A 1,089,137-nucleotide genomic window follows, 5' to 3' on the forward strand; every position below is an offset into this window, starting at 1 on the left:
TTTGTTGGCAAAGTGATGTCTCTGGTTTTTAATACACTGTCTAGGTTTGTCATAGCTTTCTTTCCAAGGAGCAAGCTTCTTTTAACTTCATGGCTGCAGTCACCATCCACAGTGATTTTGGAGCCCAAGAAAATAAAATCTGTCACTGCTTCAACTTTTTGCTCCTCTCTTTTAAATAGACCACAGCCAGAAATCACCAGATATTTGTGGGAAGTTTCTGTTATGAAAGACAGACACAAAGTAAGCAGGAGAAATAACCAGGCAGGAACAAAGACCAGCCACCAGAAGACTTTAAAAATAAAAAGTCAGTTAATACCCTGGAGGGAATTGGAAACGAAACCAAGATGCTATAAAAATGAGTATTCAGAGAACAAAAAAAGAGCTCCTTAAAAGTCACAAAATGATAGCAAGAGGAAAACTGGAACAGAAGAGAGAAGGAAGGTAAAGTTAGAAAATACCACAGAATGTAAAACAAAAAGATAAAGCAGGCAGAGAGAAAAGATAAGAAAATTACACAAACAACCCAGAAAATGCAATATTCAAGATAGGAGGTGTTTCAGAAGGAGAGAAATTAAGATGTGGAAGTAATAAATAAAAACATTTAGAACATTTCTCAGAATTACAACACCGTTTTTAAAATTGAAAGAACTCAATGGATGCCCAGTGTAGTGAATAAAAATAACCCAAACCAAAGTCCAAAATTCCTGTAAATTCAGAACATTGAGGGCAGAGAGAAAGTCCAACAAATTTTAAGAAAGAAAAAAAAAATTATTCATAAGGAAAATCAAGAAAGAGAACTAGCTTTTAATGCTGGAAGCTATAAGACAAACCCTTCCAAATTCTGAGAGGAATAATTTCTAAATTAGAATTTTCTGTTCAGCCAAAATATCAATTAAGTTTGAAGGGTGGAATGAAAACATCAAAATGTTTGTACATATCAGGTCCCAAATAATATATCTCTCTTCCATACTTTCCCAGGAAGCGCATAAACATAAAATTCTTGAAACCAAAGGGTTAAGCAAAAATGAGGAAGAAAAGAATTGGAAGTTCCAGCACAGTAACAAGGCAAAGGTAATCCACTCTCAACCTTCTGAAGAAGAAGCCGGAGAAGATAGTGGAACAAAGATCTGGACAGAGGATTCAGATTGGAGAGGGTCAGAAGTCCCGGGGACAACATTTTCATGAAAAAGATTGTAAGACTGTCAACATGTTTCCACATGTCATGAGATGTCAGCAACTGAGGCTGTAACTATATGGAGTTAGCAATAAGTAAAAAAACAATCTGACCAAATGATAAAACAAGGTATAGGGAAAATAATATTGTGCAGGAAATGAAAAGCAATTATGACAGTTGCTTGACTCAGCTATGATTATAATATGTATATATATATACACACTCACATATGTATGATTAGTATTCATAACATAAACATGAATATAACATATTTCATAACATAAATATGAAATATAAAGCTAACCAAAGTTAAGATATACCTACATTTATAGTGGGATAATGACGGCAGAGGAAAGATGAGGAAAGGATGATAAAAAGCAAATTCCTTATCTTCCATACTGAGAAGTCAACAGATAGGGGACAGAGTGAATCAATTAGTCATGATCAAAATGTACTGTTCAATGATACGCAGCTAACTGTCAAAAGAATCAGATGACACGACTAAAAGTACTTACATTTGAAGAGAGGGAAATTGGGTGGGGTTGGGACAGGAAGTTGCGTCTATGAGAAGCTCTATAAATTCACTGGGCACTTAAAAACAGAGTTTGTGTAATTTGATGAACATAAAATCTAAGTAAAAGCAATGTATCCATGACATTGCTTTTATGGGAAAATGAAGACAAATATTTCCCCAAATAAGCAGGTTTTTGAGAGTTTTTAAACATGAACATTCTCTCTGTCTCTCACACACACACAGATATTCATCACTATCACCAAGCAATTACTAGTATTTTCTAGTCATGAAACATATATTCCCCCTATGTGTGAGCACTACAGTTCTTTGTCTAACTTTTGTCTGTAGATTTAATCTCACACTCTTGGGAACCCAAACCTGCCAAGCAACTTTATAGCTAAGGCTGTCCCCAAGAAGCAGTGACCAACCTTTTTTTGCCATTTCTCTGGAATAAAAAACAATTATGCAAATATAGAACATATTTTATTATTTAAAAAATGCTTCCAAAAATGAAGCAAGGTAATAATTGATCTCATCAAAATTTATATGCCTTTGCCTAAATGAAGGATCAGAAATTAAATGCATACAAAGGAGACAAATCATTATGTAAACAGAAAATCTCAATATTTAAAAATTCAAATATCAACTATTAGCAAGTAGTGCATTTTTTGGAGTAGCACTGGTTGTTTTACTATCAGAAAAAATCAATACTCCCATGCTCAGGGATGAAAAAGAGAGATTGCATCAAGACAAATAATTCTCTGACCATAGAAATTAAGCAGCATGTTAGCTTTCTCATGTGGTGCAACCTTAGTTTTCCGCAATAGCACCATTAAACATATCCTAACATCTGCAATTAGCCAGTTGATATGTTGCCCATGGAGTGTGGAGTCAACATGGATATGTTGCTCAACTTTAACAGTCCATCAAAGTTTAAAGTGTGACATTATATGAAGTTGACTTCAGCTATTCTGTAAAGAACAAATATCTCAGGAAGTGAGGCTAAAGATGTATGCCTGGAAGGCACTACGATTTAGTATTTTATGTATAATAAAATAGATTCTCCTCAATGCCAAGATATTCCTTGGGAAGAAATTGGTTACTTAGGAAGTTGGAATCAGGACTTCAGGATACTGGACAATCGCTTGCCTATGACACTGATACACTACAGAGGCACTTTAGAGCATGCATGCATGTCCTGCATGCATACCGATCCCTTGGGCTTTGGATAAAAGCACACTATGATACGGCGGTCTGAGGTGGGGCCCAAGATTCTGTATTTCTAAACAGTGCCCCAAGGCTGTTGCTGGTCTGTAGAATACAAATTGAATAGTTAGGTGCTAACTGATCTCATAAGATTCTCATTGACTAGATAGCTAAGTTTCCTATGTTGCCCTAAAAGAGAGAAAAATAAGTATAGAGTTTGAGTTTAATAGATTACCTACCACACAGCAGGAACTCAGTTTATATCTTTTAAGAGATTGTGCTATCCTTGGGTAAGTATGGAGTTGAAGAGAAACCCCAGAGAACGTATGTTAGCCATATTTAGTGAGAATTGAACTCTGTATTTCTATATGCTGGGTGCATATATTTATTCAAATTTATTTAATAACACTGAGAAGTGCTATTTTAACAACTGAATTTCTCACATATTTGCAAGAAGGGTTAATCTGAATAATTACCAATTAGATATACCAAACATTTTATGGGAAACACGATTTTGCAAGATGATTTCCTTAGATTTTCATTACTGCAGGTTTTGCTATTGCCAGTCTGTTTTTGTTGGTAGGGGTTGTTATGGGCCACATTTTATATTCACTTATATTCACCTAGTTCAGACAGTTGCTTGTCTTCATGTATAGAATATATTTTGGTTTTGATCTGCTATATTATGTGGGCTTACTTCTTTATAGTTTATTAGTAGAATTTATTGGAGCTACACATTCCATGACACAGAGAAATAAATGGGACATTTATGATGCAATAAATGTTCAATTACTTTCAGGGAAAGGTTCAAGAAGTCTTGAATATTTTTCTTCCTATAGAACAGAAGTTTGCAGACTACAGCCTATGGGCCAAACCCAGCCTGCCACCTGTTTTGTAAAAAGAGTTTTATTGGAACACAGACACACCCATTTATGTACATACTGTCTATAGCTATTTTCAGTCTACAGGGATGGAGTTGAATAGTGATAAGATCATGTGACCCACAAAGCCTAAAATATTTACTCTTTGACCTTAAAATATTTGCCCATCAATCCTGCCATACAACTAAAGATAGTCTTCCTAATAAATTAATTTGACTAGGTGACAGGAGGGAATATTACTATCTTCAGTTGGTAAGATTAGAATTAGCATACAGGGTGATTGCAAATCTTACATTTGGAAGGTACAGTGGCAACAACATAGCTCAAATAACAAAATATGCATTTTATTTGGAAGGGGGCAGTTTCCTCCATTGTCTATTTACAAGTTAACTTTTCTTTTTAACTGTTTTCCCAAACAAAGGTGACTACTTCTTTTTAGGGCATTTTCATTTTTTTCTCTGTAGTCAAGTAAAGTGAGTGTTCTGCATCTTCAAATTTATAATCTGAATTTTAAGTAAAACATGTTCCAAGTTATTTTTCTTTTAAAATTTGTGACATAGTCACTGCCATCGGTTCCTTGGCTTAGCTGTTCTCTGCTCTTTGTACACATTTGTATAAGGGAATCTGCTATTTAATGCGTACCAGTGGAGGTAATCTATATTAGAGAAATGCATATATGTTCATAAAATATCTGTATTTAACCAATAAATACATGTACAATTTGACTCAATTTTTTATCTGCCTTAAAGTGCTAGCCTGGTACTCATTTTGTGAATACAAAATTTCAGCTCAACATTATTCTTAATCTATGATTCAGTTTGGCATTACAAAGCTGGATCGACAAAGATGTGGGATTATTTATTTATTTATGTCTTTAAAATTAAAAGGAAGCTGAAATGTATTTCTTTCCTTTCAGTCATGCTATTTAGTATGATAAAGAATGAAACCCTTATTCTGTCAATCCCCTGTATGTGTGCTCAGTTGTATCCAACTCTTTGCAACCCTGTGGACTGTAGTCTGCCAGGCTCCTCTGTCCATGGAATTTTCCAGGCAAGAATAGTGGAGTAGTTCTCCAGGGGATCTTTCCAACCCAGGGATTGAACTCGTGTTTCCTATGTCTCCTGCATTGCAGGTAGATTCTTTACTGCTGAGCCACCCAGGAAGCCCTGTCAATTCCCTAGCATATTATAATGTCAGCGTTAAAGTAAAAGATGGTATGCAAGTTAGGAAAAGCACAAGTTCACAGTCTCTGTAAATCATCATAGCTTGACATACATGGAGACATCCATCTCTAATTATGTAGCTGCTATAGTAGCATTGGGACTTATTTTTAATAAAATGCATCACTATGCCATCTCTCTTATTAACTTCACAAATACTCTTAGTATAATTCTTTTCCATGAAAACCAGTGTTCCTACCCTCATCCTGAATTGGTGGAATGACTGAAAACCATTTCTTCAGGAACAGAAACCCCGAGGAAATATATGAAAAAGCAAAAGACATTTTTTATAACCTGCTGGCACAGAGCACTGAAAGTCATTTAGAAAACTGATGAGGAACCAAACTACAGCATCAGAAGCTACTAGAGTGTTCATGTTTGCTTCTGAATCATTCAGGGCTGGTTGTGGCTGCATAGGCGGAAACCCATGCCCCCACCCCCCCACCCCCCAAATTGAAGGGATTTAAACAAGATAGAATGTTTTTTTTCTGAGTTAATATCTTGGTGGGCTTGGTGATGTGATTGTTGGAAAAACAAAGGACTTTTATCTTTTTGATCTACCTGTCTATTTTCTGACTTCCATTCTCAAGGTCACCTCATGGCTGCAAGTTCAGCCCTCAAGTAGGCATTCAATGCAGCAAGAATCAGAAAGGAGGACAGGTGAACAAAGCACACAGCCATCCCTGATTCTATGGGAGTCTGTTGCAGGAGGTCATCAAGAAGATGTGACCTGTTTAGCCACAAGCCGAATCTGAGCAATAGGAGACTTTTTACCTGTCCCATCTCCTGTCCCTGAAATGTACATTCTGCCCAACTTTCACAGTGGGAGCAGTTGTCAAGAATGCAGCCCCGGAAGGACTGAGTTGTTGAGACCATCTGGATGGGCCATATGACTGAACCCCATTAAGTATAAAGTTTACGATTCTGGTGGGCCGGTGGAGAGATCCACTCTTCTTCCAATGTCGGAGACAAACCAGGTATATAGTGGATTGGACAAAAATTTTGTTTGGTTAGTAAATATGTTGTTCAATAAAGTTCTTGGTGAAAAAAATGTCTATTACTTAAAATCAAATGAACTTTTTGGCCAATCCAATAGGTTCCCTTGCTTTTTAACCTGCCACCTACCAATCTGGAGTGTCTGCCTCGTTCTTTGGTCTCTTCCTGCCCTCTGGTTTCAAATCCTACCCCTCAACCCACCCCCTCCTCCACCCACCGCCACTGGAAACTTTTGAAATTTGGAGCCGAAGGAATCCTTCTGCTTTTGATCTCTAGGAAAATAGATACTGGATAGGCAATCAGACTCTAACAGAGACTCCATGAGGAGCATCTTTCCCCACTGTTTTTTTATGTTTTACATAATTGTATGATTGATTATAATGGAAAAGGTTGCTCTAGACCCCTAATGTGGAGCAACCATAGTGAAATGAGAGAATGCCAGAAAAGAGAAATCCAGATGGGAACCAAAGTCATGTTCTTGTTTGTTAAAAGACTGGGAAAATACAAAAAGATGGTTATCCATATATTATGTATGTCAGTGTACCAGTAAATGGTGATTGAAATCTTTCCGTAAGAAGAGGCTCAAAATTAGAGAATTTAACTTCAGTTTAATTAGGTGGAGAATTATTATCTGAAACTAGTCAGTAGGAAAAAATATTTTTTTTAATGTGAATTCATTCATTCATATATTCAAAAGCTCAAAAGTAACACATTTCCTTTAAATTCTGGTGAGGTATCCCTAGGGACCTAAAGATTGCTGGTTATGTTGATATTTGAAGTAAGAGAGGATTGGGGGGGGGGTTCTGACATTACTTTATAGAACAGAGAAGATAAAATGATTCATGAAGATTATATCTTGACCTGGGTGTCTCACCACTCTATCGGGGGGTCTGGAGATGGCAGGAGAGAAGCAGGTGAGGTGCAGTGGTTTTTCTCTGATGCTTCCTGTCCTGAGGCATTGCTTCCGTGGGCCATGCACTCTAACACCTGCATCTTCTGTGAAATTGAATTCTTAGACTGTCTCTCTTTAGATATTTTTGGATCTGTGCTTCTAATTTTTTCCCCCAAAATGCTGTTTAAGATGATCAGATTTCAGTGAAAGCTTTTACTTTAAATGAAGGATAAAATAGAGTGTAAATGAATATCAGGTCATTTTTCTTGTTTTTCAAGAAGGAAAAAAACATACCATTTTTGTAACATAACTAAAGCAATCTTAAAGCTTTTTTTTCTTTTGTGTGATAGAATTTAGAGAAAATGCATTGTGCTATTAAGAAAGGGTTCAAGCTAGAGCCCCTGGGGAAGGAAAAGCGTATCTCCAGACACTGGTGATAATTTTAAGCTGTCTTTTTTTCTTTTTTTTTTTTGAGTCCTTGCCCCATCTTAGGGTTTTACTTGATAATAGAACTCACTGAGTCAGAACCTGGCGATTTCATCACAATACCCATTCTTATCTACCGTCTAGGATGTTCAAATCTTATCTCATATTGATGTGAAATTTAATAATGGTAATAATGATGGGAATGACATTTACTTCTTAGCTTGAGTACTATAAAAGTTTAACTCTTGATAACAGAATTGTACTGTGCAAGTGGTCGCATGACCTTCAGCCTGCATCCTTCAGGGACCAGGCTGACTGAGGCTCTGTCTCTTCAACACATGATCCTCAAGGTCACTGTGGGGGTCATCTTCATTCCAGACAGGCAGGCAGGGGAAGGGCATGGAGCAGCACAGATGGAAGGTTTTACATACCAAAGACTATTTAATGTAACCCAGATGTGATTATGAGAAAGCTGGTTCTGGCCACTTTTTCCTCCATATCTCTGTGTTATTTCCAAAAAGATAGAGGAACCCAATGAAGAACTGACTCATTGGAAAAGACTTTGACGCTGGGCAAGATAGAAGGCAGGAGAAGAAGGAGATGACAGAGGATGAGATGGTTGGATGAGATCACTGACTGGATGGACATGAGTTTGAGCAAGCTCTGGGAGCTGGTGATGGACAGGGAAGCCTGGCAAGCTGCAGTCCATGGGGTTTCAAAGAGTCGGACATGAACTGAACTGAACTGAGAGGAACCCTGATGCTTGGATGCAATTAGAACTCATTTATTGGTAATGGAAAAGAATTTTTGAATTATAGAAGGTTAGAGATGAAATCGGAGAAGGCAATGGCACCCCACTCCAGTACTCTTGCCTGGGAAATCCCATGGACGGAGGAGCCTGGTAGGCTACAGTCCATGGGGTTGCTAAGAGTCGGACACGACTGAGTGCCTTCACTTTCACTTTTCACTTTCATGCATTGGAGAAGGAAATGGCAACCCACTCCAGTGTTCTTGCCTGGAGAATCCCAGGGATGGGGGAGCCTGGTGGGCTGCCGTCTATGGGGTCACACAGAGTCGGACACGACTGAAGTGACTTAGAAGAGATGAAAATGGATATGATTAAAGTTTATAGAATCAGTGCAGGGAGAAATAAGTTGACTAAATCACAGACCACAGAATTAGGATGCTGTCTTTGAATAATGCTCATAAAACATTATTCTAGAGCACACAAAGGCAATATAGTACAATTTTAGAATAATTATAAGTGCATTAACTGTTAGTGATTAGCACTGTGTGATAGAGACTAGCATACATGATTTCATTTGATATTCACAATAACTCTTCAAGATAGCATAGTGTGGTATTTAAATGTCTCCTCCAGGGCCAAGTCACCTGGGATTTATTTCTGGTTCTTCCACTTACTAGCTGGAAAAATCTTGTACATGTACTTAACCCTTCTCTGACTCAATTTTCTCTACTATAAAGTGGAGATGATAATGATAACCCAGTTCCTGAGGTTAATGTGAAGATTAATGCATTAAAAGTGTAAAACTTTAGAAGCGTGCCTGGCACATAGTAGGCCTTCATCATCATTATTAATTACTATTAATATGTAAGGCTTATGTATTTCAGAAGGGGGAAGATACTCTCCCATTGTCACACAGCTAGTCATTGGTAGAGCTGGCTTTTAGAAAGAGTCAGCTGTTCAAATCAAAACACCCTTCCTTCCCACGGTGGCATGCCTCAAGTGAGTGATGAACTGCCGAGAGATTGGGCTACATACTAGTTTTCTAGAAGAATTGGGGTTATTTACATTACACTGCAGTTCAATAGGGGAAAACTACTCAGATCTGAGTTGTTAGTTCTAGAGGTACCTAGCATGGTGGTTAAGAGTTAAGTTATCAAGTCAGATATCATAGGTCTCAAACCTGGATCCAAGTTGGGTAACCTTAAGCATGTCAAATCACTTCTCCAAGTCTCAATTTTATAACAATAAAATGGCCCCAGGCTTAAGCAATAAAGACATTTAGTGCCTCATTTATCAGGAATTCTAGAGATGTTGAAAGGGTTAACACTCTCATGAAGGACTGATCAGGCTGTTTGCCTGTTTCTAGTTGGCTGTCCTCTTTACAGGGTGATGGAGACAGATAGGATCAGGGAGTGGAACACACTCTATCTCCCTTAATCCACTGGGCATACCAGGGTCTCCTAATGGCCTTCTAAACCAACCATAGAGAAGGAGAAATGTGATTCTATAATTGGTTTAGACCAACAGACCTATCAGAGTTCATTTTCTGGGAAGAGGAGGAGCCCCCTCCCCTGAACACGTTGCTACCTGACCAAATCATGGTTTGCTTACCAAGGAAAAGAGGGTGGGAGGCTGCTGTTGCACAGTAAGTGTTATGCTGTTGGGTATCTGGGAAGTGCTTAGCCCAGTGCCCTGGCATATGGAGAATACTCAATAATGGTTAGCTTTGCCAACTCCCGAAGGCGAGCGTTCCCAAGGGCAATTCTGTGCTCTCACATAAAACAGACCTGTCTCTTGTTTTAAAAACAGAACAGAGCACTGAACTTGATGGATCACAGGCCTGGCTCACACAATTTTGGATGTTCTTGCCGAACCTTTTGCATGGCAAAAGTCCCCACCTTTAGAACTACTTCTGTCTTGTATCTTAAGCAGAGGTGTGGAAAATGAAGGAGTTGAAACAAGCTGCCTCAAGCCTCATCTTACATGTTGAAGAAGGTTATCCCACAGCTCTCCTGGATCAAACTACATCCTTCTGCTGGCAGAGGAAGCTCCCACAGTCCATGTCTGTCTTGAAGCCAAACACTGTTCAGAATTCTACAGCTTTACTCTCCTTACATTCTCAGCAACGAGCAATAGCTGGGAAAGATCAGGAATACTAGCTGGATGACTCAACCAGCTACTTCCACAGGAACGGTGCATAACAAATGATCCCATAGTCCCTGGCCAGCTCGGTAGACTCAACAGTGAGCATATACTGTCATGTTCACAAGTCTGCAGTGGCTGGGCTCTGGCAGACCTAAGATGGGTTCTGCTGGATTTGCCTCCAGGCTGTAGGTCGGGCCTATATCTGCCCCATATGGCTCCTTGAGACACATTTATCTCATGGCAATAATCAGAAATCCAAGAGGGCAAGTATACTTCAGCCCATCCTCACGAGCATATTTCAAACCTTTTCTTAGGTCACATCTTCTAACATCTCATTGGCTGATATCAGTGGCATAAATACACAGGTCACTATAAGGTCACATGACAAAGGGGGAGGGACAGGGAATACAGAGAGATGATGCAATCGGCCACCACGAAGAGGCTGAGTCTATCTTCTCACTTAGCCTAGAGTCTATTTCTAATCCTCCAAATCCCTCTTCTAGAGGGCATATTTCTGATCTGTCTTACCTTCTGTGTTACTCTGGTGTAAGGCCTGCTCCTGCTGCTGCTAAGTCGCTTCAGTCGTGTCCAACTCTGTGGGACCCCATAGACAGCAGCCCACCAGGCTCCCCTGTCCCTGGGATTCTCCAGGCAAGAACACTGGAGTGGGTTGCTATTTCCTTCTCCAATGCATATAAGTGAAAAATGAAAGTGAAGTTGCTCAGTCATGTCTGACTCTTAGTGACCCCATGGACTGTCGCCCACCAGGCTCCTCCATCCATGGGACTTTCCAGGCAAGAGTACTGGAGTGGGGTGCCATTGCCTTCTCCGGTAAAGCCTAACAGACCACTGATCTTTGCAGTAGATAACTGAGAGATTGTGGCAGTCAGTGGAGGAATAATAGACAGAAAAGAGAGAAGAACAAGACTGGTAGGACGAGTTGTAAGCACAACTGAGAAGGGCAGGAATGCTGCGAGTGGAGTTGTGTTGCTGTTTTCTAGAGCAGAGAGGAGCAATGTGAGAATGTGATGGGGCTTTCTGCACGTAGCAAGCCAAGGCCACTGACAGAGGGTCTTTGGACAACATACTCAGGTTTCAGTTCAGGAACATATGATCAAAATGAAACAAGTCAGTCTTTAAAGAGATTCTTTTTAGCAAGTGGCTTCCAGTTCAGTTCAGTCACTCAGTCCTGTCTGACTCTTTGCAACCCCATGAATCGCAGCACGCCAGGACTCCCTGTCCACCACCAACTCCCGGAGTTTACTCAAACTCACGTCCATCAAGTCCGTGATGCCATCCAGCCATCTCATCCTCTGGCATCCCCTTCTCCTCCTGCCCCAATCCCTCCCAGCATCAGAGTCTTTTCCAATGAGTCAACTCTTCACATGAGGTGGCCAAAGTATTGGAGTCTCAGCTTCAACATCAGTCCTTCCAATGAACACCCAGGACTGATCTCCTTTAGAATGGACTGGTTGGATCTCCTTGCAGTCCAAGGGACTCTCAAGAGTCTTCTCCAACACCACAGTTCAAAAGCATCAATTCTTCGGCGCTCAGCCTTCTTCACAGTCCAACTCTCGCATCCATACATGACCTGGAAAAACCATAGCCTTGACTAGACGGACCTTTGTTGGCAAAGTAATGTCTCTGCTTTTGAATATGCTATCTAGGTTGGTCACAACTTTCCTTCCAAGGAGTAAGCGTCTTTTAATTTCATGGCTGCAGTCACCATCTGCAGTGATTGTGGAGCCCAGAAAAATAAAGTCTGACACTGTTTCCACTGTTTGCCCATCTATTTCCCATGAAGTGATGGGACCAGATGCCATGATCTTAGTTTTCTGAATGTTGAGCTTTAGGCCAACTTTTCCACTCTCCTCTTTCACTTTCATCAATTGGCTTCCAAGGATCAGCCAAAACACCCAAAAGAGAGCAGGAGTTAGGACACTCGTTCACCAGATTATTCTTGGTGATTATCATAGCGTCTAGCATACAGCTGCTAATCAATGCATAGTTTTTGAATACTTTGATGTATTTAATAGCAAATTTCCCCATCATATTTTGGGTAATATTTTGACCAAGTTTGTAAACACTGGGCCTTGGAAGCCTCAGGGGCAGAGGAATAAAGAACAAATACTTAAGAGAAAAGACTGTTGCTCTCCTTCTTTGTTCATATTCTGTTTCTTGTTTTTTAAAATTAACTTTATTGAGATATAATTTACCTACAATGAAACATACTCATTTCAGGTGTACAGTTCTGCAATTCTGTATTGTGTACACACATGATATGGAACATTTCCTTCACTCTCAGAAGTCCCCTGGTTTCCCTTCCCTGTCAGTCTCTGCCCACTCCTGGCCACAGAGAGTGCCTGTTCTGGAATCCCTCAAATAGAATTGCACTGTATGTAGACTACTGTGTCCAGCTTCTCTCACTAGGCTTAGAGTCTGTGTGATTTGTCTGTGTGGTTGTATGCCCATTTCTTTTTTTTTTTTAATTACTGAATATTATTCCATAGTTGGACATACCACATTTTGTTTATCCATTTACTTGTTGACTGACATTTGTGATTTCCAGTTCTAGGGTATGATGAAGAAAGCTAGCTATGAGCATTATTGAACAAGTCTGTGTGAAGATACATTTTCATTTATCACGGGCAAATGCCTAGAAGTGGAACTTCTGGGTTTTGTGATAAGTAAATGTTTAAGTTCATAAGAAATTGTTTTTCCAAGTGGATTTACCATTTTATATTCTCTGTAGCAATGGATGAAATCTCCAGTTGCTCCTCACCCTCTAAACCACTGGTATTACATGTCTTTTAAATCTGATCTGTTCTGAAGGGGGTATCTCTTTCTTTGTTTTAAAAGAAATAAGCAATGTTTGTTGAATGAGTGCAAAAAGCATCTTTACCCCCTGTTTTTCTAAATGAGCAAGTTTCTATCTGTAAGACACCTTTCTTTCCTCCGCTGTCTCACACAGACACACAGACACACACAGACACAGACACAGACACAGACACACCCCCCAAACACACTCACTCGGGGGCCTTCTGTCATCCTGGGAAATAAAACCATTGTTTCTTGTAGAAAGGGCTTGCTTTCTCAGAAGCACAACAACCGGATGCCGGGCTTCAAGACTAGGGCGCTGCAAACTCTCAGGCGCAGCGAGCTTTCCCCAAAGAACTCTCACTCCAAGCCTCTCAACTGCTCCCTTCTCTACTAATAAATCATAATTGCCTTTTCCAAAGAGCTGGTGTGTGGTCAGCGCTGGAGCGCTCCAGCTCGAGAGGAACGCTGCGGGTTGCCTCTCCGCTCCCTCCCCACGGTTCCATTTTCCACTCCGTTTGGACCCAGAGACACCCCGGGCTCTGGCGCCCGCTCCTCAGCCAGCCCCCGGGAACCCGGGCCCCCTGACCCCCGGCAGCGCGGGCACCGCGCCACCGGGCACCGGGCATGCTCAGAGGGCGGCGGCGCAGGCGTCGGCTGCAGTGGGGCCCGGGCGCCGGGAGGTGCCGCTGCGTCCACGCTTCCCGGCGCCTGACCCAGCGCGCAAAGTTGGGCTGGAAGCCGCCAGGGGAAGGAGGGACGGAGCGAGCGCGGCGGCGGGGAAAGGGGGCGGGAGGCGGCAGGGGAAGGAGCCGGGCGGGGGGGCGCCGGGCGTGTGTCACTCGCGCGCTCCCTCCGAGTCGGGAGGATGTGCTGAGCGCGGCGCCGGGAGGCGGCGGGGGCCCAGGAGCCGTACCCGGCGGGGGCCGAGGAGCCGTTCCCGGCGGCGGCTGGCAGCCCGGGCTGCCGCTCGGCGGCTCTCCGCCCTCCGAGGCTCCACATCCCGCGTCCCGCCCGGGCATGGCCGGGCGCCTCGCCCCCGCGCGCCCCGGCTGCTGAGTCTCGCGGGAGGCGGTGCGGAGGCCGGGAGGCCGGGGAGGCCGGCGCGGAGCGGAGGCGAGCGACCCCGGAGCCGGGCAGGAGCCCGTGCCCCGCGCCCCGTCCCTGCCGCGCGCGCCCGGGTCGCCCGGAGCCCCGATGAGCCCTGATGGCCGGGGCACAGCCTGGAGTGCACGCGCTGCAACTCAAGCCGGTGTGCGTGTCCGACAGCCTCAAGAAGGGCACCAAATTCGTCAAGTGGGAGGATGTAAGTGGGGGCGGCCGGCGGGGGCGCGGGCGGCGGGCGGCTCGCGGGGGCGGGGCGGGGGCGAGTTACGCAACGGGCGCCCGGGCGGGCGCGGGGCCTCGGGGCGCGCGACGGCGGCGCTGGGCACCCGCTCCTGGGCCCTTAGGTCGGCAGTGGGCGTCCGGGCTGGGTCTGACCCGCGCCCCCTGAGGGTCTGGGATCTTGGGGCCAGTGGAGCAGAAGCGCAGGAGGGGCCGGTGTTGCCGGTGACTGGTCCTGAGAGTTTGGAAAGTGGGGAGGGTGAAGTTGGCACCCGCTGGAAATCGCTGGGATGTGGACAAGTAGCGCCCTTCTCCGTAGGCAGATGCACACCCCGCCCCCGACCGGCACCTCCTTTGGCCCCTTTGGAGAAGGAGCTGCCTCGGAGTCTGAACTGTTGAGTGGTGGCTCACCTCTTAGCGCTTTTCTGGGTGCCCACGCGGCAGAGGCAAGAGGACACGGCGGCCCAGCCGACAGGTGGCTGGTGATGCCAAACTTCAGCTCTGGGCTCCGCAGGGAAGGGCCCAGAGAAGGGTCGGGAGCATGCACCGGGGGAGGGCACAGGAGGTCACTGAGGGGTCAGCGGGGCGCGCTGGGCCTGCAGGCTATGGGAAGGCGAGTTTCTGAGAACTGAGCTGGCTGAGTCTTCAGTTCGAAATAGACATAGAACACGAGACATTCCTTCGATTTACCTTTATCTTTTGCCAGGACGGGCAAAAGCCCAGCCCCGGATCTCCAGTGACCCTGGACCCTAGGACTTAAAATGAATACCCCCATTGCTTTCAAACATTTAAGTTAATAATTTTGTTGTATACATGGGGATCTTCAGATGGAGAACAATAAGTTCTTAATTTATGTCTTGGGTGTCATTTAAGGTGTCAGTCCTTAGATCCTTGAGCCGCTGGATCAAAGGATAGTTAGGTCCAAATGACTAAGGCATCTCTTAAACAGGAGAAATTATAGGAGAATCTTTTCTTGTTGAAAAGATTTTCTACCTAGTAAATTATAGTCTGTTATTCTCCAGAGTATTTTTCTTTAATCTTCTTAAGACATTTTCCAGTGTCTGAAAACAATTTAAATATTCCAGGTAGAGAATCCAATTACTTAGCAGAGCTGGTCTGTGTCTGTATTTTATCCATTTGGAAGTGCCAACGGGACTTAAGAGGCTGAGTCCACAGCTTCCCTGAAAGCTCATACCAATTATTAAATGCTATAGGCAACCTTTTACTATGGACTTTACACCTTTCTCCTCTGTCCTAGTCTAATGACTGGATGTTTTGTATAAATGGAATATAGTAGAATCTAAACAATAAGTTCAGCCACAGATGAAAGGCTTATTTGTGTCAAGGAGAAACAAAGACAATGCAGTTAACAAATAAAACAGTCTTGCTCTTCTGGAGATCCTTAGATAGAGAGCTGATGGGATGATGGATTTAGTGAGAAAAAGAATGAAGAGTAGAAGGAAAAGAGAGAGAGAGACTTTGCAGGATAGAGAAGGATATTCCAGTATAAGCTCTGGATTTATTCACAGCCATGTTTTTAAATTGCTTTTTAAGTAATGATCCAGAATGTCTTGTTTGGAAGAAAATATGAGTGTCACTGGAAGTGACGGTCTTCCCTAGAAACACATTTTGATATATCCAGGTAGATAATTTTTATTATGTGCATTTATGTCACACATATTTCTTTCTTACCTACTAATGCCAGGCCCTGGACTAGAGCCTGGTGTGATACAGAAAGCAGTAACCCTTCTGCTGACCTTATAGCAGACCTTATAGCCTAGGTGAAGGAGAAAAAATGTTTTCTAGAGGACCAGTGATATAGAAAGTATGAGGGATGCAGGGAGAGTGTTGGAGAGCCTGCTAGTTGAACGCTGCCTGCAGACGCTAAGAAGGGCTCCCTCTGAGCATTGAACACTGAGTTTCTGGGACAGCCCTGTAGGAGGACTGTGGGGACTAAGGAGAGAGCCGGTGGAATCTCAGATTTTTTGAAGGCGAGAACCCAGGCTGCACCCAGGAGTCAAGTTATCTAGAATGCAATTCAAGTTCCTTGTTTGGTCTTCTTGGTCTCCATGGTGATCTGTGGAGTGAGAGAACCCAGACTTTCTTAGGATGGTTTTTTTCTTCCCTAGATGTCACCCTTCTCCTCTTCCCAGTTCATATTTGTTCTTCTGGGATCAAACCAGTTTTGATTATCTGGCTAATTATATTGCATATTCATGAGACTGTGTGTTGAAGACGATGGAGGACTAGATTTTTCAGTCCATGAGTACCTTCTGATTCTTTTACCAGTCAGCTGTGTGACTTTAGCGTAGTCACTTAACCTCTCTGAATCTTCGGTGTGTTTTGCACAGTCTGAGAATGCTACATTTCCTGTTTCTTCTGAAAGTTGACAGTAGCTGATAGTGTACTTCTCACACTTGAGCATACTTAAGAAACATCTGTGGAGCTTTATAAGATTCAGACGACTGGGACCCAGCCTCAATTTCTGATTCAGAAGGTCTGGAGTCTGGGAATCTGCATTTCTCATAGGATCTTGAGAATAGGATCATTTCTCACCAGATCTTGAGATCTGGTGCTACTGGTTTGGGGAACCACACTTTGAAACCACTGAGATAAGATTTGTGGGGGAAAAAAACCCAAAACTTGGAAAGTATGGTAGAGAGCATAATCTTGTTGGCTTGCATATATTTCCACTGGTTTGTTGATTTCATTTTATCTCTGTTTGCATTTTGAGAATTCTTCAACTGTTACCTTTCTGCCTACCTAGGAGGTAGAACAACCTCAGTAACATAATCATGGATAATCTTTTTAGATCTTCTGGGATATTTTAGGAACAGTCTCTGATGCCCAGGTTGACTTAACTCACATTCATGCATTTCTTTTGAATTTCTTACAGTCAATGAAACATTTTCAGCATTTTCATCTGCTTCTAGTGGGAGTGTTAGAAAAGGAAAGGAAGCAGAGAAACGTTTTGAGAGGCTGTCTAGTCTGACTTCCTGCCTTTGAGCAGGGGAGGCTGCTGTGTTTTTCCTTTTGGCTCTGACTTTGGGAAATACCTGCTGCCCCCTTGCCCCAAGGGTGTGCCCCATCTGCTAATGAGGAAAAGTAAATTCTGGAAATAATTTAAAATACCTCAAATATCTGACCTCACTTAAAAATTGTAAACCCTCTTCTCTGATCTTTAAGAGTGAGGATGGGCAACTCAGAACAGATTTTCAATAACCCATTAGAAAGTTTAATGGTACATTTGGAAATGATGCATTTGGGGCTGTTTAGAATTGTGAAGAGACTCTCCCTTGTTCCTTGAGTGGCTAAAGCACCGTAGTCGCCAGTCCTGCTGTCCTGACCCCCATATAGAACAGAAGATGTCACCCAGAGGGTGCAGTGCCCACATAGTCTGTTGGCTACCTACCAGTGTCATGGTGAGGCTGTGGACACTCTTAAGAGTGGTAGTTTAAAGCTTTGACACTGGAGTTAACCAATCACAGCAAACAGAAAGTGAGGGTGGAGCTGGAACGGGGTCCTGGAGAGATCCTGTTCCATTAAGTCCAGGTATTAACCTTTCTTTTGCCCTATCATGGGAAGGCCTGGGGGTCCCCAGTGTCTCCAGGGGCAAATGGAAATATTTCCATTTTTGAACAACTGTTCTTGTTCAGTCTGTAGGTCGTGTTCGACTCTTTGTGACCACATGGACTGCAGCACACCAGGCTTCCCTGTCCATCATCGACTCCTAGAGCTTGCTCAAACTCATGTCCATTGAGTCGGTGATACCATCCAGCCATCTCATCTTCTGTCATCCCCTTCTCCACCTGCCTTCAATCAGGGTCTTTTCTAATGAGTTGGCTCTTCACATCAGATGGCCAAAGTATTGGAGCTTCAGCTTCAGCATCAGTCCTTCCAATGAATCGGTTCATTTCAGTTCAGTTACTCAGTCATGTCTGACTCTTTGTGACCCCATGGACTGCAGCACTCCAGGCCTCCCTGTCCACCACCAACTCCCAGAGCTTACTCAAACTCATATCCGTTGAGCCAGTGATGGCATCCAACCATCTCATCCTCTGTTGTCCCCTTCTCCTCCTGCCTTCAATCTTTCCCAGCATCAGGGTCTTTTCAAATGAGTCAGTTCTTTGTATCAGGTGGCCATAGTATTGGAGTTTCAGCTTCAGCATCAGTCCTTCTGATGAATATTCAGGACTAATTTCCTTTAGGATGGACTGGTTGGATCGCCTTGCAGTCCAAGGGACTCTCAAGAGTCTTCTCCAACACTATAGTTCAGAAGCATCAATTCTTTGGCGCTCAGCTCTCTCTATAGTTCAACTCTCACATTCATACATGACCACTGGAAAAACCAGAGCTTTGAATATATGGACCTTTGTCAGCAAAGTGATGTCACTGTCTAGGTTTGTCATAACTTTTCTTCCAAGAGCAAGCGTCTTAATTTCATGGCTGCAGTCACCATCCACAGTAATTTTGGAGCCCAAGAAAATAAAGTCTTTCACTGTTTCCGTTTTTTCCCTGTCTATTTGCCATGAAATGGTGGGACCAGATGCCATGATCTTACTTTTTGAATGTTGAATTTTAGGCCACTGTTTTCCACTCCCCTCTTTCACTTTCATCAAGACGCTTTTCAGTGCCTCTTCACTTTCTGCCATTAGGGTGGTATCATCTGCATATCTGAGGTTGTTGATTTTTCTTCTGGCAATCTTTATTCCAACTTGTGATTCATCCAGCCTGGCACTTCACACAATATACTCTGCATATAAGGTGAATAAGTAGGGTGACAGTATACGGTCTTGATGTACTCCTTTCCCAATTTTGAACCAGTTTGTTGTTCCATGTCTGGTTGTAACTGTTGCTTCTTGACCCGCGTGCAGGTTTCTCAGGAGGCAGGGAAGGTGATCTGGTATTCCCATCTCTTAAAGAATTTTCCTCAGTTTTTTGTGATCTACACTGTCAAAGGCTTCAGCATAGTCAGTGAAGCAGAAGTAGATGTTTTTCTGGAATTCTCTTGCTTTTTCTATAATCCAGCGGATGTTGGGAATTTGATCTCTGGTTCTTTTGCCTTTTAAAAGTCCAGCTTGTACATTTGGAAGTTCTAAGCTCATATACTGTTGAAGCCTAACTTGAAGGATTTTGAGAATTACTTTGCTAGCATGCGAAATGAGTGCAATTGTGCAGTAGTTTGAACATTCTTTGGCATTGCTCTTCTTTGGGATTGGAATGAAAACTGACCCATTCCAGTCCTGAGACCACTGCTGATTTTTCCAAATTTTCTGGCATATTGAATGCAGCACTTTAACAGCATCACCTTTTAGGATTTTAAATAGCTCAGCTGAACAACGAATAATGGTGTATAGGTATATTTAGTTGAACATCAAGGCCAGGCCTTGCTGTCCAGAGCTTGGCCAGTAGATAAGGAACTAACCTACGGTGGCGACTTGTTTCATCAGTGTTTTGAAAGGATGTACCTTGCTTTTATTTTGCATTTGTATCTGATCAGACTCTGGTGGTAGGAGGTGTGTGTACAGGACTGGGCATTTGAGAGAGGTCTGTGAGATATGAGTTACTTTCCCCATCACACCTAGGGAATTTGGGAGATTATGAGCTTGACTCCTCTCATTTCTCCATGTTGGACAGGATATGGAGGAAAAGACAAAGGTTTCCCAGTCCTGGATTTGCCCCAAGCTCATCATTTTTAAGTGCACCATTATGCTTTCTAATGGGTCATTGAAAATCTGTTTTCTAAGTTTGCCCATTCTTCCTCTTAAAGATCTGTGTCTCTTTGTTCCACAAACTTTGGAGCATGGAGGGCTGCTCATTTGATTGTTTCCTTTTCTCTACTCTCACCCTCCAAATTCAGAGCTCAGTTGTGGATGAATAGCTTAATGCATTGCAACCTCATTTTCCTCATGTTTAAGGTGAGGCTTGTAGTATCTCCTGCTGCACAGAGTAGCTGGTACCATTAAAAGAGCAAAGGTAAATGCCTTGCTCTGTGTGGTGCCTGACACACAACACTCAATAAAGTATGTTTTAATCTTTATTTTATTTTTTATTAATTTTTATTGGAATATAGTTGCTTTACAATTTTGTGTGTTTACTGCTGTACAGCAAAGTGAATCAGCTTTATGTTTACACATGTTGTTGCTGTTGTTCAGTCACCCAGTCGTGTCCAACTCTTTGTGACCCCGTGGACTGCAACACATCAGGCCTCCCTGTCCCTCAGCATCTCTTGGACTTTGCCCAAGTTCATGGTCATTGCATTGGTGATGCCGTCCAGCCATCTCGTCCTCTGAAACCCTCTTCTCCCCTCGATCTTTTCCCAGCATCAGGGACTTTCTCAATGATTACCCCTCCTTTTTTGATTTCCTTCTCATTTAGGTCACCACAAAGCTTTGGGTACAGTTACCTGTGCTATATTGTAGGTTCTTAAACCATCCTTTTAAAGTGATACATACATACTAAGTCACTTCAGTTGTGTCTGACTTTGTGACCCTGACTGTAGCCCTCCAGGCTTCTCTGTCCATGGAATTCTCCAAGCAAGAATACTTGAATGGGTTGCCATTTCCTTCTTCAGGGATCTTCCCAACCCAGGGGTCGAACCCACATCTCTGGTGTCTGCTGCATTGGCAGGCAAGTTCTTTACCACTAGTGCCACCTGGGAAAAGTGATGGTCTCCCAATAATCAGAGGGCCATGAACTTTATCAAGGTGGTCAGTATGTGTCGGATGACAGTTTTATTCTCCAAGTGGGAGGAGCTAGACCTTCCTTCCATTTCCTTTAATGTATATTTTGATTCTCATGCTTTATAATTTGAAAAGGAAAAAAAATCCATTTTTTTACCCTTTTAAAAAATGTATTTCAGAGAAATATATAAATATATAAAAATATATAAAAATCAGCACTCTTTCTCTTTAAAGCAAGTCAGTTTCCAAAGTGTTCTAAATTTTTATTTCTACTTAAAAACCTTAATATATACCCCCCCACACCCACACACAGAATAAATACACAGGTTTGATGCCTGGAAAGGGGAGGAAACAGTGAACAACATTCTTGTGATTTAGCAAGAAAAAGTTATATATTAATAGATACATGTAAATCTCGTATTGTACATTGTATGTCACAAGAGTAATCTGACATTGGAATGTCATAATTGCTAGACTGGGTACATTGTTTGGGAAAAAGGCTGAAGAACTGAAGCAAGTAACGCCCTCTCCTTTCTACACCACTCTGCCCTCTGCACCAGAAAACCCACAGCTAAAACAGGTAATAATAATAAAAAACCTTAGTAGTATATCGTGCTTTTCCCAACATCCTACACAAAAGCTCAGTTAGAACTTTCGGATTATGTAGAATCTGAAGTTTGCAGTTTCCAAAGTGGTGACAAGATGGCACTGACAATATTAATGAGGAAGGAGACGGGAAGGTTTCTGAGGTGGGCAGTCAGCAGCATTCACTTGGAGCAAGCTGCGTGAGAGAAAGGGGAGAAACAGTGCTGGTCGGTAGATTGTGGATCCAAAGGTAGCCCCAGTTGCTCAGTTGTGTCGGACTCTTTGCCACCCCATGAAAAGTCCATGGAACTCTCCAGGCCAGAACACTGGAGTGGACAGCCTTTCCCTTCTCCAGGGGATCTTCCCAACCCAGGGGTCAAGTCCAGGTCTCCCACATCGTGGGCAGATCCTTTACCAGCTTAACCACAAGGGAAGCCCTCTCAGCTGTCACTTAAATATGCTCAGATATGTCCGCTTTTCATTTCCAAAGAGCTTTTGTGAATGTTTCATTGACAGTGATTGCTGCAGCCTTAAGTGTAAGAATATCACTTTTCCAAAGTGAGCCAATAAACCTATTTCAAGCTGTTGATCAGAGTGTAACATTCATGAAGTTAAACTTGCAAATCTTGTGTCCAGCTGGATCAGTTTTCACCAAATGAATGCTGTGATCAGCACCAGATCGAGATAAACTGCTTTGCCAGCCCTCCCCTACGAGGTCCTGAGTGCTGCCTTCCAGCCCCCATACCCGCTCTTCTGACATATACTCTATAGGTTGGTGTTGCCTCTCTTTGGTCTAAGAAAGCTATTTTCTTTTTATTTTCAATGAAAACAAAAACCTAAAGCACTTTTATTACTGCTTTAGGACCTTCTTCAGCAATAACAAAAATGACTTATCCTGGGTTTAGATGGACCTTGATTAGATCCTTATCTATCTGTCCTAAAGCCTGGGAAGTGAAGCAGGTAAATGCCCCCAAGGAGAAAACAGTTAAACAAAACTCTGGTAATTGAGCAAGGAAATATAATGCCTACAGGCTTTTATTGGCATAGCAAAGCATAGTAGTAGAGTGCTGTTTCTGGAATGTGTTTTTCTCTAGTAGTTTTTCTCTTATCTTTCCTGACCCGATATTCCCATCTGTGGCACATTAGGATAATTTACTCTGGCTATTAGCATATCTCCAATCCTTCCCAGGAAAGTTTTATCCTATCAGTAAATACCTTCAAATGATGTTTACCTGCAATGACTGTTTAAATGGGCCAGGAACAGTTTGCTTTTTTTATATCAAGCTTTGTTATCTATGGTTACGTGTTTCTTATCAGGATCATTTCACTTTATTATGAACAAGGAGTGCCGGTAGAAAATGGAATAGGATTGATTGTGAATTGTTAACTAACACTCTGGGTCTCCACCTAAATGACATATCTTTTGTAACTGAAGACCTTAGTTTTCCTGTTACTGGAGCTAATAGAAGGTCTATTCAGGCATTGGATCCTATTGTAAATTCATCTGCTCAGATAGATTTCATAATGCTCCCCTTTCCCCATCTATTCCTTATCAGACCCCACAATCAGAGCCAGTGCCCCTGTATTGCGCTAAGGTAAGGAACTAGGACGTGTTTCTGAGATTTACACATGAGACCCTAAGGATGCCATCGATTTCTGTAATTAAAAAAAAAAAGTAAATGAAATAGAATATAAAGAAAGCTAGACTCTTGGAGAATTCTTCAGGTTCCCCTCTGACTACTTTGTGCTCTGAGATTTGATTTTATTATTTTCTTCACATGTTATTTTCAATTTGGGGAAATTGTTATTTTGTTTTGTTCTGAAAAATGCTTAGGTATAATGCTGAAGTATAATTGATGTTTATTAAATCTATATGTATTTATCAAGAAACAAAATTATTATCAATGGAGAAACATTATTATATAAAATTTTGAAAAATTTAGTGTTAAAGGGCAATTAAAAGCATCCTACATGTGGTTTTCATTTCAAGGACTCTTTTTTTTTTCTTCTTAATTCCAAATGTGTGTGTGTGTGTGTGTGTGTGTGTGTGTGTGTGTGTGAAGTCACTTTAGTTGTGTCTGACTCTTTGCGATCCTATGGACTGTAGCTTGGCAGTCTCCTCTGTCCATGGGATTCTCCAGACAAGAATACTGGAGTGGATTGCCATTTCCTCCTCCAGGGGATCTTCCTGATCAGGACTGAACCTGTGTCTCCTGCATTGGCAGGCGGGTTCTTTACCACTAGCACCACCTGAGAAGCCCAATTCCAAGTATGCTTTTGTTTACTGTTATTTTTAAATAGGAATATAAGTGCTTTACAATGTTATGTTTTTGCTATATAATGACGTGAATCAAATACACATATATCCCCTCCCTCTTGAGCAAGGACTTTTTTAGTTCACAATATTTGCTCTTTTTTTTTTTTTCTTTTCATCACAGTGAAGTTTTATAAACAAGTTCAAGGAGAACAAATTAGTTAGCAAAGTGCTTTTATCTAAACTAGTTATGGTGGCTATTAATATATAACATTGATACATAGATTAATAAAATCTGTTTTCAGCAAAAAATCTTTTTTGCTGTTAAAAATCAATTTTTCTTTGAAACTTGTTTATAAAATAGGTAAAGGAAAGTTAATTTGATTTGTTTTGTAGAAGAGGCCAAATAAAGCTGAAAAAGAAAGATCCCAGAGCAAGTCAGCAAGTGGTCCAGTCGATTAAAAAATGATGAAGGAGGCTGACGAGGATTCTCTGTCAAGTGTGCTGTTTGGTTGAATGTCACTTAGCATCCATCCTCTCATCCTCTTTATGGGACTTTTTATAATACAGAGTCTGGGAATCTAAAGCCATATTTACTGGACTTCCTGGAAGCATCTACTATTTTGGCTGTAAATTCAGCCCCACTAGTATGAGATGCACTTGTATGGGCTGTGGAAGGCTGATCTGTGAAGGAGGCCCCTTCTCTGCCGTCTCTGAGTTGTTTCTGCAGACACGTGGGTTGTTGCAGGAAGAAGTGCTGTCTTCTGTGTCCTTTCCCTGTGTCTGATTGCAGAGAGGTGGTGGCCATCATGGCTGCTCTCTGTTCTCAGATTACTCTTCCTTTGTCTTCAGCTAAGCTGCTGTGTGTGTGACTTCAGGAGTTTCGTCTTGATTTCTCACCTTTCTGAATGGAGTGGAGGCAGCGGTTCCAGTCCAGGGTCAGTGTATCACATTCCGGGGTCATTCACAGAGACCCAACCTGAAGTCTACTTCTCCGGTCCTTTTAATGATGCCATCAAGTGCCTGTGATTAAATTCTTTTGTGCACAAAGCTTCCAGAGAGGTTTCTGTTTCCTTCATTAATACCTGCCCAACATGGCCTTTTACGGTTTTAGGATTCTGTGACTTTCAGTCCTGAGATGCAATAACTATCCACACAGCCTATGTAATTTTCTCCTTCAATATTACATTTGAGTATAATGAGTTTTGCTATAATACTACCTCTTGGGTTCAGTGTTGAGAGTGAGTCCTAGTAACAGGCCCTGATATTTACAAACCACTATCATTTATTTATGCATGCTAAGTTGTCTCAGTCGTGTCCAACTCTTTGTGACCCCATGGACTGCAGCCCGCTAGGCTCCTCTGTCTGTGGGATTCTCCAGGCAAGAGTACTGGAGTGGGCAGCCATTTCTTTCTCCAGGGGATCTTCCCAGCCCAGAGTTTGAACCCTTGTTTCTTATGTCTCCTGCATTGGTAGGTGGATTCTTTACCCTTGAGACATTGGGAAGGCCATTATTTATAGTCATGCCCATTCGGTCATCAAGACCACCTCAAGTGGTAGGGAAAGATTAAGTGTTGCTGCTACTGCTAAGTTGCTTCAGTTGTGCCCGACTCTGTGCGACCCCATAGATGGCAGCCCACCAGGCTCCACCATCCCTGGGATTCTCCAGGCTGGAGTGGGTTCCCATTTCCTTCTCCAATACATGAAAGTGAAAAGTGAAAGTGAAGTCGCTCAGTCGTGTCCAACTCTTCGCAACCTCATGGACTGCAGCCCTCCAGGCTCCTCCGCCCATGGGATTTTCCAGGCAAGAGTACTGGAGTGGGTTGCCATTGCTTTCTCTGGATCAAGTGTTACTATTCCTATTTTATGTAGATGTCAGCTGGGGCTAGTGGGTGGTGAGTTGCCCAAGTTGCCCACAACTAGTTAGAGGCAAAGTTGGGTCTTTAGGTTAAATTATGGGCCTCTTCCAGTCTCTGGAGAAGGAAATGGCAACCCACTCTGGTATTCTAAACTGGAAAATCCCATGGACAGAGGAGTGTGGCCGGCTTACAGTACATGGGGTCGCAAAGAGTCAGACACGACTCAGCGACTTCACTTTCCAGTCTACTGTGGCAAACAGGTTCGAAACAGGAACCTTTGGGTAACAAAACACTTTTAATAGAATTCAAATGAATACAAGCTGAAAGTGCTTCACTGACTTTTCCAAAGAATCCCCCTGATTTTAGGATTCATACAAATGAGGCTGAGATCCTTGCAAACTCATCCCTCTTTGCTAGTGTTATATTTTTATGCTGCAATATTTTTATGATGTACACACAAAGTCCACTTTTGTTATACAGCATAGGACTTGGAAATGTAGGAAAACTTCATTGCTGCTTTGAGGCACAAAGACAGTCTAGTCTTCAAATGTTCTACATTAGTCAGTATAAAACATGCTTATGGAAAGATATTTAAGAATGGTGTTTAAAGCAAAGGTCATTTTTTCATTACCTAATAAGTGACACATTTGTATCTAACAATACTCATTATATGTGCTTTTCCATCTTTTTCTCTTCTGAACATACTTGCAAATGCTGTCTTTTGTTGGATTCCCCTAAGACTGATCCCATGGCTTCCTATAAGAAATTTTTGATCTTGGAAGATGGAAGATAAGGTGGGCATGACAGAAGTGTAGAAGTTGCCCCATGAGCCCAGGCAAGAGGCAGGAATTCAAGGTGGTGTCAACTGAGAGGTCAGATATAAGCTGCCAGGACAGGAAGGTACCTCCAGGGAGGTGGTGATACCTTAACTGGACCAGGGCTTCTGTGTTATTCATCTTCTTTCCCTAGGACAAAGCAGAGGCTTGGCACTGACTTGGTACTCAGAGAAAGCAATGGTAACTCACTCCAGTACTCTTGCCTGGAAAATCCCATGGGCGGAGGAGCCTGGTAGGGAATGTTTGTAGAATAAAGGAATCATCTAGTGTGTGCCTCCCTCATAGTGGGTTCTTGGGAAGGGAGGCAGGCGGTCTTAGGGAGACTTGGAGAACAGTCACGCTCCCAAGACCCCTTCATGCCATGTCGCATGTGGTGCTGGGTCCATCCTTCCATTGCTGTGAAATCTCCCGGAGTCTGAGGGACTCTGTGGCCTTCTTAACTTTGGTTTCTCCATGTGAGTTCCAGAAGCAAAACGTTTACTGTCAGCACGTAGATTGCTCTCACAGGCACGAATTTCCTGTGAAGGCTAAATACGGCTTAAAGTTGAGTGTGCACTCAATTGTGATTCAATATTGGTTGAAAATTATGCTGCTTAGTGTATTTACATCTCTTATTCTGGATGTTACCAGTGACTTCTGTCTTCTGAAGATACACATTTACCCAGATTTTGCAAGGAAAATTGCCCTTAAAGAAACTCAGAAGTGTTGGGAGTGATGAACAAAAGACTGACGGTTGTGAAAACATCCTCTCTATCAGGATAATGATTCACAAGGAGAAAAATGAATATGTGAGTTTTATTGCCAAAATGAGAAAAATAGCAAGTAAAAGACATATAGTTTTAAAATATTATTAATACTAAAAATTCCACCTACACTGTTTCTTCTGTATAGAGGGAATGGAAGTTACCAGGACAATAGTATTGATGTATGCCCTTCCCCACTCCTAGTTCAAGGTACTTGGATCACCTCCATGGTCCTGCCTTCTCTTCTGGGGAAGCTGGGGTACGCTGGGGAAACATACCTTCTCTTCTGGGGAAGCAGCGTACCTTCTCTGTGCCCGGGGGCCCATGCCTGCTGGTTTCTCTGGATCCTGGATTCATAATTATCCTCCCCTTTGACAGTGTCTGTGAAAGATTCTTCTCTGCTGACACTCTTCAAAGAACATGGAAATACGCCTTGTAGTCCCACAAATGCAGGCGTAGACTCCAGCAGAGCCCTCCGCCCACCTTCCTCTTCAGCTGCCGCCCTCCCCCTCCTCCCTTCCTCTGCAGGGAGATGCAGCTCCCCCTACCCTCTCCTCCCCTCCCACCTGTCCTCCAGAGCCTTGTTCTGCCTTTGCCACTGCTTTGGTTTCTCTTGCCAGTGCTATTGGCGGGTGATATTTTGCCAGCTGATATTTTTCAGAATCGACCTTGCTTCTTTTTCTGCAGTTTCCTTCCATCCACCCTTTTGTTCAGAGTTCCTACTTTAAATGTGTATTGATGCCTCTTATAAGCTGGACATTTTGCTAGTGTTGTAGATTGATGATGATAAATGATTTGGTTCCCACCTTCATGGAGTTGATATTCTGCTAGGGGAGATAGATGCTCAGCAAATAGAGGTAAGGGATGTCACTCTAATTGTGCCAAGTACTACAGAAAAAAGTGCAAAAATACAAATGAGTGTAAGAAGTTTGGAAGGAGTCCCTAGAGAAATTCTGTGTAGGGAAAGACCTGAGTTATAAGTAGTTCTTCAGCTAACAAGAGGATGGAAGTGTGTGAGTTCGAAGGAACAGCACTGGTGAGCATCCCAAGGAGGGTGGGCACAGGGGACTTTGAAGGACAGAGAAGAATAAGCAAATGGGGAGCTCAATGGCTCGGATAATGAGGAGAGAGGGCAAGGGGTTGCATATATGCTGCTTAGGCCATTGCAGGATTTTATCATGAAGGCAATGTGAAGCCACTAAGTTAAATTTCTCAACCTCAGCACTATTTACATTTGAGGCCAGATGATTATTTATTAAAGAGATTGGCCTGTGCACTGTAGGATGTTCAGCAGCATCCCTGGCATCTACCTACTGGAAGCCAGTAAAAAACTGCCAATGTAACAACCAAGATTGTTTCTGGGCATGGCCAGCATTTCCCTGGAGAGCAAAACTGCCCTGGTTCAGAATCCTTGATTAAAATATAAGCCATTGATTTAAATCTTAACTGATTAAGTGTTGAGCCAGGACCTTCCTGATACTTCAATGGTTAAAACTCTGTGCTGCCATTGCAGGGCCAGGTTTGATTCCTGGTTGGGGAACCAAGATCCCACATGCTGTATGGCATAGGCAAAGAGAGGGAGAGAGAGAGAGAGAGAGGGAAAGAAGACATTATCATATACAAAAAGTATTGGGCCACTGTATGTGCATGCACGTGCACATGGCTAGGAGGCATGTGAAAAGATGTTTATCACTTGTCATTAGTCATCAGGGAAATGCATTAATATGATAAAACCACAGCGAGATGCCACCTTACAGCCACCAGACCTACATCTGTATCTTCCTGAAATGGTTGGTTTACTCATCTGATGCCCCCACTAAACAATGAGCACTTTGGGTGATGGGGGATCTGGATGTTCATTTGAATCCCTGGTACAGACCTACAGTACCTTGTATAGTATTTGAAGGCGCATGCTTTCAACTGTTTGTTGTATTTTGTTAAAAGAGATTTTTATACTTGTCAGTAAACGGCAGTTATTTTAATGGCGCTTCTCTCCACTGTTTGCGTGCTCCATCCTGGACTTTCTTCCCTCCTCCACTTTCCTGTTCTTCGGGAAATTTCAGACTGGACAGACCCTGGGGAAAAGCTTCTAGGTGCTGTTGCACCTAGGTTTACTTCACTGATCCTAGTCTCATACTCAAACATCTAAGACCACCTTTGTTGTCTGTGTGTGTGTGTGTGTGCACGCACGCATGTGTATCTCATAGTCAGGGCTGTGTTGCTGACATTTGTTGGGCATCACATCTGATTTTCTGTGACCCTAGGAATTCTTTTTCTCTCACACGACTCTTCCCCATCATATATGTGTTTTCCATCTTTGGCTCTGCTGCTTGTCTGAGGCAAGTCTAGCGTAATCCCTTAGAGCACGGCCGGTTCTTTTCCCTTGTTGACTCTGAAACATTGATTAGTTGAGAAGCACACATCTCTTGCTGCTTGTGTTCTCTTGTTCAGTAGCACGAGGACGTGGACTCACCGTGGAGTCAGGACCGCGGTCAGCCTCGGTCGGTGGGTGGGCTTTCTGACAGTGTGGGCTGTGGGGCTGTGGGGCTGTGGGCTGGCCCTCGACAAAAGGCGAAATGGGTGACAGCCTTCCGGTTACAGCTTGTATCAGTTTTCTGAGGTGTCCATAAAGTAGCATGGACTGAGAGGCTTAAACTACAGAAATGTATTTTCTTATTGTTTTGGAGGCTGCACGTCTGAGATAAGGTGTTGACAGAGTTGGCTCCTCCTGAGGACCCTGAGGGAAGGACTTGTTGCCTCTCTTCTCAGCTTGTAGGTGGCTGACTTCTCCCTGTGTTTCACGTCATTTGCCCTCTGTATGCGTCTGTGCCCAAATTTCTTTTTTTATAAGGATGCCAATCCTACTGAATTAGGGCCCACCTTTAATAAATTCTTTTAACTGAATCACCTCTGTGAAGATTGTCTCTGGATAAGGTTGCACTCTGAAGCACTGCATAGCGCTTGAACATATGAATTTGGAGAGGGACAATTCAGTTCATTATGCACCTGGCCTGGTAAAGGAGAGCTCAGAGAGCAGCAGTGTATTGGTTCTATTCAGATACTTGAAGAATTGACACTTGGAAGCAACTAGATTTTGGACTGCTTAGATGTTAAAACTGAATGGTAGCTGCATACATAGAAAAAAGTACTGAAACTTTCTAGCTAGAATTATCTGACCAAGTTTGCTGTGAAAAAGATTTCCCTATTAAGGAGAATACTTACTGTGAGCTGCTCTGCCCAGTAGAAATATAAAATAAGTCACACTGGAAATTTAAAATTTTCTAGTGCCATATTAAACAAAGTAAAAAGAAACAGGTGAAATTAATTTTAGCAATATACTTTATTTAACCCAATATATTGATTTTCATGGGCTTCCCTGGCAGCTCAGACAGTAAAGAATCTGGCTGCAATGCAGGAGACCCGGGTTCGTTCCCTGGGTTGGGAAGATCCCCTGGAAAAGGGAATGGCAACCCACTCCAGTATTCTTGCCTGGAGAATTCCATGGGAATAGGAGCCTGGCATTGTAGGTGGCTGACTTCTTCCTGTGTTTCACGTCATTTTCCCTCTGTAGGGAAAGATTCCCTGGAGAAGGGAATGGTAACCCACTCTAGTTGGGAAGATCCCTGGAGAAGGGAATGGCAACCCACTCCAGTATTCTTGCCTGGAGAATTCCATGGGCGTAGGAGCCTGGAAGGCTATAGTCTGTGGGGTCACAAAGAGTCTGACATGACTGAGCAACTAGTGCTTTCCCACTTTCATTGATTTAAATGTACAATCAATATAATAATACATCTTGGCCAAACTTGTCACATTTCAAATGCTTTGTGGTCTCAGGTGAGCCCATATTCAGCAGCGTAGGTAGAGAGCATGCCTTCTCAATTGGGACCAAATCATCTCCAAAGAAATGAAAAATGGTTCTTGAGGGATAAAAAGCTTAACTCTATTTATTTTATATAAAGCACAGTATACACACAATGTCTAAATAAATATTCAGAACATCTGTGATATTAACATTTCATGGAGGATGATTAGAAAACTAGATTTCAAAAGAAGCTCTTCAGCAGGTCAATAATGAAATATCACTGAGTGGCAGTGGTGTAGAGTCTATCCTAAAGGTTTAATCCCAGTACCACCCTTACTAGCTTAGCTAGGTTTCCTTGGACAAGTTAGTTAAGTTAAACCTGAGTCTATTTATCTGTAAAATGGGGATAATAATAGTGTCTACCTCTTAAAATTTTATAAATACCAAAAGAGAAAATCCATTTAAAGTTTAAACGCAACTCAGATAAAAATTTTTAGGATATGTCTGTTATTATTTGGTCAGGGAGTTTTGTAAAGAATATTCTGCTATCAGGAGGGAGTTTGGACTATTTTGTCACTGCTTACCAGTGTCTTTAGGGCATTTTATTTATTTGTTATTAAAGTATAGTTGATTTATTATGTTAGTTTCAGGTGTACAGCATATTGATTCAGTATTTTTATAGATCATATCCCAGGATATGTAATTTATTTTATAGTTATTCATTTTCACGTTTCATCATTTTAGTGAGATATGATTGTCATATAACATTATATTAGCATTTATTATTGCTTTATATCAGCATGAGTCGCTAAGTCAGGTCTGACTCTTTTGTGACCACGTGGCCTGTAGCCCACCAGGCTCCTCTGTCCATGGGATTTTCCAGGAAAGAGTACTGGAGTGGGTTGCCATTTCCTTCTCCAGGAGATCTTCTTAAACCAGGAATTGAACCCATGTCTCCTGCTTTGGCAGGTGGATTTTTACCGCTGAGCCACTTGAGAAGCCCTCATATCAGCACATTGATGAGCAAATCATGAGTGAATAAAGCTGTCATAGGATTTTGTTGATTGTAATATTGATTCCAGTGACTTTTTCTTGCTGTACTTTCTTTCTTTTTTTTTTCCCCCCCAAATTGAGGTTTTATGGAGGCCTTTTACTTTGTTCCTTGACTGTCTTTTATTTGACCTAAAATCTTTTTTGGGAACTCATGTAAATGGCAAAACAGCAGCTTATATCATTATAATACATTTCACTTTTGAGGCGTTAGAGTTGAGAGTGAAATGGTTTCTAGAAGGAAAGAGAGGTACATAAAAGTTTACATTATCCACAATTACTAACTTAAGACAGTGTGTTTATTAATTTTCTTCTTTTCAAGGTGGAAGTTTATTGGAAAAATACTTTATAACTTTAAATAAGCAAATTGAAGTTGAATTCCTAGATATAAGCCATTTACTTACAAGAAACAGGGACGTCTACATTTTAAGCTTACTGGTGTTTCTTGGCATTTGCATCATTGTATTCCTGACATCACTGAAAACTTAAGTTGAAATGCAGATTCTCAAACTCTATTCCGGTTTGAGAATATCTCCTAAATGAGAAACTTCAGAGAAAGGGCTCAAGAGTCTGTGTTTTAACAAGTCCCCCCCGTAAATCTGATGCACCAAAAGTTTGAAAACCACTGTCCTATGGAATAGACATAGATATTGATGGAGAGAGAAAGAATAAAAACTAGACCATATGAGAGTTATCTCCGTTATTCTGCAGTGAAATGCTGCAGTTGCCTTGGAAATGAAGGATGGCCATGTATTTCAAACTTCAAACTAGAGCAGATATTCTGACAATTAAGGATATTTGATCTCTGCGTCTAGTGTCTCTATTTCTGCTTTGCCAATAAGATCATCTATACCATTTCTTTTAGATCCCATGTAGATTCTTCTAATGTATGTATGCATTAATGTACAGTATTTGTTTTTCTCTTCCTGACTTACTTCACTCTGTATGACACTGTCCTGGTTCATCCACATCTCTACAAATGGCACAATTTCATTCCATTTCATGGCTGAGTAATCTGTTGTATATATGTACCACAACTTCTTTATCCATTCCTCTGTTGCTAGACATTTAGGTTGTCTTCCTAAATGTCTAGATTGCTTCCTAAATGTTTATAGACATTTAGGTTGCTTCCTAAATTGACTATTGTAAATAGCGATGTTATGAACATTGGGATGCATGTGTCTTTTTGAATTATTCATTTCAATGGGATCACTGGGTCATATGATAGTTCTATTTTTAATTTTTAAAGGAAATTCCATACTGTTTTCCATAGTGGCTGTATCAATTTTTACTTCCACCAACAGTGCAGGAGGGTTCCATTTTCTCCACACTCTCTCCAGCACTTATTGTTTGTAGACATTTTGATGATGGCCATTCTGACCAGGGTGAGGTGATATCTTATTTTAGTTTTGGTTTCCATTTCTCTAATAATGAGTAATGTTGAGCATCTTTTCATGTGTTCATTGGCCATCTATATGTCTTCTTTGGGGAAATGGCTACATACTCCATAGCACAGGGAACTCTATTTAATGTACTGTGTTAACCTGAATGGGAAGGAAATCCAAAGGGGAGGAGTTATATGCATACATTGACTTCCCAGGTGACCCAATGGTAAAGAATCTGTCTGCAGTGCAGAAGATGCTGGAGATGTGGGTTTGATCCCTGTGTTGGGAAGATCCCTTGTAGGAGGAAATGGCAACCCACTCCAGTATTCTTGCCTGGAAAATCCCACAGGCAGAGGAGCCTAGAGGGCTACAGTCCAGGAGGTTGCAAAGAGTCAGACATGACCGAGCAGCTGAGGACATACATATAGCTGATTCATTTTGCTGTACAGTAGAAACTAACACAACACTGTAAAGCAACTATGTGCCAATAAAAATTAATTTAAAAAGGAATGCTTGAGGTCTGGGTTGAGTGGCTACTTCAGTGGGGGGAGAAAATAGACACTTGCTGCTATGTGGGAGGTGGGGAAAAAACCAGTGGAATTGAAAGTGGATATTCATGTATTTCTGGGTAAGAGCCTCCTTTGCATGGCAAGAATGCCAAGTCCCAGCTGATCTTGGAATGTTAGAGGTGATTATGGAGGAAGTAGGCAGAGAGCCGAGATAAATGATCATTTAGCAGAAGAACTGTGGCAGGAAGAGTGGGGTCAAAACAATATTGAACAAAGGAACTTTAATTTCGGAGGAGGAGAAGGAATAAGCTAGGAATAGTAGTATCAGAAACACCAAGACAGCCTAACACAATGTTCCAGCATATAAATTTGAGCAGTTTTACTCTGCTGACTTTAAGTATTTGATTGTCTGGGATCCTGGCAGTGAACTGTCATCAAGATTTTGATTAGAATCTTATCCAATACTCTTGTCAAACACTCTGATAAGAAAAAGAACTGACATGAGAATGACAAGTTACATCTACAGGTTAATTGCAAATTTACCTGGAAATGGGGTTGTGTGTTCTGTGAAGCCTGATGGAAACTTTTATTTCGCCCAACTCTGGAAGAGGAGGTGATATAATGGAACTGAAAATATTGCTATGATTTATTGGAAATATTGCTCTGAACTTTTATGCATGTAATCTCATAGGAGAAGCCTAAACTGTTTTAAAAATTATTCTTGCATTATAATATCAAATTTGTTTCCAAATGTCTATTTTTTTTACATTTAGAAATAATTCTGGAATTTTAAAATTCCAGATGAAGTTCTGTGCAGCAGCACAAGCCTTGTAAAGGATATTTTCAGACTGCACATTAAGTACGAATTTTAGAATGTCAGTGTAAAACATAATGGCAGTTCCTCAGAAAATTAAATATAGAACTATCATATGATCCAGCTATTCCACTTCTGAGTATATATGGAAAAGAATTAAAAGCAGGGATTCAAACAGTTATTTGTAGACCATTTTCATAGCAGCATAGTTCACAATAAGAGAAGGTTGGAAACAATGCAGATGTCCATTGATGGATGAGTAAATAAAAATGATCAGATCAGATCAGATCAGTCGCTCAGTCGTGTCCGACTCTTTGCGACCCCATGAATCGCAGCACGCCAGGCCTCCCTGTCCATCACCAACCCCCGGAGTTCACTCAGACTCACGTCCATCGAGTCAGTGATGCCATCCAGCCATCTCATCCTCTGTCGTCCCCTTCTCCTCCTGCCCCCAATCCCTCCCAGCATCAGAGTCTTTTCCAATGAGTCAACTCTTCGCATGAGGTGGCCAAAGTACTGGAGTTTCAGCTTTAGCATCATTCCCTCCAAAGAAATCCCAGGGCTGATCTCCTTCAGTATGGACTTGTTGAATCTCCTTGCAGTCCAAGGGACTCTCAAGAGTCTTCTCCAACACCACAGTTCAAAAGCATCAACTCTTCGGCGCTCAGCCTTCTTCACAGTCCAACTTTCACATCCATACTTGACCACAGGAAAAACCATAGCCTTGACTAGACGAACCTTTGTTGGCAAAGTAATGTCTCTGCTTTTGAATATACTATCTAGGTTGGTCATAACTTTCCTTCCAAGGAGTAAGCGTCTTTTAATTTCATGGCTGCAGTCACCATCTGTAGTGATTTTGGAGCCCCCAAAAATAAAGTCTGACACTGTTTCCACTGTTTCCCCATCTCTTTCCCATGAAGTGGTGGGACCGGATGCCATGATCTTCGTTTTCTGAATGTTGAGCTTTAAGCCAACTTTTTCACTCTCCGGTTTAACTTTCATCAAGAGGCTTTTGAGTTCATCTTTGCTTTCTGCCATGAGGGTGGTGTCATCTGCATATCTGAGGTTATTGATATTTCTCCCGGCAGTCTTGATTCCAGCTTGTGTTTCTTCCAGCTGGACTGGAAGAAACATTCTTTCTCATGATGTACTCTGCATATAAGTTAAATAAACAGGGTGACAATATACAGCCTTGATGAACTCCTTTTCCTATTTGGAACCAGTCTGTTGTTCCATGTCCAGTTCTAACTGTTGCTTCCTGACCTGCATACAGATTTCTCAAGAGGCAGATCAGGTGGTCTGGTATTCCCATCTCTTTCAGAATTTTCCACAGTTTATTGTGATCCACACAGTCAAAGGCTTTGGCATAGTGAAGAAAGCAGAAATAGGTGTTTTTCTGGAACTCTCTTGCTTTTTCTATGATCCAGCGGATGTTGGCAATTTGATCTCTGGTTCCTCTGCCTTTTCTAAAACCAGCTTGAACATCAGGAAGTTCACGGTTCACATATTGCTGAAGCCTGGATTGGAGAATTTTGAGCATTACTTTACTAGCATGTGAGATGAGTGCAATTGTGCAGTAGTTTGAGCATTCTTTGGCATTGTCTTTCTTTGGGATTGGAATAAAAACTGCCCTTTTCCAGTCCTGTGGCCACTGCTGAGTTTTCCACATTTGCTGGCATATTGAGTGCAGCACTTGCACAGAATCATCTTTCAGGATTTGGAATAGCTCAACTGGAATTCCATCACCTCCACTAACTTTGTTCGTAGTGATGCTTTCTAAGGCCCACTTGACTTCACATTCCAGGATGTCTGGCTCTAGGTCAGTGATCACACCATCGTGATTATCTGGGTCGTGAAAATCTTTTTTGTACAGTTCTTCTGTGTATTCTTGCCATCTCTTCTTAATATCCTCTGCTTCTGTTAGGTCCATACCATCTCTGTCCTTTATCGAGCCCATCTTTGCATGAAATGTTCCTTTGGTATCTCTGATTTTCTTGAAGAGATCCCTAGTCTTTCCCATTCTGTTGTTTTCCTCTGTTTCTTTGCATTGATCGCTGAAGAAGGCTTTCTTATCTGTTCTTGCTATTCTTTGGAACTCTGCATTCAGATGTTTATATCTTTCCTTTTCTCCTTTGCTTTTTGCTTCTCTTCTTTTCACAGCTATTTGTAAGGCCTCCCCAGACAGCCATTTTGCTTTTTTGCATTTATTTTCTATGGGAATAGTCTTGATCCCAGTCTCCTGTACAATGTCACGAACCTCATTCCATAGTTCATCAGGCACTCTATCAGATCTAGGCTCTTCAATCTATTTCTCACTTCCACTGTATAATCATAAGGGATTTGATTTAGGTCATACCTGAATGGTCTAGTGGTTTTCCCTACTTTTTTCAATTTAAGTCTGAATTTGGCAATAAGGAGTTCATGGTCTGAGCCACAGTCAGTTCCTGGTGGTGTTTTTGCTGACTGTATAGAGCTTCTCCATCTTTGGCTGCAAAGAATATAATCAATCTGATTTCGGTGTTGACCATCTGGTGATGTCCATGTGTAGAGTCTTCTCTTGTGTTGTTGGAAGAGGGTGTTTGTTATGACCAGTGTATTTTCTTGGCAAAACTCTATTAGTCTTTGCCCTGCTTCATTCTGTATTCCAAGGCCAAATTTGCCTGTTACTCCAGGTGTTTCTTGACTTCCTACTTTTGCATTCCAGGCCCTTCAGTCTTAAAAAGGAAGGGCATTTTGACACCTACTGTGACATGGATGAAGCTTGAGCACATTATACTGAATGAAATTGACCAGATACAAAAGGAAAAATACTTGTATGATTCTACTTATGCGTGAGTGTTAGTTTCTTCATCGTGTCCGACTCTCTGCAACCCCATAGACTGTAGCCTACCAGGCTACTTATATGAGTTATCAAAGAGCAGCCTGATCATAGATACAGAAATGGTGATTGTCAGGGCCTGGGGCAAAGAGGGAATGGTGAGTTAGTGTTTATTGAGTGTGGAGTTTGAGTTTGGAAAGGTGAAAAAGTTCTGGGGATGGGTGGTGGTCATGGTTGCATAGCAGTGTGAAAGTACATTAAATACTTTGCTTAATGAACTTAATGACCTTACACTTAAAAATGGTGACTTTTATATATGTATATATAAATATATATATATTTGTGTATATATAAATATATATATATTTGTGTATATATAAATATATATATATATTTGTGTATATATATATATTTACCACAATAAAAAATAATACTGTGATAATCATTTACTATTTTAATAATTCAACTTTTAAAAGTTACTACAATAATATACTACAATAATAATAAATATTTTTATGTGCCAAGAATTGATCCAGGTGCTTTACCCAAATTACCCTATTTCAGTTCAGTTCAGTTGCTCAGTCGTGTCCGACTCTTTGCGACCCCATGAATCACAGCACACCAGGCCTCCCTGTCCATCACCAACCCCCAGAGTTCACTCAAACTCATGTCCATCAAGTCGGTGATGCCATCCAGCCATCTCATCCTCAGTAATCCCCTTCTCCTCCTGCCCCCAATCCCTCCCAGCATCAGAGTCTTTTCCAATGAGTCAACTCTTCACATGAGGTGGCCAAAGTACTGGAGTTTCAGCTTTAGCATCATTCCTTCCAAAGAACACCCAGGACTGATCTCCTTTATAATGGACTGGTTGGATCTCCTTGCAGTCCCAGGGACTCTCAAGAGTCTTCTCCAACACCACAGTTCAAAAGCATCAATTCTTTGGCGCTCAGCTTTCTTCACAGTCCAACTCTCACATCCATTCATGGCCACTGGAAAAACCATAGCCTTGACTAGACGAACCTTTGTTGGCAAAGTAATGTCTCTGCTTTTGAATATGCTATCTAGGTTGGTCATAACTTTCCTTCCAAGGAGTAAGTGTCTTTTAATTTCATGGCTGCAGTCACCATCTGCAGTGATTGTGGAGCCCAGAAAAATAAAGTCTGACACTGTTTCCACTGTTTCCCCATCTATTTGTCATGAAGTGATGGGACCAGATGCCATGATCTTTGTTTTCTGAATTTTGAGCTTTAAGCCAACATTTTCACTCTCTTCTTTCACTTTTATCAAGAGGCTTTTGAGTTCCTCTTCACTTTCTGCCATAAGGGTGGTGTCATCTGCATATCTGAGGTTATTGATATTTTTCCCGGCAATCTTGAGTCCAGCTTGTGCTTCTTCCAGTCCAGTGTTTCTCATGATGTACTCTGCATATAAGTTAAATAAGCAGGGTGACAATATACAGCCTTAATATGTTCCTTTTCCTATTTGGATCCAGTCTGTTGTTCCATGTCCAGTTCTAACTGTTGCTTCCTGACCTGCATACAGATTTCTCAAGAGGCAGGTCAGGTGGTCTGGTATTCTCATCTCTTCAAGAATTTTCCACAGTTTATTGTGATCCACACAGTCAAAGGCTTTGACATAATCAATAAAGCAGAAATAAATGTTTTTCTGGCACTCTCTTGCTTTTTCGATGATCCAGCAGATGTTGGCAATTTGATCTCTGGTTCCTCTGCCTTTTCTAAAACCAGCTTGAGCATCTGGAAGTTCATGGTTCACATATTGCTGAAGCCTGGCTTGGAGAATTTTGAACCTTACTTTACTAGCATGTGAGATGAGTGCAATTGTGTGGTAGTTTGAGCATTCTTTGGCATTGCCTTTCTTTGGGATTGGAATGAAATTTAATTCTAACTTAAAACCTCTGAGGGAGGTATGATTATTATCTTATCTTTTCCCCCAGTTTTTGTTGCATACGTTGAGGCACAGGGAGGGCACAGGCTGTGATTTGAGCCCAAGGTATTGGCCTGCAGTTACGAGTTGACCTGACTCTTAGAGTAAAGCTTACCATGTGCACAAAGCCTTAGATCCAGTCTACCCATCAGGAAGATAACTCTAAATTCCAAAATTATCTCTTCAAGTTCTAAATTTATTACAGATCTTTTTGATCAAGAGGATATGACATACCACAGTTATAATGTGTATGAAAAAGTTGGAATAAACTGGTTATTTATGTCTCTTTAAAAAAAATGCAATCCCTGCAAAGACCTCAGTGTTTCAGTATAAAAATCCATATCCAGTGACATGTGTTTTTTTGTGCAGATGGTATGCCTCTGTGAAAATTGCCAAAAGAAAAGAACACGTATTTTAGAAATGCTAAATATTGTAATTACAATGCAGGCAGTTTTTGCTTTGTAATACGCATGCTTTAAACTCAAAAGACTGTCTATGATGTTTTTTTATTGTGTGAAATTTAAATTTGAAACAATTTTGTGTATAGCTTTCTGAAAACGCAGAAGATGGCCTTATTTACTGTTACCTTGGAAATAGCAATACCTAAATGCTGTGTTAACTCTCTTTGGTACAATTAAGATCATTTTATAGAGCAAATGTAGTTTAAAATAATATCCTCAAGCCTGGATTTTAATTAATTTTAATCATATAAAGTATGTAATGTTTAGTGTTATATTTGGAAAACTAAATATAGCTTTTTAATAGAAAACATGCCAATGCCTTTAAAAACGTGCCTCAATGAATAAATACCTGCATCACTGAGCTTTTACTTTTTAAATAGTATTCTAATTATGAGGAGAGCATCTCTAGTTATGTAATTAATAATCCTCTGATGTTAAAGATATCATGTTTAGTTTTTTGAGAGTTTTACTAATATCGATGGCCTTGGAGAAACTCTTAATTACTACCTTGTTAAGTCATCCCAGGTAAGACTTTCTACTGTGGCATATATTGATACACATGTGTTTTCTTACACTTCTAGGACTCCACTATTGTCACTCCGATTATTTTGAGGACTGACCCTCAGGGATTTTTCTTTTACTGGACAGATCAAAACAAGGTAAGAAGTGAGATATGTCTCTTTTACATTTTCCAGTGAGTTGTTGATTTGCAAAGTATTCAGGTTTCTATTTGTTTCATGGATGACTCTTTGTAATTTATTTAAAGATTCTACTTAAAAAGAATGCCTAAAATGGAAATGTCTGGAGAGTTTCCAAGGACTGTAGCCTGAAGTATTAGATGTGCTAAATCCTAGAACATTTGGCACTTTTCAGGACAAGAGCACGGAACCGTGAATTGCATTTGTTGTAGAGGGAAGTTAGTGGGTGTTACTGCTGTAAGTCTCCCCCAGCTCTGTCCATAGGGAATGAAGAAAGGATGAGAGCGCCTGCGGCCCGTGACTGTGACTGTGACCTTCCCTTTCGCTTCCTCTGCGCTTTGTTGCTTAGGCAGCCTCCCAGCCTCGTCAGGAATTTGGCTTTGATAATTGGTTCACATTAGAAAATCAGGAATAAAAGTCTTCCCATTTTGGGGAATTTTTTCCTGTTTTAGCTTTCTGTCCGCCATATCATAAATTTAGACTCTCATTTATTATGGAACCAATTGAGCTGATTCCATATTGAATTATTAAAAAGTAGAATGTCTGCAGATCATAAAATTTATTTGGAGTTTAACAGGCAGTTAGACCAGACTATTCATAGAAAGTGGTTATTATTTCAATAGACAATGCTGTGGTTCTGCACTTGAACCTCCAAGGCGACTGACCACAGAATATTTTGGTCCTGTAAGTTCTGATATTTGGAAAGATGGGGCAGGTATTATTGAGATTTGCCAAAGTGATACTGAAACGATAAAATATCTGGACCAAATTGTGAGGCACTATTAACCTTTTCACATCCTGGTGTTACGCCTCTTTAGCCAGGGTTGTTGGTTGTCAGCCTAGCTTTCTGCCTGTGGGGGCGACCTGGACTTCATCAGTGAGTAATGGTACAGAGACTGCTCTGTGAGTGGCTCGTCTGGGGTCAGGCTGGAGCCCAGGGGAATTCTTAGGGGGCTGGAAAGTAATATATGGCCCTCAGGGTCAGTCCTGAATGTGTCTCTTTAACATATCTTCCAAAGGACAGATTTTGCCTTTGTTGTCCTGGAGTTGCTTTCTGAATACGGGTGCCCTATAGTCACCTCTGGCGATAGACGTGGGGCCACAGACATAGACCCCAAGCTAATGTCAAAAACCGCGTTTGAGTAAGATTTCATACTGACTGTTCATGTTTATTACTGGGTGTGTTAATCACTTTGGCTTTGACATTTTGTTTGGTTTCCTGCTGTTATGTATAAAACAATGGCTTGAAAGGGTTCTTTTTCTTTTTTTTTTTCCTCCTAAAGGCTATTTTTAGAACTGTTGAAGCTATATTCATGAAAGATATATTTATAATGCCTAGAGCATTTTTAAAGTTGGGTATTTGTACAAGAGACTGGACTGTCAGTTTGATTTTTCAGCTTGTAAATCAAGCTTCTACAAAAGCAGCAGAAGATATTTTGGGGATTTTAAATAATTCATAGCAACTCAGTTAAGCTCCCCTTTAAAACCAATCATAAATATTTCTTTGCTTGAGAAAGAGAAAGTGTTTAGAACCAGAGGCTCTTTGATGTACATCTCTTGTTCCATGAACCCAGTATTTTGACTAATGCTTATTTTCAAATGTAGGAAAAAAACTCAGTTTTTGAATACAGACCATTTTCTCTTGGTTGTAATGCAGTTTATGACCAGATGAAACAGATGTTGTGGTAGCAATACTTCTGTCTTTTTATTACTTTTCTTTTCATGATCATCAATCTTTCAGTTCTAGCCAAGAGATGGTAGTTTCATTTTTCACTTTCTAAGTCAACCATCAGTCATATATCAGAGTTTGGAGGTTTGTTTTTTTTAATGATCATATATTAATATCTAAAAGATGAGGTAATTTAAGAAAAAATGAAACTTTACATGATTCCAAGTTTGTAGTCTTCTGGCTTTAAGCCCAGTTCTAGAGCCAGAGAGAGTGATGAGTCCACTTCTAGGAGATGGACCCCTGTGAGTGATGTATTAGCAGCTTAAATGCATGTGAGCAGAGATGGTGCTCACAGGTGAGCAGTGGCAAGCAAGCTTTAAGTCCATGTTTTTGCATAACATTATTTGAAGGGATGGGTTGAATGTTGCAATCATGATATTACTTAGAGGCCCACTTTCTTTAAAATATTTTAATTGACAGTTAGTCTTCGTGATGTGAATCTATCACATGTACTACAGAGTTTACATCTCGGAGAAAAAATATGATACTTTTTAAAGTTTATCCCCCGATTCCCTCCTCACTTCTGCTTGAAAGCTTGCATTGGTATCTGTGTGATTCACCTCTTTTCCCTGGAGCTTCTTCTTTTGTCTTTGTCCGTGTTTCTCCTTGGTCCATGAAGCCTGTACCAAAGTCCTTTGTTTTTTAAAAATTTTATTTATTTTTAGTTGGAGGATAATTGTTTTACAATGTTGTATTGGTTTCTGCTGCACAACAAACATTGATTTCTGCTGACTCACCTTTCCATATACATAGACCCCTCCCTCTGGAGCCCCCTCCCACCTCCCCCATCCCCCTGTCTAAGTTATCACCGAGCACCAGCTGAGCTCCCTGTTTTATGAAGCTCTTTGATTAGTGATCAGTTGAAGCCTAGTCTGCTCAGAGGTGAGCTGAGTGGCTTAAGAATTAAAGAATATTGTTACAGGATTTTCTTTTTATAGCCCTGGAGGAGAATCCTCACATTTGATGGGTTCTTATCCAGATCCTCTCTCCTGTCCTGACCACACTGTACCATGGACCACTGATTTGAAGCCACTGATTTTGCTGTCTGTGAACCTTGACACGTGTCCTGTAACCCAGCCTTTGATTTGCCACCATAGAATTGGTAGGTGGCAAAGAAGATTGATAACCCAGATAACAGATTGAAGAACGTAAAAAACCAGAGCTGGCTTTTAGGTAGCAGAAATGTGCTTCTAATAACTTTAGGTAGCAGAAATGTGCTTCTGATGAAACATTGAAGGCATGTTTGGGGGTTGGTGGGGAGCAGATAAACATGAACATCATCTTAAGGGAAATGTTCATACTTGGTACCAGCTCTGGGCTTATTCTAATCATTCTTTCCCTTTTAATGTTGGCTCTGTAAATTTTACTGACTGTAATTAGCAGAAACGAGATTCTGAATATGACTGTCTTAAGCATGGGTGTTTTCTTATGTCAGTGCGTGTCATGTGAAGAGGATCAGTTTATTTGTGATCATGAGTGAGAAGGGCCTCTTGTACAGGCTGAGTATGGAAGAGGTTTCCTGAATTAAATTATGACTTTTCTTTGGAGCTATGCCATGTCAGGACCAGAAACCAAGGTAGGAAGCGTTATCCATGAAAAATGTGTGAACTACAAGAAGAATCTGTATGGGAGCCAAAGAAGAAAAGGGGGGTCCATGTAAAAGGTGAACCCAAACATAGTCTGTTAGAATATGAAACAAAGTAGACCTCTGCCTTGCAACCTGAGGCCCTGACCCTGGGCCAAGATTGGTGTAAAAATAAAACTAGTCACTACCAGTTCAGATACAAGAAGTTCAGTATAGTTTAGTAAACTCTTCCTTGTATCCCTAAAACAGGAACTTGGGGAAGGGGAAAGAGGATCACATAATGAAATTAAAAAGGAAGAGGAGGAGAGATACACGTTTTAAAGGAAGCATTCCTACTACTTGATCTTTTTCTGTTACAGATATTTATTTTTCTTTTTGTTTCTAACCTGCAAATATTAATAGGTTCTTTTTGTAAGAGAGTAAAGCACTGTTGATGTCCTTGACTCCTCCCCACCTTTGACCACAATCCTGGCCTTGTCCAAAGTCAACTACTGGTGGGACTTGCCTGATGGTCCAGTGGATAAGACTCTGCAGAGGACCTGGGTTTGATCCCTGAATAGGCAACTAAAATCCCACCAACTGTGCAGTGCAGTGTGAAGTCAACTGCTGGGAACAACTTCATGGTATATTTCCAGGTCTGTCTTTAATGAATTTGTGTGTGTATTAACTATGGAAATATTTTGTTTTGTTTATATCCATCTGTATCCTAAGTAACATCATTCTATTTTTACTTTTCCACACACTTGATTTTCACTTTACAGTATGTCTTACAGAACTTTCCATGTAAGTACATGTGTATCCACTTTATTTTTCTTATACCTCTATAATATCCCATGGAATGGCTGTGTGTTTAGTCACTCAGTTATGTCCAACTTTCTGCAACCCCATAGATTGTAGCACACCAGGCTCCTCTGTCCAGGGAATGTTCCAGACAACAGTACTGGAGTGGGTTGCCATTCCCTACTCCAGGGGATATTCCTGACCCAAGGATTGAACCTTAGTATCTTGCGTCTCCTGCATTGACAGGTGGATTCTTGGCCACCGTGTCACCTGAGAGGCCCAGGGAATGGATGACCAAATTTTATTTAACAATAAAATATTCTCATTGGTTGACTCTTGGTATTTGTTTCTAGTTTGGGGCTACACGAAAACAATCTTGTACTTTGGAGTAATACTTCGTCTTATGTATCTCTCTCTGAGTATATGGGTCAGGCATCCCTGAGGTAAATTTTGAGAAGTACAGTTGCTGATTGAAGGCTATATATATCCTAAATTTTAGTTAATGATTGTGTCATTTTATAGCTTTGCCAGTCTTGTGTGAGAGGAACTGTTTCCTCAGTTCCCACCAACACTATTAAGAAACATTTTAATTTTTGTCAATTTGTTGCAACCATTGTATCTCTGCTCTAATTTGCTGTTGCCTGATTTGCTGCTGAGCCTGATTTGCTACTGTGTACATTTTCCAGCATTATGGGCAATTTCTGTTTCCTTTTACATCAATAACCTGCTTAAATTCTTTGCCTTGTGTTGAGAGTTGTCCATTTATTCTGGATGTTAATCCTTTAGCTGTTAGGGATATTTCAAATGCTTTCTTCCTGTCTGTGGCTTGGCTTATCTTTGAATTTCTTAACTTTTATACATGACAAAAGATGACTTGACATTTTCAAATTTGATATATTCACATTCCAACTTTTTTTTTTTTTGCTTTTTGCTTTATTTAAGATTTTTCTTATTCATTACACTCTTACCCATCATTTTTATTAGTTCAGATTTTTAATTCATGTAAAATTGTCTTAGTCCATTTGGGCCACTGTAACAAAACACCGTAGAATGGGTAGTTCATAAATGACATATTTCTTACAGTTCAGGAGGCTTGAAGTCCAAGACCAGGGTATCAGCATGGCCCAGAGAGACCCCTCTTCTGTGCTGCAGATTTCTTGTGTCCTCATATGGTGGAAAGGGCTAAGGGTCTCTGGGTTGGTGCTTAATCGCTCAGTCGTGTCCAACTCTTCGCAGCCCCATGGAGTGTAGCCTGCCAGGCTCCTGTGTCCATGGGATTTCCCAGGCAAGAATACTGGTGTGGGCTGCTATTTCTTCCTCCAGGGGATCTTCCCGACCCAGGGGTTGAACCCGAGTCTCCTGCATTGCAGGTGGATTCTTTACCACTGAGCCACCAGGGAAGTCTGAGAATCTCTCTGGAGCTTCTTTTATAAGGGTACTAATCCCATCAAGGAGGACTCTGCCCTCAGGACCTAATCACCTGCCAAAGGCCCAATCTCCTAATACCATCCTTGGGTATTAGGTGTTCAACATAAGGATTTGGCATGGAGTGTGGGGACATAAACATTCAGACCATAGCAATGATATCATGTATTTTGAGGACTGATGATCTCAGAAATCTAATTTCTTCAAATGATTAGTCCTGTCTTTGGGTGGTCCCTGTTTTTTCTGGTTGGAACTGGCCCTGGTATCACTATCTGGCATGTAATTTTCTTTTGGCTGGGGTGTGGAGGGTATGGGAAGTGTGCACTATGATGGCAGATTGTCCTGATTAGGTGTTCCCACTTCACTCCCAGTGCTGACACCTCCACCACCTGGTTTGGGTGGTCCAGATCTATTCCTGTTTTAATGCCTGTGAGTTTCTGGGGTGTCACCTCCTACTTGGTTTTTATTCCATTTATCTTCTGCCTTCCATGCTTTCTGATTCAAGAAGTACAACACCTTCTGTTTACCCATGATCCTAGATTATAGACATACGTTTACACCTGTGTATTCAGTCATTTCTAGGGAACAGGACATGGGAGGACTCCACCATCTGTTCCATCTGTTGTCTTGTTCTGGCCTATTATTTTGCATGAGACAGTCATTGGGGATCCTTGCAAAGTGGTAAGTTTCTGTTAATTAAAACTATAGACTGCCTTCTCTTATAGTAACCTTATATTTCTATACTGAGTTCAAATGCAAAGTTCAGAAATTACATATTCCATGGTGATATTTTTCAGCAAAGAAGTCAAGAGTTTGTAAATATTTAAACTGTTGTATCATAAACCTCTATAAAAAAAGCTAGTAATATTGTGTTAAAAAATAGTCTGGGCTCCATAAAGAACCACCAGGCACCACAGATTTTATTAATCATTGTTTATCAACAGCACTTCTTCTTTCACACACACTTCTCTAGAATATACCAGAAACATCAATTTTGAACTTTCTTGTCTATGGTAATTGGGGTAGGACACTTAACTGTCCATTGAGTACAACAGTGTGATTATAAATTAAAATATCAGCTCTACACACTTTTATTTGGTAGCTTCCACCGAACCCTGAAACAACAGCTGATTTATCTCAGAAAACAATGCAGAGCATGTGCGTATCACTGCTGGAAGGCTGGTATCTTTGCTAGGCCTGTAGCAGGACGCCAGTCATTGCCAACAAGCAGCAGCATCTATGGATTAAGTCCTTTCCTTCACCTTCACCAGGTTTCCTTCACATAAATAAATTAATAGAAGCAACACAGTCCCAAATCTAAACCCAAGTCCTTACTTCTCCTGTGGCTTGAGAGTTAGACCCCAGTGGCATTTGCATTCCTTTGCTTTTTTTGACCTCTGGAGCTCATGACACTGCCTGGGAGCTGACACCCATACAAGAGACAACTGTACACATGGATGTCACCAGACGGTCAATACCGAAATCAGATTGATTATATTTGCAGCTCAAGATGGAGAAGCTCTATATAGTCAGCAAAAACAAGACCGGGAGCTGACTGTGGCTCAGATCGTGAACTCCTTATTGCCAAATTCAGACTTAAGTTGAAGAAAGCAGGGAAAACCACTAGACCATTCAGGTATGACCTAAATCAAATCCCTTACAATGATACAGTGGAAGTGACAAATAGATTCAAGGAATTAGATTTGATAGACAGAGTGCCTGAAGAACTGTGGACGGAGGTTCATGATGTTGCACAGAAGGCAGTGATCAAGAATACCCCCAAGAAAAAGAAATGCAAAAAGGCAAAATGGTTGTCTGAGGAGGCCTTACAAATAGCTGAGAAAAGAAAAGCCAAAGGCAAAGGAAAGATATACCCATTTGAATGCAGAGTTGCAAGGAATAGCAAGGACAGGTAAGAAAGCCTTCCTCAGTGATCAGTGCTAAGAAATAGAGGAAAACAATAGAATGGGAAAGACTAGAGATCTCTTCAAGAAAATTAGAGATACCAAGGGAACATTTCATACAAAGATGGGCTCAAAAAAGGACAGAAATGGTATGGACCTAACAGAAGCAGAAGATATTAAGAAGAGGTGGCAAGAATACACAGAAGAACTGTACAAAAAATATCTTCATGACCCTGATAACTGCAATGGTGTGATCACTTGGCTAGAACCAGACATCCTGGAATATCAAGTCAAGTGGGACTTAGGAAGCATCACTACGAACAAAGCTAGTGGAGGTGATGGAATTCCAGATGAGCTATTTCAAATCTTAAAATATGATGCTGTGAAAGTGCTGCAGTCAATATGCCAGCACACTTGGAAAACTCAGCAGTGGCCACAGGACTGGAAAAGGTCAGTTTTCATTCCAATCCCAAAGAAAGGCAATGCCAAAGAATGTTCAAACTAATTCACAATTGCACTCATCTCACAAGCTAGCAAAATAATGCTCAAAATTTTGAACATTCTTTGGCCTTGTTTTTCTGGACCTATCTTGCTTTTTCTATGATCCAACAGATGTTGGCAATTTGATCTCTGGTTCAAAAAGCAAGAGAGTTCCAGAAAAGCATCTACTTCTGCTTTATTGATTACACCAAAGCCTTTGACTCTGTGAATCACAACAAACTGTGGGAAATTCTTCAAGAGACGGGAATACCAGACCACCTTACCTGCCTCCTGAGAAATCTGTATGCAGGTCAAGAAGCAAGAGTTAGAACCGAACATGGAACAATGGACTGGTTCCAAATCAGGAAAGGAGTACTTCAAGGCTGTATATTGTCACCATGCTTCTTTAACTTATATGCAGAGTACATTATGCAAAATGCCAGGCCGATTGAAGCACAAGCTGGAATCAAGATTGCCAGGAGAGATGTCAATGACCTCAGACATGCAGATGACACCACCATTGTGGCAGAAAGTGAAGAGGAACCAAAGAACCTCTTGATGAAAGTAAAAGAGGAGAGTGAAAAACCTGACTTAAAACTCAATGTTCAAAAAACAAAGATCATGGCATCCAGTCCCATTACTTCATGGCAAATAGATGGGGAAACATGGATACAGTGACAAGCTTTATTTTCTCGGGCTCCAAAATCACTACATATGGTGGCTGCAGCCATGAAATTAAAAGACACTTGCTCCTTGGAAAAATAGCTATGACCAAACTAGACAGCATACTAAAAAACAGAGATATTACTTTGCTTACAAAGGTCTGTCTAGTCAAAGCTATAGTTTTTCCAGTAGTCATGTATGGATGTGAGAGCTGGATCATAAAGAAAGCTGAGTGCCGAAGAAATGATGTTTTTGCACTGTGGTGTTGGAGATGATTCTTGAGTGTCCCTGCAACTACACAGAGTTCAAACCAGTCCATCCTAGAGGAAATCAGTCCTGAATATTCATTGGAAGGACTGATGCTGAAACTCCAATACTTTCACCACCTGATGTGAAGAGTCACCTCATTAGAAAAGACCCTGATGCTGGGAAAGATTGAAGGCAGGAGGAGAAGGAGATGACAGAGGATGAGATGGTTGGATGGCATTACCTACTCGATGGACATGAGTTTGAGCAAGGTCTGGGATTTGGTGATGGACAGGGAGGCCTGGCATGCTGCAGTCCATGGTTTGCAACTGAGTGACTGAACTAACTAACACCCACCTGAGCAAACAAGTTTGATGGGCAGATACCATAAACTTCTGGGTGGCATAACTCGAAGGTGCAAGCTTTCTGTTTTATCCTCATGCACTCCAGGGGCAATAGACCCCTTTACCCTCAGAGGTAACTGGCTTGAGAACACACCCTTCATGGACTTCCTTCCTTTTCTGTCTCTATTCCACATGTGTCCTGGAGACACCTCTAAAATAAACTCATTTTAGTAGAATCCTAGTTTAGGAACTACCTAACATGGATTCTTAATGTCTAACAACTTAATGGAGATGCCCCATAATTAAGGGAGTTAGAAGGATTTCTTACTAAGAGGCACCGTAACTGGAACCTGTTAGGTAAATACTTTGTTTTAAGCCAGGGAGATTTTTTAGTTGAGTCTTCATATGGGAGGCCAGAACTTGAAGTCTGACTGATGTGGATTGGAGATCTAATTCTAGCTCATGTCCAGTGAGTCATATATGATGAACCTCTTCAACCATCTGAGCCTCCATTTCCTCATCTGTAAGTGAAGTCGCTCAGTCGTGTTCGACTCTTTGCGACCCCATGGACTGTAGCCTATCAGGTTCCTCCATCCATGGGATTTTCTGGGCAAGAGTGCTGGAATGGATTGCCATTTCCTTCTCCAGGGGATCTTCCTGATCCAGTAATCGAACCCAGGTCTCCTGCATTGCAGGCAGACGCTTTACCGTCTGAGCCACTAGGGAAGCTGTAAGACTGAGTGTTAACTTTCTCAGAGTTGCTGTTAAATATGATACACGAAGCGTGTAGCACAATGCTTTGTTGTTTAGTTGCTCAGTTTGTGTCTGACTGTTTGTGACCCCATGGACTGTAGCCTACCAGGCTCCTCTGTCCAAGAACAATGTATACCGCTTTGTAGACTCAGTCTTTGTGGTGGCTTTTTTAAGACTTAATTTTTAAATTAAATCAAAATTTGAATATAAGTTTTCCTGAAGTATGGTTGACAAATAAACTTGTAAGATATTTAAAGTATGCATCGTGGTGATTTAAAAAAAATAAAAATAAAGAAATTAATATATGTATCCATTGTGAAAGAGTTCCCTGCATCTAGTTAATTAGCACATCCATCACCTACCTCACTTATTTTCTTCTTTTTTTGTATGAGAACATGTAGGTTCTATTTTCTGCAAATTTAATTCATATAATACAGTATTATCAACTATATTCACCATATTACACATTAGATTCTCAGCCCTTATTCATTTTGTAGTTGAAAATTCATAGCCTTTTACCAACCTCTTCCTAGTTCCCCTGGCTTCCCAGGTGGTCAGTGGTAAAGAATCTGCCTGCCAAACAGGAAGACATGGATTCGTTCTGTATCAGGAAGGTCTCCTAGAAAAGGAAATGGCAACCCACTCCCATGTTCTTGCCTGGGAAATCCCGTGGACAGAGGAGCCTGGCAGGCTGCAGTCCGTGGGGTTCCAGAGTCGGACATGGCTCAGTGTCTGAACCACCATCCCCCTGGCCCCACTGTGCCCCAGCCCCAGCACCCACATTTCTACTCTCTGTTCCTGTGAGTCTGACACCTCCGCACCTTTGAAGGTTTCACGTATATGTGATGCCATGTCATATTCATCTCTCTCTATTTGGCTTTATTTCACTTGACATAATGCCCTCAAGGTCCATTGTAGTAGTTTCTATTATTGGTATATAATTAACAGTCTCTGACTAAACAGTTAGTCCCTAACTAATTTTTAGGGACTACAAACATTCTGTTTTGAAAGCCAAGTGACTGTTTACATATATTTAAAAATATTTTTTCTTCTTGAAGGCAATAGTGATTGTTTCCTCTTTAGACTCGGTTGTGGTCTTTGATCTAAAGCATTGAGCCTTAGGTCTGTTTGAGCAAACAAGATGTTTATATATTTCATAACATTTCAGGAGCAGAACTACAGAAGGCAAAAGAAGGGATTTATCATTGTGAAGACTTTCCCGCTGAGGGTAATCCACTAATAAATACTGCATCATAGGTGAAAGGTTTTTGACCCTCAGGAATTGGAAGCATCTTGTGGAATGAACTTAAAGATGATTTAAAAGTCTTGGGTAGGAGAAATGCTATTATTCACAAGCAGACTTGGCTTCCACCATGGTTGTCTGTATCTTTTTTCCTAAGATAATCACTTTGGGATTTTCATTGCTGTATTGGCACCAGGCAGCTCCTCGTTCTCCATTCCAATAAGATCCTGAGAGAGTAAGCTTGCAGTTATTTGTGAGTATAATTTAGATAGTGGTCTGTTGGATTACTGAGGAGCAAGCCACTTTTCATCAATTTTGCTTCCAGATTAAGCTTTACTTATTTCCAACCTTTCTTTCACTGCCACAAGTCCCAGAGTTTTTGCTTCAATGAGTTCAAGCTAGTGTAGGACAGCCAGATGCTATGATTGCTTAGCCTATGTAGATGCAACAGAAGAACATGTTGTTAGAATGGAAGCCTTTACCGGGTTGTGATTCATGGCCTTTTGGTAAATGTATTTTGAAATCAAGCTGATTATTATGAAATGGCATCATTGTACTTTCTTTAGAATCGTTTTTAGGGTGTTAGTGAATTAATCTGATTTTCGTGTCTCTATCACAGCACTTCATCAGGCCGATAACAACAGCAGTGCTCATTTGAATATGTTGTAACCAGAGTTTAGAAATATATAGCACCCTGGCTTTAATTCAAACTTCATCACCCCTAAAATAATTTAATTACAAAATTTTGCCTCAGTTTTATGTGTTGCTTATATTTAGCTCTTCCTAGTCTTGTAGTAACAATTAAATTGGATGCTTTCCATGCTATGAAGTTATTATGATGGGTTATTTGTACCTTTGATAAAAATTAGTTTGAGACACCAGATTAAAGGAATGGATAGAGGAAATACATCTGTATTGTTCATAATTCTATTCCTTGTTATGTGGAAAACCCATTTGCCCTTATTGTGGATAGAATTCCCAGACACTTGGTACTGACCCACTGCCATGCTTCTTTGCTTGAATTATAGATGTTGTAGATAGAGTGAGCATGTTTGGTTGTCCTCTAGTTCATTTTCTTGCAAATGCAGAATTGTTTGATTCTACTGATGGGGTTCTTGTCAAATTCTTTCCATATTTAATCAGCATGGCAAGCCTCTTTTTTCCATCTGGTAAAATAAATAAAGGTGGAAAATTGTTATACTTAAATTGTCATTTAAGTATTTACCCAAAATAGACCAAAATAAAAATTTTCCATTTTTCACATTTTATCTTTACTTTGTTTAAATTATTTTAAAAGGTTAAACAACCTGATTATTAGGAACTTGGTATCACTTTTCATATGCACTAGTTCACTTTGCACACACCTTTTATCTATTGTTATTATTACTGTTATCATCATCACCAATAATAGCAATCACATATATGGAGTTTTCTGCGCCCCAGTCACTGCTGTGGTGTATGTGTGCATGTCATGCCGGTGTGTGTGTGTGTGCACGCACATACACATTCAGTCGTTTCCACGAACCTGTGAGGCCAGGCCTCTTCTCACTCCCGCTTCCAGGTGAGGACATTGACATGTACATGGGTGCTGACCCTCATTACACAGCTCATGAATAGAGATGGGAATAGAATCCAGGTAGCCTGGCTGTGTGTCCTGACCCTTAACTTCTTGCTTTTTAAAGATCTTGTTTAATGTGTAAAGTTGTTTTTCTCAGATTTTTTTCCCCCTTAGATCTGTCTTAAAAGAAATCTCAGTAGGCATATTGCATGTGCAAGGAAAAGGCAAACATTGTGAAGTGGTTCTCAATTTGGGCTGCACAGGGAAACATTAAAATCACTGGGGGAGCTTCAAAAATTGTTGCTGCCTGGGTCCCATCCCCAGAGAATCTGATTTAATTGCTCTGGGGTGCGGTCAGGACCTTGGATTTTTTTTTTTTTAAATGCTCCTTGTTTGATTCTAACGTGCAGCCAAGGTGAACACTGATAGGAAGCAAACTGACATTGCAAATCAATTCAGTGAAGTTCCTGAGGGGTTGTGCTCACTCTGCCTTTCCTTCTGTGGCCTCATTTCTATCAAAAATCAGACTCAGCTTAAGCACCCAGAGGCCCTACAAGACTCTGAATTATTTAGCTACAATTGAATAATATTCCCTATACTGTACTTAGGAAGGCAGGAAATTACTAACATTTTTTAGAAGGAGTCTTAGTATCCAAGATTGAATCAAAAGATACTTTTGTTATATTCAGTTGATTAAAATTCATTTAATTTTCCATTCCCTGGATGTTCTAAGTACTAGGTATTCATTTTATTTTTGCTGAACATGTCATCAGCATTCATGTCTGTTTATTAACCTTTATGTTTTTCTAGATCTTCTGTTAAACCAAGTTGCTATTTGAACATATTTAATTAAACTAGTTATACTTTTGAATGAGCAAATGTGGTTTCAAAAATGATTTTATATGATTATATTATATCTTAAACTTGTTTTATGGATACAAAGCAGATATCATCTTGGTAAATTATGACATCATGTCATTTTTTATTAATTTGTAGAAATTATTTCTTTATTGACACATTAGCCCAGCAGGGAAACCAGAGACAATGAGGTCGTATGCAGGGGTGATAGGAAGCTGTGATGTAATCAGTTCTAAATAATATATTTAAGTGGTAAAAATCCATATTTCTCCCATAAGAATATTTGGTTTTTACTTTAGTCTTCAATATGCATTGTTATGAGAAAGATTTTGCATGAGATTTCTCTTTAGTGTTGTGCATGGTGAACAATGCACCTGGTGAAGTGAATGCCTCAATGAAAAGTTTTATGGGGCAGAACCAGTTGCTATACTAAGAAGCTAAGTGTTGTACTAATATACATAATGGATTCTATTTTTAGATGAACATATGTTCCTATAGCCTGGCTTCCTTACGCAAGAGGCCAGCAGTTTCAGCCCCACATTGTGAATATTGAGACTTAGATGATCAGAGGAGATGGGACTTTAGGTTGTGAAATTTTCATCTATTTTAGGCCTAACATATTTCATGACTGGGGGAAAAATTAAAAACAAAATAGATTAACATATAAACCCTACTATATATAAAACAGATAACCAACCAAGACCTACTGTATAGCACAGGGAGCTATATTCAATATTCTCTAAAACCTATAAAGAAGAAGAATCTGTAAAAATATATATGTATAACTTAATCACTTTGCTGTACACCTGAAACTAACACAACATTGTAAATCAACTATACTTCAATAAACAAAACAAAAATCTAAACAAAGTTCTAAAACAGTTTCAGCTTTTTGGTGTTTGTAGGGTGAGTTCTTCCAGAAGTTGACCTCAAAACAAAGATTCAAGTAGTTTATTTGGAAGGTAAGCTCCCGAAGCATGGACCGAGCAGTGGGGAAGTGAGACAGGCAAAGGAAGGCAGCGATAGTGGGTGAATTACCAGATACCCATTAACAGTCTGGGCAACTAAATCTCCATCCCACTGGGACCTCTGGGCATGGAGCACACCCCAGAATTATCTCGATTGAGGTAAGAGAGCTTGATATCTACCACCAGTTCCCGTGTCTCTCTGTTTGAAGACAGCTTTGCCCAGGGCTGTTCTGTCCGCAGCACCTCTGCCAGCTCTTCTCTGTGGCCAAGGAGCCTTCAGACTTGTGTCCCCAGACTTCGAGAAAGTTCTCAGACAAAGTTGCCTTTGGAAGCTGTCAGTGGGCATGCATGGATATACATGGCCACCAGCAGCAGTAACTACTCTGAAGGCTTTGATTTTAAGTGAGACTTAAAAAATCTCTACCACGGGTGCAGACAATTCATGGACAGATAGATCCTGCTTTGTTTGCATAACATATTAAAATGTAAAAGCCAGCATTAAAAAATCTGAGAGTTCATATGCAAATCTGAATTTCTCAGAAAATCAGAAGGCTTGGCAACGTTGGTCACCATACCACCACGGCCACATGTGGCTACCTGCATCAGACAGGGCCTGTCGGATCCGGCCTCTTTCATTTCGGCTTTTGAGTGTACAATATCAGGTGTCTGTGGCAATATCCTTTACTGGAAGCTTCAATAAGCTAATGATTATGAAGGCTCCTGTGGAATGCAGTCAGTTCTGCTACAGTGGGCTTGTTGGATTGCTGTGGTGTAGAGACTGATTTTACAGTAGAAAATGGCTGAAGGTCAGCAAATCCAGGCCTTACTCATAACTGCCAGAGCAAAGTAATTGATGCCCCAAGCCCATTTCTTCTCTATGAGATATGGATTTGAAGTGTGTGAGCTCTGAGCTCACTCTGCGCTTTAAAAGGTTATTATTCTAAAATGACTTTCACATGGCATTGTGCTGTGTGAGATTTATCAGTAACTCCTTGGCAAAAGATTTCTTGTTGAGTCAAGCCATTAATCTATTGGAAATAAAAATGGTGGGCTATAGGACACCAGGTAGAATGACTTTCCTTTGTGGAATGGGGGTTAATTCCATCACCAGCTCAAGGCAGTGGGCACTGAGTAGCTAAGTCAGCTACACCCACCCATTCCCCACTGTAGATCTGCACTGTCCCATAAAGTGGCATGTTGAGTTTTACACTTGAATTTTAATTAAAATATGAAATGCATTTCCTCAGCCACACTTGGCCACATTCCAAGTGCTCCATAGCCACCTGTGGGCAGGTAAAGTTAAAGAACATTTCCATCACTAACAGAAAGTTCTGTTGGGTGTCACTGCATAGAGACTGGGTCAGGAATAGTCTAGTCAAAGCTAGTGAAAAGTGAAAGTTTCCTTGAATTTATGGGGAAAGACCTTTCTTCTTTTTTGTTGAATCATGTCCTGTAAAGATGTTTTGTGGACATGACTTTCATATTTTGTTCCCTTGGATGAAGACGTTCGGGTGCTTTGGATACCTCTTTGGGAGCCTAACAGGTAGGCTGATCCCACAGAAGACAAACCAGTGAAGGACCAGATCCTCAGCAATGTCATTTGAGACATAAATCAGACCGTCTCAAATCCATGAGCGAGTGAATCTCCTTCATTGTCTAAGCTGGTTTCAGATGGGACATTGTCCCTTTTCAGTCAAGATTGCTAACTGAATCATAGGACATTCATGTATTTGAAGGAAGGCAGGGACTCAGATATTTAGGATCCAGTTGCATCTGGCCCATAAATGTGAAAGAGGAAAGAGAAGACAACACTTCTGCAATCTTCTCTACAATCCCCTGTGCAAGACATCATTGTATGTTGTTTTGTGCATTTTTCTGTGTGGAGCTATAGCTCTCAGGAATGGTTGTAATGCATAATTAGAGAAGAATACATATTGAGAAACAAGGAGAATGTGGAAATTTGTGCAGCAAATGGAACTTTGTATATTAGTCTAATATACAAATTGGATTTTGTAATTGGTTTCAATTGTACCAGAAGGACTTCTAGGGAAGGAAAGGAGAGCTTATTGGTAAACCACTGTTTTGCACGCATCATGCCTGTGTGCCTTCTGTAGACTGTGTTGTTAATTACTCGGTTGGTTTTCCCCATTTTGCACTGGGAAGCCGAGGCTGTGGCAGGGTGGCTGCCCCAAGAAGGCATCCCACGCTGCCAGCCTAGAACGGGGCCCTTCCTAGGCCCTCCTGGTGTGCCTCGTGATCCCCTTCAGCTTAGCTGTCATCATGCTCTGCTAATTGTGTCTCATTCATTATACTTGCCTAATACATCAGGAGGAGAAGGCAATGGCACCCCACTCCAGGACTCTTGCCTGGAAAATCCCATGGATGGAGGAGCCTGGTGGGCTGCGGTTCATGGGGTCGCTAAGAGTCCGACATGACTGAGTGACTTCCCTTTCACTTTTCAGTTTCATGCATTGGAGAAGGAAATGGCAACCCACTCCAGTGTTCTTGCCTGGAGAATCCCAAGGACAGGGGAGCCTGGTGGGCTGCTGTTTATGGGATTGCACAGAGTAGGACACGACTGAAGTGACTTAGCAGCAGCAGCAGCAGCAGCAATACATCAGGAAGTCTTTAAATTTAAGTGCTTTATCCAGTACGGTTGGCATGTCTAGTCCACTGCTAGAATACGACAATTGCTCAATCAGGTCTAGCAAGGCCGTTCCACTCACCTAGGATCACAGGGTGCCAGGGGGTGGGAAGCCAAGTCTGTCAGGACCCAAAGCCAGTGGTTTTCCTGACTCTTTCTTGTTTATTAACACCTTGTCCAGCTGCCTCAACCCCAGTAGTTTTTGTGACCAGCTTCCTGGAAGACAGAGGGAGTGTGGCGGCAGGAGGTGGGAGGGGGAGTCTCTCTCTAGCTCCTTCCTGCCGTGAGCCCCAAAACCCACCTTCACCTTCATCTGCTCTCTCCTCCCATTTCCCTCCTCTTTCCCAGGCAGTTCCTACCTCTTTGGTCCTAGACCCTGACTTCTCAAAGATTTTGAACTAATATTTATCCCTTTTATTTCATGTATTATCAATATTCCCTCTTTCACCAGATCCATACAATCAGTCTTAAGCATGACAAGCCTGTCCCACCTCTAAAGAAAGCTTTAGGCACTCTCTTTACCCCAACTGGCTGCTTTTCTTTTTCCTTGTCATTCACATAAGCGTCTTTAAAAACTTGCCTGTATTCTCTGCTTACCTTTCACTACCTCCTCTGTCCATAGCAACCTGGATTCTGCACCCATCACTCCAAACTGTTCATTCTAAAGCTACCAGTGACCTTTATGTCAGCATCAGTTCTGTTCAGTTGCTCAGTCGTGTCCAACTCTTTATGACCCCATGAATTGCAGCACGTCAGGCCTCCCTGTCATCACCAACTCCCGGAGTTCACTCAAACTCATGTCCATCGAGTCGGTGATGCCATCCAGCCATCTCATCCTCTGTCATCCCCTTCTCCTCCTGCCCCCAATCCCTCCCAGCATCAGAGTCTTTTCCAATGAGGTGGCCAAAGTATTGGAGTTTCAGCTTTAGCATCATTCCTTCCAAACAACACCCAGGGCTGATCTCCTTCAGAATGGACTGGTTGGATCTCCTTGCAGTCCAAGGGACTCTCAGGAGTCTTCTCCAACACACCACAACACCACAGTTCAAAAGCATCAATTCTTCGGTGCTCAGCTTTCTTCACAGTCCAACTCTCACATCCATACATGACCATATGGAAAAACCATATGTCAGCATATATTGGCCATTTTTAGCTCTTTGTGCTTGAACTTTTATGAGAATATTATTAGTATTGTTGATTGCCACATTTCTATGAAACATTTGATTTTCTTGACTGCTTTGCTTTCATATATTTTCCTCTACCCCACTCAGTTTTCATGGTTGGCTCTAGGTTGCCATTCTTTTCTACTCCCAGAATCACATCTGTACTTGCAGTTTCATTTACCATCTGGACACAAAGACTTGCAGATTTATGTCACCATCCAATATCTTGTCCCCTTGAAACCCAGAAGACAGCATTTCTAAGGCGGTCAGTGATCTCTCCCTCCCTTCACCCTTGATCTGGTCCTGCTGCCTTACTGAAGGTGCCACCCCCTTAGACCTGCACCATCTGGACCCTGGAGAGCGTCCTCTCCTCCTCCTTCTGCACCTTCCAGTCAAGCTCTTGGCCTCTTGCTTTCTGTGCTGCAGTCACACTAGCCATACTGGTGAGACTACGCCTTCCCACTTCCTTCCACCTGGAGCCGTCACAGTACTTCCCCTCTGCTTGCAGGGTGTGTTCTTGCTGTTTGCATCACTCCCTGCCTTGTTTGCCACACTCCTCACAGTTGTCACAAAATATTTTGCACAAAGTTATATGGCGTCTAGCACCCCTGTTAGAATGTTGACTCAGTGAGAGAAGTGTCCATGTTGTCCTGGTAAATGTTTTAACAACTGGCTCTCCTGCTGGGAAAAATGATTTGTTGGCATTTGCTGATTTCCATGGTGTAAATTCTTCCACTGTGTCTGATTTTAAGCTACCATTACATCACCACTGGATGCAAATTTGGGAAGAGAAGGACACAGTTGCCTCTCATAAGCTTAAAAGAAAATTCTAGCATAGCACTAGGATGTGGCCATGCTCTTCACTGCTGTGCATGTCATCATAACTTGGGGCTGTGCTAGGCACCTTGGTGATAGTGACTTGGAGGGTTGATAGTGATTGGAGGGTTAAATGCAGTGTCTTTATGTCATCATAGAAATGTAGTGGTAAAAATGCTAATATTTCAGACAAAACGGCATAAAATCTTTCATTTTAGAATTGGACCTGGCCTTAATTAAACTATTACAGCTAATCCCATCATTTTTGTCTCTTGTAATTGAGGGTCAGAGAATGGAATCTGGCACAATCATGTAACTAGCTAGTAAAGTAACTCAAGTTAAAGTGCACATCTCTTAATTACCAATGTGCATTCCTTCCAAAAGAAGTACAATTTTATAATACAAGTGATTTAATTCAGGTCATGTTATTATATAGTGGCGGAGTTGAACATACCGTAAATAAACCTACTTTACAAAAGAAAAGGCACTGTTTGATCATTCTTATTAAATTTTAAGTTGTCTGTTCAGAGAGATTTCCCCTTTATCATTCCCCCCTTAATTATTTCTTGTAGTTATATACAGATTAAATATATTAGTTAGCTTTTGCTGTGCAGTAAACCACTCCAAAATATATTGGCCTTTCTTTCAGCCACTGCTGTGTGGGCTGACAGTGTGGTATAGGCTCAGGCAGACCCCTGTTCTGGTTTACCCAGGCTTCTCTGGCAACTGCAGGAAGCTGGATGGGTATGAAACTGTTGATCATGACTGCCTCATGTCTGAGGCTGCAGCTAGGATGCTGCTGACTCGGATCTGATCCCGGTGGTCCCTGATCCTTCATCTTGTTTTTGTGGTGGGTTGGCAGAGTTCTGAGAGAGAATGGAACTTGCAAGACCCTAGAGTCAAAATTGCTATATAGGTACTTCTGCCCCAACTTATGTGTGAAATAAAATCATTCATAGGGTGAGGAAATAGATGCCAGCTCTTGATATCAAGGTCTGCAAAGCCATACTGCAAAGAGGCCTTGAAACACAGAAGGGGATGATTTGTAATAGTTTTTGCAATCAAGTACAGAAAAGGAATCTTTTCCTCAAATCATAGGAGACTCTGTAATACTGAAGTGTCCCAGAGGGGCAGAACTGACAAATGGCTTCCAAGGCTTCTTGAGATATTGAGGCAGTGCTGAATACCCTAGCCAGACTGTTGTGTTGACTGCATGCATGCAGCACTGAATCCTATACTGCTGTGAGGTGGAAGTCTCTCTTCATACCCTAGACTTTGGGTCTGCCGTTGATGTTTGGAGATGAAGGGATCCCTGTGAGGTGATGGGGCAGTGGAGCCACATGTCAACCCATGACGACTTGGGCAGCACCCTGTTAGTGACAGCTCTCAAAATCTGGAAGAACCCTGGGGAAGTGGAAATTAAACCTCAGGGTTCTTTACTGCTGGAAAATGATTGTGGGGAAATTTCCATAGTGGAGAGGTGGAAATCTTTCCAGATCTCTTCTTCTGTCCTAGGCCGCAAATGCATTTTTCTGGAATGAGAAACACATGAGTTTGACTGAGGACGAGTTAGTCGGTTTTGTCAATGAAGCATGAGAAGGGATCAGTCCTTACTCTGAGCTCATCTTTTTTTAAGCTGAGTGTGCTCTGGGAAGACGCAGGCATCAGCATATTTGTATCCAACTGAGCCAACAGAGCCTGCAGTGAAAGGCAAGGAAGGCCATTATCCAGTGAGTGTATATTGGGCTGGGAGCCACTGAGGTTAAAACATTCACTTTATTGCCATCTCTTTATCTGTACTTTATAAAATTAGTTCACAATCTCCCTAATTGTTCTTTGGAGTAAGATCTTTGGAAGTGTTCTTTGGAAAAGATGCCCTGAGTAAGATAATGGACTCTGAAATCCAACCCCCTGGGTTCAAAACACATCTCAACATTGTGTGTGTCTCTGAGGAAGCTATTTAACCACTCTGAGCTTCAGTTTCTTCTTCTCCACAAGGAGAATAATATTGCTGCTTCATATGAATCTGGTGAGGATTAAATGAGATCACACACCTGAAATGCTTGGTATAGCACACAGAGTAAATGCTCAATGCTTCAGTTCAGTTCAGTTCAGTTGTGTCTGACTCTTTGCGACCCCATGGACTGCAGCACGCCAGGCTTCTCTGTTCATCACCAGCTCCTGGAGCTTGCTCAAACTCATGTCCATCGAGTCAGTGATGCCATCCAACCATCAAATTCTCTGTCGTCCCCTTCTCCTCCTGCCTTCAGTCTTTCCCAGTATCAGGCACTTTTCTGAGTCAGTTCTTTGCATTAGGTGGCCAAAGTGTTGAAGCTTCAGCTTCAGCATCAGTCCTTGCAGTGAATATTCAGGACTCATTTTCTTTAGGATTGACTGGCTTGATCGCCTTGCAGTCCAAGGGACTCTCAAGAGTCTTCTCCAACACCACAGTTCAAAAGCATCAATTCTTTGGTGCTCAGCTTTATGGTCCAACTCTCATTTCCATACATGACTACTGCAAAAACCATAGCTTTGACTATACAGACCTTTGTTGGCAAAGTAATGTCTCTGCTTTTTAGTATGCTGTCTAGGTTGCTCATAGCTTTTCTTCCAAAGAGCAAGTGTCTTTTAGTTTCATGGTTGCTGTCACCATCTGTAGAGATTTTGGAACTCAAGAAAATAAAGTCTGACACTGTTTCCACTGTTTCCGCATCTATTTGCCTTGAAGTGATAGGACCGGATGCATGATCTTGGTTTTTGAATGTTGAGTTTTAAGCCAACTTTTTCACTCTTCTCTTTCACTTTCATCTAGGGGTTCTTTGGTTCCTCTTCACTTTCTGCCACAAGGGTGGTGTCATCTGCATATCTGAGGTCATTGATATTTCTCCCGGCAATCTTAATTCCAGCTTGTGCTTCATCCAGACCGGCATTTCGCATGATGTACTCTGCATATAAGTTAAATAAGCAGGGTGACAATATACAGCCTTGACGTACTCCTTTCCCAATTTGGAACCAGTCCATTGTTCCATGTTCGCTTCTAACTGTTGCTTCTTGACCTGCATACGGATTTCTCAGGAGGCAGGTCAGGTGTTCTGGTATTCCCGTCTCTTGAAGAATTTTCCACAGTTTGTTGTGATCCACACAGTCAAAGGCTTTGGCATAGTCAGTAAAGCAGAAATAGATGTTTTTCTGGAACTCTTGCTTTTTCTGTGATCCAATGGGTGTTGGCAATTTGATCTCCGGTTCTTCTGCCTTTTCTAAATCCAGCTTGAATATCTGGAAGTTCACTGTTCACGTACTGTTGAAGCCTGGCTTGGAGAAATTTGAGCATTACTTTGCTAGCCTGTGAGATGAGTGTAATTGTGCTTTAGTTTGAACATTCTTTGGCATTGCCTTTCCTGGGATTGGAATGAAAACTGACTTTTTCCAGTCCTGTGGCCACTGCTGAGTTTTCCAAGTTTGTTGGCATATTGAGTGTAGCACTTTAACAGTATCTATCTTTTAGGATTTGAAATAGCTCAACTGGAATCCCATCATCTCCACTAGCTTTGTTGGTAGTGATGCTTTCTAAGGCCCTCTTGACTTCGTATTCCAGGATGTCTGGCTCTAGGTGAGTGATCACACCATCATAGTTATCTGGGTCATGAAGATCTTTTTTGTATAGTTCTTCAGTGTATTCTTGCCAACTCTTCTTAATATTTTCTACTTCTAGAAGAAACATGGGTCTTCCTTCCATGGAAGGAATATAGGAATATGGGTGGAATTATTTTATTTATTATGCCTTTCATATTCAGACTTTCTTATGATGACTATGTATTACTTTTGAAAACAGAAACTAATACAATAAATAGGGTTTTCTTTTAAAGGAAAATGTCAGAGCAAACAGAAAACTAGGATATGGGGAAAAAAAAAAGATGAATTTGAAGGTATAGCTGGTACACCAAAGAGCACCTGCACAGTGACTCAAAGAAATCTACCGTTTTGCAGTTTACTTGGTTTCCAAGCAGGACATACAGTTATTCTCAGTGTTGATTACAGCCAGTAGACTCGCCATTCAGAAGCTGTATGGTGACCGTAGCTAATAATATCACTGCCATTGGTTTGGACTTTTCTCCATATCAATGGAGAAAAGTGTTTTCTTCAAGTGTGTCCCTATAAAGAAGATCATGCCATCTCTTTTTTAGTGAGTGATACCTGCAGTGAAATCTCTGTAAGACACAGAAGCAGTAGTATTCACAGCAGTATTTACTCACAGTAAATATGAGTATTCACTCATATCTTTCTGAAATGTAGGTCAAAAACTACTCAGCACTAGCAGTTCTCTGAGAAATAAAGCATGTGAAACCATGTATACAACAGCTACACTGTTGTGGAGGATATGTAGCGTCAAATTTTCCCTTGTCTTCACACCTCTGTAATTTCACTTTGTTGGTTCTCCCATTAAAAAAGTGGAGATTATTCCCTCACCTCTTGGAGTTTGGCTAGCATTGTGACTCTCGTTGTCCAGTGGAATGTGATAGAAGTGATGCAGTGTTATATCTGAGCCTAGACTACAAGAGTTCTTTTGTGCTTCTGCTTCTTTGTTGGTCAAGAGAACAAGCTCAGGCCTGCCTGAAAGAAACCAGCAGACCACGTGGAGCAGAGGTGAGTCCTGCTGGACTGTTGGCTAACCATGTGACTTGCTAGTTGATTGCATGTGTGTGAGCAAGACAGCTGAGCTCAGCTGAGGCTGGCCCAGATCAGTAGGTCCATTCATCTGGCCTATACCCTTATTAGCAAAGTTAGATATATATTCTGTTGCCTTGAGGTTTTATGGTTGTTTCTTATGCAGCATTATTGCAGATAATGGATACAGCTGTCTTTATCCATTACAGACAAAGAAATGGACTGTATAGCCTTTGGGGTTCTAGTTCTCCATTTAACTAGATATTTGACTTTCAGCAAATATTTTAATATCTCTGATTGGCATATGTAAAATGGGAAAAAAAGATTTAACTCACAAAATTTCTACTGTGAAATGAAGAATTTGTCAAAGAATTTAGTAGCTGTGAATTACAATTCAAATTTAGGTTAACTTGAAATTCTGTACTCTACGCTTATATGTACACCATGTCTAAATTTTCTCCAATGCAGTTGATCTTTCACCTGCTAAATAAAACAAACAAGCATAGAGAGTATTTAAGGCCATGCCAATCAGTTTTAAATTAATGCAGGTATGTTTCGACGGCAGCCCACCAGGCTCCCCCGTCCCTGAGATTCTCCAGGCAAGAACACTGGAGTGGGTTGCCATTGCCTTCTCCAATGCATGAAAGTGAAAAGTGAAAGGGAAGTCACTCAGTCATGTCCGACTTTTAGTGACCCCATGGACTGCAGCCCACCAGGCTCCTCCATCCATGGGATTTTCCAGGCAAGAGTACTGAAGTGGGGTGCCATTGCCTTCTCCGTGTTTTGATATACTGTTAATCAAATATGAAGTTAGCTAGAGAAGAAAAATTTTGTAGTTTTTGTAAATATGGCTTACAGAAGGGGGCCTTTAAATAAAATGAAACAAAATAAACTTTGATTTACTTTTTAGTTCAGAATGAGAAATATGACTATCAGGCTTCAGGTACATTAGGGTAAAATTTGCATGCTCTAGTCAGGTAATGGCATGTGCAAAGAGAGAATTAATTATAATTGGCTTTTTAAAAATGCATTTTAGTTTTTTTGCTTCATGGTTCACAGATCACTGTATGATTTTGAAGTATAGGAAATAATTTCTCAAATTAAATCTAAACAGTATTCAGTTGTTTTATTTGTAGCCACATAGATAAAAGTGACTCTTGGTATCTGATTTATTTAATTTATTTTAAATAAAAATTAAATAAAATTTTAAGATAAATTTTTATTCTAATTAATTTAATTTATTTATTAGTATAAAAAAAATTACTGTTTTATCTATATCTTTCCAAGAAAGAAAGATGGTTTTGTTGGTTTGACCATAAATTACATATTTTGCATATATCATCTTGAAAATTCTGACTACTTCTAGGTTTTTAGAGTTTTAAATAACAGCTTTTTTTGAATAATGGTTTAACAATAAAGTTTAAAGTTTTAAATAATACCTTTTTTCGAATAATGGTAAACAATAAAGTTTAAAGTTTTAAATAACAACTTTTTTTGAATAATGGTATAGAGTCATTATAAAATGTAAAATAATAATAAAATAATACAATAAAAGAAAATTTTCTTCAGATACCTTCACCCAGAAACACATTAACTTTTGGAGAATATATTTCAGATATTGACCTATACATTTATACATATAGAAAAGTAACACATAAATAGAAATTCTTTTAGAAAAAATGGAAAATATGGTAATTATAATTCAATTAACATGTTAGATTTCATTTTACATCAAAGTTGCATGAAAAATAATCTGAATATAACCTAAAGGGTTGAACTCCAGATAACAATTTCACTGTAAAGTAAGTTGTTTCTAAAGGATCTCTCTAAAATTAAAGAAAAAATGTTATGAAAGAAATTGAAGTTCAAGTCAGTACTTATGTTACCAAAATTTTGCCCTTTAACCGTGTGTAATTATTGCCATGAACAGTTAAGAAATTAGATAAATGTTGCATCTTTTTCACTTTACTCTCACAATCCCCAACTGTATTAGTTATAATATTAATTCTTATATTTTTAAGGCTTCTACCATGCCACGGTACTCCATGGTCATTACTCCTGAAATTATTTAAAGTTAAATTAAAGACCAGCAATCAAATTAAAATGGGAAATGCAAAAAGTGCTTAAATATGACAAAGAAAACCCAAACATATTCATAATAGTAGAAATGTAAATTGTAACCACAGTGGATTTCCATTTTTTACCAATTGTCAATATGGTAATTGTCAATAATCAAGATTGTCAATAATTGTAAAGTCTGACATAGGCCTTATCATGTATTGCTGGGAAAAGTGCAAATAAGTGCCACTCTCATGTAGTGTAATTCAGTACTATCTACCAGAACTATAAGTGCATTGATCTTTCAATCCAGTAATTTCTCTTCTGGGTGTTTACCTTTTTTTGTATATCTCTGGTGTGTATGTGTTCTCAGTTACTCAGGCTTGTCCACTTCTTTGAGACCCATGGACTGTAGCCCACCAGGCTCCTCTGTCCATGGGCTTTTCTAGGCAAGAATACTGGAGGGGGTTGCCGTTTCCTTCTCCAGGAGATCTTCCTGATCCAGGAATCAAACCTGTGTCTCTTGCTTCTTGTGCATTGGCAGGTGGATTCTTTACTGCTGCACCAGCTGGGAAGTCATGTATATCTGTACATGTACAAAATGACATATGTACAAGGTTATTCATCTCATAGTTGCTTAACAAGTCTGTCTTAAAACATCCCAAGTGTTCAACCATAAAGGACTAGTTGACATAATTTATTCTTTCATGTTTTGCAGCGAAGGAGGAGATAGGAGGAGGGGAAAGGAGCAAGGAGAGCTCTTTGTATTTATGTAGAAAGATCTCTGAGATATGCTGATCAGTAAAATGTTCATGTTCAGAAAGTGTGCAATAAACAGACATGATTAGAATGTTCCTTGTCTGTATTTGCATGTAGACAGTTATATGACATTAGTAAAAGTATTTGCCTGGTGTGTGAATGGCTGGGCAGGAGAGGCACTAGTGGACTCTAGCTCTTCAAAATCATTGTGATTTATTAGTCAGTGACCATTAGTTATTCAAAAGGAAGTTAAAGCGTTAGCTGAATGGATTCAATTCTCAGCATCACTTCTTTTGTCTCAGACTCTTCTTTCCTGACTTCTATCATTTGGTTTACTTTTTGGTTAGCTGCATTTTTGTCATGCAGCTAATTTAAAAGGAGGATTCATAAGGATTCTAGGTCTTAAATTGCTGCATGAATGAGAATATTTACCTATCACAATTTTGTTTGTGAATCCTTACTTGAAAACACTTAAAATCCTTTGGTCTCACTTGTTTCTACCTCAAAATGTTGTTAGCATCATTTCACTTTCTTCTGGAATAAGATTGTGGTGTCTTTACTGAACTGTATTTTTTTTCTTTTAACCTTCTACTTTTCTTTTGTAGCTTTGGAGACTTTTTTAAAGATGAAAGAATTCACTAAAAATGGCTCATATCCTTTAATTTTACCCAGAAATTTGGATTTCTTTTTTAGGCTGTCTAGTATTGTTTCTTTATTTTGTGATTCTTAGTTTTAACTTTTGAATAGGAACTTGATTCACAAAGGAATTTTAGTTCTCAAGAATATATTAATTAAACCACTTGAGAACTAAACTTCCTTCATGAATAAATTTCATATTCAAAAGTTAAAACTAAGATTCACAAAATAAAGAAACAATACTAGACACCCTAAAAAATAAATCCAAACTTCTGGGTAAAATTAAAGGGTATGAACCATTTTTAGTGATATATATATACACTCCATGAGTATGTGAATGAACTGCAAGGGTAATCTGAGTTTTTGTACTTGTTTGTATTGCATGCATCATGAAACTGATGTTAATATTCTTAACTCTTAACCATATTGTTTAAGTTTTGAATTGTATGAATGCTCTTTAATAGAGAGGTAGGTCACTTAATAACTTTATTCTTTATTGACTATGATATAAGCATTGTAGATAATTTTTTTTCTGTGTGCAGAAGGTACAAAATGTCTTGCAAACCTCTTTGCCTGTGTGATGCTACAACAGCCTGACTGAAACAACAAGGGGAGGAAAGTCGCCTGGGTGCCTCCACGTGCCTGCAGTAGCCCAGATGATCTGAGAAGCAGATGCCAAGATGGGATTAAACCTGAAAAGGTTTAATTAGGGGAAACACCTCTGTGAGTGAAACTTGCAGAGAGCTGGGGAGGTTGGGAGACCCTTCAGCCTGTGGTGTAAGTTTGACCCTGAGTGAAAGAGAGAGGGAGAAGGGGTTGGTTGGAAGTATCCTAGACTGGCATGGCTTTTAACGAAGGTACAACAAACTTGAAGGAGTCAAAGGCAAGAGGAGTTTCCTCTCCTAGGAAAGGGTCTGCATCCATCTCTCTCTAGGCTCAGGCATTGGTTGGGAGCACCAGCTGGGGCTGTGGCCTTAGCATAAGTGTGGATGGTTTTCAGAGGAGCTAAGCAGGCTGAGTCCATCTGTCCCAGGCTTACACTGGGCCTCTTCCCTTAGTGTTTGTTCTTGGATGACTTCTTCCATTGCTAGCACATGGACAGTCATTATTTAGTCTCAGTCTGTAGTTTTGATCACATGCCAAATTTATTTTCCCATTGCCTTTTGTATATCTCCACTTTGCTGCCCTGCAGGCCCTCCAAACTCAACCCCCCACAATGAACTCATATTCCTTCACCCCTCCCCCATTCTGTGTCCCTATATCCCTGTTTCAGTTTATTGCATTATCTTATTTTCCTTCCCAAGTTAAAACCTTAGAGTTATCGTCACCTTTTCCTGCTCTTCATCTCAACTATCCAACCAGCTGTCTGGACCTTTTTTGTCATGACCAAAATTCTAGATTTTGGTTCCTCCTTCCATTTATTCTGTAACAGTGCTGATGTAGTCTACAAGTTTCTCTTTATGATTAAAAAGATTTAACTTAATTTAATTTCAGTAATTTGATTCAAATTTTGGTAAGCTAGACTTTTGTCATCTAGCTAATTTTAAAGGAGGATTTATGAATGTTTCATTACCCAAAAAATTGCTTAAGTGAATAGAATTGAATGGATAGGGCTTGCCACTCCATTTCTTTTATTTATTTGGAATATAATTTTTTTACAATGTTGTGTTAGTTTCTGCTGTATAATAAAGTGAATCAGCTATATACGTGTATCCCCTTCCTCCTGACTCACCCTCCTACCTCCCCATCCCACCATCTAGGTCATCACAGAATACTCCGCTGAGTTCCCTGTTTATACAGCAGCTTCCAACCAGCTATCCATTTTACACATGGTAATGTATGTTTGTTTTTGTTCAGTTGCTTTGCCCTGTCTGACTCTTTGTGACCCCATGAACTGCAGCACACCAGGTTTCCCTGTGTTTCACCATCTCCCAGAGCTTGCTCAAACTCATGCCTATTGAGTCGGTGATGCCATCCAACCGTCTCAGCCACTGGCATCTCCTTCTTCTCCTGCCTTTAATCTTTCCCAGCATCAGGGTCTTCTCCAATGAGTCAGCTCTTAGCATCAGGTGGACAAAGTATTGGATCTTTAGCATCAACATCAGTCCTTCCACTGAAAATTCAGGATTGATTTCCATTAGGATTGACAGGTTTAATCTCCCTGCAGTCCAAGGAACTCGCAAAAGCCTTCTCCAACACCACAGTTTAAAAGAATCAATTCTTGGGCTCTCAGCCTTCTTTATGGTCGAACTGTCACATGCATACATGACTATTGGAAAAAACATTGCTTTGACTATACAGACTTTTGTTAGCAAAGTAATGTATCTTCTTTTTAATATGCTGTCTAGGTTGGTCATAGCTTTTCTTCCAAGGAGCAAGTGTCTTTTAATTTCATGGCTGCAGTCACCATCTGCGGTAATTTTGGAGCTCAAAAAAATAAAGTCTGTCACGATTTCCACTGTTTCCCCATATATTTGCCATGAAGTGATGGGAGCAGATGCCATGATCTTGGTTTTTAAATATTGAGTTTTAAGCCACATTTTTCACTCTCCTTTTTGACTTTCATCAAGAGGCTCTTTAGTTTCTCTTCGCTTTCTGCCACAAGGCTGGAGTCATCTGTGTATCTGAGGTTGTTGATATTTCTCCCAGCCATCTTGATTCCAGCTTGTAATTCATCCAGCCTGGTATTTCACATGATGTTATTTGCATATAAGTTAAATAAGCAGGGTGAGAATATACAGCCTTGGTGTATTCCTTTCCTAAATTGGAACCAGTCTATTGTTCCATGTCTGGTTCTAACTGTTGCTTCTTGACCTACATACAGGTTTCTCAGGAGGCTGATAAGGTGGCCTGGTATTTCCATCTCTTTAAGAATTTGCCACAGTTTGCTGTGATCCACACAGTCCAAGGCTTTAGTGTAGTCAATGAAGCAGAAATAGATGTTTTCCTGAACCTCTCTTGCTTTTTCTGTGATAAAATGGAAGTTGGCAATTTGATCTCTGGTTCCTCTGCCTTTTCTAAATCCAGCTTGAACATCTGGAAGTGTTAGTTCTTGGTTCATGTACTGTTGAAGCCTAGCTTGGAGAATTTTGAGTATTACTTTGCTAGCATGGGAAATGAGTGCACTTTTGCGGTAGTTTGAACATTCTTTGGCATTGCCTTTCTTTGGAATTGGAATGAAAAGACATTTTCCAGTCCTGTAGCCACTGCTGAGTTTTCCAAATTTGCTGGCTTGAGTGCAGCACTTTAGTGTATATATACGTCCATCCTAATCTCCCAATTGGTTCCACCATCCCCTTTCCCTCCCCTGTGCCCACATATCTGGTCTTTCCATTTGTGTCTTTATTCCCACCCTGGAAATAAATTCATCTGTGCCATTTTTCTAGTTTACACATATATGTGTTAATATTTGGTATTTGTTTTTCTCTTTCTGACTACTTCACTCTCTATAACAAACTCTAGGTCTGTTAATGATCTCATTTTGGTATTTTTTATGGCTGAGTGATATTCCATTGTATATATGTACTGCATATTCTTTATACATTCCTGTGTTGGACATTTAGGTTTTTTCCATCTCCTGGTTATTGTAAATAGTGCTGCAGTGAGCATTGGGGTGCATATGCCATTTTGAATTATGGTTTTCTTAAGGTATATGCCCAGTAATGGGGTTTGTAGGTTATTGACAAGTGTATCTCTCCTCTTCCTAGAATTCTATAGCTGATCAGCTCCTTTTTGACAATTCTTCATGTTTGTAATGAAGGCCAAAATCTGCAATGATGAATGAGGCAGAGTTGTGGCAGATTTTCTACCTGTCATGTTGTTGTGAATGATAATTTTTGTGTGTCATGAGAAAGTTCCCGGTGCTAGAGCTGACAGTGCCTAATCCATATGTAGAAATACAGAAAATATCAAAAGTAGGTAACTAAATCAGTAAATGTATAGTACTCTTACACATTTTATGGTGATCGTGGTACTGTGCCTGTGTATAAATATATGGACAAGATAAAGCATTACATAATTGGTTACTGTATTAATAAGGTATTTATGTAACAAACAACCACAGATTCTTTGTTGCAGACAACTACAATCGATGTTTCTAGCTCTTATCTGTTGGTTGCTGGAGTTTAGCTGATTTAGGCTTGACTCAGCTAGGCTTGACTTCAAGTCCACGCCCGGGGCTTCCCTGATAGCTCAGCTGGTAAAGAGTCCACCTACAATGCGGGAGACCCTGGTTCTATTCCTGGGTTGGCATGATCTGCTGTAGAAGGGATAGGCTACCCACTCAGTCTTCTTGGGCTTCCCTTGTGGCTCAGCTGGTAAAGAATCTGCCTGCAATGTGGGAGACCTGGGTTCAATCCCTGGGCTGGGAAGATCCCCTGGAGAAGGGAAAGGCTACCCACTCCAGTATTCTGGCCTGGAGAATTCTGTGAACTGTATAGTCCATGGGGTTGTAAAGACTCGGACACGACTGAGCAACGTTCACACGCACTCACAGCGAGCCTTGACTTCAAGTCCACTCCCAGCTCTGGCCGTGGGTTAGGCTCTGTTCTTTCCTGCATGTTTTCACTGTGGAGCCCAAGCTCACAGACATCTAAAGAAGGCTCTTAGGGTGAAAGCACAACCCACCAAACAAGTACATTTGCAGTCTCTCCTTCTGTCATGTCCACGAACATTCCTTTAGCCAAAGCACGTTACATGACAGACCCAACCTAGAGGGTCTAGTGAGAGGAACTGCAAAGAGACAGGGAGGGGTGAAGTACAGGAAACAATAATGCAGTCTAACACAATTATAATTATTGCTTTCCATAAAAAGAAAACATTTATAAAAAACCTGGACTCTGTTGTGTGTACATGCCTCTCATGCTATATGTTTAATCGCATTAGGAGAAGAGATTAATTTTCCTGTGAAAATTAAATTGAAAACTAAAAGCATGTCATTTAGGTTTTTATACAATAGATTTATGGCATTATTACATGCTAATTCTCTGATAAGAATAGCCATCAAATGACAAACTGGTTTCACAGTTCTTGTGGAAACTTCCTGGGAATCATTCATTTTCATTCACATTTGTAATCCCAGACCAATTCAGAGATCGAATTGATTGATAATATGATGTTTTTCACTTTTCAAACTAGTCTCAGCCAGTTATGTTAGTGTCTTAGAAAGTGAGATAAATAGTCAAACATTAACACATAAGCATTGGATATTGATTCCCAGGAAATGGATTCTCAGAAGGTGAACTCATAATTCTTAAAGTATTATATGGTTAACTGTTACAGTTAGTATACAACTAGTGTGATTGTGATTTGATTGGTAATTAAAATATTTTTAAGTGTTTCAGAGAAAAACTCTGCGCATCAAATGATTTAGAAATTAAAATGAGATGTGTCCCAAGAGGTGAGTCGTTGTAATATTTAAAAATAAGGTTGCCTAACTGAGCATGATTTAAGTTTCCTATTACAAGTATTAGGAAGAATTTTAATTTTCTTTGTAGGCAAAAGACACTTTCATTTGCATTTTATATGGAAGGAAAGACATTACACATAGAAAGTATCTCTTCCTTCTATACCAGAAGTGTTGGCAGGTATACTTTTATCCAGTCATAGGAGACACAATGAACTTGTGGTTGAATGTGCTAGAATTTTCTATTAAGCTATGAAATTTGTCAGAATTGCAGTACCTTTTCATCTGTGTCTTCTTATGAAACATGAATATGATAATGTCATTAATTTTCACTCAGATTTTCTTCAGTCATATTATTCATGGTGAAATTCATTCAATAAACTTACCTTTTTTTAAATGAGAAGGATTCAAGAAGTGACAACTTCACATCTCTTTGATATTTGTCATTCTCCTCTTCCGTTAGCCTCAATACGTAACTGTTTACTGTGCTTTCATGGAATGTTTTATTAGGAAAAGAGTTGTACAGGTGTGGAATAGAAGAAAATATAAATTTTATCCAATATTTAAGAAAGGGTCATGATGTGAAAACCAGGTAGCATGTCCTGAATTAATATGAAGAAGTGGCTTCACTGATCTTCTTTTCCCCATATATGGATATATAAATATATGAAAACTATAGACCCCATACCAAGCAGTAAAGTCAGAGTACTTATGTAAGTTAGTTTTTCTTAAAAACTAAATTCTGAATGGCAGCTGACACTAGTACTGCTGTGTTGGTGAAGTATGGTCTGCATTCCCCATTTTGTTCATAACACATATTCCTAATCCCCTTTTTGTGAAACCTAGTTAATTATTAAATAGGTCAGAGTGTACACACTATTTGAAATTCTCAGATAAGTCATTTCTTAATATTTCTTTTGCATTTAGTGTTTTAAAAAGTTAGCAGTTTTTGCTTGATTCTGTGAAATTGTTCACTTTTATACTGTCTTTTTGAACTAATTGTTCCTGATTACTAATATTATAATTTTGAAGTTTGAAACACCCTGGGCCTCCCTGTCATGTACAAATTCTGTGCTCAATGAGCTCAATGCCCACATATAGCTCTGTGTTTATGAAGGCACAGCAAAGTGAAGGTTTCAGACAATCATCTTGACAGTAAGGCCTCTGGGCTGGCTGGCCACTATGTTTATAGGCAAACCAAACTGGACACTGGGTTACCTACAAACAGCCTGCTAAGTACAGAAACTCCGATGGTTTTCTGTTCTCAATGCCTGAGTCCCTGGCTGGTGGAAGTTGGATATTTAAGGGTGAGCATGAACTCTCCAGGTTCACCACAGAACCATTTAATAAGTAACCAGAGACCTGGAGATGTTCATGTAGTTCTTTAAATACCCAGGTTCTGTTAAGGTGCAGTTCACTGAAGGTCATTCCACAGTTTCAAATATTTAATGTTCTTTCCCAAGTGAGTGACCCAGGTCTGATAGACAAGCTGGTTGATTGCTTATTCGTAGCCGGCCAGTACATAGTCAGCAAATCAAGTTGATGACTGTAATAATTTGGCAGGGAAAAGCTGATCATCGGATGAAATAGAACCTCAGAGAGGCTGAAATAAATCTAAGGTATAATATAGCAAACTCATTAGATTAGAGTATATACACACGTAAGAATTTTTGAACTGAATATCTTTTGAAGGAATTCCTTTCCAGCTGAATATCTTTTTGGGTAACTTTTAATTCTGATATATTTCAAATTTACAGAAAATTTGCAAGACTAAAACAAGGAACAGCTCTATATCCTTCATACATATTCAATGATGTTTTATAATTTTTCCCACTGGTTTCATCATTCTATCTACCAAGCTATCAATCCACATATTTTTCTTTTCTGAACCATTTGGAGGTAAGGTAAAGACATAATACCTCTTGACCTCTAAATGATTCCATTTATATATATATATATATATATATATATATACACACACACACACACACACACACACACACACATATGTGTATATATATATTTACATTACTAGAGTGTATAATTTTAAAAATCAGGAAATTTGATGATACATATCTAATTGTTTTTTTTAAATAATGTGATATATAGAGAAACAAGAAAATGCAAGTGAATGGCTTCAATTCTGACATTAGTTGTACTGGGACAAATTGTTATGCTACATCACTGTGAAATAAAGTGAACTTAATTGTTTAATGGTCACATACTAGGCTAAATTTCAGTTATAAACTTGCTAAATGGTCCAAAAGCTCATTAGATGAGAGTCACTTATTCAATAACTCCTTTGCTTGTCTTAGTCACTTAGAAGTTTCCTCTTTTTTCCCAGTGATTTGCCAAGGAAATGATTATTGGCACTTAGTCAAGCACAGATTTTATACGCATTTGTAAAGCAGGTTTGAATTAAAGATCAAGGAAGGTTGACTTTGACCTTAATATCCAGCCATAACTGTTGTTCCTCTTTGAAGCTGAATTTTCAGGTGAACTTCATTGCCTGTGTCCTGGAATTTGATCACCATATTGGATTTCTAATTTTAAGTATGGAATTTAGTGCAAATACAATTAAGATACAATAAAAAGTTGGCAAAATCTATCTAAAATAAAGAACATTCCTCACTTAACGATACAACCTGTGGGAGAGTCAGTGTAGCAATATTAAGTAATACAAACTAACTTTTAGGAAATCAGTTTTTTTTAAATGTCTCAAATGTATTTAGACTTTCTAATGTAGCACTATTGTAGTAGTAATAAAGAAGGTTAAATCCTTCTACCTGATAACTTTAGGGAGATGCCTGCCCATTAGAATCATATGTTTCTACTGACTCTCTCATATTTATTTCTTTTAAGTCTGTGTTTCAAGAAATGGTATTATGCCAAGTGGAGGTCTTTTGCCTTAGAAAGTAATTAAAAAAAAAAAACAACATATGACTGGAGTGTAGACGCTAAGTGGTGGGGTTAAGATGAACACTGCAGAATCCCATAAAGGGCAGGTGTAGCCAGGAGGACTGTTTTGATCCCTGGGTTGGGAAGATCCTCTGGAGGAGGGCATGGCCACCCACTCCAGTATTCTTGCCTGAAGAATCCCCATGGACAGAGGAGCCTGGTGGGCTACAGTCCATGGGTCACAGAGAGTGGGACATGACTGAGCAACTAAGCCCAGCACAGCCGGGAGGATTACCCACCTGTGAGGATGGGTTAGAGGTGCAGGAGGAGGGCTCACCGTCAGCTGTACCTCCAGAGTAATTAACATGAAAGCCTCTTAGTTGGCATTCAGAGTTTTCGAAAAACAAGTGTAGCGTCACCTGGATGATCAGGTGGGTTATGGAGATATGACATGCATCAGTTCCAAGGCAAGTACGAAAGCAGAACTCATATCAGGGACTGGTGGAAATGCCACCTGCCTAGCACCAGTGCAGTATCTAAGGGTTCAGGGGGTGAAGAGGGTGTCTTAGAGACAAACAGAGAAGACTTGGGAGGAATTGGACATGGACAAAGGTGGGAAGAAAACTTTCTAAGAAACAGTATAAATAAAATGATATAGCTATAAAGAAGCAGGTAGCTACTGAGTATAGCCAAATACCATGGGAACTGGGGATGAATGCATATGTTGGAGATCTCCAGTTTGCTGTCAGTTCTAATGAAAATAGGGTGGAAAAGGAAGTGGTCCCTAACATCCTATAAGTATAATAGTGAAGTCTCTCAGTAGTGTCTGACTCTTTGCGACCCCATGAATTTTAGCCTATAACGCTCCTTCGTCCATGGGATTTTCCAGGCAAGAGTACTGGAGTGGGTTGCCATTTCCTTCTCCAGAGGATCTTCCCAACCCAGGAATTGAACCTGGGTCTTCCGCATTGTAGGCAGTTGCTTTACCATCTGAGTCACCAGGGAAGTCTATAAGTATAATAGATTATCCCTAATGGGTGTGTGACTTCCAAATATCCATTTTTAGTACCTTATGTATGTACATTTTATTATATCTGTAACTCTGCTAAGATTTTTGTTCATGCCCATTACCAAAGCGATGTCCAGCCTTTGGAATTTTTGCTTTTGCATATAGAATTTATGATATAATAACAGGATACAGTAAGATGCTGACAAAAAATATCCAGGATAAAGAGGACTGTTAATTTGACACATGTTTTGTAGAAAAGGCTGTGGGAAAACAGACACTCACATGTTGCTAGTGGGAGTGAATCATAATGAAACATATGGAGAACACCTTGGTGATATCCATCAAAATTACAAATATGCCCTTTGTGCTGGAAGTCTAGCTTCTATAATTTTTCTTGCAGATTCACTTATGCACAGTGTAGAAAAACTGCACTGTAGTCCATTGTAACAGAAAAAGATAGCAGCTCAAACTAAGTTAAAGTTTGAAAATGAGGACTGAACAAATCAACCCTGGTAGATCCAGCCATGCAATACTATGAGGTTGTAAAAGAAAATTTCAAAGAGAAGGAATGAAGACATGTATTATGTACAGATTTTGAAATAGCTCCTAGAGGGAAGGCAGGGATAATCTCATTTGCATGTACTTGCATGAAGAAACTGGAAGTAAATATAAAAAATGAATAAAAGTGTTGTGTGGTAGGTGGAGACTGGCAGATGGAGCCAGGGGTGGGTGTGAAAGTCTCCACTGTGTAAACCTTCTTATACTTTCAAATTTTTGAACTGTGTTCACATACTAGTTATTGAGAAAAAATTAAAAAGAGGACTATTGGATTCTTATAGGAATGGCAGAAACTGCGGATTTTCCATCCAAATATCTATTCTGATTGTTTTGATTTTAAATCAGAACATTGTCCTCTAGGGTTAAAAAAATGTTTTCCCAGCTTCCCTTGCAGCTAGGTGTGGTTCTGTGACTAGTAAGATATCATTAGAGTTGCTGTGTACATGTTAGTATTTTTACATGGATCTCTTTATCCATGAGGGAGGGTCTTTCTCCCTTGCCTTTTTCTTCCTAAATGTAGGTTTGGTGTCCAGAGCCTCAACAGACATCTTGGACAGTGAGATGACCTTGAAATCAGAAACCATACGCTAAGCCAGCAGAGCAGAAAGATAGAATCATGAACCCCTGTGGGTGCTGTGGGGCCAACAGCATATGAGCTGCTTCCTGTTTTATGTTGCATGCAAAAGAAAAAACATCAGAGCTAAAAACTAGCTTCTATCTTGTGTGCATCACTCTTACTTTGACCATTATGTTGTGGAACATATGTAACAATCTAATCCAGTATTCACCCTCAATGTAGGAAAATCACGTTTCCCTTAAGATCTGTTCTTTTGTGAACTTCACTGGGGCACTCTCAGTCTCTGCCCTTGTTCCTTTTTTAAATTTAGTCCCTCTTTGGGTTGAAATAATATGGTTTGTGATAAATCTTTCCAGAGAATCATGAGATGTGACTCTTTTTAAAAAATTTTTTTACTGAAGGATAATTGCTTTACAGAATTTTGTTGTTTTCTGTCAAACCTCAACGTGAATCAGCCATAGGTATACATATATCCTCTCCCTTTAGAACCTCCCTCCCATCTCCTGCCCCATCCCACCCCTCTAAGTTGATACAGAGCCCCTGTTTGAGTTTGCTGAGACATACAGCAAATTCCTGTTGACTGTCTAATTTACATATGGTAATACAAGTTTCCGTGTTACTCTTTCTGTACATCTCACCCTCTCCAATCTATCATTGTGTTTTACTGAAGTGCTGGTCTTGGAAAGATTCCCATAAGTGCTTCATGTCATTTTTTAAAATATAAATGTACAGCTGCATTTTTAATATTTAATGGCAGTTAAAATAACCGTGCTTGCCATGTCAGAATAAATGTTCAGATTCTCAATCATGGACTTAAGGATGTGGAAATACATTGATTTTTGGAAAGGGACATGTCTGTGTTATTGCATACCAATAATTCAAGCAAAAAGTATAGTGAATGATAAAAATACATGGACACATGGATGAAATTTATTTCTTTGATTCATGGGATATTTGTTTGATGATGGGAAGGACTGATCTGTTTTCACCAAGATATCTGTTAATGAGACTAAATATCTATTAAGTAAACATTAACCTTTTTTTTTAAAGATATATTGCTATCTCATTGCTGGAAAACTCACAGTTTTTTTCATATCAGAAGGGACAGGCAGTTCTGTCAGTGGTTGCATAGTACCGTTTGTCTAAATCAACTTCTGCTCACTAAAAAGTGTTGCAATAACTTCACTAAAGAGAAATCTAATAGATTGAAGAAGTAAACAGATTCAATTGGTATTTCATAATTTCTAATTTTCCATAGACCTTGAATGACTTCTTCTGGGGCCATTATACTGATTCTATTTTGTACACACAATTTAGAAGCCACTTTCTCTGCTTTAAGTAGAAAAAAATATTCTACAACACATTTTTACATAATTATTCTACATTATGGAGATGGGCTTTCCCACATGCTATTAAGTGAAAAATATTTTAAGAAAGTAAAGAAGAAAATATACAGAAAGAAAATAGTTTTGGAGAAAGAAGTTTAGAAGATATCTCAGTCATTTGTCTTTATATCATTGTAGATAAGGCTTCTTCTCATTATAACACAATAACTTACACAGATAGAGGTGATATGGTCTTTATACCAAGTATATTCTTTATTCATTCATTTCTGTATTCATTATTCTGAAGGTACTTACTGATCATCTACTCTGTGCCAGAACCTTGGAGCTGGAGATAACAAAGTTGGTCTCCGATGTCATTAGAGCTATGTAAAGGAGTCTTTATCATTCAGTGATAAAGTCATTCATTCAGTGAATGAATTCCTTAATAAATACTGGTGATTATAGACTGAGATAGGTAGGTGTTAGGGATGATAGACCATACTATAAGAGTGAATGGCAAAGGACCCTGAGTCTGTGGGCTCAGAAAGCATTTAGCAGGTGGGAGCTGAAGTCTAGGTGAAATGTGGCTCGAGGTGGGGTGCACCTTGTGTTCTAGGCAGATGAGTCCTGTGGATCTTTGCTTTGTAGGGAAGCTTTACTTTTGCCACACGTAGAGCTTACAGTATGAGGCCAATGAAGCTAGAGCTTAGAGAGCAAGAGGAAGAAGCAAATGAGATAAAGAGGGAGAGAGAGACTGAGCTTTAAAGATTTCCTTCTTTATCCTACAACCCTATATATTTTGTAACCTTTTACTTGCACGTAGTTTTAGATCTACATAGATCTAAAGTTGCAAAGGTAGTACAACTTGCTCTCACGTTACATCTCACATCCTCATAGTATAATTTTAAAAGCTAGAAAATTAACATTGATTCAATACTGTTAACTAATCTACAGACCTAATTTGAACATTGCTGTATTTCAGCTGTTTTTTGTTTTTGTTCTTGTTCCAGAATCCAATCCAGTATCCTGTGTTGCATTTGGTTATCAGGTTTCCTTAGCCTCCTGCAATCGGTGACAGTTCCTCAGTCTTCCCTTGACTTTCAGGTCCTTGACACTTTTGAAAAGTATGGGTCAATTATTTTGTAGACTGTATTTCCATTTGACTTTGGAGATTTGGGATGTTTTCTCATGATTAGATGAAGTTATGTGTTTTTGACAAGAACATCACAGAAGTGATCACGTGCCCTTCTCATCATAATCAGGGAGAAAATGATCTTTTGCAGTATCATTTGACAAGGGGCTGTTTGACCAATTTTCCTCTAATTCAAGTTCTGCATCATCATTGAGCAAGCTTTTGGTGACCTGTAATTTTAGCTGCCTACTCTCTGTTTTACTCACAAAAGCATAAGGGAGGAAAGATGGAATTACAATTTAGCATTTTAGTCTGATATTTTTTCCTATACATGTTGAAATAGGAAATTAAAATTTCATACCCAAATACTGCAAAGTGTTCTTATAAGCTAGGTAAGAGGAGGGATAAAGACAGTTGCTCGGAAGTGGGCTTGGGGAAGGGGCTGCCTCTCAAGTGCACCTCCCTTTGCAAACAGCCTCCAAGACATTCCTTGTAGTCTTGCTGTAGGTCAGAGCATTTTTCTCCTTTTTCAAGGACTCCTTTATCCATCCTGGGTTGCCAAGACTGTGGCCCCTGGGAGGAAGCAGTGGTAATGGACAAATGGACAGGCACAGACAGACAGATGCACTAGAACCCACTGTCTGGACAGAAACACATTAACTTTTCAGTATATTTTGAGATTTTTTTCTATGTGTTTATGTAATTGTTTATACAATTACATTTACCAAAAGTGAGATAATTATATATACCCACACTATTTATTTGCTTTTACTAATAGAAATATTTTCCTTGACTATGAATACAGAGCAATAGATCATTTTTCAAGGCTCAATAATGTTCCCTTCTGTATTCTGTATTCCATACTGTCTTGAATTGGTCTCACGTTGTTGAAAATGTCACCATTCTCAACACTGTTGCAGTTGGCATCCTTGTATGTTGATTTTGTATTCTGCCCGTATATTTCCTTTTTGATACAACTCTAGGCTTGGATATTAATGCAAACATATACATGTTTGAGTCTTTGGTTGCATATATTTAAATTGGCTTCCACAATAAGATTTTCTCAATTTTAACTCCCACCAATAGGAAATTGTCCACTTCTGTGGACATTTGCCGTAATAGGAAAATTTCAACAAAATGAAAATAACTCATTGCTTCATTTTATTTCTTTGATTACTTTGAAGTTGAACCTCCTTGTATATATTATACCTTCTATTATCATTCATAAAGTGTTGGTTATAGTTTACTAATTTTTTAACTAGGTTGTATATCTTATTCTTATAGTTTATAGATTTATGTTTTAGTGATATATCAGTTATATTGCCAAAAATCTTCTATTTTGTAACTTATCTTTTAACTTCATAATTACTTAAATATTACTTACAGAAAAATTAAAAACATAAATGACAGACATCTTTGTACCTATGACTCATGTTTAACATATAATGAAGCAATACTTGTGCTTACTGTGGCAGGTACTTCTCCAGGAAGTTATGCATATTAGTTTATTTGATCCTTGTAAAACTTTTTTAAGATAGGTCCTGATTTTATATCCACTTTACAAATCAATATACTCAGGTACAGAGAGACTGAATAAGTTGCCTACGTGCACATAGCTACTGGATGGAGACATGGAAATTCAAAGTCAGACAGTTGTTTTTAAAGTTCATGATTTTACCACTGTATTCTATTATTAATTAAAAATATGTTCATTTATGATAGATACTAATTTTTGTTGAATCATTTGCACTGTGAATATCTTATCCCATTTGGAAGTCTCTTTTTTAATTTTGTTTATGCTATTTTTTGACATGAAGTAGTATCTTTTAATCATTGTATGATCATAATAATGAGATGAGTTTTATGAATCTTTCCCTTGGTGGATTATGCTTTTTTGTGTGTGACGTGCTTAAGAAATCCATCCCAGCTCTTGTATCATGAGGATAGATTCCAATACTTTCTTCAGAAAATCTATAATATTTATTTTTTAACATTCAGAGCCTTAATCAACATGGAATTAATTTTTTATTGGGTATGAGACAGGAATTTTATCATTTCACTTATGTTATACAAAGTATAGTTTCAGCAGTATTTGTTAATCTAATTTCTTTATAAAGGTCTTAGACCTCATATTTTATTATTTATTATTTCTAGGTGTTTTTAAAGTCTTCTTGTTACAGAAAATGAACTCATTTTGTTTTTTACCTTTCCAAATTGGTTATTCTAGTGTGTAGGAAATGCTATAAAGTCTAAGAATGTTGCTTTACTAATCTTGATCAATTGTCTTTTGCATTCTAATAATTTTTTTCTGAATATTTTCTTGGATTTTCTGTGTAGGAAAGTAATAAGTATATAATCTATACATAGCAACATTTTTCTTTCCAAACCTTTTTACCATATTTTTTTCTTGTCTTCTCGACTTGGGTCTCTGGCACAATACTGAGTAAAGGCAGAGCTGCCTGGATCTGTGTTTTCCTTCGCCTTAGAGGAACCACTTCTCATGGTTACTGTTAAGCATGATGTCTTCTTTAGATTTTTAGGAGATACTCCTTAACAAGTTAAAGAAATTCCCTTTTATATCTGATTTGCTCAGGGCTTTAGTGTTAATTTTTGTCAGAGACTTCTTTGCATGTATTAAAATCAACTTTTATTATATGTTAGGATAAACTCTACTGCTCACTGCTAAAATCTGCTTGCTAATATTTTGCTTCTATATTCACAAGTGAGGCAGACATAGAATTATTCGTTCTTGTACTGTCCTTTTCCAATATCAAGATAATATAGCTTCATAAAATGTTTGAAATATTTTCTTATTGGTTTCTTTATTCATTGTTTACTGTTTTTAAAATATTTCCAAATCTTCTCAGTTATTTACTTTTTAGCCCCTGGTTTGAGTCTTATTAAGAAAGGGCTCCCTTGCCAACATGATAAAGAGTCACCTCCCTTTTTCTTATATTTTAGATACTGTATTTTATTGTGTTAACCTTTGAAAGAAAGTGAAAGTTGTTCAGTCGTATCCAACTCTTTGTGGTCCTATGCACTATACAGTCCACAGAATTCTCCAGGCCAGAATACTGGAGTGGGTAGCCTTTCCCTTCTCCAGGGGATCTTCCCAGCCCAGGGATTGAACCCAGGTCTCCTGCATTGCAGGCAGATTCTTTACCAGCTGAGCCACTAGGGAAGCATATTGACCTTTAAATTTTAAGTAATAAGCTTTGCTTCTTATCTGTTATAGAATTTCCTTCTTTATATACATGACCAAGACAAGGTTATGCAATTTTTATTTTAAAACCAGAGAAAAAGTCCAAAGCCATTTTTAGCAGAAGCCTCAAATATATTCTTCATGGCACCAGCTGGGGTGCCCAAGAGAATTGCTATAGTTTCAGGCTTAAAATAAATGTAGGTGTCTACCTGATTCAACAATACGATTCCGTACTTAACACAGAAGTAAGCCTTCATCTCAAAATATATTAAAAACAGACAAGAAAATTTGCTTCAGGAATCTTCCTAACTCATACAAACTATTACTCAGGTAGAGCTAAAGATTTACTTTGCAAGCAGTTAGAATTCCCAAGTATACAGAAGCAAGGTGAATAGCTCAAAAAATGTGATGTTTTGCACATTTAGAGCAGCATTTACTTCAAGGATTTGCAATCGATGACACCAGTGACATTATTTTAGATTAATGTTGAATAAATTGAAAAGTGTAACTTAAAAAAAAAAGAGCAGATGCGTGAGGAACACAGTTTACCTACAGCATGAATAAAAACTCAGTTTTACCTGTACTGGGTTTTATAGGTCCTTCTTTTTTAAAAATTTAGTTTATTTTTTAATTGAAGGATAATGCATAACAGAATTTTGTTGTTTTCTACCAAACTTCAGCATGAATCAGCCACAGGTATACATGTATCCCCTCCCTTTTGAACCTCCTTCTCATCCCTCCCCATCCCACCCCTCTAGGTTGATTCAGAGCCCCTGTTTGGGTTTCCTGAGACATAGAGCAAATTCCTATTGGCTATCTATTTTATATATGGTAATGTAAGTTTCGATGTTTCTCTTTCCATACATCTCACCCTCTCCTCCGCTCTCCCCATGTCCATAAATCTGTTCTCTATGTCTGTTTCTCCATTGCTGCCCTGTAAATAAATTCTTCAGTACCATTTTTCTAGATTCTGTATATATGAGTTAGAATTCAATATTTATCTTTCTCTTTCTGACTTACTTCACTCTGTATAATAGGTTCTAGGTTCATTCACCTCATCAGAACTGACTCAAATGTATTATTTTTTTATAGCTGAGTAATATTCCATTGTGTATATGTACCAAAACTTCTTTATCCATTCATCTGTTGATGAATATCTAGGTTGCTTCCATGTTCTAGCTATTGTTAAGTAGTGCTACAACAAACAATAAGAATACGTATGTCTTTTTCAGTTTTGGTTTCCTCAGGATATATGCCTAGGAGTGGGATTGCTGGGTCATATGGTGGTTTTATTCCTAGGTTTTTTAAGAGAATTTCCATACCGTCTTCCCTAGTGGCTGTATCAATTTACATTCCCGCCAGCAGTGCAAAAGCATTCCCTTTTCTCCACATGCTCTCCAGCATTTATTGTTTGTAGACTTTTTGACGATGGCCATTGTGACTAGTGTGAGGTGATATCTACTGTAGTTTTGATTTGCATTTCTCTAATAATGAGCAATGCTTTTGATCTGTGGTGTTGAAGAAGACTCTTGAGAGTCCCGTGGAGTGCAACGAGCTCCAACTAGTCAATCCTAAAGAATATTCATTGGAGGGACTGATGCTGAAGCTGAAACTCCAATACTTTGGCCACCTGATGTGAAGACAACCCTGGAAAAGACCCTGATGCTGGAAAAAATTGAAGGCAGGAGGAGAAGGGGACAACAGAGGATGAGATGTTTGGATGGCATCACTGACTCGATGGACATGAGTTTGAGTAGACTCCAGGAGTTGGTGATGGACAGGGAAGCCTGGCATGCTGCAGTCCATGGGGTCACAAAGAGTCAGACACGCCTGAGTGACTGAACTGAACTGAATAATGAGCGATGTTGAGCATCTTTTCATATGTCTGTTAGCCATCTGTATGTCTTTGGAGAAATATCTGTTTAGGTGTTTTTCTCACTTTTTGATTGGGTTGTTTGTTCTTCTGGTATTGAGTTGTATGAGCTGCTTGTATATTTTGGAAATTAATTCTTTGTCAGTTGTTTCATTTGCTATAATTTTCTCCCATTCTGAGGGTTGTCTTTCACCTTGCTTATAGTTTTATTTGCTGTGTAAAAGCTTTTAAGTTTAATCAGGTCCCACTTGTTTACTTTTGTCTTTATTTCCATTATTCTAGCAGGTAGGTCATAGAGGATCTTACTTTGATTTATGTTATCGAGTGTTCTGCCTATGTTTTCCTTTAAGAGTTTTATAGTTTCTGGTCTTAAACTTAGGTTTTTAATCCATTTTGAATTTATCTTTGTGTATGGTGTTAGGAAGTGTTCTAATTTCATTCTTTTACATGTAGCTGTCCAGTTTTCCCATCACCATTTATTGAAGAGGCTGTCTTTGCCCCATTGTATATTCTTGCCCCCTTTATCAAAAATAAGGTGCCCATAGATGCATGGGTTTATTTCTGGGCTTTCTATCTTGTTCCATTGGTCTATATTTCTGTTTTTGTGCCAGTATCATACTGTCTTGATGACTGTAGCTTTATAGTATAATCTGAAGTCAGGAATGTTCCTTCCTCCAGCTCCATTCTTCTTTCTCAAGACTGCTTTGGCTATTCTGGTTCTTTTGTGTTTCCATGTGAATTGTGAAATGTTTTGTTCTAGTTCTGTGAAAAATGCTGTTGATAACTTGATAGGAATCACATTGAATCTGTAGACTGCATTTGGTGGTATAGTCATTTTCACAATATTGATTCTTCCTACTCAGGAACATGTAATAAATCTCCATCTGTTTTTGTTGTCTTTGATTTCTTTCATTAGTGTCTTATAATTTTCTGTGTGCAGCTCTTTTGTCTCCTTGGGTAAGTTTATTCCTAGGTATTTAATTCTTTTTGTTGCAATGGTGAATGGACTTGATTCCTTAATTTCTCTTTCTGATTTTTCATTGTTAGTGTATAGAAATGCAAGTGATTTCTGTGTATTGATTCTGTATCCTGAAACTTTGCTAAATTCACGAGTTAGCTCCAGTAATTTTCTGACAGTATCTTCAGGGTTTTCTATGTACAATATCATGTCATCTGTAAACAAGAAGAGCTTTACTTTTTCTTTTCTGATCTGTATTCTGTTTATTTCTTTTTCTTCTCTGATTGCTGTAACTAGGACTTCCAGAGGCATGTTGAATAATAGTGGTGAAAGTGGACAGCCTTGAATTGTTCCTGATCTTAGGGGAAATGCTTTCAGTTTTTCACCATTGAGAATAATGGTAAATTATTAATAATGATAAATTATTCTCAATGATGAAAAACTGAAATTATTCTATAGGTCCTTCTTGATTCTTCCTAGTATTTAATACATATATTAGAATGAAAGTTTCCAACATGGTTGATCTTAATTTTATTTCTCAACTAGGATATTCAGAAAGGCAGTATTTTGGAATGTTTTTCTTTATTTCTTGGTATTTGGTTAGTTATTTTTCACTCTTGTTAATGTTTAGAACTTTAGCCATTGTATACCTGCATAATGCTCACATTATTACAAAATCTATTTCTACAGTGATATGTATCTGTCTGTGGATACTTGCAACATATTTGCAGACATTCAAATGCAGAAGATGTTTATCTTTTTGGACGAAATTATTCTGATATCATACATAGGAGGTTGTTGTTTAACTCAGTAACATATATTGAGAGAACATTGTGTGTGAGGCAATGCATTGTGTTCTGAGGTTTCACATACAAATAAAAGGTTTATAATAGAGTGGAGAAGGCAATGGCACCCCACTCCAGTACTCTTGCCTGGAAAATCCCATGGATGGAGGAGCCTGGTAGGCTCCAGTCCATGGGGTCGCTAAGAGTTGGGCACAACTGAGCGACTTCACTTTCACTTTTCACTGTCATGCATTGGAGAAGAAAATGGTAGCCCATTCCAGTATTCTTGCCTGGAGAATCCCAGGGACAGAGGAGCCTAGTGGGCTGTCATCTATGGGGTTGCACAGAGTTGGACACGACTGAAGTGACTTAGCAGCAGCAGCAGCAGAGAGAGGAGATTGTTTACAAAAACAATCACATCAGATAATATGACTGGGAATCTAATGTCGTGAAAAATGTGTTGAAATACCACAGGAGAGAAATCAGTCAGTTTTTCAAAGGTTTGGTGGTGGATGTCAGAGCAGAGATGAGGAAAGACATACAGAGAAAGTAGAATTTGGTCTAGGCCTGGAAGGGAGGTGTCTTTCAGCTAGAAGGGGATGAAAGCATTGAATCATGAATGTTCTTTGCTTCTTTGGGGAAGGGCAGATTATATAGGGGTATGTGGAGCGCAGTGAATGTCAGTTATGGACCAGAGAAGTTTATGCTGAAAGCGTTTATGTATTGTGTTGTTTTTTTGTATAGATTGATCCAGTAGTTGTATGGAGAATCATGTACAGTCTGGAAAATGTTAAAAATTGCTACCTAGTTGAGAATTCAGTTCATAGTTTAAACAATGGTATTAGTACTAGGAATGTGGGAAACAGATGAAATTGATGGCACATTTAATGTGGAGAATAAGAAAGAGGAAAAAGCAGAGATGATCTGGAGGTTTCTGGTTTGAGAAACAGGAGGGAAAATTATAACTGGAATGGAGAATTGGGAAGGAAAAAAAAGTTTATTATTTTATTTTAAGTGATTTCCAGTCTGGTGATGAGTAAAAATAATAGTGAATTCAGTTTTGAATAGGAGCTTGCCTATTTAGGTGAAGATGCCAGTGTGCAATGGGGGCAGTGAGTTTGGAGTTCAGAAGAGTGAGCTGTACATATCAGCAGGACATGGGTAATGACTCTAGCAAAGGGAGAAGATGACTTTGTCCAGAGAGAGATGCACAAAGAGACCAGCTATCTGATCAACAGAAACTTTTAAAGCTTATAATGAGAAGGAGCCAGCCTGCCTCTTGCTAAAGAACAGTCAATGAGATGGGGGAGAAAAGTTTGAGAATATTTTTTGAAAATTGAAGAACAAGTTTTTCCAGGGGGAATGCCCAAGAGGACTGTGGGCAGCAGTTGCTTCATAAATCCCCTGGTTCTTTGCCCTTCCTTTGGTACCACACTAACGCAAATTCCACAGAGTTCAAGTATCTTCCTGCAAGATTCAGCCCCACTAAATCAGTTGTTCATTAGAACTCACCTTTCATCACCTTCCTCCCTCCCATGACTCACTTCTCAACTCCCCTCCCCGTGGTCACCTCCGGATAACCAACTTGCAGTCAAATCCTTGAGTTAGAGTCTATTTCTGGAGAGCAACAAACCTAAAACAAAATGGAAATAAGGGTTCTTTTCTTCCTAAAAGTGAAAAGCTGATACAGGTCACACTTGAGGTGTGGAGGTGTGATCATTATTTTTTGAGGGGTAGGGCATGCTGCATGTAGCTTGTGGGATCTTAGTTTCCTGACCAGGGATTGAACCCTAGTGTTGGACAGTGAAAGCACAGAGTTCTGATCACTGGACCAGCAGAGAATTCCTGAGGTGTGGTCATTCTTGATCAGTTATTCTATTATTTCCTACAGAAAGAGACAGACTTGTTTATTCAGCATACCCCAGGATACTCTATTCATCCTTTGTGTATGATTATTATTCATTCAACAAATAGTATTTATAAAGCGCACACTATGTGACACACTTGTGATTTTCTGGCTTAAGAGACAGGTTCCCTTTCCATCTTTTTTCTTTTCCTTACCATTTATCTGATAGCACTGGTTGCTTTTACTTTTCTGACACTGAACTCAGTTCAACTTTCTCTACTTTTACCACCTATGATAATAAAGTATTATCTTGGAAATATTTTTTGCATTTAAATTGAATATCCCTCTTGGAATTTCCTGTAAATTCTTTGTACTAAGATCCATTGATCATAATAATCAGGAAAGACAAAACTAAAATATTAAATTATTTAAAATAGTTGATTTAGGAGTGTTGCTGTGAAATATAGCAGGACCATAGAATACATTAATATTCTAAAATTTGCCAAAATAAAGAAAAATGAATTTTTTTCTTGTCTGATTCTCTTATCTGGTTCTTCTCTGACTTCTAACGTTATTAGCATACACATATTACCTTTATATAATTAAAAGACTTGTTGATACACCACCTTTGAAGTAGTCTTGCCAAAAAAAAAAAAAAAAAAATCAAACCTGACATTTGTAACACCTCTAGGTCCAACTATTGATTTTTTTGGAACTACTAAGAGGAGAAGCATGTGACTAGTCCATGGGGGATACAAAGGCACAATACATACTACAGAAAATAGGAAACTCTTTAGGACAATCAGCCTGGCTTAGTGAACAAATAAATTTCAAGAAGAAAGATGACAGAAAGAGAAAGTATAGGTTAAAGTACTTAAAGTAAAGTAAAGGAAAGTGAAGTTGCTCAGTAGTGTCCAACCCTTTGTGAGCCTATGGACTGTAGCCTACTAGGCTACTCTGTATGCATAGCCTTTATTTAGATTGTAGTTTAAAAAGAAAATTATGACATTTATGAGATAATTTGAACATTGAATACTTGATGGTATGTAAGAATTATTGCTAATTTGATGGTGTTTTATTATGTTAAAAGATAGAGTCCATTGCAAACATTATCCTCAATGGTGAAAAACTGAAAGCATTTCCTCTAAAATCAGGAACAAGACAAGAGTGCCCACTCTCACCACTACTATTCAAAATTGGTTTGAAGTCCTAGCCATAGCAATCAGAGAAGAAAAAGAAACAGAAGGAATCCAGATTGGAAAATAAGAAGTAAAACACTCACTGTTTGCAGATGACATGATCCTCTACATAGAAAACCCTAAAGATTCCACCAGAAAATCACTAGAGCTAATCAATGAATATAGTAAAGTTGCAGGATATAAAGTTAATACACAGAAATCTCTTGCATTCCTATACACGAACAATGAAAAAATAGAGAAATTAAGGAAACAATCCCATTCACCATTACAACGAAAAGAATAAAATACTTAGGAATAAATTTACCTAAAGAAACAAAGGACCTATACATAGAAAACTATAAAACACCGATGAAAGAAATCAAAAATGAAACAAATAGATGGAGAAATATACCATGTTCATGAATTGGAAGAATCAATATAGTGAAAATGAGTATACTACCCAAAGCATTTTATTTTATTTATTTATTTTTTTTACCCAAAGCATTTTAGAGGGTTGAATGATTTGAGAGAATAGTATTGAAACACATAAATTAACATATGTGAAATAGATGACCAGTGCAAGTTCGATGCATGAAACAGGGCACTCAAAGCTGGTGCACTGGGACAACCCTGTGGGATGGGATGGGGAGGGAGGGGGGAGGGGGGATAAGGATGGGGGACACAGGTACACTCATGGCTGATTCATGTCAATGTATGGCAATAACCACCACAATATTATATAGTAATTAGCCTCCAATTAAAATAAATAAATACTTTTTTTTAAAGTGTACAAACAATAAATGCTGGAGAGGGTGTGGAGAAAAGGGAACCCTCTTACACTATTGGTGGGAATGCAAATTGGTACAGCCACTATGCAGAACAGTGTGGAGATTCCTTATAAAACTGGAAATAGAACTGCCATATAACCCAGAAAGATGATAATGACAATCCTATATGCAAAACAGCAAAAGAGACACAGATGTAAAGAACAGACTTTTGGACTATGTGGGAGAAGGTGAGGGTGGGATGATCTGAGAGAATAGCATTGAAACATGTATATTACCATATGTAAAACAAATGACCAGTGTAAGTTCAATGCATGAATCAGGACACACAAAGCTGGTGCTCTGGGATAACCCAGAGGGATGGGATGGGGAGGGAGTTGTGGGTGTTCAGGATGGGGGGACACATGTGCACCTGTGGCTGATTCATACTGATATATGGCAAAGCCACAATATTGTAAAGTATCCTCCAATTAAAATACATTAATTAATTTTAAAAAAACTAAAAAGAAAAAAAGAAGCTGGAAATTAAAGTATAATTGTGAAAAAAAGGATAGAGGTCACACCTTTAGAGATGCATCTTAAATTTTTTACAGATAAAATTACATGATATTTGGGATATAATTAAAACAGAGTAGAGCAGTGGGGGCAGAGGATGATCTGTATATATGGTACGGATGGGCCATGGTTGGTAATTTGAGGATGGTTTATGGCTATGAGTGTTCCTTATACTGTTCTGTGTACTTTTGTGTATGTTGAAAATTATAACATGAAAATTAAATTAATTCTATAAGAATAAATCACCTTTGATATTATGCTTCTATGAAAAATGTCTTATTATATGATACCATGGATTTTTAAATTCTCTGATAGAAATAATTTTAAGTAGTTCAAGAATCAATTAAAATCATACTATGATGTTTCATTGGAAATCCAGCTTTGACCTATGTTCACAGAAGAAAAGAATATGAAAAGAGCACATTGGTACATGTTCTTTCCCCTACTCATGGCTTGTATAGATATTAGCACAGTGGGTTGGTTTTGTTTTTTTTTCCCCGAAGGTATTTCATCCCTCTCCCATCTTCCTGTTATCCTTCTTTATATTTTAATCATTATTATATGTTGCCAGTATTTTGAATAAGATGTTTAAATCTTATGTATTGTCCCTCCATTAAATTTGCTTAGTTTTAGAATTGCCAAGTTCAATAAAATGAGGTAGAAATGTTGGATGTTGGGTAGTTTAATAATAGAATGTAGAAATCTTTGTTACATTTGTAAAGGAAATGCCCATAGCTTGAGTTGGAAATTGTTACAGTTGCTTGTGTAATAGAGCAATTTGCCAAAATTAATATAATTTATTTTTGGAGCTGCATCTAGATTTTGCTTCTACCTAAAATATGAGATACAAAATAAATAATGCATTGTACTATGTCTTCATTAACACACTGTTTTAAATTATTTTTAGTCCTAAGTATGGTAAGTATGCAAAATTATCAGAATTGTTATGCTGAATCATATAAATGTATCCCAAGAAAATATTTCAAAAAAGAAAAAATGTAAATACACATGAAGATAGTCACTATAGTATTTTCAAGACCAAAATAATTAGATATGAGTTGAATAGTAAAAAGTTGCAAAAAGTAAATGTAATTCATGGTATTTCAGCAAAATTAATTAGTGAACTACTGTGAGAAATATATTTTTAAAATGAGGCAATATGGAAATATTTAGATATGAAATGAGGGGAAAAGAGAAGCAGAAGAAATATTGTGCTTTCACCCTGATAATAAATATGTGAAATATGTTCATTTATAGATAAAGACTGGGAGGATATACTTACTAATGAAGCCAGCTTTTGCATTAGAGTTGTGGTATTAAGAATGATTTATTTTTTTCTTTAAAATTCCCTTCTGTTGTTATAATGAAAAAAAGTTGAAGTGAAAAAAATGTGCATAAAACAACAAATTCTGCCATGAAAATCTCTAAGTTTTGCAAATAAAGTTCTAAAGGGAAGAAAATGGAAGATTAATCTTAACACTAAGAAATACAATACATAAATTGCAATGGACTGGCTGGGTTTTAAATCTAGTTTGTATTATAAGAGACAATGCAGGACTTGTAATACATGGCTCTGGCCTTAAATAGAAAGGGAAATGGTCTGCAAATTTTGTACTCTGAATGAATCACTGAATCACTATAAAGATAAATTCGATCCATTTCCCTTTCTGCAGTGACCCAGTACAACATCTGACCCCAGGTGGGCACTTGAACACTAGTGGAGAGGTTGAAAGCTTGGTTTTGAGGCCTTGCCTCTCCGAGTCAGTGCTTCCCAGAAGCAGTCTTTTCTTCAACAATGTCATATTTTATTTTTGTTTAAAATTGCATTCCTTTTTCAATAATTGCATTCTTTCTTCATCTACATTACAACTTTGGAATCGCAGATAATGTTTTCAAGTGCTAACATTTGAGTCCTACTCTCCCCATAGTCTTGAGGAGTATTTGCAATGCTGATGGATGGAAGAGGTTGGGGAGGGATTTGGCTTTTTGTTGGGGGTTATGTACTCCTCCAGTGTTCTTGCCTGGAGAATCCCAGGGACGGGGGAGCCTCGCGGGCTGCTGTCTGTGGGGTCTCACAGAGTCGGACACGACTGAAGCGACTTAGCAGCAGCAGCAGCAGCGTTGTACTCCTGGCATTTACAGAACATTTGGTGGTTTGTTTCCTATTGTCAGGATCCCAAAGAATAGACATACATTGGAACCAAACTGTAGAAAACTATTTTTCTTTTTGTCTTTCTTTCTTTTTCCCTCTGAGACACTGTAGGTGCTGTCCTAGGATCCAGTGGCTTGTTCCATTGACTTAAAGAAATTCCTGGAATGTAGGATCATAAGGCAAGATCATGTTTTGGAGTGTTTCTTTGGCTAATACCTTTTAAAAAAAATAATTTATTTTTTAATTGAAGGATAACAAAGAATTTTGTTGTTTTCTATCAAACCTCAACATGAATCAGCCATAGGTATACATATATCCCCTCCCTTTTGAACTTCCCTCCCATCTCCCTTCCCATTCCACCCCTCTAGGTTGATACAGAGCCCCTGTTTGAGTTCCTGAAACATACAACTAATTCCTATTGGCTATCTATTTTATATGTAAGTTTCCATGTTACTCTCTCCATACATCTTAGCCTCTCCCCCGATCCCCATGTCCATTTAGCTAATTCCTTTTTACTGTACAATTAATTTAAAATTAGAAGTTCTGAAAAACCAGCTGTATTTTAAATGAAAATTATAGATACAACCTTTGATAAGGGTTGGCAATAGAAGGGGAAGGGAGTAGGTGTCATTTTCCCATATATTACAAACACAGACATGCTTGGTTCATTCTGCCACTCACATATTGCTGCTAGGAAGCAAATATTTCCTTGTCTCTTGTTTATGTATGCATTTTAAAAATTAATGAAAGACAGGCATTATTTCACTAATATACAGGAAGGGCTTCCCAGGTGGCCCAGTGGTAAAGAATCCATCTGCCAATGTCGGAGACACAAGAAACTCTGGTTTAATGCCCAGGTCAAGAAGATCCCCTGGAGAAGGAAATGGCAACCCACTCCAGTATTGTTGCCTGAACAAGTCCATGGACAGAGGAGCTTGGTTGGCTGCAGTCCACAGGTTCTCAAAGAATCAGACACAACTGAGTGAGCCCACTTACACACATAGAAGTCTTAATAAAACATAGACTTAACATCATTATATCCATTTTAGGGTGTACTCTTCTTCAGGTATAAAAGTATGGTCTCTGTCCCAAGGAGTTCATACACGTTTTTTGATATGGTTGTTGTATAGATATCAAATATAAAAAATATGCAAATCAAATTAGCAGTGAGGACTAAAGCAATTTTTAAAATTTATTTCATGAGATTGTTGAAAATAAGGAAAAATGAAAATACTGTTTAAGATAAGTTAGTGTACAAAATAAACATTTTTATCCATGAACTTAATTTATTTAGCCAAATCCACAGATCAATTAAGTAAAATATGCAAGAGATTTTGGTCCTGCTTGATATGAACATTTTCCTCAGCTTTTCTTGGCTTTTTCAGTGAAGATTATGATCAGGTAGTCAAGATTGAATTTATGTGTTTGTTTCTAAAAGTGCTTTGCTGGCGGTTATATTTGGAGCGGATGATTAATACTGGCAGAGATAATATTAAAGAAAAACTTGTTCTATGGACTGTACAGATGGTCTTTGAGGGGCAGCCGCCTTGACCATAGGAACTTTGATTGTTATTTTAATTAAACTTGGAGGGCAGAAGAAAAGAACCTTTAAAAAAATAGTATTGAGGTTACACAATGTGTTTAACCTTGAGGTTTGTCAACAGTTGTAGAATAAAATGAACAGTTCTCAGGAACCAGTATGCAGTTTTTCAGTTCAGCAACCAAATAACTTTTCCATTCTAAATAAAAGTAGGAAAGAAATTTCCTTGGCAAATGTAGCCTTTGCTCTCAGAGGAGTTAGTTATTGTCTTAAAACAATGGGTGTATGTAAAATGTAATTTTGGAAAATAAAAGGGATGTGTCATTTTATGGTAATTTTACTGTGATGTGTTTATTATTTTACTTCTATAAGCTTAAAAATGCTTTTGTCATTTTTTAAAAAATTACAAATGTAGTACTTGCTTAATGAAAGTAGTTGATGATAGTCAAACTCCAAAGTCAAAATCTCTATTGGAAAAAAAAATCAAATGTATCTATATGTGATATAAAAGTATAGTTTGTCTTCATTTCCTGACCTTTCCAGAAGTCATGTTTGGGGTCAGTTTGGTGTGTTGCTCTACAGAATATTTTATTTTAAGTAAGAGTAAAACTTAGAAATACATATAATCATTGTATTTAACATTGATGAGTGTTTACCCTAGCCCTGCCTCTACTTGAATGCTTTTGTAAACATTTATCATTTAAATTTTACAACCTTTTATGATATAGGTGCTATTATAAACCTCCATAATATACAGGGGAAAACAAGACAGGGAGAAATTAAAAGTAATTTGTGCAAATTCACATGGTGAAAGCCTGAATTGGAATCCGAACCTGGCAGTATGTATACCAAGTCAAAACACTTAACTATGACACAGAACCCTAAAAAAATAAACTGAATAGCTATGTATGTCCAGCTGTATAATATTTGTTTTTGTAAAAAAAAAATATGGTCCTTAAGTGCATCGGCTGCATCTTCCTTTTTTTATTTTACAATAAGTCAAGCCCAACTTTCCAATGTTTGTATATATATCTCTATTTGTATTGTTCCTAAAAGTTTTATGACTTTTTAATAGTTCCATAGTTGGTATACACTATAATTTGTTTTAGAGATCTGCTCTTTCTTTAAGACACCTACGTTATTTCTCTTTGAGTTCTATTAAAAAAGTGACGGGCTCTTTTTTTAATATACATCCTGGTGCTCAAGTTGGACCATAAAGAATGCTGAGCACTGAAGAATTTATGCTTTTGAATTGTAGTATTGGAGAAGACTCTTGAGAGTCCCTCGGACTGCAAGGAGATCAAACCAGTCAATCCTAAAGGAAATTAGTCCTGAATATTCATTGGAAGGACTGCTGCTGAAGCTGAAACTCCAATACTTTAGCCACCTGACATGAAGAACTGACTCCTTGGAAAAGACCCTGATGCTGGGAAAGATTGAAGGCAGGAGGAGAAGGGGATGACAGAGGAAGAGATGTTTGGATGGACTTGAGTTTGAGTAAGCTCTGAGAGTTGGAGATGGATAGGGAAGCCCAGCGTGCTGCAGTCCATGGGGTCGCAAAGAGTTGGACACGACTGAGGGATTGAAGTAACTGAACTGGTTCTCAAGTGGAGATATTGCTATAGTACTGATTCTTAGCAGTAGTGTTGTTGAGTCAAAAACTGTGTTGAGGGACTTCATGGTTAAGAATCTGCCTTGCAGTGTAGGGACATGGGTTGGATTCCTAGTTGGGGAACAAGATTCCGTATGCCACACAACAACTAGGCCTACGCACCAGAACTAGAGAGTCTGTGTTCCACAGTGAGAGATCCTGCATGCTGCGGCTAAGACCCAACTCAGCCAAATAAATCAATTATAAAAAACTGTGGTGATTTGAAATTTGTGAAAGATACTCTAAATACTTTATCAGTTTACATTGTCACCAAAGGGCAGTTTGTAATAAAGTAGGAAGCACCATCCAAGAGAAATTTAATCATTTATTTAATAAGTTAATTGACTCATATGCCATGCATTAAAGAGTACTGTCAAAGAAGAACAAAACATGATTCTTTCTGCCTGGAAACTTCTGATTTACACAGGGCAGAAATATAGTCAAACTGACACAGGCAATTTTTTCAGGAAAGCCAGTCCATAGTTAATGATGTTTCACAGTCTCTTAACTTTGACCTACTTTAGAGACAACCATCATTGGTAGAAGAGACTTGAGCTCCACTTTGCCTGATCTTTTAGATCCAAGGTGACCAAGTGTTACAGCTAACATACCCTTGAAAGAGCCTTCTTGTTCAGACACTCCGTCATGTCTGACTCTTTGCAACCGCATGGACTGCAGCATGCCAGACTTCCCTGTCCTTCATTGTCTCTTGGAGTTTGCATTGAGTCGATGATGCCATCCAACCATTTCATCCTCTGTTGCCCCTTCTCCTCCTGCCCTCAGTCTTTCCCAGCATCAGGGTCTTTTTCAGTCAACTCTTCTCAGTAGGTGGCCAAAGTATTAGAGTTTAGCTTCCAATGAATCAGTCCTTCCAATGAATATTCAGGGTTGATTTCTTCTAGGATTCACTGGTTTGATCTTCTGGCTTTCCAAGGGACTCTCAAGAATCTTCTCTAGTTTCATGCCTGACCAGGGATGGATCTTAGTTCCCACACCAGGAATTGAACCTGTGCCCCCTGCATTGCAAGGCAGATTCCTAACCACTGGATCACCAGGGAATACCCAAAGGAGCCTATTCATTGGAAAATATCCTGATGATGTGAAAAATTGAAGGCAAAAGAAGAAAGAGCCAGCAGAGGATAAGATGGTTTGATAGCATCACAGACTCAATGGACATCAATTTGAGCATACTCCAGGAGATGGTGGAGGACAAAGGAGCCTGGCATGCTGCAGTCCATGGGATTGTAAAGAGCTGGATGTGAAACAGCAACTGAACAACTACAACCACCCTTGAAAATAGCTTTGATAATCTGTTTGTCTCTTTACAAGTGTTTACGGTAATGTCTACATTTTAAAATCTGAGCTTAAGTAGCTGCAAAAGATGTAAATTCCACCTTTATTATAAATACTAAAAAAATTGATCTCCCCAAAATTGACCCTCCTGCTGTCTCCCATGGAATCCAAAAACTTTTTTTTTTTTATGCCAATATTATCCAATTAGAAAACACTTAAGCTGGGACTTCTCTGGTGGTCCAGTGGCTAAAGCTCTATGCTCCCAGTGCAGAGGGCCCAGGTTCAATCCTTGGTCAGGGAACTATATCCCACATGCCAGAGCTAAATATCCCACCTGCCTACAGTGACGATTGAAGATCCCATGTGCTGTAACTAAGACCTGGTGCAGCCAAATAGATAGATAAATAATAATACTAAACGATGGAAAACATCAAAGTCCCCTTCTAAGAAGAGATCTATGATTGGTTTCTGCTTTAACTTGAACTTCTATACCACTCCTGTAGAATTTTAATCTAAGATATTTATACTTGAAATACTTGTATTGATTATTTTATTATTTTTTCTGCAGCAAAGGTATATATATATGTGGGTATTTATATATGAATTAAAAAAATTCTGTGAACATAGTCTCCAAGTGTTGAAAACATTATACTGGATGGAATAGTTTAATTATTATTAGTTATAATTGACAAACACAGCTATTTCTTGATAAATGATGATTAAATATCTATAATTTATATATTATAATAATTCTAAAATAAAAAGTAAAACTTTATTGTAATTATATCTATTAGTGAGACAAACAATGCTATCTTTAAAAAATTCATGTATCTGTGGTGAAAATTATGATTGTTAAAATGAAGTAAGCTTCAGCATCAAGAGTATTCCTTTTATTAACATACATACTGATAAGTATGCTCATAGATGGATGCTAATAGAAATACTTTTCTTATAGCAATGCCCCTTGATTCTTTGGACTCCTATGCTATATATCAAAAAAATGTTACTGATATATCACTAAAAGTCATTTTATTTTTCTGTTGACTGACAGACTCTTAATAAGACTCTCTCTAAATTTTGTTAAATTATTGGAAACAATTTTACTTGTAAAATGATTTATTTGCCAATTTTAAGGTCTTTTACTTTCTGAATTTAAGGGAAAGACATCAAGAGATAATTCTCTCTGCCAGTTAGTCTTTCACCTAAAGGCAGCAAGTGTAACCTTTACAGGTTTTGGAAAATCAGCTTGTTGGTAATCTCAATACACTTTGAATATATAATATTTTCTGAGAAAAGCTTTTATCATATTTTATTTCTACTCAAAGCTTGGTACTACAGTCTTAACTCATTCAGTTTATGGGAAATGTTCATCATGTAATTTAATTCAGAAACCTGGCCATCATTGTCAGAAAAAGCCTGATTTAATTTTACAATTCAAATAAACATGTTAATACAAACTGCCATGATATGCATCTAATTTTTGAATTCTGAGTGGGAGACAGAAGAGGCGTGAAGCTTTGCTGTGCATTTTTGTCTTGGTGAAGGGGCCCTATGCTGCTGTTTAGACGTATTTCCACTTTGTTTCCATTTGTTCTCATGGGATGCCCCCTCAGGATAGGTGCATTTATTCCCTTGGGCAGGGGATGGGAGAGACACATGTGTTAAATGAATATTGTAGCCCTCAAATTGCCTTACTTGACAACATATCTGAGCTTAGAGTGTACTGATGACGGACTGTCCAAAGCACCGTTACAAGCCTATGAATGATGTCTTGGATGCAGGAGCCTTTTATCATCCCTTTATTTGGGTGCCCATGGGATAATACCTTTTAGTAAGATTCTGACTGGATGAGGGGCAGGCTTTGCTTGGTAAACAGTGTGTTTCTCTTGGAAAATGTTGATGTGTTCACATGTCAGAAGAGTTGGTTATTAAGAGGAGAATGCCAGTGATGAGCCTTAATATATTTTCTTGAAGTTGAACTTTCAGATTCCCTACACATAATTATATTCAAATGAAATAGTCAGGGGGTGTGGACTGGTCTGTGCTGTTGCTGCTGCTGCTAAGTCGCTTCAGTCATGTCCGACTGTGTGCAACCCCATAGACGGCAGCCCACCAGGCTCCTCCGTCCCTGGGATTCTCCAGGCAAGAACACTGGAGTGGTTTGCCATTTCCTTCTCCAATGCGTGAAAGTGAAAAGTGAAAGTGAAGTCGCTCAGTCATGTCTGACTCTTAGCGACCCCATGGACCGCACTCCTCCATGGGACCCAAGCTCCTCTGCCCATGGGATTTTCCAGGCAAGAGTACTGGAGTGGGTTGCCATAAAAGTCTTCAAAAAAGGAAAAGATGCAGAACTGTGAATATTAATGATGAAATAAATTAGGAAAATATTGACCAAGTTGTCTTTGCTTGCTGAAATTCTTTAAGTTTTTCTTAAGTTTGTATTTTATAGTGGTACATATGTTTATTCCAGTTCTTACTGAAATCTATTGCAGTTCTTCCATGAATTATTATTGGGAAACATTGAAGACTCTTTTGTATCAATTTTCCTAAAATAAATTATTCAAAGCAGTTCATTATCTATAATTCTATCCTGAGTTAAAATAAAAATCTGCTTTCTAGGTCAATCTTCATTAAGCTATTAATATCCTTTTCATATTATAAGACTTTTTTATTTCCTTTATTAGCAACTAAAAGCTGCTGAAATACGAATGTTGTTGCTTTGGGCATTAACTGGGACTTGAATCCTTTTCAGCAGTTTTGCCCTGATGTTAGCAGCCTTCAGTCTGGTATGCACAGGTACAAGATTTTTATTTACTGAACCATTTTTAAATTTATTGACCCATGCTTTTATTTAACTTCTGATGATGGATGTGCCTCTCTTGTATAATTTGCATGAGAGCAAGATTTAGAATTGTTACAGAGACACTTAATTATGGGTACATTAGAAAAAGCTGCAATTTTATTACCCTACTTATGTTCAAGAACATCAAAACCTTGAGCATACATAAATGAGAAGCAACTTACAAAGTTTAGAACAGCATCTGATTTTTTGGCTCACTATATTAATTGATATGTAGTTTCTTCAAAAAGAATATCTATACATTTTAAATATATTTTATTCTAAACAAAATTTATATCAAGAAGATAATGATTGATGTAAAGACCACTGGAGTGAGAGTCCAGCTTCTCTCAGTTTTGTGGCCTTTACCCAACAAATCCATCTCTATGTCGGTTTGCTGAGTCTCTGTGTCTCAATTTATAAAATGAAATGATTGAATGATGGTGATTATTCTTATTCCAAGTTCTGTATTTTAGGACCTCATGGAGTAGCAATTTTAATTATTATTGTGTCTTAGGCTTATAAGTTCAATTCAGTCTCTCAGCCGTGTCCGACTCTTTGTGACCCCGTGGACTGCAGCACGACAGGCCTCCCTGTCCATCACCAACTCCCAGAGCTTGCTCAAACTCATGTCCATTGAGTCAGTGATGCCATCCAACTATCAAATTCTCTGTCATCCTCGTCTCCTCCTGCCTTCAATCTATCCCAGCATCAGGGTCTTTTCTAATGAGTCAGTTCTTCGCATTAGGTGGCCAAAATATTGGAGTTTCAGCTTCAGCATCAGTCCTTCCAATGAACATTCAGGACTGATCTCCTTCAGAATGGGCTGGTTGGATCTCCTTGCAGTTCAAGGGACTCTCAAGAGTCTTCTACAACACCACAGTTCAAAAGCATCAGTTCTTCAGCCTCATCTTTCTTTATAGTCCAACTCTCACATCTATACATAGGATTATATTTAGGATTATAAAAGTGATATCAAGAAGAAAACACAAACCATATAGACAATATAACACAAAAGGCAAAATATCTCTACAGTTTCTAACCTTGGAAAAAAGTTGTTCACTGTTTGCTTATGACAGATAGATGTGTCCTTGCATGAACACACCATTGCTTATTTACCTAAGAAAAGACATTTAGAGCACTTTTAAGTTTCAATTACACCCCACATGCAGATTCCTAAAGAACATTCTTTTATATTGTTTGGAGTTCTTATGTGAATTTTTTTCATCAGAGTATGTGAGAATTTAATTTTTTACCTGTGCTGCCACAAAAGCCATTCTAAAAATCAACATTATGAACTTTTTATTGTTTGCAAATTTGAAAATTGTAAAGCAAGTCACTTCTTGTCTTCCATTCCCCACTCTCTAAAGGCTGTTCAGCTGCCCTTCAGATACCATGTTTCCTGCTGGCACATAAAGACTCTGTATTATCTCAAAACTGGGTAGTGATCAAAATTATATTCAATAATTCACCCAAGAATTTATTGGGTCCAGAATTGCACTGAAGGCTGAAACCACAGCTGTGAACAAAAGCAGTATCTTCCCTCGCTTCCTTTATGAAACTTACAGTCCATGTGGTCAGGGACACAGATCCTATGGAGAAAATTGAAGGAAGGTGTGTGCATTTCTTACCTGTGGGAAGAGGCCTGGGAGTACAGAAGGAGCTGGCTTAGTCTGATGCTGGTGACTGGCGGGGAAGGGCTCGCTGGGTACAGATCCTACCTCTGAAGATGCCTTAACAGAGAATTGCCCATCATGGTGGTGGGTCTGGGAAGAGATCTGTAATCAAAGAAGACTGAATGTGCAAAGGCTTTGGGGCAGGAGGGAGCCAAGTGAGTCTGAGGAGCTGAAAGCATGCTTGGGACTGAGCTCAGAACACCAGGTGAAGGTTGGTGCAAGGTCAAGCCAAAACAGGGACTAGAATAAAGACTGCCTGGTTGGCCACATTTATTTCTTCAGTGCAGTAGGAAGCCAGTGAAGAATGTAAGCAAAGGTGGAAGTCAAGGTGGGGTTGATGCATATCTGTGTATGTTTTCATAAGCAAGTAACATGATTCAGTTGACTTCAATTCAGTTCAGTTGCTCAGTCGTGTCCGACTCTTTGCGACCCCATGAATCGCAGCACGCCAGGCCTCCTTGGTCCATCACCAACTCCTGGAGTTGACTCAAACTCATGTCCATCGAGTCGGTGATGCATCCACTGATCTCATCCACTGTCGTCACCTTCTCCTCCTGCCCCCCATCCCTCTGAGCATCAGGGTCTTTTCCAATGAGTCAACTCTTCACATGAGGTGGCCACAGTATTGGAGTTTCAGCTTTAGCATCAGTCCTTCCAATGAACACTGAGGACTGATCTCCTTTAGAATGGACTGCTTGGATCTCATTGCAGTCCAAGGGACTCTCAACACCACAGTTCAAAAGCATCAATTCTAAGGCACTCAGCTTTCTTCACAGTCCAACTCTTACATCCATACATGACTACTGGAAAAACCATAGCCTTGACTAGATAGACCTTTGTTGGCAAAGTAATGTCTCTGCTTTTGAATATGCTATCTAGGTTGGTCATAATTTTCCTTCCAAGGAGTGAGCATCTTTTAATTTCATGGCTGCGATCACCATCTGCAGTGATTTTGGAGCCCCCAAAAATAGTCTGACACTGTTTCCACTGTTTCCCCATCTATTTCCCATGAAATGATGGGACCAGATGCCATGATCTTAGTTTTCTGAATGTTGAGTTTTAAGCCAACTTTTTCTCTCTCCTCTTTCACTTTCATCAAGAGGCTTTTTAGTTCCTCTTTACTTTCTGCCATAAGGATGGTGTCATCTGCATATCTGAGGTGATTGATATTTCTCCCTGCAATCTTGATTCCAGCTTGTGCTTCTCATGATGTACTCTGCATATAAGTTAAATAAGCAGGGTGACAACATACAGCCCTGATGTACTCCTTTTCCTATTTGGAACCAGTCTGTTGTTCCATGTCCAGTTCTAACTGTTGCTTCCTGACCAGCATACAGGTTTCTCAAGAGGCAGGTCAGGTGGTCTGGTAGTCCCATCTCTTTCAGAATTTTCCACAGTTGATTGAGATCCACACAGTCAAAGGCTTTGGCATAGTCAATAAAGCAGAAATAGACGTTCTTCTGGAACTCTCTTGCTTTTTCCATGATCCAGCGCATGTTGGCAATTTGATCTCTGGTTCCTCTGCCTTTTCTAAGACCAACTTGAACATCTGGAAGTTCATGGTTCATGTATTGCTGAAGCCTAGCTTGGAGAATTTTTAGCATTACTTTACTAGCGTGTGAGATGAGTGCAATTGTGCGGTAGTTTGAGCATTCTTTGGCATTGCCTTTCTTTGGGATTGGAATGAAAACTGACCTTTTCCAGTCTTGTGGCCACTGCAGAGTTTTCCAAATTTGCTGGCATATTGAGTGCAGCAGTTTCACAGCATCATCTTTCAGGATTTGAAATAGCTCAACTGGAATTCCATCACCTCCACTAGCTTTGTTCGTAGTGATACTTTCTAAGGCCCACTTGATTTCACATTCCAGAATGTCTGGCTCTAGGTGAGTGATCACACCATTGTGATTATCTGGGTCGTGAAGATCTTTTTTGCACAGTTCTTCTGTGTATTCTTGCCATCTCTTCTTAATATCTTTTGCTTCTGTTAGGTCCATACCATTTCTGTCCTTTATCGAGCCCATCTTTGCATGAAATGTTCTCTTGATATCTCTAATTTTCTTGAAGAGATCTCTAGTCTTTCCCATTCTGTTGTTTTCCTCTGTTTCTTTGCATTGATCACTGAGGAAGGCTTTCTTATCTCTCCTTGGTATTCTTTGGAACTCTGCATTCAAATGGGAATATCTTTCCTTTTCTCTTTTCCTTTTCACTTCTCTTGTTTTCACAGTTATTTGTAAGGCCTCCTCAGACAGCCATTTTGCTTTTTTGCATTTCTTTTCCACGGGGATGGTCTTGATCCCTGTCTCCTGTACAATATCACGAACCTCCATCCATAGTTCATCAGGCACTCTGTCTATCAGATCTAGTCCCTTAAATCTATTTCTCACTTCCACTGTATAATCATAAGGAATTTGATTTAGGTCGTACCTGAATGGTCTAGTGGTTAGATATATATTAACATATAAATTGTAATAAAATATGAAAATAATGCTTAAAGTTTAAAAAGTTACTATCTTGCTCACCTTGTCCCAGTTACTCATGTTAGCTGATAGTTCATAATTCTTTTCGAAGTAGTTCTTTTCAACAATGCAGTAATTTTCCAGAGGTAAGCAAAGAAATAATACTAACATCAATTTCCTACTTGACAGAGAGTCCCAGTCCAATTTAGTGTCTACAACTAACAGTGTCAATATAAGTTAATCCTTAAGTACTTGACCAAAGCTAGGACATTGGTAACCGTGTTTTTAAAATCCTCCTCATTAAGGCTGTTAGAAAGCAAAAGTTAAGCAAAGGTGGTGGGAGGAAAGTACCATTTTGGATGGAATGTTTCAACTCTGTGAACAATATGCAAATAATATTGGTAGAAATAGGTCCAATATCTGCTGATGAAAGTAGCTGTGTCTTTATTCATTAAAGAGCTCCTGAAATGTACCTTGTACATCATTTTGCAGTATTGCTTTCCCCCAATTTAGGACTAATGTTTTTTGTTTTAAGGACTAAAGTAGCCTCATTCCTATTTTATTTTCTAATATTCTCTGATGTGGCCTTTGTGTTGACAATTAAGTGATTATGGGGTTTGGATGGTGGTTTGGGGATAACGTGCTATTTACATTGTCTTTTATTTTCTCAGATACAAAGGGCCCAGCACTGCTTCTGAATTATTTTGGAGACTCTTTGCACTTTCTTGCTTGAGGATTGTGTCTGTGGGATTGCTAAGCCTCTTCAAAGAAAAACTAAGCTAATTTGGAAATGGTGCAGTTATGGATGAAATATGTCTCTCACCATTTAATTTATTTGTGTGCTACTAGCTAATAAAGTCTTTTGTGTCTCCAACTGCACTTCCACTTCTGCAGGACTATTTACATCTAATCTACTAGGACTAGTGCAGCAGCTAGGGTTTCCCTGGTGGCTCAGTGGTAAAGAATCCGCCTGTGATGCAGAAGATGAAGGAGATGTGGGTTCAATCCCTGGGTCAGGAACATCCTCTGGAGGAGGGCATGGCAACCCACTCCAGTATTCTTGCCTGGGAAATCCCATGGAGAGAGGAGCCTGGGAGGCTACAGTCCATACGGTCGCAAAGAGTTGGATATGACTGAAGTGACTGAGCACACACTCAGTGCAGAAGCTGTGTGCTTGCCCTGTGCGTTTAAGGCCACTTAGACAGCCGTTTTGTTTTTGTGATCTCTTAACTCCCAGAAAGCTCCCATCCCAGTTTTTTCCTTCCACCTACTGCCACCAGATTATGAGTAGAAGCCAGCCCATAGGCTTTTTACATTTATGAATCTTGTGAATCTCAAAAGGCCATAAAAATCTGAAAACTTCAACAGCTTATGCAATCTGTTTGGAATTCTAGTTTGAGGCTCAGGCGGGCTTGTGAACATTGAGAGATCTGGGCCTGTCTTGACAAACTTGAATTTGCTGGATGCTCTGTGACTGTCAGCCTTGTTTTGATTATATAGACCAAGTGCTCTGGGCATAGATCCAAAACTTGCACAAAATGATCAACCCTGGAAACAAGTTTGAAAATCTTAGAGAAGGACTTAAATGGGGCAAAATATTGAATAGTCTGCTGTACTTTAAATTTTATATGTAGTGTAGGCTTACATAGATATATTTACACTTATATAAGTGAGTAATACACACACCATGAATATAAGAGAAATATCTACTTTATGTATGGTTAATGTGATGATACTCTAAGCACTCAATAATTCAGTGTTGGACTGTCCTTTATTCTTATTTAAACAGCTATTTACATGATTTTGAAGAGTTTGTTCAAATTAGCTGATATTTTAAGATCCTTTGACATTTTGCATAATTCTAGGACATGGGGACATAAGTTCAGAGAAGCTGGAAGGCTCCCACAGTCACAGAGCTGCTGTATTTGGGAGTTCTTACAAAGTGTTATGTAAACTGTATGTTTTTGACCCCGGGAGTCTTTATAATGGAGCTAAGTCCATATTTTGTACATAGACTTCTAGCCAGAGGATGAATATAGAAAATCTATTGGGGAAGATAGAATTTGAGGTTAGAGAACTTGAACACTGTACAGACCTAAGGGTGTGGTGTGTCTCAAGCTCAGCATGAGGCTGTAGGGCTTTTTCTTGACACTTGAAACAGATAGGAACCTGAGGCTACACTGGAATGGTGAAACTGTCTTCTAAAGAGCCAAAGCAGAGTTTATTGTGTTCTGTTTTGGTCTCCACAGTTTGAGAGGTATTTCTAAAACTGGGTTAGAGTTAGAGATGCATCTGAGTTTAAAAAGAAAATTTGGAGAAAAGATATGAAGTGGGTATATTTAAGTAGGAATAGAAATCTGATCAAGATTTATGGTGCCCACTGCTCAAGATAGATTTCTGGGAAGTAGAAGATCCTTACTATCAAAGAGGTCAATGTATACTATAGAACCATGCATACAAAAGATGTAGCATAAAAGAGAAATTGAGATGATCCCCCTTGTTATACATGAACACAAAAATATGTTATGAGTATGCACATACTTGGAGTTCTGTCTGCTAGTGGAACATTCAGAAGCCACAACAAAATGAAATGGTGTTAAAGTCAACCAGTTTCTCTGACCTGCCATGATTAGGAGTGGAACCTCCGCATCCTCCTCCCTCCCCAGAGACATTCTTCATGACGTGTCACTTGTACACAACTTGCCTCCAGTGTGGTTTGCCTCACTCCCTTTCTCAACATAACCTCTCTAATCATGTCCACATGATGGTGAGTGACTGCTGTGCAGCCTTGGTCTACCTCTCCTAAACCTTGTTTTAAATACACTCTGCTTTACTAAAGGTGACATTATTCCCAGTGATTCCCAGACCACATCCCTTATCCACATTTCCTTTTTAAAGTAGTTGGGACCTTGACCCAGAAGCTAAAGTATGTTCTGTAATTCTGAGTAAAGACACCTTCTGATGCAAGTGGTCTAGGATTATTATTAGCAGAGGGTCTCCACCACAAGTGGGGGTGAAGAGACTGGGTCATGGTGTTCAGAGATGGAAAGAGTTGACAAACAGTAAGCTGACTGATCAGTTGGGGAAGTCAGCTCAGAGGAGAAGAAAGCTCAGAGGAGGCTGAAGGGATGTGGTTCCAGAAGGAAATAGGTGGACAGAGGCTGGGTGGAAAGAGAGCAGCACAGAGGGACCTGCAGGTGGGGGAGTGGGTGGAGCTACACAGTAACCTGGAGGTGATGGGAAGGGTTTATGGGCTTTTGATGTCAATGACCCCAAGCTTCTTACCAAAGTAAGAGATAAAGACATCTGACCAGAGCATGAGTCATAAAATTGAGGATTCTGAGGAAAGTGGGAAAGAGTTGGATTAATTGCTGAAAGAGATGAACTTCTTCCCATTTACTCCCCCATCCATTCAGCAGTATTTAGATTGTGCATCGTATGGCCAAGGTTCAGAGGGGCTCACATGGTGAACAATGCACGTTTGTGTAGTCTTTGCTGACATCAGTGGGGAATGTGGTGTGGTACCTTGCTATTCCAGGTCTAATGAACAGATGAGCAGCATCTGTTTCCTTGGGAGGATGTAAAAGATGGGCAATTCAATGAATGTTAAATGTGGGCAACACTGGTACAGAGTATTGATTCTAGGTTCAAATCTCAGCTTCCACTTCTAACTAGTTGTGTGGTCTTTGTCAGGTTTCTAAATCTTTTTTTTCCCTTACCTAAACTTGCAAGAACAGTAATACTTATTTCATAGAGTTTTGAAGATTAAATGAATTAGTATTGATGTTTATAAAAATGTCTTGGCACATAGCAAGCACAATGTAAGTATTGGTAAATAACAATAGGTAGTTAGCTAGACAAAATCTGGAAAATAATAGAAAACACAGAGTGTGAATTAGTGGGTCTGAGATAGTACCTTGGTCTAGAATGTGTTTCAGGATTTTGTGGAGGGTGGTTGTTCTATTGCTTGGGGAATATGATGGGAAAGGGCTAACATATCCTGTACAGTTTTCAAGTTTCCTAGCAGACATGCAAGTAGGTAAAAAAAAGCTTAGAATGTTCTGAAGTTACATATAACTCCATCTTACATATAATTGCGAGAGTAAGGTGTTACGGAGTTTCATTACACACTGAGCTTTCCAGGACTGCAACTGCCTTGCGAATTGAGGGATGATCATACTTTATTTGGTTCAGAGCATTACCAAGAATTATTCACCATTTCAGAATGTCATTAATGCAACATCAATCCCAGCGTATGAATCCCGATTCAAGGCAGCCCCATCAGCCTGAAGCACTCAGTGTGGATCTCCTTATTTGTACAAAAATCCAAAGACTTCCCGTGTCTTCTAGTGAAGCTGTGCCAAGCACTGATATATTGAAATGCATGTGCTTTCAGAGTAACTCACTTTCTTTTTCTTTCTTTGTTCTTAAGCCATTTGTAAGTGGATGGCTAGATAATGGTTACATTCTAAACAAATTTTATTTTATTGCCAATATTTGTTAGATGGTGGCAGAACTGGGACTTATATGGGTGGGATCCACTGGTACAATCAAGTGCCCTGGGGAAGCGTCTGTGAGAGGTGTGGAGCCTGGGCAATTGTTAGAGGCTGGACGGTGGCCTCTGTCCATGAGGAAGGTATTTGTTAAATGGGCACAAATTGTCCCATGAGGGATTTAATGTCGTCTTAGCTTGCCAAGCTCTGTTTATTTGAGGATGATGTTGATAATTCTCTCTGAACTTTCATAAAAAAGGTAGAGGTTAGTGTCTGGTGGAGAATAGGCACTTCACCTAAAGTACGCTTGAATTTATGTCTAAACCCATTCACATATTCACACACTTCTGTATTTATGCTCAGTTGCTAACACAAGATTGTTTCCCTAGATACTTTCCTTCTGCCTAAGAGTGTGACATTAGACAGATAGATAAGAATTTGAATCGTTATATGTTAGAAACTTACTCTTTAACAAGTGTAATACATTGTTACTTCTAATACGTATATATGGTCAGCTTAAACAATCTGGATTTCACAAATGATTTTTTTTTTTTTTGTCTAGATTGCAAACTGTTTGCAGACAAGTAGTCGGTTTTAAATATCATTGTGCATCTTGTGATTAAAACAGTGCCTGAGGTAGAATAAGAATGTAGTTTATCTTTGGGGAGTGCATGAACCCTTGCATGGGGCACTGGTGGGCTTGGGAAGGTAAAATGAGTTGGAGTCATATGTTATAGGTATCACTTCCAGATATGACACTGAACTGAGTGTTGGACTTTGAGTGACTTAAAATTTTGTTTTCATCATCTAAAAGCTGAGGTATATATATTTAAATATGTTTCTTGCCCAGTTTATTTTTAAAATCAAAAGAGAGAAATCAGATAAACCATAAAGTCCTAACCTAACTTGAAAACCATGAAGTCCTAACCAAACATTCAGTTCAGTTCAGTCGCTGAGTCATGTCTGACTCTTTGTGACCCCATGGACTGCAGCATGCCAGGCCTCCCTGTCCATCACCAACTCCTGGAGTTTACTCAAACTCATGTCCATCGAGTCGGTGATGCCATCCAACCATCTCATCCTCTGTCATCCCCTTTTCCTCCTGCCTTCAATCTTTCTCAGCATCAGGATCTTTTCCAATGAGTCAGTTCTTAGCATCAGGTGGTCAAAGTACTGGAGTTTCAGCTTCAGCATCAGTCCTTCCAATGAAAATTCAGTACTGATTTCCTTTAGAATGGACTGGTTGGATCTCCTTGCAGTCCAAGGAACTCTCAAGAGTCTTCTTCAACACCATAGGTCAAAAGCATCAATTCTTCGGTGCTCAGCCTTCTTTATAGTCCAACTCTCATATCCATACATGACCACTGGAAAAACCATAACCTTGACTAGATAGACCTTTGTCGGCAAAATGATGTCTCTGGTTTTTAATGTGCTGTCTAGGTTGGTCATAGCTTGTCTTCCAAAGAGGAAGCGTCTTTTAATTTCATAGCTGTAGTCACCATTTGCAGTGATTTTGGAGCCCCCCCAAAATAATCTCTCACTGTTTCATTGTTTCCCCATCTATTTGCCATGAAATAGATGAGACAGGATGCCATGATCTTAGGTTTTTGAATACTGAGTTTTAAGCCAGCTTTTTCACTCTCTTCTTTCACTTTCATCAGGAAGCTCTTTAGTTCCTCCTTGCTTTCTGCCATAAAGGTGGTGTCCACTGAGGTTACTGAAGTGTATCTAAGGTTATTGATATTTCTCCTGGCAATCTTGATTCCAGCTTGTGCTTCATCCATCCCATCATTTTGCATGATTTACTCTGCATATAAGTTAAATAAGCAGCATGACAATATACAGGCTTGACATACTCCTTTCCCAATTTGGAACCAGTCTGTTGTTCCATGTCCAGTTCTAACTGCTGCTTCTTAACCTGTGTTTAGATTTCTCATGAGACAGGTAAAGTGGTCTAACCAAACATAAAGTTTAATAATTCCCACAGAAAGCACGGAATCGAATTTGGGTTTATTCACAGAGGAATGGTGCATTCATAAGGGGTGTAGTGGGCTTAATAGTTACAAAATTCACACATGCCTGTAACCTCAGACTCTAACCTTATATAGAAATATTATTGTTCTTTGCAGATTAATTAGTTAAGATGAGGTCATCCTGGATTTAGATGGGCTCTAAATCTAATGACTGGTGTCCTTATAAAGAGAAGAGAGAGCAAACATGGGAAGAGTCCCATATAAAGACATTATAGAGATTGGCATGATTCAGCTACAAGTCAGGGAATGCCAAGGTTGTCACTGACCTCCAGAAGCTAGGAGGACTTCCTCTCTAGAGCCTTCAGAGGAGCATGGCCCTACTGACACCTTGACTTTGGGCCACTAGCGTCCAGAACTGTGTAAAGTCACCCAGTACTTTGTGAAGGCAGCTCTAGGAAACTGATACAAGGTGTGGTGGTTTTTTCCTCCTGTGAAGAATGGGGCAGGACCAGAGGTGACTTCATGCTTCTGGAAGTTTGCCTAGCGTCTTCGGCACCATTATCATTAACTCATTAACCAGACGTTCGTGGAAAGAGAAGCAGTAAGCATAAGATTTAAAAGCATGAGCATTTGAGACTGACTTAGATGGGATCTTGGTTTCTACCACTGGCAATACTGTGGGAGCTTGGGTATACTCCACCTCTCAGCTGTAAAATCCAGGTGGTAATAGCTGTATCCTATTAAATGATCTGAAGATTAAATGAGGCTTGGAAGGTATGTATGTGTACATGTCACTTGGAATATTTGTTGAAGATTGCTGGTTATTTACTATACTAGGTAACTTGAGACAAAAATGAAAGTGAAAGTCACTCAGTCGTGTCCGACTCTTTGTGATCCAATGGACTATTTAGTCCATGGGATTCTCCAGGTTAGAATACTGGAGTGGGTAGCCTTACCCTTCTCCAGAGGATCTTCCCAACTCAGGCATCGAACCCAGGTCTCCTGCATTGCAGGCAGATTCTTTACCAGCTGAGCTATCAGGGAAGCCCAATAGTCCAATTCCATATATTTATTCTCTACCAAGGTATCAAAAAAGAGCTTAAACAAATGACATTTTCCATTTTGATTTCAGAGTTCTTGATCACCTTGCCTTCAAAGCATCAGAATATGCCTTTGTTGTGAGGATGATAACCCAAACTGGTCAATTAAACTCATTTGACTGACTTCCATTTCTGGATGTATTTTTCATTACATTTTTAAAGTAATTGCAATGGCTTTTTGCCATTTATTGAGTAGGAACCCAGGAATAGAAGTTAGGAGGCATTTGAAAAAGTCCTTGACCTTGCAGTTGCTTTGAAGTCTGGGTTTATGTTTCAAAATAAAAGCAAGATTTTAAATGTCAGCTCCCAGAGTGGCTTTTTCCAGCATTTTTGATTGAGAGAGGAGCAAGCCAGACCCTCCTCACACACTCTCACTACCTTCTGTGAGTCAGGCCAGGCCCTTCCGTCTCTCTGTCAATGAATTGTTCTCAAACAGCAGTAAAGTCTCAAATAGCAACCTAAATGCATTTACAAAATAAGTATTATGAGAAACTTATAGAGGAGATCAAAGTCAAAGTTCAGATTCACAAAAAGTTTCAATATTTAAAGAGACCTGAAAATTCCATATTCCACAGGCTTGTATATTTATCAATACTTCTCAGACATCTGTTTGCTTATTTTGTTAGACTGAAGTGAAAAGATCAAATATCTGGAAATTTAGGCTTAGCTTAAATTTTTTTCATTATTTTAATATTGTGCCATGTTGTATAGATTCCCATGCAACCCTATAGGCCCATTCATGTGGTTCTTGGTTCCCTAGTATTAATAGTTGTTTGTGTGACAATTACATCTACATACATTCTGATCCCAACAGGATAATGTTATAATTTTTCTTGAGCAGTATTATATATTTTAAAGAAATTCAAAGAAAAATTATCTTTTAAAAGAATTTACCCCCGTATTTACTGCTTCCAATGCTCATTATTCATTTCTGAAGATTCAGGTTTTACGTTTTGTGTCACATCCCTTCACTCTGAAGAGCTTCCGTTAGGATTCATCCTCAAAACATCAGAATTAGCCTTTGTCATATTGACAATAATGAGAACTGGTCACTTAACCTCATTTGATGACTAACTTTCCATTTCAGTTCTAGATGTCTTTTCATTACATTTTTGAAGTAAGATCTGAAGAAAAAAATCTTAGTGTTTTTGCTTTGGAGTGTCTCTATTTTCCTTTCATTCTTGAATAATACTTTTCCTGGATATAGAATTCTAGGGTGACATTTTTTTTTCCTTTCAACACTTTAAAGATGTTTCTCCAGCTCTTGTCCCCATGATAGTAATTCAAATCATTGTTCATCTGTAGGTAGTATCTTGTTTTACTCTTTTAGCTTCAAGGTTTCCCCCCCACCCCATCTCCGCTTTTCAGCTTTTTAAAAATTAAGAGAGTCTAGGTGTATCTTTCTTTGTATTAATTCTGTTGAGGTTTTGTTGAGTGTCTAACTGCAAATTCATAACTTCACCAAATTTGGCAAATTTTAGCCTTTTTTTTTATATATATATTTTGATATTGATTCTTCTCTTTCGCTCCTTTCCTTCTGGGGCTCCAATTGAATGTATGTTGGACTTTTTTTATATTGCCCCAGCTTACATTATTTTAAGTATTTTTTTAACTTATATCTTCAATATTGTAATCAGATACAAAAAAACGGTCTTTCTCAACCTTGGTTACTCTAGCCTTCTTGGTGAAATAAATTCATTGCTTTCACTATATTCTTTTCATGTTGGGTTATTATTTGTTTGTTTTAAAAAATACTGTTCAACTGTCCAACAAGTATGTGTGACCAGTCATTTATATAAACCAGCTAAATTACCACTTTACTCATGAGCAATATATATAACTCAATATTTATTGACTTTCTCAAGCAGCTTCACTCAATTACATGATCAAGCTTCCACTAATAGGTAAATGTTCCAGTCTCACTGGAGCACTGAGCAGTGCTTCTTTTAAGTGGCATTCTCTTCGACTCCATCTTTATTAAGCTTTCTTGTTTATGTTCCATATACAGAATTAGTTGCATTTCTACTGTAGAAAACATAAGGCAATTCTCAGGAGACTTACCCTTTTAGGATACTTGTCAGTCAAGTCAAATGTCTTCTTTGAACATTTGTATTGTCTCACAGCTCTATTTAGAAGGAGGCTATAAGACTGTTCTGAACAAGACTTACAGATTCATTCTTACCGTCACATTGGCAAATAGCCTGGAGGCCAGCCATTTGGAGGAACCCGAGTTGAGCTTTCAAGCCTGAAGGCTTGGTAAAGTCCCAACACTGACCTTTCAGTCTTTCTTTTCTTAAGGAAATAGAAAAATGACTGCTTACAATTGATTATAATGTGTATCAACTTTTAAAATTCAGCAGTTGAGCATTAAACTTGTTTTACTGTGCACATTTGCTTTTGTTGAATTAAGTCCAGGTCTCTTCATTTCCCAGGGCATAAAATCTTGGTTAAATTCCATGGGAAAGGATTAAGTTCTGGATATATAAACATCCATTCAGATACTTGTAAAATTTGAAAAGAGCATACATTCTTAACAGTGACTCAATTCAAACACATGCATGTAGATTAAACTTCCTTTTCAAGGAGGCATATTGTGTTAATAGTTTTAAAAGTGACTTTTCCAAGAGTGATTCAAAGAACTCCATTCTTCAGAATAAAATGCATGTTCAGTTCAGGTGAGGGAATTAGCATCAACCCTAAAGTACTTGCTTGGAGAGAGACAATTAAATTTTAGAAATCACAAGAGGCATAGAGTCAGTACATGAATTCGGGAGACTCAGCATGTGTGATTCGCATGTGTGAGGTTGATGGAATTTTTAAAACCAAACTATTGCTTACAGTTTCAAATTGTTTTCATTTTGAGTTATTTCACTTAAAAACAGAAACCCAAATTTAAATAAACATTCTGCTTGATGTAAAATAAACATGTAACTTACTTTTCACATTTGATGGATGCTTGTTTTGGAAATCATTGTGGTGAAATGGAAATAGTCACATAGTTTTCTGAGCCAGGTAAGTGTGGGTTTGAATTCTGGATGACTAGCTCTGCGGCTTTGATCAAGTAACTTAACTCCTTTGAGTCACAAATTCCTTTTCTATACATGAAAAATGATGCTCACCTCTTAGGATGGATTGAGGGGTTAGAAATTCAACCAGCACCCAATGGGTCTCCAATAAATGCTATCATTATTGGAAATAGACAAGACCAGAACATGAAAGCATTTTGTTTATGACTAATACTTTTTAAGTTATTTTGTTTTCATAGTTATGATGTTAGGTTGAAACAACTGAGACTATATATTAAAATCTCTTAGTGAACCTTGTGCATGCTAAGTTGTTTCAGTGGTGTTTGACTCTGTGACCCTAGGGACTGTAGCCCTCCAGGCTCCTCTGTCCATGGAATTCTCCAGGCAAGTGTACTGGAGTGGGTTGCTATTTCCTCCAGAGGATCTTCCCAACCAGGATTGAACCTGCGTCTCTTATGTCTCTTGCATTGGGCGGTGGGCTCTTTACATCTAGTGCTACCCGGCAAGCCCACATAAACCATAAATGTATGTTTATGGATTGAATGGTAGCCAATACTCAATGTTTCAGCTTTTTGAGGAAATTTTAAAACATTTTATACATAAAGATATGGAGTTATACATACAGAAGAGTATGTGGGTAATGAATGCTCAATTCAAGATAATTTTCACAAAATGAACAAATCCTGTAACCACTGTCCAGATCAAGAAATACGACATTCTCAGCACCAACCAGGGTCCCTGTCTGCTCCCTCCATTCCATCTTCTCCTCACCAAGAGTATTGTGACTTCTCTTACATTGATTAGTTTTTGCTGTTTTTCAACTTTATATGTGTGGAATCATATCATGTGTACTCTCTGATGTCTGGCTTCTTTAGCTCGGTATCATATGTTTCTGATATTTTTTATTAAAATTTTTTTTTTTTTTACTGAAGTATAGTTCATTTACAATGTTGTATTAGCCTCTGCTGTATAGCAAAGTGATTCAGTTATATATATATTTTTTTCATATTTTTTCATTATAGTTTATTGCAGAATATTGAATATAGTTCCCTGTGCTGTACCATAGGACCTTGTTGTTTATCCATTCTCTGATATTTATTTTTAAAGACTTATTTATTATGGAAAGTTTCAAATGTACCCGAAAAGAGAAGCAAAACAAACTCTAACATGTTCAGTTCACTTCAGTTCAGTCTCTCAGTCGTGTCCAAGTCTTTGTGACCCCATGAATCGAATCGTGCCAGGCCTCCCTGTCCATCACCAACTCCCGGAGTTCACCCAGGCTCACGTCCATCGAGTCAGTGATGCCATCCAGCCATCTCATCCTCTGTTGTCCCCTTCTCCTCCTGCCCCCAATCCCTCCCAGCATCAGAGTCTTTTCCAATGAGTCAACTCTTCGCATGAGGTGGCCAAAGTACTGGAGTTTCAGCTTTAGCATCATTTGTTCCAAAGAAATCCCAGGACTGATCTCCTTTAGAATGGACTGGTTGGATCTCCTTGCAGTCCAAGGGATTCTCAAGAGTCTTCTCCCACACCATAGTTCAAAGCATCAATTCTTCGATGCTCAGCTTTCTTCACAGTCCAATTCTCACATCCATATGTGACCACTGGAAAAACCATAGCCTTGCCTAGATGGACCTTTGTTGGCAAAGTTATGTCTCTGCCTTTGAATATGCTATCTAGGTTGGTCATAACTTTCCTTCCAAGGAGTAAGCATCTTTTAATTTCATGGCTGCAGTCACCATCTGCAGTGATTTTGGAGCCCCCAAAAATAAAGTCTGACACTGTTTCCACTGTTTCCCCATCTATTTGTTCACTACCTTTTAAAACCCAAATTTAAGTCATAAATACTTTGTTTCATCAGAACAGCCACGTAATTTCTGCTGCCCCAAAGCACTAGATGACTTTATTGAACTACCCTATCATTTCATCCATAAATATTTCAGTATGTGTCACAAGAAGAGGATTCTTTTTGTCACACCTAAAAATGTAGCAGTAATTACATTATATCAGTATCCTATTAGGAATCAAATATTTCCCCATTGTCTCAGAAGTGATTTTTTTTCCCAGTTGGATTTTTCACAACAGGGTCTGAATAAAGTGTGCATAAACCTTTTTTTAAAATGCCCAGTGTAAGGCTGGGAATTGTGTTTTATTTATATACACTGAATATTTGAGTGGTTGTATGGTTCTTTTTTTCTTGCCACCTCTTCTTAATATCTTCTGCTTCTGTTAGGTCCATACCATTTCTGTCCTTTATCGAGCCCATCTTTGTATGAAATGTTCCCTTGGTATCTCTACTTTTCTTGAAGAGATCTCTAGTCTTTCCCATTCTGTTGTTTTCCTCTATTTCTTTGCATTGATCACTGAGGAAGGGTTTCTTATCTCTCCTTGCTATTCTTTGGAACTCTGCATTCAGATGCTTATATCTTTCCTTTTCTCCTTTGCTTTTCACTTCTCTTCTTTTCACAGCTATTTGTAAGGCCTCCCCAGACAGCCATTTTGCTTTTTTGCATTTCTTTTCCATGGGGATGGTCTTGATCCCTGTCTCCTGTACAGTGTCAGGAACCTCAGTCCATAGTTCATCAGGCACTCTATCTATCAGATCTAGGCCCCTAAATCTATTTCTCACTTCCACTGTATAATCATAAGGGATTTGATTTAGGTCATAGCAGAATGGTCTAGTGGTTTTCCCCACTTTCTTCAATTTAAGTCTGAATTTGGCAATAAGGAATTCATGATCTGAGCCACAGTCAGCTCCTGGTCTTGTTTTTGCTGACTGTATAGATCTTCTCCATCTTAGACTGCAAAGAATATAATCAAACTGATTTCGGTGTTGACCATCTGGTGATGTCCATGTGTAGAGTCTTCTCTTGTGTTGTTGGAAGAGGGTGTTTGCTCTGACCAGTGTGTTCTCTCCAAAAAACTCTTTTAGCCTTTGCTCTGCTTAATTCCATATTCCCAGGCCAAATTTGCCTGTTACTCCAGGTGTTTCTTGACTTCTACTTTTGCATTCCAGTCCCCTATAATGAAAAGGACATCTTTTTGGGTGTTAGTTTTAAAATGTCTTGTAGGTCTTCATAGAACCATTTGGAGAGTGAAAAAGTTGGCTTAAAGCTCAACATTCAGAAAAACTAAGATCATGGCATCTGGTCCCATCACTTCATGGCAAATAGATGGGGTAACAGTGGAAACAGTGTCAGACTTTATTTTTGGGGGCTCCAAAATCACTGCAGATGGTGATTGCAGCCATGAAATTAAAAGATACTTACTCCTTGGAAGGAAAGTTATGACCAACCTAGACTGCATGTTCAAAGGCAGAGACATTACTTTGCCAACAAAGGTCTGTCTAGTCAACGCTATGGTTTTTCCAGTAGTCATGTATGGATGTGAGATTTGGACTGAAGAAAGCTGAGCATCGAAGACTTGATGCTTTTCAACTGTGGTGTTGGAGAAGACTCTTGAGGGTCCCTTGGACTGCAAGGAGATCTAACCAGTCCATTCTGAAGGAGATCAGTCCTGGGTGTTCTTTGGAAGGAATGATGCTAAAGCTGAATCTCCAATACTTTGGCCACCTCATGCGAAGAGTTGACTCATTGGAAAAGACTCTGATGCTGGGAAGCATTGAGGGCAGGAGGAGAAGGGGACAGCAGAGAATGAGATGGCTGGATGGCATCACGGACTCGATGGACGTGAGTTTGAGTGAACTCCGGGAGTTGGTGATGGACAGGAAGGCCTGGTGTGCTACACGCAGGGGGTCTCAAAGAGTTGGACACGACTGAGCGACTGAACTGAACTGAACTGATGGTGCTTTTTGACACATAATAAAGAGAGAAAAAATTTTAATCTAGTCGTATTAGATCAGTTACTGGGCTTTACATTAGCTTGGAGTCCTAAAAATTGAGCAGGTCCTTAATTTCCTGATATTTTATGTCTTTGCATACTTTAGATACCTCTTCAGCTTTGGAGGTGAGCTTTTAGGCAGATCTGTTTTGTTTTGTTTTTTTTTGCCTTTGGTATTATAGAGTCCTTTTTTTTTTTCCTGCTGTTTTACTGCTTTGATTTACCTACAAAGTGATAAGTACAATGGGCTATTTTAGCTCCGCTTGTCTAAAGAGATTCTTTACTGATCCCTGAGAAGGTTCCCTGAAAGGAGCTCTGTAGAGAAAGCCAATGTGTTCACACCTCAAGTTCTCACTTCTCCAAGTGGGGCTGGAATTTAAAAGTAAACCTGATTAAATTTTATCTTATTTTCAAGCTGTTAATATTCCTGAACACAGAAAACATTTGAAGTTTCCAGGTAAATATCTCTCAGTTTTTTTCTAGTTTAAACTTCAGCTCAGTCATTGGTCTTTTAAAGTTTCTACTTCATCACCTGTCACTTGTGTGAGAATTTGGCTTTTTGTCCCTCCCATCACAAGATGGCACTTGGGTGCACAGGGAGGGGCATCTTGCCCTTAATAATGCTCACAGGTTGATGGAGGGCTCTCATCTTGTTTGATGTGAAGCCAAGTCTTCTGTGGTCACTGAGAATTCAGCATCTTTTGGAGGTCGCCCTGGCCCCTGTTGTTAATGACCTTCTCAGTTGCCTCTAGTCACAAGCTCCCCTCCTGATCTGGTCTTCCCCAACCTCAGTCCTTCATCTTTGCACTGATCCTTGGAACTTGTGTGCTCTTGGCTGTTGTTGCCTCTCCCTGTGTGGTATGCTGGGCTCTGTGAAGTCACCCTTTGGCCCAGTCATCTCTCTCACCTTTGCATTAGATTGTGCCTGGGTCATGCTGAGAACACTGTCATGCGGATGGCTTGTTGCTGTTATTCAGTTACTCAGTCGTGTCCAACTTTTTGCAGTGCTGTGGACCGCAGCACACCAGGCTTCCCTGTCCATCAACAACTCCCCGAGCTTGCCCAAACTCATGTCTATCGAGTCGGTGATGCCATCCAGCCATCTCATCCTCTGTCATCCCCTTCTCCTCCTGCCCTCAATCTTTCCCAGCATCAAGGTCTTTTCCAATGAGTCAGTTCTTTGCACCAGGTGGCCAAAGTATTGGAGTTTCAGCTTCAGCATCAGTCCTTTCAATGAATATTTAGGATTGATTTCCTTTAGAATTGACTGGTTTGATCTGCTTGCAGTCCAAGGGACTCTCAAGAGTTTTCTCCAACATCACAGTTTAAAAGCATCAGTTCTTTGATGCTTACCCTTCTTTATGGTTCCACTCTCACATCCACACATGACTACTGGATAAACCATAGCTTTGACTAAATGGACCTTTGTTGGCAAAGTAATGGCTCTGATTTTAATGTGTTGTCAAGACTTGTCATAGCTTTTCTTCCAAGAAGCAAGTGTCTTTTAATTTCATGGCTGCAGTCACCATCTGCCAACTCTTTTTCCCTCTCCTCTTTCACTTTCATAAAGAGACTCTTTAGTTCCTCTTTGCTTTCTGCCATAAGGGTGGTATCATCTGCATATCTGAGGTTATTGATATTTCTCCTTGCAATCTTTATTCTGGCTTGTGCTTCATCCAGCCCAGTATTTCACATGATGCATATAAGTTAAATAAACAAGGTGACATTATACAGCCTTGATGTACTCCTTTCCCAATTTTGAACCAGTCTGTGGTTCCATGCCCAGTTCTAACTGTTTCTTCTTGACCTGCATACAGATTTCTCAAGAGGCACATAAGGTGGCCTGGTATTCCCATCTCTTGAAGAATTTTCCAGTTTGTTGTGATCCACAGTGTCAAAGGCTTCAGCGTAGTCAATGAAGCATAAGTAGATGGAGATGACTAAGCTTAGATTATACACTGTGGATTATACACATTATTACTTAGATCATACACTTATTATTATACTATATTATTATTATTATACACATTATTACTTAGATTATACACTTAGACTCTACACTGTGGAGAAGCAGTGTGTGTGTGTGTGTGTGTGTGTGTGTGTGTGTATAGTGTATATATAGATATAGTGTGTATATATATATAGTGTATATATAGATATAGTGAATATATATATATAGCAATAAACCATAATTGAGTGCTTCTCTCACATCTTCTAGGTTATACTTGGAAAAGTTCCCAGGACTCTTTGAGCTTTTTCCTCCTTATCTTCTTTACATTATAGCCTCCTACTTCTTTCTCCAGGGCTTACTGTTAAACTCTGTGCATTTAAGTCTTTCAGGATTGATTTGGTGCTTTCCTTAAAGTTACATGTGTTTGCTAAGTCGCTCCAGTTGTGTCTGACTCTGCTTCCCTATGGACTGTGGCCTGCCAAGCTCCTCTGTTCATGTGATTCTCCAGGCAAGAATACTGGAGTGGGTTTCCATGCCCTTCTCCAGGGAATCTTCCTGACCCAGGGATTGAACCCACGTCTCCTGTGTCTTGCGCATTGGCAGGTGGGTTCTTCACCACCAAGTTACATAGGTAATATTAAATATTCTTGTTGCCACATTATGAAAAATAAAAGGAAATAAGTGAAACAAATATAAAAATATTGTTGATTCAACTCCATATCTAAAGTATTTATAATTTCAGCATGTAAATAATATAAAAAATGATTGAAGTATTCTACATTTCTTTGAACAGAGTCTTTGAATTCCAGTGTGTATGTTATATACATATGACAAATGTCAATTTGGACCAGCAGCGTTCGGGACTAATGGCCACCATATTGGACAGCCATGGTTTAGGTGACCCAAGGTCCCCTAGAAAATCTCCAGATAATTTAAAAGAAAAACAAACAATAGATAAATGAAACAATTAGAATAGTGCTGTTTTCACTGCCTAAGTTGACTTCTGAATGAGTCATTTTAGTTATTTAACCCTAGATTCCCAATTCTGTACCTTCCCTTTTTTTGGTTTAAGGTTCATACAGCCACACTTGGAGAAGTTTTCATTATGCAGCGTTTGGGAGTTAATATAGAGAACTTGAAGTTGTGCAATAAAAGTGGAAATTTTAGGGCTCGAATGAAGAGTGCCTCAAGGATTTAGAAGTCAGAAGCGGTCCCTTAACTACGTATAAAATAGATAACTAATTCTACTGTGCAGCCCAGGGAACTCTACCCAATGCACCGTGGTGACCTGAATGGGCAGGAAGACCAAAAGGGAGGGATTATATGTACATGTGTGGCAGCTTCATTTTGCTGTGCTGCTGCTGCTGCTGCTAAGTCGCTTCAGTCATGTCCGACTCTGTGCAACCCCAGAGACGGCAGCCTACCAGGCTCCTCTGTCACTGGGATTCTCCAGGCAAGAACACTGGAGTGGGTTGCCATTTCCTTCTCTAATGCATGGGAGTGAAAAGTGAAAGTGAAGTCGCTCAGTCGTGTCCAACTCTTCACGACCCCATGTACCGTAGCCCACCAGGCTCCTACGTCCATGGGATTTTTCCAGGCAAGAGTACTGGAGTGGGGTGCCATTGCCTTTGCTGTATAGTAGAAACTAACACAACATTGTAAAGCAACAAAACTCTACTAAAACTTAATAAAAAAAATAAATAGTCACTGACTTTAACACTCCCAGAAATTCAAGAAAAATATATGGTATTAGCAAACTTTCTTAAACAACTCACTCAAAAAGATGATTTATCAATAGAAGGATGAGACTGGATTAATCCTTATCTAAAAATAGGATACAATGATATATGAAAGTGATAATTCTAATTAAGTGTATTTCAATATGACTGAGCTACTTTCACTCCAGTAAGTCAGTCAGCTACATCTGGTGGTGGTGGTTTAGTCACTAAGACATGTCCGATTCTTTGCGACCCCATGGACTCTGTACATGGGATTTTCCAGACAAGAATACTGGAGTTGGTTGCTATTTCCCTCTCTTCCATACTTGGGGATTGAATCTGGGCCTCCTGCATTGCAGGTGGATTCTTTCCCAGCTGAGCTAGCAGGGAAGCCCCACATCTCTTATGAATGAGGTATTACTCTAATTACAAAACAGATTCTGCCCCTGTAGAGGATGCTGGGTTCAGTGACCATACAAGCACATGCCCTCCACCCACACTCATGTACTCAGTCACCAAATCTTGGGGATTATGCCCCTTCCATTCCTCTTGGAACTGCACTTGCTTCTCTATCTTCACTGTCCACCTGGATTTCTGGAATGGCTTCTAAAAATCCCTTGGACTTCTGTTTGCATCCCTTCCTCCATGTTTGTCCTCAGGGCTAGTGATTTGCAAATGCTCGCTGGAGAAGACCACTCTGTGGAGGAAACTTTGATTGGACAGTGCTAGTATAGTCTCTAGTTCAGCAGCCAGAGGTCAGCATCATCTATCCCCTGCCTACCTCTCAAGCTCCACATCCTACAGTGCCCCAGGTTGGCCTTCTCTCTGACATGAATGATTGTGTGTTAATAGTTGAGTTCTCCTGTGTCTTCATACCTGCTGATCCTTTGTCTTGAACACGATTGTTTCCTTTACTTCTCTCTACCAAAGTCCCCATATTCTTCAATTAACCTGTATGTTCATCTCATGGGTAAACAGCTCCAAAAAGGTTTTCTAGAAACCATCCATATATCCCCACACACATGCACAATTTTACGTTGCCCCCTTCATTTCTTAGGTATAAGGCTATGTATGCATGTGTTCATTCTTTGTTGTGGTTGATTTATTCTCTCCCTTTAGATCAGCATTTCTCAGTCTTGATACTTTTAACATTTTGAGCCAAAAGTAGGGAGGTGCTCTGTGCATTGTGCGATGTTTAGCAGTATCTTTGACCTTTACCCACCATGTGCTGGGTAATACCCCCAGTTGCAGCCACCAAAGATATCTCCAAACACTGTTGTCTGTTTCCTGAGTGACAAAATTACCAATGATTGAGAAGCACTACATAGATCTATAAACTCTATAAAGGGAGTTCTCAAGGTGTATGTGATACTTTGAATTCATAACACTTCAGTTTCTGTACACAGCTGATGCTATGTTGGTACAAATATTGAATGAATGATTGTCTGTAAAATCTATCATCAAGTCTTTCTTTACTTTCTTCCTCTGTCCCCTTCTTCCTTTTTCTTTTATTCCATTCTTTGCACAGTAAGCAATGTATTTTCATGTCTATAATTTGATATCCTGAGTGAACTCACCAACCCAGAGGGAGGGTCCCACAGAAAGGATCGTCTCTGGTCAGATGTATCTCCCAGAGTCAGTTAATTTGGTTGGCTGATCCCCAGTAGAAAGATGGACAGTCATCAGTCTCCTAAACTGAAGACATAGCCTGGGAGTGAATCAGAGGTGACAGTCCCCCTGTGATGCTCAGTTTTATTGTTTTAACTGTGATCCAGTATTGGCATATCTGTTAGCTTTTTAAGCAGCTATTAGCTAAAGAATTTAGAATTTGGAGGAACCTCAAAGATCATGCATTCCAGTCTCCTCATTTTATCTATGGCTGTATGGATGTTTTGTTAGGTCCTACTCTGGTCACCAATAGCATCCTAGATGAACATAGAGTTTTGTGGCTCCATCATTTATAGCTAAATAATACAAAGTTACAGAACAGTGAAATTCATGATCTGAAAGTCCCAAGCATTGTATTCTTCTGCTGTTCTGCTCTCCAGGAAGGGCCCTGGCACTGCAGAAGGGTTATGGGATGGTGACCCAGCTTAGCTCTCTGGTTGTGCTCCAGCCAAGCAGAAAGGACCCAGGAGTTATATCCTAAGTCTCCACCATCACTGGGGTCTGCTTTTCTGCTTTACTCTTCTTTCTAGAATCCTCTGAGAAGACTGAATCAGCCCTTCTCAACATTCGGAAAACCTGGGCTTTATAATATCTGCCCTTCAGGCTGGGCACTATTTCTCCCCAGAGGTTTCTCATGTCTTTATGCCAGGCTCTGATGGGCACGACACTGCTGTTCTCTTGTTCTGGACTGGGAAGGTGATGAAGTCCTCTTCCCATCTTAGTTCATCACTCTTGCCACTGCCTGTCTAGACTTGATCATATTTGATCCTAGCAGACTCTGGGATCCCCTTGCAGCAGCTTGTGTTAGCATCTCGCTCTGACATTGCCTTGATGCTATGGTCAGAGCTCTAATGGAAATGTGTCAACATTTCTTTTTCATGTATGGTGGGTAAAGTACACATACTGTATAACTTACTATCTTTATCCTCAGTTCAGTGGTATTGTTGTTCGGTCGCTGCCTTATTTGATTCTTTGCAACCCTATGGACTGCAGCATGCCAGGCTTCCCTGTCCTTCCCTAATTCCCAGAATTTGCTCAAACTCATGTCCATTGAGTCAATGAGGCGATCCAGCCATTTCGTCCTCTGGTGCCCCCTTCTCCTCCTGCCCTCAACCTTTCCAGCATCAGGGTCTTTTCCAAAGAGTCAGCTCTCTGCATCACATGGCCAAAGTATTGGAGCTTCAGCTTCAGTATCAGTCCTTCCAATGAATCTTCAGGGTTGATTTCCTTTAGGATTGACTGGTTTGATCTCCCTGATGCCCAAGAGGCTCTCAAGAGTCTTCTCCAGCACCACAGTTGAAAGCATCAATTTTGGGGCTCTCAGCCTTCTTTATGGACCAACTCTCACATCTGAACATGACTACTGGGAAAACCATAACTTTGACTATATGGATTTTTATCACCAGAGTGATGTCTCTGCTTTTTAATATGCTGTCTAGGATTGTCATAGCATTTCTTCCAAGGAGCGAGTGTCTTAATTTCATGGCTGCAGTCCCTATTAGCAGTGATTTTGGAGCCCAGGAAAATAAAATCTGCCACTATTTCCAGTTTTTCACATCTATTTGCATGAAGTGATGGGACCAGATGCTGTGATCTTATCTTCTTCTTTTTTGAATGTTGAGTTTCAAGGTAGCTTTTTCACTCTCTTCTCTCACCTTCATCAAGAGACTCTTTAGTTCCTCTTCACTTTCTGCCATTAAATTGGTGTCATCTGAATTTCTGAGGTTGTTGATATTTCTCCTGGTGGTCTTGATTCCGACTTGCAATTCATCCAGCCCAACATTTTGCATGAAGTTAAATAAGCTAGGGTGACATTATACAGCTTTGATTACTCATTTCCCAATTTTGAAACAGTCTGTTGTTCCATGTCCAGTTCTAACTGTTGCTTCTTGACCTGCATCCAGGTTTCTCAGGAGACAGATTAGGTGGTCTGGTATTCCTGTATTTTAAGAATTTTCCACAGTTTGTCTTGATCCACACAGTGAAAAGCTCTAGCGTAGTCGATGAAGCTTCTAATAAATCATTGTTCTACTTTCCATTTCTTTGTATTTAACTCTTTTTTTTTTAATGATTTCACATGTAAGTGATATCAGTCAGTATTTGTCTATGTCTGGCTTATTTCACTTAGTAGAATATCTTCCTGGTCCATCCACATTGTTTTAAAGGGCAGAATTTCCTTCTTCTTCTTCTTTTTTTAAGACTGAATAATATTCCACTGTGTGTGTGTGTGTGTGTGTGTGTGTGTGTGTGTGTATTCTTTATCCATTCATCTGTCAATGGACATTTGGGTTATTTCTGTATCTTGGTTATTGTGAAGATGGCAATGAATATGACAGTGCACACACTGCTTTGAGATCGAAAGGAAATAAAAGCACTATCTTGAGGGAATGTGTATACATTTCCTTACCTGTATACACATTTATAAATGTGTATATATTTCCTTATAGCAAAGTGAACTCTCTCCAACCCAGGACGTACCTTTCTCAGCCTGAACACACTTTCATTTCTGGATGGCAATTTTTGCTTCCTTTGTAACTCAACTACATGGTCAGTTAAATGGACTGAGAAAATAACTCACATGTCACCTGGGACCTGCTAAGCAGTCCTGGAGCTGTGTTACAGACTTTCATTCTATCCCATCAAATATTTATTAGATACCCACTCTGTTCTAGCCCCTGAGGGTATGGTTAAGATGTTGTCCTGTGCTTCAAGCTGCTGATCATCTAGTGGGAATGGAAATGAAGTAAAAACATGATTACAGCACAGTGGCAAATAATAATACAAAGTGATATGTAACACAGATAAGGTGCGAGTTAGAGAATGATAAGAATAAATACACTTTGGAGGGGCAGTCTTTATGCCAGGGTCTGTACTAGTTATTTTATACAATATTTACACTTCTGTTTAAAGTCTCACAACCTTTTGGTAGGTGGACAGGTGTCTGAGATAGGGGAAACTCCCTTGAGAAATTGATATCTGTCTGAGCTTTCTTCTTTCTTTCTTATATATATTTTATTGAGATACAAAATACAGTTAGAAAAGTACACAGTTCCTGAACTTTTACAACATGAGTATGTCCATGTAATCTGCACCCTGACACCCAGATTAAGGAACAGGACATTCCCAGCATCCCAGAAGTCCTCACTTACTCCCAACCTAACCCTCAGTACCGCTGCCCTCCTTACCCTGCTCCCGTCCAGATGCTCCTGCCCCTCCACACAAGGGTCACCTCCTGCCTTGCACAGCATAGATTAACTGTGTCTGCTTCATACTTTATATCAATGGAAACATAAGGCAGGGCCTCTTTTGCTCTGGGTTCTTTCACTCAACATACTGTCTGTAAGACTAATCCGTATTGTCATATGCAATTGTAATTCTCGTTGCTGAAAAGTATTCCACGGTGTGATTGATCCAATATTCATCTGTCCATTGTAAAGTTATGAGCATTTGGCTAGATCTAGTTTGGAGCTGTTGTTAATAATATTACAGTGGATTTCCTAGTGAATATCTATGTTGCACATGTGGAGAAAGCATGTCTTCTGGGCATGTCTGTAACTCAGAGTGAAATTACTGAGTTATAAGCAGTCATGTACTCAAACGTAGAATGGAGAGGACATGTGTACAGTGTGCTCATGAGCTGGTGGATGCCAGCCCGCACACCACTAATAAATAGACTGTGCATACGTACAGTTTCAGTAAATATTAACAGTTTTCCAAAGTGGTTTTACCTAGTGCTCATTTTCAAGAAGCAAGTAAGAGCCATAGGGTTAAAAAGGAAACAGGGAAGAGTTTTCCAGCAATGCACAGTGTATGATTGTCAAAATTGGTTGTTACTGGTTTAGCCATGTGCATGAATTTGAAATCCTGCCATGAGTTTGCCTTGCTTATTCTGGCCTGAAATTTCCAGCCATAATGGAATGTAGCACTTCACTCTTTTTGAATCTCTTCCTTCTCAACATAGTACTACATTAAAGGTCAACTGTAAAATTTCCACATCCTATTAAATCTTGTTCTTGGAGTCTGATATAATGCTTCACAATGCTACTCCATTCAAAGACATACACATACTCATTGTCATGGAAGGATCTAGTGAATATGAAGTTTTTTGTTTGAAAATCCAGGGATTTTTTGGCCTCTGTTGTTATTGCCTTGACTTTGTGGCTCTGGCAACAATTGGTAAAGTTTTTTGGAGTAGCGATTTATTAGGTTGAAAGCAGTATTTTACTAAAAATAGACCTCTTGGCTGATCCTCAGTGTCTCAAGAGACAGTGTGAGTGAGTGTCTGTCTCTATTTACCACGATGTTAAGAATCACCAGGAACATAATGCTGACAGCTTAACCCCTTTTTGTCTACGATATCATGGTTAGAACTTATTTTTCTCTTTGTTAGATTCTATCTTTGGGAGGTTCAAAATTACCTTGTGAATGTGTCAGATGAATAATGATTTCTGAGGTAGTCATTTAAAAAAGAAGTTAATTTCCCCTAAAAGGGAGCACTCCTTTAGTGCTATTTCACCAAGTCCAGTTTGTGTAACTTCTTTTGGGGCTAAGAGACTAGTTATTGGACATTTCTGAATATGTACTTTATTTATGATTTTCTTGGAAATCATTACCTATGATAATTTTAAAGCCTTTGTTCCAACAATGTTGAAATATATGTGGAGCATTGAGGAAATGAAAATATTTCCTGCATTACTTCCTATTCATTCATGTAATGTATTTCATTTATAAACCATGATGCAGAATTAGTCTATTAGGTGAATAAGATTGAATGTGTCTATACATACAATCTAGCAGGATAAGAAAAATACGACATAATAAAGTAGAGATTGATCCTGAAGTGTAAGAATATTCTAATACTGGAAAAAGTATCCATATTAGCACTACCTCAACAGTCGAAAGGAGGAAAATGATGAGAGCATACTGTGCTGTGCTGTGCTTAGTCGCTCAGTCGTGTCTGACTCTCTGTGACCCCATGGACTGTAGCCTGCCAGGCTCCTCTGTCCATGGGGATTCTCCAGGCAAGAATACTGGAGTGGGTTGCCTTGCCCTCATTGAGGAGATCTTCCCAACCTAGGGATTGAACACAGGTCATACTGATAAAGTGACAAAAAGATGGAATAAAATTCAACATCTACTCCTGATAATCTTTAAGAGATCTTGCAAATTAAGAATGGTAAGATTCTATGTCAAACTAGCAACCATCATATGTGATAGTAACATTCTGGAGACATATTCCCATTAAATTGATAAGGAGCCAAGTTTTTAACTGTCATTCATATTAGTGAACATTGGCCAATAAAATGAAATTGAAAACTATAAATATTAGAAAAAAATCTATTTTATAATTTACATATAGTATGATTGTCTACTCTAAGATTACAGGAAGAACTAAAAAGATTAATGCTAATGAAGAATTCAGTAAAGAGAATATTTCCAAAATAAATTTATGAAATGAGAAGCATCCTTGTGTTTGGTAATGAAAATTTTGTGAAGATGATAGTCAAAACAGCAACCCAACCCAAAAAATAAAATACCTACATTTAAAAAAAAAATCTTATGGAGTGGATGGAATCTATACATTAAAAAAAGAAACAAAAACTAAAACATTTTCAAAGGAATAAAAAACAGTTTTAAATAGGGATACCATATTTATAGATATAATAAAATGCTAAAGATACACACCATTCCCAAATTAAATGAATGCAAATTCAAAGTTAAAAAGTTATTTTATAAATTTGAAAAACAGCTCAAGTGAACATGAAATTTTTTGGAGAAGCTACTTGAGAAACACTAAGAGGGAATGTTGCTGATTAAATTTTCAAACACAGTGTAAGACAGATAATGCAGCATTTTATTGACAATGGAAATCAACACATCAGTAAAACAAAACAGAAAGTCCATAAACACACCTAACAACTATAAAACAAATAGACAAACAAAATTAATACGTAGTAAAGATATTAAATCAGTTGGTTAATAGTAGATTATTCAATAAAAGGTAGAATCTACAAAAAGAAAGTTAAATTTGACAGCATTGTAGATTTGAATTCAGTATTTGCTCCTTCTCTGAGGACATAAAATCTTTCTCAGAAAGAAAGTGAATGGTCCGAAGACTTGACAAAATACTTTCTGAGTTACGCCCTCAGGATGGCCCTGGTAGGAGTGAGTTGAATGAAGTGAATAAGTGATGTTTTGTGCTCTTGAGAAATTTATTGAAAAGAAAGGTGACTTGGAGTGTGTAGGGAGGACTAAATGATGCAAGACTGGGATTTCAGTTAAGTTGACTTGAGGAGCTGGCAGACTACCCAGGTGGAAATATCCAGCAGGCATTTGGGATTATGGAATTGCTCTTGAATCAGAAGTAACAGGGCGATGATCCTGATGTGGGAACCAGTTGTCAAAAGTGACAGTGGACTCATTGGGAAAGCAAGGGTTCCACGTGGGTTCAGAGACCCCTGATTGCACAAGTCCAAGTCCAAGGACAGCTCTTCTCATTCTGTTCTCTGAGGGTATGCTCGAGGGCAAGCCACTCATATAAGCTATAGTAAGATCAGTGTTTTACTTTATGCCTTCATCATGCAAGGTGGCACATACTAGATGAGTTCTCTAAACAGAGCAAGACAGAAGATGTGTAAGGACTGTCCCATTACATGAGAGATGAGAGAGGGGGAGACAGGAGGCAGTGAGCTCCTGGGAAGAAGGAAACGGGGCAAATTTCAGGGACTGTTAGCACCATGGTGTCAAATGATTTTAGGCAGTAAGGAATGAGACAGGCCACTGGGCCTAAAAGTATAAAGAAATGGACAATCTTGGAGACAGTGGAGTCTACGGAGTAACAGGAAAGAAGCCATCAGGGCACCCTGGAGCAGAAGCCAGTCCCTGGGGAGGGAGAAGGACGCTGTGTTCAGAGGGGAGTATCCTTGATTGAAGGGCCTTTATTTCTATTTAGAGAAGCCTGAGCATTTCCATGTAGAACAAAAGGAATCAGGGGAAAGGGGAAATTGGAGGTGAGAAAGAAAGGAAGTTTCATAATTAAAGTCCTGAGGAAAGTGGAATGGGATTGGATTATTATGTCAAGCTCAGTATTGAACCTAGAAAAAAGGAGAGACTCTCCTTTCTCAGGATGAGACTGAGAGGGACAAGGTGCTAACTTCTTCCAGAAAAGAAATCAGTTAGGTCATGGAATCCAACTTAAAACCTAGTTGGAATGTGAAATAAAATCACGAACAAGGTCTCTCACGAGTTCTCAGACACTTAAATTTCTTGTGATAGATGCAGAAATACTTTAAAGCCATTGCTTGCAGCACTAATAACACTCTTTCATAGTGTCACCATCGTCGGCTGTAAGACATAGGGGACCAATTTAGAGAGTTTTACAAATGAGCCGGTAATGGGCATGGAAACATTGGAGATTGTGCCAAAGGTAATTTGCAAAAGTCTTAATTTTGCCTCCAGTAAGTTCTACTTAGTTTTACCAAATAGTGCTTCAGTTTTCTATAATTGTGTTTCCTCTTTCTAATACTTGGGGAAGAAAGATGAAGTCAAGTTAGGTATATTCTGAGATGAATCTTGAGAAAAGAATATTGATTGGATTATTGAGTTGATTGGTTAATACTTTAGAAAGATATGATGCGTTATAGCAGTCTTTTTTATTAAACACAAAATAGCGTTTCGTTCTCTGTGTTAGTAATTTGTTACAGAATTAGCAACACCAGTGTACTTTGAGCTCTTTCAGTCCAGAAGAGCCCAACACTGCAGCCACTAATATGCTATAAAGTGGGTCCTTTGTTGACGCTGACTTGGAACCTGTGTTAAAAATCCTGCCCAAGGCTCTAAGAATTTGGTTACAAATCTATAAAACTATTTCACATTTATGTCACTTCCTTTTGAAATGACAAGTAACTATCTGCAACTATTTGCTTATAAATCAGATATGGTTTTACAAAATACTAGACTAACAGATATTAAGGACTAGTTAAGTTTGGTGTTAGTTGCTTAGCTGTGTCTGACTCTTTGTGACCTCGTGGACTGTAGGCCACCAGGCTCCTCCATCCATGGGATTTCCCAGGCAAAAATACTGGAGTGGATAGCTGTTCGTTTCTCCAGGGGGTCCTCCCGACCCAGGGATCAAACCCAGGTCCTTAGATAACAGGCAGATTCTTTACCATCTGAGCAGCAAGGGAAGTTTAGGTATGTTAAGATGTGAGATATGTTAAGATTTCCAGCTAAGAAATCATTCATACTTTCTCAACAAACATGGAACTCAGAAAGGGCTTTGAGATTGTCTAGACTAAGACTTTAATTAAAAAAAAAAATTGTAATTATTCATAGAATCTATGAATGCCTTCTCTGTCTAAAAACCAAAAGCAACAAAATGAAGTCAGTGTCCACTTTGGCACTTCTCAGCTTCCCAAAGAGGCACTGGCTATGTGATCAGTCTACTCTGCAACCTTCTGAACTTGTCTTGAACATTGAGATACAAATATGTGTATCTACAGAAAATACATATTACCATTTAGTGTGTGTGTAATAAATAGCACCATGTTTTATGTAACTTGCTTTTTATATTTAATGATATGTCTTAGAGACATTAACTCTGCCTATTAACAGACAGAGCTGTTTCACACGTTTTATCAGATGTGGTGACAACTGTTACCCCATGTTTTAACACCATATTTCATCATATGGGTGCCCCATAGTTTGTTTCATGTCACTCTCTCAGATGGATATTTGGCTTGTTTCAGAATTTCCCCTGTTATGCATAGTGCTGGAATGCACAAGCCTCTTTGCACTGGCTTTTTTTAGGACAGCAAAGAGAAGGAAGATGCTGGTATTAAAATGTAAGAAGTTTATATGCACTTTACATTATAATAGACATTGCCCACTCTAGTACTCTTGCCTGGCAAATCCCATGGATGGAGGAGCCTGGTAGGCTGCAGTCCTTGGGGTGGCTAGGAGTCGGACATGACTGAGCGACTTCACTTTCACTTTTCACTTTCATGCATTAGAGAAAGAAATGGCAACACAATCCAGTGTTCTTGCCTGGAGAATCCCAGGGACGGGGGAGCCTGGTGGGCTGCCATCTCTGGGGTCGCACAGAGTCGGACACGACTGAAGCGACTTAGCAGCAGCAGCAACAATTACCTTTTACAGGGCTTCCCCGATCGCTCAGTGGGTAAAGAATGTGCCTGCAATGCAGGAGATCTCCGTTTGATTCCTGGGCTGGGAAGATCTGCTGGAGAAGGAATAGGCTACCCACTCCAGTATTCTTGGGCTTCCCTTGTGGCTCAGCTGGTAAAGAATCTGCCTGCTAATTTTCTCTCCCACCAGCAATCTTTTAATTTTAGGAATGAGGAAAATGAGGCGCAGATATTATATAACTTGGCAAATAAAAAATCTAAGGAATAGGAATCAGGTGTCCTATCTCCCTGATAGATTTTTAAAGCCTGCACCAGCGAAAGAAAGTGAAAGTGAAAGTCACTCAGCTGTGCCTGCTCTTTGCGACCCCATGGACTGTAGACTGCCAGGATCCTCTGTCCATGGAACTATCCAGGCAAGAATACTGGAATGGGTTGCCATTCCCTTCTCCAGGGGATCTTCTTGACCCAGGGATCAAACCCGGGTCTCCCAAATTGTAGGCAGATTCTTTATGATCTGAACCACTAAGTAAGTGCACCAAACTGCCTCCAAGTTTATTAAAGAGGAAATGTATGTATGAAATTATTATAGGAATGTATGTAGGAAATTATTAATGTAAGTGTATGTTCAGTTCAGTTCAGTTCAGTTGCTTAGTTGTGTCTGATTCTTTGTGACCCCATGGACTGCAGCACGCCACGCCTCCCTGTCCATTACCAACCCCCAGAGCTTACTCAAACTCATGTCCATTGAGTCAGTGATGCCACCCAACCATCTCATCCTCTGTTGTCCCTTCTCCTCCTGCCTTCAATCTTTCCCAGCATCAGAGTCTTTTCCAGTGACTCAGTTCTTCACATCAGGTGGCCAGAGTACTGGAGTTTCAGCTTCAGCATCAGTCCTTCCATTGAATAGTCAGGACTGATTTCCTTTAGGATAGACTGGTGGGATCTCTTTGTAGTCCAAGGGACTCTCAAGAGTCTTCTCTAACACCACAGTTCAAAAGCATTAGTTCATCTGTAAAAGAAGGAATGTATGTATGAAATTATTATAGCAATGTATGTAGGGAATTATTAATGTTTGTAGGAAATGTGTATATGAAATTATTAATATGTATTAAGCTGCTGCTGCTAAGTCGCTTCAGTTGTGCCCGACTCTGTGCGACCCTATGGACAGCAGCCCACCAGGCCCCTCTGTCCATGGGATTCTCTAGGGAAGAATACTGGAGTGGGTTCCCATTTCCTTCTCCAATGTATTAAGCTAGCCTCCTTGAAACTTTGCTCTATATTTGTCTTATTGTTTGCTAACTTGCAAAACCATTTCTGATTGGTCATTTAAATCAACAAGTTGAAGAATAATATAATTATAGTTTTCAATTTAGGAGTTATGGGAAACTATTAAAAACAAGATTCTTTACTTATTGGTTTTATGTTTTCCAGGTTGTGTGATCCTGTAATCTTGTGTCTACTAAAATTTTCATGGTTGGAGTATTTCCTAATGTAATTGAAATTCTTCTGGTTTAGAAATTTTATTTTCATATACTTATCAACCAAGTCATCTTTATTTTTTCACTTGATATGTTTCTAAGAAAATCTGCAGAGTGAGTTGATGGGAAAAATACAAACAAGTAATATACTTGAAAAATTAAATCTTTAGCTTCTAGAAAAAAAAATCATTTTAATGGAGTGAGGATTTACTCTCCAGAAGTCCTTTCATATCCTGGGGTCAGGATGGGTCATAGCCACCTAGTGATCCAGGATGGGCATTCAGTCAACCTCATTTGGGTTCTCTTCACTTCTTGACGTGGAAGAATATATCACTTGACCTTTCCAATATTGGGCCTGCATCATACATATTTCTGAAGAACTGATATGTCTTTGTTGCTGCCTAGTGGCAGCTTGATGTTGAAGCAAAAGTTCTATAGGAACCAAAAAAATGCAAGAAATACAATGAACTTTTCAGTAGACCCTGAATAGAACCAGGAACTGACTAGACATTTTCATGTATGTTGTCTAATATAGGCTCACAAGAGATTCATGTAGGGAATTTTATTTTATTCAAGTTCTGTATTAGGAAATAGAGTCTGAGAGAAGAAAGGAATATATAACAAGTAAATATAAAAGTTCTTAAGCCTCTTCTTTCTACCACCTTGCCTCCCATCTCAACAGAAATCAGTGAAAGCTGGAGCAAAGAGAGCCTCTAGGAAGAAGTGGAGTGGAGCTTGAGTTAAGTCTGAAAAAGCGATGTTAAGAGTCTGATGAAGAGGGGTGGGTAGCAGTTAAGGCAGAGGAGGAGTCTTTACAGGGACACACAGCTGCAAGCAGGTATGGTGTCAAATATGGCTTACTCACATTTAACAGCAAGGATCAGAACCCTGTGCACCTGGCTTTGGGCAGCATGATTTTGGAGGATAAAGGACTTTGGCGAGAAACCCAGTGGGGACTGATGAGAAATAGCAGCTAGAAATGCAGAGTGCAGAGCTCAGACGACTACCTGTGTCTCTCGAGGGAAGTTAGTGTCTCTTCCCTCCTTCTGACCTTCCTGCTACTTTCTACTTTGTCTCTCTAGGGGAGCTCATTTGCTTTGCCCTGAGTATGGCTGCCCCACTGCAGCAGAGGTGCACTAGCATCGGTGGGCTGCGGTGCCAGATTCCAAGGGCCAGAGGTCCACCTCGAGTGCAGTCAGCTTCCAGTGCTCACTTCTCTTGGCCTGGGAGCAGGATCTTGTATATCATGGCACAGGCAGCTTCTCTAAGAAGGCATTTGAACTACAGGAGTGAGAGATGGGAGGTCAGTGTGGTCAGACTTATGGAGTATCTTGAAAGCCAGTGAAAACATGCACTGGCTGTCTAATTGAGAGAGGAAAGTGTGCAAGGTGAAGGGGTTTAGTGAAGGGTAAGTCACAAGGGAGAGACTGGTAGAGAGATGAGCTAAGAGATAACAGAATAGGCTGTGGCGACTAGATTTGGAGAGATGGGAGTGGAGCAGGGATGGCAAAGCAGACAGAAGCTACTTGGAAAGGACAAGCAGGATTATTGACTGGTTATAAAGAAAAGGCAGCTTTCAGGTCCAAGTATTAGACAAAGTCGTGAGCCTTTGGGAGATAAGGGAGGAGAAGGAATGCAATTTTTTTTTTTTTTTCAGGACAGGGAGAACACATCTGTTTAGGGGAATGTGGTCTCAGATCTGTCTGTGGTGGGTGAACACTGCCCATAGGCTACAAGTGCAGTGGGCAAAGGGGTGGGAAGCCACAGTAATTTGAAGTTAATGAGATGAGATGGGGGATGGGTTTTGGAGGACAATGAGGAACTGAATTAGTGGCCAATTGCCTTCCATCCAAATTTGCATCATTTTGTGCTATCTCTGCATTTGTTGACTGAGCTTCCAGGTGGACAGGTCAGTCTTGAAACACCTGAAAAATATCATGACCTAATATTGTACTGAAACAGTGGTGATAAATGAGGTCCCTTCAGTCGGGAAAAATCTAGAAGCAAGCCCAATGTTACTGTGAATAAGACCGACGGTGAGATGGTGGGGATGTGAGGCAGGCTCAAGAGGGAGGAGGTATATGTATACTTATAACTGATTCAGATTGTTCTACGACAGAAACCAACACAGTTTGTAACAGGGTAAAGCAGTTACCCTCCAATTACAATAAAAAAGACTGATGCTGGAATCTGCTTTCATGCCTGTGCTAAGGCTTATGTCCAATGGTTCCCAAACTGCGTCTTAGACTACAAAGGCAAACAGGAGATGGTTAAATTTCAAATATGGGGATAAACATTTCTTCCACTTCTACTAGTGGGACTTAGCCTAATGCAGATAACATTGGTCTCAAAAAATGATTGTGTTTTGGCCAAGACACGAACTCCTTTTTGAGATTCTGCCAGTTCCTGGTGGAAGCCAGGAAATGTATTTTTAGATCTCTATAACTCGAGCTAAGAGGACTATGTACTGCTTAATGGTTGTCATCCGATGTGTATAAATAGAACCTTTACGGAGACAAGCCATATGCTTTGTAGTGGTTACCTTATTTAACTACAGATCTGCCTTACAATCACTTTAATTCCTAAAACCACTCAATTTTATTCATTAAGAATATGATTGCACATAGGAATGCTTTGTAATTTGGCTGTAGAATCAGAAACCAAGAATATTTTCCTCCCCAAAACTTGTAATAAGGTCAAACACTAAAGGCTTATAATAATTGTTTTTAGCTGTTCTCTTAGAATTGAAAACAAATGTCATCTAGTTTCCAAAGAGCAGTGTATTGCTAATCATTTATTTGTATAATAAATTTCAATTTCTTCAACATTTTTATGCATTACCTCAAAATTAAATGTGGTAAATGCTTTAGTTCTCTAATTTTTGAAGAATTAAAACAGTAGTCTTTTACTGATTAAGATCAGATTTATCCTTTGTATCTGAGATTTGTATGGATTTTGTATGGTAAAAATTAATATAGCAAACTAATAATGATATACATTTTTAATCAGTATAAAGATATGCTGCATGACCACCAAAATGGCAAAAAAATTGAAAACACCAACATTACCAAGTTTTGCAAAGATGTGGATAATTGGAACTCTCATGCATTGCTAGTGGGAGTGTAAATTGGTTAGGACCACACTGGAAAACTTTTTATTAGTATTTGTTAAAGGAAAGCATGTGTCTGCCATATGAATTTAAGATAAATGAACATATGTGTTCTTAAGGAGACAGTTATTAGAATGTTCATAAAATTTTTTATTTGCAATAATCCCAAGCTGCAACTACCTAATCATCTATCAATAAGAGAAAGGATAAACACATTGTTAGAATGAACTATTAATACATGCTATATTATGAATGAAATCTAAATAATGTCATATTGAATGAAAGAAGCCAGATGCAAAAGATACAGAAAATTCCTTTTGTATGAAGCTCTAGAAGAGGCAAAACTAATCTCTGGTGATAGAGATCAAAATAGTGATTTACTTTCCTTCTGGGGAAGATAATGTTGGAAAGTGGCACCTGAGCATTTGGGAGTGATATAGAGATGCTGCAGATCTCAGTTCAGATGGTGTCTCCATGAGTATAAACATATGTAAACATTCATCCAGCTGTGCCTTAGAGAACTTCACCACATGCATATTATACCTCAGTAAATGTATGGAATTCATGCTGCGTTTTCCTCTTTCCAATTCCGGTGAGCATGGACAAGTTAATTCTAATGCAGAAGGTTGCTACTTGGCTAAATTGAGGAGGAGATGGGTACAAATGAAGTATTGAGACAAATACAAGTGGCTTTAAATTCCTTGTATTTATTGCAAAGAAGTACATTGGTTCTATTGGGAAAGTAGCAAAATGATGTGGCTTTGGAGATATAATTTTTTTGGCCTGTAGAATAAGTAATAATATTTTTATATTTTATACCATATTATATATATTCAATAAAAGAATATTTTCAATTTTCAGTATATTTTTACTTAAAAATTTTATATCTATGTATCCATGTACACATACATGCATACATACATATATATACACCATGTCATGTAAATAGGATCATATGCTTACTTGTAGGATTTTTTTTTAGTGCAGTTTATTTGAAGTGGTTCTTCTCCCTATGTCACTTCCTCATTTGGTGTCATAATCTACTGTGTATCTTACCTAATTTTTTTATGCTTATATTGTAAGGCACATTTATTTTATATATATACTTAGATGTGTATATGTATGTATATGCCCATAGGTACAAATTTCTTTGTCCTTATGCTGCAAAAATAGTATAATATCATATACATTTTCTTACATCTTGCTTTAATCCTCCCAATAAAACTCCATGAAAATGCCAGCAAATCAAGTGATATGTCATGGTGCCTAATTGTCCATGGGGTGGATATGCCATAATTTACTCAAACAATCCTGTGTGTCTGGGCTTTGGTTGGGCAAGGTCTTTTGTGCACTGTGGTGAGAAAGTCTTGAATTCAAAAGCAGTGAGCAGATTATGTCACTTACATTGTCTGAGCCTGTCTCTTCATCCATCAAAGGGGGATACATTTATAGCTACCCCCCCCAACAATACAGGGAAGATAAAAGAATAAAAAACATGGTAGATAGGAGTATACATGTTTGATGTGAGCACCAAGTGAGGTGCTCTATGTTATTATTTTTCCCATTTTCCAGATGAAAAAAGTTGAGGTAATTTATACAAGGTCAACAGGAGATGTCAGATTAGAATTGTGCATGTCCCATTTTGAGAGCCTATGATTTTAGCTGCCATGCAGCACTGCCTCTCAAATGTAATGTTCATTAGACATTTTATTTTATATATAAATATCTACAGAAAACATAAAATAGAATGCCTTTCAAAAAAACATTGGAATTACTCTGTCAGTTGTCAATGTTCATAATAAAAGCAGAGGTTTGTATCAGATAACTATTTATGTGTAGGAAATCATCCAAAATTCAGTGGCTTAAAACAATAGCCATTTATATTGGTCATGATTCTGTGAGTCTACAATCTGGGCTGGGCTTAGTTGGATGGTTCTTCTGGCTTAATCTGGGATCACTCAAGAATCTGTGTTAGCTGCTGGGTCGGCTGAGCAGTGCAGCCTGGAGTTTTCCTGACTGTAACTGGGACTGTGGGGACAACTGGTCCATGGGGTATCAGACTTTGTTAGGTGTATGCAAACAGTTACAATGCAGTTTCAAGAGGGAGAATGGAAACACAAACTCTTGAGGCCTACACTTAGAACTATATCACCATGGTTTCTTCCACATTCTCTAAATCAGAGCAAGTCACAAGCCTATCCCAGATTCAGCCACTTGATGGGAACTGCCACCAACTCACAGTGCAGGAAGATCTAGGATGATGAAAAATTTCTCTCATCCAAAATGGGGAAAAAAAGGGAAAAATAAGTTTTACTCCTTTTATCCCATAGAACTTGGCACTGATTTCTTATCAGTGCCGTGTTTGTGTTTCTGCTGAAAATGAGATGTGTATTCTTTGGCTTGCAAACAGCTGGTTTTCTTTTGGCTCAGTCTGTATGTCTAAGCTGAATTAAATCTCTCAGGCTTTAGAGCCGTTCTCGTGTTCTTGATTGTAGTTCCTCTGTATTGAATGATTTTAATCTCTATTTCTCAGGAAGCCAGGGGACATGCCATTATTTATGGCTTTTCAAAGGAATGTGACTATTTGGCTACATAATCATTGTATCACAACCAAATTCTCTAATTCATGCGGCTTATAATGTACGTAAGTTGTGCATTTCCCAAAGAGCACTGTCATTCTTTCTTTAGAAGACAGGTACCGTTCCTACATCTTCAGCATCCTCTCGTAATACTCTCAGTTCCCAGCATCCTTGCCCCACTGTGGTAAAGAAGGGCATGCATTTAATAGTTAAATAACCTGAGGCATAGGAAAATATGTCAGTTTCATACAGCATTCATTGACTGGGATGCAAGATTTTCTCACTTCTTGGTTGTTGGCCATATACACTGTCTGATTTGATTTTCACGTTGTTTGAGGATTTTCTAGGAACCATCTCTCTTTTTCTTTTGGAAGCTTAAAATGAGATATTTGTTAACTCATCCTTTCAACATGATATTTCTACTAGCTGAAGTGAAGTGATGGAGGCGTAGAAAACCATGTAAAATTTGTTGTTTTAGTAAATGTTCCTTTTTTGTTTTAGTCACATGGTATAGTAGATAAAGGTATGGATTCAGGAATTGACCAGACTGAGATTCATATTACAGATTTTCCACTTATAAGATGTGTGACATTAGGCTACACACACACATATTAGTCTGCCACATTGTGGTAAAAAAAAAATTAGTAAATGTTTATTATTATTACTCTTTCTTATTGAGGAATAGTTAATGTTATTCATTATAATATGTAACACTATGTTAATTTTATATATATATATATATGTATAACATATTAGTTTCAGTATACAATATAGTGATTAAATATTTGTATATACTAAGAAATGATCACCATAGTAAGTCCATCCATTACTATATATAGTTAATAATTTTTTCTTGTGGTAAAAACTTTTACAGTTTACTCTGAGCAACTTTCAAATGTGCAGTGCAGTTTTAACTATATTAACCATGATACACATTACATCCTATGACTTTTATAACTGGAAGTTTGTACCTTTTGGCTCCCTTTACCCATTTTTCCCACTCCCTTCCCACTGTATCTGGCAAAGAACAATCTGTTCCCTGTAATTATGAGCTATTTTTGTTTTTCAGAAAAAATATGTTAGAGTGTATTATATTACTTTGTCTGACTTATTTCACTTAGTACAACACCCTCCAAGGTCCATCCATGTTTTCACAAAGGGCACAATTTCCTTTTTATGGCTGAATAATATTCCATTGTATATCAGTGCCATATTTTCTTTATCTGTTCGTCCATCAGTCCACACTTAGGCTGTTTCCCATACCTTGTCTATTGTAGATAATGATGCAGCAAACCTGGGGTGTGTATAGCTATTTGAGCTAGTGGGGTTTTTTGGCTTCAGATAAATATTTAGATGTGACATTACTGGATCAGATGGTGGTTCCATTTTTAATTTTTTGTGGAAGTTCCATACTGTTTTCCATGGTAGCTACACCAATTTATATTCTTTTTTTTTTTTTAATTTTATTTTATTTTTAATTTTTTTAAAAATTTTATTTTATTTTTAAACTTTACAAAATTGTATTAGTTTTGCCAAATATCAAAATGAATCTGCCACAGGTATACATGTGTTCCCCATCCTGAACCCTCCTCCCTCCTCCCTCCCATACCATCCCTCTGGGTTGTCCCAGTGCACTAGCCCCAAGCATCCAGTATCGTGCATCGAACCTGGACTGGCAACTCGTTTCATACATGATATTATACATGTTTCAATGCCATTCTCCCAAATCTTCCCACCCTCTCCATCTCCCACAGAGTCCATAAGACTGTTCTATACATCAGTGTCTCTTTTGCTGTCTCGTACGCAGGGTTATTGTTACCATCTTTCTAAATTCCATATATATGCGTTAGTATACTGTATTGGTATTTTTCTTTCTGGCTTACTTCACTCTGTATAATAGGCTCCAGTTTCATCCACCTCATTAGAACTGATTCAAATGTATTCTTTTTAATGGCTGAGTAATACTCCATTGTGTATATGTACCATAGCTTTCTTATCCATTCATCTGCTGGTGGACATCTAGGTTGCTTCCATGTCCTGGCTATTATAAACAGTGCTGCGATGAACATTGGGTTGCAGGATATAAAATCAACACACAGAAATCCCTTGCATTCCTATACACTAATAATGAGAAAACAGAAAGAGAAATTAAGGAAACAATTCCATTCACCATTGCAATGGAAAGAATAAAATACTTAAGAATATATCTACCTAAAGAAACTAAAGACCTATATATACAAAGGATCATAAGAGACTACTATCAAAAATTATATGCCAATAAAATGGACAACGTGGAAGAAATGGACAAATTCTTAGAAAAGTACAACTTTCCAAAACTGGACCAGGAAGAAATGGAAAATCTTAACAGACCCATCACAAGCATGGAAATTGAAACTGTAATCAAAAATCTTCCAGCAAACAAAAGCTCAGGTCCAGATGGCTTCACAGCTGAATTCTACCAAAAATTTAGAAAAGAGCTAACACCTATCCTGCTCAAACTCTTCCAGAAAATTGCAGAGGAAGGTAAACTTCCAAACTCATTCTATGAGGCCACCATCACCCTAATACCAAAACCTGACAAAGATCCCACAAAAAAAGAAAACTACAGGCCAATATCACTGATGAACATAGATGCAAAAATCCTTAACAAAATTCTAGCAATCAGAATCCAACAACACATTAAAAAGATCATACACCATGACCAAGTGGGCTTTATCCCAGGGATGCAAGGATTCTTCAATATCCGCCAATCAATCAATGTAATACACCACATTAACAAATTGAAAAATAGAAACCATATGATTATCTCAATAGATACAGAGAAAGCCTTTGACAAAATTCAACATCCATTTATGATAAAAACTCTCCAGAAAGCAGGAATAGAAGGAACATACCTCAACATAATAAAAGCTATATATGACAAACCCACAGCAAACATTATCCTCAATGGTGAAAAATTGAAAGCATTTCCTCTAAAGTCAGGAACAAGACAAGGGTGCCCACTTTCACCATTACTATTCAACATAGTTTTGGAAGTTTTGGCCACAGCAATCAGAGCAGAAAAAGAAATAAAAGGAAACCAATTTATATTCTTACCAATAGGGCAGAAGGGTTCTCTTCTCTTCACATTCTCACCAACATTTGTTGTCTGCCTGATGATAGCAGGTATGGGATGATCTCTCATTGTGGTTTTGATTTGCATTTCCCTGATGATTAGTGACTTTGAGAATCCTTTCATGTACCTATTTCCATCTGTATATCTTTATTAGTCTTACTCTTGAAAACAAGGAGCAGAATAGAGGTATGCCCTTCTTATGTCAGATATGGAGGCCACAGGACAGTGGATCGCCTGTGCACACTTTCTTGTGCTTCTCTATCTTAGGTTTAGAGTTTTCTTTTAAGTGTCCAGACACTCCATGTATCATATTTTGGTAAGATCCAATGAAATAATGCATATAAAGCACCTAGTACAGGGTCTATAAATACTGACTTTCTTTCTCTTTTACTCCCTTTCCTCCTGGCAACTGAACAGCCCTTACATCAGCCTTTTGTATTGGTTTGGGTTCCCCAGATTCATACTCCGAGATGTGGGTTTTGTGCAGGGGATATCAGGGAAGGATCCCAGGAAAAGTGCAAAAGTGTGGTGGCAACAGGCCAGGGGTGGGGAAGAAGCCAAATAAGGGCTTCATTTCAGGGGTAGTTTGAGCCTCAGCATGGTCTGTGGGGTGCTCTAGAGTGTAAATGTGTCTTGGAATGTGTCCTGCCTTGAGGTGAGAGAGCCTCTTTTCATTCTCCTGCACCAGTCTCTACTGGTCATGGGTCATCCTGGTGTAACTTCCAGGCCCTTCCAGCTCTTCATACTGCATGGGCAGCCCTAATGGCCCTGGGGAAACCTGTGAGGAAGGCTATGGGTGCAAGCATTTAGGAACAGAGCAGATAGAAGCTGGAGGCAAGTATGTGGAAGTTACAGAAAGGATGGAGGTGGCAGATCTTGGTGGGCAACAGCAGTGTTCACTGCACCCTCTCTAGGGAACAGCAAGACAAATGTCTGGTTAGATGGTGGCCCTCCGGTAGCAAAGACAAGGCTATTGCTTAGGTCAAAGTCACGCATTATTCTGGGGAGCAGCAACTAAAGCAATATCAATCAGTAGGAACAAGTCCATCTCTGAATATCAAACACCCAGGAAGTCAGTGTCAAGCTTCAGTCTCCCCTGTTAGTCTTCTGGAAGGTGTCATCTGAGTATGGCTAGGGATATTTGATGAGGGAATTAGAGATTAAGGAAGATTGTGTTCAAGAATCAGCTTTCTTACTATTCCTTTTATGGAAATAACTAGTGATTCGTTTTCAGGTCATATTGGGCTCTTCCTCCTAAAAGAATGGCTAACCTAAGAGATTTACTTCTAAAAGAGTGAACTTTTAACTAGAGCTTTTAGGAATGGGCAGCTTAGAAAGCAAAGAAAGTTTGAGGATTGAGAAGGAGTTCTAAAATTCCTCTTTTAGAAAATGAAATAATAAGTTTCATAAATATTTATTAAAATGAAATATTCTAGTTACAGAAATTTTCCATTATAGTCTTTTAGTTGAGAAAATTAAATAATAAAAAAATCTGAGGGCTTGATTTAAATAAGAGAATTATTAGAAATAGGAAATTGCCAAAAAGCTGCTCATGGTGTTTGACATATTTAAAAAGGCACTTATATTTGTGAAAAATGAGCTATTTAAGATGTAATTATTTCCAATGATCCTTATGTTTGGGTCTCATGAGAAATTAGAAATTGCCAATAACCAATTTTGATAATTTTGGAGATAAGTTAGTAAAACACTTTATCTGTGACTCATGGCTTTTGGCCCATAAAGAAGGCTGAGCGCCAAAGAATTGATGCTTGCCAATTGTGGTGCTGGAGAAGACTCTTGAGAGTCTTGGACAGCAAGGAGATCAAACAAGTCTATCCTAAAGGAAATCAACCCTGAATATTCATTAGAAAGACTGTTAATGAAATTGAAGCTCCAATACTTTGGCCACCTGATGTGAAGAGCTGACTCACTGGAAAAGACCTTGGTGCTGGGAAAGATGGAAGGCAAAAGCAGAAGTGGGCAGCAGAAGCTGAGATGGTTAAATAGCATCACTGACTGGATGAGTCTGAGCAAACTCCGGGAAAGGACAGGGAAGCCTGGCATGCTGCAGTCCATTGCGGTCGCAGAGTCAAACATGACTTAGCAACTAAACAACAACAACATGGTTTTTATTCCTCGTACATTATTCTTGTCTGAATTAAGGACTCGTCTATCACTGGAAGCAGCTGGAAAAAATACTTTGTCTAAAGCTGCTTGAGAACTGGAATCAGAATCTTCAATGGTGAATGGTGGCAAGATTCCAAAATTAATTATGAAGGCTATTGAAATGATGTGGCATTTTCAACCTATTTTGACTGACAAAAGGTATCACAAATGGAGAGCTCATTTTCCACTTCCCCTTGTTTCCTGTGATTTTGGGTCTCACCCACTCTGAAATGGCAACCCACTCCAGTGTTCTTGCCTGGAGAATCCCAGGGACAGGGGAGCCTGGTGGGCTGCCGTCTCTGGGGTTGCACAGAGTCGGACACAACTGAAGCAACTTAGCAGCAGCAGCAGCCACCCTGAAATCTGAGCCTCCATGGAAGCTACGTCTTCAGGTATGTCAGTCTGAAACAACAATGATGAGATGGCTTGTCTAAGTATCTGACTCCATCAGTTCTCATACTCAAAAGGCCTTAAGCTTCAATTTGTTTCTTTTGATTATTGGCAGATTGCTGTCTGTGCCATCTCTCTGATGTGACTGCTTGAGTGTATTAGCTATGCCTTCCCTAATTATTCATGCTTCCAGTGTTACCCATTCAAAATTTATGACAATGAGGACAGTGGATTAGAAGCCTGAGGAACTGAGGCTTAAGTCTGCTGCCAGAGAGTTACCGTCATTGTTTTCGGTGCAGAGTACGAACAGGACAAATCACTCCAATTTCTGGCTGGGTACGTTTTGTGTAGAATGATCTAAGAAAGAGTGCATTTTCTCTTATACACCAGAAAATCAAACAAATCAGGAATTGCTGAAAACTAGGATTTAGGTCTAAGCCTATTATTCTGTATCTGATGGGCATCGCCCTGTATATGTAAGGATCTGAAGCCAGGGTTGTGACATGCAGGCTTAGACAGAGGTTTCAAGGTATGTCTCAAAGGCTGTCTTACTGCTTTGTGTTCCCCATTTAATACTTGGCAATTATTCATTAGTTTATTAAAAAGGAAATTATTGACTAATCATATAGCATCAGTTCTGTTCAGTCACTCAGTCGTGTCCAACTCTTTGCGACCCCATGGACTGCAGCACACCAGGCTTCCCTTTCCATCACCAACTCCTGGAGCTTGCTCAAACTCATGTCCATTGAGTCAGGGATGCCATTCAACCACCTTATCCTCTATCATCCCCTTTTCCTCCTGTCTTCAATCTTTCACAGCATCAAGGTCTTTTCTAAGAGTTGGCTCTTTGCGTCAGGTGGCCAAAGAATTAGAGCTTCAGCATCAGAACCACTCCTTCCAATGAATATTCAGGATTGATTTCCATTAGGATTGACTGGTTGGATCTCCTTTCAGTCCAAGGGACTCCAAGAGTCTTCTCCAATAACACAGCTCAAAAGCATCCATTCTTTGACGCTCAGCTTTCTTTATGGTCCAACTCTCACATCCATACATGACTACTGGAAAAAGCATAGCTTTGACTAGATGGACCTTTGTCAGCAAACTAATTTCTCTGTTTTTTAGTATGCTGTCTAGCATATAGCATAAATCACCACTATAAATACTTCACCTTCTGTGATACAGTCTTATTTATTTTACTTTATTATTGTATTTATCAAGATTGCCAGGAGAAATATCAATAACCTAACATATGCAGATGACACCACCCTTATGGCAGAAAGTGAAAAAGAACTAAAGAGCCTCCTGATGAAAGTGAAAGAGGAGGGTGAAAAAGAGAGTTGGCTTAAAACTCAACATTCAGAAAACTAAGATCATGGCATCCAGTACCATCACTTCATGGCAAATAAATGGGGAAACAATGGAAACAGTGAGAGACTTTAATTTTGGGGCTCCAAAATCACTGCAGATGGAGACTGCAGCCATGAAATTAAAGACTTTTGCTCCTTGGAAGAAAAGTTATGACCAACCTAGACAGCATATTAGAAAGCAGAGATATTACTTTACCAAGAAAGGTCTGTCTAGTCAAAGCTGTGGTTTTTCCAGTAGTCATGTATGGATGTGAGAGCTGGACTATAATGAAAGCTGAGCACCCAAGAATTGATGCCTTTGGACTGTGGTGTGGAGGGAAACTCTTGAGAGTCCCTTGGACTGCAAGGAGATCCAACCAGTCCATCCTAAAGGAGATCAGTCCTGAATATTCATTGGAAGGACTGATGCTGAAGCTGAAACACCAATACTTTGACCACCTGATGCAAAGAACCAACTCATTGGAAAAGACCTTGATGCTGGGAAAGACAGAAGGCAGGAGGAGAAGGGAACGACAGAGGATGAGATGGTTGAATGGCATCATCTACATATGGACATGAGTTTGGGTAGACTCCAGGAGTTGGTGATGGACAGGGAAGCCTGGTGTGCTGCAGTCCATGGGGTCGCAAAGAGTCGAACACAACTGAGCAACTGAACTGAACTGATTGTGGTCTGTTGGCTTTTGTAACCTAGTGCTCCAACTGCCTTTGCATCTGTAGCATAATTAGTAATTATATACTCTTCATTATAGCTTTCAGAGAAGGCAATGGCACCCCACTCCAGTACTCTTTCCTAGAAAATCCCATGGATGGAGGAGCCTGGAAGGCTGCAGTCCATGGGGTCGCAAAGAGTCGAACACAACTGAGCAACTGAACTGAACTGATTGTGGTCTGTTGGCTTTTGTAACCTAGTGCTCCAACTGCCTTTGCATCTGTAGCATAATTAGTAATTATATACTCTTCATTATAGCTTTCAGAGAAGGCAATGGCACCCCACTCCAGTACTCTTTCCTAGAAAATCCCATGGATGGAGGAGCCTGGAAGGCTGCAGTCCATGGGGTTGCTAAGAGTTGGACATGACTGAGCGACTTCACTTTCTGTTTTCACTTTCATGCATTGGAGAAGGAAATGGCAACCCACTCCAGTTTCTTGCCTGGAGAATCCCAGGGATCCCAGCCCTGGTGGGCTGCCATCTATGGGGTCGCACAGAGTCAGACATGACTGAAGCAACTTAGCAGCAGCAGCAGCATTATAGCTTTTGCCATCTTTGAATGTCTTTTTAATCCTCTTTTAAAAAAATCCCTTAATCCATAGTCTATGCAAACTAGGAAAAACTACCAATAAAATACACTTGCAGAAGTTCGGTTCAAATTTTTTCAGTGAACTGATCAATTTAATCTTCCTTTTTCTGTGTCAGTCAACAAATATTTATTGAACCCAACAATATACTGTAGGCATTGCTGGACACTGATGCATTTCATCTTACTTTGAGGTTGTCAGTCTTCAAGTATTTATTGAGCCCTAACCTATGCCAGGGACTTTGTTAGGTGCTGGGGATTCAGAACTTGAAAGACACAGTTCCTTTTAGTCACTTATAGCAGAGACAAAGATAAAACAATGTAGACTTAAGGTATATACTCTGATGAAGGGCTAGGCCAAGTACAGTGAAATTCTCATGAGGGAAGGTTTGTATCTGTCAGGGAGAGTAGGAACATAGGCTTGGAGCTGAGACTTGGTAGATGTAGAGGAGTTCTGCAGGTGGATAAGAGCATGGGGGGCATTTCAGGTAGGGAAGCAACACCTTCCCTACCAGGTCGAAAGAACAAAACCCTCCAGAGCCGCCATAGCTACCAGTGACTCCGCTTTATTGGAGAATGAAGTGTAAGTCAAGGAGCAGCTCCAAAAAAAATGTTAAGCAAATCTAAAAAAATAAAAGAAAGAATAGATGTAGTTGAGAGTGGGTGGAGCTCAGATCATAAAGAGCTATAAATGCTGTTCAAAGTGGTTCCTATCTTCATTGCCTGGCAGGTATTGGAAGGATGTGTCTCCTTCTGGAAGGCATCTGTTATGATTCAGACAGGAAAGAGAATGTGCCAGTAGCGGAACTTACATACTTGTGACTTATACTCAAACCCAAACCTTTAGAGGTGGAACAGATTTTGTGATGATGAAGTCTGAGCTCATTTGTTTGTTTCAATAGCAATTATTGGATTTGAGAATGGCCATAAATGAATGGTGTTTATTGCCCTAGATGTAGGAATCATGGTATGAGTGCTTTCTCATTGTTGGGTCAACACTGACAACTGCTCTTTGTAAGCCCTTTGAAAAGGCAGGAAGTTCTGAAGCACCTGGATGATGTTGCTTGAGGGCTCAATTAGAGGTCACTATTGAAGACTTCCCTGGTGGCTTAGACAGTAAAGCATCTGTCTACAATGCAGGAGACCTGGGTTTGATCCTTGGGTTCTATCCCAGAGTCGGGAAGATCCCCTGGAGAAGGAAATGGCAGCCCATTCCAGTACTCTTGCCTGGAAAGTACCACGGATGGAGGAGCCTGGTAGGCTACAGTCCATGGGGTCGAAAAGAGTCGGACACGACTGAGCGACTTCACTTTCACTTTCACATTCAAGGCTAGAGAGGAAGGTGGTCCGCAAAATATTGATGATGAGAGAACAAGGGTAGAGTGACACATCCACCGTAGACTGGAAAGGGAAAAAAGAAACCTAAAAACAACTTGGGGCCTCTATATACAGCTGCTCAAATAAACATGGAGATGCTGTCTTTGGCCAAGCTTAACTCCCAAGGGGCAATACTTGGAATCAGGCATCTGGTGGTCTCATGTCCAATGGGAACACAGTATTTCCAGTTTGTAAGGAGTGATATCCAGGTCTTGCAGATGGCATGAAATAACTGGCTTCATTTGGGAAAAACTATGTCTAATTCAACACAAGTGTTAGGGTTACTAACACCAAGAACGCCTTATACGGTGCACGCATGCACACATAGTCGCTCAGTTGTGTCTGATTCTTTGTGACCCCATGGACTGTAGCTCACCAGGCTCCTCTGTCCCTGGCATTCTCCAGGCAAGAATACTGGAGTGGGTTACCGTTTCCTCCTCCATCTTATATGGTACCTCCTTTCTATTATGCCTGAAGAGTGTTGAGGAAAATAGGATGATAAGTGGGTCTTACAAATCGGTAATGGCTAATTCTGATCTAGTGATCTCATGTATCGATAGAGTAAATATGAGCTTCATTTTGAAGACATTTCAGATGTATTCAATAGCTGTTTTCATGCATAAGCAATGCAGCTGGATCACACTATTCCTGAGATTCCTTTAATCATACCTCATTGACACACCGAGGCAGATCGAATTCTCACTTGATTAACCCTCCCACCACCCCTCATTTAAGTCTGCAGTACAAAGCTCTGAGTTAGAATTCCACGAGCCAGTACACCGAGTGTTTGATGGAGAAGCGCATGAAGGGAATGCACTTTGTCTACATCCTATCTTCCTCTCAAGGAGAAAATTAGTATCAATTCAATAGGTGTGAGATAAAACAGTATCTATGGTGCCATTGTAGTTTTCGTTTGGCTTGTTTGTATTTGTTTGTATTTAGGTGACCACATATTTAAATTTATTGGGGACAGTCCCATTTGAATGACTTTATATGTGTGAGTTTATGCACTCCCTTCTATTATATTGATCTGTGTCTTTTACACTGATACAAGATGACTGTATTTATCCTCACAGGACTATAATATGCCATCAAAGTTAGACAAGTCATGACTGATTGCCTATGGCAGAATGCATTGCTGATCTAACTGAAATTGGGATTTTATTCACCAAGTAGGGATATTGAATTGACAGATAACAGTGACTGCTACATATATATTTAAATCAAAGGTTGTATTTAAGAAAAAAATGTTATGTATAATGCTTTTATTTGTTTTGTAGAACCTCCCCCACCCCCCAAATTGTCACATGCCTTTTGGGAACATAGCCCTTTTTTTTTAAGCCACTGGAGCATCTTTTGGAGTCCTCTAATTGAGTTTTGAGCTTCCCAGGTGGTTCAGTGGTAAGAATCCACCTGTCAATGCAGGAGCTGCTGGAGATGCAGGTTCGATCCCTAGGTTGGGAAGATCCCTTGGAGGAGGAAACGGCCGCCCGCTGCAGTATTCCTGCAAGGGTGACCCTGTGGGGAGAGGAGCCGGGAGGACTGCAGTCGCGGTGCTGCAGAGAGTCAGACACTGAGCGGCTGAGCGCACACACACGCAATCAAGTTTTCCGGGGTGAATCTATCCAGTTCTTTTTATATTGTTTGAAATGCAGCAATTTTTGGAACCTCAAATGATACAGCCACTGGAAATTTTAGCCCAAGCCATAAATATCATTTGCAAAAATTAGGATAGATGTTTTTGGCCAAGAATCCTGCATATATTAGAGGAGATCTGTGAACTTACTTTATGTATTTATTTTCAAAATGATCCTGAGAAGGTCCCTTTAAATTACATACAGTATTTGCAATTGTCACATCATGCCCACCTAGGACTAATCCCCTTACTTTCTGTTATACTAGTTCTATTTAGAGAAACCTCTAAAGGTATCAAAACTAGGATTAATAAGAGGCAATTACAGGCTAAGTTATCATTCCCATATATTGTACTGTTATTCGAATTAAAGTAGTTAAGAAACCATGGTAGCATTAGTGACTTTATTCAGTTCAGTTTAGTTCAGTCACTCAGTTGTGTCTGACACTTTGCGACCCCATGAACTGCAACACACCAGGCCTCCCTGTCATCACCAGCTCCCGGAGTCCACCCAAACCCATGTCCATTGAGTCAGTGATGCCGTCCAACCATCTCATCCTCTGTCATCCCCTTCTCCTCCTGCCCTTAATCTTTCCCAGCATCAGGGTCTTTTCAAATGAGTCAGCTCTTCGCATCAGGTGGCCAAAGCATTGGAGCTTCAGCTTCAACATCAGTCCTTCCAATGAACACCCAGGACTGATCTCCTTTAGGATGGACTGGTTGGATCTCCTGGTAGTCCAAGGGACTCTCAAGAGTCTTCTCCAACAACACAGCTCAAAAGCATCAATTCTTCAGCACTCAGCTTGCTTTATAGTCCAACTCTCACATCCATACATGACTACTGGAAAAACTATAGCTTTGACTAGACAGACCTTTGTTGGCAAAGTAATGTCTGCTTTTTAATATGCTGTCTAGTTTGGTCTTAAATTTCTTTCCAAGGAGTAAGTGTGTTTTAATTTCATGGCTGCAATCACCATCTGCAGTGATTTTGGAGCCCCCAAAAATAAAGTCAGCTAACTATTTCCACTGTTTCCCCATCTATATGCCATGAAGTGACGGGACTGGATGCCATGATCTTAGTTTTCTGAATGTTGAGCTTTAAGCCAACTTTTTCACTCTCCTCTTTCACTTTCATCAAGAGGCTCTTTAGTTCTTCTTCGCTTTCTGCCATAAAGGTGGTGTCATCTACATAGTTGACGTTATTGATATTTCTCCCAGCAATCTTGATTCCAGCTTGTGCTTCACCCAGCCCAGCATTTCTTATGTAATATGTATATGTACTCTGCATATAAGTTAAATAAGCAGGGTGACGATATATAGCCTTGACGTACTCCTTTTCCTGTTTGGAACCAGTCTGTTGTTCCATGTCCAGTTCTAACTGTTGCTTCCTGACTTGCATACAGGTTTCTCAAGAGGCAGGTCAGGTCGTCTGGTTTTCCCATATCTTTCAGAATTTTCCACAGCTTATTAGGACTTGACTATAAAGCAGGCCCTTTGTTTCTGAGGGACACTTGTCAAGAAAAAATTTGCCGCTTATATCTAGGCTTATTAATTGTTTTCTAACTACAGACTTATTTTGTAATTGGAAGATAATTGTTTCACAATGTTGTATTGGTTTCTGCTGTACAACAATGCAAATTAGCCATAATTATATATATATATATATATATATATATATCCCCTCTTTCATGAGCCTCCTGCTGCCTCCCAATGTTCATTACAGATCTTTTTAAAAATCTTTATTGAAATATAGTTGATTTACAGTGTTGTGTTAGTTTCTGCTATATAGCAAAGTGATTCAGTTGTGTTCACTGAAAAATAATTTTCTTATTTTTTCTATTATGGTTTATCACAGATTGTTGAATATACTCCCTGTGCTACACAGTAGGATCTTGTTGTTTATATATCCTTTATGTTGTAGTTCGCATCTGCTAATCCCAAAGCCAGTCCTTCCCTCCGTTATCCCCCTCCACTTTGGTAAACACAGCCTGTGACTATAGGTCTTTGACTTTGAGAATTCTTTAGACCATGGCTCAAAGTAGTAACTTCTAAACAATTTGAAAACTGCAGTCTAACATGGTTGACTTATTTAATATGGCTATGAGAAACAGAAAGTGAAGAAGAACTAAAGAGCCTCTTGATTAAAGTGAAAAATGAGAGTGAAAAAGTTGGCTTCAAACTCAACATTCAGAAAACGAAGATCATGGGATCTGGTCCCATCACTTCATGGCAAATAGATGGAGAAAGAGTGGAAACAGTGACAAACTATTTTTGGGGGCTCCAAAATCACTGTAGGTGGTGATTGCAGCCATGAAATTAAAACACGCTTACTCCTTGAAAGAAAAGCACTGACCAACCTAGACAGCATATCAAAAACAGATACATTACTTTGCCAACAACGGTCCGTCTAGTCAAGGCTATGGTTTTTCCAGTAGTCACGTATGGATGTGAGAGTTGGACTATAAAGAAAGCTGACAGCCAAAGAATTGATGCTTTTGAACTGTGTTGTTGGAGAAGACTCTTGTGAGGCCCTTGGACTGCAAGGAAATCCAACCAGTCCATCCTAAAGAAGATCAGTCCTGGGTGTTCAGTGGAAGGTCTGGTGTTGAAGCTGAAACTCCAGTACTTTGGCCACCTAAAGTGAAGAGCTGACTCATTGGAAAACACCCTGATGCTGGGGAAGATTGAGGGCAGGAGGAGAAGGGGACGACAGTGGATGAGATGGCTGTATGGCATCACCGACTCAATGGACATGGGTTTGGGTGGACTCCGGGAGTTGGTAATGACAGGGAGGCCTGGCATGCTGCAGTTCATGGGATTACAAAGAGTCAGACACGCTTGAGCAACTGAGCTGAACTGAAGAGAGGCATTTTGGTTCAAAGACTGTGTATTTCTTCTAGAAAATCCCTATGCATCACACATTCAAATCTAAATTACTGTGGCATGTGAAAATGTTATGAGGTATCTTACTTGCTGAAGCTTCACTTTATCTTGAATAATAAAATTACAAGATCTACCACAGTTAAACTTAATGGCAGAATATTGTGTTTCATTTGCCAATTAACCCAATTGAGGTTTGAAGTAATATATATGAAAATGTTTTGTAATCACAAAACCACTAGGCAGTTGTTAATCGTTGTCATTACTGTATTGAAAAAACTGCCCATGGCCACTCAGAATAGAGAAAAAGTCTTAATTGTGAGCAAAGAACAGCTTAACCCTTAGGCAAGTACTTTATCATGAAAATGTTTTTCAATGACTATGATTCATAGCAGATGGAAACTGACTCCTGAGACAATGTTTTTCAAACCAGAGGTCTTGAGTAGGTTGTAAAATCAGTTTATTGGTTAGAGATCAGGATTAAAAGAAAGAAAAAAAAAGAACAGTAGAATAGAATACATATATAACAGAGATTTTAAGTATAGATATTGTTTTGAGAGATATATACATATTTATATACATATATTTATATCTCACAGAAGAAACTAAATTATTATTTTACTTATAGTATATAGGGGGGCTTCCCAGCTGGCACCTGTGGTTAAAGAACCCTCCTGCCAATGCAGGAGACATAAAAGACATATTTATATAAATATATATAGATTGTGTAAAGATATATATGTTTACCCAAACACTGGATGGAAATTAAAATATCCTTATTGAAAATCACTGCTCAAAAGCAAAGCAAAACAAACCCAATACCAATGAATACAACTGCCTTAATCTTTGTTTAAAAATTTTTATTTTTAGGTAATTATTTTATTAAATGTAAATTGTGACAAAAAATCTTAAGGTATTTATATGTCATAAGCCTATTATTTCTGAATCCAGAATAAAGGTTATTGTTTTTGGTTTTATACCTTTTTCAAATTTATTTTTAATTAAAGAGTAATTGCTTTGTAGTATTTTGTTGAGTTCTGCCATATATCAACATGCTTCCCTGGTGGCTCAGATGTTAAAGTGCCTGTCTGCAGTGTAGGAGACCCAGTTTTGATCCCCAGGTTTGGAAGATCCCCTGGAGAAGGTAATGGCAGTCTACTCCAGTAGTCTCGCCTGGAAAATCCCATGGACAGAGGAGCCTAGTAAGCTATAGTCCAGGGGGTCACAAAGAGTCAGACATGACTGACTGACTCCACTTTCACTTTCATAAATCATTGAGTGATTGACCACCAGATATCCAGTTCAGTTCAACACATTTTTTGAGAATTAAATATATATAAAAGTTACATCAAGCAAATGAAATTGAGATTATATAATTGTTTGCATGCCAAGTCACTTCAGTCGTGTCTGACTCTTTGTGACCCTATGAACTGTAGCCTGCCAAGGTCTCTGTCCATGGAATTCTCCACGCACGAATATTGGAGTGGGTTGCCTTGCCCTGCTCCAGGGGATCTTCCCAACCCAGGGACCAACCCTGTGTCTTTTATGTCTCCTTCATTGGCAGGCAGTTTCTTTACCACTAGTGCCAGCTGGGAAGCCCCCCTATATACTATATGTAAAATGATAATTTAGCTTCTTCTGTGAGATATAAATATCTCATAAATAGATATTTAAAAGGCTGTTACAGATTTTGAAATATCATTTGAATTATTTTTACATGTATTTTCCTGTGTCAGTTATTGCTGTGTAACAAACCATCCGAAAACAAGCAACTTAAACAACAGCCATTTATTTAGTACCAGCTCAGCAGGGCTGTGCTTTAACCTCTGCTATCCTGGGTTGCTCTGGTCTTGATTGGCTCCCTTGTGTGTGTAGTCAGCCCTGAGCCTGTTAAGCTCTGGTTCTAAGGGTTGGCTGGCTGTTGACTGGGGTGCTTCAGTTCCTACCCACCCCAGTTGCCTCTCATCCTCGAGTAGTCTGTTCAGAAGTCAGAGACAGGGTTGTGAATGAGAGAGAAAGAAAGAGGAAGAGAAATAATGGAAAGCATGCTGAGGCTAAACTGGATCTGGAACAGAATTGCTTTGACTACATCCTGCTGGCTAAAGCAAGTCACAGTTCAGCCAGTTTTAAGGGAAAAGCAAATAGACTCTACCTCCTGGTAAGAGAAATGGCACAGTGGTCAGAGGGCAAAGGACAGAGATACAGAGCGTCATTAATCGGAACCATCAGTGCAGTCGACCTAACATTGTTTTTCTCTTGCTGTCCTCTTCTTCGGAGCAAGGTAAACGGATTTTCAGATAAATGTCCATAAGGACCATCTTTCCTGCTTCTGTCTGAACTTCTAGTAAAAAGAAGATAAGTGTGGAAATTAATATTACTCAGCCATTAAAAAGAATACATTTGAATCAGTTCTAATGAGGTGGATGAAACTGGAGCCTATTATACAGAGTGAAGTAAGCCAGAAAGAAAAACACCAATACAGTATACTAACGCATATATATGGAATTTAGAAACATGGTAACGATAACCCTGTATGCGAGACAGCAAAAGAGACACAGATGTATAGAACAGTCTTTTGGACTCTGTGGGAGAGGGAGAGGGTGGTATGATTTGGGGGAATGGCACTGAAACATGTATAATATCATATGTGAAATGAATCACCAGTCCAGGTTCGATGCAGGATATAGCATGCTTGGGGCTGTCGCACTGGGATGACCCAGAGGGATGGTACGGGGAGGGAGGTGGGAGGGAGGTTCAGGATGGGGAACACGTGTACACCCTTGGCAGATTCAGGTAGATGTATGGCAAACCAATACAATATTGTAAAGTAATTAGCCTCCAATTAAAATAAATAAATTTAAATTAAAAAAATAAAAGTTCACTCAAAAAATGTAATTGATGCATTAATAAGTAGAATATTTACTTTAACTGGTCAGTTTTTCTCTCAGTTTGATCGCAATAAATACTATGCTTTAAAAGTTGACTGTTTCTAATGGAAGGACTGTGTTTATTCTCAGAACATTATAAAGTGTGCCTTACTGAATAAATGCTTTCTTAAAAGAGTGTGGGTAAATAGGACTGTAAGTCAAACCAGATTTTGATATTGAGGCTAAAATTTAAAGAGGTCCTTTTACATATGTTCTCTTCCCACAGATGTATCTGGAAGTCCTAGTTTTTGCAATGACACGTTCTCCAAAGTGACCTTCACCTGTTGAACATAATTGCTATATTTAGCCCAAAACTTGGGCCAGAAAGGCTAATGTGTCATTTAAAACTTGCAGATAAAATGAATATAATCTGCTGAGAATAGTTTCATCAACTAAGTCTAGAAATAACTAGGTACTCGAGCGATTTTTACATAATCATTTGTTTCATTTTGAACAAATTAGAAAGGAAATTAGAGGCAACTAGAAGGGAATTAGAAAGGGTGGTGCTAAATGCCTATTTATATGGCAATAATTTTATAAGGAAAACTTAAGCAAAATATGGCATTTGTATATACTTGTATTGTATGTAGTCTAATATAATTAACAAGTTAGTCTTATGAAATAGAGGAAAGTGACTGATTCCAAAGACAGACTGCTTGGATTTGAATGTGAATCCTATCACGCATTACCTGTGTGTCCGACATTGTCTTATACACCTCTCAGTAGAATGGGGATTATACTGCTACCTGATTTATAAGTTTTTGTGAAGATTCAATAAGGAACAGTGCAGTGGCCATGTGTGATACACATTCAGTAAATGTTAGTTCTCACTATCATTTTTATTTCAACCTTCATGCATTTTCACTGATTCATTCCAGACTTGCCTGAACTCATGTGTTCTGTCCTGTATCAGGAGTCTGAGAGACAGAAACATAAAACAAAGGTATTCCCCCAAGGAGCTGGAAGCCTTCAATGAGTGCCCCCGCCCCAACACAGACGCACGCATGGTGCTGCCGCCCATAAAGGGGTTGTTAACTTGAAGGTCATTGAGAATGTCCATGAAACTTGTTTCTTTTTTAAAAAAAGATTTCACACATACAGTTCTCTGAACCAAGGTGTATACTCTTAGCTGTTAACTAAAGTATATTGAATTAGCTGGATTTATTGAAGTTTATACTCAGCCTCTATATTTCTCAGAAATATACAAAAAGTATATTATTATATTATTAAATATTATATTGTTAAGTATCTTAAATCATTATACAGAAATGTCCCAATATTATATAAGGCATGCTTTTTACATAGAGTATATTAAGCCTTGGACATGTGACTCATTCTTCACTCTTGCAGTGTTTAAGGACTTTAATCTTCATTTGGTGGTTTCTAATTATCCCCTGAAAATGAGCCCTCCATACCAAATTTAATATTGACTGAACTCTGCCACAAAGAAAAGGAAGTGATTATAATTCTCTTCATAGATCCTTCGACCCCATAAAATGCAGGTTGGTTGTGAAGCTGGCCTGGATAACAGGTTATGTCAATACCATAAGATTTTTACTACTGACTTTGCTACTCTTGATTTGGTTCCACCCCCTTCCCTGCTGTGGATTTGTTTTGAGAGTGGTGAGCTATGTGGTAGGAAAAATTGTGGAGCATGACTTTCATTTGCTGTTTGAAGAAATGGGTCTCGAGGTCAGCCTTTTCCTGCCATATACCCAGTCACTGCATCAGTCCCCAAAACGTAGAGCCGACAAAGACCTCCCGTACCCCATGCCTGTGGAGAAATCAAAAGATGCGTTGACTTTGGCTTTTATCTGCTCCTGGTCCATGAGAACAGCAAGCAGTGTCTGAACAACTTCCTTGTCAAAGAGATATAGTGAAACAGATATTTAGATGGGATTGATTTTTTGGAGGGCTACTTTAAATGTTTTTTCAATAAATACTCCAACAATCTGATATGCAATGGATTAGGATTAGTTAATTATGAAGAAATATTCATTATAAATTAAAAGTAATTTTTGAGGACCCAGTGTTTTCGAATTTCTCTTAGAATTCAAGATTCTGATGCTCACAAATTCAAAACGGGTGGAGATTCTTAAGGCTATAAATAAGTAAATGAATTATGTTTTTTACTTTAATTATGTTATTTTTTGCTTATATAACAAAGAATTTATTGGTAAACTGTGCATTATTCTTAAAATTTTAGGTATAATTTGCATAGAGTTAGATTTACGTCTGTAAGTCTACATTTCTGTATGTTTTAAAATACTAAATGTTAAAAAATAAATAAAATAAAATGCTAAATGTTAAGGGCTTGTAACTGTCACCACAACCAAGATATTGAACAGTTCTGTCATCCCTCTCCCCAAATTCCCATGGACGCTTTCGCAATTAGCCCTTTCCCCCAGCCCCTGGCAAAAACCGGTCTGTTTTCCTTCCCCATAATTTTACCTTTTCCAAAATTAGAATAAGTGGAATAATACAGTATGCAACCTTTTGAATCTGGCTCCTTTAATAAAGCATAAGGCATTTGAAATGCATCTATATCGTTGCTTTTGTCAGTAACTCATTCGTTTTCTTGCTGAGTAGTATTTCATTGTATGGATCCAGCATGGTTGGTTCATTCATTTTCCCGTTTGAGGGATATTTGTTATTTGTTTCTAGTTTCTGCTAATAACAAGTATTCTCAATTATGTTTTTACTCATTTTGGAAGCAGTGAAATAAGATGATAAAAGACGTACTAATACTTTTTGTGTGGGGAGTGAGGGTTGCAGTGAGGAAGTGTTAGTCCAAAGGAGTTATAAGAACAGTGTATATTGCCAGCTGGTGTAATCAGGCGGGTCAACAGTTCTCAAACTGTGCCCAACAATCACCACTGCTCCTTTGTTGCTTAAGTTCAAAATTTGCTTCTCTTTTTCTGATTTTCACAATGTAGTTAAAATGTTGCATTTTCAAAATCTTAAGTGTATCTCTAATGAATTATGTGAAATGCTTTTGTCTTTAACAGCACATAAAATGATACCAGGTTTGACACAATAGCATGGCACTGGCTTTCCTGCAGTTGCATCGCGGAATTTGGGGGTAAACGACATAATCATGTAACTGCCAGGGGCTCTGCCCCAAAAAAGAGGGTGTCGTATGCAAAATATTCCATTTCATCAGGATGTTAAAATAGGACTCTTGTGCCCTCTGATGGAGAAGGATAAGAGGCTTATGGAAGCTTCCTGATGGGGGAGACTGACTGTGGGTAAGACTGGGTCTTGTTCTGATGGGCCAGCTGTGTTCCCGCCCTGTAATTGGACCTGAGGCCAAACTATGGTGGAGGTAATGAAGATAATGGCACCTCCTTCAAAAGGTCCCATGCATGCACTGCTGCACTCACTGCCCCAACCCTGCAGAGACCACCATTGACCTGCACCTCCCCCGGAGATGCCTCAACACTCATGGACAAGTCTGGCTCAGTCTCTTGTGCGGTCACTGCCCCTTTCTCTTGGGTCCTAGTGCTTAGAAGGTTTTGTATGATCTCTCCAAGAGTCTGTTTCCCCAGTCCTGTGTAAGTTCTGTCAGCTCTCTGGTGGGTTAATGGTGACCTCCTCCAAGAGGGCTTGTGCCATACTCAGGTCTGATGCACCCAGAGCCTCTGCCCTTATGACAGGCCACTGCTGACCTGTACCTCCACAGGAGACACTCAAAGCCCAGTCTGGCTCAGTCTCTGTGGGATCTCCTGGCGCACAAAAGGTTTTGATTAAGCCTTCTGAGTATCTCTGGTGGGTATGGGATTTGATTCTAAACGCAATTTCATCCCTCCTGGGCCTTAAAAAGCATCACTATGAACAAAGCTAGTGGAGGTGATAGAATTCCAGTTGAGCTACTTCAAATCCTGAAAGATGATGCGGTGAAAGTGCTGCACTCAATATGCCATCAATTTGGAAAACTCAGCAATGCCCACAGGACTGGAAAGGTCAGATTTCATTCCAACCCCAAAGAAAGGCAATGCCAAAGAATGCTCAAACTACCACACAATTGCACTCATCTCACACGCTAGTAAAGTAATGCTCAAAATTCTCCAAGCCAGGCTTCAGCAATACGTGAACCATGAACTTCCAGATCTTCAAGCTAGTTTTCGAAAAGGCAGAGGAACCAGAGATCAAATTGACAACATCTGCTTGATCCTCAAAAAGGCAAGAGAGTTCCAGAAAAACATCTATTTCTGCTTTATTGACTATGCCAAAGCCTTTGTGTGGATCACAATAAACTGTGGAAAATTCTTCAAGAGATGGGAATACCAGACCACCTGACCTGCCTCTTAAGAAACCTATATGCAAGTCAGGAAGCAACAGTTAGAACTAGACATGGAACAACAGACTGGTTCCAAATAGGGAAAGGAGTACGTCAAGACTGTATATTGTCACCCTGCTTATTTAGCTTATACTCAGAGTACATCATGAGAAATGCTGGGCTGGAAGAAGCACAAGCTGGAATCAAGATTGCGGGGAGAAATATCAATAAACTCAGATATGTGGATGACACCATCCTTATGGCAGAAAGTGAAGGGGAACTAAAAAGCCTCTTGATGAAAGTGAAAGAGGAGAGTGAAAAAGTTGGCTTAAAGCTCAACATTCAGAAAACTAAGATCATGACATTTGATCCCATCACTTCATATCAAATAGATGAGAAACAATGGAAACAGTGTCAGACTTTATTTTTTGGGGCTCCAAAATCACTGCAGATGGTGATTGCAGCCATGAAATTAAAAGACACTTACTCCTTGGAAGGAAAGTTATGACCAACCTAGATAGCATATTGAAAAGCAGAGACATTACTTTGCCAACAAAGGTCCGTCTAGTCAAGGCTATGGTTTTTGCAGTGGTCATGTATGGATGTGAGAGTTGGACTGTGAAGAAAGCTGAGCACCAAAGAATTGATGCTTTTGACCTGTGGTATTGGAGAAGACTCTTGAGAGTCCCTTGGACTGCAAGGAGATCCAACCAGTCCATCCTAAAGGAGACCAGTCCTGGGTGTTCATTGGAAGGACTGATGCTGAAGCTGAAACTCCGATACTTTGGCTACCTCATGTGAAGAATTGACTCATTGGAAAAGACCCTGATGCTGGGAGGAATTGGGGGCAGGAGGAGAAGGGGACAACAGAGGATGAGATGGCTGGATGGTATCACCAACTCAATAGACATGAGTCTGAGTGAACTCCGGGAGTTGGTGATGGACAGGGAGGCCTGGCTTGCTGCAATTCATGGGATCACAGAGTCAGACACGACTAAGCGACTGAACTGAACCATCTTGCTAGGGCTTCTGCTTTGCCCTTGGATGTGGGTGTCTTTTTTTGCTGAGGTCCAACATTCTCCTTTCAGTGGTTTTCAGCAGCAAGTTGTAACTTTGGAGTTCTAGCGGGAGATGAGCACACATCCTTTATTCTGCTGTCTTGTAGTCCAGCCTTGTCTAACTCAATGAATCTATGAGCCATGCCCTGCAGGCCACCCAAGTCCAGCAGGTCATGGTGGACAGTTCTGAGAAAGCGTGGTCCACTGGAGAAGGGAATGGCAAACCACTTCAGTATTCTTGCCTTGAGAACCCCATGAACACTATGAAAAGGCAAACAGATAAGACACTGAAAGATGAACTCCCCAGGTCTGTGGGTGGCCAATATGCTCCAGGAGATCATTGGAGAAATAACTCCAGAAAGAATAAAGAGATGGAACCAAAGCAAAAACAACACCCAGTTTCTGATGTGTCTGGTCCAATGCTGTAAAGAACAATGTTGCATAGGAACCTGGAATATTAGGTTCATTAATCATGGTAAATTGGAAGGGCTCAAACAGAAGGCAAGAGAGAACATGGACATTTTAGGAATCAGTGAACTAAAATAGACTGGAGTGGGTGAATTTAACTCAGATAACCATTGTATCTACTACTGTGGGAAAGAATCCCTTAGAAGAAATGGAGTAGGCCTCATAGTCAATAAAGTCCAAATGCAGGGCTTGGATGCAATCTTAAAAATGACAGAATGATCTCTGTTCATTTCCAAGGCAAGCCATTCAATATCACAGTGATCCAAGTCAATGCCCCAACCCGTAATGCTGAAGAAGCTGAAGTGGAATGGTTCTATGAAGACCTTCAAGACCTTTGAGAACTAACACCCAAAAAAGATGTCCCTTTCATTACAGGGGACTGGAATGCAAAAGTGGGAAGTCAAACGATACCTGGAATGACAGGCAAATTTGGCCTTGGAATACAGAATGAAGCAGGGCAAAGGCTAATAGAGTTTTGCCAAGAGAATGCACTGGTCATATCAAACACCCTCTTCCAACAACACAAGAGAAGACTTTACACATGGATATCAACAGATGGTCAATACTGAAATCAGATTGATTATATTCTTTACAGCCAAAGATGGAGAAGCTGTATATAGTCAGCAAAAACAAGACTGGGAGCTGACTGTGGCTCAGATGATGAACTCCTTGACAAATTCAGACTTAAATTGAATAAAGTAGGGAAAATCACTCTACCATTCAGGTATGAACTAAATCAAATCCCTTATGATTACACAGTGGAAGTGACACATAGATTCGAGGGATAGATCTGATAGACAGAGTTCCAGAAAAACTATGGATGGAGTTTCTTGACATTCTACAGGAGGCAGTGATCAAGACCATGCCCAAGAAAAATGCAAAAAGGCAAAATGGTTGTCTGAGGTGACCTTACAAATAGCTGTGAAAAGAAGAGAAGTGAAAAGCAAAAGAGAAAAGGAAAGATATACCCATTTGAATGCAGAGTTCTAAAGAATAGTAAGGAGAGAAAAGAAAGACTTCCTCAGTGATCAAACAAAAAAAAAAAGAGGAAAATAATAGAATGGGAAAGACTAGAGATCTCTTCAAGAAAATTAGAGATACCAAGGGAACATTTCATGCAAGATTGGCTCAATAAAGGACAGAAATGGTATGGACCTAACAGAAGCAGAAGATATTAAGAAGAGGTGACAAGAATACACAGAAGAACTATACAAAACATCTTAATGACCCAGAAAACCATGATAGTGTGATCACTCACCTAGAGCCAGACATCCTGGAATGTGAAGTTAAGTGGGCCTTAAGAAGTGTCACTACGAACAAAGCTAGTGGAGGTGATGGAATTCCAGTTGAGCTATTTCAAATCCTTAAAAGAGGATGCTGTGAAAGTGCTGCACTCAATATGCCAGCAAATTTGGAAAACTCAGCAGTAGCCACAGGACTGGAAAAGATCAGTTTTCATTCCAGTCCCAAAGAAAGGCAATGCCAAAGAATGTTCAAACTATCACACAACTGCACTCATCTCACACACTAGCAAAGTAGTGCTCAAAATTCTCCAAACCAGGCTTCCAAAGTTTGTGAACTATGAACTTCCAGATCTTCAAGCTGGATTTAGAAAAGGCAGAGGAACCAGAGATCAAATTGCCAACATCCGCTGGATCATCAAAAATGCAAGAGACTTCCAGAGAAACATGTACTTGTGCTTTACTGACCACACCAAAGCCTTTCACTGTGTGGATCACAACAAACTGTAGAAAATTCTTAAAGTGATGGGAATACCAAATCACCTGACCTACTCAAGAAGCAACATTTAAAACTGGATATGAAACAGACTGGTTCCAAATTGGGAAAGGGGTTCGTCAAGGCTGTATATTGTCACCCTGCTTATTTAACTTATATGCATCATGCAAAATGTTGGGCTGGATGAAGCACAAGCTGGAATCAAGATTGCCAAGAGAAATATGAATAACCTCAGATATGCAGACGACACCACCCTTTTGGCAGAAAGCAAAGAAGAACTAAAGAGCCTCTTGATAAAAGTGAAAGAGGAGAGTGAGCAAGTTGGCTTCAAACTCAACATTCAGAAAACTAAGATCATGGCATCCGGTCCCATCACTTCATGGCAAAGAGATTGGGAAACAATGGAAACAGTGAGAGACTTAATTTTAGGGGGCTCCAAAATTGCTGCAGATGGTGACTTCAGCCATGAAATTAAAAGATGCTTGCTCCTTGGAAGAAAAAAAAATAGTAAAGTGAAGTCACTCAGTCATGTCCGACTCTTTGTGACCTCATGGGCTGTAGCCTACCAGGCTTCTCTGTCCATGGGATTTTCCAGGAGGAGTACTTGAGTGGGTTGCCGTTTCCTTCTCCAGGGGATCTTCCCAGCTCAGCGATTGAACCCAGGTCTCCCGCATTGTAGGCGGATGCTTTACCCTCTGAGCCACCAGGGAAGTCCTTGGAAGAAAAGCTATGACAAACCTGCAGCTGCTGCTAAGTCGCTTCAGTCGTGTCCGACTCCGTGTGACCCCCTAGACAGCAGCCCACCAGGCTCCCCCGTCCCTGGGATTCTCCATGCAAGAACTCTGGACTGCGTTGCCATTTCCTTCTCCAGTGCATGAAAGTGAAAAGTGAATGTGAAGTCGCTCAGTCTTGTCTGACTCTTCATGACCCCATGGACTTCAGCCCACCGTGTTCCTCCATCCATGGGATTTTCCAGGCAAGAGTACTGGAGTGGGTTGCCATTGCCTTCTCCCTATGACAAACCTAGACAGTATTAAAAGCCAAGACATTACTTTGCCAACAGAGGTCCATCTAGTCAAAGCTATGGTTTTTCCAGTAGTCATGTATGGGTGTGAGAGTTGAACTATAAAGAAATCTGAGTGCCAAAGAATTGATGGTTTTGAACTGTGATGTTGGAGAAGACTCTTGAGAGTCCCTTGGACTGCAAGGAGATCCAACCAGTCCATCCTAAAGGAAATCAGTCCTGAATATTCATTGGAAGGCTGATGCTGAAGCTGAAACTCCAAAAATTTGGCTACCTGATTGGAAGAATTGACTCAATGGAAAAGACCCTTATGCTGGGAAAGATTGAAGGCAGGAGGCGAAGGGAAAGATATTTCATGCAAAGAGGATGAGATGGTTGGATGGCACCATGGACTCAATGGACATGAGTTTGAGCAAGCTCCCAGAGTTGGTGATGGACAGGGAAGCCTGGTGAGCTGCAGTCCATGGGGTCTGCAAAGAGTCAGACATGACTGAGTGACTGACTTCTTGTAAGCCAGTGTAAAAACAATATGAAAAATGTAACAATGTAAAAAACAAGGTGTAAAAACAATGCCTGCTGCATTGGTTCATGTAGATCACCAGGAATAGCCCAGATGCTTGGAAAGGGTGAGAAAGTAGAGACTAGAGCTTGGAAGAAAATTTGTGTTAGAGCTCTTAATGTTCTCTGATTCCAATCATACATGTCTAGTGTCATGAGACAGGATTCAGTTGGGCTTTTTTCAGAATAACCTGTGGCTAACGTGGGGTCTGTCTCTATCTTTTCCATGGGGGCTGTCAGGAGGGGCAATTGGAACCCAGCAGAAAAGAGCTAGGATTATCTATGCTTAGGGACTTCCCTGGTGGCTCAGACAGTAATGAATCTGCCTGCAATGCAGGAGACTGGGTTTGATTCCTGGGTTGGGAAGATCCCCTGGAGGAGGGCATGGCAACCCACTCCAGTGTTCTTGCTGGAGAATCCCCATGGACAGAGGAACCTGGCAGGCTATAGTCCATACGGTAACAAAAAGTCAGACTTGACTGAAGAACTAAGTATAACACAGCATGTCTATGCTTAATGTCAAGGAGGGAATAGAAAATGAGCTGCTAGATAATATGTCGAGCCCATCAACAGAGCTGCAGGTAGAAGAGCCCTGGGCAGGGGAGAGAGGTTAGCATGTGATGGTGCTCTGGCCTCATCTGAGGAGTTGCATGCATCGGCAGGTGACTGTGGGTGCCAGCTGCTAGCAATTCATAGTTGCTCTTATGCTCTAAAGGACCGCCCTGGCTGACAGGAGCCTCCTTGCCCAGAAGTGCCTTGTGGTTTATGGCTCCCATCAATCTGGAGGCTGCCCATGGCCATTGACTGAAAAATATAACAGTGTAAAAACTCAGCATCTTTGCCTCAAGGCATTAGAGTCGTGCTCCAGAGCTCTCCAGGGACCAGGCTGATAATAAACTTCAGCTGAAACAAGCTCTTTACCAACCTCTTTCTTCTGTCTCATCTTACTCATCTTGTTTAGAGGTTTCTTTTGAGAGCTCTCCCTCGAAAATCTTGTGCACAAGAATCCCGGTCTCAGGCTCTACATCTAGAGCACCTAACCTACAATCGGGATCTCTGAAGAATCCACAAAAGCATGAGAGAGAAAGTGAGAATGAGAGAGACAGACAGATGTGGATTGTGTGTTTTGAACATGTGCAGTTTACAGAAGTTAATTTCAGCTTACTACTATAGCAGTGAGGGAAGAGCTGTCCTGCCACCCCCAACTCTTCACTGTTTCTCAGTTGTCAGGAACCACGATGGAAAGGCAAGAAGGCAGTACCTGACCAAGCTGCTCAGGGAAAGAGAGCATTATGAACCTCTCCTTCCTCCAAGATTCCAGTTTTGTCACTGGCCTTGTACCATGGGAGGTGAAGCCTTGACATGAAATCAGCATGACATTTTTATGATCCGAGGTACTGATTGGGTGCCCTTGGAAAGTGTAACTGAAAAATCCATGGAGTCTGCCTAAGTTTTCATCGAGGAGTGAGAGAATAACCAACTCCCTCTGTTCACTTAAGGAGGTAGTGGGGAAAAGTGAATCTTGACCATTTGGTTACTTGTTACCCTGGAATAATTGAAAGGACGGGTCTAATGAATTGCTGGACCCTGACAGATGAAGGCACACAACTTGCTTTCCTTCTTAAGCAGAGGGTATGAGTATTCTAATTAGTACTAACATTAATTATCAGTGATATATATTCTATCAAACACACAAGTCTCTATGCCTTGGTCATCCTGGAAGACCCAGAGACCTCTGACAGGGAACTCTGTGGGTGTGGGGAGAATGCTTGGGGTCTACCCAGCACCCTTCAAGTGTACAATGATGCATTATTAATTACAGTCACTGACAGGGTGCTCTTGGTTGCTCTCTTCTTGATAGCAGCTGGATCTTTTCCTTCCTTTCTTATCAGAAGAAATACCCAGACACCTGGAGGAAAGAAAGAGTGGGGAATGCATAACCATAAAGTCCTTGCTTTATGAAAACCTCAGTGAAGGAATCAGGAAGACAGTTTAGAGCACAGAAATGAGCAGAAGAGAATCAAATTTAGAATTGCCTCCAATCATTGGAAAACCCTTGGTGTAACTGATACTCTTAGTTACCTAGAAGCCCAGTTTCATTTTGTGAATTTCTTATATTCCCCTGTATTTCTGGTTCTAATGCAGCATAGAAATAATAGAGTCAGCATTCCAATCATATACATCATACAGTCGTAAATTGACTACCTGAGGACCTTGAACAAGTTAATCTCTCTAAGACTTGATTCCGTCCTCTGTTAAATGGGGAAGAATTAGTAAATGTCTACAGCAACTAAAATTGTGTGTGACACATGCTAAACATTCAATATTATTGTTGTTATTTAGTCACTGAGCTGTGTCTGACTCTTTTGCGACCCTATGGACTGTAGCCTTCCAGGCTCCTTTGTCCATGGGATTTCCCAGGCAAGAATACTGGAGTGGGTTGTCATTTCCTTATCCTGGGGATCTTTCTGACCCAGGGATCGAACCTGCATCTCAAGTGGCTCCTGCATTGGCAGGCAAATTCTTTACTACTGGGCCACCAGGGAAGCCCTGTTGTTTAGCTTAGATTAAACCCTGGAGTAGTTAACTGAGAAATATTAATAACAATTATTTCATCTATAAGGAAATGCTGGACATCTTATTGTCAACAAAATATTCAGTTGATCTAATATTTCAAATTGTGACATTAAATATCCTGAGATTGTTTCCTTAAATATAACATCAGTTGACTCAATAAATTCAGAAGAAATTTGACTGCATACACTCTATAACACAAAGTTGAGAATTCAATTCTTACTTTACATTTATAAATATATAATATGTATGTGTGTGTATATATATATATATTTCTTCAGTTCAGTCGCTCAGTCATGTCTGACTCTGTGGGACCACACAGACTGCAGCATGCCAGGCCTCCCTATCCATTACCAACTCCGGGAGTTTACTCAAACTCATGTCCATCATGTCGGTGATGCCATCCAACCATCTAATCTTCTGTTGTCCCCTTCTCCTCCTACCTTCAATCTTGCCCAGCATCAGGGTCTTTTCCAATGAGTCAGTTCTTCACATCATGTGGCCAAAGTATTGGAGTTTCAGCTTCAGCCTCAGTCCTTCCAATGAATATTCAGGACTGATTTCCTTTAGGATGGACTGGTTGGATCTCCTTGCAGTCCAAGGGACTCTCAAGAGTCTTCTCCAACACCACAGGTCAAAAGCATCAATTCTTTGGTATTCATCTTTCTTTATAGTGCAACTCTCACATACATACATGACTACTGGAAAAATCATAGCTTTGACTAGATGGATCTTTGTTGGAAAATTTGTGAATTTGTCTCTGCTTTCTTTTTTTTATTTTTTTTAAATTTTATTTTATTTAACTTTACAATATTGTATTGGTTTTGCCATATATCAAAATGAATCTGCCACAGGTATACATGTGTTCCCCATCCTGAACCCTCCTCCCTCCTCCCTCCCCATACCATCCCTCTGGGTCATCCCAGTGCACCAGCCCCAAGCATCCAGTATCGTGCATCGAACCTGGACTGGTGACTCGTTTCATATATGATATTATACATATTTCAGTGCCATTCTCCCAAATCATCCCACCCTCTCCCTCTCCCACAGAGTCCAAAAGACTGTTCTATACATCAGTGTCTCTTTTGCTGTCTTGTATACAGGGTTATTGTTACCATCTTTCTAAATTCCATATATATGCGTTAGTATACTGTATTGGTGTTTTTCTTTCTGGCTTACTTCACTCTGTCTCTGCTTTCTAATATGCTGTCTAGGTTGGTCATAACTTTTCTTCTAAGGAATAAGCGTCTTTTAACTTCATGGCTGTAGTCTCCATCTGCAGTGATTTTGGAGCCCAAAACATAAAGTCTCTATCACTATTTCCACTGTTTCCCCATCTATTTGCCATGAAGTGTTGGGACTAGATGCCATGACCTTAGTTTTCTGAATGTTGAGTTTGAAGCCAACTTGCTCACTCTCCTCTTTCACTTTCATCAAGAGGCTCTTTAGTTCTTCTTCGCTTTCTGCCATAAGGATGGTGTCATCTGCATATCTGAGGTTGTGATATTTCTCCTGGCAATCTTGATTCCAGCTTGTGCTTCACTCAGCCCAGAATTTCTCATGATGTACTCTGCATATAAGCTAAATAAGCAGGGTGACAATATACAGCCTTGACATACTCCTTTCCTGATTTGGAACCAGTCTGTTGTTCCATGTCCAGTTCTAGCTGTTTCCTGACCTGTATACAAATTTCTCAAGAGGCAGGTCAAGTGGTCTGGTATTCCCATCTCTTGAAGAATTTTCCACAGTTTGTTGTGATCCACACAGTGAAAGGCTTTGGCATGGTCAGTAAAGCAGAAGCACATGTTTATCTTGAAGTATCTTGCTTTTCCAAGATGCCAACGGATGTTGGCAATTTGATATCTGGCTCCTCCTCCTTTTCTAAATCTACCTTGAACATCTGAAAGTTCATGGTTTACTATATAGAAGGTTAATATTTATTGGCATCAAAGGATGTTTCATCTTAACAGGAGTCAGATTTGAAGTCTCATGCTAAAGATTTTTGGTATTTCCTTCATATTTCCCTAGGAAAATCTATCAGTTCTGCATGAGTCGCCAACATCTATGATTGGGATGCATTATGAGAAATGATTAATAGGAAAACCTTGAAATGTGGATCCAGATTCTCCAACTCCTTGAGCAGAAACTCTTCATAAGGCCAGGACCTGGCCATGTCAAGAATTACCAAAATTCAAAATATCAAAATCATGTCAAGAATTGTCAAAAACTTTTCATTTGTCTAACTTTGTACATAATTCTGAATGTTTTTTAAGAGCAAACATACTTGAGTTAAATCCTACCAGTTATTAGCTGTGTGATTTTGGACAGTGTCACTTTTCTCATCCATAAAATGGGAATAGCAGTGCCTAGCCTATAGGACAGTTGTGAAAATTAAGAGTAATGCATGTAGAACAATTGGTCCTGAATCTGGCATATGGTGGGACTAGGGTAGTTATTGTTGGAATTATCTAATTTAAAACATTTTCATTTTAAAAGGGAATGACTAAATATCATTTGAGATTTGCCAAAGGGTGGGGGAGCTGTTTAACATCCAATAATGATATCACTGATAATTTCTAAGTTGAGGTCATGCCATGATTTTTAGTACCAGGAATCTTTGATGGAATGTAGAGCTAGATCTTTCATAAGTATTTTCATCCTTTCATCTATGCTTTCAAAAATATTTTCAGAGCACCTATTATTGTTGGTAAAGCCCAGGTTTACATCTTAATGTTATCTTGTACTTAAACTTTTTTGGTTCTGTACTGCCTATACTTCAGTAATTTCTAAAATAGAGAATTTTGGAGCATAAATACAATTTTCAAATATGTTGCTATGTTATCACAATATTATTAACAAAATCATAAACTTTTCACCATAACAGTGTCTTAACAGGATGAGCATGTGCCAAGACAGAAGTAACAGATTTTAGTGATTTTTGAACCATGGTTTTATTTTTTTCTACAATCACCATTAGGAAATCATGTGAGTGTCATGGCAAAAATAAGTCATTAAGATTAGAGTGGAGAATTCATTTTTTAATTGTAAAAATAGCTGTATTGACCTGGATGTTTATGTAGAGTTTAAATAAGATTGTCTAACTTTTAAAGTTCCTTACTTTATTGAATGCTGTCTTAACATGCTGACAAACCTCTGAATTCTCCTTGGTCAGCCAATGCTGAGGCTTTGTGTGTTGGCAGTTGAATTGTGTATTAGTTTGCTATTGCCTCAGTAATGCTGTGTAACAAGCTACCCCAAAACTCAGGGCTTAAAACAACAACTACTTGTTGCTTCTTGCAGTCCAGATGTGGTGGTCCTGCTTATTTGAGCATGTCCTAACAGCATACATGCAAGTGTCTGCAGTCAGCTGTAGGTTAGCTCTTAATATGTGGTGTCATTGAACTTGGCTAGGCATTCACATGGCCTAGCCTGGCACTTTTCTTGGTACCACATCAGTGATAAAAATTTATGTGTATTTTGAGTCAAAATAGGGTTAAATTGAAAATAATCTTTAGGGTTGTGGCCAGAATGATTGGTAAACAATTTACTAAAAACAATTGTTTCTTCTTCATTAAAATCAAATGCTAATGGGGATTTTTCAAAACACTGTGCACCAAATTTACATACTCAGAGTGCCAGTGTCTGCAAGCAGATCTCCTGTTAAAATCACTTTTCTAATCACGTTGCATTGACTTATTCATTCTTTCTTTTTCCTTCCTTTTACTTGGTGAAATACACAGTGTATGTCCTTTCTTAAATACCTTTTTTTTTCAAAAATATTTTTTTCAGAAATTTGAAAAGTTCAAGAGAAGAGAAAAGTGTTGGCAGACTTAGATTCCAAAAAAGGTTGCCGCTGATTATGACATAATGGTGGATATGGTGGATATGACATAAATGGGCTTGAAAATCTCCAAGATTGTTGATACTGGTTAATATATGGGGGTCTTTGGACACAATTGTCCACATGTAGTACTGCATCTTCATTTAATGAAGGAAAGATATATGTTTAGATCAAGCAATAGATTGATTAATCTGGGGAAAAACAAGAGAATGGAATTTTGCAAAGAAAACCTTGGATTGAGAATTACTAAGATTAAGATTTTAAAATTCTTTTTCCTTGAATCTGCTCTCTGGTGTGTGCTAATCTTGATGTCTATGATTAAAACCCAATGTTGCTCTTCTTCTTTTTGAAAGTGAACACTGGTGGAAGATTTTTGTTTCTTTGTCAATAATGTTTGGAATAAGTCATCTGTTTTTGGATGAAATGCCTCAGTCATTTAAAATTTATAGAACTGCTGTTATATAACTGACTTCAGGCTCATCTTGCACCACTTCTGCTGATAGAGCAAAACAAACCTACGCAAATATGGAAGAAATTATCCACAGTGGACACCAACCCCTGTGCCACACAATAGAATGCATTGTTGTACCTAAACTCAAAATGAGAATACTGAACATTCTTCAACCAGGACCATGTGTTACTTGCCATACCATTGTGTTTTGTTTGCTATTTAAATTTTTTTCTTTACAATAAGTTTCACTGAAGGTGGTGGGAATCGTTCCCTTTGAAGCTTTGGTTTGCATAGAAGAAATGTCAGGAAAATAAAGAGAGAGAGAGAGATAGAAATAATAACATTCTGGCTAACTCCCATTCCTCCCCTGGGATTTGGTCTAATCTCCTCATCCTTTTTTGTTGATTGTATAACATTAACATTTAAGGCATTCAATAGCAGGTTATATGATTGAAATTTCTGGCCATCTGTTGTATATTTCTTGAGCTTTCATGAAGATTTTTGCTACATCCCTCCCCAGTATAATCACAAAATCACATTGTTTTATTGCCACCCTTGAGAGAATTAACCATATTCTAAAATTAATTAAAACTTGAAAATTAGGTTAAATTATTTTAAAACAATGCATGTTGCCTTAAACTATGGTTAGTCCTTGTTTCTTACATTATTATTACTTTCTGACTCATTTGATCTAAGGTAGAGACATTTCTGTGTAAGATTATTTAAGAACTATAGCATATAAATTAGCTGGGGCATAAGAGAGCTTGGCTTATGAATTGTTTGATTAATAGAAAAAGAGGCAGGGCAGAGTGTCTTGTATTCAAAGAAAGTTGTCCTTAAAAGTGTAAAATTAGAGCTTGAAAGCCTTGGAATCAAAGGACAGAAATAAAACTAATATTAATGTAGGTGTATAGGCTTAAGTAGATCTTCCCTGGTGGCTCAGATGATAAAGAATTCGCCTGCAGTTCAGGAAACCTGAGTTCGACCCCTGGGTTAGGACGATCCTCTGGAGAAGGGAATGACTGCAGTATTCTTGCTTGGAGAATCCCATGGACAGAGGAGCCTGGCGGGCTGCACTTTGCAGGATCCCACAGAGTCAGACGCGACTGAGCGACTTAACACTGTTGCCACTGCTATGGGCTTACATATCCTACAACCCACTTACAAAACAGGGGAGAAATGAGGTGACTCTGGTATAACATCTTGTCAAAGAAGAAGTGTAGTTATATAATTAGTCTACATTTATCAAGCGGCCCATTCCACCTACCTAAGCTCTGAAGATGGAGGAGGTGGATAGGGAAGGATTTCTAAGGAATGATGACTAAGAACAGTTTGTTATGTGCCTTGGTTTCTTTCAAACTTTTTTTTTTTTTTTTTGGTATCCTGCATAATATCAGTCAGTTGCCTGGTGATCTATAGTTTTATTCTTTAAAGTCCTTGATCAAGACAACCTTTGAAACAACCAAAAAAAATGAGCTCAGTGATTTGAGAAACACCCAATACTTGCCCTTTAAGATCTGAGTCTACGGAAGAAAAGCAAGAATCACTACCTAAGAATATATTTTATTTGGATAGATTGATTTTTGTATTGGGAAGGAGAGGTACTAGGTATATGGAGAGCATGTTATTGTGTCTTGGGATGTGTGAGCTAGAAAATTGGACTAATATATGATTAGCACAGTTAAAAATAACGCAGGTAATGGCATATGTTTTGTTAGTCAAACAGCATGTTGGGAAGATAGAAAAGAGAGGGAAAAAAGGAAGATGATAATAAGTGGTTTTATTGTAGGAATCAGCGGTCCTGGTTCTAAGGGGCAATTGGTACAGCAGAATCGTTCCAACTGCCATGTTCATAGTTCTCCTGTTCAGTAGCAGTCTTAATAGGACTTTCCTCTCTCCTGTGCTATTAAGTCAGAAACAACAGTAATTCCTGATGAAGATGTTTTCCTAATAGTCCTTGAGTACACTCAAGTTGGAAAAATCTGAACCTCTTTCTAGATTTTTTCCTACTGTTTTCTCCAAAGTCAGAGTTTGTTGACAGCAATGAACCATCTAGAAATATGTCCCGATACCATTTCTGTCAGATACCAGGAGTTTAGTGCCTTTTGTTTGCCTCAAATTTTGGGTGACAACTTTTAGTTTAAGAAATAAAAAATTAAAGTGTCTGATGAATTAAATGTAATTGCTGAAATTGACAGCATTGTAATTCATACATAGCCATTTTGCTACCTTCTACATTTGTGCTCCTCTGAATGCCAAACATCTGGTGATGAAGATACAATGCATCTCTGACTTCCCTGTTTTCAAGGGAATTATTCACTCATTGACAGAATTTTGAAACTCAAAGGAGAACAAATAAGAGTTAAGCAGTGACAATAAATACATGAAAACAGTTCCTGAAACCAGCTAAAGAGATAGTAATAAATAGAAAATAAAGTTGAATAAACAGGTAAGAAAACTTGCTTCAATTTCTACCCTTTAGAAACTACCATCATTAATGTTGGATGAACTAAATTTTAATAAGGGAGGTTAATTTGCAAATAACCAAATTCATATTTAAAGATATTGGTGGGTAATATAATCATTTCATAGTATTTATCTCTCATTTTATGACTTGGCTTTTTATTTCATTAATATTAATGAACAGCTACTTACTTTTGGCTCCAATGAATTTCAATCTGAATGTCTCAGAAATTGAAACTGGCAAGAATGAATTGCTTTTTAAACTCATTTCTGATTGTTAATTTGACTCATTTCAAAATGGGGGCTATATTTTCCATATATGCCATTTGGCAACAGTAATTTGCTGCTAAACTTTCACAGTGGAAAATAAATTACCAACTTGGTGGTAATGTAGGGAGGCCCTGCATCAGTGAAATGCTCCCACTTTGATGCTTCAAAGCATCCAGACTGAGAATGTTTGTTGTTGTTGACTTGCTAAGTCATGTCTGACTCTTTTCTGAGCCCGTGAACTGTAGCTTGTCAGGCTCCTCTGTCCATGGGATCTCCTTGGCAAGAATACTGGAATGGGTTGCCATTTCCTTCTCCAGGAGATCTTCCTGACCCAGGGTTCAAACCCTCGTCTCCTGCACTGTCTGGTGGATTCTTTACCACTGAACCACCTGGGAAGCCCTAAGAATGTTTATAAACAGGCAAACTGCCTAATGGCTGAGCCGAGGCAAAGAATTGCCTCCCATGTGCTCCCTCTGAATGAATTTTTCAAAGCTCCTTCAAAATATTGAATTTTAGGAATATTAAAATTTTCCATTTATTTCATGATTTGATTTTCAGTAGATTTCAAAGGCATTAGTTTTCTACATGGATTCATTAAAAAAAATAGAGTAAGATAATAAATTATTTCTAAAATAATATGGTATGGGCCCACAATATTATGTCTCTGCCCATAATAAACACCATGGGCCAAGATAGATCTGGGTTCTGACGTCACCTCTTCTGTATAAGATGTACTTGGACAGACCTGTTTCCTGATCTGTGACATTCAGATAACAACAGTTCAAGGGGTAACAACATAGAAGATGGAAAGGTATCTCCATATATAAACACTGTTGAAAGTGATAGAAAAGGAAATACAGGACAAAAAATCCTATATTAATAGATGTGATGAGTGAAGACAGGAGAAACTGATTGAGATTTTTAATATAAAAATTTATTTTAGATGATAAAGAGCCAGCATTGTGGAAAAAAACAACTTTCTACAATAACCTCAGATACACAGATGACACCACCCTTATGGCAGAAAGCGAAGAACTACAGAGGCCCTAGATGAAAGGGAAAGAGGAGAGTGGAAAAGATGGCTTCAAACTCAACATTCAGAAAACTAAGATCATGGCATCTGGTCCCATCTCTTCATGGCGAATAAATGGGGACACATTGGAAACAGTGAGAGACTTTATTTTTGGGGCTCCAAAATCACTGCAGATGGTGGTTGCAGCCATGAAGTTAAAAGACACTTGCTCCTTGGAAGAAAAGCTATGACCAACCTAGACAGCATATTATAAAGCAGAGACATTACTTTACCAACAGAGGTCCATCTACTCAAAGCTATGGTTTTTTCAGTAGTCATGTAAGGATGTGAGAGTTGGACTATAAAGAAAGCTGAGTGCTGAAGAATTGATGCTTTTGAACTGTGTAGTTGGAGAAGACTTTTGAGAGTCCCTTGGACTTCAAGGAGATCCACCCAGTCCATCCTAAAGGAAATCAGTCCTGAATATTCATTGGAAGGACTGAGGCTGAAGCTGAAACTCAATACTTTGGCTACCTGATGTGAAGAACTGACTCATTTGAAAAGACCTTGATGCTGGGAAAGATTGAAGGTGGGAGGAGGAGGGGTTGACAGGGGATGAAATGGTTGGATGGCATCACCGACATGATGGACACGAGTTTGAGTAAACTCCGGGAGGTGGAGATGGACAGGGAGGCCTGGCGTGCTGCAGTCCATAGGGTTGCAAAGAGTTGGACACGACTGAGCGACTGAACTGATATTTATTTTCAGTCCTTTTTTAAAACATGGCACTATTTTTGTATTGCACACACATATATTCATATATGTATATATGTATATGTTTGACAGATAATAAAATAAGACAAAAATAAAAATTTCAAATACCGCCTGAAATCCTAATGCCCAGAAATAGCCATCATTAACATTAGGTCAATGTCATTCCAAATATACTTCTAAGCATTTATATATAGATAAAAATATAGCTAGAAGGATTAAAATAGTTGTATAAAAATAGGATAATTTTGAAGAAACTGTTTTAACATGGAGTCTTAAAATTTCGACCTTGTACTGAATCCCTGTCTATGAAGCATGAAAACATTCACCCCCCAGTGTGTCTTTCCCTTTCCACCTGGCCCCATCCCTCCGTATTTGTTACTTGTGTCATGTTTACATTAAAACAATCAGATTTTTTAAAAATCACATTGTCCTAGAACTATGATTTCCATGTTTGATTAGTTTTAATCCTGTATTTCAGTGAAGTCAATATTGTCCATCCACCATTCACCATGGCTTTGCATTTCTAAACTGTCTACAGTCCTCTCTAAATTGGCTCTGTTTCATGGTCAAAGTCTATGTAAAGATACATTTCAGAGGGGTTCAGCAGTAGATGTGTTTCATGAGGGCTTCCATTTTTGCCAGTATCACTCTTTTATGTTAAAATACACCTTGATGTGAAATTCTTGGGTCACATTTGCAGCCGTTATTCCAGTATCTTCTAGCACTAGATGTTGCCTGGCAAAGAGTCTAAGGAGAACCTGATTTTCCCCGGCAAAAGGATACAGTATTTGTTTTTGATGCCCAGATGTTTTAAACATTCTTTTCTTTATTTACCTCTATCCTGGGATATTTTGCACAGTTGCTTTGCTCTTTTCTTCATTGAATGGTCCTTTTGAGACATTCTGTTTTTTTCCGAATAAAGTGTTGGTGATGTCTGGACTTCCTTCCTTTATCTGAGACCAGAGTGTTTTCCCTTCACAGGCTATGGTTTGAGAGCTGAGAGTTGTGAGTTCTTTCTGGTTTTCTTCAAAAAGAAGGTTGGCCGAAGTACTGAGGGGCCTGTACATTCTTGCTTTGAGTTCTAGGGTTTATTTTCCCTTCTGACATTTTGGTAAGTGTCCTGTATCAAGGACGAGGGGTGCCTCCCTTTCCTATAGGCAGGCATCCTTAGTCTTGAGATAGCTTTCTCAATTCATTCTGCAACACTTGATGGATTCCTCCCTTATTTCAGGGAGAATCATTCTCTATCATGTTCCTTACCCAGAGGCATGTCTGTATTTCTCAGACAAGGGAAACTATAAGGAAAACTTACTCAGCCTATTTCTTTCTTGATTTGTGGGTAGGACACAAACTCCCAGTAAGTTGGACTCCCTCATCGGCTTGTGGGAAGGATTGGTGTTTGAAGTTTAACAGTGACTCACAGCAACACTGCACCAGAAGTTTCTCTTATTTTCTTAGCTGTCTGAGCTGTTGCACTGGGTCAAGCTTCATTTCTTGTTTATTTGCTTTGGTTGTATCTTGTGTTTATCTGTTTTTGTTCTTTTTAAAAAATGTGTTCTGCAAAGCAGCTTTCATCCTTCATCTTAACCTGAAAATCAGTACAGGATTTTGACCTAAGCCCAGAAAGCTGCTTCTCTGGCCTTTGAAGGTGGTGTGTTGTCTCTGTGGGGAGGCAGTCTGGAGGAGTAGAGTCTCCTGTGTGAGCTCAGCTTCTGAGAAGGATATTTAACTGAACAGCCGCTTTCATATCTTTACTCTTAGCTCTTGACAGTGTCAAGGGTCTCATATCTTTTCCAATTCCTTTTTTTATTTTTTTTATTGTTGTTACCACTAAGAAGCTGGATAAGAAAGAAAATTCACACCTCCTTGACTTTTCTGTGGTTGGAAATTCTTATTTTTTTCTCTTGATTTATTTTTCTTTGCTGTGAGATTTATAAACCTAAAGGGAAATGGTAAGCAGTCAGATAAGATACATTATCAAGACTGTTTAAAACTCCAGTATCTTTAATGCTTTGAAAGCAAAACGTTAAAAAAGAAGTAGCTAAAATAAAGTATGTCTAAAATTGGAAGATCTTTTTCTTTCTGAAATATATTCTGCAGGAATTCTCACTGATTTGAAAGGCAGAATGACATTGGATTACTATCTCCAGGTGAAGAGCTAGGACTTTCTGTACGTTCAAATACTAATTGATTTTTTTTTTTTTTCCGTTGAGTATCCATCTTGTTTACATGTGAGAATAACAGGGTACAGTTAGATTTTCTTCTCTTCTTTTTACTCTGTGTAGAGCGCTGCTTGAGAAACCTGCCGCATACTGCAGCTATGAGAGTGAAGTGAGCAAATACATAGAAAGCACTTGGTAAGTGCTTTCTGAGTATTATCTACAGCTGCAACAACTGAAGTCTCCTCATTTGGCTTTGTTATAATAAAAACATTCTCTTTGAGGAGTTTTGGCCTTCAATGAGATTTTGCATAATATTTAAAGTGTAAACTCTATAGGTTTTCCATTTGAACTTTTGTCTGGAACATGTTGGTTTCACTGGTTAAAACATGATGTAAGCAAAGTCAATGGATTCTGTTGGGGACGGACCTCAGATGCACTTTCTATCAGTACAGTGGTCCCCAGGAACAGGTTTAGTTTTCTCAACCTGTGTCTAGGCCCAGGGCAGTAAGGAAATCCCATATGTGACCACACACCCATGGCCCTTCCATGAAAGGTCACTAGAGTTGAGGATTTGGATTGCTACATCCTTGACTTGATCTCAGCCTCACTTAAGCATAGCTCACTGTTCATTATGTTGCATTTCTCCAAGAGGTTTATTCCCTTTGCTCACACGGAAATTATACATGGAGTCATTTTTTATGAGGATGCTGTCATACTTAGCTACATAAAATGAGAAGGTATTTTGAGTGTGGTCTTCCCTGGTTTGGGAAGATCCCCTGGAGAAGGCAATGGCAACACGCTTTAATATTTTTACCTGGGAAATCCCAGGACAGAGGTGCTTGGGGGCGGGGCAGGGAGCTACAGTCCCTGGGGTCACAGAAGAATTAGACAGGATTTAGTGACTAAACAACAAAATTTTGAGTGCAGCATCTTAAATCTGGATTATTTTAAATGAATGACTGTTTTACTTGATTTGCTTCTCTAAGTTGCTTTGAATGTTTTGTACCATCCATGCTACTCAGCTGGGCACTTGGATCTGCAGTGTTAGCACTTCCTGAGAGTGTGTCAGGAATACAGAAGCTCACACCCCAACCTAGATATTCTGAATCAGAATTTTCATTTTTCCAAGATTCATGAGAAATTCACATATTATACTTCAATATTATAAGTTCAATATTATAGTTCCCATGTATCTAGATGTTCTTTGATAAGGGAAGTCACATCACTCAAAAGAAACCTGGATATAAAAGACTTAAATCTATGACATAGAAGCTCATAATGAATTTTATACTTCAAATGGTTAAAATAGTCAGTGTTATAGTGTGTATGTTTTTACCATAGGAAAACCCGTTACAATATATTCATAAAAGAGAACAGAGATGAAAATAAAGGTGTTACAGCTGCACTCAGTATGATGAATCTCTCAAACCCAATGTTGTACACAGGGAAGTCTACAGGACATAATGCATAATGTTAAATGTACATAAGGCCATTTATATCAATGATAAAACGGGCAAAGCTAAACTGCAGAGTGTAGGGGTGTAAGTGAAGTGACGAGCGTAACGCAGGCTCTGCAGGAGTTACAGCAGCAGCAGGGTGGAGGCTGCCTTTTGTGAGGGGATAGGGTCAGCACGAATGAGGTCCTCCGAGGTGCTGGCGGTGCTCCGTCTCTCTGGGTACTCACTTTATAAAATTTTAACTGTACATTTTGAATCCAGTTTTCTGTGTTGTTATATTTCACAATAATTTTTTTTTTTTTTAATAATAAAAGCAGTTATGTGGTAAAGATAGTAGTGGAAGAACTGGATGGAGTGAGTGTGATTTTCTTAATTTTATTCCATTCTGTTTAATATTTTAGCTATGTCATTATTATGTTTAATTCTTAAAAATTTAAATAGTATATCAATAAGCTATCAATAACCTGAATTAGATAACTGCAAAAAAAAATCTTGATTTTACATATTCAATCTCTATCACTTTCCAGAAAATATAAACAATTGTGCAAATATTAAAAAAAATATGTATCTCAACTATAAATGTTAAGTGTTATTTTTCTTCAGAATCCAACTTTCTGTATTAAGTTCCCCTTGGAGACCCTTTTTGACCTAGGTCCTTGAACACTGGGCATTTAAGTATTACAAATAAAAAAAACTGTGAAGGAAGATGGATTTCATTGTTTCTTTTTTAGACTGAACACTGTTTGGCCAGGGCCTGAACCAGAATAGCAGTTCTCCCCACAGACAGGCCTCACAGCAAGCCAAATTGACTTCTTTGTTTGGATCACACGTTAAGTTTCTGAATAAAGTCATTTTCTCCATTGAAAATGTCTCATTTTGCAGTAAGACAGCATTGAAAGTTGAATCAAAAAATCAGCGTAAACAATGTTAGCATGTTTCTTTTGAAAATATACATTTAGCTCTGAAAGCAACATCCTATTGGAAATGTTATCATGGACAGCTTATCATGGACAGTCAGTTTAAGAAGAGGTGCGGTATTTAGGAAGCTCAAGGGTTATATGTAGTAAGCCATTCTTAAAATCACTGAGACTTTTTATTTATGTTTTTAAAAAAGTCATCTAAGTAAACCTAGGACTCTTTTTTTTTTTTCTTTTTTAAGTGTAGTTGATTTACAGTGTTTGAGGTAAAATGATTCAGTTTTATGTATATATTCTTTGTCGGATGCTTTTCCATTATAGATTATTACAAGACATTGAATATCATTCCTTGTGCTATGCAATAGGTCCTTGTTGTTTATCTATTATATATATATATAGAAGTACATGTCTATTAACCCCAAACTCCTAGTTTAGCCCCTCCCCCTCTTCCTCTTTGATAAACATAAGTTTGTTTTCTCTGTAGGAATCTTTTAAAAGCAGTTTCTTCCTGTTTTTCTCCCGTGCTATGTGTTTGATTAAATTATTTTTGAAAATCATTTTGTTGTAGACACCATGAACTCTACTCAGTAAATAATTCCACAGCAAAGATCAGATTTTTAAAAGTGAATGTGAAGTGATGATGCTTGTTTACTGGGTAGTTTTAAACTGTCAGACTCATTTTACCAATAAATCTTCACACATCCAAAATTAAATATCTACACAGAGATTTCGATTAGGTAGCCTTTCTTTTTTCCCCTTATTTCATTTCCAAATTGACTTTGTGTCTTTGGCCTTAAAAATTCTCAAAAATATAGGTAGAATTTGGATGAAGGTATTGCCTGCTGTTATTTTCTTTTATTTATTTTTTTTTCTTTTGGTATGGTGGTTTTCAATTATTCCCTTTTACTTTTGTCCTATTTTTCTTTTAAGTTAACAAATAATAACTTATATGCTTATCTCCATTTAGAATACTCCCTTCCTTTTATCATTTACCGTTCTAATTGTGGAAGGTATTGTATATATATTACTGTAACAGGCAGTATTCTAAATGCTGTCAACTTAGTAATTCAGAATTTAGAAATGTTTGATTTTTCACTTTATTTTTGTGTTTTCCTAGTATGTTTGTTGTACAGCCACTAATTATTTTCATTAAAAAGAAAATTTTAGGTAAAACTATCATAGTAAAATCTAACCAGGAACTTTTTTTTTATATTCTTTTTTTAAATATAAATTTATTTATTTTCATTGGAGGTTAATTACTTTACAGTATTGTATTGGTTTTGCCATACATCAACATGAATCCGCCACAGGTATACATGTGTTCCCCAGCCTGAACCCCACTCCCTCCTCCCACCTCGTACGCATTGGACTTCTAACCAGGAACTTTTAAAAAGCCATTTAAAAATTTTGTGTTCAAATGCTCAGGTTTTCATTTCATATTTAATACCTTGTAACTGTTACGTACATTGGTTTTCATTTGATGTGAGTTGCTGTGATCTCCTATCAGAATGTATCATTTTTATGCAGCAGTTTCTCTGGCAGCATAGATAATACCTACTGTGGGAATCAGCTGTATGTCAAGCATTAATATTGTCCTTCCTGCTGTTTTTAGTTATAATAAAAGGGGGAAGAGGATAAAGATGAAACATAAGCAATCTAAAGTGTGTAAATCATGCTTTCTCCCTTATGATCCTAATCTTGGTTTTTATTGCCTCTTTTGGGGACAAGGTTATATATATATATATATCTCCAGGCTCTTTGACCTAGGTTAGGTCAGCTAGCCATATTGGGTAAGAGAGCTCTTTGGCTCTCAGCTTTAAAGTCATCTGATATTTTAAATTTGCATTGAGAAACAATCAAGAAGTATAACTCATATTCTCTTTTCCTTTCTTCATCAGGAAGCTATTTTGTCAACTCTTTGTTCAGATTTTTGGTTATCAATGAAATAACCTTTATTTTCTGCTATATCCAGGAAAGAAAATGACAGCAGCGATATGGAGGCAGGATGTAGATAGATTTTATTACCTCAAATCTACTTGTTTAAAAAATAAACAAGCAAAGTAAGGGAAAATAATCTATCAAAAGTTTATAATTTGCTTTATTTTTTGACTGTGTGCATCCAAGTTGTCAGACAAGCTGCTTTCAATTAAACCTCCATTTCTCTTTATTTTTATACTATTTTTTATCCCATAAAATTAATAGGGTTTTATGGTAGAAATTTTAAAAAGTGTGAATATTGGTTAGAATATCATCTAGTTACTGTAACAAAGGTTCAAGTGTCTTATGATTAGAATTTATTTCTGTCCCACATTAGTCTGAGATGAACAGTCAAGAGCTGACGTGGTGCCTTTGGCACTGAGGACCTGGACTCCTCTCGTGTATTATGTTGCCCTCATCAAACATTGCTTTTGGCTTATGATCTAATATGGCTGCTTCCACTCCAGCCTTCACAGTTACCTTTCAGCGAGGAGTAGAATAGAGAGAAGAATATTCTGGACATTCTTAGAGGTATTATACATTGCTTCCATGTAAATATCATTAATATATGCTCAGTCACACAACAGAAACTGGACAATTTAGTCTTAATTTCAGATAGTCATGTACAATTCGGAGAAGGCAATGGCACCCCACTCCAGTACTTTTGCCTAGAAAATCCCATGGACGGAGGAGCCTGGTGGGCTGCAGTCCATGGGGTCGCTAGAGTAGGACACGACTGAGCAACTTCCCTTTTACTTTTCACTTTCCTGCATTGGAGAAGGAAATGGCAACCCACTCCAGTGTTCTTGACTGGAGAATCCCAGGGACGGGAGGCCTGGTGGGCTGCTGTCCATGGGGTCGCACAGAGTCGGACACGACTGAAGTGACATAGCAGTAGGTACAATTAGTTGTTCTATTACTACAGGAACAGCTGGTGATCTTTGCCACCATACATAAAAGTATAAAGAAGAAAATAAGTATCTCTCATAAACTCACCACCTAAAGATAATCTTGCCCTTAACTTTTGAAACATTTCCTTTCATTACTTTAATGAAGTTGATATTGTAAAGCAGAACTGTACTACATGTTAAAATATACTGTGTTCATTTTTTTATAATAGCTTACTATGAACACCTCTCCCCAAATTTAATGAACTTCACTATATTCTCTTAATGACTGCATGATATTTACATACAGATATGATAAATATATATCATATATTTAAATGAAATCATACTTTTGAATATATTTTTTAAAATCATCCACGTTTATAAGTCTTTTCATGTCAAAATCATTAACTTAGAGATGAAATGACCATTTTAAATTAATTAATAATTTCATACTTGTGATACAAAGTTAGATTCTCACAGTTATATCTAAGAGTACATGTTATACCAAGTGTTTCCTACTACTAACTAGTATAATTTTTTAAGATTGAAAGTTAATAAGTGATCTCTTATTATTGTTTTAATTTCAAATGCCTTGATAGTGAACAACACTGAACTTTTTCTTGGTAATTTGAGAATCTAGTATAAATTTCCTCTTTATGGCCCATATCTCTTTTCATACTTATGAAAATTCTTTGTATAATAAAGATATTAACATGTCTTTAATTATGTCCAAATAATTTCCCAGTTTCAGTTGCTCTTTTGTTTCAAATATTTATATTCTTTGAAATGTGTTTTGTTACCATATTTATAAGTCTTTATTCACATTTAATAAGCAATTGATAAATGTTTATTTACAAATAATGCCATTTGCAGAAACCTGGGGAACCTGAGATTATCATACTAGGCAAAGTAAGTCAGAAAGAGAAAGACAAACACCCATATATCACTTATATGTGAAATCTAAAATACAATGCAAATCACCATATCGATGAAAAAAAAAAACAAAACAGACTCACAGGTACAGAGAACAGACTTGTGTTTGCCAAAGTGAAGGGGTGGTGGGGAAGGGAAGGGTTAGGAGCTTGGAATTATCAGAGGTAAACTATTATGTATAGGAAGGATAAAAACAAGTTCCTACTCTATGGTTCAGGGAACTATATTCAATATCCTATGGTAAACCACAATGGAGAAGAATATGAAAAAGAATACATATATATTATGTATATATATGAATATTATATGCATAATATATATATATATGTGAAAGTTGCTCAGTCGTATCTGACTCTTTGTGACCCATGGACTATATGTCCATGCAATTCTCCAGACCAAAATACTAGTGGGTAGCATTTCCCTTCTCCAGGGGATCAAGCCCAAGATTAATCTGCCTGCAATGTACAAGATCTGGATTCGATCTCTGGGTCAGGAAGATCCCCTGGAGAAGGGAAGTATTCTGGCCTGGAGAGTACCCTGGACAGAGGAGCCTGGCAGGCTATAATCCATGGGGTCGCAAAGAGTCAGACATGACTGAGCAACTAACACTAATATATGTATATATATATTGCACTCATCTCACACGCTAGTAAAGTAATGCTCAAAATTCTCCAAGCCAGGCTTCAGCAATACATGAACCGTGAACTTCCAGATGTTCAAGCTGGTTTTAGAAAAAGCAGAGGAATCAGAGATCAAATTGCCAATATCCGGTGGATCATCGAAAAAGCAAGAGAGTTCCAGAAAAACATCTATTTCTGCTTTATTGACTATGCCAAAGCCTTTGACTGTGTGGATCACAATAAACTGTGGAAAATTTTGAAAGAGATGGGACTACCAGACCACCTGACCTGCCTCTTGAGCAACCTGTATGCAGGTTAGGAAGCAACAGTTAGAACTGGACATGGAACAACAGACTGGTTCCAAATAGGAAAAGGAGTACGTCATGGCTGTATATTGTAACCCTGCTTATTTAACTTATATGCAGAGTACATCATGAGACATGCTGGGCTGGAGGAAGCACAAGCTGGAATCAAGATTGATGGGAGAAATATCAATAACCTCAGATATGCAGATGAGACCATCCTTATGGCAGAAAGTAAAGAGGAACTAAAGAGCCTCTTGATGAAAGTGAAAGAGGAGAGTGAAAAAGTTGGCTTAAAGCTCAACATTCGGAAAACTAAGATCATGGCATCTGGTCCTATCACTTCATGGGAAATAGATGGGGAAACAGTGGAAACAGTGCCAGACTTTATTTTTTGGGGCTCCAAAATCACTGCAGATGGTGACTGCAGCCATGAAGTTAAAAGATGCTTACTCCTTGGAAGGAAAGTTATGACCAACCTAGATAGCATATTGAAAAGCAGAGACATTACTTTGCCAACAAAGGTCTGTCTAGTCAAGGCTATGGTTTTTCCAGTAGTCATGTATGGATGTGAGAGTTGGACTGTGAAGAAAGCTGAGCGCTGAAGAACTGATGACCTGTGGTGTTGGAGAAGACTCTTGAGAGTCCCTTGGACTGCAAGGAGATCCAACCAGTCCATCCTAAAGGAAATCAGCCCTGGGATTTCTTTGGAAGGACTGATGCTGAAGCTGAAACTCCAATACTTTGGCCACCTCATGCGAAGTGTTGACTCATTGGAAAAGACTCTGATGCTGGGAGGGATTGGGGGCAGGAGGAGAAGGGGATGACAGAGGATGAGATGGTTGGATGGCATCACCGACTCGATGGACATGAGTCTGAGTGAACTCCGGGAGTTGGCGATGGACAGGGAGGCCTGGTGTGCTGCGGTTCATGGGGACGCAAAGAGTCAGACACGACTGAGCGACTGAACTGATACACACATATATATGTGTGTATGTATAACTGAGTCACTTTGGCTGTAGAATCAAGTAACATAAAATCTGGTAATAAATCTAATTGCTTACTCTTTCAGCCTTTCATTAAATGAACATTTATATTTTAAAATCTTATTCAATATAGTTGATTTACAGTGTTGTGTTAAATTTCTGCTGTATAGCAGTTTTTCATCTTTTTATCACAATTCCCCCATTCTGAAGCTATAATTTTGATTTGTATCTAGTTGACTAGAATATACATTTTAGTGATACTTTTGAGAAATATTTCATATATATTAAGCTTGATGTTCTCATGCATATCAAAATATCGTTCTATTAATTTTACCCAAGTACTAGGATAATTGTATAGACTCCTTCATTACAGGCATTTTTCTCTGAAACTCTGTTGACCTGGTATGTGATAAAAGAAGTCCAGGTTTCCTGATTTTTATTTCTTTGTAAGAAATTCTTGCTGCTTTTATCTTCCTGAATGTTCTAAGCACTTTTTTTTTATCCCCTTGAAGTATTTTTTAAAAATCAAGTCATTATCATATGTATTGACATTGATAATATTTTATAACTTTCACTTGGAATCTCAGGAATTTTTTTATTTATATATATATATATTTTTTTAAACTTTACAATATTGTATTAGTTTTGCCAAACATTGAAATGAATCTGCCACAGGTATACCCGTTCTCCCCATCCTGAACCCTCCTCCCTCCTCCGTCCCCATACCCTCCTTCTGGGTCGTCCCAGTGCACCAGCCCCAAGCATCCAGTATCGTGCATCGAACCTGGACTGGCGACTCGTTTCATACATGATATTATACATGTTTCAATGCCATTCTCCCAAATCTCGCCACCCTCTCCCTCTCCCACAGAGTCCATAAGACTGATCTATACATCAGTGTCTCTGATGGTAACAATAACCCTGTGTACGAGACAGCAAAAGAGGAATTTTTTTAGATGGACATATGTGTTATCTTCTTTCTCATTGATTTTATCTTTTTAAAATAAAAACACTCTGAGTTTAAAATATTTTTTTTCTGTATCAGTGGTTCAGTTTTTTTGCTCTGACAATTAGGCACCGTATTTCTAGCAAAGACTAATGTTGCTATGGTATTTTTCTTTCTTGATTTTGTCTTCTGTATTCTTTGGCTATTCAGCTCTGATATTATTTCTGCCTGTGTCTTAGCTCCTGTTTTATCTCCTCCTCTGGCCTTGTCTTTTCATTATTTATATACTTCTTGTTTCAAGGAATTTTATCGGTGCCATAAAGCAGATGCTTCACTTGTTTTGCTCTGTTAATGTTTCCCCAAATATACGTTCCTTCTCTTTGTTTTATATGTATACATATATATATATACACACACACATAAATGCAGTATCTTTAGGGATCAAACTTTTAAAACATTATTATTTGTTTTACTATTTCTCCGTCTTTGAACAAAGAGTCATCTGGATATAGACCCGACATTTGTCTGTAACACTGAAATAGTGATGATTGGATCCTTTCCTATGTTTACAGTAAAAAAAAATTAATTTTTAAAAAAGGAATCCTTTTCTGGGTGTTATATTAATATATTTATATTGCTAGTTCAGTGACTTAGCTATTTGAAGGTGTATTGCTGATCCTGTTCATGATGCCAGTTGTCTTGCTGTTCCCACTGTCCGCACTATTTGCTGAACCCAGGATAGGCAAGGCTTGAGCTAAGAGGCTGGAAAAAGACGTGAGGAGCCATAGGAACTGCAGACAGGTTTATTCTCTCCTGGCTAGCATGACAGCCATAACACAGCCTCTCTCCTGCTGACTCAGCAGCCGTAGCAACAGCCATAACATAGCCATAGCATAGCCATAACATAACCTCACAAAACATAACCATGATGCCGCCCCCGTGTAGCCCCAGTGCCACAGCAAAGCTTTCCCAGACGGTGCCCATAGAGGCGAGCTGCACAAAGTAGCCTGCGATCAGGTGAGCACTTCGGGACGTGCTTGTGTAGTGCCATAAGCAATCTCAGCCGTTGCACAGCTGTGCACAGTCATTGCTTATAGAACATGGGGTGAGAGGGTGTGAGAGCCTGGGGTGAGAGGGCCTGACTGACCCGTCTTGTTAATTTCCACACAAAGGACATGGTGGTTTCTTGTATTTAATTTTTCTCCTGGACTAGTCTCCTTGTCAGGCACACAATGGGTCCAGACTTGACGTTCTACTTGCTGCATCATCGAAATATACTGCAAGTTAAGAAGATAATCAAAATTTTGTTTGAGTAGATGGTTCATAATGCTGGGGACTCTCCACTGGGGTAGGCTGCTCTTGTGGCCTCCTCACTTGTATCCACCATTTCTAGGGATGTGTTCCTAAGATCCTGCAAAGATCACTTTCGATTATGTTGTGTTTGTTGCTCAAGATGGAAACATGCAAGGTAGCCCTTGGTGTTTTCCTTCAATTTCCCTTCCTTTTATGTGTAGTGTAAGTTTAATTTTTAATATTGTTGGTATTGTTTCAGGGCTGATCTATTATTTCCTGCCTGTTATAGTCCATTGGTGATTTTAGATGGGATCTGAGAGGCATAGCATAAGATAATAAAGTGTGTTTTCTCAGATTGCCTTATATATGTGTCACTAACTTAAACTATAAATATATTTATGACCTGCATATTATACAATGACCATGTGAAAAGTGAAAGTGTTAATCACTCAGTCATGTCCAACTCTTTGCAACCCCTTGGACTGTAGCCCCCCAGGCACCTCTGTCCGTGGGATTTCCCAGGCAAGAATACATTTACATACTCCATTTACTCTATTTACATACTCCTAGATGGAGTAGGTAGCCATTTCCTTCTCCCAGAGATCTTTTTGACCCAGGGATCAATCCAGGGGCTCCCTCATTGCAGGTAGATTCTTTACCATCTGAGTCACTAGGGAAGCCCTATAATGACCATATTTCTATATTATTTGGTATTCTGGCAAAAATTATTTGAATGATTTCTTTCTAGTCTGTCAAAGTATCATACATTGTTTTTCTACCTCCTCCTGTTGCCTAGACATCTTTCACCCAAAAGAGTCACTGATTAGCTGAGGTTCTGTCAGTTCTGGGTGAGGCAGCTCACATTTGCTTGAAGGCAATTTTAAGAAAGGGCCACTAGGAGCTGTTAGCAGGCAACATTCAAGAGCTGGGTGATGGGGATCAGCAGGGGCACCCACAGCACCCCATATGTGGATCCTGCACATTGCCTTCCATGTAAATTGTATGTGTGTGCTCTTTACCCATTTCCCTGTTTGTTAGTTAAGTGTTAATTATTGAAAAAATAAGTATATAGTACCTATTATATGTTAGAGATTGTGAATATTCCTAAGAGATTTACTTCAGTGCAACTCCAGAGGTCCAGAGCTCTTTATATTGAGAGGATCTCTTCACAATAATCATAATACTTTTATCTATTAGATTTGTAGTGAAATATCTTCCTAACTTCCTGTTTTCTTTTTAAGACATACGATGGTTTAGCCTAAAGAATTTGAAAAATCTTTTCCTGTTGAAATTATCCGTGGCTTTCTTTATAATTCTTCCATTTGTTTTATGTATGAAAAAAATATTCAAGTGACCTATAAGACTGATATATACCCAGATCCGTATTTTTCATCTTTTGTTTTAATAGTTACCTTTAAAAAAGTTCGACAGGACTTTATTACATTTTTGTGATAAGTAAGATTCAGATGAATGTATTTTCTTCAGAAATCAGTAGCCAATTTTTACTGTGCTATTTCTTTTTTTAAAAAAAAAAAAAAAGAAAATTTTTTTTTTAAAAAAAAAGAAAAAAAAAATTTTTTACTGTTCATGTGTGACTTTCTTTATCCTGTACTCCAAAGAATCACACTTCAATATTTTATATATATATATTTATATTTATGTATGCATATATTTCTGGAGAATTCCATGGACAGAGGAGCCTCATGGACTACGGTCCATGGAGTTGCAGAGTTGGACACAACTGAGCAACTAACACTATACACTATGCATATTTTTGTATATTATTTGTAATACATGTAATATATCTATGATATAATATTATTGGATGTAATATGAACATATATTTATAAATTTGTGTATATATATATTTAGCATTGTGTTACAGGTGTCAGGAATGTTTAATAATATAAAATTTGTGATGTGAATAAAGAAGGAGATAGGGTGTCCCCAGCTTATTGATGAGCACAGCCACCCAAAATCTTCATCTGTCCCAGGAGGCTTGCTGGGCGTGGACGGAGGAGCCTGGTGGGCTGCAGTCCATGGGGTCTCTAAGAGTCAGACATGACTGAACGACTTCACTTTCACTTTTCACTTTCATGTATTGGAGAAGGAAATGGCAACCCACTCCAGTGTTGTTGCCTGGAGAATCCCAGGGACGGGGGAGCCTGGTGGGCTGCCGTCTTTGGGGTTGCATAGAGTCGGACATGACTGAAGCGACTTAGCAGCAGCAGCAGCAGCCACCCAAAATGCTTCATCTGTCCAGGGAGGCTTGCTGGGCGTGTGGGGAGGGCAGGGAGCCAGATGGCACCCGTGGTTCCGTGCTGCTGATCCCTATGGGGTGGAGAGCAATCCCTCAGCACTGGTGCCCTGGGAAGCTGCCGGCAAGACAAGCATGTTCCCTGTCTCCACCAGGTGTAATAAGCCAACAGAATCATAGTATCTGCTTGATGGATGTACAGAAAATCAGCCTGGACCCTTTCAACCTGTTCATCATCTCAGCATTACCTATACAGACTGGTAATTGATCAAGGAATTTATTGCATTGACATATGACCACGAGTTTTGCCTCCCAGCTGCCTCAGAAACCTAAAGTACTCTGGACAGTTAAAAACTTGTTAGTGACCAGTGAATCTTAAGCATTAAGGGTTGAGATCTTCTCATCCTTCTAGAAGAGGGCCATAGGTACGTGCTGCCTTTGGCATTTTGATATGTATAATTGGCACCTGTGTGTGTTAAGCACACCGTGAGCTAGAGGATTCCTCTGTTCACACTGTAATCCTCAGTCGTGTGTCTCTCCATGCCTCAGGCTGGTCGCCAGTAAGCTGGACAGCAGGGCACCCTCCCAACCAGGATATCAAGAATTCTTGGCAGACCTTGAGGTCTGTCTTTTAGGTCTGCCCTTCTCCACTCCTGCCTTTCCATCAGGAGGCCAGTGCGAGTGGAAGTGGGGCCTTTTGCTACCCTGATTCCTCTCCTGGAGGGCCTGGAGGCCGTAAGCAAATGAGAGCAGTGGCTGCTCGTTTACGGCTGGGACTCTTTGCCCAGGGCTGTGTAGGGAAAGAGAATTCTGGGGAGAAGAGAAGTGGCTGTCTTATGTCGGGTCCCTTGGAAGCAGAGTGGGATTCCCCCACAAGCTGTGTATTGAGGGGATGCTCTCAGGGGAAAGAGAGTGAGGGAATCCGAACAAAGTAGAGCTGGAAGGAAGTGAGGAAAGCGTGAAAAGGGTCCCACCTCAGCCTGATCCCTCAGCAAGCTCCGGAGTAGGAGTTGTTTCTCATGGACTGCAGCCCATCCTTGGCTCCCCACAGCCCCTCTGGCCCAGGGGTGGGTTCCAGCTGCCTCTTCCCAGAGTGGTGCTCTTCTGCCAAGGTGTACTCCTCAGAAAGGGACCATTCTCCCCAGCAGAGTGTGGGTGGGGCTGGCAGCAAAAACCTGCCGCGTCTCTGGAGTTGGGGCTCCTGTCCAGCAGAGGGGATCCGCATGGGGTGCTGCAGTTCCAGCTGCAGTCACCAGCTTCACTTCCTCTCCAGGCCCCAGAAGTCAGTCTATTACTCTGCATATACAATCTTAGCAGGTATCAGTGGTGGGAAGTATCTTGTACATCTGTGTGTTTACTGCTTATTATTGTCTGTTCTCCATTAGATTTCATAAGCCCCATATTTCATCACCACTCTATCACCAGTTTCTAAAACAGTACCTGGCACTTAGTAGATAATCGGAACATAATTTGTTGACTACACGAATGAGTGCCTGGGGGTGGGGTGAGGTAGGGTGTCAAAGGGGCCCATTTGGGACCATCCGACGTCTGGGTAGTGCCTGGCTGTATTGGACCGTGTCAGCTTCGTGCCCAGATGGTCTTGGGTCCCTGCTTCTTGGTCCTGGGTTCCCATCCCCCTCCTTTCACATGCTTCACTCCCAACACCTGCTCCCTTTTCAGAAGACAGCCCTTGACTCCTCTTCAAATGTGCCAGGAGTGCCTGGGAGTTTCCTCCTGGGGACGTTGTTGGCCAGCAATTGACTGGACTATGAAGATGAATGTTCAGCTTCCTCGCCTCAAGGGTAGAAACACTGATATAATCTACACTCTGGAGCTCTCTATAGGATCAGGCAGAGGCAAACTCAACTTGGCTTCTATATCCTGTATTTCCCCCCCCTCCACTATCTGTTTCCCCTTTAAGTCAACAAATCACATATCCAAGTACCTTCCCCTCAAGGATTTCCTTTTAGGAAATTGGATCTGTGACGTGAGCTAATAAGTTAATGAGAAAGACGTGAATCAAGTAACTATGGAAAATATGTAAAAGGGTGACTGTAGCATGTACCATGAAAGAATGGTTTCATAGAAGCACTTACATAGTTTCTGGAGATCACAGTCCATGGAGTCGCGAAGAGTCGGACACGACTGATCGACTTCACTTTGACTTTTCACTTTCATGCATTAGACGAAGAAATGGCAACCCACTCCAGTGTTCTTGCCTGGAGAATCCCAGGGACAGGAGCCTGGTGGGCTGTCATCTATGGGGTCGCACAGAGTCGGACAAGACTTGAAGCGACTTGGCAGCAGCAAAGACTTTCCTAGGGTAACATCTCATTAGCTGAGATAATAATTGTGAAAATTGGGCACTTTTAACCTGTTGAGCTCTGCTTCAAGCACTTGACGTTTGTTAAGTCAGTGCTTCTCAGGCTTTAATGTGTACACAGTCCCCTCATGATTGTAAAATGCAGCCTCTGGTATAGATGGTCTGGTGTGGGGCTTGAGGAATTGTATTTCTATCCAATTCTTTACTGCCAATCCTGCTGGATGTAGCTCAACTCATTAATCTTTATAACAGCTCCATGATGTAGATTCTATTATTATTTCCATTTTATAGATGAGAAAAGTAAGGCACAGAGAGGTTAAGTAATTTGCTCAAAATTACACAGCTGGTTAGAGGTGGAACCAGGGTTTGAACCCAGGCATACTGACTCCTAAATATGCCATCTTAAATGCTATTAAAAGGAAAGTCTCTGCTGAAAGATGAAGTTCTGAGTAGGGTTGATCAGGCCAATAAGTGAAGCCTATGTGTCTGATCTCAAGATGAATGAAGCCTTGATACAGCCCCAGGAAGCTCCGACTCATTGAGTGTGTGTGACTCAAAGAAAGGATTTCCAGCACTGTATCTTCCAGCCTCTGTGATTTGAACCCATTAGGTGCTGGGTTCTGATAGTGTTTCCCAGCTGCTTAAAAGTAATGAATGAGTGAGTGCCAGTGCCTAATAGAGGTGAATGATAACAGTTATAAATAAGTTCTCCAAGATCATTTGATTTGTCTTTTGTGATATTTCAACATGTAATGTTAAACAGCAGGCAACTGGAGATTTATAGCCTGATTCACTCTAATTGATTTCTTGGCTTCTTGTGTCTCATTAACTTTTTCTGTGTACCTAAAATGGTGTGGTAGGCTTCCTGAAAGCTGTTAGAAGGCAGCTATATAATAACAGTTATGAAAATTTGAGACTTGCCTTTTATTTGATAGGTAAGTAGAAATTGATTTTACTGTTGAGGTAGAGACAGAAAGGAAGAAAATTGACTCCCAAACCTCAACAGAGCACTCTGGATTACCCTATCCTGGTTTGAGTTTCTCTGGCAGGGTGGAGGGGGAGGAGATTCTGAGATAAGGATCTTTGTGCGTGTAGTTTTTTTGGAAGGCAGTGCCAGGAAACCCCTGTAGGTGATGGGAGGAGAGAAAGGGAAAGAAGACTCTGTAACACTCATTCATGGTGGGTTCATTGTCAAACTAGTTACCACTATGGGACCTCCATCTCTGGGCTTCTCTGAGGGACAGCATAGGTCTTCTACTTTACAGTGATTCCAACTAAGGAACAAGTTAGCTAGGATATTCATTCACCGCTCCCACCAGCCATGTGTGGAGGGGTAGGCCTTGGGGGAAAGGCATGAACCCCCAGCCCTTCTGCGCACAGGCCTGGCAAGCTAAGGCAGCCAGAGAAAACCATCAGTCGAAGAGATGGAAGTGCTTTGGCACTTTAGGGCAGTGGCCTTGGGCGGACTTGAGAATGGTCAGTGTCGAGGGGGTGTGGGCTGGGCACCTGCGGCATCTGTTAGTGTTGATGTATCAAGGGCTTTGATCTTATTTTGTGTATCAGCAGTGCCCCGCCTCCTACCAGTCCCCAGTCTCTTGCACCTAACCTTGCATAGTACCCAGAGTCTGACTGTGTCACTGACTCGGAGACATTTAACTAGGGCTGTTACTTATCTTACATTTTATAATACAACTCTGTCTTCCAGTCTAGAATAACAGAGTCAGACTGTCTATGGATGAGATTATACAGACTATAAAGTGCTTTGGGATTTTTTTTCATCAGTTTATTCAGAAAGCTATCATGATGGCAACTTGGCTTCAAGTGGACCCTTGAAAAAACAAAGTATTTCCAGCCAAAGTGAAAATTGAATAGAAGCTTCTATGTTGTAATATTTTTAATGGGTTTAAAAATTAATCTTGCAAATGCAACATTTATGTTTAGCACTGTCAGAGGAGAAGGAGGAAGAAGAAAGTACATTCCAGGCCAAGGAGAAATAAATTCAGCTCATTCCTAGGGACTGCCAGCTCTGCGGTGTCATTACCGGCTCTCCTAACTGGGACCACGTGGGCATGGTACCTCTTGCCACCTCTCAGACCCAGCTGCTGTTTGCTCACCTGTGTGCCTTCGTCCTGGCCACAGGAAGAAAATAAAACAGAAGCAGTGTGGTCTGACACCAGACTCAAGGTTCGGGAAAGTCTTTCCCCTCTGACTGTATTGTCCCCACCGTGAATTTACTCAGAGAGGCCAGGGAGCACTTGTTGTTGACCTGTATGCTCAGCCACCCCCTAAGAACACATTCCTGATGGGCCTGACGGACCCGAGGGATTCATGACCTCTCTCTGATTTACTCTGAGATATGAGAAATGTATGTTCATTTTTGTGTGCTTCATTATGTAATTCAGTAAGACAGTTTCATTTTCATTATATTTTAATCAACAAAGCACAATTGTTCACCATATGCCAGACAAATATCCCAAGCATTTGTCAAATTATCCTCATTTCATCTTCGTCACTTTGCCATGACGTAGGTGCTGTTTTTACCCCCACTTTACAATCGTGGAAATTGAAGCACTGAGAAGTCAGCACTCTTGTATCTCATGAAAACAGCATTATGACAGATGAAATGTATGTTTTAAATAATTCTGTTGTCATTGTTTAGTCTCTAAGTCGAACCCAACTCTTTGTGGACTGTAGCCCACCAATCTCCTCTGCCCATGAGATTTCCCAGGCAAGAATTACAGGAGTGTCTTGCCATTTCCTCCTCCAGGGATTTTCCTGACCCAGGGATCAAACCCATGTCTCCTGCAATGGCAAGCAGATTCTTTACCACTGAGCTGCCGGGGAAGCCCTTAACTCATTTTGACTCCTAGGTTAATCCTCTGTCCCTCCTTGCTGCCACCCTACATGGCTTCAGAAGTGTTTTTTTGCTATAGATATTGGAGGGTTTTTCTGTGTTCTCTCTGGATTATTGTAAGAAAAAATGTTGCTCTGATTTAGTTACAGTGAAGGATGATTGTAAAGTCAGTCCATAGGGGAGAAAATGCCACATAGTCAAAATTGCCCTTGAATGTGCTCCCAAATGTCTCCAAGCCATTTCTATGTAATTTTAAGTGCACAACCCTCTGCAGTAATTCTAGGACATGCTGAAGCTCTAAAACAACAAAGCTCGACTAAAGAAAGGAACAAAAAGAAAATCTAGAGAGACTTTTGCTGACTTTCTCAGATGAGCGAATTTTAAGATAACCATCAAATCCCTAAGTATCAATGAAGGTTGGATGAATGAATCAACAAAGGTTTTGCTTGCCTGCCAAGTTGATTCCTTTCTATTTTCACATCAAGCTTCTCAAATCTTAATAACTGGTAATTGGTTTGTCATTTCTGAGACTGTGAACCCAAGAACAATTGGACTTTACAAGAAAGTATAGCCTGCTGCTGCTGCTAAGTCGCTCCAGTTGTGTCTGACTCTGTGTGACCCCAGAGATGGCAGCCCACCAGGCTCCCCCATCCCTGGGATTCTTCAGGCAAGAACACTGGAGTGAGTTGCCATTTCCTTCTCCAATGCATGAAAGTGAAAAGTGAAAGTGAAGTCGCTCAGTTGTGTCCAACTCTTAGCAACCCCATGGACTGCAGCCTTCCAGGCTCCTCTGTCCATGGGATTTTCCAGGCAAGAGTACTGGAGTCAGGTGCCATTGCCGTCTCTGAAAGTATAGCCTAATGGTTAACAAAAGGATCTCAAAGGGCAGAAGGGCTGAATTTAATGCTCATCTTCTTCTTAGGTATTTAACACTGACAAATTACATAAAGTTTTAAACCTCAGTTTCTTCATCTGAGCTATCAGGGCTTCCAAGCCCTGATAGCTCAGTTGGTAAGGAATCCATCTGCAATGCAGGAGACCCTGGTTCGACTCCTGGGTCTGGAAGATCTGCTGGAGAAAGGATGGGCTACCCACTCCAGTATTCTTGGGCTCTGCTTGTGGCTCAGCTGGTAAAGAATCCGCCTGCAAAGTAGGAGACCTGGGTTTGATCCCTGGGTTGGGAAGATCCCCTTTAGAAGGGAAAGGCTACCCACTCCAGTGTTCTGGCCTGGAGAATTCATGGTCTATATAGTCCATGGGGTTGCAAAGAGTCGGACACGACTGAGCGACTTTCACTTTTCACTTTCACTTCTTCGTCTGTAAAATGGGCACATAATTTACACTTAACTTCCTAGGATTAGCTTCCATTAAGCTGTTTAAAGGGTGCCTAGAACTTACTAAGGATGCTCTGAATGTTTGGTGTTATTGTTTTTCTAAAGTCAGAGGGTAATTTAAAGAATTTGTAATGAGATTAAACTGTATCATATTGTCCTGCATAATAGTACTATGATGAATAGACTTAATAAGCTCTTGTTTCCATTCCTTGCAAGCTTGTGACCTAATCAAGATACTCAACCTCCCTATGGCTCATTTTCCCCAACTGTAAAATGAGGTCATCAATACTGCTTTTCTCGTAGCATTATTTTAAGCATTAACTTAATTAATATATACAGAACTTCTCTGAGGTGTCTGGAATTTTTGTCTTTTTGTTATTACTAATCTATACCAGGACCTAGCCCAGCGTAGGTGCTCAATAATGAATGGATGGTCAATAGCCACTGTAGAGATGAGCTTTCCATATTAAAGTATATTCTTTGGTTGTTGCCATAGTTCCCAGGACATATTATTTGGTCTCAGCATGAATGGATTTCATATATGAACCCATTCATTAATGTTTATTACTACCACTGATCTCATCAGATAAGTGTATATGCATTGAAAGCTGTGAAGCTCATGGTGATGGATACAAGTTTTTCAAAATACTTTTTGTTCAGAAGCTTGCATTTTATCTCTGGCAACAAATACTGTCGGTTATTTACCTCGAAGTGACAGACTCCATTCATTTTCAGGAAAATGTCTGCTATGTCCCCAAGTCTGAATAACCATGATTTTCCTGTCAGGCATTTTTTCAAGTAAAGGCAAGGTTTCACATGGGAAGAACAGCTTTATTTTGCAATTCAGTCAACCTCATTATGCTTCAGTATCCTACAGAAGTAATACTTCTGCATACTTCCTGTTTGCCACACAAAATATTTTTTAAAACATGCTTTAAAGAGTCAAGTTGTAATAAAATTGGTAAGTGTTACTACTTCAAGAAGGACATATTTTCTAATAGTGTGTGAGAAAGAAGAATCCAATGGCTTCTGATACCCTAGAAGCTGGTGCCATCATCTTGATTCATGTGAAGTTGCCAGCAGTATTATCTGCTGTTGCTTTTGTGTAAAAAGTGTGACTGTCAACATATTGAAAAAAAGGAATGACCTCTTGGGATCCTTAGGAAATATTTTTGACCTCAGGGATGCTCCAAAAGGGTCCTAGGATAACCGAGTATCTGTGGACCATGCTTTGAGACTCACTGAGCTACAGATACAGTCAGGAGGTAAAACTGTCAGGATTCTACCTTTAATAAATGGTATAACAGAGTCAAGGTTATATGAAAGGTATATGAAAGGCATGGAAGGTATAACAGAGTCAAGGGTGACTTACTGTTCCATTCTGAGAATGTGTGTCGGCACAGCACCGCAGAGAAAGCAAAGGCTAGAGGGAGAAAAGCAAAGGCTTGGGGTAGAAAAGATCATTTCCACTTTGGAGCATGAGGTCGTTGGAAGATATCCTTTTTGAGTTGCTCATCTTAGGGCATCTTATGCAAGTGTTCATTCATGAAAGATTTCATGATAGAGCAGCCAGTGGTGCTGGGGACAATAAGAATGTACTTCATTCTGAACTTTGTTCATGCAGGAGTCATTTTCTTAGTGAGATTGTAAGCTTCCTTAGAGGATGACCTAAATTATATATTTAGGAAAAAAAATTATTACCTGATCATGGTGCAAGGCAATGACAAAGTATCCCAGTTTACCAAAGACAACATTCTCCTCCCTACCTCCCCTCAGTGATGTAAATTTTTCCTCCCTCCTTTGTCTCTAATCAGATCAATATGTAGTCATTCTAATCTCATCATTAGTCAGAGAAATGCAAATATCCCAGGAAATGCTGTCTACTCAATAGATTGGTGAAAATGTAAAAGGTGGTCAATCCCAAGATGGTGTGCATTATCAAGACTGCTTTTAGTCTTCCAGTTGGGTGAGGGGATCACTCTTGCAATTTGGAAAACAGTTCCATAACATTTTGTGAAATTGAACATTATATTTTGTACAATCCACAAAATCCACCAGGGATAGACTACCAAAAGTCTGGCACAGGTTCACCAAGATAACTACAAGAAAATGGATAATAGCATGCTCATGATGGCAACAGAAAAAGAGATGGTAAAAATCTAAATGACCCTCAGTTAGAGATTAGTGGTATATTCCTACACCAGGATACTATACTACAGAGAAAACGAATGAACTGCTAAATGCTATAATATCTGTAAATTGAATACAAACTTGAAAAAAAGAAAATTCTAGAAAACTACATACTGTAGATACACTTTTTATAAAGTTCAAAGCAAACAAAACTTAGGTATGCTATTTATGGATATGTACCTATTTGATAAAACTGTACAAGAAATAACACAGGCCTGCAATCAACTCAGAATTTTAAGGAAATGTTTTCTTCTGGCAGTTGTGTAGACAAAAAGATGTGATATGGAAGGCAAATATAGGTCATGCAATGGTATTGGTCGTCTACATTTTCAATTGGGGAGGTGGATAAATGGGTGTTTATTTTAATTATTTAGAGTATATGCATATATATAATACATATATATTTATAACAAAACATATACAAATTTTATACATATATATTTGTAACACAATATTACATCATGTTGGAGAAGGAAATGGCAACCCTCTCTGGTATTCTTGCCTGGAAAATCCCATTGAGAGAGGAGCCTGGCAGGCTACAGTCCATGGGGTCGCAAAAGTTGGACTCAGCAACTAAACCACCATTATATCATGTAATATGTCATTTCAAATAAATATATATATAGTAACAAAATAGTATTAACATGTAAAAAAAGAAAAGTTTGCTTATTAAGGTTGTCCCTCACTATTCAGTCATTTTGTGTTTTTTGCATTGTATTGTGAATTTGAGTTTATCTGCATATTTCATGATAATTTCCAGAGCTTCCAGGGCAAAATGTGACCTTATTTTAGTCATGTTTATATCCTGCCTTAAAATAAAAAATATTTTTAGGATATATAAGACACCAAATCTGTTTGTAACCAGAAATAATTAATATAGTATACATAAATAAATAAATCTAACACATTTTCTGGGTTGATCTGTAAGTACAAAATTCACTGATTTTTCAATTATGTCTTTGACCTAAAGACATTAGCTATCATTTGGCTATATTCAGAATATATATAAAATCCTCAAATATTTTCCCCACGTAGGATTTCAGGTAAATATTCTGTGGGTTATATTTTACATGCATTCACATAAGAAGGAATGTCTCTTTGTGTTTGGTTTAATACTATTAAATAGTTGCTCAACCTACTGAGACAATGAATAAATTTTAACATTTTTTTTTAAATAGGAGAAAGATCGCTGAACTGATTTTGACTATTTAGTGAATAAGTTTGCCTTGACCAACTAAGTTAGGGAATTGACATCTATGCTAAGATAGTTACTATAGTTGTTTTCATGGTAAGACCATCTGTCAGAACAATGCCATATTTTACAAACGAATATGTGTTATAGTAACCAGCCATTCAATATGTCAATCTAATTGCATCCGCTAAGCCTTCGTGTGGCTTGATGTGAGAAATACACAGGTTTATTTAGTGCAATGCTGTATCTTAAATAATGTGTGTATATGTGTAGCATGTCCAGCTATCTGGTAAAATTATCTGCAGTCATTCCCCAAGCCCATCAGTGTTATTCAGGCATCATAGGGATTATCAGTGTCCTCATTCCTCTGTATCCTGCCCTCTTAACTGTCATACAGTAAGGATGGTGGGGCATAGAAACAAATACATACTCACCAAGAACCAGGAGTTCTCTACATCTTGTCCAGCTGAGGCAATAACACAAGCTTATTTGCCTAGCAAATTTCTCCTAGGTCCTTTTACCCGTTAAACTTCAGAGTTATAAAGACCAGTCTTGAGGTTAGGAGGAAAGGTGGCTTAAGGAAACAAGGGAGAGGATGGAGGGAAGACATGAATAGTCATTTTCTCCTGAATTACGTCTCCTTGTTTTGTGTTCCTTCCTCTGGGTATTTTGTTAAGTCAGCCAAGGTGTGTCCAGCCTTTATTATCCTGTTCTTCTGCCACCAATCATGGCACAGATGGAAGGTCTCTGGAGTAGTTACCGCTCTTCATAAAGTGTGGGGCAGGTGCAGAGAGAGGTTGTAAGAGTGTGTAGTAACTGCACATGCTCCAGCTTCATCTAGACATGAGCTGTAGGTGATGAAAGTATCATATGTTTGAGTAGCCATTTATATAGAAAATGAGAGGGTTTAAATGTTTACTTTTTTTGTATAGCAGTTCTGTTGATTTGGGAACCAGTTAGAAGTGTCCTATTCTTTTAATTTTATGATTATTGTCTCTTGGGTTGACTTCCTCTACCCCCAGATTTATTAAGGTATAATTGACAAGTAAAAATTGTGCATATTTAGTAAAAATGTGTATATTTAATATTTAATTATATATATTTAGTTGTATGATGATTTAATATGTGTATAAATCATTAAATGATTACCACAATCAAGCTAATTAATATAGTTATCACCTTATTGGTTCCCATTTGTGGAAACATTTACTTTTTGATACAAAATAATTTTTATTCAGCTATAGCCTGTGTTATATTATTGTACCAACTTTTCCCTTAGTTTGAAAGGTAACAGTAAATTTATTTATCTACATGTAAAATCAAGGATTAGATGGCCCTGGTATTGAACTATATCACTTGAGGATTTTTTCCTTATATGGAAAACTATCAGCCATTTTCCTTATCTGCAAGGAAAGATGAAGCTAAATTCAAAAAAGGAGAATAGCCATGTGAGTGGTAATAATGTCCAATATACAGAGATCAAATGAGTATACTGATGTTCGAAATTATCAATACCAAAGTAGTAGGAAAAAGTATGCTAAATAATGTGTTCTCTTTAATTGTTTATTGATAAGAAATTCCAAAGAGGAATGGGAGAAGATGGGGAAGAGCAATTTAAAGGCAAATCATAATAATGATGGCCACTGAGGGATGGCTGAGAGAGGATGGTATTGATTGGCCAAGAAAAGCTTTCCTGGGACTCAGGATGTCGGTATCATTAGTACATGACCATGGGGAAGGAGTTTTGACATTGTTCAGGAAGGTCTGAGGCATTCTGGTCAGTAAAGACCTGTTAATTTCAGTGCATTCTGCCGGTGTTATATGAGCAGCTCCCATATGGGGCCACCTTTGATTTTTAACCTCCACGGGCATTTGCTGTCTCACTACCTAGGGGTGTCCTTTTTCATTTTGTAGCCCAAAGCTTTCTCTGTGTGATTTGGCAGGCTCTCACACTCTTAATTTGTCATTTTGAATCACAATCCCACCAAACTCCGGTTTTCTTTAATAAGGTGAAGTAAGAATTTGAATCAAGACTGTAAAGCTGAAAACACAGAAGAGTCACTAATAGCTTCTGTTTTCCATTCAGCAGTCCTTGAAGCTCACAGGTACTGAGGAAAAAGTACATATTGTTTTCCTGTTCCTCAAAGTATTCATTATTTTAAGAGATAGGACTCATTCTTAGTCATAATATTTGTTGTTTAAACTGATATACTTTAAAGTACTGAGAAAAGGCTTTATTCAGTGACTGAACAGGGACTTCCATTTAGAAGTGTGGAATCTGGGTTTCTTTTTCCCCATGGCATGAACCAGTGTGAACCACTGATTCTTTATTTAAGTATTTGAATTTTGGTCTTTTTACTCTTTGTATGTGTTATGATTTTTTGCTCAGAAAAATGAATCAATTCAGTTCAGTTCAGTTGCTCAGTTATGTCCGACTCTGCAATCCCAAGGACTGCAGCACACCAGGCTTCCCTGTCCATCACCAAATCCAGGAGCATGCTCAAACTCATGCCCATTGAGTCAGTGACGCCATCCAACCATCTCATCCTCTTTGCATGGAATCTCTTTCCCTTTGCCTCCTGCCTTTAATCTTTCCCAGTATCACGCTCTTTTTACATGAGTCAGTCCTTCGCATCAGGTGGTCAAAGTATTGGAGTTTCAATTTCAGCATCAGTCCTTCCAAAGAATATTCAGGAGTAATTCCCTTTAGGATTGATGGGTGTGATCTCCTTACAATCCAAGGGACTCTCAAGAGTCTTCTCCAACACCACAGGTCAAAAGCATCAATTCTTCAGCACTCAGCTTTCTTTATGGTTCAACTCTCACATCCATCCATGACTATTGGAACCATAACGTTGATTAGACGGATGGACCTTTGTGGCAAAGTAATGTCTCTGCTTTTTAATATGTTGTCTAGGTTGGTCATAGCTTTTCTTCCAAGGAGCAAGTGTCTTTTAATTTCATGGCTGCAGTCACCATCTGCAGTGACTTTGGAGCCCCAAAAATAAAGTCTGTCACTGTTTCCATTTCCCCATCTATTGCCATGAAGTGATGGGACAGGGTGCCATCATGTCTTAGTTTTTTGAATGTTGAGTTTTAAGCCAGCTTTTTCACTCTTCTCTCACATTCATCAAAAGGCTCTTTAAGTTCCTCTTCACTTTCTGCCATAAGGGTGGTGTCATCTGAGTGTCTGAGGTTATTGATATTTCTCCCGGCAATCTTGATTCCAGCTTGTGCTTCATCCTGCCCAGCATTTCCCATGATGTGCTCTGCATATAAGTTAAATAAACAGGGTGACAATATACAGCCTTGATGTACTCCTTTCCCAATTTAGAATCAGTCTGTTGTTCCATGTCCAGTTCTAACTGTTGCTTCTTGACCTGCATACAGATTTCTCAGGAGGCAGGGAAGGTGGTCTGGTATTCCCATCTCTTGAAGAATTTTCCACAGTTTGTTGTGATTCACACAGTCAAAGGCTTTGGTGTAATCAATAAAGCAGAAGTAGATGTTTTTTGGGAACTCTCTTGCTTTATCTGTGATCCAACAGATGTTGGGAATTTGATCTCTGATTCCTCTGCCTTTTCTAAATCCAGTTTGAACATCTGGAAGTTCACAGTTCATGTACTGTTGAAGCCTGGCTTGGTGAATATTGAGCATTACTTTGCTAGCATGTGAGATGAGTGCAGTTGTGTGGTGGTTTGAACATTCTTGGGTATTGCCTTTCTTTGGGATTGGAATGAAAACTGACTTTTTCCAGTCCTTTTGCCACTGCTGAGTTTTCCAAATTTGTTGGTATATTGAGTACAGCACTTTCACAGCATCATCTTTTAGGATTTGAAATAGCTCAACTGGAATTGCATCACCTCCACTAGCTTTCTTTGTAGTGATGCTTCCTAAGGCCCACTTGACTTTGCATTCTAGGATGTCTGGCTCTAGGTGAGTGATCAAACCATTGTGGTTATCTGTGTCGTTAAGCTCTTTTGTATAGTTCTTCTGTGTATTCTTGCCACCTCTTCTTAATATCTTCTGCTTCTGTTAAGTCCATACCATTTGTGTCCTTTATTGTGCCCATCTTTGCATGAAATGTTCCCTAGGTATCTCAAATTTTCTTGAAGAGATCTTTAGTCTTTCCCATTCTATTGTTTTCCTCTATTTCTTTGCATTGATCATTGAGGAAGGCTTTCTTATCTCTCCTTGCTATTCTTTGGAACTCTGCATTCATATGGGTATATCTTTCCTTTTCTCCTTTGCCTTTCACTTCTCTTCTTTTCTCAGCTATTTGTAAGGCCTCCTCAGACAACTGTTTTCCCTCTTTGTATTTCTTTTTCTTGGGGAATGGTCTTGATCACTGCCTTCTGTACAGTGTCATGAACCTCTGTCCATAGTTCTTCAGGCACTGTATCAGAAAAATAAATAATTGCATGTAAAACCATTTCTTCTTTAATTTCAGAAGTATTTATTCAGCACTAATTGTATTCCAAGCATGGAAATTTAAATGCAGTGGAGCATCCCAAAGGTCCCAACAGATGCATGGGGCATATGTTCTGCTAAAAGAAAGAGATATCTGAAGTACCACTCTAACAATAAACATGCTTCATTACAATTAGAGAAACGCAGGGAGAGAGAAAGAATAAAAAGAGAGAGCGAAGGAGGCAGGAAAGGAGGGAAGGTGAGGGGAGGGTAGACAAACCGCATTTATTCATTAACTTTTTACTGAAGAAATAGCAAAAGAGACTGTAAAAGTTCATCAGTTATCTTAGACAAAGTCCCAGTGTTACAGCAGCTGTTCTTCCCCTGATTCATTCACACCACCACGGCTCTCTAGATCTGTTTTCTTCCAGGAGTGTCTCTGTGACTTTTCTGAAAGACATCTGTTTGGAATCTTTTCTTAGTCTATGCTTTGCATTATGCTGACCTACTGTAATGGCTAGGAGGAGTCAAGCAACCCAGTAACTGGGCCTTAGAATGGTGTCTTTGAGTTTGGGGGTTTTGTTTCTGATTGAAGTCACAATAAAACATATTTCTCAATGTACCTCAATATACAAATGAACAACAACAGTGCACGCGCACGTGCACACACACACACACACACACACACACTTCTTTCAGGCCCAGACGTTCCTTTATTTTCAGCCAGCAGTCTTGCTCAGAGGCGTGTCGTTCGGTCTCACAGGTGGAGATAAACCTGCTGTCCTCTCGCAACCACACTCGTAGCGCCTTCCTTCTCGGGCCTCCTGATCCCGAGGCTCTGACACTGCCGCCCCTTGTCTGCCGCACTCCCTGACTCCACGTCTGCGCTGAACCCGTAGTCTCCACACACCCCAAATGGCTGCTCCTCAATCCCCCTTCTAGTAAATTCCATACCTGTCTCCTGAGTGGCCTACCCTGGATACATAGGGTCATCCCTGGGTGCCTCTTGAACTCTTGTCTTCCACTATCTGATCTATCACAACGTCCTGCTGATTTTATATCCAATATCCGTCCTGCATCCACACATGGCCCTCCATGTGCACTTTCTCTCAAGGCCAAGGACTTCCGGTGGATTTTCTTGGCTGCCCCTTCCTTAGAGCTCAGCACCAATGTAACCTTGTATGTCAGTGACCTCTTGTCACTTAATACTTCATATTTTTGCATTAATGCTTCATAACCATGAAGCCTACCTGGCATGCAGTACAACAGTGGGCATTTGTTGTTCACGTATTTTGGGGGTGGTGTTTGCCCTGCTCACTCTGCCAGGCTTAGCTGAGCTCACTCGCCTGTCTGGTGCCCAGCGATGTGTTGGCCGATCTAGGATGGCATCAGCTAGGAGGCTGGGTTGTTTTGGTCCTAATCTATGTCTCATCCTCCAGCAGCCCAGCTGGAGAATATTCTCCATGTGGATAGCAGAGCTCAAGTAGAGACCCCAAATCTGTTACTCTGGGTTATCACATCTCCTAGCATCCTATTCCTTAAAGCAAATCACATTTTTGAATTTGGGATCAAAGGGCAGGGTATCAGACTTTGCTTCCTGTGTAAAACCTGCAGATTCCACGGCGAGAGGCATGGATGGAGGGAGGAGGATGAAATGGACCCATTAACGCAGTAAATCTGCCATACCAAAGTCAGAGATGCCCTTCCCCCCAAAATAGAGTCTTACCTCTCTAGGGCACCCTTTCAATTACATCATAATTGGAAGTGGTTATTTTAAAATTCCTGTTTACTACTTCCATTTATTATCCCTGAGATAATGGGAAGAGATGAGCTTCCTTTTGTTTCTTCCATCTCAGAGTCTAGCACAATGTCTGGTTCATGGTTAGTGCTTGTTGACGTGGAATATGTGACAGGACAGAATCAGCAGTGAGGCGTGGGTCTCAGTGTGCCCCAGAGTAGGGTGCTGTTACATCCACAGCTAGAGATAAGGACTTCAGGCCCATGGTGAATTGGCGCATTTCCCATGAGACCCTTCATCGTGAGCCTTTGACAAATGCCCCACTTCCTGTGGCTGTAACTGTGATGTCTTTTCTCCCTGGACCAGAGATGCAGGCAGGAATCAGTACTATAATACTGAACTCAGAGGAGTCTTCCCTGTCTATTTCTGCCTGTTACACTCTTGGCTAAAATCACAGGAACCAGTCAAGGGAGCTGGAGAAACCCTACTGTTACCTGGAAATTCAACTCCCCTTTCAGGGAATGTATCCTAAGGAATGTACAACCTGCTAATGGTGACTGAGGCAGTATCATCTTCCACTGAAAGGGCAACATTTTTGTTAGTAAAACTTTCTTGCAGTTCAAAAGCAAGCCATTTCCAAGAGCTGAGTTTGGTAACTCACAATTTAATAGTTAAGTCATCCTCTGTCTGTTGTAAAGGGTTTTCAGAAGAATTCATTAAGAACTAAGAAGCCCTTGAAAGATCCATAATACTCTTTTTTTTTTTTTAAAACAAATAACTAGTGCAAACTTCACAAGTACAATTGAGCAGTTGCATGAATTCAAGAGGAATCTAAATCCTTTGAGAAAAAAGTCATCGAGAAATGTGGTACTTGAGCCCATCCACTGCTCTGCCAACCAGCCACTACGCATCCCATTCCACCCTCTGTACACTGAGCAAATGAACCGCCTATTGCTGCTGGATCCTGAGCCCCATCATCCTGCTGCTCATGCTGTTTCCGCCATCTGGAATACCCTCTCCCTCCCTTCCTAGTCTATGCGACAGGAAGCACCAGATATTATGAAAATTTTGTGCATATGCTTTGAGCCAGTGGATTTGTTTTGAAGGATAGAATTGAGTCTGTTGCTTTGAGATTTCATGGTTAAGACTCCAGAACATCAGCAGTTTTTCTGTCATTTCCAGAGTGGAAATCTGTGGACCAGGGATGTGACTTTGGCATCAGATTTCCTGGGTTCAAATCCTGGCTCTGCTATTGGCTAGCTGTATGACCTTGGGCAAATCACTTTACTTTTTTGCCCCAAATATCTTATACTTAAAATGAAGTTAATATTAGCACCTTCCTCCCAGGAGTATTTGGGAAGATTTGACGTGTCAGTAAACATGATATACTTTGAATGGTGCCTGGTACACAATAAGAAACTTTGCACATTTGACTACTTATTGTTTTCAGATGTGTTTTCATTATTTGTGGATCTTTCTACTTTTTTTTCTTGCTGCAGTTGCTACTACTAACAGAATTACATTCTACTTTTCGTATTCTGTGAAACATTTTACCTGGGGCTTTGGCTAGTATAGATGTTCCACAAATAATTCTTAATTTGTCAAGAAAAATAATGAAGGTCTAAAATTAAACTAATTTCTCTTAGAGGAATGCATGCCAACTCTCTAATTTGAGGAAACTACTTCTCTTTTTTTTTGAATGGTCCTATGAAGACCTACAAGACCTTCTAGAACTAACACCAAAAACGATGTCCTTTTCATCATAGGGGACTAGAATGCAAAAGTAGGAAGTCAAGAGATACCTGAGTAACAGGCAAGTTGGGCCTTGGAGTACAAAATGAAGCAGGGCAATGACTAACAGAATTTTGCCAAGAGAACGCACTGGTCATAGCAAACACCCAATTCCAACAACATAAGAGATGACTCTACACATAGACATCACCAGATGATCAATACCCAAATCAGACTGATTATATTCTTTGCAGCCGAAGATGGAGAAGCCCTATACAGTCAGCAAAAACAAGACCGGGAGCTGACTGTGGCTCAAATCATGAACCCCTTATTGCAAAATTCGGAGTTAAATTGAAGAAAGTGCTTTTTTCTCTGAAGACAGTAGGTCATTCCCTACAAACCATTCAGGTATGAACTAAATCAAATCTCTTAGGATTATACATTGGAAGTGACAAATAGATTCAAGGGAGGGATTAGATCTGTTAGATAAAGTATCCAAAGAACTGTGGATGGAGGTTTTTAACATTGTATAGGAGGCAATGATCAAAATAATCCCAAGAGGAAGAAATGCAAAAGGATTGTCTGAGGAGGCCTTACAAATAGCTGAAGAAAGAAGAGAAGTGCTAAGGAGAAAAGGGAAGATACATCCATCTGAATGCAGAGTTCCAAAGAATAGCAAGGAGAGATAAGAAAACCTTCTTAAGGGATCAATGCAAAGAAATAGAGGAAAACAATAGGATGGGAAAGACTAGAGATCTCTTTAAGAAGATTAGAGATACCAAGGGAACATTTCATGCAAAGATGGACACAATAAAGGATCGAAATGGCATGGACCTAACAGAAGCAGAAGATATTAAGAAAAGGTGGCAAGGATTGGAATGCAAAACCAGGAAGTCAAGAAACACCTGGAGTAACAGGCAAATTTGGCCTTGGAATACGGAATGAAGCAGGGCAAAGACTAATAGAGTTTTGCCAAGAAAATGCACTGGTCATAACAAACACCCTCTTCCAACAACACAAGAGAAGACTCTATACATGGACATCACCAGATGGTCAACACTGAAATCAGTTTGATTATATTCTTTGCAGCCAAAGATGGAGAAGCTCTATACTACAGTCAGCAAAAACAAGACCAGGAGCTGACTGTGGCTCACACCATGAACTCCTTATTGCCAAATTCAGACTTAAATTGAAGAAAGTAGGGAAAACCACTAGACCATTCAGGTATGACCTAAATCAAATCCCTTATGATTATACAGTGGATGTGAGAAATAGATTTAAGGGCCTAGATCTGATAGATAGAGTGCCTGATGAACTATGGAATGAGGTTCGTGACATTGTACAGGAGACAGGGATCAAGACCATCCACATGGAAGAGAAATGCAAAAAAGCAAAATGGCTGTCTGGGGAGGCCTTACAAATAGCTGTGAAAAGAAGAGAAGCGAAAAACAAAGGAGAAAAGGAAAGATATAAGCATCTGAATGCAGAGTTCCAAAGAATAGCAAGAAGAGATAAGAAAGCCTTCTTCAACGATCAATGCAAAGAAATAGAGGAAAACAACAGAATGGGAAGGACTAGAGATCTCTTCAAGAAAATCAGAGATACCAAAGGAACATGTCATGCAAAGATGGGCTCAATAAAGGGCAGAAATGGTATGTACCTAACGGAAGCAGAAGATATTAAGAAGAGATGGCAAGAATAGACAGAAGAACTGTACAAAAAAGATCTTCACGACCCAGATAATCACGATGGTGTGATCACTGACCTAGAGCCAGACATCCTGGAATGTGAAGTCAAGTGAGCCTTAGAAAGCATCACTTTGAACAAAGCTAGTGGAGGTGATGGAATTCCAGTTGAGCTATTCCAAATCCTGAAAGATGATGCTGTGAAAGTGCTGCACTCAATATGCCAGCAAATGTGGAAAACTCAGCAGTGGCCACAGGACTGGAAAAGGTCAGTTTTCATTCCAATCCCAAAGAAAGGCAATGCCAGAGAATGTTCAAACTACCGCACAATTGCACTCATCTCACATGCTAGTAATGTAATACTCAAAATTCTCCAAGCTAGGCTTCTTGGTTCACATCTGGAAGTGAACTGAGAACTTCCAGATGTTCAAGCTGGATATAGAAAAGACCGAGGAACCAGAGGTCAAACTGCCAACATCTGTTGGAGCATAGGAAAGAGAGTTTCAGAAAAACATCTACTTCTGTTCTATTGACTATGCCAAAGCCTTTAACTGTGTGAATCAGAAAACTGTGGAAAATTCTTCGAGAGATGGGAATACCAGACCACCTGACCTGCCTCCTGAGAAATCTGTATGCAGGTCAGGAAGCAACAGTTAGAACAGAATATGAAACAATGAACTGGTTACAAATTGGGAAAGGAGTATGTCAAAGTTGTATATTGTCACATTGCTTATTTAACTTATATGCAGAGTACATCATGAGAAATGCCAGACTGGATGAAGCAAAAGTTGGAAATAAGTTTGCAGAGAGAAATATCAATGACCTTATATATGTAGATTATACCATTCTAATAGTAGAAAGCAAAGAAGAACTAAAGAACCTCTTGATGAAAGTGAAAGAGAGTGAAAAAGCTGGCTTAAAACTTAACATTCAAAAAAAGAAGATCATGGCATTAAGTCTGATACCTCATGGCCAATAGGTGGGGAAACAATGGAAATGGCAACAGACTTTATTTTCTTGGGCTCCAAAATCACTGCAGATGGTGACTGCAGCCATGAAATTAAAAGACACTTGCTCCTTGGAAGAAAAGCTATGACCAACCTAGACAGCATATTAAAAAGCAGAAGCATTACTTTGCCAACAAAGGTCCATCTAGTCAAAGCTATGGTTTTTCCAGTAGTCATGTATGGATGTGAGAGTTGGACCATAGAGAAAGCTGAACGCCGAAGAATTGATGCTTTGAACTGTGGTGTTGGAGGAGACTCTTGAGAGTCCCTTGGACAGCAAGGAGATCCAACCAGTCCATCCTAAAGGAAATGAGTCCTGAATATTCATTGGAAGGACTGATGCTAAAGCTGAAACTCCAATACTTTGGCCACCTGATGGGAAGAACTGACTCGTTTGAAAAGACCCTGATGCTGGGAAAGATTGAGGGCAGGAGGAGAAGGGGATGACAGAGGATGAGATGGTTGGATGGCATCACCAACTCGACGGACATGAGTTTGAACAAGCTCCGGGAGTTGGTGATGGACAGGGAGGCCTCAGTTGCTGCAGTCCATGGGGTGGCAAAGAGTCGGACACAACTGAGTGACTGAACTGAACTTATCTTCTCTTTTATGGTAGCATCTGAAGATTTTATGACAATTTTTCAAGGCCCTGGTAACTTGAAATTAAGGCCCAGATAAGTAATCAATTTAAATAAGCTATGAGTCCAATTTAAACAGGGTACGTTAAGTCAAAATTAGCCTTTTAATTATACTGTATCTAACATGAGAAGTCAGTGTTGTACTTTATATATTTGAAACTTTGGCTTTCCATGAGAAATGTAATAGCAATGCATTGTATCTTCTCATTGCATGTGCAGAATATAGCTTTCTAGTTTTTTTCCTCCTTCCATTAAAGAGCATTCAAATCACAGCTGCTGACAGAAGTTGATAGTTGCATGCTCTAATGACTCTTTCAATTTTTAACTTTCATTTCATAAACTCTTGTTTATTCATATATAGGATTGGTGCTATATGGGCACCAATATTTGGAATGTCTTCCAAAAAAACCCTAAACTTATGGCCAACCAAATATGAACTCTTTAAGACAAATTATTTCTCTCTTCTCTTTCAGGTAAAAAACCTAGGGTCTTTTTTTTTTTCCCCCAAGCAACAATTTCATTGATCAAATACCATGTTAAGTCATTAATATAGTATCTGGACAAAGGGATAGGGTTGAAAGTGGTAGGAGACAGGCCTGGTATCAAAAGATGAAAAGGATAAACAGATGTATAGAGTTATAACAGATTACTTGGATTTCACCATTATATTGTGAGGTGGGTACACATGGCTTGGTACACGTGGAGAGAGTCAGTGGTCTCTACACATAGAAAATATTCTTTCCTAGACCAGGCAGGATTGACCCATCTCAGTATCCTGGGAACATGCCTAAAGTGGAAGGTCTGCTTCCATAGACACCCCCTGAAAATAGAAGAGTGTCTGGGCTGAAAGAAGGGTTCCTGTTCCCTTTATGTTGCATAACTCTTTGTATAGATCTGGGATTTCAGAGGAAAGATCATGATTTTATTTCCTGGGTTGTTTTGTCTCTTAGTCAGTTTGTCTTTGCAGCAAGGGGAGCTGCTGCTTCCTGACCCTGCCAGGAGGGCTGGGCTTCTCCTGAGCAGATGCACATAAGTTTTAAAAGGGGTTTGGGAGAGAAATGAGGGAAATTCAAAGCAGATAAATCATTAACTTTTTACTACCCTTCTTATACATGGTATATTACTTCTTTCATAAAAGAACTAGAGAAGCATAATATTAAGAGGGTCATTTTAAAATTTGCAAACGGGATGTTCTCATATTTTGTCCTCCAAATTGGCCTTTTATGTCCAGTCTTAGGTAGACTTTTTTTTTTTTTTTCTGGCAAAATCAGCAGGAACTTCCAGATGGCTAAAATCCACCCTGTGCATTGTCGCTGAGAACATTTATAGCACATTGTTCGGAACAGAATAGCTGCGAGCGACAGGGGGCTCTTGAAATGCCTCTTTGAGCCCTAAATTGGAGACATGTTTTTGTCATTTCAAACTTTCAATGGTGGGGTCTAGTAGTCAAAGCAAATACCACTCCTGTGGAACACCAGCTTTAATTAATTTCCAGCAGGAGATGAGCGATTGCCAATAAGCCATGAATTAAAATGGAATGGTGCACCGAAGGCCAGGTTCTCATCTCAAATGAATAGCATTTCTTGCTGTTTTCTTGAAAGATCGTCTCAGACAGAGAGGTGAGCAAGCTTCCACGCCAGCTCCCCAACTCTGATGGGTGAGCAGTAAGTACCAGCAGACACAGAAGAGCAGGTTCTGGTTGCAGCAGGAAAGAGGGAACAAATCTGACGGGCTCAAAGGCATTTTGTCAGTGTCTCCAACATTAATCACTGGCGTATTTATGGAGCATCTATGTTCCTGAACTCATTATTACTTATATCGTCATAAACCTCAGGCTCGGGAGGATTTGTGAAAGTTGTCTATTCCCATCACTCGGTTGATGCTTGCAGGGACCATTTCTGCCAAAGGCGTACCCAGTGCTGCTTGGATTCTCCTGTGACCTGAAACTCCCCCTCCAGGAGCAGCCTGTTTCATTTCTGAGTGGCTAGGCCAGTTTACTTTTTTTTTTTTTTCTTAAACTGGAGCCAAAATGAATCCCCTGCTGCTTTAATCCACTGAGGCTGATTTATCCCTGAGGGCCAAACACGATGAATCAAAACCCTTGTTATGCCCAATAGCTCTTTAATAAAAGGGAAGGCATGTCTCACACTCTCCCTCTTCTATGGGCAAAACATCCCTGAATCTTTCAAACAGGCTTCATGGGGCATGATTGTGTGTGTGTGTGTGTGTGTGTGTCCACTATTATTATCATAAATAGTACATGCATTGGTTCAGGCAGTGTTCTAAGAGCTCATATAAATCCCTACAGCAATCTTCTGAACTGATTACTAGGATTATCCCATTTTACAGATGAGGAAAAATGAGACAAGGATTTGAATCCAGAATGCACACATCTCCTGTGCTCTTATTTGTCTGTTTCAGCCATACCTTTTCAGAAGACAGAAGCCATTTACAATTTCCTGTGGGAAATTCATGTTTCTAAATTTGTTCCACATGAACATGTGCTTGTAACTTGAAATGTGTTGTCTTGATTAAGCCTCTCAACACCCAGCAAACACTATCAGCCCTGTCTGTCCTGCTGAGAAATAGACTCAAAGTGATTAAAGAATAACAATTCAGTAGAGAGAAAAAAAAAAAAAAAAGATTTGAATCAGGCACTTCTGGGTCAAAACCGTGGAGGTTCCATTCTACTGAGGTTTGCCCTGGGCTCCAACTGCCTGTGGTGAATGAATAAGGAGCCCCTTCCTACATCGCACAGCCAGGCCCCCCATGACTAGTGACCCCTAGCGGTATGAGAATGGGGCAAGGGGCTTTCTGGTTTATGGTTTGTTCTCAGGCATTCAGAGGAAAAATCACCCCCAAAACTGGTTACCTGAACCTCCTTCAGCCTTGCTATTTATCTTTTCCTTAATCCTGAGGTCCTCAGCTCACATGCACTGCCATGTAGATTCAGCTTTTAGAAGCTGTCCAAATCATTTACTGAAATGCTCATTTCTATACCAGTGCGATGGCTAGCTTTGATTTTTATAGAGCTCCTTACAAAGAGAAAATCTGAATGTAGGAATCTTGATTTGTGTGTTGCTAAAGTGACTTGGGTCTATGCAAGTGGCCCCCTAATGATGAGGGCCCAGAAGCAGTGGGCAGGGATGCTCCCTGGAGTGAACCCCAGGAGTCTAAGTGAGGACCTATTCTTCCATGTCTACCACCAACAGGTTGGATAAGGGTTTATTGAGATTAACACATTTCTCTTTTGAGGTGTAAACACACTTAGAGGATATAAAGCAAGTGGATAAATCTCATAGAATAAGTTGCTTTATTGGACTACAGTTTACAGAGACAGACTGCAGGGGAATAAGTGATTTGTTGGAAAAGGAGGAATCAGAAAGGGTGGAAAGATCAAAGGGTGTCTCAGGCTTGTCTTCTCTTGGCTTTCTCCAGCTCTTTCCTCTCCATCTTAATTATAAATCATTAGGTCTAGAAGGTCCCACTTGGATTCCTGGACACATTTAGGTCCAGGTCACTAGTCACTGGTCATGCCAACCTGTGGAATCTTGTACATAAGGCAAGTGTAAGAAAGACACTCATTATCTTTTGATCAAATTTACCCAAGTATTGGATTGAATGCTGTGTCAGTTTCTCACTTTGGGCAAATTCTTCAGTGTCTGCAGTCCACAGTGTTTTCTTCTGAAAGTGAAACCAATAATACCGACTTTTTGAGACTTGGGAATTGGGCTAATGTCTTACATTGTCAGAGTAATGCTTGGCACATGGTAGATGCTCAATAAAATACAATACCATTACAATTATTGTTGTTTGAATATTAGATTGTGTATTTATTGAAAAGTGAATGAAGAGTTCTCCTTTTACATAGTTTTCTTTTCAATTCAAATAAATATTTGATTTGGAAACAGAGAATCCTTAAAAAATTATGTTGAAATGGTACATCAGAGAACTGCCCCTGCAGTTTAGAAGCGTTAACCAATCCTCTAGAATTAAACTAGAACTGAGTGGTTTCCTAGCAAGGAAGTTTGGAGTTTTCAGACACATCTTTTTTCTTTTACCTCATTTGCAAATACTTATCTCTGATTTAAATCATTCAAATGACTTCAGAAACACAATGGAAGCAGAGCAGAACTAAGTGTTTCCAACTGTCAGGTCTGGTGAGGGATGATGTAAAATGGGACATTTAGCTGGCATCCTGCAATGATCTGTAAATAGAATAAACAAAGCATCCACATTTAGTGGTTAAAAATAGTGTTTCTTGTAAATGCAGTGTGCCTGGAGACCTCAGGGTTGACGTGGGTGCCCGTGGGTCTGGGCGAATGTGCTTGCAGGCAGGGGCACTCCGATGGGTCAGGTAAAAGGTTCTTAGTCTCTGGATTCAACTTTAATTGGATAAAATAAAGTAAAACTGGCCTTTCTTCTTTCTCCGATGTCATCTTCAAATGAATTATGGACTGAATCTGCAGAGGTAAATCTAGTGGAAGAATTGAACAATCCATTGCTTTACTACCAATTATCAATTGAAATAGTCCACTGAAGACCTGACTACAAAGGCAAGGCTGCTCCCCTTCATCCTTCAGACAGTATTTCAGTGTTAATAAGGTTTTGGTTTTTTGTTGTGTGTGTGTGTGTGTGTGTATGTAGCAGACTCCCCTCACTGTCCTGTTCATTGTTAATTGTGTTGTTAGTTAAGAACACGTGTAGTCGACTTACGGTGCTTTATTTCTTTTCTACAAATTATACAGTAGAGCTATTTATTGTCTGTTTTACAGGGAGCTTTAAATATAAAAGTGGTTAATCCAGAAACTTTTGCTTTGATTGAACAAGCAAAATACGTTACTACTTTATGCATGAGACCTTCTTTCAAAAAGGGGACAGTGTTTCACAGCCAACAATGAAAAGCCACATGAGATAGGAAGGCCATATCAAATTTTTTTTTTCTGAGTAAAACATTTGCTTTTAATTTATTATTCCATGCATGTATATATAGCACCACCATCTTCCAAGTAATCTCTATTCTTTGCAAATACCATTTAATCTGCATAAGGATTAAATGAATAAAGCACTGTAAACTTTCCTGTTTTACACATGGGAAAACAAAAACACAGAGTGAAGCTGAGTAACTTGTCCAGAATTGTACAGGTACTAAGTGGAAGAAGTGGATTTGAACCCAGGCAGTGTTTATGAGCTCAGTCAGCACTCTATGAGTTGTTCACACCTCTAAATTTAGTGTAATAAAAGCTACAATAATCACAGTAATAAAGCCTGCCAATGTAAACATTGTCACTCTTGTGCCTTTATAATGCTGTTCATTTTGAATCCCATATACAAATTCTCATCCATGCTTTCTTTTTGATATGAAAATAACATCAAATTTGATGATTTTGAATAAACATCCAAATAGGAAATTTTGGAAAGGTGGACCTAAAAGCAAGTAGTATTGGAAGAAAACATTGTAGACTTAGAACTGAGTGTTATTGGGAAAAGCGTTATGTTTGGATCTGTAGGGAAAGAACAGATTGGCCAAGATGGCCATAGTCAGGCTCTCTCGACCCATGATTTGTAAATACATGGTAATGTAACAGCTGAGATCACTTATCGCACTGCGATGCACCTCAGATGTACCTACTTGGCCATAGGCCACTTTCACTCCGTAAACATGTGTAAGCACCAGCTGAAAAGCCCTTGTGGCTACGTTATGGCCGCATTGTGGCTGTGCTATGGCTATGTGTCCGATGGGTCAACCGTGAGAGAATATAGCATCTCTGCTTCTACTACAGCTACTGTGCCAGCCTGGAGAGAATAAACATGTCTGCGGTTCCTATGACTCCATAGGTTTTCTTTCAGCTTCCCTGCTCATGCCTTGCCTACCCAGAGTTCATAAACAGTGAGATACAGCGAGACATGGTCAATAGTGTGGCCCTTGGGATCATCACCTGATGGGGCTGGAGGCTCAGTATTTTTTTTAACCTTTATTTTTGGAGATGAAGAACCCGAGGTAGGGAGCGGGGAGTGACTGAACCAGAGTCATACATCCCACTGGTGACAGAGCTCCATCTGGACACATGACTTCCAGCTCCTAAACCAGCCTTTCTGTTGGACCATTCTCCTGAAATAGCTTCAGACATCACAGCCCAGAAAACAGATCAAAGACATGCTGAAGTCTGAATCCAACAGATGCCCTTGGTCTTTTCCATATTCTCCAAGCAGTTTAACAGTTTTTGCATAGAATCTAGAACAATATGTATGCCAGGTGCACAGGTTGTCTGGCTCTTTGGCACTGAGCAGACATCTATCTTTTGAAAAGATGAACAACTGGTGATTATCACCTGGATTTGTCTTCTGTTAATTGATGATGAGTGTTTTCAGTTCATTTCAGTCACCCAGTCGTGTCTGACTCTTTGTGATCCCATGGACTGCAGCACGCCAGGCTTCTGTGTCTTTCACCAACTCCTGGAGCTTGCTCAAACTAACGTTTGTTCAGTCGAAGATGCCATCCAACCATCTCATCCTCTGTCATCCCCTTCTCCTCCTTCCTTCAATGTTTCCCAGCATCAGGATCTTTTCCAATGAGTCAGATCTATGCATCAGATGACCAAAGTATTAGTTGTAGCTTCAGCATCAGTCCTTCCAAAGAATATTTAGGACTGATTTCCTTTAGGATTGACTGGTTTGATCTCCTTGCTGTCCAGGGGACTCTCAAGCATCTTCTTCAACCCCACAATTCAAAAGCATTAATTCTTCAGTGCTCAGCCTTCTTTATGGTCCAACTCTCACATCCATTCTCACGGGCTTCCCTTGTGGCTCAGCTGGTAAAGAATCTGCCTGCAATGCGGGAGACCTGGGTTTTATCCCTGGGTTGGGAAGATCCCTTGGAGAAGGGAAAGGATACCCACTCCAGTATTCTGCCCTGGAGAATTCCATGGACTGTATAATCCATGGGATCACAAAGAGTTGGAGATGACTGAGTGACTTTTTGTTTCACTCACATCCATACAAGACCACTGGAAAAACTATAGCTTTGGTTATACAGAGCTTTGTCTGTAAAGTAATGTCTCTGCTTTTTTAATATGCTGTCTAAATTTTGAGAGAGTCAATTCTTAGGTAGATTGATAAGAAGTCTGGGGTCCCTGAGGAGGAGAAAGGGGTCTGGGGCTCTCAGGGAGAACAGGACAAACATTTTTGCTACATTGCTTTGTCTTAGTCAATATAGCCATGTATCTTGCTCAAGGACATGTTTCTCTTTCTTTACAGGAACCTTCTGACTAATCTTGTTATTTTAAGACTATGTTGTGAGAATGGGTCTGATAAAACCTTTCTATTGCTAATTCTAATTTTGTTAAATTAAAATGTATGTTGTGGGAGTGGGTTGGTAAAAGTGTATAAGGCCTTGATAAGACTAGTGAGGGAGCTCTCTGCCCCCCTTCTGTCTCTGTGTCAGAAGCTTTCTCTGTCCCTTTCTATACTTGAATAAAACTCTGCTACACAGAAGGTCTTAAGTGATCAAGCCTGATCCCTGGTCCCAAAGCTAAATCTTCTTCAGAGATCGCGAATCCGACACCGTTCACGGTAAGCTATCAGTTTGTCATAGATTTTCTTCCAAGAAGCAAGCATCTTTTAATTTCATGGCTGCAGTCAACATCTGCAGTGATTTTGGAGCCCAAGAAAATAAAGTCAGTCACTGTTTCCATTGTTCTCCCATCTATTTGCCATGAAGTAATACTTTGGCCACCTCATGCAAAGAGTTGACTCATTGGAAAAGACTCTGATGCTGGGAGGGGTTGGGGGCAAGAGGAGAGGGGACAACAGAGGATGAGATGGCTGGATGGCATCACCGATTTGATGGACATGAGTTTGAGTGAACTCCAGGAGATGGTGATGGACAGGGAGGCCTGGCATGCTGCAATTCATGGGGTTGCAAAGAGTCTGACACAACTGAGCAACTGAACTGAACTGAATAGGACTGGATGCCATGATCTTAGTTTTTTGAATGTTGAGTTTTAAGCTAGCTCTTCCACTCTCCTCTTTCACTTTCATCAAGAGGCTCTTTAGTTCTTCTTTGCTTTCTGGAATAAGGGTAGTGATGAGTTTTTTAACGTGGTTCAATTTCAGTTTTCTCAACTATCAATGATGATGTCAGATGAACTTCTAGAGTGAGCCTGACTGGTACTTGATTTTGGAAAACCAGAGTGAAGACACCCTTTGGTGGAACACAATTATCAGTGTCCCTTACCATTTTCCAGAGGTGGGAATATCATTGCAGCATTGGGGGCTCCGCTGCACCAGGGCTCAGTGTGGGATGTCACGTGCTTTAGCTGGAGAGGGGATTTTCTCTCAATCCACCATGGCCTTGCAAGGTGTCCAAGCATCTGCTCCCATCTGTCTTGGGCTGGGGAGTGCATGGAACACTGAGTCTGAAGATTGTTCGTGTAGGGTGGGCTAACTGGATGGGGGCCTGGAGAGACTTTCTGGGCAGGGCTGTGGATGCTCACCCTGGGTCACTTATGAGGTCTGGGCAACTCAAGGGCCAGTTTGATGCCGATGTGGCTTTCCTGCAGCTCCAAGACACTGTTGGGAGATTAGGGGTTGTTAATCTCTTCCTAGATATCATATTGAAAAGCGGAGACATTACTTTGCCAACAAACGTCCATCTAGTCAAGGCTATGGTTTTTCCAGTGGTCATGTATGGATGCAAGAGTTGGACTGTGAAGAAAGCTGAGTGCCAAAGAATTAATGATTTTGAACTGTGGTGTTGGAGAAGACTCTTGAGAGTCCCTTGGACTGCAAGGAGATCCAACCAGTCCATTCTAAAGATCAGCCCTGGGTGTTCTTTGGAAGGAATGATGCTAAAGCTGAAACTCCAGTACTTTAACCATCTCATGCGAAGGGTTGACTCATTGGAAAAGACTCTGATGCTGGGAGGGATTGGGGGCAGGAGGAAAAGGGGACGACAGAGGATGAGATGGCTGGATGGCATCACCGACTCGATGGACGTGAGTTTGAGTGAACTCCGGGAGATGGTGATAGACAGGGAGGCCTGGCTTGCTGCGATTCGTGGGGTCACAAAGAGTTCGACACGACTGAGCGACTGAACTGAACTGAACCTCTTCTGAGTTGTTGGCTCCTTTGATAAAGCCCCTGGAATAATATTGTTGTCAGCATTTTATTAAGGTAAATTTTCATATTGTAAAATGAACATATGTTATGTGCAGTTGTGACAAATGTATGCATAATCACCTCCCTATCTTAGAGGCAATCACTGTTGATTTCTACCACCAAAGATACTTGTGAACTGCATGCTATCTGCAGTCTTTTGTGTGTAGCTTTTTTCCCTCCTTATAATGTTTTTGGGCTTCTTCATGTTACTGTGCATATAGCTGTTTGTTGTTTTTATTATGGCATAATTCAATAAGATTTTTAAAATAAGATTTTTAAGTATATAATTTTATACACGAACAGGAAACTATTCTGAAATACAGTTGTCAGCATATTTTTGGAAAATATTAATTATGTAATATTTGGTAATTATGCCTCTTTCCTAATGCATCTGGTATGTATTTGGTATGTATGCCTCTTTATTAATGCATTAATAGTAAGCTCTGGCCATGGGTCTAATAGTCGAGTAACTACTGTAATGGTGAAGTAGCCCTGAGCATGTGTGATGGACATCTGGCATATCTGTAATACCATATGAAAACATCTGTCATGGTTTTATTGGTAGCAAAATAACAAATATTACCAATATTAAAGTGGTTTATTATCTACACCCTTAATTAAAGAAATTACTTTGTTAGAGCCTAGTAAAAAGAAAGCTGTTTTGCCCTCCTGATCATGGGCCCCCTGACTTCCATGGACAGCATGCTGTAAACCCTGGTGATTCATGGTTGTTATATGTGCTGGTTGTCTTGGCTGCACCATTCCTGTCACTGTCTTTTTGGCCTTTGAAATCTCTAATACAGTCTTTGGGGGCTGGACAACTGTCTTCACCAACTCTTCTCTTACGTGTGGAATGGTAGCTTTTAGTCAAAAGGTCTGTTCAGGCCTCTGGTTTCATGCAGCACTAAGCTGCCCGTGCGGTCTAGGTGAGTGGACTTGGGGAGGCACTAGGGATAAGAGAAATACTTTTGTGAACAAGAGGGTCACATAATGGTTTTCTAAGAGAGCAATGATTAGTCCTTGGAATTATCCCTTCATGAGGCATTAAGAGAGAAATTCTCTCTGCCCCCAGAAGAATGCCCAAGACATTCTTAGACCGCAAGGGTCATGCCAGTAGAACCAAGGACAAGAGAATTCCTGTTGCCCACATAACAGCTGACATAGAAAAGCATTTATTTTATTGTTTGAACGCAAAGCATAACATTATATTTCTACAAATATATTCCTTAGATCTGGAAATAGTAACTAAAATAATGTCACACTTTGATGTCTGTATTCTAAATGACTAAAAATTTTGTCAGCTGAGGCTACAAATGAGAAATAGAGGCCCCATGATGATCTAGTCCACTGAAGTGTCAAGTTTAAGTTTCCTAGTTCAGAATTAAGGGAGCCACAGGGTGAGAAGCAATCTGTGTCCCTAATCGTGTTGACAGCACTTTGCTTCAGGCTCTGATTCAGAGCTCATCTGCTCCCTGCAGATAGATAGCCCTGAGCTCAGCATTGCCAGGCTGGTTTCCATGGTGCTAATTTGCATACCAAACCAGGACTTGTATTTTTGTGTTTGCCTCACACATTTCCAGTGCTAAGTGTTCTTCTAAGAAAGGGATTAGCGTGCTAGCCAATTAAGAGAGTATGCCAGAAATAAAGCACCCAGGGAATTATTCTTCAAGTTATATTACTGCTGTTATGCCCAAGAACAGAAGAATGGTCGGTTGGCTTTCTTAGGCCAGCCCTGAGTCTTAAAGATAAAATGTCTCCAGCGAGATCTGGAGTGGTGTTTTTTCTTACTGTATGTTTTAAGCCATTTGCAAATGATTAAAACAGATTGTGTGTGCGTGTGTGTGTGTGTGTGTGTGGTCTTATTGTGGAGCAGGAGTGGATTTCTGGAAGATTGACTTTCAAGATTTTGTTTGTTGTTTTGGCTGTGGGTCTCTCTAGTGGAGACATATTGCCCTGTTCACTTTGAAATATTTTCTTAAAAGACATCATGTTTTTTAGAAATTTTCCAAATTCTCTGAATCAGCATTTTTAATCAGCTTTAATTATCAGGACTATAGCTGGAAAATGTTTGGTTCTGGAATGTCTCTATTGAATACTACCTAGCAACACAAAAGATTGAAGGTCTGATACAACCACATGGATGAATCTCAGAAACATGGTGCTGAGTGAAAGAAGCTTTGACAAAAGAGTATATACTGTTTGATTCCATTTAAGTAAAGTTCTAGAACAAGGAAAATTAATTGATGGTTTAAAAAAAGGACCAGTAGTTGCTTTTCAGTGGTGGGGGCAAGGATTGGGGTGATAAATATGTTTCATATTTTGATGGGGTTTGAGTTACACGTGTGTACATTTAAAACTCAGGAAGGTATAGATAAGATTTGTATGTTTCACTATATAATGTATATTCAGTTCAGTTTTATCTCAAAAGTATGCTTCCCTCATAGCTCCGTTGGTAAAGAATCTGCCTACAATGCAGAAGACCTGGATTCAATTCCTTGGTTGGGAAGATCCCCTGGAAAAGGAAATGGCAATCCACTCCAGTGTTCTTGCCTGGGAAATCCCATGGACAGAGGAGCCTGGCAGGCTATAGTCCATGGGGTCGCAAAAAGTCAGGCATGACTTAGCGACTAAACCACCACCATGAATTAATAAAATATTTTATTGCAAAATCTGGGGTTATTGTATTAGATATTTAGAAAAACTAAGAGCTCCATGGTGCAGTTGGTTAGCATGCAGTACTTAACACACAAAAACTGGACTTTGAACGAAAGTAGCATAATTAGTGGCAGTTCAATCAACAGTACTTGGAGATCATGTGTGCATATGTTCATTCTGTTACTTACCTGTTCTGTTATTTACCTGAATCTCTAGATCCCTGTAGAAAGGTGTCTGCTTCCAGAAACACTACCTTGGTTTATAATTTTTATGTGCTCAACCATGATTTGATTGGATTGGAAAGTGGACCATTTGACCTTCGTTTTGATCCATCTTCCTTAACCCTGTTTCTCAGGGAAAGCTTAGTTTTTAATCTCTGTAAAATGCATCAGTTCTCAGACAGTGAGCTGACTGATGGTTCAGAAAATCTTGGCTTTCTAAAATGCTACTATAACTCTGGAGTGATCTTTTGCTTTTACCAGTGCTTTGGCTTTGAAAAAAAGCCACTTGAACTTGGCAAGGAACCTGAGGAAGTGGGACATGAGGCAGATGGGTCTGATGGAAGTTGGCTCTGAGTTCTTGCCTTGAAGTTACAGTCGGTCCTTATTACACAGTTGATAGAAACGTGAATGCACAGATGAGGGCTAGGAAAGTGAGCAACGGAACACACCTTCAGTAATGTCTAGGTGCAGAGAGGACTCCTCGCTCTCCATCTATCTCCTTGGTGGATTTTTTCCTCTGCTGATGCCTCTTTCTCCTCTAACTCCATGCTGCTGGAGAAATCACAGGGTAGCTCACCCACGTTCCCTACACAAGGCTGTGCATTTCCATCCCAGCTGTGATGCTTTCTGAGGCTTCCTCCCTCCACAGAGAATTACCCTTGTCTGATGGAGCTGTCTTGTCAGAGAAATACAGATCCACCCCCAACACACACACACACACACACACACACACACCCCTCTCCTCTCAGCCAACAGGCCTGTTAAAAGTAGTCCAGCTCCAGAGTTCCCTTGGGGATTAGGGCAAAGGCTGTGCTCAGACACTTGTCTTCCTATTTATCTTCCCCATGAGAATGGTGAAGGGCCTCAAAGGAACTCTAAGGGAACTGATACTAACCATACTTCTTGGCCTTCTCCAGTCAATATAAATTGACCCGAGGCCAGTCAGGAACTTCAGGCAGGGCTTTACTGGGGCTCCTGCACCCACAGGAGGGAGTAAAAATAAGTCGTTTCCTTTCCTAGCTACCCAAGGCAGGCGTGGGAGAGCTCCTTACATGGGGTGAGGTAGAGGTGTGTCCAGGGGTCAGATCGGGAAGGGGTGCTTGGGTGGTTTGCCCAGCTCTATGGTGGTGTTGAGTCAAGGTGCGTGTGCAGACCCTGCTTTTGCTCCCAGCACCGTTTTTGCTCCCAGATCTTCCGAAGTGGCAGTTGGCCTTTTTGGGTCCTTTCGTATCTTATTGTCCATAATTTGTCCCAAATGTGCAACACACAGTAATTTTTAGTCCCTTGTAGTTTCTTTGTATTTTGTTGCTTGAGGAGATGGTTTTCCGGGTGCAGGCACTGCAGCCAAGGGTCCCAGGTCCCAGCCTGTCTCAGGACCAAGGGACCCACCTTAATGCAGCAGCGCTGACTGCCTCTAATATGAATTTACATGTGGTCCTTAAGTGCGTGTAATTAGGTATTGGCCATTTTCATGTTTTCCTGCCCTGAAACCAGCTGCATCTTATGCTTGGGGAGAGTGACTTTTCTTGTATGAAACAGAACCAAGAATAATCACCCTCCCACATATTATTAATAATATACGAGAGAAAAACAGGAAAAGCATGTTTTCAACATTTTACTTGTCTTGCTTCCTTACACCATCTGAAAAGGCTTCATTTACACTCATTCCATCTGTAGAACTTTCAACAGGAGGGACACATACAGAAGTATAAATCCTTGAGTCATTAGCATATTCATTCCAGACACTTTGTAACTCCTGGGAGCCAAGAGCCTCTATGTTTTCTCCCTGGGGAAAAATGACTTCATCCTTCAGTCACCTCTTCTGTGTCTGAAAGGGCCACCATTTGTTGCAAAGTGACTGTTCTCTTCAAAGTAACTGTGATGATAGAGTCATGGAAAAAATTTAACTGTTTACTCTGCTTACTTTACATTGAAAATAATGTTTATGCTCATTTGCATTTTAATGAAATGTGAAAGGACGGGAAATCTATTTCTTTGTCTCTAGAGAAAAAATTGGGGTGCCCTGGAGCGCTTCTCAGCCTACTTGCAGCATGAATTTTGTTTAAAGCAGAAACCCTAGCAGTTTCTTTTTAAGTAAGGAGAATCAACAAGAACAGTAAAAGACTGTTTCAAATAGCTACAGAACAGCGCTGCGTGATGATTGCGGCATCGGCGTTTCACTCACAGGGACGACGCTCTTCCTGCGGTTCTTCCGGTCCCGGCGGGCTCACTCCTGTGCTTGGTGGTCAGCTGGTTATTGTTTGGAGCCATCAGGACGGCTGAACCGTCTCTCTCTCATTCTCCAGCAGCCAGCCTGATCATGTTCTCCTGAAAAACAAGGATGAGAGCAAGCAAGCTATCCACTCTTCATGCCTCTGCCTGGGTCACATTTGATGAGATCCCACTGGCCAAGCTATGTAACATAATCAGGCCCAGGGTTACTGTAGGAGAACCTGCAAGATGAGTGGGCAAAGGTATGAATACTGGGAGGGACTAAGATTTATAGGCATTGATGCATCAGGTTTACACAACTCTAGAATTTTATCAAGTGAAATGCAAATCTCCCTAGTTGGAACCTTAAAGCTCAAATTTTAACTTCATATTTTCTTTCTGTGTTTTTTTTTTTTTCCCTCTCCAGACAGCTGGCTCCTACTCAGTTTAATCTTTTTCATTTACCATTAGAAATTTTGCACAAATCATTTCTCCTCTTGGAATATCTTTTCCCCCTCTTCTGTTTATCTACCCAAGCCCCAAGTACTTCTCAAAACCCAGGTCAAATTCACACTTTCCTGGAAACCAAATGTCAGTATCATTGCTCAACACTGACATACTACCTGATATTAATGATCATGTTTATGTGTGTAAATGTCTTATTACTTCAGTATAAGTTCCAGTAAGTTTCTTAAATTCAGGGTCCGTGTCTTATAATTATTTGTGTCCCCAAAATGTGTTTATTCTATGTTATTGTTCAGCCACTCAGTCGTATCCGACTTTTGTGACCCCATGGACTAAAGCACAGCAGGCTTTCCTGCCCTTCACCATCCCTGGGAGCTTGCTCAAACTATAGTAAGAGCTTAATAAGTATGTTGATTAAACTGGAGGTCTGTTCTCCAAATTCAATGCCGATTTCCTCTTCCTTGTCTCTACCTACATTATATTCCTTTTCTAAGTTAGCTTCTTGAGTATCACCTTCAGTCAGTACCAGCTGCCTTAGCTATGATATTGAGAACAACTCTACAGTTACACGCAGAGTACATCATGTGAAATGCCAGTCTGGATGAAACACAAGCTGAAATCAAGATTGCCAGGAGAAATATCAATAAACTCAGATACGCAGATGACACCATGCTTATGGCAGAAAGCAAAGAAGAAATAAAGAGCCTCTTGATGAAAGTGAAAGAGCAGAGTGAAAATGTTGGCTTAAAATTCAACATTCAGAAAACTAAGATCATGGCATCCAGTCCCATCACTTCATGGCAAATAGACGGGGAAACAGTGGAAACTGTGACAGACTTTATTTTTTGGGGTTCCAAAATCACTGCAGATGGTGACTGCAGCCATGAAATTAAAAGACACTCGCTCCTTGGAAGAAAAGCTATGACCAACCTAGACAGCATATTAAAAAGCAGAGATGTTACTTTGCCATCAAAGGTTTGTGTAGTCAAAGCTATGGTTTTTCCAGTAGTCATGTGTGGGTGTGAAAGTTGGACTATAAAGAAAGCTGAACGCTGAAGAATTGATGCTTTTGAACTGCGGTGTTGGAGAAGACTCTTGAGAGTCCCTTGGACTGCAAGGAGATCCAACCAGTCCATCCTTAAGGAAATCAGTTCTGAACGTTCATTGGAAGGACTGATGCTGAGGCTGAAGCTCCAATACTTTGGCCACCTGATGCGAAGAACTGACTCATTGGCAAAAACCCTGATGCTGAGGAAGATTAAAGGCAGGAGGAGAAGGGGACGACAGAGGATGAGATGGTTGGATGGCATCACCAACTCAATGGACATGAGTTTGAGCAAGCTCCGGGAGTTGATGATAGACAGGGCAGCCTGGCATGCTGCAGTCCATGGGGTTGCAAGGAGTCAGACACAACTGAGCGACTGACTAAAGTCAACTACAGTAAAACCAGAAAGAGCTGGGATGAGCATCAACACTGATTACTAACATCTGTTATGGATACAAGAAGGAGATGAGCCATTCGTATTTGGTACCAAAGCAATTCTCAGTTCTTCTTTGAGTGGCCTTATATTTTCTAAGCTCTGGAGGAAAGTAGTGATGATAATCATTAAAAAAAAAAAAATTCATTCAAGCAAAGTATCTTCATAAGAGGCAGTAAAGAGCTAAGGGTGGGGCCTCAGTTGACCAACCTGACTATAGATTCTGGTTTTGCTGATTCTAACTCTGTGTCTTTGGGAAAACTATATAATCTTAGGTTTCTGGAGTTTGCTCATGTACTAAGAAATAACACTATATGACACATGATGAATAGGGTTGTTCTTGGTCCCTAGTAAGCACTCAATAAATACTAGCTACTAATTTATTAGTAAGCAGCAGAAAAATTTGCAAATGAGGCAAATATACATTTAAAATGAAAATAAATACAACTCCTAGGTTGGAAGTCTTAGATGATGCTAATGACATGTAAACCATTTGCAAGATACCAGGAACTACTTTGGAGCAATGATTCCATCAGCACCTAATTTCAGTCAATTTTAATTCCAGATGGAGCACCACCAACTCAGATTTGTTACAGGGATTTTTAGCAATTGTAACTTAGACAGTTGTGGGGGCTACTAAACAGTGTCTGTTGGTCTGTCATTTGCACATCTGAAGCTGGAACTTGAAACCTACAAGGAAGGGAAGACAAGTGTAACATGGGCAAGAACAGTACAGGCTGGAACTCATGACCAGGAATGGGACAGATGCCACCAAAACAGACTGAACCTGTGACAATTCTCACTTCCTCTGACCTTGACAGGCAGGTATCCAGGAGAAGCCTCTTCATGGAGCTAGACACATGACTGACTAGGAGGCATAGAATGTAAGAGCAGAAAAAGGCAGAGTCATTGCGTGTCCATTAAGTGATCCATCAAATAAGTGGCAATGGACTTGAACTAGAAACATGGTGTGTGTGACCTTCTGAGTGTGAGGAGCAGTATGGTTGTCGCTCACTTCTTCTTCCAGCTTCTGCACAGCATCTCTTGGGACCCACCCTCATCAGAGATATGCAGGGAAGGAAACTGGGACTTTTGTTCAGCTCAGCTAAGCTGACGCATGACAGAGTGGCCACTAGTCACCTTGTCCGACAACAGGAAGAGAACCAGCTGCAGCTTAGATCTGTCTGTGTGACCTTAGGTACAACCACATAACCTCTCTGTCTCAGTTTTAGGTCTTAATACTCTCATGTGTAATAGGGAATGCAGGAGTGACTTTTACAACCCTCGAGGCCCCTTCCAGTTCTAAGTCTATACTTTTGTCATCCTGCCTTTGTTCCGTTTCTTGTGTCTGTCAGTCTTGCTTCCACATTTACTGCAATTCTGTGAGCTCAGCCAGAGGGAAAGCCAGATAAGAACAATGGAAGGAGCCCGTGTGTTAGTCTAAGCTCTCAGAGCCGCTGAGGTAAATGGTGGGGTCAGAGGGCAATTGTCAGTGCTGGAATTAAATATTTACTGCGTTAACCATGACCACTGGTGGATTTCCGGGAAAACTGACCATATTGACTGAAATGTTTCCCTCCGGTTTTTCTAATGATTAGCAGTCTTGACTCAGTTTGCCAGCTCTCAGGAGACTGCATGGTATTCATCTCCATTAATTTCTTTGCCTCTCTCCAGTTATAAGCAGTGATCATCCTGGCAGTTTTACTCCTCGAGTAAGCACTGGCGCGCCTCTTGACATCCTCAGGGCTGGTGCCCTCCATACAGACGCTCGCTTAAGTTCTGACATGAACTCAACAGAGTGTTCTCACCGCAGAACTGCGCTGGGGGCATTCTGGGGGAAGATGCTATCATGGCATACTCTGGAGCAGAAGATTCTGGGAAAGCTGAAAGGAACTGTTTTGGGGGCTTTTACTTACATCTTTCCCCTCTCACCCCAAACTGGTGAGTTAACCAGTCCTAGGTACTGGTTCACAGTCTCCCCCTGGCAGTCCCCTCTCTGGGGATTGGTGTTGTCCAGAGAGAGCTGTCTTGCTCGTCATTACATCCTTTCTTGCTGCAGACATCCAGTAAGTGTTGATTCCAGTACAGGAATCAACCTGTACTGGATTCTACCCCCCTCTCCAGTTCAGGACAACTCTGTAGGGTCATCTCAGTTCATAGCTCCAGTAGGGTTGGCTGAGACTTCTTTAGCATCTGCATCACAGACTAAGTTCTCCTTCCTGGACCTGCTTCCTTCCCTTCCTACTTTTCCTCCTTTCCCCTCCCTTCTGTAGGTGCTGATCCCATAGGTATCTCATAATAGATACTTGTGTAGAAGTCTCTATCTCAGTGTCTGCTTTCCAAGTAAGCAAAGCTGCAACTGCTGTAACATGGAGAGACATCAAAGTTGGGGAGGCAGAGACACATGGGATGGAAGCTACCTAGTAACTCCTGGTTCCTGGGTGTTGAGTTTCTTCTCCCATTTATAAACTGGCTTTGTTGAGAGGATTAAAGGCCACTTGCTTACTAAACAAGCACTCTGCTTATAAACACTCTCCTTTTAGCCCCTCACAACACTTATCACGTTCAAGCCTATCTAATTGCTCAGGTATTGGACAAAGATCTTTGTTTTGTTTGATAATATGTTATAAACACATAGTAGGTGTCGAGAAATACTGAATGAATGAATAACTGAGTAAAAAGAGGCAGTGTGAGACTGTGATAGCAAAATAGGGGAGAGGCCACAGAGGCTGAATGACACAAGAGAATGGAAATGAGAAAAAGCATAAAGTCTCTGAGGATTTGGGGGAAGTACAGTACATACAGGGCTTCCCAGGTGGCACTGGTGAAGGAACCCAGCTGCCAAAGCAGGAGGCACAAGAGACGTGGGCTCGATCCCTGATCGGGAAGATCCCCTGCAGGAGGGCATGGCAACCCACTCCAGTATGCTTGCCTGGAGAATCCCTTGAACAGAGGAGCCTGGTGGGCTACAGTCCATGGGGTCGCAAGAGTCGCACGTGACTGAATGACTAAGCAACCAGCACACATGCAGAGGACACAGAAGAGCTTTAAAAACAACCTCAGTTTCTCAACTTTAAGGTGCATCCGACTCCCCTGGAGGGCTTGCTGGGCTCCACCCCAGAGGGTCTGATTCTAGAGGTCTGGGTGGAGCCTGATGATTTTCATTTCTGATGCCTTTCCAGGTGAGGTTACTGTGCTGGTCTGAGTTCACACTGGCTGAGAGCTGGCCTCTGGCTTCCCCCATGGTTTCCAGCCTTGCCCTCTGCTCTTGTCCGCTGTGCTTACCCTGCTCTGCTCACTAACGTCTTCTTCCGGTTCCTTGGACTCATCAGTGTTCTCACTTGGCAGAGGTTGTGTCTCCTAATCTTCCTTTGGCTTTGAGACCTTCCCATCTTTGAGATCTCAGCTCACTTGGGGAGTTCTTGGGAAGCCTTCTTGAGCCTCTGAGACTAGAATAGACCTTCTGTGAGTCACTGCAATAGGCATTCTGTAATCACGACCTCATTTCAATAATGATGTCTTTAAGGAAAGTCCACCATCATGGACTAAGAGCTCCATGGTGGCGGGGGCGGTCATGCTTAGCACACTGTCTCCTGGTACCTCCTGGAATGCTTGGGGTAAGTATTCGTTGAGTGAGCGGTTTTACCAACCCTCCCCCCAAACACATGCAAGTATGTGAAATTAGAGAAATTGCAAATCCTTTGTATCACAAAATTAAAATAACGGTTCCTATACCCCATTTGTTCCCAGAATTGATATATAAAAGCTAAAAACCAACCCAGGTTATTGTTAAAGCTGTACAACAGCAGAGGATCCTCAGCCTCTTCTGGTACCTGCTTTTACTGTTAATTGTTTACCCATCTTGATTCAGTTTAATTTTGGTTATTTTGTTCATTGAAGACATAAAGCATAAAATGTTAGTATTCACCTTGTAACAATAAAACTATGTTTTAAAGATAATTATTAATAACTCATTCATCTGTTCTCTTTTAGTCTATTTGAAACTCTCATTTCTTATTTCCTCTCAAGCATTATTAGCATTTTTTTTATTCCAAGGAGAATACATTAAGAGTTATTTCTTTTGTTTTCTTCTTTTTAAATTTGGTATCTCAACTTCTATATCAGAATGCACAGGCCAACAGTGACCTTGGAATTCATAAATAAAATGGCAGTTATAACCAGGCATTATTTCTCTAAAGCCTGAGCTCTATCATAATATATCCTAGTATTCATTCTAGGACTTAATAAAAAAAATTTTTTTTCTAATTTTTTGTACAGTTTATAAGACCTTCAGGGTTTTTATAAAATTCTTTAATCACATCAAAGATAAGTATTTGTATTTGACAGTAACTCAAGTTCATTATTAACTCCTCCTTTGATGTTCCTGGGGAAAATTTTTACTGAATACAGTGCATCGGAATTAAGACCATTTTGACTAGTCAAAAGCAGATCTTCTGAACCTTTCATTTTGGAATATTTTTAAAGTACTAGGCTAGATGTTATTTTTTAGAAACTCCCCTTTCTTTTTTTTTTTTTTTTAAAGTAGCTTCTATGCTGCTACTCAGTTGCACAGAACAATCAGGAAAGGACTAAGGCTGTTTTATTCATCCCTGGGTTAGCACGGTGCCTTCCACATGGTAAATGCATGGTCAGTGTGTGATGGGTGCCATTAACAAAGTTTCATTATTATTGCTTTACCCAAGGGCACTGCATTTTCTTATGTATGTATTTTGTGGGTTTGCATAACAGTATTATGTTCCTTGAAAAGCAGATAATAAAAAGTTAGGAAAATGATGTTTTTGATAAACCAATAAAATGCTTATCTTTGTATATAATTCTGTGGTCTGATTTTCAAATAATATTGAGAGTCAAATAGTAAAATCCTTAAATATAATGCTTTATAATCTGTTAAGTATTAAAAGTGAGAGTTATGCTCTCTCATTTTTTAAAAATTGTCACTTATTTTTTGTTTGCCCAAAGTGATATATTTTTATTCTCCTTCCCATAGCTAGCCCACTTAAAGTAGGCTTTGTTTAGTTGTCTGGTAGTTTATTTTTATCTGCATGTGTGTAAAGTTGCTTAGTCATGTCCGACTCTTTGCGACCCCTTGGACTATAGCTGGCCAGGCTCCTCTGTCCATGGGGATTCTTCAAGCAAGAATACTGCAGTGGGTTGCCATGCCCTCCTCCAGGGGATCTTCTCTATCCAGGCATCGAACCCATGTCTCCTATGGCTTCTGCACTGCAGGTGGATTATTTACCCCTGAGCCACTGGGGAAGCCATTGTCTGTGTCTACTCAATATATAATTTTGTAATGTAATGTATTTTATATATACATACACGTACACGTATATTTTAATTATGCAATGACTGTTATTGTACAGCTTCAAGAACATAGGTCTTAGAGTTATAAAAGCTACTATTGGGATCTTACCTTCACTATTTTATCAGTTATCTATTGCCAAATAATGCTGCATGACAAATTATTCTAAACCTTGGTTGCTTTAAACAATAAGCATTTACTTAGCTCCTGTACGTTTGGGTTGGAGTGGGCAGAGGCCAGCTGGGCAGCTCTGGCCTTCTGGTGTGGCTTACCTGTGTGTCTGGCTGTTGTCCTCTGTCTGTCAGCAGTTGGCTGACTACAGTGGCAGGGGTGAGTGAGTCATGGGTCTCATCCTGCAGCAGGTTGGTCCAGGGACGTTCACACATTGTCTAGGCTGGTCTCTGGGAGAGAGGCCGAGACAGAGACACGGGAAGATTGCAGGTCTAGGCTCCACATGACACGCTGTCACTTCTGGTGCATTCTTATGACCAAAGAATATCACAAAGCTAGCCAGATTCAAGAACTGTTGGAAAGAGACCCAATTTCTTGCTGGCCAAAGGTGTGGGAACAGAGAGGCTGCTGACCTGGGGCCATGCGTGCAGTCTGCCAAGCTGTTCATGAGCCAGTTGGAGCAATGTCCTCACACCTCTTCTGGGTAAGGAGGAATGGTTAATGCTTTTCTTTTCCGTATAGTGGTGCTTTTCTGTCATGGTAATGCATTACTTTGATGAAATAAAGACCCTCTCCCTCACCACTAAGGCGCAGAGTGAGCCCCATGCCCAGGGTCACTGCCCATGTGATGTGATGAGGGGAGGAGCAGCTTATTGAAAGTATTAGTACCAGGTTTGCAGTGACAGGGTGAGATGTGTGACTTGGTGTTTTGGCTGCCTGTGTGCACCTGGCTTTAGATCAGTGCGTGGAACTTTCTCAGAGGTATACAATGCATGAATGAATGTGCTTCTCTTTATACTATTATTGTGTTGTTATTAATAAAGTAAATAAGTTTTCACTTTAGGATCTTTCAGAGGAACATGGACACACATACATACAAAACTGAGGATTGTAGGAATCAACCACAAATATCTGAAAGTCCATACAACAACAGTTAATGCTTATGGAGTATCTGTTATATGCCAGGCTCTGTTCTAGGAGACCCCTGTATTAGCACATCTGAGTTTTAGAAGATACATATCAGGCATCATGAATGTCCCCTTTTTGCAGATGAGGAAATTGAAGTTCACAGATACTGTGTTGTTCCAAGTTACACAGCTCATAAATGGCAGTGGCGAGATATACTCTCAGACAGGATCGTTCCAGGCTCAGAGCCCTAAGCCCTTGCTCCAGGGAGGACTGCCACATGTGGTCGCCTCGCTGTTCTGGCTGCTTTCCTTTAGGTCACCACTCAGGAAAACCCAGCCACAACTGCCAGCTGATTCCATGGGCACTGTTCACCAGGCTCTGAGTCTACCCTGTTACTCGCTCAGTACCTAACTAACAAGACTTTCCTTTGCCATCCATTCACATGTTATCATGAAATGGAAAAGAATTTTAATGAGAAATAGTTTCTTTCACCTTTACTGATTTATGAGTGACAAATAAAAATTAAATATACTTTAGTGTACAGCATGATGTTTTGATATACAAAAAAGTGTTTACCATAATCAAGCTAATTAATAAATCCATCACCTCATATGCCTTTTTTTATGGTGAAAACATTTGAAATCTACTTTCTTCACAAATTTCAAGTATAGGTTAGTATTGACCAGAGTCACCATGCATGCAGTAGGTCTTTTGCAATTTCCAAGAAATGCAATTTTCTTGAAACTGAAAGTTTATATCTCTTGATCCACACTTTCTCTTTTCCCCTGCCTCCTAATTTCTGGTATTCTCCATTAAAAAGAAAGAAAGGAAAGAAATAAGGGGAAAAGGAAGAAAATAAAAATAAAAGGACAGAAGGAGAGGAAGAGACGGAGGGAGAGGAAAAGACAAGAGAAGAAAAGCAAGTAGAGTGCATTTCAGTGTTTTTCTATTGTCCGCCGTTTGGGGTTCATCCACTCATCACTCTGAGGTGCTCTAAAAGCACACATCATTGAAATAAATTATTTAGGTAGTAAACTGCTTTTCCATGTTCAAAAGAAGATGGTATATGATCTTGCAACTTGCAAAAGTATTCTCCTTGGTTTATTTTGTTTTTATGGTTCTGTACTTGTTTCATTTTATAACAGAATGTAAACACATGTGAAAAAATTGCAATTTAAAACAGATTTAAAATCAGGCAGCCCTTTGCCTGCTCCGGGTTGTTACTCATCAAACCCCTTATTGTTATTCTCTAAGTACTTCATAAATTTGTTTTTCAGTCCTCTGCTTTCCTCATATAAACTTTTATATTCTGCTGCCTGTGTGTTTGGCATATTTGTTAGTAAAAATAAACTTTTCAATAAACAGTTTTGCTTCCCTGGAGGTTAGGAGAGACTCTGAAGCAATTGGAGGGGTGATATGGGTCCTGGGATAGAGACAGTAGGCTTCTGATAATAAGCCAAAAGGGCAAGGGATCCTTTAAATATTTTTATCAGTACTCGCTGGTTCTTAGAATATCACTTAAAATATACACCATTGGTACTGGATTAGCAATAAAATTAGACTGACTTTGGTAGCAATGCTGCTGCTGCTGCTGGTAAGTCGCTTCAGTCGTGTCTGACTCTGTGACCCCATAGATGGCAGCCCACCAGGCTCCCCCGTCCCTGGGATTCTCCAGGCAAGAACACTGGAGTGGGTTGCCATTTCCTTCTCCAATGCATGAAAGTGAAAAGTGAAAGTGAAGTCACTCAGTCATGCCCAACTCTTAGCGACCGCATGGACTGCAGCCTACCAGGCCCCTCTGTCCATGGGATTTTCCAGGCAAGAGTACTGGAGTGGGTTGCCATTGCCTTCTCCATTGATAACAATAGAGCTATGTTAATGAAGTCATCAAGATGTCTCCGTGGAAGTGAAAATTCCTAGTTAACAATCACCACCATCCTCTGGTCTACCTTGCATATGGGGTTGGGGAGGAAAAGCGTTGCTGCAGCAGAGGTGTTGGTTCCGCAGCCCGTGGTCCCTTGGCAGTGTCGCCTCTTCTTGCTGTAGGTACTTGTGACTTCCTAGCTAAGAGATCTCTCTGGCCTCCGGAATGTTCTCAGCATGTACTGGGCAGGCTGAAAGTGTAGAGTTAAAGCACCTGGAAGCAGCACTCTGCCAGTACGGATGGGTTTGGTCGAAGCCCAAGTCCCCAGGCTCTCAGCTGGGCAAACCCGTGGTGCCTTCTCCACAGCAGGATGGAGACCCATCACCAGTAACGGTCCCTGTTTAATAAGTACCGGCTTCTGGCTTCCTTTACCTCCCTGCCCCACGGCCCCACTTTCCTCGACGACCTCCTGGCACTTCAGCCTTTATCTTAGGTGTGTTTCATAGAGAGCCCTACTGAAGACATCTACCATAAGATTCCAACAATTAAATGAGTAAACCATCCTAATTTTTCAGTTAATTTTTCTATGATTTTTTTCCCTCTGTCAACCCTTCTCCTTTTCTCCATTTCCCTTGCATTCTGAGGTTACATAGCCTCATCCTATAAGGTAAAGATCACTGAGATAATGCGTAAGAACACTACCAGTGAAGGAATAATGTATAAATTGAGACAGTCGGCAGGTAGAATACAGTGCTGTATGTATGTAGAATGTGACTCTGGACTCTTAATAATTCTTGTGGATGATGCCCTTAAGAAACATAACTCATTAAATTATAAGATGGCTATGCTGCTGCTAAGTCATTTCAATCGTGTCCGACTCTGTGCAACCCCATAGACAGCAGCCCACGAGGCTTCCCCGTCCCTGGGATTCTCCAGGTAAGAACCCTGGAGTGGATATCCATTTCCTTCTCCAATGCATGAAAGTAAAAAGTGAAAGTGAAGTCGCTCAGTTGTGTCCGACTCTGTGCAACCCCATGGAGTGCCACCTTACCAGGCTCCTCCGTCCATGGGATTTTCCAGGCAAGAGTACTGGAGTGGGGTGCCATTGCCTTCTCCGATAAGATGGTTATAAAAATAGAATAAAGAGTAGGAAATATTCTACAAGCATTTCTTAAATTACTTTTAAAGAGCTTTTATGTCATCAGACATAAAGTAGAAAAACACTTATACTTAAAATCAACACTTGGTATTTCTCAGAAAGTGGAAGTGCCCATAAATTTACTTCCAGTGTTTTGAATGAAAAATGACAGATGAAGGAGAACACTCGGGAAGGTTTCCTCAGAATTCTCCTACACTGAGTAGGGTGGGCAGCCTCCGTGGTCTGTCAGAGGAGAGGGAGTCACTGCTACTGACCAGACAGATGTTGAATTGTTTGGGGCTGGACTGCATGTCAAAGTCCGACAGACCTGACATAAAAAATATACCTTGTGATGTGTCAGAATTGAAGGGAACTGTTTGTGTTCATTAGAGAAGTGAAGCTTTTCTGAAAAATTTATTGCGGTAGTCAAATGTCCATCCCACCGTGTGAAAAGAGTTTCCAGTCCACACCAGATCACCAATTGCTTCGGAAACTGAGTCCCAAGATGGACTCAATGCCAGAATTACCTTTGATACACACGCATTTAAAAAATCTGGCCATTCTTTTCTTTTTGATATTTGGCATCCTTTCTAAAATATAGTCATGGGTACTTTAAAGTAGGACAATTTATTTACAAGTACACAATGTGACTCTTAAAGGAAGTAAACCCTGAATAGTCAGTGGAAGGACTGATGCTGAAGCTGAAGCTCCAATACTTTGGCCACTTGATGTCAAGAGCCAACTCATTGAAAAAGACCCTGATGCTGGAAAAGGTTGAAGGCAAAAAGAGAAGGGAGCAGCAGAGGATGAGGTGGTTAGATAGCATCACTGATTCAATGGAAATGAACCTGGGCAAATTCTGGGAGATAGTGAAAGACAGAGAAGCCTGGCATGCTACAGTCCATGGAGTCACAAAGAGTTGGAAACAACTTAGCCACTGAACAACAACACATAATGTAACAGTTATCTATGGGTATATAATTGTTGTATTGTATATAGATATATAACATATCTCAAATGTAGTTCTGTAAAACAGCAACAATCATTTGTTACTATTATTTATTATGATTCCAGGTCCAAGATGGTAATAATCATAGGAAATCTCTAAGGAATCCTCACTCAAAAGGTGCCTGGAGCCCGAATTACCTCAAAGGCCTCCTTTTCCACTCATACATTTTTCATGACTCATTTTTATTTACTTGTTATTATTTATCTTTAAAAAGTCTTTACTTTTTGTCTGTGGCATACAGCATGTAGGATCTTAGTTCCCTGTCTAGGTATTGAACCCGTGTGCCCTGCGTTGGAAGCTGGGAGTCTTAACCACTGGACTGCCAGAGCAGACCCTCCACTCAAACATTGGTTGTCTGGCAGGGAAGATGCCGGCAGCTGGGGTGTGGAGCAGCTGGGGCTCCTGGGCGTGAGCATCTCTGTGTCTGTTCTTTCCATGTGGTCTTTGAGCAGCGTGGATTCAGGAGAGCTGGGCTTCTCACCCGGGGCCCCAGTGTTCCAAAGGGGCAATGTCAAGAGAGAAAAAGAGAGAGAACCAGGCAACCAGCTGATTTATGACCTCAGCCTTTGTCAGTTAGAAGCAAATCATTAAAGCCCCATGTGTAAGGAAGAGACTCCACTTCTTTAAAAAAAAAAAAATTATTTATTTTCGGGGGTGCTGGGTCTTCATTGCTGCTTCGGCTTTCCCTCTAGTTGCCAAGGGCGGGGGCTCCTCTGCAGTTGCCCTGCTCAGGCTTCTCACTGCGGTGGCTTCTCTTGTGCAGAGCACAGGCCCCGGGGCCCTCGGGCTTCAGCGCTTGTGGCACGTAGGTTCAATAGTGGCGGCTCCCAAACTCCGCAGAGCGAGCTCAGTAGCTGTGACATACAGCTTAGTTGTTCCATGGTAGGTGGAATCTTCCAGGATCAGGGATTGAATCTGCATCCCCTGCATTGGCAGGCAGATTCTTTACCCCTGACTCACCAGGGAAGCCTGAGACTCCACATCCTGAGGAAAGGATTATCAAAGAATTTTAAGATTCTCAGAACCATGTGTGCAGTGCTCTTTCATCATTACAGGGCCTCATCAGTTTTGCAATCCCATTGCCTCTGGCCTAACACTGTGCTTGGTCATTGCTGGAAAAAAAATGGCTACTTTATCAAAATTATTATACAGCAGTACTTTTGCTAATTTGAATGTGGTGTCTAGCTGTTCTTTTAAATGTATTTATCTAGAGGGCAGTGTTAAACAGGAAAACTGGAGATTCAGAAGGAAGATGTTGACTTCTAAATCAAGAAGAAACACATATTCTTGCTTTCTCCCTTGAATTCAGCTGACATTTGCAGTGGGTGCTACAAGCATAACACTGTGCTAGGCTGCTGTGATGAAGACAGCTATCTAACACTGTAAATCAATACCTTAATAATGTTTTAACTCAAAGAACATTTATAATATAGAGGAACTAAACACAAAGGAATGCTGGTGAGGACTAAGGAAACAGAAAGAACAAATAAAAATAAAATAAAATTATGAATAGACGTAGTCCAAGGTCTTTCAGGAGCTCACAGTTGTTTGTCAGCTCATTAACAAAGATTATGTACTCATCACTGCAGAAGTCACACTAACAGAATATTACAGAACAATGGGTCTTAATATCCCGTAGAAGCACCAGGGAAAACTTCCCAACATTCTCCCAAATCCATTATCAACCCAAAGGATGCTCTAAACAATAGACTTTGTTAGAGAGGGTACGAAAAAGGCTAATCACATCAGCCAACAATTACTTGGCTGATATGTTTCTGTCCTGTAAATTATAATTTATGTATCACAAATATCATGCAAATGTTTGCTGAATGAGTGAAACTTTGCCTAGTATTATTGGACAAAATCTGCCATTGACAGGTCTTCTACCTGGGGACCAAGGAGTCCTGAGATCTCTTGAGAGAGAAGTGTTGCAAGAGAATAAGAGCACTGATTTCCTCTCACTTTATTTTATTAAAGTGTAATTGAGGTGAAGGGGCATTTTCTCATTGGTCTTCGGTGTTATTTTGGTCTCAAGAGTGGGTAGGCATCAGTATCCCAATCCATTTCTGGAATCACTTTCTCAATGAGCAGACGCAGGTTATGTTTATTTCTTAGGTTCTTTCTCCCAATTATTTAGGTTCTTTTCCTTCTGGAGCTTGTAAATGGACAGAGGATTGACCAGGCATAGTGGATGCCGTCAGCACCCGCTCCCTTTCCCCTCAAACCTGTCAGTGTGCTCAGTCCCTTTCCAGCTGCTCGGATATACAATGTGTGTCTGAATTCTGCTCCTTTTATTTTTTCTCAAAATTCTGAATTGCTCTGCTACAATGTGTAGCAGCCGGATGTGCCACTGAGTGTTGATAACCACTGGAGCTGGCCTCAAACTGGAACTTTTGTAAATCGATGTGCAAGTGCCTGGCTCCCTCCAGCCTTGGGCATGACAATTTGACACATGTTTTACTCTGGCTCTGAGAGTTCTAATGAGATCTTTCCCAAGGTCTGCAGAACCAGTCTTTCTTGATATCACACATTTATTGGCTTTCAGCCCCTCCCTCCCTCTCTCTCTCTTCACATTCCAAGAAAAAAATGACTGTGCTCAAATCCTTGTCAAAATCACTGCTTCTAGAAGAAAACCCAAACTGCGATGCTATGACTGGGGTGCTAGATATTTGCCAGGTACTCATAGGGACTATCTATATAAGGAGAATTTTCTTAATGATTTTCAGAGAGTGAAAATACCAATTTTTTAAAATAATATTAGACACTGACACAATAAGGAGACATGCTTTCAGTTACTTTTCTTGTGAAACATTGCCTTTAAACAGAAGTTTTTCATGTAACAGTCATGATACAAGCAGTTAGAAGGCACAGTGATCACTATTCACTAACTATTCATAGAAGTGGAAGTCATGGGAGTTAACAAGTGAGGCGAAAAAGAAGAGAGATTTCAGACTTTCTCTCTAATAAGTAAATGACTTAAAACTACTACAACTTAATGTCTTGGTTAGATATATTAATGCTTTAAAGATATATTCTTTAAAGCAGTCTTTTAGATTTCAATCACAGGTCTTCAAAGGAAGGACAGACATTCTGAGCTAAGATTTTGCATTTCAGACCATCCTTCTGGAATCTACTCTTGAGATAATTTTGTTAGGTTGTGGCCATCCCAGCATTTCATGGAGTTATGTTTCCATTGGAAAAGTTTTGAATATTTGAACAGCAATGCTTGCTTGTGAGATTCATATTATCCTTGAAGCTAGCTTGCTATAGTGTTAATCTACCTTTAAGTTGTTTTTAGGCATTTATGAAATCAGGAACTGATTTGAAAAAAACACTTATATGGCACTTACCATGTGCCAGTAATTTGTCTGAGATATTTATTATTAATTCATTTAACCCTCAGACTTGCTTGCCAGTTTAATAATATCACCTGTTTTAGAGATCAGGCTCTGGAAGGTAAGGTAACATGCCTAAAGTCACATGCATATGATTTGATGTAGCTAGGATTTGAACGCTGGTTGTCTTAAAAGTTCACGCTCTTGAACATCTAGAGCTGTTTTCAAGGAGGTCCTAGTTAAACGGGATGGTGGTGGACAAACAAATAATCACACAATTAAGTGGTATAGCATAATGTTCAGAAAAACCTTGAAAATGCAGAGGATGGGAGGCTGACTTTGCCTGGGGATTTGTGAGCTCCAGGAAGGACAGCACCCTTGACCTGAATTGCAAAGGACACACCATCTGCAGTGATTTTGGAGCCCCAAAAAATAAAGTCTGTCACTGTTTCCATTGTTTCCTCACCTATTTGCCAGGAAGTAATGCATATAAGTTAAATAAGCAGGGTGACAATATGTGTTGGATCATAGAAAAAACAAGAGAATTCCAGAAAAAACAACTACTGTTTTATTGACTACATCAAAGCCTTTGACTGTGTGAATTGCAACAAACTATGGAAAGTTCTTAAAGAGATGGGAATACCAGACCACCTTACCTGCCTCCTGAGAAATCTGTATGCGGGTCAAGGAGCAACAGTTAGAACCGGACGTGGAACAATAGACTGATTTCAAATCAGGAAAGGAGTATGTCAAGGCTGTATATTGTCACCCTACTTATTTAACTTATATGCAGAGTACATCATGTAAAATGCTTGGCTGGATAAAGTACATGCTGGAATCAAGATTGCAGAGAGAAATACCAATAAACTCAGATACGCAGATGACACCACCTTATGGCAGAAAGCAAAGAAGAACTAAAGAGCCTCTTGATGAAAGTGAAAAAGGAGAGTGAAAATGTTGGCTTAAAACTCAACATTCAGAAAACTAAGATCATGGCATCCAGTCCCATCACTTCATGGCAAATAGATGAAACAATGTAAACAGTGACAGACTATTTTTGGGGGGCTCCAAAATCACTGCAAATGGTGACTGTAACCATGAAATTAAAAGACACTTGCTCCTTGGAAGAAAAGCTATGACCAACCTAGACAGCTTATTAAAAAGCAGAGACATTACTTTGACAACAAAGTCTAGTCAAAGTATGGTTTTCCAATAGTCATGTATGGATGTGAGAGTTGGACTATAAAGAAAGCTGAGTGCCAAAGCATTGATGCTTTTGAAGTGTGGTGTTGGAGAAGACTCTTGAGAGTCCCTTGGACTGCAACAAGATCCAACCAGTCCATCCTAAAGGAAATCAGTCCTGAATATCCATTGGAAGGACTGATGCTAAGGCTGAGGCTCCAATACTTTGGCCACCTGATGTGAAGAACTGACTCATTAGAAAAGACCCTGATGCTGGGAAAGATTGAAGGCGGGAGGAGAAGGGGACAACACAGCATGAGATGGTTGGATGGCATCACCGACTCAATGGACATGAGTCTGAGTAAGCTCTGGGAGTTGATGAGGGACAGCGAGGCCTGGCGTGCTGCAGTCCATGGGGTCTCAAAGAGTCGAACACGACTGAGTGACTGAACTGAACTGAATTGAACTGAGCAGTTTATTAAAGAAGCTGTTTTTTCCAGGGAACAAATCATTTTAGAATATATTTAAAATCTGTATGAAGCTATAAAGTACTTCTACTTGCTTTTCTACTCTAGTTAAGAGTAATTAAAAGTTAATTCTTTTAAAAGAGATTTACCTTTTGGGATAGTGTAAGTAAATATTTTGCTCTCTGTTACGTGTTCCTACTTGGAAGTGTAAATATCTCCGTATGTGTTTACATGGGCCTCTCTAACTTCAGAAAGATTCCTAAGCTATATTCTTAAAACTCTTGACACTAAGAATTAATTCTCTGGAAATGGTGGAGTAAATATTGACCTCTATGTAATAGATTTTCAATACAAAGCAATTTATGTGGTTTTAATTTTGTATTATTGCTCATTTGTCAGCTTATAAATGTTCACCCATGTACCAAGAATAAGACTCCAGTGCTGGAAGATTTGCATTCCAGACCAGCTCCTGAAGCAGAGCAGAATGATGCCCAGAGCTGGTAATTTGCAAGTGTTCTAAGGCTTTCTAAGAATAATAGGTTATGGTTTTCCTTGGCCTATGATTTAACCAGTCTTTAAAAATACATTTCTTTCTCATGATTCAGAAAATTGTTCTTGGTACAGGCTGTTTACTTCAAATTTCTACTCTGACTTAATTCAGCTACCAAACAATGACATTTTGAAACCACAGAGTACCCGTTACTAGACATATCTTCTGTCCAGGTAACCCTCAATGTCTCCTCCTTTTAAAAACAAATTTTAAAAAGAAATCAATAACCAGGTCACATCTTATTTTTATTTGCTTCTGTGCATTTCCAGAAGTTCCTCAAAAGTATACCAGATTATCAAGCCTGAAACATACACTGAAGCAAAAGTTAATATTTGATATTGGATAAACGTTGAATGTTGGTGGCTCAGACAGTAAAGTGTCTGTCTACAATGCAGGAGACCTGGGTTTGATCCATGGGTTGGGAAGATCCCCTGGAGAAGGAAATGGCAATCCACTCCAGTATTATTGCCTGGAAAATCCCATGGACAGAGGAGCCTGGTAGGCTATAGTCCATGGGGTCACAAAGAGTCGGACACAACTGAGGGACTTCACTTTCACTTTTCAAATGTTGAATGTTGCCATGGATACTTTCATGAGACCCAAACAAAAGAGGTAAACAAGATGGAAGGTTTCTTTCTTTTCCACGTTCTTTCCCATGTGTGAACCTATGGACAGTTGAAGGTGACCCTGCCCCTAGTAGTACAGATAATGCTGCGTTCTTTTACCTCGATTCTGCCCTATGTGTGCTGGAGTAGTTATGTGGCTGAATATGGGTCACAGCACCATATGCTTGTTCCAGCTGTGGGAAGGGAGAAGAAAGTAGAAGACAAGTGGTTGTCTTTTAGAGGCGTGATTTAGAGTGTTAATAGATCATGGTGTTCACATACTATCATCAAAAATAGAGTCAAATCACCAGGCTTGCTGCTGCTGCTGCTGCTAAGTCGCTTCAGTCGTGTCCGACTCTGTGCGACCCCACAGACGGCAGCCCACGAGGCTCCCCCGTCCCTGGGATTCTCCAGGCAAGAACACTGGAGTGGCTTGCCATTTCCTTCTCCGATGCATGAGAGTGAAAAGTGAAAGTGAAGTCCCTCAGTCGTGTCCAACTCTTCGTGACCCCATGGACTGCAGCCTACCAGGCTCCTCTGTCCATGGGATTTTCCAGGCAAGAGTACTGGAGTGGGGTGCCATTGCCTTCTCTGTCACCAGGCTTAGCTGCAAGGAAAGATGGGAAATGCAGTCTCTAGATCAATGGCCAAGAGTCTAACCAACAGTAGACGTTGCACTTACCAAAAGGAAGAAAAGCAGCCTGAGTACTGGAGACCAGTTAGCAGTCTCCACCAGAGAAAGCTTTCCCATCATAGTTTAGGTTGGTGGATGAAAGAGTTTTCCTAATTTGGCTTCATGTGCAATTCTATATTCCAATTTTGAAATGCTCTTGTGGAATACTTAGGCCTCCAGATACTTTTCTGAGGCTTTTCTGTGGGCTTCCCTCTTGGCTCAGTGGTAAAGAATCTCTCTGCCAATGCAGTAGACGTGGGTTCAATCCCTAGGTTGGGAAGGTCCCCTGGAGAAGGAAATGGCAACCCACTCCAGTTTTCTTGCCTGGGAAATCTCATGGCCAGAGGCAGGCTACAGTCCATGGGGTTGCAAAAGAGTCAGATATGACTTAGAGGCTAAACAACAGCAAATTATTTAATAGATAGTTGAAAAGGTTATTGTGTTCTAGGTTTCACCATATAAAACCAGTTATCTTTAATTCATTTCACTAATACATATTATATATAATACATAAATGCTAGTATATATATGTATATGTGATAATACACTTGCATGCACACATAAACACACACATGAGAACATAATTAGGGGTAATTTTCTTGTATTGGTCACCAAAACCCTGTTCCTCTCATTTCTTTTGCTAAACTTCTTTGTCATAGCTAAAATCTGAATTCTGCTGCTTATGCAGAGTGCTCAAAATGGAAAGAGGAGGCAGATGCAGGAATTGCTGGTGTCTGCAGCCAGCCTTTCTTGCCACTGTGTTGGCTTTTCTTATCTTAATTTTGAAGCATATGACTCGTGTTTCTTTTTTTTTTTTTTTTGGTGCATTGCTTGATAGTGGTCCTAGCCATTCCATTTTAATTTTTGATGTTCTGCATAATTTCTTTTGGTTTGCTTTATTTTTTATGTCTTTATTCTAGGAGGACATATATTTTGTGCCCAGTGCCCAGTCATGTTCGACTGTTCACGACCCCATGGACTGTAGGGTACCAGCCTCCTCTGTCCATGGGATTTCACAGGCGAGAATAGTCGATTGGTTACCATTTCCTCTTCCAGTGGATCTTCCTGACTGAGGGATTGAACTTGCACCTCTCGTGTCGTCTACGTTGGCAGGCAGTTTCTTTACCACTGTGCCACTGAAGAAGATGTATATATTTAGGCATTATTATATAGGAATAATATAATATATGAATTAAATAAGTACATAGACATGTAAAACCATAGCTTACTACAGTTCTGCTTTGCTACCATAGGCATGTTAAAGTTGATGCTATTTTGAATTGTAATATGCTCTGAGGTAGACTTCCCAAAATAAAATATCTCAAGAGAGTTCTTGCTGCTCCAGTGTTCCTAGAAGACTCCCTGGGGAAGGAGCAGGGAGATTGCTTAGAAAGAAAAATGAGCCATAAGCATAATATTATATTATGATATCACCAACTAATAATGGACATCTATTCAACTAATTGGGCTTCCCAAGTGACAGTAGTAGTAAAGAACACACCTACCAATGCAGGAGATGTAAGAGAAGCGGGTTTGATCCCTGGGTTGGGAAAATCCCCTGGAGGAGGGCATGGAAACCCCCTCCAGTATCCTTCCTTGGATGACTTCATGAATAGAGCAGCTTGGTGGGCTACAGTCATGAGGTTGCAAAGAGTCAGTCATGATTGAAATGACTTAGCACACAGCATGCATTCAACTAACTGCTGCTAAGTCACTTCAGTTGTGTCCGACTGTGCGACCCCATAGATGGCAGCCTACCAGGCTCCCCCGTCCCTGGGATACTCCAGGAAAGAACACTGGAGTGGGTTGCCATTTCCTTCTCCAGTGCATGAAAGTGAAAAGTGAAAGTGAAGTTGCTCAGTCTTATCCAACTCTTCTCAACCCCATGGATTGCAGCCCACCAAGCTCCTCCGCCCATGAGATTTTCCAGGCAAGAGTACTGGAGTGGGGTGCCATTGCCTTCTCCAATTCAACTAACTAACTAGATAAAAATAACTCAGCCTTGAGTGCAAAATCAGGAAACGCATTCAACCTTCAGTTCAGTGGAGCTCAGTCTCTGAGTTGTGTCCGACTCTTTGCAACCTCATAGACTGCAGCACACCAGGCCTCCCTGTCCATCACCAACTCCCGGAGTTTACTCAAACTCATGCCCATTGAGTTGGTGATGCCATCCAACCATCTCATCCTCTGTCACACCCTTCTCCTCCCGCCTTCAATCTTTCCCAGAATCAGGGTCTTTTCAAATGAGTCAGTTCTTCATATCAGGTGCCCAAAATATTGTAGTTTCAGCTTCAACATCAGTCCTTCCAATGAACATTCGGGACCGATTTCCTTTAAGATGGTCTGGTTGGATCTCCTTGCAGTCCAAGGGACTCTCAAGAGTCTTTTCCAACACCACAGCTCAAAAGCATCAATTCTTTGGCCCTCAGCTTTCTTTAAAGCCCAACTCTCACATCCATACATGACTACTGGAAAAACCATAGCCTTGACTAGATGGACTTTTGCTGGCAAAGTAATGTCTCAGCTTTTTAATGTGCTGTCTAGGTTGGTCATAGCTTTCCTTCCAAGGAATAAGCATCTTTTAATTTCATGGCTGCAATCACCATCTGCAGTGATTTTGGAGCCCCCCAAAATAAAGCCTGTCACTGTTTCCATTGTTTCCCCATCTGTTTACCATGAAGTGATGGAATCGGATGCCATGATCTTTGTTTTCTGAATGTTTAGCTTTAAGCCAAGTTTTTCACTGTCTTCTTTCACTTTCATCAAGAGGCTCTTTAGTTCTTCACTTTCTGCCATAAGGGTGGTGTCATCTGCATATCTGAGGTTATTGACATTTCTCCCAGCAATCTTGATTCCAGCTTGTGCTTCATCCAGCTCAGCTTTTCTCATGATGTACTCTGCATATAAGTTGAATAAGCAGGGTGACAATATGCAGCCTTGACGTACTCCTTTCCCTTTTTGGAACCAGTCTGTTGTTCCATGTCCAGTTCTAGCTGTTACTTCCTGAACTGCATACAGATTTCTCAAGAGGCAGGTCAGGTGGTGTGGTATTCCTATCTCTTTCAGAATTTTCCACAGTTTATTGTGATCAACACAGTCAACCTTGAATGGCTCCAATATTTTCAAAATCCAGAGTCAAGTAAGAATGCAACATTCAAGTGATATCCTCACTCAATACAGTAGGATAGCTCAGTTGGATAGCTTTGGGATGTTTTAAATAACATTTAATTCTGTGTTCCTGCACTTATAGCCAGTATTCTATAAGGGAGAAGTTTGGTTTTACATGTGTCCCTGTTAATATCAGCTTCTTTCAGAGATGACTTCTAGAATGTTTACTTGCCTTTCTACCAGATGTTTTTGGAAATGATTGGAAGTCTCTCTACTAGAGATGCCAGATGTGAGGTCAGGCAGCATTTTGTCCTACCAGCCTAAAATAAAGACTCATTTCTATCAGCCACATTTGCAGCCATTGTTTTCTTTCCACCTTGCATGCAGACAACAGTACCATTCCCTTCTTTCAACTGCAAGAAAAATCTCAGTGATCCAGCTTCCTCTTGAAGCTACCATATTTTGTCATATATACAATGATAAGGCCACCAGTGGCAAAGACATCTTTCTCTGCTGGTGGAGCCCAAAGCTACATTTGCAGTGAGACTGTTTAGCGTCGTTCTTTTGTGAAAATCACCATTTGATTGGGTTGCGGTTCACTCACAGAGTTCGCCTCAGACTTGACCTGAACAATACTCAGAACTCTGTCCCAGCATATACACTAGAGTTAGATCTCTTTAATTCTAGGCTGGCTCAACATAGTGCCATGTCATTAGGACCCTACATTATGAATTTCGTGAAACCTCTGACAGCAGAAACAGGCATTAAAATAAGCATTACTTCAGTGTTTGTAAAGGAACTGTGTTTCAGATTTCTTTCTTGTCATTAAATGCTTTTTTTGTATTTAAAATAGAAAAATAGGTGACAAGGTCTTCAAGAATAATTCTTTCTTGGTTGCAAAACCCACTTAGTTAAAGACCCTCTTTAACTCCTGCTTAAAAAAAATGTAGGATTCAATTTGGGGCCTTAGAATGAATGGAAATAGTGATATTAAGTCATTAGTAATGGTTATCATTTGTCAGTTGTTACCCTGTGCTGGGCTATGTTCTGAGAACTTTACACTGTGTTAACTCACTTCATCAGTGCAGCAACTAGAGGGGGCATACCTTACTCTCATTTTCGGTTTTAGATGGGAAACTGGAGAAAGGAGAGATTAAGTAACTTGCATCGAGTCTCACAGCTACAACTATAAAGGTGATATTTGAACCCAGACAGTCTAATTCCTGAGCCTATATGCTTAACAAGGACATAGTTCTTTCTTGTTGCATGTAAATATTCAAGAGGATGAATTTTATAGCCATAGAAGAGCCATGCTGCCTTAGTACAGAGGGTTCATCAGAAGCCTCTTGACTGTTGCTCTAGGTGACTGGATGGGGTTAACCAAGCTCCTTCCATTGGTTCAGTGGCATCAGACCAATGCTCATATCTTATATCCACTGATTAGCTCTAAGTTCTGTGATTCTGATGAACATGGCATTGTTTAGAGCTTTCCTGTTTCTGTAGAAGAGACTGGTTCAGATTTCTATTTTCTCAATAGTGTTCCAAGTTTCCTGAAGTCAGCAGAGCGTTCTGGAGGCCTACTTTAAGGATAAGCTCATTGTCATGTAACAGATTCTGAAAGCCTGTGTCTGGGCATTTTGATGGCATTTGTTATTGGTTGAGTTTGAGGAATATTACCTGGATCTGTGATAAAAACCTCTAAGTTCTTTGCTGTGTCATCAAGTATGGATGTAAAATAGAATGAAGTATGAAGGAGAGAAGTAGGAAGTATGATGTCATATTCTTCTAGGGCATGAAGTAGGTTTTCAGTGTACATTGCATTTTTCATATATATTAGGCATTTCTTGAATATGTGGGCTTGAGCCCTAAGAAATAGCCATTTTTGTAATTCAAAAACAGTGGACTAGCAGAAATTTCACTCACATACACATGCACACATATACACAGACCCACATATACATACACATCAAAAGATATTTGTAATGTAAACTCAGCCAATAAAACAAATAAACAAAGCTCTAATATACCTAGTGGGATTTTGCTTGACTTCCAGATGATATTAAAATCTTGCACAGCTGAAATTAGGAGTTGGCCCTGAGAACCAATTCTTAGGGTTTTATCTGAAAAGAATGTTTTTGACATAGAGACTTGCTTTTGTTATGTTATGGTTGCTATCATATTATCAAGGCCAGATTTACACCTTACAAGAATGAGACTCAATCCATGTGAAATTTTTTCTTATTAAAATCACTGGAAGCATATTACCCAGAGCTGACATTTGAGATTTTTCTCTTTTACACTATTCTGCTGAAGATGAAGCCTCTGTTCTTGGCAGGCTGATGCTGTTCATGAGGTTTTGTGGTTGGGGGAATATGTTTGCCAAACTGGTGAGAGCTGTTTTTCATGTCCATCTTTTTGACAGAAGTTACTGAGGTGTGATGTCCACATCCAGCAAACCATTTCATCTTTCATTATCAAGCCTCCAATGGAAAGAGGGGCTTTGGAGTATTTTGATCTTTAACAAAGAGGTTGTTATTGGAGTAAAGTTGCTGGTTTCTGTTTTGTTTTGTTTTTATTAAAGAAATAAGGTCAAATGCTCACAGAAGGTGGGGACTTACTGTCAATTTGGGAGAAATATCTCTTAAACTGGAAGAGGTGTTTGTGTATGGGAAAAACTGACAGCTTCTGCAAAGTTACTCTGTAGACTTCTGTATTTGCCTCATGTGGCTTAATATAACTTCCCTCTGTAGAACATGGAATATAAAGTAACATAGATATGAAAGCAGCATAGATAGGGCAGTTGGCCCAAGAATTAGCAAACGTGAGTTTGGGATTCTTGTCTCTTATTTAACCACCCTTCTGTCTGGGCCTTTGTTTCCTCATCTGCAAAATAAGATAATTCAAAACCACGAACTGGAAAGCGAGGTTGGGTGTGGAGTTTCTGTTCTCGGCCCTATAGTTGCTGGCCAATGAATTGACAGAAGAACACGCAAAGCATTTGATCTTGCTTGCATCTTTCATAATGCTGAGTGCTGCCCTTGGTATTTAAATGAACATGATTCTACTGCCTTGCCATCAGTGGGGCTTGCACTCTGGGCTGCATTCTGGTGTGGGGAGTGGATTTGCACTGATTCATCTGCACTTTCTTTCCCAGTTACCTCCTCTCCTGGTTTCTACTGTAACTAGCAAATCTGCCAAAGTCAATGAGCCTTTACTTGTTCTTTGTAAATGTGGGCAAACCTAAAAAGTGAAAGGGAAAGTCACTCAGTTGTGTCTGACTCTTTGTGACCCAATGGGTATACAGTCCATAGAATTCTCCAGGCCAGAATACTGCAGTGAGTAGCCGTTCCCTTCTCCAACAGATCTTCCCAACCAGGGATCGAACCCAGGTCTCCCACATTGCAAGTGGATTCTTGGATTCCTTACCATCTGAGCCACCACGGTAGCCCAAGAATACTGGAGTGGGTAGCCTGTCCCTTCCACCTGGGATCTTCCTGGCCCAGGAATTGAATTGGGGTCTCCTGTATTGCAGGGGAATTCTTTACCAGCTGAGCTACAGTAGAGAAGCCCTGTGGGCAAACCTAAATAGACTTCCAAATTCATAGAACTAATGTTGATGTGTATTGGGTAGACATTTCTGTAAATTTATACATCATGTATTATTTCTTGTGGCATAAAATCAATAGCCAAAATTTTGGACATTGTATTAAGTACTTTCTATATATCATCTCATTTAAAGTTCATCTCCACCTCTATGATTATCCTTAGATGTGGAAATGGAAGTCTGAGGGACTAAATTACTTGTCTGATGGCACATGTAGCTGTTAATGGCACAGACAAATCAGACCCCATTGACAGTGACTGTAACGCCGTTCCTCTTTTTAGCTAATGTCACTCTCTGTTATTCTTAATACACATCACCTGTGCTCTAGTTGGAACCCCTCCACTGAGACTCAGATTCTGGGGTTCTGTCTCTATGATATCACCCTCAAGTCACAGGAACTACCCATGTCTAAACTTCACCATATATAAAATGGAGAAATAAGACATATACAAGTGCAATCATATTTGTCTAACTTACAGGGTTCTTATTAGGCTGGAGTATTTATGTAGCTGCCTTTGGAAAATACAGAATCGTGGCACAGATGGCTAGGAAAACACTAAAAATACACATGCCTTTTCACGATGTTGGAAAAAGTTTTCCAATACTGCAGGACTGCCTGACCATTTTTCCCCTAAAGATGTGAGAGCCTATGTGGATGCGTCCTGGTTCATGTGGTTACAGATGCCCTCCTCATCATCCCCTGCTCACTCTCACTGGCCAGATAGAATGGAGGGGGTTCTAGTCACGCATTAAAGATGATGGGACCAAAGGCATCTGAAGATGGGGGTCCTGAGTGAGCACCTGGCCTCACTGAACGCCATCTGACAGGCACACCTCACTGGATTATAAGGACGAATCTTGCAATGAGATAAGATAATGAGATTTTGTCTGTTATAGCAGCTGGAGTCACTTAGTCTATCTTCTATGAAGGCCCAAGACAAGGGTGCTGTTGCCTTAATCTAGGTTCAGACTCAAGAACCAACGATTCTATTATTGTCCACCCTTTACATTGCTGAGCAAGTCATTGAATTTAGCAATGCCTTGTGCCACTCTTCGTAGAGAAGGGGCTTCCCTGATGGCTCAGTGGTAAAGAATCTGCCTGTAATGCAGAAGACTCAAGTTCGATCCCTGGGTTGAGAAGATCCCCGGAGAAGGAAATGGCAACCCACTCCAGTATTCTTGCCTGGAAAATTCCATGGACAGAGGAGCCTGGTGAGATACAGTCCAAGGGGTCACAAAGAGTAGGACACACCTGAATGACCAACACTTTCGCTTATGTTACTCTTCAGTAAAGAAAATGTTTGTTTCGTGTCTTCAGGGCAGTGTTTCTCCAATCAGAGCAATTTTGCCCTCTCCTTCCCTCTGCAGGGGTATTTGGCAATGTCTGGAGACATTTTTTGTTGTCACAACTTGAGGGAAGGCATGTCATGGGAGCCAAGGCTGCTGCCCAGCACCCCACGGCGCATGTGACAGCCCCTTACAACAGAGAGATCATGCGGCCCACAGGTCAGTAGTGCTGAGACTGAGACAGTTTTAGAAGCGTATTTCTTTCCAAAGAAAAACTAAATTAAACTTAATATTCAGCTGCAACTCATATGGTTCCAGTTTTTATTCCAGGCCCTTGACAAAGAAGTAGGAAACCCTCTATCAGCAGTGACTTGGAAAAATGTTGCTATTCTGCCCACTCCCCTGTGGTCCTTCTTGTTCTTTGTGGGCTCTGGCTCTTTCGTTTCTCATTCACATCCTAAGCTAGTCTGTGCCCATGCATCACTCTGCTCCATGCTTTTCCATGCATGGCTGCTCCTGTTCTTACATCATGGTTGGTAAGACCATGCAGACTGTGCCCAGGTGCTCTTTTCAGGGGCTCCAAGTTCAGACACTGGGTTAGAATCCTCATCTGTTTCCCACAGCCATTGCTATTTCTGAACCCAGTGGTGTCAGCCCAGATTAACACAGTACTAGGCCTTAATGGGAGAAGGCGATGGCACCCCACTCCAGTACTTTTGCCTGGAAAATCCCATGGACGGAGGAGCCTGTTAGGCTGCAGTCCATGGGGTCGCTAAGAGTCGGACATGACTGAATGACTTCACTTTCACTTTTTACTTTCATGCATTGGAGAAGGAAATGGCAACCCACTCCAGTGTTCTTGCCTGGAGAATCCCAGGGATGGTGAAGCCTGTTGGGCTGCCGTCTCTGGAGTTGCACAGAGTTGGACGTGACTGAAGCGACAGCAGCAGCAGCAGGCCTTAAGGAGTCTTCTCTGGTGGCTCAGATGTTACCATCCATCTGTAATGCGGGAGACCTGGGTTTGATCTGGGTCAGGAAGATCCCCTGGAGAAGGAAATGGCAACCCACTCCAGTATTCTTGCCTGAAGAATCCCATGGGCAGAGGAGGCTGGCGGGCTACAGTCCATGGGGTCGCAAAGAGTCAGACACGACTGAGCGACTAACACAGGCCTTAATGAACAAGGGTCTACACATCAAGGCTGCACTATACATGTGTCTTTCTGTTGCTTGGGGAATATTTTCTTTGCTCCACTGCTATAATATATGTTTTCAAAATAGCCTTGAAAGTTGACAGGAAAAAAAAATATCTTTTTATACCAGGGTTTCTGAATAAATATTTTTGTGGGGGGGAAGGTGGATGAACATACACAGGAAAAATATAATGTGTCTGCAATTTCCTTGGTGCTAGAGGTGACCAGCTGGGGTCTTCAACTGACCAGGCCTCACCCAGTTATGCCAAGAGGCAGACCTGTCACAGCCCATCTGTGTCACGCTGACTTGTTCTAGATTTCTTCGACATTGAATTATGAAAAGTCAGTTTCACACAAAGTTCTACATACCCACTTCTAACCCTTGGCCCCTAACTATTTCCTATTAAAGTTCTTTTCTTGGTTTATATTTTCTAGGCTGTTACATCAATTGTCACCTTATTTGTAGGAACTCAATTAAATGTTCTCGACTGTTCCTGTTGGCTAACCTTGAGTATCTCTGTGTGCATATGACCAGATCTCCACCCCCCCATGACACCCCAATTCTTGCTCTCTTCCTGTCTTGAAAATTGCAAGGTGCCCCTATATTGTCTTCCTTCAAGGACTGTACACAAGACAATTATTCTTTTGCTTCCATTCCACAAAATTAATGCATTCTAGGGCTCTTCCTAGCATTGACAATACATTTGGAGCATCTCAAATGAAAATGACTCTAATCATTTATGTTATTTAGGACTAATTTCTATCATGGCTTTTAAAAATGACATTTCCAAATGAAGAAGTTATTAGCTAAGAAGAAAGCACTCCTGGAGATCAGCTGATTGCTAGTGCTTGTCAACGAGACCTGGGTTCTGGCATTGCTTCTAAGAGACCTGGGTTCTGGCATTGCTTCTAAGAGACCTGTTTTCAGCATGGAGGGATCTAGAATGGGGAGGTAAGGATGTTGCAACAGCAGGAGCCACTGAGAACATTTGGAACCTTTAGCTTGGAGAGAAGAAGTCCAAGGGGAAGCAGGGAGTTGTTTTAGCTCTCTGAGGAAGAATTAATAGAAAACTGATATTGAATTTTCCAATGGATAAGAACTAAGTGTAGTCACAGTCAGAGATTCAAACAGCATATTTAAAAGTTACTTACTAGCAGCAACAGTTGGGTGATATCTTTCTAGAAGTTTTGTTTTTTTTGTTTTTTTTGTTTTTTTTATATAAGCTTAAACCTACATCTATTTCAGATCAGATCAGATCAGTCGCTCAGTCGTGTCCCACTCTTTGTGCCCCCATGAATCGCAGCACGCCAGGCCTCCCTGTCCATCACCAACTCCCAGAGTTCACTGAGACTCACGTCCATCGAGTCAGTGATGCCATCCAGCCATCTCATCCTCTGCCGTCCCCTTCTCCTCTTGCCCCCAATCCCTCCCAGCATCAGAGTCTTTTCCAATGAGTCAACTCTTCACATGAGGTGGCCAAAGTACTGGAGTTTCAGCTTTAGCATCATTCCTTCCAAAGAAATCCCAGGGCTGATCTCCTTCAGAATGGACTGGTTGGATCTCCTTGCAGTCCAAGGAACTCTCAAGAGTCTTCTCCAACACCACAGTTCAAAAGCATCAATTCTTCGGCACTCAACATCTATTTACTTATATGTATATATACACAAAACATATTTAACCTAATGTATGGATCTGTGAAATAGCACTATTATCCCATTTTATAGCAAAATAAAGTGAGGTAGAGAGAAACTAATAATTTGCCCAAGGTCACCCAGCTCTAAGTTCCAGAATTAGGATTTGAACCCAAGAAAGCTAGTTCCACAGCTGGTGATCTCAATTATTATAACCACACTGGGATAATTCATTAGGATGATCTGAAATAAGATAGTAATTTAAACTTGTATCACAGTGTGGGTTTTCATTTTATTATCCATAGAGTATATTTTTATAATAACTTAGTCTTTTAAATATACTTTGCTTAGCCTTTGAGAGATTTGTGATGTGTTTTGTAAATTCTGATTTATTGATGAAAATGTCTTGAATGCATAGGATCTTTTGGACTAATGGTTCATGAAATAAAACTTAAAAATAGCATTTGTAGGATGCCTATTAGACTTGTGTAAATTTATAGATATAATTTTATGACATTTGCTAAAACTAAAGGACATCTGCAACTCAGCATTGGTTTGAGTAATTTAATTTTTTTTTTGCAAAATTATACATAATGCCTGAAGTATTCTATATCATCTTTAAGAAAGAAGTTAATTCAGATATGCAATTTTTTTTCCAAAGAAGCTTATTTTCTTAGTAAGTTAACTATGCTTAAAATTTAGTATTCATTCTTTAAGGTTGTTGTTGTTGTTTTCTGTAAGCAAGATGAAAAGGAGTAATTAAATAAGAGTGAGTTCCTGGTATCATAGGGCTTCCCAGGTGGCTCACTGGTTAAGAATCTGCCTTCCAATACAGGAGACGCAAGTTTGAACCCTGGGTTGGAAAGATCCCCTGGAGTAGGAAATGACAACCCATTCCAGTATTCTTGCCTGGAAAATTCCATGGACAGAGGAGCCTGGTGGGCTATAGTTCATGCGGCTGCAAAGAGTCAGACATGACTGAGTGACCAAGCACGCACCCCTGATATCTTAAGCCACAAATGTGTCCATAGCAAGGAAGTATACCCATTTCAACATGTTGTGGCCACTGCTAAAAGTTGGAGAGAAAGATGAGAAGTGGAATAAGGCCAATGCCCCAAAGGTGCCCATGACGAAGATTCTGATGCCCAGAAGTGCTGTCGACATGGGGACATCGGTGTTCCTTGTGGAGTGAGTGAGTCATAGTTCTAGGAATTAGCAGAGGCTGTTTGTTTCTATTTTCCGAATACTGAAGTTTATTAAATTTTAATAACAGATAATACATTCCCATGATTCCAAAACCATTTAAGGCAGGATTTTAACAATGAGAGGCATGTTAATTGTTCATAGAACTTGGCACATTCTCAGGAAAGCTCACGTACCATCCTTTTTCTCTGCAGGAGGGTAACCTGCCAATGGAGCCCCAGCATGATAATTCGATTGTTAATGTTAATGGTACATATGCGTTTTTATCAATATCGTCATATAGGGAAAAACTGATAAAATGATCCAAGGCAAGATTAGTTGTTGAGTCGCTCTGGTACAGGTTCCTTGATACGTTGGTTTTCTTTGCATTTTGTGATGTGTGATGATGCTATGAACTTGATTAGCAGTCCTGAAAAAGGATTATAAAGTCACAGGGAAGTCACTTAAAAGTCACCAGGGAAGAGGTTTTCTTTCCCCAGTTCTCTGAAAAAGGACAGTTTTTAATATTTTTATTTTGCATGCTAATGGTCCTTCTTTGAGACATAATTTATATATAGTACAATGCACAAATCTCAAATATGTCACTGAATTTTGACAAATGTATACACCTGCGTAACCATAGAGTAGCTCAAGAGAGAAGACTATCTTGACCCCAGAAATTTCTATCTTGCCCTTTCCAGGCAGTGTCTCTCCCACTGCTCCCACACATTCCTAATAACCACCCAGCTTCGTTCTACTGATTCTTAACCCTTCTTCTGAATGGCATCACACAGCATATTTTTATATGTCTGGCTTCTTTCACTCCACACATTGTTTTCGAGATTCATCCATGTGGCTTCATGTTCTGTTGCTCATATTTATTGCTGTGTCATATTCCTTTGTGTAACTTTACCACAGTTTGTCCATTCTCCAGTGGATGGATGTTTGGTTTGTTTCCAGTTTTGAGCTATTATGAGGGAATTTGCCATTAACAATATATACATACATTTTCACTTCTTTTGGGTAGGGGACTTGTTGAGTCATAGGGTGGGGTCTATTTAACTTTATTAGAAACTCCTAGTTTTCCAAGGAGTCTGCATCACTTGTATTCTCACCAGTAGGATGTGAACATACAAGGATGGTCCTGATCACAGTGATAAGCTCCCTTTGCTCCTAATGTGGGAGAAGGCAATGGCTACTCACTCCAGTACTATTGCCTGGAAAATCCCATGGACGGAGGAGCCTGGTGGGCTGCAGTCCATGGGGTCGCACAGAGTCGGACACGACTGAAGTGACTTAGCAGCAGCAGCAGCTCCTAATGTGGGCAGCTCCTCAGCCTTATGTATCCCTGAGCTGGAGAGAGTAGGAAAGAGAGAAGGCTGGGGATGGGAGACATGGAATGAGAGTTAGTGCCCAGGAGAGGTAGCTGCCCTTTCCCATCATCAGGACGTAATCTCTTTGCAGCCCGGTGATGCCTGCCAACCTTTCATTAAAAATGACACCATTGGCAGACTGGCTGTGTTACAGAATTAATTCTGGGACTGGTTTTCATCCCACTTGCACCTTGACCTCATCTCTGCTTGTCCTCTCTCCACACCCACATTGCATTCTTTCAGCTTCACAAAATCCCTGTCCTTCTATTTTTGGTGATTAAGTTCATTGGCCCTTTAACCCTGAAGCGCTGGAGTCACATGTTCACAGGAGCGTGTAGCTTTGGGGGAGTCACTGACCATCTCAGTGGTTCTGTGCCTCACCTGTGAGACGGGGATGAGGATGCTGTGTGACGGACAGTGGGTCCGGGGTGCTGCGTGGGCTCTGGTGACACAGCCTCTGCTCAGCAAGTGCTGAAGGCGTTGGTCCCTGCCTGACCCCTGCTGCTCTGCTTCTTATGTGTGGCCTCTCCAGTCCCCTGGGTCTCCTTAATGATCATTCCTGTCAAAAGCCCTCCTTGGAACTGCTCTATGAATACTTATCCAGGTCCCTTCCCTTTTCAAGGCTCAGCCAGAAACTTACTCTGAAAAATAAGACAAAACAGGAACCATTTCCACTGCAGACTTTCAAGTCCTGCCTGTTTGATCTGGGGCCCTTCAGAGTTCCTCTTCCCTATTTCTCAGGATAAGGATTAAGTTTTAAGTACCTTAGGCTAAATATAGATCCCTCTTTTGCATTTTCTAGGATTTAATACATTGGTTCACTCTGTTCTTGACATGTAAAGAGTGCCTCCCCTTTAAAACTTGTTAGCACATGCTGAGCACATGCCCACGGTTACCCTACATTATCATCATCCTAGGATCATACAGATGCCAAGGCTGCCTTACAGATGACAGAGGGCACTTGGTGAGTCCTGGAGACAGAGAGGTCATGGCTTTTATGTTAAACTCTTCCATCTAACAGCTGCTCACTTACCCAAGCTCTTCATCATACAGTGTTCAGGCAAGAGGCCCGTCCCCAGTCTGGCTCATGTGCTCATTCCCTGCTGCCTCCTACTTCAGCTCCCCGGAGCCTGCTTGTGGACCTCCCTCCTTCCCCTGTGATCCCCCGCCCCGGGGACACAGTCCAGCCCTGTGATTCTTGTCTCTGTGCCTTAGGTCGCCTCACCCCATCTCTGGTTAGTGCTTCCTTCTCACCATCTTGGAGTCAGCTGACTTGCCGTATCCGTCATGACAGGACTCCAGTGTGCCCGTCTCTCCCTTTCTTCTTGCTCCCCTTCTGCTTCCCTCCCAACTCTGCTGAAAAGGTCCTTTCACAGTCACCCTTTCCTACGCCTTGTCATCTGTTTTCATCTCACTTGACGCCTTAACATCACTTGACATGGGATGTGGCTCAGGGACCTACTTCTTCCATGAAATTCTCTCTTCTTTATCATTTCTGCAGCACCATCCTTGCCAGTTTCTCCTCCTGAATTCTCTTCTCCCAGATCATCATGGCAATGTTACTTCTCGTGGATTTAACCTGCTTGCGGAGGCTTTCTTAGTTCTGGACTGTCCTAACGAAAGCAGCTTCTGTTGTTCCTTTGCCTCACTTTCTACCTATAAAAAAAACAGCATTTATCTGTACTTGACACTCGCATTGATATGCACGCTAACATTTCATGGCACACTTTCTGTCAAATTGCATATCTGGCAATACTGATAGGTGACATTTATGACCTGCTGCATGCTGGTTACTCTTCTTAACACTTTGCATACTTTCATCTATTTCATAGTCATAGTGACCTTGGGAAGTAGGAACTATTATCTTCATTTTATATATATGGAAACGGAGGTACAGAGAAGTTCAGTAACTTGCACTTGTCAATAACTGTAGATGTCAGAGCAAAGATTCCCATCTCGTCATTCTGACTCCAGGATCTGTCAGCAGAGTTGCTGCAGAGAAAATCCCTGCATCACGCTGCTTCCGCGTGCTTTCTGAGAGGACGGGGAAGACTTGGTGGGTCAGAACATCTTCTATGACAGCAACTGGGGAGAACCAACATTTTATGTTTCCTTGGGAGTGAGCACAGAGAAGGCAATGGCACCCCACTCCAGTACTCTTGCCTGGAAAATCCCATGGATGGAGAAGCCTGGTAGGCTGCCATCTATGGGGTCGCACAGAGTCGGACACGACTGAAGCGACTTAGCAGCAGCAGGAAGTGAGTGCTGAGAATTTCAAGGTTTGGCTTTATAGTGACTCAAAAAGGAATATATCAGACACCGAGAGACATTCATCTCATTTTGCAATGAGTGTGGCAAAGAACCATTACATGATGAGGCAGTGCATTACAAGTCCTGTAACAAGTTTTCAAGTAAGAATATGCATCTGTGAAACTTGCAGCTTATCAATTACAAGATATATATGAGTTTACTTGTGAATGAATCAATAATCTAGGATGAACTGGAACTAGCTTTTAATTAAAGCAAAGAGAGGAAGATGAGCCAATCTCCGTTTTCTTCCCTCTGACTCTAGTTAATCATGAAATCCATGCTGTCCGTGAATTACTGGCATGGAGCAGCTGGCTGTAAGACACTCTGTGGTGAGAGAGAGCAGGTGTTTCCCCCGTCGGGTTCTGTCTCCCAGGCTGGACTTTGCCTTCTTTACCCGAATCTGCAGCACACTCCCCTGGCTTGTTCACACTCCTGTGAACTGTTGACCTGTGGCTGGGAAGTGAAGGTAGCTCTGAGTCATGGCTCAGAGCTCTGAGCTGGCACCCAAAAACCTCAAAACTGGGGCTCACCTGATCACAGCAAATCCCATCTCTGCCTCTCTGGTGGCTCCTCATGGCACCCTCACCTTCTGCCTGTGCTTCCCAAAAAAGAGACGAAAAACTCAGGTGCGTTGTATTAATGAATTCATATGTAACTTCCCCCAACCCCAAAATGTTTGCGTTTGAGGCAAAGAGGTCAATTGGAAAGGCTGATTGTGGAATTCCACAGGAGGAAAAATCGCTGTCATTCAGCTGTGGTAGACCCTGGGGACCCTCAAGTCTCAACAGGCCAGCAAACCCAGTCCTCATGGGTATCTGAGGGGTAGTTTTATATTTTGTATTGGATTAGATTATAAATGAAATATCAGTGCTGTTCACTAACCCCCCAAGGCATTCTTCCAATCTACACATCCTCCCCACACCCACAGTGACTCCTTCTTCTAGGATCTTATTTACTACCTGGTCCAGGTTTTCAAACTAATAGACCAACTAAGCACCTGGACTCTGGATAAGACAGAGATGACGTCTCATCATCATCTCTGGGGTAGGGCCTGAGATTCCCCATTTCTAACCATCTTGCTGACTGGAGCCCACACATTGAGAGCCACTGCCCTCAATTATTGTAGCAGCCCCTGACTTGTCTCTCTGCCCCCTCTACTTTCTTTATCAAATCACCAGAATTCTCCTTAAAATCCTAAAAATGAGGATTTTCTCACCTTGTTTATACAACTGCCAATGAAACTCAGTGGGCCATTGAATGCATTTCTAGACACTTCAGCGTGATGTCACATATGTCTGGGGACAAGCATCCTGAGATGGGATTTTGTCAGAAGCCTGCCTCTTGGGCTCTCTATTGGCAGCGGTAGCCACTGTCTGCTGGGCACCCATGCCTGTATGTATCAGGGCCTCAGGCAATTCTTTATTTCAGGGACTTCTGCAGACAACAGAAGCCTTTGTTGAGAATGAATAAATATACAGTAAAGAATGATATCTGTAAACTTTTTAGTAATCTGTAATAAAAACATAATACCAATGATGGGCTCATCAGACCACACATCAGAATTTTCCTGTCAAGCCTGAGTCCAGTGTCTTGGGAAACTGACAAGTGTCAGCAAGAGACACTTCATCCCTGTCTCCTGACCTGAGCTGTTCTGTGCTCTGCAGTAGTTTTGCCAGTTCTGTCCTGTGAGACCCCAGCTATTTCTTTTCCAGACTGCTAGATGTGAGGCTTATTTGTTGCTGCCACCACTGCCTGTTTTGTTGTGGGGATCTTGGTCCTAATTCCTTTTCTTTGAATCTGTAAATACTCCAAATGCAGCCCATAAAGAGGCTTGACTGGCCTCAAGAATGCACTGCCAGATGCAGGCTTCCAGCTTTCCTGACCTACCAGAGAGCTGGATTTCGTGGGTTTGTTTGGTCTTGCAGTCTATGCCAACTGGGCACCCTGTCCTCGGTCCACCTTCTTCTTCGCACACAGGTAAAAGGGAACATGTTATTCTTTCCTGTGGGTGGAAAGAGTCCCTTTATTTATGGAGCTGTACTAAAATTTGGTTTCCCCATGGCGTGATGCTCTGGCTTTGTCTGTGTCAAGTGACCTTCCTTGCTATGTTTCCATTTCACGGCCAAGTTCTTCTGGCTTCTGAGAGCATCTGAGCCCTTGGTGGCCCTGGTCTTCCTCCAGCCCCTGGCACTGGGGGTCTGCTTCCTGGGACCCCAGAGATGTCACAGACTGATACCTCCCTTGCCTCTGCTCTGGTTCCCTCCCCAGCCTGCTGACACCCACACGTGCAGACCTCCTCGGACAGGACGCTGGTCTTTCTAAGCCCATTGGAAATCATGTGCTTTGCCCCAAAAGGCAATAGCCTCTGACGTGTCCCCGTTTTTCTCTGGTCTGGTTTTCCTAGGAATGTGGGAGGGAGGGAGGAGGTATTCGCTGCAGGCGAATGTCTGACCATCAGCAGACTGAGGGGAGCAGGATGTCTTGGCACACCAAGAGGAACGTCTGCCCCTTAATGATCTCCACGTTCTGATTGTAAGACCTAAGGCAATTAAAAGCAGAAAACTGCTCTAACCAAACTGAAGTTTATTTTTCAGTATATGTGGTACACTGTATACTCATTCTCCATATTTTGTAGAGTTTTTGAAAAGTAAAAAGCTTGAAAACTGTCAAGAGCTGACTCTCCCTTTACTCTTCACTGAGCCTTAGAAGGAAAAAGGGAAGAGCTGGGTGTTTGTTCTGGGTGTTTTAGGCGTTGACACAGATGCAACTGAAAGATTTGAAATGAATTGCAGGTTGAAATTTGAGTTTCTTTTGCTCTTTATGTTCTTCTGCATTTTTGCCCATCAGTAGCCTTGTCATACAGTCTCTCAGTCGTGTCTGACTCTGCAACCCATGGAGTATTGCACGTCAGGCTTCTCAGTCTTCCACTGTCTCCCGGAATTTGCTCAGATTCATGTCCATTGAGTCAGTGATGCCATCCAACCATCTCATCCTCTGTTGTCCCCTTCTCCTTTGCCTTAAGTCTTTCCCAGCATCAGGGTCTTTTCCAATGAGTCAGTTCTTCGCATCAGGTAGTCAACGTATTGGAGCTTCAGCTTCAGCATCAGTCCTTCCAGTGAATATTCAGGGTTGATTTCCTTTAGGATTGACTGGTTTGATCTCCTTGCAGTCCAAGGAACTCTCAAGAGTCTTCTCCAGTACCACAATTTGAAAGCATCAGTACCCTTGATTAATATTATATATTGTTCATGTCAGGGAACAGACTATGTGCTTAGGATTTTGATGTTTTTAGTGAAAAAAGCAGAATGTCCTTACCCCAAAAAGGGAGCTAAAAATCATCACATCTGAGGTTTTGAGATAGTATTTTTTAGATTATGCACATATGAATGAGTAGCATCTTCACTCTTTAGGACTATGAATTTGGAAGCCTTGAGAAGCTGGTGGCATCAGTCTCCCTTTGGGGTCAGTACACCATCCCCCTGCTGGTACAGGTTCTGGCCTGGGCATCTGAGGAAGGGCAGCCGTACCCATGTCCTTTATCCAGAGATGCCAGTATCATGCTACCACAGTGGCAACCAAACTGTCTCCAGGCTTTGCTAAATGCCCAGAGCTCAAGGTGGGGGAGCAGTGAGCAGCAAAACTGTTCCCTGTGGACAACCACTGGAGAAGGAAATGGCACCACTCCAGTATTCTTGCCTGGAGAATCCCATGGACAGAGGAGCCTGGGAGGCTCTAGTCCACAGGGTAGCACAGAGTCAGACATGATTTAGCAACTAAACCACCACCACCATGCAGAACCATTGGTCTACTGAAAATCTAAAAGTGAGCTGGACAAAAGTCAGGTCTTTCCCTAGAATTTTTCCAAGAACGAAGGACAGAAGAGATAGTCTGCAATTTCTCTCCTCTTCAATTTTAACCAAACTTTAGCAATGATGATTTCCTCACACATTCAAAATGACTGGAGAGAGAAGATGAGATGCTTTCTAGTTTGATGAGTATAAAGAGGTTAAAAATGGTCCTGATATAAAGTAGGGAGGCCAAGGATATTCATGTTTTATGTTAGATTGTGGCAGGGTACAGAATTGTAAAAGAGCTTTAATAGTGTCACAGACTTCTACAATATTTTTTGAAAGAAAAGAACTTACTGAATATAATTGCCTGATGTTATAAAGACAGAGACACACTATTCAATATGTTACCCCCAAATCATGGGCCTGACTAAACTAATCTTAACCTTTTCCTGCTGATAAATTTCACCCTTCCATGTTCTTCCTTAGTTTTCATCTGCCTCTGCAACTCAGTCCTTCACATTTATCCTTCCTACACGTGGTAGAGATAATTAAGCCTATCTGATTTTCAAGGCTTGAATAATTAATTACTATGAATTTGACATTTTAAGACTGTGATGTTGACCTTGTACTTTGCTCAGTAGTGAAAATTAAGAGATATGCATCAGAGCAAGGCCCTTCGCATAATAAAGATTCAGTTTATATTGTTTCCTGGTGTTCTTTTTGGTTTGCACTGCCCACATCATGCCTTTTCCCAAGGTAATCATTAGTTATTATTTGAACTGTTAAGCACGCACGTCTGTCATTTTGTATTATGTTGTTACATTAATCAAGGCAGTAACAAGCAAAATTTTGTCCCCACATCCTAACCTGCTTTAAAATAAAACTGATGTTCACTTTTTAAATGAGCCATTAAACATATCCACTGATTTGAGGTGTGAAAAGTATTCTTTCTTGGGAGCTCCAATTGTACTTGACAGTTGCCTTTGGAATGTGTTCCTTCTCCCAAGGAGACAAACAACAGCAGGATTTGTGTCCTTGGAACACTTCTTCAGTTCCAAAAGGCAACTTCTGTCCTCTCCAGAGAGAAATCAAAGAGGAAAGGCAAGAATCATCTGGAAGAGAATTCAATAGGAAATGCACAGCTTGGTAAAAAGCTGGCCAGTGAGAGAGACAGAGGGAAGATACAGGATTATAAGAGAAAAGGGAATTTTCAAGTGTTTGTGGGGCGGAGGAGAGAAAACTATAAACAAAGCCAAGACTCTAAATATAGAAACTATGAAAATAAATAGTCTATGCTCCCTGGATAGTCTTAGCTTTGATGTTAAGCAGTAAAACAACTCTGAATGGTTCCTGTGTAAAGCTACAAATAGGAAAGGGTTAAGAATATGCTGATTAAGAAAAGCAAATATGTCTTACCTTTGAATTTTGCTATTTATTAAATAAAAGGCAAGAACGTCCAAGCAAGCGTTTTTGTACAATGAAAATTCTAGTGTATGCAGGGTAAAAGCATACTGTCCATTGTCTTGAAATGTCTATTATGCAATTTGTTCCAAAAGACTAGGTGTCTTATTTGAATTATCTGTGCTGACCAGGAAAGAAACCATGGTTGTGAACTCTGAGGAGCAGGACTGAAACCAAACCCGCAGGTGGAGCTGGACTAAAGGGAGAATCTAACTGGAGCTAGACGATGAGTCTAAAGTACATGTCCTGAGCGCTTTTTTATTGCCTTGGATTGGTTTTCATGGAAATTTTCATTAGTTGGATGATACTGGGTACATAATGGATACAGGCACTTCTTTATTTGCTGTTAGTTGAGAATGTGGCTATTTTAGGGGAGTTGGAATGATTGAAAAATAAATAGAACAGCTCCTCAAAATATTGTTACACTTAGTGTTTCTTTTAGAGCTTCTTCCAGTGTTTACTGACAGTGTTACTATTACAAGGGACTGACTTAGACGTTAGAGTTAAGAAAGCATAAGGATGATGAATTTTTTTAAGTTAAATTTCCACTTAATTCTATGATGAGAGATTTATAAAATCTCAAGTTTCCTTTAGTTTCACGTAGTTCAAAGACAGAAAAGTCACAGATCCTTAAGAAGCCAGGTACTAAGATGGTAAATTTTTCACCCAAGAGAAGAAGATTGGGAGTACTCTGGGGGGAGATGTAGGCATATTGCAAGTTTCTGTTGGAAAAGAGGTGTTTGCAGTCATCTCTGAGAGATCATGTTCTTGAGAAGGTCATAGGACAATCCCAGAGAAAGGGGGGATTGTTCATGCACTGACTTTATTGTCTTTTAGCAAATGCTAATTTCATTACTGTTGAACACACAAGTTGTGTTAATACACACATGTGCAGAAATGTCCTTCTTCCAGACAGAGGAAGTCAGCTAGTAACTGAGCTCTTCACACTTCCCGATGTCCCTAGCAGCTAGTGTGTGCCCATGAGAGTAAATTCTGGCTCAGAGGTGTAAGCAGAAGCCTGTGAGCCTTTGCAGATATTTTCTTAGAAGAAAGGGCATGTTTAACAGCATGTTTAACCCTCCCTCTTTGCTGAAGTGGGAGGGTTGAAAACTCCATCACATATTGGCTGAAGTGTTCCCAATATAAATTGTGTTTGAGCAGCTATCTCTACCATGAGGTCTATGTCACACGCTGAGGACAGAGACACTGTCAGTCAGAAAAGGTGGGACACCAGCCACCTTGCGGTCAGCCCTCCCAGATTGTGCTCTTGTCTGCAGGACTTCTTTACCTGAGAAAGAAGCGAGTCTCTAGCCTGTCTAAGCTACTGTTATTTTCACCAGTTTTTTTAACTTATCGCTGAACATACATTCACTATGATTATAGGTAGGATTAAATGACATTTATATTCAGAAATTTACATGATTTTCCCAGTTCATGCTAAAATTAGGGCAGAATCTTTGCTTAGAAACAGATATTAATCAATTAAATGTATTTGTATATGGATTGAAAAGAAGTGTGAAATGGAGTTTTGGCCTTTAAGAGATTTTGTTTAAGGTGAAAAAGCACTGAAAAATGTTCATGCACACACACACACACATACTCACACACACACGCTCACACACAAAGCAATAGAAAGCATCCCATTGTGTAACAGTTCAATCCAATAGAACCAGTGGAGCAAAGAGCAAAAGATTAGCACAGGAAATGAAATCCTCAGCCCTTCAGAGGAAACAGCTGAAAAAGACTGAAAGAGACCAGGGAGTTTGGGCAGAGAACTAGATTTTGAAGATTAGAAGGAAAGATTAGATAGGTGACAAAAAGAGGAAATGGGATACAGTGAATATATTGTCAACAGAATGAAGGGATTTTAGATGTTTATCTTAGTATGACATGTTTTCCGAAGGCATCCTGGTAAAGGATCTTTTGCTAATGCTCATTTCCTTCGGCTGCTCTTGATGGAGTGTCATACTGCCATGATAGACCATGTAGTTCCCCTGGTGGTATTTTCAGGAAAACTTTGCAACTGGTGTCTGGATTCTTTCTATGAACAAACCTTACTCTTTGCATTTCAACTTGCAATTCTGTGGTCAAAGAAATGAGTGGATGATTGCAGTGTGATGACTGTATCTGCAAAGCAGAAAAGTGAAGCAGGGTGCTTTGGTGGGGGTTGGCGGGATTTCTCATGGAAATTGGAAAGCTGGGGCATTTAAAATGACCCAAGTGAGAGGAACAAATTAAGATGGAAAAATGTGACAAGCTGGTTTGAGGGGACCAGGTGGAGAAACAGTACTCTGAGGAGAAATATGGGGTTGCTGGTCAATGGAAGAAGTACCATTGAAGTTTTGGCACGTGTTCTCTGATACCAGTGTCTTAATTACTATAGCTTTATAGTAAGACTTGAAATCTGGCAGTGTGAATTTTCCAACTTTATTCTTTCCTTTAGTGTCGTGTTCGCTAATTCCCAGTTCTTTGCTTTTCCATAAACATTTTTAAGTGTGTTGATACCTTTAAAAAAAATGGTTTCTGGATTTTTAGTTGGGACTACATTAAATCTGTAGTTTAGTTGGGAAAAACTTTCAGCTTTACCATATTGAATTTTCCCATCCATGAGCATGAAATATTTCCCAGTTTATTTACAACTTCTTTGACTTCATTCATCAGTATTTTGCGGTTCTTCACATGTAAGATCCTTGACATAGATTGTCAGACTTAAACTGAACTGTTTAAATTTTTGGTGTGATTATAAATTTTATATATATATGTATTTAAACTTCCAATTTTCATTGCTGGGATATAGAAAAGTGATTGACTTGTTATACATTGACTTTGTATGCTACAATTTTACTGGAGTCCTTATCCAGATGTAGTTTTTTCATAGCTTCTTTGGGGGTTCCTGTGTAAAATATATTGTCATTTGTGAGTAAAGACAATCTGAATTCTTTATTTTTTTTTTAATTCACCAATTTTCTTCTTCTTCAGTTGGGCCATCATTGGTACTGTTTTCAGGCCCTTAGAGGATTCAGTGATACCCAGCCACATGGGGAGTGCAGTCTGCTTCTCTCAGCCTGTGTGTGTTAGTCACTCAGTCATGTCCAACTCTGCGACACCATGGACCGGGGCCCTCCAGGCTCCTCTGTCTGTGGATGTTCCAGGCAGGAGTACTGGAGTGGGTTGCCATTCTCTTCTCCAGGAGATCTTGCTGACCCAGGAATTAAACCAGGGTCTCCCACACTGCAGACAGATCCTTATCATCTGAGCCACTAGGTCTGCCTACTGATTCTAATGCTCATGTCATTTCAGAAATACCCTCACAGACACACCCAGATGTTTGGCCAGTATCCAGGTACACCATGGCCTGGTCAAGTTGACAGCACATATGATTAAAATTACAATGTGTCTCTGATGTTTTTTGATCTGAAATGGTTGGGTTTGTCTTTTACTTTTTTCAGATAAAAAAGTCCACACGAGCCTTATATTACCTGGAGTATCCTAACTATTCAGTTCAGTTCAGTTCAGTTCAGTTGTTCCGTCATGTCTGACTCGTTGCAACCCACGGACTGCAGCATGCCAGGTTTCCTTGTCTATCACCAACTCCCAGAGCTTACTCAGCTCATCAAGTCGGCGATGCCATCCAACCATCTCATCCTCTGTCGTCTCCTTCTCCTCCCACCTTCAATCTTTCCCAGCATCAGGGTCTTTTCCAATGAGTCAGTTCTTCATATCAGATGGCCAAAGTATTGGAGTTTCAGCTTCAGCCTCAGTCCGTCCAGTGTTAAGGACTGATTTCCTTTAGGATGGACTGGATGGATCTCCTTGCAGTCCAAGGGACTCTCAAGAGTCTTCTCCAAAACCACAGTTTAAAAGCATCAATTCTTCAGTGCTCAGCTTTCATTATAGTCCAACTCTCACATCCAAACTTCACTACTGGAAAAACCATAGCTTTGACTAGATGGACCATTGTTGGCAAAGTAATGTCGATACTTTTTAATATGCTGTCTAGGTTGGGCATAGCTTTTCTTCCAAGGAGCAAGCGTCTTTTAATTTCATGGCTGCAGTCACCATCTGCAGTGATTTTGGAGCCCCCCCAAATAAAGGCTCTCACTATTTCCACTGTTTCCCCATCTATTTGCCATGAGGTGATGCGACCGGATGCCACGATCTTAGTTTTGTGAATGTTGAGTTTTAAGCCAACTTTTCCACTCTCCTCTTTCACTTTCATCAAGAGGCTCTTTAGTTCTTCTTCACTTTCTGCCATAAGGGTGATATCATTTGCTTATCTAAGGTTATTGGTACTTCTCCCAGCAATCTTGATTCCAGCTTGTGCTTCATCTGGCCTGGCATTTCTCATGATGTACTCTGCATATAAGTTAAATAAGCAGGGTGAGGATATACATCCTTGATGTACTCCTTTCCCAGTTTGGATACAGTCTGTGGTTCCATGTCTGGTTCTAACTGTTGCTTCTTGACCTGCATACAGATTTCTCAGGAGGCAGGTCAGGTGGTCTGGTATGCCCATCTCTTGAAGAATTTTCCACAGTTTGTTGTGATCTACACAGTCAAAGAGTTTGGTGCAGTCAATAAAGCAGAAGTAGATGTTTTTCTGGAATTCTCTTGCTTTTTTGATGATCCAGCAGATATTGGCAATTTGATCTGTGCTTCCTCTGCCTTTTCTAAAGCCAGCTTGAACATCTGGAAGTTCACGGTTCATGTACTGTTGAAGCCTGGCTTGGAGAATTTTGACCATTACTTTGCTAGTGTGTGAGATAAGTGCCTGACTTGAAGAATTTTGAGCATTACTTTGCTAGCGTGTGAGATGTGTGCAATTGTGCAGTAGTTTGAACATTCTTTGGCATTGCCTTTCTTTGGGATTGGAATGAAAATTGTCCTGTGGGCACTGCTGAGTTTTCCTAATTTGCAGGTGCATTGAGTGCAGCACTTTAACAGCATCATATTTAGGACTTGAAATAGCTCAACTGGAATTCTGTCATTCACTAGCTTTGTTCGTAGTGATGCTTCCTAAGGCCCACTTCACACTCCAAGATGTGTGGCTTTAGGTGAGTGATCACACCATCGTGGTTATCTGGGTCATGAAGATCTTTTTTGTACAGTTCTTTTGTGTATTCTTGCCACCTCTTCTTAATATCTTCTGCTTCTGTTAGGTCGATTGTGCTCATCTTTGCATGAAAAGTTCCCTTGGTATCTCTAATTTTCTTGAAGAGATCTCTAGTCTTTTCCATTCTATTATTTTCCTCTATTTCTTTGCATTCTTTGCATAAGAGGCTTTCTTACCTCTTCTAGCTATTTTTTGAAACTCTGCATTGAAATGGGTATATCTTTCCTTTTCTCCTTTGCCTTTAGCTTCTCTTCTTTTCTCAGCTATATGTAAGGCCTTCTCAGACAGCCATTTTGCTTTTTTGCATTTCTTTTTGTTGAGGATGGTCTTGATCACTGCCTCTTGTACAATGTCACGAGCCTCCATCCATAATTTTTCAGTCACTCTGTCTATCAGATACAATCCCTTGAATCTGTTTGTCACTTCCACTGTATAATCATAAGTGATTTGATTTAGGTCATACCTGAATGATCTAGTGTTTTTCCCTACATTCTTCAATTTAAGTCTGAATTTGGCAGTGAGGAGTTCATGATTGGAGCCACGGTCATCTCCTGGTCTTGTTTTTGCTTACTCTATAGAGCTTCTCCATCTTTGGGTGGATGTTTGGGTACTATTGGGTTGAGAAGATTCCCTGGAGAAGGAAATGTCAACCCACTCCAGTACTTCTTGCCTTGAAAATCCCATGGACGGAGGAGGTTGGGGCAGGCTACTATCCATGGTGTTGCAAAGAGTCGGGCACGACTGAGCACTTCACTTCACTTGGGTACTATTATAAAATATAAAATCTGGAATGTCAAAGTATTACCGTAAGTATTCTAGTATTTCTTATTCACTTCAGAGTTCAGTGTCAGTGTATCTGGTCTAAAGATGCCTGTTCTCTACCGATGACCAGGGACATAGGCTGTGTTCAATCTTGTGGTTCCAGTATCTCTTAGACTCTCTTTGACCTCTGTGTAACGTAAGAAGGGGGACGAAAGGCTCAGAAATGGTCCTCATCCCTTCCATTTATGTTCTGCTTATGAAAACTTCTCATGTGACCCTCCTTAAATTAAAAGGGTGCTCTGAAATGTGATTTATGATTAGGTGGTGAAATTCCTGCAATTCCTTGCAGTTTGTAAGGCAGAGTGCAGACTTTCAGTGGACAGTTCTCCACGCTTCCTTAGACCCTGCACTGGCCATAATGTTGATCTTCAGGAGCCCACCCACCTGGGTACAGGGAGCAGTTGGCACTATGAGAACACGGTCCTTCAGAACTGCCAAGTGCCATGGTGCAGTTAACCCTTTAGTTCCGTGCCCTGTAAATGACTTAATAATAATTCTATCAGGAAGTGTTGTTAAAGCTCTTGGGAATGCTTTCATATTACTAAAATAATATTAAGGAAATCACTCACTCCAGTCTCAGCATCAAATGATATTTTATGTAACAAAGAACCTCTTTGTGCTATATTTTTCTTTTTTAAATACAGACTTGCAGAATGGATATGAGATAAATGAGGACTGTCGTGTCTGTAACATACTTCCCTTTGTACTTGAACTGGTAGATTTTCTTCCCTCTTTCTCTCACTTCCTGTCTTCCCTGGCATCTCAATTTTCAATTATTCACATATTTCTATTTTAAAATAGCATTTGATCATTATTAACATCAATGATTTTCTTTAAAGAACGTGAGGTACTTTTTCTTTAATTTGTGTGCTTTAATTTGCATATGAGCTTTTATAAGTAAAGCAATTACAAGCAAGAAAGCCACATGCTGTTTGTTTCTGCTTTATATGTGTCCATGTCACAGTGTTTCTAAAACTTCAGAGGATATCAGGATCATCTGGAGGGTTTGTTAGAACACAGATTTCTGGATCCCACTGCCAGAGTTTCCTCTTCAGTGAGTCTGGGATGGGACCCACAGATTTCTTTTTCTAGCAAGTTCCCAAGTGATGCTGCTGCTGGCCTAGGGATAGTACTTTAAGTAAAATTATCTTTCTATCAAGTAATATCAAAGGGAGGGATAAAGTTGTTGAATTTATACAGTTTCTTGAAGGTTGGAATATTTGATATGTCCCAGCTTTTGTACTAAAAAATAATAATAATAATAATAATGCCAAAAGACATACAGTGCTTAAGACTCAAGTTAATTTAATTCCATAATCATAAGGTAGAACAGTACCAAATTCGGTACATGGAGACTTCTGTACTTAATTTTGACTGACCCACATAGAACAAATGTGATTCATCTGACTTAAAATTGAAAACCCAAATAAGCTAGGTTGGAAAACGCAATATATTTTTATTATGGGGCCTAAAAGGAGACAATCTGGTTATTAGAATTGTAAGAGTGATTGGGCCAAAGCTACAGGTGAGTAAGTTGCTCCGACATTAAGCAAAATAATCAGAAAATTATGCAAATTTTATGAACAAGCAAGCTACAATATTTTCCATAAGCATGAGTGCAGGGTCTGAGCTATACAGATTTAAGAATTTTCTCCTAGGCATTTACTTTCTTAAGTAATTCTGAAGACAATTTATTTTTAAGGCTTTCACCTAAGAAAGAATAAATCTGTTGTACAATAATGAAAAAAGAAAAAGAGCTCTGTTCTCTGGATGTTCAACAGTTCTGTTAAGGATTCATAAGTTATTTATTTGGAAAATCATATACCCAGGGGCTCTGAACATGGTCCAGGTGGTGCTGGTGGGAAAGAACCTGCCTGCCAACGCAGGAGACATGAGGTGGGTTGAATCCCTGGGTCAGGAAGGTCGGCTGGAGGAGGGCACAACATCCCACTCCGGTATTCTTGTCTGGAGAATCCCATGGACAGAGGAGCCTGGCAGATTATATTCCATGGAGTTGCAAAGAGTTAGATATGACTGAAGTGACTTAGCATGCATGCATAGAAGATTATAAAATTCAATTGTTCTATACTCTACAGAATAGAGTAGTTTAACCTAATATGAAAAACTGTGGAATGAAAGAATAAGAATTACATTGGGTTGGTTTTTTAAGTATGGAGCCTGCCTAAAGTCAGCATATAGGACTCACTTCAAAAGGTGACCAGTGATGACGATCAATATGTGATTCTTCAAGGAGATGATCTGGAGTAAAAAGACAATTTACACACCAGAAACGTAACATTCAAGCAGCCAAGGATAGTCAGAATATTTCTTCGGACTTTTTTCTTTTCATAAAAAAATGAAAATTTTTATGTAATTATCTCAATTATATTTACAAAAGAGGCATTAGCTAGGAAAATGTCTTGATTTGAAGGAAGGAAAGGATACAAAGAAATTCTGCCCTGCCTTTTGCCAGTTTTATTTGGGATCTATTCCATTCTCCCTTGCTTCTTCTTTTATCACCTGATTTAACATTTCAGGAAGGTTATCCCAGGAAGGGTTTTTATGGTTGTTTTTCTTGGCATGACTCTACACGTCCTCTGAGTATTCAGAGTGTTCTGCCTTGAGGACGTGCACCTCATGCCTAAGCATGGACAGAAACCCAGGGTCCAGTGCCCCTCTGTGCCTCAGAGTCAGTTGTCAGGGAATCACATTGGCACACTTGCCGGTGACTGTCATCACGCAGCTTCATCACGCAGCGAGGTTGTCCTGGGCCTCCTGCTTCTTTCCTCCTTCCCGATTTTAGTCTTGGGTTTGCCCATTCTGCTTTGATTCTGCCTGGTAATGGCCAGCCTGGGAGCTGACCCCAGCATATCTGATCTCCTGAGATGAAATGCCGCATGAATTTCATGTAAAGGTCAAGACAAGGATGGGTTGGAAAAAGACAGTATCTTCTATTAATTTTCCTTCTGTCTTGTTTCTACCTGCTGTTCTGAAGCTGTAATTGGAGTAAACATTAGGCCTTGTGAAAGACATTTTACAAAGTATGAGTACCTTTCTTATGTTATGGAGTGCAAATGTGGAGGATACAGATGTGTTGCTCCAAGCTGAAAAGGTCCAGCAAGTTCATTCACTCAAGCTTCCTTTGAACAAGTAGCCTACTTCCCACCTCCCATTGCTGTCCACATCTTACTCTGGTAATTTAAAATTCTATAATTCCTCCTTAAAACATTTTAATGTTTAGTGACCTTTTAGAGTTCATTAAACTTTATGCTTAATAGAATTCCCTCTTTCCATGTTAGCCACTAAAGTCTGATTCCTATAAATGTGTAAATTCCAATTTTATCTCTCTTCTAAATCTGTGCTATCTCCATGTTATCCCCAAATTCCTGTGATAAACTTCATGCAGCCACTTGCCTTCTTCTTGATCTTTATCCTTGTCTGACCCCTTAATGGTAGTTCGGTCTTTTCTTTCCCCTCTTCCTGCAGGACTCTCCCCTCAAGAGCTGTAAGTTTTCAGTTTAACAGTCTTCCCTATATCGTCTTTCAAATCTGCCCCATACTAGGTCTTACTGTGCTTGCTTCTCACTTACTCCCTCACCATTTATAGAGAAGTAGTAATACCAAAATAATAGGGTTTGTGAAAAATACCTAGAAAAGTGATGTTGTTTATAGAAAGGTTTTTTTTTAAGTCATCTTTATTCACATTTAAAGTTTTAATAAAATTATAAAATGAATTATTTTTATTCACCTTTGGAGTAAAGTGTGTATGTTCTCCCTAGGGGTATATTTTTTAAAGAAGGGAAACCATAGTAGGTGGTTGAAAATAGAATAAATCTTTACCAAAAAGAAAATGACCTAAAATATAGTGGGTATGAACATATTTCTTTTCAGCCCTAAATATGACAAAAGGAAACTCTAGTTTGGAAATTAGGTAAGCTGATGTTTTTTATAATCTTTTTCTCACTAGGAAAAAGAGAAAACTTTTACACGTTAGATTAGATGATATATACTCATATAACTATTTCCAGGAAATAATCAAAATATTTTAACACTGGATTAAGGATGATACAAGATAAAATATAGTGTACAGTGACCAAAAACTCACTGTCTCTAAAAATGCTCATTTTAGTAGATGTATCATAATAGTTCTTCAAAGAAAATTTAAGAATTCCAAAAGTACACAGAATATATCAAAAGTCAAAGATAATAATAAATATAAAAATGTGATTTTAAAATTTGTATGCACATGATTCAGAATGCTTTTGAGTTTAACATTAATTTCTAAGTTGATTATTTGGAAATGATAGCTATCTTGGATCATATTCTCCAAACAGACCCAAATATAAGTGGTAGTGAGCAAGAGATTTTATTAAGGTAGGGCTTCCCCGAGACAACAAGAAGAGAGAGGGAAACGGGACCATGAAAGAGCAGACACCAACCTAAGGGGAGCCTTGGCCTGGGAATGTGCTCGACAGAGACAAGGTGGCTGAGCAGTGATGCTCCCCTCCCTCCTGAACTCTCACCCTCTGCTGCATTGCCCCCCAGGCTCTTCCAAGTCTATGCAAATGGGCTGAGTGCTCCAGGAGGCCAACGGCAGTCAGGGTCAGTGCCTAAGAGAGGATCAGGCAGGCACTGGGAACGGTGTCCAGTCAGGAAAGGGAACTGGCAGCATCAGGGTGGGCATCAATAAAGTTTCCTACAGGAAGTTTACTAGAATGTCCTGGTAAGCAGGACATGACCCTGGGTTTAGTGAACTTTTTCTGTTATTTACAGTTCTCGGTATGAATAGCTGGCTTTTTCATGTGTCCTTGCGTTAGGTTGATCAACAGTCAAATAGAAAGGAGTTTACCTCTGATGAACTTAGAGCACACAGTCAAGACCTTAGGAATGATGTGTTCACTGACTCAATGACTATTCGTCTTCTAGGGACAATTAATTAAGCATGTTACTCCTCATTGGACATATACCCAGTCCTTATCCCTACACATGAACGTTGGAAAGAGCTTTGTTGGCTTTTGTCTTGCCAGAAAATGAAAAGTGATCTTAAGAAGGAAGTCTTCTTTGAAAAGAAAATGACATGTTGTATACTTGTCAACTTCAAATATATCATTTTAGAAGCTACATTAACTCCTTGCATGTTCAGGATGTCACATGAGATTAAAAAATCACCAAAACCCTAGGGTTATTCCTTTTCTCACATCCCATACATGCTGATATGTTGTGTTTTCCTTCTGTTTGTTTTAAGATATTGTCTATTTTCACTTTTGATTTTCTCTTTGATTAAATTGTTGCTCAAAAGTATGTTGTTTAATTTCCATGAATCACAGATTTAAAAAGGCTTTAGAATATCCTTCATGAAGCCATAAAAGTTTTATTAAATCTTAAAAAAACAGATGTGTGGTTGCGAGAACGCTGGGAGAGTCATGGCAAGATAAAAGCAAACTTTTGGACAGAAACATTTGTGATAATGTGTTGGAATGAATAGCTGAGGGAGAAAACATGAGACTCTGATGTGATATTGTTAATACAGTGTGATTACCAGGGAAAGCAAGGACAAATGACGTTTTTGTATACTTCAGAAAATTTAAAAGTCATCATACATGCCATGAGTGCGTGATTGAAAAAAAAAGGAAGTATCTCGGTTACCAACCTGGCTACAGGGCTGAATCACAACATCTGACAATAGGCCAAGCATCTTTAGAACCTCTCCTTGACTTTGTCCAGGCTCTAGGGCATGATAAGGAAATCACTGCTTTAATCTGTAATGATACTGATGCTATTGATAAACTCAGTAGTCTGAAGACTTTTCTCAAACAGTCTTATTATCAGTTGTCTCATTGCTCTGGGGACTCTGATGCAGTTATTTCATATTACATGGATATAGGCAATTTGTCCAGCATTCTACAGAATGTTTTACAAGTTCCAGCCCTGGTGAAGTAGCCTTCTCTATGGGCAGCTGTTGTCTCTATTTAATATCTAGGACAGAGGATCTCAAACTTAAGATTGCTTCTGAATCACCCCAAAGCTTAATTAAAATACAGATTTCTGGGCCCCACCCCAGAGGTTAAGATTCAGTAGGTGTAGGGTAGGGCCTAAGAATTTGCATTTTGCACATATTCCAAGGTGATGTTGTTGCTGATCCTATTGGTCCAGGAACCACATTTTAAGAACTACCAGTTTAGGGAAATGAAAGAGTTTAGGTCATGGAAGCAGATAAATGGTATGCTCAAATATTCTAGTATGGTAAGATTAAGAGACTAGAAGCAGCTTGAACTACCAGATAAAAAAACTTGGCTGGCTGTTCAGCCATAGGGAAATAGGTGTAGACCAGAGATAACATTTTAGATGATTTAAAGGGAAAATCTGACTATGTTTAAATTATCTGGACTTTTCAAGTGGAAACAGCTTGTTTGCCTGATTAATCTATATCATTTCCATATTTCTTTTTAAGAGACATTTTATGGAGAATGGATATTATGCTCACCTAAATATCCATAAAGATAGTTTTCTACATTTATGAAACTATTTGCCAATAAATGCTGTTTCTAGTTCATCTGATTAGCCTGAAATTAGGACTTTTGCTGAGAAAGGGCATAATAGAAAAATTTGACAGTGCAATATTTATCACTGTAATACAATTTTAAAAAAACCCTGAGTCTTTAGCAAATGCAATATCATTATTTGTCCATAAACATGCCATGAATCCCTCCTTGGGGATACATATCCTGTTAATAGATATGAGCTAGGGAAAATAAAACATATTTTCATAAACTTTCATTATACTCCTGAATATATCTTTAGTATATGTATAGATTTTCCTTGTTGATTGTAGTCTTTTTCTCAGTTTTTAAAATAATAATCAAATAAGTTTAAAGTAAATCCAGTTACTATCCATTTAGGTCTCTCCAGGTTTTCATTCATCATTTTAAAAAATTGCTAAAATATATTTTCTGATATTATATGCTCTAGATCTCTTTTCTCCCAGAGTCTTACATGCATGGACTTATACATGTGTCGTTATAACCATGTATGCTGTTAGAATTAAGTTTTATTAATGTTATATTGTAATAATAGGTTTGGTGCTATGGATATAATTTTATGTTCAGTTGCATTAACTTTCAACCTAAGCAGCTTTTTTATTATTAGATGAATATATAAAACTTTTTCATAGAGTTGAAGAAGGAAGTTAGAAGGAGGAAGTTTGGCTGTTGCATGATAAGGGGCTGAACTATCTTTCTGGCTATGTACAAAGGAAAAGTTAAGTAGGTATTTGTCAGTATACTTCACATATTGTGACCCAGTTTCACAGCCTCTTTAAACTTCTGTTACATTAAAGACATTTATCATGAGAATCATGATAAAGAATCATTTATCATGATTCTTTTTTTTGTACATGAATAAAGACACATGTTCATTTTTCTACTTGTATTATTCTGCTAATATTCCTGCTATTTTTTAATACTGAAAATGATTTATTTAGTGAAAAAAAATAGATCTGGGGGAAAATGAATTCTTTTCCCATCCTGTATTCAGTCTCAGTGATCTTTGGCAATGGATATATTTTTCTCTGAAACTCAGTTTCCTCACCTATGATCTCCTCCAGTACCAAAAGTCTATGGTTACATTACAGTCATTGTTTCCTGTTGGTTGTGTCAAAAAAGATGACAGCTTTGCAGTCATTTTTATGCTGGGGAGAGTGCCAAGATATGTAAAGTCATTTACATTTTAATTAAATGCCTTAGAACGTGGAAACAATGGGATAGTGTATTAGTTATCCACTGCTGCATAGGAAATGACCACAAACTTAGTGGCCTGAAGCAACTCACGTTTATTAATAGTATCTCAAAGTTTCAAGTGGGTCAGGGTCTCATCTGCTTAGGGTCTCACGGGCTGCAATGAAAGTGTTTACTGGGCTGTGTTTCCATTTGGAGCTAGAGTTCCTTTACCAAACTCATTCATGTTGTTGCCACAGCTGACAAAGGTCTGTGGTTCTTTGTCACCATAGGACTGAGGCCCTTAGCTCTTAGAGGCCTTCCTTTTCCAGAGACAATCCAGGACCAAGCCAGCACGTGAGCATGTCTATGGCTTCGAGTCTGTCACTGCCAGTCACTTCTGAAGGACTCAACCAGGATGTCTTTGTTTTAGTTAAATTTAAGTTATCTGTTCAGAGATTTCATGACGCCTGCAAGATTCCTTCACATTGGCCACATAAGGTAACATAATCGTGGGAGGGAAGAATAGCCTTTGCTGTATTCTGTGGCCTTGAAGCAAGTTGTAGGTCCTAACCACAGTCAGTCAGAGAGGTTTCCACAGAGGCATCAAAGTCAGGAGCAGGAGTCCTGATGGTCAGCTTGGAATTCGGCTTGCTACAGGTGGACGAAAAGTTGAGATGCGTGATGCAGTTATTCAGCTGATGAGCAGTAGTCATTTAAGGTCTCCGTTAGTTCTCCTGTCTTCAAAGTAGAGGAACATGGTACCGATGCTACAGTGGTGCAGTCAAGACTAAAGAGATAATATGTGCAAATTTTTTACAATTCTTGGCACATTGTCGGTTCTCTATTATTAGTTAAAATTATTATTATTGTTGTCATATTAATTATATTACTTGATTTTGGTTCTTTTTGTCTCATTCAATAATTTTTCAGTTTTATTTGATTGGCTGAAAACTATGTCAATATTTATAATAAAATTCATAAGAAATGCTAGTTCACGTGTTCTCGATTTCAAATATTAATTTTATTTTGCATTTAACTGTGACACTGAAAGTAAAACCAACTTCCTTTCCAAGTTGACTCAATGTTTAATGAAATATCTCAAGTACTAGATTTTCATTTTTGTTTGTTTTCTTGTTTGCTCCTGGGGTCCTTTCCCTTTCTCTTGGCGTGGCAACTATTGCCAGCATAAGAATTTATATAGATGCGGGAGTCCCTGCTAGCTAAGTGGAGATCTCAGTTTAATATCTCAGTAGATTAAACAGCAGCGCACTGAGAAAGATATTGGCATCTCTGTTTGACACACAAGGATTTAAGGAACAGGCATCTGTAGTAACTGACTTAACAGTACACAGATTACAAATGGTAATTCCAAGAGACAGCTTAAGTGTTCTGCCTTCTAGTTCTATGAAATTTGCACGATATTAAACCAAGAATTTTTTAAATAAAGAAATCCAGATGTGTCATCTTTCTCTTTCCTCTGCTGTGGCTAGTATTGGTGACCTGGGCATCTCGTTTCCTTGTGTATTTCCTACTGAGGCTCCATTGCAGACTGGGGAGGGAAAGACATCTGAGGCTGGGCAGCAAAGAAAGCAAGAGACCAGGTGAAGGTGGGTGCAGGGGATTTTTTTTTGAGAGGTATACTAAACAGATTTTCACTCCCTCAGGGGTGAAATCAAGTTAAAGAACACAGAGTCTATTTTATCTGCTTCTCTTTAAATTAAAACACTTCATTAAATGATGCTCAAGTTGCTTTATTTAAACATTGGACATTTTAGGGGGTTGGCAGCTAATAAAACATATTAATGTCTTCTACTTTTGGTAAATCGAGGTTGAACAACTTAATGAATATAACACATGGGGAAGTATACATACCCAGCCATTAATATCTTCCCTGTGTAATATTTACGACTGTAATTGCTGCTCTGATTGTATATTGTGTGAACCTGAAGCACATTCATGTATTGGATGACTAATAGAATTTGGTGACAATGCATAGAAATTGGTATTCTGGAAGAGGGCTGAGTTTTAAATTGTATTCTTCCCTGAGTTTGCAGTGCATTTCATGACTCATCTACCTCGCAGTGTGTTGGTGGCTGACGAATTGAAGTCTTTTTGCTGAATAATAAACATCAGAGACAGTTTGGTCTTCTCCTAGCTTTTCTGTCTCGGTTTTCTCATCATTCATTCAAAGTATCAAAAATAAATCATTGATTACTGTTAATTGACTTTTATCCATTCTGACTGAGAGAGAAGGCACGTTTTTCAATGTGTCACTGTATGTACCGGGGGTGCTAAGGATGTGGTCTCTAAGCTCTGCAGGGGTCATCGTGTGCCTTGGAAATAAAAGGGGGTCTATTAGTTCATTCTTCATTGACTGTTCCAGGTTGATCACAGGCCTTTGGGCACCCCAACCCTCTTTCCTTGCTGGGTGAGCTTAGAGGTGAGAGAGACACATTTCCTTCTTTTACTTTGCTAAATGTCTTTAATGTTACAAAGTGTAACACAAAAGTTGTATAGTGTAGCAGTTTTCATCAAAAATCAATGATTGCTTAAATTTACAAACAGGGACATTTATTCTGTGGAGTAAAATCTAATGGTAAGGACACATTAGAATAGGAGATACTGGCTTTTGTCATTCAGTAGTTTATCTTCGATAAATAAGATCTGAGCCTAGGTTAGTACCATTAGTCACACTTTTGCTTTTAATAAGTGTAAATTTTTATTTGCCCATTCCGTATATAAAGAAGTAAGCATTTTAAAATTTTCATGCAATATAATATAACATAGAATGCATAGTTTTATCTGTCATGTTCACCTAAAAAGCCTTATAATAGCAATTCTGTGAATGAGTACATCCGCGTTTTCCATTATGGTCCATGGAACAGCATCACAGGAGAGCGGGTTAGAGATGTGGACTCTTGGGTGAGCCCAAGTCCTGCTGAACTAGAAATGCTGATGAACGGTGCTCAACGGTCTGTGTTTCACACGTGTTCTAGGCGACTCCAGTGTAGTCTATGAGAACCACTGATGTAGAAAGTATTATCATACTCAGTGTAGAGATGATACAGTTGATGCTCACTGTGGTCTGATGATTGCACAAATACATGGCTAGTTCACTTTAGGGCCCTTCCTCAAACCCAGGTATTAAAAATCATGGGGCCTCCCTCTCTTAAAGAAAATAATAAAGAAATAGTGAATTCCATAGACCTGGAAAACAGTCACTCTTAAATGAACTGAGAAAGGGGCCATTTCCTTGCTTTCTCATCATGAAAGTGGGTTGTTAAAACTATTAACACTAGAAAATTAACCTAGAAAGAGTTTTAAAGGCGCAAGTAACATTTTTGCAGTCTCTCCATTGTGTTCCTCATTTTCTTTTTAGTGGAGTGCAAATAGGATGTAGTTAAATCCCAGAGGGGTGGCGGTTGCATGTTAATAGAAGTGGGAGGCTGTTTTAATCATGTCTTCCTAGCCCAATGAGTCTGTGGATAGATTTCCACCAGGGCCTTTCGCACACCACATTACCCATGCTCAGAGTGCCCTGTGGTGGTTTTCCTGCACACACAATTTTACACACGCTGCAGAGAAGTTTCTAAGTTGCTGTGGTATCAAAATGAATGTTAACTACCCCTCTGTGACTTGGGAAATGAGTGTTTGCTCTTGAGCTGAAAGCAGAAAACAGTGGCCATTATCTGTAATAGGAGAGTCTGTAGAGCGCTGCCTGCGGAGGCCTGTTTCTCTGCAAACTCAATTTGGGCTTTGTGCATAAAACAAATAAGTAAAGTTTAAGTTTATTGTTTATTCAACTAGGAGGAATTTCCTTGAATAGAAGATGTTAGTGTGCAATTAGGTAAATGTACCATGTATTTGGGTGTGATTTTTATTCTGCATATATATAAAACATGATGCTACGTTTATGGGAAAAAAAAAAAAGCTTGAAAAACATGTCAGTATTTTATGAATAATTACAAAGAGAACGTGCAGATAACAACTGCTAAGTTTGGAAGTGATTGGTGACTCTCCACGCACTTCTGCTGTGTGTTCAGAGTGACCTGTTTTCTGCTCAGGACTCCTACCTCTTTGCATTTGCAATTGCCATTTCCTTTCCCTGGAGCCTTCCCCACAAAACACAGAATTAGAAGGCTGGCAAACTCCTTTTCATCCTTATGTGTTGGCTGAAAAGATGCCTTAGCCCTTTGTGGTCCACGTCTGCAATGCACTTTGAAATGTCTCCTTTAGAGTATAATCATCAGCTTTGTGCATGAGTGTCTCTCTATACTTTGAGGAGTCATTCCTCAGTATCTAGTCTGTACCTGACACATTGCAGGATTCAATAAATAATGCTTCCGTGAATTAATGACGGGCATTTCCAAATGGATAAAGTCCTCAAACCAGCATCTCCTCTAGGCACTGTCGTTTTTGCCTAAACTTCCGAGTCCCAGTTAGGAAGCTGGAATCCCTAGAGCTGTCAATGCCTTCTCTCTTTACTTTAGTCAGTTCTACCTCCTATCGTCAGTTTGGTTCAGTTCAGTCCCTTGGTCGTGTCTGACTCTTTGTGACCCCATGGACAGCAGCACGTGAGGCTTCCCTGTCCATCACCATCTCTCAGCGCTTGCTCAAACTCAGGTCCATCGAGTCGGTGATGCCATCCAACCATCTCATCCTCTGTTGTCTTTATTCCTAACCCTTGACCTTCATCTGGTCTCTGTCTCTCAACACTCCACTCAGTTCTTGTCTTTTAGATTAAGTTTCTTCAAGCTAGGTTCTCTTCCTGTTTCTTCTCTTTCAGTAAATGTTTTGGCTGCTGTTGCCATGAAGATGAAGAAACCTGGGCCAGTTGCCCCACCTCCTATCTCCTGAATCCTCTGCATGCCTTTGCCTGGGTGAAGTCTTAATTTCCGCATTTGAGAGCCGTTGGTTCCTAACTCTCACCAGGTGACCTTCGATACTGTGGACGGTGCATCCTTGGAGGAAGCATGATGCCCGCTACTCCGTCCTGCAAGATTCTTGCTGGTTTTGCTTCCTTTCACACACCAGGGTTTGGGGGGTCTCCACAGAGTCACGCACAGTAATGGGTTAAGGAATTCACTAAAATGGGGGAAAGCAAATTGCGAAGGCCAGTGTGAGCGAAAGCAGAAAAGGCATTGTTTGCTGTTCTCCCTTCCGCTCGTGGAGAGCTGTGCAAGGCCCGGGGTTCTGTTGTACCTGCTGTGGGGTTTGCACCCCAGTGTAGAATCCATCACATCTTTGACCCTTATTGTCCTGCAATCATGAAATCAACCTTCAGTTCAGTGCAGTTCGGGAAAATAATCAGACCATTTTGCACCAAACGTTTGGAGTCGGGGGCGGCTATTTGAAGGGATTGGCTGGGAATCCCAGGTGCTGGTCCTCGTAAAAGCCGGGGCCTATGAGAAATTACCGCCCCTCCTGTGAGGGTGCAGCACCTCCCGCTGGGAGAAGGGGTGCAGAGGAGCCATCCCAATGGCTCCTTGTCTAGCAAACACCTTGGATGTCTCTGCTCACTGCACCAGTCTCATCTGGCTGGTGGAAGAATTCTCTGTGTAACTCTGTGACGTGCATATCCCAGACTCCATGGCTCAGTGTCCCTCACCAGACTTTTAGGGTTTCCATCCTTTTACCCAAATCCATTCTGGTCTTCTTGCTCCCTTTTATGTGTTCTGTGCCCACATCGGAATTCTGCATGCCGCCTGTGTGCGCCCCTTCCTGCACCACCATTGTGTCTTCCCTTATGCCTTCCCTCACTCACTCGTTTTTTAATTAATTAATTTAATTTTTTTAATTGAAGGATGATTGCTTTATGGAAATTTGCTGTTTGCTGTCAAACCTCAACATGAATCGGCCGTAGGTGTACACAGATCCCCTCTCATCCCTCTCTTCCTTTGCGTCTCCCCCTCCCATCTGCTTCTCACGCACTGTCCTCCTTCTCTGAGCAACTAAGAGTCACGAAGACCTCAAGGTTCTGCTCAAACCTCTGGTCCTCTCTTGGCTGGATGTTTGCCCATGAGGGACCTCCAGATGGGGGAGACCTTTATCTCCTCACTTCTCTTCTCCAGTCTCAATGACACCTCCACAGAATTTTTTTTTTCTGAGCCTCTAGGGGAAAAGTAATCTTTTCTTTTTAACCCCCCTCCATCATAGCAGTTAACTTTAAAGTTGGCATTAACACACTCTCCCTTGTCTTATGCGTATATATATTTCTTTACTTTGCAAGTCCATTCAGAGAAGCTGCCGTATCTTATGTGTCTTATATCCTGGAGGAACTTGAATATTATAGACATTCAATAATATATAATGAATAAATGAAAAGATAGGCCCAAAGGGTGTGTGCAAAAGGCTTGGGGTGCAGGTATGGGAGGCATACCCATCTCTTTAGCTTGGCCATGTGGGCTGGGTATGCTGCGAGCTGGGGGGTGGCACCACCCTAACACCTGACCCCATTCACAAATCCTCAAAACACTCAGAGTGACTCTCAGGATTATATTTCAACAAGGGAACAGGAAGGCCTGACTCATCATGACTTAGGAATGGCTTATAGGATAGACTGGGGACCCAAACCATTGTACTTTCAAAATGCATTATGATATATGAAGCTGGGAACTAGTAGGTAGCTGTCTTTTCGTTTCCACTCCCATTCCATTGACAGGCAGTGCCTGTAAGAGGAGAAAAATATCCCAACCGCAGGGAAATTTTCAGGCAAGTCTCAAGATAATATTATTTTTAAAGTGATGTCAATGCAATGAAACAAAAGAAAAAAGATCTGTGTGGATGCTTAACGATCTCACACTTTTGCCTTCCAGGAGACGGAGCTGTTAGATCTCAGCCTTGTCAAAGACGCCAGATGTGGGAAACATGCCAAGGCGCCCAAGGTAGGAAGTGGAGCATGCTATACACACCAGATGCTGCCTTGATTATTTAGCTGTGTCATGATATCAATTAATTGCCCCAATTAAAAGTTTCTTTGTTGTAGAATGATATAAAATGCAATAAAACAGCCAGTCCTTCCAGAAGCCAGTATGTCCAAACAGTACCATTTTTGATAAAAGATGGAAACGATGAGCAAATATACAATCAGTGGACATAGGACTTGCTTTATGCCCTTGGATCTTTTTTTTTTTTTTGAAAAAAAATAATAATAATGCAAAAGTTACTGGGTAATTCTAAATACTCAAAATGTGCTTTAAAGTGTTTGAAAAATTCCCTGAGCCTTATAAGCATACGTGAACCTACCTTTTAGACAGATAAACAGGATCTTTTAGCTCAAATGTTTTGCAGTTGGAGTCATTTCATCCCTGAAGCCAGAGTGTCAAATCTTTTTGCAAATGTTCCCAGTGAACACTCACAGATATTGGGATCAGTTATATGGAATGTCAGCTTACTTGGATTTGAAAAACGTAGTGAAGAAACATCTAAAGCAGTGTTTGCAATTTAGTTTTGGAAGATTGTTTTAAAGTGTTGAATATAGGACTTCCCCGGTGGTCCAGTGGTTGAGACGCCATGCTTCCGCTGAGGAGGGTGCAGGCTTGATCCCTGGTCAGGGAACTAAGATTCCACATGTCATGTGGTATGGCCCCAAAAATGTTGAATAAAACATTACACATACTTTAAAAATTTAGGTTATCTGGTAGGGTATAGTAGCAGGATGTATTAACTTGTTATCAAACTGGGAAACTACGCTTTAGTGTATTTACATTTTAATACTTTAAGGACTTCTTCTGTAGCACAGAGAGAATGTTGGCAAATAGGGAAGTGCAGGTGCCCTTCAGGGACTCGCCTCCTTCCATAATTGATATAAAACCAGCGATTTTCTATTTGAGTATCTACCTGCAAGTTTTGCTTTATTCCTTAAAAGTCAAAACATATACTTCGACATCAAAAATTATCTGTTGCTGTGGAGATGCGGCGAGGAAAGTCACGTAGAGTGATAGTCTTCAGATACCTAACAGTGTGGTAGTTGCTGGCAAATTTTGTCATAGAGCAAACAGCCAAATACAATACAGATTTTATTGCTGAAGAGGTTAAAATGACCTACAGGAAAATGTGGTAAATGAAAAGAAAGAAAATCAAAATTATTTTCAGAAAGGTTTCTGTGTTTCACCTGAAAATGGTCCATTATTTGCATCAATCACTTAGAAATATGCCTGCAATGCAGAAGACCTGGGTTCGATCCCTGGGTTGGGAAGATCCTCTGGAGAAGGGAAAGGCTACCACCCACTGCAGTATTCTGGCCTGGAGAATTCCATGTGCTGTATAGTCCATGGGGTCACAAAGAGTCGGACAAAACTGAGCAACTTTCACTTACTCGCTCACTCACTTAGAAATACAATGGCATTTCAATAGTTTGGTCTTTCATTTTTGTATCAAGCTTATTGTCTTTAATGCTTTGTTCCTGACTCAGAATTGTTCAGTTTTCAGGGTGGACATTTTATTCTTCTCCCAAGATTTTAGACGGGTTTCACATAAGCCTATTAGTTCCAAGAATTATATTGATAACAATTACAAATGTTGTCTTTTAATGCAAATTCATTGACCTAATTTAAAGTTTCATGGTAATTATTGGCTAAAGGAGTTGCCTGCCCTCCATCGGACCCTTTTTGTTTCTAGGCTTTGGTATCCTTCCCCTGCTTCATTCTGTACTCCAAAGCCAAACTTGCCTGTTACTCCAGGTATCTCTTGACTTTATACTTTTGTATTCCAGTCCCCTATGATGAAAAGAACATTTTCATAGAACCGTTCAACTTCAGCTTCTTCAGCACAGTGCTTGGATTACTCTGATATTGAATGGTTTGCCTTGGAAACAAACTGAGATCATTCTGTCATTTTTGAGATTGTACCCAAGTACTGCATTTCAGACTCTTTGTTGACTATGAAGGCTACTCCATTTCTTCTAAAGGATTCTTGCGCACAGTAGTAGATATAATGGTCACCTGAATTAAATTACCCATTCCAGTCCATTTTAGTTTGCTGATTCCTAAAATGTCAGTGTTACTCTTGTCCTCTCTTGTTTGACCACTTCCAATTTCCCTTGATTCATGGACCTAACCTTCCAGGTTCCTATGCAATATTGCTCTTTATAGCCTTGGACTTTCCCTTCACCACCAGCACATCCACAACTGGGCATTGTTTCTTAGACACTAGATAATAATAATAAAAATGAATACTTCATATCATTGTTGTAAGGGTTAAATCAAATAATTCATTAGCAAACTACTAGCAGCAGAGTTCTCAAATTTAAGTGCTTATAGAATTCCTGGGGAGTTTTAAAAAATGCTGACCCTTGTTTTCTACTCCTAGAAATGCTACAAGAATCTAGTTACTATGTGTAGTGTGGACATTGGGTTTTGAAAAGTAAATTTGTCACAAAATTTGAACACCACTGCCTGAAGTTATCACTACTATATAATAAGCGCTCATTAAATAGTAACCATTATCATCACTATTATCATCATTATTTTTTATTTATCATTATTTAAATCTCAAATTTACAGAAATCAGTTTCATTTCACTCAAACTAGAAAAGCTTATGTTGTAAAAACAGTTTGGAGCAGAGGCTTGGCTGAAAGGGACTTGGTGGATAGACAGGCAAGAAAGAAGTAGGTTATTAATACCAGATTTAAGATCTTTAAATTGCAAAAGAAAATCTTATCTTGAAGTGAATAAATAAAAAGTTAATTTATTAAAAATGATTGGAATGTGTTGAACAATTCAATGAAATTTCTGAGTTTGCATTGAGTCTCAGCCAGCTGCTCAAGAACTGTTACCGAGGAATATATGTCTTTTTCTTTCACTGAACTGGCTTCTAAGGTGCTGGAAGGAATTCCTCTTTCATCCTCAGGGTCCTCATGGTGGCCATCTCTGCACACCACCCTTGGCAGCACCCGGCTTCCCACACTGCAGCAATTCTGTGTAGCAGGCACCAAAAGAGAGGTTAGCTTCCTACAGAGTAGTCCAAAAAAACTGAAGTATAACCGCCTCATAGAAGGAGGCGTCTGGTCCAGAGGAGGAAAGCTCAGTAGGAGGGGACCATTGTGTTGGCGAGACTAGATGCAGCAGGATGACGATTAGTGAGAAAAGTTGGGAAGCTTAGGACAAGAAGGTGATGCAACATGGAGACAAACTGAGAGGAAGGCTTTCTGTGGGGACTAAGATCAGAAGAAGGCAGAACATGTATGGAGCAGAGAGTGTTTATCAAAATAAGTAAGCACCCCACAGATATTTATCCATGTAGTCCTATTATTTTTGTTTTTCACAGCATCTCATTATAGAAAAATTCACAATCTAGTTGAAGATGACTATTTCCTATGCCTGCTGTGATTTGAAATAACATTTATAGGAAATGAAAAAGCTTCTATGTGTTAATGAATTTTAAATGTCTACTCCCGACACAATGCATTCAATTCCAGATCTGCTTTGCTGTATACAGCTTTTGTTCAGGTTAGCAGGTCTGCAGTTTCTCATTGGAGAGAAATTAGGAAATGTTTATTCAAATAGAAAAGCTAAACTAAAAGTACCTTATTTTTTGAGATATAAAACGTGTTTATGTTTCCCTTTTTGTACTCTCCCTCTGCTCCCTTTCGCCTCCCCTCCTGTCCCCTGTACCCCCAGGTTTATAAAGCACATGTAAGAGAAAGAGTCTATGTTACATGCATCTTATCATTGCCATATACACACACTCACTGGATCTTCATTTCAAAAGGAGCTTTGATTTTTAAAGGAGTGTGTATCACTATGGTTTCTGATCTATTAGTTGTATAGCATTAATTAAATAAAATAGGCTTGACTAGAATGAAAAAGAACAGAGTCTTGTGCAGAGCAAATTTTGTGATACTTTTTTTGTAAGTGTGAGTTTATGCTCTGGAACAGAACAAAAAGTATATTTTTTGTATGGGCTACCCCAAATCCTCATTGCACGCATGCTCGGTAGTGTTCGACTTTTGCGACCCCGTGGATTATAGCCCGCCAGGCTCCTCTGTCCCTGGGATTTCCCAGGCAAGAATACTGAAGTGGGATGCCATTTCCTTCTCCAGGGATCTTCGCAACCCAGGGATTGAACCTGCATCTCCTGGGGGATTCTTTACTTGTCCCAGAAAGTTTTCAGAAATGCTGCTAAAAAAGGTAATTCCTTTACCTCTTAGGAAGTATCTCATCCTTAGGAGTGTTGAAAAGTAGATGGGCCTAGGGAAGTGGAGCTGTGGTCTCCGATGCCTGCCCTGCCATTAACGAGCTCAGGTTGTTCCATGCCTCTGCTTTCTCATCGATGAAAGCAGTGTCAGGGGAGCACGTGATTTTATGCATGTAAGTTTTGTTAGCTGCTTATTCCAATGTTTAAGGGCAGTTAATCAAGCCAAGGCACTCCATCTTACAGTTTATAAAACTGAGGTAAAACTTCCTACCCTGGTCATAGCAAATCATGAAATTAAAATGAAGAAAGACATGTCAAATTTTGCACATGTCTTCTTGGAAGCAGTTCTAAGATTGCCCTGGACTCCAGAAGGAGCAACACCACGGTTACACGCTCCCGGGTTTATTCAGGTCTCATGATACATATGCAGCAGCATCACTGACAAGGATTTCCATGGTTGTACTTTCAAACTGTGCTTTATGCAAAGTAAACTGTTTCTCTTGCTCAACGGATAATTACCCAGGAGATGCAAGAGACGTGGGTTTGATCCCTGGTTGGGAAAGATCCCCTGGAGAAGGAAATGGCAACTCACTCATTTTCTTGCCTGAAAATTCCATGGACAGAGGAGCCTGGTGGACTACAGTCCATGGGGTTGCAAAGAGTCGGAGACGACTGAGCACAGCACAGCAGAACCTTGTATGTATCCAGGTTGCAGTTAAATTCTAAGTGGAACAGCGGGTGCCGGCACAGCGGCGCAGCAGCAGTGTGCAGTGGTACCGGAGCACAGCTCAGGCACACGGCAGCACGGTCAGCAGGACAATGGCACAGAACAGGGGTACAGTAGTGGGGTGCAGTGGTATAGTAACACAGAACAGCAGTGAAGTGGTCCAGCACAGAGCAGCAGTATAGGTGCCCCATGCTTTTCCAAAGTTCACTGTACACCACTTCATTTTATGAAAGACCTACATTAGCACCTGCTTTGGCTCAGTGAAAGAAATCTGAAGAGGATTTTCACTTTTACAAAAAAGAATAAAAGCAAAAAGTGGGAAAATGACACTCAGCACTTGTTTGCAGCAGAGGAGCCCTTACAGAGGCAGTATACTGTGAGCTTTGAGGGGGCACCACCAAGCTCCTTCCCCGGGAACTGTCCTCAGCAACTCAGCAAGCTTTGCATTGCCTCTGTGAGCACCGGTGCTTTATCTCGACTTATTTTGTGCCTGGCTTAGCAAGATGTGTCTGAAGGCAACTGCTTCTCCACTTTATGCCATTTCAGCTTATCGAAACTTTCACAGGAATGGTCTACTTTTGGATAATGCGGGAATCCTGTGTATATATCACCACAATCACATAAGGCAGGTTAGGGTAAAACTAAATACAAAAAGCTGATCGGGTTTTGTTTTTCTAATCCTTATAGCATAATGATGCCTTTTCAATTTCATTGTTGCTTTGACACATGACCATTGACTTTCTGCTTCTGCCAGGCACTGTTCTGGGCACTAGGAAAAAAACAACTCTGTTCTCATATAACATACTTTTTAGGAGCAGGAAACAGGTGGTGGTGGTAAACTGGCTTTCCAGGAAAAAAACAAAAGAAAGAAAGACAGGGAGGGAGAGAGAGAAGGAGGGAGGGAGGGAGGAGTAGGAAGAAAAGAAGTGAGGAAGTGGGGAGGAGATCCCTGATCTGCTGTGTTTCTTCATTTCCTTTGGGTGAATATTCCAAACCTGGGGAGTTTCAAACCAGATCCTGCCATCACCTAGATCTCGAAAGCAATGTGCACACAGCCTAGAGCCCTGTGAGCAGGCTCCCTCCAGCACCCCTCGGGGTTGGGAAACAGATGGCAGATAAGTCCCACTGAAGTGAATCAAGCAAGGATAAGGGGCCACAGATCGTGAGTGGCAGAGAGGATTGCTGGTTTTCTGAGCCCTAGAAGAGTAGGCTCTCTTGCTGAGATCAGGTGAGCAGAGACATGAATTAAGGGAAGGGGAAGGATTCCAGGCAGAGGGTGCAATAAGAGCAAAGACCCTGAAATAGGAAAGCTTGGCATGTTTGAGGAGCCAACTCTGTGTGCAGTGTGGCTACAGCGAAGTATAGCAAAGAAAAGCAGAAGTCAGATAGGTGGCTGTAGGTGACTGGGGGCCACATATTTTGGGCTTCATAGGCCGTGCTAATGATTTGGCTTTTCCTCTGAGAGACATGAGCAAGGATCTGAATGTTCTGAGCAGAGGAGGGACAAAGATCTGACCTAGCTTTAAAAAAGCATCACTGGCCACAGCCTTGAGAACAGACCACAGAGGACAAAGGAAGAAGGATACCAACCAAATGGCTGTTGCCAGTGCGCGGGCAGTGTTGGTGATGATTTTTGACCAGAAGGTGTAGAGAAAGCCAGAGTCTAATGTGTTTTAAAGACAAAAGGTTTTGCCAGTGCCTTGGGTGTGAGGGATGGGGTAAAGAAGGGATTCAAGAACAACTTTTAGCGTTTTGACTTTGGAAAGTGCGGGAATTGGGTTTTCATGCAGATGGGAAGGAAGAAGCTCATTTAAACAGAAAAGTTTAGTTTGGTTTTTGGATATTTAAAGCTTGAGATGCTTATCAGGCTTCTACCTGGTATCGTATTTGAATCTACAAATCTGGAGGTGGGGTAATGTTGGCCATGGAGTTAATAACTTTGATTCTTCAAAACTCAAAGAGACTTTAAGGGAGGCCTTTAAGGATTATAGGTATAAAAGAAACTTCTGATATCTAAACCATGCTATCTCCAGCATTTAGGCTTCAAGGGGATGAGGAGGAACAGTGAGAGAGACTGAAACTGGTTTATTCCCCAAGGAATGGAAAGCAGGAACCATAAAGGTACTTAGATACCAGTGTCCATGGTGACGTTACTTACAAAAGGTGGAAAAACCCAAATGTCCATCAGAAGATGAATATGGATATACAAAACGCCCTAGATACACACAAGGGAATAGTATTCAGCCTTAAAAAGGAATGCAATTTTAACTGCTACAGTAAGGATAACCCTAGGAAAAGGTATGCTAAGTGCAATAAGCCAGATACAAAATGACAAACATCATGTGATCCCTTTTAGAATAGGTACCTAGAATGGTCAGATTCAGAGAGTCCAGAAGTAGCATTGGCAGTTTCCAGGGGTTGGATTGAGGGAGCTTGGGGAGTTCCTGTTTAATGAGGACAGAGTTTCAGTTTGAGAAGATGAAAGATTCTGCCGATGAATGGTGGTGATAGTGTATACCAATGTAAATTTGTTTAATGTCACTAAACTGCAACACTTGACAATCACTAAAATAATAAATTTTATGGTATGTGTATTTTGCTACAATAATAAAAATAGAGACTGAGAAGGAAGGAGAATGAGAGGAAGGTATACCTTGGAAGCCTAAGAGCGTTTAAAACGAGGAAGGAGTCATCGTTTGAATAAAGTGGTAGTTTCCTGCTACTCTTTTTCTTTTTAGTTTTGCATTCTTGTAACTTTATTGAAGATAAAATTTTATATACACTTTTAATATTTTCCCTATATGATCAGCATTCCTTGCTAATATTCAAAATAGGCTATTTATTTAAGGGTTGTCAAATCTTAAATAGCTCATCATAGAATCTGGATGCCAATATATAAAATCTCATAATGAGCTGTTATTTGGTTGTTATACAACAGTGGTTTTAATGAATCATCCTTGAGGCCTGGAATTGTGCTTTCTTTATTGTCTCCCTTTGCTGATTACAAGCTATTTCCCTGATTTTTGAAGATTCCACCATTATGTGAAACCACAGTCATAATTTGATGTAGATATTTGAGGTTTACTAAAGAATAAGAAAACCCTTTATACAACAAGATAAAGGTCTCTCTCTTTCCACTCAATTGCTGAGGAGATTTACCTTTGGCCCATAATCTTGGTTCCAACAGTTTTGCAATTTACCCGACATGGTGCCACAGCTGATTTGGGGTAAGAGGGGTACAGGATTTTCTTCTGTCATTTTATTTACATAAATGTTTATTTACATCTTTACCAAATGGAGAAAAAAGGGGTTAAAAATTCACAGAATTATCAATGTGTGCTTTATCGTTTTGACAGCTAATCACATTTATCTCCAGATGTAAATTATATGGCATAGCTCCTTTTTCATGTTCATTAAATTCCATAGATGTCAGTGGTTTCCTTGGAAACAAAAACCTTTATGTAACTAGTTGGAGATTTAGTAGCAGAAATATCAGGATGCTAAGAAGGGTAAGGAATGGTTCCTTTGGTAGATCTTTGTGTTTAAAACTCTTTGGTCTCTTCCACCTGCCCCTCAACCTCATGGACATTCTATAATGAATAAGTGAAGGCTTTTAAAGCTACCATTAAATTATAGAATATCTTCTCTAATGGTTACAAGTTTTTAACTTCTTCATAACCAGTCACAGATAGGATAAGTCTCTTCTGGGATGTTGGTATAAATCACTAAATTTGCGAAGGGGTTGGTGTGTCTCTTATCAACAATTAAATCTGAATATTTGAGTGATGCCTCCATTACTCGGTGTACATACGTGTGTGTCCATCTGTAAAACATGGTGAACTAAATATGTGTATGGCTGAGGAAAGATTCTGTTTTTAAAAAATAATAGCAAGCCTCTGTCTTAGTATCTACTGCCAAAGAGTTCAAAAGGCCCCTGAAGAGTTCTTGAGGGGCCAGGGAGAGGTCACAGTTTTGGCAGAGGTTAATAGTGGGTGAAAGACTTGACAGCTAGGAGCATTCTCCTTCTGGCCAGGGTGGACCTCCTGTTGAAAGCAGGGTGACAGGATTAGTACCACGCGTTAACTCAACTTCAGGTCTTTTTAGAAGGTTCTGACTCACTCCATCATTGCTCCTGTCTTGTGTAACTTCAAGCCTAAATGCAGTCTGCTTTGCATGCAATGGTACAGAGTTGCATTTTGGAAACATTTCTCAATTTTAATTCTTTGAAATGCCATAATACGCCACCTTGTGGATATAGCTGATAATACTTTAATTCTACACAGTGAATTTCTCTCTAAACTAGGGTTTTCAAACTTTGTTTCTAATATAGAGATATGAGAAACACTGGGGAAGTTTTAAAAATCTCAATGTCCAGGCCTCACCCAGATAAATTAAATCAGAATATCTTATGTGGGGCTCAAGCACTGATAGTTTCTTTAAAGCTCCCCACAATGGCACCCCACTCCAGTACTCCTGCCTGGAAAATCCCATGGACAGAGGAGCCTGGTAGGCTGCAGTCCATGGGGTCGCAAAGAGTCAGACACGACTGAGCGACTTCACTTTCACTTTTCACTTCCATGCATTGGAGAAGGAAATGGCAACCCACTCCAATGTTCTTGCCTGGAGAATCCCAGGGACGGGGGAGCCTGGTGGGCTGCCGTCCATTGGGTTGCACAGAGTCGGACACGACTGAAGCGACGCAGCAGCAGCAGCAGCAGCAGAGATTCCCATGTTTAAATTTCCTTGGTTAAAGTCTGCACTGCTTTCATTAAAATAAAAAAAAAAAAGAAAAAAATCGGCTTAAATAGATGTTTCTCTTTTTAAAATAAGGACTTTACACAGTAAGGTACTGAGAACTTTCCTATAATATTCCCTCATCAAAAGTCTAGTTTTCAGTCTAGTCTTCCCTCAACTTTCCCAGCTGTACTTAATATAACAAGAAGTGTTCTTCTTGTAGGAGTGTTTTCCAGCTGCCTAACAAAGTTCCAAAGATGGGGCGAATTAAACAATGGAAACTTGTATTCTCATTATTCTGGAGGTTTGAAGCCTGAGATCAGGTGTTGGCAGGCATGGTTTCTTCTGAAGCCTCTCTTGTCGGCTTGTAGATGGCTGGCTGTTCCCTCTGTCTTCACACGGGCCTCTCCCTGTACTTAACTGTGTCCTGATCTGTTTCTTGTAAGGAGTCAGTGTATTGGACTAGGGCCCACCCTAATGGCCTCATTTTATCATGATTTCCTTGAAGTATTCAGGACTTTAATGAAGTGAAGTCACTCAGTTGTGTCCGACTCTTTGCGACCCCATGGACTGTACAGGCTCCTTAATCCATGGAATTTTCCAGGCAAGGATACTGGAGTAGGTTGCCATTTCCTTCTCCAGGGGATCTTCCCGACCCAGGGATCGAACCCAGGTCTCCTGCACTGCAGGCACACTCCCTACTCTCTGCGTTCTGGTGAACAGATATCTGTGGTGCGGGCGGTTAGGAATACAGGGGAAGGGTGGGAGACACAGTTCAGCCCATAACAATATTTTCTCACTACATGCAAAGGATTATTTCACAATAGATCTCATATAAATAATTAGGTTCTTTATAATCAATTTGATTGTTAAAGTGGATAGAAATGTATAGTTGGAATTATTTCAGAAATACACATTATTTATTGCTTTTGCAGAGGATCCATATTGCAGCTTATATTATTTTTGTATCATCATTACATTTGTGCCCATTCTTCTGTACCCCAGGCCCCCAACATGTGTCTTTGCACATCTAAGTGCCCACTATAGTATAGTCATTACTTGTACAAGCTTTGGGTCAAATGGTCAAGCCAAATCCAGTTACTAGCTATATATAACCCAGGAAGTGGTTCCACATCTCTGAGATTTAATTGCCCCATATGAATTATGAAAATAATCTCTATGTTTATCTTATTTGATTGATGTAAAGACTCAGTGGTTAAATGCATCTGAAGCACTTGACACAACTCCCATGTCCACGTGTACGTTAAATACATTTTAGCCTTCACCCTTAGTGACTTTTAGTAAGTAAAATGTATAACTGATGCTCATGCCATGTATTGTAGCAGGCAAAAGCAAGTTAGTTACCTATTTACAGTAAAATTCAGGTACTGCTATGGCTTACTCCACATGAGAGATTTATACCTTTGGAGAAAGCAATGGCATCCTACTCCAGTACTCTTGCCTGGGAAATCCCATGGATGGAGGAGCCTGGTGGGCTGCAGTCCACGGGGTCGCTAAGAGTCGGACACGACTGAGCAACTTCACTTTCACTTTTCACTTTCATGCATTGGGGAAGGAAATGGCAACCCACTCCAGTGTTCTTGCCTGGAGAATCCCAGGGACGAGGGAGCCTGGTGGGCTGCCGTCTATGGGGTCGCACAGAGTCGGACACGACTGAAGCGACTTAGCAGCAGCAGCTCTACTTAAACCTATCTGTAAGCGTCTAGTTTTATATATTAACTGTAGAAAAATGAACTTGAAGCATACTTATCCTTGCAGCCAAACACCTGTCTGTAGTGGACCATCACAGCAACTCGTTGTGCTAAGACTTAAAATTCTTATTTAGAAAACTGCCTAGATTTGTAAAGAGTTAAATAGATTTTCTCAACAATCAAAATAATATTCAGTTCAGTTCAGTCGCTCAGTGGTGTCCAACTCTTTGCAACCCCATGGAGTGCAGAACACCAGGCCTCCCTGTCCATCACCAACTCCTGGAGTTTACTCAGACTCATGTCCATTGAGTTGATCATGCCATCCAACCATCTCATTCTCTGCCATCCCCATTCTCCTCCCACCTTCAGTCTTTCCCAGCATCAGGGTCTTTTCAAATGAGTCAGCTCTTCGCATTAGGTGGCCCAAGTATTAGAGTTTCAGCTTCAAAACCAGTCCTTCCAATGAATATTCAGGGCTGATTTCCTTTAGGATTGACTGGTTGGATATCCTTGCAGTCCAAGGGACTCTCAAGAGTCTCCAACACCACAGTTCAATAGCATCAATTCTTTGGCACTCAGCTTTCTTTATGGTCCAACTCTCACATCCATACATGACTACTGGAAAAACCTTGAGTATACGGACCTTTGTGGGCAAAGTAATGTCTCTATTTTTTGATATGCTGTCTAGGTTGGTCATAAGTTTCTTTCCAAGGAGTAAGCGTCTTTTAATTTCATGGCTGCTGTCATGATATTAGAGAAATTTACTTTCAGTTAAGAACAGTTAAGAACATGTTGGTATCTTTTTCTGCACTTTGAAACCACTGAAGTAAAATTGGAAGCACTGTTTGGAAAGGGAAGACCAAAGTTATTTAAAGAGACTCAGATTCAAATCCCAGTGCGTCATCTTAACTGAGAGATCCTGAGAAGGTGTCTTAGCTTCTCTGTGAGAATAATACCAGTTAGATTTAAGGTTGTCTGGTGAGTTGAATTATCATTGGTAACAAGATACACATTCTAATGTTGAATACACTCTAGAGTTCACTCCTTGTGACTTAACTGCCTGTCTGCCTTGGGTTCAATGTTGGTTTATTCTTCTTAATTCTCAGTGAATCTGATGGGTAATTTCTTGTTGGAGATTAGCTTCTAATGTACTTTTCATGTAATTTAACATGTGCACAAACAGGGTGAAAAAGTGGAATGTAGTTTGACCCATGATGTAAGAGAAGACAAAGTTGGGGAAGTGAAAGTAATGTTTATGACTACCACGGAGTCATTGTGAGAATTAAATGATGCATATACCTGAAATGACTTTGCCAGCCACAGTCACGAGCAGCTTGGTATAATGGAAGGAATTTGAAACTGTATACAAGATAGATAAACAAGGTCTTATTGTATAGCACATAAAATTATATTGACTATCCTATGATAAACCGTAATGGAAAATTGCTATATTTAAAATTGATGACCAACAAGGAACTCCCTGTGTATAGGATAGGGAACTTTGCTCAATATTATATAGAAACCTAGTAGGTAAATAATTTGAAAAAGAATATGTATATGTATAACTGAATTACTTGGCTGTACAACTGAAACTAACACAACATTGTTAACCAACTATGCTGCAGTATAAAATAAAAATGTTTAGGAAAGTCATCCTAAAGTTTAAAAAAAGAATGTATATAAATGTATAACTGATCACTTTCCTGCACAGCAGAAATTAACACAATATTGTAAATCTACTATATTTCAATGAAAATAAATACAAATAAAAAAGAATATATAGTAGAAATTCATTTTTATTACCCTTCATTGGAAAATGACTGAAAATTCCTTAATTCCTTTTGTCTACCACAATAGCACGAAATCCCAGATGGCAGATTTTTTTAATTTATTATTTTAACGGGAGGATAATTATTTTACAATGCTGTGATGGATTTCACCATATATCAACATGAAGCGGCCGTAGGTATACATGTGTCCTCCCCTTCCTGAGAATGAGATAGCTGACACAAAGGTATTTTCAGGGATGAAAAAATGCTTTTGCTGTAGTTTTCTCTTGTTCCTGAATATGAACATAATTAACATTCTTGCTATCTAAAATATAAAATGTCAGGTACCCTAAGAAATAGCCTTGATTTTGTGTAAAAAGTGACATTTAAAAGACAAAATAGCATAGTGAACTATTTGCTACTTAACAGATCCTTGTTAAAGGCAGAAATGAGCTTTCCAGAGGCTACTGAAATTAACATCCATAGAGATTTATAGAAGGTAGAGCAGCCTAACTAATTAAGCAAAATATTTGTTGTTTACCTGTGAAACAGCACCATTGGTCCTAAGAGGTCAGGAAATTCACCTTTTATTTTCACACCAGCACATCTTCTCAGTGCTCATGTTTCAGCATCCAGTTGTTTCCTGATACTGTAAGTTGCATTCAAGCTTTACAGATTTTAGGAAGACCAGTAGAGCTGGAAGAACTTGTTGATTACTGTTGGCCGTGAATGGATAGATGTAACTTTGTGAAGATGATGTATTTTATTTTTCTTAGACAGAAAATTAAAAAAAAAAAAAAAATAGGACCGTATTTCTCCACATGAGTTCTGGAATACTAGCAGTTGTTATGAGTAAAAAATGTCAGATAAGCTTCATAAATGTTGGGTTTCTCTATTATTACAGGACTTCTCAGAGCCTTTGATGTATTGGACATGGATTGGGGCCATTATCCTTTTTAGTTTTGTTTTGACAACAGGCTTCTTCGTCAAGTATATCTCACAGGTGTAGTGTTCTTGCTGAATTACCTTTGGTGAATATTTTAATAGTTGGTTTTTATGAAGTTAATCACACTCCATATTGGGGCTGAAACACTAGTTTAAGAGTGGTGCTTATTCCTATTCAGTAATGTAGATACCTAATTAGAGACGTTTAAAGATCAAGTTTTTGAGTGATCTAAACCAGATAAGTCTCTCTATAGGTAAATATCCCTTGATGATATGCAGCTGAATTTTATCTTGTACTATATCATGTGTTATTTTTTATTTTAAACTTTATTAGCATTATCCTCCTCATTTTATGAAAAAATGTAGACCTTGGCTTATGATAAAAGGTCATCAGCGGGGCTTCCCTTGTCTCAATGGTAAAGAATCCAGCTGCCATTGCAGGAGACACAGAGTCCAAGCCCTGATCTGGGAAGATCCCACGTGCCCCACTGAGCCTGTGTGCCACAATTACCAGGAGCTGCAAACACTGCGCCCGTGCACCACAGCTCCTGGAGCCCGCGCTGAGAGCCCCTGCTCCACAAGAGAGAACCCACTCAGTGAGAAGCCGGTGCTCCACAGCTAGAGTAGCCCCGGCTCGTGCAACTAGAGAGAGCCTGAGCACAGCAGCGAAAACCCAGAGCAGCCAAAAATAAGATAAAATTAAAGAAGAAAGTCATCAGCGTTACCAGTATCAAATGGACAAAAGAATCAATTTATTTCCACGGTATTTGGGATGTGGTTTGGCATTTAGACAAATGCTTGTGTACTGCTAGAAGGGTATTCCAGGTCTGCTGATAATTCTGGAGATCAGTTTCCTACAGCTTTATATCTTATCATTTGTTTAAAATTGACACCGCTTAGATTTTGGGAAGGATATGAAATCAAGATAAAGCTTGAATTGAGGTTAAAGTAAAAGTAAGTTAAGTATTACTTGGGGACCAATAATTTTTCAAATCATCTCTTCTTCTGGTTCCCTTATAGGGGTGTGTGTGTGTGTGTGTGTGTGAGTGAGTGAATCTGTCTGTCTATGTGTGAGATGACTATCTAGTCACATAAATTGACTTTAATGCTTTGAAGTGAGACTTTAATTCTGTTAACCTCCTGTTAAAGGGACAGCAGTGATTCAGAGCCCCAGTCAATGTTATCTTTGGGGCTACAGTCAGAAATCAATTTCTCTGTGTCTTGATTTCCTTATTCATAAAAATGAAGCTCATAATACTGTTTTTCAGGGTTGTTGTGAGGATTAAAGAACATGATGTATGTTTCACAGTTGGGACTTTGTAACTGCAGCTATCCTTACTCCAAAAGCTAAAGGTCTTTGGCATATACATTTAATAGAATTGAGGTCAGGGCTATTATTTGACAAATTAGACTCCTTGCTTGATCACCTATAGTTTCAATATGTTCCTTTAGATACTTGCATTTGCTGTCCACATTACACAGGCTTTCCCCTCTCTAGCAGTTTTCGTTTTAATCATATCTTGAAAAATATTTTTTAAAAATAATTTTCGCTCATTATTCATATTTTAAATATTTAATTTTTAAATTAAACATATCCTTCCAAGAAGTTTTCGGGCTTTAAACGTCTGGTCCAACACTGCCAAGCACAGGGCCTTCGCTTGCGGTCCAGGAGTTGAGCCTCTGCTCCCGTGCACGCGTGCTCAGTTGCTCAGTCACGTCCAACCTGTGAACTGGAGACTGTCATCCCAAGTGAAGTAGGTCAGACAGAGAAGCAGAAGCATTGTATGACATCCCTTATATGTGGAATCTAACAAGATATCGTGCAAAAAACTTTATTTCCAAAACAGACTCACATACTTAAAAGACAAACTGTTGTGGGGAAGGATGGCAGAAAGCGATCGTCAGGGAGTTTGGGATGGACAGGTGCACATTGCTGTGTTTAAGATGGATAACCAACAAGGCCTTACTGTATTGCACAGGGTACTGCTCCAGCTATGTGGAAGCCGGGATGGAGGGAATGTGGGGGAGAATGGATTCATATATACGCATGGCTGCATCCCTTTGCTATCCACCTAAAACTATAACAACATTATTAATTGCCTATACTCCAAAACAAAAAACAGTTTAATAAAAAGAAAAAAAAAACAAGCATAAATTTTCTTTTTACAAATATTAACTAAAAATTAAAATTCACCATTTTTAGTAGAAATTGTCATTTTCTATCTGTGCATGAACTACATTTGCTTTCATTATTAGAAATATCTTAATGTGAATTTAATAAAGTTTCCCGGGTTAGGACAGATATACTGATTTGAGAAATTAATTAATTATTGACAATTAGTTTTCAGTGCAGTTCAGTTCAGTCACTTGGTGGTGTTTGACTCTTTGTGACCGCATGAACTGCAGCGCACCAGGCTTCCTTGTCCATCACCAAATCCCAGAAATATTCAAATTCATGTCCATCAGGTCAGTGACACCATCTAACCATCTCATCCTCTGACATCCCCTTCTCCTCCCACCTTCAATCTTTCCCAAAATCAGGGTCTTTTCAAATGAGTCATTTCTTTGCATCAGGTGGCCAAAGGATTGGAGTTTCAGCTTCAGCATCAGTCCTTCCAGTGAATATTCAGGACTGATTTCCTTTAGGATAGACTGGTTGGATCTTCCTGCAGTCCGAGGGACTCTCAAGAGTCTTCTCCAACACCACAGATTAAAAGCATAAAAAATTCTTCAGCGCTCGGCTTTCTTTGTAGTCCAACTATCACATCCATACATGACTACTGGAAAAACTATAGCTTTGACGAGACAGAGCTTGTTGGCAAAGTGATGTGTCTACTTTTTAATATGCTGAGTAGGTTGGTCATAGCTTTTCTTCCAAGGAGCAAGCACCCTTTAATTTCATGGCTGCAGGCACCATCTGCACTGATTTTGGAGCCCCCAAAAATAAAGTCTCTCACTGTTTCCATTGTCTCCCCATCTATTTGCCATGAAGTGATGGGCCCAGGTGCCATGATCTTAGTTTTCTGAAGGTTTAGTTTTAAGCTAACTTTTTCAATCTCCTCTTTCACTTTCATCAAGAGGCTATTTAGTTCTTCTTTCCTTTCTGCCATAAAGGTAGTGTCATCTACAAATATGAGATTATTAATATTTCTCCCAGAAATCTTGATTTCAGCTTGTGATTGATCCAGATCAGCATTTCACATGATGTACTCTGCATATAAGTTAAATAAGCAGGTGGCAATATATAGTATTGATGTACTCCTTTCCCGATTTGGAGCCAATCTGTTGTTCCATGTCCAGTTTTAACTCTTGCTTCCTGACCTGCATACAGATTTCTCAGGAGGCAGGTCAAGTGGTCTCCTATTCCCATATCTTGAAGAATTTTCCAGTTTGTTGTGATCCACACAGACAAAGGCTTTGGCATAGTCAATAAAGTAGAAGTAGATGATTTTCTGGACCTCTTGCTTTTTTGATGATCCAGCGGATGTTGGCAATTTGATCTCTGGTTCCTCTGCCTTTTCTAAATCCAGCTTGAACATCTGAAAGTTCACGGATGACTTACTGTTGAATCCTGGCTTGGAGAATTTTGAGCATTACTTTGCTAGGGCACCCCACTCCAGTACTCTTGCCTGGAAAATCCCATGGATGGAGGAGTCTGGTGGGCTGCAGTCCATGCTAAGGGTCAGACACAACTGAGCGGCTTCACTTTGACTTTTCACTTTCCTGCATTGGAGAAGGAAATGGCAACCCACTCCAGTGTTCTTGCCTGGAGAATCCCAGGTACAGGGGAGCCTGGTGGGCTGCCGTCTATGGGGTCGCACAGAGTCGGACACGACTGAAGTGACTTAGCAGAGATGAGTGCAATTGTGTGGTAATTTGAGCATTCTTGGGCATTGTCTTTCTTTTGGGATTGGAATGAAATATGACCTTTTCCAGTCCTGAGGCCATGGCTGAGTTTTCCAAATTTGTTGGCATATTGAGTGCAGCAGTTTCACAGCATCATCTTTTAGGATTTGAAATAGCTTAACTGGAATCCATCACCTCCACTAGCTTTGTTCATAGTGATGCTTCCTAAGACCCACTTGATTTCATATTTCAGGATGTCTTGCTCAAGGTGAGTGATCACACCATTGTGGTTATCTGGGTCATGAAGATCTTTTTTGTATAGTTCTTCTGTGTATTCTTGCCCCCTCTTCTTAATATCTTCTGCTTCTGTTAGGTCCATACCGTTTCTGTCCTCTATTGCACCCATCTTTGCATGAAATATTCCCTTGGTATCTAGTTTTCTTTGAGAGATCACTAGTCTTTCCCATTCCATTGTTTCCCTCTACTTCTTTGCATTAATCAGTGGGGAAGACTGTCTTATCTCTCCTTGCTATTCTTTGGAACTCTTCATTCAAGTGGGTATATCTTTCCTTTTCTCCTTTAACGTTTGCTTCTCTTCTGTTCTCAGCTATTTGTAAGGCCTCCTCAGACAACCATTTTGCATTTCTTCTTCTTGAAGATGGTCTTGATCACTGCCTCTTCTGTACAGTGTCATGAACCTCTGTCCATAGTTCTTCAGGCACTCTGTCTATCAGATCAAATTCCTTAAATCTATTTGTCACTTCCACTGTATCAACATAAGGGATTTGATTTAGATCAAACCTGGTCTACTGGTTTTCCCTAATTTCTTCAATTATTATGATTATTTTTCTTCAATTAAAATGATTATCTTTGCCATAGGCAAATCCCTGCTGTCTAAAATAGGAATTGCAAAAAGTTTATTTTTATTGAAGACTCTGAAAACACTTCCACTGTATAATCATAAGGGATTTGATTTAGGTCCTACATAAATGGTCTAGTGGTTGTCCCTATTTTCTTCAATTTAAGTCTGAATTTGGCAATAAGAAGTTCAATGCCAATAGCTGTGGAAAGAAGAGAAGAAAAAGCAAAGGAGAAAAGGAAAGATATTCCAATTTGAATACAGAGTTCCAAAGAATAGCAAGGAGAGATAAGAAAGCCTTCTCATATAAGAAACAAATCGCCAGTCCAGGTTCGATGCAGGATACAGGATGCTTGGGGCTGGTGCACTGGGATGACCCAGAGGGATGGTACGGGGAGGGATGTGGGAGGGGGGTTCAGAATGGGGAACATGTGTACACCCGTAGCAGATTCATATTGATGTATGGCAAAACCATTACAATATTGTAAAGTAATTAGCCTCCAACTAAAATAAATAAATTTAAATTAAAAAAAAAGAAATAGAGGGAAACAATAGAATGGGAAAGACTAGAGATCTCTTCAAGAAAATTAGAGATACCAAGGGAACATTTCATGCAAAATGAGCATAATAAAGGACAGAAACGGTATGGACCTAACAGAAGCAGAAGATATTAAGCAGAGGTGGTAAGAATACACAGAAGAACTATACAAAAAATCTTCACTACCCAGATAATCACGATGGTATGAATACTCACCTAGAGCCAGACATCCTGGAACGCGAAGTCAAGTGGGCCTTAGAGAGCATCACTATGAACAAAGCTAGAGGAGGTGATGGAATTCCAGCTGAACTATTTCAAATCCTAAAAGATGATGCTGTGAAACTGCTGCACTCAATATGCCAACAAATTTGGAAAACTCAGCCATGGCCTCAGGACTGGAAAAGGTCATATTTCATTCCAATCCCAAAGAAAGGCAATGCCCAAGAATGTTCAAACTACCACACAATTGCACTCATCTCACACACTAGCAAAGTAATGCTCAAAATTCCCCAAGCTAGGCTTCAACAGTACGTGAACTCTGAAGATGTGAACTAAATCCAGATGTGCAAGCTGGATTTAGAAAAGGCAGAGGAACCAGAGATCAAATTGCCACATCCACTGGATCATCGAAAAAGCAAGAGAGTTCCAGAAAAAAATCTACTTCTGCTTTACTGACTATGCCAATGTCTTTGACTGTGTGGATTACCTCAAACTGTGGAAAATTCTTCAAGAGATGGGAATAACCTGACCTGCCTCTTAAGAAACCTGTATGCAGGTTAGGAAGCAACAGTTATAAATGGACATGGAACAGCAGACTGGTTCCAAATCAGGGAAGGAGTACAACAATGCTGTATATTGTCACCCTGCTTATTTAACTTATATGTAGAGAAATGTTTCTCTTACATCATGAGAAACACTAGGCTGGATCAATCACAAGCTGGAATTAAGATTATTGAGAAAAATATCAATAACCTCAGATATGCAGACACACCACCCATATGGCAGAAAGCAAAGAAGAACTAAAGAGCTTCTTGATGAAAGTGAAAGAGGAGAATGGAAAAATTGACATAAAACTCAACATTCAGAAAACTAAGATCACGGAATCTGGTCCCATCACTTCATGGTAAATAGACGGGGAAACAGTGGAAACAGTGACAGACTTTATTTTGGGGGGCTCCAAAATCAGTGCAGATGGTGCCTGCAGCTATGAAATTAAAAGACATGTGCTCCTTGGAAGAAAAGCTATGGCCAACCTAGACAACATATTACAAATAGAGATATTACTTTGCCAACAAAGGTCTGTCTCGTCAAAGCTATGGTTTTTCCAGTAGTCATTTATGGATGTGAGAGTTGGACTATAAAGAAAGCTGCGTGCCAAAGAACTGATGCTTTTGAACTGTGGTGTTGAAGAAGACTCTTGAGAGTCCCTTGGACTGCAAGGAGATCCAACCAGTCTATCCTAAAGGAAATCAGTCATGAATATTCACTGGAAGAACTGATGCTGTAGCTGAAATTCCAATCCTTTGGCATCTGATTCAAAGAAATAACTCATTTGAAAGGACCTGATTTTGGGAAAGATTGAAGGCAGGAAGAGAAGGGGATGATAGAGGATCAGATGGTTGGCTGGCATCACTGACCCGACAGACATGAATTTGAGTAAGCTCTGGTAGTTGGTGATGGACAGGGAGGCCTGGCATGCTGCAGTCCATGGGGTCACAAATAGTCATACACAACTGAGCGACGGAAGTGAACTGTACTGAAAACACACTTCTGTATTAATCTAGTTCTACCCATGTAATTTTATTTGAAGATTAAAGATTCTTTAGAAGTCATTTTCTATATATTTTTGCTTACAAATATGGATACCAGATGAAAATTAAGTAAAATTAAGATCTCATGTTAGTTTTGTCTCACACATACACCTACGAATGTGGAATAGCTGAACAATGAAAGAAAATTTCTTTCTTTACACATTTTAATAGTTAGTGATGCTTTCAAATAAATTATCAGTGCCCAATATTGAAAGAGAAAAAGTTCTTAAAACATCAAGAAAGATGATTGCATGAGACATTTCATGAATTAATGATTGATGGATATTTTGGAAAGTATGTTAAAGAATAAATTGTGTCAATAATAGCAAACTAGATTGGATATCTAATTTTATGGGTAGCTGCTCAAAATTTCATGTTTCTAGTTGATAATTCTTAGTCACATAATTTGTTTGAAGGATACTGTAGAGCATAGTGGAAATGTACAACAAGATCTCTTATTTTTTCCATGAAAAAAAAAAGCAAATAAATTATTATTCTAGTGCATAAATTACAAGAAGTCATATAGTTTGATTCTCTGTAAAATTTTTGACTGATACTTAGCTTTGCTACATTACCCCAAATTATTGAGTTAAATTTTCAGAAATGCTCCAAGAACTGAGAAGTTTATCAAGCTTCTTTTAATTAGATTTTAAAATGTTTTGGTTTTAATTTACCAATATCCGTGCCCAATTTGAGATTATGAATTGAGAAAATATGAAGTTGCAAGAGAAAAGTAATCTGTTGTGCTGAACCAGGCCTTGTCTTTGTAAATTGAGCTAGCTTATCTGGCAACAAGATGTTAAATGATAAATAATGTATCAAAACCATGCAGTCTTGGAGGCAGGGAGGAGCAGGAAGTTCAGGGCTGTTACTTGACTTATGTTGATGGTGTCTGCCACAATGAATAAGTTGTGCTCTGGTTAACTCAAGGGCAGAAATTCAGACTGGTGAATCAAAGTCCATCACAATATTTTCTTTAACCATAACAAAACATATTGCTTTAATAGAATTTGTTGCTATTAGTTGCATGAGGCAAAAAATTCATGCGCCATTAATTCTAGCAGTACACTGAAACACTAGAATTATGCTGCCTTGACTCTAAATAAATCCTCTTGGCTCTGAGTGAGGAGAGAAAGCCAATTATTTTAGGAGCCAGTTCTAAATTATTGCCTTAATAAAGACTCAGTCACCAACAATGAGAACTTGCATAAGGAATAGTTTAAGAACAAGCTAGAGAGAATGATGGAAGGAGATTCTGTCTTCAATTTTGGCAACACTGGAGCTATTACAAAAATGTATTAAAAAAAAAAAAACAACTTAAGTTACATTAAAGCTTGAATAATTCCAAATATGTTAAAAGAAAAACCCAATCATGTGTTTATCTTCCAAAAGATCACAGTCTGTCCATCTACGCATTTGCATACATGACACAGTAAAGTCCTTTTATTTAACATGACAAGTGCAGGCACGGTACTAAATACTTTTTCATACTTACCACTTTTATGGCTGAATAATAATCCATTGAAGTGCGAAATATTTACCATCAATTCTCTATGTAATAATTACACAGTTTCCATTTTATATCTGTTATAAATAACTCTGAAACAAACCTCTATTATTTTGTGTCTTTATTGTTATTTCCTTAAATTGTAGTCCTCGCAGTGGAATTACTTGTTCAGATACATCTGATCACACCTGTTATCATGGAGTTCTTCATTTTCTCTCGGTCCACGTGCGTGTGTCTTTTTTCTCACAGTGGCAGTTCTGTTTCCTAAGGGCGCCCTGTGGGTACCCACACCCCCTGGTGTACAAGCAAGGAGGGCGCTCTGTGTTGGTCCTGGGGTCTTTCTCGTTCCTGTATATGAATGGTGCATGGTGCATGCATTCATTCCACTGCATGGTGTACTGTAGTTTACTCAACTGGTCTTCTGCGGATGAGCATGGAGGTTGTTTCCAATAGTTTACTGTATGAAGCTGCAATTTCAAAAACAAAACCAACAAGCACGCAAAACTTTATGTATGTCTTGCCATACATATGCAGAGGTTTAGTTTCAGGATAAATTCCTAGGATTGATTATTTTGCTAAGTTCTCCTTCATAGGATTTTTGCTTTGTTTCATTTGCTTTTATTCCCCCTGTAATGTATAAGAATATCTCACCCCCCCCTTACCCTCAGCCTTAACACAAGGTATATTTTTAAGTTTTATATTTTTGTCAGTTTGATAAGATATGTTATTAATACAGTTTTAACTTGCATTTTTCTTACTCTGCTTGAAATTAAGCATTCTTTCCTGTGTTTAAGAACCATATTTATTTTTTCTGTCAACTTCTGTTCATATATTTTGCATTTTTCTACCTGCTCTTTTAGCCTCCTTAGTTTTTGTTACAGTTCCTTAAGATAGTTACCTCTATCTATCATAAAGCTGCAAAAATGTTCTCCTGCTTTATCTTTTGCCTTTTGATATTGCTTATGATTTTCTGCCATGCAAGTAAGTCTTCAGTTGTTATTTTTATGTAGTCAACTTGCTAAATTTTTATTTTATTGCTTTTGGATTTTGAGTCACAGAAAGTCTTTTTCTGTATCTAAAAACATTCACCTGTAGTTTTCTCCTAGGATGGTTTCATGTTTTTTCGTTTACATCTTAGATCATCTAGAAATCTTTTATGTTGTATTTTTTGAGGTATGGATCCAATTTTGTCTTCTTCCAACTTGATATCCTTTTGTTAAAACACTATTTTTTTAATTTTAAATTAAGTAATTTATTTTAATTGGAGGCTAATTACTTTACAATATTGTGGTGGTTTTTGCATGCTTCGACATGAATCAGCCACAGATGCACATGGGTCCCCATCCCAAATCCCCCTCCCACCTCCCTCCCCACCCCGTCCCTCTGGGTTGTCCCAGTGCACCAGCTTTGAGTGCCCTGTTTCTTGCATCGAACTTGCACTGGTGATCTATTTCACATATGGTAATATACATGTTTCAGTGCTATTCTCAGAACCCTCTTACAATGTTGGTGGGAATGCAAACTGGTACGGCCACTATGGAGAAAAGTGTGGAGATTCCTTAAAAAACTGGAAATAGAACTGCCAAACAACACTATTTTTTTAAGTCCATCTTTTGCGTTAACCTGGTGTCAAGGTGTTTCAATACCATTTAAGAATCCTGTTGTATCTTTTTTCAACTTGTTGTGCACTGGTGCCAACACCATTTATTATAAAGTCCACATTTTACACAATTTATTTAGCGGTCTAACTTTTGTCCTAGTGAGTTGAGGTTCTCCTCTTTTCATATATTAATATAATCTTTTGACATGTGCCTGAGCTTATTTCTGGACTACATTCTATTCACTGTTCAGTTGGACTGTTAATATATACTGGAGTACTTTAAATTTGGATTCTAGAAGGGAAAAGTGAAATATTAGTCCAAAATGACAAAAAAAAAGGAAGTTATAATTTTTTTTTTATCAACCCATAGGTCTGCTGAATTTTGCTCTCAATACTATTCTCTTCTTTACTTGAAACTTCTCATAGAAAAATTATCTTGCCCTAAGGCAATTCTTGTTTGTTTTATGTATTTTATGTAGTTATGACATGACTTTGCTAATTTAAAAATGTTTAATTTTTTTAATTTTATTTTTTTAAATCCCTAGAAATCAAAAACAAAATCATTATCAGATAAGCAATTGATATTAACATCTTATAAATTTAACCATGAGATGCAAGAAATAAAAACAAGAGAACATGTGTGGTTTTCTGCCTTACAATTTTGACTTTTAGAAAACTATGCCATCCTCGAGTTGTCCGTTCTATAATTTTTGAGCATGTTTTATGTAAAAATAACTCCTGTGCATTATTCATGTTGGCAAGCCCTTTAAATAGCCATAAAACACGTGGGAGCAGATTAATGCTGCATCTGCCCTGTGCTTTTTAAGTCTGTCAATTTTATGGAATACAAATCTTACGTAAAGTCTTTTTTATATGCCCTTTTGCTTGTGGTGGCCCAGGGAAGTACTGGAGCTGCATTATGTAGGTGAAAATGTCACATTTTCTGATTGGATTTTCATCTAAGGAAGGTGAGAGCTGTCAGTTTCCCTTTCTAACAGTTAAAATGATGTTCTAGGGTGACTAAGTTTTCTTTTCAAAGAATAATAGGAGTAGACAGGTCTGTGACCTGTCTATTTGAGTCAGAATTTTTCTTAACAGTGATCACCAGGAACATAACCATTCTTACCATTTATAACCTTTGAGATGTGAGCATTCAAATGATATTAGTTATTTGAATAACAGGAGAATTGGTCTAGCTTAATGTATTTAAATTGTTTTTATTTTTGGAAAAAAAGCAATGCATGCATCTAACTAAAAAAATAAATTCTAACAATGTTAAAGGTTATCATTAAAAAGTATACATTCTACCCTTATTTCTTCTGCTCCCTTCCCAGAAGCAACAGTTCATACTTATTTCCTTCCCACTCCCCCCTCCACCCCACCCCCCCTACCCCACTCCCCACCCCTGCTCCGCCACACCCCAGTGCCCAGGAAATCTATGCATCTACCAGCCCAATTAAAAACATTAAACTCTATATAAATGATGGCCTACTATCAAATGTTATTTAAGTCCAACAGTATGTCTCAGAAATTATGCCATATATCTACTTCATTCGGAACTCTATTTTATTTTATAGATGCACCGGCATTTATTTTTTTGAGTTACTTCTTAATAAGTATTTTATTATTTCTAAGTTTCTTCTGCTCCAAATAATGCTTCAATATGGATTTATTAAATATATTTTGGGATATAATATGTGTACATTTGAATTTCCTACAACTGAAATTCTTGTATCCACATGTGTTTTAAATTATAAAACATATTACCAATTTGCTTTTGAAATTGGATCAATTTATACTTCCATCAATAACATATTCAAATTACCTATTTATTTACATTGTTAATAGTGTCTTACTAACCTTTTTTTATTTTTGTAAATATGATAGATGAAACACTGATAGCTCTTTATTATTTAAATTTATGTTTCTCCCATGATAAGTGAAGAACTTTTTCTTCTATGCAGTATATTTGTATGTCTTCTTATAACCTTTGCCCAACTCTGTGGACATAAGTTTGAGTAAGCTCCTGGAGTTGGTGATGGACAGGGAAGCCTGGTGTGCTGTAGTCCATGGGGTCGCAAATAGTTGGACTTGACTGAGTGACCGAACTGAACTGAACCTTTGCCCGTTTTCCAGTGGATTATTTACTTTTTTTTTAATTGCTTTATATTTTGATATGTTAAGAGCTGTCTGTCCTGTGTTATTTCCAACTTTTTAATTTGATTTTGTGGAATTTTTGCTTTCCAGATTTTTTTGGTCATCAGATTTGTTCGTCATTTTCTTTGTGAGCTTCCAATTTGGAGTGCTACTTGTAAGGGTCATCCATTCTAAAATAATAAAGATAATTTTGTGATTTCTTCTGATTCTTTTATGTTTTAATTCTTTATGATTGTACCTTTAAGCCCTCTGGACCTTATTTTATGACAGTGACACAGGGACCGTCGTTAGTCAGGATAGGCTAAGAGAGTCGCTGAAAACAAGCAACTGCTCAGTGTCAGTGGAATAGCGCATCACAAACTTCTCACTTCCTCTGTGTGCTGGAGGTCTGAAACCTTCCAAACTACCCTCAGCAATGTAGGCTACTTCTATTTTGAGCTCTGCCATCTCAACAGAAGGCCTTTGCTTTTGCTGGGTAAGGAGATGAGAAGCAGCTGTGGAATCAACAGAGACTTTTCAATGGGTCAGCCCAGAAGTGACCCATAGTCCCTCTACTCACATTTCATTGGCTGGATCTAGTCACGTGGTCCAGCTCAACTGCATGGGGACTGGGCAGTATAGTTTCCAATATGCCCAGAGAAGAAAGGAAGACCAAATACAGTAAGTCCAGTATGTACAAACCTTCAAGTTGCTGACTTTCAAAGATCTGACCTTGTGTTGGCATGTCCAATCACGTAAGTTAGTTCATGCGTCTCACGCAAAACATCACATGCGTGCATGCTGTACAAGTGGTTGTGCTTTCGTCTACTTTGCAGTACTGTATACAACACAGTAGTGCAGTATCTTTATTTCAAGCCCAGGATGTCCAGAAGCAAGCATAAAAGCAGCTTTGATGTAACCGGTACTGCTAAGCAATACATGTACCTATGGCTGATTCACGTTGAGGTTTGACATAAAACAGAAAAATTCTGTAAAACAATTATCCTTCAATAAAAATAATATAAAAAAGTGAAAATAATTGAGAGATTGAAGTGAGGCAAAAAGATGGTAGGCTTTATTTGTTCTCATAACATAAATCTTTCAACCATTGGCATGATTCTAAAGAACAGGGACAAAATCATGGAGCATGTGAAGTTTTCCGTGCTGATTATGTCAGTAATAATACTGAAGAATCATGGAAAAGGATGGAGGAGATGGAGAAGCTTCTTCGTGTGTGGAGGCAGGACCAGCGTCACCGGTGAGTATTGCTCAGCTTAATGCTGATTCAAGAGAAAGCTAAAAGCGTTTGCAAAGACTTGAAACATGGTGAAGAATCAGAGTGTGCACCTTTTAATATGAGCCATGTAGGTTTCATCAGTTCAAGGCTAGAACCAGACTTCATTATGTAAAAGTAAGTGGCAAGACAGCAGGTGCAGATATGGTAGCTGCCCGGGAATTTCCTGAAATGCTTCAAGAAATTTTTGATGAAGGCATGTATTTACCCAAGCATGTTTTTAATGTGGTGAGACAAGACTGTACTGAAAGAGGGTGCCAGACCAAAGTTAATCTATATCAGTAAGGAGGAAAAGTTGATGGGAGGGTATGAAGCAGCAAAGGATAAGCTCAATCTGCTGTTTGGTGGCAGTGCTTCTGGCAATGTAAAACTGAAGCCTGTCTTAGTTTATCATTCAGAGAACCCAAAAACCCTTAAAAATATAGCCATGGGCTATTTTCCTATTGTGTGGAAGAGTAACCCCAAAGCCTCAGTTACATAGGCCATTTTCCAAGACTGGTTTTTCCACCACTTTATCCCAGAGACAGAGAAATATTGCTTGGAATAGAGCATCCTATTCAACATTCTTTTGCTGCCTGACAAATGGGCCACACTCCCTACACATGGCTGACTTTCATTCCAATGTCAAAGCAGTACATCTAACACCCAATGTTACATTGCTCAGCCAACCTATGGACCAGGGAATTATAGTGACTTTTGAGAAATATTATTTATGTCATACTTTTCATCAGTCAGTAAAGGTGAGCGACAGATCAGGAATAGCCTTGCAACAATTTTGGAAGGACTGTAACATCTACAAGGCTATAAAAAACATTGGCTTTGCTTGGTGTGAAGTTATGGCCATCACCATGACTGGAGTGTGTAAGAACCTTTGCCTGCAGCTTGTTCATGAGTTTCAGGGATTTGCAAAGATTGATGAGGAGTCCAAAGAAGTCTTCAGCAGCTTAGTGACCCCCAGTGAGAAGCTGGAGCTAGACCTCCAAGAGGACAACTTCACTGAACTTGTGCAACGTGAGGAGTTGACGAATGAAGACCTGATGGAATTGGAGCCCAGAGAAAGGAAGAAGAGAGACAAGAGGGACAAGTAACTGAAGCACTGAGGAGATTCATGGTACAGGAAATGGCAAGGGGGTTTTCTTTATTTGAGGAGGCATTGTTAGGTTTTGTGGCACAGGACCCAAACTTAGAACAACACACAAAGGTTGCAGCAGCCATTCAGAATGCAGTCCACTGCTACTGTGTCATCTATGACAAGAAGAAAAAAGAGCTGCTACCTCGACATCACTGGATCATTGTTTCAAAGGGGTAGATGCAGTTGAATCCAGCAGAACCTATGTCGTCAGCGTCAGGTGTGAGTGAAACCCCAGCTTACTTCACATCCTATTGCTGCTGACCTCTCAGCTCCACCATCTCCCGCCTCCCCCACTCCTCTGGGCTGAAACTCTTCCTGCCTGTTCACTCAGTGCCAGCCCCTGTGTGCCAGCTGTTGTACTTTGCAAGGCACTGTACTGTAAAGTTAAAAATGTTTTCTTTATTCTTGTGTTTGTTTTTTATGTATTATTTGTGTGAAAATTATTATAAACCTGTTACAGTACAGAACTATGTAGACAATTGTGTTAGCTGGGTACCTAAGCTGACTTTGTTGGACTTACAAGCAAACTGAAACAGAACTCATTTGTATAATCTGCAGGGAACTTACTGTATTACTGACCTCGTAATGTCTACTACAGTATCAATATTATTGAACTCTACATGGCTACCTTGTTGTCCAACGTTAATTATTGCATAATCTCTCTTTTTCTCACTGGTTTTAAATGCTATCCTGATTATATTCTGAAAGCCTCTCTATATTCTGGTATCTTTGAACTTTCTATATAGTTTAGACTAATACTGAAGTGTTTTAATTTGTATAGCTTTCTAATACATATTATTATTTAATGGAGCTAGTCCTATTTCATTAAGTTTTTTTTTCACTTATTTTTATTTTCATATGAATTTCAAGATCAATTTATATTATTTTCCTAAAATTCCCATTGATTATTTATTCTGTTCTAGTCTGCATCTGCACCAGTCATGTCCAACTCTTTTGCAACCCCACAGACTGTAGTCCACCAGACTCCTCTGTTTATGGAACTTTTTAGGCAAGAATACTGGAGTGGGTTGCCGTTTCCTTCTCCAGTGGATCTTCCTGACCCAGAGATTGAACCTGAGTCTCTTGTATTCCAGGCAGATTCTTTATCACTTAAACCATAAGTAAAGATTATTTATTGGTATTACTTAAATGCTTAGATTAATACAGTAACAGTTTATATATTTAGCATACTGTTTCCATTCAAGTAGAGCATGTCTGTATTTTTATTCAGGTTTTCTGTTACGTGCCTTCTTAATGTTCTCAAGGCTTCATTCAGTGGTCTCCGATCTTTCTGACACCAGGGACTGTTTTTGTAGAAGACAGTTTTTCCGCAGGTGCGAGGTGGTGGTTTCGGGATGGTTCAGGTGCATTACACTCATTGTGTAGTTTATTTCCATTATTATCACATCAATTCCACCTCAAATCTTCAGGCATTAGATCCCAGAGGCTGGGGGCCCATAGAACATACACATTTAAGTTGTTTTCTTGGATATTCCATCACTTTGATGCTGTTCTAAGTAGAGCGTTCATTCATATTTCTAAGTGCCTTGTATTTAATGAAGAAAAACTGATTTGGGGTATATTGTTGCATATCCAGGAACTTCACAGAACTCTTTGCAGTCTTTTTCACTTGATGTTTTTCTTTCTAACATGTATATAGCCACACCATATGTAACAAATGATAATGTTGTCTCCTCATTTTCAAATTTTATATCTATTTTTCCTTATATTTGAACTTAAGTATGTATTTTGATGATTTGATAAAGTTCTCCTCCCTTTATTGCTGGGAAAAAAATTAATCAATGTTGTATCCAATATTTCACTAGATTCTAAACTCTTTTTGAATTAAAACTGTCTAATTCAATAAAGGGCTTCTCTGGTGGCTCGGGTGGTAAAGAATCCGCCTGCAATGCAAGAGACCTGGGTTGGATCTCTTGGTCAAGAAGATCTCTAGATGAAGGGAATGGCTACCACTTCAGTATTCTTGCTTGGAGAATTCCATGGACAGAGGAGCCTGGTGAGCTACAGTTTATGGGGTCACAAAGGGTAGGACATGGCTGAGCAACTAACACACACACACACACACACACACACACACACACAATTCAATAAAAATTTTAAACACCTCCCACTGGAAAATCCCTATGATTTGTCCCAAATGATATAAAAAGAGAAATGAAACAAAGTCCTTGCTCTCATAGTTCTTATACTTGAAACAAGAAAGCAGCAGGTAGTATGCAGATGTCTATAATTCAAATTCAGATGTGGAAAGTGATAAAATAGGAAGGCAAAGAAAGCATTCAAGGATAACACGATTTTAATTCTGTCCTTTGGGGCTGGGAACTGAGATGGCAGGAGTGGGAGAAAGCAGGCAAGGCTGCGCTGCAAACATAGCATTTAAATGGAATCTCAGTAGATGTTTGAAAAGGAGACAGGGGTGCGTTGCTGCGGTGGCCAATCTAGGTCCAGAGGTCAATCAGGACTCATTTTTGAAGGATAATTTTATTCAGCACCTAGAGACAGTCTGCCAGTGTACATTCAAGATCATCTGGAGACTGCATCTCTGTGGGGATGAGGCACTAGTAGCTCATTTTTCTTAATTTGGATGTCCATTCTATTGGAAATTAGAATAATTTCTTTTTCATTAATTGAGAGCCAGAGATTGTCTATAATTTCATTTGTTGTTCAGAATCCATCCTGAACTTTGACTTGTAAATCAGGCTGATTTTGGTCTCGTAGATATTTATGTATGAACAGAAGTTTTCTACTTTTTGCCTGTTTTTAGTAAGTGAAAAGGGCAACATCATTTTGTACGAGTAAAATTGTTGTTTTCTTTGTAGACAAATTTTAGTTTAAGGAATATTGCCAGTCTACCATCATTAAAAGCAATGAGTTTTATGATTTTATGGAAAGAATACTCTGTGCTAAGAGTTTGTTGGCATAAGTTTTTATTTCAGGGAAGTATCTGTCGGCATGAAACCAGTTGCCATCAGGTTCCTATTGTGTTCAATCAAGATATGAAATTATAACATTCCTAGGTCTCCTCTCTCCTGACTGGTTTTAAACAACCCCGATTTTGCCTTGTACGTCCAGTGGTTTGTATTTCTCTATGCAGAGAAATGCATAGAGAAGTTCTGGTGCTGACCTAAATATAAGAGATTGAAAAGAACCTGTACAAAGGATAAAAGGACGATTCCCAGGATTATGTTCTGTTATCGTCCTTCTTTGCTTTTTACCTTACTCCTCCCAGAAACAAGGTATTAAGCTCTTTGGGAAGTTAAAATGTTTTGACAGATTATTAAACCTCAGTTTATCATACACATGACAATCTTCTCCACAGCACCTGTATCTCTTAGTACTTTTCTTTTTTTAATTGGGGTATAGTTGCTTTACAGTGTGTGTTAGTTTCAGTTCTACAATGAAGTGAATCAGTTTTTTTTGTATATGTATATGCCCTTCCTCTTGGACTTCCCTTCCACCCCCAATACCATCCATTTAAGTCTCTTAGTGTTGTTCAAGACATACTTTGCATTTCCATAAAAATGTCTTAGCAAGACAATGCATAAGAATCTGCAAAAATCAATCATAGAAGGGAGCTTGAGTATTCTATGACTTTGCTGTTAGATATTTGAATTTATTCCTCATCACACTGTTTATTTCAAAGCTTAAGACAATTAATCTTCTTTGTGATCAATTAAAATCATTTGTTACTTATTTCCCTTTCCTTTTGAATACTCTAAACGATAAGAAAACGTGTATTATAGGAAGAAAATCTAAGAAGTCTTCAGTTCAGTTCAGTTCAGTCGCTCAGTCGTGTCCGACTCTTTGCGACCCCATGAATCACAGCACGCCAGGCCTCCCTGTCCATCACCAACTCCCAGAGTTTACTCAAACTCACATTTATCGAGTCAGTGATGCCATCCAGCCATCTCATCCTCTGTCGTCCCCTTTCTTCCTGCCCCCAATCCCTCCCAGCATCAGAGTCTTTTCCAATGAGCCAACTCTTCGCATGAGGTGGCCAAAGTACTGAAGTTTCAGCTTTAGCATCATTCCTTTCAAAGAACACCCAGGGCTGATTTCCTTTAGGATGGACTGGTTGGATATCCTTGCAGTCCAAGGAACTCTCAAGAGTCTTCTCCAACACCACAGTTCAAAAGCATCAATTCTTCAGCACTCAGCTTTCTTCACAGTCTAACTCTCACATCCATACATGACCACAGGAAAAACCATAGCCTTGACTAGACAGACCTTTGTTGGCAAAGTAATGTCTCTGCTTTTCAATATGCTATCTAGGTTGGTCATAACTTTTCTTCCAAGGAGTAAGTAAGTGTCTTTTAATTTCATGGCTGCAGTCACCATCTGCAGTGATTTTGGAGCCCCCCAAAAAAACTGACACTGTTTCCGCTGTTTCCCCATCTATTTCCAATGAAGTGATGGGACCAGATGCCATGATCATAGTTTTCTGAATGTTGAGGTTTAAGCCAACATTTTCACTCTCCTCTTTCACTTTCATCAAGAGGCTCTTTAGTCCCTCTTTACTTTCTTCCTTTAGGGTGGTGTCATCTGCATATCTGGGGTTATTGATATATCTCCTGGCAATCTTGATTCCAGCTTGTGTTTCTTCCAGCCCAGCGTTTCTCATCATGTACTTTGCATAGAAGTTAAATAAGCAGGGTGACAATATACAGCCTTGACATACTCCTTTTCCTATTTGGAACCAGTCTATTGTTCCATGTCCAGTTCTAACTGTTGCTTCCTGACCTGCATATAGGTTTCTCAAGAGGCAGGTCAGGTGGTCTGGTATTCCCATCTCTTTGAGAATTGTCCACAGTTGATTGTGATCCACACAGTCAAAGGCTTTGGCATAGCCAATAAAGCAGAAATAGATGTTTTTCTGGCACTCGCTTGCTTTTTTGATGATCCAGCAGATGTTGGCAATTTGATCTCTGGTTCCTCTGCCTTTTCTAAAACCAGCTTGAACATCTGAAAGTTCATGGTTCACATATTGCTGAAGCCTGGCCTGGAGAATTTTGAGCATTACTTTACTAGCTTGTGAGATGAATGCAGTTGTGCGGTAGTTTGAGCCTTCTTTGGCATTGCCTTTCTTTGGGATTGAAATGAAAACTGACCTTTTCCAATCCTGTGCCCACTGCTCAGTTTTCCAAATCTGCTGGCATATTCAGTGCAGCACTTTCACAGCATCATCTTTCAAAATATAAAATAGCTCAACTGGAATTCCATCATGTCCACTGGCTTTGTTCATAGTGTTCTGTGGCAACCTAGATGGCTGGGGGGAGGGTGGGGCAGGAGGGAGATCCGAGAAGGAGGGGATATATTATGCTTAGAGCTCTTTCACTTCATTGTTCAGCAGAAACTAACACAACATTGTAAAGCAACTGTACCCCAATTTAAGAAATATATATGCTTTTAATTACCCTTCCCCTGAAATACTAGTATTTACTAGTGGTATTTCTTAAAGAGCAAGTCTTAGCTTTCACAAGCTATTAAATTGTATCAACTTTAAAGAAAATGCATTACCTTGAAAGTAGGCAAATTTACTAAATTAAAAAAAAGTAAAATTACTGAATACCCCTACCATGTCCTGCTTATTTTTATTATTATCTATGCTCTCAGTGTTATTTACAATTATAATATCTAGATAGTGGAAATGCTATATAATGGATCATTATTGCATATCACTGCTCAAATCTGTACCTCATGTTGATAGCTTGAAATTGGCCACTGAAGTATTTACAGTTCTAGAATTGACAGACACTACTAATCAGGGCCCCCTTTTTTTTTTCATACATGCTTTTTAACATTTATCAACACATCAGTGACTGTAAGTGTGATGGAGGATTTGGAGGCTTAAGTCAAGTCCTTCCTTTGTAACATGAATTACAAATTCACCTTATCTATTCTTTTTTTAAATTGAGATATAATTGATATAAACATATTAGCTTAATATTTGTATGTATTGTGAAATGATCATGGCAGTAAGTCTTTTTAACATTCATCACCACATGTAGCTACAGAATATTTTTCTTGTTATGAGAACTTGTAAGAGATAATCTCTTAGCAACTTTCAAATGTTCAATACAACACTGTTAACTATCCTCTCCAATAATCCCATGACTTAGTTATTTTATAACTGGAAGTTTGTACATTTGACCCTCTTTACCCATGTCATCCACCTCCCAGCACCACCACCCACCTCTGGTGAGCACACATCTGATCACTTTTTCTAAGTCGGGCTTTTGTTTTGTTGTTGTTGTTTTAGATTACAAATACAAGTGAGATCACATACAGTGCTTGACTTTCTCTGTCTCATTTACTGTACTTAGCATAATACCTTCAAGGTTCACCCATGTTGCCACAAATTCACCTTAGTTATTCTTATATGTTCTATTGCTTCAATTTAAGAAAGCAAAAATACAGAGTAATTGCAGAAACTAAATGTCTTAAATGTGCAGTTTAAAGTCAATGAGGACCATAGTGGGAAAAGCTGCTTTTGTCTTTCTTTGATGAACTCTAATGTTTAGAAATGAAAACATAAATTAATTCAAGTTACTAAGGTACAAGCCTAACATTAAGGTTGTGTGGAGGAATAAGGTGGCATTATTTCACATGATAGCCACGGTCATAGCATAGGGTATATATGTACATGCAGGAGAAAATTGCCTTATATTAAGTGTTTTCAACACATTATTTTAGGACGAGCTTTATGCCTTAAGAATCAACAGAAAGCAAGTTACTATGTTTTATCTCCTTGTGAATAGAGACCAGGTCTTATTTATTTTCCCAAGTTGAAATTTGCCTTCCAGTATTCCCACACGGCAAAAGGTCATTCCATCTACACAAAGCCTGTCAAGCAGAAAACCTTTTCAGAAAGAAAGCTCACTGAAGAAGCACTGGAAAACAGATAAAATACAAAAGTACGGCTACTCAAGGCCTGTAGTTTGGCTGTATTAACTTCATTGTGAATTCCCAGAAAAAGCAAGAATTGCAGCCGTTCTGTGTGAGGATCAGCTTCACTGGGCTATACATTCTTTTAAAAATCCTTTTATTAAGAGTGCTTTGATGAATTGTTGGACTATGGTATTGCATGGTGAGAACTTAGGATAAATGATATGATGTTTTAGAGTGGGAAAATAATAGACTGGTAACTAAGTAAAGAATCAAGATTCAGTTTCTGCCTCTAATAGCTCTTAAGAAGGTCGTTTTCTTAACTTTAAGTCCATTGCATCACATGTGTTTGCTCAGTCATGTCCGACTCTTTGCAGTCCTGTGGACTGTAGAGCACCACACTCCTCTGTCCATGGATTATCCAGGCAACAATACTGGAGTGGATTACCATTTCCTTCTCCAGGGGATCTTCTTGACCCAGGGATCGAGTTTGCATGTCCTGTGTCCCCTGCATTGCATGCAGATTCTTTACTGTTGAGCCATTAACTTTCAGTCCATAATCTCCTAATATTTCAATTGTTACAGATAGCCAACAGCTAAAAGGTAGAATGAATCTTGTGATACTAGAATGAGACATTGGTATGAACCCATGTTCAGCTTAATATAGATACACATGATAATAGGTAAATAATATAGATATGTGTACATAAACAAGTATATATATATATATATGTTTTATATAAATGTAAATTGGGAAGATCCTCTGGAGAAGGAAATGCCAACCCACTCCAGTAGTCTTTCCTGAAAAATCCCATGGATGGAGGAGCCTGGTAGGCTACAGTCCATGGGGTCGCAATGAATTGGACACAACTGAGCGACTTCACTTTCACACAAGTGTGTGTGTGTGTGTGTGTGGTAAAAGAATCCACCTGCCATTTCAGGAGATATGGGTTTATCCCACGGCTGGGAAGATCTTCTGGAGAAGGAAATGGTAACCCACTCCAGTATTCCTGCCTGAGAAATTCCATGGTGGGCTACTATCCATGTAGTTGCAAAGAGTCAGGCACAACTTAGTGACTAAACAACCACCAGAACAACACATATGTATTTATATGTATACACATACACACATATATTCTCAAGCTCTGCCCCCTAACAAAACTTAGGAGCAATAATACCCCCCAGAAGCAATAAGAACATCAAGTTCGCAGAGCTTGGTTTCTAATACCATTCTCTAATAACAAGAACAGGGCTCTGTGGAGAAGTGGCTGATCCTGGAGCTGTGACAGAGAATTGACATGATAAGCTTGGCTCATTTCTGAGTCCATAAAGTAAGTAGTCAAAAAATTAAACAGTAAGGGTGTATCAAAGGAACACTAGAGCAATCTGAAATAGCTCCCAAAGGTCATGCTGGAACCATGTGAGCAAGAAAATAAATAATGTAATATTGGCTTATAACCCAATGTATTAAATAAATTTCTATGAGTATATAACTATATGATTGAATAAAATTTTAAAATGGGAAATAATAGATAATAATAGAAAACTCTCCCATAGAGAAGAGTCCAAATAATTGATGTAAATAATGATCCCTTAATATGGTAGAATATTAAGACTCTAAGTGTGGGCTTCACATGTTACCTGCATTCCAAAGAGAAAACTATGGAAAGGGGGAGAAAGAGAAACTTTACGTTAGGGCAACCCACCAACCACTGCCTCAAAGTAGTCAGGGTCAGGCTATCAGCACTGAATCAGGTTGATGACTGCTGTTCTGTAGTCACTCGGCTGTGTCTGACGCTTTGAGACCCCCCTGGACTGCAGCATGCCAGGTTTCCCTGTTCCTCACTGTCTCCCGGAGTTTGCTCAAACTCATGTCTTTTTGAGTCAGTGATGCCATCCAACCATCTTATCCTCTATCCCCTTTCTCGTCCTGCCCTCAAGCTTTCCCAGCATGACGGTCTTTTCTGATGAGTTGGCTCTTCGCATCAGGTGGCTGAAGAAGCATAAATCCTTCCAATGAATACTCAGGATTTATTTCCTTAAGAATTGACTGGTTTGATCTCCTTGCTGTCCAAAGGACTCTCAAGAGTCTTCTCCAGCACCAGTGTTCGAAAGCATCAATTCTTCGGTGCTCTGCCTGCTTTATGGTCCAAATCTCACATCCGTACATGGCTACTGGAAAAACCATAGTTTTGACTATACAGACTTTCATTAGTGAAGTGATGTCTCTGCTTTTTAATATGCTGTCTAGGTTTGTCATAGCTTTTCTTCCAAGGAGCAAGTGTCTTCTTTTGATTTCATGGCTGCAGTCACTGTCTGCAGTGATTTTGGAGCCCAAGAAAATAACATCTGTCACTATTTCCATTTTTTTCCCCATCTTTTGCCATGAAGTGATGGGACCAGATGCCATGATCTTAGTTTTATGAATGTTGAGTTTTAAGCCAACTTTTTCACTCTCCTCTTTCACCTTCATTAAGAGGCTCTTTAGTTCCTCTTCACTTTCTGCCATATGTAACCTTTATATGATGTCATAAAGGTGACACTTTAGCTAGTGGTCTTTCTTTTTAAAATTAACAGTTTCAGTCCAGTCATGAGCAAAACATCAACAAAACATATTTTTCAAAATGCCTGAACAGTACTCTAAACTGTAAAAGTCATCAACAAAAAGGAAAATCTAAGAAACAGTCACAGTAGAGTACACTATGGAGACTTATAGGCTGAAGATTATCTAGTATCCTGGGTGGAATCCTGGAACAGATTAAAAAAAAAAGTAGATAAAAATTAAGAAAATTTCACTGAAGTATGTATGTTAGTTCAAAAAAATGCATCAGTATTTGTTATTTGTGTGTCTGTGTGTCATTCGCTCAGTCATGTCCAAGTCTTTGTGACCCCATGAACTGTAGCTCGCCAAGCTCCTCTGTCCATGGAATATTCCAGGCAAGAATACTGGAGTGGGTTGCCATTCCCTTCTGCAAGGGATCTTCCCAACCCAGGGATCAAACACAGATCTCCCACACTGCAGGCAGATTCTTTACAATTTGAGCCACCAGCGAAGCCCATTGGTTCTTTAGTTGTAACAAATGTATCATTCACTGCCTTCTCCTATAAGATAGTAACAACTGGGAAAACTTTATGTGGGGTTTAGTGAGATTTTCTCAACCAGATTGGCAACAGTTTTTGTGTGTCCATTGATAGAAATCTAACATAGTTGCTGTAAAAATATACCAAATTGGAAATTTATTATTTTTATTTTATTGATGTATAATTGACATATAACATGTTATTAGTTTTAGGTGTATAGCCTAATTATTTGAAATACCTATAAATTCTGAAGGAAATTTTCTTAAAAAATTACAATGACATATGGGACTTCCATGGTATTTCAGTGGTTGGGCATCCACCGTGCAGTGCAGGGAACACAGGTTCAATCCATGGTCAGGGAACTAAGATCCCACATGACGTGGGGCAGCTAAGCCTGCGTGCCACGACTTAGAGAGCCTACGTGCAACAACTGTGACTCAACCAAAGTAAACAAATAAATATTTCTTAAAATTGCAATGACAGAAATGCTAGGCTTCCAATACCAAATGTTCTTATATTTTAAAGATGTTTGGATATATTATCTTGTTCAATTTGAAAGTTAAGTGTAGTGTAAATCTGTGGGTAGTAGATAAGACATCCTCAATACAATGATGCTTAATTTGGGGAAGCTTTACACCTTGAAGCATATTAGCACTTTAATCTAAGTAGCTGAAATCACACTGTAAAAATGACAGCTTTGTTACAGTCTGTTTCTAGCTATGCCACTACCAAGCGTGGCAGCTGAGACAAATTTCTTAGCTCAGCTTTCTTTATGGTCCAACTCTCACATCCATACATGACTACTGGAAAAACCATAGCTTTGACTACATGGATCTTTGTTGATGAAGTGGTATCTCTGCTTTTTGATACACTATACTTGTCATAGTTTTTCTTCCAAGGAGCAAGCAAGTATCTTTTAATTTTGTGGCTGCAGTCACCATCTGCAGTGATTTTGGAGACTAAGAAAATAATAGTCTGTGAAGCAGTGGTGGATGATTTTTGGAATTCCCTTGCTTTTTCTATGATCCAACAGATGTTGGCAATTTGATCTCTGGTTCCTATGCCTTTTCTAAATCTATCATGTATATCTGGAAGTTCTCGTTAGAGTACTGCTAAAGCCTAGCTTAAAGGACTTTGAGCATTACCTTACTAGCTTGTGAAATGAGCTTAAAACTCGACATTCAAAAAACTAAGATCTTGGCATCTGGTCCCATCACTTCCTGGCAAATAGATGGGGAAACAGTGGAACGGTGTCAGACTTTATTTTGGGGGGCTCCAAAATCACTGCAGATGGTGACTGCAGCCATGAAATTAAAAGATGCTTGCCCCTTGGAAGAAAAGCTATGACCAACATAGACAGCATATTAAAAAGCAGACATTACTTTGCCAACAAAGGTCCATCTAGTCAAAGGTATGATTTTTCCAGTAATCATGTATGGATGTGAGAGTTTGACCATAAGGAAAGCTGAGCACCAAAGAATTGATGCTTTTGAGCTGTGGTATTGGAGAAGACTCTTGAGAGTCCCTTGGACTGCAAGGAGATCCAACTAGTCCATCCTAAAGGAAATCATTGGAGGGATTGATGCTGAAGCTGAAACTCCAATACTTTGGCCACCTGATGGGAAAAACTGACTCTTTGGAAAAGACCCTGTTGCTGGAAAAAATTGAAGGCATGAGGAGAAGGGGACAACAGAGGATGAAATGATTGGATGGCATCACTGACTCGATGGACATGAGTGTGAACAAGTTCCGGGAGTTCGTGATGGACAGGGAAGCCTGGTGTGTGGCAGTCCATGGGGTAGCAAAGAATCGGACATTACTGAGCTACTGAACTGAAGTGAACTGTGTTGTAGTTTGAGCATTCTTTGGCATTGCCTTTCTCTGGGATTGGAATGAAAACTGACCTTTTCCAGTCCTGTGGCCATTGCGGAGTTTTCCAAATTTGCTGACATGTTGCGTGCAGCACTTTCACAGCATCATCATTTACGATTTGAAATAGCTCTGCTGGAATTCCATCACCTCAAGTTGATAACTTTATTTGTAGTAATGCTTCCTAAGGCCCACCTGATTTTGCAGTCCAGAATGTCTGGCTCTAGGTGAGTGACCACACCATCGTGGTTATCCAGGTCATAAAGATCTTTTTTGTATAGTTCTGTGTATTCTTGTCACCTTGTCTTAATCTCTTCTGCTTTTGTTAGTTCCTTGCCATTTCTGCCCTGTATTTTGCCCATCTTTGTGTGAAATGTTCCCTTGGAGAATACAAGCCCATTATATAACACCTTCTGCTTCCTCATCTTTAAAACAGAGATAACACCGTGCCTGCCTTATAAAGTTATCAGAAGATTCATGTGATTAGACCTATGAGGAATGTGCACAGCACCTGAAACAAAGATCATAGTTCTTGTCTGCATCTGTTTTCTTGTCCACTTAGCTAACTAGTTTGCCCTTAATTTAAAATAATGAGATATATGTATATGTTGATGAACTTTTCAAAGAAAACCAATATAGAAGAAATACACTAGCATGTTAGTAGTGCCTATATTTGGGTTTTGGCATAATGATTTTTTTTTTTATGAATTTAGGTAGTTTAAACAATTTCCACAGTGATCTATATACATTTTAACAGATAATTTACCCAGTGTATTGAATCACATGGGGGAATTCCAGCTCCAATATTGTTTATTTCCTAAAGAATTTCACCAAATTATGTAGATAATCGTGCAAACATTGAAGTTTTTTTTTGTTTTCGTACATTGGATTCCCTAGAAAACTTCTATTATGTACATATATATGTGAATTTGATTTCTAATAATTTATGCAAAGTTTACTTTATATTACATCTTTTCAGCTGTGTAACCAGTAATATCATCCATTTCTTTCTTGCCTTACCCTCTTGTTTAAAATGGTACAGGATTACTTGTTTCCCTCTCTTGGGCAAAGATGGGTTTACTGCCACAGTAAACCTTTACTATAAGCAGATACTCTCAGGTTTGTTTTAATTGTTAAATTTTAACAGCAGTAACACAGAACAGTGAACAGCCTGGGTTTTTCTTTTTTTCAAGTTGTCAATATAAATAAATTAGGACCTTTGAAAATATGAGGTTCTGCTTCCACTACCAGTCTTCGTAATTAAGGTGCAGGAAGTTTATCAAACACTTGAAATAGGCTGAGTGTTTTGTTGAATTTGCTCCAGGTCTTGGACTTGAGTTGATTCCTACTTGCTACTTTTCACAGGCTCTTTCAAAGTACTCTAACTAAATATGAAAGGACTCTTAGTGGTTTTGATTTGCATTTCTCTGATAATGAGTGATGTTGAGCATCTTTTCATGTGTTTGTTAGCCTGCACTGGGACGACCCAGAGGGATGGTACGGGGAGGGAGGAGGGAGGAGGGTTTAGGATGGGGAACACGTGTATACCTGTGGCGGATTCATGTTGATATATGGCAAAACCAATACAATATTGTAAAGTTAAAAAATAAAAAAAAATGAAAGGACTAACATTGGAAGCTTCCCACCACTGCTGTTTGACCATGAAGGTTAAGGACGACCAGGAGACAGCCCAGTTCTAGATCCTTCTCTATTTTGAGGATCAGAAATATTATGTTCTAATTTTTTTTTTTTAAACCCTCCCTGTCTCAAATTTGATTTTAGAACTCAAGAGCTAGAAGGATTGAACTGGTGCCATTTCTGGCACCTTCCATAGAAGAGTTGCCTACAGCATATTCTGCTGTCTGCTATAGTTTTCTAAATCTAAGTGCTTTTCATTATAATCAGGCAATTCATGCTGCATTTGAACTTTGGGTGTATCTATATATTCTAGAAAAATTGTTATCCAACAGCCAATCCTAACTTTCTGAGACATTAACAGATTAACCAAGAAACAAACAAGTATGTTTCGGAAGTGTTTTCAGCCTAGGGAGATAAATTACAACATGAGTCAATCAGAAGTATCATTTTTATGAAAAGGTAGTTTGAGAGAGCACTATCAGGACAAAGGCAGAAATCTTTCTTTTTTTATTAGAAGTGCTTTATTTTCTCAGTCTTGACACTAAGACATGAATGACTTGTACAAATATTGTATTTTGGTTAATAAAACTGAGAAAGATTATTGCTGTGGCTAGTATTCTAAGAGGACATTTAAGCCATATCACATTTAGTGTGTTTGCCCCAAACTGTCTAACTGAATATGTCATTCACTAAATCTTAAAATACAGACTAGAAATAGGATAGTTATGGAGGGCCCATCGTTTAGATGGCCTGTGGAGTTTCAACCAATTCTTGGAGAAGAAATGTATTCAGAGAATGCCTGTGAGTCCCCCATTGCAGAATTTTTATGAAAGTATAAAAAACAAGAACAAAAACTCCACAGTGTAGAGAACTGGAGGGGAGTAGGGAGTGGGGAAGGTAGGAGAGAAAGATTAAAAGAGTAATAAACAAAAGATATCTGAGAACATCTCTCCAGTGTTTAAAGTAATGTATCCAGTGAACTTTTTGCACAGCTGGAAATGTTCTCTGTTTGTGCTCTCCAGTATGGTAGGGCCACTTAGCCTTATGTGGCTACTGAACACTTAAAACATAACTAATGTTGTGGGATGATTTGAGGAATAGCATTGAAACATGTATACTAGCATATGTGAAATAGATCACCAGTCCAGGTTTGATGCATGAGACAGGGCACTCAGGACCGGTGCACTGGGATGACCCTGAGGGATGGGATGGGAGGAAGGTGGGAGGCGGGTTCAGGATGGGGGACACATGTACACCCGTGGCTGATTCATTGGCAATGCATGGCAAAAACCACTACAATATTATAAAGTAATTAGCCTCCAATTAAAATAAATAAATAAATTTTAAAAACATAACTAATGTGACTGAGGAAATGAATTTTTAATTTATTTAATTTCTAATTTAAATAAGCACATGTAGCTAGTGGCTGCCTTAGGGGAAGGATCAGGTTCACAGCTTTACAGCTCAACGTGTGGTCTTTGCATCAGAAGTATCAACATCTGGGAGCTTATTAGAAGTGCAGAATCTTGGCTCCCACTCAGTCCTACTGATCCAGAATATGCATTTTAACAACATCCTAAGGCAAGTAGTATGAAAGCTTGAAAGGCCCTGCCCTGGAGCAATTTTCACTTTGCTATAATCACTCATTCAGAAAGAAACTCTGTTTTTTATTTTACCACGGGCTAAGACACATTAGGAACATGCTCATTTTACCCACAGAAGAGTGACGCCATAGCGGTGAGCTATAATAGTGCTGGAACTGCTTACTTTAAATCTTTTCCAAACGTGAATAAAATGTGTCCCCTTGAATGATCCGTTGATTCATCCATTTATGAGAGAAACACAAAGTCCTTGCATAGGAGGTGCTGTCTGATATTTACTGAGCATCTTCAGTTAAATCTGAGCATGTTCTTTATTTCTCTGAAGTGAAGGGAAAGGGCGGGAGGGATAAACAGGTTGCCAGTTTCATTCTTGGGACTGAGATTTTAAAGTTATCATTAAAAAATTCGAAGTAAGACAATGTCCTGAGAGCTACAATTGGAGAATGATGTTGGTTAAACAGTTTATTGTATTTGAGCCCTTACTATATATCTTACTTTGATTTCCCCTAAATCTGACTCTGAGACAAGAACTTGGGGACGTCTGTTTGCCAGTGATCCCGAGAACCACGGTGAGTGCAGTGGTGAGAGCAAAGCAGGGATAGGAAGGAGGGCAGTGCAGGGCACACTGCCTCCTGGGTCACAGATGTGGGTAGCTGGGGTTCAGTCCCTCTGGGGAACATCTGAGAGGCTGTGGGTGTTCGAGGGAGGAAGACGTCAGCGTATCTGGGAACTGTCAGCCTCAGATTCTGGTGACTTCCTAAGTGGTGATGATGGTGGGGAGGGGCCTGCAGATTTTTGACCATAGTGGACATTGCTTCTGTAATAGGCTCTTACCCTGGAGAAAGATAATGAGAGCTACTGGGGAGTGAGGACTAAGAACCAGGACAGTTGAATCTCACCTAGGTCTCCTAGTCTTTAATTATTTGGCTTAGGTACCTTGCTCTGGGCCCCAGAGTAAAGCAGCTTTTGTAACCCGAGACAGTATTCTCTGCTCTAATGTCATTATTCTTCTGTAACCTTCCTCATCAATAACTGTGTTATCTGTTATCTGAGATATCTGTTATCTGTTATCTGAGATAACCATCAGTTATCTCTGTTTTACTGAGACTAACCCTTTCTATCTCTTTCCCTACTCCTCCAGAAACACAAAACAACCTAGATGCTAATGAATGTCATAAGGCATAGGCATGATTTGGGTTGAAGTTCCATTTGGTCTGTGTGTGTTTAGCTACTTCTAAGTTCAAGATACCGTATTTGAATTATACTTGCAGAATCAAGAGAATGGACATGCATGGTATGGTAAAGGAGTTCTTTATTCCTTGTGTGCCTTCATTTATGTTTATCTCAAAAATTACTGAAAACCATTTGCATAAGTTCCTAGTACAATAAGTTCTGAATGGGTAGAAAATAAGGGCAAGTATTTATAGGAAAAGAAGTCCTTTAGATTTAAAAATATTGCATAAAATCAGATTTAGTTGTATATTATCAGGTTGACTTTCCTACATAAAACACAATTCTGAAGTCTCTAAAATAAAACCCAGGACAAGTAGTCCTACTAATTGCAAAGATACATTCACTTCCTTTAAGCAACCTATTGTCCCTTTGGGAGGTAAGATATTAATATATCCCTAAGAAGAAGAAACATAACCTTTGAGTGAATATATTTTACCCACAATCACATGAGTAGGACCAGAAGGAGATTCTGTGGATATTTGGGAGAATGTGTGTGTGAGAAAGCCAAGGGGAGCACCAAAGCTGTCTCAGTAAGGACTCTTCTGGACATGGGAGCGTTTGAACCAATGCTTGAAGAATTAGAAATAGATATAGAGACTTCCAGGAGGTTCATGCAAACAGAGCTGGGTTTGATTGTGTTGGGTTTAGAGGATTGAGTGTAAGTAGACTGACGAAGGAGACTATTTGGCAGAAAAGGGAAAGTTGAACATGCCAGGGGGAGCATGAGTGCCAGGAGTATAACGAGTGCTGTAATCCTAGGGTCCTCTTCCGCAGCTGAAAGGACCAGGCTCACTACACATGTAGTTTTTGCAAGGTGGACTTGATCATGGCAATAGGACGTTATTGTCCCAGTAGTTCTTTTTTTTTTTTTTTGTCCTGTATAAGACCAGTGTTTGGGGGTTATTCGTTAAAGAGTTCATCCATTTATTACTTTTGTTGAGTCTTTGAATTAGAACTGCAACACTGAACAGAAGACCTCACCCTACAGGTTGACAAATGATTTCAGTTCAATGCAATAAACCTAAATAAAAAAATGTCCATGAAACTGTATACAGCCTAATTAGATTCTCTAATTGATTTGTTATTTAATTTCTATTTTCAATGGAATCCCACATACTTTGTAACAAGACAGAATGTCTGAGCAGAAAATCTTACAAGAGAAAATCCAGTTCATCAGATACTAAAAGACCATTTTTATTCTTGCATAATAATTCTTCTAGAAGGATGTTCTGAGGCATGCTTAAATAGCCTGCACACCTACTTCTAGGAAAGCCAAGCTGCCCACGAGCATTATACATGGTGTCACTCGTGTGCAGTTGACCGGTTGGAGTGGGCACCAACCTGCCGTCCTTGAACTCAGGGTGGATCCTTTTCATCAGGTTCAAGCCTGAAGCTCATGGGTGTTCTGCAGGTCCGCTGAATGTAAGGTTGAAGGTGCTGGGAGTCAGACCTGGTTGCCCTCACTGTTTCCCGCTTCATTCCCATCTGTCTTTCCAAGTTGCCTGATGTACAGCCGTGTGGGTCCCACCAGTAAATGCAAAAGCACCAATCTTCCATAGACCCCTTCACCAGCTCCCACAGTTTTGTGAGATGGACTTGCTCTAGTAACCCTGCTTCCCTGTCACTCTGAGTGGCTCTGCCTCCTGGATCTTGTGCCAGCTGCGTTAGCATCTGATCCCTCCATCCCACTTGTCAGGCTGCCTCCAAGCTTTAAAGCATCACGTGATCAGGGAACTTACAAAGTCACTGACCAACTCTGGGATTGAATATCTTCAGAACATATAGATAATGGCTTCTGTTCACATGCCCTAAAAAGAACTTAGAAATGAGCATATGTAAGTTCTTACTTTGTTGAAATCTGTGGTGAGTGATTAAGGGCAGTCTCTTAGTGGAACACCTTCTGAAAGCTTTCTTTGTTCTTTTTCTTTGTTTTTTCAAAGATGATCTTTGGGTTTTGAAAAAGTAGGCTATAATGAGAAAATAAAAATCTACATTTTAGAAAAAGGATAACTACTTTGTGACCTTCTTCTCTAATTATAGTCTAATTTTCATACAATGACTAAGTATTTTTGATGTCTGGGTTGACTCAAACACACTGATGATTCTGACTATCTTAACCTAGCCATCCTGGAGAGAGACTGGAAGAAATGGTTTTGGGTTTCCCCAAAACCCCCAAAGCCACCTTGCCTACACAGAGAAGAGGGAACAACACTGAGCTTTCTAAGGGTCCCACGAACCTTAAAATCCCCATCAGTATGAAATACTTTTAGGATGTTTCCATTAGTTCATTAATATAATTTTCACATGATAATTGCAGTTAAGCTCATTAGTGTAATTTTCACATGATTATTGCAGCTATTGTTTATGTAAGCATCCCTGATCATGTGGAAAATTAAAGATGGTAAAATATTGACATTGGTGATAGTAAGTAATGGTTGTTTATAAGATGTCTAAGTTTTGAAAGCTTTTTCATATAATCTTTTAAAATCAAAGTTAACATGTCTTTGATGTATAAAATTAAACTTGTGACACTTATTTTGAACTTCACACAATGTTTAGCAGCTTCTGTAATACTTTTTCTTTTTTTTTAAGTTGAACTACAGTTGATTTAGAGTGTTGTGTTAGTTTATGTATGCAACAAAGTTATTCAGTTACATATATGTGTATATGTACTTTTTTCAGATTCTTTTCCATTATAGATTATTATAAGATATTGAATATATTAAATAGTTCCCTGTGCTGTACAGTAGGTCCTTGTTGTTTATCTATTTTATATATAGTAGTGTGTATCTGTTAATCACAAACTCCTAATTTATGCCTGCCCCATTCACCCACTTGGTAACTATAAGTTTGCTTTCTATGTTTGTGAGTCCATTTCTGCTTTGTAAATAACTTAATTTATATCATTTTTTTATTCCACATGTAAGAGATATCATATAATATTCATCTTTCTTTGCTTAAATTCCTTAGTATGATAATATCTAGGTTCATCCAGTTCAGTTCAGTTCAGTCTCTGTTGTGTCCCACATTTTGAGACCCCATGGACTGCAGCACGCTGGGCCTCCCCATCCATCACCAACTCCCAGAGTTTACTCAAACTCATGTCCATTGAGTCGGTGATGCCATCTAACCATCTCATCCTCTGTCATCCCCTTCTCCTCCCACCTTCAATCTTTCCCAGCATCAAGGTCTTTTCCAGTGAGTCAGTTCTTCACATCAGGTGGCTCAAGTGTTGGAGTTTCAGCTTCAGCATCAGTCCTTCCAATGAATATTCAGGACTGATCTCCTTTAGGATGGACTGGTTGGATCTCCTTGCAGTCCAAGGGACTCTCAAGAGTCTTCTCCAACACCACAGTTCAAAAGCATCAATTCTTCGGCCCTCAGCTTTCTTTATAGTCCAACTCTCACATCTATACATGACTACTGGAAAAACCATAGCTTTGACTAGACTTTGTTGTCAAAGTATGTCTCTGCTTTTTAATAAGCTGTCTAGGCTGGTCATACGGAGAAGGCAATGGCACTCCACTCCAGTACTTTTGCCTGGAAAATCTCATGGACGGAGGAGCCTGGTTGGCTGCAGTCCATGGGGTCGCTAAAAGTCGGATATGACTGAGCGTCTTCACTTTCCACTTTTCACTTTCATGCATTGGAGAAGGAAATGGCAACCCACTCCAGTGTTCTTGCCTGGAGAATCCCAGGGACGGGGGAGCCTGGTGGGCTGCCGTCTATGGGGTTGCACAGAGTCGGCCACGACTGAAGTGACTTAGCAGCAGCAGCAGGCTGGTCATAACTTTTCTTCTAAGTAGCAAGCGTCTTTTAATTTCATGGCTACAGTCACCATCTGCAGTGATTTTGGAGCCCCCCAAAATAAAGTCTGTCACTGTTTCCACTGTTTCCCCTTCTATTTGCCATGAAGTGATGGGACCAGATGCCATGATCTTAGTTTTCTGAAATTTTTAGCCAACTTTTTCACTCTACTCTTTCACTTTCATCAAGAGACTCTTTAGTTTTTCACTTTCTGCCATAAGGGTGGTGTCATCTGCATATCTGAGATTATTGATATTTCTCCCAGCAATCTTGATTCCAGCTTTTGTTTCATCCAGTCTGGCATTTCTCATGATGTACTCTGCATATAAGTTGAATATGATGTTAAATAGGTTCATCTATGTAGCTGCAAATGGCACTATTTCATTCTTTTCATGGCTGAATAATATTCCATTGTGGGCTTCCCTGGTAGATCAGGTGGTAAAGAATCTGCCTGCAGTGCAGGAGACCTGGGTTAGATCCTTGGGGTGGGAAGATCCCTGGAGGAGGGCATGGCAACCCACACTAGTATTCTTGCCTGGAGAATCTCCATGGACAGAGAAGCCTAGCAGGCTATAGTCCATGGGGTCACAAAGAGTCAGACATGACTGAGCAACTAAACACAGCACAGCACAGTATTTCATTGTATATATCTACATCTTCTTTATCCATTCCTCTCTTGTTGCACATTTAGGTAGCTTCCTTGTCTTGGCTATTGTAAATAATGCTGCCATGAAGTTGGGATCTTTTCAAATTAGATTTTCCATCTTTTCCACATATATGCCAGGAGTGAGATTGCTGGATCATATGATAACTCTATTTCAGCTGTTTAAGGAATATCAATACTGTTTCCCACGGTAGCTTCCTCAATTTATATTCCCACCAGCAGGGTAAGAAGTTTCCCTTCGTTTCACACCCTCACCAGCATTTATTGTTTGTAAACTTTTCAATGATGGCCATTCTGACCAGTGTGAGGTGATACCTCATTGTAGTTTTGAAGTGTGTTTCTCTAATAGTGATCCTGAGTACTTTTTCATGAGCCTGTTGGTGCTTCTGTAACACCTTTCTGTGGCTTTTGTGTTTGTCATGGGAAACATCTTTTTACTAAGTATGCTTATATTTTCAGAAATGTGACTTAAATAGGCCTGGGACAGTGCTTACCTTATAAAAACCATCCAAAAATGTTCGTGATTGTTAGGGTAATTTCACAGGGAAGTAATAGCAGGAAATTGGACTATTTGCTCAAAAGTACAGTTTATTTGTAACTCAGATATTTATGTATCCAGTTTGCTTATAACATTTGAAAATTCTGAGATAACTATTCTCTTAACACTGTGGTAGGTTTGTCATTGTCTTTGATTTGTAGGCCTTGGGTATCTATGTGAGCATCGGTTTGTATCTGAAATTATTATGAATGTATTTGCATATTAGAAATGAGCCTGTCGAAGTTCCATTATTTAATAAGGTCACAGCAGTAATTCTGATTAATGGAGCTGACTCTTGACAGCTCTGAGGATACCGCTAAGACATTTATAAATATACATTTTCATAACAGAAAATGCCCTTCATTTCCTTGCCTGTAAAGAATGGGTAATAACATCTACCTTATGGATAATAATGAAAATGAGAGAGGTTCCTGAATTAGCTCAATGAGAACAAGCGAGCAGAGCCGAGTTGCAGGTATTGGGCCGTCACTGGTCACTGTCGCTGGTCTGCATGTCCTGTCCCTGCCCCTGATCCTTGCAGAGGACATGACTCCAGTTTATAATGTTTAAATATTCTGTGACCCCCTCCTCCAGGTTTGTTTGGGAGTATTTGAAATATAAATATGAAATCTTAGAGTAACCAGAGTTTACTGAATAGCTTTAGTGATGTTTTTAATGTTATCTTCAGTAAATACTGCTTCCCTGCTGGCTCAGACGGTAAAGCGTCTGCCTGCAATGCAGGAGACCCGGATTCAATCCCTGGGTTGGGAAGATCCCCGGAGAAAGAAATGGCAACCCACTCCAGTAATCTTGCCTGGAAAATTCCATGGACTGAGGAGCCTGGTAGGCTACAGTCCATGGGGTTGCAAAGAGCCGGACACGACTGAGCAACTTCACTTTCACTTCACTTTCACTTTCAGTAAACACAATTTTGAAAGCCTGTACATTAAATCAGTGCACCTAGGTAGCTAAAACAATACTGTCATAAGACAATGCAAGGCTGTACTTCAGAAATCCAAGTGTGTCTGTGAGAGTAATGGAAAGATTCCAGTCAGAAGAGGAATTTGCCATCAGCATTCTGAATTTCTTCAGCTTACTAGAAGTGCATATTTTTAAAGTCTGTTTGTGTTTTAAATACCTCAATAAGATAGACCAGTTTGACACTCTAAAAGAAATTTAACTCAGCTGTCAGACAAATATCATGTCCTAAGTAAGAGGCATACTGAGGGAAAGTCACTATTTAGAGAAATGGCAGAGGACTCAGTTTCCCAGTTAAGCTAGTGAGAGGAATGAACAGCATTGTTACAATGTGGGAAAAATGAATCCTATAAGCTAACCATTATTTGTGAAGCTCATTGATGCCAATAATTTACTTTCAGAGGGTATATGTTACACAGCTTTAAAGGTACCCACTTTTCTTTGTTTTTAGGCATTACGTTGCCAATAATGTAGAATCTTAGCCTTCTGGCTCTGAAAGTTCGTGGACTCTATAATTTCAAAAAGGTAGAAAAAGAAATAACGAATATGAAACAATGGGAAGTTTTGTGTTTTATTTACTTTGTCAAGATAATCAAATGCTTGAGAGAGCTTCCTTAGAAATACTAGAAGTTTAGGTTCAGAAGGATCTACAAGGTCCCTTCACCCTACTGGATAGGCAGTGGACCTATCCGATGCTCTTCAAAAAAAGTGCTCCTTGATCTAATAAACATGGAAAACTTCATTTACCATAAGTAACAATTTGCATTAGCCTGTTATGGGTTCTATGAGTCCTATCTTAAAGAAACCATTTTAAAGTTAACTGAATAACCCCTAAATTTATTTTAGCAGAGACCCTTTTATGCCCTAGAACTTTGGCACATGGGCAAATGTTAATTTAATCTGACCTTAAACTTGCCCTGAGTCAACTTGTGGTCTTTGGGCTACTAGCAGCAGCATCACCCAGAACTTTGTAGAAATTCAGACACAGGCCCAGCCCCATACCTGCTGAATGATAATTTGCATTTTAACAAGATCCTCAGATAATCCATAGGCACATTCAAGATTGAGAAGCACAGGCCTATTTTCATTCTGATTTACCACCTTCACTTACATGAGCATGGCATCCAGTCCCATCACTTCATGGCAAATAGATGGGGAAACAGTGGCTGACTTTATTTTGGGGGGCTCTAAAATCACTACAGATTGTGATTACAGCCGATAAATTAAAAGGCACTTACTCCTTGGAAGGAAAGTTATGACCAACCTAGACAGCATATTAAAAAGCAGAGATATTACTTTGTCAACAAAAGTCTGTCTAGTCAAGGCTATGGTTTTTCCGGTGGTCATGTATGGATGTGAAAGTTGGACTATAAAGAAAGCTGAGCACTGAAGAATTGATACTTTTGAACTGTGGTGTTGGAGAAAACTCTTGAGAGTCCAAGGGGACTGCAAGGAGATCCAACCAGTCCATCCTAAAGGAGATCAGTCCTGAATATTCATTGGAAGGGCTGATGTTGAAGCTGAAACTCCAATACTTTGGCCACCTGATACAAAAAGACTCATTTGAAAAGACCCTGATGCTGGGAAAGATTGAGGGCAGGAGGAGAAGGGGATGACAGAGGATGAGATGGTTGGATGGCATCACTGACTCAATGCACATGGGTTTGGGTAGATTCCAGGCATTGGTAATGGACAGGGAGGCCTGGCGTGCTGTGGTTCATGGGGTTGCAGAGAGTCGGACATGATTGAGTGACTGAACTGAACTGAACTTCCATGAGTTAAAGATCTGCTGAGAACCTCCTGTGCAGATTTTAAATAGTTTGGGAACTTCAGGGAAGGTGTGGAACCCAAATAGTATCTGTATGTACCTTCTCTCTAGATTTTAGGATGGTAGGACACATCTTCAGAGACCTGCTGCATAATCAGTGGGCTGTGTGTGACAATTGTCTAGATTACAAACAGTGGACAATGGAGCCCAAGCCTTTGCCCAAGCACCATGTCAGCAGGTGGAATGTATGGAAACAGATGTATTAAACCAAAATCAAAGCGCAACTAACACTTCTGAAGAAGATATGCATATGAATATTATGAAACAGCAAAAAGATATGACACTGAAAGATGAATTTCCCAGGTAGGTATGCCCAATACGTTATGGGAGAAGAGTAGAGAAATAACACCAGAAAGAATGAAGAGACAGAGCCAAAGCAAAAACAGTGCCCAGTTGTGGATGTGACTCATGATGGAGGTAAAGTCCAATGCTGTAAAGAGCAATATTGCCTAGAAACCAAGAAAGTTAGGCCCATGAATCTACTTAGGAGATGGCAAGACTGAACATTGACATTTTAGGAGTCAGTGAAATAAAATGGACTGGAACAGATAAATTTAAATCAGATGACCATTACATCTACAACTATGGGCAAGAATCCATCAAGAGAAATAAATAGCCATCATAGTAAAGAAAATACTCCAAAATGCAATACTTGGGTACAATCTCAAAAACGACAGAACCATCTCTGTTCGTTTTCAAGGCAAGCAATTCAGTATCACAGTAATACAAGTTTATGCCCCAACCAGTAATGCCGAAGAAGGTGAAGTTGAATGGTTCTATGAAGACCTACAAGACCTTCTAGAACTAACACACAAAAAAGATGTCCTTTTCATTATAGGGGGCTGGAATGCAAAAGTAGGAAGTCAAGAGTTACTGGAGTAACAGGCAAATTTGACCGGGGAGTACAAAATTCAAAGTCAAAGGCTAAGAGAGTTTTGCCAAGAGAACACACTGGTCATTGCAAACACTCTCTTCCAACAGCAGAGGAGAAGACTCTTCACATGGACATCACCAGATGGTCAATACCAAAATCAGACTGATTATATTCTTTGCACCCAAAGATGGAAAAGCTCTATATCATCAGCAAAAACAAGACCAGGAGATGACTGTGGCTCAGATCATGAACACCTTTTTGCCAAATCCAGACTTAAATTGAAGAAAGTAGGGAAAACCACTTGACCATTCAGGTATGACCTAAATCAAATCCCCTACGAATATACAGTGGAAGTGACAAATAGATTCAAGGATTTAGATCTGATAGAGTGCCTGAAGAACTATGGACGGAGGTTTGTGACATTGTACAGGAGTCAGTGAACAAGACCATCCCCAAGAAAAAGAAATTCAAAAAGGCAAAATGGCTGTCTGAGGCGGCCTTACAAAGAGCTGAGAAAAGAAAAGACATGAAAGGCAAAGGAAAAAAGGAAAGATATGCTCATTTGAATACAGAGTTCCGAAGAACAACAAGGAGAGATAAGAAAGCCTTCCTCAGTGATCAGTACAAAGAAATAGAGGAATTTAATAGAATGGGAAAGACTAGAGATCTCTTCAAGAAAATTAGAGATACCAAGGGAACATTTCATGCAAAGATGAGCACAATAAAGGACAGAAATAGTACAGACCTAACAGAAGCAGAAGATATTAAGAAGAGGTGGCAAGAATACACAGAAGAGCTATACAAAAAAGATCTTCATGACCTAGATAATCATGATGATATGATCACTCACTTAGAGCCAGACATCCTGGAATGCGAAGTCAAATGGGCCTTAGAAAGCATCACTATGAACAAAGCTAGTGGAGGTGATGGAATTCCAGCAGAGCTATTTCAAATCCGGAAAGAAGATGCTGTGAAGATGCTGCACTCAATATGTCAGCAAATTTGGAAAACTCAGCAGTGGCCACAGGACTGGAAAAGGTCAGTTTTCATTCCCATCCCAAAGAAAGGCAATGCCAAAGAATGTTCACATTACCACACAATTGCACTCATCTCATACACTAGCAAAGTAATGCTCAAAATTCTCCAAGCCAGGCTTCAACAGTACGTGAACGGTGAACTTCCAGATGTTCACGCTGAATTTAGAAAAGGCAGAGGAACCAGAGATCAAATTGCCAACATTTGTTAGATCATCGTAAAAGCAACAGTGTTCCAGTAAAACATCTACTTCTGCTTTATTGACTACACCAAAGCCCTTGACTGTGTAAATCACAACAAACTGTGGAAAATTCTTGAAGAGATGGGAATACCAGACCACCTTCCCTGCCTTCTGATAAATCTGTATGCAGGTCAGGCACGAACAGTTAGAATTGGACATGGAAAAACAGACTGCTTCCAAATCACAAAAGGAGTATGTCAAGACTGTATATTATCACCCTGCTTATTTAACTTATATGCAGATTATCATGCAGAATGCCAGGCTGGATGTAGCTCATACTGTAATCAAGATTGCTGGGAGAAATATCAATAACCTCAGATATGCAGATGACACCACCCTTATGGCAGGAGAAAGGAGAGTGAAAATGTTGGCTTCAAACTGAACATTCAGAAAACTAAGATCATGGCATCTGGTCCCATCACCTCATGGCAAATAGATGAGGAAACAATGAAAACAGTAACAGATTTTATTTTGTGGGGGCCCCAAATCAGTGCAGATGGTGACTGCAGGCATGAAATTGAAAGACTCTTGCCCCTTGGAAGAAAAGCTATGACCAACCTAGACAGCATATTAAAAAGCAGAGACATTACTTTGCCAACAAAGGTCCATCTAGTCAAAGCTATGGTTTTTCCAGGAGTTATGTGTGCATGCGAGAGTTGGACTATAAAGAAAGCTGAGGGCAGAAGAATTGATGCTTTTGAACTGTAGTGTTGTAGAAGGCTCTTGAGAGTCCCTTGGACTGCAAGGAGATCCAACCAGTCCATCCTAAGGGAAATAAGTCCTGAATATTCATTGGAAGGAATGATGCTGAAGCTGAAACTCCAATACTTGAGCCACCTGATGTGAAGAACTGACTCATTGGAAAGGACCCTGATACTGGGAAGATTGAAGGCAGGAGAAAGAGACGACAGAGGATGAGATGGTTGGATGGCCTCACCGACTCTATGGACATGAGTTTAAGTAGACTCCGAGTTGGTGTTGGACAGAGATGCCTGGCATGCTGCTGTCCGTGGGCTCGCAAAAAGCTGGACATGACTGAGCAACTGAATTGACTGATACGCACACAAAAGGCAAGAAATACAGAATTTCAGCTTGCTTTTTAAAATTGCAATGGATATTGTAACTTTCAAATATGACTATTGGCTTGTACTGGCAGGTGAAACATTGATGAGAAATCTAAACACTGTTTGGATGCAAAACATCAACAGAAGCAACTAAGATGGATACAGTTGATTGAGACGGGACAGAATGGACTCTTCTTGAATGATGGAGATAGCATCTTGATAGATGTTCCATGGGTATATGTATTTGTCAGATTTGGTAACTTGTTTCACTTAAGACCTATATATTTTATTATATTTTAATTACTCTTAAATAAAAAAGTAAAAGATTTTGTCTTATGAAATTTAAATACAGTTGATATTAGATGCAGCAATACATTTTCCCTTGAAAATGTGCATTTGGTAATACCCTTTACTTGGTGTAGGGGAAATATTTCATTGCAGGGCATAGCCACATGGGTTGTGTAGGCTGGTTTATGTTAATGTTATAGGCAGGCCAAGTGGGGTGCCAGATCTCCAGGGAAGCCAAGCCTAGGGGTTAGAGTTCATGTATAAAATGGCAGTGATAAATGTATTTTTTGGTAGTCATATTTTCAAGAATGAATGATTTAATATTTTTAAAGAACTTAGAGTAGTCCTTGTTGTTGTTATTCAGTGGCCAAGTTGTGTCCAACTGTCTGCCATCCCATGAACTCTAGTATGTCAGGCTTCCCTGTCCTTCATTATCTCCCTGAGTTTGTTCACACTCATGTCCAGTGAATCAGTGATGCCATCCAACCATCTCATCCTCTGTCACCCTGTCTCCTCTTGCCGTCAATCTCGTCCATCATAAGGGTCTTTTCCAGTGAATTGTCTCTTTGCATCAGGTGGCCAAAGTATTAGAGTTTCCACTTCAGCATCAGTCCCTCCAATGAATTCCAATTCAGGGTTGATTTCCTTTAGGGTTGACTGGTTTGATTTCCTTGTTGCCCAAGGGACTCGCAGGAATCTTCTCCAGCACCACAATTCGCAAGCATCAATTCTTTGGTGCTCAGCTTTCTTTATGGTCCAACTCTCACATCCATACATGACTACTGGAAAAACTATAGCTTTGACTATACGGACCTTTGTTGGTAAAGTGATATCTCTGCTTTTTAATACACTGTCTAGGTTTGTTATAGCTTTTCTTCCAAGGAGCAAGAGTAATCCTAGCACATAGCGAAGGTTGTATATGCTAGGTAAGTAAAATGGCTCAAATAAAGTAGCTACTATAACCACCATTTCTCTCATCTTCGCCAGTTTTATTTTCTTAACAGCACTTTGCATTGTGTAAAATGATCTTTTTTTGAAATTTTTTGCATGTTTATTGTCAGGTATGCACCCAGCTAGTCCATGAGCCTCAAGATACAATGAACCAATCTGTACTGTTCATTGCTGTACCTACCAGCCCCATCCCCTGTCACCACAACTCAGCACAGAACAATGCCTGCCACATAGTAAATGCTAAATGATATATTGAATGAATGAATATGTGAATAAAGTTTAAACCAAACCAGTTCTTAAAGAAGTTAATTCTGAGATGTAATCTCATTTTATTCAATAGTGAATAAATTATTATGGACCTATCACATGTACTTAGTGATAACAGCTTTGTTTTGATGAGATTAAGAAAGCGTCATTAATGAAAGAGGCAACATTTGGAAAAGCCAAGAAATGAGCATTTCAGGTAGAGGGAAATGCCATTGCTAAGCCCTGAATCTCCAGTGGTAGTAGCTCATTCCAGAATCTGAAGAAATTGTGTTTATCAATATTTAGAATAAGATTTTATTTGTCTCAGAGAAACAAAAACTTCTGCTTTTCAGAATACACAAAAGCTTAGCCAAGACATTTATTATAGCATCTAGTTATGCTAGATTTACCTTTTTCCCTTTAGGATAATACATCATCTAAGATTAGGTGGTTTATATTATGATTGGCAGTAAAGCCAAAGTAACAACAAAAAAGTTTTGACCTTCAAATTTGGCAAGTGCTATATTTCCATTAATCTCTGCACCTGGCTTCAGACTCCAAGGGTCATTCCTCTGTGTACCTTTTAGAAACTTCCCAAAGTGCTTTGTACATCATAAGCACAATTAATATATAATGAACGTGTATGAATTGAATTTGAAAATGTAGACCACAGGCCCAAGAGCTTGAGACCCAGGATTTACAAAGAAAGGTTTAGTGTTTTACTAAGATTCTGGGAGATCAGAGGGGTCACCCACAATCCAGGAATTAGACACACTCCTTATAGCTTACAATTTTCTTATTGACCCTGCTTGGCCTGCGGTTTATCCCCCTACTCTCAAAACACCCACTGAACACAGTAATGAGCATGGAGTTGCTTCCACAGCTGAGTTATAAGATAAGCTGCTAGAGGCAAGATTTTACAACACGGCAGAATATATTGTGAAGATCTATGTTTGAGTCAAAGAACAGGAACTCAAACATTTATTTCCACGGAGCTCAGATAACACACTTATGTTTGAAAGACAACAAGATATTTGTTCTATAACACGTTTATTATTTTGTTGAGATGAACTTAATTTCTCTGATTTTCACTGTGACAGCATTGTTTTAGTACAGGAGGTGGAGGGGGGCTGTTTTTAGCATTTGTCGAATGTTTTAGAAAAAAAGTATTTGATATAAGACAAAATCTCCCTTTTGACTCTCTCCTCTGACCTGAATTTCTGAGTATTTTTATGGTAAGAATACATTAACCCTCTAGGCTGTCTTCCAGCTTCACCAATATCATTTTTAATAGCCTGAGTTAAGCACAGATAGTTTAGTTTAGCAGAACTCTTCCATCTGTGTGCTTAGCAACACTCAGAGAGACCCACTCTAGTCAGCTAGGACAACTACAAAGTATATCCAGCTACTCAAGCTACAAAGTGCATCCAGATCCCCTGAAGAGCCTTTTAAAAGGTCCTTCTGCTTCCACAAGTCTGGGCTAGACCTGAGATTCTGTATCTCTAGCAAGTTCCCAGGTGATGCCATGGACCATACTCTGAATGCAAAGGTCTAGAAAGAAATATATCTGTCACTTATCTGGAGCTGATCCCTTTTACTTTTTCATTTTTTAAAGAAATTTCATCTTCATCCTTGAAACATCATTGCATATCCTTTGCCTCTGAAATGGAAGGATAAACCTGCTATGCAATGTATGCAAAGTCTTACAAACCATCAGCAGCTATGTCCAGAAGAGCTGAGCCCTTAATTTCTAGAATTTTCATTCCACTGAGCTGGTGTGTTATGTCTACACTACACAAGTTTAGGGAAAAAAAAATTTTTTTTTGCAAGTTTTTCAAGAGAGAGCCCCTCTGTGCTGTTTTTAAAACTTCCTTCTCATTTTTCTGGTATCTTCCAGCAAGCAGTGGGGAAACCTGCTTAAGCTCATCCCTCTTTCGCTTTGAATTTGGTGACACTTTTCTGGCACCACTGTCAGCAGATCCTGCTTTTATGCAAAGTTGAAAAGACCATGGAAAGTGCTGCTGCTTCTCTGTCTGGAAAAGCAAGAGGCTTGGTGACGATGTGATTTCTTTCCCTGAAATGTGGAAGGATGATTGGAGAAAATGAAACACAGCACAGAGATCATTCTTCACTGGGGACCAAGGCCATGAGCTATGCGCTTCTTTAACTTTCAGTAGTTTCTGGACAAGGCTTAAAATAAATCATAACTCTAAGGCAGGAAGAGGTCTATTTCTTTCCAGTGGTATTTAAGAAAATAGGAAATCTATGCAATTTGATTTTCACTCCATTCATGAAAACCAAAGAATTTAACTAGTTTCCTTTGTACACACACATGCTTGTGTATTTATACACACACACACACACACACACACACACACACACACACCAAATTTGAAGCTCAAAAAAGAAATAAGGAAAATGGAATTTAAATATAAGCCCATTTACAGTTCTAAGCTTCAGACTCTCATATAGGCTGAGATATTCAGAACACAGAGGAAAATAATGAGGATGAGAAAGTGCCCAAAGTGGAAAAAAAGATTATTATCACAAGAGAATAATAAAGACCAGGAACATGGATACACCCAGATTCCCAGTGTAGACTCATGAAAGATGAAAGTCTAGTCTGTTCCCCCAACTAGAGGGTCTAAAAGGAAACCTGGCATCTGAGCACCTTGAAATTTGATTCGCTAATCATAATTGATCTTCACTGAGTTAGAGAATAAAGGGGGACGGGGGTCAGATGGAGCTTGAGGAGTGAGGGATTCACAGAGAGCTGTCTGAAGAGGGAAGTGTTTAAAAACTGTTTGAATAGGCAGAAAACTCGATGACATAAATCAAAATAAACATAAAGCAAAATCTTCTATGGCCTACCTCCTAAAATAATGCAAACAAAACCAAAAATAAACTAGTGGGACCTAATTAAATTTAAAAGCTTTTGCACAGCAAAGGAAATTGCAAACAAGGTGAAAAGACAACTCTCAGAATGGGAGAAAATAACAGCAAATGAAACAACTTACAAAGAATTAATTTCCAGAATATACAAACAGCTCACTCAACTCAATACCAGGAAAAAAAAAAAAAAAACAGCCCAAACAAAAAGTGGGGAAAAGACCTAAAAAAAGACATTTCTCTAAAGAAGACATACTGATTCTTGTTGATTTGTTACAGAAAATCACAGAATTCTGTAAAGTAATTATCCTTCAGTTAAAAAAAACAATTAGTGGGGAAAAAAAAAGAAAGCAACAAGTTCCAAAAAAAGAAAAAAACAGCCCATTCAAAAAGTGGGGAAAAGACCTAAAAAAAGACATTTCTCCAAAAAAATTCTTGTTGATTTTTGTTGATATATGACATAAAATCACAGAGTTCTGTAAAGCAATTATCCTTAAATTAAAAAAAAAAAAAATTAGTGGCAAAAAAAAGCAACAGATTCCAAAAAAAGGAAAAAAAAAAAAAAACTGAAATAAAACTGAGGCAGGAAGATAAGACCAGAGGTGGGCCCAGATGGACATACTCAGCTGAAGCTTTCATAGCCTGAGTCTCAAAAAGTAAATCTGAGGTCAGTGGTAAAGGTTTTTATGACTATGTTTAATTTTTTTTAAAAAAAGAAAGAAATTGCACAGTAAAGAAATGTGTAGTGTCAGTAGAATGGACAGTGGGATAATTAACCTCTGGTTTGTATTCTGTATCCTCCCAAAACACTTAAACTGCAAAGACATACTAAGCATTATGAAGAGGGAAGTGTGACACATTAAATATTAAAGATGAGTTCAGAAATCTTAATGAAGGGGTGATTGCAGACTCAGGCAGTCCATACTGTCTTTGAGAAATGATGGAGAATAGGAGTGTGTCAGAAGTTAGGCGCTTCTTTGACTTCCATCTAGAATTTTGCTTGGCATCTTTGTCAAACAGTTCTCAAAAATATTAGAATTAAAGTGGAAAAAGTTTTCATTCTGTGCCATGGCAGTTGATAAAGAATTTGTGTACTGTGGGTTAGATTTTTGATTCAGCCATCAGTGGCTCCTAAAAGAGAAACATTCATAAAAGCCTCCAGGACATGACACCCAGTAAGAAAAGAGGAGTTCCGTGTCTATACAAGCATTGTCTGTGGATCAAAGTTGTAAACAACTTTACTCATTTGTGTCCTTTCCTTCTCTGACCTGGGAGCATGCTTCAGATAGGAGATGTCTGGATATACCTTCCTGCTTGTCTTCAACATTTTAGGAGTTTGCTAGGAACATCGAGTAGCTACCGAGTTACTTACTCATTCAATTTTAATTTCCAGAGGAGGAACAACTCTCTTGGATTTTTTTAAACTTTCTAAACTCTTTAATAACTACACGAAATAGCTCAAGGTATGAAGACAAGGTATGAAGACTTTCTATAGCTTTTCTGAAGTAGGATCATAGATTTCAGTGCCATCCATCTCTAAAGTCATACAATGAGGTTATCTGTCAGGGCTTTTCAGATCCTGACCTATCTGTGGGTTATGAATTCAATTGTGAGAGTTGTCTTTTTAAAAATGAAATAGAATACAATGGAGTATAATATAGCAGAAAACAACACAGTGTAACACAGCTAATAAGGTTAAGGGCTAATTTGTGTATGTTTCACATACATATATTTCTATACATATCAGTGTACTGAGTGATGACGTGCATTTTGACTGAGAGGGATGATCAGAAAAATGTAAAAACTCTGACAAACATCAATGTATCTCAGTTAGGAAGATTTTTAAATGCTCCTCTTTAAAGTAAAAGGAAGGATCTTCTACAGTCCTTTTAACCTCTACTCTCTAATCCTCTTAACCTGTGATTGTTAGATAATACCTAATAAATACTAAATGGACTGGAATGGGTGAAGTTAACTCAGATAGCCATTATATCTACTACTGTGGGCAAGAAACACATAGAAGAAATGGAATAGCCATCATATTCAACAAAAGAGTCCTAAATGCAGTACTTGGATGCAGTCTCAAAAACAACACAAGATCTCTATTCATTTCCAAGGCAAACCATTCAATATCACAGTAATCCAAGTCTATGGCCCAACCAGTAATGCTGAAGAAGCTGAACTTCAATGGTTCTATGAAGCCCTACAAGACCTTCTAGAACAAACATCTAAAAAAAGATATCCTTTTCATTATAGGGGACTGGAATGTAAAAGTAGGAACTCAAGAGCTACCTGGAGTAATAGGGAAATTTGGCCTTGGAGTACAAAACGAAGCAGGTCAAAGGCTAACAGAGTTTTGCCAAGAGAATGCACTGGTCATAGAAAACACCCTCTCTCAAGAACACAAGAGATGACTCTATACGTGGACATTGCCAAATGGTCAGTACCAAAATCAGATTGATTATATTCTTTGAGCCAAAGATAGAGAAGCTCTATGCAGTTAGCAAAAACAAGACCAGGAGCTAACTGTGGCTCAGATCATGAACAGTTTTTGCCAAATTCAGACTTAAATTGAAGAAAGGAGGGAAAATCACTAGACCATTCAGATAGAAGTGACAAACAGATTCAAAGGTTTAGATCTGGTAGACAGAGTACCTGAAGAACTATGGATGTAGGTTCAACATTGTATAGGAGGCAGTGATCAAGACCATCCCCAAGAAAAAGAAATGGAAAAAGGCAAAATGTTTGTCTGAAGAGGCCTTACAAACATCTGAGAAAATAAGCTAACAGCAAAGGAGAGAAGGAAAGATATACCCATCTGAATGCAGAGTTCCAAAAACAGCAAGGAGAGATAAGAAAGCTTTTCTCAGTCATAATTGCAAAGAAATAGAGGAAAATAGTAGAATAGGAAAGACTAGAGATATGTTCAAGAAAATTAGAGATACCAAGGGAACATTTCATGCAAAGATGGGCACAATAAAGAACAGAAATGGTATGGACCTAACAGAAGCAGAAGATAATAAGAAGAGGTGGCAAGAATACACAGAACTATACAAAAAAAGATCTTCATGACCCAGATAACCATGATGGTGTGATCACTCACCTAGAGCCAGAGGTCCTGCAATGCAAAGTCAAGTGGGCCTTAGGAAGCATCACTATGAACAAAGCTAGTGGAGGTGATGGAATGCCAGGAAAGCTATTTCAAATCCTAAAAGATGATGCTATGAAAGTGCTGCACTCAATATGCCAGCAGATTTGGAAAACTCAGCAGTGGCCACAGGACTGGAAAAGGTCAGTTTTCATTCCCATCCCAAAGAAAGGCAATGCCAAAGAATGTTCAAACTACCACACAGTTGCACTCATCTCACACACTAGCAAAGTAATGCTCAAAATTCTCCATGCCAGGATTCAACAGTACATGAACCGTGAATTTCCCAGATGTTCAAGCTGGATTTAGAAAATGCAGAGGAACCAGAGATCAAATTGCCAACATCAAAAAAGCAAGAGAATTTCAGAAAAGCATCAACTTCTGCTTTATTGACTATGCCAAAGCCTTTGAGTGTGTGGTTCACAGCAAACTGTGGAAAATTCTTAAAGTGATGGGAATACCAGACCACCTTCCCTGCCTTCTGAGAAATCTGTATTCATGTTAAGAAGCAACAGTTAGAATTGGACATGGAACAACAGACTTGTTCCAGATTAGGAAAGGAGTACGTCAAGGCTGTATATTGTCACCCTGCTATTTAACTATGCAGAGTACATCTAAGAAACACTGGGCTGGATGAAGCACAAGCTGGAATCTGGATCAAGATTGTTGGGAGAAATATCAATAACTTCAGATATGCAGATGACACCACCATTATGGCAGAAAGCAAAGAAAACTAGACCCTCTTGATGAAAGTGAAAGAGGAGAGTGAAAAAGTTGGCTTCAAACTCAACATTCAGAAAACTAAGATCATGGCATCTGGTCCCATCTCCTCATGGCAAATACATGGGGAAACCGTGGAAACAGTGACAGGCTTTATTTTTTGGGGTTCCAAAATCACTGCAGATGATGACTGCAGCCATGAAATTAAAAGTCACTTTCTCCTTGGAAGAAAAGCTATGACCAACCTGCTGATGCTAAGTCGCTTCAGTCGTGTCCAATTCTGTGCGACCCCATAGACGGCAGCCCACCAGACTCCCCCGTCCCTGGGATTCTCCAGGCAAGAGTACTGGAGTGGAGTGCCATTTCCTTCTCCAATGCATGAAAGTGAAAAGTGAAAGTGAAGTCGCTTAGTCGTGTCCAACTCCTAGCGACCCCATGGACTGAAGCCTACTAGGCTCTTCTGTCCATGGGATTTTCCAGGCAAGAGTACTGGAATGGAGTGCCATTGCCTTCTCTGATGACCAACCTAAACAGCATATTAAAAAGTAGAGACATTACTTTGCCAACAAAGGTCTGTCTAGTCAAGGTTATGGTTTTTCCAATAGTCATGTACGGATGTGAGATTTAGACTGTAAGAAATCTGGGCACCGAAGAATTTATGCTTTTGAACTGTGGTGTTGGAGAAGACTCTTGAGAATCCCTTGGACATCAAGGAGATCCAACCATTCCATCTTAAAGGAAATCAGTCCTGAATATTCATTGAAACGACTGATGTTGAAGCTGAAATTCCAATACTTTGGCCACCTGATGTGAAGAACTGACTCATTGGAAAAGACCCTGATACTGGGAAAGATTGAAGGCAGGAGGAGAAGGGGACGACGGAGGATGAGATGATTGGATGGTATCACTGACTCGAACATGAGTTTGAGGAAGCTCCAGGAGTTGGTGATGGACAGGGAGGCCTGATGTGCTGCAGTCCATGGGGTCACAAAGAGTCAGACATGACTGAGCGAGTGAACTGAACTGAACTGATTAGGTATTATGTTTTACTACTTTTATGGGTGAACCCTTAATGGCTTATAAAGGGGAATTGATGTCTGTGGCTTAAAAAACTAAGTTAACTTGAGTCTCTTTGTTGCTTTTGTCAGAGCCTGAATTCGAACATGGATCTGTATTAGCCACAGTAAATCGGTTGTTAGAGTTCAAGATTGGGCAACAGAAGCACAGATCAGACTGAGAAACTGGAAGCATTTGATGAGGGTGAGAGTCTGAAACCTAGAGTAAAACCAAGGGTTATTTACTTTGTGATTGGGCAATTAAAAGTGTGAATCTGAAGACAGGTCTAAACTAGAAGGTAAGTCCATGGGAGAAGCAGAAAAACGTGCAATGTGTTTTCAGTTAAATTTGCAAAAGAGCAAAGTTGGATTCAAGATGAAAGCATTTCTAAAGTAGAGAGGGTAGAGGTGATCAGCAAAGGTTTAGGTCACTGGAGAGAGGCTGCAGGTGATTTGAAACCAGACATAGAGACAAAGGAAACAGGAGGTTCTCCCAGATCACTTTTAAGGCTGAGATTATACTTCTCAGGAAAACTGGGCACATGGCTAGAGCAGGTTGAGCTGGTGTATCTGTGCACAGTAACCTCAGGACCACCTTGCCGGGGAACAGAATGGATGCAGAGCTGGGCTGAGAATGCAAGTTGCAGGTAACATGTTTGATGAAGCTAACTGAGAGCATTAGGGCACCAAGGATGTTAGGACTCAAAGTGACTCGATGGAAGAATTTACTTTTCAAAAACTAAGCTAACAGAACTATAGCAGTGCTGATGAGGGAAATTTCTATTTTACTTTTTCATCGAAAGAAAGATGAGAAAGTGGAAATCAGGGGAAAATATTTTCCCACAATTTCTCATTGTTTATTGATTGTTGTTTTTTAGTTCCTCAGTTGTCCAACTCTTTGCAACCCCATGAACTGCAGCACACCAGGCTTCCCTGCCCTTCACTATTTCCTGAGTTTACTCAGACTCACATCCTTTGATTTGGTGATGCCATCCAACCATCTTATCCTCTGTCATCCCCTTCTCCTGCCCTCGATCTTTTCTAACATCAGACTCTTTTAAAATGAGTTGGCTATTAGCATCAGGTGGCCAAAGTATTGGAGCTTCAGCTTCAACATCAGTCCTTCCGATGAATATTCAGGACTGATTTCCTTTAGGATCAACTGTTTGGATCTCCTTGCAGTCCAAGAGACTCTCATGAGTCTCTTCCAACACCACAGTTCAAAAGTATCAATTTTTTGGTGCTCAGCCTTCTTTATGGTATAACTCTCACATCCATATATGACTACTGGAAAAATTACATCTTTGACTAGACAGACCTTTGTCAGTAATGTCTCTGCTTTTTAGTGTGCTATCTAGGTTTGTCATAGCTTTTCTTTCAAGAAGCAAGTGTCTCAATTTTGTTGCTTCAGTTACCATCTGCAGTGATTTTGGAGCCCAAGAAAATAGTCTGTCACTGTTTCCATTGTTTCCTCATCTATTTGTCATGAAGTGATGGGACTAGATGCCATGATCTTAGTTTTTTGAATGTTGAATTTTAAGTCAGTTTATATAATTGTATATTGATTTAATATATATTGTTTTATTCAATATTAAGCTTATATATTTTTAAGTTTACTTAATTCTATGTTCCAAATGAGGTAGAAAAGAAAACCAAACAAAAAACCTACTCAGTTTGAAGCATTCTTCCAAATGTTTAAGTTCTTTAATGTGAATAACAAAACCTCTACGATTCTTATCATTAGGCTATTTTCACTGTCATCGGATAGACATGAACAGAGGGTTATAATCATCATCAGAATGCTATACTAGAAGAATGTTTACCTGAGTGGGAATGTCACTGCTTTTTACTTTTGTAAAAAGAAACAATGGAAAGGCAGATGGAGAGGGAGGAGAAAAAAGAAAAAAAATATTTCCAACCAAATGCAACAGATGTATGGATCCAAGTGTGATTTTTAAGTACCATAAATTGTTTTTCATTCTTTCTTGATAAGTTTTGCCACCAAATGAATTTACTGCAAACTCACGGCCATATTTGTGGTTTCCAGGGATTTTAGAATTTCCAAATTTTTAGTGGTGGACTTCAGATCTGTATTTGGCATGTGCAGTGTGGGGAGGGCTTCAGTGTTCTTTGCGATGTCTCCTTTCTGGATTTTTTTCCATGTTGGCACATTCTGCACAATGCTATGAAGATCTCCTGATAACAGTCTCAGTAAAGTTTACTTTGGAGTTCAAATTTTCATGTGAAGGTTTCACAAAGAACAAGTTCTTAGATGAAGTTTAATTTAACAGTTTGATTTGAAAGGGCTTGGATGCTGTAATTAGTCTGCTTGGGCTGCCATAACAAAATACCAGAGGATGGATGATTTAAAAACAGAGATTCGTTTCTCATATTCTGGAGGCTGGGAAACCCAAATTCAAGGTGCCAGCAAGGTGAGGTTCATCTGCAGGCTCCTTACCTTGACTGGCAGATGGCCGCCGTCTCGTGTGTGTGCCTTGTGAATACAGACAGAGAAAGAGGGCCTTCTCTGGTGTCTCTTCACATAGGACCACTAGTCCAACAGCCCCAATACTGCACTCTTATATTCATTTGATTTTCATTAATTCCCAGTTTATCATCATGCTGGCGGTTAGGCCTTCAATGTGTAATTTTGGGGAGTCACAAATCAGTTTGTAGCGTATGCTAAAATTCAGAAGTGGGTTTCACTGTCAGATGAGTAGGGGCTGTGGTTAATGGTAGTCTTTTTAAAATCCTATTTTCTTTCAATTCCATGTTTGCTTCTTTTCTAAGAATCTCTTTCCTGCATGATCAAAGAGACAGGAACCCAGAAGTGTCATTTGAAGTTGCTAACATTAAACCTGTGATGGATGGCGCCCGGCTCTCAGTAGAAAAAGGAGGAAAGATAATCACTCAGCCTCCTAAATTCACAGCACAGAGGCACAAAAATTCAGCTGGCATGGAAACCACTTCCTGTCCTGAGTTAAATGTAGTACTGAACCCACCATTTCTGACTGATTTCTCCCTAGAGTGTCCGCAGGGGTGTGCGGTGTGACTCCCCTTGCCTGTGCCGTCTGCAGGCTTTTCTTATCACACATGGGATCCGTTCACCAGCCCTGGCTAGAACCAGTTTCCTGAAATGAATGGATTCAGCATCATGGGTACAGTCAGCTGAGGTTAACCAAACTTCTAAATAGACCCAGAATGGTTTATTAACACAATTAACTTTCTGGAGGACAGTTACAATAGGAAGTAAATTCCTTGCAACATACTCTCCTTTTTTTACACAGTGTTAGTTGATCAAGAGAGAAAACCTCAGGCCTCAGAATAAGGAGTGCAATTGTTAACATCTGGGAACTTAACTTTTTAATAACTGTAAAATTTTAACTATAAACTTTCTAGTAGCTGTAAAGGAAATTCTAACTTTCTAAGAACTGTGGAGCAAGAATGGATTCTAGAAAAATTGCCTGGAAATTAATTGTTAAAGTGCTGATGGTTTTAAATTTGGGGAGAATATGGTTATTTTGATTTGCAATATGGAATACATTTTTGCACATGCTTTCTGAAGGTCTCTCGAAAAGAGAGGACCTATGAATTAATTGCAAAGTCAAGCACAGGTGGTGTGGAGTGACTTTGCTGGTGTCGTATTCTGTCTGTGTGAACTTTGGCAAGTTTTCTAATCACCTGTGCCTCAGTTTCCTAACTTTTAAATGCAAGTAGTAAAAGCAACCGTCTCCCAGGATTGTTGCAAGGATAAAATGAGAAAATATACAAAGAACATAGAGGAGGAGTTGGCACTAAGTGAGTGTTCAGTAACTGATGAATACACCAGCACCAGCATCATCACCTTCTGCATCATCAGCATTATTGTAATGGGTGGGTTTTATCAGATGATAATGGTTGTATCCATCTTATAATGTTCCACTGCTAATTTTCCCAGGAAATAGTGTGAAAGAACCTGTATATAGATGCTAAAAGTGTTTAGTTCTAACTCTATGAATCTAGGATAATTGTGGGTGGCACCAGGGGACAAGCTGATTCTCTGGAAGAATAGCAAACTTCCTTCTATTGAAAAGGATGTATTAGTCAGCCCATCATGTTTTTAGTTCTTGCCCTTATTACCAGAAAATTACAAGATGATCTTCAATCACAGTGACTATTAGTTTCTGTGATTAACATGCTTATTTCTTTTCCTTCTTATGAATTTGATTTTATATTCATCAACTAAAAAGCACACACATTCTAAAATGTGTGTCCCTGGAAAAGACAGAAAGTTAGTTGACAATTTTTTAATTCCTGAATTGATTCCAGTTAGTTAGTGTCTGCACTTCCTTCTGAAATGTAAACATTTTTGAAAGCATGGTCTTTATCTTGTGGGTTTTTAAAAAATTTTTTCATTCATATGAAATTTGGATGAATTTATTCAAAACACTAGACACTAAGGTTGCACAGTAATGAAGTACCAAGCCTCTATCTTTTATGGTATAGCATGTAGCAGAGGACACAGTTAAAAGAAATAGTAGTAATAATATCTATACTTTCTGTATGAACATGTAGGATCAGGAGAGTGGGCATTTCTTTCTTATTAACTACTTTATCTCTACTCCTAAAACAGTGCCTTGAATAGATCAGATGCTCAATTAATATTTCTTTAATAAATTGCTATACCAAACATTTTGTATATATTAAAAATATAAGAGCTAACGTTTATTGTGCAGTTCATATCTATACACTATGCACTGTACATTGCATTTCAGCAGTACTATGAATCAGAAGCCATTATTAAAGTTATAAAACAGAAGTGAGCATCAAGGTCTTGAGAGGCTGTATAGTTCACACATGGTCATACAGCTCATAGGAACCAGATATCACTTCCTGGTTCCAGAGTCTGTAGCCTTAACCAGTACTGCCATCTTTCACACTGTCTTATCCTAATAGCACAGAGGTGGAGGGACTGTCCCCTCCCCTTTACAGGTAATGCAACTGAGACTTCCTAAGGCAGGACTGTTTAGTGGAAAGGATGTTCACACTGACAATGTCAGGACTCCAAATGTGCACTTTTTCCATTCTATCTACCTAGCCCTCTTAAGCACTTGGACAGTAGACACACACACATTCTAGTGAAACTGTACACATTGTACTGGGACCTTGTCATGTAGTCACAGCTCTTGATCCTATGACATGTGACATGTCTGCAGTAGGATACCTGTTGAATTAAGCTAGTTAACCCATCGGGGATGGAATTCGGCATGAAACTTACAAGCTACCTGCTGATTTGAATTGGTCACCCTTTGCTACTCTGCTTAGCTCTTGTGTAGTTATCTTCTAAACAGTAATACACTTTGTATTCTTATACAAAACTGTAGAACATAGATATGGTAGGTGGAATTCTAGATAGCCCCCTGGTCCCCCACCCTCTGTTTCCAAATCTTCCATAATTCTTCCCTGTCCCCCGGAGGGTGGGCAGAATTAAGGACTTGGTTGTAGAATATGACAAAGGTGAAGGGATTCTGAAGACATAATTAGAGTCCCACATCAGCTGACTTAGAGTGATTTAAAATGCAGATCACACTGGGTGGGCTTGACTTAAGTGGAAGCCCCTAAGAAAGAGACTGGGCCATCCCTAAGTTCATAGACTGGCCTTAGAGACTTGATGAAGATTGTGGCCATGTTGCAGGGGGTCCACATGGCGAGGACATGGCAGATTCTAGGAACCATGGGCAGCCCCTGGGATCTATGGAAGCCAGAAAAAATCCAGGCCCTTCAAGCACACAGGTCATGGAATGGAACATGACCAACAACCTGAATGATCACAGAACAGAATTACTCCCCAGTCAAGTCTCTTCTTCATAATTTAGCCTGGCTGATACCTTAGATGCAGCCTGGTGAGCCTCTGACAGAAGATTCAGCAAAGCTTTTGCTCATGCTCAGACATGGAAACAGAGAAAATGTGTGTTGTTGTAAGCTGCAAGATTTGTGGTAATTTCTTACATAGCAATGAAAAACTAATAATTGTGGTTTAGTGGCACATCAGTTGTAATCCACTATGGTTAGCAAATATCACCATTATGTCACTGGTTTTATTCCTATGGTTCTATTTCTCACAGGTAAGCTTTTGGATTCAGAGAAGTTAATATTCCATTACCCCCTATCAGATAGACTAAAATTCAAACAGTTTTTTTTTTCCCAAAGAAGCTGTTTTTCTTTTTAATTAATTAATTTTAATTGGAGGCTGATTACTTTATAGTATTATAGTGGTTTTTGCCATACATGGATGTGAATCAGCCATGAGTGTACATGTGTCCCATATCCTGGACCCCCCTCCCACCTCCCTCCCTACCCCATCCCTCTGGGTTGTCCCAGAGCACGAGCTTTGAGTGCCCTGCTTCATGCATCAAATTTGCACTGGTCATCTATTTTACTTAAGGTGAAAATACATGTATCAATGCTATTCTCTCAAATCATCCCACACTTCCCTTCTCCCACAGAGTCCAAAAGTCTGTCCTTTACATCTGTGTCTCTTTTGCTGTCTTGCATATAGGATCTTCATTACTATCTTTCTAAATTCCATATATATGTGTTAATATACTGTATTGGTGTTTCTCTTTCTGACTTACTTCACTTTGTATTATAGGCTCCAGTGTCATCCACCTCATTAGAACTGACTCAAACGTGTTATTTTTTATAGCTGGGTAATATTCCATTGTGTATATGTACCACAACTTCCTTAAACATTTGTCTGCTGATGGACATCTAGGTTGCTTCCATGTTCTAGCTATTGTAAACAGTGCTGCAATGAACATTGAGGTACATGTGTCTCTTTCGATTCTGGTTTCCTATGTGTGTATGCCCAGCAGTGGGATTGCTGGGTCGTATGGCAGTTCTATTCTATTTTCTTAAGGAATCTCCACACTGTTCTCCATAGTGGCTGTACTAGTTTGCATTCCCACCAACAGTGTAAGAGGGTTCCCTTTTCTCCACACCCTTTGCAGCATTTATTGTTTGTAGACTTTTTGATGACAGCCATTCTGACCAAGGTGAGATGGTACCTCATTGTGGTTTTGATTTGCATTTCGCTGATAATGCGTGATGTAGAGCATCTTTTCATGTGTTTGTCAGCCATCTCTATGTCTTCTTTGGACAAATGTCTGTTTAGTTTTTTGGCTCATTTTTTGATTGGGGCATTTATTTTTTGGTATTGAGCTACATAAGATAATTGTATATTTTGGAGTTGAATTCTTTGTCAGTTGTTTCATTTGATATTATTTTCTCCCATTCTGAAGGCTACCTTTTCACCTTGCTTATAGTTTCCTTTGTTGTGCAAAAACGTTTAAGTTTAATTAGGTCCCATAGGCCCCATGCAATATGCCAAATTTGGAAAACTCAGCAGTGACCACAAGACTGGAAAAGGTGTGTTTTCATTCCAGTGCCAAAGAAAGGCAATGCCAAAGAATGCTCAAACTACCACACAATTGCACTCATCTCACATGTTAGCAAAGTAATGTTCAAAATTCTCCAAGCCAGGCTTCAACAGTATGTGAACCAAGAACTTCCAGATATTCAAGCTGGATTTAGAAAGAGGAACAAGAGATCAAATTGCCAACATCCATTGGATAGTGGAAAAAGCAAGAGATCCCAGAAAAACATCTACTTTTGCTTCATTGACTCTGTCAAAGCCTTTGACTGTGTGGATCACAACAAGCTGTGGAAAATTATTAATGAGATGGGAATACTAGACCATCTTATCTGCCTTCTAAGAAACCTGTATGCAGGTCAAGAAGCAACAGTTAGAACCAGATATGGACCAATGGACTGGTTAGAAATTGTGAAAGGAGTAGGTCAAGGCTGTATATTGTCACCCTGCTTATTTAACTTATATGCAGAGTACATCATGCAGAATGGAGGGCTAGATGAAGCATAAACTGGAATCAAGATTGCAGGGAGAAATATTAATAACCTCAGATATGCAGACGATACCACCCTAAAGGAAGAAAGTGAAGAGCAACTGAAGAGCCACTTGATGAAAGTGAAAGAGGAGAGTGAAAAGCTGGCTTAAAACTCAACGTTCAAAAAACTAAGATCATGGCATCTGGTCCCATCACTTCATGGGAAATAGATGGGGAAATATCTATTTGTGGCAGATCTTATTTTTTTGGGCTCCAAAGTCACTGTATACGGTGACTGCAGCCATGAAATTAAAAGACACTTGCTCCTTGGAAGAAAAGCTATGACCAACCTAGATAGCATATTAAAAAGTAGAGACATTACTTTGCCAACAAAAGTCCATATAGTCAAAGCTATGGTTTTTCCAATAGTTGTGTATAGATGTAAGACTTGCCCGTAAAGAAAGCTGAGCGCTGAAGAATCGATGCTTTTGAACGTGGTGTTGGAGAAGACTCTTGAGAATCCCTTGGACTGCAAGGCGATCCAGTCAATCCTAAAGGAAATCAGTCCTGAAAATTCATTGGTAGGACTGATGCTGAAGGTCTAATACTTTGGCCACCTGATACAAAGAACTAACTCATTGGAAAGACCCTGATGCTGGGAAAGATTGAAAGCAGGAGGAGAAGGGGAGGACAGAGGATGAGATGGTTGGATGGCATCACTGACACGATGGAAGTGAGTTTGAGCAAGCTCTGGGGGTTGGTGATGGACAAGGAAGCCTGGCATGCTGCAGTCCATGGGGTTGCAAAGAGCTGGACATGACTGAGCAACTGAACTGAGCTGAACTGAAATCCCATTTGTTTATTTTTTTTAATTTTTATTTTATTTTTAAACTTTACATAACTGTATTAGTTTTGCCAAATATCAAAATGAATCCGCCACAGGTATACATGTGTTCCCCATCCTGAACCCTCCTCCCTCCTCCCTCCCCATTCCATCCCTCTGGGTCGTCCCAGTGCACCAGCCCCAAGCATCCAGTATCGTGCATCGAACCTGGACTGGCAACTCGTTTCATACATGATATTTTACATGTTTCAATGTCATTCTCCCAAATCTTCCCACCCTCTCCCTCTCTCACAGAGTCCATAAGACTGTTCTATACATCAGTGTCTCTTTTGCTGTCTTGTACGCAGGGTTATTGTTACCATCTTTCTAAATTCCATATATATGCGTTAGTATACTGTATTGGTGTTTTTCTTTCTGGCTTACTTCACTCTGTATAATAGGCTCCAGTTTCATCCACCAATGGATTAAAGACAATCTCTTTAACAAGTGGTGCTGGGAAATCTGGTCAACCACTTGTAAAAGAATGAAACTAGAACACTTTCTAACACCATACACAAAAATAAACTCAAAATGGATTAAAGATCTAAATGTAAGACCAGAAACTATAAAACTCCTAGAGGAGAACATAGGCAAAACACTCTCTGACATACATCACAGCAGGATCCTCTATGACCCACCTCCCAGAATATTGGAAATAAAAGCAAAAATAAACAAATGGGACCTAATTAACCTTAAAAGCTTCTGCACATCAAAGGAAACCATTTGTTTATTTTTTTAAATTTCCGTTACTCTGGGAAGTGAGTCATAGAGGATCTTGCTGTGATTTATGTCAGAGAGTGTTCTACCTATGTTTTCCTCTAAGAGTTTTATAATTTCTGGTCTTACATTTAGATCTTTAATCCATTTTGAGTTTATTTTTGTGTATGTTGTTAGAAAGTGTTCTCTTTTCATTCTTTTACAGGTAGTTGACCAGTTTTCCCAGCACCATTTATTAAAGAGAATTTTTTTTCTCCATTGTCTATTTTTGCCTCCTTTGTAAAGATAAGGTGTCCATAGGTATGTGGATTTATCTCTGGGCTTTCTATTTTGTTCCATTGATCTATATTTCTGTCTTTGTGGCTGTACCATACTGCCTTGATTACTGTAGCTTTTTAGTATAGTCTGAAGTCAGGAAGGTTGATTCCTCCAGTTCCATTCTTCTTTGTCAAGATTGCTTTGGCTGTTCGAGGTTTTTTGTGTTTTCATACAAATTGTGAAATATTTGTTCTAGTTCTGTGAAAAATACTGTTGTAGCTTGATAGGGATTGCATTGAATCTATAGATTGCTTTGGGTAATATACTCATTTTCACTACATTGATTCTTCCAATCCATGAACATGGTATATTTTTCCATCTATTTGTGTCATCTTTGATTTCCCTCATCAGTGTTTTATAGTTTTCTATATATAGGTATTTTATTTCTTTAGCTAAATTTTTTCTGAAGTATTTTATTCTTTTCATTGCAATGGTGAATGGGATTGTTTCCTTAATTTCTGTTTTCTCATTGTTAGTGTATAGGAATGCAAGGGATTTCTGTGTATTAATTTTATATCCTGTAATTTTACTATATTCATTGATTAGCTCTAGTAATTTTCTGGTGGTGCCTTTAGGGTTTTCTTTGTAGAGGATCATGTCATCTGCAAACAGTAAGAGTTTTGCTTCTTCTTTTCCAATCTGGATTCTTTTTATTTCTTTTTCTTCTCTGATTGAAGCTGTGCATTTTGAAATACCATTATTGTGGTTGACTAACCCCAGGTGAAAAGATGGACTATAATAAGATTTCAAGCATCTCTAAGGATAAATTAAAAAAATGCTAGATGATCCCTAGATGAGTTGGGTTAAATTTCATTTCCATATGAGAAAGATAATGATGTGTTTCTATACTTATTTTGAAAGCTCCTTCATTAAGAATATTGATATGTGAGTACATACATTAATTTTTTTGATCAATACCTATTTCTGCTTCACTAAATCTAGAAACCTCACTTTGTGTTCAGAAAAACAAGCAAGCTAGCACTTCAAGGCAATGCTTTTGCTTTGTTATTACATGGGAAGAGGTTTGTAATTTTAAAAACATCTGTTATCATCTAATATATTTCTGTTCCTTCTCCCCTTCTTCTCTCTCCCCTCCCCCATCATCTCTCAGATCTTAATATCTGTTAGCTCCCCTCCATGCCGTCCTCCCCAGTTCTAGACTTACATACTTCTAGCTCCAAATTCAAGAAAGAGCCTTGGTTCCTTTTGCTCCAACAAGAACCCTGGTGTACCTTTCCTTGGACCATTTTATGTCATGGGCCAACCCTTGACCTAGTCACTCTGGCCATGGGCTTTGATGATCTGGTAGCCTGGCTTGAAATCCAATCCCTTCCTTGTAGCCAGAAGTAAGGTTGGTTAATCAAAATCATGTGGACTGGAGTTCTGTTTGCAAATAAAGGGAAATGAATGAAACTTTTTTTTTTTTACTGAAAAGACTTCAAAAAAATAGAAGTTTTTTCAAGGAGTGGAAGTTGGAAAACATATTTAGAATCATCTGAAGGTTTTGAGGGAGTTAGGGTTAGAAGAAAGAACATTCCAAAGAGCCTATTTACTAAAATATTAATATCACTTACTAGTATAGGAAGAGAAAACTAGATTAGTGGAGTAGAAGAGATTAGAAACTATTCAGATAGGCATGACTCATTTAGAATGGCTGCATTGAATGCTAATTCATTATAAAGCTATTGTTTTAGAAATGTTTTTAATAAACTATATACAGACATATGAACACACATCTTGTTGTCCTTAGTGCATTTAATATATACTTCTCAAATAGCCAGTCATCTAGTAGAGTGAAAGCCTATTGAATTCACATGGATTTATTCTCTCTGATGTGGTATCTCTTTCTAACAGTATTTTTGTATTATCATGAACATTTTTGAGCCAATATGGCTAATAAAATGTGCATATGTTAGCTGTGGCAATGTGCACAAAAATGGAAAAGAAAAATATCCAATTTGATGTTAAATACCACTTTTACTGGGCCCTTGAGTGCTCTCAAGATGATTATCAGGAAATATTAGGTAAAATTACCAATTATATAGTTATTAGGTATTAGGAAAAATATTTGAGAACTTAGTAGGTCATGTACACATTGTTGCAACCCTAGAGGATTGACAGCTGGGGGAAAAGAAATTACCCATAAGGAATACTGAGATCACATCTCTTTATAGACTATACAAACTATGCAATGTTTGAATGTCATCCATTCAAACATAAGTAAATTACATGAATAATTTTATACACTTTATATATTTATAAATATCTTTTATTTCATATATTTATTTATTATTTATAGAATTATTTTGTTTATGTATTTTATACCTCTATGTTACATTTTATTTTGTATATATTAGTATTTTATATGTGTATGCATGGAGAGGGAAACTGCAACCCACTCCAGTATTCTTGCCTAGAAAATCCCATGGATGGAGGAACCTGGTGGGCTACATTCCATGGGGTCACAAAGAGTCGGACACGACTGAGTGACTAACACAACATATGTATGCATAATTTCATATATGTTTAGTTTTGGTAATTAAGCATGAGATGGTTGGATGGCATCACTGATTCAATGGACACAAGTGTGAGCAAACTCTGGGAGACAGTGAAGGACAGGAACCCTGGTGTGCTTTAGTCCATGGGGTTGCAAAGAGTTGGACATAAGTAAGCAACTGAACAACAACAACATAAGTGACATTTCCAATTATTTGGGAAATTGTATCTTCTGTAAGGGTTTTGGGCAAAACCTTTGTATTTTGTTGTGTTTATATGTAATGCAATTCATTTTGGCACCCTGCCTTACACTGTGTAAATAAATAAGTTCCAGAAGGAATAAATGTCTAAAACATTGAGGGAAATCTAAATTACTAGAATATGTAGAAAATGTGCTTTATATTTGTGGAGGGGAAGCAGACATTTCTAGACATAATATAAAACTCAGAAATCCGAAAGGAAAATGCAGACAGGCTGTCTGTTTAGGACTGTTGAATCTTTGGCCCCAGTCACGCTCAGTCGTGTGCTCAGTTGTGTCCAACTATTTGTGACCCCTTGGACTGCAGCCTGCCAGACTCCTCTGTCCATGGAATTTTATAGGCAAGAATACAGAAGTCGATTGCCATTTCCTGTTTCAAGGAATCTTCCTGACCCAGAGATCAAACGCACATCCCAACCCAGAGATCGTCTCCTGCATTAACAGGCAGATTGTTTACCACTGAGCAACCTAGGAAGCCCAAAGATGCAGACAAAGGTAAAAGACAAGTTATAGATTGAAATAAAACCTTATGAAATATATAGATAGATACAGATGTATATGGCTCATATCAACATGAAAGGAGGTTCTTGGGCATCTCAGTGCAAGCCTCACTGTCTCCTGGCCAGTCTCTCCTGTCTCTCTTTCAGCAATCAGTTCCTTCTGCCTCTGGCTGGGTGCTCTGAGGTCTGCCTTTCCATGGCTTCTGTACAGGAATCCTTCCTAGAGGATCCTTGGGACCCAGCTCATCTCCTTGCTTCTTAAGCAGCCACAAAATTCTCAGGCCTCACCCCAAACCACAAGGAGAGTGTCTGCTTACTCAGTGACCGCTGGCTGTCTCATCTGGCCCTGAGGTGAAGGAAACCAAATCCCCTGCTCTTCCTAAGGAACTTGGCACAGCACTCCTGACCTTACGTGTACCCTCCAGACACTGGCTGTTTGCTCTTGGTTGTTGACTTCACTCCAGAAAGAAAACTGGAGAGAAAAGAGGGTCAGAACACACTCTCAGAAGACCATGTTCTTCAGATCCCCCTCTCAGCAGTAATTTCTGAGCATCTCTTGAGAGCCTGTAAGGTTCCCTTAAACTACCTTAGCATCCCCAGTGCTTTGCATAGAGCCGACATGCAGTCAATATTTTGGCAAGACTGAGCAAACAATTTAACCTTTAACAGAGAGCAAATTGCCGGCTCCCTCTGTCTTTTCCATCCACAGGATTCAGAGTCAGTGGCTGAAGTAGCTGTGGTAGAGATGTCGGGCTTTGAGGTGGACATTAGCACACTGGTGTGTTTCTTATGACCAAGGAATTCTTTTACTGACCCTTTCCGAACAATACCTAAAACAGAAAGCTCTTCTTTTATAGCCTTCAAGAGATGGCAGGATGTAATTTTTCCCTAAATACATAAATACAATCAACATAAGCTTACCATTTCAAAAGAAAAACTGTGCTACATAAATACTCAGATACTTAACCAAGGAAGCTGGATTTTCTGTCAGAATTTTTTTTCAAAGCATATATGGCTCATACTATTCAGACCACATCCCAAGCAGGCCTTTATTACTCTTTAAAATCACAACTTGGCATTTGGATATTTGGATGTATGACATTTAGATATTTAGGTAGATGATATGTGGATAGGAGATCTGTAAATAAGACTTGAATCTTTTCTGATATTATCCTCTTCTACTATGTTTTCTAAATTCTGCCTTATATTTGATTTAAATCTTTCCCCACTTCTTTTGACTGGCTAGATATTTTTTCTTTTCTTTTTTATGTATCATGTACTAAAGTTCTTAAAGTTTTAAAAATTACTTTGACTAAATCATCCCTGGTTCACTTTTGAAACTATCATGACCTTTACTTTCTATTTTATAGTTGGCTTAAAGCTCAACATTCAGAAAACTAAGATCATGGCATCCAGTCCCATCACTTCATGGGAAATAGATGGGAAAACAGTGGAAACAGTGTCAGACTTTATATTTTTGGGCTCCAAAATCACTGCAGATGGTGACTGCAGCCATGAAATTAAAAGACGCTTATTCCTTGGAAGGAAAGATATGACCAACCTAGATAGCATATTCAAAAGCAGAGACATTACTTTGCCAACAAAGATTCGTCTAATCAAGGCTATGGTTTTTCCTGTGGTCATGTATGGATGTGAGAGTTGGACTGTGAAGAAAGCTGAGTGCCGAAGAATTGATGCCTTTGAACTGTGGTGTTGGAGAAGACTCTTGAGAGTCCCTTGGACTGCAAGGAGATCCAACCAGTCCATTCTAAAGGAGATCAGCCCTGGGATTTCTTTGGAAGGAATGATGCTAAAGCTGAAACTCCAGTACTTTGGGCACCTCATGCGAAGTGTTGACTCATTGGAAAAGACTCTGATGCTGGGAGGGATTGGGGGCAGGAGGAAAAGGGGACGACAGAGGATGAGATGGCTGGATGGCATCACTGACTCGATGGACGTGGGTTTGGGGTGGCCTCCTGGAGTTGGTGATGGACAGGGAGGCCTAGCGTGCTGTGATTCATGGGGTCGCAAAGAGTCGGACACGACTGAGCGACTGAACTGAACTGAACTGAGAGATTTGCTAGTTTATTTGTAGGGACATATATATTATCTTGTTAAGTGTATAGGACTGATTCATATAAAGGATTATGTTAGTTTCAAAGCATTTTGTCCTAAAGAACCAATGCGATCCTGAAAAGCAGAATTTCACATACTCAGAGCTTTCATTAGAGCATTTGAAATACAAGCTGATCACATCAAGGTCACCATGAAATGGGATGATTTAAATTAGCTGTATTTGGATAGAAATGCCTTGTACCTGAAAGCCAGCAATCAATCAATGACTGGAAAACTTATCTCTAAAGCTGGAAAATCATTTTAATGGTGACCAATATTTTGCTGGAAAGAAAGCCTTAAACATTTGAGAATCCCATAGTTAATATCGTTATAGATGATGATAAATAAGAATTTATCATTTTTATTGTAGTTTTCATTCTTCAAAAAACTTTGATCTATTTTATTCACATTTTTTTGTCTAAGAAAACTGCTTAACAGTTATAGCTGGTTCACTGAAAAGAGAAGGCGAACTCAGAGCAAAGGCGTCCCCAGAGATTACTTGTTTTCTGGACTTTCCACAGGAATTGACTGCTATTGTTGTTTCTTCTCACCCTTTTAACCAGTAAAATACTTGTCTCTTCAGGGCTTACTCGTGTTTGCAAATATCTGGGAAGTCTGTGTATTAGAGCTAGCACACAGCTAAAAAATTAGCACAGTTGCACTATTTTACAGTAGAGAGACTTTAAACAGGACAAATTCAAAAGTCTTTGCTGTCATTCAATAGTCTTTTCAGAAAAAGCATCTGATACAAGAAATCTGATTGTATCTCTGCAAATAAATAGCTACATCTCTTGATTACCATGTTCCAGTTATTATTATTGTACACAGTTCAGTTCAGTCTCTCAGTCGTGTTCAACTCTTGCAACCCCATGGACTGCAGCATGCCAGGCTTCCCTGTCAATCACCAACTCCTGGAGCTTGCTCAAACTCATGTCTGTCAAATCAGTGATGCCATCCAACAATCTCATCCTCTGTCATCCCCTTCTCCTCCTACCTTCAGTCTTTCCCAGCATTACAGTCTTTTCTAATGAGTCAGTTCTTCGCATCAGGTGGCCAAAGTACTGGAGCTTCAGCTTCAGTATCAGTCCTTCCAATGAATATTCAGGACTGATTTCATGATTGACTGGTTGGATCTCCTTGCAGTCCAAGAGACTCTCAAGAGTCTTCTCCAACACCACAGTTCAAAAGCATCAATTCTTCGGCACTTGACTTTCTTTATAGTCCAACTCTCACATCCATAACATGACCACTTGAAAAATCATAGCTGTGACTAGATGGACTTTTGTTGGCAAAGTAATGTCTCTGCATTTTTGTATGCTGTCTAGGTTGTTCATAGCTTTTCTTTCAAGGAGCAAGTGTCTTATGATTTCATGGCTGCAGTCACCATGTGCAGTGTTTGTAGAGCCCAAGAAAATGTTTCCCCATCTATTTGCCATGAAGTGATGGGACAGGATGCCATGATCTTAGTTTTCTGAATGTTGAGTTTTAAGCCAAAGATAAGTCATTGTTTCTAACTGTTGATGATGCAATTAAGGCAGTATCACCATTTGTTCATTGGCTTCGAGCATGGTTATTTCCGAATTTGAGTGAAAAATTTTACCCATGTGATTCTCTTTAATAAAAAGAATAAATTCAGAATTAGATGGTAGTAGTTGAAATCTATAGGAAAGTATCAATTTCAAGCTTACAGACCATAATAGGATACTTACAGAAGAGCCTGATAATAAAGGCCATCAACCAAAGACTTCCTGAATATGACATAAATTTCTAAAGGGTAGAGAGATTGGCTATAAGAAAGAATTGCTTTGAGTTCATTTTCTAACCAACACTTCTGATACCCTGCAGTGTACTGGTTGCAAGATAATCTGATCACAGAGTAAGGAATTTAATCAGTGTAATTCCAACTCATGAAAATAGGAAATAATAAATACTCCCTAATCTGAAGGTTTGCTGAGTAACTTAACATTTCTGTAAATATAGATGGTTATGCATGAACACTTGGAAGTATGTTTCCTTACTAATTAATGAACCAAGTAGATATGAAACATGAGCAATGACCAAACAGGACAGAAGATGGCTCTGAAAATATTCATGTTTCCAGTGGGAGTAAGAATTCCTAAAGGGGAGGTGAGGGATGCGATCGTCTTCAAATTCTGGTTAGGAAGAAGGACCATTCCCCTTGGCTTGCTCAACTATGAAGCTCTTTGTGTAGGAAATTTTTCTTAAACCAACTTAATTATCAGTACAGGAGGATTAGCTGAGCAGTAGCAATAAGGTACCTTATCTTTACCTGTTATACAATTAATATAAGGAAGCACTGTATCAGGATAAATGAATGTAGAAAGAAATAAAGATTTGGTTTTAAGAAATACACTTTGTTCTAGTTCTGATTTCATGTAGAAGAAAATAAGATAAGACACAATGAGTATAACTGAATTTTATTTTGAGAGTTTTCTAAAGAAGTCTGTATGTATCTTAAATACTTATTTTTCCTCTTTATTTTTAAATAATTTCTTGATTTTTTAAAAAAATTAAAGTCTAGTTCAATGAATAGCTATATTAAAAGTTTAGTGAAAGCCCAAATCAAAATTATCTTCTTTTGCAACTAATTCAGTAGATATTTCTTGACATCAGTTATCAAGATATAATATTATCTTTTCAATTCTTCTTGGTTTTATTGATGAAACCCAGGAGATTCAAGTACTTCTGCCATGCTATAGAAAAACTAGTAAAACAGCCAAACATAAAAAACCAAGTGTGCTGGGATAATACTATTTAATTATGAAATAGCTACTGAGTCATCTTTATTTTCTTGAACATTAGTACCACCCAAAACGACTCAATAAAGCTGTTTTCCAGAGAACAGGAAAAAATTGCATTTGACATTTTGATTCTAAAAGTGCATTGTGAAGTTTAATGCAAATGGCACTTGATGGTGGGTCCTGGCCTTAGCCTCTATTTTTCTCTAGAATTGTTGGCTAGTATGGAAGAGGCCAGTTCCTGCATCTTGATGGGGTGAGACCCCTGATTTTTACCTGGTAATGGAAGAGTATGTCATTCAGTATCAATTTAAAAATCACATTTACCAATGTGATAAAGAAATTGGCAAGAAAGTTTTTGACCATTAGCCAAACTGTAGAAGGGACAGATGCTGATTTTTCACTCTGCTTCCTCCCACTCATTTTGCCTCCCCTGAGGTCAAGTCTCCACCGTTATCTACTCGGCTGCTTGCCCTGGGACGGTGACTCTTGGGGAAAGTTTGAGTCTGGCCAGGAGGAAACCCATCAGGCTATTGGAGGGCAGGAGGAGGGAAATGCAGGGTGTTTATCATCTACTCCTCTCTCCTTCAGCACCACATTTCTGGCACTGGTGGAATATCTCCTCACCTGTATCTCCCCAAAGGCAGCCTGTCTTTTATGGCTGCAGCTCTAACCACATACAGTCCCTCTTTTCCCATCACACCTCTCCTTCCACTTCACCCCATCTGTTCAGACCCAGCTCCCCACAGGGGCTCATCCTGCCTATTCCAGCTTCCCTTATTGGCTGTCCTAACCTGCCTAGAACACTGTGTTCTATACCTTCATTAAAGTCTCTTCACTTCATGTATATTGTGATTAAAATCGGGAGGGGTGCATGAGTGGGTGGAATCTTGACTGATATGGGGTTTTTAAGTCCCTTGCTTGCGAATACTTAGACAAGAACAAGATCAGCATTAAGAGACTGCAAGAGTAGGTCATTTAGCCAAGTAAATTAGTATCTCTTTGTACAGTCATCCCCAATAAATGGGTGTTTATGATGGCTGATATCTCAGGAATATAACCTTTTTCTTCTGATCAATTATTTTTACCAAGAAAGTCTATGAAGCCATCATGGAAGATGTTATTTTCAAATGTTATGTGATATACAATTTTGGAGATGCAGTTAATTCAATGGTGATTCAAAGAGGTCTCAATGATCTAGAATCCTGGATATATAGAATTGGAGTTGCATTGAAATTGGACACACATTACAATGTGCATATATGACTGGCAACATACTGAGTGAATTGTTTTGATCATAAATCCAGTGTCAGGTAACTGTGGTTTGGCTGTATAAAAGTATTCATCACATTCTAGGCAGCATTAAAAGAAATCAAAAGCCAGCTATACATAGTACCAACCAGACCACAGCTGGAGACATACTTCTAGTTTGGCACACTCCCATGAACAGGTAAACAAACAAGAAAGCTGTATAGCAAATGTTCCAAGCAGAGAATTTGAGTGCTGGATTTTAGTGGCCTAGGTTTTACTCTCAGCTCCTTCACTTACTGGCTATGAAATTTGGGACAGAAGGATACCTCATATTACTCTTCTCTGAAGATCCCAAGACATAATGATTATTCAACGAGAAAAAAAATTACATAAAGCTGTGCTGACCACATACTCTACAAATTATACCTAGAAAACTACTGATAATCACTAGGGTGTGGATGGTCTGCAAACCAAGTTACATGAGAAACAGTCCAGGATATTGGGGAGAGTTTTGTTTCTGGTTGAAAAGACATACTGAGGAGTGACATTGGCTTTATGAAAATGTGAAAGATTGTTCAATAGGAAAGATGTTCTAGAGAGTCAGAAGAAGACACAGTGGAAATTACAGGGAATGTCATTTTGCCTGTCATCACAAATACCTTTCTAGTTTCCTGATGTCCTACAGGAAACAGACTAATGAAAGCCTTTTTGTTATTGTCAGTAAAACTGGATAATTACTATGTGGAATATGATTTTAGCAGGAAATCCTGTAATAAAGATAGGACATGGAAAGATGAACACCCCAGGTTGGTAAGTGCCCAATATGCTACTTGAGATCAGTGGAGAAATAACTCCAGAAAGAATGAGGAGATGGAGCCAAAACAAAAACAATACCCAGTTGTGGATGTCACGGGTGATGGAAGTAAAGTCTGATGCTGTAAAGAGCAATATTGCATAGGAACCTGGAATGTTAGGTCCATGAATCAAGGCAAATTGGAACTGGTCAAATAGGAGATGGCAAGAGTGAACATAATTTTAAGAATCAGTGAATTAAAATGGATTAATGGGTGAATTTAACTCAGATGACCATTATATCTACTACTATGGGCAAGAATCCCTTAAAAGAAATGGAGTAGCCATCTTGGTCAACAAAAGAGTCCAAAATGCAGTACTTGGGTGCAATCTCAAAAACAACAGAATGATCTCTGTTTGTATCCAAGGCAAACCATTCAGTATCTCAGTAATCAAAGTCTATGCCCAAAACAGTAATGCTGAAGAAGCTGAACAGTTCTATAAAGACCTACAAGACCTTCTAGACATAATACCCAAAAAAGATGTCCTTTTCATTATAGGAAGTCAAGAGCTACCTGGAGTAACAGGCAAATTTAGCCTTGGAGTACAGAATGAAGCAGGTCAAAGGCTAACAGAGTTTTACCAAGAGAACACACTGGTCATAGCAAACACTCTCTCTCAACAATACAAGAGAAGACTCTACACTGGACATCACTAGATGGTCAATACTGAAATCAGACAGATTTGGCTGTGTGGATCACAACAAACTGTGGAAAATTCTTCAAGAGATGGGACTACCATACCACCTTACCTGCCTCCTGAGAAATCTGTATGCAGGTCAAGAAGCAACAGTTAGAACTGGACATGGAACAGCAAATCAGGAAAGAAGTACAAATCAGGAAAGAAGTACATCAAGGCTGTATATTGTCACTCTTCTTATTTTATTTATATGCAGAGAACATCATGAGAAATACTGGCTGGATGAAGCACAAGCTGCAAACAAGATTGCTGGGAGAAATATCAATAACCTCAGATATGCAGATGACACCACCCTTATGGCAGAAAGCAAATAAGAACTAAAGAGCCTCTTGATGAAAGTGAAAGAGGAGAGTGAATAAGTTGACTTAAAACTCAACATTCAGAAAACTAAAATCATGGCATCTGGTCCCATCACCTCATGGCAAATAGATGGGGAAACAATGCAAACAGTGACAGACTTTATTTTGGTGGCTCCAAAATCAGTGCAGATGGTTCCTGCAGCCATGAAATTAAAAGACACTTGTTCCTTAAAAGAAAAGCTATGACCAACCTAGACAGCATTTTAAAAAGCAGAGACATTATTTTGCCAACAAATGTCCATCTAGTCAAATTGTGGTCTTTCCAGTAGTCATGTATGGATGTGAGAGTTGGACTATAAAGAAATCTGAGCACCAAAAGCATTGATGCTTTTGAACTGTGGTGCTGGAGAAGGCTCTTGAGAGTCCCTCAGACTGCAGGAAGAGCCAACCAGTCCATCCTAAAGGAAATCAGTCCTGAATATTCATTGGAAGGACTGACACGGAAGCTGAAACTCTAATACTTTGGCCACCTGATGGGAAGAACTGACTCATTGGAAAAGACCCTGATGCTGGGAAAGATTGAAGGCAGGAGGAGAAGGGGATGACAGAGGATGAGATGGTTGGATGGCATCACCGACTCAATGTACATGAGTTTGGGCAAACTCCAGGAGTTGGTGATGGACAGGGAAGCCTGGCGTGCTGCAGTCAATGAGGTTGCAAAGAGTTGGACATGACTGAGCTACTGAACTGAACTGAACCTGTAATAAAGGCTGGCATGGGGGAGCAGCATGACAGAAGGAAAAGGTGACAAGATGACCTTTAATTTCCCTTTGGGACTCTGTGATTTATGAGTCTAGTGTGTTGGACAGAATATCAGGAAAATGGCTGCAACCTTTGTTTATATTTATGTTGCCTTTTTCACATGGGCCCTTTGGCGGTTGTCCTGAGACATGTTGTCCCAACAAGGCCTGACAGTCCCAGTTATATTTTCCTGTGAAGAGGATTTTGCCTGCTCAGTTTTGCCTTTGGGTGGCACACAATGGCTTATGTCTCACCAGCTTTGCAGACTTCTTCAAGAAATTGTATTTGGTGCTAATATCTCACTGACTTGGAACAAACCCCTTTGAAAAGGGATTTCTTTTCTTGACCAGAATGAAAAATGTATTGAGTGGGAAAAACACCTCACAGTGTTTATGTTTTCCTTTTGGCCTCACCTGGTATTTTTACCCCAATGGAGCAGCCTCTGGAAACCTGTGGCACACATCAGTCTTGTGTCTATTTCTGTTTGTACCATTAGGAATGGATAATTACAGCTTTTCAAAGATACACAACACATGACATATTTTTGATGAAAGTAGAGCTTTTGTGTGGAAAAGTGGCTAATATACTTTCAAGCAAATCTGTAGATGTGTTGTGTTTAGGAGGCAGCAGAAGAGATCTGAGCTGGCAGAGTAAGCGCTGTACTAGGGCACCGCTGAAGACAAGCAGTGCCCCCAGACCGTGAAAACCCTTCTTATATAAACTTGTTTCATCATCCGGGTGGAAATAGCATGGCTACCATTTCTGATCAAATCTGGAGAAAATGTCAATGTAATATCTCAAGGGTAATTCATTTTTGAAAAATGAGTGTCCTTTCTACTGACTACTTCTTTTTGGAAGAACATTTTTAGCTTTTCAAACTGTGCTTTGCTGCCCTGTCTGGATTTTAGCTGTTTGTATGAGAGGTGATGAAAACAAAGTAAAGAAATGGCTCTCACCCAAATCAGTCTTAATTACTAAGGTCAACAGGCTTCTAGTTAAGAAAGGAATTTTCATCTGTGGAGAGGCAGGGCACAAGCCTCTGGATGGGCTGGTCTTGGAGCTCCCTTTCTTTTCTAATCTTTTCTGATTCCATAGCATAGCAACTTCCAGGGAGTGTGACATTTCATAACCCATCAATAGGCTATTTCAAATGCCAACTAAAGGGAAAAGGAGCGTGGCATAGACTTCAGGGAAAATTAAAGTAAAAAGACTAAAAGAAATTGGATACATTTTCTTGGCTTGGTGAGCATTTCTGGTGATCAAAAAAGATGTTTAGAAATATTTCTTTAGGACAATGAAAACAATTCATTTCCCTTGAATGCTTCCTACATGCTAGGTCCTCTATCAGGCACTTTATGTGCATTGTAGACTCTATTATTATCACTATTTTATTGATGAGGAAACTGCAGAGTATAGATTATCTGTAACTGTCATGGAACTGACACTAAACAAACACTATTTGACTACTATTTCATCCTTCATCTCTATAACTGATGGTGGTGATTCACCATTCATCCTTGGCCCCTAGACATTGGGGCAGATGCCACCAGCCCCTCACCTCTAGTGCATGTGGGAGGTCAGAGACCAGTCAGTGGGCAGGTGCAACATAGAATACAGGGAAGTCCTCGAGGGACAGCCTTCAACTTGTGGAATGATAGGAGATGTCTTTTGGGTCAACTCACAGGCAGTCTATCCCCCAAGAGAATACTTCTTAGGCACAGTTTCTGAGAATGTTACCAGTAGGACTGAGCCACCCCTCAATGCACCGTGGTAATAAACTCATTCTTGTATCCTTCATCAATAATTTTTCCTTCCCTATCTCATTGTCCACAGCCCTCTTTTCTACTTCTGAGATCATCTCCCAAATAAACTTCCTGCACTCACATCCCAAAGTGAAGATGCTGTTCTGGGTGAAAAACTAAGACATACCCTAATTACATGGAACTGCTGTGTTGGTCACAGCCACCTCACTAATGGACTACAACGTCCACTGCACCGTGGTGTCGACCTCAGAAAACCTAAGTTAATGGGGGATTATTTCTGTGGCATCAAATCTCTAATTATATAATAGTTAATATACTGAACTTTGCTCTGTGGAATTCAATTATTCAATAAAATAAAAGAGAATCTTTACCCTTTGAAGTCTTCAAAAAGCCTAATGATTTAGCCAGAATATTTCAAGATCATTTTTCTAGGCTTCCTACCAGCCCCCTCCCGAAAGTGTCTGTTGTTTATTTCCTGTGGTCTTAGATGAGTCAGAGATTGTAGGTGAAATGATTGTGTTCTCATTTCTTTTGAAAAATTGCATGCCAAATCTCTTTCCACATACTTCAAACCTAATATTTAGATCTAATGGATTAAAACAGCTACAAAAAGTTTTATTGAAAGTAGTGAACAAAATCATCACATATATTTTTCTTTCAATTTCTTGTCAATCTCTGAAATTAATGAACAGGTAGAAGCATCCATTGGGACCATTTATTTTCTTTTAAATTTCTGGGCTCTGTGTTATCTTCCATTGCATTGGGACCATTTTTAGATTTTTTTTTTTTCCTTACATGAAAAAAGTACAATTCTGGAGTGATAAAGCTTGTCCACATTTGTCACATCAGAATTCTACAAATGTACCACTCTTTTCATCTTTTCTTTCTTTAGTCTCTGCTCCTCTGGCATCTGGAGACTTTGCTTTATGCTTCAAGAAGAGTACTGGATTATGCATACTTTTTTCCCTTAGCCTTTAGAAAGCGTGCTTCTTTTTAAGGACTCTGTTTTTAGTAAAGCAGCCACCAGAGATTCTACATTGTGTGCCAACAATGAATCCAGCTGGAAGGTTTTCTTTGAGAAATTCTACCATCCTCCACTAATCCTCCACTAATGACTCAGTGAAAGTGAAAGTGTTAGTCGCTACTCATGTCCTACTTTTGCGACCCCATGAACTGTCAGGCTCCTCTGTCCATGGGATTCTCCAGGCAGGAATACTGGAGTGGGTAAAAATAAGAACTGGTTCCTGGTATCTATGCTACCTCAGACAGTTGACAAACATTTTGTGAAGGAACTGTGGTACTAGAATAAACCCCAACTAATAGAAGCCCCCACACTAGACTTCATCACTTCACTGCTAAGTTGTAAAGAGAGAGTTTGTACCTAAAGGAAATACTTTACAGATTTGGATGCGATGGCTGTGGGAGATGTGTACCAAAGGGCAAGCTGAGATAAGGTCCTCATGCCGCCGTGCTCTAGACCTATCCCAGCAGTTGGATGAATACTAAACTTTGCAATAATACAGAAACCATAAGCTTGCTTCTCATCAGTGGTAACACAGTCTTCATTTTTGAAACACGGTATTCATTCATGGATTCTGTATTCAGCTATATCTTTTTGTGTTCATATCAAATGTTATTTTCCTTTTAATAATGCACTCTAACCTTGTGATAAGAAATAAAAGAGTTAGTTACAAGAAACAATTGCAATTTGTATTTAGATACAAATTTCAAGTGAACTTGGTTATTTCTGATTCATCCTATAAACCTGCAAGAGCTTGCCTTCTTTAAAAAGAGCTTATACTTCTTATGAGCAATTTCTTCCCTTCCTTCTTTCCTTATTTCTTTCCCTCATCTAAAAAAAAATCCTGTGATATAGATGTTTGGGGGGATTGATATCCTCTGCAAAGTTCCTTGCAACTCAGTTTTAGAGTTCTGTCGTATTTTTAAAATTTCTACCAAGTATAATGAGATCTACTAGGAAAAATTGGAAACCATTTCAATGCTGAATTTTTGCTTAAATGGTAATATTCATGAAACAACTGTACTTCAGATGGTTATTAATTTGCAAAACATCACTCCATTTAACTTTAACTCTCTTTTCTTATGCCTCTGCTAGGAAATAAATATTCTCTGGTAGAAAGAGATTATTCTTTTTAAGTTTTCTTTTCTGAAGATGATTTTCACTCAACTCTTAACCTTCTTTGCCAAAGCCAGAAGTTCAAGGTAAAAGGTAAGTAGGGCCCTCCTGGGAATTTGTTAGCCCTGTGAGAACATATGCTGAAATGACTTAAAAAGATGCAATATAGCCTACTGGAAAACATTGAAATTTTAGGGAGAGGAATTAGATTCATACCCCAGCTCTACTATTAGTTAATTATCTTGGGCAAGTATCAAGATTCTCATTTGGAAATTGAAGTTAAATTTCCAAGCATTTATGGTGTTTCTCTGGAGAAGGCAATGGCACCCCACTCCAGTACTCTTGCCTGGAAAATCCCATGGACGGAGGAGCCTGGTGGGCTGCAGTCCATGGGGTCGCTAAGAGTCGGACACGACTGAGCGACTTCACTTTCACTTTTCACTTTCATGCATTGGAGAAGGAAATGGCAACCCACTCCAGTGTTCTTGCCTGGAGAATCCCAGGGACGGGGGAGCCTGGTGGGCTGCCGTCTACGGGGTAGCACACAGTTGGACACGACTGAAGCGACTTAGCAGCAGCAGCATGGTGTTTCTCAAAAGTGCTAAGCACGTGTTGGCATGCTGAAGATGTGAGTTGAATTAACATATAGGTGGTGTATTTCAGGAATATCACAGAAGAGAGTCTGAGCTAAAACAAATAATGGTTTATGTGCCAGAACACAGCCAGCTTTTACAGTGGGAAGCTCTGTTAACACAGTTCAGTGAACCCTGGAAGAGGAGCATTTGTTTCTGTACAAAGATGAAGAGGCAGAAAAAACCAAAGAGAATAAATATTTCTAAGCCTGCAGTGTCCACCTCTGACTGCACTCTGGTTGAATTTATCTCAGACCTGTAACTCTTGGTTCTGTGGCTCTGTGGTATGTGGTGGGGAAGCAAGCGGTGAGGGAAGTGGCTGTGGATGGTCTTTGTCCTTGGGCAGCCCCACTCACCACCGTCACGCAGATGGATGCGTATGCAGATTGCCTGCTTCCTTCATAAGCTCATCCTTGTGCTGAGTATCAATTCTCATCTGTGTTCAAGGACTGTAATCAAGACAGGACAGTAATCAAAATGATGTGTACATAAAAATCAAGGCTTTTTACATCAAAATCAAAATTGCATGGTAAATTAGAGGAATACATATTATAGTTTAATCAATGACTGTGATCTTGCTTTCACGATTGATGCAGAAGGAACCAAAGATTAGGTTTAAGAGCAGCCAAGAGGAAAGTATAAAGAATTTATCTCATAATCTTAGCTTATTAAGACTTGTTTTTAAGAAAGAAAGATTTTGATGTATGTCTTACCATACTATCCTTCTCCTCTGAAACATGGGACCCCCCAAAAAATCCATAAAACAAAAAAACTTTTAGTATCTGCCTTTACTTAGTTTCTTACAGAATAACCTGCACCCCCGGGCAGAAAAAGTTCTTTACAAGTGAAATGATATAGGTATGAGATAAAATGGCTAATATGCTTATTCACAGTGTTAAGTAGATTCCTGTCTTTGCTGTGCTTTTTGAGCAAAAGATTTGAGGTGAATTTTTTGCTTCTTTCTGGTAAGTGACAGTGTTGTTAGTTTGGTGCCAGTGCCTTATCTTCACAAGTTGCATTGTTGATTTTCTTTTTACCTGATCACCCCCTTTGTAGTAGCAGTTAAGGAATAGGTTTTTCTGCTTTTAAAAGCATGTACTTCACACAGGGAAAATTAAACAAATTCTAATATGAAAGAAAAGTATTAACATGCATAGAAGGGAAAGAAAAACATCTTACTATCTTTATATATGGTGCATTTTATCCAGAATTATCCTCCTTGGACTTGGTAGAGGTCATTAGATTTCTTAACTGACTATTCTTTTATACAAGAACATGTATTTATGTATATGTCACCTCCACCAGCAAAGGGAAAGAGAGTTCAAGTGTAGAGCACGGTCCATTGTCATTCAGCATCTAAGTCTACCTGGGATGTAGCATGTTCAGGGGTGATGTGAGCTTTCCAGGCTTCCATTATCTTGACCTTGTGCCCCACCTCTATCACTTAGCAGATGTTCTTTGTTATTGTTGGGATTTACTTCCTAAGTTTTTATTCTCCATGGGCACATGGCCTAGAAACCTGGAGTAATTCTCGGTTTTCTCTGGTTCACTCTGCACCATGGCAGTTGTGTGTCTGTAACATAAGTATCATTTCTATCACTACTGCCAATGTTTAGGTCTTTAGCATCTATCATCTGGACCACAGTGATGATTTCCTAGGCATACTCACCTCATGGATTCCCTACCATCCATCCATCCCCCATCCTGTTGCTATAGTAACATTTTATAAATTCAAATGAAATCCCATTGGTTCCTATTTAAATGTTTTGACTGTTCTTATAATTAGAGGATAAATGTATACAGACTTGCAAGTTTGTCATTAAAGTCCTTCATGATCTTCCTGGCTTCTTTGTTCAAAGTCATCTCATGCTTATACTCTCAAGTGTGCACACACACACACACACACACCCCTATACATCTTTTTACCCTCCATATGCACTCACCTGTCAGTACTGTCCTTAGCATGCCATCCTGTGTGTCACTCTGAGTGCCTTCCCTCTTTGTAAAATCACTCTTTTCATTCACTTTCAGGATCACTTTTTAAAGTTGTTTTAAATATGTGTTTGTGGAAATAAATGAAGACCGTGCAAATGTGAATTAACAAAACTATTCATTTAGACCTGGCAAGGGTGTAAGCAACAGTTACTTGTATTTGGCATAGACTCCAAGGCAGGCAGAAGAATAGGAACCCTTTACAGTAAAACAAAGAAGTTTTCAGGTAGGGTTTTCTGGAAGGATTTGGGCATGGGGAAGCTGAAGTTCAGCTGATTAGAAGTGGGCATCTGATGTGCTTGAGGAGGCATACTTGGCTTCCTCTGATTGTCCTGAGTTGGAAGGATGGTGGGGACTTAAGTAGGAAAGATGAAAGTCATTGACCAAATAATGGTTGTTTGTAGCCAGTTGTTGCAGAGCTTTTGGTTTTCCTTCATGGTCTGGTTACCACAGAGGTCATGGTCAGAGTTGTCTTGTCATATATGGTCTGGCCGTTGTCTGTTTGTATGTTCAATTTCTCTGGTCAATTAATATCTGTTGAATGAGCAGATGAACATTTTAGCTTATTAAGTGTTCATTCCCTCTACTTCCAACTTAATGATAAATTCCAGTGTTCCAACTTCTTTATCTGTCAACAATTATAAGTACTTTGCTTAATGTATAGAAAGGGAACCTTCCACATAGGTCTGGACATGCTGATTCCAAGGGGAAGGAGATTTCCTTGTCCAAAGAAATGTCCAAAGCTTTTACCCTTAAGCACTAGGTGACGCCACCATCCTCAGGTGGAATGGGAACTTGACTTCCACGGTCCATTACTGCCTCTTGTCCCGTTTGGTCAGTGATGACCTCACTGACGTCACCTGCCTGAGATGAAAGACGTGTAAGATTGCAGTTCTTGATTCTTATGTAACTTCTTCCTTTACAGATAAAGAATCTGACCTTCAAAAATAACTTCTTACTTAAACATAGTGATAATAATGTGCCATCCACTCCAGAAAGATCACTCAGATGCATGAAATGTTTGTATAGAGCTTGACACTCTACCAAATATTCTAATAACATGGTGCCTATTCTATGAAGTGTTTAGATTCTATTTCAACAGAATTAAAAGTCAATGTAGGATAAAATGTAAATTGCTTGTCAAGATTTTACATGGAGGCATAAGGCTACATTGATGTTGTTGTTGTTGTTCAGTCACTAAGTCGTGTCTCGTTGTGACTCCCTGAACTGCATGCAGCACACCATATAGAGATAGTCCATCGCTATTTCTATGAGTTTGCCTAAACTCACGTCCATCAAATCAGTGATGTCACCCAACCATCTCATCTGCTGTCACCCCCTTCTCCTCTTGCCCTCAATTTTTTCCAGCATCAAGGTCTTTTCCAAGAGTCAGCTCTTGGCATCAGGTGGCCAAAGTATTGGAGCTTCAGCTTCAGCTTCAGCATTAGACAGTGTCAAAGCTGAAGTCTAGCAGTATCTCTGAAGAATGTGATTGGTTTGAAGGGAAGGAGGTGACAGTGGTATTTATTCATATCCATCTTTGTAGGAAAACAGTGGGCTACAAGGTGAACCAAAAAAACCCTTATGCAGGAAATCTGTCTACTTATCTCCAAGAAAAAGTTTTGGCTAAGCAAGTTAATTTTATCATAAGGTATTTGCATAGTAATTATATTGGATCTGAATGTGCATCTGTCTGGAAGTCATCCTTTACTTTTTGATCATATTCTTTGGACAGGGATTAATATAGTTCCTAGAGAATCATTATATAGTAAATTATTGACGTTGAGTACTTACTTTTGTGGTTTGGTCCTTTGTAATGTGATGCTTGAGACTCTAGTCCGTTATGTGTTGCAGCTGCCTTTATTGTTGTTACCAGGTTCTGGTCACTTGAATTTTGTGTGCAGACTTGATTTAGGGTCACTAATAAATGCTCTTATATAGTATAAGCTTTCAAGTATTAAGAGAATGGTAGTTAAGTATGCTTTTATGAAATAGGTGTGTGATATTAACATTTTTAATGTGACTACCATGATGCTTATGAAAAATGTGACCATGTTAATTATCTATTGAGATTGTTCCAGGAACCTCAGATGACCTCAGATCATTGAAACCATTGCATGCCATGATGCTCCCTGGAGGTCACAACATTTCTACATGCCCCCACTATATTCAAGGTTATTTCACAAACCACTACTTTGAATGGTACAACTCTTAATCAGGGTTTCTAAAACTTACCTTGGAGTGATGAATGAGAGTGCATTCACCAATAGGATTTCCTAGAATTAGTGAAAGACATGTAATCAACTTACTATGTAATATCTTCCCCAAGTTTAATGACTGTAAATAGCAGACAACTGAATTACATTCATATTATGCCAATTTCATTGGTAATTCTTAGTTTAGAAGATGTTTGTGAACTAATGTATTGTGTTCCTAAGCCAGTTTGGTATCTATGGATAGAAAAGACTTATTTGTGCAGATCTTCTTTGTTAACAGAAAAGTGGTAGAGATTGTCTTCCATACTCAAGATTAGAATGAGGCAATAGCAGAGACATTATCATGGTGGGTTCTGATTTCCAGTACATCCTTCTTAATCACAGCATTCACAGCATTTTCTAGACTTCTCGGCTATAGTCACATGTTGAGATCACCCAAGAGCAATCAGAAGGGGCCCCACAACTACTTTCCTGGCCTTCCCTCAGAGCTGGGAAGTGATCCTCTTCTTACTCAGGGCTTCGAGCATAATTTTTAGATACATGCTTGCTGACCCTCAGTGCATCTACCTCCAGTACACCCTGCTCACAGCCCTGCGGATGCCTCCTGGAGATTGTTCTGCTTGCTCAAGTTCCATTGAAAACAGTCCCTCTTCTCAAACATTTATCAGAACACAAGGTGAATGTACTGTCTGCACCAAGCACAGTTCAAAATTCTGTCCACAAGAAGTGATTGCTTTTAACAAGAGCAAAGTCTCTGTTTGCTGCTTGATATGTAGGTTATCCATATTTGATGACCATTATTTTTATTGACCTTTTAAAAAATTTATTTATTTATTTAGCTGAGCTGGATCTTCACTACTGAGCATGGGCCCCTCCAGTTGTGGTGAGAGGGGGGCTGCTCTCCAACTGAGGTGCTCAGGCTTCTCACTGTGGTGGCCTCTCTTGTTGCAGAGCATGGGCTTTAGGCATATGGGCTTCAGTAGTTGTGGTGTGTGGGCTCAGTTGTTGTGGCTCACAGGCTCAGTAATTTTTGCACACAGGCCCAGTTGCTCTGCAGCATGTGGAATCCTCCTGGACCATGGGTCAAACCCATGTCCCCTGCATTGGCAGGTGGATTATCAGCCACTGGACCACCAGGGACGTCTGTTATTATTGACCTTCTAGTGTTTGTTCTGGATATAAAATCCTCTATAGTCTTCTAAATATTCCTCACTGTTGCCCTCTTCCACCCACTCACCATCTCACATATTTTACTTGGTTTGAGTGGGGAAAGCTTTAAGCTTTTCTATAAAACACTTCATTTAAGATTTGAACGTTCATAGGAATCACTGGGGGGTTTTGCAATTGTTCTGATTCAGTAGGTTTAGTTTGGGGCCTGAGATTCTTCATGACTAACCAGCTCCCAGGTGATGAGACAGTGCTCAGAGCAACTGTGAGTCCCAAGGCCCTTGAGCAGTGCCTTTTCATAGAACTTTCTGCAGCAGTTAAAATATTCCACATCTGTATTGTCCAAAACAGTGACCACTGCCCTGTGTGAGTACTGAGCACTTGAAATGTGGCTAGTGTAACTGGGAAACTGAAATTTTATTTTACTGAATTTTAATTAGTCTGTATTTTAATAGCTGCCCACAATATTTGACTACATCAGAGGACTTACAATAAGGTCTTTACAGTTCATTGATTTTACCCAGTCTCAAGAAGGGTGATCTCAAGATTGAGGGCTTTTTACCTAGACAGCATATTAAAAAACAGAGATATTACTTTTCCAACAAAGGTCCATCTAGTCAAGGCTATAGTTTTTCCAGTGGTCATGTATGGATGTGAGAGTTGGACTATAAAGAAAGCTGAGCACAGAAGAATTGATGCTTTTGAACTGTGGTGTTTGAGAAGACTCCTGAGAGTCCCTTGGACTGCGAGGAGATCCAACCAGTCCATCCTAAAGGAGATCAGTCCTGGGTGTTCATTGGAAGGACTGGTGCTGAAGCTGAAACACCAGTACTTTGGCCACCTGATGCAAAGGGCTGACTCATTTGAAAAGACCCTCATGCTGGAAAATATTGAGGGCAAGAGGAGAAAGGGACAACAGAGGATGAGATGGTGGGATGGCATCACCAACTCAATGGACATGGGTTTGGGTTGACTCCAGAGTTGGTGATGGATAGGGAGGCCTGGCATGCTGTGGTTCATGGGGGTCGCAAAGAGTCAGACACTACTGAGCGGCTGAACTGATCTCTGAACTTCCAGAATCTTGCATAGGGCTAAGAACATTATGTGTCCATGTAAACAGCATCCCTAGTGAGAGATCTATTTCCAATTTTGAAAGCAGGTTCATAGAACTGTCATACAACAAAAAATTGTTTTACTTTAAAGCTACATGGCATAGCGTGTAGGTAGTTCTGCCTCCACCAATTACAGGATAATTTCTGACAAGTCACTTAATCCCTCTAAGCTTCAATTTACTCATCTCAAAATAGTAATCATGATTATGGTAATACCTATCACATAGGGTTGCTATTCACAGGTGTTATTCACATGGAATTTTTGTCAAATCACTTTTTCAAGTGATATTTGTTCTGGAAATGCTAGTTTTTGTTGTTACATTAGCATCCGTTCTTTCTGTCCCCTAAATATTTTTATTTCTGGTGAACTAATAGAGAAAGATGCTTTATGTGGACAGGATGGCAGTCTTAATTGGAAAGTGAAATGATACCACAAACTCATGTGCAGTTTGTATATTTCTTCATGTGGAAAAAACAGGTCAGATGGTCAAGGAGGAAGGCTTTTACAAGTTTCTCTCACTGTATGGCATTGCATTGCTTTTTTTGTGGAAATGGATGTAGTATTTTTGCTTGGGAACTGTGTGCTCTTTGATTAAATTTGCTAACAAATATGGGTCATAAATGTCTTGCTAAGTGTAATTGGAATTGTATGAATCCATTTCATCTTAAATATACCCCACTCCAACTTGCCAAAAACCTAATGTCCCACTTGTTTATAGTGGTGAAATGAACAACAGACATATTTTCTTGAGCAGATTGGCTTTGGAATAGCCTTTTTTTTTTCGCATCCTTTTTTGATAAAGCATTGTTTGCTTCATGAGCATAAGAAAAATCAAAATAGCTAACATTTAGCGAGTGTACAGACTATTTGAAACACTTTACGTGTATAAACACATTGAGTTGCCATTAAGACTGAATAAACTTTTTAAGCTCTTTTTTTTGTTTGCAAATGTGTTGAGTCCTGAAAATATTGATGGCCTTCTTACTACTGGTGGTGGCGTGGAGCAGCCATCCAGTGACCTTTCTACAATCATGCTTTATAAATGCGTTGAACTGAGAGCTTCATCAGAATGATTTAAGAATGATTGATTAAGACAAATCAAGGCATTTCTGAAATAGGATGGATTGATTTTATGTTTCTCAGTTAAAGTGTTTATAGCTTATAATGCAGCTGTCTGATTTTATATATTCTTAAATAAGCTCCATGAACGTGAACGTGAAAGTTGCTCTTTGCCACCCCATGGACTATACAGTCCATGGAATTTTCTAGGCCAGAATACTGGAGTGGGTGGCCCTTCCCTTCTCCAGGGGTTCTTCCCAATGCAGGGATCAAACCCAGGCCTCCCACATTGCAGGCAGATTCTTTACCAGCTGAGCCACAAGGGAAGCCCCTAGACCTTATTAAATAATTTAAGTGTTTTGTTTAAAACTTGATATTGCAAAATCCATCTTCCTCTTTGCATTCATCAGTGTTTCTTTACAGACATTTTACCTTCACTATACATTACATTTTAAAGTAAATCAGCCAGTCTGGATAAAGTAAAAACCAACATGGTGTGTTAACTGTTAACAATTTCTCAAGACTGAATCAATGCTGTCTTTGGTCTGAGTTTTTAGGGCAGGAAAAAGGACCCAAACTCTAACTGTCTCATCACTGCAGTGTGTTTTCTTTCCACGTCCCTCCACAGTAAGACTTGGATGAAAAATAATTTATTTTCCTAATCATGTCTCAAATGTGATAGACCATGAACTACCACTGGTCGATAAGCAGAAAACACTATGGAGAACCTCCTTCCATGAATGAAAAAAACAAAGAATTCTGAGAATACCTTTCTGTGTTATTCCAGTCTCATTCAAATAAAAAATTGAGGTCTGGTAACTATCTTGTGATCATGGACACAAAATCCACAGTGTGAAAATATCAGAGCAGAAAAACCTAAAACCCAGAACCCTAAACAGCTGTAACAGCCCTACAGACCTGCAGACATTGTTATGTAAGAAAAAGAAAACCGTATATGTTTGCTGTTTTTTCTGCATCAAGCATCCATAATTAGGAGTTCCACTATCAAAGAGGAAACCAGAGAATTGCAGGCTATTTTAGAAATATCATGTGAAAAATGACCATATGGGTATAAAACATAACCATAAAAATGTAAAACATAGTTCTGGACAGCCTCTGAAAGCCTGATATCTGTAAAGCAAGAGAGATGTTTCCATGAAGTATAAAGTGACCCAAAGGGAAATTTTCATATCTGAAGATTGGCTATGCATGCAATGGCAACCCACTCCAGTACTCTTGCCTGGAAAATCCCATGGGTGGAGGAGCCTGGTAGGCTGCAGTCCATGGGGTCGCGAAGAGTCGGACACGACTGAGCGACTTCACTTTCACTTTTCACTTCCATGCACTGGAGAAGGAAATGGCAACCCACTCCAGTGTTCTTGCCTGGAGAATCCCGGGGACAGGGGAGCCTGGTGGGCTGCCGTCTATGGGGTTGCACAGAGTCGGACACGACTGAAGTGACTTAGCAGTAGCAGCAGCATGCATGCTAAGTCGCTTCAGTTGTTTCCAATCTTTGCAACCCCATGGACTATAGCCCTCCAGGCTTCTCTGTCCATGGCATTTCCAGGCAAGAATACTGAAATGGGTTGCCATGCTTGCGTCCAGGAGATCTTCCTGACCCAGGGATCAAACCCACATTTCTTACATTTCCTGAATATGCAGGCGGGTTCTTTACCACCAGTGCCACCTGGGAAGCCCGAACGTTGATTATGTGCTCAGTCTCTCAGTCGTCGCCGACTCTTTGAGACCCCATGGATTGTAGCCCGCCAGGCTCCTCTGTCCATGGAATTCTCCAGGCAAGAATGGTGGAGTGGATTGCCATTTCCTTCTCCAAAGACTGACTATAAGGTGTTTCAAACGTTATCTAACACCAGAAATCCCGTAAGAAGGCTAAATCTGTCCTTATGCAAATATTTTAACTCTTCCTGTGTTGCCAAATTTCAGCTCTGGACCATGTCTGAGATAGAGAGCAGAATGTCTGCCCTTTAATAAACCGGTATCTATATGACTTCATAAATTGCCATGAATCAATACTAGCTTTTTCCAGGGATCCGTCTAACCAGTTGACTATAAAAAGCACCTAAATGCTATAAAAAGCATCCTGAAGCCATTTAACTTCTCCATTCTTTGATGGGAAAACTGCCGTTAGTTCATGTAATGATATTTCCAATGCCCTCTGATTTCTAGACACCTCCCTGACATGATAACTTTTATTTTTTCAGATTGTGTTCATTTGTCTCCTTAAACTAAAGTTTCTACAAATAAAGGCATTTTTTTTCCGGGAACAATCTGACCTGGCACAGAACAGCATATTAGTGTGTGTGTCTGTGTGTGTTTGTACTTGCACACACATGCTTTTAATTGTGTATTGCATATATACTGAAATGTTTATAATGCATATAAAATATTCAAAGAATAATAATAAAATGGGGCTTCCCAAGTGGTGCAGTGGTAAAGAATCCACATGCAGTGCAGGAGATGCAGATGTGGGTTCAATCCCTGGGTCAGGTAGATCCCCTGAAGAAGGAAGTGGCAATCCACTCCAGTATATTTGTCTGGAAAATTCCATGGACAGAGGAGCCTGGCAGGCTACAGTCCATGGGGTCACAGAGTTGGAAACGACTGAGTGACTGATCAGCACACTCATGAACACCACCAACTTGCCCTATCTTGGAAGCTGTCTGTGTATCCCTCCCTATCTCCAGCTTTTCTTCCCCAGCAATAACCGCTGTTATGAATTCCATGCTTATTTTTCCCATCCTTCTCTTTATAGTTGTACTACAAACCAAAAAGCTCTAAAAGTATGTTGTTTAATTTTACATGCTTTTAGGAGCCTTTGACAAAAAATCACACTGAATATAAACAAAATCATATTGTATACATTACTGTGAAACTTGATTTTTCATTCAGTAGTGCTACTTGTAATTTATTTATGTTGATGCAATTAGCTACAATCATTCATGTTTCACTGCTCTATATTTGTCTCAGTTTTTCCAGGTTTATTCTTTTTCTTTTCCCTGTTGAGTTAGTTTGAATTTGCATATTGTATTCTTTTTTCTAATCTCTTAGTTATCCTGGAAATTTTAACCTAATACTTAATTCTTATTTAATCAACATCTTTATATTTGTCTTAAATAATACAAATGTTAAACATTCAAATTTCAGCTATTATCCAATATTTATTTATTTTTATCTTCTTTAGCCACACAAATAGGTATTTTAGTATGCTATGCTATGCTAAGTTGCTTCAGTCATGTCCAACTCTGTGCGACCCCATAGACGGCAGCCCATCAGGCTCCCCCGTCCCTGGGATTCTCCAGGCAAGAACACTGGAGTGGGTTGCCATTTCCTTCTCCAATGCATGAAAGTGAAAAGTGAAAGTGAAGTCGCCTAGTCATGTCCGACTCTCAGCAACCCCAGGGACTGCAGCCTTCCAGGCTCCTCTGTCCGTGGGATTTTCCAGGCAAGAGTACTGGAGTGGGGTGCCATTGCCTTCTCCGTATCAATGCTTATTTACACTCACTTGTATGTTTACTGGTTTCTTAGTTTGCCTCTCTATGATGTGTCTCTGATTTTTCATTTGCATTTGGAATTATTTTCCTTCTGCCTGGAGCATTCTGTGCAAATTTCTCTAGTTAGGATCTGTTGTTAAACATTTACCTTTTTTTTAATGAAAATAACTTAATTTTATCCTTTATACTGAAAGATTCACTGGGCTCTGGTTCTGGGTTGACACTGGTTGCCTCTTGGCACAATGACAAGGATCTCCCACAGTCTGGGACCCACTGAAGCTGTTGACAAGTTGGCTGTCAGTCCAGTTGCTCTACCTGAAGTTACCTTTTCTTCTGGTTGCTCCTTAGGAGAAAAGCTATGACAAACCTAGGCATCATATTAAAAAGCAGTGACATCACTTACCAACAAAGGTCTGTATAGTCAAAGCTATGGTTTTTCCAGTGGTCAAGAATAGATGTGAGAATTGGACTGTAAAGAAGGCTGAGCATAAAGAATTTATGCTTTTGAACTGTGCTGATGGAGAAGACTCCCTTGGACAGAAAGGACATCAAACCAGTCAGTCCTAAAAGAAATCAATCCTGAATATTCCTTGAAAGAACTGATGCTGAAGCTGAAGGTCCAGTGCTTTGGCCACTTGATGCAGTGAGCCAACTCATTGGCAAAAACACTGGTCCTGGGAAAGATTGAGGGCAGGAGGAGAAGGGGGCGACAGAGGATTAGATGGTTGGATGGAATCATCGATCCAATGGACATGAGTTTGAGCAAGTTCTGGGAGATAGCAAAGGACAGGGAACCCTGGTATGTTGCAGTCCATGGGGTCACAAAGAGCTGGACACAACTTAGTGACTGAAAAACAACATTTTTACGGTGTCTTGCTTGTTCTGCAGTTTCACTGTTATGTCTCCAGATGTGGGTTTTCTTTTAGGTATCCCTCAGGATGTGTTCACCTTCCTAAAATGAGAATGGGTCGATCAGTTCTGAGGCATTTACATCTGTGGTGTCTTTGCTGCCTCTCTCCCATGTCATTTCTCTCTGCTATATACCAAGGAAAGTGTCACATGGTAACTCTGGGTTTAAATTTTCAGGAAGCTCCAGATTGTGTACACAAAGAGTTGCATTTTTTACTTTCTTATCAGCAGTCGGTGGGGTCACAAAGAGTCAGACACGACTGAGTGACTAACACACACCCACATCAGCAGAGCATTACAATTCCAGTTTCTCCCTATCCTCAGCAACACCTGTGATTATTTGTCTTTTTGTTTATAACTGTTATACTAGATATGAGTTGATGTCTCATTTGCATTTACCCAATCTTAGAGATGGTGAGCATCTTTACATGTGCTTGTTGGTCATTTCTGTTTCTCATTTTGGAGAATATTTATTCAGATCCTTTTCTCATATTTTTTTTTAGAACTGGGTTATATATCTTTATAATTGAGTTGGAAAAATTGAGTCATGATTTTTGTGGGTTTGTTTACTTTGCTCTGGTTAACCATTTGCTTTTGTTTGAAAGTGAGTAATTAATGAAATGACCACAGTGAAAGAATAAAGGAAGAGGTAAGGGGAGGGGAGAGTTTTCCCTTGTAGCTCAGCCAGTAAAGACTCTGCCTGCAAGGCAGGAGACGCGGGTTTAATTCCTGGGTTGGGAAGATCCCCTGGAAAAGGAAATGGCAACCCACTCCAGTATTCTTGCCTGGAGAATCCCATGGACAGAGGAGCCTGGGGGGCTACAGTCCATGGGGTCACAAGAATTGGACACAGCTTAGCAACTAAACCACCACCACCAAGGGGAGAGGAGAAAGACTAAACAGTGTGGAACAAGTGCAAGCAGGATATCTTTGTTGCTGTTCTGTTGCTGGCTTAAGTCCGACTCTTTGAGACCCCGTGGACTACAGCACATCAGGCTCCTTGGTCTTCCACTGTCTTCCAGAGCTTCCTCAAATTCATGTCCCTTTAGTAAGTGATGTGATCTAACCGTCTCATCCTCTGCTACACCATTCTCCTTTTGCCTTCAGTCTTTCCCAGAGTCAAGGTCTTTTCCAGCAATTTGTCTCTTTGCATGAGGTGGCCAAAGTACTGAAGCTTTAGCCTCAGCATGAGTCCTTCCAATGAATATTCAGGATTGATTTCCTTTACAATTGACTGGTTTGATCTCCTTGCAATCCAGGGGACTCTCAAGAGGCTTCTCCAGCACCACAACTCGAAGGATCAATTCTTTGGCACTCAGCCTTCTTTATAGTCCAACTCTCACATCCGTACGTGACTACTGGAAAAACCATAGCTTTAACTATACAAACCTTTGTCAGCAAAGTGAAGTATCTACTTTTTAATATGCTGTTTAGGGTTGGGGCTTCTCAGGTGTCACTACTGGTAAATAACCTGTTTCCCAATGCAGGAGACACAAGAGACATAGGTTTGATCCCTGGGTCAGGAAGATCCCCTGTAGGAGAGAGAGCATGGCATCCCACTCCAATATTCTTGCCTAGAGAATTCCATGGACATAGGAGCCTGGTGGGCTATGGTCCAAGGTTGCAAAGAGTCAGATATGACTGAAGCGACTTAGCATACACACAGGTTTGTCATAGCTTTCCTTCCAAGGACCATAATCTTTTAATTTCATGGATACAGTCTACAATGATTTTGGAGCTCAAGAAAATAAAATCTGTCACTGCTTCTACTGTTTCCCCTTCTATTTGCCATGAAGTGATGGAACTGGGTGTCATGATCTTAGCTTTTTGAATGTTGAGTTCAAGCCAGCCTTTTCACTCTTCTCTTTTACCTTCATCAAGAGGCTCCTTAGTTTCTCCTCATTTTCTACCATTTGAGTGGTATCATCTACATGCCTGAAATTGTTGATATTTCTCCCATCAGTCTAGATTCCAGCTTGTGATTTGTCCAGCCTGACAGTTCACTTCATATAGTCTTCATGTAAGTTAAATAAGTAGGGTGACATTATACAGGCTTGTTGTACTACTCTCCTGATTTTGAACCAGTAAGCTGTTCCATGCCCAGTTCTAACAGTTGCTTCATGACCCACATACAGGCTTCTCAAGAGACAGGTAGGTTAGTCTGATACTCCTGTCTCTTTAAGAATTTTCCACCATTTGTTGTGTTCCACACAAAGACTTTCAGTTCAGTTCAGTTCATTTCAGTTGCTCAGTCGAGTCCTACCCATTGCTACCTCATAGACTACAGCACACCAGCTCTCCCTGTCCATCATCAGCTCCTGGAGCTTGCTCAAATTCATGTCCATTGAGTTGGTGATGCCATCCAACCATCTCATCCTCTGTTGTCCCCTTCTCCTTCTGCCTTCAATCTTTCCTAGTATCAGGGTCTTTTCCAATGAATCACTTCTTCACATCAGGTGGCCAAAGTATTGAAGTTTCAGCTTCAGCATTAGTCCTTCCAGTGAATATTCAGGACTGATTTCCTTTAGGATTTACTGATTTGATCGCCTTGCAGTCCAAGAGACTCTCAAGAGTCTTCTCCAGCACCGCAGTTCAAAAGCATCAATTCTTCAGCACTCAGCTTTCTTTATAGTCCAACCCTCACACCCACACATGACTACTGGAAAAACCATCACTTTGACTAGACAGATCTTTGTTGGCAAAGTAATGTCTTTGCTTTTTAATATGCTGTCTAGGTTGGTCATAGCTTTCCTTCCAAGGAACAAGCATCTTTTAGTTTCATGGCTTCAGTCACCATCTGAGGTGATTTTGGAGCCCCCAAAATAAAATCTTTCAGTGTTTCCATTGTTTCTCCATCTATTTGCCATGAGGTGATGGGACCAGATGCCATGATTTTAGTCTTCTGAATGTTGAGTTTTACCAACTTTTTCACTCTCCTCTTTCACTTTCATCAAGAGGCTCTTTAGTTCTTCTTTGCTTTTTGTCATAAGGGTGGTGTCATCTGCATATCTGAGGTTATTAAATTTCTCCCGCAAAGACTTTAGTGTAGTCACTGAAGCAGAAGTAGATGTTTTTCTGAAATGCCCTTGCTTTTTCCATGATCCAACCAATGTAGGCAATTTGATCTTTGGTTCCTCTGCCATTAAGAAGTCCTCAGTTCCTGTACTGCTGAGCATAGCTTGAAGGATTTTGGAGCATAACCTTGCTAGCATGTGAAATGAGCACAATTATATGGTAGTCCGAACATTTTTGGCATTGCTCTTCTTTGAGACTGGACTGAAAACTGACTTTGCCAGTCTTGTTGCCACTGCTGTTTTCCAAATTTGCTGACACACTGCGTGCAGCATTTTAACAGCATCATCTTTTAGGATTTTAAATAGCTCACCTGGGATGCTATCACCTCCACTAGCTTCATTTGAAGTAATGTTTCCTAAGGTCCACTTGACTTCAGACTCCAGGATGTCAGGCTTGTGGTTATCCAGGTTATTAAGATCTTTTATGTATAGTCTTCTGTGTATTCTTGTCACCTCTTCTTAATCTAAATCATGATAACTAAGATTTGCCAATTAGTAACAACAGGTCAATATTTGGTTTACTAGAGTAGGGAAGGAAAGTGTTTTCTTTGATCCCCTTAGAGTCCCTGGCTAGATCTGAAAATTAAAGTGATAGAGACAGGTTAACAGGAGAAAAGCATACAAATGTATTTAATGCAAGTTTTACATGACACAAGAACCTGCATAGGAAAAAAACAAGACCCAAAGAAATAGCTGATTAGTATTTTATGCTAGAATTGCTGAAGAGTGACAGGTGTAAAGACATATGATAGATCCAGGAGTACAGGTAAGTGTTACAAACTGGGGCAAACTTAGGAAGGCCTGTTTGTTCAGAATCTTCTGGACATCTCTTTATCTTCGGACATAAGGATGCTCCTTTCCTCCAGGAGGAGGGCACTTCCTTCTGGATGGTTCTATAAACTGTTTCACAGAAGAAGAGCCGAGGAGAAGTCAGAATTACCATCCTCTTTATGCTAATTTATAAATTCCTTTCATTTAAAATATTTAGAATGTCATGGTCCCATATTTTGGTCTGCGACCCCATGGACTACAGCACACCAGCTCTCCCTGTCCATCATCAGCTCCCGGAGCTTGCTCAAATTCATGTCCATTGAGTCAGTGATGCCATCCAACCATCTTGTCCTCTTTCAACCCCTTCTCCTCCTGCCCTCAATCTTTTATTTTTTTTCACTTCTATGCTATATTCAGGACAACATTAATATGACCTACTGTTTAACACATGAGAATTTTTTCATTTTCATAACTGTAGTCTTGGAATCTTTAAACTGAGAACTTTTGTATAGTTACTCTTGCAGTGTTTAAACTTCCACTTAGGTAATATCACAGCATCAGTTGCAAAGAAGCAGGTTTTACTTAATGTCATTATCTAGAAGGGAAATAAATATTCCATATATCTTATTTTTAATCATCCCCAAATAAGAAGCTTGTGATTTTTGTACAAAACTTCCTTCAGGAGTCTTTAGAAAATCTACAAGATTTTAAATAAAGGAACAAAATAGGTAGAAAAATTCCATTGTATAGTTTAGATTTTGAGAACTTCTATTGATGCCCAAAACACTTGATAATGATTCTGGAGCCAGTGGGATTGATTGTTGTTGTTATTCAGTCTCTCAGTTGTGTTGGACTCCTTGCAACACCATGGTCTGCAGCACACCAGGCTTCCCTGTCCTTCACCATCTTCCAGAGCTTGCTCAAACTCACATCCACTGAGTCAGTGATGCCATCCAACCATCTTCTCCTCTGTTGTCCCCTTCTCCTGCCTTCAGTCTTTCCCAGTATCAAGGTCTTTTCCAGTGAGTCAGTCCTTCTCATCAGGTGGCCAATGTACTGGAGCTTCAGGTTCAGCATCAGTCGTTCTAAAGAATATTCAGGACTGATTTCCTTTAGGATTGACTAGTTTGATCTCCTTGCAGTCCAAGGGACTCTCAAGAGTCTTCTCCAACACCAGAGCTCAACAACATCAATTCTTCAGTGCCAATTCATAGTTCAAAAGCATCGATTATAAGATTGATCATTGTATGGAAATAGCTATTGTCAGTCTTTCCCAGCATCAGGGTCTTGTCTAATGAACCAGTTCTTTGTATCAGGTGGACAGAGTATTGGAGTTTCAGCTTCAGCATCAGTCCTTCCAGTGAACACTAAGGACTGATTTCCTTTAGAATTTGCTGTTTGGATCTCTTTGCAATCCAAGGGACTCTCAAGAGTCTTCTCAAACACCACAGTTCAGAAGCATTAATTCTTCAGTGCTCAGATTTATTTATACTCCAACTCTCACATCCATACATGACTACTGGAAAAACCATAGCTTTGACTCAATGGACCTTTGTTGGAAAAGTAATGTCTCTGCTTTTTAATATGCTGTCTAGATTGGCCATAGCTTTTTTTCGAATGAGAAAGCGTCTTTTAATTTAATGGCTACAGGCACCAACTGCAGTGATTTTGGGGCTCAAAAAAATAAAATCTCTCACTGTTTCATTGTTTCCCCATCTATTTGCCATGAAGTGATGGGACCAGACTGCAAGATCTTAGTTTTCTGAATGTTGTATTTTAAGACAGCTTTATCACTCTCCTCTTTCACTTTCATCAACAGGTTCTTTAGTTCCTCTTCAATTTCTGTGATTCAAATGGTATCATCTGCATATCTGAGGTTATTAATATTTCTCCCAGCAATCTTGATTCCAGCTTAGGCTTCATCCAGCCTGCATTTGCATGATGTACTCTGTATATAAGTTAAATAAGCAGGGTAACAATATACAGCCTTAAAATACTCGTTTCCCAAATTGGTACCACTCCACTGTTCCATGTCCAGTTCTAACTGTTGCTTCCTAACCTGCCCACAGGTTTCTCAGGAGGCAGGTAAGGTGGTCTGGTATTCCCTTCTCTTTAAGAATTTTCCACAGTTTGTTGTGATTTACACAGTCAAAGGCTTTAAAGTAGTCAATAATGCAGAAGTAGACTTTTTTTTTAGAAGAAATAGAGTAGCCATCATAGTCAACAAAAGAGTCTGAAATGCAGTACTTGGATGCAATCTCAATTCAGTAACACAGTAATCCAAGTCTATGCCCCAACCAGTAATGCTGAAGAAGCTGAAGTTGAATGGTTCTATGAAGACGTACAAGACCTTCTAGAACTAACACCCAAAAAAGATGTCCTTTCATTATAGGGGACTGGAATGCAAAAGTAGGAAGTCAAGAAACACCTGGAGTAACAGGCAAATTTGGCCTCGGATTACAGAATGAAGCAGGGCAAAGGCTAATAGAGTTTTGCCAAGAGAATGCACTGGTCATAATAAACACCCTCTTCCAAAAACACAAGAGAAGACTCTACACATGGACATCACCAGATGGTCAACACCGGAATCAGATTGATTATATCCTTTGCAGCCAAAGATGGAGAAGCTCTATACAGTCAGCAAAAACATGACTAGGAGCTGACTGTGGCTCAGATCATGAATTCCTTATTGCCACATTCAGACTTAAATTGAAGAAAGTTGGAAAAACCACTAGACCATTCAGATATGACCTAAATCAAATCCCTTATGACTATATAGTGGAAGTGGGAAATAGATTTAAGGGACTAGATCTGATAGACACAGTGCCTGATAAACTATGGATGGAGGTTTGTGACACTGTACAGGAGACAGGGAACAAGACCATCCCCCAAAAAAAGAAATACAAAAAGGCAAAATGGCTGTCTGAGGAGGCCTTACAAATAGCTGTGAACAGAAGAGAGGTGAAAGGCAAAGGAGAAAAGGAAAGATATAACCATTTGAGTACAGAGTTCCAAAGAATAGCAAGGAGAGTTAAGAAAGCCTTCCTAAGTGATCAATGCAAAGAAATAGAGGAAAAGAATAGAATGGGAAAGACTACAAATCTCAAGAAAATTAGAGATACCAAGGGAACATTTCATGCAAAGATGGGCTCGATAAAGGACAGAAATGGTATGGACCTAACAGAAGCAGAAGATATTAAGAAGAGGTGGCAAGAATACACAGAAGAACTGTACAAAAAAGATTTTCATGACCAAGATAATCACAAAGGTGTGATAACTCCCACTCACCTAGTCCCAGACATCCCAGAATGTGAAGTCAGGTGGGCCTTAGGAATATCATTACAAACAAAGCTAGTGGAGATGATGGAATTCCAGTTGAGCTATTTCAAATCCTGAAAGATGATGCTGTGAAAGTGCTGCACTCAATATGCCAGGAAATGTGGAAAACTCAGCAGTGGCCACAGGACTAGAAAAGGTCAGTTTTCATTCCAATCCCAAAGAAAGGCAATGCCAAAGAATGCTCAAACTACCACACAATTGCACTCAACTCACATGCTAGTAAAGTAACGCTCAAAATTCTCCAAGCCAGGCTTCAGCAATATGTGAACTGTGAACTTCCAGATGTTCAAGCTGGTTTTGGAAAAGGCAGAGGAACCGAAGATCAAATTGCCAACATCCGCTGGATCATGGGAAAAGCAAGAGAGTTCCAGAAAAACATCTATTTCTGCTTTATTGACTATGCCAAAGCCTTTGACTGTGTGGATCACAATAAACTGTGGAAAATTCTGAAAGAGATGGGAATACCAGACCACCTGACCTGCAGGTCAGGAAGCAACAGTTAGAAGTAGACATGGAACAACAGACTGGTTCCAAATAGGAAAAGGAGTACATCAAGGCTGTATATTGTCACCTTGCTTATTTAACTTCTATGCAGAGTACATCATGAGAAACGCTGGGCTGGAAGAAGCACAAGCTGGAATCAAGATTGCCAGGAGAAATCTCAAAAACCTCAGCTATGCAGATGACACCACCCTTATGGCAGAAAGTGAATAGGAACTAAAAAGTCTCTTGATAAAAGTGAAAGTGGAGAGTAAAAAGTTGGCTTAAAGCTCAACATTCAGAAAATGAAGATCATGGCATCTGGTCCCATCACTTCATGGGAAATAGGTGGGGAAAAAGTGGAAACAGTGTCAGACTTTCTTTTTTGGGGCTCCAAAATCACTGTAGATGGTGACTGCAGCCATGAAATTAAAAGACGCTTATTCCTTTGAAGGAAAGTTATGACCAACCTAGACAGCATATTAAACAGGAGAGATATTACTTTGCCAACTAAGGTCCATCTAGTCAAGGCTATGATTTTTCCAGTAGTCATTATGGATGTGAGACTTGGTGCTCAGAAAGCTGAGCATCGAAGAATTGATGCTTCTGAACTGTGGTGTTGCAGAAGACTCTTCAGGGTCACTTGGACTGCAAGAAAATCAACCAGTCCATCCTAAAGGAGATCAGTCCTGGGTGTTCATTGGAAGGACTGATGTTGAAGCCGAAACTCCAATACTTTGGCTACCTGATGCGAAGAGCTGACTCATTTGAAAAGACCCTGATGCTGGGAAACATTGAGGGTAGGAGGATGGACAGAGGGGATGACAGAGGATGAGATGTTTGGATGGCATCACCAACACAATGGACATGGGTTTGGGTGGACTCCAGGAGTTGGTGACTCCAGGAGTTGGTGATGGACAGGGAGGCCTAGCATACTATGGTTCATGAGGTTGCTAAGAGTCGGACACGACTGAGCGGCTGAACTGAACTGATAACGTTTTTCTGGAATTCTCTTGCTTTTTCTGTGATCCAACGGATGTTGGTAATTTTGATCTCTGGTTCCTCAGCTTTTTCTAAATGCAGCTTGTACATATGAAAGTTCTTGGTTCACACACTGCTGAAGCCTGAACTGGAGAATTTGGAGCATTTCTTTACTAGCATGGAGATTAGTGCAATTGTGTGGTAGTCGGAGCATTCTTTGGCATTGCCTTTTCTTTGGGATTGGAATGAAAACTGACCATTTCTAGGCCTATGGCCACTGCTGAGTTTCCAAATTTGCTGGCATATTGAGTGTAGCACTTTCGTAGCGTCATCTTTATGATTTACGTATGATTTACCTAGCTTTGTTCATAGTGATGATTCCTGTGACCCACTTGACTTCACACTGGAAGATGTCTGGCTCTAGGTGAGTGATCATACCGCCATGGTTATCTTGGTCATTAGGATCATTTTTTTACAGTTCTTCTGTTTATTCTTGTCACCTCTTCTTAAAATCATCTGCTTCTGTTAGGTCCATACCTTTTCTGTCCTTTTTGTGCTCATCCTTGCATGAACTATTCCCTTGTTATCTCTTAGTTTCTTGAAAAGTTCTCTAGTCTTTCCCATTCTATTTGTTTCCTCTATTTCTTTGTATTGTTCATTTAGGAAGGCTTTCATATCTCTCCTTGCTATTCTTTGGAACTCTGCATTCAGATGGGTATATCTGAAGGAATGTTCCTAGGTGTTAATAGCAATTCTGTAGCTTGAAAGTCTGTAGAACCTTAGATTCAGTAAATAGAATGCAGTATCTTAGCTAAAAAGCTTCCTAGAAACTTTAATATGTAAATGAGCATCGTAAGTGTTTTCAGTGGGGGTTGGGCTTGCATCTACAATAGTCTCCCCTTATCTTGGGGAATATGTTCCAAGACCCCCAAAGATACCTGAAAGTTATATGTATTCTTTTCTCCTATATATACACATCAGAGTTGTTAGTCTCTTATGATATCTTATTTATAAATTATACCATAGGTATAATTACCTACTGTAGATCTTAGCAACTTCAGCATACATATTTTTTTCCCTTTCTTTAGGAAGTCAAAAATTTTTATTAATACCTTTGCATGTAAAGTAAGCACTTTACCATATAATTTATATATAAATTATATGACAAATATAAATATACCTATGGTGTAATTTATAAATAATACATTATAAGAGACTAACAAGAATAACTAATAATTAAATATGACAAAGCAATATATTATAAAACAATATATTGTAATAAAAGTTATGAGAATGCAGTCTTTCTCACGAAATATCTCATTGTCCAAATTTAATCCCTTTTCTCTTTTAACTATGCAATGACCAGGCATTGTGGCTATTAGTTTTGCATTGTTACAGCAAAATTAGCAAATATTTGTTTTTCCTTGTTCACAGTATCACAGGTAGTAGATATCTTCCTAAAACCTGAAACTGTTAGTTGCTCTTGCTGCTAAGTCGCGTCAGTCGTGTCCAACTCTGTGTGACCCCATAGATGGCAGCCCAATAGGCTCCTCTGTCCCTGGGATTCTCCAGGCAAGAACATTGGAGTGGGTTGCCATCTCCTTCTCCAATGCATAAAAGTGAAACGCTCAGTCGTGTCCAACTCTTTGTGATCCCCATAAACTGTAGCCAGTCAGGCTCCTCTGTCTGTGAGGTTTCCCAAGCAAGAATACAGGAGTGGGTTGACATTTCGTTCTCCAGGGGATCTTCCCAACAGGGGGAGAGAACCCAGGTCTCCTGCATTGTAGGCAGATTCTTTACCATCTGAGCCACCAAGGCAGCCCTTAAAGATACTAGATTCCGTGATAGAAAGGGACTTGCTATTGGGAGCTCTGATGGTGATGATAGGACAGGGATGACAGCCAGGTGGAGAAGCAGCAATTGATAAGTTACCTGTTACATTATCATAATTAATATTGGAAGGAGCCTGAGACTTTACCAGATGAAAGTTAATATTAATTAAGCAGAAAGGAAAACAACTGGGAATTTTTGAGACAAATAGTTTGTGATTCCTCTCTGCTAGCTGCTATGTTGATTTTTCACTAAAGTTCATGATTGACCTCCTGGTAAGTGAATTGGAATTTGCAGACCTACTTTGTTAGGTATTTCAAAGAGGTTGAAATTCAACACATGCTGATTTTCAAGGTGTGAGCTTTGGCCAGCCTTCCACTTATGGGCTGTAGGTCTAGCTGGGAAAGTTTCTCTGTCCCTATTAAATTAAACCAAAATCTTCTTTTTAATGAAGCCAATGTAATTCTGGGAAATATCATTTACATAATATTTTGGTGAACCTGAAATTTTCTCATAAATGTGTAGGGAATACAGCTATTTCTGGAAATAGGAATTGAGAGTTTATTTGTTCCTGACTCTCTTATTGCCCTCACCCAAACCACAAAAAATAGCTTTTGCCAGTTACTGTTGCTTTGGGTTGAAGATATAAAAGATTTTTAAATGATCCAATGTTCATAATACATGCAAAAATGATCATTTAACAGATTTCCCCTAAGGATACTAGTGATGTGCTCCTTAGGAAATTCGGCTTTTAATTTTTGTTTGATTTTTGGCAAAGTAGTTGAATTTTTGTTTCAAGACAAATTAACCATAGATAACTTGATTCTAAAGATATTATTGTTTGCAAACCTCTGTGGAATTTATTTTCGGCCAAAATAAATTACTGCATATAACTCAGAAAAGATTTTTTTTTTCTCTTTTTGTTATTTTATTTCATTTAATTTTAACATTTTGCTTATTTCATGTATTATTTATTTTATTTTTGTGCCCATGGTACTAGTGATGGTGTTCTGGTAATTAGTTTTATTATTAGGTAGAAGGTAGATGTTGTGTAAACCAAGCTCTTACATAATAGTTAAAGCCATCTCAACCAGCTACACTGATGCCAGGAATACCATCATTGTGTAGAATGACTCTCTGAAATAAAAAGTTATCTTAATCATTGAGATTTGTTGATTGAAAAAAAAAAATTCACAACCTGAAATTTGAAAATCATGTTTTATTTGGTGGACATTCTGAGGATGTTAAGCCCCGGAGACAGCTTCTAGAATAGCTCTGAGAGACTGCTCCAAAGATGTAAGAGGGGAACCAGAATGTGTAGGGGGTTTTGCAACAAATACCAGGTAGCTGGAAGATCAAAACATTAAGATTAAAGAAACCAGACATCTCAAGTTGATGAATTTAGCACTTTTCTGTGTCTGGGAAGATGCAAGAGTCTGGGCTCCTTGAAATCGTTGCTTTGATCTGGGCCTCAGCTATCTGGGGCTAAGATCTCGTTCTTTCTCATTCTGAATCCCCCAGGGTATACCAGTGGGGGCAGGTGCCCTGGCTGAGGGCTTGGCAGCTGGCAGCCCATTTGTCTCCATCCTGAGTCCCCTCAGGGCTCACTCTGGAGGAAACTGTAGTGAATTGATGGTGGTGACATTCTTTGTTATGGCAGGCAAGTTTTCATTTACAGATCTTATAGTGATCACTCAATTATTCTGGATGATTAAAGAATGACATCAAAGCACTAGATTATAAAGACAGGATGTAGGTAGAAGAAGGGTAAGAAGGGAATCCATTGTCCTCTCTGATGCCAGATGCTAGAAAACATGAACCTCCAAATCTCAGGAACTTGACTCTACATGTGTTGTTTACAAATTGCTCCAGATGGTGGATTGTTCTTTTCAGGCCATGACTTACAGACCCAGGATTCTTACATTTTATAGTTCATCATCTTCAAATAGAGACTTCCAGTTTACCCTGCTAAGCTGCAGCAGGCCAAAAGGGAAAGGAACATGGAGGATCACCAATGGAAGTTGGTTGTGAGCACACACTTTAGGTCTTATTCCACCAGCTAGAGGTCGGTCACTTGACCACATCTTCCCTCTGGAATATGTACCCTTTGGGGATTCCTAAAAGAGGAAATGCAGCTGTGTTTGCCACAACTCTCGCTGGATGTTTGCTTTTTTGTATTTTTTCATGGTGTTAAAATTAATTTGAGTCATGAAAAGGAGTTAGTTATCTACAAAGGAAATAAAACATACACATTAATTATGCATTTAAAATTCAGCCTAATAATTAATATGCATCATTTTAAGTAATTTCCTAAATAAGTTCTTTTCAAATTGCTTCAAAGATTTTTTTTTTTTTTTGGCATTCCTGGTAAGGCAAATTTTATTGAGCAAAGGATCTAGTTTCAATTTACAAACCAATAACTGGCTCATTTTTATATCTCTGGAATCCTTTACAACATCAGACTGAGTAGCTGAGCATCACACCTGACTGGAGAATGGATTTTGACAGCCCAGCCTTGTTATGATCATTCAAATAGCTACCATTAGCAGGAAGATCCCACCACCTGCCATATCTCCAGTGTGCTAATGGAAGTAAAGACCTACCCAAGCACCCTGGCCTCCTTTCTGAAATAGAAAATGATGTCATGTAATTGGTTTTGTCTGAACTGCCCAGTGGCTGAAAATGTGATTCTGAGGAGTTAAGGCATGATGTCATTATTCCCAAAGCAGATTCTCAGGGAGACTGGGCACTCAGCAGCCTGATTCTTGGAGCCAGAAGCAGTACATAAACCTGGTGAAGAACTTTAATCTCTTTTGTATAATGTAGTGACTTTTTTCTCAAATGGAAATGTTACCAAATCCACAGTTTGTCGGCTCACCACATGACTGGCCAATAATCAGATGAGGTGTTGAGGCAAGGAATAGTAACTTTATTCAGAAAGTCAGATATCCTAGAAGATGGTGGACTAGTGGCCTAGGGCACCATCTTACCGGGCTCTGGATGACAGTTTGTTTCATAGACAGAGAGGGTGAGAAGGTGAGACTATTAAGTAAAAAGGCCATAAATCTTGCAAAACATCTCCTGGCTTGGCTAGCACTGGGGAAGAGGGTATGCTGAGTTCTTCTTTTCTGCAGCCATTCACAGGTGAGCAGGGTCAGAATGTCTCCCTGTAAGCTGGACAAAGGCACTTTAGCTTAACATTCAGGCAGAGGGGCAGGGTTCCTGAGGCATGTCATTATATGCTTACAGCTATAGACAGAATCCTTTTGGTGACTGTATTAACAAAAGCAATGAAAAGCAAAGGTTAAAGTAAAGGAAACATACAACATGTAGTTAGATTTTGTTCCTCCCTATTACAGAAACCTCATGCGAAGTGCTGACTCATTGGAAAAGACTGATGCTGGGAGGGATTGGGGACAGGAGGAAAAGGGGACAACAGAGGATGAAATGGCTGGATGGCATCACTGACTCAATGGACGTGAGTTTGAGTGAACTCCGGGAGTTGGTGATGGACAGGGAGGCCTGGCGTGCTGCGATTCATGGGGTCGCAAAGAGTCGGACACGACTGAGCGACTGAACTGAACTGATTACAGAAACATGGTGGGTTATTTTTAAACACAGGAAATGTGCTCCAGAGCACCACTGATGCCTCTAAGAGAATTTGTTGGATTGAAAAATTGTTATGATGCTGACTCTGATCAGTGTCTCACCTGAGCACATATTGGAGACTAGGTAGGCACATCATGACAGCCTTCCTCTCATTCCAATCCCAAGTGGCAAGGAAGGACAGAATATGGAGATGGTTTTTAGTTACATATTTAGCAATACAGACCACCTGCTATGTGTCTGATAGTAACCTAAGTGCTAGAGATTTAGAAGGGAATAAAATAAAATCTCTCTTCTTATGGATAATAAGCAAATAAAGCTGTTGTCTAATGCCAGGTCGGAGGTACATGACGGGAAGAAAAAGTGGTCTGAGTGTATGACATTGAAGCAGAGAGAGAAGCAAGGAAGTGAGGGGAAAATTATGCGGAAGTCTAGGGGGAGAAGGTTGCAGGTGGTGGGAACAGCCGGAAGACAACTCCGTGGGCTCTCAATGTGCTTGACAAGTTTATAGAGCAGCAGCAGGGAAGCAGAGGGAGAGGGGTGGGGAGTCTGCTTGGGTGAGCCGGGACGCAAAAAAGCCCGTAGGTGCTGCTGTTGACTGCCGTAAAGACCCACAATGCTACCCCACTGAGGCCTCTCTTTCATGAGGGAATACCAGGAGTGATGATACTTTGCGCTGACATGGCTGAGGGCTGCTGCTGCTGCTAAGTCGCTTCAGTCGTGTCCGACTCTGTGCGACCCCATAGACGGCAGCCCACCCCAGGCTTCCCCATCCCTGGGATTCTCCAGGCAAGAATACTGGAGTGGAGCCATTTCCTTCTCTGAGGATTACAGTTTGTCATTTCTGGGCCTTGGATGATTGGAGAAGGTGGAGAGGGCTTGGGTTCAGGCAATAAGGACATACATCGTCCATGAAGAATTTAAAACAATTATAAGTGCTCTTAGAGTTGGTCTACTCTTTATTATCATAATGCTTGAACAATTTCAGGGATAAAATACTCTTCCCCTCAGGGCCAGACCACCGCCATCTCCCCGCAGCCTTTGGTATATCACTGCTTTCTCCTGAAGATTCCTGTCATAATCAAACATTGACTAAACAAAAGCCTCCAGACATCTAACAACAACATATAGTTGTTTAAAAAAAAAGAAGACTATATGCACATGCACATACATGCACAAACACATACATATATATTTTATTTGGAATCAAAAGATCTTACATGGAAAATGTGAAATTATTAAGATAAACTAATATTTACTCAGTACCTAGGATGTGCCAGGCAGGCTTTTTCCTTACATTTTGATTTGTTCAAGAATCATTTTGTGACCTGTGGACATGGGGAGAAGGGAGGGGGGAGAGGGTGTGATGTATGGAGAGAGCAGCGTGGAAACTTGCAATCTCACTTGTGAAATAGACAGCCGACGGGAACTTGCTATATGGCTCAGGGAACACATGCAGGGCCTCTGTGACCATCCAGAAGGTGGGACGGGGAGGCAGGTGGGAGGGAGGTTCAGGAAGGAGGGGACATGGGTATAACTATGGCTGATTCTTGCTGATATTTGACCGAAAACCACAAAATTCTGTAAAGCAATTATTCTTCAATTAAAAAAACAAAGTGGTGAAAAAGGAAACCATTTTTTGGAACTTACCTGAGTTTCTGAAGAAATAAAGAACAAAAGCAAGGTGCTTGTATCACACCACAAAGTATGGCTTGACTCTTCCAATTTTACAAACAAGAAAACTGAGATTTGGAGGACTTCAATCTGTACTCAATCCACAGAGCTAATAATGAAGAGTTGGAACTCAAATGCCATTTTTTCTACATGTTTTCTTCTGAAAAAAAAAAAAAAAAAAGTTCAGATACTTGCACTAATTTTGATTTTTTGAGATAATTGGCATTGTGAAATATCACTATCCATATGGAATGGGTATATATTTGGATGGATGTATAACATCTAAGGAGATACAATTAACATCTGTTTGGAAGCATTGTTTATATGTAGTATAAAAACATACAGGATAATCCAAAACAAGTAGAATCAGCTCACACAGAATTAATTAATACTGGGATATATGGAAAAGAATACATGATTTTTTCTTTAAGAACAAGTCTTCATCCCCCTGTGATAGCTTCTATTAATTCTGTGACTCACAATCATACATATGGCTGCTTCACCTCACCTCTACCTGGACAGTATCTAACACCATATCATGTACCACTGCTTCTCAAATTTTAAGATATTTATGAATCTCTTAGGGATCTTGTTAAACTGCAGATTCTGATTCACAGGACTAGGCTGGGGCCTGAGATTCTGAATTTCTAACAAGCTCCCAGGTGACACAGACACAATGGTCTGGACACTTTAAGCTTAAGGTGGTTACAATCATTTATGGCACCAACCAGAAGCTGTATCTGGGTCCCCATCTCCTCCACTGGTTACTTTTGCAAGAGTATTTACTGGGCAGACTGTCCAGTAGAGCAACTTCTGAAATTTGAAGAGAGTATAGAGTAATGGGAAAGGGTTAAAAGAAAAGGTGTAAATGTACAAAAGGAAGCTGGACCTCACTCCTGAAGCAACCACACCCCAATCATTTACTCCTTGTTAGGAGAGTCAGCACAGCTGATCTGAAGACATGTGCCCTTAGGTAGAAAAGCTGTATGTAACCTTGAGGAATGAATATTCTGCTCTTTGCTGTCACCTCAGTTTTATTTTGCTGAAGCAAGACAAGAAGAAGCCAACAGTGCATTCCCTCATATTACTCATTCTGGCTGGATGCTAAAGTTAATTTTCTTAATTGCTTTGGTTCCTATGTTAAAGTCATCCCATTTGTGAAATGAATTAATGTGAATCGTTTGAAAACATGCAGGAGAATTTCTTCATTTGAGCACTGTTTCTGAAATTTTAATGAGCAAACCTATCACCTTAGAATCTGATTAAAAATATAAATTTTGATTCATTGGGTTTGAGGTGGAGACTGAAATCTTGCATTTCTTAGAAGCTCCTAGATAAGGCTAACACCATAGAGCCTTGGGTCACTATGAGTAGAGAGGCCTTACTTGACCTTGTCTTGCATTAAAATGGCTCATGTATCTATTTATGTGTATCTGTGAGGTATTCAAAGTGGTGAGGAAGTTATATACTGTCAAATAGTTTGAAATGTTAGAAGGGAGGCATCCTCCTTATCACACAGAACAGTGATCAAAAGTTTCACAATCACAATATTTTCTTACCATGAAGGACTGTTCAAATACCAGTGTTACAAAAAAAGATTTTTGTTAGTAAGATAAGAGTGTGTTCCAGTTTTTCTCAGTTCAAGATCTTCTTTAGATCACTCAGCATGTTCTAAGAGCATAGACACTCAGGGCCCCCCTGAGACCTCTAACTCAGAATCTTTGGGCCTGGATCTAAGAAGTCAGCTCTAGACCCGCAGCAGTGGCACCTGCAAGCTTATCACGCATAGAGACTCTCACACCCCATCCAGATCTACTGAACATGAATCTACAGTTCAAAGAGTCCCCCAAGCATTCTAATCCACGTTCAATTTCCAGAGACACTACTGAGAGGGAGGCACACGTGGATAGTTGCCACAGCAACATAATTGTAAGGTATTAAATGCCTCCTTTCCTGTCTGATAGTTTGGGCCTCTGCCTGATACTAAGACTAAAAGAAGACAGACGGACATAATGGTACTTCGACCTAACCTGAAGCTTCTGAGATGCTGTAAAATAATAGGAAGAAGGTACGGAAAGTGCACCCAGGTCACTCTAACGAGTGCTTTATATCAGCAATCCATCTCTCTTTAGCTCTTGTTTTTCATGATTTTTCCTCAACTTTTTCACAGACATTTTCATCACTTGCTTTCAGCTTCAAATCTACTGAGTATAAGGTAATCCAAAGGAAACTGAATAGACAGGTGAAGTCTGGAATTTCTTGGCCATAAAGACAGCTATGCTCATATTCTTGCTACTTTGCAGGGAGGCAGTTCCTGTCCCTGGGCTAAAACCCAGGAGAGGCAAAGAGTGATTTGCTGAGTATTTGCTGAGGAACTACATTATGCCTGGCATCATGCTAAAGCTGATGGAGATGAATGGGAATAGTCACCTGCTTGAAACTTGTTGAAGTCATGAGTATTTAACTCACAAACAATATGTAAATAGTGCATTATTAAGTTCTGAAGTAGTGAAAAAGCATCAAGGAAAGGCTTAACAGCAGAGTATAGGTAGTCTGAGCAAAAAAAAAAAAAATAGAGAAAGGCAATGTCAGGTTTTTTTGTTTTTATTTTAAATTTTTTGTCTGCTTTGGGTGTGCTCATTGCAGTGACTTGTCTCTTGTTGCCAAGTACAGGCTCCAGGGCGCATGGGCTCAGCAGTTGTGGCGCAACTGCCCGTGGCGTGTGTAATCTTCCAGGGGCCCCGGATCAAACCTGTGTGCCCTGTATTGGCAGAAGGATTCTTAACCACTGGACCACCAGGCAAGTCCAGGGCGATGTCAGTTTGAGCTAAGCTGGTGGGCCTTGACTTGAGTAAATACAGGGTGGAGGACATTCCATTTAGAGGCAACAGTTTTAACAAAGGCAAAAGAATTAAGCAGCACATGATGATAGGGAACAAATAGTATGAGAAATTACTCTTAAACTCGTAACATTAATTTAGAGCTCGCATTTTTAATTGTGGGTGCAGAATTTTACACATATTGGGAAAATTGTAGCTGTTTTTCTAATTCTTATTAAGGAAGGGAGTTAGTTCTGAAATTAAACATATTTTCAATAGTTATCACTTTCATTATTTTTTCCTCAAGGGTATGGATTATGGTGTTTCCTGGTAATTTTTGCTAACTTCAAAATGAAAGTATAAAGATTCAATGAAATATTAATTTTTTTAAAAAGTTTTCCTCTAGTAATGATCTAAAAAAACTGCAAATGTTAATTTGAGTAGTTTCTTTATATAAATTAAAATTGCTCAAGATTGCTTGGATGTTATAGGCTGATATTTCATGAACTTCATTCTGTTATACTTGTAAAATCTTCACTATGTGGTTTATAGAGGCAATTTTGCAGTCTGGCAGTCATGCCTAATTCTTTAGATAGATGCTATTTGGAATCCCTGTTCTCAACTCTCCCATGTAGAAAATGGGATTTATAATTCCGATATAAATAAGTGTTCTCTATTTTGGGGTAATAACATGTTAATAATAATATTCAAAATAGTGCAGAATGATATGCTGAATAAATTCATGTGTTTATTTCATATCTTTACTTTTTTATTATCAACTGTACTTGTTTTACCTTATCTACTTTAGAATGCTAACAGTAACAAAGTATACTGTTTATAGAATAGATGAAGGCCACCAAATTGTGTATTTACATGCAAACACTTTTATTTAGGCTATAGAAAAATGCAGTGTGGAGAAGAAAATGTCAGCCCACTCCACTATTCTTGCCTGGAGAATCCCACGGACAGAGGAGCCTGGCGGGCTGCAGTCCATAGGGTTACACAGGGTCAAACACGACAAACGACTTAGCACTCACGCAAATGCAGTGTATTCTCAACAATAAGAGTGCTGAAATGTATTTCAGGAGATACAGGATTACTAAAACACACAAGAACTTGTAAAATGCTGGCTTACATGAAATAATTTCTATGTTTGATCTTTGATCGAACAGCTTTGATCTTATAAAAATCTGTGACTATAAACTGGCAGTGGAAAGTTGTGGGAGGAAAATCGTTGTGTGCTGTGTCTCTGCCTCCACTCACAGAAGATGCTACAGAACGTACATGGTGGCTCACTAGACTGCAGGCTTGTTCAGAACAGACTTGTTTATGTGCTTCTTACTCTCACAGCCTGAACACCCATGTAAACAGCGTCATGAGTTCACAATTCTTTTGCTCCCCATCTTTGCTGTGGTTGAATGGGTGGAATAAATAGTAGCAGATCCCACCATAGTACAGGTCCTGCAGACACCAGTCTGTACCCAAAAAGCACCTGCATGCTGTCATGGTTCTGGGATTTCTGTGAATGGGCATCCTGTAAGCTGAGCTCTAGCATGTGATGCTGGTAGGGAAATAGCCAAATACTGGTTTCTAGAGGTTTTATGTGTAGTGAGACAGTCGCCAAGAAACAGGGGGGAAATCAGCCAGGCCAGCAGCCTTCCCCATCTCTGGGGCTCCTAAGTACTCAGTGATACAAAGGGAAAACATTGGGGTCAAGCGCTTGCTACCAGAAGATTCCACAAGCTGTGAATTGGTGCCTGAGTGGGTGGCAAGTCAGAGTCCCTGTCCAATGCCCAAGCTGGGCCGAGGGTAAAAACTCAGGGATGAGATCAAGTGCTGTTCATTCAGCAGTGCAAAATGAACAGAAAAATACCAATATAAGTTTAGCTGACAATTGGTAGTTCAAGGGATAAGGAACAAACTTTAAGCACTGGGAAAAGGTTAGTCCAGAAACTGGAGGTGGAGGAGGTGGAGAGGAGCTGTTCCTAAGGAGATTACTGAGAAAGGCATGTTTATCCTCGAAGGAGTGCTCTGGGGCCTCCCTGCAATTTTACAGTAGTTTTGGTGTGGACAGATTACAGTCTTTGTGTACAACCTCTGTCACAAGCGGAAAGGGGAAGGTTCCATATCTACTGATAACTGCTATACAAGGGGGTTTCCTATCAAGTCCCCCAAATTCTAACTGGACAATGGTCCCAGGAGTGGAACAGTGGCTGGGTGGAGGGAAGCTTCTGAAGATAGCTGAGAACCACAACAGGAGCTGTGTTAAGGTTGGCTTTAATATTTGGCAAAACTAATACAATTATGTAAAGTGTAAAAATAAAATAAAATTTTTAAAAAATAAATAAATAAATAAAAAGTAAAACCAGGGAACTCTGCTCAATACCATGTAACAACCTAAATGGGAAAAGAAGTTGAAAGAGATTAGATACTTATGCATGTATACCTGAATCACTTTGCTGTATACCTGAAACTAACATAGCATCGATAATCAACTATATCCCAATATAAAATAAAAAGTTAAAAAAATTAAATTTTAGTGTATTAAGGTTTTGTACATTTTATCACCAGGCAAACAACAAAAATATCCATACATATTGCTTTCAAAGAGTCTTGTGGCATCTTCTGATATTAATTGCTAACAAATTCCTAGTGAAATTGAACAAATTTGAAAATACTAAATACTGTGGATTTTTGGATGACTTCTGATATGTATATTTTATTTTGAAAGAATTGTTTTCTTTCCTTTGTTAGTGTTAATAATACTAACACTCAATATTCACCTTATCTTTCATTTGTAGCTGATTACTGCATGCTGTTTGCCTTATACTTAAAAGATAATGATTTAGGAAGCCGTAATGAGTTGCTGCTAACAGGGGTTGCATTTAGTCTGACCAAAGTGAATCCTTAGTAAGCATTTTACATTGTTCTTTCTTGGCTGTGCAATGAATTTAGTTCATTTTTGTTAATTTTTTCAAATGGAATCATAGACTACTTTATACGTGCATGTATGTGAAGTCTCTTCAGTCGTGTCTGATTCTTTGCAACCCTATGAACTGTAGCCTTCCAGGCTCCCCTGTCCAGGGGATTCTCCAGACAAGAATACTGGAGTGCTTTGCCATGCCCTCCTCCAGGGATTGAACCCATGTCTCTTACTTCTCCTACATTGACAGACACATTCTTTACCACTAGCAACACTGGGAAGCCCACCTTATATGTTCAGTTCAGTTCAGTTCAGTCTCTCAGTTGTGTCCGACTCTTTGTGACCCCATGAATCACAGCACGCCAGGCCTCCCTGTCCATCACCAACTCCCGGAGTTCACTCAGACTCACGTCCATCGAGTCAGTGATGCCATCCAGCCATCTCATCCTCTGTCATCCCCTTCTCCTCCTGCCCCCAATCCCTATATGTAATAGTCCTTAATTACTATTTTGGATGGAACTATTTTTCATTCTATTTGTTTTCTCCCCCACTAGATTGTGCCTTATTTGTCCTTTTTCGTCCTTTATTTTGATAATATTACTTTGATGTAGTAGGCACTAAACAAATAATTTGAATTGGTTCCTTGATCTGAAATCTACAGATAAGAAAAGCAACTGAAAGCCAGTGCTTTTGTGAATAATATTTTACTTTAGTAAAGTAAGAGTTGGTGTCTATTATATACCCTTCTCTTATGAAAGAGGAAACATTAAATATCAGGAAATCTTTCTGGCTTAGAATTAAAAGAAAAAAATAAAGCTTAATAGTGATATAAATTTTCATGAACGGCCTCAGCTAAGAAATTATTTAAGTATGTCATTTATTCACAGTTCAATAAAAGCTATGTTTTTCTGCAGCTCAATTTATTTTGTGCTTGAAGGAAATGATTTTAAAACTGTGATTCTGTAAGCTGAGGGTGAAATGTGTGTCTTTTATCAAGCTTCACAAAGCAGTATGCCATTAACCTATAGCAGTGAATTTTAAAAGGTTATTTCTCAATATATTTGTATAACATTCTTTTAAATCCCCCTAATTGAAAGTGATAAGAGCAATATTTTCAAAATTATTTAGCTATCCAGTCAGGCACATATAGTCTTGATTGTAGAGAAATGTTTGAGAATACTGCCTGCAGATATAATTTACACTCAGAAAGCAATTTAATTACAAAGGGCTTGATTTTATATATTGAGATATATAGATATATAGTAATATATTATATTTCTATAAATATATTTGTATGTGTATATATATATATATTATATGTGTGTGTGTGACTGCTTGCCAAATGGGACTGTACATAATAAAGTGGGTTTTGAAAACTTATGTTCAAAACATAATCAGAAAGTCACACAGTGTGAAACTGCTATAAATGGAAAATAGATATCTGGCCGATGTAAACAGAACAGGATGTTTAACTTTCTTTCTTACCTCTTTTTCTAAAGGTTCTCTACTGAGTGGAGTTATCTAGGCTGAGGAAATGGTGGTGGAACAGTGTGGGAGAAGCTTTCTCTCCACTTGCCTGAAGCAAGTTCAGTTCAGTCAGTTCAGTCGCTCAGTTGTGTCCGACTCTTTGCAACCCATGAATTGCAGCATGCCAGGCCTCCCTGTCCATCACCAACTCCCGGAATTCACTCAGACTCACGTCCATCGAGTCAGTGATGCCATCCAGCCATCTCATCCTCTGTCGTCCCCTTCTCCTCCTGCCCCCAGTCCCTCCCAGCATCAGAGTCTTTTCTAATGAGTCAACTTTTTGCATGAGGTGGCCAAAGTATTGGAGTTTCAATACTTTAGCATCAGTCCTTCCAATGAATACCCAGGACTGATCTCTTTTAGAATGGAATGGTTGGATATCCTTGCAGTCCAAGGGACTCTAAGAGTCTTCTCCAACACCAGAGTTCAAAAGCATCGATTCTAAGGTGCTCAGCTTTCTTTACAGTCCAACTTTCACATCCATACATGACCCCTGGAAAAACCATAGCCTTGACTAGATGGACCTTTGTTGGCAAAGTAATGTCTCTGCTTTTGAATATGCTATCTAGGTAGGCCATAACTTTCCTTTCAAGGAGTAAGCGTCTTTTAATTTCATGGCTGCAGTCACCATCTGCAGTAATTTTTTGGAGCCCCCAAAAATAAAGCCAGCCACTGTTTCCACTGCTTCCCCATCTATTTCCCATGAAGTGATGGGACCAGATGCCATGATCTTAGTTTTCTGAATGTTGAGCTTTAAGCCAACTTTTTCACTTTCCTCTTTCACTTTCATCAAGAGGCTTTTTAGTTCCTCTTCACTTTCTACCATAAGGGTGGTATCATCTGCATATCTGAGGTTATTTATATTTCTTCTGGCAATCTTGATTCCAGCATGTGCTTCTTCCAGCCCAGCGATGCTCATGATGTACACTGAATATAAGTTAAATAAGCAGGGTGACAATATACAGCCTTGACATACTCCTTTCCTATTTGGAACCAGTCTGTTGTTCCATGTCCAGTTCTAATTGTTGCTTCCTGACCTGCATACAGATTTCTCAAGAGGCAGATCAGGTGGTCTGGTATTCCCATCTCTTGAAGAATTTTCCACAGTTTATTGTGATCCACACAGTCAAAGGCTTTGGCATAGTCAATAAAGCAGAAACAGATATTTTTCTGGAACTCTCTTGCTTTTTCAATGATCCAGCAGATGTTGGCAATTTGATCTCTGGTTTCTCTGCCTTTTCTAAAACCAGCTTAAACGTCTAAAAGTTCATGATTCACGTATTGCTGAAGCCTGGCTTGGAGAATTTTGAGCATTACTTTACTAGCGTGTGAGATGAGTGCAATTGTGCAGTAGTTTGAGCATTCTTTGGCATCACCTTTCTTTGGGTTGGAATGAAAACTGACCTTTTCCAGTCCTGTGGCCACTGCTGAGTTTTCCAAATTCGCTAGCATATCGAGTGCAGCACTTTCACAGCATCATCTTTCAGGATTTGAAATAGTTCAACTGGAATTCCATTACCTCCACTACCTTTGTTTGTAGTGATTCTTTCTAAGGCTCACTTGACTTCACATTCCAGGATGTCTGGCTCTAGGTCAGTGATCACACCATCGTGATTATCTGGGTCATAAAGATCTTTTTTTTTTACAGTTCTTCTGTGTATTCTTGCCACCTCTTCTTAATATCTTCTGTTTCTGTTAGGTCCATACTATTTCTGTCCTTTGTTAAGCCCATCTTTGCATGAAATGTTCCCTTGGTATCTCTAATTTTCTTGAAGAGATCTCGGTCTTTCCCATTCTGTTGTTTTCCTGTATTTCTTTGCATTGATTGCTTAGGAAGGCTTTCTTATCTCTCCTTACTATTCTTTGGAACTCTGCATTCAGATGCTTATATCTTTCCTTGTCTCCTTTGCTTTTCGCTTCTCTTCTTTTCACAGCTATGTGTAAGGCCTCCTCAGACAGCCATTTGGCTTTTTTGCATTTCTTTTCCATGGGGATGGTCTTGATCCCTGTCTCCTGTACAATGTCACGAACCTCCGTCCATAGTTCCTCAGGCACTCTATCTATCAGATCTAAGCCCTTAAATCTATTTCTCACTTCCACTGTATAATTGTAAGGGAATTTTTTAGGTCATACCTGAATGGTCTAAAGGTTTTCCCTACTTTCTTCAATTTAAGTGTGAATTTGGCAATAAGGAGTTCATGATCTGAGCCACAGTCAGCTCCCGGTCTTATTTTTGCTGACGGTATAGAGCTTCTCCATCTTTGACTGCAAATAATATAATCAATCTGATATTGGTGTTGCCCATCTGGTGATGTCTATGTGTAGAGTCTTCTCTTGTGTTGTTGGAAGAGGGTGTTTGCTATGACCAGTGCATTCTCTTGGCAAAACTCTATTAGCCTTTGCCCTTCATTCCGTATTCCAAGGCCAAATTTGCCTGTTACCCCAGGTTTTTCTTGACTTCCTACTTTTGCATTCCAGTCCCCTATAATGAAAAGGACACCTTTTTTGGGTGTTACATCTAAAAGGTCTTGTAGGTCTTCACAGAACCATTCAACCTCAGCTTCCTCAGCCCTACTGTTTGGGACATAGGCTTGGATTACCGTGATATTGAATGGTTTGCCTTGGAAATGAACATGGTATTCATCTACACAAACAAAGAGAAATGAGACTGGCTAAATCAAACTTTAGTTGATTAACCAGACCAGTATTCTTTGAGAGCACAGTCTTCTGCACCAGCCCTCTTTTTTCATCTAATATACATTAAATTCAAACACACTGAAGCATGTGTACTCTCTTTCTAATTCTGCTGTAAGCTCAAGATAAAAAGTCTTCTACTTTGTCCTCTTGACCAACAGCTGATACAATATTTTATCCACAGAAGATTCTCCAGAAATACTTTCTGCTGAGATTATTGATCTTACTCTTCCTAAATGCGTACCTCTGAGCATTTAACCAACCTCCCACCTCAGTCTGTTCAACTGTACAATGAGGATAATAAATTTCACCTGCAGTGAGCATTGCAGATAATGGGTACAAAGTACCTGGTGTATAGTAGGGCTCTATGACTGATTGACCCTCTATGTCAGCATAGCATTTCCTAATTATTCTTGTTCCATCCTTTCCCACTGTTTCATCTTCCCTGCTCCATAATGTGGCACTCACACAAACATTATATAAATATACATATAATTTATTTTTTAAATTTTATTGTATCAAAGTATAGTTGATTTACAATTTTGTGTTGATTTCTACTATACAGCAATGTTGTGCTATTTGATGCTTTATTACACAAAGTGATTCAGTTTTTTATATATATATATATATATATATATATATATATATATATACTCTCACACACCCATTCTTTTCCATGTTCTTTACCTTTATAGATTATAATGGGATACAGAATATGATTCCCTGTGGTATACAGTAGGACCTTGTTTATCCATCCTATATATAATAGTTTGTATCTGCTAATCCCAAACTCCCAATCCATCCATTCCCCCAACCTTTTCCCTTTGGTAACCATAAGTTTGTTTTCTGTATCTCTGAATCTGTTTCTGTTTCCAAGATAAGTTCACTCGTGTCATATTTTAGAATCCACATATAAGTGATATCATACTCATATATTTTCATAGTTTCATTAATTACATGCCACATGCTAATATACCAGCTTAAATTGTTTCATCAAATTGTTAAAGTTAACATTAGTGATATGAAGTTGGTCCTCAAAAATGCGGAACACATTTTTTCCAGTGATTTGCTGTTCAAGATTATCCTTCTCAATTCCTGCCAAGTGATTCTCCTGATCAACTCTTCTCTGCTTCTGATCAAAGCACTTGAACCAATAGTTTTTTGACGTCTTTCTGATTAAAGTTATGGAGTTAGTACCTTAAATTTATAAGCAACTTTGGGCCATTTGATTTGAGTAAGGTTAGAATAATACTTCACTTCATGGGAAATAGATGGGGAAACAGAGTCAGACTTTATTTTTTGGGGCTCCAAAATGACTGCAGATGGTGATTGCAGTCATGAAATTAAAAGACGCTTACTCCTTGGAAGGAAAGTTATGACCAACCTAAACAGCATATTCAAAAGCAGAGATTACTTTGCCAACAAAGGTTTTTCCAGTGGTCATCTATGGATGTGAGAGTTGGACTGTGAAGAAAGCTGAGTGCCGAAGAATTGATGCTTTTGAACTGTGGTGTTGGAGAAGACTCTTGAGAATCCCTTGGACTTCAAGGAGATCCAACCACTCTATCCTAAAGGAGACCAGTCCTGGGTGTTCATTGGAACGACTGATGCTGAGGCTGAAACTCCAATACTTTGGCCACCTCATGCGAACAGTTGACTCATTGGAAAAGATCCTGATGCTGGGAGGGCTTGGGGGCAGGAGGAAAAGGGGACAACAGAGGATGAGATGGTTGGATGGCATCACCGACTCAGTGCACATGAATTTTTGAGTGAACTCCGGGAGTTGGTGATGGACAGGGAGGCCTGGCGTGCTGCGATTCATGGGGTCACAAAGAGTCAGACACGACTGAGCGACTGAACTGAACTGAGTATAATACTGTCCAATAGAAATTCAGTGCCAACCGCACATGCAATTTAAAATATTCTGGGCAAACAATGTTGGAGAGAATGTACTAGGGCTTTGAACAAAGAATTGTGTCTTGCCAAAACCATTTAACTCCTTTGGCAGTCTTTCTTCATTCTATAAAGGACCAAAGACAACTGAGGCAAAGTATATTCAGTAAAATAACTATAAAACAAGAATTAGAGCCTGTCCAAAAAATAAATTAGGAAACCAAAAGCAAGGCAAACAAAACCCAGATACACAGACCTAACAGCCACACTGGCCTACCTCTCAGAGCTTTTGCTCTTTCCTATTCTTGCACCAGTCAGTTTCCCAGATCTTTTGATCACTCCTTTATGTGCTGTGGGTCTCTTTTGAGATATCGGTTTTTCATTGATTGTCTCACTGACCCCCTTGTCCTCATAAGCTTTTCAGTCACCTCTGTCACCTCCCTTTGCTTTATGTTCTTTGGAGCAGTCATCAAAATCAAGTAGTTTCTTGTTCACATATGTGTTTATGTGTTGTTATCATTCTTCCACAGTTGAAATACCAACTCCAGGAGAGCAAAGGCCTTGCTCACTCCAACTTTGAAAAATGTGCCCAGGGCAAGAGGATTCTTTGTAAATAATGTTAAGTGAAGGAATGTTCTTATGAAGCTGTCATGTGGCCCTAAGCTTTCTGGAAGTCAAAACTGAGAGAAGGATGCTTCCCAGAGCTCCTGTTGCGTGGGACCCCATTCAGGGGGAACTGAGTGAGGCAGTTAGATTCCTACAGTGAACATGGAAACAGACGCCTCCCAACTATATCTTAAGGTTTCTTCAAATAAAAAATAAATAGAATGTGAAAGGAACAACTGTCACATAGAATGTTGCCTTGGAGACAAATTTACATATCTGCATCTGAAACTTTCTGCTAGGTTGGCTTTGTCTGAACATAGAACTTGGATTAAAGGAGTAAATAATTGCATATTCCTCTGCTAACCCTCCACAAATCTCCTTTCTCACTACTGCAATTGTAACAGGAGCTGGAGAAAAAACAAACAATAACAACTGAAACGAAAGAAAGGCTATTCAATATTTAACTTTTTGAAGTTTCCTTTTCTTCTTGCACTCATGATTCATTTTAATGCCTCAGATAAACTGTAAGCTGATTAAGGGCAGAAACTATAGCATATTTTATATTTCTTCTTATTCCTAGAACATAAAATAGATCCTATACTTGACCAGTATTAATTGAGAATCAAGGTTTGCTTTAGCTATTATATGCATTCATTAGTCACATAGAAATCTGTTATATGCATAAACACATTTTATCATCTGTACCTTTTCAAGCCAAGTTCTAAGAAACAACATGAGCCAGAGTTGGGCACAGAACTTCAGAGCCAGAGGGCTTCAGCCAATGAATTTGGACTTGAACAAACACAACTTGTTATTGACAGGCTCATTCTGCTATGCCAGTGTTAACAGACAAGCTGGAACATATTTAAAATGTTAAGATTTTATGAGCAAAAATCAATTTGAATCAGCAGCATCAATTGAAAATGGTTAGGAGTACTCTACTAACAGGGGCTGGGGCAGGGACTTTTATAGAGAAGACATGGAAGCAAAGCGAAATTATTTGATTGGCTCTAGTGTGAGTGGTTGCTTCTTTGGGAAAGTCTCTTTGGTGTTTGTCGTGGGTTGTAATTAGGTTTCAGTTTCCTAACTATGAGGCATTACAGGCTTAGATTTTTGGTTTGCTACTAAGGCATTAAGGTCACTTCAATCTAATACTCTTTTTGTTTAATTAACTTAATATCAGTGATTCTTCAAGGTTAATGTACATCTAAGTTACAGAAGGAAAGCATTAAAAGTGTAGATGTCTGGACTCTACTCTATATTCACAGATGCAGGATGTACAGAGATAGCCTTTAAATTCTCTCCAGATCTTGGCGGAATACACTGCAATTCAAGGAAAATAGATAAAGTATCTAGGAAAAGTAGAGAAACTTAGATAGAAGGATCTAATTAGCTACTGCACATAAAAAAACTACTCCAAAGCTTAAGACTTGAAACAACTGTTTTATTACTGTTATTGCCATGGCTGTGGGCAGAGTATTGTGGGTAGAGACTTGTCATAGTTCCACAGTGTCTGTTGCATCCTGAGCCAGAGAGTGGAAACAGCTGGGAATGGTTAGCATCACTGTTTTCCTGGAGAAGGAAATGGCAACCCACTGCAGTATTCTTGCCTGGAGAATCCTGTGGACAGGGGAGCTTGGTGGGCTGCCATCCATGGGGTCGCACAGAGCCGGACATGACTGAAGCGACTTAGCATACATGCATTTATTAGAGAAGGAAATGGCAACCCACTCCAGTATTCTTGCCTGGAGAATCCCAGGGACGGAGGAGCTTGGTGGGCTGCCGTCTATGGGGTCACACAGAGTCAGACACGACTGAAATGACTTAGTAGCAGCAGCAAAACCTCTCTAGATGTTTCTCAGGTGACACTCCCCCAGCATGGCAACTTTAGATAGTCTGACTTCCCTTGGCTCAGGGTGTTCTGAGACAAGAAGAGGAAGCTGTCAGTCTCCTAAAGCTCGGTCTCAGAAACTAGCACGATATCACTCCCACTACATTCTATTAGTCACAGCAGAGCCCACTGAGAACTGTGGGTGGGAGAGAGAAACAGAAACACCTCCTCTCCTTGGGGGCAGTGTCAAAGATTTCCTGATCTTCAGTCTACCACAGATACCTTAAACAAGTACAACTTTGGGAAACCTTAGTCTGACTTCACAGTTTTAACAGGACATTTGTTTTTCCACCTCACTGAATCAAGAGCAGGAGCTGAAAAGTTTTCTAACAATACAAAATATTGCTTTTACACCATAAACCTTAAAATATGTGGGACTGCAGACACTGTTAAAATTAGACTTAAAACGTTTGTTAAATTTTTTGTACTGTACATAATATAGGATTAGTAGGATGATTAGTCCTGTTTTCATTTATTATAGATTAGTTTTTCATTTGACTTGGTAACACAGAAAGGACCATTTAAATGATAGATAAAATGTTTCAGTGTTGTGTTAGGAAATAGAGGTTTTGTTAAAGTAGCTATTTTAGGAGATTTTTTCAGTTGTTGTTCAAGTCCAAAAAATGTTACATTGTTATGAGGAAAGAAAATATAGAAATTAAACTTTACTGAATTGAATGCAGATGTCAACACATGCAGTGTTTATAGTATAAGTGTCAAGTGGAAAAATAATCTGGGTGGAGTTAGAAAATTTAATTTCAGTGTAGGCATAAAAACTCTGGAGTGTTTTATGCTCAAAATAAAATGCCAAAACATTTCAAGGCCAATGAGAATGTTAGTGTTGCTTGCCTGTGTTTTCTGTCCTACCCAGTCCCCTCCCTGTCCCTTAAACCTGTACACTCAGAGTTTTCAGAGGCATGAATAATCATTTATTGTCTTAAACTTGCAGGATACTTTTAACTCAGCAAGATGTTTTAGTAGGGGTGGTTTCCCTGGCCATTGCACTTTAGGTAACTAAAAATTAGTCCACTTTCTCACACTCTAATCTCTTATCAAATTAGTCATCTATAATGGGAGATTTTGTTTTGATTTTTGGTGATGATATTTCATCTCTTTCATTAAGAACGTGTTTTAGAGCACCCTGAAATTCCCAATTAAGTGCCTGACTCCCTGCTTTCATACCTCTCCTGTCTTTAACTGTAGGTGACTGTTATGGTGCATGGTAGTTTCGTTTTGTTTTGTTTTGTTTTGAATAATGATGGTTTTGTCACTGGCAGAGGCTCCCTGTGTGGTTTTGAGATTAGAATGAGATTAAAAAAACACTGAAGTAGATTATTTATATGAGTTAGACAAAAACAATCATTGCTTCCACTGGAAATGCAATAGTTGTAGACTTTTATGAGAAGTTTCTATACTGTTTAAAAGTGGCTACACATTATTTCCAAATTCTCATCATTTGGAAATAAATGGCATGCTACCTGGTAATACAGATGGCTTTTTAAACGAGGACATATGACTTGGATTTAGGAAGAGTCAGTGTGAACTGACTCACTGTGAAATAGATGCCAAATACAGTAAGATCTTGATTGTTCCATATTGGAGCTCAAATTATTGCTATTATCTGTAACACATTCATTTTCTCTAACTGGCTTCCCCATTTTATCCAAAATCTTTTGCATTGTTTATTTCCCCTTCAGTTACATTTTAATAACCAAGTAAACAGTTATTATTCACCCTTATGGCATAAACTAAAGGTGTTCTTGAAAGATGTACTATTTTCCCAGATGGTAACAGACGGAAATAACATATAATTTGCTGATCAAACCATACCATGAGCACTTAATAGTCAATCGGATTATGATTAAGACCATCCCTCTGAAACACTAAAGGAACTATAAGCTTTTAGTTCTAGAGTTTGTTATTAGTGGCATATTTAGAAGGATCTTTCCTTTGATGAATAATAAAAGATTAATTTCAATAGGAATCAATAAAAGAGAAGTAGCTTGATGTTGTCTGTATACCCATTACTCTGAGTTTCTGAGTATTTTCTGGGAACACAGAAATTTGTTATGAAATTAAATAAATAGTCAAACCTGTTTGGAACAAGCCACTGCACGTACATTCTAGAAAAGCAGGATGGCCGGGAGCAGTGGGTTTTCACTGTAGCGTCTCCAGAACCTAAACAAACTCCTAGCATGTAAGTGCCCATTATCTGTTGGATGAATGACACTTAATGTCGTGGCAGTGGCAAAATCTGAATGTTCCTGTTCTAACTCTACAATTTAGCTATGATATGAGGAGGCATATTAGTTGATCAAGCTGTTCTTGTCCACTAATTTAAAAGGATCTTAATCTTTTCAGGAAAGATAAAGCAGAGAAAAGGCAAACTCCAACCGAGTATCTCAGATATCTGTGATTCTAATCCATCCAAATCTATACCTTTGTTCAATGCAATAGTTACTTTCCTAGTTTAGACTTTCAAGGTGAAAAAAAAATTGAGATTCAGAAAGATAAAATAGCCATATAGCAAATTCATTTTTCATTTTTTCCTCTCAATTTTTTCTATTCTAAAATCTCCAGAGTTGCTGACACCTGTGAAGTTATATGTTAATAAAGGAGAAATGGTATCTGTTTATGAACATTCTCTTTCAAAGTGCCTTCTAGAGCACTTTTGTCATTGTGATATGAACAGTAGAAATAGATCATTGCATCCTCGTCAGGACTGGATGCAAGTGACATTGGGTTTGCTATTTCATATAATCCTTGCCCTCTAAACTCTACATGGAAAGAAATCTTGTTGCATTTGCAGCAGTAGACATCTTTACAGAAATGTGAGCATTTCAAGTGCTTTATGTTCTCAAGTCCTTCCTAACACTTCTCTTTCATATTAAAAAATGAGCCATGTGACTTTGTATGCATGTGGATACATTTGCATGTGCACACGTGTGTGTGAATTCAAAATCTTATCCAGTTACAAGATATTAATAGAATCAGAAGATGGAGTCCTTGCTATTCTCAGGTTTTTTTTTTCTTTGTTCATATATATTTTTAAAATTTAAGTAGAAATACTTATGTAACACATGTTAGAGATGTTTTGTGACTAAATCCCCAAAATTGCAAAATAGGTCCAGCATGACATTTTTTTTCCCCTTTGGGGTATTGGTTTGGCCATATCTGATTGGATTTCTGGAAGAAAGGAGTGGAGGACTGCAGCTACACCTTTATCAGTGCTTCCAGAAGACATAGCAAAGACTCCAGGTACTCTTGTCCTGGACTTCTCCAGGAGATCAGCACTTGCCCTGCATCATCTGTGGTCATGACCCAGATTCAGAAGGGTTTGAAGAACTACTTTGTAAGATGAGATTGGCTGTCTTCCACTTCCCCTGGGGTGACTGGCATTTTTCAACATAGGATAGGCACCAAGTCTTTCTTAACGGGTTTGATCAGATGCAGGGGGATGAGCAGACATATGGGACTTCCAAGCCAGAGCTCTTCTTACATGCTGCAGAGAGTTTCTACAGCAACCCATGGCCCATCTCTTTGGACAAAGGAGACACGTTGATGAAATTATCTGTTTCAATAGATGACCCATTTCAGAGGTTGGCCTGGAAAAGTGGAGTGGTTTTTAAAGATAACCATTTATTTTTTTACCAGCTTTCTTAAGGTATAATTTAGGCACATTTTTATAAAAACATTTGAGGACTGAAGACTTCAAAGAACCTATTCATTACAGAAAATTTGAAAAGTACAAACAAATATAAACTCACAATTTTCAGATAATACCCTCTTAAAATTTTTATTTATTAACACCACTTTTTTTCTCTACCAAACTATATGTGTGTGTGTGTATACACACACACACATGAAAAGTTATTGGGATAGCATTTTATATAGATTTTTGTAATCTGAGTTTTCATGTAAAACATTAAAAGTTTAAGAGTTCATCATAAATTCTTCAAAAATCTTGCATTAATGTTTATGATGAAAACATTCAGCTTGACAATTTCTTCAGAATAATCAGAGAAGGGGAGTGAGGCCAATGAAACAGGTCTAGAGAAAACAGGCTAGCACTTGGTTGATATTTGTTGAGTGCAAGTACTTATGGGATCCCTATGTGCTTCTTCTGTACACTTGTGGGCTTCCCTGGTGACTCCGATGGCAAAGAATCTACCTGCAGTGCAGGAGACCTGGTTTCAACTCATGGCTTGGGAAGATCCCCTGGAGAAGGGAATGGCTACCCACTCCAGTATTCTTGCCTGGAGAATCCCATGGACAGAGGAGCCTGGTGGCCTATGGTCAATGGGCTGCAAAGAGTCGGACAAGACTGAGCAAGTAAAACTTTCACCTTTCTGGACATTTGCATAAGTTTGATATTTTCTATAGTAAAACAATGTAAAGCCTTGTTTTGGGTAGCTGTGCTATACTTCAGTTTGGATGTTTTTTAGAGATTTAGATTGCTGATAGTTCCTTACTATTGAAACCATCACTATCATAAACAGAAATATTTGTTTAAAAGCAGCAAATGTGTTAGTGTCCAGCCCACATTCCTTTCACTAGGCTGGTGCTCCCAGCTCTCAATTAGACCCCTCAGATCTTTTAAAACTTCATGGTTCTGTAAGTAACCAATGAACATTTTTACAGTTTTTCTGTCTTCTCATCATAACATAGTGTCAAAATTTATTGAACTGCATTTGGTAACTATATTTTTGGTGTTAAACACAGTAAACCTCCAAATAAAGGAATTCAGTAAATCTATGTAAATTTCCTAGATTTAATGACTCTGTTTTAAACAGTGTTGTCATTGATATGAACGTTTAATTGATAGCTCATATAATGAAAAATGCAACATGACGAAGACTCATAGTCCTGTTTAATCTCAGCAGTGGCATGTTAAGAAGACAGATGGAGATTAGGAAACATTTTCCTAAATAAAATACCTCATTTTACATGGTTCTGATGAGCAGTGTTTACAACATTAAATAATTTAGTGCTCATATATTTATTGAATACCTTAAAAGTATGTACACTCTGGTAAGGTCTGGGGGAAACCAGAAGAAGTAGAATATGGATCTTACTCCCAAGAAGAAACGCACAGTCTGTTGGGGGAGGGGAGGGGGGTGGTTGAGGGTGATCTCAGATCTGTAAATAATTTATAAGTAAACATCTGTACATCAGACCTGTCTATAACATGGCAAAACAGAGAGTCTGAGCAAAGTGCAAAAGGAACTCAGAGGAGAGTTCTGCTATGAACTGAATATTATTTTTCTCAAGATCAGTATTACATAACTAAAATATTTCAGCTGAATGACCTAGAAAGATAAATAGTCATGGGAAATGAAAATGTCTTCATATCTTTATATAGCTGCTCATTTTGTAAAACACATAACTTGGCACACCTTTTCTATTTACCCTCTTCCTCCAATAAATTCTTGGAGTTCAAAAGCTATCTTTGATTTAGTAGGTTTTTCAAAATGTTTATATTGTATCAAGTTATGGATTGGATCAGGGAGGTGGTAAAAACCATAACCCCCTCCAGAAGTCAGGTGGGTCTGAGCCTTGGACTGGTGGGGTTCTGGGTGAACTGAGGTTGGCCAGAGCACAGATGCAAGGCCACGGATCATATTAACAGCACCAGGGTAGCTCCAAAAAGCTCTCACTTTGGGGAAGTACTGGTTTGAACAGAATTTTGTAGGGTTATCATGTTTACCCTGGAACCTTCAATATCTGAATCTAAAGAGGAGCCCTTTCTTCTCTGCAGATTTGGGACTCTCAGATGGGGCTGCAGGAGTTCCACTGGGGTAATTCATTTCAGTTCAGTTCACTCTCTCAGTCGTATCCAACTCTTTGTGACCCCATGAACTGCAGCATGCCAGGCCTCCCTGTCCATCACCAACTCCCTGTGCATCACCAACTCCTGGAGTTTACCCAAACTCATGTCCATTGAGTCGGTGATGCCATCCAACCGTCTCATCCTCTGTCATCCCCTTCTCTTCCTGCCCTCAATCTTTCCCAGCATCAGGGTCTTTTCAAATGAGTCAGCTCTTTTGAGTCAAATGAGTCAGCTCAAATGAGTCAACCCCAATGGTGATGCTACCATTGGGGTAGATATTTGGCTTATTTATTAAGAGTCTTGCCTCCTTGCTGGCATCTGAGAACTCATTCACAGTGATCCAGTCCCCTCTGGAGGTAAAAATAGAAGGAATCCAGGGAGAACACTATAGAAAATGCCTTGAACCAGGCAAGAGAGGATTCCAGTACTGTGGTGAGTTAAATTATTGTCAGATATTTACTGCTCCTTCCATCTGTCTTCCCTGTTGAATAGTCCTAAAGGACTATTCTTCATGCCCCATTGCTGTAAGGATGAAACGCATGTCTTGCTTTGAACTCTGATATATAGGAGAAGCAGTGTAAACAATTTTCTCACAAAAGTTTTAAGAGACAATTAGTGATTCAGCTATGCAATTCCGTTGGTCATGGATTTTGATTGGGATTGTGCTAACTATATAGATGAGTTTAGAGAAAATTTACAATTTAAAAAATATTGAGTTACCTGACCCATGAACATGGTATGTCTTTCCATTTATTTAGTTCTTTTTCAAAAAATTCTCTGTTTTTGGCTGCACTGGGTTTGTTGCTGCGCTAACTTTTTTCCAGTTGCAGAAAGTGGGGACCTCTCTGTGGTTGCTTGTGCAGGCTTCTCGTTGCGGTGGCCCTTCTTATTGTAGGGCACTGGCCCTCTAGGGCTCTCAGGCCTCAGAAGTTGTGGCCTGTTGGCTCAGAAGCTGCATCTCACAGGCTCCAGACAGAGGCTCAGTAGTTGTGGCGCCCTGGCTTGGTTGCTCCACGGCATGCGGGATCTTCCCGGATGAGGGATTGAAAGCTGGTCTCGCATTGGCAGGTGGATTCTTTGCCATTGAATCACTAGGGAAGTCCCTATTTAGTTTTTCTTTAATTTTTTTCAATGATTTTTTTAGTTCTCAGTGTACACATTTTTTGCACCCTTTTTTTCCCCCAAGTTATTGCTGAAAATTCCATGCTTTTATGCTTTTGCTTTTTTTATTTCAATTATATGTTCCCATATACAGAAAAAAAAATTTACAGAGATAAAATTGATTTTTTTAGGTCATGAGTACTCCAATTATGCTAAACTTATTTATTTGTTATAATAGTTTTTAATAGATTCCAGTAAATTTTCTACAATCTTGTCATTGTTTCTTTCTAATCCAATTGCCTTGCCTTATTGCATTGGCTAGAATGTCCAGGACAATGCTAAATAGTAGTGGCCAGAATGGTGATGTTTATCTTGTTCTTGATCTTAAAGGGAGAGTATTTAGATTTTCATGATTAAATATTGATATTACCTGTAGATGCCCTTTATTTAAGAGACAAAAATCCCTATTTTGCTGAGGGTTTTTTTTTTTATCAAGAATGTATGTTGGATTTTATCAATTTTTTTTGCATCCATGAGGTGAGTGTATGATTTTTCTTTTTAGTTTGTTTTTATGATTAAATGCATTGATTAATAAGTCCACCTTTGCATTCCTAGAATAAAGCCCTCATTTGATCATTCAATATAGTTTTTTGCATATATTATTAGATTCAATTTGCTTCCAAATTGGCATCTGTACTGATAAAGCATATTGAACTATGATTTTCTTTTTTTCTTTTTTTTTTTTTTTTCTTCTGACTGCTCAGTTAGTGGGATATGATTTTCTTTTCTCATGATTTTGTCTGATTTTGGCACTTGGGTAAAGCTGGACTATGAAATGAGTTGGGGTGTTCAATTTTCTTTCAATGTTCTATAAGAGTTTGTAAATTAACAGTATTATTCATTTTTTGAATGCTTGATAGAATTCACCAGTAAAGCCATCTGGGCTTCAAGTGTCATTTGTAAGATTTTTCATCTCACATAGTATAATTTTGTTTCTAGAAGTTTTTTTTTTTTTTAATTTATATATTTTTAAATTGAAGGATAATTCCTTTACAGAATTTTGTTGTTTTCTGGCAAACCTCAGCATGAATCAGCCATAGGTATACATATATCCCCTCCCTTTTGAACCTCCCTCCCAGCTCCCGCCCCATCCCACCCCTCTAGGTTGATACAGAGCCCCTGTTTGAGTTTCCTAAGCCATGCAGCAAGTTTCTGTTCACTATCTAGTTTACATATGGTAATGTAAGTTTCCATGTTACTCTCTCCATACATTCAGCCTCTCCTCCCCTCTCCCCATGTCCATAAGTCTGTTCTCTATGTCTGTTTCTCCATTGCTGCCCTGTTAATAAATTCTTCAGTACTACCTTTCTAAATCCATATATATGCATTAGTATACAATATTTATCTTTCTCTTTCTGGCTTATTTCAGTCTGTATGATAGGCTCTAGGTTCATGCACCTCATTATAACTGACTCAAATGCATTATTTTTTATGGCTGAGTAATATTGCATTGTGTATATGTACCACAACTTCTTTATCCATTCATCTGTCGATGGATATCTAGGTTGTTTCCATGTTCTAGCTATTGTAAATAGTGCCACAATGAACAATGGTATACATACGTGTTTTGCAGTTTTGGTTTCTTCAGGGTATATGCCTAGGAGTGGGATTGTGCAGGGTCATATAGTGGTTTTATTCCTAGTTTTTTAAGGAATCTCCATACCATCTTCCATAGTGGCTGTATCAATTTACATTCCCACCAAGAGTGCAAGAGTATTCCCTTTTCTCCACACCCTCTCCAGCATTTATTACTTGTAGACTTTTTGATGATGGCCATTCTGACCAGTGTGGGGTGATATTTCATTGTAGATGTTGAGCACCTTTTCATGTGTTTGTTAGCCACCTGTATGTCTTCTTTGGAGAAATGTCTGTTTAAGTCTTTCTCCCACTTTTTGATTGGGTTGTTTGTTTTCCTGCTATTGAGTTATATGAGCTGTTTGTATATTTTGGAAATTAATCCTTTGTCAGTTGTTTCATCTGCTATTATTTTCTCCCATTCTGAGGGTTGTCTTTTTTCACCTTGCTTATAGTTTCCTTTGCTGTGCAAAAGCTTTAAGTTTAATCAGGTTCCACTTGTTGACTTTTGCTTTTATTTCCATTACTCTAGGAGGTGGGTCATAGGAGATATTGCTTTGATTTATGTCATCGAGTATTCTGCCTTTGTTTTCCTCAGAGTTTTATAGTTTCTGGTCTTACATTTATGTCTTTAATCCATTTTGAGTTTATCTTTGTGTATGATGTTGTGTATGGGTCTTTTTTAATATCTTCCTTGTCTCTACTTGAGTGGCTCAGTGGTAAGGAATCTACCTCCAAAGCAGGAGACACAGATTCGATTGCTGGATCAGAAAGATTCCCTGGAGAAGGAAATGGCAACCCACTCCAGTATTATTTTAGCCTGGGAAATCCCATGGACAGAGGGACCTGGCAGGATACAGTTCATGGGGTTGCAAAAAAGTTGGACACAACTTAGTGACTCAATAATATGTCTCTACTTAACATTTTGCACATGTGTAATATAGTCATGAACACTGTTTAATATGTCCTTGTATGTTACTTCTAACATTTGTATGGTCTGGGTCAGTTTCAATTGCTTGATTTTTTTTCCTTTTTGTGTATTTTATATTTCTACTTATTTGAAAATCTGGCAAGGTTTAATTGGATTTCAGACATTGTGAATTTTACATTGTTAGGTGCTGGAAATTTTTCTATTCCAATGGCCATGGCTTTGTTCTAGACACAATTAACTTACTAAGAAACGATTTAGTCCTTGTGGGTCTTGCATTTAAGATTTTTTAGACTGCAGGAGTATTCATCCAACCTACTGTTAGATATTTCTTTTTTTTTTTTAATTTTTTTTTAAATTTTATTTTATTTTTTAAACTTTACATAATTGTATTAGTTTTGCCAAATATCAAAATGAATCCACCACAGGTATACTTATTATCAAGACAAAAACCTTTTTGCTTTGTTTCTCTCTGCAGCTCTCCTTTCTCCAGTCGTCTTGACTTAGTCTGCCTATTTACTCAGCTCTATGTCCTCAATTCAGAGAATCCCTGGAATCTGCGTAGGTCCTTTCTCCTTGCACCACAGACTGCCAGCTCTCTCTAGACAATAGCTGGGTTATAATAAGACTCGTTTACCATCACCCAGATACCACTGTTCTTTATTTGATTTTCTGTCTTAAAAAGAGTGGCTTCATGCATTTTGACTGTTGTTTCAAGTAGGAGGGTTATTCTGATCTCTGTTACTCCATTCTGCTTAGAAGTACAAATAACTAAATTGATTTAGAAATCAGTACATAGTCTTTTATTTTATTTTTATAACACCAAAAATATTTTGTATTGGTGTATAGCCAATTAACAATGTTGTGATAGTTTCAGATGAACAGCTAAGGGACTCAGCCATACATATACATATATAGTGGATGAAAGATAGGTCCAAATTGTATTTTTTATCTTAGCCACACCATTTACTAGCCAACCTTCTCATTTCTAATGAATAATTGCTTTGCCAACCATTTTTATCCAACCAGCACCTCTCGATTTTTTTTTTCTTTTAAAAACTTGTTGCCCACTTCCTGTTGACTTACATAGAGCTCCATTATTTAGAATTCTGAAAATAGCCTTTCTGTCATGTAAAGAACGTATTTTTCTGGAGTTGAGCTGTAGGAGTTGCTTGTATATTTTTGAGATTAGTTGTTTGTCAGTTGCTTCATTTGCTATTATTTTCTCCCATTCTGAAGGCTGTCTTTTCACCTTGCTAATAGTACCATTTCACACCATTCAGAATGGCTGCGATCCAAAAGTCTACAAATAATAAATGCTGGAGAGGGTGTGGAGAAAAGGGAACCCTCTTACACTGTTGGTGGGAATGCAAACTGGTACAGCCACTATGGAGAACAGTGTGGAGATTCCTTAAAAAACTGGAAATAGAACTGCCTTATGATCCAGCAATCCCACTGCTGGGCATCCACACTGAGGAAACCAGAAGGGAAAGAGACACGTGTACCCCAATGTTCATCGCAGCACTGTTTATAATAGCCAGGACATGGAAGCAACCTAGATGTCCATCAGCAGATGAATGGATAAGAAAGCTATGGTACATATACACAATGGAGTATTACTCAGCCATTAAAAAGAATACATTTGAATCAGTTCTAATGAGGTGGATGAAACTGGAGCCTATTATACAGAGTGAAGTAAGCCAGAAAGAAAAACACCAATACAGTATACTAACGCATATATATGGAATTTAGAAAGATGGTAACAATAACCCTGCGTACAAGACAGCAAAAGAGACACTGATGTATAGAACAGTCTTATGGACTCTGTGGGAGAGGGAGAGGGTGGGAAGATTTGGGAGAATGGCATTGAAACATGTAAAATATCAGGTATGAAACGAGTTGCCAGTCCAGGTTCAATGCAAGATACTGGATGCTTGGGGCTGGTGCACTGGGACGACCCAGAGGGATGGTATGGGGAGAGAGGAGGGAGGAGGGTTCAGGATGGGGAACACATGTATACCTGTGGCAGATTCATTTTGATATTTGGCAAAACTAATACAATTATGTAAAGTTTAAAAATAAAATTTAAAAAAAAAAAAAGAACATATTTGACTGCGTGTGTGAGTTACTCACTTTTGTGTAGTTTGGATAGTCAACTGCATCTTCCAAATGGTCATTCCAAATGGAATTCTGGTGATGTTGATAAACTGTTCAAATAAATCTTTTTAAAGTTTGCATCAAAGAAAGTTTTATGGACATGTTTGGCATAACTGTCTTTTCTTGCCTTTTAAAAAATAGCATGGCATAACGGTAAATAATTTAAGCAGGAAATTTTTTTTTAGTCAGATTTCCTCCTGTACCAGTGTTAAGGAATAATTTTAGCAGCGTATAGTTTCAGTGTGATAAAAAGGAGGAAAATGATGCATTTCCTCTGGGCTCAAATTATAACGTAGACATAAGTCAGGATCTAAGAATATCTCCTTGGAATACATAATAGGATTAAATTTAAGCACAGATATTCCCAGAGGTAGATTTTTTTCATGTAATAACTTAGGCTTAAGTTGGGACTTTGTTTTCATGCCTTAATTTCCATAATACAAAGGTTATTTTATATGTGCTCATTTTTCTGTTTATTTCTTGAATTACATTTTTGACTACATATGTACATGAGTAATAATAGCATTCTCATTGTAAAAAAGTCAAAAAATTCAAATAAAGTAAAATGTATTTTCTTATCTCCAGTATCCTTGTATTTTCTTTTTTATAATTCAAATTTATTTATTTTAATTGGAGGCTAATTACTTTACAATATTGTATTGGTAGTTGTATTTTCTTATCTCCAATATCTTTCTTTCCCAGGAAGTCATCACTGAAATGAGTTTGCTGTGAATGACTCCCAGTGGTAGTCCCCAAATCCCATTCTTCATCCATACCTGCCATCTCTGAGGTGTGAATTCTCATAGGCAGCTCTCTTCTTTTGTAAAAGTCTGTTCCTGCATTATGATTTTTTGTTTCAGTCAGTTCTATATGTCATTCATCTTTCACTGATTTCTTGATGTTTCTGATCATAAAGGGCCCTACATGTTCTATTGCTTGGAAGAGAAAGTGGCAAAAAAGGAACACAAACTTGGATTATTACAAAAGCAAGTTTTGAATTTAGAATGAAAGTAAATATATCATTGATTAAATCTTCTCTTTAAGTTGTACAATGAATTTAATTTTTATCTAATCCAAAGATTATGCATCATTAGAGTTTAATTACAGAGAAGGCAATGGCACCCCACTCCAGTACTTTTGCCTGGAAAATCCCATGGATGGAGGAGCCTGGTGGGCTGCAGTCCATGGGGTCGCGAAGAGTCGGACACGACTGAGTGACTTCACTTTCACTTTTCACTTTCATGCATTGGAGAAGGAAATGGCAACCCACTCCAGTGTTCTTACCTGGAGAATCCCAGAGACGGGGGAGCCTGGTGGGCTGCCGTCTCTGGGGTCGCACAGAGTTGGACACGACTGAAGCAACTTAGCAGCAGCAGCAGCAGAGTTTAATTAATGTTTTGATTTTATGGCAGTTTCCAATTGTGGCACAGTTTAGGATAGATGGAGGACTCTGGTTTATTCTGGGTGTCTGGATAAATTCTTAAATCTCTGAATGATTTTCAGGACCTAGCAAATAAGAAGCTTTTGATAGTTCATTTCTCGTACAGTTTTCAGAGTAGTGCGTGTGTTGGCATGATTAAAAGGTGAACATCAGGTAGTCCTTACCTTGATCTGCCTTTCCACTTTAGAAGATTCTGAAAATGAATTAACAATGTCTTGAGCATTTGATACACTGGAAAATTAATAGCATTTTGGAAAACTGTTTTCCTTCTACTTTTTAAATGTTTCTATTTTGTTTTCTCTAGATTTTTCAGTATATGTTCAGAAGTATTTTGGTTTGAATTATTGTATGTTTAAGGAATTCTAAGATGATAATTATCAGGAAATTAACTCAAATTATATAAGAATACATTCGAGACAAGATAGGTCTTGTATTGTTGTAGTGGGGGAAATGCCAGGATCCATCATAACATTTTAAAATTAGTAATGTATTTTAAGTACTTGAATATTTTCTTTCATCTCAGAAGCTAGCTTGCTCTTAAATCAGAAAACAAAGGCCAGCTGCCAGAGTGAAGGAAGTACTTTAGGAACTAAGAGAGGAGGTAAAGTAGACCGTTCTCAGGCTGTGATTCCGGGAGTTGTTTCAATGTGTCACAGTGCTCCCCTAGCTGACTTTTTACGTAAGTTTCTACTTCTTTCTTTATTAGGCAGCGTTCAATAATGCTTTTCCCCCAGGACAATTGGCTTCCACCCCTTTGGCTTTCTGGCCCTCCCTTCCTCCTGTCTCCCTCCTCTCTCTCTCTCTTTCCTCCCTTCCCTCCCACATTTCTTTCATTCTTTCTCTTTCCTTCCTTCATACCTTCCTTCCTTCCTTCCCTACCTCCTGTGGTTTACAGACCAGCTCTACTACTAGGTTTTTGGAGCTTGAATAGTAACTTAACTTTTCCCTTTCAGCCTCCTGATCTGTAAAATACAGGTGATACTTTTCTATGTCAGAAATTTCTTATGATAATGATTGAGCCACAGTAAGTGAGAAAGCCCAACATGATATTTAGTACCTAGTACTCAGTAGGGCTTTTCTGGTGGCTCAGATGGTAAAGCATCTGTCTGCACTGCAGGAGACCCGAGTTCGATCCCTGGGTTGGGAAGATCCCCTGGAGAAGAAAATGGCAGCCCACTCCAGTATTCTTGCCTGGAAAATCCCATGGATGGCGGAGCCTGGTAGGCTGTCCATGGGGTCGCAAAGAGTAGGACACAACTGAGCGACTTCACTTCACTTCACTTCACTCAATAAATATTATTCTTCCTTTTCCTTTCTCTTTCTTTCTTCTTTTTTTTTTTTGTTTTTAAACTCTGCTCTGCGATTTTTTCCCCTCATCTCAGATTTAGTTCAAAATCTTTAAAAAAATGTTTTGGAGAAGAAGAGGTATGAAACCATGAACAGAAGGAAAAGAATAGCACCAGCCACTGAGAATTGAACACTGACTCACCATTTTAAGCCCTTCCCTTGCATAATTTTGTTTTATCATTGTCTGTTTTATACTGAAGGAAACAAGACTTTAGAGAGGATAAGCCAGTAATGAGTGGAGTCGAATGTGACATTTTGGTTTCAGACCCTACAGTCTCGGTTCAGCTGGGCTTGGGTAGCATTGATGTCTCTATAATGTGCTCATGCTCTCCTCGGTCAGGCCTTACCTGCCTTTCTTAGCAGTCATGCCACTGACCTGCACTGGCCTCAAAATCCAACTTCTTTCCTACCTCAGAGCTTTTGTATATATTTGATTCTCACCACAAATTTTCCAGATCTTTGCAGCTCAGCAAAATATTATTTTCCCAAAAAAACCTTCTGTGATCACTCTCTTCAAAGTAATAGAGTCTCTTCCCACCAACCACTCATGTTTCCATGGTTTGCTTTATTCAGAATACTTATCACAGTAAGATATTATCATCTATATTTACTAGATTTTCTTCCTTGTCTTCTGTCTGCCATCTGAAGGAGGGTGTTACAGAGTTTGGACATTGCTTTTTTGCTTCCTGTTTTCTTTTCAGTGCCAAGTATTATCCCTGATGTATAATAAATGTCTGCTTCTGCTGCTGCTAAGTCGCTTCAGTCGTGTCCGACTCTGCGACCCCATAGACGGCAGCCTACCAGGCTCCTCTGTCCCTGGGATTCTCCAGGCAAGAACACTGGAGTGGTTTGCCATTTCCTTCTCCAAATAAATGTCTACTGTGAATGAAAAACTGAGAGGCTTGTATTTTACACTGCAGTGATGATTTGTCCTAGACTTAAAGCATTTAAGGAGAATTTACCCTTACAAATATGGGGTCATTTATATGTATCACAACTTTGCCATAATTAATAACTAGAGATGTCCTCAGTTCTGTCTTTCTTCTGGGCCTTTTAAGGAGAAGCTGATGAACAGTGTCAAAAGATACCTTAAGGCCACTTATAGAAGTAAATTTTCTTCCAGGGTTAATTTTTGGCACAGGGTTGGCTAACGACATTTTTAAATGCTATCTACATTGATGTAACTTGGAAACTGGTCAATGACAGCCTGTGGTAGAGTGGACCCTAAGTAAAAGAATGAACCCTGCAACGTATAGTCTTTTGTTAATACCAAACCTTCATACTCAAATGGATGCCTCAAAAATTATCCTTCATTTTTGAGAATAATACTGAAGGTTAGGCTAGAAACTGAAGAGATTGAAGGCAAAAGGGGAATGAGGCAGCAGAGGATGAGACGGTTAGATAGAATCACTGACTCAATGGACATGAATTTGAAAACACTCCTGGAGATAGTAGAGAACAGAGGAGCCTGGTGTGCTGCAGTCCATGGGGCTGCACAGAGCCAGGCACAACTTAGAGACCAAGCAACAATTTAGAGACACAATGTAGAGAACAGAAGTGTGGACACAGCAGGGTGAGAGGGTGGGTGAACTGAGAGACTGAGATTGACGCATGTTCTTGGCCAGGTGTTAAACAATATACAGCTGGTGGGAACCTGCTGTAGAGGGCAAGAAGCTCAGCTCAGTGCTCTGTGATGACCTGGATGGCTGGGATCAGGGGTTTGGGGAGGGAGGTTCAGGAGGGAGCGGGTATATGGATACATACAGTTGATTGACTTTGTTGTATAGCAGAAACTAATACAACATTTTAAAGCAACCATACCCCAGGTGGAAAAAGAACAGTGCCTGGCACAAAGCAAAAGGTACATAAATGTTAGCTCTTAAAAAAAAAAAAAATGTTAGCCTGTACAAGATCTCTGTGTACTTGGGCTGAACTATTTTGAAGATATTAGAAGCTTACTTGACATAAGGTTGTAAAGGACCATTCTGTTTGCAGGGATATTATATATATGTAATATATATGTCTCTGAGGAATCTGATACCTAATTATACATTAGATGAGCTAATGAAGGTAATTGCTTGGAAAAAGGAAAGGTCTACAAAATTTTTATTTAAGCTCATGCATTTTATGTAGAAAAAAACATTTAATTTTGGAAGCAAATAGAAAATCTGCATATTACTTTGTATATACCTTCTGCTCACATGTTAATAGCAAAATATTTTAATTTATTAAATGCATTATCAGATATTTGAAATACCCATATGTTACTGAACTTAAAAATGATATGTAAGGATTAATGCAAATACTGTCTGTCCAAAAGTAATTTTGGAAAGTAATTTAGAAGATAATATTTTGAATACAGTTCTGGCAACAGTTACTAAATATGTTTTGAGGAGAAAATTACTATCCAAATTACCCATCTTATCCTTGGCCTTTTCTGAAAAGCAAGGCAATTTTTTTTTCCATTTTGGAAGGCTGCTCACAGCAGTAACAAGCCAATTAATTATAAATGATTCAACCATGCACTTGACCATAAAATGGATTGGTTGTGACTGGTGGATTATACTTTTAGATGATTTTATGAAGATCCAAGCATTACTTTGACTTCCTGATGACTACAATGATTATCTGTGCATGCCTACTCAGTCACTAAGTTGTGTCCAACTCTTTGTGACCCGCAAGGCTCCTCTGTCCATGGGATTTTTCAGGCAAGAATACTTGAGTGGGCTGCTGTTTCCTTCTCCAGGGGATCTTCCTGACAGAAGGATCAAACCTGTGTCTCCTGCATTGGCAGACAAATTCCCTACCACTAAGCACCTGGGAAGCCCAATTATCTGTATGAATGATCAAAACAACCCAGTAAGATTAATAAGATTTTTTCCTGGTAAACAAACTATGTTTGAATAAATAAAGTTAAATAAATAAGGCATGGAAAATATCTAAGCTCCTTATGAATTTTTAAAATTAGTTAATAAATAGTAAACAGGCAAGAAGATCATTAACTACAGACATTTAGTCTTATTTCTTAGGGAGTGTTTCTCTTTAATCACTACATTCATTTATTCATCTAGGGCATTATATTTTTCACAAACATGTAAATTCTGTCTGCATTTGTCTTTTTATGTGATAGTGACTGTCGTGTGTGTGTGTGTGTGTGTGTGTATGTGTTTTCCCCCTTGGTCACTAGTTATCTTTTAGGAAGATCATGAAGTCTATAACAAAAATCTATTCTTATAGTAAGCTAAATGCCAAGAATTGAAATGTTCATTTTATAGGTTATTTCATTTAACCTTCAAAATAATTGTATGAAACATTCATTTTTTTCACTCCACAAATGTGTATTGAGCTACTGATAATTATGAACTTTTTTGAGACTTTGGGGCACATGGTAAAATAAGGTTGCCAAAGGCCCCTGCCCTTATAGAAATTATGTTCTGAAGGGAAGAAACATCCAGAAGGAGGATAGTTAAGACATATGACTGTGTAATAGTGACCAATTCAGTTATGCTTTACTGCGTCACAAGCTGTCTCAAAATTTAGTGACTTAGGACAACTCTTCATTTAGGCTCATTTTCAGCTGGTTGCAGTGTGGCTAGGCTTAGCTGTCTGGCTCTGCTGATTGAGGCTGGGCTAAGTTGATCTCAGTTGGAGCAACTTCTGAAAGTGCTCTCAGCTTCCAGATCAGCTGGAGACTGGCCAAGAGTTTCTTCAACTGAAATGGTTCATGTCTGCTTCTGATGGTCTCTCCTAATAGATTTTTCACATAATGGTGGTTAAAGGGGTTTCAGCTGCAGCAGAGATCCTTGGGCAAAATAATATTTTTGCCTCAGTTTCATTCTTCTGAGTGTATGCTGAATAAAAGTGATCAGATTATCCACAAATCTTCCTGTTTCATTTGTCAGGGTTGAAAACCCATGAGAAAAATAAGACTCAATCTGCTGAGGGAGTGGTAGAAGTGAACTTTTGAAATCTACCCTTGTGCCAAGATGTACATTTGTTGAACTTCAAACCAGTTATGTGATTTTTATTTAGAGAAAAACTATTTTACTATGACCACTCTAATGAGTCAAGTCTATAATAACAGGGACTTATGTGATATTCCAGGTAAGAGTAAAAAAAAAAAAAGTAATTTGGGGGAAAATACAGATACTGCTTCTTATAGTATTCTCCTACATATTTCTCTTACACTTGTCTCAGTGAGATGCTTTCTCATCTATCTGCCTGGCCTGTCAAACACTAATGCAATATTAAAAAACACAACATTGAGCAGGAGTTACATTGGGAGAAGTCAAAAAACTATGTAATTTTTATTATCATAGGGAAGCAAGAAAGATATACAGATATTCTTAGAGATACTGCAGATTTGCTTCCAGACCACCACAATAAACCAAATTCAAAATAAAGTGAATCACACAAAAATTTTGGTTTCCCAGTGCATGTAAAAGTTATGCTTAGACTATACTATAGTCTATTAAGTGTGCAATATCATTATATCCAAAAAACAATCTACATAACTTAATTTTAAAGTATTCTATGCCAAAATATAATAGCTGTCTGCCTGAGCTTTCAGTGAATCATAATTATTTTGCAATGGTAACATCTGAGATCACTGATCACAAGTCATCATAACAAATATACTCAAAATGAAAAATTTAGAATAATGCTGAGAATTACCAAAGTGCAACACAAACATATAAGGTGAACAAACGCTGTTGAAAGATAGTACTGATAGAAATTGCTTGACAGAAGGCCATCACAAACTTTCAATGTATAAAAAGGCAGTAAACTGAGATACAAGGAGGTATGCCTGTACAGAATCAGTGCCAGACACTTCGTATCAGGTGTTCAGTGAAGAGAAGGAACAGAAGATCATCATATGGGGAAGAATCATATATACACTCTAGAAAATTCAGAGTTATTTTGGTCCTTCTTTGAATTCATATAACACATGTAAAATAAAATTCTTTATTTTATTGTGTGGAAATGCTATAATGTGGAAAATACTATAACGTTACATTGGAATTAGAAGTATCAATATTCACTCATGTACAACAAAATTACTTCTTTGTTCTGTCGAATAATCATCATATTCCAGCAGCAGCAACATGCCTAGCACCCAGATCATGGTTTCTCATATTAGCCACTTGGATATCTTCCATTGTGAAATGTCTGCTCAAATCTTTTCCCTGTTTTTATTAGATTGTTCCTGTTTGTTGTGATGGAGTTTAAGGACTTCTTTCTGTATTCTAGGAAAGGGTTCATTATCACATTTATGTTTGGGGAATATTTTCTTGATGAGCACTTCTTAATTATGATGAAATCCAATGCTCTTTTTAAAAATTTTATCTGTTGTTCAGTTGCTAAGTAATGTCCAACTGTTTGAGACCCCATGAACTGCAGCACCCAGGCTTCCCTGTCCTTCACAATCTCCAGAAGCCTGCTCAAACTCATGTCCATGGAGTCCGTGATACCATCCAGCGTCTCATACTGTTGCCCCTTCTCCTCTTGCCCTCCATCTTTCCCAGAATCAGTCTCTTCCAGTTAGCTGGCTCTTCACATAAGGTGGTCAGAGTATTGGAGCTTCAGCTTCAGCCTCACTCCTGCAGTGAATATTCAGGGTTGATTTCCTTTAGGATTGACGGGTTTGACCTTCTTGCTGTCCAAGGAACTCTCAAGAGTCTTCTCCAGCACCACAGTTCAAAAGCATTAGTTCTTTGGCACTCAGACTTCTTTATGGTTTAACATTCACATTTGTACATGACTATTGGAAAAACCATGGCTTTGACTATATGAACCTTTGTCAGCAAAATGTCTCTGCTTTTTAATTTGCTGTCTAGGTTTCTCATAGCTTTTCTTACAAGGAGTCACTGTCTTTCAATTTTGTGGCTTCAGTCACCACCACAGTGATTTTGGAACTCAAGAAAATAAAATGTGTCACTACTTCCACTTTTTCCCCTTCTATTTGCCATTAAGTGATGGGACCGGATGCCATGATCTTAGTTTTCTGAATGCTGAGCTTTAAGCCAACTTTTTCACTCTCCTCTTTCACTTTCATCAAGAGGCTCTTTAGTTCCTCTTCACTTTCTGCCATAAGGGTGGTGTCATCTGCATATCTGAGGTTATTGATACTTCTCCCAGCAATCTTGATTCCAGCTTGTACTTCTTCCAGCCCAGCGTTTCTCATGATGTACTCTGCATATAAGTTAAATAAACAGGGTGACAATATACAGGCTTCACATACTCCTTTTCCTATTTGGAACCAGTCAGTTCCATGTCCAGTTCTAACTGTTGCTTCCTGACCTGCATACAGGTTTCTCAAGAGGCAGGTCAGGTGGTCTGGTATTCCCATCTCTTTCAGAATTTCCCACAGTTTATTGTGATCCACACAGTCAAAGGCTTTGGCATAGTCAATAAAGCAGAAATAGATGTTTTTCTGGAACTCTCTTACTTTTTCAATGATCCAGCAGATGGTGGCAATTTGATCTGTGGTTCCTCTGTCTTTTCTAAAACCAGCTTGAACATCTGGAAGTTCACGGTTTAGTTCAGTTCAGTTCAGTTCAGTCTCTCAGTCGTGTCCGACTCTTTGCAACCCCATGAATCACAGCACACCAGGCCTCTCTGTCCATCATCAACTCCCGGAGTTCACTCAGACTCACATCCATCGAGTCGGTGATGCCATCCAGCCATCTCATCCTCTGTCGTCCCCTTCTCCTCCTGCCCCCAATTCCTCCTAGCATCAGTCTTTTCCAATGAGTCAACTCTTCGCATGAGGTGGCCAAAGTACTGGAGTTTCACCTTCCACATCAGTCCTTCCAATGAATATTCAGTACTGATTTCCTTTAGGATGGACTGGTTGGATCTCCTTGCAGTCCAAGGGACTCTCAAGAGTCTTCTCCAATGCCACAGTTCAAAAGCATCAATTCTTCGGTGCTAAGCTTTCTTCACAGTTCCAACTCTCACATCCATACATGACCACTGGAAAAACCATAGCTTTGATTAGATGGACCTTTGTTGGCAAAGTAATGTCTCTGCTTTTCCATATGATATCTAGGTTGGTCATAACTTTCCTTCCAAGGAGTAAGCATCTTCTAATTTCATGGCTGCAGTCACCATCTGCAGTGATTTTGGAGCCCCCCCCCCCCACAAAAAAATCTGACACTGTTTCCACATCTATTTCCCATGAAGTGATGGGACCGGATGCCATGATCTTCGTATTCTGATTGTTGAGTTTTAAGCCAACTTTTTCACTCTCCACTTTCACTTTCATCAAGAGGCTTTTTAGTTCCTCTTCACTTTCTGTCATAAGGTTGGTGTCATCTGCATATCTAAGGTTATTGATATTTCTCCTGGCAATCTTGATTCCAGCTTGTGCTTCTTCCAGCCCAGCGTTTCTCATGATGTACTCTGCTTATAAGTTAAATAAGCAGGGTGACAATATACAGCCTTGCTGCTGCTGCTGCTGCTAAGTTGCTTCAGTTGTGTCCAACTCTCTGCTACCCCATAGGCGGCAGCCCACCAGGCTCCACTGTCCCTGGGATTCTCCAGGCAAGAACACTGGAGTGGGTTGCCGTTTCCTTCTCCAATGCACGAAAGTGAAAAGTGAAACGGAAGTCGCTCAGTCATGTCCGACTCTTCGCGACCCCATGGACTGAAGCCTACCAGGCTCTTCTGTCCATGGAATTTGCCAAGCACGAGTGCTGGAGTGGGGTGCCATTGCCTTCTCCATACAGCCTTGACATACTCCTTTTCCTATTTGGAACCAGTCTGTTGTTCCATGTCCAGTTCTAACTATTGCTTCCTGACCTGCATATAGGTTTCTCAAGAGGCGGGTCAGGTGGTCTGGTATTCCCATGTCTTTCAGAATTTCCCACAGTTTATTGTGATCCACACAGTCAAAGACTTTGGCATAGTCAATAAAGCAGAAATAGATGTTTTTCTGGAACTCTCTTGCTTTTCCATGATCCAGCAGATGTTGGTAATTTGATCTCTGGTTCCTCTGCCTTTTCTAAAACCAGCTTGAACAACTGGAAGTTCACAGTTCACGTATTGCTAAAGCCTGGCTTGGAGAATTTTGAGCATTACTTTACTAGCATATGAGATGAGTGCAACTGTGTGATAGTTTGAGCATTCTTTGGCATTGCCTTTCTTTGGGATTGGAATGAAAACTGACCTTTTCCAGTCCTGTGGCCACTGCTGAGTTTTCCAAATTTGCTGGCATATTGCGTGCAGCACTTTCACAGCATCATCTTTCAGCATTTGAAATATCTCAACTGGAATTCCATCACCTCCACTAGCTTTGTTCATAGTGATGCTTTCCAAGCCCACTTGACTTCACATTCCAGGATGTCTGGCTCTAGGTCAGTGATCACACCATCGTGATTATCTGGGTCATGAAGATCTTTTTTGGACAGTTCTTCTGTGTATTCTTGCCACCTCTTCTTAATATCTTCTGCTTCTGTTAGGTCCATACCATTTCTGTCCTTTATTGAGCCTCTGTTTGCCTGAAATGTTCCCTTGGTAACTCTAATTTTCTGTAAGAGATCTCTAGTCTTTCCCATTCTGTTGTTTCCCTCTATTTCTTTGCATTGATTGCTGAAGAAGGCTTTCTTATCTCTTCTTGCTATTCTTTGGAACTCTACATTCAGATGCTTATATCTTTCCTTTTCTCCTTTGCTTTTCGCTTCTCTTCTTTTCACAGCTATTTGTAAGGCCTCCTCAGACAGCCATTTTGCTTTTTTTCATTTCTTTTCCATGGGGATGGTCTTGATCCCTGTCTCCTGTACAATGTCACGAACCTCCATCCATACTTCATCAGGCACTCTATCTATCAGATCTAGTCCCTTATATCTATTTCTCACTTCCACTGTATAATCATAAGGGATTTGCTTTAGGTCATACCTGAATGGTCTAGTGGTTTTCCCTACTTTCTTCAATTTAAGTCTGAATTTGGCAATAAGGAGTTCATGATACAAACCACAGTCAGCTCCTGATCTTGTTTTTCTGACTGTATAGAGCTTTCCCATCTTTGGCTGCAAAGAATATAATCAATATGATGTCAGTGTCGACCGTCTGGTGTTGTCCATGTGTAGAGTCTTCTCTTGTGTTGTTGGAAGAGGGTGTTTGCTATGACCAGTGCGTTCTCTTGGCAAAACTCTATTGGCCTTTGCCCTGCTTCATTCCATACTCAAAGCCCAAATTCGCCAGTTACTCCCGGTGTTCCTTGACTTCCTACTTTTGCATTCCAGTCCCCTATAATGAAAAGGACATCTTTTTTGGGTGTTAGTTCTAGAATGTCTTGTAGGTCTTCACAGTACTGTTCAACCTCAGCTTCTTCAGCACTACTGGATGGGGCATAGATTTGTATTACCATCATATTGAATGATTTGCGTTGTAAATGAACAGTGATCATTCTATTGTTTTTGAGATTGCAGCCAAATAGTGCATTTCGAACTCTTTTGTTGACTACGATGGCTAGTCCATTTTGTCTAAGCAATTAATGCCCATAGTAGTAGGTATAATGGTCATCTGAGTTAAATTCACCCATTCCAGTCCATCTTAGTTCAGTGATTCCTAGAATGTCAATATTCACTCTTGTCATCACCTGTTTGACCACTTCGAATTTGCCTTGATTCATGGACCTAACATTCGAGGTTCCTATGCAATATTGCTCTTTACAGCATTGAACTTTGCTTCTATCACCAGTCAATTCACAGCTTACCGATAGTTGGATATTAAGTGGATAACTCAGATTTTCTACTTTTTAAAAAGAAGGTACTGATATTTTTTTTAACAAAAATCATCATATAAGAAATTTACCAGGGAATTGCATGACAGTTGAGCTGGATCAAGTATTCCAGTGCTTTTTTAAAAGTAGTTTATTCATTTAGGAAAAGGTCACTTTGATCTGAAACATCTATTAAAATCAGGCCATGACCTATAAAGAAGCTAAGGAAAAAGAAGCAGAGTCTAAGCATTTACACAGAACATGTTAGAGATTGTTCAGTTTTCTTTCTTATCATACAGATTGTTCTCTCGAGAGTTCAAAAAGTCAGATATCTTAATCACCAATACAGCCAATGTTTGGGTATGAGTTCTATATACTCTTCTAGGCTTTAGGATTTAAAGACATTTAAAATATATGAAAGACCAGTCCTTGCTGACATCTAGAGCTTTGCACAATCCTTGTCCCATGAGTAGTAATGGTAGCTGTGTGGCAAGTCAGTCAGTCGTGTCCAACTCTTTGCAACCAGGCTCCTCTGTCCATGGGATTTTCCAGGCAAGAATACTGGAGTGGGTTGCCATGCCCTCCTCCAGAGGGATCTTTTGGACCCAAGGATTGAACCCACATCTTATGTCTCTTGCATTGGCAGGCGGGTTCTTTACCACTAGCCCCACCGGGGAAGCCCGAGGAGTGATGGTAGAAATGACTAAATGACAGGGATCATGGAAGTCAGTTAGAATTCACTATGTGCACAAAGAGTTCATAGCCTTTAAGTACTGGTTTTTCTGTCAATTTAGGAAAGTAAACTTTCACCAAATCCTTTATTCCTTTATTATATATCTCTTATTAGTGATTACAAGCCCATATGCAGATCAGATTTTTTTTTTTGTTTTTTGTTTTTTTGCCCGAATCCAAGTCTTGGAGTCACTTTTACTATTATTACCACTGTGGGCAAGTGGCTTAACCTCCCTAAGATTTAGCTTCCTCCTCTGTAACATGGAATTCATAGGCTTGACTCTAACTTGCTGGTACAGTGATTTTGAGGCTTAAAGGAGATCATGCCTGAAACTATTTCAACAGGGCCAGGAGCATCACAAGCTAAAACTAACATAACATTGTAAATTAACTATACCTCAGTTTAAAAAATTCCAAGGTATCCTAACCTTTAGGTCCAGACAGCACATTGATACCTAGAGCTGATCCCAGGCCCTCCTCCTCTCTCTCTCACACGGCCAGCTGCTCTGAGAGAAATGTAACGTGGACCAACCAGACAGAGGGCATATTTCCTTCTGGGCCGGGGACAGACAAAGACCAACCTTGCCAAACCAAATCACTTGGCACAATTTCCAACTCAAAATTCACTTCTTCACTGATTTGCTTAGGAACTCCCTTCTCGGCAGTCAGACAGCCTGGGAGAGACAGTGAACGTGACTTGTACACAGCAGGTGCCTAGCAGAGGCCCTCAGTGTGCTGCTAAGAAACCAAGATGAAGTGCACTCTGCAGTCAGATACAGTGTGCTCATCCAGGCCACCTCCCCTGTGCCCCTGCGAGGGCTTCTGGACACTGCCCGCCTTCTGGGCTTGCTCTGCAGAGAAGGCCCTGCCCGCCTGCTGCACAGCCCCTCCTACACTGCGGGGCATCAACCGCAGCCCCACGAGATTTTCAGGCTGAGGCAAGTGGAGTGTCCGTCTGTGGTCATGTCCCTGCTGCGGTCCTAGGCTGCTCCACGAGTCTTCTGTGGAGATGAGCTTCCCCTACACGAGTGCTTTTTGTTTGGTAGTGGACATGCTTACAGTCTTAAGAAGTATTTCCAGACAGTCTCCTTTCTAAAAGATATTAAAAAGAACAGCAGTGTTTATCATATGCTACTATTTGGGGGACAAGTTTTATACATATATATCCTTTGGGTTTCTCTTACTTCTATAATGCCTGTGTTTTACCTCTTCTAAGGTTGGTACTTTCTTCTAAGGCATGAAAAATACAATTCAAAAATAAATAAACAAATATAAAAGTATATAAAATTTATAGTCAATGACTTCCCTTCCTTTGTTGAATAAATTTAACATTTATCTTCTTTTTTTTTAAGTTTGAAAATATATTTATTTAGTCATTGTTGAGAACATTCATCTGTAATATCAATTCAATTTAGTTTGTTAACAGTGTCCTTCAGATCTTTGAGATCTTTTCTATTTTTTTGATTACTTGTATTAAATGCCAAAAGAAAAATATTGCAGTCTTCAATTGAACTGCAGTTTCATCTACTTCTATTTAACTTCTATCAATTCTTGCTTATGTATTTTTAACATATGGTAATAGTTGCATACATATTGAGGATTGCTATGTCTCCTTGATTAAGCAATGCTTTCATTCTCATAAAATGGTCCTTTATTTCTAGTAATGTTCTGTTTCTCAAACTTTGATTGATATGAATGTAACTCCATTAGCTTCCTTACATTTGGATTTTGCATCATATATCTTTTTTTTTTATTTTATTTTATTTTTAAACTTTACATAATTGTATTAGTTTTGCCAAATATCAAAATGAATCTGCCACAGGTATACATGTGTTCCCCATCCTGAACCCTCCTCCCTCCTCCCTCCCCATTCCATCCCTCTGGGTCGTCCCAGTGCACCAGCCCCAAGCATCCAGTATCGTCAATCGAACCTGGACTGGCAACTTGTTTCATACATGATATTTTACATGTTTCAATGCCATTCTCCCAAATCTTCCCACCCTCTCCCTCTTTCACAGAGTCCATAAGACTGTTCTATACATCAGTGTCTCTTTTGCTGTCTCGTACACAGGGTTGTTGTTACCATCTTTCTAAATTCCATATATATGCGTTAGTATACTGTATTGGTGTTTTTCTTTCTGGCTTACTTCACTCTGTGTAATAGGCTCCAGTTTCATCCACCTCCTTAGAACTGATTCATATATCTTGGTTCCAAACTTTTACTTTTAATCTAGCTCTTTATTTTTATTTTTTCAAGATTATACAAAAATCAATTGTGTTTTTCTTTTCTTTTTAAAAAATTTTTAAATTTTATTTTATTTTTAAACTTTACATAATTGTATTAGTTTTGCCAAATATCAAAATGAATCCGCCACAGGTATACATGTGTTCCCCACCCTGAACCTAGCTCTTTATATTTAATATACTTTTTGGAATCTTCTTAGATAGCTTTTTGATATTTATTTATAGTTTAATATTTTTATCTTATCATAATCTGAATGATATACATCCTTTAATGTGTATCCAGATGTGTTTAATGTCCCAGCATTTGGTCAAACGTGTACATGTAAATGTCAGGATTATCCTTAAGTGGTTGGCTATGATGTAGGTCTATGTGGGTGACAGTGGGTTTCAGGCATCTGCGCATTTATCTTCTTTATTACTGACTGCTCTCTATTTGAAATATATATAATGACTACTGCATAAAAATACCGCTGTATAAACTAAAATTGACAATGCTTATGCTAAAGATAGCGTAACTATGAATATATGTATATATTTAAAGTATTCCGAAAAGGAAAAATACTTGACATGAACTGTTCTGACATTTAAATCTTTTCTTACTCCTGTCAGCTCTGTCACAGTGAATGACAAAGGTAGTATTAAGAGCCATACATTTTTCTGAAAATTAATTTCCTAACATATTTCTAACATTTTCTAGTTTTCTAACAATGACAATGCAGATATATATGTTTACACTTTGAAAATCTTTAATTTACAGTTATATATCGTATTTTACATGCATACGTGTCCTTATTTAGAGGAAATAAAGTGTTTATTTATTTTTTGGCCCACTGATTTGCATTTAATTTAGTTTTTCCATACCTAAGTGCATTTATCCACTGAACATTTTCAAGTTCTTATTATTCTTTGAACAACTGCATTCTCATAGATTATAAAACTTGCAAAGTTTTGGTTAATAGTAACTCTGTTGTTTGTTGTGAGTAGTTTTTCAAGTGCTACTCTCCAGACCTTGGAGAAAGTATTTTGTTCTGTGTGCATTTTGAAAAATTCTTGGACTATTTCTTGGTGAATGTGTACAGATCCCAATCCAAGACAATATTTTTCCATTTTGTTGTAATTTTTAGAATACGTTCACAAAACTATGTAATTTTATTTTATTACCATGTCTCATGTTTTCCTATTTCCTTTCTCCAAGTTATAGAAAATCCATAAACCTTGGGCATATTCAATGTCCCCTACAACTCAATTTCAGTCAGTCGCTACACTTCCACAGTCCTGGGCAGGGCTAAACAGGAAAAAGTGTGTGACCCTTTACTGACCAGCTATGTGCTGGGAAATCTTGTAACCTGAGTTGACCATTATCTGAACAATGAGAAAATGAGATCCACCTTAGAGCTTAATATGAAGATCAAATTAGTTAATAGAGAAGAGGATACACTGGACACTTAACCATGAAAGCCACCAATAGTAAAGGAATACTAAGAAGTAATCTTTACAGTCTCCAATTGATGAAATGTTTCCTCCGACACACCTCCAATAATACAGTGTGTCCAGACTCCTAGAACAACATCCAACTCTCTAACCATGGTGGTAGCTGCTCAGATCAGCTATTTCTTTTTTTTTTTTTTTTTTTTTTTTATGATGCATGGATATCTTTATTTTTTTTTTTTTTTTTTTTTTTTTTTTTAAATTTTATTTTATTTTTAAACTTTACATAACTGTATTAGATTTGCCAAATATCAAAATGAATCCGCCACAGGTTTACATGTGTTCCCCATCCTGAACCCTCCTCCCTCCTCCCTCCCCATTCCATCCCTCTGGGTCTAAGACATGCTACCTTTCCCTGGGAAACATGCAATTAAAACTATGCCTTTGAAGTAAAGCTTTAGTTTTACTAAAAACTATAGCTTCTTCCTTTTCCTGGGATTTCTGGCAAGATGCTTCTGTCCAACTCCTACATGTAGTTCAATCCCATCCCCTCCTTGACATCACTTCTCTCTTACCTGAAGGGTCAGTAGACACTCTATCTGCTACATCAATATACATGAAAAATACTCCACAGACCAAATCTTAAGAAGATCAGTTTTGTCCCTTCTCTTTTCTTACCTAATGGACAACTTTTTGGATGAATATGGAGAGAAAAGAAAGTTACTTAATTTCTTATCTCATAAACTTTTAACCAAACTCTATTGGTTTATTTTCCTATTTTCCTCATAAATTACAATGATTTAGATTGCTTATTTACAAATAGTCTCTCTTAAAAAAGATATTTAATATGACAGTGTGTGGGGTCTCCTGCACTGCAGGCTGATTCTCTACCTTCTGCGCTCTCAGGGAAGCCCTGATACTACCACAGACATAAAGAGTAAAAGTCTCTGGAAGGAAAAATGTGTATATTTAAAACAAACAAATGAACAAGGACTTCCCTGGTGGTTAAGACTTCACTTTTCAAGGCAGGAGGCGTAGATTTGATCCCTAATTGGGAAACTAAGATCCCACATGCCTCCTGACCAAAAAACCAAAACATAAAACAGAAGCGATATTGTAACAAATTCAATAAGATTTTAAAAAGAAATAAAAGGGAATTGAGGGTTAGAATTGGGCTGATAGAATCAAGCCTTGGAGAAAGACTTCATCGTTTACATTTTTAAAATTTTGAATCATGGGAGTATATTTCTCATTTAAATATTAAATAACAAACATTTAACGTAAAATTTTAAAAGTACAGGGGAGTCTAATATGAAACTCATTCATTCAAAAAGCCTGTAAACTCGTAAGTTTGCAGGAGAGAAAACAATGTAGCTGGTTTTGTCCCTGTTTCCACCCTTGTCTATTTTTCCTTCATTATGCAGGATGACACTCTGACATCTCTAAAAGGCTGGAGCTGGGACAAGGAGAGAAAGAAGGGACATGAGGCTTTACTGCAAAGGCATAGTTTTAGTTGCCTGTTTGGCAGAAGAGTTTAATACAAAGCGTATTTCTCAGACGAGCTGCACTGCAGTCGGGTTCTGCCTGTGGACTGGCAGGCGCTGTGCTCTGCGTCATGTTCACTCTGAGGACCCTGTGACGGAGCAGCCCCCATCGGTTGCATCAAATCACTCTGCCAGTTACTGTAGCAGAAGGAAAGGACCAGTGACAAATCATGTCATAGTTCTTCAAAGTGTCCACTCAGAAGTGACCCCGGCCACTCCAGTTGACATACCCTGGGTGGAGACTTGCAGTTCTTCCATGTGTCCAGAAATATCAAATTGATGGCAAACACACTGATAAATATTTTCTGAGGAATATCAATCAAAAGCAGAAGTCCTTTTAAGTTTTAATTTAGTTGTTTCCTGAGCCCCAATATTTTGGGGGTTTCATATGAAATTCACATAACTAAAAAATAATATGCCTGTGCCTCAGCCCCTGCTCCAGACTTTCTCCTCTGCCTCTCTTATTCTCCTTCTTTTGAGTTTCTCTTATCTTTTTCTTTGACCTCACCTTAAAAACAGTTTTTCCCATAAGTCACCAGGAAAACAAAAAACAACATAAAATGATACTATCTGGAGGCCCCCTAAAGTCTGAATTGTCCAGTATTGCCAGAACAGCATTGAGACCTGAGCAGCTCTGCTCTTTTGTAGTTTTTCTCTCCAGAAGCAGCATACAGGGTAGTTCTTACTACAAAGATGAAACTACAAGCCCTTACTCAAGGAGGACCGGTGGCAATTATTTTTGCCCTATGCTTTCTTCCAGAGTCATTTCTTTTTCTTGTGTCTGTTGCCTCTTCTCTAAGTGAGGAGAAGACACTCTTGAGGCTCAGTAACTTGCTCTGTGTCAACCCTCTGTGACTATGAGGGAAACATGGGCTGGGATGTATGGAATAGATATTGATTTTAGTTATCACACCAGAGACATTTTGAATTAATGCTGTTGGTGAATAAAATAGAAATTAAATGTTTATGTCCTTTTCCAATTAGTGGAAGAAAGAAGTAGAAAGAATAAAGAAATAGAACCTTGGTGTCTGTTTGGTGTGTTTCAGATAAAAATTTAAAAGCCTATAAAGTCTTTACAATACCAAATTTCTCATTGCTGGGATATCAAGTGAAATGCTCTGTAAAATATATCCTGTTTTGCTAGATTTGATGGAGACAATTTTCTGAAATCATCAAATTGCTCAGTGACATTAACTCTTCTCCAAGAAACCATGGAAATTTTAGCATGTAAAAAAGAGAGGAAGGGAAATACAGTGGGCTCAGTTGAGAAGCAATCTTCGAGCTGGTAATTATGTCACATCTGTTTGGAGATACAAGTTGACCTTTAAGGGAGTGAATGGGATAACAACTTAATTAAAGATGGGTAGATTACATGCAAATTACTTGCTATTATTACTGGAGAAATCTGTTAAAACAGACAACTGGGAAAGCACTGTTTTTCATTTTTCTTGAGGGAATAACTCGACACAGCAGGAGAATTTAACTTGTTTTTCTGGATATAAGTTTTAACTCTGGTGTGTGGATGGATATCATCTGCATATCTGATGTTGTTGATATTTCTCCTGTCAGTCTTGATTCCAGTTAGCATTTCATCCAGCCTGGCATTTTGCATGATGTACTCTACATGTAAGTTAAAAAAACAGGATAACAACATACAGCTTTGTCGTGATCCTTTCCCAATTTTGAACCAGTCGGTTGTTCCATGAAAGTCTTTTTTTTTTTTTTTTTTTTTTTTATTTTATTTTATTCCATGAAAGTCTTTAACTGTTGCTTTTTGACCTACTTATGGTTTCCCAGGAGACAGGTAAAGTGGTCTGGTATTCCCATCTCTAAGAATTTTCCACAGTTTATTGTGATGCTTTCACATAGTCAAAGGCTTTCACATAGTTAATGAAGCAGATGTTTTACTGGAATTCCCTTGCTTTTTCTATGATCCAACAAATATTGGCAATTTGATCTCTGGTTCCTCTGCCTTTTCTGAATCCAGCTTGTACATCTGTAAGTTCTCAGTTCATGTACTGCTGAAGCCTACTTTGAAGGATTTTCAACATAACCTTACTAGCCTGTGAAATGAGCTAGTAAGATAGTTTGAACATTCTTTGTCATTGCCCTTCTTTAGTATTGGAATACAAACTTACCTTTTCCAATACTGTGGTCACTGCTGAGTTTTCCACATTTGCTGACATGTGAGTGTAGCACTTTAACAGCATCATTTTAAATAGGATGTTATTATTGAAATATTATCTCTAAAATATCTTCAATACAGCTGTTATATATGGCTATTAATATAATAAATCCTGCTCCTTAGTCAAAATCCTTTTAGTCTCACAAGTGTCATGGTTTAAACAATAAATTATAAGATCATGGTCATACTAGGTAGGAATTAGTTGACCTCAGTAAATCTGAGGTTACTTCAAGGTTGATCTGAGAAAGTAACAGTTGTCAAAATCATAGTAAGTAATACGTTGCAAACCCTTTGGGATAGTGAAAATGTTAGGGAGTATGTTTTCCCACATGCTGCAATCCATAGTAAGCAATTATTAAAGTCAAGGTAGAATGAGAATATATAGTTAAATAAATATTACGGCCACATTATGGAACACTGTTCACCATCATTTGTGGCTATGATTATAAATTCCAACCCACAATTGAGAACTGCATAATGCTTTATTTGATTGACTAATTAATGTAGATCTCATGGCTAACAAGGGGCAAAGAGTCTGAGAAGATTATCTAGGAATGTAAAAGTCACCATTTTGTCACTGTGTTGAGACCCAAATAAATACAAACAGTTACATTTATAGACAGAATTGTATTTCATATGTGTCTTATGAAAATTCAGTAGGAAGCTCAGCAATTGTTTGAGCCAACAGAGTTTACTTTTGCGGGAGAAGGGAGGAGGTGAGAGCGAAGTATTTTATCACTGACTTTGTTAAGAATTGCCAGGAAAGGATGACAGTAATAATAAAAAAAACTTGTAGTTATAGATGTTTAGAAGTTCTTTCAGATAATCCATTCCTCCATTATCTGCTCCTGGGGCCGACAACTTCCTCCAATTCACCCTTGTCTACATGACTGCCTAAATATTTATATTTTAGTATTTTCTTTTAATGTCTATTAAAAATTACAATTAATTGACTACCAAAGTTTTGCACTTTTTCAGTAGTAGCAATTCAGTGTTTAAACTTCACTGGTATTACTAACGTTTGGGGTCTTCATGCTGTATTGTAGCAGAAACATCATACGAATCCTCTGCCTGGGTCTGGGCAGACAACGACAATGCACTTGCTTCAGAGCGCCTCCAAACACAATTACAAGAACGAGCGCTAATCCTTGTAAGACAACTGGAAATGAAGTCATCACTTTGAGCTGAAAGCAGGGAGGTTATTGAACGCATTTTCCACGTGCTTTGTAAATAAACACAAATTCAAATGAAAAATCCTTCAGTCAGGTCTAATCAAAGGCAGTTGATGGTTACCATCTTGCTTATATTCTAACAGAAAGCTAGTTAATGCTATTCATTGAACTATATTTTTCTTTCTGCTTATAAAATATAATGAAGAAAAAATGACAGTAGCTGTAGAGTTAACTAACATTAAGTTGGTTTAGTTTTTAGATAGTGGCACCCTCTCCTAAAGACACTGGCATGAGAAAAACCATTAAAAATATTAGATGTCAGTTAAAAAAAAAATGTTGTTTTGTCAGTATTTAGACTGTTGAGGTGACTTCAGTCTAGCTTTGCTTCTGAAGACCCAGGAATAAATGTACATTTTCAGGTGAATGCTTGGTACACCATTGCTCCATTAAGCCACTTAAGGGCTGGTGAAGGCATGAAGAAGCATTGCCATCTGCTTTGTTGCTCATCTCTTTGTTTATATTTCTGCTTTCTTTTGAGGAACTACATTAGGGAACACTTACTCACCATCATTTCTGACAGTGACTATAATTTTATGATCCACAGTGCAGGACTGAATAATATTTGACTAATTGATTAATAAAGATTTTTATGGATAACAAGGGACAAAGAGTCTGAGAAGATTTTCTCGGTATGTAGAAGTCATCATTTTGTTTACTATGTCTGAGCCCTAAAGATTCGGTGATATCAGAGGGAGTTTAGTGTCGAGTATAATGAGGATCTTGTTTGTTCTAGTAACCAAATGACTTCAGAACTGGGACAGGTTGCTTCCAAGTGAGAAATTTTCACTAGCCAAAATGAATCCTCTATATTCATAACAAAATTAATTGTCTGAATTGTATTTTGGCAGATAATACTGATCTTTTTTAATCTGTAATTTTTAAATTTACTCTTCTCACAGAAGAAGAGAATTAATTTTTAATTACTGTTCTGCAGAAGTTAATTAAACCTCAGATGGACTACTTCTAAAGGAGAGGATTTTTACCATGTTTGCACCTAATTTTTTTTTAGATAGAACAACCATTATTTTAAGTAGAAGCAGAAAAAATGTTTTGTATTCTAAAATTTCAGTCCATATGACTTAAATTTTATTGGATTTGTGGTTAAGTGATCGATTATTTTGGAATTAAAAGAATGATGAAGTTCTAATCACAAAACTATAAAGTGCAATCACCACTTTTAAAATATTTCTTATTCATTGACATAGTGTGAGCATTTACAGAAAAGTATGTAAAGAAACTATAAATAAGTTACTGTTTCATAACAAAAATCACAATTTAGACATGGGTGATATAGTTTCAGTTTGTTGTTTATTCAGTTGCCAAGTCATGTCCAACTCTTTGTGACTCCATGGACTGCAGCCGGGCCTCCCTGTCCCTCACCATCTCTCGGAATATGCCCAAGTTCATATCCATTACATTGGTGATGCAATCCAACGATCTCATCCTCTGTAGCCTTCTTCTTCTGCCTTCAATCTCCCAGCATCAGGGTCTTTTAAGTTCTTTTAATTATTTCATAGAAGTTATTATTACTAAATAATTTATTTTCTTTGCTGTGGTTGTGTTTGGGGAAAGTATTGAAGCTGTGTAAATATAAACCTACTACAACTTCTCCAAAATATTCTTTAAATGAATTGTTTTAGATTTTTGAAGAATTTATATCAACTTTTCTCCCCTTTTTTATTATGTGCCTTCTTTCTTTAAATGTTGAAACAAAAGGGTTCAATATATAAATCTGACATAAACAAGTCCATATGCCACAGCTATGGTTTTTCTATTAGTCATGTATGGATGTGAAAGTTGGACCATAAAGAAGGCTGAGCACTGAAGAATTGATGCTTTCGAACTGTGGTGTTGGAGAAGACTCTTGAGAGTCCCTTGGACTGCAAGGAGATCAAACCAGTCAATCCTAAAGGAAATTGACCCCGAATTTTCATTGGAAAAACTGATGCTGAAGCTGAAGCTCCAATACTTTGGCCACCTGATGAGAACAGCCAAATCTTTGGAAAACACCCTGATGCTGGGAAAGGTTGAAGTCAGAAGAGAAGGGGACAACAGAGAATGACATGGTCAGATGGCATCACTAACTCAAGGGACATGAGTTTGAGCAAGCTCTGGGAGATGGTGAAGGACATAGAAGCCTGGCGTGCTGCAGTGCATGAGGTCACAGAGCCAAACACAGCTGAGTGACTGAAATGAACTCAACTGTATTATTCTATGCATGTGATGGACAAGAACAGGCAAAATTAATCAAAGAGAAGAGACCAGAGACATTTTTTCATCTAAGAGAAAGTCACATGAGCTATAGATGGGGACAAATTTCTTAAGCCATGAACTCAATATTAGAGTCTCTGGCAGTAATGAAGGGCATACATGTATACTCACTCATTTGCTGCAGGAAAAGTAATCTATTAAATGACAGCAGGGTACAGAATGCATTTCATGTTAAGTTTCAGTAAGACAAATTACATTCTATAAATATAAACAGTTGTCTTTGTTTTAATGCACCAAGTGTGTTAGAATATCCTGAATAATTCAAAATGTTTGAATTGAACTGTACTTATAGCGAGTGCTGAAAACAAGAGTTACATCCCCATTAAAGTCTTGTAAAAATTCTATTCCCTCTACTGCTAGTTGCTGTCATTAAATGGCATAGTGTTTCCTAAAACTCACTGGGTGAAGACAGGGCCAAATTAATAGTTTCAGATGAATGTAGAGGATACAGGAGGTGAAGAAGCAAAAATCATTTTAAATTTCATTATTAAAAAGAAAGATAATTTCATTATTAAGAAGAAAGATAAAAATAAGAAATCCTATCCCTAAGCAATATTGTGCCTATTTTCCCATAATGTTGTTTCTGCCCTAACAAAGAAAACTATGGTTAAACATTAAAACAGTAAATTTTAGTTTATTCATGATATAGCCCATATAGTATGGATAAATGAATATTCCTATAGTATTATATTTTGCTTCAGATGTAAAGAAATTCTTTAGAAAGGAAACACAGAGCTCAGCTTCTCAAACTGTAATATTCATACAAACCATTTGAATATCTTGTTAAAACTGAGATTATTCTACAGTCCTGCAGGGATGGGCTGAAGTGCTGGGTTCCTAACAGTTCCCAGGTGATGCTAAAACTGCTGCATAGACCACATTGTTACTATTGACTTTGATTCAATTATATAGAAATAAACCCTGGATTATTTTACCATGTAATTTTGGACATTGGATTTTAATACATTTTTGTGATAAGGAGCTATTTTTACAGCAGTTTTGCATATTTTAATGTGCATATGAATCTTGCTGTAGTCAGACTCTGGTTCTGCAATTCTGGGTTAGACCTAGCGATCACCTAGCTAGGTCTTAGGTTAAAAGATATTTCTACTTACTAACATGAATTAACTTATAAAAGTCAGGAATGACGGTGAAGGAGAACCAAAGGCAAATGTTAGTCAAGACAGAAAATGCAGTTGACCTTTGAGTAACATGAGTTTGAACTGCTTGGGGTCCACTTATGCACAGACTTTTTTCCAATGAATGAATAGCCACTATCGTTCCACATCCTTGGTTCCTTGAATCTGTGAATGCAGAAACACAAATGGGTGCACTAACCCCCACATTGGTCAGGAGTTAACTGTATTGCTATGTAAAAAATGGTAGCTGTTTAAATATATTCCGCCCTGGAGAAACAGTCCCGCACTCTAACAGTACTACCACTTCTTTAATGTTCCGTTTTAAGGTGATTGTAATAATCGCCCTTCAATTAAAAAACTGTTTCAGTACTAGCATCTGCTTTATTAGAGCAGTGATTTTATTAAACTAATAACTGTTAGCATGAAGACACCATTACTGTAATTGTATTTGTAATTATGACAGTAAATATACTCAGGTCATATATAATTATTAGAAATGTTACCCTAATCATTTACCTCTCCCACAACTTTCTTCCTGTCATACACTCTGAATTTGTGTCAGTGTTGGCCAGCTTTCAAATGTAGCTGTTTTCCTGTGTCCCATAGTTATGCAAATTGATGCATGCTCTGTCCAGAAACTTATATCACCCCTTTAAAGAGTAGTTAATTAGAACTTCCTTCCCAATTTCTACTTCCCCCAGTGTGGATCAGGCCAGTGTTTAGGGCCTCAATCAGAAGCAACTTACCGTCTAGCAGGACATGTCTTTGGCTTTGAGGGAGGCACCATATAAAGAAACGTCTTTATAGAAAATGCACATATTAAGTGTTAATGTGTAGCAAATACCCCTAAGTGCAGAGGTGTAAACAACATTTATTCTCACTTTCCTCAGGTCAGCTGGGCCGCTCGGTGGGGGGACTGGGGGGCCATCTGCTCCTCATGCTCCTCCTCTGAGCCTTGCCCTAGCGATGGCTGTTGCATAGAAGAGCACTTCCAACCCCGCAGGCACATTGCAAGCCTCCTCCGCATCTGCTCCTATTATTATATTGGTCAAAGCCAGGCTCCCAGTTCAGCCCAATGTATAATCCCTCTGCTCCTGATGAGGTTAAACCAAGTCTCATGACCACGCCCAGATTATATGGAGCAGAGAGATGTCATCCTTTCTTGGGTTTGAAGGATAATGAGTGATCCTTTCAGGACAACAATCTAACCCACCAGGGGCAGTTTTCCTTTCACATGTGTAAGTACAAATCATGTCTAAAGTCTGTGAGTCAGTTAATTTTATAATATGCCAAATAGCCATAGCTATATTTAGCCAACTTGGAACACTAGGATTGAATTGTTTCTTTAAGAATCTCAGGTTTGTATAGGCAGAAAGAAATTGAGGCCCTAACATCCATTTATGCATTATTTTTTAGTTTAATTTTCCATATTACTAATTACAAATAAGGGTTTTAAATTTCAAAACTCTGGTAGCTAAAATCTCAGGCAAGATGGATGTAATAGTCAAGTCATAGTCAAGGTGGCAGGTCATTCATTCAACCAGGAAACCATTCCTCAAAGCTTTTCCACGTCCCCTTTATTATGGCCACAGAGAGGAATTCGACACAGTTCCAGGCTTCACAATTCTTAGTTACAGATGAATGAAGAACACATTCAGTAAAAGGTGACAGGCCCTGTATACTGTGTGTATGCCACTTCTCACAGAGAGTGAGTTTAACCTCTGAAGGGTGGGGACTGGATCCAAATATTGAAAAGGAAGAAAAAAATCCATCAGGAGCTTAGAGGAGTTAGGCAATTTGCATAGAGAGATAGCATCACACCCCATTCAGGAAACTGCAAGGAGTGGGTCAGGAGTATTTTGTTAGGACTAACGGTCCCCAGGCTTTTTGGCACCAGGGGCAGGTTTCATGGAAGACAATTTTTCCACGGACTAGGGTGGGGTGGAAAGATTGTTTTGGGATGATTCTCATAAGGAGAATGCAGCCTAGATCCGTCACATGCTCAATTCACCATAGGGTTCAGGCTTCTAAGAGAATCTTGTGAACCCGCTGAGCTCAGGCGGTGATGTGAGTGATAAAGTGGCTGTAAATGCAGATAAAGCATCTCTCCCTGGCCCACCGCTCACTGCCTGCTGTTTGGCAGGTTCCTAACAGGCCATGGACCTGTACCGAGGGCTGGGGACCCCTGCGATACCTTCTCCCTGGCATCTTGCCCCTAGGATGTCAGACCCTGAAGGGACTTGTGTCAGAAGCCTGGAGTCTAGGATTGCCAGAACATGGGAAGACTTGAAACAGAGGTAGATCCTCTCAGAAGCATTGTCTACATTTGGAACTGAAACCAGTGCCAGGCTGATGAGACCACAGGGTCACCGGTTAGAGCCATGGGGTCTGACAACCAGTGAGAGTTCACCTTTTTATGAGTGGTGTTGGTCCAGTTCAGGATGGAGAGCAGTGAAGTTAGAGGCTCCAGTGACTCCTGTGTTGCAGAAATAGTTTCAGCAGCTCCAGCAGCACTCACATCCTTCCCTCCTCTTCCTAGGCACACATTAGGCTGCATTTCAGGCCTGCCAAGTAGGTACGGTTGTTGTTCAGTCACTGTCATATCTTTTTGCGATCCAATGGACTGCAGTGTGCCAGGCTTCCCTGCCCTTCACTGTCTCCCAGAGTTTGCTCAAACTCATGCCCATTGAGTTAGAGATGCCATCCAAACATCTCATCCTCTGTCGCCCCCTTCTCCTCCTGCCCTCAGTCTTTCCCTGCATCAGGGTTTTTTAGAAAGTCAGCTCTTTGCATCAGGAGGCTGAAGTATTGGAGCTTCAGCTTTGGCATCAGTCCTTCCAGTGAACACCCAGGACTGATATCCTTTCGGATGGACTGGTTGGATCTCCTTGCAGTCCAAGGGACTCTCAAGAGTCTTCTCCAACACCACAGTTCAAAAGCATCAATTCTCAGTTCAGCTTTCTTTATGGGCAACTCTCACATCCATACATGACTACTGGAAAAACCATAGCTTTGACTAGATGGACCTTTGTTGGAAAATTCATGTCTCTGCTTTTTAATATGTTGTCTAGGTTAGTCATAGCTTTTCTTCCAAGAAGCAAGCGTCTTTTAATTTCATGGCTGCAGTCATCATCTGCAGTGATTTTGGAGCCCAAAATCACTGTTTCCATTGTTTCTCTATCTATTTGCCATGAAGCGATGGGACTGGATGCCATGATCTTCGTTTTTTGAATGTTGTGTTTTAAGGCAACTTTTTCACTCTCCTCTTTCACTTTAATCAAGAGGCTCTTCAGTTCCTCTTTGCTTTCTGCCTTAAGGGTGCTGTCATCTGCATATCTGAGGTGATATTTCTCCCAGAAATCTTGATTCCACCTTGTCCTTCATCCAGCACGGGATTTGACATGATGTACTCTGCATGTAAGTTATATAAGCAGGGTGACAGTATACAGCTTTGAACTACTTCTTTCCCAGTTTGGAACCAGTCTCTTGTTCTAGGTCCAGTTCTAACTGTTACTTATTGTCCTTCATACAGCTTTTTCAAGAGGCAGGTCAGGTGGTCTGGTATTCCCATCTCTTTAAGAATTCTTCACAATTTTGTTGTGATCCACACAGTCAAAGCCTTTACTGTAGTCAATGAAGCAGAAATAGATGTCTTTCTGGAATTCTGTTGCTTTGTCTATGATCCAGCCAATGTTGGCAATATGATCTCTGGTTCCTCTGCCTTGTCTAAATATAGCTTGAACATCTGGAAGTTCTCAGTTCACGTACTGTTGAAACTTGGCTTGGAGAATTTTGAGCATTACTTTGCTAGCATGTGAGATGAGTGCAATTGTGTGTTAGTTTGAATATTCTTTGCCATTGCCTTTCTTTGGGATTGGAATGAAAACTGACCTTTTCCAGTCCTGTGGCCACGGCTGAGTTTTCCAAATCTACTGGAATATTGAGTGCAGCACTTGCACAACATCATTGTTTAGGATTTGAAATAGCTCAGCTAGAATTGCATCACCTCTGCTAATTTTGCTCGTAGTGATGCTTCCTATGGCCTACTGACTTCATACTCCAGGATGTCTGGCTCTGGGTTAGTGATCACACATCATGGTTAATCTCAGACTATTGATTTTTCCCTCCCTCCTTTCCCCTTTGGTAACCATATTTGTTTTCTATGACTGTGAGTCTGTTTTGCAAATAAGTTCACCTGTATAATTTTTTTTTAGATTCCACACATAAGTGATAGCACACAATATTTGTCTTTTATTTAGTATGATAATGTCTAGGTTCATTCATATTGCCGCAAATGTCATTATTTCATTCCTTTTTGTTTCTTGGTAGTATTCCATTGTGTGTATGTATGTGTGTGTATACCACATTTTCTTTATCCATTCATCTGTCAATTAAAGGAATTATTAGAAAAACCAGTTGGGTTCCTGTATTCATTCATATAAATGAAGTTTTACACAGACCTGAAATTTTACTTAAGTATTGGCTGCTTCATTTTAATTGATGATGTCATGTTTTCTAGGTGCATGCATTTTTATCAAATGTATTCTAACATTTTCTCAGCTTTTTTTTTTTTTAAACTGGGGCCTTGTTTCTGTAATGCAAAACCTATTTGCAATTTCCAATATATTATACAAATTAATATCATCTTACCAGTTGGGATTAGAAAGTCTCTTGGTTTATATGGTGCCCAAGCTTCCAGGTACCTTCACCTCTAAGCCTTAGCTTTGATTTTTCTTTATATCATCCATTCCTGGGTAATGAACATCTTTATTGTCCTCCAATATGGTAAAATTGTGTGAGAGTTGTCTTTACTCTAAGTATACTTTTGAATCCATGCTGCTCTTCCAGGATACTCAATTCATTACATTCTGAATAATTTTGTATACTGATGTCTTAGGGGCAATAATGCCATTTTAATGAAAAATGGCCCCAATTAGCAGTAATATGATAAGTTGTCTTATCATTCACCCACTGTTTCAGTTTTCTAGTAAAGCTTGTGGTGACTGAAGAAAACAGTTTATTCTGAAAATCATGCCTGGTAATTACATCTGTCATTAAATTGGCTTTCGATCCTTCATCTCTGGCACCTTGGCTTTAGCTTTTATTCAAGAGTGGAGAAAAGCAGGGCTAGTGCTATCATCCTCTGATAGTTGTTTAGATTTTTACCTGGTGCTCAAGCATTTGCAGTTCTAAAGGACTGATCTCAGGTAATTGTTAAGCCATGCACAGGGATATCAGAAACAGCTGCTGCTGCTAAGTCGCTTCAGTTGTGTCGGACTCTGTGCAACCCCATAGACGACAGCCCACCAGGCTCCACCGTCCCTGGGATTCTCCAGGCAAGAACACTGGAGTGGGTTGCCATTTCCTTCTCCAATGCATGAAAGTGAAAAGCGAAAGTGAAGTCGCTCAAGCATGTCCAGAAACAGCTAGATGATGTTAAATACACCTGGGTATGCATTCTTGCTGAGTCACATACTAGCCTTGTGAGATGTGCAATCAATCTAGTTTCCACTCAGCCTCAGATTTATTATCAGAAATGGACATAACTGTCCCTCTCTTATTGGGTTATTGAAAAGATCAAAGCAGATTATGGATGTAAATTTCTTAGATAGCACCTGGTATGCAGCTCTGAGCTCCACAAATGGGGACCATTCTTTTGATGAAATACTAGGTGGTAGCTCATTCCAATCAAATTAAAAATTAAGCTCTACTTCGTCTTTTAAACCTTGCATATGAGAATAAACATGGATAAACGGTTTAACTTATATGAAGCTTAAACAGAAGCACAGTCATTTTACGGGATCAGTCAGAGCAGCAGTTGCTTCTGTGAGCCCCGGCATAGTCTAGGAGAGATGTAGCTTCTAAGGTGCTAAAAATATTCTTTCTTGATCTAGGCCATAGGTAGTGAATTTTATATTTGTAAAAAATTCATTGAGCTGTATACTTAAGTTCTATGCTTGTTAAAACTCATTAAAATAGAAAGAAGTGGCTTAAAAACAATAGATTTCTCAAAATTTTGAGGCAGTGTAAATTACTCCAGATTTTTGTAAAGTAAAATGTGATGATAATACACTAACTCATCCCCTGTTGTCTCAAATAAATATCCCAACAGCAGAAATATTCCAGCAACAGATAAAAATTAATTGCACGAAGGCATTCATTACAGCATTTTCTATTTGTTTTAAGAAAATAGTATTGAAAACAATATAAATTAATTGTCCAACAGTATAGAAAAATGACATATTTGATAATGCACCAATTCCAGAATTATGCAGTCATCAAAAATAATTGCAAAATAGTGCTGTATCCATTTTAGAGGAAGCAGTATTTTGTAAACCTAAACATACGTTGGACCTATGACCCAACAATTCCACTTCTGGATTTTTACCCAGTAGATGTATGAGTGCACACAAAGACTTGCACATGAAGGTTCATAGCAATCTTATTCAAACAGTAGCACAAAGCTGGACACAATCCAAATACCTATCCATAGGAGAATGGATAAAGAAATTATAGTATATTCATACCATATGATACTATTCAACAATTACTGTCATGTGAATGAATCTCCAAAAAAAGTTAAAGAAGCCAAATATAAAAGATTAGATACCGTGTGATTCCATTTATATGAGATCCAGAAGAGGCAAAGTGAGTCTATAGTAATAGATACTAGAACAGTGATTGCCTGTAATTGGAAAGCACAGAATTGCCTGATGATGCAGATAGTCTTTATCTTGTTTGGCAGCATCTGCCACAGCCATATTTTGACCTTGAGGGTCTGCCCAGTACAACTGTAAAGATGCCAGTCCTGAAATTGTTAAGCTGGTAAACCAATGACAGAATCCATATACTTTCATACTTCTCATGTAAAAGAAGATAAAGTCCTATTTGTTTAATCATTGTAGCTGATAACATCTTGTAAGAGAAGACTCATGGAAATGCTGCTTTGATTTGTGTCAGTGTAAAAAGGAGTTATTAATGAGAGTTGCAGGAATTCTAGAAGCCTCTAGCGGTCACTCTGGCATTATAGAATGATAGGCAGAGAAGGGACATTATCATTTATAGAAAATGACACTAAAACCCAGAGAGGTTATGTGTCTTCCTTGTGGACACATATGGCCAAGATTAGATCATATAGTATTCAATTCTCAATCTCCCTAATGAGAAAAAAAGGAGATTAAAAACTGTGACAATTCCTATAGAAACTGAAAGGGTATTTCCTATATAACTCTAAAAGATTACAACAGACAAGATAAAAAATTTGAGGAGATTCTGCTAAAGTTGTAACTGTTTGACAGTGAAAATAGAGCTCCACACACCAACCTCTTAATGATTTCTCATTGTGGAGGTACGGGTAGGTCCACATGTGGATATTTGCATGTTCAGTCTCTTCAATAATAGATTTTTATCATATCTCAAGCACACATCAGTTCAGTTCAGTAACTCAGTTGTGTCCGACTCTTTGTGACCCCATGAACCGCAGCACGCCAGGCCTCCCTGTCCATCACCAACTCCCGGAGCTTACTCAAACTCATGTCCATTGAGTCGGTGATGCCATCCAACCATCTCATCCTCTGCCATCCCCTTCTCCTCCCACCTTCAATCTTTCCCAGCATCAGGGTCTTTTCAAATGAGTCAGTTCTTCACATCAGGTGGCCAAAGTACTGGAGCTTCAGCTTCAGCATCAGTCCTTTCAATGAATGAATGTTCAGGTCTGTCTGTCCCCTGAGGAAGCTTCCATAACCTCTTATCCTTTTCCATCAGAGGGCAGACAGAATGGAAACCACAATCACAGAAAACTAACCAATCTGATCACATAGACCACAGCCTTGTCTAACTCAGTGAAACTATGAGCCATGCCATGTGGGGCCACCCAAGATGGACAAGTCATGGTGGAAATTTCTGACAAAATGTGGTCCACTGGAGAAGGGAATGGCAAACCACTTCAGTATTCTTGCCTTGAGAATCCCGTGAACAAACTCACATACTTGATGTTTTTACTTTTCACTAATTTATTTTGCCTGTTTGTTCTTGGCCTATTTTAAGAAGTGTTGATAAATTTTAAATTGTGTTCTCATCAAGAAATTTATGACAATCTGTAGTAATTTCATGATTTTATTTAATTATATCTCCATTTATCATTTTCCAAAAGACTAAAATATTCACAAACGTGCCCCTCTGTGTTCTTTATGGCAATATTAACAGTTTCTTGTATCTTTGAGAAAAAGATAATTTCAATTTTCTGCCCAGTTATTTTAAATATATTTTACTCCTTCTCCAAGACACTATGAACAACAACACTTCCTGCACAACTTCTGACACATGCCTAAGGAACATTTGTAGGGGTTTTCAGTAACCCTGTGGCTTCTTGTGATATGTTTTTATAGATCAGGAAAAGTTCCATCTTTTAAGGAAGTGCCATTTCTATGGTATTTGGCTAATCATTGACAGATTTATTTTGGTTCAGTCTCTTAACAGAGTCCTAGTGAATGATAACTGGATGGTTTTATTTTTATTTTTTCATGGTCTTTTATTTTATCAATAGTTCATATTAGTATTGTATTGCAGTCACCAAATTCAAAAGGAACAAATAAACGATGGATGATAAAAAGCGCGAGTCTCTCTCACACCCTTCTCCAGTCCATTCTGTCCTCTTCTCCAGAAATAACAATAGTTCAACATCCCTTTGTTGTCTACCTGAAGCTATCAGAACACTGTTAATAGGCTATATTCCAATATAAAGTGAAATGCTTTTTACAAAAGGAAAAATGTATAAAATGATGCAGAATAAAAAGCCCACTCTTAGCTGTTTCCCATCCACCCTGTTACTTTCCCTTCAAACAATGATCTTGATTTTTCACATACTTTAAAATAATTTTAAATTTACAAGTATATATATTTTTCATCATATTTTATGAGTATGTTGTTGACATATTATATACAATCCTGTAAGTCTTTTGTCAACAGTGCCCTTGAAGTCTTCATGCACTAAGTCATAAGGCACTTGAAGGATCTTTTCTTTGGCTCCATTGTATTTCATTGCATGGATGAACCGTAGCTGAGTCAACCAGCTACTCTAGGATATGACTTAGAAAGTTTCCAATATTTTACTGTTACAAGCAGTGCTGCAGTGAATTACCTTAGATGCACATCACTATGTGTGGGGGGTTATTTTTGGTACTTAGTTTTATAAGAGTATGTGCTTTGGCGATTTTAGTAGATATTAGCTTGCTCCGTGGGTTGGGAAGATCTCCTGGAGGAGAAAATGGCAACCCACTCCAGTATTCTTGCCCAAGAAATCCCATGGACAGAAGAAACTGGTGGGCTGTAGTCCGTGGGTCACAAAGGGTCAGACACGACCAGTGCGCACAGGCGCCATGCTCGCTGTAGGGCGATTCTGTGCTATCAGAGAATGTCCCTGGCGCCTGCACACTCCCCACGGGCCCCTCCAAACCCATCCCGATGCTCCTCCCTCCTCAGGAGACAGAGGCACTGTCCTGAATGTTTATTTATGATGCCCTGTGTTTTCTTTATATTTTTACCACTTCCTATGAAGTGAAGTGAAGTGAATTCGCTCAGTCGTGTCCAACTCTTTGTGACCCCATGGACTGTAGCCTACCAGGCTCCTCCGTCCCTGGGATTCTCCAGGCAAGAGTCCTGGAGTGGGTTGCCATTTCCTTCTCCAGGAGATCTTCCCAACCCAGGGATCGAACCCGGGTCTCCCACATTGCAGGCAGATGCTTTACCATCTGAGCCACCAGGGAAGCTCACCGTATATAGAAGAACCACTTCTATATATGTGTATATTTATAAGTAGCATAGTATAGTGTTAGTCACTCAGTCCTGTCTGACTCTTTGGGACCCCATGGACTGTAGCCCACCAGTCTTCTCTGTCCATGGAATTCTCCAGGCAGGAATACTAGAGTGGTTGGCCATTCCCTTCTCCAGAATAAGTAGAGTAGTTATACATATATATATAGATTCATATATATATATGTATACATATATAGGTTCCTAAATAATGTATTACTTTAAAATATAGGTACCTAAATGGAAGCATTCAGTATAAATTCTTCTGCAATTTGCTTCTTTCTCAGAACATTATATTTCTGAGATCATTCATATTGATCTGTGTGAGAATAGTTCTTTCGTCTTGGCTTATATGATATTCCATTGTAAGAACACACTGTAGTTCATGTATCCATTCTAGCAGTAGACATTTTTGTACCAATCAACATTTTTACTATTTCTGTATTGCATGAATCTTCTTGTCAACGTCTTCCATTGTACATGTTTTCAAAAATTTTGTAACTCTTGGAGTATAACTAACAGTGAAATTTCTGCATTATGGACTGTGAGCATTTTCAACCCAATTATGTTATTATTAACTTTTCCAAACAGGTGGTCTAATTTATCTTACCATCAGGAGTAGATGAGAGTTGTTGTGAAACCATATCCTTGCTAGTACTTAAAGGTTAAGCTTTTCAGTTGAGTGAGTGAAATCATATCATTTGTCAGTTATATTTTGTAAATCTCTAAATTGGATGTAGCATTTCTTAATTTCAAGCCTATTTTATTCTCTAATTTAAATATATGACTAGTTAATTTTTCTTGACCTGTTATTTTGTCTCAGTCTTACCAACCTTAATGCATAGTACGTCTGTAATTCATCTCTTAATACATATAGTCTAGTTCCATTAATATTTACACTTTGACTCACAAACTGTTTAGAAGTGTGTTTTGTACCTATAAAAAAGTGGGGCATTTCTTGTAATTTATTTAAATTAAATTGCATGTGGTCAGAGAATATGTTGAATATGATACTAATACTTTGAAATTTGATAACATTAGCTTTATTGCTAATATGTGATCATTTTTCAAAAATGCCTACATATTCTCGAACACAATGTATGAAAAGGGCTTCCCTAGTGGCTCAGATGGTAAAGAATCTGCCTGCAATGCAGGAGACTTGGGTTTGATCCCTGGGTTGGGAAGATCTCCTGGAGAAGGAAATGACAACCCACTCCTACAGTATTCTTGCCTGAAGAATTCCATGCACAGAGGAACCTGGTGGGCTACAGTCAATAGGGTCACAAAGAGTTAGACATGACTGAGTGACTCACACTTTCACCTTTTTAAACACAATGTATCTTTTCCTCTAAATCAAAATTCAAGATTGTATTTTTAAACAATTCTACATGTTTACTATTAGACCAATCAATTATTAAAAAGTCTTATCTGTTATTAGCATAACTAATGCTTTCAGGTTTTATATACAAACATATTTTGTTGTTATTTGGTTGTTCTGGGTTTATTGTGATATAAAGTGTGAGTCTGAGATCCAACTTTTTTCCCAGATCCTAATAATGATAGTAACTTTTGTAATATATGTATTTATACAATTGAAAATATCAGATCAGATCAGATCAGATCAGTCGCTCAGTCGTGTCTGACTCTTTGCGACCACATGAATCGCAGCACGCCAGGCCTCCCTGTCCATCACCAACTCCCAGAGTTCACTCAGACTCATGTCCATTGAGTCAGTGATGCCATCCAGCCATCTCATCCTCTGTCGTCCCCTTCTTCTCTTGCCCCCAATCGCTCCCAGCATCAGAGTCTTTTCCAATGAGTCAACTCTTCGCATGAGGTAGCCAAAGTACTGGAGTTTCAGCTTTAGCATCATTCCTTCCAAAGAAATCCCAGGGCTGATCTCCTTCAGAATGGACTAGTTGGATCTCCTTGCAGTCCAAGGGACTCTCAAGAGTCTTCTCCAACACCACAGTTCAAAAGCATCAATTCTTCGGCACTCAGCCTTCTTCACAGTCCAACTCTCACATCCATACATGACCACAGGAAAAACCATAGCCTTGACTAGACGGACCTTTGTTGGCAAAGTAATGTCTCTGCTTTTCAATATGCTATCTAGGTTGGTCATAACTTTCCTTCCAAGGAGTAAGCGTCTTTTAATTTCATGGCTGCAGTCACCATCTGTAGTGATTTTGGAGCCCCCCAAAATAAAGTCTGACACTGTTTCCACTGTTTCCCCATCTATTTCCCATGAAGTGATGGGACCGGATGCCATGATCTTCGTTTTCTGAATGTTGAGCTTTAAGCCAACTTTTTCACTCTCCACTTTCACTCTCATCTATACAAATATATAGTTGTTTAATATATTTATGTGTAAATAATATATGTATCTAATATAATAATAATATTTTATAAAATATATGTATACAATAGTGGAATAATTCATCATTTCCACTACCTACTTGTTATGTCAACTTTATTATGGACCAAATAATTGTGCTTTTGGTTTGCTTGTGGATTTCTATTCTTTTCTACTGATCTATTAATATAACTATGAATCTTTTTGATTAGATGACAGTCAGCAATAAAAATTAAAACTGAGCTTTGATTTAATAATACACAGAAGGGCTAAGGATGGACAAGTGAAGTAGAGACTTAAAAAAGATAGGTAGAATCATAATCTTTTTGCCTAAAGAGGAGTGAACCTAGAATGGATGAAAATGCAAGTTTCATCAGAGGAAAGTACACACTGTTAGCAATTTATTTAAACTGAATAGAAAGGACTCTGCAGTGCTTTCCTCTTTAAAGGGCATGATGTGAGGGAGATAAACATCATACTAAATTACACTTGCAGCACATATTTCTGATCCAGAGAAACGGGGAATATGGTTAATGCATGTTTTATGCTCTTTTGAGTCTAGTCTAAACCAATTAGATTAAAGAAATTTACTTTATGAACAAAAATGGCAAGACATAGTAGCTGCAATTAGAATGTCATGTTGAAGTTAGTACCTGTATTCCTCATTCCTAGAACACACCTTCCTAGTAAATGAGGCCGACATTCCACATTTGTATTGATAATCTACTCTCTAGGATATGTGGAGCTCATGTAAAATTAACGCTCACTTATGTCATTTCATCAATGCTTCTTAAACCTCTCTTTCTCCCCTCATGCATTAAAGAATTCATCCTGACCACCCCAGTAGGGGCTTCCCTGGTGGCTCAGTCGGTAAAGAATCCACCTGCAATGCAGGAGACCTGGGTTCAATCCCTGGACTGGGAAGAGTCCTTGGAGGAGATCATGGCATCTCACTCCAGTATTCCTGCCTGGAGAATCCCATGGACAGAGGAGCCTGGTGGGCTACGGTCCCTGGGGCCGCAGAGAGTCAGACAGGACTGAGCGACTGAGCACACATGTGCAGCACCACCTGGGTATGGCTGAGTCCCTGCATGTTCACCTGAAACTGGCACAGCACCCGAGCAGACTGTGGATAGAAGGGAAGATATAGAAAAAGTGATTCGCCAAGAGTTTATAACATTTTCTAGACTAAAAAATATATATCTTGAAAATGTTGTGGTGATGTTATATCAAAAACAAAATCATTACCACTTATCCAAGATTTTAGGACCCATGAAACTGTTAAAGAATAAGTAATTTTTTAAAAACAGTTTTAGTTTAATTTTATTTGACTATATTTTTAAAAACTAGAAATTAAAAATAATATATATATATATATAGCAATGTTCAAATAATAGTGGATTTAATGGTAAAGTCTGATCTACTGGGCTCTGCTTAACCTGTAAGTTGGGGTATGGAGAGACCCATTACCTTTTCTGAGACATTATTATTTTGTTTCCTTTCTTACTCTAGAAAGTGCCTTATTTGCCAGTCTAATATGCTTTGTGAACCAACTTTACATTGCCTGCCTTTATCTCTATTTAAATAAAACAAAATGAGCATCTAAACTGGAAACTTAGTGAGGTCTTCTGAGCTATTGGTAATATTAGATTCTTCAGCAAGAAAGCTGTTGTATCAGTCACTAAACACACAGACACTGTATAATCTCGCCCATTAAAAGGCGGCTGACGTACACGTTTTGGTTGCCAGGTGTCAGGAGGAGAAGCAGGTCCTCCCAGACCCGTGGCTCACAGGCCTGCCCTTCACACCAGGCTCCCCAGACTGGCCAGAGAGTCGCTAGGGAGGCCCTGGTGTCCCTTCCTTTGTTTGCCGTTTCCCTGGCACAGACACACCATTTGTGTGTCCACTTTTGTCAAGGACATTCCTGGGTGAATTTACATGGTAAACTTATATTAACTGATTATGAAGACTCACAGTGAACAGAAATAGAATAAAGCCATTTGTGGAATTTGAGAGTATGCTACTGCTACTGCTAAGTCACTTCAGTTGTGTCCGACTCTGTGTGACCCCATAGACGGCAGCCCACCAGGCTCCCCATCCCTGGGATTCTCCAGGCAAGAACACTGGAGTGGGTCGCCATTTCCTTCTCCAATGCAGGAAAGTGAAAAGTGAAAGTAAAGTCGCTCAGTCGTATCCGACTCGTAGCGACCCCATGGACCGCAGCCCACCAGGCTCCTCCGTCCATGGGATTCTCCAGGCAGGAGTACTGGAGTGGGGTGCCACTGCCTTCTCCATTTGAGAGTATGGATGAGAATATATTAAGATTTAAAGACAATCTATGTTTCACTTCTATTTTCATGAAATTTGGCAAAAAGTCTTCAGAAGAAAAGGAAAAACTGGAAGAGAAGAAAAAAGAAAGAAAAGAGGGATTTGGGGAAAGAAGAAAGGAAAAGCGGGAGGAAGGCAGGGGAGATGGAAGGACAAACCACCCTGATTGGTCCTGTATGTGAGCGTGGACTGCCGTGGAATGTACTCACGTGCAGACTTTTATGCTGCTTGTCTACCTGTGCTATGTCAATTCCTTTCTTCAAAACACATTAAAAGCCATTCAGTTTTATTAATAAACATATATTAATTTCCTATATAGTCTAAATAAAGTCTTTCACAATCCACTGTATGATCCTAAATCAACATTCAGATCACAGGAATACAGAATCATTCTTATTCTTCTGATACAATAATCTGAGAATTGTGAATTTTATGGTTTACATAGCAGAGGCTATTCATTAAGTAAATTTGGAAGTGTACATTAATTATGTGATCTCTTAGGGAAGGATTACCTATACTTTTCTTGGATATCTGTGAATATGTTGGTATCTTGGATATCAACAATGTTAACTAATATTTATGACTTCTATCTATTGCTTCTATGAGTATTTGTCAGAAATTTGATGAACAGTCATCTTTTCATCTTAAAAAGTAAATGGCACACTCTTAAAATTTAAACAGATCCTCTGTGTGCAGACTGCAGTCCATAGGGTTACACAGAGTCAGACACAGCTGGTGACTTAGCATGCATGCACAGCCTTACTTTAATACAGAGACTGATTCCTTGAACTCTTACCTAATATTCACCTATAGGAATATTTTAGATCAATGACAACATCATCTCCACTTAGCTTTTCACCTAACAACAGCACTTACCCAGTGGCTGAGGGCTTTGGCCATCATAGCTGAGCAGGAGTGGAGGGCGAGGCAGGCCTGTGGGAGGGGCTTGTGGCCTCCTCAGAGACAAACCCCATTGGGCCAGGCAGCTCAGAGAGGCGTGCCCAGCTCCTTAAACACTAGGAAACTGTAATAAAGCAACAGGAGGTAATGTTTCCAACATGTGGGAAAGAGAGTCAGGCTTGAGAGATTTCTGTCAGAGACAGATATTCACAGCAGGCATCAGAGCAAAAAAGCCATGTTTTAGATTCTCTTAGTGACACATAAAAAGTGAAATCTTTGTTGATCTCTGGGGTTGGGGGTGCAGGGGGACCCCAGAGCTGCAGTTCATTTCCACCATGAGGTGGAGACCCAGGCTGGTGAGCCTGCTCTATCTTCCCTGTGCAGGGAGCGAGCCCAGCAAGAAGCCAACAGTTTCCCCAATCCAGCAGGCCCGTCACAGTGAAACAGCTTTCCTACTTGCTTTCTGAATTCACATACAGGCTTTCCTTGTGAAGGGCTAAAATGGGCAGATAGTGAGGGAAACAACAAACTGGAATGGTGTTTTCAAGTCCCTTCTCCTGGTTGACAGAAGTAGAACGATTCTGTTCCAAAATATAATTTTTTTACTTTTAAAGTAAGAAAAGGGGGAAGAGTCAATTCAGAATTTCCTTGCTGAGCATTCTATAGGAGGGTAGACTATGAGACAATAGTTAGAATTTATTAGCAAGATAAGTGACTTAAATATAATCATATAACTATATTGTATAGCTTAAACATAGTATTTTGTGATTCATTATAATATATAATTATATGATGAACCTACATATATACTAACTTGTGTTGCCCTATAATTAAGATAATGGGAAGGGAATTTGACACTATACATCAAAAGCCATATTAGTGCCATTCTCTTTAACATAATAATTCCATTTCTAAGAGTTTAACTTAAAAAGTTAAAACTTGAACAAAATTATATTCATGAAAATGCTTCAATTATAATGGAAAAAAAGAAATAATATAAGTAACCAAAGTAGGAGTTTTATTAGGGCAGTGGCTCTCAAAGGGAGGGGCAGTTTTGCCCCTGAGGAGACATTTGGTAATGCACAGAACTGTCCACCTCAACAAAGAATTACCCACTCCCAAATGAAAATATCAATAGTTACAAGGTTCAAAAACTCTGCCTCAGGGCAAGTAGAGGACACTAACTCAAAAGGAAAATATTCAGTCTTGAAAAGCTCATATCATAAAGGCTAGGCTTTGACATGGAAAATTATTTTGATATATACTATGAGAGAAAATAAAATATAAATATATGTATGTATTCATTATGTGCATGCATGCTAAGTCGCTTCAGTCCTGTCCTACTCTTTGCAGCCCTGTGGACCCAGGCTTCTCTGCCCATAGGCTTCTCCACACAAGAATAATGGAATGTGTTGGTAAGAATCCACCTGTCAGTGCAGGAGCCATAGAAGAGGTGGGTTCTATCCCTGGGTCAGGAAGATCCTCTGGAGAAGGAAAGGGCCACCCATTGCAGTATTCCTGCTGGGTAATTCCGTGGACAGAGGAGCCTGGTGGGCTACCGTTCATGAAGTTGCAAAGAGTCGGACACGACTGAGCTGCTGAGCATGCGGCACAAGTGTAACCGAATGTATAGGGCCTCTCCTTTACACAAGCCCCTCTAAAAGCGCCTAGAGACTTTGTAGCAATGTGTTTCATATGGTTATATATTTTTGGAAAGAAAATTTTCAAGTAAAAGTATTTAAATTGGAGTTACAAAGAGTCAGACACGACTGAGCGACTTTCACCTTTCATACCAGTCCTAAAGATTCTGTTCTTAAGCTGTGTTATACTGTCATCAAATATGAGAAGATCTTTAAAAGTCAATGGATTTATTAGAAGAAAAAAGGAGTCTTACACTGAAGTTCACAGTTCCTGTCTTCCTCAAGTGTTTGTGTGCAAACACTTGTTTGTGAGGAATTTTGATTGATGGGTATTGCAGATCCTCCTGGGCATTCAGAGTGAATAATGAATTATATGTAGAACTGAACTGCAGTCTCAAAAGAAAAAAAATAGTATCAAGATATGCATGGGAGGAGAGTCTGTGGAGAATGGATACATGTATGTGCATGCGTGCTAATTTGCTTCAGTTGTGTCCAACTCCTTGCAACCCTATGGACTGTAGCCTGCTAGGTAGCCTGCTGGGCTCCTCTGTTGAGATTCTCCAGGCAAGAGTACTGGAGTGGGTTGCCATGTGCTCTTCCAGGGGATCTTCTCAACCCAGGGATCAAACCCACATCTCTTATGTCTCCTCCTGTTCTTTGAGATGGTAAAGAGTCCGCCTGCAATTCAAGAGACCCAGTTTTGATCCCTGGGTCGGGAAGATCCCCTGGAGAAGGACATGACAACTGACTCCAGTATTCTTGCCTGGAAAATCCCATGGACAGAGTAGTCTGGTGGGCTGCAGCCCATGGGGTCCCAAAGAGTCAGACAGGACTGAGTGACTGAGCACACACACATACAGCACCTCCTGGCATGGCTGAATCCCTTCGTTGTTCACCTGAAACTATCAAAGCATTATTAATTGGCTATACTCCAATACAAAATAAAAAGTTTTTAAAAAGACATATCCATACTTCAGTTCAGTTCAGTTCAGTTCAGTTGCTCAGTTGTGTCTGACTCTTTGTGATCCCAGCACACCAGGCCTCCCTGTCCATCACCAACTCCCAGAGTTTCCTAAAACTCATGTCCATCAAGTTGGTGATGCCATCCAACCATCTCATCCTCTGCCATCCCCTTCTCCTCCCACCTTCGATCTTTCCCAGTATTAGGGTCTTTTCCAATGAATCTCATCAGGTGGCCAAAGTTTTGGAGTTTCAGCTTCAGCATCAGTCCTTCCAATGATTATTCAGGACTGATTTCCTTTAGGATGGACTGGTTAGATATCCTTGCTGTCCAAGGGACTCTCAAGAGTCTTCTCTAACACCACAGTTCAAAGCATCAATTCTTCAGCACTCAGCTTTCTTTATAGTCCAACTCTCACATCCATACATGACCACTGGAAAAACCATAGCCTTAACTAGACAGGCCTTTGTTGACAAAGTAATGTCTCTGCTTTTTAATATTCTATCTAGGTTGATCATAGCTTTTCTTCCAAGGAGTAAGCATCTTTTAATTTCATGGCTGCAGTCACCATCTGCAGTGATTTTGGAGCACAAGAAAATAAAGCCTCTCACTGTTTCCATTGTTTCCCCATCTATTTGCCATGAAATGATAGGACCAGATGCCATGATCTTCATTTTCTGAATGTTGAGCTTTAAGCCAACTTTTTCACTCTCCTCTTTCACTTTCATGAAGAGACTCTTTAGTTTCTCTTCACTTTCTGCGATAAGGGTAGTGTCATCTGCATATCTGAGTTTATTGATATTTCTCCCAGCAATCTTGATTCCAGCTTGTGCTTCATCCAGTCCAGCATTTCACAGGATGTACTCTGCATATAAGTTAAATAAGCAGGATGACTTAAGGCATACTTAAAACATCCATACCTAAAACACACAGAGTATCTGACCATCAACTATAGAAAGTGAAAACTCTTAAGCAGCATTTTGCCAAGTAGAATGCTCTAATAAAAGGACCTTCCTGAAATCCTTCAGTATAATTTTATATTATGGAAATTAATCACAATAGAGCAATAGCATTTAGGTGAAATTTTTAAATATTTACTTATAATAACACACATATAGTTAAATGGATAGCAACCTAATATTTGGATTGAAAATTTTTGAAAGAGAAGATACAAATTATTTTCTACTGAAGATAAGTTTCTCAACCTTAAAATCACTGTCTTTCCATGATTGTGGAGTGCCTGGGAGAGTAAGGAAGCAGAGCTCACCAAAGGCCACCTGCATCAGCACTGACTCAATCAAGACTAGCGACTAGTGTTCCTCTTTGCGGGATCACTGGCGATTCGCATTATGTGTCTAAATGTATGAGTAAATGGTATTTTGTTTGCATTGGGGATTGATATTCCATGGATTCAGTTAGTCTTACTTGTAATTAATGAGCAAATAGTCAATTAAAATATGTACATGAAGTGAAACAGACAATTTGCAAGTATCAACACAGAAGGACAAACTAAATCCACTTATTAGAAGCATGCTGCTGCTGCTAAGTCGCTTCAGTCGTGTCCGACTCTGTGCGACCCCATAGACGGCAGCCCACCAGGCTCCCCCGTCCCTGGGATTCTCCAGGCAAGAACACTGGAGTGGGTTGCCATTTCCTTCTCCAATGCATGAAAGTGAAAAGTGAAAGTGAAGTTGCTCAGTCCTGTCCAACCCTCAGCGACCCCATGGACTGCAGCTCACCAGGCTCCTCCGTCCATGGGATTTTCCAGGCAAGAGTACTGGAGTGGGGTGCCATTGCCTTCTCCGAGAAGCATGCAAGTACACCACAAATTAACCAGCACTTAGCTGTATTTTCGTTTCTTTGTACTATATTTCACGCTACATCTGACATTTTGTCAAAGCTCTCTAACAATCCTATTTCTTGATATCAAAGGACAGTGCCTCAATTCTGGGACTGTAAGAGAATAAATTTAAAATATCTTACCCTTACCAGTCCCCCATTTCATTTCATGGCTAACTTCTTAACTGCCTCACTCTAAAAAAAGTCATCAAATATTTTCACCATACTCTTAATTCTCACAGATAAAGCAGAAGTGCCATTTACAAAGAACAGACAACCATTTCTTTAGTTAATTTTATGGCAAAAGAAACCATTTAGTTAAGTGCTAGTTCTGATGTCATGAAGACTCTAAAGAAATGCTTCTGGAAAAATAATTTGAAATCATATTTCTCTGATTTTTGATGCATTTCAAATGAACTTGTGAAATATGTTTTCCCAGCCTGTACCATACCAGTTCATGTTAATTTATTCAGGGACCCAATGAACACATATTTAGTAACTATCTTAGGTGCAATGCTCATGCTGAGGATAAACAGAACTAAAGATAATAAATTACAATCTCTCCCTTGGAGAACAGGAAAAGACTCACCTGTCTTGTTTGCTGTTATATTGCCAGTGCCTGAGATTATACTTGACACAGACCAGATGCTCACAATGGTCTTTTCTTCTTCTCTGTCTTCCTTTCCATCTTTCTTTCTTTCCTTCTGTTTGTCCTTTTTTCTTTTTGTTGTTTAATTGAGTGACATTTTAAAAACACAAACACCAATGGAAATACACAAAGATAAGAATGTAACAAGCTTATCAGACTGAGAGTTGACCAAATGGTCTTCCGTATCTTAGCAGCCCTGATGAAGTCGAGGTCATGTCAGTCTTATTCCCTACTAAGTAATCAATTAATAATTGATAGTAAAAGGAATGATTCAATATATTTTCCATCTAAGACAGCATACTCATGGATGCTCATAGAATGATATTAGTTTATTTTTTAAAATGTTAAGTGCTCTTTATACTCTACTCAAGGCAGAAAAGAAAAAGGTTTACAGATTTTTTCATTCATCTGAAAAATTCACTTATATTGAAGTCCTTACTTAACTTTGGGGTCCAATGAATGAGCGATTCCTTGATATTCTCTTTCTGTGTCAATAACCATCTCATCCAGAGAGCAGGGTGGGATTTTTCATCTCTCTAGCTTTCTTGATGTGATGAAGCTTCTGTCAAAACATGTTATCTCACTGGGAACACACACCACAGTTTGCAGAGGCCCACAGGTGGTTGAAACCTAACCCAGTTGTAAATCACCACATGGAAAAAGTCTTGCATATTTTAGAAGACAGAAAAGGAAATAACTTTTCAGCCAGCAATTAGAAGCACATTGTGTCTCAGAAAGCCTGTGCCTTGTACCTGTCAGGTTAAATGGCTCCTTTCACACAAACCTTCCTCCTGATTCATTTGGAACCTCCAGACAACTCCCTTCCTCTCATCTCTCAAGTTACACCTCAAGCCTTCATGACCCCACAAGCCTGTTTTCCTTTAAAATGTTTCCAAACCACTGGAGCGCACCTGGTCATAAACCCCCATTGATGAAAAGTGGAATGGAGGTTGTGCCAGATACTCTAATGACTGGAATTATTCCCACCTTCTCCACATTGTTGACAGACAGTGAATAAAGGCAGCATTGTTACACCTTCAATTGAGCTATTGAAGTTATTACTTGTTTTTGGCTCATGAAAATACCACTTTTTTTCCAGGGCTGTTACAAGCCAATGATTTAGAACCCTGATTCCTTATATTTATTTGTTTTTTAAATAATTCTCCTGCGCATGCAGTGAGGCATGCTATTTTTTATCATTTGGACTGCCTGGCCTCGGACAGTGCACGTGTGTCATATGCGCAAACACATGACAAGAAAAGGCATTACAGACCCTGCGTTCAAACTGAAAAGGAATGTGCATCGACACTGTTTTTGTTCCGTCTCTTCTATTTTAAGTAATGAGGTTCTTGCCTCAGTCGTGTAGTCGCTCAGTCGTGTTTGACCCTTTCTGACCCCAGCCCGCCAGGCTGTCTGTCTCTGACTGTGGAAATCTTCAGGCAAGAATGTAGGAGTGGGTTGCCATTCCCTTCTCCAGGGGATCTTCCTGACCCAGCGATCAAACCCACATCTCCTGCATTACACGCAGATTCTTTACCATCTGAGCCACTTTAATGGATCCCTTATCTCGGTTAAGCACTTCTAGATTAAACATAGATTGTATGGTAAGCTGTATGACTAGAAATTAGTTGTTAAGGCTTTAGAACCAACCCCATGAGGGATGGTATCTGGGCGCCATCATTTAGTAGTAATATGACTTCTGGCAAACTGCTAACTCTCTTCAAACCTTGAGGGAGGTTTTGAAGGTCATTCCAAGATGTTTAGACTTTCTTGAGACCTGAGCCTTTGGTGGTCATGGGACAGAAGAGCAACATGCTAAGAGGGAAGACTTGCAATGACTTGCAAAGGGGAGATGTCAATGCCAAGGGTCACTAAGCCCCACTCTTCTGGACACACAAGTGTGCTCTATTTCTGGCAGTGTTGTTCTCCTCATTTTATAAACAAACAAATAAAAAGTGCTGTAAATGATTGTGATGATTGAATAATTAATCAGCAAATCCAAGTGAAGAAGGAAAGATGATGAAATGGGGGTGTGTACTGATGAGCATTCAGGACAAGGTCTATAATCTACTATTCTTTTGGATGATTTATATTCATTTTTTTGGAAGTAGCTGAGTAAAAACATAATTTGCTCCATGCCTCATGTAATGGTTTAATAATTCAGTACTGAATCAACACTGACCTTTAAGCAGTGTCTCAAATCCAGAAGCCACAAAGACTTCTGAGATGTAATTTTCCCTTCAAATTTCCCTCCCTGTATATTTGCATAAGATTTTGAAATAGCAGTACAGTTCAGATCAGATAAATAGGAATGAGGTGGTTTCAGCTAGCTACTGAACACAGATGTGACTTTGTTACCCAGCTGTGAGCAATTTTCCTCCCAATCAGAGGTAGAATCTTAAATAGACTGAAAGCACATTCTGTAGCCGGAGCACCGCACGCAAGATGCCCTGTCGGTGCAGCACTCGTTCATTTAACTCATATAGTGGTCTCAGATGGCCCCCTTCCTCTTCTTTCTGCCACGCTGAACATGCATATGAATGGCCAGGTCAACATTTCAGAAGTGAATGGTCTCCAGGCTTCTCTGTTTCTTCATGACATTTTCTTTCATAGACAAGAATTTGACCATGTGACAATCCATTTGTGCCTCAGGTATTCACCTAATCTTTGCCTAAATGGAAAGGGTATATTTCTTAAACCCCAGCAAGTAAAACACAAAAGCAAGCGTCCGTGGGAATACTGACAATGAGCTAGTGAAAGTGGCAGCCACTTTTGATCGTTTTGAACACAACAGATGTGTTCTTCCCACATTCTCCACATTAATGGATCACTCTTGTCAAATGTCTCAGTGGCTATTATGTAGATTTGCCTAAGTATCCTTGTGGCTGTGAATATGGTCTAGAACCTTTTTCTTTTTATAATCTTCAACAAACACCTGTTCTGAAATCACATGATGGAAGCTTTTGACCAGAAATGGTGGCATTCAGGGGAAAGAACAACAGAATAGAAAGACTTCAGTGACATGAGCAAAATTGCCTTTCTTTCTGATTTGATTGGAAAATTATTTTTCAAATTCTAGGGAGTTATTGTTCTCATATACTTAATATAATAACATACTTCGAACCAAAAGGTCCTTAGAGGTGATGTTCAGTGTCTTTTGTACAGATCAGGACATTGAGACCCAAAGCTGATTGACCTGCCCTACAGTTGCAAATGCAAAGCACAGCTTCAAATGTTAGGCAGAGCGCGGATCAGTGCTGGCCTGGAAATGGGGCATGGGCTACAAAGGGTGATGGAAATAGTCTATATCTTGACTGTGGGAGAAACACACATATCCGTTTGTCAAAACCCATCTATGCATCCATAGAATGAATGCATTCTATAAAAATTATCCCCAAGAGTTAAAAATAAAAAAATGTCAGGCACATCCTACCAAGGATAAATTTAAATAATGTAAAATAAAGCAGTGAGATAAAACCTTTTATGAAGTGTTACAGTTGAAGCCACACTTCCCTCCAAACTTGGGGAGAAACAGCATGTGTGGCATGTATAAGATTGTATGCTGCAAAAAATCATTCCTGGATCCCCAAAAGCTTAGGAGTTGGCAGAATAAAAGAAGAGAGAATCCAATGAGATACTGAAATGAAGAAACACCTAATCAGCCTCTAGAAGACAGTTTCTATTTCTGTTTCCACTTCTACTGTTTCCCAGCTTTGTGACCTTGGGTGAGTCACCTCTCCTTGGGAAGACACTTTCTTCTCTCTCAAGTAGTGATCAGAAACCCTGTTCTCACTTTACTGCTTAAGGGTCAAGTGTACCATAAGAGCTGGGAAAGTGCTTGGAAAGTTCAAAGTGACGATATACATGTGAGTGGTTACTAACATTTCCATCCCTGTTTACATTCATGTCAATGAGACCAAGAAGCTGGAAATGACTCCAAATATAGGGTACTAGTGACCCTGACAATTTCAGGATATGGTCAGCTTTTATGGATGTTCATATACATGTGCTGCTGCTAAGTCACTTTAGTCGTGTCTGACTCTGTGTGACCCTGTAGACAGCAGCCCACCAGGCTGCCCCGTCCCTGGGATTCTCCAGGCAAGAACACTGGAGTGGGTTGCCATTTCCTTCTCCAATGCATGAAAGTGAAAAGTGAAAGTGAAGTCGCTCAGTCGTGTCCGACTCTTAGCGACCCCATGGACTGCAGCCTTCCAGGCTCCTCCATCCATGGGATTTTCCAGGCAAGAGTATTGGAGTGGGGTGCCATTGCCTTCTCCATACATGTGCTAACCCACTTCTAATACATATTTTAGGTAGATTCTTCTCAATAAAAGAAAAAATGGTGAAAGGCAAAAATGTGTTTAGTAAAGAAAGGACACATGTAACAAATTTGAAAGTCACAAAGTAGATTTGAAAAGATATTTACATTCATGTATTCAATGACCTTTTTGAGATTCTAGCATGAGCAAGGCCTGGAATTATATACAAAGATGAATAAAACACAGTCACTGCTGCTGCTGCTGCTAAGTCACTTTAGTCGTGTCCGATTCTGTGCGACCCCGTGGACGGCAGCCCACCAGGCTCCCCTGTCCCTGGGATTCTCCAAGCAAGAACACTGGAGTGGGTTGCCATTTCCTTTTCCAATGCATGAAAGTGAAAAGTGAAAGTGAAGTCGCTCAGTCGTGTCCGACTCTTAGCGACCCCGTGGACTGCAGCCTACCAGGCTCCTCCGTCCATGGGATTTTCCAGGCAAGAGTACTGGAGTGGGGTGCCATTGCCTTCTCCAAAAACACTGTCAAGGAAAAGATAAACAAAACACAGATTCAGTGTCATCTGGAAGGATGGATCATATATGTCTAAAAGTAATTTGAATGCAAAACCATATGTGGAAAATATCAGAAGAAAAAACATAGTACAATGGAGTTGGAAAAGGGATAAACACTTGTTTCTTGGAAGACTTCATGAGAGAGGTGGTGTTTGAAGTGAGCATTCAGGAGTGAGTAGGGATCCCCTGAGAACAGGAAAGGAAGCTCTGGTGGAAGAGTAGATTGAGCTCGGCCATGGAGTCCAAAAAATACAGGGCATTTTAGAATGATGTTCAGGGCACTAGTGCGGGAGACCAGGCTGAAGAAGGGGAATTGAGGACAGGACCCTGGAAGGCTTTATGCGCCAGCCTTTCTTGGCTGGAAATGAGAAACCACTGGAGATTTCTGAGCAGAAGTATGACTTGAAGTATGCCAGTGGAAAATGAATTTGGCGACTTTGCTGTGTGTGCACTTGTGTTGGGAGAGACCAGTAATAGGGAGGCCAACTAGGAAACTAATGCAATGATCAAGGGGAGAGAAAGTGAAGCTTTGAACTAGTACAGTAGGTAGGGAGAGGAAGCTCAGTGCTGCGGGAAACCGAGGTGCCAGAGGAGGGTCAAGTCCCAGGTCGCAGGTGAGTCCCTGGGATGGGCCACCACATGAGGGGCCTTGGTCTAGTGCAGGAAAGAATTCAACAGTGAGTCATAACAAAGTGAAAGCAAGTTTATTCGGGAAGACACGTACTTCACAGACAGAGTGGGGGCCATCTCAGCAGGAGAAAATGGTTCCAAGGAGAAGGGTGATTGGATTGTATGGGCTGGGTTGTTTCTTAGGCTAAAGAGTGGGAGGAATATTACAACTTCTATGGGGAAAGGGTGAGGATTTCCAGGAGTTGGACCACCATGCACTTTTTTGGCCTTTATGATTAGCCTCCAAATAATCATGGCCCTTGTGGGTGCATCATTTAGATTCTAATGTATTACAGTGAGTACATAATGAGGCCAAGGTCTCCTGGAAATCAAATCTTCTGCCATCTTGGGCCTAGTAGGTTGTAACTGGTTTTTGTGGTATTCTGTTTTTCTTAGTGGTTGTATAATATTTTTTAATGGTTGTGCCCTGCCCATTTCCTGTCTCATAAGCACAAATACAAGTAACATTGATATTAAAAAGGGGCTGGACTTTAAAACTTCCTGGGTGTAGGAGGTAAACAAGAAGTATCAAAGCAGATGTTCAGATTTCCAGCCAAAATGAAAATCCCTGGAAGAATGCTTTGGATGAAAGATAGTATATTTATTTTTAACACATACCAAGTTAGTTTTGCCAGTGGTACAGCTATTATTATTGGGTATTTTTTCTATACTGAATACATATGCATCTGTTATCCTATTTAATCTTCAAGATGGCTTTGTGAGAAGAGTAAGGTCATGTCAGTTTTATAGATAGAGGGATTTCAGCTCAAGTTAAAGTAACCTACTTAAGGTGGCAAAATTATCAAAAAAAGAAATATAAATGTTGCATTCTTTGTATATCATCATTGCAGAAAATCTAGCAGACAGCTGTATGTGGAATCCACATGGTGGCTTTACTGGAAATTATTGAGAAAATGTAGTTTTCTCCTTCCTGACACAGTGCAAAACACTAGAAAATCTATTCAATACATCTGCATAGTCTTACACAATCTATAACATAGAGATGATTTCCTGGTCCAGTGATCACTTTGGATGGATATCAAAGATCATTCCAGTGAACTTCTTGGTTGTATTTTGTTAACATATGATACATTCACAAATTAGTTCCTAAACTGTGTTTTGAGAGAACACTGGGATTCAGAACATTCTTATAATGCCAAGAATGCCACTCTGATTCTACACATAAACTCATATCATACACTTACAATGTGGGAGAAAGAGAATATAATGCAACCTGTGTATCAAAGCTTAGTCACCCCCTAAACAGACCTAACTACAAAAATAAGTATATTCAGAACATGGATGACAAATCTCAGATCTGTGGCTGAAATTAGCAGTTGATGATATTTTAATAAACATCATTACCATTGTTGTTGGCTGGCTGCTTCTTATTCAAGTGGTGTGTTTGTAGGAAATAACTAGTACCATAAAGCTTCCTGCCAAAATCACATTTCTATTTTGCAAATAAGAGATTTTTATTTTTTTAATGTCGCAGCAAATGAGTTCTTTGGAATTTGCCTGTGCTTTTCTTAATATTATCTGCTGGCAGTGGCTTTGTATACTTCACTGTTTACACAGAACATATTTTGCTATATGTATCTGAAGCTGTATAACTGCACCTCCGGGTTGTAAATCAAGAGTCGGCGTTAATTAGCAGTTAGTGCTGTAATGCCCCACTGATAAAACAAATGTACCCATTTCTTCTCTGAAGAATCGGAAGTGGCAGGCTGTCACTTCGCAGAACTTTCTCATTTCCCTAAACTTGTAATAAAGCCAGCTCGTTGTCTCTTCAGGCTACTCAGTCAGCATCCAGCAGTTTGTGTCTGTGCTCATTCCGTATCTACTCTGGCTCTTCTGTTTACTGAAGCGCTATAGCTGATTTCAGGATCACTTTTTAAAAATAAATAATTACAGTACTTTTGAATTTTGGGTTTCACCCAAAAGAGGATCTAATTATCCATCACAGATTTGGACCAGACAGTTATTCCTTATGAAACCTAAGGTTGATTCAAAGGAAATGGTTCCTGCATGGGGACATGTGTCCAGGGCATTGTAACAGTGCTTCCTCCTTGGTTTATGTGGTGTCCCCTCCTTCCGTCCAGTTTTGTAGGCTGGGGATTTACGTGTCATCTTTTATACTTTGTCCTTCCAGTCCATTTCCAGACCATTCAGTGTTCTTGAATATTACCTCTGAAATCTGTTCTAGCATGTCGTGGGTGCACTCATTTTCTCTTTTCCAACCATCCCTGCTTTGTCAGTTAGTGTTTCACAATGACTTCCTAACTTGTCTACCCACCATTCACTTGTGCTCCTGTCTAGCATTTTGTCCACATTAGAGTCAAAGTGATATTTTCAGATTAACTAGTATATCAAGTGAGCCCCAGATTTAAACCCCTTCAATAGCTTTCATTGCTCTAAGTACCAGGACCAAAGTCCTGTTCTAGACCCATTTACTTCTCCAGACAATCTGTTACTACTCTCCTCTCCTTCAAGAGAAGGAGAGCCCCTCCATCAAGACTGCATTTTATCTCCCATCTCTTCTCTTGGTTCATTCTTTTCCTTCACCTTTATATCTCAAGTGCCAGTTCCTCAGAGAAGTCTGTGTAACTACCGAGACTCTGCCTCTAGGATCAGTCTTTATCTGTGTGTCTGTCTGTCTATCCCCTATTTATCCTATATGTGCATGTTCAGGGGACTGACTCATTGTACTTCAGAACCTTTATTTCCATTTGTAAATTTATATTTATTTGTGTCCACCATCTCCACCACTAGACTGTAAATTCCATAAGAACATTGGTTGTATCTATTTAACTTTATATATTCAATATCTAATTCAATATCTAACCCATGTGGGTTCTCATGAATAGTTGTAGAATAAGTCAAAGTGTTTTGCTGTGCTTTGAATGTTGATCAAGAAGACTTAACCACTGGAAAATTATTGGATTCCAAGAAAGTGAAGTATTTTACCATTTCTCAACAAATAGTCTTCAGTGATGCAGAAAGGAAAAGGAAGACATATTTCTTGAAGATCAAAAGAAATTAAAAGGGATATGAGGAGATAAATTAAGCACATAAAAATGAAACCCTTCCTTCAGCTACTCTTATATTTGAGAGAAAGTGGAATTAAAGAAGGAAATCTAGACCCAGTTGTCAGTGGTTGCTTTTATGTATTCTTATTTTTTTAAGCCAATTAGTAATTAAAAACAGTTTCGGAGCAGTCCAGGACGCACTGGAAAGTCCAGATGGCAAAGTGACATTTAACTTTTTAAATTTATTTTATTGAAGTATAACTGATTTACAATGTTGTGTTAAGTGTGTAATCTGTGTAAAGCAAAGTGATTCCACTGTACACACCATTTAGCTCTGACTGCTAAAGTAAGCCCTAGCTCACACTCTTCCCAAACCTCCCTTCGTTCTCCGGACCATCACAGTGCCTTGAGTTATTCTTAGTGTCAAACTTTAAACCAGCGCTTTGCTTTTAAGTTTTTTCTATGGTTTTTTGCAAACCTTACATGAAATTCATGATGTGTAATGAATTAAAAGAACAACCCTGAGCAGTTAAGATGTTGGAGAATCCCAGCTTACTAGCTTACCCATTCTCTCTCCCTCTCTTTCTTTCTCTGAATGATGAAATTTTTACCAGGACCAGACTAAGAGCTATACCAATTTAGATTCTAAAACAGAGAAGTGGGGTGGACGAAGAACAGACATTTAGACTTTGCATTAAATAAGATCTGGGCTGATTAACAGGAATAATTTGAATTGAGTGTAATATCAAAGTTGTCTTGAATGTAAAATATTAGTGACTGCATTTCACCACAAATCACTCATAAATTCCTTTCTTGCTAAATTGGGGGTTTTTTTTTGTTTTGTATTACTGAAGGGTAGAAATTTTACCTTTAAGTTGGCTCTAACAAACGCTACAAAAAAAGAAATCTTTATATGAGAAGAGATCTACTGTAATATTTTTTTTAATGAGTAGATCAGAGCAGTAAATAAATATTTGCTTTAAAGAGTAAATATTCTCAGTCTTTTATTCTAATTTATGAGAAACATTTTTTGTATTTCTAAACACTTGGTCACTTTTCTTGGTTCCATCTGAAATGTGTGCTCAGCTTTCCTCTTTCATGGGCCTCATGTCTTCTAAAGGCCTGAGGGAGGTGTTCTGGGTGGTGGTGACCTTTCCTGTCTGCCCTGCGCTCCCTGCTGTCTCCCACCCCGTAACTGGATATTTTTGCCTGGGCTTTCTCTGATGGAAAGTCCATTTGGGCACTGGGGGTGAGCACTCCCAGAAGCAGCCTGCAGCCCGTGCTCTCGGGGAGTTAACACTCGGTTCCTCAGCCCCAGCTGGCCACGGCGTCTGCAGAGGGCCCCCGTGACGAAGGCCTGTCGTCCAAGTGCTCACTGCTGCGCACCACCGCCTCACCGCCCCCTTCCCTTCTCACTTTCGTTGCCCACCAGTATTTTCTGAATAAATTACTTGTCTTAGAATCCTTGTCTTGGCTTTAGATTTTTCTGTGAAAGGGAATGACTTTGGATTTCTGTAAGAAGGTCTACTTCTGAAAGAACAATCCAAATTGAGAGAGAGGGCTTGGTATTCTTGAAAAGCTGAGATTAAATTGAGATTTGAGGCTTAAGGCTAGGCTTATCAGACTATTATGTCCAACTAATTGTTAAAATATTGAAGTACTTTTATATCAGTTAGTAAAGAGCTGCTTCTCCAAAGTCTCTAGAGGACTTGGCCGCTGCCCTGGCACCAGTTCCTGCCCGTGATTCCACAAATGAGGGTGGACAAAGGCCACAACAGGAGATTCCAAGACCCTCGTCTTGTGTTACAGACACCAACTGTTCTAGGTGATCTGTGTGCCTGCTGTGTGGGTTACCAAATATTTTAATATTATTTGTGATTAATTTGGCACCTGCCCAACCCAGATTCAAAGTACATTTCTTCTGAGGACTTCCCTCATGGTACAGTGACTGGCTCAGACTCCATGGTGCCAATGCAGGAGTCCCGGGAACTCGGTCCCCACCTGTCACAGCTAAGAGTCCTCATGCTGCGACTAAAAACTAAATATAGAAATAAAATCCCACATGCCACAGGGAAGATCCTGTGTGCCACACCAGAGACCTGGTGCAACCAAATAAGTAAATAAATAATCAATAAAATAACTATTAAAAATGTAAATGTGATTAAAAAAAATAGAAGATTTCTTCCTTTGCTTACTGTGTAGAGGAGACTTTGAAGTTCTGTTTCCCTAACTCAATATTTATTACTTCTCTGAATAGACATCCTTGGCTCTTGGTGTTCCACCATATTTGCTAGATTTTTAGGGATGTGGATAGAGGAGAGAAATAGGAGAATGAAGGATGGGGAAAACAATCAATACCTGATTAACTTCTGGGAAATTGTGTCAGCATTTCGAGTTGAACTACCCTTACAAAAAATAGGATGCCGACTAGAATACAATGGATTGGACTTTGCTGGGATTACATTTCTGCCTCTGCTTTGTTTTATAAATTTAAAAAGTTCATTAGGAAAGAAATGTAAGGCCAACCCCCCCCCCACCCACAACCACCACACACATACATGTGCAATTCCATAGTGAATACTTGCTCTTTGACCAAGTGAGTGTGGTGAACTAAATTCCAGGTGCATAGCCAGAAGCCAGAGCCACTCCCTGCCACCACACACGTACATGTGCAATTCCATAGTGAATACTTGCTCTTTGACCGGGTGAGTGTGGTGGACTAAATTCCAGGTGCATAGCCAGACGCCACTCCCCGCATCACCACCCCCAGGCAGCAGACATTTCACATGTGGCCCAGCACTCCCAGTTCCCCATCCAGGTTGTAAGTTTTATACTTGGAAAAGCATTTTCAAGCTGATTTCATAGTAATTATGTGTTAATCACCTTGGGGAGTTACTAAGAATCCAGGATAATCTTGGGTTGGTAGCAAGGAGCATGTGTCTAAAGAAAGCTCTTCCTGAGCTGCACACTCATAGATGCAAGGACCCCAAAAAACAGTCCTATTTGCATCCATAACTGCCTTCTGTGGTGTGGGGCTGAAGCTTCAGCAGCTGAGCTTTGTGCCCAATTCCCAAGTGTAGGCCATAGTTATGTCAGATATCAGGACCAGGGTGATTTTATAACCTGTGTGCATTCAATAGTTTCTCATGACACACACAGTAATCACAAAACTCAAAAGGCACACTTGTTACAAGTACAAAAAAGGCAATTTCAGGGTTCCTTTGGGTTTTTGCTGTAAGGCAGAATGTGGACAGTTTCTCACTGTTTAGATTTGCCATTGAAGTTTTAGTGGAATGCCAAAAATCTCAGTTAGTGAACTGAGTTCACTAACTTGCAGTTAGCAACACAACTGCAAGTTCAAAGCGAAATAACTTCCTGAAATAAAACAAGAATTTGATGCCTAGAAATCTTGTTTTAAGATCCACAGAGTTCTCAGTCTTTGAATGCTTTTTATTAAAATAACAAAACAACCAGACTTTCCTAGTGACTCTGCTCTCTCACTGAAGGCAGTGCAGGTTCAATCCCTGCTCTGGGAACTAGGATCTTGCTAGAGGTGCAGCCAAAAAAGAAAAATAAAAAAAAAATCAACCCCCGCAAAAAAAAAAAACAACAACTCCAGATTCTTATACAGGTATACTTTCTGCCATGTGCCTGCTTCTGATATTTGCACACATAAACAATGAAACATTTGTTTTTCTAATCTTGTGTGCATAATGTTTTTCTTATTCTTGTGTGCAACTATTGATAGCTTTTGGGAATGTAGAAATGTTTTAAAAACAAAACAAAAAAAAAAAAAATAAGCAAATGAATCTAGAGAAAAATAGGAGCCTTAATAAAATCATTTACTACCCCCCCCAAAAAAAAACTATTCTACAACTATATATTCACTAAAGTGGCTTAAATTTTTAAAGATACTAACAAGATTCAGTTCAGTTGCTCAGTCCTGTCCGACTCTTTGTGACCCCATGAACTGTAGCACGCCAGGCCTCCCTGTCCATCACCAACTCCCAGAGTTTCCCCAAACCCATGTCCATCGAGTCGGTGATGCCATCCAGCCATCTCATCTTCTGTCGTCCTCTTCTCCTCCTGCCCTCAATCTTTCCCAGCATCAGGGTCTTTTCTAATGAGTCAGCTCTTCACATCAGGCAGCCAAAGTACTGGAGTTTCAGCTTCAACATCAGTCCTTCCAATGAATATTCAGGACTGATTTCCTTTAGGATGGACTGGTTGGACCTCCTTGCAGTCCAAGGGGCTCTCAAGAGTCTTCTCCATCACCACAGTTCAAAAGCATCAATTCTTCGGTGCTCAGCTTTCTTTATAGTCTAACTCTCACATCCATACACGACTGCTGGAAAAGCTATAGCCTTGCCTAGATGGACCTTTGTCGACAAAGTAATGTCTCTGCTTTTGAATATGCTGTCTAGGTTGACCATAACTTTCCTTCCAAGGAGTAAGTGTCTTTTAAGTTCATGGCTGCAATCACCATCTGCAGTGATTTTGGAGCCCAAGAAAATAAAGTCAGCCACTGTTTCCCATCTATTTGCCATGAAGTGATGGGACCAGATGCCATGATCCTCATTTTTTGAATGTTGAGTTTTAAGCCAGCTCTTTCACTCTCCTCTTTCACTTTCTTCAAGAGGCTCTTTAGTTCTTCTTCACTCTCTGCCATAAGTGTGATGTCATCTGCCTATCTGAGGTTATTGATATTTCTCCTGGCAATCTTAATTCCAGCTTGTGCTTCATCCAGCCCCATGTTTCTCATGATGTACTCTGTATATAAGTTAAATAAGCAGGGTGACAATATACAGCCTTGAAATACTTCTTTCCCAATTTGGAACCAGTCTGTTATTCCATGTCCAGTTCCAGCTGTTGCTTCTTGACCTGCCTACAGAATTCTCAGGAGGCAAGTAAGGTGGTCTGGTATTCCCATCTCTTGAAGAAATTTTCACAGTTTGTTGTGATCTACACAGTACATTGGACTGTGAAGAAAGCTGAGTGCCGAAGAATTGATGCTTTTGAACTGTGGTGATGGAGAAGACTCTTGAGAGTCCCTTGAACTGCAAGGAAATCCACCCAGTCCATTCTAAAGGAGATCAGCCCTGGGATTTCTTTGGAAGGAATGATGCTAAAGCTGAAACTCCAGTACTTTGGCCACCTCATGCGAAGAGTTGACTCATTGGAAAAGACTCTGATGCTGGGAGGGATTGGGGGCAGGAGGAGAAGGGGACAACAGAGGATGAGATGGATGGATGGCATCACCAACTCGATGGATGTGAGTTTGAGTGAACTCTGGGAGTTAGTGATGGACAGGGAGGCCTTGCGTGCTGCGATTCATGGGGTCGCAAAGAGTTGGACACGACTGAGTGACTGAACCGAACACAGTACATTATCTGTATATCAATCACATCTCAATAAAGGAATGCTAAGGCAATGGCAACCCACTCCAGTACTCTCACCTGGACAATCCTATGGGCGGAGGAGCCTGGTAGGCTACAGTCCATGGGGTCGCGAAGAGTCAGACATGACTGAGCGACTTCACTTTCATTTTTCACTTTCATGCGTTGGAGAAGGAAATGGCACCCCACTCCAGTGTTCTTGCCTGGAGAATTCCAGGGACGGGGGAGCCTGGTGGGCTGCCATCTATGGGGTCACACAGAGTCAGACACGACTGAAGCGACTTAGCAGCAGCAGCAGCAACATTAACTAAAGATATTGCCCAGCTTCTGAGTTCCTGATTGACAAAACTGATCTTAGCTGTTTTGGGTTTTTTTCTACTTTAGCTTGGAAACTAAATTCAAATTCAGCCTATGGTATGATCTAATTCATGTGAAATTACTGGGATCAGTACTGTTCCATTTAAAGAAACTCTCCAGAAAATTAAAACTTACCCTGTCAATGGCCAAGTTAAAAAAAAAAAAAATTTAATCAGTTTCTTGGTAAAATCTGTGATTGCTTTTATTTTGTTCCCTTTTAAAATAGGGCCTCATATTGAATATCTAAAGTTGCATTGAGAAAAATTTTCCCACATTTTAATATCCTTCAAAGTAGCCAGATGAGGAAGTTCTACACACTAAGACATTTCATACATCAGAAAGATTTCCAATATGTGGAATATACCACAATTCCATTTACTTGTGTCTTTCTCTAGTCCTATTGCCCTATTGCTTGATATTAATGAATAGGCAGAATTGTTTATGATTTGAACAAAGCAAAATGATTAAACTGGGAGAAGAGAGATGGATGTGATCACAGGGTCAGGTTGAAGGAAGCTGACAGATACCCAAGAGATTAGACACATTAACTAAAAGAATTTTTCTTTTTTTTTCTTAAAAAAAAAAAAGAAACCTTATTGAAGTATAGTTGATTTATAATGTAGTGTTAATTTCAAGTGTACAGAAAAATGATTCGCTTATTTATATACATATATCCACTCATTTTTAGACTCTTCTCCCATATAGGCCATTGCAGAGTGTTGAGTAGAGTTCCCTGTGCTATAATGAAATCCTTGCATGCGTGCCTGCTAACTTCCTTCAGTTGTGCCCCACTCTTTGTGACCCTATGGACTGTAGCCCACCAGGCTCCTCTGTCCATGGGAGTCTGCAGGCAAGAATACTGGAGTGGGTTGCCATGCCCTCCTGAAGAGAACTTTTCCAGACTCAGGATCGAACCTGAGTCTCCTGCATTGCAGGCAGATTCTTGAGCCACCAGGGAAGCCCAGCAGACCCTTAGTAGTTATCTCTTATATATAGTAGTGTGTATAAGTCAATCCCAGTCTTCCCAGTTTTCCCTCTCCTGTTTACCTCCTGTAACCATAAGTTTGTTTTCTACATCTGTAACTCTATTTCTGTTTTGTAGATATGTTCATTTGTACTCTTTTCTTAGATTCCACATATAAGCAATATTATGTGATATTTATCTTTTTCTGTCTGACATACTTCACTCAGTATGACAATCTCTAGGACCATCCATGTTGCTACAAATGGCATTACGTTGTTCTTTTTTATGGCTAAGTATATGTGTACCAAATCTTCTTTATCCATCCCTCAGTTGGTAGACATTTAGGTTGCTTCCATGTCCTGGCTATTGTAAATACAGCTGCAATGAACACTGAGGTGCATGTAACTTTTCCAATTATACTATTCTCCAGATACATGCCCAGGATTGGATTGCTGGATCATATGGTAGCTCTATTTTTGGTTTTTTAAGTAACTTCTATACTGTTCTCCGTAGTGGCTATACCAGTTTACATTCCAAGCAACAATGTAGGAAGGTTCCCTATTCTCTACACCCCCTCCAGCATTTATTGTTTGTAGATTTTTTGATGACAGTCATTCTGACCAGTGTGAGGTGATACCTCACATACTTTAGATTTGCATTTCTCTAATAGCAACCTAGATAGCATATTCAAAAGCAGAGACATTACTTTGCCAACAAAAGTCCGTCTAGTCAAGGCTATGGTTTTTCCTGTGGTCATGTATGGATGTGAGAGTTGGACTGTGAAGAAGGCTGAGTGCCGAAGAATTGATGCTTTTGAACTGTGGTGTTGGAGAAGACTCTTGAGAGTCCCTTGGACTGCAAGGAGATCCAACCAGTCCATTCTGAAGGAGATCAGCCCTGGGATTTCTTTGGAAGGAATGATGCTAAAGCTGAAACTCCAGTACTTTGGCTACCTCATGCAAAGAGTTGACTCATTGGAAAAGACTCTGATGCTGGGAGGGATTGGGGGCAGGAGGAGAAGGGGACGACAGAGGATGAGATGGCTGGATGGCATCACTGATTGAATAGATATGAGTCTGAGTGAACTTCGGGAGTTGGTGATGGACAGGGAGGCCTTTCGTGCTGCTATTCATGGGGTCGCAAAGAGTCGGACACAACTGAGCGACTGAACTGAACTGAACTGAACTGAATAGCATCTTTTCATGTGTTTTTTAGCCATCTGTATGTCTTGTTTGGATAAATTTCTATTTAGATCCTCTGCCCAGTTTTGATTGGTTTGTTTGTTTTTTAATATTGAGCTGCATGAGCTATTTATATGTATTGGAAATTAATCCCTTTTTGGCTGCTTTGTTTGCAAATATTTTCTCCCATTCAGAGGGTTTTCTTTTCATTTTATGGTTTCCTTTGCTGTGCAAAAGCTTTTATGTTTAATTAGGTCCCATTTGTTTTTATTTTTATTTTCATTAATAGTCTCTTCAATACATGGTGCTGGGTAAACTAGATAGCTACATGTAAAAGAATGAAATTTACTCCCTAATACCACACACACAGAAAAGCTCAAAATAGATCAAAGACCTAAAAATAAGGCCAGAAACTATAAAACTCTTAGAGGGAAACATAGGCAGAACACTCTTTGACATAAATCACAGAAAGATCTTTAATTCAAAGAATTTTTCAATCATAACATTAACCTAGATGTTTTGCTTATTATCAGATAGACCTTTGATCATGCAAAGATGGGGTGCTCAGCATATCCACAGACAGTCATGGTCACTGATTAAATTTCTCTTTATTTAAAATTCATTCATATGACTGACTCACTGTTCTTTCGTGTAATTTTAGTCGGGTCTAGAAATTACTCAGAAAATTCTTTCTGAAAATAATATGCTAATTTTTGATGGAATAGAGGAAGTTGGATTTATCTTTATTGGTAAGAATTGTCTGAGTTGTCAGTAACTGATTATTTGGGGCAGACATGGAAATTATAGTCTATTCCCCTCCAACTTAAGCAATTTTCTGCTGCTTGTAATGAAGCCCTGACAACCAATAGCTCCTGTAGCATTTGTGATAACAGCGTGCACCTTAACCTACCCTAATATACACACTGGATCCAAACTTACCATTAAAGCAATTGTTTCCACTTGCTTTTAACTTGTCACATTTGAGAGAAACACTTAAAAATTAAAATACAGCCAGAAATTTATAGAAAATGCAAGTGTGTGACCTTGCCAGAGAAGTCTTAAGACCAAGTAGGAGGGAGAAAGTATGTCTTAGAAGTACTTACATTGTAAAAGCTGCCTCAAACAGCTCGAGCTAAGTTCTTACATTCAGTGAGATGCCACCCTCCAGGTGGTGGTGGATGGTCTTAGACTGTGAGTTGGTGTTTACCTCATGCTTCTGAATTATATGATGTAAGTTGAGAGGAAGAGGAAAAAAGAGGGGATGTGTGTCCAGATTGTATCAGAACTGCCTCTTTTACTTCAAAGCTCATACCACTGGCTTGACATCATAATCCTCTGCTTGACCTGCTGTGTGAATCCAATTCAACCCTATTAAAAAGGTTAAAACTGACTGGAAAAAGGTCAGTTTTCATTTCAACCCCAGAGAAAGTGAAGTCACTCAGTTGCGTCCAACTCTTTGCGACACTGTGGACTGTAGCCCACCAGGCTCCTCCATCCATGGGATTCTCCAGGCAAGAATACTGGAGTGCGTTGCCATTTCCTTCTCCAAGGGATCTTCTTGACCCAGGGATCAAACCCAGGTCTCCTGCATTGCAGGCAGATGCTTTAACCTCTAAGCCACCAGGGAAGACTTCAATCCCAAAGAAAGGCAATGCCAAAGAATGCTCAGACTACCACACAATTGTGTTCATCTCACATGCTAGCAAAGTAATGCTCAAAATTCTCCAAGCCAGGCTTCAGCAATATGTGAACTGTGAACTTGCAGATATTCAAGCTGGATTTAGAAAAGGCAACCAGAGATCAAATTGCCAACATCTGTTGGATCATTGAAAAAGCAAGAGAGTTCCAGAAAAACATCTATTTCTGCTTTTTTGACTATACCAAAGTCTTTGACTGGATCACAGTAAACTGTGGAAAAGTCTGAAAGTGATGGGAATAGCAGACCACCTGACCTGCCTCTGAGAAATCTGTATGCAGGTCAGGAAGCAACAGTTAGAACTGGACATGGAACAACAGACTGGTTCCAAATAGGAAAAGGAGTCTGTCAAGGCTGTATATTGTCACCCTGCTTATGTAACTTATATGCAGAGTACATCATGAGAATGCTGGGCTGGATAAAGCACAAGCTGGAATCAAGATTGCTGGGAGATATATCACTAACCTCAGATATGCAGATGACACCACCTTTATGGCAGAAAGTGAAGAGGAACTAAAAAACCTCTTGATGAAAGTGAAAGAGGAGAGTGAAAAAATCGGCTTAAAACTCAACATTCAGAAAACTAAGATCATAGCATCTGGTCCCATCACTTCATGGCAAATAGATGGGGAAACAGTGGAAACAGTGACAGACTTTGTTTTCTTGGGCTCCAAATTCACTGCAGATGGTGATTTCAGCCATGAAATTAAAAGACACTTGCTCCTTGGAAGAAAAGCTATGACCAACCTAGACAGAATATCAAAAAGCAGAGACATTACTTTGCCAACAAAGGTCCATCTAGTCAAAGCGATAGTTTTTCCAGTAGTCATCTGTGGACTTGAGAGTTGGACTATAAAAAAAGCTGAGTGCCAAAGCATTGATGATTTTGAACTGTGGTGTTGGAGATGGCTCTTGAGAGTCCCTTGGACTGCAACCAGTCTCCCTTGGAGATCCAACCAGTCCATCCTACAGGAAATCAGTCCTGAATATTCATTGGAAGGACTGATGCTAAAGCTGAAACTCCAAAATTTTGGCCATCTGATGCAAAGAACTGACCAATTTGAAAAGACCCTGATGCTGAGAAAGATTGAAGGCAGGAGGAGAAGGGGATGACAGAGAATGAGACGGTTGGATGGCATCACTAACTCAATGGACATGAGTCTGAGTAAACTCCGGTAGTTGGTGATGGACAGGGAGGCCTGGCGTCCTGCAGTCCATAGGGTCGCAAAGTCGGACACGACTGAGACTGAACTTAACTGAACTGAATAACCCTATTAAAAGTATAAAGTTATAAATGTGAGGTTTAGTGATAAAGTCAGCAAAAATAGAAGGTTGGGAACTCCAAGGGTCCACTCCTCCACAGAAACACCAATAAAACCAGTAAAACTTATCATAATCAAACATGAAAAATGGTCAAAGAGTTAAAGGAACCAAGCAAAAGGTAAATCAAGGCAAACGCCACTTAAACACTATATGAGAGCTCTGTGACATTTAACCTAGCCTTGCCCCATACCCCTCCTCAGGAAGTGGCTGAAGTCTGACGGCTGCTGGATGGCAGGTGTTCTTTCCTTCCCGTTCCCTCAGGGCTCACCAGTTCACCGTCTGCGATGGCTGCAATTGCTGATGAATGTGCCATCTTTGGTTCACTGAGATGGCAGGCAATATTCCATTTCTCAAGGCAAAAAGTAAAGTGGTAGTTTCCATGGGCTGCTGAGGAGAATGAGGAGTTATTGCTTAATGAGGACAGAGTTTTGGTTTGCGAAAATAAAAAAGTTCTGGAGATGATGATAGTGATGGTAGCAGAGCACAACAATATGAGTTCACTTAATGCCACTGGACCATATGCTTTAAAATGGTTAAAATGGGAAATTTTAATATGTATATTTTACCACAATATAAATGGTTTATAAAATTCACTAAACAAAGAAACAATTCCAGCCCATAACAAGCAGCCACAACAAACACTGAGAAGGTGAAAGAATCTGATTTTCAGAGTCATCACATAATATTCAAAATATTTAGTTTTCAACAAAGAGTTATGAGGGAGGCATGCAAAGAAACGAGAACATCTGACCATTCACAGGAAAAAAAGAAATTACCTGAAATTCTTCTCAAGGAAGAGCAGATGTTGAACATATTAGAAAAAGACTTTAAATCAACTCTTAAATATGCTCAAAAATATAAAAGCAACCATGGTCAAAAAAAGAGAGGGATGGTATGGGGAGGGAGGAGGGTTCAGGATGGGGAAAACATGTATACCTGTGGCGGATTCATTTTGATATTTGGCAAAACTAATACAATTATGTAAAATTTAAAAATAAAATAAAATAAAAAAAAAAAAAGAGCTAACTAATCATACACTTTTTCCCATCCAATCTTGGCCATGTGCGTATGTTTTATCCAAATCATACATTTTGCAGTTTCAAATTCTGCAAGAATATCTTTAAGTAAGCCACAGGATGGTCTTCTTTTCACTGTGTTCATTGAGGAATGACAATAAGAATAAACTCTCGTATCAGCAGGATAATTAGGGTTTTTCACTAGAAAGAGCTTAATGGTCAGTAGAGTTAAGCTGTCCAAGAGATGAATGTGTGGATTAATCAAGTTATGGGAAGACATGAGCAGAGTCCTGTCTAAGAGGCCAAGTGATGGGGAAATTGCCATGGAGAGATGACCTGGGATTTGTCAAGGATGGTTTCAGGTAGAGTGTTGAACACTATGGGTAGAAATTATTTGCCTATTCATGTATCTTTTAGTTAGAGAGCCTTCTGTGTATACTTTACCATCTTATTGTGGTGTGTGACTATATCTTCTAGCCTAAAGTAATGGAACTAGATTTACATTTTCTATTGTAAAATTTGGTATCTTTAACTTAGAACATAATATAATTATGACTCATGTAAATAAGATTTGTATTGAGCAGTGGAATGATGTATAATTCTGGGACCCTCATTCTTAGTCTTGGAGAAGGCGATGGCACCTCACTCTAGTACTCTTGCCTGGAAAATCCCATGGATGGAGGAGCCTGGAAGGCTGCAGTCCAAGGGGTCGCAAAGAGTTGGATACGACTGAGCGACTTCACTTTCACTTTTCAGTTTCATGCATTGGAGAAGGAAATGGCAACCCACTCCAGTGTTCTTGCCTGGAGAATCCCAGGGAGAGCCTGATGGGCTGCAATCTATGGGGTTGCACAGAGTCAGACACGACTAAAGTGACTTAGCGGCAGCAGCAGCATTCTTAGTCTGTACTTCTAAGACAGTTGGGACATAAGCAGTTTGAAAATATGTCTATTAGTTAGCGCAAGTTGGCACCAAGCCCACATAACACTGGAAACTAGAAATCTAATAGGTTTTACATTTCAGGTAGATGTCCAAGAACACTTTCTGTCCTGTCATGTTGAAATAACTGCTAAGGCTTAATTCTGTCAATAAAAGTAAAGTGTTCTTTTTTTTTTTTTTTTAACATTTTTCCTCTACTCATTACCTTTCGTTTGTGTACATAAACTTGTTTCAGTGCCTCAGTTTGCACAAAGATTAACTTTCATTAACAGATGCAATTGGAGACTATAGTTTATAGAATAAACGTGCTTTATATTGTAACCAAATTGACATCAAGTCATCAATGCAATTGATAAGAAATCCCTTAAAGAAAGTCGAGTCTACAGTTAATGGAATTTTTTGTATAAAATGAAGAACATTCACTACAGTCAACACACATGAGCTAATATGTCACCCCCCACGCACATACTGCATCACTTGAAATTATGGAGCTAAGTCAATTTGATATCCTTGCAGCAAGAAATTCTCCCTGGTATGAGATAAAACAAAGTCTTAGCATGCTTTCTGATTTCCTTTTAGCAGATTTTCCCCTGGGTGAATAAAGATGGAGGGGAGGGAGAAGATCTTTGCTCAGTTAGCTCTTAGCTTGTTTAACCACACTCCATCATAGCTAAGTAAGGAAGGGCTGCCTGAGTGGGACACATAAATTAAACCCACATTCTACACACACCTTGAACCGTGTCCTTTTATAGCCGTGGTGCTCAACCATGGCTGCACGTTGGAATCACCTTGGGTGCCTTAAAAGTTTTAATGTCCAGCCCCACTCCAGGATCTTGATGTACTTGGGATGGAGTGAAATCCAGGGACTAGGAATCTGAAAAGTTATTCAGTGATCCAAATGTATGGTTGTGTTTGAGAACTTCTGCTTTATAGAAAGCAGTGCTTTATCTGTGGCCTGGTAAAGCAAGGGTGTATCTGAGAGTTTGGGAAAGGAAAGGCAGTTATTTCAATAAAAGCAAAAAAGCAGACTAAGTGTCCCTGCTCATTGAAATAGTTTTCGCTTTTGCTGCATATTTAAGCAAAGACCATGCCAAAGCAATCTCGTTTGCTCTTGCTGCATTAATTTGTATGAAGCCAACTCTCCGAACAGAATGGTATGCAGTCTTTTAGCCAAATTGTACACCGACTCCTCTGTGGACAGGAAATAGCTCTTCAAAGAAAAGGGTGGCATTTTTAATAAGCATAACATGGATTTAAATTAGGCAACATTGGGGGGTGGTAATCTTAATATTAGAAATCCCTGAAATGAAGTAATTTCTAAAATATTTCTAATCTCAAATGACTAAGTTTGGGTGACACTCTATTTTTACTAACTAGAATAAATTCTAAATCAGGAAAAGTACAGCATGGAGATCTGGATTGTTAAAGTAAACATCCTCTCACCTTTATGAGAGACACATTGCTGGCCAATCTGTGGACCGTTAATGACATTACCTCTCCCACTTGCCTGAAACTGCACCTTCCTGGTGGCTTATAATGTAGACCTCTGAGGCTGACAGCCAAAAAAAAAAAAGGAGTGTACATAATATATTAAACCACAAGGTAGGAAAGCAGATAATTTGTAAATGATTTTCAGTTGTAACAGTCCTTCTGTGAATTGGAAAATAAGACTTGCATTCACTCAATGAATTGAAACTTTGCTTAAGAATTAAAAAGCAACTACTTGATTTTCTTAAAATAGTATGGGGAGGGGTGGTATAACTTTATCAAAGGAAGAAGACAAATCGAGTTAAAAGATCTCATTTGAAGAATAACGAGTTTCCATCTGTAAGGGTTTGGACTTAGCTTGAGCAGAAGGAATAAAGGCTCTTTCACTTCCCTCCCCCAACTTTCAGTCTCCCATTGGGGGGTCTCATTGTCCAAACTCAAAGGGAAGCCAGAGATTGAAGGCTGGTGGCTATACGTCATTGAGGTCTCTCTCCTGGAGCCCATAGCAGGATGAGGAAGACTGGAAAGTTGGTCTGAATGGGCACACATATATACACAAATACACAGTGTATTTGCTCAACCAATATCCTTTCCCTACTTTTTTTCAGTAATATTCACGGTGGCAATGTAATCAGCTGAAAGACTGGGTTTGGTTGTATGACTAATTTATGATCAACATGATGTAGGTAAAAGCATAAGGTAGGACTTTAAAGTTTTTTCCAACAGGGTATGTCTACCAAGGCCAGGTTGTCCCCTTTGTCCTCCCTTTGTTTTTCCTGATGCCTGTAGGACAGAGGTAAAGGTTGAAGCTCCAACTGCTATTTTGGACCATGAAGTGACTTTGCAGTCAGAAGTCATTGCTAAGGATGGTAGAGCCAAAATTTACAAGAGATTTGTATGCCTACTGAATGAAGCCACCACATCAACCTGGATCTCAACTCTGGGTTTGCTTCATAAGAAGGAAAATCAATTCTTATATATTGAAAGAAAACAAAAACAAACTCAACAGTTCCAAAGTTTCACCTCATTTTTTGCTATCAACTACATAACTTAAATAAAGAATCAGCCTGCAAGGCAGGAGACGCCAGAGACATGCGTTCAATCCCTTGGTTGGGAAGATCCCCTGGAGAAGGTTATGGCAACCCATTCTAGTATTCTTTCTGGGAAAATCCCATGGACAGAGGAGCCTGGCAGGTTACGGTCCATGGGGTTGCAAAAGAGTCGGACACAATTGAAGTGACTTAGCACACACACACATAATTTAAATATGACATAGATATTTTTAAATAATTCCTTTTTTAATTTTTATATTAGTTTTAAACCTCCAAATTGTTTCCAATTTTACACAGTATATTTGACAACCTTACAATAGCCACTGTCTACTTGTCAGCTGTATTTCTTTGAGAAATGTACCTCAAATGAGCCTGTACCTCATTAATAGATGGAGACATCATTATATATAAAGAATGTTTGGACTCAGCAGGAAAAGGCAAGGGTGGGATGATTTGAGATAATAGCATTGAAATATAAAATAGATGACCAGTGTGAGTTCCCTGCATGATGCAGGGCATCCAAAGCTGGTGCTCTGGGATGACCTAGAGGGATAGGGTAGGAAGGAGGGAGGTTCAGGACACATGTATACCTATGGCCCATTCATGTTGATGTATGGCAAAAACCATCACAATATTGTAAATTATCCTCCAATTACAATAAATAAGTTTAAAAATATATGCCAAGTGAATGGGTGAACCCACACTTACAGTGTTTTTTAGTCTATGAATCAAGTGCATACTTCACCTAAAAGTTGCTTTTTACAATAAACAGGACAACAGATATCCCAGCACCTTCAAAGTCAAACAGGGCTGAGAAATAATGGAATAATGTGTGCTTTATCTTTGGAAATGTGAAACATAACATTTCTCCAGAATCATGTGACTATGAGTGAGATGATGATCATTATTTAAATATCACCAAATAAATATAACATTTCCATTGGACACCTTTTAAGCAGTTGAAGTTCCCATAGAATATATTTTAGCTTTGTTGTGCTTGCTTGATAATCATAGCGTGAAATTTAATAAACAGGCATTATTGAGTTTCCTTGGACTATTCCCAGTGATGTGACATAAATTTGGTGCACAATTAGCTATGATATGTGACTATATAGTACTTAAGGGTGCTGGAGCCTGTTTTAGAGTTTCTGGACCTCAGGTACCTAGCTTGAGCTATCTTGAGAGTATAATTCACTTCTGATGTTTAAAAACCACACATTCAGGAAACATCGCATCTATATAGAAGAGCCTTTCTGTGATCCAGTCAGAATATGCTGATACTCCAGTTTTGATAGTGTCAGTTGTACTTGGGGATTCCTCAGATTACTCTGCAACAGACAGTTTAGATCTGCCGGGAGAGCTGGAGCAGGAACAGCACTTGGGACTCTGGCTCTGCATCAGGTAACTTGATCAGACCACATCTAGTTTTTCACAATGAGGGTATTATTGGTATTTGGAGCCATTATGTGATATGGACCTAGGAATTTGCCTCATAAACATTGGAAGGGAGTAGACTTTTCAGCCAGCTAAGCTAATATAGGTTTCCAGGAAGCCTCTTGATTGATGTGTTCTGAATCTTGAGCTCTGATTAGGATGGGCCAAACCTGGGATCAAGTATTTCAGTTACAAGATAAAGAGGACTGTTAGAACAGCGGCTCTGGTGGAGGTCTGTGCTGATTTCATTTAGTCTCCCCCTCTCTCTTGAACCCTTTCACTCAATTATACTAACAGCTTTTAGCTTAAGTTATTCAGACATCCCAATCTTTACACCTCATTTTGGCCTTGTAGAAAGCCCGAGTCCTGAGCACATGATGTTCATAAGTGCAATATTCTACAACAATGTTAAGATCTGGATGGAACACTCTCTAAATTATAATGGCAAAATCTTCCTTACAGGTTTCATACTTTTGAGTGAGTATTGTGGTGTCTATAAGCCTGTAACATCACTAGTACACATCAGAAACAATTTCATTATGCTTTGAAATAAGTTAATCAATAATCATTATTTGTAGGTGGTACATGCTCCTATTTGCCTCAAAAGCAACAAGTGCTGAAATGCCCATTGAAGTTGTAAAAATGTCTTTAAAAATATTATTTAGAAGTTGTGGCTTAGCAGTCAAAGGCATGACTTTGAAGTAAATGTGTACTTTAAAGGGAATTTAAGATCAGTTGAATTATGGATCTCATACTGAAATATCCGAAGAAGTTAGAAGTTCTAAAATGCAGTATTTGGAAAGGATACACATGTATAGCTGTGATATTGTCTTAGCAACAAACTATCTTTTGAAAGAAGAATTTCTTTTTATGTTATGTATCCTTAGAATAGTAGGTCATATATACCTGAATAATAGACTCTTCATAAAATCTGTAAAACACCACCTAAATCCCAGATGAACTTCAAATAGCACAAACCAAATATATTCTGGAAAAAAGTGTATTGTGATTGTTGGAAAACTTTAAAATACGAAAAGTTCCCATTACTCTTGCTATTTTACCTCTGAGAATTTCCTAGCCAAAGCTCTATTTGAACTGAGGTCAAAAATCAGTTACTGTGTGGGTTTTTCTTACAGGATAAATTTAATGAAAGGGCCTAGTTATTGCAACAGATGCTGCCTTCCTTTCAAAAGATTTCCTTAAAGCATGATGACTAAAGCCTAGGGAGAAAGAAATTTTATGGACTCTGTTGGAGAGGGAGAGGGTGGGAAGATTTGGGAGAATGGCATTGAAACATGTATACTATCATGTATGAAACGAGTCACCAGTCCAGGTTCGATGCACGATACTGGATGCTTGGGGCTGCTGCACTGGGACGACCCAGAGGGATGGTATGGGGAGGGAGGATGGAAGAGCGTTCAGGATGGGGAACACATGTATACCGGTGGCGGATTCATTTCGATATTTGGCAAAAGTAATACAATATTGTAAAGTTTAAAAATAAAATAAAATTAAAAAAAAAACTCTAAGAATTCCCCCAGAGGGGAAAAACAAACAAACAAACAAATCCCAAAGCTACAATATAACAAATAAATATTCCTTTTAGATTAAAAATCATAATAAATCATTAGCTATTTTTACTTCTTTTTCTTGAATGTGTTTTAAGAAATTTTAAATAGCCAATGTACATTGTACAAGTACTTCTGTTTATTTCTAAAGAAAAGTGAATTGCTTCATTTTGAACTTGAGTTCTAATGTAGAGTAGGGAAGATTTTATATTCTCTGTAAGTATTAAGTTATTATACCATAGTAAATCTCACCTGATGTGTGTCTTAAGTTGCATACCCTAGAGAGAGACAGACTGGGAGAAGGTTTTGAGCACAGAATTTATTTGGAAGGTGATGTCAATAAGCACCAATATAGGAGTGAGAAATGACGCAGGAAAGGGAAAGCAGCCAACATGATATGAATCATCAAGAAACTAACAATATGGACAACTGGAACTCAGTCCCACTGGGGTGCTCTGAGCAAGAATGTAAAGACTTGGCCTCACTGTTTTCCACATGAAGGAGAGAAAGCTGGGGTAGTTGTACGCCAACTCCTATCAGATTTTGAATGATGGATGCTTGTGCTTTGTATAAGGGCACTTGAGTCGAGCACTTCATGCTCATCCCATTCTTGGATCAAGTGAGCACCAGCAACAAATCTCTTAAACAAAGAGCTTCTGTTGTCTTCTGTGAAAGTCATTTATCTGGGTACATGGGAGTGATGAGAACTCAGAAGATATTGCTAGGATACTGATAGCATTGGCCACAGTGAGTCTGAAAAGCTGACTATAAATTCCAACTATAAAGTGACAAATGTTTCCCAAAGGAATAAATATCAATGATAAAATATATATGAGAAATTATCCAAACATTAAGAATCAGAGAAAATGCAAATTAAAATATACAAGAAATCAAATATTAAATGCATTTAAATTTTTTTAAAAAGTGAAATTGTGACAAAGTCCAATACAAGCAGAATGCTGATGGTATTAAATATTTAAATCATTTTTAAGAGCAATTTGGCATTGTCTTTCAAGAGGAAAACCAATTTACATACATTATGATGTAATAATTAAATTTCTGAGAAAAAAGCATTAAGAAATTAAATTCAGTTCAGTCACTCAGTTGTGTCCGACTCTGTGACCCATGGACTGCAGCATGCCAGGCCTCCCTGTCCATCACCAACTCCCAGAGCTTACTCAAACCCATGTCCATTGAGTCAGAGATGCCATCCAACCATCTCATCCTCTGTCATTCCCTTTTCCTCCCACCTTCAATCTTTCCCAGCATCAGAGTCTCTTCCAATGAGTCAACTCTTTACATCAGGTGGCCAAAGTATTGGAGTTTCAGCTTCAGCATCAGTCCTTCCAATGAATATTCAGAACTGATTTCCTTTAGGAGTGACTGGTTGGATCTCCTTGCTGTCCAAGGGACACTCAAGAGTCTTCTCCAGAACCACAGTTCAAACAAATCAATTCTTCAGCACTCAGCTTTCTTCACAGTCCAACTCTCACATCCATACATGACTACTGGAAAAACCATAGCCTTGACTAGACGGACCTTTGCTGGCAAAGTAATGCCTCTGCTTTTCAATATGCTGTCTAGGTTGGTCATAGCTTTTCTTCCAAGGAGCAAGCATCTTTTAATTTCATGGCTGCAGTCACCATCGGCAGTAATTTTGAAGCTCAAAAAGAGTAGTCTCTCACTGTTTCCATTGCTTTCCCATCTATTTGCTATGAAGTGATGGGACCGGATGGTGTGATCTTAGTTTTCTGAATGTTGAGTTTTAGGCCAACTTTTTCACTCTCCTCTTTCACTTTCATCAGGAGGCTCTTTTGTTCCTCTTTGCTTTCTGCCATAAGGGTGCTGTCATCTGCATATCTGAGGCTATTGATATTACTCTCATCAATCTTGATTCCAGCTTGTGCTTCATCCAGCCCAGTATTTCACATGATGTATTCTGCATAGACATTAAATAAGCAGGGTGACAATATACAGCCTTGACGTACCCCTTTCCTGATTTGGAACCAGTCTGTTGTTCCATGTCCAGTTCTAACTATTGCTTCTTGACCTGCATATAGATTTCTCAGGAGGCAGTTCAGGTGGTCTGGTGTTCCCATCTTTTTAAGAGTTTTTCACAGTTTGTTGTGATCCACACAAAGTCTTTGGCATAGTCAATAAAGCAAAAGTAGATGTTTTTTCTGGAACTCTCTTGCTTTTTTGATGATCCAGCAGGTGTTGGCAATTTGATCTCTGGTTCCTCTGCCTTTTATTAATCCAGCTTCCATCTGGAAGTTCATGGTTCATGTACTGTTGAAGCCTGGCTTGGAGAATTTTGAGAAGAAATTAAAGCATAAGTGATAATACCCTTTGTGTCTGAAAAATGGACAAATGGTTAAGTTATAGTATATGCAATCAGTGGATATTTATATAACCAACAAGATTATGGTTGTGAAGATAAGAATTAGCATGAAAGTCAATATTTATGCTATAACAATAATTAGAAGAAAATTATATGAAGCTATATGTGCATTCTGGTTACAACTATCTTATGTTTTAACAGCTTTAAAATTTACTAGAAGAAAATATACATTAGAATTTAGTGCCATTGTCAAGTACAGTGTTTTATTTGCAAGTAATAGAAAATCCAATTTGTACTTGCTTGAGCAGTGAATGAATGAATCCAATGCCCTGTGTAACTGGAAAGCCCATGGTTGGGCTTCAGGCTTGATCCAGCATGTCAGTCAGTTTGTTGAATCTAGTTGGTTACTTTCTCTTCACTCTGCCTTCCGGAATGTCTGCTTCACATGCAAGCAGGCTCTTCTCTTGGTTGTCACTCTGATATCAGCAGAAACTAGAACTAGATGTTGTTTTGGTCATGTTGAGGCTCAGAATAGGACTTCTCTTCCTCAAGCATTGAACAAAATGCCGAAGTTCTGAGTTATATGCCCACCACTGAGTTATATGTGAAAGTTGGACCATAAAGAAGGCTGAGCATCAACGAATTGATGCTTTCAAACTGTGGTGTTGGAGAATACTCTTGAGAGTCCCTTTGACTACAAGGAGATCCAACCAGTCCATCCTAAAGGAAATCAACCCTGAATATTCATTGGAAGGACTAATGCTAAACCTGAAATTCCAATACTTTGGCCACCTGATGCAAAGAGTTGACTCATTGGAAAAGACCCTGATGCTGGGAAAGACTGAGTGCAGGATGAGAAGGGGACGCAGAGAATGAGATGGTTGGATGGCATTATTGACTCAAATGAACATGAGTTTGAGCAAACTCTGGGAGATGGTGAAGGACAGGGAAGCCTGCCATGCTGCAGTCCATGGTGTCACAAAGAGTCAGATAGGACTGAGTGACTGAACAACAACATGGCCATCACTGAATCAAAAGTATGGCCAGATGATAAGACTGACTTTAAGGCAATCAGGGGACTGCTCTACAACTGTAGATGGGTTGATTCCATTCTAAATTGGTGGCTATTACACAGTGAGCATAAGTGCTGAGGAAATAATGCCAATACCTACTATGGTATGCAAATATACATGTATACATGTAGGTACATATATGCACAGATATAGATACACATACACACCCATCTCCAGTGGAAGCACAACTGAGCCACCAAGCTGTTTCATTTGTTCATACACATTTAGTATATACATATTCACTAAGTACCAATCTGATTCCAGATACTATTCTAGCTACTACATACACAGCATTAGATGAGACAAGTAAGCTTGCTGATCTCATGGAGCTGATATCTCCATGGGAGAAAACTGACAATAAACAAATAAATGAATAAACAAGACACATGATGTGAAGGAATTAAAGAAAGATGCCTGTTAGAGTAACAAGATGAATTTTTTCTGTTTGGAGAGGTTGGTTAAAGGACTCTTAAGGAGAAAACATTTAAGTTGAGATCTGCATGAAGAGAAGAGCTTTCCAGGCAAACAAAGTCATGGTATAGCTCAAGAAGGTCCATTAGTATTTTTTTTATCTTTTTATTTGTTTTGGGATATAGACGATTAACAATGTTGTGATAGTTTCCGGTGCACAGCAAAGCCACTCAGCCATACCTATTCATGTGTTCATTCTCCCCCAAACTCCCCACCCATCCAGGCTGCCACATAGCATTTAGCCAAGTTCCCTGTGCACGGGGACTTTGTTGGTTATCCATTTTAAATATAGCAGTGTAAGAAGGTCTGTTAGCATAAGAGGCCTTCCCTGGTGGCTCAGATGGTTGCAGTAGAGAATCTGTCTGCAATGCAGGAGACCCTGAGTTAGAACCCTGGGTTGGGAAGGGATCCCCTGGAGAAGGGGATGGCTACTCATTCCAGTATTCTTTTTTTTTTTTTTTTTTTTTGGTCTTTTATTTTTTTTTAATTTTATTTTATTTTTAAACTTTACAATATTGTATTGGTTTTGCCAAACATCGAAATGAATCCGCCACAGGTATACTTGTGTTCCCCATCCTGAACCCTCCTTCCTCCTCCCTCCCCATACCATCCCTCTGGGTCGTCCCAGTGCACCAGCCCCAAGCATCCAGTATCCTGCATCGAACCTGGACTGGCGACTCATTCCATGTACGATATTACAGTATTCTTGCATGGAGAATTCCATGGAAAGAGGAGGCTGGCAAGCTACAGTCCATGGAGATGCAACGTGTTGAACACAATTGAGCAACTATATCTTATCTGATCTCTTATCTTAAAGTTCAAAAGAAACACAATGTAAAGAGCAGACTTTTGGACTCTGTGGGAGAAGGTGAGGGTGGGATGATTTGAGAGAATAGCATTGAAACATGTGTATTACCATATGCGAAATAGATCACCAGTCCAGGTTCAATGCATGAGACAGGGTGCTCAGGGCTGGTGCACTGGGATGACCCAGAGGGATGGGATGGGGAGGGAGATGGGAGGGAGGTTCAGGATGGGGAACATATGTACACCCATGGCTAATTCATGTCAATGTATGGCAAAACTACTACAATATTGTAAAGTAATTACCCTCCAATTAAAATTTTAAAAGAAATGCAAAGGATCCTGAGGTTCTGGAGAAACAACAGTCCTGTGAAACAAAGATATAGGGTATGAAAAAGAGTGTGGGCCGAGAAGAGTTTGGAGCAGTTCATAGATACCAGGTTATGTAGAACTTTGGAAAGCATAGTAATTTCATCTGAGTTTCATGCAAAGAACAGTGAGACATACTGGAGTATATCTAGCAGGGAAGGGCAAATCTCTGTGTATGTCTTTAAAAGATCTCTTGAACCTACTTCAAATTTTATAAATCTTTTCTAAACCATTGGACATTTAGACTATTTCTAAATATAATTTTTCTATTTTAAAACAAATATATGTATGGATGCTTACATATACATCTGTTTTTCAAAGTGGTTGTACCAGTTTACACTTCTATCAGTAACAAAAAGAATTCCCAATTATTCACAGTCTAATTCATGAGTGTTAGACTCTGGCCACGTGATCCTTATGATCCCTCTGTAAAAAGATCAACATCTAAATGGTTTCACTTTGAGTGTCATGTCAATCTCTGCTAATCAAGCCTTGCTCCAAGCTCCCAAAATCATGAGTTCTTTTTTCCTTTATTTTAAAAAAATGTTCGTTTATTGTTTCTGTCTGAGTGATACTCCAATCAGTGGGTCATTACAGCAATATTTGCTGTCAGGACTTTCAGGGAATGATCAAAGGTAGACAAGGCAAAAAGCCAAGAATTCCACTCCTTTTTAAGCCTATTTTTTCATGATAATTGAGCACTTACACTTTGCTGTCTGTAGTTGATGATCATCATTTAGTGGGCAAAAGAAGAGTAAGATAAATGTGGATCTTTTTAAATTTCCTCTAAGACTTTGTTTTTATAGTCTGATTCATGTTTGAAGCATATATTAATAGATCTCAGAAATTAATAGCAATCAGTGTACACAGCAAATGCTAAGGGAATCTTCAGATCATAGAATGTCAGAGTCAATAGAAAATAGAAAAATAAACATTTATGATTCTGAATTATTTTTCACTGCAAAACAGTTAGTGGTGGAAAGTATCTTAGTTTGTTGCAGGTCCTTAGTCAAGGATTTGAATGGAAATAGTTTATTCTGAAGGAATTCTCAAGAAATAGCACTGGAGGTTTGGGAAAGTGAGATGGGGAAGTGAGACAGGGAAGGAATATAGTCAATAAAGGATGTGTTATTGAGCTAGTTACCACCGTGGGCAACCAGAATCAATCCCACTGGAAACTGGAAATTGGGATTGAGTACAAAGCTCAGGTTTCCCACCTGAGATGCAAGGGAGCTAGAGTATTTATCCATCAACTTACTTCAGTCACTGGTTGAGGGTATTTCTAGGGGATATTAATTCTGTGGCACTTCCAGGCTGCTAGAAACTAAGCAGTCTCTGGACACAAAAAAATCACTCCAGCCAAAAAGATACAAAGGCTGGCAGTTGAGGTCAAGTCTAAACACACAATAAAATGATAACGGGGGGAATGATTAGGATGCCAGTACAGGTTTGGTGGAAGGAGACATGTGGAAGTTAAAACAGAGTTCCTCCAGTGTTTGTTGCTAATAGTCCAGATGAGGCCTCCCACAGCCCCACTGGAAATCAGCCACTGAGGGACTTCCTTAGTGGTGCAGTAGCTAAGAATCCACCTGCCAATGTAGGGGACACAGGTTCAATCCTTGGTCACGGAACAGGATCCCTCATGCCACAAGGCAACCAGGCCTGTGCACTACAAATGGAGAGCCCATGCATGCCGCAGCTACTGAGCCCACAGGTTACAACTAGGGAAGCCCATGCACCACGAGAGAGAGCTCACGCACTGAAATGAATACCCAGTACAGGAAAAAAAAATCAGCCATTGAGTCTAAATCACTGATTAACATATTGAGGTCATAGTAACACTTAGTGACTTGCTCCAAGATGCACAGATGTGATAGAGAAATCAGACATCCTGATTTTTAATATATGAGTCTTATGGAAATCATTGAATTGTGTGTCTAAGAAATTAGCTGTCTTGGACTTTCAAGTGAAGCATTCAACGTGGGAACTGCTTAACTTATATTTAGTCCCAACCAAAATCAGAAGCAGACACGGAGACCTGAGTAGACAGCATCAGGACCCCATGGGGAGTTCTCCATTCTCCTCTTACCATGAAAGCTGACTATTGTGCCCACAGCATGTATCTGGGGATAGATAGATTTCCTGTGACTGCCATGTTTTTGTTCTTGACTCTGACATAAACTGGGCAAAGAAAAGTTATAAGAAGTGGGGCTAACATTCCTTTTGTCATTTGAACTAGACCTGGACCAAGTGGTGACCCCATCTTAGCACATTATCTGGAAATAAATTCTCCTGGATTGGTGTTTTGGTCATCACTTTGGTGGACGGAACTGATTGACCATAAGTGGGGAAACTCTTGGTTGTTTCTCAACTCACCTGAGTGCTCACAGAGGGGCTCATGTTCATCTGCACATGAGGATTTCAGTTTGAAATTTTGAAATTACAAATTAAAGCTGGATTTCAGGTGGAATTCTGACCCATAATCATCTTGGTTTGATTTGCCTTTCCCCCAACATTGTATAAGAGTTGATATTCAACCCACCTTCAGAAATGGTCCGTGCTATGTTTTATCCCTTTATTTTACACCAATAACAAGTTTAGAGATGTACATCAAACACCATTTGAAACTGATTGATCAAATTGAGTGAGGACCAAGTCTTTCTGCTTCATGGGGGATACCCATACTTCAAATATATGCATAATAACTAGGTCATTAACAGACTAGACTAATTTCTACAATACAATAAAAATATCATCCCAGTTAAAATCACACATGCTCACATATATTCAGGGGCAGAATGCTTTTTTTTTTTTTAATTGTTTAAGAAATATAATTGCTTTAATTTTATAAATTACTTCACAATTGTAATATTTGAAAAACATCTGATTGTTTGGGGATTTCTGTCTAATTTTCATGAAAGGCAAGTAGCTTAGCTTGTCCTCCTGAAGCACTTAACCTGATTTCATATCTTAATTTTTAAAAATGCTATTTAGGAGTTCAAAGACTGTGACAGACTGTTAAAGGCTTTCCTATGAACCTATCTTCATTATTGATGCAATTCCTCTGTCTGGGATGAGCAGAGTATAAAACAATAAATAAGACACCAAGGAGAATAAAAGAACTCTCTCTGACTAGATATTCTTAATTTTAAAACAGAGATTAATAATCTCTTTTCTCAGTTTTAGCAAAAGGTTTGGAAACAACATAATACTGACATACTTTCAAACAGTATTTCCAGACAATAATTTAAATTTATAGTTTCCCAGTTTTTCATGTAAGTACATGTATATTTACTTTCATAAGTATATATGTATACACATAGACACATATTGGAGAAGGCAATGGCACCTCACTACAGTACTCTTACCTGGAAAATCCCATGGATGGAGGAGCCTAGAAGGCTGTAGTCCATGGGGTCGCTGAGGGTTGGACACGACTGAGTGACTTCACTTTCACTTTTCACTCTCATGCATTGGAGAAAGAAATGGCAACCCACTCCAGTGTTCTTGCCTGGAGAATCCCAGGGACGGGGGAGCATGGTGGGCTGCTGTCTATGGGGTCGCACAGAGTCGGACACGACTGAAGTGACTTAGTAGTAGTAGTAGTAGACACATGTGTGTGTATATATATATATATACACACACACACTTAAATAATGGAAATTCATTTTAGAAATATTTGTATAACATGGATATATAAGGCTTAGAAAGAATTCATTACTCATTTTTCCTGGTAATATTTTTAGGCATTCACTCATTTTTAACTTTATCTAGCCAAACTAAAATTGAATGTGGGATCATGTTTCCTGCCATTTCTTGTTTTAATTTTTTAAGTGGTAGTCCTCAAAGAACTACATAATATTCTATAAACCTCCTAAATTTCTGAGATTTTAAAAGCTATGTGTGATGGTGAATGATACCTCTAGTTGAGATGAAGACCAAACAGAGGTCACTATAGGAAGTAAATAATATTGCAGAATTGATCTTAATTCTATAAGATCAAGTCATGGAAAGAAAGTAGAGAACCCTAACAGAGGAGATGGGGATAAAGAATGAATGGTAAAATAAATTCTGTTAAGGAAATACCAGCAATCAAATAATGTATTATATGTAGATGTATCACAGACAAATATTTTTCAGTCTTGAAGGCAACACATTCAGTCATAAGACAGTTTCACATATTCTTTGATGACCTTCTAGCAAAAGAAAAAATTAATTAAAATTATCTTATGATACAGTGTCCTAGTTTAGTATCTAAAGAGTCTGATAAGAGCTGGTATTTTAAAAAAAAAGCTTAAAAAATAAATTTAAAAGACTAAAAGTAATCAAAGAGGACACTAATAGATGGAGAAATATACCATGTTCATGGATCGGAAGAATCAATATAGTGAAAATGAGTATACTACCCAAAGCAATCTATAGATTCAATTCAATTCCTATCAAGCTACCAATGGTATTTTCCACAGAGCTAGAACAAATAATTTCACAATTTGTATGGAAATACAAAAAACCTCGAATAGCCAAAGCGATCTTGAGAAAGAATGGAACTGGAGGAATCAACCTGCCTGACTTCAGGCTCTACAGCAAAGCCACAGTCATCAAGACAGTATGATACTGGCACGAAGACAAAAATATAGATCAATGGAATAAAATAGAAAGCCCAGAGATAAACCCATGCACCTATGGACACCTTATCTTTGACAAAGGAGGCAAGAATATACAATGGATTAACGACAATCTCTTTAACAAATGGTGCTGGGAAAACTGGTCAACCACTTGTAAAAGAATGAAACTAGAACACTTTCTCACACCATACACAAAAATAAACTCAAAATGGATTAAAGATCTAAACGTAAGACCAGAAACTATAAAACTCCTAGAGGAGAACATAGGCAAAACACTCTCCGACATACATCACAGCAGGATCCTCTATGACCCACCTCCCAGAATATTGGAAATAAAAGCAAAAAGAAACACATGGGACCTAATTAAAATTAAAAGTTTCTGCTCAACAAAGTAAATTATAATCAAGGTGAAAAGGCAGCCTTCAGAATGGGAGAAAATAATAGCAAATGAAGCAACTGACAAACAACTAATCGCAAAAATATACAAGCAACTCCTACAGCTCAATTCCAGAAAAATAAACGACCCAATCAAAAAATGGGCCAAAGAACTAAATAGACATTTCTCCAAAGAAGACATACAGATGGCTAACAAACACATGAAAAGATGCTCCACATCACTCATTATCAGAGAAATGCAAATCAAAACCACAATGAGGTACCATTTCATGCCAGTCAGAATGGCTGTGATCCAAAAGTCTACAGGCAATAAATGCTAGAGAGGGTGTGGAGAAAAGGGAACCCTCTTACACTGTTGGTGGGAATGCAAACTCGTACAGCCACTATGGAGACCAGTGTGGAGATTCCTTAAAAAACTGGAAATAGAACTGCTTTATGACCCAGCAATCTCACTGCTGAGCATACACACTGAGGAAACCAGAATTGAAAGAGACACATGTACCCCAATGTTCATCGCAGCACTGTTTATAATAGCCAGGACAGGGAAGCAACCTAGATGTCCATCAGCAGATGAATGGATAAGAAAGCTATGGTACATATACACAATGGAGTATTACTCAGCCATTAAAAAGAATACATTTGAATCAGTTCTAATGAGGTGGATGAAACTGGAGCCTATTATACAGAGTGAAGTAAGCCAGAAAGAAAAACACCAATAGAGTATACTAACGCATATATATGGAATTTAGAAAGATAGTAATGATAACCCTGTATGCGAGACAGCAAAAGAGACACTGATGTATAGAACAGTCTTATGGACTCTGTGGGAGAGGGAGAGGGTGGAATTATTTGGGAGAATGGCATCGAAACGTGTATAATATCATATAGGAAACGAATCGCCAGTCCAGGTTCAATGCAGGATACAGGATGCTTGGGGCTGGTGCACTGGGATGACCCAGAGGGATGGTACAGGGAGGGAGGTGGGAGGGGGGTTCAGGATGGGGAACATGTGTACACCTGTGGCAGATTCATGTTGATGTATGGCAAAACCAATACAATATCATAAATTAATTAACCTCCAATTAAAATAAATAAATTTAAATTAAAAAAAAGACTAAAAGGAAATGCATATACAGAAAACCATGCTAATTCTCTTCTCTAAACTAATTTATAGGTTATTAATTACTTTTGGCTTTTTCCCTGTGTCATTTTTGTTTGATTTTGTTTTCAAAGTTAAAATGCCAAGGAGCTCATTATTGCTAACTGTATTTAACTGCCCTGTGAAAACCACTTGTGCTTTTATATATATCAGATTCTCATTACAACTGGGTTCATGCAGTGTGGGCTGTGAGACCTCTGCCTTTGTGATCACTTCTTAAAAATTTGCTCCAGCAACTAATAAACCTGGTCCTTTAGGCCATAGAGAGCTCTTTCATCTCTTTATTCTAATAAAACTTACTAACAACTATAATCCTAACCTTTGTAAGCCTTTGTAATTTACTTTGGTGTACTCATTTCTTTGTCTTCACTGATGAATAGCTTAGTCAAGGCAAGGACAATGCCAACATTGTGCATGTGTGTGTTGTGTTTTCCAGAGGCCAATCCAGTGCTTGGTATATATTATATCTGCCATTAATATTTTTGCTGAATGAACCAACTTTCTTTGGATGGACTTGAGACAGTCACTTCTATATAATACCTTTTTCTCTCCAGGATGATTAAAGCAATATTTCGATGAAGGTTGTACATGAACAGAACTGAATAGTCTTCAGTCTGTTGAGGCACAGAGTGAAGGGAACAAAGATACTGACCCATAAAAATTAATCAACAAGAAATAACTTCTCCTAAATAAGCAATGGAAACAAAGGATGTGTTGAATGGTCAAAAGGATCATGATTAGAAGTTATGATAGAGAACATATCTAAGTTACTTATAAGAGGAGTAAATATATTACAAACTTGTATGCAAATTTGTTCCAACCAGTATTGTTTAAAGGACTATCCAGAGTGCAGAAATGAAATTAAATTCTTAGGTAAAATATCCCTTTCTTACTCTTCAGTTTTCTCTAGATTTTTAAACAGTACACTTTTCTTCTATGTCCATTACCAGTCAGGGTCATCAAAAAAAGAACTCAACTGTGACCTGGATTCCTGAGAACTAAATCACAATTTCATGCAATGAAGCTCTTGATTCAAACTGTTCTTTAAGCAATGATTCAAGCTCTCTTTAAGCCTCTCATATATAATCACAAGTGAGTAGATCAATAATAAAATGGAGCAGTCACAACATCTTGATAGGAATAAATATTAGTTCAGTGCAATTAATTTAATAAACATATGTCTGCATTCCCAAGCATTCATGACAGATGGTAGAATATTAATCTAGTTTGTTTTCAGAGCACCTATTTTCCTTTAGATATGCTTGCTGCTGTTTGCTTTGTTGGGAGATTGATTGCTTTCCTGGCCCCAGCTCTTCACTGTGATGTGCTCCTCCCCCTACAGCCATGCCCTTAGACATGTAACTTTATAATTGCCTTCTGCTCTGACTTCAAGCTCAACCAATGTGATTCACAGTGGCAAGTGAAATGGTGGCTAATGTGAAATTCACAGACATGCATTCATAGTGCAGTCAGGCTTACTCTTCGAGTTGCCCTCGGATGCCATAAGAAGAACTTGCCCAGGCTAACCTGCTCGAAGAGGAAGCATGTGGAACAGAGCTGGTACCCACAGCTGTCTCAGCCAAGACTAGCCTAAGTCAGCTGACAGCAGTTCTACCTGCAGGCACGTGAGCATGCCGGGTCGGGACCAGCAGAACCACACAACCCACCCACAGAAGTGAGAACCAAAGAGCTGCCTATTGTTTTAAGCCATTATTTGTTGGGGCAGTTCATTCCATGGCATTAATATTGATAATTCCTACCTGATACAATTTGATTTCTCAATATGCAAATATATAATTAATTGTCACTTGTTAATTATAAGTATAAAAGCACCTGGGCAACGAACAGAAATTCTTAAAATATGTCCATGATTCTATTTTAAGGATATGGTATCAAATTAAAGTAAAAAATGCAATAGATTTTTTTTTTTGTAAGTTCTGAGACCGTTCAAACTATGATCTCTTCATTTTTTTCCCATAACAAGAATTGAACAAATACAGAGGAATGCACCTGGCCTGCTCTTGAATTCTCTAGAATTATATGAAGTTTTTCCAATTGCTGGTATGACAGTAGACTTTAGTAATGCTCTGGAAGGCAGTTTCCTCAGCTGCGTGGAATAGAATGGGACAATAAATGCTTATTATTTCTCACTATTCTACAGGTTGACGAGGCAGATCTAAACTGAGGTAGCATCTTGCCTGTCAGCAGTGACCTCACTCACATGTCTAGGCTCTCAGCTGGGATAGCTGAGACCCCTTGCCAAGAAATCTTTTGTCTTCCAGTGGGCCAGCTTGAATTTGTTCAGATGGTAGCAGAGGCGCTCCCAGCAGCAAGGGAGGGTGTGACCAATGGTCAGGAACTTTTAAAACCTCTGTTAGCATCACATTCAGTGCTGTCGCATTGGCCAAACCCAGAGTTAGTCGTTGGGGTGGGAGAGACATGAGGGAAGGGAACCTTGCATGGTCATTGTTACAGAGAGCAGAATCATGACAGCCGTTTTGTAGATGATCTACTTCTTATATCACACCTGTATCTTCTTGATGGGGGACTAGAACCCTACATGCCTATATGTCCTTCCTACATTCTGGCTCATGGAAGATGATCCCACCCCTGTTTTACAATGTAGGTTTTACTATTCATAGTTATGGTGAGACCAACAGATCAGAAGACAGCTGCCACTGGAAAGACAGTTTGCTACTCATAGTGCCTGAAAGGAGGGCACACACCATGACACGATTGGCCTTATGGAGAAGCAGCAGGGTCAGTCACAAGGAGAAAGAAGAAAAGGGAAAATGTAGACAAGAGCCATTACTGTGGCTTCTCCTAGAAGGAATGGGCAACGTGGGGTCAGCAGGCCAAGGATTGGCTGGTTTGAATAATTTCAGTGGGAGCTGGGGTGTAAGCGTTAGCCCGGGTGATCAGGGCAGGGAGTAGAAGGGCCCGAGAGAGGAAGTGGGGTGGACTGGGGGTGTGGTTCTGAATTGGTTGGTTTGTATATGAACCTTCAGCATGAACTGTTTACTCTTCTTGGTAAACTATCTACAGGCCTGGAAGGGGCCAGGAAGTTAGATTGGGAAGTTAACCCTGGAAGGGGCACTCCCTTGAGTGTCATCAAGGCCTGAGGAGATGTCAAACATCAGAAGAGAAGAAAATAAAAAGGCTTGGTTAATACAACCCCCATTTGAAAATTATATTCCTAAAGCAATAATATATTACTGTTCTGAGAGAGTTCAGTAAGTCTCAACTTTATTTCATAAAATCATGTAAACTGGCCCCCTGGTGATACAATGACCACAGCATTCTCAAAATATTTTTAAAGGATTTCTCAGTCCCATTTGACTTCTGGCTATCCTGTCTTTTTTCTGGGATTTTTTTTTTTTTTTTTCCTGTGTTCAACATTAACACAGGCCTATCTTAGCATTCTGCTAAATGTGTATGAAAAATATATGACACACTCTCTGAATGGACAAAAATGTTTCAGGAGAAGCTATCTCAGATAAGTAGATGGAAGGGTCAGCTAAATACACTTTAATGATGATTTATTTAGTACCTGCTATGTGCCAGGCACTATGATAAATGCTGTGGGATTTTAATCAAATGGCACTTAGACTCTCAAGGGGCTCACAATTTACTGAGCACAAATTATAGGAAAACAAATGATTGAGCTACAGTTATAAGTCAACTCTGTTGAAATGAGTCACAAACAGCTTCAGATAGATCTTCAAGGATGAATTTGATGCTTGGGTGTGGGTAACATCTCAGGCAGTGGGAACTGTATATTCAAAGCCACAGAAGTAGAAATGAGCTAGTCATAAGGAGCTAAAAACACTTCCTGTATGACCAGAACCTGGGATGCCTATGGAAAAGTGGTGAGAAATTAGGCTAAGCAGGAAGTTCACGATCAAGGAGGGTCTTAAATGCTGTACTAAGGAATTTACCCCACCAACAGTAAGGGACAATTTATGAGTTTTAATCAGAAAAATAATATGAAAAAGCTTCATTTTTTAAAGGTTTTGGGGGCTCTACTATAGAGGATCCTGTACTTACTTAGGGTAGGGATTCTATCTGTCTTTTCTACATCCGTTCCCCAGCACCTAATGAAGCGCCTGGTCCTTGGTACACACTCATGCAGTTGAGACCACTGTGCTAATTACATGTCCCAAATGCTTTCCTGCATTTCCCAGTTTTCCTTGCAGTTAAATTGGAGCCTTGTAATTAGCTCTGGCCAATGACTGTTAACAGAAGTGATCTGGTGACCATTTGGATATGGAAGGTGAAGATGAGAGATGAACCTAGAATGACTCAAAATCTTGCTCGGATCATTCGGAAATGATTATAAGGAATAAGTTTGGGGATAAAGATAATTTGCTACATTTTGGATATCTTGAGTTCAAATAACTTTTCATCAGAACAGAGCTAAATGTTGCAATGCATAATATAGACAATTACTATGGGCAATCAGAAAGAACAATATTAAAACATATAGCACTTTATGGGGAATGCTAGAGTGGCCTACCAGCCAAGGTTGCCTGTCCAGGATTGAGGAGTTTCCCTGGGATGCAAGAGAAAGTTTCTGTGCCAAAACTGAGATAGCCCAGGTAAACAAGGATGGCTGGTCACCCTTAGGTCTGCTTTGCTATACCACCTGAATTCAGAAATCTGGATTAGAGAGATCTAGACTTCCAAACTTCGGTATCTCAGCTACCATTCAGTTCCAAAGACCATGAATCTTGATTTGGCAGGATAAGGAATAAAATATGAATGCTGTAAGCCAGAGTCATGCTGGTACCAACTCACATCAGCTCACAAGAGCTAATTCTGCTCATTTCTTCCCAATTCCATATTTAGGGAGTCAGGCTGATAGGTCAGAATTGGCTATGCTGGTAGAATTCCTATGCTAGAAATTGGCAAATAGTACTACAAATCAGGGCCACCCAAGAACTGGGTTTTAAATGTTTACAAGCACACCACTGCCCAAAGCTGAGTTGAAAAAGTGTGGCAGACATTGCATGATGGGCTCAGTCAATGGAGGTGCAGCTGGTGCTCCACACCATCCCTTTCCTAAGGCAGTGCATCTATCCTCCAGATGCTGTGTGTCCTGGCTGCCAACAACTCTTAGCCACCCCCTTCATCTGAGAACTGTCCTCAGCTGATGGGAGCTGCCTTGCCTGGAAATGCATGGATGGTAATATCCTGCACCCAGTGGTGGCCTGTAGCCAAAGACTGACTCATAGGAGTAGCATCCAAGGTCAGCCCTCCTGCCACGAGCTGGGACAACACTACGGTACCCTGTGTGTGCCAGTACTCCCTCTGGGATCATGCTGAGACTAGTCACAGATGAAATCACATCCTTGCCCACCTGCTTCCCCTTCCCCATCTTGCTTCTCTTATTTCCTTATGTGTTTTTTTCCCAAGAGTCTCTTTTAAAAAATCACTGGCTTAAGAGTTCCCATCTTGACCTGGAGATTTTCATACTCAGTAAAGTAAGCCAGACTGAGAAAGACAAATATCATATGATATCACTTATATATAAAATCTTTTATAAAGGATACAAATGAACCCATTTACAAAACAGAAATAGAGCCACAGACATAGAAAACAAACTTATGGTTACCAAAGGGGAAAGAGGCACGAAATAAATTAGGAGTCTGGGATTAACATATGTAACTCCTATATATAAAATGGATAACCAACAAGGAGCTACAGTATAGCACAGGGAACTCTAATCAATATTTTGTAATAACCTAGAAGGGAAGAGAATCTGAAAAACAGCATAAGAGACTCCCCATTTTAGGCTCTGCTTTTAGGGAACATGACTTATCATACCCAGTCCAGAAGAATCTCCATTGAATGAACATATGATCCCTGGTATATCTCATGTGCTAACTAATGAATTGTCGAGAGAACTTTTGATCTTCATCCTTCCTTTGAGCAAAGAGCATCCCTTTGATTCTTGAGCTTTCTGGAATCTCATTTGTAATTCTCCCTCCTTCCTTTGTACATATCTAGTAGTAACCTCAAAATGTTTTTGAGGGGAGTTTTCAATTTTACATTTTGAACTTTGGATCCTCCTTTGTTTAACCAAGTTGAGAGAAGGAGAAATGAAACTCCAGTGTATTCGCATGACATTTAAGGTAGAGCAATTTAGTGGCAATAGGCAATCACGTGGAGCAGCCATTAAGGGCTGAATTATACCATCTGTAGCTACTTAACATGCTGAACCATTCCTCTCCGTCTGGAAAAATCATAAAAAGGGGCCTGTCAGCACTATGAGTCACTGCTAAGAAGCTTATGCATCCTCACACCTGCATTTAAATGAGTGTTTCCGGGGCAAAATACAAAGACCTTAGAGAAATGAAATGAAGCACTTTAGCAGTGAAAAATAATATTAGTTTCCATCTGCATTTGTAAATTAACTGCAGGAAGAACACTTCTGGAATTAGTTTATTAATAAGAATCATTTTGAATACTTTCTAAAAAGTAACACGTATTTTTAAAACATGGATAGATCATATAAGGATTATAAACAAGTGGCAAAATTTGATGATATCCAAAATGTGAAGGAATAGTAACTGGCAGGATGCCTTGATCCATTCCAAATAGGAATTCTATAAATATGGAAATACATAAATCATATTGGCAGTAGAATTCAGAACCAGAAATTGTGAATATCATATCTTTAGTTTCCTCTGTCTTAAATTTTGGATGGAGGAACCTGGTAGGTGACATTCCATGGGGTCGCAAAGAGTTGGACACGACTGAGCGACTTCACCTTCTTAAATTTTATATTTTATTAGGGTATAATATATATTACATTGAGTCTATATATAATAATAATAATAATATATATATATAATATATATTACATTAAGTCTAGTGACTAAATCTTAGCGGTATGTCTTGATAAATTTATAGACACATACACACACACACAATCATCACTTATATAGAGATAGAACATATCTAGTACTCCAGAAAGCTCCCTCAATTATCTTCCCACCAAAAGCAACCACCATCTGACCTTACACTGTAGATTTTCCTAGATTGTCATTTATCTGTGGAATAATTGTTTCCCTTAATACTAGGACTAGTAAGTCATAGTAACCTTTCATTGCCTATTTCAAACATCTCTTTCATCCACCATTATCTCAAGACTCATTAGCCTTTTGCTACTTGGAAGAGCTCACCCTCTCATCATCCCCACTGGGCACCCTTACCCATATGATAGTCACAGTCTCAATGTGATCCTTGGAGATTTTGCCCACTTTCTGGAGCAAAACACATCCCAGACTCTTAGCACTTCTGTTCTGGATGCATATCTGCAAATTGTAGGACCCAAATCTAGATCCTTTCAGGATCTCTTAGCTGCCAGAGGTAAGTCACACCTCAAGCCAGTGCCACCGTACCATCATATGAGCAAGGGCCATAAGGGATAGACTCCATTGCCACTCCTCAAGTTTACTAACTTAAATACGCACACCTCAGAAGACGTCACTGTTTGACTCATCCTTAGACCAGCCTCTTGCAGAATTGTTCAGGATGAGATAAAGTGGGAAAAAACTACAACCTCTTCTCTTTGCATGGTGCTGTATACTCATTTTACTCCGTTACAACCCAGCAGTGTCTAATTTCTGGTATACCATGTTGGTTCATGTCTCCACACCTTTAATCATATTATACATCTTTTTAGAACTACCAAGTTTTTACCTTTATTGACTTCAGTTCTTTTCCTTTTCCTCCAGTCTTGGGTGAATTGTCATAACCTAGAATGCCAAGTTTTTGCTTTTCATACTGTTCCTGGGCTTCTCAAGGCAAGAATACTGAAGTGGTTTGCCATTCCCTTCTCCAGTGAACCACATTTTGTCAGAACTCTCTACCATGACCCGTTCATCTTGGGTGGCCGTACATGGCATGGCTCATAGTTTCACTGAATTAGACAAGGCTGTGGTCCATGTGATCAGATTGGTTAGTTTCCTGTGATTGTGGTTTCCAGTCTGTCTGCCCTCTGATGGAGAAGGATAAGAAGTTCATGAAAGCTTCCTGATGGGAAAGACTGACTGAGGGGGAAACTGGGTGTTGTTCTTATGGGCGGGGCCATGTTCAGTAAATCTTTAATCCAATTTTCTATTGATAGGTGGGGCTGTGTTCCCTCTCTGTTGCTTGACCTGAGGCCAAACTATGGTGGAGGTAATGAAGATAATGGCGACCTCCTTCAAAAGGTCCCATGCATGCACTGCTGCACTCAGTGCCCCTGACCCTGCAGCAGGCCACCGCTGACCCACGCCTCTGCCAAAGACTCCTGGACACTCATGGGCAAGTCTGGGTCAGTCTCTTGTGTGGTCACTGCTCCTTTCTCCTGGGTCCTGGTGCTCACAAGGTTTTGTCTGTGCCCTCCAAGAGTCTATTTCCCCAGTCCTGTGTAAGTTCTGCTGGCTCTACAGCAACCTCCTCCAAGAGAGCTTATGCCATACCCTTGCAGGTCTGTTGCACCCGGAGCCCCTGCAGCAGGCCACTGCTGACCCGTACCTCCACAGGAGGCACTCAGACACACTTTTGGCTCAGTCTCTGTGGGTTGGGCATGCGTTTTGTGCCTTCCCAGCTCTGAGCAGCTCAGACGACCAGGTGCTTGGTGAGCACAATGTCCCAGGTGGGCCATGTGTCTTAATCACCTCCCCGGACCTGGCCACTCAGTTTCCCAGTGTGCTGCAAGAGCACCATCTCTGATGTGCTGTATGCCTCCTCTGGGGAGTGATCTCAGGCTGCTCTCCTCCTGGATGATATCAACCATCCAGGATCTCAGGAATACACGGTTAGCAGCTGGGAGCCTGCTCACAGTTGGCTGGAAGATGCCATCTCTGGGGCTGAGATTATAGTAGTCCCTTGTCTTCTGACTCTGGCTGTTGTAAGCCTGCGTCTCTGCGGAGAGGGGCCAGTACCCAGCCGGCTAGCTCTTCTTTGGTAGTCACTCAGTCTTTGTTCTGTGAGTGGGCCAGGCTGCCCATTAAGTTCTTAGGTTAGAGTCTTTCACAGGAAATTTCTCTTTTCTGCAGTTGTGGTTAGCTGTGTATTATGTTGGTTTTTTGTTTTTTCTTCCAGTTATGTTGCCTTCTGAGATTCCAAAACTCCCCACAGACCTGCCTGTTAGAGGGTTTCCTACTGTGTGGAAACTTCTCCTTCACAACTCCCTCCCCAGGACAGGTTTCCGACTCTCTTTTGTCTCTCTTTCTGTCTTTTATATTTTGTCCTACCTCCTTTTGAAGAGAATGGGCTGCCTTTCTGGTTGCCTGGTGTACTCTGTAAGTGTTCAGAAGTTGTTTTGTGGAAGTTGCTCAGCATTCAAATGATCTTTTGATGAATTTGTGGGGGAGAAAGTAGTCTCCCCATCCTATTCCTCCATCTTGGTATGAAAAGGTAAAAAGGTATGACACTGAAAGATGAACTCCGTTGGCCTGTAGGGGCTCAATATACTACTGGAGAAGAGTGGAGAAATAACTCCAGAAAGAATGAAGATAAGGAGCCAAAGAAAAAACAACACCCAGTTGTGGATGTGACAGGTGATGGAAGTAAAGTCTGATGTTGTAAAGAGCAATACTGCATAGGAACCTGGAATGTTAAGTCCATGAATCAAGGCAAATTGGAAGTGGCCAAACAGGAGATGGCAAGAGTGAACGTCGACATTCTAGGAGTCAGCGAACTAAAATGGACTGGAATGGGTGAACTGAACTCAGATGACCATTATGTCTTCTACTGTGGGCAGGAATCCCTTAGAAAAAATGGAGTAGCCATCCCAGTCAACAAAAGAATCCAAAATACAATACTTGGATGAAATCTCAAAAATGACAGAATGATCTCTGTTCATTTCCAAGGCAAACCATTCAATATCTCAGTAATCCAAGTCTACACCCCAACCAGTAATGCTGAAGAAGCTGAAGCTGAATGGTTCTATGAAGAGATACAAAACCTTATAGAATGTTCATACTACCACACAATTGCATTCATCTCACACGCTAGTAAACTAATGCTCAAAATTCTCCAAGCCAGGCTTCAACAGTACGTGAACCGTGAACTTCCAGATGTCCAAGCTGGATTAGAAAAGGCAGAGGAACCAGAGATCCAACATCTGCTGGATCATCAAAAAAGAAAGAGAGTTCCAGAAAAATATCTACTTCTGCTTTATTAACTATGCCAAAGCCTTTGGCTGTGTGAATCACAACAAACTATGGAAAATTCTTCAAGAGATGGGAATACCAGATCACCTGACCTGCCTCTTGAGAAATCTGTATGCAGGTCAAGAAGCAACAGTTAGAACTGGACGTGGAACAACAGACTAGTTCCAAATTGGGAAAAGAGTACGTCAAGGTAGTATACTGTCACCCTGGTTATTTGACTTATATACAGAGTACATCATGAGAAATGCTGGGCTGGAGGAAGCATGAGCTGGTATCAGGATTGCCAGGAGAAATATCAATAACCTCAGATAGGCAGAGGACACCACCCCTATGGCAGAAAGTGAAGAACTAAAGAGCCTCTTGATGAAAGTAAAAGAGGAGAGTGAAAAAGTTGGCTTAAACCTCAACATTGAGAAAACTAAGATCATGGCATCCAGTCCCATCACTTCATGGCAAATAGACAGCAAAACAGTGGAAACAGTGACAGACTTTATTTTCTTGGGCTCCCAAATCACTGCAGATGGTGACTGCAGTGGTGAAATTAAAAGATGCTTGCTTTTAGAAGCTTGAAAGAAAAGCTATGACCAACCTAGAGAGCCTATTAAAAAGCAGAGACATTACTCTACCAACAAAGATCCGTCTAGTCAAAGCTATGGTTTTTCCAGTAGTCAAGTATGGATGTGAGAGTTGAACTATTAAGAAAGCTGAGCGCCGAAGAATCGATGCATTTGAACTTCATGTTGGATAAGACTTTTGATAGTCTCTTGGACTACAAAGATATCCAACCAGTCATTCCTAAAGGAAATCAGTCTTGAATATTCATTGGAAGGACGGATGCTGTAGCTGAAACTCTAATACTTGGCCACCTGATGCGAAGAACTGAGTCGTTGGAAAAGATCCTGATGCTGGGAAAGATTGAAGCTGGGAGGAGAAGGGACGACAGAGGATGAGAATGTTGGATGGCATCACTGACTAGATGGACATGAGTTTGAGTAAGCTCTGGGAGTTGATGATGGACAGGGAGGCCTGTCGTGCTGCAGTCTATGGGGTAGCTAAAAGTCAGACACAAGTGAGCAAGTGAACTGAACTGACCTGAGAATGCCAAGCTAAGTCTTTATCCTCTGAGTCCTCATGCTATTTTTTTAAGTATTACTTCCACTGTTTTCCAAACTTGGGGCAACCCTGCTCCTTAACATCTCCTGCTCCTTGACAGCTCCATGTGTTCAATATTCTCCATTCTTTAAATTCAAATTTGGACACTACCTCTTATTTCCAGTTCTTATCGAATCAAATTTATTGCTTCCTCTCTATGCAAATTTGACAGTTTGTTAATACTTCTTCATGGTTTTCACATTTTATATTTCCTGCCAAATTGTAAAAACTCCTTGAGAGAAGGAACCATGTCCTATTCAATACTGTATTTCAATCCACTCTAGCACCCAGCTCAGTACCCCCAGATTCAGTTAACCACCACCCCCCCACGCCGGAATGCATGCAGACCTAGTGAATAAACATGCCTCATTGATTAATTACGTCAATTAAACTGGGTCAAAGACATTTTATGATATTGTTTCCACTGTCTGACTTTTGGAAAAGCAGTATGACTTACAGAATTGACATGTCCTTGATGTCACAGAAGATGTGTCTGAAGAGTCAACTTTCTGGATCATTTCACCAATCTCAGTCTTTGACTTTTATTCTAGGCACATTTTTTCACAAAGAAAACATGTTAAACAACTAAATGTAATGATGGAAGATTTCTTATCAACATGAAACATAGTAGAAAAGGAAATTTGCCTTTAAAAGCAGATGATGGGCCAGTGGCTAGGCCAGGCTTGCTAATTTCCCTACTCCTTGATGGCCTTATATAGTCTAATACTCACCATGACAAATCCCAATGTGCCATAGACACTAGTGATCATTCTCAAATAGGAAAAACTTGTAATATTAAATTTGCAGGTTCCAGAGGTCTCCTTTTCACATTTGTTGCAATATTTGTTTTGATGAAAATTAGATTAAGAGCAATTTAATTTTCCCTCTATACCTTTTAAGCAAACAGCACTCACAAATTTAATTTGTGAGTCCAGAAATCCAGAACCATGATATTAACTCAAAACTCTGAGCTATAAACATGGAGACCCTTATATAAATACACTGTGGAATCTTTGAGACATATGTCTTCAGCATCACATGGTATGTTTTAGTTTAGGAGTTCATAAAAGTGTAGAGGATGAGCTTTCAGAAGTTATATAATGATGATATTTTTATTAAATTTGCAGGCCTAAAAATATCTTTTAGTAGATGAAAGTATTTTTACTTCACAAAAGCATTATATAGTTTGTAAAACTGTGCCAAAATCTTAAGAACAAAAAGTGATCTGCTTTCTTTGCTATTTTAGAAGACTAATGTCAAAGCTATAAAATATAAAAACTGTTGGGAACTCCAAAAGGGAAATGATGAAGGATCCACTTAGCTCTGAGCATTACCAATAGAGAATTCTCCTAGGGCTTATACTAAATGAGTTGGGTTATTATTACTTGGTAGAAACTAAAACAATTATCTGACCATGCACAGCACTGTTCTTACTGTGTACCCTGCCAGGGACTCTCTCGAGAGGGAGTGTGGTAGTTTAATTCTATTCTTTCTTATATAATAATATCATTATGGTTCAAGTAAGGGGGAATTTCAACAAGAATGTATTCCAGGGACTTCCCTGAAGATCCAATGGTTAAGACTCCATACTTCCAATATAGGGGGTACGGATTTGATTCCTGGTTGGGGAAATAAGATCCTGTGTGACTGAAAAAAAAAAAAAAAAAAAATATATATATATATATATATATATATATATATATATATTCCAGCCCATCCAAGGGAGAACTCCATGGCATTACAAGGAGTTAGAAAAAACCAAACATGAAGTAGCAAAATAAACCTGACAGCAGAGACACCCCTTATTGAAGACCTCGGGAGTCTTTTGTTTTTCCATTTTCTAATTTTTCTTTCTATTTTTGAGAGTACTTGCACTCATCCTGCAAGCTTGCATGGGGGAGAAATAACATAGTTGTACATTTTCACCATTGTGTCCCATGGCGTGCTGCAGTCCATGGGGTTGGGAAGAGTTGGACACAACTGGGCGGCTGAACAACAACAATGACATTTGTCACCATTGTGTCCCAGTTAATAACACTCTTACCTGAGGTTGTAAATTTTTCAAATTAGTGGAGTAGTAATACAGAATTGCTTATACTGGCATTTGTGTATGTAACATAATAATTAAAACCCAAGAAACAAGTTGTGCATGAAGTCAGAGGTCCTGAGTTCTAGTTTTCCCAAGCAGGGTGGCCATGGACTGATTATTAAACATTGTTAAATGTTCCAGTCCATGACTGTAAAACAGAAATATTGAATCAGGTGACTTTTCAAGTCACTTTTGAAATTGTAAGATTTCACATAACCACTTCAATCTCCACCAAAATAATTTCAAAAAAAAAAACAAAAAACGATTGAAACCAAATTTGCTTGTCCTTTTGGACAAAGTTCCTTCTAGTCAAAGCTATGGTTTTTCCAGTAGTCAAGTATGGGTGTGAGAGCTGGACCATAAAGAAGGCTAAGTACCAAAGAATTGATGCTTTTAAGCTGTGGTGTTGGAGAAGACTCTTGAGACTCCCTTGAACAGCAAGGAGATCCAACCAGTTGATCCTAAAGGAAATCAATCCTGAATATTCATTAGAAGGACTGATGCTGAAGCTGAAGCTCCAATACTTGGGCCATTTGATGTGAAGAACTGACTCATTGGAAAAGACCCTGATGCTGGGAAAGATTGAAGGCAGGAGGAGAAGGGGGTGACAGAGGTCGAGATGGTTGGATGGCATCACCGACTCAATGGACATGAGTTTGAGCGAGCTCCAGGAGATGGTGAAGGACAGGGAAGCCTGGTGTGCTACATCCCTGGGGTCATAAAGTGTCAGACATGACTGAGCAACTGAACAACAACAACGGGGCAAAGCCAAACTCACCCAGGGGGTCATTTCTAAACCAGATGACTCGAGCTAGTTTCCTTTGTATCAGAGTAAAGTGGAGGCATCCATATTTGTTGGAAAGCTTTTAGACGTTGATGGAGAGCCAAGTGTGAAATGACAAGTCATCTAAACCTCCTTATGTTAACTGGTGTGATCTCCCCTTACTTTGAGACAAGGTTTGTTCTGAAAAACTTGTTACTTTCATGGTTCTATTTATGTCTCTCACCCTCCTTCCCTTTTTCCAGCTCTATCACCATTGCTACTGTTTAATCTCCTACAACTGCATGAGTTCAACTTTAAGAGACCTGAAGTTCATCTAATTTCACATTCTTAAAAACACATTTTAGGGACTTCCCTGCCAGTCCAGTGGTTAAGATATTCCCTTCTAATGCAAGGTGCATGTGTTCATTCTCTGGTCAAGGAATTAAGACCCCATATGCCTCACAGCCAAAACAAATAAAAAGAAAAAATGGAAGCACTATTGTAACAAATTCAATGAAGATTTAAAAATGGTCCACATAAAAATTTCTTTTAAATTGTAAACACGTTTTCAAGTGGGGCATCACCTTTTCTAAGATAAGAATTCAATTTGTCTGATGAAACTGGTTTGAAAACTGATCATAAAAGACAAAGCACAGTTTTCTAATATCCATATGGATGTTCTATATAAAGGACAGTGTTTGATACCAAGTTTTGAGGCCTTTTTTTTTTTTTTAAATTAGACAAAGGCAAGTTTGACTGGCAAATCCCAGAAGAAGGCTTCTTAAAACAGACCTTAAACAGCCTTAAGTTAAAGGAGGTATATAAACTACAAAATGGCATTTAAAGAGGATTGGAGATACTAATTAAAATGGGTTTACTGAAATGCCAGGAATATCATCACTTCTGAAAATTGAATTAAACACTGAATGTCAATGGTGAATTAACATGAATAGACTTATCTATCCCTGTCCAAAAGTATTTTATCCACAAAATGTGTAATACACAACCATTAATCAGAGGTCATGGATTCTAGCTGAAACCAAATCAAAATTTTTAGGATTCTAATAGATGAATGCATTCAGGTCAAAAAATATTAACAGAAAAGCTTCCATTGCTGAAAGGGCAAACAGAGAGAGTCTTTAAAGAAGCTTAGAAATTATGCTTAATTGTTCTCTTGATCTATTGTTCTTGATGATTTAGAAAACCTGTGTGCTGTGAGTTACACTACATTAATTACAGTAGTGTCAAATATGTAGGCTTTTCTTTTTTAAAAAGAGCTTAATTTCTATGGCTTCTAAAAGTGAACTGAACAGTTTAAAGCTGGTATCTCAGTTGAGATCTTTCCTTGCTCTTCCCAAGCAGTAGAATTTTTCTAAAGGCTTGCCTATTAGAGAACCGGGCTCCAAAAACAGTTAAATCCCCCGTTAGAGGCCCAGCATATAGCTTTTGTGTTGTTTTTTGTCCTTAGCACACCTTGGCTTCAAACACCCCAGATATATAAAACTCACTGTTAAAGCACTACATTGTTTGTATTGTAGGATCATTTGAACTGTATTAAGAACTCTGAAACCATAAAGAATGAAAGATTTATTGTCTATGGAAAACAGGATAAGTGCTCTAGCAAGAACCCACTCCAGTGTTCTTGCCTGGAGAATCCCAGGGACGGAGGAGCCTGGTGGGCTGCCATCTATGGGGTGGCAGAGTCGGACACGACTGAAGCGACTCAGCAGCAGCAGCAGCAGCTCTAGCAAGAAAGAAATGTTAATTTTCACTTATTTTGAAAAACTGAAATATTCTAGATGCTTTTGTTTATTTTTTATTATTTTTGCTCATTGACTTAACTCACTACGAAAGGAACTTGTCACTAAAAATACATTTCAAGAATCAAGTGCCCTTTTTTTTGGTATACATTCCTCTAAATCTATGATTAAGCCCAATGTTTAAGGTTTTCAAAGTGGCTCTAGTCCAAAATCAAGTTAACATTTGCACTTTCCCTGAAGTGGAACTCCCAAGATAGTTTTTGAGCTATCCCTGATGGTGGGTTTTAGCATCACCAACTGGCTCCAACTGGGCCATTTGCTCTCTCTACAAAGAGAAGGGAGCCTTAAACACTGAAACAAGAGTCAAAGTTTGTCAGTTCAACTGTTTCTGAATTCATAGATCAGTGGTTATCAAATTTTGATCCCAAGACCAGCATCCTCTAGGAAATTCTTAGAAATGAAAGATCTCAGGTCTCACTTGATTGAATCACACTCCTGGGATGGGGATCAGCAATGTGTATTAACAAACCCTGTAAGTGATTCTGATGCACATATAAGTTTGAGAGCCACTTTTGCACTAATAGATACTTGTTTCAACTTGATACTAACCAATAATTCCATCGTTTAGAATTAGCAGCTTTCACTTTTGCTTTTTTTTTAATTTTAATATTTTATTTAACCTAGCATATCCAAAATATCATTTCAGCATGTAACTATTTTTTAAATAATTAGTGGGTATTTTATATTCTTTTTTATAGTGTTTTCAAAATCCAGTGTGTATTTTTTAATTTTTTTTTTTTTTTACTGAAGGATAGTTGCATTATAGAATTTTGCTCTTTTCTGTCAAACCACAGCAAGAATCAGCTGTAGGTATACATATATCCCCTCCCTTTTGAAGCTCCCTCCCATCTCCCTCCCCATCCCACCCCTCTACATTGATACAGAGCCCCTGTTTGAGTTTCCTGAGCCATAAGGCAAATTCCTGTTGGCTATCTATTTTACATATGGTAATGTAAGTTTCTGTGTTACTCTCTCCATACATCTCAACCTCTCCTCCCCTCTCCCCATGTCCATAAGTCTATTCTCTATGTCTGTGTCTCCATTGCTACCCTGTAAATAAATTCTTCAGTACCATTTTTCTAGATTCCATATATATGAGTTAGAATATGATATTTATCTTTCTCTTTCTGACTTACTTCACTCTGTATAATAGGTTCTAGGTTCATCCCCCTCATTAGAACTGACTCAAATGTGTTCCTTGTTATGGCTGAGTAATATTCAATTGTGTATATGTACCATGACTTCTTTATCCATTCATCTGTCGTTGGACATCTAGGTTGCTTCCATGTTCCAGCTATTGCAAATAGTGCTACAGTGAACAAAGGGATACATGTGTCTCTTTCAGTTTTGGTTTCCTCAGGACCATCTATGTTGGACAAGTAAAAGTGACCAATTTCAACTACTTAGAACACTAGGTTTTATTCTGGGGTCCTGAAAATGTTTTAGAGCTAATTAGAGGTTAACAGTTGTGTAACATTGCAAATGTACTAAATATCACTGGATTCTTCACCTTAAAAAATGGTTAATTTTGTTATGTGACTCTTACCACAGTTTTTAAAAGATACAATAAAAATGAAAGCACTTTGAAATGCAACTGCTTAGTTATGCCAATCTAGACCATAAACCTAGAGATTAAAAAATTCTCTAACCCATAATCATTTGATATGGGATATATCATAATTTTAACATTTTTTCTAGACACGTGGTACAGTTTAACTGCATGATTACTGAAGTTTTCTGAGTATACAGTAGAACATAGAGTATTCATAAAACTAATTTGAGTGCTGGCCATGGAAATTTTCTTACTAGAATTTCTTCATGAGTCAAACAGGATTTTGAACTATAAACAGAACAGGGGAAATTTTTTGTTGCTAATCATTGTTAGCATGAGGATTAGAAAAGAGGCAGAAGGGATAAAAATGAGCCTTTAAAAATTTAATTTCAGAAAATGTTCTACAGGACCCCCCTTCTGATACTGTAAAGCAATTATATAAACATTTATATATATTCCATGAGTAGAGTTTTATTCCTTATGGAATCTACTTGTTTTAATTTTTAATATTCTTTTCCATAGTGATTTATCACAGCATGCTGAATATAGTTCACTCACTGTGCTGTAGAGTAGGACCTTGTTGTTTATTGTCTTTAAGGACTCTAATATAGATGTTATCTTTTATGATATGCTCTCAGAGTGTCCCCTACAGTTATGCATCATAAAATTCTTGAAGTATTGTCTTTTGTGGGTAAAGAATTTGTTAGCTACTGGACATATATTAATTTCATTAGGAGATTTTTTTCAGTAAATAAAAAAAATCTTATGAAGATTCACTTAGAGTGAAAAACAAAGATTAAGTCTTAAATTAACATTTTATTATATAAACCTCCCAACTGTCTATTTATCTATCTCTAATATAAAAATATATTTTATATTAGAAATATTATAATTTATATATTAGAAATATTATACAGACAAATATAAAAAATAGAAAACAATTTTCCTGAATCGTCACAACTAAGAAATAACATCCACTGTATCTTGTGAGCACAGAGCACATGTGCCCACACAGACTACAGTTAATAATGCACAACATATTCCAGTTTGAAACCTGTTTTCCCCTTAGCATATCATATTTCCCTTGACAGGAAGTGTTCTTCCATATTAGCAGTACCACTTTAAAGGCTGCCTAGTATTTCAGCCTACAGATTTAATTTACTAGATTAATTGATTAATTCTCCACAAGTGAATATAATCATTGTATCACTGTGAACTAATATCCTTAGTTGTCATTGTTCAGTTGCTAAGTCATTGCCAACTCTTTGTGACCCCCACAGGCTACAGCATGCCAATCTCCTGTGTCCTCCACTATCTCCCGGAACTTGTTCAAATTCATGTGCATTGAGTCAGGAATGTTATCTAACCATCTCTGTGTCTGCCACCACTTTCTCCTTCTGCCCTCAGTCTTTCCCAGCATCAGGGCCTTTTCCAGTGAGTCAGCTCTTCACATCAGGTGGCCAAAGTGTTGGAGCTTCAGCTTCAGCAATAGTTCTTCCAATGATTATTCAGAGTTGATTTCCTTTAGGACTGACTGGTTTGATCTCCTTGCAGTCCAAGGGACTCTCAAGATTCTTCTCCAGCACCACAGTTCGAAAGCATCAATTCTTTGGCACTCAGCCTTCTTTATGGTCCAGCTCTCATATCCGTACATGACTACTGGAAAAACCATAGCTTTGACTGTAAGGACCTTTGTAGGTAAAGTGATGTGTCTGCTTTTTCATACAGTGTCTAGCTGTCTAGGTTTGTCATAGCATCCTTATACCTACATTTTTGTGCTTTTACTGATTATTTTTCCACTATATTGATATGTAAGGTCTCTGTTTACACTAAAAATATCAACCTTTCTCTTTATCTGTCAAATATTTGTTCCAATTTTTTCCAATATTCTTTTTAATGTTGTCTTCCTATCTGAATATTATATGAAAACATGTCTGATGCAGAATAAACACTTGATCAGCATTAGATTACCACTACTGCTATGAGAAGTAATATTTAATTATTATTGCCCTCTCCAGCTCAAAATGCTACTATTCTTTCTAAGACATTTATATATTCAGAAGTCAATGGTCTGTTTTTGTTTATGCTAGCTTTGTCAAGCTTTTAATAAGGAACTTGGTAATTTCATTTTTATTTCTAATTATTAATGTAAAATTGATTTTACATTACATTTGACAGAATTCCTCTCAAACTTATATGAGCCCTGAACCTTTCTTTAAGAAGTTGAAAACCATTTCAGAGTTTGCTTTGATTTGGAGATCTGTTAAAAATTTTCTTTTCTTTTAGCTCAGCTTTGGTAAGTAAGATTTTTGTCTAGAATGAGTTGCTAGAAACATGCCCAAAGGTAGACATCACTAAGGAAGTTTTTCTAACAGTCTATTCAGGCGATATTGGTCCTGTCTCCTATATTTATCCATTTTTTGTTATCTCAGTCTCGGTAAATGGCAACACCTTCATCCCTATTAGAAGGCTCCCTGGAAACCTCCCTAATTCCTTCCTTTCTTCAGCACCACCTGCCACTATGACTATATCCCATCCCTCAATAAGGCCTGTTGCCTCTTGTCCAGATCACATCCAAAATGACTCCACTGCCATCCCTATTCCACGTTAATCCAACCACCATGAAATAGACTGAAATAGCTTCCTAAATGGACCTCCTGTTTCCAGCTTTTCACATGGCAAAGTGAATTTCCTAAAATGTAAATCAAATCACGTCAACCCCCTGCATTAAGCTTAACAGCTTTCCTGTGTTCCACACAAATGAACTTGCATACAAATCCAAACTCCATCCTGACAAGAGCCCACATGATGGCCCAGCCCAATTAACGTCACCATAGGTCACTGTGCCCTTCTCCTGCTGTATTCCAGCCTTTTTGATCTTTATGTTCCTTGCATAAGCCAGTGCTTTCCCACCTCAGAGCACCGCCACTGCCTGGAACATCCTTTTCCAGACTTTTGTGTGGCTCCTTCTTCTGCAGTCTGGGCTTTGCTATGGATCCCTCACTTGGCACTCCATTTAAAATTGGCCCTGTAACCTCAATCTACTTGCTATTTCACCTCGTCTCACTTTATTTTCTTCATAGAGTTATCTCTTTCTGGAATTTTCTTATTCATTGTAGTTGTTTGTCCATTGCTCTTCTATACTATAAACATTATATGTGTTGTTTACATGTCTCTGGCACATGTTTGCCTTCAATAATATGCATTGAATGAATGAATGCAGTCAGGATGATAAAACATGAGTGAATTTGAGAGACTGAAGAATGAGAATATTTTTTAAATAGATATAAATGAGACTAGAAAATATGTATATCAAGCTGTAGACTTAAAATGAATGCACTCTGTACTCTTTAATGTGCGTAGGTTATCTCTTAAAATAAATTCATGAATATTTCCTTAAAATAGTTAGAGAAAGCACGAAACATAAGTAACATGCCTAACTCAGAAGATTCCATTTTCACATACTCTAAGACCTAATACCCTCCTGTACAATGTCACAAACCTCCTTCCATAGTTCTTCAGGCACTCTGTCTATCAGATCTAATCCCTTGAATCTATTTGTCACTTCCGCTGTAAGGGATTTGATTTAGCTCATACCTGAATGGTCTGGTGGTTTTCCCTACTTTCTTGAATTTAAGCCTGAATTTGGCAATAAGGAGTTCGTGATCTGAACCACAATCAGCTCCTGGTCTTGTTTTGCTGACTGTATAGAACTTCTCCATCTTTGGCTGCAAAGAATTTCATCAATCGGATTTTGGTATCAACCATCTGGTGATGTCCATGGTTGAGTCTTTTCTTGTGTTGTTGGAAGAGGGTGTTGGAAGAATATTCATGACCAATATGTTCTCTTGACAAACTCTATTAGCCTTTGCCCTGCTTCTTTCTGTACTCCAAGGCCAAACTTGCCTGTTATTCCAGGTAGCTCTTGACTTCCTACATTTGCATTCCATTCCCCTATAATGAAAAGAACATCTTTTGGGGGTATTGTTTCTAGAAGGTCTTTTAGGTCCTCATAGAACTGTTCAGCTTAAGCTTCTTCAGCATTACTGGTAGAGGCATAGACTTGGATTACTGTGATATTGAATGGTTTGCCTTGGAAATGAACAGAGATCATTCTGTCATTTTTGAGATTGTACCCAAGTACTGCATTTTGGACTTTTTTGTTAACAGTAATGGCTACTCCACTTCTTCCAAGGGATTCTTGCCCACAGTAGTATATGTAATGGTCATCTGAGCTAAATTCACCCATTCCAGTCCATTTTAGTTCACTGATTCCCAAAATGCAAATGTTCACTCTTGCCATCTCCTATTTGACCACTTCCAATTTATCTTGATTCATGGACCTAACATTTCAGGTTCCTATGCAACACTGCTCTTTACAGCCTTGGACTTTACTTTCATCACCAGTCACATCAACAACTGGGTGTTTTTTCTTGTTTTGTTTTGTTTTTTACTTTGGCTCTGTCTCTTCATTCTCTCTGGATTTTCAGACCATCCCCAAGGTAAAGAAATGCAAAAGGGCAAAATGGTTGTCTGATGAGGCATTACAAATAGCTTAGGAAAGAAGATAAGCTAAAGGCAAAAGAGAAAAGGAAAGATATACCCAACTGAATGCAGAGTTCCAAATAATAGCAGGAAGAGATAGAAAACATTCCTCAGTGATCAGTGCAAAGAAATAAAGGAAAAAAATAGAATGGGAAAGACTAGAGGTCTCTTCAAGAAAATTAGAGATACCAAGGGAACATTTCATGCAAAGATGGGCACAATAAAAGACAGAAATAGTATGGACCTAACAGAAGCAGAAGATATTAAGAAGAGGGGCAAGAATACACAGAAGAACTATGCAAAAAGATCTTCATGAACCAGATAATCACGATGATATGGTCACTCACCTAGAGTCAGATATCCTGGAATTGTGAAGTCAAGTGGGCCTTAGGAAACATCACTAAGAACAAAGTTAGTAGAGGTGATGGAATTCCACTTGAGCTATTTCAAATCCTAAAAGATGATGCTGTGAAAGTGCTGCACTCAAGATGCCAGCAAATCTGGAAAGCTCAACTGTGGCACAGGACTGGAAAAGGTCAGTATTCATTCCAATTCCAAAGAAAGGCAGTGTTAAAGAACGCTCAAACTACCGCACAATTGCACTCATCCACATGCTGCTGCTGCTGCTGCTGCTGCTGCTGCTAAGTCACTTCAGTCGTGTCCAACTATGTGCGACCCCATAGACGGCAGCCCACCAGGCTCCCCTGCCCCTGGGATTCTCCAGTCAAGAACACTGGAGTGGGTTGCCATTTCCTTCTCCAATGCATGAAAGTGAAAAGTGAAAGTGAAGTCGCTCAGTCATGTCTGACTCTTAGCGACCCCATGGACTGCAGCCTACCAGGCTCCTCCGCCCATGGGATTTTCCAAGCAAGAGTACTGGAGTGGGTTGCCATTGCCTTCTCCGCATCCACATGCTAGCAAACTGATACTCAACATTCTCCAAGCCAGGCTTCAACAGAACGTGAACTGTGAACTTCCAGATGTTGAGCCAGATTTATAAAAGGCAGAGGAACCAGAGGTCAAATTGCCAACATCCACTGGATCATTGAAAGAGCATGAGAGTTCCAGAAAAACATCTACTTCTGCTAAAACCTTTGACTGTGTGGATCACTACAAATGGTGGAAAATTCTTCAAGAGATGGGAATACCAGACCACTTGACCTGCATCCTGAGAAATCTGTATGCAAGTCAGGAAACAATAGTTAGAACCAGACATGGAACAACAGACTGGTTCCAAATTGGGAAAAGAGTATGTCAAGGCTGTATATTGTCACCTTGCTTATTTAACTTATATGCAGAATATATCATGCAAAATGCCGGACTGGATGAAGCACAAGCTGGAATCAAGATTGCAGGGAGTAAGTAATATCAATAACCTTGGATATGCAGATGTCACCACCCTTATGGCCGAAAGTGAAGAGGAACTAAAGAGCCTCTTGATGAAAGCGAAAGATGAGAGGGAAAAAGTTGACTTAAAACTCAACATTCAGAAAACTAGATCATGGCATCCGGTCTCATCACTTCATGGCAAATAGATGGGGAAACATTGGAAACAGTGAGAGACTTTATTTGGGTGGGCTCCAAAATCACTGCAGATAGTGACTGATCCATGAAATTAAAAGACACTTGTTCCTTGGAAGAAAAGCTATGATCAACCTAGATAGCATATTAAAAAGCAGAGACGTTACTTTGCCAACAAACGTCCATCTAGTCAAAGCTATTGTTTTTCCAGTAGTCATGTATGGATGTGAGAGTTGGACTATAAAGAAAGCTGAGCACCGAAAATTGATGTTTTTGAACTGTGGTGTTGGAGAAGACTGTTGAGAGTCCCTTGGACTGCAAGGATTTCCAACCAGTCAATCCTAAAGAGTATCAGTTCTGAATATTCATTGGAAGGACTGATGTTGAAGTTGAAACTCCAATACTTTGGCCACCTGATATGCAGAACTGACTCATTGGAAGACACCCTGATGCTGGGAATGATTGAAGGTGGGAGGAGAAGGGGATGACATAGGATGAGATGGGTGGATGGCATCACCAACTCGATGGACATGAGTTTGAGTAAGCTCCAGGAGTTGGTGATGGACAGGGAAGACTGATGTGCTGCAGTCCATGGGGTCACAAAGAGTCAGACACGACTGAGTGACTGAACTGTACTGAAGACCTGATAGCACATGCAAATTAAATATTTCTTTGAGAATAAGCTTGTGGATTTCGTAAAGATTTGGTGTTCTACCATAAGGTTGATATACAAAATTCCTCACCTTACTTAAGGTAGTAAATGGGCTTCAAAATGTAATCATCTCTAGCTTAAAATAAAAGGAGGTACCTACAAGACAAACTTGTTTCAGCCTCAAAAGGACTTGATCATGCTCACCTTAAATTAGATAGCTCTATATTACCATGTGACATTTGCTAAATATCCAAGTGAAATATTTTCCTGATGTTTAGAAAATGATACTTTGATTAGTAGAGTGGTTTGTTGCATGAGACACTAATGCTTTTCATATGATGCTTCAAAAACACAGTTTATAAAAACATAAATATGAGTCATTTGGCATAGGGAAATGCACACTGTAGAAACTCAAATATTTTCTGAATAAATAACTAAATGAGGGTAAAAATTTTTTTTTAATTAGAGGTAGTTATTTGGGGCTCCAAACAAAGCTTTGTTTTATTTAAAGATTCAAATATTTGAATGAATTCAAATTTCACTTAATCATAATTGTTGATCAATTGCACAAGAGTGGTGAACTGTATATTTGTTCCTAAAATGTTTTGAAATATAAATAGACACCCTAATCTTTTAAATATACCCTAAAGAACTGACCTCAGAATTCCTAGGACTTTTAAGTTTAGGGAAATTTAAATACCTTTCTCTGATTCCCTTCCCAATGAGAGAAACTTTATTGGTTGATAAGTGTTCTTTTCCTCCAACTTTTTTGCATTTTTTCATTCATTTACAGAGCAGGCTGGGCAGTAGAACAAAAACAATGTTGGTTACTGGGGATTATATTCCCAGTAGATAGACACAGGCTGTGACTATATATTTCCCAAAGAATTTAGTCCTAGTTTGAACATTTTTATCTGTGGCTTAGAGCTTAAGAATGAGGAGATGGACAGTTTAGAAGCTCCTCAACATTTGGAAAAAGTGGGAATGGTGAGGATTAGCCTAAAGGAGTTGTCATTGAGCAAGGCTAATAGTATCCATTAAAATTCTAAAGTAATTAGCCTCCAATTAAAATAAATAAATTTATATTTTAAAAATAAAATAAATAAGCTTAAAAAAAAAAGCTGTGGTTGTTATAAATGCTGACCACAAGGCATCTTTCTAGTTAGCCTCCATTGTTTTAAGCATCTTCTTTCCCTTCAATTCACTATTAGTCCAAGAAAACTCTTCACTTACCAAGAATAACAATATTTTGATGCCTTCTCCAAAAACGCTAAATTCCATATTTACTCATGTCTTCTGTCTGAGACATAGAGCTGATTTTTTCACAGCATCATGGAGGTACACAGATACTTTAGGGGGCACCTGGGTGAACATTTGTATTCTCACACCAATTAATTCACCCCAAGAATATTCTCACCTTATAAAACATGAACAATTGTACCCTTTCCTGTGCTCATGAACAATCGCACCCTTTCCTGCCTCCAACCAGACCCTGATAATTATTAATCTACTTTCTTTCACTATAGATTTGACTATTCTAGAGATGGCACCCCACTCCAGTACTCTTGCCTGGAAAATCCCGTGGATGGAGGAGCCTGGTAGGCTGCAGTCCATGGGGTCGCTAAGAGTCGGACACTACTGAGCAACTTCACTTTCACTTTTCACTTTCATGCATTGGAGAAGGAAATGGCAACCCACTCCAGTGTTCTTGCCTGGAGAATCCCAGGGACGGTGGAGCCTGATAGGCTGCCGTCTATGGGGTTGCACAGAGTCGGACACGACTGAAGCGACTTAGCAGCAGTAGCAGCAGCAGAAATTTAATGTAAATGGAATCATACAATACATGGTTTTTCGTGACCTGATTCTTTAGCTTAGCATAATATTTTCAAAATTCACCCATGCTGTTCTGTGTAAAATCCTTTGTTGCTGTTCATTGCAGTATACTATTTCACTGTGGAGACAGACCATGTTTTACCAGCAGATGGACATTTACTTTGTTTCTACTTCTTAGCTGTTTTGAATGCTGCTACTATGAGCTTTCATGTACAAGATTTTGTTTGTACATGTTTTTATTTCACTTGGATGACTACATAGGAGTGGAATTGCAGGATCACATTATCATGTTATGTTTAGCAACTTGAGGAACTGCAAAGCTATTTTCAAAAGTGACTGCAGGATTTTCCATGGCCCCAGCAGTGTATCTATTAAATTTCTTATCATATAGAATTTACAAATATTTTCTCTCCATCTATCACTTTTTACTTTTATGGTGTTCTTTGAAGCACAAAGTTTTCAGTTCTGATGAAATCCAAATTATCTCTTTTTTCTTTTGTTGCTTGTGCTCTCAGTGTCTAAGAAACCAGAGCTGAATCAAGGATCACATAGATTTTTCTTCTAAGATTTTTGTAGCTTTATCTTTTACATTTCAGTCCAGTTCAGTCACTTAGTGATGTCCAACTCTTTGCGAACTCATGCACTACAGCACACTAGGCTTCCTTGTCCATCACCAACTCCTACAGCTTACTCAAACTCATGTCCATTGAGTTGGTGATGCCATCCAACCATCTCATCCTCTGTCCGCCCCTTCTCCTCCTGCCTTCAGTCTTTCCCAGACTCATTGAGTCTTTTCCAGTGAGTCAGTTCTTCACATCAGGTGGCCAGATTATTGGAGTTTCAGCTACAGCATCAATCTTTCCAATGAATATTCAGGACTGATTTCCTTTAGATGGACTGGTTGGATCTCCTTGGGACTCTCAAGAGTCTTTTCCAACACCACAGTTCAAAAGCATCAATTCTTTGGCACTCAGCTTTCTTTATAGTCCAACTCTCACATCTATACATGAATACTGGAAAGACCATAGCTTGGACTAGATGAACCTTTGTTGGCAAAGTAATGTCTCTGCTTTTTAGTATGCTGCCTAGGTTGATCATAGCTTTTTTTCCAAGAAGCAAGTGTCTTTTAAATTCATGGCTGCAGTTACCAAATACAGTGATTTTGGATTTAGTGATTTTTACATTTATATCTCTGAGTTATTTTGAGTTAATATTTTTTTATATAGTGTAAGTTTTAGGTACAACTTCATTATGAGCATGATAATAAGTTTCATTTTAGAATACTGTATTTTAATTTAAGAAATTTGACAACCAAAAAAGAAAAAACCTTAAATGAAAGCTAAACTATAAGCATCTAAGAAATATATCATATTTTTAAGCTTTATAGAAAAATCAGTCTATGTTCCATATCACTGAGGGAATTTATACTTAAATTTTTACTTTATTTTAATTTTAATTTATAGAGGGCTATGGCAGAATATAACCCTCTATATTCTTGAGAAACCTGTACACAGGTCAGGAAGCAAGTTAGAACTGGACATGGAACAACAGACTGGTTCCAAAGAGGAAAAGGAGTACGTCAAGGCTGTATATTGTCTCCCTGCTTATTTAACATATATGCAGAGTACATCATGAGAATCGCTGGGCTGGAAGAAGCACAAGCTGGAATCAAGATTGCCAGGAGAAATATCAATAACCTCAGATATGCAGATGATACCACCCTTATGGCAGAAAGTGAAGAGGACCTAAAAAACCTCTTGATGAAAGTGAAAGTGGAGAGTGAAAAAGTTGGCTTAAAGCTCAACATTCAGAAAACGAAGATCATGGCATCTGGTCCCATAACTTCATGGAAATTAGATGTGGAAACAGTGGAAACAGTGTCAGACTTTATTTTGGGGGACTCCAAAGTCACTACAGATGGTGATTGCAGCCATGAAATTAAAAGATGCTTACTCCTTGGAAGGAAAGTTATGACTGACCTAGATAGCATATTAAAAAGCAGAGACATTACTTTGCCAACAAAGGTCCATCTAGTCAAGGCTATGGTTTTTCCGGTGGTCATGTATGGATGTGAGAGTTGGACTGTGAAGAATGCTGAGCACCGAAGAATTGATGCTTTTGACCTGTGGTGTTGCAGAAGACTCTTGAGAGTCCCTTGGACTGCAAGGATATCCACCCAGTCCATTCTAAAGGAGATCAGTCCTGGGATTTCTTTGGAAGGACTGATGCTAAAGCTGAAACTCCAGTACATCGGACACCTCATGCGAAGTGTTGACTCATTGGAAAAGACTCTGATGCTTGGAGGGTTTAGGGGCAGGAGGAGAAGGGGACGACAGAGAATGAGATGGCTGGATGGCATCACTGACTCGATGGACGTGAGTCTGAGTGAACTCTGGGAGTTGGTGATGGACAGGGAGGCCTGGCGTGCTGCAATTCATGGGGTCGCAAAGAGTCGGACATGACTGAGTGACTGAACTGAACTGATGGTGGAAAAAAAAAAAAAATATATATATATATATATATAATATATACACACACACACACACACATATATATATATATATGTATGTGTATGTGTGTGAAGCTGTATATTAGTGCATAATTTTATTTTAAAGTAAAAGCCCTTGTGTTTTAAAGGTTAGGAGAACATGTATGCAAGATGGCCTCATCAGACTCTATCTTCTTGAGTTATTAGTTATGAAATAAAGAAAGAGTTCCATGTACTCATTTCATTCACATCAAGTTACCTTGTTGTCTATCTGAAAATGTTAGATGCCTCTATTAAGGCTTTATTTTAATAATAAAATTATGAGTTTCTCAATTCCTAAAAACATGATTTCCAAAAACATGATTTCCATATATTTTTCACTTGTAGAAGCTATAAAAACAACTTTTTAATGAGGACTAGGATTATCATGAAAGCTAATAACATGAACTGGAAGTAATTTTATTTGTCAAACACAGCTTAAGGAGTTTTATTGGCTGAGTGTGCAGAAAGCACTGACCCTTTGATCAGCATTCCAAGTATTTCTACTGATGTTTTCAGAACAGTTCCTTAGCATTATTCATGTGTCTGCAAACTCTTAAGAGCTATAGTCTTGAGACAACTTTTTTTCTGTTGATAAACCAACCAGCTTTATACATGTGGAATCCAGAAAAAAATGGCATACATGATCTGATTTGCAAAGCACAATTAAAGACACCGATGTAGAGAGCAAATATATGGATACCAAGGGAGAAATAGGGGGGATGGGAGGAGTTGGGGGATTGGATTGACACATATATACTACTATGGATAAAATAGATCTGAGAACCGACTGTACAGCAAGGGGACGCTACTCAGTGCGCTGTAGTGACCTGAATGGACAGAAGTCCAAAGGGAGGGGTGTGTGTATACACAGTTGATTCATTTTGCTGAACAATAGAAATGAATGCAACACTGTAAAGTGACTGTACTCCAATAAAAATTAATTTAAAAAGAAGAAAAACCAACCAGCTTTAAAGCTGGTTTTAACTTCCTTAAATACAGTCAGTGGCCTTCTTCAGTGCTCCCAAAACATTTCTCCCATTACACGCTAAGCATCTATGTACATTTCTCCTCTACCTGATTATCAGAACTTTGAGAGCAAAGAGTATGCCGTGATGCTAACACAGCACTAATACAGAGCAAACTCCGGGAGATAGTGAAGGAAGGGAAGCCTGGGGTGCTGCAGTCCCTGGGGTTGCAGAGTTGGACATGGCTGAGTGACTGAAAAACAAAAGTATAGAGAAGGAAAATAGAAGCATAAAGTTTGTTAAATTAATGGAGAGAGTACAACTGAAAGAATACATCAAAAAAGCATTTTTGTGATTATTTTAAAGCTCTCAGAATATTGATTTGTACATAGGTGAATCAATTCTTATATTAAAGGTCACCAGAAGTAAATATTCACAGTTTTCCTGGGATTCTGTGATATAAAGATACAAAAAGCTAACCAGAAGGTCAGCTTGAAGAAGGCTGACCAGAAGGCCTCATCTTTGTTGCTCACTGGATGGGCACAGTAGAGAAAAGGTGGTGTGTAATCCAAAGCTAGCTGACCCTCCTCAACCCAGTACCCTATACATTCCAGGTCCTGTCTTCTCATGGCCTTATTTTCCGTAGCCAAGAGCCCTGTCCTCTACCATGACCAAGCGGAGTTCTAGAGTTGGAGGAGGCCCATCACCCTCTGCTTATAGATCCTGGCAGCATTACGTGGAGCACTCTGTGTTCCCTGAGTGCCCTGGGTTATCACGGACCCACTGAATACCGCAGCTCTGCATGTTACCACTGACCCCTCTGCCCCAGTTACAGCTGGGTCTCAGCATCTGTGGACCCCCGTAGCCTGCCCTGTGAGCTTTAAGCCCCTTCCTCTCAAAGCTTCATTATGCAAAAAGGAAACTACCAACTCAATTAATGAAAAAGCCACCCTTCCTTCTGAACAAAGGGCATTTTCTGAGATGATCTGGAGAAAGTTACCTTCTGTTAAAGACCTTCCAGGAAAAATGTGTGGGTCCTACATGGATGGTGTGTCAACCAGACAGGTTAGGGCTTCACAGAGAAGTAGAAGTGAATCTGGATGTGAGGTGGGTGCCTGCAAGGCCATTCTATTTGCTTTCTTTTTAACCATAAAGCAATGAAGCTTGAATCTGTGAATATTGGCTCTACTGTATGTATTACATATCTAAATATGAGTCTCTTTATTAGTCTAAAAGAAAAAAGATGTTTAAAGGTCTTCAAGTTATGTCCAATACTATGTTGAATTTGTAATCTCCCCTGAACATGAAAAAGCTGTGTGCCACACACATAGGAAAAACAGCAGTCATGTATTTTTTTTCAGCATCCCATCTAATGCTTAAAAGCTGTGTATGTGCATACATGTATATATTTCAAGTACTCAGGTATTAGAGCATGATTATTGCAGAGCCATTTCAAGGACTTCTAGAAGTATATTCAACAATGATGACATTTGGGTACTGACTTCAGGAACATTAGCTGTATTCATTAAGCAACCCTATGGGTATTGCAATAACCTCAAAGGGGAAATTCAGAATGTATGTTCACAGACTGCTCCCTTCTATACTAATATGTAACCTTCAGTCAATAGCGTAAGATTCTCTTACAAAGTCTAACATGTGTGAATCCCCATCTATCAATGGAAAAGAAAATGGTAGCACAAGTTCCCATTTAAAAGAAAACTTGATTTTTAGTTTTTTTAAAAGCGTTTTCCTCATTTTATTTTTCTTGTTATTACAGTAATGTATTAAGAATGCATGATTCTTATAAACATTTTCAAATTACAGAAAGGATAGAGAAAAAATAAATTCTTATAAACTAATTATTTCTGTAATATCACACATGATAATATATCAGAAAATAAATGAAAAGACTGAAAGATATGAATATCAGAATCTGAAAATTTTCTATCAAGGAAAAATGCATCATAACAAGCATTTATGACAAATGGCACATTTGGAAAAAAAATATTGCAACATATATACCAGGCAAAGTGTCAGTAAAAGCAAAATCTTCTTATAAATTAACCAGAAAGAGAAATATCCTACTAGAATGAGATAACAGCCTGGACAAACAGTTCATACTATAAAAGACATCTGAATAGCCAATACATAGATAGATACTTATCCTCACAAATAATTTTAAAAACAAAATAACAATATATTGTCTTTCTTCCAGTAAACTATCAAAGATGAAATTGCCAGCAACCCGTGTTTGAGACCTCATCAGGCATTTATGGAGTTATAAATTAGTAAAAACTTTAGAGGGCATCTAGCAATATGCATCACAGTACAGATCAGGTATTGCAGATACCCGTGACCCTACCTCAAGCAGATCTTCAGTCAAGTACATGATAATGTAGATAACAAAGATGTTTGTTAAAGTATTGCTTATAAAAGTAAAATCTATCCAGTGATGAAAGACATACTAAATAAATCATGGTCCATTTATATAATGGAATATCGTGGGGTCACTTCCTCAGGGGCTCACTGATAAAGAGCCCACCTGCAGTGCAGGAATTCTAGAATTGTCCAGGCAAGAATTCTAGAGTGGGTTCCCATACCCTCTTCCTGGGAATCTTCCAAACCCAGGGATCAAACCCAGGTTTCCTGCATTGCAGGCAGATTCTTTACTGACCACCAGGGAAGCCCCAAGTATTCAGTACTTGAATACTAATTGTAACTAATGGCAACCCTACTGGACAGCAGAGACACATAAGAGTGCCATCAACACAGAAAGTTCTATTAGCAACACTGATCTAAAAAGGTGCTTTCTGACATATTTTTAGTGGTTGCCTCAGGCTGGTGGAATTTACAGTTAATATAGTTTCATTACCCTTTTCTGAATTAGTTGACATTTTATGAGTATGCAACATCTTCACATTCAAAACTTATTTTCATTTGAAAAAAATAGCATCTCACAATGTAGGCCTGAGCACTGCTAATACTGGGTTTGCCAAAAAGTTCATTAGTTTTTCTGAAACACGTGATGGAAAAGCCCAGACAAACTTCTCCACCAACCCAATCAGTTCAGTTCCGTTCAGTCACTCAGTCATGTCCGACTCTTTGCAACCCCATGAACCGCAGCACACCAGGCCTCCCTGTCCATCACCAACTTCTGGAGTTCACTCAAATCCATGTCCATTGAGTCGGTGATGCCATCCAACCATCTCTTCCTCTGTTGTCCCCTTCTCCTCCAGCCATCAATCTTTCCTAGCATCAGGGTCTTTTCAAATGAGTCAGCTCTTCACATCAGGTGCCCAAAGTATTGGAGTTTCAGCTTCAACATCAGTCCTTCCAAGAACACCCGGACTGATCTCCTTTAGAATGGACTGGTTGGATCTCCTTGCAGTCCAAGGGACTCTCAAGAGTCTTCTCCAACACCACAGTTCAAAAGCATCAATTCTTCTGTGCTTGGCTTTCTTTATAGTCCAACTCTCACATCCACACATGGCCACTGGAGAAACCATAGCCTTGATTAGACAGACCTTTCTAGGTAAAGTAATGTCTCTGCTTTTTAATATGCTGTCTAAGTTGGTCATAACTTTCCTTCCAAGGAGTAAGTATCTTCTAATTTCATGGCTGCAATTACCATCTGCAGTGATTTGGGATCCCAGAAAAATAAAGTCTGACACTGTTTCCCCATCTATTTGCCATGAAGTGATGGGACCAGATGCCATGATCTTAGTTTTCTGAATGTTGAGCTTTAAGCCAACTTCTTCACCCTCCTCTTTCACTTTCATCAAGAGGTTTTTGAGTTCCTCTTCACTTTCTGCCATAAGGGTGGTGTTATCTGCATATCTGAGGTTATTGATATTTCCCTTGGCAGTCTTAATTCCAGCTTGTGCTTCCTTCAGCCCAGCATTTCTCATGATGTACTCTGGATACAATTTAAATAAGTATGGCGACAATATACAGCCTTGATGTACTCCTTTTCCTATTTGGAACCAGTCTGTTGTTCCATGTCCCATTCTAACTGTTGCTTCCTGACCTGCATACAAATTTCTCAAGAGGCAAGTCAGGTGGTCTTTCAGAATTTCCCACAGTATATTGTGATCCACACAGTCAAAGGCTTTGGCATAGTCAATAAAGCAGAAATAGATGTTTTTCTGGAACTCTCTTGCTTTTTTGATGATCCAGCGGATGTTGGCAATTTGATCTCTGGTTCCTCTGCCTTTTCTAAAACCAGCTTGAACATCTGGAAGTTCATGGTTCACGTATTGCTGAAGCCTGGCTTGTAGAATTTTAAGCATCACTTTACTAGCATGTGAGATGAATGCAATTGTGTGGTAGGTTGAGCATTCTTTGGCATTGCCTTTCTTTGGGATTGGGATGAAAACTGACCTTTTCCATTCCTGTGGCCACTGCTGAGTTTTCCAAATTTGTTGGCATATTGAGTGCAGCACTTTCACAGCATCATGTTTCAGGACTTGAAAGAGCTCAACTGGAATTCCATCACCTCCACTAGTTTTGTTAGTAGTGATGCTTCCTAAGGCCCACTTAACTTCACATTCTAGGATGTCTGGCTCTAGGTGAGTGATCACACCATTGTGATTATCTGGGCCATGCAGATCTTTTTTGTACAGTTCTCCTGTGTATTCTTGCCACCTCTTCTTAATATCTTCTTCTTTTGTTAGGTCCCTACTATTTCTGTCCTTTATCAAGCCCATCTTTGCATGAAATGTTCCCTTGGTATCTCTAATTTTCTTGAAGAGATCTCTAATCTTTCCCATTCTATTATTTTCCTCTATTTCTTCGCATTGATCAGTGAGGAAGGCTTTCTTATCTCTCCTTGTTATCCTTTGGAACTCTGCATTCAAATGGGTATATCTTTCCTTTTCTCCTTTGCTTTCCTCTTCCCTTCTGTTCACAGCTACTTGTAAGGCCTCCTCAGACAGCCATTTTGCCTTTTTGCATTTCTTTTTCTTGGGGATGGTCTTGTTCCCTGTCTCCCATACAGTGTCACAAACTTCCATCCATAGTTCATCAGGCACTCTGTTTATCAGATCTAGTCCCTTAAATCTATTTCTCACTTCCACTGTATAGTCATAAGGGATTTGATTTAGGTCATACCTGAATGGTCTAGTGGTTTTCTCAACTTTCTTCAATTTCAGTCTGAATTTTGCAATAAGGAAGTGATGATCTGAGCCACAATTAGCTCCTGGTCTTGTTTTTGCTGACTGTATAGAGCTTCTCCATCTTCAGCTGCAAAAGATATAATCAATCTGAATTCAGTGTTGACCATCTAGTGATGTCCATGTGTAGAATCTTCTCTTGTGTTGTCGGAAGAGGGTGTTTACTATGACCAGTGTGTTCTCTTGTCAGAACTCTATTAGCCTTTGCCCTGCTTCATTCTGTACTCCAAGGCCAAATTTGCCTGTTACTCCAGGTGTTTCTTGACTTCCTACTTTTGCATTCCAGGCTCCTATAATGAAAAGGACATCTATTTTGGGTGTTAGTTCTAGAATGTCTTGTAGGTCTTCATATAACCATTCAACTTCAGCTTCTTAAGCATTACTAGTTGGGGCATAGACTTGGAAATCCGTGATATTGAATGGTTTGCCTTGGAAATGAACAGAGATCATTATTAATATCATGCGGATAACTTCTTAGAGTTGCTCTTACATATAATATTGAATCATAAATATGACTTCTAAATGCTGCATAAAATTCCATTCTATGTGCTTAAGTGATTTTTGTTTTATATGTTGACTTGAAATACCACTAAATTACTTAAGAGTTTTGCAAATCACTTGGATTTTGTAAAATCAAATTCATAATAAAGACACTAATTCATAGTTCTTTTGTTATAGTTACATAAATATCTAATGTATCACACTTTGAAGATGCTTTGTTTATTCTAAATAAGTATTCAAAATGACCCTCTTAAAATATAATGGGCTTAGAAATCAGTATGTTTGATGAAGTGCTTTATAATTCAATCATCTACTTCCACTAACTAAATGTAACAATGCACAGAAATCTTTGTTATCATCTGTCTTGTGGGGAGACCTATTCAAAATGTGTCACCTCTCTTTAAGCCATTTAAAAATTGGTCTTTAAATGTATATACTTCATTTGGCTTCCTTAGGCTACATTGTGATAAATATAAAATGCTTTTAATGATATGAACCAAAGGAAAAAATATATATTTGACAGGTTAAAGAACAATGACCTGAAATCCATGGAAGGAAAAGTGTAACAAATCCATTTGACGTCTTGCTCTGCAGGTTGTTTTGCTGTATTTAGAATCTAATCCAGGGTAAACCTGAAGTCAGGGGCTTTCTTTCTGTAGCCATTCTCTGGTAGAGAGGACTCTGGCAATCAGATTCCTTCACAAGGAGGAATGATCTCCAAGGCACCTCAGACTCGCATATTAAAAACCCAGTTCGTGACCATACCAGCTACTCCCCCCCCAGACCTAAATTTGTTCCTGGTTATTAAACATAGCCATTATCATAAATTCAAAAAGATGAATTTACAAGCAAAGAAATTATATTAAAAACAAAGGTAATAAATGCTCAAAACTTTGCTTTCTATTTATTGTGTTATACTTTATGATTACCTGTGATCTCGAGGCTGTCCGTAGCTCTTGTATCTGTACAGTGAAACAGTATATAATAGTGTGCTGCTGTACATCTCTTTCCACGTCTGACGTCAGTGATGTTATTCAGGCAGCTCGCATTTGCTGTGGTGATAGTATTCGCACTATGAAAAGCAGGAAATGCCACAACTGTGGCCCCCACAGGGCTGTGGGGGCTTTGTTCTTGTTTGCTTGCTTGGGTTTTGTTTTTGTTTCTTTTTTACCTTTGAAACCCTTAAATATGTACCAGCATACCATAAGAGGCGACCGATTTCTGCACGTGTGCGTGTTAAGTTGCTTCTGTCGTGTCCACTCTTTCTGACCCTATGGACTGTAGCCCACCTGGCTCCTCTGTCTGTGGAATTCTCCAGGCAAGAATACTGGAGTGGGTTGCCATGCCCTACTCCAGGGGATCTTCCCAACCTGGGGATTGAACAAGCATCTCTTATGTCTCCTGCACTGGCCGGCGGGTTCTTTACCACTAGCACCACCTGGGAAGCCCAGCCTATTCATGGTTCAGTGTAATCCATTTTTGTCCTTAATTGTTGAAATTTGCCAACAATGCTAGGAAATCACTAGACTGAAATGAAACTCTGAAGAAATCTTCCAGTATTGTCTAAAGCATATTTTGCACGAAAAATAGTGAATGGGAATCATTAAAGAAAAAAAAAAACGAAAGTGCATGAATCAATCCTCTTGATTCCATTTTATATACTGCTCTATTTTTGAGCCCCCAAGTCAGCTTGTTATGAATTAATCATAAAGCAAATATTTGAATGAATTAATTAGAGAACTCAGGAAGTGGAATAATTTGAGCTAATCCTTGACAATAGGATGATTTCTCTTGATATGAAACTGGGTTACTTTAAAATTCATCCTAAAACAGTCCATGCATTAAATGTTAATCGTCTTAAGATGATGTCAAAACATTTAGTTTACCAGTTTCCAAAGGATTTAAAAAATCCCCCAGGGCCTACTTTGATAGAGAAGAGAAAAGATGACTGAAAAGAGTGGGAAGGAGCAGAAAAGATGAAAAAGAGGGTAAGTGATATTTAAGAACAAAGTTAAAGTAAATGACTTTAAAAGTGATCAAGCGTTGCTGGTAAAACTGGTCAACCACCTGTAAAAGAGTGAAACGAACACTTTCTAACACCATACACAAAAATAAACTCAAAATGTATTAAAAATCTAAATGTAAGACCAGAAACTATAAAACTCTTAGAGGAAAACATAGGCAAAACACTCTCTGACAAAAATCACAGTAAGATCCTCTATGACCCACCTCCCAGAGTAATGGAAATAAAAGCAAAAATAAACAAATGGGACCTAATTAAACTTAAACACTTTTGCACAATGAAGGAAACTATAAACAAGGTGAAAAGACAGCCTTCAGAGTGGGAGAAAATAATAGCAAATGAAGCAACTGACAAAGAATTAATCTCACAAATATACAAGCAGCTCATGCAGCTCAATACAAGAAAAATAAATGACCCAATCAAAAAATGGGCCAAAGAACTGAACAGACATTTCTCCGAGGAAGATATACAGATGGCTAACAAACACATGAAAAGATGCTCAACATCACTCATTATCAGAGAAATGCAAATCAAAACCACAATGAGGTACCATCTCACTCCAGTCAGAATGGCCGCTATCAAAAAGTCTACAAACAATGAATGCTGGAGAAGGTGTGGAGAAAAGGAAACCCTCTTACACTGTTGGTGGGAATGCAAACTAGCACAGCCACTCTGGAGAACAGTGTGGGGATTCCTTAAAAAACTGGAAATAGAACTGCCATACAACCCAGCAATCCCGCTGCTGGGCATTCACTCCAAGGAAACCAGAATTGAAAGAGACACATGTACCCCAATGTTCATCACAGCACTGTTTACAATAGCTAGGACATGGAAGCAACCTAGATGTCCATCTGCAGACAAATGGATAAGAAAGCTGTAGTACATATACACAATGGACTATTACTCAACCATTAAAAAGAATGCATTTGAATCAGTTCTAATGAGGTGGATGAAACTGAAGCCTATTATACAGAATGAAGTAAGTCAGAAAGCAAAACACCAATACAGTATATTAATGCATATATATGGACTTTAGATGGGGCTTCCCTGGTGGCTCAGAGGTTAAAGTGTCTGCCTGGAATTCAGGAGACCCGGGTTTGAGAAAGATGGTAATGATGATGTTATATGGGAGACAGCAAAAGAGACACAGATGTAAAGAACAGACTTTTGGACTCTGGGGGAAGACGAGGGTGGGATGATTTGAGAGAATAGCATTGAAACATATATATTAGCATATGTGAAATAGATCACCAGTCCAGGTTCGATGCATGAGACAGGGCACTCAGGGCCGGTACACTGGGATGACCCTGAGGGATGAGATGGGGAGGAAGGTAGGAGGGGGGTTCAGGATGGGGGACACATGTACACCCGTGGCTGATTCATGTCAATGTATGGCAAAAACCACTACAATATTGTAAACTAATTAGCCTCCAATTAAAATTAATTAATTAATTTTAAAAAACTAAGTGCACGTGGACAAGTAAAATGCAAAGAATTGGCTAATAATGTCCTGGGAATACCTAATTGCTTTTTTGTACAATTTTTGTAAAGTTTTGAGAGCTTCAAACTCGTTGAATTCTCATTTCATTCCTGTTTAGAAATGTACTAACAATCTTGGTGATATCATAATGGCATGGAGATATTATTGACCTGCCTAATATTACTGACTAGAAACATTCAAATAACTCTCAAGATAATTGTTTTCTCATTGAAAGTTGCAGTCTTAGAGATGACAACTTTGGGCTTCAGGTAAAATGTTGAATTGTTTTGAAGGATGGATAGCAAAGAGCTTTAGAAAACATTTTCTTACTTTCAAAGAGAAGCATGTACATTAAAAGGCATATTTAATACAGGACTTGTTTAGATGCTACTAGTTATTTGTTGTCGGAGAAGGCAATGGCACCCCACTCCAGTACTCTTGCCTGGAAAATCCCATGGATGGAGGAGCCTGGTAGGCTGCAGTCCATGGGGTCGCTAAGAGTCAGACACGACTGAGCAACTTCACTTTCACTTTTCACTTTCCTGCACTGGATAAGGAAATGGCAACCTACTCCAGTGTTTTTGCCTGGAGAATCCCAGGGACAGGGGAGCCTGGTGGGCTGCTGTCTATGGGGTCGCACAGAGTCGGACACGACTGAAGTGACTTAGCAGTAGCAGTAGCAGTTATTTCTTGTAAAAGTAGGCATCATACCTCCTCCAGACTTTGAATTATAAAGAGCTTTATAGCTCTATGTTCCTGAATGAATAATATATTATTGATCTTTATTCATTATGGAATATAGTTAATTTATCTAGAATAATGGAAAAGAAAAGAGATATGAATAAAACTAGGATATAAATCTGAAAATTTGAAATATTTTTAGAATCTTTAATAAACACATATTCCATCTATTGGATTGGCCAAAAGGTTCATTTGCATTTTTCTATAAGGTGCTATGGAAAAATCTGAATAAACATTTTGGCCAACCCAATATATTTGGGTTCTAGATAAATTATCCAATTTACTTCAAACTCATTCAGTTTTCCTATAACAAATTGACAGGAAAATTTTTCTCCTATAAACTTCTATGCGTGCATGCTAAGTTGCTTCAGTCATGTCTGACTCTGTGCTACCCTATGGACTGTAGCCTGCCAGGTTCCTCTGTCCATGGGATTCTCCAGGCTGGAGTGGGTTGCCATGCCCTCCTCCAGGGGATGTTCCCGACCCAGGGATCGAACCTGCATCTCTTATGTCTCCTGCACTAGTGCCACCTGGGGAGCCCCTGAGCTTCCTATTTCTTTATAATTTTAATAAGGAGAGAGAAGGAGGTAAGCAGCCTACAGTCTTTTCACTGCTATTTTTCATGTGATACTTAAAATAAGTTTATTATGTCAGTCATCATAAGAAATATATGAATTATTTCTTTACATGTGACACAGTACAGTTGCAGATTTAAATGTGATCACCACACTAATGCTTTAAAGTGAGTAGGCATCATCATCAAGCATGTGAGTGAAAATTAAGCTGAAGCTCAGAAAAAATAAGTCGAAGCTGGTTAAACATAGGAGTCAGAAACATAATAGTTGTAGAAGTGTCTTTTAGCACTCTTTAAATTATGCTTCTTGTGGAAGAGCAAGTTAAGGAAAATATAAAAGTTAAGTGTGTGTGTGTTTAAAATATAGGTAGAAGCTGTAAATATATAAATGTAAATATAAATATATGTCTTTCTGACATATATTTATATTTACATTTATATATTTACAGCTTCTACCTATATTTTAACATGTTCTGGTGCCCTTAAGAAATTAAATTATCCAGTAGATGCCGCCATATTGTATTTCATTTTCAGGCTATTGATTTCTTTTTCAAGTATTGATTTCTTGTTATGTGCTGCCCTGAGCAGTTAACATATAATTATTCATTTATTCCTGTAACAAAGACACTGAATCACAGAAGGGTTAAGAAAACTCAAGAAGTTGCATTACTTTTAACTGGCTCACTCAAAACTCAGTCAGTGAAACAGGATACAATTTCCACGGTCTCCCTCCAACTGTCAGAAGTCCTTAGCATCTATGCTAAGCACCCAGATTTTCCAGAAATGGCAAAGGGAGCATTGTTTGTGTTTGTCATTAGTAGGGAATTGTTGGACCTTCTTTTTTTATATGCTTAATTTAAACTTACATTCTGAGGTTTCAGAAACCGCATGGGTGCCCTCTAACTGTGTCAAATACCACATAAGGAGGCAGATCCCACAACAAAACAGGAAAAAAAAAAAATCTAACCAATAAAGGACTCATGGCCTAGAGACAACTTAGTAAACATTATCTGCACTCTTTTAACAAACGGGCCTCATTATTCTAAAACTTGGGCACAGTGATATTGAAACTTACCCAGAAGCAGCTCACACACACAAAGCTCAAGGGGACTACATGTCACCTTTCTATGGTGGATTTTAAACAGGAAGGGAGATACGAGGGCTAATTGCCTGATTTGCACAGACCACGAGCCCTCAGGACGTGTGGCTCTTCATGCATTGGAGTGGAAATGACTGTGCATATGAATTTAGCTGACAGTTAGGTGGTGGCTGCATGTGTCAAAGAAGGCCATGGGGAGAGTTTGAGGAATGAATGACAAGCTATCTATACTTCAGAATTTTTCAGTTTGACAAATACTGACTAGATGTGGTGGAGGAAACTGACTACTCTTCCCACTGACTTTTCAAAAAAAAACAACTGCTATATATTTCATGCATTTGACATTCCATAAAGATGATTGACAGGCAGGCCTGGCATGCTGCAGTTCATGGGGTCGCAAAGAGTCGGACACAACTGAGCGGCTGAACTGAACTGAACTGAAAGATGATTGTGCTAATAATGATTGAACTTGGCTGTTTAGCTTCCATTCTTTCTGAACAAGACAAGAGGCACCATTAGACCATATTTCTTTCCTATTTTAATTTCACATTTGGATTATTTTGTATTTTAAGGAGCTGCCTAAATTATCACTACGAAACATGACTTGAACGGATGCCAGTTTATTTAAGTTTATTCTGCCATCTGAACTATTTGCTCAATTTTTATATCAACTCCATCAAGTTGTATTTATATTTATATTTCAACAGTTTGTTAGTTTTTAGCTCAATAAACTAATATCCGGCATCTTCAAGGCACTTTGTTTTGGATGGATATGCATAGCTAGGCCAACTAAAATTTCTCTTCACCACTGAAAGATTTCTTTACTCGTACATAGAAGTCTCCCATGTGCAGTGGAGATTGTATGCAACTTCATCACCACTATATCCAAACAAGCATAAGGATTCTTGCTATGATAATGCCTCTGTAAGATAAGAAGGTCGGTACTGCTCTTTTTCTTTCTAATATTTGCTGATAGTCACTTTCCTTTGCTATAGTCAGTCTATTCTCACCTAACTCTTCCTTCCATCTAAAAGAAGAGCTGAAAATATTCAAGCTCCCCCATTGTCACTTACAGGAAAAAATGGATAAACAACACCCACCTGGGTTTTCCAGGTGGTACTAGGGGTAAAGAACCCACCTGCCAATGCAGGAGACATAAGAGATGCAGATTCGATCCCTGGGTCGGGAAGATCCCCTGGAGGAGGGCATGGCAACCCACTCCAGTATTCTTACCTGGAGAATCCTAGGGACAGAGGAGCCTGGGGGTCTACAGTCCATAAGGTTGCAGAGTCAACCACACTGAAGCAACTTGGTGTGCACGCACAGCTCGCACGTACTCCAGGTCTTCCCCTCTGTGGAGGGGGGTGTTCACGGCACGGCATTTTGGTGTTCAGTCCACGCACGTGGTGAGTGTTTATCCAAAAAGGCTTGCTGGCTGTGTGAGCTAAACTACTGGTACATCCTAAGAAGAGAATGGTATTCCTCATGACATTTGTAGAAAAGAGAGCAAAACCTTACAGTGAGAATAAGTACTGATTCCAAGAGGATTAATTCATCTATTTTTTTTATTTTCCGAAAGTCAAAAATTAAATTCATGACTTTTATGGAAAACCATCCTCAGCATAAGTTTATATCTTTCCTTCACAACAGAGTTAAATAAAGCATAAACATACTAACGTCACTTTAGTTTAATAATTAATCTATCTCTTTCATTTCTGATTGCTGTACTGAGTTTTAATAGACTTTTACATACCTAGCTTTTATGTAAATGATGGATTAAAGTTACATCCATTTAACTGTAATTCAGATTGAAAATGCTGTATTAAGTGATAGGAATGAAATTAGCCTAATATGTAAATTGCCTCCATAAGCCTAACATCCAGTCAAGATGTATTTTATGGGGATAAAAAATGAGTGAAGTATGTTTTCTGCACCAAGAATGTTTTCTTGTGTCAAAATGAAATCTAAAGGTCTTGAAAAGATTTTTTATTTTGTGAATATCTGAACTACAAATAGTTTTTCTTTAAAAGTCATATAAATCAAAGAATGAATGTTGAAACTGGAATTTGACTCTTTTAAAAATCATCCTTTAGCTTGTGATGCTCTCTTTTATTAATTTCAACCATGTTGAATGATATAATTATAGTAACACACACTATCTCAGGTGTAGACTAGTCTTGACTTTTTCAGTTGCCTTTTTCCTAGAAATGGGAATCATTAATCTGAGCAGTTTAGCTTTCTTTGCAGTAGAACTGAAGTAATTTAATCATGAATCCTGATGCTTGAGAGAAAATGAGTTTATTTAGTCAGACAGTCTCTATTTTGTAACTTTTATGGCAACAGAGATGATCCAGCACTTAACTTTAAAAGTACATTTAACTGCCAGGAATCTTTGTTGGTCTGGCTAATTCCAGCTGTGGAGACACATGAGGGCTCTTCTCTGGGGAGAGTAGGCCTAAGTGACAGATTCCTGAAACTAGAAATTCCAAGTTCACCTCACCTGATTTTTTTCTGAGCTATACTCTTTCAGGCTCTGCAACAGAGAAATTTAATATTTTTATAGAGTTGTGGAGATAGCTTGTTTTTTCCTTTGTAAAAATTGCAAAGAATGTTTATCATTTCAGGAACTAAGAAATATGTTTGAATCTCGTAGTAACCCATGTAGGTAAATCCTTTTCTGAAAACTGGTCAGGAGATTCCATCAATGAGAAGCAAGATATAAATTTCCTTAGTAGAATAGGTTCTGGGGAGAGGGTTTATGCAGATTGTCTGTAGACTTTTGTTATTGTTGCAGCATAGTTTTATTTTGTTTGTTTTTGAAATGCAGCCACTCATGTCCCCAGACCTGAGAAACAGTCCCCCAGAGACAACCATAGTTTAGACATGCTTATTTTATTTTTTGTTTGTTTGTGTTTATTTGTTTGTTGGCTGTGCTATGCGGATCTTTGTTCCCAAACCAGGGACTGAAACGCCGGGCAGTGAAAACGCCAAGTTCTAGCCACTGACTGCCAGGAACTCCCTAGACACATTTACTTTCAGGCCCTTCCACTTAGAAGTTTCTGCAAACACGGGGTGCCTTTGCTCTTTATTCTTCCAGGTGATTTCCCTCTTTTGCCTATTCTCCTAGGATTTCCTCTGCGGAAAACAATAGAGGGCAACTTTTGGTACTTGAAAGGATCAATATCTTTTTCGAAAATACCCTTCACATCTCAGTCTGCTCAGGAATGAAGAATGAGACTTGAAGCTACCACATCGGATTGGGCTGTTGTGTTCAAAATGAGAAAACTTAGAGTTTAGGGGAAAAGAAAAGTGAAGTCATGTCTTCAGGAAGGTATTTCTAATATAACCAAGTTTGGTGTTGATAAAAATGAAACAGATGAAGAAAAGGGTCAATTTTAAAGAGAAATAAAATCATTAAGGATGGAAAAGAAAGATACAGTTTAAAAATTCTGATCCATCACCAAGAAAGGGTATTAGAAAGTTGCTTCTTATATATTTAAATGATTTCTCTGTTTACTTTCAGAACTACATAACTCTAAACTAGTGTGGTTTCCCTTGAAAAAATCATTGCAAATGTCTTGCTTCTCCAGTTCATGCTCAATAATCTTTTCATTTATTGTATAATTGTTAACTTGTTTCCTGGTGGCTCAGCTGGTAAAGAATCCGCCTGCAATATAGGAGACCTGGGTTCTATCCCTGGGTTGGGAAGATCCCGTGGAGAAGGGAATGGCTACCCACTCCAGAATTCTGGCCTGGAGAATTCCATGGACTGTATAGTCCATGGGGTTACAAAAGTCATTCATGACGAAGCAACTTTCACTTTCATCTCAGATACATAGGGATATAATAATAAATCCTCAAATAACTACCCCTCATGTTCAACCATCACTGTCATTTGCCAGCCTGCATTATCCCCGCAATCCTAGATATCACTCCTAAATACTTCATTACAAAAATTTAGTTACATAAAACCAATAGCTTTTTAAAATATATATGAACAGTCATTAGTGGGAAAACTTATGGAAATTCCATAGAGTCATCTTTCTTATAAATTCTGTACCTATCAGTATTGTTAGGGAGAGTGAGAATTCTAGAAGTCTTTTTCCAGAATTATTTTCTATTCTGGGCACATTCTCTGGATGCTTTCTACTTGCCTATTTCTCAAGGGAAATTCTAATGAATCCATGAATCAATCAACTATTGATTGATTTAATCAATATTAAACTATTGATTTAATAAGTAGGCAAAAGTATTTTTAATGGACATGTGAATCAGGCAGGAAAGTGTATAGAAGGAAAAGAAAATACTTGAGAGAAAAAAGAGCCAGAGGATGGATCACGTGGCTCTCACTGGAAGGAAGGAACGGTACAAAGTCAGAGAGCCCTTTCATTTCCCCAAATCGTCCCATTCAATGTAGAAATAAGGATATCAATGAACTCTATAATCACTAGAGCTTTATAATTACAAGTTTCAGGTGGTTTCTGAGGATTATAATTTTCTTCAAGTACACCAAAAAAATTTAAGTACTGATCAATGTGCTTTCTCTCTGAACCTTGCCTCAGTGGTGTTCAAAACCTGGGATGCAGTTAATTGTTTCACACAACAGCTGGTATCGTTCTTTAATCAGCCTTCAGAAAAAGTTCATTCTTCCTGAACATTTTTCCTTAATTTTTCATTAATGGTAAAATGATAAAAATTTCCCCTCTTGCTATGATTGTTTGTTTAGTATTTTTTTTACTGTATTCCTTTCCTTTTCTAGGTCATGCAAATTACGTTTTTGTGATAGCGTTTGATCTTTCACAGAAACCTGACGTTCTTAACAAATTATCAATGTGTTAGTTAAATTGAAGTTTCTGTTATATTGAGTGCAGCTTTGAAATGAGATTTTCTGTCTTCCTAACTTACCTGAAGGGTTCCTCTTCATACAGCCAAACAGAGGAGAATGTTTATTAAGTAAAGGGAGAATTAATGTCACCAAATAAAATAGCTCAGCTAGAAAGATAGTACTTTCTTCTTTTTTGTTTGTTTGTTTGTTTGTTTTTTCTAGTTCTCTATTTCTTTACAAGGGTACTGTGTATAAAAACCTCAGAAGGGAGATCAGAATAGCCAGCCTAAGTCATTAAGCTGTGTTGATCCAGCATGTAGTTAAATAAATAAGAATGTAAGTTATTCCTTGCTCAGAAGCTGGCTGCAAATTTGCTAAGTGATTCATTTGAGGCTAGTTTTCTGCATGACCCTCTCATTTTCTTCAGGACCTGTCTTATGAAAGGAAAATAAATTCAGCCAAACCAACAGAGCACTATGGTAGATTTTATTATGAATTCAGAAACTTTGGAAACATCCTTTTCCCAGCCTGTCTAGGTCTCCAAAAGATACATGCTTCTGATTTCCTAAAGAACATCTGCTCTGCAAAGACTGCAGAATTTCTCTATGTCCAAATCCCAGTATTTGTGAGACTAGAATAGAGATACCAAAGGAACATTTCATGCAAAGATGGGCACAATAAAGGACAGAAATGGTATGGACCTAACAGAAGCAGAAGATATTAAGAAGAGGTGGCAAGAATACACAGAAGAACTATACAGAAAAGATCTTAATGACCAATATAACCATGATGGTCTGATCACTCACCTAGAGCCAGACATCCTGGAGTGCAAAGTCAAGTGGACCTTAGGAAACATCACTAAGAACAAAGCTAGTGGAGGTGATGGAATTCCAGCTAAGCTATTTCAAATCCTAAAAGATGATACTGTTAAAGTGCTGCACTCAGTATGCCAGCAAATTTGGAAAACTCAGCAGGGGCCACAGGACTAGAAAATGTCCGTTTTCATTTCAACTTCAAAGAGGAGCAATGCCAAAGAATGTTCAAACTGCTGCACAATTGCATTCATCTCACATGCTAGCAAAGTAGTGCTCAAAATTCTCTCACATCTTCAACAGTATGTGAGTCAAGAATTTCCAGTTGTTTGAGCTGGATTCAGAAAAAGCAGAGGAACCAGAGATCAAATTGCCAACATCCGTTGGATCATAGAAGAAGCAAGAGAATTCCAGAAAAAACATCTACTTCTGCTTCACTGACTATATACTGAAGCCTTTGACTACATGGATCACAACAAGCTGTGGAAAATTCTTAAAGATTTGGGAATACCAGACCACCTCACCTGCCTCCTGAGAAACCTGTATGCAGGTCATGAAGCAACAATTAGAACTGGACATGGAACAATGGACTGGTTCCAAGTTGAGAAAGGAGTACATCAAGGATGTATATTGTCACACTGCTTATTTAATGTATATTCAGAGTACATCATGCAAATTGCTGGGCTGGATATGTAGAAGCTGGAATCAAGATTGCCAGGGGAAATATCACTAATCTCAGATATGCAGATGATACTACCCTTATGACAGAAAGCAAAGAGGAACTAAAGAGCCTCTTGATGAAAGTGAAAGAGAAGAGTGAAAAAGCTGGCTTCAAACTCAACATTCAGAAAACTAAGACCATGGCATCCAGTCCCATCACTTCATGGAAAATACAAGGGGAAACAATGGAAACAGTGACAGACTTTATTTTGGGGGGCTCCAAAATCACTGCAGATGGTGACTGAAGCCATGAAATCAAAAGACACTTGCTCCTTGGAAGAAAAGCTGTGACAAACCTAGAGAGAGCACTAAAAAGCAGAGACATTACTTTGCTAACAAAAGTCCATCTCGTTTATGGAAGTGAGAGTTGGACCATCAAGTAGCCTGAGAACCAAAGAATTGATGCTTTTGAACTGTGGTATTGGAGAAGACTCTCGAGAGTCCCTTGGACTGCAACAAGATCCAACCAGTCCATCCTAAAGGAGATCCGTCCTGGGTGTTCAGTGGAATGACTGATGCTGAAGCTGAAACTCCAATACTTTGGTCACCTGATGTGAAGAACCAACTCACTAGAAAAGACCCTGGTGCTTGGAAAGATAGAAGACAGGAGGAGAAGGAGATAACAAAGGTCGAGATGGTTGGCTGGCATCACTGACTCAATGGACATGAGTTTGAGCAAGCTCCAGGAGATGGTGAAGGACAGGGAAGCCTGGTGTGCTGCAGTCCATGGGGTCACAAAAAGTCAGACAAGACTGAGCAGCTGAACAGCAGCAGTCGCCTGTGCTGGCATCTTGCTGCATCTCACAGCCACGCTTTCTCCATTGCTGATGCTGGAGGTGGCCCGCGCTGCACCCTCAGCTAATTTCCTGACCCAGCCCTAGATGGCATTGCTATGCTTTGATTCTGCCAGAACCACCTTTTTCATTTAAAATGTGTCCATGAGGAGAGGGATGAGATTTTTGCATTTCAATTCATGGGTTGATTGGAGGAAATCGAGGGAGAATTGTGACACATAAAAATGTGTTACTGAATGACAGAATGATCTTCACTGCAGACGTCTTCCTTCCAGTTCTATTGAGATATAACTGACATCACCTTGGAAGCTTACGTTCACAGCATGTTGGTTTGTTACACTTACATATTGCAAAATGGTTGCCAGCAGAGTGTTAGCTAACACCTCCATCACCTCACATAATTATCACTTCTTTTCTTCTGGTAAGAGCATTTAAGATCTACTCCCCTCCTATTTTTCAAGTATGTAATATAACATTATCAATATTAATTATAATCACATGCTGGACAATAGATGTTCACACCTTATATCTGGAAATTTATACCCTTTGACCAACATCTTCCCATTTTTTCCCATCCTCCAGTTCCTGATAACCACCACTCTATAATCTCTGTTACTATGATTTCAGAACTTTTAGATTACAGGTAAGTGATATCATGCGGTATTTGTCTTTCTCTTTCTGACTTCTTTCACTTACCATGATACCATGAGTATCATAAATCTTGATCCAGAAATCCTTTCTCCACAACCTTTGGGCAAGTTGTTTCACCTCTCTGGGCTTTTCTGGGGTGAGAGACTTCAAGTCATACCAATTTCTATTAAGAATAAAAGGCAACTTTGTCCTGAGATTATCATACTAAGTGAAGTAAGCCACACAGAGAAAGACAAGCATCATATGATATTGCTATATGTGGAATCTAAAAATATGATACAAAAGAACTTGTTTACAACACAGTCATAGAAAACAAACATGGTTACCAAAGAAGAAAGGAGGGAGGAAGGATAAATTAGGAGCTTGGGATTAACATATACACACTAGATATCCTGTAATAATCTATGAGGGAAAAAAAATCTGGAAAAGAATATATTCATATGAAAAGTGAAAGTGTTAGTCGCTCAGTCATGTCTGACTGTTTGCAACCCATGGACTGTAGCCCATCAGGCTTCTCTGCCCATGGAATTCTCCAGGCAAGAATACTAGAGTGGGTAGCCATTTCCTTCTTCAAGGGATCTTCCTGACCCGGGAAATGAACCTAGGTCTTCTGCATTACAGGCAGATTCTTTACTGTCTGAGCCACCAGGGAAGCTTTGCTAAGCTAAGTCGTTTCAGTCGTGTCCGACTCTGTGCGACCCATGGACGGCAGCCCACCAGGCTCCTCTGTCCATGGGATTTTCCAGGCAAGAACACTGGAGTGGGGTGCCATCGCCTTCTCCGCTCTCTGTCTCTGCTGCTGCTGCTGCTGCTAAGTTGCTTCAGTTGTGTCCAACTCTGTGCGACCCCATAGACAGCAGCCTACCAGGCTCCCCCGTCCCTGGGATTCTCCAGGCAAGAACACTGGAGTGGGTTGCCATTTCCTTCTCCAATGCATGAAAGTGAAAAGTGAAAGTGAAGTCGCTCAGTCGTGTCCGACTCTTTGCGACCCCATGGACTGCAGCCTACCAGGCCGCTCCATCCATGGGACTTTCCAGGCAAGAGTACTGGAGTCGGGTGCCATTGCCCTCTCCCTCTCTGTCTCTGCTGCTGCTGCTAAGTCGTTTTAGTCGTGTCCAACTCTGTGCGACCCCAGAGACGGCAGCCCACGAGGCCCGGTCCCGTCCCTGGGATTCTCCAGGCAAGAACACTGGAGTGGGTTGCCATTTCCTTCTCCAAAATGTTATATTACATAGGGAAGCTTTACATATATATATATATATATATATATATATATAAACCAAATCACTTTACTATACACCTGAAACTAACACAACATTGTCAATCAACTGTGCTTCAATAAAAATTTTAAAATTAAAAAAATCAAAGAATAAAAGGAAACTTTGTTTTGGGGGCATTCTAGCTCTAATTCTTCTGAAATTATGCTGCCATGTTGGGATCTCTAGCTAACTAATTTTTTCATCTTTGTTTATTATCCAGGACCCTAAATTACGTGAACTTCTGGATGTGGGGAACATTGGGCGCCTGGAACATCGCATGATCACAGTGGTGTATGGGCCTGACTTAGTGAACATCTCCCATTTGAACCTCGTGGCTTTCCAAGAAGAAGTGGCCAAGGTATGGTGGATTGAAACCTTTGAAGCTGATCACCTCAATCTGAATTCGTATGATATTATCCTGATTCCTTTGAAAGACTTTGAGTTTTCATCATATTTATCTTGTGTTAAAATTCCATCTATAAATCAACTCGCTGCCAATTAGAAGTGTGATTCAAATACTTTCAAATAATGGCGTTGACTTAAAATTATGGATTTTTTCCTTAGAAATTAGGCATTTGATATCATTTCTTTTCAAAAGAAAATATAGATGAAACCACATTCCATTTCATCTAAACATCTTATCCCAACTTATTTTCTCTTAGCCTTACCTTCTTCTTTCCATCTGTCTCCTCAAAGGCAGACATTTTCAATACCTATTCAATTTATTTTACAATGGGCAGCACCTAATCCATGATTATGTACATAGTAACTGCTCAATTAGTATGAGAAAGGATGAAAAATTCTTAAAAATTTAAATAAAAAATAATAAAAAATATTTATTCAGCCATGTACTAGAAAGATGAATTAGATAAGGATTCTTCATTAAAGAGTTTCTAATTTACTAAGATAGTGGGCCTTTCAGACGAATACAGAAATAATCAGAAGAAAGGTAGGGTATATCAAACAAGAAGCTATGAACTTCTGGGCAACTTGGACTCAAGTAATTTGATGATTTCTCTAAAACTATTCAATTGCCATTAAAAGAGCTTGAAATGAACATATTCAAGGGAAAGCTTTCTTTTTCCATGATTATAGTTTGTAAGATACTAATGATGGTCCTGGGGCTTCCTTGGTAATTCAGCTGGTAAAGAATCCGCCTGCAATGCAGAAGACCCCGGATTGATTCCTGGGTTGGGGAGATCCACTGGGAAGGCATAGGCTATCCACTCCAGTATTCTTGAGCTTCCTTTGTGGCTCAGCTGGTAAAGAATCCGCCTGCAGTGCGGGACACCTGAGTTCAATCCCTGGGTTGGGAAGATCCCCTGGAGAAGGGAAAGGCTACCCACTCCAGTGTTCTGGCCTGGAGAATTCCATGGACCATATAGTCCATGGGGTCACAAAGAGTTGGACATGACTGAGGGACTTTCACTTTCACTTTCAATGTTGATCCTAACCCTACATACAGTTTCTTTCAAGAGGGGACATGGCTGTAACTATGGCTGATTATTGTTGATGTTTGACAGAAAACAACAAAACTCTGCAAAGCAATTATCCTTCAGTTAAAAAATAAATTAAGTGGCAAAAAAAGTATATGAATCTAAGTAAAAGTTGAAATCTGCATATCATATCTGTGGCCTTATATAGCTTCTCACCTCATGGATGACAACTATGGGGTCATGTCAGGCCAGTGTTCATTGTCTGAGCATTATGATCTATAATTTTTTGACCTTCAGTGCTCTGATATTTTTCTGAGCTACATACACCAAATAATATGTCCTGACCTCTAATTTATTGGTGATTATTTGTTGTTGTTCAGTCTCTCCAGTCATGTCCTACTCTTTGCAACCCCAACCCCATGGACTGCAGCATGCCAGGCTTCCCTGTCCTTCACCATCTCCCAGAGTTTGCTCAGGCTAATGTCCATTGAGTCGGTGATGCCATCCAACCATCTCATCCTTGTCATCCTCTTCTTCTCTGCCTTCAATCTTTCTCAGCATCAGGGTCTTTTCTAATGAGTCAGCTCTTCGCATCAGGTGGCCAAAGTATTAGAGCTTCAGCTTCAACATCAGTCATTCCAATGAATATTCAGAGTTGATTTCCTTTAGGTTTGATTGGTGTGATCTCCTTGCAGTACAAGGGATTCTCAAGAGTTCTAAAGCATCAATTACCGAATATGGTAGAGGTTTATTTCCAAAAGTTGCATAATAGCAACTTTAATTCTTACAATGGAATGAATAAAATACTATCTAGTTTTGATACTCTGAAGTCTTGAGAAGCTACTTTTTAGAGGCTGTTTTACAAACTCAATCTACTTTATATCTTCAAGTACTAAGTCACCCATTTACGTCTATGGTATAATTTGTGCTTGGAGAGACTTCAGTTCAGTGAAACACTGTCTGTGTGGCCGCATTGTACTTGCTTTGCAATCATTCTTATTCCGGTACCAGCTGGTAATCAGTTGAGTGTATACACTTCACTTCTCAGTATATGTATGTATGATTGGATGGAAGAATGAACATAGATAAATAAATAGTAAATATTTCTACAATAATTTTAAAATATCACTGCTAGAATACAATCATATTCAGTTCTTAGTAAAATGACCAATTTATAATATTCATTAACTCTCAGTCAGAAGGATTTACTACATGACAGTAACTTACAGGGAGGCTTTTCCTATGAGTGAATATAGATTTCATATTACAAACCAATCTGCATATTTTATGTCACAATAAACCTTTGTGCACTTATGTTCTAAACATTTTAATTTTCTCCTCTCTGTGGTCTTCTGCTCATTAATTTCCTTTAGAGATTGTGATTAGCAAGCCCTGTAGTATTCCCTGTCAGAACTACATCTATAAACATTTTTCCAGCAGCTACTTGCCTGGTATAATTAATGAAGCTACAGAATATGTTTTGCCTTCCCTGACTGTGATATTCTGTAGGGTATTTTTCCCCCATTGAAATTGCTCATCCAGAAGGTTTAGATTTGCAAACACCATGTGCTCTGAAAACTTAATTTCCACCCTTGTAATTGTCAGTACTGTCTCATAACATCACACCTTCTATTTCGTCTCGGGAGCCAACGTACACCGTACCTTATGTAGTGGCCGCACCGAAGGAGACAGTTTACCTCATTGTATAGAACGCCCAACAGGAACCTGAGCTTCTCTGAAAGTCAGATGTCTCTGGAAGAAATTGTGGACAAAGGGATTCGGACTCATTCATTCATTCAACACGCATTTGCCAGGTGCCTTCTCTGTGCCAGTGTCAGGGACACAGCATTCTGTAGAAAATAGAGAAATTGTGATGATGAAGCACACTGATTGTGGGTCAGATGGAGGTCTGTGTGGAGGGATAAAGCAGAAGAAGAGTGTGTGATGGTGGAGGAAGGGGAGTATTTCTTGGTGGAGTGCTCAGAGAAGGCAAAAATCTGAAGGAAGTTGCTCAACTGCAACAGTATCATCGATTCCTGAGAAATCTGTTCAGTTAATTAATTTTTTTTGTCAGAACCAGGACTTCAACTTTCCTAAATATATTTTTCCAGATTTTCATGCTTTATTTCTTACATAAATCACTTGAGATTTAATTTTTTATTTATTTTTTTAGACAAGTGACTCCTTTCAAAGATGGATTGGGGAGAAAACTGTGTCTTTAAATTTTTCCCTCTGTGGTTGGACTACACAAGTGGTATCTTTTGTAGTTAAACAACAGTATTCTTCTTGATGTGCAGCACAATTTGCCAACCCTGTGTGTCCTAAGGATCAGATCTCTCTGCTCCCTCAAAGGATACCTCCCTTTAATAGACTTGGAAAATAGGGGGTTTGTTTCACCTCTGTCCTCTGAGTCTCACACTTCTTCCTGCATCTCCTACTGCCTTGAGGACCAATGAGCACATCTGTGTTTGTTGTCCCTGACTTCAGCCCCCCTCTCTGGGATGCCCTCATTCCTCCTCAGAGCTATAGAGAGATGGAGGGTATCATCATCCTTCCCTTTACCCTCCACTGTTAACTCCCAACAGTCCTCCACACACTCCACACACAGGTATTAATACAGGACTCCTGGCAAAGTTGGAGGTACCAGCAAAGGAAATTAGTAAAGGCAATAGAAGTTGATTTCTTGTTTTGTGGTGTAGGCTTTTGAAGGACTTTATTTTGAGGGATATGGAAGCCACTGGAGGGTTTGGAGCAGGTGATAGACATGATCTGACAACTCTTCAGTCAATGATTGATGGCAAGGGAAGAGGCAATAATGGAAGCAGGAAGATCAGTTAAGAAGCTATAGAAATATTTTAATTAGATTGTTAGTGTCTTGAAGGAAGAGGGAGCTTGTAGAGATAAGAAGGGAATCTGAGTATCTGTATCTACATCTACTTAAGGATACCATCAAGAGCATGAACAATTGTGATTGTATGTTGCATGTAAGAAAAAGAGAAGAATAAAGAATGATGTTAGGCTTTTGACCCAACAGACAGAAAGGATGGAAGTACCACGTACTCCAAAGGGAGAATTTAAAGTAGAGCACATTTGGTGGTGTACAGCAAGGGTTCAGCTTTGATTATGTTTGGTTTGAGATTATTATTAGATACCCAAGCAGACATGTTGAGTAGGCAGTTAAATATATGAGCCTGGCATTGAATGCATCAATTTTGGAAGTCATCCTGTTATAGATAGTATTTAATGAGCCAGGATGAGATCAGCCGGAAAGCAACTGTAGATAGAGAAAATGTTCAAGGCCTGAGTCACTGATATGCCAACTTGAAGAGATTGAGGGGATAAGAGAGAATCAGAAGAAGCAGTCTGACAAGGAGTGGTCAATGGTCTGGCAGTGAGGCAAGTCTGTGAGTTTGGAAGTCAGGGGAAGACAGTGTTTCAAGAAGAGAGTGATCAACAGGGCCAGCTATTGCTCTCAGGTCAAGTAAGATGAAGGCTGACAACTGACTGTCAGATTCAAGGGTATGGAGGTCACTGGTAACCTTGATTAGAGCAACTTTGTGGAATAATGGAATCAAAAGTCTATTGGAGTGGGCTCTGCAGAAGGAAATGGCAACCCACTCCAGTATTTTTGCCTAGAAAATCCCGTGGACAGAGGAGCCCGGTGGGCTGCTGTCCATAGGGCCGCACAGAGTCGGAAACGACTGAAGCAACTTAGCAAGCATGCATGCCTTGGAGAAGGAAATGGCAACCCACTTCAGTAATCTTGCCTGGAGAATCCCAGGGATGGAGGAGCCTGGTGGGCTGCCCTCTATGGGGTCGCACAGAGTCGGACACGACTGAAGCGACTTGGCAGCAGCAGCTCAGGAATCAGTGGAGAGAAATGAAGAAGACAAAAGAGATTGTTCTTGTGGGAAGTTTTGATGTAAAAGGCAGGGGAAAGATGAAAAGATTGCTGGAAGAGGGGAGCAAGATCAAGAGATAGTTTTAAGATGGGAGAAACCACAACATGTATGTCTGCTGGTGGCAATGATCCTGTGGAGGGTAAAGAATACAAGAGAGTTGGAGAACTGCTGGAGCGTGTCCTTAAGTAGGCAAGCGTGGCAGGACCTAGTATAGCATTCAGGAAAGTACAGCCTGAGGTCAAGCCTGACCTATCACTTGTTTTCATATAGTTTTATTGAAACACAACAAACCCATTTATTTACATATTATCTATGGCTGCTTTCTCTAGACATAGTTGAGTCATTATGACATAAACCATATGGAGTACAAAGCCTAAAATATTTACTCTCTGGTCCTTTGTTAAAAAAAAAAAATGTGGAATCTGTCTTAGTTCACAAATAGAGGGACTGGGCTCAGACAGGAGTAAGGACACTTAACTGATAAGAGGAGGAAAAGCGGAGTCCATCAGTAGAGATGCTGGTAGGCGGTCCATGTGGTAGAGGGAATGATGGAGGTTTTCTGGTTGCCTCTGTTTTCTCGGTGACAAAGGAAATAGAAGTCAGTAGCTAAGCATAAGTAAGTAAGTATCCTAAGTAACTTTTAAATCCTCAAAGCTTTTTCTGCACCAGTTGGTGAATTTCTTTAAAGAGCTGACTGGTGAGGACTTTGCTAGTGGTCCAGTGGTTAAGACTGCACGCTTCGAGTGCAGGGAATCTGGGTTGAATCCTTGGTCAGAGAACTAAGATCTCACATCCTGCAGAGTAACTAAGCCCATTGGTCACAACTACTGAGCCTGCACGCTGCAACTAGAGAAGCCAGGTGCTGCAATGAAGACCCAGTGCAGCCAAAATAAATAATTGAAATAAAATTATATATAAAAATGATCTTACTGGTAAAGTTAATATGGACTGCAAAAGACAGATCATTTAATCAACCCAAAAATCTATATCATGTGAACAAGTTAACCATTTATCAGGTCCATGCAAATTTTTCCATTGGTCAAAGAGTCTGAACATAAAATAATTTTCTTCTTCCTGCCCAATTCTAGTGCCTCTTTCTAATATTCTGCTTTCCTTTGAGGTGGGAGGCGACACAGAGGCATCTAATTGTGCTTCTTCTTCCTGAAGTCATGCAGCCTAAACACCATTGTGTGGGTTGGAAAACAGATTGCTCTGAACCAGGGGCAGGATTCACAGGATTGCAATATGTTGGTGTTTGCTATCAAGTCTCAAGGATCCAGTGGGAAACCTCTCTTCATCAAAAAGTTTCAATAAGAAATGGAATCTGTCTTATGATTAGTGAAGAATCTCTGTGTGCAAAGGCAGCAGAGGTGAAGCCTTCTCTATTTGGATTAAGAAATCTAAAATTATTTTCTGCATGTCTTCCTCTGGGTTCAGGTCCCTTTCCATGGCTGGGTCCCTGGACACTCATCCACCTGCCCAGTTCCTATCCCAGATTCTTGTTCAGTGCATTATGATAGCGAGATAGCCCATCACCCCAAGATACAGGATTCAGCTTTGGCCTGAATACTGGAGAGGGTAACCATTCCCTTCTCCGGGGGATTTTTCTCAACCCAGTGATCAAACCCGAGTCTCTTGCATTACAGGCAGATTCTTTACCATCTGAGCCACTAGGGAAGCCCAAAGCTTAGATGGATATTGCCAATTTTCCAAACTGTTTGAGTTAGTTTTTTAAATGTTAACTCACTCATGCAAAAAAAAAAAGAAAAAGTTTAATAGAGGATCTCTGTTAAAATGTTAGCTATTATCGTGCATTGAACCTGGTGAGGGATGGTATGGGGAGGGAGGAGAGAGGAGGGTTCAGGATGGGGAACACATGTATACCTGTGGCGGATTCATTTTGATATTTGGCAAAACTAATACAACTTTGTACAGTTTAAAAATAAAATAAAATTTAAAAATAAAGAAATAGAGCAATTCACACACACACACACACACACACACACACACACAAATGTTAGCTATTGAAGTAGCTGTCACAAAATAGATGAGCTCTCCAAAAAAATGTTTTATATACTGACATCAGCCTTCAGGGTATATTTTAGAATTTGGGGGTAACACCTGTTACTTGAGCAGGTATGAATATCATAGAGAGTCTAGTTCACTCATTTGGGAAGTATCATCTGGCAGCTTGCCTTAACTTCATCCACACCAGTTGATTACCCTCCATCCAAATATGTTGCAAGCTCTCTGAGTTTCCTAATTAGCTCCCACCTCTCCTTCCTCATCCTGCTACCCTCTCCCATCTTGTTCAAGTCCATGACAGGTCTTCTCTGTAACTACCTTCTACCTCCTTTTCTAGAATTCTCTCCTTGTTCTCCAACTCTGCGTGTCTATCTGTTAGCAATGATCCTTAAAAAGCCTCAAACCTGATCAGACTTCAAATCATTTCTGTGGCATTATTACCTAGAAAATGAAGTTTTCTGTCTATGTCATTGTCATTCATTTAGTGAGTAAATATTCTCTGAAGGCCTAGCATGTGCCAAGCACTAGGGAGTTGCCAGTGGTGAAAACAAGCATAGCCTGTGCCCTTAGGAGCTGCCAAATCACCACCTGGACCCAGCACCATTCCGCCTCAGCAGTTCCTAACCACTTGCGATTCCTCCTGCCTTCATAACCAGTGCCTTCGGACTTACGTGCTTTCCTAGATATCCTTTCTCCACTCTGTCCATCAGCAGAATTTCCAAGCCTCCTTTAGGGACTCATCGTATATACAACTCACCTGCCTCTCCTCTGTCCCATGATTTCCATGAATAACTGAGTTTCTTCCTTTTCTTTGATCATCCCATGCCTATTTTCTATTGCATTTATCACACTATAATTATCTGTCACTATGTCTGACACCCTATTCTGGATTTGTGAGCTGCTCAAAGTCAGAAAATATAGTTTAGTCATTTGTGTTCCCAAGATCTATCTTAGTCTCAATTGATAATAGGTACCCAATAAATGTGTCTTCTGCGGGGGCAGAGGAGGACGTTTAAAAAAGGAAAGAAGAAAGGAAAACAGGACAGAGTGCAGGAACGGAAGGACCAAGAAAGGAAGAAAAAAGCTGATGGGTCCTTGAAAACAGTTAATAGCTCATGGAATATTATAGAGCTCTAGTGGCTTTGAACATCATGTGCTCTAATCCCCTTGTTTTTGAGTTGAAAATATTGAGGCCCTTGAACTAGTTATTCCAGATTTCTTGCTCTGAACACGGGCCTCTTCCAAGGTCTGCCAGGATGCCCAATGGCTTCCACCTTCTTCATCCTTCCAAGCACAACCCAGAATCATTTATTGTCCTCCTCCTCCTCTACCCATCAGTTACCACGTTTTTCCGAAGAAAAGGAAAAATATCTTCAACTGGCCAAATAATTGAGATGGTTAAGGGAAGGGAATAAGAGATTGTGCCACAAAAGGGGCGCTTTTTAAGAAAAAGAAATTATAGTCTACTAAATGAAATAGAAAGGGGAAAGAGGGACTAGTGAATGGTCCTGTCTCAGTCCTCTGACCACTCCTGATACAGAACTTGATTCCTCAAAAACTTTCCACTGTTCTTAGACTTCCCTCCAAATTAATAGTATAGATATTTAAAAATAACCTCAAGAGACATGAAGTTCATATATTTCTTTTTATTCTGGGGACATATATGTTGAGATAAGAATTTTCAAACACTAACAGGTATTCTGTACACAATTAAGTTTATCTCACTTTCATTTTGAATTTAGCACCAACTTATGGTGGATGAACAATGGCTGTAAGTTTGACTTTTTAAACAAAAAATGATGAAGAAAAAGAGAATAAGGTACCATATATTCTTTTCGGCAATATACTTTGGAACATAATGGAAAACTGTGCTGATCTCCTTGGAGGTAGAATATATATGCCAAAAATATGACTGTATTGAATATATATTGCTTTTTACACATGTGAAAAGTTAGCCCTCTTGGTTATTGTGTTTCATGAGATCTTCATTCACTGGCATTCTCACTTTCTCATATTAATAAGACATACCTATATCATCTTAGGATATTCCTTCATCCAATCATAAATAAGGCCCAAGTTCTTACCAGGTCCATATATTTCTCTGTTAGTCTTAGGGTTTGATAGTCGTGGATGTTCTTTTTTGGAAAATGAGATCCACCCCACATTCTGCACTTGAATTTCAGATGATTATGGGGCAGATAAAGGATATATATTTTAAACTTTTAAATTGTGAAAATGTCACCTGTCTGGAACATCCATATAAAGGTTTAAAAGTTCAAAGTCACCCCCCCCCCCAAAAAAAAAGCATTCGTTTTAAAAAAGGAAGAAGAAAAAAAGGCAATTCAGAAATTAATCTCTTCTTACATCCAGATAAGAACAACCAATTGCTATTCTGTTGGTTGTGGCAGAAAATATACCTACCCACCTTCCCCAGGAGAGCTTCTTTTGAGCCAGGCAGGATTCAAGGGTGCCACAAAGAGGAATCAATGCCCAACTTAAGGGAGGATATATATGCCAGGACTCAGAAATAATCATGATTTCAGACTGTGGGCTACTGTGAATGCAAGTCTGCTTTTCCCCAGGAAAGAAGTCAGAAACTGATTAAGCAGCAGCATCTTCCCTTTCTTTCCAGTCACCCAATAAAACAGAAATAAGCTGCTTCCTCCTTATTCCTCTGCCTCTCTGGCAGCTGAGAAAGCCCTGATTGTATTTCCTGTGTATCTAGCTTTAAAGAAGACACAAAAATACTTTTTAAAAAAACTATAATTTTTGGAAAGGAAGAAGAAATTTAAGAAAACTTGGCTTCCATGCTTAATTACTATGGAAAAATACCTGACACCCTTTGAAAGTGGCAGGTTGATCTGTTTCATCTACTGCCTTAATATCGGTTGTTATGTTTATCTTTCCAATGCATCAAATGCTCCCAAGGAATAGGCTGCCCTTAAGAATAAGTTTTTTTTGAAAATTACATTTTAATATATTGGTTATATAATAATAATCATTCACTCAACAAATACTTCATTGCCTACTCTGTACCAGCCACAGTTTTGAGTGCTGGGGATAAAATAAACAAAAATGATTGTCTTCATGAAGCTTACTTAATGGTGGGGGTAGGGTGATGATAAACAAAATAAATAAGATGGTAATAGGAGCTAGGAAGGAATAAAGCAGAGAAGGGAGATAGGAAGCATTTGGGGGGATACATAAGAAACGAATCACCAGTCCAGGTTCAATGCAGGATACAGGATGCTTGGGGCTGGTGCACTGGGATGACCCAGAGGGATGGTAAGGGGAGGGAGGTGGGAGGGGGGTTCAGGATGGGAAACATGTACACCTGTGGTGGATTCATGTTGATATATGGCAAAACCAATACAATATTGTAAAGTAATTAGCCTCCAATTAAAATAAATTAATTTAAAAAAAAGAAAGGAAAAAATAACAACTGAATTTCACACTTTAGATGGATGAATTATATCTCAATAAAGTTTTTTTAATCTATATGAAAATAATAGCAGTATGTCGTGTAGTATATTTTAAATTTAGAACTAAACGTGTGCCAACAATAGTCTGAAGCATAGAAAGAGAAAATTGAAATATGCTGTTGTAAAGTTCTCACATTTTACCTGAAATTGTATAATAGTATTTGAACACAGACTGTGATAAGTACATATTTCACTAAACACACAAGCACATAATACAGAGGTAAAACTAATAAGGTAATAATGACTATGAAATGGAGTCATAAAATAAATAAATAAATCAGTTCATCAGCCATAGTCACACTAAGATACGATGATCTATGAGGGAGACATTGCAAATGATGGAGTGTGTCAAGTGGTCATCACAGAGGAGAGTGGTGCTGAGGCAGGTATGACCCAGCACATTGGTGGAGGGAATGATGAGCAGGGAGAGAGCAGAGGGAGAGGCTGGATGTGTCGGCAAGTGACCCAAATAGCGGTAGGTGGCCACTCTGAGAATGATTTTACTCTAATGACACAAGTATCTATTACATTGTTTTGAGCAAGGGATGGATTTGGGGTGACATTTTGACAGGATTGTTCTGGTTCCTCTGTTGAAAAGTTGTAAGTAAGGGTATAGAAACAGAGATAGGGAGAGCAGAGTGCCTGGAATAGAGGTGGTGAGAAATGGTTAGGTTCCTGATACATTTTTAATGTGAAGCCAAAAGATTTACTGAATGAACCAGATATATGACATAAGAGAGAGAGAGCTAAGGATGATCTCAGAGGTTCTTTTAATTTAATTTATTGGAATAAAGAACCAGATATTCCTATCTCGGAAGATCAGAAATTTGGTTTTGGACACAAATTTTAAAATAGTATTAGCCCAAAACAGCAAAACAAGCACAGGTATGACATCTTATCTCTCTTGAGGTACTGTGAAAATAATGATAAAGGAACATAAATACACAATGATGCAGAGAACAAGATAGGTCACTAGGACATGACATATTTCACTAAGTTTGCAGGGGGTGAGAAAAATGAAGAGATGTCATAGTGGAGAAAACCACAGTCTGGGTTATATAGAGAGTAACAGATGAGAAAGTCCCTGACCTGCTCAGAAACAATCAAGAGATGCTCCAGACTTGAGTTCCACCAGCCCAGCAGAACATGGAGTAAGAAGTGGGAGCGAAAAAAACAGCCTTTCATTCCCTACTCCTGATCCTCATATAGAATAATCAATAACCAATTACTTTCTGTATCAAAAATTTGAGTGGTGTGTCTTTTATGAAATTGAATAAATGATTGAAAAGTATCATTGTGGGTAGCACTGGAATTCAGGGTCCAGAGTAAAGTTCTTCTCATTCTAACATTTGTGGATACCACACCATGGTGGCTGGAACCCACATGCTCACTGGAAAAGAAGTCTGCTAGTCAACCCCACTCCCATACTCAGGGCTCCCAGCCAGCACTTCTGTTGCCCCATCTAAGATGGGAACTGACAATAAAATATCCACAAGCTATTGAAAAAAGCTACAATACTGATTGATAAGGGATGCAAAAAGATGAACAGAAAATAGAAGTAATAATAAAGTGAAGTCGCTCAGTCATGTCCAACTCTTTGCAACCCCATGGACTTTAGCCTACCAGGCTCCTCAGTCCAGGGGATTTTCCAGGCAAGAATACTGGAGTGGGTTGCCGTTTCCTTCTCCAGGGGATCTTCCCGACCCAGGGATCGAACCCAGGTCTCCCACATTGTAGGCAGACACTTTACCATCTGAGCTTCCAGGAAAGCCCCATTAGTATAATTAAGTAAAGTTTAAAAAAAAACTAGGAAGTATCTTCAGAGAGAATTTTAAATATATTTTACCCTTAAGAAAAGAACAAGATACTATGAAAAGCAGGTAACAAAAATAAGAAAGTTCTCTTAGAAATAAAATATAAAATAATGGAACAATAATAAAAATTCTACTACACTACTAAAAGAGGAGGTGAGGGAAATGTCTCAGAATGTGGAACCAAGCAAAACAACAACAATGAAGGCAGCAAACAAACAACTAGAAAGTGAAAGATAAAAAAAGGATAAGAAAAGTGAAGATATAAGAAATATAGGTATAATCAGTCTAGCTAGGGTGGTAGCCAATGAAAAGAGAAAGCACAAGAGAGGAAAATAGGAAAAACATAATACAAGAAAATAAGTTAGAGCTAAAGGAAGGTGCTGGTCTTGAAGCTGAAATAGAAAGTGTAGGATTGGAATAGGTTCAGGAAATATGAGTAGGAAGCTAGAAGATATAAGATACATGCAAATGGCTTAAGTTTCTTCTCCCTAAAAGAAAATTAAGGTTGAAAAAGAGATAAATGTATAAGAAATGCATTATTTAAACTCAAACCATGCTGAAAATATACAGGATTTTCAACAATAGAAAGAGCAGTCAAAAAAGATCCATATTGTCTTGGTATTAGGAATGTACTCTTTTGAAAGTCATGTCGTTCATTGTGTTGTAACTACAGCAAGTAAAATAATCAAAGTCTAATATATGGCCCAACAGAAAAGTACATTTGCTTTTTATACAGTCATGTAAATTTTTATTTTTATTAGTTTTAAACTTTTAGAATCAATCTATATGCAAAATATTAAAGTCAATTATGGATACTGGATAAGACAAACATATTTCAACTTTGACAAGTTAGAAAGTAAATGTAAACAAGAATCAGAGGTGAAAAGATTTGCAGGTAAATGTCCTCCTTTCACAAACAGAGAAGCAAATGACACTATCTTTAATTGGTGGATTACAAAGTGGTTTGAGTATGTGGCTTGAAGTTATAGTGATGGGGAAAAGAAAACTAGTGATGACAATTCTATCAGGACCAAGGGGGAGGGGAGATGGGAGATATGGTAACAGATTTAAGACCTCAGCAACCTCATCAGTGCAGAGTAGGTCAAAGAGAGAAAGACAAATACTATATATGAACACATATATATGGAATCCAGAAAGGTGATACCAGTGATCCTACATGCTGCTGCTGCTGCTGCTAAGTCGCTTCAGTCGTGTCCGACTCTGTGCGACCCTATAGACGGTAGCCACCAGGCTGCCCCGTCCCTGGGATTCTCCAGGCAAGAACACTGGAGTGGGTTGCCATTTCCTTCTCCAATGCATGAAAGTGAAAAGTGAAAGTGAAGTCGCTCAGTCGTGCCCAACTCTTAGCGACCCCATGGACTGCAGCCCACCTGGCTCCTCCATCCATGGGATTTTCCAGTCAAGAGTACTGGAGTGGGGTGCCATTGCCTTCTCCGATGATCCTACATACAGGGCAGCAAAGGAGACATAGATGTAAAGAACAGACTTTTGGACTCAGTGAGAGAAGAGGGTGAGAATAGCATTGAAATATATACATTACTATACATGAAATAAATGACCAGTGGGAGTCCGATGCGTGAAGCAGGGCACCGGGAGCCTGTGCTCCGTGACAGTGTAGGGGGATGGGGTGGGGAGGGAGGAGGCTTCCAGGTGGAGGAGACACGCATACCTACGGCTGATTTATACTGATGCATGGCAAAAATCATCACAGCGTGGTAATTACGCTCCAATTAAATAAATTAAGAAAACCTCATCAACCAGAGTGAAAATCAATAGTTAAGTTCTAAAACCAGTCAATTAAAAAAAAGTACTGCAAATATATTGTTTATAAATATGAAAGAAACCCCACAAAATTTAAGAGGAATGCCTCTGCCACTCCAGCTATTCGTGTTCCCAGCAGTAAGACGACAGGACCCCTAATCAGGAACCACACTTTCTCAGAGCCTCCCAGTAGACTCCCGATGGCACCAGACTCACCATGTGTCACCTTGCCACTCGCACTGCTCGAGACGTTGGGAAAAAGTAGATTTTTCAGTTATATTTTCTGGCCTGAATAATGTCAGATTTCATTCAGGACAGAAGGAGAAAATGGAAATTAGCTCTCAGCAGGGGTTCCACAGCTAGGCAGTGGCAGAGTAGGGTTCTGAAACCCAATGAAATATATGTTTAAATAAACTAGTAAAAGCATAAACAATATAAGAGTCAATGAGAAGTGTTAAATAAACAGGTATCAGTATTGTAAATTTAAATCAAAAGACAAGCACAGATTGTGTTTAAGACTCACCCTTCCTTTGCCTTCATAGGCAGTGAAGGTGAGGCCATCAGAACCAAGGACAAAGACTAGTTATCAGAGAGAAAGGACTAACAGGTGGAGTCAACTACCAAGAGCCAAATACTCCTTCATTAAAAAAAAAGAAGAATCTGGCTTGAAAAAAGTTTTAAAATAAACATGGAGGTGGACATAATTAAGTTTATTTAAAACAAATTGGTTTCCAATTGAGAAAATTATATTTTAAAATTATGTGTACTAAGTTTTAATGAGCAAGTACCTGCGTGTAGTTACCAATCAGTTTCATGGATTGCAGTTTTGGTTTTGTCAAACAAATTCCATTTAACAAAAAGCAGCACCACTTAATTCCCAAGAAATTGTGATTGCTCCTCTTTTTTCAGCTTTGATATGCATCTTACTAAAGAAATTAGCTGTTGTTTTTTTTCTTTTAAATTTTTTTTATTTGATCTCCTCAAATAGACTTGCTTAAAAAATATAGTATCAATTATAATTTCAGAACCTGGTTACATACATTTTTACTGTCTATAATACATAATACCGTGGTAAATGCAATCAAGGTAGTAATTTGCATGGATACTGCTAGGCTTAGGGTTTATAATAGCAAGTGTTTTTGTAAAAGTGAGGTGAGCATTTGGGACAGAACCACTTCAAGAATATGGTGGCGTGACATGAACGCCATGGAAGCAAAGCTTTGGAAATTTCATCTGAGGCATTTGATGGACATTTTCTCAGTTATACAAATAAACAATGACTCAGGAACTAGCTGGAGAGAGAGGTGGATGTCACCTCAGCTAATGCTCAAAAATACATGAGACTCACAGTGATACAACTGAAAACCTCTCATCATGAAAACGTAACCAAAGCAAACATTTTTCTCTTTTTCCACTCTGTACCAAGTATGTTGCTCTTCTGGGGTTTTTCTCCCCCCTCTGAAGAATTCTCTCAAGATTTTTTTCAATTTGCTGTTACCACATTAAGCTTTTCCCATTGCTCAGGAGAATGTCAAAAGGTGTAAGAGCAGGATTAGGGATATACTAGACTGTTAGCTCTCCAAGTGTGATTCTTGCATCCATATCTTGAACACTGCACTTGAACACTGAACTCTTCCTTAGACCATCAGGTACCATTTATTACAGCGTGCTTCACTTATCCAGGGAAAAATAATTGAGCAACAAGTCTTCAGAAAGCAGCCCCAAACAGAACAAAGCATAAAGCATATCTATGAAGCCAATGTAGATGCTCTAGGCCCTAAAACTAAAGCTTCTGTACTTTATTAATTGGAAATTGCCATGCACAGGACTCTGAGTTCTTATAACCTGTTCTAGCACAGTTCAAATTACAATAGGAAATGTGTGAAGCTATTATCCAAAACACCAGAGCAAACCATGGTGACTTAATACTTATAACAAGGGAGACATAAAAATGAATTTCACAAAGCATAAATTATATAGCATGGATGTAATTCCCTTTTATTTACAGATTCATTCACTCATGCTGTCAACTCAGGTCATCAAGTGCATATCTATTTCTTGGGATATAAAAAGAATGGTTACAGAGCTATGAGATCCCACACAGGTTGTGGGATAATGCATATCCTTTTTTCTTCCTGCTTTTTCATATACTCCCATGAATGGCTATATGCAGTGTTTTCTATACTCTTCATGCGTCTACTCACTGCTTCTCTTCCAGGCCCAGTGATCTGGTTCTCATGGACATCCAAATGGATTGTTCTAGAGGCAGAGCAACAAGTCAGAGACCTTTCCCAGGATTTTTCATACTGGAAGTAGGAAATCAGTCAGACTCTCTCTAGTGATGAGAGGAGCCATATGTGACAATTCTTGGTGCAATTGGTGACCATGGAGAAGAAGCTGGTCAATCAGGAAGAAAGTAGTGATATCAGGAAGAGAGAGAAGTGAAAAAGCAGTGAAGAAAGTCTTTCTGCCATTCAGGCCCCTGGCTCCTTATGATCTTATAAATACACAATTTTTTGCTGCAGTTTGTCAGATGTTTCTTCCAGTTACAGGAATGATCCAGTGTCCTTGGCAAATTCTCATATTTCCTAGGCTAATTTGAGCTGTGGTTTTGGCAACTATAGACTAAAGATATTTGAATCACATGGTCTGAAAATATGCACCTTTCCTGATATTATGTCGTTTGAGTAATATGATTTTTCTAGTATCCCAACTCTGATAATATTGGGTTGTTATATGCTTCCTGGTTTTTGTTTTGTTTTGGTAATTATGTTATATTTTATCAGGTGAACATTTTGAATGTAAGGTATAAGATCAGCACTGCCACCTAAAACAGGGGAACTGTATCAGAAATTTTGCCAAAATTCTAAATACTCAATATAGACCCATAAACTCGGTTACTACTCAGTCTTTTCTGCTTTTAATGAAAGTCTTTGCAGCTCATATACCATCTTTCATGATGAAAACATTCTTTACTGTGCCATTAAGACAAATGCATGGCAAGATGAATTCTGATGCCTGCCAGCAGGTAAGAGAAACATGCTCAGCCAGGCAATGCAACCCTGAATGAGCCATGCATTGTTCTTTCTTACTCAAATCCCAACCTGCTGCCTGCTGATGAGCAGAAGTAATGGAAATGACACCATTATCAATTATGGCAATAGGAGTTTGCCAACAAACTAAAAAATAATGGAAAGCTATTAAAATTGTTAGGACTTTCATATGTCTCACAAATATTAAAATATTCCATTTTAAATTATTTATTCCAAGAGTCTTTTATTTAAAAAAAAAAAAAACATAGATTGAGGTTTCCAAATCAGGTACTTTGAAAATACTTGCTTTTAGATTATCATTTGTGACTCCTTTTATTTCATTAGGGTAACCATTGGCTCATAATTGGTTATATTCAATATATGCAGAGAGATTGATTCAGTATTCCTTTTAGAATGTTTTTATTTCCCCAAAGATCTCACTGAACAAATACATGCTTCTGAGGACAGAGTTCACACTCTGCCTTTTCTCTGTGACTCCAGCTGTTTGGTATCAGGTCACAGCCGTAAACTGGGTGCCTGGCATGACACGATCGTAGGTGGCATTTACGAGACAGTCACTATGTGTCTCTGTTTTTTCAATAAGACTGAGACTGACTATCACCCTGTGTTTGAGCACAAACCTCAAACAAACAAAACTTTCCTCTTTTTAAAGACAATAAGCACAAATAACCAAAAGAAAAATGAATGTTAACAGGAAATTTGCAGAAAAGATAAAGTGGAACAGCCCTGACAGGAATTAAACAAAGCCAACCAGACAGGTAAATCAGTGATGGCAATTAAGGCCAATCCAAGGTCCCACATTGCATCTATCAGATTTGCAAACACTTGATAATAGCAAGTGTTTTTTAAAATGTAGGAAAATACAAGCTCTGTATTGTACACTGCCAAAAGGAACATAGAAGGTCCTTACTGCTTTGCTGAGCAAGCAGTGGCATCTGGTACTGCTGAAGATGCCACATCCAAAGAAAACATCACCATAGTAGTTACCCGAGAGAAACTTCTGGATGTGGCTTGAGGCAGCAGGAAGTTGGTTTGTGCAAAGAAACCATGTGTGTCCATCAACAAAAGAAAGGATTAATAAATTTTATATTCTTATATATATAAGAAGCAACTGGAGGGCTTCTCAGGTGGCTCAGTGGGTAAAGAACCTGCCTGCAATGTAGGAGATGCCAGAGATATGGGTTCAATTCCTGGGTCAGGAAGATCCCCTGGAGCAGGGCATGGCAACCCACTTCAGTATTCTTGCTTGGAAAATCCCATGGACAGAGGAGCCTGGTGGGCTACAGTCCATGGGGTTGCAGAGTCAAACTTGAAGCCACTGAGCACACATTCTTATAGTGGAATAGTTTAGTAGTTAAAATTAATAACTTTGATCTAAAGAAGTAGGGACACATTTTAAAGACATAATGTTGATTGCAAATAGCAGCTGGCCAAAGGATGCATCCAGTTTGATATGATTTATGTAATACTTTATATAGCCATATAGGAGTCCATACCAGGACTGGCAAAATTTTTTTCTGTTAAGGGCCAGTCAGTAAATACTTTGCCCTTTGGGAGTCTCTGTTGGCAACTATTCAACTTGGCCCCTATAGAACAAAAGCATCCATGGACAATATGTAAATGAATGAGCATGGCTGTGTAGCAGTAAAACTTTATTTACAAAAACAGATGGCAGGCTGGATTTAGCCTTCAGGGGTTTGTTGAACACTGATAAAGACCATTGTCCTCAGAATATCATATGAAAATAGATATTCTTTAATGTCTACTTTTCAAAATAGAGCTTGGTCCTGGGAAAGCAAGATGAATGGAATCAAGCAGAAGAACAACACAGAATAAGTCTGCACCAGTGTCTTAAGAATATAACAGTTAAAAAGCACTAAAGCAAATATCGCAAAATAGTACCATTTGTTAAATTGGATATGTGTTAGGTACACTATTTTCTGCATTTTCAGGTATAACAGAGATATGTAATGCTGAAAAAAGGAAAGATTAAAAATACATTAAATACTAAAGATAGCATGCATCAGAACAATGGGAAACAGAAATATCTGTATTTCAAACAGAAATATCAACTTGTGTTCATAAGTTGAGCCAAAAAGTTAAGAAGTGTGAATTGCCAATAGGAGAAATGTTCTCCGAGCTGTGAACACTTGTTGAACAACAGCATGACTGGTAGACATGGCATGACTAGATCCAAAAGTTTGGACTGAATCTCTCTCTTCATGTTAGTCCAGTCAAGTTTGAGTTGAATCTGTGACTTCCTCTATCCAAGTTCTAAGGCTTTGGACTGACACTTTGTGATCAACCTCACCCCTTTTGTCATTTCCCCTCTACCATCGTTATGACATAGTGGTAAGGTATTTATAAACTTTGCACTTTGTTTCATTGCTGTAACATAGTGGTAAGGTGTTTAGTCTCCAGAGGCAAACTTCTTGGTTTCAAATCTCAGGTGTGCCTGTAACTAGATGTGAGACTTTACGCTTGAATTGAATGCCTCTGTGTCTCAGCTCTCTCATTGGTAAAAATGGACTGATAATAACATTAAATATCTCACTGTGTGATTGTGAGGATTAAATGAGTTAGTTACTTACAAAAATGTTAGAACAGTGCCTAGCCCGCAGCAACTGTACATCAGTGCTTTAAATACAGTAAAGTGGACTTTTCTTTTTTTTTTTTAATTTTATTTTATTTTTAAACTTTACATAACTGTATTAGTTTTGCCAAATATCAAAATAAATCCGCCACAGGTATACATGTGTTCCCCATCCTGAACCCTCCTCCCTCCTCCCTCCCCATTCCATCCCTCTGGGTTGGTTCAGCCAACCTAGAATTATCTAGGACAAAATGATAAAAAGCATAGTATCTGAGAGTATAGGATTAGGATCCTAAGAAACCAGTGATCTAACCCCAAACTTGTTTTATTAGCTCTGAGGATATAAATAAGTTTTATAAGAGCTTTGAAACCTTAAATTTTCATCTGTAAAATGAGGCTAATAACAGTACCTGCCTCCCAGAGAATTACTATGAGAATTAAGTTGTTGGATGCAAAGTATCTACTAATAGTAAATAGTCGGTGCCTCGGTGCCTAGTAAATACTTTAACAATACCAATGAGAGTAACTGAACATTGTGAAACAATTGTTAGTAATATTAACCAAACACATAAATCCTGTGGCAAGAATGACAGAACTGAAATAACTTTAGAAATAAAAGTAGAGTAACTTTGTGAAGCAAAAGGCAAGGAAGAAAGGGAAAGGTTAACAAACTGAACGCAGAGTTCCAAAGAATAGCAAGGAGAGATAAGAGAGCCTTCTTAAGTGAGCACTGCAAAGAAACAGAGGGAAACAATAAAATGAGAAAGAGTAAAAATCCCTTCAAGAAAACTGGAGATTTCAAGGGAATATTTCATGCAAGGATGGGCATGGTAAAGGACAGAAACAGTAAGGAGGTAGCAGACACAGAAGACATTAAGAAGAGGTGGCCAGAATACATGGAAGAATGATGTAGAAAAGGTCTTAATGACCCAGATAACCACAATGATGTGGTCATCTGCCTAGAGCAAGACATCCCAGAGTGTGAAGTCAAGTGGCCTTAGGAAGCATGACTACAACTCACTGGAAAAGAGCCTGATGCTTAGAAAGATTGAAGGCAAAAGGAGAAAGGGGCAGCAGAGGATGAGATGGTCAGATAGCATCAGTGATTTGATGGACAGGAATCTGAGCAAACTCCGGGAGACAGTGGAGGACAGAGGAGTCTGGTACACTGCAGTCCATGTGGCAAAGAGTCGGACGTGACTGATCGACTGAACAACAACAACTTTGTAACAGGTCTGGAAAATTTAATAGTGTCAAGACTGGGATCTCAGTAACGACCCTGGGGTGAGGGAATTGCCGAAGTCATCTTACAGAACACATGCATTTAAGCTCCAGATGAAATTCCATGACAGGTGATTTTTAGATCTGTTTTCTCTAGTTCAGGCCTCTGTAGTCCTCATCAGGAAAAGAGATTGATCCTAAGGCAGAAAACTTAACTTAAAGAGCTTCAGGATTTAGACAGCAGGGGCTGAACCCAGCTTAGTGGTAATCATCAGAACTTTGCCTGTGAAAGTTGAAATACAAATCCTCCAGATTAAATAAGAAGCCATCCTTCCAAAGCTATACTAACTAGGGCCCAGCACTGGATAAATGAGAACACTGCCAGTATAGGATCCATCTATCCTGAAGCTAAGACTGTGTCATAATCTCATGATAAGCCAAGGCTGCTCTAAGCTGCTTTGGCCACACTTCTTAGTCACATTGTTCTTAATACAGCTGGAAGGGCTTTGGGGTTATTCTAAAACTAATAGCCAAAATTATTTCCTTCTTTGCCTGAGAAGCAAGTAGACAAAGATTAGAGTAATGCTTCCTAAGTCAGGTCCTGGAGCGGGTTGCTCCTCAAAGTGCTGCCCCTGGCCCAGAAGAATGCTTACACTTTAACATGCATGAAATATATACAGGTTTCTTGGGGAAATGCAGAGTTTCAGTCAGATGATTTGGTGTGGAGCTTAAAGTCCAACATTTCTACCAAGTTTTTGGTCAGGGCTGTAAATCCTCCTGCTTCCAGCATGGCCCTCCCCTGGGATGAGGATTCTCTGCCTCCAGTCCCCAGCATCCACATCAGCATCTATCTATACAACAACAAGAATCATTAAGTGATCTGTATGCACATGGAAGTCTGAGCAGCCTGGTTCCAGAACCTGTGTGAACCAGTTCTCCGATCCTGTGGTTACCCATCTCCCATTTACACAGTGTAGTTTCTTCTGGTACACAAACAAACGTCCTGGAATTTGTTATTCTGCTGCTGCCCATAGCAGTGCCCTGCCCAGATCCCCTCCAACCGTTTCACCAGTTCACACACAACACCCTGTGGGGACTGGCTTTAACTTTCAACAACCTGCACCCATGTCTCTTTGTTGGCTGTGCCCTCTGGATGCCAGAACCCCCTTTGCTATCAAGGAAAGCAGAAAAGGCCTGAGGATTGCCATCCCCTTCAGCAGCCCTGACCCAAGACTGACAGGCACAGTTCAGTTCATATCAGTCGCTCAGTTGTGTCTGACTTTGCGACCCCAAGGACTGCAGCATGCCAGGCTTCCCTGTCCATCACCAACTCCTGGAGCTTGCTCAAACTCATGTCCATCTAGTCGTTGATGCCATCCAACCACCTCATCTTCTGTCATCGCCTTCTCCTCCTGCCTTCAATCTTTCCCAGCATCAGTATTTTCCAGTGTGTCAGTTCTTCCCATCAGGTGGCCAAAGTATTGGAGCTTCAGCTTCAGCATCAGTCCTCCAAATGAATATTCAGGACTGATTTCCTTTAGGATGGACTGGTTGGATCACCTTGGTTGGATCACTCACCCTTGGAGAGTCCAAGGGACTCTTAAGGGTCTTCTCCAACACCACAGTTCAAAAGTATCAATTCTTCAGTGCTCAGCTTTCTTTATGTCCAATTCTCTCAGCTTTCTTTAGTCCAACTCTCACATCCATATATGACTACTGGCAAAACCAGACCTTTAACTAGATTGACCTTTGCTGATAGAATAATATCTCTGACTTTTAAATATGCTGTCTACGTTGGTCATAGCTTTTCTTCCAAGAAGCAAGTGTCTTTTAATTTCATGGCTACAGTCAACATCTGCAGTGATTTGGAGCCCCCCAAAAATAAAGTCTGTCACTGCTTCCATTGTCTCCCCATCTATTTGATATGAAGTGATGGGACCAGATGCCATGATCTTAGTTTTTTGAATGTTGAGTTTTAGGCCAACTTTTTAACTGTCCTCTTTCACTTTCATCAAAACACTCTTTAGTTCTTCTTCACTTTCTGCCATAAGGGTAGTGTCATCTGCATATCTGAGGTTATTGATATTACTCCCGGCAATCTTGATTCCAGCTTGTGCTTCATCCAGCCCAGAGTTTCTCATGATGTACTCTGCATATAAGTTAAATAAGCAGGGTGACAATATACAGCCTTGACATACTCCTTTCTCAATCGAGAACCAGTCTGTTATTCCATGTCCAGTTCTAACTGTTGCTTCTTGACCTGCATACAGATTTCTCAGGTGGCAGGACAGGTGGTCTGGTATTCCCATCTCTTTAAGAACTTTCCACAGTTTGTTGTGATCCACACGGTCAAAGGCTTTGGCATAGTCAATAAAGCAGGAGTAAATATTTTTCTGGAACTCTCTTGCTTTTTCGATGATCCAGTGGATGTTGGCAATTTGATCTCTGGTTCCTCTGCCTTTTCTAATTCCAGCCTGAACATCTGGAAGTTCATGGTTCACATACTCTTGAAGCCTGGCTTGGAGAATTTTGAGCATTACTTTGCTAGCCAGAGATGAATGCAATTGTGTGGTAGTTTGAGCATTCTTTGGCATTGCCTTTCTTTGGGATTGGAATGAAAACTGACCTTTTCTAGTCCTGTGGCCACAGTTGAGCTTTCCAGACTTGCTGGCATATTGAGTGCAGCACTTTCACAGCATCATCTTTCAGGATTTGGAATAGCTCAACTGGAATTCCATCACCTCCACCTGCTTTGTTCGTAGTGATGTTTTCTAAGGCCCACTTGAATTCACATTCCAGGATGTCTGGCTCTAGGTGAGTGATCACACCATCGTGATTATCTGGGTCATGAAGATCTTTTTGTATAGCTCTTCTGTGTATTCTTGCCACCTCTTCTTAATATCTTCTGCTTCTGTTAGGTCCATACCATTTCTGTCCTTTATTATGCCCATTTTTGCATGAAATGTTCCCTTGGTATCTCTAATTTTCTTGAAGAGATCTCTAGTCTTTCCCATTCTGTTGTTTCCCTCTATTTCTTTGCACTGATCACTGAGGAAGGCTTTCTTATCTCTCCTTGCTATTCTTTGGAACTCTGCATTCAAATGGGTATATCTTCCCTTTTCTCCTTTGCCTTTCACTTCTCTTCTTTTTACAACTATTTGTAAGGCCTCCTCAGACAACCATTTTACCTTTTTGTGTTTCTTTTTCTTGGGGATGGTCTTGATTACTGCCTCTTGTACAATGTCACAAACCTCCATTCATAGTTCTTTAGGCACTCTGTCTATCAGATCTATTCCCTTGAATCTATTTGTCACCTCCACTGTATAATCATAAGGGATTTGATTTAGGTCATACCTGAATGGTCTAGTGGTTTTCCCTACTTTCCTTAATTTTAGTCTGAATTTGGCTCATGATCTGAGCCACAGTCAGCTCCTGGTCTTGTTTTTGCTGACTGTATAGAGCTTCTCCATCTTTGGCTGCAAAGAATATAATCAATCTGATTTCGGTGTTGACCATGTGGTGATGTCCATGGTTGTCTTTTCTTATGTTGTTGGAAGAGGCTTTTGCTATGACCAGTGTGTTCTCTTGGCAAAACTCTATTAGCCTTTGCCCTGCTTCTTTCTGTACTCCAAGGCCAAATTTGCTTGTTACTCTAGTATTTCTTGACTTCCTACTTTGCATTCCAGTCCCCTATGATGAAAAGGGCATCTTTTTTGGGTATTAGTCTAGTAGGTCTTGTAGGTCTTCATAGAACTGTTCAGCTTCAGCTTCTTCAGTATTACTGGTCAGGGTATAGACTTGGATTACTGTGATATTGAATTGTTTGCCTTGGAAATGAACAGAGATCATTCTGTCATTTTTCAGATTGCATCCAAGTACTGCATTTTGGACTCTTGTTGACTATGATGGCTACACCATTTCTTCTAAGGGATTCCTGCCCACAGTAGTAGATATAAATGTCATCTGAGTTAAATTCACCCATTCTAGTCCATTTTGTGGAGAAGGCAATGGCACCCCACTCCAGTACTCTCGCCTGGAAAATCCCATGGGTGGAGGAGCCTGGTGGGCTGCAGTCCATGGGGTTGCTAAGAGTCGGACACGACTGAGCGACTTCACTTTCACTTTTCACTTTCATGCATTGGAGAAGGAAATGGCAACCCACTCCAGTGTTCTTGCCTGGAGAATCCCAGGGATGGTGGAGCCTGATGGGCTGCCGTCTAGGGGGTTGCACAGAGTCGGACACGACTGAAGCGACTTAGCAGCAGCAGCAGTCCATTTTAGTTCACTGATTCCTAAAATGTCAATGTTCACTCTTGCCATCTCTTGTTTGACCATTTCCAATTTGCCTTGATTCATAGATCTAACATTCCAGGTTCCTATGCAATATTGCTCTTTACAGCATCGGACCTTGCTTCCATCACCAGTCATATCCACAACTGGCTGTTGTTTTTGCTTTGGCTCCATCTCTTCATTCTTTCTGGTGTTATTTCTCCATTCTTCTCCAGTAGCATTTTCGGCACCTACCAACCTGGGGAGTTCATCTTTCATTGTCTTATCTTTTTGCCTTTTCATGGTGTTCATGGGGTTCTGAAGGCAAAAATACAAAGTAGTTTGCCATCCCCTTCTCCAGTGGACCACGTTTTGTCAGAACACTCCACCATGACCCATCTGTCTTGGGTGGCCCTATATGGCATGGCTCATAGTTTCACTGAGTTAGACAGGCCTGTGGACCATGTGATCAGATTGCTTAGTTCCCTGTGATTGTGGTCTTCAGTCTGTCTGCCCTCTGATGGAGAAGGATAAGAAGTGTATGAAAGCTTCCTGATGAGAGAAACTGACTGAGGGGGAAACTGGGTGTTGTTCTGATAGGTGGGGCCATGCTCAGTAAATCTGTAATCCAACTTTCTATTGATGGGTGGGGCTGTGATCACTCCCTGTAATTTGACCTGAGACCAAACTGTGGTGGAGGTAATGAAGATAATGGCGACCTCCTTCAAAAGGTCCCAGGCACTGCTGCACTCAGTGCCCCTGACCCTGCAGCAGGCCACTGCTGACCCACGCCTCCACCAAAGCCTCTTGGACACTTATGGGCAAGTCTGGGTCAGTCTCTTGTGTGGTCGCTGCTCCTTTCTCCTGGGTCCTGGTGTGCACAAAATTTTGTTTGTGCCCTCCAAGAGGGTTAGGCACAGGGATCTTCAAACTCCAGCTCCCTTTCTGCTCATCGGAAAGTTCAAGTTTTGATAGTGTTCTGCACAGGGAAGAATTACACCAAAATTACCATCTGCAGAGTTTGCTTGGTACTTCACCCTTCTGCCTCTTCCCTTCCCATTCCTGCTCACTTCCTGATAATGTTGCCCAAGAACACTTCATAATAAACCCATTTCTCCTAAATCCTGTCTCAGGTTCTGGGGAGCCCAAAGTAAACACATGCTGTTTTTTTATTGTACAGTTGCTAAGTCATGTCCCACTCTTTGTGACCCCATGGACTGCAACATACCATGCTGTTTTAGCTCCATATAATATGGACTGACACCAGTACCTAGCCAAGGATTATGTTGTTTCTAAAGTTGTCTTGGTCACTGCTTGAGACCTTGAGTCTTTGATTCAGGCTGGATCAGATCTTCTGCATACCTCAAAAGGCTACAGGAAATCAGTGAATTCTAGGAATTCCATACTTGGGAATTAAGATGCTCACATTCTGAGAATGTGATGAAATAAGTTATGCCTTACTTTCTGAATGAGCTGTGGCTGTTCAGTGAATGTGGTGATGATGCAGCCCTTCAACTGGCTTTATAAAGAACCCATAGAAAGAGCAAAGGCTCTAGAAGACATGTCCTGACCAATAATGCAGCCACAACTCCCAACTATGTCTGGCTGTTGAACCCTTGAAAGGTTGCCAGTGCAAATTAAGATAGCTGTAAGTGCAGAATGGACACTTCATTTCAAAGACCAAGTGCATAAGAAGAAAACAAAATTGCCCAATAATCTTATGTTGATTATATGGCAAATAATATGTTTGAAATATTGGGTTAAATAAAATTTATTATTCAATTTATTCCACCTGTTTATTTCTACCTTTTAAAAAAGTGGCTTCTGGAAATTTTAAATTATTTGTGTACCTCCCATTATATTTCTATTGAACTGAATGTAATAGAGGTCTTAGCTTTCAACCTTAAATGTCAGGCCAAATTAAATCTCCCTAGCTCTTAATAATACCTTCACTGTACCTATTTCTGTTGTGCAATTGGCCCCCAGTAAATATACAAAATGGTACACTGCCCTCAATTATAAATACTTTTACCAATGCGTAAGGTTGCCATGGACTTCCCTGGTGATTCAGATAGTGAAAAAGAGTCTGCCTGCAATGTGGGAGACCTGGGTTTGATCCCTGTGTTGGGAAGATCCCCTGGAGAAGGAAATGGCAACCCACTCTAGTATTCTTGCCTGGATAATTCCATGGACAGAGGAATTGGCGGGCTACAGTCCACGGGGTTGCAGAGTCAGACATGACTGAGCAACTAACACACACACACTCAAGGTTTCCTTGGAGTTGGAAAAGTCTACAGTTTGACCCCTAACCTGAAAAATATTAAGTATTATACCAGAAACATATTTTGAAAATCAGTGCCAGTAGTTATTACTCTTAGTTTAAAGTAATCTAATCTGAGGACATTTTATTTTAAAGCTATTAAGAGTTATTCCAAAGTTTTCCTCTGTGTCCATCAAATTTACTTCACTGATAGCTCTTCTGAACTGTCTTCCCCAAGCCCTCCACTAACAATCTGTAGAGTGTCAATACTTCTCACCTGGACTGTGACAGCTTCATAATTGAGCCCCCATAATTGAGCATGGAGTCTTAACCAGTTAACCACCACAGAAGTCCCCAAACTCTACTTTTCTTTTTTAATTTATTTTTCCCCAACTCTACTTTTCTTGTTACAACTTCCCTTCTTTTTTTCCAATTCATTTTAGGCTACTCCCCATTCTAACTAAATTCTGCCATTAAGTTATAACCCACAGAATAATGTGAATCTTTTTACAGAACATATGGTGTATAATGTTATCTGAGATTTTTCTTTGAAGTCCAAGTTATTTCAGGTGATAATTTAAGTGGCTTGATCACACTTATTTGTGCAAAATTGATCTGTGCTTAATGTGAATGTTTTTTGCTTAATTTTATATAACCCCAGAATTTAAAAGTCTTCAGGTAAAATTCAGTTCAGTTCAGTTGCTCAGTCACAGCCAACTCTTGGACTGCAGCACACCACACTGCAGTCAGTTCTTTTCCAATCAGTTAGTTCTTCACATCACAGGGCCAAAGTATATGAATCAGAGCTTCAGATTCAGCATCAGTACTTCCAATGAATATTCAGGACTGGTTTCCTTTAGGATTGACTGGTTGGATCTCCTTGTAGTCCAAGGGACTCCCAAGAGTCTTCTCCAACATCACAGTTGAAAAGCATCAATTCTTTGGTGCTCAGCTTTCTTTATGGTCAAGGAAAATTCAGTTCAGTTAAGTTCAGTCACTCAGTTGTATCCGACTCTTTGTGACCCCATGGACTGCAGCACACCAGGCCTCCCTGTCCATCACCAACTGCCGGAGTTTACTCAAACTCATGTCCATTGGTTCAGTGATGTCATCCAACCATCTCATCCTTTGTCATCCCCTTATCCTCCCACCTTCAATCCTTCCCAGCATCAGGGTCTTTTCCAATGAATCAGTTCTTCACATCAGGTAGCCCAAGTATTGGAGTTTCAGCTTCAGCATCAGTCCTTCCAATGAATATTCAGGACTGATTTCCTTTAGGATGGACTGGTTGGATCTCCTTGCAGTCCAAGGGACTCTCAAGAAAATTAAAGATCTTTAATTTAAGGAGTTACATATCTATACTTGAATGGATAGGAGCATCTGTCATTGATAACTATTTGTGTGCCAGTTTATATTGTGCTGATTTTTCTAAATAAACTCAATATTTTAAAATAAAAACGAACACACAAAACTCTGCTTAGAGTGTCCCTTTCCCTCCCCCATCATTTGGTACCCCAAGTTTTACCTCTATTATTTCTGTATTACATGATGGCATATTATTTGCATATTATCATAAACCAGGAGGCAAAACACAAAATAACAATAAAAACTATAGTAGAAATAACAAAATTAGATGGAAAAGCTGTTGAACATTGAAGAGGGAGTCAAGTCAACTACAACATCAGATGATTACATTACTTAGCTCTTATCTCATCTTCTCTTAGAGACTTTTTTTGCAGCCCAGAATGTTGAGTGTTCCAAATCATCACCCAGAATGGAACTTCAGCTTTTTTTGTAGATTTGTTCTTTTGCATTTTTTTTTTTTTTTTTTTTGGATGCCAAGAGAAATCAGAGGTGGATGGTGTGAGGTAGGGATTGGGATTAGGGCAGCAGTAAGGAATGGACAGAGCTGAGGGGAGGGAACAGTACTGAGTATTGTGTGACACTGGGACTGCAGCTAGTTGAGAGACTTCTAGAACTGTAATTAACATTTAAAGATTCCCTGGTGTAGCTGTTTTGACTTGAGTAGTAAAATAGGAAGATCTTATTTGGAGATGTGTTGAAAATATGCATATGTGCTAAGTTACTTCAGTCATACCTGATTCTTTGGTACCGTATGGACTGTAGCCCGCCAGGCTCCTCTGTCCATGGGATTCTCCAGGCAGGAATACTGGACCAGGGTGCCATTTCCTCCTCCAGGGGATCTTCCCAACCCAGGGATCAAACCTGCATAGGCAGGTGGCTTGTTTACTACTAACGCCACCTGGGAAGCCCTGTTGGAAATATAATTGACTACATTTTAAAATTCTCTATGTGTTAATAATGCAAGAAAAAGAGTGAGACATACTTGGTTATTAAAGGCAATATATCAGTTTTTTTTTATCTGTAGGTATTTTAAAAAGCAGGTAAAATTTTGTTCATGGGTAAATAACATTTCCTTAGGAAAAGAGTAGTCATTCAGTGATTTGAATTTAATTGTGTCATTTTAACAGAGGGAAAAAAAGGGAAAAAAAACCCTTAGGCATACAAATTGAACTAATTTGTCTTCCTAGTAGCCTCGCTAAAAACATATGTCTAATGACTGCACAGTATTTAAGCTAATGAAAGTGTGATTCACATTTTTCAGGAATGGACAAATGAAGTTTTCAGTTTGGCAACAAACCTGCTGGCCCAAAACATGTCCAGGGACGCATTTCTGGAAAAGGCGTAAGTAGCTCTAATTTTATTGCAAAGGGTGTTGCTTCATCTGAGTCAGTTTCCTTTCTCCTTTGTGAGTCTTTTGTTTATACTGCACTGGCTTCTCACATTGATAAACATAAATTTCCCTCTGGGACTTGTTAGAGAACTGATAGGTTCACTGCTTGGAATTGGAATACTTCCAGTAAAGATTGCTCTTTCCTCTGAGCTCTACTCAGAGTCTGTGTTACACTGAGCTTGCCTGAATGTCAATGCCTTTGACACTCAGTAAGGAGATACTTCTAAATCCTGGCAACTATGCCCAGAATCAAAAATTATTCATCTCAGAGAGTCTTCAGCCCTACATCTGCCTGCATTGCACCAATTATTAATCTGAGGAAGAGAACGAACAACATATGGGACTCAATTCTCCAGAGTCTAAGATCTCTGATAGATGCAGCTTAATTCAGTTAGCTGATGTCCTGATTCCTGTCCTTCTAGACAATCATAGCAACTGTTAGTAAGAAAGGAGAAAAAGAATGTAAAGGAAAAAGCAGAATGAAAAGGAAAAGAAAAAAAGCAAATCAGGAGTACCCAGTCACTCTTGAATTACATAGTCTTTCTGAAATTTATTTGACCAAGGAAAATAATGATTTCTGCCAGATGAGCAAGTAGGAAAGCTGGTTGTGATCAGTTTGGACACTGCATGTTCAGGAGGTTGGAAAGCCTTGAAATCAAAACCACAAATGGAAACATTACTAGGTGGTCCTCTATTTTTATTTAATAACTTTCTGTCTTCCCTCTTCTGTAAGACATACCCATCATTCCAAACCAAAGACTCCAGTCCACATTTTTTTCATACTTTTCCATGAATTTCTTTTGCTGTTAACCAGGACTTCACGGGTTTACTCGAATGCTCTTTCGTGTCATCCTCTCATCTCATTACTTTGTCACCTTCAGGACCATTCCTACATGCCTTCCCCTCTCCTCCTCCCTTTATTCCGCTTTTGTTGTTGTTTCAATTGTCTCCTTACCATTCTTCATCTAACAGACTTTCTGGAAAATCTGCTGCGCCACACAGAATGTTGGTGTAAAGTGACACGTGGACATAGCACGTTACAGCTAGTAAAACAGCTAGTTGGCTCATCATGCCTATTGCAGATGTCCACTTCCAACAGGCATCTCCCTGTGAATCGCTGCTATGGTCATTCTAGAGCATGCCTTTTGGGGAACACGCTGTAAGCATTTCTGTTGCATCTACACCTAGGAATGGAATGGCTGTGTGCATGAGCAGTTGGTGTCCCAGTTATATACTCCTCAATAGAGTTTGTAAGCATATTAAAAAGCAGAGACATTACTTTGCCAACAAGGTCCATCTAGTCAAGGCTATGGTTTTTCCAGTGGTCATGTATGGATGTGAGAGTTGGACTGTGAAGAAAGCTGAGCGCCAAAGAATTGATGCTTTCAAACTCTGGCGTTGGAGAAGATTCTTGAGAGTCCGTTGGACTGCAAGGAGATCCAACCAGTCCATTCTAAAGGAGATTAGTCCTGGGTGTTCATTGGAAGGACTGATGCTAAAGCTGAAACTCCAAAACTTTGGCCACCTCATGCGAAGAGTTGACTCATTGGAAAAGACTGATGCTGGAAGGGATTGGGGGCAGGAGGAGAGGGGACGACAGAGGATGAGATGGCTGGATGGTATCACCGACTCGATGGACGTGAGTCTGAGTGAACTCCGGGAGTTGGTGATGGACAGGGAGGCCTGGCGTGCTGCAATTCATGGGGTCGCAAAGAGTCGGACACGACTGAGCAACTGAACTGAACTGAACCAAACTGAAGCTTTCCTATGCCTTCTCTCTATCTACACACCCAGAAGCAGTGAAAGAGATAAGTGCAGTTTTATATTCACACAATGGAATACCATACAGCAATGAAAGGGAAAGATTCATAGTGAAAAGCAAATATATGGATGGATCTTGAAAACATAATATTGAGTGAAAGAAGCCATAAAAGAGTGTGATTCTATTATGTAAAGTGCAAAATGAATGTGAATGTTTAAAGGCAGGATAATGGTTTGCTCTTGGGGGACCAGCTCTGGAAGGGGCATGAGAGGGGCTCCTGGGGTTCTATTAAAATAAGAATATTCTTTTTCTTGATATGGGTGCTGATTGCAGAAACCTAGACAATAGCTGAAAATTCAGCCAACTACATATGAAAAAGCCTTTTTCTATGCATTTGATTCTTCAATAAAAAGCTTTTTTTAAAAAAATTAAACACTGTTTTCTGCTTCTCCAACAGGTATACTAAACTTAAGCTGCAAGTCACTCCAGAAGGACGCATTCCTCTCAAAAAGTAAGCTGTGCGAGCGATTCCCATTATTTTCTCTTTCTGTTTCCTCAGAGACCTGAATCTGTGCCGTGGCTCTGCTCTGGTCCAGGGGAGCCTGGAGCTGTGCGGTCGCCAGGCCCCACATGCGCTGTATGTGCATCGGTGCAGCTGCTTTCCTCACAGAGGCTTCCTGGGCTTCCTCCTTCCCCGTGGCATCACTTTCAAGGGACTCCAAAGCAGGAAGTGGGTGGAGGGGATGGGAGACCTTTGCTGTTAAACCTAAAAGAACATCTGAGACCCAGATCTAGTCTAGGAATGGAAATTAGGCAACCGTGATGCCTCTTTCTTCCAAGATGACACTAGCCTTGAAAAAAGGGTTGCAAACTCAAAGGTCAACAGAAGTTAGGCAGGGAACATCCATGACAAAGCAGGCCAGGGGCAAGAAGGAAAACTGAAGAATAAAATCTGTCTCAAAGAGACAAGGATAACTCAGCTCTACCAGATTCCCCATGGGGCTGGTGGTTTCTGGGTGATAGATTTCCTAATGTTTCAATAGAACCCATAAATCCAAATTATTAAACTGTCCATTATTTAAGTTATATATTTTAAAGCAAAATCACTGACCAAAAAAGTGCATTTCTAGACCATATTCAGTCAAAAGCCTTCAACTTTTGACAGCTACCAGTGAGCTTCTGCTCATAAAAAGTTATTTATTAATAATAATATTAGCAAGGTACACCTTCAGAGCAGTGGGTAGCAGCAAGGAAACAAAATTGTTAAGATATTTATTTTAAAGCTTAATACTAGAAGCATTTTTAATGCAATGGTTTTTAATCAGGTCATCATTGTCTCAAAATATTAATTTTCTATTAGACACTTTGATTTTGGAAAGCACACACATATATCTTTCAGAGCGCAGATGCTGATACTGGAGCAAGTGTTATATTTTAAATCTTTACAGGTGAGGGATGCCGAGGTTTGAGTGAGTGGGGTGTTGCGGCTGGCATCTGCAGCTCTCTCACCTGGCCTGCTTTCCCTTCACAGCATATACCGCCTGTTCTCAGCAGACCGGAAGCGAGTCGAGACAGCATTAGAGGCTTGTAGTCTTCCATCTTCAAGGGTGAGCATGATGCCTTCCTAAAATTACCACTGCTTAATAGCTCTGGATAATCACACTAAAATATATCATGCCCCGATATTATCCAAACATTTTTAAATATGACTTATTTGTTAATATGTACAATATATGAGTCTCTATGTATCTTTTTCAATCCCGTAATCCCAGTATTTTCAATAAGAAAGCCCCTTGTTGGCAAAAAAATATTAACATTATCAAGAATTTAAGCTGCTCATTAATAACAAATCCTTTCTTGATGTTCCTTGAGATTTAACTGATGATTAAGAATTATGATTAGGAGGATTTTAAAATATTAATTTCATTTTATCTTCCTTTTAAAAGTCTAGGTTTAAGACTGATAAGTTAATAAACAGAATGGCAGTACATTTTTATAAATAAATGTTATTTGCATACTATGCAGGGCAGTGCTCAAAAGGCTTTGTCTGGGAAGGGTGCAGAATCAAAACATTTTGGATATTGCCTACTTTGCACCTAAGTGACAGATAGATGAGAAGACAAGGATGTGAGATACTTTTGGGTTTTCGCCTAGTGCATTCGAGGCACTTAGTATACATTACAGAGAAGACAATGGCACCCCACTCCAGTACTCTTGCCTGGAAAATCCCATGGATGGGGGGGCCTGGTGGGCTGCCGTCCATGGGGTCGCTGAGGGTCGGACACGACTGAGCGACTTCACTTGCACTTTTCACTTTCATGCATTTTGCATTGAAGAAGGAAATGGCACCCACTCCAGCGTTCTTGCCTGGAGAATCCCAGGGACGGGGGAGCCTGGTGGGCTGCCGTCCATGAGGTCGCACAGAGTCGGACACGACTGAAGCGACTTAGCAGCAGCAGTAGCAGCAGTATACATTAACCTCCTAAAAAAAGTAATTTGCCTTCATTTAAATGCATTTCTACGTACTTGGTTCTAAAACAATTTACTGTTGTTTCTGGGGTAACTGGGTATATTACATAAAACCTTTTTCTTGTCCTCTATGCAGAACACTCCTTTCTTTTACAAATTATTTTTATCCTGGTATCTAAGCAACAAGTAAGCAATAATAACACTTATACCCAAGAAAGAACCTCTGAGTCTCTTGAAACATACTGGCAACATTGAAGTTGCACTGAATGAAGTTCAGAAAACATTCTTAAATTGTGAATAAGTTATGAAAAGTGTCGAGAGCTGTTGCGTTGGCCAGTTCTTATTGAGAATATTTTTGAAAAAAAATGAAACAGATTGAAGATTTTGTAGGTAACAGGAAAGAAAGAGTGACTGTTTGCTGTCAGTCTCTTGCTGTCTGTGGAAAAAGTTGCTGATGCTGCAAACAGGACAGAACTATGGAAGGGCTCCCCAAAATGTTTCAGCGTCACTTTAATAAGTGAAAGAAAATGATCAAGCTTATTATTATTGCTCTTTTGTTTCATGCTTTGGAGCCAGAAAGATGTAACAGTTAAGATCCTGTCCTTGACTCAACAAATATGTCTTTTTTTAAATTTGACCTGTAGTATTTTTTCTTATTTTTTTAATTGAAAATTCGTTGATTTATGTGTGTTGATTATGCTCTACAGCAAAATAATTCCACTATGAATATAGTTTTTTCCTATGCTATACAGTAGAACCTTGTTATTTATTTGTCCTATATATTAATATAATAGTTCAGTTCAGTTCAGTTGCTCAGTCATGTCCGACTCTTTGCGACCCCATGAATCACAGCACACCAAGCCTCCCTGTCCATCACCAACTCCCAGAGTTCACTCAGACCCACGTCCATCGAATCAGTGATGCCATCCAGCCATCTCATCCTCTGTCGTCCCCTTCTCCTCCTGCCCCCAGTCTCTCCCAGCATCAGAGTCTTTTCCAGTGAGTCAACTCTTCGCATGAGATGGCCCAAGTACTGGAGTTTCAGCTTTAGCATCATTCCTTCCAAAGAACACCCAGGACTGATCTCCTTCAGAATGGACTGGTTGGATCTCCTTGTAGTCCAAGGGACTCTCAAGAGTCTTCTCCAACACCACAGTTCAAAAGCATCAATTCTTTGGTGCTCAGCTTTCTTCACAGTCCAACTCTCACATCCATACATGACCACTGGGAAAACCATAGCCTTGACTAGACGGACCTTTGTTGGCAAAGTAATGTCTCTGCTTTTGAATATGCTATCTAGGTTGGTCATAACTTTCCTTCCAAGGAGTAAGCGTCTTTTAATTTCATGGCTGCAGTCACCATCTGCAGTGATTTTGGAGGCCCCAAAAATAAAGTCTGACACTTAGCATCTGCTAATCCCAAACCACTAATCCACCCCTCCCCTCATCTCCCCCTCACCTCACCTTTTCCCTTTGGTAACCCTAAATTTGTTTTCGGTATCTCTGAATCTGTTTCTATTTCATAGGTAGATTCATTTGTGCCATATTTTATATTCCACATATAAGTAAAATCATATAGTTTTCTTTCTCTATTTTATTTCACTTAGCATGATGCTCTCCAAGTCTATCCATGTTGCTGCAAATAGCATTATTTAATTCTTCTTTAAGGATGAATGGTATTCCACTATATACACCACATATATTCCACTATATTTTTGTCCACACCTTCTTTATCCATTCAGACTCAAGGAGTATCTCTTGAGCTCTTACTGTGTGCCCTCCATCCCTGATAATATGGTAGTGAGAAAAATAAAATTCCAGTCCCAGGATTCAAGGACTATACACTCTCTGGGGGGTGCCAGTTAAAAATTTCAACTGACACATGTAAATTGGGGAAAACGCCATGAACAAATGGAATGGAGCATTGCTATTGAGAATAAGAGAAATTCATTCCAGAAAAAGAAAACTGTGTGCAGCAGCCTGAGTCTGGAAAAAGTTTACCAGTTTAAGTAACTGTAAAAATATCACTGTATTTAAGCATGAAAAAAGAAGCGTGCAACATTTAGAAAGATGTGCAAAGAATTTGTTTCCTCTGTAGCTGTTCCTGATTTGACCTTTACCTGATCTGACCTAACATCTTGTGGTGGGGGAGGAGATAAAAAATGTTAACTTGTTACTATAAATCTAGCTAAGGGAAAAAGGAATAGAAGAAACTGAATAGAAAATCAAATCCATCAATCAGTTCTCTGCAAATTACAACTTTCTAAACAATTGGATTCTGAGAATTCAGTCAATAATTACAAATTGAGTCTTTATAATCCACTGTGTCTTTTATTTATAGGTTTGTACTTTCAAACCGGTGTCAACTGGAGACATTTTTAAAGGAGAATGAGATTCAAATAGCAGGAGTTGGGTTTAAATTGAAACCATATTTATCTTTAGTAAATTAAATGTTATGACAATTTTCTGAAAACAAATTGGAGATTAAAAAAAAAAATCAACCTCCATCATAAAATTTTTAAAACTCATTATTCACAGTAAAGTATACTCTACTTGGAGGAGTGGTAGAATTAGATGCTGTGAAACGATCTATAAACCAAAGTCAGTTTCAGAGCTAGGAAACACATGTTTCCTGGAACTGGCTATATATTTTGAATCTTTGCTGTAATTTCATATCTACAGAGCACTGGCTCTAGAAAATATCCACTAATTACCAAGGGTATACTGACAAGGGGTGTTTTAAACACTTCACAGAAGAAAAGGTTACACAAATGGGAGATTGTGTTAATTGCAGTGCATATCGGGGAGCCCCATAGAGCCCGTGGTCGTGCAGACTCATTTGAAAGGACCCTGATGCTGGGAAAGGTTGAAGGTGGGAGGAGAAGGGGATGACAGAGGATGAGATGGCTGGGTGGCATCACCCACTCAGTGGACATGAGTTTGGAGAACTCTGGGAGTTGGTGATGGACGGCGAGGCCTGGCGTGCGGCAGTCACAGAGCAGTCGCAAAGCGTCAGACACAGTTGAGTGGCTGAACTGAACTGAACCGTTCAACTAGGTTTAATTGTGTTCTGTAAATAGATACATTACCAGAAATACTGTGGACATCCTGTTGTGATTTTTTTTAACATTATCTTTGTGCACATTGTTAGGGATAATTAATGTGCTTGAACTTGTATCCTGACCAACATGATCCATTGAAATAACACACTCCTTAATGGGTACTCCTTTAGCTATTTCAATTGCTTGTTAAAGTTACCTTAATTGTTTAAAAGTAGTACTGTATGTAAAAAGAGAGGCAAAACAATGACTGTCTTCTATTAATAATCCAAATATATATTTCAGTGAGAACTTTGAGACCTTTCCATATTCATAAAATTGGTACTTTGCCCACAAGCTTTCTGAGAACAGAAAATAATTTACTTGCACCAAATTCCCTTTGATTTAAGGCTTTTTTAACTTGAAAAAAAGCTCAGTGACATTTGGAATCACATTATAATCTTGGCATAGCACTGGCCTTTTAATGAAGAAAATAGGAATAAATCTATGTATTTTTTAAATAATAAATTTTACTATAGCTATCAACATACATGTAATACTCCCCCCCCAAAAAAGTGATTATTTTGGATTTACAGAATTTGATGCATTTTAGTAAAGAATAGTATGAATGAAATTCACAAAAGAACTTCTCCCAGGATAACTGCAATATGTTGCCTTTCTCCTATACCTTATACCCAGAGTGTAAATTAGAAGTAGAGTTACTTATTCAGCTGTGAATGTTAAAATCACTAATACACAATTCCATTTTAGAACCACATTAAGTATTTGGTTCATTATCAGTAGCTTACTTGTAATTATTTCATGTCCTCTCTGGTTATAACTTTTGTTTTATCTCTTTAGAACAAAAATATTAAGAGCAGGTTGAAATCCAAAATTTACTGGAAAATGATTCATTTATTAGGCAAGCTAAAATGTGCATGTGGACTCCTTATTCATTAGAGTCCACTGAAATGAATATGTTTACAATAACACTTCTGAATATTAAATATTTATTACAGTGTTTTAAATCTATAAATATATAAATAAGAAAATACAAATAATATTCAAAAACTGGCATGAAATTTAGTTTTCTGGATTACAACATGAGTTGAGGAATCAAGAAAACTTAATTTAAAACATAGCAAACCTGCCCCCACCAACTTGATGCCATAGACAAGTTTTGTAAACTCCCATCTCCTTAGTCTTTGTATCTGTAAAAGTGATCACTAACCATTCCAACCTCATAGAGCTGACAAGGAGTTAAATGAAAGCATTCAAGTAAAGCTCCTGGAACTATATGCTTGGCATATAGTAAGTGCTCAATAAATATTTATTCTTATTATCCTCTGAGAATTATTTATATGCATATACATGACTTTCTCTCTCTTTTTTATGTACATGTATTTTTTTCCAGATTCTTTTTTTCCCTTATAGAGCATCATGAAATATTGAGTATAGCTCCTTGTGCTAGGCAGTAGGTCCTTGTTGGTTATCTATTTTACGCACAGAAGTGTGTGTATATTAATCGCAAGCTCCTAGTTTACCCCTCCTTGCCTTTCTCCTTTGGTGACCATAAGTTTGTTTTCTATGCCTCCAGGTTTATTTCTGTTTTGTATGTAAGTTCATTTGTATCATTTGTTACGATTCTACATATAAATGATATCATATTTGCCTTTGGCTGGCTGGCTCGCTTCGTTATTTTTCACTTGGCATGTAGATATCTCATAACCTGTCTTTGGAATCTGGAAATGTAAACACCACCAGTACTACCTTCAAATTGTACTGAAGGTCGATTCTTTGTATTCAACCAAATTGAAGCAACTCCACTTTTAATGAAAATACTTTGTAGTTTCTGGAATAAATGGGCCTGATTCAGACTGTATTGACCTTCTTAATCCTTCCTCCAAAAAAGTTTGATAGTAATGGCAACAAATAATCATGGTTTGGAGAAGGAAATGGCAACCCACTCCAGTGGTCTTGCCTGGAGAATCCCATGGATGGAGAAGCCTGGTAGGCTGCAGTCCATGGGGTCGCACAGAGTCGGACACGACTGAAGCGACTTAGCAGCAGCAGCAGCAGCATGATGAGGTAAATGAAGTCCTGGACCACAAGACAGACCTAAGGTCTGGTGCCATATCCATTAGGTGTATATTATCTGCCAGGCATTATTCTAGAGACACAAAGGAATTAAATAAGAGATAGTACGCTCTAAAAAACCACACAGTCTAGTCAATGATCAGAAATATAAAAACTAAAGGAAACTGCATGGTGGGTGCTATAGAGAAGGTATATGCAGGTGGATTGCAGACACACAAAACAAGAACGTGTCATCTCTACCTGGTTGGTTAAGAAGTGTTCACAGAAGTGTATCTGACGTTTTGGTATGCCCTTGAGCATCCTCCCTGGGTTTTGTCCTGCTCAAACACAATGAGTCTGTTCTATCCACTTTACCAAATCATGAGATCCAGGAAAATAAAATATGTGAATGATCTTTGCACATTCCAGCCTTACTTAAAATGTAAGGAATTATTAACTGACCATAGATTTTTCCTCAATATCTCCTCCATATTCTTTCACTTTAGCTTTCAGTGATGCTCATTTCAACTTTTTTCTCCAAAACGTTTTTCCCTCATTTTCACCCACTGACCCCAAAGGGTATCCTCATCAGTCAAGTTGGGCCAAAGAAAAATGAAACTGTATTGAAACATTTTCCATTTCTGGGTGCTAACATCCGACTGGTAATAAAAGTAATATTGTGTTTATTCAGATTATTTCATCAATGTGTCCCCTCTAATAAGAAGTTCTAATTTATAGCTGGTAAATAAAAAAATAGAGTTTTAGTAAAGTATGTCATTTTATGAAATGATGTGTATGGACTCTTTTGTAAATGGCTTTAGTTGAATCTGATGTCTTGTGGGAAGCATATTTGCTATCAACTTCCATCTTTTTCATAAATTACATTCATTCATTTAGTAAATATTTATTGTGGACCTGCTATATGCTACAGAGCCTGAGCAGTTAACAAGCAGCACACAGGTCCTAGTTTGTGTCGGCCTGCAGGTTAGCAAGTAACACGGAAAACTGTACAGCTGGAACCACAAAACCAAGTTAAATAAGAACTGAAACAGGAGACAAGCATGGTGTGAGAGTAGCACAGAATGGAAATTAAAACCTGGTGTAGGATGAAGAGGTTTTAAGCTAAGACAAGAAAGGAGAAAAATAAAGGAAGTCGGTAAGAAAAGGAAGACAATGAATGATACCTTAGACAAAATCTGCTTGTATGCTTTTAGTGAGATCAGGAGGAGGGGAAGTAGAGTGAGCTCTAAATAGTAATGAAATAGTGGGGAGTATAAGAGAACAAATTTGGGGTTCATCAACTCCAATAAAGTCTGATGCTTGAGTTGGCCAAATGAGGCACTGATTATTTCCTTGAGATTTGTTTTTAAATCTCTCTTCCCTGTATCTCTCAGACATAGAATATGATAGCAATGCTCATTTTTGTCTATTTTCAAAGCTACTTATAAGAGACATGGGTGTCTAACTCAGAGAGTGTGGCAGTTAAAAAAGTGTACATTCTCCAGTCAAAAGGATTTCTCTCACTTTGTAAATTAAATGGAATTTTGGAAACCTGTTCATAGGTTAAACTTCTCCCCATTTTATGAGTGGCAAAACATCATGAAACAATATGTTGGAATTTCCTTCTTGGAACTGGCTGCTTGTACTCATGATTTCAAAGTTAGTGTCCAGATAACTGAGCTTAATCATTTAATGCTTCTTGCTATATATAAATGATATGCGTTGTTTGGTTGTCTCAAAATGCTATTTTGCAAAATGGACTTTTTTTCCTGCTCTATAAATCAATTTAGTAAAGAAAATGTTATTTTATTTATTCATTTCTCAAATATAGGACTCCTGCTGTTTGCCAAGTGGTGAGCTAAGTTTTCTTATCTGTTAGCAAGCAGTGCAATCTCAGACAATAATTTTTAGATACTTCTATAAAAATATATTTACAAAAATATGAATGTGGTAAAAGGAAGGATGTTTTCTTTGATTTAAGGGCTTAAAAATAAAAATAATCATATAAACACATACCCGAAATAGGAAAAGCAGCATGAAGAGTGTCCTTCCTGTTAACAAATGCTGGAAGACATGCTTCCAGTTTCCATGGCAGCCGCACTAAACAGAAAGTTTAGTCACAGAAGTCAGTTTTTATATCAGTGACTTGCTTTCTAAACAGTAGGACTGAGGGGAATCAGTGACCAATAATGACTGGTGTCCTACTTATGAAAACTGTGTTGCAACTTATCAGTTTACTTTAAAAAAGAAAGAACACTGTTTGAAAAAAAAAAAAAGACACAAAATTGGAATTTTATGTTTTCATTTTGAAAATATCTTTCTCCAGGTTCTTGAAAGAAAAATACATTCATTCAAAAGTCTGCTAAACAGCACATAAGCAATGTGAATGTCCTTCATGCCACTGATCTGTACACTTAAAAAGTGGTGAAAATGACTTATTTATGTTCTGTGTATTTTATCACAATTAAAAATGAGGTTAAAGTCATCAGGAAAAGCAACCTAAAAGAAAAAAATTGCAGAACAGACCATGTTTCACTAGGTCTAACTTACTTTAGAAATTGCCTTAACATCCCTTCAGAAGGAGAAAACTTTTAAGCTTAAAATATAATGAGAAAACAGAAAATTAGTTTTTGGTACCTCAAAAACTAGTGTCCCTGTAATGCCAGCCCATAGATGCTTTCTGAATGCTTACCCTGAGCTCTTAAAAGAAAAGAAAGAGGAAAGGAGGAGGGAAGGAGGAAAGAGAGACAAAACAGGGAGGAAAGATAATGAAGAAAAAGACCATTTACTGACCCTCTTATTTTATTCCCCAGAATGATTCGATACCTCAAGAAGATTTCACTCCTGAAGTGTACAGAGTTTTCCTGAACAACCTTTGTCCTCGACCTGAAATTGATAACATCTTTTCTGAATTGTAAGAGAATACATTTTGACCCATTTGTTCCTGCTTACAGTGGTACTCAGTGGTACTCAGTGTGGCTGTAGCAGAGTGGTAGAGGGAGATGTCAGCAATTCTTTGTACAATGAGTAACAGCAGTGTTTCTGCTTCATTTGTTGGAGACCATCACACATTCCTACCTCTGAGGTTCAATCACTGCTTGTAATGAGTGAAATTTGCTGTGACTTGTTGCAGGGTGTCATTGTCTTAATATTCTCGAGGGTCTCTGCATGGTTTGAAGACTATGGCTAGAACTGAGTGGCATGTAGGCAAGAGTCTTTGCAGATAGACTCATGCTGTAGAAAGAATGCTGAACCGGGAACCTGTCATCATACTTCTCTGCATTGCATCAGTGATAGGAGAATTTCAGATCACTAAACCCCCCCCAGCTAAAAATTATTTGCTTTTATATTAGAAATTATACAGACATTACTTTTTTTAAATTATTTTTTTTAAGAAACAAATAAAACACCAAGGCAAATATGGGGAAGTAGCAATTTAACTTTCTTGATATACTGAAATCTACATGCTGACAGACCAGTCCAAAATTGATAAGCTAAATAAAGATTTTTTAATATGGAAATCAAGCACAGTACTTTGCTGAGTTCATTGCCATCAGTAATTGATAGAACATCTGCAACATCTGTACCTCTGAACTTGTCTTTGGGTTGTCAACAGGATTGAAATGGGAAGTTTGAATCACACTACATTTCAGAGTTATTGACTCTTGCTGAAACATAATTTTAATGAAAAGGAAAATGTCCCCAATCATATTGGTTCTTTTTAGTAATGAGTAATACATACATCTTTAGGGTGATTAAGCAGAATATGAGAATTTGATGACTAAACCAGTTTAGCATCATAATCAAAACAGCAACCCATAACCTGTGTTCTCTTTAGAGTGCTGCACCTTCACACACAGAACGCATGTTCCCTACTGTGGTTTTCTTTTGCATCTGGTATAGTTCAAGGGCATTGGGATTTGGTGGCAGTCATTGCAAATTGTTTGCATCCCACAGAGATACAGCAGTTGTGATGGAGCAACACAGGGTGTTAGGGCAAGATAGGAATTCCAGTATAGCATGCTCTTGCCAGGTATGGCAGGCATTTATTTCTACAGAGCTGCTAAATGCAAATACATGCATGAGACTTGACAGAAAAACCTGCTAATTTCCTGGTGTTTAACTGTTTTTAGTGGTGCCAAAAGCAAACCATACCTTACAGTTGATCAGATGATGGATTTTATCAACCTCAAGCAGCGAGATCCCCGGCTAAATGAAATACTTTACCCACCTTTAAAGCAAGAGCAAGTCCAAGTGTTGATTGAGAAGTATGAACCTAACAACAGCCTCGCCAAAAAAGGTCAGTTCACTTTTTCCCACACCAGAATGAGGCTCGAGTTCTAATTGTGAGTGGGCCACTCTTCATAGTCACGGACCCAAGGGTCATTTAGGGTTTTGTTTTTTTTTTTAAGTTTGGTATGTGATGTTTATCTGGTGGCTCATTTGGTAAAGAATCTGCCTGCACTACAGGAGACCTGGGTTTGATCCCTGGCTTGGGAAGATGCCCTAGAGAAGGAAATGGCAACCTACTCCAGTATTGCTGCATGGGAAATCCCATGGACAGAGGAGCCTGGTAGACTACAGTCCATGGGGTCACAAAGAGTCAGCCATGACTGAGCGACAAAGCCATCGCCATCACTGTGTGATGTTTGTGTTGTTGTTATGTATACATGTGTATGTAACATTATTTGGGGGACTTCCCAGGTGGTGCTCGTGGTGAAGAACCCACCTGCCAATTCAGGAGACTTAAGAGATGCGGGTTTGATCCCTGGGCTGGGAAGATCCCCTGGAGGAAGGCATGACAACCAACTCTGGTATTTTTACCTGGAGAATCCCCTGGACAGAGGAGCCTGGCAGGCCACAGTCCATGGGGTTGCAAAGAATCAGACACAACTGAAGTGACTTAGCGTGCATGCAATATTGTTTTTTAAATATCTAATAATTTGTTTTGTTTTAAATTTTCCCCATGACTGAATGCATCTTTCTTCAGACAGGAAACTCACTATCTTAAAAATTACCCTTTTGGTTCTGTTTCTAGTTCTGTGACATGACCCACAGATATTTCTAAATCACTAAGACTGAAGAGAATATTCAATCCATTAGAACCTTATCTTATTCTCGCTTACACTATTGAATTTTTCCACTTGAAAAAATATTTTAAACTTTGTCCTTCTGTGCTTAAAAAAATAAGTGTTTGTAAGGGGAAAAAACTGGTATCAGATAGATGAACTAAATTGCCTGAAAATTATTGAGATATTTATATCTTTGATTCTGGAGAAAAGACTTGCAAAAATAAGATCATGAAAATTCAGTTTCAAGGAGTTCCTAATTGTATTAATATGTGGCATCATTGTCTCTGAACTGGATCATCAGTTCTTCCTTTATCACTAGTGACCAAGTCTCATCTGGATTGAAATTCCTTCACTGAGAAAATTAGTATGTTATTACTGATGTTACTGTAAATTGCCTAGATATTGTCCAACTTGGACAATATTCCATAAGGAGTAAAGAAAATAAAATGCAATTAAATAATTATTAAGAAGAAATAGATTTCCTGTTAATATGCAAGTAATTCATAAGTAACAGCTCTGGTAAGCTTATGGTCATTAATAAGAATAGTTATCATAAAAGTAGATTTAAAAGTTATTTTAGCATATTGCATTTTTTTCTGGAACTAGTCCTCTAAATGAGAAATGGAAGTATTTATTAATATCAAAGTAATATTCTTTCCTGGAGAATCCCATGGATAGAGGAGCCTGGTGGGCTGCAGTTCATGGGGTCGCAAAGAATCAGACACGACTGAGCGACTTCACTAACGAACTAATATCTTATCATTAATTCTATTCTACATGTTATTAGTTGAGAATTTAGAGATGATTTGCTTTAGTTTTTAGTTCTATTACTTTACATATTTTCATTCTAGTCTAAGCTTCTTTGTCAGGCACTTTGCCTTTGTTGTAGCATCATTCTTACCATTGCTGACATTGAAGGAAATGACTGGCCCAACAGCACATGCTGGTGTTGCCAGGCCAGCCCTCCAGCCTCCTCAGATCTGATGCGCTTTCTTCCCTGGTGCCATAGAGTTGGGATTTCTCCCTATCATTAAACCAGAGACTCCTTGGAAATTTCTCATGGATAGCTTGACCGTTCCCTTCTGAAATCTAAACTTCGCCAAAAATAACTAACAGTGTTTTAACAAGTCCGACAAGACTTCTAAAAACAGCCCATGACACCAGGAAAACAAAAAGCTCTTGTGAAACCAATGAGGCATTTCAGAATCTAAACTGTGCCCTTTTCTCATCCCCTCACACCACATTGCTGATGGTCCGTACTTCATCTAGTGTGTGACACCCCATACATGACTCAGACAAAGTAGAGGATACAAAGGAAAATATTCTGATAGGTTATTGTAAAACTCTGTCATCCTCGAGAAACCAATTTTGATTCTAATGGAAATTAAGATTAGACTCTTGCAAATGCAAGAGTGTTTAGTGCCGTTTTACAGCCATACTAGATATAAATTCCATAATCATGCAGACATATATAATTCAGGTATATTTAATAAAGCAACTCTGAGGACTTACCTGGTGGTCCAGTGGTTAAGACTCCATGCTTCCACTGCAGGGGGTTTGTGTTCAACCTCTGGTCAGGGAATTAAGATCTTACAAAACAAAACCAATAAATAAATAAATAATATTTAAGACATAAAATAGCAATTTAATTTATTTTTCTACAACTTTATTTTTTCTACACCTTAATATGGTAATTGATTGTGAAGTCTCCATGTCAGCCTTGATGTGATTTTTTTTTTAACCACAGTATTCATTTCTCAATCCCAAAACTTCAATAGGAAGATGAACTTGTAATGTCTCACACCAAGTCATTTTGTTTGCTGCTTTGGCTCTGTTTATGTGAACAACAAAGATTAGAGAAGATTGTTTTGTTTTTCTAGCAACTGTTGTAACATTGTCAAAAGGATAACAATTTTGAAATATGTGTTTGTAGTAATAAGAAATAGTTGGATTAGACTTCAATTTTTTAGTAACCAAGACTTTGAGATATTTTTTCCAAATGTTTTCAAAGTTTTTTTTGACTTTGCAGTTCATATTATTTGATGTTTGACTTTTAACGTATTTTTAGGAACTCCTTTATATGTCCAACAAAGTACAATTTAATAAAGTATTTATTATATGGCTTCATTGATTGATATGCAAGGAAATTAGCTTTCATTTATTATATGACTTTCAAAATATACATTATCATTTTGCAAAGAAGGAAACCAAGTCTTTGAGATCAGATGTATACCTGTGGCGGATTCATGTTGATATATGGCAAAACCAGTACAATATTGTAAAGTTTAAAAAAAAAAAAAAAAAATCTCATACCAAGATACTCTTCAAAAAAGCAGTTTTTAATTTTCAATGAGCTAATATCTTTTTTAATTAATTTATTTTTTATTGAAGGATAATTACTTCACAGAATTTTGCTGTTTTCTGTCAAACCTCAACGTGAGTCAGCCAAAGGTATACATATATCTCCTCCCTTTTGCACCTCCCTCCCATCTCCCGCCCCATCCCACCCCTCGAGGTTGATACCGAGCCCCTGTTTGAGTTTCCTGAGTCATACAGCAAATTCCCATGGGCTGTATATTTTACATATGGTAATGTAAGTTTCCATTTTAATCAATAAACACCTAAGAAAATAAGTAGTTAAATTTAATATTATATTTTTTTCTGTTGTACTTTACATTTTGCCTAGTTCTTCAAATGTGTTCAAGCATTAATTAAAATGACCCCCAAACTCAGTCTCATTAATCTGAGAAAAACACTTCCATATTTGCCTATATTTGATATAAAATAATGGGAATAAGATACATACAGAATATACAAGCAGGCATGCTAAGTTGCTTCAGTCGTGTCCGACTCTGTGACCCTATGGTCTGCAGCCCATCAGGCTCCTCTGTCCATGGGATTCTCCAGGCAAGAATACTGGAGTGGGCTGCCATGCCCTCCTCCAGGGAATTTTTCCCACCCAGTGATCAAACCCACATCTCCTGCTAATCTTGCATTGGCAGGTGGGTTCTTTACCACTAGCACCACCTGAGAAGCCAGAATATACATATGTAGTAACAAAAATGCACTTATACTCTCTGATATCAAGAAACGTATTCTAAAGTCTGGTGTAAAACAAATAGACAGCACACAAACTTGACATATGCTAATGTTTAGTATTATGTGCATTTTATAAAATTTTAACATAGAAGGTAATTTTCATTTAAGTGAAAAAATTTTAATGTAGCTAAAAGCCTAATGGCTAAGACTGAGCATAGGCACAGCACCTGGAAGCACGGAATGAAAGCCCGAAGAGCTGAGCATCGGTGATGCTCTCAGCTGCTGCCATCAGTGTGTTACCCACACTCCACGCTGGAGTTTCGGTCTCTATGGATATGCACTGCTTATAAATAATTGGAAGGTTTCTGTGCTGTCTAAGGCCAAACGTTCATGTGTTTGGGTTGCACTGAGTTGGAATCTTGTTGCAGAAGCTACTGTTCTCAAGGGAGTTAGATTTTAGATTTATTTCTACAATTTAAAATCACACACTAAAAAATTCATGCGGCCCCAAGTCAGCAAATGTTTCTTCCTTACCATGTTGTTTGCACTTGAGGACTAACTATGCTTAACATAGGGCTACACAATGACCCCTGCCTCTATTGAACAGTCATGAATGTAAGTTTGAAGATTAATGTTTCTTAAACTGTTAATTTTTTATCACTTAAACTCTTTAGAAGGAAGACAGTGAGTAAAATTCATATGAAAAATGAAATATTGTATTGGTGCCTTAGGTAACAGCCTATAGACCTCTAGATTCAGCAGTTATGTCTGTGAAAGAAGACCAAATACTGTTTAAGCTGCCAAACCAAAAGAAAACAGTTTAATTTGTTCATACTTTAATTCTTCTGTGAAAAGCAGGTGTTCATAACTATTTGTTAAACAATTGAATTAATATAATAGATTATAATATTAGCAAATGTTTCAAGGTAATTTTCTTTTTTAACATGTTCTTTCCCTTAAATTTTTACGAGGTGTGGCATATGAAAGCCTCCCTGCTTTGCTGAAATTAAATTACTAAAATACTGTGAGTTAATAGTTTAATAGGTGAACTCAAAATGAATAATAGCAGAGCTATTTTGTTTTAAACCAAGCAAATAGAAGTTCAGGTATAGAAAGCATTTTTGTTCCAAATCCACCTACACGAATAATGATTTGCATCACTAGAAATAACCCCATTGTATTTTCAATATCATTTTAAGAAACTCCTACAAGTGAACTATATTGTGTCATTATTATCAGCAGCAAGAAGCACTCCGAGTGTGCTAGATTGGGCACTGGGTTTGGGAGTCTTGCAGCCTGCAGTATTAGGTGGAACTCCTTTAGTTGAAAAATGACAACTGAAACTGAAGCACAGAAAGAAATTGATGCATATAAACATATATGCTTATAATTGGTGCATAAAGGCAAAAAGCGAGTGCGTTAATGACTTGCAGCATAACTTTATCCAGGGGCTCAAATGATGTCCTCAAGACCCGTCTTTCATCTCCCAGTGACGTTCTCTGTACTGACTGTAATTCTTGGACAGACTCTCCTGGCAAGAAAGCCACCAGCAGCTCCAGGCCTGCCAGTCTCAGTATGCAGAAACTCCTCTTACTCATAGTTCCATCAAAATCCCAGAAACCAGAGCATGGTTTAAAAGCCAGCCAGGACCACTCCTGAACTAGGACCCCTGTGGCCTGGAGGATGGAGTATACCAATTGGACAAACACTGGTCACATGACTCCCCCTAGAGCCAATAAAGAGTCAGATACCTAAACTGCTTGGGCTGAGAGTGGGAGAGAGGTGGTTCTCTGAAATTCAGCCTGGGTGTGCCACCTGGAAAAAAGACTAGTCACCAGGCAGATAAAACAGCAGGTCTCACTAAAACTGGTCAGAAATCAACAACTTATCATCACTCTTTATCCACCTATTATGATACCTTAGGAAGCCATTAAAACCTTTGACCGTTTCCACCCCCTACTTTGCTCATCTTTGAACATATTCTGAGAGATTTACTGGAAGAACTAAATAAGTTGCTCATGATAAGAAGGTTGCATATCTTAACTGTTGCCCATTGAACTCTTGTTGGTCTGAACTAATGAAAAATAAGAATTAGTATTTATGCCAAATAATTTCAACCCATTTATGGGTCTAAAAGTGAGATTCAGCACATTGGGCAAGACTTTCCTGAATGCTGCTATGTCTTGGCTAACAGGCTTATTTAACTTATTGCAATTAATAATAAATTAGACTCATTTGATGATGAAACCTGAAAAAATATGGCAAGTCATTTCTGTGCAGAAATGTTCATTTCTGACTTAATAAATATTTTATGTGTATTTTTATTAAAGTTGAATTATAATTATATTTTAAAGTATAAAGATTTATACTGGAATCTTACTATTTACTTTAACACTGAATTTTCCTACTAGAATTTTAAAAATCATTATTTTCCCAGCACCATTTCTCTTTACTAGGTAGAAGTTATCAAAATGATGATTATTTTTATAAATGTGTATTATGTATCCTCAAGAAGTGAAACATGCCATAATTTTAAAAAGAAGCTGGTGTTGTGTTATGGTTAAGCCAGTTAAGTGACTTTGACTTGTCTTGTTGAACTTCAGGTTCCTCATCTATAAAATGGGATGATACCAACACCAGTAAACATCAGTGCTTATCCCCTATCCCTTGGCATTCATGGTTCCAATTAGTCCACAGCATCTCCTGCAACTCTCCAGGTCTTTCTCTCAGCCCAACTACAGCCAGCCTCCAAGTGTCCAGGACTTCATGTCCCCAGGAGTAAATTTCCCTCGGGAAGTAGTACCTCTCTTCCTTGCCCACGGTGTGGGACAGTTGAATAAGTATTCTCCATATCCTCCAAAGCTCTCAAGTAGGTTTGAAACCCAGTTGCCAACAACTGTAACCTACTTTATAACTCTTTATTAGCTGTCTTTTCTTCCCTTCTTGTTTCTCCACTCCCCTAACCATTAGTTCCTAGGTTACCTTCCATTGTTGCACTCAAATCCTTATCTCAAAGCCTACTTTTAGAAGAACCTAAACTAAAGCAAACACTTTTCTACAAATGGCCTTAACAGAATCTAAAGTGAAAGATGGGTAATGTCAGTGTAGCTGAACACTGAGAGGGAAAAAAATAAATAAAGGGCTGTGCTCATGGCTCATCCTTTCTCACCTGTCACTAAGGTCTTAGCTGTTATCACTCCTGAAGTCCTGGCTGGAAGCCTCAAAATCACAGGATCTCTTGTCTACAAGCAACTTATCCGTTTAGCCCTATCTCACTGGTCGTAGAAGAGGCAGCTAAGGAAGTAACAATGTTGAGAGTAGAACTGTATTTTCTGTGTCCCAGTGCAGAGTTCTCTGCACTACTCTGGACTCCACGTGGAGCCCTCTGTTAGGACTTGCTCAGAAAAGGCAGTGTCATCTATTTAGAAGTTAGCAATTTGCATCCATAGCAGTAGTTTTCAGACCGCCATTGACACAGCATACTTTTATTTGTGTCTGTTTCTTCTAACAATGGCTCACTCGTTGGTCAATGTGTAAGAAAAACCTTTCGGTTTTTCCAACCAGTAGAAGCACTATTTGGTTGAATTGGGGACCATGAATTGTAGCTGAAGATAGCTACCCTACTCCTGTTTCCTCTTCTGCTCCATACCTTCCTCTGAAGGCACGTCTGCCAAACCCCAGGAGATTGAAGATGCTCAGTTTAAAACCACTCATCTGGAGGAGATATTGACTGGCCTAATGATCTGTCTCACCATTAAGGTGGCATTCACTTAAATATTTGTATATGCATGATCTGTGTAGTAATACAAGAAATAAAAGAACAGAAATCAATGAACAGGGTCAACTCAAATAAGATAGGTTTTCTTCCCAAAAGACAAAGACAGATAAAAGCTGTGTGATAAAGCCAGTTCTTTTCATGCCTTAATTAAGTTCCTATGCTGAAAAAGCTGCTGAAAAGCCACTCTAGTATTTTACTGATTATGAGCCCATTTAAATCCAACCTATTGACTTTCTAACCTCTGTGGAAGGTCATAGAAGAATGACATTAGCTTCTGTGAGTATATTCCAAGCTCTCTTAACTCTGTTTCATCTGTTCATAGACTTCTCTGAAATATTTGAGATTGGCAGAAATGAAAAAAATATATTTTTTTTTCTAGAGAGCCATTATGAGTCCATTGTTTGTTAGTTCACTTGGTAACTTCCTTGGATTTCCTTTTCTGATTGCATTTCCTTGTTTCCCAGGAGGCAGGAAGTGGGCTTGAGGAAGGCAAATGCCTGGTCCAGGAGTCCTGGTCTTTTTCTCTCAGTAACCTCAGTGTCTGCTAAGAATCACAGCTCTAGCCAGAAAGCCACAACTGGGTTCATTCACAGCTGAAATGGCCTCTGTTCAGAAAACAACCAGTCTGGTTGTTTATATGATAAAGGACAAAAACAAATGCAAGTTTTAAGAGGTGGGGAAGGGAATTGGTAGCGTATTCCACCCCAGTCTGCCAAGTCTTTTTAAAACGTCTTTCCCTCATCAGATTATGCCTTCCCAAGATGCGTTGCCATTGCGTGTGAGAACTACTGGGACAAAGCAGATAATGGCTGTTTTCCTCTAGATCTCTAGACCTCCCATCACAAAAAAGCATTAGCAGTCAGTATTGCACATTTTTCCTTCTCAGCAGGGGTAGGGATGGAGGCCAATGACTCAGTTAGAAGAAACAGTTTAGCAGTTGCACTGTGCTATAGAAAAGCCTTGAAGCCACAGGCACTTGGCCCCAAAATGTGCCACAGCTGAGTTTGGCTGATAGTTGATTTTATACCAAATAAGCGGGAAGGAAATTGAATGCAAAGGGAATCAACTCCATGGAAAATATATGATGACCACAAGAAAGCCAGATGAAGTGAGATGTAGGCTGTCTACCCTAATGCTTCACAAAAAAGCTGCAATATATGCCATGGCAAAGGGTGAATTAATGTCAGGAAGCTGAGACTGACCAATAATTTCATTCATTCATTGTAGAGATGGTAGGAGGCCTGTCTCTCTGAACCAGTGCCATCTGTAGGACTCCAGTTACAGAAGCAAAATTACCTGCAGAGTAGGGATAGCACAATTTTAAGAAGACAAATGAGGATGTTTGAAAAAAATCAAACTCCTCACCTAACACTCTACCTTAAATGTAGAAAAGGAACCTAAAATGCTTCTTATTCATGTTGTTATTTCTCTTTGTTTAGATTCTTCCAGAAGCTGACTCTGGGAGAAGAATCGAAAGAGTTTATTTGAGATGTGATCCCAGATAGCACAAATAGAGTAATATAGGAAGTGAGAATGAAGAAAGTAGGCAGCCATTAATATTGCATCATCATCTCAGTCCTGGGCAAAACCAATGTCCATCTTAACCAAGGAACATGACGTCCTGGTGGAGGATCTAGAACATTTTGGTTTCCTTTGTGTTATTGTCAGTGGGCTTCCCTGGTGGCTCAGATGGTTAAGAATTTGCCTGCAATGCAGGAGACCCAGGCTCGACCCCTGAGTCAGGAAGATCCCCTGGAGAAGGGAACAGCTACCCACTCCAGTATTCTTGCCTGAAGAATCCCGTGGACGGAGGAGCACAGCAGGCTACAGTCCATGAGGTTGCACAGAGTTGGACATGACTGAGATTCATTGTGAAGGGTCTCCTCTGATAGAGCAATGTGATGTGCACTAATAAAATGTGATAGACTGGTTCCCTACCCTCTGTGTACCTCTAGCTTTAAATGATCAATCAGCCCTTATATAACTTTAGTGAAAAAAAAACACTCCAAACCCATGTTAAAGAATGTGGAGTTTTAATCTGGATTTTGTTCTTATCTAATCATGTCAACTTAAAAGAACTGCTTAATCTCAGTCAGTCAAAGTTTATCTGTCCTATTAAATAATAAAATGCCATCTTACCTACCAAGTAGAACAGTGAGATGCAAAGAAATTGCAGACGTGAGAATACTTTGAAAAAGGAAAAGTGCTAATTCAAAACGAGGTGTTATTATTAAGAACTTCCATACAAACCACATTAACAAGTTCAACCGAATGCAAGTAGAACTACATACAGGGGCACAGAAGCCATGACAGCTGGGTCATGAGGTTGATCTGCAGAATGCATATCCATTTAATGCATATTATCATTGGTATCTTGGGCTTGTATTTTTATATAGTTACGGTTATAGAGAGAAGGAAATGACAACCTGCTCCAGTATTCTTGCCTGAAGAATCCCATGGACAGGGGGACCTGGCGGGCTACAGTCCATGGGGTAGGAAGAGTTGGACACGACTGAGCGACTAAAGAGAGAGAGCGAGCGAGCAGTTTTTGCCATCAAGATAGATTAAGAATGCATGACACTTTCCAACCTAAGATAAAATAATAATGTGTGAGGATATTTATAGAGTATAGTAACTCCAGGATTGGAAAGAAATGGGTAAAATAGACAAAGAAGCCAGCAAAGTTCACGTACTACACAAAAACACAGCTAGTTGGCAAACATAATAGGAAAGTTTGTGCCTGAGAAAAGATAATTAAAAAGGGAGCATTTAATAGATTATTTCTGAAATCAGGCAAATAGATTTTGGTGAGCCCTGGGATATTGAACTATCTGCACTTACTTTCTCCTAGCTGGTCTAGCAGGACACACATCACAGTCACAGCACTGAGAACCAATATGAGCCAAGGAAATTACTTCTGAGGGCTCTGCTTGGAAGTGGTTTTAGGAGGTGCTAAGCCGTTGGACCAGTAACTTTCCAACATGCTCTGGTATCATTACAGTAAGAGCAGGGTTTGAATGATGATGAATGGATTTTCAACTGCCTAATCCCAATGACATCCAAACATGTGAGTGCCAGATCCTGCCCAATTGGCATTTGACTCCAAAAAGTGAGGCTGGTGGCCATGCTAGCTGACAGACATATTGTCCAGTTTGCCCATCTCAACTGTGTGATAACTCTGTGAGGATTCTTAGGCCATCTGTCTTCCAAAGTATAATTTGTAGAGATTTCTCTGTGCTTCCAGCCTTGAAAGATAATATTTGCATGCATTTGGCTGTTCCTTTTAAAAGGTAACCTGCATATTTTTTTTCAAAACCCACAAAGCAATATCACAGCCTCTGTTTAGCACTTCTGGTGTCCTTGCCTTGGCACAACATGTTTTTGTTGTGTTTTATTTTTCTTTCTAAGAGTTAGACTCATGATTGGGAGAATAAAAATGCTAGCGGGTGCCTCTAAATTACTTGCAGAGAATAGAATGTAAATTAAGTCTGGAAAAGAATTTTAGACCTTGATAGACAAAGCCAAATCAAAGAGCTAATCCTTCCTTGTGCCTCTGCCAGATGGGTCATTTGTCCTGCCTGAGCCCAGCTTCTTTTAACAGAAAGATTAAAGTCACACGTTTTGGAGAGATAAGTAAATCATGGGAAAAAATGCTTCCTTGGTCACATTTGGGGCTATTTTTAGGACTGATCTGTGGTGCCCAGATTGACGCCAACTGCTACAGAGGCAGGGTTCTCTCCTTTTCATCATCCTTGTTTCTCATCCAGGCTAGTGCTGGGAAAGTTATGGAGATTAAACATCGTCAGTCACACTCACTACCATCTGCCTTTCTGTTGCCCTGGCACCGCCTCCAGCACTCAAATTGAGTACCCCTGTGACCTTAGACAAGTTGCTAACCTCTCTAAGCCTTAGTTTGCTCAACTGAAAATGGGAATTAAAAAGTACCTTTCTTATAGGATTTCTGCACCTGGCACATGATCACTGCCCAGGTAATGCTAGCCCTTCCTGTTGGGATGATGATGATGGTGATGATTTATGGATGCCTTTTTCCAGTACTAGAGTATGTGCTCTATAGCAGGATAGCATAGTAGTTAATGGCATGGAACACAAAACCTGGCTTTGCATTCAAATCCCATTTTATTCACTTGTAAGCCATGTGACCTTGAGCAAGCTACTTGCCTGGAGTTTCTCATTCATAAAATAAGCATAAAAATAGCACCCACTTCATAGAGTTACTGTGAGGATGGAATGAATATTTGCTTATAGTAAACACTATATGGGCTTCCCTGGTAGCTCAGACTGTAAAGAATCCTCTGGAAATGCAGGAGACCTGGGTTCAGTCCCTGGGTCAGGAAAATCCCCTGGAGAAGGGAATGGCAGTCCACTCCAGTATTCTTGCCTGGAGAATTCCATGGACAGAGGAGCCTAGCAAGCTACAAATCCATGGGGTCACAAAGAGCTAGACACGACTAAACGACTAAGCACGCAAACAGTATATAAAGATTTGTTAAGTACTATACAGGAAATAGACTAAATTCACTAAACTCTTCAAAAGCTGGTTCTCTTTTTCTTTACCATCTTGCTCGCATATATATAGTAATTTCCTTTCAAGTAAGAATACATTCTTTTTCTTAGCATTTTTTTTTAACATAGACAACCATATCATCTTTTTTTGGACCTTCACAGCATAATCATTGTTTTTTACTTTAGCACTGTGCCACTGTTCCCTTATGTCTGCTTTCAGGATGAACTCAGCAGCAGGCCCATGTTGCTGCTTTGATGCCATGATCAGGTCATTTCCAAGGTAGCCATCCCAGTAAAACACATACACTGAACAGGAAAGAGCCTGACCAGGAACTTTCAAAACAGGGGAACTTAGTAATGAATCATGAATTTTGTTTAGAGATTAGCTTACAACCATTCCCTGCTGTCCTTTTCCCTCCTGGTCAGAAAGCCCATGTAAAGTATCATGAGTGAGTCTGGTGCTATGGACTTGCCATCAGCCTCCTCATCAGTTCAAGGAGGACCATCAGCTTTTGTTATCTAACGTCACTGAAAGTCACTTTTATAAACTTCTGGGTAGAAGGCAAGGGCCTATGGATTTTTTCAAATAAACTTTTTGTGAATTTCAAAAGAAATTCTAGCAATACTGATCAAAGAAATTAGGAGGAGAAAGTATTAATAGAGCAGGTAACTTATGTCAATGTCAGGCAGGACAGTCAACTCTTTTATTGTTTGAGGATTTACTTACTCTATTGTGAATTATTTTAGTCCTCTGCTTCTATTTTCATGGTTTTAGACATTTAATGCTGACTATGCCAAAGCCTTTGACTGTGTGGATCACAATAAACTGGAAAATTCTGAAAGAGATAGGAATACCAGACCACCTGACCTGCCTCTTGAGAAACCTATATGCAGGTCAGGAAGCAATAGTTAGAACTGGACATGGAACAACAGACTGGTTCAAATAAGAAAAGGAGTACATCAAGGCTGTATATTGTCACCCTGCTTATTTAACTTATATGCAGAGTACATCATGAGAAACGCTGGGCTGGAAGAAGCACAAACTGGAATCAAGATTGCTGGGAGAAATATCAATAACCTCAGATATGCAGATGACACCACCCTTATGGCAGAAAGTGAAGAGGAACTCAAAAGCCTCTTGATGAAAGTGAAAGTGGAGAGTGAAAAAGTTGGCTTAAAGCTCAACATTCAGAAAACAAAGATCATGGCATCTGGTCCCATTACTTCATGGGAAATAGATGGGGAAACAGTGTAAACAGTGTCAGACTTTATTTTGGGGGGCTCCAAAATCACTGTACATGGTGATTGCAGCCATGAACTTAAAAGATGCTTACTCCTTGGAAGGAAAGTTATGACCAACCTAGATGGCATATTCAAAAGCAGAGACATTACTTTGCCAACAAAGGTCCATCTAGTCAAGGCTATGTTTTTTCCAGTGGTCATGTATGGATGTGAAAGTTGGACTGTGAAGAAAGCTGAGCACCGAAGAATTGATGCTTTTGAACTGTGGTGTTGGAGAAGACTCTTGAGAGTCCCTTGGACTGCAAGGAGATCCAACCAGTCCATTCTGAAGGAGATCAGTCCTGGGTGTTCTTTGGAAGGAACGATGGTGAAGCTGAAACTCCAGTACTATGGCCACCTCATGTGAAGAGTTGACTCATTGGAAAAGACTCTGATACTGGGAGGGATTGAGGGCAGGAGGAGAAGAGAACGACAGAGGATGAGATGGCTGGATGGCAGTACCGACTCGATGGACGTGAGTTTGAGTGAACACTGGGAGTTGGTAATGGACAGGGAGGCCTAGAGTGCTGCAATTCATGGGGTCACAAAGAGTCGGACACGACTGAGCAACTGAACTGAACTGTTAGTGCTTCCCTCAGGGGCTAGGCAGAGGGAAAGAAAAAAGATAAAACTTTCCCTGTGGTCCAGTGATTAAGACTCCATACTTCCAGTACAGGGGGTGCAAGTTCAATCTATGCTCTGGGAACTAGGTCACCGCCATGCCAAAGGGCCAAAAAATAAAATAAAACTCTTCTGTTTTTCCAGCTGATGGGGAATATGGGGGCTTGGAAATTTCTGGAGCATCTCTGGGGAAAGGATGCATAGGCTTCTCCCTTAGGACTTGGGATGTCCCCTAGACTTGGGGACAAGGAACCCAATAGAGTATCCTTAGAACCAAATAGAAAAGGTATTCTTTAGTTTTACTTCTCCTCTGTCTCTCCATTCCCTGAGACAAAGTTATAATGCTTTGTTGCCACCTGTATCAGAGCAGGGTAAGAGGGTCTTAGAAGAAAGGAAGTATCTCACCTATTAAATACTCCCACCTGATAAGTACCTGGGAGCTCAGGCTGCCTTTGTGACTGACCTCCTGCCTGGGAAAAGATACAGCATGGAAAATATGGCTGACAAATTATCCATACAATGTCATCTGTGGTGATATGAATCACTGCATACTTTTTACCAAAAATATATGAATTAAAGAAAACCAAGGAGATTCATCATGAACCCCTGGCCAGGTAAAGCAGGGCTATGACAGAAAGCCTTCAGTTTCTCTCATTTGATTTCTTTTTGCCTAAAAATAGTAGGATTAAAGAACAAAGCATATGAAATCTAACTTTTTAAACTTAATTAGCAAAATTTTGCAGTCTGGCGTAGTAGAAAAATCATGGAACATTAAGATAAATAGAATGGCCTAGACATATTCATATAATTAAATTATCTCTTAAAACTACATAAAAATTGCATTAAAAGAGATATTTTAAGGCATAATTGAACAAGGGTGGAAATAATAATAGGATGAGAGACAATAGCCTCATAATTTTGGCAGCTACATATAGGTTTCTAGCTATATCATATGTGAGAAAACTAATCATAGGTTACTGTGTGAGACTTTGGGGACCAACCTAAGTTATTCTGTGAAAACCTTAAAAGTCTCAGAAATTGATCATGTTAATTTCCTCTGAAGTAGGTTTAGAGCCACAGTCTAAAATAAGGAGAATCTATTGACAGATGTTTAAGCAATAATCAGAACTTGCCTGAAAAATTCCATGGACAGAGGAACCTGGCAGGCTACAGTCCACGGGGTCTCAAGGAGTCAAATAAAACTGAGCGACAAAGCATGTGTGCATCACACACACACACACACACAAACATAGAACTCCCACCTGGGAGGAAACTAAAGACTCACTTATTGGAGACAAGAAAACAGAGGGTCTGGGGAAGACAAAGCCCCAGGTGAAAGCAGAGCTATCTATCATTTGAAAGCAAAGCAATGTAAGGATCATAAACATACTGGCTACTTCTTCCCACATTTGGCTCTGAAAGGCTGGCGTCCAGGCTTTTATTCTCCCTGCAAGTAATTAAACAGATTTCTCAGGACTTGATCAGCTCAAGAAGAAAGACCTAAATGTACTGACATTAGGGGTTACTCCAAAGAGACAAAGACTGATGATCCCTCTACAATAATGCCTTATTAGCTCTCATACTTTTAAGATTCACTTTCAGATATATTGATGATATGAAAATTCCAATTAACTTTTTAGTCCACCAATTTTAAATATGAACAGACAATTAAAAATCACTAGATATATAAGGAAAACTTCCTTAAAAAGTAGAAATAAGTAGGAATAAAACTACCTTGGGGAAAACAATGAATATGTAGTGAGAAGAAAACTCCAAATATACATATATCATTAATATGCTTAGAATGATAATAGAATATATTAAGCCATTGGAAAAAATGGTATTTTTAAAGGAAATGTCAGAGAATATAAACTGACTTTTAGATATTAAATAGAGGGTAACAGAAACAAAACACTCAAAGAAGAACTGGAAATAAAGTTGTGGAAAGCTCCTAGAGAGTAAAGCAAGGAAATAAAAAGAAAACTTGGAGGGATATGTATAAAAATGTATAATTTGATCAAATATTCCAGAATAGCAAGAACAGAAATAAGTACAGAGATAATTTATAAAAATGTTTCAAATAGGAAAATAGCTTTACAACTCCAAATGCTCCAAGAATATCCAGCACAGGGGATAAACCAATAACAAAGCACATCATTGTGAATTTTAAGAAACTGGGACTGAATAAGATATTTGAAATTTCCAAAGAGACAAAATAAACAAATAAGAAAACAGGAAAGTGAAAGTGAAGTCACTCAGTCGTGTCTGACTCTTTGCAACCTCATGGACCATAGTCCACTAGGCTCCTCCGTCCATGGGATTCTCCAGGCAAGAATACTGGAGTGGGTTGCCATTTCCTTCTCTGGGGAATCTTCCCGACCCAGGGATTGAACCCAGGTCTCCCGCATTGCAGGCAGATGCTTTAACCTCTGAGCAACCAGGGAAGCCCCAAGAAAACAGGGCATATATGTTTTCAGGATGATCAGTCAATAAGTCTTTAAATCTCTTAATAGCCATACTAGAAGTTAAAAGACAATGAAGCCAATTTTCTGTCAAAAATCTAAAAGAAAATTTTCCCCAACCTACAATATTATACCCAACTAAACCATCCAGTAAAGGATGCAAAAGTCATGAAGCGATTTTTAACCATCCAAGGCTCAAAAAATTTAAAAGCTAGGAACCCTTTCCCAGGAAGCTACTGACAAATGTGCTCACACTAAAATGAAAAGACTAAATATGAAGGAGGAAGATATGGTCTAGAAAAAATGAAAGAGATTCAACAAAGAATAGAAGTGGGAAAAAAGTGACTGAAAATGAAACTGGGAGAACACTTATTATGTTTGAACAAATTGCAAAGAGGTTTAGATAACTGTATCTTCTTGATGTAGAGACTTAAGCTGAAATATCTTTTCTTAGATGCCTGGAACAGGAAGTCAAGCTTGAAAGTTCTGTGGGAAGTAGGTTTCTAGAAATTAATAGATAGTGAGTGTCAGACTTGAGAAAATAAGAAAACAAGTCCACAAAGCAAAGATTGTTCCATTCTGTTCTCCAGAGCTCCCTTTTCTGGACACAGATCTTCCTATTCTTAATTGTTCCAAAGGTCCACAGGATGCTTCCAGGTTTAAAGAAGGCAATGGAATAGCTTGTTCCCCAGTATATATTTAAAGGCCTTGGCATGCACTTGTAAACATGAAATGGATCCAACTGAATGTCCTAGATTTACTGTAAGATATAAAAGCTTCTCTGGTGGTCCAGTGGTTGATAATCTGCCTTCCAGTGCAGGGGACATGGGTTCAATCCCTGGTCCAGAAACTGGGATCCCACATACCATGGCTCACCTGAGCTCATGTGCCACAACTATTGAGCCAGCACTTTAGAGTCTGCAAGTCACAACTACTGAGCCCGCACACTACACCTACTGAAGCCTGTGCCCTAGAGCCTGCACACTGCAATGAGAAGCCACTGCCATTAAAAAAAGCCCTGCAGCTAGAGAATAGTAGTGCTTGCTAAAACTAGAGAAAGCCCTAGAGCAGCAACAAGGAGCCTGTGCACCACAACGAAGGCCCAGCAGAGCAAAAATTAAAAAAAAAAACACTTTTTTTAATTAAAAAAAATAAAAGCATCCCTGGAAGGTCTCCTTTTGTCACAACAGAAGTTCAAATTTCTGTCTTCCTGACATGTTCAGGAAGACACCAGTGGAGCCTCAGTCACTACCTATAAGGGGACAGAGAGGTCAAAGGAGGCAGAGGTCCAGTTCCTGGCATTTGACATTCCAAAGCCACCTGACATTTGCCAGTTTCTTTGCAGTAAAGATATTGCTGAGAAATGATAGGTCGTATAAATGGCCATTAGGGACCATCATTTTGTCATTCCACTTTCCTCTCATATCCCTTTATAAGATGGTTCCTCCCCATTGAAATCAGATCTTTTCACTTTTGATCACCAGCCTTTTTTCTCAATATACATGAGAACTTCTTTTGAACCAAAAAGCTTCGTAGAGCATTGTTTCTACATTCTGTGAGAGACGTATTTTTCCTACTTTGTTCTAAGAAGTTCAAATAATGTATATGCTTATAAAGATCTTTAGGTGCCATTATAAGAGTGACATGTCCACTTGGAAGCATATCAATCTTTTATTAAGAAAATATGTAAAGGGCTTTATTTTTAGCCTTTGCCAGCCGGCATTATCCTTCTGAACTTCTTTTCCTGTTGATTTTATTCCAGAAAATCATCACATTGCTTTTAATTTTGGTTTGATGTTTCATAATCTCATTCTAATACATGACATTTTGTTTTATCTGGTAATTATCCCTAATATATTTAACCACTTGAATTCATAGAATTTTAGAACTGAAAGAAACATATGAGCCCATCTAATTTTCTCTCCTGTAGTTGAAGAATTTGTCACTGATCAGTTACTGCTGGCAGGAAGGGAAGCCACATGTCTTGTAGTGTTACTAATTTTGACAAATTTGTTTAGAAAAACACTGTTTTTCCCATCTTAATTCGCAAGGCTTTTCTTTTGTCTGCATGCCTCAGTGGACCTGAAAGAAAAAATCGTAAGCAGCTTTGCAAAAAGCACTAAGACATTGGTGGAAAAGTACTGGTGCATTTAAGTCAACAGCAACAGCAATATTCCAGCTGTTGGTTACATGCAACAAAAGAACATCCTCTAAAGGGTGTGTTTTCTTCTGAAAGCTTTTGCTAGTCAGAACTTTATTTTTAGGCTAATTCATTATGCCAAACACATCTACATTTTGCAAATGAACTTTTGACCCCTTTAGCTGATGCCTTGTAACTTACAAACCTCCAACTCCCTATCTTTACTTTTTCATTGGCTTTTCTTGATTTCAGCATATCCCTGTCTAATCATTTGACACATTAAAAGACTTGCATATTTGCTCCCTTAGTTAGCAAGACAAAGCTTTGGGATTGAAAAATTACTCCCAGGTGTCTGCCTACTTGCAGTCTGCAATCATATTCTGAACTGTCCTCCAAACTCACATGTCCTTATTCAGTGAAGGCAAATTCCTTCACTGCTGCTGCTGCTAAGTCACTTCAGTCGTGTCTGACTCTGTGCGACCCCATTGATGGCAGCCCACCAGGCTCTCCCATCCCTGGGATTCTCCAGGCAAGAACACTGGAGTGGGTTGCCATTTCGTTCTCCAGTGCATGAAAGTGAAAGTGAAGTCAATCAGTTGTGTCTGACTCTTAGCAACCCCATGGACTGCAGCATACCAGGCTCCTCCATCCATGGGATTTTCCAGGCAAGAGTACTGGAGTGGATTGCCATTGCCTTCTCCGAATTCCTTCACTGGGGATTTTTAAATTATTTGATACAATTAATTGTAAATAATCTTTACAAACACTGACTCACTTAACTCTGTTTTTTACTGATGTCAATCTATGCTAAAAACTATGTTAAAATCTTCAATTTCCAGGAAATAATAAAGGTAGAGTAGATAACCCAAATAATACATTTAATTAACCTATAGAACTTTAACCAGGTTTATATTGAATTTAGCAATATTTTTATAAGTTTGGTTTTGGTGTTGTTTGTTTGTTTAAGGGGGGTGCTGACATACATATATGTATGTGTCAATATTTCATAGCCTCTTTTGAAATGGATTTGTCATGTTCCTGATTTCCTCATTAATGAAGTAAATAAAATTTTGACAAATGTTCTTTGGCATGTTTCAGAGCACAAATTGACCATAATTTTAATATACTCATTTGGGAATAACTTTTCTACCCTGTACCCATCACTGTCATCAAAATTAATCACAAGCATGGTTCAGAACCTTTCTCAACATAAGATACTAGAAGCAATACATAGAAATTGAGGCTAAAAAGTTAAAATTAACTTATTACCCATACCATATTGGCATACAGTTTGTTTTAATTGCTTTTACAAGTTGCTGATCAGATCAAAGGATGTTTATTCTCAAGATACCAGACACATACACAGCCTCAGGGTCCACTGCAACACCATAAACAGTGATATGTCTGGCCACACCAGAAGTGTACACTTGTGAATTTTCCTTGGGGCACACTTTATTCCGGGAGTCATATTACCTTCCTTCGTTGGCCCCAAAGACATCTGCATTTACTGTGTGCTTTGAGGAATAGCAGTAGAAACTGAGTTGTATGAAACTGTCATTTACGTGGATTAAAAATGTCAGATTTTAACAATTTCATATGATTCGACCTAAGCAGATAAAAGAATCAAAATTATGCCATCCTTGGTGATCTTCCAGTTTCAAAACCATTTCTCTTCTATTTTGAATCACTAATCATCAAAGTAAGTGCTGACTTTGTACCAACTGTGCAAAGAGAATTGTGGTAGTTCCCAAGGATGACAAAGAGACATGCATGTCCTGCTCTGGAGTAGTGCATGCCTGCTGTTCAAGGGGTGAATGGTCTTATTTTCTGCTACATTATGATCTATTTGAAGGCAGAGGCTTTGCTCTGCTTTACATTTCTATGTATTCATTACATTGCAGAGATTCAATAAACGTTAAGTGAGTCGAACGTAAGCAGACAGAGGAGAAGGAAGAGATGAGGGAGGGAGGAATGGAAACTCATTTGAGAAGAAGCTGGCAAAATGGCATTAATCAGAGTGAAATGATTATTGTACACAATGCAGATGAAGGACCACCCCAAACTTCAAATGACAAACTGAAAATCACTTTACAAAAAAAAATAAGTAAAAATAACACCTATTTTTTCTATTTTAAAAAGTCCCAATGAGGCAGAGCATGGAAAGACCCAGGACCTGGCGCCCCAGTAGCCCTGATCCTAGCAAGGCTGTTTCACCCTGGCTTCTAAAGCTTAATTTAAGCATCCCAGATCTTCATCTTTTGTACTCCTGCTGTATGATCTTTGTTCCTACTAATAAAAGGGATGAAATAGAAAACTAGGAAGAAATTCAATTTTTTAACAAATGTTTTACCGCTACATGTTTTAAGTTTCAAAATATTGTTGGAAACTACCTACTGAAATAACTTTGGCCCTAAGTGGCATTGACTTTGGTTTGCTTACAAAAATTGAAACCAGTCTGAAAGAATATAGGCATTCCACTGTAAATGAATTTCAAAGGAAGGCTTCAAAGGTAGTAACCGAAGAGTACTCATCAATCAGAATGATTGAAATGATCACTTTGGTAGGTGATGGTTATTTGAAGATATAAACTTTTGCCTCTATTAGGAATTGGTCACACAAATATAACAGTGTAAGGAATGTTGTGTCACATTTCTCATTTCTAATGCAAGAGAAACTATCTTAGCACTTTTTCCTTTGGTAATTATTGATATTAATCAAGGTGCATGTTAAGAGTAGATTTTTAAGCAGTTTGTAGTGCAGATAATTGTTCCTATTTAAGATTTCCATTTAAGTAGCTCCACTCATTCAAAGCCAATAACCAGATTTCTTCTTTTCATTTATTTATTAATTCCTGTAAAATATAAAAGACAATTTAACTATAATGTTTCCAGAATTAGGGAATGTACTCATCAGTTATTTTGAGAAATTTATTGGATATAAAAAATTTACACTGTGGGTAAACAGTTTTTCCGTTTACAGGTGACGTATCTCTTACCATTCAAGGATGGTTCAGTTCAGTTTAGTTCAGTCGCTCAGTTGTGTCCGACTATTTGTGGCCCCATGAATCGCAGCACGCCAGGCCTGTCCATCACCAACTCCTGGAGTTTACTCAAACTCATGTCCATCGAGTCGGTGATGCCATCCAGCCATCTCATCCTCTGTCGTCCCCTTCTCCTCCTGCCCCCAATCCCTCCCAGCATCAAGGTCTTTTCCAATGAGTCAACTCTTCGCATGAGGTGGCCAAAGTATTGGAGTTTCAGCTTTAGCATCAGTCCTTCCAATGAACTCCCAGGACTGATCTCCTTTAGGATGGACTGGTTGGATCTCCTTGCAGTCCAAGGGACTCTCAAGAGTCTTCTCCAACACCACAGTTCAAAAGCATCAATTCTTCAGTGCTCAACTTTCTTCACAGTCCAACTCTCACATCCATACATGACCACTGGGAAAACGATAGCCTTGACTAGACAGACCTTGGTTGGCAAAGTAATGTCTCTGCTTTTCAATATGCTATCTAGGTTAGTCATAACTTTCCTTCCAAGGAGCAAGCATCTTTTAATTTCATGGCTGCGGTCACCATCTGCAGTGATTTTGGAGCCCAAAAAAAATGAAGTCTGACACTGTTTCCCCATCTATTTCCCATGAAGTGATGGGACCAGATGCCATGATCTGCAAACAGTGAGAGTTTTAGTTCTTTTCCAATCTGGATTCCTTTTATTTATTTTTCTTCTCTGATTCCTGTGGCTAATACTTCTAAAACTATGTTGAATAGTAGTGGTGAGAGTGGGCACCCTTGTCTTGTTCCTGACTTTAGGGAAAAGGCTTTGTTTTTCACCACTGAGGATAATGTTGCTGTGGGTTTATCATATATGGATTTTATTATGTTGTGGTATGTTCCTTCTATTCCTGTTTTCTGGAGGTTTTTTTTTTTTATCATAAATGGATGTTGAATTTTGTCAAAGGCTTTCTGTGCATATACTGAGATAATCATATGGTTTTTAATCTTTCAATTTGTTAATGTGTTGTATCACATTGATTTACAAATATTGAAGAATCCTTACATCCTTGGGATGAAGCCCACTTGGTCATGATGTATGATCTTTTTAATATGTTGTTGGATTCTGTTTGCTAGAATTTTGTTAAGGATTTTTGCATATATCCATCAGTGATATTGGCTTGTAGTTTTGTTTTTTTGTGGCACCTTTGTCTGGTTTTGGTATAAGGGTGATGGTGGCCTCATAGAATGAGTTTGGCAGTTTACCTTCCTCTGCAATTTTCTGGAACAGTTTGAATAAGATAGGTTTTGGCTTTTCTCTAAATTTTTGGTAGAATTCACTTGTGAAGCCATCAGGTCCTGGGCTTTTGTTTGTTGGAAGATTTTTGATTACAGTTTCAATTTCTGTGCTTGTGATGATTAGCTTTGTTAAGATTTTCTATTTCTTCCTGGTTCAGTTTTGTAAGGTTTTACTTTTCTAAGAATTTGCCTAGTTCTTCCAAGTTGTCCATTTTACTGGCATATAGTTGCTGATAGTAGTCTCTTATGATCCTTTGTATTTCTGTGTTGTCTGTTATGATTTCTCCATTTTTATGTCGAATTTTGTTGATTTGATTCTTCTCCCTTTTTTTCTTGATGAGTCTGGCTAATGATTTCTCTATTTTTTTAATCTTCCCCAAGAACCAGCTTTCAGTTTTGTTGATTTTTGCTATCATCTCCTTTGTTTCTTTTTCAATTATTTATGCCCTAATTTTTATGATTTATTTCCTTCTACTAACCCTGGGGTTCTTAATTTCTTCTTTTTCTACTTGCTTTAGGTGTAAAGTTAGGTTATTTATTTGATTTTTTTTCTAGTTTCTTGAGGTAAGCTTGTACTGTTATGAACCTTCCCCTTAACACTACTTTTACTGAATCTCATAGGTTTTGGGTTGTTGTGTTTTCATTTTCATTCATTTCTATGCATATTTTGATTTCTTTTTTTATTACTTCTATGATTTGTTGGTTATTCAGAAGTATGTTATTTAGCCTCCATATGTTTGTATTTTTTTCCTATAATTGACATCTATTTTTCCTGCATTGTGATCAGAAAAGATGCTTGAAATGATTTCAATATCTTTGAATTTACCAAGGCTAGATTTATGGCCCAGGATGCGATCTATCCTGGAGAATGTTCCATGTGCACTTGAGAAAAAGGTGAAATTCATTGTTTTGGGGTGAAATGTCCTATAGATATCAATTAGGCCTAACAGGTCCATTGCATCATTTAAAGTTTATGTTTCCTTGCTAATTTTCTGTTTAGTTGATCTATCCATAAGTGTTAAAGTGAAAGTGAAGTCGCTGAGTCATGTCCAACTCTTTGCGACCCCATGGACTGTGGCCTACCAGGCTCCTCCATCCAAGGGATTTTCCAGGCAAGGGTACTGGAGTGGGTGGCCATTTCCTTCTCCAGGGGATCTTCATGACCCAGAGATTGAACCCAGGTCTCTTACATTGCAGGCAGACGCTTTACCATCTGAGCCACCAGGGAAGCTGGTTTATCCATAGGTGTGAATGGGGTATTAAAATCTCCCACTATTACTGTGTTACTGTGAATTTCCCATTATTGTGTTACTGTGAATTTCCCCTTTCATACTTCTTAGCATTTGCCTTACATATTTGCATTGCTTCTAAGTTGGGTGCATATATATTTGTAATGGTTATATCTTCTTCTTGGATTGAGCCTTTGATCATTATGTAGTGTCCTTCTTTGTCTCTTTTCACGCCCTTTATTTCAAAGTCTATATTATCTGATATGAGTATTGCCACTCCTGCTTTCTTTTGCTCTCCATTTGCATGAAATATTTTTTTCCAGCCCTTCACTTTCAGTCCGTGTGTGTCCCTTGTTTTGAGGTGTGTCTCTTTTAGACAGCGTATATAGAGGTCTTGCTTTCGTATCCATTCAGCCAGTCTTTGTCGTTTGGTTGGGGCATTCAACCCATTTACATTTAAGGTAATTATTGATAAGTATGATCCCGTTGCCATTTACTTTGTTGTTTTCAGCTCAAGTTTATAAACCCTTTTCTGTGTTTCCTGTCTAGAGAAGATCTTTGGCATTTGTTGAACAGCTGGTTTGGTGGTTCTGAATTCTCTCAGCTTTTGCTTGTCTGTAAAGCTTTTGATTTCTCCTTCATATTTGAATGAGATCCTTGCTGGGTATAATAATCAGGGTTGTAGGTTTTTCTCTTTCATCACTTTAAGTATGTCCTGCCATTCCCTCCTGGCCTGAAGAGTTTCTATTGAAAGATTAGCTGTTATCCTTATGGGAATCCCCTTGTGTGTGTGTTATTTGTTGCTTTTCCCTTGCTGCTTTTAATATTTGCTCTTTGTGTTTGATCTTCATTAATTTGATTAATATGTGTCTTGGGTGTTTTGCCTTGGGTTTATCCTGTTTGGGACTCTCTGGGTTTCTTGGACTTGGGTGGCTATTTCCTTCCCCATTTTAGGGAAGTTTTCATTATTATCTCCTCGAGTATTTTCTCTTGGCCTTTCTTTTTGTCTTCTTCTTCTGGGACTCCTATGATTCAAATGTTGGGACATTTAACATTGTCTCAGATGTCTCTGAGATTGTCCTCATTTCTTTTAATCTTTTTTTCCTTGTTTTCTTCTCTGCTTCACTTATTTCTCTATTCTATCTTCCACCTCACTTATCCTATCTTTTGCCTCAGTTATTCTACTTTTGGTTCCCTCCAGAGTGATTTTGGTCTCAGTTATTGCATTATTCATTATTGATTAACACTTTTTTATTTCTTCTAAGTCCTTGTTAAACAGTTTTTGCATCTTCTCAATCCTTGTCTCTAGTCTATTTATCTGCAATTCCATTTTGTTTTCAAGATTTTGAATCATCTTTACTATCATTATTCTGAATTCTTTTTCAGGTAGACTACCTATCTCCTCCTCTTTTGTTTGGTTTGGTGGGCATTTATAATGTTTCTTTACCTGCTGAATATTTCTCTGCCTTTTCATTTTGTTTAGATTGCTGTGTTTGGGGTGGTGTTTCTGTATGCTGGAAGTTTGTGATTCCTCTTTATTGTGGAGTTTGCTCCCTGTGTGTGGGGTTGGACTAGTGGCTTGTCAAGGTTTCCTGGTTAGGGAAGCCTGCATCTGTGTTCTGGTGGGTGGAGCTGGATCTCTTCTCTCTGGAGTGCAATGAAGTGTCCAGTAGTGAGTTTTTAAGTGTCCATGGGTTTGGTGTGACTTTGGACAGCCTGTATTTTAATGCGCAGGGCTATGTTCCTACGTTGCTGGAGAATTAGCATGGTATGTCTTGCTCTGGAACTTGTTGGCTCTTGGGTGGAGCTTGGTTTCAGTATAGATCTGGAGGCTTTTGGATGAGCTCTTGTTGATTAATGTTCCCTGGAGTCAGGAGTTTTCTGGTGTTCTCAAGTTTTGGATTTAAGCCTCCTGCCTCTGGTTTTCAGTCTTATTCTTACAGTAGCCTCAAGACTTCTCCATCCAAACAGCACAGATGTTAAAACATCTAGGTTAATGGAGAAAAGATTCTCCACAGTGAGGGACACCCAGAGAGGTTCGCAGAGTTACATGGAGAAGAGAAGAGGGAGGAGGGAGACAGAGGAGGCCAAGAGGAGAAGAGGGTGAATCAAAAGGGGAGAGAGCAATCTAGCCAGTAATCAATTCCCTATTTGTTCTTCACAGTCTGGAACACTCAGAGAGGTTCATGGAGTTACATAGAGAAGAGAAGAGGGAGGAAGGAGATAGCGATGACCAGGAGGAGAGGAGGGGGAGTCAAAAGGAGAGAGACAGATCTAGCCAGTAATAGGTTCCCTAAGTGTTCTCCATAGCCCGGAACACCCAGCAAGATTCACAGAGTTGAGAAGAGAAGGGGGAGGAAGGAAATATAGGTGACCTGGGGAGAAAAGGGAGAGTCAAAAGGGGAGAGAGCAATCAAGCCAGTAATCACACCCCTAAGTAAAAATGGGTACTGAAGATTAGATTCTTAAAGGTACAAAATTGATAACAAATGCCAAAAAGCAAAGATTAAAAATCTAGAGTAGAGGTTAGACTCTCAAAAATACAATAATAAAAAAACAAAAGAAAATTGCAAAAATTATAAAATATATATATATGAATTTGCTTTAAAAATAGTCTATTTTTTTACAAAGTAATAGGTTATCAAAATGAAAATTAAAGGAGTAATAACTTAAAAATTTTAAAAATGATAATATTAAAAATGTATCTAGGAATTTCTCTGGAGCTGTTGAGGGCAATGTGGGATCAGTTCAATTTCAGATAGTTCCTTGTTCCAGTTTATACTTCTTCTCAAGATCTATAGGCCCCTTCCAATGTAGTCAATGCTAATTACAGGGTTTTAATCTGTTGCACTTGTCACTTCCAGAGCGGTTCCCTCTTCTTTGTTTATTTTGGCTTCCTCTGTTTACAAGTAGCTTCAGTGTCTGATTTCCACCCTGACACAAGGGGGCAAAGGTGGTCACTTATTTAGGCTCACTTGTTCAGTTGTGCTGTGGGGAGGGAGGAGCACTGCAAACAAATATACTGGCATGTGTGGGGAGTGCTCGCAGTGTCTGGGCCACACTGGGTTTCCGCTGCTCACGGCATGTGTGCTTCCCCAGTCTACACTGCTCAGGCTCCAGGTTGCTCTGCAGGGAACTGTCTAAAGTTGGCCTGGGTTGCATGCACTTTCCAGGTCTAATCTGCTCAGGTTCAGACTTTCAGGTACTCCACAAAGGCACAGACTTGGTTGGGCCTGCGATTTGTCCCCTTCCCAGGTCCGAGCAGCTCAGGCGACCAGGTGCTTGGTGAGTGCAGTCTTCCCAGCTGGGCAGGGCGTTTTACCACCTCCCCTGTCCCAGCCTCTTGGTTTCCTGGGTGTGCCAAGAGAATGCCGTCTCAGGTGTGCCTTGTGTCTCCTCTGAGGAACTTATCTCTGACTGCACCCCTCCTGGTGGATGTCAACTGTCCAAAATCCCAGGAAGATGTGGTTAGCAACTGGGAGCCTGCTCACAGTTTGGTGGAGGATGCCATCTCTGGGGCCGAGATTGCCCCTTGCCTTCTGCCTCTGGCTGTTGCCTGCCTGCCTCTCTGCCTCCGGGGGTTGGGGGTTGGGGGCTGGGCTGGTCTGTAGCTGGCTAGCTCTCCTGTAGTGATCTCTCAGTCCTTTGTTCTATGAGTGGACCGGCTGTACCTTAGATTTGAGCTTTTTGTGGGAAAATTCTCTCTCTCTTTTGTTTCTCTCTCTGGCTATCCCACAGTTTGGGTTGCTATCTCACGTTAGCTCCCTCAGACAGCCCTCAGGGCATTCAGGCCCAGCCCTTACCCTAAGCATGCAGCCTGTGCCTCACTGTTCAGCCCCAGCTCGCTGGTGGTGAACGCGAGTGTCTGGGCTACTTCTCCGCTGGGAGTTGTGGTTAGACACATAGTCTGTGGGGATTTTTTTTCCCCCTCCCAGTTATGATGCCCTCTGAGATTCCAAAACTCCCCAGAGACCTGCCGGTGAGAGGGTTTCCTAGTGTTTGGAAACTTCTCCTTCAGGTCTCCTTCCCCAGGACAGGTCTCCATCCCTAATTCTTTTGTCTCTCTTTTTATCTTTTGTATTTTGTCCTACATCCTTTTGAAGAGAATGAGCTGCCTTTCTGCGTGCCTGGTGTCCTCTGCCAGCATTCAGAAGTTGTTTTGTGGAAGTTTCTCAACATTCAAATGATCTTTTGATGAACTTCTGGGGGAGAAAATGGCCTCCCCATCCTATTCCTCTGCCATCTTAGTACCATCCCCCTGCTATCATGATTTTACCTCTGAGTTTGACATCTGGATGAAGAGAAGGCAAACCACTGGTGAAAGAGTAAATTGCTAGAACTTTTAACAGAAAGCAAATTGGTTATGTATACTAAAAGTCTGAAAAATTTGCAGTCTTTGAACCAGCAATTCTATTGCAGAAGACTCATTCTGAGGAAAAAGTTTATACAAAGATTCAGCTACCAGAGTATTCAATACAATATTATTTATACTAGTGAAAAATGAGAACTCCAAAGATAATGGAATATTAGTTAGTCATGTTATAGCTCTATATATTTTATAATACAGAGGTTTAAGCCTCTGCCTGCAATGCAGGAGACCTGGGCTCGATCCCTGCGTCAGGAAGATCCCCTGGAGAAGGAAATGGCAACCCACTCCAGTATTCTTGCCTGGGAAATCCCATGGATGGAGGAGCCTGGTGGCCTACAGTCCACAGGGTCACAAAGAGTCGGACATGACTGAGCAACTTCACTTTCAAAATATAAATATTAATATTATATGATGATGTTCATAATATATTTTTCAGTATATATATATATATATATATGATTGCATCTTTATAAAAGAACTATACATACACATGCATACACACATTTCTTCCTCTGGAAGTGTATATATTAAGATTTTAATAGGAATTCTCTCTGAATGAAGAGTTAGGCATGTTCAGAAAAATTTCAGTTTTCTTCCCTCTCTGCTCTTGTCATTTCCTATTTTTTCTTCCATAAACATATACTACTTTTATATTAATAGAAAACTTTTTCAACAAGGAAAAAGAAATACTATCCTCTAATATTTACCAGAAAGATCTTCACTATTCACAAATGAACTGGTGGTTGTGTTTGTTTTGTTTCTTTGGTTGGTTGGTTGGGTTTTGAGGCTTTGATTGTTAATATTGAAGAAACAAGCTATAATGATGAACCAAAACCGTGATGATGGCTCTCTCCATGTAGTATATAAAAATTACTTTAGTAATGATAAAGAACTGTCTCAATATTTAGTATTAGTCACCTCAGAAATATTACAACAAAAGAAAAATTCTAAATAGAATCTGAGTAAACTAAAGTGTGAGTCATATTTCTTTCATTTGAAGAAAAGTCATTCTAAATAAGAAATGTTAAGGACCTTCATTTTTATGAACATTCAGATTTTTATTCCTCAGTTATGGTCATATTTATTTCCTTTTTCAGAGGAAAAAGATTATTATTTGAAAACATTTTCACATTATTTTAAATAATACAACCATGTGTGAATAAGTCTTTTGATCATAAAAGTAACATGTTTTTATGAGAGAACATTGGGAAATGTACCCTTAACTTTACTACCCAGAGGTAAGCACTAAAAACATTTTGGTGTCCATGCACAGGATTGTAACCATTCTTATATTTTGAAAACAGTTGATCCATGTTTAGGTATTTAAATTCTCCGAAAGTCTGTGAGACTCTTGTAATTACATTTTTCTCTATTATCTCTGGCATTTGGGGATAAGTATAGTAAAGCAGCATGACCCTAGACTACTGTTTATCCATATCAAATTGCAATTGTGGCTAATGTTTTCCATCTTGGATGCTACCAGAGTTTTCTGCAAAATAATAATAATATGATATCAGAAACCCATAAAAATATTACATTCACATTCCTCTTAACTCTTCATTTCCTCTAGGACAGATATCAGTGGATGGATTTATGCGCTATCTGAGTGGAGAAGAAAATGGAGTCGTTTCACCTGAGAAACTGGATTTGAATGAAGATATGTCTCAGCCCCTTTCTCACTATTTCATTAATTCCTCACACAACACCTACCTCACAGGTATGAATTTATAGTTCTTTGACAATTATTGTAGCCAGTCTCACCGAATGTCACCAACCTCTGCTTTCTGTTGTTCAGAAGTACAAGTGGATTTACTTTCACTTCCTGTGAAAAATCCTCTGAGAACTGGGGGTTCCATGACTAGACATTCTTCCCAAAAGTAACAATATCGTTTATTCACATGTCCTTCTTGCCTGGAGATCGCCAGGGACAGAGGAGCCTGGCGGGCCACAGTCCATGCGGTCGCGGAGTTACACACGACTGAGCAGCGAATACTGTAACACACTTCCTACATTTGCAGCTCATCTGAAATTATCCATGTCTGATATCTTCAGACCAATGGAATTTTTATGTAACTGAATTCATTCTTCAATGCACTTCAATCCATTTATTATCCTGTCTAGTTCTCTGGACTGTTTTTCATCTACAGAAAAGTTCCAAAACCCTAAATAACTTTGGCTTTAAGGTAAATTAATAATTTTGCTCAAAGTGGACAGGGCTTTATTATTGCTGTTGTTTAGCTGCTAAGTTGTGTCTGACTTTTGTAACCCTATAGACTTTATCACACCAGGCCCTTCTGTCCACAGAATTTCTCAGGCAACAATACTGGAGTGGGTTAGTGGGTTACCATTTCCTTCTCCAGGGGATCTTCCCGACCCAGGATCAAACCTGCATCTCCTGCTTGGCAGGCAGATTCTTCACCACTGAGCCACCAGGGAAGGTACAGGGTTTTAGACATAAACAAATTTCTTGTGGGCAATAACTTATACTTTGTTGTAAATATTATAATAAAGGCGGAAAAAAGCAGCCCTATGTTTCCTAACTTGGCCCTAAATTGAGTAGATTGACAATCTAGTTTTTAATAGATTTTTAAATAGAAAAAAATATTAAAACATATATATATATACACACATATATATTATCTCTACATAGTTTAGAATTAAAAGTTTAATAAATACCAATTTCTATAAGCTAAAAATGTTTTTATAATCAAAATATATTTCTTGCAGAATACTCTCTGATTACTAGCTTTGGAAAGACTGTAAAAAAAAGACCTACTGGTTTAAAAAAAAGACTTAAAAACCTTGCATGCTCTTTCTTCACACAATCCATTATCCAAATGATATAAGATAGTCAGACCTTAAGACCCATAATGCAAACAAAGTAAAGTCTGGGGTCTCATTTGGTATCTGTAAGTAGTAGCTGCTCACCATGCCTTAGGGGTGGTTCAGATGTGTTTATGGCTTATTGTCTGGGGACATGTGGTTTGTGTAGCAAGACAGACCAGCAATGCCATGAACGTAATGGCAGTGAGATCCAGGCACTTAATATGTGTGGGGTTTTCACAGGGCTCAGCCATCTGACAAATAAGCAGTTCTTTCTTCTAAATTCCTTAAAGGAATTCATTCCTCTAGAAACAAATGTATGTTGTGCTGGCATCAAATCCAGGATTGGCCTGGTAGCCCATACTTGGTGAAAATAGCTTAGAGTAGAAATGCCTCTTAGACAGATATGTGGCCGCTGGAATGGGCACTCTCAGGATGGTTCCATATGATCCTGGACCATCTAGTCAGAATCATATACTGAGTTCTACCATCAACTGAACTGCAACGGCATGATTTTCTTGAAAATTGGATGGCTCTCAGACTATTTGTGTGGCCTGTTTTGTTTCAACCACATTGCCTACTAAGAGAGATTCATGGTATAAAACTAATTGATTCATGTTTGGCTCATCATAAACCCATTCTGGTCATCTCTTCCTGTATAACCAATTACATAAAAACTCATGGGCATAAAAGAGCCACCATTTAATTTTGGTCCATATTCTATAGGTCAAGAACTCAGACAAGGCACAGAGCAGATGGTTTGTTTCTGTTCTCTGTCATCTTGGGCTCCAGCTGGGAAGCCAATGCCTGGGGTGATGCAAACACCTTGGTTGTGGGTATCATCTGGAAGCTTCTCCACAAGCATGTCTGGCACTTGGGCTAACAACGCAATAGCTGGGCTTAGTTAGGACTGCTGACCTAATTGCCTGTAAGTCCTCCCTGTGTGGCTTGGACTTTCTCAGGTTAGGTGGGCATCTTACATGGCAGCTTATAGCTGCCAAAGCAAGTGTCCCAATTAAGTGGAAACTTAATTGTCTTTGTGCACTTAGCCTCTGAAGTTCCATACTGTCACTGCTTTATTTGTCAAAAAAGTCACAACCCTGCCCAGTTTCAAGGTAGGGGACATAGACCACAACCCTCAATGGGAGGAGTGTTAGAATATTTTTAGTCTTCTTTTAAAATTACTACAGGTTTCATAGCTTCAAGAAGAGAGTCTCCACTTAGCCCACTTTCTTGGATTCAGTTTCCTGGGCTTATTACAAAAGTTTTGCAGCTCCTACTCAAATTGTTAAGACTTTGTAAAGGATTTTTTTCCCTCTCAGAGATCCTTAATCTTATTTGGTGCCATTGATGTATATGGCACTCTGGTGAAGCCTATGAACCCTTCTAAGGATGTTAAATGCATAAAATAATGTACGTAAAATTAAAGAGGAAATAAATTCTATTGAAACATTTTTATCAAATATTAAAAAACAAATTTGTAATACAGTTGTGTACATTTTATTAACACCATTTAAATCACATGTATTTTATTAACACAATTTTTAAGAATCATAAATAATGCATGTGACATTTGTAATAATTGAAATATGATATGAAAATGTCTGTGATTTCTAGTAGTTACAAAGTCATAGTACCACTAATATTACAGTGATTTGTGACCTACATTCATAACTGAAGAGAATGTTAAGCTGCACATGGTGGTTTGAGTTGAAGATGTAATCATTTTTCTCATCTAAGGAGAAGGAGGTCTATGGAAGCTCAAGAATCAGCCTGCAACGCAGGAGACCCCGGTTTAATTCCTGGGCTGGGAAGATCCACTGAAGAAGGCATAGGCTACCCACTTCAGTATTCTTGGGCTTTCCTGGTGGCTCAGACAGTAAAGAATCTGCCTGCAATGTGGGAGACCTGGGTTCCATCCCTGGGTTGGGAAGATCCCCTGAAGAAGGGAAAGGATCTACCCACTCCAGTATTCTGGCCTAGAGAATTCCATGGATTCTATAGTCCATGGGGTCACAAAGAGTCGAAAAGGACTGACCGACTTTCACTTTCACTTTCATGGAAGCTCAAGTTAAGAGTCTAGATCTTTGACTTAATAGGATACTAAGAAATGTAACTGTGAAGACTTTGACACATGATTGAATCTTGCATTCATCATATACTTAGGACCACAAAACTCATAAAAATGTATGTTCAGGTCATCTAGAAGTCACAATATGCAGTAATTTTACAAATAGCCCCTTTTAAGTCCAAAAATGAATATATTTACGTCCATTAGTATCTATATTATTTGCCATAAAATAAAAGAGGCAATGGTACCAAAACAATTGAGTTGCAAGATTGACTGGGTGTGTCAATTAATGTGTATCATTATGGACTTCAAGTTTTCAGAGTTTATGTAGATTCACTCAACCACAGCCTCTATTCTCCTTTTGATGTTAGATTGTCTCAGCTGTGGTCAGTGGGAACATTTTTTAGGTTGGCTGCTCTCTCTTCTTCACATGACCCATTAATCTTTGAAGACGTCCTTATTTTCTGGCACATAGAGATCTTGCAGACTCACCTTGTTCCTTCCTGCACCATGCATGGAATCAGACTTTACCCTCAGTGAGTCCTTGTTGCTTTTAGTGTGTGAAAAATATGTGTATGGGTAACAGCAATTTGAACCCTGTGCTATGGAATGTTTATGGACCATTTCAGTGAACAAAGCAAGAAAAGATACTTTTTGTTTTCTTGTGAAGGCACAAGAGTTCACTTAACCATTTCTATTCCTTCCAATTTAAATTCTTGATTCTATAGCTGTGCTTCCTTTATCAGTCTTGATTCCTTCCAAATTATGCATAATCACTCATTTGCTTTACTGGCAACACAATAATAACTGTAAGAAACTTGTTCAATATCAATGCAAGCAATAAAACTACAAAATACTGTTAACTTTTTCTCAGCAGCTCTGCTTTTTAAACTGCTTTTTACTAAGTATTTTTAATCCAATTAATTTCTTCATTTGCCCTCCCTCTGATTAACTTGTTTAAGCACATATGAGGTAAAGAACTTGGCTTCTTTGTGTCAGTTGTGTTTGGGATGTTAGCATATTAACAGCCAATAGTTTTCAGAAAGTGGGTCTTTCAGCTACTAAAAAAGTGAAGGGTCCACTCTATTTTTCATGGAAGAAAGAACTCCAATAGCGCTCTCCAAATTTCTGAACAATAATTTCATATCACCACCATCTGATATACATGATTTCTGACCAAGTATACCAACTCTCCCCAATTTTTAAATTCTGAAAACTATTGGCCATTAATATGCTAACATCCCAAACACAACTGACACAAAGAAGCCAAGTTCTTTACCTCATATGTGCTTAAACAAGTTAATCAGAGGGAGGGCAAATGAAGAAATTAATTGGATTAAAAATACTTAGTAAAAAGCAGTTTAAAAAGCAGAGCTGCTGAGAAAAAGTTAACAGTATTTTGTAGTTTTATTGCTTGCATTGATATTGAACAAGTTTCTTACAGTTATTATTGTGTTGCCAGTAAAGCAAATGAGTGATTATATGATCCAACAATCCCACTGCTGGGCATACACACTGAGGAAACCAGAAGGGAAAGAGACACGTGTACCCCAATGTTCATCGCAGCACTGTGTATAATAGCCAGGACATGGAAGCAACCTAGATGTCCATCAGCAGATGAATGGATAAGAAAGCTATGGTACATATACACAATGGAGTATTACTCAGCCATTAAAAAGAATACATTTGAATCAGTTCTAATGAGGTGGATGAAACTGGAGCCTATTATACAGAGTGAAGTAAGCCAGAAAGAAAAACACCAATACAGTATACTAACGCATATATATGGAATTTAGAAAGATGGTAACAATAACCCTGCATACGAGACAGCAAAAGAGACACTGATGTATAGAACAGTCTTATAGACTCTGTGGGAGAGGGAGAGGGTGGGAAGATTTGGGAGAATGGCATTGAAACATGTAAAATATCATGTATGAAACGAGTTGCCAGTCCAGGTTCGATGCACGATACTGGATGCTTGGGGCTGGTGCACTGGGACGACCCAGAGGGATGGTATGGGGAGGGAGGAGGGAGGAGGGTTCAGGATGAGGAACACATGTATACCTGTGGCGGATTCATTTTGATATTTGGCAAAACTAATACAATTATGTAAAGTTTAAAAATAAAATAAAATTTAAAAATAAATAAATAAATAAATAAAAATGACATATAAATTCTAATATAGGATCTTGAGATTTTGACTGAAATCCTCTTTTGAGGTAAAATTTGGTTTTACTTTGTATGATATTTATATGATATTATTAGTGTCCTTGTTTTTATATAGATAAACCTCATGTACAACTCATCTTTCAGAGATCTTTGGGTAAATATGAACATCTGTAATATAGAAATTCAAACTTCCAAAAGCCAATCATGAATATTATAAAATTTTAATAACACCATAGAATCCAGTTAAATGTTAAAATCAGTATCTAGAAAATGAGTTAGATTTTATACTTTACAAGCAGTTCCAGAAGAAGTAGAAACATTTTCTATAGAAACATTATTTCATACAAGGTGTATTTGGTGGAAAAAGAAAAGTTTTTCTATTCACATGAGCCTTTAAAATGCTAGGCACAAAGAAAGGTTGGCACTTACTGCAGTATATTTCAAATACAGGAAAAAAGACTTACAGAGACACTCTCACTAAGGTTAAGATCAATCCTACCCCCTGCCCCCTCCAGTCATGACCACACTACTTATTTCCTTGGAACATTTTAAGAACTTATCTCCTTGGAGTATTTCCTGAGAAATGCCAGTCTAAATTCAAAGGGGAATTTCAATATTTCAAATGTTTTCTTTTGAGCATTCTAAGGAAGTGTAAAAATTAATATACAGTATAAAAACCAATCCATTTAGCAATGCATTATTGATTATTATGTCTATTTCCCTGCTCATTATTGCCCCTTTGTTGACTATCAAGACACCCAGAAGGAAAAATAAAATTGGATCACTGAGAGAAATACACGCACAAAATAAGTAGATTTTTAATTACAATGGTCATTTTCTAGGGTTTTGGATAGACTTGGCAGTACGTCAAGTAGTGATTATGGTTTAAATTATTGTTTTCCCTTGAGAAATCTACCCTTATGACTCAAAACAAGATTGTTTCAGGACTGAACTGGAGAAGGCAATGGCAACCACTCCAGTACTCTTGCCTGGAGAATCCCAGGGACGGGGGAGCCTGGTGGGCTGCCATCTATGGGGTTGTGCAGAGTCGGACATGACTGAAGTGACTTAGCAGCAGCAGCAGGACTGAAGAGTGTCCATTCATTTCAACCTAAAATTTTTCAGCTCTAAGTAAATCTTTCCATACTCCAAACAGTTTGGGAGATGTTGTTGTTCAGTTGCTAAGTAATATCTGACTTTTTGAGACCCCATGGGCTGCAGCAGCTGAGACTTCCTTGTCCTTCACTATCACCCTGAGTTTGCTCAAACTCATCTCCATTGAGTCGGTGATGCCCTCCAACCATCTCATCCTGTCGCCCCCCTTCTCCTCCTGGCCTCAATCTTTCCCAGCATCAGAGTCCTTTTCAGTGAGTCAGCTCTTTGCTCGGTTGTCCAAAGTATTGGAGCTTCAGCTTCAGCATCAGTCCTTTCAATGAATATTCAGGGTTGACTGGTTGGATCTCCTCGCTGTCCAAGGGACTCTTGAGTCTTCACCAGCACTGCAATTCAAAAGCATCAGTTTTTTGGTGCTCAACCTTCTTTATGGTCCAGCTCTCACGTCCATACAGGACTACTGGAAGAATCATAGCTTTGACTATATAGACCTTTGTCGGCAACATGGTGTCTCTGCTTTTTAATACACTGTCTATATTTATCATAACTTTACTTCCAAGGAGCAAACATCTTTTCATTTCATGGCTGCAGTCACTGTCCACAGTGATTTTGAAGCCCAAGAAAATAAAATCTGTCACTGTTTCCACTTTACCCCCATCTATTTGCCATAAAGTGATGGGGCCAGATGCCATGATCTTAATTTTTGGAATGTTGAATTTCAAGCCAGCTTTTTCACTGTCCTCTTTCACCCTCATCAAGAGGCTCTTTACTTCCTTTCCACTTTCTACCATTAGAGTGGCATCATCTGCATATTTGAGGTTATTGATATTTCTCCCAGTAATCTTGATTCCAGCTTGTGGGAGATAATGGCTCCATATACTCAGGAATTCATATACTCCATATACTCAGCCCTGGGATTTCTTTGGAAGGACTGATGCTAAAGCTGAAACTCCAGTACTTTGGCCACCTCATGCGAAGAGTTGACTCATTGGAAAAGACTCTGATGCTGGGAGGGATTGGGGGCAGGAAGAGAAGAGGACGATGGAGGATGAGATGGCTGGATGGCATCACCGACTCAATGGACATGAGTCTGAGTGAACTCTGGAAGTTGGTGATGGACAGGGAGGCTTGGCATGCTGCAATTCATGGGGTCACAAAGAGTCGGACACGACTGAGCGACTGAACTGAACTGATACTCAGGAAAAGCAAAGTGATGTTATCTCTGAATAATTAACATTTTTTATTCAGCTTAGGAAATAAAGCATTACGTTGGAGCTTTTAGCTATCAGTCTAATGAATTAAACTATCTGATTATTCGACTCCTAAGATGTATGTTCTTGACTGCAGAAAAGCTCTAAAAATATACCTATACCCTTTAAAGTAGTTTCACTCTTGTCAGAATCAGTCATTCCAACCGTGGTTGGTTGTCAGTCTCTACCAACCCTGGCTTACTGTCACTCCCTCTCTTCATCTCTTCTACTCATTTAGTCCTTGGCATATGCAACCTTTCATAATCTATTTTTTGTTTAAAGAGCACATACGTCAATTGAAAAACTGCACAAGATTGAAGTTGTGAATTAAGTTGTATTGGGGGAAAAATCAGGATGATAGCCTGGGAAACATTTCAGATAGCTCTGAGAAATTGCTCCAAAGAGAGAGGGAAGATAGTATTATTTATGATTTTAGTGAAGATGGGTATGTGTGGTCAGAGGCTTATGGAGGCTTTGACAGAGGCTTGCTGCTAGTCACAAGGAGCTGATGTCACTGTTAGACATTTTAGTGCTTTTCTAGGGATGAGAAGATGCAACAATTGGGCTCATAAGATCTTCTCCTGAAGATATATAAGTATCTGAAGACCAGTTCTGCCAGTTTTTTGCCAGAGCATAGAGTCGTCTCCACCCTGAACTCCTTTCAGTGTGTATGAAGGTCTACAGTGACTAGTGACCTAAGTCTTGTAGAGGCAGATGGCAAGTGCCAATTTTTAGTTAGCACACAGACCAATGAAAGTTGGGTGGTAGAATGTAAAGAGTTGAGCTTAGCAAATAATAAACAGACCAAGGTTAATTTTGTGTTTAAGTAAATGAACTCTTATAAACTTTAACTTCTTCATTTAGAAAATGAAAGGAAGTTGAAACAGCCAGTATGTTTTAGGCGATAAGTGTGTGCATGTGTGCCAAGTCGCTTCAGTCATGTCTGACTCTTCATGACCTGATGGACCGAGGGTCACCTGTACATCCCGTGGGATTCTCCAGCCAACATTACTGGAGTGGGTTGCCATGCCCTCCTCCAGGGGATCTTCCCAATCCAGGGATGGAACCCATGTCTCTTCTGTTTCCTACACTGGTGGATGGGTTCTTTACCACTGGTGCCACCTGGTTATGTAAAAGGAAACTATTACTCAGTGGTTTAAACATTAAGAAATTTATTACCTCATACAACAAGAAATCCAGAAGCAGAGTGATTGAGGTTTGATTAAATCAGGAATTGTTGGTGTCGTAAGAGACCCAGATGCTTTGCATCTTTTCACTCCTCTTACAGTTTCAAGACGGCTGTGCACCCGGGGCATCGCCTCCTAAGAAATAAGCTCCACGTGTGGCCCAGGGACATCTCTGTCTTGTGGCCCTTTGTGTGAGTGAGGTTCCCCACACCCCATCCAGTAGACTTTCCTTTATTCCCTACTGGATGTAGAGCAGAGTTACACCATATAGCAATGACCTACAAATAGCATTAGCAGGGGCCACAGAACGACTATGACTGGCTGAGAAGAATTGAGATTTACCCCAGACCTGGGAAGGAGACCCTAAAGCTTATCAGAACCTAAACAGATTATTCTGTTGCCAAGGAAAGAGAGGAAGAAATGACAACCAGAAGTGTGATAGTGGGGTGAGGGTTTAAATTCCCTGACACATAAGAATGTTCTCCTAAAAAAAAAAAAGTTCTCCTTTCTTTATACAACACTTACCTCCCTGCCTAAATGGTAAGGGTAAGGAAGATGTCTTGTTCATTTTTGCATCCTAAGCCACCAGTATTTGCCTCCCACGAAGAAAGTTTGAGAATGTGCATGGACCCTAGTGGTGAGGCTCCTATAATCAATAAGGAATATGCTTAAAGTTGTTTTCCCCCTTGCCTAAGCCATCCCATGGCAATTGGGTCTATTTCAAAAGAGCTTCATGGTGATAAACCATAATGGAAAAGAATGTAAAAAAGTATATACACACACATTGTGTGTGTGTGTGTGTGTGTATGTATAACTGAATCACTCTGCTGTACCATTAACATGGCGTGAAAAATCAACTATACTTCAATTTAAGTATAAGTTGGCAGAGAGAAAATATGGAAGAGAGAGATCAGATCAAACCAATAGTCCTAGAGATGGTCAGGATGAACAACACATCCTCTGTATTTTGAATAGTTTTCTCAAGTGTAGCTGTTGGTTTCACAGAATTTCAAGCAAGGAGAAATGATCCCATCTCTATTTTTTGAAGGAGACAGTGTTTATTGAAGAAAGACACTGAATTAACAAATGCATCACATTGGATAACCTTCTTTCCCTGAGGTTGAAGAGAAGATAGTAAATAATAGTAAATATAGGCAATCAATCATCATAGTCCACAAGATGAGAAATTTCTCAGAAGACTGTGTTAATGGATGAATTGTTATTTTCAGTTTTTGGTCTCTTCCATCTATGGATGCCTTGGATAATCTGAGACAAAGCTCAAGTAAATGGAACCAGCTGCCCGAAATGAATGCAGTCAAATGAAAAGGTGCAGAGCTATGACTCCGGGTGGTATTATGAATTAATCTGAAATAGAGTTTCAGTTCCAAAGTTCAATCATGGGCTTGGAATGTACTCCAAAATATATTCACAGCCAGGCAGAGATGATGTCAGATACTAGTTTCAGAAACAACAAGGGTTGAATGACTCATGACATATCATTAATCCTAACCCACAGCAATCCCCTGGCCCCAGAAGGTCAATTTATCAGATCTAATCAAATGAAAATATAATGAGTGGATGGAATATAATAATGAGGGGTTAGAAATTTTAGAGAACAATAAACCAGCTATGAGGCTTTAAGCAGAAATGGAGTAGGGGAGAATATCAGTAATAATTCATATATGTGGAAAAAAGCTCCATAAATGAAGGAAAACACAGAGAACCAAATATGCATTCCAAGCAATAAGACAATTATGGATAAATGTATGGTTTTTAATGCTTCCTTTGAGAAGTTTCCATTTCAAATACAAATTGTTCATTTTGAGAATGAACCAAATTACCTTAGAGAAATTTTGGGAGTCTTAGATATTGAACAGTAAACACGACACAGACACACACACTCACACACAAACAAACACATATACACTCTCCCCCTTCCCTTTCTTTGTTTTGATTTGTTTTTCTTCTCAGAATCTTTCTGTCTCACAAACTCAACTCCGTGCCTTACCATGTCTTTCAAAATATTAACTGATCAACATTCAAAAAGTATATCAAATCCCTTCTATTTGAATGATAAAAAATATATATGCAGCAAACAAATTAAAAAAAAACTGTTTTGGAAACATTTTGAATCTTTTATGACAAACACTCTGCTGTGGGTTAAGTAAGATATACCTTCAGTGTGAAACCATGCAACTCAGGATGGAATTGAGCCCACAGTCTTTTAACTGAGATCACACACCTGGTCTCGAGACTTAATGAAGTTCTGGTTCTTGATGTCTCATTGTAGAAAGAATTCAGTGAGAGACAAAGTGATAGGTAAGAAGTGGACTTATTTAGAGAGAATTACACTCCACAGACAGAGTGTAGACCATCTCAGAAGGCAAGAGCAACCCTAAAATGTAGTGTGGTTAATTTTTATGGGCTGGATAATTTCATGGGCTAATGAGTGGTAAGATTATTCCAACTATTTGGGAGAAAGGGCAGAGATTTCCAGAAATTGGGCCACTGCCCAATTTTTTGATGGTCAACCTTGGATTATATCATGCAAAATGCCAGGCTGGATGAAGCACAAGCTGGAATCAAGATTGTGGAGAGAAATCTCAACAACCTCAAATATGCAGATGACAACGTGCCTATGGCAGAAAGGGAAAAGGAACTAAAGAGCCTCTTAATGAAAGTGAAAGAAGAGAGTGAAAAAGCTGGCTTAAAAATCAACATTCAAAAAAAGAAGATCATGGCTCTGGTCCCATAACTTCATGGCAAATAGATGGGGGAACAATGGAAACAGTGAGAGACTTTATTTTCTTTGGCTCCAAAATTACTGTGGATGGTTACTGCAGCCATGAAATGAAAAGACACTTGCTCCTTGGAAGAAAAGCTATGGCAAACCTAGAGACATGGACTTCCCTGGTGGTCCAATGGTTAAGAATTGGCCTGCCAATGCAGGGGAAATGGGTTCGATCCTTGGTCCAGGAGGATCCCACATGCTATGGAGAACTAAGCCCCAACCACTGAACTCATTCTCTAGAGCCTGTGCTCTGCAACAAGACAACCAATGAGAAGGCTGTGCACCACAACCAGAGCGTAGCCTCCCCTCAACAACTAAAGAATGCCAACACACAGCATCGAAGACCCGTCAGCCAAAAATAAATAAATAAAATTTTTTTTAAAAAAGCAGAGACATAACTTTGCTGACAAAGGTCTGTATAGTTCAAGCTATGGTTTTTCTAGTAGTCATGTAAGGATGTAAGAGTTGGACCATAAAGAAGGCTGAATGCCGAAGAATTGATGCTTGCAAACTATGGTGTTGGAGAAGACTCTTGAGAGTCCCTTGGACTTCAGGGAGATCCTAAAGAAAATCAGTCTTGGATGTTCATTGGAAGGACTCATGCTGAAACTCCAATACTCTGGCCACCTGATATAAGGAGCTGACTCATTGGAAAAGACCCTGATGCTGGGAAAGACTGAAGACAGGATGAGAAGGTGACTACAGAGGACAAGATGGTTGGGTGGCATCACCAACTCAAGGGACATAAGTTTGAGCAAATTCCGGGAGATGGTGAAGGACAGAGAAACCTGGTGTGCTGCAGTCCATGAGGTCACAAATAGTCGGACATGATGAGTGACTGAACAACTACTTGGAGCTGTCATGGTGCCTGTGGGTGTGTCATTTAACTTGCTCATGTGTTACAATGAGTGTATTCTGAGGTTTGAGGTATAGTGGAAGTGGACTTGTCTACTATTTTGGACGTGAACTGGTTCTAATCAGTTTATGTCATGTCCTTGGGCTATGTCATTCTTCTAAAGGTTGTTTCCTGAACTTCCTTACCGAAGTTCAGATCAGATCAGATCAGATCAGTTGCTCAGTCATGTCTGACTCTTTGCGACCCCATGAATCGCAGCACGCCAGGCCTCCCTGTCCATCACCAACTCCTGGAGTTCACTGAGATTCACGTCCATCGAGTCAGTGATGCCATCCAGCCATCTCATCCTCTGTCGTCCCCTTCTCCTACTGCCCCCAATCCCTCCCAGCATCAGAGTCTTTTCCAATGAGTCAACTCTTCGCATCAGGTGGCCAAAGGACTGGAGTTTCAGCTTTAGCATCATTCCTTCCAAAGAAATCCCAGGGCTGATCTCCTTCAGGATGGACTGGTTGAATCTCCTTGCAGTCCAAGGGACTCTCAAGAGTCTTCTCCAACACCACAGTTCAAAAGCATCAATTCTTTGGCATTCAGCCTTCTTCACAGTCCAACTCTCACATCCGTACATGATCATGGGAAAAACCATAGCCTTGACTAGACGAACCTTTGTTGGCAAAGTAATGTCTCTGCTTTTCAATATGCTATCTAGGTTGGTCATAACTTTCCTTCCAAGGAGTAAGCATCTTTTAATTTCATGGCTGCAGTCACCATCTGCAGTGATATTGGAGCCCAGAAAAATAAAGTCTGACACTGTTTCCACTGTTTCCCCATCTATTTCCCATGAAGTGATGGGACCAGATGCCATGATCTTCGTTTTCTGAATGTTGAGCTTTAAGCCAACTTTTTCACTCTCCTCTTTCACTTTCATCAAGAGGCTTTTTAGTTCCTCTTCACTTTCTGCCATAAGGGTGGTGTCATCTGCATATCTGAGGTTATTGATATTTCTCCCAGCAATCTTGATTCCAGCTTGTGCTTCTTCCAGCCTAGCGTTTCTCATGATGTACTCTGCATAGAAGTTAAATAAGCAGGGTGACAATATACAGCCTTGACGTACTCCTTTTCCTATTTGGAACCAGTCTGTTGTTCCATATCCAGTTCTAACTTTTACTTCCTGACCTGCATACACATTTCTCAAGAGGCAGGTCAAGTGGTCTGGTATTCCCATCTCTTTCAGAATTTCCCACAGTTTATTGTGATCCACACAGTCAAAGGCTTTGGCATAGTCAATAAAACAGAAATAGATGTTTTTCTGAAACTCTCTTGCTTTTTCCATGATCCAGCGGATGTTGGCAATTTGATCTCTGATTCCTCTGCCTTTACTAAAACCAGCTTGAACATCAGGAAGTTCACGGTTCACATATTGCTGAAGCCTGGCTTGGAGAATTTTGAGCATTACTTTACTAGTGTGTGAGATGAGTGCAATTGTGTGGTAGTTTGAGCACTCTTTGGCATTGCCTTTCTTTGGGATTGGAATGAAAACTGACCTTTTCCAGTCCTGTGGCCACTGCTGAGTTTTCCACATTTGCTGGCATATTGAGTGCAGCACTTTCACAGCATCATCTTTCAGGATTTGGAATAGCTCAACTGGAATTCCATCACCTCCACTAGCTTTGTTCATAGTGATGCTTTCCAAGGCCCACTTGACTTCACATTCCAGGATGTCTGGCTCTAGGTCAGTGATCACACCATCGTGATTATCTGGGTCATGAAGATCTTTTTTGTACAGTTCTTCTGTGTATTCTTGCCATCTCTTCTTAATATCTTCTGCTTCTGTTAGGTCTTTCTGTTAGGTCTTATTTACCAAAGTTAGTAACACTTAACAAAATATTAATGAAATTGCACATTATGTAACAGTATTGGATATAGTCAGTAATACACTTAAAGAATATCCTAGGTAGAACACAAGAAAATCTGCTCTACTCTTGAATAGCTGTGCAATTGTCTGCAGGAGCTAGCATTTTTAATGAGTTAACCTGATTAATTATTTGAATTCTTCACTTCTTTAGCTAAAGTAGCCCTCCCTTAAGTTTAACATGTAAATGAACATCATTTTTCCTTCATTCCCACTCTCCCTTTTTTGTTTATGCAGAAAGATCTTTATTACAACAAACTTTGAAGCTATTATAAATGGCAAATTAATTATCTAGCATCAGAAACTTTCTAGGTTACTTTGTCAGCATTTCTACTTTTACAAATATTTATGTATTTAAAATGCCTTATTTTTTCCAGTAAAGAAAAGTGATTTTGCAAACCTACTTAATCAGCCTTTCCATGCATTTATTAGGGCTCTATAGAACTGAAAAATGTCACCCTATTGCTATGCTGATAATGGATGTTGTGAGATGCATATAAAACTAAAATTAAGCCATAGGTTTAATCCCATTTTCTCTGTCCTGTGTGTCTCCACTAAGATCTTGTCCATTTCAAAATCCTTTTGACAGTTTTCATTGATATATCACTTTTAAATTACTGCTGAAAAAATGGAGGCATATAGAATATAACTCACAGGAAATCCTTAATGTGGAAAGCCAAAAACTTCCATTTGTGTGTTGATGGTAGTGGGCTTGCCTCAAAACTTATTTATTATTAATCTTTTAAAAAATTTATCAAAGAAATTTCCTGGTAATCCAATGGTTAGGACTTGGAGCTGAACTGCCATGAACCAAGTTCAAGGCCTGGGCAAGGAGCCAAGATCCTGCAGTCTGCAAGGTGCAACCATAAATAAATAAATCATTTATCAAGAAATTACAACCTTCCATTGACTTCTTAAGTGAAACAGAAATAGTTGGGCTTCTACCCCTGCCCACAGATTTCTCAGGTGCTTGTTGACTATACAATTCATATCACTTTACTAGAGATTTTCAGTTCTGCTTCCAGGGGTTTTTAATTTTGGTAAATTTTGTCTATTTTCTTTCTTTGCTATTTGTACTTTTGGTGTCATATCTATGAAACAATTGCCTAACCTAAGTCACAAAAATTTACCTCTACATTCTCTGTTTAGAGTTTTATTATTTTAGCCCATACAGTTAGGAGCTTCATTGATTGTGTGTGTGTGTGTGTGTGTGTGTGTGTGTGTGTGTTTGTGTGTGTTCTGTGTATGATGTAAGAGGAATCCAACTTCACTATTTTCCATATGGCAATCCAGCTGTCCTAGCACCATTTCTTAAAAAAGATGATTTTCTGCAATGAATTGTCTTAGAACCCTAGATGTCAGTCAGTTTAACATAATTGTGGGGGCTTATCTCTGGAGTCCCAATTTTATTCCATTGACCTATGTGTCTAATCTTATGCCAGTACCACTCTGCCTTGATCACTGGAGTTTGTAGTTAAGTTTGAAGCTGGGAAGCCTTCCAACTTTGTCCTTATTTTTTACAATCATTTTTGCTATTCTGGGTCCTTTAAATTTCCATATGAATTTTGGGATCAATTTGTACAAAAAAGACAGATAAGATTTTTATGGGAATTGAATTTGTAAATCAACTTGAGATGTAGTGCTACCTTAACAATTTTAAGTCTTCTGCTCCGTGAACATGGGATGTATTTCCATTTACCTAGGTCTTGTTTAACTTTGTTAAACAGTGTCTTATAGAGTACAAATTTTACACTTCATTTGTCAAATTTAAATTTATTTCTACAAAGTTATTTCCATTTTGCAAAGATAATGTTTAGCTATGCTAAGTATTTGTGCCTTGGACAAAAATGACAGAAGGTTTGACTTGTATAATACAAGAGCCTGTCAATAATACTTATTCATAGGGAGGGTCAGAATGACAAGACTGAGGTTTGAAATTATAATCCTGATCTTCCACTTACAGGCTTTGGGAACTTGGACAAATAAAATGTTCTATGCCATTTTTATTATCTGAAAATAGACATTTAATAACAAAGATAGTTATATTGGGCAGATTTTTGTGTGAAGATTGAATGTAGTAATATATATAAAGTTCAAAGAATTATAGCTGGCACATGGTTAGCAGTTAATAAACATGAGTTGCTGTTATTGTTACATATCCTTCTAGTCTCTCTTCTCCAAACCCCTGCTAGGGGGCCACAGTTCCATTTGGGTTTATGTTACTACCTCTGGTATGTTGAGACAGAAGAAAGGCTGAGAACTACTCAAGGTCTTGAACTCTTTGCTTTCCCATTGTTGAAGATCTCTTCTAGGAAACCATCAGTGTGTTCCTTGCTTTGTGGGAGTCTGAGATTCATTTTATTGACATTTTACAGCTGGCCAGCTGGCTGGAAACTCCTCCGTTGAGATGTATCGCCAAGTGCTCCTGTCTGGTTGTCGCTGTGTGGAGCTGGACTGCTGGAAGGGACGAACTGCAGAAGAGGAGCCAGTCATCACCCATGGGTTCACCATGACCACAGAAATATCCTTCAAGGTAGAGTGAATGAATATTACTAAGAGAAGAAGCTAGAGAGACCTGACCCCCTTTTTGGGTAAAATCTGTTTCAGCAGGTTTAGCAGTATAAGGATCACAGTTAAGTCCATAGGCTATTAATCATATTTGTAATTTCTGAGGCTAAAATTTAGCAGTTTTCACATGAGTGATTGGCATCAGATGAACTGATCACCAAAATCTAGGGAAACTGTCTTATAAAAGGAAATAACAATTTATTTGCCTATTTAGCACATTCTCTTTTTTTAATTGTATTTTGTCATTGTGAAATACAACATATATGAAGAATTTGCTGTGCTAAGTTGCTTCAGCCATGTCTGACTCTTTGCAGCCCCATGGACTGTAGCCCACCAGGCTTCTCTGTCCATGGGATTCTCCAGGCAACAATACTGGAGTGGGTTGCCTTCTCCACATTGGGAGCATTGGGAGCAAAAAGTTTCCAATTCCCAGCGTTTAGCCCTGGAACACTTGGGATGTGATAAAATGAACATCTATCATTTGAGAGGGCAGCAAAAAGAACCAAGATTTTCAAGGGATAGCCAGGATTCAGTTTAGACAAATGGATTTCCTAATATTTTACTTGACAGCATATATATGTTCAGAAGGAATATTTACACCTTAAAATGTATTTACTATGTTATGAAATTGACTTTTCATGATTTCTGAAACTTCAGTTCAGTCACTCAGCTGTGTCCAACTCTTTGTGACCCCATGGACTGCAGCACACCAAGCTTTTCTGTCCATCACCAACTCCTGGAGCTTGCTCAAACTCATGTCCATTTAGTCGGTGATGCCATACAACCATCTCATCCTCTGTTGTCCCCTTCTCCTGCCTTCAGTCTTTCCCAGCATCAGGGTCTTTTCCAATGAGTCAGTTCTTCACATCAGGTGGCCAAAGTATTCTGAAACTTAGGTTACTATATAGCAATTACCCACTCCAGCATTCTGGCCTGCAGAATTCCATGGACTGTATAGTCCATGGGGTCGCAAAGAGTCAGACATGACTGAGTGACTTTCACTTTCACAAAATTTTACATCAATGTTTAATATGGGGTTGACCTTAATTCTGATGAAAATCTTTAGAAGTTTTATCTGCTCCTGAAGTTGAGCACTTTTTTTGTTGTTGTTGTTGTATTTCACTGCTCAGACTTTATTGAGCTGGTAATCAAAGAAAAGCAATAGAAAACTATTTGATTCTATCTTACTGTGGAGCAATGAATTTGGGCATCAACATAGCTAAGTTTGAATCTTGTCTTTGCTTTTATCAGTTGGGTCTCCTTAGACAAATTATATTAATTGTTCTGTAAGTTAACTTTTCATCTGTAAAACTGATACAATATTACCTTCACCAGGTCATTCATGGGGTGAGCATTCAATGTCTTTTGGTTTTTCTTTAATGGAAGATCCATGTGTTTTGGTTCCATTTCTGTAGTCCCCCACCTTCGCATCTCCTGCCATGGTCCCTTGTCGGCTAAGATACCAGCCCTAACCTGTTGGGATCTTTTTAAAAAGTGGGGGACACACAACCATTGTGTGGAGTGGATGCAATTTGGGTTCATCCATCTGTTGATGGATGAAGAGGATCATGCAATGCGAGACAGTACATCCAGATGGAAGCCTTGTGAGCTAGGGGACCAATGGACTTGTGCACATACCCACTCCAGGAGGGCCACTCACAGCCCTGCCCACCACCCACTCATGAGTCCATGTGAGGAGCAATTATATTTTCTTAAACATTTATAATCCTCAAGGTTGTTTGAGTTCCTTTAGGGGTAAGGGAGACTACAGAGGGAATATAAACACCAAGCACATTCTAAGGCATATTTATTTTCTATGAAGCTTTTGCTTCTTGCCTCAGCCATCAAGTCAGCTTGGAATGACTCTCCCTGTTCACTTGACCTTACAAGTGGTCCTTCAATCACATTTGTGACCCCAGAGTCACAGGCTGGTGAGCATCTATTCCTGGGCTCCAGAAGCACAATTTTTCAACCACATGCACACACTTGTTGACAGATTTAGAGACTAAAAAACTAAATCTAGCTCAGAATTCTGCTTCCTCTCTCTGCCTACGGCAGTTGAGGGTGAGGTGCGGCCAAAAAAGAGCAGGAAACTCGTCATCCTGGCGGTTGATTGGCACAGCTCTGCTTCCTGCTATTGTGCGTTTGCAGGATAGATAATTCTGTCAGAGATGTGAGTGTCTGGTGGTGGTGCTGGGTGGGGATGAGTCTGAGGAATAGAAATGCCAGCCTGTTTTGCAGAAACAGATCAGGAACTCTCTGCATCAAGATTAGGACTAGAGGGAGGTGAGCGAAATGTCTTACATGCAAAACTTATAGAGGTGTCTATTCTCACTGGTGTGTAAATGCAGAGGTGGCACCTGAGATTGAGCATCTCTTTAAATTTTGCACTTAGGCACCTCATCTGCCTCACCCAAGTCCCAGCCCCGCTCTGCCTGATTATCAGCATGCAACCTGCTTTTCCAGCACCGACTGTGTACAGTGACCTTTTCATAAAGGGTAAGAAGAGAAACGGGGCCATGGCCCAGTGCTCTCTCACCCTCAGTACCCCTGCCTGTGACTCCCTGGGCTGAAGCTCCATGGGCCTCTGTGCCATTTCCTGACCAAGCTAAGCAGGGATACCTCCCAGCCTTTGCCAGTTTGTGCCTCTGCCTGAGACAGTCTTCCCGCAGTTATCTGCATGGCTCACCACTTAACTCCTTGCAAGTGTCAGTTGCTCGGTCATGTCCAACTCTTTGCCAGGCTCCTCTGTCCATGGAATTCTCCAGGCAAGAATTCTAGAGTGGGTTGCCATTCCCTCCTCCAGGGATTTTCCTGGCCCAGGGATCAAACCTGGGTTTCTTGCATTACAAACAGATTCTTTACCATCTGAGCCACCAGGGAACTCTTTGAAGTCTTTCTCAAATGCCACCTTCTCAGGGAGGCCTCCTGGGACCTATTTAATACTGTGACCAGCCATCACACCCACTCCCACCTTCCTGGTCTGCTCCCCATCACTTTATTTCTTCCATTTACCAAGTGGTACCTTCTAACACTCTGCTTAATTTACTCAGTTATTTATTGAGTTCCTTCTTTATTGGCTGTGTGTGTGTGTTCACTCAGTCATGTCCAACTCTTTGTGACCCATGGACTGTAGCCCACCAGTCTCCTCTGTCCTTGGAATTTTCCAGGCCAGAATACTGGAGTATGTTGCCATTTCCTTCACCAGGGAATCTTCCCAACCCAGGGATCAAACCTGTGTCTCTTATATCACCTGCATGGGCAGGCAGATTTTTTACCATTAGCGCCATTAGCTGTGTCCTTCTAATAGCATTGAGCACCATAAAAATAGGGATCTTTGTTTAGTTTTCTAATCTTTCCCAAGCACTTTAAAAAGAGTCTGGCAGAGGGCCTTCCCTGGCAGTACAGTGGCTGAGACTTCACCATCCAATGCAGGGGGTGTGGATTCGATCCCTGGCTGGAGAGCTAAGAGACCACATGCTCGTGGCCAAAACACCAAAACAGGAATAGAAGCAATATTGTAATAAATTCAGTAAAGACTTTAAAAATGGTCCAGAAAAAAAATCTTTAAAAAAATTTTTAAAAAGAACTGGCATATAATAGGTACTGGTGAAAGGAAGCCTGGCATGCTGCTGTGGGGTCACAAAGAGTCGGACACAACTGAGCAACAATAAAATTTTTTATTTTTTATTGAAAGATAATTGCTTTACAGAATTTTGCCACTTTTTCCATCCCTGGTGGCTCAGACTGTAAGGAATCTGCTTTCAATGTAGGAGACCTGGTTCGATCCCTGGTTTGGAAAGATCCCCTGGAGAAGGGAAAGGCTACCCACTCCAGTATTCTGGCCTGGAGAATTCCATGGACTGAGGAGCTTGGTGGGCTACAGTCCATGAGGTCTCGAAGAATCAGACACAAATGAACAACTAACACTTTCTCACTTTATTTCCATCCCCAAGCAAATAGACAAATTATAGTGGAGACTTCATTTTTAGTCTTTCTTGCCTCTGTTCATCAGGTAGATGAATTTTGTTTTTCTCCATTTTTGCTGTAAAATTCCATATGTTGATAGGTGGTGAAAAAATTCTCTCAATGTTTGCCTGTCTGGGCTATCCTGTATATTTGGACCTGATCTGCATGGTGTAATTAGACTATATTCTATAGCCACAGTGTCTATTGCAGCAGCAGAATAAACCAAGTGCAAAAGTCCATCATTTTTATGTCACACAGTTTATCTGCTCTAAGTCTATGTGATCTGGAAAGCTTTGTGAGGTCTATGATATATCCCCACAGCAAAAGTTCCTATTGGCATTTACCGCCTATTTATTGTTGGGCCAAAATAAAAAGGTGTGTTCTGGAAAAGTGGACATGCTGTAATTCAACCTCTTTATGGAGGACTTTTTATTTTGCATTCTGGATTCATTTATTACACACCCCGTATATCTGCCCACTGATGTCTTTGCCTCACTGCCTTAGTCTCTCCAATGGTCATGACATAGTAACTCGCAGTTTGGTCTGCATTCCTTCTGCTCCCATGCAGTCTCCTTCCTCCCACCCTGGACGCCCACCTGCCTCCTCCACCCCCAAGCTGCTCCTGCCCCGCTCCCCCAGCCCAGGCAGCTCCTTTGTAACAACCAGCAATTATATAAGATGGAAAACAGAGTCAAGTGATAAAGTATATAATAAAAATATATTAAATTTGAGTATGTGGTTAAATGGAGCATTTCTGGAAATAAAGCATCATTCTCTGAGAGAAGTAATAATAATTTAGGATGCAATGTAACTGCTACATAAATGCTCACATAAAATGGATATCCAAATACACCCTGCTATTGTCTGTCAAGGATAAAGGATTTCAAGGGCAATTTTTCCCACTGGAAGCTAGTAATTGAGCCATATAGTGTATAGATTATTGGTCCAGTATTATACATCTATGAAAAAAATGATTTTGGCTTAATAAGGGGCAATCAACCAGTAAGGTACTTTCAGGCCCATCATCCACTAACGACAGCTTATGTGAAAGAAGTGAAGCGAAGCGAAGTGAAGTCGCTCAGTCATGTCTGACTCTTTTCGATCCCATGGACTGTAGCCTACCAGGCTCCATCCATGAGATTTTCCAGGCAAGAATACTGGAGTGGGTTGCCATTTCCTTCTCCAGAGGATCTTCCTGACCGAGGGATCAAACCTGGCACCAAACTTAAAAATTATGACTGGTCTCATCCTCAGCAGAATCCTCATCCTCAGGTGCCCCATGCAAAGTATTCCAAAGGTATGAAAAACCAAAAGCCCTCACAGGGAACTTGTTTTTTAAGTTCTCTCAAGTAAAATTGTTAGGGTTTCCCAGGTGACTCAGGTATAAAGAATCCTTCTGCCATGCAGGAAACACGGGTTCGATCCCTGGGTCAAGAAGATCCCCTAGACAAGGAAATGGCAACCCACTCCCAGAAGGAAAATCCCATGGACAGAGGAGCCTGTCAGGCTACAGTCCATGGGGTTACAAGAAGAGTCAGACATGAGTTAACGACTGAAAAATAACTAGTAAAATTGTAAGATGAAATTCGGCAGTGCTTAAAGGTTCAGAAAGGTTTCCAAGGCTAGAGTTATGGTGGAGATGGGGAGAGCGAGGAGGGCGAGGCTGGGAGGAAGAGAGCAAGGAGACTGTTGAGGTTCAGAGTGCAGTTCTGGAGCTGCCGGCTGGGGTTCCGGCACTGACTGCCTGCACGACCAGGGGAAGCTCCCTTACAGATCCAGCCTCTTTCTCAGTAGAATATGGGGGTGATAACAGTGCTTACCTCCTAGAGGTGTGCTGAGCATTCAGTGCTGTGCTTAGTCGTTCAGTCGTGTCTGACTCTTTGTGACACCATAGACTGTAGCCCACCAGGCTCCTCTGTCCATGGGATTCTCCAGGCCAGAATACTGGAGTGGGTTGCCATGCCCTCCTCCAGGGGATCTTCCTAACCCAGGGATTGAACTCAGGTCTCCCACATTGCAGGTGGATTCTTTACCAACTGAGCCACCAGGGAAGAATTCAGTGACCCTACTTAATATACAACATGGCTTAGAATGATACATGGTACATAGTGAGTGCTCTATAAATGTTAGCTACTGACATTATAATTGAAACTTTTAAAGCCACACTTTTAAATAGTAGCAGTATTAAATATGCAAGGCGTTATTAAGTCAGGGTGAAGTGGGGGGTTGAATGAAGTCATTTGTAAAGCTGTCATGATAGAGGATGTGGGGAGTGCCCAGACACAACGTTTGGCCTCCACTTCACCTCTAGGAAGAGGCCAGAAGGCCACACTACGTGGCAAATGAAACTCAGCCCAGTCTTGGTAAGAGGCCCAGTGGGAGCTGAGAAGGATGTGACTGGTGTGTTTGGAGGCTTCAGTGTGAACATGGGGCCCTCAGTCAAATGCAAAGACCAAATGTGTACAATATCAGGGGCAGGAAAGGGGCAGGCAGGATACACAAAGGGCTTCCCTGGTAGATCAGTTGGTAAAGAATCCACCCCCAAGGCAGGGTTTGATCCCTGTATGGGGAAGATCACTTGGAGAAGGAAATGGCTACCCACTCCAGTATTCCTGCCTGGAGAATTCCATGGACAGAAGAGCCTGGTGGGCTACAGTTCATGGGGTCGTGAAGAGTTGGACATGACTGAGTGACTAACGCTTTCACTTTCTCAGGATACGTGAGTCAAGAAGGTCTAGGAAACCTAGAATTCAGCAGCATTTCAGGGCACACCAGAATCTCTACTGTGGGAATAGAGAGAATGCCACCCAGAGAACAAGACAGACAGGTGGGGACACGGACTCTACAAATGTGTGCATTTCATTGGTCAAACACAAAGAGAGATAGGCCCTTGGGTTTTCACTCACCTTCAGGCCTCTCATTGGCCTAAATGGTGATATGCAGGTCTGGAATTCAGTTCAGTTGAGTTGCTCAGTTGTGTCCAACTCTGCGACCTCATGGACTGCAACACACCAGGGCTTCCTTCCATCACCAACTCCCAGAACTTGCTCAAACTCATGTACATCGAGTCAGTGATGCCATCCAACCATTTCATCCTCTGTCGTCCCCTTTTCCTCCCACCTTCAATCTTTCCCAGCATCAGGGTCTTTTCTAGTGAGTCAGTTCTTCACATCAGGTGGCCAAAGTATTGGAGTTTCAGCTTCAGCATCAGTCCTTCCAATGAATGTTCAGGACTGATTTCCTTTAGGATGGACTGGTTGGATCTCCTTGCTGTCCAAGGGACTCTCAAGAGTCTTCTCCAACACCACAGTTCGAAAGCATCAATTATTTGGCCCTCAGATTTCTTTATAATCCAACTCTCACATCGATACATGACTACTGGAAAAACCACAGCTTTGACTAGATGGAACTTTGTTGGCAAAGTAATAATGTCTCTGCTTTTTCACATGCTATCTAGGTTGATCATAGCTTTTCTTCCAAGGGGCAAGCATCCTTTCATTTCATTCTGGCAGTCACCATCTACAGTGATTTTTGGAGCCCAAAAAAATAAAGCCTCTCACTGTTTCCATTGTTCCCCATCTATTTGCCATAAAGTGATGGGACCAGATGCCATGATCTTAGTTTTCTGAATGCTGAGTTTTAAGCCAATTTCTTCACTCTCCTCATTCACCCTCATGAGGAGTCTCTTCAGTTCTTCTTTGCTTTCTGCCATAAGGGTGGTGTCGTCTGCATATCTGAGGTTATTGATATTTCTCCTGGCAATCCTGATTAAAGCTTGTGCTTCATCCAGCCCAGCATTTCTCATGAGGTACTCTGCATATAAGTTAAATAAGCAGGGTGATGATATACAGCCTTGACATACCCCTTTCCTGATTTGGAACCAATCTGTTGTTCCATGTCCAGTTCTAACTGTTGCTTCTTGACCTGCATACAGATTTCTCAAGTGGTAGGTCAGATGGTCTGGTATTCCCATCTCTTTAAGTATTTTCCACATTTTGTTGTGATCCACAGTCAAAGGCTTTGGTATAGTCAATAAAGCAGAAGTAGATGTTTTTCTAGAACTCACTTGCTTTTCTGATGATCCAAAAGATGTTGGCAATTTGATCGCTGGTTCCTCTGCCTTTTATAAATCCACCTTGAACATCTGGAAGTTCACAGTTCATGTACTGTTGAAGCCTGGTCTGGAGAATTTTGAGCATTACTTTGCTAGCGTGTGAGATGAGTGCAATTATGCAGTAGTTTGAGCATTCTTTGGCATTGCCTTTCTTTGGGATTGGAATGAAAACTGACCTTTTCCAGTCCTGTGGCCACTGCTGAGTTTTCCAAATTTGCTGGCATATTGAGTTTCATAGCATCATCTTTTAGGATTTGAAATAGCTCAATTATAATTCCATCACCTCCACTAGCTTTGTTCATAGTGATGCTTCCTAAGGCCTACTTGACTTTGCACTCCAGGATGTCTGGATCTACATGAGTGATCACACTATTGTAGTTATCTGGGTCATGAAGATCTTTTTTGCATAGTTCTTCTGTGTATTCCTTCCACCTTCTCTTAATATCATCTGCTTCTGTTAGGTCCATACCATTTCTGTCCTTTATTGTGCCCATCTTTGCAGGAAATTTTCCCTTGGTATCTATAATTTTCTTAAAGAGATCTCTTGTCTTTCCCATTCTGTTGTTTTCCTCTATTTCTTTGCATTGATCACTGAGGAAGGCTTTCTTATCTCTCCTTGCTATATTATCTGCAATCCATACAGAAAAAGCAGCACCAATCTGAGATATCACCAGGCTCATTGCAATCAGAAAAGAAAAATGGCAAAAACCAAGATGGTTCTTTAAAACCCGTTCAACAAAACCCTGTGTCATTTTCACATGCAAAACAACCAAAACAAAGCACAAGGCCATGCCCACTATCAACAGATATCACAGGAAGGGGAGTGAATATGTGGGGATGACGACAAAATCTATCCCAGCAGTTAGTACAAGGATTTTTGACTGGGATGATAGAGGTGGAGGTGCTAATATTTGGTTATATTCCAAATATATATTTGGACAGGATTACATATGAATTAAAAGATGTGATAGAAAGAGGAATCAAGAGTGGCTCTCATGTGCTTTGCCTGTAGCCAATAAAACAGTGCCAAATTTAGGAAATAAACAAAATCTAGCCCCCTTTTATCCCATATATCTACCCACTTCCCTTATGATATCTATTTGCAGTTCTTTTTTTTTAATTGAAGTATAGTTGATTTATAATGTTTTGCCAAACTCTGCCATACAATATGACTCAGTGATATACATATATACATATATACATTCTTTTTTTATATTCTCTTCCATCATGGCATATCCCAGGAGATTAGATATAGTTCCTATGCTATACAGTAGGATCTTGGTGTTTATCCATTCTATAAGTAACAGTTTGCACCTACCAACCCCAAATTCTCAATCCACCCCCCTCTCTCTCTCTTCTCCCCTTTGGCAACCACAAGTTTCACCTCTATGTCAGTGAGTCTGTTTCTGTTTCATAGATAGGTTCATTTGTGCCATATTTTAGACTCCATATATAAGTGATATCATATGGTATTTGTCTTTTTCTGATTTAGTATGATAACCTCTAGTTGCATCCATGTTGCTGCAGAAGGCATTATTTTGTTATTTTTATGGCTGAGTAATATTCTATTGTATATATATACCACACGGAGAAGGCAATGGCAACCCACTCCAGTACTCTTGCCTGGAAAATCCCATGGACGGAGGAACCTGTAAGGCTGCAGTCCATGGGGTCGCTGAGGGTTGGACACGACTGAGCGACTTCACTTTCACGCATTGGAGAAGGAAATGGCAACCCACTCCAGTGTTCTTGCCTGGTGAATCCCAGAGACAGAGGAGCCTGGTGGGCTGCCATCTATGGGGTCGCACAGAGTCAGATACGACTGAAGTGACCTAGCAGCAGCAGCATATATACCACATCCTCTTTATCCATTCATCTGTCAACAGACATTTAGGTTTTTTCCATGTCTTGGCTGTTGTGACTAGTGCTGTGTGATTCTTTCGAGGCCTTTGATCTTAGGTGTCTAAGGTCATTAGCTGCATGCTGCTGCTGCTAAGTCACTTCAGTCGTGTCCAGCTCTTTACAACTCCATAGATGGAAGCCCACCAGGCTCCCCCATCCCTGGGGTTCTCCAGGCAAGAACATTGGAGTGGGTTGTCATTTCCTTCTCCAATGCATGAAACTGAAAAGTGAAAGGGAAGTCACTCAGTCGTGTCCAACTCTTAGTGACCCCATGGACTGCAGCCTACCAGGCTCCTCCATCCATGGGATTTTCCAGGCAAGAGTACTGGAGTGTGTTGCCATTGCCCTCTCCAATTAGCTGCATGGGATTTAGCAAAATAGTTAAGCGCACAAACTCTAGAGTCAGACAGAATTTCCTGGGGTTTCTTGGACTTTCTTCTGTGTGATCTTGGGCATATTGGTTAATATCTCTTGAGTTTTCATTTTATAATCTGTAAGATGACATACAGTATTTTCCTTAGGGAATGTCTATGACATGAGATAAGATCTTTGTCTGGAATGTAAACGCTCATCTAATGGCAGCTATGTTTGTATTAGTTGGGTTTAGGGTGAATGGAGAGGGAGGCATCAGCAAGTTAAGTAACCTTGGTTCCCTTGAGACTATCTGCCCATCACATGCTGCGTCCTTTATCTCCTCTCTCTGCATCCTCACAGGCTTGTGGAATGAGGCTTATTACTCCCACTTTGCAGGCCAGCAAGCTAAATGTACAGAGGTATTAAGTGATTTTTCTCAAGGTCACACAGCTTGTAAGGCTAAGAAGAAGGATTCAAATACAAGCCTGTTTGAATCCAAAGCCCACACTCAAATAAATCAAATAAAGAGTTTAAAATCTGACCATTGCTTGCTATTTATAGCACACTTATTTTTGATGGTATCAACTAAAATAATGTATGAAAGGCAATCTGTGAATTCACTGTTAAGAAACAGTGAGTGATTCTTTTGCTCCATGCAGTCAATTCCTTCTTAGAGGGTATATGCAAATGCAGTCTAGAATTAGAAAGCCTTATTTATACTCTGCAGCCAGAGAAATAGCTTTCTGGCATGGATAGAAAGCAAGCTATGAATTCTTCAAAGAAGGTCGAGAAGATAATGGAAAGGCCTCAGGCATAAGGAATCAGAGTAAAAATTCCTACTGGGAAGGAGAAGATGTAAAGCATAAATGTAAACAAAATTAAAAAAAAAAAAGGATGTGAAGCCACAAGAGTATTGACAGTGATATAATTAAAAATAAATGAGATCCATCCTTTAATACCAGCTCCTTTAATACCATCCTTTAATACCAAGGAAAACATTTTGAAAAACTAATGTCCAAAGTTGGTGAATATGCATTGAAAGCTGCTCTGTTATTCTAGGGAGTCTAAGATGAAAAGTAATTTGGAGAAACACAGGAGACTAGAAAAATATTCTAATTTTTAATTTGGTAATTCCCCTTCTGATAATTCATTCTTTAAAAATAATTCAAAATTAAAGGGGAAAATGAAGAGTTTCTTTGGAGAATTATTTGAATGATAGCTCTTAAAATATGGCTGTCCAACAATTGGATAGTGGTTAAATAAATTATGATATTGCCACTCCCTAAAATTGTATACAGATATTAAAGCTGTGACCTATACATTAAAAAAAAAAAATAGATTGAAAAATGAAGTACTGACACATATTACAGAGTGGATGAACCCTGAAAGTAGGCTCAGTGAGGGATGCCAGACATAAAAGGCCACATGTCGTATGATTCATTTATTTGAAATGTTAGGAGTAGGTGAGTCTATGGAGGCAGAATATGGATCAGTGGTTGCCTATGTCTGAGTGTGTGGGATGGGGTTGGGAAAATGTAGAGTGACTGCTAATGGGGACATAGCTCTGTGGGGGGTGAGTAAATGTTTTAACTTAGACTGGGGAGATGATTGCAAAGTGTGAATATTAACAATTTTCAGCTGTATACTTTGGATGACAATATTAACAATACATAGCAATATTAAACAATATAAACAGTAAACATAAAAATAAATATTCATAACAATATAAACAATAAACATAACAATAAACAATATTCATAACAATATTAAAATACAAATAAAATATTTACTAAGTTATGCAAATACACAAGAAACAATTGTAGAAATAAATATAACAAAATGCCTGCAGTGGTTTGATTCAACAGGTGAATTTATGGATGAAAAATTTTGCCTTCTCTTTGTCTAAAATTCTTATGAGATTCGAATTCTTTTATTATTTAGAAAAAAATAAATGTAATTACCAAAGAGGAGAACCATTCCCCTTCACAATTATGACTCCCCTCCACCCAAATCCAGTTTTCTTTCTTTTATCTTGCTAAGATAAGAGTAATAAAATTTACAATCCAGCAGCCTGCAAACCCCTTCTAGCTATTTTAGGCCATTTGATACAATTCTATGAATGAAAAAGACAACGGCATTAAAGGGTTTAACTCAAAAAAATAGACACATTAAACTTCTGGCTTATTGAATACATATGTTCTCATTTCTAGGAAGTGATTGAAGCCATTGCTGAATGTGCATTTAAGACTTCACCTTTTCCAATTCTGCTTTCATTTGAGAACCATGTGGACTCGTAAGTATTCAGCACATTCAGTAGTGAGTCCTTTCTCCAGATAGAGCATGTTTAATCATTGTTCATCAGATTTAAGATATTTGACATTATTAATGCTGTTCCTCAATTAAGCTGTATATTAAGTGGCATATATTCATCTGTATATGATGGGATTCATTGGTTTAAATTTCATTAATATTAGAATGATCCATTGGACTTGTGGAATCTATTTTCTTGCCATGATAGGGTTTTAATTTAAGGACTCCTCTTTTTACAATGAAATGAAACCCATTTCCTTATATAATACATGTCTCTATTTCAGTGGCTGCTCTTATAACCATTAGCTCTTTCTACTGTGTGCAAATTTATAGTCAGTTTTGCCACCCTAAAATGGCCAGTTCTGTACACACTAGAGCTGATGGAGGTGAGTTAAATATATTAATTATATTTTGCCACTTTGTACTTACACAGAACTCAGACCACCAAATTCTCCCTCCTTCCTATTTTTGTTGGTTTCCCATTTGTTAATATTTGTAAATATTTTATTTCAAAACAACGTGAGTTTTTTGCTGAGCCACATAAAAAATAGGTAATTTTTACTTACCTCTTTCATGCATTTTAAGGCAAAGGATCAGAGTTGGGCACATTTACATCAGATACGTACATATTAATTTATCATACAGTTACTCAATCTAAAGAGCTTCACAGTGAAAGATTTTCATCTACGTTGAGTCAAAATTCAATAAACTAAAATTCTAGTCTCTGGAATTAATGTCTGAAGACTAGTCAGACACTATGGTCACTAGTACTGACCGTCACTGCTCACAAGAGCGTTTGGGAGGCTCTCTGTTTCATTCAAACATCTAAGCTACCACCTAAGCCAGTTTTCTCCACTAAAAGCCTACAACACCTATCCCAAGTTGGCCCACAGATTTCTTAGATCTCTTTTTATCCTCCTTTCAGTAGAAAATCTTTTCCAGGCCACTGATTCCCTTTGTCCAACTAATTTGCAACACAGGCTTCAATTCACTAATTCTTAAAGAATTCACTAAACCTTAAAGAACCAGTTAGGTAGTGACCGAATTTCAGCTTGAGCAATTTCAAAATATTTAAATCATTTGTTTATATATATGTGGAGAGAGACCTTATTTAGAAGTAACCAAATTATAATTATTTGTATTTCTAGTTTGCCCTCAGGAAATCCATACTACATTTACCAGCTCATGACTCTATTTCATTAGGAAACAACCATCCAGTGAATAATGTAATCATTTGGCACATAGTTTTTCTAGCACTCCTGCACTCCTGAGGGGCAATTGAAGAGAAAAGCATTTGTTCTGTTTCATTGCAATTTCTTTTCTAATGAAAGGAGAACCTCTTTAGTTCCTCTATTTAGTACCTCACTTGCCGTGACAACTCTGATGTGCATGTGACTTTCCTCATCTCGGCCCATCTATTTGTAATTGGGCTCTAACAATGCCTTTTTTTCAAGAACAGTACTTCCTGGAAAGATTGTCCTTTCCTTTTTGCGGAAATATCTCCAAGTCTAGTACACTCATTTTCTTCAAGAAATGTTTCTATGTAAGTTAGACAAAATGAAAAATTCTGGTACCATCCTTGAGTGTCCACCCTTGAGTGTCATTGGACTTTACCATGTAGCCAGAGAGGCATCAACAACCACCAGCACCACAAACTAAACAACAGCTAATGTTTATTGACTGTATATTATGTGCCAAGCAAGGTTCCAAGCATTAGCTCATGTAACCTCACCACAAACCCAGGTGCTCCTAGAAATAAATATTTTTATCATTGTCCATATTTTACAAGTGATGAAACTGAATCCCAAGGAGGGTGAGTAACTTGCCCAAGGCCAGGCAGCTAAAATGTGAGAGTGGGGATTTAAATTTGGCTAATGTGGCTTCAAAACTCATCTGTTTAAGCAATACCACCCCCAAGCCTAAACCAAAGGATCATGAGCATTCCAAACATGGATAAAGACAAGCAGAGCATTCCACAAGGCAACGGCCTGCAAGTGGTCATGTTTTTGTGGCTCATGACCTTAACCACAGCATATTTTTTAGTCTTCAACCCCAATCATACAGAGAGCAAAACTGAGCATGAAAACTAAATCTACAGTGGACATAAAATAAAAAAGATTGTCCCCTAATACAGCCCTTTCAGGTTGGAAAAAAAAAAAAAATGAGAAACTGAGCTGCTAAAAGTTCATTAATAATGCATGAATAACAAAAGAAATGAGGAAAACAGCCTTCCTAGGATGCTATGATATTGATCCCAAACCGCTGAGATGATGGAATGGCAGTGAAATCCTGAGATGCTGAATTCTATTGTGGGAGGAAGTTTTTTGCTTCCTATTTCCATTGTCCTTGAGCCTCACACACATATCAACATCATTCAGCTACAGTTCTTTCCTGGGAGGACTGTCACACACCCCAAGAAAATTGACAAGCTTCCCCTTTGCCGGTAAAATGTTATGTTTGACTCGTGGGCCATCCCACCTCATTGCTGAACAAACCAGTGGTGGATACCATTCATCAGTTACAGCACTCTTTTCCACTGAACTAGATACACCAGATACAGAATCTTACTCAACACAGGACACACACACCCAAAATATCTGAAACCTATATGCCATCTCTGCTGCTAAGTCACTTCAGTCGTCTCCAACTCTGTGCAACCCCATAGACGGCAGCCCACCAGGCTCCGCCGTCCCTGGGATTCTCCAGGCAAGAACACTGGAGTGGGTTGCCATTTCCCTCGCCAATGCATGAAAGTGAAAAGTGAAAGTGAAGTCGCTCAGTTGTGTCCGACCCTCAGCGACCCCATGGACTGCAGCCCACCAGGCTCCTCTGTCCACGGGATTTTCTAGGCAAGAGTACTGGAGTGGGGTGCCATCGCCTTCTCCGTCTCTAGCAACAGTTATTTTTTTCTCCTTTGTGCTGTGTATACAAAATGCCAGAATCAGAACCCTAGTCCCAGCCCACTTGAGCCATGCCTTCAAAACAAACCCACATTGGAAAAAAAGGAAGGAAACCTGTGAATTTTTTTTGGTTTTCTCTCCTAATATTTGAAACTACCTATCAATGAGACAAGGAGAAATCTTCAGTGAGCAGCTGACTACTGTTCTCCCCCTGCCATGTCACAGCCCCATAAAATGCAGAATTCCTGAGCTTCACCTCCACACCTGTATTTGAATTTGTATAGTAAGACTTTGAATCATATTTTTTTACAAGTCCCAGTTAACTGATGGGCCACCTACTTTGTAATTTGTAAACTAGCACTTTCACTAAAAGAATTCTCCTCTACACTCAAGTGAAGAAACCACCACACCTGGTTCAGCCACAGAGAAATGTGAGATTTTGGATGAAGTCCTTAATTGCCAGAAGTTGTAAATCCTTTATATATAGGAAGGGATTTTGCCGGGGTCCAGCCCCGGTGGATCCAGGGAATTCGAAGCGGGGACGGCATCAGCGAGGATCAGGAAACAACTGCTTAATTAAACTTTAATTAAGGATATAAAGAGTAATAGAATAAGGATAGCTCAGTGAGGAAATTCAGTGGAGAAAAGAGGCTGAAATAAGGATAGCTCAGTGAGGAAATTCAGTGGAGAAAAGAGGCTGAATAATTCAGCCAGAAGGTGAGAGAAAGAACGACGTGGGGAGACCAAGTTTCGGTGAACAAAGCCCGCACTTTATTTTCCAAAGTAGTTTTTATACCTTAAGTTATGCATAGAGGATAATGGGGGAAGGGGTAGAGTCATGCAGTAAGCCAGGCTTTCTTCCTGCAAACCTATCATATGCAAAAATTTAGGTGATTTGCATCATCTTCTGGCCTGGAGGCCTGTTAACATTTTAAGAAACTTTCTTTAGAAAACTTATTTTTCTCTAAAGTTGATTGGTCAGGAGCCACCCTCCAAAAGCATTAGATAAAGTTGCATTCCTACAGAGCAAAGGTGTGGTGGGCTATAACAAGAAAAAGAATTAACTCAAGGGTCCCAGGTTACAAACATTAAAGCTACTACTTACACCAATTATATTAATCAATACACTGCCAGGGACACAGCAGGTAAGGGATATGGAGACTTAGCAGCAAACATTGGCCCAACAAGTGAAAAACCCTTCACCAATACAATTTCTAATCAATCTTTTAACTGCGCAAAGGAATCTGTAGACAGTTTAGAACATCTCATGTCTCTCACAGTTGGGAGGCTCTGAGCAATCACATGTGGCCGGAAACACCTATTCAGGCAGGCTAAAGGATTTCCAAAGGAGTTTGTAGGTTGAAACACTGTCACACCCAGGAATTATTAACTGGAGCTGTACGTTAACTCTTTTTTTAGAGAGAGGTAGTGGGGGACAGCCCCCCGTAAAGTCAGAGGTGTAGGTGAAAGCACAAAGCAGAAAGTAGGCAGACTCTGGTTTTGGGGGTAGATGCTCGAGAATTTCCAGGGGGACTCCTGAGGCTCGATCCCGCCTTTGCGTATGCCGAGCCTCCTTCCTCATGACCTTTGCCACGGGCGGAGTGCCTCACGCTGGCTCCTGGCAGTGATAGACTTCCAGTTGAACTATTCCAGATCCTGAAAGATTATGCTGTGAAGGTGCTGCACTCAATATGCAATATGCCATCAATATGCAATATGCCAGCTCCCGGCATCTCCCCCTTTTTTATTTCTTAAAACAGCCAGATGCAGCTCAGCCGCGAGCTTCTGAATGTTCTGCCGAAGAATCCTGACAATACAAGGAAGAATGATTATGAGAAGCAAAATTAGAACTAAAGATATTAGACAGAATGTTTTTTCCTGAAATGAAGTTAGAGAAAGTGTGAAAAAAGTCATTAGCTGCTCCAGCAGCGGTAAAATCCAGTCAAGAGTGCTCCAGGGTCTGTATTTGATTATGAAGTTTCCCTAAGTCCAGGCCAATGTCAGAGCTGTTCCAAATACCTGAGATATGATTTTTGATTTTCTCCCATTTATAATCTGTCTCATTTACCTTTAAAGATGTCACGCATATCCACCAGTAATTAGCGTGGCAAGACAGAGCCATTTTCACTTTTAAAGCCTGTAACTCAGTTCCAGTATGCATTATTGCCTCTTTTAAGGTGTGTACTCTCATCTCTAATTTCCTATCTATAGCTTCCTGTGTTGCTAGAGTTAAAGAAACATTTTTAGACATGGTATCAACATATTGGGCAGTATGCACTTGTTGAGTCAATGATATTGCTGCCGCAGTAACAGAAGCAGTTGTGGTTATTAAAGCTGCTTTTCCCAGGATAATCAAGCCCACAAACCGTTGCAATTGCATTAAATCCTGAAGTTGTTGTAATACAGCAAGACTATCATTATATCAATAAGTGGTTACATCATAAGATAAGGTGGACGTTGTAACACTACAAAGGAGCAAACATTATATTGAGGGTTTAAACAAGACGAGAGCATACATTGTTCACAAGTCACTACATTGGGTCCACCAGTGAAAGTCATATGTACATTAAGTTTTCCAGAATCGTTGGTAAAGAGAAAAACATAAGGAGAGGGTAGACAAGCCAAAACAGAATAAGTAGAATTATTTTCTGGTTGGAGTTCGCGCTGCAGCAGCCCCGTCGGTCTCGCCGGGATCTCGATGTTTATCTTGCCTCCCCTTCTGGAGGGCTCCTCTTTTGTGATCAAAGCAATGGGGGAACTGGATGTCTGGGGGTCTGCAACATGGCGAATCAGCCTGTCCCGAATCTAAATTGAAGAATCTGTATCCTGTGGAAAAATACAAGCACATCCTCGACCGCTAGTTAATAATGGGTCAGGACCCTTCCATTGTCCTGAGAGGAGGTCCTTCCATTTGACTAATGGTTTTGCATTTAATTGTTCCAGGCACCAATGACAAAGCACTGCAGTAGTTCCAGCCAGATCAGTATTTAGAATATTTATTACGAAAAGAGCATGTTGCAAGATTTGATGGGGAGAGCTATACTTAAACTCCCCTTCTTTTAATTTTTGAATTTGAATTTTTGATGTTTGATGTGATCTTTTCACAATGGCTTGTCCCTGTGGATAATAAGGGATGCCTGTATTATGTTTAATTTGAAACTTTATACAAAATTCCTGAAAAGACTTAGAAGTGTAAGCAGGAGCATTGTCAGTTTTCAGAGCTTTTGGCAGGCCCAAATATGAAAAACAAGTAAAGAGATGTTGTATCACATCTTTAACTGCCTCTCCGGTACGAGCAGTTGCAATAATAACGTGAGAAAAGGTATCTACAGTTACATGAACAAAGGACAGTTTTCCAAATGAAGAAACATGAGTTACATCCATTTGCCAGAGTACGTTAGGTTTGAGACCACGAGGATTAACTCCCATAGGTAGACTATTATAAACAGTAGGGCAGTGTAAGCAAGAACGCACAATCTCTCGAGCAGTCTCTCTGGGAATTTGGAATTGATATCTTAAGGCAGTAGCGTATTGATGATGAAGTGAGTGAGAGGCTCTGGCTCCTCAATCACAGTAGCCACTGTATTTCTGGTTAACAAGTCAGCCAAGTCATTAAAGGCATTTAAAGGGCCAGGCAATCCGGAATGAGCCCAAATGTGTCCAATGAAAAATATCCTTCATATATATTTCATATATAGAGACGGAGGTTGGTTTAGTTCACCTTGGATGATGTGGGCTTGCTCCTTGGTCAGAAAACTGATCACCTTGCCAATGTTTAACATGTCCATATAAGTCTGGTGTGGCCTGAAGCTCAAAATGTATTTGTGAATATTTTCCTCTCACTGTATCTCCATGGTAGCCAGTGTTGATGTTCTAAATGCTTTAGGATTTTTTTTTTTTTTTTTTTTTTTGCTCTCTCATGGCAAACGTAATGCCTTGTTTCTGCAATTATGACCCACAATTAAAGTTTCTTTGTTCTCCTCTGACTTCTTCTGCTTAGTTTACTTTCTGTTCTAGTTAGGTCCCCTCTAGATGTGCATGTGTGTTTGATCTTCAAACACATCTTCCTTTATCCATGGACACTGCCTCTTGTTATCCCCATCTTGGCTCATGGTGAAGCAGGTTTTAGAGTTTAGGTCAAACACAGATCCTTGCTCTCCAAAGTGTGGTTGATCCATGGACCAGCAGCATCTACATGATCAGGGAGCTTGTTAGAAATGCAGACTCTCAGGCCTCACCCCAGTCTTTGCCTTGGAATCTTCATTTTCTTAAGACTCCAGGTGATTTGGTGAAGTGTGAGAGCACTGCTCTAAACACTGAGGTTCATTAACCATCTGTTTCTTACCTGCAGGCTTGTTACAAATGCAAGTTCCAAGGCTCCACTGCCAGCTCAGTGAATCAGGGGCCTGGGGACAGAGCTCTGGCACCTGCAGCATTAAAAGCCGAGCTGATTCTTTAGTGGAATCGAGTAAGATTTTGGTTTAGCAAAATCCTCCCCAGGGTCTGATTTGGGGACTGCATGACAGAGGACAGAGTCTACCTGCCACCTGTTTAGAGACACCTGGAACATCATCCTGAAGTTCCTCTAAGAGTGAGGATACAGCTCCACTAGAAATCCCAAAAGCAGGGTGTTAGGGAATAAATCCTCCCTTTTCACTCCAGGCTTCTGAGCAAAGGAACTTGGGGCTCTCAAGTTCCAAGCCTCAAGGAAAGTGACATCCTTGAGGAACCTGGTGAATTAGTTCACCCATCACAGTGGTTCCCCAACTTGAGTGTATATGAGAATCCTCCAGAGGGGGCCTCTTGAGACCCCTGAGCCCTGCTCCCTTCTTTCCTTCCTTTCTGATCAGAACCTGAGATTCCAACATGGAACTTGCCTGTCTTCCCAGGAGGCCTTGAATCTGCTTTTCTAACCAGCTCCAAGCCCTGTTGATGCTGCTAATCTGTGGACCACACTTGGAACAGAAAAACTCCATTTCATAGCATCATTCCATGAAAGTGAAGTGGAAGGGTTGGACAGTTTCTTTTGTGCAGCCTGGAAAGTAGCTGTTGTTGTTATTCACATTGTTATTGTTGTTCATGGACCACAGCTTTGCTGTGGTGAAGGGGCTTGTGTAACTCAATGAAGCTAGGAGCCAGGCAGTGCAGGGCCACCCAAGATGGACGCGTCATAGTGAAAAGTTCTAAGAAACCGTGGTTCACTGAAGGAGGGGATGGCAACCCACTCCACTCACCTGGAGAACCCTGGGGCAGCATGGAACATGTAGGCCCAGGCTCAATGGGCTTTTCTAATCTACAGCTGCAGAGCCCACTGGCTTGGTGGAGCCCTGGAACCAGCTGTCTTTTGGGCAAAGGCGTCTGAACTGTGAATGCCCAGGGATGCTCTGCCAAATCAGCCACTTCTGCTTGTCCCTCAACTATAACACGTTATCCTTTAACAACCACTCCCAGTGCTTTTAGGATCAGTTCTTCAGTTGGCAGGGTTTCCTCCATCAGTGATACTGCTGGGAGAACTGCAGGATATTCCAAAGGCTGCGTGAGTCACACAGGATAATCCCCAACTGGTCAAAACAGGTGTCATAAGAATTTGGGAGTTGTCGTGTAGAGTTTTGCAAGTTCTGTGAAGCTCTGCTTTGCCTCCCCTTGCAGTTCAAGAAGGTAGTGAACTTGGGCTTGAATGTGAAGCCCAGAGAATTCATCTGACACGTCCTCTAAATATATGTTTTTTAGAAAGGGGATATGAAGAGTGCTTTCCCTATGGATCCATTGCAATATGATTTGAACCCCCAAAACATCCCCTTCCCAGGAAAAAGCACGGTCCATGATCCAGGTATAATAGTCATGGTAAAAGGAATGAAAATTAGAATTACATTTGTTAATCAATTTGAACTGTAGTCAAGAAGTTTTATCACTTACTTATTATTACTACAGCCCCAGTTCTGCTAAAATGTATTAACACTGCAGCACGTAGAGACAACTATTGGAAATCGAGTCCAACAGCCTATAGATCAAAATCACAGTCCATAAAACCTGATGGAATTGGACACCTTTATAATGATATTTAACATCGTACAGAATGAGAATGGCTTTTTAAAAGGTCAAGGGAGGCAGTTTTGAAAGATTATGGATGTTCCTTCTTATCAACTCTGTTTATACATGAGCAAGCTCTCATTCCTCCGGTCTAGCTGGCAGAGGCTTCCTTGCAGCACTGGGATCATCTTCCTCTTCAAAGGTGTTTGCATCTATTACTTCACTTCATCTCCTCAGCATCCTCTGCCCCTTTCCAAGAACAATTATTTTCCTCTACTTTTTATAGACCCTGAGAGGTTGAGAGCCTGGAACTCAGCTCAACCAACTGAACAGCTCCAGCCTTCTCCCATCAGACCAAGTTCCCCTGGCACCTCATTAGGCTGACACCACCTTTGTGCCCCTCTTGTGCACAAAAGGGCTGCAGACACCCTTCCCCAAGATGCCTGCTTCACTTGTCTTTCCTTCAGTGCCCTTTCCCAAGTGGACACACTTCTGCCTGTCAGCCTTTTTGCTTCTGCATTTTTAGATTCTCTCTTTTTCTCTGTCCACCTTCCTCCCTGTTTCTTCACCTCCTTTTAAATACCTCTTTGCAGTGCAGCTCCATCTGTTAGACAAATCTCACCCAAAAATTCACAGAGTCATGAATGAGTTCTACCCCCAAGTATCTGGCATTTGACTTAGAATTGGGAAATTAACCAAAAGGGACTGAGTCTCTAACCCTGGGACATTCAAGCATCCAGGAATAGGCAGGTGACCTGCTGTCCCCTCCATCTGTGTCCTCGGTGGAAGAGCCTCCTCTCTCCACCTGCCTGTGGCATTCACATCCACACAAGTGGGAATTGCAAGCAGGAATTTGGAAAGATGAAAGCAGTCCCGACGGCAAGGGGAAGAATGCCGTCTGCTTGTGACCGGTACGGTGCAGCCATGCTGAGGCGCCTCTTGCATCACCCGCCCGCTTTCGCCTCTCTCCCCTCAGGCCGAAGCAGCAGGCCAAGATGGCGGAGTACTGCAGACTCATCTTCGGCGACGCCCTCCTCATGGAGCCGCTGGACAAGTACCCGGTAAGCGTTCTGCGCCCATCCCGCAGGGGCGCACGCCTCCCTATGACCGGCTTAGGGGGGCTCCCTTAGCCCGCTCCGTGTGTCTGTCTCTTGGTGTGTGTCACGCAGTTGACCGTGAGCCCTCGGGAGGCTGGCGGGGAGCCCCTGAGGGGGCAAACCCCTGTCTGACTGCTCCTCTGCCCTCACCCTGCTCCGCTCCCTGCCCCTCGAGAGCCAGCGGGGGCTGCAAAATCCCCACCAGGGCATCCGCCCACAGAGGGAGCCCCAGGGCGCAGGCCTTGAGCACGTCCGGGAAACTCACCTCTGAAAGACGCGGGCCAGGAAAACAGGACGTTGAAGGCGGTGGGGGACATTCCAGCCTGCCCCTGCTGGCCACGCTTCTCTTTCCCGCATGTGCCCAGCACAATCCAGGCCGCCCTGTTGTGTGGCCGTATCCTTGCTTTGGGAAGGAAAGCAGCAGAAAGATGGTCTTGTTGCCTCTTCCCTCCTCAGCCCCTGCCCCGGTCTCCACCCGTCTCTCCTGTTTTCACACCAGTTATCAGACTGGTTGCAAGTGAAGAATCGAGGACCTGCTTACAGAAGCCCATAGACTTTCTAAAAATAACCTGTCTTGAGACTTGCACACATGCTGTCTGATATATAATATCCTTCTCATGGGAAATTTATTTTTCCCATTAGATGTACAAGCTGAATACACTAGAACCAAGGCTTGCAAACAGCTTGAATCTCAGGGCGGTGGGTAAATCTGAAGCCACCCAGTCCACTTCTGCCAAGGCCAAGAAGATGTGCCACTTTACAGTCTCATGCCAGGATGGGGACTTTGCTGCTTTTAAACTGCATCATCTGAAAAGTGGATTCTGAGGACTTTCCCAGAAGTTCCTGCCTGTCTTTGCCATCTTCCTGGCAGAAGTCACACTGTGAGAGGTTTCCATCCTTTGATAATCCAAGCTGAGGCCTTCCAGTCTGTTCTAAATCAAGATGGTTAGATTCATGCCCAACAGAAAACTCATGAAACTTTAGGTTAGCAGGCCAAATCACTCAATACATGTCTGTGGCTGTATTCATGTATATTTCTGGTGGAAAAATAAAGGGTACAGTATTTAAAATATACCTTTCATGTGAGGAGCTATGAACCAGCCCCTACATAAGATACTTTAATGAGCTGTGTTGAAGGTAGTAAAGAACAGTCTAAAAGCTTGTGGTATCTAATGCAGTCCTTGGGTTTGGGGATAGAATCTGAAAGGAAAGGTCAGTGTTTTTAAAGAATGTGTTTTTCTTTCTTAGTTGGAATCTGGAGTTCCCCTTCCAAGTCCTATGGATTTAATGTACAAAATTTTGGTGAAAAATAAGAAGAAATCACACAAGTCGTCAGAAGGAAGTGGCAAGAAGAAGCTCTCAGAACAAGCTTCCAACACGTACAGCGACTCCTCCAGTGTGTTTGAGCCCTCGTCCCCAGGAGCCGGTGAGAGGCTGGTAGACTCGCATTCCTCTGTTACGTGTGGGTTTAAAAACGGCTGCTCTGGAAGTAACTTAGAAGGACTTTTAACATTTCCACCTGGGCACAGTAAACTGTGTTGGTTTTCTATTTCTGTTTTAAAGCCAGTGGTTTAAAACTGCACAAACATATGAGCCCCCAGTTCTGCATGGCAGAGGCCCACGTGACCTCACCAAGCTAAACTCCAGGCATCAGCAAGGCTGCTTCTCTTTCTGGAGCTTGAGGGAATCATTCCTTGCACTTTCAGCTCCTAGAGGCAACCCACATCCGTTGGCTCATGGCCCCCTTCCTCCAAGTTCAAAGCTAGCAAGATCCCGTTTCACTTCTTCTGTCACCATGTCTCCCTAGGACCACAGTTGGAAAAGGTCCTCTGCTTTTAAGAACTCACGTCATTACGCTGGACCTATCCAGATAATCCAGAATAATCTCTCCCGCTTCAAGGTCCTTAACTTAATCTCATCTGAAAAGTCCCCTGTGCCGTGTATTCACAGGACACAGGAGATGTTCACAGGACATGGACATTTTGGGGAGGTCGCCATATAAGCCAAATAATCTCTGGAGGAGCCAGGTGATTTTTAAGCTTCTCAGGACAGTGATCCCTTGACATTAACTGCAGATCTGGACCCAAGATGGTCACCAAATGCATTCTCATTGTTGAAGAGTTCTGAGTCATTCAGTTCATCCATATTTTCCAGAACTCTTTTAAAATGTAAATGGTAGGTTACTTGAATTATCTACCAGAGCTACTAGATGATGTTTAGTATCATTTATTTTCATATTAGATTTAAATTGAAATAGACTTTTGTGATTGATGAAAAAAGAATTCAGAGTGGTCACCCATTTCCTTTGAATTATTTGTCATTCAGTCTAAGTTTTTTTCCAGTTCTAGTCAGAATCTTGGTAGTCTGAAAAGATCTGAAGTGATGGCATTATGAAGATCTCCTGATTGGAGGCTGAATATGTGAAGCAAACTTTAAGCTTGAATCTAGAAAGTTCTTCAATAAAAATTTAGCTAACATTGGGACAGTGGCTTTGGAAAAGGGTTTGGCAGCATCTACAGAAGCTAAACTGAACAGATGCATATGAAGCCCCTGTACCCCAGAGAATTCTATTCCTAGGTATATAGCCAACAGAAGTACATGTAGATGTTCACCAAGAAGTATGGGCAAGAGCTGCTTAAAGCAGCACTACTCAGAATAGCACATCAACAGATAAATACATTGTGCAATATTCACCTCATGGAATAATGTGTAGCAGTCTTCAGTGCACATAGCAACATAGATGACTCTCATTTAGAAATATAATGTTGAGGAAAAGATGTCAAATGCAAAAGTAAGTATCCACTGTCTGATCCCATTTATATAAAGTACAAAAATGGCAGAACTAACCAGGACTTTTAGAGGTCAAGAGAGGGTTACTCCTGGTGAAGAGGTGACTGGAAGGGACCCAAGGAGGCTTCTGAACACTGGTTATATTTTGTTTGCTGATCTGGGTACCATTACTGTACACATGTGGTATGCATACTTCTCTGTATATCTATCATATGTCAATTAAAAGATTTAAAAATAAATTTAAAAAATTAAAATATAAACTCTAGGTAAATCAGAAAAAAAAAGATTCATCAAGAGCCTGACTTATCTTTTCTTCTATTTTTCCATCATAGTTACCAATTACTTTTATTGTTTACATTAAAATCCTTGTCCACAGACATTATGTAATTCCTAGAAAGATTTTTTTGGTAGTTTTTAAAAGTGTGTTTAAAACATAACTACACAATTCTGATTCTTTTTTCAAAAATAACTTCTAGTCTCAGTGAGAATGTTCTTTTTGAAGTTTTGGAAAGCAAGTCACTAACAGGCCACCGATTTCCCAGCACGATTCTATCCCTTGAGTAAACCAAGTAAACCAAGTCTTCCCTTGTGTGTGGGAGCTTGTTGTTTTACCATCTGCCTTCACCAGTTCTCTTCCTCTTATTAACTGGATGCATAACACAAATGACGATTTTTACAGGCGATGAACATTATTGCTTAATTCAGAGAAAGAGCCACAATCTGTTAGTAATTCAGTGGATTTCCTAAACTAGCCCCATTCTCTGTTGTGCAATATTTATTTATTGTGATGGAAATTTTTTGACATTTATATATGTAAGTAGGCCCCTGAATAAAGACCGCTACTAATTTGCCATTTGGCTTGTCGATGTGCTCAGTATTGGGAAATCAAGTAACTTGAAAAATGAAATAGTTCTTATACCAAAGCTAATCTACTTTTCTTAGCACCTATTGGTGAGATCTTCCCCCAAGAGATCCAGCCCTTTGCCTGTACACTTGTTTAAAGAACTAGGATAATTTATTATTATTAATATTACGCAACAGAATTCCTTCAAGTTCCCTCCAAAATCTAAGGGAGAAACCAGGTCCCTACTCATAGAGTAAAGGATGACAAATCCTTTCTTTCCCACATAAACCAGAGAATGGCATGCTTATTTGAAATTCTGGTCTGTTGTACCATGAAGCACACTTAAATTAGTCAATAAAAAGAACCTCCTCTTTAATTTAAAAAAAAAAAAAAGTGGTTACCAAAACTTGAGACAATAAATTTGACTGTAAGAAATTTTGCATCAACCTCTTAAAAGAATGTATCTCTATAGAATAAGCAGTGTTTTCTATTCAAAGTGGAATTGATTCACCCTTATTAACTAACACAGTATTAGCTTCATAAACAGTTATATGTGGCTTTCTTTAACAAACAAGCCGTAAATAATAAACCATGTTGGTCCCAGACAACTTTTTCCTCTAAAGATTATTTCATGAATACTTTGCCCACTGCTCTCGTTGTCAGCCAAATGAAAACATTAATAAGCTTCTTGGAGGCAGTGGCAGTGCCGTTTACAGAGCCCGAGCAGGGGAGTTAATTTATAGATGGCAGGAAGGGGAGGTGCTGGCCCATGTAAGCTGCCTCGTTGTCGAGCCATGATTGCCATCTACTGGGTTTATTGTGCTATTGCACTGTCTGGACACTGGAAGTCAAATCAAACAATTTAGAAGTATGCTTTCATTACTTTTTCCTTGAAAATCTTATTATGTAACTGATATCACTGGGTCTAACTGAATCCCAGAGCTGTGAAGAACATAATGCTGCATGCCAATGTGACTCTTTAAGTATGTAATGATGATTAAGGATGTAAACATCCGCCTCAACTTTGGAGAGAAAAACAATCTACTGAAATGCCAGCATATTGGCTAAATATGAAACTGCATGAGATCTGATTGAGGGAGATTCCCATGCATAATTATTTAAGATTCATCCATTTCATTCTGCCCTTTTAAATAGAATATGCCATTTGCAAAGATACATGCACTGTTTAGACAACAGTTCATGCCTGTGTGCCTGCTAAGTTGCTTCCGTCGTGTCCAGCTCTTTGCGACCCCATGGACTGTAGCCCGCCAGGTTCCTCTGGCTGCGGGATCCTCCAGGCAAGAATACTGGAGTCGGTTGCCATGCCCTCCTCCAGGGATCTTCCTAACCGAGGGATCAAACCTTCATCTCATGTCTCCTGCTTTGGCAGGCAGGTTCTTTACCACTAGTGCCACCCGGGAAACCCTTAGACAACAGTGCCTCCATCAAATAAGCCTGCAGGCAAATCACAGGATACAGTCAGTACCTTATGGTTCTGGAGAATCAGGTTGCTGCTATAGCCCCTGTTCCTGTCCCAGCTCTTGTCCTCTACTTCCACTCCCATGAGGTCCTCTCTGGCCAAGGTCACTGAGCACTGGCCAAGAATCACATGAAGAGTTAGGGCTGAGAAGAAAAGGGAAAGATGGAAAAGTGATCGTTTTTCTGTTTTAGGTCATAGAGACCCTGAAAGAGGATGTATACATCAAGATAGGATATGTGTACCAGAGAGAGCTAACTGTAAAAGATGCCATATGCTTTGCAAAACATAGATAAAAATGCTAAGACAAGCATCTTTTATAGATTTTGGAAATTTCACACATCAAATTTAGAAAAAAAATTCAAACCCAGTATAATGCTTTATAATTAATAAAATTTAAGTATCCAAAAGGATAATTTTAGTGAAAGGCCAACTTTCAAGGAAATGTTTGGTAAATATACATGTCACATGTGCTTCAAACCTGTAATTGCTTGTTTACTTCATGATCTGTTATTAAAATTTGACAGGAGAAGCTGATACAGAGAGTGACGATGATGACGATGATGATGACTGTAAAAAGTCTTCAATGGATGAGGTACGTTTCTAGGGCTTGACTTCTGGTCAGAGACTTTTCACCAACTTGCCATTCCAGTCCGCTCACTCTGAATGTAGCTCTGGTCACCTTCTGCCATCTAGTGGTAAAAATAGTTTAAAACTAAAAATGCAAAATTGATCACTAAACCAAGTATTGTGTTAAGCAAAGTTCTAAGGAACAGTTTTGCTGAGGCTGTCTTTCATCAAATGTAGTATCTTGAGGGTGAATTCAAAATTTGTGATCTCCATCTTCCCTCTTCAGTTTTCGAGGCAGTTAAATGGATGTCATGGTCCAAAGTCCAGAGAAGACATGAGGTTTGGAAAAATGTTTGTAAACTTGACATTAATTTCCTCGTGGTGATTTTGACCTTTGTTTGGCTGCCTGGCTTGTAGGATCTTAGTTTCCTGACTAAGGATTGAATCCAAGCCCCAACAGTAGAAGCCTGGGGTCTAACCACTGGACATTCTTGGAATTCCGCATTCTTATAATTTTGGAACCAATAGAGATTTCTACTGAATATTTACGTATATTTAATATTTAGAAGTTCAAGATTCCCCAAATAACTCAGAAGTATTAATTGCACAGACTCTAGAAGCAAATCAAGGATAGGTCAATTGACATTTTAAAACTTTTAGCAGGAGTCCTGTTCAAAAAATTTATACTGAATCTGCTTTCAAATATATTGAAAAGTATGTCTCAGTAATTATATCTTTACAATTTAATTAATAAAGATAAATAACAATAAGCTGTTCTGACATGGTGTTCTTCCTCTTATAATTATTTCCTTAATGTAGCCTAAATTGTTAATTATATTTTCCCCACTAAATTTCAACTTAATACCCAGAAGAAAAACTATTACAAAGTAGCTTTTCCTGAGAATTATTTCAATTGTGTAAACTTTTTATCAGTAACTTTTGATCATTTTAAAACTATCTTACTAATTGGATAACCATTTACAATGGCTATTTCCTAATTAGCATTTAATCTTAATCTTGCTACAGAAGTTTTCAAAAGAAACCTTGTCTCCCTTGTATTCTGCCTTCTAAAAGTGGGAGAAAATGTTAAATCAGCCTAAAGAGGTCTGCCCATATCAGTACTGCAGTGTAGGCTTTCTTCTTTATTAAAAACTTCATCAAAGTGGTATTTATATAATAGCTAATATTAGCTAAAGTAACATAAGGCTTTAATATGCCAGGCACTGTTCTGAGCTCTTTCACATCAGTTAACACACTTAATAATCACAAGAATTCTATTTGTTATTGAGACTAATTTTTTCCTGATTTTATAGGTGACCAAACTGAGGCACAGAACAGTTAAGTAACTTGCCCTAGACTGGCTCTAGAACCTGAGCTCCTGACCTTCTATGTGTTGTTGTACAGTCGCTAAGTCGTGTCTGACTCTTTGTGGCCCCACCAGGCTCTTCTGTCCATGGGATTTCCCAGGCAAGAATACTGGAATGGGTTGCCATTTCCTTCTCCAAGGGATCTTCCCAACCCAGGGATCGAACCTGTCTTCTCCCACACTGCAGCCGGATTCTTTACCACTGAGCCAGCGGGAAAGATGCATTGTGCTGCTTGCTTAATCGGCGCCCAGGAGCTAGGAAGGGAGGCCGAGCGGAAAGGTTCTAAAGAAAAGCAATATTTGTTTGTCCACCCCAACCCACTTTCACTGGCGACCCTTTTCAATAACAATTTTCCATTCATCCAGTGGTCACCTACATGCTCATTTTCGTATTGTATGATGACTTCTTTTTAAACTATTGATTTAACTGGCTGTGTCAGGTCTTAGTTGTGGCCTGCAGGATCTTGGTTGTGTCAGAGGGACTGTTTCCTGGCAGCGCACAGATTTTCTAGTTGCAATCCAGGAGCTCCAGAGTGAGCGGGCTTCAGTAGTTGCGGGGCACGGGCACAGTGACCCCTCGGCATGTCTTGTACAATGAATTCTCGATATATTAACTTCAGACATCACCTGCAGACTCCCTGCTTTGACAGACGGGACACAGCTCGAGGCTTCTTCGACTTTGCTGTGCGTTTGGGTCACCTTAGTACATTACAGATCCTGGTTCAGGAGGGTTGGGAGGCTGCCCTCCTGCGAGCTTTCGGGTGGTCCTGACGCTGCTGGAACTGGGTGATCGGGGAGCCGCCCAGGCCCACCCCTCACTGTGTAACGCGAGGTGCTGCTTTTCCTTTCTCCTCTGATCCATTTTCTGTTGGCAATAACTGTTTTCAGAAAAGGAGTGATCCTTTTCTGCCCTCATGGGTCATTTGATCATTGCCCTGGGAAAACAACCCTCACTAACATAATGCTGACTCTGGGAACATTGCTTTTACTCCTGCTTTCAGGGGACCGCAGGGAGCGAGGCCATGGCCACAGAAGAGATGTCTAATCTGGTGAACTATATCCAGCCAGTCAAGTTCGAGTCATTTGAAATTTCAAAAAGTAAGTTTGCCCTGGAGAAAAACCCCTGGTGTAGTATATAATGAGTATTTTATACCCACAAGATAATTAGACCAAAAAAAATTACCCTTATTAGAACTATTCTATGAAGTTTTTAATATATGCGTGTCTTTACTATCTGATTTTTATATATCTAAATAAACATACATGTAAGTAGCTTCATCGTGTCCAGCTTTTTGAGACCCCACCAGGCTCTTTTGTCCATGAGATTCTCCAGGCAAGAATACTGGAATGGGTTGCCATGCCCTTCTCCAGGCGATCTTTCCGACCCAGGGATCAAACCAGAGTATCTTAAGTCTCCTGCATTGGCAGGCAGGTTCTTTACCACTAGGGCCACCTGGGAAGCCCCAGATATACATAAGTATATATTTATATGTATTGTATACATCTATATAACCATATGAGAACATAGTCCATGATATTTTCCCAAAATTCTTAATAGACCTACAGGCTATACATGATTATCTAAAAGATACCTGACCAGAGTACAGTTAATTGAGGATTTTACATTGTTTTTCATTCGTGACCACACAGGGCAATTATATAAATGACAGTGTTGAAATAAACTATTTAGCCATCCTTTAAAAGGAAGCAGAGACTTGATCGATCCTGATAAATAGAAATGGAACCAAGTCAGTTGACCCACATTTCATTTATTCAGCCTATGTTTTATATACTTAGGGGAATATATAATTAACTTCACATCACTTGATGTTTTACTTCATCCGACAACCCATTCATACTGGATGCAAGAGAAAGGAGCCATTTTATCAAACTGCTCAGTCATGTCTGACTCTTTTTGCGACCCCATGGACTGTAGTCCACCGGGCTCCTCTGTTCATTGAGTTCTCCATGCAAGAATAGTGAATTGGTAGCCATTCCCTTCTCCAGGGATTGAACTGGGGTCTCTTGCATTGCAGGCAGATTCTTTACTGTCTGACTCACCAGGGAAGCCTAACTTTCAATAAGGTTTAGACATAAAAATTTCAACAGTTTGTTTGATGTTACAATTACTAGTCTTCTTACCACAAGCTGTGCAACATCCTATAAAGTAGTTATTTTTATATTACTATGACTGTCTTTGGCTGCTAAATGTTTGCTTAATTCATGATTCAAAAGCTCCCAGACAAGTAGCCAAACTGGGAAGGAGCTGGTACATTTAGGCCTTAAGAGCCTGATAACAACAGTACCAGCCAAAGATTTACAAACAAGTACTTTCTCCTTATATTTTACACCATTTTCTCACTTTTTCCAAAAGAACACTGCACATAGTTTACAAAGAACCTATTAAAGCAACTTAATTTTAATTAACAGCAGTGCTTAAAATAGTCATATGAAAGTAGAATTTTGATTGACCAAGAGAAGCAAGCGTTTCCTTTAGAGTTGACTAAATTGGGGAAGGTGAAGAGGTGGATAAAGGAGGAATGTGGGAATGACTGGGAAGAAAAATGAGGCTTTAATTCTGGAAAATGGGCATCAAAGAGGGAACAATGCGTGACGGTAACTTGGTTTAAATCACTGAGCTCCAAGTGACATGTCTTTATATGTAGCAGTGTGATTTCTAGTTGGAAAGAGGTCAGAGAAGCTGTTTGGCTCTTTGCCTTTCTAAACTAAGATAACTTCTTTTGGTTTCTCTCACTCTAATTGGAAGCTTGACTTTCGCTTTCAAGATGTTGCTCCGTGTCCAAGAATATTGAGACCTTCTAGGATATTCACCTCTGTGGCCCCTGACATGTAATCTGAAAATGAGGCCATCCAACTGGAAAATGTTCAAGGATCCTTCTGCTTTAAAATAACAAAATTCTAAGGTCACATTAGTTCTTTCAACCAAAAGGGTACCTACAAGCTTGAGGTGATGACAATGTGGGTATAGTCAAGTGCTGACATCTGGCAGGAATGTACATGTGGTTGTGGTCTGTACTGTTAATTCTCAGTGATGGCTTCAAGAAACCAATCTAAATGGATTTAGAACAAAAGGTCCTCTTTTGACAGATCAGCTTGCCTGGCCACACTCTCCACATCTAAAATTCATCTTCTAACACTGAGGCCACTGTGTCCCTAACTTGCACAACACTTAACCAGGTAGCAAATATTAGAAGACACAACTAAGACTGAAAATTAAAATTAAATATAAAAGTTATTTGAGGGTCTTTGCCCTCAGTTTCATGGGACATTTGCCTACTTCTAATATGCTATTATTTATAACACTGAATTTTATTTCTCACTTTTTTTGCTGTCGTTAACACAGAAAGAAATAGAAGCTTCGAGATGTCTTCCTTTGTGGAAACCAAAGGTCTTGAGCAACTTACAAAGTCTCCGGTGGAATTTGTAGAGTATCCTTGGACGTGTGCTGAATTGACATTAATGAAGTCTTGTGCTATTGGTTTAATTTTTGTCTTTTATAAGGAAAAGCTTCATGAAATGGCTAAAGTCTGTCACTTGGGAGTGATAAATAGTTTCAGGTTTCATATGCAGTGGTGAGAAGGATAGTCTGGCCCGTGGGAGAGAACTGGCCTTGGAGTAAAGGACAATTTCAAGGTTACCTTCACACTATCAAGCTCTTTATCCCTTGGCAATTCCAAGTTTTCTCACCTGTAAACAGAAATGATGATACCAGCTTTGTGGCTTGCTGTTTGGGTTAGGGATCACATATGTAAAATGTGTGTGTGTACTTTATACATACATAAAATATGATGTGCGTAAAGAATATTATATAGATAATAGAGATACCTTTCTGGTGTCTCACATGCTTGCATGTAATAGACGTCCAATTGGAAAATACTTGGGATGATGAGAATATAAATATATATTACTAATAATATATAATATATATAATAAATATATATTACTAATAACAGCTTTGTTGAGACTCCTGATGACAATTTTTAAATTTCATTCCTGAATTAAAATAAAATGGCATAAACATTAGAATTTTTTCATAAAATTAATATTAAATGTCCTAGTTATATAAAAGAAAAAATATCATCTTTAAAGTTCATTAACAATAGGACAGGAAACAGATGTAAACTCCATAAACAAAGTGACGATAGACATAATCATTAGTAATCAATAAGTACCAACTACATGGTAGACCTCTGTTATGTCTTAATGTAATCCTCACAACAGCCCTATGATGTAGGAATCATATATCTTTTATAGATGAAGAAATTGAGGCACAGAAAAGGGAAATAACTTGTCCTGGATCGTACAGCTAACAAGTTTCAGAATTAAATTTCAAACCCTCTTTGGCCTAAGTCCCCTGTCAAGCCCAGAACCTGAGCTAACCTCTGCCAAACTTGGTAATGTGTGCGTGTGCGCGCTCAGTTGCTCAGGCGTGTCTGACTCTTTGCAACCCCATGGACTGTAGCCTGTCAGATTCCTCTGTCCATGGGATTTTCCAGGCAAGAATACTGGAGCAGGTTGCATTTCCAGGTTGATCTCCCCAACCCAGGGACCTAGCCTGTGTTTCTTGCATTTCCTGCATTGGCAGGAACAGTCTTTAAAGCTTGGTAATAGCAATAGTTAATTGTGTTTTAAAGACATAGCATCATTCATTAACTAAAAAGTTCTCAGGATGGAAAATTGATGATGGTAGGAATCAAAATATGAGTCAAAATCTTCTGTGCTATATTAACCTTGTTATCAGTCATAAAGAGTACCATAGTTTTGGCAAAGAGCATTTCCTGAGAAGGTTAAGAAAATGAGCAGAGAGCATTTCAAAAATAGCTGTACAGTTCATGTTATCTGCTTCTGCCAAGCACAATATCATCCTGTCCCATGATTTGCTACATTTGGATTTCCTTTTATGTCCTTAATCACTAAGCCGGTCCTTAATAATCTCCAAAAAATTGCATTGACTCAACCATTTTTGCTGCTTCATTAGTTTTTACCCACAAGGCTCTGCAAAGATGACGCTCCATTTGTATTATAAAAGCACATTTATTCTGTTTGTTCAGAAAGCTTTTTACGTATTTCACTCACTAGTTCAATGAGATCATCCATCTTTAATTCATTTCCCCCTCAGAGAAAGATGGGAAGCAGCTTCTCAGTTAGTATTATTGGCTAATTCTATTTGTAATTGTATTCACTACTTAACATGATGGCCCAGATATAACAAAATGCAGCTTAGCAGGATATATCCAAAGGGAACACGCGTGGATTCATCTAACTATATGCCTCAGCTCTTCTGGAATGCAGGCTGCCAAATGGTTGCCCTTAATTTCCAAACAGTGGGTAAGTCTCACAGTTAGTATTCATTTCCATCCTATAAAAGCCACATTTCCAAGTGCCTGAAAATCATCCCAAGGAGGAGAAAGACTGCCAGACTGGATTGAAAAAAACAAACAAAACACATTTTCATAAAGAAAATATCATTACAAAAAATGCAAATTTTGAATATTGAGGAATTATCTCTGATAGTTTATAGATGTCTTTATTTAGATTTGTTTTACTTATTTTCAAACAAATTTTTACACTTTTAAAACTAATACAAAAAAAAACAACAAAAATACAAAAAAAAATAAATAAAAAAATAAAAGTAATACACATTTATTCTAAAAAATATTATAAATTCAAAATAAGTATAAAGAAAATAATAAAACTTCCAAGAATGTTACCACTCAGAGATTCTCTCAACATTGTTAACTTCTGGCTTTGTGATCTGTAAGTTTTTTGGCTATGCATATACATGCTTTTTCACTTAATACCTTGTTAAAATATATATCTTCATATATATTTATTATATGGAAACATGAATTTTAATGGCTGTATATTAAGTACATCTCAGAATTAACTAAAGCACATTTCCTATCACTGAACTTTAGGACATTTTTTTTCTGCTATAAATAATGCCCTGAGAACAGGCTGAAATATAAATTGTCAAGTTTATCTCTTAATGTTCTTTTGGAAAAGTTCCTAAAATAGAATTAAGTGAAAGTTTTAAGAGCCTTTGTACAATGCCAAATTGTACATCAAAAATGTGGCACGAGATTTCTTCTCAATCAGCAGTGTATGGTATGTTTTTCCCTCACATTTGTGTTCTTGGTTAAGTATTATTATTATTAAATAATAGTAATAATTCAGACAAATATCTCCTTGTTCTTTTTCATTTCATTTCTTTGAGTGTTGAAGTTGAACATTATAAGTTTGCGCTCTTATTTTTGTTGTTGTTAAGTCACTAAGTCTGCAACCCTTTGCAACCCCATGAACTGCAGTACCCCAGGCTGTCCTCCACTCTCCTCACTGTCCACTGTCCTCCGTTATCTCCCGGAGTTTGCTCAAATTCATGTTTGTCCTACACAATCTCCTGGAGTTTGCTCAAATTCAAATTCATCATAGTCAGTGATGCTACCTAACCATCTCCTCCTCTGCTCCCCTTCTCCTTTTGCCTTCAGTCTTCCCCAGCATCAGGGTCTTTTGCATTGAGTCAGCTCCTCCATCAGGTGGCCAAAGTATTAGAGCTTCAGCTTCAGCATCAGTCCTTCCAATGAATATTCAGGACTGATTTCCTTTAGGACTGACTGGTTTGATGTCCTTGCAGTCCAAAGGACTCTCAGTTCTTTGGCCCTCAGCCGTCTTTATGGTCCAACTCTCACATCCATACGTGACTACTGGAAAAACCATAACTTTGACTATAGGACATTTGTCAGCAAAGTACTGTCTCTGCTTTTTAATAATGCTGTCTAGGTTTGTCATAGTTTTCCTTCAAAGGAGCAAGCATCTTTTAATTTCATGGCTGCAGTCACCATCTGTAGTGATTTTGGAGCCCAAGAAAAGCAAATATGTCACTGCTTCCACTTTTTCCCCTTCTATTTGCCATGAAGTGATGGGACTAGATGCCATGATCTTAGTTTTTGAATGCTTAGCTTCAAGCCTGCCTTTTCAGTCTTCTCTTTCACTTTCATCAAGAAGCTCTTTAGGTCCTCTTCACTTTTTGGCAGTAGAGTGGTATCGCTTGCATATCTGAGGCTGTTGATATTTCTCCCAGCAATTCTGACTCCAGCTTGTGATTCATCCAGCCTGACATTCCACATGATGTACTCTGCATATACTTTAAATAAGCAGGATGACAATATACAGCTTTATCGTACTTCTTTCCCAAATTTGAACCAGGGAGTTTCCATGACAGATTCTAACTGTTGCTTCTTGACCTACATACAGGTTTCTAAAGAGATAAGATAGTCTGGTATTGCCATCTTTTTAAGAATTTTCCAGTTTGCCGTGATCCACAGAGTCTAAGGCTTCAGCATAGTCATTGAAGCAGAAGTAGGTGTTCTTCTGGAATTCTCTTGTTTTCTCTATGATCCATTGAATGTTGACACTTTGATCTCTGGTTCCTCTGCCTTTTCTAAACCCAGCTGGTACATCTGAAAGTTCTCAGTTCACATACCACTGAAGCCTAGCTTGAAGGATTTTGAGCATAAACAGACTAACATGTGAAATGAGCATAGTAGTACAGTAGTTTGAACATTCTTTGGCATTGCCCTTCTTTGGGATTGGAATGAAAACTGACCTTTTCTAGTCCTCTGGCCACTGCTTAGTTTTCCATATTTGTTGACATATTGAGTGCAGCACTTTAACAGCATCCTCTTTTAGGATTTGAAACAACTTACCTGGGATGCCATTACCACCACTAGCTTTGTTCATAAGTGGCTTCCTAAGGCCCACTTGACTTCACACTCTTGTATGTCTGGCTCTAGGTGAGTGTCACACCATCGTGGTTTTCCAGGTCATTAAGACCTGTTTTCTATAGTTCTGTGTATTCTTGCCACTTCTTCTTAATCACTTCTGCTTTTCTTAGGTCCTTACCATTTCTGTCCTTTATTGTGCCCGTCCTTGCATGAAATATTCCCTTGATATTTCCAGTTTTCTTGAAGAGATCTCTAGTCTTCCTTATTCTATTGTTTTCCTCTGTTTCTTTGCATACTTCATTTAAGAAGGCCTTCTTATCTCTCCTTGCCATTGTCTGGAACTCTCCTTTCGTTGGGTATATCTTTCCCTTTCTCCTTTATCTTTTGCTTCAGTTCTTTCCTCAGCTGTTTATAAAGCCTGCTGAAAACCACTTTGCCTTCTTGCATTTCTTTTTCTTTGGGATGGTTTTAGTCACTGCCTCCTGAATAGGGTTATGAACTACTGCCCTTAGTTCTTCAAGCACTCTGTCTACCAGATCTAATCCCAGATCTATTCATCCCCTCCACTGTATAACCATAAGGGATTTGATTTATGTCATACCTGAATGGCCTCATGGTTTTCCCTACACTTTTCAATTTAAGTCTGAATTTTGCAATAAGGAACTGATGATCTGAGCCACAGTCAGTTCCAGGTCTTGTTTTTGCTGACTGTCTAGAGCTTCTCCATCTTTGGCTGCAAAGTATACCATCAATCTGATTTCTGTATTGACCATCTGGTGATGTCCATGTGTAGAATCCTCTTGTGTTGTTGGAAGAGGGTGTTTGCTATGACCAGTGTATTCTCTTGGCAAAACTCTTTTAGCCTTTGCCCTTTTCCTTTTGTACTCTAAAGCCAAACTTGCCTCTTACTCCAGGTATCTCTTGACTTCCTACTTCTGCACTGCAATCCTCTATGATGGAATGATATGCTTTTTATTTTTGCATTTGTGCTTTGATTCAGGACTGCTGTCAATTTTTCTGTTCATTTATAGCAGTACTTTTAATATAAAAGTCATGTTGTCTTATTTTATGGGACAAATGAGATCGGATTGATTAATGTTTCGTTTTATGGAATCTTAGTTTACTCTCACAATCACAAGCTCCACATCTGAAAATCAATCCATGCTTACTCCTGTTTCTTTCATAGTTTCTTTTTCACATGTAATTTAACCCTTTCATCTACACAGATTTAATTTTCATGTATAATCTTGGTAAGAGATCAGTCTTTTATACTAGAGGTTGCCTTTGTCATTGTTAATTTGGGTCCATTTTTTCAATGTATAAGTCTTCTGCATTAATAAATTTTTCACCTTCCTGGAGCCGATAACCTTGTTATTACTATAATGTTTAATAATATGGTTTAATATATGGAAAAGGAAATTCTCCTTTTCTATTACCGTTCAGTGTTTCTTTGCCTTGGACTGACTGTTCTAAAATAATATTGACTAATATTATTAAGAGTGGACACTTCATCTTGACGCTAATGAGAATTTCGCATCATGATGCCTATGGGTAGGTGCTAGCTGTGACTTGAGACAGTCGTTTACACTAAAGGGACCTACACGTGGCCTAAATGACAGCACCGGTTTCAGGAATTTATGTTGAGTATTATTAAATGTCTCCTTGGCATCTATCAGGATGATCATATGTTCATTTCCTCTTTGTGAGAAATGTGATGTTTTATTAATATATCTCCTAATACGTAAGTATCGTTTTGTTCCTGAGAAAAATTCTACTTGCTTATGTATTGTTTTTTTAGAAGATATGACTTGGCAATTAATTTTTAGGCTTTTGAAGTTAATTTTTTCAAGCATAATTTTGGTAGTTTATCCAATTTTGGTATCACAGTCATAATAACTTACAAAATGATAAATTAAAATTCACTTACTTTTCCATTACATGAAACTTTGAAATAATTCTACTATCAAATTCTTTTTTGTCCGTCTAAATAGAGATGAGTTGTAACTCAGACAATCTGGAACAAATTGATAGCTTCTCAAATTCATTATGACGTTAAAGCTTGTTTGTTTAGCTCTAGCAATTGCAAATAATGTAGACATTTATTTCATACATTGATCAAGTCTTAGCAAACTTTGACCAGGAATCTTTGTCCATTAGAAACAAGTCAAGGAGTGATTAGATATTGGTAGTAAGTAATCAAATAAAAAAAAATTAAAAGAAAATTTTTTTCCTATAAATTAAAAAAAGAATTATAGTATCTACTGTTGGTTAAGTATGAAGAAGTCCATCCTCAAAAACATGGATTGGAGATTTAAACTTTCTGAAGGGCATCTTAGTAAGAATTATCAAAAGGCTTTTGCAATAGACATATTTTCTGACCTAGAAAATTCACTCCTAAAAGCATCATTAATGATGTCTTCAAAGATTTCAAAGATTTCACCACAACAACGTGGTAAAATCAAAACATTATATGTAATGATAAAAATTTGGAAGAGACATAAATATGTCCAGAGTGGGGCCTGGTATAATCTGTGTATTCAGGTATATCTATCCAAAAATATTTTATACAGTTGTTAAAATTAAAGCAAATGAATATTTAATGAAATGGACATACTGCATATAATTTATATATTCAAATATATGAATATGTTTTAAATAGAAAAACAAAATATACACCAATCTGTGTGGAGATGACAGCTTGGTTTTTTTTTCTTGTCTGTTTCCTAAGTTTTTTTGTTTTTTTTTTTTTTTCCTAAGTTTCTATAATGATAAGTCTTTCTTCTTAAAGAGGAAGCAGAAGTGTATTGTAATACAATCTTATGTTCTTGCTCCAGGTGTAAATACAGTCCCAGTAAGGTTTGTGTCTTTTATTCACAGACCTGGCTATGCAGATAAACATGGGGATGTATGAATACAATGGGAAGAGTGGCTACAGGCTGAAGCCGGAGTTCATGAGGAGACCTGACAAGCACTTTGATCCATTCACAGAAGGCATCGTGGACGGCATAGTGGCCAACACTTTATCTGTTAAGGTATGTTCACCCCATCACACAACTGTACCCAGCAAAAGTCTTCAACCACACCTATTTTGTGTAAAGTAATTTAGTCATTAAGCGTTTACTTCCCAATAAAGTTTCAGAAAGTTCACATTAAAAGTTTTAATATTAAAAGTTATATTCATATTAAAAGTTTTCATTCACATTAAAAGTTTTCATATTCATATTAAAAATTATTTAAAAGTTTTCAAAAGCTATATGCACAAGATGCCCCACTTTTTAATGGGCTAAAAATTAGATCCAAAATCAGTGAAGCAAGTTGCTGAGATTCACCTAAAGAAAGGCTAGTCCTTTCTTTAGGTGCAAAGATCCTACAGAGAAATGTACCACAAAAACTGTGTGTATGTGTGTGTGTGTGTGTATGTGCTTAGTTACTCAGTCGTGTCCACCTCTTTGCAAACCCATGGACTGTAGGCTGCCAGGCTCCTCTGTCTATGGGTTTCTCCAGGCAAGAATATGGAGAGTGGATTCCCTTCTCCAAGGGATCTTCCCGACCCAGGGATCAAACCCAGATCTCCTGCATTACAGCTGGATTTTTTACTGTTTGAGCCACCAGGAAAGCCAAAACCACAAAAATCAGTGACTCATATTGGAGAAATGTGGTCTTGCCTCCCACTGTTAGTTTTAGGAAAATTAGCCACTGAGCAAAATTAGAGAAAATAAAGGTATTCTCTAAATAAATTATTAAATATTGAATAAAAGTCCTCCAGTTACCATAGCATGGCTTTTGAAAATCTATCAGAGTATTCAGGAATTTATAACACATAGTGAGTAATGATATTAAGGGCTTCCCTGGTGGCTTAAATACAAGAATCACATCATTAAACATACATCTGACCCTCAAAAAATTAATTGCAAATGATTTCTGCAGTCTTTGAAATTGATTTTACAGGAGATGCAAGGTATTTTTTAGCTGTGAGAAAATATTTTTAATACTATAAATGGGAAATCATTTTTATAAAAAACTTTTTACATGAAAACCCTATAAGCCATTGGTTGTTGTAGCTAAGTTTCATTTACTTTTTAAAAGTTCCATTTCTTTTCTGTTTAACTGGATAATTGCAGCACTAAGAAACCTTTTTAATAAAGCATAAATGCAATTTTCCAATTGACCCTAAACCAAAAGCATATAAAAAACTGTGTTAAAAATTACTCTATATAGTCTACGAGGTCGCAAAGAGATATGACTTAGTGACTGAACAATAACAATAACAATTTCACTAATTTATATCTATTCTAAGCTTGTTGAACCCTTTTTTACTTTAAAATTTATGTCATTTACACCAGAGATTAAAAATAAAGTTGCACTGGAGTGTTTCTCAATGATATCATTTGAAATTATTTCACCCCATATATCTGCCAAGTGGAGTTGGCAGAATTAGAGCTTCAAGATTATATTTAGTTTAGGAAATTGTTTTCAGCAAAGGATGTTTAATTCCTGTCAAGTTTGATTAAGATAAACTCAAACATCACTCGCGGATAAAATGCTGTTTTAGAATTTTTGTTAACTGTAGTTGTAGTCAGGTCAAACTGATAGTGATATTTTATCAAAATAATCTTTTGTCCTTGTTTGACAATTCATCTCATTTTATATATTTGCTTTGTTGTTTATTCTTTCTTGAAAATTCTACCATGACAGTGTAAGTGATTATAAATAAACACATAGAGAAACTGGGGAAAACAGTTGAGTCCCAGACAGGTGTACACTGCTGCCCGAGTCCAGAGTGGAGACACTGCTCTGGAGATGTCAGTGTCCTCTGAATGGACAGGCCATAATGCCTCAGAGACCCCGCAGCAGAATCCTGCCTTCACCATGATGGCTGGAGCCAAAATGCAGCTCACATCCACCCAGTACTGCCTTTGTTTTGATCCCCTGACATAGACTTTATAATGCCAGAGTGGACCTCTGAGCTCTGGTGGTGTTCCATGATCCTATTTTACTTATGAGAACATTGAGGCTCAGTGTTATTCATTTAGTTAAGAAGTCTATTTTAATCAAAATCTTAAGCATATTGTCACTTCCCTGGGGGTCCAGTGGTTAAGATTCCACACTGCCAATGCAGGGGGCGCAGGTTCAATCACTGGGTGGGGAACTAAGATCCACATGCTGAGCAGATAAAGATAAAAAAAGGAAAAGAAAAAATTTAAAACTCATTTAAAAAAATCTTAAGCACACACCATCTTTGATGCATCTGAATTCCCAGCATGACTCATTTAACTTGGAAGTTTCAAACATACTATAAAATGTCTGCTACGTTGTTCTCATGTAGAACCTCAAAGGAAACAAAGAGATTGTTCCTTGCAGGTCTCATGCACTCAGGCACAGAGAATATTCAGGAGAAATGCATTTTCCCAGGGTAAATGCATTCCCAGGGTAAACAGCCTCCTCCTCATAACTTTCTAACTTGTGTGGCATCTCTAACCACGTCAGCATGCAGCTGCCGTTGGCCTCCCCAGTCACCATGGCCATCCCCAGGCCGCCATTGTGTCCATTTCCAGCCCAGCCATCATCTTGGTGATTCTGTCTCCTTTCACCGACTGGAGCTCAGAAAGTGAAGCTTTGTCAATCAGATAACACAGATCACTGAGTCCGTTCCACCAACACTTGCTTTCCACATTTCCCTCTCTGTTGTTAAAGCAGAAGGACATAGTGTCTGTCTCCATTAACTTGATAACATTCGAGAACCCCTCAGATTCTGAAAATTATGAGCGTATAGTTTTAAAACCTCATTTAATTCCACAATATTCATTAGCTTTATAGCTAGGCAAAGGATACCACAATCATGTGGATGGTTAACCAGTGCAGTTAGGAGTGATGATAAACTGAGTTTAATAGTTTAAAGTTGGTATTTGTTTTTAGTACTTTTATCATTATTTTGGCTTTTTATTAAAGTGTAACAATCTTCAGAATTGGAGTAGCATGGTATTATAACTACTCTGTCAAATTGAATTTTATGAACAAGAAGATTTTTTTAATCCTAGACTTTCTACTATGCTATGTGTTAAATTTGTACTCTTTTTTTTTCTTTTTTTTTAATTTATTTTATTTTATTTTTTAACTTTACAATATTGTATTGGTTTTGCCATATATCAACATGCATCCGCCACAGATATACATGTGTTCCCCATCCTGAACCCTCCTCCCTCCCCATACCATCCCTCTGGGTCGTCCCAGTGCACCAGCCCCAAGCATCCAGTATCGTGCATCAAACCTGGACTGGCGACTCGTTTCATATATGATATTATACATGTTTCAATGCCATTCTCCCAAATCATCCCACCCTCTCCCTCTCCCACAGAGTCCAAAAGACTGTTCTATACATCAGTGTCTCTTTTGCTGTCTCGTATACAGGGTTATTGTTACCATCTTTCTAAATTCCATATATATGCGTTAGTATACTGTATTGGTATTTTTCTTTCTGGCTTACTTCACTCTGTATAATAGGCTCCAGTTTCATCCACCTCATTAGAACTGATTCAAATGTATTCTTTTTAATGGCTGAGTAAATATGTTTAAAATTTAAAAATATTTAAACTGGTTTAAAGTTAGGTAGAAAACAACCAAGCAAATACAAAGCAGAGATTCTTTCTTGCTTTAGCTCTGAAATCAAAGAGTCTAATATTTATGGGAGATGATAAGTTGTACTCTTAAGCAACCTTTTAATTTCATCTACAATCATGGTTCAACATAAGTCCTTCCAATGAATATTCAGGACTGATTTCTTTTAGGATGGACTAGTTGGATCTTCTTGCAGTCCAAGGGACTCTCAAGAGTCTTCTCCAACACCACAGTCCAAAAGCATCAATTCTTCAGCACTCAGCTTTCTTTATAGTCCAACTCTCACAGCCATACACGACCACTGGAAAAACCATAGCCTTGACTAGACAGACTTTTGTTGGCAAAGTAATGTCTCTGCTTTTTAATGTGCTGTCTAGGTTGGTCATAACTTTCCTTCCAAGGAGTAAGCATCCTTTAATTTCATTTAATTTTCATTTTCATTTTCATTTTGGAGCCCCAAAAAATAAAGTCAGCCACTGTTTCCCCATCTATTTGCCACAAAGCGATGGGACTGGATGCCATGATCTTAGTTTTCTGAATGCTGAGTTTTAAGACAAGTTTTTCACTCTCCTCTTTCACTTTCATCAAGAGGTTCTTTAGTTCTTCACTTTCTGCCATAAGGGTGGTGTCATCTGCATATCTGAGGTTATTGATATTTCTCCTGGCAATCTTGATTCCAGCTTGTGCTTCATCCAACCCAGCGTTTCTCATGATGTACTCTGCATATAAGTTAAATAAGCAGGGTGACAATATACAGCCTTGACGTACTCCTTTTTCCTATTTGGAACCAGTCTGTTGTTCTGTGTCCAGTTCCAACAGTTGCTTCCTGACCTGCATACAGATTTCTTAAGAGGCAGGTCAGGTGATCTAGACTGATGGTGAAGGACTGAGGTTGATGCTGAAACTCCAAAACTTTGGCCACCTAATGTGAAGAGCTGACTCATTTGAAAAGACCCTAATGCTGGGAAAGATTGAAGGCGGGAGGAGAAGGGGACAACAGAGGATGAGATGGTTGAATGGCATCACTGACTCAATGGACATGAGTTTGAGTAAACTCTGGGAGTTCTTGATGGACAGGGAGGCCTGGTGTGCTGCAGTTCATGGGGTCACAAAGAGTCAGACACGACTGAGCAACTGAACTGAACTGAACTGAATCATGCTAAAATGAGAATTTTTTTCTCTTATAAAGTTATTAAGTATTAGAAAAATCCTTATATTCAGTTGGCTCTAAAAATCAACTTTTAACTTTTAATAGGTAGTATCTCTCAAATGTAAAAGCCATAATCTCATCAAACTTTTCATGCTTGTTCATGTATTTCACCCCTATACAACTTTGTCTTATTAATTAACCCCTAATCCTGGCATTATCATTATTCTTCTAACAATTCTTTAACCAGAAAAGAAATAATATTGTACTGTTGTTTATGTTTTACTTTGATTATGGCTCAACATTCATCATTAGCATTTGTCCCTCCCTGAAGTTTTCTCTTGTATAATTGTTATTCATTTTTTAAGAGTTTTTTTTTTTTTAATTTAAAAAAACTTTCTAGATTATTTCAGGTCAGTTTCTCTCTGATAAGAAAGTCGGGACTTATGTGGAAGTGGATATGTTTGGTTTGCCTGTGGACACAAGGAGGAAGGCATTTAAGACCAAAACATCACAAGGAAACGCTGTAAATCCCATCTGGGAAGAAGAACCCATTGTATTCAAAAAGGTTGGTCTTGTGTCCTTCACGTCAGATGTTAATGCATCTTCTAGGTGTTTTATGACTTACCTGGTGGCTCAGAGAGTAAAGCATCTGCCTACAATGCAGGAGACCTGGGTTCAGTCCCTGGGTCAAGAAGATCTCCTGGAGAAGGAAATGACAACCCACTCCAGTATTCTTGCCTGGAGAATCCCATGGACAGAGGAGTCCATGGAGTCGCAAAGAGTCATTTCAGGTGTTCTATACAGCAGCAGCATACTGGAAAAAATATGAAATGAGGAATTACTTATTGTTTCATTTGGAAAGTTACACATTAATAATATAATAGCATTTTCAAAACTATCTTGAAAACCTCAAGATTTCTGTGAATTGCTTGTTTGGATTTTTCATAATTGTGAATCAATTAATTCTAGGATACCTCATTTGGAAGACCAGAATAACATGTAATTTTAACTCATAGCCTCTCATAATACAAGTGATAAATGATATATCTTCACTATAATTCGAATGAAGTAGAGTGGTAAATAGGGAGTAATACGGTAGCCAAGATAAAGGAAGTCCGTGCTTCCTTTAAAAAGCATAGCAATTAAACTCCTGGAATCTCCAACCACTGGCATTGGTCTTTGTAACTTGTCTGGATTCTATCTGATAGAGTTACCTTTTACATTCAACTTGTCTTTCCCTCTGCTTTCACCAAAAAACAGATCTTTTTCACACATGGTTTAAACAAAAAGGAAGACATTAAGTGCAGTAGAAAGTAGAGTGCACTCTTTATCACTTTGCTTTTATCTGGCCAAAATATCTACAAAGGCAGTCTTCTGCAAAGAGGGTATCCTATCTGTGGTAAAGATCTCTGCACTCCAGCTTTTTTTTTTATGTTAATTGGATTTAGTAATACTGTCTACATCATAGCATTCTTATATGAGTATTTTCTAAATATACTGAAAACATTTAGAAAATATCTAACCCATTGAAAGTAGTCAATAAATGTTAGTTTTCTTATGTTCCAAAGAAATACATATCTAAGGTATAATTGGCCTCATGGTCTTGACGTGTTGATATAGTATAGCTGCATATGTACTCCAGATGTTTTACACTGAGAGAAAAAAAAAGTAAGCAATTTTTTTTTTTTTTTAAGTCGCTCAGTTGTGTCTGACTCTTTGCAACCACATGGACTATAGCCTACTAGGCTCCTCCAGCCATGGGATTTTCTAGGCAAGAGTACTACTTATGGCTAATTTGGGAATTTACAAATAAATAAAGCAATCTCATTTTGAAAGCTATCCTTGAAAGCTACTTTATAATTTTTGCATTTGCTCCAAAGTACAAAGGTAGTTTGCTTTGAAAATATAATAGTGAATGCTCAAACTGTAACTAAACCATTAACTCACAGTATTTAAACATAGAACTTTTGTCATTTCTGCCTTGAGAATGTTCATGTCAAAAGAAAATGGTCTGTTTGTTGAACAGATTCCTCATTTTGAAAAGGTGATAAAACACAGATGAAGCCATATCTCTGGTAATCCTTCTCTTTTTGAAAATCTAAATTATAGAGCAGTAACTTAACTTTTTATCAATTTGCTCAGCAGAAACTTCTTGGATTTGGAAAAGTAGGGCCTGTTTGAATATTACCTTTCTAATTCTTTCTGGGAGTCACTCCTTCTTGTAACCACATGTATTCTTAATGTCCTATAGGTGGTTCTTCCTTCGCTAGCCTGTCTGAGGATAGCAGTTTATGAAGAAGGAGGTAAATTTATTGGTCACCGAATCTTGCCAGTACAAGCAATTCGGCCAGGTATGGTTAGCATTGTGGGAAACTTTTTATCAAAGTTGTAAAGAAAATCAGCACTGCCTTAGAAGGTTATTAAAGAACAATGTAGGAAGCTATTTGTTGTTTTGGTGTTTCACTCTGTAAAAAGGATTATGAGATTATATATTTCATCTGGCAATATTATGTTTTTGTGATGCCCTATGACTACTAGGCCAGTCAACTCTTGCCAGATGTTATGTGTAACAAACTACCTGAAAATTAAAAGGCTTATAAAAGGTGTTTCATCTTCGTGCTCACAAGCATGGAGTAGTGGGGCTTGGTGAGGTTTGGCTGTGAAGCTGTGCTTGAGGCTGTGGACTTCCCACGCCTGCTCACGCAGGGGCTCCAGGTGAAGAAGCAGTTGCACTCCCAGGCATCTCACGGCAGCCCAGTGGGATGCACGCTTGTATCTGCAAGTGCGTGTGAAGCCTCTGCTTGTACACATCACTAACATCCCATTGTCCAAACAGGCTAACCCCCCAACCAAGAAATCATGTACAGGGCACAAATTTGGACTGATAATTCAATCTGTGACACATGGTTTCAAATTCTCTTGTGGGGAAAAACAGGGTTGGAAAGGGAGAAAAAAAAATCAGAGTCAACATTATTTTCCTGTTTGATGAGAAAAATAATACCCTATCAGTCAAGAGCATGTGATTAAAATGAGGTAGAAGTAAGCTGTTGGTCATCCAGAGTCATCTGAAATAAGTACTCCGATCGAATAGATGTTTCGCATTATAAGAAACCGTGATGCACGGTATCATGTCACCCCTCCCCCCAGGCTATCACTACATCTGTCTGAGGAACGAGAGGAACCAGCCTCTGATGCTGCCAGCGCTCTTTGTCTACATAGAGGTGAAGGACTATGTCCCAGACACATATGCAGGTAAACCACCTAACCCGGAGGGATAGCTCCATCTGGGGTCATCCATATTTTTGTGACTCAGTGGAAAGAAAACTGGATTAAACAAAGGCAAGAGAGTGTGACCTCAGAATCACCTCTGTGTTTGTATGCATGTTTAGAAGTAAATTCATCAAACCCTTGTGAATAAATTTTAATTTAAATCTCAATAAATTATTGAGCATTTTTATCCATAGGTAATATTATTCTCATGAGTTCAGTACTTTCTACCCAATGCTACCTGATACTATACAGTCTATCTAGGTCTGTGCAGTGAATTTGCCTTCAGCCAGTTTTAGAATCCTGACCCTTTCTCTGAGTGAAATCCTAAACTATAGAAATTAACTTACGATGATGTCAGCCTGGAATCATACATTTAAATGCTTGTGGTGCCAAGGTACCTGAGTGGAAGATCCTGGGAAGTGGTGGAGACTATGGTAGTCTTGGAGCAGGTGTCCAATCTGAAGACAGCAGCTCATAACTCATTCCAGCTAGACAGCATCATGTTCAAATGATACCCATATTGCCAAATCACTGGGTTGTTTCAACAGTCTGTAAAGCAGCCTTTTTATGGGAAATGTCTCCCCTGTGAAACACCAGTGTGGGAAACAGGACAAATTTGTGGGCCATGTCTGAATTGGATGAAATGCTCAAATAAAACTTAAAAATTTGGAGCACTGGCACATCCTGAGTTGGAGCTTATCCAGTGTGACTCAGAGATGACCTTTGAGTTCTCTCTTCCTGAGGTTCAGCCAGTGGACTCTTGTCCATTTCCAAAGTGTTGGCTGGATAAGTAGATAGTTATATGGGTAGATGGAAAGATGGAAGATGGATGGTGAATCAGTAAATGGATGGACAAGTAGAGAGATGATGAACAAATACATGGATGGATGGGTGACTGGATGGATGGATGAAGGGATGGATGGATAGATTGATGCATGGTGGATAATCAGTATCTCCAGGACCATCAATCTAAAATGTCTCTTTCCTATTTAGATGTGATTGAAGCTTTGTCAAATCCAATCCGATATGTGAATCTGATGGAGCAGAGAGCTAAACAACTGGCTGCTTTAACACTGGAAGATGAAGAAGAAGTGAAGAAAGAGGTGAGAGGGTTGTTCTAGCCTTGTGCATGGTGTGAAGCATGATTTCCAAATCTTGTTGCTAGCTTTTCCTACATAACATCACCCTCAGGAAAGGAAAAGAGAACACTGGAAAACCACTTTGGTGGAGTTCAGCCTCATCTCCCAAAACATCTAGAAGATACCCTGAATTTTTCATATTTCATTCTCTTTTGGCATTCTGTGGCCACCACCAGCATCTTCTTTTGTGACCACATTAAACAGTAGACATCTTGCTGTTTCAGGGGAAATTTTCTAGATCATTTCATGTTGATTAAAGGTGAATAAAACATGTAGAAAAGAAGATGATCATCAAGTCATTTGTTGTTTTCTTTTGTCTTTAAAGTACAGGGTTTTCAAAGTGCTTTTGTGATTTTTTACAGTACAAAAGTTACTTAACACAGTACCTGTTGTGTAGTATAGGTCACAAAGTGTCAACTATTATTACTGTATATTTATATATTATAATACATATTCCCAAAATAATTGGTGTGTTATTCTAAATTAGATGTCACAATGCAAAGAATAGGTAAGAAAGGGCCTAGAAATATTAGAAGTGAAGTTTAAAAATATGAAGCTTCCTCAAAATCCTGGTGAATTTGCCTTGTCATCTGATTGATTTAGTCATTAATCAACGAGTTGAATAAAATCTTTGATGTGTTTATTAAAAAAAAAATATGAAGTTTCCATGTAGACTGAAATAGAATTTCATGATTATTGGGATGACATAAACATTACAAATAGTGATTAAAAACTAGCTATTTTCACACTTCATTTGTGTGTATTCATTTGTGAATATTCAGAGGATAGATTCAGGAAAACAGATGAAAAATTGGAGAAATATCAGTATAGGAAAAAACCTTGAAATTTGTTTGGGTGACTTTAATAGCAAGTCCACTCAAGTTGATATTATTAAATCAGCTTTTTCTTATTCCAAAAGAATAAAGAAACCTAGGCTTGTCATAGAAAATTTTTTAAATGGAAATGAGAAAAAAAATCCCAAATACATCACCTGTAATCCAAACACCCAAGCCACACAGAGATAACACTGTACATGTGTGCGTGCATGTGTGCTAAATCACTTCAGTCATGTCTGACTCTTTGCGACGCTATGGACTGTAGCCCTGCCAGGTTCCTCTGTCCATGAGATTCTCCAGACAAGATTACTGGAGTGGGTAGCCATGTCCTCCTCTTAGGGATCTTCCCGACCCGGGGACTGAACCCACGTCTCTTACGTCTCTTGCATCGGCAGGCGGCTGTTCACCACTTGTGGCACCTGGGACCCCCAGCACTGTACATAAGGGGTACACATGCAGCTAGGCTTTTTATGCACAATTAGTACTTTTCATAAAACGGGATAATATTCACAATCTGTGTTTTAACCTTTTATTTTCACTTAATGCAAACAGTTCCATGTCATAAAATATTCTATGACATGACTTTTAATAACTTTGTAATCTTCCGTTACATAGCTGCACATTATCTTTCTAATCTCTATTATTGGATATTTTGAATACTTTAATATTTTAAATAGATCTTCAGAAACACCATATAGGAGAAGGCAATGGCACCCCACTCCAGTACCCTTGCGTGGAAAATCCCATGGACGGAGGAGCCTGGTAGGCTGCAGTCCATGGGGTCACGAAGAGTCGGACACGACTGAGCGACTTCACTTTCACTTTTCACTTTCCTGCATTGGAGAAGGAAATGGCAACCCACTCCAGTGTTCTTGCCTGGAGAATCCCAGGGACGGGGGAGCCTGGTGGGCTGCCGTCTATGGGGTCGCACAGAGTCGGACATGACTGAAGCGACTTAGCAGCAGCAGCAAGCATCATATGTTTTTTAGCACATTTATGATTATTTATTTGTTTTTTGTATAGAATTTTAGAAATTTGTGATCTAAGATGTTAATTGAATGTGAGAGAAAATGAAATGAAAAAAGAAAAATATGGTTTTTCCTGGTAGTCCAGTGGTTGAGAATCTGCCTTGCAATGCAGGGGACACAGGTTTTATCTGTAGTCAGAAAACTAAGATGCCACATGTCTGAGGAGCAATTAAGCCTGTGTGCCACAACTAGAGAGTCCGTGCACGACAGTGAAAGATCTTGCATGTCACAGTGAAGATCCTGCATGTCAAATAAATAAATATTCTTTAAAAAAAGAAAAATATCTAATGCCAAAATAAAATTTTTCAGGCTCTTATTTACACTGCAAGCATCATATCCTATAGAACCAATAAATATACTGTCCTGTTTGATGAAATTTAAAGTTGGCCTGGAAAGTTTCATAAATAATGTTTTTCTTTGTATGCAGAAAATGGAGTAATAGGGAAATTTTACACTCCTGGAAAAGTACATCTAACAGTAGACATGAATTACTTCCAACGTTGTGTCTTTGACACCTATGTTTAGCATATGTTTCTTTTTCATATGTTAAAAGCCACTTAGCTTTTACTTGTCTGTAAAGCTTTTCCTTGTGTGCTGCTAAGTCACTTCAGTCGTGTCCGACTCTGTGCGACCCCATAGATGGCAGCCCACCAGGTTCCCCCGTCCCTGGGATTCTCCAGGCAAGAACACTGGAGTGGGTTGCCATTTCCTTCTCCAACGCATGAAAGTGAAAAGTGAAAGTGAAGTCACTCAGTCGTGTCTGACTCCCAGCGACCCCATGGACTGCAGCCTACCAGGCTCCTCTGTCCGTGGGATTTCCCACACAAGAGTACTGGAGTGGGGTGCCATTGCCTTCTCCATTTCCTTGTATACCTGTGGCCAATTCATGTTGTTGCTTTGCTGTGCTTAGTCGCTCAGTTGTGTCCAACTTTTTGCAACCCCATGGACTGTAGCCTGCCAAGCTCCTCTGTGCATGGGGATTCCCCAGCCAAGAATACTAGAGTAGTTTGTTAGGCCCTCCTCCAGGGCATCTTCCCAACCCAGGGATCAAATCCAGGTCTCCCACATTGCAGGTGGATTCTTTACTGTCTGAGCCACCAGGGAAGCCCAAGAATACTGGAGTGGGTTGCCTATCCCTTCTCCAGGGATCTTCATGATCCAGGAATCGAACCAGGGTCTCTTGCTTTGCAGGCAGATTCTTTACCAGCTGAGCTACCAGGGAAGCCCAATTCATGTTGATGTATGGCAAAAACCATCACAATATTGTAAAGTAATTACCCTGCAATCTAATAAATAAATAAATTTTAAAAAGAACTGAATAAAAAAAACACCACTTAAAAAAAAAGACACCACCACTTAGGCCTACTGCTTGAATTTGAGCAGTTAGTCTGAGCACTCACTGCTTGGCTGGTCCAGAGGGCACAGAGAGCAAGCATGTCATCCATGCTGTAAGCAGATTTTGCTGGTACCAGCCCAGAGTTCCTTTGCAGGGCTGCTGCAGGGTGGGCTGAAAACAGCTCACAGCCGCACACTTCTCCAGAAGCCTGGCCTAGGCTGATAGGAACTGCCTTGCAATTCTATCAGACGTCTAGCAGATTGTGCTTTCCAGGCGGTGACTGTGTCCTCTGACTCTCGCTTCTGAATGGGCGCCCTCACTGCTGCAGTTCAAGCTCCCATGCCCCGCCCCGCCCGCCAGCTACAGGGTCAGGCCGAGGCTAGACTCCAGCTCAAACCACTCTGGCTTTATCTTGTTTCCCTGTCTTAGTCTGTTTTCCTCACTTCCTGCAGTTTTCACCCGAGAACATCCTCTCAATTTATCACGCAGACAAGAATCCCAAGTACAATTCTGCTAATAAGGAATCCCAAAGATTGAATACCCTTTCTGATTTTTTTTTCTGGGAACTAGAACTTAAATGTTTGACAATAGTTACATCTTTAATTTCAGTGTTTCTTCAAAGATAGGATTGTTTTTTTTTTCTTTGTAATGGCCTTTGAAAAGATTAAGACTAGCGATTTCAGTGAATTTCTTGTTTTACTCATATAAACACCAATATGAAATTAAAGGCTCCCCTTAGATATCAGTGGGATTTCCAAGCTCTGAAACTCTTTTCTCTTCTACTGACTTTAACTTAATAACATGTTTCATAAAATATAATTCATGGTAAAGATAATATGCTGCTGCTGCTGCTGCTGCTAAGTTGCTTCAGTTGTGTCCGACTCTGTGTGACCCCATAGACGGCAGCCCACCAGGCTCCCCCGTCCCTGGGATTCTCCAGGCAAGAACACTGGAGTGGGTTGCCATTTCCTTCTCCAATGCATGAAAGTGAAAAGTGAAAGTGAAGTCGCTCAGTCGTGTCCGACTCTTCGTGACCCCATGGACTGCAGCCCACCAGGCTCCTCCGTCCATGGGATTTTCTAGGCAAGAGCGCTGGAGTGGGGTGCCATCGCCTTCTCCGAAAGATAATATGTGGAGATATAATTAGATTACTATTAAGCCTTCTCTAATTAGAAAACAGGAATCTCTTTAATCAACTGGATGCAATTTATTTTCTTAAAAAAATAGGTGTTTAAAGAAAGCATTTTCAGATAAAATTATGTTTTGCTACTATTTCAAAACAATACTTTCTATATCATCAACTTGTACCTAGATGTTGGCCATCTTCTCCAAGGAGTAAGCTCTGACTTGAAGAGATTTCAAGACACCACCAATTGCAGCTTATATAATATAGTAATAGAGGTAAAAGCCTTGTAATGAAACAGTTAAAGACTGTTTCTCTAATGAGAAAAATGTCACTTTGCAGAGTAGGAGACCTAAGGCCTTTGAGACTGCAGATCTTTCATGTCACTGTCCTTTCAAAGCAGATATCACATACCAAAAAGCTATTTGGATTCCACGTATATGTGATATCATGTGATATTTTTTTTCTCTGTCTTACTTAACTAAGAAGTGATACAAATGAACTAATTCCCAAAACAGAAATAGACCCACAGACGTAGAAAACAAACTTATGGTTACCAAAGGGAAAGGGAGGAGGGACAAATTAGGAGTTTAGGATTAACAGATACACATGGCTATATATAAAATAGATAAACAGCACACATAGCAAACAGAACTGTAACAGCCTATAATGGAAAAGAATCTGAAATATATATATGAAATATATATATAGTTGACTGCTTTACTGTAAACCTGAAACTAACACCATTGTAAATCAACTATACTTTAATTTTTTGAAAAAATAAAAGCTATTTGTGGAGAATATAACAATAATGGATATAAAAATACAGAAGTAGAATTTTAGGTCAACATTACTTTTGTTCTTCCTCTAAAATGATGGTCATAAGGATTTTCAGTAAATGTATAAAGTTGGTTACACTCAAATAATATTTGAACATTTTCAGTTTCAGAAATAATTTTAGAAGCATTGAATCGCATAAATTTCACATTGAATCGCATAAATTTTACATGGTCCTGTAGAAAATACATTTATTTTTTCCTTTGAAATGTCTAAACCCTTAACTGACCTCATTTCTAAAACTCAAGAAGAAAAATTATTTGCCCTTACCATATAATGCTGGGAGAAAAATGGCATTTCACACCTTTGAACACCAGCATGCCCTTTATCCTGTCTTGTAATAATGTAAGTTTGTTTGAATGAGGCCACTGAAAAGAAGTAACTATGGTTTTCTCAAAAGAAAATTCTATCTAGGACATGGCAGACACTGGAGACACTATTTTAGCAGCAAAGACTTTTTTAGTATAATCCTTTTAACTTGGTAGTTATAAAGGTCATTTCTATTTGAAAATGAAAGACATTATTGAACTACAAAATATTCCCAGAATTGTAATAGTCTAATAAATTATCTTCATAGGTAATTGGCAAACCAAAAAAGTAGGAAATTTAAAAATTCCCCCATTGCTTTGAACAATAGACATTTGTTTCAGATCATGTGAAAAGAAATATATAGTTACATATATATATATAATTCCAGTGTATAATTAGAAATTAAGGAATAATAGATTTGAGTTGCTGAATTTATTTTGTCTCTTTTAAAGTCATAAATCAGGATCGTGGGCTAGTAAAGTCATAGAATGTTACCTAATCTGAGTCATTACTAAGGCTTTATAATATTTTTAGTTACTTCTCTAGATAAAATGGTGTAAAAAATTTTAAAACATAATAAAGAAACAAAAAGGCCTCTCAGTAATCTTGCAGATCAGATTAACATTTTTGGTGGTCATCATTCTAGCATGTTTTCTATGAATGTATAGTATTCCTTTACAAAAGTTCTTAATTAAAAATAAATTTTCCACAGCTCTACTAGTTTAATGTGGTTATTAGAGATGACTAATGAGCTCAGACAGTAAAGTGTCTGCCTACAGTGCAGAAGACCTGGGTTCAATTCCTGGGTCGGGAAGATCCTCTGGAGAAGGAAATGGCAACCCACTCTAGCACTCTTGCCTGGAAAGTCCCACAGACGGAGGAGCCTGGTAGGCTACAGTCCATGGGGTCACAAAGAGTCAGACATGACTGAGCGATGTCACTAATGAGATATCAGTAGCACTTTTATTTTCTATTTTTCAAAATAAACCTCTAAAGAGAATAAAGTAAATATCCAGTGGCTTGACTGCAAAATAGTATGTAATATCCCAAATGCACTATTTGAACATGACTTCTTTTTAGCACAAGGAGTGAAGAAATATTTTACTGAGTGTTTACTGTGAACTTGGCACCATTCTGACCCTTTTCATCTATTAACACATGTTAAGTCCTAAAATGTCCATATTTCTTAATGATTATTTATTATTCCTATTTAACAGATGAAGAAACTGAGGCACTGACTGATTCTATTCCTTGCCCAGTGCCACACAAATACTAAGGAGCAGAACTGAGATTGAAATCCAAGCAATCTGGCTCCAGAACTCATGTTCTACATCAACACTGCTGGGAGTTTATGTGCAGGGCAGGGCATCATGACAACATGCTGACCCTGATTTAGTGTGTCTCGGCTAGGATGTGAGCCTCAGCATCTCTGACAAGCCCCAGCGATGGGATAGCATCATTGCATGGCTCACACCTTGAGTAGCAAAGCTCAATAGTACACCACATCTCACTACCTCAATAACAAAACTAGTTTTCTACTAACCTTTAATAAGGACTAGCCCTTATTCATCTCTCTGGCCCCTTTAGCAGGTCACCTGGAAGACTGAGTATGGAATATAAGACATTTACCTTAAATAGTAATACTTTGAATTCAGTTTTCTTTTGAATCAAATGTCAATATTTCTTCCTTTAAATCACTGGATATTATTAGCACTTAACTCTTCAAAGAGGTTTATATATGTGGAATCTGTTAGGTTAATTTGTACACTGCCTGCTAGCCCTCTATCATCTGTATGTGCATGATACAGGTGAAGTATGTGAGTGGTCTTCACGTCCTTTTAATGTTGAAAGAGAAAGCTATTTGCTAATACTCAAATTTCGGTTATTCCAAGAGGCCTACTTTTTTAGTTTTCTCACGCATGCTCTTATAAGTGAGCTGAAATTTATCTAAAACCATTTACTTCTTAGTTCTGTGTGTGGCACAGTGGGCATCTTCAATGGGTTTAATTATTCAAGACAAAAAATATCCTATGGTCTGGTGTGAATTTCGGCAGTAAAATAATCCAATAGCAAAAAGTCCAAGGTGGTGCTCTCAAAAAGTTATAGTGTTTAAACTCAATAAGGCATTGGATGTCATTTAAGTTTTCCAAGATGGAAGCTTGACACTTTATCCACTATTTAAGAATTTGGCACTAATTTTAAAAAATGACAGTTTTTCACTCTGCTTTAGAGCAAGACTTCTCGAATTTTAATCTGCATACAGATCTTGCTATCATGCAAATTCAGATTTAATAGGTCTGGAGCAGGGCACAAAATTATGCATTTCTAACAAGCTTCCAGGTGATACCGGTGCTGCTATGGACCATACCTTGAGTAGTAGAGCTCTCAGACTTTAGTATTATTGTGAATCAGGATCACCTGGATGGCTCCTAGAAACACAGATCACTGGGCCTGCCCCCACAGTTTCTGGTTCAACAGATCTGGGATGGACCAAGAACTGGCATCCTGACAAGTTTGCATCAATGCTAATGCTGCTGGTCCAGGGGCCACACGTTGAGAACCATTGGCTTGGAGCCCTACATCTGTCTCTCAAGCACGTGGCTCTCCCCACATGGAATCAAAATGAAATTACAAAGTCAAGAATTCTATGCATTCTCAACTGTCATCTGGAAACTGGGAAGGGTGACAGGAAAAACTCTTCTTGGGGAATTGTCCAGAATGGTTTTTTTCTGTAATTGGAGGATACTTGTTTCACAGAGCTGTGTTGGCTTCTGCCCTACAACAATGTGAATCAGCCACAAGCATACACGTCTCCCTTCCACACACCCCATCCCACCCTCCATGTCATCACAGACCCAGAATATGTTCTGTGAGTGATAGGCCATAGTCATTGCCAAATGATTTCACTTAATTAATATGAAAGACACAAAAAAATGAATGTGAAGTGTGGTTGGTCCACAACTTCTTTAAAGGAGAAATCCATGATTTCTGCCTGACTCAAAGAGTTTGTTTCTGCTGATTTCTTTGGAGACTATATCAAAATATTTCCAATAAATTAAATTTGGTAAAAAGAGTAACATATGCAACACAAAATACTCAGCAGAGCTATGTCCTGTCATCATTTAATCTCCTTCTAAATAAATTATTGCAACTGTGAATTAAATGATTCTCTAGCCACAGACAACAGGAAGAGCAGCATCTTCATATTTTTCACCCATTGATTCATTCATTCAAAAAATATCTTTTTATCATAACATTTAAGTGGTTCTTTAATTTCAGGACTCTGTCACTAATAATTTATTGATTATACATGAGGAGGAAACAAACGATTTCTTCATGCATTCATTCTAATAAAAGTTTTGTGTTTTTTTTTTTTTAACACACTGTGGCAGTTTCCATACTGGGCAATATAGAGATATAATGATTAGAAAAATCAGATGCTTTTATAGTCCTTACAGTCTGGAGGAAGAAACTGACTTTAATTAAAATTCACACATATGCATGTAACTTGCAGCTGTCACTAAGGCTTCATCAAAGAGATACCTCGTGAATGCTGATAGTTTCTTTGAATGATGACGACACATGTGATGACGAAAACTGAAGTCAACAAATGAATTTCCTCAGCTCCTTAAAGCTGTCTTTTGCTTCTAACTCACTCTGATGGACTCTTAAAAAGATAGAGGCTTTGTCATAACGTATTATAAAGATTTTCAAACATGCACTAATGTTGAAAGAATTATACAAAGAGCACCCGTATATCACCTGGATTCCACAATTCCAATTTTGATGCGTTTTCTTTATCATGTATATATCCATCTATATGTGGATATATAGATCACATATATAACCCCTCTATTCTTTCATTATTCCATCTGATTTTTGATGCATTTAAAAGTAGGCTGCAAATATTAGCATACATCATCCCTCAGTGCTTTAGAACACATACATTAGGATACAGGTTTTAGAAATGTAAATTTTTTAGAAATGTGGGGCAGATACATAATCTAATTTCACTCAGGTAATATAAATTTAAGGTACCAATTGTACAGGTGTTTAAGAAAGCTCTTTGTTAAGGGAAAGGCTGGTTTTGATGTAGCCACTTCCACTGCCTGAATTAATCCTGAGTGAACTAGATCTCTACATGGTGAAATTATGAGCCTTGACCTAAATATTCTGGAGACACTAATGACTTTGCCCTTGCCCTCACCCATCTGGAATCCGAGTGAAGACAGTATTATCCTAACAATGACATGGAAGGCACTGTGGGTTTTTTTTTAATTTTTTAATTCATTGATTTATTTTAATTGGAGGGTAATTACTTTTGTATTTTTAGATGACTCAGGCAGAACACCAACACCACCAATAGCCCAGTCACACATGTGGTATTTGGAAAACCTTTTACTTTACCATATGAACCTCACTAAATTCCCTAAATCCTAGTTCTCTATTGCTTCATCATCAGACCCAATTTTTAATGCCTGGGACTGAAGTCTTTTTAGCTAGCATTCCATGTAGCCTTTCCTCCTTCTCTAAAACTTGTGAAAATGGTCTTTCTAGTTATATTTTTTTACTGATCCACTTATGTTATATTTTAAGATTTTTCTGTTCATATTGGAAATAGGAAGGATAAAAATATTTTTTATAAAATCTTGGCTTTAAAAACATCTACTATTTCATGTTTTGAAAGAAAAATAGTGTAATGCTTCCACTTGGCCACTGGAGAGTAGTGAACTATTTCTGTTGTAACTCATTTTTCTCTACTCACGTAAGCAAAATTTAGTGCAAGTGAAATAAACTTCTGAAACTTCTTTCCTTGAAAATTTGTTTAATTGGATCCCAAGAGTCTTGCCATTAAATTGAGAAAATATTTCCAGTTCTTTTGTTTCTATTGTAATTTCCAGTGCAATGAGAAAGGATTGCAGGTTTATTTTATTCTAACTCATGAAAAAGAATATTTGGACTGGGGAGAAATAAAGTCACAAGTATTGCCTTCCACTTATGCTTGTGAGTGGGGCAAGGGATCTGGTTCTTGCATTTCATCTCATGTGAATTATTCAACCTTTCAATGATATTAGAAATTATAGTATTGCATTGGGCTCCCTCCCACAAATTCTTGTGTTTAGCTGCTTTATTTAACTCATTTTTAATACACGAATGCTTTTTTAGTGCAACAGAGTAAGCTCTTTGAGAATAATGTTTACATTTATACATCTCTGTATCTCATCAATAAAGTAAGTTACTATTATGGTTGCTTAAGTTGCTCTTATCAGAATAGAGGGTGAACTAATGCGGTAGAAAAACCTAGACTTTAGACTGTAACATATATTCAAACATTAATGCCCCTGTTAACAATGTGGCTTCCAGCAAGTTACTAGTGACTTTTAACAAAGTCTTTAGTAAAGACACTTACTAATGCCCCTGATGGTTTGAGCAAGCTCTGGGAGATGGTGAAGGACAGGGAAGCCTGCATGCTTCAGCCCATGGGATCGCAGAGTGGGACACGACTGAGCGACTGAACAACTAATCTCCGCCGTCTGATGGAGTTGAGTGACTGCTTTCCCTGCTGGCTGAGATGAAGCTGGCATGTGTGACAGTGTCTGGCACATGGTGATCTTCATCAGGGAGATGCCAATTCAAATCTGTATATACTGCCCTTCGTTAGCAACATATTCTAAGCATCAGTCTGATGCTTATGCCACTATAAATTCTCACTAGCTTATAATCAGTTTCCAGGAAATCCTAAGAGGTCTCTGACAAGGGTCAGTCTACACAAGGGTCCCCGAGTCCTTAGCGTTCAGCATTCTGCCCTCCTTTGCTGGCCCCGATAAGGAAAGTGGGCGGGGACTGCAGGCAGGTGGCCCCACCCACTGGGTTTCCAGCCGTTGGGTGGGTCCACAGCTGGCCTGGACCGACTGAAATCCTGGCGAGCTCTCTCCTCCGAGCGCAGGGCCCAGGTGCGCAGCTTCTCAGCCAAATGCACTCTGAAGATGAGCTTTGTTTGGCTTCTCAGTGGTTTTAAAATGGGAGACAGCTGACAAAAACGCAGTTTTCCAACTTTCCTGGAAGCCCGGGCTGAAAGCAGTCACCGCTCTAAACGGCTCCTTCTCCAGGTCTGGGCACAGCCTCGCTTCGCCCTGTGACATTCCATCTCGTCTGCTTTGCTCATTTCCATCATTTCTACCAATTGCTTGTTACAGTGCGAGGGGCCCCACGTGACCTTGGGATTATGTATGCGATGCAGCCTGCCCTTCCTGGAGCAGGACCCCCGGACCAAGCATTTATCCAGAGCCTGCCCCAAATCCAGCTCCAGGCTTTGACGATCTCTTGATACTCAGTTGTAACTACAAAATTTTTGCCAGTTGTATTTCCTCAACGTTAATCTGCTTTAAAAAAAAAAAAATCTATTTATTTTTCAGCTGTGCTGGGTCTTCCTTGCTGCACACGGGCTTTCTCTAGTTGCGGGGGGTGGGGGTTTCGCTTTGTTGTCCTGTGTCTGCGATCCACTGCGGTGGCTTCCCCAGAGCACCGGCTCCTGGGCGCCTGAGCTCAGTCGTTGCGGTGCACAGGCTTAGTTGCTCCAAGGAATATGAAATCTTCCTAGATCAGGGATCCAACCAGTGTCCCTTCCGTTGCAAGGTGGATTCTTAAGGGAAGGCCAACATGTATCTGCTTTTTTAAAAGTGTCTTTGAATTCATACATTATATCAATTTCTGGAATGTAAGGGCTTTGTCTTATACACCCTTGATAAGCAGAGGTTTCTATTTCCTGCATCTCAACTAGAGTTAAATGATTGAACTTGATTTCCCAAGGGCACACATCTGCATGGAATACCTGCAAAACTGGATACAGGTGAAATAACCTTCTGTGTTTATTTTGAATATGCCTCCAGCCTGAGGGCCCCTGACACTCCTCCTAATTGCCAAAAAGCAGCCACACATGATTGCCTTCATGGAAACTGACTTTCCACCACCTCCATTCTTTGCTCCATCAAAATTGTCCTCTTCCCTGTCTTCCTGCAGACAGCTGGTATCAGCCAGCTGTCATACCGGAAAGAATCTAGTTTATTCCCCATATGGTTACAGAAACCTGCTTGATATAAACGGGTTCCAGATTGCCCATGGAACAGAGCACCTTCTGTCCCTACTTCCCAGGTGGCTGAGTTTGATGACAGTGGAGGCCCCCTACAACTGGGAGGTAGAAAACTTTCCCTCCCAGTATTCAAGCCAGAGGACAAAGCTGGGGGTAACTTTGCTGATGACCCAGTCCTCTTTTCAGCACTCCCTTTACTTCAGCTCTCTTCTGTGCAATTTAAATATACTTTCTTTAGGAATTTTGTGGTCAAACATCTCTGATAGTTCATTCTTCTCAAGTGTCTCCTGCAAACCCAGTGACTACAGGACCAAGGCAGGTAAATGAGTAAGATGGAATTGTGCTAAAGGAGCAGAAACCCCTCTGTTCTCATCCAGAGTGAGATTGCAGGTCCAGTGGTACCCTATATGATTTTTCAAGTGAAGTAGGAAATCCATTTTATTAAGGTAAAATCTCCTTCATTTTAAAATCTGGCAACACTTAGTGAGCATTTCCATGCACTCTAGTGGAACCATAAGCCTTCAGGTTGCAGTCTCTTGCTGAACAAAAAATATGCAATCCCCTCCTGGGCATCATGATTTTAAGGAGAATTTTCCTGATGGATGTAGCTGAATAACACACACCAGAACTTCCCCCTTCGGAGCAGCCATCTTTCAGAAGCCAGCATTCTGTATCATGAGTTCCACAGGCCTAGGTTCTTGCCTCCCTGCCCCACCATCACCACTGACCCCAGCTTATCTCTTGCATCTCAGCGTCACAGCTCTGAGCAGAACAGGCTGTGGTAGGTAAACAGGGATTGTTCACTGAATTAAAATAAGTTCGCCATCCATCACCAAAAGCAGTGTTGGAACATGTTTTAAAGATGCTTTGGGGGACAGATTAAAAGCCACTTGTATGGCAAAAACCACTACAATATTGTAAAGTAATTAGCCTCCAATTAAAATAAATTTTAAAAAAGCCACTTGTGACAATGAGAGTAATTATTTTCATTCTCATCTTACATTTTCTAAAAATGCTATTGTAATACAACCTGCTTTCTGTAATTACATGACAAAATGTCATAACATTGGGTTCCAAATGACTTCTGGCCATTTCCTAATTATATTTTTAATGATACTACAAAGTAGAGCATTGGGGTAGCCTCATTGTCAGGAAAATCCGCCCTGAACTCAGAAGGTAATTCTGAGAAAAGAATTGTACAACCCCAGAAAGCACCACTGAGATGGTATATAATTATGGAGGCAACTGTTTTATTAAGATCAACATTTATTCATCAAACATTAAATGTTTGCTCTGAACAGTGCATAGCAGACTAGCTGCTATAGGGAATGCAGTAGAGATTTCATAGAAAGTGAAAGTGAAGTCGCTCAGTCATGTCCAACTCTTTGCAACCCTGTGGACTGTAGCCTACCAGGCTCCTCCGTCCATGGTATTTTCCAGGCAAGAATACTTGAGTGGGTTGCCATTGCCTTCTCCAGGAGATCTTCCCCACCCAGGGATCGAACCCAGGTCTCCTGCATTGTAGACAGACCGTCTGAGCCATCAGGGAAGTCTTGAAATTTCATACATGTTAATGGGGCTTCCCTGGTGGCTCAGAGGTTAAAGCATCTGCCTCCAATGCAGGAGACCCAGGTTCAACCCCTGGGTCAGGAAGATACCCTGGAGAAGGAAATGGTAACCCACTCCAGTATTCTTGCCTGGAGAATCCCATGGATGGAGAAGCCTGGTAGGCTACAGTCCATGGGGTGGCAAAGAGTTGGACATGACTGAACGACTTCACTTTCACTTTCACTTAATGTATTTGTTACTATTATTCATTGGTAGTGTTATACAAGCTTAAATGTTTTGTCTCTTTAACATGCACATATATACTCTGTGCCAGGAATTATTCTAAGCACTTTATAAATAGTAACTTACTTGATTCTCTAAACAGCATTACAATGTAGACAATATGATCCCCAGTACATATCAAGTTGGCCATAAAGTTTGAGTTTTTTTTGTAAGGTGTTTCAAAAAATGCAAATGAACTTTTTGGCCAGTCCAATACATATCCTCATCAATAAAGATGAGAAAAATGAGTGGCAGACAGTTAAGTGACTTGCTCAATATCACACCGTTAATAAGTGGCAGGGCCTTATAGCCCAGATAAGTCTGACTCTAAAATCAACACTTATAACCACTGTCAGTTGGTTACTGCTGCATAACAAATAGTCCTCCAATTTAGCGGCTTACAACATCAACTGCTTATTATTGTTCATGAGTCATTTGGTTAGCTGGGCAGTTCTGTTGATCTGGACTAGTCTCAGTTCATCTGAGCTGGACTCACTTAAGTTTCCACGGTCAGCTTGGGGCTGCCTGGTCCAGGATGTCCTTGCCTATGTGACTCAGCTTGTCTCCACATGGATTCTCATGCTCCATGGCTATAGCAGGGGTCTGAGAAAGAGAAGAAACATTTGCACATGGCTTTTCAATGCATTGCTTACATTATGTTTGCTACTCTTTCATTTGACCAAAGCAAATCACATGCTCAATTCCACTGTCAGTGTGGGAGGACACACTCAAGGGCCAGAACACAGGAAGGCATAGATATTGGGGCTTTAATACAATTAACCTACCACAATCATGGTTCAATACCATGCTGTTTTTACCCTGCTTTCCACATAGATTCAAATGTGAAATTTCAGAGTCCAAATGCGTTGTGGAAATGGCATCAAATGTAACTTTGTGGGTTTCAGAAGGTAACAAAAGAACTGTAAGAAGTGTGGAAAATGAAAGTATGTCTATGATTTTAGGCTGATCCTGGGGAAACACCATCAGAAGCTCCGAGTGAAGCCAGGCCAACTCCAGCAGAAAACGGGGTGAATCACACGACGTCCCTGACACCCAAACCACCCTCCCAGGCTCTGCACAGCCAACCAGCTCCAGGTAAACATTCCGAGGAAAGAGCTGCACTACGTAACCAGCAGTCTCTAGTGTGTCCACACTAAAAGCGGGCAGCATGACTGAGTTAGCATCATGAGGCTAGGGAGACACATGGACTTAGGAGGCGGTCCAGAAATGTTTGCTGAGGGATGAATAACAGAAGGAAGGAAGGGAGGGAGGAGAGAAAGAAGGACTTGTAAGTCCTTTTTATGAGACTTGTAAGTGCTCATCTGGCTCTGCTGATAACTTGTGAAACCAAAACAAAATATCACCCAGATTCCCCATGTCTTTATTTAGTGATGGATGTTGGTCCATCTGCTGGCAGGGTGTGTGAGGGGTTCTTCAAACACCTTATACTTTATGCTTTAGAAGTACATTCTTAGTTCTGCTTCACTAAATTAACTCTCAACCAAGAATTCCTTCCCATCTTTCTCCAACTCACTTTTCACTAATTTTAAGTGCCAACCACGTGCTGAGCATGCTCAGCCTTTCACATGGATTATCTCATTTCACTCTCAGACCAGGCCTCTGAGGACTGATTCCACCATCATCCCCACAGTACAGATGAATAAATTGCAGTTTTAAATTGCAGAAATAAGTTACTTCTTGAAGGCCACATTGCTAATGTAGAGTGAAGGCAAAACTGACACCATTCTCCATGATCCTAAAATCCTTCCCTTTAGCTTCTCTGCTCCTACTGAGGCTACTTAAGAAAGGAGATTGTTGAGATTAATATTAAACAGTGACAAGTATAAACAAGACGTGATATTTTCAAATGAAGATTTTATGTACCAAATACAAACATTCTGTGTGTTTCTAGAATATGAATAAGTTTTTTAAATAGCGAATAACCTTATGCTTTTGAGAGTAGGATAAAACTTAGCATTTGATTTAACTGGGTGTTTTAGAATCATTTTCAAAATAACACAGAATACATTACAAAAATGGATTCCTCTTCTCTGGTGTTAACATCGGTGAGAGTCAGACCAGGAAATTAACATTGGCATAATGCCTTGAATTAAACCATAGACTTTGAACTTCACCTGCCTTCCACTAATGTCTTTATTGTTCCAGGTTTGAACTCAGGATCTCACACTGTATTAATTGTCATGTGTCCTTAGCCTCTTTGAATCTGCAACAGTCCCTCAGTCTGTTCATTTTTCCATGCCCTGTGTACCTTTAGAGTACTGGTCTGTTATTTTGTAGACGGCACCTCAATTTGGATTGGCCCGATGTTTTCTCACGGTTAGACTGGAGGTGTGCATTTGTGACAGGAACGTCACAGAAGCGATGCTGTTCTCAGAGCATCATGTCAGGAATACCTGATGTTGCTGTACCTCATGTTGGGTCACTTGATTAAGGTGCCACCTGCCTGATTCCTCCACTTAGAGTTGTACTTTTCCCCTTTATAGTTAATAAATATCTTGGGGGAGAGACTTCAAGACCATGAGACTATCCTGTTTCTCCTTAAACTTTTAACCAGTGACTTTGGCACCCAATAGGTTTTGCCTGAAACTTTGTTCCTGCCTGCTGACCTACCAGTGGTCTTCACGTGTCACTCCTGATTTTGCCAGAAGGTGGCAGTAGCATTGTCAAAACTGAATTTGTTGACAGAGTTTTGATTCAAAGTGGAGAGATGTCCTTTCTCTCTATAAATGGAGCATATAGGTTCACATTTAATTTGTTTGACACAAAATTACAAAATGAAGACATGTCTTAGAATGTTTTTAGGATAATTTTCTTCAGGAATTTGTAATCTGTAATAAAGAAACAGAGACCAGAGCCAAACGTTGTTTTACAGGAAGAAGATAATTTTAAAAGTTATAGGAGGCTATTTATTTTGTCTTTTTATTTTAGGTTCTGTAAAGGCACCTGCCAAAACAGAAGATCTTATTCAGAGTGTTTTAACAGGTAAATACCATCTTGCCCCCTATGGATTTAGGCACCTGAATATTACACAGTGTAAGTATTTAGAGGGGAGGAAATTTTATCTTTGAAATATAACATGATTGGTATTTCTTTTCTAAAACCATCTACAGATATATCCTGGTTCAACCCATGTTACATAATGTAATCACAGAGAAGTAACCATACTTGGTAGATAGGACCTTATTGATATAAAAAATAACATACTTTTCATATATTTTGGAATCAAGGAATAGTTTCATGTTGGAAATGTGACCCAATGAACAGGAATGCAGTCTTCCCAAAGTACCCACAATAAAGCATGTTTTAGAAATGCAGAATATGGACTATTTGTGACCATAGAATACACGGTGTTTAAGAATGATGATACAGTTTGCAACTACTTTATAGTCAGTAAGTTTCTTAAACTAGTAGGACTAAAATTGGTATGACCTTTCTTTAATAAAGTGAGCAATGTGTAGCATTATGTAGCATGTTGGCCCAATATACAACAGAAATGTACACCAAAAGCAGAACTACAGGTCAGAAGCCCAAACCGTAAACAACCCAAATATCCATAACCAGGAGAGTGGATAAATAAATTGTGGTTTAGTGACAGAATAAAATAGGATTCATCTGTAGATATAAACTACAATTACACAGAACTACATGGATAAAATTTATAAGCATAATGTTGGAGAAAGGAGAACAGGCACAAAAGAGCACTTTCTTTATGATCCCAGCTACATAAAGTTCAAAAACAGGCAAAAGTGATTTGTGTTCTTAGAAACAAGGATTTGGATTCTACATGGAGGGTGGGCGCAAGGGCAGGAGTCACAAAGAGGCCTCTGGGGTCCTATAATATCCTGATTTTGTTCTAAGTGGTGGATATAGAAGCCTGTTCACTTTGTGAAAATTGAAAGGAATGTGTATTTATGATTTCACCAAAATAACATATAAAATATGCATGAAAATTATTTTAGAAATGTATGAAAAGAAAACATGTGTTTATAGACTTCATTCCATGAGAAACAATAAAATGTTCACATATAAAACAAGAGAAAAAATAAATCAGAGCATGATTGCAATATTATTTAAAAATACACAAATGCATAGATGAAAAGTGGATATTTGTATTGATATATTAGCAGTGATTATATCAGGGTGGTTTGCTTATGAGTGCTATCTATTTCCTTATATAAATGGACATTATCTTTATGTTTAAGGACATATTCAAAAAGTAGCCTTTTATCCACAGATTTTTTAAAAAATAGTACTTTCAATGGGATTATTTTTAATCATAAATTGGAACACCTGGAACCTTGTTCCTAAACTTGCCACAGCTGACACATTGCACATCATTTTTTAAGAAGTGGGGTTGAATATGTCACCAAAATGGCAGTGATTCCTTAGGATTATAAATTTTAACATAATAAGTCATTATGCAACCATAATAAGTCCACTCGGGCCTGAGGGAAACTGTTAAACAAATGGACGTGTTTCTCTCCCTGGCCTCTTTCTCAAAAGGAATTGAATGTCAGGAGAATAGATCCATTATTAAAAGGGAAGCATATTTCAATTGCTTAAAGACCTTAGTATTTAAGAACATAAATTATTACTCTGATATCAATGTTTATCCACTAGACATTCCATTTTCTATTTAGGTCTGTTGTTATTCATGGCATATATTATCTCTGAATCTCTTGACAGTGCTAAATATTTATAATAACTTATTTTTGTTCCCAGAAGTGGAAAGTTCACATCAAAGGATTGGAAACATGTGAACCATGACTTAGTCCAGGTCTAAATAAATGATAATTCATTGAATTTAAGGCACCGTCCATTTTCAGGTATCCTGTTACTCATGGAGTGCCAAGAAGGAAAAGCACCAACAAATTGTGACTATCTATTAACTATATGATGCATCTTAGTTTTAGAAACGTTAACATATTTTTAAGTGCATATTCTAAAATTGATTAAATAAATCAATAAAATGCAGACTGTTTTAAGACCAAGCTCTGTCACATTAAGTGTTTTCTTGGCATTAAATAAAACACTATGTAGTTATGTAAGCTGCCACTAACCTCATGGTGCCTTTGGGCGAATAACAGTAAGGACCTTCCTTCATCTTACTGATTTATACTGGAGCAGTGTTGTGAGAAACATACAAACCTACTATGTCCATCCTGTGAATAGTGCCCCTGAGAAATGGTGCTCAAGAACCTGTGCACACATTTGTTAAAAACTGCATCAATTCTTTCATCATCACCATAACCACCTTAAGAAACAGACATTGTGTGATCCTTGAAGTGAATCCTTTTGGTGCCCACCCAAGTTGCCTCTACCATCTGGTGCACCCAGCTCCCAGCTGTAGTGAATGTTGGTTGCTAACAGCTCAGAACTTCCTCTGCTTTTGAAAACTGCCTTCACGGAAGGCACACTGATCCGGAAGAGGGATTTCTCATCTGAGAAATATCTAGCTGCTGTGTCAGGTACTCGATCATGCAGCATGTCTCATTATATCCCTTTAAGCTACTTGTTACACAGCTGTGTCTCTGACAATGCCCTGATGCATTTGATGTTCTAGGCATCAAAGATTTGTATCAAAGCTGGTGTAGTGCTATTTGCAAACATTAGCAAACCACACGGAGAACGCAATGGCAACCCACTTCAGTACTCTTGCCTGGCATATCCCATGGACGGAGGAGCCTGGTGGGCTGTAGTCCATGGGATCACTAGGAGTCTGACACAACTGAGCGACTTCACTTTCGCTTTTCACTTTCATGCATTGGAGAAGGAAATGGCAACCCACTCCAGTGTTCTTGCCTGGAGAATCCCAGGAACGAGGGGGCCTGGTAGGCTGCGGTCTCTGGGGTCGCACAGAGTTGGACACGACTGAAGCGACTTAGCAGCAGCAGCAGCAAACCACAGGGATAGATGAAGATTGTGTAGGAAGTCTTTCATTAAAAGAAAGAAATTTGCCCCCAGCTGAAAGGAAGCCCCTTCTCCAGGGAGCTTATGCCTCTCCCACTGACATTGCCAATTATGTTGCTTCAAGGTGAAACTGACCCTGTAGTACAGTTCACAGCTGCAGAGCGCCCCCTGGGGTCAGGCAGAGGCAGACCCCGGCCGAGATCGCATCAGCTGCTGCTGCTTCTGTACCCGCTGCCCTCACTCCCATCCTGAGGGCCCCCGCGGTAGACCAGGCATGCCTGAATCCTTCCCTTGGGCTCTGTTTCTGGGGAACCCTAACATTTAAAAAACTTAACAGTAAAGAAACTGAGTCTGAGAAATTTGGTAACATAGTCACAAAGTTAGCAAGCAATAGCCAGCAGCCGGGAGTACCGTCCAACCTCCAAGCCCTGCCCTCCAGCCTGTGGGCCAGCGTCAGACAGATAACTACTCAGCAGCCGCGGCTCTGCCCGCCCAGCCCTCCCACTCTCTCAGCTCTCATACCCATTTTTTGCAGAAGTAGAAGCGCAGACGATTGAAGAGCTAAAGCAGCAGAAGTCGTTTGTGAAACTTCAAAAGAAGCACTACAAGGAAATGAAAGACCTGGTTAAGAGACACCACAAGAAAACCACCGACCTCATCAAAGAGCACACTACGAAATACAATGAAATCCAGAACGACTACTTGAGAAGGAGAGCAGCTCTGGAAAAGACAGCCAAAAAGGACAATAAGAAAAAGTAAGTTGAATGGGTCTTTTTTGCTTGTTTTATAGTATAAAGGAAGAGAGTCATTTGCGTGGATTTTCAATGTTTTCTTTTAATGGACAAACTACAATTTATCTAAATGATTTTCTATTGTTGAACATAAAGGTTGTTTTTTATTATTTGCTATTGCAAGAAATGTAGTGATAAATATGTATGGATAAATCTTTCACATATTCTTAATTATTTTCTTAAAATTCTAGAAATGAGATCCCTAGATCAATTTAAAGACATTTCTGTTTCAGTTTGTAGCTATCAGCAAGATATGAAAGTGCAAACTGATCGAGGATAAAGTGATGTTTTAGTATCTTAATCTGCACTTCTTTATTAAGTTGAATTTTTGGTATACTTATTGTCAATTTATATTTCTTCCTTTGCAAATTGTCATATTGTGGTTTTTACTTGATTTTTTTCATTGGAATATAGTTGATGAATTTTCAGTGTTTTGTACCATGTTTTGGATCTATACCACTGCAAGAAGGAAAGTCACCCAACCCCCTCCTCTCTCTACAGCTCTGGTGTCCCCTCAGTTCACTTTTGCTTGTGAATTTCTTTATTTGACCAGATTTTGAGACTAGATACACAGGAAGTTCTACCCTTGAGTTCTAGCCTGTAGGCCCAAGACCAGCTGGTTGACTAGCTATATTGCAGCTGATACACAATGCAGGAGACACAAGTTCCATCCCTGGGTCAGCAAGACCTCCTGGTGGAGAGAATGGCAACCCACTTCAGTATTCTTGCTGGGAAAATCCCATGGACAGAGGAACCTGATGGGTTCCATACGGTCCATGGGGTTGCTAAGATTTGAACATGACTGAAACTATATGCACGTCAGGAAGTAACAGTTAGAACTGGACATGGAACAACAGACTGGTTCCAAATAGGAAAAGGAGTACATCGAGGCTGTATATTGTCACCCTGCTTATTTAACTTATATGCAGCGTATATCATGAGAAACGCTGGGCTGGAGGAAGCACAAGCTGGAATCAAGATTGCCGGGAGAAATATCAATAACTTCAGATATGCAGATGACACTATCCTTATGGCAGAAAGTGAAGAGAAACTAAAAAGCCTCTTGATGAAAGTGAAAGAGGAGCGGGAAAAAGTTGGCTTAAAGCTCAACATTCAGAAAACTAAGATCATGGCATCTGGTCCTATCACTTCATGGGAAATAGGTGGGGAAAGAGTAGAAACAGTGTCAGATTTTATATGGGGGGGGGGCTCCAAAATCACAGCAGATGGCTATTGCAGCCATGAAATTAAAAGACACTTACTCCTTGGAAGGAAACTTATGACCAACCTAGATAGCATATTGAAAAGCAGAGACATTACTTTGCCAACAAAGGTTCGTCTAGTCAAGGCTATGGTTTTTCCTGTGGTCATGTATGGATGTGAGAGTTGGACTGTGAAGAAGGCTGAGTGCCGAAGAATTGATGCTTTTGAACTGTGGTGTTGGAGAAGACTCTTGAGAGTCCCTTGGACTGCAAGGAGATCCAACTAGTCCATTCTAGAGGAGATCAGCCCTGGAATTTCTTTCGAAGGAATGATGCTAAAGCTGAAACTCCAGTCCTTTGGCCACTTCATGCGAAGAGTTGACTCATTGGAAAAGACTGATGCTGGGAGGGATTGGGGGCAGGAGGAGAAGGGGACGACAGAGGATGAGATGGCTGGATGGCATCACCGACTCAATGGACGTGAGTCTGAGTGAACTCCGGGAGTTGGTGATGGACAGGGAGGCCTGGCGTGCTGCGATTCATGGGGTCGCAAAGAGGTGGACACGACTGAGTGACTGAACTGAACTGAACTGAACTGAAGCAAGTGAGCATGCAACTTGCAGCCTGGGGGATATGACATTTTGCTGTGGACTAGAACCTCACTGAAGAGGCAACTGGTCTTACTGAAAAGAGAATCTCTACTACCCTTTGCTGCCCTATCTGAAACCCACAAACCTCTGTCCAGATAATGCCTTTTCAGGGCCTAAGCCCCACAGCTCCATGTACTCAGATGGTTCTGGGGAGAAGCATCTCTCACACATTCATTCAACCAATGGGGACATAGCAATGAACATGACCTATTCAGTTATCACCCCAGTGTGCCTAAGGTGGTAATGTGGGAAAATATGAGAGCATAAAAACTGAGTCAGGCAGACTGTACCATTCCTTCCTTTTACTTCCTTACTCAGTATTCCAATCCTGATGCCAAGTTAGAGGGAGGTAAGAGGCCTTTTCCAGATGCATCTTGTGACATATGTTTTAACATGTGCTTAACTTTAACAGAATCAAAATCTAGTACATGGGCTTTTAAAATCTGCAAAATCATCATTTTTTAGACCTGGAGCAGCCTTAGAAGCCATCTAGGTGAACTGCTGTCAATTCTTCAAGGAGGAATCTGAAAACTAAAGGCATTTACCCACAGTTACAAACAGTTCAAGCAAAGCTTGGCCTAAAACTTCTCCTGAATTTCTCTTTTAGTGCTATGTATGTAGGCATTTGTTTATTCCTATATTTATTTACTTATAAGTCATATCCTGCAAACTTCCAATAGAATACTGAAGTAACTTATCATAGAAGACATAAAAAATAATCCTATAAAAGTAGGAAAAAAACCCCAAACGCACACACACACACATGCACACAGCCCGTCTACCAGTTGCCAGACCTGCTGCCTAGTACATGGGTCACCAGCCATGAACAGCGAGACACTGTAATTAAAGTGTTTTTCAAGTACAAGATACACACCAGAATTCAAAGACTTCACTAAAAACTCATGTTTTAAAATTAACATATATTGATTTTACTTTAATTCTATACTGAAATGATCAGGCTATGCAAAATACATTATTAAAATTTATTTTACTCATTTCTTTTTTCTTCTTAAGATAGCTATGTCAAAAAAAATCAAATACATGGCCCATATTATATTTCAACTGGACAGCACTAACCTTTTAATGTAATTTCTGTCCTTGAACCCTGAAGTTAGCTCTTAGCTTCTGAGAAAAGGAAATATGGGTTAGATAATTCTCCTTATCTGGTTAAAGGAAACTTGCTTTCTTTTCTAAAAGGAAGAAACATTTTCTTGGTATCACTAATAAATTACAAAGAAAAAGATTCAATGCATCTCTTGGATCATATGCAGGCAACATGAGGCAACAGGGAATAATGTCTTCAACCTTGTTTTTGAAGATGATGCAGAAACATCATCCCTTGGTTATTTTTCTATACTTTCTTTCAACAAACAAACAAAAATTCTTAAGCATTTAGCATCAGAAAATACATCAGGAGAAACTTTTTTTCCAAGAGGCAAAGCCACTGAGATCTGATTGTTTGTCCATCTCCCTATGATACATGTAAAAATCCTGAGAACACCTCAGAGTAATAAATGGATGCAATGTCCATAAAATCCCACTAACTTTCTTTGTGTTTAGAAAGTATGGTTATTTTTCACAAAATATATTAATATATGTGTGTGTGTGCTGTGCTTAGTCACTCAGTCGTGTCCGACTCTTTGCAACCGCGCCAGTCTCCTCTGTCCATGGGGACTCTTCAGGCCAGAACTCTGGAGTGGGTTGCCATGCCCTCCTCCAGGGCATCTCCACAACCCAGGGGTTGAACCCATGTCTCCCACAGTGCAGGCAACTCTTTACCATCTAAGCCATCAGGGAAGCTCAGGGAATTAATACATATTAATATGTAATGGGCTTGTTCTTTTCAAATGAATTAATAACTACATTTGAGATGTATTTTTTATTGAGGTAACATTGGTTTGTAAGTTTCGTGTGTGCAATATTAGATTAGATTAGTTTCTTATTCAAATACCCATCATCTCAACTGAGCTTTCACCTAATGCAAAGAGCAGATCACTCAGACAGTTTCCATCGGGCACTGTGTTGTTCCCAGAGCATAGACTGCAGTTTCTAGACGGCTGTCCTATAGTAAGCAGCACTGCTGCTCCCTTGTACTGTGTCCTCAGGAAAGTTGCCTCACTGAACCTCAGTTTCCTCAGATGCAAACTGGAGGTGGTTGTGCCTTCTAGTTGGCTTACTGTGAAAGCCAGAAGCCAAGCAGAGCATCCCTGTTACCTGGTCACGAAAGGTTAACCTGGTGCCTCTGCTGGGGTGGCTGTCACTCATTCAAGCATCACCTTTCTGTTCTGGCTGCACCAACTTCCTGCTACAGAAGATGACAAATGTATCTCATGTTCGTGCCAAGATGGAGGTCACCCCACCAACACTCTGATGCTGATAAATAGACTTATATTCATGCAGAATAGAGGGCCACTTCAGTGTTGCCATGCGATGCTGATGTTTAGATCTTTGAGGGAATCCTGAATGCCTTATTGGACAAATTAGGATCTTAACACTAGCTTCAACCAACTGCTTATCCATATGGCACTATTGTGTTGGCCTAATTCAAAGAGAAAGCAAGAGGAATCAGTACCAGCTGATCCAAGAAACCTCTTCCACTTGGTCACAAGTGAAACCAGAGACAGAATCTGATGTTCTGGGTGGTTCTTCCTGCAGAGGTTTCTATGTAAATGAAAAGAACAGACCTGCTCTTAGTACTGTTTCCAACACCGCCTCTCTTTCTATTTGACCTAAAGAAGTAAGAGCACAAAATTTGAAGGAACCACACTATATACTTTAGCACAATAATAAGTTAGTGAGAATTGCTTTGTTTTGTTTCAACATTAGTCCTAAGCTTCTAAATATCTGTGTAATTCTCTATGAATAACTCAAAGGAACTCCCCTTGCACAGAGTGAGCTCTTGACAAATATATTATAATGAACTCAATTCATCTTCCTTTCTCTTGGAACCAAAGTGCTATTTGGGTGGAGATATCAATGAAGTTGATTCAGCTCCCAGAGAAAACAATGTTAATGACAAATCTTTGCTATTAAAAGATGTCAAGAAACAGAACATGTCAGGTGGGAGTGTTGCCGTGCCGTCTGCCTATGCTCTCTGTTGTCAATCTGCATCATCTGGAAGCAAAATTCAGCACCTTTTTAACTTCCCCTACAGCATTATCAATGCTGTATGGGAGAAATGTATAGGAAATGCATAGAAGAGATGTAGCTGGGAATTGTGTTATACATCCTATGTTAAAAAAACAAAAGCCTCGATTATTGAGCTGCTTAAAATCCAGGAAGACTGATCAAACAGCACCTCCAGAGTTAACTCCCACTCCAAACTGTCATAATTCAGTTATTCCTAATTAGGCACTGGACCCTCTTCTAACACACACCCTAACCTGGAAAAAAAAAAAAAAAAGCCTCAAAAAGTCCTTATTAGACATTGTTTTTCCCAAGGAGGTTTATCCTCTTCAGCACCATCGTGAGGAACCCTAGATACCTGGCTTTCCTTTTCAGCCCCTACCTCTTTGTAGAGCAACACAAATTTCATCCACTTTCCGTGTTTGGAGACCTTCTCTTGCTAAGCTTGTCCTTGGGGTATCAGCCTCTGTCTCAAGTGGTTTATTGACTATTTATTTCCAAACACATTCCTCTCTCTAGGAAGGACTTTGGTGAGCAGCCCTCTCTCTACCTTGCTCTGAACTGCACATTTTGTGAGCCGAGCTCTTTGTCTCTGCAGATCAGAACCCAGTAGCCCTGACCACGTCTCATCAACAATTGAGCAAGACCTTGCTGCCCTGGATGCCGAAATGACCCAAAAGTTAGTAGATCTGAAGGACAAACAACAGCAGCAGCTGCTTAATCTTCGACAAGAGCAATACTATAGCGAAAAATACCAGAAGCGAGAACACATTAAACTGGTAAGCCTTAAAAATGTGATTTATGTGTCTATACCCAAACCTTTTTCTCTATAAAGAATATTGTTAAAATTAATTTATTTTAATTGAAGGAATAATTACTTTACAATATTGTGATGGTTTTCACCATACATGGATTGGCCATAGGTATACACGTTTGATGTATTTGGATAATATAACAGGAGGCAGCAGCAAGTTTGGCTGGCACTTTCATTTTGCTTCCTTATTGAATAATCTTATTTTGTTACCAGGTTATAGAGAGAGGTAAGATGCATTTCTCAGATCCATATTGTGACATGTGATTTAACACATGCTTGACATAAAAGCATGATCAAAACTCAGGAGCTGGATTTTAAAAAGCAACAAAGACATCATTTCTTAGAAATGGAAATTACATGAGACAAATAGCATCCACCATACTAATATTTTGTAAATTCCATTATTCTAACATCTTTTCCGAACTCCTCTCTATTCTCCAATGAAGCTATGTTTTATTTTTATTTTCACTAATTCATTTCTTGGTTATAATCATTTGGGGGGATATTTTGAAAATCTTACAAGGAATTGGAAAACAGTTATATTTAAGAAAATTAAGAACATACTGCAAATAAAGGTTCACTTTTTATGCAGTAGTGTAGCTTTGCAGTGGTATAAAAAGAGCAGAAAAGTTTATACAATCCACTTGCCTAGATTTAGAAAAGACAATATTTAAGTGGTCAGTATGGAATGTTGTCCACTCAGTTTCTAAGGCTCCCTATGAAAGGAAATGCCACCATTTCCATGAATGATCAGTTTTGTCCTCCAAAACGTTTTCTCAGTAATTGTGACACTCCATTTTTTTCTTTTTTTTTTTTTTTAATGAAAGTGAAGTGTTAGTTGCTCGGTTGTGTCCGACTCTTTGCAACCCTGTTGACTGTAGCCTGCCAGGCTCCTGTGTCCATGGAATAATGGACAAGAACAGTGGAGTGGGTTGCCATTCCCTTCTCCAGGGGATCTTCTCAACCCAGGGATGGAACCTGGGTCTCCAGCATTGTGGGCAGATTCTTTGCCATCTGAGCCACCAGGGAAGCCCTTTATTCAAATATAGTTGATTTATGATATTGTATTAATTTCTGCTGTACAGCAAAGTGATTCCATTATATATCAGTTCAGTTCAGTTGCTCAGTTGTGTTTGACTCTTTGCGACCCCATGGACTGCAGCATGCCAGGCTTCCCTGTCCATCACCAACTCCCAGAGCTTGCTCAAACTCATGTCCATCAAGTCGGTGATGCCATCCAACCATCTCATCCTCTGTCATCCCCTTCTCCTGCCTTCAATCTTTCCCAGCATCAAGGTCTTTTCAAATGAGTCAGTTCTGCACATTGGGTGGCGAAAGTATTAGAGTTTCAGCATCAGTCCTTCCAGTGAATATTTAGGACCGATTTCCTTTAGAATTGAATGGTTTGATCTCCTTGCAGTCCAAGGGACTCTCAAGAGTCTTCTCCAACACCACAGTTCAAAAGCATCAACTATATATATACATACATGTTTTAAAAAGTCTTTTTCATTATGGCCTATCACAGGGTGTTAAATATAGTTTCCTGTGCTCTACAGTAGGACTTTGTCGCTTATCATCCTCTACATAATACTGTGCATTACTAATTCTAAACTCACAATCTGTCCCTCTCCCACCTCTTCTTGGCAAACACAAGTCTATTCTCTGTGTCTGTGAGTCTGATTCCTAGATAGGTTCATTTGTGTCATATTTTAGATTCCATATATCAGTGATATCAGATGGTATTTGTCTTTCTCTGACTTAACTTCATTTAGTATGATAATCTCTAAGTCAATCCATTTTGCTGTAAATGGCATTAATTCACTTCTTTATGGCTGAGTAACATTCCATTGTATATGTGTACCACATCTTCTTTATCCATTCATCTGCAGTTGGACATTTAGGTTGCTTCCCTGTCTTGGCTATTGTCAATAGCCAACGTGCTGTGCTGTGCTCTGCTCAGTCGTGTCCAGCTCTTTGCGACCCCCTGGAGTATAGACCACCAGACTCCTCTGCCCATGGAATTTTCCAGGCAAGAATATTGGACTTCCTACTCCATGGGGTCTTCCTGACTCAGGGATTGAACCCACATCTCTTGTGTCTCCTGCATTGGCAGGCAGATTTCTTTACCACCACGCCATCTGAGAAGCCCCAGTAGCCAGTAGCCATTGGCTATGAACACATGGATGCATGTATTTTTTTGAATTATAGTTTTGTCCAGATATATGCCCAGGAGCGGTATTGCTGGATCAGGTGGCAAGTCTACTTTTACTTTTTTGAGCAACCGCCAGACAGTTTTCCATAGTGACTGCACCAACTTGCATTTCATTGTTGTTGATGGCTTGACACCTAATAGGGACATGATAAATGTTTGGTGACAGGTAAATTAAATGAATCAAGCAATAAAGTAGCCTTGAAAATAAGTTTATGCCAAAAACAAAACAAATGAGTAAGTGTAATAGAAATTAGTGTACCTAGGGTAAATGGATTCTAAGAGGTGTTTATATGATTTGTTCATTTCGTTGTTGGAGGCCTCTCCATGTAAGAGAATTCTGAAGCTTTCTCTGCTGATAGGTGGTAAAACAATGGATGGTTTCATCATGACTGTGTTAGATGGTTCAGGGTAATGCTCTTGTTCTAATACTGGTCTAGCTTGCAATGATAGGATGTGAAAGAGCAGGTCGAAATCACAAGAGGAGCTTGTCAAAAATCAGATTCCACTTGGTCAGTTAGTGTCAACCTGAGCAGGCATCAGAATCACGTGGAGGGTGGTTAACTCACAGATTGTTGGACCCCATGCTGAACTGTCAGTTCAGCAAGCCTAGTGTGGGGCTGCCAGTTCTGACACTTCTGGTCCCAGGCCCCCTTTTGAGACCCACTGCTCTAAATCCAAACAGTGGGCTCAAGGATTTATGTTTAAAGCTTCACACGCTGTTGAGGGGCTGCCTTATTTTTGAACTATTGAAATAAGATCAAGCAGTGAAATTACAGTTGGGTAGAGGTCCGGTTTCCTATAAGCTAGAGATTGCCTTGCCAGACCTGAGAAAGTACAAGTGAATTTTAACAGGAGAGAATAGCTTTGGGAGCTACAGTCTACCACCATTGGTCTTCTCAGTCCCCCATATCCAGGACTCCAGAAATAATAACAATCATAAAAATTAAAGTAGCAACTGTGCATTGAACACTCCCCATGGGACCATAGTAAAGTAAAGTGAAGTGAAGTCGCTCAGTCGTGTCTGACTCTTTGCGACCCCGTGGACTGTAGCCCACCAGGCTCCTCTGTCCATGGGATTCTCCAGGCAAGAATACTGGAGTGGGTTGCCATTGACCATACACTGTTCTAAATCATTTAGAGAAATTATCCAATTTAATCTTCAGAACACTACCAGTTGGTACTATTGTCAGCCCATTTTGCAGATTAAAAACTTAAGAGAAATGTAGTGACTTTCCCAAGTTTCCACGATGAACTAGTTAGTTTTTGAACCACAAAGACTTAAGCAATCCAGGCATAATCATTTGGAGTTTCCTCAGAGCACCAATCCACAGCAGGATCCTTTCCCCAAGGAAAGAAACATGGCTATTCAGAAGAGATATGGTGGAATGAGAGGGAATCCCAGGATTCATAGCAGATTCCTGAAATAAAAATTAGGGGTGTGAGTGGAAACAGAAACCCAAACATTCCAGAAAGGCCTCCTGGGGACAAGGAGACTTGAGTTTCAGAAATGAGGTGCAGAAATCCCAAGAAACAGCTACACGAGCTCAAAGTCCCAGGGGTAATTTTACGTGAGTGTTGACACCACATCAGATACTACTAGATGGGGCATAGAAAGCTGCTGGACAGACTTTTCCCTGAAGGAGAAGGTTGGCAGGGAGCTATAGAAGACCAAGCTGAACTTATAGGTGGGAAAACCCACCAGAAGGGCCCAGTGCAGGTGACAATCCCAGAACATGTGCTTCTGCCTCCTTCTCCCCAGGAAGGAATGAGTGAGTCCATAGTGAAAGCTTTAAAGGGTTTTCAGAAAAACAAATGCATATGTCCAAGCCAGTCTGCCCTTTCAGGCCAAATGTATGGAAAGCTACTTGAAATGCTGCCTCTTTCACCACTGTGACTGTGGATCTGGGGTTAGAGAATGCCCCAGTGCCTTCGGACACACTTGTGTGGGCGCTATTAAGAAGGCTTAGATCCAAAAATCTTGGATTTAGAGCAACACAGAGTTTATTTTAAAGCCATTTCAGAGCATCCTCAATTTATATGACATGTCTTTATAGCTGACATGTGGATTAGAACTTTGTATCAACCCCATTTGTAATAACTAGAAATTGTTCTACCAGGAAGTATTTTGATTGAAAGATACCTGGAAGTGCCAATTCTATCTTTGGTTATGGTTCTGAATTAAAATTGTCCTTTTAGGCTAAATGAGCCAAATGGAAGTGTAATTAAACAGCAAGTAGGCCGCAGGTAAAAAGGAGTATTTGGGTGATGAGGAAATTAAGCAGAAGATATTTTATCTCCTAAAATTGCTTTGGGAATTAAATGCAAATGTAAACCCACAGTTCAAGGATTGAGAAAGAAACCACATCATCTATAAACTCCCTGCCAAATATTCATTACAACTTAATATCTGCCAAACCCTCTGATAGACATTGGAGATACAGATGAGAAAGGCGTGATCAGCACACACGCAGGGAACGTGTACTCCAGTCATGACACCACATGAGAAATGAAACCACAGAGATACCAGCAAACTGATACAGAGACACAGGTGTGGGAACAATTTGCCTAACCATAAAAATAAACACCAAAAGAATATTTTTGAGGTGACTGTTCATGTTTTCGTAGGAGGCACACCAAGCTAGGCTGATACACTCTGTAGCTTCAAAGGACTTGTTCTACTGTCCAAATAAGAATCATTAGCCTTAAAATTCTATGTGCCAACAGCTCTGTAGCCCAATTACTCACAGTGCGATCCCCAAATCACCTGAAGCCATGCAGACATGCAGAGTCTCAGGTCCCACCCCAGGCCTGCTAAATCACAATTTGTGTTTTGATAAGAAGCCCAGGTGACTTGCTATACTTTAAAGTTAGAGAAACAGGTTTTAGAGCCTTTGCTCAAAATGCATTTTAGAATAAGCATAAGGTTCTAGGTTGAGATAGAAAATATGTCTCTACTTCTCACACCTTGACCATCAAGCTGAATGGTTATCTCTTAGTCATAAAGGGGACAGATGTGATAGAAATCCCCTCTGTGATTTCCTGCCTGTGTTCATGATAGAAGCAAACACTTTCAGTTGGGCGTAAGTGAAAATAAAGATGTCAGTTCTCTGACCCCATTCAAGTGTTTGCACCCTCTGAAAAATTTTCATAAATATCTTGGGGGTTTGTGGAACCCAGTGAAGGCTCTGTGTTCAGGAAAGAACTCTTATGTTTGGGGAATCTGCTCTAACCTACCTGTTTTTCATCAGCTGCCATAGGCTGACCCTGACACCATTAGGATAAGGTCTTAGTTTTAAATGTGAGTTTGATAAGAGAAATTCTTAGGGGGTCCCTCTGAGGGTTCTTGATTACTTTCAGAATCAGCCCCAGCATCACATTCAAGGCACAATACCCACAGCTCAAGGAAAAGAGGTTTTACAGTGACATCCATGGGGTCGCTTCTCAGTTGCCACAGGGTTAGACCCACTGTTCTGTCTTCCCTCCTCTTTCTCCCTTTCAGGGGCATCCCCTCTCACAGCACCCTTCTGTTTACCCTCTGCAGAAGCTTAGTGTGCTTTCCTCCCTACCTTTCCTCCTCTTTCTCATACTCTGTATCCCAAGTGTTCCAAGCCATTCATTTCTCCTTCCTTCACGTGGATCTCATGGCGGGGATTATTCTCATATACCCTCCTGTCCATCCTATCAGCAAGCAGTCTCGGGCCTCAAACCCACAGTAGCACCTGCTGAGTGTTCACTGAGTGCCCCAGTTCCCCGTCAACTCTGGGGAATGAAAGTTATGTTTCACAGTGAAAGCCCTGGGTGGATACTGACCAGCTGCTAACGGAACGGCCCATCAAGATGTAAGTGGTGATGAGTGGGGGTGTGGGGTCAAATACCGAGTAGCTATGTGACCACTCAGGGCTTCTGTTTTCTCATTTGTCCAGTGGAGATAAGAATAATCCTCACTTTATTGAACTCTAAGAAAAAATAGTGAGATAATGTACACAAATCACTGCTTTTAGTAAAAGCCACCCCCCCCCCTTTTTTTTTAACAATACATGGATTGGCTAGGAATGCTTGAATTCAAATATAAACTTGTATTGCAATTTTTGATGTCCTGTTACAGACTGAGGGAGCTCAGCATCTTCTTTTCTGATGATTTCTGTCAGCATCATTTGTTGCTGCAGCCTTTCTGGAAGCCAGTCTTGAGTTTCTGCTGTCTCTGGTTCTATGTGTGCCAGGGGTAACTTCAGTGTCAGGAAGTAACTACTCTACTGTGGCTGTGGTGTTGTGATCTGTCTTCTTCCAATATTCTGACTTTAATGTAGGTCATTTTTCTTGGGAAATAGATGATCTAGCTTTCCTGAAAACTTTACTTTCTCTACCAAAAAAGAAATGACAAATAAATAAAAGGCTTTAGTAGTGAAATAAAGAATGAAATAATTGTCAGAATGTGTTCTTATTTGTCAGTCTTCCTGATCATCATTGCATAATTCATTGAACTGATGTTGTTCTAGATTAGATAGATAGATAGATTGAGTGGGTGAGTGAGTGCGTGCTGAGAACACTGGAGTGGGTTGCCATGCCCTCCTCCAAGAGATCTTCCCAACCTAGGGATTGAACCTGAGTCTCTATGTCTCCTGCATTAGCAAGCAGGTTCTTTAACTCTAGTGCCACCTGCGAAGCTCAGATAGATAGATAGATATGGATAAATATATAGAAATGATATTTATTGTCATTTCGATTGATCTAATTATGATAAAAAATGAACATATTTCCCTGTGTGTATTGCCCATTTGTATTTCTTTTTTCTACAAACAATTTATATCCATTGCCTACTTTTCTGTTGGACTGTCTTATTCTTTTGACCTACAGAGTCTATGCTATGTCTTTTAATTTATTATTTTGGGAAGTTGGGCAAATTAGAGACTGTAAAATATGCTTATATAATCATATAAGCTATAGTTACTGAAGGCCTACCACAGCTCTTATACTGGTGGGGGATTCCCGTGGCCCCAGCCTAAATGTAGTCCCTACCCCTCAGGGGCTCACCATGGTTAAGAACACAGTTGCGAAGACAGACGAACCTTCTAGTAGTATGCCTATCCATATTCGTTAGCTTTGTTGCATAATAAACACCTCAAAACTTAAAACAACAACTATTTATTTAGTCCATGTTTCTTTGTGAAGCAATTTGAACTTGACTCTTCTGGAAGGATCTTCTACTTTTGGCTGAGCTCATTCATGTGTCTGTGGTTCAGTTGCCAGTTACCTAGAGGCTCTGCTCCTGAAGTTTGGCTGACTGTCAGCTGGTCCAGGCAGGTGACTGACACACATCTCTCATCATCCAGCAAGGCTAACCTGGGCTTCTCTGTATGGAAATTGGAAAGGATTCTAATTGAGAGCAAGCAGAAGGGGGCAAGTTCCTGACAGGTCTTATAACGTCTTCCTCCAAGCAAGTCGTAAGGTTCACCCAGATACAAGGGGTAGGGAAATAGACTGTATCTTTTTCAGGGGACCTGCAGCTCATTGCAAAGAGTGAATTCAGGGAATAGTGGAGAATTAGGGCCACTTTTCTTTGCAAAAATCAACACATAGCCCTCATAGTTTGGATGTGAGAGTCAATAAAATAATCCATGGAAAACCTAACACCGTGCCTAGAACATAGTCACAATTCTTTATCAAAGGACAGTTTGCACAAGATTTACAGTGAGAAGACATGGCTTCCATTTTTAGTTATGCAGCTTGAGCTAAATCATTTCACCATTTTAAGTGTCTGTATCCTTATTTCTAAAAGAAAAAGTTTGTACAAGAATAGTGGTTAAGTTTCCCTCTGACTTCTAGTTTCCCTCTGACTTCTATAGACTTCAGAGATCATTCAACTCTCATATTTATTAAAATTATAATTAGGGATTTCAGTTTAAAGCAATAAGCAAATGTTGTTGTTGTGTTTGTGTGTGCGCGCACGCACACTATGTCTTAGTGTATTTTTTGTGTTAATTGATAACTATTTAGGTAAGATGAAGGGAAAAAAGTCAGTAAACAGAACCCACCCCAAGGCAAAGAAAATAATAGTCTTGTCTTGTACCAACTTAAAGGAGCTTAGAGAACAGAAGAAATTTTGCTGAAAGGATAATTCCAAAATAGAATCCACAAGTCTGATAATTTAGTTTGTGCCCTCTGGAATTACAAGACTCATTGCACTCCATCTGGTAAGTGAGAGATGTTTGAAATGATGTATTTTGCATTAAGGAAAAAAGGAGCTAACATGCTGTGCTGTTTATCTTCATGGTCAGATCTTCTAGGTCTAGCTTTCAAATGGACTACTGAAATATTAAGGGCTTCCCAGGCAGTGCAGTGTTAAAGAATTCTCCTGATAATGCAGAAGACGCCAGAGACGTGGGTTCAACCCCTGGACCGGGAAGATGCCCTAGAGTAGGAAATGGCAACCCACTCCAGTACTCTTGCCTGAAAAATTCCACAGACAGAGGAGCCTGGCAGGCTACAGTCCATGGGGTCACAGAGTCAGATACAACCGAGGGACTGAATACACACACTGAAATATTAAGCCCTTGATTTATTGCATTATTTCAGTTATGATCCATAGGACAAGTCATGCCTCTTTTAGGCATGTCTCCTTTGCTAATTATTTGAAAACCTCCAGTTTGAAAGGTTATTGCTGTTTTCCCACATCTGACTGATAAGCAATGTTTGTTTATTTCATTTATTCTAAATTAAATGGTCTTGACATCTTTCAGAATTGTGAAGCCTTATCCTAAAATTTTGGTGGTTTGGATTTTTGTTTCCAATTGGTTTAACCAGATGTAATGATTCCAACTGATTTGATCCTATGCAATCTTTTTCTTTCAATTAAATCAAAAATAGTTGTTTCACCAACTTTTCAAAACTCTTACAAGTAAGTTCATTAGTCTTTTACAATTACAAAGGGATAAGTGTTTGCTTGTTATAAATTTTTACTTAAAGCTATATATAAATTATTTTTAATGAAACTTTTATCATAACATAAATTCCCTTTATCATTAAAATAAATATTTCATGGCCATAAATATCTACTTTTATTATTTTAGGACATTTTAAAATCATCATTGAATTCTAAAAAAAATATTTATAATGATAGAATAACATAATTTTATAATTTATCAAAGGAATCTTAGAGATCATTTAGATGACATATTTTACTGATGAGGAAACAAGGCTCAAGAGTTAAGATAGCAAAATGTAAGCATCATCTACGGTGATAAAACATCTCAACTTCATTCAGAGTTTCATTTACCAAATTTCTTGATTTTTTTCTTTTTTTTTCTTTTTTTAATTATTTATTTTAGTTGGAGGCTACTTACTTTACAATATTGTAGTGGTTTTTGCCATACATTGATATGAATCAGCCATGTGTGTACATGTGTTCCCCATCCTGAACCCCCCTCCAACTTCCCTCCCCATCCCATTGCTCTGGATCATCCCAGTGCACCAGCCCTGAGCACCCTGTCTCATGCATCAAAGCATTTCCAGTTGATAGCCTCATAAAAGAATACCAGAAATATCATTCAAGGGAGTATGCTACATTGACCCATTTACATTTCCCAGAAACTAAGAAACTGACATTTACTTTGGTATATTTCAAAAGTGAAAAATAATTTTAAATGTTATAGATTCATTAGGCCAACTTATTGACATTGATTAGGAGTTGCGATCAGATTTTCATTTTTTGCTTTGCCCAGCAAGTAAAAAAGGAAATTTCAAGGATTCTTTAAATCTTTAGATTCAAATGAGCAGCTCCAAATTCTGTTTAGCTATGGAAATATAAAATGAAATTAATTTCATAGGTATGACAGACTGCCTCAGAAATTATCAAGATGGTTGCTCATTTAGTCCAAGACTTTCTCCTCCTTTGGAGAAGAGAAGGGAGCTGGTGGGTGAAATGAGCTCCACCTGGACAGGACTTGTCCACCTGCTCCTAGTTGGAGCATCACACAGTATCCAGCACATCATAGGTGCTCAGAAAATATGAGTGGAATGAATAAATGAATATTTCTCAATTTGAAAAGCCAGTTTACATCCCAGTATAAACATTCCCCTTGTTTTAAAATTATCAATAATGTGTTTAATACATAGATTGTTATTTAGTTTAGAAGCAACATAAATTAATTCTTCATAGAAAAAAAATTATGATGAGAGCTCAGAATGGATGCTTTGACTAGCACAAAAGAAAGTGCTCTCCAGGGAGGTCTGCTCAGCCTGGTCAGGAAGGGAGTTTGGGGGAGAATAGATACATGTGTATGTATGGCTGGGTCAGTCTGCCATGGCCTGAAGCTATCACAACATTGTTAGTCAGCTAGACTCCAATATAAAATAATAAAAGTTTCTAAAAAAGCAAGAGTAGGTGCTCTCTCTTCCAGCTGTGAGTGGAAGGAGAAGGGAAATGAGTTTGCCTGAAGGATGAACATTCTATTGGGCTTCCCAGATGGTGCAGTGGTAAAGAATCCACCTGTGATGCAAGAGACACAAGAGATGTGGGTTTGATCCCTAAGTTGGAAAAAAAAAACCCTGGAGTAGGAAATGGCAAGCTGCTCAAGTATTCTTGCATTAAATTCCATGGACAGAGTAACCTGGTGGGCTGCAGTACGTGGGCCCCAAAGAGTTGGACAAAACTGAACGCAATCATGAACATTCTATAGTTGGCTCTTTGCCCACTTCCCCAAATTATCCTTCTTAGAAGAGTTTCCAAACATGGCAATTTCTGTCCACATACTTTTTTCTTTTAATCCCTTTCAAGTTAGAGTTAGGAATTATTATTCTCCTTGGAAACCATTCTTTCACCCTCAAATGACTAAACCAAGTGAAACTCAGCATGGAGCTGAGAATAAGCATGACATTATATTCCCCAAGGCTCTTCTTTTTCATTCCTTAGAAGGTTTGGAATACTTAACTAGGAGAGTTGTCATGAGTGGTAAATAAATAAGCAAAATGATTTAAATGTGTCTATTCCTTTGGGTCAGAAAAAAAATCATATTAAAAGTTAAAATTAAATGTTATTTACTGCATTTCAGTTTACCATGTACTCTCCTGATTTTTCTGCCCTAGGAATTCTAAACTAATCCTTTGTTCTTTTCTATCTTTGGTGAGTTTTCTGACTAATATATGATGTAACGGCTCTTTGAGTAGAGCCTGTCTGCTTAAAAATACATTGAAATGAGGGTACCCTTAGGTTAGTTAAAAAGCACTTCAATTATTGTGTGAAAAATCCTTCTGGGTTCAGTTTTCATGCCTCATGCAATAGAAATCTAGGCCTAATACTCAGAGTCCTTCATCTTATTTAGGGTTTAAGAGGTGAAATTTTTATGTGTTTATTTATTTTTGTCAAGATTCTCTCAGTTGCAAGTGTTGGAAACCTATATTGGACTTGGACAAGATGAGTATGTACTATAAAATTACACAGAGTAGATCACGTGAGAAAGGACTGACCTAAAAGGACTGACAAGGGAGGAGGGAAGGAGTGGACAGACACTTGCCAGAAATCACTTACAGCTCTTTCTATGTCTGTCTGCCTATCTACCTCTCTCTCTCCTGATTTTCTCTGTATATTAGTATTATTGTTGCTGTTGTTTAGTCACTCAGTTGTGTACAACTTTTTGTGACCCCCATGGACTGTAGCCCGCCAGGCTCCTCTCTTTATGGGATTTCCCTACAAGAATACTGGAGTGGGTTGCCCTTCCCTCTCCAGAGGGTCTTCCTGACCCATGGAACTAACTTGTCGCTCCTGCATTACAGGCAGATTCTTTACTGCTGAGCCACCAGGGAAGCCTGTATATTAGTATTATTCCTTTCCAAAACAGCACACAGGCTTCTCCTTACCAGAAAATATATGCATAGATGTAATCTCATTGCTAGTTTAATGTGAGTCCGACAATGTTGTGATTGTTGAGTCGCTCAGTCATGTCTAAACCTTTGTGACCCCATGGGCTGCAGCATGCCAGGCTTCCCTGTCTTTCACCAACTCCTGGAGCTTGCTTAAACTAATGGCCATTGAGTCAGTGATGCCATCCAACCATCTCATCCTCTGTCGTCCCCTTCTCCTCCCATCTTCAGTCTCTCCCAGCATCAGGGCCTTTTCTTATGAGTCGGCTCTTCACATCAGGTGACCAAAGTATTGGAGTTTCAGCTTCAGCATCAGTCCTTCCAATGAATATTCAGGATGTATTCCCTTTAGGATTGACTGGTTTGCTCTCCTTGCAGTCCAAGGGACTCTCAAGAGTCTTCTTCAAGACAACAGTTCAAAAGTATCATTTCTTCAGTGCTCAGCTTTCTTTATAGTCCAACTCTCACATCCGTACATGACTACTGGAAAACCAGTATTATTAACAAATTTATAATATTAATCACTCTGCCTCCTGGAATTTAAGTAGAAGAAGTTTAAATGAAAACAGTAAATGCTATAAGAGCAGAATTATAGTAAGAGTTTTTGGCAAAACTAATACAATATTGTAAAGTTTAAAAATAAAATAAAATTTTAAAAAAAGAGTTTTTAAAAACAGCTGGAAAAGGAAGAATGTTACAGGGAAGGGTCTGTAGTATGGGAGTGTTGGGGAGACACAGGGAAACTGGGCAGAGTGGAAGGACATTTGTCATATTAAACACAGATATCCTTTTTAAAACACATTTTTGGGATGCTAGGGAAATACTACTTTCATTAATTGCATACAAAAGCCACATTAAAAAAAACACATGCCTGGATTTCACAATAAGGCATTTGTTCCTAAAGGAACAAAGCTTAGCTTGTTAAATATCAAAATTATGTAGTTTTAAAAGTATTTTCAACAAGACAGACCATGGCTTGGACATGATGCACCAGAACTATCACCAAGGTCAGGGTCAGTACAGTTCAGTTCAGTCGCTCAGTCGTGCCCAACTCTTTGAGACCCCATGGACTGCAGCATGCCAGGCCTCCCTGTCCATTACCAACTCCAAGAGTTTACTCAAACTCATGTCCATAGAGTCAGTGATGCCATCCAACCATTTCATTCTCTGTCATCCCCTTTTCCTCCTGCCTAAAATCTTTCCCAGCATCAGGGTCTTTTCAAATGAGTCAGTTCTTTGCATCAGGTGGCCAAAATATTAGAGTTTCAGCTTCAGTATCAGTCCTTCCAATGAATATGCAGGACTGATTTCCTCTAGTATTGACTGGTTGGCTCTCCTTGTAGTCCAAGGGACTCTCAAGAGTCTTCTCCAACACCACAGCTCAAAAACATCAATTCTTCAGTGCTTAGCTTTCTTTGTAGCCCAACTCTTACATCCATACATGACTACTGGAAAAACCATAGCTTTGACTAGACAGAGCTTTGCTGGCAAAGCAATGTCTCTGCTTTTTAACTATGCTGTCTAGATTCGTTCTAAGTTTTTTTCCAAGGACCAAGCGTCTTTTAATTTCATGGCTGCAGTCACCATCTGCAGTGATTTTGGAGCTCAAAAATAAAGTCTGTCATTGTTTCCACTGTTTCCCCATCTATTTGCCATGAAGTGATGGGACCAGATGCCATGATCTTCGTTTTCTGAATGTTGAGTTTTAACCCAACTTTTTCATTCTCCTCTTTCACTTTCCTCAAGAGGCTCTTTAGTTCTTCTTCACATTCACATTCACCACCGCCATAAGGGTGGTGTCATCTGCATATCTGAGGTTATTGATATTTCTCCCGGCAATCTTGATTCCAGCTTGTGCTTCATCCAGCCCAGTGTTTCTCATGATGTACTCTGCATATAAGTTAAATAAGCAGGATGACAATATACAGCCTTGACGTACTTCTTTTCCTATTTGGAACCAGTCTGTTGTTCCATGTCCAGTTCTAACTATTGCTTCCTGACCTACATACAAATTTCTCAACAGACAAGTCAGGTGTTCTGATGTTCCCATCTTTTTAAGAGTTTTTCAGTTTGTTGTGATCCACACAGTCAAAGTCTTTGGCATAGTCAATAAAGCTGAAATAGATGTTTTTTCTGGAACTCACTTGCTTTTTTGATGATTCAGTGGATGTTGGCAATTTGATCTCTGGTTCCTCTGCCTTTTCTAAATTCAGCTTGAACATCTGGAAGTTCACAGTTCATGTACTGTTGAAGCCTGGCTTGGAGAATTTTGAGCATTAATTTTCTAGTGTGTGAGACGAGTGCAGTTGTGCGGTAGTTTGAACAACCTTTGGCATTGCCTTTCTTTCGGAAAGACAGACTGAAAACCACAATCACAGAAAACTAACCAATATGATCACATGCACCACAGCCTTGTCTAACTCAATGAAATTCAATGAGCCATGCCATGTGGGACCACCCAAGATAGACGGGTCATGGTGGAGAGTTCTGACAAAATGCGGTCTACTGGAGAAGGGAATGGCAAACCACTTCAGTATTCTTGCCTTGAGAACCCCAGGAACAGTTCAGTTCAGTTCCATTCAGTCACTCAGTTGTGTCTGACTCTTTGCGACCCCATGAACCACAGCACGCCAGGCCTCTCTGTCCATCACCAACGGCCGAAGTCAACCAAAAGCCATGTCCATTGAGTCAGTGATGCCACCCAACCATCTCATCCTCTGTCATCTCCTTCTACGCCTGTCCTCAATCTTTCCCAGCATCAGGGTCTTTTCAAATGAGTCAGTTCTTCTCATAAGGTGGCCAAAGTATTGGAGTTTCAGCTTCAACATCAGTCCTTCCACTGAACACCCAGGACCGATCTCTTTTAGGATGGACTGATTGGATCTCCTTGCAGTCCAAGGGACTCTCAAGAGCCTTCTCCAACACCAGAGTTCAAAAGCATCAATTCTTTGGTGCACAGCTTTCTTTATAATCCAACTGTCACATCCATACATGACTACTGGAAAAACCATAACCTTGACTAGATGGACCTTTGTTGACAAAGTAATGTCTCTGCTTTTGAATATGCTGTTTATGTTGGTCATAACTTTCCTTCTAAGGAGTTAGCATCTTTTAATTTCATGGCTGCAATCACCATCTGCAGTGATATTGGAGCTCAAAAAAATAAAGTCAGCCACTGTTTCCCCATCTATTTGCCATGAAGTGATGGGACCGGATGCCATGATCTTAGTTTTCTGAATGTTGAGCTTTAAGCCAACTTTTTCCCTCTCCTCTTTCACTTTCATCAAGAGGCTCTTTAGTTTCTCTTCACTTTCTGCCATAAGGATAGTGTCATCTGCATATCTGAGGTTCTTGATATTTCTCCTGGCAATCTTGATTCCAGTTTGTGCTTCCTCCAGCCCAGCATTTCTCATGCTGTACTCTGCATATCAATTAAATAGCCAGAGTGACAATATACAGCCTTGACATACTCCTTATCCTGTTTGGAACCAGTCTGTTGTTCCATGTCCAGTTCTAACTGTTGCTTCCTGACCTGCATATAGGGTTCTCAAGAGGCAGGTCAGGTGGTCTGGTATTCCCATCTCCTTCAGAATTTTCCACAGTTTATTGTGATCCACACAGTCAAAGGCTTTGGCATAGTCAAAAAAACAGAAATAGATGTTTTCCTGGAACTCTGTTGCTTTTTCAATGATCCAGTAGATGTTGGCAATTTGATCTCTGGTCCCTCTGCCTTTTCCAAAACTAGCTTGAACATCTGGAAGTTCATGGTTCACATATTGCTGAAGCCTGGCTTGGAGAATTTTGAGTATTACTTTACTAGTGTGTGAGATGAGTGCAATTATGCGGTAGTTTGAACATTCTTTGCATTGCCTTTTTTGGGGATTGGAATGAAAACCGACCTTTTCCAGTCTTGTGGCCATTGCTGAGTTTTCCAAATTTGCTGGCATATTGAGTGCAGCACTTTCACAGCATCATCTTTTAGGATTTGAAATAGCTCAGCTGCAATCCCATCACCTCCACTAGCTTTGTTTGTAGTGATGCTTCCTATGCAGAGTACATCATGTGAAATGCCGAGCCATATGAAACACAAACTGGAATCAAGATTGCTGGGAGAAGTATCAGTAACTCCAGATATACAGATGACACCACCCTTATGGCAGAAAGTGAAGAGGAACTAAAGAGCCTCTTATGAAGGTGAAAGAGGAGAGTGAAACAGCTGGCTTAAAACCCAACATTCAAAAAACAGATCACAGCATCCGGTCCCATCACTTCATGGCAAATACATGTGGAAACAATGTAAACAGTGTTTTCCAGTAGTCATGTATGGATGTGAGAGTTGGACCATAAAGCTGAACACCGAAAAATTGTTGCTTTGAACTGTGGTGTTGGAGAGGACTCTTGAGAGTCCCTTCGACTGCAAAGAGATGAAACTTGTAAATCCTAAAAAAAATCAATCCCGAATATTCATTGGAAAGACTGATGCTGAAGCTGAAGTTCCAATACTCTGGCCACCTTATGCAAAGAGCTGAGTCCTTAAAAAGACCCTGATGCTGGGAAAGATTGAAGCAGGAGAAGAAGAGGATTACAGAGGATGAGGTGGTTTAATGGCATCCATCCAAAAATGGATATGAGTTTGAGCAAGCTCTGGAAGATGGTAAAGGACAGGGAAGGCTGGCCTGCTGCAGTCCATGGGATCACAAAGAGTCAGATGCTACTAAGCAACTGAACAACAACAACAGATAACATATTTGAGGATAGATAGCCAGTTAAGACTCTGGGACATATGAAAAATGCAATTTGGTATGGAGTAGAAAAATTCAGAAGAGACTGAAGGCAAGGAGGGAATGCTTGCCAAGTCCAGATAGGATTAATGAGAATCTGCATAGAGTATTGTGAACACAAAGTTAAGAGATACTTCATGATGAGATAAATGAACAAATTCCCATGACTCACTAGATGGGGAAATCACTCAAGGGGCCAGTCAAATGTAATGTACACTTTTTAAACTGAGTGATGATACCTAATGGGAAAATACGATGACTCGTCTTCTATAAGAGATGTTGAGACGCTGGGGAGCTGTCCTCAGCTAGAGATGCTCAAAGGCCATTGACATAAAAATGTACTGAAGCAGTTAAAAGTCAGAGAAGACTGATGTGGGAAATGTTAAAGATCCTGTAAAGGAAGAGAAGAGAGTTTCTTATGAGAGTGGTTGGCAGCTGACATACTATCAAGAAGATAAAGTCGTGATTCCCAAACCGTGTGCTGTGGCACCATGAGATACCGTGTTGAACTCACAAGGGCATTGTGAGATGTTTGCATTTTTGAAAGAAACAGCAGCATCTATTGGAATCTGTTCAAAGCACTTCTATTATGTTATTTAAACCTAATCTTTCGATAAATGGAACTGTTCCTTCTTTTTTGGCTTAGGGGTGCCATGAAAAAAATTATTGAGATCTTAAGGGTACTGTGAACTAAAAAAACTTGAGGATCTCTAGAATAATAAAAAGTTCACTACTGAGACTTGGCCAATGAGTTCAATAACAAAAGAGTTTTTCTAATCTTAAAGCGAAATTAGGTAAATGCCGATGGTTGGAATGGAAGCGAGATGGTGGGGTTGAAGGGTGTGGGGTGGGGCATTACAATTGTGGAAGCAGCCGCCAGTCTTCCATTTTAGGCACAGAAAGAAAAGGAAAGTCAAAGATGGAACAAAAGTTCAGTGCTCTGGAGGATAAGAAAATAGAGATGTGTTTTTAGGCAAAAGGAAAGAATGTGTCCAATATGAAGAAAGTTTGAGAGAAGAAAGTGAAATGGTGGTCTTCCTGCAGGAGGGGGAAGATGGGAAGCAATGCGAGGGGAACCCCTTTTTCAGGGAAGGTGGGATAAGGAAACCAGGCCAAGAACCTGTGACGTGGTGCATGTGGAATCGCATGTCCATCTCCAGCTTTCACGACCACCAAGGAAAAAAGCATTATCCCTGCCTCAGAGGTTGAGGAAGCTAGCTGAGTTTGGGGTAATGAAGACAATGAAGATAAAGTTTCACAGCTCTTTTGAGACAGAGAAGAGGGAATTTGAAAGGGTGCCTTAGAGCCTGGGTGGCTTAAACAACGCACATTTATTTTTCACAGTTCTGAAGGCTGAGAAGTACAACATTAAGATGCCAGTAGATTTAGTGTTTGGAGAGAGCCCAGTTCCTGGTTCATAGAGAGCTTTATTCTGTGTCCTTATGTGGTGGAAAGGGTATGGGAGCTCTTGGGGTGCTTTATAATTATGGGTACTAATCCATTCATGAAGGCTCCTAATCACCCAAAGTTCCCACCTCTTACATTGAGGGTCAGGATTTCAATATATTTATTGATATTTGGGAGGGACACAACATTCAGTCCATAACAGTTTCTACACTGTTTCCGTCTTGTTCAATAACGTGCACATGAATCTCCTGGGAATGTTATTAAAATGCAGATCTTTATTTAATCTAAAGTGGTAGGGGCTGAGAACTTGCATTTTTTGTTGCATTCCCTGGCAATGCCAATGCTGATGAATCCTGTCCCACACTTCAAGTAGCAGGATCTATAAAGCCAATGCATAGCTCAGAATTTCTAGAATAATGCCAGGTATTAAGTAAGCATTTGACAAATATTTGCTGAATGGTGGCTGATTTGAATAGTTTAGATGAATGTGTGTGTTCTGGGAGCACAGGAGGTGGGAACTAGCTCTGAAAAGAATAAGCAGCAAGCGCAGATGGTCCAAGGGAGGAGCAAGGAGGAAGGCCAGGGTGTGCAGCGCACGGGAGGGAGGTTGGTGCTGGCAGCTGTGGGGGCGCTGAACACAGATGGAAGTCAACCTCAGAACTGAGTGAGCTGAAGGGCTCAGTGATCTCAGGCTCAGTGGCTTAACTGCCTGGATGTTGATGTTGCTGAGAAAGAGGGTGGGAGGGAGCTGTAAATGTGAGCAGGAGCTGGCAAAATCGAGAAATGATCCTTGACGAGGCTGAACGTTGGAGATGAGAACATGGCAACAGAAGCATGGATATCACTGAATTCAGAAGCACTGCTGAGAGACTTAGCAGGGGCTATAAAATGAGAGACCACCGAGACCCCCTATATCTGGCAAAGAATCCAGAATCAACAAAGGAGATTTTGAACACACTGATTCCCCGGCCCTGTCCCTAAACATGTAGTGGCAATAGGCCTAGGAACAGGCCCTGAAAGCTGTGTTTTCAAGCAGTTGCTCACAAGAGATTCTGCTGTTGCCACCAAGGTTGGGGATCCCTGGATTACCCTCTGTAATTCCTTGGGCTGAACTGGGGAGGAGGAAGGTCCCCTGTCGAGGGGAAAGCCCTGTGGGTACCTCTCAGTTAGAATAGAGGTGCTGTGAGAATCCTCAAGGAAATGGCAAGAGTCTGCACAGTGGGATTTTACATCTAACTCATTTGATAAATAGCATTAGCAGGATGTAATATTTCTTGATTTCTTTAATTGTGACAGTCATGATCAGGTACTGTCTTTTGAATGATCAAATAGGTTTTCTGCTGCCCCAAGCTCCAGTTAATATTTGTTCAGATTTAATCTGCCTCACGGATGAGTGCATTGAATTTCATGTTAATGTCAAGTTAATGTGGATTCTTTATGGCAATTCTGTAAAAGAATTTCTCCCTCAGCTTCTTTTATTCTTTCAGATAAGAAGAGGTTATTAAAAACAATTTCTAAAATCATAACAAAAAGGTGGCTTGGGAAAGTGGTGACAACCACAAGCTTGGGAGCCTAATTTATCTGGGTTTCTACCAAGTTCTGGTCTTCCCAGGTGGTTGTTCTGGTGGTAAAGAACCTACCTGCTAGGAGAAATAATGAGGCACAGGTTTGATCCCTTGGTCTGGAATATCCCCCGAAGGAAGGCCTAGCAACCCACTCCAGTATTCTTGCCTGGAGAATCCCATGGACAGAGGAGCCTGATGGGCTACAGTCTATAAGGTCTCAAAGAGTTGGACACAACTGAAGCGACTTAGCATGCATGCACACACACATACCCAGTTCTGCCAAGTACCTCTCTGTGGCCCTGAGCCCCAAATTTGAGTCTCATGTGTCAATATGACCTCATAGGACAACTCTTAGAACTGAATAAGTTAAATATTATAAGTTAGTACATTTAAAACTTATCAAACTGTGCCTGGCATACGTAAATTATCAATGAAAGTTTGCTAGTGTTATGATTATATTGCCTTTACTGTTGTAGCTACCACATATATATATAAGTGGCAGCTGTATATGAGAGTCTCCATCTCTGGGGAACAGGGTGAATGTTCAACAGGAAGTCCACACCATCTATTTGGTGCACCAGTAAGAAGGCTTAAGTCCAGGTGCTACTGCTGCCTAAGCAATGGCAGAAGGTTCCATAGGTTCTTCATGTAGAATAAAGAAAGAGCTGTGCCTGGAAGGCACAGTTACTCTCCCATAATTGACAAGCTTTTATTGAGCACCTACTGAAAGCTAGAAATCGTGGAGAGCTGGGGATTTGAAAACATAGCCACTGCCCTCTTGAAGCTTAGTCTGGTAAGCAAATAAATGCAAGACAAAATACTTGCTATCAGAGCAATGTATTCAAAATTCAAAATGGTAGCACAGAAGAGAATTTCCAGTGCCCTTTGGAAGTTGCCCACACAGGATACAAAACATCAGTTTCCAAGATGGGTAACTCATATCATCCTTGAAGTGATTAAGCAATGAATAATAACTGGAAACCAAGAATTATAAATCACAGTTGATTATAACTTATGCCGGGAGCTGGCGTGAGGACCTCCACCTGTGGCAAAGGTCATGAGGAAGGAGGCTCGGCATACGCAAAGGCGGGATCGAGCCTCAGAAGTCCCCCTGGATATTCTTGAGCATCTACCCCCAAAAACCAGAGTCTGCCTACTTTACTGCTTTGTGCTCTCACCTCTGACTTTACTGGGGGCTGTCCCCCATCACCATCTCGCTCTCTCTGATAAAGAGTTAACTTACAGCTCCAGTTAATAAAGTTCCTGGGCATTAGGAGTGTTTAAATCCAAACCCCTCAGATAGCTCTCTAACTCGCCTGACAAGTTTACATGGACTCACAGTCTCCCAGCCTTGAGAGGCATGGGAAGCACGGGAAGATATTCAAATAGCTTAGAGCCTCTCAGAGAGTTAGAAACTGTCAGAATAAAACTAGTAAAGGATTTCATTGATGAGCCAATGCTTGCTGCCAAGTATCCTTGAATGTGTATTAATTAATATACCTGGTATGTGGAAAAAATAAGTAGTGGCCTTGGTGTTAGCAACTTTAGACCCTTAAGGTAATAAATTCTTTCCTTTGTTGTAAACCCACTGCACCTCTGCCCTATAGGAATGCAACTTTATCTAACACCTTCGGAGGATGGTGCCAAACCTTAAAATAATTACTCTTAGAGAAAATAAGTCTTACTGTTGACAAACCTTTGTCAAGAGTCATAAAACGTTAATAAGCCTTCTGGCCAGAAGGTGATGTAAATCACCTAAACCATTTGTATAAGATAAGTTCGCAGGAAAGAAACCCTGGTTTCTATAAGGATCAAAGACTGCTGACTTTGCATGATTTAACATCTCCTATTATCCTCTATGTGCAACTTAGGGTATAAAAGCCCCTGTTGAAAATAAAGCTACGGGCCTTGCTCACCGAAGCTTGGTCTCCCCATGTCATTCTTTCTTTTCACATTCCGGCTGAGTCTCCATATGGAACGTGGCGGTCCTCTGCAACCATTAATTTGCCTGGGCTTCTAAGACCCACTCGAGAAGATGCCTAAGGTAGGGCACCTTCCGCTGTTCGAGAGGGCGCCTGCGGCCTCCGTGGTCAGAGCTAACCTGATGTCACAGGTTATATTGATTTTCCGCGTAAACCAAGCTACTCAGCCTCTTTTCTCCACTGAATTTTCCTACTGAGCTATCCTCATTCTATTACTCTTTATATCTTTGATGAATATTTAAATTAATCGCCGACGCAGTCTCCCCTTCGAACTCCCTGGATCAGCCGGGGCTGGACCTCGGCAAACTTACATTTGTATCACACTCATTTTTATTTTAAACTTCATAGTACCCCCAAGATAGAAAGGCATTGACTATCTCATTTATAACCAAGAAAATGTAGGTTCAGGAAGTGGGCTCTATGGCCACAGTCATAGTTTAGTGAGTCATAGAGGGAACGGTCCCTGCGGCCACAGTTAGCTGCCATCGCACTTGGCAAAAGCAAGCCCAATCATCTAAGAAATCCTGCTTAATTAGAAGAAATAGTAAGAATTACGTATTAAAACCTAGATAATGTATAGTCTACAATTATTTCCTTATTACCTATGTGTTGTAAAATGTCTGACGATGTTACTCTTGCTAACCTGGAGAAGCAAATGGCAACCCACTCATATTCTTGCCTGGAGAGCCCCATGAACAGAAGAGCTGGGTGAGCTGCTGTCCACAGGGTCTCAAAGAGTCAGAAACATCTGAAGTGACTTAGCACACATAGCACAGAAACATCAAGAAAAATCACAGATTTTTCTAACCTCAGATACTGTTTGATGTGGGGTGGGGGAGGGAAAGGGTGCTTTGCTTGTGATCATGTAAAATAGCCACCTGGCGTGTTTTTTTTCTCCCCCCTCCCCAGCTTATTCAAAAATTGACTGATGTTGCTGAAGAATGTCAGAATAATCAGTTAAAGAAGCTCAAAGAAATCTGTGAGAAGTAAGCCTCCATTCTCTTACAATGGATTTGTACATGTAAATGTATTAAGTACAAATTGCAGTTGAATTGACCATTTTTCCCTTTTGCTTCCATTTTGCCTTCAGAGAGAAGAAGGAATTAAAGAAGAAAATGGATAAAAAGAGGCAGGAGAAGATAACAGAAGCAAAATCCAAAGACAAAAGCCAGATGGAGGAGTAAGTAGAAAGAACCCTTTCTCCCACCTTTTACTCGGGGATTGTCCTATACAGAATAACAGCGGCTCAACCGTACAAAGACCTATCTGCGAAATTTCTCCTCAAATTAACCTACCAAAGACCCACTTTGTAAGGGTTTTCAGTGAAGCACTGAGGTGCCCACAGGCCCTAAGGAAAAAGCTCTATCTTCTCTTCTGATATTGTCAGACAGCCTTCCTGCCATTTAGTGAAAATAGAGCCTGTGCCTTGGGTAGAACCTGACCTCTGTCAGAGCTGACAAGTTGTATCTTCCTTGCAGCAGTGAGAAGAAAGTTGAGAGTTCCGTAAACTTTCATCTGGAAACCTGCGGTTCCCATGTTTGCCGATGATGGATGAGTTCATGTAATGATTTCTTTGTCACTCACTTTCAGGGAAAAGACAGAGATGATCCGGTCATACATCCAGGAGGTGGTGCAGTACATCAAGAGGGTATGTCATGTTCATGAATCCCTCTCTCTTTTGCAAACCATGTTTGATGAGTACTGTGTGAGTCTCTGGAGGGAAATGCCACGCTTCACAGTAATTCTTTATCACCAGCACCCAGCCGAGCAACTGCCCAGAGCAGCCAGTGTGTAATCAGTGTTTCTGCAAGTTTAATTGCAAACCTCTGTATAAAAAGGTTCATCTAAAGATAGATGTTAAGAATCTTTTCTAGAGTCAGGAACCTAGAAACATGATGTCAAGGGGACCTCCCTGAAAAGAACCTTTTGTTGCTGCTGTTGTTAAGTTGCTAAGTCGTGTCTGACTCTTTTGCGACCCCATGAGCTGTAGCCCGCCAGGCTCCTCTGTCCATGGGATTTCCCATGCAAAGATACTGTAACGGGTTACCATTTCCTTCTCCAGAGCATCTTCCCACATCAGGGATCAGACCCGCGTCTCCTGCCTTGGCAGGCAGATTCTTTACCACTGAGCCAGCAGGGAAGCCCCAAAGAAACTTTAGTTGTCACCAATGGTAGAGGACAACTTCTGAAGGTTTTTAATTAATTTTAATTGGTATTATGGAGATTTTCAGACATTAACAAAGCTGTGAAAATGGTATATCCAATGGTCATATCACTGCCACCCCTGTGTGCCCATCACCCAGCTTCAACACTTACATGTCTCCTATAAGGACAGTTCTTGACCAGGATGTGAAATAGTTAAATGCATGCCAGAGATCTGAAAACATTCACTTGAATGTTTAGATGAAAATGACTTTCTCTGTAACTGTCTTACAGTTAGAAGAGGCACAAAGTAAACGGCAAGAAAAACTCGTAGAGAAACACAAAGAAATCCGCCAGCAGATCCTGGATGAAAAGCCCAAGGTAAACTGAACCAAATAACCATACACAGTAACTTCATTTTCTTTCCATTTAATTAGAATAAAACCTCCCTAGTTCATATATCCCTCTCACACAGTCTCAGACCAGTTCTTGCACGTGAAAGTCATGTAACTTTCTCACTGATGGACAAAAATCTTGACAGCAATATTCAGTAAGCATTTATCATCACTGCTGCTGCTGCTGCTGCTGCTAAGTTGCTTCAGTCGTGTCCGACTCTATGACCCCATAGACAGAAGCCCACCAGGCTCCTCTGTCCCTGGGATTCACCAGGCAAGAACACTGGAGTAGATTGCCATTTCCTTCCCCAATATTGGTCAGCTTTAAAAACTGCAAATACATGAAACTCAGACCCTGAAGTTTGATTTTAGTTAGTCTTGGATGCAGCTCAGGCATAGATATTTTTAAAGCACACCTTCCCCCTCCACCCCCTCACCCCCTACCTCCCAGGAAAGAAAAGAGAAGTTAGCTAAGCCTCTGTAGCTCTAAACAGATGATGTAATATTGTAATGTCAGGCTCTGTCCAGCAGAGGATGTCTTGTACCAAAATCACCCTGGTATTTAATCTAACAAAATATTCTCTTAAGCCAAAACAAACAAACAAACAAAAAAACCAGAAAGAAAATAATTTTTTCCCCATAATAGTTTATTGGGGCTCCACTTTAAAATTACCTTATGTTTATTTGGTAAAAATCAATTGTTTCATGAATATTAACTTTAAATATATATATTTAAACTAAATATATATAAATCAAATACTCTCAGCCAAAACCTCAGTTTTAGATCATTCCATTAATTTTGATTTGTCATTGACTATTGTTCTGTTTGTGAAAAGTGTGCTTTTCAGTTTTCCTGTTCTTCCATCTACATAAATAGATGGAAGAACAGGAATACCTGTTCTTCTTTAACAGAAGAAGATACCTTCTTCTAAACACCTTCTAAAATACCTTCTTTAACAGGCTCTGCTATTAAGCACCTGCAAAGATCAAGTGTCAATTTTGTTTCTTTGAATAGTCCATTCATCAGTCTACTTCTTAAAGGTTTCTTGTGGCTAATTTAAAATATTAATACATTTTTGTGGTTGTGTCTGCTCTTATCCTTTCATACTTGTTGGACAGAACTTTTATTTAATGTTGCTAATTCAAAGTTTTTTGACTTGGGAATATAGATTCTCTAACTGTGAGGAAAATCCAAGAATTAATAATTACTGAGGCATGCTGTTAATTTTTATATTTTTATATAAATACACAATTTAATACTGTTTCAGACAACAAGGATTGAAAATGTATGTATTTGAATATATAACTGGGGAATCGTTATTGTTAAGGTGTTTCTGAAATTTCAGTCAAACCTGGATCTCTTGCTCCAAACATTTAAGCCTTTAAAAAATAAAATCAATCCTAAATAGAGAGCATTGCAATGTCTAAAATTATGTTAAAATGTATCCACCTTACTAATGCATAATCAACTTGAGAGGGTGGCTAAGAATATTTAATATTCTTATGTTCATGAATATTTATGTTTTATGTTTAAAATTTATGTTTAAAAATATTTATGTTTTTGTTCAGTTGCTAAGGTGTGTTTGACTCCTTGCAACCCCATGAACTGCAAATGTTTGGAACAAGAGATCAAAGTTCAACTGAAATTTCAGAAATGCCTTAACAATAATGAGTACCCAGTGATATATTCAAATACATACATTTTCAATCCATGTTTTCTGAATTCCAATTTGTCATTGCTTTGTACACTGGTATGATATACTTAGCTTAAGATTGATATTTCACTAGCCAATTTTTATATTTCTAAAAAATCTCTCTTGGAAAACGTTGTTATTCCCACACAGTTTTGCTTCATTTTCATTTTTGTCCAAAGATGTCAACTACTCTACGTGTGTGTGTGTGTGTGTGTGTGTGTGCTCAGTCATGTCCAACTCTTTGCACATTTCTGCCCATGGAATTTTCCAGGCAAGAATACTGGAGTGGGTTGCCATTTCATACTCCAGGGGATCTTTCTGATCCAGGGATCAAATCCACGTCTCTTGTGCCTCCTGCCTTGGCAGGCAAATTCTTTACTACTAGTACCACCTCAGAGGCCCACTTTACTCATAAATAAAATGCAATCACAAATGTGTTTAAGTTACATAAATCTCAGTATAAATAACCTTACAAAGGTTTTATGTTACTGCTCTGGTTCACCATGATTAAAATCAACTTCAGTAGTAAATGTCTTCATTAATATAACCAAACATTAGACCAAATAACTGTTGGATAATACATCAGTCAGTGTGCATACAGCAGCAACTTTACAGAAAACCCAGTTAAAACTGGATTATGCAATAATGTTTAGTAAATCATATTACTGGAAGTTCAAAGGTGATGAAAGTTCAAGAATAGTTAATTTAGTGGTTGAATAACCTCATCAAGAATCAGAGTATTTTCAGAATTTTACCTGTTTTATTTTATATTATTGGTTTCATCCCCAGGCTGCAAACCCACAGTTACAAGATAGCTGCCATAGCTCCATGCATTACAGCCTTACATAAAACTATTCAAAGGCAAATAGTCTTCATCTTGTAACTGATTATAGGTTTGAGGAAAACTTCCTAAATCTCCTCAGTAGGCCTCCCCTCATTGGTTAGAATTGTGTCATATGCCCATTCCTAAACTAATTACAAGCAGGAGAGTGTAATTTTCACGATAGGCTTAAAATAATTAGGACTTACCCAGAAGGGGAGAGGAAGTTCACTTTCTCCTCAGTTCCACACTCACCAGGGTCCTAAACAAAACTGATGTTTTCTTGTTAAGAGGAGAGACACCAGTTGGATAGGTAATTAACTGTGTGTGCCCTACCACATGTACAACAAGTTTCCATTTCTTTCTTGGCCCCTTAGAAAGAGATCTGAAGTGTTTACGAATTTTTAGTCATTCAGTTGTCTTTATTTTTTATTGCAAATAGGTACCATAATGGTTTCTCTTTGTTTTTCACTCATGAGGTTGCTCTTAATGACCATCCTATTGTGTCTGGATTTGAAGGTTGCCCTCGAAGATCATTGGTTCTATGTCCAACTAAAGCATTTATTGAGAAGTGTTCTTCAGGGCCTAAAAATTTTGTGCTTTGAAAGCATGACATGTGCTTTGGAACCACACTGTAATAAGAAACCATGATTTTTAATATTGTAGGACACAGTGACTAATAAAGGGAAATGACCATGACCAGAAGGAGCACTAATTATCAGTGGAATAAAACAATAAGATCAAGTGCCTGTCAAATGGAGGACCAAAACCCAGGATGGCTAACTGAGCAAGTGAAAGGCCAGGCCAGAAGAGCAGTCCTCCTTGCTCGTGTAACTACTGGATGTGGACCAAAAATAGAAGAGCACTGGCTTTGAAATAATCCCTGTTCACATCCAGTGTTGGAATGCCCTTTAAAACCTGACACAGATATGAGGGAAACTAACAAAAGTAGAAACAAAATAGAAAGAGGGGCAACTCAAGGAAATGACAGTGACCAACAGTGTCTAAGAGAAAGGTTAATTGAGTGAGTTCCATTCAGTCAGACGGTTGAGAAGACAGGGTGATTTTATGACATGTAGAAATTTATAAACTGTTTCATCACTCAATGTTGGACAAGGAAATTGAATGGACAATGTAGTAGGTAATAGTAAGATAGCTGCAATTTTATGAATCCAACTCGGTGGATGTGAGTTTGAGCAAGCTCCAGGAGCTGGTGATGGCCAGGGAAGTCTGGCTTGCTGCAGTCCATGGGGTCTCAAAGAGTCGGACACGACTGAGCGACTGAATTGAACTGAACTGAATTTTACGAAGAGGAAAGATGACAAACTTTGCCAGAAGTTGCCGAAGAGAATAAAGTTCCTCCTTCAAGTGTTTTTTTTCAGGTGGGATAAGCAATTTTTAATTAGAAAGCAGGAAAGGCTAATCTTTCACTTACAGCAAATCATGCACTACACGGCATCGTATTTCTCCCCATTCATTAGTGGCCTTTGCCGTACTGTTGATCACAATCATTTTCTTCCTCTTCATCCACTTCTTCTAATGATTGTGATCACGTACTTTCTGTTCTTAACCTCCACTTAAACAAGGAAGATGCCCTTTTTCCATTCCTGTTTTTCTCCAAGTGTCACTATTTGCAGTTTTCCTGAACCACAATCACGATCTGTGTGATTTTCCAAGTGTTTGGTAACCAAACAGTTCCTTTAAAAGTGAACTAATAAGTTTAAAATTTTTTTTAACCAAAGAAATTTGAAAATCCAGTTGCTCAAAAACAACCATTCTTCAGAGGCAAGGAATTCTGGCTAGATTTAGAGCTAGTTAACAGATGTAGATTAATTGAAAATATAGCCTTTTATTCAACCATGTACTTACGATCTTGAAGGATCAACTCAAGTTCCAAACATTTTTACCGTTGCACAACAGAACAGAATAAGGTGCCTCAGTCAAAACTGGGTTAAAAATCCATTTCATTTCCACTCATGGGCAAGAACTTTCATCCTGCTGATATGTATTTGGTAAGGGACCAAATTTAGCAAGCTTCCTCCGCCCCCACCCAGTGTGAAAGCTTATGTGTAGAATCCATTTTTCACATTTGAAAGGAGATTCAGTAAGTCTGTTTCTTTTGTGTGTAATTTTTGAGAGAGTTGAGGAAACTGGAAGTAAATGATCCCTAGAGGCAACTTATACAATAGAAACATTTTGGCCCTCAATTGGGCATAACATTATATTGTACATTCCTGTACGTAAATCCCACAGAAATCTATTAAGTTCTTAAGAAAGAATACTCAGCTCCTTGTCAATAGAGTTCTAAATTCTGGAGATATGCTCAACTGCATGTTTATTTGCAGCCAGGTATTTGATTCAGTCTTTGAATGTCTGCTGTTTTTAGATTCATTCAAAGTGTTCCTTTTTTTAAATCTATACCTTCAGAATTCTTAAGATGAATGCAATAAACCCTAACCAGTCTTTCAACTCAGTGACATAATTGCTTTCCTTGGGATGTCCATACTTGGGTTTGCCAAAGTCAGCAGGAAAGAGCTCATGTGTACAAACAGTGTTAGAAACAACTCAAGGACCCATCTGCCAGTGCAAGGAAATAACACCTTTTGTGGTTGCGTGTGACTCAGAATCGATTCATTCTGAAAAAGATATCTGCTTTTTCCTTGAACACTTCAAAGAGATTTAGTTTAACACGTTGAAGCATCATTAATCAGGAATTGCCCTGAATCTGCTGTGGTTCTTCCAATATCTATTGATCATTTTGCAGCTATGGGCTATCATTATGAGAAGAATCATCTTTTCAGGGGACTTTTTAATGAACCATCTCCATAACCTCATAAAAGTCGATAAATATGTAATTTACTTTTTCTCTGACACTTAATTTGTCTTTGATGCTTCTTAGAACACAGGTTTTCTGTTTTAATTGAGCTCATCAGCAAGAGAGAATTCCAGGAAGCTTTAGGGCATTTTAATTTCTACCCAAAGAACATTTCATCATGTAGCTACTGTTGTTTCCCCCTCCCCCTCTCTTCACCAGGGGAATATAGACTGATTTTCCTCATTTCTCCTCTGACATCTTTGTAACAGGGTGAGTAACTCATCCCTCTGGGTGAAGTTAGTCTTGTCAGACCCACCACTGGGCCCTGAGATAGAACCCTACACGCAGTTATTTCAGTCTGCCTTCCCAGTGTTCAGGGAAAGACCAATTTAGGGATTTAAAGTAGATGCTCCTATATTCCATGATTCATTTGTGCCTTCTCTGATCCTCTGAAAAAATGTGCATTCTCTCTGCCAGAATTCATTGGGCCCTCTCATAAAAGCCAGACCAAAGAGTGCAAACTGGCTGCTTACCAGTTTTACTTTTTGTCAAGTACTGGATGATCCATCCGTTGGTTTGGTTTTTTTATTTTTCTGGTTGGAAGAAATTTCCTTTTAATTTTTATCAATGTGAAGAATTGCCTTTTAAAAATATATATAGCTATTCATTATTTTCTTTAAAGTAAAGCTTAGTGATGCTTTACATCCTTTGGGCAATATTCAAACATTAGAACAGTTTTTTAAATTCCATTTGTCTCCTCTTGATTTATTTTTGAAATTTAATTATATAGATTTCTACACCCACAAGACATTATTATTTTGTGTTATATAGGCAGCATTCATTTAGATTTATCTTTATATTCACAAACTTCTTAGCTGGATACTTGTGTCTCAGATCATCCATTTGGGATCATTATCTGCTACATCCTTTAGAAATTCCTTTCATAGAGTCTACTCATGGTAAACTCCTTGGATTTGTTTGTTTGTTTGTTTTCATTTCTGTGTGTAAATGTCTTCATTTGACATTCATTCTGCAGCTTTCACTGGGTATAAAATTTTCACTGGGTATAAAATTTTAAGTTGGCAGTTATTTTCTTTTAGCACATTGAAAATAAGATTCATCCAGTTGCTCCTGTTACTGAGAAGTTAACTATAAATCTTAGTGTAATTCTTTTGGTGATAACCTGTATTTTTCCTCCTTTGCATGCATTTAGATATTTTTTTATGTTTTATGTCATTTTCTTTATGTTTTATGCACATTCCTTTAATGTATCTATATAAGCATTTGAGGTGACTGGATGGTTAGATTTCACTAGTCCTGTGAAATCTCAGCTATCATGTCAGTAAAATGATTTCTGATATGTATTCTAAAAAATTCCTTCCATCACATAATTTACATATAAGATAGAGTGGACCTTCTTATTCTTTCTCCTTTTTTTAACTCTTTCTAGTATTTTCCATCCTTTGTGCTGTGGACAATTTTATCTCTGGTCCTTTTTCTAATTCCCTAATTCTTTGTTTATACTGCTATTTCACTCATCCACTCTGTTAATTATAGCTTTTGTATTTTATTTAATTCTAGAAATTCTATTTATTTTATTTTCAAATCTATGATTTGTGTGTCTGGCTTATTGTAGGAAAGGTTTCCTGTGAGATTCCTCATTCCTTCAAGCCACAGGCTTTCTTTGAATTTTGTCCTTATCCTAGAAGGCTGTCAAAAGATAAATTCAAAATTTCCAACATTAGCAAAAGCCTCTTAGGAAAAAAGCAACTTCCCTGCAAATTACCTGTGTAGGTTGTGACATTCCTTGGAGTTTAGGCCTGATCATTCCTTAAATTTTTGTGATTCTTAGTTTCTTTAAAGAATATGGTTTTAATATCAAATTCAGCTTTTCTAGTTGTTTTTCAATGAAAATAATGGTCCAAATAACCTAACCATTACCAGAAATAGAAATTTTCCACATAGTGTTTCTAAAATGCATCGGGGTTAATGTCAGTTTGGACATCATGTGAGCATCTGTACCAGTTGGGGTTCAAATAGAGAAGCAGAGCCAGTAGGAGGTTATGTGTATGTGTTACAGGGGATTGGCTCATGTAATTTGGGGCTGGCTGTGCAGTCTCCACAAGGCCGTCTCTCAGTCTAATGTTGGACCCTGGCTGGCAGGAAGTCTGAAAGAGAAGACCACAGTGGGGCTTGGCCACCAGGATAACCTGAAGAAGCTGAAATTCTGTCACAGGGTTGAATACACACATGCACACACACATACCTAGCTGGCCTAGGAGTCAGAACAACTAAAGCAAGACCCAAGCAGGAGAGAAAGTGGTTACAGGCCCAGTTGCTGCTTCACCCCAGGACAAGTCAACAGATCAGCTGCAAGGCATATGTGTTGTTATGTGGCTGCTGCCTTTCTAATCAGCCCTCCAACCCACTCTAACTGGGAACATACAGAAAGGAAACCCTGGCATATGTCCAGCCTAGCCAGATTGAAGCCAGGATGAAACCATCTCACTATTATTTTTAAATCAGCACTTTTCTTATTCAATTTTTCTTTCTTTAAAGATTGGATTATATGATTACAGGGATCCAACATGGAAACACATTTCTAGAACTGAAAGGAAGCTGCTCCTCAGACCTGCAGGGCATTCCCCAGGCTGCTGCATGCATCTCTGTTATCTGTTGCCCCCTACAAGACAACTGAGTTTGAGATTTAAACAGATTTGGAACTGAGATTCTCCTGGGCACCATTGATTACTCCCCTTTTCCTCCACCCTATTAACTTTCTTTTCCCTTCCTTTGTCCTTATTTTCCTTTCCTAAGGATGAGAAAATGTGTGGGAGTGTGGTGATGGGTGTAATGGATGGAGGAAAGTGGATCCAAAGACAACACTCAACACCTGCTATAACAGATAACATTTATATTGGTGGAGTTGAGTCTTCCCAACAGGCACTGAGTTTAGCATCAATAAAGATGCTATCAATAAAGAAGATGGACTTCAACTCCACTGACTTTCATCTACCCACCTGCCATAAACCAGAAGTCCAAAACCATGGATGGCCCACAGAACCTTTTGGATTTACTTTTCTTTCTACACTGTGTGCCTATCACTGTGCATGATTAATATGAGTTTTGCCAATGGTCATTAGATGTTTTGTTCCTAATTTAGCTCCAGTTCAGTTCAGTTCAGTTTAGTCGCTCAGTCGTGTCTGACTCTGCGACCCCATGAATTGCAGCACACCAGGCCTCCCTGTCCATCACCAACTCCCGGAGTTCACTCAGACTCACGTCCATCGAGTCAGTGATGCTATCCAGCTATCTCATCCTCTGTCATGCTCCAGTTTGTTTTTAAAGCCCTGCTCTGATATAACTAGCATAGTAAAAATAATCAAACAGACTATTAAATGTAAAATTTAATAGATCTCAGGACACCAATATCTGATCTTTCTACGACCTTCAACATTTTCAGGGTAAGAATGGCCAAACTCAATCCAAGACAAATATTTACTTGTAGAAGTTCCAAAAGGAAATGTGTTAGTGCTTTGAAATTTTTGATGAAGTGGTATGTGGAAACTAGAGAAAAGGCTAGTGCAAAAGGGCACATGCTGAAGAAAGTTTCCATTCAGATAGGAAAGCAATTTCTCAGAACAAGAGTCACTCTCTCTATTTTCCACATATTAAGGCCAAATTAATATAACAAATCTACCTACCACTTAGAGTCCTGCTTATACATTTCCTGTCAACAAAAAGCAATTGACACAAGCTCCTGCATTTATTATACTCATTTGCTGAGAATAATCTTTGAATTTGACAAATCTTTGATTTTGTAATTGAAACCAAGACGAATAATATTTTATATTTCAAAGAGTTTTATCAATAGAATTGGTTTTAACTTTTTCTGACTCTAGAATAGTTAAACAGTTTATCATGTTTCTGATAGTTTGGATGGATTTTCCACTATGTACTCTTTATGGCCATTTCTCACACACATATACAACTTGATGCACTTAGGGGGAAGCTTAGTGTGCCTAATCATTTGGTCATCAAAACAGATTTTGACCTAGCTAATTATGCTAATAAATGGAAAAATCATATCTAAGATAGTAGGCATAGCACGTAATATATTTGGTGACTAAAAAATAAATATGTTGTCTTCTAGCTTTGGTTGAAAAGGATTTCACTAGGTTGGGGAAATACAGAATAAGCTGTTTCAAGTCTTAAATTTTTATGGAGTCTCTGTTTTTGATGACATGAAAATAACCCTAGGTCTTGAAAAATATTATAAAAGCAGTTAGGACATGTTTATAACCATCAAGCTATCAACTGCAGATCAATCATCCGGTGCAGTCACCGCCATCTTTCACCAGGATTTCTTAATAACCTCCTAAGGGGTCTTCCTGCTTCCATGCGTGCCCAGTCACAGACAGTTCCCAGCACAGCAGCCAGAGTCAGCCTCTGGGAACATAAACCAGACCACTCTTCAAGATCCTTGCACGGCTCCCTTTGTATCTCAGAATCAGAGTTGACAAGGTGTGACGTGATCTGACCCCACTTAGCTGCAGCCCTGCCTCTCCTCACTGACCTCCTCTCTGCTCAGGCCATCCTGGGCTCCTCGCTGGGCCCCAACAAGCCAGGCCAATTCCACCTTGGACTACTGCACAGATTCTTTCTGCCAAGAATATTCATTTCTCACATGTCTGCTTGGGCAACTGTCTCCTGCCTTTCAAGTCTTGGCTCAAATCTGTCTTTTCAAAGAGGCCTTCCGTGACCACTTTAAGTTTACACTCCTTGTCCATCCTCCCATCCCTGGCATCACCTCTCTCCTTTATTCTGCTACACTTTCTGGGTTTTATAGAATTTATTACCTCTCTTTAGTTCACCGACTTCTTTCTTAGTGTATTACTCAGTATGGGTTTCTCTCCATTAGAAAGTAAGCTCCATGATGGCAGGGCTTTGACTCACTGATGCTCTTGAGTTCTAGGCATCTAGGAACAATGCCTGGTTCACAGCTGGTGCTCAATGCATATTTTTTTAATTCAATTTAATTTTCAATTGCTTATGCTGACAGATAACGAAACTAATTTCATATGTTAAAAAATAGTTCTGTCTTTTCCAGAGGAAAGTATAGTCCCTAAAAGTATAGCTGTTAAGCAAAGACTCACTGGACTGTATTGTTCAACTACTGTCTGTGACTCAGTGCAGTCTTTTCTTAGGTTTCTTGACAGTAGTGGACTTTCATGGAGAGTTTCTCAAAAGCAGTAGTTGTGAATATATAATCCCTACAAAGGGAGGGAAGAACCAAAGAAAATTCCATTGCCAATTCCATTGCATCTGTGACAGAAGTGTTGAAGCATAAAGGCACTGGAGCTTTTAAATCTCCATTCTAGAAGGCACTCTAACAGAGCTCCCAGACAGAGAATTTGAAACAGCAGATGACTCGGAAATCAGTTTCAGTGTCGTAAAAATGACAGCCTCGCTTTTTTTCCACACAGGGGGACGGTTCCTCCTCATTCTTGTCGGAAACTTGCCATGAGGATCCCTCTGTTTCCCCCAACTTTACTCCCCCCAACCCTCAAGCTCTCAAGTGATGACCAGTGAGACCGGTGTCCTTCCGGCCAGGTAGGACACGATGGGAGGGGGCACTTTTAAGAGAAGGATGGCGTGTGGCCGACCGGGTTACAGGCACTGTGCGTGGCCCTGCACCTCTGCTCCGCACTCTACACTCTCACCATTTTCCTGTTGTGGTCGGGTGGGTGATGTGTCTCTCATCTTCGCCTGTCTTCCTTGGGTGTTTACTGCTTCCTCACTGTTCTCTCTTCTTCTGTCGTAAATTCCCTTCTTCCATATTGCTGTCTTCTGTCATCTTTTTGTTTTTCTCTTTGCAATACTGGCTTCCCCTTTGTCCTTAATCTTTCCTCGCTCACACTATTATTTCCACTTTTAAAACATGTTTTAAATTCCTCCTTCTCAAAGAACTGGTTTCCAATCTTATGACCTTAAAATCCAATGGGGTTAAATTAACTCTCAGGAAATCTTCTTGATTCACTCCACTCAATTCATCACACCTCTCCTTTTAAAACTCCAGTAAAAGTCGTTGTATTCCTGCATGGTACTTTGACTTAAGGGGATATCTCAGGATTTACTGATTCTTTAGAACCAAGAACTCTTGTAACTATCTCACCAATAGGGAGCTTGGGCCAGGGACTTCTAGGTGGAACAAATTGAAGCTTGAAAATTAAAGAGGTTTTTAACTTGCTAGAGGAAATACATAATGATATCTATTTGCTAATAAGAAAATGAACTATGCCATTGCAATCGGTGTGCATTTCAGGGATAAGAGGCTTTGTTATGATTACAGAGAAAGCAAACTTCTATTCTGATGCATTGAAAATAGATTTGTAGTGAGATTTATAATGGTTTTGTCTTCAAGTACTTGTTGATCTGTGAAGCAGTGCAGTTTAGAAACATGTTGAGGAATAAATGAGAAACAGCTATTTTACTGAGAAAGAGGTATAAGTTTTTTGTCATCCTCTACATCAATTGCCACATACAGTGATGCTGTAGCTCAGAGCATCATGAATTACCTGGAGGTCCTTAAAAAAAATGCAGATTCTGATTCAGGAGGTCTGGATGGGATCTGAGATCTGTATTTCTAACTCACTCCCATTGGTATCCTGGCTGCTGCATCTCCAGGGACCACATTTGAATAGCAGGGATCTAATGCTTCTGGCTGAAGCACCTGGAAGGAAAGGCTTTACGCTGCCTTCATGATGTTTTATTGTGTTTTAATTTTTTGGCCGAATCAAGAGTCTGACCCTTTGATATCTTTTTATTTTGTACTATTGACTGTGACTGTGTAAATATCAATAACCTCAGATGTGCAGATGAAACCACCCTTATGGCAGAAAGTGAAGAAGAACTAAAGAGCCTCTTGATGCAAGTGAAAGAAGATAGTAAAAAAGTTGGCTTAAAGCTCAACTTTCAGAAAACAAAGATCATAGCATCCGGTCCCATCACTTCAATGGCAAATAGATGGAGAAACAGTGGCAGACTTTATTTTTGGGGGCTCCAAAATCACTGCAGATGATGACTGCAGCCATGAAATTAAAAGACGCTTGCTCCTTGGAAAAAAAGCTATGACCAACCTAGACAGCATATTAAAAATCAGAGACATTACTTTGCCAACAAAGGTTCGTCTAGTCAAAGCTATGGTTTTTCCAGTGGTCATGTATGGATGTGAGAGTTGGACTGTGAAGAAAGCTGAGCACCAAAGACTTGATAATTTTGAACTGTGGTGTTGGAGAAGACTCTTGAGAGTCCCTTGGACTGCAAGGAGATCCAACCAGTCCATCCTAAAGGAAATCAGTCCTGAATATTCATTTGAAGGACTGATGTTGAAGCTGAAACTCCAATATTTCAGCCACCTGATGTAAAGAGCTGACTCATTTGAAAAGATCCTGATGCTGGGAAAGACTGAAGGCAGGAGGAAAAGGGGATGACAGGGGATGAGATGATTGGATGGCATCACCGACTCAATGGACATGAGTTTGAGTAAACTCTGGGAGTTGGTGATGGACAGGGAAGCCTGGCATGCTGCAGTCCATGGGGTCGCAAAGAGTCGGACATGACTGAGCAACTGAACTGATTGACTGTGACACTAGAGGGGCAGAGAATGTTATTTGAGAGTCAAACCACAGCGTGGCCATGAATTCTGTCCATGTCCTCCCAGCAGTGATGATCTTGTCCCTGTAGTGACCTTGTAATAAAGCTTGCATTGGAAGATGGGGTGTAGGAGGGGTGAGTAGATTTCCCCAGGAAGGTGTCAGGGAGACCTTGAAGATGTCTTCCTCATTGGGTTATCAATGTTTAGGCTGCCTTTAAAGTCATTTATTATAAGGATTGGATTGCTTTTTTGTTGCACTTGCTGGTCCTGGTATTTTTGAGTTATTGTGAAACATTTAATACCCCAGGTAGAGTATTGAATTCTCTCAGAATGACAGTGAATCACAGACAAATGACTTGGGTTTTGTCTTTCAAAACAAATGCAATAGAGACTTAAAGGTTACATTTTTGTCACTGTGCTCCATCAGACTTGTAATGGCTGGTTCGCAATTTGATCTCCCTTCAGAATGTGAGTGAGCTTCCTGCTTAGCAACAGTAATTATTTTCAAAAGAGAAAGAGGTTCCCACAATACCTGGACATTAAAAAATTATCTAATCACATCGTTAGTTTGACCCCTTTAGCTTCCCACATATAAAAAGGCAACATAAAAATAAGCCAGTTTCACACTTTCCATGGAAAAATAGATCTCATTGCTAAAATTTAAAACAATTACACTTTTTCTATTTGCAAAAGAGCAAAATTTTCTTCTTTTACAGCAGTATATGGAAAGTATATTTTGTACTGATAGCTTACAGTGAAGGGTATCGGATTCATGGTCTCCAAAGAAGATTTAACTTCAGGATCAGGGACCGGGCTTGACCTCTCAGAGCTTTTGTGTGGCAGAAGTTTTATTAGTGAAAGAGGACAGAGGAAGCTTCCAACACAGATGTCAGAGGGGGACGGAGAGTACCCTGTCACTGGTCTTAGCAAGGGAGTTCTATACTTTTTCTATTAGTTATTAACAATAAATCAAAAGAATGTCTCAAGTTTGTAAAGGTCTTACTAGATCTACTCCTACAATTTACATTTTAAGATGACAAGATTAGTCAAAAGGTTCTTAAGAAGGACTTCCCTGGTGGCTCAGATGGTAAAAGCTCTGCCTACAATGTGGGAGACCCGGGTTCGATCCCTGGGTTGGGAAGATCCCCTGGAGAGGGAAATGGCAACCCACTCCAATACTCTTGCCTGGAAAATCCCATGGACGGAGGAGCCTGGTAGGCTACAGTCCATGGGGTCGCGAAGAGTAGGACACTACTGAGCAACTTCACTTGCTTAAGGAGAAACATGTCCTCAAGCAGAATACATTGGTACAGAGTTTAAGGAAAAACATACCCTCGAGAGCAAGATGAGTTGTTTTGTTGTGTAATCATTAGCTCTTGGCTTAAAGAAAAAAAAAAATGTCTATGTGACTAAGGTGAGTGAATGTAGAAAAAAAGTTTGTCCTTTTCTCTTCCTTGAGAGCCCCAGACCCCTTTTTCCTTGGACTTATCAACGTACCTAAGTCTCTCAGGACCAAGTTCAATATTTCCCTAAATGTCCCTTCTTCACCTTAAATGTATCTCCATTGATAAAGTTAAAAACAAAATGAATAATGAAAAGTAATAGTACCTAAAACTATCACACATTTGCTGGAAAGGAATGAGGTTTTTTTGCTATGAAATTGATCCCAAAAATATTCATCATATAAACACTTGAAATTTCACATCTTTTCATTTGTGAATGCAAACCTTCAGGAATAAAAAATATATTTCTTGTTATCAACTAATTATTTTTTTAACTCAGTTAACTATTTTTTAATAAATATAAATCACTAAATAGGGCAAGATTAAAAACAAAAAAGGATGTTTTCTCATTGTATGTATGTGTTAACTTTTAGGTAGAATTATAAAATGATCTATTTAAATAATAACAATAATAATAAAAACAAAAATAAGTAAATAAAATTAATTTCTGAAAATGACAATGATAAAGCTTTGGAAAACCATCAATTTGCATTAAGTGTCTGCTTTATGCCTATTTTAATAGGGAACACAAAAACCACAGTTCTTACACACTCTTAAAAAAAAAAAAAGAGCAATTCAAGGCCATAGAAGCACGTTAACATTTTTTCCTGACACTTAAATAATAAAAACAAGAACAACCAGCATTTACTGAGCACTTACTATGTTGCCAACACCTTCAAAGTGTATCACATGTGTCATCTTATTCTTGCCATTATACAGTTGAGTAAAGTTTGGAAAGTTTAATTACTTTATTAAAGTCATACAAGAAGTGTCAAGCCTTGGAGACTCCATGTTTTGAATCTTTCAGCCTCCGCAGTGAATATCAGAAACTATGATTTTGTGATCTAGATGTCAGGGTGTGATATCACTTTCTAACATCTCGTGGACAGGCAAGCAATAAGGGCACACCATCTGTGCCTCAGTATACTCATCTGTAAAATGGAGAGACTCCCAGCCTCTCTGCTGCAGGAAGCAGGTCTCTGGGTGTTTAGAAGGGCCAGACACCAGTCACATGGAACAAAGCTTGTTTGCTGGTGGCACACCCCAGCATCTACAAATCACCACCAAATGTTGCCAGGGGTTCAGTCCCCAAATTGGTCACAACAGCAAGAGGAATTGGCAGGACATTAAGTTTCTCAAAATCACTTGTTATTAACAAATGTCTTGGAGAAGAACCTCTCCCAAGATTAGATGTTAGAAAACTTCCAGCCCAGTGAAAACAGGCCTCATCTCCAGGAAACCTGTGCTTGAGGTATGGGTAGCTGTTTTCTGTGTCTGATGCATCCAGTGGGAATGGTAGGGGGGGATTGTGGGAGGGAATCAGACATGGTGGGGCCTGCATGAGTACGTTCAAAGGATCCATGCTTGGTGAACGCCCTCCACCCCACTCCTTAAAGCACTCTTTGAGGTCAGACATCCTTACCTCCTCCCAATCTTGTCTTTCCTCCTCCTCCTCGCGCCTCCACTCACAGACACCCAGCTTGTGTGTGTCGATGCTGAGACCAACCAGAGACTGAGGGGGCTTGCTTCCCTTGAGAATACCTTTCATCTCATCTCTTCACACTCTCTCCTCTTAAATCCTCCTCTTTGCCCAGCTCTAGAAGAGCATCCTTATTAACTTACCTACTTCTCCCACTTGGAAAGTCACATCCTGGATTATGAGAAGGGAGTTGGGGTCCACACATGGCTCTGCTCTGTGGTCTATTTGTATTTGTTAAAGAATTATTTTTACAGCTTTCAGTTTTTCATTCAAATAATATTTCTACTCAGTCCTAGTATTTACCCTGAGATTACTAGGAAATCCAAAGCAACATCTTGGAAGAGCAGTATCTCCTTTCAGATTGTTTGGGTTGTCCAGAAAGTTCCCAAATGAACTTTTTGGTCAGTCTAATGTTTATGTCTGAGTTAAAACACAGAAAGGGGTTTCTCCAGAGCATAGGATGGGGGGCCCTGTTTTCCTTTTGCTCTGGAGTTAGAGTGAGGAGAACTGCTTTGGTCTAAATAATGAAAGACTTAAGCAAGAAAGAAAAGTTTCTGAGAGGTAGAATATCTAAATACCCAAAGAGATTCCCAAGGGTTATTCCGTGTCTTTTTGAGGATCTTTAAATGCGGCATCAAAGAGATTGTCTGAAAGTTGTGTACCAACTGTGTGACTTTTTATGGTCTCCTTTAGTCCATGAAGAATACAGTTAATTAAACTCAGAAGTTTGCCACTAAAATAATGAGATCCAGAGAATTCAAGGTGTTGGAGGACTCATTAAATAGGTTTGCATAAATATCGTGCTGAAAGATTTAATGAGTCCATAGGGTCAGTTATAGAACAATGGAGCATAGATGACCTAGAAAAAAGAAATTAGAATCAATACTGGGCTTCTGAGTTAACAGCTATAGATTGCTATATGAACACCTGAGAGAGAAATTCTATAATTATATCTTAATGCTGCATACGGGTGTTCTCATCCCAGGGAAAATGAAATTGCTTAGTTTTCATTTACTTGTCAGTAATAAAAATAAATGTTTATATGTGTGTTCATTTCTCTGGTCTCTAGGAACCATGAATGCTTAAGGGGCTACAACTATGTAAATAGCATCAATTTTTTTTCTTTTAATTCAATTATTTATTGAATGCTACTGCCTAGCAGGCACTGGGCTACGTGCTGGGAAATAAAATGATGTAATAAGATTGCAGCCTTAGCACACACACCCCCAGTGGCCCCACCACAAATTGCTTACAGTCTAGTGCAACCCTGTCCAATAGAACTGTCTGCAATGATGGAAATGTTCCATGCCTCAGAGTTCAGTGCAGTAGCCGCAGGTGTTAATTAATGTTTAAAATGTGATTAGTGTAACTGAGGAATTGAATGTTTAATTTTATTTAAATTTAATCATAAACAGCTCCATGCTGCTAGTGGCTAAATATGGACAGCTCAGAATGGTAACATGCTGAATCTGGATTTCTAATGTATAATCTACCTTTCTACAAAGGATTTGTGTTGGGACCAACCTCTTATTATCATCATTATAATAGAGCTGTTTATAGCGGAGGAAGGGCTGACTCTTTCTGGGGAAAGCTAGGAAAATTTCCCAGAGCTGGTAATCCCTGACCTACAGGATGAAGTCAGAGTTTATCCAGCAGAGGAGCAGATGGGAAGGAACTCCTCATGACATCATGAAAAAGCCTGCAGTGCAAGGATCATGCAACTGCTGTGGAGTTGCACATAATTTCATAATTTAATGTTGTATTACTTAGCTTAAGCTGCCCTCACAAAATATTTCCAACAGGGTGGCCTAAACAAGAGAAAATTATTTTCTCAGCGTTCTGCAGTCTGAAGTCCAAGATCAAGGTACCAGTAGGGATGGCTTCTATGAGGCCTCTTGGCCTCTCGTCTCCTTGTAGGCGGTGGCTTCTTGCTGTGTCCTTACCCAGCCTTTGACCTGCACTCGAGAGAGAGAGAAACTCTGTACATCTTCCTCTTTTTATAAGAACAGCGGTTCTGTCAGGTTAGGGTCCTGTCCTTATGACTTCATTTAACCTTCGTGGCTTCCCCTGTGGTTCAGACGGTAAAGCATCTGCCTGCAATGCAGGAGACCCGGGTTCGATTCCTGGGTCAGGAAGATCCCCTGGTACAGGAAATGGCAACCCACTCCAGTATTCTTGCCTGAAAATTACATGGACCGAGGAGCCTGGTGGGCTACAGTCCATTGGGTCACAAAGGGTTTGACTCAACTGAGCAACTTCACTTCACTTCACTTCACTTCCTCAGTGGCTCCATTTCTAAATACAGTCAGTGTGTCGGAGGCCTCAATATATGAATTTTGAGAGGACACAGTTCAGTTCATAAAACACATCATTCAAAAAACAAATATCTTTTTTCTGGTTTTTTTTTTTTCCCCTGAGAGGAGATACATACCTCACACTCAGTTAATATATGTATGCAGAAAACTATCACCTACTGATCTAGCAACCCATGATTTTAATTCCTGTATTTTATTGGTCTATTAACATATAATATAGGGTTCTGGAAAATTAGCAAGTTAAAAAAAAAATCTAAAGCAAAGTTCCACCTCTCATAACTTGAATGCAATTAAATATTGCTTCAGTTCAGTTCAGTCTCTCAGTCATGTCCAACTCTGCAACCCCATGAACCACAGCACACCAGGCCTCCCTGTCCATCATCAACTCTTGGAGTCCACCCAAACCCATGTCCATTGAGTCGGTGATGCCATCCAACCATCTGTCGTCCCCTTCTCCTCCTGCCCTCAATCTTTCCCAGCATCAGGGTCTTTTCAAATGAGTCAGCTCTTTGCATCAGGTGGCCAAAGTATTGGAGTTTCAGCTTCAACATCAGTCCTCACAATGAACACTCAGAACTGATCTCCTTTAGGATGAACTGCTTAAGCAATATTGCTTAAGCAAATATTAATATTGATTTTCCTTTTTTTCTGAGGAAAAACTAGAGGTGAGCTAGAGTTGGTTATACTAGCTCACAGGAACTCATTTAAAATTTTTCCAGGGATTCTGTGAGCTGGTTGTTAAACACAAACACTATTAAAAAGTGAAAAGAAAAAGTGAAGTCGCTTAGTCATGTCTGACTCTTTGTGACCCCGTGGACTGTAGCCTACCAGGTTCCTCCATCCGTGGGGTTCTCCAGGCAAGAATACTGGAGTGGGTTGCCATTTCCTTCTCCAGGGGATCTTCCCGACCCAGGGATCAAACCCGGGTTTCCCACACGCTTTAGCCTCTGAGCCACCAGGGAAAAAGTAAATTATATAAATTTACAGTTAAACAAATCATATTAAAAACAAAAGGATCTATAAAGGAAAAGATTCTGAAAAAGAATATACATATACATATATATAAATCACTTTGCTGTACACCTAACATAATATTGTAAACTAACACATTGTTGTACTTCAATTTATAAAAAAGAGAAAAAAAGGAAAAGGAGAAAAAACAAATAAATATCCCAAAGTCACCATTGCTAATTGGGTAAGACATTTCATTGTCGTCTGTGCCCTGGAGGTAAGTGACATCTATGGTGGCTGTAGCGTCACCGCAAAGGACCCCTACCACACACCTCTTCCTAACTCGCAGTTCAGGAGCATCATGTTAGACACCTGAAATAGGCTACAGGGGGTATATTTACACCAAATCAACAAATGCTACAAATCAGGCTATTTTCCCCCCAGGAGAACGGCCTATTAATATTGACCAGCATACCACTGACACAAATCTTAACTGTTGATGGCATAAGTTTTTGTCAGAATTATGCAGAGTTCCTTTTGCAAACATTCTTACTCATCTTTTGTAAACTAAACTTTCTACTAAAATGTGATATTGATATTGTTGTTGGTGTTCAGTTGCTCAGTCGTGTCCAACCCTTTGCAACTCGACTGAAGCACACCAGGCTTCCCTGTCCTTCACCATCTCCCAGAGCTTGCTCAAACTCATATCCATTGAGTCGGTGATGCCATCCAACCACCTCATCCTCTGTCGTCCCCTTCTCCTCCTGCCTTCAGTCTTTCTCAGCATCAGGCTCTTTTCTAATGAGTCAGCTCTTCGCATCAGGTGGCCAAAGTATTGGAGCTTCCTTCTGATGTATATTCAGGGTTGATTTCCTTTAGAATTGACTGATTTGGTCTCCTTGCTCTCTAAAGGACTCTGAAGCACTCAGTTTGAAAGCACTCAGCCTTCTTTATATATATTTATATATTACCTTTTAAAACCTTTTTTTCTATGTTTCCTCCACCGGAGTCAATGCTGCTTTCTGACCTGTGAACTCTCAGGCTCTGCACATATAAAAAAATTGGAGAGCGACAGAAAAGTCCCCTCAAAACTAATCCAAGCATTGACAACATTTTTCTAACCCACTTAGCAATGTCTTCCACTGGAAAACTGCCTCAGCTATAACATAATATCCCCCCCACTGCTAATACTACCCCATAGTGAATACTAAGCCAACACTGGCCTTGTTCATTTTAAAGAGGCCATTTTTGTCTCTACTAACAATTTTAAGTAACAATAAATGAAATAAAATAGAAAACTACTGGGGTAAATAACAGCTTTCAGATGAAATTTTATTTTTTGTAGTAAACATTTCACTCCAATGTTACCCTTTTCTTCCAAGCCAGTAAGAAGTAGCTCAGACTTTGAAAATGAAATGTCACTTGGCACAATTCTCATTCAATCTTTTATTAAAACTAAAAGTAAGTCACACCTATGGCCTCTAAACTCTGCAGCCCAGGAGTTAAAAGTGGTTTGTCCGAGTCACGTGCCTACCCACGTCTTTCACTCCAAATTGACACCCCAGTACATCTTGTTTTCTGACTACAACCCTGTTCATTTACAATTTATTTTATCATCAGCATATTGTATGAGGCTATTATGAGGGTGATGAGAGAAGAAGGCATTCAAGCAGAAAAGATTAAGTGACTTGAAGTTTTCACTTCTTCAGATAACCTACATGTGCAAATGTTTGAGAATTGTGAATCTAGGTTGAACTGAAGAATAGGATGGATAAGATCCTTGGCATAGAGAGGGAAAAGAGAAAATACCCTAGGACTTTGGTTCCAGACAACTCTTCATTTTAAGAAGTTTGGTAGAGGAGAAAAAGCCTGAAAGGGACAGAAAAGGTACACCCTGAGAGTTGGGAAGGAAACCAAGAGAAATAAAAGGCCTCCCTAGGAAGGGAGGCACCCATAGTGTTTAAAGAACTGAGTAGATGCTACTTCAGTGACTAGGTGTCACTTGAGTTTAGTGACCAGGTTATTGGTGCCCTGGGTTTGAGTGAGGGATCACAGGAAAGGTGGGAGCAAAGTGAAACAAGAGTGGGATGAGCCGGAGGCAAGGAACAGTAGACAGCTTGTCTAACCCTCTTCTCAAAGCCCAGACTTGAAGGAACCCAGAAATCTGGAATAGTAACGAGAGATGTCAGAAATCAAGGGAAGACACACTTGAGAAGAGATGAGTGAGCACATGTGACCTAGGATCCAGGCTAGTTTATCATGAGATTACTAAATAAATGACTTCCAGGGAAGTGGTTGGCAGGGTTATGTTTTCATCTGATGAATCAATATTCAGCAGAAGAAGGATATCTTAATGAGAGTGCAACATCAATTCAGTTCAGTTCTGTTCAGTCATTCAGTCATGTCTGACTCTTTGAGACCCCATTGACTGCAGCATGCCAGGCTTCCTTGTCCATCACCAACTCCCAGAGTTTACTCAAACTCATGTCCATCAAGTTGGTGATGCCATCCAATCATCTCATCCTCTGTCATCCCCTTCTCCTCCCACCTTCAATCTTTCCTAGCATAAGAGTCTTTTCTATTGAGTCAGTTCTTCACATGAGGTGGCCAAAATATTGGAGTTTCAGCTTCAACATCAGTCCTTCCAATGAATATTCAGGACTGATCTCCTTTAGGATGAACTGGTTGTATTTCCTTGCAGTCCAGGGGACTCTCAAGAGTCTTCTCCAACACCACAGTTCAAAAGTAGCAACTCTTCTGCGCTCAGCTTTCTTTATAGTTCAACTCTTACATCCATACATGACTACTAGAAAACCAGAGCTTTGACTAGATGGACCTCTGTCAGCAAAGTAATGTCTCTGCTTTTTAATATGCTGTCTAGATTGGTCATAGCTTTTCTTCCAATGAGCAAGCATCTTTTAATTTCATGGCTGCAGTCACCATCTGCAGTGATTTTGGAGCCCCCAAAAGTAAAGTCTCTCACTTTCCATTGCTTCCCCATCTATTTGCTGTGAAATGATAGGACCAGATGCCAGCAAGGAAGAAGACCCTAATTAACAGGCCAGAAATCTTGGAAAAGAGAGATTTCAAGAGAGAAAGGAATTTCTCCAAATTCCTTTAGTTTTTTTTAATTCCAGGCCTGAAGGGCTAGAGCCTTACTAACCACCCACCCCAGGACTCAGGATATGACACAGGGAGAGGAGGGCCTGCCTTTTTCAACCCTAGGAATTGTGGGGAAGGAAAGGGCAGTGAGGATAGAGCAGGAGGTGAGATGTGTATGTACCTCTATGATTTCCTCTCTCTGGGCCAGCATCTGGAAGATTCTGGGCAAAGCTCCTGGCTCCTATATCATGTGCGCCTTGGAAGGACTGGGATGTCTCTGAATGCCCCAGTGATGGGAAATGGTGGTGGTGGGAGTGGCCGGTAGAAGCTTAAGAACAAGACAAAGCAGTTCCCCCAGGTCAGTTGGTCCAGACCATGGACTAAAGCAGCAGCCACCAATCAATCATCCCAAATGGGCAGTAGCCATTAGTCCATGGAGAAACCTAGAGCAGCCCCTTCACAGCAGAGACCTGTGGGATGTAAGGGAAGCCTAGTGGGTCTCAGCTACCACCAACTCTTCCCCCACTTTGAAGACCCATGATCTATAGAGATTTAACCACCATCTTGGAGAATTGAAAATAGGAAGAACATCTTGAAAGACTGCACTTTAGCTAAAGAGAGTGATACATGCAAGAAACATAAGACTAACCCTATAGGGAACTGGAATTTTGAAGCAAATCTAAGGAAACTGACATTTCCTTTAATAGAAAGGCTAGCACAGTTCCTGGAGAAGGCAATGGCACACCACTTCAGTACTCTTGCCTGGAAAATCCCATGGATGGAGGAGCCTGGTAGGCTGCAGTCCATGGGGTCGCTAGGAGCCGGACACAACTGAGCGACTTCACTTTCACTTTTCACTTTCATGCATTGGAGAAGGAAATGGCAACCCACTCCAGTGTTCTTGCCTGGAGAATCCCAGGGACGGCGGAGCCTGGTGGGCTGCCTTCTCTGGGGTCGCACAGAGTCGGACACGACTGAAGCGACCTAGCAGCAGCAGCAGCAGCACAGTTCCTCTCACCGTCATTGGAAGAACAGCTCCTATACCTCCAGGGAGAGTGGTTTGGGGAGGTGCCTCCACTGTGACTTAAATGACAGCCACTTCACAGGCAGGGAGCTCAGGCACTGTGCTGTGCAGTGCCAGCCGCTCAGAGGCATTTGAAAAGGAATGGGCCACCTGGGAGTTTTCTAACCTGTTTGCAGGTTCCCTGGACACCATGTCCTCTCCTGACCCAGCACTTGCTGTGACACAGAGATGTTTGTAGTGAGGTGAATGACAGACAGTTTCATGAAGGTTAGGTCGCACAGGAACAAAAGGCATCCTTGCCTGGGTGGCGCCAGCCTTTCCCTGTTCTCGCCCATCAACTTCTCTACCAAATTGAAGTCTGCTCAAATGCTTCAGCAAGATTTTTAGTCAAAACCTTTTAAATGCTTATTTTTAGAAGAAGAAATAAATGTTTACTGTTTCAGGGCTGAAAATTATGCTCAATTCTGCTGAATTTAATTCTGAAGAAATTTATTTTTAATGCCCATTTCATATGTAAGAGCTCAGAATACCCTTCTGTTAAAAGCAGCTCTAATATTAGATATTCCTAATAGATTAATAAGATTGGCTCTTGACAGCCACTTCTCTGCTGTTATTTCAATGGGTTAACCCTGTAGATGTGTCCATAGGTGAAGGTGCCTCCCAGCAAGGGCGCGAAGCCAGCAAAGCTTTCCGTCTGGCCTGCCAGTCTCCTCTCCATGCTGACACAATCCCCAGAACTGTGGCTCAGCTGCAACTTTCAGAAATAATCACTTCTTTTTTTTAAAGCTTTGTACCTAAATATACAAAGTGTGTTGGCCAGAGTTTTATCATGATCATTTACATACTTACAATTCCTGCGTATTTAAATACTATTGGCAAACTAACATGGGTAAAAGCTATTATGTGAGATTTTATAAGAGCCCAAGATGAAGAATAAAGACACTTTGGATGGTCCTCAACGGCCTTCTATCATTGTGTTACCAGGATTCTGGCTTTCAGGAACATTCTCTCTAAGGATTAGAGCTAATTTAGTTGAAAAACTTAGGAATTGTTTATGGAGAACTATTTTATCATAGAGATTTCTAATCTAGGAATTATAGTACTCACATGTCAAGGAGTAAAATAGAAAATGCGTTTTCTTTTTAATATTTTTTTATCTCTTGAAACTGGAGGGCAGTGGATTTTAAAGCAGTCCATTTGTCCATCCATCCATGATGCATACTTATACATATATTTATTTATTTATTTAAATATGTTATATATATTTAAAATATTTTCTCTACATATATTGCATGTATTAATATATGTGAGCAGAAGCAGACTTACTCATTGTTTGGGTACATATCTCTAATCTAAAGAAGCCTGTGTTAGAACTTACTGACCTATTATCAGTGAAATTGTATTATAATACAATGAGGGTATGAGTGCCCCTAAATAACCTCTTACTCACTTTGGGTTTTGTACCATGTGTATTACCTATCTCTCAAATTGGTTAATCCATTGACTTTTTAAAAACATGTGTAAATGTTATTATACACATACTTCCACTATGACATCAGCAAACATGTTCTAAAATGAGCGCATCTTGCTGTGTCCTGCTACACAGCTGTATCTACCCTGATTATACCCAGGTATAATGCCCACTACTTGAAAAATCCAGCTCCCTTTGATTTCAGATCACGTTTCCCTTCTCTGTTGCGCAGACATCAGATAAATGTGATTTCTGCTCTATTTTGTTGTTTGTTCCATTCTTCTTCCTTCTGTGTTCTTTTCTTTATTCACTCTCAGCTGCTATTAATTTATACACAATTAAAAGGACAGAGAAGCACATTAATTGAAAAATTGATTACATGACCTTGAAGGCTTGCTTGCCGTGTCCAGGAACAGCATTTTCCCTGATTGATTTATCTGCCCTGACTTAATAGAGGATTTTTCTACCAACCTGACAACATCTTGTGTTCAGACTCTGGTGTCGTGCTCTGCTGTTCTCATTATTCATGGAAAAATGTGTTGATGGACTGTGGACAAGTTGAATTTATAATCATTCAAAGGTGAGATAACAGAGCTATTGCTAACTCTGGTGATCCTAAGGTAGAAAATTTTAGAAAATTACATAGACAGCAAGAAGTGTGAGGGGTTTTGAAATAAGCTGAGCTGGCACCTTCACTTAGAAGATGTAAAAAGAGGCCCAGAGGGTCCACTTACAGGGAGTGAAGGGACCAGGCCAGAAATCAGTCTCCTGCTTCCTTTGTCTTCCTGAGCCCACTCCTTTCTGCTCCCAATCACGTTGCATCTTAGCGAGTTATAGTGAGACCCAAGGAAAGAAATAAGACCTATACATTTTGAATATTAAATTATCTGTTGATCAGAGGACAGATGAAAACTTACATAAAAAATATTATTTTTTGCATCCAGACAGACAGACACTGGATGCAATTTAAATAGTAAAAGTCAACAACTTTCTTCTGTAGTAGCAATAATCATACACATGTATGTACATACATACAATAATCATGTAAAATACAAAACAGCAGAAGCCATAAGATATGGTTTTACATACATATTTATGTAAACTATGTATAATATTCTTAAGGAGGCTTGTATATTTCTGTGGGACAGATTCCTAGAAATGATATTTTAAGTGGTTTCTCATAAAATGATAGTGAAAAAAAATCGAAAAATACAAAGGAGGAGATAATGGTGTTTAGAATATCAATATACAATTGGAAGGTAGAAGGCAAATAGAAGGGAGGTAACTGATTTTGTAGAAAAACAGAGGGAGAAAACTAAGCACCCAGAGCATAGGACCCCCTTGTAAGACGGAAACCAAAAAGAAAACCAAGGGAAGCAAATTATCAAAGAAATATGATAGGAAAAATTTTCACAATTGAAGGACATTAGTTACAGATTGAAGGACTCAACAATAAGAAAGGAAAAATCTATAGTAAGTTCCAAAGCTGGGAAGTTTTGGAGCACCAAAAACAGAGAAATTTCTGTTTCCAGAAAGAAAACTATAGGTCACAAGTTGAAAGTCAGAATGAGATCAGGCTTCTCTAAGAAAAAGTGGAAGTTTGGAGGGAGTGAAGCAAAGTCTCCATTAAGTGATTTAATGCAGAATTATATATCTGGGCATTTAGCAAGAGAGTAGAATTTTAAAATATGTTCAGACACCACCTATATATTTTTTAAAAGCAGAACAAACTCTGTATTTCTTTCTGTGTATATGTATAGATATGACTATGAAGAATAGATATAGAAGTTCTGGACATTTACACAGCAAACTTTTAAACTGTGGTTAACTTGAAGAAGGGGCTGAGATTGGAGAGGGTGGGCAGGGTGCTATATGCTCTCTCTATTATGTATTTGCATGCATTTCTTAAAATAATATATCTCTATATATTATGTGGGTTATCAAAAATATTCTGAATTTTAATGTAAAAGACTCCATTACTGGTAAAAGTTAGTTCTAAATAGACTGTTTGAAATTTTAAGCTTCTCTGTAAGTGTCCATCTGGGTCCACTTCTTTATAGTGCCCTTTTTCTCATTTTCTAGCTTTAAAAAAGCCGGTTTAGACTAAAAGGAGCCATGGTGGTTTCCAGATATCACTGCATTTCTGATAATAAGCCCTTCAAACTTGATTAGTTTTTAGTAGAATTACAGTGATTCTGAAGCAATCCTGAAGCCACCTGTTTTCCTCTGCCATATAAAAACCTACATCTGCTGTTGATAGGATCTAAAATGTAAAAACGTCCCAAAGCAAGTTGGAGAGTCCTGAGTTTCCAATGAAAACAAAGATTCTGTATTATTTTTAAAATATGTTTAAATAAGTCAGTGAATGGAAAAGAAATCAAGGAATGCTCAAAGAACATGCTCCTAGTGAAAGCAGGTACCCAGAGAGGTAGACAGAGCAGTAAAGCTGTCTTTCACCTTGAAGTTATCTGCCAGTTACTGAGCTTAGATTTTTCATGATGCATGAGGAATGGGAAAACAGGAAATGAAGCGAAAGTGGAAAGTCTAGTAATAGACTCACCACATAAACCTGGGACTGCAAGAAGCCACATAATCTCAGGGACGGCATGAATAAAGAAGCCGTCATCTCAAAGAACTGCAAGAAAATTGTTACTCGCACAACTAGGGTTTTAAACAGAGGTAGAAAAAAATCCTTCCTGAGAATTTGTGATTAAAAGCTCTCCCTCATGTGAACTTGAAGCCTGAATTCAATTCACACCACCTGACAAATTCAGAATTTAGTGTAAATCTGTCTCATCTTGGAAATCCTCTGGTCTCCTGGCATAACTAATCAGTTTGTCTATAAAAGAGGCTGTTTTCAAAGCAGGCTTTAAGCTATTAAAGTTCCAAGAAATATCAACTCATCAAAGCAATTACAATGAATATAGAGCAAGTCCATGAGTGAGAACCACAGCAGAAACAGAAGACTGTAGAACGAGCCCTACAAAAACTTAGTATTTTGGTATTATGAGAACACGATGTTAAACAAGTACGTTTAAGACTGACAATACGAGTGAAGATCAGTCGACTGAAAACAATGATGTATGTTTGAAAACAAACTGAATTTCTATAATTGAATAGATAATTACATTTAAAATGTAATGCATCGTTCCAGCAATAGAGAGAAAAGTAGTCAATTTAAAAAGAGGTCTATAATATGACTCAGGAATATAGAAGAATGTCAAAGAGAAAATAAAATAGAGAGATTAAGAGGCATGAAAGATAGAGTGAGAAAAAGAGGTGAGCAAAAATGAGGATAGTAAAATATTCAAAATATGTTGTGGACAGAATTGATGAAAGACCCAAACTCATAGATTCAGAAATCCTAATCAAGCATTTTAAACATTTCTATATCTAAATACTCTTGCCTGGAAAAGCCCATGGACAGAGGAGCATGGTAGGCTGCAGTCCATGGGGTCGCTAGGAGTCAGACACAACTGAGCGACTTCACTTTCACTTTTCACTTTCATGCATTGGAGAAGGAAATGGCAGCCCACTCCAATGTTCTTGCCTGGAGAATCCCAGGGACAGGGGAGCCTGGTGGGCTGCCTTCTATGGGGTCACACAGAGTCGGACACGAACTAAAGTGACTTAGCAGCAGCAGCATATCTAAATACATCACATTGATATTTCAGAAGGAAAAGGAAAAAGTTTAAAATCTTAAAGGAAATAGCTTAAAAACAACTAAAGAGAAATGAAAATTAGATAATTGATTTCTTGGCAGTAACAATGGAAGAAAAAAAAAAACAGTGGGATGATATCATCAATGTGCTGAAGGAAAATATTTGCTAATCTAGCAATTTATATCTAGGGAAAGTATCACTTAAAGTGAAAGCAATAAATGCACCTTCAACCCAACTCAAGATGACTGTAGATGTTTGGGTGAGAGTGTGACAGGAAGGGCTGTTTGCCACAAGAGGACCTTCTCTGAAGGAAATCATAAATCTATATCCTAGTTAGAGGAATTAAATAAGTATGTCTGCTAAATTTTTCCATTTATAAACATAAAAGATTTTCAGCTCAGCTTTTTTGTTATGTTACTGTTGTTGTTGTTATTTTTAGTTAGTTATTTTGTTTAATAAGAACATAGCTGAAGAATGAGGGCTAGGAAAGGAAAAGAAAAAATATACCAGGAAAATGCTAATCTAAAGAAACCTGTTTGGGATATACTTGTATCAAATAAAATGAATTTTAAGGCAAAAAGAAAGAGGGCTGTTATGTCATGGTAAAATTTTCAGTTCTCTAACAGACTATAACAATTTTAAACTTCTGTGCACAAAATAATGTGCACTCTTACAATGGATAAAGCAAAAACATTGGCAATATTGAATCTACGTCTCTAGTAGAAAATATTCATATTTCTTTTAGCAATCAATATTTCAAGCAGACCCGTCCAAAAATAACATTAAAATATACAAAATTCAGATAAAACAACACAATTGAAAACTTTAATAATGTTTTTATGTGCATGTACAACAAGACAAAACTCAAATCCAAGGGAAATTTCATACTTAAAATATTCCTCTTAGATAAAGATGCCCACTGTTATTCCCTTCTATCAAAGAAAAGGAAAAAAAAGTGGTATAGCAATTAGACATTATGTGAAGAAAAATATAATTTGCAATTGCTATGACTCTCTATTAAAAAGGATTTCCATAAAAATTATTTTAATCAATAAGAGTTTAGCAAATTTACTGTGTATAAAATCAATATACAAAAACCAGTTACATATCTGTAAGTAAGCAATAGGCAGCTAGCATAATTTTAAAATTTCTAATACTGTAGCAGATATACAGTACCCAATAATAATTTTAGCAACATGTATTAAAGATCATGGAAAAATATATAACACTCTGTTGAAAAACATCAAAGAAGACCTATTACAATATGCTAATGAATTAGAAGAGTCAATAGCATAAAAAATGGGTTCTTCCAAATTGATCTATAGATTAAAGGCAATGCCAAAAAAAAGTCCCCTCAACAATTGTAGAATTGGACAAACTGATTCCCAAATTTACATGGAGAAGCAAAAGCCCAGAAGTTGCTGAGTCTCCTAAAAGGAACAAAATATGAGTATAAAGACTTATCATACACAGTCATCATGAAAATATAGTAGTTAATATATTGGTGGAATTTGGCAAGTTTGAACATTGACACAATAGGTGGTCTATAAACAAATGTACTGAGATGTGAAAATGTGACTTATAATAAAATTGGCACTCAAAATTTTATCTAAGAAACTAAGGGTTTTTGAGAAATGCTGTCAGGGCTATTGGTTATTGATAAGCCAAAAAAAAAAAAAATGGATCCTTACCTCACATCATACACAAAAATCAAGTCCAAATGCATTTAAGACTTAAATATGAAATATAAAACTATAAATTTTTAGAAGGTAACGGAGAGTATGTTTGTGAACTGGGGAAAGGGAAAGCTTTTTCTAACAATATCAGGAAAAAAGAGCAGGACATTAAAGGAAATATTGATAATTTGGCTTAAATTAAAAGATATTGTGTTCATCAAAATACTCTGGAAGGCTTCCCTGGTGACTTGGTGGTGAAAAATCCACCTGCCATTATAGGAGACATGGGCACTATCCCTGGTCTGTGATGATCTCACACGCCACAGAGCAAAACCAAGCCTGTGCACCACAACTATTGAGCCTGTGCTCCAGAGCCCAGGAACCACAGATACTGAGCCCAGCACCTCAGCTCCTGAAGCCCTAGAGTCCACACTCCACAAGAGAAGACTCTGCAGTGAGGAGCCCACACACCGCAGCTAGGGAGTAGCCCCCACTGTCTGCAGTGAGAGAAAAGCCCACACAGCAACCAAGACCCAACAAAGCCGAAAATAAATAAGTAAAATTATGTATATGTATACATATATATATATATATAAAACTCTTTAAAGAAAGTGGAAAAATGTAACAGCAACACATATAACATCAAAAATTAATGTCCATAAGATATAGAAGATTTCTATAGGTTAAGAAAAAGTATGTCAATTATACTTCAAAAATAAATTATAAAATTAAAATATAATTACTATTGAAAAAATTATGACAATTATATCAGATCAGATCAGCCGCTCAGTCATGTCCGACTCTTTGCAACCCCAGGAATCGCAGCACGCCAGGCCTCCCTGTCCATCACCAACTCCCGGAGTTCACTGAGACTCATGTCCATTGAGTCATTGATGCCATCCAGCCATCTCATCCTCTGTCGTCCCCTTCTCCTCTTGCCCCCAGTCCCTCCCAGCATCAGAGTCTTTTCCAATGAGTCAACTCTTCGCATCAGGTGGCCAAAGTACTGGAGTTTCAGCTTTAGCATCATTCCTTCCAAAGAAATCCCAGGGCTGATCTCCTTCAGAATGGACTGGTTGGATCTCCTTGCAGTCCAAGGGACTCTCAAGAGTCTTCTCCAACACCACAGTTCAAAAGCATCAATTCTTCGGCGCTCAGCCTTCTTCACAGTCCAACTCTCACATCCATACATGACCACAGGAAAAAACCATAGCCTTGACTAGACGGACCTTTGTTGGCAAAGTAATGTCTCTGCTTTTGAATATGCTATCTAGGTTGGTCATAACTTTCCTTCCAAGGAGTAAGCGTCTTTTAATTTCATGGCTGCAGTCACCATCTGCAGTGATTTCGGAGCCCAGAAAAATAAAGTCTGACACTGTTTCCACTCTTTCCCCATCTATTTCCCATGTAGTGATGGGACCAGTTGCCATGATCTTCATTTCCTGAATGTTGAGCTTTAAGCCAAGTTTTTCCCTCTCCACTTCCACTTTCATCAAGAGGCTTTTTAGTTCTTCTTCACTTTCTGCCATAAGGGTGGTGTCATCTGCATATCTGAGGTTATTGATATTTCTCCCGGCAATCTTGATTCCAGCTTGTGCTTACTTCAAAATTTAAAAATAAAAATATATACTTAATTTCTATTAAAAAATGAAAAAGACAAACAATTGGAAAATATGCAAGAACTTCCATGCTTCTTCGGTTGAGAAGCACAAATGGCCAGTAACATAAGTAGGCTGAACTTCACTGGTAACTGTGCTGTGCTGAGTCTCTCAGCTGTGTCTGACTCTCTGTGACCCCATGGACTGTAGCCTACCAGGCTCCTCTGTCCATGGGATTCTCCAGGCAAGAACACTAGAGTGGGTTGCCACGCCCTCCTCTAGGGGATCCTCCCAACCCAGGATCACACCCAGGTTTCCCACATTGAAGGTGGATTCTTTACCATCTGAGCCACCAGGGAAACCCTCTTTGGTACTTAAGGAAATGCAAATTTAAGCCATAACGTTATATTACTGTATACTGTCAGATTGGCAGAAGTTATATGTCTGTTGATGTCAGGTGATTTTCAAGAAAATGGTACGCCTAGGACAGTTCTAGATTGCTATCATTAGCAATGTAAACTGGTCCAAATACACTGGGCAACAACTTGACACAATCTAAGAAAGCTGAAGATAATACATTCCCAGGACCGGAAATTCCTCACCAAGGTAGAAACTCCCTAGAGAAGTTCCCACTTATATGCATCTCGAGAACTGGGCAAGAATTCATAACAATACTCTTTATACCAACAAAAATTGGAAATAACTATACTTCAAGAATAGAATGAAGAAATTTTAATAGTATGTACACAAGAATATTACATGGCAACAAAATAAATATGAAGGGCTCCCCTGATGGCTCAGTTAGTAAAGAATCTGCTGGCAATGCAGCAGACCACCTGCAATGCAAGAGACACAGGTTCAATCCCTGGGTCAGGAAGTTCCCCTGGAGAAGGAAATGGCAGCTCATTCCAATATTCTTGCCTGGGAAATCCCATGGACGGAGGAGCCTGGGGGGATACAGTCCATGGGGTGGCAACAGTTGGACACAACTAAGCAACTGAACCACCACCACCAAATAAATTTGACTTAGAGCCACAGACAGCAACCTGGACCACAGTATTTAGTGGAAGCAAGTGGCCAGAGAACATGCTTCCACTTTTATGAGTTTAAAAACCTGCAAAGCAGATTAGTATGTTGCTTAGGAATGCAAACTTGGTAAAGTACTTTTTAAGTGTGGGAATGATAAGCAAACAAACAACAAAACCCTAGACTGCTTTTCCTTTGGAGTCGTCAGAGAGATGAGATCGTGGAGAGGCACAATAAGAACTTGAAGCCCAATGTTTTATAAACTGGTCAGAAGGCAATGGCACCCCACTCCAGTACTCTTGCCTGGAAAATCCCATGGACGGAGGAGCCTGGTAGGCTGCAGTCCATGGGGTCGCTAGAAGTCGGACACCACTGAGCGACTTCACTTTCACTTTTCACTTTCCTGCATTGGAGAAGGCAATGGCAGCCCACTCCAGTGTTCTTGCCTGGAGAATCCCAGGGACGGGGGAGCCTGGTGGGCTGCCGTCTCTGGGGTCACACAGAGTCGGACACGACTGAAGCGACTTAGCAGCAGCAGCAGCAGCAATGGGTATTAATTAGTAATAAACTGTTCTTGATATCTTATGAGTATTTTACCCACTTTTATATTTATTTAATATTTAAGAAACATCAGTTTTAAATAGAAAGAAAGAGAGTAGTCATGATGTTTTGACACACTAAATTCAATTTAACAGGTGGGATTCTTCATATGCTGCCATCTTTAGTATTTTTCCTAGGATTGAAATGATTTGCCATGATTACATGTAGAAAGGGAAAATAAACTCACTCAGATCAAGTCGCTCCTTTGCTAACCGCCCTGTGGGCGTGTTGAATAGTATTGAATGAAGTCCACCTTCTCCGCCGGCTTCTCCGCGGCCTCTCTCCCTCTGCAGTCTGCCCCCTCCCTCCTGCTGTGCCGCTCAGCCCAACACGCCAGTCCTCTCTGTGCCTTCTGCTGCAAGCCACCACACCTCCAGATTTCCCTATGGCTGCTCCTTTTTCTTCAGTCCTCAGTTCAAATAGCAACTCCATACAGAGAACTTCTCAGACTACATAATAGACTCTTATTGCCTCTGTCTGTTTTCTTTTATTTGCAGCACTATCCCCTATCATGTTCATGTGGTTACCTGTTTGCTAGCGGCCTTACTTCTGCACAGGGGCCACATCTCTTTTAGTCTTGCCCTAAGTACTTGGCGGATTCCCGAGTACCTCAAAAGGTAAAGAGTCTGCCTTCAGTGCAGGATATATGGGTCGGGAAGATCCCCAGAGAAGGGCATGGCAACCCACTCCAGTATTCTTGCTTGGAGAATGCCATGGACAGAGGAGCCTGGCAGGCTATAGTCCCTGGGGTTGCAAAGAGTCGGACTTCACTGATCAACTTTCAGTTTCACTAAGGTTGGCATATAGATTGTCAATTAAAAATAATGGGGACTTCCCTGGTGGTCCAGTGGCTAAGACTCCATGCTCCCGATGCAGGGGACCTGGATTCGATCCCTGGTCAGGGAACTGGACCCCACATGCTCCAACTAAAGATTCCCAAGTGTCACAACTAAGACACAGCACAGCCAGATAAATAAATACTTCAAAAAAAAAGGCATTAATTAATATTTTTGCTAAATATTTTGGGCAAAAATCTTAGCACTTTTTATTTTTATTGGAGTATATTGATTTACAATATTGTGTTAGTTTCTGCTGTACAGCTAAGTTATACATATATCCACTCTTTCTTAGATTATTTTCCCATATAGGTCATTATAGAGTATTGAGTAGTTTCGTGTGCTTTACATTAGGTTCTTATGGATATCTGTTTTATATATAGCAATGTGTATATATGAATACCCATCTCCCAATTTAACCCGACCCCTTCTTCCCTCTTTTGGTAACTGTTAGTTTTTTCTCTACATCTGTGACTCTATTTCTGTCTTGTAAATAAGGTCATTTGTACCATGTTTTTAGATTCTACATATAATTTCGTCTGTCTCTGGATAATTTTTTTTTTTTAATTTGGGAAACATTAAATTTCAAAGAGCCATTTCCTTCCTTCATTCATTCAACAAGTATTTGTCATCTTTAATCTATTAGGCATTATACTAGATGCTAGGATGTAGGTTGAACAGAAAGGTAGTACCAGGAACCTCACGCTGGGGATGGACAGGGCTCCAGCTGTTAGGTGCAAGGGCTTGTGGAGGTCAGTGTAAAATCAAGAACAGAGTAATTTAGAGGCCAAGATACTGAAGAACTAAGGACAAGATTCTGGGTATTTCTGTTTTAGGGTATTTGGGGGTATTTCCATAGTGACACCTCAAGACATCATGAAGATTAAAGGATGAGAATATCAGAGATAACGAAAGCTTTAGGATAGAAAGGCCATCATAGCACCAAATGCCAGAGCTTCCACCAGAAAGTAAAAAATAAGAGGCAACAAAACATGAGTCACTGCATCAGTTTCTGAAATAATGGTCCTATATCTCTCTAAATGTTTCCTCATAAATGTCATTGAAAAACCCAGCTGAGAAAACCCTTTTTAATTCCAAGACTGATTAGTGAAATCATGCTTCTACTTTTGGTCTGTTGCAAGAAAGATGAGAAATGACCGGGGAGAACAAAGAAGTTTCTGCAATATCCCTGATACAATGCTACATTAGCTTCCTAGTCAATGCACTCTGTCCAGTTTTATATCATGCTAAAATGTTACCATTTGATTAGACATATTTGTGTCCAGTTTTGAACAAGGCCATTTTTTAACATAACTGGTTCACTGGTTGATGTAGGGACACTCGTCCCAACTGTATCTTTGTTTTTATGGAATGCTCGGATTCCATTCATATTTTTTTTATTTACACCCTTTCCCACAGAGAACATGCTCAAAGCAAGAGGGTATAAAGGGTGCAGTTACCCTCTACAATCTCTGTGAGATAGTTCAGAAATTCCTTGAGGAATTTGTGCTTCCTAACTACTGTAGGACACTATTGACCATGCCATCGGTTATCACAGTTGTCTGCTAGTGACCTTTTGCCCCTTAGGTGCTGAAATGTGCACTCTTGGTTCTCATTGATTTTTGTTACCACCGCACTAGATTGGTAATGACACCTACCAACACATCCCATCACCCATCCTTGGGGAATTAGTTTTGCATTTTATGTCAAACCGATGCACTCAGCATTCAGACTATTCATGCTGAGTATAAGATAACCAACAAACCAATCTGCATTTTTAACTCAAAAGCTCAATTCTTTTATTTAATATTAAATCACAGATTGTTCAACTTCTAAGTGGGTCACACATTGTGTTAAGTGATCCAGCTCTGTCCTCTGCCATCTGGTTACATGAATCAATGTCAGATGGATGCAAATATATCTCTGAGAGGGAACCTTGGGAAAGAGTGCTGATATACCAAGCATAGACCCTAGGACATTTACCCCCTCCCAGAAGAATGCATTGAAGGTAAATCCAAAGATCACAGCACAGGTTTAAATACTGGCTGTATGATTTCACTATTACTTTCATTGGATGCTATGAGTCTGAGTAAGTCCTATCTCTGCTTCGTTTACCTTAATTTTGTTGCATGCCCAGAAATTCAGGGGCATTCAAGGACAGCAGGGAGCAGATGAGAAAGAATGTGTGATAAAAACTACAAGTAGCCTCAAGGACAAAAATAATAATAATAATACTAAGACAGAGACGCTTGTGTATCCAACTGGCTACTGGGTTTTCCTTTGACCATCAGAACTGGTTCCCAATTTGAACTTCAGACCTTTACTGGTACAGTAAGGACTGAGATTAATAAGTATAATTATAAATGTTATTTTATAAAAGGATTCCAATAAGATGGAATACAGATTAAAATAGTGTGTTCAGAATAGAAAGATAAAAATCAATAGAAAATAAATGAAGGAAATAAGATCAAGGGAAAATAAGAAAGGTAATTTAGAGCCAAGAAGGATTGAGTTTGTAAACCATACACAAGAGCACACACCATGCTGCTACTGCTGCTGCAAAGTCGCTTCAGTCGTGTCCGACTCTGTGCGAACCCAGAGACTAGAGCCCACCAGGCTCCCCCATCCCTGGGATTCTCCAGGCAAGAACACTGGAGTGGGTTGCCATTTCCTTCTCCAAAGCATGAAAGTGAAAAGTGAAAGCAAAATCATTCAGTCGTGTCCAACTCTTCGCAACCCCATGGACTGCAGCCTACCAGGCTCCTCCATCCATGGGATTTTCTAGGCAAGAGTGCTGGAGTGGGGTGCCATTGCCTTCTCTGGCACACACCATAATAACCTGTATATTAATTGGTGTTGGGCCACAGAGTCACAGGTCAAAACTAGCTATAGAGGAGAAAACTCCTTGAAGTACTTTGGGCTTGCAAAGAAGGTTGATATTATACACTTTCCCATATCCAGAGCCCTCCATGGACTCAATCACACTACCTCCAGGTCTTCATTGCTGCACTCACTCATCTACTCAAACATTTTGTAAATGTATTGACGTGCCAGCACCATGTCAGGTTCTTGGGAAACCATGGTTTGTAAAGGTAGACATGATCCCTGCTCTAGTGGAGCTTCAGATAAGTGACAGAGATAGACAAAAAGCAGATAATCACAAAAATGTATGAGACAAAATAATCACATAATGAATGAGACACCTCTGTAGGAAAGAAACATGGTTCTAAGAAGAAAAATACAGAATGATCTAATAGAAAGATAAAGATTAGGGGGAATTTCTTGAAGTAATGTTTGAACTGAGAGCTGAAGCTCAGTGGGACATAACTGAGTAAATGTTATAGATCCATGGAGTGAGGGGGAGTGTATAGATGGAGGGAGGCCCTTGCTGCTGTTGTTGTTCAGTCACTCAGTCATGTTGACACTTTATGACCCCATGGACTGCAGCACGCCAGGCTTCCCTGTCCATCACCATCTCCCAGAGCTTGCTCAAACTCATGTCCATTGAGTCGGTGATGCCATCCAACCATCTCATCTTCTGTTGTCCCCTTCTCCTCCTGCCTTCAACCTTTCCCCAGCATCAGGGTCTTTTCCAATGAGTCGGTTCTTCACATCAAGTTGCCAAAGTATTGGAGCTTCAGCTTCAGCATCAGTCCTTCCAGTGAATATTCAGGATTAATTTCCTTTAGGATTGACTGGTTTGATCTCTTTGCAGTCCAAGGGACTCTCAAGAGTCTTCTCCAAAACTACAATTCAGAAGCGTTATTTCTTTAGTGCTCAGCTTTCTTTATGGCCCAACTCTCACATCCATACATAACTACTGGAAAAACCATAGCCTTGACTAGACAGACCTTTGTTGGCAAAGTAATGACTCTGCTTTTTAATACGCTGTCTAGGTTGGTCATAGCTTTTCTTCCAAGGAGCAAGCATTTTTTAATTTCATTTTTTAATTTCATTAGTCACTGTCTAATTTAATTTAGATTTCATAGCTGCAGTGATTTTGGAGCCCAAGAAAATAAAGGGAAGCCCTTCTAGAAATAAGAAATAGTACATGCAAAGACATTGTAGCTGTAGAGACCATAGTGTGTTCAAGAAACTGAACCAGTAGGGCACAGAGAACAAGGAGGAGAGTGTATGATGGGAAAAGAAATGTTGACAGAAGTGAAACCCATACAACCTTGGTTGCTGCCTTAGCAAGGTTGGTTTTTATTCTAATAAGCCTTAACCCTGGGTAGAGGTAGTGATATGATCAGATTTAGGTTTTGAAAAGGTTTCTACTGATTGAAGTAGAGAACAAATAGAAGGGTGGAAAGGTCAAACAGGATGCAAGAGATTAGTTAGGACTCAATGAAGCAAGAGACATTCACGGTATGGACTTGGAGATGGAGAGAAGTATAAGAATGTGAGAGGTAGAGCTTAGTACTGGGTTAATGATACAGTGTAGTGCAAGAAAGAAGTCAAGGAGTGATGTGGGTTAATAGTGTGTGCAACTGGGAGAGTATTGTCATCTAACACTGGCCTAGAGAATGGCAGGAGACAGAAAAGCTGGAGATGAGGAGAGGGCAGTACTGGACATGGTATGATTGAAATCTAAGTAGAGAAGCTAAGGAAATGGTGAGATATATCCATTTGGAATTGAGAGAAGTCTTCTGGAGGAAAAAAAAAGATTTGAAAATCATATATAATATAAAATGGAAGAATGCCTGAGCATGAAACGAAGTTTCCAAGAGAAAGACTATCAAAAGAGAGAAGAGACCACAGATGGAACCTTGAAGAGATTTTAAGATGCTCCTTGGGTTGGGGTTATTCTGAAAACAATGCAAGATTGCAGGGGCAAGTCTTTTTCTTTTTTTTTCCAAAACTAACTTACACTTCTTTCCTATTATTTTGTTTTGTTTTGTGTTGTTTTACCAAGGATAGACAACTATCATCCATCTCTCACTCTAGAATTTCCTTAGTTAACCATGAATTGCCTCTTCCAAGGATAATAGGAGAAGTTTCACCATAAATGGATTTAATCAAAATTGGGTTAGAGTTTCATGAATAGGACTTTATATGCCTGCTAAATGTTGCTTGTTATCAAACCCATTTAAATGTTAGTGACTTTATGCTTTTGTCTTTTAAGGGTCAATTACCCCACTCCAGTACTCTTGCCTGGAAAATCCCATGGACGGAGGAGCCTGGAGGGCTACAGTCCATGGGGTCACTAAGAGTCGGACACGACTGAGCGACTTCACTTTCACTTTCATGCATTGGAGAAGGAAATGGCACCCCACTCCAGTGTTCTTGCCTGGAGAATCCCAGGGACGGGGGAGCCTGGTGGGCTGCTGTCTATGGGGTCACACAGAGTCGGACACGACTGAAGTGACTTAGCAGCAGCAGCAGCAACTCTCTCTTTGATCTATCTGTGAGATCTGCATAAGCTGCTGCCCAGAGATGCTCTGAGATTTTATCTGAGATGACCTGGAGTTTTCACTGTCATTTACTTAGAAATGATCCTTTTGCATATTTTAGAAGAGGACACCCATTCAGTCAGTTTTGCAAGTTCATTATTGCAAAGTATAGCTAAAGAAAGGATAGAATTTTGTGACAGATAATTGAAGAAACCAACAGAAAAGCTTAAGTTCATGCTATACAATGGTTTTCATTGTCCAATATTGTGCTTCCATAGTAGGCAGTGCATGAGATGGAAAGATCCGTACTGATAAGCATGGTTTTCTTTCCATGATTATTTATTCACTGAACATGGTAGTAATGTCATGCCAAGAAAGAGCTGCATTGTGTTCATGTGTACCTGTGTGCACTATGGATATTCACATGTTCTCTGTGTGTTTGCCCATATTTACTGTGTAATTAAAACCAAAACACCAACCTGTGATATCCCCAGAAGGAGCACTAACTATATAACTTAAGCAGCAAGTAGTATTCCTTTCTTTTGCTGTTCATTTTAATATAGGTAAGAGGAAATAATGTTTTTTCAAGATAGTAGGAAAGAATATAAGGGAACGGCATATCCAACATGGAAGCCACTAATCCACAAATAGTGACTTAATTTTAAATTAATTAAAATTAAAAACTAAGTTATTCCATCATACTGGCCACAATTCAATAGTGTCTACAGTATTGGACAGTGCCAATATCCAACTTTTCCACCATTGTGGAAAGTTCTATGAAACAGCTCTGAACTGAAGAAAGAATCAGATCCAGGCTGCTGCCAGTTTTTGCAGAGCCCACAAACTAAGAATGGTTTTACATTTTGAAATGATTGAAAAACAATCAAAGGAGGAAACTTTTATTTTTTTAAATATGTATTTATTTACTGTGGTTGCACTTAGTTGCAGCAGGGATCTTTGATCTTCATTATGTGGCATGCAGGCAGGCTCTTTAGTTGTGGCGTGGGAATGCTTAGTTGTGGCATGTGGAATCTAGTTCCTTGGCCAGGGATCAAGCCCAGGGCCCCTGCACTGGGAGCAGAGAGTCTTAACCACTAGACCGCAGGGAAAGTCATTCGAAATTCAAAATTGAGTGTCATTAAATAAAGTTTGTTAAACACAGCTGAACCCCATCCTTTTCATTCTGTTTTTGACTTTTCCCCTGGCAGCAGCCCCATTGAGTAGCCATGATAGAGATCTTAAAGCCTGCAAAATCTAAAATATTTTCTCTGGCTCTTCAGAAAAGTTTGCCCACCTTTGAGTTAAAGGAGGGAGGGTAATAGTGTTGTTACCAAGTCCAGACTCACTCTGCTCACCACATGCCAGGCCGGTTCACTGGAGACGAGGTATTGAGGCAAGGAATAATGACTTTATTTCAGGCTGACTGAAAAGATGGTAGACTGATCATCTCAAAATCACCATTATTGGGGTCTGGATGCCAGGTTCTTTTATAGAATCCAGCAGGGTAGGAAGTGGGACAGTAAAGCAGAAAGGTCACAAGTCTTGCAAACATCTCCTGGAATGGCCCGCCTCAGGGAAAGACATGTTAATTTCTTACTTCCTGTATGCGTTCACAGGAGTACAGGGTCAGGATGTTTCCCTGAACAAAAGGCATTTTGGTTTAACATTTCAGGCAGAAGTGCAGGGTTCCCTGAGACAGGCCATTATGTATAGACAGTGTCCTTGCAGTGAACAGAAGCAATGAGTAGAAAAGGTTAAAGTAAAAGAAACAGATCCAACATGCAGTCAGGTTTTATTCTTCCCTGTAACAGTGTCACAACCCGCTTTTCTAGAGGCTGACCTGTATGGTTTGAAAAAGGACATCAGAGGAAGAGAACACATGTGCAGAACCCATGTCTTGACTTGATTGCTGTAGGACACCACCCTGCCTTTTATGATGTGACTGGAATGTTAAGCCTCCAGAAATACTGGGAGGTCACCTTTAACATGAATCCTAAGGGCTTCATCAAACCCTCAGCTTTCTCAGTGTCTTTTTGTAATTTTTTAAAAAATACTGACTAAAGCTCACTTCTCTCTGTGGTCCACTATCCTCCTCATTGTCAAAGGCAGATTATATTCTCTCAAAGGCTTGACAATATGAAACAAGGAAATTCACTTACCCTCTTGACAGCAATGCCAATTATCTTTTTAACCTTCTCTTAGGCTAATGGCTGAGACAATGAAAAATTAGTTTGCAGTGGGACCTAGCCAACTCAGTATCCTTCAGCTCTTAGTCTATCCTCTCTTCCCACCTCTTGAGAATACATTCACTAAGATGAATTTGTAGTCTCTTATTAGGCCAGGCTTAAATCCATGCAAGAACTTAATGAAGTCATTCTCTATTAGAAATGCCACAAGGCTATCGAGAATTTCTGCAGGAGTAGGATTGTATCTTCTATATCTGTGAGTTGACTGGTCTGTTACAAAGCACCATAGGGAGCCCAGCCTACGCATTTGATAAGTTGCTGGACAAGATTGTATCTGAGGGGCAGGGGAAATGCTCAGCAAATATATTTCTTGTTTAAGCCTCTAATTCTTTAGCATTAGCTTTGAGCCTAATTGACTTCATAGGAATAAATCATTAAGAAGAGTCCATGACCCCAAAGATTGCTGTCTAGGTTTTCCTGGGCATGACTCAAGTTCAGGCATGTGTACAAGTCTTCCCTTAGAAATGTGTGCCCACTGACCTCTCATGTCAGTTGACCTCAACCTGTCGTTGGCTGCTGGAGGGAATTCAGCTTAAGAACATGAACACTTATACTTCAGTCTCTAAGGTTTCAGAGCCTGATTCCTGTATACCTACCTTAGTTTGCACTTTCTTTATATCCTCCAGCCAACAGGTATATGCAGTGTCCCTGATTCATTAGAATGTTAACAGGAGCACTCCTGGAAGGAATCATTGATCCAGCATTTCCATAGTAAAAGGGAAGTTGTAAATATCATCCATTTTGACATTTAAATTTCCCACTGACACGCATCTGATTTACTTGATTTAATATTAAAGAATGGGGAGAGTAGAACAAACTAGAAATGTATAAGCTATTTGGCTTTATTTTAGCCATTTGGCTTTTAAATAAAACAAAACAAAACAAGAACCTTAGCATAAAACTTTTTATTACTGAAAGCATTTTGAAATTATTATTGAGATCCCTGGAGCACAGAAAAACATCTATTTCTGCTTTATTGACTATACCAAAGCCTTTGACTGTGTGGATCACAATAAACTGTGGAAAATTCTGAAAGAGATGGGAATACCAGACCACCTGACCTGCCTCTTGAGAAACCTGTATGCAGGTCAGGAAGCAACAGTTAGAACTGGACATGGAACAACAGACTGGTTCCAAATAGGAAAAGGAGTACATCAAGGCTGTAAATTGTCACCCTGCTTATTTAACTTATATGCAGGGTACATCATGAGAAACGCTGGGCTGGAAGCAGCACAAGCTGGAATCAAGATTGCCGGGAGAAATATCAATCACCTCAGATATGCAGATGACACCACCCTTATGGCAGAAAGTGAAGAGGAACTGAAAAGCCTCTTGATGAAAGTGAAAGTGGAGAGTGAAAAAGTTGGCTTAAAGCTCAACATTCAGAAAACGAAGATCATGGCATCTGGTCCCATCACTTCATGGGAAATAGATGGGGAAACAGTGGAAACAGTGTCAGACTTTATTTTTTGGAGCTCCAAAATCACTGCAGGTGGTGATTACAGCTGTGAAATTAAAAGACACTCCTTGGAAGGAAAGTTATGACCAACCTAGATAGCATATTCAAAAGCAGAGACATTACTTTGCCAACAAAGGTCCATCTAGTCAAGGCTATGGTTTTTCCAGTGGTCATGTATGGATGTGAGAGTTGGACTGTGAAGAAAGCTGAGTGCCAAAGAATAGATGCTTTTGAACTGTGGTGTTGGAGAAGACTCGTGAGAGCCCCTTGGACTGCAAGGAGATCCAATCAGTCCATTCTGAAGGAAATCAGTCCTGGGTGTTCTTTGGAAGGAATGATGCTAAAGCTGAAACTCCAGTACTTTGGCCACCTCATGCAAAGAGTTGACTCATTGGAAAAGACTCTGATGCTGGGAGGGGTTGGGGGCAGGAGGAGAAGGGGACGACAGAGGATGAGATGGCTGGATGGCATCACCGACTCAATGGACATGAGTTTGAATGAACTCTGGGAGTTGGTGATGGACAGGGAGGCCTGGCGTGCTGCAATTCATGGGGTTGCAAAGAGTCGGACACGACTGAGCGACTGAACTGAACTAAACTGGAGCACAAAGTATGGACCTAACAGAAGCAGAAGATATTAAAAGAGCTGGCAAGAATACACAGAAGAACTATACAAAAAATATCTTCATGACCCAGATAGCCACGATGGTGTGATCACTCACCTAGAGCCAGACATCCTGGAATGTGAAGTCAAATGGGCTTTAGGAAGCATCACTACAGACAAAGCTAGTGGAGGTGATGGAAATCCAGTTGAGCTATTTCAAATCAAAGTGCTGCACTCAATATGCCAGCAAGTTTGGAAAACTCAGCAGTGGCCACAGGACTGGAAAAGGTCAGTTTTCATTCCAATCCCAAAGAAAGGCAATGCCAAAGAATGTTCAACCTACCGCACAGTTGCACTCATCTCACATGCTAGTAAAGTAATGCTCAAAATTTTCCAAGCCAGGCTTCAACAGTATGTGATCTGTGAACTTCCAGATGTTCAAAGTGGATTTAGAAAAGGCAGAGGAACCAGAGATCAAATTGCCAACATCTGCTGGATCATCAAAAAAGCAAGAGAGTTCCAGAAAAACATCAACCTCTGCTTTAATGACTATGCCAAAGGCGTTGACTTTGTGGATCACAATAAACTGTGGAAGATTCTGAAAGAGAGGGGAATACCAGATCACCTGACCTGCCTCCTGAGAAATCTGTATGCAGGTCAGGAAGCAACAGTTAGAACTGGACATGGAACAACAGACTGGTTCCAATAGGAAAAGGAGTACGTCAAGGCTATATATTGTCACCCTGCTTATTTAACTTATATGCAGAATACTTCATGCAAAATGCTGTTCTGGATGAAGCACAAGCTGGAATCAAGATTGCTGGAAGAAATACCAATAACCTCAGACATGCAGATGACATCACCCTTATGGCAGAGAGTGAAAAAGAATTAAAGAGCCTCTTGATGAAAGTGAAAGAGGAGAGTGAAAAACTTGGCTTAAAACTCGACATTTAAAAAACAAAGATCATGGCATCTGGTCCCATCACTTGATGGCAAATAGATGGGGAAACAATGAAAACAGTGAGAGACTTTATTTTGGGAGGGGGGCCTCCAAAATCACTGTAGATGGTGACTGCAGCCATGAAATTAAAAGATGCTTGCTCCTTGAAAGAAAAATTATGACCAACCCTAGACAGCATATTAAAAAGCAGAGACATTACTTTGCCAACAAAGGTCCATCTAGTCAAAGCTATGGTTTTTCCAGTAGTCATGTATGGATCTGAGAGTTGAACCATAAAGAAAGCTGAGTGCTGAAGAATTGATGCTTTTGAACTGTGTTGTTGGAGAAGACTCTTGAGAGTCCCTTGGACTGCAAGGAGATCCAACCAATCAATCCTAAAGGAAATCAGTCCTGAATATTCACTGGAAGGACTGATGTTGAAGCTGAAACTCCAATAATTTGGCCAGCTGATGCGAAGAACTGGCTCATTGGAAAAGACCTGATGCTGGGAAAGATTGAAGGCAAGAGGAGAAGGAGACAACAGAGGATAAGATGGTTGGATGGCATCACTGACTTGATGTGTCCATCAAACTCCATGATGAGTTTGAGCAAGTGCCAGGAGATGGTGATGGACAGGGAATTCTGGTGTGCTGCAGTCCATGGAGTCTCAAAGAGTCGGACACAACTGAACTGAATTGAACTGGAGCACAGAGTGGCAGTTTTGGAAGCACTAGGTCTTTTTTCACCACGTACAGTACCTGAGACCAGATAGATGGATGGCTTTGTCAGAAAATATCATGAAGCCAAACTGTCTTTCATAATTATTTCAAATTGTCTATGTTTATAACCCTAAGTCTCTTTTTAAATGCTTATTGGACCAGTGGTCTTTGATATATAACTGCTGTAGCAAGAAATAACCTGTTAATAATAAAACAGAGTCTTAGCTTCACCATGTGTCATTCCTAGAGGATGTGAATGCTGAGGCACTAACAGGTGTGAGTAAGAGTGAGGACTCTAGAAGTTGTGAGAAGAGGTTCCAGGCAGAGGGAGAGCAGGTATGGCTGCCCAGAGGCGAGGGGACCGCTGGCGGAAATGAAAGAAGTCCATTAGGATAGAGATGAGGCTGAGGAGGAACATGGAGCCAGAACAGGCAGATCACTGTAAGAAGCCATAAGGGCTTTGGAATTTTACTCAGAGGACAATAGCAACCATTGAAGATACATGGTCCAATTTCCATCCTAGTAGAAAAGAGAACCAGGAGACTAGTTAGAAGGCTATTTGTGTCTATGCTCTTGAGAAGAAAGCAGAAGTAAGGGTCACCTAATATATCTTTTGTAGAATAAGACTATTCCACAACCAATGATGAAGAAAGATAAAGAACACATTAGCAGACTGCTAACTCATTACTTCCCTGTTCCTTTATGTAACAAAACAACCACCCTTTCTAAATGAAACAAAACTGTATAATTGCTTTTTAAAAATATTTGAGTCTCATGGTTACCTCTTAAATGTGAATCTCCATGTGTTATTGCAATCAAATGTATCCAAAGGCTTGCATCAGTATATCTAGGCAGAAGGTATATTCTGGTCCAGATTCCACAGGGATGACTCTGAGACCAGATGCAACCTTTAGAAGCAATGCTGTTCTCCAAAGGTGGGGCCCTCTGCGCTCAGAGTGTATGACATCTGCTCAAGTTCAGGACAGCCTGCGCAGGAAGAGGGCAGCCCGGCTTTGTCACTGGCTCACACGCCTGTCTGCCACGTGATAAGACATCCCATCAGGTTTCATCCAGATGCCAACCAGAGGCTAACCAGTGACCTTTCCTCTTCTCAAGACTTATTTAGACTCTCCCTGCTGTTTATACAAATCACTGCATGATTTGACCTTGGCTTCCAGTGCCTTCGGGTTATCAGCATGAAGGTCAGGTCATTATAAAAGAGTGAGGTCCATCACTAATGACCTCAGGACATACCTTAGATATTGGGATGTTGAGTAAATCTCACCAGTTCCTTTTATTATAATGTGCCTCTTTTTCTTAAAAGCTAAGCCCTGAAATAAAGAGTTTAAATGGGAATTTATTTTTTGATTAATGAATTTTGTGAAGTAAGTTTCACAAATACTTCCCCATTCTTCCAGTTAAAATGTAATTTTCATGGGATTTTGGAAGTTAAGTTCAGACTAATGAATTCACTTGGTAGCTATTACTTGCCATTTGTATATGACCTTGTAATAAACATATTATTGACCTAGGGATGATGAGGACTAAGACTTAAGTGGTTCCATTTCTAACAGCAAAATAAAAACTATTATTGGCTGCAATAAAATTTAGTGGTCTTAAAATTTAAATAGAACAGTTGTTTATACTTAATCAGAGAAGTGGAGAGTTAGTTATATATGATACTTAAGTAAATTGTGGAACACTTGGTCCTAAAAAGTGTCCATTATAATACTTTAAACAAATTAAATTTTATTTAAAAGTTTCAGGTCTCCTGAATGTCAGGGGAAGGTGAAAATGCAGTCAGGAGATATAAAGGCTAGCACCAGGAAATACAGCCAGAAATTTTGAACTTGGATTTCTTTGCGTGTCCTTGTATGGTATCATGGCTTGAAAAATGATCTTGATGACTACTGACATTTTGTAAACTTGAGTGGAAAGTGCAATGTATTTCTTTTCCATGGACTGAAGCACATGATACCTCTTGAGCCAGATTATAAGAATCCCTATCATAAGATTATGGGAAATGAGTGGAAAGAATCTGGGCTGAAAGCCTGACCCACACTTGACTCCTTGTTTTAAGGAAAACGTTTGATAATGCTTTCAACACATGGCTTCCTGAGCAAAGATCTTCAGTAAGTAGTTGTTTAAAATTTAACCACATGAATTAATCTGGGTCCTTAGGGAAATCCAAGCAGATGTGGACAAAGACTCACATCCCTCAGAAAGCACCCCATATTGGCAGCTGGAAACAATAAAGAATTGTTGTACAATCATAGCAAACTCCAATTCTTTTCAAAACTATGGTGGATTGAAGGGTGTCCTCTAAAAGATATGTCCACATTCTAATTCCCTGGATCTATGAATATTACCTTATTTGGGGAAAGGACCCTTGGAAAATGTAATTAAGTGAAGAATTTTGTGATGAAGAGGTCATCCTAGATTTCCCAAGTGGGACCTATATCCACTAGTACATGTCCTTATAAGAGTGAGGCAAGGATAGGTTTGACACATAGAAAAGAGGAGGAGGCAATGTGACCACAGAGGCTGAGACTGGAGTGTTGAATGCCCAAGTCAAAGAAAGCTGGCGGCCACAAGAAATTGGGAGAGTCAAGGAACCAGTTCTCCACAAGAGCCTTTGGAAGGGGTGTGGTCTTCCCTACAACATCTTGATTTCAGACTTCTGGCCTCCAGAACTGTAAGAGAATAACCCGCTTAATGTATGACAAGAAACTAATATGCTATCTGGGGATACTACCCTCCACCCTATAGGAGGTAGCCTCTCCTAATGTCTGCTTTTCTGGGTAAGATATCTTGAAGGTCCTTCTCCCTTCCCGCACTTGCACATTCTTATCTGGAACATTCTCTGTGGCAGTAGTCTAAACCATTACAACCTCATTTCTTATAAATTGTATGTGTGAAATCTCTAGAGCTCAAAAAACAGTATTTGGCAAAAAGCAACTCTTGTACTTTTTTCTCAAGTTCATTCATTCAACAGATATTTATTGAGCATCTACTGTGTGCCAGGCATAGTTCTAAGTGGTGGGGATACAGCAGGGAAGAAAATGGGCAAAAATGTCTGTTTCCATGAAGTGCTCATAAGCAAGTAATAAGTAAAATAATGAAGCAAAATATATAACATGATGGGTGGAAACAAAAACTACAGACAAAATTAAAGGAAGAGACGGGATGGGGAGTGGAAGTTCTCCATTCTTACGAGGATGGTTTACTGTTGTTGCTATTCTCTAAGTCGTGTCCAGCCCTGCAACCCCATGGACTGTAGCCTTCCAGGCTCCTCTGTCCATGGGGTTTTTCAGGCAAGAATACTGGAGTGTGCTGCCATCTCCTTCTCCAGGAGATCTTCCTGGAACAAGGATTGAACCTGCGTCTCCTGCAGTGGCAGGCAGATTCTTTCCTGCTGATCCACCTGGGAAGCCTGACTACTAAGATGGCTGGGGAAGGCATAACCAAGAGGGTGACCTGGTGGAGGTGGCTCTCCAGAGAAACTGAGCCAATAGGAGATATAAAAGGATTTATTATAAGGAATTGGTTCACACACTTATGGAAGCTGGTAAGTCCAAAATCTGCAGAGTAGGTGTCCTAGTTCAAATTCAAAAGCCAGAAGTTGCTGTAGAACCAGGAAGATGCTTCAGTTTAAAGACCATTAGACAGGAGAATTCCATCTTACTTGGAGGAGGGTCAGCCTTCAATGGATGATCCAGCGGGGTCTGGATTTAACATTATGTGTCATGTCCCAGTAAACCCGGGAAATAGATACTATCACAACTACACACACACACACACACACACACCATGAAGAAACAAAAAGCTCAAACCAGCTAAGTGACTGATCTCACAACACACAGGTAGTAGGACAAGACATCAGACATGATTATAGCAGGCTCCAAAGCCTACTTTCTTTTCATTATTAGTTTTTTTTTTTTTTAAGTACTTCTAAAAGAAACTGCTAAAGCTGTGAACTCCAAAACATTCAAGGCCGATGTGTGTGTTGTTTTTCTTACATACTTTGCCAAGTGTTTTGTTCTCATTTCACTGCTGAGAATTCTTCAGCATTTGCGGCGCTGTCATAGGGCACAAAAGTATCTCGCAGACTATTCTGAAGCATCATTAATAGGTCTTCTCCTGTCTGAGCCCATGCACAGCCCTGCACCTCAATCAGCCAATCCAAAACTAATGTGAGCATCTAAAGATGAAGGACCTGGTCCCTGCTTTCAGTTGGCTGGTAATCTCATTATGGTGATATAACAAAGTGAAATGATGAGAAGAGATAAGGGCCAGGCTGTGTGACTCTGACCTTCGGTAGACAAAAATTTAATAACAGCAAAAGAAAGAGTGATTAGTCTATGGAAGCTGCACAGGAGAAAGGGCATTGCAAGCTGGGTGGAGAAGAATATTGCAAACATCTAGGGAAGGTGCGAAGTCTTCAAAGGCACTGGGAAGTTGAGTGAATTATCTCAGAGCAAAGCATGGACTCTGTCTTTTAAACTTCCAGGCTTTCAAAACTTCCCAATAACTTTGGTCAGTATGCTTTTTTTTTTTTTTTTTTGGAGGCAATAATTTCACAAATGCTGTAAGAGCAAATTGAACATGAAATCCTCAGTTGATTTCATTTTCTTTTTTAATTTAGTAAGAGACCTCTTCAGAATGAATCTCATCAAGAATAATGTGATCTGAGCCACCCATGGTACTGAATGACTTCCCCTTCTTTTTAAAATTGAAATCAGTTTTTATTTTATATGCAGGTATAGCATCCACAAATATAAGTAAAAAAAAAAAAAAAAGAGAAAGCAACTAATAAAAACCTTTCTATCAGCATTTCTAGGATTGCAATCTATGTGCAGAAGTAGCCTGTTGTTAACTCATGAGGCAGTTTCCTTAAAATAAGTAAGTAATGAAATTAAGTCACTATATGGAGTGATTTCTCAAACAATACACTCCATCATGTTATCTTAATTACCTTAAGCTATGGCTGTATTTTAAAGAAAAGAACCTCTTCTCCTTACTGTTATAAATACAGACAAGTTATTTCTCCTCTTGTGGGAATCATGAGGCTAGTGTTCTCACCTTTTTCTTTCTAAAACCAATCTTGATTTTTTAAAAATCAGAGCAATCATAGTACCTGGGATCAGCAGTTCTGTTGATTCTGTGTTCAGGTGGATCCCGAGTGTTTTCTGCCTGCATAATTCTGTTCTTCCATAAGACAAATCCTTTGCTGGCAAGGGCTTTTCAGCAAGCTCTGGGTAAACGTGTGCAGGCCACTCCTGGTTTGTAATTTCCATTCTTAACACCTGTGCCAGTATATATTAAGAGCAGGATTCCAGAGTAAATGTCACTAAAGGAAATAAATCTGAACTATGCAGGTCATGATATCTGTTGGTTGTGTATATATATATGTGGGAGGCTCTCAGGTTCTGCAGTTTCAAATTCAGGTTCTCCACTGACTGAGCTCATGCCCTTGAATGTGTGATTCATGCTTGTTGTAACATCTTGGAGTCATTTTATAGGGATGTTGAACTTGTTTGGAGCAGCTTTGACTGGATTCTTTTGCTTGGTGCCAAAAGCTAGTTATCTGATATGGTCTCTGTTTTAGAGTAACAAGGGGGCAAATGTAAATAAGACATTAGCATCGTCCAACCTTTCTCATAGCTGGAATGAATACCCTTTGTCAGTAGTTTTAAGCACCTTGGCTTGTGTGGCCACTGTTGCCAACTGTAATAAAATCAGGACAAAACAAGGAAATGATGACATCAGGGTAAAAATAGAATGAAATTTGACCACTGCAAATACCATACTTTACCACATCCTCAAAGCCTGAATAAAATGACCAGGGCCAGCTTCCTCATGGCCGAGTAATATTCCATCATGTATGTGTGTATACCTATATATGTGTATATATATGCATGTATATATACATACATATGCATACATATATATGTATGTATTAAAAAAGAAGAAACTTAATACTCTAAGCGTCCATCTCAAGAAAGTAAAAAGGAAAGAGCACCTTAAACCCAGAGAAAGTAAAAGGAAGGAAATATAAAAAATGAAACTAGGAATCAGCAAAATAGAAAATAAGCAATAGTCAAGAAAGTCCACAAGGCTAAAGGGTTGGTTCATTATTCTAACATGCTTAATAAAATTGATAAACACACCACTCCAAGACTGATATCTCTCTAATGAACTTAATTGCATTTGTTGCCCAGATACCAAGAAGTTTACTTTGAAACTGTAGTTGGCTAAACTTTCATCCAAGTCAATTCTCTTTCCATTACGCCAGGCTTCTGAAAGCCTGTTTTTCATCAGTTAAGTTGAATCGTAATAAGAGCATGATCCGGATAGCAAAGGTGCTGAGAGCGGAAAGAATGCTCGGGAAATAAAGTGAACACTAACTGTGAACATGCTGTGCGCAGGGAGCGGGACGTTTAAAACAAAGCCTTCTAGGTGCCTCAGTGGACAGTGCAGGGAAGGAAGAACAACTAAATGTGAATGTTTTAAAGATGGAAAAGAGCTTCTCTTACATTTCACCTTTCAGAAAAGTAGGAGAGCAACATGAGCAACAGACCACGAATATTGGTGTTAACAGCGGAGACAGAGCAGAGCTGTAGGCGCCGTCTGATGCCCAGTCTCCTCCCGGGGCAGGCGCTGATTGTTGAAGTAACACAGCAGGAGGTATACAATTCTACAACCAGGAAACTCAGGCAAACGGGTGGCACATAAAGGAAGCACTCCTACAGTTTGGTCCTTGCTGCCACCATACTGTTTAACCTGCTAATCCGTGTTTCTCAAACTTTAACATGCATGCAAATCACCTGGGCAATCCTATTAAAATGCAGGCTCTAATTTAGTAGGTCTGTGTAGCTGCTGCTGCTGCTAAGTCGCTTCAGTTGTTTCCAACTCTGTGCAACCCCCATAGACGGCAGCCCACCAGGCTCCCCTGTCCCTGGAATTCTCCAGGCAAGAGCACTGGAGTGGGTTGCCATTTCCTTCTCCAATGCATGCAAGTGAAAAGTCAAAGTGAAGTCACTCAGTCGTGTCCATCTCTGAGTGACCCCAGGGACTGCAGCCTACTAGGGATTTTCCAGGCAATAGTACTGGAGTGGGTTGCCATTTCCTTCTCCAAGGCATGCATGCACGCAAAGTCACTTCAGTCGTGTCCGACTCTGTGCGACCCCATAGACGGCAGCCCACCAGGCTCTTCTGTCCACGGGATTCTCTAGGCAAGAGTACTGGAGTGGGTTGCCGTTTCCTTCTCCAAGGTCTGTGTAGACTTTATAACAAGTCTACCTTTATAGTCTGACTTTATAACAAGCTCCCAGGTGAAACCGATGCTACTATTTGGACTACACTGCGAGCAGGAAGACTCTAACTCAGATGCCCAAACACCAAATCATGACAGTAGCTGTTTCACTACTGCTGTGTAGAATTAGCTACTAACATATCCAAAGTGTGAAATCACATGTAAGCACCTGGAGCTTCCCTTGAAAATTGGGATGAGCTGGCCAGAGCAAGCCTTCTTCCTGCCTGGACTCAGTCAGCTGAAGCCAGGTGGAGGCTGACACTTTTAGGGATGCCATGATTTACCCTCTAAAATAATCCCCAGCTCTGTCACACTGAGCCCTGGCCCACAATCCATCTAATCTTATTAACCTCAAGGGCTCCCACCCTTGGCTAAATACTGCAATCACAGGCGAGCTTTGAGAAGAGCTGATGCCTGGGACCCACCCCCTAAGAGCCTGATGTCATTGGTGTGGGATAAGGCCTGGTCATATTGAAAGCTTCCAGGCAATTCTAATGTGCAGCCAAGGTTAAGTACTTCTGTTTAAATCAATTTAGCAACCACTCCAGCAAGGTTCTCAGCCACCATCCTTAGATTGTGATTCAGAAGGTCAAGACCACCCATTTCATAATATTGGCAGGACCCAAGACAAAAGGAGACTCTCAACCCATGGCCTTCTCCCTTCCCTTCGAATGCCTCACCACCCACTCAACTCATTTTCTTGTATCCAAGAGGATCTTCTGTCCACAGGAGGGGGCACCTCAGCACATGTGTCCAAGATCCGTCCTTATTCCCATCAAGCATCCTCCCTTGGTGATGCCCCAGACTTAGGTATATGAAAAATGGCAGCAAGGTCTGCCCTCAGGAGGACTGACTAAGGGAAGAAGACTATGTGGGCCTGGAAAGGGCACCCAGAGCCACTTGGGAAGGAAAGCCTGGTTTCCCAGTGATGTGTTTCATGACACCAGCCAATTTTCTGAGATCAGCTGGCGTCCTCCCATTCAATTCTGACCCTAACTTCTCCAAGTTAGCACAGACTCCACAGCTTAAGGTTTCTGTCCACAAGTCTGCTCCAACTTGAGATGCTCATCACAAGTCTTGAGCTCCCCATACTTCTGACCAATGAGCTATAAATTGGGAGTTTCCTCTTCAGGTTTGACAATTTGCTAGAATGGCTCATAGAATTCAGAAAGGCATGTCACTTTCGTTAACCAGTTTGTTAAAAAGGGTACAGATGAACAATGGATAAAGAGGCACACAGGGCAAGGTCTGGAAGCATCCAGACTGCAGGACCTTCTGTCCCTGGGAGCTAGGGTATACCCTCCTCCCAGCAAGGTTTCTCCAATGCAGAAACTTTCTGAACACAGTTGTTCAAAAGTTTTTGTAAACCATTCTCAAGCTAACTCCTTCCTTCCCTGGTGATTGGTACTAGGGGCTGAAGTTTCCAACCCTGTCATCACTTGGTCCTTCTTTTGATTAGTCTCATTCTGAGATTACCCAGGGGCCCTACTCTAAGTTACCTCATCAGCATTAACTCAGATATAAAGACACTCCAATCACTTAGGAAATTCCAAGGGTTTTAAGAGCACTGTGTAAGAACCAAAGACCCACTATATTTCTTACGACACACCACCTGAGTGTCCCAACACTGAGGAGGCCACACTTGGAATGTCAAACCAGGAATTCATCATGCTTTTTGCAGATGCATCATGTTTTGGGAGCTTGGTAGCCAAACAGCTAGAGTTTCCAAACTATTTATTTGAGGAGAGTGGCCACAAGCTTTGAGAAAATTAGAGATTTAGGCTGGGCTGCACCCTCAGTTTATGGGAGCTCTTTCTGCTAGAATGCTGTTTATCACATGTGACTTAGAAATACAGGAGAAGCCAAACAGCCAACTGGGCACTGCCTTCATCTGGATGTTCCCCTGGAAAGTAAAGCCCACCTTGGCTTCAGGATTTTGAATAAAGAGAGCTTATTTGAATGAGTTCTTTCTGGGGGCTTAAGCACTGAGACTTCTGTGACCTTCCACTCTGTCTGTGGGGCTGATTCAGCATCTTCATGTTATGCATGGAAACTGAGACTGAGACTCAGAGACTGGCTACTGGCCCAAGCTCCTGCAGCTCCTCACTGGCAGAGGTGAGATGTCAATCAAGGCACCTGGAACCTGGAAGTCCTTCTCCAAACCATTCCCCTCCACGACCTCCTAGAACTCACATGTGCAGTAAACGTGCTACTGTTTTCAACTGGGAGCTGTGTGACTCCCAGCAGCGTTTCTGTCCCTTGATACCAAAGGAGGTGACACTGTGAATGTTAATGTTTGTCACAGCAAGAGCAGACCCTGTAGCTTCAGGGTGGACCAAGTTGCTCAAAAACACCCACAAGACACAGTTTCTCCCTGAGCTTATAGAGCTAAGAAATGTGCTTGGCATTTAAGAGGCTGTAGTTTTACCAATCGGAGAAGGCAATGGCAACCCACTCCAGTACTCTTGCCTCGAAAATCCCATGGACTGAGGAGCCTGGTAGGCTGCAGTCCATGGGGTCGTTAAGAGTCAGACACGACACGACTGAGCGGCTTCACTTTCACTTTTCACTTTCCTGCATTGGAGAAGGAAATGGCAACCCACTCCAGTGTTCCTGCCTGGAGAATCCCAGGGACGGGGGAGCCTGGTGGGCTGCCGTCTACGGGGTCGCACAGAGTCGGACACGACTGAAGCGACTTAGCAGCAGCAGCAGCAGTTGTATCAATAGCCCTCATGAATCATGGATGAGGCAAATGTTCCTTAGAAACAAGGCTAGGCTCCCTTTACTTGGTTAGGAAGAGATAAAAGGCTAAACTCCCCAGGGCAATTGATTGGTGAGTCTCATCCTAAGAATCTGAAGAAATTACCCAGCCTGCTGTCAAAGTTTGTCTCTGAAAACCCTACTCCAAGCAAAATCCATGAGCCAGATGTTGCAGACAGACAACCAGGCTGAAATAAACAGCAGAAACAATTTAGCTGACTCACCGTTGTCAGAGTACTTTTTCTTTACTATAATTTTCTCTTTGAACTGATTTCTAACTTCTAAAAATCAAGGGATTTCTTATTTTAAAATGTTCTGACTTCTTTTGAAATATTGGAGATCACAGCTGCATTTAGTCAATGTCACCAGTTGGCAGTGATTGGCTGGACCAGAGCAGTGGGTTCCCACTTTAGCTGAGCATATGCGCTCCCTGTAGCCCAAATCACCATCTTTCATTGTTGCCTTACAGACACATACCACCACCACCATCACCACTGCCTTATACTCCAAACTTTACATCTCCTCCTTCTATAGGTATTTATCATTAATAACCGCAAGTTTCCTGTTGTTCAAGATCCCTTGTCATTTATGATATGAGTATTTCCTTATATATGAACCTTGCTTCAACAGGTCACACTAGCCTGAGAGAGAGTCATTGCTTGGCTGCTGCTATACTGGGTGGCAAATAACCCCAAGTGCCCATCCAACCTTTAGTCCCCAAGTGTCTTATCCTGATGACATGTTTCTTCTTCCTTGCCACCTCCAACATATCGTGGTAGACCTCTGGCACTTTATGTTGATGAGGATTCCATGGCTATGCAGACTCCCCCCGAGAGACTGCCACAGTTGGTTAGTAACGTCTGCCATGATCACCACAGCTGTGCCATCAGAGCCATCAGCTCTTTGCACTTTGTCTTGATTTTGTGCTTCTTTCCTGCCTCTCAATTATTGTCACTTCAGCCACACCTGCGATTACCAAGTGTCATTTCTAAATAGTAACTACTGACATTGGCATCTTCTCGTTAGGTCTCCCAAAAGAAAGGTTCATTATTTTTCTGTTAATTGAAGAGCTTGAGCAAACTGCCCCATCACAGGCTGTACCTCTTCATCGACAACAGAGCCATCCTCAGGCCAGAACCCGGAAACCCTCACCCCCTCTAACCGGGAAGAGTCTGCTGCCGGCAGGCCTGGGCTGCTCCCCGGAAGTGACGCCAGCTCTCCTGTCCGCTTGTTCTATCGCCCCTTTCCCCTTCCTCTGGAGACTCATCAGGCCGAGAAGTGGGGACCTTCACCCACGCAGGCACAGCTGGCTGAATCTCAGCGTCCTCAGGGTGGGCCTGTGGGTCTTCACCTTTCCCTTGCTCTCAGAAAGCACATCATCAAGGGGTCGGTCCTAGACAGATCACGAACCCCAAGTTAAGAGGCATTCCTTGTTCTGGGATTGATTGGCTAAGTATGAAAAGGGTCACTTTTAGAGCCTAAGAAGGGAAAGGACCAGAAGTCCTCACAAACCTGCAGAAGCATTGTTTTCTTTCTGATTTCCTCCCCTCTTTCCTCTCTGTGCAATGTTTGTTGTTTTCTTATACTTTTTGCCTGTCATTTCTACCTCCCTAGTGCTAGATATCCCAGAGGATGCTTAATATGGCAGCATTACATCCAAGCAGCCCCTGGGCCACCCCAGTGTCCGGGAAGTGAGCGCTGGTTTTAGCATGGCCCCGGGGTGGTGACCAGAAGTCACATTGTCCTTAACAGGGCAACAATCCATAGACCAGTGGGGAGATAAGGACCGGGGAGGAGAGATGAGCTTCCCTCAGCAGGTGAGTGGGAAGTAGCCCTCATAATCACCTCCACCAACCAGACACATTTCAAGATGGCACAAAAATGTGTATACACTTTGAAGTTTCTGAAAAGTAGCTCATCCAGGGAAAGCATTTCAAATAAATGACAGACATATTAAAAGTAAAATAGAGTATTTCCATGTTCACCTATTTCCATAGGGAATAAACATGGGAAGAAACATTAAATGTCCAGGCCATAAGTGAACAGCTTGACAAATTTTTTAAAAGGTAATGAAATTGCCACTTATATCAATATAAGATATTATACTGATATTATATATATAATATCATATATATGGTATATATTAACAATATATTATTAATATATAATAATTATATATTAATAAATAATATATATTATAATTCTGATATTATAATATATATCAGAATATTATCAGTGTCCTAGAACTCTCCTTTATCCTCAGCTCCAATCAATACTACCTCCATAGTGAAGTAATCTTTCCAACTTCAGTCAACTTAGTGATTTTTTTTTTTTTTTGAAGTTTTGAAACTCTACATTAGTAGACTCATGCAGTCTGTGAAAGTGATGGTCGCTCAGTTGTGTTTGACTCTTTTATGACCCCATGGACTGTAGCCCATGAGGCTCCTCTGTGGATGGAATTCTCTAGGCAAGAATACTAGAGTAGGTAGCCATTCTTTTCTCCAGAGAATCTTCCTGACCCAGAGATAGAACCTGGATCTCCTGCACTGCAGTTACATTCTTTACCATCTGAGCCACCAGGGAGGTCCATGAAGTTTGTAGTCTTTTGCATCTGGCATCATTTATTTGTTGTATGTAGCCACAGTTGGGTGTATTTGAATACATCACAATTTATTTACCCATTTCACTCTTGATGGACTATTATGAGTTGTGCTGCTCTGAACACTTTACAGCAGAGAAAAATGTAAAGACTTAAGGATAACTGCCTCTAAGTTATAAATTCAATACAAGCAAGGGTGTGAAATTTCCCTGGAAAAATTCTCTTACTTCTGTGTGAATCTCCTAAACAATGACAGCCAGAATGGGATGTTTTCTGCCCCTTCAGCAATCTTCTGTGCTGAGACATATTATGATTGGGTGGGGTCCAGCAAAAGCATTCTTCTACAAAGAAAGTGCTAACATTACTTGTCATAAACTGTTTCTAGTACAGGATCCCCCGCTTTTCCAAAGTTCACTTTATGCAGCTACATTTTTATGAAAGACCTACATTAGGACCTGTTTGGCTAACCTAAAGAAATTCAAAGAGGATTTTCACTTTGAAAAAGGGGGAGAATAGTGTCCAGCATCTGTTTTGCGGCAGAACTCAACTCAGGAGAGGGGTACCACCAAGCCACTTCACGGAACTACACTCAGCATCTAAACGCCAGAGGCGTGAACTGTGTCTGTGAATGTCTGTACTCTAGCTCCGTTTATTTTGTGCCTCAGTTAGCAAGATGTACTTGCTTCTTCATTCGCTGTATGCCGTTCCTGCTTACAAAGATCTCATAGAATCCTCCTTTGAGGATAACCGGGAGACTTGCACGTTAAGGTAGCCTTTCACCACTAGAGGGCGAGAACGACTCCGCAGCACTTCCCTTTGCCAGACCTGAAGTCAAAATGATATATCGCAAAACAAGGCAAAAACAAGAAGTCAGAGAGGAAAGGGGAGAGCTGCTGCTGCTGCTGCTAAGTCATTTCAGTCGTGTCCGACTCTGTGCGACCCCACAGACGGCAGCCCACCAGGCTCCCCCGTCCCTTGGATTCTCCAGGCAAGAACACTTGAAGGCAAAATATACACCCATAAACTGAAACTTTTTTGGGGGTGGTGGGGGGTGGGTATGAAAAAATTCACCTGTGAGTCACCTTCTAATTTTCTTTCTTTCCATCCTCCTTTTTAAAAATTGATGCCACAATTCTCAGTTGTTGAAACTACAGCTCAGTAGGGTGGGACTGAGTCGAACAGAGGTCAGCGGGCCTTTTTCAGCTCAACTTAGAGCTTTGATGAGGGTTAGAGGGAAGTTTATGAAACTCCCAAAGCGCCAGGGGTTTCAGCCAGCTATAGGGAATCCTGCCACCTCCTCTTCTTTGTAAGTGATATTTCTTCCAATAAAGCCACCGTGTTTACCAAAATCGAGGCACTGATGGGTAAGGCTGCTGGCTATCACACCTCTCCTCTCTCCATCCTCTTTACCTCCTGCAAAATTAACCAAGATCACAGCCCAAGATGTGTTGTTTTTGCAGTGGGAGGAGAGGTTGGGAAATTCATTATGAAGGCGAGTTGCCTTGAGACTATTTATAATAAATTTCTACTAGAAAAGGACATTTGGCTGACAACCGTTTTCTTCTGCCTTCGCATGACCAAATACAGTAAGAATTCAAAATGCGAACGGTAAAGCAAGGAAGAGGAGTCTACAGCTGGAGCAGTCTGTTTTCACATCTCACCCTGGCGAATGACAAACTGGGAAAGGAGCCCCCTGTGTATTCCCTGTCCCCGTTAGCTCTCTCTGCTCCTCCGAAGGGCTAAGACGCCTTCTCTGTTAGCCAAGACTCCTTTGTGCTGCAGCTTAATTTTCCTGGCATAATTTTAAATACAGATCGTGTCTACAGTGCAGCAATTAGTGGATAGCCTAAAGACTTATTATTTCAAACTAATTGATATGTAGGAAAAGTTTAAATAACCTAACAGGGAGGGGGGGATTTTAAATGATGTGTGCGTGGTGAAATTTAGAATTTCTCTCTGCTTTGGAAGTAGCAAAAACATCAGATTAAGAAGGGAATGTGATCAAAATGTAAAATTGATCTGAAAATCTTTCTCTATTGACATTCTTGAGTTTTTGATTAGAAGAGAGAAAGATTCAGACATTTCAGAAAAGGGGGGAAGAGAGGCCTGGTCCTCCCTGAAATCCACCCCCACAAATTCTAGGCGATTGTCTGATAAGAGAAATGAAGCCCAGAGTATACTTTGAATTGTGCTCTTAGGTAAGCAATAAGTGATGGAAAAACAATGCCAGTTTTCCATTGAAACTCTGTGGTCAAATCTTCCTCTTGATTTAAACTTGAAGAGGGAAGTCTATAAAGGCCAAGTTAGTCCAGCTGCAACAGAGCTTACCCCAAATCATCAGTGCTTCCCCAGGCAGGATTGCCTCCAACTTCTAAGAAATGTAAGAAATGTGATGCAATTAATGACATTACTGGCAAAACAGAACAAAAAGCCCACTTTTATAATTTCCTCATTCTGCACTCCAGCAAGTTCGATAAGAAAGTTCAGCAAGTTCAATAAGAAAGTTCAGAAAATTTATCTGAAGTAAGAATACACTTCAAACGGAAGAAAGCAGGAATATTTTATTTTAATAAGCAATTGAGACCTCCAATGCTACATTATGTTGGCAACATTTTCAACATCAGAACTTGGCATTTGTAAGGAAACAGAATTCATGCCATGCATAAACCATAGAGAAAGAAAACCAAACTGTCTTTACAATGTTTTTCCACAATGGATTCATGTCATGAAAAATATCTGAATGACTTTGGCCAAGTCATTTAAACTTCATGGTCTTCGATCTTTTCAAATATAAAATTGCCACATAGATTGGTGACTTTTGGGGAGCCCTTCTGATCAAATTGTATCCTTCATTTAGGTACCTCTACACATTTTTAAATTGATACTACATCAGGTGTACAGAATTGTGTACACCTGATAATAATCCTTAGTTCACGACACACCCTTCTCAGTGGTTCATACAAGACTATACTGGTCTATATGTTGTTTTTGTTTTTAGTTACCAAGTCATGTCCGACTCTTTTGAGACCACATAGAGATGCAGCCCAACAAGCTGCTCTGTCCTGGGATTTCCAAGGCAAGAATACTGGGGTGGGCTGCCATTGCCTTCTCCAGGGGGTCTTCTCGACCCAGGGATCGAACCACATCTCCTGCATTGCCAAGCAGGTTCTTTACCACTGAGCAACCAGGGAAGCCCCACTGGTCTGTTTATAATATAATACAATATAATATAATATATGCAGAAATGTGCACATATAGTCACCAGAAGACAAATACCAGAATGTTTATAGTTGTACTGTTTGTAATAGTCCCAAGTTGGAATCAGCCTGATGTCCATCAAGTGTTACATGGATAAATAGAGTGTAATATAGTCACATCATTGACTACTGCACAGCCATGAGACTGGATAGTCTGCAATGGCACACAACATAATGAATGCTTTTTACAAGTGATATATTATGTGAAAGGAGCCAGATACAAAAGCATACATGATATTATTACATTTAGATTAAGTTAAAAGGATAGTTACTTTCAGTGGGGGACAGGGTGACTAGCAATTGAAAGATGGTAAAAGGGAAACTTCTCAAATGCTATTCTTGTTCTCCTGATCTGGGCACTGGTTAAATGAGTGTGCTTACTTTATGAAAGAAAAAGCATAAATCCATTGACTTATTGTATTATCTGTGGTTGCATAGCAAATATCAGTCAAAAACTCAGTGCCTAAGCAATAAACATTTAGCATTAGTCACAAGGTTTAGAGTTGGGACTCTTCTGGTCTTTCTCGACGTCACTCACATGTCAGCTGAACTCTGCTGAGCTTGGCTGGACACTCTTTCAGGATTGGGAGTCAACTGGCTCTAGGCTGGTCTAGGTCGGCTTCAGGGAGCTCAGGGTCTCCCCACCTAGCTCCTCATCTGACAACAGGCAAGCCCAAGCTTATTCATATGCTGGTGATGGTGTTCAAAGAGCAAGAATGGAAGCACAGGGGGCCTTTTGAGAAATAGAACTAGTACAGTGTCACTTTTGTCATCTTCTATTGACAAAAAATAAAATTCACAGGTGAAGAATGAAGAAGTGTGGCCTTTTAAAGTATCAATCTATCACACTTAGGATATATGTACTTTTCTCTGTGCATACAATGACATCACTGGCTCAATGGACATGAGTTTGAGCAAACTCTGGGAGATGGTGAAGGACAGGGAAGCCCGGCGTGCTGCAGTCCATTGGTCACAAAGAGTTGGACATGACTGAGCAACTGAACAACAGCTATGCATAATAATCAGATCATATCAGTCTCTCAGTCGTGTCCAACTCTTTGCGACCCCATGAATTGCAGCACGCCAGGCCTCCCTGTCCATCACCAACTCCCAGAGTTCACTGAGACTCACGTCCATTGAGTCAGTGATGCCATCCAGCCATCTCATCCTCTGTCGTCCCCTTTTCCTCCCACCCCCAATCCCTCCCAGCATCAGAGTCTTTTCCAATGAGTCAACTCTTCGCATGAGGTGGACAAAGTACTGGAGTTTCAGCTTTAGCATCATTCCTTCCAAAGAATACCCAGGGCTGATCTCCTTTAGAATGGACTGGTTGGATCTCCTTGCAGTCCAAGGGACTCTCAAGAGTCTTCTCCAACACGGCAGTTCAAAAGCATCAATTTTTCGGCGCTCAGCCTTCTTCACAGTCCAACTCTCACATCCATACATGACCACCGGAAAAACTATAGCCTTGACTAGAACCTTTGTTGGCAAAGTAATGTCTCTGCTTTTGAACATGCTATCTAGGTTGGTCATAACTTTCCTTCCAAGGAGTAAGCGTCTTTTAATTTCATGGCTACAGTCACCATCTGCAGTGATTTTAGAGCCCAGAAAAATAAAGTCTGACATTGTTTCCACTGTTTCCCCATCTATTTCCCATCAAGTGATGGGACCAGATGCCATGATGTTAGTTTTCTGAATGTTGAGCTTTAAGCCAACTTTTTCACTCAACACTTTCACTTTCATCAAGAGGCTTTTTAGTTCCTCTTCCCTGTCTGCCATAAGGGTGGTGTCATCTGCATATCTGAGGTTATTGATATTTCTCCCGGCAATCTTGATTCCAGCTAGTGCTGCATCCAGCCTGGCATATCACATGATGTACTCTGCATATAAGTTAAATAAACAGGGTGACAATATATAGCCTTGATGGACTCCTTTTCCTTTTTGGAACCAGTCTGTTGTTCCATGTCCAGTCCTAACGGTTGCTTCCTGACCAGCATACAAATTTCTCAAGAGGCAGATCAGGTGGTCTGGTATTCCCATCTCTTGAAGAATTTTCCACAGTTTATTGTGATCCACACAGTCAAAGGCTTTGGCATAGTCAATAAAGCAGAAATAGAGGTTTTTCTGGAACTCTCTTGCTTTTTCCATGATCCAGCAGATGTTGGCAATTTGATCTCTGGTTCCTCTGCCTTTTCTAAAACCAGTTTGAACATCAGGAAGTTCACGGTTCACATATTGCTGAAGCCTGGCTTGGAGAATTTTGAGCATTACTTTGCTAGCGTGTGAGATGAGTGCAATTGTGCGGTAGTTTGAGCATTCTTTGGCATTGCCTTTCTTTGGGATTAGAATGAAAACTGACCTTTTACAGTCCTGTGGCCATTGCTGAGTTTTCCACATTTGCTGGCATATTGAGTGCAGCACTTTCACAGCATCATCTTTCAGGATTTGGAATAGCTCAACTGGAATTCTATCACTTCCACTAGCTTTGTTCGTAGTGATGCTTTCTAAGGCCCACTTGACTTCACATTCCAGGATGTCTGGCTCTAGGTCAGTGATCACACCATCGTGATTATCTGGGTCGTGAAGATCTTTTTTGTTATAATAAGAATTTTTAATAAAATTAATTAGATCTGCATATGTCTGTTTATAGTGTTGAATATGGCTCTAGTTTGTTTTGCAGTCTAACATTTTACTCCATGGGTATATTACAGTTTATCCACTCTCCTTCTGAGGGGCACTTTAGGGATTTTTCGTTTATTATTGTGATACCCAGATCTGCTATGAATGTTCCTGCACCTGTACCCTAATATAGGTTTTTCTTTTATATATATATTTATTTGAGCATGTCAGATCGTAGTTGCGGTATGTGGGATCCATCATTGCCAATCTCAGACTCTAGCTGCCACATGTGGGCTTGGGCTTTGTTGCTCCACAGCGTGTGGGATTATAGTTCCTGGAACAGGGATTGAACCCACATCCCCTGCACTGTAAGGCAGACTCTTATTCCCGGGGTCACCAGGGAAGTCCCAACAGTTTTTCTTGATTGTGTACCAAACTGTGAAATTGCTCCACTCCAGCACTCTTGCCTGGAAAATCCCATGGACAGAAGAGCCTGGTGGGCTGCAGTCCATGGGGTCGCTAAGAGTTGGACACAACTGAGTGACTTCACTTTCACTTTTCACTTTCATGCATTGGAGAAGGAAATGGCAACCCACTCCAGTGTTCTTGCCTGGAGAATCCCAGGGACGGAGGAGCCTGGTGGGCTGCCGTCTCTGGGGTCGCACAGAGTCAGACACCACTGAAGCGACTTAGCAGCAAGGAATATGAATCTTCAATTTTACAAGACAAAGCCAAATGTCTTCCAAAGTAACTCTGTCATTTTACACTTCCTAAGCAGTATATAAGGAACCCTGATCCAGACACTTGCCAACAGTCAATATTCAAGTCAGATTTCTAAAGCGTTCCCATTAAGATGGGAATACAATGACATCTCATGGAGGTGTTTGTCTTACTCTGATGAGTAAAGAGAATGAGCATATGTATTCTCATTTCTGTTTCTTTGCTGTAACTCTGGTTTTGGCTAGATGTGTTTCTTAAGTAAAATGCCTTTCTTATATTCATTTTAAAAACTGGTTATTTTTTCTTATCTTATTGCTTTATAGAAATTTTTATATATTCTCAATACTACATCTTTGTCAGGTGTCTGTTGTGAACATCTTTGCCAAATTTATAACTTGTTTCTTACTTTGTTGACAGTGTCATTTGATTAACAGATTTCTTAAGTTTAAGTGTTAAAATTTTTGTTTTAATGCTTAATGTTAGCTTTTGAGGCTTGTTTAAGCAATCCTTAACTACCCTCAAGGTCTGAATTATATTTATTTATATTGTCTTCTAAAAGACATATTTATGTATCAGTTCCTCTTTTTCCCAATGATCTGTCATGTCACCATGTTCATATATCAAAGTTGCATACATACACAGGCCAGTTTCTTAGCCACCTGTCCCATTCCATTGGTTAACGTGTCTATCCGTGTGTCTGAACTGACCTCTTGGTCACGATAACTCCATAACACCCTGTGTCTGGTAAGATATCCCTTCTTATTCCTAGTTGGTTCATCCACTTCTAAGGCCAGAACTTAGGAAGAAAGGGTTCATCCTTAACTGGCTCTTTTTTTTTTTTTTCTTCTTTATCTGTCTGGTTATTTGCAGAATCTCTAATTCTGAGGTATTGGTTTTTTACTGAAGTCTTTTTTCCAGTGTAGACTCCAAGTTGAAGTCTATTAGACCATGTAAAATCTTTTCAAAGATTATGGACAGTTCAGCAGAATAAATATCTACTTGAATGTGGTAAGACCTGGATAACACAGTGGGAACAGGAGAGGGAAGAAAAGAGAATATAATGTCCTGTCTCCATTCCACCTACCATGATAGCATATATCAATTTTGCCTTTATTCTTCCTCCATTCTGTAAAAAAGCTCCTTCCAGCTTTCTGCTTTAGTGAATCATTGAGGGAATACACATACATGGCTTCTTGCTCATGCTTAATAGAAGAGACAGTTATTATAAGAGAAACCGTAGTGTAATAATAAGAGTTTGAATTCGGACTTCATTATTTACAGCTGTGTGACATAGCCACTAATTGATGGTAGTATTTACCTCATAGAGTAATGTACGAATTCAAAGAAGTAATAGATGCAGATAATGCATGTTAGTCATTTAACCAGTACCCAGCATATAATAAAAGCTTCATAAATATTCATAGTAAGTCATTGTTATTTGACAATATTACAGGAACATTGCTAAAGGCCTAGTGAAAGGAAACTTCTCTGTCCTTAAGACACTGGTGATTAGTTCATTTTCATGGTAACTAGAAGCTTTAATTTGATGGATTAGCTCAGAGGCAGGTCTCCGCACAGTGATTCACAGTTCCCAAATCAATAAAACATACTGAACGGGCAGTTCATCTTGTATGAATAGCTCATGTTATTTTGTAACTTTGACTTGGCTCATCGATTATATTTTAAGTTTCTAACCCTTAAGAGACAACTGTGAAACACTATTCAGGATTCCTCAAGCCAACTACCTCAGAGCCAACCATTCACATTAGTAGGTGCTCAATAAATATTCATTAGCAATCCAATGATTAACTGAAAAAATTCATACACCTCAACAGGGACACAAGTGGAAAAAGCAGGAAAAGCATCTGCTTGAATATAATGTACTTCAAGACCAGTTAGATCTGTGTAGATTCAGAAAGGAATGGCTTTTTCAGTCTAAATCTAGGCATTGAATGATTTAAGGTAGATCTTCAGCTCAAGTAGTTTATAAGCAAGTCAAATAATATCAATGTGCATTAGACATTGGGACACATCAATCTCAAAATTATAATAAACCCCCTGCAATTTTTATATGTTGTTCTTGTTGTTTAGTCAACGAGTCATGTCCGACTCTTTGCAACCCCATGGACTGTAGCCCATCAGGTTCCTCTGTCCATGGGATTTCCCAGGCAAGAAAACTGGAGTGAGTTGCCATTTCCTTCTCCAGGGGATCTTCCTGACCCAGGGATCTAACTCTCATCTTCTGCAGTGACAAGCATATTCTTTACCGCTGAGCCACCAAGGAAGCCCACCTAATATATGCCAGCTAGTAATTCAAAAGCTGAGCTAATGTCTTGGTTTGGGTACCCCCAGAGGCAAACCCTGAGACATGGACTTAAGTACATGCAGTGATTCTGAGAAGTGATTCCAGGAAACTAGTGGAATGTAGGGAAGGGAGGTGGGAAAAGGAAGGTAGCAGTATAGGGTGTGTGTTTGTTAGCAAGTTAGACATCCTAGACAACGATGGAGCTACATAATGAAAAGGATATGGTTCTCTAAGTTTCCATGTGGAAGCATGCTATCTACCAACCAGAAACACTCACACTGAATTGTTACATGACAAAGAAATAGAATTCTACCGTATTTTGGTGCAATTTGTTACAGCAGCCAGTGTTATGCTAACTAATACATTCTCACATAATTTGTGTTGCATGATTTATGTTAAGGTTAAGGGAATATGTATAGATATGACAAATGTTTCTCCTATTTATGATTCATATTTATTAGGCAATTTTATACTGTAAAGATAGCTTCTTAAAGTTGCTTGGGAAATATTTGGTTATTCTGCATTTAAAGTAAAATTAGAGGCTAATCCTAACAATAAATCTTGAGTACTTTATATACCTACTTTAACAGCTAAAAGAAAGAGCTGATGTTATGAATCCCAAAGGCATTATCACTTTCCATCAATCTTTATTTCTCTTCTACAAGGAAATTATGGGGGTGAAGAAGTCTCTATTTTCTTCCATTGTTATCACTGTATTAAAATGTATACAGAACATACAGTCTATGGCTATCATGAAGCTATGCTTGTAAGGACAGAACTGGGTGACTTCCCAATTAAGTATTGTTATTGCAAACCGATGTTAAAACATTATTCCTTTTTTATGTGCTTGGAAAACAAGCAGAGCTAATTTACCAAATCTTACTTTCTGCTTCCACCTTCCCATGAGGTAACCGTCTCCTGGTGTATATAACCCTGAGGCTACTTTCAAAAACCTGGGTGATTTCTTCAAATCACCCAATCGAGGGGATTAAAAGCCCTTCTGATGGGTCATGGGCATCTTTATTTACACAGGAATAAGTGGCTATTTAGGGAAAGCTACGTGGTTCTACCAATCCAGTTCTAGTTCTCAGTTGACCTTGCCAGCCAGCGAGCCATCCTAGTCCCAAATATGTCACGCAAAACTCAGAACTGGGGATGATGTGGGGCCCCGGCCGGCTCAGCCCCCACCCTAGACTGGACTAAGGAGCCGCAGCTTGGACCTGACCGAGAGTCAGGGGCAATCTACTCCAAAGGTTTCTATGGTATAATCACTTCTACAGTTATCCATACTTCTGAATAGAATGAGAAGCGTCCCTGCCTTCCAAGATTATAATGCTGCAGCCTCCATAATCCAGAGTCCAATGGTATTGTATCTGGTACTTTATATCTGACATTGTACCCTGACAACCGTCAAATGTGTTTAGGTTTACAAAATAGTTTCCAAATCTGATGCTACTTTCTTAGCAAGACTTAATCATTAAATATATAAATGATTCTCAACAATAGAAGACAGCATGATTCCATGTGGTAGTTTAGATAACCATATCCTTTTCATTATGTAGCTCCATTGTCTAGGACTCTGCTGGAAAAGGGGAAGAGACAGTAGAGATGCCCCTATGTGCCTGGAAGAAGCCAATCCTGATATTTCATTTGCAAGAGCAGGTCAAATGCTTCCCCCCATCCCAGGGGCGAAGATGGTGAAGAGGACCTATAAGCACTGTCCCTGTCGAGGCAGCTGCCATCCAGGCACAGCACTTTGGAGGGTGACTGTAAATTCAGGGGATGGCTGGTCATTGTCTACAATGTAGACACTGAATTAACTGCCACTCATGTAAGCGCTTCCCTGGTGGCTCAGGTGGTAAAGAATTTACCTGTAATAAGAGAGACCCATATTCAATCCCTGGGTCAGAAAGATCCCCTGGAGAAGGAAATGGCTACCCTCTCCAGTATTCTTGTCTGAAGAATTCCATGGACAGAGGAGCCTGGTTGGCTACATACAGTCTATGGGGTCGCAAAGAGTCAGACATGACTGAGTGACTCTCACTTTCAGTTTTTGCTTTTGATGTAAGACCCCAAAGATAAATTCAGCAGAGCAAACACTTTGTGTTCCAAATCACCTCTGTAGACTTCATGAACAACAAAAAAAGAAAGAGATCCATCAGAGAAAGAATCTGGCCTTAAAGACTTTAAAAAGAGCATTTCTATAAAAACACCTTGCAATTAGTTTTATCAGATTCCATATTCCAGACCCCATGGGTTTAGTAGTCATATCACCAGCTTTTGATAAAGAAGGAAATAGGAAAATAGACATCAAATTATTTAACAAGTTCCTTCTGGAGGAGCTGCCTAGAATAGGGTCAAAAGCTTATCTCATATATAAAGGGACTTCCCTGGTGGCTCAGATGGTGAAGCGTCTGTCTACAATGTGAGAGGCCTGGGTTCGATCCCTGGGTTGGGAAGATTCCCTGGAGAAAGAAATGGCAACCCAGTCCAGTACTCTTGCCTTGAAAATCCCATGGACAGAGGAGCTTGGTGCAGTATAGGGTCAAAAGCTTATCTCATATATAAGGAGCTTCTTTTTCCCAACGATGAGCATCCTGCCACAGATTCAGGACACCAGCACAATACGGTTATGTCTCCACTCATGCAGCAAAGAGGGTGGTAGCCAGTTCCTGAGTGGGGAGGCCTTGGTAGACTTCTGGGTAGTTACCTATCAAGTCCAAAGACATACCCACAGAATATAGTACCCAGATAGTCTAGAAATTGCAAATTGACCTGCAAGGTGTTTTTTAAATTTCTAATATAAATGCTAACACTGACAAACCAGAAGATTTAACAGGATGATCCAGACTGCTAGTTTTCTTTGAAAAATCAGATGTACCAACTTTGAGTAAACATGGAGCAGTCTAGTTGGCAAGATTGGGCAGTTCCTCTTGGTAACCAAGGACCCGAGGGCCACTGTCTGTGATCATAGCCTGGCCCCAGTCTTTCATTTACCTTTCTTCTCGGCCTTGTTTCAGTTTGTTGTCTCCAAGAAAATTCATCATAGTTTCCAACTTGACCTTGGATAGAGAATTCACGAGTGACAACCAGACTTCTCCAAACCCCTCTGAGGACAAGAGGTCAAATGTCTAGTTTCCTCTCAGATCGAGTTATAAATGGTCAACCTAAAACCACAGCCTTTTAGGCAGAAGACATAAACATCATGTTTAGAAGGCGTGACTGTCTAGAAAATACTCACTCCCTAAACATCAAGATCAATTATCCTGATAAAACCCAAGTACAGCTAACCACTTGTGAAATACACATTTATAAAAAGAAAAACCAAAACTAATTTTAGGTGATCAGGAGAAGAGCATTCTCCAGGGACGTGGCTGAGTTCATTCAAGGACGCTCGACACAGTCTGTCTCTTGCTTTTTAAATGCACAGGCTTTAAGTCAAGAAAGAGCATTTTTAGCTGGAGATCAAGTGGGGCTAATTATGAATTAAAAGAAGTTAAGACAGAAGTGTGTACAGGTGAGGACACTGATCCAAAGAGAGGCCCATCAGGGCAGGACCTCCTTGAGAAAAAGCCTTGGGAGGCCACTCTGGCAGGTTTTAAGGGCTCCTATCCCAAGACTGCCAGGAGGACAAGTCCCTGGGACTCCCACTTATCTGAAACAATTACAGCACCATCTGTACTGTAGACATTTGTTTCTAGTATGACTCAGCATAGGAATTGAAATCAAAATGCAAGTTCAATTCTTCCCTGCTGGTGGCATTCCACTTGATGGAGAAAATGTACACACTTCATCTAAAAATAATTAGTCCTTGAATGGCATTATATTTCCATTGACCAGAGGCTTTTTATTGATTCTTTCAGGGTTTCTGTGGTTGAGAGAAGGAGATTCTTCTGGTGGTGTCTTCTTAGCATCCCTCCAGTAGACATAAAACACCCTTTGTTGTCATGCCCTTGCTCTTTATAGAGAAGCTAAATCAGGAGCCACAAACTGCAGACTAAATTGAGCCTTCTGTTGGGCTTTTGGTACATGTTACCATTTTTTAATTTGAGTATTTTACACAGGAAATACAATTCCATTTGGCCACAGGTGTTGGTATTTCTCTATTGCTGTATACCAAACTGCTTTATGTAGCTTTATGTTGTTTCTGAATTTAGATATTTTGAAATTCATGTTCCTGTATTAAATCAATTCATACATGAAAAGTCCTAAGAACTGTGCATGACAAACAGTAAACACACAGTAAAACTGCAATTACTATTTTCACTGAGTTACCATCATTAATTTTGTGGTTCCCTATTTCATTGCAATTTACTAGCTATATATACTGGATAGGTTCTATCCCAAGAGATCTTTATTTTCTCTTTTAAACTAGAATTTTTCATTATTCCAATTTTCCATTTGCTTATCCTTTCTTGGAGTAGCTGACTCTTTACAGAAATAGTCTGATTAAATTAGACTGCACTTAATGGCAAACAGGAAAATAACCAGCTGACCAAATAAACAGATCCTAAACTGAAAAACTGCATAGGGGGAGTGAACATCCAGTGTCTTCCAAGCATGACAGACACAAACAGAAAAGCCCAGTGAAGGTTTAGAAATAAATCAGGCTAATTGCAGCCAGATTGGAGCCGTTATTATTTTCCATGAACCCATACAGGCATACCTTGTTTTATTGCACATCACCTTATCAGTCTTTGCAAATAGCGATTTTTTATTTTTTTACAAATTGAGAGTTTGTGGCAGCCCTGTTTCAAGCAAGTCTATCAGTACCATTTTTATAACAGCATTTGCTCACTTTGTTTTTGTGTCACATTTTGGTAATTCTCATAATATTTCAAACGCATCATCAGCAAAAAGATTCTGATTCATGGAAGTTTCAGATGATTGCTAGCATTTTTAGCAATAAAGTATTTTTAATTAGGGTATGTACATTGTTGTTTAGATACAATACTTTTGTATACTTAGTAGACCATAGTATTGTCTGAGTGTAACTTTTATATATACTAGGAAACAAAAAGTTAATGCACCTGCTTTATTGCAATATTTACTTTATTGTGGTGGTCAGAAACTGAAACCACAGTATCTCCAAAGTATGCCCACACTCTGTTATTATTATTTTTTTAGCTTTTTATTTTTTTATTGGGGTATAGCCAATTAACAATGTTGTGGTAGTGTCAGGTGAACAGTGAAGGGACTCAGACATACATGTACCAGTATCCATTCTCCCCAGTATACTCTATTATTAAAAGAGCATATCAGTTAGACCCTATACTATGAAACCCCTCCTCAGCATCACTTTTCAGTAAAAGACATTTCCCAGTTATTTGTGACAGCAACTTTAAAATCCTAGACACATAAGGGAAATATGCTGAAGTTATTTGTTATACTTCTCTCAACGTGCAGAATATTAAAATCTTCACAGACCATGTTTTTACAGAAAGAGGAGATTGGCCTGGAATGGTAGGGATGGAGCCTTAGTTAGAAGGCAAGAATTTGATGTTTAGACCTTGAATCTGCCCTAGACCGCTTAGATGGTAGGCTTCAGTTTCCTTATTTAAAAAATAATGGTTAATAATGTACAAAATGTGTGTTCATTCAAGTTGCTTAGCTTCTATAGCCTGGAGCACAGGTCTTCAAAGATTTATACCATCTTTCTGTATTTTAAGTACAATAGCATCTTTCATTTGACAGGGTGTCTCTGGACCATGATTAATCATTTTGTTAAAATCAAAATTGTTTTTCTCTTTCACAGTCATTTTTATTCCCAGCTGTGATAGGCCCTGGTTGAGTCTTCCTACAGAAAGCAGCAAACTGAAAACAGAAAATTCCTAGTGTTACCAAGCGCACTGGGATCCACTTGCTTGCTGCACAGCAAAGCCAATCTGTTAACACTGGGTTGTACTGAAGCAAAGTACAGCATTTATTTGCAGGGCACCAAGCAAGGAGAGTGTGCAGCTCAAACTCAAAAGACCCAAACTTCCCAATGGCTTTCAAGGAAGGGTTTTTTAAGACAGTATTTGAGGTGAGGGCTTCAGGTTAAGTGACTTTCTTGATTGGTAGGTGGTGAGGTAACAGGGATCTTAACAGGAATCTTAACCATGAGCCTTCTAGTTCCAATCAGTCAGGAGTCTCTGTGCTTGTGATCAGCATATAGTCACCATCCTCCCCCCGGGTGGGGGTATCTTACTTTTTCAGAACAACTCACAGGTATGTGTCAAACCATGTGTATATCTCTTGAGCAGAAACTAGGACTCTGTTTTGTCACTGACTATTGTTTAAATGATCATTTCTTTTCTTGTTTAAATGTGTTTCCTTCGTTTCTGCATTCCTTCACTTCTCTAGTTAGTAACTCCTTGTGCCTGCTCTTTAGAACTCAGGAAGATATAGAAAACTAAAGGCTTTTCCTGCAAACAAGAAACAGGAGACAAAGAGGGGCTTTTATACCCAGGAGAGCCCAGCAGGGTCCTGCTCAGTTTCAATCTCCCCTTTTCTTTGGTATTCCTCAGTCTTAAAGGGAACCAGGGTGGACAAGAAATGGAAAAAAGTTTTGAATAGAGAGATTAATCATAAACTCAGCAGGGGAACTCTGTTTTAGGTAGAGTCAACTTCACTAGGCTTTAAGAGCAGGCATCCATAAGACAAGAGTACCAAAGCATGTTCAAACTACTATACACTTGCGGTCATTTCACGTGCTAGCAAGGTTATATTCAAATCCTTCAAACTAGGCTTCAGCAGTACATGAACCAAGAAATTCCAGATGTACAAGCTGGGTTTCAAAGAGGCAGAGGAATCAGAGATCAAACTGCTAACATTTGTCACATCATGGAGAAAGCAAAACAGAATTCCAGAAAAACATCTACTTCTGCATCACTGATTATGCTAAACCATTGGACTCTGTGGATCACAGCAAACTGTGGAAAATTCTAAAAGAGATGGGAGTACCAGACCACCTTACCTGTTACCTGAGAAACCTGTATGCAGAGCAATAAGTGACAGTTAGAATCGGACATGGAACAATGGCCTGGTCCAAAATTGGGAAAGGAGAACTGTTGTACTTATATGCAGAATATGTTATGTGAAATGCTGGGCAGGATGAATCACAAACTGGAATCAAGATTGCTGGGAGAAATGTCAACAACCTCAGATATGCAGATGATACCACTCTAATGGCAGAAATCAACATGGAACTAAAGAGCCTTTTGATTAAAGTGAAAGAGGAGAGTAAATGGGCTGGCTTAAAACTCAACATTAAAAAAATTAGGATCATGGCAGCTGGTCCCATCACTTCATGGCAAATAGACAGGGGGAAAGTGGAAGCAGTGATAGATTTTATTTTCTTGGGCTCCAAAATCATTGTGGACAGTGACAACTATGAAATTAAAAGAAGCTTGCTCCTTGGAAGGAAAAAGCTATTACAAACCTAAACAGCATATTAAAAAGCAGAGACATCACTTTGCCGACAAAGGTCTATCTAATCAAAGCTGTGGTACTTCCAGTTGTCATGTACAGACATGAGAGTTCAACCATAAAGAAGGCTGAGCACTGAATAATTGATATTTTCAAGCTGGTGCTGGAGAAGACTCTTGAGAATCCCTTAGACTTCAAGGAGACCAAACTGGCCAATCCTAAAGAAAATCAACCTTGAATATTAATTGGAAGGACTGATGCTGAAGCTGAAGCTCCAATACTTTGGCCACCTATGTGAAGAGCCATTTCATTGGAAAAGACACTGATTCTTGGAAAGACCGAAGGCAGGAGGAGATGGCGGGGTCAGAGGACGAGATGGTTATATAGCATCACTGACTCAATGAACATGAGTTTGAGCAGACTCCAGATGCTGGAGGACAGAGGAGCCTAGTGTGCTATAGTCCATGGGGTCGCTAAGAGTCAGACATGACTTAGAGACTGAACAGCAAAAACAACTCCAATTCTAACACAAAAATTTCAAGGTCTAGAATGCACAGGTTAGCTGGGATGAAGTGGCTTACCAAATGGCATAATTATTGCCTGACATTTTTGTATAGTCAACCCTCTATATGCATGCGTTCCATATCTGTGGAATCAACCAACTTCAAATTGAAAATCTTTGGGAAAAAATTCCAGAAATTTCCAAAAAGCAACACTGGAATTTGCCATATGCCAGCAACTATTAGAATTTACATAGCATTTGCATTGAATTTACAGCATTTACATAGAACTGACATTGTATTAACTGTTCAAAGTAATCTAGAGGTGATTTAAAGGATATGGGAGAATGCTCATATGCTATATGCACCATTTTATATAAGGAACTTAAACATCCTCAGATTTTGGTATCCTTCACCACGGTTTCATGAACACTTTTCAGAGAAATTATGAGGGTCATGGGGAAATGCTACAATAACCACTGCATAACAAACCACAAATCTTCACTGATATGCAATATTTATTTAATTCATGACTTTTCAGAGTTCAACTGATCTGGGCTGAATGTAGCTGGTCTTAGTTTGGCATGTTCGACATCTATGATTAATTAAGTAGGTTGTAGGTGACTCTACTGATCTCAGCCAGACTTGTTCATACCTCCGGGTACCAGTCAGCTGCTCTTTGATCTCTGGGCTGTGTGACTGGGATGACTGGGGTGACTAAGCTCTATTCCATAGGCCTCATCCTCTGCTAGACTAGTGTAGGCATGCTCCCGTGCCTATGGCAGAATAACAGGAGTGAAAACTGAAATGTGCACCTGCTTTCCCAAGTGTCTGCTTGGGTGGTTTCTGCTAACATTCTACTGGCCAAAAATGATGTTTGACCACCTCATATTCAAGTGGTGGAGAAATAGACTCTATCTCCTTCCTAAGAGAAACTTAGAGTTATAAGGCAAAGACTGTGGGTGGAAACACGGAGAGGTAAGCATCAGGCCATTAATCCAGTCAGTCTATTGTAGAGGAGAATCAACTAGGGTCTGGTCCTGCTTTCGCTATTAGCAAACTAAGTCCTTGAGAAAACCACTTAACTTCTTTCAGTCACAGGTTTGTACTAAGGGGAAAAAAGGTTTGACTATATAATTTCTAAAATTCCTTTCCAATACTACCTCATCTTAGAAGAGCTCACTATATAATTGCTAATGTCCCTTTCAAAGGTTTCTACAATAATCTCTAGACACCTGTAAATTGCTTACAAAAGAAATTATGAAATACATTTTAAGAATCAAAAAGATATAAATTACAGGTTAAGTTGGGAAATTGCAGCATTTCAAGAGACATTTATTTCAGAAAGGACAGTGAAGAAGAAATGAGGTTGGAGCTAGGAAAAAAGTCAAAGGAATCTGATTTTCTCTGATGTATGAAGAGCCACTTTTCTCAATGGGCAGTTTCATGGAGAATATGTATGTATAGAGGAGTTTACACACAAAAGCGTCACCAACTCAATGGACACGAGTTTGAGCAAACTCCAGGAGACAGTGAAGGACAAGGAACCCTGTTGGACATGACTCAGTGACTGAACAACAACACATAAAAGCTATTCATTTGGCTTTTGGTTTGAAATAAAATTGAAAATGCAAATACATGTTAGGAACTATGCTTAGTAAACCATGGGATCTCTAGCTCCTGTCTTTCCTCTTTTATTGATTCAGTGTTTGGATCTATGGCTTGATTCAGTTTTGTTGGTGGTGGTTTTTTTTGGTGGGGAGCGGGGAGGTGGTTGGCCATGCCACACAGCATGTGAGATCTGGGTTCTCTTACCAGGGATCAAACCCATGCCTCTGGCAGTGGAAGCACAGTCTTAACCACTGGACATTCAGTGAACCAGGGAAACCCCTGATTCAGCACTTGGATCTGTTGCCTACTTTGTCCTTGATCCCTCCATCTTTCCTTTCTATTGACTGGAAAATCCTCATTCTGCCTTTACTCAATAGCCACCAACAAATATTTTGAATCCAAATCTGAACACTGGCCAACTTCAGAGATTCAGAGGTATGAAATTTACAAAAAGAGGGTTTTTTAAAGATAAATCCAGATCTTGAAATAATATTTGAGTAGGGAAACCCAAAAAGAGAACTTTGTTGGACATCCTTTGTCTAAAGTGGTGTTATTCAAACAATGGTCCTTAGACCAGAAACATCAGCACCACCCCAGAACTCGTTAGAAATGCAGAATCTCAATGCCTCCACCCCAGATCTACTGAATCAGAATCTGCATTTCAACAAAATCATCAGGTGCTTTGTAGGTACATTAACTTCTGAGAGGCACTGACCTGAAACTTATCATGTCGCTTCTAATAGGCAGCCATATTTTTAAAAAGTGTTCTCAACCACAGACCACAAGGCTCCTCCATTGTAATCTGTGGCTAATTACATACACTAAAGAAATTTGGTAAAGATTTAATTTATATATTAGAGCAGACTCAAAGATATAGATATATAGAGAGACATATCTATATCTACTTACAGATGTATCCATATATAGATAAACTTGTACTTATAGAAGAGAAGTTATAGCTAGAGAGCTCCAGTACCCTATCCTGGAAATTTCACCTATTATATGCCCCATGGGGAGAAGTTTGAAAGCTTCTGCCCCAGGATAGTGATAATACCAAGTGTATTAGCAGACTCCCACAAAGCCCAACAATTTAAGCTCCACTTCCCTTGTGGCTCAGCTGGTTAAGAGTCTTCCTGCAATGCAGGAGACCTGGGTTCGATCCCTGGGTTGGAAAGATCCCCTGGAGAAGGGAAAGGCTACCCACTCCAGTATTCTGGCCTGGAGAATTCCATGGACTGTATAGCCTATGGGGTCACAAAGAGTCGGACATGACTGAGCGACTTTCACTTCCTTCATAAAGTATTTCTCGAGTCACTTCAAGGCTCTGATCCACTCTTCATGTTTAACACCCATAGCACATCTTATGGAAAAGGAAATGGCACCCCACTCCAGTACTCTTGCCTGGAAAATCCCATGGACAGAGGAGCCTGGTAGGCTGCAGTCCATGGGGTCACTAAGAGTCGAACACGACTGAGCAACTTCACTTTGACTTTTCACTTTCATGCATTGGAGAAGGAAATGGCAACCCACTCCAGTATTCTTGCCTAGAGAATCCCAGGGATGGGGGAGCCTGGTGGGCTGCCATCTGTGGGGTCACACAGAGTCGGACGTGACTGAAGCGACTTAGCAGCAGCAGCAGCAGCAGCACATCTTATCATGGCAGCCATTCAGCCTGACTTACGTGCCCATCCACATCACTTGTCTCTCTGGAAAGATTCTAAGGTTTTCATTCTTCACAGCATGAAACATAGGACCTTGCATCAATCAGGATGCTCACAAATATTATTTGTTGATAGATGCTTCAAAAATCAACAGAAACTCAGAACAGAGTCCAAAAAGAGATTTAACAAGTACCATAATTATCTTGCATTGACCAAATAATGACTCAAATGATGTAAATGGAAACAACAAAGACCACTTAGTAAACAGGGTACTGGATGTTTTCATTTGTGAGTTCTTTTCTCTCTCTTCAGAGATAAAGTTACACAAAATTAATTAACAAGCAAGTACAATATGCTAGTTATTTAACATGCATTATCTTATTTAAACTTTCCATAACAGCCTTGTCTATGGAAACTGATATTATTATTCACATTTTATATACGAGACTATTCAAATTCCAAGAGATTAAATAAATTGCCCAAGGTCAATAGTAAAATGCAACCACCCTATGTGGCCAGAGGATCTTATCTATCCCTCAATGAAGAATTCACTTATGTTGGTCTATGACATCAGTTTAATTTGTTGTTGCTTTCCTTGCCCTTTGCAACAGGCTCTATTGTTTGTTGGCATTTGTTCAAAAGATGAAAATTCATTTTAACATCATTTTCAAGAAGATGTAATTATTTAGGAAAAATCTGCCAAAAATATAGGCATGCACCACAGTCCAGCACTTGATTAAAAGCATCAGAAATGTACACCCATTATAAATTAATTGTATTCTTCCACATTAGCATGAACTATTCCATTTATTTGTATGTTGGCCTGGAGTACTTTCCATTTTGACCTAGAAATAAGCAGATCATCATTTACTTGTTTTCTTTAGATTTCCATTGCTGATAGCAACTTTGAATCACAAGGTTGAACAAATGCTGCATTTTACCTGAGTGGTTTGTAATTTTGAACTTTGAGTTCAAGTTCAATGGGAATTCTTCATCTACAGGGGTTATTCCTATCTTGGGTTGTAGAGACTCCAAATAGTCTGAACGTGCTGTGCCTCTGCTCTGAGACTCTTGGGTTTTATTAATTTTTGAACAGTATTTTAAAAATATTGTATTTAATTTGGCTGTGTTGGGTCTTAGTTGCAACATGCAAGATCTGGTTCCCTGACCAGGGATGGAATCCAGGCCCCCTGCACTGGAAGCTCAGGGTCTTCGCCAATGAACCCCTGAGAAGTCTCAATTTTTGAACAGTTTTTCTTTGTTTTATTGACACTGAGTACCCTTGCACAGGGGTAATGTGAATTTGGAAATTTCTCTCACTACTGTGATGGTCTGGGTTATTGATTTCTTGTTGCTGACATTTTTCCTCCATTGAGCCCCATGAATTACTAGCTTCTTCAACTTGTCCCCAAGATTACAGATTGTGTTTTCTGAGTCCCCATTTCAAGTGTGGAGACTCCAGGCTTTCTGCAGGGACTTCAGTTTCAGCACTTCAACATCCCAAGTTCTTAGGCCTTCTCCCCATCTCCTTAGAACATGAAACCACCCAAAATAGCCAATCTACTTTGCCATCAATGAGCGTTTTGGCTTTGAGTTCCTCTGTATCCCCATGACTTTGGGGTTTCCTTTTCTCATATAAGAAATCATTTACAAATTTAAATAAATGAATATACTCTGTTTCATTTAGCATTTCCCTTTGTTTGGAGCAGAAAAAGGAATTGCTCAGCCATTTTTACTCAAAGTCCCATTGTAATTTATTCTACAAAAATTTAGAGGAAAACAAATAAACACAACCAAGAATGATTGGGATATATAATGTAGTCCCATTTTCCTATATTCCATTTTCTGACTATCCTCTGATAACCTGACTGACCTCACTCTGTAATTTTTATGTGATTCTGTTATTTCTATTCTTGGTCAAAGTACAAATTCATGCAATTATTCTAAAAATAAGACAAAACTTTGCAAGGTTGTTCAGACTGATTTTGAAACCATCCACTCTGAACCCCCCTTTTTTATGCTTTTGTTTTTGCTAGCCTCTTCGCTAATTAATTGATGATGTTAAAGTTAAAATACCATAGTCTCTGTAATAATTTTTCATCAGGTTTTCCTGTTCACTCATCCACATTCAGCATTTTGTGTTTTTCTAGTTTGTATTTTTAAATATAAAATTTTGTTTTTCCTTTATAATGTTATTTTTGTGCTAAAAATAAATAATCACATTATCATAAAATGAGAAGTAAAAAATAAAAATATTCATAATCCCACCACAGTTTATATATCAGGATTTCTTTCCAAATCATTCTATATTCTTAGAATATATTCTCATAACCACAATACATATACTCCTGTATGTCGACTTTCTTCATTTATCACAGTACCATAATTATATATCCCTGTTTTCAGGAAAATTTATTGGTTTACATTTATTGGATAAATTACATTTCTTTAAGTGGAAGCCTTCTGTTGTATTTTACATAGATTCTAAGTTTCATCGATTTTTATTTGCTTGTTTACTTGTTTTATCATTTTCCTAATTTTTAGCATTGAATTTCAAAATACTTTGAGCAAGATAATTATAGTACCATATTACTGTATCTATTTCCAAAAGGCCAGAGATATTTTTAAAAGGTAAAAAGGCTTTGAGCACTTAAATGTTTAAAATATAGCAGAGGCTCTCAAAGAAAGAAAAGAGTGAAGTAATCTAAAATGTCTAATGAGAAAACAAACCAAAACGATGACCTGATGTATGTATCAAAGCAACACAACTGTGCAAAGAATATAATTGTTTCAAGTGAATTTAGGAGTAATGTAATTACATTCTTCATGGGATGTATTCCGTGGGAAAAAAAAAAAAAAGAACTTCAAAAAAGTTACAAGTTTCACTTGGTCATTTTATTCAGTCAGTTCAGTCTCTCAGTCATATCCGACTCCTTGCAACCCCATGAATCGCAGCACACCAGGCCTCCTTGGTCCATCACCAACTCCCGGAGTTCACCCAAACTCATGTGCATCGAGTCAGTGATGCCATCCAGCCATCTCATCCTCTGTTGTCCCCTTCTCCTGCCCTCAATCCCTCCCAGCATCAGGGTCTATTCCAATGAGTCAACTCTTCTCATGAGGTGGCCAAAGTATTGGAGTTTCAGCTTTAGCATCAGTCCTTCCAATGAACACCCAGGACTGATCTCCTTTAGGATGGACTGGTTGGATCTCCTTGCAGTCCAAGGGACTTTCAAGAGTCTTCTCCAACACCGCAGTTCAGAAGCATCAATTCTTCGGCGCTCAGCTTTCTTCACCATCCAACTCTCATATCCATACATGACCACTGGAAAAACCATAGCCTTGACTAGACAGACCTTTGTTGGCAAAGTAATCTCTGCTTTTGAATATGCTATCTAGGTTGGACATAACCTTCCTTCCAAGGAGTAAGCGTCTTTTAATTTCATGGCTGCAGTCACCATGTGCAGTGATTTTGGAGCCCCCAAAAATAAAGTCTGACACTGTTTCCACTGTTCCCCATCTATTTCCCATGAAGTGATGGGACCAGATGCCATGATCTTTGTTTTCTGAATGTTGAGCTTTAGGCCAACTTTTTCACTCTCCTCTTTTACTTTCATCAAGAGGCTTTTTAGTTCTTCTTCACTTTCTGCCATAAGGGTGGTGTCATCTGCATAGCTGAGGTTATTGATATTTCTCTCAGCAATCTTAATTCCAGCTTGTGCTTCTTCCAGCCCAGCGTTTCTCATGATGTACTCTGCATATAAGTTAAATAAGCAGGGTGACAATATACAGCCTTGATGTATTCCTTTTCCTATTTGGAACCAGTCTGTTGTTCCATGTCCAGTTATAACTGTTGCTTCCTGACCTGCATACAGATTTGTCAAGAGGCAGGTCAGGTGGTCTGGTATTCCCATCTCTTTCAGGATTTTCCACAGTTTATTGTGATCCACACAGTCAAAGGCTTTGGCATAGTCAATAAAGCAGAAATAGAGGTTTTTCTGGAACTCTCTTGCTTTTTTGATGATTCAGTGGATGGTGGCAATTTGATCTCTGGTTCCTCTGCCTTTTCTAAAACCAGTTTGAACATCTGGAAGTTCAAGGTTCACGTATTGCTGAAGCCTGGCTTGGAGAATTTTGAGCATTACTTTACTAGCGTGTGAGATGAGTGCAATTATACCATAGTTTGAGCATTCTTTGGCATTGCCTTTCTTTGGGATTGGAATGAAAACTGACCTTTTCCAGTCCTGTGGCCACAGCTGAGTTTTCCAAATTTGCTGGCATATTGAGTGCAGCACTTTAACAGCATCATCTTCCAGGATTTGAAATAGCTCAACTGGAATTCTATCACCTCCTTGTGATAGAATGTGATACAACATCACCTCCTTGTGATGTTCATCACTATGAACATCACCTTGTTCATAGTGATGCTTTCTAAGGCCCACTTAACTTCACATTCCAGAATGTCTGGCTCTAGGTGAGTGATCACACCATCGTGATTATCTGGATCGTCAAGCTCTTTTTTGTACAGTTCTTCTGTGTATTCTTGCCACCTCTTCTTAATATCTTCTGCTTCTGTTAGATCCATACCATTTTGTCCTTTATCGAGCCCATCTGACAGAATGTGGTCCACTGGAGAAGGGAATGGCAAACCACTTCAGTATTCTTGCCTTGAGAACCCCATGAACAGTATGAAAAGGCAAAATGATAGGATATTGAAAGAGGGACTCCCCAGGTTGGTAGGTGCCCAATATGCTACTGGAGATCAGTGGAGAAATAACTCCAGAAAGAATGAAGGGATGGAGCCAAAGCAAAAACAATACCCAGTTGTAGATGTGACTGGTAGATAGAAGCAAGGTCTGATGCTGTAAAGAGCAATATTGCATAGGAGCCTGGAATGTTAGGTCCATAAATCAAGGCAAATTGAAGTGGTCAAACAGGAGATGGCAAGAGTGAACATCAACGTTCTAGGAATCAGTGAACTAAAATGGACTGGAATGGGTGAATTTAACTCAGATGACCGTTATATCTACTACTGTGGGCAGGAATCCCTCAGAAGAAATGGAGTAGCCATCATGGTCAACAAACGAGTCCAAAATGCAGTACTTGGATGCAATCTCAAAAAAGACAGAATGATCTCTGTTTGTTTCCAAGGCAAACCACTCAATATCACAGTAATCCAAGTCTATGCTCCAACCAGTAATGCTGAAGAAGCTGAAGTTGAACGGTTCTATGAAGACCTACAAGACCTTGTAGAACTAACACCCCAAAAAGATGTCCTTTTCATTATAGGGGACTGGAATGAAAAGTAGGAAGTCAAGAAACACCTGGAGTAATAGGCAAATTTGACCTTGGAGTATGGAATGAAGCAGGGCAAAGGCTAATAGAGTTTTGCCACGAGAATGCACTGATCATAGTAAACACCCTCTTCCAGCAACACAAGAGAAGACTCTAAACATGGACTTCACCAGGAGGTCAGCACCGAAATCAGATTGATTATAGTCTTTGCAGCCAAAGATGGAGAAGCTCTATACAGTCAGCAAAAACAAGACTGGGAGCTGACTGTGGCTCAGATCATGAACTCCTTATTGCCAAATTTAGACTTCAGTTGAAGAAAGTAGGGAAAACCACTAGACCATTCAGGTATGACCTAAATCAAATCCCTTATCATTATACAGTGGAAGTGAGAAATAGATTTAAGGGACTAGATCTGATAGAGTGCCTGAAGAACTATGGATGGAGGTTCATGACATTGTACAGGAGACAGGGATCAAGACCATCTTCAAGAAAAAGAAATGCAAAAAAGCAAAATGGCTGTCTGACGAGGCCTTACAAATAGCTGTGAAAAGAAGAGAAGCAAAAAGCAAAGGAGAAAAGGAAAGATATAAGCATCTGAATGCAGAGTTCCAAAGAATAGCATGGAGAGATAAGAAAGCCTTCCTCAGGGATCCATGCAAAGATATAGAGGGAAAACAACAGAATTGGAAAGACTAGAGATCTCTTCAAGAAAATTAGAGATACCAAGGGGACATTTCATACAAAGATGTGCATTTTGTTGATAGATCATAATTTTCTAACTATTTCAGTGTATTCTATTCAAAACAAATAAGTAAATAGCTTAATGTTATCAGAAAGCCAAATATACAAATAAAGTACAAAATTTTAAAACCATAAATAAAAAAATCAAAGTTAAGAAAAAACTCTATTATGTGACATTTAAATTTGAAATATGTGCTAATGATTTTTTCAAAATACACATTCTGTCCCCTGAGATGGCCTAAACACAGTGACAATCCAGTCGCAGTCAACGTTTTAGCACCCAGAGCTTGGCTTACCTTCTGCACAGGCTCCTTCGAAAAGTGCCTGACATCAGGTCTGAGGCAAGGAAAATACACACGATATCCGAGGTACCTTGTTAAACCTCAAAAATCAAGCAAGTGCTCAAAAACTAAGAGGGGAGGGTGTATGGCAAAAGCACCCAGGAGGCAGCCTGAAAGGAGCCCCCTGATCACATGTGGCAGAATTTGAGCTTCAGAAAGAATGATGGCTGCAACTGATTTGGACAACAGGAATTAAAAATTAAAATATCATCTCCTGTTATTTTCAAAGGAAGAAAAGAAAAAGAAAACTCAGTTGCCATCTTTTGAAATAATTATTGTTCCAACTCCTTAACCACAATATATGTAATTAAACAAAAATCATTAAAAGATTGTCCTGCCTTTTGAGGAGGAATTCTAGTTCATCTCCACATCTTCCTTACAGAAAAATGCTAGCTAAATAAGGAAGAGTTTACCTCCAAAGAGATAAGCAAGACCCATCACATTCATGAAAGGGCTCTAAGGAAATTTTACATGGATAGAGTTTTACCCCTCAGAATAAGTGTTGATTTCAAAAGAAAAAACATTAGACAAAATTGAGGTCTGTTAGTTACTACTTTTAGCCAAGTGATCAGTCTTAGAACCAGATAATGCAACCACCTGGCACTCGGTGCCCTGAGGCAACGCGAGACATATTGGGCTGGACAAAAAGCTCACCCAGCTGTATATAAAACAGGTAGTTGGTGGAGCCTGCTGTATAACCCAGGGAGCCTGGCCTGGCCCTCTGTGATGACCAGTGGGACGGGGAGGGGGTTAGTGGGAAGGCTCAAGAGGGAGGCTCGATGAAGTTACAACCGATTTGCTTTGTTTTACCCCGGAGGACAACACATTTGTGAAGCAATTACCCTCCAATTAAAAAAAATTTTTTTAAATAAGTTCTTTTAGGCTTTTCTGCCTGAATGAACTTTTTGGCCAACCCCAAAAAGAGTTCCTACTGACTGTTCTTGCCCAAACAAATGTTTAATCTCGTTCTAACCAAGCCTAGATTCTTAACTTCCAGTTTACAGAGAATTTAGGGTTTCTAGGATCAACTTAAATGACACCATAAGGAAATAATCAGACAAATTCAGAATGTGGGAATTCCACAAGGAAGTTGAAGAGGGTTCTTCAAAGAAATCTAAAGTCATAAAAAAAATGTAAAACAATAAATAATTCAAGTGCTAAGAATGAGAAAGACATAACAATCAAATGCAAAAATGAACTTTGAATTTTAGTTAAAAAAAAAAAAACTAGAAAAAATTAGGAAGAGTAATGGAAAAATTGAACATGGATGGGTGTTAGCTAATATTAAGGAATTATTAATTTCTTTAAATGATTAAGATATTGCCACTAGGTAGGAAAATTGTCTTTATTTTTAAGGGTGAAGTGCCTTGATGTCTGAAATTTATTTTCAAATGATTCACTCCAAAATATAATGATAAACAATGACAATACACAGGTGGCAAAAATTTATTGAGAGTTTTTTTCTGGGTGTTCATTGCTGTTATCTTAGCTGTTATTTTTTCAGTTTTTGGCTCTACAGTGCTGCGGTAAGTAGGACAAGGCAATGGCACCCCACTCCAGTACTTTTGCCTGGAAAATCCCATGGACAGAGGAGCCTGGTGGGCTGCAGTCCATGGGGTCACTAACAGTCAGACACGACTGAATGACTTCACTTTCACTTTTCACTTTCATGCATTGGAGAAGGAAATGGCAACCCACTCCAGTGTTCTTGCCTAGAGAATCGCGGGGACGGGGGAGCCTGGTGGGCTGCCGTCTATGGGGTCACACAGAGTCGGACACGACTGAAGCGACTTAGCAGCAGCAGCAGCTGCTGCAGTAAGTATGTTAGTGTTTCCATCCTTACGAATTAGTATTTTTATTTCTCTGGGCCAGATTCCCAAATGTGGAGTGCTGAGTCGAGAGCTATGTATCTTTTCCTTTTTATAAATATTATCAGATTATTGTCTAATGTTTGAAAGTGTCAGTTATCCACTAGATGTTATTGCTTATCTCAAAAAAAAAAAAAAAATTTACCAGTATATTGCCCTTTAAAAAGGCATTGGGCTATGGCACATCCCTGATTGCTAGTGAGAGTGAACATCTTCTCATATATATATTGAATATTGAATATTTGCTTTTCTTCTCCTATGAACTGCTTGGGTTTTGCCCATTTTCCAGAAAAGGCTACTTTCACTTAGATAAATATACCTATAATACTTGTAGCTTATGATTTTTCTCTCTTGCTTAAAATGTCTCTATGTGTACACGAATGCTAAGTTGCTTCAGTTTTGTCTGAGTCTTTGCAGCACTATGGACTGTAGCCCACCAGACTCCTCTGTCCATGGCATTCTCCAGGCAAGAATACTGGAGTGGGTTTTCATGCCCTCCTCCAGGGGATTTTCCTGAACCAGGGATTGAACCCATATCTCCTGTGGCTCCCGATTTGCAGGCAGATTCTTTACTACTGAGCCACCTCTGAAGCCCCATGGTTATACGATTATTTCCCTAAGTCTTCTCTGCAAATTCTTATTGCTTTATGTTTTATGTTAAGGTCTTTGATATACTTCATTGGGTAAAATGACTTGAGTTGGACTTGAGGTCAAATTGTGACTATCTTCTTAATATCTGTGAATTGTTTGTAGCATTTTTTTTAAGCTTCAGTAGTTCTTCTGTCTTCATTATCCCATTGTAGCTCATTATTCTCTGATTTTGATTTGTTTCCTTAAAAAATTGGTTTTGATTATATCACTTTAATAACTCAGTCATCTGGCTTATTTTTTATTTATAACACATTTATGCTATACTGAGTGTTTGAATTCATTTGTAAATGAATCTTTAAGAGTAACTTTGCTTTCTCCTTGGTTTTCACTTATATTTATGTATCTAAAAACCTTGCTTAACTAGATCAGATCTCTATTTCTTAAGGCAGCTGAAAAAAATACCAGAGACAGAAGAGCTCTGAATTTAAAAATGTTGGACAATGTAATCAGGGAGCACCGAACACATTTGAACTTGACTGTGTTGCCTTTTCCCGCTTAACTTTCCCGAGTTCACAGAAGCAATGAGTGGGCAACATCTTCTGAAAAATCAAGTTAACTAAGAAATGTAGAAATTGAGTCTAGATAGTCAAATTGGAGAACTCAGTCTATAAAACAAACTCTGACTATGCCTTTATGTATTAATATCTGAGTATAATGTAACAATTTGCCTTAAAATTGGAGGTTAAATTTGACAGTGTTCTTCCCTCTTTTTCCCATTTTCTAAAAATAGAGCTTACAAACCTAAGGTCAAGGGAGCTCATGTTTACTAATATGGACAAGCTCCAAGGTATATCCTGCAAAATCAACCTTCTCATGGCGATGTGTCTGTTCTACGGTGATTTTTCCCTCAACAATGTGTTTAGAGGTCATAACAATAAAAAGATGGCACCAACTGAATAAAATTGTGTGTGATTCATGGATTCCCCCCACTATGTTATTGTCATAATACTGTTCATCTAACAAATAACCATGAAACTTTAAGTGGCATAAAGCAAGCACTTCCTGAGCTCATGAGTCTGTGAACTGGCACGGCAGTTCTAATCTGGGCCAGCTGATCCCAGTAGCCTGGCTCTAGTCTCTGTTTGGCTGAGGGGTCAGTTAAGGGCTGGTTGGTTTATAATAGCTCCACTTTTATGTCTGGTGTTTGAAGTGATGGAAAAGAGTATAACTGGGCCATGTGTCTCCTCCTCCCGCAGGGTAGCTTGCGCTTCTTCGCACAACACCTGAATAAGCTTCCAGCAGTGAGAGTGGAAACACACAAAGCTTTTTGAGGTCTAGGCTCAGAACTGCATACTGTGTCTCTGGCTTATTCTACTGGACAAAGCAAATCACAAAGCCCCCCCCCCCAGAAAATGAAAAATATGCCCCACTTTTTGTGGGAAGAGCTGCAAAGGTTATGACTACAAGGACGGGTGAAGAATTGCTGCCCATTTGTACAGTCCATCTATGCAGAACACAAAGTTTGAGTTGCACAGAACTGAAGCTCACTGTATTTGAGTACATGAACCATAAGGTGGCAATTAGATGGGAGATCATCCCCCTTGTCACGAGCAGGGAGTAATCAAGAGCAAATGGTGGTGGTCAGTGGAGCTCACGATTGTAGGGAGAAAAAATGAAGAGGGATCCAAACTGAAATTCCACAGTGGGACCCAAACTCTCAGGTCCTTTGATCTCAGTCACATTTAAGTCTATGGGGAGAGAAGTTAGAAACTCTCCACAATAGGACTCATGAGTGTGAACTGAATTGATTGCCAGTAATAAAAACTCAGGAGATCTTACATGAAAATTTGCATATCTGACTTCTCTTGAAAATTAGAATCTGGCAAGCTTCTGTCTGAGCTGAGGGTCTGGCACCCCTGTTAGATCTTTTAGACTGGTGTGTCCTCCCCAGTGCCCACTTCCTTGCACACAGCCCACTTCTCTCTTTTTCCTGACTTGCCTTTTCCCCCAAACACCTGACTTTGCAACCCTTGGACCAGAATAGCTCTAGATTCCTAATCGATGGGGCTTTTAGGAAACAGAACCAGATCTTGCACTACATAGTTTTCCTGTTTTCTTACAATGAATAAGTGTTCCATTTACAAGAAAAATAAACAAAAAAAGAAAAGCTCTAAGTTGGAATTCAATAATAAATGCACTTTTGTAATTCACTAATAAATAAAAAGACTTTTTAAAGAGTGAAATATATGGCAATTTAATGTACACTTAATTTAGCTTATAAATTAATCATTTGGATTTATTACAATAGTTTAGAGCATAATAAACCCATAATAAACTAACCCATGATAAAAGGAGGAATCTACCAAAATTATAGTTTAGCCACAATTGGATCAATTTTTAAATTTAAAAAATTATTACAATTAGATTATTATTATTATCATGATATTGTGATTTATAATAAGGAATATGCATTTGGTCTTCATCCCAGTTCCTGGCACAGAACTCCTGAAATCCTTGGACTTCCTAAGTATTAAAAGCAATAAAGGTGTCTTCTGTTATGTTGCTGCTTCTGCTGCTACTGTTAAGTCGATTCAGTCATGTCCGACTCTGTGCGACCCCATAGACGGCAGCCCACCAGGCTCCCCCGTCCCTGGGATTCTCCAGGCAAGAACACTGGAATGGGTTGCCATTTCCTTCTCCAATGCATGAAAGTAAAAAGTGAAAGTGAAGTCGCTCAGTCGTGTCCGACTCTTAGCGACCCCATGGACTGCAGCCTACCAGGCTCCTCCGTCCATGGGATTTTCCAGGCAAGAGTACTAGAGTGGGTTACCATTGCCTTCTCCTTCTGTTATGTTAGGGAGGTGATTTAGGGAAGGCACCTAAGGATGGGACTGGTTATCAGGGGAACCATTCTAGTGATTGGAGGGTTGATACTTTCAGGTACTTCCTCTCAACCTGTGAAGAGAGAAGAGGGTCTGGAGATGGAGTTCAGTCACCAAAGGCAAGGAGTGACATCAGTCATGACTACATAGGAAACCTCCACAAACCCAAAGGACTGGGTTCAGAGCTCTTCAGGTTGGTGAACAGGTGGAGACTGGGCAGAGGGGCCCACCTGGAAAGGCCATGCAAATTCTGTGCCTTTTTCCCATACCTTGTTCTGTACATCTGGCTGTTCTTGAGTTAAATCATTTTATAATAAACTGATGATCTAGTAAGTAAAATGTTTCGCTAAGTTCTCAAAGAAACGGATCCCAGTGAGGGGCTTCTGGGAGCCTCCAAACTAGAGCAGGTCAGGAAGAAGTACAGGTGGCAACCTGGACTTAAGATCGGCATTAAAGTTGGGTGGGGGTGAGGGCAGGGCACAGTCTTGTAGACTGAGCCCCTAAACTGTGTGTTCTGACGCTGCTGCTGCTGCTGCTAAGTCACTTCAGTCGTGTCCGACTCTGTGCGACCCCATAGACGGCAGCCCACCAGGCTCCCCCGTCCCTGGGATTCTATAGGCAAGAATACTGGAGTGGGTTGCCATTTCCTTCTCCAATGAATGAAAGTGAAAAATGAAAGTGAAGTCGCTCAGTCGTGTCTGACCCTCAACGACCCCATGGACTGCAGCCTTCCAGGCTCCTCCATCCATGGGATTTTCCAGGCAAGAGTACTGGAGTGGGGTGCCATTGTCTTTTCCAATCTGATGCTACCTCCAGGTAAATCATGTCAGAATTGAGTTTAATTGTAGGACACCCAGCTGGTCACAGAAAATTGCTTGGTGGTGTGAGAAAAAATAGCCACATATCTGAACTGGGTACAAAATCATAATTATTAAATTAGATTATTAAAATATTATTAGAAAATGTTAGTTTAAGTGTTTATTTGGCATTTACTCACATGTCATTTTTATTTTTTTCATAAATTAAAAAAAGTAACAGCCTACCAGGCACCATGGGGTCTTGTCTACCAGTCATCTAAGAGAAATTGGTTGCTAGGTCAGGTACAATATATTTATAGCTGAAAGCTGCCCAAAGTAACCTAAATGAAATCTGCTGTTTCTTAAATACAGGGCTCCATGCTTTTCTCCTTTTCCCTACATTCCTTGGAAGCAAAACTTCAATTGTCTGTGTTGCTGAACTAAAACTGAGGCAAATCCATGATGAGGTCAGGATGGAGGTAAATGGAAAACATCAGACACCACACTGAGATTTCACTTATGCCTGAGTGGGATAGTGTAAAAACCCCAACCTGGGGAGGAACTGGCCATGGTCTGTGTCTGACCCTCCCACGGTTTGTCCCCTGGCCCTGAGGGTGGAGCTGTGTGTGAAGGTGACTTGACCATCATGGCAGGTCAGGCCTCAGGGCCCTGTGGGTATCACTGTCATAGCACGCTTCCTTCCTGGCTGATTGGAATTCATATGCCAGCAAAACATATTCATAAATGCCCGACATTTAATATTTGAGGAGAATAGGGAACTTTCAATACTCAGGCCAAGCAATTTTATTAGGTACTTTTTGATATGAAAGGAAAAAAAAAGGTCATTTAAACATATCCACAATTCAAGACTCTTGGGGCCTCTTGTTTTTCAAAATTCATAAATTTGCTGATTTTAGAAAGAGAATATGATGCATATACCATAAGCATGATATACCCCAAGGGGGCCTGGGTCACCCTCATAATCAAGCAAATTAATATAGCTACAGTACCATGTATGGCTATTCACATGAAGTGGGATTAAACAATGATTACAAATAGCCTTATGATTATAAATACCCTTACAATTATAAAGTAGAAGTGACAAATAGAATCAAGGGATTAGATCTGATAGAGTGCCTGAAGAACTATAGATGGTGTTTCGTGACATCAGAACAGGAAGTGGTGATCAAAGCCATCCCCAAGAAAATAAATGCAAAAAGGCAAAATGGTTGTCTGGGGAGGCCTTACAAATAGCTGAGAAGAAAAGCAAAAGGCTAAGGAGAAAAAGAAAGATATATCCATCTGAATGCAGAGTTCCAAAGAATAGCAAGGAGAGATAAGAAAGCCTTCCTAAGTGATCAGTGCAAAGAAATAGAGGGAAACAATAGAATGGGAAAGGCTAGAGATCTCTTCAAGAAAATTAGAGATACCAAGGGAACATTTCATACAAAGATGGGCAAATAAAGGACAGAAATGGATGGACATAAAGGAAGCAGAAGATATTAAAAAGAGGTGGCAGAAGAACTGTACCAAAAAAGATCTTAATGACCCAGATAACCATGATGGTGTGATCACTTATGTAGAGCCAGACATCCTGGAGTTCGAAGTCAGTGGGCCTTAGGAAAAATCACTACAAACAAAAATACTGGAGGTGATAGAATTCCGGTTGAGCTATTTCAAATCCTAAAAGATGATGCTGTAAAAGTGCCGCACTCAGTTCAGTTCAGTTGAGTTGCTCAGTAGTGTCTGACTTTTTGTGACCTCTTGGACTGCAGCACGTCGGGCTTCCCTGTTCATCACCAATGCCCGGAGCTTGCTCAAACTCATGTCCATCAAGTTGGTGATGCCATCCAATCACCTTATCCTCTGTCGTCCCCTTCTCCTCTCTCCTTCAATCTTTCCCAGCATCAGGGTCTTATCCAATGAGTCAGTTCTTTGCATCAGGTGGCCAAACTATTGGAGCTTCAGCTTAAGCATCAGTCTTCTCAATGAATATTCAGACTGATTTCCTTTAGGATTGACTGGCTTGATCTCTTTGCAGTCCAAGGGACTCTCAAAAGTCTTCTCCAACACTATAGTTAAAGCATCAATTCTTTGGCAATCAGCTTTCTTTACAGTCCAACTCTCACATCCATACATAATTACTGGAAAAATCATAGCTTTGACTAGATAGACCTTTGTCAGCAAAGTAATGTCTCTGCTTTTTAATATGCTGTCTAGGTTGGTCACAGCTTTTCTTGCAAGCAGCAAGCATCTTACAATTTCATGGCTGAAGTTACCATCTATAGTGCTTTTGGAGCCCCCCCAAATAAAGTCTGTCACTGTTTCCATTGTTTCTCCAACTATTTGCCATGAAGTGATGGGACCAGATGCCATGATCTTAGTTTTCTGAATGTTGAGTTTTAAGCCAGCTTTTTCACTCTCCTCTTTTACTTTCATCAAGAGGCTCTTTAGTTCCTCTTCACTTTCTGCCATAAGGGTGGTGTCATCTGCATATGTGAGGTTATTGGTATTTTTCCCAGCAATCTTGATTCCAGCTTGTGCTATATCCAGCCCAGCACTTCCCATGATGTACTCTGCATATAAGTTAAATAAGAAGGCTGACAATATACAGCCTTGTTGTACTCCTTTCCTGATTTGGAACCAGTTTGTTGTTCCAGGTCCAGTTCTAACTGTTGCTTCTTGACCTGCAAACAGATTTCTCAGGAGGCACGTCAGGTGGTCTGGTAGTCCCATCTCTTTTAGAATTTTCCATAGTTTCTTGTGATCCACACAGTCAAAGGCTTTGGCATAGTCAATAAAGCAGAAGTAAATGTTTTTCTGGAATTCTTTTGCTTTTTTCTATGATACAACAGATGTTGGCAATTTGATCTCTGGTCCCTCTACCTTTTCTAAATCCAGCTTGAACATCTGGAAGTTCTTGGTTCATGTACTGTTGAAGCCACACTTGGAGAATTTTGAGCATTATTTTGCTAGCATGTGAGATGAGTGCAATTGTGCAGTAGTTTGAACATTTCTTTGGCACTGGCTTTCTATGGGATTGGAATGAAATTGACCTTTTCCAGTCCTGTGGCCACTACTGAGTTTTCTAAATTTGCTGGCATATTGAGTGCAGCACTTTCACAGCATTGTCTTTTAGTACTTGAAATAGCTCAAGTGGAATTCCATCACCTCCACTAGCTTTGTTCATAGTGATGCTTCCTAAGACCCACTTGACTTCAGACTCCAGGAAGTCTGGCTCTAGGTGAGTGATCACACCGTCATGATTATCTGGGTCATGAAGATCTTTTTGTACAGTTCTTCTGTGTATGCTTGCCACCTCTTCTTAATATCTTTTGCTTCTGTTAGGTCCATACCGGTTCTGTCCTTTATTGTGCCCATCTTTGCATGAAATGTTCCCTTGGTATCTCTAATTTTCTTGAAGATTAGACTTTCCCATTCTATTGTTTTCCTTTATTTCTTTTATGTTGATCACCGAGGAAGGCTTTCTTATCTCTTCTTGCTATTCTTTGGAACTCTGAATTCAGATGGATATATCTTTCCTTTTCTCCTTTGCCTTTAGCTCCTCTTCTCTTCTCAGCTATTTGTAAGGCCTCCTCAGACAGCCATTTTGTCTTTTTGCATTTCTTTTTTGGGGAATGGTCTTGTTCACTGCCTCCTGTACAATGTCATGAACTCCATCCATAGTTCTTCAGGCACTCTGTCTATCAGATCTAATCACTTGAATCTATTTGTCACTTCCACTGTATAATCGTAAAGGATTTGATTTAGGCCATACCTGAATGCACTCAATATTGCAGCAAATTTGAAAAACTCAGCAGTGGCCACAGGAGTTGAGAGGTCAGTTTTCATTTCAGTCCCCAAAAAAGGCAATGCCAAAGAATGTTCAAACTACCACACAATTGCATTCATCTCACAAGTTAGGGGTCGCAAAGAGTCGGACACAACTGAGCAACTAACGCACACTTCACAGGTTGGTAAAGTAATGCTCAAAATTCTCCAAGCCAGGCTTCAAGAGTACATGAACCGTGAACTTCCAGATGTTCAAGCTGGATTTAGAAAAGGCAGAGGAACCAGAGATCAAACTGCTAACATCCGCTAGATGATCAAAAAAGCAAGAGAATTCCAGAAAAATATCTACTTCTGCTTTATTGACTATGCCAAAGCCTTTGACTGTGCAGATCACAACAAACTATAGAAAATTCTAAAAGAGATGTGAATACCAGACCACTTTACCTACTTCCTGAGAAATCTGTATGCAGACCAAGAAGCAACAATTAGAACTGGACATGGAACAACAGACTGGTTCCAAATTGGGAAAGAAGTATGACAAGGCTGTATATTGTCACCCTGCTTATTTAACTTATATGCAGAGTACATCATGCAAAATGCTGGGCTGGATAAAGCACAAGCCGGAATCAAAATTGCTGGGAGAAATATCAGTAATTTCAGATATGCAGATGACACCACCCTTATGGCAGAAAGCAAAGAAGAACTGAAGAGCCTCTTGATGAAAGTGAAAGACGAGAGTGAAAAAGCTGACTTAAAACTCAACATTCAAAAAATGAAGATAATGGCATCTGGTCCCATCACTTCATGGGAAATAGATGGCAAAACAATGGAAACAGTGTCAGACTTTATTTCCCTGGGCTCCAGAATCACTGCAGATGGTGACTGCAGCCATGAAATTAAAAGATGCTTGCTCCTTGGAAGGAAAGTTATGACCAACCTAGACAGCGTATTAAAAAGCAAAGACATTACTTTGCCAACAAAGGACCATCTAGTCAAGGCTATGGTTTTTCCAGTGGTCATGATTGGATGGGCAGGTGTGCTGCAGTTTTGGGGATCACATGAGTTGGACATGACTGAGCAACTGAACTCAACTGAATGTATGGATGTGAGACGTGGACCTTAAAGAAAACCGTGCACCAAAGAACTGATGCTTTTGAACTGTGGAGATGGAGAAGACTATCTGGGAGTCCCTTGGATTGCAAGGAGATGAAACTAGTCAATAATAAAGGAATTCAGTCCTGAATATTCTTTGGAAGGACTGATGTTGAAGCTGAAGCTCCAATACTTTGACCACCTGATGTGAAGTGCCAACTCATTGGAAAAGACCCTGATGCTGGAAAAGATTGAAGGCAGGAGAAGAAGGGGATGACAGAGGATGAGATGGTTGGATGGCATCACCAACTTGATGACCATGAGTTTGAGCAAGCTCTGGGCATTGGTGATGGACAGGGAAGCCGGGTGTGCTGTAATCCATGAAGTTGCAAAGAGTCAGACATGCCTGTGCGACTGAACTGAACTGATAAATAGGCTTATATCAATTAGTGTCACAAAGACCATTTTGTGACAAATTTTTAAGCTTCTTAATTATAGAACCTTGGAGATTTTAGAATTGCAGATAAGGGATTACTGATCAGTATTAAATAACAAAGTTTGGCCATACTTCCCTGGCATAGAAGCAAGGACAAAAAGCAAGTGAACTAAAGGGGATGTTTTCAAGCTGCTGGTGCTGTCCAGAATGTGGGTGAGAAAAGGGAATCAGGACATGGTGGGGCAGGTGCCCTGAGGACTGTCTGTGCCCTCGGCGTTCCAGGGTTCAGACTGCCCTGAAGTTGCAGATGGAAGACATACAGCCAAGTCAAGACCAAAGCAAAACTGGGAGCTCAGAGTAGAACCAGGACAGGAAGATCATCAGGGTGTCTGAATCAGGGATCAATCAGCCACATCCACATGGGAATTACCTGTGAGTTGCTGAGAAATGCAAGATCTTGGGCATTTAGAAAAAGCATTTGATCTCACATGCGGCTTCTAAGATTAAGCTCCCTGCTTACCATTCAATAAACAAGGAGAATTTTATTCAAGATTCTAGGTTTCAATTGAACTCTGCTCAGCAGAGCTCCCCAGAAGGCAGCACCCACCTCCCCTCACCCCATTTCAGCCAGACTCCAGGCTTTTACCTGTTTTATGGCTGAGGCCACTGTACATCTGCATTTGAAGAAAAGTTCTATAATTTTGAAATACTGAAAGTTCTCCAGAACATTAAACAGATAAATCTGAAGGCAGTTTAAAATGCAATTGAAACAATTTACAAGGAAAATAAAAATTAGAATTAAAAAAGGAATAAAGAGATGATAAAAGAAGTCACTATAGAAGTTCAAGTTGGTTGCCTAACTATGCTGGGTTTGTGAAACGCACTGAGCTCCTGTTTAGAAGTGTTGGCTCCCCAGCCTCTGGGTGAGGCTGCACGTCATAAAGCCCACTCCTTGACCATCTGTCGACTCCAGTGGACTCCTTGGCTCTCACAGCCTGACTTCTGGCTGACTTTGCACCCCCAGCTATCAGGAGTTGCCAGTCTCTAAATTTAAGAACTTCACATCATGGCAGATTACTTCTGTAAACTTTTTCAGCAGACCCACCTCTGCATGTATGTATTTATATTAAATAAATGGCCTTTAGCTTTATTTTGCCACACATAACTCAGAATTGATTTTTAGGTAAGGACAAATGACTTGTCCAACTCACCTCAGTTTTACATCTTCTCTATAGGTAACCAGTTGTTATTGCTGGTGTTCAGTTGCTAAGTCATGGCCAACTCTTTGCAACCCCATGGACTGCAGCACGCCAGGCTTCCCTGTCCTTCACTACCTCCTGGAGTTTGCTCAAACTCATGTCCACTGAGTCAGTGATACCATCCAACTATCTCACCCTCTGTCACCCACTTCTCCTGCCATCAGTCTTTCCCAGCATCAGGGTATTTTCCAATGAGTTGGGACTTCACATCAATTGGCCAAAGTATTGGAGCATCAGCTTCAGCATCAGTCCTTCCAGTGAATATTCAGGACTGATGTCCTTTAGGATTAACTAGTCTGATCTCCTTGCAGTCCAAGGGACTCTCAAGAGTCTTCTCCAACACCACAATTTGAAAGCATCAGTTCTTCATCACTCAGCTTTCTTTATGGTCCACCTTTCACATCCATACATGGCTACTGGATAAACCATAACTTTGACTAGACAGACCTTTGTCAGCAAAGTGATGTATCTGCTTTTTAATACACTATCTAGGTTTGTCATAGCTTTTCTTGCAAGGAACAAGCATCTTTTAATTCATGGCTGCAGTCACCATCTGCAGTGATTTTGGAGCACAAGAAAATAAAATCTGTTACTGTTCTCAGCTTTTCCTCTTCTATTTGCCATGAAGTGATGGGACTGGTTGCCATGATCTTCATTTTTTTGAATGTTGAGTTTTAAGCCAGCTTTTTCACCCTCTCCTTGCACCCTCATCAAGAAGCTCTTTAGTTCCTCTTCACTTTCTTCCATTAGAATGGTATCATCTACATATCTGAGGTTGTTGGTATTTCTCCCTGGAAATCTTGATTCCAGCTTGTGATTCATCCAGTCCAGCATTTCACATGCTGTACTCTGCATAGAAGTTAGACAAGTGGGGTGACAATACAAAGCCGTGACATACTCCTTTCCCAATTTTGAACCAGGCAATTGTTCCATGTCTGGTTCTAACTGTTGCCTCTTGACCTGCATACGGGTTTCTCAGGAGACAGGTAAGGGGGTCTGGTATTTCCATCTCTTGAAGAATTTTCCATAGTAGGGAACCAGTGGATGACATTAAAATTAATTGATTCCTCCCCAGTCTTTGTCCATCTCTCAAGGAGCTCCTCCATGGGTGTTCATAGAAACCTAAATGACATAAAATCACCCTCTGTCTCTTGCTGTCTCCCAGCTACAGGTGGAACTGGAGCAGGAATACCAAGACAAGTTCAAAAGGCTGCCCCTGGAGATTTTGGAATTTGTGCAGGAAGCCATGAAAGGGAAGATTAGTGAAGACAGCAATCACAGCTCTGCCCCTCCCCTGATGACCTCAGACTCTGGAAAACTAAACCAGAAGCCTCCTTCCAGTGAAGAATTGGAAGGAGAAAACCCAGGAAAAGAGTTTGATACCCCTCTGTGATCATTCCTGCCAGGCCTTCAGAACACGCATTGTCGCTTCAGCTCCATCAAACTCTCTCTTCTTACAAAGATCACTGCCCAGGAGCATCTTCCTGAGAGGCATCCCTTAGATTAAAATCCACCTGGAGGGAGAGTTCCAGAAGGATCCATGCAGCTTCCTGTGCCCAAGCTCCATGTGTCATGTGGAAACTACTGCAGATCTGCTAGTAAAGAGTGCATGTATGTGGGCTTCTGGTTTTCTTTCTAATAGTACATTCAAAGCAGGTAACTTCCAGGCTCCATGGAACATTTAATGAAGGATAGTGTCTTCTTTGAAGAAAAGCAAGCTCATGTTTTTATTTGAAGCTCTGGTGTAAAGTATGTCAAAGTAATAGAAATAGTTGAGAAATGCATAGCATTATTTAACACTATTGCACAGCCAACTTTGAGCTTTTTTTCCCCTAACTGCCCCTCAGCTACCATATCTTTGCGTTGACATGCGTATTAAATTGTTTCATCCTTTGCTTTGCAAGCACTGGTGGCTTGCTGTTTGCTGATTTATTTATCATAGAGGCATCAATGTACTTGTTGCTGATACGGCTTTATTGGATGCCACAGTGACTTAATAAGCTGGCTTTCTGCCTTGATGTTCAGTGAAGCCATCTCCAGACTTGACAACATGGCTTGTACATTTGGCTGCATGAGCAAGGTGGCCGCACACTTCCAGGCAGTGTGCTATCTGAGTCAACTATTGCACTCAGAGTCTGGGTATTCATTGGTCCTTGGCCTAAAATCGTTAAAAACTGCAAAGATCTGTTCAATTGAATAAAACTCATTAAGCCAATGTCTGTTGAGCAGAGATTCAATCAGAGTGAACAGGTTCCAGCAGTCATTTTGCTGTCTGACTTCTTTATGGTTCCTTTATTTTAATACAGAGATAAAGATTGAATATTTATCTAGAGACTACACAGACCTACATATAAATGTTACAAGTTAATCTCCATGTATATATATATGCACTCAGCCATATAAGTGCATACACATACACAGCACACACACATTCATATGAGTTTGGATATGAGTTTCTTAATTGGCAATGACCCAAATCTCTTCCACAAGACTTAAAACCAAATTCAATATAGAGAAGAAAATGGTCAAACATATCGATTATATAGATATTAAATTATATCAAAATTCTAAGAAACAGTTGACAGAGATTTTGATGCAAGTTGAGGTAGATTGAAAACTTAGAATATGATTTTGATGTGTATTTTGCAAGATCAAAAACTGGATTTTAAGTATTTTAAGCTTGTTTTAATGGTAAGAATATACAAAAATATATAGGACAGCAATATGGAAATGTATTAGTATTTTCCATAACTTTTATGTCTGACAGATTTCAACTTATTTCTCACATTAAAAAATCTTTCATTATATATTTGCTATGTACATTTAATTCACTTAACAGTTTTTTAATTAAGTTCCTATGTTAAGTGGTGTAAGAGAAACAAATTATATTATAATAAAATGGATCAAAAACATTATTGAAAGGTCTTAAGTAAGAGAGAATAATTATATAGAGGAAAATATAATTAAGAGAGTAACACAAGTACCGTTGAAGTTAAAGCCCTGAAGCAAGATGCTCAGTTTTATTTTACTTTAAAAAAACCTGCCTGATTGTAGCTTAGCAAAACATTTTAAAACACAAAAGCTAGTTGTGTCCTGAAAATTGTGTTTTAAGAATTTCATATTTTTATGAAAATTATTCTATTTAACTTTAAGCAATAACTAGGGATCACAATTAAGTTTTAATCAAAATGAAGGCTTAGTTCAAACATTAGGAAAGAGTATTTGATTAAAAAAACACATCTAGGGAGACACAAGGGGAAAAAAAATCCCATCCCCTTTGGAGATGATTATATTTTGATCTAAAGGATTTGGGGTGTTAATTAGACACTTAATAAAGCTTCACTTCTACTGAATGAGAACATTTTTGTAAATCATTCAACTTTTGCACTTTGAAAGAAAGGCATTAATCATAAGGAAGCAAGAATGGTCAAAATAGAATGCTGCATTTTTATAAACAAAATTACAGACTGTATAAAATTGCAGAAGAATGAACTAACAATAGCATTAATAACCAAAACACACAGTGGTGATTATTACAGAATGTCGTATCACATTTTAGTCCAGAGATAGACTGAAGTTGAATAACCTTAACTTACACAAAACTGTTTTAGTAGCTGGATTCCATTATCTTAGTGACTGTAATCATTTTGCAATACGTTTGTATTTGGCCATTTCCTGTAATCACATTTTTAAATCTGTACAGTAACACTTTTTGCAGTTGTGGGGGTAGTGTGTAACACTGTCCATCTTGCATCATTGAAACTACTACAGTGATACTATCATTTAATAATATTAATATTACTTGAACTAGAGTAAGATAAAGAAAAAGGGTCTATATGGTGTGCAATTTGTGCCTTTCTGTATTTGCCTTGTTCCTTGTTGAATGTGTGAAATTCTGTACTGTGGTTTTCCTATAATAGAGAGTAGAACTGTATATTAAATTAGACTGTGCCCCTCTGATCCTTTACACTACTGAGAATAGCGTGGTTTTGGCAGTGTAAACCAATTTTCAAAGTTCTAATGACATGCCATGTGGTTTTGGTTTTTAACAGTTCATTATAACATTTCAGTATCACCATACATTAATTAATACTCCTGTGATAGATAAGCAGTCGTTAAATAATTCCAAAAGAAAGGGCCATTGCTTGCATTACTTTGAATTTAATGTTGCGCTTGTGCACTGTATAAATATTGTTTGTGATGGATTGGACATTGTGACTTTTGCCTTTTCAGAAGAAAAAAAAAGATAGGACAAAATATTTGAAGCTCTTAAAATGTACATATTTTGGTTCTTCTATCTCAAATTATTTAAAATGCATAATTCACATTTTTGTAATAATTCTATGCAATTTTGTGGCATGATGTTTCTTCCACTTGTAATTTTATGTGCTTTCATCACAAATCCAAAGGAAACAATAAAAATTTCTTAACACAACCCAGCTATTATTTCATGATGTTGGGAGCAAGCTTCTTTTGATGGGCAGGAAGGTGGGAGCAGCTCTGGTGCCAGTTTTTAGGGCCATAATGCCCACCCTCATGGGGCGCTTTAGTGCCTGTGCAGGAAATCCAGGGGCTGTAATGCCTGTGCTCAAGGCCCTGGTTGTCAGCACTCCGTCAGTCCACCCCCTCCATCCGGAGTGGCATTGAACTTGCCAGTTGCTCCTACATTCAGGACTCTCCCTTATTCCCTTCCTTCCTCGACCAAAGGGAAGGAAGGCGAAACTGTCAAAGGATTTTTTGACAAATAATGGATGTGACAAGCACTGACAGGGTATTTGAGGTAAATTTTCTTATACAAAAGATAAAAAAGAGTCTGCCACATTGATTTTTGAAAAAGAAATATACATATGAGTTATGAGAATGTCTCATAGACCCCCAAATTCTTCCCAGGTGGCTCAGTGGTAAAGAATCCGCCTGCCAGTGCAGGAGACGCAAGAGGTGTGAATTCAATCCCTGGGTTGGAAAGATCCCCTAGAGGAGGAAATGTTAACTCACTCCAGTATTTTGCCTGGAAAATTCCATGGACAGAGGAGCCTGGCGGACAACAGTCTAGGGGTCACAAAAAGTCAGACGGAGCACATGCGCGCAAGCATGCACACACACACACACACACACACACACACACACACACACACACACGTTTCACTTTGGGAGCAATGTCACTCACATTGAAGTACATGAAAATATATGCACAGCCATCTGTGGAAAATTGAACCTGCCACATACCGTATGCACCAAACTGAATTTCTTTACACTCAAACCTGCTCTATAGCCTTTGTTTTCTACATCAAAGAATAAAATCATTATCAATTCAGTTGCCCAAGACAAAAGGTGGACATCATCCCTGACAGTCCCCTCTACCTCATCCCCTTTCCAATAATCCACCAACCTGGGTCAGTTCTAACCCTGTGGAATAGCCTGCAGATCCATTCTCTTTCTATCCCCTCTGCTAATGCTAGTTTCAGCCTCCATCTCCTCCCACCTGCCAAGGTTCTAAATGGTTTGCAGCCTCTAGTTTTTAATCATGTAGCCATTTCTACATGTTGGAGCCAGACTGATCATATAGAAACAAAACTGAGATTAACAGCCTTTAAAGAACCCCAGCTGTCTTCAGGATAAAGTCTAAATCCCATAATAAATGTTTAAGATCTTACATGATTTGGTTTGTACGTAATTCTCCACTCCTACCTTATCACCTTCTGGGCTTTTTAAATACTATTCCCTCAACTACTTAGATTAGTACTTTCTGTTTCCCTTCCTTGAACCCTCCTGAAAACACACTTATACACACACTCAAGTTCTCTCTTTTCCCTAACTCTAATTGAACTTGAGGTTTATAGAATAAATTTCACTTCTTCTAGGAAGCTTTCATTGATCTGCCCAAGCTTCCCCTCATCTGTGCTTTATCAGTTATCTCTTGCTGCATTACAAACACCTCCAACACTCAGTGTTATATTTTTTAAAAAATGTTCTATTTATCGTGAATCTACAGATACATACCTGGTTCTGCTCATCTGAGCTTGGCTAGGCTGATCTCATCTGGGCTCATCTGTCAACCTGCAGTTAACTATGAGTTCCTGGTGGTTAACCCTGGCTGGGCTATTGTACATGTCTGGAATGTTGGCTGGAACGACTAGACTGTTTTGGCTCTTCTCTATGTGATTTTTTTCACCCTTCAGCAGGCTAGCAATGGGTTTTTCACGTGTCCAAGACAGCAACCAGAGAACAAGCAAAAGCCTTTCAAAAGCCTTCAAGGCTTCTTGAAGTCTAAACTCAGAACTAGCACACCATTACACCCAACACATTCTGTTGGTAAACATAAGCCACAAGACCAGTCCTGTTTAAGATTAAAAGGATACTAAGGTGCTATAGAGAAAATGATGTGGACACAGGGTGGCCACTGACACAATAAATCCATCAAAACCATGTAATTTCTTTCACATATAGAGTATGTACCAACTGCAATATACTGGCCCATCCTCCATTGACAACCTTTGATATCAGAAGTCACATCTCATCCCCAAACACACCATAATTAAATCCCTCAGTAAATTTTCATTTATTGTGAATAAATTTGTTTACTTATCCAGTTATTAGTGCTAATGTAGAAAAAAATAACAATTTATATATGAAGAATAAGAGTTACTAATGCAAAGCTACAGTATTATTTATTCACAGCTCTCTAATAACAGGGCTAGACCACACAGAACCACCCTTACTTGCCAGACCAACCCCAAAACACAACACTGCGAGAGACAGATGAAAGTCCATCAGTCACCAAATAGTAGATTCTGGAACACAGATGGAGAAAGCTAGTCTCACTTTGCATTCCAGTGCATATACTAACAGCCCCAATTTGCCCACAACTGTGAACTCAGGAGCCATTCTTTGTCCCCTGGAATTCACGTACAGTTCAGTTGTTTCTTTGGGCATTCTGCATATATTTTTAATTACAGTTTTATTTAGCAGTTTATTCACATACACAAAGTTCATCTTTTGAAAGTACACCTTTCAATAGCTTTTAGTATAGTCAAAAGTTATTCATCAGTCACCACTCTAATTTCAGAACATTTTCATCTTCCCAAAAGGAAACCCCATCTTCATCAACAGTCACTTTCCACTCTTCCTTTTCCCTGCCTCCTCTCTTTAACCCCCAGAAATCATTAGGCTATCTTCTATCTCTGTGGATTTATCTACTCAGGACATTTTAAATTATCAGATTTATATAATTTGTGGCCTTTTGGGTCTGGATTGTTCCATTTGGCACAAAAATTTTAAGGTTCAGTTTACAACATGAATCAGTAGTTATGTCCTCCTAATAGCTGACTAATGCACCATTTTATAGACATTTCATTCCTTAATTCATCCCTTGATGTACATTTTAATTATTTCTACTTTTTGACTTATAAATAAACAGTCATGTACAAGTTTTTGCATGGAAATGTTTTCAGTTCTCTTGGGTATATACCTAGAAGTAGAATTGCTCATTTGTATATTAACTCCATTTAACTTTTTGAGGAACAGCCAGATAGTTTTCCAAAGTGGCTGCACCATTTTAGAACCCTAGCAACGTACGAAGAGTCCAGTCTCTCCTCATCCTTGCCAATGCATGTTATTCTCTGTCATGTTGATTATCACCATTCTAGTAGATGTGAAAAGTATTTCATTGCAGTTTTGATTTGCATTTTCCTGATGACTAATGATGTTCTGTGTCTTGACTATATGCATATCTTTTCTGGAGAAATGTCTATTCAAAATCTTTTTGAGTTTTTAATTGGGTAAATATTTTAAAATCTGGGTCCCCTTTCTTGATTTTTGTCCTCCAATCACTTTTGTGCCTATCTATCCCAAAGCTTTATCTAAGAAGCCTCTCTCAATTATCATTCCTCCCTTGGTTACTGAATACCTGGAGCTAATTTGGAATAGGCTCCTGGTTATTTTCTATGTGAAGCCAAAAAGTAATTGGTCTGCTTATTTTTTTTTTTCATGAAATCTCATGTATTTGTTTATTTTCCAAGATTTGTCTCTGCCTTTCAAGAACAAACTAAAAATTAAGTCCCATAAAAATGGGCAGAATTCACTGGGATTTAGTGAGCTTTTTATGGAAGGAAATTTATTAAGGACAAGTGAAAGTTTGAATATTGCTAAGGAGATATTTACCACATAACCTTTGAGAATTGAAGCTAACAATTTATGTTATCAAACTTATGTTATCAAAAAACTCAATGTGTCAATAAGAAATATATCAATAATCTAGAAAAATCTTGCCAATAAAACTATGACTTTTCATCAAACATAAAGGCACACCCCAACTTCAGAAAGTTAAAAGTAAAAGTGTATCCCAGCATACTACTAAAGAAAATCATCAAACTATAGAGGAAGAAATAAAAAGAAGAAGAAATGAACCGAGAACTATAAAAACAAAGAGAAGACAATAAAATTCCAAAAGTACATATTTATCAATCCTTTAAGTGCCAATGAAATAAACATCACAATCAAAAGACAAAGGGTGGCTTATTGGTTTAAACCAAAAAAACCCATCTATATGCTGGCTATAGGAGACTAATTTCAGAGCTAAAGACACACAGAGAATTAAAATGAGGAGATAGAAAAATATTTCAAGCAAATGGAATTTATAAGAAAGTAGAGGTAGAACTAAAGGGAACAAAAAAGCCTCCTGATGAAAGTGGAAGAGGAGAATGAAAAAATCTGGCTTAAAACTCAACATTCAAAAAACGAAGATCATGGCATCCAGTCCCATCACTTTATGGCAAAAGATGGGGAAACAATGGAAACAGTGACAGACTTTATTTTGGGGGGCTCCAAAATCACTGTGATGGTGACTGCAGCTATGAAATTAAAAGACCCTGCTCCTTGGAAGAAAAGCTGTGACAAACTTTAACAGTGTATTAAAAATCAGAGACAGTACTTTGCAACAAAGGTCCATATAGTCAAAGCTATGATCTTTCCAGTAGTCATGTAGGGATGTGAGAGTTGGACCATAAAGAAGGCTGTGTGCCAAAAAACTAATGCTTTTCAACTGCGCTGCTGGATAAGACTTTTGAGAGTCCCTTGGACTTCAAGGAGATCAAACCAGTCAATCCTAAAGGAAATCAACCCTGAATATTCACTTAAAGGACTGATGCTGAAGCTGAAGCTTCAATACTTTGGCCACCTGTTGAGAAGAGCTGACTCACTGGAAAAGACCCTGATTCTGGGAAAGATTGAAAGCAGGAGGAAAAAGTAATGACAGAGAATGAGATGGTTGATGGTATCACTGACTCAATGGACATGAGTTTGGGCAAACTCTGGGAGATGGTGAAGGACAGGGAAACCTGGCGTGCTGCAGTCCATGGGGTTACAGAGTCAGACACAACTAAGCCACTGAACAACAGCAAGCAAAATTGGTCATAGCTTTCTGGGCTTCCCTCATAGCTCAGCTGGTAAAGAATCCACCTGCAATGCAGGAGACCCCAGTTCGATTCCTGGGTCGGGAAGATCCGCCAGAGAAGGGCTAGGCTACCCACTACAGTATTCTTGGGTTTCCCTTGTGGCTCAGCTGGTAAAGAATCTTCCTGCAATGCAGGAAACCTGGGTTCGATCCCTGGGTTGGGAAGATCCCCTGGAGAAGGGAAAGTGCCGGGAGCCGGTGAGGCATTCCACTCGTGACAAAGGTCATGAGGAAGGAGGCTTGGCATACGCAAAGGTGGGATCGAGCCTCAGAAGTCCCCCTGGATATTCTCGAGCATCTACCCCCAAAAACCAGAGTCTGCCTACTTTATTGCTTTGTGCTCTCACCTCTGACTTTACTGGGGGCTGTCTGCCACCACCATCTCGCTCTCCCTGTCAAAGAGTTAACTTACAGCTCCAATAAATAAAGTTCCTGGGCAATTAGGAGTGTTTAAATCCAAACCCCTCAGATGGCTCTCTAACTCGCCTGACAAGTTTACCCAGACTCCTACAGCTATGCATACGATTCTTTACAGTCTCCCAGCCTCGAGAGGCATGGGAAGCTTAAGATATTCAAATAGCTTAGAGCCTCTCAGAGAGTTAGAAACTGTCAGAATAAAACTAGTAAAAGATTTCATTGATGAGCCAATGCTTGCTGCCAAGTTTTCACATCCCCTGTATTGTATCCTTGAATGTGTATTAATTAATAGTTGGTATGTAGAAAAAATAAGTAGTGGCCTTGGTGTTAGCAACTTTAGACCCTTAAGGTAATAAATTCTTTCCTTTGTTGTAAACCCATTACACATCCGCCCTATAGGAATGCAATTTTATCTAACACCTTCGGAAGATGGCGCCAAACCTTAAAATAATTACTCTTAGAGAAAGTAAGTCTTTGTCAAGAGTCATAAAATGTTAATAGGCCTTCTGGCCAGAAGATGATGTAAATCACCTAAACCATTTGTATACGATAAATTTGCAGGACAGAAACCCTGGTTTTTGATAAGGATCAAAGACTGCTGACTTTGCATCCCCTATTGTCCTCTATGTGTAACTTAGGGTATAAAAGCCCCTGTTGAAAATAAAGTTACGGGCCTTGCTCAACAAAGCTTGGTCTCCCCATGTCATTCTTCCCCTCAATTTCCAGCTGAGTCTCCATCTGGAGCACAGAAATCCTCTGCGACCATTTATTTGCCTGGGCTTCTAAGACCCACTCGAGAAGGTGTCTAAGGTGGGGCACCTTCCGCTATTAGAGAGGGCGCCTGCGGCCTCCGTGGTCAGAGCTAACCTGGTGTCACAGGTTATATTGATTTTCCGCGTAAACCAAGCTACTCAGCCTCTTTTCTCCACTGAATTTTCCTACTGAGCTATCCTCATTCTATTACTCTTTCTATCTCTAATTAACATTTGAATAGGTCGCTGAAGCCATCTCTCCTTTGAATACCCTGGATCAGCCGGGGCTGGACTCCGGCAGGAAAGGCTCCAGTATTCTGGCCTGGAGAATTCCATGAACTATACAGTCCATGGGGTTGCAAAGAGTCGGACAAGACTGAGCGACTTTCACTTTCTTTCCAAAGAGCAAGTGTCTTTTAATTTCATGGTCACAGTCACCATCTGCAGTGATTTGGAGCCCAAGAAAATAAAACCAATCACTCTTTCCACTTTTTCCCCTTTTATTTGCCATGAAGTATGGCAAGATGCCATCATGACATCTTGATGACAAGATATCATCATCTTAGTTTTTTGAATGTTGAGTTTTAAGCCTTCTTTTTCACTCTCTTCTTTCACCCTCATCAAGAGGCTCTTTCATATCTGCATTTCTGAGGTTGTTATTTCCTCTGGCAATCTTGATTCCAGCTTGGGATTCATCCAGCCCAGCATTTCACATGATGTCCTCTACATAGAAGTGAAATAAGCAGGGTGACAATATATAGCCTTGACATACTCCTTTTTCAATTTTGAACGAGTCCATTATTCCATTGTTTTGTTTCATCATGTCCAATTTTTGTGACCCCGTGGACTATAACTCGCCAGTCTCCTCTGTCCATGGGATTTTCCAGGCAAGAATACTGGAGTTGGTTGCCATTTCCTCCTCCAGGGAATCTTCCCAATCCAGGGTACAAACCTGCATCTCTGTGTCTCCAGCATTGTAGGCAGATTCTTTACCCACTGAGCATTGGTTATAATTGTTGCTTCTTGAGCCACATACAGGTTCTCAGGAGGCAGGTAAGGTTGTCTAATATCCATCTCTTTAAGAAATTTTGCACAGTTTGTTGTGATCCACACAGTCAAAGGTTTTAGTGTAGTCAATGAAGCAGAAGTAGATGTTTTTCTGGACTCCCCTTGATTTTTCTATGATCCAATGGATGTTGGCAATTTGATCTCTGGCTTCTCTGCCTTTTCTAAATCCAACTTGTACATCTGGAATTTCTCAGTTCACATACTGCTGAAGCCCGACTTGAAGGATTTTGAGCATTACCTTGCTAGCATGTGAGATGAGCACAATTGTACAGTGGTTCAAACATTTCGAACATTTTGGCATTGCCTTTCTTTGGGTTTAGAATGAACACTGACCTTTTTCAGTCCTGTGGCCATTGCTGAAGTTTCCAAATTTGCTATCATATTGCAGCATTTTAACAACATCATCTTTTAAGATTTTATATAGCTCAACTGGAATTCTATCACCTCCACTAGCTTTGTTCACAGTAATGCTTCCTAAGGCCCACTTGATTTCACACTCCAGGCTGTCTGGCTCTAGGTGAGTGACCACACCATCATGGTTCTCTGGGTTATTAAGACCTTTTTTGTACAGTCCTTCTTGACACCTCTTCTTAATCTCTTCTGCTTCTGTTAGGTCCTTGCCATTTCTGCCCTTTGAGTTCAGTCGCTGAGTCATGTCTAACTCTTTGTGACCCCATGGAGGGCAGCACGCCTGGCTTCCCCGTCCATCACCAACTCCCAGAGCAAACTCATGTCCATTGACTCGATGATACCATCCAACCATCTCATCGTCTGTTGTCCCCTTCTCCTCATGCCTTCAATCTTTCCCAGCATCAGGGTCTTTTCCAATGAGTCAGTTCTTCACATCAGGTGGCCAAAATATTGGAGTTTCAACTTCATTATCAGTCTTTCCAATGAGTATTCAGGACTGATTTCCTTTAGGATGGACTGGTTTGATATCCTTGCAGTGAAAGGGACTCTCAAGAGTCTTCTCCAATGTGGGAGACCTGGGTTTGATCCATGGGTTGGGAAGATCCCCTGGTGAAGGGAAAGGCTACCCACTCCAGTATTCTGGCCTAGAGAATTACAGTCCATGGGGCCACAAAGAGTCAGACACAACTGAGTGGCTTTCACTTCTGTCTTTTACTGTGCCCATCTTTGCATGAAATTTTCCCTCAGTATCTCCAATTTTCTTGAAGAACAATCTCGTCTTTCCCATTCTATTGTTTTCCTCTATTTCTTTGCATTGTTCACTTAAGAAGGCTTTCTTACCTCTCCTTGCTATTCTCTGGACCTCTGCTTTTTCTTGGGTGTATCTTTCCCTTTCTCCTTGGCCTGTCACTTCTCTTCTTTTCTCAACTATTTGTGAGGCCTCCTTAGACAACCACTTTGTCTTCTTGTATTTCTTTTTCTTTGGGAGTGTTTTGGTTACTGCCTCCTGTACAATGCTACAAACTTCTGTCCAAAGTTCTTCGAGCACTCTCTCTACCAGATCTAATCCCTTGAATCTATTCATCACCTCCAGTGAATAATGTATAATCCCTTATGACTATAAGGGATTTAAGTCATACCTGAATGGCCTTGTGGTTTTCCATACTTTCTTCAATTTAAGCTTGAATTTTGCAATAAGGCACTGATGATCTAAGCCACAGGTAGCTCCAGATCTTGTTTTTGCCTAATGTATAGAGCTTTTCCACCTTATGATCTACGATATGATCTCTATCATATAATCTTCCATATGTTCAAGCACTTTTACTCCTGGATATATAACCAGAACAAATCAAAAACCACTAATTAAAAAAAAATGCATGCTCTCCAATGTTCATAACATCCTTATTTACAATAGCCAAGATACAGAAGCAACCTAAGTCCTCTCAACAGATGAATGGGAAAAGACGATATGGCATATTATTCAATCATAGAAAGAATGAAATTCTCCTGTCTGCAACAGTGTGGATGGACCTAGAGAATATTATGCCTAGTGAAGTAAGTCAGACAGAGGAAGGCAAATATTCTATAATATCACTTATTCTTGGAATCTAAAAATAAAACAAATGCATATAGCATAAAAGAAACAGACTCAAAGATATTGAAACCAAACTAGTGGTTACCAGTGGGGAGATGAAAGGAAGGAGGGGCTAGATAGGGCTATGGGACAAGGAGATATAAACTACTATCTATAGAGATAGGTAACCAACAAGGATATATTGTACAGTACAGAGAATTATCTTCATTACTTTGCAATGTATTTTTTATTGAAGGATAGTTGCTTTACAGAATTTTATTTTCTGTCAAACCTCAGCATGAATCAGCCATAGGTCTACATCTGAACCCTCCCTTTTGAACCTCCCTCCCATCTCCCTCCCATCCTAGGTTGATTCAGAGCCCCTGTTTGAGTTTCCTGAGCCATACAGCAAATTCCCATTGGCTATCTATTTTATATATGGTAATGTAAGTGTCCATGTTACTCTTTCCATACATCTCACCCTCTCCTCCCCTCTCCCCATGTTCATAAGTCTATCCTCTATGTCTGTTTCTCCATTGCTGTCCTGTGAATAAATTCTTCAGAACCATTTTTCTAGATTCCATATATATGTGTTAGAATATGATATTTATCTTTCTCTTTCTGACTTACTTCACTCTGTATAATAGATTCTAGGTTCATCCACCTCATTAGAACTGACTCAAATGTGTTCTTTTTTATGGCTGAGTAATATTCCGTTGTGTATATGTACCACAACTTCTTTATCCATTCATCTGTCAATGGACATCTAGGTTTCTTCCTTGTTTTAGCTATTGTAAATAGTGCTGCAATGAACAATGGGTAATGTGTCTTTTTCAGTTTTGGTTTCTTCAGGGTATTCGCCTAGGAATGGGATTGTTATGTCATATGGTGGTTTTATTCCTAGTTTTTTAAGGAATCTCCATACTGTCTTTCATAGTGGCTGTATCGATTTACATTCCCATCGACAGTCAAGAGCATTCCCTTTTCTCCACACCCTCTCCAGCATTTATTGTTTGTAGACATTTTGATGATGGCCATTCTGACCAGTGTGAGGTGATATTTCATGGTGGTTTTGATTTGCATTTCTCTAATAATGAGCAGTGCTGAGCATCTTTTCATGGGTTTGTTAGCCATCTGTATGTCTTCTTTAGAGAAATGTTTGTTTAGGTCTTTTCCCCACTTTTTGATTGGGTTGTTTTTCTGGTATTGAGTTGTATGAGCTGCTTATATAGTTTGGAAATTAATCCTTTGTCAGTTGCTTCATTTGCTATTATTTTCTCCCATTCTGAGGGTTGTCTTTTCACCTCGCTAATAGTTTCCTTTGCTGTGCAAAAGCTTTTAAGTTTAATCAGGCCCCACTTGCTTACTTTTGTTTTTATTTCCATTATTTTAGGAGGTGGATCATAGAGGATCTTGTTTTGATTTATGTCATCGACTGTTCTGCCTATATTTTCCTCTAAGAATTTTATAGTTTTTGGTCTTACATTTAGGTCTTTAATCTGTTTTGAGTTTATCTTTGTGTAGGTGTTAGGAAGAGTTCTAATTTCATTCTTTTACATGTAGCTGTCCAGTTTTCCCAGCACCATTTATCAAAGAGGCTGTCTTTGCCCCATTGTATATTCTTGCCTCCTTTGTCAAAAATAAGGTACCCATGGATGCATAGGTTTATTTCTGGGCTTTCTATCTTGTTCCATTGGTCTACATTTCTGATTTTGTGCCAGTACCATTCTGTCTTGATGAGTGTAGCTTTATAGTATAGTCTGAAGTCAGGAAGGTTGTTTCCTCCAGCTCCATTCTTCTTTCTCAAGATTTCTTTGGCTATTCGGGGTCTTTTGTGAATCAATATGAATTGTGAAATTTTTTGCTCTAGTTCTGTGAAAAATGTCATTGGCAATTTGATAGGGATTGCATTGAATCTGTAGATTGCATTTGGTAGTATAGTCATTTTCACAATATTGATTCTTCCTACTAAGGAACATGAAATATCTCTCCATATGTTTATGTTATCTTTGATTTCTTTCATTAGTGTCTTACAATTTTCTGTGTACAATTTGCCTCCTTCAGTAGGTTTATTCCTAGATATTTAATTCTTTTTGTTGCAGTGGTGAATGGGATCGATTGCTTAATTTCTCTTTCTGATTTTTCATTGTTAGTATATAGAAATGCAAGTGATTTCTGTGTATTGATTTTGTATCCTACAACTTTGCTAAATTCAATGATTAGCTCTAATAATTTTCTTATATTATCTTTAGGGTTTTCTATGTACAGTATCATGTCATCTGCAAACAATAAGAGCTTTACTTCTTCTTTTCTGATGTGGATTCCTTTTATTTCTTTTTCTTCTCTGATTGCTGTAACTAAGACTTCCAGAACTATGTTGAATAATAGTAGTGAAAGTGGACACCCTTGTCTAGTTCCTGATCTTAGGGGGAATGCTTTCACTGTTTCACCATTGAGAATAATGTTTGCTGTAGGCTTATAATATATGGCCTTTACTATGTTGAGGTAGGTTCCTTCTATGCCCATTTTTTGAAGAGTTTTAATCATAAATGGGTGCTGAATTTTGTCAAAGGTTTTTTCTGTATCTGTTGAGGTTATCATATGGTTTTTATCTTTCAATTTGTTAATGTGGTGTATCACATGGATTGATTTGTGTGTAATTGAAGAATTCTTGCATCTCTGGAATAAACCCAATTTGATGATGGTGTATGAGAGTTTTAATGTGCTGTTGAATTCTGTTTGCTAAAATTTTGTTGAGGATTTTTGAATCTATGTTCATCAGTGATATTGGCCAGTAGTTTTCTTTTTTTGTGTTGTCTTTTGTTTTGGTATCAGGGTGATGGTGGCCTTGAATGGATTTGGAAGTGTTCCCTCCTCTACAATTTTTTGAAAGAGTTTTAGAATGATAGACGTTAGCTCTTCTCTAAATGTTTGATAGAATTCTCCTGTGAAGTCATCTTGTCCTGGGCTTTTGTTTTTGGGGAGATTTTTTTAAATCACAACTTCAGTTTCAGTGCTTGTAATTGGGTTGTTCATAATTTCTATTTCTTCCTGGCTCAGTCTTGGAAGATTGAGCTTTTCTAAGAATCTGGCCATTTCTTTCAGGTTATCAATTTTACTGCCATATAGTTGTTCATAATAGTCTCTTATAATTCTTTATAGTTCTGCATTGTCTTTTGTAACCTCTTCTTTTTCATTTCTAATTTTGGTGATTTGATTCTTCTCTCTTTTTTACTTGATGAATCTGGCTAAAGTTTGTCAATTTTATTTATCTTCTCAAAGAACCAGCCTTTAGTTTTATTAATCTTTACTACTGTTTTGTTTCTTTTTCATTTATTTGTGCTCTGATTTGTTTCCTTCTACTAATTTTGGGGGCTTTTTTGTTCCTCTTTTTCCAGTTGTTTTAGGTGTAAAGTTAGGTTGTCTATTAGATGTTTTTCTTGTTTCTTGAGTTAAGACTGTATTGCTATAAACTTCCCTCTTAGAACTGCTTTTGCTGAATCCCACAGGCTTTGAGTTGTCATGTTTTCATTGTTGTTTGTTTCTAGAAAATGTTTTATTTCCCTTTTGATTTCTTCAGTAACCTGTTAGTTATTTAGAAACGTGTTGTTTAATCTCCATGTATTTGTGTTTCTTACAGTTTTTTTCCTTGTGATTGACATCTAGTTCATAGCGTTGTGGTTGGAGAAGATGCTTGATATGATTTCAGTTTTCTTAAATTTACTGAAGTTTGATTTGTGACCCAAGATGTGGTCTATCCTGGAGAATGTTCCATGTGCATTTGAGAAGAAGGTGTGTTCTTCTGCATTTGGACGGAATGTCCTGAAGATGTTACTTCCATCCCATCTAATGTATCATGTAAGACTTGTGTTTCCTTATTAATTTTCTGTTTTGATGATCTGTCCATTGGTGTGAGTAAGGTGTTAGTCTCCTACTATTATTGTGTTACTGTCAATTTCTCCTTTTATGTTTGTTAGATTTGTCTTATGTATTGAGTTGCTCTTATGTTGGGTGCATAGATATTTACAATTGTTATGTCTTCCTCTTGGATTGATCCCTTGATCATTATGTAGTGTCCTTCCATATCACTTTTAATATTCTTTATTTTAAGGTCTATTTTATCTGATATGAGGATTGCTACTCCAGATTTCTTTTGCTTCCCATTTGCATGGAATATATTGTCCCATCCTCTCACTTTAAATCTATATGTGTCTTTAGGTCTAAAGTGAGTTTCTTGTAGACAGTATATATATGGGTCTTGTTTTTGTACCCATTCAGCCAGTCTATGTCTTTTGGTTGAAGCACTTAATCCACTTACATTTAAAGTAATTATTGATAAATATGTTTCTATTGCCATTTTCTTAATTGTTTGAGATTGATTTTGTAGATCTTTTTTCTTCTCTTGTATTTCTTATCTATATAAGTCCCTTTAACATTTTGTAAAGCTGGTTTGGTGGTACTGAATTCTCTTAACTTTTGCTTGTCTGAAAAGCTTTTTATTTCTCCATCAATTTTGAATGAGATCCTTGCTGTGTAAGGTGATCTTGGTTGTATATTTTTTCCTGTCAATACTTTAAATATATCCTACCATTCCCTTCTGGCCTGCAGAGTTTCTGCTGAAAGATCGGTTGTTAAACGTATGGGGTTTCCCTTGTATGTTACTTGTTGCTTCTCCCTTTCTGCTTTTAATGTTCTTTCTTTGTGCTTAGTCTTTGTTAGTTTGATTAGTATGTGTCTTGGCATGTTTCTTCTTGGATTTATCCTGTATGGGACTCTTTGTGCCTCTTGGACTTGATTGACTCTTTCCTTTTCCATGTTAGGAAAGTTTTAAACTATAATTTCTTCAAAAAAATTTCTCATACTCTTTCTTTTTCTCTTCTTTTCCTGGGACCCCTATGATTTGAATGTTGCTGCATTTTATATTGTCCCAGAGGTCTCTGACACTATCCTCAGTTCTTCTCATTCTTTTTACTTTATTCTGCTCTTCAAAAGTTATTTCAACCATTTTATCTTGCAGCTCACTGATTCATTCTTCTGCTTCAGATATTCTGCTATCGATTCCTTCTAGAGTATTTTTAATTTCAGTAATTGTGTTGTTTGTATGTTTATTCTTTAATTCTTCTAGATCTTTGTTAATTAATTCTTGCATTTTCTTCATTCTGTTTTCAAGGGTTTTGATCATCTTTACTATGATTATTCTGAATTCTTTTTCAGTTAGTTTGTCTATTTCCTCTTCATTTATTTGGACTTCTGTGTTTCTAGTTTGTTCCTTCATTTGTGTAGTATTTCTCTGCCTTTTCATTGTTTTTTAACTTACTGTGTTTTAGGTCTCCTTTTCCCAGGCATCAAGGTTTAATTCTTTCTTCCTTTTGATTTCTGCCCTTTTAAGATTGGTCCAGTGGTTTGTGTAAGCTTTGTATAGGGTGAGATTTGTGCTGAGTTTTTGTTTGTTCATTTGTTTGTTTGTTTTTCCTCTGATGGGCAAGGCTGAGTGAGGTGGTAATCCTGTCTCCTGATGATTTGGTTTATATTTTTGTTTTGTTTGTTCTTTAGATGAGGTGTCCTGCACAGGGTACTACTTGTCATTGGGTGATGCTGGGTCTTGTCTCTGTGTGAGTTCTCACTATTCAATACTCCCTAAGGTTACTACTCTGGCTGTCTAGGGTCTTGGAGTCAGTGCTCCCACTCCAAAGGCTCAGGGTTTGATCTCTGGTCAGGAACAAAGATTCCACAAGTGGTTTGTTATGGCATTAAGTGAGATTAAAACAAATACCCAAAAATGATAAACCAAAGATGAACCCCAGATAAATGGCAGTTACAAAATCAGGCAAATAATAATTAAAGTAATGGTATATACACATATACATATACACTCATAAGCAAAGTCAAAACAGTCCAACAGAAATAAAGTACAGTAGATTGACTCAGTGAACAAAGGAAATAAAAAATTATATTTACCAGTTAAGAACAAAACTCACTAAGGCACAAACTGGAAAAAGAAACTAGAGCAAGGTGCCAAGTGGAGAATAAAGCAATGAAAACAAAAGTAACAAATACGTTGAGAGAAAAGGAAAGAAAGAATAGATATGCAAAGTTAAATAGAGGTAGATAAAGAAGATTTATATACATTAAAGTTTAACTACAAGAGGAAAAGAACAGCAGTAAAAGCAAACAAAGGAATAAATGCAGGAAAAATAATTATAGATTTAAAAAATTAAGATTAAAAAAAGAGAAAACTCCACAGAACTGCAAAAGCCCAACGTAGAGGCAGAGGTTTATAGCAACAATAATAAAATGTGACTGAGGGGGAAAAAAATTCAAAAGCTTAATTAGATTTCATAGTGCCAATAAAATCGACAACTACAACGCGGGGAGTGGGGGAAGGGGGTGGGGAGGAAAAAAATCCAAAAAATCTACAGAACAAGTCAAAACACCAGAATAATGTTTTTCTTGAGTCACCACTGTCAGAGTCCCTCTCTGGGAGTCACAGTCCACCTCACCTCCATAGGATGCCCTGCAACACTGTGCTGATCTCTGCCTGCTGTGGGGGCAGCTCAGATTCTAATCTGGTCCTACTCCTGTGTGTTCTGGCCTCCAATGTCCACAGCTATCAGAATTAGTGTGTTTTCTTTTGTCTGAACTTTTCTTTTGTCTCAATGCCCTTTTATATAATCCATAGACACAGAGTCTGCCTAGTTGATCATGTGGTTTTAATCTGCAGTTTGTACAGCTGGTGGGAAGGTTTTGGGTCTTCTTCCTTAGCCACACTGCCCCTGGGTTTCAATTGTGGCTTTATTTCCACCTCTGCATGTGGATCATCCAATGGGGTTTGCTCCTGAAGCTGCCCTGGAGGACTTGGGTTTGCCCCCTCTGAGGTCCAGGTGTGGAGGTTGTGCAGCTGCTTGGGTCACAGGGGTTCTGGCAGCACCAGGTACTCAAGAGAGTTGGCGGCTAGGGTAGCAGGAAACATAGTGCTCTAGAAGGATATGACAGCCAGTATTGGCCAATATGCTCCAATATTCTTGCCTGGAGAACCCCCCTGACAGACAAGCCAGGCAGGCCACAGTCTACAGGCTCGCAAAGAGTTGGACACGTCCGAAGCAACCCTGTGCACGAAGACACAGATTTTTTTTTCGCCTGTGACAGCTCTGCCCAGTGAGATTTGAGTATGAAGGTGGTGCAGCTGCTTGGCTTGCAGGGACCCTGGCAGTGCCAAGTGTGCAGGGACACGGACTGCCTCCACCACAGGAGTTACGGCCCTATCAGAGTCTTTTTTCAAGCCTCTTGTAGCTGGTCATCAGAAGGCCTCTTTGGCCAGTCTCTCTCCATAGATCTGCCAGTTCGGGCACTTAGAGGGCTCCCTTGCCTGGGGTCCTTCTCTGTTGTTCAGTCCATCAGGAACATAGAGGCTTGCCCCCTGGCTGGGGCCCTACCCTTCAGATCGATGCATCAGTCACTTAAAGGGGCACCCAGGGTGGGGTCCTGCTCTGTGGTTCTGTGCATCAGGTGTTTGAAGGGCCAGCCTCTCTATTGCTCAGCTGCCGATGCTGGAGTGTGAGCAGAGAGAAGCTATGGTGATGGCTCCACCCTCTGCATGTGACTCAGCAGTAGCGCCTTGCTTCCATGGCTGCCTGGCTTTCCTCCACAGGCATTTCCCACCACAGTCTCCTCCCTCACATCCCCTTGATCCGTCTCTCCACAGTCAACAGCAGCCCTTTCCCTGGGATTGCTCCACAATCCCCAAACTCCAGCTCCCAGTCACTGTGCCTTCCAGGGGACCTGCATCCCTGTCTGGGGTATGTAGGGCTGTGGCAAGGACTGTCTGATTCTCATTTTATTTAGGCTGCCACAGATCAGCTGTTTCACTCTCAGCCTTAAACGACTTCTCCTCTGACTTAGACAACCGCCCTGATGTGGGGATAGGACCTCTGCTTCAGTTCCCTGCCCCCTCCCCAACTGAGGGCAGGTCCAGTCCTACTAACACTCCTGTTTTTCCCCGTAATTCCTTCATCCTACCAAGTTTTCCATGGTTCTATATATTCTTTTCTGCTGGTCAGGTACTCCTGTCCACTCTCAGCTGGTATTCTGCATTAACTTCTGTGTCTAAAGGTGTGTTCTTGATGCATCCGTGGAGAGAGATGTACTCCACGTCCACCTACTCCTCTACCATCTTGTTCCCTGTAATAACTTTTGAAGGCAGTGGCACCCTACTCCAGTATTCTTGCCTGGAAAATCCCATGGATTTGGGTGGGCTGCAGTCCATGGGGTCGCTAAGAGTCAGACACGACAGAGCAATTTCACTTGCACTTTCATGCATTGGAGAAGGAAATGGCAACCCACTCCAGTGTTCTTGCCAGGGATGGGGGAGCCTGGTGGGCTGCCATCTATGGGGTCACACAGATTCGGACACGACTGAAGCGACTTAGCAGCAGCAGCAATCTATAAAAATACTAGATCACTGTGCTGCATACCTGAAAGCAGTATAACACTGTAAATCAATGAGACTTCAATTAAAAATGTTAGCAATTTTTAAAAACGTAAAACTGTGTTCTAGAATCAATAAGATATCATAATTTCCTTTCTTTCACTTTATTTCAAAGAAATTTCTACCTCATAAGAACCGACAGTTGTACATTTCATTTATTTAAAATTGCTAGAAAGCTCAATCTCCAGAGAGCACTGCATTCAAAGCAGCAACAGTCCAAGATCCAAAAAATAGCTGCAAAGGAAATAAATTTGTTGTGAAATATCTATAAAACATACCAAAATAGGATTTGGTTCATAACATGCTACAAAGTCTCTTAAAACTGTTTTCCCCATTTCTTTTTGTCTCTCTGTATATGATTGTCAGGTATAAAGGATCTTTGGAAGTTCCCTTGTTGTCTAGGGGTTAGGACTCAGTGTTTTCAGTGCTATGGCCAGAGTTCAAACTCTCATTAGGGAACTAAAATCCTGCAGGAAGCATGGCACTGCTTAAAAATTAAATAAATAACTACATGCATATATGTATATGTACATAAATTCAAATTGAAAAAGTATTTCTCTCCAAATTTCAAGCTCTTGCTTTCTCTCCCCCATACCTTCATCTCTGGATTTATCCTATTTTCTTTAACCTTCTGAGTAATCCTTTAACCTTCCCAATGTAAATCATCCTGTCCTTCTTGAATGCTACAGTCTTGCTTAATTCAGCCCCAAAAAGACTCATAAGTGAAGTGAGCAAAAATAGAATTATTCTTATACTGGGAGAGGCTTTAAATACTCCAGTACCAACATTTTTCAAACATTCAGTTAACACAATTTAATAAACACCTACCATGTTCCCAGGAACCAGTTCTGCCCCAGATTCAATTGGATTGGAACCTCAGCTTTTTTCTTGATTATAATTGTTCCCAGAAAAGTATATCTTTAAGGTTATCTCCTAAAAATGAATCATATTGTATGGCTGTATCCCAGTACAGATAAAAAGGGAAGGTTTAATTCCCTTTTATTGTGAGTGCCTCACATACGCATAGGCACTCACACTCACCCAGACCGGGACAGAGGGTCTCAGCATCAAATGGCATTTAATGCCTTTTGATCCTCCAAGAGTTGCTTCCCTAAGTGGTTCCCCAGTTACCTACAGCAAAGGGCAGACCCAGACCTGGCCACGCCTGAATTTTCTCTTGAATATGCTTGATACTATACTTTGCTTTTTCTATTCCAAAGCTGTAGACTTTGGCAAAATGTAAATAATGTGTAAAGCAATTTGTTCTGATTAAGGAATCAAATTTATTGAATTTTATTACTGAAAGTTAAGACAACAGGTGTGAACAGAAATAATAAAAGAGTATATTCTTTTCATAGAAAAAACATTCAGTATATTGAATTATTCTTATTATGTGTTAGATTCTAATTCTGAGGCTATAAGGTTATACTTTTTGCTATTTGTCTTATTTGTTACCTCCCTTGTCTCCACATAGTTCAGTTCAGTTGCTCAGTCATGTCCAACTCTTTGCAACCCCATGGACTGCAGCAAACCAGGTCCCCCTGTACATCATCAACTCCCAGAGCTTACTCAAACTTATGTCCATCAAGTTGGTGATGCCATCCAACCATCTCATCCTCTGTCATCCCCTTCTCCTGCCTTCAATCTTTCCCAGCATCAGGGTTTTTTCCAGTGAGTCAGTTCTTCCCATCAGGTGGCCAAAGTATTGGAGCCTCAGCTTCAGGATCAGCCCTTCCAATGAATATTCAGGACTGATTTCCTTTAGGATTGACCAGCTTGATCTCCTCATAGTCCAAGGGACTGTCTTCTCCAACACCACAATTCTGAAGCATCAATTCTTCGGCACTCAGCTTTCTTTATAGTCCAACTCTCACATCCATATATGACTACTGGAAAACCATAGCTTTGACTAGATGGACTTTTGTCACAAAGTAATGTCTCTGCTTTTTAATATGCTGTCTAGGTTGGTCATAGCTTTTCTTCCAAGGGGCAAGTGTCTTTTGATTTTGTGGCTGCAGTCACCACCTGCAGTGATTTTGGAGCCCCCAAAATAAAATCTGTCACTGTTTCCCCATCCATTTGCCATGAAGTTATGGGACTGAATGCCATGATCTTAGTTTTTTGAATGTTGAGTTTTAAGCCAACTTTTTTACTCTCCTCTTTCACTTTCAATCAGAGGCTCTTTAGTTCTTCTTCACTTTCTGCCATAAGAGTGGTATCATCTACATCAGAGAGAGAGAGATCAGTCACTCAGTCATGTCTGACTCTTTGCAACCCCATGAATCGCAGCACGCCAGGCCTCCCTGTCCATCACCAACTCCCGGAGTTTGCTCAGACTCACGTCCATCGAGTCAGTGATGCCATCCAGCCATCTCATCCTCTGTCGTCCCCTTCTCCTCTTGCCCCCAATTCCTCCCAGCATCAGTCTTTTCCAATGAGTCAACTCTTCCCATGAGGTGGCCAAAGTACTGGAGTTTCAGCTTTAGCATCATTCCCTCCAAAGGAATCCCAGGGCTGATCTCCTTCAGAATGGACTGGTTGGATCTCCTTGTAGTCCAAGGGACTCTCAAGAGTCTTCTCCAACACCACAGTTCAAAAGCATCAATTCTTCGGTGCTCAGCCTTCTTTACAGTCCAACTCTCACATCATGTATGGATGTATACATGACCACAGGAAAAACCATAGCCTTGACTAGACGAACCCTTGTTGGCAAAGTAATGTCTCTACTTTTGAATATGCTATCATCTGCATATGTGAGGTTATTGGTATTTTTCCCAGCAATCTTGATTCCAGCTTGTGCTTCATCCAGCCTGGCATTTCTCCTGATGTATTCTGCATATAAGCTAAATAAGCAGGATGACAATATACAGTCTTGACGTTCTCCTTTCCAAATTTCTTCATTTCCCAATCTCCTCATTACCTATAAGCAAATATTTTGGTTTCTACTTTATCTAACATTTTAGTTGTTCTCTGCAGGAGAGTTACTCAGTTTCTCTTGGGTATATTTTGAAAATGTTAAGCTATTTGCCTAAAGGACATCCTCAGTCCTGCCTAGACCAGGTCCTACATCTGGATAACATGAAAATATCGCTACCAATAACCAATTAGTATTAGTCAATCGGAGTCTAAAAGTTAAGTGGCTCATTTGTTGTTCTACAGTCTTCCTCATACATCTCACCTGAAATAGCAATTACATAGTAAAACATCAAATAGAAATGGCAAAAACTCTCCATGTAATCTAAAGACCTTCAGATTGTCAAATGTACCTATGATATCCCTGGAAGCTAAATTTAGCATTTAGGGCTCCAATTTCTCCCTGAGATGTGTAAAAACTCATCTAGCCTGACAGTTCCCTGTTGCCTGCACCTCTGAGAAGTCAATTAGTCTCACTAAAGTCAATTTTAATTTATGCACACTATTTTACTCTTGAATTTTTTGCATGATTTTTAATAGAAGGTGTAATATCAAATTTAAGGACTAAAGACTTTCAGGACAGTGATTTAAAAAAAAAAAAACAAACAAAACTGATCCTGAGTTACCAAATTACCTAAAAAAAAATAAATAAAAAAAAAAACAAGTGGTTTGGTTATATGATATTTTTGACTAAGAAATAAGTAGAGGATTGACTTTATTCTTTATTATCCCTAATGCTTATTGTAGCACTAGGCCAGACACAATCAATAAAGTATTACAGAGGACAGTAAAGTTTGAATGAATTAATTAAGTTATGGTAGATTGATTAAAGGGCTTCCCAGGTGGCTCAGATGGTAAAGAATCTGCCTGCAGTGCAAGAGAGACAGGTTCAGTCCCTGGATGGGGAAGATCCCCTGGAGAAGGGAATGCAACCCACTCCAGTACTCTTGCCTGGAGAATTCCTTGGACAGAGGAGCCTGGTGGGCTACATACAGTTCATGGGTCTCAGTCTGACATGACTGAGTGATAAACACACACACACACACAAATTGAAAACAAATGGCACTAATTTTTTACAGCTTCGCTATGTTTTGGTATTGTGACTTAGTAGATTCTGCCCTCAAGGGGCTGATGTCTCATCTTCAACCATGAATCTGGGTAAGCTTTAAGACGGGCTTTGGATAATGGAGAGGGATGATTCCAATAATCCATTTCACAGACTAGATTCTACCTTTTGGAACCCTGAGATCACCATGAGAAAAGGTCTGTGTAGCCTGCAGGAGAATAGAATCTCATGAAGCAGAGGTGACCTAATTTTCCCAGCTGAAGCACCAAATGTGACATTATATCAGATAATGTGTAATAGAGCCCAACCAAGACTGGCTAAGCCACCAAGCCAACCAACCACTGAACATGGACCTGTAGTGAGCCCAGTTAAAGAGGCAGAGAGAGCCCAATGCAGCAGAACCACTCAGCCAACCTGCATACTTGTAAACATTAATAAATGATTTTGTTTTCAGCTGCTAAATTTTTAGGTGGTTTGTTACACAGCAGTAACTAACTGATACAAAATCTTTGTTACAAACCTCCCTGAGGTGTTTTAGAGGAGAGGATACCACACTGAGAATAAGAAGTCTTCAGTTTCAGTTCAGTCTCTGCCATAGCTTGCTAATCTTGTAAAACACTTCACCCTGTCTAAGTCTCAGACTTGTGGTTTCTTCAAGTTCTAACGTTCTGGAATCTAACTTCTATTGTCTGGGATCTCCCAAAATGTTTTACTCTACATTTTGCCTAAATAGCAAGAAAATAGTGAGAAAAGTTTTTTTTTAATAGTAGAAAAGTTGTTTTTTAAAAACAACTTTTTTTTTAATTGTTTTTTTAAAATAGTGAGTTAAATCACCTCCAAGGAATCTGCTTATGCATTAAGTATTGGAAATTGTAGAAATCTGAGCTGAATGTGATCTTATTCTAAGCTACTCTCACCCCAGAAAGGGTATTTTTAGCACAAATCCTGTCTGTGATTTTTGTTTTCTTTTGATGTTGCCATTCTGTTCTCAAAGTAAAAGTTAAACAAAAAATCTATTAAAATAAGCATTCTTGTTAATCAAGGCTTTAGTAAACTTTATATTTTACCATTATCCCACAGGAGGACACAAAACAGGTTTAGCAATAAACAAAAATACCACTCTTGTATCCATCTGGCTTTTACTAATGAGTTATGGTATTAGAGTAGAGAGATGTAGAAAACTGAACCTCACAATCTTCAATTCTAACAAGTATAAAGGATTCATGTACACAAATGGACACAAACACACAGATTTGTGTCTCTGCAAGGGAAGTCCATATAACAGTGATTCTTATTAGGTAAGGATTAGGATGCTCTCTGAAGATATCATGAAAACTAGGAAACCTTGATTCAGAAAAGTCCATGCATGTACACATTCATATGGTGGACTTTTTTGTGCTTTTTGCCTCCTCAGTACCTTATAAACACTATTTTTGTGCTTGAGGATTTTTCCACCTTATGAATCTGCATATCCCTAGAAGAGAAGCTAGAAATTCACTTCCTATAGATGCAACCATGGTACAGACACATGGCCTAGGACCAACCATTCAGGTACAAATGTACGAGGCATTTGGAAGCAGGGATGTCCCAGATTCATTCTGGCTAGAACAAAGGCAAAGATGGCGAGCTTTCAGAAACAGCATGGGTAGAGGTCCTGGCACTGTGCTCCGTGGCAGCTGGTGAGGTGTGGTGAGTTCATCCAAGAGCAGAGGCAGGAGTTCTTCCCCAGAGCAGTCTGAGCTATAACGTTGGAGTTGTTCCTAGCTGTGTAGTTTCCAAGCCTCGTTCTCAGACCCTTTTAGGGATGTGATGAGCTATCTAAACCCTTTAATAAATTCTTAAACTATGTTTGTAACAGAGAGCTCTGACTGTCCAAATTATGTGCAAACAACTTTTGCAGATAATTCCAATATTTTTTTAAGACCTTTAGAAGACCATTCTTGGCTTACTTCTCTTAGAATACACAGGTGCTCATACATTAATAATATAATATGTGTAATGCAAGTGGAAAAATCAAAAGTGAAATGGAGAATGGAGACAGATAGGGCTTCTTTGAATGAAAGAATTCACATTGAGTGAAATAACAGATTTGGCTCTGGTCACTAACTGCCTAGTCATTCAGCACTGGGTGGTATCTAAGTCCCGTTCCCTGAATCTGGGTGATATCCTGACCAATAGAATGAGATGATAGTAACTGCACATCACTACCAAGGCCAGTGCCAGCTAGGTGTTACAGCCTCTGCCTTGAGCACCATGTAAGACTTTGAACAACCAGAGACCATCATGCTGTGAGCAGAAGACTGAATGAACAGGCATGTGAGGTGCATCTGAGGTACTAAAAGCCAGTGTCACCTGCCAGATGGGCCTCCATAGCCTTTCATGCAAATTGGTAAACTAACCCAGAACAAGAGACATCAACCTGGACTATCTGCGGCAAAACTGATGTAGGGTCACCCTACTGAGAATCTCCTCTGAGCTAAACAGGGGGTCTTTCTTTACTTCTGTAGATTTCCTTAAAAGGAAGAGAGGGTTGTTGAGTTAGGAGATTACACAATTCCCAATGTCCAGTCCTTAAGGATGAGACAAGCAGCTGAATCACACTAGACAGCTGAAAATGAGTAACAGAACACAGCAGGGACTTCACAAGCCGAAAAGCATAACTAAGGGGAACGACTCAGCTCTCACATTTGTTATCGGCAAGAAATGTGAGCTCACCATTTTCTGGCATTCTGATTTTTTTTAAGAGATGCTAGAGATTTTAAAATTTAAGTTAAATTTTCAACTTAAATTTGACTTTTTAAAATTTTCAACTTAAATTTGACTTTTTAAAATTTTCAACTGAAGTTCCCACTTTAGACAGTTTTTAAGGTAGTCTGTATGGGCCAGAGGGGTTCGATGAATTTTTCAGGCTTATGGACCAAATTAACATAAATGCTCTGACACTGCCTTTCAGTGTCTGCTAACCCTGGCTCTCTGTGGACTCACTTCAGGGCAACTGATGTTTGTGTTAGAGTGTGGCTTGCTGTGTCACAAGCCTCTGCTTTCTTTGGTCTCAGAATTCTAAATTGAAGCTAATTGAAGCTCCCTTCCATACCTTGTGTGAAAGGAGTTTTAACTCTATCATAGTAGTCTACATAAACGTCCACCCCCACAGAGAAAAAAAAAATAGAAATTATTAACTCCATGTATTAGTCATCTACCGTTATCATAATGCTATGTAATAAACATCCTAACAGATCACAGATCTGGGCTGGATTCAGCTGCATGGTTCTGCATTAGGCTGTGGGTCCACTAGACTATGCATTGATTTCAAATTTGCTCTTCACAGGAGAGGCAGCTACCCAAAAGAAGCTCTTCTGAAAAATCACCAGGGTGAAAGAGCCATGCTGAACTGCACAAGTTCAGTTAAGACCTCTGTCTGCCTCCTACCTGCAAACATGTTATAAACCAAGTAAGTTAGGAGGCCAATCCCAAAATTAAAAGAGCAAAAAAGAATCCTCTGCCCACAACAGAAAGGGGAGAGAAGTGAATACTTACTGAAATAGAATCCAAATTCTAATACCCAAGAGGTCTTTTTCAAAAGCTCATTTTCTTTCTAAATAATTCCCCAAAATAAGCTCTCTCCCAGGCTTTGCTTGCTCCCTGTGGGGCTGACGAACTCTGGGACTTCACCACCAGCGGACTCTGGCCCACTGCAAAGCACGCGGTGGGTGGCAGCGGACGCCGGGGGCTTGGAAGCTCCCAGTACAAGTGCTCTAAATTAGGAACAAAGCATTCCTCGGACTGCGTCAAACTTTAAAAATAAGACTTTGCTCCATACACAGCTAATGACCTTGGTGAGGACATTCAAATGCCTCAGATGAGATGTTCAAGTAATTACTTACGAGCAGTTTCCATAAGGTTTTCCCATCCCATCTGTCCCTGCCTCTGAGGTCTTCATCCTCCTTTTGTCTTGGTCTCTGTTCCCAGGCAGCCTGTTCTGCACAGAACGTGATCCTTGGCCAGTTTCACAGATGTAATCTGTGCAGGAGAACTTCTTAGGCTCATCAAGAGATGTCCTCCTAATGGAAGAAATCTGAAAGTAGGTTCTTTGATATGAATGTTGCTTGCTTATTCTACTGTCATTGTGCATTCTAAGGAGAAAAGTCAGCCACTTTCATGGTGTCATTTCTCTAAGACAGAGTCAAGGGACTAGGGGATAGGACACAAACTCCTTTAAAACATCTTTTTCTGAGGAAATTGTGGAGCAAGGTGAACTTATTGTGAATTCAAGCCTGAGCAGAAGTGCCCCGCCCCCCGAGCTGCCCTAATGTTTCATAGCGAACCCTGGAACCAAGCTGCACAATAAAACCTTGAAGCAAATATTAGTCAGAGTGGATTGACAGACAGGACCGATCTCCTCAGCGATTCTCTATTCACTGTAGATCCCAGAGGTAACTGGACGACCATGGCCAGCTATCAATCAATGTATGTGATCATATTCCAAAGAAACACAAGTCCCTAATTTTTTTAGAAAAAATTAAATGAATCCAAGAAGAGGCAAAAGGTGTCAAGGTAGAGGTAAATATTATCACATGAGACAGTTTTCTCCCCATCACCAGCTTCTAGAAGTCCTAAATATCCCAGCAACTATTTAACCATATGTGTTTCTTCCAGTTCTTTCTATTTCTCCAAAAATCACACACACACACAAGGCCTAGAACCTAAGTGGACAAACAGGAGATTTCTTGGGAGGTACAGAGGCCATGGATACATTATCCGTGAAATGTATGTCCTGGGCACACTTGCTCTAGTCAATTTCCACGCCTCAGACCAGTGTTCTTTTTTATGCTGGGCCCTAAGCCCCTTTGGTCAAGCATCATATTTAAAGTCACACTGTGTGTTACATGAAATAGATAATCAACAAGGCCCTACTACATAGCACAGGGAACTCTACTCAATACTTTATTATAACCTACATGGGAAAAGAACCTGAAAAAGAATATCATATGTATGCTGCTAAGTCGCTTCAGTCGTGTCCGACTCGATGTGACCCCATAGACGGCAGCCCACCAGGCTCCGCCATCCCTGGGATTCTCCAGGCAAGAACACTGGAGTGGGTTGCCATTTCCTTCTCCAATGCATAAAACTGAAAAGTGAAAGTGAAGTCACTCGTGTCCAACTCTTCGTGACCCCATGGACTGTAGCCTACCAGGCTCCTCTGTCCATGGGATTTCCCAGGCAAGAGTATGGGAGTGGGGTGCCATTGCCTTCTCCGTATCGTATGTATATGTATAACTAAATCACTCGGCTGTATGTACCCCGAAACTAACACAGCAATGTAAGTCAACTATACCCCAATATAAAATTTTTAAAAATTTTAAGCCATATTTGTGATTAACAAAATAAAATTTCATCCTGAAGATCTTGGGTCAAAACTCAGTCCCATCACTTAACTAGCTGTTTGAATTTGTACAGGTTCCTTTGTTTTTGTTAACTTGTTTCCTCAACTACAAAACAGGGATAAAAGTTCCTACCTCACAGTATCATGGCCAAGATTAAGTGATACACGGACTTCCCCAGTGGTCCAGGGGTTAATACTCCATCTCCAGTGCAGGGGCAAGGGTTCGATCCCCGGTCGGGGAACTAAGATCCCACATGCTGTAGGGCATGACCAACAATTTTAAATAAGCAAATAAACAAAAGTGGATCTATCATTAAAAAGTAACAAAAAATTAAATGATATAGTGAACATGAAATCTGGAGACAAGTGGGCACTCTATAAACCTGTGCTAATCCTGAGACAGTCCAGGTGGGAAATATTACGTAGATAAATCATTTCTTGAACTTGCTCCCTCACTTTCCTCCTGACACTTAAGAAATATCAAAGCTCCCTGAGAAAAGGGCTTCCCAGTGTCTCAGTGGTAAAGAATCTGCCTGCCAATGCAGAAGACGCATGAGACACAGGTTCAGGCTCTGGGATGGGAAGATCCCCGGGAGGAGCAAGTGGCAACCCACTCCAGTATTCTTGCCTGGAAAATCCCATGGACAAAGGAGCCTAGGGGACTATAATCCATGGGGTCACAAAGAGTCAGATAGGACTTAGCAAATAAGCATGCACACACAACTTCTACAGGCAGGACATCCATTGTTGAGAGTTCTTCCCCATGTACTAGGAGTACAGTTAGAATTTAAAAAGACAGTGGGGGATGAGTTAGACTCCCTGGATCATCACTGATGGAAGGGCAAATTCCAAGGAGCTGTCTGAATCTCTCCATACACCTGCTAAGTCCCGCTCGGAGGTTTGCTCTGTTGGTGGCCCTTGTGAACTTCATTGAGCTTCAGTTTGTCTTTCCCTCCTTTATATGACCATCAAAACCATGCCTGAAATGTCTGATCCTTGGAGAGCATTAACCAAGATGTCTGGATTTTTAGAATAGATTGCCATTTATCCAACTTGGTGTCAAACCCAAGAGGAGGTTTTCTGAATTGAGGAAATCGGGACAGCTGCATGAGCATATGGAATCTGTGGACCCAATGAAGGGGTGCTGAAGGATAAAATGAAACCTTGAGTCATAACCACAGCAAAAGGGATGTCATTTTCATAACTCAATGCCTGTATTTTTAAATAACTCTCACAGAAGTTCTGTAGGAGCTGGCCACAGTTCTGGAGAGTTTGATAAACTTTCTGGTCACTGATCTGAGGATATTAGAGAAAGGCCGAAACTTAATCTTCTTAGAGGAAAGAAGTTATTATGTGGACACGATCCATAATTGCTCTCAGGGCTTTTCATAGAAGTCATTACCTACCAAGGAGAGAGAAAGCTTAGCTACTGGCCATAGACTAAACTCACATATTGAGTAGAGGGCCTCAAAAAAAGAGAAAGTACATCATTTCAAAACAACAAACATTAGTTTTCACAGGATAGTCAATCTGGCAGGTTGTCAAGAATTTGTGATTCCGTTTCATTCACTTAAGCTTCTGACGTTTTCTCACTGTTAGACAGTTTCCTCTACTAAGAAAACAGTCATCTGTTGCAGCCATATGCTTTCCAGGATAAGAATTCTTTCTCATTTTGCACCTGCTTTGTTGAAAGTTTCAATAACAAGTTTGTAAACAGAAATGTCTTCTCAGACATATGGAGAGAGAACTTCAGTACCACACTGCCTAGAAACGGGTATCTGTCTCTTGCACAAGACTCTGAATCACCATCCCCCGCCCCAAAGGTAAGGACATTATCTTACTTGGCTTCCAATGCTTGAGACACAATAGATACCCAATCCATTCTTGCTGATGTCATAAATGAAGGGACTAAAGTGATGCAATTAGTTTGCCTTGTCTTTCTTTTCAAGGCCCACTGTGAAACTTGTTCTACATTAGTTTAACAGGAAAGTATAAATGGCACATTCTTTTTAAAATTAATTTATTTTTAATTGAAGGATAAATGCTGTACATTATTGTGTTGATTTCTGCCAAACCTCAACATGAATCAGCCATAGGTATACAAATGTCCCCTCCCTCTTGAACCTCCTTCCCCCTCCCCATCCCACCCCTCTACGTTCTTACAGAGCCCCAGTTTGAGTTCCCTGAATCACACAGCAGATTTCCATTGGCTATCTAGTTTACATATGGTAGTGTATATGTGTCCATGTTACTCTCTCCATACAGCCCACCCTCTCCTTCCTCCCCTCCCCAGCGTCTGTAAGTCTGTTCTCCATGTCTGTGTCTCCACAGCTGCCTACATAAAGGTTCATCAGTACCATCTTTCTAGATTCCTAAATGGCAAATTCTTGATGGATGGAATAAGTTTTATATTTACACATATATGTGTGTTTGCTTTAGTATGTTAAATATTATATAGTATATTCTTTATATATATATATACATGTATGCATAGAGTCAGGCTTTGCCTCAGATGGTAAAGAATCTGCCTGCAATGCAGGAGTATATACAGAACCTCTTTCATTTTTTTAAAATCAGTACTTATAACCAGTAATTAACCTTGTCTAGCCACCAGTAAGTATTAGAAAGTAGATGTAATTTGTCATTGTTTCCAATTGATGAGCCAAAAATTTCCAAGTACTCTCTTTCTTGCTCAGGTAGTTGTAACCTGGTAAATCAATGCATTCAAACACTCTAAGGATGTCTCTCTAAACACTTTGTCCCCAAGTGTGGTCTTTGGACACCATCTAGGGGCTTATTATAAATATGGGACGTTGTCTCTACCCCAGACCTACTGAATCAGGATCTGCCTTTTAACAATATTTTGGGCTGCAGGCCATGGTTGCAGGGAAGTTTACAGGACTCTGTGATGGACTGCCCCACTATACCCGGAGAGGTAGCTTAGGCCTAAGAAGAGGAAGTTGGACTTCTAACAAAGAGGAGACTCCCATAGCCCAGCACAGATCTTGCATCTCTCTTCTTGGATTTGAAATCAATGCAAAGCTGGTCACTCCCAGACCCATTCCCCCCTCTTAGAACTGTTGACTGGGGATATTAAGTTCTTTGGATAGAATAGATTAAAAGTGTTAATATTAACTCTGAATTTGGGAAATTATTTCCCCCATGCTTTGTTTTTTGTGCCTTGTCAGCCTGGGCTGTTTTTTCTTCAAATGAGGTAATTGTTTACTGCCTCTCTATTTGACCTTGCACGGAGCTTATGAACATGCAGGTTTAGGTTTTTAGTGTTTCTAAAGATGATCACAATAGTGATGATGATAGTGATGGTGATGCCATGTGGAGAGTACTTCAAAAGCTCCCTCCTAATCATTCTTACCCATATGCTCAGAATTCTAGGGAACCCATGACTTTCAAACCAAGTTGTGTGGAGCCCAGGGTCTTACGGTCACACAGGCGAAGAAGAGGAGACAGACGAAGGGAGACAGACATGGGAGAGGAGGCAGCTGGACAGCTTGGCAAACCCCACAGAATGAGGCTGCTATCCAGAGGATGAGGATGAGTGAGCATCTTGGCAATGATCAGTTTGCTATATTAAAGACTTTCTTTGCAAATAATTTTATCTGGACACAGATTCTCCTCTTAAAGTAAGTCTTCGGCCTCAATTATTGTGGTGGCTGTATAGTTAGCAGATCTTGGAATATCTAGCGTTCGTGTTAGAGGAAACACTGAAACCGCCCACCCTGGCTGGGCACCATAGAAACCACTGGCGTGAGTTATTTTACAACAGGCGGTCCTGGAAAGGAACACGGAATTAACAAGCCACACCAACTGGAGGAATTCAGAAAACATCAAAAGGAGACACCGCATGTCCTACCAAACTCTCAGAATCCTACTTGCTGGAATCCCTTTTGGCTCAGCAATGCGTGAGCCACCAGGAAGGGCCCTGGGTCAGAATGACCGGCAGAGACAACCCAGAAACTAACCCCTTACTGTAAAACCTGAGACTGCAAGCCATGTGGTGGAGCAGTTCTCCTGGGTTCCCTCACCCTGGTGCCTTCTGCCCGGGGAGCCCCTTCTCAATAAAGCATCTTTGTCAACATGCCTGTCTCCTCAGACAATTCATTCCCAAGCATTAGACAAGAGCCCACTCCCCAGCCCTGGAAGAGGTTCCCCTTCCTGCAACAGTAAGATATTTCTGGAAAGGAAAGAGAAATATTTAAGAGAATGAAAAGCTACATTTTGGTTTAGAGCAGATTTTTCACCCCATGGATATTGACAGAATCTGTTTGCATATTTCAGATTCAGACCTAGGTTGCAATGATACCATGAGATATAATGGTGAGGGAAATATAAACACTGATAGCATTTTAAAAAATTTAAAGGCTTCAAATTCTTTAATAAACCTGCAACACACAATCAAAAAATTCTATAGAATCTCCATGTATGGGTACATTCCAGACAGGGTGATTTTAAAATCTCTCCTTGCAATGTGTTGCACTTGGTTTTGTCTAGAGTTGAGGGAATGTGCTAGATATTCCCTAATGACCTGCTTCACCTCAGCAGTTTCATCATTCTGAGTTTACTTTTCTTTTACCGAGGTAGAAAGCTGTATCAGTCCAGAATCTTAAATCTGGTTAAATCCTTATGGCAACAATTCATACTTCTGATCTCTCCTTTTGTTGTCCATTCATTTTGCCCTCATTCTGGTTCATGTTCTTATCAATTCTTGGAAATACACCAAAAAAAGAGAAGAAATAGGAATTGCTTCCACCTTTGAATTGTTATTTTTCAAAGATGGCCAGCAAATCCCATCCCATACGTTCTTCTTACAATGTGATGGTGGCATCCATTCCATCAAGTTATGAGGCTGTTTCCTCTCCCCTTGAACCTGGACAGATGTTTTGTGATTGCCTTTACCAACAGAACAGAAAGGAGTAACACTGTAAGACTTCTGAGACTGTATCATAAGTAAGGCACTTACTTCTGCCTTGGTCTGTTGGGAAACTTGCTTTTGGAATCCAGCTACCAGGATGTGAGGAGGTCTATGCCACAAGGGAAGACCATGTGTAGGTGTCTCAGGTGACATTGTCAACTGAGCTCCCAGTCTCTGACCACCAGATATAAGCCCAAGGAAGTCTTCAGAGGACATCAGCGTCCCTGACAACATGACCACAGCCCCATGAGCTACCCTGCCAAGCTGAGCCCTCTGAGCCCTCAGAATCATGAGAGATAACCAGAAAATCTTTACAGTTGTTTTAAGCCACCAATGTTGGGGTTATATATTACACAGCAATGGAGCAAACCCTCAATCCTATATTTATTAGGACAGAAGAAGCTGTGATCTGTGCTCAACTGAATTTTCTGTCCTGAATAAGTGATTCACCATTAGAAATGGATGCTATTAATTTTAGGCTTATGCTTATAAGCCAAGTATCACTCTACCCTCATAACAAATTTGACTAATTTCTCCACTTTCACAATGATGAACCATTCAGTTATCAAGGTTTTCAGAAACTTGATATTTGCAATGTCTTCCAAATATCCACATCCAGGGGCTGGCTATTCTCCAGCCCCTTAGCCTGCTGTCTCCATATTCCCAGTTCAACACATCACTACCAAACTTTTTTAAAATTACATTTATTTTGTCATTCTGTTGCCCCCAAATCCCCCCAAGGTACATACACTATTTAAACTAGAGTTGCAAACTCAGATAAAGGCAAAGATGAAAGACCAAGAGTCCTGACAGTGTTCAAGTCTCCACTTCAGCCTCCTTCCCATAGCTTAGTTCAGACCAAAAAAAAATCTATTTCTGTGTTTATTTACAGCAGTTCAAGTTGAGTTTCCTTCACTTGCAAGTAGAGAGGTCCTGACAAATACATTGGGAGCATCCCTCAGAATCCAGCATAGTCCTGGGCCCATACCAGATAAATAGGAAGGAATACAATGTGATACCGGACAACTGAAAAGACTGACTAAAGTTTAAATAGACAAATAAGACCAACGTCATCAAAGATGTGGAGAAACTGAGACTTTCCTACAGTGCCATGAAAATGAAAATTAGCTCAATCATTTTTGAAACCTATTTGACATTATTGAGTAAAACTGAATATGTAGGTATATTTTGGGAACCAGCAATGCCAACTTTAAGTACAGACACAATAGAAATGTAAAAGTTGCTGTTGTTTAGTTGCTAAGTCATATCCAACTATTTGCAGCCTCATGAACTGTAGCATGCCAGGCTCCTCTGTCTTCCACTATCTCCCGGAGTTTGCTCAAATTCATATCTGTATAGTCAAAGCTATGGATTTTCCAGTAGTCATGTATAAATATAAAAGTTGGACCATCGTAAAAAAGCTGAGTGTCGAAGAACTGATGCTGTTGAAGTGTGGTGTTGGAGAAGACTCTTGAGAGTCCCTTGGACTGCAAGGAGATCAAACCAGTCAATCCTAAAGGAAATAAACCCTAAATATTCATTGGAAGGACTGTTGCTGGAACCTAAGGCTCCAATATTTTGGCCACCTGATGCGAAGAAAAAGACCCTGATGCTGGGAAAGATTCAAGGCAAAAGAAGAAGGGGGTGGAAGAAATGTATTCACAGAATTCACAGAAGACATACAAGAAACCACTCTCTTCTTAGTAGCCTCAAGCTAGAAACAATTCAAGTGTCCTATAAGAATGGACAAATAAGTTGTAGTGTATTTATACAAGGAGATATTATACAGCAATGAGAATGGATAAACCAGTTAATATAACAACATAGATAAGTCTCATAAATGCAACGTTGAGCATAAGAAGTCAAATACAGAAGTGTACATATTGCATAATCTTTCTTATAAAATACAAAACAGGAGAAACTAATTTTCACTGTTAGAATCAAGGAAAAGCATTAGCCTTATGGAGGAGTTTTAATGGGAAGGGGACCTCAGGACCTAATATATGGACTCCAGTGTGTGTAAACTCATGGTCTGCAGCACTTTTTTGAAAAATGTATTTACAAAATCAGAGTAGAAATGGTATTGTGGTTCCCTGCACAGTGACATGCCAGCCAGCTTCCTCAATTCCCTCTGGCACATCCTTTCTCCGCAGCAGACAGGGGAGGAGATGAGAACTGTGAGAAGCACAACTGTGCCCATAAAGGAGCAAAGCCATCAAAAGAAAACACGTCTGTGACAAGGGAAGAACACATTCCCCGATTTTCCCATCTGTCACACCATATGCAGCAGCATCTATCAACACCCAATTTGCTGTATGTAGTTAAGGACGCTCCTTCCGTGTAGGAGAATAACTCGTCTCAATTAGATCCTAAGATTTACATTTTTTGAAGTTTGACGTTCTGTGAGTCTAGTCATTATCATTTCAAGCAGCCTCAAGTCAACAGAATTGGATCCTGGACTTAATCAAACTCAGAATTCCACACCTACAATCTAAAATCCCAGTGACACCATCTCAGTCCACAATCTTTCAATTTTCCTTCCTTTTCATCATTTTTCTACACTTATTTATTTATCTTTTTTTAAGACCTTGACCCACAGGCTGTTCAACTCTCAGGCATTATATGAATACCTTCTATGCATGGTAATTCCCCTGACCCATTATCAGGGATTTAGTAATTCCTACTAGTCTGATTACTAACTTTTATTCTTTTGTTCCTTTGATCTTCAATAACATATACCTAGAAAAGCCTCATCCTACTATTCAGGTTGTTTAAAGCCCTATAACTAATCTTCTGAAATCCAATAGTGAAAAGTCACAACCATATTCTTACAAAGTAGGGTTCTCTGACAAATGCTGGGCTTTTATCTCGGCCCAGTAACTCTCTTTCAAGTCCATAGTCAGTATGATCTCCAAGTCCCCTGAGGACAATTCCAAATTTCCACCCATTCCCACATTTCAGCTACTCCAGTGCCTTCTCTTTCTTCCTATTTCCATAATAAAATCCATCCAGTGAGATCTCCCTCCTTTAGTCTGGTTTCATGGGTGTTCAGCCCATCAGATCAGATCAGATCAGATCAGTCGCTCAGTCATGTCCGACTCTTTGCGACCCCATGAATCGCAGCACGCCAGGCCTCCCTGTCCATCACCAACTCCCAGAGTTCACTCAGACTCATGTCCATCGAGTCAGTGATGCCATCCAGCCATCTCATCCTCTGTCGTCCCCTTCTTCTCTTGCCCCCAGTCCCTCCCAGCATCAGAGTCTTTTCCAATGAGTCAACTCTTCGCATCAGGTGGCCAAAGTATTGGAGTTTCAGCTTTAGAATCATTCCTTCCAAAGAAATCCCAGGGCTGATCTCCTTCAGAATGGACTGGTTAGATCTCCTTGCAGTCCAAGGGACTCTCAAGAGTCTTCTCCAACACCACAGTTCAAAAGCATCAATTCTTTGGCGCTCAGCTTTCTTCACAGTCCACCTCTCACATCCATACATGACCACAGGAAAAACCATAGCCTTGACTAGACAAACCTTTGTTGGCAAAGTAATGTCTCTGCTTTTGAATATGCTATCTAGGTTGGTCATAACTTTCCTTCCAAGGAGTAAGCGTCTTTTAATTTCATGGCTGCAGTCACCATCTGTAGTGATTTTGGAGCCCAGAAAAATAAAGTCTGACACTGTTTCCACTGTTTCCCCATCTATTTCCCATGAAGTGATGGACCGGATGCCATGATCTTTGTTTTCTGAATGTTGAGCTTTAAGCCAACTTTTTCACTCTCCACTTTTACCTTCATCAAGAGGCTTTTTAGTTCCTCTTCACTTTCTGCCATTAGGGTGGTGTCATCTGCGTATCTGAGGTGATTGATATTTCTCCCGGCAATCTTGATTCCAGCTTGTGTTTCTTCCAGTCCAGCATTTTGCATGATGTACTCTGCATATAAGTTAAATAAACAGGGTGACAATATACAGCCTTGACGTACTCCTTTTCCTATTTGGAACCAGTCTGTTGTTCCATGTCCCGTTCTAACTGTTGCTTCCTGACCTGCATACAAATTTCTCAAGAGGCAGATCAGGTGGTCTGGTACTCCCATCTCTTTCAGAAGTTTCCACAGTTTAATGTGATCCACACAGTCAAAGGCTTTGGCATAGTCAATAAAGCAGAAATAGATGTTTTTCTGGAACTCTCTTGCTTTTTCCATGATCCAGCGGATGTTGGCAATTTGATCTCTGGTTCCTCTGCCTTTTCTAAAACCAGCTTGAACATCAGGAAGTTCATGGTTCACATATTGCTGAAGCCTGGCTTGGAGAATTTTAAGCATTACTTTACTAGTATGTGAGATGAGTGCAATTGTGCAGTAGTTCGAGCATTCTTTGCTCAAACTTTGTTCAGCCCATGTAGGCACACAAAGCCCAGGCTTGGTTTAGTACACTGCTGACGCTGTCTTAAAATTCTGAATAACTTTTATACAGGCTCCCGTGCTTTCATTTTGCCCTGAACCTCACAAATCATGTAGCAGATACTGCCCCCCTTCCATATCTGAACTCTAACTTCCTGTGTGATGGTTTTTGGAAGCAGGGTCTTTAGGAGATGAAGAGGTCACAAGGATGGAGTTCTCACAAATGGAATAAGTGCCTCTATAAGAACAGGCCACAGAACTAGCTTGCTTTTTTTCAGCCATGTGAGGATACAGTGAGAAAGAAATAGTTTCTAAAACCCAGAAGAGAGTTCCCACCAGACCTCAACTAAGCTTGCATCCTGATCTCAGGCTTCCAGCCTCCAAAACTATAAGAAATGCTTTTTTGTTGTTTATAAGCCATCTAGTGTGGTACTTTGTTTTAACAGCCCAAACTGACTGAAACACGCGTACCATGAATGGCATTCAGTACACACTCAACTAATGCCTGATAAATCACTTTCAGAAGTTCCATATGATTCTGTGGTTATTTTACTGATTCTTAAGGAATTTTATATAGGAAGCAACAAAACATATCCAATGGGTTCTATGGAAAAAAACAGAATCTTATAAACTTAACTGGTTTTTGGTCATTGATATCTTTAAGAATCTGATTAAATCTGAACTCTGTCCCTAAAGAAATGGTCATACGAATTCAGGGGGTTGAATAGAATTTTGTTAAATTCTTAAAATTCATCCATCATCTCTAACTTGAATTATACTCTCTCCCATGTATTTCTTGCCCTGAGAAACACAAGCTCTAGCTTGAAGCTGGGCAACAGAGAATTAGGTACCACCGCCACTTCTGACCCAGAATTATGCCAGCTTTGCCAGCAAAGATGAGATCAGTCTTCACTTGAGAAATTCAGTGCACAACCCAGCCCCAACCCTGTTCCTGAATAACCCAGGGAGCCCTCCATGCATCCTGGCCCATCTCTCCAACTCTGGGTTGAACCCAAGCAGCCTCAGTCAGCTTGGCCGAGAGCTGCCTGCACGGTTCCCCAGCTGAGAGGTGGGCCACTGTCCCAGTTGCTGTAACACTGTGGAGTCGCACTGGGGCTAATATGGAAGCAAAGCCCTTCCCCCTCCACCAAATGCCTCCCCTACAATGACCCAGCAAGAACAGCTTCTGCACTGCAAGCATGTGTCCTCCAGCATAATCTGAATACTGAGATGACATGAAGGCAGGAGACAGGACTTCTCACAATCAAAGCTGTAAGCATGCAGTGATCCCTGGGCAGGCCCTATGGAGGGCGCAGATCCTTGGAGGAGGAGCCAGGTGGCCACTGTCCTATCTACTAGGACATTTTGAGGTTTGAAGGGAAGGTAGGACATTTTTATAAAATCAGCAAATATTTTCAGTTTTGTGGGCTTTATGATCTCTGTCACAACTGCTCAACTTTCCCTTTGTAGCAGAGAGCAGCCCTAAACCCTCCCTAAAGGCATGGGCACGGCTGGGCTTGGCCTCCTGGGCTTACTTTGCCAACCCCTGGGAGTGAGCGCTGCATTCTGGGAAACTGCTTCCGGGCACCGCCATAGGAGCTGGACCACACAGGGACGTTCCATCCTCCCAGCAATGTAGCCCCGGTCCTGTCCACAGGGAGACAGTGAAACCATGTACATTGAAGTAAAAGACTGACTCAAGAGTTAATGGCTGGGAAATTTGAAGATGTAGAAACAAAATAGCTCTTGGGCTGGGAAACTGCTAACAGTTTAGATCATAATTCTGCCACATAGCCAAACCACCAAACTCTCAGTTTCCGGAACAATATAGATAAAGGCGGACACACATTCCTAAGTTGTTTTCACAGGAAGCAGACCTCTGGATGAACACTGCTGACCACAAGAACATTGACCCGAGACTGGTTGGAACCAGGAGATTGATAATGCATGAAACTTCAGCTTGAAGGCAACTAATCCTAGAATTGTCCACGAGCTGACCACACCCTGCTCCCTGAACACTGTAAAACTCACTACCCCCTCCAGATGGGCCACACAGTCTTGGGGGCATTAGCCCACTGTGGCCCTCTTTGTAGGGCAAAGCAAGAAAAGTCACTCTTTTCTACTTCACCCAAAACTGTCTCCATGTTTCTATTCAGCACCAGTGAATAGAGGCCAAGTTTCGGCAAAAAAAGGAGATATTCAGATTTCTGTGCCTCTTAAACTAGCAAATTTGGCTATGCTAAGTCCAATCCCAGGTGAGTGGATTCATTTGCACTGGAGATCTCACGGTCATTTTAAATTCTCCAAAGTAACGAATACCTCGCATTCAATACTTCTGGGGAGTGGCTGGAATTTACTTCTTTGTTGGAAGCGTAGAATTGCCAGTAGTATCTAGTCACCTTCTTGTTACGGGGTAGAATGTGGAGAGAGGAGGTGAGAGAGTAGGACTCACCTGATACAGTGCCAAATCTCAGCCCAGTCTTTAAAGTTTTAGGAACCTTTGGTCTCTCTTCTTCAACCAGGTGTTAAGGAACGTGCCCCCAGCACCCACAGAGCATCACAAGACTTGAGTAAGAGCCCAGGGGAAATGCTCTGCAGAAGCGGGAATCCTAACTCTTAGAACCACGGGACTCAGGATGCACAATGCCCTCTGCTAATTCATCTTTAACATAGAGACTGCGTGTTCCCCACCGAACTGTGATGAGGACTAAACAAGGAAACCACGTGAAGGCTGCAACATGGTCTCTGGCACATTCTGAACCCAAGACTAGCTGACAGCCAGTCAACCAGCAACCAGCTGCTTGGCCTGTTCCAGATGAAACCACCACAGCCCCACCCATCAGAGCATTCCCTAGATGAGCTGAATTTTAAAAAACCAAACCAAACCCCTGTACTACCTTCTGAGCCATCTAGGTTAGGAGGCAGAAACTTAGAGTTGTTTCATTGCTTCATTTGGCCTCAAAAAGAACTTTTAATTGTTTATTATTGCCTGCTATTTCCATGGGACCAACAATATCCTCTAAAGCAAAATCTGCTATTTTAGCCTATGGAGGGTCTAAGGATGACTTTTTAAAAAAATTTTTAAATAGGAACTGCCATTTCCTACTTATCTTTAACTCTCACTTCAGTACTTAGGTATCTCCTTCATTCACTCATTACCGCATTCACAGTAGGTGCCTGAGCACCTACTGTGCGCAGGACCATGCGTAGCAGTGAGTGGACCTTATATTACAGTGTAGCTAAGAGGCAATAAATAAAAACGTTAAGTGTAAAATATTCAGATGCTGGTAAAGTGCAGTAGAGGAGAGGCAAACAGAGAAAAGCTAGGATGGGGGGAGTCTGGCTACTTGATGCAAAGCAGCTGAGGAAGGCTGCACCAGGAGCCCTGAGGGAACAAGCTGTGCAGACAGAGGCAGGAAAGATGATTCCAGTGCATGTGAAAAGGGAACTTCAGAGTGGTTTGTTACCATATTAAAGGGTAAGGAAGTCAGTGTGAATGGAGCAGAGTGAGCAGGAGTAAAGTGCTGAGGTCACAGAGGAGAAAGCAAAGGGCCATTATGCAGTGCCTTGTGGGTTTTGATCTGAGTAGGCTAGGAAACTATGATGGTTCTAAGTAGAACGACACCCTTTCTTCATAGGCTGGCTGCTGGTTGGGAGACAAACAGAAAGACAGAAGTAGACAAGGAGTCTACTGACAAATCCAGGGAGAAGAGATGGAGCTTTAGAATAGGGTGATAGCAGTGGGGGAGGTGAAAGAGTATTAGATTCTGAATGTATTTTAAGTAACAGTTGCCAGAATTTGCTAATGGCTTGGATGCCAGGTATGACGGAAGGAAGGGAGTTTAGGATGACTCTAAGTTATGCAAAGTTAAGGTGAGCAGACAAATACCACTCTGGAGCAGCACTCCTCCAACATGAATGTGCCCCAAAGGAGAGAGATGGGCTCCAGGTAGGACATTTACAATCAGCTAGCCTCTTCTTTGCATTTCCTGAGACAAGAGAGAGGTGGGCTCTAGGTGAGGAATTTACAACCAGTCTCCTGTTTGCCCTCTGAAATGGAAGTAATAGCAGAAACAGGGTAAATAGCCAGTCTTTGTCTCTTGTAAGCATCTCAAGAAAATAATTATGGCAAGGACAAAGAGAGGCAAAACCCTGTCTGAGCAAAGGATTAAGGGATCTCCACTTCCCCCTTTCTAGGATAAGAGAGACATGACACGTATGCAGAAACACTCCTTGGAGTCAAAAGTCAGAGGATAATTCCAGGCCATAAGGAGTCTTGCTCCTTCCAGAAGCCTTCACTTCAAGATCCATCTTGGCTAAGGGGTGTGCACACCCCAAGCGAGGGTCCTAAGGCAAATTAACCAGGGGAGGGGACAAAGCAAGACGATGGACCTGAGGGAAGACAAGTCCCAGAAAACTGCCCCTTTTAAAGAATTTAAACTTCCCAAAGGTGTGACTCTCTCTCAGCCTGCCCACGCACCTTTCTGCATGCACTTTTCAAAAGCTTACTTTACTCTTTATCTTGTACGTCCTCACCTGAATTCATTCTTGACTAGGCAGGCAAGGACTAGGGACACTAGCCCTCACTGCCGGCCCCTCTGATCCAGTGGTTATGACTCCTGGTCTGGGAAAGTACTTCCAGCTACTGCTCACTGCTGCTTGCTGCAAGCTGCCATTTACTGCTGTGCACGTCCAAAATCAAAGTCACCTGGAGTTAAAATACAGGGTCTGAATCAACAGCTTTTGGAAGGGCCTGAGATTCCTCATCTCTAACAAGCTCCCAGATCCTACTGGTGATGTGGGTCCATGGATCAAACTTTGCCCACTGTTAAAGGATGCCATTCAGCTTAGTCCAGGTAAAAACCTGAATTCTGGAGCCAAAATACCTAGTAGGTCCATGTCCTGGTGACACTCCTAACAATGTCACATGGACAAGCTGCTGCCCTGCTTATGTTTCAGTTTCTTCATCTGTTAAGATAAGAAATCCCTGTGAGAATATAATGGGTTAGAAATATAAAGCACTTAGAACAATGCCTCAGTTCAGTCACTCAGTTGTGTGCAACTCTGCGACCCCATGAATCGCAGCACGCCAGGCCAGCCCGTCCATCACCAACTCCCGGAGTTCACCGAAACTCATGTCCATCAAGTCAGTGATGCCATCCAGCCATCTCATCCTCTGTCGTCCCCTTCTCCTCCTGCCTCCAATCCCTCCCAGCATCTGAGTCTTTTCCAGTGAGTCAACTCTTCACATCAGGTAGTCAAAGTATTGGAGTTTCAGCTTAAGCATTAGTCCTTCCAAAGAACACCTAGGACTGATCTCCTTTAGGATGGACTGGTTGGATCTCCTTGCAGTCCAAGGGACTCTCAAGAGTCTTCTCCAACACCACAGTTCAAAAGCATCAATTCTTCGGCACTCAGCTTTCTTCACAGTCCACCTCTCACATCCATACATGACCACTGGAAAAACCATAGCCTTGACTAGACAGACCTTAGTTGGCAAAGTAATGTCTCTGCTTTTGAATATGCTATCTAGGTTGGTCATAACTTTCTTCCAAGGAGTAAGTGTCTTTTAATTTCATGGCTGCAGTCACCACCTGCAGTGATTTTGGAGCCTCCAAAAATAAAGTCTGACACTGTTTCCACTCTTTCTCCATCTATTTCCCATGAAGTGATGGGACCGGATGCCATGATCTTAGTTTTCTGAATGTTGAACTTTAAGCCAACTTTTTCACTCTCCCCTTTCACCTTCATCAAGAGGCTTTTTAGTTCCTCTTCACTTTCTGCCATAAGGGTGGTGTCATCTGCGTATCTGAGGTTATTGATATTTCTCCCAGCAATCTTGATTCCAGCTTGTGCTTCTTCCAGACCAGCGTGTCTCATAATGTACTTTGCATGTAAGTTACATAAGCAGGGTGACAGTATACAGCCTTGACGTACTCCTTTTCCTATTTGGAGCCAGTCTGTTGCTCCGTGTCCAGTTCTAGCTGTTGCTTCCTGGCACATAGTAAACACATAAGGTGTATTGTTTGTTACTATTGTCATCACTATTATCCTTATTTCCTTTTGGCCAGAGTTTGCCCTTTCCTCAGCCCTTTGGTTTGTACTGTGTTTATCTTAGAAACGTTGGGAAGATTCCACTGGGAACCAAGAAGTATTCTAGAAGACAAACTATCTAGAGATGGCCTGTGTCTTTGGAAGTTCTAAGTCACTAAGATTCTGTAATAGTCTAGGATGATCTTGACCAGGGTTTATCAAGAAAGAAGGAAACCAAATTCTTCAAAACAGTCCTAATATGGTGGTAACTATGATCTAGAAGTTGGTGAAAGGCAGGTAGGTGTTTAGCTCTGTGCCTGGCTGTATTTGGAAATCTTCTAAACCCAAACTCCTTGGCATTGTGGTGATATTTTGTAAGAACATCTAAGTAAGTAAAGAGAGATGTAGATGGACCTGCTGCTGCTGCTGCTAAGTCGCTTCAGTTGTGTCCAACTCTCTGTGACCCATAGAAGGCAGCCCACCAGGCTCCTCCGTCCCTGGGATTCTCCAGGCAAGAACACTGGAGTGGGTTGCCATTTCCTTCTCCACTGCATGAAAGTGAAAAGTGAAAGTGAAGTCACTCAGTCATGTCCGACTCTTTGCGACCCCATGGACTGCAGCCCACCATGCTCCTCCATCCATGGGATTTTCCAGGCAAGAGTACTGGAGTGGGGTGCCATTGCCTCCTCCATGGATGGACCTAGAGACTGTCAAACAAAGTGAAGTAAGTCAGAAAGAAAAACAAATTTTGTATACTAATGCACATATGTGGAATCTAGAAAAATGATAGAGATGAGCCTGTTTGCAAAGCAGAAGCAGAGACACAGGTATAGGGAACAAATGTATGAACATCAAGGGGGAAGAGGAGGCAGGATGAGTTGGGAAACTGGGACTGACATGTATACACTACTGTGTACAAAATAGATAACTAACGAGGACCTACTGTATGATACAGGGAACTCTGCTCAGCGATCGTCCTGACCCAAGGACTGAACCCGCACCTCCTGCGTCTCTTGCATTGCAGGCAGATTCTTTACCCACTGAGCCACCTGGGAAGCCTATCATAACCCAATAGTGTTCCCCTGAAAATCGTATCGAAGCTCTCATCCCTAATGTGATAATATTTGAAGATGGAGACTGGTGAGCTACAGTTCATAGGATCACAAAGAATTGGACACGACCAAAGCAACTTAGCATGCACATACATGCATAAACACTAAACAAAACTGATTTTCAGAGACTAACGTGGCGCATAATGCCAACACCTATAAGATTGAGACCACCATCCTACATTAGTGGGCAGTGTTCAAAGAGCTGTGTTTAGCAATGACATCACATGATAGCACATAAAAGCCTTAAACTGACCAAGTCCTCTGGACCCCTCTCTGCTTGGTCATGGGAAATAATGCTGACCACTTGACCTGAGCTAGTGACACATCTGCACTGGAATTCTAGACAATTCAGGAAGGAGAGAGGAGCCTCAAGAGTTTCTTACTTGCTGAGACTGTGGCAAACGTGGTATCCTGTAAGTCCCCTACATACAAACCTTCAGGCTGTCAACTTACAAAGATGTGAACGGCATGCGCATGTCCGATCACGTCAGCGCTGAGTGAAATTGAAGCTCTCTCTCCACCTCATACTGCTGACGTTCCTTCAGCTGTGCATCTCCACCTCCTCTCCCTCCTCAATGCCAGCCCCTGAATGCCAGCTGGTACTGTACTACTGTACTTTTTAAGGTACTGTAATGTAAGATTAAAAATGTTTTCTTTATCTTTTGTGTTTGTTTGTTGTGTATCGTTTGTGTGAAACATAAGCCTATTACTGTACACTACTATATGGCTGATTGTGTTAGCTGGGTACCTAGGCTGACTTTTCTGTACTTATTGGACTTACAAACATGCTCTCAGAACAGAACTTGTTCATATGTAGGGAACATACTATAATATTAAATAATATCTCTACCTCCAATGAGGTAAAAATGTTATATTAGTAATAAAAGATTTTCTTACATAAAAAACTGAACCCTCAAAATTTCATCAGAGAATGTCTTATTTCCTAGGAAAGTCCTTCCAGAGTGGAAGGCATCAGGTAGATGTGAGAAAGTCTACACTTAGAAAGTAAAAAAGGTTATAGGTAAAAATAGATTGACTTGGTGAATATACCTCAGGGATGTTTTGTGTAACAAGCATATGACACCTGCTGTCCTTAATAACTGTTAACTTCTCTGCTCTTAATTTTATACTAGTTCAAAGAAGAAATATGCTCATTTGGGTTTTGATTGGCAAATCTGAACAAGAAAGCTCTTGTTTCAGCAGGGTGCAATTCCCCTTTTCCAGAATGCTGCAAGCATCAGCGCCAGCACTGGTTGTGACGGCGCAGGCGTCTGTCCCAAAGTAGCCGTTAAGAAGCTTGAGAGCAAATGGAGTAAGTAGAGAAATACTTGCTTCAATTAGTGTTGCAGAAACTGTAGAGGGAGAGAGAGCGGAGGAGGCTATCTTGGTGTAGATTCAAATTCCAGTCCTGTGTGAGTATGGTCTCAGCCTTCTCTGCTGTAATAGGTTCCCTAAATGGTCATATAGACCTTGGGAGACCATTTACCACCTGAAAAATCTCTCTTTCAGATTATGATTGTGGTGGTTTTAAAACATGACCCAAAATTCTTTGGGACCCTTCCCATCAAAAGGTGAGCTCTACGTCTCCTCCACTTGAATCTGTGACTTGATTGAAATCAAAAGAATACCGCTTCCAAAGCTGAGTCAGGAAAGGTTATCTAGCTTCTGTGGCCTCTCTTAGGGCACTTGTTCTGGGAAAGAGAGTTACTATACAAGAAACACAACTTCTCTGAGACTACCATGCTGGGAAGGCCATATGGAGCTGCTCCCATCATCAGCTGAGATGAGCTTCTGGCTGACAGTCACGTGAGCCTCCATGGACCTCAGACCCATCAGGCATCAAACATCAGTCAGGCCATCGGATGATTCTTGCCCCAGATATTTGACTTCAACCATATGAAAAGCCCCAGGAGAACCCTTCCCAATTTCTGAGCCACAAGATGGTGAGCAAAAATTAAGTGACTGTTTTAGACTGCCACATTTTGTGGCAACTTATTCATGAATTATTGAAACAAAATAGTGATTATGGGGAAAGAGTTAATAGTTACCGGAATGACCATCAGCACCGCAAGCAAACGCTCTGCCAGACTGTGAGCTCTCTGAGGGCAAAACCACATCCACTCTGTTCCCCCTTGTATCCTCAGCGTCAAGCCCACAGAAGATGTCCATAATAAGTTTGGAAAATGCTTTATTGTTCTTGTGCTTTAAAATAAATTAGCTTTGGTTATCTTTTTAAATCACAGAAATAAATGTTTACTGAGATTCCCTAACTGACTTCACATGGTAATTTTTCTGCTTATAGCTGAAATAGACATTACAAATTAGGGCTTTGCCTAACTGCAGAGACCTTAGAACATAAATCTATATATAAGAATAAGAATAAACTGGGGTTAATTTCTTGAACATTGACCTATGCTTGCTGATTAGTCAGCTTACACTCCAGCTGTAGTCATTTGTTTATGAGAGCACACTCACTGTGGTATTGATCTAAGGTACCCGGTCCATGTGTAAATCTTCACATCCCAAACTGGGATACACACACACACAACTGAAATTTGCCTCAACACTTACAAAGTAGCCTGAGGCAGTTTGAAAAACTAAGCAAATTGTCAAATAGCTGAAGCCACTTTGAAAGAGCAAAGGCTGAATTTCCTGGATACAGCAGATGGGTAATCACCATCCTTCATCAAGGACTTGACCCTGAGGTTACTGGCTGTGAGGAAGAAAAATGTGTGCGTTTCATGACCTGATCTCATATTCGCCTCTTCAGGCAAGCTCCTCTGAGGAACCAAACTCTACTTTTGTCTGCATATTTACAGCCAGGACAGTGTCTCCAGACACAGCTTTGCATAAGCATAGAAATATGTCACTTAGATGAGTCATTCTTGCTCATTTAGAATGACTGAGAGGATGGCCAATGAGCCAGACACCCATGGCAGACAGGGTATCTTCACAGATGCTGCTGTGATCCTGCCCTGATGGGTTAGTAGTCCAAATGCCGACTCCTGGTGGGGCATCCTTGAAGTTGTTTCTAGGGCACAGATCCCTGGCAGGAAGAGGCTCTGCTCCCAGGGGAGCTCATCGAACACCCCTTCATCTCCCCATCTCCAGCTCCCACAGTGCACTTCACAATCTACTTCTGCTGTGGTCCCTCTGCCACCCAAGTATTCAGAGTAATGGAAAGACAGATCCAGACCAGGCCCGCATTGGGTAAATAACCCAAATTCAAAAACTTAAAAACTTCTCTGTGCCCAAAGTGGAGGCAGGGCTGCTCTACTTCCCCTCCATGTCTTGCCAATTACCTTCACTTGTGCAAAGTGTCAGTGATCAGAACTACACAATATGGAGCTGTCAGGCACAGCGAGTAAGTCCCTCTTGCTTCCAGGTAACAAGCCTCGTAGGCCCTTCTCACCTGGCTGTGGGGAGGAAAGAGTATCTCCTTCCCACATCTCATAGGAGGGAGTAGTTTTCCACTGAAAACTCAACCCTTGTGTCTCCAATAAATTCCACTAAGACTGTTTAGGCTGCAATAGGGAAGGGATGAGAAGATAGTTGAAGCAAAGTTGGTCCTGACCCTGTGAGATGTGTCTGGCAGCTCTTCAGTGTCTATGTAGTATTTACCTCCTACCATCTGCCATTCAAAGACAACAGGAAAAGTCCTGGATACTATTCTGCTTATTGTAAATGCCCTGGTTTACTCTCTGTATGGGTCTAGTTCTTTGTTTCCACTTTTAGACTGTTACCTCCTTGAAGACAGGCACTGTGTCTTTCTGTCCAGCATCTAACATATTGATAAATATTTCAGTGAACAGACACCAGTTAAGATTGGGTTTCATTTACTTTGAAACCTTTACTTTCAGCTTTTATTTTAGCAGAGTTTTGATGATGCATGTTCCAGTTCTACCTACTAACTCTGTAGGTATTTCTGAACTTGTCTGGAGACGGAAATGGCAACTCCCTCCAGTATTCTTGCCTGGAAAATCCCATGAACAGAAGTGTCTGGTGGGCTAGACTCCTTTTGTCATTTTGAAATGGGATCAATAAAAACCTTAGTGTGAGCAGAGATGAGTCTATCTGACTGTGGGGATCTGGGTGTATGTGGCCCCATAGTTACCACAAATGTCATCCCCGGGGGTTGGATTGGCCAGATGTAGATCTAGAAAGTACCAAGGAGCTCTGGTCCTTTAGAGACAGACTCAAAAAGGATCCAGGCACCATTTTAAATCCATATGGAAACATGTGCCAACTGGTACATGTTTCTAGAGAAGAATTTGACAACTGGTACACTGAGAACCTGAAAGTGTGCACTTTAGATCCAGCAATTTTACTTCCAGGAATCATTCCTTAAAAAATTATCAGGAATAAGACACAGATGTGTGTAAAATGATGCTCATCAATGTGTATTAATTAAATTACTATATTAATTAATACAATAGGATATTATGCAGTTGTTAGAAGCCACATTGTACTTAATAAAACATGAGAATGTTCATGATACATTAAGTGAAAAAAGCCAGCATGAAATACTACTACAGTATGATCTAGTTCTATGGAAGATGTGCAGAAGAAGATAGGAAAAAAATATTAACAGGTGTTATCTCTCAGGTACAGAGAGATTTTGGATGGTTTTACTTTATTGCCTATACTTTTTCTGTTTCTCATATTTTTTTCAGTAAGTGTATACTACTTTTACAATCAGAAGAAAACAATAAATGATATTTTAAACAAGAAGAAATAAAATACAGATGAACAATTAATTTATCATTTATAGCTGAAGGCAATAAGATTGAAGGAGATTTGGCCCAGAAGGGATTTGTAGGGGGTAGAAGGATTACCAAAAGGGATTACTTTGTTTTGATGATAAAGGACATTCTGTGATCTGGAGTTAGCTCAAGCAACATTCCGATTGTGCGTGTATTCACAGGAGAATTATGAAAAGGGAAAAGAAGATGAGGAGGAGGAATTTCCTGGGATTTAGCATGGCAATAATATTGATAGGTGAGGCTCCAGGCTAACCTCATGATAACCCTGAATTATATTTAACAGTCAATATTTATCCATGGGTTACAGAGGCTAAGAGCTTGATCTCTTAATTGAGTTTGAATTGCCATTCTGTTACTATCTACCATGTGATCTTGAAAAATTGTTTAATCTCTCCCAGTCACTACCTCAGCAAATAACAACAACAATAATAACATCTACTACATATGATTGTTTTGAATATTCAGGGAGTTAAAACATAAAGCACTGAGAACATGATCTTGCATATAATACAAGTCTAATAAAAGTTACCTGTTACAACAATTATTATTGCAAATAAGTCCCTGTAACACACTGCAGTGGAAAACAGCAGGCTGAGTGTCAAAAAGTCTGAGCTGGAGGACAGATCCCACGACTTCTGAGGAGTGTGACTTGGACCAAGCACTCACATTTTCAGAACCCCCTTCTCCAAGATGGGCATAGCAGTATCTGTCTTCCCTCTTCCATAACACTAGTGAGGAGTGGGGGCGAAGCACAATTATTGAAAATGCTGATGAATAGAAGGAGGCTGGAGAGTTCCCACCCATCTTTTCCCATGAATATAGGTTTTCAGACTTCCCTGTGTAGAGAACTTCAGGCTGGCTTCATTAGGATAAATTGAAGCTCTGGGATAATAACCAGGTGTCTGGTTTAATAGCTTTTAAACTCTATCCCCTACACAGTGGAAACATTGAATGCAATGACAATAACTCATCTCTAAGAACTGGTTGCAGAAATATGACATTCAGAACTTTCTCCTTCATTTATGAACATGACAAACCAAAAAATATCTAGGTCCTCAACAAAAGACTTGGTTAAATGAATTTTTGTCCATGTGTGCAAAGGGATGTTGTGTTAGGACATTATAGACAAAAATTTATTGGAGAGGGAAATTGCTCATTATTATATAGTCAACAAAGCAGGTTCATAAAAATATAGTTTTATATATAACATGGGTGGAGTATGTATGGGAAAAAAGATGAAGTTAACCTATTGAGGTCTTGCTGTACAGAAAGAGATTTAGGGAGTGGGTTATTGTTAAAAGAAATTCTCATACATTGAATTATGGTGAAGCCATTTTGGCTTGCACACAAGTTAACTGAATTTTATACTGACTAGAACAATCTGTTTGTGGCCTAGAAAACATATATTGCACACCTTCTTTTACTATTAAACAAAAGGGCATATTGACCAGAAACAAATAATGTCCATGTTAAAAATAAAGATTAAATGCCTCCCTTCCTGGGAAGAATTTCTGGCACTTCTTTGATAATAAGACTCCCTTCTCAGGTGCCAAGCCCATACTGACTCTCTGTATATATGTGCTAGTCTGGTTTTTTAGGTTTTTTTTTTTTTTTAATCTTAAAGGAACATATCCTTGATTTATTTAATGTTCTTTGTTCTTTTTGAAAACTAATTTTTATTGGAGTACAGTTGCTTTACAATCTTGAGTTAGTTTCTACTGTTCAGCAAAGTGAATCAGGGATACATATACGAATACCCCTCATTTTTGAATTTTCTTCCCATTTAGGTCACCACAAAGCACTGAATTCCTTGAGCTGTACAGAGGGCACTCAATAGTTTTCTATTTTATGCATAGTATCAAAGAAGAGAAAGATGATCAGTTATGTCTGACTTTTTGCAACCCCATAGACTGTAGTCCACCAGTCCTCTGGAGCCCAACAGTCTCCTCTGTCTATGCTATTTCCCAGGCAGGAATACAAGAGTGGGTATCCATTTCCTTCTCTAGGGGATATATATTTCCCCAGTGGCTCAGGTTCAATTCCTGGGTCTCAAAGATCCCCTGGAGGAGGCATGGCAATCCACTCCAGGATTCTTGACTGGAGAATCACATGGACAAAGGAGCCTGGTAGGCTTCAGTACATAGGGTCACAAAGAGTCAAACATGACTGAAGCAGCTGAGCACACCCATAAATATGTGTGTGTGTGTGTGTGTGTGAGTTCCAATATAATTGATCCCACTCCCTTTTGCTCCCTTGGTTTTCATACATTTGTTCTCCATATCTGTGTCTCTATTGCTGTTCTTCAAATAAGATCATCAATACCATTTTTTCTAGATTGCACATATATGCATTAATATACAATATTTGTTTTTCTCTTTCTAACTTAGTTCACTCTGTATGACAGTTTCTAAGTCCATCCATGTCTACACAAATGACCCAATTTTGTTGCTTTTTAATGGCTGCACTGGGCTTCCCCTGTGGCTCAGCAGGTAAAGAATGCACCTGCAATGCAGGAGACCTGTGTTCAATCCCTGGGTTGGGAAGATCCCCTGGGGAAGGGAAAGGCTATCCACTCCAGTATTCTGGTCTGGAGAATTCCATGGACTATATAGTTTGTGGGGTCACAAAGAGTCAGACACAACTGAGCAACTCTCACTTTAATGGCTGCATAATATTCCATTGTGTGTATATATGTGCCCCATCCTCTTTATCCATTCCTCTGTTGATGGATGCTTTGGTTGCTTCCATTGTCCTGGCTATTGTAAATAGTGCTGCTATGAACACTGGTATGCATGTATCTTTTTGAATTATGGTTTTCTCTGGGTATCAGTAGTGGGGTTGCTAGGTCATGGTAGTTCTATTTTTAATTTTTAAGGAACCTCCATACTGGTCTTCACAGTAGCTGCATCAATTTTAATGTTCTTTGTTCTGACAAGATACAAAACTGTACTGAAAACCATGCTTCTCTGGAGCAGTTTCTCAGAGTAATCTGGGGATAATGTGGCTTCTAGGTTACAATCCTCAGTTTGGCTCAGATAAAACTCTTTTCTATTATTACTGATTGCTTATTGATTACTTTTAGCGACCTTGTAAATCAACACTACTCACCTACAGACCTCAAAACAATTAGAAAAATCAGGTGAAGTGTAACAAAAACTTAACAATGAAGCCCAGAACAGGTAGGAGACAAATTCTCTTTCAGCAAACAGCGTCAGGGCGATTTGTTCACTGAGGGGAAAAAAGTCATAGTTATGTTACTACAAGGATTACAGATAGACCAGATGGAGATTTCAGAAGGAAATCAGTCTTGTAAGGTGCGGTGTGTTTTACTTCATATACTCTGTAAGAGAAGAAACAGGAGTCCAGAGTAGAAGTGCCTATTGCTTCTTCCATTATCCCATGAGCTTGGAGCTCACCTAACCTCATAATGTCTTCAGAGCCAGTATAATAGAGAAGGGTCAGGAAGTGAGCAAGTCCACTAGAATACCCAGGGCATGCTCACTAGACCCTGAGACAGTATAGGAAGGAGCTTCTTAACTGTCCTAGATACTATACTGATGGAATTTCTGCCTGGCCCTCTGAATATAGAAATGCTTTAAGTTCATTTAGAAACAAGAGAGCAACTTTTCTTTCACTGGGAGAAATGACAGAGTGAGATAGACATTGGTAATTTACTCACTGTGGATTTTCTGGCAGTAAGGGGCAGTCTCCAATTAGATGAGTGGGCCTTTTTCCACTGAGAGGTGTCTATCCTCTTTTCCGCTTTCAGAAGGTAGCTAGAAATTCACCCTATGGAATGGAAAAGGAAGAAGCTAAATGAGTTAATGAAACTGATTCCAGAATGAATGTCCCACAGATTCCAAGTTTTTTAGTGTGCCCAAATGCCCCTCAGGTTGAACTAAACTTTATTGATCACTACAGAAAATGTTGTGTTAATGGCCCAATTGTTTTTCCTCTGTATAAACAAGCCCTTGGCCTTGTGAATTGCCATTCTATTCCCTTTGCTAAAGAAGTAGAGTCAATATCCCCAGTCTTTAAGCCTGGACTAGGCTGTATGACATGCTTCAGTTAGCAGAATGTAGTAGAAGCAATGTTGTGCTACTTCTGAGCCTTGGCTCAAGAGCATTTTCTTGTTTCTGTTACCCTCTGTGCCCTTGTTCTCACCATTATGACATTTTCAGGCTAACCTGCTAGGATGAGATATAAATGGAACAGAACCAAATTAATCAATCATCCCAGCCAAGGCCAGCCTAGATCAGCTGACAGCTAGCCTAACCCCAGATACATAAATGAGTCCAGTCAAGAGCAGAGTTGCTCACCTGAACCCCAGCTGACCCCATATATGTAAGCAATCAGTTTACTGTTGTATGCCACTGTGGCTGTGTGGTTGTCACTGTTATATATTGTTGCAACCACAGACACCTGACATAATTGCCTTAACTCACCACCTGGAAGAGGTAATGGCAAAACCTCCAGTATTCTTGCCTAAAAAACCCCATGAATGGAGGAGCCAGGTGGGCTACAGTTCATGGGGTCAAAAAGAGTTGGACACAACTGAGCATGCATGCACGCACAACCATTTAAACCTTCGAGTCATCAGTAAGACATGCATCATTATTTCTAGTCTGCAGATGAGGAAACTGAGACATAGTAAGACTAAGTGATTTTCCCCAAATCACAAATATACTAAGACAAAGACTTTTCATATTCCAAGTCCAGGAATCTCTCTAAGGCACTGCAGATGAATTGGGAGAAAGCAACATATTATACATATTTTTAAAATACATGTGAATGCAGATTGACTGTCCAGGTTAAAATTCTAGAACTCTCAGGAGGGAGTAAGAGGCTAGTGTGTGGATGTGTCTGCAAATACCTGAAGACAGAAGCAAGATCAGCTTACTAGAAAGCAACACTCAGCTAAAACCTCACAAAGCCCAGAACTACAGAAAGAAGGCATTGTGGGTCTCCTGATTCTCCATTATCATCACACTGGCCCTGGTGGTGGCTGCCTTTAAAAGGTGGAAGCTAGAGGCAGAAGAAGATTGTGGAGGAGTAAGACAGGGAGATCACCAGCTTACCCGCAAATACGTCAAAAATTCATCAAGATATGGAACGACTCCTACAAAGCAACCTCTAGGCGACAGCAGAAGACCCCAGGCCTCCAGGGGGGACAGGTTAAGCTCTCAGAAATGAGAACATGGGCACAAGCCACCCCAACAAGCTGCTGCTGCTGCTGTCGCTTCAGTCATGTCTGACTCTGTGTGACTCCACAGACGGCAGCCCACCAGGCTGCCCCATCCCTGGGATTCTCCAGGCAAGAACACTGGAGTGGGTTGCCATGTCCTTCTCCACCCCAACAAGAAATCAACACAAACCATTCAACCAACTGTTCCCTCCAAGGGCAAAAATCAAAAGGAAGAAGGAATATAACCCTAAAGCCTGGATAAAGGAGACCTCAAGTGGAGCAAGTTATAAAAATGATGAAAAGACAGAGAAATATAGCACAAATGAAAGAACAAGTAGAAACTCACAAGAGCAAATAAGCAATCTACCTGAAAGAGAACTCAGAATAATGATAGTAAAGATGTTCTAAAGACTTGAAAATAGAATGAAGAAAATGCAAGAAACATTTAACACAGTTAATACAATCACCAAGAAAATGCCAGTAGGAGCGTATGTATCAATAAATGTAAATGGATTAAAGGCACCAACCAAAAGATACAAACTGACTGGAATGGATACAAAAACAAGACCCATATATATACTTCCTACAAGAGACCCACTTCAGATCTAGACACTCATACAGATGGAAAGTAAAAGGATGGAAAAATACATTCCATGTGAAAGGAAACCAAAAGAAAGCCAGAGAGGCAATCCTTATTTCAGACAAAATAGACTTTAAAATAAAGAATATTATGAGACAAAGGACACTACATAATCAAGGAATCAATCCAAGGAGAAGACATAACAATTGTAAATATTTATGCATGCAACATAGCAGCACCTCAATACATAAGGCAAACACTAACAGGCATAAGAGAGGAAATTGACACTAACACAATAATGGTGGGGGACTTTAACACTCCAGTTACACCAGTAGACAGATCATCAAAACAGAATCAATAAGGAAACACAAACCTTATATGAAACATTAGTCCAAATGGATCTAATTGAAATCTTCAGGACTTTCCATCCAAATGCAGAATACACTTTCCTCTCAAGTGCACATAGAACTTTCTCCAAGATAGGCCACATCTTGGGCCACAAGTCAAGCCTCATTAAATTTAAGAAAATTGAAACGGTTTCAAGTATCTTCTCTGACCACAAAGCTATGAGACTAGATATCAACTACAGGGAGGAAAAAAAAAAAAAAAACTGAGAAACACTAAGTCATGGAGATTAAACAATACATTACTAAATAACAAAGATGTTACTGAAAAAATAAGAACAGAAATCAAAAGATTCCTAGAAACAAATGTCAGTGAAAATACAACAACCAAAAGTCTATGGAATTCAGCAAAAGCAGTTCTAAGAGGGAAGTTTATAGTGATACAATCATACCTCAAGAAACAGGAAAAGCATTGAATAGACAACTTAACTAAATCTAAAGTGGCTTGAAAAAGAAGAACAAGAAAGTCCCAAAGTCAGCAGAAGGAAAGAAATCATAAAGATCAGAGCAGAAATAAGTGAAAAAGAAATGAAGGAAACACTAGCAAAGATTAATAAAACTAAAAGCCAGTTATTTGAGAAGATAAACAAAATTGACAAACCACTAACCAGACTCATCAAGGAAAAAAGGGAGAAAAATCAAATTAACAAAATTAGAAATGAAAAAGGAGAGGTTACAACAGACAACACAGACATTCAAAGGATCATAAGAGAATATTATGAGCAACTATATACTAACAAAATGGACAATCTAGAGGAAATGGACAGATTCTTAGAAAAGTTCAACTTCCCAAGACTGAACCAGGACTAAATAGAAATCATAAACAACTCAATTACAAACACCAAAATAGAAACTGTGATCAAAAATCTCCCAAAAAACCAAAGCCGAGGGCCAGATGACTTCACAGGGAATTCTAGCAAACATTTAGAGAAAAGTTAATGCCTATTTTTCTGAAACTCTTCCAAAAATTGCAGAGGAAGGAACACTTCCAAACTCATTCTATGGGGCCACAATCACCCTGATAACAAAACCAGGCAAAAATAACACATACAAAAAGAAAATTCCAACTGATGAACATAGATGAAAAAATCCTCAACAAAATTCTAGCAAACAGATTTCATTAAAAAGCTGATCAAGTCAGATTTATTCCAGGGATGCAAGGATTCTTCAATATACTCAATCAATCAGTCAATGTGATACACCATATAATAAATTGAAAGATAAAAACCATATAATTATCTCAATATATGCAGAAAAGCCTTTGAAAAATTCAGCACCAATTTATGATAAAAAAAAATCTTCAAAAAATGGGCATAGAAGGAACCTACCTCAATATAGTAAAGGCCATAAATGATAAGACCACAGCAAACATTATTCTTAACAGTGAAAAATTAAAAGCATTCCCTCTAAGATCAGGAACAAGACAAGGGTGTCCACTCTCATCACTATTATTCAACATTGTTTTGGAAGTCCTAGCTATGGCAATTACAGAAGAAAAAGAAATAAAAGAAATTCAGATCCGAAAAGAAGAAGTAGAACTCTCACTGTTTGCAGATGACATGATACTATACATAGAAAACCCAAAAGAAACTACCAGAAAATTGCTAGAGCTAATCAATGAATTCAGCAATGTCAATACACAGAAATCACTTGCATTCATATATAATAACAATGAAAAATCAGAAAATGAAATTAAGGAATCAATCCCATTCACCATTGCAACAAAAAGAATTACATATCTAGGAATAAACTTAAGGAGACAAAAGACCTGTATATGGAAAATTATAAGACACTGATGAAAGAAATCAAAGATGACATAAACAAATGGAAAGATATTCCATGTTCCTGGGTAGGAAGAATCAATATTGTGAAAATGACTATACTACCAAATACAATCTACAGATTCAATATGACTCCTATCAAATTACCAATGGCATTTTTCACAGAACTAGAACAAAAAATTTCACAATTCATATTGAAATGCAAAAGACCCTGAATAGCCAAAGCAGTCTTGAGAAAGAAGAATGGAGTTGGAGGAAACAACCTTCCTGACTTCAGACTATACTATAAAGCTACAGTCATCAAGACAGTAGGGTATTGGCATAAAAACAGAAATATAGACCAATGGAACAAGATAAAGAAACCAGAGATAAACCCACGTGCCTCTGGGTACCTTATTTTTGACAAAGGACGCAAGAATATACAATGGACAAAGTTAGCCTCTTCAATAAGTGGTGCTGGGAAAACTGGATAGCTATGTGCAAAAGAATGAAATTAGAATGAAATGAAACATTTCCTAATGCCATACACAAAGATAAAATCAAAATGGATTAAAGACCTAAATGTAAGACCAAAAACTATAAAAAACTCAGAGGAAAGCATAGGCAGAACACTTGATGACATAAATCAAAGCAAGATCTTCCATGACCCACCTCCTAGAGTAATGGAAATAAAAACAAAAATAAAGTGGAACCTAAGCTTTTGCACAGCAAAGGAAACTACAAACAAGGTGAAAAGATAAACCTCAGAATGGGAGAAAATAATAGCAAATGAAACAACTGACAAATAATTAATTTCCAAAATATACAAGCAGCTCATACAGCTCAATACCAGAAAAACAAACAGCCCAACAAACAACCCAATCAAAAAGTGAGAAAAGGACCTAAAAAGACATGTCTTCAAAGAAGACATACAGTTGGCTAATAAACACATGAAAAGATGCTCAACATCACTTATTATTATTAGAGAAATGCAAATAAAACCACAATGAGATATCACCTCACACTAGTCAGAATGGCCATCATCAAAAAGTCTACAAGCAATAAATGCTGGAGAGGGTGTGGAGAAAAGGGAACCCTTTTGCACTGCTGGTGGGAATGTAAATTGATACAGCCACTATGGAAGACAGTACGGAGATTCCTTAAAAAGTTAGGAATAAAACCACCATATGACCCAGCAATCCCACTCCTAGGCATATGCCCTGAGGAAACTTCAATTGAAAAAGACCCATGTATCTCAATGTTCATTGCAGCACTATTTACAATAGCTAGAACATGGAAGCAACCTAGATGTCCATCAACAGATGAATGGATAAAGAAGCTGTGGTACATATACACAATGGAATATTACGCAGCCATAAAAAGGAACACATTTGAGTCAGTTCTAAAGAGGTTGATGAACCTAGAGCCTATTATACAGAGTAAAGTAAGTCAGAAAGAGAAATATAAATATCATATACCGACACATATATATGGAGTCTAAAAAGATGACACTGATGAATTTATTTTCAAGGCAGCAATGGAGAAACAGACATAGAGAACCAACCTATGGACATAGTGGGAGAGGAAGAGGGTGAGATGTATGGGGAGAGTAACATGGAAATTTACAATACCATATGTAAAATAGATAGCTAATGGGAATTTTCTATATGATTCAGGGAACCTAACGTGCTCTGTGACAATCTAGAAGGGTGGGGTGGGGAGGGAGATGGGAGGGAGGTTCAGGAGGGAGGGGACACAGTTGCACCTATGGATTATTCTTGTTGATGTATGACAGAAAACCACAAAATTCTGTAAAGCAATTATCCTTCAATTAAAAAAATTCTGGACCTTTCATTTACCAGTTTTAGAAATTTTTTTGAAGATTTCTTAGCGTTATGAAGTCACAGAATTTTTCTGTAAAATGGAAATTGTATGATCTGTCTTGAAAGTAATTCATTCCTCACAAATTAATGACTGATGACTAGGTCCCAAATACTGTTTTCAAGTTCTGGATATCCATTATTGATGGAAAATGCGAAGGTCCAAAGGCAGTAATATAGTTGGCAAGTTTGAAGAACAATCTAAACTTCAGGAAAAAAGGGAGGATCTCAGTTTACATAGAACATTTTGGCCAGAAACTTGAAAGAAGAAGGATTTCTCTTGCTAAAATTTCTAACTAAATTCCTCTATTTGGAATTAGGATTAGGAGATTAGTGCTTGAGAGCATTCTGGGATCTGAGCACAAAGAGGAACAGAATGCCATCCCTTCAGTATTTCTTTTCTAAGAGATTCATTTGTGGGAAAACCCATGAAAATCCCCATGCTCTGAGAAGAGCTAAACTTTCTGCTATAGAGGATATTTCTCAAAGACCTATGTCAACAGATGAATCAATGATAATATTCCTGCCCTGCTCCCTGCCCTCTAGAATTCTAGAATGCTAGAATTTTTCCAAATAATTTTGGAAAAGGAATACCTTGGATAGCTGCCCCCCACCCCAAATTAAATGATTGTGCTATACTAGAGGCATAAAGCTTCAAAATGTAAGTTATTCTGAAGTATAAAAGGTAAAATTATATAGTTTTGCACACCAAATTTTTTTACTTTATTTATTTATTTATTTTTAAATTATAGGATAATTGCTTTATAGAATTTTGTTGTTTTCTGTCAAACCTCAACTTGCACACCCAATTTTAAAGTCTTAGATCTTATACTTTACTTAAAACCCACATTGGCTTTTATAATTTTTCCTTATAAAATAAGGTAAAATGTACTATCCCATCCTTTCTATAGAAGAGATGGATAGCTCTCCACCAAAATTTGTGCTCCCTACTTAACTGAAAAGCAGCTTCCCACAAAGAAACTATATTTCCCAGAGTCCTCTGCATCTCACCAGGGCCAGATGATTAGTTCCCTGTGGATGGAGGTGATGTATGTCCTTTCCAGAATCAATTCTCTTCTCTATTTTTCTCTCTTTTTTTGCTATCTAAATTTCAAAGGTCTCTATACTTCTTCCTCTCTGGGGAGGGAGAAGCACCAAATGGGACTCCTGGATGTCACCTTCAAGGCTATCTGCTGACCAAGGATACTTGCATTATACTACTGTGTGGGCAAGAAATAAATGTCTGTTGTCTGAACCACTAATATTTGGGGCTTATTTGAAATAGCAGTTAATATTCCCTCAGTTATTACAAAATCACTCCCAGCAAACCACAAAATGAACCAAGACAAAAAGCAATGTCTAGGTTTTAAGAAACTAACTTTAGGAAAAATGGATTCACATTGTGAACATGCAGAATTAATGCTAGATTAATTAGAGGGTGTAGAAGTAGAATCCTTCCTAAAATAGCATTGCATAAAGTTGTGACTTAAGGAGTCTGAGTAAAGAGAATCTTTAGGTTTGACACAATGTTCCCTAGTTTTATACAAAAGAAGAGTCAACTAGTCAGATAGGGGTCTAAGTTGTAGGGAGACATCACAGCCTGTTTCCGTCCTATACCCTTATGGATCCCAAAAGATCTCCTTTGTTTATCACAATCATCATTGCTGTTGGAAAGTTTTATTGAGCTTGCTTTTTTCTAACAGGTGTGAATTGCATGGATTCTATTTCCTAATATGAATGTAGTGTCATTTGATATTTTCACATAAAAAGAGTTACCGCACAGCATGGCTTCTGAAGCTAACATTAACTTGTTCTTCATGAGTCCACTAACACTGTAAACTGCAATCAGAACTTTGATTTGGTTGGTCCTGTGAAGCCTTATGAGCTCAATGATTTCCTTAGTTCAATTTTTTTCTTGCCATAAACTTACCCTCAACAGAAAGCATAGACATTTTTAGAGCTGTATACTAATGGATGCTGGGTCCAGAGGATTTCCATGACTCAACGAGGATCATTAACATGGCACACAAAGAGTCAGCTCTGCATCTTTTGCCATTAAAAAAAAATTATCAAAGACAATGGTTGCCATTCAGAAATTCTCCATGGCGGGAGATCAACAATAAGATTATAGTGAGCCCATATTCCAAAAACTATCATATTGGATGTTTAAGATCTTCAGTGGACTTACTCCAGCTAAAGCAGAAAATTCTTCATTAAGCTGAATAAAATATTATAAACCCATTGAGGCCATCAATAGAATGGGTAAGTAAATTATGGTATTATATATTGGCATACTGGTGTACCATACTGCAATGAGAATTAACAAAATTCAGTTGCATCTGACCACATGTACAAATTTCACAAACATAATACCAAGTAAAATACACCCAGACAAAATAATACATAATTTATGACATTTTTATATGATGTTCAAAAACAAGACAAATTAATTTATTGTGTTAAAAGTTAGAACAGGTAGAAACTGGAGGAAGATACAGACAGACTCCTAGGGAAATGGCAATGTTCTGTTTTCATACCTGGGCTCTAATTTCCTAGGAGTGTTGAGCAGTAAAAAAAAAAAATCACTGAACCATATTTAGTAAAAAAAAAAAAAAGTATATATATATATATATATATATATATATAAATGTTATATTTCAATAAACAACAAAAATCAAACAACACACTTAATGACCCTTGTAGAGATCTCAGGTAATGAATCAGGTCTCAGGTAATGAATGAGCTCTCAGATACTCCCCATATACTTTTGAAAAAAATTGCATCTTGAGTTTTGTCATATGTCATCTTTAAATTCAACCAGATTAAAACCATTTTACAAAAATGGAGCTTACACAGATGTTTTTGAAATTGGAATCCTCTTCTTCCTTCACATCTATTGCAGTTTTCTTTTGTTTTGTAGGCAAACATCACATTTTAAAGTGGTTACTAAGGTTCAAATGTGGTCTATGTTTCAAAGATAATTCATGGAAGCAAAACCAGTCCTTGCTTGACAGTATAAAGCAGTCATGACATTTATAAGCTCAAAGAAGTCAATACTGTGGATAAAATGTTATCTCTAACACCCTAGTGGGGATGGGAGGCCACCAAGGCTTGGCCCTCAACCCAGTGCTTCTGTCGTGCTTTTTGTTTGAGTTTACCCTGGTGACAAAACTGAGTCACAATCAATAACTGTAAATGTAACATTTTAAAGCTATGTTATTTCACCATCACTTCCAGCATCTTTACCAACCATCTTGGTTGGTTACAATCATATCCATCTGGTATTGTTACTGCATTTTTGGTTTTTACTGCTGACAGTATTGCTACATAACAGGTTACCCCCTGTTAAAAACATAGCAGCTTTAGTTTTTTTGTTTTTGGTTTTGTGGATCAGGAATTCAGGAATAGCTCAGCTGGGCAGTTATTTCTTAGGGTCTCTCAGGCAGTTGCAATCAGGTGATATCTGGGTTACAGTCATCTGAAAGTTCAGCTGGGCTGGATATCCAAGATGCTTCACTCAAATGGCTGGCCAGTGGGACATGCTGTCAGCCAGGCTCAGCTAGGGCTGGTAACCAAAGCACTTACACGTGCCTCCTCAGTGTGACGGTCTCTGGGTACAGTAAGTCTCCTACATAAAAACCTTCAAGTTGAGAACTTACAAAGATGCGACTGTGTGTTTGCATGTCCAATTACATAAGCTGGAGCTAGATATGCAAGAGGACAACCTCATTGAACTCCTTGCTATGGAAGACGAGGAGGTTACTAGTGAAGATTTGATGGAATTGGACCCCAGAGAAAGGACAAAGAAAGACAAGAGGAAGAAGAAGTAACTGAGGAGATTCAATATGCAGGAAATGGCGATGGGATTTTCTTTATTTGAGGAGGCACTGTTGGTTTTTGAGGCTTAGGAGCCAAACGTAAAAGGGTACATGAAGTTTGCAGCAGTTGTTCAGAGTGCAATCCAGTGGTACCATGTCATCTATGATGAGAAAAAAAAGAGCTACTATCCAGACATCACTGGGACATTTTTTCAAGAGAGTAGATAGAATTGAACCCAGCAAGGAACCAGAATCTATGCCATCAATGTCAGGCATGAGTGAAAGGGCAGCTCGCCCTCTGCCTCCTATTGCTGATGGTCTGTTAGCTCTGTCGTCTCCCACCTTCTCTCCCGCCTCCAGTCAGCAACTCTTCTTGCCTGTTCAATCAGTGCCAGCCCCTGGATGCAGCTGTTGTACTGGATTACTATACTTTCCAAGGTACTGCACTATAAGATTAAAAATATTATCTTTATTTTTTGCATTTGTTTTTTATATGTTTGTATGAAAAATATTATAAGTCATTACAGTACTATATAGAAAATTGTGTTAGTTGGGTACCTAAGCTAACTTTGTTGGACTTAGGAATGTGCTCTTGGAATTGAAATCATTCATATGCAGGGGACTTACTCTGTTTTCTTGATTTTCTTTCTTTTTTTAATTAATTAATTTTAAGTTGAGGATGATTTCTTTATAATATTATGGTGATTTTTTCCATACATGGACATGAATCACCCATGGATACACATGTGTCTGCCCATCCTGAACCCCTCTCTGACCTCCCTCCCCACCCCATCCATCTGGGTTGTCCCAGAGCATTGGCTTTGAGTGCACTGCTTCATACATTGAACTTACACTGGTCATCTATTTTACAAATAGCAATATTCGTGATTCAATGTTATTGTCTCAAATCATCCCACCCTCGCCTTCTCCCACATAGTCCAAAGTTTGTTCTTTACAACTGTGTCTCTTTTGCTGCCATTCATATAGGATCTTCATTACTATCTTTCTAAATTCCATATATATGTGTTAATATACTGCATTGGTGTTTCTCTTTCTGGCTTACTACACTCTGTATAATAGGCTCCAGTTTCATCCACCTCATTAGAACTGATTCAAATGCATTCTTTTTAATAGCTGAGTAATATTCCATTGTGTATAGGTACTACAGCTTTCTTATACATTCATCTGCTAATGGACATCTAGGTTGCTTCCATGTCCTAGATATTGTAAACAGTGCTGCGATGAACATTGGGGTACACGTGTCTCTTTCAATTCTGGTTTCCTCAGAGTGTATACTCAGCAGTGAGATTGCTGGGACATATGGCAGTTCTATTTCCAGTTTTTTAAGGACTCTCCACACTGTTCTCCATAGTGGCTGTACCAGTTTGCATCCCCACAATCAATGTAAGAGGGTTCCCTTTTCTCCACACCCTCTCCAGCATTTATTGTTTGTAGACTTTTTGATGGCAGACATTCTGACCAGCATGAGATAATACTTCATTGTGGTTTTGATTTGCATTTCTCTAATAATGAGTGAAGTTGAGCATCTTTTCATGTGTTTATTAGCCATCTGTATGTCTTCTTTGGAGAAATATCTATTTAATTCTTTGGCCCACTTTTTGATTAGGTTGTTTGTTTTTCTGGTATTGAGCTACATGAGCTGCTTGTATATTTTGGAGACTAATTCTTTGTCAGTTGCTTCATTTGTTATTATTTTCTCCCAATCTGAAAGCTGCCTTTTCACCCTGCTTATAGTTTGCTTCATTGTGCAAAGCTTTTAAGTTCAATTACATCCCATTTGTTTATTTTTGTTTTTATTTTCATTACTCTGGGGGGTGGGTCATAGATGATCTTGTTGTGATTTATGTCAAAGGGTGTTCTGCCTATGTTTGCTTCTAAGAGTTTCTTAGTTTCTGGCCTTACATTTAGATCTTTAATCCATTTTGAGTTTACTTTTGTGTATAATGTTAGAAAGTGTTCTAGTTTCATTCTTTTACAGGTGGTTGACCAGTTTTGCCAGCACCACTTGTTTAAGAGATTGTCTTTTCTTTACTGTCTATTTTTGCCTCCTTTGTCAAAGATAAGGTGCCCATAGGTGCATGGATTTATTTCTGGGCTTCTATTTTGTTCCATTCATCTATATTCCTATCTTTGTGCCATTACCATACTGTCTTGATGACTGTACCTTTGTAGTATAGCCTGAAGTCAGGAAGTCTGATTCCTCCAGTTCCATTCTTCTTTCTCAAGATGGCTTTGGCTATTTGAGGTTTTTTGTGTTTCCATACAAATTGTGAAATTATTTGTTATAGTTCTGTGAAAATTACCATTGCTAGCTTGATAGGGATTGCACTGAATCTATAGATGGCTTTGAGTAGTATACTCATTTTCACTATATTGATTCTTCCAATCCATGAACACGGTATATGTCTCCATCTATTTGTGTCATCTTTGATTTTCTTCATCAGTGCTTTATGGTTTTCTATATATAGGTCTTCATTTCTTTAGGTAAATTTATTCCAAAGTATTTTATTCTTCTCATTGCAGTGGTGAATGGGATTGTTTCCTTAATTTCTCTGTTTTTTCATTGTTCGTGTATAGGAATGCAAGGGATTTCTGTGTCTTAATTTTACGTCGTGAAACTTTGCTATATTCATTGATTAGCTCTGGTAATTTTCTGGTGGTATCTTTAGGGTTTTCTATGTAGAGGATCATGCCATCTAAAAACAGTGAGCATTTTACTTCTTTTCCAATCTGGATTCCTTTTATTTCTTTTTCTTCTCTGGTTGCTTTGGCTAGTACTTCCAAAACTATGTTGAATAGTAGTGGTGAGAGTGAGCACCTTTGTCTTGCTCCTGATTTTAGAGAAAATGCTTTCAATTTTTCACCATTGAAGATAATGTTTGCTGTGGGTTTGTCATATATGGCTTTTATTGTGTTGAGGTATGGTCCTTCTATACCTGCTTATCTGTAGAGTTTTTATCATAAGTGGGTGTTGAATTTTTTCAAAATCTTTCTCTGCATCTATTGAGATAATCATATGGTTTTTATCTTTCAATTTGTTAATATGGTGTATCAAATTGATTGATTTGAGAATATTGATGAATCTTTGCATCACTGGAATAAAGTCCACTTGATCATGACCTTTTTAATATATTGTTGGATTCTGTTTGCTTGAATTTTATTGAGGATTTTTCTATCTATGTTCATCAGTGTTATTGGCTGGTAGTTTTCTCTCTTTCTTTCTTTTTTTTTTTTTTTTTTTTGATGGCATTTTGGTCTGGTTTTGTTACTAGGGTGATGGTGGCCTCATAGAATGAGTTTGGGAGTTTACCTTCCTTGGCAATTTTATGGAAGAGTTTGAATAGGATAGGCATTAGCTCTTCTCTAAATTTTTGGTAGAATTCACTTGTGAAGTCATCTGGTCCTAGACTTCTGTTTGTTGGAAGATTTTTTATTACAGTTTAAATTTCCGTGCTTGTGATGGGTCTGTTAAGATTTTCTATTTATTCCTGGTTCAGTTTTGGAAGGTTATACTTTTCTAGGAATTTGTCTATTTCTTCCAAGTTGTCCATTTTATTTGCATATAATTGTTCATAGAAGTCTCTTATCGTCCTTTGTATTTCTGTGTTGCCTGTTGTGATTTCTCCATTTTAATTTCTAATTTTATTGATTTGATTCTTCTCCCTTTTTTTCTTGATGAGTCTGGCTAATGATTTCTCTGTTCTATTTATCTTCTCAAAGAACCAGCTTTTAGTTTTGTTGGTCTTTGCTATAGTCTCCTTTGTTTCTCTTTTCATTTATTTCTGCTCTGATTTTTATGATTTCTTTCCTTCTAGTAACTTTGGGGTTCTTCTGTTCTTGCTTTTCTAGTTGCTTTAGGTGTAAACTTATGTTGTTTATTTGATGTTTGTCTTGTTTCTTGAGATAGGCTTGCATTGCCATGAATCTCCCTCTTAGCACGAATTTTACTAAATCCCATAGATTTGGGGTTGTGCTTTAATTTTTGTTTATTTCTATGCACATTTTAATTTCCTTTTTGATTTATTCTGTGATCTATTGGTTTTTCAGGAGTGTGCTGTTTAGCTTCCATATGTTTGTGTTGTTTATAGTTTTTTTTTTTTTTTTCCTGTAGTTGACATCTAATCTTGCCTCTGTGATCAGAAAAGATGTTTGAAATTATTTTGATTTTTTAAAATTTACCAAGGCTAGATTTATGGTCCAGGATATGATCTGTCCTGGAGAATGTCCTTGCGCACTTGAGAAAAAATGTGAAATCCACTGTTTTGGGGTGAAACACCCTGTAGATATCAATTAGATCTAACTGATCCATTGTACCATTAAACCTTGTGTTTCCTTGCTAGTTTTCTGTTTGGTCGATCTATCCATAGGTGTGAATGGGGTATTAAAGTCCCCCACTATTATTGTGTTATTGTTAGTTTTCACTTTCATAGTTGTTAGCATTTGCCTTATGTATTGAGGTGCTCCTATGTTGGGTGCATATATATTTATAATTTTTATATCTTCTTGGATTGATTCTTTGATCATCATGTAGTGTCCTTTTTTGTCTCTTATCATTGTCTTTATTTCAAAGTCTATTTTATCTGATGTGAGTATTGCTACTCCTGCTTTCTTTTGGTCCCCATTTGCATGAAATATCTTTTTCCAGCCCCTCACTTTCAGTCTGTATGTGTCCCTATGTTTGAGGTGGGTCTCTTGTAAACAGCATATATAGGGGTCTTGTTTATGTATCCATTTGGCCAGTCTTTGTCCTTTGGTTGGAGTAGTTAACCCATTTACATTTAAGGTAATTATAGATAAGTATGATCCTGTTACCATTTACTTTGTTATTTTGGGTTCGTTTTTATAAACTTTTTCTATATTTCCCATCTAGAGAAGATCCTTTAGCATTTGTTGAAGAGCTGATTTGTTGATGTTGAATTCTCTCAGCTTTTGCTCATCTGTAAAGCTTTTGATTTCTCCTTCATATCTGAATGAGATCCTTGCTGGGTTGAGTAATCTCGGTTGTAGGTTTTTCTCTTTCATGGTATGTCCTGCCATTCCCTTCTGGCCTGAAGAGTTTCTATTGAAAGATCAACTGTTATTCTTATGGGGATCCCCTTGTGTGTTATTTGCTACTTTCCCTTGTTGCTTTTCATATTTGCTCTTTGTGTTTAATTTTGTTAGTTTGATTAATATGTGTCTTGGGGTGTTTTGCATTGGGTTTATCCTGTTTGGGACTCTCTGGGTTTCTTGGACTTGAGTGGCTATTTCCTTCCCCATTTTAGGGAAGTTTTTAACTGTTATCTAAAATATTGTCTCATGCCCTTTCTTTTTGTCTTCTACTTCTGGGGCACCTATGATTAGAATGTTGGGGTATTTAACATTGTCCCAGAGGTCTCGGAGGTTGTTCTCATTTCTTTTCATTCTTTTTTCTATTTTTGTCTCTGCTTCAATTGTTTCTACCATTCTGTCTTCCACCTCACTTATCCTGTCTTCTGCCTCAGTTATTCTAGTGTTGGTTCCCTCCAGAGTGCTTTTAATCTCAGTTATTACATTGTTCATTATTGACTGATTCTTCTTTATTTCTTCTAGGTCCTTGTTAAACATTTCTTGCATCTTCTCAATTCTTATCTCTAGTCTATTTATCTGTAACTCCATTTTGCTTTCAAGATTTTGGATCATCTTTAATGACATTATTTTGAATTCGTTTTCATGTAGACTCCCTATCTCCTCTTCTTTTATGTGGTTTGGTGGGTTTTTTAATCATGTTTCTTCATCTGATGTATATTTCTCTGCCTTTTCATTTTGTTTAGATTGCTGTGTTTGCAGTGCCCTTTCTGCAGGCTGGAAGTTCATGGCTCCTCTTAATTGTGGAGTCTACTTCCTGTGGGTTGGTTTGGACCAGTGGCTTGTCAAGATTTTCTGGTTGGGGGCACTTGTGTCTGCATTCTGGTGAGTGGAGCTGGATCTCTTCTCTCTGGAGTTCAATGAAGTGTCCAGTAGTGTTTTGGGGTGTCTATGGTCTTGGCATGGCTTTGGGCAGCCTGTCTTTTAATGTTCAGAGTTGTGTTCCTGTTTTGCTGGAAAATTAGCATGGTGTTTCTTGCACTGGAACTTGTTGGCTCTTCAGTGGAGCTTGATTTCAGTGTAGGTATGGAGACTTTTGGGTGAGCTCTTGTTTACTAATGGTCTCTGGAGTCAGGAATTCTCTGATTCTCTAAAGTTTTGGATTAAGCCTCCTTGCCTCTGGGTTTCAGTCCTTCTTTTACAGTAGCCTCAAGACAGGTGAACACAGCAGCAATGCTCCTGCGAGCACAGCACTGGCAGCTTTGGATTTTTCAGCAAACGCTCCCCAGTGTGTGTGAGTGAAGAAGAGGGGCCATTCCAGCCACTGTGGGACAGGGCAGATGAAAGGAGCAGCTGCCCAGTCCCACTCCAGGTCGCACTCTGGCAAGAACCCATTTTCTTGGCTTGAGTGTTCCCTGAGAACCCAGGAGAACTGACGCTGACTCAGAAGCTGTGCAGCATCACTACTGCTGCATTCTGTTGGTTACACGTGAGACACAACCCCACCCAAGTTAGAGGGGAGGGGGTTAAACCCCACTTTTTGAGGGGAGGAACAACAATGAATTTCTAATCATTTTGGTCATGCTATGTGACCAAAACAATAACTATGTTAAATGTAACTGATTCCTTCCTTATACTGAAGTTCCCTGGGGTCTTCATCTAGAATGCAACAAGTAGTCACAGAAATGCAAAACAACTAACAAAATTTCTTCAATATTTATCATCAAAGAAGTAACAAGATGCTCCCCTGTAATGAAAATAGATCCTTGATCTGATAATGTAGAATAAGCATTGTTATCTAACTGCTCCATTTGAAGAAACTAAAACCTAGAAGGGCTCACAGTCCTCTAGCTGTTAAGTTGCAGGGTTAAAATCTCAACTTATGTTTTTTGACCCTACATCCAATGTTTATAGCTACAATTCTGTGAATTCAGAGTTTACATGAGTATCAGTCATTTCAGTGACCAATTCTGCATTAAGCCCCTAGATGCTTTGAACATGAGGATATCTTACTTCCTTGCACTGTATCCTGGGATATTCTGACCCATTTGCTTAAGCTGGGCATTGTACTAGTGCCAACTAAATGAATTATTTGCTACCTTTCTGAGCAAAGAAAATGGAATAAGCAATCCTTAGGTTGTGCACTGGAACTATGCACCCAAGAGGGAAGAATATTTTACTCTGGATGCAGAATATCTTTATCAATTGCCTAGCTGAAGGAATTGAGAATTAATAAGGATTAAAACAGCAAGCAAGATGAAACTAGATGGAGTTCCAAAAGGCTCAAGGGACAAGACTAGAATTCAATATAATCCTGGACAAATTAAAAAGCAGCTGGTTAGAAATGAAATAAAGTACAGTGGCATCTGGTCCCATCACTTCATGGCAAATAGATGGGGAAACAGTGGAAACAGTGGCTGACTTTATTTTTCTGGGCTCCAAAATCACTGCAGATGGTGATTGCAGCCATGAAATTAAAAGATGCTTATTCCTTGGAAGGAAAGTTATGACCAACCTAGACAGCATATTAAAAAGCAGAGACCTTACTTTGCCAACAAAGGTCCATCTAGTCAAGGCTATGGGTTTTTCCAGTGGTCATGTATGGATGCGAGTTGAACCATAAAGAAAGCTGACCACTGAAGAATTGATGCTTTTGAACTGTGGTGTTGGAGAAGACTCTTGAGAGTCCCTTGGACTGCAAGGAGATCCAACCAGTCCATCCTAAAGGAGATCAGTTCTGGTGTTCATTGAAAGGACTGATGTTGAAGCTCAAACTCCAATACTTTGGCCACCTGATGCAAAGAGCTGACTCATTGGAAAAGACACTGATGCTGGGAAAGATTGAGGGTAGGAGGAGAAGGGGATGACATAGGATGAGATGGTTGGATGGCATCACTGACTCAATGGACATGGGTTTGGGTGGACTCCGGGAGTTGGTGATGGACAGAGAGGCCTTGCGTGCTGCAGTTCACGGGACCGCAAAGAATCGGACACCAATGAGCGACTGAACTGAACTGAACTGAACAGTGGAAACAAATGTAAAGATAGCTTATCTCAGTGAAAATCCAAGTAGCTGCAAATGTGGATAAGACTATCTGGATACAATCGTAGTAGATAAACCATTTGTCCCAGAGCCAATAGCACCATGTGATGGAGGGGGTGGGGGGGCGGTGCGGTAGAGGAATTAGCAATGTTAGTTTCGTTGAGGAGCCCATAGGATAGACAAGAAACATTACCTTAAATGCATAAGGGCTTTCTCTGACTCTCTTGAATTAGATCACCTACCTTTGTAAATCATATTCAAGTTCCTCTGTCTTTTCTTTAGTGGCCTTTATTACTACTGAATTTTAAAAAAATTTTGGCATGATTATTTGACTAATATTGCATTCCCACTAATGGTGAGTTCCAGAAAAGCAAAGTCTAAATCTATTTTCATCATGTATGCAGTGCCCACCACAATGCCTATTATATAGCTGGTGTCTTCTCAATGTTTATTGTATGCATAAACTAATATTAGGATGAGAATAATTTAAACCATGGGTTAGCAAACTATAGCCCACTAACTAAATGTAACCTGCCACCTGTTTTTGTTTTATTTCTGAACTAGGAATAGTTTCTACTTTCTTTACTTTCTTTAAACAAATCAAAAGAAGAATGGTACCATGTGATGTGACGATTGTATGAAATTCAAGTTTCAGTGTCCACAAAGAAAGTTTTCCTGGAACACAGTATGCACCCACATACTGTCTTTGTAACATGAAATTTTTACACTTCAGTGATTTTCTGCTAAAACGATAGTGTTGAGTAGTTGTAATGGAGACCCTATGGTCCACAAAATCTAAAATATTTACTACCTGGCCCTTCACAAAAAAGTTTGTTGATCCCTTGATAAAATGTTACTTTCATCATTCTTGGGGTTCCATCTGTAGGGAATATATTCCTAACCTTTCAGCTGAACCCTAATAGTTAAAATGATTCTGTGACTCCCATATTGAAATACAGAAATAGTCACTCCTCTTTTCTAATAGGATAGAGGTTATTTTAAAAATGTACTCAGCCCTCCAGACTTGAGGGAACAATTATTGAATTAATAGATTAAAGATTGAGAATCATATAGACTAGGGTTTGGCAAGACTGTGAGCTTTGACATCATGGAGAGCTTCATTCACATCCTCTACACATGTAGTCTTTTCAATTCTCTGAGCCTCAGTGAAACTTTTTGTAAAATGGGAATAAAATTATCTTCCTTGTGAGATGCTAGGGTGATTAAATTAGAGACGAGAAACACCTTCTAGGCGTGCTTGCCCATCCCAAAGTCCTTTCTCTGAGAACTGTCCCCCAGCTCCAGAGGTAGCCGGGGCAGGTCTCTCAACCTTCTCTGCTCTGGCCACAATTGACGGCATAAAGCATGAACACTGAATGCCAAATCTGTCCTGGGCCAACCATACCCTTCCCCCTCAATTACTGAAAATGGAACAGAAATTCTAGTTCGTTCATTTGAGGCACTTAGATTGAGTCACCTGTTTGGATAATGAACAGACATGTAGCAAGATATTTATGTGGAGAGAATGAAAGCAGTCTCTTCCTGCTGGATGGAGCACTGTTGAACCATTCCCCTTGTCTCCAAGCTGCACACTCATCTCAGTCCCTCAAGCATCCACATCCTCTATGGATAAGCCATAGAAACCAGGGAGACAAAGCGTTCCCTATGCTTTACTATTTATGCTAAACATTTACTGCAGAGCCCTGCCTTTGGAATCCTCCAGTATCAGAGACATGAGACAGGGAAAAAAAACAACTGTACCCAGAGACAGATGACCCCATAAAACCAGAGCTTTGGAACTTGAGCATCAAAACCAGCGAATCTCAGGAATGGTATAATCAGCAACACATTGTTAAAAACTGAGCTTCAGACTGAAGTTGTTATAACAACTCCCTCACCACACACCCTCAAGTTCTGAGGACTGTATAGGAGTAGTGGATACATGAAAAATTTGATAAGACAGAACAAAAGCAGAGGGGCCAGATTTCTCTTGCTATAGTCTTGTCAGAGAAACACATGATGGCTCTGAGAAACTTCTATTCCTGACAACTTTGCATTTCCTGCTTTCATGCCTTTGGGTTTCGACCAGATACTTTTGCCCTTGGTTCAGGGAGATAATGATGCACAGATGCTGCTTTTAAAATTAGTTCTAAGAAATTCCAGTCTCTTGTCACAAACATGCCCTGACTGAAGCAATACATAGTTTCTAGATCATAACTCCTCAATAATGTAATAGTGGTTATTTTTATTATTAGCTGACATTAATCCTGTGGAAACCAGTGGCCGTAATTTTTATGGATGCATATATATAGTACATAGTACTACAGTTTATACTGCAGTGTAGGCGCAAATTGACATTTCTGATACTTGCTTCATAAAAAATTCATACAAGTACATACAAGTGTTAGTCACTCAGTCATGTCCAATTCTATGTGACCTCATGAACTATAGCCTGCCAGGCTCCTCTCTCCATGGAATTCTCCAGGAAAGAATACTGGAATAAATCTATAATAAAACTTAAGAAAAAAGAAAAGAAATAGATGAAGCAGGTTTGGCAAAATCTTGATAATCATTGAATCTGGTGGTGGGTATATAGGAGTTCGTTGTACTATGCATTGCAGTTTGTGTGTATTAGAAAATTTCATTAGAAAAAGTATAAAAATTATTTTTAGAGTCTAAAAAATTAGATTTTAAACATATTAAGTTGATTAAACAACAGCTCCAAAAAGCCAATTCGTCGTGCTTGTGTTTTGTTTTTGTTTTGTTTTTTAAAAAATTCCTTTAGAACAATTTATTTACCAAAAAAGAGAAAGAGAGAGAGAGAGAGAGAGAGAGAGAGATCAGTCATGGATGATGTGGACTGGCCCAGAAACACAGAAATGGACCAAAAGGTGTTTTAGAACTTCTCCTTCTGCACACACCACACACACACACATACTTTTCAGCTCCACTACACTATCTTGGAAATTGAAGTGTTTCTCCCAAAACAAAGGCCAAGGTATTCTCCTATCTGAGAACACAGAAAACCATCAATAATACAGCATGTACCTGAAATCTCTAGGTGGGAGAGGGAAGCATATTACTGATTTTTTCTTTTTCCAATACAAGATGCCATTGGAAATGAGAGATTTAGCAGCTATGTCTTCAAGTGTTCTTGTCAATGGTGGATAAATCATCCCCTGGAAACTCCCCGTGCTGCCCTGGCCAGCTTCCTTCTGCAAGTACAACCACCAATCTCCTTTGAGTATTGGTTAATTAAATCCAATTGCTCAGCACACTGGGCTTTTCTTAGTTTGAAAAAATGGGAGAAATAGAGACCAGATATGGTCTAGCCTTAGTCAGAGAGTATTACTTTTCAGCAGCATATTTGAGGGAAAGAAAGGGAAACTGGAAAGAAAGAGGGAGAAAACCAAGACTGCAGCAGACTGAACCCTGAGATCCTCTGTAAGGCATTCATGCTGTCCATGCCAGAGGAGGCAGGAGGAGAAGTTGACCCATCCATCCCCGAGAGGGAGAGAGCAGCTGAAGTTGGCACAGGATGAGCAGGTGCGGGGAGGAGGTAGCTCAGCACCTCTGTGACCCCCTCATTCAGCCACTCATGGCTGTGGCCTGAAACTCCAAACTTCTGCCCATCCAGGCTGGAGAACTGACATGAAAATTTTCTACTTGAAAAAACAGATGATTCCTGGAGGCAAGTCAACAGAGTGGGTTGCTTAAAGACATTCTACAGAAAGGAGCGAGGTGACACCCAGGATAGAACCTGGCCCAAAGGGGGTTTCTCCATAAATTCATTCATTCCTTAGAAATGATGCTGAGTAGGTGTCTACTATGGTTCTGTACTAGAAATCCAGCTGTGAATAAAAGGGCATTTCCTGGAACAGATAGTCAGCTGGGGAGGGAGGGGGCCGGGGTGGTGTGGGGGCTGGTGGTCTCACAGATGAACCCACATTTGCTAAGAGTGGTAAACAGAACAGCACTGATCTAGAGAAACTCTGGGATTCTCTCAGCGTTTTGTGCCCAGAGGCCCCCAGTGGCAGTATAACATGGTAACAAGGAGTTCAGAGTCTAGAAGGAGCCTCTCTGGGATTAGAATCCCAGTTTCTATCACTATCTACCTGGGCGATTATAGGCCAGTTATTTAACCTGTTTCCCTATAAAATAGTGATGATAACAATAAAGTGAATATGAGATCCTGCCTAGCCCATCTCTGTGCCCCAAGATGCTGATCTTAAGGACTGTACCATCCGGCTCACTTGGCCCCTGGATTCTGGTTGGATTTGCCCAGTAGGAAGGCATTCCAGGAGACCAGACAGCCAAGGAAATGCCCATGTTCTCCTGTCTGATGATCCTCTCCAAGGAACTTTAAAACTCCACCTCCTTCAGGCCAATCAGTGATCAAGACTATTGCTAGCAGGACAATATCCACTGTTACTTTACCCAAATATTTCCCCTCATTAAACACCTTTCAATCACTACTTTTGAGTGTATGCTGTGCTTTACACTGGGCTCCTGACCAGAGCACCTAAAAATATTCCCTGGCCCTAAATAAGAATTCAATAAACAGAAGATAATATTATCCAAGTAAAACTTTGTTTTAGACCTGTGCTATTTCATAGAAAATATCTATGATCCCCACACTAAAAATACACTCAGGGGAGGTAGCCCAACTTTTCCCAAATTCTCCAGGAGCATATCAAAAGAAAATAAAGAAGTTAGGACTCCTTGAAAAAAGGGTAAATGCTGGAATTAAGAACTAAGGAAAATCATGGTTCAATATCTTCTGGAATTCTCCTTTATCTAATTCATCATTTGCAATGCAATGAAATTTCTATTTAATAAAAGTTTCAACTGTCTTCTTTAAAAAAAAAGTTAGGACCCTGCAAAACACTAACGTCAAGCAGCCAGACCTGTGTAAAGCATTCATCATTTTGACCCCTCACAGCCTTTGCCCTGTGTCCAAAGATCACAGAGTCACTGTAAGAAACTAATGCTGTGGGCCCTCTGACAACGATGAGAAAAGGGAGATTTTCCAGCAAGGCAGCCCGGTTATTTAAGGCAGTTATTTGCCCACTTAAGACAGAAACTGTCCTCTCCCAGCTCCACATGATCTAATCCCTTAAGCCTCCTGCTGGCACTGGAAACAATGTTAAGCTTTGGGATCGGGCTTTTTGGCTTCTATAATCCTTGGGAATTTGAAGATGATAAACGTGTGGAAAGACTGAAAGCTCCCGACATGTAATTGGGGCCCAAGGGGAAAATAATTAGGACCGAGGCATGTAACTGCACCAGCTCTTCTCCAAAGCTCTGAATTGTGTAAGTCTCTTGCTGCAGCCTCCCTCTGCGTGCCCTATTTTGCCACGGAACAAGGAGAAAGGCAGAGGCGATGAAAGGCAGTGAGAAGACACTACTCCTTATTAGCATCTGGGCTGAGGGACGTGATAGGGAACAAATTCCAACTGCTGTCACAAATATGCAGCGGGCTCAGCATCACCCTGAACTTACGCGGGTTTTCCCAGCCATTCCCGACCCTTGGTCACTCTCGCCAAGGATAACTGGCGTGTAAGAAAGAAGATCTAGTGAATAAGATTTGTGGGGGCAGGCTAGTCCTCATCATGGTGGCTAACACTTCAGTACTGAACTTCAGAGGATGAACAATAGGTTCCATTCATTTTGGCAGTACACTATAAATTGTAAATGGGGCATCTGCTAGGAGAATGGGCTTTTGCAGGATGCTCAAGCAGTGGCCATGAAAGGTTAAGCAAAACCTCAGAAGATGAATTCTTATTTCTCTAGTTGTCAGAGACACGAACCTAAATTTGTCATCCAACCCAGGCCCCAAAGAGAGCCTGGGAAGAGCTGGGTGGGCACTGCCAGGGGGTCTGAAGTTGAGAGTATTGGCTGGGGTCAGAAAAGAGGGTGACGCCCCACATCTTGCCTGGTGTTTGCATCTATTTCATCTCTCTCTCACCTACAGTCTGATGAGACATTATCTGACTCATTTTTATTCCATCAGACTTGGTTACAGCCTACATTGACCCAGAAAGGAGAGATCTTTGAGAGCCATCCCTGACTTTTAAGCCCAAAGAGCTCTGAATAATATCTGGCACAGCGTGTGTTCTTTAAAAATGTTTGCCAGATTCAAATGGTGTCTTCATGCAAGACCTGTGGATGGACCAGCACCTGCTAGTCTCGCTGTTGGCTTGTCTCCTCTGGAGATAACCAGCATTTGGGGGTGGTTTTAAGCCCTGAGGAGAACAGGCTGAGCCATAAGCAAGGATGGAACCAGCACATTCAGGTATAAGGCACAACCTGAAGAATTGCAGGCCCACCCTATTTCCAGGCACTTGAACTTCCACTACTGGCAAATCAGTTTGGCTGAAAGGTAGGACTCCTCTGGAGAGCAAATCCCATACAAGGACATTTTTCCCCCAGCACTTTGGACTTTTATGTTTTCTCATCCTTTAACTTATTTGATTCCCAAAACTAGGTGGAATCTTTATTGGTAACCACTGGTTTTGGGTAAAGCACCATTTTAGCAGTTTGACTCGGGGATTTTCAAACAGGTGGCATTCAGAGTGTGCATGTATTTGGCAGAGCAATTTCTTTCATCATTGGAGACTTTAAGCAGTAGGAAGCCTCAGGATCCCTGTGTTGGGAGCCAGAAGCCAAATCCATCAATTACTGCAAAAGAACTTGGCACTTCTGCCTATGGTACATTCTGAATAATTTAGTTAACTATTCTCAAATTTAAAACAGAGCCTAGACCACAAAATAATGAACCAGTTTTAGGAACACCTCACCTGGGCACTGTGTGTCACTGTGGGAGTGCAACTCTCCTTCCACCTGGCTGGCAGCGAGTGTCCTCGGCGGCCTCATAGGGGAGATTGATGCTTATGTCTCTGCTGGCCCTGCCACCTGCACACAAGATTCATCAAGTGGCTTGATTAAATATCCTGATTAGAGAGTTTCTTGAAAAGTTGCTGTGTAGAGCATGTCTGTATAGCCTCACTTCCTTTTTTAGTTTAATTTTTATTTTATATTGAAGTATAGTTGATTTACAGTATTGTGTTATTTTCAGGTGTATAGCAAAATGATTAAGTTATACATCCACTTTTTGGATTCTTCTCCCAAGTAGGGAATATACTCATATACAGAATATTGAGTACACTTCCCTGTGATCTACAGTAGGTCCCTGTTGATTATCTATTTTACATAAAGTAGTGTGTATTTGTTAATCCCAAACTCCTTATTTATCCATTCCCACTACCATTCCCCTTTAGTAACAACGTTTGTTTTTGAAGTGTGAGTCTGTTTCTGTTCTGTAAATAAGTTTATTTGTATCATTTTGTTTTAGATTCCACATAGAAGTGATACAATGTGGTATTCATCTCTGTCTCATTTACTCCACTTAGCATGATAATCTCTAGATGCTACTTTCAAATATTTATCTACAGGTAGACAGAAAGCAGCAGGCTCAGAAGGAAGAAGTGAAAGAATTATTGCCTAATACAGGGTCTTGAAAAATCAGTTCAATTCAGAGGAAGCAGAATGACCAGCTACAGGAGGCAGCACACAGGTGAGCTCTAGAGACAGTCCTTGGGAAACATTTGCTCAGGAAGAACTCGTCTTTGGATCTGTGCCTTTAGACATCTTGCCCTGATTTCACCCTTTGGCTTCTGGTTTGGCTTGACCTGAGCTAGTAATTAGTTGCCTTTGTTAACAGTGTCTTCTGCTTCCTCCTCTTGGGCCTCCTTCCCCACTGTCTTCTTTTTCTTTTTTTTAATATATGCTTTTTTTTTCAAGTTTTATTGAGAAGTAATTGATGACCACCACTGTAAGATTTAACCTGAACAATTTTTCTTACATATCTGTCTTACAGCAGTGTTAGCTATAGTTATCTTTTTGTACACTGCATCCTTAGTACATTTTTGTCTTAAAACTGGAAGTCTGTAACTTTTGACCACCTTCCTACAGTTTCCCTTCCCCCACTCTTTGACTCTGGGAACCACAAATCTGATCTCTTCTACTATGAGTCTGATTTGCTATTGTTAAATTTCCACATATAAGTGAAATAAATAGTGTTTGTCTTTCTCTGTCTGACATTTCACATAGCATAATGCTTTCAAAGTCCATCCATGTTGTCACAAATGTTAAAATGTCCTTCGTTTTTATGGCTACATAGTATTTAATTTGTATTATTAATTTTAATAATTATTATTAAAATAATTTGATTTTATTAATATAATTAATTTTAGTCATTAATTTATGGCTAAACAGTACTTAATACCATTTCCTTATTCATTCATCCATCAGTTAACACTTGGGTTGTTTTCGTGTGTTGCCATTATAATGCTGCAATGAGCATGGGTTTGCAACATCTTTTTGAGTTAGTGTTTTTATTTCCTTTGGATATAGTTCCAGAAGCAGAATTGCTGGCTCATATGGAAGTTCTATTTTTAATTTTTGAGGATCTTCCGTACTGTTTTCCACAGAGGCTGTACCAATTTACAATCCCACCAATACTTTTCAAGGGTTCCCTTTTCTCTACACCTGTGCTAGGGTTTGTTCTCTCTTGTTTTTTTGTAAATGGCCATTCTAACAGGCATGATGTGATATCTCATTATGGTTTTAATCTCATTTCCCTAATGACTGGTAAAGCTAAGCTTCTTTTCATGTTACCTGTTGGTCTTTCTTACACCCTCTTTGAAGAAAACTCTGTTCACATTCTTTAGCCTTTTTTAAATTGAGCTATTTGGAGGGTTTGCTATTTAGTTTTATGAGCTCTTTATGTATTTTAAATGTGAATTCCATATCAGATATATGGTTTGCAAATTTTTCTTCCAATTTTGTAGATTGTCTTTTCACTTCATTGATGGTTTCTTTGGATGTGAAGAAGCTTTTTAGTTTAGTCAGTGTAGACCCAGTTGTCCCTTTTTTAGTTCATTGCTTGTGCATTATGTGTCATATCAAAAAAAATCAATGCCAATTCCCTTGTCAAGGAGTTTTATACCTGTTTTCTTCCAGGAGTTGTATAGTTTAAGGTTTTACATTTAAGTGTATAATATACTGTGAGTTAATTTTTTTTAGTGGTGTAAGGTATGGATCTAGTTTTATCCCTTTACATATGAATATTCATTTATCCAAGCACCATTTATTGAAGGGACTGTCTTTTCTTCATTGTGTTCTTGGTTCTCTTGTCAAAAATTCATTGCCCTTATATGCTTAGATTTACTTTGGTCTCTTGATTCCTCAGTCTATTTTTCTGCTTTTATGCCAGTACCATACTGTCCGACTATAGCTTTATAGTATAGCATGAAATCAGGAAGTCTAATACCTCCTGATTTGATATTTCTCAGTATTTCTATGTCTTTATAGTGGCACATAAATTTTAGAAGAGTGTTTTCTACTTCTGTAAAAAAAAAAAAATGCCTTTGGAATAATGATAGGAATTGCATTGAATCCATAGATAGCTTTTGGTTAAATTGACATTTTAACAATATTAATTCTTCTAGCCCATGAATATAGGCTACCTTTCCATTTATTTGTCTGTCTTTTATTTCTTTCATCAGTGTCTTACAGTGTTCAGAGTAGAGATCTTCCACCTCCTTAATTTTATTCATAAGTATTTTTGTATGCTATTGTAAATGAGATTGATTTCTTTCTTTTCAGAAAATTTGAATTCATTAATCAGATCTACAGTTTTTTGTTTTTTGGTTTTTTTGGTTGAGTCTAGGATTTACTATGTATAAAATTATGTCTTACATAAACAGAGACAATTTTTCTTCTTCTTTTCCAATTCTGATATCTTTTCCCTGCCTGATTGCCTTCTCTAGGACTTCTAGTCCTATGTTGAATAGGATAGGGGACAGTGGGTATCCTTGTCTTGTTCCTTATCTTAAAGGGAAAGCATTCAGCCTTTCATCATTGATGAAATGCTAACATTATTGATGTTAGCTGTTAGCTTGTCATGTATGGCCCTTGTCATGTATGCATGTGTGCTCTTGTCATGTATAGCTTGTCATGTATGGCTTATGTTGAAAAATGTTCCCTCTATGCCTTAAATTTGTTAAGAGTTCTTATCATGAATGGATGTTTAATTTTTTCAAATGTTTTCTCCATCTACTGAAATGATCGTATGGTTCTCTTCTTTCATTTTATTAATTTGATGTATTATATTGACTGATTTGTCTGTGTTGAACCATTCTTGCATCTCTGGATAAGTCTCATTTCATCATGGTGAGTGATCCTCTTAATGAGCTGCTGGATTCAGTTTGCTAGTATTTTACTGAGAATTTTTGCACCTTATACAGCAGGGATATTGGCTTATAGTGGGTTTTTTTTCTCCCCAGTAGTGTCATTTTCATATGTTGATAATGCTGTCCTTGTAAAAAGTTTGGGAGTATTCCCTCCTCTTTGGTTTTTTGGAAGAGTTTGAGAAGGATTAGTGCTAATTCTTCTTTAAATGTTTAGCTTTTTTTCTGTTGTGAGATTTTTGACTACTGAAATAATCTCTTTACCAGTAGTTGATCTATTCAGATTTTCTATTTCTTTCTGATTCAGTCTCAGTAAATGGCATGTTTATAATGGCTTTTTTTTTTTAATTTCTTCTAGGCTGTCCAATTTGTTGGCTATGATTATTCATACCATTTTCCTTCTTTGTAACACCTGACATAGCAAGGAAATTTCACGTCCCACTTTACCCAGGTCTATTCCACTGCTTTCTTAATCTGGGGGCCAAGAAAGAGTTCTCAGAGTATCTCTGAATTCTACTAGTGGAAAACAGTAAACTCTGCAAAGGAAGCACCGTAGAGAGGAAAATTCTTTTCAGAAAGCTTTTGTTTCTTAACACATTATTGACCAGAGATATAATGGGAATACCAGACCATCTGACCTGCCTCTTGAGAAACCTATATGCAAGTCAGGAAGCAACAGCTAGAACTGGACATGGAACAACAGACTGGTTCCAAATAGGAAAAGGAGTACATCAAGGCTGTGTATTGTCACCCTGCTTATTTAACTTATATGAAGAGTACATCATGAGAAATGCTGGACTGGAAGAAGCACAAGCTGCAATCAAGATTGCCAGGAGAAATATCAATAACCTCAGATATGCAGATGACATCACCCTTATGGCAGAAAGTGAAGAGGAACTAAAAAGCCTCTTGATGAAAGTGAAAGAGGAGAGGGAAAAAGTTGGCTTAAAGCTCAACATTCAGAAAACAAAGATCATGGCATCTGGTCCCATCAGTTCATGGGAAATAGATGGGGAAACAGTGGAAACAGTGTCAGACTTTATTTTGGGGGGCTCCAAAATCACTGCAGATGGTGATTGCAGTCATGGAATTAAAAGACACTTACTGCTTGGAAAGAAAGTTATGACCAACCTAGATAGCATATTAAAAGGCAGAGATATTACTTTGTCAACAAAGGTCCATCTAGTCAAGGATACGGTTATTCCAGTGGTCATGTATGGATGTGAGAGTTGAACTGTGAAGAAAGCTGAGAGCCGAAGACTTGATGGTTTTGAACTGTGGTGTTGGAGAAGACTCTTGAGGGTCCCTTGGACTGCAAGGAGATACAACCAGTCCATCCTAAAGGAGATCAGTCCTGGGTGTTCATTGGAAGGACTGATGCTGAGGCTGAAACTCCAATACTTTGGCCACCTCATGGGAAGAGTTCACTCATTGGAAAAGTCCTTCCCTGATGTTGGGAAGGATTGGGGGCAGGAGGAGAAGGGGACGACAGAGGATGAGATGGCTGGATGGCATCACTGACTCGATGGACATGAGTTTGGGTGAACTCTGGGCATTGGTGATGGACAGGGAGGCCTGGAGTGCTGTGATTCATGGGGTCGCAAAGAATCGGGCATGACTGAGCAACTGAACTGAACTAAACTAATATTAATATGTCTTTTGTTACCTGAAAATTATTGATTAGAAACATTTCAACATCCACTTACATAACAAATTACTGGCCACAGATGTTAGTTTCTGCAAAAATCCCTGGTCAGTAATAAGCTAACTCTACTAGTTGTCTATTATGCAACAGACCATGCAAAACTTCCTGGCTTAAAATAGCAACCATTTTATCTCCCAATTTTAGGAGTTGGCACTTGGGCTGGGCTCAGATAGGTAGCTCTTCTGAAGTTAAGGCTTGGCTTAGGCATCTACAGACTGGTGCTAATCAGCTGGCAAATCATGTCTTCAGGGTCTGGCTTGTCTAAGATGCTCTCACTCATATAGCTCAGGGTTGGCTAATTATTAGCTGGGTTGATAGGAGCAAATGAATTGTGTGCGCCTCATCCTCCAGCAGGATAACCTGGGCTTGTTCATAAGGCAGCTTGATTCAGCTCTGGGAGACAGCGGACAAGTATAAGACCTTTTGAAACATTGGTTGGGACTAGCACATTACTTTCACTGCCTGCTATAGGCCAAAGAAAGTCAAAAGACCAGCCTAGAACCAAGAGTTGGGGAAGTAAATTTGATGGAAGGGAGTTAGTGCAAAGGCAGATAGATAGAGGGAAGAGGGAAGAACTGAAGTCATTTTTGAATGATTCACACATGAGAATAGAACTACTGACCTAAGTTGTCTTTTTTCCTGACCGCATAGACCTCACATTCTGCCCTTTGAGCCTCCAGAGGTGGTTCAAATGGCCTACACCATGGCTCTATTTGTAGACGTTCTTCAGGCCACTAGAGCTGCTTTGTCCCCATTTCTCAAGATTTCTAAGTGCCTCAGACTCAGTGTGTTCACCTCTCTCCTTGTCCCCTGTGACCGTCAGTCTGAGACTGAGTTATATGTAATGTAAAATCCAGCTCCCTTCCTTCTTGTGGGGACAAACTCTGAGGTGTGTGTATTCTATGCTCCAGAGCCACCTCACTGGATCAGCCTGAGGCTGGAGCCTCACTGGAAACCACATCCTCTCTGGCTCCTTCCCTGTCACACACCATTTCTTGTTTCTCCTGGGCAAGTTGCCTTTTGAAGAAAAAAAAAATCACTGCACACAAATCCTTATCTCAGGGTATGCTTGAGGGAAACCCAGCCTAAGACAAAGAAGAAGCTACATGCATCTATGTAGGTTATGATAGACTCTCTGGTGGAATTATAACCACCTGCATGCCTTCTAGACAGTTTGGGTCAAATGGTCAAAGATGCCCACTTCAGAACCTGTCACTGTGAGTTAGCTTTCTATATCATCTCCACAGTAAAATCAGTTTCCTCCATGAATTGTGGGGTGTGATTTCTGGGGGAAAATGTCCCCACTGACAGGCTCACAGAGAGGCCTCCTGCCTCTGTCTCCCAAGACCATCCAGCTTATTGCATCCATCCTGATCCAGAGCAGCACATTGGTTGGTGGAATATCATGATGTGAGCCCAGAGAACCCATATCATTGACTAAACCTCCCATGATGTTTTTATTCTATCCTTCCTGTGTGTGAAGAAATCCAATTAACATTACCCTTCTGCAGTCTTCTCATGCTATTTTTCACAGAACTAGAACAAATAATTTCACAATTTATGTGAAAATACAAAAAACTTCAAACCGCCAAAGCAATCTTGAGAAAAAAGAATGGAACTGGAGGAATCAACCTGCCTGACTTCAGGCTATACTACAAAGCTACGGTCATCAAAACACTATGGTACTGGCACAAAGATAGAAATATAGATGAATGGAACAAAATAGAAAGCCCAGAGATAAATCCATGCACCTATGGACATGTTATCTTTGACAAAGGAGGCAAGAATATACAATGAAAAAAAGATGATCTCTTAAACAAGTGGTGCTGGGAAAACTGGTCAACCACCTGTAAAACAATGAAACTAGAACACTAATACCATACACACAAAAAAAACTTAAAATAGATTAAAGATCTAAATGTAAGATCAGAAACTATAAAACCCCTAGAGGAAAACATAGGCAAGACCCTCTCTGACATAAATCACAGCAGGATCCTCTATGACCCACCTCCCAGAATAATGAAAATAAAAGCAAAAATAAATGAATGGGACCTAATTAAACTTAAAAGCTTTTGTACAACAAAGGAAACTATAAGCAAGGTGAAAAGACAGCTTTCAGAATGGGAGAAAATAACAGCAAACAAAGCAACTGACAAAGAATTAATCTCCAAAATATACAAGCAGTTCATGTAGCTCAATACCAGAAAAATAAACAACCCAATCAAAAAATGGGCCAAAGAACTAAATAGACGTTTCTCCAAAGAAGACATACAGATGGCTAACAAACACATGAAAAGATGCTCAACATCACTCATTATGAAAGAAATGCAAATCAAAACCACAATGAGGTACCATCTCATACTGGTAGATGGCTGCTATCAAAAAGTCTACAAACAATAAATGCTGGAGAGGGTGCGGAGAAAAGGGAACCCTCTTACACTGTTGGTGGGAATGCAAACTAGTACAGCCACTATGGATAACAGTGTGGAGATTCCTTAAAAAACTGGAAATAGAACTGCCATACGACCCAGCAATCCCACTGCTGGGCATACACACAAGGAAACCAGAATTAAAAGAGACACGTGTTCCCCAATGTTCATCGTAGCACTGTTTATAATAGCCAGGACATGGAAGCAACCTAGATGTCCATTGGCAGACAAATGGATAAGAAACTTGTGGTACCTATATAGAATGGAATATTACTCAGCTATTAAAAAGAATACATTTGAATCAGTTCTAATGAGGTGGATGAAACTGGAGCCTATTATACAGAGTGAAGTCAGAAAGAAAAACACCAATACAGTATATTAACGCATATATATGGAATTTAGAAAGATGGTAACGATGACCCTATATGCAAGAGAGAAAAAGAGACACAGCTATAAAGAACAGACTTTTGGACTCTGGGAGAAGGTGAGGGTGGGATGATTTGAGAGAAGAGCATTGAAACATGTATATCGCCATATGTGAAATAGATGACCAGTCCAAGTTCCATGCATGAAACAGGGCACTCAAAGCCAGTGCACTGGGACGACCCTGAGGGATGGGATGGGGAGGGAGAGGGGAGGGGGGTTCAGGATGGGGGACACAAGTACACCCGTGGCTGATTCATGTCAATATATGGCAAAAACCACCACAATATTGTAAATTAATTAGCCTCCAATTAAAATAAATAAACAATAGTCTAGACAATCCTGTGCTCACTTTCTTGTTTCTCTGGATACATTGTATTTTTCTGTGGGAAAGATTTTGACAAATATCAACATGTCCAGAGAGCTCTTTCAAGAAAATATTAAGGCAGTTGCAGATGTTACTGCTATTGCTACTGCTGAGTCGCTTCAGTCGTGTCCAACTCTGTGAGACCCCGTAGACAGCAGCCCACTAGGCTTAGCAGTCCCTGGGATTCTCCAGGCAAGAATACTGGAGTGGGTTGCCATTTTCTTCTCCAATGCATGAAAATGAAGTCGCTCAGTCATGCCCAGTTCTTAGCAACCCCATGGACTGCAGCCTACCAGGCTCCTCCATCCATGGGATTTTCCAGGCAAGAGTACTGGAGTGGGGTGCCATTGCCTTCTCCAGTTGCAGATGCTAAGGAACTTTAAAACTGCGGGAGAATAAGACACAAGTCCATACACTGGACTTCCTTGGTGGTCTAGTGGTTAAGAGTCTACTTGCCAATGCAGGAGACGTGGATTCAGTTCCTGGTCCAGAAAGTCCCCACATGCTATGGAGCAGCTAAGTGCACAGGCCACAACTCCTGAGCCTGTGCTCTAGTGACCACGCAGCCCATGTACCCTAGAGCCATGTGCCACAAAAGAAGCCACCTCCAACAGAAACCTGCATGCTGCAGCTAGGAAGCAGCCCCCACCGCCACTAGAGAAAGCCCACGTGCAACAATGAAGACTCAGCACCACCAAAAAAGTCCATGTACTTACTGTAAGATAGCGTAAATTTGGCCCACCATCAGACAAGACAGATGGCAGGCGGGGTGTGGAAGATCCTCCCAGCCACACCTCCACTACACGGACCTGCCCTTGGCGTCTTTGTTCCTTCCAAGCAGAGGGATACACAGGGGGGAGAAGGGGGCCATGGAGATGGAGTGCTGTCATTGGGTTTTTTTACCTTTCAGTTCTTCATCCCTCTCCCTCAGGGCTTGAGATACCCTTTGCAGGTGGTTAACTATAAAGCCTCAATTTAATTCATTTGAAAGACTGAGTGCAAAAACATTTTCCTTCCTTACACCACTTCTGGGTATAATTAAATAATGATCACAGCAGCTGTATGGCCCCTACCTTGCCCCTCAGCCCACCCCTGAGTCATCCGCAGCTGTGGTGAAGACAGTTCCTGATCGCTCCTTCAGCTCCCAACCTGAAGCATCTGCTTCTCGCCTTTTCACTGTTGGAGGCCTTTTGCCAGAGCCTCAGAAGCTGCCTCAGCCTACCTGCAATGCAGCCCAGAAGTTGGGGATTTAACGCCACCAGGAGTAGCCCTCAGCTAATGAAAGACAGAAGTCAGTAGAGAAAACACCCTAGCTTCTTTATTTCTTTGGGGTATATTATTCAGGGTTTTCCAGAGAAAGAAATCCAATAAGATAGTACTAATACAGAGATATGGTTTATACATACTGGGTTGCTGACATAAAGTGGTCTACTGGAGAAGGGAATGGCAAACCACTTCAGTATTCTTGCCTTGAGAACCCCATGAACAGTATGAAAAGGCAAAATGATAGGATACTGAAAGAGAAACTCCCCAGGTCAGTAGGTGCCCAATATGCTACTGGAGATCAGTGGAGAAATAACTCCAGAAAGAATGAAGGGATGAAGCCAAAGCAAAAAGAATACCCAGCTGTGGATGTAACTGGTGATAGAAGCAAGGTCCAATGCTGTAAAGAGCAATATTGCATAGAAACCTGGAATGTCAGGTCCATGAATCAAGGCAAATTGAAAGTGGTCAAACAAGAGATGGCAAGAGTCAATGTCGACATTCTAGGAATCAGCGAACTGAAATGGACTGGAATGGGTGAATTTAACTCAGATGACCATTATATCTACTACTGTGGGCAGGAATCCCTCAGAAGAAATGGAGTAGCCATCATGGTCAACAAAAGAGTCTGAAATGCAGTACTTGGATGCAATCTCAAAAATGACAGAATGATCTCTGTTCATTTCCAAGGCAAACCATTCAATATCACAGTAATCCAAGTCTATGCCCCAACCAGTAATGCTGAAGAAGCTGAAGTTAAACGGTTCTATGAAGACCTATAAGACCTTTTAGAACTAACACCCCCAAAAGATGTCCTTTTCATTATAGGGGACTGGTATGCAAAAGTAGGAAGTCAAGAAACACCTGGACTAACAGGCAAATTTGGCCTTGGAATACGGAATGAAGCAGGGCAAAGACTAATAGAGTTTTGCCAAGAAAATGCACTGGTCATAGCAAACACCCTCTTCCAACAACACAAGAGAAGACTCTATACATGGACATCACCAGATGGTCAACACTGAAATCAGATTGATTCTATTCTTTGCAGCCAAAGATGGAGAAGCTCTATACAGTCAGCAGCAAAAGACCAGGAGCTGACTGTGGCTCAGACCATGAACTCCTTATTGCCAAATTCAGACTTAAATTGAAGAAAGTAGAGAAAACCACTAGACCATTCAGGTATAACCTAAATCAAATCACTTATGATTATACAGTGGAAGTGAGAAGTAGATTTAGGGACCTAGATCTGATAGATAGAGTGCCTGATGAACTATGGAATGAGGTTCATGACATTGTACAGGAGACAGGGATCAAGACCATCCCCATGGAAACGAAATGCAAAAAGGCAAAATGGTTGTCTGGGGAGGCCTTACAAATAGCTTTGAAAAGAAGAGAAGCGAAAAGCAAAGAAGAAAAGAAACAATATAAGCATCTGAATGCAGAGTTCCAAAGAATAGCAAGAAGAGATAAGAAAGCCTTCTTCAGTGATCAATGCAAAGAAATAGAGGAAAACAACAGAATGGGAAAGACTAGAGATCTCGTCAAGAAAATCAGAGATACCAAAGGAACATTTTATGCAAAGATGGGCTCGATAAAGGACAGAAATGGTATGGACCTAACAGAAGCAGAAGATATTAAGAAGAGATGGCAAGAATACACAGAAGAACTGTACAAAAAAGATCTTCACGACCCAGATAATCACGATGGTGTGATCACTGACCTAGAGCCAGACATCCTGGAATGTGAAGTCAAGTGGGCCTTAGAAAGCATCACTACGAACAAAGCTAGTGGAGGTGATGGAATTCTAGTTGAGCTATTCCAAATCCTGAAAGATGATGATGTGAAAGTGCTGCACTCAATATGCCAGCAAATCTGGAAAACTCAGCAGTGGCCACAGGACTGGAAAAGGGCAGTTTTCATTCCAATCCCAAAGAAAGGCAATGCCAAAGAATGCTCAAACTACTGCACAATTGCACTCATCTCACACGCTAGTAAAGTAATGCTCAAAATTCTCCAAGCCAGGCTTCAGCAATATGTGAACCGTGAACTTCCAGATGTTCAAGCTGGTTTTAGAAAAGGCAGAGGAACCAGAGATCAAATTGCCAACATCCACTGGATCATGGAAAAAGCAAGAGAGTTCCAGAAAAACCTCTATTTCTGCTTTATTGACTATGCCAAAGCCTTTGACTGTGTGGATCACAATAAACTGTGGAAAATTCTTCAAGAGATGGGAATACCAGACCACCTGACCTGCCTCTTGAGAAACCTATATGCAGATCAGGAAGCAACAGTTAGAACTGGACATGGAACAACAGACTGGTTCCAAATAGGAAAAGGAGTACATCAAGGCTGTATATTGTCACCCTGCTTATTTAACTTATATGCAGAGTACATCATGAGAAACGCTGGACTGGAAGAAACACAAGCTGGAATCAAGATTGCCAGGAGAAATATCAATCACCTCAGATATGCAGATGACACCACCCTTATGGCAGAAAGTGAAGAGGAACTAAAAAGCCTCTTGATGAAAGTGAAAGTGGAGAGTGAAAAAGTTGGCTTAAAGCTCAACATTCAGAAAACGAAGATCATCGCATCCAGTCCCATCAGTTCATGGGAAATAGATGGGGAAAGAGTGGAAACGGTGTCAGACTTTATTTTTCTGGGCTCCAAAATCACTGCAGATGGTGACTGCAGCCATGAAATTAAAAGACACTTACTCCTTGGAAGGAAAGTTATGTCCAACCTAGATAGCATATTGAAAAGCAGAGACATTACTTGGCCAACAAAGGTCCGTCTAGTCAAGGCTATGGTTTTTCCAGTGGTCATGTATGGATGTGAGAGTTGGACTGTGAAGAAGGCTGAGCGCCGAAGAATTGATGCTTTTGAACTGTGGTGTTGGAGAAGACTCTTGAGAGTTCCTTGGACTGCAAGGAGATCCAACCAGTCCATTCTGAAGGAGATTAGCCCTGGGATTTCTTTGGAAGGAATGATGCTAAAGCTGAAACTCCAGTACTTTGGCCACCTCATACGAAGAGTTGACTCATTGGAAAAGACTCTGATGCTGAGAGGGATTGGGGGCAAGAGGAGAAGGGGACAACAGAGGATGAGATGGCTGGATGGCATCACTGACTCGATGGACGTGAGTCTGAGTGAACTCCAGGAGTTGGTGATGGACAGGGAGGCCTGGTGTGCTGCGATTCATGGGGTCGCAAAGAGTCGGACACAACTGAACGACTGATCTGATCTGATCTGATACATATAACATTACAGAAAACCCAAATGAACTTTTTGGACAACCCAAAATATGTGAGTTATTACAAGGAATTGGCTCACATGATTAGCAAGGTAGAGAGCCAGGAGAGCCAGTGGTTGAACTTCAGCCCAAATCTCAAGGCTTGAGAACCAGGAGAACTGAATATGTAAGTCCCAGATTGAGGGCAGATGAAGATCAGTGCCCCAGCTCAGCTGTTAGGCAGACAGAACAAATTTGCCCTTCCTCTACCCTTTTGTTCTTGTCAATGAATTGGATGAGGCTCACCCACACTGGGAGGGCAATCTGCTTTATTCAGTCTACTGACTTCAATGCTAGTTCTTTCCAGAAACACTCTCATGGACATGACCAGCAATAGGCCCACCCAGCTGGGCCCCCTGTGCGTTTGTGCATGTATGTGCAGCCACTAGGTTGTGTCTGACTCTTTGTGACCCCATGGACTGTGGCCTACCAGGCTCCTCTGGCCATGGGATGTCCCAGGCAAGAATTCTGCAGTGGGTTTCCATTTCCTTCTCTGGGGAATCTTTCCAACCTTGGCAGGCAGACTCTTTACCAATTGAGCCATATGGGAAAACTAGTCAAGCTGAAACATAAAATCAGCCATCATACAAGGCAACCTGAGGCATAGGTCATGCCTGGTCACAGAGAGCCCCCAGGGAACTGAGTCCTGAAGCCACCTTCTCACTGGCTGCCTTTTATTGGCTTCTCTCCTCTTTCTGTTTTACTTCCTGACTTCTTTCCTTATACTTTCCTGGGGTATCCTTCCAAATCAACTACTTGTTACACTCTGCCTTTGGGTAAAAACCCTAATTAAAACATTGATGGTAAAGTGGAAAAAAATGTGATCCTTCCCTAAAAGATCATTAACTTTCACCTAATACAATGCACCAAGCACAAGTTGAAATTAGGAAAAACTAAACATACTGGAGAAGGAAATGGCAACCCACTCCAGTGTTCTTGCCTGGAGAGTCCCAGGGACAGGGGAGCCTGGTGGGCTGCTATCTATGGGGTCGCACAGAGTCAGACATGACTGAAGCAACTTAGCAGCAGCAGCAGCAGCAAACATACTGAATAACCTGAGAAAGTCAGTTGATAAAAGAGATCAGGAGAGAAATCAAGTTATCAAAACCACTACAGGTGCATATGTGCCTTTTGCAAATTTCAGAAAAGCTTCATTTCCTCAAGACACTTTGCTTTCATTTACAGAAATATTTTATAATATAAGACAAGGCACTTTTAATGTCATCTGCCAGAAAATTATCATGATAAATACAAAATGTGTAATAGAAAAGATATGCAAAGATAACCCTGAGTACCCAGCTTTCACAATCAGATGTGGCCACTCTGCTTTTACCTTGGTTTCAGTGTCAATTCTTGTTCCCCCACAGATCAGCTAAGCCAGGTTCCTGCCCTTGGATTCTGGTAAGAATCCTCATCACATTCATCCTGTCCTTAAACAGAGTTTGAGTGGGTCTCTGGCCTTAGAGCAGAAACAGAAAAGGTCTTCTGTCACTTCTCGCAATTACTATGAAAGGGCAAGACCCTTAGGACCAATGGTAAGATCAGTTACTAGGTCTCAAATTTGCTAAATGGACATTGATGAATTCTAGATAGGAAAACAACTAAATAACTTAAATCAAGTTTAATTAAATGAATTCTTTCAGGAGCATACAATTCTTAACATGGAATATAGCTTTTAATAGTGTTTTTTCTTTATTTAGAAAAATCATTTGTGTGTATTAGCCAGGTTTCTCTGATGAAAACACTCCATAACAAACAATTTAAACATCTCAGCAGCTTGAAAAAACAAACATTTGTTTTACTATCCCAGGTCTGGTGGGTGACTGTGCTTTAGTCATTTGAGACTGGATGGGGCTGGGCTAGACCCCATATTGAGTGAAGTTTGAGTCTGCTCTACATTCTCTCCAGGACTTAGGCTCCAGGAACAACAGGTACCCAGGACACACTTATCTGAAGGTCAAGAGTGCAAGTGTAAGAAGCCAAGGCAAAACACACAGGCTCATTTAAAACATTTGGATATTCCATGTCAAGTCTACTCATATTTCATTGGCCAAAGAATGTCTTTGGATTGAGGCCAGTATCCGGGGAGTGGGGACATCCACTATGCCCAGGAGAGTGGTAGGAACAGCACAAATAGAAAAGGGCATGCACATGTGCACATGTGATTCTGTTACTTAGAGGGAGTGAAGCATTGGAAACTTACCACAATGTGGAAAATTTTGAACATATCCAAAAGCGGAGAGAATGTCATAACAATTTCCAATGTACCTATCATGTAGCTAAAAAAACCATCTCACCATTAATCTTGTTTCATTCCCCTCAGTCCCTCATTATTTTGAAGCAAATCCTGGATATCATGAGTGTCTTTTAATGGAAGAAAGTGAATCTATATTTTTGCAGGACATGGGAGATTACTTAGGCCTCAAAGAGTTTACAAAACAATAAAAGGGATTTATTGGTAAGTTAACTTGATGTGAAATAAAGTACAAGAACAGTCTCAAGAATACTGAGAACTGATTCCAAGATGCTGTCATGGGCAGTTTACACTGAATATTGATGAATTTTATATTTAACTGCCTGGTCTATTTGGAATAATGAATAGCACACACACATTAAAAAGAAAAAGAAAAAAAAAACAACTAAAAGTAAACGCCTACTCCTTATCTAGTTCATGAGTCTTAGTGACAGAAGAGGAGGAAGAAGAAGAAAAGAAAATTTAAAGCAGCAGAATTTTAATCCATTTATCTCTGGACTAGAATTGTATTCCTTTTGGCTAAAACCTCACTTCCTCAAAGGCTTCCCTGGTGCCTCAAATGGTAAAGAATCTGCCTGCAATGCAGGAGACCCAGGTCCAATCCCTGGGTAGGGAAGATCCCCTGAGAGGGAAATGGCAGCCCACTCCAGTATTCTTGCCTGGAGAATTCCTTGTACCAGAGGAGCCTGGCAGTCTACAGTCCATGGGATCACAAGGAGTTGGACATGACTGAGCAACTAACTAACATCACTTCCTCAAGACACTTAATTTTCATCTATTGGACCATTTTAAAATAAGGGACAGTTACAGAAATGAATTTAAAATGAATAACAAATTTCAAAGGAGAATGAGACTTTTTTTTAGCACAAAAATGAGATTTATATCAAAGTGTGTTTAATGAAAGGAATCCCCAAAACAGTTTATTAAATATTATTTTTTGCTCATATTTTAAATATCTCTATTTCTGTAATAGCCAATGGAAAACATTTCTGAAACCATATGTATGATTACTGCACTAGTTTGCAAGAGATTCAATTCCATAGCAAAGTGCCTCAGATTAGGTGGTTGAAATAACAGACTATTCCTCACAGATCTGGAGGCTGGAAGCCCAAGACCAAAGTGCCAGTAGGTTTGGTTTCTCTTGAGGCACCTTTCCTGAGTTTGTAAACGGCCACTCCTTGCCTTGTTCTCATGTGGTCTTTTCTCTATGTGCATATATCCTCGGTGTTTCTCCCTGTTTTTATAAGGATAAACACAGCAGTCATATTGCATTAGGATCTCATTCTTATGACTTCATTTAACCTTAATTACCTTTCAAAATCTCCTATCTCTATGTAGAGTCACAAGAGGTTTTTAGGGATTCAACATGTGAATTTTGAGGGAAAACAGTTCATAACAGTTACATCAGTCAGGATTGTTACAACTACTTATAGCCAATATCACTACTATTAATAGTTAATTAGCAAATGACATAACTAATGATGGTTAATGGCGACCCACTCCAGTACCCTTGCCTGGAAACTCCCATGGATGGAGGAGCCTGGTGGGCTGCAGTCCATGGGGTCGCTAGGAGTCAGACACGACTGAGAGACTTCACTTTGAGTTTTCACTTTCATGCATTGAAGAAGGAAATGGCAACCCACTCCAGTGTTCTTGCCTGGAGAATCCCAGGGACGGGGGAGCCTGGTGGGCTGCCGTCTGTGGGGTTGCACAGAGTCGAACATGACTGACGTGACTTAGCAGCAGCAGCAGCAATGATGGTTAATAGGTAGATATATCACACTTACTACATGCCAGGAACTTTTCTATGTGCTTTCAAATATAACTTCTTTAAATTATAAAAAAAATAAATCCTGTAACATAAGTACTATCATTTCCCATTTTACATATGAGAATTTTCATCTCATTACAGATTAAGGCACAGACAGGCTCAATAAAGAAGTAGAGGCTTCCAATTCAAGATGGAAAAGTAGAAGGACATATGTTCATCTTCTCCTGTGAGAACACTGAAATTGCAACTGGCTGTTGAAGAACCATTGACAGGAGGATGCTGACAGTGAAAGTGAAAGTCACTCAGTCGTGTCAACTCTTTGTGACCCCTGGACTATACAGTCCATGGAATTCTCCAGGCCAGAATACCAGAGTGGGTAGCCTTTCCTTTCCCCAGGGGATCTTCCAACCCAGGGATCAAACCCAGGTCCTCTGTATTGCAGGAAGATTCTTTACCAGATGAGCCACAAGGGAAGCTGGGAGGATGCTGGAACCCACCTAAAAAAAAGATACCCCATGTCTGAAAACAAAGAAGCTGTAGAGAGACAGTAGGAGAGGTGCAACCAGGATAAAATCAGATCCCACACCCATCAGGTGGATGCCCCACAGACTGGAGAACAATAATACCAAAGAAGTTCTGCCACTGTTGTGAAGGTTCTGAACCCCATGTCAGGTTTCCCAGCCTGGGGATCCACAGAAAGGACTGGGAATCCCTAGGGAAACTGACCTTGAAGGACAGAAGGATTTGATTACAGGACTCCCATATGACTGGGGGAAACAGACTCCAGTCTTGGAGGGCACAAACAAAATCTTGTGCACACCAAAACCCAGAGGAAAGGATCAGTGACCCCACAAAAGACTGAACTAAAACTTCATGCTATGCTAAGCTAAACTAAAACCCCTGAACTAAAGGGTCTTCTATGGTGGTGTGGGCCACCAGGGGCTCAATGCAGGGACAGGGGCACTGGCAGCATCATGCCAGGAAGGCCCCCCTTGGTGTAAATCCACTTGGAGTTCCCCATTAACCCTACCATAGAGCCCATAGACCCCAGGGCTGGGTCACCTCAGGCTGAACCACCACCAGGAGGGAGCACAACCCCACCCATCAGCAGATAACTGGATTAAAGGTTTAGTGAGCAAGGCCTGCCCCCAGAGCAAGACCTAGTTTTTCCCATCACCAGTTCTTCCCATCAGGAAGCTGGCACAAGCCTCTTAGCCTCATCCATCAGAGGGCAGACAGAAGCAAGAAGCAGCACAGTCCCACAGCTGCTAAAACAAAAAGCATATTACAGAGAGTTAATCACAACGAAAAAGCAGAAAGTTATGTCCTAGATGAAGGGAGAGGATAAAACTCCAGAAAAAAACAACTAAATGAAGTGGAAACAGGCAACCTTCCAGAAAAAGAATTCAGAATAGTGATAGTGAAGATGATCCAGAATCTTGGGAAAACAATGGAGACAAAGCAAGAAATGTTTACCAACGACCTAGAAGAACTAAAGAACAAACAAACAGAGATGAATAATACACTAGAAGGAATCCGTAGCAGAATAACTGAGGCAGAACAGATAAATAATCTGGAGGACAGAATGGTGGAAATCACTGCCTCAGAAAAAATATAGAAAAAAGAATGAAAAGAAATGAAGACAGCCTAAGAGACCTCTGGGACAACATTAAATGAACCAACATTCACATTATTGGGGTCCCAGAAGGTAAAGAGAGAGAGAAAGTACCTGAGAAAATATTTGAAGAGATAAGAGCTGAAAACTTCCCTTATGTGGGAAAGGAAACAGTCAACCAAGTCCAGGAAGCACAGAGAGTCCCAGGCAGGATAAACCCAAGGAGGAACACACCCAGACGCATAGTAATCAAAATGACAAAAATTAAAGACAAAGATAAAATATTGAAAGCTACAAGCGAAAAACAACAAATAACATACAAAGGAACTCCCATCATGCTATCAGCTGATTTCTCAACAGAAACTCTACAAGCCAGAAGGGAATGGCATGATATATTCAAAGTGATGAAAGGGAAGAACCTACAACCAAGACTACTCTACCCAACAAGACTCTCCTTCAGATTTGATGGAGAAATCAAAAGCTTTCCAGACAAGCAAAAGTTAAGAGAATTCAGCAACACCAAACCAGCTTTACAAAAAATACTAAAGGAACTTCTCTAGGCAGAGAACACAGAGAAGGAAAAGACCTACAGAAAATAAACCCAAAACAATTAAGAAAACAATAATAGAATCATACATATAGATAATTACCTTAAATGTAAATGGACTAAATGCACCAACCAAAGACATAGACTGGCTGGGCAGATGAAAACATGTGCATGTATGCATTTCCACTCTACCACATCAGTCTGTTTAACCTCCCAAGTTGTATGTAATTATTTTATATTAAGTTAATCATGTTCCTATTATGGCTTGCAACTGTAATATTTCTTTTATTTTTTGTCTGGCTATTGATTGTAAAAACTGACAAACATCTTTTACTATTTAAATTAAAAAATGAAGAAGAAGAAGATATAGCCTTGTTGTTTCATGGCAGGATGTCCAGTTAAATTTGAATTTTAGATCAATGACAAATAATTTTTTAGTATATAGATGACTTTATTTTGGAGGGGCTCCAAATTCATTGCAGATGGTGATTGAAGCCATGAAATGAAAAGACACTTACTCCTTGGAAGGAAAGTTATGACCAACCCAGACAGCATATTCAAAAGCAGAGACATTACTTTGCTAACAAAGGTCTGTCTAGTCAAGGCTATGGTTTTTCCAGTAGTCAAGTATGGATGTGAGAGTTGGACTGTGAAGAAAGCTGAGCACCGAAGACTTGATGGTTTTGAACTGTGGTGTTGGAGAAGACTCTTGAGAGTCCCTTGGAGTGCAAGGAGATCCAACCAACCAGTCCATTCTAAAGGAGATCGGTCCTGGGTGTTCTTTGGAAGGAATGATGCTAAAGCTGAAACTCCAATACTTTGGCCACCTGATGCGAAGAGTTGACTCATCAGAAAAGACTCTGATGCTGGGAGGGATTGGGGCAGATGGACAAGGGGACGACAGAGGATGAGATGGCTGGATGGCATCACCAACTCGATGGACATGAGTTTGAGTGAACTCCAGGAGTTGGTGATGGACAGGGAGGCCTGGTGTGCTGCAATTCACGGGGTCACAAAGAATTGGACATGACTGAGCGACTGAACTGAAGTAAAATGATGTTCCATATATGACATATCACGTACTTACACTAACAAAAGTGCAACTTGTTGATCTGAAATTCAAGTTTAATTGGACATCCTGGATTTTTATTTGCTGAATCTTATAAACTTAATTAGAGGCAAATGTGTCTTTTCTATTAGCATTTTAAATTTTAGTCAAGATATTCCAGAACTTTCCAGAAATATATTTGAAGGTTGCTGAAAGGGCAAAGGAGAAGAGCAATTAGATCTCCCCTTTCAAATAGAGGTACTTCTTTTTAATCTCTTTTATATACTGAGATTTTGGTAGATTTTCATTTGATAAAAATTATTTCTTGACCTAAGAAAAGTTTGCAAACCATCATTTTCCAAGTAAAGCTAACAAACAATTTAGGTAGGCTTTTCTTTTTCTCTTTTTTGGGGGGTACAGGATTTGGGGGATTTTTTTTGCAGAGTGGGTATTTTCCAAAAATTTTACCTTTGGCTTCTCCAATCTTGATATTCTCTAACTCACTGTCTCCACTAAGAAATAACCAAGATTGGCCACTTGCTTGGAGAACTCTGAAAGACTTTGCAATGATGGTCTAAGGTTTACAGGCCACCTGATTTTTGTAAAGTTGTATTGGAGCAGAGCATCATTCACTCATCTATGTATAATCCACAGCTGCTTTGGGGCTATAAAAGTAGATTTGAGTAGTTGAGAGAGAAATCATACAGCCCAGAAACTTACAATCAGGCTCTTCACCAGAAATTGTTTGCTAATTCCAAATCTGTAAGAACCTGCTTCTGATGGCTGATGACATAGTTTAGAAACAAGTTGTCATGAATATTGTTCTGAGTTTAGAAGAAGTGAGAATGACTAGATTGATTTTTTATGATAACTCTTAATTACTTTATGTCACTTGGAAAAATTGTCCCATAAAATAGCACAGCTATCAGACCAAGTGTTTCTATTGAAGATTCAGTCACATGGATTGTTGCTGGTAATGACCTGTAATTCTGTAGAGAAAAAATAGAGATGAAGCATTTACTGGGACAAAATCTATCAACATTTTCTGCACTACTTGTGTTTCTTTTCATAAGTGATCTGTGAAGCAGAAACTCCATCATTTCTTCCCTGATTTCAGATCACTCTCTGCATCAAGTCTCTAACAAATTACAATAATCAGCAGCATTAGAATTCCAGACAAGGCATTCAAGGCCACTGGATACTTATGATAACCAAAAAGGACTTAGGTTGACTGTTCCAGGATTAGCACTCAAAATTTTAATAGAGCTTCTGTGTCTTTGAAGTTACATCTTAGCATTTCCTTCATGAAAAATTGTCCATAACTCCATAAACATATTATCCACCACTTGAGCCTGGAAAACTCAGTTCATCATTTGCTGCTTGGTGTAGCATTTTAAACAGTCATTCCTGTAGCTTCCCAGATTCTTCCTGAATAATCAGTAATCATAGTTATTTTAGGGCCATGAGGGGAAGTAATACCATATAGAAAAATTTCCTCCCTTTATACTTAATACTATGAACATCTGATGGTGGTACTAGCTGGTATGTGTATCAGTGACATTAATTTTCTTTCCTTCTATTTATTCATCCTTTCTTGTGAAATGGATTATTTATGTTTTAAAAAAAAGAAAATATTTTGAAGGAAGGATATTATGATATAATTTAATTTTTTAATTCATGAAAAGATAAAGAGTCATAGTCATTGAAACACAAATTTTTGCACTATTATCATGATTTGAATTTCCTTCCCTTTGAAATCTTTAAAGGAGCTACATTAATAGCAGATTTCAAAAACCTATTCATTATAAATGAAAAGACAAGCCCTTTACACCATTTATGATGTCTACAGAAATGTCTCCCTGGGAATGAGATATCCTTTGGTTGAAACAAGGATCAGTCATTTTAGAGACTTTCTGAATGTGTAAAAAATGGTTTAAACAGATGGAGTAGTTAGGGAGGTCAGTGTTCCCTATCAAGTCCAATCAGTCTTACCTACAATAACCTCATCTGTATCTGCCTTGGTGTCTCATTTGAGATTGGCATTCGTCCGAAGACACCACTTCAGAATGAGGAAAATTGATTTATGTCCAGGGCTTAAAGAATAATTTCCCCCTAGGACCACAGTAAGATTTCCAGGTAGAATTTGAAAAGATGTCACCTCAGGAGACCCATCAGGAGGCTGAGTGTTCTCCAGGTAGAATTAATCTTCACTTTTTTCCTCTAATAGAAATGGAGATAAATAATCAGCTTGTAAGAGTCCATACTCAAGGTAGAAGAATGAGGGCATTCAAATACCCAGACACAGCCCTAGTCAAGCCAATAACCTTCACTAGATCAATAAGTTGTCTGGGACTGCCCAGAGCCACTGCATACTGTGGTGTGATTTGTGTACTGCATTCCAGTTAAGAATCTTTCATTTGGATAGTGGTATTACATCTATCTGTGCCTGGGTTATTTTTTTTTAATATTTTTTCTTCTGTTCATTGTGAAAGAATAACTCATTCATTCATTAAAGAAGATGTGAATTTAGTGTCTTCTATCATGCAGCAAGATACCAAGTCAGTGGTGACCTTGACAGGAGCAGTCTCCAAGGAATGCAGGTCAAGCATGGACTGAGTAAGGAGGCTGAGTTCAAGGAGGGGACACAATGAACCACTGTCCACAGAGGGGAACAGAGGCCTTGCACAAGAGCAGGAGGGAGAGAGGTGGTACTTTGGGTTGAATCATGTTACATTCAAGTCAACTCTTGATTCCTGTGAATGTGAACTTACATGGAAATAGGGTTTTGCAGATGTAGTTGGTTAAGATGAGATCATATAGGTATTAGTGAGTCCACACTGAATGTGTGGCTGTTGTCCTTGGAAGAAAAGGGTAAGAGATGAGGACACACAAGAGGCAGAGTTTGGGGTGATGCTGCCACCAGCCAGCAAACAGCTGAGGCCACCAGACGTGGGAAGGAGCAGGGAAGCCTTCTCCCTCAGAGCCTTCAGAGGGACGACAGCCTAGCCAACTTTGACTTCTCATAGGAATCTGAAGCAGGTTCTCAACAAAGCAGGTGGAAAGGTGTGTATGTTGGGGCTGGGGAAGTAACTGAGTGGGAAGCTTGAGGAGAGGCAAGGAGGTGTGAATGGTCATTAGGGAGGCCAGGACATTGAACATTCTTGAGAAGTATTAAAGGATTTCAGGCCATTTGGTATTTGTGGCCTTGAATTTGAGGTAAGACTAGTCAGCATGGTGGCGCGTCTCACAAACATTCTGTGGTTCTGCCACAGACTGAGCAGGTATTTAAGTGCAGTTTTGAGTTGCATGATTTATTTTTTTCTTTTCTTGCCAGGTGACTGTGAAGAAACTGGAATTAAATAGCTTGCAAAGAGTGATTTTAATAATTCACAAAAATGAGCAATTTATTGGGGATTGGCAATTTTGCTGAGAGGACGGAGAACAGACTAGCGGAGCCCAGAAGAACCAGCCTCAGGAGAACCATCAGACACCATCTGTGTGTCTCAGGCCCAGGCTGGGCTACAGAGAAACTGCTGGGAGAAAGCAATCTCATTCCTGGCTTTTGTAAAAGTAAGGGGAAAGTAAGGGATGAGGACACGGGGGCAGATTCCTGTGACTGGGAAAAGGGGAAGAAGGAGATTCCTGAGACAAGGCGGCAGAGGCCTTGGCAGAGGGCGCCAGGTCTGAGCCCTGCGCAGGATCCCAGACAGAAGGATCCCAGACAGAGCCCTGCAAGGGGACAGGCCTCCCCAGCAGCTACAAGGGCACCTGACGCCCTGGGGCCTCAAGAGCTCTCTCATTGCCCACAAGCCCAGGGTGCTGGGTTTCCAGGCTCTGTGCCGGCTTAGACGGTGGGCCAGCCATGGACGGAGGAGGCGCGGGGCCCCAGCAGATGCCTGAGACCACCCATCCCCCAGCCCAGGTTTGCTGTGACCTTTAGGGGACATGTAGGGGAGGGCCTTCCTACTAACTCAGAGGACTGTCCAGCAGTCCGATACGATAGGGGCTCAAGATCAGGTCATTCGATTTTAAAGATTAAGAAAGGTGCCATCTGAGTCTCAACACATATACACAGTGGAATATTACTCATATTACAAATGCATAAAATGGAATGCATTTGAATCAGGTCTGACGAGGTGGATGAACCTAGAACCTATTATACAGAGTGAAGTGAGTCAGAAAGAGAAAGATAAATATTGTATTCTAATGCGCATACTCGGAATCTAGAAAAATGGTTCTGAAGAATTTATTTACAGGCAGCAATGGAGAAACAGACATGGAGAATAGGCTTATGGACATGGGGAGAGGGGAGGAGAGGGTGAGATGTATGGAAAGAGTAACAGGGACACTTACATTACCATATGTAAAATCAGTTCAGTTCAGTTCAGTTCAGTTGCTCAGTCGTGTCCGACTCTTTGCGACCCCATGAATCGCAGCACGCCAGGCCTCCCTGTCCATGTAAAATAGTCGATGGGAATTTGCTGTATGTCTCAAGAAACTCAAACAGGGGCTCTGTATCAACCTAGAGGGGTGGGATGGGAAGGGAGCTGAGAGGGAGGTTCAAAAGGGAGGGGATGTATGTATACCTATGGCTGATTCATGCTGAGGTTTGGCAGAAAACAACAAAATTCTGTAAAGCAATTATCCTTCAATAAAAAAAAAATTAATTAAAAAAACACTATGTTAAATAAGCCAGATATTTATACAAAGTTCAAAAGTAGTAAGTGACTGAAAATGGAACCAGGGGTCTCTCTGGGATGAGAGAGGTGTTCTTCTCTTGACCCAGGTGAAGGTTACACCACCATCAAACTGTTCGTGAAGATCTGTCCACTTCATTGTAGGTACATTATATCTCAGTGGAGTATTGACTTGGAGCTCCAATAGAATCCATGCAGAGGGAAGGAAGGAAGGATGGAGGAAGGAAAGATGGAAACAAAAGTGCCACCAATTGTTTAACCTGAGCTCTCAGAGTTGAGTCAAACTCTTTGCACATTTTTTCTTTTTTTAAAAAAAATTATTTATTTTAAACAAAAGAAAGATGAATATTTTTAATGATAAAGGTACAATTCACAAAAAAGATAGACATCATAAACCATTAGACACCTTAACAGCAAAGATACATTAAATAAAAATCAGAAGACATATAAGAGAAAAGAAAAAATATATAACCATAGTGAGACATATTAACATTTCTCTGAGAGTATTTTATCAAGTGCAAAAAAAATAAGAATAGGAGATCTTGAATGATGTCATTAATAATTTAAACATAATAGATTTATATTTAATTAACTTATATTGATCTTATATTCTACATAAATATACTTAGTATTTTGTGTCTCATATGTTGTTATTAGATGTCCATAGCACATTTAGAAAAACTGGCAAATAGATAAACATTACTAAATTTCAAAAAGTAGAATAATTTTTGTGTGTAATTCAGTTATACATATATATAATAAATACATTATTTTTGAAATTATTTTTCATTATAGGTTATTGCAAGATACTATTTCTTTGTGCTATATAATAAACCTTGCTGCTTGTTGCTTATCTATCTTTTAAAATTAGAAATCTAGCATTCTAGTCATACTAAGTCAAGCAAGTGGAATCAAAATATCATAAATTTTTTAGTTAGACAAAAATTCATGTTTTCTAAAATATATATTGTATATGTTATATATATATGTATGTGAAAGATTTTCTTCTACACTTGATAAAGGCTTGAGAAAGAACATCAAAAAAAATGAAGAAATGGAGAAATTGGAAAATATAAACTAAATTAAATGGGAGCACTGAATATGAAATAGAAAAAGTGAAACAAACTAGATAAAAGACCCTCATATAGTCCAGTTGTTTTTAAACATGGCTGCTCATTAGAAACATATCTGGAACTCTAACCAAAAAAAAAAAAAAAGCAATACCTGGGCACTTGTATTTTTCAAAAAAATTCCAAGATAATTCTGATATGCATCTGGATTTTTAAAAATGATTACAGGGTTTTCTATTAAATAGTAGTTTTCATGATATAGAATTCTATAATTTTTTTGTTGACCAATCATGATACAATGATATTAAGTAATAGTTACATAATCACAATAGTAAACCCTTGCACATTTGTGGCCAGTTTATTTCACAAACTTTTATTGAGCACTTGGTCTATGCCAAGTAGTCAAAGAGAAAAAGTAGAAGCAGATTGGTAAATACACAGAGCTCTGACCTGGTGGGATTAGTTCTGCCTGAAAATGAAAGGTCTGAAGAGGAGATGAAGAAGCAGATAGGGTAGAGGGACTGGGGGTTCCTAAGACCTGAACCACCTCTGCTCGCACTTCTCTTTCTCCTTAAAGACCTGAATACAAACTCAGGACCACAAAGCCCAGGACTTTCCGGCCAATATCCCCATGAAAGTTGCTCATGATGAATGCAGATATGATGTTAGCCTGGGAAAGAACTCACAGAGATACAGGTTGCCCCAAGGAGACTTGGGAAAGTGACATTCCCTCAGACTGGAGGGCTTCCTGAGGTGACTTTCCAAAACACTAGTTTAAATTCACCTGAAAAAACATGTCCCTCAGGATCTTGGTGTCAAAAAAGAATGTTTGAGATTATTATCAACATTGATGGACATTTGTTTGGGGTAAGAGGAAACAACAGTGCCACACATTGAAAATAGCGACACACAGCCTTCTGTGGAGCCATCTCTCTGCCCATGAACTTCAAAGCCGAATGATGTCAACTCTGGCCTCTCAGTATTTTGCTCTCAGAGAAAGACCCCAAGACCATCCTCTCCTGCTCATTTAAATGAAAACTTCCCAGGACACCATTCATCAGGTGTTTGGCAGTTAAATTTAAATTTTGCTGACACTCTATAATCTAGGTTGTGATACCATTTTGCCAAGAGGCAGAGGTTTCTTTCTTCCCGTTCAAATGAATTAGAGATGTTCTGAGACAGTGGTTCTCAAAGTGTGGTCCCCGAGCCAGCACCATCAGCATCACCTGGGAACTCATTAAAAGTGTGAATTATCTGACTCCACCTCAGACCTACTTAATCAGAGTCTCTAGAGGTATACCAGAAATCCATGTTTTAACAATCCCTCTAATGCCTGCTGAAGTTTGAAAAATACTTTTCTAAGAAAATCAAAAGCTAGGCTCTCTCTGGTACCAATTCAGTGAATTCAGTTCCTTTAAGGACTTTCAAAATAACATCCCAACATATAATGAAGTTCAGAAGTGGCTATGCTGAGCTAATCTGAAGGCTCCATGGTGTCAGGGGAAACCTAGGTTCTTGCTATTTTTTTTGCTCTTCCATCCTTAGTATATGTTTTCCAACCTTGAGATGTCTTTATGGCTCAAAATGGCTGCTGGAGCTCCAAATATTTCATCTCTATTCCAGGCAAGGAGCAGGAGGAAGAGGGAAAAAGAAAGTAGGGTGCAAAAATTTCTAAAGGAATATTTCCAGATCCCACCCAACAGTTCCCACTTATATATTTTGGCCTTCCATAACTTTTAAGAGAAGGTTGGGAATACAGTCTTTTCCTTGGGTTAAAATTACAGTTATTGATAGGCAACTCACTTTCTCTGCCACCACAGGTCCAGACCCTCTTTTATAAAATATGCACAATTCCATATATAAATCAAGGTCTGACTCTTCTATCCCAAAGAAAGATCAAATATGATTATTACTGCATTTTATGAATTTCATGAAAGAATATTTAATCATATAGTCAGAATTTCATAAATTGTCTTATTCAGACTTTTCATTTCACAGATGAACAAACTGTGGCCCCAAGAGCTAGATTTTCATGTCCATAGAGACAGAGGTGATTAGGATCAGACCTGTGGTACTAGAACCCAAGGGAGATTAGAATAGATGTGTGATGGTTAATTTTATGTGTCAACATGACTAGACCATGGGATGCCCAGGTACTAGATCCAACATTATTCAGCATGTGTCTGTGAGGGTGTTTCTGGATGAGATTAGTATTTCAATTGGTAGACTGAGAAAGCTAATTACCCTCCCCAATGTGGGTTGACCTGAATAGAATAAAAGGCTGGGTTAGAAAAATTTCTTTTTTCCCTGTCTTCAAATTGAGAAGTTATTTTCCTGCCTTTGGACTTGAAGTCATATCAAAACACCATGGTTTCTCCTGATTCTCAGGCCCTCAGACTCAGACTGGAGCTGTACCTTTAGCCCTCTTGGGCCTATTGCAGACCTTGAAATTTTCAACCAACATAATCATAAGAAAATTCCATATAGTACCTCCCCATGTATCTATCTCGGAGAAGGCAATGGCAACCCACTCCAGTACTCTTGCCTGGAAAATCCCATGGATGGAGGAGCCTGGTAGGCTGCAGTCCATGGGGTCACTAAGAGTAGGACACGACTGAGCGACTTCACTTTCACTTTTCACTTTCATGCATTGGAGAAGGAAATGGCAACCCACTCCAGTATTCTTGCCTGGAGAATCCCAGGGACGGGGGAGCCTGTGGGCTGCCGTCTACGGGGTCACACAGAGTCGGACATGACTGAAGCAACTTAGCAGCAGCAGCACGTATCTATCTATCACCTATCATTTCCAATTGGTTTTGTTTTTATGGAGAACCTAGACCAATGTAAAATATGAGACTTCCCAAAATATATTCTGAAGCAGTAATCTCATGAGTGACTCCACAGAAAAAGAACTCTCTGGTCAAGTGTTATCAGTCAACATAGCAAAGAATCTGGAGCACACTATAATTTTTTTTTAAAGACTGCTCTTTCCAGAAAGGATATCTACATACATAACAGACATATTGTTTATTACTTACAGTGCATTCTTAGAACAATAAAAAATAAAATTGTTGCATTGGGATTCATTTTTATTGTAAGTTCTCAGGAATTATTTCTGAACTGCTAGGGCCTGTTTAGACTACTGCAGGTTCCATTCATGGCCCATGGCCAACCAGTCTCAGTCTGGGGAGAGGAGAAAGGCTGCAGAGAGGAAAACAGCGTGAAAAAGGAGTGCATAAAGAAAAAGAAGGCGCCTGCCTCCAGATCATTTTGACACAAGAATCCTGATTAATTCATGCCTGATTAAACCACTTCCAGATTTTGCATAGCCTGATCCTTGCCTTCTCTGAGTCTGAAGGATACTCAGGGGTGCCTCCCTGCGGGGTGACTGCAGTAACTTGCTCATGTAGACTGACTCGCTTCCTCATGGGGACTCTTGCCAAAGCAGCTGCAGCTCTCTGGCAGCTGTTTAAATAATCAGCTGGAACGATAAGGCCAGGGCTGTCCTTTTGTTATTTCCTTGGGACTCTGTGCTCAGGAAAAATCTCCCCTGAACTGATGGGTGTTACCAGGGCAGGACCACATTGAAATCAAAAGTGGGAAGGAAGGGAGCCACCCCAGGAACTTCACCTGAATGCGATGACAAGTAAGCAAGGCACTGGGTGGGAATAACCAGGATCCACTGGGAATTTTGTTTTCAAGAGCAGAAACCAGTGGCTCTCCACACTAGGGGTATCCAGCAACACTTTGGAAAAGAAAATGGCATCAGGGTAAATTGAAGGGATTAAATCAAACAGGAAGGAGTCTCTCAGTGAAAGAATGGCATTATGGGAATACCAGTGTTGAATACTCCTATGTCAGTCTGTAGGGAGGGCTGGTTTGCACAACCAGATGTCCTTGCTGGCTGCTAAGAGGATTCGCTGCTCACAAAGATTTGTTTCTCCAGTGAATCGCCCTGGGGTGAACAGGGACCACATCACCCAGAGGTATTAGCCCCTCAGTCATTATTGATGGCTGGTTGAGCCTTAGGTACCAAATGCACTCATCTCAAGGTGAGACAGCTCTGTGGCACCACCCATGCACCTGAGCTCCCTGTGAATCAGGCCAAGACTCTCCCTAAGGACACATCCTTGCTCAGCTCCCAGCCTCGTCCTGCTTCCTTCACTCCCCGTCTTCCAAGAGGCCCCTTAATAAATCATGCATGCCCGAGTGTGCGTGTGTGCTCAGTCACTCAGTCACGTCCAGCTCTTTGTGACTCCATGGACGGTAGCCTGCCAGGCTCCTCTGTCCACCCAAATCCTTATCTCAGGCTCAGCTTCTAGGGAACCCAACCTAAGACAGTCACTGAGTCTAGAAATCTTTTATGGAGCTATTCTAAATCCCTCCTGCTTTAGCTGAATACCTCACATAAATCTTTGTTTCTATCTTGTGGTCACTCAGTTCAGTACAGTTCAGTCACTCAGTCATGTCCGACTCTTTGCCACCCCATGAATTGCAGCACGCCAGGCCTCCCTGTCCATCACCAACTCCCAACACTCACTCAGACTCACGTCCATTGAGTCAGTGATACCATCCAGCCATCTCATCCTCTGTCGTCCCCTTCTCTTCCTGCCCCCAATCCCTCACAGCATCAGAGTCTTTGCCAATGAGTCAACTCTTCGCATGAGGTGGCCAAAGTACTGGAGTTTCAGCTTTAGCATCATTCCTTCCAAAGAAATCCCAGGGCTGATCTCCTTCAGAATGGACTGGTTGGATCTCCTTGCAGTCCAAGGGACTCTCAAGAGTCTTCTCCAACACCACAATTCAAAGCATCAATTCTTCAGCACTCAGCTTTCTTCACAGTCCAACTCTCACATCCATACATGACCACTGGAAAAACCATAGCCTTGGCTAGACGGACCTTTGTTGGCCAAGTAATGTCTCTGCTTTTCAATATGCTATCTAGGTTGATCATAACTTTTCTTCCAAGGAGTAGGCGTCTTTTAATTTCATGACTGCAAACACCATCTGCAGTGATTTTGGAGCCCAAAAAAATAAAGTCTGACACTGTTTCCACTGTTTCCCCATCTATTTCCCATGAAGTGATGGGACCAGATGCCATGATCTTCGTTTTCTGAATGTTGAGCTTTAAGCCAACTTTTTCACTCTACACTTTCACCTTCATCAAGAGGCTCTTTAGTTCCTCTTCACTTTCTGCCATAAGGGTGGTGTCATCTGCATATCTGAGGTGATTGATATTTCTCCCGGCAATCTTGATTCCAGTTTGTGCTTCTTCCAGTCCAGCGTTTCTCATGATGTACTCTGCATATAAGTTAAATAAGCAGGGTGACAATATACAGCTTTGATGTACTCCTTTTCCTATTTGGAACCAGTCTGTTGTTCCATGTCCAGTTCTGTTGCTTCCTGACCTGCATATAGGTTTCTCAAGAGGCTGGTCAGGTGGTCTGGTATTCCCATCTCTTTCAGAATTTTCCACAGTTTATTGTGATCCACACAGTCAAAGGCTTTGGCATAGTCAATAAAGCAGGAATAGATGTTTTTCTGGAACTCTCTTGCTTTTTCCATGATCCAGCGGATGTTGGCAATTTGGTCTTTGGTTCCTCTGACTTTTCTAAAACCAGCTTGAACATCAGCAAGCTCACGGTTTACGTATTGCTGAAGCCTGGCTTGGAGAATTTTGAGCATTACTTTACTAGCGTGTGAGATGAGTGCAATTGTGCGGTAGTTTGAGCATTCTTCGGCATGGCCTTTCTTTGGGATTGGAATGAAAACTGCCCTTTTCCAGTCCTGTGGCCACTGCTGAGTTTTCCAAATTTGCTGGCATATTGAGTGCAGCACTTTCACATCGTCATCTTTCAGGATTTGGAATAGTTCAACTGGAATTCTATCACCTCCACTAGCTTTGTTCGTAGTGATGCTTTCTAAGGCCCACTTGACTTCACATTCCAGGATGTCTGGCTCTAGGTCAGTGATCACACCATCATGATTATCTTGGTCATGAAGATCTTTTTTGTACAGCTCTTCTGTGTATTCTTGCCACCTCTTCTTAATATCTTCTGCTTCTGTTAGGTCTATACCATTTCTGTCCTTTATCGAGCCCATCTTTGCATGAAATGTTCCCTTGGTATCTCTAATTTTCTTGAAGAGATCTCTAGTCTTTCCCATTCTGTTGTTTTCCTCTATTTCTTTGCACTGATCGCTGAGGAAGGCTTTCTTATCTCTTCTTGCTATTCTTTGGAACTCTGCATTCAGATGCTTACATCGTTTCTTTTCTCCTTTGCTTTTCGCTTCTCTTCTTTTCACAGCTATTTGTGGTCACTACACAAAGTGAAAAATTCAAAGTCTAATCTTATATCTGCATCTTTATATTTACCCTAATATACAGCCTGAAATGCAGTAGTTTCCCTGTTGAATCACGAACTTCCTGAGTCACTTTACATTGCTCTGCAGACTGCAGCATTCACATGATGCTGGGGATACAAAGCCATCGTGAATAAAAATATACTACAACTTCTTAAAGCCTCCAGTTTCATTCAAAGATTTTGTAGGTAAAAAGCAACCAGTTTTAGGTTCAGGTAAACATCAATATACATGGAATAAAGTGCAACATTCATATGAATTTCTAAGATGAAACAAGACATTTTCAAGAGAGTATGGGTTTGCTAGAACTGCTTTTGGTTCTTTCCAGAAAACCCCTGGACAGCATCTAAAGAGGTATAAAGACGCGTCCATTCCAAACTACGGCCATAAGAGATCAGCAAGTGCGGGAGACAGAAGCCTAAAATTTGAGACAAAACAGTAAGTGACCTAAGGGATTGTTTGCTAAAGCTGAACTTCTGAGATTGTGATGTGCATAGATATCACTCAGGGGTCCTGACTCAGCAGGGCGAGAGTGTATCCCAGGTTTCTGCATTTCTGTCAAGCTCCCAGGTGATACCAAAGTTATTGGTCCCGGAACACTCAGAATAGCACAGCTGTAGAGCCAGCCTCCTCCCTGTGCTTCTACCAGGCTTCAAAGCATGGACTCCCCAGCCTGCAAGCAGGGCTGGGCTCAGGGAGGAGGTTAGCATCCTGCTGCAGGGTGCCTGCGCTTCTGGCATCAGGGAGTGGTGGCCGCGGGGTGAGATACTGGCAGGACCGCTGGTGTGAGCCCCGCCCCTCCCCAGACACAGCCAGGCTGTAGCCACGCCCTCATTGTGGACCATGGGCTAGAGGAAGCAATTATTCTCAGTACAAGACCCTGCTGGGCCATAGAATACATCCTTGTAGCTTATTTTAGACATAATAATTTGTTAAATTAAATCCCCTGTTCCTATATTGCCCCTGCCCCTTTCCCTCTCCCCTCTTCCCACTGGTAACCACGGATTTGTTCTCTAAATCTGTGAGTCTCTTCTTTTTTGTTTCTAGTTTGCTGCATCTTTTAGATTCCACATATAGCCAATATTTTATAATAACTTATGGAGTATGACTTTTAAAAATTGTGATTCACTATTGTACACCTGTAACTTATATGATATCGTACTTCAGCTATACTTCAATTAAAAAAATAAAAGATTCTACTCAACAAATACAGATGTCAGGCTCTCAGTAGTCCCCTGGGAGAAGGGGGCTCAGCCAGTGAAACTTAGAACTGTCCAGTTGCTAAGACCTTGAGATACTTCTACTGAGAAGTGAGTAATCACTGCCCCCAACCCCTGAAGAGCCCCCCTGATTTCTCCATAGAAGAAGGCCTGCCTCCTAGGCCTGATCCAGACCACCTCTCCTGCAGCATAGCTGGTCCACAAAAAGGTTGCTAAATAGTCAGAATATGAACCCAACCTGCAGTATCCTACATTACCACTAAGTAATATGATCTGTAATGCATGCCTTTTTAAAATTGAGGGGAAAGTCATATAACATAGAATTAACTATTAACCATTTTAGAGTGTGCAATTCAGTGGCATTTAGTATGAATACAATCACAGTATTATATAATCATGACCCTCAATCTGTTTCCAAGAAATTTTCATTAACCTAAAAGGAAACCTCATATCCATTAATCAGTCACTCCCCCTGTTTGCACTCCACCCACCTCCTGGAAGTCACTAATCTGCTTTCTTTCTCTATGGATTTATCTCTTTGGGATGTTTTACACAAATTGAATCATGCAGGATGTGATCTTTTGTGTCTGACTTTTTTCCCTTAACTTTTTCAAAGTTCATCCCAGTTGTAGTATCAGTTCAGTCCTGAAAAGGATGCTGCTGTCAGTATCCTTTTTAGGACGGAATAATATTTATTTCTTGTAAGAATAGAGCACATTTGCTTATCCACTTGTCACATGGGCGGCATTTGGCTTGGCCTTACCTTTCATGGCTGGTATGAGCTGGATAACACTTCCTCCCCCTGAGAGCCATTTGTGATGCATACAAGGAGAATTCCATCCCCTTAACTTGAACCAACCTTGCTTTTTTGACTTGGCCAGAATTAACTTCTGGTAGTTTAAAACAATTTTCAAAAAGAAAACACAATTTGCTTTATGTTCAATATGTGAAAATGTGTGCAGTTCTGAATACAATATTTTGTGGGATCCGAAGGCAATTCAAAGTAGCAGCTCCTCAAACATCTGAGTGATGGCAGTGTTGGTGGTTCAAGGAGCCGACATCCCAGAGAATCTGCTTGACCCTGAGTTTGCTGCTCAGTGGGCCCCTCTGCCTAAGCTGGGTGCCCCCCTCAGTCAAACCCTGAGATAGGATCTTCGGTGCAAAGAGGTTTTTTTTGCAGATGATCTTAACAAGCACAATTTAGGGGGAGGGAGTGACAAAGACAGGGAAGGAAGGAAAGCTGGTTTAAAAAATGTATTTATGAGCAGATTACTGCTTGGACATCTGAGGCTCACTCCTTCTGGGAATACACGGCAGAGTAATCTCCCTGGGGACTGAAGAAAATGGGCTGTTTATCTACCAACTCCTGTCCTCAATTTATTGCTGACTGTTTCTGGGGCTCGTTAAGGCCCTGGCTGGTCCAAGCTGAGCCTAGCCAGGCTGAGCACCCTTCTGAGGTGGAGGAAACACTTCTAGCCCAAGAGCGGAGCAGGTGCTCGAGAGAGAAGCTGTTCTGAAGGGTAGAAAATGCCCCAGAGCTGCTGCAGGCTCGGGGAGGGGCCGATGCAGGAGAGGAGGCGGCCACTCGGCCTGGACGGTGTGGCAGTGGGCATCGAGGTCTTCTCAGAGGGGGAGAGGCCCCATCTCGGAGCTGCCGGCAGCAAAGCCACCATGAAAACAACTCTTTAATTCAGGGCTCAGTGCCGATCCCTAGGAAACAAGCCACACGAGTCCGCTCTGCCAGTGAAGCGGCAGAAGCAACTCCGTGGGGTAGGGGGAGGCAGGAGAGGAAAGGAAGTCACTGTTTCCTGCCCCTGGGGCTTCCTGGGAAGCAGGGTCTTAACTCAAGAAGTGAAAGGAAATTTGATGCCCCGATAAAAGAGCAACGGATATTTGATCCGTTGGACACCAGACCCCCGTCCTCTTAAAGTGACCTGGGAGTTTTCCCCTGGTGTTCACATCATCCTGTCAATGGTTTATTTCATAGTGTCAAACCAATTACTTAAATTCATGATAGCTAGCACTTTTTAGAAAATTTAACTCAGAACGCCCCTGCATATTTGTCAGGCACAGCCGCAGGCTGGGATTCTGACTTTGCATTCCCACCAGAATCTGCGGAGGGACCCAACCGGATTCTGCAGAAGCCTGTGATCCCCTTCTCAGAATAATGTGCTGTTGTTTCCACAATTCTATTGAGATATAATTTCTGCTCTATAAAGCTCATGTGTTTAAAATGCACAATTCAGTTGTTTTCAATATAATTACAGAGTGCAACCATCACCAGAATCTAATTTTGGAGCATTTTTCTTCATCCCCAGGTGAAGCCTCATATTCATCAACAGTCGCTTCCCGTCTCCCTTCCCCTAGCCTCTGGCAAGCACTGATTTGCTTTCAGTCTCTAAGGATTTGCCTACTTTGAGGCATTTCATATAAATGGAATCATATAATACCTGGTTCTCTGTGTTTAGATTCTTTCATTTAATATGATGATTTTGAGGTTTAGTTATGTTGCAGCATGTTTCAGTGCTTCATTCAGAATATTAAAATAGATAACCAACAACAACCTACTATATGGCATAGGGAACTCTTTTCAATATTCTGTAATAACCTACATGGGAAAAGCATTTGAAAAAGAATAGATTCATGTATATGTATAACTGAATCACTTTACTATACACTTGAAACTAACACAATATTGTTAATCAAATATACTCAATATAAAATAAAAATGTTAAAAGGAATGATTTTTAAATGTGTAAATTTAAAACAAAGGATTACAAAGAAAAACAGTTTCTTTAAACAGTTAAAATATTTGAAAAACAGCATGGAGTGATAGGTGTGATAGCTACTGAAACTGCTAATTACTAGTAGAGAACGTAAGCAGTATTTCGAGAGAGCAGCCTCAACTGCTATGTAAAAAAAATATACCTATGATGCGTCCTTGTGACAAAGTTCCAGATTCTGCAAACACAGCTGTGGTTTACAGCCTACATTCACAATTGAAGGAAGTGCTAGAATTCAGTTAAAAGTATTAAAAGACAGAATTTTCCCCATTCCTATAAAAAGGCCCCCCTGGATTCTGTTCACGGACTCAGGGGTCTGTGGATGCCAGATGAGGAACCCCTGGTAAGATGAAGAGCTCGACTCGGAAGCCACGGTAGGCATTCTGTTTGATCTGAAACCTGTTTTAGCCATCTCCTGGCTTCTTGACCTCCAGCAAGTTCCTTACCTTCTCTGAGCCTCATTCCTCATTTACAAAAAAAACACATTATAAAATGCTTGAAAAGATTAAATGAGTTAGCGTAACATTCTGGAAATAGTGTATTTCTGCAGCAAGTGCTCAGTAAATATTATCTATTCTCACTGTTATTTGACTTTCTACACTCCAGGCTGAACTTTGCCCTGAGGAAGTGCATAGTGTATTTTTAGGGTGAGCCATAAAGAAGAAAAACTCCAGGTGATGCATTACAAAGTATGGTGCATCCACCTGAGTTGGGGGCAGCTCCCAGAGTAGGTACTACATGATAAAGTAGGTAGTATCTGGTAAACAAAACATGGAAATAGAGCAACACTAGGCATCTAAGCAGCAAAAACTACTTTATTATCTGGTAAGGACACTATCTGGAGAAGGCAATGGCACCCCACTCCAGTACTCTTGCCTGGAAAATCCCATGGATGGAGGAGCCTGGTAGGCTGCAGTCCATGGGGTCGCTAGGAGTCGGACACGACTGAGTGACTTCACTTTCACTTTTCACTTTCATGCATTGGAGAAGGAAATGGCAACCCACTCCAGTGTTCTTGCCTGGAGAATCCCAGGGACGGGGGAGCCTGGTGGGCTGCTGTCTATGGGGTCGCACAGAGTCGGACACGACTGACGTGACTTAGCAGCAGCAAGGATACTATCAGTGGAATAAATGTGGGGTTTTGTTGTCATCATTATTGTGTTTTTTGCTTAGTATTTTAGATTGTCACTTTTCTCCACCAATTAGATCTATAATCTGAGTGACACAGGTTCTGAGACTATGTTTAAGAACCTTATATTAGTCGCCCTTTGCTGTAATTAGGCAGTGTAACAAGCATCCCTAAATCTCAATGCCTTTCAAAAGCAAACCTTTATATCCTACATGTGGGTTTGCAGTTTGGTCATGCAGGTTCTGCTCCAGACTAAGAGTAAAACTCATGTCTGTTCCACCTGTCTTTCCTTCCAGGCTTAGAGAGCACTGACTGCCTGGGGCATACTTTTCTCACAATAGAGTCCAGGAGTGCAAGAAACAAAGCCATCTCAATTGTGGAAGCTCCTTTTGAATGTGAAGGATGGCATGTCTACTTCTATTTCATTGGCCAAAGCAAGTCCTTGCTTTGTAAGCAAGTCCAACATCAGTGGAGTGGTAAAGTATACTCTCCCATGGGAGGGGTAGAGGAGAGGGAATCTTTTCTGAAAAATAACACAATAGAACACACAGAACTTCTACAGAATGAGATGGAGATCAGGGCTCTGGTTCTCATCCAGGCTTCAGTCTAAGTAGTTTATTTTGATCTGTTTTCCATCCTGGGCTTGAGTAATATTTTATCTGAAAGAAGTATTGTATTGTCTTTTTTAAAAAAAAGTTTTCAAACTACTGATTTCAAGTCTCTTCATTTGCCAATGAAAAATCTGGGGTCAGAGAATAAGTGCCTTACTGATTTGTATCAGTGCCAGGACCTGAGCTATGAGACTTTAAGTCAACCAGATTTGGATTTTTAATCCCAGCTCTACAATTTCCAGCAGAGACACCATGGACATCCTCCCAGTGTCAAAGGCAAACATGTGTCCAAGGCCATAAGTCCTAAGGTGCTCCTACCGCTTCCAACACTGAAGGGATAAAATGCACGATGGGGCCCCTGCCTGGCCTGGTGGTGATATGACTCGGATGAGGAAGGCTCTCGGGTGCTCAACCATGTCCCTGGGAGGCGGGGAAATGTGCACCCTCTGCAATACCGTTCAGCTACTGGGAGGCCCTTCTCTCCCACTTTCCCTTGGCAAAGCGAAGGGACTCAGGCATATACTCGTCTCCCCTAGTGAAGTATAGACTTTTTGAGGGTAAAGTTTACTCTTTTCATGTTTATTTCTACCCATGCTGACACCTCACACCTCTCTTCCACAGCACAACAATGATCCTATGTGCACAGCAGGGACTCTGTAAATGGTTATGAATTAAATAATGCTTTTTCTTCTCATGATGCAGAGGCAGCTTTTTGGAGAAGACCTGACTTCAGCAACGATTTCCCAGAAATTTGGAAGGTCCTTGAAACTAGACAGGAAAGTCATCTGCCATCTGCAAAGTCTCATTTGCAGATACTGGTCCAGCCCAAATATACAGAAACAGAGAAACACTTAGAGTTAGTCAAAACTATTAGGGCCTTTGGCTCTGATTTCAAATAAGCAAAATAAACAAACTCCAGTCCAAATAGGAACTGGTTCTGCTGTTCTTCCAACTTTTGAAAGCCAAGTATATTTGAATGTTTCCTTCTAATGGATTTCCTCTTATTATATGTTCCAGATGGCTAATGGTAAATAGACATGACCATTTAAAATTCTGACTTCATTTGTGTAGCACTTTTCTGGCATTACTTGTGCATATTATAGGGGGAAAGTGTGGCTCTTCCATTGTTCTATGATAAATCCAGCTGTGTTTTACTCATTTAATTACCCTAAACATTGTGACTTCCAGACTTCTGGTTACACACAGGTTAACCGCAAGAGCAGAAGGTATATATACACACATATCCTCCACCCAACATTCCTGGTAAGTAACCAGATCCACCCTCCACCCTAAAATTCAACAGCCTGGTGGTTAAAATGGATGCTTTGAGACACAATGAAGGATTCATGTCAACCACTCTGGGTGACATTTCCTTCCGTATCATACCTATGAACCTTGTATGTACTTCCACTGCAGCATTAACCTCATTGTACTGTCATTTTTAAATTTGCACATGTTTCTTCTAGTAGCCTCTCATCTCTAGGTCAAGAATCACGTCAAGCTACTCAAAGAACTTACATGTCAGTTCCTTAGTATAAAACTGTGGTGTTCTCAAGTAATTCAAATCACCCAGCGTTAGTAAATTATTTCTTCCCTTTGGAACAGTGAAAACCAGAAATCAGCAACTGTAACTTCTTCTGAGGATTTAGAATTGAGAAAAAGTAGACACAACTCTGGAGAAGGCAATGGCACCCCACTCCAGTACTCTTGCCTGGAAAATCCCATGAACGGAGGAGCCTGGTGGGCTGCAGTCCATGGGGTCGCTAGAGTTGGACACGACTGAGCGACTTCACTTTCACTTTTCACTTTCATGCATTGGAGAAGGAAATGGCAACCCACTCCAGTGTTCTTGCCTGGAGAATCCCAGGGATGGGGGAGCCTGGTGGGCTGCCGTCTATGGGGTCACACAGAGTCGGACACGCCTGAAGCGACTTAGCAGCAGCAGCAGCAGCAGCAGTAGCACAGTTACATAAGATGTTTACATTAGGGGAAGTTAGGCAATATATATTCAGGACCCTGTGTTTAAAAATAACACAACTTTCCTTTAAATCCCAAATTGCTTCAAAATAACTTTAAAAAGTAAAATCAATCAATATTCTGCCACTGTTGATTTTTTCTTTTATTCTTGTTTACACTCATTTTTATCTTTTAATTTATTATGTTTTTGGTAGAATATTTTAAAGCCCATCCAGACAAGATATAATTTTGCCAATCAACCTCTGACAGATAAGAGCTCTGTTTTATAACATAATTCTAACAACAGTACCACACCTAATTAATTTCTTAATAGCTAATATTCAGTCCCCAATCCATTTTACCAGTGTCTCAAATGTGTCTATTCATGGGTTTTGTGGGGTTTGTTTTGCTTGCTTTTGGTAAAATCAGGTTCCAAACAAAATCTTGATTTTGTTTGCTTTGTTTCTTTTAAGCCTTTATCTGTGACAGTTCCTGCTCCTCCTCCTTTTTTCATGCTATTTTTTTTAAAGAAATGAGGTCATTTTTCCTGTAGAATTCCCCACATTTTGCTTTGGATGGTTATGAGCTTGTGATTTGGCTCCTTATTATTATAAAATGGGGACCATAATGCTTACCTCGGAGCATTTTTGGAAGACTTAAATGAGAAAAATGTATGGAAAAAGTCCAAAGGTTAGTGTTGAAGCATGTTCGTTTCTGTTCCCCATTCATCACCTTCTCCAGTCCTTTCCAAAGATTTCTAACCTATTTTGTTTTGAATAGTCACAATTTATTTAACATTAAGCCTTCGTTAGACTCACTCTGAGAACTCACGTGAGTAACAGATGTTTTCACAAATGATGTATAATAAAGACCTGATCCTGCTGCTGCTGCTGCTAAGTCGCTTCAGTCGTGTCCGACTCGGTGCGAACCCATAGACGGCAGCCCGCCAGACTCCGCCATCCCTGGGATTCTCCAGGCAAGAACCATGGAGCGGGTTGCCATTTCCTTCTCCAATGCATAAAAGTGAAAAGTGAAAGTGAAGTCGCTCAGTCGTGTCCGACTCTTCGCAACCCCATGGTCTGCAGCCTACCAGGCTCCTCCGTCCATGGGATTTTCCAGGCAAGAGTACTGGAGTGGGGTGCCATCTCCTTCTCCGAAAGACCTGATCCTAGAAAGCAGCAAATGAGAAAATGCTCTCCCGCCTCTAAAAGTGACCAGGTAACTGTGATACCAAGTGCGGTCCATGGACCAGCGGTAGCACGTTCCCTGGGAGCCTGTTAGATGCATACTCTCAGACCCATCCTAATACCTGTTGAACCATCGAAAGCATCATACTGAAATCCTATAGCTGATTTTCCCTGAATCAGAAAAGAAAATCAAAATATAAAAATGCCATGAGGGCTTCCCTGGTGGCTCTGTGGTGAAGAATCCACCTGCCAGTGCAGGAGACGGGGGTTGGATCCCTGATCCAGGAAGATCCCACATGCCGAGGAGCAGCTGAGCCCGTGAGCCTGAGCTCTAGAGCTTGGGAGCCGCAACTACTAAGCCCACACGCAGCGACTGCTGACGCTCACACAGCCCGGAGCCCACGCTCCGTAACAAGAAAGCCACTGCACTGGAGGAGCCCAGGCACTGCAACTGGAAAAGAGCCCCCGCTCACCACAACTAGAGACAGCCTGTGCAGCAGCGGAGGTGCAGCACAGTTAACAATAAATAAGTATTTTTAAATGCCATGAAACACCAAGACAGCCATCTTAGTGACAAACGGTGACTTCAAGATATCCATCTGGCCTCTTTCCACGTGAGCACACTGAAGACCCCATCTGAAAGCATTTCTTGGTACTATGAAGAAAATATAAGGAGTGTATAAATACAGAAGAGCTTTTAAGAGAAGGGGAGAGAAACAGCCTTGCCTATTCCAAAGTCCATTTCAACACTCTATGACATTGTTGGACACACCATTTAAGGAGTTGCAATTGGATTTGAGATAAATTTATCAGAAGACAATGACAAGTTTTACCAAGATCCCCCAATGGCAACCATCTCAGGATAAATTGGGTATAAAGAACCTGGATTTATCCTTTGAGAAACACAACACTCCTGGGCCCCCCACCCTAACCAATGCATTGGTGCCCAAGTAGCTGAAACAAAAATAAGATTATTCACAGCCTGGCATGTCCAGAAAATACTCAAGAATAGCTACTATAAGATCTTACAGAAAACCAGAATGAAATTTTTGACCAACCCAATGCTATAAAAGCTATCCTAGAAAATATGTAAATAAATAAGCATGACTGTGTTCCAATGAAATTTTACTTAGAGATCAGGGGCTGGCTGGATTTGGACAACATGCTGTAAGTTGCTAACTCTCGTCTTATGCAATTTTCTATAATTTTCTGCCTAATTAAAGCAGAATTTCTTCTTTAATATGCACATTTATGTTTATAGAAAAAATAAAATAAAGCCAAAAAGACAAGCAAAGCTCAATCACATAAATTTGGTTGGTTTGGAATAGCAGATAGCTTGTTAATTATTTTTATATTATTTTATTTTGGGGAATGATAGAAACATAATTTTAAGTGGACTGTAGAGATTTAGCTACATGTTGGAATGGGCATGACATGTAATGCCCATAATTCTTGATATATTTTGGTGGGGAGCATTTCTATTCTGAACATTTGCATTCTGTGCTCAACTTTGGATTTGTAAGACGAAATAGATTTTCTTCTGAGTTAATCAAATTGAAGTCTGTGTTTTTATTGTAAGCATTTGATAGAATCAATGAATGAGATGACTCTTTTTTTTTTTTTTTTTTTTGAGGCATAGCTCTGAAAAAGCAGCCATTGCAATGATGGTTTTGGCTCTAATCTAAGTTGATAAAATTTGAGAATATATCATATTTCTGACTTTTATTTCCTTTGTGATTGTGAACAAACAAGGTTAGGAACCACCATTTTGCACAAAGATGATACAGAATATAATGTGAAGGAGCTGCCTCACTTTGCATTTTATTCTTGTTTCAAAAACCCTGGTAAAAGATATTTGAAATTCATAAAACCAATAAAGCATTCAGATTAAGAATACATAAAGATACCTAGAAATCAGTAAGAAAAGCAGGCAAGGCTAGGAGTTGAGGGGGATGGACATCTAGGAAAAAGAATTGAATAAACATCTCACAGAAGAGAAGGAAATCCAAATGACCAATAATCACGAAAAGATGCTGTGTCATTAATAATTAGACAAATTAAAATTAAATCACAATGGAAGCCACTGCATACCAACAGATAACAAAAATTAGAATTCTGAGGGTCTTTCTTAGTATTTCTCAGGGTTTAAGAAAATATGAAGCAAATATAAAATTGTGCCACTAATAGAATATAAATTGGTACAATCAATTTGGGAAACAATTTGCTATTATCTACATAGTACAAGTAAATGTACAACATGGTGAGTAGAGTTAACAAGATAGTGTTGTCTATTTGAAATTTGTTATGACAATAGATTTTAAAAGTTATCACTACAAAATTGTAACTATGCATATTTTAACTAAGATTATTGTGGTAATCACTTTGCAACAAATGTATCTGTCAAATCACTGTGTTGTACACATTAAACAATGTTATATGCCCATTGTATCTCAATGAACTGGAGATAAATAAATAAAACTCTGTGTAGGAGGATCTTGTTCTGAGTCAATCAGGGGAGATCCACGCATGCTGAGACTAAATGGTATTTTGTGTAGAATGGGGGTCTCCACCAGGAGCACTTGGCCAAGCCTGACAGACATTATCGAAAGACATTTTTTGTTGCTACAACTGGGGTGCTACTGGCGTCCAGTTGCCCCACAACCTACGATGCACAGGACAGACTCCACAACAATTGTCTGGCCACAAATGTCAATGTAAGTAGGCTGCTGCTCTTAGACCAGGTTCACCAGGCCCCAGTCCTGGCCCCATGCCTCAGGGGGCCTGAACTAGTCTTCCTCCAGTTGTTCCGTTCCTTGTGGAGCAAGAAGTCTAAGTCCAGATGACAGACCCACCCAGAGCTCATGCCTCCTGTTGTGCCTCTGGGTGCCCAGAGCTCAGAAACACCTGCTCAGGGTATTTACCTGTGGGGGACTCTCCTGCATCTGTCTCTCTTATGGCAGACCTACCTTGCAGAGTATATACTCCTAAGTGCAGTGAGGAGCATGCCAGCTGCTGTAGGGGTTAATGCTCACAAAGGCCCTCACAGTCAGGTACGGAGAGAGGAGGTTTAAACACCACTATCTTAGCCCAACCATGAAGTGTCTGAAGTGGTCCTGAGCAGTTTCTCTTCTGGAGAGTCTATGGCTCCATCTCACACCCCACAGGCATTAGGGGTCTACACGCCCTCATGTTTCCATGTTGTGTGTGTATGTACTTGGTGGGTGAGGATAGGATTTGCAGAATGTGCCAGCCCAAATGTTGTTTCAGGCCAAACTGGACCCAGAGCCACCCACTGGGCAAGACCCTGAACACTGCAGAAATCCCCAGACAGTCAAAAGCCACCAGGGGTTCTCAGAGCACCTTTGATCCAAATAACCTGACTTCTCCTGAGGTATTTCTGAGGGTCCTGGAGCAGGCCTAAATTCCAGGACAGAGATTTGCAGAAAAACATGAAGACCCAGCATGGGTAAGCTATAGGCCCAGTTCCCAAATCCAGTGTTCTACTGTGGCCCTGTTCTACATATGACTGAAGAGTCCACATTCTCCATCCTTATGATGGATGAGCACTTTTACTACTTGCTAGTTTACATTCAGAAGAGGTGGTGAGAATACACAGAAGAACTGTACAAAAAAGATCTTCACGACCCAGATAAGCACGATGGTGTGATCACTCACCTAGAGCCAGACATCCTGGAATGCGAAGTCAAGTGGGCCTTACTTAGAAAGCATCACTACGAACAAAGCTAGTGGAGGTTATGGAATTCCAGTTGAGCTATTTCAAATCCTGAAAGATGATGTTGTGAAGGTGCTGCACTCAATATGCCAGCAAATTTGGAAAACTCAGCAGTGGCCACAGGACTGGAAAAGGTCAGTTTTCATTTCAATCCCAAAGAAAGGCAATGCCAAAGAATGCTCAAACTACTGCACAATTGCACTCATCTCACACGCTAGTAAAGTAATACTCAAAATTCTCCAAGCCAGGCTTCAGCAGTACGTGAACCGTGCACTTCCAGATGCTCAAGCTGGTTTTTGAAAAGGCGGAAGAACCAGAGATCAAATTGCCAACATCCGCTGGATCATCAAAAAAATAAGAGAGTTCCAGAAAAACATCTATTTCTGCTTTATCGACTATGCCAAAGCCTTTGACTGTGTGGATCACAATAAACTGTGGAAAATTATTCAAGAGATGGGAATACCAGACCACCTGACCTGCCTCTTGAGAAACCTATATGCAGATCAGGAAGCAACAGTTAGAACTGGACATGGAACAACAGACTGGTTCCAAATAGGAAAAGGAGTACCTCAAGGCTGTATATTGTCACCCTGCTTATTTAACTTCTGTGCAGAGTACATCATGAGAAACGCTGGGCTGGAAGAAGCACAAGCTGGAATCAAGATTGCCAGGAGAAATATCAATCACCTCAGATAGGCAGATGACACCATCCTTATGGCAGAAAGTGAAGAGGAACTAAAAATCCTCTTGATGAAAGTGAAAGAGGAGAGGGAAAAAGTTGGCTTAAAGCTCAACATTCAGAAAACTAACATCATGGCATCTGGTCCCATCACTTCATGGGAAATAGATGGGGAAACAATGGAAACAGTGTCAGACTTTATTTTGGGGGGGCTCCAAAATCACTGCAGATGGTGATTGCAGCCATGAAATTAAAAGGTTCTTACTTCTTGGAAGGAAAGTTATGACCAACCTAGATAGCATATTCAAAAGCGGAGACATTACTTTGCCAAGAAAGGTCCGTCTAGTCAAGGCTATGGTTTTTCCAGTGGTCGTGTATGGATGTGAGAGTTGGACTGTGAAGAAGGCTGAGTGCCAAAGAATTGATGCTTTTGAACTGTGGTGTTGGAGAAGACTGTTGAGAGTCCGTTGGACTACAAGGAGATCCAACCAGTCCATCCTAAAGCAGACCAGTCCTGGGTGTTCATTGGAAGGACTGATGCTGAGGCTGAAACTCCAATACTTTTGCCACCTCATGCAAAGAGTTGACTCATTGGAAAAGACCCTGATGCTGGGAGGGATTGGAGGTAGGAGGAGAAGGGGACGACAGAGGATGAGATGGCTGGATGGCATCACCGACTCAATGCACATGAGTTTGGGTGAACTCCAGGAGTTGGTAATGGACAGGGAGGCCTGGCGTGCTGCAATTCATGGGGTGGCAGTTGGACACGACTGAACAACTGAACTGAACTGAGTTTATATTCAATGGTGCACTTGCCAGTTACGAACGCTAGCTTATAGGTGTGCTTTGCTGAAAGCAGCAAAAGTGTTCTGAAAATACGACTTGCAATGAATTATTGTCAGTGGAATCCTATTTAGATGCAAGTAAGAAGACTACTATTCCAAGTAAATTGCTTACTGAATATCTTGCACCCCTGGACTAATTTATCTTGTCTGGATTGTCATAGGTAATGTTCATTTAAAGTGTGGTTTGATGACATCACTGACTCAATGAACATGAGTTTGAGCAAACTTTGGGAGATAGTAAAAGACAGGGAAGCCTGGCATGCTGCAATCTATGGGGTCGCAGAGAGTCAGAAGTGACTTAGTAACTGAACAACAAAGTATGATATAACAGGGTTGCACTGAGGATATTTTAAAAATAAACATATATCCCTCTACTGAATCCACCTTAAAGATATTTCTCTTTTCTTGAAGAAAAAAGTATTAAATCCACAAACACACACATAAACATGTGTCTTCCACTTGTGCAGGAACATTTTCAAGTCAAAAATTCCTTTTGAGACCCCTCTGAACTACTTTTACACTATAAAATGTTACAAAATGTTATTTTTTGTTATTATAAAATAGTCTCAGAGAGTGACAGGAAATTCATTCAGTATGAAAATCATCATCGATCTGCCCAAATTAACTTGTAAAATACAATTTTAATTATGTCCTGCCCAGATTGTGATCCTTTGGGGTCCCACGTGATGCCAGCCACATGGCCCGTAGCCGAATATCTTTGGCACACCTGCAACTCATTAGCAATATCTGGTTGAGATGTTCTGACCCAGGGGGTCTTAAAGTGCATCAAAATTACCCAGAGGGTTTAAAACACAGACTGTGGGCCCTAACTCCAGACACTTTTATTCCCTAGGTCTGCAAGGGGGCTGGAAATTTTGCATTCTATCAAATTACTAGATTCAGTAGATGCTGAGTCTGCTGGTCTGGGACCACCCTTTGGAAAATAACATTTGGCTTTTAGCTGGGGTCAGCAAATGTTTTCTGTAATGGGCCAGATAATAAATATTTTAGGCATGGCAGGCCATATGGTCTCTGTCACTACTACTCAGCTCTGCCATTGTTCCCTGAAAGCACCCATAGATCATATGTAAATAGATGGGTACAACTATATTCCAATAAACCTTTACTTACAAAAAAACCAAGGGCAGGATTTGGCCCATGGACTGTAGCTCGCTGGCCCCTGACCTATGGGATAATGGGTCTCCAGCTCAGGTCTTTATCCTTATTTTTTATTATTCCCCACTGGGTTTCAGCCACAATAGGCTCATCTTGTTCGCCAGTGTGTTCTTTTGTGTGTGTGTGTGTGTGTGTGTGTACTCTCTTTAATGTTTTCAATATACCACCATGTAGCAGGAATGGAAGACAGGAGAGGTTAGTGAGAAAAGAAGAAAGAGAATTAACAAGGAAGAAAGCATTTTAACTAACTGAACCGAGCCCCAAACTAAGATACTTCCTAGCTGTAACAGACGTTTAAAAGGTTTGAAAACATCTTTTCAATGTCCCCATTCCTCCAACGCTTTTTCCTACTCCTAACTTGGGGATCACACACCCTTTCCAGCATGATGGTCTTCTGGGTTTAGTGCATGAACACTTTCCTAAACCTTCAGTTTTCAACCTGAATGAAAAGCTTATTGTGAGTTATATGCTGCTGCTAGAACAGGAGAAAAGTGGCTCCAAAAATAAAACAAGAACATTTCATGGGGAAAAAAGGGAGGCTGTGGAGTTTCTGTTATTGATGTTGTCTTTGCAATATATCTAAAACCCTTCAGTGTTTCTGAGTTTCATCTCCTAGCCTCTCAAGAAAAGAAGGCAATTTCAGTTCCACCCTTGTCTTTATCCTTCCATTCAAACAAACCAAAAATATTTTATAGATAACTTGTATTTTTAGTTCTCTCAAAGGCACTAAATCCATTGGATCAAAAGTCATTTTGTTTCTACAATTTCATTAAAATTGTAAAGGGAAGGATAGGCATGAGGTAATTGAATAAATTATTCACTTATGTGACTGCAGTCTCTTACTTTAGTGCACTATCTCTGCAGGTAAGAGTCACAAATAAAAAATGTTAAATTGCTGTGAATGTTTTCACTATTTTTCATTTAAATCAAAAATAGAAAAAGACCAATGCTATCTTCCTAGTAGAAAACCAACTCAACAGAAAAAGAAAGGTAACAAACATTAATAAGAACATCAAGCTGAATACAACTTTGTAATTTCCTTTTTATGATGCTGCTGCTGCTACTGCTGCTAAGTCGCTTCAGTCGTGTCCGACTCAGTGCGACCCCATGGACTGCAGCCTACTGGGTTCCTCCGTCCATGGGATTTTCCAGGCAAGAGTACTGGAGTGGGTTGCCATTGCCTTCTCCTGTTTTATAATGCTACCTCATGTTAAACTACACACTCTATAAACATATATTATATCACATCTTCTTATGGCTTCAGGTCAAATTGAATAATAATATTTCTTGAGAAAGGGCTATGAACAGCAGTTCCCTTCACTCCTTTGATCTGGAATGCCTTGCAGTTTATTGAGAGAGTTTCTATTTCCCCGAATCTGACAGACACTTGCTTAATTCAGATGCTGACATTAGTACAAGCAGTTGGAACAAATTCTGAGCCACTCAGTACAGAGCCTTGAGTAGTCAATATAGTTTTAAAACAAAGCAGAAATGTCCTGAAGTTAGACATAATTATAATGCAGTTGATATAACGTAATTAAAAGAGTACAGTGTATGGAGTGGTAGGATAGAGATGTTTAAAATGTTCAAAACCACTGTCTGAAAAATTACTTTGGAGCGTGATATGATTCAAAGACAGGACTGAATGAATGCTTGATTCCTTCTAATCACATTATCTGTACTCACACAGAACACAGAACAAACCAGGAAACTCCACACTTGGAGGCTTATAGAATCAATATCACTTACCTGTTTCTGCTTGCCAGTCCATTAACCTGTAGGAGTCCAGAGATTAAGCACCACTGGCAGCTCTTTGTCTTTCTTATCCACTTTGGTTTCATATTTGTCTTTCGCTTTGGTATGAACATCAAATTCCTCAAGAGGAAATCCTCTGGCAATTGTTCCTCAAAGGTATCACAAGGACTGAGCTTTAGTTCTACTGAAATGTACTGGTTGGCAAAGCTCGGGGAGCTGGGCTGCTGGAGATGAAGCTTGTCTTCTGTGCTTGGATGTTGAAATGTCCTTCTAATAAGCAATATCCTTTTTCTTCATCATAACTGGGATTTTAGTTCTAAAGGGAAATCATATAAAAAGTAGGTTACCATATATCATTGTTCGTGTGAACTGTATAGGATCACCAGTCTTATTCTCTAAGTAGACAAGTAAACTTTTTTTTTGGTTTTAGTATGCCTTTTCTTGACACAATCTTAATTTTATATATTACCTTAAGTTTTATTTCCAGATGTGTGACTTAAAGGTTTTTGAGATTGTTGATCTGCCAGATATGTTCAGATCTATATGTCCTGTGTTTCACAATAAGCCAGTGATTCCTATCACAGCTTTGTGGGGCACCACAACATTGACCCCAATTATGCAGTTATATTAGGGAATGTCTCAAAGCCCTAAGTTCATTTATTTTCTCCTAATTGAAACATGTGTGTGTGTGTGTGTGTGTGCGCGCGTGCGTGCGCGTGTGTGTCTCCATACAGTACAATTTAAAGGCAAAAGGATGAGGAACTTTGCAAAATTCAAACCACAAACTGACATATTCTAAAGAAACTACAACTGTGCCTATGGATTTGAAGTACTACTCATTCTCAAATCAGCTATTTTTAAAACTATTTTTTAATGTCAGCAGATTATATACAAAATTGGCCTGTGTGCTTCAAAAATTTCAATGTCTTGAGAGACAAAAAAAGATTGATGATCTTTTTCAGATTAAAAGAGACTAAAAAGATACAAAAATTAAATAAAATACCTGATACTATAGTAGACACTGTAAGAGGAAAATATTGCTATTAAAGACATCAAGACCATCAGCAAAATTTGAATATATATTCTACATTAGATAATCTTATGTCAATGCTGTATTTTCTGATTTTGATCATTGTACTATGGTTATGTAAGTGAACACACTTGTCTGGGCAAATACTAGCAAAAGTATTTAGGAAAGAAGGTAATGTTAACAACTTACTCTCAACTGGTTCATAAAATATATATGTGTATATATGCATATAGACATACATATATATAAACAAACAGAGAAGAGAGAAAGAGGAACAGACAGAAAAAGAGAAAGAAAGGAAAAGTAAATGTGGCAAAAAGTTAACTGATGAATTTAAGTGTTTAAGTGAAGGATATATGGAAGTTCCTCATATGGTAGGTGCTGGAGCGGCGGCAGTGTGGTGCTCGAGTGACTGTGAGGAGATACCCCATGTTCAGAAACAAAGGAGAAGCCCCAGCAAGATGATAGGAGGGACAAATTGCCTTTAGAATCAAACCCCATACCTGCCAGAGATACTCAGAGGGCTCAAACGAATCTTGTGCGCACCAGGACCCAGAGACCCCACAGAGACTGAGACAGAACTGTGTTTGAGTGCCTCCTGTGGAGGTACGGGTCAGCAGTGGACTCCCGCAGGGGCAGGGGCTCTGGGTGCAGCAGACCTGGGTATGGCATAAAGCCTCTTGGAGGAGGTCGCCATTAACCCCACCATAGAGCTGCCAGAGCTTACACAGGACAGGGAAACAAATTCTTGGTGGGCACAAACCTTGTGCACACCAGGACCCAGGAGAAAGGAACACTGACCCCACAACAGACTGACCCAGACGTGCCTGTGAATATCTAGGGGTCTCCAGCAGAGGCATGGGTCAGTGGTGGCCTGATACAGGGCTGGGGGCACGGACTGTAGCAATTCATGCATGGGACCTTTCAAAGGAGGTCGCCATTATCTTCCTTACCTCCACCATAGTTTGGCCCCAGGTAAATAACAGGGAGGGAACACAGCTCCACCCATCAACAGAAAATTGGATTAAAGATTTATTGAACATGGCCACACCCATCAGAACAAGATCCAATTTTCCCCATAAGCCTCTTATCCTTCTCCATCAGAGGGAAAACAGACTGAAAACCATAATCACAGGAAACTAACCAATCTGATTAGATGGACCACACCCTTGTCTAACTCACTGAAACTATGAGTCATGCCATGTAGGGCCACCCAAGACGGATGGGGCATGGTGGACAGTTCTGACAAAATGTGGTCCATTGGAGAAGAGAATGGCAAACCACTTCAGTATTCTTGCCTTGAGAACCCCATGAACAGTAGGAAAAGGCAACAAGATAGGACACTAAAAGATGAACTCCCCAGGTCAGTAGGTGCCGAATATGCTACTGAAATCATTGCAGAAATAACTCCAGAAAGAATGAAATGACAGAGCCAAAGCAAAAACAACACCCAGTTGTGGATGTGACTGGTGATGGAAGTAAAGTCCAATGCTGTAAAGAGCAACCCTGCATAGGAACCTGGAATGCTAGTGAAGAAGGAATTTATAGGGCCTGGACTCCATCTTAGGCCTATTCATGCTAATCATGCTCAGCCACCTTTCCAATGGACTCTGAATTCTGTGTTTAGTGCCTATGAAAACAACAACAGAAGGATAAGACCCCCTCCAGACCCGGAAACCTTGAAGATCATATCTAGGTTACTCATCGCCTAAGAGAAAACATACACTAATCACCCCTTCCTCCAGACAGGCCATAAATTTTTCTGTATCTATTGGAGTGTAACCTCAGGTTTATTGATTATTGGCTAATTGTTTGACTGTTTGAGCACATGAGCACATAGCCACGTGAATCATGGGGTTATTGGGATTGTATTTTCCTTGGTTTATGTAAGTCTCAAGGAATTTGGAGTGGTGGGTTCAGACACATACGCATGGGATATAAAAGATTTTCACAAATGCTGGTCGGCATCCTTGGCTAACAGGAGACTCTGCCTTGGGCCCGCCGGTGTAATTAACTGCACTCCACTATCTGCATTGTCCTTCTGAGTGAGTTTGTTTCCCGGAACCGGAACACGTGGCTACAACACTAGGTCCAGAATCAAGGCAAAATGGAAGTGGTCAAACACTTCCACTTCCATGTGAGAGTGAACAGCTACAATTTAGGAGTCAGTGAACTAAACTGGACTGGAATGGGTGAATTTAATACAGATGACCATTATATCTACTACTGTGGGCAGGAATCCCTTAGAAGAAATAGAGTAGCAATCACAGTCAACAAAAGAGTCCGAAATGCAGTACTTGGGTGTGATCTCAAAAACGACAGGGTGATCTCTGTTCATTTCCAAGGGAAACCATTCAATATCACGGTAATCGAAGTCTATGTCCAGAACAGTAACGCTGAAGAAGCTGAAGTTAATGGTTCTATGAAGACCTACAAGACCTTATAGAACTAACACCCAAAAAAGATGTCCTTTTCATTACAGGGGACTGGAATGCAAAAGTAGGAAGTCAAGAAACACCTGGAGTAACAGGCAAATTTGGCCTTGGAGTACAGAATGAAGCAGGCCAAAGGCTAATAGAGTTTTGTCAAGAGAACGCACTGATCATAGCAAACACCCTCTTCCAACAACACAAGAGAAGACTCTACACATGGACATCACCAGATGGTCAGCACAGAAATCAGATTGATTATATTCTTTGCAGCCAAAGATGGAGAGGCTCTATACAGTCAACAAGGACAAGCCTGGGAGCTGACTGTGGCTCACATCATGAATTCCTTATTGCCAAATTCAGACTTCAATTGAAGAAAGTAGGGAAAACAATTAGACCATTTACGTATGACCTGAATCAAATGCCTTATGATTATACAGGGCAAGTGACAAATAGATTCAAAGGATTAGATCTGACAGACCGAGTGCCTGAAGAACTATGGACAGAGGTTTAAGACATTGTACAGGAGGCAGGGATCAAGACCATCCCCAAGAAAAAGAATGCAAAAAGGCAAAATGGTTGTCTGAGGAGGCCTTACAAATAGCTGTGAATAGAAGAGAAGTGAAAGGCAAAGGAGAAAAGGAAAGATATACCCATTTGAATGCAAAGTTCCAAAGAATAGCAAGGAGAGATAAGAAGGTCTTCCTCAGTAATCAGTGAAAAAAAAATAGAGGAAAACAATAGAATGGGAAAGTCTAGAGATCTCTTGAAGAAAATTAGAGATACCAAGGGAACTTTTCATGCAAAGATGGGCACAATAAAGGACAGAAATTGTGTAGAACTAACAGAAGCAGAAGATATTAAGAAGAGGTGGCAAGAATACACAGAACTGTACAAAAAAGATATTTATGACCCAGATAATCATGAACGTGTGATCATCAACCTAGAGCCAGACATCCTGGAATGCAAAGTCAAGTGGGCCTTAGAAAGCATCACTACAAACAAAGCTAGTGGAGGTGATGGAATTCCAGTTGAGCTATTTCAAATCCTAAAAGATGCTGCTCTGAAAGTGCTGCACTCAGTATGCCAGCAAATTTGGAAAACTCAGCAGTGGCTGAGTGTAAAAGGTCAGTTTTCATTCCAATCCCAAAGAAAGGCAATGCCAAAGAATGCTCAGACTACCACACAACTACACTCATCTCACACGCTAGAAAAGCAATACTCAAAATTCTCCAAGCTTCAACAGTATGTGAACTATGAACTTCCAGATGTTCAAGCTGGATTTAGAAAAGGCAGAGGAACCAGAGATCAAATTGATCATTGAAAAAGCAAGAGAGTTCCAGAAAAACATCTACTTCTTATTTATTGACTATGCCAAAGCCTTTGACTGTGTGAACCACAATAAACTGTGGGAAATTCTGAAGGAGATGGGAATACCAGACCACCTGATCTGCCTCTTGAGAAATCTGTATGCAGGTCAGGAAGCAACAGTTAGAACTGAACATGGAACAACAGACTGGTTCCAAATAGGAAAAGGAGTAAATCAAGGCTGTATATTGTCACTCTGCTTATTTAACTTATATGCAGAGTACATCATGAGAAACGCTGGGCTGGAAGAAGCACAAGCTAGAATCAAGATTTCCAGGAGAAATTCAATAACCTCAGCTATGCAGATGACACCACCCTTATGGCAGAAAGCGAAGAAGAACTAAAGAGCCTCTTGATGAAAGTGAAAGAGAAGAGTGAAAAACTTGGCTTAAAATCCAACATTCAGAAAACTAAGATCATGGCATCTGGTCCCATCACTTCATGGGAAATAGATGGGGAAACAGTGGAAACAGTGTCAGACTTTATTTTTTTGGGCTCCAAAATCACTGCAGATGGTGACTGCAGCCATGAAATTAAAAGACGCTTGTTCCTTGGAAGAAAAGTTACGACCAACCTAGACAGCATATTAAAAAGCAGACATTACTTTCTCAACAAAGGTCCATCTAGTCAAAGCTATGATTTTTCCTGTAGTCATGTACGGATGTGAGAGTTGGACTATAAAGAAAGCTGAGCACCAAAGAATTATGCTTTTGAACTGTGGTGTTGGAGAAGACTCTTGAAGAGTCTCTTGAACTGCAAGGAGATCAAACCAGTCCATCCTAAAGGAAATCAGTCCTGAATATTCACTGGAAGGACTGATGCTGAAGCTAAAACTCCAATACTTTGGCCACCTGATGTGAAGAACTGACTCATTTGAAAAGACCCTGATGCTGGGAAAGATTGAAGGTGGTAGGAGAAGGGGACGACAGAAGATGAGATGGTTGGATGGCATCACCAACTCAATGGACATGAGTTTGAGTAAACTCCAGGAGTTGATGATGGACAGGGAGGCCTGGTGTGCTGCAGTCCATGGGGTTGCAAAGAGTCAGACATGACTGAGCGACTGAACTGAACTGAACTGATATGCAAGTTCACTATTTCTTGAAGATTTGAATTTTTCAAAATAAAAAAAAGTTCTTAAAATATAAGCACAATCAATAATTAGTTTTGATGCTAGAGAAATGTCATCAAGCTATTTTCACACATCTAGGTTTCATTTAAATTTTTTTCCCTCTACCATGATTATAATAAATGTGTTACATTTTTCCAGTGGATGAGCTAAGCTCAAAAGAAATAGCCAGCTGTGCAAAACCAGGGCCATTATGCGTGGAATCACAGAGATGAACACTGTAACTTCCACTTAGAAAATGTTCATTGACTGTTCTGTCCATGGGTGAGTCTTGTGAACATTTATGAGGACATGAAAATTTTTTGTAATCACCGTGGCTGATTCCCTAGTGGAAAACAGGAAATGATATAAACATGTATTCAATATGGAGAACTTTGCCTTCTTCCCACTTTAGCTACCAGATGGCAGGATAGTAGAAGATAGTCTTCAGGGAATATCAGCAGCCCAGGAGAAAAGACCCAAAGAATCATATCTAGGAGCTTCCCAAAGAAATAGCCCAATTGTCCACCAGCTGTACCTCCCTGTGTGTTGAGTGTTACCATCTTGCTCGAAGGCTGAGCAGCTTCCTGAGGCTTCAGACAAGGTTCCAAAGCAAAGAGCTGAAGTCACGACTTGTTTCAGATGCAGTGTTGTCTGCAAGGTGGCTCAGCTCACACAAAACTCTCCACAACAGCTGCAGCTGAAATCAGAGCTGAGCCAAAAGATTGTTGATGTGGGAAACCGGAAGTGTCTTCCACAGGCCATTTTCAGGAGGGGACTTCTGCCAATATTTTCCCTCTCTCCTTTGTTTCTCCCCAAAAGAGAAAGCTGGTTAATTCAGCTGGGCATATATTAATCTTTACTGGGCCCATTTCACTAGTGGGCCAAGTTACTGTGTCCCCAAAGCCTCATCTGTATTTTCTCTCTTTAACAACCTGTTTAAATGCAGACACAGACGGTCCTCTCACTTCTTCATTGCTCAGTTTAGTTATTATAGACACCATGCTTTCCAGCTGCATGTGGCAGGGACATCAGACAAGGTCTGTCTAAGGAGACAGTCCTTTCTCTCCACTCCGGCTTCTTGGTCTTCCCCTGCTGAAGTTTACCAAGTAGATCTGTAAAGCAAGTGAAGAAGTCTTTAATTTATTGGAGGGAGCACAATCTTGGATCTTTGGTTTTAATCGATGGATAAAGGACAAAGCAAGATAAGGGGTCACCAGAATAAGATTGACAAACACAGCAGATGTTTATTTTAACCAATATGGAATAGGAAAGAAAGTTTAAATGTTATTTTTAAAAATCCAAAAGGATGTTGAAATAATGACAATAGAACAAGAGATTTTTTTATTAGAAAAATTTGGAAAATTACCTGAAGTCTAATGGATAGATTAAACATTGAGGCATCAGCTAGATCTAATAAAATTATCTAAAATACAACTCATAGACCAAAAGATGGAAATTATGAATGAAAGGCTAAGAGATATGGGTGGTAGACTGAGAAGTTCCAGCACATGTCTACTGAGTTTCAGAAGGAGAAAATCAAGTGTGTGAGGGCCAGGAGAGGCAAAATGTGACCCATCAAGACATCATGGCTATCATTTTCCAAAATTGATCAAATCTCATTAAGTGCAATAAATTCTATATACTTTGATGTATTTTAGTAAGCACAAAATAAAAGATCTAAAAAGCAACCACAAAGGAAAGACAAATTTCCAACAAAGAAATAAAACTTAGACAGCCAATTTCTTCTGAAAAATATCGGAAGACAGAAACAAGTGTGATGATAATAACTTCAAAGAGAAAAGATATTAGTTAACCTCGAATTCTATACTCAATAAAAAAATTCTTTCAATAACAAGGGCAAATATAGACAGACAAAAACTGACAAAGTTTAACCTGGGTGGGTATTACTTTAGACATTATACTTTAAACGACACATTTTCATTATATTACTCATGGCATACCTCATGAGAGAGAGAAAGAAAGTCATACACAAATGAGTGGGCTTGCTCACAGCAATTCCACTCTAAAGATTGCCTAAAGAATGTGCTCTAAGAAGAAAACAGATGATTCCAGAAAGGCAGAGCTGAGGTATGAGAGGGAATTGTGAACCAGAAAAATGAATAAATGATACAAAAGCCAAACAAATATTCACAATGTAAACAATAATAAAAAAACACAAATTCAAGATAGACCCAATATCCTGAGCAACAAAACATATAACTTGAGTGGATGATTAAAGTGTCTTAAAAGTATTGTATTGTTCAGGAAGCAGATAATGTACTGATATTCATTTTAGGCTATTATAAGGTTAAACGGTGATATTAAAATTTCCAGGGTATTTTCTAAAAAAAAAAAAAAAACTAAACTAATTATTTGTTTAGTAAAGAGAAAATTAGTACAGAGAAAAGGTTAGAATTGGGTGAACCTTATTTCAAAACAAAGTAAGAAAAGAGAACAAAAAAATCAGTTTTAAAAATAGGTTAAGTATAAACAGCAAAATGAAATTTAATAAGTGAGTTCAAATACATTAGTAATGACAATAAATGTAAATGAACTAAATTTCCAGGTAATAAACAAATATTAGCAGATTAAACATATTTTAAAAAATTAGTAAACTTTTTAATCAAACATTCAAACTGGTCTCATCTGAGTTTGCTTTGAACAAAGAGAAAAAATACGAAATTTGAAATCCTAGAAAGAAAGATATGGTAATTAGATCTTGCAAATTATTGAATCTACTCTTTTTTACTTTTGAGAAATTGACTAAATTTTGAACTAGAAAGTCCATTTGAAACAATTTCCTCAATCTCCACATTTTGTTTTGTTCTATGCAGTGTGGTTCCTATAAAACTCAAAATAACTCCAAGTTGGTCAGCTTGAGATAAACATGTTCATGTGGCTGGTGGTGGTTATTTATTTACCCACAGCGTATTTGTGTATGTAGTCTCCAGACCAGTGGTCATTTCATCCAAAGCCACTTACTGAGGGTGTACAGTAATGTTAATATTATCAACTGGCTTAATTCCTGGGTTACACACATATTATTTGACTGATTTTTTTAAAGAAACTACCATCATGAGATTTCTGGTGCATTGGCCCAGGGATTAGATGTGATAGTCAGAAGGAGCAAGTGGTCTAAACCCCAGGCATGCTCCGCTGTACTCCATTACCATCGCTGGCACAACACACCTCCTAAGAGATTTGTGAACCAGTGTGAGTATGAAGAGAATAACTTTAACTCTGCCTAGACTGAAACCTCACAACTAAGAAATAGGCAAGTATTTGAGATTATTATAAAGAGGGAAAAAACAGAATTGATATAGAAGAAAAAGGGTAGAGGAAGAGGACAGTGCTGCAGGAATGGAAGGAAAGTGAAGGAGGCTAAGCCCAGCCTTGCTGAGGTTTCTGTGCCAGGAAACTTGGCCTTTCCTGCTTTTGTCCAAACCTGAAATACTTGGGAATGAATTGATGTATTTTGTCCCAATTACTACAGCTGGTAAACAGACTCCAGAAATAAAGCAGATGCGGTGGCCCAAGGAGGGATGCAGGAATATATAAACATGCTGGTGGGATGAGCAAAAGCCAGCTTCTGAATCCTAGGGGAGCCCTCCTGACTGGGGACCTGAGCAGAAATTGATGTTATTAATGTAGACTTGGAGATTGTTATTTCCCTAATAATAATTCTTGTTGTATGCACCTGAACTGGTGCCCCTATGGTATTCCTATATGCACAGGGAAGGGGAGAGAACTCATGGTAAAACGGAAATAACCATGTTGTTTGAGGCCAAAACATCTCTGCTATAGGGGCTTAGCCTCAAAAGGTTTAGGAGAAAGTGTGTCCTGACCAAATATATATATATATATATATATAGCATCAAAAAATGGGCAGAAGACCTAAATAGACATAGCTCCAAAGAAGACACATAGATTTGTCAACAGGCACATGGAAAGATGCTCAGCATCACTAATTATTAGAGAAATGCATATCAAAATTACAATGAGGTATCACCTGACACCAGTCAGAATGGCCATCACAAAAATTCTATAGATAATAAATGCTGGAGAAGGTGTGGAGAAAAAAAGAAACCCCCTACACTGCTGATGGGAATGTTAGTTGGTGCAACCGCTATGGAGAACAAGCAGTATGGAATTTCCTCAAAAGACTAAAAATAGAGTTGCTGCATAATCCTGCAATCTCACTCCTGGGCATATATCTGGAGAAAATTCTAATTCAAAAAAATGCACACACCCCGAGTGTTCATAACAGCATTATTTACAATAGCCAGAACATGAAAGCAATCTAAATGCCCATCAACAGATAAATGGTAAAGAAGATGTGGTGTATATATAATGGAATATTACTCAGCCACAAAAAGAATGGAATAATGTTGTTTGCAACAACATGGATTGACCTAGAGATTATTAAGTTAGATTAGAAAGAGAAAGACAAATATCATACCTCACTTATATATGGAATCTAAAGAAATGATACAAATGAATTTATTTACAAAAAAGAAATTTAGATTCACAGACATAGAAAACAGACCTTCATTACCAAAGGGGATAACAGGGAGGAGGGGACATAAATTAGGAATTTTGAATTAAAAGATGCACAATACTATATATAAAATAGGTAAACAACAAGGACCAACTGTATAGCACAGGGGACTGTGCTCAATATCTTGTAATAGCTTATAATGGAAAATAATTTGAAAAAGAATATATATATAGATAAAATACAAATCACTTTGCTGTACACTTTGAACTAACAGAACATCGAAATTAACTATACTTCAATCTTTAAAAAAAAAAGGGGTCTAAGATAAAGTGTGTCCTGAATGATCACAGAGAGAAAAAATACCCAGGATATTCAGGGGCACTGGAATAAAGAAAAGGAGCCTCAAGCTTCAAAAATTACTGGGGGGGGGGGCGGGGGGGAGGGTAGATCAGTAACACTTCAGGGACCAAGGCTGAGCACTGCTTAGATTGGGGTTAGAGTTGTGTCGAGCTCTGGCAAAGCTAGTAATGTTGCTATGAGTATCAAGCAATGGCTTATATATTAAGTAAAACCATCCTTCTGCTTTTGAGATTCCCATGGAGAGTGAACTGTGAAACTTGAAGTCGCGTTACCTAGAATTGGGTAGGAATACTTAGATGGCGTGTGTACTTTATCCATAGGTGGGTGATTACATAAAAGAATAGAAAATAATTTTCTGGCCAGTGCTGATAAGAGTCCTTTCATTCTCCATTGCAATTATCAGGAAAAGTCAGAGTGTTTTGTTCCTTATGCTCAAGGCATGGGCTGCAAATGCTGCACTTAAAACGCATTGGCTCTTATCTCGCAAAAAAGCGAGTGGTTTTCCCCTATTATTACTAACTCTCTGTTGGTATCGGGTTAAGTTCATGGGCTCCGCAGGGATTCATTTGAGACCTGTTGAGGGTTCAGATTGAACACTGTTAACTGGATGAATAAGTTCTCTGTAATGTCTCAGACTTTCATTGTTGGGACTGGAGATTTCAGGCTGCTTTGCTGCAGCTACTCCAAATCCTCATCTTTTCTCATTATTTAATAGAAAGCTGGGAGGGAAAGTATAGAACTGGATTGTTAGTCAAGTGAATGCTCTAGAGAGACCCACAAAAAGCCTCAGGAATTGGCACAGTCTTATCCCAGCAAAGGACCTGCTAACCTATGACAGAGTGACTTACTCTCTGGCTGTATCTGAATGTCCTGGAGTAAAAGATTTTTAAAACTCCTGCAAAAGTCACTTCAACTCACAGTAATAACCACAGTCCTTTCACAGGACAACGAGACTACCTTGGTTACATGCTATTTAGCTAAGGCCAGGGCTTCCCTGGTGGCTCAGATGGTAAAGAATCTGCCTGCAATTCAGGAGACCCGGGTTCGATCTCTGGGTTGGGAAGATCCCCTAGAGAAGGGAACGGCTACCCACTCCAATATTCTGTCCTGGAGAATTTCCTGGACAGAGGAGCCTGGCAGGCTACAGTTCATGGGATCACAAAGGGTCGGACACGACTGAGTGACTAGTAACACTGTATGTCTACATGTGTGTCTTCTCAAAATGTCCTGTCCAATTAGCAGCAGCAGCACCTGAGAACTTCCAAGGCACATTCTTGGGCCTCACTCCAGACCTATTTATCAAGGATCTCTGGGGATGGGGTTCAGCAATTTTTGTTTTAACAAGCCTTCCATATGATTCTGATACACACCAAAGTTTGAGGAAATCTGATCTACGGGGGCCAATTTTAACTGGATTGACATTCCCAATCAGCTGGACCAAAACAGTGTTTGCATATCAAAAAGTCCTGAACTACTGAAGAGTTTTGTTGTTGTTTAGTCACTGAGTCCTGTCTGACATTTTTGTGACTTCACGGACTGTAGGCTGCCAGGCTCCTCTGTCCATAGGATTTCCCAGGCAAGAATACTAGAGTGGGTTGTCATTTCCCTCTGCAGGGGATCTTCCTGCCCCAGGGATCAAACCTGAGTCTCCTGCATTGGCAGGTGGATTATTTACCATTGAGCCACCTGGGAAGCCCCATTGAAGAGTTTGCCAACTGTAAAATAAGTTTCTCAAAGGAACTTCCTACAGTGTTGGTGGGAATGTAAATTGGTACAGCCTCTATGAAAAATAGCAGGGAGGTTCCTTTAAAAACTAAAAATAGAGTTGCCGTATGATCCTACAATCCCACTCCTGGACATATATCTGGACAAAAATATAATTCAAAAAGTTACATGTACCCCTGTGTTCATAGTAGCACTGTTTACAATATCCAAGGCATGGATCCAATCTAAATGTCCATTGACAGATGAATGGATAAAGAAGATGTGGTACATATATACAGTGGAATACTTCCCAGCCATGATAGTGTGATCACTCACCCAGAGCCAGACATCCTGGAGTGTAAAGTCAAGTGGGCCTTAGGAATCATTACTATGAACAAAGCTACTGGAGGTGATGGAATTCTGGATGAGCTATTTCAAATCCTAAATGATGATGCTGTTAAAGTACTGCACTCAATATGTCAGCAAATTTAGGAAACTCAGCAGTGGCCACAGGACTGGAAGAGGTCAGCTTTCATTCCAATTCCAAAGAAAGGCAATGCCAAAGAATACTCAAACTACTTACTGCAAAATTGCATTTATTTCACATGTTTGCAAAGTAATGCTTAAAATCCTTCAAGTTAGGCCTCAACAGTATGTGAACTGAGAACTTCCAGATTTACAAGCTGGATTTGGAAAAAGCAGAACAACTAGAGGTCAAATTGCCAACATCCATTGGATGATAGAAAAACTAAGGGAATTCCAGAAAAAAACATCTACTTCTGCTTCATTGAATACACTAAAGCCTTAGACAGTATAGATCACAACAAACTGTGGAAAATTCTTAAATAAGTGGGAATACCAGACCAACTTACCTGCCTCCTGAGAAACTTGTATGCAGGTCAAGAAGCAACAGTTAGAACTGGACATGGAACAACAGACTGGTTCCAAATTGGGAAAGGAATATGCCAAGGCTGTATATTGTCACCCTGCTTATTTAACTTATATGAAGAGTACATCATGAGAAATGCTGGAGTGGATGAAACACAAGCTGGAATCAAGATTCCTGGGAGAAATATCAATAGCCTCAGATATGCAGATGACTCCACCCTAGTGGCAGAAAGTAAAGAAGAACTAAAGAGCCTCTTGATGAAAGTGGAAGAGTAGAGTGAAAAAAGCTGGCTTAAAACTCAACATTCAAAATACTAGAATCATGGTATCTGGTCCCATAACTTCATGGCAAATAGATGGAGGAAAAATGGAAACAGTGAAAGATTTTCTTCTCTTGGGCTCCAAAATCATTGCAGATGGTGGCTGCCCTCTTGAAATTAAAAGGTGCTTGCTCCTTGGAATAAAGCTATGACAAACCTAGATAGTGTATTAAAAAGTAGAGACATTACTTTGCCGACAAAGGTCTGTATAGTCAAACCTATGGTTTTTCCAGTAGTCATGTACAGATGTGAAAGCTGGACCACAATTCTTTCTTCAGTGAATTCTTTCTTTCTTCAATTCACTGAAGAATTGATGCTTTTGAACTGTGGTGTAGGAGAAGACTCTTAAAAATCCCTTGGAACAGCAAGGAGATCCAACTAGTCCATCCTAAAGGAAAATCAACGCTGAATATTCATTGGAAGGACTGATACTGAAGCTGAAGTTCCCATACTTTGGCCACCTGATGCCCAGAGCTGACTCTTTGGAAAAGACTCTGAGGCTGGGAAAGATTGAGGGCAGGAGGAGAAGGGGGCAACAGAGGATGAGATGATTGGATGATATCATCAACCCAATGTACATGAGTTTGAACAAACTCTGGGAGGTGGTGATGGTCAGGGAAGCCTGGCATGCTGCAGTCCATGGGGTTGCAGAGTCGTACATGAGTAAGCGACTGAACAACAATAACCACATCTCAACAATAAAAAAATAAAATGGAATAATGCCATTAACAGCTACATGGATGGACTTAGAGATTATCATACCAAGTGATACAAATCAGAGAAAGACAGATATTGTGTGATATCACTTATATGTGGAATCTAAAACATGATATGAATGAATGTATTTACAAAACAGAAATAGACCAGTAGAAAACAAACTTATGGTTACCAAAGGGGAAAAGTGGGATGAATAAATTAAGAGTTTGATACCATGGGATCACAAAGAGTAGGACACAACTTACTGACTGAACAATGACAATTAACACACACACACTCCTATATATAAAATAGATAGCCAACAAGGACCTACTGTGTAGCACAGGAACTGTACTCAATATTTTGTAATAACCTATAAGAGAAAAGAATCTGAAATATATATGTATGAATCACTGTGCTGTATACCTGAAACTAACACAACATTGTAAATCAACTATGCTTTGATTTTTTTCATAATTAAACAAAAATCATATATCCCTACTGAAAAATAGTTTCTTGGGAGGCCCAACTCTTCTGTAAACTGGTGCCCCAGAGCTGGAGATAGAGCTCTCGACCACTGGCAATAAATAAATAAATTAGCATTGATCCCAGGTTCTACTCCCAGAACATTCTGATATAATTGGTTTGGTGTCCTGCCCAGGAATCAGGCACGGACCCAGTTGATTTTAATGTGTAGCTGTAGTGGTCTTCTTGCCAAAGATGACCACTAGTTAAGTACCTCCTATTATCTGTATTCTTTCCGATGTGTCTCTGTTATTCCTTGCTCCTCTCATTAAGAGGAGGAATATGACCTTGGACAGGTAGCAAGCATAACACAAGCAGAGACTTAAAACGTGTTTACACATCAGTGTTTTCTTCTTTGTTGCTTTGGAACCTGAGACATCATGTAAACCAGGTTGGAGGATGAGAGACGTCAATGGTCCAGATGTTAACAACCACAATCATCAAAAATGCAGTGGTCACAGCCCAGTAGCTATCCATAAATGCATGAGCAGAGCCAACCAGAATAAGCCAAACTTGAACCAAGAACTGAACTTTTATAATGAGTTAAATAAATAGTGGTTGTTTTAAGCCACCAAGGTTTGAGATTTGTTAAGTAATCATGGGCAGGTAGAAGGTAAAACTTGCAGTCAATGAAATGGCAACTCCTGGAAGAAGAATCATCAAGTCGAAGAGCTCATCCCAGACACCCGCTAGCTGAGGGCTGTTTGGCTCAGCTCACTGGGCCACCCTGTGATTCCTCCTTCTCTCCTCTCAGACAACTATGGCCACCTAAGAGTACTTTCCACAAGTCCCCTCATTTCACTCAGCTATCACTAAGGGCAACAGAAGAACCAGGCCATGAAAGCATAAAGAGTTTGGAGAATTTCAAGGAAGATAGAGCACAGATTTGGGTCCAAAACATGTTTTCTTTAAAAGAGAATATTGAATAGAATATTTATTGTTAAACATCTGAGACAAAGCTTGGCTTCTGAATTGCCCCCAGCTAAGAGAAGGAAAGCTTATGAGATTTGTATATTGAATCATCCCCAACTTTTTCAGTACATGTAAGGAGATATGTTTCTTGATGAAAAGGATACCAGTAGGAAATAAACAATGATTGGACATAATCTCTTGTCTACAATGTAGCATGGCTACCATACGGTTCTGCCATGCAGCATAGAACAGGTGTGGGTTGGGCAGGTTTGATCTGATTCACGTCTTGCCCTTGGCTGTCTCTTTGTCCTCATCTGGCTTTGCTCCTTTCCTCTCTTCTAACTCTACTGCCTTGTTGCTATTGCTTGTACTTGTTGCTCTAGAACACTTAACCCTATGTTGTTCAGCCACTCAGTCGTGTCCGACTCTTTCCAACCCCATGGACTGCAGCACGCCAGGCCTCCCCTGTCCATCACCAACTCCCAGAGTTTACTCAGACTCATGTCCATCAAGTCAGTGATGCTGACTACTGGAAAATCTATAGCTTTGACCAAACAGACCTTAGTCAGTAAAGTAGGTTTTATCCTAGATTTAACTATTCCAAAAATTCCACTCTTGACTAAATTAGGGCCCATTTTCTATTTGCTGTCTTCCTATATTTACCTGTATTTTTCCAGTGGTCATGTATGGATGTGAGAGTTGGAGTGTGAAGAAAGCTGAGTGCTGAAGAATTGATGCTTTTGAACTGTGGTGTTGGAGAAGACTCTTGAAAGTCCCTTGGACTGCAAGGAGATCCAACCAATCCATTCTGAAGGAGATCAGCCCTGGGATTTCTTTGGAAGGAATGATGCTAAAGCTGAAACTCCAGTACTTTGGCCACCTCATGCGAAGAGTTGACTCATTGGAAAAGACTCTGATGCTGGAGGGATTGGGGGCAAGAGGAGAAGGGGACGACAGAGGATGAGATGGCTGGATGGCATCACTGACTCAATGGACATGAGTCTGTGTGATCTCCAGGAGTTGGTGATGGACAGGGAGGCCTGGCGTGCTGCGATTCATGGGGTCCCAAAGAGTCGGACACAACTGAGCGACTGAACTGAACTGAACTGTATTTACCTTTATCATAATGTTTTTCACTTCTGTTGAGGTCACTCTAGACTATGAGCAACTTCAGAGTAGGAAGTGGATCCACTGTTGTCTGTCATATATCAGGAAAACATTTGACTGCGAGTGACAAAAGGCCTGACTAGCAGAGACTTAATAAATATGATTTATTGTCCCCACAGAGTAAAAAGGAATCTGGAGGAAGGTACTTGGTGGCTTTGACTCCTATCATTTCAACTGCCAAGAGGAGTTCTGGCTCTTTCTGTCTTCCTGCTTCAACATGCTCAGCGCATGATTGATCTCGTCTCGCCCTCATTGTTATTAAATTCATGGTGCGGGAAGGCTGCTGTGCTTCCAGGTCCACAATTAAGTCAGGAAAAGAAAGAAATGCCAGCCAGGTTTACACTTTTTTCCATTAAAGCAGAAGTCTTTGCAGAAGTTGTGGAGCAAGTCTGTTTAGGTCTCACAATTTAGAAATGTGTCTTACATGCATCTCTTGCAGCAAGAGGGCAGGGTAGCAAATGCAGAGTGCTTGTGATGTGTGCAGCATGTGTATTTGCTGAATAAGTATATGAAGGAATCGTTTCCAGATAAAAGAAGAGAGTACTGAATTTTCCCTTTTAAGGATCTGGACTCTGAATCATGAGCTCTACAGAGGTATTTAACCTAAGATCGTCATGCTTGACCCATTTGTGGCGATCCTAATGTATTCTGTGGTTTGTGTGTTTCATACACAGGAGGTGGGGTTAGCCATGTAGGAGGCATAAATTATGGAATCCAGCCATTCTAGGTCTAACTGAAGGGCTGTGTAAAGAAGTTGAACTTAAGAAGTTTATCTCAACTTTAGAAAAGCTTCATCTAAGGGAAATTCATGTGCAGATTTAAGGAAACAAGTCTCTTGCACCAATATTTGTACCCACCCAAGCCTGGAGCCAACTGATAGACACAGGCATCAAAGATCAAAGGAAAACTTTTAAGACTGAAAACGGCTAGTTCAAGAAAGTACCCTCTCTCTGCTGCCAATATGGCTCCTTTGGAACTTACATATGAGTTACAGGTACTTGGGGAAACACTATCCTCCCCACTGGGGGATGTTCCTGAAAACCTTGCCTAAGGAACAGATGGGGATGAACGCTCTTTGCTGGCAAGCTGATCCTGCAAGGCAAGACTTGAGCCAAGCATTCTCAGTTTCTTTCAGCCTCGCTTATTAGTTGAGTCTCTGCTCCTTAACGGCTAAGGGGGAGGGGATGGAGAGAGGCCAGAGGGTTACTCTAGCAGAAACCCTTGCCTCCCAGGAGACCACAGTATGAAAAGACTCTCTTACCACCTTATCTGGGTACATCAATCAGCTGTTTTCTCTCACACTTGCTGCTAAACCAGCCAGGTGTAAGGGACTTGCATCTACAGGGACTCCATGGAAACAAGGCTGGAGAACTCTGTAGCAGATGGAATATATTTATCCAGAGACAGTGTTTGCTAGTGGTTCCTTATAAAAAGTAAATAATTAATGATGGTGATGGTGAAAATATTAGCAAGGATTCTACTCTGGAAGCTATTCCAGAAATGAAGAGAAATGGATTTCATTTTGAGTGAAAATGGAAAACAGAAACCAGAAGCATCATTAAAGGCTATAAATTAAGAGGAAAATAAATGATGTAAGAGAATATGATGGAAAAAATTATTGCCCATTACAATTTGGGGCCAACTTCTGCTTAGAACAATGTTTCGCAACTTTTTTTTTTATCACCTCCCCTAAGGAGACTTTTTAGAATTTTTTATACTAGATCATCCCTCTCCTCCCTAAGTCTAATATCATGGATATACTATATATTTGTATGCACTAGGGCCTTTCAGAAGGCCACATGCCATTGTAACATCTAAGGTTTTTGCCCCCAAAGAACCAATTTTCTTCCCTTTGTGGGCAATACGGCTCCCACTGAAAATGTACAGCTTAGTATAATAACTCTTATTCCACTCTATGTTCTGGACTCATTTGGATTCCTTATAAAGAAATCTGAAATGTATGGGACAGAGGATTAAAAGATGTTTTAGTGAAATGACTGGGTATTTTTAAAACAATGCACTATTCATCAAAATATTAACAGCCCAGTAGGTTTTATGTTTAATAATATTCAGTCAGTTGGCCTACCTTGAACACATCTTCAAATTATTTCTATACACAGAAATACACCATTAATCAATCAGACAGGCAAGTGGTCTTGCAACTTAAAAAAAATTTTTAAGTTTTTTATTTGGAAGTCAGATTCCAAATATATTATCTTTTAAAACCAACAGTGGTTTGCAGAAACTGGGGTGGTTTGTCTATGTCAGATCTGTATCACTAGTACCCAAGATAAGGTTTTACATCATTTAGCTACTGCGGCATAACAACCAACCCCAAATTCAATATCGTAAAGTAATAAACATTTGTTATTGCTTACAGGTCTCCATGTTAGCGGAGTGTACTTGTAACCTTGCCTTCTGCAGGCAGTTATACCTCAAGAAGGCCCCTCTGTTGATCTTGGTCAGGCTCTCTCACATATCTGGGAGTTGCCTGGTGGAAGTCTGGTGTAGGATTGCCTCAGATTAGTATAATCTGAGGCTCATTAATCTCTCTTCCTCCACCTAAGTAGCCTGGGCTAGTTCACATACTTGCATTGGGGGTTCATGAGAGATTAGGACACAGCACTAATGAAACTGAGTAGTTAATATGATCCTAAAACACATTAGCAGGTAGCAAATTAGGAGAAAAAGAAGCAAATGAAGCAACATTAGCTGCCATAAATATTGATTTCTTTATGAGAAACAGTGGCATGTTAAAAAGGGTATTCAATTAAGGATCACAGACTGGATTTCTCATCTTAACTTTTGTGGGGTATAATTTAGGCAAAATAAGACAAATCCTCTGAGTCTTCATTTGTCCATCTGGAAAGTAGAAATAATATCTTTTATCCCCATTTCCTAAGTTTGATGTGATGAGCAAATGAGATCATTTTAAACAGTGAAGCTATATATAAATATGATATATTATCACCTTCACCTATATATTTACTACCTGAATTCCTTTTCTTAATGGTTATGAGTGAAGAAGCAGGGATTTTCTGTTATTTGAATAAAAGACAGAGGAAACAACAGTTCTACAGAAAGAAGGGAACGCTGAGCTTTAACATTAGGCTGTTGGTCACAAATCAAGACCTTGGGAAACCTGTGTGAACCTGGGAAAGCTTGTGAGCTCTAGCCCTTAAATTTTCCCAAGGTAGATTTGAACATTCCAAAGAGTGCTTCTATCATCCAGACTCTAAATGGACTGTTCTTTTACTGGAACAAGTTAAAATTTATTATTTATGTTAGCAAAGTTAAAAAGGAAAGTGATAGAATTTTAACTGACCCAGGAATCCTGGTGGATTAAAGGGAAGAAATAAAAGGAACTTTTCTAGTTAAGAAAGAATCTCTGGAGCTGAGAGGCAGGAGAGGTGAACAAAGAGGGAATCAGAGTTGGGAGGACTGTAGGGAGGGAGAGTACTGAGAGCAAAAATGACACGAAAAAGACAAAAAGTTCACCAGTGGGCACTCAGAATGGTTTCCCAACGCCAACACAATACTTAATTTTTAACTGGGGCAAACATTCTCTGTTTGGCCACCATTCGTAACCCCCAGTCCAAATGACACCTTCATGTTACCTATTTGGTTTCTTTTGGAATCTGATTGTTGAGGAAAAATAATTAAAGCATGAATCCAAAGCCTCAGACAATACAGATTGCAGCATCCAACAGCTCTCAGTCCTACTGAGAGAGTCAGTCAGCCTCTTCTCTGTTTCCTCTGAAGTATACATACATGCTAAGGCGCTTCAGTCGTGTCTGACTCTTTTGCGACCCTATGGACTGTAGCCCGCCAGGCTCCTCTGTCCATCGAGTTCTCCAGGTAAGAATACTGGAGTGGGTAGCCATTCCCTTCTCTAGAGGATCTTCCCAACCCAGGGATCAAACCCCGGTCTCCTGCACTGAGGCAGATTCTTTACTGTCTGAGCCACCAGAGAAGCCTCCTAAATTATAAGCAGTAACATCTAATGTATGGGGTTCTGTGAGAATGAATGGGCTTAACGGGTCTGAGGTGGACAGCAAAGTGGCTGGCACATTGAAGGTACTCGTTTTAATTTTAGTTCACTCTTTTCTACTTCCTTCCTTCTCTTCTGACCACCTCTCTTTACTTTCATCCTGTTTATCTCCTCCTTCTTTCTCCATGTTTCTCTCTTCCCTTCAGCTTCTGCCTGTAGCACGCGCACTTTCAGCATGTGTAAGCTCAGCTTCTATTCCTTAGAAAGGACCTTACTTCCTCCAGAATTCGACTGAGCCCTGCCTCGCCCACTCCTGCACCTGAATCTCATTGCAGGCTTTACGTCACAGCACCAAACGGAACAAGAGGGGCTCGCTTTCTGGACCTGGAGCTTTTAGAATCAGTGTCACATCCAGGAGCAAAAGTTCCGTTATGAAATCCATATTCCATGTAAGCTGGTGCAACCTCTATGGGAAATCCATATTCCATGCAAACTGGTATGACCTCTATTGGAGGTTTCTCAAAAAAACTAAAAATAGAGCTACCATATGATCCAGGGAGTCCACTCCTGGGCATTTATCAGGAGAAACTCTGATTCAAAAAGATACATGCATCCCAATATTCATTGCAGCATCATTTATAATGGCCAAGACATGGAAGCAACCTAAATGCCCATCAACAGATGAATGCGTGAATAAGATGTAGTTTACACATACAAAGGAATATTACTCATAAAATGAATGAAATGATGCTATTTGCAGCAACATGGATGAACTTGGAGATTATCATACTAAGTGAAGTCAGAAAGACAAAGACAGATACCATATCACTTTCATGTGATGTCTAGAATATGACACAAATGAACTTATCTACAAGACAGAAATAGGCTTACAGACATACAGAACAAATTTGTGATTCCCAAGGAGGAGGGAGAATGGGGCAAGGATGGATTAGGAGTTTGGGATTAGCAGGTGCAGAGTATTATATGTAGAGGGGGTAAACAACAAGATCCCAGTGCATAGGATAGGGAAATATTTTCAATATCCTCTGGTAAATTATAATGGAAAAGAATACAAGAAGGAACATACATAATATATATGCTGCTAAGTCACTTCAGTCATGTCCGACTCTGTGCGACCCCATAGACGGCAGCCCACCAGGCTCCCCCATCCCTGGGATTCTCCAGGCAAGAACACTGGAGTGGGCTGCCATTTCTGTTTCCAATGCATGAAAGTGAAAAGTGAAAGTGAAGTCGCTCAGTCGTGTCCGACCCTCAGCGACCCCATGGACTGCAGCCTACTAGGCTCCTCCGTCCATGGGATTTTCCAGGCAAGAGTACTGGAGTGGGGTGCCATTGCCTTCTCACACACACATATATATATGTGTGTATATAAATATGTTCAGTTCAGTTCAGTCACTCATTCATGTCCGACTCTTTCCAACCCCATGGACTGCAGCAGGCCAGGCCTCCCTGTCCATCACCAACTCCCAGAGTTTACTCAGACTCATGTCCATTGAGTCGGTGATGCCATCCAACCATCTCATCCTCTGTCATCCCCTTCTCCTCCTGCCTTCAATCTTTCCCAGCATCAGGGCCTTTTCAACTGAGTCAGTTCTTTACATCAGGTGGCCAAATTATTGGAGTTTCAGCTTCAGCATCAGTCCTTCCAATGAATATTCATGACTGATTTCCTTTAGGATGGACTGGTTGGATCTCCTTGCAGTCCAAGAGACTCTCAAGAGTCTTCTCCAATACCACAGTTCAAAAGCATCAATTCTTTGGCTCAGCTTTCTTTAGAGTCCAACTCTCACATCTATACATGACTACAGGAAAAACCATAGCCTTGGTTAGATGGACGTTTGTTGGAAGAGTAACATCTCTGCTTTTTAATATGCTGTCTAGGTTGGTCATAGTTTTTTTTCCAAGGGGCAAGCATCTTTTACTTTCATGGCTACAATCACCATCTGCAGTGATTTTGGAGCCCCAAAAAATAAAGTCTGACACTGTTTCCACTCTTTCCCCATCTATTTCCCATGAACTGATGGGACCAGATGCCATGATCTTTTTCTGAATGTTGAGCTTTAGGCCAACTTTTTCACTCTCCTCTTTCACTTTCATCAAGAGGCTCTTTAGTTCTTCTTCACTTTGTGCCATAAGGGTGGTGTCATCTGCATAGCTGAGGTTATTGATATTTCTCCTGGCAATCTTGATTCCAGCTTGTGCTTCCTCCAGCCCAGCATTTCTCATGATGTACTCTGCATATAAGTTAAATAAGCAGGGTGACAATGTACAGCCTTGACGTACTCCTTTGCCCATTTAGAACCAGTCCATTGTTCCATGTACAGTTGTAACTATTGCTTCCTGACCTGCATACAGATTTCTCGAGAAGCAGGTCAGGTGGTCTGGTATTCCCATCTCTTTCAGAATTTTCCACGGTTTATTTTGATCCACACAGTCAAAGGCTTTGGCATAGTCAATAAAGCAGAAATAGATGTTTTTCTGAACTCTCTTGCTTTTTTGATCACCCAACAGATGTTGGCAATTTGATCTCTGGTTCCTCTGCCTTTCCTAAATCCAGCTTGAACATCTGGAAGTTCATGGTTCACGTACTGTTGAAGCCTGGCTTGGAGAATTTTGAGCATTACTTTGCTAGCATGTGAGATGAGTGCAATTGTGTGGTAGTTTGAACATTCTTTGGCCTTGCCTTTCCTTGGGATTGGAATGAAAACTGACCTTTTCCAGTCCTGTGGCCACTGCTGGGTTTTCCAAATTGAGGCCTTACAAACAGCTATGAAAAGAAGAGAAGCAAAAGGCAAAGGAGAAAAGGAAAGATATATCCATTGGAATGTGGAGTTCCAAAAAATAGCAAGGAGAGAGAAGAAAGCCTTCCTCACTGATCAGTTTAAAGAAATAGAGGAAAACAATAGAATGGGAAAGTCTAGAGATCTCTTCAAGAAAATTAGAGATACCAAGGGAACTTTTCATGCAAAGATAATAGAAATTTTAACATGTTATAAATCAACTAATTTCAATAATATAATTTTTTATAAAAAATATATGTATTCCAAATATCAAGAAGTAGAGAGCAAAAAGTAAGTTGAAATCACTTTTACTAAAGAAGATGAAAACATCCAGCAGCTGCACCTGCTTAACCCACAAAAGCAAGGGAAGTCACTTTGCTTTACTGCTTCTTCTTTTGGTTAAAATTGTTGAAATGGCCAAAATGCTAAAGCATCTAGGGTTTTTGTTTTAAGTGGTGATTCTCTGGAATTATCCTGCACTCAATGCCAGTTGAATTGTTTCATTTATTTCTTGATGCTACTGCTCTTTATGTAAAGTTAATGGTGTGAAGTGCATTAAAGAAACACAGCTTGGATTTTTTTCCTTTTAATAGTTTCTAAAACAATCTAGAAGATTGTTCTAACCATTAATGAAACTCCTTTTAATTTTTTATCCAGTTAATTGTCTATTCTCCCTTCATGGGTCTTTTCTGGGTAATTGACTCTTTTCGTTCCACTTTTCAGCTGTGAGACTGATGCTTGTTCACACCATTTGGGAACCGTTTTTATCTCTGTTGCTTCCCCATATTATTCTAGATGCCTGTGTGTGTACCTTTTTAAAAATAAAGAATCACAGGATTTTCTTGTTTATTTATGTATTTGTTTACTCTGGGCTGCACTGGGCTTTTGTTGCTTTGGCAGGGCTTCCTCTGGTTGTGGTGAATGGGAGCCGTACTTTGTTGCGGTGTGAAGGCTTCTCGTTGAAGCAGCTTCTCTTGTTGTGGAGCACAGGTTCCAGGCACACAGTCTTCAGTGGTTGTCGTGTGCAGGCTCTAGAGCGTGGGCTCAGGAGCTCCCCTGCAGATGGAATCTTCCTAGACCAGGGACTGAAACCATGCCATGCCCCCTGCATTGGCAGTTGGATTCTTATCCCCTCCACCACCAGGGAAGTTCCGTGTGTGTGTGTGTGTGTGTGTGTACTTCTTAAAGAACAAAATTCAAAATAAAGTTTGCTCAGTTTATAAGATACTAAGATGTCCTCCCTGCATCCCATGAGATTGGCCTTGAAGCTGCAAGCTGACTTTGACACCCTTAGGGGCCAGAGCCTTGCTGTCCAGGCTTGCAACTCCAGCATAAAGCTCCACATTCTAGGACTTGGACAGTGAAGAATGGGCCTCCTGACAGCTAGACCATGACATTCCCCACTGCATATAAACACTCACAGCACATAACCAGGACACAGTCAAGGCCACTTGGCATCCTCAACAATTAGCCAGGGCCCCCTCCTGACCACCAACAATACATCAAGCCCTGTTTTAACCTTCCCATCTCACACAGGAAAATTATTCAGATACCCCAGTTTGGACAACATTCCCCCCAGATTAGCCCCTGTTTCCTTAAACCAATTGTAGAACCATCCACCATTAACACAAATCCCACAGAAGCTCCCCGCAGCACCTCAGGGTAAATTATCTTTTGCTGCAAGTTAACTCAGTCTCACTTTGACTCAGGATGTGTTCCAGAAGGGTGCTGGTGAGCTTTAACAGCAGGTCCTTAATAAATGCTTGATTAATAAATTTTCTTTAAAGCACATTTTTTTATGAGCAGTCTCCTCTTTTCCAAACTCCCTCTGACTTCATCTCTGCAGCTCCAGCCTCTTCTAACCTTCCTGCTGGCCCCTCTTCTCCTCTGACTCCCTCTGTGTTCCCTTTTCTAAATCTGCCCATCTTAGGTACCAACCTAGGATGACATCTATTTCCCTCTTCTTTTTAAAAAATTAGTTTGTTTTTTTTTTTTGGAATATAATTGCTTTAAAAGGTGTTAGTTTCTACAGCCGGAGAAGGCAATGGCACCCCACTCCAGTACTCTTGCCTGGAGAATTCCATGGATGGAGGAGCCTGGTAGGCTGCAGTCCATGGGGTTGCTAAGAGTCGGAAACGACTGAGCGACTTCACTTTCACTTTTCACTTTCATGCATTGGAGAAGAAAATGGCAACACACTCCAGTGTTCTTGCCTGGAGAATCCCAGGGACGGGGGAGCCTCGTGGGCTGCCGTCTATGGGGTCGCACAGAGTCAGACACGACTGAAGCAATTTAGCAGTAGCAGTGTTATTCTCTCAAATCATCCCACCCTTGCCTTCTCCCACAGAGTCCCACAGAGTTATAGCTGTGTCTCTTTTGCTGTCTTGCATATAGGGTCATCGTTACCATCTTTCTAAATTCCATATATACACGTTAGTATACTGTATTGGTGTTTTTCTTTCTGGCTTACTTCGCTCTGTATAATAGGATCCAGTTTCATCCACCTCATTAGAACTGATTCAAATGCCTTATTTTTAATAGCTGAGTAATATCCAAAGAAAGGCAATGCCAAAGAATGCTCAAATGACGGCACAATTGCACTCATCTCACACGCTAGTAAAGTAATCCTCAAAATTCTCCAAGCCAGGCTTCAGCAGTACGTGAACCGTGAACTTCCAGATGTTCAAGCTGGTTTTAGAAAAGGCAGAGGAACCAGAGATCAAATTGTCAACATCTGCTGGATCATCGAAAAAGCAAGAGAGTTCCAGAAAAACATCTATTTCTGCTTTATTGACTATGCCAAAGCCTTTGACTGTGTGGCTCACAATAAACTGTGGAAAATTCTTCAAGAGATGGGAATACCAGACCACCTGACCTGCCTCTTCAGAAACCTATATGCAGGTCAGGAAGCAACAGTTAGAACTGGACATTAGACTGGACAGTTAGAACTGAACAACAGACTGGTTCCAAATACGAAAAGGAGTATGTCAAGGCTGTATATTGTCACCCTGCTTATTTAACTTATATGCAAAGTACATCATTTGAAACGCTGGGCTGGAAGAAGCACAAGCTGGAATCAAGATTGCTGGGAGAAATATCAATAACCTCAGCTATGCAGATGACACCACCCTTATGGCAGAAAATGAAGAGGAACTCAAAAGCCTCTTGATGAAAGTGAAAGAGGAGAGGGAAAAAGTTGGCCTAAAGCTCAACATTCAGAAAACTAACATCATGGCATCTGGTCCCATCGGTTCATGGGAAATAGATGGGGAAAGAGTGGAAACAGTGTCAGACTTTATTTTGGGGGGCTCCAAAATCACTGCAGATGGTGATTGCAGCCGTAAAATTAAAAGACGCTTACTCCTTGGAAGGAAAGTTATGGCCAACCTAGATAGCACATTCAAAAGCAGAGACATTACTTGGCCAACAAAGGTCCGTCTAATCAAGGCTGTGGTTTTTCCAGTGGTCATGTATAGATGTGAAAGTTGAACTGTGAAGAAAGCTGAGCACCAAAGAATTGATGCTTTTGAACTATGGTGTGGGAGAAGATTCATGAGAGTCCTTGGACTGCAAGGGGATCCAACCAGTCCATTCTAAAGGACATCAGTCCTGGGTGTTCATTGGAAGGACTGATGCTGAAGCTGAAACTCCAATTCTTTGGCCACCTCATGCGAAGAGTCGACTCATTGGAAAAGACTTATGCTAGGAGGGATTGGGGCAGTAGGAGAAGGGGACGACAGAGGATAAGACGGCTGGATGGCATCACCGACTCGATGGACATGAGTTTGGGTAAACTCTAGAAGCTGGTGATTGACAGGGAGGCCTGGCGTGCTGCAGTTCATGGGGTCGCAAAGAGTCAGACATGACTGAGCTACTGAACTGAACTAAACTGAACTGAAGACCCTTATATTTGGGTTGGTTTGCAAAACTTGCTCTCCCGTGATACCAAAAATGTTTCTGTAAAAATCCATGGGCCCCAAAATGCATTGTCTATCTTCTCACTAGACTGGATAACTCTCCATCAGAACTCACAGTCCTATCTTAAAGCTTAGCTCTCTTAAGTCATCAAGACACTTTGAAAGAGAAATGTCTTTGCTCACCATCATTTGCTCCTGAGTGTAGATGAGTGAAGGCTAGTTTAGAAGGGGTTGGGATGGGAAGGAGCACGAGGGTGGTGGTCTCCTGAATATAGTGGAAAAGAAGGAAGCCTTTAGAATTTAATGACCAGCAGCATCAGATTCTATGTCTGCATTCTTTATGAGTTTTTATTGCTATTTACTGGTTTTATGTTTCTTTTGATTTCTTTTTAATAAAAAGGTCTACGTTGCCAGAACTGGAAATGAAAGGTGATAACATGGAAATCTACCGCGTCCATAAACTCCCCAGGGACGGCGGAAATCTCAGAACACCAGAATTTATGAGACCAGACAAGGCCTGGCTACCCACCAGGAACTTTTCATCCTCCTGCCTGGATGATAAATTACACCTTCATTTTCAGGGGCCATTTGCTCTAGAAAAGCAAATTAACCCAGTAATTTTTAAATTACACCTCTGAGGTTTCACAAAGATACATCCAATCTGGTAACGTTTTGGTCCTCAGGCCCTAGCTGCCTGATTCTTCTCTGACTGTACTAACTCCAGTTGTTATTATTTAATTCTGAAGGAAGTTCCATTATTATTTTTATAGGCTTGAAGCCCATGATGGCGGAAAGCTGGAATTATGAATGTTTTAACTCCTCTTACCTTTCTCATTTCTGTGTGCTCAACCTGTCGGTACTGAGTTCCTTAAACTAAGTTGATCCTTAAGATGTACGTATTTTAAAGGTTTGGGATATTTGGTTTCATTACCTAACTTGTATTCATGTCCATGTGAAGGAAAACTTACAGCTTGTATGATTGTATGTTGTGTGCTACTAACTGATGACTGTTGATAATGTAGTATTTGAATCAATACTATATGTTTTTCTTCTTTTAATTTTTTGCCCATGCCTCAGCGGCATGTGGGACCTCAGTTTCCTGCCCGGGGATCGAACTGGTGCCACCTGCATTGGAAGCATGGAGTTGTAACCACTGGACTACCAGGGAAACTGTAATACTGTGTGTTTTTTAAATTCTTTCCAGTTTTGTTGAAATATAATTGACATATAAAGTTGTAAGATATTTAAAATGTATGTTGTACTGATTTGATATACATTATAAATTGTGGAAGGACTTCCCCCATCTAATTAACTAACAGATCCCTCACCTCACATATCATCTGTTTTATGGGGAGGTGTAGGCTGCAGACCATGGGGTCGCGAAGAGTCGGACACAACTGAGCAACTTCACTTTCACTTTTCCCTTTCATGCTTTGGAGAAGGAAATGGCAACCCACTCCAGTGTTCTTGCCTGGAGAATCCCAGGAACAGAGGAGCCTAGCGGGCCACCGTCTACGGGGTCGCACAGAGTCGGACACGACTGAAGCGACTTAGCAGCAGCAGCAGGGGGACAGTGGTGAGACATTTAGGTTTGATTTTCTTAGCAAATTTCAATTGCACAGCACGATGCTGTCAACTACAGTCCCACGTTTACATCAGATCCTCAGACCTTATTCATCTTGCAGCTGAAAGTTTATGACAAGTCTGTGCTTTTCCACTGAGTTCTCCGTACTTCCCTGCCCTCCAGCCCCTGGCAACCACTTTTGTACTCTCTGTTTCTATGAGTCCGACTTTTTTTTCAGGCTTCCTGTGTAAGTGACCCCACACCCTATCCGTCCTCCTTTGTCTGGTTTATTTCACTTAGCATAACGCCTTTCAGGTCTATCCATGTTGTCACAAATGACAGAATTTCCTTCTTTCTCATGCCTGAATAATACTCCCTTGTGTGTGTGTGTGTGTGTGTGTGTGTGTGTGTACACATCATCTTTAACCATTCATCTGCTGATAAACACTTAGGTTGTTTCCATGTCTTGGCTATTGTGAATAACATTGCAATGAACATGGGGGTGCAGCTATCTCTCTGATATTCTGTTTTCATTCCTTGAGAAATACATCCAGAAGTGGTTTTGCTAGATCGTGTGGCCATTCTCATTTTAATTTTTTGAGGAAACTCAATATTAATTAAAAATTTTTTTAAAAATATGAAAATGCTAAAATTTCCTTGACTCCTCAGCTTAGCTGGGCACCGTTCTTCTAGTTAGATAGAGGGGAAAGAGGGTTTCCTCTGTGTGATTTTTTGTTGTTGTTGTTCTCAAAGTCATTCGCGCACTCATCCGTCAACCCTCATTGATCAGATAAATATTCATTGAGCACCAAATGTGTTCCAGAGTCTGTACCCGGGAAGACAAGAAAGACCTGTCCCCGCCTCACACTCGAGTGGGTTTTGCAGAGCAGGCCACAGGCATCAGGCAGCGCAAGGCTGCGACGGTAAGCAGAGAGCTCTGCGGAAGGCGAAGTTTTCCGGTGGCCGGGACCAGGTCTCTCCTCACCTCGCCCCTCTCCTTCCTCTCCCTGACCCCACAAGGCCTTCCCTCCCTCTCAGTGCCGGCCTCACTTCGTCTTCAGCCAGGTAAGCGTCTTCAACAAGGCCACCCGCTGCCGTGTGCAGCTTCCCCCGCTTCGCAACCCTTGTAGAAAGAAAACTGCTTTTTCCTCTGTGCGTGTGTGAATCCAGGAAACACTCTAATTAGCACTTCTTGAGTCATGTGTCCATTTTTTGGGCCCATTGCTGTCACCAGAGCAACTATTTTTGGCCTGGCCAGCGCTATATTATTATCCGTGTGAAGGTGGGTGAGGTAATATGGCTGTGAATTCTAAAGAACCACGTGGAATGAAGAACACAAATTTCACCATACCCTTTAATCGCTTCTGAGTACTTACCATGACTCATAACATATTGCTGTGTCTTGGTTGCCTGTTAATTGCCAATTCCTCTAAAACTTAACATTCATAAGAGCAGAAAATGTGGGAAATACTGATACTGATACCTACCCCTCCTTACTCTGCTTGAATCCTATCTGTCGATCCATATACCCCTAGCACCTAGGATTCAGTAGGCATTTAAAACATATTTCATAATTGAATGAATACCTGATACTACTGATTTACTCCACTTGTACGGAACAGTCCTCTTTTTTATCCTGAAATTTTCTGTTTTAATTCTGCTGGAAGCTTCACATCTTTTTGGACTAAGGTGTTAGATTGTGGTAGATGAACGCATTTAGGAGAGAATAGGGTTGTGTTGTGGATTCGGGCAGACTGAGTTTGAATCTGAGTTCTGTCACTTCCTACCTGAGTGTCTGATTCCTCTCCCAATAGGTAATGTCTACTTTGCACAGATAATTTGGTAATTAACTAAGGTAATGATGCAAGTGTTTGTAATTGTTCCATGGTGTTTTTAAGACATATCTCTAAACTCTTTGTCACTCTTCCTGTCATGAGGTGGAGACTAATCCCCCTCCCTGAGGATGGGCTGACCCTTCTCATAACTTCCCACAGATGACCAGGATGGGGTGGAAGTGTCAGGCTCTGCGTGCTCTCTCAGGACACACAGCTTTGAAGCCCTGAGCCATGTCTGAGAAGTCTGCCCACCCCAAGCGGCCGTGTTGGAGAGATGGAGAGAGAGAGAGATCCATGCCCTCAGCCCACAGCTGTCTGTATTCTTCTGGTCCAGACCCTGGCATGTGAGTGAAGGAGTTTGCAAGTTGATTCCACCCTGGCTGCAGCCTGACCACCCAGCCACCGTCAGCCTGCAACTCTCTGCAAGGCTGCAATCAGAACAGCCCAGCTGAGCCCAGTCAATCTCCAGAACCAGGGCAGATAACGATCATAAGCAGCTGTTGTTTTATGACTGGAAAGTTGAGTCAGTTTGATACAGAGCAATTTAAAATCAGAAGAGTGGCTGGCATCGTAGGTGGTCAGTAAATGCCAACTTTGAAGTATAAATCGTAAACCACATGCTACCATCTCAGAACAGAGCATGCAGTAGGTACCAAGCAAAGCAGGCAAATATTAGTTTAGCTGTCTTTGGGAGTAATTTCCCAATTGTTGTAAATGAACAAAAATTTGACTTTGCACTCTGCATATTTGATTTAAAATAACAGGTCTGTGACTGTGTATCCCAGTGGTTAAGGTCACCAGTTATGGACATAGACCACAAGTTTCAAAACATACTCTGCTATTTCCTAAGTGCAAGACCCCAGATAAGCTGCTTGTCTTCTGTAATATCAATTTTCTCGTTAAACAGGACTTCTCAAAGTATTTCTGTAATAAGCATGAAGTTGAATAATTCACATAAACTTAGCCCACTGCTTGGAAAACAGGGCCTGGTAAATGTTAGCTATTATTATCCCGGGAATCTACAACCAAGCAAAGGCAAGCCCTGGGCCAAATGGCCACAGACTCCTGAACCATGAGCTATGTGCACCTGGTGGAGAGATATAGAGGCCCACCCACTCCAGCCCTCATTAATTCCAAACTGTCGACTAGGGATGCCAGTCCACAGATAAAATATTTGCTTGATAAGACAGCCTGCAGATGTCATCTGAGGATACCTAAATTACCCTAAGGTAACAATTAACATCCTTACAGCTTGTTTTTATTGTTTTTTTATTGGATAATATTGTTGTTGCCCACACTGGCATTCTCACTGTGTCATGTTCTTCCAGCTGTGAATTTTCTCCCTGCATTTTATAAACACTTTGAGAATTATATGAAAATGTTCATTTTCCTGGAACAAAATGTATGTCCATGGCGAAATTCGTTCATTTAAGGTAGTGAAACCAGAGCCATAGAACAATAAGTTTTAGACTTCTGCCCTGTGAAAATAGATAATAAAGCTTTGTCTTACTCAAGTGATGCTTCAGATCAAGGCCAAAAGTGGCCAGAAGTGGCCTTCTGTTTCGTGTTGTTCTTAAGTTTGCCCATACATTTGTGGAGCACACAAATATCAATATGGTGGTTCTTGAATGTGCCCTCAGTGTTTTGATCCTGTGGCTATACTCAGATATTTGGTAATGTTATAGATTCATATCACTAAGTAGAATCTGTTTTAAGTGACTTTTCTCAATGTTCAAGGTTTGCTTCTTACTATATGGCTCAAGCTCAAGTTTTATTCCTCTTGTAAGACAAAAACAATACTGCTGTTGAAAACTGACAAAACAGATGAATAAAGGCAGCGACTCAACAAAAGGAAGACCCAGGAGCGCCCTTCTCTCAACCTTTCTTTCCCTAATTCTTCCTATGATTTTGAAAGAAAAAAAGAACCTTTTCTCCCTGTCTTGCTGCCTCTTTCACTTCTTAGTGAACCAAGTGGAAACAGAGATTTCTCTGCAGAGGGTGGATAAATGTTGATTGCTGTTGTTGAGTCACTACGTGGTGTCCAACTCCTTGTGACCCCATGGACTGCATGCACCTTGCCAGGCTTCCCTGTCCTTCACTATGTCCCAGAGTTTGCTCAAATTCATGTCCATTGAGTCAATGATGCTATCTAACCATCTCATCGTCTGCTGCCTCTTTCTCTTTTTTGTGCCTTCAATCTTTCCCACCATCAGGGGCTTTTCCAATGAATTGGTTCATTCCATCAGATGGCCAAAGTATTGGAACTTCAGCATCAGTCCTCCCAATGAATATTCAGGGTTGATTTCTTTTAGTATTGATTGGTTTGATCTCCTTGCCATCCAAAGGATTCTCAAGAGTCTTCAGTACCACAATTCAAAAGCATCAGTTCTTTGGCATTCAGCCTTCTTTATGGTCCAACTCTCACTTTCCATGACTACTGGAAAAACCATAGCTTTGATTATATAGATCTTTGTCAGCAAAGTAATGTCTTTGCTTTTTAATATGCTGCCTAGGTTTGTCATAGCTTTCCTTCCAAGGAGTAAGTGTCTTTTAATTTCATGGCTGCAGTTACCATCTGCAGTGATTTTGGAACCCAAGAAATTAAATCTGTCACTATTTCCACTTTTTCCCCTTCTATTTACCATGGAGTGATGGGACCGGATGCCATGATCTTCATTTTTTGAATGTTGAGTTTCAAGCCAGCCTTTTCACTCTCCTCTTGCACCTTCATCAAGAGGCTCTTTAGTTCTTCTTCACTTTCTGCCATTAAAGTGGCATCATTTTCACATCTGAGGTTGTTGATATTTCTCCCAGCAATCTTGATTCCAGCTTGTGAGTCATTCATCCTGGCATTTTACATAATGTACTCTGCATATAAGTTGAATAAGCAGGGTGACAATATACAGCCTTGACATACTCCTTTCCCAATTTTGAACCAATCCGTTCTATGTCTGGTTCTAACTGTTGCTTCTTGCCCTGCATACAGATTTGTTAGGGGACAGGTAAGGTGGTCTGGTATTCTCATCTCTTTAAGAGTTTTCCACAGTTTGTTGTGATCTAAACAGTCAAAGACTTTAGTGTAGTCAATGAAGCAGAAGTAGATATTTTTCTGGAATTCTCTTGCTTTCTCTATGATCTAACAAATGTTGGCATTTTACTCTCTGGTTCCATTGCCTTTTCCATATCCAGCTGGCACATCTGGAAGTTCTCGGTTCACGTACTGCTGAAGCCTAGCTTGAAAGATTTTGACCATTACCTTGGTAGTGTGTGAAATGAGCGCAATTGTACAGTAGTTTGAACATTCTTTGGCACTGTCCTTCTTTGGGATTGGAATGCACTGATACCCTGGGATGAAAGCTTTAGGACGGTGGGCGCTTTTACAGTCATTTTACAGGCAGTGCACATGGACGTATGGCATGTCCCTCATGGCAGGAGCCATGTTTCGTCTATGACAGGATACAGAAGAGGTGGCTTCACGTGCTCTTCTATCAGGAGACAGTTTTTTGAGTGCTTGTCAATGGGTGATATATAAAAACAGAGTAAAAATTTAAAGACAATACCGGTAGCTCAGTGGTAAAGAATCTGCCTGCCAATGCAGGAGAGGCAGGTTCCATTCCTGGACCAGGAAGATCCCTTGGAGGAGGAAATGGCAACATACTCCAGCATTCTTGCCTGAAGAATTCCATGGACAGAGGAGACAGGTGGGCTATAGTCCATGGGGTCGAAAAGACACACCACTAAAAAAATTCCAATAATGTGCTTTTAATTTGTTTCAGTTGTAAAACTGGGTGTTCTATTTTGCAATCAACAAAAGACCACATTAATAGTAAAACTACTGAGAGCATTTTGTGAATCTTTAAAGAATGTTTTTTGAAGTTTTAGCAAAGGCTATCAAAAGCAACTGCGTCTTTGTTTTCTGTTGCAAAATACTTGTACTGGTGAAAACCAAGACACATTGTGACTGAGCTAGTCATCAGAGCTGAAATCTCACCCAGAAACCCCCATAGGTGAAAAAGTACAGGCTCTCCCACCCATGCAGAGTAGGCGTTCATTTAACCTGGCTACAGTCTACCTGAGATTAACATGACCATCATAAATTAACGTTATTCCCTTTGACACTGGAGTTTAAGGAGATCCCTTAACCTCTTAAAGCCACTAAGACATCATCTAGCTTTTGTACTGCTTGATAACTTAAGCATAAAGCACCAAGCAGTGCAGCTACTGAATAATGTTCATAGAATTATATATTTTAATGCATCCTCTGTATTTCTCCATCCTGAAGGACATTTTGGGCATCTTGTATTTCAGCCCAGTGATGTACTAGGCAGAGCAACACGCTGTGTGATGTTGTGTCAATCTACACAACTCATTAAAAAGAAATAAGGAAAATTCAAGAAAGTGAAAGAAAATCATGACCTGTAAGTGTGTTTCATGGGCTGAATTCCGCTGTGGTTTATAAGAATATTAAATTGCGATTTCATTTTCTTATTCAGTATTATTACAAATAAAAAAAATCATGGGTAGAAGCACAAAAGTGTGAAGGGTAAGTGAGAAAGCGAATTTTAGTTTGCAAAAATACCATCAGAACAAAATTGAAAAGTGTTTTGAAGAGAGATGTAGTTATCTTTATGTAACACTGAAAGGTACCCGGAAATTGTGACATGACTCATTTCATTTTCTGCAAAGAATACTGTCTCAAAATAAAGTCCTAGGCACCCCAATACTGGTCTGACTAGATCCTGTTACCGTAGAAGTTTCTGAGCATGACTTCAGGGTTACCCTCAGGTATTATTCATGATTTAACTGTATATAAAAATAAACTGTGGAAAATTCTGAAAGAGATGGGAATGCCAGACCACCTGACCTGCCTCTTGAGAAACCTATATGCAGGTCAGGAAGCAACAGTTAGAACTGTACATAGAACAACAGACTGGTTCCAAATAGGAAAAAGAGTACATCAAGGCTGTATATTGTCACACTGTTTATTTATACGCAGAGCATCATGAGAAACACTGGGCTGGAAGAAGCACAAGCTGGAATCAAGACTGCAGGGAGAAATATCAATAACCTCAGATATGCAGATGATACCACCCTTATGGCAGAAAGTGAAGAAGATCTAAAAAGCCTCTTGAAAGTGAAAGAGGAGAGTGAAAAAGCTGGCTTAAAGCTCAACATTCAGAAAACGAAGATCATGGCACCTGGTCCCATCACTTCGTGTGAAATAGATGGGGAAACAGTGGAAACAGTGTCAGACTTTATTTTGGGGGGCTCCAAAATCACTGCAGATGATGATTGCAACCATGAAACTAAAAGATGCTTACTCCTTGGAAGAAAAGTTATGACCAACCTAGATAGCATATTCAAAAGCAGAGATATTACTTTGCCAACAAAGGTCCATCTAATCAAGGCTGTGGTTTTTCCAGTGGTCATGTATGGATATGAGAGTTGGACTGTGAAGAAAGCTGAGCACCGAAGACTTGATAATTTTGAACTGTGGTGTTGGAGAAGACTCTTGAGAGTCCCTTGGACTGCAAGGAGATCCAACCAGTCCATCCTAAAGGAGGTCAGTCCTGGGTGTTCATTGGAAGGACTGATGCTGAAGCTGAAACTCCAATACTTTGGCCATCTCATGCGAAAAGATGACTCATTGGAAAAGACCCTGATGCTGGGAGGGATTGAGGCCAGGAGGAGAAGGGGATGACAGAGGATGAGATGGCTGGATGGCATCACCAACTCGATGGACATGAGTTTGAGTGAACTCCAGGAGTTGGTGATGAACAGGGAGGCCTGGTGTGCTGCAATTCATAGGGTTGCAAAGAGTCGGACACGACTGAGCAACTGAACTGAACTGAACTGAAAAGTGCTTCATCCATTCTGCATCACTGAGTAAACTAAATCTTTAGATAATGGAATCCTCTCCCTTTCAAATGCAAAACTATGTTTTTCTTTCTTAACGACATTATTCTGCCACTGAGAGTCTGAGTGGCTCCACATTATTTGGGAGTAAAAAAGCCAAACTCCTGATACACCCTGTATTGATTCTCTCACTAACTTTCCAGCATCTTCTCTTCCATACTTTACAGTTTTTGCCCCAGCCATATAGTTGTTTAATGACTGTATCTTTATTAACACTGGCCCCTCTTACTGAAATCTACTCAATAAATAAAAGTCATATTTTAAAGCAAGACAAGATAAATTTAAACATAATTCTTTCCCCTCTGCGCACTTGGACCTCTTTCCTCCCCTCTAATGTACACTATGCATCTGTTATGCATTAAACCAGACCTCCCCCATGACAGAACTACCTGCTCAACCATAAAGATCACTTTTTTCTTTTACCAGAGCCAACCATTTAACTCCTTAGAAGACAGCATTCCTTTCCAAATCCTATAAGAAGTCACAGTAGCCCACCACTCACCTTGTGCATGCAGACGTCTTTGGTGAACTTTGTGTACAATGCCAGTTTATCATTTCCCTTAAAGATCTCATGTGAAGAGTTGACTCATTGGAAAAGACTCTGACGCTGGGAGGGATTGGGGGCAGGAGGAGAAGGGGACGACAGAGGATGAGATGGCTGGATGGCATCACCAACTCGATGGACGTGAGTTTGAGTAAACTCCGGGAGTTGGTGATGGACAGGGGGCCTGGCATGCTGTGATTCACGGGGTTGCAGAGTCAGACACGACTGAGCGACTGAACTGAATTGAACTGAAAGACAGTCATTGGTGCAGCACAGACTGGCCAGATGATCTGGGGTGATGCTTGGCTGCACCTAATGGAAATTTTTAGCTTAAATACTTACTTATGACCTTACTAGTGTTGCTAGCTCTATTACTTGCATTCTGTTTATTTTATAACATTATTGTTTCTTGCTCTACTAACTGTGTGACTGAGCCTCATATAAAAGTAATGATGATTAGGTGACTTAACCAATTATGTAATCCTGTAAGATCAGTAACTGCAACTGTAGATATGGGAAGAAGCAACAAGAGGGAACCATTTCCTAGACCGTAACAGATGTAAGACAGGCGGTCTGGAGGATTTGGGTCACTGTTAACAGGGCTTAGTCCAGCAATAGCACATGGAGCGGCCTATCCACTAAATCTTTACCTTTGATCTTGGAATGAACATTCCTAATGCCATGAGACAAATCGGTCAAGAAATGCCTATAAGGGTAGAAATGTGAAAGGGAAGGGATTGTAAGGCACAGAAGGCTGCCCAGCAGCCCGTTCCCCAAGGTCGAGTCGTTAGCACTACAGTCACTGAGCTGTAACCCCCGAAAGGGACTCAAGGTCAAGACTAGAATGAGGCACGTTGTGCTCCAGGAAAACTAACAGAACCGGCTCTTAGAGAGTTAGATCCTTCCAAGAAAACATTTTATAAAGACAGTGTTTTTCATCTTCCTAAATACAGAAAGGCACTAAAACCATTAACTAAAATATCTGTCCCTTGTAAGTAGCAGTCAACTTCTACAAGATGAGTCCTTGATTGCTCATCTTACCCCTTCATCAAAATCACATATATACGAGCCACCCCTTTACCTCTTTGAACAGTTCTCAGACCTCTCTAAGAAACTGTCTCCTGGGTTATAACTGTCAGGTTGACTCAAATACAAATTTCCATTTCTTTCTTAGATTGACTACTGAATGATTTTTTTCATTGGCATGCTCCTTCTTACACCTTTAATTCAAGCCTGAGTGATCCTAGACCTCTCTCTGCCTGTTTAGTACCTATGTTTCTTTGTTTATTTTCCTTTGTATTTTCTGTTGTCATCAGTTTTGCTCTTTGCTTCCTCCAGGACAGCAGAAGTAAAATTTGAGCATGCATTAGAATTACCCAGAGGGCCTGCTGAAATGCAGAAAGCTGGACCCCATCCTCTATACACCCCAGTCTTATGCATGGGCAGAAACTTTGCATTTTTTTTTCAGGTTTTTTAAAAATGTGGACCATTTTAGAAATCTTTACTGAATTTGTTAGACTATTGCTTCCGTTTCATGTTTTGTTTTAGATCAAAAACAATAGAATGGCAAAGACTAGAGATTTCTTCAAGAAAATAAGAGTTACCAAAGGAATATTTCATGCAAAGATGGGCACAATAAAGGACAGAAATGGTATGGACCTAACAGAAGCAGAAGATATTAAGAAGAGGTGGCAAGAATACATAGAAGAATGATACAAAAAAGATCTTAATGACCCAGATAACCATGATGGTATGATCACTCACCTAGAGCCAGACATCCTGGAGTGTGAAGTCAAGTGGGCCCTAGGAAACATCACTAGGAACAAAACTAGTGGAGGTGACAGAATTCCAGCTGATCTAATTCAAATCCTAAAAGATGATGCTGTGAAAGTCTGCACTAAATATATCAGCAAATTTGGAAAACTCAACAGTGGCCACGGGACTGGAAAAGGTCAGTTTTCATTCCAATCCCCAAAAATGGCAATGTCAAAGAATTCTCAGACTACCTACCACAAAATTGCACTTATTTCATGTTTGCAAAGTAATGCTTAAAATCCTTCAAGTTAGGCTTCAACGATATGTGAACCGAGAACTTCCAGATGTACAAACTGGTTTTAGAAAAAGCAGAGGATCCAGAGATCAAATTGCCAACATCCATTGGATCATAGATAAAACTAGAGAATTCCAGAAAAACATCTACTTGCTACATTGACTATGCTTAAAGCCTTTGACTGTGTGGATCACAACAAACTGAAAAATTCTTAAAGAAGTGGGAATACCAGAACACCTAACCTGTCTCCTGAGAAACTTGTATGCAAGTCAAGAAGGAACAGTTAGAACCGGACTTAGAACAACAGACTGGTTCAAAATTGGGAAAGGAGTACGTCAAGGCTGTATATTGTCACTCTGCTTATTCAATTTATATGCAGAGTACATCATAAGAAATGCAGGGCTGGATGACTCATAAGCAGGAATCAAGATTGCCAGGAGAGATATCAATAACTGCAGATATGAGGATTACACCAACCTTATGCCAGAAGCAATGGCAACCCACTCCAGTATTCTTGCCTGGAAAATCCCAGGGACAGGGGAGCCTGGTGGGCTGCCATCTATGGGGTTGCACAGAGTTGGACACGACTGAAGTGACTTAGCAGCAGCAGCAGCATACCAGAAGCAAAAAGGAACTAAAGAGCCTCTTGATGAGGTGAAAGAGGAAAGTGAAAAAGTTGGTTTAAAACTCAACATTAAAAAAATAATAATAATAATAAATAAAACTCAACATTCAAAAAATGAAAATCATGGCATCCGGTCCCATCACTTCACAACAAACAGATGGGGAAACAATGGAAACAGTGGCTGACTTTATTTTCTTGGGCTCCAAGATCACTGTAGATGGTGACTACAACCATGAAATTAAAAGACACTTGCTCCTTGGAAGAAAAGCAATGACTAATCTAGACAGTGTATTAAAAAGCAGAGACATTACTTTGCCTACATAGGTCTGTATAATCAAAGCTATGGTTTTATGGTTTTTCCAGTAGTCATGTATGGATGTGAGAGTTGGACAATAAAAAAAGGCAGAGTGCAGAAGAATTGATGCCTTTGAATTGTGGTCCTGGAGAGGACTCTTGAGATTCCTTTGGACAGCAAGGAGATCCAACCAGTCAGTCCTAAAGGAAATCAACCCTGAATATTCATTGGAAGGACTGATGCTGAAGCTGAAGCTCCAATACTTTGGCCACCTGATGGGAAGAGCTGACTCATTGGGAAAGACCCTGAAGCCGGGAAAGATCGAGGACAAGAGGAGAAGAAGGTAACAGAGGATGAGATGGTTGGATGGCATCACTGACTCAACGGATATGAGTTTGAGCAAGCTTTGGGAGATGGTTATGGACAGGGCAGCCTGGCATGCTGCAGTCTGGGTAGCAAAGAGTCGGACATGACTGAGTGACGGAACAATGACAATGCAAGTAAACCATATCTTAGCTCCCTGACCCGGGGCCGAAACCATACTTCCTGCATTGCAAGGTGAAATCTTAATCCCTTGGCAACCAGGGAACTGCTAGGAGCTCTGCATTTCTAACAAGTCACTGGGGCATGCATATACTACTGATCCAGGATTATAGTTTGAGAATCAGTACTCCAGGAAATCAGTTTACACCTTTTTAATCGCTCTCAAACTTGGCCTTCCCTGGTGGCTTCAGTAAAGAATCTGCCTGCAATGCAAGAGACTCGGGCTCGATCCCTGGATCCCTGGGTCTGGAAGATCCCCTATAGAAGGAACTGACCACCCACCCCAGTATTCTTGTCTGGAAAATTCCATGGACAGAGAATCCTGGTGGGTTACAGTCCATAAGGCCACAAAGAATCAGACACAACTGAGCAACTAAAACTAAACTTGCAGAAGACTTTAAAACCAGATGCCTGAAACCCCTAGTTCTAGGCTCTTCTCTTGGCAGTCAAGGTGGAGAGTATATGAGCTCTAGATAAGTGAGCTTTTATTCCATCTTGAGCATTTGTTTTTTTGTGGATTCTGTCAGCTTCAAATTTTTACACAGATATTCACCATGCAAAATTCACCCTTAGGATATATTCAGGCAAGTGTTCTCAAACTTTCTTGTGTATAAGGATCTTCTGCAGAATCTCATTTAAAATGCAAATTCTGACTCAGCTGGCCTCAGGTGGATCCCAAGACTCTGCGTCTCTAACAAATTCCCAGGTGATACTGGTGCTTCTGGTCCACGGCCCACACTTTGAGAAGTAAGGTGTTAGGGTGTTTTCAAGGGAGAACTCCACCCAGACCAGATTTTGACTTGGTTAAAAATAAGGTACTATGAAGAGACTCAGTGGACATTTCTAAAGGTCAAACATTTTGCAGATAGAAATGATCTTCTGTGAAATCCATGTGATTGCTTGGTACTTTGTTTTACAATGTATGTTGTCCTCTTATTGCTGTGGCCATAGTTAGGTAACATCTGTCTATAAATTCAGCCTTTAAGCAAGTGTGTGGCAATCAGGTGAGCAGGAAATACCAGCAATCCTCTCTTGGCTATATAATACACAGTTGCCAATGGTCTGTCAGCTCACTCCCTGTGACCTTCATACACACCAAGAGAAATAGTAGGGTTCGCCTACCCTACAAGGTAAGATGTCAGTGTACACTCCTCACTCTGGGGTCAGGAGGCCATTCTCTCAGATTCCTTACAAGCAGAGCCTCAGTCAGGCTGCACATAAGTTATCCAGGGAGTGCTCTCCGAAGACACCTGGAAGAAAACTGGAAGTAAGCTAGAGGAGGGGAGGGAACCAAGCAAGGATGAGTCTCAAGACCCATAGCCTGGGGACTGCCCTGGTGGTTAAGAATCTGCCTTCCAATGCAGGGGACGCGAGTTCGATCCCTGGTTGGGAACTAAGATCCCACATGCCGTGGGGCAAGTAGAGGATCTCATGTACCACAATGAAAATCCAGCAGAGACAAAATAAGAATAAATAAAAAGCCCATAGCACAAATCTCATCAGTGGGCTCTGAAACACAAATTGCTTAGCAGGGTTGTTTGTCTGTGGGGCAAAGGAACCTGACTTTTGTGTTCTCTGATTAATCATTGGCCCCTTGAGTGGGAGAGTTAACGTGCAAGGCTTTTCCCAGCAAAGTGGCCTCCATCAGCCAAGGGCAGCGCAGCTGGGAGTCACTATCAGTGGCTCTCACCTCCAGGAGGCGGGTACGGGATTGTAAAATGGGGTGTGAGCTGGGCACCAGTGGACACGGATGACTTCAACTCAGAATTTTCCCCAACAACATTGAAGTTAGAGGCAAGCAGAGATCCAGAGAGATGTGAGGAGCAGAGGGGCCTGAGTCCTTGTTCATGACAGAAGAAACATGGGTATGTTTAGGACCCAGAAGCAACTCTGGAACACCAGGAACTGACAGCAGGGAAACAGGGAGAGGCCCTGGGCTACTCTGGGCCTAATGGTGCAGTCCCTCCTCTGCAAAGTCTTCCAACGGGGCAAGCTCGGCAGGCCTCTGGGCCTTCTGCAGGTTTCCTCTCCTGCTGCCTTTCAGCTGGCTTCACCTCCTCCAAGTTTGTTTTCTCCTAGGAAATCAAAGAGGACTTTTGTCCTACCACATGACAAATATTTTATTGTCTTGGCACCACCCCAAGAACCAGCCAATGCCAGGCTCCCAGACTTGACTAAATGAAACATTCCAAAACCTAGATTTCTTTTTCAGGGGTTTTTTTCCATGGGGAAAAAAAAAGACAGAAAATTTTAATCTTTTTAATCCAGTGTCTATAAATTTCAAAGTTTTTCACATTTATTTTCTATAGCATGTCCTCCTACTTTTAAACAAACACATGTAAAATAAAGGAGAATTCATTTTTAAATGGCCTAACAATAGGCAATGCTCTGTCCCCAGGATATACATATTTTGAAATCACTTTTGCACTAAAATTGGATAATGGTTTCTAGCCTTGGAATGTAAGTACCTTGGGAAGCAAACACAATCTATTCACCAACTCACAATTAAATTATTTTTTAAAAGGAAGAACTCGGTTAGTAAGGAATGAAAGATACTGTCTAGACAGCTTCCTTCAGGCAGAATAAACGGTGGGTGGGCCGGCTGGCCACTTTGCTCTTTGGGAAATGGGCTGTCACATACAGCTGAGGGCGCGGGCAGGAGCATGTGCGGGGAAGCTCCACATGCTGACAGAGCTGGGATCTCCACGCTTCTCTGGGTTCCCCGAGGTGGACAGTGCTCCTGTCTGCTGTAACGACAGACACCTGTACCCCTGGAACTGGAGATTCAGAAGCACATTCATCCCTCATTCTAGACTGGGACTCAGCAGATGGCAAAGGGAATTCCTTGTACACTCTCCAGCCTGCCCCAGCCCTAGAGTCCTGCCCAGTTTGGGGAAGAGCCCTTTCACCAGTCTAGCTGCCCAAACCAAAAGAATTATGGTCGTCCTTACCTTCTGTCTTTTTCTCACAGCCCATCACCAATCCGTTAGCTAATGCTGTTGGCATTACCCCTAAAACCAGTTGGCATTACCCCTAAAACCAGAATCTGGTCCTTCACACCACCTTTCCCACATTTGGGGTCCAAGTCTCTCCCCGTTGCTTGGATCACTGGGGTTTCTTCCAACATGGGTCTCTCCCTACCTCAGTATCTCCCTGCATCTGTAGTTGGCCCAAGGCACTCCTAACAGAGAGACTCTTTGAAAACAAATCAGATCATGTCACAGTCCTCTGCTCAAAACCCTCCAATAATTCCCATCAGCATTTAAAAAACTGCCAGGCCTTACGGGAACCACCTCCCCACCCCCACAGAGACCACTTTACTCAAGGAGTAAACATTAAGGCACACTGCCCCCTTGCTCTTTCTGGAGCACCACAGACATTACCTCACCTTGGGGTCTTTATCTAGAATACTCCCTCCCAGATATCTGTATGCTGACTTCCATGCCTCAGCAAGTCTTTCCTCAAATATCCCCTTCTTATTGTCTGATCTCCTCATTTAAATGGGGTCACAATGAGTCGGACACAACTGAGCGAATTTACTTTCACTTTCCCCATTTAAATAACAAGCCCCCTGCCAAACACTCAGCCAGTCATTGCCCTGGGCCCTGAAGGTGAAAGTGTTAGTCACTCATTCATGTCTAACTCTGCGTGACCCCGTGGACTATGGCTCACCAGGCTCCTCTGAGCATGAGATTCTCCAGGCAAGAATACTGGAGTGGGTAGTCATTCCATTCTCTAAGGGATCTTCCCAACCCAGGTATTGAACCCCGATCTCCTGCATTGCAGGCAGATTCTTTATCACCTGAGCCACCAGGGAAACACTGCACTCAAAAGTAAATAAATTGGCAACACAGACATGGTGTCTGCTTTTATGGAGGGTGATCACTTAGAGTTGAACTGTAAAATACAGTAGTCACTGATTACTTGTGGCTATTAATATTTAAATTAGTTAAAATTAAGAAGATTTAAGACTGATGCTGAAGTTGAAGCTCCAATATTTTGGCCACCTGATATGAAGAGCAACTCATTAGAAAATATTTTGATGCTGGGAAAGATAGAAGGCAGGAGGAAAAGGGGATGACAGAGGATGAGATGGTTGGATAGCATCATTGACTCAATGAACAAGAATTTGAGCAAGCTCTGGGAGATGGTGAAGGAGAGTGAAGCCTGGCATGCTGCAGTCCATGGGGTTGCAAAGAGTCGGGCACGCCTGAGTGACTGAACAACAAGAAGACTGAACGATTCAGAGTTTCAATCACACCAGCCGCACTTCAAATACTCACTAGTCTCATGTGGCTGGTGGCTTTCAGGCTGCAAAGGCCAGATGTGGAGCAGCAGCATCACAGGCTGATGGGGACTTTGTCTCTTGACAGATAATCTAGGGCTTGTGGACTCAAATTTCCACATTTACAGGAGAGGAAACAGTGCTGTGACTAAGGTCACACAGCTAGTTCACAGCACTTCCAGTACTAAACCCAATTCTGATTCCTCAGGCCAACGTGCAGATAAGCATGACATGAAGTGCAATCACCTCTCTTGACAAATAAAAATACGAAGCAAAACTGCCCAAATCCCTGCCTTTACCTTCAGCTATGAATATATTCAATTACAAAGACAGAAAGAAGGACTGTTGAGGGCACATTTGTCTCTTTCTTCCTGCTGTTGCCCGAATCCCTTTCCTACTTGGTAGGCATTTCCTCCTTCATGAGACCCAGTGAAACATAGCTTTTTAGAAGCCAAAAGAGTCCAGATGGATATTTTTCCCTTCTTTATCAGGAGGCTGGACAGTAGGTTTGGTAAATCATATGCTTGTATCCAGGACCTTTAAGACACAAAAAGATACAAGGCAGTTCCTTACATGGGCTTTCTAGGTGGCACTCATGGTAAAGAAACCGCCTTTCAATGCTGGAGACATAAGAGACGCTATTTTGATCCCTAGATTGGGAAGATCCCCTGGAGGAGGGCATGGCAACCCACTCCAGTGTTCTTGCCTGGAGAATCCCATGGACAGAGGAGCCTGGTGGGCTGCAGTCCACAGGGTCACACAGATTTGGACATGACTGAAGTGACTTAGCATGCAGCACCTTACATTCCCTCAGGCCCTATAACTGCAGTGTGGTGGAACCATCTTCCACCTGGGATTCATATTGTTCCTATGCTATGCTATGCTATGCTAAGTCACTTCAGTCATGTCCGACTCTGTGTGACCCCATAGACGGCAGCCCACCAGGCTCTCCCATCCCTGGTATTGTTCCTATTCATCTTCAAATCCCAGCTACCTGTCCTTCCCCCATGCTATGTAAGATACCTACTATTCCTAACATTTTTGGCCCAAATCAGCCAGAGTTCATTTCTTGCAGCTAAAAACCCTGACTAATTCAAATACACCACGTAAATTAAACTTCATCTGATTTTTAAGTGAATGTTTCCTGGTATTTGGGTTCATATGGAACTTTGAAAATCTAGCCGTCTTTCTGGTATCCATGGAAGCTATTACTCATAGCTGAACAGTAGCCATAGAAAATAAACTGCTCAGACACTTGAGCTTCTCATACCTTTAGAAAAATTAGCTGATTCAACTGGTTGTGTATTCGGTGATTAAGAAAAGCAAAATGTAACCATTTCCAGATTCCTGGGTCATTCTAGCTTTGAAAAGCCCTTCAGGGAAATAGGTGGAAAGCTGAGGCTTAAAAGGCTCTGATGCTTCAGCAGTTCTGGTGATAAATACTTGTGACTTGAAGAAAGTCAGGCATCAATACTGTCAGTCATTCTCATCTACTCGGGAAACGTTTCCAAAGGGAAAGTGAAGTGAGCAATGCTGAGGTAGTAAGATAACTTACCAAGTTTGAGAGTATCCACAGGGTAAAACTGTTCATGAGTACTTAGGAATAAAGTAGTCTCATATGTGAATTTACTATATTTAATTTCCATTCCCCAAATGATTGGGCACTAATTTTTTTTCTAAAATGAAAGAGTCTGTATCAACCACATTGACCTAATTGATATTTATAACCAACTTACCCAGACGCGGGGTAGCCTATATGCAGGTCAGGAAGCAACAGTTAGAACTGGACATGGAACAACAGACTGGTTCCAAATAGGAAAAGGAGTACATCAAGGCTGTATACTGTCACCCTGCTTATTTAACTTATATGCAGAGTACATCATGAGAAATGCTGGGCTGGATGAAGCACAAGCTGGAATCAAGATTGCTGAGAGAAACATCAATAACCTCAGCTATGCAGATGACACCACCCTTATGGCAGAAAGTGAAGAGGAACTAAAAAGCCTCTTGATGAAAGTGAAAGAGGAGAGTAAAAAGGTTGGCTTAAAGCTCAATATTCAGAAAACAAAGATCATGGCATTTGGTCCCAACACTTCATGGCAAATAGATGGGGAAACAGTGGAAACAGTGTCAGACTTTATTTTTCTCAGCTCCAAAATCACTGCAGATGGTGATTGCAGCCATGAAATTAAAAGATGCTTACTCCTTGGAAGAAAAGTTAAGACCAACCTAGATAGCATATTGAAAAGCAGAGACATTACTTTGCCAACAAAGGTTCATCTAGTCAAGGCTATGGTTTTTCCAGTGGTCATGTATGGATGTGACAGTTGGCGTGTGAAGAAAGCTGAGCGCTGAAGAATTAATGCTTTTGAATTGTGGTGTTGGAGAAGACTCTTGAGAGTCCCTTGGACTGCAAGGAGATCCAACCAGTCCATTCTGAAGGAGATCAGCCCTGGGATTTCTTTGGAAGGAATGATGCTAAAGCTGAAACTCCAGTACTTTGGCCACCTCATGCGAAGAGTTGACTCATTGGCAAAGACTCTGACCCTGGGAGGGATTGGGGGCAAGAGGAAAAGAGGACGACAGAGGATGAGATGGCTGGATGGCATCACCGACTCGATGGACATAAGTTTCAGTGAACTCCGGGAGCTGGTGATGGACAGGGAGGCCTGGCGTGCTGTGATTCATGGGGTGGCAAAGAGTCGGACACGACTGAGTGACTGAATTGAACTGAACTGAACTGAACGAACTTACCCAATAAATGCAAAATGCATTCTTTTGAAATGCAAGATATAGGTCCATCGAGATAGACTAAATGCTGGGAATAGGAAAAAACTCTATAAATTTCAACTGATTCAAAATCCTACAGAGTATGTTCTATGGCCACAATGGAATTAGATTAATAATATAAGATAGCTAGAAAAATATCAAATATTTGGAAATGCAAATAAATAATTCATATAGATCACTCATAGGTCAAAGAAAAATCACAGTGGATGTTAGAAAATTTCTAACTGAATATTAAAAGTAAAAAGGAATTCAAGTGGAAGAATCTTTTAACATTATACTCCAAGATAAGAACAATAATGGAAAACCCTTCTAAAGTTTGTGTAGCACTTTACAATTTACATATGCTCTGACATTTTGCCTTCACAACCCCTACAGAAAACATGTTCATATACATGGGCAGGACATCTAACATCGCCATACTTCCATGGTATCATAAAGAGGCCCGTGGTCTGCTGGCTGACTCATGGAGGGCTCACCTTGGCCCCTTTCCTGGCTTCCGGCCTGGTCTCGTGATCTCCCCTTACCAGCTTCCACTGTCTGCACTTGAGCAGATTCTGTTGCTTCCCTCTCAAAATATCATAACATGCAGGAACACTTATACATGGACTCGTGTGTCTACCAATTTGCTGGACAGTTTGAAACAAGGTTATCTGGATTTAACTTCAAAACTCAGGAATGGGCCAGCCCAAATCAAAGGTCACACAAGGCTCATGGCTATCATGTTGGACAAAGCAGAAGCAGAACTTTTCCATCAACACACAAATTTGACTTTGAATGCAGTCAATGACCAATTTTCTTCAGTAACTGGTGGCTCTTGCTATTTGAACAGATTTGGTACTGAAAAACCTCATCCCACTTTAAATAGTGACCACATTCCCAATGAAAGCACAGAAGAAAGGGTTCAATATTGATATAAGCCTGAGAAATGAAAGAGAAAAATCGTGAAAATAAATGTATTTCATATATTTTTTTTAAACTTAGGCTAAATGATAGTTTTGCAATAGTTTTAGCCCAGACAACGAATAAATCAAATGCTAACTCTAGTGTATATGTAGTTATAAAGATATGTAGTGTATATGTAGTATATGTAGTGTATATGTAGTTATAAAGTTATCAGGGGCTTCCCTGACAGCTCAGTTGGTAAAGAATCCACCTGTAATGCAGGAGACCCTGGCTCAATTCCTGGGCCAGGAAGATCCTCTGGAGAAGGGAAAGGCTACCCACTCCAGTACTCTGGCCTGGAGAATTCCATGGACTGTATAGTCCATGGAGTCACAGAGTCAGACACAACTGAGTGACCTTCACTTTCACTTTCATGGGTGATTCACCATTCAAATCACATTTGACTCTTACAGTTTGATTATAAAAAAAATTTTTTTTAATTAAGGGCTTTACCAAACTTTTGATATTTAAATTGTTCCCCTGTAAAGTATATATTTGTTCAAAATCATGTTCTCATTTCTCTTCTTCACTTGCTAATCCTGTGAACTCTTATTTATGAGATTTGGGTAGGAGGTCAAAAATTCATCAACATCACAATTATTGACATCATAAAATTTGGCATTTTTTGCAAGATTTTTAATTTCCTTTGGCAACTGTTTGTAATCTATTTACATAATATTATTGTAATAATATTGTACCTTATTATATACTGAGAGCACTGTAATAATACTCTCAATCACAGGGTTGAGAGTAGAAGATAATGTGAAGCCAGGAGAAATGTTTGATTCAGAATTAATTTTATACATAGTCAAAGGCTCTCGTCTAACTGCAGGGAGGTAAGTCATATTCAGAACACAAGAATCTCTCACTGCTCCTTCCTGCAATTGCTGCAATACAAGACATCAAGACAAAAGAAATATGTGATTTAATTAAGCTTTATATTATTGAATGAGTGTCATTCAGGAGTCATGCATATTATGGCCAAGGCTGCCTGGGCCCACCGCTCTGTGCACTCTTCTCTTCCTCCTGGCACGCTGCTCCCTCCAGCCCCATAGCAGTCAGCTGGATCTGTGTGAGCAGCTCTCACCAGTGGAACACGAGCAGAGTAACGGGGGTCCCTTCTGGGCTGAGGCAGAGAAGAACTGATGGATACTGCTGCGTTGTCTTGCTTCCCTCATCTGACAGCCAAGTGCGAAGGATCCAGGAGAGGTTTCCAGTACCCTAGGGAATGGTGGCTCTCTGCCTCAAGAAATAAACCTCTTTGGGTTAAGATACTGAGACTTTAGGGGTTTTAAATTATAGCTATTAGTCTACTGTGAATAATACCCAGGGTGAGACTGTACACCCAACTGATATATCTTTAAGGGATTTATGTTACATGGACTACATCTGTCCTGGTATTTGGCAGATTTTGAACAGTTACAGTGGTTCATTTTTCAAGAATGTATTGAGTATTTACTCTATGTTTAGCAGTACATGGAACATGACAAGGGGGATCTAGAGAGGAGAAATTCGAAGAGAAAGATAGATACTGAATTCACCTTCACACCAGCTCACCTACTATCATTCCTTTCCTAGTTCACTGTTAGCAGTCACTCACCACTCGTCTCGAGACCATAATGGCCTAACTTTAACCCAACCTTTTGGAATATATATAATATTATTATATATATGATATATGTTATTGTTATAATATATTATATATATGTTAAAATATATGTTATATATATTGTTTTTACATATGTACTTTTTTAGATTATTTTCCATTATAGGTTATCAAAAGATATTGAATATAATCCCCTGTGCTACACAGTAGGTCCTTGTTGATTATCTATTTTATGTATTATAGTATGTTAATAGTATGTTAATCCCAAACTCCTAATTTATCCCTCTCCCTCACTCACCCTTAGTAATCATAAATTTGTTTTCTATGTCAGTTAGTGTATTTCTGTTTTGTAAGAAGTGAAGAATCTGCCTGTCACCACAGGAGATGTGGATTTGATCTCTGAGTCAGGAAGAGCCTCTGGAGAAGGAAATGGCAACCCACTCTGGTGTTCTTGCCTGGGAAATTCCATGGATGGAGGAGCCTGGAGGGCTACGGTCCATAGGGTCACAAAAGAGTCAGACATGACTTAGAAAACAACAACAACAATCCATCCTTTAAATCACACCACAATGTCAATATGATCACATAATCCTCAATTTAAAATCACTCGGATGCCTCCTCCCTTTGCTTTTATTTTCATCTCTAAAAGTTTTACATTTCTCTTATGAAATCTATTTTTTATTTAAATATTGGGATATTACCTATAATATTTATTTTATATAATCTTTATTTTATATTGGGATATTACCTATAATAATGTTGTAATAGTTTCAAGTTCACAGCAGAGGAACCAGATCATACATATACATGTATCCAATCTCCTCCAAACTCCTCTCCCATCCCGGCTGCCACATGACCATTACAAGGATTCCTTGTGCTATAGAGAAGGTCCTTGTTGGTCATCCATTTGGAATAGAGTGGTTGTACAATCCCAAACTCCCTAATTATCCCTTCCCTGCCACACATCCCCTCTGGTAACTGTAAGTTTGCTCTCTAAGTCTATAAGCCTGTTTCTGTTTTGTAAATAAGTTCATTTGTATTATTTCCTTTTAGTTTCCTCATGTATGCCTCCCTTTACTTATGAAATAAAGTCAAAACCTTTATCACAGTTTACAAAGGCCTCCCTTCATGATCGAGCCTCTGCTTGCCTTTTGTTGTTCAGTCACTAAGTTGTGTCTGATTCTATGTGACTTCATGGACTGCAGCATTCCAGGCTCCTCTGTCCTTCACTAGCTCCTGGAGTTTGCTAAAATTAATGTCCATTGAGTCAATAATGCTATCTAAGCATCTAATTCTTCAAACTGCAGCACAATTGCACTCATCTCACATGCTAGTAAAGCAATGCTCAAAATTCTCCAAACCAAGGCTTCAACCGTAAGTGAACTGTGAACTTCCAGATGTTCAAGCTGGATTTAGAAAAGGCAGAAGAACCAGAGATCAAATTGCCAACATCCACTGGATCATGGAAAAAGCAAGAGAGTTCCAGAAAAAATCTACTTCTGCTTTATTGACTACATCAAAACCTTTGACTGTATGGATCACAACAAACTGTAGAAAATTCTTAAAGAAATGGGAATACAAGACCACCTGACCTGCCTCCTGAGAAATCTGTATGTAGGTCAAGAAGCAACAGTTAGAACCAGACATGGAACAACAGACTGGTTCCAAATGGGAAAGGAGTACATCAAGGCTGTATATTGTCACCCTGCTTATTTAACTTATATGCAGAGTATATCATGTGAAATGCTAGGCTGGATGAAGCACAAGCTGGAATCAAGTTTTCTGGGAGAATTATCAATAACCTTAGATATGTAGAAGACACCACTGTTATGGCAGAAAGTGAAGAGGAACTAAAGAGCCTCTTGATGAAGGTGAAAGAGGAGAGTGAAAAAACTGGCTTAAAACTCAACATTCAAAAAACAAAGTATTGAAACTCCAATACTTTGGCCACCTGATGCAAAGAACTGACTCATTGGAAAAGACCCTGATGCTGGGAAAGATTGAAGGTGGGAAGAGAAGGGGACAACAGAGGATGAGATGGTTGGATGGAATCACTGACTTGATGGACATGAGATTGAGCAAGCTCCAGGAGTTGGTGATGGACAGGGAAGCCTGGCGTGCTGCAGTCCACGGGGTCACAAAGGGTCGGACACTTCTGAAAGACTGAACTGAACTACCTTATTCTCTGCCACGCCCTCCTCCTTTTGCCTTAGTCTTTCCCAGCATCAGAGTCTTTTCTCTTTGCATCAAGTGGCCAAAGTATTGGAGCTTCAGCTTCAGGATCAGTCCTTCCAATTAATATTCAGTGTTTATTTCCTTTAGGACTGATTAGTTTGATCTCCTTGCAGTAAAAGGACTCTCAACAGTCTTTTTCAGCATAACAATTCAAAAGCCTCAATTCTTTGGTGTTCAACCTTCTTTACAGTCCAAATCTCACATCCATACATGACTACTGGGAAAAATAACGCTATGGAGACCCATGTGGACGTTTGTCTGCAAAGCAGTGTCTCTGCTTTTCAATACGCTGTCTGGATTTGTCTGTTTGCCTATCCAGCCTCATTTCTTGTGATTCTCCTGCCCCTTCTCTCTATGCTCCAGTTGGATCAGGGGCCACTTGAAGTTCTTGTGCAAACCATGCTCTTGGAAACCACTGTGTCTTTGCCTCTTCTGTGTGCCCTATCCAAATGCTTCTCCCTCTCATTTCCCAGAGTGGAGCAGTTCTTTCAGGTCTCAGCTGCGTATCGTCTGTGTTAGGAATCTCTCCCATGTGTCCCGTTACATATTGTACCTTTCACTCACCCTGATGGGTAGCACATCATGTTTCCTTAGTCTATTCTAGTTGTGCGTATCACCTACAATTTGATAACTCTTTTAAAATGGTGTGATTGCCTACTCTTTACCTTTATAGTCTCATGATATAGCAGCACAGTCTTGTCATGGACAACATGTTTAATAAGTAATTGTTGAATGAATAAATGATTGAATGGTATCGGCATTATATACAATAGAAACATGCAATGGAGTTCAATACAAAGTAATATATACAATGACATTCTCAATTAAATGAAGTTAGCTTCCAACTTGTAGTCTATGAGGAATGTCTACAATAGGCAAAAAAAAATGTCTTTGTAGTTGTAATAAAGTTAAGCAATTTGAGATTGTAAGATTACTTTGAGGTAGATCTTACATTCTCAAGAATCTTCATTTACAAGAGGCAGGAGGAGATTATCCACACCTAGAGAAGGTAAAATGAGGAAAGAGTGGAGGGAGATTTGAAGATGCTGTCCTTGAAGATTGTAGTGATGTAGCCACAAATCAAGGGATGCCAGCAGCTACCAGGTGGTGGAGAGGCAAGGGAGGGATTCTCCCTAAGAGCCTCCAGTGGAAGGGCAACCCTACAAACACTCTGATTCCGGTCCAGCAGTACTGATTAAAGAATTCTGTCCTCCCAAACTTGGGCGGGGGCGGGGGGCGGAGATACACTGTGGGCCACCATGCTTGTGTAATTTATTACAGCAGCCACAGGAAACTAATACAAGGCAGGAAAAAGCCAAGGTCTATGCTCTCTCAGTTATTAGCAAAACATTCAAAAAGAGGTGGCATTTGAACTTGGCCTTGAGGTAACTGGAGAAGGCAATGGCACCCCACTCCAGTACTCTTGCCTGGAAAATCCCATGGATGGAGGAGCCTGGTGGGCTGCAGTCCATGGGGTCACTAAGAGTTGGACACAACTGAGTGACTTCACTTTCACTTTTCACTTTCACTTTTCACTTTCATGCACTGGAGAAGGCAATGGCAACCCACTCCATTGTTCTTGCCTGGAGAATCCCAGGGACAGGGGAGCCTGGTGGACTGCAGTCCATGGAGTCACACAGAGTCGGACACGACTGAAGTGACTTAGCAGCAGCAGCAGCAGCACCTCGGACCGAACCAATCTAGGGAGGAAAGGACCCTAGGGTCCCCAAGCCGGGAGCGGGGGGGAGGGCAGGACACGCAGAGCCCAGGAGGACTGGGAGGGGCAGGACCCAGTTCCTCCCGGCTGCAGGGCCCCGCCGTTTAGATGTTAAAGGTTCACTCCAGGCAGAGACGGATAGCATTTACATCAGCAAAAGTTTACAATTTTGAAGGAGGATCATAAGGATATAAATCATAGGAATGCTAGTTGCTGTAACAAATAAACCTAACATTACAATGGTGCAACATGATAAAGATTTATTTCTCTCTCACAACGTCTAGTGCGGGTGTTCTGGTCAATAGCGAGTGAGTGCTTCACTCACTCTCTGAGGGGCTCAAGCTGATGGCAGCTCGGCCGTTTGCGAGAGGTCGCTTTGAGAGCCGTCCAACATATCAACAAAGAAAACTCCACGGGAGAAATCTTTACGCTTCAGTCCTGAAACTTCTGTGAACATTCCATTGTCTGTTGCTATGGGTTGAATGTTTGTGTCCTCCCCAAACTCATATATTGAATCTAATTCCCAGTGTGACAGTATTGGGAAGTGGGGTCCTTGAGAGGTGGCTGGGTCATTGAAGTTAGAGCCCTAAAAGTGGGATCAGCACCCTTGTAAGAAGAGACGAGAGAACTTGCTTCCTCTCTTCCCAGTGTCTGATGACACAACAGGAAGTCAGGAGTTTGCCAGCCGGAAGAACATTCTCATCAGAATGTGGCCACACTGGCACCCTGATCTCAGACTTCCAACCTCCAGAACTGCGAGAAATAATTGTCTGTTTTTTTGTAAGCTGCACAGTCATGGTTCTTTGTTACAAAGGCCTGAACTACTGCAGTCAGTCCCAGAGCCACACCTCAGTTCAAAAGATACTGGGAGATGTAGGCCATCTGGGAGCCCAGACAGAAAAGAGGAAGCAGATTGGTGAACACATCATCTTTCTTTTGGTGTTAAATATTTACTTTGATTTTCCTCCCACTCAAGAACATATTTCTTTCCCAAGGGAGACAAATCAAAGCTTCATGCTCACTCCACCTGCTCCATCCCAGGATCACAGGTGATGGCAGAGACCACTCCACCCAGAGCCAAAGACCTATCATAACCCAATGACCTAGAAAAGACAATTTATCTGCAAACTCCCAGAGCACACACTAACCAATGACCCAGCAGAGACCAAATAAATTCCCCTTTCATGAAAGGGGTACTGGGAGATACACACAGAGAGCATGCAATGAGTACCCTAGGGGTGGGGGGAGTGCTTTCCAGACCCTGATTCTGTTCTCTGGGAGCAATTTCCAAGTCCATGTTCCCTTTTCACTAGATCTGCCCTCAAAGAGTTTCTTTCTTTCTTTTAATTAGAGTATACTTCATTTACAATGTTGCATTAGTTTCTACTGTACAGCAAAGTGAATCAGTTATATATATACATATACTATGCCAAAGCCTTTGTGTGGATCATAATAAACTGTGGAAAATTCTGAAAGAGATGGGAATACCAGACCACCTGACCTGCCTTTTGAGAAACCTATATGCAGGTCAGGAAGCAACATTAGAACTGGACATGGAACAACAGACTGGTTCCAAACAGGAAAAGGAGTATGTCAAGGCTGTATATTGTCACCCTGCTTATTTAACTTATATGTAGAGTACATCATGAGAAGCGCTGGGCTGGAAGAAGCACAGGCTGGAATCAAGATTGCCAGGAGAACTATCAATAACTTCAGATATGCAGATGACACCACCCTTATGGCAGAAAGTGAAGAGGAACTAAAAAGCCTCTTGATGAAAGTGAAAGAGGAGAGGGAAAAAGTTGGCTTAAAGCTCAACATTCAGAAAACGAAGATCATGGCATCTGGTCTCATCACTTCATGGCAAATAGATGGGGAAACAGTAGCTGACTTTATTTTTGGGGGCTCCAAAATCACTGCGGATGGTGATTGCAGCCATGAAATTAAAAGATGCTTACTCCTTGGAAGGAAAGTTATGACCAACCTAGATAGCATATTCAAAAGCAGAGACATTACTTTGCCAACAAAGGTCCGTCTAGTAAAGGCTATGGTTTTTCCAGTGGTCATGTATGGATGCGAAGAAAGCTGAGAGCCGAAGACTTGATGCTTTTGAACTGTGGTTGGAGAAGACTCTTGAGAGTCCCTTGGACTGCAAGGAGATCCAACCAGTCCATTCTAAAGGAGATCAGCCCTGGGATTTCTTTGGAAGGAATGATGCTAAAGCTGAAACTCCAGTACTTTGGCCACCTGATGCGAAGAGTTGACTCATTGGAAAAGACTCTGATCCTGGGAGGGATTGGGGGCAGGAGGAGAAGGGGATGACAGAGGATGAAATGGCTGGATGGCATCACTGACTTGATGGACATGAGTCTGAGTGAACTCTGGGAGTTGGTGATGGACAGGGAGGCCTGGCGCGCGGCAATTCATGAGGTCACAAAGAGTCGGACACGACTGAGTGACTGAGCTGAACTGAACTGAAGTCTGTTTTAGAGTCTTTTCTAACATAGGTCATTGCAGAACATTGAGTAGAGATCTCTGTGCTATACAGTAGTCCTTATTAGTTATCTATTTTATATGTATTAACGTGTATATGTCAATCTCAATCTCCCAGTTCACCCCTCCCCTTCACTTTTCCACCTGGTAATCATGAGTTTGTTTTCTCCATCTGTAAAGAGTCTCTTTCTTATTCATAAACATCATGGCAATATTCAAGGTGTTCAGAGAGTAGACCTTCCCTGGATGTTCACGGCTTTCATAGCCAGATTCTAGCTAGTGCAACTTCCAGGTCTGTGGACAATGTCTTGCTTTGTTTTGTTTCTCCTAGCACATACCAAGCTTACACTCTGCGCAAGGCCCCCTGCTAGGCACAGGGACAGTGGTTTAAAAACATAGGGGAGGTTCCTCTGTTCATGGATCTTACCTCCTAGTGAAGGAAACAGACTGAAGGTTGTTTGAAAGTTCAGCCACTCCAAACTTTTCCAGTCTTGGCTCACAGTTTCTTTGGCAATGCAATTGCCTAAAAAAATTCAGTACACTCACGTCATTACATAGTTCTGGACCTAAACATAGATCTCAAATCTGTTTTTCGTGAGTTTGCATCCGAGCCCCCATGCCTTTCTCTTTAGCTAATGGCAAATACTTAATGGCCATGTGAAACCTCAGGCTCAAGGTGACAGGAAGGCAAAGCCATTTACCTGGTCTTTATCTCTGTCTGAATCTCTTTATAGCCGACTTAGAACTGGTGCGGACCAGGGGAATCCGACTGAATCTCTTTATTCAATGACGAAGTCTTCCTGGAACTTCCACAGTCAAAACCTTTTCAGTTTTATTTATCCAAAATCCTCTAACAGTTATTCTTTCCATTTCCTCTGACACTTGCACTGAAACCAGCTATTACTTGCCTGGTCCTACTGTGATCATCTTATCACGTTGCTAAAATCTGTTTGCATTTGCAACACACAAACATGCTGACTTTTCCACCCACTTTCCTTAGAGAGTCATTCTCCGACTTTGGTCCCCAGACCAGCAGCGTCAACACCACCTGAAGTCCTTTTAGAAATGCAACTTCTCAGTCTAGACTTACCAAATCAAACGCTGTAGGTATGGTGTTCAGAAATCTGTGCTTTTACAAGCTCTCTGGGTGAGTCTGATATTCAGCAAAGCTGAGAACAATTGCTGTATGACCACAGGGATGGGCCTTCCATGTTATGACAATTGGAAATTTACATGGTTGGAGCAGGAAGTACATGGTGGTGGTGAAAGTGAAAGTGATAGTCACTCAGTCATGTCCAACTCTTTGTGACCTCATGGACTATAGCTCACCAGGCTCCTCTGTCCATGGGATCCTCCTGGCAAGGATACAGGAGTGGGTTGTCATTCCCTTCTCCAGGGGATCTTCCTGACCCAGGGATCAAATAACACAAAATCATAAGAAGAAAGGCAACCAACCAAAGTGTTAAGGCAATTATTTTGAGATATTGAGAAATTCAACATTTTTTTTTTTCAGAACAAAAATGTTTAGGTAAGAATTACAGGCTCTTTGAAGATAATTCTATTCTTCTGTGATCACTGTGCAAATAGTAGATGATGTCATTGCTGCTGCTGCTGCTACTAAGTCAGTTCAGTCGTGTCCGACTCTGTGCGACCCCGGAGACGGCAGCCCTCTAGGCTCCTCTGTTCCTGGGATTCTCCAGGCAAGAACACTGGAGTGGGTTGCCATTTCCTTCTCCAATGCATGAAAGTGAAAAGTGAAAGGGAAGTCGCTCAGTCGTGTCCGACTCTTTAGGACCCCATGGACTGCAGCCTACCAGGCTCCTCCGTCCATGGGATTTTCCAGGCAAGAGTACTGGAGTGGGTGCCATCGCCTTCTCCCATGTCATTGCAGCAGCTTCTATTTCCTCTGGGTATTGGTTTCTTTCACATCCTCTGTGGCCCCAGGGGTATTGTCACTCATGAGATTCCATGCCCTTAGTCACAAGGGAAGGTGTCTGACTCAAGGCCCAGCTGAATCTGCAGTCTATCTCTGTGATATTAGCAATTATTGCAGGGAAGGATGTGAGACTCAAGCATGACCAGTGAGATTCCAATCAGAGCTAGTAACTAACACTTGGTACTGAAAGTCACAGCTGTTTGCTTACCTTTCCACAGGTCAGCACCAAACTCACCCTTGATGGTGACCTGAGCCAATAAGTTCCCTCTTCTTTCTAGCAAGTTTATTGAGTCCTAATATATAGTCTTGGTAAAGATGCTTGACTCTCCTGATAGAGCTTATCAAGTCCTAGGCATTCTTCTATAGTATCTCTACTAGAATGGAAAGGGAAGGAAAGGCAGATTTACTTTAGTATGAAGCTAGCAAGTCTTTCTCACTTTCTTTTTTGTATATTGCTTTACAGTTTTAAAACACATATGTTCATTGTAGAGATAAACAAAAACAAAAAATGGACGGAAGTTCCCCTGGCCCAGTGTTTAGCATTTGGCGTCCTCTCAACATCGTGGGCTAGGTTCAGTTCCTGGTGGGGAACTAAAGATCCTGCAAACTGCATGACATAGCAAAAAAAAAAAAAAAAAAAAAAAAACAAAGAGACCCAATAATATAGAAAGCATAAGGAAGCATAATATAGAAAGCTCATTAAAAAAAATCAGTATCCAGTGTGTCACTAAGTCTTACCAAAACTCTTCTACTATTGGGAGGTTGGGACTGACACATATACACTATTGATACAGCAGTGGCCACAGGACTGGAAAAGGTCAGTTTTCATTCCAATCCCAAAGAAAGGCAATGCCAAACAATGCTCAAACTACCGCACAATTGCATTCATCTCACACGCTAGTAAGTTCAGTTCAGTCACTCAGTCGTGTCCGACTCTTTGCGACCCCATGAATCGCAGCACGCCAGGCCTCCCTGTCCATCACCAACTCCATACTCACAGAAAACTAGTCAATCTAATCACACTAGGACCACAGCCTTGTCTAACTCAATGAAACTAGGCCATGACCATGGGGCAACCCAATACTAGCAGGTCATGGTGGAGAGATTTGACAGAATGTGGTCCACTGGAGAAGGGAATGGCAAACCATTTCAGTATTCTTGCCTTGAAAACCCCATGAACAGTATGAAAAGGCAAAATGATAGGATACTTAAAGAGGAACTCCCCAGGTCAGTAGGTGCCCAATATGCTACTGGAGATCAGTGGAGAAATAACTCCAAAAAGAATGAAGGGATGGAGCCAAAGCAAAAAGAATACCCAGGCGTGGATGTGACTGGTGATAGAAGCAAGGTCTGATGCTATAAAGAGCAATATTGCATAGGAACCTGGAATGCCAGGTCCATGAATCAAGGCAAATTGAAAGTGGTCAAACAAGAGATGGCAAGAGTGAATGTCGACATTCTAGGAACCAGTGAACTAAAATGGACTGGAATGGGTGAATTTAACTCAGATGACCATTATATCTACTACTGTGGGCAGGAATCCCTCAGAAGAAATGGAGTAGCCATCATGGTCAACAAAAGAGTCCAAAATGCAGTACTTGGATGCAATCTCAAAAACGACAGAATGATCCCTATTCGTTTCCAAGGCAAACCATTCAATATCACAGTAATCCAAGTCTATGCCCCAACCAGTAATCCTGAAGAAGCTGATACCCCTTTTCATTATAGGGGACTGGAATGCAAAAGTAAGAAGTCAAGAAACACCTGGAGTGACAGGCAAATTTGGCCTTGGAATACGGAATGAAGCAGGGCAAAGACTAATAGAGTTTTGCCAAGAAAATGTACTGGTCATAACAAACACCCTCTTCCAACAACACAAGAGAAGACTCTATACATGGACACGCTAGTAAAGTAATGCTCAAAATTCTCCAAGCCAGGCTTCATCAATACACGAACTGTGAACTTCCAGATGTTCAAGCTGGTTGAAAAGACAGAGGAACCAGAGATCAAACTGCCAACATCTGCTGGATCATGGAAAAAGCAAGAGAGTTCCAGAAAAAAACATCTATTTCTGCTTTATTGACTATGCCAAAACCTTTGACTGTGTGGATCACAATAAACTGTGGAAAATTCTGAAAGAGATGGGAATACCAGACCACCTGACCTGCCTCTTGAGAAACCTGAATGCAGGTCAGGAAGCAACAGTTAGAACTGGACATGGAACAACAGACTGGTTCCAAATAGAAAAGGGAGTAAATCAAGGCTATACATTGTCACCCTGCTTATTTAATTTATATGCAGAGTACATCATGAGAAACGCTGGGCTGGAAGAAACACAAGCTGGAATCAAGATTGCCAGGAGAAATATCAATCACCTCTGATATGCTGATGACACCACCCTTATGGCAGAATGTGAAGAAGAACTAAAGAGCCTCTTGATGAAAGTGAAAAAGGAGAGTGAAAAAGTTGGCTTAAAGCTCAACATTCAGAAAACAAAGATCATGGCATCCAGTCCCATCAGTTCATGGCAAGTAGGTGGGGAAACAGTGGAAACAGTGGCTGACTTTATTTTGGGGGGCTCCAAAATCACTGCAGATGGTGATTGCAGTCATGAAATTAAGAAACGCTTACTCCTTGGAAGAAAAGTTATGACCAACCTAGATAGCATATTCAAAAGCAGAGACATTACTTGGCCAAGAAAGGTCTGTCTAGTCAAGGCTATGGTTTTTCCAGTGGTCATGTATGGATGTGAGAGTTGGACTATAAAGATGAGCGCCGAAGAATTGATGGTTTTGAACTGTGGTGTTGGAGAAGACTCTTGAGAGTCCCTTGGACTGCAAGGAGATCCAACCAGTCCATGCTAAAGGAGATCAGTCCTGGGTGTTCATTGGAAACACTGATGTTGAAGCTGAAACTCCAATACTTTGCCCACCTGATGCAAAGAGCTGACTTTTTGAAAAGACCCTGATGCTGGGAAAGATTGAGGGCAGGAGGAGAAGGGGACAACCGGATAAGATGGTTGGATGGCATCACTGACTCAATGGACATGGGTTGGGTGGACTCGGGAGTTGGTGATGGACAGGGAGGCCTGGCGTGCTGCAGTTCATGGGGTCACAAAGAGTCGGACATGACTGAGCGACTGAACTGAACTGAACTATGCATAAGATAGATAACAAAGGAGAACCTACTTTATAGCACAGGGAAATCTACTCAGTGCTCTTTGGTGACCTAAATGGGGAGGAAATCTAAGAAAAGAGGGGCTAATATGTATGCATATAGCTGATTCACTTTGTTGTACAGTAGAAATTAACACAACATTGTAAGGCAGCTATACTCCAATAACAACAACAACAAAAACACTCCTACTGTTCATGAATTTGGTGTTTTATCCAGACATTCAGCTGACATGAGTGATGCTGCTCATAGTTCATAGATATACCATTCCCTGGAGAATCATCCTTGTCCTGTGGAAACCACATTACCTGGAATGGACTGGGAAGTTATGCCTTTTCCTGGCAAGACCCTCCAATCAGTGGTTGATGAAATGGAAGAGAAGCCCAGTTCCCTTGCTTTAAAGGAGAGCATTTGTTGTATCAATGATGTAAGAACTCCAGGGCTCCCTGAAGGAACAGGGTGAGTGTAGACTTTGACTGATGATCCTCTTAACTTTTTCCCTGGTTCCCTTCCTGAAGGTTTCTCCTGAGAATATCTCAGGTTCTGCTTCTGGGGAATCGCATCTAAGGCATCATCTTGAATCCCTTCATATTGCATAAACATCTTCTCCTTTTCACTTCAGTTGAAACTACCTTCTCCTTTATCTCTCAAGGTGTACCCAACTCAAGTCTTTCCTGTACAGAATGGTGAATTTTAGTGCATTACACCTCTATGGAGAAGGCAATGGCACCCCACTCCAGTACTCTTGCCTGGAAAATCCCATGGACAGAGGAGCCTGGTGGGCCGCAGTCCATGGGGTTGCTAAGAGTCGGACACGACTGAGCGACTTCACTTTCACTTTTCACTTTCATGCATTGGAGAAGGAAATGGCAACCCACTTCAGTGTTCTTGCCTGGAGAATCCCAGGGACGGGGGAGCCTGGTGGGCTGCTGTCTATGGGGTCACACAGAGTCGGACACTACTGCAGCGACTTAGCAGCAACAGCAGCAACACCTCTATGAAAAATGCCTTTGAAGAAACTGGCTTTGTTAAAAGTGTTCTGTAAAGCCTATCTGAATCTTTACTCCCATCCCCCATTTACATCTAGTTTCTAAAGCATTCTGCTTGGACCTTTAAAGTATTCTGATTTTACTGTATTTAGCCATTTGCATGCCTGTCTTTCTTGAGAGGAGAATTTATCTTTCATCTACGTGCCCCTAAAGTGTCTTAAATGTCCTTTCAGTATGCAAACCAATAATATAAACTGGTGGGGATGCCTTAGCTACATCCTTAAGATCCTTTAAATCTCCCCATAGCAGGACTGAAACAAGAGCCCAGAGTATAGTAGAAGCATCAGGTGACCTGAATTCACCCCAAGAAGCTATGGACATTGCAGGGACAAAGGGGGATAAGGGAGAGGGTAAATTAGCAGGAGATCCTGATTTGCAGGAGGCTAACAATGTACTTCATGGGAAATAGATGGGGAAACAGTGGAAACCATCTCAGACTTTACTTTTTTGGGCTCCAAAATCATTGCAGATGGTGATTGCAGTCATGAAATTAAAAGACGCTTACTCCTTGGAAGGAAAGTTATGACCAACCTAGATAGCATATTCAAAAGCAGAGACATTACTTTGCCAACAAAGGTTCATCTAGTCAAGGCTATGGTTTTTCCTGTGGTCATGTATGGATGTGAGAGTTGGACTGTGAAGAAGGCTAAGTGCCGAAGAATTGATGCTTTTGAACTGTGGTGTTGGAGAAGACTCTTGAGAGTCCCTTGGACTGCAAGGAGATCCAACCAGTCCATTCTGAAGGAGATCAGCCCTGGGATTTCTTTGGAAGGAATGATGCTAAAGCTGAAACTCCAGTACTTTGTCCACCTCATGCGAAGAGTTGACTCATTGGAAAAGACTCTGATGCTGGAAGGGATTGGGGGCAGGAGGAGAAGAGGACGACAGAGGATGAGATGGCTGGATGGCATCACGGACTCAATGGACGTGAGTCTGGGTGAACTCCGGGAGCTGGTGATGGACAGGGAGGTCTGGCGTGCTGCGATTCATGGGGTCGGAAAGAGTCAGACACGACTGAACGACTGAACTGAACTGACTGGACAATGTACTCATGGACAGAGACAGCTTTTAGTCTACAGGAAGATGGGAGTCGGGTCTTCTGTGTTGATCAGGTGGCATGGTGGAACATCATGGCAGTAGGTGGCTCTGTTGTTATATTCACTATATGGTAAGACTTTACTCAGGTCCTTATCAGGATTGGGTTCTGTGTGAAAGATACCATGGTCTCAAGCTGGTGAGGCCAGCTGGGTATGGCAGGTATTGGCATGGCTCCCTGTCTTATTCGTTCACAGATTTTCAGGGATTAGTTATAAAGTACAAGAAAGCTAGCACTTCCCTGGTAGCTCAGCTGGCAAAGAATCTGCCTGCAATGCAGGGGACCCCAGTTAGATGCCTGGGTTGGGAAGATCCCATGGAGAAGTGATAGGCTACCCATTCCAGTATTCTTGGTCTTACCTGGTGCCTCAGATGGTAAAGAATCCACCTGCAATGCAGGAAACCTGGGTTTGATCCCTGGGTTGGGAAGATCCCCTGAAGGAGGGCATGGCAACCCACTCCAGTATTCCTGCCTGGAGAATCCCCATGGACAGCAGAGCCTGGGGGGCTATAGTCCATGGGGTCAAAGGGTCATACACGACTGAGCAACTAAGCACAGAACAGCACAGCACAAGAAATCTATCCATGATAGGGTGTCATCCTGGATTGGAACTCATGAAAGGAAGACTATGCCCTTGGGTTATAAAATTGACTTGTGTCTGAACTTCCCCTTCTTTGTCAATAAGGAACAATAGACAAGCTCCTTGTAAATTCTCCCACATCTTTCCAACAGTGATTAAACAGGTACTGGTATTTGGATACATGGAATGGGCGATTTGGTATCAATTTTTGGAACTGTATCTTGACCTAAATGTCTAATATTTTCCCCATAGTTTTGCCTTTAATTGTACATTTAATGAAAAAAGAATACTAGCAGTGAAACTTTAACACATCATTTGTTGTCAGCTATGTTCTGACTTCAGAGATATTAAAATGTGAAAAGTTATGCATCTTTCAACAAACATAATAGAGGAATATGTAGACTTTGGTGATAAACTCTGACTTAGGGAGAAATGATTTGTGGAGAAATGACAATATCAGCAACATAACGAATAAGAAGTCCCTTAGTCATCCCACACTCCTGCCCTGAACAACAACAATTTAACAACCATCCGCACTCAAAGTGCCTTTATGGAAGCTGTGGGATCCAGAACCACGTGCCAAGGGACTTCGGGAGAAACTGACCCACCTGTGCATTGGTAGTAGGCACAGAGGTCTTGGTCTAAATGTAGATCCTGTGGTGGCCCATGAATCAGCTCTAGCTCTTCTTAACCAGGGAATGGGAAGCTTTAAAGAACATTGCCTCAAACAATTACCTGCAGATGAAAGAATCTTTGTGGAAGTTCAGGTTTCCAGTGGAGAAATGCCAGAACACCACTGAAGCAAAAAAAAAAAAAAAAAAAACAACAACAACAAAACATGAATTTGGATGCATTGGAGAAGGTAAAAGGGACAGCTTGACTCTATCCATATTAGCCTTCCCTGAAAGGTGGCAAAGCTTAGAGTCCAGGGAGACCTTCTTTGCCTGTGACTTCTCATGTGGAAGGGGGTGATGTGGGGAGAGAGCATGTGAGTGAGCATTCAGCTTCCCCAGTTGTGCCAGATGATGCCAAGAGGCCTGTTTCTCTCATGCCCCAGCCAGAGTGCTGAATTCTGACTTAAGGGGAGGAGCAGCTGGAAGAGCAGCAGATAGGACTCTCAAGGGCATTTCAGTGATAAAGATACTATGAACTGTATCAGGGACTTCATCAACAAGTTCACCTATGAGCCACTGGATTCACCTCACCTGTGTGTGCATTCTCAGCTGCTTCAGTCATGTCAGACTCTTTGCAACCCCATGGACTGTAGCCCATCAGGCTTCTCAATCTAGGGGATTCTCCAGGCAGAGTACTAGAGTGGGTTGCCATTTCCAACTCCAGGGGATCTTACCAGCCCAGGAATCCAATGTGCATCTCTTCCATCTCCTCCATTGGCAGGTGGATTCTTCACCACCAATCTTCCTGGAAAGGCCTCACCTCACCTGCAGACTTCCTCACCTGGCACATGGGCAACCCTAGGGCTCCACGTGCCTCATACACACACATCTCCACCCTCTGTGAGCTCCCTCTGTGAGCTCATAGTGGTGGTGATGAGAGTAAGTTTTGGCACATGGCCAGTGAGTACGTGCAGAAAGCCAGACCAAATATGTGGACCAGGGAGAGACCGCAAAATTGAGTTCTAGTGCCACCACTGAGAAAGCAAAAGGGAGGCTGTTAGCACCTGGTATGTTGTGCTGCATGATTACAAGGAGGCTTTCAGTTCAGTTCAGTTCAGTTCAGTCACTCAGTCATGTCCGACTCTTTTCAACCCCATGAACTGCAGCATGCCAGGCCTCTCTGTCCATCACCAACCCCTGGAGTTTACCCAAACCCATGTCCATTGAGTCGGTGATGCCACCCAACCATCTCATCCTCTGTCATCCCCTTCGCCTCCTGCCCTCAATCTTTCCCAGCATCAGGGTCTTTTCAAATGAGTCAGCTCTTTGCATCAGGTGGCCAAAGTATTGGAGTTTCAGCTTCAACATCAGTCCTTCCAATGAACACCCAGGACTGATCTCCTTTAGGATAGACTGGTTGAATCTTCTTGCAGTCCAAGGGACTCTCAAGAGTCTTCTCCAACACCACAGTTCAAAACCATCAATTCTTTGGCGCTCATCTTTATAGTCCAACTCTCACATCCATACATGACCACTGGAAAAACCATAGCCTTGACTAGACAGACCTTTCTTGGCAAAGTAATGTCTCTGTTTTTGAATATGCTATTTAGGTTGGTCATAACTTTTCTTCCAAGGAGTAAGTGTCTCTTAATTTCATGACTGCAATCACCATTTGCAGTGATTTTGGAGCCCCCCAAAATAAAGTCAGCCACTGTTTCTACTGTTTTCCCATCTACTTGCCATAAAGTGATGGGATCGGATGCCATGATCTTCGTTTTCTGAATGTTGAGCTTTAAGCCAACTTTTCCCCTCTCCTCTTTCACTTTCATCAAGAGGCTCTCTAGTTCTTCTTCACTTTCTGCCATAAGGGTGGTGTCATCAGCATATCAGAGGTGATTGATATTTCTCCAGCATCTTGATTCCAGCTTGTGCTTCCTCCAGTCCAGCGTTTCTCATGATGTATTCTGCATGTAAGTTAAATAAGCAGGGTGACAATATACAGCCTTGACGTACTCCTTTTCCTATTTGGAACCAGTCTGTTGTTCCATGTCCAGTTCTAACTGTTGCTTCCTGACCTGCATTCGGGTTTCTCAAGAGGCAGGTCAGGTGGTCTGGTATTCCCATCTCTTTCAGAATTTTCCACAGTTTATTGTGATCCACACAGTCAAAGGCTTTGGCAAAGTCAATAAAGCAGAAATAGATGTTTTTTCTGGAACTCTCTTGCTTTTTCGATGATCCAGCGGATGTTGGCAATTTGATCTCTGGTTCCTCTGCCTTTTCTAAAGGAGGCTTAGAAGCTTAAAAATTTGGCCACAAGAGGAAGCAAGAAACGTGGACCAAGCATAACCATAGAGGGTCAGGGAAAGCCTCAGAATCCCTAGCAGGGCTAATGATAGGTATTTCTCCCCAAAGGCAGTTAGTAAAGACTGGAAGAAGTGACTATTATTTCAAATGTGAAGACAGCAATGCAAAACTTCAAAAGACATAAAAAATCAAGGAAATATGACACCATCAGAGGATCATAGTAATCTTCCAGAAATCAATCCCCAAAACATAAAATCTGCAACTTACCTAGTACGGGCTTCAAGAATTCAATATCACTGGTTTAAGGAAGCTAAACACAACACACACACACTCACACACACAATGAAATCAGAAAAACAAAACACAAGCAAAATGAGAATTTTGAGAAAGATATGGAAAGTGTAAAAAAGAACCAAACAAATTCTGGAGCTGAATTAATTAAAAAATGAATTAATAAAAAAGTGAATTAATAAAAAAAGTAATAAAAAAGTGAATTAATTAAAAAATGTAATAAAGAGCATCAACAGTAGAATAGACTAACCAGAAGATAGAATGAAAGATCTAGAGGATAGGAACTTTGAAAAACCTAGCCAGAGGAGAAAAAAGGAAAAAGAATTAAAAAAGAGCAAAGAAAGCCTACATGATCTATAGAACACCATTAAATGAACAAATATCGGAATCACTGGAGTTCCAGAAGGAGGTATGGGGGAAATGAAACTTTATTAAAAGAAGTAATAGCTGAGAACTTCCTTAATCTGAGGAGACACTTGAACATTCAAGTTCACAAAACTAAAAATCATATGATCATCTCAATAGATGCAGAAAAAGCATTTCACCAAATTCAATATTCATCTATGATAAAAACCCAGGGTTAGGATTAGAGCAAGAAACATACCTCACCATAATAAAGCCCACATATCATACTTAACAGTGAAACTTTAAAAGCTTTTCCTCTATAAAATCAGTAACAAGACAAGGGTGGCCACACTCATTAGTCTTAGCTAGAGCAATCAGGCAAGATGAAGAAATAAAAGACATTGAAATCAAAAAGGAGGAAGGAAAGTTATTATTTGCAGATGATATGGTTTTATATATAGAAAATTCTAAAGACTCAACCAAAAAAATGTTGAAACTGATCAATGAATTCAGTCAAGTTGCAGGATATAAAATCAACATGTAGAAATCAGTTGCATTTCTACAAGCTAATAAGAAAATAACTGAAAAAGAAATAAAGAAAATTATCCCATTAACAATAGCAAAAATAATAACACATGTTTAGGAATATACTTAACCAAAGAAATGAATAATCTGTACTATGAAAGCTACAAGACTTTTATGAAAGAAATTGAAGAAGGCATAAATAAATAGATCAAAAGAATTAATATTGTTAAAAGTCCATACAACCAAAAACTATCTACAGACTCAAAGCAATCTCTATCAAAATTCCAATGGACTTTTGCACAGAAATAGAATAAAGAACCCTAAATCTTGTGTGAAATCCCCAAAGACCCTGACTAACCAAAACAATAGTGAACAGGAACAAACCTAGAAGCATCGTATCTTCTGATTTCAAGCTATACTACCAAGCTACAGTAATTAAACAACATGGTACCAGCATAAAAATAGACATAGAGGCTTGTGGAACACAAATGAGAGCTAAGAAATAATCCCTCACATATGTGAGCAAGTAATGTTTGACAAGTGAGCCAAAAAACGCAATGGGCAAAGTATAATCTATCCAATAAATTATTAAAACTGGATAACCACATGCAGCAGAATGAAACCAGACCTCTATCTAATACCACTTACAAAAATTAATTTGAAACAGGTTAAAGACTTAAACATATGACCTGAAACCATAAACTTCATAAAAGAAGCTCCTTGACATTGGTTTTTCAAAAATTTTTCAGATATGATACCAAAATCCTTTGGATATGATGCCACTGGAATGTGAACAGATATAATCTATGCCATGTATGTGAGAAGCTTTGCATGTACTCTTATAGTGTGGTTTGCTCTCTTGTACTCCTGTCATCTGCCATGAAAGGCACATGGCCTAAGTAATCTGTATTCCTTCAGCCTGGGTCCTAAAAGGAGAAATGTGGAGCAGATTTAGTCCTGTACTGCAGTCTGAAGCAGACCTGGTCCAGCAAGCTCCTGAAGAGGCATCTGGGCACAAATGTTTGTACCTCTAAGTCAATGAGATTTGGGGATGTTTTATTATGCAGCATTATTGCAGCATTCTTAAAAACTGACTAATATGGTCCCAATCCCCCAAACAAGTAGAATCTCAAAATTTTCCCCAAATTTGCTGAATGTTTCAAGGAGACCTATGGCATCTGGAGTAGGCCCTGACACAGCAGAAGCGTTGATTAGGACAGTGGATTTGGGCCTCTGCACCTTATCTTCTTCGAGTTATCAGGCTTAGGCTACTAGACAGACTTCCTTATCACATCTTTGAAATACCATGCATGGAGCAAGTTCTTCCTACAGCAAGTCTTTTTAGGGCCTCTATTGACAGTACTTGAGATGAAGTAGGCTAAGTTTGGCCTGGGAGCAGGGAAATGGTTTAAACATTGTCCGAGTCATCTCTTGGTTACCCTGTGTGCAACAGAAGTCACTGCAAGCAAGTGAGTCTGAAAAGCTGGCACTACTGCCAGATACGGAGAATGTAGGGAAATTAGCTACTGAAACATGGGAACGGGAGCCTGAGCACAGAAAGATCATCCGAGAGGTATCAAAACCACACACTGGAAAATCCCAGAGGTGGAAAGTAAGTGGGGCTCAGTTCTGGAGCACAAGAAGCATCTGGAGTGTGGCGAAAGAGCCAAGTAAGTGTCTGTCTGGTTCAGAACCATGACCCACTGGTTCTATCTTTTTTGACTGGATCTATCTGCTTTGGGGGCTTCCCTAATAGCTCAATTGGTAAAGAATCTCCCTGCAATGCAGGAGACTCTGGGTTGGGAAGATTCCCTGGAGAAGGGATAGGCTACCCACTTCAGTATTCTTGGGCTTCCCTTGTGGCTCAGCTGGTAAAGAATCCACCTGCAATGTGGGAGACCTGGGTTCAGTCCCTGGGTTGGGAAGATCCCCATGGGAAAAGGAGAGGGAAAAGGAGCAGGGAAAAGCTACCCACTCCAGTATTCTGGCCTAGAGAATTCCACAGACTATGCAGGCTGCTTTGGAGTGAGCACCAGAGCCAAGGTCTCAGGTGCAACAAGGTACATGGTAGTTCCTGACTCTGGTTTTCTGCCTGGTGCCCCTACGCCTCTTGAACTCAACCTCAGAATTTCTCATCCTGGTCTGAAAAACTGAGCCTGCCTTAAACTCCAGGTCTCTAATGGAGTCCGTGCTTCCTGATACTGCTGGCTCCTGGTCTGCCAGTCTGCGTAATTGCTTGTTCCTAGATTCCCATGCCGGAGAAGGCAATGGCACCCCACTCCAGTACTCTTGCTTGGAAAATCCCATGGACGGAGGAGCCTGGTAGGCTGCAGTCCATGGGGTCGCCAAGAGTCATACACGACTGTGCGACTTCACTTCCACTTTTCACTTTCATGCATTGGAGAAGGAAATGGCAACCCACTCCAGTGTTCTTGCCTGGAGAATCCCAGGGACGGGGGAGCCTGGTGGGCTGCTGTCTATGGGGTCGCACAGAGTCGGACACAACTTAAGTGACTTAGCAGCAGCAGCAGATTCCCATGCAGTCTGCCCAGTCACCTGGTTGTGTCTTCCTGGACCTCTCCTACACTGACCTTTGGAAGCTGAGTGACAGACAGCCCCTGTCATTGAGGCTGCCCACCCCTGCTCCCTACTTAGCCCTGGCTCATGTAGGGGCGCCCACAGTGTGCTATCTTGGCCTCAACTCCTGCCTCTTCCTCACAGACCCCTCTGTGCCCCACGGCTCACGGGCCAGAGAAGTAACTACAGCTTCTGTGCGTGACCTTCTTCACTTTGCGATCCCCAAAATCACTCTTTGATAGATGTGGTCCTTTGGTCCACATTAAAATATAAATCCCCTACGGGAAACACCCTGTTAAGACTTGCAGGTATTACTAACTTAGGTCTTAATGTGAATGAAGTTATTGGATGTTTGCCCCCTTAAAGCAGTCTTTGATGGAGTAGGGGAAAAGTAGAGAAAGCACCATCACCAAATAGAGACTTAAGAGAGTCAGAAAGATGCCCGTGGAGATAAGGCAAGGACACAAGAGGGGAAATTTTGGTTCCGGTTTTGTCTGGGGCATTAAATGTGGATAATAGTTTCAGGTGCTTTTTTTAACCTCAACAGATAGAATTTTTGTTTTGCTTCACTCTTCTTAATAGTCTTATGTGTATTTGTTTTGGTCGCGCTGGATCTTTGCTGCCTTGCCCGGCTTTCTCCAGTCGTGGTGAAGGGGCCATCTGCGATTGTGGTGAGGGGTCTCTCCAGTCGGGGTGAGGGGGTCATCTGCGGTCGTGGTGAGGGGGGCTCTCTCCGGTGGTGGTGAGCGGGCTCACTCCGGTCGTGGTGAGGGGCCGTCTCCGGTTGTGGTGAGGGTTCTCTCCGGTCGCGGTGAGGGGGCCCACTCCAGTCGTAGTGAGGGTGCCCACTCCGGTCGTGGTGAGGGGGCCGTCTGCAGTCTTGGTGAGGGGGGCTCTCTCCAGTTGTGGTGAGCGGGCTCACTCCGGTTGTGGTGAAGGGTCTCTCTCCGGTCGTGGTGAGGGGACTGTCGCCGGTCAGGGAGTGCGGGCCTCCCCCCGCAGTGGTCTCTCCTGCTGTGGAGCGCTGGGCTCTAGGCACGCGGGCTTCAACGACTGTGGCTGCCGGGCTCAGGAATTGTGGCACACAGGCTCAGTCGCTTAGTTGTGGGATCTTCCCAGACCAGGGATGGAATTCATGTCCCTGCATTGACAGGTAGATTCCTATCTACTGTACCACCAGGGAAGTCCTGCTTTGCTCTTTTTGAGATTTAACTCTTACTGGGTCATTTCTGCGGTGAAGTGATACAAACTATTTGGAAAGTAAAAGGATTAGTGTTAAATACAGATACATCCTTACAGTAAACATCAGTCAGAGTACAGGAGGATAGATATAAATGAATCACAAAACTGTCTGGCTATTGTGTCAGCTGCAGCTAAGACAACTTAAGAGAGTGGATTTATGTAGGAAGGCTGATCACTCTGCTTGATAGTATGGTGAGTTTCTTATATGGTCATTCTATTTTAGAGGCTGATCCTAAGTATGCATTTTCAGGAACTCAGTCTTGCCGATGCATGCAATAGCTCAACCTCAAAGGACTGATAAGAGTAGGAGGAGGAAGCCTTTCTAGTATGCATAATATTTTATACACTGTCAGCGCACCTGACTGCTAGAATCAGAATCAAAGGGAAGCCAAATCAGTAGCAAGATGGTAATGGTGGAAATGGAGGTGGAGTGAACAAAGGTTTGACAGCTAAGATTGAATACTTACAGATGCCAGGAACCATGCTGAGCACTTTATTTCTCATTTAACCCTTAAAACAATCCACAGAAGAGTTGCGTTCAATATGCCCCCATTACAAGTGAGTAGGTGAGCCTCCAAGAATTTCTTTCTCCAGGTTCTCAGACTAGAAAAAGCCTGAGCCATTCAAATCCAGGTAAGTGAGTCTATAAAACCTAATGTGGTGGTCTCTGGCTACACAGAAAGCCTGGAAGTGGATCTAGATATGGAAAAGTAGGCAAGCAGAGGGTAAGTAATGGGAAGGGAAGGCAGTGGGACAGAAGTCCAAGAGGAAAGAGACCAAATGGCTGTCTCAAGACTGGGTTGACTGTGTAAAATGGTAGGTTAAGAAATGCTCTGGTCTGCCTCAGTGTCAAAAGAGCCAAATCTTATTTTACATGTAAGTACATGTACCAGTCAATCCTAAAGGAAATCAACCCTGAATATTCACTGGAAGGACTGACGCTGAAGCTGAAGCTCCAATACTTTGGCCACCTGATGCGGAAGAGCCGATTCATTGGAAAAGACCCTGATGCTGGGAAAGATTGAGATCAAGAGAAGAGGGCAGCAGAGGATGAGATGGTTAGATAGCATCACTGACTCAATGGACATGAGTTTGAGCAAACTCCAGGAGATAATGAAGGACAGAAAAGTCTGGCGTGCTGCAGTCCATGGGGTTGCAAAGAGTCAGACATGATTAAGCAACTGAACAACAACAACAACAACATGTTTACACGGGTTGTGTTCTGCCTACAGCCTGAGAGTCGTTTGAGTGAATTGAAGAAATAAATAATGAAAGTAATAATGATATTATCAAAAGAAAAAGAAGAAAGAACTGCTCCTCTAACACCCACACCTTGTCCCATCTCACACACTTGAAACCAATCAGGAATGAGAGGACAATTTGGGGATTCTCCAGAGATGAATCTCTGCTCTGAAACTTTTGGTGTTGAGATTCTCATTGTTATTTTTATTTATTTTGAAACATTTAAAGTAAATTTTATAAATAATTTATTACAAAGTTTATAATAAAATATAAAAGTAAAGTTTTAATCTAATAGACCCACAAGAGAAGTAAAGTGAAATATTCAAAGAGTGACTTGCTGTGGTATTCTCTTATGTCTAAAACCATTTTAGATATTTGCTGGGGGAGATACTACACAAAAGAAAAACTCCCATATGGTCTGGGTCAATCAATGTGGAAAAGGCATTTAAAATGGTACACATTTAAATATCCTTATCATTTAAAAAAACTTCCCCATTTATTCTATTCACTGAAATGACATGAAAATTCTATGTTAATTGGGGGACCAAATTCATAGGATAATTCAAGCAGGGCATTATGTCTAACAAGACCTTAGTAACATATTTTAAGCTAAGTTAATCATAAGCAATTGAATAATAACTTCTTAAGGAATGGACTGAAAAATGGAAAAACCAAGAGATGACTATATCAAATATAACTTAAGACAAATGAAGCAACTCCACTGGTAAGCAATGAAAGATTCATAAACACCTTTCATAAGCACATCTTGCTGCTGCTGCTAAGTCGCTTCAGTCGTGTCTGACTCTGTGCGACCCCATAGACGGCAGCCCACCAGGCTCCCCCGTCCCTGGGATTCTCCAGGCAAGAACACTGGAGTGGGTTGCCATTTCCTTCTCCAATGCATGAAAGTGAAAAGTGAAAGTGAAGTTGCTCAGCCATGCCTGACTCTTAGCGACCCCATGGACTGCAGCCTACCAGGCTCCTCCATCCAGGGAATTTTCCAGGCAAGAGTACTGGAGTGGGGTGCCATTGCCTTCTCCGAAGCACATCTTAGTGCTTATGATACTGTCATGTTTTTTTGCTCTATATTCAAGCCTACTTTTTTTCCAGATACATTTCAGGAATGATTCTAGAAAACTAAGTACAGTTTCTAAATACACATGCATTACAATGTGTGTTGAGTTCCTGCTTTTATTTACATTAAGAGCATTCTTGTCATGTACTACTAACTTTTTCTTAGTATTTTCAGTGATTTTTTCTGTTTTAAACAAAATAAGTCTCTAGAATAATAGCATGATCTTAAAGAACATTCTGAGTTAATGAGATGTTCTATCAATATATTAATGTTGTCTGATTCAGTAGCCACCAACAACATGAGGCTGCTGAGCATTTGAAACTGGCCAGTATGACTAAGGAATTAATTCCAAATTTTATTTACTTTTAATAAATTTAATCTAAATAGTTATATATGACTAGTAACTACTGTATTCAGTTCGGTTCAGTCTCTCAGTCGTGTCCGACTCTTTGCGACCCCATGAATTGCAGCACGCCAGGCCTCCCTGTCCATCACCAACTCCTGGAGTTCACTCAAGACTCACATCCATCGACTCAGTGATGCCGTCCAGATCTCATCCTCTGTCATCCCCTTCTCCTCCTGCCCCCAATCCCTTCCAGCATCAGAGTCTTTTCCAATGAGTCAACTCTTCGCATGAGGTGGACAAAGTACTGGAGTTTCAGCTTTAGCATCATTCCTTCCAAAGAAATCCCAGGGCTGATCTCCTTCAGAATGGACTGGTTGGATCTCCTTGCAGTCCAAGGGACTTTCAAAAGTCTTCTCCAACACCACAGTTCAAAACCATCAATTCTTCGGCGCTCAGCCTTCTTCACAGTCCAACTCTCACATCCATACATGACCACTGGAAAAACCATAGCCTTGGCTAGACGGACCTTAGTTGGCAAAGTAATGCCTCTGCTTTTGAATATGCTATCTAGGTTGGTCATAACTTTCCTTCCAAGGAGTAAGCGTCTTTTAATTAGATGGTATAATTCTAGAACATAAAAACCTTGCCTGCTTAGAGAAAATGAAAAATGGAGAGAGTTTTTTTAAGAAGAAGCCCTTTGTTATATAATATCTATGATTCTTAGGTATTACTGTTTCCATTTTTCAGATGAGACAGTAATATTCAGAGAGACAGTGTTTTGCTCAAGGTTTTACTTGCCCAGATTAGAGACACCAAAAGCTCAAGTTTTTCAAGGAATCCATGCTGCTTTAATTGCATAAAACCAGGCTATTATTAGCCTTTATATTGATCTCAGTTTTTTACTTTTCAGAACTCCCTGTTAATCAAAATGAATAGTTTATTATGTAAGTATGTAATAGTTTATTATGTACTCACAACTAAGTATATATTTTGAAGAAACTATTAGTTTGGTGCAAACATAACTGTGGTTTTGGACCATGAGTTTTAAATCATTATAACTAGGCTAAAACACATCTTTATTAATCGAAACAGGAATCATTACAATCACATTTTGCCTCTGAGAAATAAGTCTGTTTATTCCTGTAGCATAAAAATCCATGCTTCATGATTCGACGAACTCTTGGAAAGCATTTTCTGCATCCTGCTGGTTGTGGGAGTGCTTTCCCTGCAGAAAGCTGTCAAGTTAATTGAAGAAGTGGTGGTTGGTGAGAGTTCAGATGAACATGGCAGATGAGGCAAAACTCTGTAGCCCAATTCGTTCAACTTTTGAAACGTTGGTTGTGCGACGTGCAGTCAGGCATTGTCATGGAAAAGAATTGGGCCCTTTCTCTTGACCAGGGCTGGCTACAGACTTTGCAGTTTTCTGTGCATCTCATTGATTTGCTGAGCATACTTCTCCGATGTGATGGTTTTGCTGGGATTCAGAACGCTGTAATGAATCAGACCAGCAGCAGACCACCAAACAGTGACCATTCTTGGGTGCACGTTTGGCTTTGGGGAGTGCTTTAGAGCTTCTTTTCGGTCCAGCCACTGAGCTAGTCAGTGCCAGTTTTCATACAAAATCCACTTCTCATCGCATGTCACACCCCGATCAAGAAATGATTTGTTGTTGTTGTGTAAAAGAAAAGAAGACAACACTTCAAAATGACATTTTTTTTTTTAATTTCCATTCAGCTCATGAGGCACCCACTTATTAAGGTTTTTTACTTTTCCAATTTCAAGCTACAGTTGAATGACTGTAGAATTGTTGATGTTGAGTTCCTTGGCAGCTTCTTATGTAGATATAAGAGGATGAGCGTCAATAATGACTCTCGATTGCTCACTGTCGACTTCTGATGGCTGGCCACTATGCTCCTCATCGTCAAGGCTTTAACTCCTCTGCAAAACCTCTTGAACCACCACTGCACTGTACCTTTCTTAGCAGTTCCTGGGCCAAATGTGTTGATGCTGTGAGTTGTCTCCGCTGCTTTATGACCTATCTTGAGCTCAAATAAGCAAAATGCTCGAATTTGCTTTTTGTCTAACATCATTTCCATAGTCTAAAATAAATACAAAATGAACAGCAAGTAATAATTCATTAGCAAAAAACATGAATTGAGAAATGCACATTAAAATAATGTATAATATACCCACATATATTTAAGAATATTCCAATATCAAATGGCAAATTTCAAAATGCAAAACCTCAACAACTTTTGCATCAACCTAATACTATATTTGAACGTATAGTGTGTGTGTGCTTTGTATATGGTGTGTGTGCTTGGTGTGCTCAGTCGCTCAGTTGTGTCCACCTCTTTGCAATCCTATGGACTGTAACCCTCCAGGCTCCTCTTTCCATGGAATTTTCCAGGCAAGAACACTGTAGTGGGTTGCCATTTCCTCCTCCAGGGGATCTTCCCAGCCAAAGGATTGAACCCACATCTCTTGTGTCTCCTGAATTGGCAGGTGGATTCTTTACCACTAGTGCCTCCCTGGGAGGCCCAACACTATATATAAGCATTGCAAATTATTTTGGGGATAATATATAATCCTACCAACCAGGCTTGAGAGTATCTGTTTTGTCTGCATTAAGTATGGTCATTTAAGAAAGTCTTTACCAAGTAAATAAGTGAAAGATATTACACTTGATCTTAGATCTTAGTCAAAAGGCTGAGAAGTGATTGAGTGAAAGATATTACTACTACTTTCTTTAAAATGTTTACATTTATTCAATTACCACAAGTGAGGCCAAACATTTCCACTTGTCTATTTCTTCTATAAATTGTCTGTTTCTATCCTTTTTTTTTTTTTAAGACCGTAACATATTTTTTCCTGAGGCCTTCTCGGATGTAGGTCTTCTGAGGCTAAAATGTGTTGGAAAAGTGTATTCAAGAAAAGCCAGGACTTTACAGAGTCTTTTCCCCTTTTTAATTCAGAGGTACAACTTTAAAAAACAGAACTGCTTTGAATAGTTGCATGGGTAGCTGCCCAAATATTTAGGGACTATAGCCAATTTATTCTGTTCCTGAGCTTCTCAGTACCAAGAGATTCTTAAGAAGTTTGTGGGTATACAGAAATGAAATCCAAAAATCCTCCTCCTCCTCATCAATCAGCAGTGATCAGTGATTCCACTATAAAATGATTGAAGAGCAACCATCTTGGTACATTTCAATATCTATTTAGATCCTTAACTCCTGAGCACATTAGCCAGGGGCTAGAGAACTTTACTAGTTTAAAAGATGCTGCCATTTGAAGATAAGCAAGAAAATAGCTCTAAAACAAAAATAAATATGATTTTACAGTTAAAAAATACATATTTAACAGAGCTTTCAGAATATATCACTAAGTAAAGTGAATTACACCTATGAATTGAAATTTAGTGATGATGATAGGGGTTAATTGAATATTGAGTTTAATAGCTAATTAGTGGATCTCAAGAGATAATTATCTAAATGAAAATCAATGAGGAACTGGGAAAATTAGCCTTTCTCCTGTTCCTTCTCAATCATTTAAACATGGAAAACATGTTGGGATATCACCTAGTTCAAATAAGATTTTGTAAAAGAGATAGTTCATTGTATACCCTCTGTCCATGGGATTCTCCACACAAGAATACTAAAATGGGTTGCTATGCCCTCCTAGAGGGGCTCATCCAAACCGAGGGTCTAGCCCAAGGTCTAACATCTTCTGCATTGGCAGGCAGATTCTTTACACTAGCACCACCTGGGAAGCCTGTATAACTAATTAGAAGGCTGATGTTGGCAATACTTCGTCTGACTTATTCACAAAGAAACTTTATGGCATATGAGTCCCAGTTCATAAAGTAAGGGAATCTCCTTCTGCAACGCATCTTATTTCTTCAGCACCATTATATTTTTTAAACATTATGTAACAAGTGCAAATGCTCATTTTTATAGTTTTTCCTCCCAGTCTTTTAAAAATATACACATAAAACTGAACAGTCTCAAATAGGAGGCATACAAATATGAAAAAAATTTCCATTTTTTCCTGGTGCAACTTTAAATGCTCTGTGCTGATTTGTTCCCCCGACTCCTAATGGCATCCTGGAAATATCCTAAAACTTATTGGCTACTGTCTGACTAGATAGGTTAGGCTTGCTTAGGCTAAGGTGACAAATTAAAAATCGCAGTTGTCTAGCACACCAAAAATGTAACTTTTACTCATGCAAACTCGACTAGGAAGGAGCTGGTAACTCTTAAGGGCAGCAGATGGTTGAGTGGTGTCTGAGAACCTACCTGCTTCCACACTGAGGCTTTATCATCTCAGTATATGGCTTCCAGCAGTGAAGAGTGGCTTACACAACTCTGAAAGTAAGCGCTTCATTCATTTACCCCTATCTCAGTCTGTGGATTTTGTCTTAATTTAAAGTGTTCCTATTCATCATGGGTTCCTTTGCATGAAGTTTTATCTTTAAGAATATTTTGAAATATTTAAAATAAGATTTTAAATATTCAACTTTAACAATAAAATATCTGTCTTATTAATTGTAAAGGTTTGTAAATGTTTTAAAAGATTAGTCATCACTGAGTTTGGGGGCAGTCTTCTGAATCTGGTGCCTGAGGCAAGTGCCAGCCCTGCCCTGGGTGGAGAATGTTCCTCGGTCCTGGGGTCTGTGGCCCTAGGCTCTGGCTTCCGGTGCTTCTTCCTGTCCCATCACTGGCATTTGGTGAAAAACTCTCCTTCAGGGCTCAACGTTGCTTTATATATGACATAGTCAAAGATTTGTGGTTTCTTGGCAATATAGTTCTCCCAAAAACCTAGCAGGCTTATGATCCATTTGCCTGCAATCAGTTCCACAATTGTGTTGATGACCACAATTGACATTTCCTTGGTTGATAATCCTAAGTCTATTTCACTACACTGACTCAGTGCCATGCCTCTTTGGAAACATGTCTATCAGCAACTTTACTCACTTATTGTTGTTGCTCTTTTTCTTTCTATTCTTTTTTTCATATTTCATTTTTTTTAAATTAGAGGATTCTTACTTTACAATATTGTGATGTTTTTGCCAAAAGTCAACATGAATCGCCATTAGATATACATATGTGTCCTCCCTCACTTCCCTCCCAATCCCACCCCTCTAGGTTGCAGAGCATTGACTTTGAACTCTACCCATTTAAATCAGGTTATTTGGTTTTATCATTGATTGTATCAGTTCTTTATATATTTTGGGTATTAAGCCCTTTCAAGAGACCACACTATAGATAGACATCACCAGATGGTCAATACCAAAATAGGATTGACTGTATTCTTTAGAGCTGAAGGTGGAAAGCTCTATACAGTTAGCAAAAACAAGACCTGGAGCTGACTATGGCTCAGGTCATCAGCTCCTTACTGTAAAATTCAGACTTAAATTGAAGAAAGTGGGGGAAACCACTAGATAATTCAGGTATGACCTAAATCAAATCCCTTACAGTGAAGGTGATGAGTTGATTCAAGGAATGAGATATGGTACACAGAATGCCAGAAGAACTATGGACAGAAGTTCATAACATTGTGCAAGATGTGGTGACAAAAACCATCCCAAAGAAAAAGAAATGCAAGAAGGCAAAGTGGTTGTCTGAGGAGGCCTTACAAATAGCTAAGAAAAGAAGAGAAGTTAAAGGCAAAGGAGAAAGAGAAAGATATACCCACTTAATACAGAGTTCCAGAGAATAGGAAGGAGAGAAAAGAAAGCCTTCTTAAGTGAACAGTGCAAAGAAATACAGGAAAACAATAGAATGGGAAAGACTAGAGATCTCATCAAGAAAATTAGAGATACCAAGGGAACATTTCATGAAAAGATGGGAACAATAAAAGACAGAAATGATATGGACCTAACAGAAGCAGAAAATATTAAGAAGAGATGGCAAGAATACATAGAAGAACTATACAAAAAGGTCTTAATGACCAGGATAGCCACAATGGTGTAGTCCCTCACCTAGAGCTAGACATTCTGGAATATAAAGTCAAGTGGGCTTTCAGTTCAGTTCAGTTCAGTTCAGTTCAGTCACTCAGTCGTGTCCGACTCTTTGCAACCCCATGAATCGCAGCATGCCAGGCCTCCCTGTCCATCACCAACTCCCGGAGTTCACTCAGACTCACGTCCATCGAGTCAGTGATGCCATCCAGCCATCTCATCCTCTGTCGTCCTCTTCTCCTCCTGCCCCCAATCCCTCCCAGCATCAGAGTCTTTTCCAATGAGTCAACTCTTTGCATGAGGTGGCCAAAGTACTGGAGTTTCAGCTTTAGCATCATTCCTTCCAAAGAAATCCCAGGGCTGATCTCCTTCAGAATGGACTGGTTGGATCTGCTTGCAGTCCAAGGGACTCTCAAGAGTCTTCTCCAACACCACAGTTCAAAAGCATCAATTCTTCGGCGCTCAGCCTTCTTCACAGTCCAACTCTCACATCCATACATGACCACTGGAAAAACCATAGCCTTGACTAGACGAAACTTTGTTGGCAAAGTAATGTCTCTGCTTTTGAATATACTATCTAGGTTGGTCATAACTTTTCTTCCAAGGAGTAAGCATCTTTTAATTTCATGGCTGCAGTCACCATCTGCAGTGATTTTGGAGCCCAGAAAAATAAAGTCTGACACTGTTTCCCCATCAATTTCCCATGAAGTGATGGGACCAGATGCCGTGATCTTCGTTTTCTGAATGTTGAGCTTTAAGCCAACTTTTCACTCTCCACTTTCACTTTCATCAAGAGGCTCTTTAGTTCTTCTTCACTTTCTGCCATAAGGGTGGTGTCACCTGCATATCTGAGGTTATTGATATTTCTCCCCGCAATCTTGATTCCAGCTTCTGTTTGTCCCAGTCCAGCATTTCTCATGATGTACTCTGCAAATAAGTTAAATAAGTAGGGTGACAATATACAGCCTTGATGTACTCCTTTTCCTATTTGGAACCAGTCTGTTGTTCCATGTCCAGTTCTAACTGTTGCTTCCTGACCTGCATATAGGTTTCTCAAGAGGCAGATCAGGTGGTCTGGTCTTTCCATCTCTTGAAGAATTTTCCACAGTTTATTGTGATCCACACAGTCAAAGGCTTTGGCATAGTCAATAAAGCAGAAATAGATGTTTTTCTGGAACTCTCTTGCTTTTTCTATGATCCAGCGGATGTTGGCAATTTGATCTCTGGTTCCTCTGCCTTTTCTAAAACCAGCTTGAACATCAGGAAGTTCACGGTTCACATATTGCTGAAGCCTGGCTTGGAGAATTTTGAGCATTACTTTACTAGCGTGTGAGATGAGTGCAATTGTGCAGTAGTTTGAGCATTCTTTGGCATTGCCTTTCTTTGGGATTGGAATGAAAACTGGCCTTTTCCAGTCCTGTGGCCACTGCTGAATTTTCCAGATTTGCTGGCATATTGAGTGCAGCACTTTCACAGCATCATCTTTCAGGATTTGAAATAGCTCAACTGGAATTGCATCACCTCCACTAGCTTTGTTTGTAGTGATGCTTTCTAAGGCCCACTTGACTTCACATTCCAGGATGTCTGGCTCTAGATGAGTGATCACACCATCGTGATTATCTGGGTCATGAAGAACTTTTTTGTACAGTTCTTCTGTGTATTCATGCCATCTCTTCTTAATATCTTCTGCTTCTGTTAGGTCCATACCATTTCTGTCCTTTATCAAGCCCATCTTTGCATCAAATGTTCCCTTGGTATCTCTGATTTTCTTGAAGAGATCTTTAGTCTTTCCCATTCTGTTGTTTTCCTCTATTTCTTTGCATTGATTGCTGAGAAAGGCTTTCTTATCTCTTCTTGCTCTTCTTTGGAACTCTGCATTCAGATGCTTATGTCTTTCCTTTTCTCCTTTGCTTTTCACTTCTCTTCTTTTCACAGCTATTTGTAAGGCTTCCCCAGACAGCCATTTTGCTTTTTTGCATTTCTTTTCCACGGGGATGGTCTTGATCCCTGTCTCCTGTACAATGTCACGAACCTCAGTCCATAGTTCATCAGGCACTCTATCTATCAGATCTAGTCCCTTAAGTCTATTTCTCACTTCCACTGTATAATCATAAGGGATTTGATTTAGGTCATACCTGAATGGTCTAGTGGTTTTCCCTACTTTCTTCCATTTCATTCTGAATTTGGTAATAAGGAGTTCATGATCTGAGCCACAGTCAGCTCCTGGTCTTGCTTTTGTTGACTGTATAGAGCTTCTCCATCTTTGGCTGCAAAGAATAGAATCAATCTGATTTCGGTGTTGACCATCTGGTGATATCCATGTATAGAGTCTTCTCTTGTGTTGTTGGAAGAGGCTGTTTGCTATGACCAGTGCATTTTCTTGGCAAAACTCTATTAGTCTTTGCCCTGCTTCATTCTGTATTCCAAGGCCAAATTTGCCTGTTACTCCAGGTGTTTCTTGACTTCTTACATTTGCATTCCAGTCCTCTATAATGAAAAGGACATCTTTTTGGGGTATTAGTTTAAAAGGTCTTGTAGGTCTTCATAGAACCGTTCAACCTCAGCTTCTTCAGCATTACTGGTTGGGGCATAGGCTTGGATTACTGTGATATTGAATGGTTTGCCTTGGAAATGAACAGAGATAATTCTGACATTTAGGAAGCATTATTAGGAACAAAGCTAGTGGAGGTGATGGAGTTCCAGTTGAGCTATTTCAAATCCTAAAAGATGATGCTGTTAAAGTGTTGCACTCATTATGCAAGCAAATTTGGAAAACTCAGCAGTGTCCCCAGGACTGGAAAAGATCAGTTTTCAATTCAACTCCAAAGAAAGGTAATGCCAAAGAATGTTCAAAATACCACACAACTATGCTCATTTCACATGCTAGCAAGATAATACTCAAAATCCTTCAAGCTAGGCTTCGACAGTACATGAACTGAGAAATTCCAGGTGTACAAACTGGATTTAGAAAAGGCAGAGGAACCAGAAATCAAATTGCCAATATTCATTGCATCATAGAGGAAGCACGGGAATTCCAGAAAAACATCTACTTCTACTTAATTGACTACGTTAAAGCCTTTGATTGTGTGGATCACAATAAACTGGAAAACTCTTAAAGAGATGGGAATATCAGACCACTTGTCTCCTGAGAAACCTGTATTCACGACAAGAAGCAACAGTTAGGACTGGACATGAACAATGGACTGGTTCAAAATTGGGAAAGGAGTATGTCAAAGCTGTACATTGTCACACTGCTTATTTCACTTCTATGCATAGTACATTAATACAAAATGCCAGGCTGGATCCGTCACAGGCTGGAATCAAGAAGTTGCTGGGAGAAATATAAATGACCTCAGATATGCAGGTGATACTATGCTAGTGGCAGAAAGTGAAGAGGAACTAAAGAGCCCTTGATGAAAGTGAAAGAGGAGAGTGAAAATGTTGGCTTAAAACTCAACATTCAGAAAACTAAGATCATGGCAGCCAGTCCCATAACTTCATGACAAATAAATGGGGAAAATGGAAACAGTGACAGATTGTATTTTCTTGGGTTCAAAAATCACTGTGGATGGTGACTGCAACCATGACATTAAAAGATGCTTGCTCCTTGGAAGAAAAGCTGACAAACCTAGACCAAGTATTAAAAAGCAGAGACTTCACTTTGCTGACAAAGGTCTGTGCAGTCAAAGTTATGGTTCTTCCAGTAGTCATGTACTACTGTGGACCATGAAGAAGACCGAGTGCTGAAGAATTGATTCTTTCGAACTGTGTTGGTGGAGAACACTCTTCAGAGTTGTTTGAACAGCAAGAGCTGACTCATTGGGAAAGTCCCTGATGCCATGAAAGACTGAACAACAAACCCCTGATCAGATAATATCATTTGCAAATTATCTTCTTCTATTTGGTAGGTTATCTTTCTCTTTTGTAGATCATTTTGTTTTATGTGCAGAATCTTAAATTTTATGTAATATTTGTTTAGTTTTGCTTTTGTTTACCTTGCCAGGACAGTCACCATTTATTGAAGAAACTATCTTTTTCTTTTGTATTGTTCTTTTCTCCTTTATTGAATACTGTTGTTGTTCATTTGCTAAGTTGTGTCTGACTCTTTGCAACCCCATGAACTACAGCACGCCAGGCTTCCCTATCCTTCACTATCTCCTTGAATTTGCTCAAACTCATGTCCATTCGTCAGTGATGCCATCCAACCATCTCATCCTCTGTTGCCCCATTCGCCTCTAGGCCTCAGTTTTTCCCAGCATCAGGGTTTTTCCCACTGAGTCAGCTCTTTGCATCAGTTGGCCAAAGTACTGGAGCTACACCTTCATCATCAGTCCTATCAATGAAAATTCAGGGTTGATTTCCTTTAGAATTGACTGGTATGATCTCCATGTTGTTCAAGGGACTCTCAAGAATCTTCTCTAGCAAATAAGCACTGGAAAACCATAGCTTTGACTATACAGACCTGTGTCAGCAAAGTGATGGCTCTGCTCTTTAATATGCTGTCCAGGTTCATCATAACAGCTTTCTTTCCAAGGAGCAAGCGTCTTTTAATTTTATATCAGTTGTCTATCTATGCATGGGTTTATTTCTGGGCTTTCAGTTCTGTTCCATTGATCTATGTATCTGTTTTTCCACCACTATTATACTGTTTTGATTACTATAGATTTGTAAAATAGTGTGAATCAGGGCTTGTGATATTTACAATTTTCTTTTTCTCAGAATTGTTTTGACTACTCAAAGTCTTTGTGCCTCCATATAAAGTATAGAATTTTTTGTTCTATTTTTATTAAAAATGTCCTTGGGACATTTTTAGGGATTTTATTGGCTATGTAGATTGAGTAATATGGACAAATATCTTTCCATTTATTTGTGTCTTCCTCAATTACTTTCAAGAATGCCTTATAGTTTTTAGTTTATAGACGTTTCACCTACTTAAATTTATTCCTAGGTAATTTATTTAGGTGACGGACAGGGAAGCCTGGCGTGCTGCAGTCTACAAGTAGCAAAGAGTTGGACATGACTGAGCGACTGACCAACAACAACAATTATTCTTTAGTTATGATTGTAGTTGGGGTTGTTTACTTAATTTCTCTTTCAGCTAGTTAATTGTTAGGATATAGATACGAAACTAATCTTTGTGTTGATTTTTGTACTCTGCAACTTTACTGTATTTGTTTATTATTTCTAATAGTTTTTTTCTACTTAATTGGTGGAGTCTTTAGGGTTTACTACTATAAAATGATTAGAGAAGGAAATGGTGACCCACTCCAGTATTCTTGCCTCGAGAATCCCATGGACAGAGAAGCCTGGTAGTCTATAGTCCATGGGATCGCAAAGAGTCGGACACGACTGAGCGACTTCACTTACCTACTTACTATAAAATGATATCATCTGCACATAATGGCAATTTTACTTCTTCCTTTCCAATTTGGATTCTTTTATTTATTTTCCTTTCATGATTGCTCTAAGACTTCTAATACTATGTTAAATAGAAGTGACAGGAGTGCACATCCTTGTCTTGCTCCTGATTTTAGAGAGATAGCTTTCAGTTTTTCACCACTGAGTATGATGTTAGCTGTGCCCGCCTACTTTAATGTTTGCCTTAAGTCATTTGGTCAAACTCAAAAGTTTTACTGGGTGCTATACATTTAGTCCTTGTCTTAAGATCCTTTAATCAACAGGGAGTTTATCCTGGCATTTTATTACATAAAATGTATTTTTAGAACCCATCTGTTTTTTGGGGAACTAGAAAAAATAAAGCTTTTCCAAACCTTCAAATTTCTGAATTCCAGGAATCTCTCTATTTTTTTCTCATTTCTACTTGCAAATTGGCAATTGTTTTCTTAGCTCATCCCTTTCTTGTAACACTTTTACCAAATGCAACCAAAAGCAATCAACAACTAAGGTCTGATTTTCCAGTCTCTATCTCTGCAACTCAAGCCCATTAGTGTTACATGCCTCCTGTCTTGGGCAGACTACTGACTCCAAAAGATGTCCATATCCTAATCCTGGAAAACTGTGGAAAGGGGGGTTGAGATTGCAGACGGAATGAGGTTAATTCTGAATCTCATCTCGGCAATCATCCTGTACTATTTAGTTGGCTCCAGTCTAGTCATGTGTGTTCTTAAAAGCGAAAGAGGGAAGTAGAAGAGTGAGTCAAAGACATTCAACATGAGGATTATACAGGTCCTTGGTATTTTTGGTGATGGAGGAAGGTGGCCAAAATTCAAGGAAGGTAATCGCTAATACTGGGAGTAACCCTTAGTTCACTGTGAGCGTGGGAACGTGAACCTCAGTCCTACAAGGAATTCTGCAGGGAACTGAATTCTGCCAGAAACCCAACTGAGCAAGGAAATAGGTTCTAGAAAAAGAATGCAGCTTGCTGTCCCCTTGATGATAGTCTGGATCTTTAAAATAATATTGTGTTACTTTAAGTCTAAACTTGTGGAAGTTTGCTGTAGCAGTAATAGAAATCTAACATATCTCCAAAGTTATATCTGACAAGCTTTGTAACAAATACTTTGCTCCTGTACACACGCATCACGGTCTCTGCAGACTCAGATACATATTATCTCACCACCCACTCTCTGACTTATATGCCTCTACCAAATATTTAAACTTTTTATTCCGGTGGCACCCTACTGCCAGTTTCAGTTTCTACGTTAGTCAGAATAGGTTGAGTTTTCCTATTACCACTTATCCTACTCTGGTTAAATGAATCAGGACTGTCAGTGACCTCAACAAAGGTTTATTTCTTACTAACGGAAAATCTGCTGTGAGACCAGCAGAACTCCAGAGCATCTGCCTTTTAAGAGGTGACTCAGAGATCCAGCCTGCTTCCATCTTATGGCTATTTAATCTAATATGGATCTTTCAAAGGGTCACAGGAGAGAAAGAAAACACTGGGAATCTCCAAGGATTTTCACTTTCTCAGATCAGAAACAACACTTATCCCTGTTGCCTGTAGTGCACTGGCCAGAATTAAATCACAGCTCTGCACACCCTTTAGAGAGATGAGAAGCGCAGGGCTTTTGTGTGCCCAGAAGATAATTGATATTAATGGTTCACTTTAATAAGATGTGGTCTCAGAGGAATTCAGACTGGTCTACCTGAGAAGCAGGCATTGAACCTAATGTTCATTCAGTCTCCCAAACTGTGGACTACATCTCAAGCTTTCCCAAGAACTTATTCCTCAAGTCCCACTTAGCACAAAGCCAACTGTAGGTTTTGTAGTCCAGCTCTTGCCCAGCTCTATGCCCAATGAGATACCAATCTTCCATTCTATGAGCAAACTCAAACCTTTAGGGATGGTTTGCTCAGAGCAAAGCTTTCCTGGACTTGATGTGGGACAAGAACTCCTTTCCTTTCTCTTGTGGAAGAGAAAAACTCGTTTGCCCTACTTACTCCATGACCAAAGATGCTGATGATTTCTTTCATTTTTTTCCCCTTCCCAATGTATCTAGGAAAACAAAATGGACATAAACAATCAATAAAATGCATTATAGTGCTATATATAGAGCTATTTCTTTATAGTATTAGCACTAAAACATTATAGAAGTTCAAAGGAAGAAAGAGATTAATGAGAACTAGAAGTAGTCCAAAAGAGTTCCTGAGTCAGCATTCACTAACTCAGGTGCCAGGTAATGTGATGGTTACTTTCATGTCTCAACAGGGTCATGGGCTGTCTGACCTTCATATTTAGCCAAACACTCTTTACAGTGGGTCTGGAAGGGTGTTTCCGAATCATTAACATTTGAATCAGTAGATTGAGTAAAGCAGATGGCCCTCTCTATTGTGGGCACGTCTCATCCAATCAGTTGAAGACCTGAATAGAGCAAAAGGATGGGTAAGAAGGATTCTTTTGCCTGCCTGTGAGCTGGGACACTGGCCTTTCCAGCCTTCAGACTCAGCCTAGAACAACAGCTTGGGTCTCAGACCTGCTGACTTCTGGACTGGAACTCAAAAAATGAACCCTCCAAGTTCTTGGGTCTTTGGACTCAGAGTGGAGCTACATACACATTGGTTCTCCTCAGCTTCCAGCTGACTGCCTGTAGACCTTGGGACACTTCAGGCTCTGTAATTGTAAAGTCAATTCCTTATCATATATCCTTTCTATGTATACATGTGTGTATATGTTTAACATATAAAATTGTGTGTGTGTGTGCTAACTCTGTGCAACCCTACGGACTGTAGCCTGCCAGGTTCCTCTGTCCATGGGATTTTCCAGGCAAGAATACTGGAGTGGCTTGCAAAGTCCTCCTCCAGGGGATCTTCACGACCCAGGGATCGAACCCATGTCTCTTCACATCTTCTGCACTGGCAGGCAGGTTCTTTACCTCCAGTGCCATCTGGGAAGCCCACATATAATCGTATGCTTGCGTAAATATCTTTATGTATACATATGCCAAGGATTCCAGGAGACTGCCCTGCCTGAGGTCTCTGTCAAGTTTACAATGAGTCATGTTGGGGGAAAAGCATGCATAAGTGGGAAAAAAGAGACTATGCCATGTTCTGCAATAGATGACAAGAAGAAAAAAAATAAGTCAATCAATGTTATATGTAAATAAAGATTCCCTTGAGGATAAAATCTTGCTGAGGCATGCTCTGTACAGCCCCCATAGATCTCAACATCAGTCTGAGCATCTAATAAAGAACAAGTACTTTTCTGAATATCATCAAAATTGTGGTGAAACTGGAGTAAGAGAAGTCACATTGATGGGCACTACCTAAAGTCACCAAAACTGCATGTGGAAAACTCCATTGCACTGGTGAATCCCTCATCTGTACCAACATTTAATTTTACTTAACTCACTTCTGTTTCTATTTATTTTTTAATATTAACCCAAAGCCTGAATCAACCTAGTTCTAGTGCTCATAATCAGATGGGTCTGGTGCACTGAAAAAGTGTGGCTGTGCGCCCACAGAATGACACTAGAGTAAGAAAAAGAGAAGTGAGCCCCAAGCTGTTCATTCCCGTAACGGATGAAACTAGAGCCATGCTCCCTGGAAAAGCATCAGCGTGGTATTAAAAAACAGTGAGGAGCAGTGGGCAATAGATGCTATCCATCCTGAATGCCAATTTCATGCTTCTAGATCTGCCTTCTGGGGCTGGGAGGAACAGTGCCACCTTATGAAGGAGCAGAGAAGCTACTGAGATTCAAAAAAGGATTTAAATAAAGACTAAACTAAAAACTTTTTCCACATGCTATAAGCAGTTTCAAAGAAATGATTTGCCTTGGGATATTCAGTAATCCACAAGGTGGATCTGAACTATTTTTCATTCTTTTTTTTTAAATAATGAATTTATTTATTTCATTAAGATGTCAGAGAGTTAATCCAAGTTGTCGTCATGAACATACACGCAGTGCATTTTATATGTTTTATAACTACAGTCTAGATGCTTTATTTCACATAATTTCTGAATGGCATTTGTGTTAAGACTCTTGATAGTCCCTTGGACTGCAAGGAGATCTAACCAGTCAATCCTAAATATTCATTGGAATATTCATTGGAAGGACTGATGCTGAAGCTGAAACTCCAATACTTTGGTCACTTGATGCAAAGAACTGACTCACTGGAAAAGACCCAGATGCTGGGAAAGATTGAAGGCAGGAGGAGAAGGGGATGCCAGAGGAGGAGATGGTTGGATGGCATCACTGAAGCGATGGACAGGAGTCTGAATAAGCTCCGGGAGTTGGTGATGGACAGGGAAGCCTGGCATGCTGCAGTCCATGGGGTTTCAAAGAGTTGGACACAACTGAGCAACTGAACTGAACTAAATATTTTTGTACAGTCTCTCTGAATCAAAAGTTTTCCACATGTTTCATCTTATTTCCCATGAAAACTCAGATTTCAAAAGTTAAGTTTAGAAAAGCTTCTTTTCATCATCACAAATTTGAAATATTTCTTCATTTATTCTCAAACTGTATTGTTTATCAATTATTTGTATCTATCTGCCTTTCTACTTTATGGTATATATTTTAATTTATATTTTACCCTTTTATTTAAACTATACTATTTTATATTTAAACTTAATTTTATATTTTATATTTGACTTTTTATACTATTTACTACACTGGCAACCAGGACATCTAGGAAATGCTTTAACATACTTTTTAAGCAATATATTTTAATTGTACATTTTATTCCTCCTAGATACAAGATTAATCAAGACATCTACTCATTTATACCAGCCACAATATAATTTTCAACTTTGATCTGAAGTTACAAGATTTTCATTTATCTCACAGATACTCCAAGTGCTTAATCACTGTAAGAATTTAAAGCTCTAATTAATATCAAAGAGAACCTCTCTATTGCAGTATAAAATTAAATTTGCATAAAAATAGGTAGCTTACTTTCTCCTTTATTCTCTTTTCTCCCTCTGCGGTAAATAGATTAAGCCCCCTCCCCAAAACGTCCATGTCTTAAACTCTGCATGCATTCATGTGCATGTCTGACTCTATGCAACCTCATAGACTGTAGCCCACCAGACTCCTCTGTCCACAGAATTTTTCAGGCAACAATATTGGAGTGGGTTGCCATTTCCTACTCCAGGGGATCCTCCCAACCCAGGGATGGAACTGCACTTTCTGCATTGGCAGGCAGATTCTTTACTCTTGCACCACCTGGGCAGCCCCTAGAACTTAAGAGTATGTGTCCTTTACATGACAAAGAGGACTTTCTGCAGATGCAGTTAAAATTTTTGAGATTTGGGAGATTATTTTAGACTATCTAAGTGGGCCCAGTGTAATCACAAATGTCCTTAAGAATGGAAAAGGGAGGAAGAAAAGAAGGTCAGAGTGATGCCATGTGAAAAGCACGTGACTCTGGCTGGGTTTGAAGATGGAGGAAGGGGGCTGTCACCATGTGCTGTGGGCTGTGCCTCTAGAAGGTGGAATAGGCAGGGGATCTCTCCTGGAGCCTTCAGAAGGGGGCGGCTCCTTGACTTTAACCCAGGAGACCCACTTCAGACTTCCAACCTACAGAGTTGTGAGATAATAAATTTTTGTGGTTTTAAGCCACCAAAATTATAGGTAATTTGATATTGATACAACGGCAGTAAAAAACTAATATTCCTCTCTTCCTCCTTTATCTATTAGCAAATATTTATTAAGAACTTATCCCTACTAAACATTGGGAATGAAAAGAAAAATGAGATGATTGAAAGTATAGCTGTTTTTTCCTATTTTAAAATTCATAACTACCATAGGATCCAGCAATTCCAGTTCTGGGTATTTTTTTTTTTTAAAGAAAACAAAAAGATAAACTTTAAAAGATATATATATCCCTATGTTCATTACAATAGCCAAGATACGGAAGTAACCTGTGTATCTATTGATAAATGAATGGATAAGGAAGATGTGGTTAATGGAATATTAACCATAAAAAAGAATGAGATCTTGCTATTTCTGACAACACAGATGGACCTCAAGGGTATTATGGTAAGTGAAATAAGTCAGAGAAAGATAAATACCATATGATTTCATTTTCATGTAGATTCTAAACAGCAATACAAAAGAAGAAACTTAACAAAATAGGGCAAGACCAATAGATAAAGAGAAGAAATTGGTGGTTGTCCAAAGGGAAATGGGTCGGGCAAGAATGAAATAGGTGACCCCATGGACTGTAGCCTGCCAGGCTCCTCTGTCCATGGGATGTCCCAGGCAAGAATTCTGGAGTGGGTAGCCATGTCCTTCTCCAGGGGATCTTCCTGACCCAAGGATCAAACTTGTATCTCCTGCATTGGCAGGCAGGTTCTTTACCACTGAGCCCCTAAGGAAGTCGACAAGTGTGGATATAATTTCCAAAATAGGTTAAATTTAAAAAGCAATGTGTAAGAAGTAGGAATAATTCATGTATATAAGTTGGTATGATAAAGACTCCCAGGCACAGGAATATGATTTCCTCCTGATACTTGGAAGTAGGAAGTAGTCCTTAGTTTTCACTTATATCCTTTTTATACATTTTGAATTTTGTATCTTGTGCATGTATTACCTGCTTCAAAAATATACACTGTTACCTCTTTTGCAAGAAAACAAAGAGCTGGAACCCTGATATTTGCCCTCCAGAGTTTCACACTCCTTTAAGGTGAAACAGACACACAGATAACGCTAAACAATGAGGCAAGTGCTATAAGAATAGAAATGTACAAGGTTCTTTGGGGAAACAAAAGAAGCTTAATTCCTCCTGGAGGGGTTGGAGAAGCTGAGCCTTGAATGGAAAGAATGATTTAAGAGATATTTATACGACAGAGTCAATCAATATTACTTAATGACCACTTGAGGTATAATGTGAGGCTGCAAATAAATAAGTAAAAAATAACTCACTGATTCTGGTTCCAGCCCTTAGTGGATTGCAGGGCCATTCATTTTCAGCTCAGCAAACATGTATTACCATCTCACTGTGTTCCTAGCACCATGTTGAGCCCTGAGGATGAGAAATTAGATAAGTAACGGTCCCTACCATCAGAGAATGTGAAGGTGAGTAATGTGGGGTGGTAGATGGCAATTATTCACCCTTCCCTTTGCAGCACAGCACCCTCCCATCATGGACAGTTTACTCTGTCCTGGCCCTAAACGTGAGACTCAACCCAATGACTCAGCTAGGGAAATGACACGTTGCAGGCAGGATGTAGAAGCTGGGATCCCAGTACGCCATAGACTTGAACAAGTCAGAACAACATCTCTGAGGTTTAAAATATTCATCCATTAGTTGAAGTGATTGGATCACTTGATCCTCTAAATCACTTCTGGATGGAAACTTGTAAAAATCCATTATTTTTATCTTGGCTACCATGAACCACAATGGCAAAAATGACTGAAAGAGGAAGATCAAAGAAATTAATTTTTCTGTGTAGGAGAAAATGTTGGTTTTCCGGAGACATAGAGGAACAATCAATTTAGCTGAATTGTGCTTTTGTGCTTTTGTTGTGATTCCAACCACATGGAGTCAGTGAAGCAAAGAAAAGAACATTGAGTCTTGTTGAATGTGCAATTGATATTTATATTGTAAGTTAATGCATTTTTTTAATCTTATTACTGCATAACAGAGATGGTAGGAATGAATCATTGTATTTTTTTTTTTTAAACTGATTTGTTCACATTGAAAAAATGGAGAGAAACAAAACTATGCAGTTAGGCCAGCAGTTTAGCAGCCTCATTAAGTGGTGTGTATATTTTCCATACGCTCTCATTTCATGTAATCTTGCCATAAACATCAGGAAAGTAAAAACAGTGTACTCATTTATAAATCATATTTTATAGGTTAAACGTTGACATCCATGTCTGAGGCTTTCTCATTTAAATGTAACAGCATCTATTTCTTACACTTCAAGGAAATCATTACAAATGTTTTAGCATCAGAAAAAATAATTTCATTGTCCTTTGACTTACTTGGGAAAAATCCTTTATTTTTTTATCCAGAAACATGTCATAACTTGATTTGTGCTTTTGAGTAAAACAGTGATGAATTCACTTTCTCATGACACAGAATAATTTTTATTTTCACAAAACAATCCATTAAGTATTGAGTACTCAGCCTACTATTGCACCAGTAATAGTACACAAAGAAGTAGGATGAGAGTGCAACATTGGTTTTCAAGGACCTTTAAGTGTGCTTCAGAAGCTTGAAGCTTCCCTGGTGGCTCAGCTGATAAAGAACCTGCCTGCCAGTACAGGAGATGCAAGAGATGCAGGTTTGATCCCTGCGTGGGGAAGATCCCCTAGAGAAGGAAACGGCAACCTACTCTAGTATTCTTGCCTAGAAAATTCCATGGACAGAGCCTGGCAGGCTATAGGCCATGGAGTCACAGAGCTGGACACGAGAGTGCACATACACACACATACACAAGTGGAATTTAAAAAAATCCCTGAAAAATTTTACCATCACAATAGATTAGATAAATACATTTTGATACACTCATACAAGACTTCCCTGGTGGCTCAGATAGTAAAGCATCTGCCTACAATGCGGGAGACCTGGGTCTCATACAGTGATATACAATTTAAAGCAATAAACTATAGGTATAAGCTGCAACGTGGATGAATCTCATAGACACAATGAGAAGCCAGGTACCAAGCATATCCTGCATGGTTCCATTTATATGAAGTTCAAAAACAGAGAAGACAAGTCAGTGCTGTTAGAATAGTGGTTATCTGTGTTAGTGATGGTGATGGTGGTGATGTGTGTGTGCGCATGCGTGGTTTTGACCAGGAGGGAATATGAAACTTTTGGGAATGCTGAAAATATTCTAACATTTTCATCCAAGTGGTGGTCATATAAGTAATCATATTAATGAAAATTCTTCAAGCTCTTTTCATGCTTTATTGCATATGTTATACTTTCATAGGAGAAGGCAATGGCACCCCACTCCAGTACTCTTGCCTGGAAAATCCCATGGACGGAGGAGCCTGGTGGGCTGCAGTCCATGGGGTCGCTAGGAGTCAGACACGTCTGAGCAACTTCACTTTCACTTTTCACCTTCATGCCTTGGAGAAGGAAATGGCAACCCACTCCAGTGTTCTTGCCTGGAGAATCCCAGGGACAGGGGAGCCTGGTGGGCTGTCATCTCTGGGGTCGCACAGAGTCGGACACGACTGAAGCGACTTAGCAGCAGCAGCAAACTTTCATAAAAAGTCATCATCATAACCACCATTATCACCATATAGTAGTGGGTTGGAACCTCTACATTCTTGTCAAATTCTAAGCCTAGCTCACACTTGGAAAATTCTCTTAAGTCAAGTTGTTTGGAATGAAATTAAATGTTCTTTTCTATCTTTCTATCTTCCCTTTACACTCCAGTTAACAATTGATTTAACAGAAAGTGGTTAGTGGTTTCCCTCCAACCCCAACTGCCACCGTATTCCACACACACTGACTCCTTAGGCCATTTTCTTCACCTTCACTCTCTTTGGTTCTCAGTGCCTCTAACAGGTTTTAGTGGAGCAAGACACTCAAGGTTAGGGAGGAGATACCTCGAGGCAGAGATAGCCCATGTCAGGTTGTTCTGTGCTGCTCACTTTTCAAAGATTATGTTCCTAATTAAGGCAAACTGGACAAATGGGGCCAGTGGTGATCTTTTCATTTACAAAGGACAGTAAGTAAAGAGCTCGGTGGAAGCTGTGATTAATGTATCACTTTAAATCAGGACAGGAGATGCACTGTCCTTTCTGTAAAAAGAATGCAACGTGATCTTTGGCAAATACAGGTGTGACTATTAAAAGTCCTCCTGTTCCTGGTCCTCTTCTCATACAAAGCAACAATAACATGTAAGACTTCATAAAACTAGAAATAAGGAGCTGGTTGCACTGACGTTTCTCTTTGGCCCTTGTGGTGAATGTTAATTCTCCTAAGTACAAAGGCAAGGCATGTTCAGGGATCCATATACTTGAGAAAGTACCAGTCTAGGGATCCTCTCATGGCAGAAACAGCTCCCTCTTATCTGCCTCCTTCCTACCAATTTTAGCCTGGCTGGGATGGGCAACTTTCTCTAGTTTCTCTGTGTTTTCAGTGGACACTGTGGAAGGCTGCTGGATGCCTGGCTTTTTTGTGGGTGCCCCACCATAGGGTGGCCTTCCTGGCATGTGAACCCCAACAAAAAGATGCACTAGGCTGAACCACCATGGAGAGAACCAGGGGCTTTGGGATAAAAGGAGCAGAGCTGGAGGAAGGGGCCTGGAAGGAGGTCCAGAAGGACCCTCCAAGAGCCTCACCTTTTCTCCACAACAGAAAGCTAGCTTAGGCACAACTGCCCCAGTGTCACTGGTCACAGTGCACCGAGGAGGGACCACGCTGGCCACAGGATACAGACACTTGTCCCTTCCCTTCCTCTTTCCTGCCCAACATGCTGGAGGAACTAGGCCTTTCGGCAAGGGCAGGGAGCAGGTGAGACAGTGTTTAAGGACCAGATCCTGTGCCGCTGGCCTTCCACTTCAAAGAGTAAAGGACGGAGCTAGAGCCTTCCTCGGGGACTAGACGGGATTTAAATTGAATTTGAGGTTGAAGATTTAATACAGTCTGAGTTTTAAAACTGAAAATGGGCACATCCCTGATGGTCCAGTCGTTAGACATGGATCATGCAATGCAGGGGGTGTGGGTTCCTTTCCTGGTCTGGGAATCAAGATCCCATAGGCCAAGTGGCATGGCCAAGAAAAAAAAAAACAAACCTGAAAATGATAAAAACTGCCCATGGAGAACCATGGCTATGTCCTTTTAATGGGCTCCCTTTTTGTACTCTCAACCCTACGAGCATTCTCAATGCAAGTTCTCTAAACTGCCAGCCAGATCACAGCCACACTCTGCACGACAACTTTCGCTGGCCTTCCATCACACTCAGACTAAAGTCTAAAGTGCTCTCCGTGCTCTTGCGTGGTCTGGCCCCCTGCTGCCTCTGTGACTCCAGTTCCACCTGCTTGGTGCCTCACTCTGCCAGCCTGGCCTCTTTCCTGTCTCTTGAGCATGCTAGGTACATTGGGTCTCAGGGCCCTTAACGTCCCTCTGCTGGAAACACTGTTCCCCAGATATGCATCTCTCTTTGTTCCAGCCTCCACAAAAATGATGCATCCTCAGAGAGGCCATCTCTGATCTCTGGCTAAAATAGCAGTCCCCTGTCTTACCTCAAAAATCCTTTTGCTTTTCCGTCATAGTTCTCAGTACTACTTGATGGTATATACTATTTATTGTATGTTTCCTCTGATAATATCTAAGCCTCACAGGGGCAATGATTTTGTCTCTTTTATCTCAATATATTGGGCAAAGAATGCCTTGTATATAAAAGGTTTCAAAAATGTTCGTTGAGTGAATGACTATCTGAAATGTTATTAAAGAAGAGTGAAAGAGAAAGTGTTAGTCCCGCAGTTGTGTCTGACTCTTTTAGACACCATGGACTGTAGCCCACCAGGCTCCAAAAGAATCGAACTGAACTTTGTACTTCAAAATAACATCTATTTAAACCTTCTAAACTGAGATTCCTTAGTAAATAATATTAGTTTGAAGACCTAGCAATAACAACAAATGTTGCTGTGAGTTGGTTTACTAATATGTAAAATTAAAGATAGGCTTAATCTATGACACCCTGAGTGAACCCTAGGGCAGTGGGGTTACTTTTATGGAAATTGGTGTATGTAGTAGGCTGGGGAAAAAAAAACCTAAAA

At 39.8% G+C, this 1,089,137-nt stretch overlaps 1 protein-coding gene, 3 long non-coding RNA genes and 1 other non-coding gene across 7 annotated transcripts; 2 read left to right on the forward strand and 3 right to left on the reverse strand.

The window, feature by feature from the left end:
• Nucleotides 1-14,189: 14,189 nt before the first annotated feature.
• Nucleotides 14,190-864,249, forward strand: PLCB1 (phospholipase C beta 1). 3 transcript variants are annotated; one of them, XM_055543365.1, is made up of 33 exons: nt 14,190-14,325; nt 40,670-40,747; nt 290,153-290,221; nt 570,236-570,373; nt 600,479-600,558; nt 602,827-602,880; nt 603,901-603,976; nt 612,765-612,865; nt 614,085-614,251; nt 644,328-644,474; nt 661,302-661,459; nt 674,044-674,126; nt 684,050-684,134; nt 685,419-685,596; nt 689,809-689,876; nt 692,219-692,315; nt 694,582-694,666; nt 696,442-696,566; nt 701,840-701,994; nt 707,128-707,292; nt 708,979-709,078; nt 709,875-709,979; nt 710,991-711,100; nt 726,488-726,620; nt 728,475-728,528; nt 731,992-732,211; nt 737,824-738,004; nt 760,751-760,827; nt 760,932-761,021; nt 761,432-761,489; nt 762,278-762,364; nt 773,194-773,320; nt 860,984-861,120. In XM_055543365.1, the coding sequence occupies exons 1-32, from the start codon at nt 14,227-14,229 to the stop codon at nt 773,287-773,289; spliced, it is 3,519 nt and encodes a 1,172-aa protein (XP_055399340.1). In that variant the 5' UTR covers nt 14,190-14,226; the 3' UTR covers nt 773,290-773,320; nt 860,984-861,120. The 3 variants fall into 3 exon arrangements, with proteins under 3 accessions (XP_055399340.1, XP_055399338.1, XP_055399339.1); XM_055543363.1 differs by lacking the exon at nt 773,194-773,320 and having other exon boundaries at nt 860,984-864,249; XM_055543364.1 differs by lacking the exon at nt 773,194-773,320 and having other exon boundaries at nt 860,990-864,249.
• Nucleotides 228,952-237,363, reverse strand: LOC129625264 (uncharacterized). Its single transcript, XR_008701300.1, has 3 exons — nt 237,119-237,363; nt 229,555-229,697; nt 228,952-229,245 (listed from the first exon to the last, which is right to left on the reverse strand). It is a non-coding gene; the product is annotated as an uncharacterized LOC129625264 (long non-coding RNA).
• TRNAW-CCA (transfer RNA tryptophan (anticodon CCA)) lies at nt 725,277-725,349 on the forward strand. The gene has a single exon. It is a non-coding gene; the product is annotated as a tRNA-Trp (tRNA).
• Nucleotides 864,250-882,069: 17,820 nt separating the features above from the next.
• LOC129626183 (uncharacterized) lies at nt 882,070-941,219 on the reverse strand. Its single transcript, XR_008701803.1, has 4 exons — nt 941,105-941,219; nt 916,247-916,356; nt 889,839-890,015; nt 882,070-882,209 (listed from the first exon to the last, which is right to left on the reverse strand). It is a non-coding gene; the product is annotated as an uncharacterized LOC129626183 (long non-coding RNA).
• A 49,183-nt stretch (nt 941,220-990,402) lies between these two features.
• On the reverse strand, nt 990,403-1,009,948 carry LOC129626184 (uncharacterized). Its single transcript, XR_008701804.1, has 3 exons — nt 1,009,859-1,009,948; nt 997,343-997,522; nt 990,403-990,788 (listed from the first exon to the last, which is right to left on the reverse strand). It is a non-coding gene; the product is annotated as an uncharacterized LOC129626184 (long non-coding RNA).
• Between the last annotated feature and the right edge of the window lie 79,189 nt (nt 1,009,949-1,089,137).

This window comes from Bubalus kerabau, chromosome 13 (assembly GCF_029407905.1).
Source record: "Bubalus kerabau isolate K-KA32 ecotype Philippines breed swamp buffalo chromosome 13, PCC_UOA_SB_1v2, whole genome shotgun sequence".
Taxonomy (NCBI): Eukaryota; Metazoa; Chordata; class Mammalia; order Artiodactyla; family Bovidae; genus Bubalus; species Bubalus kerabau.

Coding starts and splice junctions, on each gene's coding strand:
- PLCB1 (XM_055543363.1), top strand. CDS start 14,227: ATGGCCGGGGCACAGCCTGGAGTGCACGCGCTGCAACTCAAGCCGGTG. Junction 694,667..696,441: donor TCTCCGGTGGAATTTGTAGA/GTATCCTTGGAC, acceptor ATGATGGCCCAG/ATATAACAAAATGCAGCTTA. Junction 726,621..728,474: donor GCACAGCCAACCAGCTCCAG/GTAAACATTCCG, acceptor TTTTTATTTTAG/GTTCTGTAAAGGCACCTGCC.